General features: G+C 42.7%; 1 protein-coding gene across 1 annotated transcript; it reads right to left on the bottom strand.

Annotated features, from left to right (window-relative positions):
- Nucleotides 1-342,663: 342,663 nt before the first annotated feature.
- SLC6A3 (solute carrier family 6 member 3) lies at nucleotides 342,664-924,307 on the bottom strand. The gene is made up of 14 exons (XM_086966890.1): nucleotides 924,022-924,307; nucleotides 911,864-911,995; nucleotides 877,305-877,542; nucleotides 554,590-554,728; nucleotides 528,884-529,018; nucleotides 455,055-455,158; nucleotides 441,161-441,285; nucleotides 386,316-386,428; nucleotides 373,242-373,370; nucleotides 372,056-372,155; nucleotides 369,334-369,434; nucleotides 364,780-364,947; nucleotides 347,762-347,833; nucleotides 342,664-342,687 (listed from the first exon to the last, which is right to left on the bottom strand). Exons 1-14 carry the CDS (start codon nucleotides 924,305-924,307, stop codon nucleotides 342,664-342,666), a joined length of 1,866 nt encoding a protein of 621 aa, XP_086823016.1.
- Nucleotides 924,308-1,153,433: the final 229,126 nt, after the last annotated feature.

Raw genomic sequence — 1,153,433 nt, forward strand, 5'->3', positions numbered from 1 at the left:
AGAGTCCAGCAATTATGCTTAAACAATTATGTGCTGCTCTTTTGCATGGTTCTGAAATAGATGTGAAGAATATTTGTGAAGAAATTGAGTTTTGTTACTTTGGTAGTAGAGATGAGAATGTTCAAATTGACCCAGAAGTAGAGGGTTATGTTGAAGATAATATACAGGTTTCTAGTTCAGATAATTTTCAGAAGGAAATTGCCACGTTTCAGATGAAATCAAGTGAGAGGCCTAATTTTACGTGTGTATGTTGTCGACGCACTTATTATAAGAATCAGACTAAGTTAGTGGATTTATATGCAAAAACTGAAAGGGAAAATAATAGTGAATGGAAGGATTTTGCCACATACTTGATGGTAGAAAATTGTTTTGATTTGGGAGTGGACCAACGTGTGTGTACTTATTGTTGTAATAAATTAAATCAAAACCAGATGCCTGCTAGGGCAGTTCATAATAATCTGGAATTGGTTGAGATTCCTTCAGAATTGAAGGATTTAAATACTTATGAATCTATTTTGATTCAAAGTATCCATCCCTTTCAGGCTATTGTAAGAATGGAGCCAAAGACAGGGAAGTTGCCTCCAACAGATTTACAGAGAGGATTAAAGGGAAGAGTTGTTTATTTGCCTCTAGATTTAAACAAAAACATTAACACAATTGGAGTTGAGAAAGTGGAAGAGGAACCTCTGGTTATCTTGGTTAATGGGGTTCCGACAAAGAATAAGAAAATATGGCAAGATTTAGTGGATGTTAGGAAAGTGAAAAATGCAACTTTGTATTTGAAGAAAAATAATAAGTACTATAAGAATGTATATGTAGCAGAAGAGGAAGTAAGTGATGAAGAGGATAGCGTTTTGTGTGCTGGCCAAATTGAGAAAGTAGAGGTGTCTAATAGTGAAGAAATATATGAACATTATAGTGTTCATCCTTTGCATTCCAAGGAAGTCATGGGGAATGCTATTGAGTTGTTTCAAATGAAACAAGCCAAAGGGAGTCCCATTAGTGTTTGGGAGGAAAGTTTGGAAGCTCGGTGTTTCCCACAGCTATTTCCCACAGGTCAAGGAGGAAGATATGATGAGCGACCTCATCAAATTCCTGCGTCTGAATACCGGACTTTACGATTGTATGCAGAAGATCCTAGGTTTCGTCAATGCATTCCCTATTTGTTTCATCTCCTGTTTGAAAGCGATCTGTCAGGACTGTCATATGCAGTGAACCACATTTTAAAAAGTGGTATACAGATGCGAAACAACTCGGCAAGTGATTTTATGCATAAAATCAATGTCCAAGACAGTATTTTGGATTCTCACTTAATTAATCTCATGGCGTGTCAGCGTGGTACTAATGAGTACTGGTACCGTCGTCATGGTGATTTAAAATGTATGCTGAGGAACTTAGGAACTCCGACATGGTTCCTCACTCTGAGCTGTGCCGAGTATGGCTGGGAAGACTTACTTGAATTTCTACGAGAGGCAAATGGAAATATTGAAAACATTGAATTCAAGACACCTGGAGAACTGTGTTCTTTGGATCCAGTGAATGTATGCAGGTACTTCAATCATAGATTTGAAGCTATGATGTCTTTCATCACAAATAAGAAGAATCCACCTCTTGGAGAGGTGTTGGATTTCTTCTGGAGAAAGGAGTACCAAGCAAGAGGTGCCCCTCATATACATATGTTGTTGTGGATCAAGGATGCACCTAAATTTGGAACAGATCCGGATGACTTAGTGATGAATTTCATAGAACAGTATTCTACGTGTACTGTTCCAAACGCAATGGAGAAGAAAAGCCTAAGAGAACAAGTTCTACGTTTCCAAAGCCATCGTTGTGGAAAGTATTGTCGTCGTAAATTCAGAAACAAGGACAAGTTCTACACCAAATGTCGTTTCAACTTTCCACGACCGGTGATTTCTAAAGGAAGAGTGAACAGTTTGATGTCTTCGCTGCGACATAATGTGACGAGGAAATCACCCAAGAATACATACAATTTGAAAAGGAACGAAGAGTCCAAGTACATCAATGACTACAACCCAGTGATTTTGTCCATGTGGAATGCTAACATGGATATACAGTTTGTGGCTGACAACTGTATGGCTGTGGCTCGGTATGTGACATCTTACATCACCAAAAAAGAAAAGACAGAACTGAAGGATATGTGGGAGGACATTTCCCATGAAAAGAGCCTCAGCAAGAAGTTGTACAGTTTCAGTCTGAAGATGTTGTCGCATCGAGAAATCGGAGCTTACGAATGTTCTGATCGATTGTCTTCAGCAAGTCTCTATGCCAAATCCAGGAGTATCGTTTGGGCGAGTCTTGGTCTTGCTGCAACGCGAAATCGAGTTCTAAAACCTGTCCGGGAAATTGAGTATTTGGCAGAAAAGGAACCAAACAGTACCGACATTTTGAAGACCAACATGTTGGATACATATTATCCAAATCGAAGCAGTCACCTTGAGAATGTTTGTCTATATGAGGTTCTCCAAAATTATATATTCAAGAGGAACATCAAAGAAGATATTGAGAAAGGAGTGTATGCTGTAATTGGAAGTGAGGGATGCCTGGTCAAGCAAAGAAAATGCCAATTAGTAAACCATCGAAAATTGAGTGGTGAATCTCCAGAAAAAAAGGAGTTTTTCTATTTAGCACTTTTGCAACTTTTCAAGCCTTGGCGTGCAGAAGAGGAACTGCTTGGAGATTTCCTTTGTTACGAAGACTCTTTCAATGCAGCCAAGGAGTCCATAGAATGTCCTGCTTTTCCTAAATATCAAGAAATGCTAACTTTGGAAATTGAGCAGGAAGCAACGATTGCAGCCGAGATTGCCAGAGACAGTTCTCAGGACAGTCAGAGTTCTGTTTCATTGAGTCAAGATCCACTTGGAGGACCTATTATCGAAAATGAAGCTGCCACTGCTATGAATGAAGTGGAAAGAGCCATGGCACATGCTCAGGAGGATTCAGTTAACTTAGAAGACTTGGAAAAACAACTCAACGTTGAGCAGAGGAAAATATATGATGAAGTTACCAAGGAAATTGAGCACGGATTAAGTCATGAGAAGAAAGAGTGCTCATGTACATCGTTGAAGCCTGTCCGACTGTACGTGAGTGGAGAAGCGGGAACTGGAAAAAGTTTCCTCATTAAAGCAATTTCTTGTTATTTGCAGGAAAGGACTGAGTCATCGCTGTCTTGTGTTGTCACCGCTCCTACTGGACTGGCAGCACATAACATTAAAGGTATTACTTTGCATCGTCTACTGATGCTGCCGGTGGAGCATGACAACAAATTACAATACCACAAGTTATCTGGGGATGCTTGCTGTGAAGTTTCAAGAGTCTTGAGGAAAATGAAACTACTTATCATTGACGAAGTAAGCATGGTTTCCAATGTCATGCTTGCCTTTGTGCATTTGAGAATGCAAGAAGTACTTAAAACTGAATATGATGTGTTATTTGGTGGCAAACACATCATTGTTTTTGGAGATCTTCTGCAGCTGACACCAGTAAAAGGTCAACCTGTGTTCAAAATACTCACGCATGAAGATACCAGGAAGTGCCTAGGGAGCATTGGCAACGTCAATATATGGTTAAACTTCAATTATGCTGAACTGCATGAAAATATGCGTCAGGCAAAGGATGAAGATTACAAGAATATTCTACAAGATATTAGAATTGGAAAAGTGACCGAACATGGGAAAGAAGCTTTAAATGCACGATTACTGTCAAATTTATATCCCAAACAAGAGATTGTGCCTGAGAATATTTTTCAGAAAATTACTGAGAAGAAATCCGGGATATGTTTGATGCCAACTCTTGCAGAATGTGCCATCTTCAACAACAAAATGTTGAATTTAGAAAAGCAAGAGATTGTGAAACTTGAAGCTATCGACAAAATAGAGCACATGGGATCAACAATTATTTTGTCAGACAATTTGAAATCAAAATTGGATTCATTAGAGAAGACTATATCTAAAACAGCGGGTTTTGAAAAGACTTTGAATGTGTGTTTAAATTGCCGAATCATTTTGAGAAGGAATTTACATGTAGAAAGAGGTCTGGTGAATGGATCAATGGGTAATGTTGTTGATTTTGAGAAATACAGAAATAGAGATGGAATAGAATTTTTAAGAATTAAATTTGATGGCATTGAGGAAGTACAGCTAATTGGTCGTTGTTCTGCTAGGTTTTTGCTTGTTAAAGACTTATATGTTCGCCGTAAACAGTTTCCTGTTTGCTTGGCATATGCGGTGACAATCCATAAATCGCAAGGTTTAAGTGTAGACAGTGCATTGGTGAATATTGGCAGTTCTGTGTTCAAGGAGGGTATGGCATATGTGGCATTGTCACGAGTTAGAACTTTATCGGGATTGTACTTGATTGACTGTGATGTCACAAACATTTGTGCGGATCTAGATTGTGTTAAGGAATACAATAGGTTAAGAAGAGAGTATGCGCCACATTTGCCTCAATATCCTTTGTTTGAGAAACGTGTGGTAGGCCGGAAACGTAGAAATATCAGTAATAGTAGGGAGGTTGTTGCAAAAAGACTAAAAGTCAATGAACCGAAAATTGTTAGCAGAAAGAAAGTGGATTCTGTTGAAGATGTTGTCGGTTTTCAATTTGAAAACAGTTCTGGTGTCAACTGCTATGCAAATGTAGTGGTTAATGTTCTCTTTTCACTAGAGAATTTAAAAGAACAGATTCTGTTGAATTCAGAACAAATTTTATGCTGCTTGTTGAATTCTGTTTTCGAGAAATGTAGCACTGATCGAACAAAAGTAGAAAGTGTGTCTGAAGTTCGTTATCTGTTAGATGAATGTTCAGGTCAAACAGACTTCTCTGAAAATAATCAGCAAGATTGTCAGGAGTTTTTAATGTATATGCTTGATGTATTGCAAGATGAGGGTGTAGATGTAGATCACCTGTTTGGGCTTTCTTATCAATGGCAGCATGACTGCGAGAACTGTATGGTATCAAGTACTACTAGTGTAGACTCAGAAAGATTTATATATTTAACTTTGCCAGACAGTAAATCAGTGTCCTTTAATAAGCTAATAAATGCAGCGGATCACAACATGGAGTGTACCCAATGTAAATGTGATATGATGTCAACATTATTTATACGTAGATATGGCCAGTATGTCATTTTAATGATCCAACGATGTAGGCCTGATGGTTCAAAATTGTCAACTTTAATAAAAAATGTTGTGGCTTCTCAGCTGTCAATATCAGGGAGGACTTTTGTAACTGTAGCAATTATCTATCACGATGGTCTATCAACAACATCAGGACATTATACAGCTTACTTAAAGTCTCGAAACGGCTGGTCATTCTGCAATGATTCCATTGTAACTTTCAAAAAAAAATTGCCGTTTGACCTTAAAAATTCTTATCTGGTGTTTTTAAAACCAAAATTTTAAGTAGAGGGAATGTAAGTCTGCAATGCTGTCTAGATTAAAAATCCAACTATATAAACCTGATGCAAGTAAGTCTGCTTCATAGTAAGCAGTAACAGTGTCATAGGAAAAGGAGAACATGAGTGACAAAGAAGAGTAAGATATTAGTAGTCCAGGATTGTGAAAATAATCTCAAATGTTTTCTTTTTGAAAGTTGCGAAAATAGAAAATGTCGGGATTTGATTGGAAGAATTACAAGACTTGCAAATCGCGGCAACATGATTTGGCCTAGTGGAAACATGTGATAGAATGAGAGAAGTCTTTTTTTCTATGTAACATATTTTTCGTATCGATGGAGGTTTTCTTTCAGAAAGTGGCGGGCTGAAAATATTTATAGCACAACAGAGTGGATGCTGTTTATAGGACATCCTTCGAAGTCATTGAAAGTAAGTTAATTTTAAGGAGTTTTGAAATCAGTTTTCTTAGTTTGTATGGGTTTTTTAAACACAGTCATTTTGATTGTGTTTTTTTTTCCCCGCTGTTACATGATGAATATCTTCAAGTCACTGATTTAAGTGAAATTTGATACATTCTGAGAACAGCAAAAATAAACCATTTAACATGTATAATTAATGTTATGCTTTTTGAAATTATGATATATATTTAGAAATGTGAGGTAGATATGGAGAAGCTGAGTCTTCTGTAAGTGTCAATTTTAATGCTTACAGTGCTGTACTTCTAGGTACTGTTTTTTTAAAAAAAAAAGAAATAGGCCTCACCTCAAAGAAAGCTCTTGAAAGCACACATCTTATTTGCATCCTAAAACAATCATTTAAAATGTTTGACACAATTTTATGATGGCTTTACATCTTTTTTGCGCTGTTATTGCATCACTATTGTGAGACATAAGCAATGCAAAAGAAGCATCATGTTTCAAAATAGGCCTCATTTCATCAGCATGAAGATACTGTTTTTTTAAAATAAATATCTTTAGGATTGTGTAGGGGTCGTAGAGAAGTAGAGGTTTCTGTAAGTGTCAAAGTTGTTTAAAAACTGTTTCTTCTTGAACCTTTTCCCTTCTTTTTTCTAATTTTTAAATACATGTTTTAATATTTTTGGAAATGTTTGTTCTCTCTTTTACAGATTGAATGTATGAAAAATTTGCTTGAAAAGTTAACATGAATTATAAGGTAAATGTTTTCTACTTTTTTAACCTGCATTCCACTGCTGATGATGTCACTGACTATGTTATGATTGATGTAATAAGTGGGCATGTTTTACTGCAATGGTAGGTCTTGACATCTATTATCTCGTCTGTATTCTTCAACAAGCATAAATTTGATATGCAACCCAGAGTACGGTTCACCTTAAACAAACTTTTAGAGAGGACACACCTTATCGTCACCCTCAATCATTCATTTAATCTATCACATTTAACATCTATTAGTTCTACTGCTTCATTTCTTTAATCTTTACTTTCCTGTGTTTGCTACTTCTCTCCTTCCTTTCTCTATTACTTAATTTTTCTACTCCTTCCAGTATTTTTCTCAGTCCCTCTCTTCTCATACTTCTTCATTATTATTCACTAATTCTGTCTCTATTAATGTTACTGTTTCTGAATGATCTCCAAAAATTTTTAAAACAAGAACAGTAAGTATAAGGATAGGAAAAGACATTTATGTTACAAGAAAGACAACTATAGGAAGTAAACAGAAAAAACTGTTACTCGCAATCCACTGCTGATGATCTCACTGACCATGTCAAAAATTATGTAATATATGACATGATCAGAAGTGAATTGCGGGTAACAGTATCTTTTCTTTACTCCCTATAGCTGTCTTTTTTGTAACATAACTGTCTGTTTCCTTTCCTTATACTTACTATTCCTTTTTTTAAAAAAAATTTTTTTGGGTACGCTCAAAGTTCGCGTACCGGAGTGCGAACTGGGAGCGAACTAATAGAAATAGAGCTTGGCAGAGTTCAAAGAATTCTACCAATTTTTTTTAATAATGGGGAGGTAGTTCTGAAAAGAACTGTTTTTTTTTGTTTTTGTTGTTTTAAATTTTTTTTATTCGTTTTCTGAACATTTTTTATATTTTTTTGTTTTTTTCTGAACATTTTGTATTTTTTTTTATTTTTTGGGGGGAGGGGGGAAACAAAAATGATTCATCGAAGACGGCTCAACAGGAGCAACAAAAAAAAGAAGAATTTACTTTTTGGGGCGTTTTGGGCACACATGATTGGTGATGGCTCTCATTATAAGGGTAATGCTACTTTTGCGGTAGCAAAGTGTCTGGTTGCACCACACACAGACTTGCTTCACTTCTCCCATGTTGATCTGGATGTTCGGGATCACCTCCCTCGCCTCCGGTCCCGATACCTCCTGAACAACAGATCTTCTTGCCATTTCTGGGGGATTTTGTTGTTGGTCTCGAAGCTGGGCATTACTGTAGTTGTTAGGGTGCCACCGACTCATGTGCCTGTGCATTGTATGATTCCCATAGCTGTACTTTTTGTCTGTGCCCCTTGAAAGACGATAGCCGCAAATACGACAAAATACGTATCTAGCATTAACTTTTTTTTGGTCAGCAGGAAATTAAAAAAATTGCCAGATATAATTTTCTTTCCTGTTATATCTCCTGGGCTCCTCTGGCAAAAACTCTTGATTTTCTTCCTCTTCCTCCTCTTCTTGATTTTCCTCCTCTTCTATAATTAGTGAAGCAGGTGGTCCTTTCTTCCCATGAGGAGGTGGAGGAGGTGGTGGGGGCACACTGGCAGAAGCAACCATTGAAGCCATTGCTGAAGAATCAAAAAGGGTCTTTCTCTCACCAAGATGAAAGTCAGAGTGAGGAAAGAAGGAGGGGTTTTCATCATTTGGGAGAAGGAAAAATTCTAAACCAATGAAAAGTGTTAATTTTATATCACATGACCAAGTATTACATCATTAGGAAACCAAAAGTGAAATGAACCAATGAAAAGTGTTATTTTCGAGTCACATGACCTGCTGTGTTTACGTTTCGCGCTTTGCTCCGCTTTCCGGTCCACTTCCGGGTCCGCTAACTTGGCGCGTCCAATGACGTATTACGCGATAACGCAAAACGTCATGCAAACGTAACAGTTACGCTAAAGGAACGTTTACTGGTTCGCGTACTAAGACGCGGCTTTAAATTGAGCAAACGGGAAGCTGACCGGTTCGCGGACTGGGAGCGAAACAAAAAAAAATGTTTTAAAAAAATTGTCTAAAGAACATGAAAAATATATTTCAAGATTTAAAGAAGAATATATTTTACAGCTACAGATATTAGCTTTTAAAAAACCATTGAAATTCAATGAAAAAACCATAGGTTATAGTCCATATATAGTTAGGAATTTGCATTTACAAAACCTTGAAAATTCACTGAAAAAACCATTGGTTATAGACCATATATAGTTAGGGATTAGCATTTACAAAACCTTAATTTACTCGCACAAAACCATAGAAATTCCATATATAGTTAGAAGCGCTAACTATATATCGCGCACACGCAATCCACTGCTGATGATGTCACATATTACATCATTCATGACATGGTCAGTGACATCACTGATGACATCACTGATCACATCTCAAATGACATCACTGATGACATCACTGATGACATCTCATTTGACATTACTGATCACATCACTGATGATATCATTCATGTGATAATACGATGAACCTCTTCAGACTCTAATATAACCTTAGATACAATCAGTGTAAACAGACACTCACAGACTGTCACTCATCCATGGAGTTACTCACACACCTAGTCAGTCATGCAAAGAATCAATCACACCTCCATTTCCTCAACTATACAGTTATACAAACTTTACTTATTCAAACATATACTAACACATATTTACTCTCTTATACAATCCCTGATACAAGTTCACAATGATCCATACAGCCACTCACACATTCACTGGCTCTTATGCACAGTTATTTATATATGTCAACTCTCACATGTACTGTGTTTTACATATGTACTTACTTTGACATGTAGCACTGAGATATCCATTCACTCACTAATACACTCATGCACACAGTCAACCGCCCATACAGCTGTTTCCACATGCACTTTTGAAACCATACATCTAGTGAATCAACTGCTCACACATCTATGCACAGAGTCATACACCTCCCAGCCACCCACACACACACTCAGTCTCCCATACAAATACTTGGGCAACCAACCAATAACCCATATAGTTACTCATATAGCTACTTATCAACACATGCAACAGTTTACAGAACAACAGACATAATGATGCACAAATTAAGACAGTTTAGTCACTAACCCATGCACTCAGTGAGACACATTTAATCACTCACTCATACAGTCTGTCATGCACCTACTAAATCCTTCATCCAGACACTTATACATCCACTCATTCTTCAATATGTAAGACATATTTTAACTTTACAGAAACATACAGTCACTGGATGTTGTCATCAGTGATGTCATCAGTGATGTCATTTGAGATGTGATCAGTGATGTCATCAGTGATGTCACTGACCATGTCATGAATGATGTAATATGTGACATCATCAGCAGTGGATTGCGTGTGCGCGATATATAGTTAGCGCTTCTAACTATATATGGAATTTCTATGGTTTTGTGCGAGTAAATTAAGGTTTTGTAAATGCTAATCCCTAACTATATATGGTCTATAACCAATGGTTTTTTCAGTGAATTTTCAAGGTTTTGTAAATGCAAATTCCTAACTATATATGGACTATAACCTATGGTTTTTTCATTGAATATATATATATATATATATATATATATATATATTTTTTTTTTTAATTTAAGTCCTATGTCTCTGACTGCCCCGTTTTTCTTTGGTCTGAATATTTGTTCACGCTATGATAGGGTGCTTAAAAACACTGGGCCCGATTCACAGAACTTCCTTAAGGCAAAATCCTAAACTTACTACCATTTACTCATTTTGGTATTCACAGAAGGCACTTACTCATTTTGGTATTCACAGACGGCACTTACTCATTGATGAGTAAGTTCCTTCTGTGAATACCAAAATGAGTAAGTGCACTTACTCATTTTGGTATTCACAGAAGCCACTAACTCACCAATGAGTAAGTGCCTTCTGTTAATACCAAAATGAGTAAGTGTCTTCTGTGAATACCTAAATGGTAGTAAGTTTAGGATTTTGTCTTACGTTAGTTCTGTGAATCAGGCCCACTGACTACAACTCTTTACAAACGAATAGAAAGCACTTTAAATTGAATCAGTGGAGCCAAAGATAGAGGGGGTGTTGCAGTTTGCAGGACCTTCATGCTGACTGTTCTTTTCACCCCTCTGTAGACTGGCGCCCTGGGCCACAAGCCTGCCCTGCCTATGGTCCCTCCTTATTTCTTTCTTCTCCCCTTATCACTTTAGTATCCTCTTCATTTCAATCCTTCCTTCTCTCTTTCATCTCAATAATCTTAATTTCTTCTCTCTCCACCTTTTGTCAAGTCTCCTATCCTTCGTTCTTAACCTTCATTTATTCCACCAAAATACGAGTCAGATCACAACCAAATACCAGTGTGAGACGCGAATGCACAATGTGCAATCTGCTGGCATATGCGGTCGATTCTGCAGAACAGGCCATAGATTTTGCAGCCGGTGTATTATATTTCACTTTGAGCATTATCAAAAGAATGTTTGCACAGGCATGCACACTTTTATGAAATCAGATAATCACCTCCAACTGAAGCAAGAGATATCCCTCGCGTCCGGCTAGGCCCTGACAAATACATATACAACTAATAAGGTAAGCGAGCGCGCGCCTTCCTACCAACCCTGCGCATTATGAGGCTGCGAGCGCGATTACCAGACTATTTGTTCAAAGGGCACAGGCCTGACTTTCTGATATGATTTTGTGCCAATCAATCACTTGAACAAAATGCCTTTTTCTTTCTGCTTAAGAAACAAAAGGACGGGCAGCGCGGTTGGGGGACAGGAAAACAAACAAGGGCACGGATTTCTAAGAAAGAGCATATTTCACTGCTGCGACATAAATGACACGTTTGACGGCGAAGAGCGGCGATACAGGACCTATTTATTAAAGATAGCGAGGGGTAATCCCGGAGAAAGTAGCGCAGCAAAATACACATTTCGAAGTCAGGCTGGACTATTTCGCGCTCGACTGCAGGTCATACGACCTGTCATATTAGAGCTTAGCATGGCCGGACTCAAAACCAAAAGCAGTCCTGGCAAACAAAAACGTTAAAAGCAACACTCTTTCCTCCAATAACATATTTCCATCCATAAACTCCCCCCTCTCTATTGCTTATCGGACATACCCAATGGGATAAATGGCCAATCAGGCCCTGAGGCTTAGTTCAGAGTGATCGACAGGGGAGGCGGAAAGAAATGTGGGGGGGTGGGGGGGGGGGGATTGGGGACCTGAGTCCGATAAGGAGGTGGTGTGTAGGGAAATGTACGGCTGTGGAGAAGGCTTCTGATGCATTCAAGCGGGCCTTTCTTTTGTTAGATAACAGAGGAGATGTCCTATACAGACTCCTTAGTCAATTTGCTGAAAGCACTGTATGGAGCAACCGAGGCACAGTTGTCATTTAATGAGCGATTATGTGCCTTGGACATGCAATAGTGAGCAAGATAGGGCTGTCTCATTTGCCCTGTACTTTATTACTCTTTATCTGAAGCCTTTTTTTGAATGCCCACACAAATCGCTGCAACAGCTAGTCCTGTGTGGTCAGCTGCATATATATTTTCTATATGTTGCAGTGTTATAGTCTGCATGGCTAATCCTGCTTTAGACCTCTAGAAATTAAGGAGCACCCCTGTCATTTGAGTTGTTTTTTTCCTTACTTGAAAATACTTTATTTCGGCCAAAGGTCATAGAAAGTTTCACAGCAATACAAAATATTCACAGAATTTTCAATTGCCTATACTCAACTGTACTGTTACATGTGTGAAACACCCGCATGATATGATCTAAAATTCATCAAGCAATATATGTTATATTCTCAGTAAAATAATCATCAATCTCAGGATAAAACAGTATAAACTGGTCACTAAGTATTCCAGTACATCCCCCTGATGTATGCATATTTAAAATCAGCTACAACTTTGTATGACACAATTAAAATAACAGATAGTGTGGTGCAATTCAAATTGCCTTTCCACTTAATAAGGTGTGATATTGATTGCGGCATCACAGCTTTAGCCCCATTTTGCTTCTTATAATCCCTAGTACAAACAAATATCGGGATAAGGCAAATATTACATACGGTACAGTGCTAGCTTTCAGCACTCTCAATGCATCTTGGCGCTTCCTGAATCCCAGTGTATTGCACAACGTACGTATGCATTTCCTCCTTGCCCGGCCATATGCTGGCAGAAGAATAGGATATGTGCTGTGTTTTTGGTAGACCTTAAAGTGCATGTAGTTCATAAAGTTCAGGTGCGGTCTCCCTTTGTTCCCCAATTTGCTGTATAACTCTTGTTCTGCAGAGTATCGTACCTTAATTTTAAATACAGAGTTCTTGCTAGATGTGGTTGTACATTATCAAGACATTTTTCGAAGCTTGGATTCGGTTTCATAGTAAGAAATCGGGTTGTTAGCCTTCCCAATCTTGGATCACAGTGGAGTACGTTCAGGATGTGTAACCAATAAGTTCTCTTCAGTATGTTTTTGCAACTTGATGTTAAGGTACATGGCTTGGTCCAGGTTGAACTGAGGCCTAATTCTATGAGCCATTTCTTGACAAATCTTAGCCAAGGGAAAGTGAGACACATATCAATGGCTAGGCGTTCTCTTAACCACTTCGCTGCAGGGGTTATTTCCCCGCTGGGCTAGGGGGGAGGGGGGCGTGCACAGCGCCCTCATGCTCATGACGAGCTCAGCTCGTCATGAGGCACGGCGCTCCTGTGCTCATGAAGAGCTGAGCTCGTCACAGGTGCACCGGCTCCCGTGGAACGCTCAGCACAGCAGGGAAATTCTCCCCACACCTGAGCGTTCCACGGGCCATGACGAGCTGTTAAAATCGTCCATTAAATTTTGTAAGCTCCTGGGTGTCTGCAAGATCAGGATGGTGTCATCTACAAATAGTAACTCTGGTACCAAATTCATATTCAACTTCGGGGGATCATTTTCAGTTTTTTGTAAATGGTCAACCACGTCATTAATGTAGAGCGAGAACAGGGTGGGTGCAACTACGCATCCCTGTCTCACTCCTTTATATATTGGGATCGGTTCCGTGAGCTCCCCATTCATGCCTCAGTGAACACTAGCATGTTATCGCAGCATAGCCTTATTATCCGTGATAACAGGCTTGCAGGAACTTCCTGTTTTTAGGGAGTCCCACAGTAAACATCTGGTTATGAGGTCAAAGACTACCCTCAGATCTACAAATGTTACGTAGATGTGGCTCCCCTTAAACCTGACATATTTCCAAATGAAAAAACAACAGTTGATGGACAGAATAGAGAACATTGTCAGACATTCAACCTAGTACAGAGATCTGGGCCTAAAGCCATCGTTTTTTTTGCTCACCATGCCATTCCAGTTTGAACCCAGCCATATGCAAATCAGTCTTGACCCTGTGCCTCATGGGAACAGTCCAGCCCGAACTGCCAAGCCAGGTCCTCCCTGGACAGGTCACAAGCATCCTAGGACGGGTTATTTCCAAATGATGCATAAAAGTCTGAAGACTTGATCCACCGTACTTGTGCAAGGTCTAAATCCTGCCTAGTACAGGGACATTATGTTGTTAGTCTCTATCCATTCATTAAGCCTATTCAATAGTTGTCTGGAGTAAAATATTTGGAACACATCAATCAGTCCAATTGGCCTAGAATTCTCAGGTTCTGTTTGCTGCCTTTTAGGTGGACATAGACAATTTCAGCCCCTTTCCACGTTAGCGGTACTGGTGCACCTGCTGCTATAGTGTTGGTAATTAGGTTGACATACGGGACCCAAATCTTTTTGTCATGCTTGAGCAGATCTCCGGGGAGTCTATCTAGTCCCGGGGCTTTTCCCTGCTTGATGGTATCTATTACATGTTCAGTTTCTTTTACCGTAAAAATGATCACTTCTCTGTCTCCCTCGTTGCTAGCAGGCTCACAATATTCAATAGGAATGGTCCAGAAGCTCGAATATAAATTAGTGAAGTGCTCAGTCCAAGCTACCGAATCCAGGTGATGCTCTGCTCTCGCTATTTGGTCCTTGCCCCCACATGCAATGATTTTCCAGAACTCTGCCATATTATTGGTTTTTACTGCCTGGAGGAGGTCCAACCAACTGTTCTCCTCCCAATTCTTCCTTGCAGTAGACTATGTTTTCCTGTGAATATCCCTATCCCTCCTTATTGAGTCTGCGCTTCCCTGTTTTAGATTCTCCAGTAAGCATTTCTTGGATTTCCTGCGGTCCGATGTGTATCAGGGGTTTGTTTTGTGCCCATCATACAGTTGGACTTCAGTTTCTTCCTAGAATCTCTGGTGAGAAGGGGCTGTAGCTTTGAGACTAAGAAATTATGCATTGTTATTACTGACGTTCCACTTGTCTCTACATAGGCACCCACTACCTCTACAAATGTATTATAAACATTTGTCATTAGCTCTATGTTTCCTGTGATCCAAGGCTATTTAATAGCTCTACTGTTATTCCCTATTAGAGGCTGTATATTTTGCAAGCAAGTGCCGGGTGGGTCATCCCTTGCTACGTAACCTATTAATTCTAAACGAAGGGGCCGATAGTCACTATCATCTCTCGCATCTACTCTAAAGCTCGCAATCGTGCTCCAACTGTTCATGTTATGCATAATGTAATCTATTCTTGACTGCGAGCTACCACGTTTAAATTAGTTTAGGGAGGATTTGTCATTCCTGTTGTTGGTCACCCTTTCGTTGCATGCCGTTAGGTGATGTTAGATGGTAAGCTGCATTGCGGCATTCGTACACGGTTCTGGTGGTCCAGCCTCTAGCTGGGGCAACTCCCTGGCCATGCCCTCTTCCTCTGTTAGACTTTCTAGGCTGTTTAGTGGTACATAGGCACAGTTAAAGTCCCCACATACAATCACAATATCACCGGGGTCTACATGGTCCAGGGAACTGCCTCGTAAATCAATATTCTCAGAGTTGAGATTTTACCTGGTTGGTCTGTTGTAGACATTGAAAAAGTAACATTTGTCATTGTTGTAAGTGTTCGTATCCTGGTATACTACCAATAGATTGAGTGAGTCTATAGTATGAGCATTGGCTCACATTCCCAGAGTTACTTTGATCCATATTACAAGCCCTCTGAGGGTCTTCCTCTCTGCAATGGGATAGCATTCTTGTAGTATGTTTGATATTCCAACTTAAATGGGGTAGTCAATAGCCATGTCTCCTGGAAGCAGCAGAGATCAAATTTATCTACGTAGCTGTGCCAATCCGGATCCTTACGTTTTTTTTAGGCCTGCAATGTCGAGGAGACTATAGCTATGGGTGTTGGTCCTTTTGCCAGTGCTTTATGTATTTGGATGTTAGAATCCTTGCGGCAGAGCGCACCGTCCAACCCGCTAGGGTTGTTAGAGACGCTACTTGCACCTGCTTCTAGTAGAGGACCACCCTCATTTCGGTGGGGTGCCTTCTGAAGGGCCTTACCACTAGGACGGGTATCTACATGGAAATAAGGAGTAGGGCATAATCTAGGGGGCTAGGGAGCTTCCTTCAGGAGTCAATCATTAAGTTCTAAAGTGGAACCACTAAGTCTTCCATTCGAAGGTGGAGAAGGAGTTGGCATGAGGGGTATAGAACCCTTGAACATAATTGAAGAAAAGTCAGGGGAACAGGTTCGGTATTCTAGGGCGAGAAGATTTTCGGACAAATCTGGCCCTTTTACTGTCGGCTTGATGCAGTCGAATGGTTGGCCTAGTAATGTGCATCTGTGCGCCCTAATGATGTCATCTCGAATCACTGAACGACAGCCCCTAATGTGGCAGATCCAATGGATCACTTTATTGATCAAGGAGTCTTCCCTCTTGTATCCCTGCCTCGTGCCAAGTTTAGGGACATTAACCATGAAGATTTTGTGAACAGGTGGCAAACGTGGAGGGGCTGGTTGTAATGAGTGGTTCCTACCATGATGAGACAATAGTTGCCCTTGAGACAAGTTGGTGTTGCTAATTCCCGGGCGATTACAGGAGCCATGCACACCCGTTGGATTGAGAGGGTAATTGGCTTGACAGTGGGGTTAGGAAATATGTGGATGTGGGGGACAGCAGCAGAGTGTAACTGGGGGCCCATAGGTAGGGGTATCCCTTTGGCGTATGTTTAGCTGATGGGACAGAGGATGACTACTTTTGGGTTGTGCGTCGTCCCCACACATGGGTTTGGCCAACGATACAGATGGTGAGCCATTCTGTAGTATTGATTTGACTAGTGTGGTAAGGCCATCGATCATTGCTCTCAAAGTCCCTACTTCAGCCCTTAGGTCGATAATGAGCTGCTGGGGGAATTGAGTCCAGGGCTCTGGGTTTGGAGCAGCTGTCATCGCATCCGAGGACTCAGGAGAACGTTGAAGAAGGTATTCCTTTGGCTCATTGGGTAGGGCCAAGGGGGAAGTAAACCTATTGGCACAGGAAATGGTGGGTTCTAACCGTGGCGATGTGCTACAGGAAGGGTTTGGAGAATTGGAAGGGGGAGAATGAGAGTGAGTCCTTATGATGTGTGATGAGGCCTCCTGGTTATGTGCAAGGGCCCCCGTAGGAAGTGACTTTGTAAACATATTTGGGGTGGGGTGGCAGGGGAATGGCTAGGGCTAGTAGTTCTGAGAGAGGTTTTTCCAATGGGGGTGAGTGAAGAAACAGGAGATTCTACATCTAAAACATTTCCACACTCACTTATCAGGTTGTCAATGCGGTCTAATACGCAATTACTGGCTGGGTGTTTTAAGGATTTCCTAACCTTTTTCCCTTACCCAGGTTGGCCGCCACCCGTGCCCTTCATGGATTTTCTCTTCCCCATCCCACAGGCCTCAGAGGCCTCAAAGGACACATCCCAAGGTGGTTGAAAGCCAACTATGGCCTAAGTCCTGTTCAACACAATCTAGCAAGCTGTTAAAATGAAGGAGCGGTGGTGATAGCGACCGGTCCAGAAATAGGCCTAGACAAGCAAAAAACTGTAGCCCAGCCCAGCAAAAAAGGTTAAAAGAATAATTAAAGCAAGGCAACGTCAGCTATCTAGACAACTCTCCCCCTGCAGCAGTAACAATGTATACAACCTATGCAAAGTCCCAGGCGAGGCAGCCACAAGGAAAAATAACTAATTTTAACATACAAGCTCCAGGGTATTACCAAAAGCAAATAGCCGGCGACCACAGTCCTTGAAGAGTGCCATACAGTAAGTCAGTAGACAGTGCCAGATTGCTTGCTGTGCATATGATCCAAACTCTGACCTTAGCCGAGGCCAGTGAATCGAATATTCAAAAAGACACAGTACCTCTTGAACCAAAGATCACCTTGTGCGGGACTGCATATGGCCAATCGTAAGGCGTATAGCCCTGCCCTGCCTCTTTCTGGCAATGATGGGCATGGACGGGCCTGCCCTTGGCCGGGGCTTTGCCCGGGCGCTTCGCGAGAGTGTGTTGGCGCTTTTGAGCATGTTAAAGCCCTTCCTCCAGGGCATACAGTAAGGACTTCTGGGGCTTCGAGTCCCCTTGATGCTGGCTGTGAGAAGGTGGCCTGATATGCAGTGGTCACTATTCTAGTGAACACTATGTATCAGTCCAGCAACCCTTATTGATGATTGGTTGTAAGTCAACCTTATAGACCAGCTATCCTAGTAGCGTGGATACGAGCAGTCTAAGGCTAAAGACTCGAGAGGGTGTGTTAAGCCAGCTGTTATACCACATATACCCCTTGAACACCAAGTGAAAGGACACCACACAAGTGTTATGAAAATAAACAGTTATTTATTAAGAATCACAACAGCCCTGTACTCTTTATGAGGACAGGGTACTAAGCACAAACCAAAACTCTTACAAAAATACTTAAGTTAGCACAGTATACACAAATGCCCGAGGGGCACGGAAAACCATATACTTGAAAAGTGGAATGCGAAATTACTAGCAGGTAAGTACAGTACTAATAGGCTTTGGAATCGCTAGGACTTGGCTATAGAATCGTTAGATTACTTCTAGGAGACCTAGGGGACTCGGGTGCAGTGTGTGCACTCTCACGCGAGATGCCGGACAAAGTCTATGGTAACTAGAAATTGCAAAGTTAGTGTTCTCGGGCGAACCCGACCTGGTAGGGAGAAAACGAAAGTGGATCCTGACCCTTGGATAGTGAGGCTATGCTGGGGCACCGAAATGCCGAAGTTACCTAGCCCAGGGGCTGCAGCTGCATAGGACTCAAAAGACGTCGGGAATCCTCGTTGCCGGACCAGGAGCCTGGAAGAAAGAAGTTGCTGGCAGGCGACCAGTGAAGAAAGTTCGGTGGATCCAAGCCTGGATCGATGGAAGATGACACCTGAAAGCAGAGGGGACCAAGTTCGTGACTACTAGCCAGTAGTCAGTGGGCACCAGGAGGGCACCGGATGGTAGCCACCTCGACAAGGTGAGTGGGTGACGCTGTGCTCGAAGATCTCGCAGACCAGGAGGCGTTGTCGGCGACCAGGAAGGAGGATCGAGCTGTCCCACGAAGATAGAAGCTGTCGGCGTCGCTGGACCCAGGATTGGGCAACAAAGCCTTGGCAAATTCAAGCCCACGCGGTGGACCTAAAATGGCGTCTGGAGTGGACCAGGAGGGTCCGGGGTGCTTCTCTTAAAGAAGGAAGCAAGGGCCAGTCTGGAGCAACCAGACCAGCAGCAGTGATGTCGTCGGGCGTCGTTCAGAAGGCCACAAGCCAGCCGGCTAGTAGCCAAACAACGCGGTGCACAGCAAACAGCAGAAGGGCCCCACGCCGATCGTGGAGATGCAGGGAGGCTGATCTTGGGTGCTGGAGCTGCGCAGGGTTGGGGCTTCTCGGACCCCAAAGCACTCACCCGTGGAGGACACGGTGGGCTTGCAGTAAAGATGTCGTGCAGTCTTGGCGATCGTCGGTCCCTCGAGGTCTCGTCGCACTCACGGTTCTCAGCTTGGCTGTAGAGGTGAGTAGAGGTCAGAGGTGCCAGGGAAGCCTGGTCTCGTCGAGCTGGGTCGTCGGATTCGTGATGAAGGACTTGCAGCAGACCGCAGTGTTCTTTAGGATGGTGCCTGCGGATGCAGGGTGACTACTCCTTAGTCACAAGGGAGAATCTTGAGGAAGAAATCTTGAAGTCCTTTCGCAGAAAGTCGTGTCTTGATTCCAAAGATGATCTAATTTGAACAGGGGGCCCGCTCCCATCTTTATACTAAAAAAGGGGGCTGACCCGGTGACTAGGTCCTGCCTATGGGTGGGACTAGGAGGGGGGTGGTTACACCCCTCTGCCGTGCCGGACTTCCCCAGGCCAGGGGCTGGTGTGCCCCTGGAACTGGTTCAGACCGGCCTATGCGTAGTGAGCACCGGGGTGCCACTCAGCAGTCACCTTCCTGAAAAGCCCTGCCTACCCAGGATACACAAAACCATGTCTGGGACGGTGCTAGCACCGCCCCTGACAGGAAACCCTTTGTCCAGGCTCCCCTCGCTGGAAGGACTCCCAGCTACAGGGGGTCAGACTCGTGTCTGTGGTGGCAGCATCCATTTTGTGGAGCTGAGGCTTTAGTTAACTTTAACCGGGGTTCACAGTTACATACATGTCGTGTCCCTCTAGAAGGGTGGAATGCTAACCCCGTCGCCAGAATTGGCGAGGGGTTAGTATTCCAATTCGTATGACACCTTACTCGACATGTTTTGATAAAGCAATACCAAAGTTAGCATTTAACCGCGAGGATTATAATGCACTTAAGAGTATATGGTATGCGTTATCATGGAACAGCTATTAGGACTTGGTTCCGCAAGCTGCAGACAGGCTCAGCTCATGCCAGAGCACCATCTCACACGATTCCAAACACTCTGCCTTCAGGATTGTCAAGGCCTGCCATAGGAGTGACTGATAGGAATCTGCGTGTCCATTTTAGGGTTAGGTATAGGTATACTACACCTACAGCAAAGGGTGATTACACGACTTTGCCCCAGCTGTCATGCAGCCAGTTGTGTCAAATTTAGGAGGCCAGCCAGGGGTGGCATAATACATGCTGCAGCCCCTGGCAGCCCTGGGTACACCTATGCCCTGAGTTACAGGGTCTGATAAGGTGGCCCAGTACCAATTGGAAATGTACCTAGGGTACATGGAATCCATTTTAAAGAGAGAGCAGTAGGCCTGGGGCCCTGATGGGCAGGATCCCAGGTCGACTATGTCCAAAACCAGCTAAAACACAGGGCAAAAAGTTGGGGGCAACCATAGTCAGGAGGTACCTTCCTACACAACCCCCCCCCCCAAACGAAAGGAGATAAGGCTATCCTTGTCCAGGTAAGCCTCTATTACCTAAGTGGCCATATAAGGAAGGATCAGCTCTGGCTTGGTTTCCCCCTGTGTCATGGTCCGCTAGGCAACCCCTCACCCTAAGGGTATCTGAGGGTCTCCACCATAGGGAATCTCTGCCTTTGGTGTGCCTTGGGAAAGAAGAAGGCTGATGCTGGGATGGAGTACTGAAGTGAGGCTCCTCTACCCTTGGGCTCAACTTCCTCCAATCACCATTCATCATGTGTGCCTTTCTTTCTTTAGCTGAGATGCACTGAGCTCTCAGGGTCAGCCTCTGGCTACCTAAAGCTGGAGGCTGAGTCCCTCTGTTTGGCTTACTGGAGGGACAGGTCAGGTCTGGGGTTTTTAGGTCCCATGTTTGGCTGTGCCCAACAGTGTCCAGCTGGGGGAGGTCCCTAACTACTTTTAAGGGGGATCCCTCAGGAGTCTGACTTATTTTCACTTGGCTAGGTTTACAAGCTTCAGTGATCCTAATCTGCTGATTAAGGGGTTCTTTTGGACAGGGGGCCCTTTGGGGTCCACCACTGGCCTCCCTGATCTCTTCAGCCCTGGGCTGACTGAGGCAGGGTAGAGAGGTGCAGGTTACCTGCTCCAGACTGGGTCCCACCTGGGAAGGGTCCACTGCCATCAGGGGCTCTGCCAGGCTAGGCCTGACTACCTCTGGGGCAGTTCCTTCAACAGGGGTAGAGTCAGTTCCCTGAGGAGGCTGGCTCTCACCTAGTGTCTGGGAGGGGGAAGACTCTTCTTCCTCCTCAATGCTCTCTGTCTGAGTGGAGTGATCCATTGTTTCAGGCTTCACAACCTCACTATCTGTTTGAGTAGAGGCTGAGACCATTTCAACCTTGCCAACCTTTTCAGGAGGGCACTCAGTCTGTGTGTGGGCTGTGACTGTCACAGCCCTCCTATCCTGTTCTGGAAAGTCTGTCTGAGCCTGGGCAGTGGCTACCACTGCCCTTCCAACCTTTTCAGGGAGGAATGGTGCTTGGACTGGGGCTGTAGCTATTACTGCCCCACTACCCTGTCTGGATAGGCCTATCATTCTGGAGTGAGTTTCTTGCTCCACCTCAGCCCATGCTGAGAGTTCCAGGTCATTCCCCAGTAAGCAATCTACAGGTAGGTTATCTGTCACTGCCACTCTCATGGGCCCTGTGACATTACCCCAGCCGAGCTTGATTACTGCCATGGGATGCCTTCTCTTCACTCCATGAATATCTGTCACCTGATAAGTAAAACCAGGGGTCAGTTGAGCAGAGGGGACCAGATGGTCAATCACCATGGTGATGCTGGCCCCTGTGTCTCTGAATGCCTCAACTTTCTGACCATTCACTAAAACCTCTTGTCTATACTTCCCCAAAAGGTGGGGTCCAGTAGTGAAGTTGGCAAACCCCATGCCAGTCTCACAGACAAGAGTGTGGTCAGGGGACCTGGCGAGGCCATAGTCCACCTGATTGCCCAAAGTAATGCCCACCACATTCTTGGGGGCACTCCCACTACCTGGGGGATTACCACTAGTGGTAACAGGAGGTCTGGGAGTGTTACTTGGGGGTATGTTTTCCTTATTGCTATTTTTAGGGCACTTGGCATCACTTTTGTAATGGCCCACCTGTTTACAGGTATGGCAATAAGGTTTCTTCTGTTCTGAAGGAGTGTTCTGGGACCCACCACCCTTGTTGGAGTTTTGGGGTCCTTGGGAAGTCTTCTCTGTGGATTTATCCCCACCCTTCTCTTGAGGCTTGGTTGATTCCTTTTTCTGGTCACCACCCTGGTTTTTAGGCCTAACCCTGGTTCTGACCCATTTGTCTGCCCTCTTACCCAATTCCTGTGGAGAGGTCAGATCAGAGTCTACCAGGTGCTGGTGTAATAACTGGTTCTGACAATTATTTAAGATTTGCTCCCTCATAATTAGATTGTACAATCCTTTAAAATCAGTAACCTTACTACCCAGTAGCCAGCCTTCAAAAGCCTTAGTGGCACAATCAACAAAGTCAGTCCAATCTTGAGACTGAGTTTTCTGGGTGTCTCTGAACAGCATCCTGTATTGTTCAGTGGTTAAACCAAACCCATCAACCAGTGTATTCTTCAAGATTTTGTAATTGTTAGCATCCTCCACCCTTGTGGTGAGGAGCTTATCTCTACCTTTACCATCAAAGGAGAGCCACAAGATAGCTGCCCACTGACTTTGGGGAACACCCTGCACAGTGCAGGCTCTCTCCAAAGCAGTAATCCATTTGTGGATGTCATCCCCTTCTTTAAAGGGGGGCACTATCTTATTCAGGTGCTTTGTATCAAAACTCCTTTCCCTATTGCTAGGTTTATTGCTGCCACCAGTGGGCTGTAGCCCACATAATTCTTGCTCTCTAGCAAGGGCAAGTCTCTCTTTGGCCAGGGCAAGTTCTTCCCTTTCAATCCTCAGTTTGATTGCCCTTTCTTCAGCTTCATACACTCTCCTCTTAGGGGAAGACATTCCTCTGTGAGAAGAGTTGAGAGAGCCATTGGTTCGAAGGGATCTGTTAGAGCCTCTTGATAGAGACCTAACTCGTCCATTCCCAATGTTAAGCTGACCTGAGAGTGGGCCCAGGAGTCCCCTAGTACCAAGCTCATGTCTGCTTAAGTTGGACCTGGTTAGTCTAATGACTTCTACCTGTCCCTTATCTGCCTCATCCCCTGACAACTGGTCCTCATCCTCATCCTCAGCATCATCTGCTTCCTGGAGGGGATGGTCCTGGCTATCAAAGGGTCCCTGTAAGGAGGGCAAACTTCCTTCTGGATTAGAAGGGTCTGGGTTACCAGCCCTACTGGCATCATAAGCCTCTAAGAGACCAATCAGAAAGGAAGTGGTGGGGTTAGACCCCTGTTTTAGTTTCCTGAGAGTACACACTTGTCTCATCTCATGGAAGCTAAGAGCAGCATATTTTGAAGTAAGGACCTGTGGAGGGTCCACTGACACAAGGGGATACTCAGAGTTTCCTCCTTTGTCTGACATGCTGATTCTAGTGTGGTGTAAGTGATGCACCTACCTACACTATGTGTTCACCTACTGATCCCTTGCTAAGAGTTGCAGCCAAGGTGTGCTAGGCCTTGAGGAGCTGCAACAGCTGGTTCAGTAGAACTCAGAGTATTCTAAGCTTGGTTATATGTACTAACAGTACTTATGTGATCTTTCAACAAGATATTCTTAGGATACGTGTGGTAAAACAACAGCAAGCTCAAATCCCAACCGCTGCTCACCAATGTGAGAAGGTGGCCTGATATGCAGTGGTCACTATTCTAGTGAACACTATGTATCAGTCCAGCAACCCTTATTGATGATTGGTTGTAAGTCAACCTTATAGACCAGCTATCCTAGTAGCGTGGATACGAGCAGTCTAAGGCTAAAGACTCGAGAGGGCGTGTTAAGCCAGCTGTTATACCACATATACCCCTTGAACACCAAGTGAAAGGACACCACACAAGTGTTATGAAAATAAACAGTTATTTATTAAGAATCACAACAGCCCTGTACTCTTTATGAGGACAGGGTACTAAGCACAAACCAAAACTCTTACAAAAATACTTAAGTTAGCACAGTATACACAAATGCCCGAGGGGCACGGAAAACCATATACTTGAAAAGTGGAATGCGAAATTACTAGCAGGTAAGTACAGTACTAATAGGCTTTGGAATCGCTAGGACTTGGCTATAGAATCGTTAGATTACTTCTAGGAGACCTAGGGGACTCGGGTGCAGTGTGTGCACTCTCACGCGAGATGCGGGACAAAGTCTATGGTAACTAGAAATTGCAAAGTTAGTGTTCTCGGGCGAACCCGACCTGGTAGGGAGAAAACGAAAGTGGATCCTGACCCTTGGATAGTGAGGCTATGCTGGGGCACCGAAGTGCCGAAGTTACCTAGCCCAGGGGCTGCAGCTGCATAGGACTCAAAAGACGTCGGGAATCCTCGTTGCCGGACCAGGAGCCTGGAAGAAAGAAGTTGCTGGCAGGCGACCAGTGAAGAAAGTTCGGTGGATCCAAGCCTGGATCGATGGAAGATGACACCTGAAAGCAGAGGGGACCAAGTTCGTGACTACTAGCCAGTAGTCAGTGGGCACCAGGAGGGCACCGGATGGTAGCCACCTCGACAAGGTGAGTGGGTGACGCTGTGCTCGAAGATCTCGCGGACCAGGAGGCGTTGTCGGCGACCAGGAAGGAGGATCGAGCTGTCCCACGAAGATAGAAGCTGTCGGCGTCGCTGGACCCAGGATTGGGCAACAAAGCCTTGGCAAATTCAAGCCCACGCGGTGGACCTAAAATGGCGTCTGGAGTGGACCAGGAGGGTCCGGGGTGCTTCTCTTAAAGAAGGAAGCAAGGGCCAGTCTGGAGCAACCAGACCAGCAGCAGTGATGTCGTCGGGCGTCGTTCAGAAGGCCACAAGCCAGCCGGCTAGTAGCCAAACAACGCGGTGCACAGCAAACAGCAGAAGGGCCCCACGCCGATCGTGGAGATGCAGGGAGGCTGATCTTGGGTGCTGGAGCTGCGCAGGGTTGGGGCTTCTCGGACCCCAAAGCACTCACCCGTGGAGGACACGGTGGGCTTGCAGTAAAGATGTCGTGCAGTCTTGGCGATCGTCGGTCCCTCGAGGTCTCGTCGCACTCACGGTTCTCAGCTTGGCTGTAGAGGTGAGTAGAGGTCAGAGGTGCCAGGGAAGCCAGGTCTCGTCGAGCTGGGTCGTCGGATTCGTGATGAAGGACTTGCAGCAGACCGCAGTGTTCTTTAGGATGGTGCCTGCGGATGCAGGGTGACTACTCCTTAGTCACAAGGGAGAATCTTGAGGAAGAAATCTTGAAGTCCTTTCGCAGAAAGTCGTGTCTTGATTCCAAAGATGATCTAATTTGAACAGGGGGCCCGCTCCCATCTTTATACTAAAAAAGGGGGCTGACCCGGTGACTAGGTCCTGCCTATGGGTGGGACTAGGAGGGGGGTGGTTACACCCCTCTGCCATGCCGGACTTCCCCAGGCCAGGGGCTGGTGTGCCCCTGGAACTGGTTCAGACCGGCCTATGCGTAGTGAGCACCGGGGTGCCACTCAGCAGTCACCTTCCTGAAAAGCCCTGCCTACCCAGGATACACAAAACCATGTCTGGGACGGTGCTAGCACCGCCCCTGACAGGAAACCCTTTGTCCAGGCTCCCCTCGCTGGAAGGACTCCCAGCTACAGGGGGTCAGACTCGTGTCTGTGGTGGCAGCATCCATTTTGTGGAGCTGAGGATTTAGTTAACTTTAACCGGGGTTCACAGTTACATACATGTCGTGTCCCTCTAGAAGGGTGGAATGCTATCCCTGTCGCCAGAATTGGCGAGGGGTTAGTATTCCAATTCGTATGACACCTTACTCGACATGTTTTGATAAAGCAATACCAAAGTTAGCATTTAACCGCGAGGATTATAATGCACTTAAGAGTATATGGTATGCGTTATCATGGAACAGCTATTAGGACTTGGTTCCGCAAGCTGCAGACAGGCTCAGCTCATGCCAGAGCACCATCTCACACGATTCCAAGCACTCTGCCTTCAGGATTGTCAAGGCCTGCCATAGGAGTGACTGATAGGAATCTGCGTGTCCATTTTAGGGTTAGGTATAGGTATACTACACCTACAGCAAAGGGTGATTACACGACTTTGCCCCAGCTGTCATGCAGCCAGTTGTGTCAAATTTAGGAGGCCAGCCAGGGGTGGCAAAATACATGCTGCAGCCCCTGGCAGCCCTGGGTACACCTATGCCCTGAGTTACAGGGTCTGATAAGGTGGCCCAGTACCAATTGGAAATGTACCTAGGGTACATGGAATCCATTTTAAAGAGAGAGCAGTAGGCCTGGGGCCCTGATTGGCAGGATCCCAGGTCGACTATGTCCAAAACCAGCTAAAACACAGGGCAAAAAGTTGGGGGCAACCATAGTCAGGAGGTACCTTCCTACACTGGCCTCACTGGTTGCGGTGTCCTTGCGCATCCCACCAGAAGACCGTAGAATCCGATTGTTTCAGAGGAGATGTCCTATGCAGAGTCAATTGGCTGAAAGCACTGTATAGAGCAACCGAGGCACAGTTGTCATTTAATGAGCGATTATGTGCTTTGGACATGCAATAGTGGGCAAGATAGGGCTGTATCATTTGCCCTGTGCCTTTTTGCTCTTTATCTGAAACCCTTTTTTGTATGCTCACACAAATTGCTGCTACAGCCAGTCCTGTGTGGTCAGCTGCAGTCATATTTTCTATATGTTGGCAGTGTTATAGTCTGTATGACGGATCCTGTTTTAGACCTCTAGAAATTAAGTAGCACCCCTGTCATTTAGGATGTTTTCTCTATATAAACTTAACGTAATGAAAATAAAGGTCCTTCCTTTACGTAATACTGTGTTAAACAACTCACAGGTGGTGGATCAGGCTAGCTCTTTAGGTGATTTGCTGGCAAACACTACTTTTACAAAGTTCGAATCAATCTACAATTCTATTTTGAAACAATGCATTAAGATTACAAATAAGTTGAAGCATCTTCATCTATGTTTTTTCAGGTGGACTAAATTCATTTTCCTCCCTAAATTGTGCTATGTTTTCAGACCCGTTTGACTGTAGTTTCTTGCTAAGTTTGATGTTCTGGTAAATTTTCTCATTTTCTCTTTTATTTGGGGCGATAGAAAGTCATGGTAGACTATTCAATACCTTTGACTGCCACTGTTTATAGTATTTTTTTCCCTTCCTGTCAGTTTTATTATTTTGCTGCCTGAGGCCATCGAATGATGGCATTTATTTGACCCGATGCTCGCTTCTCCAAGATGACCCTATCTATCTGACATAATATTTAAAGTCTTTTATTTCTCATTAATTGTTATTGGTATTTTATTATTAAAACTTTGAATGGTGCTTTGTCTGGTATGATTAGTACTGTCAATTATTGAAGAGTCTTGTTTTTTAAATAGTACCATGCAAGGGAAGCTATCACTGCGTTCTATGCAGTGCTAAAGAGTTTCTCCTAACTCTCAGCAGTGCAAGCTCATTCCTATAATACCAGTAATCTCCAAGGGCTATATGGACAAATGATTTGCGACTCGCAATCTGGTCTCAAATAGGTTAGCGAGCGAAAAAGTTGCATTTTGTCATCTATGAACACCATTTCCTAACCAAAAATAGTGATGTGGCCGATTTATGACTCAGTATTATTTGTGACCGACATTTGTGAGTCGCAAATGTAGAGAGCCACCTGGTGTCGACTTACATGTCACACATCATGACATCACTTCCTGGGCCCGGGGCGGCCCGAGGAAGATAAATAAAGAGGCGCAATGTTACTTGTGGCCTTCGCTGACACATAGAGCACAGGTGTTTGCCCCTCATTGTAGTGCTGCGCTGCAATGTTCTAGGCCTCACCCGCCGGGCCCAGGTACCACATTACACTGGCGACGAGTAGTGAGTCGGCATGCGTGGCCCATAATGACAAGTAGCAAACTTACAGCAGCTGCTGTATAAGCGTCAAATCTCTTGCGCAGCAAGGGTGCGTGCATGCCTAGCCTACCTATCAGCCGCCGGCTGCATCGAACGCGCCAATGCGGGTGCCAAGAAATCACCGTCTTTGCATGTCCCCCTTATCTCCATCCCCACAGAAGCGGACAGCGCACAACTCTCCGTGCCTCACCTCTGGCCTACCGGGGAGGGTGAAAATCCTCTGCCAGCATCAAGACTGTCCACAAGGGCTGGAGCCTGCGGCCTGTTACATGCTTGGATTGGATGCTGGCGCCATGGAGTCTGGTGGCAAGTGTGCTGTTGAAGACGGCATTGAAGGCTGCTGATAGGTCAAGGAGGATGAGGGCTCATGCGTGTCCCTGTCGAAGAGGGCGCTTATGTCGGCAGTGGCAGCGAGGAGAGTGGTCTCAGGGCTGTGGTTGCAGCGGAATCTGAATTGGGAGGCGTCCAAGATGAATACCCTCTTCACTCCCCATACCTTTTTTCCGCATGCTGTCACAACGTGGTCTTAACCCCTTCGCTGCTAGGCCTTTTCCCCTCCTGTGCTGAGCCCTTTTTTGGCTATTTGGGGTAGTGCGCGCTTAGGCCCCTGTAACTTTTTGACCACATAAGCTATCCACGCCACATTTGCGTCCTTTTCTTCCAACATCATGTGGATTCCAAAGGCGCCCAGGGTTTGTGGATTCCCTTGGAGGGGTCCCAGAAATTAACCAAAATATAGTGATTTTTTTGTTTTTTTCAGAAAAATGGGAAAAACGGGCTGCAAATGAAAGCCTCTGGGTTTTTCCCTGAAAATGGTATCAAAAAAGGGGTTGTTGGGCTGAAATCTCCGTTTTCTCAGCTTTCAGGGAATGACAGTCTTTTGTCAGGGAACCAACATTTTTTACACAGTTTTGGCATTTTTCTGGGACATAGCCTATTTTTGCTATTTTTAGAGCTTTCCACCTCCTTCCAATTAATGGTAGAAAAGAGTTTGAAAGCAATAATGGATCCTAGAAAGCTGTACATTTTCGAAAAGTAAACAAAATTCTGAATTCAGAAAGGGGTCATTTGTCTAAATCCATGAAGGATTCTTTATCAAAACTAACAGTTAAATCTTGGAATAATAGAAAATTTGTTGAAAAAAACAGCCTTTTGTCTCAACGTTTTCGCCTATAACTTTTTCTAATCTTGACAGCTCTTGGAAAGCAATATACTGTTACATCCGTTAGACCTTCCTGGTTGTGGGGATATATAGGACTTGTAGTTTCACCAAGAACCCAACGAACCCAGATCCAAAAACTGAGCAGCAACTTGCAATGGTTTTTTTCTTTTACTGGGTATAGAGCACTTTGTCTTAGAAAATGTATACATGGAAAAATCTGTATGAAAGACACCTATGTATTTCTGAATTGGGTACAAAATATAGAGTTCAGAAACAGTATATAATTGCACATTTTCAAAATTGGGAATACCCTTACTAGCTTGAGAATTATTGGTCATTTTTCAAAAACATTTTTTTTTTACACAATGTCTGTCATTGAAATGGAGAAATGCTAGAAAGCTCATTTGGTAATAACAGTTGATTTACAAATCTGAATTACCCGAAGTCTCCCGATAAAAACGGTACCTCACTTGTGTGGGTCGGCCTTGTGCCTGCGATAGGAAACGGCGCAAAATGCAACGTGGTCACACCTCAATTTTGCAGTTACAAATTGACCCTTTTATGGCAAAGTGCCTACCTGTAGTTTTTGCACCCTAGCTCTGCCGGCACCTAGGAAAACCTAGCAAACCTATACATTTTTAGAAAGTAGACACCCTGGGGAATTCAGGATGGGGTGACTCGACTGCCTACCACCAGGCTTTGTTACCCAGAATCCCTTGCAAAGTTTAGAATTTGACAAAAAAAACACATTTTCCTCACATTTCTGTAGTGTAAAGTTCTGGAATCTGCGTGGATCAACAAACTTCCACCCACCCAGCGTTCCCCCAGGTCTCCCGAGAAAAATGGTACCTCACTTGCGTGGGTAGGCATAGTGGCTGCGACACGAAACAGCTCAAAATGCAACGTGGTTGCACTTCAATTTCCCAGTGAAATCTTGTGCTTTTTGGACAAAGAGACTACCTTTTGTTTTTGAGTCCTAGCTCTGCCAGCACATAGGGAAACCTAGCAAACCTATACATTTTTGAAACCTAGACACCCAGGGGAATTCAGGATGGGGTGACTCGTCTGCCTACCCCCAGGTTTTGTTACCCAGAATCCCTTGCAAAGCTAAAATTATGACAAAAAAACACATTTTCCTCACATTTCTGTGGTGGAAAGTTCTGGAATCTGCGTGGATCAACAAATTTCCACCCACCCAGCGTTCCCCCAGGTCTCCTGAGAAAAATGATACCTCACTTGCGTGGGTAGGCATAGTGGCTGCAACACGAAACAGCGCAAAACGCAACGTGGTTGCACCTCAATTTCCCAGTGAAATCTTGTGCTTTTTGGACAAAGAGACTACCTTTAGTTTTTGAGTCCTAGCTCTGCCAGCACCTAGGGAAACCTAGCAAACCTATACATTTTTGAAAACTAGACACCCAGGGAAATTCAGGATGGGGTGACTCGTCTGCCTACCCCCTGGTTTTGTTACCCAGAATCCCTTGCAAAGCTAAAAATATGACCAAAAAAACACATTTTCCTCACATTTCTGTGGTGGAAAGTTCTGGAATCAGTGTGGATCAACAAATTTCTACCCACCCAGCGTTCCCCCAGGTCCCCCAAAAAAAATGGTACGTCACTTGCATTGTTAGGCATAGTGGCTGTGACATGAAACGGCGCAAAACGCAACGTCGTTGCACCTCAATTTCACAGTGAAATCTTGCTCTTTTTGGAGGAAGAGACTACCTTTTGTTTTTGAGCTCTAGCTCTGCCAGCACCTAGGGAAACCTAGCAAACCTATACATTTTTGAAAAGTAGACACCCGGGGGAATTCAGGATGGGGTGACTCGTCTGCCTACCTCCAGGTTCCGTTACCCAGAATCCCTTGTAAAGTTGAGAAATTTGAAAAAAAACACATTTTCCTCACATTTCCGTGGTGGAAAGTTCTGGAATCTGTGTGGATCAACAAATTTCCACCCACCCAGCGTTCCCCCAGGTCTCTTGAAAAAAATGCTACCTCACTTGCCTGGGTCTGAATAGTGCCTGCGACAGGAAACAGCGCAAAACGCAACGTGGTCACAACTCAATTTTGCAGTGAAATCGTGCCCTTTTTGGGCAAAGAGACTACCTTTTGTTTTTGAACCCTAGCTCTGCCGGCACCTAGGGAAACCTAGCAAACCTATATATTTTTGAAAAGTAGACACCCAGGGGAATTCAGGATGAGGTCACTCGACTGCCTACCCCCAGGTTCTCTTACCCAGAATCCCTTGCAAAGCTAAGAAATTGGAAAAAAAACGCATTTTCCTCACATTTCTGTGGTGGAAAGTTCTGGAATCTGCGTGGATCACCAGATTTCCACCCACCCAGCGTTCGCCCAGATCTCCCAAGAAAAATGGTATCTCACTTGCGTGGGTAGGCATAGTGGCTGCGACAGGAAACAGCGCAAAACGCAACGTGGTCACAACTCAATTTTGCAGTGAAATCGTGCACTTTTTGGGCAAAGAGACTACCTTTAGTTTTTGAACCCTAGCTCTGCCGACACCTAGGGAAACCTAGCAAACCTATATATTTTTGAAAAGTAGACAACCAGGGGAATTCAGGATGGGGTGACTCGACTGCCTACCCCCAGGTTCTCTTACCCATAATCCCTTGCAAAGCTAAGAAATTGGAAAAAAAACACATTTTCCTTACATTTCTGTGGTGGCAAGTTCCGGAATCTGCGTGGATCAACAAATTTCCACGCACCCAGCGTTCCCCCAGGTCTCCCGAGAAAAATGGTATCTCACTTGCGTGGGTAGGCATAGTGGCTGCGACAGGAAACAGTGCAAAACGCAACGTGGTCACAACTATATTTTTCAGAGAAATTGTGCACTTTTTGGGCAAAGAGACTACCTTTTGTTTTTGAACCCTAGCTCTGCCGGCACCTAGGGAAACCTAGCAAACCTATATATTTTTGAAAAGTAGATACCCAGGGGAATTCAGGATGGGGTGACTCGACTGCCTACCCCCAGGTTCTCTTACCCAGAATCCCTTGCAAAGCTAAGAAATTGGAAAAAAAACACATTTTCCTCACATTTCTGTGGTGGAAAGTTCTGGAATCTGCGTGGATCAACAAATTTCCACCCACCCTGCGTTCCCCCAGGTCTCCCGAGAAAAATGGTATCTCACTTGCGTGGGTAGGCATAGTGTCTGCGACAGGAAACAGTGCAAAACGCAACGTGGTCACAACTCAATTTTCCAATGAAATTGTGCACTTTTTGGGCAAAGAGACTACCTTTTGTTTTTGAACCCTAGCTCTGCCGGCACCTAGGGAAACCTAGCAAACCTATATATTTTTGAAAGGTAGACAACCAGGGGAATTCAGGATGGGGTGACTCGACTGCCTACCCCCAGGTTCTCTTACCCAGAATCCCTTTCAAAGCTAAGAAATTTGGAAAAAAACCACATTTTCCTTACATTTCTGTGGTGGAAAGTTCTGGAATCTGCGTGGATCAACAAATTTCCACCCACCCAGCGTTCCCCCAGGTCTCCCGAGAAAAATGGTATCTCACTTGCGTGGGTAGGCATAGTGGCTGCGACAGGAAACAGTGCAAAACGCAATGTGGTCACAACTCAATTTTTCAGTGAAATTGTGCACATTTTGGGCAAAGAGACTACCTTTTGTTTTTGAACCCTAGCTCTGCCGGCACCTAGGGAAACCTAGCAAACCTATATATTTTTGAAAAGTAGACACCCAGGGGAATTCAGGATGGGGTGACTCGACTGCCTACCCCCAGGTTCTCTTACCCAGAATCCCTTGCAAAGCTAAGAAATTGGAAAAAAAAACACATTTTCCTCACATTTCTGTGGTGGAAAGTTCTGGAATCTCCGTGGATCACCAGATTTCCACCCACCCAGCGTTCCCCCAGATCTCCCAAGAAAAATGGTATCTCACTTGCGTGGGTAGGCATAGTGGCTGCGACAGGAAACAGCGCAAAACGCAACGTGGTCACAACTCAATTTTGCAGTGAAATCGTGCACTTTTTGGGCAAAGAGACTACCTTTAGTTTTTGAACTCTAGCTCTGCCGGCACCTAGGGAAACCTAGCAAACCTATATATTTTTGAAAAGTAGACAACCAGGGGAATTCAGGATGGGGTGACTCGACTGCCTACCCCCAGGTTCTCTTACCCATAATCCCTTGCAAAGCTAAGAAATTGGAAAAAAAACAAGTTTTCCTTACATTTCTGTGGTGGCAAGTTCCGGAATCTGCGTGGATCAACAAATTTCCATGCACCCAGCGTTCCCCCAGGTCTCCCGAGAAAAATGGTATCTCACTTGCGTGGGTAGGCATAGTGGCTGCGACAGGAAACAGTGCAAAACGCAACGTGGTCACAACTATATTTTTCAGAGAAATTGTGCACTTTTTGGGCAAAGAGACTACCTTTTGTTTTTGAACCCTAGCTCTGCCGGCACCTAGGGAAACCTAGCAAACCTATATATTTTTGAAAAGTAGATACCCAGGGGAATTCAGGATGGGGTGACTCGACTGCCTACCCCCAGGTTCTCTTACCCAGAATCCCTTGCAAAGCTAAGAAATTGGAAAAAAAACACATTTTCCTCACATTTCTGTGGTGGAAAGTTCCGGAATCTGCGTGGATCAACAAATTTCCACCCACCCTGCGTTCCCCCAGGTCTCCCGAGAAAAATGGTATCTCACTTGCGTGGGTAGGCATAGTGGCTGCGACAGGAAACAGTGCAAAACGCAACGTGGTCACAACTCAATTTTCCAATGAAATTGTGCACTTTTTGGGCAAAGAGACTACCTTTTGTTTTTGAACCCTAGCTCTGCCGGCACCTAGGGAAACCTAGCAAACCTATATATTTTTGAAAGGTAGACAACCAGGGGAATTCAGGATGGGGTGACTCGACTGCCTACCCCCAGGTTCTCTTACCCAGAATCCCTTGCAAAGCTAAGAAATTGGGAGAAAAAAACACATTTTCCTTACATTTCTGTGGTGGAAAGTTCTGGAATCTGCGTGGATCAACAAATTTCCACCCACCCAGCGTTCCCCCAGGTCTCCCGAGAAAAATGGTATCTCACTTGCGTGGGTAGGCATAGTGGCTGCGACAGGAAACAGTGCAAAACGCAATGTGGTCACAACTCAATTTTTCAGTGAAATTGTGCACATTTTGGGCAAAGAGACTACCTTTTGTTTTTGAACCCTAGCTCTGCCGGCACCTAGGGAAACCTAGCAAACCTATATATTTTTGAAAAGTAGACACCCAGGGGAATTCAGGATGGGGTGACTCGACTGCCTACCCCCAGGTTTTCTTACCCAGAATCCCTTGCAAAGCTAAGAAATTGGAAAAAAAACCACATTTTCCTCACATTTCTGTGGTGGAAAGTTCTGGAATCTCCGTGGATCACCAGATTTCCACCCACCCAGCGTTCCCCCAGATCTCCCAAGAAAAATGGTATCTCACTTGCGTGGGTAGGCATAGTGGCTGCGACAGGAAACAGCGCAAAACGCAACGTGGTCACAACTCAATTTTGCAGTGAAATCGTGCACTTTTTGGGCAAAGAGACTACCTTTAGTTTTTGAACTCTAGCTCTGCCGGCACCTAGGGAAACCTAGCAAACCTATATATTTTTGAAAAGTAGACAACCAGGGGAATTCAGGATGGGGTGACTCGACTGCCTACCCCCAGGTTCTCTTACCCATAATCCCTTGCAAAGCTAAGAAATTGGAAAAAAAACAAGTTTTCCTTACATTTCTGTGGTGGCAAGTTCCGGAATCTGCGTGGATCAACAAATTTCCACGCACCCAGCGTTCCCCCAGGTCTCCCGAGAAAAATGGTATCTCACTTGCGTGGGTAGGCATAGTGGCTGCGACAGGAAACAGTGCAAAACGCAACGTGGTCACAACTATATTTTTCAGAGAAATTGTGCACTTTTTGGGCAAAGAGACTACCTTTTGTTTTTGAACCCTAGCTCTGCCGGCACCTAGGGAAACCTAGCAAACCTATATATTTTTGAAAAGTAGATACCCAGGGGAATTCAGGATGGGGTGACTCGACTGCCTACCCCCAGGTTCTCTTACCCAGAATCCCTTGCAAAGCTAAGAAATTGGAAAAAAAACACATTTTCCTCACATTTCTGTGGTGGAAAGTTCCGGAATCTGCGTGGATCAACAAATTTCCACCCACCCTGCGTTCCCCCAGGTCTCCCGAGAAAAATGGTATCTCACTTGCGTGGGTAGGCATAGTGGCTGCGACAGGAAACAGTGCAAAACGCAACGTGGTCACAACTCAATTTTCCAATGAAATTGTGCACTTTTTGGGCAAAGAGACTACCTTTTGTTTTTGAACCCTAGCTCTACCGGCACCTAGGGAAACCTAGCAAACCTATATATTTTTGAAAGGTAGACAACCAGGGGAATTCAGGATGGGGTGACTCGACTGCCTACCCCCAGGTTCTCTTACCCAGAATCCCTTGCAAAGCTAAGAAATTGGGAGAAAAAAACACATTTTTCTTACATTTCTGTGGTGGAAAGTTCTGGAATCTGCGTGGATCAACAAATTTCCACCCACCCAGCGTTCCCCCAGGTCTCCCGAGAAAAATGGTATCTCACTTGCGTGGGTAGGCATAGTGGCTGCGACAGGAAACAGTGCAAAACGCAATGTGGTCACAACTCAATTTTTCAGTGAAATTGTGCACATTTTGGGCAAAGAGACTACCTTTTGTTTTTGAACCCTAGCTCTGCCGGCACCTAGGGAAACCTAGCAAACCTATATATTTTTGAAAAGTAGACACCCAGGGGAATTCAGGATGGGGTGACTCGACTGCCTACCCCCAGGTTTTCTTACCCAGAATCCCTTGCAAAGCTAAGAAATTGGAAAAAAACCACATTTTCCTCACATTTCTGTGGTGGAAAGTTCCGGAATCTGCGTGGATCAACAAATTTCCACCCACCCAGCGTTCCCCCAGGTCTCCCGAGAAAAATGGTATCTCACTTGTGTGGGTAGGCATAGTGGCTGCGACAGGAAACAGTGCAAAACGCAACGTGGTCACAACTATATTTTTCAGTGAAATTGTGCACTTTTTGGGCAAAGAGACTACCTTTTGTTTTTGAACCCTAGCTCTGCCGGCACCTACAGAAACCTAGCGAACCTATATATTTTTGAAAAGTAGACACCCAGGGAAATTCAGGATGGGGTGACTCGACTGCCTACCCCCATGTTCTCTTACCCAGAATCCCTTGCAAATCTAAGAAATTGGAAAAAAACACATTTTCCTCACATTTCTGTGGTGGAAAGTTCCGGAATCTGCGTGGATCAACAAATTTCCACCCACCCTGCGTTCCCCCAGGTCTCCCGAGAAAAATGGTATCTCACTTGCGTGGGTAGGCATAGTGGCTGCGACAGGAAACAGTGCAAAACGCAACGTGGTCACAACTCAATTTTCCAATGAAATTGTGCACTTTTTGGGCAAAGAGACTACCTTTTGTTTTTGAACCCTAGCTCTGCCGGCACCTAGGAAAACCTAGCAAACCTATATATTTTTGAAAAGTAGACACCCAGGGGAATTCAGGATGGGGTGACTCGACTGCCTACCCCCAGGTTCTCTTACCCAGAATCCCTTGCAAAGCTAAGAAATTGGAAAAAAAACACATTTTCCTCACATTTCTGTGGTGGAAAGTTCCGGAATCTGCGTGGATCAACAAATTTCCACCCACCCAGCGTTCCCCCAGGTCTCCCGAGAAAAATGGTATCTCACTTGCGTGGGTAGGCATAGTGGCTGCGGCAGGAAACAGTGCAAAACGCAACGTGGTCACAACTATATTTTTCAGTGAAATTGTGCACTTTTTGGGCAAAGAGACTACCTTTTGTTTTTGAACCCTAGCTCTGCCGGCACCTACAGAAACCTAGCAATCCTATATATTTTTGAAAAGTAGACACCCAGGGAAATTCAGGATGGGGTGACTCGACTGCCTACCCCCAGGTTCTCTTACCCAGAATCCCTTGCAAAGCTAAGAAATTGGAAAAAAAACCACATTTTCCTTACATTTCTGTGGTGGAAAGTTCCGGAATCCTTGTGGATCAACAAATTTCCACCCACCCAGCGTTCCCCAAGGTCTCTCGAGAAAAATGGTATCTCACTTGCGTGGGTAGGCATAGTGGCTGCGACAGGAAACAGTGCAAAACGCAACGTGGTCACAACTCAATTTTTCAGTGAAATTGTGCCCTTTTTGGGCAAAGAGACTACCTTTTGTTTTTGAACCCTAGCTCTGCCGGCACCTGGGGAAACCTAGCAAACCTATATACTTTTTAAAAGTAGACACCCAGGGGAATTCAGGATGGGGTGACTCGACTGCCTACCCCCAGGTTCTCTTACCCAGAATCCCTTGCAAAGCTAAGAAATTGGAAAAAAACCCACATTTTCCTCACATTTCTGTGGTGGAAAGTTCCGGAATCTGCGTGGATCAACAAATTTCCACCCACCCAGCGTTCCCCCAGGTCTCCCGAGAAAAATGGTATCTCACTTGCATGGGTAGGCATAGTGGCTGCGACAGGAAACAGCGCAAAACGCAACGTGGTCACAACTCAATTTTTCTGTGAAATTGTGGCCTTTTTGGGCAAAGAGACTACCTTTTGTTTTTGAACCCTAGCTCTGCCGGCACCTGGGGAAACCTAGCAAACCTATATATTTTTTAAAAGTAGACACCCAGGGGAATTCCGGATGGGGTGACTCGACTGCCTACCCCCAGGTTCTCTTACCCAGAATCCCTTGCAAAGCTAAGAAATTGGAAAAAAACCCACATTTTCCTCACATTTCTGTGGTGGAAAGTTCCGGAATCTGCGTGGATCAACAAATTTCCACCCACCCAGCTTTCCCCCAGGTCTCTCTAGAAAAATGGTATCTCACTTGCGTGTGTAGGCATAGTGGCTGCGACAGGAAACAGCGCAAACACAACGTGGTCACAACTCAATTTTTCTGTGAAATTGTGGCCTTTTTGGGCAAAGAGACTACCTTTTGTTTTTGAACCCTAGCTCTGCTGGCACCTGGGGAAACCTAGCAAACCTATATATTTTTGAAAAGAAGACACCCAGGAGAATTCAGGATGGGGTCACTCGACTGCCTACCCCCAGGTTCTCTTACCCAGAATCCCTTGCAAAGCTAAGAAATTGGAAAAAAAACCACATTTTCCTCACATTTCTGTGGTGGAAAGTTCCGGAATCTGCGTGGATCAACAAATTTCCACCCACCCAGCGTTCCCCCAGGTCTCCCGAGAAAAATGGTATCTCACTTGCATGGGTAGGCATAGTGGCTGCGACAGGAAACAGCGCAAAACGCAACGTGGTCACAACTCAATTTTTCTGTGAAATTGTGGCCTTTTTGGGCAAAGAGACTACCTTTTGTTTTTGAACCCTAGCTCTGCCGGCACCTGGGGAAACCTAGCAAACCTATATATTTTTTAAAAGTAGACACCCAGGGGAATTCCGGATGGGGTGACTCGACTGCCTACCCCCAGGTTCTCTTACCCAGAATCCCTTGCAAAGCTAAGAAATTGGAAAAAAACCCACATTTTCCTCACATTTCTGTGGTGGAAAGTTCCGGAATCTGCGTGGATCAACAAATTTCCACCCACCCAGCTTTCCCCCAGGTCTCTCTAGAAAAATGGTATCTCACTTGCGTGTGTAGGCATAGTGGCTGCGACAGGAAACAGCGCAAACACAACGTGGTCACAACTCAATTTTTCTGTGAAATTGTGGCCTTTTTGGGCAAAGAGACTACCTTTTGTTTTTGAACCCTAGCTCTGCTGGCACCTAGGGAAACCTAGCAAACCTATATATTTTTGAAAAGAAGACACCCAGGAGAATTCAGGATGGGGTCACTCGACTGCCTACCCCCAGGTTCTCTTACCCAGAATCCCTTGCAAATCTAAGAAATTGGAAAAAAAAAACACATTTTCCTCACATTTCTGTGGTGGAAAGTTCCGGAATCTGCGTGGATCAACAAATTTCTACCCACCCTGCGTTCCCCCAGGTCTCCCGAGAAAAATGGTATCTCACTTGCGTGGGTAGGCATAGTGGCTGCGACAGGAAACAGCGCAAAACGCAACGTGGTCACAACTCAATTTTTCTGTGAAATTGTGGCCTTTTTGGGCAAAGAGACTACCTTTTGTTTTTGAACCCTAGCTCTGCCGGCACCTAAGGAAACCTAGCAAACCTATATATTTTTTTAAAAGTAGACACCCAGGGGAATTCAGGATGGGGTCACTCGACTGCCTACCCCCAGGTATCTTACCCAGAATCCCTTGCAAAGCTAAGAAATTGGAAAAAAAAACACATTTTCCTCACATTTCTGTGGTGGAAAGTTCCGGAATCTGCGTGGATCAACAAATTTCCACCCACCCAGCGTTCCCCCAGGTCTCCCGAGAAAAATGGTATCTCACTTGCGTGGGTAGGCATAGTGGCTGCGACAGGAAACAGCGCAAAAGGCAACATGGTCACAACTCAATTTTTCTGTGAAATTGTGGCCTTTTTGGGCAAAGAGACTACCTTTTGTTTTTGAACCCTAGCTCTGCCGGCACCTAGGGAAACCTACCAAACCAATATATTTCTGAAAAGTAGACACCCAGGGGTATTCAGGATGGGGTGACTCGACTGCCTACCCCCAGGTTCTCTTACCCAGAATCCCTTGTAAAGCTAAGAAATTGGGAAAAAAACGCATTTTCCTCACATTTCTGTGGTGGAAAGTTCCGAAATCTGCGTGGTTCAACAAATTTCCACCCACCCAGCATTCTCCCAGGTCTCCCGAGAAAAATGGTATCTCACTTGCGTGGGTAGGCATAGTGGCTGCGACAGGAAACAGCGCAAAACGCAACGTGGTCACAACTCAATTTTTCTGTGAAATTGTGGCCTTTTTGGGCAAAGAGACTACCTTTTGTTTTTGAACCCTAGCTCTGCCGGCACCCAGGGAAACCTAGCAAACCTATATATTTTTGAAAAGTAGACACCCAGTGGAATTTAGGATGGGGTGACTCGACTGCCTACCCCCAGGTTCTCTTACCCAGAATCCCTTGCAAAGCTAAGAAATTGGGTAAAAAAACGCATTTTCCTCACATTTCTGTGGTGGAAAGTTCCGGAATCTGCGTGGATCAACAAATTTCCACCCACCCAGCGTTCCCCCAGGTCTCCCGAGAAAAATGGTATCTCACTTGCGTGGGTAGGCATAGTGGCTGCGACAGGAAACAGCGCAAAAGGCAACATGGTCACAACTCAATTTTTCTGTGAAATTGTGGCCTTTTTGGGCAAAGAGACTACCTTTTGTTTTTGAACCCTAGCTCTGCCGGCACCCAGGGAAACCTAGCAAACCTATATATTTTTGAAAAGTAGACACCCAGGGGAATTCAGGATGGGGTGACTCGACTGCCTACCCCCAGGTTCTCTTACCCAGAATCCCTTGCAAAGCTAAGAAATTGGGAAAAAAAACGCATTTTTCTCACATTTCTGTGGTGGAAAGTTCCGGAATCTGCGTGGATCAACAAATTTCCACCCACCCTGCGTTCCCCCAGGTCTCCCGAGAAAAATGGTACCTCACTTGCGTGGGTAGGCATAGTGGCTGCGACAGAAAACAGCGCAAAAGGCAACGTGGTCACAACTCAATTTTTCTGTGAAATTGTGGCCTTTTTGGGCAAAGAGACTACCTTTTGTTTTTGAACCCTAGCTCTGCCGGCACCTAGAGAAACCTAGCAAACCAATATATTTCTGAAAAGTAGACACCCAGGGGAATTCAGGATGGGGTGACTCGACTGCCTACCCCCAGGGTCTCTTACCCAGAATCCCTTGTAAAGCTAAGAAATTGGGAAAAAAACGCATTTTCCTCACATTTCTGTGGTGGAAAGTTCCAAAATCTGCGTGGATCAACAAATTTCCACCCACCCAGCGTTCCCCCAGGTCTCCCGAGAAAAATGGTATCTCACTTGCGTGGGTAGGCATAGTGGCTGTGACAGGAAACAGCGCAAAACGCAACGTGGTCACAACTCAATTTTTCTGTGAAATTGTGGCCTTTTTGGGCAAAGAGACTACCTTTTGTTTTTGAACCCTAGCTCTGCCGGCACCCAGGGAAACCTAGCAAACCTATATATTTTTGAAAAGTAGACACCCGGGGGAATTTAGGATGGGGTGACTCGACTGCCTACCCCCAGGTTCTCTTACCCAGAATCCCTTGCAAAGCTAAGAAATTGGGTAAAAAAACGCATTTTCCTCACATTTCTGTGGTGGAAAGTTCCGGAATCTGCGTGGATCAACAAATTTTCACCCACCCAGCGTTCCCCCAGGTCTCCCGAGAAAAATGGTATCTCACTTGCGTGGGTAGGCATAGTGGCTGCGACAGGAAACAGCGCAAAAGGCAACGTGGTCACAACTCAATTTTTCTGTGAAATTGTGGCCTTTTTGGGCAAAGAGACTACCTTTTGTTTTTGAACCCTAGCTCTGCCGGCACCCAGGGTAACCTAGCAAACCTATATATTTTTGAAAAGTAGACACCCAGGGGAATTCAGGATGGGGTGACTCGACTGCCTACCCCCAGGTTCTCTTACCCAGAATCCCTTGCAAAGCTAAGAAATTGGGAAAAAAACCGCATTTTCCTCACATTTCTGTGGTGGAAAGTTCCGGAATCTGCGTGGATCAACAAATTTCCACCCACCCAGCGTTCCCCCAGGTCTCCCGAGAAAAATGGTATCTCACTTGCGTGGGTAGGCATAGTGGCTGCGACAGGAAACAGCGCAAAAGGCAACGTGGTCACAACTCAATTTTTCTGTGAAATTGTGGCCTTTTTGGGCAAAGAGACTACCTTTTGTTTTTGAACCCTAGCTCTGCCGGCACCCAGGGAAACCTAGCAAACCTATATATTTTTGAAAAGTAGACACCCAGGGGAATTCAGGATGGGGTGACTCGACTGCCTACCCCCAGGTTCTCTTACCCAGAATCCCTTGCAAAGCTAAGAAATTGGGAAAAAAACCGCATTTTCCTCACATTTCTGTGGTGGAAAGTTCCGGAATCTGCGTGGATCAACAAATTTCCACCCACCCTGCGTTCCCCCAGGTCTCCCGAGAAAAATGGTACCTCACTTGCGTGGGTAGGCATAGTGGCTGCGAAAGGAAATGGTTCAAATTGTACGGTGGTGAATTTACAATACCAAATTGCTAAACAACCTTCATTTTTTGGGGGGGAGGCACCTGAGTTTTTGGCCCGGGGCTCGGTGGTATTCTTTGGAAAGTACCAAACCCAATCAGATCTGAAAAGTAGACCCCCGGGGGAGTCCAGGGAGGTATGGCATGCGTGGGTCCCCGAACGTTTTCCTACCCAGAACACCTTGCAAACCTTAAAATTAGGTAAAATAATCACTTTTCCAAACTTTTTTGCGTGGGATCACCGTGCCGGCAAAAATGTCCTACCACCCAGCGCTCCCCCTGTTCTCCCGAGTAAAAGGATACCTCACTTGTGTGGGTGCCCCAAAGCAGAACAGGCCAAAAATGAATGTTGAAAAAAGTAGTATTTCAGTGTTGCAAATTAAGCCCCCCTGCCTTAGTCACAGGCCTTTGGACCACCCACACAAGTGAGGTATCATTTTACTCGGGAGAACAAGGGGAACACAGGGTGGTAGGACATTTGTGCTGACACGGCGATCCCACGCAAAAATGTATGGAAAACAGTTTTTTTAACCTAAATTTATGGTTTGCAGGGATTTCTGGGTAGGAAAACATTGGGGGACCCACGCATGCCATGCCTCCCCAGACTCCCCCGGGTGTCTAGTTTTCAGAAATGTTTGGGTTTGGTAGTTACCAAAGATGCCCGCCGAGCCCCGATCCAAAAACTCAGTCCCCCCCCTAAAAAAAGAAGGTAATCTTGCTATTGGTTATTGTAATGTCTCCACCGTACGATATGAACCTTTTCCTGTTGCCGCCACTATGCCTACCCACGCAAGTGAGGTACCATTTTTATCGGGAGACCTGGGGGAACGCTGGGTGGGAGGAAATTTGTGTGAGCCCAGTGACGCCACGCTTTCCCACGCAAAAAAAGTGTGTAAAAACTGATCTTTCCAGCAAAAATTGTGGTTTGCAAGGGATTCTGGGTAAAGGAACGTTGGAGGATCCACGCAAGCCATACCTCCTTGGAAGCCCCCGGGTGTCTACTTGTCAGAAATGTGTGGGTTTGGTAGGTTTCCCTACATGGCCGCCTCACACGGGGCCAAAAACCCAGGTAACCCCTCTTGCAAAAGCTGGTGGTATTGACATTGAATACCACCAGCTTTTGAAAGAGAGGTTACCTGGGGTTTTGGCCCCGTGCGAGACGGCCATGTAGGGAAACCTACTAAACCCACACATTTCTGAAAAGTAGACACCCAGGGGCTTCCAAGGAGGTATGGCTTGCATGGATCCTCCAACGTTCCTTTACCCAGAATCCCTTGCAAACCACAATTTTTGCTGGAAAAATCAGTTTTTACACACTTTTTTTGCGTGGGAAAGCGTGGCGTCACTGGGCTCACACAAATTTCCTCCCACCCAGCGTTCCCCCAGGTCTCGCGATAAAAATGGTACCTCACTTGCGTGGGTAGGCATAGTGGCTGCAACAGGAAAAGGTCCAAATTGTACAGTGGCGAATTAAGTTTTCAATTTGAGAGCGTGTGATTCAAGGAAACTGTGACAGACAATTTCAAGTTTGCAGGAGATTTTGAAAACGAATCAATAAAATTCACCAGAAAGACATGACCATATACTTCCATGGTTTAACAATAAAATCTAAATTTAGTAAGTTATTTATAGCTATAATGTACACCGTAACAGAGTTACTCAAAAGTCAAACATTCAAGCACGGCTAACTATTCCTCAAAGACACACACATACAGGTTGGATTTGGCACGAGGGCGAGTGATGGTTCAGTACATAAAATTTTATTAACAAGATATTTCAAAAAATGAAATGCTCTGTCAATAAATAAATGCATAAAAACCAAACCAGTGACTCCCAACTCGTGAGCTGTAAAGCCACGACAAGGCACCAACCGTTTTACAGGCCATTCACGCACCTTTAATACCTGTTACACACCAGACCATTGACACCATCCGGAAGGAAAAGCAACACATTACAACATTCACAAAAAGGGACAAGGTACACCCTACTTCTAAAAGGGAAAACAAAAACAAATATTACTGGACAGCCATCTAAACCGCTAACACACACACATACTGGTTGGATTTGGCACGAGGATGAGTGATGATTCAGTACATACAATTTTATTTGCAAGTAATTTCACAAAAATGAAATACACTGCGTATAATTGAAAGTATGATAAACTGAACCACTGACTCACAGCTCGTGAGCTGTAAAGCCACGTCAAGGCACCAACCTCTTTACAGGCCATTCATACACCTTTCGTACGTCTGACACATACAAAACATTCACGCCGCCAGCCGCGGACCCATCACATTACAACACTCACACCAGCAGACAGCGCCATTCAAGGGCCCATCACTTTCACACGCCCATATATCTGCCACAGCAACTACACAAAATGATGGACTGCGTAGAGTGTCACTCAACTAGCAGTGTATGTAGTGACCAACAGAAAGTAACTACTTACACACTGCCAGCTGAGCGCCAGACCACCCACACCACCATCCAAGCACCAAACCATGCACACCGCCAGCCAAACATCACTCAGCGCACACAGACAGCCAAGTACCACTCCACGCACACCGCCAGCCAAGTACCACTCCACGCACACCGCCAGACAAGCAGCACTCCGTGCACAAACAGCCAGCCAAGCAGCTCTCCGTGCACAGACAGCCACGAACCACTCCACGCACACCATCCAGCCAAACACCACTCCACACACACCGCCAGCCAAGCACCACTCCATGCACAGACAGCCAAGTACCACTCCATGCACAGACAGCCAAGTACCACTCCACGCACACCATCCAGCCAAGCGCCACTCCACGCACACCATCCAGCCAAGCGCCACTCCACACACACCGCAAGCCAAGCGCCACTCCACACACACCGCAAGCCAAGCTCCAGTCCACGAACACCGCAAGCCAAGCACCACTCCACGCACACCGCAAGCCAAGCGCCACTCCACGCACACCGCAAGCCAAGCGCCACTCCATGCACACCGCAAGCCAAGCACCACTCCATGCACACCGCAAGCCAAGCGCCACTCCACGCACACCGCAAGCCAAGCGCCACTCCACGCACACCACAAGCCAAGCGCCACTCCACGAACACCGCAAGCCAAGCACCACTCCACGCACACCGCAAGCCAAGCACCACTCCACGCACACCGCAAGCCAAGCACCACTCCACGCACACCGCAAGCCAAGCACCACTCCACGCACACTATCCAGCCAAGCTCCACTCCACGCACACCATCCAGCCAAGCGCCACTCCACACACACCGCCAGCCAAACACCACTCCACACACACCATCAGCCAAGCACCAGTCCACGCAGCCCACCAGCCAACCACCAGTGCACACACCACCAGCCAAGCACCATTCCTTGCACTCCACCAGCCAAGCACCATACACTCACACTGCCAGCCAAGCACCTAACCATGCACTCCGCCTGCCAAACAAAAATCCACACACACCACCCGCAAAACACCAAACCATGCACTCTGCCAGGGAGGCACCAAGCCACACACACCTCCAGCCAAGCGCCAGTCCACGCACACCGCCATCCAAGCACCAGCCTGCACACACCACAATCACATTTAGAATTATTCTTTTCAAAAAAACACTAAACAAATGGAAATACCTACAAATCAACTTACACAAATTCTAAAACTAAACACATTGCACTAAAGCCAAACCTTGAAACAAACCAATTTTTTTTACAGAATACAGACCAGGCAATTCACTTCACAGCTCATTAAAACTCCCAATACTTCTTTTTTGTGTGGTGTGATTTAAAACAAGCTGACAGACACAATCCAGGCTTAGAAGGACAGTCAGGGCAGTACATACGAGACTCCTTCCGCACGCCTCTACGCCAACAGACTCTGCATCTTCTAGTCGGAAAGTCTTTTGCGGTAGTGGGAGGAATGAATTCAGCAAAGTGGCGATCTTTCAATCTAGCCACCTCCTCCACCACTCCAAATCTAGGAACACTTGCCTGCTCCACTAGTACAAGGCTGGCTATTACAGACTCCTGAAACTTAACAAAAGGCATCTTCGACTCAGGACAAGACTTCTGGAACACAACAAAAGCATTGAAGGATGCCAAATGGAAAAGATGAATAGCCAACTTCTTGTACCAAACGTAAGCCTTTCGAATAGCATCATAAGGTTCCAACCTCTGATCTACTCTGTCAACACCACCCATGTACTTATTGTAATCTACAATGCACACAGGTTTGCGCACTTCAGCAACCTGACCCCAAACAGGCAGAGGTACAGTACTTTCGTCATGGATAGTAGTCAGCATGTACACATCTCTCTTGTCTGAAAACTTCACAGCCAGAAGCTCCCCACATCGCAATGCAGTAGACTGTCCCCTCACAAGCCTTTTGCAAACAAGTTGCTTTGGGAAACCTTTACGGTTACTGCGCATTGTGCCACAAGCAACAGTGCCCACTTTGGCCAACTCCTTGAACAACCGCACACCAGTGTAGAAGTTATCTACATACAAATGGTGGCCTTTGTGAAATAATCCTCTACCTAGTTCCCATACAATCTTCTCAGTCACTCCAAAAGTGGAAGGACAACCAGGAGGGTTAATGCTGGACTCCTTACCAGTGTACACCCTGAAATTGTAGACATATCCAGTCTCACTGTCACACAACATATACAGTTTGATTCCATAGCGTGCCCTCTTACTAGGAATGTACTGCCTAAAAACCAAGCGGCCCTTGAACAATAGCAAAGACTCATCCACTGCAATTTCTTTTCCAGGAGCAAAGATCTCAGAAAAACGATCAACAAAGTGATCAAGGACAGGCCGAATTTTAAACAGACGGTCACAATCAGGGTGATCGCGTGCCAAGGCTAAACCATTATCAACAAAATGCATCATCCGAAGAAGAAGCAAAAACCGATCACGACTTATGACTGCTGGATATATAGCTGTTGTCATCAAGGGACTAGTGGACCAATATGAAGACATTGATGGCTTCCTTAGCAAGCCCATCAAAAAAGTTAATCCCAAAAACTTCTTCATCTCTTCAACATTTGTGGGAGTCCACAGAGTAGCTCTAGAATGGGGCTTAAGACTGACACTGTTGTCCCTCAAAAACTGTTCCGCATACAAATTGGTTTGATCAACAATCTCTTGCAAAAACACATCGTCCATAAACAACTGAAAAAAATGTATTGGCTGAAAATTCTCAGTATTCACTCTACACCCAGGAACACCAGTGAACTCTGGCAATGCCGGCTGCACCATGCCAGGGGGAACCCAGAGGCCATCCCCATGAACGGGGGGAGCAGCCACCTCAGCCTGCAGACCAGAAGCCACTTGTTGCTGTACACGTACGGGAAGCCTAACATCCACAGATACTTCTGGCTGCACATCACCAACAGAAAACATAGCATCCCCAGAAGGCTCTTGCTGCACTACACCACCGGGAAACAAAGCAGGTCCAGATGCATCTTGCTGCTCTACAACAATGGGAAGCCTAACAGCCCCAGAAGCCTCTTGCAGCACTTCACCAACGGGAAGCCCAGCAGCCTGAGAAGCTTCTTGCTGCACTACACCACCGGAAAACAAATCAGACCCTGATGCTCTACAACAATAGGAGGCCTAACAGCACCAGATGCCGCTTGGCGCACCACAGCAATGTGAAGCCTTTTGGGCGCAGGCTGCAGCCCACCTGCCTCATGCCGACGTAAAAAGAAAGGATACCTTGCAGCCCTAGGAAGTAGCACAGCTGCCTCTTGGTCCACTACCGGCGCAACAATGTCCTCCGCTACCATAGACACTTCATCAGCACTAGAAGAAGATTCTTCATCCGATGATGATGAATCCAGGCAAAGAGAAAACTCACTGCCTGAATCTTCTCCACCAACCTCCAAATCCGAATCAGAGTCAGTCTCTGAACCATGGTCAGAGGAAGACTCAAAAAGCAAACTAAGAACCTGCTGAGCAGTAATCCTGCTACTAGCCATTATCCTTACAAAGAAAGACAGCACACACAAGTGAACAACAACCTACACTGTGCAAAGTAAGAAGTAAACAAGGTAAGGCTTTCACACAAAGATCAATACAATCCAAAACAATTTCACTCTTACCAAATACAGCTACACTCACCAGCACCTACTCTGCTGAGACACAGCAAAAAGAAATGATATCCCACTAGAAAGAAAAGAAAAAAAACAAATTAGAAATCAAAGTGCACATCAAACACTAATGCTGAAGAAAAAAAGAAACAGAGCCACACAAACTGATATAAGTACAACCTTTTTCAAAAAGACAAACATCAAGGGAAAGTAGTACAAAATACATTCACTTACCAAGCACAAGCAACTACACAAGCTGCAAAACCAACAGTGACGGACCCGCAACCTACAACAATCCAAACAGCAAAAGCCTGGAACAAGGCAAAAATGGAGAAGATAAAAAAATTACTACCACATTTCACAAACAATATAACAATTGAAAAAACCACACACAAATTTGCCCCCCAAATTTACATTTGCACAGAGGGGCCATCAAATAGGGCAAAGACCAATTGGGATTAGATGAGGTTTAACATCAAGACACTGGTTAATTTTTTGAATTTATTTTACTGCCTAACCCCTTTGGTGCCAGTCGGTCTTCTGCTCCTACCAGTACCCCCATCACACGGGGCAGTAAGGACATTCATACACCTTTCGTACGTGTGACACATACAAAACATTCACACCACCAGCCGCAGACCCATCACATTACAACACTCACACCAGCAGACAGCGCCATTCAAGGGCCCATCACTTTCACACACCCAAATATCTGCCACAGCAACTACACAAAATGATGGACTGCGTAGAGTGTCACTCAACTAGCAGTGTGTGTAGTGACCAACAGAAAGTAGGTACTCACACACCGCCAGCCGAGCGCCAGTCCACCCACACCACCATCCAAGCGACAGACCATGCACACTGCCAGCCAAACACCACTCAGCGCACACCGACAGCCAAGAACCACTCCACACACACCGCCAGCCAAGCACGACTCCGTGCACAGACAGCCAAGTACCACTCCACACACACCGCCAGCCACACACCACTCCACGCACACCGCAAGCCAAGCGCCACTCCACGCACACCATCCAGCCAAGCGCCACTCCACACACACCGCCAGCCAAGCACCCCTCCGTGCACAGACAGCCAAGTACTACTCCAAGCACACCATCCAGCCATGCGCCACTCCACACACACCGCCAGCCAAGCAGTACTCCATGCACAGACAGCCAAGTACCACTCCATGCACACCATCCAGCCATGCGCCACTCCACACACACCGCCAGCCAAGCACCACACCGCAAGCCAAGCACCACTCCACGCACACCGCCAGCCAAGCACCACTCCACACACACCACCAGACAAGCAGCACTCCGTGCACAAACAGCCAGCCAAGCAGCACTCCGTGCACAGACAGCCACGACCCACTCCACGCACACCATCCAGCCAAGCGCCACTCCACACACACCGCCAGCCAAACACCACTCCACACACACCGCCAGCCAAGCACCACTCCATGCACAGACAGCCAAGTACCTCTCCATGCACAGACAGCCAAGTACCACTCCACGCACACCATCCAGCCAAGCGCCACTCCACACACACCGCAAGCCAAGCGCCACTCCACGAACACCGCAAGCCAAGCGCCACTTCACGCACAGCGCAAGCCAAGCACCACTCCATGCACACCATCCAGCCAAGCGCCACTCCACGCACACCATCCAGCCAAGCGCCACTCCACACACACCGCCAGCCAAGCACCACTCCGTGCACAGACAGCCAAGTACTACTCCACGCACACCATCCAGCCATGCGCCACTCCACACACACCGCCAGCCAAGCACCACACCGCAAGCCAAGCGCCACTCCACGCACACCGCAAGCCAAGCGCCACTCCATGCACACCGCAAGCCAAGCACCACTCCACGCACACCGCAAGCCAAGCACCACTCCACGCACACCGCAAGCCAAGCGCCACTCCACACACACCGCCAGCCAAGCACCACACCGCAAGCCAAGCACCACTCCACGCACACCGCCAGCCAAGCACCACTCCACACACACCGCCAGACAAGCAGCACTCCGTGCACAAACAGCCAGCCAAGCAGCACTCCGTGCACAGACAGCCACGACCCACTCCACGCACACCATCCAGCCAAGCGCCACTCCACACACACCGCCAGCCAAACACCACTCCACACACACCGCCAGCCAAGCACCACTCCATGCACAGACAGCCAAGTACCTCTCCATGCACAGACAGCCAAGTACCACTCCACGCACACCATCCAGCCAAGCGCCACTCCACACACACCGCAAGCCAAGCGCCACTCCACGAACACCGCAAGCCAAGCGCCACTCCACGCACACCGCAAGCCAAGCACCACTCCACGCACACCGTAAGCCAAGCGCCACTCCACGCACACTGCAAGCCAAGCGCCACTCCACGCACACCGCAAGCCAAGCACCACTCCACGCACACCGCAAGCCAAGCACCACTCCACGCACACCATCCAGCCAAGCGCCACTCCACGCACACCATCCAGCCAAGCGCCACTCCACACACACCGCCAGCCAAGCACCACTCCGTGCACAGACAGCCAAGTACTACTCCACGCACACCATCCAGCCATGCGCCACTCCACACACACCGCCAGCCAAGCACCACACCGCAAGCCAAGCGCCACTCCACGCACACCGCAAGCCAAGCGCCACTCCATGCACACCGCAAGCCAAGCACCACTCCACGCACACCGCAAGCCAAGCACCACTCCACGCACACCGCAAGCCAAGCGCCACTCCACGCACACAGCAAGCCAAGCACCACTCCACGCACACCGCAAGCCAAGCACCACTCCACGCACACCGCAAGCCAAGCACCACTCCACGCACACCGCCAGCCAAGCACCACTCCACACACACCGCCAGACAAGCAGCACTCCGTGCACAAACAGCCAGCCAAGCAGCACTCCGTGCACAGACAGCCACGACCCACTCCACGCACACCATCCAGCCAAGCACCTCTCCACACACACCGCCAGCCAAACACCACTCCACACACACCGCCAGCCAAGCACCACTCCACGAACACCGCAAGCCAAGCGCCACTCCACGCACACCGCAAGCCAAGCCCCACTCCACGCACACCGTAAGCCAAGCGCCACTCCACGCACACTGCAAGCCAAGCGCCACTCCACGCACACCGCAAGCCAAGCACCACTCCACGCACACCGCAAGCCAAGCACCACTCCACGCACACCATCCAGCCAAGCGCCACTCCACGCACACCATCCAGCCAAGCGCCACTCCACACACACCGCCAGCCAAGCACCACTCCGTGCACAGACAGCCAAGTACTACTCCACGCACACCATCCAGCCAAGCGCCACTCCACACACACCGCCAGCCAAGCACCACTCCATGCACAGACAGCCAAGTACCTCTCCATGCACAGACAGCCAAGTACCACTCCACGCACACCATCCAGCCAAGCGCCACTCCACACACACCACAAGCCAAGCGCCACTCCATGAACACTGCAAGCCAAGCGCCACTCCACGCACACCGCAAGCCAAGCACCACTCCACGCATACCGTAAGCCAAGCGCCACTCCACGCACACTGCAAGCCAAGCGCCACTCCACGCACACCGCAAGCCAAGCACCACTCCACGCACACCGCAAGCCAAGCACCACTCCACGCACACCATCCAGCCAAGCGCCACTCCACGCACACCATCCAGCCAAGCGCCACTCCACACACACCGCCAGCCAAGCACCACTCCGTGCACAGACAGCCAAGTACTACTCCACGCACACCATTCAGCCATGCGCCACTCCACACACACCGCCAGCCAAGCACCACACCGCAAGCCAAGCGCCACTCCACGCACACCGCAAGCCAAGCGCCACTCCATGCACACCGCAAGCCAAGCACCACTCCACGCACACCGCAAGCCAAGCACCACTCCACGCACACCGCAAGCCAAGCGCCACTCCACGCACACCGCAAGCCAAGCACCACTCCACGCACACCGCAAGCCAAGCACCACTCCACGCACACCGCAAGCCAAGCACCACTCCACGCACACCGCAAGCCAAGCACCACTCCACGCACACCGCAAGCCAAGCACCACTCCACGCACACCATCCAGCCAAGCGCCTCTCCACGCACACCATCCAGCCAAGCGCCACTCCACGCACACCATCCAGCCAAGCGCCACTCCACACACACAGCCAGCCAAGCACCACTCCGTGCACAGACAGCCAAGTACTACTCCACGCACACCATCCAGCCATGCGCCACTCCACACACACCGCCAGCCAAGCAACACACCGCAAGCCAAGCGCCACTCCACACACACCGCAAGCCAAGCGCCACTCCATGCACACCGCAAGCCAAGCACCACTCCACGCACACCGCAAGCCAAGCACCACTCCACGCACACCGCAAGCCAAGCGCCACTCCACGCACACCGCAAGCCAAGTGCCACTCCACGCACACCGCAAGCCAAGCACCACTCCACGCACACCGCAAGCCAAGCACCACTCCACGCACACCGCAAGCCAAGCACCACTCCACGCACACCGCAAGCCAAGCGCCACTCCACACACACCGCCAGCCAAGCACCACACCGCAAGCCAAGCACCACTCCACGCACACCGCCAACCAAGCACCACTCCACACACACCGCCAGACAAGCAGCACTCCGTGCACAAACAGCCAGCCAAGCAGCACTCCGTGCACAGACAGCCACGACCCACTCCACGCACACCATCCAGCCAAGCGCCACTCCACACACACCGCCAGCCAAACACCACTCCACACACACCGCCAGCCAAGCACCACTCCATGCACAGAAAGCCAAGCACCACTCCACGCACACCATCCAGCCAAGCGCCTCTCCACGCACACCATCCAGCCAAGCGCCACTCCACGCACACCATCCAGCCAAGCGCCACTCCACACACACAGCCAGCCAAGCACCACTCCGTGCACAGACAGCCAAGTACTACTCCACGCACACCATCCAGCCATGCGCCACTCCACACACACCGCCAGCCAAGCAACACACCACAAGCCAAGCGCCACTCCACACACACCGCAAGCCAAGCGCCACTCCATGCACACCGCAAGCCAAGCACCACTCCACGCACACCGCAAGCCAAGCACCACTCCACGCACACCGCAAGCCAAGCGCCACTCCACGCACACCGCAAGCCAAGTGCCACTCCACGCACACCGCAAGCCAAGCACCACTCCACGCACACCGCAAGCCAAGCACCACTCCACGCACACCGCAAGCCAAGCACCACTCCACGCACACCGCAAGCCAAGCGCCACTCCACACACACCGCCAGCCAAGCACCACACCGCAAGCCAAGCACCACTCCACGCACACCGCCAACCAAGCACCACTCCACACACACCGCCAGACAAGCAGCACTCCGTGCACAAACAGCCAGCCAAGCAGCACTCCGTGCACAGACAGCCACGACCCACTCCACGCACACCATCCAGCCAAGCGCCACTCCACACACACCGCCAGCCAAACACCACTCCACACACACCGCCAGCCAAGCACCACTCCATGCACAGACAGCCAAGTACCTCTCCGTGCACAGACAGCCAAGTACTACTCCACGCACACCATCCAGCCATGCGCCACTCCACACACACCGCCAGCCAAGCACCACACCGCAAGCCAAGCGCCACTCCACGCACACCGCAAGCCAAGCGCCACTCCATGCACACCGCAAGCCAAGCACCACTCCACGCACACCGCAAGCCAAGCACCACTCCACGCACACCGCAAGCCAAGCGCCACTCCACGCACACAGCAAGCCAAGCACCACTCCACGCACACCGCAAGCCAAGCACCACTCCACGCACACCGCAAGCCAAGCACCACTCCACGCACACCGCCAGCCAAGCACCACTCCACACACACCGCCAGACAAGCAGCACTCCGTGCACAAACAGCCAGCCAAGCAGCACTCCGTGCACAGACAGCCACGACCCACTCCACGCACACCATCCAGCCAAGCACCTCTCCACACACACCGCCAGCCAAACACCACTCCACACACACCGCCAGCCAAGCACCACTCCACGAACACCGCAAGCCAAGCGCCACTCCACGCACACCGCAAGCCAAGCCCCACTCCACGCACACCGTAAGCCAAGCGCCACTCCACGCACACTGCAAGCCAAGCGCCACTCCACGCACACCGCAAGCCAAGCACCACTCCACGCACACCGCAAGCCAAGCACCACTCCACGCACACCATCCAGCCAAGCGCCACTCCACGCACACCATCCAGCCAAGCGCCACTCCACACACACCGCCAGCCAAGCACCACTCCGTGCACAGACAGCCAAGTACTACTCCACGCACACCATCCAGCCAAGCGCCACTCCACACACACCGCCAGCCAAGCACCACTCCATGCACAGACAGCCAAGTACCTCTCCATGCACAGACAGCCAAGTACCACTCCACGCACACCATCCAGCCAAGCGCCACTCCACACACACCACAAGCCAAGCGCCACTCCATGAACACTGCAAGCCAAGCGCCACTCCACGCACACCGCAAGCCAAGCACCACTCCACGCATACCGTAAGCCAAGCGCCACTCCACGCACACTGCAAGCCAAGCGCCACTCCACGCACACCGCAAGCCAAGCACCACTCCACGCACACCGCAAGCCAAGCACCACTCCACGCACACCATCCAGCCAAGCGCCACTCCACGCACACCATCCAGCCAAGCGCCACTCCACACACACCGCCAGCCAAGCACCACTCCGTGCACAGACAGCCAAGTACTACTCCACGCACACCATTCAGCCATGCGCCACTCCACACACACCGCCAGCCAAGCACCACACCGCAAGCCAAGCGCCACTCCACGCACACCGCAAGCCAAGCGCCACTCCATGCACACCGCAAGCCAAGCACCACTCCACGCACACCGCAAGCCAAGCACCACTCCACGCACACCGCAAGCCAAGCGCCACTCCACGCACACCGCAAGCCAAGCACCACTCCACGCACACCGCAAGCCAAGCACCACTCCACGCACACCGCAAGCCAAGCACCACTCCACGCACACCGCAAGCCAAGCACCACTCCACGCACACCGCAAGCCAAGCACCACTCCACGCACACCATCCAGCCAAGCGCCTCTCCACGCACACCATCCAGCCAAGCGCCACTCCACGCACACCATCCAGCCAAGCGCCACTCCACACACACAGCCAGCCAAGCACCACTCCGTGCACAGACAGCCAAGTACTACTCCACGCACACCATCCAGCCATGCGCCACTCCACACACACCGCCAGCCAAGCAACACACCGCAAGCCAAGCGCCACTCCACACACACCGCAAGCCAAGCGCCACTCCATGCACACCGCAAGCCAAGCACCACTCCACGCACACCGCAAGCCAAGCACCACTCCACGCACACCGCAAGCCAAGCGCCACTCCACGCACACCGCAAGCCAAGTGCCACTCCACGCACACCGCAAGCCAAGCACCACTCCACGCACACCGCAAGCCAAGCACCACTCCACGCACACCGCAAGCCAAGCACCACTCCACGCACACCGCAAGCCAAGCGCCACTCCACACACACCGCCAGCCAAGCACCACACCGCAAGCCAAGCACCACTCCACGCACACCGCCAACCAAGCACCACTCCACACACACCGCCAGACAAGCAGCACTCCGTGCACAAACAGCCAGCCAAGCAGCACTCCGTGCACAGACAGCCACGACCCACTCCACGCACACCATCCAGCCAAGCGCCACTCCACACACACCGCCAGCCAAACACCACTCCACACACACCGCCAGCCAAGCACCACTCCATGCACAGACAGCCAAGTACCTCTCCATGCACAGACAGCCAAGTACCACTCCACGCACACCATCCAGCCAAGCGCCACTCCACACACACCGCAAGCCAAGCGCCACTCCACGAACACCGCAAGCCAAGCGCCACTCCACGCACACCGCAAGCCAAGCACCACTCCACGCACACCGTAAGCCAAGCGCCACTCCACGCACACTGCAAGCCAAGCGCCACTCCACGCACACCGCAAGCCAAGCACCACTCCACGCACACCACAAGCCAAGCACCACTCCACGCACACCATCCAGCCAAGCGCCACTCCACGCACACCATCCAGCCAAGCGCCACTCCACACACACCGCCAGCCAAGCACCACTCCGTGCACAGACAGCCAAGTACTACTCCACGCACACCATCCAGCCATGCGCCACTCCACACACACCGCCAGCCAAGCACCACACCGCAAGCCAAGCGCCACTCCACGCACACCGCAAGCCAAGCGCCACTCCATGCACACCGCAAGCCAAGCACCACTCCACGCACACCGCAAGCCAAGCACCACTCCACGCACACCGCAAGCCAAGCGCCACTCCACGCACACCGCAAGCCAAGCACCACTCCACGCACACCGCAAGCCAAGCACCACTCCACGCACACCGCAAGCCAAGCACCACTCCACGCACACCGCAAGCCAAGCACCACTCCACGCACACCATCCAGCCAAGCGCCACTCCACGCACACCATCCAGCCAGGCGCCACTCCACGCACACCATCCAGCCAAGCGCCACTCCACACACACCGCCAGCCAAGCACCACTCCGTGCACAGACAGCCAAGTACTACTCCACGCACACCATCCAGCCATGCGCCACTCCACACACACCGCCAGCCAAGCAACACACCGCAAGCCAAGCGCCACTCCACGCACACCGCAAGCCAAGCGCCACTCCATGCACACCGCAAGCCAAGCACCACTCCACGCACACCGCAAGCCAAGCACCACTCCACGCACACCGCAAGCCAAGCGCCACTCCACGCACACCACAAGCCAAGTGCCACTCCACGCACACCGCAAGCCAAGCACCACTCCACGCACACCGCAAGCCAAGCACCACTCCACGCACACCGCAAGCCAAGCACCACTCCACGCACACTGCAAGCCAAGCACCACTCCACGCACACCATCCAGCCAAGCGCCACTCCACGCACACCATCCAGCCAAGCGCCTCTCCACGCACACAATCCAGCCAAGCACCACTCCACACACACCGCCAGCCAAGCACCACACCGCAAGCCAAGCACCACTCCACGCACACGGCCAGCCAAGCACCAGTCCACACACACCGCCAGCCAAGCACCACTCCACGCACAGACAGCCAAGTACCACTCCACGCACACCACCAGCCAAGCACCACTCCACGCACACCGCAAGCGCCACTCCACGCACACCGCCAGCCAAGCACCACTCCACGCACACCGCAAGCAAAGCGCAACTTCACGCACACCGCAAGCAAAGCACCACTCCGTGCACAGACAACCAAGTACCACCCCACGCACACCATCCAGCCATGCGCCACTCCACACACACCGCCAGCCAAGCAGCACTCCGTGCACAGACAGCCAAGTACCACTCCACGCACACCATCCAGCCAAGCACCACTACACACACCGCCAGGCAAACACCACTCCGATTTGCCCCAAGGGGGGGCAGAAATTCAAAAACAATTACTTGCCACCAGGAAGAGACCCTTGCCCAAGGGGTCGCTTCCAAAACATATACATTGCCCCAAAACAGATCCCTGGTGCCAGTGGGGAATTTATGCCCCCACCTGGGGGCAAAGCAACTAAAAAAACGGGCCGATTTGCCCCCCGGGGGGGGCAGAAAAACAAAAAGATTATCACAGCCCACCTGGAAGCGACCCTTGCCCAAGGGGTCGCTTCCTAAAAGCTAATTTCTAGATCCCTGGTGCTAGTGGGCATTTTCTGCCCCCCCCCCCGGGGGCAAAACGGCAAAAAAAACGGCCCTATTTGCCCCAAGGGGGGGGGGACAGAAAATAAACAACAAAATCAAGGCCCCCTGGAAGCGACCCTTACCCAAGGGGTCGCTTCCCAAAACAAACATTGCCCTAATAAAAAATCCCTGGTGCCAGTGGTTTATTTCTGCCCCCCCCGGGGGCAAAACGGCCGAAATAATGGGCCGATTTGCCCCCAGGGGCAGCAGAAAATCAAAAATAAAATGTCTGCCCACCTGGAAGCGACCCTTGCCCAAGGGGTCGCTTCCTAAAAGCTAATTTCATGATCCCTGGTGCTAGTGGGCATTTTCGCCCCCCCCCCCCCCCGGGGGCTAAACGGCAAAAAAAACAGGCCGATTTGCCCCCAGGGGGGACAGAAAATAAACGCCAAAATAAAGGCCCCCAGGAAGCGACCCTTACCCAAGGGGTCGCTTCCAAAAACAAACATTGCCAAAACATATAATCCCTGGTGCCAGTGGTTTATTTCTGCCCCCCCTGGGGGCAAAACGGCCGAAATAACGGGCCGATTTGCCCCCAGGGGGGGCAGAAAATCAGCAAGAAAATGGCTGCCCACCTGGAAGCGACCCTTGCCCAAGGGGTCGCTTCCGAAAAGCTAAATGTTCAATCCCTGGTGCTAGTGGGGGCATTTCCGCCGCACGATCGCGACGCTGTGCGCGATCGTGAGGCAGAAATGCCCTGCAAAGAGACTTCAGGGGAAAGGAAAATCTCTTTCCTCTCCCCTGATGCCTCTTTGCGGCCCCAAACCCCCGCCGGACACGAGAAACTCACCTTATCTCCAGACGCGCAGGAAGCAAATGGCTTCCCGAGCGCAGGGAATCCCTGATGATGTCAGCGCGCGCTGTGCGCGCTGACGTCATCAGGGATTCCCAGGGGGGGGGGGGCGGGGGCGGCAGCTGAAGCTCTTCCGCTGCCGCCCGAGCAAAACAACGAAGATCAGAGAACCTCGGGGGGAGCGCCAGCGCTTCCCCCGAGGGTGGGGCTCATGACGAGCTGGGCTCGTCATCAGCACACGACCACCGTGCACCATGACGAGCCCAGCTCGTCATCAGCATCGAAAGGGTTAACAACGACCGCGTTGTGACAATGCATACCATTACTCCGCAAGTCGTTACAACGACTTGCGGAGGGGGGCGCTGGATGTTGGAACAGTAAAATGTACTATTCCAACTCCAGTCTGTGCGGACTTTAGGGAAGGTGTTGGATTTTAAATCCAACACCTTCTCCCCCCTTCCGCAAGTCACTGTAACAACTTGCGGAGTAATGGTATGCGTTGTCACAAAGCGGTCGTCATAACCGCCGCGTTGTGACAGCATGCGGTGTCACGGATGCGGACTGAATATGCGTTTCTGTCCAGGATGTCGTTGGTTTCTATGAATTGAGCTAGCTGGGTGTTGACGGCCTTTTCGATGACTTTGGCTGCAAAGGGAAGCAGTGAGATGGGCCTGAAGTTCTTGAGGTCCTGTCAGGTTTTCTAAAGGCTCCTTTAGGAGAGGGTTGACATCTGCATGCTTTCAGGTGTCGGGAATGTGGCAGTCTCGAGTTAACAGTTGATTGTTTGGCGTATTTCAGGTGCGATGACGGCCTTTTCGAAGCTGTGTGGCGGGCAGGGGTCGAGGGTGCTACATTATGAATTTATCAAAAAGTTATACATATATTTCATCAATGTATCCAGTGTGTACATTTAATTATCAATGTTAACACTTTCTTAAAGTATTCTGCTTAACATAATACAAATTAACATCAAATACTACTATTTTACAAAACCATTTTATGTTTCACGTGATTTATGCCCGATGCATTTTCGGAATTTGATGATTCCATCTTCAGGGGCAACTGAAAACAAAGTCAGACAGGATAAATATTCAAAGTTTATCATAGTTCTGTGTGATCAACCATATTTAAAAAAGAAAAAAACTCTGTGTGTTTGTGCCTTCTATCAACCATCAATCCAACACCAAGAAAGTGTGGTGAAAAAGAAAAACCTCCTCATCAGACCGTGCTAAATATCTATAGTCAACCTTGTGTTCTGATGAATCTGTGTTCTAGTGTAATAATGTTGACTCTTGCGTGCTTCCGATACCCATAAGTGTTCAGTATTCCCTACTTTTGATAGAAATGCTGACACTCATGTTTCAACAAGATCCACGGTATCGGGCCGAAGAAAATGCACAGGAAAGTCAAAAACTCCTCCATTTGCTGATCACTCTGTTCCTGCTGTGTTGAAAAAAACGTTCTTTCAGTTGTTTGTAATGCAACCAATTTGTTCCTCCAGCTTGGTAAGAATAATACAACATACCTCTGTAATATCAGGGTGATTACATCCACCAGTTAAGGCACCACTTCCATGCTTCACGTAGCTTCTAGTACTCAAGCATAATCAACAGCCATTCAGAGATGGTCTCCACTGAGGGTTACCATACAAATAATAACAAACGTAAGAGTTTCTTACCCGGCTGCTCTCTAGATCCCGGACGTGGTCACAACAACCCCAAACCAGAGTGTGTTTGCCTTCCTGCTCCCTCCTGATTAAAACAAGCATTTACAATGCAATGGCTTCGGCTTTGTTAAAGTTAGAGCTATTGGCTTGCAAATGGAATGTTTTTCATTTTTAATTTTTTTAAAACATAAATAAATGGTATTGTCATTTACAATGGCAATAGGTGAGCATTAGAGAGTAGTAGAGAGTATTAGCGGACACAGAGCCACACACACAGAAAGCCACACACACCTGCTCTGTGGAATAACCAATGCTTTCTGCCTCCTCCCACCTCCACCCTGAGAGGGGCAAGCACACAGAGACCCCCACCCACATATAAGGACCATAGAGTCTGTACAGACAGAGCTAGAACATCCACCCTCGCGTGCCACATGCCTTCTTTCTACTTACAGCACCAACTACACAGACCTACAAATGATGCAAAAAAACAGATTTTCAACTGGAACCCAGCACATAACTGAACTGTATGTTTCACCTGAGCGACTGCTCCAGATGAACAACTATAGCATGTGACTGTCTGTACCATGCATTTAACCTGTGCCCCATGCTTCGTCCCACCTCCACCAGGTGAAAGGCGACCACTGTGAGACCTCCTTCCACACATCTGGATCACAGAGTCTGGTGCAAGCAGAGGCAGAACCCCCAACCCCGCCAGCCCCGGTCTTCTCCCCACTGTGCCAACAATGTAGGGTGGTAAACTATGTGACCAGCAGTGCTGGAACAATGCGCAGAGAGGGGGTGCAGCTACCAATGCTATACCCCTGTCAAAGTGTCGCACAAAAAATACAAGTGTAGCACATGTGTAGAAATCGGGGTTCAGGAAATATTTGTCATGTGTGCATCACCGAGTGAAGTGTCTGGATTTGTTTTGATCCCAATAACGTCTTTGTTTGCACCAAACTTCAGAATGACAAACAATGTGCTTAATTTGTGCTTTCGGAATTGCTGATATATTTTGAAATGTCTATGGTGCATACACAGATATTTATATTTTGTTCTGTTAGAACACAATTGAATTCCTACAGCCTTTCCCTGCACTCCCTGTACCACTACAAGATTGTCACACAGGTCACTTTTACGAAACCTGTCAGTTTGCAGTCAGAGAGAGAAAGGTACACGTTAGTTTTTTTGTTACATGAATAAGCAGCAGTTTGTCAGAAAACATTGCCTGACCTTTGACCTCTGTATTTTGTGAAGCACAGATGTGACATAAAGGCAGAATGCACAGGATTCCTTACTGCTCTTTCTCCTGCTGAACTCGGGCGATTCACCCCGCACCCTTACTTCCAGCGCCTGTGTATGTGATGGTACCAGATATTCAACCTCACCGACTATAGCTGTACCGTATGTTTCAACTTTATGACTGTGCCCATGGGCGTCCGCAGAAATGTTTCCAGGGGGGGGCAAAATGTTTACTTCATCACTCGCCTTTCAGGGGGGAGGCAACATTTTAACTTTATCACCCGCCTTCAAGGCAAGTTAAAGGCAGACGGCCCATTGTCATTCTATATGTGATGATCAGCAGCAGACAGAATGACAATGGGCCTGTCCACAATCTGCTCAAGGTCGGGGAGGGGCTGCTGCAGCCTCTAGAGTTCAAAGAGAAGTGCGAGCAGCCCCAAGTGGGAGATCATTTAAACTCCTGGGGCTTCTCGCAGGGGAACAGCCTGCTGTGTTGGTGAAAATTACAGACCAAGGTCGTCCGTCAAAGTCATGCGACTGGCGATCCAGGGGGGGGCAAGCGCTCCCCCTTGCCCTCCCCTGCGGACGCCCATGACTGTGCCAACTATGCAACTGCAGCATGGATCCTCTTATAGCACGAAACGTTACCAGGTATGCGACATTAACAACTAAGCAAATGTGGCAAGTATATAACTATATACTGTACCCAGCACGCAGGATACGCACAGGAAGAGTCGCATCTTCTCCTCCTCGCTGTATCTAAGGCAGTGTTTTCTGGCTCGCGCTTCTCCTCGCGGCTTGTGCAGGCGCTGGGGGTCCGGGCTCGCAAGCCGAGGACCACCGGTTCATACAGCGCTTTGTCCCCCGAGGCAGCACACCGGGCAGGGAGGGCTGCAGGGGAGTGGCAGGGGGCTCAGTGAGGTGTTGCAAGTAAATTGTCAAGGGGGGCTTGCAGGGACTCGGCAGGTTGTTGATGCAGGCGGTAGTGCCTGGAGGCTGCAGGAGTGCTTCGAGGAGGGCTGATTGATGCCGGGGGTGTTGGAGGGCAGTTCTCGCTCCGCTGACGGGATGGGTGTGTTTCTTCGGCTGGGTGTGCTGTCCGCCTCCCTCGGTGGCTGGACACCCCCAACCCCTCCCGTAGATTCCGGCCTGTCCTGCCTCTATCTCTGCCCTCCTGCTCGGAGCCCCCTCTTTTGCCCCTATCTCCCGCGACCTCACTTCCCCTTGGGATCTGACCAGTGGGCAGTCCCTGCTCTCAGGGATGGGCTGCGGTCTCCCCCGCCCTGCCCCGGTGTGAGGATTCTCCTCCGCAGCCTGTGTCAGCATGTAGCGGCCGGAAAGCAAGCACACCAAGGGACTTGGAAAGCAAGCACACCGAGGGGGCCAGAAAGCAAGCACACAGAGGGGGCCCTAAAGCAAGCACACAGAGGGGGCCAGAAAGCAAGCACACAGAGGGGGCCAGAAAGCAAGCACACAGAGGGGGCCGGAAAGCAAGCACACAGAGGAGGCCGGAATGCGAGCACACCGAGGGGGCAGGAAAGCAGGCACACCAAGGAAACAGGCACACCAAGGGAACAGACACACAACGAGGGAACAGATGCCAGAAAAACAATCACGAGGAAACGGAGGCAAGAAAACGGGCACAATCAGGGAATAGAAGCAAGAAAGCGAACACTCACCGGAGGACTCAGCAGCTTCTCTACTTCTTCCGGCGGTGGTCGGGCAGAAATGGCTTCAGCAAAGCACCGACATTTTCGAATTCGGAGGCGTGGTTTTCGGTCTCTCCTCTTCCCATTGGCTGGAATGTAAAATTCCAGCAAATGGGAAGAGGAGAGAAAGAAAACAAGAAAGAAGCGAAAAAAGATGCCCCGAATCCGAAAAAGACGGGGCTTAAACGAGTGAAGCCCCTCTCCTCCAATGGCTGGCCTCCGTTTAGGAAGCCAGCCAATGTAGAAGAGGAGCGGGTTTAAGCCCCCAACTCTAAAACATAAATTCTCGCCAGCGAAACTGCGCAAGCTTAGCCTTCGCAGCCGAGACCTAAAAAGCCTATGCACAACCGAGATACACTGCCTGTACGTAAAACCAGTGAAATAGAAATAGGACTGCGTTACCCGATACCGTACGCTTATTCAAGTTACCAATTCAGTCATTTTTAAATGGTACAACAAAGTGAAACCCCTATCGAATACTTTGATTGTTGGGCCGGTGGCTGGTGAGACTTAGTAAGTTTAATACATTTTTTAAATTAAAAACCGCCTGTTTACATACTTCGTGAAAACGAATTTACTAATATACCCTTCTGTCTTTGTTGAGAAAAACGATAATACAAACTGACCCAGATAGCAGTAAAGAAACATGCTAAAAGTGAGAATAAGGTGACCCAAAATGACAAGAATCTGATGTGATCCAAAGAAGCACTGGCTCAGAGACAGTGGCAGCGTTTTGATGATGGATCAAGATCTGTCACTTCAGAGGACCAAACAGTGCAACAGCAACTATGGCGAGTTAGACGTGATCTCAGCAAAAGCCCGGGCGGTCTCCTACTGAGGTGTCAACTCATTGTCATGCCAAAAAGCTTATGGAACCGGATAGGTGATCTAGCACACAAGGGCATCAAGGAACAGCTAAAATGATAGCAATATTGGGTGGTAAAGTGTGGTTACTAGGAATGGACACTCTCATGGGTGAGATGGTGTGTTACTGCCATTCCTGCGCAATTAGATCTGGGGATCGCAATACCCGCACCTGTGCTAATGGTAGATGTGAGTCGGGAACCCTGGTCCAAAATAACTATAGATTTTGGGAGTTTCCCAAATGGGAGGTCAATGGTGGTACTGATGGATTCACACAAAAAAAAATCTGTGTCGTAGAAGTGGTGACGTTCACGGCATTTTCACACGTCAAAATGGTATTAGATTGGGGTGTAGATTGACACGCAGGGGAGATGGCTGCTTTCTTCTGAGTTCCGAAACACTGTAGGTGCGGACGCTCATTTACGATGTACTACAGGTGATGTTGTAACCCCCTTTAAGCAACGGAACACCTAGGGAACATCAGGGAGTGTTTTACGTCCTCATGTCATTTAATTTGAAGCAACAACACAAAAAAGAGCTCTGTCACGATGTTTTCCAAGATGGCGGTCGTCAGTGTAATTCATATATTACAAACAAAGAGGGAGAGTAAAGGGATTTTATCCACCTCGGTGGACGGAAAAGTACTCCTGATCCCCTGGGATAGGTAAAAATATAACAAAAAAGAAGGAGTACCACCATACACAAAGCTCAAAAGAGCAGTTTCTTGTGGGATGGAGTTCTAATGAGAGAAAAGAAGAAGTCCTTCTTTGTTTTTAATAAACCCCTCACTCACCGACCTGGTCGGTGACATGCTTCATCATCGGGGCCACCTTGACAGCCGAGTGCCGTCAAGGTGTGCTGCGACACCTGGAATACAGTGGAGCGGGTATGTGAGTGATGAATGCAAAAAAAGAAGTAGGTGAGTTAAAAATTGTCCTGGTATGGCTTAACTTTGAAAACTTTATTCTTAAGACTACTGGACAATAAAAAAAACAGTGTGTATGTCGATACAGTAAAGGTTTAATTATGACCAAATGTATCTGAAATATGTGTGCGAGGTCTACATGTTTCAAACCCAGTGGAAATTACCGGTTTTTCTTCAGGACCAAAAAAGGGGATTGGGTGGTCAAGGTACACTAACGCCCTGCCATACCATCAATCCCTTGTTCCCACGTAACAAAAATCATTACAGGGCAAGAAAGGTAACCCAACAGTGGTTACATTTAACAGCGAAAAAACCTGCGGAGAAAGAGAAAGTATAAATCACCAAAACTAGTTACGTTCCTGTAACGTAGTGAAGTGGTTGAATCTGCTCTTTCTGTGAATCATCCCACAGTCAGTTAATGCGGTCAAATCAGGTGCAATTTGTGGTAAGCGAGTTGCATCACTAAATGGTGGAAGAAAATTATTTCTTTGCACACCTATCAATATAAGTGTGAATAGTGAAAGAGCGTAATTTATTTACCGCTTACTTTCTTAAACTGCAAGTGCGTGCTTCGGCAGCATTCATAACCTTAGTAGTGCAAAGGATTACCGACGTGCTCTTGTAACAACTTGAACCAACCTGACATTACAATACAAACACAACACATAACATATAATGTAAATAAATCGTGCTTACTCCTAAATAGGGGTTGTTTGGCTGCACGGGTTAAGGGGGAAGGGAGGCCACAGTAGGAAAAACATATTCTGAAAATGAGAAAGAAGGTGGATCAGCTGAGTACCTGGTGGTATGTTCGTAGGTACCAGACTGCTGCACGAGTGAAAGGATAGAAACGGTCGCATTTCGTCATTTCTGAAGGCCAGTATCTACTTACAGTTTTTGTGGACAAATCAGGCCATGTACCTGCATCACCCCTCCTTGCGCCCGTCAAGAGCTGAATGCGGGGCCGTGGGTAAAGGCAGCCGCCATCGGGGACACGATGGGCGTGGTTATCGTGGCGTAATGATGTCACGCATTCACCACTGAGACTACGGGAGCTCAGTAGGGTCAAGCGGGGGTTGTCACGGAAACGTAGTAGCGTTTCGGGTTGGACATAAAAAAACTAAGAGAGGATTTTTAAAAAAAAGAAACGAGTGGTATTTGGGAGAGATGACTAGCGGGTTGTTATTGGCTAGTAGGAGAAACCCGCATATAACACGCATTGGTGAGACGAGTGGTTTTAGGGAGAGATGACTAGTGGGCTGTTATCGGCTAGTAGGAGAGACCAAAAATCCACAAATAACACGCATTGGTGAGAGTGGAGCCGATGTAAACAATGTAGGGAATCCTCCCTTTTTAGCAAAGGACGTGTAGTTTTATATACAGGTGATTGTAACAGAGACAGAGGACACGTTAATTCATAGTTTGTAAAAAATGTTTTTTGGAAAGCTAAGGAGCCAGAGTCATTCAGTTAGGGATATAAGCACCCAGTAACACCGGATACAGGTTCAGAGTCTCATAGAAAGCCTAAAGCACGTTTGCTTAAGGTGTATCAGATCCGAGTACAGAAGGATTTAAGTCTCAAAAAAGCACACAGGACCTAAAGTACACTTGCCCAAGGAATATTGTCGTTCAGACCATCCCGGTGTGTGGATAGCCTGTACACCCATCTTTGCTCCTTCTCATACAGGCGTTTCTGTAAGCTAGGTCCAGATGATACTTGTTCAATGACAGACCAGAACATGTCATTTGGTGTGTAACCCTTCTCAATAAAGTGATCTGTTAACCGGGTTGCATTTTTCTTGCAGCGTATGGTGCTGCGGTGTTCGCAAATCCTTAGTTTAACTTTTCGAGTGGTCATTCCTATGTATCGTTTCTTACATGAGCATTCAATTAAATACACCACATTACTGCTGTTGCAGTTGGTGTGAGCAATCTGCCTCCATGTTTTGCCATCTTCCAGATCCAGAGTTTTTGTGTTCATTGTCAGATGACAAACGCTGCAGTTGCCACAGCGGTAATGTCCAGTGACATCCGGTAGACCCCACATGTTAGTAATAGATTTAGCAGTAGATACTGTCTTTGTTTTGGGTCTGGTGTTAACCAGAGTGTCCTTGAGACTATGAGATTTTTTGAAAGAAAACAGTGGTTTCTCCCAGTGTAGGTTTCCGGTGTTTAAGATTGCCCAATGCTTGTTTATACTCCTGGTCACCTGATTTGATATTGAGTTGAATGTGGTTACACATGTCAGGGGTATTTCATCATTCGCCTCAGTCTTTTCTTCGAGTAGTGCTTCTCTGGGCTGGTTCCTGGCCCTCTTTTGGCATTTGCTCACAATTCTTTTAGGATAACCACGATTGTCTAGTTTCTCAGATAGATCCTTTGCCTGTTCCTTATATTCAGACAATTTACTGCAATTCCTGCGCAGCCTTAAAAACTGTCCGTAAGGTAGGTTTTCCCTAAGGGGGCGAGGGTGGAAACTTTCGAATCTTAACAGGTTATTTTTTGAGGTGGGTTTATAGTAAGTTTTTGTTTCCAAATGATTGTTCTCTTTGCTAATGACTACATCAAGAAACACAATCCTTTCCTTATTGTAACAGTTGGTGAATCTGAGGTTATTGTCACAAGTATTTATCCAGGTGATGAATTCATCGAGACGATCAACTGGTCCTTGCCACATTGCCAGGACATCATCGATATAGCGTTTCCAGAAGATCAGGTTTTCGCGAAAAGGGTTTGTTTCATTCAAAGTGAACTTTTTTTCGAAATCATAGACGTACAAACCAGCTATGCTGGGGGCAAAAACGCTTGCCATTGACGTGCCCCCAGCAAAGCGCCGACATTTTCGAATTCGGAGGCGTGGTTTTCGGTCTCTCCTCTTCCCATTGGCTGGAATGTAAAATTCCAGCAAATGGGAAGAGGAGAGAAAGAAAACAAGAAAGAAGCGAAAAAAGACGCCCCGAATCCGAAAAAGACGGGGCTTAAACGAGTGAAGCCCCTCTCCTCCAATGGCTGGCCTCCGTTTAGGAAGCCAGCCAATGGAGAAGAGGAGCGGGTTTAAGCCCCCAACTCTAAAACATAAATTCTCGCCAGCGAAACTGCGCAAGCTTAGCCTTCGCAGCCGAGACCTAAAAAGCCTATGCACAACCGAGATACACCGCCTGTACGTAAAACCAGTGAAATAGAAATAGGACTGCGTTACCCGATACCGTACGCTTATTCAAGTTACCAATTCAGTCATTTTTAAATGGTACAACAAAGGGAAAACCCTACCGAATACTTTGATTGTTGGGCCGGTGGCTGATAAGACTTAGTAAGTTTAATACATTTTTTAAATTAAAAACCGCCTGTTTACATACTTCGTGAAAACAAATTTACTAATGTACCCTTCTGTCCTTGTTGAGAAAAACGATAATACAAACTGACCCAGATAGCAGTAAAGAAACATGCTAAAAGTGAGAATAAGGTGACCCAAAATGACAAGAATCTGATGTGATCCAAAGAAGCACTGGCTCAGAGACAGTGGCAGCGTTTTGATGATGGATCAAGATCTGTCACTTCAGAGGACCAAACAGTGCAACAGCAACTATGGCGAGTTAGACGTGAGCGCAGCAAAAGCCCGGGCGGTCTCCTACTGAGGTGTCAACTCATTGTCATGCCAAAAAGCTTATGGAACCGGATAGGTAATCTAGCACACAAGGGCATCAAGGAACAGCTAAAATGATAGCAATATTGGGTGGTAAAGTGTGGTTACTAGGAATGGACACTCTCATGGGTGAGATGGTGTGCAACTGCCATTCCTGCGCAATTACATCTGGGGATCGCAATACCCGCACCTGTGCTAATGGTAGATGTGAGTCGGGAACCCTGGTCCAAAATAACTATAGATTTTGGGAGTTTCCCAAATGGGAGGTCAATGGTGGTACTGATGGATTCACACAAAAAAAAATCTGTGTCGTAGAAGTGGTGACGTTCATGGCATTCTCACACGTCAAAATGGTATTAGATTGGGGCGTAGATTGACACGCAGGGGAGATGGCTGCTTTCTTCTGAGTTCCGAAACACTGTAGTTGCGGACGCTCATTTACGATGTACTACAGGTGATGTTGTAACCCCCTTTAAGCAACGGAACACCTAGGGAACATCAGGGAGTGTTTTTCGTCCTCATGTCATTTAATTTGAAGCAACAACACGAAAAAGAGCTCTGTCACGATGTTTTCCAAGATGGCGGCCGTCAGTGTAATTCTCCACACAAAACGACGTACGGAAGCTACATTTCATTCTTAAAGCTTCTAAATACTATATTGATGCTGCCTAAGGTACTGTACTGTTTTATTTTTGCTTGACACATCGTTGTGTTCATAAATACCAAGTACTGCACAAGGCTGCTCTCTCTTCATAAACGGAGACTTCAAAATGGCGGCAGTTGACTGAAACTTTGTCTCATACTGCGATCTCCAATAGAATATCTGTAATCTGGTATTGTGCCTGGTTGTAGTGCTGGTTGCTCACACCAGGTGATGCACTGTGTCATGATATTATTGTGCTTTGGCGCTCCCTATTGATTTGTCGTCATGACAGGAAGAATTTGACTGGCTTTGGGAGAGGTTTATTCTTCACCCTGACCTTTAAGGGCATACTTTGCCTTACTTGCTCCTTCTAAGGCTATCTGTCTGCAGTTGCTACAAGCCTATCCAATGGCGGAAGACATGGGTGTGAACACCAAAGACAGAGACTCCAAGGGGAATCTAAAGCACTCCAAACAGACCTCACCTACTCTGGAATCACCAGCCAAGGGTAGTCTTGAGTCTGCCTCAATGTTGGAAGGGATATTACTTAAGCTCAATACTGTCCATGATATTGCACAAAGCAACAAAATCAATACTGACTTTTTGCAGGTAGAGGCGGTTGCAATTTATAATGATCTTAAAAATCTTTTACTATGTGTTTCTAATTTGGAAATGAGAATCAGTAATGTGGAATACTTTACAAACAAACAAGCGTAGCACATCCAAAATTTGGAGCATTCAATTACTTCATTGAGGAGGGATCTAACAGAACAGGAAGATCGCAATTGAAGAAGTAATTTGCGTATTTTTAGATCACCAGAGGATTGTGAGAAGTCTGCTCCTTCAGTAATTGATTACTTGCTTACTTAGATCCGAAACGCCCTGAATATTTCCTTCACTAAAGACTTTGAGATTGATCATGCTTACAGGGTCCCATCTTTTAAACCAGGAACAATGTCTTTTCCATTGCCTCTGATTTTTGAACCTTTGCGCCATCAACATACCAATTAGATTCTGGCACATATGAGGAAGATTAAGACAATACATTGGGATGGTCACAGAATATCCATTTCACAAGATTTTGCCTGAGAGACCGTAATGCGATGGAAAGGCTTCCTGAATCTACTTAAGAGACTCACTGATATGAATATTCCATTCTCTTTTTCTGGTCTCTCAAGATTCTGGATCACTTTCAAAGGATTTCACCATATCTTTCATGAACCTTCAGTTCTTTCGACGTTCTTGGATAATCAATTTGAATCTCAGATGGACTCCGATTCTCTTCCTGGTACGTCTCACCCCTAATTATTTGTATGTATTGTTCTAATTGGTATTCTTGTTTACAGGTATATGCAATCCGCTATACTATATTTAGTTATAATTGGATTTACATCCCCACTGTTTTGTTCTGTACAAAGCTGGTCTACTTGATTGATCTGCTTCTTTTCACGTATTGTATTTCAACTGATTGTCTGTATGTGTGTATTTATTTTTCTTCTCATCTTTATTTTCCTTTTTTGTAATCCCTTTGCTATAAGTAGGTATTCGATCAGTGTTCTATTTTCTTACTTTAAACCCTTTGCGTTAGGTAAGTATTTTATCCTCTTTTCTTTCCTCTACTCTTACCTTTATTCTGTTTTCTGTTCAACCTTTTATTTGACCTCTTATACTACTTTTTTTGTGCTCTTTTTTGGTGGTATCAATATGCAATATACTACTTAATGATATCATTGATCACATTTTTTTATCATAATTTATATTGTTATTTTATAATAATGTATGTATCATCTTGGAATTGATATGCTTATTTTTCACTTTAGCTTTTTTAGGTATGTCCAACCTGAAGCTATTGGCGGTTTTAGTCAAGATGGTTTGCTTATGAAATGATTTTTTATGAAAAGACTTTCTATTTATATTTCATTCTTATCTAATACTTGCTCTAATTATATAATATTCTTCATGATATTTTTTACTGCACAATATACAGTTGGACATTTATTCTATATATTGTGTCAATCAATCAATCATAACATTTGGAGAGCGCACTACTCACCCGTGAGGGTCTCAAGGTGCTGAGGGGAGGGGTGCTGCTACTGTTCGAAGAGCCAGGTCTTGAGTACCCTTTTAATTCTTATTTATCTGAACTTTAGTGATAGATTTGTAATATCTTCGACTGTTATTCATCTGCTATTTACAGTCTTGTTCTATTTTCTTATGTAATATTATCTTTTTTCAAATGTTTAAAATTCTCAATTTGCAAATTGCTCAAGTACATTACATGATATGTCTTCAGTCTTACGTTATTTATTGTTATTAACAAGAGATATAGGTAACATCGTAATACAACTGAAAATGCAATACTAGTTCCGCTGCTCTGCACCTGTTTATCTTTGGGCTGTCTACACCATTGTTGATAGCCTCTGTTGCTGCTCCTGCACGTTGTCTCTACATGCATTTTGTATTTTACAGACATCCCCTGGTGGGGCTGAACTTTGTTGTTGCTCCTTTTTTTCTTGGAGAACATCTCTTCTTTATCTTCTTCCTCCTATTCTTCATTTCTTTTCCGTTTCTACACGTTAATTTTGGGGCATCAGCTTCAATTTATTTTGGGATATGTGCTTTATTTCCTTTGGTTTTTATTTATATTTAGACTGCCCTCTTACTCTCTTATCAGAAGTATTTTTTCTTGATGCTCCATGCATATCTATGTCTGGCCTAAACGTAGTTTACTTCAATGTTAGGGGTTTGAATCATCCTGTGAAGAGGGACACGATTTTAGATTATTGTAAGAGTTTATCTGGTGATGTGGTCCTATTTCAAGAGACTAAGATTAGTTTCAAAGAGGCTCTTCTTATTAGGAATGATTGGGTACTTGATATTACTTGCTAAGAAGCTTCTGGGAAGAAAAATAGAGTTATTACCTTTATTTCTAAAAGTTCTGGTTTGTCTATAGTTACAGCTGAACATGATATTAATGGTAGATGGCTACCTACTCGCCTGACTAATCATCCAGATGATATTTCCATTAGGAAAGTATGTGCTCCAAATATAGATGATCCACTTTTTTAGCAAACAGTAAAGAAAAAACTCACTGATATTCGACAAAACTCAAGAACAATTGTGGGAGGTGACTTTAATCTTCCCCTATATCCCATTTTGGATAGACGTTCTGCCTTTAAATTTCGACCGCCTAGGGCACACAAATATATACTTAATATGTGCTTGTATCACCGTCTTGTAGGTACGTGGAGATTACATAATCCTACGGGTAGTGATTTCACGTTTTTCTCCTCCCCACATTCTAGTTTCTCTCGTATTGATTATCTTCTGGGAGACACCTCTCTTCTAAAACATACCATAAATGTTATGATTCATCCAATAGTTGTTTCCGATCACACAGTAGTCTCTTTGACTATCCTTAATCTCTCAAATACTAAAGGTTCTCCTAGTTGGCGTCTAAACACAGAAATCTTGGAAGATAATGATGAAGTCAAAGAGCTTCATGATGAGATTGATAATTTCTTCAGAGATAATGAATCCTTGGTGAATTCTCCAATAATATTGTGGGATGCTTTTAAATGTATTATACAGGCTCACACTATTAAAAAAATGGGCTAAAGGAATAGTGACATTAGAAAGTCCCTTCAGTCTTTGGGGATGACATTAAACACAAAGAGGACTTATATTGACATTCTAATGATAAATTACTCCTGCAAGATATCAAACATTTGAAGTATTCTTTTAACTCCATAGTCACTAAAAGAGCTTATATTGGAGTACCTGCTCCAAAATTCGGTCAGGTATTGTTACGGAATAGAGCTGGTAAGTTGTTGGCGGCCATGCTAAAATACCAGAAAATGAATACCAATGCTACTCATATTGCTCACATTACTGATAAATCTGGATCAAAGAAGTTTCACACCCAAGAATTCTATGGGGTATTTTGAGAATTCTATGAAACTCTATATATACTGTGGAATCAGTGTACCAAGGGTACCTGCCAACAGTTTCTTAATTCGATCCCTACTAATTCTATTTCGCATGCTGATATGACTGAACAGGGAAAACCAATTGATACTTATGAGATTATTCAAGCTATTAAGGCTACACGCTCGGGTAAAGCTCCCGGACCACATGAGTTTCCTATCGCCTTTTATAAGACATGTACTACTTCAAAAGTCAAATATCTTAAGAAGATTTTTGATAATTATGTTCTTTGAGGCAAGGTTTCAGGCTAGGATGCTAAGGCTATTATTGTAAGGTAGCAAGGGGAGTTAGGCCCAACTTGGCTTTAGCACAACACAGAATACGAACACGGAGGAATTATAGAATTGGTTTAGTTTACATATAGACGTAAAGTCCTATGTATTATGACTATGTTTTCCCCTTGTTCTCTCACTCATTCTTAATTGAAATGTTGAATTATGTAACATCTTTTTGAATGTCTTTGAAGTAATATGTAGATATGAAACAATAATTTGATTGTGATACTAAAAGGCAATACAAGACAGTCATGATAATAGGATGTTTTGCTTATAATTTTATCACTTATGTTTGTTTATATTCTGTATCATATACTCAATATTGTTGTTAAATGTTTTGTGAATCACTGTACATAAGTATTTTCTACATATAGACTTTAATGTCTCTTCTGCTTTGAATATACTAAAAAGAGTTAAAAAGTTGAAGAATATGTACTAATAAAGTACCAGATCAAATGAAAATAATATAGTTTGGTCTAGCGGTAATTTAAAGGCGCTGAGAATTACACAGGTCCTGCCCATTTTTCCCTGTTATAGAGGCTACCATTGGAATCCTGAAAGAAGGTAAGGATCATTCTGATCCTAAAAACGTTTGTCCAATTTTGATATTAAACATGGAAGCTAAAATCTTCACCTAAATCTTAGCTAGACACTTAGGAGGTCATATTCCCAATACTATCCATGATTCCCAAAGAGGTCTTGTTAAGGGTAGACATGAAAAACATAGAAACCTTCTCAGGGGTCTCAGTGATACTTGGTCCTTTTAAACCAACAAAGAAGAAATTGGCACAGAAGCTGAAATATCAAAAGAATGCATTTATTCACCTCAGATGAGCGAGACTACATCACACAGAAGCCTTAGCAACTGAATGAGGCAGTCTAAGGAGTACAGAAAACAGGGACCTTATATATGCTTAGGGTTACATAGTCAGCATAAGACCAAGGGGCAGCCCTGGCTCAAATAAGCATGCAAAATTCCTAATATGGGCCTACAAGATCTGCTTGCTCAACAAAGTGGGAGGAGAGTTACTTCTCCATACAGCAGCAAAAATAGCCTGGCAGTTGTATACTAGGAGCAGGTGCATTCGATTAGCTAGGCCCTTCTGAGCATGTGCAAGGCTCTGAAGAGGGAAACAGCACATGGTGAGCACATGGCTACCTAAACAGGCCCCCAAATACAAAATGGCTTTCAGCTCATGCTAACAAATCCCTGCAATCTTTAACAGATGGTCCTTTTAGCATGAGCTAAAGACATTCCTATGATCCAGTAGGAACACAGAAAATATTTGCACATTAATTTTCATAAATTTATCAATATCCTAATTCATTGCTAGGTGGGCATTTTCCATTCTAAACATTTCATTAAGCGGATATATATAAGGTATAAGCACGAATACAAAGAGAACAGAGCATCGGGTCATAATTAAACATTCAGATTGCAGGGGAGAGTAATGACCATTATCACAAACAGAATTATCATTTTTCTAGTCCTAAGCAAAAGCAAATCCTAAAACCGTCTAGTAAAAACATTTTCAGGGTTACTTGTCCATTTTCCTTTTATGAGGGCTTGAACATCAATTTAATACAGTCAAGGAAGGGGCAAAGTCACATTTTTCAATTGCTCAGAAAATTGTTTTTCGTGCATAATAAATATAACTAATGCAAATATTAAAGCAAATAAACAGATTATTACAAAAACAATCCTGGCTCCAAGGGACCAGGAGGACCACACAGGGCCATAGGAATTAGGACAAAGAGCTGCAAAGGGCTGCTCCTCCTTAAAAATGGACATCCAAAGGGGTACATTATTGACAAAAAGAAGAAGTCCTTGGGGAAATTGAAGCCGCTGTACAACCAAGCCAGAGGGGAGTCTTCTCCCTGTGCCCATTTGAGCCTCACAGGCAAGCTCTTGTTGTTTCCACGGTGGAGCTTCACAACTGGCAACTCAAGAATCACAGCCCAGTTTCAAGGAAAAAGTTTCTTCTTTCAGGATAGGGCAGTCACCCACCTGGGCAAATGCTCTCAAAGATCCTGTCCAGTGTCTCAGGCAGTGCACCAGTTTTCTTCTCTTCAATCTAACAGGCACCAGAGACTCAGCACCTGTACCCTAAACTCAAGTCCTTCCCTAACTCCTGTATTGCTCTGCTGCCGCACTGCTCATTTACTGGGGCCACACATTGCATCCAGTGTGCTCAGGTATCTCTTGATCAACAAACAAAGGGGCAAACTTGAATTCACTTTGGGACCAGGATTCAGAGGCCTGATGCTAGGATCTCTGTAGTAACCCTTGTTTCAAAAGGGGTCACCTCAAGCAAAGCATCCTCGCCATTCTGGTCAGTCTGTGACTCTCAGCTGGGCATCAAAAACATGATCCACGATTCTTCTTTCTGATTTGTGACACCGTCTTTCACCCAAGACAGTGGCAGGGGTACACATTTCATCTCAGGGCTTCCACCCTCACTGAGGCCCTGGTTTCCAGCAATGCCTGTGCTGGTTACCTTCACTTTGGCTTCAAGCTGGACTGGTGCTGACGCTGACTCATCAAGCTGTATCTGATGTCCGGGCCCCTCTGGCAATGGTTGTAAAGCAGCAAATATCTATTGGTGAACAGAACAAAAGGTCTTTAGACAAGGCACAGAAACAGTCTATCAACAGAGAGGATAGTCTCAGAATACTTCCTAGCCTTGGGACACCTCATATATTAGCAAGGCACCCAAAAACCACTTTCATCTATCTATGAGGGAGTAAACAAAACCTGGACCTATTGGCAAGTATAAAAGGAACTTTTTGGTGAACTGACAAGAGTAATACATCACCCAATCCCAAGCAGCCAAGGAAGTCTGTATTAATTTACTAAACTGTGAGGAACAGAGAAAAACAACACAGATATACCCTAAACCCTTACATTGGTGTATTCCTGTGTACTAATCTGAAAACCCTCAAAAAAAAAATGTTCTACACTTTTACTCATAGATTTTACATTACTTGTACAGGACTGCAGACACTTCTAAAATGATTCTTCTTAATAAAAGCACCTACATTGTATGCTTAGGACCATGCTCTCATGTTATAGGAGCAGCAGGAAAATCTAAAACTGCTAATTTAACAGGGTTTCTTATCTATAAAACAATATTTCCTTCAAAACATTTTTTTGCTAAGGATCACATGGGCATCTTTCCTGCGTTCTACTTTTCATGATCCAAACTATGCAACATCAGCTCTAATAAGGACTGTCAGTTTATTTACACAGACTAGCTAATAAAAAAACTAGCAATGCCCTTGCAAAACTATGTAGCATGAGAATAACATACAATAATGGTGTTATCACCTAAGCCGTGTAGAACACAACCTACCCACATCTAGTTCCCCTTAAAGGTCAAATAAAGGAACAACAATCTAGATTACTGACCCTGTCATAATTTCATCAAACAGGATGGGCAGTAACATAACATGTATACTTATTCATTTTAATAATGCTAACAGTGTTTAAAACAGTATTACTGAATAGCCAATTAAATGTCTCATTGCTCACTTGGCCACTGGATTCAAGATAGCCTGGCTGATGAGGATTATGAATCCGAAACCGGTCCCAGGATGCTTGTTTCTGGTCCAGGGAAGACATGGCTTGGCAGTTCGGGCTGGACTGTTCCCATGAGGCACAGGGTCAGACTGATTTGCATATGGCCCTGTCTGAACTGGGGTGGCTGAGTGAGCTAAAGAATGGTGATGGATTAAACCCAGATCAGTTGACTGGGGGTGAGTGTTTGATTTGCTCAAACGCTCCGTCCATCATCCCCTTTTGTATCGCTTTGTTCTCCCTAAGTTGGCAGGGTATGCTCAGACGTGAGTCCCTTGCTCACTTGGTCAATGGATTCAAGATAGCCTGGCTGATGAGGATTATGAATCTGAAACTGGTCCCAGGATGCTTGTCTCCGGTCCAGGGAAGACATGGCTTGGCAGTTCGGGCTGGATTGTTCCCATGAGGCACATGGTCAGACTGATTTGCATATGGCCATGTCTGAACTGGGGTGGCTGAGTGAGCTAAAGAATGGTGATGGATTAAACCCAGATCAGTTGACTGGGGGTGAGTGTTTGATTTGCTCAAATGCTCCGTCCATCATCCCCTTTTGTATCGCTTTGTTCGCCCTAAGTTGGCAGGGTATGCTCAGATGTGAGTCCCTTGCTCACTTGGCCACTGGATTCAAGATAGCCTGGCTGATGAGGATTATGAATCCGAAACCGGTCCCTGGATGCTTGTTTCTGGTCCAGGGAAGACATGGCTTGGCAGTTCGGGCTGGACTGTTCCCATGAGGCACAGGGTCAGACTGATTTGCATATGGCCATATCTGAACTGGGGTGGCTGAGTGAGCTAAAGAATGGTGATGAATTAAACCCAGATCAGTTGACTGGGGGTGAGTGTTTGATTTGCTCAAACGCTCCGTCCATCATCCCCTTTTGTATCGCTTTGTTCGCCCTAAGTTGGCAGGGTATGCTCAGACGTGAGTCCCTTGCTCACTTGGCCACTGGATTCAAGATAGCCTGGCTGATGAGGATTATGAATCCGAAACGGTCCCAGGATGCTTGTTTCCGGTCCAGGGAAGACATGTCTTGGCAGTTCGGGCTAGACTGTACCCATGAGGCACAGGGTCAGACTGATTTGCATATGGCCATGTCTGAACTGGGGTGGCTGAGTGAGCTAAAGAATGGTGATGGATTAAACCCAGATCAGATGACTGGGAGTGAGTGTTTGATTTGCTCAAACGCTCCGTCCATCATCCCCTTTTGTATCGCTTTGTTCGCCCTAAGTTGGCAGGGTATGCTCAGACGTGAGTTCCTTGCTCACTTGGCCACTGGATTCAAGATAGCCTGGCTGATGAGGATTATGAATCCGAAACCGGTCCCAGGATGCTTTTTTCTGGTCCAGGGAAGACATGGCTTGGCAGTTCGGGCTGGACTGTTCCCATGAGGCACAGGGTCAGACTGATTTGCATACGGCCATGTCTGAACTGGGGTGGCTGAGTGAGCCAAAGAATGGTGATGGATTAAACCCAGATAAGTTGACTGGGGGTGAGTGTTTGATTTGCTCAAATGCTCCGTCCATCATCCCCTTTTGTATCGCTTTGTTCACCCTAAGTTGGCAGGGTATGCTCAGACGTGAGTCCCTTGCTCACTTGGCCACTGGATTCAAGATAGTCTGGCTGATGAGGATTATGAATCCGAAACCGGTCCCAGGATGCTTGTTTCCGGTCCAGGGAAGACATGGCTTGGCAGTTCAGGCTGGTCTGTTCCCATGAGGCACAGGGTCAGACTGATTTGCATATGGCCATGTCTGAACTGGGGTGGCTGAGTGAGCTAAAGAATGGTGATGGATTAAACCCAGATCTGTTGACTGGGGGTGAGTGTTTGATTTGCTCAAACGCTCCGTCCATCATCCCCTTTTGTATCGCTTTGTTCACCCTAAGTTGGCAGGGTATGCTCAGACGTGAGTCCCTTGCTCACTTGGCCACTGGATTCAAGATAGCCTGGCTGATGAGGATTATGAATCCGAAACCGGTCCCAGGATGCTTGTTTCCGGTCCAGGGAAGACATGGCTTGGCAGTTCAGGCTGGTCTGTTCCCATGAGGCACAGGGTCAGACTGATTTGCATATGGCCATGTCTGAACTGGGGTGGCTGAGTGAGCTAAAGAATGGTGATGGATTAAACCCAGATCTGTTGACTGGGGGTGAGTGTTTGATTTGCTCAAACGCTCCGCCACCATCCCCTTTTGTATCATATATTAGCAAGGCACCCAAAAACCACTTTCATCTATCTATGAGGGAGTTTAAAAAAACCTGGACCTATTGGCAAGTATAAAAGGAACTTTTTGGTGAACTGACAAGAGTAATACATCACCGAATTCCAAGCAGCCAAGGAAGTCTGTATTAATTTACTAAACTGTGAGGAACAGAGAAAAACAACACAGATATACCCTAAATCCTTACATTGGTGTATTCCTGTGTACTAATCTGAAAACTCTCAAAAAAAGAAATGTTCTACACTTTTACTCATAGATATTACGTTACTTGTACAGGACTGCAGACACTTCTTAAATGATTCTACTTAATAAAATCACCTACATTGTATGCATAGGACCATGCTCTCATGTTATAGGAGCAACAGGAAATCTAAAACTGCTAATTTAACAGGGTTTCCTATCTATAAAACAATATTTCCTTCAAAACATTTTTTTGCTAAGGATCACATGGGCATCTTTCCTGCGTTCTGCTTTTCATGATACAAACTATGCAACATCAGCTCTAATAAGGACTGTCAGTTTATTTGCACAGACTAGCTAATAAAAAACTAGCAATGCCCTTGCAAAACTATGTAGCATGAGAATAACATACAATAATGGTGTTATCACCTAAGACATGTAGAACAAAAACTACCCACATCTAGTTCCCCTTAAAGGTCAAATAAGGGAAAAACAATCTAGATTACTGACCCTGTCATAATTTCATCAAACAGGATGGGCAGTAACATAACATATATACTTATTCATTTTAATAATGCTAACAGTGTTTAAAACAGTATTACTGAATAGCCAAATTAATGTCTCATTGCTATTTCACAGACAACTTAGACAGGCTAAAAAAAATTGAGAAAAAGAGAGAGCAACATACATTTTACCTAGCCTTAATTTGTAGAGGAGCTAGCCTCCTTCACCCATTTTGACAGTAGGAAACCTGACACAGGTTTCACTTCTGTCAACACTATCAACCCCTATTTGTAGCAACTGGGCATAATCAAAGTTATAGGAGGTAAATAGTACTTTTGAAAGAGCTAAAAAAAAACATGAATACCCAAACCCCAATCCTTTCAGCAAATGTACAAGTGAAACATGAGGGCACATGAAGTCAAACTAAATTTCATTGCCTCAGCCCTAGTAAGCGCCAAACTAAAAGCATTAGTGCTGTATATATGGCCAAGCTCACATATACAATTGTATTGTGGTATATTCATATGAGTGCATAAAAACTTGCTTTTGCCAACAAAAAATAAGCACAACTCCTCCTTCTTTCCCTGGGCTGCCATCTTGTCTTTCAAAACGTTTCAGATGTCAAAATGTCAAAGCAGACCTTGCTCTGGGAGCCATGCTTTGCTTCTAGATATAGAACTGACATTTAACTCTTCCCAGCTGTCCTATTCTGTATTCAAGGGTGTCCATGCGGCTGTCCCAATTCAAAGTCACCCTAGAGACAGAAAGCTGTAAAGCACTTAACCCCTTGTTCATCAGTTTAGAGTTAAAAGAATAACTTCTGCTGTTTTCTTTATATATATTTTCGATTGTAAGCAGTGTGCAGTATACTTGTCTAACAATATAGAGGTCAGCTATTCGTTTTATACCTAAATGTATGCATTTAGTTAAGCCTTAGGCAGTTTAAAAGCTGCTCAGAATGGCAGAATTTGTTTTTATATTAGTGAATTTTGCCCAATTTCAACTTTGAGATTTGGGGCACTTAAAATTAATATCCTATAATTTGTTTGCATAATAGTCATCCTCAGAATGTTCTCTACAAATCCCAGAGATTGGACATTAGAAATATCTCATTTATACCCTTATAAAAATTAGTTTTTTACGCCTGCGCAGAGTGATATTTCATATGCAAATTTCCTCATTATGCGGTATAACACAACTTACATTTAATTTTAATGCTAGGAGGTCACAGTGTGAGTATTAAGCTTTATAAATATTAAAAAAACGAATTTAAAAGCACTTACTTTCTAAATAATGTTTTCATTTTTAATAATAAAAAATAAATAAAATCGATAATTCCACATAGGAAATGCAAGCTTCATTTCTTGCCTATCATATTTAGATGCATTTATTCAAAAGCCTAAGCACAGAAGCCTAACTTGAAACATGAAAAGTTTTGCACCACTTTTTAAAAAGACAATCATTATTTAACATCAGAACCAAGAATGTGCCTATGTAAAAAGGCATTAAGAAAGGAAATCCCAACTTTAAATGTTTTCCTGTTATCTAAAATAATGAACCTGATTTTTGTAACTTTTTAAAACAGCAGTCTGAAATGCAGGGTTTTACACCATGTTTGCACTGAAAAAATCCTAGCTGAGTCCACATTCCTGTCTCTCCGTGGCCTACAATCAAAACGACAGCTGTTGCTCAGCGGCAGTTAAAACACAGATGTTGAAAAGCTTTTTTGTAGTGTTGAAATGTAAGTAGTGTACAGTATACTTGTCTAACAATATAGAGGTCAGCTATTCGTTTTATACCTAAATGTATGCATTTAGTGAAGCCTTAGGCAGTTTAAAAGCTGCTCAGAATGGCAGAATTTGTTTTTATATTAGTGAATTTTGCCCAATTTCGACTTTGAGATTTGGGCACTTAAAAATGAATATCCTATAATTTGTTTGCATAATAGTCATCCTCAGAATGTTCTCTACAAATCCCAGAGATTGGACATTAGAAATATCTCATTTATACCCTTATAAAAATTAGTTTTTTACGCCTGCGCAGAGTGATATTTCATATGCAAATTTCCTCATTATGCGGTATAACACAACTTACATTTAATTTTAATGCTAGGAGGTCACAGTATGAGTATTAAGCTTTATAAATATTAAAAAACGAATTTAAAAGCACTTACTTTCTAAATAATGTTTTCATTTTTAATAATAAAAAATAAAAAAAAATCGATAATTCCACATAGGAAATGCAAGCTTCATTTCTTGCCTATCATATTTAGATGCATTTATTCAAAAGCCTAAGCACAGAAGCCTAACTTGAAACATGAAAAGTTTTGCACCACTTTTTAAAAAGACAATCATTATTTAACATCAGAACCAAGAATGTGCCTATGTAAAAAGGCATTAAGAAAGGAAATCCCAACTTTAAATGTTTTCCTGTTATCTAAAATAATGAACCTGATTTTTGTAACTTTTTAAAACAGCAGTCTGAAATGCAGGGTTTTACACCATGTTTGCACTGAAAAAATCCTAGCTGAGTCCACATTCCTGTCTCTCCGTGGCCTACAATCAAAACGACAGCTGTTGCTCAGCGGCAGTTAAAACACAGATGTTGAAAAGCTTTTTTTTAGTGTTGAAATGTAAGTATGGTGACAGTCTATTTAAAACGGAGGCATTTCAATGAATGTTCTATAATATCTGTTTAGTTCAGCAACATCCAATTTACTCAGATGATGTGTTTGCCTGTTTATATCTAACACAATGTATCTAAGGAAAATGTTGTAACATCTTATAACTGTTTATTTATTGCAAAACACACAATTTCGTTTTTGAGGCCTATTTTATTCCCATTCAATGTGATTTCTAATTTTATCTTTTAAGCATTGGCAGTTTGTACATGTGCATAGCTGCTTACTCTTATCAATTTAATAGTAACATGCAGTTATTTAGCGTATCATGGTTCATTTCTGGATTTCTATTACATTTTTATTTAATATTAATTATATGACATTTTGCATAACAGACTGATGACAACAAGAAAACACAAACAAACACATTGAGCTCATTCCAGACATATACAGAAGGGGTCATACACTCAGAACACACAATACAGAGCGCTTAAGGCTAGCCATTTTTACACAAAGTGCACAATCGCGTTTTACTCACAGAAGTAGCACTAATGTCAAACCACTAACCACATAGACATTTATACACACGATTAATCCACAGATCAACACTTAGGACAGAAACAAAGGACATCCTATGGACTACTTAAACCAAACGATTTGTAAATACTAGTTGTAAGTCATATTTACAAGAAGAGCTTCTCAATAGTATTCCAATAGACTGAGTAAGTAAGTAAGTTTTTATTGCGCAATTAATTAAAATCATTGCAATATACACACACTAGAATGACCATTACGTATTGAGGATGAAAGAATACACTGAACAATTAAAAACAGTAAGATTATTAATTAATGAAAAAAACATGCAATAATGTCAACGGTAGAGGAAAAACTCAAGCTGGGTCAGAAAACGAATTAAGGGAATTAATTTCTAGAATTAACTTAACAAAACGAGCCGCCAACTGCGGAAAGTCTCCCCTCATGCAAGCGTCGAGTGCTTCCTGGCAGGTCCGGATGTTAAGAAGAAGCCAAATGGGATGCAACCAGAAGTTTCTTTGAGCTCTGAGTTTTTGGCAAATGCACAGTATGTGGATAAGATTTTCCTCCTCCTGCTTGCAAAAGCGGCATTGAGGCGATGCCTCTTTCCTATATTCCTGGCCAAATTTGTATGCCATCAGCGGGATTAAACCAAAGCGGAATCGCATTAACTGAAGTTTTATGTGTACTTTCATAGGAGCTGCCAGATATAACGGAAGAGTTTTCTGTGTGTATAATTTGGAGGCCCAGGGGCCGTGAAAGGGCTGGGCGACCCGTTGCTCGTCGTGGTCGCTTGATAGCATTTTTGCTTGTTTGGTTAGCAATTTTGTTTTTGCTGCAATGGGCAACGAGGATGACCATATGTCCTTTGTTTGAGGGATTCTAAACATGATGTCAGATATTTGTTCCACAGTGTTTTGTGGTTGTTAAAGACTGACCATAAACAGTTCTTTAAAGAGTGGGGGCTAGCGTGCTTTGTTTTTAAACAATAGTTAATGTAGCGTGCTCTCATTATCCACCTCTGGGAGGACAACGAAAATTCTTTCCGAATTTGGGCGTGGACAGTTGAATTTGGCAGCCGAAACACCCTACGGTAACAAGATGATTGTGCTCTGTCCAACCAATTATTCATTTTGTCCTTGAATATTATTGCACCAAAGGAGATAGTGGGGAGTAATTTTGCGGCAATCAGTTTTATTAAGGGTACTAGGTTTTGAGAGTGCAGAGCACTTTTTGTTCTTATAAAAGCCCCTTCCAGACTACGGGCAACTGCCTGCATTTCGGTTGTATGCACGGAGGGTTTCCCTTTGTGGTCAATCCACACCCCCAAATACTTATAGGCAGTGACAGTTTCCAATCTTTTCCCTTTGATGAACCACGTGGTCTTTTTGGTTTTATCAGGTGATATTATCATTGCTTTGGTTTTTGTCACGTTTATCTCAAGCATGTTCGTATTGCAGTACTGGGCGAGGGAGTCGAACAATCTCTGGAGACCAACCTGGGTTTGATCTAGCAGAATGGTGTCGTATGCATATTGAAGAGTTTGGATCTTTTTTTACTCTATTCCTGGAGGGAAAGCACGAGTGCGTGACAACCATTCGGGAAGGTCAGCGAGGTACAGATTGAAAAGCATTGGTGCAAGGGTACACCCTTGCTTTAAACCTCTGGTATAGATTTTATTGGAGGTCGACCAACTCGATGTAACTCGCACTTTGACCCAGGTATCAGTATGTAAAGCAATTAATGCTTTAAGTAACGACTGTGGAATGCCCCATCTTGCAAGTTTTTCCCATAATTTTGGCCGACTTACACTGTCAAAGGCTTTTCGAAAATCGATAAAACCAAGGTGTAAGGTTTTACCTTCTACAGCTAAGGTGGATTCCATCAGATGAGCAATGCATATCAAGTTGTCTTCAATGTGGCAGCCTCTTTGGAAACCGGTTTGAGTGAAGGGAACTAGGTTGTTGGTTTCCGCCCACATAGTAAGTGCAGTTAGAAGAATGCTGGCATATGCCTTCCCGTCCACGTCTAAGAGAGCTATCATCCGATAGTTATCGGGGTTACAGCGCGATCCTTTCTTATGAAAGGGGACAAGAAGCGATCCCTGCCAAGACGCCGGAATGGGGCCGCCCAGTATTCCGACCTCGAAGAGAGGTGTCAGTACCCGGGCCCATTTTCCAGCAGAAGCTTTAAAAACTTGGGTCGGAATTCCGTTGGGTCTAGGGGCGCCACCCGAGCGCATTTTCTTTATTATTCCGGTTATGTCGTCTGTTAGTGTATTGACGAGGGTGGCGATTTCGTCCTGGTTGACTGATTGATCAAAAGAGGCCGGGCTATTAGTAATCTGGCCATGTGGAGCTGTGTAGAGCATTTTAACGTACGTTTCCCAATCTGCGGGGAGATGTTGGTTGCGGTAGGTGGTTTGTTGGTTTTGCTGGCATTATTGACAAAATTCCAGAATTTCCTTTGGTCTTTAGATTTTATAATCTCAAAGGCTGTTACCCAATGCTGGTCTTCCTCCAATTTCTTTAGGGTAAAGCGTTCCTTCCTATAGGCTTTCCGCGCAGCTGTGATGTCCTCCTTCAAAAGTTTATGATCATTTTCGTTGTGGGCAGTTGTTCTTTGTAGCTTGTTTAATTTACTCTTGGCGGTTCTTGTATGTTGTTGTTGCACTGACAGAGTAGTCAGAGTCAGATTGTCCCTAGGGAGGTAGTTTAGTGGTTTTGAGGCGAAAAGGTCTCTAAAGCTGGTCAATATAGCTTCCCAAGTGGGAGCTGTCGCCTGGAAGCAAGCAGCTGGGGGGCCTCTGGTCATAAGTTTATCCACCTCATTTTCAATTGCATCCTGGTTACTTTCTGAACATCGGAGTTTCCTCACACTCTGCAGGCCTGAAGCAGTCCCTATTGGATTTATATTCGGACGATGTAGTGGCCCGAGGGCAATGCTGCATGATAAAATGGCATGATCGCTATCTGAGGATGGTGTCACCAGAAATTGGGACACCAGATGGAAGGCCATTAGCGATATCCATATATAATCTAGGGTGGCCATTCGAGAGGAGGATATGTGTGAATAGGCGGCCGGTTGATCAGTAGCCATCCTTCCATTGAGGATGCGCAGGCCGAGATGGTTCAGTTTTGTTGCCAGCTTTATTCCATTCATATCCTTTTGCTGATACTGGGATTTTATCTCCGGAATTGCCCACAGTGCGTTAAAAGATGTTATTTGGGAGGATTGGGTAGAATCGATTTCCATTAAATTTGCATTAAAATCACCCATTATCAGCCACAGGTCAGTTGGAAAGAGAACTTCCAGGTTGTTCATTATTGGTAGTAACGTGCTCAAGGTGGACTCGCGCCTCATTTTTGTTGGATGTAAATAGACGCAGCCAAGGATAATTTTTTGCTTTGGGTTCCCCTTTACCTGGCTCTCAATCTCCATGCTGATAAAGACATGGTCGCCGTCTCCACTATGGAGTATTTCAATCTTCGTAGTCAGGGAGTTCTTCACGGCGATCAGCACTCCCCCAGATGCGTGGCCGCCAACTTTAGAAGGAGTGGCAATGGATTCTATTACAGTAAAGTCTTTCCAGATAGTATTTTCCAGGGCCCAGGTTTCTTGTAGGGCAAAGACTTTGTGGGTCTTCAGCAGACCTGAAGTTAATCGCTCTGTATTCTCCTGTGTGAGACCCCGAATATTCCAAGAGCATATGTTTAAATGATGGGCCGTCTCATGGTTAGGTTTGTGGCCGTACACAGGAATCGGTGCATTACCCTAGCACCTGAGAGAGCCAAGACCAGTCTTCCGATTTGTGAGGTTTTAATATGCATTTTCGTGGGCCGTCAGCTGTGGAGGCAATTACTTGCAGTGGATTCTCAGTCCATGAGACTGTTTTCGGCTCTTTCCGGAAGCCCCGCAGCATCGAAGATGACTGGGATGAATGCTTTACTTGTTTTTGGTCCGGTCTGGTATCAGCAGACATAGCTATGTCAGAGAGATTTTTTAGGAAGGACGGGTAGTTGGTGTTGATATAAGGACTAGCCTGGATGCCCCATTCGTTCAGTTGTTTTTTATTCTTCTTTAGCGTGGCCCCACATTCTGGATTAAAGAAGGTTACCAGTGTGGACTGATTTCTTTGTCCTAAGACAGGGTCTATGAAGGACACTGTCTCAATATCCGTTGAGGTCACGCTTTCTAGACTCGGCAAGTGCAGGCATAGCCTGAGGATATTGCCTCTATTTAAGATATCCCACTGTCCCTGGGATTCATACTCCGGATAGAGCAATATTTTTCTATGCTGTTGTTGTCCCAGGCAAGGATCTTGAAACAGTGAGGCTGGGTTGATGCTAGGAGCATCAAAGTCAGTGCCCGGGGGCTCTGTGTTGGCTTGTGTGCTTGGTTTAATCATTAAAGGGCGAGGCATTCTTGGTGGCTCGCCACTCGATGAAAGTTCTTGGGGGCAGGGCATTTTTCTGTCAGAACTGTCTGCATTTGCATTAACTTTGGGCTGGATTTTTTCCTCTCCCAAACAAGTCAATGAGGTGGCACCCACCACTGTTCCTTCTTTTGGACTTTGATCCTTGATGACGGGTTTGTGTGCTGCGATAAATGTGAGCGAGGAGCTGTTATCAAAAGGTTTTGTGGGGCCGTCATTTTGCTTTAGGCAATTGCCGGGAGACTTGTGATCTACTAGTGGCTGTGCGCAGTTCGATGAGGTTCCCAAATTTTCGGTTTTATCTTTTTGAGGGGCTGCCAATTTTTCTGCCTTATTGATCAGCTCAATTGGGGACTTGCCCACTTTTGTTCCAAGCCATTGTGTTAGTGCGTTGCCCTTTTTTTTTGCTTTATTTAGTTTCTTCAATTTCTTCTTATTTTTTCTGGATAGGTAGGTGCTTACTTTTTGGTCGTTATCGACCTTGATAGCGGGCGTAAGGTGATTTGATAGGGTAGAGAGATGTGCTTCAGTATTGAGTTGCGTGGGGATTTTTATGGCATTCAGTGTTTGTGAGCATAGATTGACAGCAGAGACCGGAGGCGCAATGGAGAACTCTTCAGAGGCAGTATTTAATGTCAATTTAAGCGGAGAGTGTTCCAGTTTTGAGCTGGAATAGTTGTTAGTGGGGCAGGATAGGCTGTTAGTGCACGGTTCTGTTCGCCTTAAAGTTTCCAAGGTTCGAAGGTGAGTGGGGGGAATACTAAGACTCTGTGGTCTAGATTGGGTCTTCAGCCTCAGGTCTTCTATTAGCGTGGACATTATTTCTGGTAAAATTCCAAGTTTGTTCAATAAAGGCTCACAAATGCAGTTTTTATGGCCTTGATTTTGGTGTACAGTTACGTTTGCAGTTGGTTCCATGCTCGGATTTACTTCGGGCGCATGATTTTGGTTCATACTTGTTTGGGCTCTTCGTATAAGCGAATTTAGTTGATCCAGTTTTAAATCGATTCCAATTATGGAGTCGGCCACCAATTGTAGAATAGATATCTGGGTATCAAGTTTATCGGCGTGCATGTGGGCCGCACAGGTCATAGAGCTCAATGCTCTGTTGGTGACTGACAGAAGTGCCTCAATTTTTAACATTCCAGAATTGGGTTGGGATTGGGTGGCTCTGAGCCTAAGGTCTTTTGAGAGTGGGTAGTTTGCAATGGCAGAGTTTTGCGCCGAGGATGAATTGGTGGACGTATTGATTTGTTCATTTAGAAAGTTTTTATTTTGACTTAAGGTAAAACTGTAATCTTTAATGTCAGCATTATAACTACTGCCGGTTGCTGGTATCCCTTTTAGTGGGCTTACTTTGATTGCCACCATGGACAGATCGCTGTTTCTGGCGCGGGCGAAGTCTGGTACCCCACTAAGAAAAGGAGTTGATGTCTGTGATGGAAGATCGAAACTGTGGATTTGGGAGAGGTCATTCAATGGACTCTTCAACGAATTTTTCGCGTCTTCGCATGCTAGGCCAGATTTCAATGGCAAGGGCCTTACTGCTTTAGTTGGGGGATGAAGCGTAGAGACCCAAATTATAGAGTCATCTTTGCCACATGTCGCGTTTCTGGCATTATAATTGCAGTTTCCATTCTCCCACTTGGGAGTTGAAGGATCATTCTTAGGTACTAAGAGGGAGGTTAAGCTCTCAGTATGCGGTTAAGCAAATGGAATTGGTGCTACCAAGGGGCATTGAGTTCCAAACTATTTATTTGTGCTTAACCGAGTTGGTTGGAGCTCTGATGGTGGCAATTGAGGTAGTACATCATGGATAGGGTGCCTTGAGAATGATTTTTCCGGTGCACTAGCAGAAGCTGAGGTCTTGCGTTGAATGATTATTTCAGGATAGAGGGACATCGAGTTAGGGTGAGCTGGCGACGCTGGTGATTGTTGGGGAGGCTTTCCATGGATACCCCAATGAGAGGATGGGGCAGTTTGGTTTAATTTGCTGATCCGAAGAAAATGCTCTCTGATGTCGGCAGTACTGTTGTTTTTAGTTTTTGGTGAGTGCTGCAAGCGAGCTGATTGCGGCTGGTTAAGTAACATTTTATCGCCCTTTAAGCGTCCCAATGAGGTCTTTAAAGGTCTCGCGACCACCTCTTCCACTTGCTCCGAGTGCAGTTGGCGAGGGGGTGATTGGGGGCCCCTACCAGTCTCTTGTGGATATAGTAGTTTAGACCTCTGGCGCTTGGCGGACTTATGAGGACGGTTAGTATTTAGTGGTTGAGAGCTACTCCTAGTGCGCATTGTGATGAAATAACAGTTAAGCGAGGTGTTGGGAAACCAGTGTCACTGCATAAAAAATGGTTGAGAAGTGATTAAAGAATAAGGTGATAGTTGAGGTGTAATAGTCAACCGCAGTTTTTGCAGAATCTTGAAGTCTCTGGTGCGCTGTGCTTAAAAAGGTGCTTTTTTGGCACTTTAGTCACTTCAAAAGAGGCTTTTGTCAACCGCAGTTTTTCAGAATCTTGAAAGTCCCTCATGCGCTGCGTTTAAAAAGGTGTTTTTTTGACACTTTTATTCACTTTAGTTACTTCAGAAGAGGCTTTTGAGGAGCTTTTTTGTGGAAAGCCTTTCAGATAAGGCGGACCGCAGTTGGCAGCAATAGTAAGTAATAGGCAGCAATAGTAAGTAACAGAAGCAAAAATAGAATGGGGAGCGGGGCGCACAGGGACGGGCCTCCGGCAGGTATAGACCTAGTCAGCCTTGCCTGCCTCTCTGCCCCCTGGCTCTTACTTAGCAGCTGCCTCTAACGGCAGCCGCGCTCGCGTGCGCCCAACCAAGCTCTCACCTCTCATGTGGCTTATAGATGGTGGATGGCTGGGAGCTCGAGGCCTCTGGTGCAGCTTTCAGGGACTCTAAGGGAACACCAGTTGCTGAGGTATGCTGATGCAGAGTTAAAAGGGCTCCCAGGAACAGGGGGTTCTGCTTGGTTACCAACAGCGACGTCCAAAATACAAAGTCCCGCAATACCTGGTGTGGGAGGCAAGGCTGCCGGCTCCTGCCGTGTGCCTCTATGAGTCAATAAAAGGGTTAAAGGACGCGTGTAGGAGGCAGTACTGCCAGCTCCTGCTGTGTGCCTCTGTGATAAGCAAAGCAAAACAAATGGGGTAGGCCAATGCTTCTACTACAGAAGATACTATACATATATGGCTATAAACAAAGGGAAGTTTTGTAATAGTCTCCAATACAAATTGTACCTCTTCAAGTTACTGGTCCCGGGAAAGTTCATCCAGCAGTTACTGTTCCTTCACCGCTGTTCTCCCTCGTGGCTCATACCGCGTTGTTCTGAAAAGAATCAGCAACTTTGGCCGTGTTCTTCCACCTGTGGCAGCAGCACCGATCAACGTCTCTACGGACGCCACGGGTCTCAAGCGGCTCCGGCCGCGTTCAAATCCCTGTGGCGAGGGCCGTGGACCACAATCAGCGTCGGCCGTGATCAATTCCTGGCGGCGTCTACCGCTGGTTCCAAGCGGCTTCGGCCGCGTTCAAATCCCTGCGGCGTCCGCCGCGGGTCTCAAGCGGCAGCCGGCGCTTCTGAATCCAGGCGGCGTCTGCCGCGATACACACACGGTTGAAACCGCGTCTAAGTCAAGGCGGCGTCTGCCGCGAGACACAGGCGGCAGAGACCGCTCTCCTGAAGGTGAGGGAGCAGGAACGGATCTCGGAGAGCAGCAGCCCAGTGGGGTTGTCAGTTATGTTGTGGGGTTGTCCGCGGCCACCCGATCCAACGCAGACTGCTGAAAGATTCCTGAGCCAATCCAACCACACGAGGGCGCAAAAAAAAACAGCCCAACAGACTGTTTTATTTTCAAGAAGCCAAAATACACTCAATTCACTAGCTTTGTCTGGCAGAACACCAAAAAATCGCTCTGCATATCTCCATTTATAAAATTGCACAGAAAAGGATCCTTGTTTGTATTATTGTCATATTTTAATTCCATTGGGGTACAGAGTCACCAAAGAAGAAATATGTCTTTTATACCTAAACCTATTTATGTATTCCCTCTAGGGGAACCGGCTAATTCACTTCACATCTCGTTATGGTACCTCCAAAAAGCAACACATTCTTCGATGTGTGCTTGAAACAGGCATGCCAAAAATATTGCAACATATGCAAATATTATAACTAAAGTAGCACTTACGGTACTCTACTACTGTGTGCCCTTCAAATCAATTCAAAACAGATAAAATCCTCCTCATTACCTGCCTACATAAATTGCAATTTCTATATTACAAATTCCAAATACAAATATTGGCCAATCATACAAATCCGAAGCCACAGTAAGCATTACTAAACTACCTTACCAATCCCAGGCATCAAAAGCCAACCGCCGCATCAAACGATCTTATCAATCCCTTGGTTGTCCAGATTCTAACTCCCAAGTTCTGAATGACCTAACAGTCGTTTTTAGAATACTCATGCCAAAAAGGTTCTCAGTCAGGAGTGGTATAAACATCATGTCAAGAATCAAAATCAGGAAGATCAGAAATATACTGGGCTGCAGAGACAGAGAATCCCCAGAATCTCCGAGCACAGAGTACCTCCTTAGTAGAATTCTGTCCTGTCCTCCTCAGTAGATTTCTGTCTCCTGACAAGATCACTCCCTTAGATTGCCACTTCTCTGATGAGGTCCATGTTGGAGCGCCATTTGAAGAACATAGAAACCTTCTCAGGGGTCTCACTGATACTTGGTCCTTTTAAACCAACAAAGAAGAAATTGGCACAGAAGCTGAAATATAAAAAGAATGCATTTATTCACCTAAGTTGAGGGAGACTACGTCACACAGAAGCCTTAGCAACTGAATGAGGCAGTCTAAGGAGTACAGAAAACAGGGCCCTTATATATGCTTAGGGTTACATAGTCAGCATAAGACCAAGGGGGAGTCCTGGCTCATGTAAGCATGCAAAATCCCTAATATGGGCCTACAAGATCTGCTTGCTCAACAAAGTGGGAGGAGAGTTACTTCTCCATACAGCAGCAAAAGTTGCCTGACAGTTGTATACTAGGAGCAAGTGCATTCTACTAGCTAGGCCCTTCTGAGCATGTGCAAGGCTCTGAAGAGGGAAACAGCACTTGGAGAGCACATGGCTCCTTAAAATGGCTGCCAAATACAAAATGGCTTTCAGCTCATGCTAACAAATCCCTGCAATCTTTAGCAGACATGCCAGAGATAATATTCAGACTTTCTGTCATATTTTAGAATAAGCAAAACTGTGCTCATTGCCATTGGTGGTGATCACCCTTGACACAAAAAAGGCTTTTGACAAAGTTTCTTGGCCTTTTTTACAAACAGTACTAGAATCCCATAACCTTGGTGATTTCTTAATTATTATGGTTATGGCTCTCTAAACGCAACCAAAAGCTAATATCAGGAATAATGGCACTATGCCTTCTTTTTTTAATCTTCGCCAAGGTACTAGACAAGGGTGTCCTCTGTCATCCCTTCTTTTTCTCCTTATCAGTGACCCACTGCTTTGCTTACTTAATCTGAATCCGGATATTAAAGAAAGGTTTTTAATTTGGATCATATACACTTAAAAAGGCCGCTTACGCTGATGATGTCCTAATTTTTTCAGAGAATATTGCATCAGCAGGTCCCTCTATCTCTACTATTATTAGTAATTTTTCGGTCGCCTCTGGGTATACTCTTAATAAAGAAAAAGCTGAACTTTTCCCCTCAACTCTCTGTGTTTTCCTTCCACATGTGTGTTTCAGGTTTTAAATGGCAATCGACTCGTACTAAATATCTAGTGCTCTGGTTCTTTAAATATCCCTCAGATACCATTACATATAATGTATCTCATATCATACCTAAGATTAAGACTCTTGTAACATCCGGGTCTCCCAAATACATTTCCTGGGGGCGGGGGGGGGGGGGGCAGATTGCCAACTCTTAAAATTATGATAACCCAGAACATCAATTTTTTATCATCCATGCTACCTATAAAGCTGTCCTCTGCTATCTTTCATGAGATTGATTCAATCTCTTTGTGATTCTTATGGAATAATAAGAGAGCTAGAATTACTAAGAAATACCTTAGGAAGCCCTTTGTGATGGGTGGTTCTAACCTTACGGAATTGGAATTCATTCCAACTCTCCTTTCTAGCGTCTCAAGGTGCACTTTGGTTTTTACCGGATTCTCAACACATACCTCCTTGGATTCATATTGAACAAGAGCTATGCTCTCCTTTTTCCACTTCTTCCTTTCTTACAGCCTCCAAGCTTGTTTTAGCTCACTCTCAACATATTATATCAGACATGGTTAGTGCATTAAAATATATTGATAAGAAAGTATCTAAACCTATCCATAAATCAAGATGGTCATCTTTATGGTTTAATCCTAAACTTCAAACTTACATTGATCCCAATGCGGCTTTTCCATGGGCTAAAACAACAGGTGATGGACAGAATGCAGAACATTGTCATACATTCACCCCAGTACAGAGATCTGGGCCTAAATCCATCGTTTTTTTGCACTCCACACCACCCCAGGTCAGACATGGCCATATGCAAATCAGCCTTGGCCCTGTGCCTCATGGGAACAGTCCAGCCCGAACTGCCAAGCCATGTCTTTCCTGGACCGGATTCAAGCATCCAAGGACCGGTTTCTGGCTATCAGCCGTCATCAGCCTGGATAGCTTGACTCCAGTGATGTGGAGAGCATGGGACTCACGTCTGAGCATACCCATCCCACTCGGGGCGACAAAGGCAAAAACAACAGGTGATGAACAGAATGCAGAACATTGTCATACATTCACCCCAGTACAGAGATCTGGGCCTAAATCCATAGTTTGTTTGCACTCCACACCACCCCAGGTCAGACATGGCCGTATGCAAATCAGCCTTGACCCTGTGCCTCATGAGAACAGTCTAGCCCGAACTGCCAAGCCATGTCCTTCCTGGACCGGAATCAAGCATCCAAGGACCGTTTTCTGGCTATCAGCCGTCATCAGCCTGGATAGCTTGACTCCAGTGGTGTGGAGAGCAACGGTATCAGTCTGGTGAAAGACCTCTATGACGCTAATCATGATCCTCTTCCTTTTTCTTTTCTAGCCAGGAAGCATAATCTCAGTAATAGGGATTTGTATTCTTTCTTGAAACTAAATGTTAAACTTTCTAAAATACCCCTTTCTACAGATTCGGTTATTGTCTCCCTTTTGTCCATGTGGACGCATTCAGGTCATACTGCTTCTAAAATGTATACATTTTTATCCCCTTCACTGCCATTGCATTCTACTATTACTTGTGTTAAATGGTCTCACCATTTGTAGACTTCATTTTTAAACATATTCCACAAGATACTTGGCAATTAATCAGAAATTATCTTTACGTAATAAGATTGCTCCTTCATTGATCCAATCTAAATTCTTCACATTAAATATTCTACATTGTACTCCTGCTTGTCTACATAAGTTGACGTTACGAGATAGTGATCTCTGTTGGAATTGTAATTTAACACCCTGCACCCATCAACATATGTTTTTTGAATATACGCTATTACATTCTGTTTGGATCCTGATACAGGAACATTTATGACTAATCTTTAATACATCTTTAGTTCTCTCTTTACCTCTGATTTTGCTAGGTACATGGGCTACAGCTATCCCTTTACCTCTTGGGAATACAGATTTGGAGCTCTTAGATTTACTTTTATAAATTGCTATTAAAATTATATTCGCAGAGTGGAAATGTTTTAATTTCCTGTCTTATCAGACCTGGTGGACATGGACTTCGTATCTCTGTGTAGCTCATACTTTTGTTGAAAAGAGGCATTTTTCACCTTCAATTTCTAGTGATGTTTGGCGATCTCTGGACAACTATATGAACTTGTCCTCTCAGGGGTTGGTAGCTCAATATACCTTTGATTCCATTACTTGATTTATTTTCTTAGTGATGAAGCAGGTATCCCTTCCTTCTCTCTAGCATTCTTTCTTCTATTTCTTCTTTTTCTTTTTCCTTCTTTTATCCCATCTTTTATCGTGGATGTTTCTTATCTATAAAGGAATACAACTAGCATATGTCTTTGTGGCGATATATGTTGTTGCCTCCTCTGTTCCATACTGCTGATATTTATACTCAATAGTTGATGAATGTATAATATTTATTATTCATCATGCTATTTATTTTGTCATTCCTGTTATCCCAGTACGGTAGTTATTGGCAATGAAATTCTTTCATAAAAATTCTTCATTACTATTTATTATATATTTGATTTTGATTTGATGTATTGCTATTGTAATACAAATGTATTTCTTTTTAAATAAGCAATAAAGATAATTGAACACGAAAAAATGGTATTAGAAAAAAATTTGATTTGATTTGATTTTACATTTTATAGAGCGCAGCGTATGCCCATGGGCGTCTTGGCGGTAAAACAGCCTGGAGATCAGAATACCAACTGATTTTATTTTGTATGGCTTATTAGTTTTTGAACAGCCAAGTTTTCAGCCGACTTCTGAATAACATCAAGGTGTTGCTATTTTTAATCTCTAAGGGGAGGGAGTTCCATACCTTGGCCGTGCCAACAATAAAACTCCTCTCCCCCAGTGTAGCTGCTTGTACCATGGGACTTTCCCCTGTAATTCTTTAAATGCCAGACACTGAGCCTTGAATATAATTCTCTTCCCCACCGGCAGACAATGGAGAGCCCTCAGTCGATTAGTTATTGGTTTATGTTTGGGGATATCTAAGATTAATCTTGCCGCTGCATTCTGCATCCATTGGAGTCTAAGCAGGAGCTGTGCCTGAAGTCCTACATACAGCGCGTTTCCATAGTCCAGCCGCGATATGGCCAATGCTGTGACCACCGTTTTTAGAGTATCCATAGGGATAAACGGCCTGATCGTCCTAATAATTTCAGGATGCCCCAAAAGATGGAGGTAAGTTTGTTAATTTGGCCTTCGAAAGTCAGTCTTTGGTCAAATATGACTCCCAGGTTTCTAACCTTTGAAACTGGATCTGGGCAAATGCCCAGATCAACCGGCCACCATTTCGGGGACCAAAAGGAGGTATTAGGGCCTAGTAACAAAATCTTTGTCTTATCGCCGTTCATTTTGAGGCAGTTCTTCTGCATCCAAGTGTTAATCTGTAGCATGCAGCTATTGAAACGTTCAGCCGTCTCCTCAATATTGTTTGATACTGAGATCACCACCTGTGTATCATCGGCATACGATATGACCGAGAATCCGCATTGTCTGATAATTGCTGCCAGCGGGGCCACATACATGTTAAAAAGTGTTGGGCTCAGAGATGAGCCCTGAGGCACCCCGCATGGCAGCTTAAATGATTTGGAGACCCTAAAATCCATTTCTACAGAAAATGTTCTATTTGTTAGAAATGAAATCAGTAGCTTGGTGGCACTGTCTTGAAAACCTAGCTCGTTAAGTCTACTGATCAAGATTTTGTGGTTGACCGTGTCGCAGGCCGCCGATAGATCTAATAAGATCAAGGCGGCCTTCTTTCCCTCATCTAGAATTTTCCTTAAATCTTCTACCGCCATCACCAAGGTGGTCTCGGTTCCATGGCCTTCCCTGAAACCATACTGAGAATGATGTAATAGTTCTCCTTCTGCGCTAAAGGACATGATCTGCCTGTTAATCAGCTTTTCCAACACTTGGGCGTAGAAGGGAATTCTAGATTTTGGCCTGTAGCTTTTAGATTCCGGCGGATCCAGATTGGCTTTCTTCAACAATGGCCGAACTGAAGCCATTTTCCATGAATGTGGAAAAATACCTGATTGAATTTTTTCTAGGAAAACTGATTTGAGTTGTTCACTAATTAGCTCTGGACATAAATGAAAGATTTTTGGAGGGCAGGGATCTGACGGAGCTCCTGCTTTTGTTGTCTTTATTACTTGGACGATCTGTTCCTCTGTTGGTGGGTGAAAAGAAAAGGTAGAATAATTTGCTGAAGAATGAGTCCCTAGTGTTTTTGTCTCCACCAGTCTATTTATGCTGTCTCTAAAAGTTTTATACACTTCCTCCACTTTGTTAGTAAAAAAATCTCCAAGTATATTTCAGAATTCTGGGTTTTCTATCTTTTGTAGATTCTCCGGAAGTTTAGCCAATTTTTTCACTGTATTGAATAGCTCCTTGCTGGAGTTTTTAGATTCTAAGATTTTTTGAGTGAAGTAATTACTTTTCTCCCTGACAATCATTTTTTTGTAGTCAGATAAGCTAGTTGCATATTCTCTTTTCCTTGCCTCCGCGTAATCAATTCTCCTAAGTCTTTCAAATCTTCTACATACTTTTTTCTGTTCTCTGAGATTATCCGTGAACCAAGGCTCAGGTGGCCTGTTCCTTTTTGATCTTAACCTCTTTTTAGGGACAGTTAGGTCTACCGCTGCTTTGATCCAGGAATTTTCTTTATTGACCATATTATTAACACCTAATTCTAGATTTGGCTTTGTTGTTATTAGCTGGGTCTGAAAGTTTGTCGAATTGATTTTACTCCAGTCCTGGTATACAACTGTACCTGGAGTTTTTGATGGTGTCATTAGATGCTGGGTATCCTGTATTATAAATATAATGGCTTGGTGATCTGACCACGTCACCGGGATAGTTTCCAATACTTTTATCCTATTATAAGTAAATATTCCATCCAGTGTATGTCCTGCATTGTGGGTCCCTTGTTTAACCATCTGTCTCAGAGAAAAGCTAGCCATTCCATCAATAAATGCGGCGATATTTGTGTCCTCTACCTTTCCCAAATGGTAATTAAAATCTCCTAATACTGTCTAGTCCGAGCTATTTATACTATCTTCTAGAAAAGGACTGATATTTTCCATCAACAGCGCTTGAGCTTTAGGCGGGCGATATAAGAGAAGCCCTTAAAAAATATAATTAATATTAATTTTCATCTGGAATGGCAGAGTTTCACAGTCGGGTGAACCATTACTCGTGCCTCCCAATATTCTCAAACCTTCTCTAGCAATAATTGCAAGTCCCCCTCCCCGCTTGTTCTTTTTATCAACTCTAATCATGTTATAGTGGGTGGGAAGCGCAAGATGCAGGTACGGGTCAGAGGCTGCATCAGCCCAAGTTTCCTTTATAAAAGCAATATCTATTTGATGACTCTCTATCAACTCCGTTAACTCAACACCATGCTTCACTAACGAACGTGCGTTAATTAGTACTGCTTTGACCCCGGTGTCCACGTTAGTGTCCTTTTTAACTTTTTTAGTGAGAGTACTTAGATTCCTCGGTAATTCATAGCTAAACCGAATGTTGCAATTTTGGTAAGTTTTGGGTTCTTTCCTTAAATCAAGAGCTGCATGACAACCAATTTTAGACTTTTGTTTCAGCTTAAGTAGTTCCTCTCGTGTGTAAATTATCGGATTCTCTGCTGTTATTAAAAAATGACCAGGGGTTTGGGTACTAGGCGCGGATCCGGCGAGGACGGGCGCAGACGGGCTTGCCTTAGGCGCGCCCACGGCGCGTTCGCGCTTTTGCCATTTGTATCCCCCTGCCTGCAACGACTAGCCCTCTCACCCGACTCCACCCAAAATGGCAGTGCCGCGAATTGGAGCGGATTCTGTGACTGCAGAAGCCTTTCAAGGCGTCACCTCAACTTTCTCCCTCAGTAAGTGAGTAGGTGCAAATTAGCAAATTTTTACTGCGTTACAAACAAGCAACAGATTAAAAACATCCAAAGTAAAATTAGTTGCTAGAATTACATGTAGTCTCTCCCGGCTCACGTCTCAGGAGGACTGTAAGGTTATGGGAAGCCCGCTCATGACCTGCCTACCTTTATCCCCCTGCCTGCAACGACTAGCCCGCTCGCCCGACTCCACCCAAAATAGCAGTGCCGCGAATCGGAGCAGACCCTGTGACTGCAAAAGCCTTTCAAGGCGTCGCCTCAACTTTCTCCCTCAATAAGTGAGTAAGTGCAAATTAGCAGCTGTTTACCGCGTTACAAACAAGCAAGAGATTAAAAACATCCAAACTAAAATTAGTTGCTAGAATTACAAATGGTCTCTCCCGGCTCACGCCTCAGGAGGACTGTAAGGTACTGAGCCTTGCCAACAAAGTGAAGTCAAATAATGGGCCACACTAGCGCAGCGCTATGGTCACATTTGACAGGCACTTTCATCCCCTATGTGCTGGCATAATTCTCATTTGGCGGTGGTGAGGCTAACAGTATAGCTGTTCATGACTGCCAATTGTGCCTCAATGTTGTCAAGCCAAATAAAATACATTGCAGCATGTTCTCCATCTTCCTGTTCATGAGTTTGATCTGCTTGCATTTCAGATGCAGAATATAAATGATGGATGCCTCAATCTATAAACAAATGTGCATTGGCTTCAGGATCTCCAGATGACATCCCTAATGGTGCCGCCTGCACCCACTATCTGGAACACGCTGATGTTGTTGCCTCATTGATGGGTGCTGGATGGGACTGGTTGGCAGACTGTAATGCTGCCTTTGGTGAAAATGAGGCATGCTACATTGGGCTGGAGTTGTGCTTGGATGACTGGCAATGGGAATGGGTTCCTCTGCTGTAATGTTCAAGTCCTCCATTTCCTCCACATTGGTGTCATCACTATACCCCAGATGCATCTTCAACCCAATTTGTGATTCCTTAATAGAGAAAAATACTGATTCGCTATTAAGGAATTGCAAAATGGAATGCATCAAGAAATCACTTAAAAAATAGCGATTTCTTAGAATTCCTTAATTGCGACTCGCAAATTGCGAGTCGCAATTAAGGAATACCTCCCCATTCATTCCTATGGGCCTAGAGGCCCATAGGAATGAATGGGAAGACAATCTCAATTTGCGAATCGCAATTAGCGATTCGCAAATTGAGATTGCAATTGCAAGGGTGCAGGGGTGTCCAAAGGACACCCTGTTGCACCCCTGAAATTGATATGTGCACTTATGTTGCGCACACACATGTCCTTAGGGCATGTGTGTGCGCAACATGAATCTTTGAAAAATGCACTTTAGTGCATTTTTCAAAGTTTTTGAAAATTACCATGAAGTTGTACTTCATGGTAATTTGCGTGCCCTATTAGCGATTTCCCTATTTTAAAAACTTTCATGCATTTCATTTAAGGAATCTCAATTTGAGATTCCTTAAATGCAATTAATCGCAATTTAGCGATTTCTAAAATTGCGATTTTTGTATTTGGGATGATGCATCCGAAATGCAAAAATACCGCTCGCAAAGGGGCAGATTCTGAGAATCTGCCACTTTGCGAGCGGATTTTTGTTTGATGAATCTGGGCCTAAGTTCCTTAGGGAGATCCGTGGCAAATAATGAAATCGGTTTACTCACTGATATGATGAGATATCAATGTGTATGTTTTGATAGTAGTACCCCAATAAATGACTACATGTGATTCCTGTGCTGAGTTTTTGACTACCTGTCCCATAATGCTCTATAACAGTACTTTTTAAACTAACTTGAGGAACAAATGTCTGATGTATGCTACAGTTCTATGTGGATTTGGACATAGATGTAAGGTATGAGATGTGACAATAGTGAAGAATCCACACTTACTTTGTCATTGGCGTAGCTAGACCTTTGGCCATCTGTGGCGGTCAGGGCGTTTGCCGCCCTGCAACGGCCACAGGTAAGAAGGGGGGTGCTGACAGTCCCTGCATTTGCTGCCCTGCAAGGGCCGCAGTTAAGAGCGTTGGAGCGCCGCCCACAAAACTCATGTCGCCCGAAGTGGACTGCCACCCACCTGCACACCTTGCTACGCCACTGTACTTTGTGAGGTTTCAGGTGCAGAGGTGACACTTTTACTGATTCTCACAATAGCTCACCCTTGTCTCCAGTGTAGTAGGTTGGGGTACAGTTGGGGTGCCACCTCCTGTTGCCCATGATTCTGAGAATCGTGTTGCAAACTTTTCTTTTGTTTGCGACATGAGGTTATACCACCTTTACAGATCTGATCGATGGAGCAGTGGATGACTCTTAAGTCATTAATTATTTATTGCATTTCCTGCTACTTCTTTTCTGTTTAGAGTTTAGGATTGTCATTGATGCCATTCCAAACAGTACCTCATGGTTGTCTCAGCACTCTTCAGTCAGGATCTCCAACTCCTTCTCTGAGAACTCATTTTTCTTTTTCTACCTACACCATCCTTTTCTCCACTTTGGCTGGCCATTGGTGCTGATGGCCCTTCTTTAGGGGTTCTGATAGCTGTGCTGGAATTGGCTGCACTCTACCTCCACTCCACATCCCCCCAGACTGGTCTCTAGGCAGGTATTATGGCACTCCCTGGTTCAGAGGTGATTATCCAAGACCAGGAAGTGTTTTTTCTCTCTCTTCGGTTGAATTCGCGAATTGCGACTCCAGTCAAAAAATTTTAAATCACTTTTTGCAATTTCCAAAATTGGGATATCACTAAGTAACGGCTCACAATTTGTAGCCTCAAATTGTGCATACATAAAAAAGTTATGATTTCCTAATTGCGAATTGCAGAGATTCACAATTAGGACATCACAATTCTTTACGTTCGCACATCTAGCCCCAAATTCCTTGTAACCACATTTCAATAGTAGCGACTATCATGGCACTCCAAAATGCCAGGATCGCTTGTCTAGCTCCCAGCAGAATGTCAGAAATCACTGTTTCTTTTTTTAGTCTAAGGCACAATTAACCTTTGAGGTCAGCCCAGTAGTTTCACTTCCATGTCTTTATTAAAGGAAGCTCCTGTTTCCTGTTTCATCTTCTGGATACATTTCCAGAATATTATAGGCGGTGGACTGGTCCAAAGAATGTGCATGATTGGCCCACATTACCTCCAAAACGTGTTAATCTGTACATGGTCAATGATGTATAAATGCTTGGGAGTGAGGTGCCATCTACAGAGTATTTTGTAAATCCTTTTGCATCTTGCATGTGTTTAATGAAATTGTTGCTCATTAAGATTAAGGCCTATGCCCAACTTCCATGCATCTTTCAAGGTTAATAGCATACTCCTCTTTGATCTGGCTGATTTTTCCTTGGAGAAACATGTCTTCATCACTGAGGTATCTGCCCTTTGCCAGACCACAACATTTCCTGTAATTTGCCACAGTAAAAATTCCTGGTTGCCTCATGGTGGGAAGGAGTGCAAATGGATAAGTAATGATCCACATTTTGGAGCCAAGTTGATCTAATTCCCTGAGGGTGACTTTATCCGATCAATAAACAGCAGCTTCTTTCACCTCTGTGCCATTGATAGCAATTGTATCACTCAAAGGAGATTTTCATGCGGCGTGTGGTCTATGATATACCACACCTTGTCAGTGTCAACCCTTGCCGTATTCATCAGGTAATGCAAGTGCGCAATCTGGTAGTTTCACAGTCCTGGACCTTCCTTACTATCCATTAGTCATGGTCTGAGTCCGACTAATCCTGATCCTTTTCCTAGCCCATCCATATTGCATGAAAGTTCTTGGAGTCTCTTGATATTTTTTGCTTCAATCCTCATGGTTAAAGTCTAGCAAAATATATACATTTTTTTGGGTGACTCCTCCCTCTCCACGCTTCAGCCATGCGCATGCCTCCCTCCGGCTCCAGCCCCTGCTCCCTGCTTCTTGTTGCTGTGAGCTGATGATACAGTGACAGAAACCCCAGGGTGGTGGGAGCCACAGGAGCATAGGAGTCATGGGAGCTGTGGGATCTCCGGAAACCTCAGGAGCTGCAGGAGCAGAGGAGCCATAGAAGCAGCAAAAGAAAAATCACAACTGGTGAGGTTCGCTCTCCTCCCTTCTCGCATCAGTTACCTACTATAGAGAAAGTGGGACTGGTGGGTTTTGAGCTGGCATCCTCAGACTGTCATGATAGAAGCTACAGTTGATGCAACAACTAGTTGATGTTGATCTGTTCTTGGAGATCGGCCCCTGCTTTGAACTGAGCAGGCAACTGCTGAACAGGATTTCCAGTACCTCCACCCTAGAGCACTTTAAGGACCTAGGTTCATGGGGCGGAATGAGAATTGGTCCTCTCTTCACAGTAACATGAGGTGAATTAACCTCAGAACCTGAGGCTCCAAGGATTATATCAGGCCAGTGGACCATCTATTTCATTACGGCAACCGACAGGAAAACAACAGGAGCAGGTATAGTAGATAGAATATAGATAACAGTGAACTTATAATGAACTTGAACAGACTAAATAAGAGCATAAAAACCATGAGTAAAGAAGAGAAGAGGGAACCAGAGGGGAAAAGAGGCAATGTTCAACAGGTATTTGTTTGCAGAGTATGGTGAGTTATGTATTTTATTGTAAAAGTGTTCAATTAATTATATGCACAATTTTTACGCTTCGGGAAGGCAAGTGTATAAATTGGTTGGAAAGTTCTAGCACTTTGACAATGCCAGTAGTTAAGAGGAAGTTGGCAAGTAGCATGCAGCTAAATTTGAAGGTGGCTATCCGCTCTAGAAAGAAGGTTATAGAGAAGTCAATGGATCTAACGGAAGGGTCTACTTTAACTGTAATTTATACTAAAGATAATCAAGATTTGCTTACAGAAATAGGGGAATGTGAGGCAATACCAACTGATGATAATTAAGCCTCATCTTCTGCCTCAGGTTCTGCCTTCCTCGCCACTTCAGTAAGGAATCTTTTAGGAAAGCATTTTAAGCACAAAAAGGTGGGTGGCAACACAGTATCCCTAGTAGATGAGGACATGAATTCAAAAACAATCAGAAATTACATTTTCAGTAGAAATGGCTCAGTCTATTTTGGTGTTGGAGTCAGGCATGGATCTGGGTATAAGTATTTTAGAGCCACATCTATCTTCATTCCCCATCGGATTTCAAAGTTCCAGAATATTAGTGGGAAGAGTGAGTAACAACATTCATTAAACTCTATATAGGAGAAGAGTAAATGTGATTCTAATGGAGTAAATAATGTACTGGAGCTAGAAAAATGGAGAAGTGGAAGGCAAATGATGTCCTCCTTACTTCAGCCTATACATCATCTTCGATGTTGGATGATTAATTAATAATGCAGAAAATGGTACATAGCATATTTGAAATGTAAGTGTTAAATAATGATGCAATAAAGTCCCAAACAGGTCTATTAAACAATTGCTAGGGTTAAAACAGATAAATTAATGTATGCCATTGCTGTATTGTATTGTATTGCCACATTTATAAAGAGCTTACTACCCCTATGTGGGGTTCTGAATAACTTACCTACATGAATAGCATGCTACACCATGTAGGGTGTGTGGTTGGAAGGTTGTTTTTTTGTTTGATCCTATGTGGGAACTGTTTCCATGCTGTGGGTGATGGCCACTGAGGTGCAGCTGTCATGTTTATGGGACGCAGCATGTAGCAGTGTGTTGGATGGTGAAGTGTAAGAGATAGATGCGAAGTGTTAGGGTTTTCACTATGCTGTTAGCTTTGACAAACACTGCAGGTCCCTTCATGGTATTTCATATGATATAGTCTGCTTAGCTGTTTACTGCACTGGGTTTTCCAATTTGAGATTTGTGTATAGTTGTGGTCCTGAGCTGGCATGGCAACTGAGAAAGCTCTGCCTCCCCATTTCTTCTTCTGGAAGCTCGGACTGTTATCCAATTTTGGTGTGCTGAGCAGAGATTTCTAGCAGGTACATACCATGTGAACATGGCTTTAATATCTGATGAATTTTCTATATCAAGTGCTTTGTGCACTGTACATAAGCTCTTAAACTGGATACGCAACTCTACCAGGAACCAGCGCTTTTAGAATCCTTTCGACACAGAATAACGCTTTAAAATGTCCAGTGTGAGCCTTGCCATTGCATTCTGCTAAGGTTACTGTTGTGTAAGTGTTGACTTGTTGGCTGAAAGATAAAACGCATTAAAGTAATCTATTCTTGAGGAGACCATGGCTAGAGCAACTTGCTTATGCCCAGGGAGGGCCATAAACGGCAATATCTCCCTCAGCATCTAATTCTCCAGAAACAAGTTGAGACTGTGCAAATAATCTGATGGTCCATACACAGATTGCTATCCAGAAGGACACCTACATTTCTAACACATTCCACTTGGGGCAGAGATGTATCTAGCGTGTCAGGCCACCAGTTGCTATTCCAAATCTAGGAATTACATCCAAAGAGAAGTACCTATGTCTTCTCTCTATTCAGTTTAACGAAGTTCTTGGCCATCTGAACAGCTAAAGCCTTCATGCGGAGATTACAATTGGCTGCAGTATCCTTGGTGTCTTTCGAGACTGACACAATGATATGCCTTATTTCTACTGTCTCCCAATGATTCACAGAAGCCATAGACCACCTCCTGGCAGGCCGATTATCTCTGGCATTGGTTCATTACTGGAAACATTATCCGCTTTTGTGGATTTCTTCTTGCGACCCTTAGTTAGGACCATGCCTACATTCCTACAAGTTACAAAAGATGTATTATGTCTGTTACTGGATATTGACTTTGACGTACAGCTTGATTACCTGGTGTCATTTGACGTCGAATCGCTCTACGTCAATTCCACAGGACGAAACTCTAGACACCATCTTTTAGATACTTAACAGTACTGATTTGAAATCAAAAACCCCGGTTCCCTTTATTATGTCCTTGGCTCAGATAGCTATGAAAGACAACTTTTTCAAGTACGAGGAAACCATCTATTTGCAAGTGTCTGGCACCAGCATGGGCAGCATTTTTGCGCCCAGCTTGGCAAATTTATATGTCCATGCCTTTGAGCAACAACAGGTCCTCGCTTTGTCCAATCCATTCTTTTCATCAATACGCTTATGGAAGCGTTATATTGATGACATTTTAGTGATTTGGAGAGGCACTTCTGAGTCAATCATGGCCTTCAAAGATTGGTTAAATAGCAGGAACAGTTTCTTAAGGTTCACAGTAGAGATGAATAAAGAAAAAATTGCCTTTCTAGATTCGACCATTTTTAACGCACACTGGCAACTCCACCACGAAATGTATCGGAAACCTATGGCCCGCAACTCTTTACTTTGTTTTGACAGCCAGACCCCTAAAACGCTTAGGGAGAACTTGTCCTATGGGCAATTCCTGCGAGTGTGGAGGAATTGTTCAACAATGGAGAAATATGAAGAACATTCTGAGATTCTTAAACATCAGCTGGAGGATAAGAAGTACCCTAAGAGCCTGATTAAAAAAGCCAAGAAACATGCACAGAATAACATTTGGGAAGCACTCATTGAGGTACCAACACAAAAACCTCCTTTAGGTCATCTGACCTTTGTGCATACTTTCAGTGCACTCACAAACAGAATTCAGAAAAGCGTCAGGAGACACTGGCGCATCCTGAACAGTTGCACAGATAAGATACCCCTACCTCTTTTTGCTCTAAAGAGGAGCACACATTTGAAGGATAGGGTTGTACACACCAGACCGTTAGACAGAAGACATGATTCAAATACAACTCTATGGAATTTGCCGAGAGTACAAGGCCATTTTCCATGTGGCTCCTGTGGAGTATGTGCTCAAACTAAGCAGTCCAAATTTGTAGACATAGGGAGCAGCAAACCCTGGGAACAAAGATTTTTCACTAACTGTAATAGTGACAACCTAATCTATCTTATTACATGCATGCCCATGTAACAGCAAATATGTCGGCATGAAGACAAGGAAAGTTAAACTCTGCATGATGGAGCATAAGAGCACTTTCAGATGTCTCAAGATGATGACGAAACTGACCAGACATTTTTTCGATCAAAATCATATACTTGATGCTTTCGTATGGACTGTGCTAGAGAAACCTGTGGTCCAACCACACTGTAGTGATGTGGCAAGCCTATTATTTCAAAACGAACAAAGATGGGTCTTCAAACTTAAGAGTGACGTGACAGGTTTGAATGACTCCATTCCATGGATGGCGCTTGCAAAGACATGAAACTGTTAATCCCTGAACTATATCTGGTTCAAAATATATTAGTTACATCCAGACAAATTGCCTATAAAAGGTTTAATAAGCTTTGACCCACAAGCACTATTGAGCTTTAACTGAACATGAACCTCAAGAAATAAAGTTAACAGTGACTATTATCATTGTTAATACAAATGAGAATAGACTTTCCAACTTGATATAGATATATGAACTATATATCACTTGTTTTGCACTTGATCGCATTTACTGTTAACCCATACACACCATCAATAATCACATTGGGACATACCATACGAGTGGCGTCTTTATACACTACAAATAGAGATTAAAAATGCCTAATCAGTTTTGCATAAAGCGATAAGCTTGAGGCTATACGCTACAGCTGCATATTTGATAACCTGAGACTAAATACAAAACCATCGAATGAAGAGTGGTTCTAAAGACAACGATGTAGTTGAAAATATGCGTATATATATATATATATATATACACAGCGTATGCATATACAGCTTACATAGAGATATTAGTGTTACAGGATGACCTAGTATGGATTGGAATTCCAAAATAGTAAACTTAAGTAGGCCTGCCCTCCATCTTTTTTTCAAGTAACTTTATTTAGATACCGACCAGAACTACAACTTCCATCACCACATGGGTATTTTGGTAGTCCTGATGAAGAAATAAGACGACCGCAGGCACGACACCCGGCTTGTTGAGAAACTTTATGTGATTGGACATATTGACTACAACCCAATCACTATAGCGGCAATCGGGTAGTTCCGACTACGTCATCAGCGTGAGGCCGGCGCTTGCGGACAAAACGTTGTGGACGTTTTTTTCTGATAAGAAGCCCAGCTGGCGTAACTCGGCACCTCCACTCCAGCTTAGTACCCAGCTAGAAGGTACCGACGGACAGGTGAGCAACCAACGCCATGAACAATTTGTTTTCTAAAAGAATTGCATACATTTCAATTTAAATCTAAGGGCTTGTCTTTTGAATGTGCGCTGTATCGCACAAGGGACCCTGCACGCGGTCTGCTTTTTTAGCAGACTTTGTCTGAGTTGACCCAGTTGCAGTATAAGAAACCAGTGATACATATCGCCAAAGGTATACATTTGTGAGGTGTGGGAGTCTTTTAAGTCACAGGCCTGGGTGCTCGGAATTGAGGTATCACTGAAAAGTACCAGACTCTGGTTCCCGGATCTGACAGTAATACAATTAAACTAATTGTCCAAACACCGAAAAATTTGAGGTAATGAGAGGTATCTAGAATGGAGCCCACAGGATGACGTATGTAAAAACGATCTCTTGTGTACCTAGTACCTTAACAGTTGTGCTATTTATACTTTGTGTATGGGTCATATCCATAGAATGAAAGAACAATTATTCTAAACTTATTTACTCCTAGTGGATTTTGGTTGTCTCTACCATCTTGTAGAAGATACTGTTTTATTTTGGTAGATGTTACTGTCTTTTGAAGGCCCATATAAGCTTTTTCTTTGTTCTGAATGATGGCCGTTTTCAGAGCAGCAGACTCTGCTTTGTCTCAGCTAGTATCTCTTTTAATTAATAATGTCTGGTGATTATGCAACATCGGCATCCTGATCCTCCATAAATATATGTTGTTGGACTATTCTTTTTCAGAGCAGGCCTCTAATTTACCTGAGCTGGTGCCGAGTGGCTTACCTCTTGATTAGCAATGGTAAGCCCCTCTTTTCCCTCTTTTCTCTCTGTTTTTGCAAGCTATCTGTTTAAGCTAAATGGATAGTATTAGATTGTATGATTTTTTTAGAAAACATTGGTTTACTGAGATTCATTATGCGTACCTATTTCTCCTTAAATGCAGTACAACCATCATGCTAACATCAAGAGAAGAATGCTAGTACAACAATAATACTGTATGTATATTGTCTTATCTAATTTAGTGGTTGCAGTGACAATAAATATTTGTAAGAACCTGAAGAAAGCCAGGGACAATTTTCTCCATACGGCTGAAACATGTCGACCAGGAAAGCAGTGATTAATCTCTAACTGCTTTGTTTTTTTGTATCTTTTTCACTTTTTCACATATTTAATAGGAAAACACATGAGACACTGCACTGAAGGATAGCATACCGTCTCTATGGTTTATCCTTTTTAACACACTATTTTCACCATTCTCTTGCACTGCATTTTAAAAGTACCCTGATAATTGATTCTCTACAACACAATCATATATACTCTTTTCCTTCTTCAAGAGTCACATAGAAGGATGCAACTCCCTATTTCACTCTCTCTGATTACTAAGAGAAGCACTAGAGAGTTGTTCATGGTACCCAGATGATGACACTGGGCACATGATTGTGTATTGATGGGGTACCATTAATCCGGAAGTGATTCTTAGTATTCTTGGCTTGTCCTTTGCTTTCTAGAATCTGTTGCATGCACAGCATCTGAATGAGATGTGGTATCCTCAACATAAATATCTAGAGGTCTTTCCAGTCTTGTAGGTTCTCTTTGTTGTTTACAATGATATGAGTGTCATCGACATATGACACTGCCTTAAACCCGAAGGAACAAGCAAGCTTCGCTAATGGGGACATGTAAAGAATGAATAAGGTGGGGCTCTGAGATGAGCCCGGAGGGACCCCACATGGCAGCGAAAATGGTTCTGAGTGAAACTGGTCCATTCCCACTCTTTGAGGTCTCTCAGTAAGGAAAGAGAACAGCAGATTCCCGGGTCACTCCCCACGCCGCATGGCTCCTCCTGGGTGCCCGTGCCTCACTGCCGCTGCCGCCGAGGGTTCGCCGCCCCTGGTAACTGCTTCTTGGACTGCTAACTCGTTTGCCCCCCATATTGCCTTTTGTAACTCGCTGTTTTTTTTTGCATTGTGCTTTGTCTCCCCTTTTGCCTGCTAGGCGCTCCCTTTCGCGCCACTTCCCTCTGTGCCCCCCCGCCCCCGCTTCCCACCGCTGCTCCCCTGCAGCCTCGCCCCCTGTTTGCCTTTTGTCGCCCGTGCCCTCTCCCATTGCCCCCCCGCTCACGCCTCCCAGCTGCTCCTCCCTCCCACTTGGCCTCTTATGGAAGTCGCCGAGCGGCAGTGAGTGTGACCTAACCCGGGTCACTCCGCACACCGCACGGCTCCTCCTGGGTGGCCGTGCCTCACTCCCGCTGCCGCCGAGGGTTCACCACCCCTGGTAACTGCTGCTTGGACTGCTAACTCGTTTGCCCCCCATATTGCCTTTTGTAACTCGCTGTTGTTTTTTTGCATTGTGCTTTGCCTCCCCTTTTGCCTGCTAGGCCCTCCCTTTTGCGCCACTGCCCTCTATGCCCCCCCTGTTCCCCGCTTCCCGCCGCTGCTCCCCTGCGGCCTGCCCCCTGTTTGCCTTCTGTCGCACGTGCCCTCGCCCATTGGCCCCCCCGCTCCCGCTTCCCAGCTACTCCTCCCTCCCACTTGGCTTCTTATGGAGGTCGCCGCGCGGCAGTGAGTGTGACCTAACCCAGGTCACTCCCCACACCGCACGGCTCCTCCTGGGTGCCCGTGCCTCACTGCCGCTGCCGCCGAGGGTTCGCCGCCCCTGGTAACTGCTTCTTGGACTGCTAACTCTTTTGCCCCCCATATTGCCTTTTGTAACTCGCTGTTTTTTTTTGCATTGTGCTTTGTCTCCCCTTTTGCCTGCTAGGCGCTCCCTTTCGCGCCACTTCCCTCTGTGCCCCCCCGCCCCCCGCTTCCCACCGCTGCTCCCCTGCAGCCTCACCCCCTGTTTGCCTTTTGTCGCCCGTGCCCTCTCCCATTGCCCCCCCCGCTCACGCCTCCCAGCTGCTCCTCCCTCCCACTTGGCCTCTTATGGAAGTCGCCGCGCGGCAGTGAGTGTGACCTAACCCGGGTCACTCCGCACGCCGCACGGCTCCTCCTGGGTGCCCGTGCCTCACTCCCGCTGCCGCCGAGGGTTCGCCGCCCCTGGTAACTGCTGCTTGGACTGCTAACTCGTTTGCCCCCCATATTGCCTTTTGTAACTCGCTGTTGTTTTTTTTGCATTGTGCTTTGCCTCCCCTTTTGCCTGCTAGGCCCTCCCTTTTGCGCCTCTGCCCTCTGTGCCCCCCCTGTCCCCCGCTTCCCGCCGCTGCTCCCCTGCGGCCTGCCCCCTGTTTGCCTTCTGTCGCTCGTGCCCTCGCCCATTGGCCCCCCGCTCCCGCTTCCCAGCTACTCCTCCCTCCCACTTGGCCTCTTATGGAGGTCGCCGCGCAGCAGTGAGTGTGACCTAACCCAGGTCACTCCCCACACCGCACGGCTCCTCCTGGGTTGCCGTGCCTCACTCCCACTGCCACTGAGGGTTCGACGCCTCTGGTAACTGCTGCTTGGACTGCTAACTCTTTTGCCCCCCATATTGCCTTTTGTAACTCGCTGTTGTTTTTTTTTGCATTGTGCTTTGTCTCCCCTTTTGCCTGCTAGGCGCTCCCTTTCGCGCCACTGCCCTCTGTGCCCCCCTGCCCCCCGCTTCCCGCCGCTGCTCCCCTGCAGCCCGCCCCCTGTTTGCCTTCTGTCGCTCGTGCCCTCGCCCGTTGGTCCTCCTGCCCCCGCCTCCCAGCTGCTCCTCCCTTCCACTTGCCTCTTATGGAGGTCGCCGCACGGCAGTGAGTGTGACCTAACCCAGGTCACTCCCCACACCGCACTGCTCCTCCTGGGTGCCCGTGCCTCACTCCCACTGCCACTGAGGGTTCGACGCCCCTGGTAACTGCTGCTTGGACTGCTAACTCTTTTGCGGCCCCTTTTTGCCTTTTGTAACTCGCTGTTGTTTTTTTTGCATTGTGCTTTGTCTCCCCTTTTGCCTGCTAGGCGCCCCCTTTCGCGCCACTGCCCTCTGTACCCCCCTGCTCCCCGCTTAGCGCCGCTGCTGTCCTGCAGCCCCGCCCCCTGTTTGCCTTCTGTCGCCCGTGCCCTCACCCTTTGGCCCCCCCGCTCCCGCCTCCCAGCTGCTCCTCCCTCCCACTTCGCCTCTTATGGAGGTCGCCGCGCGACAGTGAGTGTGACCTAACCCGGGTCACTCCCCACGCCGCACGGCTCCTCCTGGGTGCCCATGCCTCACTCCCGCTGCCGCCGAGGGTTCGCCACCCCTGGTAACTGCTGCTTGGACTGCTAACTCTTTTGCCCCCCCATATTGCCTTTTGTAACTCGCTGTTGTTTTTTTTGCATTGTGCTTTGTCTCCCCTTTTGCCTGCTAGGCGCTCCCTTTCGCGCCACTGCCCTCTGTACCCCCCCTGCTCCCCGCTTCGCGCCGCTGCTGTCCTGCGGCCCCGCCCCCTGTTTGCCTTCTGTCGCCCGTGCCCTCGCCCTTTGGCCCCCCCGCTTTTGCCTCCCAGCTGCTCCTCCCTCCCACTTCGCCTCTTATGGAGGTCGCCGCGCGGAAGCGCAGCGGACGCGCGCAGCAGGCGCGCCGCTGGCGCACCGAAGGCAAGCCCATCTGCACCCTTCCGCGCCTGGACCTCACCCAGTGCCACAACCCCTGGCCCCAGCCGTTGCCAGGGCAGCCGACTGAGATACGACTCCGCCACCCTCATCGCACTCAACACAGGACGACCTGCTGCCTGCCACCGAGCCACCCCGCGCGCACCCACGGACCCTTCACCTGCCAAGCATGCAAATTCACCTGCCTCCGAACCTACACCCCACCCACCGAACACAGCAACGACAACAACAACCACCTCAAGTGCATCCTCCTCAACACCCGCTCCGTCCACAAACACACCGTCGAACTCTGGGAACTCCTTGATACAAAAGCACCAGACATCGCCTTCCTCACGGAAACTTGGATGAACGCTTCCTCGGCCCCCGACATCGCCATAGCCATCCCAGACGGCTACAATATCACCCGGAAGGACCGCGTCAACAAAACTGGAGGAGAAATCGCCATCATCTACAGGAACACCATCAGCGTCACGACCAACGCTGAAGACACACTCACCGCCGCCGAACACCTACACTTCCAGATCCACACAACCCCCGGACCACCCTCAGAGGAACGCTCATCTACAGGCCCCCGGGCCCACGGACACAATTCAGCTAAACCATCGTTGGTAAGCAGAGCTCTTGAGGCGGAAGCCGAGAGCAGGAACATTTTTAAAGATTGCTTTTAAAATTGTTGATTGTAATAACGTGTACTCTTTTTAAAACAACGCTATTTTCCTCTTGGCTCCCCACGTGATTCCCTCCCCGCGCAGCCGAGTCAGGCGCTGCAGCGGGTCGCAGGAGAATCGCCGGGACCCCCGGGCCACGCCCATTGACACAGGCCACGCCCCCCTTCGCTACTTAAAGCGCGCCCTTCCCGCCAGCGCTTGTTGGTAAGCAGAGCTCTTGAGGCGGAAGCCGAGAGCAGGAACATTTTTAAAGATTACTTTTAAAATTGTTGATTGTAATAACGTGTACTCTTTTTAAAACAACACTATTTTCCTCTTGGCTCCCCACGTGATTCCCTCCCCGCGCAGCCGAGTCAGGCGCTGCAGCGGGTCGCAGGAGAATCGCCGGGACCCCCGGGCCACGCCCATTGACACAGGCCACGCCCCCCCTTCGCTACTTAAAGCGCGCCCTTCCCGGCAGCGCTTGTTGGTAAGCAGAGCTCTTGAGGCGGAAGCCGAGAGCAGGAACATTTTTAAAGATTGCTTTTAAAATTGTTGATTGTAATAACGTGTACTCTTTTTAAAACAACGCTATTTTCCTCTTGGCTCCCCACGTGATTCCCTCCCCGCGCAGCTGAGTCAGGCGCTGCAGCGGGTCGCAGGAGAATCGCTGGGACCCCCGGGCCACGCCCATTGACACAGGCCACACGCCCCCTCTTCCGACATATAAGAATGTGTTGGTTTCGGAGGCGCAGCGGACGGGCGCAGCGGGCGCGCCGGCGGTGCGCCGAAGGCGCGCCAAAGGCAAGCCCGTCTGCGCCCGTCCGCGACCATACGGGACCAGGGGCCATAATCCCTGGTTCCCACATAACCCAGGGCAGGACGTACAGCTCGGCAGCCATCCACAATATAGGAAGTACAACTGCTGCTCAATGCACTCACATCTATGCACCATTGGAGCTCCCCCCTCGCTGCCCTGGCTGCAAACACTCCTTTCGCAGCACCACTCCGCCGGCCGCTTCACAGAAATACTGTATGTATGTACTAAACTGTCGATCCTTGCCGAGGCACAGCACACAAATTGCCCTGTTGCTTGAGGAGCACAAGCCAGATGCTATTTTTTTGACAGAGACATGGCTGACTTCCCAATCCGAGCCAGACATAGTCTCAGCCCTACCCGCTGGTTTTCAAATCTTTAGATTAGACAGGCCAGAGGGGAGAGGAGGAGGTCTGGCTATAATACTAAAAGACCAGTATCGCTGTCGGACTACAGCTGAAATAATTCCTGAGTGCGAGAGTCTAGAATTCAGCATAGATTTTAATGCGAACAGCACCTTCTCCGGCACTCTGATATACCGCCCCCCGGAGCCTGCCAAACTGTTCCATAGGTCTCTTCCCGAAATCATAGCCAAACGACTTATGACTTCCGCTAACTACACGGTCTTAGGGGACCTTAATTTCCATTTTAATTCCCCTTCAGATCATATCGCCAAGGAACTAATTGATGACCTAGGAGCCCTTCAATTATCCCAGCTGGTTACAGCCCCTACTCATGAGAAGGGCAATCTACTTGATCCAATCTTTAGCAATTGCACCGATTTGATAGTGGATAAACCCACCCCCCTCCCCTGGTCGGACCACTTTTTAATCCCGCTCACCTGGCGCACATACAAAACCCCCCTGCCGACTCCCCAAGTCACAACGAGGAGGAATTGGGCTAAACTCCCCATGGAATCCTGGATAAGCAATCTAGACTCCACCCGTTCACCTCCCTGCACAGACCCCAATGTGGCAAACAAAAACTATGAAGGTTGGATCACGAACTCTCTGGACACGATTCTCCCTTTTCGTAGGTCCACCTCAAAGAGACTGCATAAATCAGCACCCTGGTTCTCAGATTCTCTTAGAGATAAAAAACGCCTCTGTAGGCAACGAGAGAGAGCGTGGCGTCTAGACTTCCTACCGGAAAAAAAGGCACAATACAAAAAGGCAATCAAGGCCTACAGAGAAGGGGTCAGGGCGGCCCAGGCCACCTACTTTTCGGACAAAATTATGGAAGCCAAATCCAAGCCCAAGGAAATATTTCACATAGTAAAACAATGTACTAAAGTGAACACAGCTCCTCCTTTGACTAAAACTCAGGAACAATGTAATGAGCTTGCGGAATTCTTCCACAATAAAGTCTCTAAAATCTACTCCACCTTCCCAATAGCAGCCACAATTCCTGATGTAACCGACCTACCTTTCTCGAGTCACCCTCCTCCCTCAGACCAGCCAAGCCTTGAGCACTTTCCCCCACTAGACCTTGACACCCTTGGCAAAGTGGCACGCCAAGTCAAATCGGGCTCCCCGCGTGATCCAGCCCCACCGGAAATTCTGATACAAGCAAGCCAAGCTATCTTGCCTGTAATCTTGGAGCTACTAAATTCTTCCATCTCCTCCTGTACAGTACCCACCGCTTGGAAGCAAGCCATGGTGCGGGCGTTACTAAAAAAACCCAACCTGGACCCAGTCGATCATTCCAGTTACCGCCCCATCTCACTTCTCCCCTGGGCAAGCAAGGTCCTGGAGAAGTACATAAACGCCCAGCTAGTCCAGTTCCTTGAGAACAACTCACTACTGGATACGTCCCAGACAGGCTTCAGACCGAAGCACGGTACTGAAACCGCCTTGTTAGCGGTTACCGAAGAGTCACGAAGGATACTAGATCAGGGAGGATCAGTGGCAGTGATCCTCCTTGATCTAAGTGCAGCCTTCGATACGGTCAGCTATGCCACCTTGCTGAACCGTCTATATAACATCGGTGTATCAGGCGAGGCACTGAGGTGGTTCGACTCCTTCCTGACCAATAGATCTTTTCAGATCTTTGACGGGGAAACAGTGTCAGCCAGCAAACCACTAAGTTGTGGAGTGCCGCAGGGCTCCTCCTTGAGCCCTGCGTTGTTCAACGTATACATGAAACCACTGGCTGGGGTTGTCGAACCCCCAGGTATCAAAATCATATCGTATGCCGACAATACCCAGCTAGTGGTTTCGCTGGCACAAGAGAGCAACAGGCAAACTCCAGAAGGCCTGCTGAGATGTTTAGAGGATGTCAAGGAGTGGATGACTACCTCCTCCCTCAAACTAAACGGAGATAAAACTGAGCTCATGCTCCTGGGACCAACCTCACCAGTGCCTTTCACTTCCTTATGGCCCCCATGTCTGGGTCCCCCTCCCACCCCTAAGGAAAGTGTAAAGAGCCTAGGAGTTTGGCTGGACAAAAGTCTCTCTTTCTCCACCCAGGCCACCAAGTTGTCCGCCACATGTTTTGGCTTACTCAGAACACTGAGGAAAGTTCTCCCACTTTTACCATTAGAAGCCAAACAGGTGGCAGTGCAAGGCCTGATCCAATCCCGTCTAGATTCGAACAACGCCTTATATGTGGGGGCCCCTGAGATGACTCTTCGGAAGTTGCAGGTGGTACAGAACTGTGCAGCCCGCACCCTGCTACAGATCCCAGGCACCCAGTCAGCTAGACCCGGACTAAAAAGTTTACATTGGTTACCAGTAAGGCAGAGAGTGGCATTTAAGGCGCTCTGTATCGCCCATCGGGCCTTCTGGATGACAGGCCCAGCAATCAGTGACAAGCTAGTCATTCTGTATCACCCAAACAGAAACCTTCGCTCCACGGAGGCTTTCCTGGCGGTGGTACCCAGAGTAAGGAGAGCTAGGGCCGGAGGCAGGATGTTCTCCCTGAACACCTCGAAGTTGTGGAATGCACTTCCGCTACAACTCCGGTCCAACTCGAACCTGCTCTCATTCCGCAAACAGCTGAAAACCCTACTGTTTGCCAAACCCACCGAGTTCTAATCCCTTCTTATCGCCCATCTCTGTCTACTTACTCAGCGCTTGGACGCCCTTGGGCAGCAACCGCGCTCAACAAATCCATATACAATACAATACAATACAATACTACAATACTTCATCAGCCCGCACGCCCTAACCTCACCAGAGTACATCCTCCTAGGGGACCTGAACTTCCACCTGGAGAAAAACAACGACAACAACACCACCGCCCTGCTAGACAACCTCGCCAACCTCGGGCTCAAGCTGGACACGCCCACCCACCTCGCTGGCCACACGCTCGACCCCATCTTCTCCGCCAGCAACCATGTCTCCTTCAGCCACTCCACCAGACTACACTGGACCGACCACAGCTGCATCCACTTCACATTCAAGAAAACCACATCCTACCACCACACGCTACAGATCCCCCGCAGATGCTGGAGCAAAGTCACTACAGACCAGCTGACCACATCGCTAAGCCAGAACCCCATTGTCGACACCCCCGACACCAACGAAGCAGCATACAATCTCGCACAGTGGATCACCAACTGCGCCGACGACCTCGCCCCACTGAAGAAACCCCTAGGCAAGATTAGCAACAAAAAAACTTCATGGTTCACAGACGCCCTCAAAATCACAAAGAAATCATGCCAAACCCTCGAAAATGCTTGGCGCCACAAACGGACATCAGAAAACATGACAGCCCTCAAGAGCCCCATCCGCAAATACCACCAGATGATCCGCACCACCAAGAGGACATTGTTCAAAGAGTGGCTGGACAACAACACCCACAACAGCAAGGAACCCTTCAGCATCGTCAAAGAGCTCTCCAACCCTAGCGCCAGCAACAACGACATCACACCATCGCAAGACCTCTGCAACTTCCTCACCACATTCTTCCACCGCATGATCGCAGATATACACAACAGCTTCGGACCCCAGACTCCGCCTCCAGCTACCAAACCAACGACCCCCACCACCAGTCTCAGCGCGTGGACGCCCATCAGTACTGAAGACACCACCCGCGTCATGAACACCATCCTATCTTCAACAAAGCCGACACCATCATCGCACCCCACCTCCGGAACATCATTAACAGCTCCTTCACGTCAGCCACCTTCCTGGAAGCTGGAAACATGCTGAAATCAACGCCGTTCTGAAGAAACCAACAGCGGACCCCAAAGACTTCAAGAACTTCTGCCCCATCTCTCTTCTCCCCTTCCCGGCTAAAATCATCGAGGAGACCGCCAACAAACAGCTAACTGCATTCCTTGAAGCAAATAACTTGCTCGAACCATCCCAGTCTGGATTTTGAGCCAACCACAGCACCGAGACCGCTCTCATCGCAGCCACCGATGACATCAGGACCCTGATGGACAATGGAGAGACAGCCGTTCTCATCCTCCTGGACCTCTCGGCAACCTTTGATACCGTCTGCCACCGCACCCTAATAACCCGCCTCTACAACACTGGGATCCAAGGAAAGGCCCTGGACTGGATCACATTGTTCCTCTCCCACAGAACCCAGAGAGTACGCCTCCCTCCCTTCCACTCCGAGGCCACCAAGATCATCTGCGGCGTACCCCAGGGCTCCTCACTCAGCCACACCCTCTTCAATATCTACATGAGCCCCCTCGCCACCATCGCACGCAAACACAACATCAACATCATCTCCTATGCCAACGACACCCAACTGATACTCTCCCTCACCAAAGACCCTCTCACCGCCAAACCCAACTTCCAGGACGGAATGAAAGATGTCGCAGAATGGATGAAGCACAGCTGTCTGAAGCTCAACTCGGACAAGACGCAGGTCCTCATCCTCGGACAATCCCCATCCGCCTGGGACGACTCCTGGTGGCCCACAGCACTGGGCACTGCACCGACACCCACGGACCACGCACGCAACCTGGGATTCATCCTGGACTCCTCCCTCACGATGACCAAGCAAGTCAACGCAGTCTCGTCCTTATGTTTCAACACCCTGCGCATGCTCCGAAAGATCTTCCGGTGGATCCCCATATTAGTTCCCATTGAGGCCCACGCGGCTAAGTCTGAAAATGGCTGTTTAGACGAAACAATGAAAGTGGACTCCGAAAAAAAGGCCACCACGCATGCACGGAGTATGAGAGAGATGAGTGAGCGTGTCAGGACTGGATCAAGGAAACCCTCTTTAAGCCTAAAATATCTCCCAGTTGTTGTGAAGGTACATTTGAACAATCATTACAGACCTGGCAGGTATTTGCCTAACCGCTGGTCAGCCTGTTTGTTTTCTCCCCGAATGATCGCGTCGCGGCGGAATTCCAAGATGGCCGCCTGCGCGATACTTTGAGGTTCCCGGTCTAGTCTTTTGTGGATCCTTCGGCAAGCACACCTGTGCTGAGGCTTCCACACGCAACCTAATGCGCACTTCACCTGAAGATTTACGGCGAACGGTTGCTTTTCCTGAGGCAGCTGAATTCGAAGTTCAGGTTTAGGTCGCAGTGAGTACAGATACAAACTATCAATAGACTATTCTTCCGCGGCTGCGGGAAGTCTATTATTCAGAGTTTCTGATATTTTGAGAATACTAGAGTTTCAAGAAGTGTAGATAGCACTACGCACTACTTCACAGAAACCTTATTCCTATTCCCACTCAAGTTTGCAGAGTAGTGGGTATTCCTGAGTGCTTTTCCAGCCGTTACAGAAGTAACAGAATTCTACAGAGACTGAAATTTGCATGAGTCTGGAGATTGAACACATAAATGAATAATCTTTTGGTCAGAACTAAAACTAATAAAATACAGAGACTTTAACAGAAGGAAGATTTCAAAGTTCTACAAGTAGATCGGTTTATCGGTTTATATAGTTTATATATACATATATATATATTCACAGAAAAAACCATAGGTTATAGTCCATATATAGTTAGGAATTTGCATTTACAAAACCTTGAAAATTCAATGAAAAAACCATTGGTTATAGAACATATATAGTTAGGAATTTGCATTTACAAAACCTTATTTTACTCGCATAAAACCATTGAAATTCCATATATAGTTAGATGCGCTAACTATATATCGCGCACCCGCAATCCACTGCTGATGATGTCACATATTACATCATTCATGACATGGTTAGTGACATCACTGATGACATCACTGATGACATCTCAAATGACATCACTGATGACATCACTGATGACAACATCCAGTGACTGTATGTTTCTGTAAAGTTAAAATATGTCTTACATATTGAAGAATGAGTGGATGTATAAGTGTCTGGATGAAGGATTTAGTAGGTGCATGACTGACTGTATGAGTGAGTGATTAAATGTGTCTCACTGAGTGCATGGGTTAGTGACTGGGTTTTAATTTGTGCATCATTATATCTGTTGTTCTACAAACTGCTGCATATGTTGATCAGTAGCTATATGAGTAACTGTATGGGTTATTCATTGGTTGTCCAAGTATTTGTATGGGAAACTGAGTGTGTGTGTATGGGTGGCTGGGAGGTGTGTGACTCTGTACATAGATGTGTGAGTAGTTGATTCACTATATGTATGGGTTCAAAAGTGCATGTGGAAACAGCTGTATGGGCGGTTGACTGTGCATGAGTGTATTAGTGAGTGAATGGATATCTCAGTGCTACATGTCAAAGTAAGTACATATGTAAAACACAGTACATGTGAGAGTTGACATCTATAAATAACTGTACATAAGAGCCAGTGAATGTGTGAGTGGCTGTATGGATCATTGTGAACATGTATCAGGGATTGTATAAGAGAGTAAATATGTGTTTTTATATGTTTGAATAAGTAAGGTGTGTATAACTGTATAGTTGAGAAAATGGAGGTGTGATTGATTTTTTGCATAACTAACTAGGTGTGTGAGTAACTCCATGGATGAGTGACAGTCTGTGACTGTCTGTTTACACTGATTGTATCTAAGGTTATATTAGAGTCTGAAGAGGTTCATGGTATTATCACATGAATGATATCATCAGTGATGTGATCAGTCATGTCAAATGAGATGTTATCAGTGATTTTATCAGTGATGTCATTTGAGATGTCATCAGTGATGTCATCAGTGATGTCACTAACCATGTCATGAATGATGTAATATGTGACATCATCAGCAGTGGATTGCGGGTGCGCGATATATAGTTAGCGCATCTAACTATATATGGAATTTCAATGGTTTTATGCGAGTAAAATAAGGTTTTGTAAATGCAAATTCCTAACTATATATGTTCTATAACCAATGGTTTTTTCATTGAATTTTCAAGGTTTTGTAAATGCAAATTCCTAACTATATATGGACTATAACCTATGGTTTTTTATGTGAATTTCAATGGTTTTTTAATAGCAAATATCAAAAGCTGTCAAATGTCAAGTACGTGATAGGTAAAAACGTTTTCGTGTTTATGCACGCTCATGTGCTTTGAACGCTTCCCCCACCCCCCACTCCCCTCTTTTCTCTTAGTAGTACTCTCTCTTTGCAGATAGTGAAGGGTAGTTAACGCAGACCTTTACCCCCGTTGTAATCCGTCGTACCTGCTTGTCTCTCCATTTGATTGATTGTTATCCAAGCATTTACTGTTTTAGAATTGGTTCTCTTTGGATCATTCTCTATTTACAAACAAGCACAAACTCGCAATACTCTGTTTAGTCTTTGCAGATAGTGAAAAATCGTGTAAAAAAATAAAAGTAATCGTGCAAAATCAGTAGACCACTAATTGGATCTCTTTTTGACCTCGCTAAAATACAAACATTAGGAACAACCCTTCATGAGAAATACGAAAATAGTGAAATGAACTGAGCTCCACACCATGAGGGCTGCAAGACAGCTCGACTCCGCCACCCACCCCGCCCAAAATAACGACAAACCCTATGCAAATATTATAAATATAGACAACACACCAGCAAAGAAACAGGGTAAAACATTTTATTAAATAACTATTTACATAACTATTTTATACTTTTTGTTGCCCGATCCGGCTATCTCAATCGATCGAGCATGAAACTCATGCACTGATAGCAAGCGTTGAGAGTTTGTAGAACGATGGCTTCAGATTTTCTACATACGGTGTAGTGGCGCGAACTGGGAGGGGGCGTTTGGATCCTGCCCTTCCCCAAATAAGATTTTCATACGTGAGTGTTCGTTCATGCTTTTGGTCCCTGAGTTGCTTCGATGTCACTGCCTTACACAAATGGCATAAGTTCTGGATGTTGAGTGCCATACCTCAGAGTTCTAAGCAGCGCTTGTAACACTGTCTAAACCTTATTTGCACCTGCTGCAGCTTCACTATTCAAAGTAAGTGGGGTCCGTTTGTGGACCTGACTGCATTGGAAAACAATGTGATACGGTGCCTCCCTAAACCGCTTGACGGAGGCCCCCGAGGGGCGGTGAGATGGCGCGGACTGGGAGGGGGCGCTTGGCTCCTGCCCCCTCCCCAAGTCGTGTTGCCCTGGTGTGGCCTGAGATCGCCCCCAACATAGGCGGCCGGCTCCCGGGGTCCGGCGGAATTTGTAGCCTTTTGATGACTCTTCCATTCTGGACCTTGTCCCACAATCCGTTTGACCTGAAGACAAGCTGTAGTGGGGCGCCCCTTTACCGTTTTAGTTGCCATTCCGCCCGCTTTTGGTACTCTGTGCCTCTTCCGCCATTCAGCTGTTTACCGCCCGCTCTTGCGACTACAGCGTCTCGCTCACCATGTAGTTGAGTTGCTCCCGCTCTTAAGATTTAACAGAACTTTTTGGACTGCTGAAAGCGGTTGTATTCCGACCGCTGGTTGGTGGAGACATTTTGAGTATATTCTGGGCCTGCGTTGTCGCGTAATGGGTCATATGACGGCCACGTTAGCGCACCCGGAAGTGCTCCGGTGCGCAAGGCGCAGCTTCCCGGAAACGATCCAGAGCGCGCCGCGCAGCGCGTAACGTAAGCATAACAGGTCATGTGACTTGTTAATAAAACTTTTCATTGGTTCATTTTACTTTTGTTTTCCTAATGATGTAAGACTAGGTCATGTGACCTAAAAATAACACTTTTCATTGGATTAAAACATTTTTTTTCCCAAATATGAAAGCCCCACCTTGTTTCTGGATGTTTCAGACTGAAGCTGGCGTCACCATGAGAGCACCACCATCTCGTAGCTCCGTCGTGGCCATTCCGCAAGCAATCATGGCAGCCGCTCCCCACCGGAAGCCTGCGGGAGTCGAGGGCCCCCAAGACTTTTGTAAAATCTTCAAGGCTGAGGGGACGCTTTCGAGAATGGGACCCAAGCCCTGGCAGACAAGCGTCCGAGTTCCAAGGTGTCCCAGGGCCATTTTACTGGACCAGGCCCAAATCCGAAGAGCCGGCCGCCATTTTAAGAGTCCTGTGGCAGCCGCCTATCGCTGCACCGCAAGAGTGGGAGCAACTCAACTACATGGTGAGCGAGACGCTGTAGCCGTAAGAGCGGGCGGTAAACAGCTGAATGGCGGAAAAGGCACAGTGTAGCAAAAGCGGGCGGAATGGCGACTGAAACGATAAAGGGGCGCCCCACTACAGCAGACGAGCCTCCGCCATGTGCTTCATAACTGCATACGTATCTCGTGATATCAAGGTTGGGCAACCAGTACACAACAAGCAGTTACGAGTCCCATTTACACCGGCGCCATTTTGGGTGCGGCCGGGCAGGTCCAGGATCTAGTCAAACATAACAAATGAGGCTGACGTCTCTGAAGCAGTTGACGCACAGCAGGACATAGCAAATAAACATGAAGTCTCTAAAGCTGTTAACTCACTGCAGGACAAAACAAGTGAACCTGAAACCTCTGGAATAATTGTCGCTCAAAAGAACAACACACAAAACTCTGTAGAGCCTGAAGAAAGAAAAACAGAAGGGCACTGTAGTTTCAGACACACTTAACACTAATGACTTAACAAAGATATCGTCTGTTTATGAAGCAGTTATCATGTTCACAGAATTGACAAAGAAGTGTGCAGACACCAATGCTATTAAGAAACACAAGGAAATCCCTAACGCATCAGCATTCTCGGAAGAGGTTGACACAGATAACATCTTAAGGAACAAAGAAAGACAAAATAAGGATGAGGAAGTTATCACTTTAGTTTTTTCGTCAGCTAGCGACAGCAAGAAACATATTGTAATGGAGATTAGAGAGGCTACGGATGGATGAATAAATTATCCAAAGAAATGGCGACTCCCCCCCTTTACCAGATTAGCTAAATCTTTGCGTAATTTGGACATTAAAGTTATATTATTGTTGTTGTTGTTGTTATGGTTATAGTTCTGGTTAATTTTAGCAAGAAACACATTGTAATGGAGATTAGAGAGGCTACGGATGGGTGAATAAATTATCAAAAGAAATGGCGACTCCCCCCTTTAGCAGATTAGCTAAATGTTTGCATAATTTGGGCATAAAAGTTATATTATTGTTGTTGTTGTTGTCATCGTTATAGTTCTGGTTAATTTCCATTCAGAGTGTCCTACACAGCACCACTCTAGGTAAACACTACTTTATGTAAAACCTGGGACATAGCACTCATTGAAACTATAGTTGGTCACCATGGGGTTTAAAGAAGGGATGGTTCTTCACCTGGGTGCCTTCCACAACTCAGCACGTTGTGCTGCCTTGGGACTATTCGCACAAAAGACAGCTTCTGACCATTGTTGTTTTTTTTAATCAAAAAATGTTTAAATATATTTACAGTTTTTGTTGCGTTCGTTATATTTAAAAGTGAATAAAGTTTTATAATCCAACTTTCTTGGAGTACTATATTTTTTTTAAAAATCGGGTGAATGGGGCCTTGAATCGGGTTATTGTCATGTGTGGGCTTTGCAAGTGTACTGCTACAGGATCGGACATTTCAAACTCAAATGCACGTTCTTTTTCTTACCTTTCCGAAGCATGGAGCGCAATAGCAGGCAGAGAAAGGGTGATGCACGCGTTGAACACTGCCTGGCAAGTTGCTGGCAGTGCCCCCCCGCCCGCTCCTGAAAGAGGGCACACACACACCGCCGCCCCGAGTACTTCACAAATCTTTAAAAGACCATGCGCTTGTTCATGAGGCTTAAATGGTTTATCACCCCTTCTAGAACCCCTGCATCGACCCTCTGACGTTTCCTGGAAGAATTAGCACGTAACACAATACCAAGCCCTGTCAGCTGAAACCCCCGAGGAATCGTGGGGCATATTATCAAGGGGGTTTATTTCCGCTTTTTTGGCTTTAAAAGCCAAAAAAAAGGAGATAAAATTATCTCCCTATTACCAAGCTGTCGCTAACACCAATTAGTGACAGCTAAAAGGAGATAGCGACCATCTTGGGCCCCGCTTTGCATGTCAGTGATATTTATCACTAATGACATGCAAAGTGGGCGTACCAAGATGTTAGCGACTGGAAACAGTCCCTAACCATCGCTATCTCCTATTACCAACTTTTGGAGATATTCGCGCTAAGCGCAAATATCTCCAAAAGCTAACACCTGCCCTGAGCAGTTTTTAGCCATGTTATCCAATGGAAGGTGGATAACATGGCTAAGAGCATTTGCTGGATAATGCATGAATATCGCTGACTTTTCAGCGATATTCATGCATTGCGGCCGTTTTTTATCGCATTTGCGATAAACCTTGCTAATAGCAAGGTTTATCTGCGATAAAATTCGCCGATGTGCGGCGATAATTTTTGTCTCTAAACAAGTTAGAGACAAAAATTATCGCTAGTTGTTGGTAATATGCCCCCGGGTTTTTCCTTGCAGGAATCGGGAGGCGGAAGACTAGCACTGAAATCAGTAGTCTCACGCCTGAATCGGGAGGATTGGTATGTCTGGATTCTCTACAGCTGGGGCCATAAACTACATCCGCAGGGCTAGGTGATAGCCTGGGTCCGGCCTGGACAATCGGACACAGAGGAAGAGGAGTGTCAGAGGGTGCGGTAGTGAATAGGGTGAAAGGGAGGTGTCGGGCGGGCACAGGGTGTGATTCTCAGGGAAGAGCAGCGCAGATGGGGGGAAGTATATGGCCCATGCATGAGAGAGAGAGCGGGGGTGACCAGTGCGTGGGGGAGATGCTTGCGAGGGTGGGGAGCCGTGCTGAGAATCGACGGCGTGCAGAGAGTGGGTCTGGTCAAGGCATCTAAAATGGCTGCCGTGCACGACAAAATTGTGGCATTGGACAAAAAGGCAAGATGGCGCAGACAATGTTTATCAATAAGGATTCATTTATAACAAAATATTTACTCGCAGTGACAAAATGGTGGTCAACACTTCCTGATTTCCATCGAATCGAACGTTAACAGACGTCACGCAGCAAAAAAAAAAAAAAAGCTCACGCACAGCCGCTGGAAGACATGTATCAACATATATGAGCCTCCTCAGCCACCCTCAGAAAACATAAGGGGTCAGGATACGTCTCCCGCACCCCCTTATACCTAGTAATTTAATTAAAACGAAACACAAAATGGCGAATTCCCATTTCGCTACCAGTTTGCGGCCCAGTTCGCGGCCCGGGAAGCGCTTCTACCGTGAAAAATATTTATTTTTTTATTTCCCCACGGGACCCTTTAATAACCCCAACATCATTCCTAGGGGGTCAAGAGAGGTATACCTTGCCCCCTTTCATTAAATTCCCCCTTCGTTTTTCACCTCTTCTTCTCTCTCGATCCTACCGAGAGATAAGATGGCGGCCGCACCGGACTGTTTAGAATGTTGACAGACACTGGAGAGCCAATCAGCTTTCTGCGCGCAAAGTTCCGTTTCGCGAAAAGTAAGCGGACCGGAGCGCAGCCCGGAGCGCTGTTACAGATATATATCTTGTTTTGAACGTTAATTTCTCAAAAACCACTGGAGCACATATATTGAGACCTAGCAAAGGCACATCGGGCTAACAGTCCCTACAATTTTGCCAAGTTTCGTGCAAATCCATTCAGCCGTTCGAGCTAAAAGTGAGGCCAAAGGCCCTATGGAAAAATGAATGGGAAAAACGTGTTTTGGGACCCCCCTTTTTTCTCGGCCCCCCCTTGATGAAACCCCCCCGAATTTTCAGGGGCTGCTCAGAAACAAAATGTGCCATTTTCCTGAAAATTTCAGCCGATTCCGTCCACAAACGCCAAAGTTATTAGACATAGAATTTTCAAAAGTCCCATAGACAAAACATCCTAACTATATATACCTACTGGCGAGACGCCAGTAGGTAATATATATATATATATATATATATATATATATATATATATATATATATATATATATATATATATATATATATATATATATATATATATATATATATTCAATGAAAAAACCATAGGTTATAGACCATATATAGTTAGGAATTTGCATTTACAAAACCTTATTTTACTCGCATAAAACCATTGAAATTCCATATATAGTTAGTTGCGCTAACTATATATCGCGCACCCGCAATCCACTGCTGATGATGTCACATATTACATCATTCATGACATGGTCAGTGACATCACTGATGACATCACTGATGACATCTCAAATGACATCACTGATGACATCACTGATGACAACACCCAGTGACTGTATGTTTCTGTAAAGTTAAAATATGTCTTACATATTGAAGAATGAGTGGATGTATAAGTGTCTGGATGAAGGATTTAGTAGGTGCATGACTGACTGTATGAGTGAGTGATTAAATGTGTCTCACTGAGTGCATGGGTTAGTGACTAAACTGTCTTAATTTGTGCATCATTATGTCTGTTGTTCTGTAAACTGCTGCATGTGTTGATCAGTAGCTATATGAGTAACTATATGGATTATTGATTGGTTGCCCAAGTATTTGTATGGGAGACTGAGTGTGTGTGTGGGTGGCTGGGAGGTGTATGACTCTGTGCATAGATGTGTGAGCAGTTGATACACTAGATGTATGGGTTCAAAAGTGCATGTGGAAACAGCTGTATGGGCGGTTGACTGTGTGCATGAGTGTATTGGTGAGTGAATGGATATCTCAGTGCTACATGTCAAAGTAAGTACATATTTAAAACACAGTACATGTGAGAGTTGACATATATAAATAACTGTGCATAAGAGCCAGTGAATGTGTGAGTGGCTGTATGGATCATTGTGAACTTGTATCAGGGATTGTATAAGAGAGTAAATATGTGTTAGTATATGTTTGAATAAGTAAGGTGTGTATAACTGTATAGTTGAGGAATTGGAGGTGTGATTGATTCTTTGCATGACTGTCTAGGTGTATGAGTAACTCCATGGATGAGTGACAATCTGTGAGTGTCTGTTTTCACTGAGTGTATCTAAGGTTATATCAGAGTCTGTAGAGGTTCATCGTATTAACACATGAATGATGTCATCTGTGATGTTGTCAGGGATGTCATTTGAGTTGTCATCAGTGATGTCATCAGTGATGTCATTTGAGATGTCATCAGTGATGTCATTTGAGATGTCATCAGTGATGTCATCAGTGATGTCACTGACCATGTCATGAATGATGTAATATGTGACATCATCAGCAGTGGATTGCGGGTGCGCGATATATAGTTAGCGCAACTAACTATATATGGAATTTCAATGGTTTTATGCGAGTAAAATAAGGTTTTGTAAATGCAAATTCCTAACTATATATGGTCTATAACCTATGGTTTTTTCATTGAATATCAATGGTTTTTTAAATGCAAATTTCTAACTATATATGGTCTATAACCTATGGTTTTTTCAGTGAATTTCATTGGTTTTTTAAAAGCTAACATCTGTAGCTGTAAAATGTATTATTCTTTAAATCCCAAAATATATATAGATATTTATTGATAATTTTTTTTTAATATTTTTTTCTTCGCTTCTAGTTCGCGAACCGGGAAGCTTTCCGTTAGCTCATCTTGTTGCCGCGATCTAGTACGCGAACCGGTCAACGTTACGTTAGCGGAACAGTGACGCGCCGCGGAAGCGCGATGTATCACGTTATCGCGTAATGCGTCTAATGACGCGTCGCGTTAGCGCTCCCGGAAGTGCTCCGGACAGCGAACCGGAAGCGATCTGGGACGCGGCGCGCGCCGCGTAACGTAAGCGGAACAGGTCATGTGACTTGTTTATCAAACTTCTCATTGGTTCATTTCACTTTTGGTTTCCAAATGATGTATGACTAGGTCATGTGACCTAAAAATAACACTTTTCATTGGCTCAGAACTTTTGTTTTCCCCAAATCAAGTAAACTCCTCCTTATTTCCTCACTCTGACTTTCATCTTGGTGAGAGAAAGACCATTATTCAGAAGTTCCACAATGGCTTCCATTCTTGCTGCAGCTGGTGCACCCCCACCACCACCTCCACCTCCCCATAAGAAGAGAGGACCACCCAGTCAAATTATGACTAACAGAGAGGAGGAAGATGAGGAAGAAGAAGAAGAGGAGAGAGAGGGACAACAATTTGTTGATGAGTTGCCCCGGGTTTCTAAACGAAAAACCAGTTTCATCTGGCAGTTTTTCACCATCCCTCCTGGAACCAAGAAAGTGAATGCAAAATATGCCACCTGCCTCATCTGTGACTACAGATTATCGAGAGGCACAGAAAAGAAGTACAGTATGGGGAACTATACAATGCATCGTCACATGAGCAGGTGGCATCCCTTGAACTACAGCCGGGCTGAGTTGAGGGATCTTGAAGACAATCCGACGGCAACTCCTGTGGCAAGATCTACATCCACATTGTCTTTGACGGGAAGAGAGGCACAAGAGACTGTGCCAAACATCCAACCTAACTTCCAGCACATGAAGTTGTCTTGTATTTACTGTGGTGCTATGCTGTCATATGGCAACATGAGTGTCAACCTCATGAACATTGCATATGAAAATCATAAGTGCCCTAATGCACCCAAAAAGTAATTTTCTTTTTTTTTGCTCCAGTTGAGCCGTTTTGAAAGCCTGTTTTTTGTTGTCTCCCCTCCATAAAAAACACAAAAAAAACATAAAACAGTTCTAAAAATACAAAAAAATCAAAAAATGTTCAAAAAATAAAAAAAAAATATAAAACAACAAAAACAAAAAAAAACAGTTCTTTTCAGAACTACCTCCCCTTTCAAACAAAATTGCTAGAATGTTTATCACTCTGGCAAGCTCTATTTCTTTTGGTTCGCTTCAAGTTCGCTGACCGGTTCGCGAACTTTAAGCGAACTAAAAAAATATTTTTTTAAAAAAAAGAAGAGTTAGTATAAGGGAAGTAAACAGAGAATAATGTAAAAAGAAAGACAGCTAGAGAGAGTAAATGAGAGATACTGTCAATGACATCATCAGCAGTGCATTGCGGGTAAAAAGAGTGGAAAACATTTACCTTATAATTCTTGTTACCTTTTTTAAATATTTTTTCATACTTTCAATCTGTAAAACAAAGAACAAACATTTCAAAAAATATTAAAACATGTATTTAAAAATTAGAAAAGACAAGGGAAAAGGTTCAAAAACAAACAGTTTTTCAACAACTTTGACATTTACAGAAGTCTCTGCTTCTCTACGTCCCCTACACAATCCTAAAGATATATATTCGAAAGAAACTGTATCTTGATATTGCTGAACTGAGGCCTATTTTGGAACATGATGTTTTTCTTGCACTGCTAATGTCTCACAATAGTGATGCAATAGCAGCGCAAAAAAGATGTAAAGCCATAATAAAATTGTGTCTAACATTGTAAATGATTGTTTTAGGATGCAAATAAGATGTGTGCTTTCAAGAGCTTTCTTTGAGGTGAGGCCTCTTTTTTTAAAAAAAAAAAAACACTACCCAGAAGTACAGCACTCTAAGCATTAAAATTGATATTTACAGAACTCACCTTACCCATATGTACCACACATTTCTAAATGTATATCATAAGGACAAAAAGCATAACATTAATTATACATGTTAAATGGTTTATTTTTGCTGTTCTCAGAATGTATCAAATTTCACTTAAATCAGTGACTTGAAGGTATTCATCATGTAACAGCGGGGAAAAAAAAAACACAATCAAAATGACTGTGTTTAAAAAACCCATACAACCTAAGAAATCTGATTTCAAAACTTCTTAAAATTAACTTACTTTCAATGACGTCGAAGGATCTCCTATAAACAGCATCCACTCTGTTGTGCTTTAAATATTTTCAGCCCGCCACTTTCTGAAAGAAAACCTCCATCGATACGTGAAATATGTTACATAGAAAAAAAACTTCTCTCATTATATCACATGTTTCCACTAGGCCAAATCATGTTGCCGCGATTCGCAAATCTTGTAATTCTTCCAATCAAATCCCGACATTTTCTATTTTCGCAACTTTCAAAAATAAAATATTTGAGATTATTTTCACAATCCTGGACTACTAATATCTTACTCTTCTTTGTCACTCATGTTCTCCTTTTCCTATGACACTGATACTGCTTACTATGAAGCAGACTTACTTGCATTAGGTTTATATAGTTGAATTTTTAATCGAGACAGCATTGCAGACTTACATTCCCTCTACTTAAAATTTTGGTTTTAAAAACACCAGGTAAGAATTTTTAAGGTCAAACGGCAATTTTTTTTTGAACGTTACAACAGAATCATTACAGAATGACCAGCCGTTTCCAGACTTTAAGTAAGCTGTATAATGTCCTGATGTTGTTGATGGACCATCGTGATAGATAATTGCTACAGTAACAAAAGTCCTCCCTGATATTGACAGCTGAGAAGCCACAAAATTTTTTATTAAAGTTGACAATTTTGTTCCATCAGGCCTACATCGTTGCATCATTAAAATGACATACTGGCCATATCTACGTATAAATAATGTTGACATCATATCACATTTACATTGGCTACACTCCATGTTGTGATCCGCTGCATTTACTAGCTTATTAAAGGAGACTGATTTACTGTCTGGCAAAGTTAAATATATAAATCTTTCTGAGTCTACACTAGTAGTACTTGATACCATACAGTTCTCGCAGTCATGCTGCCATTGATAAGAAAGCCCAAACAGGTGATCTACATCTACACCCTCAACTTGCAATATATCAAGCATATACATTAAAAACTCCTGACAATCTTGCTGATTATTTTCAGAGAAGTCTGTTTGACCTGAACATTCATCTAACAGATAACGAACTTCAGACACACTTTCTACTTTTGTTCGATCAGTGCTACATTTCTCGAAAACAGAATTCAACAAACAGCATAAAATTTGTTCAGAATTCAACAGAATCTGTTCTTTTAAACTCTCTAGTGAAAAGAGAACATTAACCACTACATTTGCATAGCAGTTGACACCAGAACTGTTTTCAAATTGAAAACCGACAACATCTTCAACAGAATCCACTTTCTTTCTGCTAACAATTTTCGGTTCATTGACTTTTAGTCTTTTTGCAACAACCTCCCTACTATTACTGCTTTTTCTACGTTTGCGGCCTACCACACGTTTCTCAAACAAAGGATATTGAGGCAAATGTGGCGCATACTCTCTTCTTAACCTATTGTATTCCTTAACACAATCTAGATCCGCACAAATGTTTGTGACATCACAGTCAATCAAGTACAATCCCGATAAAGTTCTAACTCGTGACAATGCCACATATGCCATACCCTCCTTGAACACAGAACTGCCAATATTCACTAATGCACAGTCTACACTTAAACCTTGCGATTTATGGATTGTCACCGCATATGCCAAGCAAACAGGAAACTGTTTACGGCGAACATATAAATCTTTAACAAGCAAAAACCTAGCAGAACAACGACCAATTTGCTGTACTTCCTCAATGCCATCAAATTTAATTTTTAAAAATTCTATTCCATCTCTATTTCTGTATTTCTCAAAATCAACAACATTACCCATTGATCCATTTACCAGACCTCTTTCTACATGTAAATTCCTTCTCAAAATAATTCGGCAATTTAAACACACATTCAAAGTCTTTTCAAAACCCGCTGTTTTAGATATAGTCTTCTCTAATGAATCCAATTTTGATTTCAAATTGTCTGACAAAATAATTGTTGATCCCATATGCTCTAATTTGTCGATAGCTTCAAGTTTCACAATCTCTTGCTTTTCTAAATTCAACATTTTGTTGTTGAAGATGGCACATTCTGCAAGAGTTGGCATGAGACATATCCCGGATTTCTTCTCAGTAATTTTCTGAAAAATATTCTCAGGCACAATATCTTGTTTGGGATACAAATTTGACAGTAACCGTGCATTTAAAGCTTCTTTCCCATGCTCGGTCACTTTTCCAATTCTAATATCTTGTAGAATATTCTTATAATCTTCATCCTTTGCCTGACGCATATTTTGATGCAGTTCTGCATAATTGAAATTTAACCATATATTGACGTTGCCAATGCTCCCTAGGCACTTCCTGGTATCTTCATGCGTGAGTATTTTGAACACAGGTTGACCTTTTACTGGTGTCAGCTGTAGAAGATCTCCGAAAACAATAATGTGTTTCCCACCAAATAAGACATCATATTCAGTTTTAAGTACTTCTTGCATTCTCAAATGCACAAAGGCAAGCATGACATTGGAAACCATGCTTACTTCGTCAATGATAAGTAGTTTCATTTTCCTCAAAACTCTTGAAACTTCACAGCAAGCATCTCCAGATAACTTGTTGTATTGTAATTTGTTGTCATGCTCCACCGGCAGCATCAATAGACGATGCAAAGTAATACCTTTAATATTATGTGCTGCCAGTCCAGTAGGAGCGGTGACAACACAAGACAGCGATGACTCAGTCCTTTCCTGCAAATAACAAGAGATTGCTTTAATGAGGAAACTTTTTCCAGTTCCCGCTTCTCCACTCACGTACAGTCGGACAGGCTTCAACGACGTACACGAGCACTCTTTCTTCTCATGACTTAATCCGTGCTCAATTTCCTTGGTAACTTCATCATATATTTTCCTCTGCTCAACGTTGAGTTGTTTTTCCAAGTCTTGTAAGTTAACAGAATCCTCCTGAGCATGTGCCATGGCTCTTTCTACTTCATTCATAGCAGTGGCAGCTTCATTTTCGATATTAGGTCCTCCAAGTGGATCTTGACTCAATGAAACAGAACTCTGACTGTCCTGAGAACTGTCTCTGGCAATCTCGGCTGCAATCGTTGCTTCCTGCTCAATTTCCAAAGTTAGCATTTCTTGATATTTAGAAAAAGCAGGACATTCTATGGACTCCTTGGCTGCATTGAAAGAGTCTTCGTAACAGAGGAAATCTCCAAGCAGTTCCTCTTCTGCACGCCAAGGCTTGAAAAGTTGCAAAAGTGCTAAATAGAAAAACTCCTTTTTTTCTGGAGATTCGCCACTTAATTTTCGATGGTTTACTAATTGGCATTTTCTTTGCTTGACCAGGCATCCCTCACTTCCAATTACAGCATACACTCCTTTCTCAATATCTTCTTTGATGTTCCTCTTGAATATATAATTTTGGAGAACCTCATATAGACAAACATTCTCAAGGTGACTGCTTCGATTTGGATAATATGTATCCAACATGTTGGTCTTCAAAATGTCGGTACTGTTTGGTTCCTTTTCTGCCAAATACTCAATTTCCCGAACAGGTTTTAGAACTCGATTTCGCGTTGCAGCAAGACCAAGACTCGCCCAAACGAGACTCCTGGATTTGGCATAGAGACTTGCTGAAGACAATCGATCAGAACATTCGTAAGCTCCGATTTCTCGATGCGACAACATCTTCAGACTGAAACTGTACAACTTCTTGCTGAGGCTCTTTTCATGGGAAATGTCCTCCCACATATCCTTCAGTTCGGTCTTTTCTTTTTTGGTGATGTAAGATGTCACATACCGAGCCACAGCCATACAGTTGTCAGCCACAAACTGTATATCCATGTTGGCATTCCACATGGACAAAATCACTGGGTTGTAGTCATTGATGTACTTGGACTCTTCGTTCCTTTTCAAATTGTATGTATTCTTGGGTGATTTCCTCGTCACATTATGTCGCAGCGAAGACATCAAACTGTTCACTCTTCCTTTAGAAATCACCGGTCGTGGAAAGTTGAAACGACATTTGGTGTAGAACTTGTCCTTGTTTCTGAATTTACGACGACAGTACTTTCCACAACGATGGCTTTGGAAACGTAGAACTTGTTCTCTTAGACTTTTCTTCTCCGTTGCGTTTGGAACAGCACACGTAGAATACTGTTCGATGAAATTCATCACTAAGTCATCCGGATCTGTTCCAAATTTAGGTGCATCCTTGATCCACAGCAACATATGTATATGAGGGGCACCTCTTGCTTGGTACTCCTTTCTCCAGAAGAAATCCAACACCTCTCCAAGAGGTGGATTCTTTTTATTTGTGATGAAAGACATCATAGCTTCAAATCTATGATTGAAGTACCTGCATACATTCACAGGATCCAAAGAACACAGTTCTCCAGGTGTCTTGAATTCAATGTTTTCAATATTTCCATTTGCCTCTCGTAGAAATTCAAGTAAGTCATCCCAGCCATACTCGGCACAGCTCAGAGTGAGGAACCATGTCGGAGTTCCTAAGTTCCTCAGCATACATTTTAAGTCACCATGACGACGGTACCAGTACTCATTAGTACCACGCTGACACGCCATGAGATTAATTAAGTGAGAATCCAAAATACTGTCTTGGACATTGACTTTATGCATAAAGTCACTTGCCGAGATGTTTCGCATCTGTATACCACTTTTTAAGATGTGGTTCACTGCATATGACAGTCCAGACAGATCGCTTTCAAACAGGAGATGAAACAAATAGGGAATGCATTGCCGAAACCTAGGATCTTCTGCATACAATCGTAAAGTCCGGTATTCAGACGCAGGAATTTCACGAGGTCGCTCATCATATCTTCCTCCTTGACCTGTGGGAAATAGCTGTGGGAAACACCGAGCTTCCAAACTTTCCTCCCAAACACTAATGGGACTCCCTTTGGCTTGTTTCATTTGAAACAACTCAATAGCATTCCCCATCACTTCCTTGGAATGCAAAGGATGAACACTATAATGTTCATATATTTCTTCACTTTTAGAGGCCTCTACTTTCTCAATTTGGCCAGCACACAAATCGCTATCCTCTTCATCACTTACTTCCTCTTCTGCAACATATACATTCTTATAGTACTTATTATTTTTCTTCAAATACACTGTTGCCTTTTTGACTTTCCTAACATCCACTAAATCTTGCCATATTTTCTTATTCTTTGTCGGAACCCCATTAACCAAGATAACCAGAGGTTCCTCTTCCACTTTTTCTATTCCAATTGTGTTAATGTTTTTGTTCAAATCTAGAGGCAAATAAACAACTCTTCCCTTTAATCCTCTCTGTAAATCTGCTGGAGGCAACTTCCCTGTCTTTGGCTCCATTCTTACAATAGCCTGAAAGGGATGGATACTTTGAATCAAAATAGATTCATAAGTATTTAAATCCTTCAATTCAGAAGGAATCTCAACCAATTCCAGATTATTATGAACTGCCCTAGCAGGCATCTGGTTTTGGTTTAATTTATTACAACAATAAGTACACACACGTTGATCCGATCCCAAATCAAAATAATTTTCTACCATCAAGTATGTGGCTAAATCCTTCCATTCACTATTATTTTCCCTTTCACTTTTTGCATATAAATCCACTACCTTAGTCTGATTCTTATAATAAGTGCGTCGACAACATACACAAGTGAAATTAGGCCTCTCACTTGATTTCATCTGAAACGTGGCAATTTCCTTCTGAAAATTATCTGTACTGGAAACCTGTACATTATCTTCCACATTACCCTCTACTTCAGGGTCAATTTGAACATTCTCATCTTTACTACCAAAGTAACAAAACTCAATTTCTTCACAAAGATTCTTCACATCTATTTCAGAACCATGCAAAAGAGCAGCACATAATTGTTTAAGCATAATTGCTGGACTCTTAGCATAATACAACATTCTCACTAATTTTCTCACTTTATTATGATGCACTGCTAGCATCCTGAAATGATGAAAAACACTCTGGCATACTCTCCTGGAAAGACAAGCCAGTGAATGACCACGCAAACCTGTCATTTGTCTCACTCTGCAAGGATCTAAATCTTGCAACAACTTCATTTTCTGCTTCAAACTTTTCTTATTAAATGTCCGTATAAAATCACAAAGCAAATTGATGGAAACCTGTCGCACACTGCAAATAGAACTATACTTCCAAATGTACACAGGACCCTTAGGACGTCTTCCTAAAACCTCATCACTTAGCGCCTCTTCTGTCTCTGTTGTCACAAGTTGTTCTTTTTCAACTGGACAACCATCCTTCACTTCATAAGCTCGACCACTGATGTCAACTGCATGCACCAAATCATTATCCTGAAAATAAGTCTCCTCATTAAAAAATGCCTCAGAACTTGAACTATGCATCCATTCTCCAGAAAAAACTTCACAAAAGTTAGTACGATTTACTACTCTCTTCCATCTACTTTTTGTTTTGAAATCAGAAATTACCTTGCTTAGTTTCCTAATTCTATTGATTACCAAAATAAACAACTTTCGCTTGATTTCAAAAGCATGATCAATAATTTTCTCTACATTTTTCTTCTTCCTATAAAATGCCGCTTTCTGTTGGCCTTTCTTTTTAATATTTTTCAATAAATTAACTAATATCCTATTACGGAACATTCGTTGTCGAATGTCCCTAAACTGTTGTTTCCTTCTACTATCATGCACAGAGTTATCTCTTCCTCTACCAGTAACATTTGTGATGGGTCTCTCCTTTCCATTTAAATTACTTCTCTTTTTGTGAACAGACACATTTTTTTGAGCAAAATTTTTTTTACTACAAATATTTCTTAAGAATGATTTCGTGCTCTTACCCGGACCTTTCTTGGTGTTTTGACAAGTATTTGGGGAAGAGGACTGCTGCAATAAAACATCATCCTGCTGTCTTTGACGTTTTCTAGCCTTTCGTATTCGACTTCTGGAAGGCATTTTCCAAACTATGAAAGAATCTGCAGTTGAATCTGTGAAAAAATATAATATAAAATGTTATTAACCACTATTACCAAACAGTAAATAAATAACAGTCATCTAAAACTTAATGCCGTACTAATTATTTAACATAGCAAATATTTTCCACCAGCACTGCATCACAAAAATGACACTCAATGGTACAAAACAGGCATACAACACTCATAAATCACTCCCTAATATTTTAAATCATTAATTCAGGATGACGATAAGATGTAGCCTATCTAAAGGTTTGTTTAGGCCCAGATCTTTGGACTGGGGTGAATGTGTGTCATTGATCCACATTCAGTCCATCACCTGTTTTGTTTATTTGAGGTGAGGCCAACACATGGTTGCAGATAAGATTTTCACTGAAAAAAAACCAAGGTAAAAAAACATGTGAAAGCCTACCAATGAAGTAAATCATTAAATGAAAACCAATACATTTCTGGAAATATGCACTACTAGTGCTTCATAAGATGTTTTGGATCATATTTATAAGTTATTTGAGTATCTAGTATGCTATTTTACATTCTTCATGGTGCAAATTTATTGTAAATACGCTCCCACCTGCGCTTGGCAAATTTAGATTTTGATTATGGGAGTTAGATAGGCATGTTAATAATTTCCCAAAAATGGTATATAACCCCAAACAACCTTTGAAGCAAATGCTCTTAGCCATGTTATCCACCTCCCATTGGATAACATGGCTAAGAAGTGCTTGCAAATGTGATAAAAAAAGGCCTGCAATGCATGAATAACGCAGAAAAATCAGCGATATTCATGCATTTTCCAACAAATGCTCTTAGCCATGTTATCCACTTCCTATTAAATAACATGGCTAAGAACTGCTCAGGGCACCATGAGGAACGCTTTCCATTTAAAAAGGGAAAAATAACATCAAAGACACTAAAATGCCTTCTAAATATGAACCCAAACAACCTATGAAGCAATGTGGAAAAAACTGCCGCAATGCATGAATATAGCAGAAAAATCAGCGATATTCATGCATTTTCCAGCAAATGCTCTTAGCCATGTTATCCACTTCCAATTAAATAACATGGCTAAGAACTGCTCAGGGCCCCATGAGGAACGCTTTCCATTTAAAAAGGGAAAAATAACATCAAAGACACTAAAATGCCTTCTAAATATGAACCCAAACAACCTATGAAGCAATGTGAAAAAAAACGGCCACAATGCATGAATATAGCAGAAAAATCAGCGATATTCATGCATTTTCCAGCAAATGCTCTTAGCCATGTGATCCACTTCCTATTAAATAACATGGCTAAGAACTGCTCAGGGCCCCATGAGGAACGCTTTCCATTTAAAAAGGGAAAAATAACATCAAAGACACTAAAATGCCTTCTAAATATGAACCCAAACAACCTATGAAACAATGTGAAAAAAAACGACCACAATGCATGAATATAGCAAAAAAATCAGCGATATTCATGCATTTCCCAGCAAATGCTCTTAGCCATGTTATCCACTTCCTATTAAATAACATGGCTAAGAACTGCTCAGGGCCCCATGATGAACGCTTTCCATTTAAAAAGGGAAAAATAACTTCAAAGACACTAAAATGCCTTCTAAATATGACCCCAAACAACCTATGAAGCTCTAACAGTACATATCCTGAAATTTAATTCATTTCAAAATTCGTTTTTAAACACAGCATATAAATCAATTGTATACCTGCATTCATGAAGAAATGACTAAAAATGTCCTTGAGACACATGAAAGTGTTTTCTGGAATGCCCTAGCACCATTTTTGGGACACTATTAACATGGCTAGGTAACTCCCATAATCAAAATCTAAATTTGCCAAGCACAAGTGGGAGCGTATTTACAAGACACTTGTCCCATGAGGAACACTTTACATTTTAAAAGGCGAACACAACATCTTAGACACTCAAATACCTTATAAATATGGCCCAAAACAACCTATGAAGCTCTAGCAGTACATATCCAGAAATGTAATTGATTTCTTAAATCGTTTTTAAAAGCAACATATCTGTTTCAGCTTACATAACAGACCATGAAATGGCCTCCATGTATTACAATATCTTGTGTAACTGCATGCCAGAATGTTACACCAAATATGCAATTATAATTTCTCTTTGAAACTAATTCTATTAGTATATCACTAGAGACAAAACCACATTTTAAAAACACAGCTTTCTTCATCATTTTCTCCTTAAATCATACTATTCTCTATCTAAATTAAATAAATCTTTTCTCACCTTAGCAAATATTTTTTGAGTTTTGAAAACAGTCTCAGAAATACACCAAATTGTCTTCAGCAGAAGAAAAAGGATGCACTCCAAAGGCTGCAGCTATTGAAAGCACAGAAATACAGATATTCTTTTCACATATCTCTCATATTAGCCAATCATACCTCTTCCCTCACTTTTTTCAAATCAAAACCCTTCCCCCCTCTGCCCTGTCTGCCTTGTTTCCATAGCAACCACCTCCTGGAAGACCTCTCATGTTTGCAAATTCACACAACAATGTTTCAATTGAACTCTGAACTCTCAGTGCACCTGCGTATCCAGTGCAATCTTTCATTAAATGTTTCTTCCTTGACCATTCAAATTACATCTTTCAAAGAACACATCCATGCACCCTAACTTTCTGTTTTCAGAAATGGAAATGCACCAATCACTGCTAATGAATCATTAGCATTGTAAATCCACAGTTTTTTTTCTTTAGAAACTCCTACTGTTTCAACTGCCCTTTCATTACCACACTTCATCTGACTGCAGAACAACCTTCTTCCACCATGTTTAACGTCTGGATTGTTGGACATAGTTACATCCACTGGGCTCAAAGGTATGCTGAGAGCAGAAATTTACACAACCTCAATTTACAAGATGTGGAAATTAAGTGGTTGGGCCAAAGAGGATTAAAATGTCACCAATTGATACCATTGGTGAAAACCTTTATGCATTTGCCAAAACCTGACCTGTTAATAGTGCACTGTGGAGGTAATGATTTGGGCACTTTGACAGGGGTAGGTCTGGAAATGCTTTTAAAGGACACCTTGGAGCAATTAATGGCACTTTTTCCTCAAACTGCCTTGGTATATTCCAATATATGCCAAAGACAGAAATGGAGGTGGTCCAACCAATTTTGTCCACAAATTGAGAAAGCGAGGAAGCATGTAAACAAATCTGTTTCAGCTTACATGAGAGACCATGGAATGGGCTCTCTGTACAACAATAACTTGCGTTACTACATGCAAGATATCTACAGAGGAGATGGAGTTCACTTCTCAGATGAGGGCAACAGAATTTTCATTCTGAATTTAAGACTGTGCATTGGTACCTACTTATAAGTACCTAAATGTACCATAAACCCAAAAGCTCTTCTCAGAGCTACCCTACATCTGATCACTCACAATTATTATTTTTCTCTAACTTTTTTCACTAATTTTCCACAAAATTCGCTCCCCGGAGCGCTACCCGGTTCGCTAACCGAAAGCTAACCTCGCGGAATTTTTTTAAAAAAAATTTTTTTTTTCGCACATATAAGCCTCCTCAGCCACGCTCAGAAAACCTAGGGGGTCAAGATAAGTCTACCATGACCCCTTCTACCCATTCTAAACATTATTTGCCCTCCATCTTGTATCTTAATGCGAACGAAACACAAAATGGTGGACTCCCGTGACGCTTAAGGTTCGCTAACCGGGCAGCTTCCCGGAAAGCGGTCCTAAAAAAAGGCGGGAAAGTAATTTACAGAAAAACGACTAGAGACACTCTCACCAAATATAGATTAGCTCATACTACATAACAATCCCTTCCATTCTCACAAATTTCATTGAAATTCCATTTAGCCATTTAGCCTGTAGACCTCTCCAAGTACCGTGAGGTAAATTACTTCACAAAACACATCTGAATTGTTGGAATTGACAACCAATGAAAATGTTACTTTCATTTTCTACTTTTATTACCTGACATTTAATTGGTTATATACCTGTATATATATAAAGGGACAGAAGGAAACACAGCCATTTTGACTACTACTTCTTGTTGTACCTCCTATTTCAATAGCTTCAAAAAACTTCAACTTCTTTGTGAAGGTAAGTTATAATTTAATATATTGTGCACTATGACTTAATATAGTAGACTTTTTCTGCTACATATACACTATCCCTCTGTAGTAGTAATGTATTTAGATAGACTTCTCTGTTATAGTTATCAATGGAGTAAGGCTTGTCTTGGTTAAATCACATACACTTTTTTTTAGTCCTATTTCCACTCTCATACTATACACTGCCAAAAGATAAATTCACTGATAAAAACTGCCTATCTAAAATTAATCCCAACAGTGCCCTATCTCTACTAATATATATTTTTTTAATCCAAATTTCAGGCAAAATGGAAGGCGAGCAGCAAGTTTCATTTTCGATTGAACGGAAGGAGAGCAGCCAAGACAAACTTGATGACTTTATGGATGACAGTAGAGACCACGAACTTCTACAATGTGTTGAAGCAGTAGACAACTTGCTTCAAAATGAAAAACAATTACACCCTATAATAAATTATGACATTTCTGACAATGAAATGTTAGAAAATTTAATAAAGTATGAAACACAATCATAATAAAAAAAATAAATAAATAAAGAAAACAAAAAAAAACAAGAAAAACAACAAACAATTAACATACAGTATTAGAAAAGTCTTTCATTCTTTTATCCATAAAGTTCGCTGCCCAGAAAGCTATCCGGTTCGCGAACTTGGCGCTTACCACGCAAAAAAAAATTTTTTTTTTTGGACCCTCCTAGGCCCTTTTAAAACCTCCACATAAAACCTAGGGGGTCAACGAGGATCTACTATGCCCCCTTATGGTAATTTCCCCCTTTGTTTTGGCCTCCTCTTGTCTCTCGATCCTACCGAGAGACAAGATGGCGGCCGCTCCGGACTGTTTAGAATGTTGACAGACACCGGAGGGCCAATCAGCTTCTCATCGCAAAGTTCCGTTACGCGAAAGGTTCGCTAACCGGATAGCTGCCCGGAGCGCTGTTACAGATATATATCTTGATTTAAACGTTAATTTCTCAAAATCCACTGAAGCACATATATTGAGACCTAGCAAAGGCACATCAGGCTAACAGTCCCTACAATTTTGCCAAGTTTCGTGAAAATCCATTCAGCCGTTCGGGCTAAAAGTGAGTCCAACCGCCCTATGGAAATTAACATGGGAAAAAGGCGTTTTGGGACCCCCCTTTTTTCTCGGCCCCCCCTCCACAAAACCCCCCCAAATTTTCAAGGTCTGCTCAGAAACAAAATGTGCCATTTTCCTGAAAATTTCAGCCAATTCCGTCCACAAACGCAAAAGTTATTAGGCATAGAATTTTCAGAAATCCCATAGGGAAAAAATCCTAACTATATATACCTACTGGCGACCGCCAGTAGGTAATATATATATATATATATATATATATATTCACTGAAAAAACTATAGGTTATAGACCATATATAGTTAGGAATTAGCATTTACAAAACCTTGAAAATTCACTGAAAAAACCATGGGTTATAGACCATATATAGTTAGGAATTAGCATTTACAAAACCTTATTTTACTCACACAAAACCATTGAAATTCCATATATAGTTAGTTGCACTAACTATATATCGCGCACCCGCAATCCACTGCTGATGATGTCACATATTACATCATTCATGACATTTTCAGTGACATCACTGATGACATCACTGATGACAACTCAAATGACATCACTGATGACATCACTGATAATATCATTCATGAGATAATACGATGAACCTCTTCAGACTCTAATATAACCTTAGATACAATCAGTGTAAACAGACACTCACAGATTGTCACTCATCCATGAAGTTACTCATACATCTAGTCAGTAATGCAAAGAATCAATCACACCTCCATTTCCTCAACTATACAGTTATACACACCTTACTAATTAAAACATATTCTAACACATATTTACTCTCCTATACGATCCCTGATACAAGTTCACAATGATCCATACAGCCACTCACACATTCATTGGCTCTTATGCACGGTTATATATGTCAACTCTCACATGTACTGTGTTTTACATATGTACTTACTTTGACATGTTGCACTGAGATATCCATTCACTCACCAATACACTCAAGCACACAGTCAACCGCCCATGCAGCTGTTTCCACATGCACTTTTGAACCCATACATCTAGTGAATCAACTGCTCACACATCTATGCACAGAGTCATACACCTCCCAGCCACTCACACACATACTCAGTCTCCCGTACAAATACTTGGGCAACCAATGAATATCCCATATAGTTACTCATATAGCTACTGATTAACACATTCAGCAGTTTACAGAACAACAGACATAATGATGCACAAATTAAGACAGTTTAGTCACTAACCCATGCACTCAGTGAGACACATTTATTCACTCTCTCATACAGTCAGTCATGCACCTACTAAATTCTTCATCCAGACACTTATACATCCACTCATTCTTTAATATGTAAGACATATTTTAACTGTACAGAAACATACAGTCATTGGATAATGTCATCAGTGATGTCATTTGAGTTGTCATCAGTGATGTCATCAGTGATGTCACTGACCATGTCATGAATGATGTAATATGTGACATCATCAGCAGTGGATTGCGGGTGCGCGATATATAGTTAGTGCAACTAACTATATATGGAATTTCAATGGTTTTGTGTGAGTAAAATAAGGTTTTGTAAATGCTAATTCCTAACTATATATGGTCTATAACCCATGGTTTTTTCAGTGAATTTTCAAGGTTTTGTAAATGCTAATTCCTAACTATATATGGTCTATAACCTATGTTTTTTTCAGTGAATTTCAATGGTTTTTTAATAGCAAATATCAAAAGCTTTAAAATGTCAAGTACGTGGTAGGTAAAAACATTTTCGTGTCTATGCACGCTGATGTGCTTTGAACGCTGCCCCCCCTCCCCCCTCTTTTCTTTTAGGAGTATTCTCTCTTTGCAGATAGTGAAGGGTAGGTAACGCAGGCCTTTGCCCCCATTGTAATCCATCGTGCCTGCTTCCCTCTCCATTTGATTGATTGTTATCCAAGCATTTACTGTTTTAGAATTGGTTCTCTTTGGTTCATTCTCTATTTACAAACAAGCACAGAGTCGCAATACTCTGTTTAGTCTTTGCAGATAGTGAAAAATCGTTAGAAACAACAAAAGGAATCAAGCAAAATCAGTAGGCCACTAATGGGATCTCTTTTTGACCTCGCTAAAATAGAAACATTAGGAACAACCCCTCATGAGAAATATGAAACTAGTGAGAGGAACTGAGCTCGACGCCATGATGGCTGCAAGATAGCTCGCCTCCGCCGCCCACCCCACCCAAAACAACGACAAACCCTATGCAAATATTATAAATATATACAACACACCAGCAAAGTAACAGGGTAAAACGTTTTATTAAATAACTATTTACATGGCAGCCTGCTGCAACATCGATCCAAATGCATGCCGCCGTTCCCGGGATTTCTTCCCGAATACTCTGCGGCCTACGAGATGGAGAGGCCGGGGCGTTGACTAAGCGGGGCCTCCGGCTGCAACCACAGCGCCAACGATCGCTGCTGACAGCCACTGATCTGAAGAACCGCTGCCTGCGATGCCTCCCTGAGCCGCTTGACGGAGGCCCCCGAGGGGCGGTGTGGTGGCGCGGACTCAGAGGGGGCGCTTGACACCTGCCCCCTCCCCAAGTCTTGTTGCCCTGGTGTGGCCTGAGATCGCCCCCGACATAGGCGGTCGGCTCCCGGGGTCAGGCGGAACTTGTTGCCTTTTGGTGACTCTTCCATTCTGGACCTTGTCCCACAATCCGTTTGACCTGAAGACGCGTCCTGCGGTGCCCTGGTCCAACCATCACATATACCTGCGCCAGGAGACGCCGTGGGGTGCACTAGAAGGGAGAGGCGGCGCGAACGAGCCTCCCCCACCTCCCCAGGTGGAGGTTTCTCAGCTACACCCCAGCGCTTCACTCGGCCACCTGAGTTGCGCCCGCTCCTGCGGCACAGGGCCTCGCTCGGCCAGCTGAATTGCGCCTGCTCTTGTTATTAAAGCGTCTCACCCGCCATCCGGATGAATTGCACCCACTCTTGCAGTACAGCGGCAGGCGGCTGCCACGGAGCTCAGGAAATGGCGGTCGGCTCCACAGACTTGGGCCTGGCCTGCAAGGATGGCTCTGGGCATCCCTGGAACTCGGACGCTTGACAGCATGGGGTGCACTAGAAAGGAGAGGCGGCGCGAACGAGCCTCCCCCACCTCCCCAGGTGGAGGTTTCTCAGCTACACCCCAGCGCTTCACTCAGCCACCTGAGTTGCGCCCGCTCCTGCGGCACAGGGCCTCGCTCGGCCAGCTGAATTGCGCCTGCTCTTGTTATTACAGCGTCTCACCCGCCATCCGGATGAATTGCACCCACTCTTGCAGTACAGCGACAGGCGGCTGCCACGGAGCTCAGGAAATGGCGGTCGGCTCCACAGACTTGGGCCTGGCCTGCAAGGATGGCTCTGGGCAACACTGGAACTCGGACGCTTGACTGCTAGGGCATGGGCCCCATTCCCAAAAGCGTCCCCTCAGCCTTGAGGATTCTACAAGAGTCACCGGGGCCCCCGACTCCCGCAGACTTCCGGTGGGGAGCGACTGCCATGATTGCTCGCGGAATGGCCACGACGTAGCCACGGAATGCTCTCATGCTGACGCCAGCTTCAGTCTGAAACATCCAGAAACACTGTAGACTACCAATTCGATCAGTTCCGGTGGAGCATGTGACTTGTTAATAAAACTTTTCATTGGTTCATTTCACTTTTGGGTTCCTAATGATGTAAGGCTAGGTCATGTGACCTAAAAATAACACTTTTCATTGGTTGAGAACTATTTTTTGTCCCAAATGATGAAAACCCCTCCTTGTTTCCTCACTCTGACTTTCATCTTTGTGAGAGGAAGACCTTTTTTCATCACTTAGCAATAGCAAGTGTTGTAGCTTCAACTGGTGCATCCCCACCACCACCACCACCTCCTAGGAAGAGAGTACCACCTCCTCATGTGGTTGTTGAGCAAGAGGTGCCCCCCCCACACCTTCTTGTTGCCTGATTCGGCCAGCTCAATCGATCGAGCATGAGACTCTGTTGTGATCTGAAGAACCGCTGCCTGCGGTGCCTCACTGAGCCGCTTGACGGAGGCCCCCGAGGGGCGGTGTAGTGCCGCGGACTGGGAGGGGGCGCTTGGCTCCTGCCCCCTCTCCAAGTCTCGCTCGGCCAGCTGAGTTGCGACCACTCTTGCAGCCTACGACATGGAGAGGCCGGGGCGTTGACTAGGCGGGGCCTTCGGCCGCAAACCACAGCGCCAACGATTGCTGCTGACGGAGGGGAGCCTTGCCGGTGAGAGCCACTGATCTGAAGAACGTCTGCCTGCGGTGAATCCCTGAACCGCTTGACGGAGGCCCCCCAGGGGCGGTGAGGTGGCGCGGACTGGGAGGGGGCACTTAGCTCCTACCCCCTCCCCAAGTCTCTCTCGGCCAGCTGAGTTGCGCCTGCTCTTGCTATTACAGCGTCTCACCCGCCATCCGGCTAAATTTCACCCATTCTTGCGATACAGCGACTCTTCCATTCTGGACCTTGTCCCACAATCCGTTTGACCTGAAGACACGTCCTGCGGTGCCCTCGCAATGCGGCCTGGTCCCTGAATGTGTGCAGGGGGACGGTATTTCTCGCTCAGCCAACAGAGTTGCGCCCACTCTTGCGGCCTACGACATGGAGAGGCCGGGGCGTTGACTAGGTGGGGCCTCCGGCCGCAACCACAGCGCCAACGATCGCTGCTAAAGGAGGGGAGCCTTGCCGGTGAGAGCCACTGATCTGAAGAACAGCTGCCTGCGGTGCCTCCCTGAACCGCTTGACGGAGGCCCCCGAGGGGCGGTGTGGTGGCGCGGACTTGGAGGGGGCGCTTGGCTCCTGCCCCCTCCCCAAGTCTTGTTGCCCTGGTGTGGCCTGAGATCGCCCCCGACATAGGCGGCCGGCTCCCGGGGTCCGGCGGAACTTTTTGCCTTTTGGTGACTCTTCCATTCTGGACCTTGTCCCACAATCCGTTTGACCTGAAGACACGTCCTGCGGCCTGATCCCTGAATGTGTGCAAGGGGACGGTATTGATTGGATCAAGATGGCGGCTTCACACAAAGCTGACTCAAGTGTTGCTGCTGATGCTATGCAAACAAAAACTGGTTTTCAGTTTGTACATTCTTCAGAATTTTTCCATCCAAGGCTGGTTGAGAGTTTGTAGAACGATGGCTTCAGATTTTCAACATACTACTCTTCAACATTCTTCATAAATGTAACAATGTGAGACTCACTAGGAGAACGGCCGTTTATCTTTCCTTTCAAAATGCTGCCAACAATATTTTCTGAATGGAAGACACCATCTTGTAGCATAAAAGGCTGCGTCAAGGGTGGTATTGCCCAGAATGTCTTGTTTTCTAGTGCTCGTAATGACGAAGCCAGAACTGCCGAAAGGGATTCTGGTCCTGCCGCTACTTATTGGAGACATTGAACTATACTCTGGACCTGCCTGGCCTCGACCAAAATGGCGCCAGTATGGGAGCGACTTGCAACTCCTTATGACGTTCTAGTTACTTAGCCTTGACGCTATGGGAGATGTATGCGGTCTTTGTGCACATGGCGGGCGGGGAAGGGTACTGACTGGGAATACGGACAACCCTATTGATGTCGATTTTTCATTATTGATTATTGTATTAATAAAGCTTCAAAGTAATGTAACCCATGATACTCGCCCATGGTGTGCGTATGAACAATTTTATTATAACTGATCCTGTTATACTTTCAATTAAAAAATCAACCTTCACTGATCCGTTATGGGGGATGTATGCGGTCTTTGTGCACATGGCGGGCGAGGAAGGGTACTGACTGAGAATACGGACAACCCTATTGATATCGATTTTTCATTATTGATTATTGTATTAATAAAGCTTCAAAGTAATGTAACCCATGATACTCGCCCATGGTGTGCGTATGAACGATTTTATTGTAACTGGTCCTGTTATACTTTCAATTAAAAAATCAACCTTCACTGATCCTACAACCGTTTGTCACGTTTAGTTTTTTCAATTAAATGGCTCGCTTGTTACATACTCCTATACCCCTGGCTTTTGAAAGACGCCATCTTGAGGAATAAAGAGCTGCGTCAAGGGTTGTATTGCCCAGAATGTCTTGTTTTCTAATGCTCGTAATGACGAAGCCAGAACTGCCGAAAGGGATTCTGGTTCTGCCGCTACTTATTGGAGACATTGAACTATACTCTGGAACTGCCTGGCCTCGACCAAAATGGCGCCAGTATGGGAGCGACTTGCAACGCCTTATGACGTTCTAGTTACTTAGCCTTGACGTTATGGGAGATGTATGCGGTCTTTGTGCACATGGCGGGCGGGGAAGGGTACTGACTGGGAATACGGACAACCCTATTGATGTCGATTTTTCATTATTGATTATTGTATTAATAAAGCTTCAAAGTAATGTAACCCATGATACTCACCCATGGTGTGCGTATGAACGATTTTATTGTAACTGATCCTGTTATACTTTCAATTAAAAAATCAACCTTCACTGATCCTGCAACAGTATGTCACGTTTAGTTTTTTCAATTAAATGGCTCGCTTGTTACATACTCCTATACCCCTGGCTTTTGACCCTTTCCTACGCGCGGTCTGTACTACCGCCCTCGGGCGATCTATGTAATGAACAGACTACCATTGCCGAAACACAAGAGAATGCATCTCAGGGAGATAAGTCAAATACGTGGTAGATAAAAACATTTTCGTGTTTATACACGCTGATGTGCTTTGAATGATGCCCCCCCCCCTCCTCATCATTTAGATTACCACCGCCCATTGCACAAAAGCGTACCGGGCGCTCCCCACGCAAAAAAAAAGATTATTTTTTTTTTTGCCCCGCGGGGCCCTTTTAAAGCCTCCACATCAAACCTAGGGGGTCAGGGAGGATCTACTATGCCCCCTTATGGTCATTTCCCCCTTCGTTTTGGCCTCCTCTTGTCTCTCGATCCTACCGAGAGACAAGATGGCGGCCGCTCTGGACTGTTTAGAATGTTGACAGACACCGGAGAGCCAATCAGCTTCGCTTCGCAAAGTTCCGTTACGCGAAAAGTACACGAACCGGAGCGCTACCCGGAGCGCTGTCACAGATATATATATTTTTTTGAACGCTAATTTATCAAAATCCACTGGAGCACATATATTGAGACCTAGCAAAGGCACATCGGGCTAACAGTCCCTACAATTTTGCCAAGTTTCATGCAAATCCATTCAGCCGTTCGAGCTAAAAGTGAGGCCAACAGCCCTATGAAAATTAACATGGGAAAAACGCGTTTTGGGACCCCCCTTTTTTCTCGGCCCCCCCTTGACAAACACCCCCCAAATTTCCAGGGGCTGCTCAGAAACAAAATGTGCCATTTTCCTGAAAATTTCAGCCAATTCCGTCCACAAACGCCAAAGTTATTAGACATAGAATTTTCAAAAATCCCATAGAGAAAAAATCCTAACTATATATACCTACTGGCGACCGCCAGTAGGTAATATATATATATATATATATATATATATATATATATATATATATATATATATATATATATATATATATATATATATAAAATACTTACCAACTCTGACTGTGTGCCTTCTGTAACTACTTCCACTGGAACTTCGTCAAGGAGGTATTTCGGAGGTCTCACCAACTCAAGGAAAAGTTAGCCACAAAACTAGGTACCCACAGTTTAAGTGATTATCAATATATTAGAAACTGAATAGAAAAATCAACAACCTTAATCAATGCACTGTTCACCCCTTTCTAGTGTCTACTAAGAAGAGAAACACAGCATAGTTGCAACCAGACCAAAAATACAAGAGAGCAGATAGCCACAGAGCTAGGACAGGTAAACAAGGTTTAGTCAGAGCATAATAGTTTGGTTCTAGTGTATGTTGCTAAAACTATTCTTTTCACAGGAAGGTCGAGCAGAAGAAGTAGCAGACCAGTACAGCTGAAGTAGAGTCGCGTATTCTCTTTTCTTCCATTTCCCCTTTTCTTTGCTGCTTGGATGCTATAAGCGCTGAGTACCGGAGTTTGGGAATTCGGAAATAAGCATCAGCTCCTGCGGAAGTACAGAGTTCTGGATCAGGTACTTGACAGAGCGGCCTGTGCTTGGAGCGAGAGGTGTCAAGGCCAGCTTGGCCTATGAACGGGAGATGTGCCAAAGGATGCTTGGATTTAAAAGCCTGGGAAAGGAAGAAAATGAAATTCTATTATGGACAAAAGATACAAGAAATGAACAACAAGTACAAATGTGAATAATAAAATCATAAGAAAATCCTTGAGAATGACAGGGCACATTTTTAACTAGTTTGAACAAGGAGGACGTGAGGTGTTCATCACCACCCCTCTATTGGACCAATGAGAAATGAGTGCAGACCCTAAAAGTTTAAATTTTGGGTTAGATAGTTAGTGAAAAAGGGTATAAAAGAGCTTGTGCGAATGAGGGAAAAAAGTTGGTTCCATGGATTTTATTTCGCACCAGGACATGCTGTCGGTTTGAGCAATTTCATGGTGCAAAGACTTTGAAATATTTTTGGATTTTACATTTTGATGGGGCAAAGAGATCGATCGCGGAGATCTATGTCGGGAGGGAGACATTGAGGAGGTTCGAAAGACAGTCAGTTTGGGAACCTGTTCTATGCAGTGCTGTCATCTTCCTATGGCAGATTGGGAATATGCTTTCTAAATTTTCATTTCTTGAATGTAATTAATAAATGCTAAAAAAATGAGTTTGTCTAAATAAAATGCTATTTTCCTTTCCTAATGAATTTAAATAAATTATTGTAATATATAAACTCAAATTTGTTTTTATTTAGAATAATAGTAATGACAAATGAAATACTAAAGGTTATAGGAATACATTGTGATTGAGCTGGACTTAATCACCATCAACTGACTTCTACTAGTTGGCTCATCAACCAAATAGCGGAGTATCTTGATGTGTTATTCTTAATGACTGTTGAAAGAAATTCTGACATGTATATAATGTATAAAATATAGAATGTAGGTTAATGATGTACCGCCCTTATCCAGCAGCTTGCCTTCTTTTGTCATTGATTCAGGAGCAGTGAATGCTGAGGTGTGAATGTGTGACTCACGGTGTTATGGGCCCCACCGATGAGTAAAATAGTTGATCCTGGGTAAATGGGATGAGTTTGAGGGTTGTTTGGGAGCCGCGCCGCATCAGAAGCACTGAACGTAGACAAACTGGTCACAAAGATACACAAATCCACTCTGCGTCTCCCTAAATGAGCTTCACCGGCGCAAGTGAAACTTGAGTTCAAAAGCACTGGGCCAGAGGCAGGTGCTTCCTCAACTTCTGCCACATGCTCAGACAGGCACCACCTAACATCATGCATGGCCTAATCTGGTGTGAAGTTGAGCGTTGTCCCTCAAGATCATCTTTATACAAACAACACCTCAAGGCCAAACTGTCTGAATTCTCTCTAGCCGAAGCCTGGAACAAACACCTCTCACAATAGGTCTTCAAAAGTTAAGCATCCCAAATGCCCAAAACACGTTCAAAATTAGAAGACATGACATCTCTGTGCAAGCTCTCTCATGCATGGTCACTCATAAACTCATATTTCTAACCCAAGCAGCAATGCTATATCACCTGCACCTACTCCATATGGATCAAACTGTGGCTTTGTGGGATTAAGAATGGGAGAATGGAACTTCTGCGCCGAATTCCCACCATGGCACCGCCAAGCTACACACAACACTAGCTGCCACCTATCCGAACACAGTAAAGAAACCCTAAGCCACTGTCCTCAACTCATGGAGCAAAGGAGAACTCTTCTTCGAGATAACTTCATCCAACTAGGGGTGCGTACATGCCAGGAAGCAGTGATCACCATCCTGAACCCAGCAAATGCATCACTAAACATTAAAGCTGTCAAATGTCTTTTGTTAGAACTGGGATTTCTGGTTGGCTAAGGCTTATGCCAAAGCCAGGCAGAAACCACCATTCTAGTCAGGGCAAGGGAGTCACACGCCAAGATAACCCCTGCTCACCCCCTTGGTAGCTTGGCACGAGCAGACAGGCTTATCCCGGAGGCAACGTGTAAAACATTTGCGCACGCACACAACAGCAACAACATCCTAGGCACACCACAGAAGGAACTCCCCACAAGATTATATAAAAATAACTTTTGTATTGTCAACACACATCAGATAGTAATCACACAATATACCTTGTGCCAACTGGCACAGGCAAAATTCACAAGGGATTATTTACACCAGGACAGGGCCACATGGCCCACTGTCAGGAATATGCACTTGTAGATTTAGAATACTTGTTAGAACATAGAATAATAATCACTTTAGCACAAAATAGAAAATAGAGCACACAACCAGTAACCACTGGTAAAAGGTAGGTACACACTACGCATTACTAATAACCATAGGCCTAGATCACGCAGGGACACAAGCTCCCTAGTATAACATACTAGGCAAAGCAAACTTCTAAGCATGAGCACCTTTAGAAGTGTAAGACAAGCATAAAGGCAAAGTACATTACGCATAATCACATTAAGGCAATTACCATCATAAACATAGTAAAATCACATTGCGCAAAAATCCCATTAGGGCCTTGCGCCCTACCCATAGACCAGCTCCCCTGGCCAACTGGCCATCTCAAGAAGGACTCAAATGCCCTGTGTTCAGAATGTCAGGACGCGCTGCCATCGCAGCGCCAGTCAGGGGTGCGCCACCGGCGCAAACCTAAACGTTGCAGCTGCCCACTACTTGCTGGGCAGTTGAGAACAATCACAAGGCCCTAAACGCCGCAGCTGGCACTAAGTGCCGTGCAGCTGTGACAGGCCAAGGTAGGAGCGAAGGAGTGCGACTCACTCCTGAGTCTAAAATAACATGTCCCCTAGGAATAAAAGCCTAAACGGTGCAGCTGCCCACTACTTGCTGGGCAGCTGGGGATAAGGAACTAGGGCACGGGCTCTCAGTGGCCCTTAAAGCCAATTGCTCCACATGTTGGAGCCACTAACCAGGTCTCCTGGAGCACACGAGCTCTCACAACCACTCTGCGCCACTGGGGAAAAAGAATTTGCCCCCAAGCACTGTGGAGCACACTAGCGCCTGTAAACCACCATGGGCTCCTCTGAACAAACATGGGCCCCTCTGGGCCCAAGTAAAACAAGAATGGCCAGACGTTGGAGCCCGCAGGCTCAAACAAAACATGCCCCATGCTGGAGCCTCCGGGGGCTCAGGAAATCGATATAGCCCCAATGTTGGAGCCACGGGGCTCAGAATCATGTGCATTGTGGCACTCATGGGCTAAAAGGACAATAATGCCCCCGTGAGCCTCGTGGGCTCAGAATACCATAATGCCCCCGTGAGCCTTGTGCGATAAACATGCCCCCGAGGGGAAACGGGAAGTAAGGCGGCTATGCTGGAGCCCTCGTGGCTCTAAAACAACTAAGGTGCCATACGTGGGAGCAGTCCACTGCCCAACGGGGTCTGCTCTGACCAGGTCCTCTGCCCGGCACCCGCGCCACGCTCACCTGAATTCCGTGGGCGGCGCTCTCTTCTCTCCATACGTGGGTGGGGCAGACACCGGCAATGTGCCTCGAGCCCCCTCCGCTCTCCCTTGGCAGTCGCGGGCGCCAGCGGGGCTCTCCTTCGGCCATGGGAGCCCCGCCTCACTTTGACGCCCGGCTCCTCCAGCTTCTCTCTGCATTCTGGCAGGCGGGCGGGCAGGAAGGCATCTCCGTTCTCCCTCTCCATACGGGAGACTGGAAAAAAAAACACACGCAAAGGAGTCCCCCAGGAAGGGGGAAGCGGAACAAAGGGACACCAGGCCTCGCCCACCTCCACTACTTCCGGGTCGCAGCAGGCAGCGACCCGGCAACGTGTCAACAAACAGCTCAGGGCTGCGGCGGAGATTTCTCCGGCTGAAAAGAGGGTAGGCTGCCTCGAGTAAATTATAAATAACTCAAGAAGTGGCCATACTCGGGGTGGGCACTCGACCTATAAATATAAAAATAAGCGGGGTGGCATCAGCGATAATAATTAAATATGCGGGACATAACGCAGGGTAGGCTCCTGCGAATTAAGGATACACGAGGCCGAGGGGATCCCCTGGACAGCAGCACAGAGCTGAAAAGGCATAAAATAGATGCGCATTCTAAGCGCTACGGCAGAGTCACGAACCTTCTCCCTCAGAAAGCGCTCCCAGGGCACTTAGGCCACAAAAAGCCTGGGCAAAGGCAAAGAAAGCAAGGCAAAGGGTCCCAAAAGTCCTGGGCAGCAAAGGTGGGGCAAAACAGCTCCCCCAATCATCCTGGGTAAGGCAGAGGGGTCCCACAGAGTCCTCCAGCAATCCAGGGGCTGGGCAGGGCCCAGGGAGGCAAACCTTACACTGGGCCCCAGCAGCAGCACGCCCCGGGTAGATTCTAGTCAGAAACAAGAACATCTTCAGGGTGTCACAGCACCCTTTTTATACAGCAAAATCCTTTGTCTAGCAGGGTGCAGGCAATGTGAGAACCAGCTACAACTGGTTATGGGGAACTCCCTTTCACTGGCCAGGCTAGGGACATCAGACGCACCACAGGGGGTGGAGCCAGCATTGTGGAGGGAAAACCCTGCCCTATTTAGGTCCCAGATGTACCCCTCCCTCACATCAGCATGCTAATCTCTCCATTCACCACCAGGCACACCCATCCTGACTCCTGGAGCCAGGCTCACCAGCCAGCTCCAGCCAATCACACGCCAGACACAAATTACACAAACATGCCAACTTCTAGAAGTGGCACTTCCACACTAGACACAATCATGCCGCATACATCATCGCGTAGCATTCAATCTCACAAGTTCGCACATACCAAACTCGACCCTGCACTCCCTACACATCAGGAACTACCATGGTCACACATATTCCCCATGCATTACTATGGGAGGGCAGGCCACTCTCATCACACACACAGAGAGCGCACGCACTTTACACTGGACCACAGTGAAAAAGTGCGCAGAGACCTAAAATCACCAACACCAGGTTACAGAAACAGGGTAGGCAAAAGCAAAAAAGTTTCGGGGTGAACCTGCCAAAAGGGCCGGGTCCAACATCTTTGAACTGCAGCACGTAAACTGGACTTAGCCAACTGTACTAACACTGAAGTATCTTGCTCTCAAATATCAAAATCTTCGCCCCTGCGCTGGCAGCCACTCCCACCTGTAAAAAAGAGGCAGGCTGACCATGGCACATTTCTGAATTGCATCATACCTTACCTCTTGGACTGCACAAGGCATACCTTGAGCAAGAGAACCCGCCTGCTGTCCGCCACAGCTCAGTCAATCATAGAGCTTTAAGTACTGTGTTATGCGACATTTGAACATTGCTTTCAGCGTCTTTGTCAAGCTGGTCCTCTTTGGTGCCTTGTCTGCTGCCTTAACTAATTTTAAAGAATTTTGTCTTTTGTTTTTAGTTATTTAAAGAATCTCGCTCACCTTCCTGAGTCACTTTTTATGCCATGCCTTGCACTAGGTCCGAGGCCTCCTCTTCTGTTCATTTATAAACTTTTTATTCCACCAGAAGCAGCACAACCTTCAAGAACTAGGGCCATAGGCACATGTGATATCAATTTTTGATTTTATCTGCATGTTGTCGACTTTTCTTTTATTTTTTGTAAAGGTTTTATTAGTTTACATTAAAATACAATTGCAAAATGACAGTGACAATGAAACTTGTTGCTTTGCAGAAAATATATTTAAAAACGTTGTGTGAAATGCACAATTTGTTTCATTATTCACAAATGCCTACGTAAGTCCCCTTCTCCGATTCCTCCTGTAGAAGATTATATAAAGATTGAATCATTTGCTGACTTCTCTCAGTGACTACAACTTCGTTCTACATCACAGAAGTTACTTCAGAGAACCTTTTGGGTGAATTTTTCCCTCTTCTTTTTTTAAATGGGTTGTTTTTATTCGTAAAACGTCCATGAGCAACGTTTTGTTACTAAAGCATATTGTACCAATACATGTAAAATTAACTCATAGCAAAATATTGCTCGGTGTTCCCGATTAAATTAGCACTGACGAGTGGTACAATATAATCACATGTTGAAGAACAAATGTAATAATATACATGTCTACTTAGTTTGAAACCTAATAGTCTCAGGTGTTAGAGTAGCTACAGCAGTTCCTCAACATACATTCTCTGATCCCGAATAGTAAATGCACTGCTCTGACAGTCATAAATTACTTTAATGTTCATAACAAATGTACGAATATTGTTGCATTCACAAAGAAACTCATGAGTTTTACTGTAAATCAACTAAGTTTCAGTAGTATTAAAATACATAAGTATTAGGTTTAGTGAAATATTCACCAGGTGTTCAATGTAACAAGAATGTGCATTAACACAAACAACTTTTTAAGAGTTGCCTTGGGCCACTAACATAAAGAAAAGCAGTTTTTTGTCACTGCAATTTTGCCATAGTTTGAAGTGTCTTTCTCATTTTCGATTAGTCCCAGGAAGCGAACAGGTTTACATTTTGCAGTGGAAATTTGTGACAAAGAAGGCTTTCTCTGACAGCCACCAATCGGGAAGTGCATAGGGCTCGGGCAATGCTGCTAATGAGGCTTAGTGTAGACTCATTTGGTTGATGCATGGTGGGGGTGCAGTAACTTTTTTCCTGTCTTTAAAATGCAGTCAAATGGTTCTCTCTTGGCTGGAATGCCCATCATAACCTAACTGCTGGCTGTCTTAATAAATCTTGGGCATGTTGCTGTCACTGTTGCTGGTGTTAGGGGAGTGGTAGCCCATTTGTTGTCCCCACATGTTGGATTTTGCCTTCTCTGCAGGGTTCATTCTAGATTGTTTTACCTTCTTCCCCCCTATTTTAGCTGAATTCTTTTTTGTTGGCCTTAGGACACTGTGCACGTTATCACTGCTAACCAGTGATAAAGTACTTGTTTTCACTCCCTAAAACACGTTCAAATTGGCTTAAGCCTGATTGGCATATTACATTGCCTTATACGTCCTAATAAAGAGATATGCCATATACCAGGGACTTTAAATTAAGTGCTGCTAGTGGGTCTGCAGCACTGATCATGCCACCCACTTAAGTAGCCCCTTAACACATGTCCCAGGTCTGCCATTGCAGCCCAAATGCAGTTTTAAACTGCCAATTCCACTTGGCAAAATAAACCCCTTGACAATCCTTAATCGCCACCTTTATTACATGTAAGTCACCCCTAAGGTAAGCTCTAAGTAAGCCAAAGGGAAGGATGCATTATAATTAGAAGGTTGGACATGTTCTTTTATGAGTTACTTTTCCTGGTAGTAAAAAGATCCGTAATTTGTTTTTCACTAATGTGAGGCCTACCTCTCCCAGGGATATCATTGGGTTTCCTTATTACATTTAGTAAGTGCTAACTTTTGATTGGGGACAGGTGAGCATTTCTTGTTTGTTGTCTGAGAAACTGTAATTTAAAACCCTCTTTAATGGTAAAGATAGATTTTAAGTTACAATTTCAAAAACAGCACTTTTAGAAAGTTGCCATTTTTCTGCCCTGTTTGGTGCCTGCAGCCTGTTCCACTTGAAGTTTTTTTATTCCTCCCAGTCAGCCACACAATAGAGGGATTAGGTGTGCCTGGATGGGCCATCTCTGACAGGACGGGGGCAGAGCTGTGCACAGCCCCATTTGCAAATTGATAGGCTGTGCCCTGCCTCCAAACAAAGGACATGTCACCCCTGCATTGTTCATTTGGCCAGCTTGGAGCCAGGGCAGGGGAGGCACGAAACATCAAGGGCTTCTAAGAAAATTATCTAGAAATTTCTCCTACTTCAAAGAAGGCACCAGGTATAAAAACGGACGATCAGGCTCGCACTTTTTGGACCTGCCGAAGGACTTTCAGAAAACTGCTTGCTGCTGTGGCCTGCAGGGCACTTCAGAAGACTGTTTGCTGAGCCTGGAAGGACTGCTTTGCTGCCTGGAGCCGGCCTTGAACCCTCAGAGGCCTGCCCTGCTTCTTGAATCCTGTTCCAATTCTTGAACCCAGGACTACCAGAGGGACTCCAAGGGCTAGTTGGATGGCCCCTTAATCAGAGCCTCAGGAACAGAAAATGATCTAACCATGTTGAACCTACACCTACACCTAGACCCAGCCTGATTGAGTCCTAAGCACCCAAATAGTGCCACTCCAGCCCGGACCCTTAGTGGTGTTGGTAAAGGTGCCAAGGCAGCCAAAATCCAAAACTTGGGCCTAGTAACTTTTTGGCCTAAAACCTCTCTGAAAACAAAGAGGAGATGGGACCAACCTGCTTGTCTATCTGCCCAAGGTACATCGCCACTCAGCCTGACTTTGCAGCAGCTAACACTAAGTTATTCTCCACAGCAGCAAATCCCGTTCAGTGGTCCTTCGCCAAAGGGGAATCCAGCCTCATTGAACTCTGATCGGCTACAGCCTCCAGCTGTGTCCTGCCAGAGATTTTTGACTTAGAAAAAAAAGAGACTGAGTCAGAACGTAGAAATCTTCACTGTAATTTTCTCCAGAAGCTCCCCAAATATGACTACTCTTCCTCGGAAATCATCTGTAGCCATATGCCCCTGAACTTTACCTTCCTAGACAACTTTTTGTTGTCATTTTTTCTAAGTCCGAAGGTAAGCACCGACCGGGCCCAGTCCACGTCTTGTATTCGACTCTCTCTATTGCGGTCAGCCATCTTTTTCAAATTTGACCCGGTCACGCAGGACTAGATGTGCATGGTTGGCTCTTTGATCTTTTAGGCATTATATTTTACCTTTAACTTTAAAAATTCATAAATCTGGTCGCAGTGATTGGATTTTGTCAGTTTGGTGTCAAATAATTTCTTAAAATGTACTCTACTTTTCTAAAATTGAGTGGGGATTTCTCTGGTGTTGTGTTTTCACTTTACTACTATTTGTGTGCTGCATAATTACTTTACACATTGTAATACACTTTCCACAGATGGTATATGAGTGAGGATTCCACCAATTTTAAACGATGATCTGTGTGGTATCGATCATTTTTTAATACATTATCCAGATCTTGTTCCATCTGTGGAAAGTGAATTACCATCTACACCTTTGGGTTGTTATTTCTTCTTATTTAGTGTGTTTGTATGTTTTTTTGTTTGTTTTAAACAATTATGAATGTGATTGTATGATTGGTATGTATGAAAGTATGCATGTTACCAAGATATATGAGCAATAGGGGCAAAACTTTCTCTTCAAAAAATTTTCTTTATATTGCACTTTATTTAACTGCATTCTTGGCAATCTATTTAATGTATAAGGATTATTTATGACTTTTTATATGTGATGCTGTCAATGTATATTTGTACAAACCTTTAAAAAGTAAAATGATAAAAAAAGACAAAAGCAAAATACAATAAAATAATATGTTTATAATACCTTAAAGTCTTGTCTATCTATAGCATCCCTGTATATGAAAATATCTGTTGGATTTATTACCTTGTCAAAAGTAATATAGGTCTTTAAAGAGGTATTTGCTTACGCTTTGTGTACTTTGATCTCCCTCCTCTTGGCCTACAACTAACTGGGAGAGCTCTTTTTCATAACTTGTAAAATGTTAGCCCCTTATCCATCTTGACCCCCAAATTCTTGGCGACTTGGGACGAACAAGACGGGGGAAACATATTAATCGGCCACCAGGCCTGCCAGTCTGGCTCTATGTCACACCCGAAGAAGAGTACCTCGGACTTATCGGAATTGCACTTGAGGCTGTTCAGTTGGAACCATTGAAAAACAGCCCCAAGGCAATCCCGGATACTCTCCTCATCAAAGTCTCCTCCTCTCTTTAACAAAGCCAGTCTGTGATGGATGAACCAGAGTTGGAATAAAAGATTCCAGCCTCTTAGCCAGAATCTTGGCAAAGATCTTAGTTTCCATATTAAGTAAAGAAATAGGGCGAGATTTTTTAGGGTCTGAATGATCTTTACCCTCTTTTGGGATCACCACAATAGTGGCATCTGCCGCAGTACCTGAAACCGAACCATCTTGAATAAAAACATCAAAAACAGACTTAAGGCGAGGGACCACAGAGGGAAGGAAAGGAAGAGACCTTTACCGCATCTTGTGGATTTAATGGCATGGATAATTTCCTCATGTGTAATTGAGCACCCCAACTTCTCACTATCCTCCACAGATACAGTTTGAATAGGGATTGTTTTCAAGAATCCTTGGCATTTCTCAAAAGACGACTGATTAGTGGGGGTACAAAGATTGCTATAGAAGTCACGAAAAAACCTCAAGAATTTCCTTAGTCTGATATTTTTTAACACCAGATCTATCATTAATAGAAGAAATTTGAGAAGATTTAAAGCTAGATTCCTGAAATTTTAAAGCCGCTGCTAGAATTTTACCAGTGTGATTCTTCAAAAGTAAACGTTTAGATTTCTGGGCCTGAACACCAATGTGAGCTCTCTTAGTCACAATAGTATTATAAGCATACTTTAAGTTCTTAACGGTTTGCAAAAATTGTTTATCATTAGAGCGGCGAAAAAAAAGTTCATTTTGTTTAATATTATCAGCTAAATCTGAGAGTTCTCTCCTAATATCTGCATTTCTTTTCGCCATTATATTAATAATTTGCCCACGAAGCATACATTTGAATGCATCCCATAAAACTATAGGCGAACTAACCGATCCCACATTATCAGAAAATACATTTTCAATTTCATCGTGCAGAGCCAAAACTTGAGAATCGTCGTGTAGAATTTCTGTATTTAGTTTCCAAGAGCGAGGTTGTGATTTGGGAATAAGATTCAAGAGAGAAAAGGAAACAGCTGCATGGTCTGAAACAAGAATAGGATGAATATGTGGTGAAGAAGAGTAATGTAGAAGAGACGAGTGAACCAAAGATAATCAATACGAGAAAAGCTAGAATGAGGGGCAGAAAAGAAAGAAAAATCACTACCAGTCGGATTGTGAAGGCGCCAGATATCTTGAAGATTAGCCGAGGAGCACATATTTAACATTTGTTTGTGAGCTCTGGAGGGCCGGAAGGAGAAAGCAGAGTTCCTATCCAACAAGGGATCCATTGGGAGATTAAAATCTCCGCCCACTATTAGATTACCTTTATGTGGTGCATGTGCCAATATTTTGGTGATCTCCCGCCAGAAAGAAGGATCATCATTATTTGGTGCATAAATATTTAAGACATAGAGGTCAACCACACCATCAGAGTGCCTAGATAATAACCAACGTCCTTCCAAATCATGTTCCGCCGAAAACCACAGAGAGACCAGAAGTTCTAGATATGAGTGTAACCACGCCATTTTTTCCCCCAGAGCTTCTAAACATACAACATCAAGAACCTAGTCTTTCCTCAGCAGCAGAGCCTCTTTATAAGATATTTTCATTTCTTGTAAAAGTACCAAGTCTGAGGATAAAGATTTACAGTAATCAAGAATTTTAGCCCTCTTCACCGGGTGATTCAGCCCCGCACATTAAGGGAAATAATATTCAACCTAGACATAAATCTACCTCAAATGAAGTCCGAACAACAATGAAAATAAAAGGAGTAATATACAAACCAAGACAAACAACCAAAGACCACGATAAATACCACAAAAAACAAGCACCAACAGAAGATCCAAGAGAAGTAAGAGAGAAAGAAAGGAAAGAGTAGAAGAAAATAGAGGAAAAAGAAAAACAAAAGAGGGAATAGAAAGACATAGGAAAAAAGACCCACCAGGGGAGGTCTGAGAGGGACCAAATTCTTACAAGGGGGGACATGGAGGGGCAAGCAAGGGGACCATCAGGGAATACATAGTAATGAAGCTATCGATATCAGATTGGAAAAACTACAGACAAAAGCGTAAAAGGTGATAAGAAATAGGAGCAAGTGAGCAATATAATTCATCTTAAAGAGAAAACTAGAAGAGAGAGCATCAGCGTAGCAAACGGGTTGGAGAACCGCAGCCTTAAGGCCCGGCGGCGCAGGGTACGCCTAAATCCCCGGAGTTCACCAGCCTTATGAAATACAGAGACACGGACTCTTCGTCTGGCGTAGAAGATGGTATTTATTAGCTGCAGCTAGTACAGTGGTCTTAGAAGTCGTCAGTGCAACAAGGTTCAAAAGAAACTGCCACTTAACTCCGTGGCGCACAGGTTTATATACAGTACAACACAATACAAAAAGGCAATAACACACGCGCATGAGCTATAGGCAAACATTAGAGACAATGTTTTAAGACTAAGGCAACTCAAATTCCCGGTCCCGTTTGTCACTCGACCCCTTAAGTAAATTACAAATGAATCCACATTATTCAGTTTACAAGCGGAGAAAAACACAGCTGTGTGTCGTAGAAGGACAGTCGTGAAACAGGAGAATACAGGAGACATGTAGAGAAGGACAGCAGATAAGATAACCTAAAGGAAACAATGGTGTGAACCAACATGTAGTCCGGACGGGGATTAATCCGCTCAGACAGGAATTAGTGTACTCGGCCAGACCCTGACACTCGCTAGTAAACATTAGCAGAGAAGCCTCCTGACACGCAAAGGCAGAAACGACAAAAACATTGCGTTCGCCGAGCTGCCTGAGTGAGGGCAACACAAGATGGCGGCGATCACAAAATGGAGGCTGAGTACGAACGAATTCGTAATTTTCAGAACCTCAGACCCTCCTTTTGCCATTACTCAGGCAAAGACAAACCAACTCACGCTAATCTGAGTCAGAGTCGACACTGATGTTCATAAAGTCTTCAAGTTGTTGCTGCACCATCATTCGAATATTCTCTGTCTTCTGAGTAGCAGATTGTGGAACACATAAAGTAGCCAACAGGCCTCAAACTGCAGGACCACATTGCACACATACACAACAAGAGAATATGACGGCTTGGTTTGCTCAAAGAAACGTTAAGATCTTCCATCCCCAAGTTGACAATATTCCCAAAAACCATCCCATAAAAGACCAATCTCCTTCGTCCTGATGAATCGACTAGGAGATCGTGTGAAATTTGGAAATGGCTTTGTATACTGCCGGAGCGTCGTCTGGAATATAAATGCAGCAACTAGATCCAATCAATCTACAGTCACCACCTCGATCTGCTAGGATCACGTCTAATGCAATTCGATTTTGCAACGTCATGAGACGATCAGCCTGAAGCTCTGCTGTAATGTTACCTATCGCACCTGCAGTAACATTAACAGTGGTCTCAACCTCTCGAACCAGTTGCTTAATATGTCTGCTGTTAATCATCGGGCCCCAAAAGGGAAGGAATCCTTTAAGGAAGTCTCCTCAGTCTTGCTCTGCCGTGTCTTTGGCATCAATTACACCTCTGCTATGTCTAACTCTGTGATGGTCTGACGGAGCCGTATATGTAGGGGGAAGGAAAAAAGCTATGTAGCAAGTTCCAGAGAAATTAGAAGGGAGCCAAGTATGAGCTCGGTCATTGCAGACAAAATACGTTCCTTGTGACGGAACCAACGGAGGGAAATCAAGGGACGAAAAGAAATATGTGTATGCACATTTCTGCTACATGTCAGCTTTCTTGCTATTCATTTCCAGACAAAAATTACCTTGATGGGGCACAGTTCATACTGGAGAAGACTCACCCTTCTTAGTTTTGTCCCCAAGAATAGAGACATAGTGGGTAACATTCCATCCATCTTAAACTCTCTTCTCATCTAATGGAATCTTACTCTTCTCTACGATTTTAGCCATTATTACTATGCCTTTTGATTGATTGATTGGTTGATAGGCTTTATTTCGATATAAAAATATCATAAAAGCTTGTACAACAAGTATAAAACTCAACATTAAAAACAATAATTTCATAAATATGCAAGGGAGTGAAGGGGAAGAAATTGTTAAAAACAATTTAAGACAAAAATTAAATCGACAAGGAAAGCCTTCTTGCACAAATCAACCATGACCATTTTAAAAATGTTGACACAGCACAAACAATCAAAGGGGATGTGTCCGACATTAAAATACGTAACACCACTTTGTGCTGGCGGGTACATAGGAGTCTGCATAAGGGTTTAAGCCAGCGCCTCCTAGGTGCACAATAGTCTGGACATTCGAAGAGAATGTGGGCTACCGACTCTACTCGAGTAAGACAACTTGCACAAAAGGGGGAACGCTGGAAAGAGGATTTCCAGCGGGCAACTAGTTCGCCTACTGGTAGGGTCCCCACTTTGAATTTAAAGTACAAGGCTCGGTCGAAAGGGATAGAAATTATATCTAGGTACGGTTCATATGCCACCACATCCTTAATCCTTACAAAGGCTACAGTGGAGTTACAATGATGTGGATCTAAATGTAATTTAGAAGAGACCCAATTCCAATACAATTTCTTAATCGTGGCTTTAGGTGGGGCAGCTCTCTGGGCCCACGCATCACCCAGCCCTAATTCCACTAATAACCATTTTACATCCCTCAGCCATTTAATCCTGGACCAGCCTTCCATGGCCATAACCTCTGATAGTGCTTCTGCATACGAGGCTAGTTCGGGCACCCGCCACAACCGCGCCCACAGGAGCAAGGGGTGAAGTAGCGCTTGGTCCTTAATCGATCTGCAGCCTAGATCCAATAATACGGGTACTGTAGGAGTACTCAACGGGAGAGCCATCAGGTCTTTCAAAAAATTTGCTCTCCGATTTTACTAATGGATCCAGGTTGCAAGTACCCCACAACTCTGCCCCGTAAAGGGCAGCGCTAACCCCTCTAGCTTTATATATCTCAATGACTGGGGCAATGGGTTTACTTGTGGAGGAGCGTTGTTCCTTTAGTAATATTCCCCTCACCCTTATCAAAAGCATTTTTGGGATATGTGGGTTCCAACTAAATGTGTCCGTAAGGCGGATACCCAAATAGTCGAACTCGGATACCCTCTCTAATGGTACAGAATTCAATATCGGAGGTCGCCCAGGTTTCTTAAGAGGATTCATAATCAAATACTTGGTTTCGTCTGTATTGATTACCAATCCTCTCAATAAACTATGCCTTTTATCAGGGAGCTATGACTAAAATCTAATCCATTCCCAGAAGTTCTTACAGGGCTTCTAAGTCTGTTGTGGTATGCGGCTGAGAACATCGTCAGATAAGCCCAAGCTGAACCTTCATATGAGAAGGGAAGGACCAAATATGGCATTCCCTTTTGCGCATTATGTGGCATAAGACCGCACACCCAACAGTCAGTCATATTAATAGCCAACTGATGTTGGTGCAACAATTGAACAAACGTATTGTTCATATACTCAGCTCTCCTTATCTGCTCATGAGGGGGTAGAGTATGCATTTTGTGTGAAAAAACAGAAAGACGAGAAGGCAAAGAGGATGTAGAATTAGCAACATTTCTAGTTTGCAAAACATGAATGATCCATCCTGTGCAAGCTAAGAAAATACACAAGACCGTCAAAACACACACAGTTACGCCAAAGCGACTACGCAATAATTTGCAATACTTGGTTCGCATTTCCTGCTTCCTGTTTTCCCTACCTATGGTTGTTGCACCATCCATCTTTGTCTAAAAAAAATGTCGCTCATTGCAATCTTCCTTAATCACTCAGCTACTTATTTCTGTAAATCCTGAGGCACTAGCCACTTACTAAAAGATCAAAAACCAGGTTACAGTCTGAGACTCCTACCGTGACCCTGCGACGGAGAAAGATGGCACATCTAAAACTAACATTGTATCAAGAAGGAAGCTAAAAGGTTCAAAAAGAAATGTCTTTAAAAAGGAAACTGTTCACAAAAAAATTCAGTTCTTTTTATTAGTTCTTGGTCTTAAATTGTAACGTGTTTTGCTCGGCACGGTCTGGTCCCTAAATAGAGCTTCTGGATTTGTAGTATCTATCCAACGATGCAAAGGCACAGCAGCTTGAAGAATGTCATCATCCGCTTTTTCTGACTGAGTCCCATAGATTTGAGCGTCACTGAAGGGAACGAAGCAAGGAATAGCTGCAGTGTCTGATTCTCTCACACCACTATGAATCCACTGGTCAAAGGGGAACAGCAGTGGTGCTTTTTTACAGTGCACGCCGTGGACCCAGCTTCTCTTTCCCACCACCTTGACAGCCGTGCGGGTGACGAGCAAAACTTGCGTAGGCGCAGACCAGCGAGGCTCCAGATTCTTCATCCGTTGAAAATTCTTCACACAGACCCAGTCTCCAGGTTGAACCGTATGACCTGGGTCTGTGGAGGCCTCCGGCAAAACACTGTGCACATGTTGGCGAATAACACTCAATTTAGTAGTCAAATCGTGCAAATAATCAATCAACAAAGGATATGGTATGTCAGAATATCTTTTGGGACGAGGGACGCCCCAAACATTAGCCGGGCGTCCGAATACCACCTCATAGGGGCTAAGTCCCATACGAGAGTGCACAGTAGTTCTGGTGGACAAAAGGGCTAGGGGCAAAGCATCAGGCCAAGCAAGGCCAGTGCTGGCTTGAATCTTGGCTAGCTTCAGTTTGAGTGTACCATTGTAACACTCAACCAAACCTGCTGACTGTGGATGGTTTGCCGCATGGAATTTTTGTCTAATACCAAGACCAGAACATACTTTCTACATAATCTGGCCCACAAATTCACTTCCATTGTCACTCCAGACAACGCGCGGCAAACCAAATCTAGGGAAGAATTCTTTAATTAGTACTTTAGCAGTTGACAGAGCAGTATTATCTTTCAAGTGGTAGGCCTCTATCCAACGGGAAAAGGCACATACCACCACCAGAACATACTTGAGGTTGTTGCAGCGATCTATATGAATGTAATCAATCTGCAACACCTCAAAAGGATATGACGGGGGAGCAAAATGACCTGCCGGAGTTGGGGTACCCTTTCCTGGGTTATGCATTAGACAAACAATGCAATGTTTAACCACATTTTCTGCACATTTCGGAATTCCTTCATTCTGCCATACCTGGCCAAAAGTTTACATATGCCCTTTGCACTAATATGAGCTGGACCATGAGCCATAGTCACGACCGGTAACACATAAGCATCCGGTAACAACCATCGCTGATGTTCCGACAATTCTGTCCAACAGCCCATCTGATCTAACATTCCCGTACTTTCTTTCCACGTACTCAATTCCTTTCCAGTAGCCTCTCCCTGAATCGTTTTCACACTCTCAATCGTGTCTTCACACATTCCAATTTCCCTAACCCAATTTGCAGGGCCTGCCACATACATTCGGCTAGCGGTGTTTCTGGCTGTTGCTTTCGCTACCTCATCTGCAAACGCATTTCCACGACCCACATCATCTGTAACTTTCTTATGTGTACTGCACTTTATAATCGCTATTTGTGTAGGTAAGGTAAGTGACTCGAGAAGATCAGTCACTAACTGTCCATGCTGAATCTTCGTTCCATGGGAAGTAAAAAATCCTCTCTCCCTCCACAACTTGCCAAAACTATGTGCAACGCCAAAGGCGTACTGGCTATCCGTATACACATTCACTCTCTTTCCCTTTGACAACACACACGCTCTAGTCAAGGCTATTAATTCAGCTGCTTGGGCTGAATTATGTCCAATACGTGGCGTCTCAACAATAGTGCATAAAGTAGTGACAGCATAGGCAGAAGTGGTTTCTCCATTCGGAAGCTTAAAACAAGAAGCATCCACCTAGAGGATCCCATCCAGGTCCTTGAGCGGAGTGTCCTTCAGATCAATCCTACCCTTCGTTTCTTCTTCCGTTCAGAGAAAACAATCATGTTTCTCCTGATCATCTTTCTCATCTGGGAGTGGCAACAACGTAGCTGGATTTAACGTGTTACATCTTTTAATGTGTACATGACTCGCTAAAAGTGTCAGCTCGTAACCAGACAAACGAGCACTTGTGAGATGCTGTGTCTTAGTTCTGTTCAGCAAAGTATCCACTGCATGTGGAACCATAACGATAAGTGTGTTATCTAATACTAATCCAGCAGACTGTCTAATAGAGATTGCGGCAGCTGCTGTAACTCTAAGACAACTGGGCAAAGCTTTGGCTACTGGGTCTAATGTAGCGGAGAAATAGAAGCACAGCCTTTTCTTATCTCCGAATTGCTGTGTCAGAACTGACAATGCGCATCCTTCTCTCTCGTGAACATACAATGTAAAGGACTTGCTATAATCTGGGGTACCCAACACCGGAGCAGAACATAGAGCAGTACGTAAGTCAACAAAACTTCTCTGACATTCATCCGTCCAAGGGAGCGGTTGGGGCGTGTCTTTCAACTTTAGTGCTACCAATGGTTTCGCCAAAAGGGAAAAATTGGGACTCCATTGTCTACAGTAGGAAGTGCTACCCAAAAAGGCACGCACTTCTCTCTGCGTGGTAGGTACAGACATCTGTGAAATATCATGAATGCGTTCTGGGGTCAATCGCCTACCCTCCTTCGACAAGAGATGACCTAAATAGGTCACTTCCTGGCGGGCATATTTACAACTTAGAGATTTAAAGTTGACAAATGACGCAACAAAGCAACAGTCGCACTCTTACACGTATCTTCCATATCAGCAGCCACCAGTAAATCATCCACATACTGAATAAGCGTACCACCTGGAGGCAAAGAAAAAGCGTCAAGCTGGGACTTAAGAGCTTTACTGTAAATAGAAGGACTTTCACAATAGCCTTGAGGAGCTCTCTTAAAGTGGAAACTTCGGCCGCCTAAAGAGAAACAAAAAATGTCCCTACTTTCTTCAGCAATAGGAATGCTAAAGAAAGCATTCTTTAGGTCTATCACAGAGAACCAAACTGCCGAGGCAGGGATCATCGTTAACAAAGCTGTAATGTCCGGAACAACAGGGAACTGTGGTGCCACTATTTTATTGACCTCCCTCCGGTCGATAACAAAGCGATAAACAGGAGGCTGTGAAGGATCCGTTCTCTTAAGGATCGGAAGAACAGGACTGTTGCAAACATTGCCTCTCGTTTCTTCAACCACACCTTTCTGAATAAAGTCCTCAACAATAGCCAATAATGCCCTTTCTCCATCACTTGAAATACGGTATTGGGGAATACGTGGCATCCTAACATTCTCTCTAACTGTAACAACATACGGCGGGATCGCAAGACGACCCACGTCATTCAGACCCGTGGCCAAAAGACTTTCCGGGAGAGAAAGCAACTCAGGTGGAAACTGATCTCGGGACAAGCACATGGGAGACATCAATTTCTTTCCCATTGTAAGATGCACACTGGAAGGAGAACTATACAATGTTGCATGTAACCTTTTTAACAAATCCAAACCCAGCAAATTCTCCCCACAACCAGTTGTCAAGATAAGGGAAGCTTCAAAATCATAAGGACCAATCGAGACAGGCAAGGGGCAAGAAACCGTATTACGGACTGGGGCGCCAGAAAAACCCACAGATGTATTCATAATGCCAGACAAAGGTGCCCCATGGAGTTTAGAATGCATGATAGAACTTCTCATCGCACCAGTATCCAAAAGAAACGGTTCTAAAACGCCCATAGTATTGACAGTAACATATGGCCCATTTTGATCTACTGGAATCAACACAACTCCCCCACTTTGTCCATGGCTGTCCTATTCAATCTGAAAATCATCGACCCTATTTTCAACATGATAATCATCATTGTAATATTGTGTGGATGGGACTGCCTGTTGGTCAAAATAACTCGAAGTAGATGAAGGAAAGATTGTTGCTCCTGAGAGGACGCACCCCGTCCTCTACCTCTAGATCCTGCTTGAAAATTACCACGACCTCGAGGAGCAGACATCCCATTATTACGCTGTAATAGAACCAGACAACTATTCTTGAAATGCCCTTCTTCCCTACAATATTCACATTGATTAGGACCTTACGAAGGTCTCGGCGCATAATACTCGGGCTTTTGCAACAATCTCTGAAATTGTGGAGGCTGTTGAAACTGGGAAGACTGCTGATTCTGATTCGAGCGAGGCGGATACGCCTGCTGCAAAAGAACCTTTGTTTTCAAATCTCTATTTTTCTTCTCTAGTTTCTCCTTTTCTTCCTTATCTCTGTTCTCATAATACTGTGCAGTAGCCAATATTTTAGCAGGAGAAGAGACAGCCCATGCACTTTCAGAACTCTTTAATTTGTTCGATAACTCGGGAAGCAAATTATATACAAACTTATCCACAAATAACCGCTGACCACCCTCTATACTCAAATCCTGACCACTGTGGTCTATAAACGTCTCTTCAAAACGAGTGAAGAAATCCGATACACTTTCATCTTTCTTTTGCTTGCACGTGGCCAGCTTATCCCAATTTACTCGCACTGCAGGCATCATTGTCTTCATCAATTCAATTATTCTACCTGGAAGAGCCGTAATCAAATCCTCGGGTTTCGCACCGCCCACCTGATTCGCATCCGCAGCTCTAATAGCAGCCCAATCACCACCTAATTCAGCCAAGTGATTTTCTTTACGAATCCGCGCCCATATACCTTGCGGAACCACATTTCCAAATAGCATATCAATGTCGGCCAAATTCATAATGCAGGCATCGACTATTTGGGACAATTCTTTATAATATCCAGCAGGATTCTTACGGGGGTCCGGAAGAGTGATCTTAAGTGCCAAAACTTCAGACCTCTTCCAAGGTTCATGGACCCATATACGCTGGAAATGAGCGGGGACGGCAGGTGGACCAAGTACCTCTTCTCTCCATACGGGAGGAACCTCACACATCGGATAATTCCTACTACCTTGTTTATTGGCGGGATTAACCTCGGAAACAGACAAGGACAAGAACATAGTGCGGAATGCAATGAGTTTATTCACTGCCTCTTCAACCCCGTTTCCTACAATAATGCCTTTAATAAAGTCCGCCTGCAACTTCAGCAATTCCAAAGGAACTGTATCTGACTCCATATCTTCCCAACCTTTAAAAAGAGTTTGACACATAACATTAAAAACATATCTCTGCGTAGGTTCTGACCACTGATAGAAGTTACTCATAATATCTGCGGTACTATATTCTAGTCCCTGCTCAATCCATCTACGAGCAAGAGTACCCAAAACTACTTTCTCGTCCGTAAGAGGAAGCTGACAATGAGATTGTCGTCTAGAGAAAGCTGGAGACAGATTGAAAGACCCAATGAGAGGAGAAAGGAAACTTGAAACAGCATCCGCTATCCTCCTCTGCGAAGTAGCAGAATCCTTCAAAAGGATAGGAGACATGACAGATGTAGAAGGCAGTGGAGACTGAAGAGTAGGAGCAGGAGAAGGCGAAGGTTGAATCACAGACTGTGTGGATGGAGCAGAAGCAGGCAAAGAAGTATTAACAGGCTGAGCTTGTTGCTGAACAATTGGCAACTGAGCAACCACTTGCTGAGCAACAAGAGGGGGTAATGGAGGTGCGGTAACATTTTGCACATAGGGCGGAGGGGAACTCAGTAAGCAAGTCATTAGGGCATCATCTTCTAATTCCTTATTTTTATCTGAAGAGGAAGTAGGCAGCATCAGATAGCATCTATCTATCGCCATACAATGTTGTCTCTCTGATGCCTCCTTTGCATCATCCACTTCATTATCTTTAAACTGCTGGACAGCCTGTAAAATCGACATGTCTTGTGCTTTCTTATCCTTTTTCGCTTGTTTAATTTCTTTCTGCTTGGCTTCTTTACGCCAAAGGCGAAAGGAGTCAAACATAGCCGGCCGGGCTTTTCTTTTAAACAAAATCGTTTCTAGATTGTCTAAGATAGTGGGATCAAAGCTACCATTCTGGGGCCATATTAAAACTCCACTATTTTTCGTATATCGGACCCATGTCTCATTAAAGGTAATGGGACCAATACCATGTTTCGAATAGAGCTCATAAGTGGGAGTTCCAACTGGAGGGATCGGGCACGATTCTCTAACTGGGAATCCCTCGTACAACCTAAACAACAAAATCTCTTAAACTTACTCAGCCCAGGCATCGTTACTTCTCTAGACCTATCACAAACAACAAGTGGTATAGATCAGTGTAATAGTACAATCGTACTCACCCCTTGGCTTCAGCTATTGCAATACCTGAATGTACCAAAGACAAAACAAAACAAAGGTCTGTGGGAGCGACCCACCAAATACTTAACTAAAGATCGTTCTACACCAGCGAAGGTCCGTCTATCGTCTCGCTCTACCAAACGTCATCAGAAGGGTCCAAGGCAGGGCGACAGTCAGGGCAGCAGTCGTCAGCAGCCGTCGGAGAGGAGTAACCACGCTGTCAAAGACCTTCGGTCCACTTCCGACATACAGGGGTCGATCAGGTGGTGCACCTCCTCTGGAATTTTCTTGCGGGGCTCCTCACGACCCTCGGGCTCAACCGCTACCGCTGAAGTCGCCCCACGTTGGGCGCCAGTTGGAGAACCGCAACCTTAAGGCCCGGCGGCGCAGGGTACACCTAAATCCCTGGAGTTCACCTGCCTTATCAAATACAGAGACACAGACTCTTCGTCTGGCGTAGAAGATGATATTTATTAGCTGCAGCTAGTACAGTAGTCTTAGAAGTCGTCAGTGCAACGAGGTTCAAAAGAGACTGCCACTTAACTCCGTGGCGCACAGGTTTATATACAGTACAACACAATACAAAAAGGCAATAGCACACAAGCATGAGCTATAGGCAAACGTTAGAGACAATGTTTTAAGACTAAGGCAACTCAAATTCCCGGTCCCGTTTGTCACTCGACCCCTTAAGTAAATTACAAATGAATCCACATTATTCGGTTTACAAGCGGAGAAAAACACAGCTGTGTGTCCTAGAAGGACAGTCGTGAAACAGGAGAATAAGCATGGGCGGAAAATCCGTTCCGCTCGCGGATTTTGCGGATTTTCGGTAAATTCGCAATCTGCGAACGTTCGCGAATTTACAGAAAATCCGCAAATTCGCACGCAGCGGATTTTTTTTTCTTGGTGATACAATTTTGCAGCGTGCGGTGTAAGTTCGCAATTGCGAACATGTAGGTGCGGCGGGCAGCATCAATCTCGCACTCGCGAAATTACAAAAATTGCAATTCTGCACAAGAAATCTACTAGCAAGCAGCATAGACCTTCTGAAAATGATGATTTTTATCAGAATAACTCCTCAGGTTGACATTTGCCTGCACTTTTTTGGATTTGAGGCCTTTTGATTTTCTTTGGATAACTTTTGGATTAGAAATCAACTTTCTCATATAAGCTTGTTTGGGGCATTACAGTTGCTGTAATGCTGTTCTGCAGAAAAACGAGTTTTGCAAAAGTGAAAGCATTCAGCAGGTTCAAAAGTTCAAACTCATCATTAGTAACCATTCCCTGTAGTGCTTCCTGACAAGGCCCCTCCAGAGTTCAGTTGCTATTTGCAACAATTGTATGACCCTGCTCTGACCCTCATAGCAGGCTCATAGAATAGCTACAAGTAGGCTACAAAGGTCCTGGAAAACAAAAATTGCACTGCAACAGAAAGCAAATTACAGATAAGGAAGCAGGTGCCAGACTGGAATTTTAAAACAGTGACACATTAATAAATCAACCCCAAATTAATTCATGTCACTTGAAGCAGGCAGGTGTGCTTGCTTTTTCCCCCCATAATCTACAGTGATGATGAACCAGAGGGTGGCATTGATGTACCAGAGGGTGGCATGGGTGAAACAGAGGGTGGCAGGGGTGAAACAGAGGGTGCTGGGAACCTGTGATGATGAACCAGACGTAGAAACAACATAATCGCGACCGTTGCGAGCCGACATGTAAGTTCGCAATTGCGAACTGGTACAAAACCCTCGCGAACTGGCAGAAATCCTTGCGAACTGGCAGAAATCCTTGCGAACACAAAAAAAAATCCGCAAACTCGCGAGAATTCGCGGATTTTGCGGATTGCGAGTTCGCAAATTCGCAAAATTCGCGAACGCCAGATTCGCAAAATTCGCCCATGCTTACAGGAGAATACAGGTGACATGTAGCGAAGGACAGCAGATAAGATAACCTAAAGGAAACAATGGTGTGAACCAACATGTAGTCCGGACGGGGATTAATCCGCTCAGACAGGAATTGGTGTACTCGGCCAGACCCTGACACTCGCTAGTAAACATTAGCAGAGAAGTCACCTGACACGCAAAGGCAGAAACGACAAAAACATTGCGTTCGCTGAGCTGCCTAAGTGAGGGCAACACAAGATGGCGGCAATCACAAAATGGAGGCTGAGTACGAACAAATTCGTAATTTTCAGAACTTCAGGGTTCTAACAGATAAAGGAGGTTCTAAAAAATCCATTATTCAACTAACTAGAGGAAAAAATAAAGCACAATATATAGTATAATAACAGCATCATGAATGAATATAACAAGTAAAAACAATGCATGTAATTCATAACAAAGAGTAAAATCTATTGCTATAAATGCAGTATATGAGTAAAAGCTACATATTAATTAATCATAAGAAATATTAAGAATGAGTTAATTGGCAAGAACATTGCATATGAACATAGCCAATTAATGCGTGTCAATAATCAAGAAATTCAAAGAACACAACAATAATCATTAAGAAGCAGTGAGTTAAAGACGTTAATATATAAGAAACAAAATTAAAAAAGAAACACAGCTAATAATACATAAAGACATAACAACCAGTATGCTCTACACAACAATCGTAAAGAACAAATTAGATATAATAGGCAGAACAAATAAATACAAGAGAAAGGGAGGAAAAGAAACGAAAATTAGAGCAAAACAGAACACTAGATGAATATAAAATAGGAAGAAGCATTGTACATTTAAGAAAAAATGTCTAAAGACAAACAAGACATCACTAGAAAGAAACCACCGCCAGGAACCAAAATAAAGCAATAAACAAATATGCTAAGAATAGTATCAGGCAAAACAAAAAATAACACAACAAACAGTAAAATACAATAGCAGGAAATTTGAAGTATGAGGATGGGTATACAGTAAAAATATCGAGTTTTTATTATCGATTTGCATTAATATCGATTAAACGATATAGAATGGACACAATATAGACTGGACAGAATATAGATTACAAAAATATCGAATAGAATAGCATTAATATTGAATAAAAAAATATAGAATGGACATAATATCGAATGGACAGAATATAGACTACAAAAATATAGAATGGACAGAATATACACTACAAAAATATAGAATGGACAATATATAGACTACAAAAATATCGAATTGGAGGTAAGTAAGTTAATATCAATTTTTAAAGTGTTTTTTATGTTAGTATATGTTTGAAATCTGACAAAGTTCTGGCACATTGTGAAATGGGGCAATTCTCAAAACTCCCAGACACCAGCAAATCATGTCCCTAGAGATAGATGGGTCAAGCACTTCGAGACTCAATTTTCAGGGTTAAACCTGAATGAGGTAGTCATTCCCCATGTTTCACAAGATATGGACAGTGTGCATGACCTAGTTTTTGACAGTAGAGAAGTTGAGGTGGCCCTGAATAAGATCCCTAGTGGCAAGGCCCCGGGTATTGATTGCATTCCGGCAGACCTCTTCAAACATGACCTGGAAATCTGGGTCCCCTATATTACCATTTTGGCTAATGCCAATTCAAAGGGGGCCGTCGTTTCAGAATCATGGAGAGGCGCCAAGATATTGCCAATTTACAAGAAGGGTGACCGCTCAAACCCGGGTAGTTATCGTCTATCAGTTTGATAGACACTATTCAAAAAATCATTGCAAGGATGGTTTTGGCCTGCATACAGTGTTGGATGGAGTTAGAGGAAAAATTATCTCCCCTCCAGGCTGGGTTTAGATCCTGTACCAGCACCATCGAACAGGTCCTCAGGTTCAATCTCATCTACTGGAAAACGGTCAGTCTTGGCGGGGGTACCCTGTTCGCCGCCTTCGTTGACCTCAGGTCAGCATTTGACCTTGTTCCTAGGGCCAAACTGTGGGGGGTCTTAGACAGTATGGGGATGCCCCCGGAATTTCTTAATATCGTAAAAAGACTGCACAAGGCACATTTTGCCCAAGTGCGATGGGGCAAGCAAGGACAAGTCACTAGCAGATTTCCAGTGTCAACGGGTGTTAGGCAAGGGTGTGTTCTTGCGCCAACCCTGTTCCTGCTATATATAAACAGGGTTGTGCAGTATTTCTCAAATTTTTCGACGGACGCCCCCTCCCTGGGTGGGATTAAATATCCGTTACTAATGTTTGCAGATGATACGCTCTTATTGTCCCAGACACAGAAATGTTTGCAGTCCGCCCTAAATAAATTTGATGAATTCTGTAATGACCACAACTTGCAGGTAAATGTGTCAAAGACCAAGTCATGGTATTAAACAGGGGTAAACCCATTACGGGTCATGTCACAATTAATAACATGAAATTAGACCAGACTGACGTAATGACATACCTTGGTATAGTACTAGATAGCAAAATGAGCTGGAGGCCGCAAATTGACTCTTTAACTCTCAAGCTTGTCCAATTAACAGGGTGTCTGATAAAAGAGCAGAGAATGTCACAGACCAAAAGGATAGGCCCAGCCATGAAATATACAACTCCAGGATTGGTTCAGCGATCCTGTACGGTGCGGACCTTAGGGGTTTTTCTGACCTTTCCTCTTTGGTCAAGGCCCAGAACAAATTTTTAAGAAACCTAATAGGACTCCCTAGTTCCAGCCCTACGAAACCGTTACTATTAGATCTTGGGTGCCACGCCTTAGACGATATTGCCCGTTTTAAACCATTAGCCTTATGGTGGAGGCTATGGTCCACCCCTGAACTGGCAATGTATGCTAAGGCAGTGTTGGATGTACGCTCTATTATGGGTGCCGGAAATCTCCCCTGGTTTAGGCAGATCAGACTGCTCTTGGAGGCAATGGGACTAGGAAACCTGGGGTCAGACCCTGATTAGTCAAAAACACTTCAGTCAGACCATGGCTACAACCCTGTCTGGGAGGTTTCTGGAACTAAAAAATTATCCTCTTTTAGAGGAATACTGGGATACCATCACCAGGTCCAGTGATAGGAAACTATACCATCAGCTTAGGGTTGGTTGTCTACCCTTCCGTGTTTCTACCAAGAACTGGCGGGGAGACAGTAGCGATTGTTGTAGATGGCGCAGGGATCGCAGGGAATCTATAGGTCACATATTTTTTGAGTGTCCAGACTACAAGGCCCCTCGGGCCAAATGGTTAAAACAGAATCTGGGCACAAGGGTGGGATCTGAAGCCCTAAGGGTATTAAGGTATGACACCAGTGAACCCATTGTAATTGCCGTATCCAAATTTTTAGGTTGGGTATGGATAATCAGGGCCCGGCCCGAGTCAGTATAGCACCCTTTTAAAGTTTTTAAAGTATTTTATCCTGTTTAACAACGTAAATTGTATTTATAATCATGTCTACCTTCGATTAATTTAAATATTAAGTGTCTTTTTATACCCTATGGAATTGTTTATCCCTTGAATCTATATTTATTAACCCTGTTTGTTTTTCCGTGGCTGTATGTACATTAGAAACTGTCTTTCATGATGAATTGAATCGAAATAAAGACATTCGAGTTGAATTGTATATTTATTTTATTATTTATATTATTTAATTATTTTTATGGTATTTAATTTTTGCGTAATATATTTCGGGTTGTGGGTTTATAGGGGAATAGGGTGGGAAGTAATTTAATAATAATTATTAAATATGTTAATTTATTTATTGGTATTTATTTTGAATTAATTGTTAATTAACTATTAATTGGTAATTAATTAAAATATAATTGGTAATTATTTTTAATTATTGATTAATTGATAATTATGGTAAGTTTAGTAATTTATTTTCTGTAGCGGGTTGTGGGTTTATGGGGGAATAGGGTGGGAAGTAATTTAATTATAATTAATTAAATATGTTAATTTATTCATTGGTATTTATTTTGAATTAATTGTTAATTATTTATTAATTGGTAATTAATTAAAATATAATTGGTAATGAATTAAAATATTAGATTAATTGATAAATATGTTAATTTTAGTAATTTATTTTCAGTAGCGGGTTGTGGGTTTATAGGGGAATAGGGTGGGAAGTTATTTAATTATAAATAATTAAATATGTTAATTTATTTATTTGTATTTATTGTGAAATAATTGTTAATTAATTATTAATTGGTAATTAATTAAAATATAATGTGTAATTAATTTTAATTAATTTATTAATTGATAATTATGTTAACTTTATAAATTTAGTTTCTGTAGTAGGTTGTGGGTTTATAGGGGAATAGGGTGGGGAGTAATTTAATTGTAAGTAATTCTATTTTTTTTTTAATTTTATCAAATTTTTAATTATTTTCTAATTGTTAATTAATTTATTGTTAATTGGTAAATAAGTTGTATTAGTAGGTAATTATTTTTATGTCCATTTGTAATTGATTAATTAATATGTTATATAAAAGTGTTAAGTATTTTAATTAATTTGTAATTGGTATTATTATTTATTTTATTTTTATTTATATATGAAGTATTTACTTTCCCTACTGTTACACTCACTGGAGTGGGAAAATTAATTTTTACCCTCCTGCTATCCAATGCTTTCCCTACTGTTGCACTCACTGGAGTGGGAATAGTAATTTTTACCCCTACGCTATCCAACGCTTTCCGTACTGTTGCACTCTCTGGAGTGGGAATAGTAATTTTTATCCCTACGCTATCCAATGCTTTCCCTACTGTTGCACTCTCTGGAGTGGGAATAGTAATTTTTACCCCTTCGCTATCCAACGCTTTCCCTACTGTTGCACTCTGTGGAGTGGGAACAGTAATTTTTACCCCTACGCTATCCAACGCGTTCCCTATTTTTGCACTCTCTGGAGTGGGAATCGTAATTTTTACCCCTACGCTATCCAACGCTTTCCCTACTGTTGCACTCTGTGGAGTGGGAATAGTAATTTTTACCCCTACGCTATCCAGCGCTTTCCCTACTGTTGCACTCTCTGGAGTTGGAATAGTAATTTTTACACCTACGCTATCCAACGCTTTCCCTACTGTTGCACTCTCTGGAGTGGGAATAGTAATTTTTACCTCTACCCTATCCAATGCTTTCCCTACTGTTGCACTCTCTGGAGTGGGAATAGTAATTTATACCCCTACTCTATCCACCGCTTTCCCTACTGTTGCACTCTCTGGAGATGGAATAGTAATTTTTACCCCTACGCTATCCAACGCTTTCCCTACTGTTGCACTCTCTAGAGTTGGAATAGTAATTCACCTCAACTCAGTGGGAGGTTCGAGGCAATGACGGACAGGTGAGTGATGATATCCTTTAGGCTCCAGAGTGGTAAATCAAGTTTTCTTAATAAACAGGAGAGACACAGACTCACCAGGCTGTGCCAGTGTGTAATGGTTACATATTTTCTACTGGAACTATGCGCTTTTTTCAAATTACCACTGACTTTTTATTATATTAAGTCTGTTTTCTTGGATTTGATAAACATCTTCCATTGTTTTTTGGGTTGGAGATCCCTCTGGCTATCTTCCCTTATACAACAGAGTAATTACCAGCCATTTGGTAGAAACTGAATAATGACTTTACAAGATATATCTGTGTGACATCTTGTTACCAAAAAAATTTCTTCTTTCTTTCATGTCTGTAGTGCGTGGCCTCTTCTAACCTGAGCGAGTGCCAGGCGAGGTGAGGCATCCTCCATACACTTGATGGGTGAGTTCGCATTGGGCGGATAGTGCAACATATATGGTTTGGTATTTTGCTACACACTGTTTGCAATATTGATGTTTATATGTGTCTAGATGCCAAACTGTTTCTTGTGTTCTAGGAGAGACATTCCTCACAACCATGACTACATACCAACATTAAGAAGACTACTCTCGGTAGGTGTTGTCATTTGGTTTGTGTAACATTTCACATCACTATTATTATTTTCACTGTTGCAGTAGTGGTATAAATTTAGGTCCTGACAAAAGCCATCAAGGCTGAAACATGTTGACCACATAGATATCCTTGATAGTAATATTTGCTGTTATACTATCACCACTTTCTGTTTTTAACCTTGCCGTTATGATGACCCCTCTATTGAAATTTCGCTTTTGGCATCACAACAGGCAATTTTAATCACTATTCTCTTTTGGTATTACACTCTTTTTGCACTGCAACTTTTCACCCTTCAGCTGTGACATCTTTCTCTCTCTCACTGGTTGTGTCCATACCAGCAACCCACAATACTATACAGTGGGCCTTTCTGGATGGTACCAGTCTATACAAAACAACCCAGATGACGAGATTCCGCCAATGGGTGGGCTGATGGGTTTATATACTTTATATACTATATATACTTTCTTGACTTTCTCTTCTCATAACACACGTATACATATATACACTTCATTCTTCACACTACTCACTGAGTGTTTAGATATTTTGAGACCCTTGACATTCTTTGTGTTTTTTCTTAGATAACTGAGGGATAGGATGCAAGCAGGTCTTTAAAAAGGTTCCCATTTGACCCTTTCTTACGGTTTGTTTTTGTGTATAGTAATTTTTACCCCTACGCTATCCAACGCTTTCCCTACTGTTGCACTCTCTGGAGTGGGAATAGTAATTTTTACCTCTACGCTATCCAACGCTTTCCCTACTGTTGCACTCTCTGGAGTGGGAATAGTAATTTTTACGACTACGCTATCCAACGCTTTCCCTACTGTTGCACTCTCTGGAGTGGGAATAGTAATTTTGAGACCCTTGGCATTCTTTGTGTTTTTTCTTAGACAACTGGGGGATAGGATGCAAGCAGGTCTTTAAAAAGGTTCCCCTTTGACCCTTTCTTACGGTTTGTTTTTGTGTTTTCAGAGCGGCTCAGGCCGCGGGTCTTTCTCTTCTAGTCGGCTAAAATAAGCCTGACTCATTTTCCTCTTTCTCTGTTGATTACTAGGGATTCCAGATGGCGGATTTTGCTGGCCTATCTTTCGATGACGACACTTTACAATCCATCATTACAGAAAATCCCAGCATGTTGGACTCTATCCCAACGGCTGGACCAACTCCTCCTGGTGATTGGGATACCATTTTGAGTCTGACGAAAAGACACACTCGTACCATTATACATGGACAGATTATGGCCGAATACTTACATGGTAAATGTGCTCCAACAGGTCTTCTGGTGACTAACACACCCAGACTTTTTTTGACAGATAAAGCCTTTCTCAAAGACTGGTCATTAATCGCGTGGCGATGCACTCGCAATTGGCTAATTCTCATTATTACGACTGCGAAAAGGGTGGCTGATGCCATCCTTATTGAAATACAAGTTTTAGAGGGCCAAATAAAAACTACATTGACCACTAAACAATATCAGAAACAATTTGATGAAACTAACAAAACCAACAAAGAGTATAGAGACCCGATCTTTTTTGCAAAAATTGAAAAATTCAAAAAAGATCTCGAAAAATGTTCCCTTGAGAAAATCTACCCATATACGGCAGAAGGTTATAACCCTCCAGATACCAGTAAGAAGGGCAAAAGATATGGGTCAAATTACTCTACCTCTTCATCAGACCCAGACTCCAGTGATTCTGATGCAGGTACCAGTGGCACATCACAATGGAGAGGCAGAGGTCAAAATAACCGTCCAAATCACAGACGAACAGGGCATGGTAATTTTTATCAGCAAGGCCCATGGTGGCCACCAGCTCCGTGGGGATATCCACAATTTCCTCAACCTATGCCCCATTACTACCCACAGCCGCAGTTCCATGATAGCCAGGCTTTTTTAGGACAAGGCCGTGGCCGGAGCAGGGGCAGGCGGAGGGGTCAACCACAAACACATGTTCAGTGGGAAGACGAACAAGACCCCCAAACACCCGCAGCCGACGGGGTCAGTGAGTATCACCCCCGGAAGTAATGAGGATTTGGTAGTCAGTTTGAGCTCCCGCGTCTTGACATCTACTGAACATCAAGTGTTAAATAAAGGACTGGGGTTCGTCACCACTTTTAGTGGAGATGCATTCCAACTACGTGGTGAAATAGAGAAATTTCTCCGCAAAATTCGTCTCCACTATTTCTTCCTTAATAACTCCAAAGATCAGGACCAGACAGAGACTGAAATGAACACTGGCCTTAAAAGGAAGTCGACTTTTACTCCTCTTCTCCAACAAGTACCTCCCAAGGTTGGTGCATTTGAGGAAGCAGTGGTCCATGAGATTAATTCCTTGGATTTTACCAAAAATGACATCTTTCAAAATCTGTCTCGTGCTGAAAGAATGGCTGTGGAGACCTTATCGAAAGATAAGACTATCACAATTAAACCGGCCGATAAGGGTGGTGCGATAGTCATTCTTGACACCACCTCTTATCGAGCAGAATGCCTTAGACAACTAGGCGATGTTAATTCCTACAAATTGCTTTCAACAGATCCCACGAGCAGATTAACAAATGAGATCAAAAACCTGGTGGAGGAGGCGAGTACAGAAGGATGGATCACACCTCAAGAGGCTTTATTTTTGGTCACCCCACATCCGGTGACTCCGTACTTTTATGCCTTGCCAAAGATCCATAAACCAGCAAGGCCCCCCCCCCCAGGCAGACCCATCATCTCTGGTATAGGGTCCCTTCTGGAACCCCTTTCATCCTTTGTTGATTTCTTTCTAAGACCCTTAGTGCGGACCATGCCCACTTATCTTCAGGATACTAAAGACGTTTTATGTCTGTTACCTGAGGTATCGTTTGACACTGCAACTGACATGCTTGTCTGTTTCGATGTCAAATCATTATATACGTGCATCCCGCAGGAGGAAACATTGGATGCAATACGAGGCCTTTTGGAAGCACAACCACATGAAAGTATAACACCGGTCCATTTTGTCATGGAACTAGCAGGACTTGCTATGACAGAAAAAAATATTTCAATTCGAAGATTCACTGTACCTTCAGATTTCCGGGACTTCGATGGGGAGTATTTTTGCCCCGAGCCTGGCCAATTTATATGTCCATCTATTTGAGAAACATCATGTACTCGACCACAACAATCCATTTTTCCATCACATGGTGTTGTGGAAGAGATACATTGATGACGTCTTGGTAGTATGGCGAGGAGACAGTACCTCCATATTGGCTTTCCAGATGTGGCTAAATACTCAGAATCAATATCTTAAGTTCACAGTGGAATTCAGCGAGAAAGAACTCCCCTTCTTGGACCTCCTAATCAGTCCAAAGGATGGCCACTTAGGCAGCAAATTATATCGCAAGCCTATGTGTAGAAACTCCTTACTTCGGTTTGATAGCCACCATCCGCATTCTTTGAGGGAAAACTTGCCCTTTGGGCAATTTCTTAGAGTCCGCAGAAATTGCTCTGAAAAAACAGATTTTAAGTTCCAATCGAGGGATCTTGCAATCAAACTAAAACAGCGGCTATATCCTGGAACGATGGTAAAGAGTGCACTCACGAGGGCCTCCAACATTCACCGGGAGGCCTTATTAGCTCCCCCAGTTGATAAACCCCCTCTGGAGCAGCTGACGTGTGTGACTACTTTCAGCGTGGCTTCAACACAGGTACAGAAAATTATCCGGAAAAACTGGCGGATTTTAAACACAGCTGTGGCAAGGATTCCACCTCCCGTCTTTGCTTTTAAAAGAAGCCCCAACCTCCGAGATGATCTTGTACACGCCAGACCTAGATCATTTCTATCAGGGCCAACAACTACTCTTTGGAGCACGAAGCCTGTACAAGGTCATTTTCCTTGTGGAACCTGTTCTGTATGTCTACAGACTGAAAAAACACTCACAGTTGATGTAGGCACTACACGCCCTTGGATCCTTAAACGTCACACCAATTGTAATAGCGAAAAAGTGATATACTTAATAACATGTGCCTGTTCACTTCGCTACATAGGTATGACGACAAGAAAAGTCAAACTTAGGATCCAAGAACACAAAAGTACCATCAGACGGAATAAACAGGCCACTCGACTGACGAACCACTTCCTCACAATGAGTCACACGGCAGATGATATGAAGTGGCTAGTCCTCGACCAACCATTTATCCCTAAACATGTCAATGACGTGTCCAGGTATCTGTTCACCAAAGAACAGAAATGGATTTTCAAATTAAAAACTGATAGGACAGGGTTAAATGACGAAATTCCCTGGATTCAGATTTGAAAAACATATTCCCCTCCCTTATTTCAGAACCATCATAAGGGACGAGTAGGACTGAACTTTATAAAACAAATATGATAGCAGGACTTGACGTGAAGCATTAGGGCGAATGTCTGTGTCTAGCGATCAATGTTTCACCTCCTTTCTTCTTGTTTAGTCTATATTATGAGGCTAAGTGAATGCAGTAAGTGTTCCAACTCTATCACATATCATACGGATCTTCGTTCTAAACATCTCCAGTCACACCCTTGAAGTTTCCTTTATTTTAAGACTCAGTAGCTCCGTTTTGCCAAATGATAATGTTTATAACCATCGATACATAACGCAAAATGCTTTTCCTCATGTTTACTAACTTTGGCTTTCAAAACCACACTTTAACCTGAATCACCGCTGTAAGTCTTGGCCCCATGCGCTTCAAAAAATTTGTCAAATAGCATTGTTCACAAACTTCGCTGTTTACCGCAGAGGGTTTGTTTGTTTACCAACTTTGGCCTTCACACCGTTTTTCGGCTTTTTGGCCCAATCAATACTGAGAGACTCTTGCTGTCTCCCTGGTCCGCCGCACTGAAATAGCCACGCGACCTTACTAAACTGCTTCTTATTCCGGGCAATTCGAACCATTTCATTGGCCCGCTATCCAACCTATAGGAAACTTCCTAGGTTTTCTCCGCTATTTACGGCGGTTTCCGGCTAATCGAGTATGTGAAATTCAACCGACAGCCAACTAATAGTCGGACCAATAAGGAGTTAAGCAAAGTATGCTCCCATTCTGGTCCGTCACAACCAACTTTGGCCTCCACATAGGATTTTCGGCTTTTTGGCCCAATCAACGGTGAGAGACTCTTGCAGCCTCCCTGGTCCGCCGCACCTAAACAGCGACGCGATTATACAAAATCGCTTCCTATTCTGGGCAATTCGAACCATTTCATTGGCCCGCTATCTAACCTATAGGAAACATTCTAGATTTCTTCCGCTATGTACGGCGGTTTCCGGCTTATTGAGTACATGCAATTCAACCAATTGACATCTAACTAATAGCCGGACCAATAGGGAGTTAAGTAAAACATGTTCCCACTCTGATCCGCCACCACCACATTTATTCAGCTAGTCCGGTTGCCTCGTTACTTTCCCCTCGACTCAGTGGGAGGTTCGAGGCAACGACGGACAGGTGAGTGACAATATCCTTTAGGCTCCAGAGTGGTAAATCAAGTTTTCTTAATAAACAGGAGAGACACAGACTCACCAGGCTGTGCCAGTGTGTAATGGTTACATATTTTCTACTGGAACTATGCCATTTTTTCAAATTACCACAGACTTTTTATTATATTAAGTCTGTTTTCTTGGATTTGATAAACATCTTCCATTGTTTTTTGGGCTGGAGATCCCTCTGGCTATCTTCCCTTATACAACAGAGTAATTACCAACCATTTGGTAGAAACTGAATAATGACTTTACAAGATATATCTGTGTGACATCTTGTTACCAAAAAAAAAAATTTCTTCTTTCTTTCATGTCTGTAGTGCGTGGCCTCTTCTAACCTGAGCGAGTGCCAGGCGAGGTGAGGCATCCTCCATACACTTGATGGGTGAGTTCGCATTGGGCGGATAGTGCAACATATATGGTTTGGTATTTTGCTACACACTGTTTGCAATATTGATGTTTATATGTGTCTAGATGCCAAACTGTTTCTTGTGTTCTAGGAGAGACATTCCTCACAACCATGACTACATACCAACGATAAGTAGACTACTCTCGGTAGGTGTTGTCATTCGGTTTGTGTAACATTTGACATCACTATTATTATTTTCACTGTTGCAGTAGTGGTATAAATTTAGGTCCTGACGAAAGCCATCAAGGCTGAAACATGTTGACCACATAGATATCCTTGATAGTAATATTTGCTGTTATACTATCACCACTTTCTGTTTTTAACCTTGCCGTTATGATGACCCCTCTATTAAAATTTCGCTTTTGGCATCACAACAGGCAATTTTAATCACTATTCTCTTTTGTTATTACACTCTTTTTGCACTGCAACTTTTGACCCTTCAGCTGTGACATCTTTCTCTCTCTCACTGGTTGTGTCCATACCAGCAACCCACAATACTATACAGTGGCCCTTTCTGGATGGTACCAGTCTATACAAAACAACCCAGATGACGAGATTCCGCCAATGGGTGGGCTGATGGGTTTATATACTTTATATACTATATATACTTTCTTGACTTTCTCTTCTCATAACACACGTATACATATATATACTTCTTTCTTCACACTACTCACTGAGTGTTTAGATAGTATTTTGAGACCCTTGGCATTCTTTGTGTTTTTTCTTAGATAACTGGGGGATAGGATGCAAGCAGGTCTTTAAAAAGGTTCCCATTTGACCCTTTCTTACGGTTTGTTTTTGTGTATAGTAATTTTTACCCCTACGCTATCCAACGCTTTCCCTACTGTTGCACTCTCTGGAGTGGGAATAGTAAGTTTTTACCTCTACGCTATCCAACGCTTTCCCTACTGTTGCTCTCTCTGGAGTGGGAATAGTAATTTTTACGACTTCGCTAGCCAACGCTTTCCCTACTGTTGCACTCTCTGGAGTGGGAATAGTAATTTTTACCACTATGCTATCCAACGCTTTCCCTACTGTTGCACTCTCTGGAGTGGGAATAGTAATTTTTACCCGTACGCTATCCAACGCTTTCCCTACTGTTGCACTCACTGGAGTGCTAATAGTAAATTTTACCCTTTCCGCTATCCTACGGTAAAAATATTGTAATTTTTTCATTAATATTACGTATATATATATATATGTATTAACAAATCAATTTGTATGTTTTTTTTTACTTACATTAATTATTTATTAATTTTAAGGTTATTTAAGTATTTTAAGTATGTTTAAGTTCATTATATTTATTATTTCATTAATTTTTAATTATTTTAAAGCATTTAAAAAAATTCGATATTTTGACTAACTATATTTTTTTACATAGATTTTTTTGATTCGATATTTTTGTACTTACCTGTTTGGAGATAGGAGGTCAATATTTTGGCATTCTATATTTTTACCTCTATATTTTGGTAGGTCGATATCTTGGCATTCTATATTAAGTCAGTGATCCATGAGGATGACAACAAAATAAACAGCAATATAGACCAGAAAAAATACAACGGAAGGAAGCAGATCTGAAAAACAAAAATAAATACCAAACAATATAAAATAGAATATCGAATAGAAGGAAACCCAGAGAACAATTAAACACAGGAAATATATGAACCACCACTGTAGCAAACAACATGTGAGCAAGAAAACTAGGAACATCATCCTATAATCAATAAGAACAGACACCTGTCATATATAAGTGAGAGCTAATACACAAGCTGAGCATAAGGAGACAAAAAAAAACCTTCATAGAGAGAACTTAAACCTTCATAGAAAGAACTTAAGGTCAAGGGACCGAAGGACCAGGAGCAGGAGACCTGCAAAGGAAAAAGGGATATTCATATCTGAGAGACGTTTCTGCAGATCAAGTAAACCTTTCCTTCGAATGACAGTATCTCTGGAAAAGTCTTGCGATATAGCAATCCGATGTCCTTCCCATGTCACTGCCTTGATCTTCCTCATGTGTGCCAAAATTTTCTCCGAGTGTTGATGTTGTAGCGATTTAAAAATTACGCCCTTGGATGCGATGGGGACTTGGGTCTGAAAGTAGAAACACGATGCGCCTGTTCAATCTTAAAGTCTTTTTGGAATGAATGTTGAAGAGTTGCTGGAATCCATTGGTATAAAAAGTCTATCATCGATGAGGCCGTTTTTTCCGCGTCCTCAGGCAGACCAAAAATCCGCAGGTTGCTTCTACGAATGCGATCCTCTTGTTCCGTGAGATCCCTCCGCAAAGCCGCCATGGAGTGCTCCATCTGCTGAAGAGATCGAGAATGTTGATGTGCAGTGTCTTCCACACCACTAATACGTGTCTCAGCATTCGTAACACGAATAGATAGTGCTTTAAAATCATTTCTAATAGCTGCTACCTCCACTTGTAGTAAATCAGTATTAGTCTTGGTAGATTGTGCAATATCATGTACCGCATTTAAGTGTGACAAAATAATGTCCAGCGTGGTACTATTATCCTTCTGAGATGACTCTGGTGTAGGAGAAGTGTGTTTAGACCTCTTTAGGGAACCTTTGGAGTCTTCAGCATTGGAAGGCGGCCCCTTGTTGTCAACCACAAGATATGACGACCGGGAGAACCCAATACTAGCACCACACAAACAAAAAACCTGTGCGCAAAAAGAACTGATCCAAAGGACCAGAAAACGACAGAAAAAGACAATGGTAGCGTACAAGGAAACTGTAAAATCAGTAGGAAGCTTGTATAAGGAAGACACTGCCAAAAGTAATATCAGTGGAGCACAAAATGGCGGCCATCGACAAGAAGGAAGAAAAAACCATGTAAACATTGGAGGAGCAAAACAAATGATGAGAAAAATATTTGTCCGACCCCCACTGAAGGAAGGAGCAACCAAAGCAGCTCAGCAACCATACATGGGCCAGAAATTCAGAAGAGACATCGAGGATAGGCAAAAAACATGAACCATGACGACACAACAATTAAAGTGTCGCATAATACTGTCTCTGAGGCAAAATAATGTATCCAAAAGCATGCCAGTCAAGAAGAATGCAGAAAAAACACCATAGCTCAACTTAGTATGCAGGCGGCATTAGCCTGTCACCAACCTGTGAGGAGAACACGCGAGCGGCGACACAAAAAACAAAATGGTGGCAGCGAAATTCAGGGACAAGAGCTGCTAATGAACAAAAAAAGCAGGTTCCTGCCGTTTTCGCCACTGGAAGGATGCTGCAGTCCACTCACGGCATATTCTGACAATGGAAACGCCGCTTTGAAGAAGGAAAGGACCGTCGAAAGGGAACCCAAATCGTCCCACCAGCCGTAGAAACCCCGGAGTTACTCGCAGACCGCCATCACATCATGGCGTGCAAGCCACACCCCCTGCCAACTTATTCATGAGTCTCCCTAACTACAAAGCCAACCCCTTGGAGGCGCCCTCTTTTGCCTCACTCAATTTATTTAGACTCTAAGTAAGTCTCCACTGCCTCCACAAGCTTTCCTCTCCTCTGCAAAGCTGTGTCACTCTGTCCCTGTGTGGGCCGGGGAGGGGCAGGGGTGAAGTCGACAGACGACAGAATGGGGAAAATGAAATAGAAAAATGAATAAAACCACTTACCTTGCGCTCGCCACATTGCCGAGTCGCCGATGCGACGAGAGCAAGTTAAGTGTTTTTTTAATTTTAATTTTATTATCTGTCGACTTTCCCTCTTACCCCCTCTTGCCTGCAACCAACTGCAGCTGTTAGGAGGGAGAGAACTTTTGAGAGACTGAGGGAGAGAGAGAGGAGATTAAAGTGTAGTTTACTGAGGAGGAATGAGACTTGTAGGGAGGTAGAGCTGGGCAAACAGATGAAACGAAACATTTGAAAATATAGCAAGAAGCAGGAATGGAAGGAAAGAGAGGGACACACTTTAAGAAAGTCCTAAACAGAGAAACAGTTCAGCAAATTGATATAGACATATTCAGGTACATTTAACTGCTTTCCTCCCCCTTGTAACCTTAATTGATTTCTCCCTCTCTCTCTTTCACAGACACATACAGATTGTGTTGCTTGATAACAGTGTAAGCACTGGCTGTCTTGCTTTGCCTCTCACTGGCTGTCTTCTTCTTTCCTCTTTCATGTTTGCTATGCCAAAGCTTGTAAGTGCAGTCGAGATATTAGACGGAAAGGCATTATTTGCATGAGGAGCTCTGTGTATACGTTCAGTAGAGAAGAAGAATGTTTACCACGCTGTGCCCAGTGTATAACCTTTTAGGTAGGAATGCAGCCATAGGACATTACCTTAAAAAAGAGGTGTGTGCCGGGAACCAGCAGTAGAGACAAGAAGCACAGGCATAATTGGGATTACTAAGAAAATGTGCGAGAAATGCTGAATTCTTTACTGTGATTGTCAGAGAAGTGCAGCCATCAAAGCCAGCCAAGGTCTGGCTCCTACTGTCAGCTCTTCACCTAAGTCATAAACAACAAGGACCCAGGAGAAGCATCCAAGAGACAGAAAGAAGACACAGACAACAGAAGCACCAGAATGGACTCACAGGCAAGGTGGAGTCAGCACAGGCTTTCAATCATGCAAGAGGTCCAATCCCAGTTCCCAAGAGTGTTCTCATGAGGGACTTTCTTGGATAGGGTCACCGTATAAAAATCCCACCAGCAAGTCAGTTGCTGCTCTCCCACAACACCAAAATAGAGTGGAGTCTGCTCTTTACAAGTTTGTGGTAGCATTTAAGATCAGAGCAGGGTCAAGTACTGATTAAGTAGGTTATCCTGGACACTGATGAAGCTTATAAACCCTTATTCCAAGACTCCAGAGTGGAAGTCGGGAGGGACCAGAATTCAGGAGACTCCCATGCATGCTTCAAGTGGGAGATTCAGTTTGCAGAGAAGACTCAAGGGAAGATATAAGAAACTATATCCTTTGCACTTTAGTTAGTGTTGCATAGTGGTATAAAATAAGAAGAAGAGTTATCTGGGTTGTGTGTGGCAACACTAACCCAGAACTAGTCCACAAGCTGGCAAACACATAAAAGTTTCTGTAGGAACAACGTTTCCATCTCCAAAGTGCAGCAACAACAACACAGTTCAATGCAAGCTTTTCATCAAGCGGTGTGAGGTTGTTTAGAATACATGGTTGCTGATTACCTTACCTTGTGATGTGCATTTATAAGTCAATCAATCAATCAGATTAGCTTTATTCGGTGTAAAAATTCCACCATACAAGCATTCTATTCAGATAAAATAAAATTGCAGTTTGAGAAAAATACAATCAAAAGATAAAATCAACATTTCATAATCATAGAATATATCTAGTTACAATTCATTTTGGACGAGGACTGCAATCTAGCCTATGGGAACGAGATTTGCAGTCAGAGACAAACCAACAATTCATAAACAATCAGGTACATAATGTGCATAGTGTTCCGATGTATAAAAACAATATTATCTCCACGAAAACTTGCACAATAGTACACAGGCATAATTACCTTTTGTAGTGATAAATAAAATACCTAATGCCGTTATTTATACACAAGTACGTTCATGCATAATGGACAGCAAAGACAGTCAAACAAATATATATATATATATATATATATATATATATATATATATATATATATATATATATATATATATACATATATGCTGCAAGGCTCGTCCACTCCACAACTTCTCTCCAAAAGACTTTCGATTAGACGAGGTAGACCCAATTTAGTGCTTCTTTTTAATTTATTTTCAAAAGTGCGACCACATCATCATGACGAGTTTAGGCAGCTCCCTGCCTTGATCACATGACAACAGTGTTGTGTGATGCACCTCCTTTTAAAGTGACAGTGCTTAAATAGACATAGAAGAAATATTTTACAATTGTTTGTACTTCTTTTTCGTTTTGAAAAAAATACCTGTATAATACAGTTTTTCATACTTGCTTCGAATGCATTGATAAAACAGGGGGTTCAATTATAAATGTAAAATTCATTGTTCTAATAATGAATGTTGGCTACCACATGTTACATTCTCAACTTGTTCCATTTTTCGAACCCCAAAATATAGCAGTCTCGACTATTATTCTCCTAAATGTCTAATAAACATAATACTACTGTGAATCTCTAGAACCCTAAACCAACTGATACCTTAATGTGTTAAAAAATAATAGTGAAAATATAACTATAAACTTATATAACTTGTGCCCAATAAATAACACCCTAGGTGATTATTTGGTTCTTCTACTTATATCTGGAGCATTTCTTCAACCAAAGGCAAAATGTACATAACAGAATATTTGATATTGAGACGGTATTCCCATAGGCTTAACTTAATAAAGGCTTTTTTCAACTTCCATAGAATGATTCCCACAATTGATGAAACCAATATTCTATCAAAATATGATCAATTCATTCATTTAGTTGTTAAAATTCCATAAATAGTTAAAAAACCTATATTATATATAAAAATATATTTAAAAAATACCTCTCTCTAAAATATTCTTGAAGATTGTACAAATACTATTAAAATATTTACATAAAGACATTTCATAATACTAGGAACATTATTTCATCAATATATAACCACATTATCTTACAGTGTTCTTTGTGCAAATCCCATATGAACTAATATAGTTATAATGAAGATTATTACTCCAAAAACGTATACAGATCCTCACTCATATTCAGACCATTCGGCTGTTTAGTATCTAATGTTAATATGTAGTGTGTTTCTAACCGGCGTAACATTCCTTCCCTGTCACCACCTCTTCTCTGCATTGGGACAGTGTCAATTAAATAGTATCTTAAATCTTTGGGGTTTCCTCCGTGTACTTCATGAAAGTGCCTTGCGACAGGGTAGTTGGGATCATTGTTGTTTATCGCCCTAATGTGCTGCAGGATTCTCTTGTGACTTGGTAGCTTTGTGCTTCCTACATATTTTAAATTACAAATGCATTCTAGTATATAGACCACATACTCACTTTTGCATGTTAGGTGATATTTTATGGTCTGAGGTTTTAGGCTAAAGGCTGTCATATAGGATGTTTTGTTTACGCCATATGTACATGCCTTGCAACTAGGGCATTTGTAAAATCCCTTCCGAGCTAATGACCACCCTGTATTTTCCGTGTATTCAGGGCTACTTTTTACCAAGACATCTGCCATGGAGGTCGCCTTCCTGTAGGTTATTGCCGGATATTCTGGGAGATATTCGCCAATAACAGGATCGTCTTTAACTAAGTGCCAATTGCGCTGTATTACTTTGCGCAATTCCCTATGCTGTCGATTGTATGTCATAATTAATCTGGGTGTATCTTCAGGTGTTGGTATCCTTCCCTTGTTTTCAACCACAATGGTATCCACTGTCCCCAGAAGCTCTTCTCTAGACTTCAATCTCGACTTGATGATCGCTGCATCTATTGTTTTGGCACTATAGCCTCTATCCAGAAATCTACTTTTACTTTCCTGTTGATGTTTTTGTAATTCTCCATGATCGCTACATATTCTACGCAGCCTCAGCATCTCCCCATATGGGGATGCTGTGAATACGATGTGTTGGGTGTGCACTGGTTGCATGCAGCAGGGTGTTCCCTGCTGTTTCCTTTCTGAATAATGTGGTATTAATTTTATTGCTATCTATATTGACTAGCACATCCAGGAAGGAGACCTGACTGTTGCTAATATGAGATGTGAAGTTTAAATTCACTTGATTGTTATTGATGCATTCAATGAATGTCTCAGCTTCCTCTAAGGTGCCCTTCCACACTATTGTCAAGTCATCAATGTACCTTAGCCAAGATACAATTTTGTCCTTGTAGGTGTCATTGTACTGCCTTTTAAGGACCAGCTCCTCCCACCAGCCCATAAATAAACAGGCATAGCTGGGGGAGAAGCTGGCCCCCATGGCAACCCCCTGAACTTGTTGGTACATTTGCTTGTTGAAAAGGAAGAAATTATGCTCCAAACAAAATATCAACATGTCCATGAGCATTTTGTTATGCATTGTAAATTCCATTGGTCGTTTTGCAAGAAAGTATTCCACTGCTCTCAATCCATCTGCATTTCTAATACATGTGTATAGAGAAGAGACATCTAGAGTTATTAGATAATAACCACTTTCCCATCTTACTCTGCCAATTTTAAACAAAAATCTCCAGTGTCTATTACATAGGATTCCAACTTACACACGTGTTCTTGCAGAAAGAAGTCAATATATTTAGACACATTTTCTAGTGGCCCGTCACATGCCGCAATGATCGGCCGTCCTGGAGGTCTTTCTTTGTCTTTATGAATCTTTGGTATGAAGTATATCACCGGCGTTTTCGGATATTCTTTCTTTAGGTATTTAAATTCTTCCATATTTAGAAGACCAAGACTTTTCCATGCCAGCAACTTACTACATAAATCATCCTGCATGTTTGTGTTTGTATTTAATGGGAGAGCTGTATATATATATATATATATATACATATATATATATATACATATATATATATATATATTCACTGAAAAAACCATAGGTTATAGACCATATATAGTTAGGAATTCGCATTTACAAAACCTTATTTTACTCACACAAAACCATTGAAATTCCATATATAGTTAGTTGCACTAACTATATATCGCGCACCCGCAATCCACTGCTGATGATGTCACATATTACATCATTCATGACATGGTCAGTGACATCACTGATGACATCACTGATGACATCTCAAATGACATCACTGATGACATCTCAAATGACATCACTGATGACATCACTGATGACATCTCATTTGACATTACTGATCACATCACTGATGATATCATTCATGTGATAATACGATGAACCTCTTCAGACTCTAATATAACCTTAGATACAATCAGTGTAAACAGACACTCACAGACTGTCACTCATCCATGGAGTTACTCACACACCTAGTCAGTCATGCAAAGAATCAATCACACCTCCATTTCCTCAACTATACAGTTATACAAACTTTACTTATTCAAACATATACTAACACATATTTACTCTCTTATACAATCCCTGATACAAGTTCACAATGATCCATACAGCCACTCACACATTCACTGGCTCTTATGCACAGTTATTTATATATGTCAACTCTCACATGTACTGTGTTTTACATATGTACTTACTTTGACATGTAGCACTGAGATATCCATTCACTCACCAATACACTCATGCACACAGTCAACCGCCCATACAGCTGTTTCCACATGCACTTTTGAAACCATACATCTAGTGAATCAACTGCTCACACATCTATGCACAGAGTCATACACCTCCCAGCCACCCACACACACACTCAGTCTCCCATACAAATACTTGGGCAACCAATCAATAACCCATATAGTTACTCATATAGCTACTTATCAACACATGCAACAGTTTACAGAACAACAGACATAATGATGCACAAATTAAGACAGTTTAGTCACTAACCCATGCACTCAGTGAGACACATTTAATCACTCACTCATACAGTCAGTCATGCACCTACTAAATCCTTCATCCAGACACTTATACATCCACTCATTCTTCAATATGTAAGACATATTTTAACTTTACAGAAACATACAGTCACTGGATGTTGTCATCAGTGATGTCATCAGTGATGTCATTTGAGATGTCATCAGTGATGTCATCAGTGATGTCACTGACCATGTCATGAATGATGTAATATGTGACATCATCAGCAGTGGATTGCGGGTGCGCGATATATAGTTAGTGCAACTAACTATATATGGAATTTCAATGGTTTTGTGTGAGTAAAATAAGGTTTTGTAAATGTGAATTCCTAACTATATATGGTCTATAACCTATGGTTTTTTCAGTGAATTTTCAAGGTTTTGTAAATGCTAATTCCTAACTATATATGGTCTATAACCTATGGTTTTTTCAGTGAATTTTCAAGGTTTTGTAAATGCTAATTCCTAACTATATATGGTCTATAACCTATGGTTTTTTCAGTGAATATATATATATACATACATATATATATAAACATATATCATCTGTATATCTATATAAATACAAACATAAATGCATGCATACATATACTTATATGCATACAGATGCATGTTATTTACATGAAAGTTGAAAAAACACTAATAAAAGCAAAGCTAAAAAGCCACCTCATTACAAAAAGAATGGCTTTAACTTAAACGAGGGCGAGATCTATTGCATTTTCAATGCTTGTTTACTTTGGTTCCATCAAGAAGGCATTCAGATGTGTCACACATTTGCCATAAATTCTGAATGTTAGCACTCTAGTTGCACATTAGATCACTGTAGTAAAGCTACTGCTCACCAGGGACGTCTGCTGCTGGTATTCAAAGTGCATGTTTCAGTCTGCATGTCAGAATTTTTTTAATGAAATAGAAGAGGATTTGAGAAGTCACTCAAAATGATCCCTACTTTTTCTTTCTGAAGCACTAATCATACTTTCTATGGCAAAATTAACCCCCTCATGTTGTTCCTTTTTAAATTGAGTGTTTTCAGACTTACCACTTCATTCCAATCAAGATGGCTTCTGGTGTGCCATACTTTTGTCATAAGTAAGACTGTTAGCGCTCTAGTTGTTCTTTAGAACACTCTGGGACATTCTGTCATTGGGCTATACTTGGGGTACATCTGGGTGATATTTGGGCTACATTTAGGCTCTTTTGTCTCTGGTGGCCATCTTGGGAGACTGTATGTCAGAATTTTTTAATGAAATTGAAGAGGGTTTGAGAAGTCACTCAAAATGTGCCCTAATTTTTCTTTCTGCAGCACTAATCATAATTCATATGGCAAAATATACCCCCTCATTTTGTTCCTTTTTAAATTAAATGTTTTAAGAGTTACCACTTTATTCCAATCAAGATGGCTTCAGGTGTGCCATACCTTTGTAATAAGTAGAACTGTTAGCGCTCTAGTTGTTCTTTAGAACACTCTGGGACATTCTGTCATTGGGCTATACTTGGGCTACATCTGGGTGATATTTGGGCTACATTTGGGCTCTTTTGTCTCTGGTGGCCATTTTGGGAGACTGCATGTCAGAATTTTTTAATGAAATAGAAGAGGATTTGAAAAGTCACTCAAAATGTGCCCTAATTTTTCTTTCTGCAGCACTAATAATACCTTCTATTGCATAATATACCCCCTCATTTTGTTCCTTTTTAAATTAAATGTTTTAAGAGTTACCACTTTATTCCCATCACGATGGCTCCAGGTGTGCTATACCTTTGTAATAAGTAGGACTGTTCTTTAGAACACTCTGGGACATTCTGTCATTGGGCTATACTTGGGCTACATCTGGGTGATATTTGGGCTACATTTGGGCTCTTTTGTCTCTGGTGGCCATTTTGGGAGACTGCATGTCAGAATTTTTTAATGAAATAGAAGAGGATTTGAAAAGTCACTCAAAATGTGCCCTAATTTTTCTTTCTGCAGCACTAATAATACCTTCTATTGCATAATATACCCCCTCATTTTGTTCCTTTTTAAATTAAATGTTTTAAGAGTTACCACTTTATTCCCATCACGATGGCTCCAGGTGTGCTATACCTTTGTAATAAGTAGGACTGTTCTTTAGAACACTCTGGGACATTCTGTCATTGGGCTATACTTGGGCTACATCTGGGTGATATTTGGGCTACATTTGGGCTCTTTTGTCTCTGGTGGCCATTTTGGGAGACTGCATGTCAGAATGTTTTAATGAAATAGAAAAGGATTTGAGAAGTCACTCAAAATGTGCCCTAATTTTTCATTCTGCAGCACTAATCATACTTTCTATGGCAAAATATACCCCCTCATGTTGTTTCTTTTTAAATTAAATGTTTTAAGAGTTACCACTTTATTCCAATCAAGATGGCTTCAGGTGTGCCATACCTTTGTAATAAGTAGGACTGTTAGCGCTCTAGTTGTTCTTTAGAACACTCTGGGACATTCTGTCATTGGGCTATACTTGGGCTACATCTGGGTGATATTTGGGCTACATTTGGGCTCTTTTGTCTCTGGTGGCCATTTTGGGAGACTGCATGTCAGAATGTTTTAATGAAATAGAAAAGGATTTGAGAAGTCACTCAAAATGTGCCCTAATTTTTCATTCTGCAGCACTAATCATACTTTCCATGGCAAAATATACCCCCTCATGTTGTTTCTTTTTAAATTAAATGTTTTAAGAGTTACCACTTTATTTCAATCAAGATGGCTTCAGGTGTGCCATACCTTTGTAATAAGTAGGACTGTTAGCGCTCTAGTTGTTCTTTAGAACACTCTAGGAGGCTGCAGTAGAACACAAAGGAATCAACTGACAGTCTCTGTCCTTGTTGGATGTACATGTTTTACTGAGAATGTCAGACTTCATTTTCACATGACTGAGAAAGATAATGTGAATTTACAGAAAATATGCTTTCAGTTTAGCTTATAGATCCCCTTCCAAACCACTGTGGGAAAATCATGAGATATTAGTTTTCTTTCAAACAATATTCATGATATCACAGCAGAAGGTTTTTTCACATGGTAAAATCACCTTAGAACCCACCACAATTCCTAAAACGAGTATGGTACCATCAACAAATGATTTATAATGTAACTAAAGTCCTAAAACCCTCTATTAACTACAATGCTTTTTAATGAGGTGCTATCATGTATATTGGTCCCAAGATGGCTGCCAACACTTCTTGGATGAAGTGCTGACAGCCAATCAGATCAGATGTGTGGTTAGGCTCCGCCCAGATATATATCTTTTTCTGAACCTAAATTACTCAAAATCCAATGGAGCACATATATTGAGACCGAGCAAAGGCACATCGGGCTAACAGTCCCTACAATTTTGCCAAGTTTCGTGCAAATCCATTCAGCCGTTCGAGCTAAAAGTGAGGCCAACCGCCCTATGGAAATTAACATGGGAAAAACGCATTTTGGGACCCCCCTTTTTTCTCGGCCCCCCCTTGATGAAACCCCTCCAAATAGTCAGGGGCTGCTCAGAAGTAAAATGTTCCATTTTCCTGAAAATTTCAGCCAATTCCGTCCACAAACGCCAAAGTTATTAGACATAGAATTTTCAAAAATCCCATAGAGAAAAAATCCTAACTATATATACCTACTGGCGACCGCCAGTAGGTAATATATATATATATATATATATATATATATATATATATATATATATATATATATATATATATACCTACTGGCGGTCGCCAGTAGGTATATATAGTTAGGATTTTTTCCCTATGGGATTTCTGAAAATTCTATGCCTAATAACTTTGGCGTTTGTGGATGGAATTGGCTGAAATTTTCAGGAAAATGGCACATTTTGTTTCTGAGCAGCTCCTGGAAATTTGGGGGGGGGGGTGTGAAGGGGGGGCCGAGAAAAAAGGGGGGTCCCAAAACGCGTTTTTCCCATGTTAATTTCCATAGGGCGGTTGGACTCACTTTTAGCCCGAACGGCTGAATGGATTTTCACGAAACTTGGCAAAATTGTAGGGACTGTTAGCCCGATGTGCCTTTGCTAGGTCTCAATATATGTGCTTCAGTGGATTTTGAGAAATTAACGTTTAAATCAAGATATATATCTGTAACAGCGGTCCGGGCAGCGATCCGGTTCGCGTACTTTTCGCGTAACGGAACTTTGCGCACGGAAAGCTGATTGGCTCTTCGGTGTCTGTCAACATTCTAAACAGTCCGGTGCAGCCGCCATCTTGTCTCTCGGTAGGATCGAGAGACAAGAGGAGGCCAAAATAAAGGGGGAAATTTCCATAAGGGGGCATAGTAGATCCTCCCTGACCCCCTAGGTTTTATGTGGAGGTTTTAAAAGGGCCCAGCAGGGTCCAAAAAAATATATATATTTTTTTTTTTCGCGTTGAGCGCCTAGTACGCGAACCGGAAAGCGTTCTGGGCAGCGTACTATAAGGATAATAGAATGATACACTTTTCAAAGACTGTATGTTAATTGTTTGTTGTTTTTGTTGGTTTTTTTTTTGTTTTCTTTATTTTTAAAGTTTTTTTTTATTTTCATTGTTTTTCATAATTTATTAAACTTTCTAACATTTCAGTGTCTGAAATGTCATTATTTTCTTGAAATATTGTTTGCAATCTGTGAGGTTGTAAAATGTCCTCATTTGCAAGGAGGGCATCTACTGCTTGGACACATTGCAGCAGTTCATTATCCAAGCTTTCATCCATAAATTCTATGTCAATTTGTTCAATCAATTCCTGGCTGCTCTCTTGCAGGTCCATTTCAAAAGAAACTTGGTTTTCGCCTTCCATTTTGCCTGAAATTTGGATTAAAAAAATATATATTAGTAGAGATAGGGCACTGTTGGGATTAATTTTAGATAGGCAGTTTTTATCAGTGAATTTATCTTTTGGCAGTGTATAGTATCAGAGTGGAAATAGGACTATAAAAAAGTGTATGTGATTTAACCAAGACAAGCCTAACTTCATTCATAACTATAACAGAGAAGTCTATCTAAATACATTACTACTACAGAGGGATAGTGTATATCTAGCAGAAAAATTCTATTATATTAAGTTATAGTGCACAATATATTTCGTTTTTAAAAATTATATCTTACCTTCACAAAGAAGTTGAAGTTTTTGGAAGCTATTGAAAGGTGTTGTACAACAAGAAGTAGTAGTCAAAATGGCTGTGTTTTCTTCTCTTCCTTTATATATATTCAAGTATATAACCAATCAAATGTCAGGTAATAAAAGTAGAAAATGAAAGTAACATTTTCATTGGTTGTCAATTCCAACAGTTCAGATGTGTTTTGTGAAGTAATTTACCTCACGGTACTTGGAGAGGTCTAAAGGCTAAATGGCTAAATGAAATTTCAATCAAATTTGTGAGAATGAAAGGGATTGTTATGTAGTATGAGCTAATTTATATTTGGTGAGAGTGTCTGTAGTCGTTTTTCTGTAAATTACTTTCCCACCTTTTTTTTGGACCGCTTCCCGGAAAGCGGTCCGGTCCGCGAACTAGGAGCGTAACGGGAGTCCACCATTTTGTGTTTCGGTCGAATCAAGGTATAAAATGGAGGGTAAATAATGTTCTGAATGGGTAGAAGGGGGCATGGTACAAGTATTTTGCCCCCCTACGTTTTCTGAGGGTGGCTAAGGAGGACTATATTTGCGAAGAAAAAACTTTTTTTTGAAATTTTGCGCGGTTAGCTTCCAGTTCGCGTACCGGATAGCGCCCTTTGAGCGTAGTTTGTTGAAAATTACAGAAAAAAGTTAGAAAAAAAATAATAAAAGTGTGTGATCAGATGAAGGGTAGCTCTGAGAAGAGCTTTTGGGTTTATGGTACATTTAGGTACTTATAAGTAGGTACCAATGCACAGTCTTAAATTCAGAATGAAAATTCTGTGGCCCTCATCTGAGAAGTGAACTCCATCTCCTCTGTAGATATCTTGCATGTAGTAACGCAAGTTATTGTTGTACAGGGAGCCCATTCCATGGTCTCTTATGAAAGCTGACACAGATTTGTTTACATGCTTCCTCGCTTTCTCAATTTGTGGACAAAATTGGTTGGACCACCTCCATTTCTGTCTTTGGCATATATTGGAATATACCAAGGCAGTTTGAGGAAAAAGTGCCATTAATTGCTCAAAGGTGTCCTTTAAAAGCATTTCCAGACCTACCCCTGTCAAAGTGCCCAAATCATTACCTCCACAGTGCACTATTAACAGGTCAGGTTTTGGCAAATGCATAAAGGTTTTCACCAATGGTATCAATTGGTGACATTTTAATCCTCTTTGGCCCAACCACTTAATTTCCACATCCTGTAAATTGAGGTTAGGTAAATTTCTGTTCTCAGCATACCTTTGAGCCCAGTGGATGTAACTATGTCCAACAATCCAGACCTTAAACATGGTGGGAGAAGGTTGTTCTGCAGTCAGATGAAGTGTGGTAATGAAAGGGCAGTTGAAACAGTAGGAGTTTGTAAAGAAAAAAAACTGTGGATTTCCAATGCTAATGAATCATTAGCAGTGATTGGTGCATTTCCATTTCTGAAAACAGAAAGTTAGGGTGCATGGATGTGTTCTTTGAAAGATGTAATTTGAATGGTCAAGGAAGAAACATTTCATGAAAGATTGCACTGGATACGCAGGTGCACTGAGAGTTCAGAGTTCAATTGAAACATTGTTGTGTGAATTTGCAAACATGAGAGCTCTTCCAGGAGGTGGTTGCTATGGAAAAAAGGCAGAGAGGGCAGAGGGGGGAAGGGTTTTGATTTGAAAAAAGTGAGGGAAGAGTTATGATTGGCTAATATGAGAGATATGTGAAATGAATATCTGTATTTCTGTGCTTTCAATAGCTGCAGCCTCTGGAGTGCATCCTTTTTCTTCTGCTGAAGACAATTTGGTGTATTTCTGAGACTGTTTTCAAAACTCAAAAAATATTTGCTAAGGTGAGAAAAGATTTATTTAATTTAGATAGAGAATAGTATGATTTAAGGAGAAACTGATGGAGAAAGCTGTGTTTTTAAAATGTGGTTTTGTCTCTAGTGATATACAAATAGAATTAGATTCTTTGAGAAATTGTAATTGCATATTCGGTGTAGCATTCTGGCATGCAGTAACACAAGTTATTGTGGTACATGGAGCCCATTCCATGGTCTGTTATGTAAGCTGAAACAGATATGTTGTTTTTAAAAACGATTTTAGAAATCAATTACATTTCTGGATATGTACTGCTAGAGCTTCATAGGTTGTTTTGGGCCATATTTATAAGGCATTTGAGTGTCTTTGATGTTATGTTTTCCTTTTAAAATGGAAAGCGTTCCTCATGGGGCAAGTGTCTTGTAAATACGCTCCCACTTGCGCTTGGCAAATTTAGATTTTGATTATGGGAGTTACCTAGCCATGTTAATAGTGTCCCAAAAATGGTGCTAGGGCATTCCAGAAACACTTTCATGTGTCTCAAGGACATTTTCAGTCATTTCTTCATGAATGCAGGTATACAATTGATTTATATGCGGTGTTTAAAAACGAATTTTGAAATCAATTACATTTCTGGATATGTACTGTTAGAGCTTCATAGGTTTTTTGGGGTCATATTTAGAAGGTATTTTAGTGTCTTTGATGTTATGTTTACCTTTTTAAATGGAAAGCCTTCCTCATGGGCCCTGAGCAGTTCTTAGCCATGTTATTTAATGGGAAGTGGATAACATGGCTAAGAGCATTTGCTGGAAAATGCATGAATATCTCTGACTTTTCAGCGATATTCATGCATTGCGGCCGTTTTTTTTCGCATTTGCGAGCAGTTCTTAGCCATGTTATCCAATGGGAGGTGGATAACATGGCTAAGAGCATTTGCTGGATAATGCATGAATATCGCTGACTTTTCAGCGATATTCATGCATTGCGGCCGTTTTTTATCGCATTTGCGATAAATCTTGCTAAGGAGAAAATGATGAAGAAAGCTGTGTTTTTAAACTGTGGCTTTGTCTGTAGTGATATAGAAATAGATTTTGTTTCTTTGAGAAATTGTAATTGCATATTCGGTGTACCATTCTGGCATGCAGTAACACAAGTTATTGTTGTATATGAAGCCCATTCCATGGTCTCTTATGTAAGCTGAAACAGATATGTTGTTTTTAAAAACCATTTTTGAAATCAATTACATTTCTGGATATGTACTGCTAGAGCTTCATAGGTTGTTTTGGGTCATATTTATAAGGCATTTGAGTGTCTTTGATGTTATTTTTCCTTTTTAAATGGCAAGCATTCCTCATGGGGCAAGTGTCTTGTAAATACGCTCTCACCTGCGCTTGGCGAATTTAGATTTTGATTATGGGAGTTACATAGTCATGTTAATAATGTCCAAAAAATGGTGCTAGGGCATTCCAGAAAACGCTTTCATGTGTCTCAAGGACATTTTCAGTCATTTCCTCTTGAATGCAGGTATACAATTGATTTATATGCTGTGTTTAAAAACGAATTTTGAAATCAATTAAATTTCTGAATATGTACTACTAGAGCTTCATAGGTTGTTTGGGGTCATACACCATTTTTGGGAAATTATTAACATGCCTATGTAACTCCCATAATCAAAATCTAAATTTGCCAAACGCAGGTGGGAGCGTATTTACAAGACATTTGCACCATGAAGAACGTAAAATAGCATAATAGACACTCAAATGCCTTATAAATATGACCCAAAACAACTTATGAAGCACTAGCAGTGCATATTTCCAGAAATGTAATGGTTTTCAAATAATGACTTACTTCATTGGTAGGTCTTTACATGTATTTTCTTTTGGTTTTTTCAGTGAAAATCTTATCTGCAACCATGTGTTGGCCTCACCTCAAATAAACAAAACAGGTGATGGACCTAATGTGGATCAATGACACACATTCACCCCAGTCCAAAGATCTGGGCCTAAACAAACCTTTAGATAGGCTACATCTTATCGTCATCCTGAATTAATCATTTAAAATATTAGGGAGTGATTTATGATTGTTCTATGCCTGTTTTGTACCATTGAGTGTCATTTTTGTGATGCAGTGCTGGTGCAAAAGATTTGCTATGTTAAATAATTAGTAGGGCATTAAGTTTTAGATGACTGTTATTCATTTACTGTTTGGTAATAGTGGTTAATAACATTTTTTATTATATTTTTCCACAGATTCAACTGCAGATTCTTTCATAGTTTGGAAAATGCCTACAAAAAATAGAATTAGAAAGGCTAGAAAACGTCAAAGACAGCAGGATGATGTTTTATTGCAGCAGTCCTCTTCCCCAAATACTTGTCAAAACACCAAGAAAGGTCCGGGTAAGAGCACGAAATCATTCTTAAGAAATATTTGTAGTAAAAAAAGTATTTCTCCAAAAAATGTTTCAGTCCACAAAAAGAAAAGCAATTTAAATGGAAAGGAGAGACCCATCAAAAATGTTACTGGTAGAGGAAGAGATAACTCTGTGCATGATAGTAGAAGGAAACAACAGTTTAGGGACATTCGAAATCGAATGTTCCGTAACAGAATAATAGTTAATTTATTGAAAAATATTAAAAAAAAAGGCCAACAGAAAGCGGCATTTTATAAGAAGAAGAAAAATGTAGAGAAAATTATTGATCATGCTTTTGAAATTAAGCGAAAGTTATTTATTTTGGTAATCAATAGAATTAGGAAACTAAGCAAGGTAATTTCTGATTTCAAAACAAAAAGTAGATGGAAGAGAGTAGTAAATCGTACTAACTTTTGTGAAGTTTTTTCCGGAGAATGGATGCATAGTTCAAGTTGTGAGGCATTTTTTAATGAGGAGAGTTATTTTCAGGATAATGATTTGGTGTTTGCAGTTGACACCAGTGGTCGAGCTTATGAAGTGAAGGATGGTTGTCCAGTTGAAAAAGAACAACTTGTGACAACAGAGACAGAAGAGGCGCTAAGTGATGAGGTTTTAGGAAGACGTCCTAAGGGTCCTGTGTACATTTGGAAGTGTAGTTCTATTTGCAGTGTGCGACAGGTTTCCATCAATTTGCTTTGTGATTTTATACGGACATTTAATAAGAAAAGTTTGAAGCAGAAAATAAAGTTGTTGCAAGATTTAGATCCTTGCAGAGTGAGACAAATGACAGGTTTGCGTGGTCATTCACTGGCTTGTCTTTCCAGGAGAGTATGCCAGAGTGTTGTTCATCATTTCAGGATGCTAGCAGTGCATCATAATAAAGTGAGAAAATTAGTGAGAATGTTGTATTATGCTAAGAGTCCAGCAATTATGCTTAAACAATTATGTGCTGCTCTTTTGCATGGTTCTGAAATAGATGTGAAGAATATTTGTGAAGAAATTGAGTTTTGTTACTTTGGTAGTAGAGATGAGAATGTTCAAATTGACCCAGAAGTAGAGGGTTATGTTGAAGATAATATACAGGTTTCTAGTTCAGATAATTTTCAGAAGGAAATTGCCACGTTTCAGATGAAATCAAGTGAGAGGCCTAATTTTACGTGTGTATGTTGTCGACGCACTTATTATAAGAATCAGACTAAGTTAGTGGATTTATATGCAAAAACTGAAAGGGAAAATAATAGTGAATGGAAGGATTTTGCCACATACTTGATGGTAGAAAATTGTTTTGATTTGGGAGTGGACCAACGTGTGTGTACTTATTGTTGTAATAAATTAAATCAAAACCAGATGCCTGCTAGGGCAGTTCATAATAATCTGGAATTGGTTGAGATTCCTTCAGAATTGAAGGATTTAAATACTTATGAATCTATTTTGATTCAAAGTATCCATCCCTTTCAGGCTATTGTAAGAATGGAGCCAAAGACAGGGAAGTTGCCTCCAACAGATTTACAGAGAGGATTAAAGGGAAGAGTTGTTTATTTGCCTCTAGATTTAAACAAAAACATTAACACAATTGGAGTTGAGAAAGTGGAAGAGGAACCTCTGGTTATCTTGGTTAATGGGGTTCCGACAAAGAATAAGAAAATATGGCAAGATTTAGTGGATGTTAGGAAAGTGAAAAATGCAACTTTGTATTTGAAGAAAAATAATAAGTACTATAAGAATGTATATGTAGCAGAAGAGGAAGTAAGTGATGAAGAGGATAGCGTTTTGTGTGCTGGCCAAATTGAGAAAGTAGAGGTGTCTAATAGTGAAGAAATATATGAACATTATAGTGTTCATCCTTTGCATTCCAAGGAAGTCATGGGGAATGCTATTGAGTTGTTTCAAATGAAACAAGCCAAAGGGAGTCCCATTAGTGTTTGGGAGGAAAGTTTGGAAGCTCGGTGTTTCCCACAGCTATTTCCCACAGGTCAAGGAGGAAGATATGATGAGCGACCTCATCAAATTCCTGCGTCTGAATACCGGACTTTACGATTGTATGCAGAAGATCCTAGGTTTCGTCAATGCATTCCCTATTTGTTTCATCTCCTGTTTGAAAGCGATCTGTCAGGACTGTCATATGCAGTGAACCACATTTTAAAAAGTGGTATACAGATGCGAAACATCTCGGCAAGTGATTTTATGCATAAAATCAATGTCCAAGACAGTATTTTGGATTCTCACTTAATTAATCTCATGGCGTGTCAGCGTGGTACTAATGAGTACTGGTACCGTCGTCATGGTGATTTAAAATGTATGCTGAGGAACTTAGGAACTCCGACATGGTTCCTCACTCTGAGCTGTGCCGAGTATGGCTGGGAAGACTTACTTGAATTTCTACGAGAGGCAAATGGAAATATTGAAAACATTGAATTCAAGACACCTGGAGAACTGTGTTCTTTGGATCCAGTGAATGTATGCAGGTACTTCAATCATAGATTTGAAGCTATGATGTCTTTCATCACAAATAAGAAGAATCCACCTCTTGGAGAGGTGTTGGATTTCTTCTGGAGAAAGGAGTACCAAGCAAGAGGTGCCCCTCATATACATATGTTGTTGTGGATCAAGGATGCACCTAAATTTGGAACAGATCCGGATGACTTAGTGATGAATTTCATAGAACAGTATTCTACGTGTACTGTTCCAAACGCAATGGAGAAGAAAAGCCTAAGAGAACAAGTTCTACGTTTCCAAAGCCATCGTTGTGGAAAGTATTGTCGTCGTAAATTCAGAAACAAGGACAAGTTCTACACCAAATGTCGTTTCAACTTTCCACGACCGGTGATTTCTAAAGGAAGAGTGAACAGTTTGATGTCTTCGCTGCGACATAATGTGACGAGGAAATCACCCAAGAATACATACTATTTGAAAAGGAACGAAGAGTCCAAGTACATCAATGACTACAACCCAGTGATTTTGTCCATGTGGAATGCTAACATGGATATACAGTTTGTGGCTGACAACTGTATGGCTGTGGCTCGGTATGTGACATCTTACATCACCAAAAAAGAAAAGACAGAACTGAAGGATATGTGGGAGGACATTTCCCATGAAAAGAGCCTCAGCAAGAAGTTGTACAGTTTCAGTCTGAAGATGTTGTCGCATCGAGAAATCGGAGCTTACGAATGTTCTGATCGATTGTCTTCAGCAAGTCTCTATGCCAAATCCAGGAGTATCGTTTGGGCGAGTCTTGGTCTTGCTGCAACGCGAAATCGAGTTCTAAAACCTGTCCGGGAAATTGAGTATTTGGCAGAAAAGGAACCAAACAGTACCGACATTTTGAAGACCAACATGTTGGATACATATTATCCAAATCGAAGCAGTCACCTTGAGAATGTTTGTCTATATGAGGTTCTCCAAAATTATATATTCAAGAGGAACATCAAAGAAGATATTGAGAAAGGAGTGTATGCTGTAATTGGAAGTGAGGGATGCCTGGTCAAGCAAAGAAAATGCCAATTAGTAAACCATCGAAAATTGAGTGGTGAATCTCCAGAAAAAAAGGAGTTTTTCTATTTAGCACTTTTGCAACTTTTCAAGCCTTGGCGTGCAGAAGAGGAACTGCTTGGAGATTTCCTTTGTTACGAAGACTCTTTCAATGCAGCCAAGGAGTCCATAGAATGTCCTGCTTTTCCTAAATATCAAGAAATGCTAACTTTGGAAATTGAGCAGGAAGCAACGATTGCAGCCGAGATTGCCAGAGACAGTTCTCAGGACAGTCAGAGTTCTGTTTCATTGAGTCAAGATCCACTTGGAGGACCTATTATCGAAAATGAAGCTGCCACTGCTATGAATGAAGTGGAAAGAGCCATGGCACATGCTCAGGAGGATTCAGTTAACTTAGAAGACTTGGAAAAACAACTCAACGTTGAGCAGAGGAAAATATATGATGAAGTTACCAAGGAAATTGAGCACGGATTAAGTCATGAGAAGAAAGAGTGCTCATGTACATCGTTGAAGCCTGTCCGACTGTACGTGAGTGGAGAAGCGGGAACTGGAAAAAGTTTCCTCATTAAAGCAATTTCTTGTTATTTGCAGGAAAGGACTGAGTCATCGCTGTCTTGTGTTGTCACCGCTCCTACTGGACTGGCAGCACATAACATTAAAGGTATTACTTTGCATCGTCTACTGATGCTGCCGGTGGAGCATGACAACAAATTACAATACCACAAGTTATCTGGGGATGCTTGCTGTGAAGTTTCAAGAGTCTTGAGGAAAATGAAACTACTTATCATTGACGAAGTAAGCATGGTTTCCAATGTCATGCTTGCCTTTGTGCATTTGAGAATGCAAGAAGTACTTAAAACTGAATATGATGTGTTATTTGGTGGCAAACACATCATTGTTTTTGGAGATCTTCTGCAGCTGACACCAGTAAAAGGTCAACCTGTGTTCAAAATACTCACGCATGAAGATACCAGGAAGTGCCTAGGGAGCATTGGCAACGTCAATATATGGTTAAACTTCAATTATGCTGAACTGCATGAAAATATGCGTCAGGCAAAGGATGAAGATTACAAGAATATTCTACAAGATATTAGAATTGGAAAAGTGACCGAACATGGGAAAGAAGCTTTAAATGCACGATTACTGTCAAATTTATATCCCAAACAAGAGATTGTGCCTGAGAATATTTTTCAGAAAATTACTGAGAAGAAATCCGGGATATGTTTGATGCCAACTCTTGCAGAATGTGCCATCTTCAACAACAAAATGTTGAATTTAGAAAAGCAAGAGATTGTGAAACTTGAAGCTATCGACAAAATAGAGCACATGGGATCAACAATTATTTTGTCAGACAATTTGAAATCAAAATTGGATTCATTAGAGAAGACTATATCTAAAACAGCGGGTTTTGAAAAGACTTTGAATGTGTGTTTAAATTGCCGAATCATTTTGAGAAGGAATTTACATGTAGAAAGAGGTCTGGTGAATGGATCAATGGGTAATGTTGTTGATTTTGAGAAATACAGAAATAGAGATGGAATAGAATTTTTAAGAATTAAATTTGATGGCATTGAGGAAGTACAGCTAATTGGTCGTTGTTCTGCTAGGTTTTTGCTTGTTAAAGACTTATATGTTCGCCGTAAACAGTTTCCTGTTTGCTTGGCATATGCGGTGACAATCCATAAATCGCAAGGTTTAAGTGTAGACAGTGCATTGGTGAATATTGGCAGTTCTGTGTTCAAGGAGGGTATGGCATATGTGGCATTGTCACGAGTTAGAACTTTATCGGGATTGTACTTGATTGACTGTGATGTCACAAACATTTGTGCGGATCTAGATTGTGTTAAGGAATACAATAGGTTAAGAAGAGAGTATGCGCCACATTTGCCTCAATATCCTTTGTTTGAGAAACGTGTGGTAGGCCGGAAACGTAGAAATATCAGTAATAGTAGGGAGGTTGTTGCAAAAAGACTAAAAGTCAATGAACCGAAAATTGTTAGCAGAAAGAAAGTGGATTCTGTTGAAGATGTTGTCGGTTTTCAATTTGAAAACAGTTCTGGTGTCAACTGCTATGCAAATGTAGTGGTTAATGTTCTCTTTTCACTAGAGAGTTTAAAAGAACAGATTCTGTTGAATTCAGAACAAATTTTATGCTGTTTGTTGAATTCTGTTTTCGAGAAATGTAGCACTGATCGAACAAAAGTAGAAAGTGTGTCTGAAGTTCGTTATCTGTTAGATGAATGTTCAGGTCAAACAGACTTCTCTGAAAATAATCAGCAAGATTGTCAGGAGTTTTTAATGTATATGCTTGATGTATTGCAAGATGAGGGTGTAGATGTAGATCACCTGTTTGGGCTTTCTTATCAATGGCAGCATGACTGCGAGAACTGTATGGTATCAAGTACTACTAGTGTAGACTCAGAAAGATTTATATATTTAACTTTGCCAGACAGTAAATCAGTGTCCTTTAATAAGCTAATAAATGCAGCGGATCACAACATGGAGTGTACCCAATGTAAATGTGATATGATGTCAACATTATTTATACGTAGATATGGCCAGTATGTCATTTTAATGATCCAACGATGTAGGCCTGATGGTTCAAAATTGTCAACTTTAATAGAAAATTTTGTGGCTTCTCAGCTGTCAATATCAGGGAGGACTTTTGTAACTGTAGCAATTATCTATCACGATGGTCTATCAACAACATCAGGACATTATACAGCTTACTTAAAGTCTCGAAATGGCTGGTCATTCTGCAATGATTCCATTGTAACTTTCAAAAAAAAATTGCCGTTTGACCTTAAAAATTCTTATCTGGTGTTTTTAAAACCAAAATTTTAAGTAGAGGGAATGTAAGTCTGCAATGCTGTCTAGATTAAAAATCCAACTATATAAACCTGATGCAAGTAAGTCTGCTTCATAGTAAGCAGTAACAGTGTCATAGGAAAAGGAGAACATGAGTGACAAAGAAGAGTAAGATATTAGTAGTCCAGGATTGTGAAAATAATCTCAAATGTTTTCTTTTTGAAAGTTGCGAAAATAGAAAATGTCGGGATTTGATTGGAAGAATTACAAGACTTGCAAATCGCGGCAACATGATTTGGCCTAGTGGAAACATGTGATAGAATGAGAGAAGTCTTTTTTTCTATGTAACATATTTTTCGTATCGATGGAGGTTTTCTTTCAGAAAGTGGCGGGCTGAAAATATTTATAGCACAACAGAGTGGATGCTGTTTATAGGACATCCTTCGACGTCATTGAAAGTAAGTTAATTTTAAGGAGTTTTGAAATCAGTTTTCTTAGTTTGAATGGGTTTTTTAAACACAGTCATTTTGATTGTGTTTTTTTTTCCCCGCTGTTACATGATGAATACCTTCAAGTCACTGATTTAAGTGAAATTTGATACATTCTGAGAACAGCAAAAATAAACCATTTAACATGTATAATTAATGTTATGCTTTTTGAAATTATGATATATATTTAGAAATGTGAGGTAGATATGGAGAAGCTGAGTCTTCTGTAAGTGTCAATTTTAATGCTTACAGTGCTGTACTTCTAGGTACTGTTTTTAAAAAAAAAAAAGAAATAGGCCTCACCTCAAAGAAAGCTCTTGAAAGCACACATCTTATTTGCATCCTAAAACAATCATTTAAAATGTTTGACACAATTTTATGATGGCTTTACATCTTTTTTGCGCTGTTATTGCATCACTATTGTGAGACATAAGCAATGCAAAAGAAGCATCATGTTTCAAAATAGGCCTCATTTCATCAGCATGAAGATACTGTTTTTTTAAAATAAATATCTTTAGGATTGTGTAGGGGTCGTAGAGAAGTAGAGGTTTCTGTAAGTGTCAAAGTTGTTTAAAAACTGTTTCTTCTTGAACCTTTTCCCTTCTTTTTTCTAATTTTTAAATACATGTTTTAATATTTTTGGAAATGTTTGTTCTCTCTTTTACAGATTGAATGTATGAAAAATTTGCTTGAAAAGTTAACATGAATTATAAGGTAAATGTTTTCTACTTTTTTAACCTGCATTCCACTGCTGATGATGTCACTGACTATGTTATGATTGATGTAATAAGTGGGCATGTTTTACTGCAATGGTAGGTCTTGACATCTATTATCTCGTCTGTATTCTTCAACAAGCATAAATTTGATATGCAACCCAGAGTACGGTTCACCTTAAACAAACTTTTAGAGAGGACACACCTTATCGTCACCCTCAATCATTCATTTAATCTATCACATTTAACATCTATTAGTTCTACTGCTTCATTTCTTTAATCTTTACTTTCCTGTGTTTGCTACTTCTCTCCTTCCTTTCTCTATTACTTAATTTTTCTACTCCTTCCAGTATTTTTCTCAGTCCCTCTCTTCTCATACTTCTTCATTATTATTCACTAATTCTGTCTCTATTAATGTTACTGTTTCTGAATGATCTCCAAAAATTTTTAAAACAAGAACAGTAAGTATAAGGATAGGAAAAGACATTTATGTTACAAGAAAGACAACTATAGGAAGTAAACAGAAAAAACTGTTACTCGCAATCCACTGCTGATGATCTCACTGACCATGTCAAAAATTATGTAATATATGACATGATCAGAAGTGAATTGCGGGTAACAGTATCTTTTCTTTACTCCCTATAGCTGTCTTTTTTGTAACATAACTGTCTGTTTCCTTTCCTTATACTTACTATTCCTTTTTTTTTAAAAAAAAATTTTTGGTACGCTCAAAGTTCGCGTACCGGAGTGCGAACTGGGAGCGAACTAATAGAAATAGAGCTTGGCAGAGTTCAAAGAATTCTACGAATTTTTTTTAATAATGGGGAGGTAGTTCTGAAAAGAACTGGTTTTTTTTGTTTTTGTTGTTTTAAATTTTTTTTATTAGTTTTCTGAACATTTTTTATATTTTTTTGTTTTTTTCTGAACATTTTGTATTTTTTTTTATTTTTTGGGGGGAGGGGGGAAACAAAAATGATTCATCGAAGACGGCTCAACAGGAGCAACAAAAAAAAGAAGAATTTACTTTTTGGGGCGTTTTGGGCACACATGATTGGTGATGGCTCTCATTATAAGGGTAATGCTACTTTCGCGGTAGCAAAGTGTCTGGTTGCACCACACACAGACTTGCTTCACTTCTCCCATGTTGATCTGGATGTTCGGGATCACCTCCCTCGCCTCCGGTCCCGATACCTCCTGAACAACAGATCTTCTTGCCATTTCTGGGGGATTTTGTTGTTGGTCTCGAAGCTGGGCATTACTGTAGTTGTTAGGGTGCCACCGACTCATGTGCCTGTGCATTGTATGATTCCCATAGCTGTACTTTTTGTCTGTGCCCCTTGAAAGACGATAGCCGCAAATACGACAAAATACGTATCTAGCATTAACTTTTTTTTGGTCAGCAGGAAATTAAAAAAATTGCCAGATATAATTTTCTTTCCTGTTATATCTCCTGGGCTCCTCTGGCAAAAACTCTTGATTTTCTTCCTCTTCCTCCTCTTCTTGATTTTCCTCCTCTTCTATAATTAGTGAAGCAGGTGGTCCTTTCTTCCCATGAGGAGGTGGAGGAGGTGGTGGGGGCACACTGGCAGAAGCAACCATTGAAGCCATTGCTGAAGAATCAAAAAGGGTCTTTCTCTCACCAAGATGAAAGTCAGAGTGAGGAAAGAAGGAGGGGTTTTCATCATTTGGGAGAAGGAAAAATTCTAAACCAATGAAAAGTGTTAATTTTATATCACATGACCAAGTATTACATCATTAGGAAACCAAAAGTGAAATGAACCAATGAAAAGTGTTATTTTCGAGTCACATGACCTGCTGTGTTTACGTTTCGCGCTTTGCTCCGCTTTCCGGTCCACTTCCGGGTCCGCTAACTTGGCGCGTCCAATGACGTATTACGCGATAACGCAAAACGTCATGCAAACGTAACAGTTACGCTAAAGGAACGTTTACTGGTTCGCGTACTAAGACGCGGCTTTAAATTGAACAAACGGGAAGCTGACCGGTTCGCGGACTGGGAGCGAAACAAAAAAAAATGTTTTAAAAAAATTGTCTAAAGAACATGAAAAATATATTTCAAGATTTAAAGAAGAATATATTTTACAGCTACAGATATTAGCTTTTAAAAAACCATTGAAATTCAATGAAAAAACCATAGGTTATAGTCCATATATAGTTAGGAATTTGCATTTACAAAACCTTGAAAATTCACTGAAAAAACCATTGGTTATAGACCATATATAGTTAGGGATTAGCATTTACAAAACCTTAATTTACTCGCACAAAACCATAGAAATTCCATATATAGTTAGAAGCGCTAACTATATATCGCGCACACGCAATCCACTGCTGATGATGTCACATATTACATCATTCATGACATGGTCAGTGACATCACTGATGACATCACTGATCACATCTCAAATGACATCACTGATGACATCACTGATGACATCTCATTTGACATTACTGATCACATCACTGATGATATCATTCATGTGATAATACGATGAACCTCTTCAGACTCTAATATAACCTTAGATACAATCAGTGTAAACAGACACTCACAGACTGTCACTCATCCATGGAGTTACTCACACACCTAGTCAGTCATGCAAAGAATCAATCACACCTCCATTTCCTCAACTATACAGTTATACAAACTTTACTTATTCAAACATATACTAACACATATTTACTCTCTTATACAATCCCTGATACAAGTTCACAATGATCCATACAGCCACTCACACATTCACTGGCTCTTATGCACAGTTATTTATATATGTCAACTCTCACATGTACTGTGTTTTACATATGTACTTACTTTGACATGTAGCACTGAGATATCCATTCACTCACTAATACACTCATGCACACAGTCAACCGCCCATACAGCTGTTTCCACATGCACTTTTGAAACCATACATCTAGTGAATCAACTGCTCACACATCTATGCACAGAGTCATACACCTCCCAGCCACCCACACACACACTCAGTCTCCCATACAAATACTTGGGCAACCAACCAATAACCCATATAGTTACTCATATAGCTACTTATCAACACATGCAACAGTTTACAGAACAACAGACATAATGATGCACAAATTAAGACAGTTTAGTCACTAACCCATGCACTCAGTGAGACACATTTAATCACTCACTCATACAGTCTGTCATGCACCTACTAAATCCTTCATCCAGACACTTATACATCCACTCATTCTTCAATATGTAAGACATATTTTAACTTTACAGAAACATACAGTCACTGGATGTTGTCATCAGTGATGTCATCAGTGATGTCATTTGAGATGTGATCAGTGATGTCATCAGTGATGTCACTGACCATGTCATGAATGATGTAATATGTGACATCATCAGCAGTGGATTGCGTGTGCGCGATATATAGTTAGCGCTTCTAACTATATATGGAATTTCTATGGTTTTGTGCGAGTAAATTAAGGTTTTGTAAATGCTAATCCCTAACTATATATGGTCTATAACCAATGGTTTTTTCAGTGAATATATATATAAATATATTACCTACTGGCGATAGCCAGTAGGTATATATAGTTTGGATTAGCTACCATAGGAAATTGGCAACATTCTATTGGGAATAACTTTGGCGCCGGGTGAGGAATTTGCGTGTAATTTTCCAAAATTTTGGCCAGCTCCGCTCCTTCCCTGAAAGTTTCGGGGGGATTCGTGAAGTGGGGGCTGAGAAAAAAGGGTGGTCCCAAAACGTGTTTTCCCTATGTTAATTTCCATAGGGCGGTCTGACAAGTCTACAGTCCGAACCGCTGAACGGAATAACGCCAAACTTTGCAAAATTGTAGGGACTGGTACGCAGATGTGCCATTGCTATGTTTGGTGAAAATTGCTCCAGTGGTTTTTATGAAAATTAGGTTAAAAAACACATATATATCTATATGAGCTTACGGGTCCGCGTACCGTACGCGTACCGTACGCGTACGTGCGCGTACACTTACGTGCGCAAGCACGATCCTGATTGGCTGGCAGTCGACTGTCAATATTCCAAACTGTCCAAACCCGGAAGAGTTGGCCACCATCTTGTTTCTCAGGAGAACTGAGGGCCAAGAGAGCCCAAAACAAGAGTGGAAAACACGAAAAGGGGGCAGGGTAGAGACCCCCCAACCCCCTAGCCCTTCTCAGGGGGTCTCAGAAGGGCCACTAAGGGCAAAAAAAAAAAATTGAAAAATCGCGGGGTACGCGCACGGTACGCGTACAGGCGCACGCATGCACACGTACCGTGCGCGTACCATGTGCATACCGTGCGCGTACCCCATGATTTTATTAAAAAATAATGTTGCCCTTGGGGGTCCTTCTGGGACAACCTGAAAAGGGTTAGGGGGTCAGGGGTCTCTACCCTGCCCCCTTTTTGCGTTTTCCACTCTTGTTTTGTGATCTCTTGTGCCTCAGTTATATTGAGAAATGAGATGGCTGCTCAGGTGGTACCAGAAGGATATTAACATATAAAAACATTATTCGCTAATAGAATTTGCATTTACAAAACCTTTGAAGTTTTTTGAAAAAAATATAGGTTTCCTGCTAGATATAGTTAGGAATTAGAATTTAAAAAACCTTGCAAATTCACTGAAATAACTATAGGTTTCAGGCCACATATAGTTAGGAATTAGCATTTAAAAAACCTTGCAAATTCACTTAAAAAACCATAGGTTTCAGGCCTTATATAGTTAGGAATTAGCATTTAAAAAACCATGCAAATTCACTTAAAAAACCATGGGTTTCAAGCCTTATATAGTTAGTAATTAGCATTTAAAAAAACTTTGAAATTCACTGAAAAAAACATAGGTTTCAGGCCTTATATAGTTAGGAATTAGCTTTAAAAAAAACTTTGAATTTCACTCAAAAAAGTTTTAGGGGTGTTATAGTTTGCTGGACATTTCACTCATACAAAACCATTGAAATTGCTCCTATATAGTTAGTTGGACTAACTATATTTCGCGCACCCGCAATGCACTGCTGATGATGTCACATATTAGATCATTCATGACATGGTCAGTGACATCACTGATGACATCTCATAATGACATCACGGTTGACATCACTGATGACATCATCCATGTGACAATCACATACACCTTTTCATACACAAGTAAAATCTTTCATCACTCTTTGTAAAATACAGAGTATCATATTTGAATCCATTGTCACAGCAATACAAGTATCTAAAAACCCACTCAGTGATTCATAGATGTATGCACACATCTAATCACTTACCTGTAGATTCACTCATACATGCTGTCAATGAACAATCGAACACTATCAAAAATACGTATGCACCTATATCAACATTACACAGCAGCACACATCTTATTCACATATGAAGTCATCCTACTCACTTAGGCAAACAATGGATCATACTTACATACTTACTTAACTACACACTTATACAAACACCACTTCATCTATTCATTTAGATAGTAAGTCATACTTAGTGAATTATAAAATCATTATTACAAGTATATAGTTATCCATACAGTCACTCACACAATCATTGAGTCTTATGGATACTTATTTATATACAACTGACACATACACAGCCTTTTATTTTTCTAGTTTGTTGGACATGTACCATTGAGAAATTTACTTGCTCATCACCACACCCTTAAAGAGATTCACTTACCCAAATTGTTAGAACATGTAATTTTAACTTCATATATCTACTGAATCAACTATTCACACATCTTTGGGCAGTCACACACCCTCCACCGAACATCACACACTTTCACTCTCCCATACAAATACTCAGTTATCTAATCAATAACTAATATTGACTTTCACATAGCTAGTAACCAACTGGAGAACCTGTTTACACAATAACTGACAAAGTGATACAGATATTTGCACAGTTTAGTCCCTATCCACTATATTTAGTGAGACACTATAAATTGGCCAAGTAAACAGTCAATTACACTGCTACTAAATCCTCCATCTTTATATTTATTTATATGTATCCACTCATTCTTCAATGCAAATTGCTATATATATGTCAAGATGCCAGTAATCCACAGGAGCCGATGCTGGTCCCAACGCCCCTCCACCTCAGTTGCCGCCCAACAATAAATGTTGAAGCAACCCCTAAAGCGGAAGGGAAAGGGGAAGTGGATAAAATAATAAATTGAGAGAGAGAGACAACCTATGGTGATGGATGCGGCACCTCTGCCGGTTCCGTCGGGCTCTTGAGTTTGCGGCCTGCAGGGAAAGAGCACATGTACTACACCGAACACCAAATTTTATATATATACTCAGCTAACTCTTGAAATTAAGTCTTACCCCAGAACCATAGGCTATTGCTGTTCTCTCTGGATAGAATTTGTGAGGCCTTCAGAATCTGTAGTACTGTAATAACATAATATTGCACATTAGTACATTCCTATGCAGTTTGACCTGTTTTAACTTGAATATTAGAATGAGATTTACCTGTCACCGATTCTGTCGCCTTATATATATATTCTTCAACTGATAGGACTTCTGTATACTGCCCTAGTTAAAATATTAGTCACTAAGGAGTTATTTAGAAGTTCTAACTATGTGTAACTAAATAAGAAATTGGGAGTTAAGGTTCACTCCAAGAGTTTGGAAATTAATTAGGGATAAACTTTCAAGTTCCCATGAAGTGTACATGGAAGCTTCAATTCTCTCTGAAGTCCAGTCTCTGAGGTATTTTGAAAAAGAACAGGTTCTGCTAGAATTTCCAAGGAATAAATGTTCACAGTCTTTATATAAACAAAAACTTTCCTTACTAGGATCCCACGTTGCGCATGCGATAGAATTACAAGTCTTTTCTCGCTGGATATTCGATAAATGCTGAGCTCTGAAACAATGCTGCTACTCGCGGTCAGGATACAGTTGAAGTGCGCAGATAGAAATCAAAGCGCACGCCTCATACAGCTGCGAGCTGCGTGCCTCTAAACACTAGAGCGACAACCTTTAAGCTTACCGCGGCGCCAAGCACTCTCCATTTTCTGCCCCTGAGCTCTAATACTGAGCAAACACCGTCTGAGGAAAATAACTGACACTACATGATGTCTTTTCCAGCGTTGATATTTTAAATGTGTTTTCCTCAGAAGGCTTTTCTTGGATGTTTGTCTGTCTATGTTAACTGCAGCCAGAGTGGTCTTGACGGTACCTCCCTCCAAAGTGGGTTCCCCCAAATTAGGTTTCTTTGGATATGCCTGGTGATAATTTGTTACCAGTCTTGGAGCATGTACATTTGTGGATGGCTCCCAAGATCTTTCCTCTGGTCCGAAGCCCTTCCATTCCACCAAATAGTACAGTCTCTTTTTTACTATTTTGGAGTCAAGAATCCTACTGACTTCAAATTCTTCACCTGACTCCAACCTTATGGGTGAAGGAGTTTCTTTGAGCCTTGCATTTTCTGGGTTCTTTTTTAGAAGTGAAACATGAAAGGTTGAGTGGACCTTTAAGTTTTTTGGGAGCATAAGTTTCACTACCACTGGATTTATAATTTTTGACACCTTAAATGGACCTATAAACCTTGGCTGGAACTTCCTATTCCCTTTTAACCTCAAATGTTTAGTCAGCCACACCTGATCACCCACTGCAAAACTTGGTCCAACCCTCCTTTTCTTGTCAGCCTGTCTTTTATATGACTCTTTTGCCTTACTCAAATTCTTTTGAGCCTTATTGTAAGATGCCTTTAAATCTGTCATGACCTTAGTAATTTCAGGTACAGTTTCATCTGATTTACCCACAACCAGATTTGGGTGTCTGCCTGAATTGAGATAGAATGGTGAATAACCAGTGGAATCGTGTACTGCATTATTGTAAGCAAATTCCGCTGTCCACAGCAATTCTGCCCAGTTACCCTCCTGTTCCAACAAATACAGTCTAAGATATTGTTCTAACTCCTGATTTACTCTTTCTGTTTGGCCGTCTGTTTCAGGATGGAAACTGGTAGAATATTGTGTATCCGCTCCCAGATTGTGCATAAATTTCTTCCAGAATTTTTATATGAATTGTGATCCCCTATCAGATATAACCACCTTTGGAATTCCATGAACCCGCACTATGTGTTGATTAAAGATCTGCACTAACTGCGGGGCTGTGGGCACAGATTTTAAAGGAATGAAATGTCCCATTTTAGAAAAGGAATCAACCAGCACTAAGATGACAGTATAACCCAAACTAGCTGGAAGATCTACTATTAGGTCTAATGTCACCGTGTGCCAGGGATGTGGTGCATTGGACAAAGGTTGTAATAATCCCTGTGGAGCTCTTCGGCTAGGTTTTCCCTTAATACACAATTCACAGGTCGATACATACTGTCCTATCTGAGCTGCCATGCCTGGCCACCAAAAATGCCTCTTGAACAACTCCAACGCTTTCTTTACTCCTCGATGCCCAGCTAGACGATCGTCATGACAACTTCTGATGGCCTTTTCTTGCATTTCCTTAGTAGGCAAATACAGCTTGTTTTCGTAAAATGGTAGACCACCATCAACAGATTTCTTTACATCAGAATCAGCCCAGTTTATTAGTTCGTCTGAGTGATTTTTTAAGATATCCTCAGTGAACTCTTGTAGATGAATCGCTCCTATAATTTTGCTCAAAGGAATGATGGGTTCTGGAAGTGAAGGCTTAGTTTCTGCCGAAGCATTCATTCTAGATAGAGCATCAGCTTTACCATTTTTGGCACCTGGTTTATAAGTGATCACGAAGTCAAACTCAGAAAAATACAATGACCACCTTAGTTGTTGTGGTGTGAGCGTTTTTGCAGATTTAAGGAATTGTAAATTTCTATGGTCGGTGAACACTGTCACGCAATGTTTGGCTCCTAATAAATAGTGACGCCAATCCTGAAACGCCTCTTTGACTGCCAATAATTCTTTATCTACAATCGAGTAATTGCATTCAGGCTCAGATTATTTCCTCGAGCGATAGGCCCCAGGGTGAAGTTGTCCGGTGAATTTATCTCTTTGTGACAAAATTCCTCCTGTAGCAAAATCAGAAGCATCAGTTTCCACATAAAATTCTTGATCAGGATCTGGGTGCATTAAGACAGGAGCGGTCACAAAAGCCCTTTTTAAAGTTTGGAAAGCCATCTCCGCTTCATTGGACCATTCAAATTTCTTTCCTTTTTTCAACAATTGGGTTATAGGCGAAACCTTGTCTGAGAAGTTGGGAATAAATCTTCGATAGAAATTAGCGAAGCCAATGAAACTTTGTATCTCTTTCACACATTTTGGCGAAGCCCAATCTTGAATGGCTTGAACCTTGGAATCATCCATCTCCACACCGTCTGCAGACAGGACAAACCCTAAAAATTCCACTCGTTTAGCATGAAACGAGCACTTTTCCAGCTTTACGTACAATTGATTCTCCAATAATTTTTGTAGTACTGCCCTCACATGTACAACATGTTCCTCTATGCAATTGGAGAAGATCAAGATGTCATCTATATATATGACTGCCACTCGATCCAAGAATTCTCGTAGGACATCATTAACCAAGTGTTGGAAGGCTGCGGGGGCATTACTCAATCCATAAGGCATCACCTGATATTCGAACAACCCATACTTGGTCCTGAACGCCGTCTTCCATTCATCTCCCTCCGCAACTCTTACCAGATGATACGCTCCTCGAAGGTCTAATTTGGTATAGATCTTAGCCCCTTTTACTTGGTCTAACAGTTGAGAAATTAGTGGCAGTGGATATCAGTTCTTCACCGTGACTTGATTCAAGGCCCTATAATCGATACACGTCCGAAGAGTTCCATCTTTTTTTGGCCGGAAAAAACAGAGGCGAGGACACCGGTGATTGAGATGGCCTGATGAATCCAATTTTTAAATATTCATCCAAGTATTCTTTGAGATAAAGGTTCTCACTTTCAATTAATGCATAGATGCGACTGCAAGGTAATATCGCTCCCGGTTCCAGTTCAATTTTGCAGTCATACTCCCTATGAGGAGGTAATTTTTCCGCATTCCTTTTGTCGAACACATCAACCAGATCATGATACTCTTTTGGAATTGACTGTGTACCGATCATACAAATGTTTGCACTGAGCAGGGCAAGCGTAGAAGCTTGGGACTCCACCATTTTAGGTTTGCTTCCGGAGAAACAGTTCAAACGACAATGTTCAGAATTCATATTCACGGTACGACGCTCCCAATCAATAGTGGGGTTGTGCTCAGACAACCATGGTAACCCCAAAATTAATTGAAATTGGGGGGCATCAATAAGATTAAATCTTATAAATTCCCGATGACCCTGCAATCCCACCAGCTCCAAGGTCTCAGTTTCCTCCACAATGGGACCAGAGGTAAGATTGGTACCATCAACTGCCTTTACGACTTCAGGATTTTTCTTCTTAATCGAGTTAATGCCCATTCCTTTGGCGTAGCTCAAATCGCAAAAATTCCCCGTGGCTCCCGAATCAATCATTACAGATACTCCTTTAATCTCATGCAACCCAAATTTTACTGTAAAGGAGACGGTGAGATGGGGAGCCGACGACTGCAAGGTGTTGATCAATTGTTGATGTTCTCGAGTTGACTCACTGTTATATCCCACCAGGGCAACTCCCTCTACTGGTGGGATTTGTCTTTTAAACCTTGACTGAATTTTGGTTTTTTAGGACACTCCTTCACAAAATGTCCTGAAGCACCACAATAAAGACATAATTGATTATTTCTCCGCTTCTCTTTCTCCTCCTTGGACAGTGGCCCTCTTATCGACCCAATTTGCATAGGTTCATCACTAGTATTCACCTCAGTCTTGTTACTTTCAGGTTTTATACGATCTAAACAAGGTATGAACGGTTTAAAATCTTTTCTTTTCTCAGATCTACCGCTGATGATCAATTTGGAGAACCAAGTCAATTAACTCTGAAATCTCTTGTGGTCTCTTAGGAATCTGCGTGAGAGCGTCTTTTAATTCATCCTTGAGGCCTCGATAAAATATAGCGGAGCGCTTCTCATTAGGCCAATCTGTCTCTACAATCAATCTGTTGAATTGAGCTATGTAAGCGATTAAGTTGCGATTCCCTTCTTTAATATCCAAAAGTTCATTATCTGTAGCTTGATTAGCAGTTCTTCTGTCAAATATCCTCAGGAACTCATTCTTGAAGAGCTCAAAATCGTACAAGGCAGGGTCATTGCGAGTGATCAAAGGCATGGACCAGGCTGCGGCATCACCACTCATATACAACAGCATGAAAGTGACCCTAACGTGGTCCTCTTTAAACACCACTGACCTACACAAAAAATGTAGTGAGCATTGAGTGAGAAAGATTTGGGCCTTATTAGGATCCCCACTGAACCTTTCTGGATTAGCCAAGGGAACTACCGGAGCCACTGAATGTATAACCTGTGTAGTTGCGTCTGCCGCTGAACTGTTAATAGAACTTAATCTAGGCAGAGGGGTAGTCTCCTCCATGAACCTTTCCATTTGTAATTTTACCTGATGAGTTTCTTGTTGGGAACGTTTTATTTCATCCCTAAGGACTCTGTTCTCTTCAGCTGATTGAGATAACTGATTTTGTAATCCCTCTAATATCCCTGCTAAGGACTTTAAATCCAACCCCTCAGCCATATCGACTCAGGTGGACGGTTGGCACTTCAATCTGTCAAGATGCCAGTAATCCACAGGAGCCGATGCTGGTCCCAACGCCCCTCCACCTCAGTTGCCGCCCAACAATAAATGTTGAAGCAACCCCTAAAGCGGAAGGGAAAGGGGAAGTGGATAAAATAATAAATTGAGAGAGAGAGACAACCTATGGTGATGGATGCGGCACCTCTGCCGGTTCCGTCGGGCTCTTGAGTTTGCGGCCTGCAGGGAAAGAACACATGTACTACACCGAACACCAAATTTTATATATATATACTCAGCTAACACTTGAAATTATGTCTTACCCCAGAACCATAGGCTATTGCTGTTCTCTCTGGATAGAATTTATGAGGCCTTCAGAATCTGTAGTACTGTAATAACATAATATTGCGCATTAGTACATTCCTATGCAGTTTGACCTGTTTTAACTCGAATATTAGAATGAGATTTACCTGTCACCGATTCTGTCGCCTTATATATATATTCTTCAACTGATAGGACTTCTGTATACTGCCCTAGTTAAAATATTAGTCACTAAGGAGTTATTTAGAAGTTCTAACTATGTGTAACTAAATAAGAAATTGGGAGTTAAGGTTCACTCCAAGAGTTTGGAAATTAATTAGGGATAAACTTTCAAGTTCCCATGAAGTGTACATGGAAGCTTCAATTCTCTCTGAAGTCCAGTCTCTGACGTATTTTGAAAAAGAACAGGTTCTGCTCGAATTTCCAAGGAATAAATGTTCACAGTCTTTATATAAACAAACATTTTCCTTACTAGGATCCCACGTTGCGCATGCAATAGAATTACAAGTCTTTTCTCGCTGGATATTCGATAAATGCTGAGCTCTGAAACAACGCTGCTACTCGCGGTCAGGATACAGTTGAAGTGCGCAGATAGAAATCAAAGCGCGCGCCTCATACAGCTGCGAGCTGCGTGCCTCTAAACACTAGAGCGGCAACCTTTAAGCTTACCGCGGCGCCAAGCACTCTCCATTTTCTGCCCCTGAGCTCTAATACTGAGCAAACACCGTATGAGGAAAATAACTGACACTACATGATGTCTTTTCCAGCGTCGATATTTTAAATGTGTTTTCCTCAGAAGGCTTTTCTTGGATGTTTGTCTGTCTATGTTAACTGCAGCCAGAGTGGTCTTGACAATATATAATGCATATTTAAATAAAGAAGCAAACCAAATTCACTGCATTATGTCATCCGTTATGTCATTTGAGATGTCATCAGTGATGTCACTGACCATGTCATGAATGATCTAATATGCGACATCATCAGCAGTGCATTGCCGGTGCGCGAAATATAGTTAGTCCAACTAACTATATAGGAGCAATTTCAATGGTTTTGTATGAGTGAAATGTCCAGCAAACTATAACACCCCTAAAACTCTTTTTGAGTGAATTTCAAAGTTTTTTTTAAAGCTAATTCCTAACTATATAAGGCCTGAAACCTATGGTTTTTTTCAGTGAATATATATATATATATATATATATATATATATATATATATATATATATATATATATATATATATATATTATATATATATACACACATAGTACTGTTAGGAATCCATCTCCAAAGTGCAGAAACAACAACACAGTTCAATGCTAGCGTTTCATCAAGCGGTGTGTGGTTGTTAAGAATACATGGTTGCTGATTACCTTACCTTGTGATGTGCATTTATAAGTCATTTTTTGTAACCCCTGTTGCCGTTGTCATTCAGTCTTTCACAGAGAAACAGGATAAGATAAGCCTACATATCATAAAGGAAAGGCAGATAGAAGTGCATAGTGATATGCCAACCTATAAACAGCTATTCATGCTTCTTTGTGCAATCAATCCTGGGTTCCTCTTTCAAGGATAGTTGAGCAGGCTGTTGACCCCAGACATAGCAGAACCCACCGAATAACCAGGAAAAGTAGTCCTCACTATGACTATTTTATCTATCTCTCCTACTCCCTTTTCCTCGATAGAGTCTTATCCATAGCCCCGCCAATAAACAAGAGGTCTGGCAGGACGACCCGGTAGGTGAGGCATGAACAACATCAGGATTCATGACACTGCGGCATTGAAGAGCAGACATGCATTTTGACAATAGTATGTCAAGCACCTTGGCAAGGAAAGGGCACACCCTGGGGGCGTAACACCGGCCCCAGCAGCCCCTGCAGGGCAAGGGCCCCGTGGGAACCCAAGGTCTATGAATGTCTATGAGATTCTGGAGTGTCAGGGTTCTCACAACATTCTGTAGAGGGGCCCATCATTTTGTATTACACCACGGCCAAGCTGGCTGTGCATGCAGACCTGAGTGCACTGACATCTCAGCAATGTTCTCATGAGAGATTGAAATATAACAAATTGATAGTTCAGAATATCAGGCCTTGGTTTATGTAAGAGGAACCAACATTTCTGTATCAACGACAGTACTCTGAGGACATGCAAAGAGAATCTTTCTTGGGTAGTGCATATCACCACGCATAGCTGTCCGCCCTGACACACACTGAAGGGAGAATTCAGCATTGGTCTCTCAGCTACTACAAGGGCATAAGGTTTAAACTCTGCCTTTGTCTTTTGAAATATTTGCAATATCAATGGTTTTACTTATTTAGTACAGTGCGTATAACAGTGTTAGATTTTATTACATTTTGGCTTTATAAAACATGGGAACCTCCCATCCTTCTATAAAAACCTTAGTCTAATTTCCTTACTACAGTTCTTATTGAAGTTCATAGTCACCTGTAATAATGAAATGAGGTGGTATCTCAACTATAATAAGTTATTGCTGATGAGTGATGACATCATAATGCCTGCCGCCAGAGCCTGCAGCCATGATGGAAGCCAGGGCACAGAGCACAATTAATTACAAGCCGAGCACAGACTTTTCATTCATCATTCTGTTTTTCTAAAATAAACAGTGAACAGCAGAACATTTGATATTTTTAGATCATTACAGGTAAGATAGAATCTTTCTGTTTTCCCCTCCACCTTTTCAGTCACAGTCTGTTTTTTAATCTCACTTCTATTTAATTGATTCTAAGACCTTTTTGCAATAAGCTACTGTTTTTTGTTGTGTTCCATTTTGCACTACAGAGCTCGCTTTTATTCTTTAGGTCTGCTACCATACTATCTCTTTCATATGAAAGAGCAAGACATCGAGAATGTAACTGTTTTGTGGGAAGGTTGAAGGTGTCATCATATATTACAAGGAACAAATACCCTCTGCTGTGCGTTAAAAGGATACTACAAGTCATCTCAGCATTCCATGACCTTACATAGGGTGTTTACCTTTGGCCTTGTTTTTCAAAAACAAAGGTTAAATTCATTAAAGAAATGTCATCAGTGATGTCATCAATGATGTCAGTTAACATGTCATGAGTGATGTCATAAGCAATGCATGGTGCAGCTACAAGTCATAGTTAGCTCAGTAAACTACAAGTGGTGGTCTTTTTGGACATTAGCACTACCTTGCACCTTATTTTCGCACGTCGCCACTTTGCCTGCCTCATTGGGATTGTGGGACAACCGGGACTGCTAAGGGCCACCCAGACTACATTTTCCAGCACCACAAGCACCAGGAGGCGCCAACGTGGTTCTTCTGGGCTGGGTGGCGTATAAAACAGCTTCGAGCTCCCACAGCACGGGAAGCGCCCGGGGAAAGCACAGGCCAAGGGCGGGCCCATCTGCGCCCGTCCAAGAACGAATGAGACCGGGTTGGGCCACACTATTAACATTTGGAGTCCGGGACTCATTAGTCGTGTGTTTAAGGTACAGTGTATAGTGCAATCTGTGCCATTGCTATTATCATTAGTGAGCCTTAGCAAGCCCTTAATTTGAGCAAGCAAAAGTATGTTGTTGGGCAGGGGGTCGTGGGGACGCTTGACGTTTTTCTGCTGAGGGCAGAGTTGGCTCTCATACATGAGATTGAGCTCACGGAGCGTAGATTATCGTTCGAGCCTCAGACATCACAGAATCGCTTAGTCCCTGCAGGGTGCCTATTTTAACACAACCCGGAAGATATCACATTGCAAGCAACCCAGTCACACTACCTGGGAACAGATTTGGTAACCCTTATCCCCACAAGATACCAAGGCAAGACATATGGGGATTGACATGGCAATCACTATTCCCCCTGCGCCAGAAAGTAGATCAAGCAAGCCTAACATAACAACTAGGGGGCAGAAGGCCAAAATAACCCATGTTAATAGCCACGAAGTACCAAAAAAAAAGGTCAGAGGCTCCCACAAACAATTTCAAACAATGCCAAACGTGAGGAGAGGCAAAATGTAACAAGTTAATAGAGACTGCGACCAGGGATCTAGTGCAGTGTTATCGCCTTCAGCTACAAATGGACTACTATCTTGGCCGCTTGAGGAGGATTATTGGAAAAGGCTTGAGACAATGGTATCAGTCTTATTGAATCCCTTGTCACAGAAAATTACACAAATTGAAGATAGGCTTACCAAACTGAGGGGCTTACCACAAGCCACCTTTCAGGCCACACAGCTTTATGTCCATGTAGAAACAGTGCCATGTTACCTAGCGGGGGAGCGGCACAGTGGCTAACCAACCCATAACTAACAGGCGGCCAAGTATACTATCCTAGTAGACATAGCACTATAGCTGAAGGGCGAACTCGAATTGACCCCCAAACTCAACTAATAACATCCCTTCAACCAGAATACCCTGAGTTTCTGTCTCCTACAGATGGCCCGAGGCCCATAAGCATACAGGTAGTAAAAATCCCTCATGAGGCCCCAACTACTGTAGGAATTACTAAACGGGGGGGATCAGCCAATACCTATAAACCCAATAAATCTTCGAAGACCAAATTCTGGAGAACATCTTAACCCAAACTTGATATTGCACCTTCCGCCAGAAGCTACTCCTTATATAGTGGTATTAGCAAATGTCCCACCTTCACTATCTGAGGTCCCTGAAAACTGGTCAACATTGAGGAATAAATCACTACACCTACTGAGCGCTAGAACAGGTATAACTAATACCCTTTTTTCGGAATTTAAGATGGGCTGAAGAATAGGATGGGTTGGTAAAACATCTAAAACATTAGCCGGTGATTTTGTGGTTTTAACATTGAGGTCTCCCAGTCTGGTGCAGTCCATTTTCGACAGAGCCGGAAATCTGTCCATCTTGTTGCAGGAAATAAATATCCTACTCTTGGGTTACTTTTATCAACCCCCTAGAGACCCGTGGTTGAACGCTTTGGAGGAAAATATCCGGGGGAATACACAGACTAGATTCATGGTCCGAGTCAGCAATCGCTATGATATTTTTAACTCAGTAGAAGACATATATTGACTGACTCATCCGAGTGCCCCTTTTCCCACTTCTTGTAAGCCCGATTCAAATGTAAAACGAAGCGATAAAGTGTGCAAACAAAAAAACTTAACTGCTCAGGTGTACAAAGCCACATGTAATCACATGCCATCCTTATCCATAATTGAGCAGGAAGAAGAAGAAACTGGTACCACCTTGTTGATTTTGAGAGTGTCTTCAAATCCCACCAAACTAGTAAGCACAACCCAGATATCTTCCAAGAATGATGGTTCTCCATCTACGAATGTGATAACAACCACCTCCTCTGATAACTATGAATATACCCTTTGTAAGCTTGTCTCCTGGAACATAGCAGGCTTACGCTCCAAGTCGACTAACTCGAATTGGGCGGATGCTGTGCTAAGCTATAGTATTCTGTGTTTCCAGGAGACATGGGCAAAGGACACAATCCATATCAATGGGTTTAAAAGGTTTCCCACCCCAGCCATTGCGGGGTCCTTTGGTAGGGCAAAGGGAGGACTTTGCACCTATGTCTTCAACAGGCTAAAACATTAAAGAGGCAGAGATGTGTATAGAGGAGATATACTATCAATTGATTAAAACTTATGTGGATAGAAAAAACTGTGTGGTACTGGCAAATTTGTATAATAATATACCCCTGGTAAAAGTTGTATGTACCCTGAGAAAACTGGGTAATGATTTGAAAATTTTGTACAATGATAACACCAAATATACTATGTTAATTCTGGGGGGGGGTTAATTGTGCACTGTGCCCAAATACAGATGGTATATCATGTGGTTTTACAAATGAAGAAGGGATCAGTAACACCCACTTCGACACACTCCTCTAAGGGAGTTGTATAACAACATAGTTTTTGGACTTGACTTGGCTTTGCCAATGAGATCTGTTCCATACCAACTCCCATGTGTCATACCTTTAATGGCAGAGGTTTGAGCACTACTATAGACTTTATATTATTCTCAAATAGTCATGCTTGTAGATTTCGCTCGTTCTCAGTAGACGATAATCCAATAAGCAATAATTTTCCCTTTAGGCTCTCTATATTGTTACCAATAAGCCATTCTGGGATTCAGGACAAATCTGACCAGATGTTCGCAAATATAGCAATTGATAAGCCAAGCGGCTATACTTTGCATTGGGCGATGGTGGATCCCTCTGTGATCACTAAGCAAGTGATAACAAAATGTAAATTATCCATTGAGGTTTGTTTAAGCGATACAGCTGCTCCAGACAGTATTTTATCCTCCTTTAGAACAATATCAGGTGTTATTAGGGAAGAATTATTTGTTCAGAACCGGGTAAAAAGTGCCCACGAGGGACGGTTTGACTCAAATTGTACACAAGCCCGTACCAAGCTAAAACACACTCTACATAAGAACCCTAGAAACTTAAATGATGTGAGACAGGCCAGAGGGGATCATAGGCAGGCACTTAAGGATAGGAAAAATGCTCTGAGAAATGAAGCCTGGGAATCCTTACATAAGGGCTTCTTAATAAAAAGATAGAGCAGCATTTTAGAAGGCGGTAAAGGCACCTTTCTAATATATTCTGGAGGCGGCCCGACAATAGAAATTGCCATTCCAGAGGATAAATGGATTGAGCATTTTTCTAGGGTATACAATGGTGAGGGAAGCTCTAGCTCTCAACCGAATCACAACCATGGGGAAACAACATATGATCCCATGAGCCAATACACTGACCTCCAATTTACGTTGGAGGAAGTGGATCGGGCCATTTCCGCGAGTATGGGCTGGAAGACACCAGGTCCAGATGGGGTCCCTGTAGACCTTTTTAAGTCAAACAAGACTCTATGGTCCCCAATTATCACACAGGTCATCAATTCTAGCTGCCGGGCTCCTCTTTTAGTAACTTGGACGGAATTGATGATTGTCCCAATCTTTAAAAAGGGGGATCGTCAAGACCCGGAATGTTACAGACCCATATCATTTTTAGGTTCCTTGATTAAAGTGGTAGGCCGAATAATCCTAGAATGGTTACACAACTGGACAGAGGATAATAATGTCCTATCCAATATCCAATACGGTTTCCGTGAAGGCCTTGGGATGATAGAACAGAGCTTAAACCTAGCTATCCTCGTTGGGAAGTACACACGGGCAAAAATGGGCAGGCTGTTCCTGGCTTTTGTGGATCTCACTGCATCCTTCGATTTCTTGAGGCACGATAAGCTATGGGAGATCCTCGAGGCCACAGATGTAGATAATATAAAGATTATCCATTTCCTTAGGCGCCTGTACAGTGACGCCAAGGCGTGATTGCATTAGGGTCTGAGCAGAGATCGCTCTGCCTCATTCTGAATAAGGAGAGGGGTCAGGCAGGGTTGTGTTCTGGCTTCCTTTCTTTTTAATCTCTATGTTAATGGTCTTGGTGAGGCACTGCTAAAAGATAACCACGATTTTCCCCAAATATCTGGCCGTCCCATACCCGCTCTCCTCTTTGTGGATGAAGTAGTCCTAATGTCACGCACACAAGTAGGACTGCAGAGGGTTTTAGATAATCTTTCTAATTTTATGAGCAATCTCGCTCTTAAGGTGAACACCTCAAAAACCTTTATAATGAGGTGTGGCCATGGCAGTCAGAGGTGTAGGGACATGTTTCTGGATCGCCAAATGATAGAGCCTGTAAAGAGCTTTCCTTCTCTTGACCATTATAATTCCTGGGTCCAGGCCGTATCAGTAAGAAAACTAGCGCTCTCAAGAACTACAACCACCCTTGCCAATTTAAAGAAAAGCTGGGCAGGAGACCGCCTGTAAAGCTCATTCAGATCTACAAAGCGAAATGCGTCTCTGCAGCCATGTATGGGGCAAGGGTGAGGGGTTTTGCTGATGTCCATCTGATACAAATTGTGGAAAAAAACTTCCTTTGTTACCTCCTGATCGTACCTAATGCTACATCCTCATACATTTGTCATGCTGAGCTGGGCTTGATGTATATTTCTGATCTCATAAAAATGGAGCCTATACTTCTATTGCACAGGATTTGGGCAAAGGGAGAGACAAAGCTAAACTGAGATATAATAACAGACAGTCTGAAGCTGGAAGGAGCACTAAAAATTCTATGGTTAAGATATGTCCGAGATTTTATGAGCAATTTAGGTCACAAAGAATATTTTACTGATCCGACTACCATGAGGATGGTTACGAGAAAGGACTTAAAAAGAGAGGGTTCCTGCTGTTAGACACAAACAGAATATCTGGCGAGATAATGAAGCCCACAGTTCAGTATAACCAGCTGATTTTAATAACTTTGAACATACTACCATATTTAACTGTGGTACCTGGGGCCTACAACAGGTTTTTACTGACTAGGTTTAGGTTTGGAATCTTCCATAAACTTGTAAGATTTCCCAAAAAGAAATAACTGGGCCCGGAAAATGCAACTGTGTCCTTGTGACAACCACTCAGAACAATCAACTATCAATGTTGTTTTATTTTGTAGATTTTACAGTGAATTAAGGAAGGTTTGGGTTGTCACACTTTTAAAATCTTTAGGGATCAGACAATGTCGCTTGGGTTTTATTGTACTACAGCTGTTGGACAATGAACGTAAATTCTGGAGGGTAGCGATGTTTCAAAGAAAGTCCAAAGCCATAGGAAAAGCATGGCAGTATAAAAACAGAGTTGTAAAAGATTTTAATGATTACTACTTTTAATGATGAGTTTTACAATTCATTGTTAGCATATCATATTTACTCTTATTCTGAGCAATGAATGTGTGTTTATTTTATGTGCTGTTGCGATTGTCTGAAACAGCAATCGAATAACGTTATTTTGACTTGACTTGACTACAAGGGGTGAATTGCATTGTTTCCTTTGTTTTAAAACAAGTGAATTTCTAGGTTTTCTTTTTAATGTAAGGTTACATATTATTACCATACCTAACTATAACATCACTTTAACCTTTGTTCTTCTTTCAGTGAATTTCACAGGTGGTCCACCCTTGGTCCAGTGAGAGTCCTAAAGCACATCCAGGGGCCTCGCTGGGTCCCACAGAAGTACAGTGGGACCTGCAGCAAGGCCCAGGTGGTGAGGGTACCCTACCCTGCTTCTCATAGCTTATTTTGTTATTTATTTTGCGGCATTTGAGCCGAGTAACAGCAGTAGCAACATCTTTGTTGATTTTGCTATCAGTCAATCGGATTTTGCAGTATTGCAGAACTGATCAGTCCCATGGTACCGAAGCAGCCACCAAGAGAAGAGCCCTCTCGACCAATCAGGTTGCTCTATTTTTTTATTTTGCAGTACTGAGGGAGTACTAACATCCATTCATCACTAACATTTGAACCTTTATTTCTCAAAAATAGTTGAACAGATTTACACCAAAACACAAAAATAACACTTTCTAGCTTTCTGCCAAATTTGGTGAAATTCTGTTGAGCTGTTCTTTCTAAAATGCTTCTTAAAATTTCTATGGGTCATTGAATGGGGAACATACATTTTCGGACCCCTCTTTTTCTTAGCCCCCGCTTGACAGATCACTCTGAAAACTTTCAGCAAGGATATATATATATATGTATATATATATATCTCAATGAAGATCCCCAAACCTCCACACCAGCAGCGTGGTGAAAGAAGGAAACAGACCCCACGGCTTAAGGCAAGATGTTGCTTTTATTGGTACCCTTTCTGGTGACGCGTTTCGAGTAGCATGTACTCTTGATCACACACCGATATATGGGTCAGCCTGTTATTTTTAAATGCTTAATTTCCCTGACCCCTCCTATGGGCCACACCTCCTAACGTGCATCACATGATCATTTAAACATAGGCATAGAAAAGGTGCAAATTACATAATGGAGTAAAAAAACAGACTGTATTAGACATTTGTATTCAGTTAAAAAGTAAATTTTGCCTGAAATCAATACAAATTATGAAACAAGTTAATCCTGTTTTAAAATTTCAATCTGTCTTATAATTTTACAATGCATAAAATGTGGCATTAAAAAATTATTTCCATTTAAAATTATTGCACACATCTCATTGGTATTCTCAAACATTTATCATAGCTGCGTAAATGCAAAAATGCCCGAAGGCTGATAAAGTGACTGGTGCTATATCCTTACTGCATAAATGCATATACCATTCGGTATATAAATTAACCAGTACTGGTCGATTTTGAATAGCAATCAGATTAATAAAATTATTATCGCCTAAAATCAAGGCAAAATCCGGTAATGGAATCTAATCGAACCAGCTCGCGGGCGGTCCGAGGTGGGGCTACCGGTTGCCCAAACATCCAAGAAAAGAACTTAGTTCGTGAGAACACACGTACTCGGACACCTAGAGTTGTTCTTGTGCGCAAAATGTATTAGGCAGGAAACAACGCATTTCACCTTACGTAAGGTGAAACACGTTGTTTTCTGCCTAATACATTTTGCGCACAAAAACAACTCTAGGGGGCATATTACCAACAACTAGCGATAATTATCGCTATGTTGGTTTAGCGGCGATATTTTTATCGCCGAGCTGCGGCGATTTTTATCGCTTAGGAACCTTGCTATTATCAAGGTTTATCTCCTAAGCGATAAAAATCGGCCGAAATGTATGAATATCGCTGAAAAGTCTGCGATATTCAAGCATTACCGAGCTAATGCTCTTAGCCATGTTATCCACCTACCATTGGATAACATGGCTAAGAACTGCTCAGGGGCAGGTGTTAGCTTTTGGAGATATTCGCGCTTAGCGCGAATATCTCCAAAGTTGGTAATAGGAGATAGCGATGTTAGCGACTGTTTCCAGTCGCTAACATCTTGGCACGCCCACTTTGCATATCATTAGTGATAAATATCACTGACATGCAAAGCGGGGCCCAAGATGGTCGCTTTCTCCTACTAGCAGTCACTAACTGGTGTTAGCGACAGCTAGGTAATAGGGAGATAAAATTATCTCCGCTTTCTTGGCTTTTAAAGCCAAAAAAGCGGAGATAAACCCCCTTGATAATATGCCCCTCGGTGTCCGAGTACGTGTGTTCTCACGAACTAAGTGCTTTTCTTGGATATATATATATATATATATATATATATATATATATATATATATTACCTACTGGCGGTCGCCAGTAGGTATATATAGTTAGGATTTTTTCCCTATGGGATTTCTGAAAATTCTATGCCTAATAACTTTTGCGTTTGTGGACGGAATTGGCTGAAATTTTCAGGAAAATGGCACATTTTGTTTCTGAGCAGCCCTTGAAAATTTGGGGGGGTTTTGTGGAGGGGGGGCCGAGAAAAAAGGGGGGTCCCAAAACGCGTTTTTCCCATGTTAATTTCCATGGGGCGGTTGGACTCACTTTTAGCCCGAACGGCTGAATGGATTTTCACGAAACTTGGCAAAATTGTAGGGACTGTTAGCCCGATGTGCCTTTGCTAGGTCTCAATATATGTGCTTCTGTGGATTTTGAGAAATTAACGTTTAAATCAAGATATATATCTGTAACAGCGCTCCGGGCAGCTATCCGGTTAGCGAACCTTTCGCGTATCGGAACTTTGCGATGAGAAGCTGATTGGCCCTCCGGTGTCTGTCAACATTCTAAACAGTCCGGAGCGGCCGCCATCTTGTCTCTCGGTAGGATCGAGAGACAAGAGGAGGCCAAAACAAAGGGGGAAATTACCATAAGGGGGCATAGTAGATCCTCGTTGACCCCCTAGGTTTTATGTGGAGGTTTTAAAAGGGCCTAGGAGGGTCCCAAAAAAAAAAAAAAAAAAATTTTTTTTGCGTGGTAAGCGCCAAGTTCGCGAACCGGAAAGCGTTCTGGGCAGCGAACTTTATGGATAAAAGAATGAAAGACTTTTCTAATGCTGTATGTTAATTGTTTGTTGTTTTTCTTGTTTTTTTTTGTTTTCTTTTTTTTAAAGTGTTTTTTTTATTTTGATTCTTTTTCATAATTTATTAAACTTTCTAACATTTCAGTGTCTGAAATGTCATTATTTTCTTGAAATATTGTTTGCAATCTGTGAGGTTGCAAAATGTCCTCATTTGCAAGGAGAACATCTACTGCTTGGACACATTGCAGCAGTTCATTATCCAAGCTTTCATCCATAAATTCCATGTCAATTTGTTCAATTAATTCCTGGCTGCTCTCTTGCAGGTCCATCTCAAAAGAAACTTGCTGCTCGCCTTCCATTTTGCCTGAAATTTGGATTAAAAAAATATATATTAGTAGAGATAGGGCACTGTTGGGATTAATTTTAGATAGGCAGTTTTTATCAGTGAATTTATCTTTTGGCAGTGTATAGTATGAGAGTGGAAATAGGACTATAAAAAAGTGTATGTGATTTAACCAAGACAAGCCTTACTCCATTCATAACTATAACAGAGAAGTCTATCTAAATACATTACTACTACAGAGGGATAGTGTATATCTAGCAGAAAAAGTCTACTATATTAAGTTATAGTGCACAATATATTAAATTTTAACTTACCTTCACAAAGAAGTTGAAGTTTTTTGAAGCTATTGAAATAGGAGGTACAACAAGAAGTAGTAGTCAAAATGGCTGTGTTTCCTTCTCTCCCTTTATATATATACAGGTATATAACCAATCAAATGTCAGGTAATAAAAGTAGAAAATGAAAGTAACATTTTCATTGGTTGTCAATTCCAACAATTCAGATGTGTTTTGTGAAGTAATTTACCTCACGGTACTTGGAGAGGTGTACAGGCTAAATGGCTAAATGAAATTTCAATGAAATTTGTGAGAATGGAAGGGATTGTTATGTAGTATGAGCTAATCTATATTTGGTGAGAGTGTCTCTAGTCGTTTTTCTGTAAATTACTTTCCCACCTTTTTTTAGGACCGCTTTCCGGAAAGCGGCCCGGTTAGCGAACCTTAAGCGTCACGGGAGTCCACCATTTTGTGTTTCGGTCGCATTAAGATACAAGATGGAGGGCAAATAATGTTTAGAATGGGTAGAAGGGGTCATGGTAGACTTATCTTGACCCCCTAGGTTTTCTGAGCATGGCTGAGGAGGCTTATATGTGCGGAAAAAAACCTTTTTTTTAAAAAATCCGCGAGGTTAGCTTTCGGTTAGCGAACCGGGTAGCGCTCCGGGGAGCGAAATTTGTGGAAAATTAGTGAAAAAAGTTAGAGAAAAATAATAATTGTGAGTGATCAGATGTAGGGTAGCTCTGAGAAGAGCTTTTGGGTTTATGGTACATTTAGGTACTTATAAGTAGGTACCAATGCACAGTCTTAAATTCAGAATGAAAATTCTGTTGCCCTCATCTGAGAAGTGAACTCCATCTCCTCTGTAGATATCTTGCATGTAGTAACGCAAGTTATTGTTGTACAGAGAGCCCATTCCATGGTCTCTCATGAAAGCTGAAACAGATTTGTTTACATGCTTCCTCGCTTTCTCAATTTGTGGAGAAAATTGGTTGGACCACCTCCATTTCTGTCTTTGGCATATATTGGAATATACCAAAGCAGTTTGAGGAAAAAGTGCCATTAATTGCTCCAAGGTGTCCTTTAAAAGCATTTCCAGACCTACCCCTGTCAAAGTGCCCAAATCATTACCTCCACAGTGCACTATTAACAGGTCAGGTTTTGGCAAATGCATAAAGGTTTTCACCAATGGTATCAATTGGTGACATTTTAATCCTCTTTGGCCCAACCACTTAATTTCCACATCCTGTAAATTGAGGTTGTGTAAATTTCTGTTCTCAGCATACCTTTGAGCCCAGTGGATGTAACTATGTCCAACAATCCAGACGTTAAACATGGTGGGTGAAGGTTGTGCTGCAGTCAGATGAAGTGTGGTAATGAAAGGGCAGTTGAAACAGTAGGAGTTTGTAAAGAAAAAAAACTGTGGATTTCCAATGCTAATGAATCATTAGCAGTGATTGGTGCATTTCCATTTCTGAAAACAGAAAGTTAGGGTGCATGGATGTGTTCTTTGAAAGATGTAATTTGAATGGTCAAGGAAGAAACATTTCATGAAAGATTGCACTGGATACGCAGGTGCACTGAGAGTTCAGAGTTCAATTGAAACATTGTTGTGTGAATTTGCAAACATGAGAGGTCTTCCAGGAGGTGGTTGCTATGGAAACAAGGGAGAGAGGGCAGAGGGGGGAAGGGTTTTGATTTGAAAAAAGTGAGGGAAGAGGTATGATTGGCTAATATGAGAGATATGTGAAATGAATATCTGTATTTCTGTGCTTTCAATAGCTGCAGCCTTTGGAGTGCATCCTTATTCTTCTGCTGAAGACAATTTGGTGTATTTCTGAGACTGTTTTCAAAACTCAAACAATATTTGCTAAGGTGAGAAAAGATTTATTTAATTTAGATAGAGAATAGTATGATTTAAGGAGAAAATGATGAAGAAAGCTGTGTTTTTAAAATGTGGTTTTGTCTCTAGTGATATACTAATAGAATTAGTTTTATAGAGAAATTGTAATTGCATATTTGGTGTAACATTCTGGCATGCAGTAACACAAGTTATTGTGGTACATGGAGCCCATTCCATGGTCTGTTATGTAAGCTGAAACAGATATGTTGTTTTTAAAAACGATTTAAGAAATCAACTACATTTCTGGATATGTACTGCTAGAGCTTCATAGGTACAGTTTCTTTAAAATATATATATTTAGGATTGTGTAGGGGACGTAGAGAAGCAGAGACTTCTGTAAATGTCCAAGTTGTTGAAAAACTGTTTGTTCTTGAACCTTTTCCCTTGTCTTTTCTAATTTTTAAATACATGTTTTAATATTTTTGGAAATGTTTGTTTTCTGTTTTACAGATTGAAAGTATGAAAAAATATTTTAAAAAGGTAACAAGAATTATAAGGTACATGTTTTCTACTCTTTTTACCCGCAATGCACTGCTGATGATGTCTCTGACACTATCTCTGGTTTACTCTCTATAGCTGTCTTTCTTTTTACATTATTCTCTGTTTACTTCCCTTATACTAACTCTTCTTTTTTTTAAAAAAATATTTTTTTGGTTCGCTTACAGTTCGCGAACCGGTCAGCGAACTTGAAGCGAACCAAAAGAAATAGAGCTTGCCAGAGTGATAAACATTCTAGCAATTTTATTTTAAAGGATGGGTAGTTCTGAAAAGAACTTTTTTTTTTGTTTTTGTTGTTTTATTTTATTTATTTTTTTTCTGAACATTTTTTGATTTTTTTGTATTTTTAGAACAGTTTTATGTTTTTTTTGTGTTTTTTATGGAGGGGAAACAACAAAAAAACAGGCATTGAAAACGGCTCAACAGGAGCAAAAAAAAAATTACTGCTTGGGTGCATTAGGGCACTTATGGTTTTCGAACACCATATTAATCAAGTTGACGCTCATGTTGCCATACGACAACATAGCACCACAATATATACAAGTAAACCTCATATGTCTAAAATTGGGTTGAATGTTTGGCACAGTTTCCTGTGCCTCTCTTCCTGACAAAGACATTGATGAGGTAGATCTGGCCACAGGAGTTGTCGGGGGATTGTCTTGTAGGTCCCTTAACTCAGCCCGGCTGTAGTTCAAGGGATGCCACCTGGTCATATGTCGATGCATAGTATAGTTCCCCATACTATATTTCTTCTCTGTGCCTCTTGACAATCTGTAATCACAGATGAGGCAGGTGGCATATTTCGCGTTCACCTTCTTCTCCCCTGGAGGGATGGAAAAAAACTGCCAGATGAAACTGGTTTTTCTCTTAGAAACACGGGGCAACTCCGGGATAAATTGTTGTTGATCTGTATCCTCTTCTTCTTCTTCCTCCTCTTCCTCTTCTCTGTTGGAGATAAATTGACTGGGTGGTCCTCTCTTCTTATGAGGAGGTGGAGGTGGTGGTGGGGGTGCACCAGCTGCAGCAAGTATGGAAGCCATTGTTGAACTCCAGATAAATGGTCTTTCTCTCACCAAGATGAAAGTCAGAGTGAGGAAAAAAGGAGGGGTTTACATGATTTGGGAAAAGCAAAAGTTCTGAACAAATGAAAAGTGTTATTTTTAGGTCACATGACCTAGTCATACATCATTTGGAAACCAAAAGTGAAATGAACCAATGAAAAGTTTGATAAACAAGTCACATGACCTGTTCCGCTTACGTTACGCGGTCCGCGCCGCGTCTCGGATCGCTTCCGGTTAGCGGTCCGGAGCACTTCCGGGAGCGCTAACGCAGCGCGTCATTAGACGCATTACGCGACAACGTGATACGTCGCGCTTCCGCGACGCGTCACAGTTCCGCTAACGTAACGTTGACCGGTTCACGGACTAGGTCGCGGCATGAAGATGAGCTAACGGAAAGCTTCCCGGTTCGCGAACTAGAAGCGAAGAAAAAAAAATATTAAAAAAAAAATTATCAATAAACATCTAAAATATATTTTAAGATTTAAAGAAGAATACATTTTACAGCTACAGATGTTAGCTTTTAAAAAACCAATGAAATTCACAGATAAAACCATAGGTTATAGACCATATATAGTTAGGAATTTGCATTTACAAAACCTTGAAAATTCAGTGAAAAAACCATAGGTTATAGACCATATATAGTTAGGGATTTGCATTTACAAAACCTTATTTTACTCGCATAAAACCATTGAAATTCCATATATAGTTAGTTGCGCTAACTATATATCGCGCACCCGCAATCCACTGCTGATGATGTCACATATTACATCATTCATGACATGGTCAGTGACATCACTGATGACATCACTGATGACATCTCAAATGACATCACTGATGACATCTCAAATGACATCACTGATGACATCACTGATGACATCTCATTTGACATTACTGATCACATCACTGATGATATCATTCATGTGATAATACGATGAACCTCTTCAGACTCTAATATAACCTTAGATACAATCAGTGTAAACAGACACTCACAGACTGTCACTCATCCATGGAGTTACTCACACACCTAGTCAGTCATGCAAAGAATCAATCGCACCTCCATTTCCTCAACTATACAGTTATACAAACTTTACTTATTCATACATATACTAACACATATTTACTCTCTTATACAATCCCTGATACAAGTTCACAATGATCCATACAGCCACTCACACATTCACTGGCTCTTATGCACAGTTATTTATATATGTCAACTCTCACTTGTACTGTGTTTTACATATGTACTTACTTTGACATGTAGCACTGAGATATCCATTCACTCACCAATACACTCATGCACACAGTCAACCGCCCATACAGCTGTTTCCACATGCACTTTTGAAACCATACATCTAGTGAATCAACTGCTCACACATCTATGCACACAGTCATACACCTCCCAGCCACCCACACACACACTCAGTCTCCCATACAAATACCTGGGCTACCAATCAATAACCCATATAGTTACTCATATAGCTACTTATCAACACATGCAGCAGTTTACAGAACAACAGACATAATAATGCACAAATTAAGACAGTTTAGTCACTAACCCATGCACTCAGTGAGACATATTTAATCACTCACTCATACAGTCAGTCATGCACCTACTAAATCCTTCATCCAGACACTTATACATCCACTCATTCTTCAATATGTAAGACATATTTTAACTTTACAGAAACATACAGTCACTGGGTGTTGTCATCAGTGATGTCATCAGTGATGTCATTTGAGATGTCATCAGTGATGTCATCAGTGATGTCACTGACCATGTCATGAATGATGTAATATGTGACATCATCAGCAGTGGATTGCGGGTGCGCGATATATAGTTAGCGCAACTAACTATATATGGAATTTCAATGGTTTTATGCGAGTAAAATAAGGTTTTGTAAATGCAAATCCCTAACTATATATGGTCTATAACCTATGGTTTTTTCACTGAATTTTCAAGGTTTTGTAAATGCAAATTCCTAACTATATATGGTCTATAACCTATGGTTTTTTCTGTGAATATATATATATATATATATATATATATATATATATATATATATATATATATATTACCTACTGGCGGTCGCCAGTAGGTAGTTATAGTTAGGACCTAGTTTCCATAGGAAATCCTCAACATTCTATTTGGAATAACTTTGGCCCTGGTTGAAGAATCTTAGCGAATTTCTCAAAGAAGATGGCTCGGTCCGCTGCGCTCCTTCCCTAAAAGTTTGGGGGGGATTGGTCAAGTGGGGGCTGAGATAAAAGGGGGGTCCCAAAACGTGTTTTCTCCATGTTATTTTCCATAGGACCTTTAGACTCGGCTACAGGTCGAACGGGTGAATGGATTTATAAGAAATTTGGCAAAACTGTACAGTCCGGCTCGCAGATTACGCTTTTTTTGGAATGGTGTAAATCCGTTCAGTAGTTGCTGAGGAAATTAAAGTTAAAGTCAATTATATATCTATACGCGCGCACATGTGCGCGCACCCAAACGGCTGCGCGCGCGAGCGGAATTTTGTTGCGTGACGTCTGTTAACGTTCGATTCGAAGTGTTGACCGCCATTTTGTCATTGCGAGTAAATATATTGTTGATTTCAAAGCGTTGGAATATGGAAAGGGGAGAAGGTAGAGATTGTTTTGCTGCGTAGGTTTTCTCAGGGTGTGCAGTAAGGCCCTTAAAGGCGAAAATATATATATATATATTTTTTTTTAAGTTGCGTGGTGCGCGCACTCGGTCGCGCACACCTTTTTACAAGAGTGTGAAAATGGAGATAAATCAGAAGTTTGAGTGCTTAGATATAAGGTGGCTCTGAAAAGAGCCATTGTGTTAATTGAGTGTTTTCTGCATTTATAAGTAAGTACCGATGCAGAGCCTGATGTTGCAGAGGAAGATTCTGTTTCCCTCATTCGTGAAATGAACACCGTCTCTCCTATAGACGTCTTGCATGTGGTATCGCAAGTTGTTGTGGTAAATAGAACCCATGCTATAATCTCTGAGGAACGCAGAAACAGATTTATTTACATGTCTCCTTGCTTTCTCAAATTGTGCACAATGGTGATTGGACCAATTCCATTTCTGTCTTTGGCATATATTGGAATATACCAAGGCAGATCGAGGAAAAAGTGTCATCAATTGTCGAAAGGTGTCTTTTAGAAGCATTTCCAGACCTACCCCAGTGATTGTGCCTAGATCGTTCCCACCACAGTGCACAATTATAAGGTCTGGTTCTGGGAGATGCATAAAAGTTTTCACCAATGGAATCAATTGGTGACATTTCAATCCTCTTTTGGAAATCCATGTTATGTGTACATTTGGTAAGCTGAGGTTGCAAATTCGTCTGCTTACTGCATATTTTTCACTCCAGTGAATATAACTGTGTCCTATTAGCCAGACCTTCATTTTCAAGGGATTTGTAGTCGTCCTCCGATCGGTTCTGGAAGTGGAATGGTAGTTAGAAGTTGAAATTCTAAATAAAGAAAAAGGAAGAGGCTGGGTGTGGTTTAAAAAATAAAAATGATTGGTTGATTGTAAGAAGTGGAGATTGAACAGTACGTTGCATGTTAATGTTTATGTTAAACGAAAAGTACTATCGGGTGTGAAAAAAAAAGACATGTAACAGAGCTGTGGATTGGCAGGTGTTTCTGGAGGGAAAACAGTGTTGTTACTTTGCTGTAGAACGTTGAGATATGAACTTTTGACCTGTGCCTTCAGCCAGGTGCAGAATGAGGTGTTACCATGGAAACAGCCAGAGATGGCAGTGGGTGAAGGGTGACTTTTATGTGACATTGAAAATATTGTGAGGGAGAACCAACTGAAATGTAATTGCTTACGTTACGCGCTCCGCATTGCTTCCGGGAAGCTGTGCTTCGCGCCTCGCGCACCGGAGCACTTCCGGGTGCGCTAACGCGGCGCGTCATATGACGGATTACGCAAGAACGCGATACGTCGTTGGGGCTCCACCGGAACTGATAGAATTGGTAGTCTACAGTGTTTCTGGATGTTTCAGACTGAAGCTGGCGTCAGCATGAGAGCACCCCGTGGCTACGTCGTGGCCATTCCGCGAGCAATCATGGCAGTCGCTCCCCACCGGAAGTCTGCAGGAGTCGGGGGCCTCGGTGACTCTTGTAGAAACTTCAAGGCTGACGGGACGCTTTTGGGAATGGGGCTCATGCCCTAGCAGTCAAGCGTCCGAGTTCCAGGGTTGCCCAGAGCCATCCTTGCAGGCCAGGCCCAAGTCTGTGGAGCCGACCGCCATTTCCTGAACTCCGTGGCAGCCGCCTGTCGCTGTATCGGAAGAGTGGGTGCAATTCAGCCGGATGGCGGGTGAGACGGTTTAAATGTGATGGTTGGACCAGGGCACCGTAGGACGTGTCTTCAGGTCAAACGGATTGTGGGACAAGGTCCAGAATGGAAGAGGCATCAAAAGGCAAGAAGTTACGCCTGACCCCGGGAGCCGGCCGCCTATGTCGGGGGCGATCTTAGGCCATACCAGGGGAACAAGACTTGGGGAGGGGGCAGGAGCCAAGCGCCCCCTCCGAGTCCGCGTTTCTTGGACCCTGAAGTATGGCACTCAACATTCAGAACTTATGACATTTGTGCAAGGCAGGGACATCGAAGCCTCTCAGGGACCAAGTATATCCAGAGTCCTTCCTACAGAAGGTGGTGGGGGTGGCGGCATTAGCAAGGCATCCCCCCACACAACTTGTCGGACCCTGAAGTATGGCTCTCAACATCCAGAACTTATGACATTTGTGCAAGGCAGGGACATCGAAGCCTCTCAGGGACCAAGGATATCCAGAGTCCTTCCTACAGAAGGTGGTGGGGGTGGCGGCATTAGCAAGGCATCCCCCCACACAACTTGTCGGACATGACCTCTGGATGTACTGGGTGTTCAATTTCAGAATTGAAACTACTAAGAAGCAATTAGAAGTGTTGTTTTCATGTTGCAGTAGGTTCCATGTAAATAGTTATTTAATAAAAACGTTTTATCCTGTTACTTTGCTGGTGTGTTGTATATATTTATAATATTTGCATAGTGTTTGTCGTTATTTTGGGCGGGGTGGGTGGCGGAGCCGAGCTGTCTTGCAGCCATCATGGCGTCGAGCTCGGTTCCTCTCTCTAGTTTCATGTTTTTTCTAACGATTTATATGTTATAGTTTGCTAACACGATACAGCGGATAGTCCGCATTTTATATATATGTCCTTTTTATTAGGGGGGTCCTCCGGTGGAGTCGGACGATCTACCTCTGATAAACGGTCCGGGTTGAACCAACTACCAACAAACGGGGCAGAGATAGGCATGACGGGTTACAAAGGGGACAAAAGTGTGCACTACCTATCCTTCACTATCTGCAAAAACTAAATAGAGTATTGCGACTTTATGCTTATTTGTGAACAGAGAATGACCCAAAGAGAACCAATTTCGAACAATCATAGGCTATTGGCAGTGGGCAGAGAGGCCATGACACAGAAAATGGCTGTTACTTACGTGCATGATGGGGCCTAAAAGGGACTAGATGGCGTGGCCACTGTTTCGCGACTTTCACTTTACTTTTAACAATGGCTGTGGTGAACATAAATGAACGCCGCTTATGTATACCTAATTTTAGTCATTTTCCACAAAAAAGCTTTTGATATTTGCTATTAAAAAACCAAAGAAAATCACTGAAAAAACCATAGGTTATAGACCATATATAGTTAAATATCTGAAGTCCATCTCTGCACTCCATGGAGATACAGGTCGTCGATCAGAAGATGTGCTGGCCACCTCTAATGGTAATAGCGTGGCCAGGGCTCTTGTCGTTGCCTCTGCAAATTGCAGAGGGTGCACTTGTTTGACATGCCGCACCATGGTATGTATGGAAAAGAAATATTTTTTTGCTGGATTTCTTCTTGAGAGAACCAAGTCACATATCGTGCAGGTTACTTTTGGTGCATTCACTTTCTTTTGATCTTCAGGATAAGTGAAAAATTGCCAGATGAAAGATTTATTTTTTCTTATTAAAGGTAGTCGATCATTTTGGTCAGATTCGGAAGATGAATGAGATACGGTAGCCATTTCACCAAAGTCTTCCGAAAGATGTAGGACGTTGTTGTCTCTTGAGAGTAGAAAAGATAGTGAGGGAAGTGGGTGGAGTGCTGCGTGTAAATTCCAGAATTGAAACTATTAAGAACCAATTGAAAGTGTTGTTTTCATGTTGCAGTAGGCTGCCATGTAAATAGTTATTTAATAAAACGTTTTACCCTGTTACTTTGCTGGTGTGTTGTGTATCTTTATAATATTTGTCGTTATTTTGGGTGGGGTGGGCGGCGGAGCCGAGCTGTCTTGCAGCCATCATGGCGTCGAGCTCGGTTTCTCTCACTAGTTTCATATTTCTCATGAGGGGTTGTTCCTAATTTTTCTATTTTAGCGAGGTCAAAAAAAGATCTCATCAGTGGCCTACTGATTTTGCTCGATTCCTTTTGTTTTTTCTAACGATTTATATGTTATAGTTTGCTAGCACGATACAGCGGCTAGTCCGCATTTTATATATATGTCCTTTTTATTAGGGGTGTCTTCCGGTGGAGTCGGACGATCTACCTCTAATAAACGGTCCGGGTTGAACCAACTACCATCCTGATTTTGTATATCTTCTGAGCTGGATTTAAGCACACAATTGTTAAAGTATGAAACGTTTTATATTTCTAAAAAAAATACCAAGGTGTGTACATCCGGTAACGCACGAAAGTTTAAAAAGACATTCGGCTCCATTTACTGAAAAGTTTCATAAGAATAAAAAAGAAGTCTAGGTACAGTCTCTTTGACGTACTATAAGTTCTTTGAGGGGTGTATGAAGAAATTCAATAAGTTCAAATCGCAAGGTTTTTACGAAATATATAGGCCTGTGCGCGCACTCGGTCGCGCACGAAAGCCTGGAAATGCGATATCCATTTTATTGACAACTGTTGCCGAGAGTGCGCACACCGGGTCGCGCACGAAAGTTTAGTAAGGCTATTTTTATTTACAGACAAATTTTAATGTGTTTAAAAAAAGGCAAGGTACAGACTTTCGAATTCTGTATTGCTTTACAAGGAGTCTCTATGCAACTTGAACAGTGAAGAAAACGGCTTGTTTTCGAAAAAAATATTGCCAGAACTTTATTGCCAAAAGTATAGGTTGCATACACGACATTTTTCTGAATTAGCATTTTAAAAACCAATGAAATTCACAGAAAAAACCATAGGTTTTACACACGTTATAGTTAGGAAGTAGCATTTAAAAAACCTATGAAATTCATGACACATGTTATAGTTAGCTGGAAATTTTACTGACATAAAACCAATGAAATTCCACGTTATAGTTAGTTGGACTCACTATAACTTGCGCGTGCAATGCACTGCTGATGACGTCACATATTACATCACTCATGACATGGTCAGTGACATCACTGATGACACCATCCTTGTGACATAGTGACAGACCTCCTTTCACTGTAATGTAACCCTTGAAACACATATTCAAAAATAGAAACTGAAATTTAAAAAAAAATGCAGATACCCATATCAGTTACAACAAGTAATTCAGTAATTCCACCATCTATATACACATCCACTCATACATATACTCACTCATCATATGAAATGATACACCTATACATCCTGTTACACACCGACAATCATCGAAAAGTTACTCACAGACATACTCACACGTGCAAATAAACTATTGAACATCCATTTATTTGAATATAGAGTTATACACACACTTCCACCTTACTTCTATTGAAAATTACACATATTTATTCTCTTAAACAATCACTTATAGAAACACATACTTATTTAAACAGGAACTCTTTCAATCTCTTACTCTCACATATACTCACTTATATACATCAATATTCACATATACTAGATTAAAACATATGTCGTTACTGATAAAGACACTAGTGAGACAGTCATTCACTCACTAACAAACACATATACACACTCATCCACCCATACAGTCCTGCACATATGCTGTCTTAAAAACACATACAAACAGAGTGTCAGTCACTCATGCATCTATGTGCTAAGTAATACCCCCACCAAACCATATGCTACTTACCAACACATGTAGCCACTTATACACAAAGTGAAACACTAATATATATATTTAAATATTTAAACATTACTCACTAATATTTATTTTTCAGAAAGACACATATTCACTGGATGGTGTCATCAGTGATTTCATGAGTGATGTCACTGACCATGTCATGAGTGATGTAATATGTGACGTCATCAGCAGTGCATTGCACGCGCAAGTTATAGTGAGTCCAACTAACTACAACGTGGAATTTCATTGGTTTTATGTCAGTAAAATTTCCAGCTAACTATAACATGTGTCAAACCTATGGTTTTTTCAGTGAATATATATATATATATATATATATTACCTACTGGCGGTCGCCAGTAGGTATATATAGTTAGGATTTTTTCCCTATGGGATTTCTGAAAATTCTATGCCTAATAACTTTTGCGTTTGTGGACGGAATTGGCTGAAATTTTCAGGAAAATGGCACATTTTGTTTCTGAGCAGCCCTTGAAAATTTGGGGGGGTTTTGTGGAGGGGGGGCCGAGAAAAAAGGGGGGTCCCAAAACGCGTTTTTCCCATGTTAATTTCCATAGGGCGGTTGGACTCACTTTTAGCCCGAACGGCTGAATGGATTTTCACGAAACTTGGCAAAATTGTAGGGACTGTTAGCCCGATGTGCCTTTGCTAGGTCTCAATATATGTGCTTCAGTGGATTTTGAGAAATTAACGTTTAAATCAAGATATATATCTGTAACAGCGCTCCGGGCAGCTATCCGGTTAGCGAACCTTTCGCGTATCGGAACTTTGCGATGAGAAGCTGATTGGCCCTCCGGTGTCTGTCAACATTCTAAACAGTCCGGAGCGGCCGCCATCTTGTCTCTCGGTAGGATCGAGAGACAAGAGTAGGCCAAAACAAAGGGGGAAATTACCATAAGGGGGCATAGTAGATCCTCGTTGACCCCCTAGGTTTTATGTGGAGGTTTTAAAAGGGCCTAGGAGGGTCCCAAAAAAAAAAAAAAAATTTTTTTTTGCGTGGTAAGCGCCAAGTTCGCGAACCGGAAAGCGTTCTGGGCAGCGAACTTTATGGATAAAAGAATGAAAGACTTTTCTAATGCTGTATGTTAATTGTTTGTTGTTTTTCTTGTTTTTTTTTGTTTTCTTTTTTTTAAAGTGTTTTTTTTTTATTTTGATTCTTTTTCATAATTTATTAAACTTTCTAACATTTCAGTGTCTGAAATGTCATTATTTTCTTGAAATATTGTTTGCAATCTGTGAGGTTGCAAAATGTCCTCATTTGCAAGGAGAACATCTACTGCTTGGACACATTGCAGCAGTTCATTATCCAAGCTTTCATCCATAAATTCCATGTCAATTTGTTCAATTAATTCCTGGCTGCTCTCTTGCAGGTCCATCTCAAAAGAAACTTGCTGCTCGCCTTCCATTTTGCCTGAAATTTGGATTAAAAAAATATATATTAGTAGAGATAGGGCACTGTTGGGATTAATTTTAGATAGGCAGTTTTTATCAGTGAATTTATCTTTTGGCAGTGTATAGTATGAGAGTGGAAATAGGACTATAAAAAAGTGTATGTGATTTAACCAAGACAAGCCTTACTCCATTCATAACTATAACAGAGAAGTCTATCTAAATACATTACTACTACAGAGGGATAGTGTATATCTAGCAGAAAAAGTCTACTATATTAAGTTATAGTGCACAATATATTAAATTTTAACTTACCTTCACAAAGAAGTTGAAGTTTTTTGAAGCTATTGAAATAGGAGGTACAACAAGAAGTAGTAGTCAAAATGGCTGTGTTTCCTTCTCTCCCTTTATATATATACAGGTATATAACCAATCAAATGTCAGGTAATAAAAGTAGAAAATGAAAGTAACATTTTCATTGGTTGTCAATTCCAACAATTCAGATGTGTTTTGTGAAGTAATTTACCTCACGGTACTTGGAGAGGTGTACAGGCTAAATGGCTAAATGAAATTTCAATGAAATTTGTGAGAATGGAAGGGATTGTTATGTAGTATGAGCTAATCTATATTTGGTGAGAGTGTCTCTAGTCGTTTTTCTGTAAATTACTTTCCCACCTTTTTTTAGGACCGCTTTCCGGAAAGCGGCCCGGTTAGCGAACCTTAAGCGTCACGGGAGTCCACCATTTTGTGTTTCGGTCGCATTAAGATACAAGATGGAGGGCAAATAATGTTTAGAATGGGTAGAAGGGGTCATGGTAGACTTATCTTGACCCCCTAGGTTTTCTGAGCATGGCTGAGGAGGCTTATATGTGCGGAAAAAAAACTTTTTTTAAAAAAATCCGCGAGGTTAGCTTTCGGTTAGCGAACCGGGTAGCGCTCCGGGGAGCGAAATTTGTGGAAAATTAGTGAAAAAAGTTAGAGAAAAATAATAATTGTGAGTGATCAGATGTAGGGTAGCTCTGAGAAGAGCTTTTGGGTTTATGGTACATTTAGGTACTTATAAGTAGGTACCAATGCACAGTCTTAAATTCAGAATGAAAATTCTGTTGCCCTCATCTGAGAAGTGAACTCCATCTCCTCTGTAGATATCTTGCATGTAGTAACGCAAGTTATTGTTGTACAGAGAGCCCATTCCATGGTCTCTCATGAAAGCTGAAACAGATTTGTTTACATGCTTCCTCGCTTTCTCAATTTGTGGAGAAAATTGGTTGGACCACCTCCATTTCTGTCTTTGGCATATATTGGAATATACCAAAGCAGTTTGAGGAAAAAGTGCCATTAATTGCTCCAAGGTGTCCTTTAAAAGCATTTCCAGACCTACCCCTGTCAAAGTGCCCAAATCATTACCTCCACAGTGCACTATTAACAGGTCAGGTTTTGGCAAATGCATAAAGGTTTTCACCAATGGTATCAATTGGTGACATTTTAATCCTCTTTGGCCCAACCACTTAATTTCCACATCCTGTAAATTGAGGTTGTGTAAATTTCTGTTCTCAGCATACCTTTGAGCCCAGTGGATGTAACTATGTCCAACAATCCAGACGTTAAACATGGTGGGTGAAGGTTGTGCTGCAGTCAGATGAAGTGTGGTAATGAAAGGGCAGTTGAAACAGTAGGAGTTTGTAAAGAAAAAAAACTGTGGATTTCCAATGCTAATGAATCATTAGCAGTGATTGGTGCATTTCCATTTCTGAAAACAGAAAGTTAGGGTGCATGGATGTGTTCTTTGAAAGATGTAATTTGAATGGTCAAGGAAGAAACATTTCATGAAAGATTGCACTGGATACGCAGGTGCACTGAGAGTTCAGAGTTCAATTGAAACATTGTTGTGTGAATTTGCAAACATGAGAGGTCTTCCAGGAGGTGGTTGCTATGGAAACAAGGGAGAGAGGGCAGAGGGGGGAAGGGTTTTGATTTGAAAAAAGTGAGGGAAGAGGTATGATTGGCTAATATGAGAGATATGTGAAATGAATATCTGTATTTCTGTGCTTTCAATAGCTGCAGCCTTTGGAGTGCATCCTTTTTCTTCTGCTGAAGACAATTTGGTGTATTTCTGAGACTGTTTTCAAAACTCAAACAATATTTGCTAAGGTGAGAAAAGATTTATTTAATTTAGATAGAGAATAGTATGATTTAAGGAGAAAATGATGAAGAAAGCTGTGTTTTTAAAATGTGGTTTTGTCTCTAGTGATATACTAATAGAATTAGTTTTATAGAGAAATTGTAATTGCATATTTGGTGTAACATTCTGGCATGCAGTAACACAAGTTATTGTGGTACATGGAGCCCATTCCATGGTCTGTTATGTAAGCTGAAACAGATATGTTGTTTTTAAAAACGATTTAAGAAATCAACTACATTTCTGGATATGTACTGCTAGAGCTTCATAGGTTGTTTTGAGCCATATTTATAAGGTATTTGAGTGTCTAAGATGTTATGTTTTCCTTTTAAAATGTAAAGTGTTCCTCATGGGGCAAGTGTCTTGTAAATACGCTCCCACTTGTGCTTGGCAAATTTAGATTTTGATTATGGGAGTTACCTAGCCATGTTAATAGTGTCCCAAAAATGGTGCTAGGGCATTCCAGAAAACACTTTCATGTGTCTCTAGGACATTTTTAGTCATTTCTTCATGAATGCAGGTATACAATTGATTTATATGCTGTGTTTAAAAACGAATTTTGAAATCAATTAAATTTCAGGATATGTACTGTTAGAGCTTCATAGGTTGTTTGGGGTCATATTTAGAAGTCATTTTAGTGTCTTTGATGTTATTTTTCCCTTTTTAAATGGAAAGCGTTCCTCATGGGGCCCTGAGCAGTTCGTAGCCATGTTATTTAATAGGAAGTGGATAACATGGCTAAGAGCATTTGCTGGAAAATGCATGAATATCGCTGACTTTTCTGCGATATTCATGCATTGCGGCCTTTTTTTTCGCATTTGCGAGCAGTTCTTAGCCATGTTATCCAATGGGAGGTGGATTACATGGCTAAGAGCATTTGCTGGATAATGCATGAATATCGTTGACTTTTCAGCGATATTCATGCATTGCGGCTGTTTTTAATCGCATTTGTGATAAACAATTACATTTCTTGATATGTACTTTTAGAGCTTCATAGGTTGTTTGGGGTCATATTTAGAAGGCATTTTAGTGTCTTTGATGTTATGTTTACCTTTTTAAATGGAAAGCATTCCTCTTGGGGCAAGTGTCTTGTAAATACGCTCCCACTTGCGCTTGGCAAATTTAGATTTTGATTATGGGAGTTACCTAGCCATGTTAATAGTGTCCCAAAAATTGGGTTAGGGCATTCCAGAAAACACTTTCATGTGTCTCAAGGACATTTTTAGTCATTTCTTCATGAATGCAGGTATACAATTGATTTATATGCTGTGTTTAAAAACGAATTTTGAAATCAATTAAATTTCAGGATATGTACTGTTAGAGCTTCATAGGTTGTTTGGGGTCGTATTTAGAAGGCATTTTAGTGTCTTTGATGTTATTTTTCCCTTTTTAAATGGAAAGCGTTCCTCATGGGGCCCTGAGCAGTTCTTAGCCATGTTATTTAATAGGAAGTGGATAACATGGCTAAGAGCATTTGCTGGAAAATGCATGAATATCGCTGATTTTTCAGCGATATTCATGCATTGTGGCCGTTTTTTTTCACATTTGCAAGCACTTCTTAGCCATGTTATCCAATGGGAGGTGGATAACATGGCTAAGAGCATTTGCTTCAAAGGTTGTTTGGGGTTATACACCATTTTTGGGAAATTATTAACATGCCTATCTAACTTCCATAATCAAAATCTAAATTTGCCAACCGCAGATGGGAGCGTATTTACAATAAATTTGCACCATGAAGAACGTAAAATAGCATACTAGACACTCAAATGCCTTATAAATATGACCCAAAACATCTTATGAAGCACTAGTAGTGCATATTTCCAGAAATGTATTGGTTTTCATTTAATGATTTACTTCATTGGTAGGCCTTCACATGTTTTTTTACCTTGGTTTTTTTCAGTGAAAATGTTATCTGCAACCATGTGTTGGCCTCACCTCAAATAAACAAAACAGGTGATGGACTGAATGTGGATCAATGACACACATTCACCCCAGTCTAAAGATCTGGGCCTAAACAAATCTTTCGATAGGCTACATCTTATCGTCATCCTGAATTAATGATTTAAAATATTAGGGAGTAATTTATGAGTGTTGTATGCCTGTTTTGTACCATTGAGTGTCATTTTTGTGATGCAGTGCTGGTGGAAAACATTTGCTATGTTAAATAATTAGTAGGGCATTAAGTTTTAGATGACTGTTATTTATTTACTGTTTGGTAATAGTGGTTAATAACATTTTATATTATATTTTTCCACAGATTCAACTGCAGATTCTTTCATAGTTTTGAAAATGCCTACAAAAAACAGAATGAGAAAGGCGAGAAAACGTCAAAGACAGCAGGATGATGTTTTATTGCAGCAGTCCTCTTCCCCAAATACTTGTCAAAACAGCAAGAAAGGTCCGGGTAAGAGCACGAAATCATTCTTAAGAAATATTTGTAGTAAAAAAAGTTTTGCTCAAAAAAATGTTTCAGTTCACAAAAAGAAAAGTAATTTAAATGGAAAGGAGAGACCCATTACAAATGTTACTGGTAGAGGAAGAGATAACTCTGTGCATGATAGTAGAAGGAAACAACAGTTTAGGGACATTCGAAATCGAATGTTCCGTAATAGGATATTAGTTAATTTATTGAAAAATATTAAAAAGAAAGGCCAACAGAAAGCGGCATTTTATAAGAAGAAGAAAAATGTAGAGAAAATTATTGATCATTCTTTTGAAATTAAGCGAAAGTTGTTTATTTTGGTAATCAATAGAATTAGGAAACTAAGCAAGGTAATTTCTGATTTCAAAACAAAAAGTAGATGGAAGAGAGTAGTAAATCGTACTAACTTTTGTGAAGTTTTTTCCGGAGAATGGATGCATAGTTCAAGTTCTGAGGCATTTTTTAATGAGGAGAGTTATTTTCAGGATAATGATTTGGTGCATGCAGTTGACATCAGTGGTCGAGCTTATGAAGTGAAGGATGGTTGTCCAGTTGAAAAAGAACAACTTGTGACAACAGAGACAGAAGAGGCGCTAAGTGATGAGGTTTTAGGAAGACGTCCTAAGGGTCCTGTGTACATTTGGAAGTGTAGTTCTATTTGCAGTGTGCGACAGGTTTCCATCAATTTGCTTTGTGATTTTATACGGACATTTAATAAGAAAAGTTTGAAGCAGAAAATGAAGTTGTTGCAAGATTTAGATCCTTGCAGAGTGAGACAAATGACAGGTTTGCGTGGTCATTCACTGGCTTGTCTTTCCAGGAGAGTATGCCAGAGTGTTTTTCATCATTTCAGGATGCTAGCAGTGCATCATAATAAAGTGAGAAAATTAGTGAGAATGTTGTATTATGCTAAGAGTCCAGCAATTATGCTTAAACAATTATGTGCTGCTCTTTTGCATGGTTCTGAAATAGATGTGAAGAATATTTGTGAAGAAATTGAGTTTTGTTACTTTGGTAGTAAAGATGAGAATGTTCAAATTGACCCTGAAGTAGAGGGTAATGTGGAAGATAATGTACAGGTTTCTAGTACAGATAATTTTGAGAAGGAAATTGCCACGTTTCAGATGAAATCAAGTGAGAGGCCTAATTTCACTTGTGTATGTTGTCGACGCACTTATTATAAGAATCAGACTAAGGTAGTGGATTTATATGCAAAAAGTGAAAGGGAAAATAATAGTGAATGGAAGGATTTTGCCACATACTTGATGGTAGAAAATTATTTTGATTTGGGATCGGATCAACGTGTGTGTACTTATTGTTGTAATAAATTAAACCAAAACCAGATGCCTGCTAGGGCAGTTCATAATAATCTGGAATTGGTTGAGATTCCTTCTGAATTGAAGGATTTAAATACTTATGAATCTATTTTGATTCAAAGTATCCATCCATTTCAGGCTATTGTAAGAATGGAGCCAAAGACAGGAAAGTTGCCTCCAGCAGATTTACAGAGAGGATTAAAGGGAAGAGTTGTTTATTTGCCTCTAGATTTGAACAAAAACATTAACACAATTGGAATAGAAAAAGTGGAAGAGGAACCTCTGGTTATCTTGGTCAATGGGGTTCCGACAAAGAATAAGAAAATATGGCAAGATTTAGTGGATGTTAGGAAAGTCAAAAAGGCAACAGTGTATTTGAAGAAAAATAATAAGTACTATAAGAATGTATATGTTGCAGAAGAGGAAGTAAGTGATGAAGAGGATAGCGATTTGTGTGCTGGCCAAATTGAGAAAGTAGAGGCCTCTAAAAGTGAAGAAATATATGAACATTATAGTGTTCATCCTTTGCATTCCAAGGAAGTCATGGGGAATGCTATTGAGTTGTTTCAAATGAAACAAGCCAAAGGGAGTCCCATTAGTGTTTGGGAGGAAAGTTTGGAAGCTCGGTGTTTCCCACAGCTATTTCCCACAGGTCAAGGAGGAAGATATGATGAGCGACCTCATCAAATTCCTGCGTCTGAATACCGGACTTTACGATTGTATGCAGAAGATCCTAGGTTTCGGCAATGCATTCCCTATTTGTTTCATCTCCTGTTTGAAAGCGATCTGTCTGGACTGTCATATGCAGTGAACAACATCTTAAAAAGTGGTATACAGATGCGAAACATCTCGGCAAGTGACTTTATGCATAAAGTCAATGTCCAAGACAGTATTTTGGATTCTCACTTAATTAATCTCATGGCGTGTCAGCGTGGTACTAATGAGTACTGGTACCGTCGTCATGGTGATTTAAAATGTATGCTGAGGAACTTAGGAACTCCAACATGGTTCCTCACTCTGAGCTGTGCCGAGTATGGCTGGGAAGACTTACTTGAATTTCTACGAGAGGCAAATGGAAATATTGAAAACATTGAATTCAAGACACCTGGAGAACTGTGTTCTTTGGATCCAGTGAATGTATGCAGGTACTTCAATCATAGATTTGAAGCTATGATGTCTTTCATCACAAATAAAAAGAATCCACCTCTTGGAGAGGTGTTGGATTTCTTCTGGAGAAAGGAGTACCAAGCAAGAGGTGCCCCTCATATACATATGTTGTTGTGGATCAAGGATGCACCTAAATTTGGAACAGATCCGGATGACTTAGTGATGAATTTCATCGAACAGTAGTCTACGTGTGCTGTTCCAAACGCAACGGAGAAGAAAAGTCTAAGAGAACAAGTTCTTCGTTTCCAAAGCCATCGTTGTGGAAAGTACTGTCGTCGTAAATTCAGAAACAAGGACAAGTTCTACACCAAATGTCGTTTCAACTTTCCTCGACCTGTGATTTCTAAAGGAAGAGTGAACAGTTTGATGTCTTCGCTGCGACATAATGTGACGAGGAAATCACCCAAGAATACATACAATTTGAAAAGGAACGAAGAGTCCAAGTACATCAATGACTACAACCCAGTGATTTTGTCCATGTGGAATGCTAACATGGATATACAGTTTGTGGCTGACAACTGTATGGCTGTGGCTCGGTATGTGACATCTTACATCACCAAAAAAGAAAAGACCGAACTGAAGGATATGTGGGAGGACATTTCCCATGAAAAGAGCCTCAGCAAGAAGTTGTACAGTTTCAGTCTGAAGATGTTGTCGCATCGAGAAATCGGAGCTTACGAATGTTCTGATCGATTGTCTTCAGCAAGTCTCTATGCCAAATCCAGGAGTCTCGTTTGGGCGAGTCTTGGTCTTGCTGCAACGCGAAATCGAGTTCTAAAACCTGTCCGGGAAATTGAGTATTTGGCAGAAAAGGAACCAAACAGTACCGACATTTTGAAGACCAACATGTTGGATACATATTATCCAAATCGAAGCAGTCACCTTGAGAATGTTTGTCTATATGAGGTTCTTCAAAATTATATATTCAAGAGGAACATCAAAGAAGATATTGAGAAAGGAGTGTTTGCTGTAATTGGAAGTGAGGGATGCCTGGTCAAGCAAAGAAAATGCCAATTAGTAAACCATCGAAAATTGAGTGGTGAATCTCCAGAAAAAAAGGAGTTTTTTTATTTAGCACTTTTGCAACTTTTCAAGCCTTGGCGTGCAGAAGAGGAACTGCTTGGAGATTTCCTCTGTTACGAAGACTCTTTCAATGCAGCCAAGGAGTCCATAGAATGTCCTGCTTTTTCTAAATATCAAGAAATGCTAACTTTGGAAATTGAGCAGGAAGCAACGATTGCAGCCGAGATTGCCAGAGACAGTTCTCAGGACAGTCAGAGTTCTGTTTCATTGAGTCAAGATCCACTTGGAGGACCTATTATCGAAAATGAAGCTGCCACTGCTATGAATGAAGTAGAAAGAGCCATGGCACATGCTCAGGAGGATTCAGTTAACTTAGAAGACTTGGAAAAACAACTCAACGTTGAGCAGAGGAAAATATATGATGAAGTTACCACGGAAATTGAGCACGGATTAAGTCATGAGAAGAACAAATGCTCATGTACATCGTTGAAGCCTGTCCGACTGTACGTGAGTGGAGAAGCGGGAACTGGAAAAAGTTTCCTCATTAAAGCAATCTCTTGTTATTTGCAGGAAAGGACTGAGTCATCGCTGTCTTGTGTTGTCACCGCTCCTACTGGACTGGCAGCACATAACATTAAAGGTATTACTTTGCATCGTCTACTGATGCTGCCGGTGGAGCATGACAACAAATTACAATACAACAAGTTATCTGGAGATGCTTGCTGTGAAGTTTCAAGAGTCTTGAGGAAAATGAAACTACTTATCATTGACGAAGTAAGCATGGTTTCCAATGTCATGCTTGCCTTTGTGCATTTGAGAATGCAAGAAGTACTTAAAACTGAATATGATGTGTTATTTGGTGGCAAACACATCATTGTTTTCGGAGATCTTCTGCAGCTGACACCAGTAAAAGGTCAACCTGTGTTCAAAATACTCACGCATGAAGATACCAGGAAGTGCCTAGGGAGCATTGGCAACGTCAATATATGGTTAAACTTCAATTATGCAGAACTGCATCAAAATATGCGTCAGGCAAAGGATGAAGATTACAAGAATATTCTACAAGATATTAGAATTGGAAAAGTGACTGAGCATGGGAAAGAAGCTTTAAATGCACGATTACTGTCAAATTTATATCCCAAACAAGAGATTGTGCCTGAGAATATTTTTCAGAAAATTACTGAGAAGAAATCCGGGATATGTCTCATGCCAACTCTTGCAGAATGTGCCATCTTCAACAACAAAATGTTGAATTTAGAAAAGCAAGAGATTGTGAAACTTGAAGCTATCGACAAATTAGAGCATATGGGATCAACAATTATTTTGTCAGACAATTTGAAATCAAAATTGGATTCATTAGAGAAGACTATATCTAAAACAGCGGGTTTTGAAAAGACTTTGAATGTGTGTTTAAATTGCCGAATTATTTTGAGAAGGAATTTACATGTAGAAAGAGGTCTGGTAAATGGATCAATGGGTAATGTTGTTGATTTTGAGAAATACAGAAATAGAGATGGAATAGAATTTTTAAAAATTAAATTTGATGGCATTGAGGAAGTACAGCAAATTGGTCGTTGTTCTGCTAGGTTTTTGCTTGTTAAAGATTTATATGTTCGCCGTAAACAGTTTCCTGTTTGCTTGGCATATGCGGTGACAATCCATAAATCGCAAGGTTTAAGTGTAGACTGTGCATTGGTGAATATTGGCAGTTCTGTGTTCAAGGAGGGTATGGCATATGTGGCATTGTCACAAGTTAGAACTTTATCGGGATTGTACTTAATTGACTGTGATGTAACAAACATTTGTGCGGATCTAGATTGTGTTAAGGAATACAATAGGTTAAGAAGAGAGTATGCGCCACATTTGCCTCAATATCCTTTGTTTGAGAAACGTGTGGTAGGCCGCAAGCGTAGAAATAGCAGTAATAGTAGGGAGGTTGTTGCAAAAAGACTAAAAGTCAATGAACCGAAAATTGTTAGCAGAAAGAAAGTGGATTCTGTTGAAGATGTTGTCGGTTTTCAATTTGAAAACAGTTCTGGTGTCAACTGCTATGCAAATGTAGTGGTTAATGTTCTCTTTTCACTAGAGAGTTTAAAAGAACAGATTCTGTTGAATTCTGAACAAATTTTATGCTGTTTGTTGAATTCTGTTTTCGAGAAATGTAGCACTGATCGAACAAAAGTAGAAAGTGTGTCTGAAGTTCGTTATCTGTTAGATGAATGTTCAGGTCAAACAGACTTCTCTGAAAATAATCAGCAAGATTGTCAGGAGTTTTTAATGTATATGCTTGATATATTGCAAGTTGAGGGTGTAGATGTAGATCACCTGTTTGGGCTTTCTTATCAATGGCAGCATGACTGCGAGAATTGTAGGGTATCAAGTACTACTAGTGTAGACTCAGAAAGATTTATATATTTAACTTTGCCAGACAGTAAATCAGTCTCCTTTAATAAGCTAGTAAATGCAGCGGATCACAACATGGAGTGTAGCCAATGTAAATCTGAAATGATGTCAACATTACTTATACGTAGATATGGACAGTATGTCATTTTAATGATGCAACGATGTAGGCCTGATGGATCAAAATTGTCAACTTTAATAAAAAAATTTGTGGCTTCTCAGCTTTCAATATCAGGAAGGACTTTTGTAACTGTAGCAATTATCTATCACGATGGTCCTTCAACAACTTCAGGACATTATACAGCTTATTTAAAGTCTCGAAACGGCTGGTCATTCTGCAATGATTCCGTTGTAACTTTCAAAAAAAAATTGCCGTTTGACCTTAAAAATTCTTACCTGGTGTTTTTAAAACCAAAATTTTAAAGAAAGAATCTCGAGATTTCCTGTGAAGAATTGGAAAAGGTTCATCAAGTTGAGGGAATGTAAGTCTGCAATGCTGTCTAGATTATTGGTCCAAAACTTTTAATTATAATGTTATTTTGTAAAATCCGACTATATAAACCTGATGCAAGTAAGTCTGCTTCATAGTAAGCAGTATCAGTGTCATAGGAAAAGGAGAACATGAGTGACAAAGAAGAGTAAGATATTAGTAGTCCAGGATTGTGAAAATAATCTCAAATGTTTTCTTTTTGCAAGTTGCGAAAATAGAAAATGTCGGGATTTGATTGGAAGAATTACAAGACTTGCGAATCGCGGCAACATGATTTGGCCTAGTGGAAACATGTGATAGAATGAAAGAAGTCTTTTTTTCTATGTAACATATTTTTCGTATCGATGGAGGTTTTCTTTCAGAAAGTGGCGGGCTGAAAATATTTATAGCACAACAGAGTGGATGCTGTTCATAGGAGATCCTTCGACGTCATTGAAAGTAAGTTAATTTTAAGGAGTTTTGAAATCAGATTTCTTAGGTTGTATGGGTTTTTTAAACACAGTCATTTTGATTGTGTTTTTTTTTCCCCGCTGTTACATGATGAATATCTTCAAGTCACTGATGTAAGTGAAATTTGATACATTCTGAGAACAGCAAAAATAAACCATTTAACATGTATAATTAATGTTATGCTTTTTGTACTTATGATATACATTTAGAAATGTGAGGTAGATATGGAGAAGCTGAGTTTTCTGTAAGTGTCAATTTTAATGCTTACAGTGCTGTACTTCTGGGTACTGTTTTTTTTTTTAAAAAAAAGAAATAGGCCTCACCTCAAAGAAAGCTCTTGAAAGTACACATCTTATTTGCATCCTAAAACAATCATTTAAAATGTTAGACACAATTTTATGATGGATTTACATCTCTTTTGCGCTGTTATTGCATCACTATTGTGAGACATAAGCAATGCAAAAAAAGCACCATGTTCCAAAATAGGCCTCAGTTCATCAACATCAAGATACAGTTTCTTTAAAATATATATATTTAGGATTGTGTAGGGGACGTAGAGAAGCAGAGACTTCTGTAAATGTCCAAGTTGTTGAAAAACTGTTTGTTCTTGAACCTTTTCCCTTGTCTTTTCTAATTTTTAAATACATGTTTTAATATTTTTGGAAATGTTTGTTTTCTGTTTTACAGATTGAAAGTATGAAAAAATATTTTAAAAAGGTAACAAGAATTATAAGGTACATGTTTTCTACTCTTTTTACCCGCAATGCACTGCTGATGATGTCTCTGACACTATCTCTGGTTTACTCTCTATAGCTGTCTTTCTTTTTACATTATTCTCTGTTTACTTCTCTTATACTAACTCTTCTTTTTTTTAAAAAAATATTTTTTTGGTTCGCTTACAGTTCGCGAACCGGTCAGCGAACTTGAAGCGAACCAAAAGAAATAGAGCTTGCCAGAGTGATAAACATTCTAGCAATTTTATTTTAAAGGGGGGGTAGTTCTGAAAAGAACTTTTTTTTTTTGTTTTTGTTGTTTTATTTATTTTATTTTTTTTCTGAACATTTTTTGATTTTTTTGTATTTTTAGAACAGTTTTATGTTTTTTTTGTGTTTTTTATGGAGGGGAAACAACAAAAAAACAGGCATTGAAAACGGCTCAACAGGAGCAAAAAAAAAATTACTGCTTGGGTGCATTAGGGCACTTATGGTTTTCGAACACCATATTAATCAAGTTGACGCTCATGTTGCCATACGACAACATAGCACCACAATATATACAAGTAAACCTCATATGTCTAAAATTGGGTTGAATGTTTGGCACAGTTTCCTGTGCCTCTCTTCCTGACAAAGACATTGATGAGGTAGATCTGGCCACAGGAGTTGTCGGGGGATTGTCTTGTAGGTCCCTTAACTCAGCCCGGCTGTAGTTCAAGGGATGCCACCTGGTCATATGTCGATGCATAGTATAGTTCCCCATACTATATTTCTTCTCTGTGCCTCTTGACAATCTGTAATCACAGATGAGGCAGGTGGCATATTTCGCGTTCACCTTCTTCTCCCCTGGAGGGATGGAAAAAAACTGCCAGATGAAACTGTTTTTTCTCTTGGAAACACGGGGCAACTCCGGGATAAATTGTTGTTGATCTGTATCCTCTTCTTCTTCTTCCTCCTCTTCCTCTTCTCTGTTAGAGATAAATTGACTGGGTGGTCCTCTCTTCTTATGAGGAGGTGGAGGTGGTGGTGGGGGTGCACCAGCTGCAGCAAGTATGGAAGCCATTGTTGAACTCCAGATAAATGGTCTTTCTCTCACCAAGATGAAAGTCAGAGTGAGGAAAAAAGGAGGGGTTTACATGATTTGGGAAAAGCAAAAGTTCTGAACCAATGAAAAGTGTTATTTTTAGGTCACATGACCTAGTCATACATCATTTGGAAACCAAAAGTGAAATGAACCAATGAAAAGTTTGATAAACAAGTCACATGACCTGTTCCGCTTACGTTACGCGGTCCGCGCCGCGTCTCGGATCGCTTCCGGTTAGCGGTCCGGAGCACTTCCGGGAGCGCTAACGCAGCGCGTCATTAGACGCATTACGCGACAACGTGATACGTCGCGCTTCCGCGACGCGTCACAGTTCCGCTAACGTAACGTTGACCGGTTCGCGGACTAGGTCGCGGCATGAAGATGAGCTAACGGAAAGCTTCCCGGTTCGCGAACTAGAAGCGAAGAAAAAAAATATTAAAAAAAAAATTATCAATAAACATCTAAAATATATTTTAAGATTTAAAGAAGAATACATTTTACAGCTACAGATGTTAGCTTTTAAAAAACCAATGAAATTCACAGAAAAAACCATAGGTTATAGACCATATATAGTTAGGAATTTGCATTTACAAAACCTTGAAAATTCAGTGAAAAAACCATAGGTTATAGACCTTATATAGTTAGGGATTTGCATTTACAAAACCTTATTTTACTCGCATAAAACCATTGAAATTCCATATATAGTTAGTTGCGCTAACTATATATCGCGCACCCGCAATCCACTGCTGATGATGTCACATATTACATCATTCATGACATGGTCAGTGACATCACTGATGACATCACTGATGACATCTCAAATGACATCACTGATGACATCACTGATGACAACACCCAGTGACTGTCTGTTTCTGTAAAGTTAAAATATGTCTTACATATTGAAGAATGAGTGGATGTATAAGTGTCTGGATGAAGGATTTAGTAGGTGCGTGACTGACTGTATGAGTGAGTGATCAAATGTGTCTCACTGAGTGCATGGGTTAGTGACTAATCTGTCTTAATTTGTGCATCATTATGTCTGTTGTTCTGTAAACTGCTGCATGTGTTGATCAGTAGCTATATGAGTAACTATATGGGTTATTGATTGGTAGCCCAGGTATTTGTATGGGAGACTGAGTGTGTGTGTGGGTGGCTGGGAGGTGTATGACTGTGTGCATAGATGTGTGAGCAGTTGATTCACTAGATGTATGGTTTCAAAAGTGCATGTGGAAACAGCTGTATGGGCGGTTGACTGTGTGCATGAGTGTATTGGTGAGTGAATGGATATCTCAGTGCTACATGTCAAAGTAAGTACATATGTAAAACACAGTACAAGTGAGAGTTGACATATATAAATAACTGTGCATAAGAGCCAGTGAATGTGTGAGTGGCTGTATGGATCATTGTGAACTTGTATCAGGGATTGTATAAGAGAGTAAATATGTGTTAGTATATGTATGAATAAGTAAAGTTTGTATAACTGTATAGTTGAGGAAATGGAGGTGCGATTGATTCTTTGCATGACTGACTAGGTGTGTGAGTAACTCCATGGATGAGTGACAGTCTGTGAGTGTCTGTTTACACTGATTGTATCTAAGGTTATATTAGAGTCTGAAGAGGTTCATCGTATTATCACATGAATGATATCATCAGTGATGTGATCAGTAATGTCAAATGAGATGTCATCAGTGATGTCATCAGTGATGTCATTTGAGATGTCATCAGTGATGTCATTTGAGATGTCATCAGTGATGTCATCAGTGATGTCACTGACCATGTCATGAATGATGTAATATGTGACATCATCAGCAGTGGATTGCGGGTGCGCGATATATAGTTAGCGCAACTAACTATATATGGAATTTCAATGGTTTTATGCGAGTAAAATAAGGTTTTGTAAATGCAAATCCCTAACTATATATGGTCTATAACCTATGGTTTTTTCACTGATATATATATATATATATATATATATATATATATATATATATATATATATATATATATATATATATATATATATATATATATATATATATATATATATATATATATATATGAGAGCTCGAGTGTAAAACACCAACCACACTCACGGGGCTTCCAGGCAAGGCTTTATTCACGACAGGTTGCTAGGTAGCTAGAAAACCGGGAACAAGGTTCATGATAAATGTCCTGCTTCGTCTTGTATCCTGACGCGTTTCGAAGGCGGCTGCCTTCTTCTTGAGAGGAGGACGAATTGAATTGCAGGGTAGTAGCAGGAAATACCCTTCTTTTATGTTCATGGCACGTCCCTGGATGGGCGCAGTGCCTTGTGGTATTTATAGTCCTGCAAGTGATGTCTACTCGCATATTGCGTGCAAGTTCAAAGTTTTCATTAGTGGTGAAACGGCCCTGTCCTGGAGACTCCTCGCCAGCCAGGCAGCGCGATGGTATTGGAGCAAGGGAGAAGTATATGATCATCTCCCCACAAGCTGGATGCTCGCCATCTCTGGGCTCGTTACATCTCGTTGCGTGGCGGTGCTCGGCGAAATGCAGTACTTCTGCGACGCTCTGTTCCCATCAAAGCGCCGTTCACTCTTCTCAGGCGGGTTCAGCAAGGAAGGTGATGGGACCTTCCAATATGTGAGAGCTCGAGTGTAAAACACCAACCACACTCACGGGGCTTCCAGGCAAGGCTTTATTCACGACAGGTCGCTAGGTAGCTAGAAAACCGGGAACAAGGTTCATGATAAATGTCCTGCTTCGTCTTGTATCCTGACGCGTTTCAAAGGCGGCTGCCTTCTTCTTCAGAGGAGGACGAATTGCATTGCAGGGTAGTAGCAGGAAATACCCTTCTTTTATGTTCATGGCACATCCCTGGATGGACGCAGTGCCTTGTGGTATTTATAGTCCTGCAAGTGATGTCTACTCGCATATTGCATGCAAGTTCAAAGTTTTCATTAGTGGTGAAACGGCCCTGTCCTGGAGACTCCTTGCCAGCCAGGCAGCGTGATGGTATTGGAGCAAGGGAGAAGTATATGATCATCTCCCCACAAGCTGGATGCTCGCCATCTCTGGGCTTGTTACATCTCGTTGCGTGGCGGTGCTCGGCGAAATGCAGTACTTCTGCGACGCTCTGTTCCCATCAAAGCGCCGTTCACTCTTCTCAGGCGGGTGCAGCAAGGAAGGTGATGGGACCTTCCAATATGTGAGAGCTCGAGTGTAAAACACCAACCACACTCACGGGGCTTCCAGGCAAGGCTTTATTCACAACAGGTTGCTAGGTAGCTAGAAAACCGGGAACAAGGTTCATGATAAATGTCCTGCTTCGTCTTGTATCCTGACGCGTTTCGAAGGCGGCTGCCTTCTTCTTCAGAGGAGGACGAATTGAATTGCAGGGTAGTAGCAGGAAATACCCTTCTTTTATGTTCATGGCACGTCCCTGGATGGGCGCAGTGCCTTGTGCTATTTATAGTCCTGCAAGTGATGTCTACTCGCATATTGCATGCAAGTTCAAAGTTTTCATTAGTGGTGAAACGGCCCTGTCCTGGAGACTCCTCGCCAGCCAGGCAGCGCGATGGTATTGGAGCAAGAGAGAAGTATATGATCATCTCCCCACAAGCTGGATGCTCGCCATCTCTGGGCTCGTTACATCTCGTTGCGTGGCGGTGCTCGGCGAAATGCAGTACTTCTGCGACGCTCTGTTCCCATCAAAGCGCCGTTCACTCTTCTCAGGCGGGTGCAGCAAGGAAGGTGATGGGACCTTCCAATATGTGAGAGCTCGAGTGTAAAACACCAACCACACTCACGGGGCTTCCAGGCAAGGCTTTATTCACGACAGGTTGCTAGGTAGCTAGAAAACCGGGAACAAGGTTCATGATAAATGTCCTGCTTCGTCTTGTATCCTGACGCGTTTCGAAGGCGGCTGCCTTCTTCTTCAGAGGAGGAAGAATTGAATTGCAGGGTAGTAGCAGGAAATACCCTTCTTTTATGTTCATGGCACGTCCCTGGATGGGCGCAGTGCCTTGTGGTATTTATAGTCCTGCAAGTGATGTCTACTCGCATATTGCGTGCAAGTTCAAAGTTTTCATTAGTGGTGAAACGGCCCTGTCCTGGAGACTCCTCGCCAGCCAGGCAGCGCGATGGTATTGGAGCAAGGGAGAAGTATATATATATATATATAATATATATATATTACCTACTGGCGGTCGCCAGTAGGTATATATAGTTAGGATTTTTTCTCTATGGGATTTTTGAAAATTCTATGTCTAATAACTTTGGCGTTTGTGGACGGAATTGGCTGAAATTTTCAGGAAAATGGAACATTTTGTTTCTGAGCAGCCCCTGACAATTTGGGGGGGTTCATCAAGGGGGGGCCGAGAAAAAAGGGGGGTCCCAAAACGCGTTTTTCCCATGTTAATTTCCATAGGGCGGTTGGCCTCACTTTTAGCTCGAACGGCTGAATGGATTTGCACGAAACTTGGCAAAATTGTAGGGACTGTTAGCCCGATGTGCCTTTGCTCGGTCTCAATATATGTGCTCCAGTGGATTTTGAGTAATTTAGGTTCAAAAAAAGATATATATCTGGGCGGAGCCTAACCACACATCTGATCTGATTGGCTGTCAGCACTTCATCTAAGAAGTGTTGGCAGCCATCTTGGGACCAATATACATGATAGCATCTCATTAAAAAGCATTGTAGTTAATAGAGGGTTTTAGGACTTTAGTTACATTATAAATCATTTGTTGATGGTACCATACTCGTTTTAGGAATTGTGGTGGGTTCTAAGGTGATTTTACCATGTGAAAAAACCTTCTGCTGTGATATCATGAATATTGTTTGAAAGAAAACTAATATCTCATGATTTTCCCACAGTGGTTTGGAAGGGGATCTATAAGCTAAACTGAAAGCATATTTTCTGTAAATTCACATTATCTTTCTCAGTCATGTGAAAATGAATTCTGACATTCTCAGTAAAACATGTACATCCAACAAGGACAGAGACTGTCAGTTGATTCCTTTGTGTTCTACTGCAGCCTCCTAGAGTGTTCTAAAGAACAACTAGAGCGCTAACAGTCCTACTTATTACAAAGGTATGGCACACCTGAAGCTATCTTGATTGAAATAAAGTGGTAACTCTTAAAACATTTAATTTAAAAAGAAACAACATGAGGGGGTATATTTTGCCATAGAAAGTATGATTAGTGCTGCAGAATGAAAAATTAGGGCACATTTTGAGTGACTTCTCAAGTCCTTTTCTATTTCATTAAAACATTCTGACATGCAGTCTCCCAAAATGGCCACCAGAGACAAAAGAGCCCAAATGTAGCCCAAATATCAACCAGATGTAGCCCAAGTATAGCCCAATGACAGAATGTCCCAGAGTGTTCTAAAGAACAACTAGAGCGCTAACAGTCCTACTTATTACAAAGGTATGGCACACCTGAAGCCATCTTGATTGGAATAAAGTGGTAACTCTTAAAACATTTAATTTAAAAAGAAACAACATGAGGGGGTATATTTTGCCATAGAAAGTATAATTAGTGCTGCAGAATGAAAAATTAGGGCACATTTTGAGTGATTTCTCAAATCCTTTTCTATTTCATTAAAACATTCTGACATGCAGTCTCCCAAAATGGCCACCAGAGACAAAAGAGCCCAAATGTAGCCCAAATATCACCCAGATGTAGCCCAAGTATAGCCCAATGACAGAATGTCCCAGAGTGTTCTAAAGAACAACTAGAGCGCTAACAGTCCTACTTATTACAAAGGTATAGCACACCTGGAGCCATCGTGATGGGAATAAAGTGGTAACTCTTAAAACATTTAATTTAAAAAGGAACAAAATGAGGGGGTATATTATGCAATAGAAGGTATTATTAGTGCTGCAGAAAGAAAAATTAGGGCACATTTTGAGTGACTTTTCAAATCCTCTTCTATTTCATTAAAAAATTCTGACATGCAGTCTCCCAAAATGGCCACCAGAGACAAAAGAGCCCAAATGTAGCCCAAATATCACCCAGATGTAGCCCAAGTATAGCCCAATGACAGAATGTCCCAGAGTGTTCTAAAGAACAACTAGAGCGCTAACAGTTCTACTTATTACAAAGGTATGGCACACCTGAAGCCATCTTGATTGGAATAAAGTGGTAACTCTTAAAACATTTAATTTAAAAAGGAACAAAATGAGGGGGTATATTTTGCCATATGAATTATGATTAGTGCTGCAGAAAGAAAAATTAGGGCACATTTTGAGTGACTTCTCAAACCCTCTTCAATTTCATTAAAAAATTCTGACATACAGTCTCCCAAGATGGCCACCAAAGACAAAAGAGCCTAAATGTAGCCCAAATATCACCCAGATGTACCCCAAGTATAGCCCAATGACAGAATGTCCCAGAGTGTTCTAAAGAACAACTAGAGCGCTAACAGTCTTACTTATGACAAAAGTATGGCACACCAGAAGCCATCTTGATTGGAATGAAGTGGTAAGTCTGAAAACACTCAATTTAAAAAGGAACAACATGAGGGGGTTAATTTTGCCATAGAAAGTATGATTAGTGCTTCAGAAAGAAAAATTAGGGATCATTTTGAGTGACTTCTCAAATCCTCTTCTATTTCATTAAAAAAATTCTGACATGCAGACTGAAACATGCACTTTGAATACCAGCAGCAGAGGTCCCTGGTGAGCAGTAGCTTTACTACAGTGATCTAATGTGCAACTAGAGTGCTAACATTCAGAATTTATGGCAAATGTGTGACACATCTGAATGCCTTCTTGATGGAACCAAAGTAAACAAGCATTGAAAATGCAATAGATCTCGCCCTCGTTTAAGTTAAAGCCATTCTTTTTGTAATGAGGTGGCTTTTTAGCTTTGCTTTTATTAGTGTTTTTTCAACTTTCATGTAAATAACATGCATCTGTATGCATATAAGTATATGTATGCATGCATTTATGTTTGTATTTATATAGATATACAGATGATATATGTTTATATATGTATGTATATATATATATATATATTCACTGAAAAAACCATAGGTTATAGACCATATATAGTTAGGAATTAGCGTTTACAAAACCTTGAAAATTCACTGAAAAAACCATAGGTTATAGACCATATATAGTTAGGAATTAGCATTTACAAAACCTTGAAAATTCACTGAAAAAACCACAGGTTATAGACCATATATAGTTAGGAATTCGCATTTACAAAACCTTATTTTACTCACACAAAACCATTGAAATTCCATATATAGTTAGTTGCACTAACTATATATCGCGCACCCGCAATCCACTGCTGATGATGTCACATATTACATCATTCATGACATGGTCAGTGACATCACTGATGACATCACTGATGACATCTCAAATGACATCACTGATGACATCACTGATGACAACATCCAGTGACTGTATGTTTCTGTAAAGTTAAAATATGTCTTACATATTGAAGAATGAGTGGATGTATAAGTGTCTGGATGAAGGATTTAGTAGGTGCATGACTGACTGTATGAGTGAGTGATTAAATGTGTCTCACTGAGTGCATGGGTTAGTGACTAAACTGTCTTAATTTGTGCATCATTATGTCTGTTGTTCTGTAAACTGTTGCATGTGTTGATAAGTAGCTATATGAGTAACTATATGGGTTATTGATTGGTTGCCCAAGTATTTGTATGGGAGACTGAGTGTGTGTGTGGGTGGCTGGGAGGTGTATGACTCTGTGCATAGATGTGTGAGCAGTTGATTCACTAGATGTATGGTTTCAAAAGTGCATGTGGAAACAGCTGTATGGGCGGTTGACTGTGTGCATGAGTGTATTGGTGAGTGAATGGATATCTCAGTGCTACATGTCAAAGTAAGTACATATGTAAAACACAGTACATGTGAGAGTTGACATATATAAATAACTGTGCATAAGAGCCAGTGAATGTGTGAGTGGCTGTATGGATCATTGTGAACTTGTATCAGGGATTGTATAAGAGAGTAAATATGTGTTAGTATATGTTTGAATAAGTAAAGTTTGTATAACTGTATAGTTGAGGAAATGGAGGTGTGATTGATTCTTTGCATGACTGACTAGGTGTGTGAGTAACTCCATGGATGAGTGACAGTCTGTGAGTGTCTGTTTACACTGATTGTATCTAAGGTTATATTAGAGTCTGAAGAGGTTCATCGTATTATCACATGAATGATATCATCAGTGATGTGATCAGTAATGTCAAATGAGATGTCATCAGTGATGTCATCAGTGATGTCATTTGAGATGTCATCAGTGATGTCATTTGAGATGTCATCAGTGATGTCATCAGTGATGTCACTGACCATGTCATGAATGATGTAATATGTGACATCATCAGCAGTGGATTGCGGGTGCGCGATATATAGTTAGTGCAACTAACTATATATGGAATTTCAATGGTTTTGTGTGAGTAAAATAAGGTTTTGTAAATGCGAATTCCTAACTATATATGGTCTATAACCTATGGTTTTTTCAGTGAATATATATATATATATATATATATATATATATATATATATATATATATATATATATATATATATATATATATATATATATATGTTCTTCAATTCTCCATTTTCCTCCATTGTCCCCTGGCTGGAACCAGTTGCACTCAACAAATTACAGGTAGTTACAAAGCAATACTGCAACCAGGGAACCTATGTACGGTGTAAATAAATACCTCCTTTGTTTCTTCATATGTAACGTGGGAAGCCAACACGTTTCATAAAATGCCTTTAACTGGGCAAACACTGCCAGCAGCAGTGGACGTGTTTTATATTCAATCTTTTCTCTTTGTTCATGCTATATCTAGAGTGGCAATCGCAACTAGGTAGTTATAGTTAGGACCACGTTTCCATAGCAAAAGTATATTTTGTTTTGCCTATAATTTTGCCACCGTTTGACAAATATTCATGAAACTTTGCAATAGAAAAGTTCATCCACCTCAGCATTTTCCTGAAAGTTTTATGGTGCCTCATCAAGCCGGAGCAGAGAAAAAGGCTGTGTTTCATAATGCATTTTCCCCATGCATTGTCTGTAGGAAAATTGATCAGAGATACAGGGTGAATGGAATTCCCCCAGATTTGACAGAAAGCTAGATCCTGGTCCAGAAAGTTTGCTTTTTTAGATTTGATATGAATCCATTCAGTAGTTTTTGAGAAATTAAGGTTCAAAATATATGTAAATATCAAGCTGTGGAGGATCTGGGTATTCAAAAGAGCTAAAGTTATTATCTGATTGGCAGCCACTGCATTAACAAAGATGTGGTGGCTGCCATTTTAGAACTCAGTCCCCTGTCATGTAAGAACATGTTAAAAAAACATATAGGTGGCAGGGTGATACCCTGTGCCCCATGGCCTATAGAAGCTCAAATCGATATTTATTTTAGAAGTACCAAAGATTCACAGAGGATCCATGGATCTGTGGTATTACAAAAATAAAAAATGTCAGGCTTCCACCGTCTTCTATTATCTGCCCTCTGTAATGGGCCGGGGTGCACATGGTTGGCACACCTTTTTATTTGGGGAGGAGGTGTGTGGCCCCCAAGCTATTTTGAGACTCTGGTGACCTCATCCCTTTGTGCCGCTATGCTTTTAATGAGAGGGGATGTACAGCCTCCCCTCCCAAGCTTTTTTGGACCCCAGGGTCCCCATCCACTGTTGTTGAATTACTTTTTGGGGTAGGGGGCATGGTGCTACCCTTCTCAATCCATTTCTAGGCCCTGTGGGACCCCATCCATAGGGCCTAATGGCAGCAGTGCTGCTATTGCGTATCCAGGATAGTGAGGGCAGGGTATCAACAATAAGGCCCTGCCCTGGCGAATGTGGGCATAGAAACAGAAACAGAGTAATAAGCTGCTCTCACCCAGATGGGAGCAAAGTGATAGAGCTGGCTTCTGCCGTCACCCACGATAAGTGATGGCAGGGATGTCGGCAGGGGATGCAGGAGCCTTGGGGTTCCCCCTGCAGCCTGAGTGATTAGTTATGGTGTGGGAGCCCTGGCACCCACGGAAAAATAATATCCAGCTCCCGTCGGAACCCACTGTGGGTGCTTGCTGTTGAGCCAGCAGGGGATTCAAGGCCCTTGGGGCTCCGCCTCACTAGCCCCAATGAATGGTTCGTTTGTGGGTGACCCAGGTGGGCACCATGGCACTCAGGGAAAAATTGGCAGGCTCCCACCAGCACCCAATGTTATTTCAGGTAACAATAACTTGTTCCCTAAAGTAACTTTAGCTTGTGCCCCTGCCAAGCACAGTGTTGTTAACAATGATGTAATTTTAGATGTTGCAGTATTGGTATCAATGATGTCATAGGACATGTTACAAGTGATGTAAATTCTGAGGTATTTAGCAGTGCATGGTGAGGAAGTGATTTATAGTTACTTTAGGGCTTGAGATAAAGTTACTTATCAAAAAATAACTGGTGAATTTCAATGGATTTATTTGTTTAAAATAGTATGTTTTAACAGACATTTCCACTTGAATTTAACGTCCCTTTAACCATTGTTTTTTCATTGATTTCTAAGTTGTTTTTTTAAAGTAAAGAAACATATTATTATAATAATATATAATGCCCCAAGGCTACCGCAGATGCTGCTGGCTCCCCACCAGTCTCTATAGGAGCCAGCATTTATTTTTTAAGTGGGTGCCATAGTGCGCACCAGAGCACTCATATGCAGCCAAATTGTTGTGGGTGGCGGCAGAGCCCTTATGCCCGTGTGACCCTTTATGGCTCCCCAGCAAGCACCCAAGGGGGGGTGCAGTTGGCAGCCAGCAGAGTCACTGTTCAACAGCCCGGGTGGGAGCACTTCTGTCTGCACCTGCTTAGGCAGCAACAAAGTTGTGTTCCCTGCCCGGGAGAGTGTGGGCAGGGTATACCTATACACTACCAGGCAGGGAACTATAGTGTCCCAGGGGATGGGATCCTCAGGACACTGCAGCTGTGTCGGGCCCCAGAGATGGGGTGCAAGGGCTAATCTACTTGGAGAGAGGGGTTGTACGCCCCTTCTCATTAATGTAATTATTATCCCCAGGGGATGGGGTGCCCAGGGACTGTGCAGGGCTTGTGTAAGGGGGCTGTGTGCTCCCTCACCTAAATATTATTAACTCCCCTGAAGGATGGGGTCTGTGGAGACTTTTTTATTAAACAACTAAAGAGTGTCGTAAAGAATAGGTGTATGAGCACTAGACACAGAGAAGGAAGAATCACCCTGAATGAGTCACATTGGAAATCAGTGGGGATTTTTAAGGAAGCCCTCACTCACCACCCTGGTGGTGACATGCTTCATTATTGGGCCCACCAGGAGAAGCCGAATGCCTCCCAGGTGTGCTACAATGCCAGATTACTGCGGAGCTGGTTCTTCGTGGCAAGGGTGTCAAAAAGAAATGTGAATTAAAAAGGGCGAGAACTGTACCATACAAAAACTTTATTCAATGGTCAGTTTGACATAGATAAAATATGTGTGGGAAAACTACCAGTTAATGACTTGGTTGTTTCCACTTAAAGTGGGGTCAACATGTTTCTGCTCATCTATGTGTCATTTACTGGGCTTTCATCAGGAACGTAAGATAGTGTACCTCAGCGCTGAGGCCCACCCTTACCAGAGGACGTGAAAGTTAAAAGCAGGTGTAGAAAAATATTAAGTGCAAAAAACAAACCATAAGTGGTGGAATACCTTCAAGTTAGAGGTACCTCTACAGTTTGTGATTTACAAGACCCACACCCCATGGGTCTCGGGAGGGGGTGGAGGCGACAATGGCACACCGCCCGCAATGCCTGTCACCCGTTCAGCACCTAGCGTCTCCTGCTACTGGACCTGTGGAGACTTGACAATGGTTGGCAAGGGGTGCCACAGGCCCCCTCCTCTTAAACCAATATTGCACTGACCCAGTTTAAAATGAAAAAGTCCCAGTGCGCATCCCACTGGGACTTCCCTACCAGGCCTAGGCGGTAAGGTACCCTACCATGCCCCCCTGTAGGTTTTGTTTCCATTTTTATCTGGATAGGGGACTGAGTTCCAGAGTCCTAAAATGGCTGCATTTACATCTTTGTTAAAGTGATGGCATAAATAGCTATAAATATTTAACCTTACTCTTGCAAAAACTTCTGAATGGATGTACACCAAATTACAAAAAGCACGCTTTCTTTTTTTTATTTCATATAATTTTTATTGGGTGTTTCAGTATCAAATGAAATGCAAATAAAACTTTACAGACAAGACATTACATTATTACAGAAGAGACATTACAGTAATTTAAAAGAATAGTAATAGTAATGCTATAAGTAAAGTACAAAACAATACACGTTAAATCAGACTGGTACCTATCGGCGTATGTGGTTGGCTGTAATGGAGGTGCATGTAACAGTCTACAGCGGTAGAACATGAAGTAGTACAGACCAGAAAGCGACAAAGTTATGGGGTTGGAGTTCAGGGTCACAGAATTCTCAAAGCTAGTAGGGTAACTCCACCCTCACAGTTTACGGTATTGTCAGCTCGGGTTGATTATGTAGGGGGGTATCGATAGCTAAGGCGGTTTATGGATGGTAAAATAACTGTCAAGGGTAGACCACATCCTTCTCTTAGAGGGGCGCCATGGTGACTGTTGGAGAGCTATGTTATCCGCTCCTCGGAGGCTAATTAACCAATTGAGCCAGCCAGCAGGCAAAGTTAGCTTTGCTGGTGTCCTTCCAGTCATTAAGGACTACCTTGACTGCTGCTATTAGCAGGAGATCTAGTAGTGCTCTGTCATCTGCGTTGAGGGAGGGATCTTGGAGAAAACCGAAGACCAGCTATGGCAGTTCTCTGGACGGAGAGATGGGGAAACCTTTGCTAATGAATTCAAAGATCTTGTCCCAAAAGGGGGTTACACAGTCGCAGTGGGGAATAAGGTGTGCTAAGTCGCCTTCTGCCCGCTTAAAGTTCCAGCAAAAGGCGTCTGGGCTGATGTTATGAGCATAGAGACGCGCCGGAGTCCAAAAGGCTTTATGGAGTAGCCAATATTTGGTCTGGGACAAAGTAGGGCTAATTTTGTGTGGCATGCAAGATTCCCAAGTATTGGTCCAATCCGCTTCTGAAATTGGCCTAGAGGAAAGTGAGGACCAGAACTGCATGAGCGGTGTAGTTAGAGTGGAATGTTGGGGGCGAATGAGTTTGTATAGTGAGGACACCTGGTGGCCTAATTTGTTTAACTAGAGAGATAATTTGGGATAGAGGGGGGTATTAGTGAAAACTTCGATTTAGTGAGTGCTGCTTTTATGTTTAAAAAGGTGTAAAACTCTAGAGGCTCGAGATTATAAATAGATTGTAGGTCTCTGAAAGGGATAGATTACGATCCTTCGAATAGTTGGTGCGGGAAGAGGATGCCTTTTTTAACCCATTGTGGATTATACAGTGGTTTGCCCTTGTAAAGTATAGATCGATTATTCCATAAGGACTCCCAACCTGAGCGGCGGATGCTATGTTCCAGACATTTATCGATATCTTATTATGGAAGATTGGTTTCGAGTGGGTTAATATGTTTAAGTTGGTAGAGAGGGCAGCAGCAGGGGCGATGCCGTCAAGAATAGCTTGCTCGACTTCCAGCCAAACAAGGGTGTAGTCAGCCGTGGGGTCTAGCCAGTGGGAGCCTTGCTTTGCTAGAAAAGCGGTCTCATAACGCCTATAATCCGGTAGGTTGACCCCTCCTAATGATTTGTCCAAGCGTAATTTTTTTATGCTGATCCTCGCATTTTTCCCTTTCCATAGGAAGTTGGTGAGTGCATGGTCCAATTTGTGGTAGAAGTCTTGGGTAAGGGTTAGAGGAAGCATGGAAATGAGATCATTCACTAGAGATGAAATCATCATCTTGATGGTCTTGACTCTGCCGCACCAAGTGATGAAGCGAGGGGACCATCCTTCCAGTTGGTTTTTGATTTTAGTTAAGGTTGCCTTCTCGTTTTGTTGAAGGGTTTCCATAAGGGAGTCACCAAACTCTATCCCCAGGTATTTTATAAACCCTAATTGCCAGCAGAGTCCAGAGTTCCCCAGCATGTCTTTGGTGGCTAGAATGTTTAATGGTTTGACCTCTGATTTTTCCCGATTGAGTTTATACCCAGAATGGGTGGAATACGTTTCAATGGTGGACATCAAGGCAGCAATGGAGGGTTCCGGGGATTCAGAGACTATCAGGATGTCATCCGCATAGGCGGCTAGTTTAATACAGGTATCACCAAAACGAACTCCCTTAATGTTCTCATTCTTTTTAATGTCAGAGAGTAGAGGTTCCATCGCCAGGAGGAAGAGCGATGGGTAGAGGGGGCAGCCCTGCCTGGTTCCCTGTTCCAGTTTAAATGGTTCCGACAGTGAGCCATTTATGGTATGGGCGGACGGTGAGAGGTATAAAGCCATTACCATATCTATGAAGGTGTTCCCTAAGTTGAAGTTGATCATGCAATGTTTAAGAAAGAGCCATGAGACCCTATTGAATGCTTTCTCTGCGTCTAGCGTAATGGCAACGGAGGGAGCAGCAGTCGCTTTGGCTTTTTCTATAACATGGCAAAGGAGCCTAGTGTTATCATTAGGCATGCGATGTTTACGGAAACCAACCTGTGATGTACTGATTAGTTTAGGGAGGAGCGAGTTCAGTCTGGTTGCGAGAATTTTAGCGTCGATTTTACAATCCAGATTTATTAATGATATTGGCCGGTAATTTTTTGTCAGTAAGGGATCCTTCCCCTCTTTAGGCATGATGATGAAGGTAGCCTCACTCATTGATTTAGTTTCCCCGTTTTTTGAAGCGAAGGATTGAAACAATTTTAGTAGGGTTGGGCTAATAGGGGCCATGAGTTCCTTATAGAATCCGGCTGAGAAGCCGTCAGGGCCTGGTGCTTTATTGCTTTTGAGGGTTTTGATGGAAGCAGAGATTTCCTGTAAGGTGAGCGGGGAATTCAGTTTAGAGCTATCTGCATCATTGAGTTTTGGGAGGCCTAAGGAGTTCAGGTAGTCAGAGCACGCCTGTGGGTCAAAGTATAATTTATTTTTGTAAAGGTCTTCATAGGAGGATTTGAAGGTGTGTAGAATGTGGTGTTGTTTAGTTTGGACGACATTATTTTGATCTTTAATTGAGGCGATATTAAATTGCCTTTTCTTATGTTTAAGATAGGATGCCAGTAGTTTTCCGGCTTTGTTGCCCTTGCATACCTTCAAGGCCTTGAATTTATTAATCCAAACCCCCGCTCTTCTACTAAGTATCGCGTTGTACTCGTATTTCTTTTTAGTGAGATCATTCAGAATCGGCGTGTTTTGAAGGTCTGCTGCATGAGATAGCTCTAGATTTTTAATGTCTCTCTCTAGATTAATGAGCTCTAGGTTTAGTTTTTTGTTTGTTTGCGCCCGGATGCCAATAATCACTCCCCTTATTGTGGCCTTAAGTGCATCCCAGACATTTGCTATATCTGAGCCCGGAGTATCATTTAAGGTGAGGTAATCATGTATGGCAGTCTCGATCTTTTTTTTGTTTTCGGGTTTGGTTAAAATATCATCATTAAAGCGCCATCTTTTCGGGGGAAGAATGGATCTTGAGCCAGCTAGTTTGGTTTGTATGCTGGAGTGGTCGGAGACCAGTTTGGGTGCTATATTGGTTTCTTCAATGAGGTGTGTGAAAGGACTGTTGATAAGGATGTAATCAATTCTGGAATAGGAATTGTGGGGAGTCAAGTAGAAAGTGTAATCCCTACCGTCTGGGTGCTGCAAGCGCCACAAATCTAGTAGGTCGAATTAGGAGCAGAGGCATTTTAAGCTATCATATGAACGTGTGGGGTGATAAGTACAATTTGATTGGCGATCGATTATTGGGTCTAAGGGCATGTTAAAGTCCCCTCCAACGATTAGTAATTCATCCTGTGGGATGTTTTCAAGTGTAGGTGAGATTGAGTCCCAAAAGATCGGGTCATTCCCGTTTGGGCCATAAATATTCAGCACATGAATGTGGTCGTCATCCTTTAAAAGATGTGCCATGATTAGTCTACCATCGGTATCCTGAGTGTGTGATACTAGGGAAATGTTGGACTTCTTTGCATTGAGGGTAAGGACCCCCCTTTTTTTGTGCACTACCGGGGAGCATAGAGTGTGTGAAATCCAGTGTTGCTTGATAAATTTGGCGTCATCGTTTGACAGTTTGGTCTCCTGGAGTAGGAAAATGTCGCCCTTGGATTTGGCCAAATATTCTAGGACTTTTCTGCATTTAACCGGGTGGTTGAGCCCTTTGACGTTTAGGGAGTCTACATTGAGACCTTCCGATAGGGACTTGGTGTGGGTCATGGGGCTGCTATGTGTCGCTTTCGATGTGGTATACCTACTATAGTGAGGATTGCTGCGAACCTGGATCTGGGAGATGGCATGGTCTGGCGATAAGGTTCGTGAGATTCAAAAAAGGGCTGTGAGAGAACGTGTCGAGCATCCAACGATATACAAACTGGATTTATTGAATACTGTACTACTGTAGAGAAAAGGACAACACGAAATCAAAGAAAAGAGCACAAAAGACATACTGAAACAATCCAAAGAGGACATTTTTCCCCCCCTCTCCCCCTCCTACCCACCCCACCTCCCACAATGCCCAACCCCCTCCCCCCTCCCCCAGAACTAGAACTTAAGAGCAGCGACGGCAGTGCCGTCCAAGCTCAATGTAGGATGAATTGTTAGGTGTCGGTATAACAGGAGATAATACCATTTCTATTCAATGTATTCTAACTATGCATAGCTATGTAGTGGGTAGTGTAGCTGTGCAGAAAATAACGGGTCAGAAATACTAGGCTAACATTCTATAAGACTATAGGCAGTATAACAGAGCACATGTCCAAAGCAAGAGCCACAAATGGGAATATTTTTCTCTCTAGAGCGGAGATATCAACAGTGCTATATTGTGACAACTCAACATTGGTTCTTCCGGTACTGACATGCAACTGAGAGTTAAAAATCGTATGGTTTACTGTGAGACACAAATGAGGATAATAACTGCTCATACCTGGTGACAATGATCAACCTGGGAATCGAGAACAGGATAGTAAAACAGAAACGTGACTATACATAGATTGTGCAGGTGAACATAACATATGCAGGCGTCCCACACTGAAGTGGGGAACAAGCGAGACAACACCTTGGACTGGCTGGCATTGCAGCTAGGCCTTATGGCAGCGAGCAAGTAAAAAGTGGCGGCTACCCACAGTACTGTAAATGTCTATCTCAACCCTGTCCCGTGTTTGGATTAGAAGTTTCCTGAGCGTCTGTCTTCCGTTTGTTCGATGAGCTATTGGAGGAGTCCATTGATTGTGGTGGAGAATCTTCCAGGAACTGCGCTAGGTCTTTAGGGTCAGGGCTGAAGCGAGGTTTGCCATGGGTAATGATTTTGAATTTCGCCGGACCTGCAAAAGAGAACTGTATTCCCTTTGATTTAAATTTTTCTTTTTGGGCCAGGAAGCCTTTCCGGGCCACTACAGTATCTTTCGAATAGTCCTGAGTAAAGGTGATTCGGTGGCCTTCCCAGGTGACAAAGTAGTTGTTTCTGGCAAATTGCAGGATGGCTTTGGTGTGTTGGAAGCGCAGTGGCTTGCAGATCAGCGGACAAGGGCCCTTGTTCCCATGAGGGATGAAGGTTGGTATTCTGTGAGCCCGATCGAGCTCAAGTTCGTGGTTGAAAGTAATACCCGTTACCGCCGGGATCCATGCTTCTAAGAAAGCGATGCAAGATTCAGCATCACACACTCACCCACCCATACAGCCCTTCACGGATGCACTCTTGAATCCATACACCCAGTGAATCACCACTCACACATCTATGCACAGAGTCACACAACACCCCACCCACAGAAACACTCAGGCACCCATATATATACTCAGACAACCATCAATAACCCATATAGACACTAATGTAGCTATTCACCAACCCAGGCAGCCACTTTCACACCAACAGACAGACTGATACAGACATTCCCACAGTTTAGTCACTAACCCATGCATTCAGTAAGATAAGTTTAATCGCTCACTTATAGAGTCAGTCACACACCTACTAGAGTCAGTCATGCACCTAATAAATCATCTATTCAGACACTCATGCACCCACTCATTCTTCAATACACCTTGGCCTATATATATTAAACATATTTAAACTTCACAGAATCACACAGTCACTGGATGATGTCATCAGTGATGTCATTTGAGATGTCATGAGTGATGTCATGAGTGATGTCACTGACCATGTCATGAGGGATGTAATATGTGATGTCATCCGCAGTGCATTGCGGGGGCGCGAGTTAGAGTTAGCTGAACTAACTATAACAGCCGTGTATATATATATATATATTCACAGAAAAAACAGGTTTCAGGGGAGTTATAGTTAGTTGGACATATCACTCGTTCAAAACCATAGAAATTCCTCTGTTATAGTTAGTTCTGCTAACTATAACTCGCGCACCTGCAATGCACTGCTGTTGATGTCACATATTACATAATTCATGACATGGTCAGTGACATCACTGATGACATCACTGATGACATCTCAAATGACATCAATGATAACATCACTGATGACATCATCCAGTGAATGTGGTTTAGTTTGAAATTTAAATATATATTATATTCACTTAAAAAACCATAGGTTTCAGGCCTTGTATAGTTAGGAATTAGCATTTAAAAAACCATCGAAATTGCTCCTATATAGTTAGTTGTACTAACTATATTTTGCACACCCGCAATCCACTGCTGATGATGTCACATATTACATCATTCATGACATGGTCAGTGACATCACTGATGACATCTCAAATTACATCACTGATGACATCACTGATGAAATCTCATTTGACATCACTGATGACATCACTGATGACATCATCCAGTGACTGTGTTTCTGTAAAGTTTAAATATGTTTTAAATATTGAAGAATGAGTGGATGTATAAGTGTCTGGATGAAGGATTTAGTAGGTGCGTGACTGACTGTATGAGTGAGTAATTAAATGTGTCTTACTAAATGCATGGGTTAGTGACTAAACTGTCTGAATGTGTGCATCAGTATGTCTGTTGTTGTGTAAGCTGCTGCATGTGTTGATCAGTAGCTATATGAGTGGCTATATGTGTTATTGATTGGTTGCCAAGTATTTGAATGGGAGACTGAGTGTGTGTGTGGGTGGCTGGGAGGTGTGTGACTCTGTGCATAGATTTGTGAGCAGTTGATTCACTAGGTGTATGAGTTCAAGAGTGCATGTGGAAACAGCTATATGGGCGGTTAACTGTGTGCATGGGTGTGTTGGTGAGTGAATGGATATCTCAGTGCTACATGTCCAAGTAAGTACATATGTAAAACACAGTGCATGTGAGAGTTGGCATATATAAATGACTATAAATGAGAGCAAGTGAATGTGCGAGTGGTTGTATGGATCATTGTGTACTTGTATCAGTGATTGTATAAGAGAGTAAGTATGTGTTAGTATATGTTTGAATAAGTAAGGTGTTGTGTGTATAACTGTATAGTTGAGGAAATGGAAGTGTGATTGATTCTTTGCATGACTGACTAGGTGTGTGAGTAACTCCATGGATGAGTGGCAGTGTGTGAGTGTCTGTATAGGTGTGTGAGTGCATATGATAGTGTTGTATTGATGAGTGACTGTATGTATGAGTGATTCTATGGGTGAATGAGTGAATGTGTGTGTAGACCTAGGAATCAGTGAGTGCGTATGTAGTAACTGGTATTGGTGTGTCAATGGTTTGAAGAATGGTAGTCTGTATTTAACAGTGGGTGTATCAAAGGGTATATTAGAGTGTGAGGAGGTGCATCGTATTATGACATGAATGATATCATCAGTGATGTGATCAGTGATGTCAAATGAGATGTCATCAGTGATGTCATTTGAGATGTCATCAGTGATGCCACTGACCATCTCATGAATGATGTAATATGTGACATCATCAGCAGTGGATTGCGGGTGCGCGAAATATAGTTAGTACAACTAACTATATAGGAGCAATTTCAATAGTTTTTTAAATGCTAATTCCTAACTATATAAGGCCTGAAACCTATGGTTTTTTAAGTGAATTTGCAAGGTTTTTAAAATGCTAATTCCTAACTATATAAGGCCTGAAACCTATGTTTTTTTAAGTGAATTTGCAAGGTTTTTTAAATGCTAATTCCTCACTATATAAGGCCTGAAACCTATGGTTTTTTTAAGTGAATTTGCAAGGTTTTTTAAATGCTAATTCCTAACTATATAAGGCTTGAATCCTATGATTTTTTTTGTGAATTTGCAAGATTTTTTAAATGCTAATTCCTAACTATATCAGGCCTGAAACCTATATTTTTTTTCAATAAATTGCAAAGGTTTTGTAAATGCTAATTCTATTAGCGGATAACGTTTATATATGTTATTATCCTTCAGGGACCACCTGAGCAGCCATCTTGTTTCTCTGGAGAAGTGAGGCACAAGAGAGCACAAAACAAGAGTGGAAAACGCAAAAAGGGGCAGGCTTGAGACCCCCTGACCCCCTATCCCTTCTCAGGGGGTCCCAGAAGGACCACCAAGTGCAAAAAAAATGTTTTGTTTTTTTTAAATCGCGGGGTACGCGCATGGTACGCGTACCATACGCGAACGGTGCGTTTACCCCGCAATTTTTTTTAATTGTTTTTTTGTTTTTTGCCCTTGGGGGTCCTTTTGGGACACCCTGAGAAGGGCTAGAGGGTTGGGGGGTCTCTACCCTGCCCCCTTTTCGGGTTTTCCACTCTTGTTTTGGGCTCTCGTGCCTCAGTTCTCCTGAAAATCAAGATGGTGGCCAACACTTCCTGGTTTGGACAGTTTGGAATGTTGACAGTCGACTGCCAGCACATCAGAAACTCGCTCGCGCACTTAAGGGTACACGCACGTACGCGTACCGGACGCTTACTGTGCGCGTACGGTGAGCGCATATAGATATATAATTTGCTCAAATTCAATTTTCTCAACAACTACTGGAGGGATTTTCACCAAATATAGAAAAGGCACTACTGCATACCTGTCCCTATCATTTTGCCAAGTTTGGTGTAATTCCGTTCAGCCGTTCGGGCTGTAGCCGTGTCTAAAGGTCCCTTAGAAAATGCCATTTGAAAAATTTCAAATTCAATTTTCTCAAGAACTACTGGAGGGATTTTCACCAAACATAGCAAAGGCACATCTGCATACCAGGCCCTGCCATTTTGCCAAGTTTGGTGTAATTCCATTCAGCCGTTCGGGCTGTAGCCGTGTCTAAAGGTCCCTATGGAAATTAACATGGGGAAAACATGTTTTAGGACCCCCCTTTTGGCCCCAGCTTGACGAATCCCCCCAAAACTTTCAGGGAAGGAGCGGAGCTGGCCAAAATTCTGGAAAATTACACACAGATTCCTCAATGGGTGCAAAAGTTATTCCCAATAGAATGTTGAGCACATATAGATATATAATTTGCTCAAATTAAATTTTCTCAACAACTACTGGAGGGAAGTTCACCAAATATAGGAAAGGCACTACTGCATACCTGTCCCTACCATTTTGCTAAGTTTGGTGTAATTCCGTTCAGCCATTCGGGATGTAGCCGTGTCTAAAGGTCCCATAGAAAATGCCATTTGAAAAATTTCAAATTCAATTTTCTCAAGAACTACTAGAGGGATTTTCACCAAACATAGCAAAGGCACATCTGCATACCAGGCCCTACCATTTTGCCAAGTTTAGTGTAATTCCATTCAGCCGTTCGGGCTGTAGCGGTGTCTAAATGTCCCTATGGAAATTAACATGGGGAAAACACGTTTAGGACCCCCCTTTTTTCTCGGACCCCGCTTGACGAATCCCCCCAAAACTTTCAGGGAAGGAGCGGAGCGGAGCGAAGCAATTTTAAGGGAAATTTCACGCAGGTTCCTCAATCGGCGCCAAAGTTATTCCCAATAGAATGTTGGTGATTTCCTATGGTAACTAGGTCCTAACTATATATACCTACTGGCGACAGCCAGTAGGTAATATATATATATATATATATATATATATATATATATATATATATATATATATATATATATTACCTACTGGCGGTCGCCAGTAGGTAGTTATAGTTAGGATAATTTTCAATGTTAAATCTCAACATTCTATTTTGAATAACTTTGGCGCCGGTTGTCGAATCTGCCTGAAATTTTCAGGAAAATGGTCTCATGGCGGTCCGGTCCTTCCCAGAAAGTTTGGGGGGGATTCGTCAAGCGGGGGCCGAGATAAAAGGGGGGTCCCAAAACGCGTTTTCCCCATGTTAATTTCCATAGGGCGGTCGATTTCACTTTTAGCCCGAACGGCTGAATGGATTTCCACCAAACTTGGCAAAATTGTAGGGACTGGTAGCCCGATGTGCCTTTGCTATGTCTCAAGATATGTGCTCCAGTGGATTTTGAGTAATTTAGGTTCAAAAAAATATATATATCTATAGGCGCTCTCCCGTGCGCGCACCCGTGAGCGCTCCCGGCGCGACACGCGACTTGCGCGCAGAAAGCTGATTGGCTCTCAGTTGTCTGTAAACATTCTAAACAGTCCGGAGCGGCCGCCATCTTGTCTATCGGTAAAATCTAGTCATAAGAGGTGGCAAAAACAAAGGGTGGAATTGACCATAAGGGGGCAGGGTAGACCCCCCCTGACCCCCTAGGTTTGATATGGGGGTCATTAAAGGGCCCCGCGGGGCCTCAAAAAATTTTTTTTTTTTTTCGATTTTCGCGGGGGAAGCGCCTGGTGCGCGCACGGGGGAGCGTATCGGGGAGGGTACTATGGAAAAATAATCACTTTAAAAATTGTATGTTTATGAATTGTTTTTTTTTTTATTTGTTTATTTTATGTAAGTACCTACATGTAGGTACTAATGAAGAGACTTAAATTTAATGTTCACCATCTTCTTTGTAGACATCTTGCATGTTGTTATTGTATTTTTTGTGGTATAAGGAATTCATAATATAGTCTGTCTGGAAAGGAGAAACAGATCTTTTAAGCACTCCCTGAGAATTTCTAGGGGATCATGAGTAGTCTGTCCTGTTCACTTATGAAAATGAGGTGTAAAATATTCATATGAGATATTATAGTGGGAGAAAGGTAGTAACTATGAGTAAACTTACTATGTAACAGAAAAATAGTTGAACAGTATACTATAAGTCTCACTTTATATTTTAAACATTTTTGGTAATACTTCATGAATTACATATAAAAAAGAATATTGTCTGAAACAATTGAAATTATTAAAGATAAATTTATTCCTCTGATTCTTTTTCATAATTTAATAAAATTTCTAACATAATATTGTCCGGAATTTCCTCATAATTATATGTACATGATTCAATTTCTTCCAAACATTCTATAAACTGTTCATCCAAAGAGTCATCCATGAAATCAACTTCTTTTTTTTCATCTTCTGGTTTTTCCACCTTTACTTTGATAGAAGTATCATTTGCCTGATTTTCTCCTTCCATTTTCTTTCTGAAAATTGCATATAAATTAACTATATTAGTAGAGCTAGTATACCAGAGAAGCCTAACTCAATCCATAACTATTACAGAGAAGTCTATGTCTATCTCTAACTATTAAAGAGGGATAGAATATTTTTTAAGAAATAAACTTAACGTGTACAATATACTTCCATAATTAGAAGTTACCTTAGAGAAATTAGTTGAAGTTGACAGTGAAATTTGTTTTCAAGTGTACTTCAGGAAGCAGTAGTCAAAATGGCTGTGTTTCCCTCTCTTCTTTTATATATATTGTTGTACTTAACCAATCAAACGACAGGAAAAAATCGTAGAAAATGAGAGATACTTTTTAATTGGTTGTAAATTCTAACATTACAAGTGTGTTTTTGTCATGTAATTTACCTCAGGATATTTAGACAGGCCTGTAGCCTAAATGTCTCAATGGAATTTCACCAAATTTGGGCAAATGGTAGGGACTGCTATGTAGTAGGGCGTATTCTATATTTGATGAAAGTGTCTCCATTGGGTTTTCCGTAAATTATTTTCCCACCTTTTTTTATTTTGCGCTTACTAGTGCGCGCTCTAGTACGCGCACGGGCAGCGTAACGGGAGTCATCCATTTTGTGTTTCGGAACAATCGAGACACAAGATGGAGGGTAAACAATGTTCGGAATGGATAGAAGGGGGAACTGTAGAGAGTTCTTGACCCTCTAGGTTTTCTGAGGGGGGCTTAGGAGGCTCATAAACGTAAAAAAAAAAAAAAATAATAATAATTTTTCGCGGGGGAAGCGCCTGGTGCGCGCACTTTTAAGCGTACTCGTACGCGTACTTTGGTGAAAAATAGTGAAAAAAGTTAGAAAAAAATAAACGCTTTGAATGATCAGAGTTAGGGTAGCTCTGAAAAGAGCTTTTGGGTTCTGTGGTTGATTTAGGTACCTACAAGTAGGTTCCAATACACATTCTTAAATTCAGGAGGAATATTCTATTCCCCTCATCTGAGAAGTGCACTCCATCTCCTCTGTAGATGTCTTGCATGTTGTAACGCAAGTTATTATTGTATAATGAACCCATTCCATAGTCTCTCATGTAAGCAGAAACAGATTTATTTACATGTTTCCGTGCTTTCTCAAATTGTGGACCAAATTGGTTGGACCAGTTCCATTTCTGTCTTTGGCATATATTGGAATATACCAAGGCAGTGTGGGGAAAAAGTATCATCAATTGATGAAAGGTGTCCTTTAATAGCATTTCCAGACCTACCCCAGTTAATGTGCCTAGATCGTTTCCACCACAGTGCACAATTATAAGGTCAGGTTCTGGCAGATGCAAAAAGGTTTTCACCAATGGTATCAATTGGTGACATTTTAATCCTCTGTGGCCAATCCACTTGATTTCCACATTTGATAAATCAAGGTTATGAAAATTTCTGCTAGCTGCATACCTTTGAGCCCAGTGGATGTAGCTATGTCCAATAATCCAAACAGAGTACATGATGTGTGTTGGTTCTGGTCCAGTCAGATGAAGTGTGGGAATGAAATGGCAGTTGGAACAGTAGGAGTTCACAAAAAAATAATTGTGGAGTTTCTGTGCTCTTGAATCACTAGCAATGATTGGTGGATTCAGATAGTTGAAAACTGAAAGTTAGGGTGTATGGTTATGTTGTGTGAAAGAAGCAATTTGAATGGTTTAAAAAAAGTCACCAAAAGCAAAAATACCCTGTATAGGCTGCTGTATTGACAGGTCAAACATCCTTGCTGAGTTAATTTGCAACATTGTAAGATAAACTTTTGAACCTTAGAGTTCAGTTAGGAGGGAGTTGCTATGGTAACAGATAGAAAGGTTTGAGAGGGGGATGGGTGTTGGTTTGAAAATAGTGAGGGAAGAGTTTTCATTGGTTGAATTAAGGCATATGTGTACAAAGATAGAGATTTTCTATGCCAGTCTTGGTTTCAGTGTATTGAGAGCACACCTTTTCCTCTGCTAAAGAAAAATTGGTGTGTGTGTCTGACACTGTTTTCAATCTCCAAAAGCATTTCTAAAGGTAAGTAATGATTCATTTAATTTAGATAGAGATTTATTTTCTCTATGGAGAATATTTGGAAGCAGATAGTTATGTTTTAGAAGTGAAATTGTATGTTAGTATATAAGTCCTGCGCAGTGTTTTTTACATGTTATTTAAAAATCGATTTTGGGTGCAAATGAATGGTATTTTTATTTGGCCTTTTTTATGATTGCCATGTGCAGTTGATGCATGACTTTAAACATGGGTAATAAGTGATGCACTGGTGGCGCCAGGCTTTTATAAATGAGGCCCTGACTTTGTTTGATGATATTGAGTGGTTGTAGTTAGGTTCTGTGCAGTGTTTCTTACATGTTATTGAAAATCGATTTTTGGGTGCAATTGATTGGTATATGTATTTGGCCCTTATTTATGAATGCCATGTGCAGCTGATGCATGACTTTAAACATGGGTAATAAGTTACGCACTGGTGGTGCAAGGCTTTCATAAATAAGGCTCTGACTTTGTTTGATGATATTGATTGGTTGTACATAGGTTCTGCACAGTGCTTCTTACATGTTAAACAAAAATCGATTTTTGGGTGCAATTGATTGGTATATGTATTTGGCCCTTATTTATGAATGCCATGTGCAGCTGATGCATGACTTTAAACATGGGTAATAAGTGACGCACTGGTGGCGCAAGGCTTTCATAAATAAGGCCCTGACTTTGTTTGATGATATTGATTGGTTGTACTTAGGTTCTGTGCCGTGTTTCTTATATGTTATTGAAAAATCGATTTTTGGGTGCAATTGATTAGTATATGTATTTTGCCCTAATTTATGATTGCCATGTGCAACTGATGCATGACTTTAAACATGGGTAATAAGTGACGCACTGGTGGCGCAAGGCTTTCATAAATAAGGCTCTGACTTTGTTTGATGATATTGATTGGTTGTACATAGGTTCTGTGCAGTGTTCCTTACATGTTAAATAAAAATCGATTTTTGGGTGCAATTGATTGGTATATGTATTTGGCCCTTATTTATGAATGCCATGTGCAGCTGATGCATGACTTTAAACATGGGTAATAAGTGACGCACTAGTGGCGCAAGGCTTTCATAAATAAGGCCCTGACTTTGTTTGATGATATTGATTGGTTGTACTTAGGTTCTGTGCAGTGTTCCTTACATGTTATTCAAAAATCGATTTTTGGGTGCAATTGATTGGTATATGTATTTGGCCCTTATTTATGAATGCCATGTGCAGCTGATGCATGACTTTAAACATGGGTAATAAGTGACGCACTGGTGGTGCAAGGCTTTCATAAATAAGGCTCTGACTTTGTTTGATGATATTGATTGGTTGTACATAGGTTCTGCACAGTGCTTCTTACATGTTAAACAAAAATCGATTTTTGGGTGCAATTGATTGGTATATGTATTTGGCCCTTATTTATGAATGCCATGTGCAGCTGATGCATGACTTTAAACATGGGTAATAAGTGACGCACTGGTGGCGCAAGGCTTTCATAAATAAGGCCTGACTTTGTTTGATGATATTGAGTGGTTGTACTTAGGTTCTGTGCAGTGTTCCTTACATGTTATTCAAAAATCGATTTTTGGGTGCAATTGATTGGTATATGTATTTGGCCCTTATTTATGATTGCCATGTGCAGCTGATGCATGACTTTAAACATGGGTAATAAGTGACGCACTGGTGGCGCAAGGCTTTCATAAATAAGGCTCTGACTTTGTTTGATGATATTGATTGGTTGTACATAGGTTCTGTGCAGTGTTCCTTACATGTTAAATAAAAATCGATTTTTGGGTGCAATTGATTGGTATATGTATTTGGCCCTTATTTATGAATGCCATGTGCAGCTGATGCATGACTTTAAACATGGGTAATAAGTGACGCACTGGTGGCGCAAGGCTTTCATAAATAAGGCCCTGACTTTGTTTGATGATATTGATTGGTTGTACTTAGGTTCTGTGCAGTGTTCCTTACATGTTATTCAAAAATCGATTTTTGGGTGCAATTGATTAGTATATGTATTTGGCCCTAATTTATGATTGCCATGTGCAGCCGATGCATGACTTTAAACATGGGTAATAAGTGACGCACTGGTGGCGCAAGGCTTTCATAAATAAGGCTCTGACTTTGTTTGATGATATTGATTGGTTGTACATAGGTTCTGTGCAGTGTTCCTTACATGTTAAATAAAAATCGATTTTTGGGTGCAATTGATTGGTATATGTATTTGGCCCTTATTTATGAATGCCATGTGCAGCTGATGCATGACTTTAAACATGGGTAATAAGTGACGCACTGGTGGCGCAAGGCTTTCATAAATAAGGCCCTGACTTTGTTTGATGATATTGAGTGGTTGTACTTAGGTTCTGTGCAGTGTTCCTTACATGTTAAATAAAAATCGATTTTTGGGTGCAATTGATTGGTATATGTATTTGGCACTTATTTATGATTGCCATGTGCAGCTGATGCATGACTTTAAACATGGGTAATAAGTGACACACTGGTGGTGCAAGGCTTTCATAAATAAGGCTCTGACTTTGTTTGATGATATTGATTGGTTGTACATAGGTTCTGCACAGTGTTTCTTACATGTTATTCAAAAATCGATTTTTGGGTGCAATTGATTGGTATATGTATTTGGCCCTTATTTATGATTGCCATGTGCAGCTGATGCATGACTTTAAACATGGGTAATAAGTGACGCACTGGTGGCGCAAGGCTTTCATAAATAAGGCCCTGACTTTGTTTGATGATATTGATTGGTTGTACATAGGTTCTGCGCAGTGTTCCTTACATGTTATTGAAAAATCGATTTTTGGGTGCAATTGATTGGTATATGTATTTGGCCCTTATTTATGAATGCCATGTGCAGCTGATGCTTGACTTTAAACATGGGTAATAAGTGACGCATTGGTGGCGCAAGGCCTTTAAAAATAAAGCCATGATTTGCTATTGTATAAACTTAAATATGTTGCAATTTATTGTTTATATTGTTTGCTTTTTAACATTACTTTGTTGTTTGCTAATAGTGGTCTTTCATGTGTTTTTTTAACAGAACAACAGATTCAAATCAACTTCTGAAAAGCAAGCAAAAATGCCTTCAAGGCAAAGAAATATTAAAAATACCATACGGAAAAGGAGAACATCAACAACAGAGTTTATGGAATCCTCTTCAACAACTACTTCAAAAAACACCAGAAAAGCTTCTGGTAAGCCAATTAAGTCTTTTCTTCGTAACATATGTCGTAGGAAAAAAAATGAAATTGCTAATGTGAATATACAGAAAAAGTCAACAAATCTAAAAAGGAAAGAGAAGCCCACAAAAAATGTTTCCATTGGACCAGGAGAGAAGAGAATGGTTAGCAATAGAAGGGTAAATGTTTTTAGGGACATTCGTAGGCGAATGTTTCGCAATAGGGTAGTTTTAAATTTGCTAAAAAATGAAAAGAAAAGTAAACTAAAAGCTGCTTTTTACAAGAAAAAGAAAAGTGTAGAAAAGATTGTTGATCAGGCTTTTGAAGTTAAGAAAAAATTATTTATTTTAATAATCAATAGAATTAGGATACTTAATAAGGCAATGGATGTTTTCAAATCGAACAGTAGATGGAAAAGAATTATTAATCGGAGTAATTTTTGTGAAGTATTTTCTGGTGAATGGATGCATAGTTCAAGTTCTGAGCCTTTTTTTAATGAGGAGAGTTACTTTCAGGAAAATGATTTGGTGCATGCGGTTGACACCAGTGGTCGTGCCTATGAGGTGAAAGATAGTTGTGTGATGGAAAAAGAGAAACTTGTACCTAGAGATGCAGAAGAGGTGTTAGCTGATGAAGTTTTAGGGAGACGTACTAAGGGTCCAGTGTACACATGGAAATGCAGTAGTATTTGTAGTGTGCGACAGGAATCAATTGATTTGCTTCGAAATTTCTTACGTACATATAGTAAAAAAAGTCTCAAACAAAAAATGAAGATCCTGCAAGAGTTAGATCCTTGCAGAGTGAGAGAAAGCACAGGTTTGCAAGGGCATTCACTAGCATGTCTTTCTAGAAAAGTTTGTCGGAGTGTTTTTCATCATTTTAGGATGTTAGCAGTGCATCATAATAACGTAAGGAAATTAGTGAGGAAGTTGTATTATGCAAAAAGTCCTGCACTTAAGCTTAAACAGTTAAATAGTGCTCTTTTGCATGGATCTGAAGTGGATGTGAAGACTATTTGTGAAGAAATTGAGTTTTGTTATTTTGGGAACAAAGAGGACAGTGTAGAAATAGATATAGTAATGGATGGTAATGCAGAAGATAATGGACAAATTTCAAGTATTGAAAAGTTTGATGAGGAAATTATCAAGTTTAAGGTGAAATCAAGTGAGAGGCCTAATGTAACTTGTGTGTGTTGTCGACGGACTCATTATAAAATTCAGACTAGGTTAGTTGATTTATATGCAAAAAGTGAATTGGAAAATAATAGTGAATGGGAGGATTTTGTAAGTTATTTGTTGGTGGAGAATTCTTTTGATTTGAGTTTGGATCAGCGTATTTGCACTTATTGTTTGAAAAAATTAAATGAAAATAGAATGCCTGCAAGAGCAATTTATAATAATCTTCAGTTGATAGATATTCCTTCTGAATTGATGGATCTAAATACTTATGAATCTATTTTGATTCAATGTGTCCATCCTTTTCAGGCTATTGTACGCATGGAGCCTAAGACAGGGAAATTGCCTCCATCAGATTTAGTGAGAGGATTAAAGGGAAGAGTTGTTTATTTGCCTCTAGATGTAAAGAAAAATATTAATACAATTGGTGTAGAAAGAGTAGAAGAAGATCCTTTAGTTATTCTAGTTAATGGGGTTCCAACAAAGAGTAAGAAAATTTGGCAAGATTTAGTGGATGTTAAAAAAGTCAAGAAGGCAACGTTGTATTTAGTTAAAAACAATGAGTACTACAAACATGTAAGTGTTGGAGTTGAGGAAACAGCTACAGAAGAAGATAGTGATTCTTCAGTTGGTCAAATTGAAAAAGTTGATGTGTCTAGAACTGAAGAAATATATGAACATTATACTGTTCATCCTTTGCATTCCAAAGAAGTAATGGGAAATGCAATTGACTTGTTTCAAATGAAGGCAGCAAAAGGAAGTCCCATTAGTGTATGGGAAGAAAGTTTGGAAGCTCGTTGTTTTCCACAATTATTTCCAACAGGTTGTGGTGGACGATATGATGATCGACCAGTTCAAATTCCTGCAGCTGAATACCGGACTCTAAGATTATATGCAGAAGATCCAAGGTTTCGTCAATGCATTCCATATTTATTTCATCTACTGTTTGAAAGTGATTTGTCTGGGCTTTCTTATGCAGTTAATCATATATTAAAAAGTGGACCTCATTTGCAAAATGTATGTGCAAGGGACTTTATGGAGAAAGTTAATCTGCAAGACAGTATTTTGGAATCTCAGCTAATCAATCTCATGGCATGTCAACGTGGAACCAATGAGTATTGGTTTCGTCGTCATGGAGAATTGAAATGTATGCTAAGAAACTTAGGAACTCCTACATGGTTCCTCACTCTTAGCTGTGCTGAGTATGCATGGGACGATTTACTTCAATTTCTACGAGAGGCAAATGAAAACATACCAAATATAGAATTGAAAACACCAGGAGAACTGTGTTCTTTAGATCCAGTGAATGTTTGCAGATATTTTAATCATAGATTTGAAGCTATGATGTCTTTTATTACCAACAAAAAAAATCCTCCCCTTGGAGAGGTTTTGGATTTCTTTTGGAGGAAGGAATATCAAGCGAGAGGTGCTCCTCATATACATATGTTGTTGTGGATTAAAGATGCACCCAAATTTGGAACAGATTCAGATGAAACAGTGATGAGTTTCATTGAAGAGTATTCAACATGTGCTGTTCCAAAATCTACTGAAGAAAACAATTTAAGGCAACAAGTTTTACGTTTTCAATCTCATCGTTGTGGAAAGTACTGTCGTCGAAAATTTAAAAACAAGGAAAAGTACTACACGAAATGTCGTTTTGCATTTCCTCGACCAGTGATTTCTAAGGGAAGAGTAAATAATTTGATGTCATCTCTACGACATACTGTGACGAGAAAATCTCCCAAAAACACATATAATTTGAAAAGAAATGAAGAATCTAAGTACATCAACGATTACAACCCAGTGATTTTGTCCATGTGGAATGCTAACATGGATATTCAGTTCGTTGCTGACAACTCTATTGCTGTGGCTCGATATGTGACATCTTACATCACCAAAAAAGAAAAGACAGAACTGAAGGAAATGTGGGAGGACATTTCACATGAAAAGAGTCTAAGCAAGAAATTATACAGTTTCAGTCTGAAGATGTTGTCGCATCGAGAAATTGGAGCATATGAATGTTCTGATCGGTTATCATCAGCAAGTCTCTATGCCAAATCAAGAACAATCATTTGGGTGAGTCTTGGTCTTGCTGCTACACGAAACCGAGTTTTGAAATCTGTACAAGAAATTGAATATTTGGCGGAAAAAGAACCAAACAGTACAGATATTTTGAAGACAAATATGTTGGATACATACTATCCAAATAGAAGTACTCACCTTGAGAACACATGTTTGTATGAAGTTCTTCAAAACTACAGTTATAAGAGGAACATCACAGAAGATATCAATAATGGAAAATATGCACTCATTGGCTACGAAGGATGTCTAGTGAAGCAGAAAAAAGGCCATTTGATTAATCATCGAAAATTGAGTTGTGAAGTTCCAGACAAAAGAGAATTTTACTACTTAGCTCTTTTGCAACTCTTTAAGCCATGGCGTACAGAAGAGGAACTACTTGGAGATTTTCTCTGTTATGAAGACTCTTTTAATGCAACTAAGGATACCATAGAATGTCCTATTTTTCTAAATTATCTGCAAATGTTGAATGAAGAAATGGAGCAAGAAACCACAATTGCTGAAGAGATAGCTAGAAACAGTTCTCAAGATAGTCAGAGTTCTACTTCATTGAGCCAGGATCCACTAGGAGGACCAATTATCCAAAATGAAGCTGCCACTGCCATGGATGAGGTGGAAAGAGCTATGGAACAAGCTCAAGAGGATGGAGTTAACTTAGAAGATTTGGTAAGGCAACTAAACATTGAGCAGAAAAAGATATATGATGAAGTCACAGAGCAGATTGAACATGGATTCAGACATGACAAAAAAGAGTGCTCATGTATATTATTTGACCCTGTCCGACTGTATGTAAGTGGAGAAGCGGGGACAGGAAAAAGTTTTCTAATTAAAGCCGTTGCAAGTTATCTGCAGAAAAGGACTGATTCACCACTGTCTTGTGTTGTAACTGCTCCAACTGGTCTGGCAGCACATAACATTAAAGGGATTACTCTACATCGTTTATTGATGCTGCCAGTTGAACATGATAATAAATTGCATTACAACAAGCTATCTGGAGATGCGTGTTCTGAAGTTTCAAGAGTCTTGAAGAAAATGAAACTTCTTATCATAGATGAAGTAAGCATGGTCTCAAATCTAATGCTTGCTTTTGTGCATTTGAGAATGCAAGAAATTCTTAAAACAGACTATGATGTGTTATTTGGAGGAAAACACATTATTGTTTTTGGAGATCTATTGCAGTTGACTCCAGTAAAAGGACAACCAGTGTTTAAAATGCTCACGCATGAAGATACCAGGAAGTCCCTTGGAAGCATTGGAAATGTTAATATATGGCTAAATTTTAAATATGCTGAACTGCTTCAAAATATGCGACAGGCCAAGGATGAAGATTATAAAAATATTCTACAAGATGTAAGAATTGGAAAAATGACTGAGAAAGGGAAAAAAGCTTTGCATAGTCGATTAATTTCAAATTTGTATCCAAATGAAAACATTCTTCCAGAGAATATTTTTAAAAAAATGACTGAGAAGAAATCTGGGATATGTTTGATGCCAACTCTGCAAGAATGTTCCATCTTCAACCAAAAAATGTTAGACTTAGAAAATGAAGAGATTGTGAAACTAGAAGCAATAGATAAAATAGAGCATATGGGTGCAACAATTGTTTTGTCAGAAAATTTGAAAATTAAATTGCATTCATTGGAGAAAAGTATTTCAAAAACAGCTGGTTTTGAAAAGACTCTGAATGTGTGTTTAAATTGTCGTATCATTTTGAGAAGGAATTTAAATGTTGAAAGCGGTCTGGTAAATGGAGCAATGGGTTATGTTGTTGATTTTGTGAATTACAGAAATAGAGATGAAATTGAATTTTTAAAAATAAAATTTGATGGCATTGAACAAGTACAACAAATAAGTCGTTGTTCTGCTAGATTTTTACTTGTAAAAGACTTATATGTTCGCCGAAAACAGTTTCCTGTTTGTTTGGCGTATGCAGTGACAATTCATAAATCTCAAGGTTTAAGTGTAGATAGTGCATTGGTGAACATTGGAAGATCTGTGTTTAAAGAGGGTATGGCATATGTGGCATTATCTCGAGTCAGAACTTTATCAGGATTGTATTTGATTGCGTGTGATGAGACAAAGATTTCTGCAGATCTAGATTGTGTTAAAGAATACAATAGGTTAAGAAGAGAGTATGCTCCACATTTGCCTCAATATCCTCTGTTTGAAAAACGTGTGGTAGGCCGAAAAAGAAGAAATGAGGATAATTGTAGTGAGGTAGTTGCAAAAAGACAAAAAGTAGAGAAAACTGTAATTGAAAACAGGAAGAAAAAGAATTGTGGAGAAAATGTTGTTGGATTTCAGTTTGAAAACAGTTCTGGTGTCAACTGCTATGCTAATGTAGTGGTTAATGTTGTTTTTTTTCTTAAAAGTTTACAAGAACAGATTGTTGAAAATCGGGATCAAAGATTGTGTGGTTTATTGAATTCTGTGTTTCAGAAATGTAGCAGTGTTACAGCACAAATAGAAAATGTAACAGAAATTCGAAATATTTTAGATTTGTGTTCTGGTCAAGATAAATTTTCACAGAACATTCAGCAGGATTGTCAGGAATTTTTAATGTATATGTTTGGTGTTTTGGAAGATGAAGGTGTAGATGTAGATAATCTTTTCAGTCTTTCTTATCAATGGCAGCATGACTGCCACAATTGTAGTTTATCAAGTACTACTACAATAGACACTGAAAGATTTATATATTTGACTTTACCAGACTGTAAATCAGTGTCTTTTAAAAATCTAGTTAAAGCAGCAGATCATAATATGGTGTGTACCCAATGTAACTGTACAATGCTGTCCACATTATTTATACAAAGGTATGGGCAGTATATCATTTTAGTTTTCCAAAGATGTAGACCTGATGGAACTAAATTGACAACTTCTATCAAAAATTTTGTGGCTTCTCAGTTATCAATTTCTGGAAGGACCTTTACAACTGAAGCTATTATTTATCATGATGGACCTTCGACCACCTCAGGACATTATACATGCTACTTAAAATCTGAAAATGGATGGAGTTACTGCAATGATTCTCATTTAACTTATAAACAACGTTTGCCTTATGACTCTACAAATTCTTATCTAGTGTTTTTAAAACCAAAGTTTTAGTAAAGGGAATTGGCCTTTGAAGACGGGAATAGTTAATAAAAGTTAGTTAGTTAGTTAATCTAATATTTGAAATTATTTATCTCATGTAGATACTTTAAGTGGATCTCAAAGTAAAAAATACTGATATATCTGACAGAAATTGGCCGTGAGGAAAATGTAAGATATGATGTTGTTAGATCTTTTTTCATAGGAAGTTGATGAAATCGAAGTTATAGAGCACAGCAGACTTTTTTCACCAAAAGGACCTTCACTATCTGCAATCTCATGTAGATACTTTAAGTGGATCTCAAAGTAAAAAATACTGATATATCTGACACAAATTGGCCGTGAGGAAAGTGTAACATATGATGTTGTTAGATCTTTTTTCATAGGAAGTCGATGAAATGGAAGTTATAGAGCACAGCAGACTTTTTTCCACCAAAAGGACCTTCACTATCTGCAATTTGGTCTCACGGAAAAGTAAGTGAATCAAAGATTAGTGTACTTATATGAGATGTATGTTTGAATGGGTTTTTTTAAACACAATCTTTTAGATTGTGTTTTTTTTTCCCCGCTGTTATCTGATGAAGACTTTGATCTCACTAATTTAAGTGAAATTCAATATATTCTGAGAACAGCAAAAATAAATAATGTAACATATTGTAGAAGTTATTGTGTAGTTTGCATTGTGTAATTTATATTGTGTTCACATTGTCTTATACTCATTTTCTTTTTCAACCTTATTTACCTCTCTTTACTAATTTACACTCTTTTTTCATCGCTGTTTCTTTAATGCACTTCATTCACAACTTCTTAATCTAATAGGAACTGTCTGCATTTCCTCTGTTCCTTCCACCACTTTTTATCTTTTTCATATTCTCACAGTACCACTGCTTTAGTTTCCTAACCCTCTCTTTCTTTTTCTCCTTTTTTTTTCTTTTGCATCCATTGTACTGTAGTTCACTTAGTTCTTCCTTTTGTCTTTCTGTGTACTTACTCTCTCACTCCTGTTTTATCCATCGTTCTATACTAACTTCATTCCTTTCATCCCTTCACTCTGTTACTTTACTTCACTCACTCTCAATCATCTTCTATTCCTCTTTTTTATTTATAGTTTCTCAATCAGACTTCTCTCCTTTTCACTCATTTTTCTTTTATTTTCTTATCTTTACTGATTTTGATTTGATATCTTACATTCTTTTAGTATCTTATTTACCTTTAGGAATTTGTTCTCTTTCTATTTCTTTTTCCTTTTTTTTTCTCTTTCTACATTACTTTCTTTCTGTTTTTGTATCCTTCACTATTGCATCATTTCTTAGTAAACTTTTGTAGATTTTTAAACCTCATGAACTGTTGCTTCTATTTTATTATATATTTTTAAGAAATTATAACGTGTTTTTTCTTTTATCTTTCATAGATACAAGTTTGCATTGATTATATGGTAAGTGTGTTTACAAAATCTTTTTTGTTATCACCTTTTGTTTTATTTTCACTATTTTTCTGTCACCCTACCGCACCTCTATTTCCTTACTTTGCTTCCCTCACTTATTCTTTTGTTCCATGTTCACTTCCGACCACATTCAATTTCTTTCAGTACTTCTGCCTATGCACACTCCTTCACTTACCTTTTTTACTGGTTCACTTAGTCCCTTTGTGACAGTCCTACTTTTACTCTCTCTCTTATTTGTCTCTATTACTCCCCATGTCTTACCCTTATTCACTTACATGTACCCTCTTTCACCCCTCTTTACTTATATACACTGATATTTACTTTCCCTCAATCACTACTATTCTTTTCCTCTGATTCCGTCACTACCTGTCATTCCCATACTTAACTGTCCTTCTTTTTACTTTCAACATCCATTTACAATCTCCCTTAACCTCTGCTTTAGTCTTCTTCCTATTTCTTCTTTCTTTTGCTCCCTTATTCATTTTTCTTTTCTCAGTTACTTCCTTTTACACTTTTTATCTGTCTTACTATCTATTACTTAGTCCCTCCTTCATTTTTTTTTTCTTTTTTTTGTGAGTGCGCTGACGGTACGCGCACCCGTGCGCGCACCGAAAGCGAAATATAAAAAAAATATTGTAAATTAAAAATATTATCTCAATATACATTTAGTGTTCATTTTTACAAAAACATACTTTAGCAATTCACTAAAAAACACATAGGTATGAGTATGAATAAAAAGTAAGGAATTAGCATTTAAAAAACCTATGAAATTCACTGAAAAAACCATAGGTTTCACACCAGTTATAGTTAGGAATTAGCATTTAAAAAACCTATGAAATTCACTGAAAAAAACATAGGTTTCACACCAGTTATAGTTAGGAATTAGCATTTAAAAAACCTATTAAATTCACTGAAAAAACCATAGGTACAGAATTGCTTGTTGTAACTGATATAGGTATATCCACTTTTTGGAAAATATTAGTTTCTATTTTTGAATATGTGTTTCAAGGGTTACATTATAGTGAAAGAAGGTCTGTCACTGTGTCACAAGGATGGTGTCATCAGTGATGTCATGACTGATGTCACTGACCATGTCATGAGTGATGTAATATGTGATGTCATCAGCAGTGCATTGCACGCGCAAGTTATAGTGAGTCCGACTAACTATAACGTGGGAATTTCAATGGTTTTATATCAGTAAAATTTCCAGCTAACTATAACTGGTGTGAAACCTATGGTTTTTTCAGTGAATTTAATAGGTTTTTTAAATGCTAATTCCTAACTATAACTGGTGTGAAACCTATGGTTTTTTCAGTGAATTTCATAGGTTTTTTAAATGCTAATTCCTAACTATAACTGGTGTGAAACCTATGGTTTTTTCAGTGAATATATATATATATATATATATATATACCAATCTGTATTGAAGATTGAGTGGATAAATAACTGTCTGGATGGATGATTTAGTAGTTGTCTGACTGTCTGTTTAAGTGAGTAGTTAAAAGTGTCTCACTTAATACATAGATTAGTAACTAAACTATGTGAATGTGTGCATCCCTGTCTCTGTTGTTCTATAACATGCTGCATCATTTGTTCACTAACTACATGAGTGTGTATATTAGTTATTGATTAGTTGGGTAAGTATTTGTATGGGACTCTGAGTTTGTGTGTGGTTGGATGGGGTGTGTGCAACTCCATGCATAGATGTGTGAAAGGTGGATTGACTAGGTGTATAGGTTTAAGAGTGCATGAGGAAACAGTTGTTTGGGTGACTGAGTGTATTTATTTGTGTGTTGGTTAGCGAATATATGTTTTAGTTGTACATCTTCAACAAAGTAAAAAAATAAAAGGCATTGTATGTGAGAGTTGGTGCATATAAATAAGTATATGTAAGAGTCAGTGATTGTGAGAGTAACTATATGAATGAGTGTATAATCGTATTGGTGATTTTTTAACATATTAACTATGAGTTACTATGTGTTTGAATAAATGAGGTATTGTGTGTATAATTGTGTGAGTAAATGTAAGTGTGATTCATTTTTTTCTTGAGTGAGTAGGATGACTGCATAACCGACTAAGATGACTGCTGACGTTTCAATGTCTATATATGTGTATAAGTGCATTTGATAGTGTTCTATTAATTAGTGACTGCATGTATAAGTGATTCTATTTTTTAATGGGTAGTTGTGTGTGTGTAGACTTAGGAATCAGTGAGTGGGTATGTAGTAACTGGTGTTGGTGTGTTAATGGTTTCAAATATGGTACTCTGTATTTTACAGTGAGTGATGAAAGGTTATACTAGTGTATGATGAGGTGTATCAGATTGTCACGTAGATGATGTCATCAGGGATGTCATTTGAGGTGTCATCGGTGATGCACTGACCATGTCATGAATGGTGTAAAATGTGACATCATCAGCAGTGCATTGTGGGTCCGCGAGTTATAATTAGCAGAACTAACTGTAACAGAGGAATTTCTATGGTTTTGTTCGAGTGAAATGTCAAGCTAACTATTACACCTCTGAAACCTACGTTTTTTTCTGTGAATTTCTAAGGTTTTTTAAATGCTAATTTCTAACTATAACGTCTCTGAAACCTAAGGTTTTTTCATTGAATTTCAAAGCTTTTTTTAAATGCTAATTTCTAACTGTAACGTCTCTGAAACCTATGGTTTTTTTCAGTGAATTTCAAAGGTTTTTTAAATGCTAATTTTTAAGTGTAACAGTGGTTATACTTATTTTTTGTACTGATTTTCTAGTTTTTTAACTGTTTATTTATAAATATTTTATTCATTAAATAGCATTATATATTTTTCTGAAAATTGCAAAAACAAAAAAAAATCAAGCTGAAATATTGTTTCATTTTTTTCTTTTCTTTTATTATTTTAATATATTTATATTATTTTCTTTTTTTCCAAATATTTTTCGGAGTCGTGCACCCTAAGCGTACACATCACCGTGGGTGCGCAGTTTCTAGCTACCATTTTAGAAAAGTGGTGATGGATCCGCGCACGGTGTGCGACGGCTGTGTGTTTTTCAGTTACATCATATACATTTAATATTACGTGATGTGCGCGATTGGTATGCGACCAGTCCACGACTCCTGCTCCTGCGCATTCACGACACATGCGCATTATGGTATGCAACGCTTGCACAGTGGCGGGTCCCGTGTGACGTCATATACGTACTGGGGCGCGCTGGGTGCGCGACTTCCGCAACATTTTTTTAAGTTCTAAAATTATATGTATGTGTCTTTAATGTACATATTAGGGCAAGAGATTTTCTAAGATATTCATAAAAATTATATATTTGTACTTATAATATATGCTCGTAAAGTTGCGTCGGGTGTTCTTCGTGAGCGCAGAGTGCGCGGATCCCATGTGACCTAAAAAAAAGATTTCATTAGTTCATAACATTTCCCTCTATAACTTTTGAAGGACCCCACCCATTTTAATCATTCGTGTTGGAGCATCTTTAGAGAGACATCTCTTTTCCTACAAGAACCCTTTTTTGCTTGTTTTTTTGGTGTTTTTCAAAAAATATCAAACAAAATGGCAAAAGTTTAAATCCCTCTGTCTGGCACACAAACTACTACAGGACAAGGCCCCCCCATCCTAAAAAACCTAGTCGTGCCCTACAAAGCCAACAGACCTCTGCGCTCAGATCACGAACGCCTAGACGCTGTGTCCAGAGTAAAAAAGGCACGCACAGGAGGACGGCGATTCTCGGTCACCACAGCCAAACTGTGGAATTCCCTTCCTTTTAAACTAAGGAGCGAACCTTGCCATCTCCGATTTCGGAAACTCCTGAAAACCCACCTTTTTCCTTGACCCCCTCGTAGTCTCCCCGTCTCCCCCCTCTGGTATCGCTGTCTTGCTTTTTAGCGCTGTGATGCTTCCGGGTTACTATGCGCTCTACAAACCCACATTCAATTCAATTCAATTCAATCTGGACAGCAGCAGCAGCAGGAGGAAGTTACTTCTGAAGAAGAATTCTTGCAGAAGGCACAACGTCCACAGAGGCCGAAATCTGTTGTGTGGGAATTCTTCACTTTTCCACCTGGTGAGAAGAAAATAAATGCGAGAAAGGTGACGTGCAAAATTTGTGACCGAGTCCTGTCAAAAGGCAGTGAAAAAAAATACTCTTGTTTCACTGCTTCTATGTACAAGAATCTCCAGACCACACATCCTCTCAATCTTGCTCGGGAGGAAATGAGGCAAGCTGCTTTGAACCCCTCACCTGCTGTGGCAAGTACGTCTGGAGCATCCTCAGGAACACCGGCAATGGACATTAGGCCAGAATTCACCTTTCTCGAGCAACACTGCGTGAAGTGTAAGAAACGTATATGCTTCGGTGAGCAGTCGTGGATGCAGTTTGTGCTGCGCAACGCAACCATTGTTGTTAATTATTTTTTGTTGTTGTTTTTGGAACGATAAGTAATTCCAAAAGTTTCATGTGTTATTCGTTCTTTTTTTTATTCATTTTTTGAAAAAAAAAATACAAAAAAGTACAAAAGAAAAAAGAAGAAAAAAAAAGTTCTTATCAGAACTACCTTATTTGGTTAAAGAAAGAAATATAATTGCAAGGTAATGTGTGAAAGTTTGGTTAAATATAAGTATACAGCATGATTGACTGAAAGAATGCATTAGTAGTTTATGGTGAATTTATAGATGAAGGTTTAGGAGGAAGTACTGCAGCGTGACACTGCAAGCTCTTTAGCTGCACTGCACTGTGGCACTTCCGAAGCACAGGGATGTGACATATGTACATGAATACGTTGCAACTCTGTGCTTCCCTCTGCACAGCTGCACAAATTGCAGCCATGCGGTGACACAGGCAGCCTTGCACCATGGTGCAAGGATGTCTGTGTCATGCAGAGATTATTTTTGTGCAGGAAGGGACACCTTCCTGCACAAAACCAATCAGTAAAGGCCTTTTCCTCTTTCAATGTATGCTGTGGAATGCAGCATGCATTGAAAGAGGAAAAAATGAGGAGAAATTAAAACAATTCTCCTCGTTGCGCCTTGCTACACCAACTCTAGGATGGCCCAGCATTCACACACATCTCCAGATTTACGATTTCTCATAAATCTGGAGATGTGTCTTGTTCTACGGGTGTTGTGTGGGAACACCCACAGCAACACCTATGAAACGCCCCTTCAGCACAAAGTTCTGTGTATGAAGGGGTCGTATTTACAAGGAGAGGAAAAACCATGCAGGGTGGCTTTTCCTCTCCTTGTAAATATGAAGGAGTGCCTGGCACCATCACTATGTTACAAAAAGTGACGTACTGGTGGCGCAGGGAGCTTGTAAATCTGCCCCATAAGTGCTTAGGTATTGGCAGACTGATACTATAAAAACACAGTGCTGGATGGGTCATTGAAGAATTGCATGAGACTGACAGGAGGTATCCTACGCTGCATGGGTACTACTTCAGTATTTAATGGAGTGGACCAATAGTATGCACCTGCTTAGAGATTTGTGGGGATTATGCACAGAATGTTTCATGTGTCCTTGTGTTGGTGCCTACGTCATTTTATAAGAATAGTAACTGGAATGATGACAGTGCTGCAAACAGAGTGAACACTTAATTTATAAGTGCTTACGTATTGGTGGAGTGATAGGATAAGTACATAGTGGGAAATAAGTGATTAAAGAAGTGCATGGGACAGACTGGACGAATCATACACTGCATGAGTACTAACTGGGTATTTAGAAGAGTGTATCAATAGTATGTAGCTAGTTAGAGGTCTGCTTGGATAGTACACAGAATATTGTAGCTGTACTAGTATTGGTGTGTCTATGGTTTCGAGAATGATAGTCTGTATTTTAGGGTGTGAGAAGGTGCATCAGATGATCACTTGGATGAAGTCATCAGTCATGTCATTTGAGATGTCATCAGTGATGTCATCAGTGATGTCACTGACCATGTCATGAGTGATGTAATATGTGACGTCATCAGCAGTGCATTGTGGGGGCGCGAGTTATAGTTAGCACAACTAACTATAACGGACGAATTTCTCTGTTTTGTACGAGTGAAATGTCCAACTAACTATGACGTCCATGAAACCTGTGTTTTTTTAAGTGAATTTCTGAGGTTTTTTAAATGCTAATTTCTAACTATAATGTCCCTGAAACTTGTGTTTTTTTCAGTGAATTTTATATAAATATATTTAATTTCCTCTCACTCTTAAAAGGAAGGAATCAGCACTCAGGTTGTAGTTTGGAAGTATATAATCTGCAAAGGACGTGATCCACGCGTTTCGGCTCGTCCGAACCTTGATAACGAAACAAGACGTAATTGTAGCATCCTTATTTAAATGTACAAATGCTTACAGTTGCCAACATTAACAAAGGACTACATATTACTTTATTCCAAAAAGCTGGCGGCCATATTGGCCTGGTCATGATGTGAAAATTCAGGAATTGATACAATAAAGAATACAAGTGTTAATATGCACACAATGTCATTTCAGCATATCTTGCCCCGTGACCGCCATACCTGTATGTTCGTCAACGTGACTTATTCATTGCAAACATCAACATAAACAATGGACTACACATTATTTTAGAGTGAAAGGCTATCGGCCATATTAATCTAGGAACGTTGCGTATTATAATGGTTCTTACACAAAAAAAGAAAAAAAAGGGGTGTTACTATACACACACTATCCCTAAATAAAGTTCTAGTGATTATAGTTCCATTCCATTCACAGCTTATTTGAGATGTCATGAGTGATGTCATGAGTGATGTAACTGACCATGTCATGAATGATGTAATGTCTGAGGTCATTAGCAGTACATTGCAGGGGCATAATTTATAGTTAGCTCAGGTAACTATAACTGCTGAATTTCACTGGTTGTGTATGAGTGAAATCTGAGTCTAACTATACCGTCCCTGTAATCTTTGTTTTTTCAGCAAATTTCTAGTTTTTTTAAACGTTAAGTAAGATGCATATCACAATGGATGATGGGGGGTTGGAAGCAGGGCCTGGCATTGTGCTGCCCCCACCCAAGCTTGCTGCTCCTGCCTTCCCTCCTCCTAGCCATCAATTGCCCAAGTCCATGTCCCTGCTCCCTTATTACACCCCTGTGTGGCCGTTGTTCTGCCACAGGCCTTCCTGCCTTCTCTGAACAGTTAGCTTGCTGCCCCATCCACCTCCTCCCTATCCTCTGTTGTCTGAATCCATGGACTAGCCTCCTCCATCCTGCCAGGCATGGTCTGATGTGCTGACACTGCCCTCCATTTAGCATGATGTACCAGTCCACTCCCCCTGCCCTCCATTGCCCAATTCTGTGCTCCATCATTGACCTCCTGCTTAGCCTCTGTGCTTAGCTTGCTGCCCCTATTCTCTTCCCCCCTGCCCTCTGATGTTTGTGTGCATACCCCTGCTCCATCCTTTTTGCCTGCCATGTTCTATGGACCTGCCACTCCTATCTACTCTGAGTGTTCTGTTGAGCTGCCACTCCCCTCCCACCTGCCTAGCATTGTCATATGACTGTAACCTGTCCCTGCCACCTCCACCCTTTCTGTCCACATTCCATGGCCCTATGCCCTTCTGCTATCCCCCATCACCCATTTTACTGCCACACCCTTCTGCCCTCCCTGGTCTGTTGTGCTGCAACTGCTCCTCCTGCCTACCCCGCTTGGTATGTTGTGAGGCCCCTTCCCCTGAACTCTCTTGTCTGAGCCCAGGTCCTGATCCGCCCTTCTATCCTTAATGGTCCTTTGTGCATGCCCCTGCACCCTCCCTCTTGCCCATCATTGCCATTGTGCTGCCACTAACCTTCCCTCTTGCCATGCATGGTCTTCTGTGCTGCCACTGCCCCTCTCACCTTCCCTGTGTGGTCAACTAGCTGACCCCCTCCCACCTTCCCTCCATGGTCTGTGTGTATGCCATTATAGTCTCACTGTTGCTCTCCATGGTGTGTCTTGCTTCTAGTGCCCATCCTGCCTGACCTCCATGGTCATCTTGCTGCTCCTGCCCTGCCCCCTTGTCCTCAGCCCTCAGTTTCCATGTGCAGACCCCTATTCCCTCCCTCCTGACTTGTCTGTTCCATTGAAATGCCCCTGATCCGCCCCTCTTGCCCTTTATGGTCCATTATGCTGCAGCTTTCTCTCCTGGCTGTCCATTATGGTCAGCTAGCTACAATTGCGTCTTTCTCCTCTGTTCTCTGTTGTACATGTGCATAGTCCTGTTCCCTCCCTATTGCTTTCTATGGATTGTTGTGCTGCACTCCCGTCCCGCATGCCCTGTGTGGTGTATTGTGCTGCTGCAAACCCTGATACCTGCCCTGTAGGGTCAGTGTGGTGCACCTCTCCATGTCCCTCCTGTCCTCTGTTATCCAAGTTCATGTCCCTACCCCAATTCCTCCTGCCTTCCATGATCCAATGTACCATACTTGCTAACATTTTGAACTTGGTAAGACGGAGATTTTGATAAAAAACTGGGGTATTGGTTTTCCCCTTTGACTTACATTTAAAAAAGAGGAGATTGTAGACAAGAGACAGATCAAATAAAGCCCATTTGGGCTTAAAAACATTGGATGTTTCATGGCGGAATCGGGTCTGTTGGCATGTATGGTTGTACTACCACTGCCTCTTCCTTCTGCCCACAATGGTCTATTATATTGCCACAGTCTCGCTTGCCAGTCCTGTATTGTTGGTTTGTTGTCCCTGCCCCCCTTTCCACTGCCCTCCATAGTCTGTTGTGCTGCCACTGCCCTTCCTGCCTGCTCAGGGTGGTCAAACTGTTGCCTCTTCACCCTCCTACCTGCCTTCAAATTTCAGAGTCCGTGCCTCTCAACAGTATCCTAATGAACAACTAGATTGCTAACATTCTATATTTATCACCTAAGTGTGGGATGCCTGATGTCATCTTGATGCAATCAAAACTGTAATACTCAGAGCATTTCCTTTAGAAATGACATATATAAGAGGGTCTTTTTTTAATAAAAATTATGGTTAGTGCTCTAAAAAACTAAAATGAGGACATATTTTTTCAGTTTTCAAATAGCGACAAAGCACTTTTAAATTATTTGTTATCTTTAGGTTTTGTTATCCAGTTGACCACTTGATTAAATGTTGCACTTAGGGGAGAGGATGTGATGTTACTTCCAGAGCTGCAGACTTTGCAACCTGGGGAAGCAGTTTGGAGTTTCTGCTTCAGCTGAACATTCTGGGATTCTGGTCGAATCACTTAATCTCACCATGTCTAAAACCAAAATGAATTTGTTCTTTTGTGATGTAACCAATGCTCATGTAAAACACTCCAATACCTGACAAGTCTGCACTATATAAAACTGCTAAAACACAAAAAATAAAAAGAGTTTTGCACACTTCTGTCATTGGGCTACATGTGGGCTACATCTGGGTGATATTTGTCCTACATTTGGGCTCTTTTGTCTTTGGTGGCCATCTTGGGAGATTTATTTGTTATGAAGTTTCCTAATTTCCTCATTTACTGCAGTCTCCTCAGTAGGAAATGCTTTCAGTTTTTTACTTTGATTCCATCAAGAAGGTATATGTCACATATTTGCCATAAATTCTGAATGTTAGCGGCTACCTATAAACCCACGAGGGGGGAATCCCATTGAAAGTAATAATACTGTCTCAAACAAAATCTATATGACTAATGTGCCGAAACTTTCTCCATATAGTAGATTTGAAAGTGCTGATTCTTTAACTAATAAAGCCATTCATTGGCTTCCGCACGTCCGGGGCAGTCGCTCTGTGATCAGAGACGACATGTCAGAGCTCGTAGGTTTACCTCCCCCATGAAACCTGTTGACTGTTTTGAACTGACATTGCAATGCGAGGTATTAGTGGAAAATCTGTTTTCTTTGGAGTTTAGGACTAGCCCACCTGAACATTCATCAATCCAGTTAAGAAAAGCATGTCCGGGTAATATGGGGCGGTTGAGCTATGGCCATCTGATGGGCGTAAGAATGGGGAGTTCTACTTTGGAACTTGTGGATTGACTGAGCGATGGAACTGAATTAAGATCACATTGTATTTGTGCATGCCAGATATCACAGGAGGAGGAAGTGACCGAGCTTACTGGTTTTAATAGCCATGATTTTAATACTCTAAATAGTTCGGTAACGGAAGATAATATCCAATATCTTCCTATTACCAACATAGATTCCCCCTTGCAGACATCCCTTTCTCAGAATGTTCCAAGTCTCACAAGCCTTTCTGATACCTTGGATAATGCCAGTGGGTCTATGGTAGGTGGTTCACTACTCTCGTGGAACATTGCTGGATTGAATGCAAAACTAGCTATACCTGATTGGCTCACTTTTATTAATGGTTATGTCATCTGCCTTTTCCAAGAGACCTGGCTCTTGGAACCGCGATTTTGTGTAGGCTATTTAAATCTCCATATTCCAGCTTTGAAAGGGACACATAGCCGACCTGCAGGGGGCCTAACCATTTGGATAGGTCATGAATTAGGTATTAAAATCAAGGCAATACCTTCTGGGAGCAGTGGTATCCAGGTAGTAAGGATAGACCTAGGTCCCTTAGGTTTAATGGACATTTATAATGTCTATGTAAGGGGCACCCGAGGTGCCAAGTCCCAAGTGTTAGAGGAGCTTGTAAATCTTTTCGATCTCCATTCGACAAACTCACACATTATTGTAGTGGGTGATTTTAATTCTACTTTCGAACCCCTAGTTGCAATAGAGGAGCACCTTACTGATGATGAAGATGTATTATGGGGAATTCCCAAACTAGAGCTGAAACCCATAAAAAGTGGATGGAAATAGTTATTCAGATCAACACTATCTGTCTGGAAAGGGGTTTAAGGGCTTGGGGGAGTTATCTGAGTACATCCTTGGCCACTTTGGAACTCCAACCAGCTTGGGATAACAAGATGGATCGAGCATCCTTTAATAAAACCGTGAACGCTGCAAGCAAAAAGAAATCTTTATTGGAAGATAAATTTGCTCTCACAAAGAGACGGCATGGATGGACAGTCATGAATTCATACAGGTCTCTAAAGCCACAAGCCTATTTATCTGCCAATTTCAGTTCCTTTTTAAAGACGTGCTTTCTAAAGTTCAGGATGGGGTGCACGTCTCCAAGGACTTATCCCCCTCATGGGTGACAGATTTAACTCAGAACGTTGTCGCTTATGCGGATTCCAAAAGGAAACTTTGGCCCATTTGCTGTGCGCCTGTCCAGCCATGCTAACCCAAAGGAGACAATATCTAAAGGTGATTTTTATCAACCAGAACATTCGCTTAAGCAGACAAGCAGTAATAAGCTGGCTGGAGGGCTCATCATGTATCTTGTCTTGCCGAGGAGTCAAATTCATGAGACTAGCGAACAGCTGCCTATTGCAAGCGGATGATCTCTAATTGATATTGCATGTAACGTACCCCCATACTTTTAATTTGATGGTACATAATTTGTAATCTTTTCTGCTGTAACTTGATTGATAAATAGTTTTAGAATGATTTTTATAATAATACAATTTTACACACTTGAAATGTACGGGAATCTGAGTACAGAAGCAATTATGATTGCTTGCATAACGTCACTCTCAGCTGTTTGTGTAGATGAAGTTCACTTATTTTATGTAGGGGGGCTATTGTAATGATTTTAATTAAGCAAACAATAAACATTAAACTGAAACTGAAAGGGGTTTAAGGGCCATTAATGGTAGAATGCCGAAGGATAGAATGGGAGCTTACACATTTAACAATGGGCAAAGTAAAAGCAGAATCAATTGCATTCTCGTAAGTGTGAGTTTCTGGCACACCATCACTGACATGTTGATAAGGGACATCCCAGAAAGTGATCATAATCCTCTCTGTGTAAGTCATAGGTGGTGGAAGATGGAATTCACTCCTGCTGGGGCAAGGGAGTCATATGCCGCAGATATGGTGCTCTCTAATGATATGAGAAGGCTAAGATGGCCCTGTATACTAGAGAACCCTGCCACTCTGGAAAGCATTAAAAATGATGTTGATGGTACTATCCTCGAACTTGAGCAGAACTTGTCTGGAAATAGGGACTTGGGGGAAATAAAATATGTGCATACTACATTTTTTACTAATTTGAGATCATATTTTGAAAGAAAGCACTGACCTGGTAAACCTGTAGCCCCTTGACCTGCAAGATGGTATAACAAGGAACATCCTTGACCCTGTGCCTCATGGGAACAGTCCAGCCCAAACTGGGATGGGTATGCTCAGACTTGAGTCCCATGCTCTCCACATCACCAGAGTCAAGCTATCCGGGCTGAAGACAGCTGATAGCCAGAAACCGGTCCTAGGATGCTTGATTCCGGTCCAGGAAAGACATGGCTTGGCAGTTCAGGCTGGACTGTTCCCATGAGGCACAGGGTCAAGGCTGATTTGCATATGGCCATGTCTGAACTGGGGTGGTGTGGAGTGCAAAAAAACGATGAATTTAGGCCCAGATCTCTGTACTGGGGTGAATGTATGACATTGTTCTGCATTCTGTCCATCAATTGTTGTTTTTGCCAATTTTTTCTTTCTGCAGCACTAATCATACTTTCTATGGCAAAATGAACCCCCTCATTTTGTTCCTTGTAAAATTAAATGTTTTAAGAGTTACCACTTTATTCCAATCAAGATGGCTTCAGGTGTGCAATGCGTTTGTCATAAGTAAGACTGTTAGCACTCTAGTTGTTCTTTAGAACAATCTGGCAAGCTGCAGTAGAACACAAAGGAATCAACTGACAGTCTCTGCCCTTGTTGGTTTTACATTTTTTACTGAGAATGTAAGACTTCATTCTCACATGAAGGAGAAAGACAATGTGAATTTACAGAAAATATGCTCAAGTCCGGGCTAACCGGACGAAACACGTCATGTCTGTTGGGATGAGGAAATAAAGCACTTTTGAAAATTGGAAATCTTGCCGTGTGGTCCGTATCCTGGTTGGTATCCGTTTGGGCGGTGAACACTAGGAAGTGTATTGCATATATATATATATATATATATATATATATATATATATATATATATATATTACCTACTGGCGGTCGCCAGTAGGTAGTTATAGTTAGGATTTTTTTCAATGTTAAATCTCAAAATTCTATTTGGAATAACTTTGGCACCGGTTGACGAATCTGCCTGAAAATTTCCTGAAAATGGCCTCGTCGAGCTCCGGTCCTTCCTTGAAAGTTTGGGGGGGATACGTCAAGCGGGGGCCGAGATAAAAGGGGGGTCCCAAAACGCGTTTTCCCCATGTTAATTTCCATAGGGCGGTCGATTTCACTTTTAGCCCGAACGGCTGAATGGATTTCCAGCAAACTTGGCAAAATTGAAGGGACTGGTAGCCCGATGTGCCTTTGCTATGTCTCAAGATATGTGCTGCAGTGGATTTTGAGTAATTTAGGTTCAAAAAAATATATATATCTATAGGCGCTCTCCGGTGCGCGCACCGGGGTGCGCTCCAGGCGCGACACGCGACTTGCGCGCAGGAAGCTGATTGGCTCTTGGGTGTCTGTAAACATTCTAAACAGTCTGGAGCGGCCGCCATCTTGTGTCTCGGTAAAATCGAGACACAAGGGGTTTGAAAAAAAAAGGGGCAAATGACCATAAGGGGGAAGAGTAGACCCCCTCTGACCCCCTAGGTTTGATGTGGGGGCTAAAATAGGGTCCTGCGGGGCATTAAATTATTTTCTTTTTTTTTCGTTTTGCGCGGGGGAAGCGCATGGTACGCGCACCGGCGAAGCACGGGGAAAATCCAGGACCATATTTATGAAGGCCTTGCGCTGCCAGTTTTGCGCCGCCTGTGCGTCAATTTTTGTGACGCACCAGCGGTGTAAAAAAATGCGCATTGTTACGCAATATTTAAAAAGTGACGCATCTATCTAGATGCGTCACTTTTTAAATATAGTGCAACGAGGCACATTTTTTTACACTGCTGGTGCGATGCGTCACTTTTCTGTGCGCACTCCTTATGACATTCCAGATGTGTCATATTTAATGTATGACGAATCATGTTGCAAGGAGTTACAGATACATCAGTATTTCGGACATATCTGTAAACATAAAAGTGACGCGAGGCAGGCGCAAGATTTTGACGCAACAGCATCCTAAAAGTGACGCAGAGAAATCTCATAGATTTCAGTACGTCGTTATTACCAAGCTTTTTGCGGGGGAATGCCCCCTCTGCATACATTATACCTGACGCAGATATAATGTGGCGCAGAGTTTTAAAAAGTGACCCATGTACCTAGATGCGTCACTTTTTAAAAATAGCGTCAGGTATAATGCATGCAGAGGGGGTGTTCTCCCGCAAAAAGCTTTGTAATAGCGACGCAGTGAAATCTTTGAGATTTCACTGCGTCACTTTTAGGATGCTGTTGCGTCAAAATCTTGCGCCTGCTTTACAGCAGGTGTTAGACTGACGCAAGACCTTTCACATGGTGCTTTTTCCATGTGAAAGGACACATTACTGGAGTTGCGTCACTTTTGTGACGCACTCCAGCAATGCGTTACTTGGAATGTCATAAGGAGTGCGCACAGAAAAGTGACGCATCGCACCAGTGGTGTAAAAAAATGCGCCTCGTTGCGTTATATTTAAAAAGTGACGTATCTAGGTAGATGGGTCACTTTTTAAAATCAAGCGCCACATTATATCTGCGTGAGGTATAATGCATGCAGAGGGGGTGTTCCCCCGCAAAAAGCTTTGTAATAGCGACGCAGTGAAATCTTTGAGATTTCACTGCGTCACTTTTAGGATGCTGTTGCGTCCTTTAAATATAGTGCAACGAGGCACATTTTTTTACACTGCTGGTGCGATGCGTCACTTTTCTGTGCGCACTCCTTATGACATTCCAGATGTGTCATATTTAATGTATGACGAATCATGTTGCAAGGAGTTACAGATACGTCAGTATTTCTGACATATCTGTAAACATGAAAGTGACGCGAGGCAGGCGCAAGATTTTGACGCAACAGCATCCTAAAAGTGACGCAGAGAAATCTCATAGATTTCAGTACGTCGTTATTACCAAGCTTTTTGCGAGGGATTGCCCCCTCTGCATACATTATACCTGATGCAGATATAATGTGGCGCAGAGTTTTAAAAAGTGACCCATGTACCTAGATGCGTCACTTTTTAAAAATAGCGTCAGGTATAATGCATGCAGAGGGGGTGTTCCCCCGCAAAAAGCTTGGTAATAATTACGCAGTGCGTCACTTTTAGGATGCTGTTGCGTCAAAATCTTGCGCCTGCTTCACAGCAAACCTTTCACATGGTGCTTTTTCCATGTGAAAGGACACATTACTGGAGTTGCGTCACTTTTGTGACGCACTCCAGCAATGCGTTACTTTTGTGTTTACAGATACGTCAGAAATACTGACATATCTGTAACTCCTTGCGAATTGATTAGTCATATATTAAATATGACATATCTGGAATGTCATAAGGAGTGCGTCCAGAAAAGTGACGCATCGCTGTTTTCACGTAGCGATGCGTCACTTTTCAGAAATGAGGCCTCCAGTTTATTCACTGTGTCATAACTTTCTTTTCTAACACTCACCTTCTTTCATTCCTCCTACTTCACTTCCTTTCACCTCTCATACCTTTCTGTTCTTTCTTACTCATTCTCCTTTCAATTATCAATGCACTATATTTCACTTACTCTTCATTTTTTTAAGAATATAGCTCTTTGATGAGAATTGGAGGTAGTTCTGAAAAGAACTTTTGGTTTTCTTCTTTTAACTGAACAGGAACAAAAACAGGGAATGGAAACTGCTCAACAGGAGCAAAAAGAAAACAAAAAAATTAGGGGTGGGAAGGGCAGCGATGGTTCTCCAATGCTCGAACCATGAGCTGGACACTTTGCTCCCCATAGGTGAGGAGTTGATTGCAGTATCTGCATTTGACGACCCCATGGTTAAATGCAGGTTGTATGTTTGGCACCTGCTCCTGCGATTGCTCTCTCCCAGAAGAAGTTGCTCCTCCGGTTGATGTAGAGGCCCCATCTCTGGGAACCTCTTGTGCCAGAGCCCTGACACTTTCCCGGGCAAAATTCTGGGGGTGCCTCCTCTCCACATGTCGGATCATGGTAAAGTTCCCAAAAGAGTACTTTTTTTGGGGGTTACCCCGTGACAGGACCTGTTTGCAGATCCTGCACTCCACTTTTGGTGCATTCACCTTTTTCTGGTCTGCTGGAAACTTAAAAAATTTCCAAATGAAATGCTCTTTCACCTTTGGTTGAGGAGGCTCTTCATCGATGAATTCAGGCTCATCTTCACTGCTGGATGGTCTGGCAGCCATGATTAACCAAGAAATATGCAAGAGCAAAAAGGCAGGTCTTTCAGTCACAAAAGTGAAAGAAGAAGTGAAGGAAATGGGTGGGGATTTCATTCATTGTAAAAAAAACTGTTAGCAACCAATGAAAAGTGTTATTTTAGGGTCACATGACCCGACGCGTTTACGCTGCGCGCTCCGGAGCACTTCCGGTGCGTTTACGCAGCGCGATCGTAGGCGCTTCCGGGGCGCAAACGTGGCGCGATCGTAGGCGCTTTTGCGTGCGTTTACGCGCCGCGAACGTAGGCGCTTCCGAGGGCACTTACGTTGCACGCCGAAGTGACGTCATCAAACTTTTACAGAAATGCATAATCATTTTCCTTATTAAAAAAAACTAATTTTATTTGTATGGTACGAAATGTTTTGCATTATTATTAACTTTTCATTCATATTTTTTTTCACGAACGACAGTAGCGCTCTGGGTGCGCTTTCAGATGAGCTCACGGAAAAGCTTACCGGAGAGCTTAGCTGAAAGCTTCCCAGAGCGCGCACCCAGAGCGCAAAAGAAAAAAATTATATTAAAAAAATGAATACTTAAAAAAAAACAGCAAATTGTAAAAAAAAAAAAAAGGTTAGAAACTCGATATACAAAGGAATTAGCATTTTAAAAACCTATGAAATTCAATGAAAAAACCATAGGTTTCACACCAGTTATAGTTAGGAATTAGCATTTAAAAAAACCTATCAAATTCACTGAAAAAACCATAGGTTTAACACCAGTTATAGTTAGCTGGAAATTTTACTGATATAAAACCATTGAAATTCCCACGTTATAGTTAGATGGACTCACTATAACTTGCGCGTGCAATGCACTGCTGATGACGTCACATATTACATCACTCATGACATGGTCAGTGACATCACTCATGACATCACTGATGACATCATCCTTGAGACAGAGTGACAGACCTCCTTTCAGTGTAATGTAACCCATGAAACACATATTCAAAAATAGAAATTAACATTTTCAAAAAAATGGAGATACACATAAAAGTTACAACAACCAATTCAATAATTCCACCATCTATATACACATCCACTCATTCACCAACAGTTCTATATAGTCACTCATACATATACTCACTCATCATATGTAGTGATACACCTATACATCCTGTTACACACCAACAGTCATCCAAAAGTTACTCTCACACATACTCACACATGCAAGTAAACTATTGAACATCCATTTATTTGCATATACATCTAAACACACACTACCACCTTACTTCTAAGGAAACTTACACATACTTACTCTCTTAAACAATCACTTATAGAAACACATACTTATTTAAACAGGAACTCTTACAATCTCTTACTCTCACATATACTCACTTATATACATCAATATTCACATATACTAGATTAAAACATATGTAGTTACTGATAAAGACACTAGTGAGACAGTCATTCACGCAGTAACACACACATATACACACTCATCCACCCATACAGTCCTGCACATATGCTGTCTTCAAAACACATACAAAGAGAGAGTCAGTCATTCATGCATCTATGTGATAAGTAATACCCCCACCAAACCATACAAACACTCATACTGATACTAAAAAAACATCTAATAACCCATATACCTACACATGTAGCTACTCACCAACCCATGCAGCCACTTATAAACAAAGTGAAACACTAATACATATATTTAAATATTTAAACATTACTCACTAATATATGTATTCACTAACATACACTTAATAAGCCAGTTAACCAATCAATTTTTTTTTAAAAACCATCCATTTAGACACTTATTTAAACATTTATTCTTCCATCAACTTTTACATATACATATATAAAATATATTTATTTTTCAGAAAGACACACATTCACTGGATGGTGTCATCAGTGATGTCATGAGTGATGTCACTGACCATGTCATGAGTGATGTAATATGTGACGTCATCAGCAGTGCATTGCACGCACAAGTTATAGTGAGTCCATCTAACTATAACGTGGGAATTTCAATGGTTTTATATCAGTAAAATTTCCAGCTAACTATAACTGGTGTTAAACCTATGGTTTTTTCAGTGAATATATATATATATATATATATATATATATTACTGGAACTTCGTTTTTAAACTGCTTGCCACAAAATGACGAACCGGACCCAGTCAGGTAAATTTATCATATATATATATATATATTGCAGCTCCGTAGTTCGAAAACCAAACAGAATCAGCACTCGTAGTAGGTCAAACCTTTTTCCCGGTTTATTGCACACAAAATATAAATCAACAGACGCGTTTCAGCACTTGCCTTTGTCAGTGTCCTATATATATATCTACACACACGCACACCAAGATGTATTGAAGAATGAATGGGTGTATGATTTTCTGACTGTGTAAGTGATTATATGTGTATCAGTGAATGTACGGATGGGTGACTAATCTGTGTGAATGTCTGTATCAGTCTGTCAGTTGGTCTGTGAGCGGCTGCATGGGTTGGTGAGTAGCTACATGAGTGTCTATATGGATTATTGATTGGTTGTCTGAGTACCTGTATGGGTGCCTGAGTGGCTGTATGGGTGGGTGATGGTGTGTGTGACTCCATGTATGGATGTGTGAGTGGGTGATTTACTAGCTGTATGGGTTCATGACTGCGTCAGTGAGGAGCTGTATGGGTGAGTGAGTGTGTATGGCTCTGTTGTTCAGTGGTATATGGGTGAGTAACTGCATATGTGCAAGGCAGTTTATGTGAGTGTTGGAGTATATAAGTGACTGCATGTGACAGCAAGTGATTGTGAGAGTACCTGTATGGATGAGTATGTGCTTGTGTCAGAGTGTAAGTATATGTTAGTATCTGTATGAATAAGTGAGGTGGTGTGTGTGTAACTGTATAGGTGATTAAATGGTAGTGTGATTGACTCTTTGGTTGAGTGACTTGGTATGTGAATAACTCTATGGGTGAGTGGTGATGTGTGAGTGTCTGTATGGTTGTATGAGTACATATATCAGTAGCTGTATTGATGAGTGACTGCATGTATGAGTGACTGCATGTATGAGTGGCTGTATGGGTGAGTGAGTAGATGTGTGTGTAGACCTTTGAATCAGTGAGTGGGTATGTACTAACTGGTATTGATATGTCTGTCTATGGTTTCGAAAATGGTAGTGTGTATTTTAGAGTGGGTGTATAAAAGGTTATATAAAGGTGTGAGTAGGTGCATCAGAGATTATGTTGATGATGTCATCAGTGATGTCATCAGTGATGTCGTTTGAGATGTCATCAGTGATGCCATCAGTGATTTCACTGACCATGTCATGAGTGATGTAATATGTGACGTCATCAGCAGTGCACTGCGGGGGCCCACGTTATATTGACTGAATTTCTCTAGATTTGTACAAATGAAATGCCAGCTTAACTATAACGTCTCTGTAACTTTTTTTCTGTTAATTTTTAAGTTTTTTTTAACTAGCAGACGTGTTTGCCGAGTGATGGAGAAAGGGGGCTGGGCCTCCGACCAGCTCTCAGGAATTCCGCTGCGTAGGGCATACAGGATGTACGAGGAGGACTTCTTGGCCCACTAGATCCCTCAGGAGGAGTAAATTGGACTTCATCCCCCAACCAGTAGTGCGCCAGGAGATGAGTTTGCAGTGTGGTGGAGAAAGGGAGATGTGGCCTCCGAAGACCTCTTAACAATACCACTTTTGTGGGACTTACTGGAGGTAACAAGAGAGGTAGTTGGCCCCAAGGATGTCCTTCTTGGCCAACTACCCCTCCTGTTACCTCCACTAAGTCCCATACAGCAGGATGCTGAGTACTGATACCAGGCAAGGCCCCCTTTCAGAACTACTCTGTAAGCGCCCCTCCTGGTGCTCTCTTGGTTGGGGAAGAAGTCCCCTTCACTGCTGGGGTCCTTAGAGGCCAACTAGCCTACCTGTTACCTCCAGTATGCCCCACACAGTGGGATTGCTGAGAGGTGGTTGTAGGCCATGCCTCCTTTCAGTCACTGACCATGTCATGAGTGATGTAATATGTGAGGTCATAAGCAGTGCATTGTGGGGCTGTAACTTATAGTTAGCTCAGGTAACTTTAACTGCTGAATTTCACTGGATTTGTGCGAGCTGAATTTCACTGGTTTTGTACAAGCTAAATCTGAGCCTAACTAGAATGTCCCTTTAACCTTTGTTTTTTCAGTGAATTTGTAAGGTTTTTAATATTCTATTTCCTAACCTTTAATACCCTTGAAAACTTTTTTTTAAGTGAATTTTAAGGTTTTTAATATGCTGTTTTCTTACTATAATGCCCTTGTAACCTTTGTTTTTTAAGTGAATTTGTAAGTTTCTTTACATTTTATTTCCTAACTGTAACCACTAACCTTTGACACTGAGTGCATAGGTGTCTCAGTAGATGTTTGAGTGTCTGAGCAGGGTTGTAAGTGGGTGTGAAAGAGTATGAGTGGGGTTGTAAGTAGGTATACGAGTGTCTGAGTGGGTCTATGGGTCTATGAGTGAGTGTTTGAGTCTCTGATAGGGGTTGGTGGTACATTCCACAACGCTGGTGGAGTTTGCAGAGTTTTGCCACTCGGTGCTCTGCTTGGAACACAGAGTTTGGCAAAAACTCCACCAACCGCCGGCAGAGCGGAGTTTACCAGCATACTCACCCCTAAACTTCATCCCTCAAGACTAGTATGGCAGGAGGCGCGTTTGCAAAGTGGTTGAGAAAGGTGGTGGGACCTCTGAGGAGTATGGGAAATCCCACTGTGGGAGACTTATATGTGGCATCAAGAGGGGATCTTGGCCTCCAACAACCCTCAGCAGCCAAGAGAATTTCATCCCCCAACTAGTAGTCCACCAGGAGGTGCATTTGCAGAGTAGTTGACAAAGGGCACAGGGTCTCCAATGAAGTCTGAGCAATCCCTCTGTGGCGAACTTACTGGTGGCAACAATAGGGGTTCTTGGCCCTCAACAAACCTCAGCAGCCAAGGAGACTTCAACCCCTGAGCAGTGGTGCATCAGGAGGCACATTTGCAGAGTGATTGAAAAAAGGGGCGGGGACTCAGACGAGGTCCCAGCAATCCCACTGTGGGGGACTTACTTGTGGTAACACTTAGGGCTCCTTGGCCACTAAAGAGTCCCAGCAGCCAAGGAGATTGTATCCCCTACTAGTAGTGCACCAGGAGGCACATTTGCAGAGTGGCTGACGAAAGGGGGCGGGAGCACCGAAGTCTGAGCAATCCCACTGTGGGGGACTTACTTGTGGCAACAATAGGGGCTGTTGGCAGCCAACGACCCTCAGCAGCCAAGAGGACTGCTTCCCCCAACCAGTAGGGACCAGGAGGCGCATTTGCAAAGTGGTTGAGAAAGGGGGCCGAGCCTCCAATAAGGTATGAGATATCCCACTATGGGGGACATACTTGTGGCAAAAATAGGGGTTCTTGGCCCTCACCAACCCTCAGTAGTATTTGCAGAGTGGCTGAGAAAGGGTGTGGGGCCTCCAACGGAGTCTGAGCAATCCCACTACAGAGGACTTACTTGTGGCAACAATATGGGGTTCTTGCCCCCCAATGACCCTCAGCATCCAAGAGGATTTCGTCCCCCAACCATTAGTGCACCAGGAGGAACATTTGCAGAGTGGTTGAGAAGGGGTCCAGGCTCTCCGACAAGGTCTAAACAATTTCACTGTGGGGGATTTACATGTGGCAACAATAGGGTCTCTGCCTCTGGCCCCCAACGACCCTCAGCAGCCAAGGGGACTTCATCTATTAACAAGTAATGTCCCAGGAGGCATGTTGGCAGAAAGGTTGAGAAAGGGGGTGGGGCATTTTTGAGCATGGTCTTTTTTATATTTTTTACAGTGATTTTTGGCCCTGTTGGGGTTTCAGACGGACCCCACTACCACACCTAGGGGGTCATGACACTCCTACGCTGCCCCCTTTTCTTTTATTTAAACTTTTTTGGGACTCAACTGAAGCTAAGTTCCAAGATGGCTGCCAACACTACCTGGTTGAAGCGTTGGCAGTCAATCAGATCGCACCATGATATCTGTGCTTAGGCTCTGCCCAGATATCCTTATTTGCTTTCCCTTAAATTTCTCAACAACTACTGAACGTATTTACAACAGATAACTGAAAGCGTGATCTGTGAATCAAAATCTACCTTCCTGTCAAATCTGTTGTAATTCTGTCCAGCAGTTCTAGCTATAGCAGGTTTCAAAGCTGCAATGGAAATTAATGTGGGAAATCGTATTCTTTTTTACCCCATCTATCTTGACCCCCACTTGACGGATCACACCAAAACTTTCTGTGCACAGCAAGACTTACTATGACACTTTATATGGAACATTTCGGGATGATTCGGCAAATGGAGCCAAAGATATAGGCAAGTCAAAAAGCACTTTTTCTATAGAAACATGGTCCTAACTATAACTACCTACTGGTGACAAACATGTATGTTTGTGCGTGGCAACAACTGGCTTTTTTATCTGCTTTACATACACCTGTATACATGTGTGCTCATGTTTGTGGCAGACACTCTCTGACATTAGGCAGAAGGCTTATCTGCGGGTATTCTGGGCATTAAAGTGGTGCAGGCATACAATCCCTTCCTAGCATATTGCTAGGATTCTATTTCTAAACAATATGGTATCTCTTTGAAATGGTGGCCACCAATGACTACTGATGGGCATCCGGTCGTAATGTGTGCACCCCTGATATAACGTGAATACCACTTGCATATCATGTTGTCCTCTTAAATGTGCCTGTAATAGATGGTCTTTTGAGGAAGGTTCCTTCTCTGTAGTACACAAGTATGCAGGGAACAAACTTGAGACTTTATTAAATGAAAAACTGGCCTTTTGAGTACCAGAAAGTTACTTTCAAAAACTGATATTTGTTTTTCAGGGAACAAAATGTATGTATCATCATAAAACATCAACCTGATGTTTGGAAACCAAATATATTGTGTTTATATAATATATTTAATCCCAATACTCGAGTAATACTGCATGTTAGGTTTGTAACCCTCATTCCTAATGACACCTGTTTTGCCTAGAAAACATTTGATGCTCATAATATATGTCTCACGAGTTGTCTTCTAAGAGTTTTCCCAAATGTGTTTTCTCCCAGACCTTTGTCGACACCAATAGGATCTTAGTCACTATGTTTTCTTGGGTGGGGGGTGGAACCACACAACACCCCAAGGAAGTGTCATACTTGTACAGTATACATCATGTGTTGGAAGAAATATTTCATGATTGCCCTATCAGAATTACTACTACAGCATTTTGGCTTTTTATGTATCTCAAATTGAAAAATAGACACATTGGCTTTACCAACTGTTAAATACTTCATCCAGACAGATCAACTGTAAAAAGCAATTCACGCGCTAGTGTTTTTGAGAATAGACTTTGGAAACATTACTCTAGCAGGTTACTGAACCTATAAAGGTTACCCTCCACTGTACAGCCAGATTAATAGCTGTCTTGAAGAAATATAGCTACATATGTCCCTTACTATGCAAACTGCTCAGGCTACACTGAAAGCAAAAATAACTCTCAAGTTTTTATGCATAGCCTACAATGCAAAATATATGAACTGTCCAACCAATTTTTCAACCTTAATTTCCCATCCGGAGGCAATGGGAAATTTAGGAAGTAGGAGCCCTCTGAGATTCGAGGTGCCCAAGTTCAAAACATCCTTCGTACAGAACAAAAGCTTTGCAGGGCAGCAATAACAGAGGGGAACCTCATTGCCAACTAGTATTAGCACGCATATAACCCTGTTCTCATCCAGGAAACGGACTTTTTATTTAAGGTTCTAATAGAATGTTCTCATCATTTAATAAAGTGTATGAATCTCATAACCCACTGCTGTGACATAGCAACAGTTTATGACAAAACTGGCTACCCACTGTTTTGATGATATAAAGGCCTTCCAGGCCAGGCTGACAAGACTCGCTGAGAGCCAGTCAGGGCAGGTCTGCTTTGTCTGCTTTGACCTAAAGCAAAAAGCACAGCTAAAGGAGGGGGAAGGAAGGCAGTGAAGATAGTGGAGGTTGGTCAAGGATTGCAGGTAAGTTTTTTTGAGGCCTTGCTGGAGTTCATGGAGCTCTGATACGCATAACTCTGTGAAATGCGAAAAAACTCAGCAGCGCTCTGTGGAAATATGGTAAGTTACACTGATTTTAAGTACCAGAAGTTTGTCCTACTTTGTAAAATCAGCGTGAACAGCATGATGCACAGTGCAACAGGTCGCTGCTTCTTTCTGTCACTCGAGTAGATGTTCTACTTGAGCAACAGCTCAACATGGGCGGCAGGGTTCTCAACACGAGCGGTAGCAACTTGCTGCTTCGGGTCGTGTTGAGAAATCTCACCGGGAGGTGGTCTAGTGTTCAATTTTTCACGTTCGCACTCGCCAACTTAACATTGGCAAGTCACGCAAGAGAAAAAACTCAGCTCGGTGCCACTAAGCCAGGGTTTTTCTGAACTCTATGCAGAGAGGGTAAAACTCTGCAAACACCACCCGCGGAACAGAATTTGTCACCCACCCCTTGTTTTTTGTAATCTTTGCGACAGGGATACGTAACAGCCAGTGGCGGCTGCCTTGGAACGGGGGTGGTGGGGGAGAAATGGATTAAAAAATAATAATAATAAAAACAATTAACTTACCTTTTTTCTTTGATGCCACGCCACTGTCACCTCTCCTCCGTCCTCTTCAGGTCTGCTACAGCAACGGACGCACTCAGGCATCTGGCCTCTCCCAGCCAATCACGACACTGCAGAGGAAACATCATGATTGGTCTGAGCATCCTGTTTAGGTGCTCAGCAGTGCCTGGGGAGGCTGGGGATTTTCTCCATGGGGATGTGCAACACAGCCCAGTAGAGAACATGCCAAGTGCGCATGATGGTTTGGTCAGCCCCAGAGGGCCTGCCAACTCATCATGTGCACTTAGAGGAGTGCAAACCACTCCTCACTGTGCTTGGCGTTATCGGAGCCCAGCCCCACCCCCACCTGGCTCTGAGTGCCCAATAAAAAAATGTAATGATAATAACGTCCTGTTATTATAATTACAGATGCCTTTTTCAACTCAGGGTTCTTAGTGACATCACAGACAACTTAACGTTTACTCTATTTGATGTCACTCAGAACCCCTTGTTGAAAAACATTCCCGTAATTACCTGTTACCCATCTATATTCTCTATATTCCATACCATCTGTACTAATTTAAGCCACACAATGAAGTAGCATCACAGAATCCCTCTCCACTTCTGAATGAGGCCAACAGTTAGTTAAATGAACTGATCTCAAAAATCAATTGAATGTTGTGCTAACGATTTCACTCCAAGCAAATTGAACTAACATATAATGGCCATGAGATGACCCTCCTACCTAATGTAATGATTTATAAGTCTTCCTCACCTCTGAAAGTAGCCTAAATGTTAAACTACTTGCTATTTTTGACTTGGTTAACTGTGTAATTTCAATGTGAAGTGGCCAACTACCTCCCTCCGGTGCAAGTGTGCTATATAAGAATAGTAAATAGGTAAATAAAATTCCATATTTTTGTTTAGGATAGGCAATACATATTTCTCTGTGCAGAAACCTCTCACCCACACCAGTAGGAAATATGAGAGAGTAACCTCCCCTTTATGGTAATGGAAGTAGTCTTAATCTTTCCATGAAAGGAGTACATTTGTGTTGTTTCCAAGGTGGAAAGCAATGTGTAAATCATTGGTAAGCACTCACAATCTTATGGGCTGGTTGGTGTTCAACAATTTTTACAGTTACCTCACCCAAGAATGCCAACATAACATAAGTATGGGACTCTCACTATACTGACACAATGTCTGTATTTGTAAACATCTAACAATTCGGTGACTCAGTAATGTGATTTTGCCCTCACTAATAATGTTTTTCATGCACCTAAGTAGGACATTGGTCTACATAAACTTTAAGTAGGGCCCTCTAAGATTTTAAGTGGGAACGATTTTTCAGAACTTTATAGCAACACATTGGCAACATAACATAGATACAATAAGGTTTCTCAATTATAAAGTTTATTGTCATTTTCTGACTCTTACAAGGTAGAATATCCCCATACAGTACAAACATAGGAACATCAAAACAGCACCAACTGTACACGGGGGGAAATTGACATGACTCCTCTGCATCACATTGAGTCTGGCTGACATAAAGTAAGTTAACAGTCATAGGTACAACAGCCTAACAAATACAGTGTTAAACCTTGTCCTTCGTAAACATTTAACAGTTTGGTACACAGTGCACAATACTTAAAGATGTGAAAGTTATACTCCATGAGAAATGTTTTTTTTAGAACTTTTGAGAAGATTTTCATCAATTTTCCAGCACTTTCACACAAAATCACTTACCAAAGTCAGTATACAACCCATGTTAGCAGAATACGGAGCTTACTCTGAAATATTTTTTGTTAAATGTGCTTTTGAAAACAATGAATCAGTCAATTTGTGCTGTGAATGTTGTGCAATTGCTTTACCCACAAACAAAAACATAAAATAGGGGTATCTGTGGTAAGTCAGTGGGAGAAAGCTGAATGGTACATTTTAATGTAGTCTTGATTTTGACACCAAGAAGTATCTAATTAACATTAATAAACCAGTAGTAAGATTTTAGTGCCAACAACTCACAAACCAACCAGTTACAAAAATACTGTATACAACACAGGTAATGCAAACCATGAACTTGAAACTCCTCTATCAGAAAATGCTTGTGAAAGGTGATGTTTGTCTGCTTCACCACTTCAAAGATATACCATTTTTAATGTGTGTGATGTGTTTACATTATTTGCCTAGGTACATTAGGACAATTCTGCTGATTAATAGACAATATAGCAAACCCACTCATGATTTTATCATCAACTGAAATTCGATTACTTCTATGTGATGCACATAGCCTAAGTACTCAAGTCATTGCTCACCTATGATTTTGTTGTCATAAATGCAGTTAGGTCTCAGGTATCACGTAATAATTTAAACATTAACATATGTGCTCTTGAAGAAAGTAAACAATTTTGCTTTTTTTCCTAAAGTATATTTGAGCAGTAATGGGGCACCATGAAGCTATTTTTTGAGATTTATTTTGTCATTCAAGAAAATATGATATATTATATTGTTCCAGGAATTACAACAGCTTACAGTGTTCAGAGTTCTTTGAGATTAGATGAAGCCAGAGCAGAATTTTAGGTATGCCAGAATAATCGGAGTAATTTAGGTAATTTCACATTCATCTTTTGTTGCAAAATGACTGAAATTTACGCAAATACGCCTGAGTAATTTCTCACAAAAATTCTACTGCAGGAGCACAGAAACAAACAAATTTACTGAGTGCGAGCAGCTGCTGACTTTTGCTGTTCGTGCTCAGTTGCATTAAGCACTATTTTCTTAGTGCAGAATGGATCATTGGGCCCATTTTGGACTTGAGGGTCAGTTTGCCAAAATAGCACTAAACCTCAGGTTATGTTCTTCACGTAATTCTACATAATGTTGTGGAATTTTGCTGTAATTTCACATAGTTATGCTACAGCAACTTGCACAAGTTACACCCACCCATAGTTATGATAAACAGAACATAGCATAACTTAACAACATTTCTGGGTTTAGTTAATTACAGTACATTATTCAAAATTAAAATTAAAATAGCAAAACAATATAAATATAGGAAAGTAACCGTTTTTTAAAAATGAGTTTTTATCATTTTTGTAATTTTCAAATTTCATGTTGTCACTTTTTGTTACATCTGTTTTGAGTTATTTTAAGGGAAATCATTACCCTTGATAACTTCTGGCTAATGCTGAACTGTCATAAGTCCAGACTCAAATCATAAGGTCATTGATGTATGAGGAATTCAAGAGTGCAGAAACTTTTATTTGGTAACAAGTTAGTCATTATACCTTCCACTGTAGAAATTAGATTTTTGTTATGCGGTGAACAGTGCATTTCTAAATGAAATTGACTAAACCATGACTGATCCCATATTTACCCAAAAGTGGGGTCTTGAACAAGGCACATATCTAACTTAAAGCTTATTGTTACAAGTAAAGTACTTTGTTGTATATGTTCAAAAACATAAACACAGATTGTGTTGTACATGTTATTTACAATATACTGAATTCCGTTGCTGAGGCAACAGTGATCATCAACCTTTTTATACACTGAAAATCTAAAACAGGAGACATAGCCCTCATCATTAAATAAAAAGGACCCAATCACAGTGGCAGAAATTGGGTGCACTTCTCACTGGTGCAAAGTGCGCAAATAGTGGGGGTGTAGTTTATGCCAAATAACAAGCTGCACATCTCAGAAGAGGTGATATATACTAATAGCGCACATTATTCGCCATGCTCAGGTATGTTAAAAAGGCATGAGTGGCATTTGCTCCTGTCACTTGCAGAGGTTTTACTTACTGAAACTAGCAGGCACAGACACCCACAATATACGCTCAAAACGTTTTCCTATTGTGGGCACAAACAGACTTTTGTAACCAAAACGGGATTTGCAATCCCATCCTAGTCAGGGACAAAGAGGGTAACAAGAGAAACGATTTTTTAAAAAATCTTGACAAAGAAATATTAGTCTTGCATGAAAATCTCGACATCACACAGATGACATTGAGAGTATAATGGAGTGATTGGATGGAATCTTTTCCACAAGAAATACCTCTATCAAATTCCAGTAAGAAAACTTTGAGTTTTTATTTAGAGAAATACCATTTGATTACCATATTCTTTTGTGCATACTTTCTGGGTATATGAGAAATAGGTCACAACTATATAAGAGAACCATTAACTGAGGTTAGAATTTAAAAATACTACACACTACCATACATTAGGTAGCTTGTGGTGAGAAATAATTGTTATTTGCAATAAATGAGGTCAGTTTCTAATACTTCTAATGACAGCGGTTTTCCTGTGCAATATGATTAAAATATAAATATATTTAGAATATGGGGAATAATGTTTCATTGACATTTTAATTATCCCAATTGAAATAAATTAATTGACTGAATTGTTTTGTTCAAAACGCATTTTATGCATGTAGGCATCTTTTTATCTCTGTATGAAATGAATTACAAGGCAAATATAACCCATACTTCCGAGGGGGAAAGGTTGAAAATGTATTTTGTAGTTTACCATTGTTAACAAAAATAAATGACAGATCACATGATGTAAGGCTGTTACAAGCACCAATCATTGCTGAAGTAACGATCATGATATTTGTACTATAAATGTCTGTGTGTGTGTCACCTTTAATTAAGTGGATACATGCCATAATTAATATATACATTAGGCAAGAGGCCATTTTTCTGCATATTGATTTTTTCGATAACTGGAAATTGTAGTTTAGTTCTATATCAACGTACAAAGTTGTTGATACTATCTTAAGACATTTCTGATGAATGTTAAGGTACAGAGGATTTGAAGCAATGGAAACGTCACTGGTTTCAAGGATCAGTGTCTTAGACTTTGCTTCAAAATATACTGATTCAAATACAAAGTATTCAATTATGTTGGGTAGAGTGGTATTCCTGAATAGGACAGTGCACAAACAAAATATAACTAGCTTGGTTTCCCTGCAACAAGATTTCTTGGGTGCGGGAAGACTGGACCCAATCTAACTGGCAGAAAAATCCATCTGTCAAAATCACCTCAGAGCAGGTGAGGCATCCTACATGCCACAACACAACTCATCGAAGCCCGAAAGAAATATGTTCACATCATGGCCACGCTGATGAACTCTGTTGCCAGCCCAAATCCTCTTCATTTACAAAGGCATCCCGACCAGCGGCTACATTTATCTTGCAGCCAAGCTCACAATCTTTGATGGTTATCGGGCATGCCCACAGTCAGGACGCCATCAGGCTGCAAACTAAGAACTGTAAAAAAGATGAAACAAGACAGTAGGCCTTTTCCATCTATGCACCCAGAATCTTGAACAACATTCTCATCTACCTCTACCATCACTCACTGAATTTAGGCTTGTCTTTCGTCAGGGTTTGCGCTATAGAAATACCACATACAAACATACATACAAGCAGATTCGTCTCCAGAAGGTGAACAATGCATGTAGATTTGGACCGAGTAATTCTGCATGGTAATCCCCATTCAGGGGTGGGGCGGGGGGTACCTATAATAGCCAAATATTTATCGTTCTACTGTCAGTGACATGCAAATATTCCATGACAATGCCCATGACCTCCACAGATGAAGAAAGGACATATCTAAGGGTCCTACGTTCTATGTAGAAGGTAGCACTGCAAACCTTTGGGGTATCGGGTCCCAATACATGATAGTCGATGAATCCCTTTAGGCACTGAGTCAATGTAATGTACATTCATTTTTACTAACTATTCCTTTTACTGTCATCTAGTTTTTAAATTCATTTTGATCTCTTTTTCCTGTTTCTAAAATGCTAAGGACAATATCAATGGCAGCACATTTTATCATTGTTATTTCTTTACTTTATTATATATCATTGTGATTGTGCACACAGACAAAATACATGGGTTATGATAAAGTACAGAATAACATGTTTATTCAACAGTGCAAACAATGTGTGTATCTGCTCCAAATTCCCTACGGCAGTTGTGTTTTACGTGTACTAAACACTTTTTATCATTTTATGAAACAAAGAGCATCATGTCTTTCGTCAAAATGCACTTCTCTGTGCAGAGAACACTATCTCATATAGATATTAATAGAATAAAGTGATAACAATGTTAAAGTGTGCTGGGCAGCCAAGTTGGACTTCTGAATGGCTGCAGCAACCGGCAACTCAGCCAGGCTACTCCGATTGTAAACCCTCCTCCCACATGAGCCCCAAACACCTACTCTGGTGTGACCTCTCTGTCCAGGGACTCAGCAACCTGCTGTGAGGTTTTGATGGCCATCTGATGGAGGGGAAGGCTAAGGAGCATAGAGGTGGCCTGAGTGAAGCGATGCCAATGGGGCCTGTCATTGATGCCTGGCAGCCCAACCTGACCAGTGGGATATTCTTTCAGTAAGTGACTGTTGTTGGTGCCTTGGGGCCTGTGACCACTCAGACACCAGTGAAGTACATACACAGGAACAGGGGCTGGGCTCTTGCAGCAGTCGGACTGTTGGATACTTCTAGCTCAAACCTATTTCCGGACACACAGTGTGCTCTGGCCACCCTGTGCCTTGCTATCTTCATGCCAGTTCTGCACACCCTAGGGTCAAGGTTGCGGCACACTGAGGGCTGCTAAGCTGTCACAGGTTGCAAGGCATCCAACCACAGTTGCAGACTCATGCTGCTGCCACAATCATTACTGCAAAGCTCATCTGATGATAGTTCCTGCTATATTACACAACGGCTTGTTCTTGCACCCCTGCTCTTTTCATTATTTCAATGTAAGCCTTGCCAATCCATTTTGCTCTCCTCCTAGAGTAAGTTCTCAAGTGGTTAATATTTATTTATATGCAGACCATTGCATTATCTTAGCAAAAAACAGGGGCTGCCAAAATAACCCTGTAGAAATGGGCTGAATATTATGTGAAGAATAGGGGTTTCTCTATAGGAACAGATTCCACCTGGGATACTTCTTTGACAATAATAGTGTAACTTATTATTGGAATTCAACCTTAACTATTTCCATCCTTTTAAAATGTAAACTAGAATTCCCTACACAAATAGTTCCTATACATGGATCACAAAATCTAACAAATCCAATTGAGCATTCAGTGTTTTACAATTCAGTTGCATTTATTTATGTGAAATATATATCTGGCATCCTATATAATTGTTAGTCCATAAAGGCTACTACAATCCTTGTGAAAGAGTTTATAGACAAAGCGAGTGCCAACTAATGTTGATTATTCATAATACACTGTTAGTTTAATACATTACAGCAAGGAGGTGGCTAAAATAATCCACAATTTCTATTTTCTTCTCTGTCATCTTCAACCTATTGAATTTTTTCTTTTCGCAGAACTTCTCATGAAGAAAAGTTGATGCATTTTGTTTTATCCTAAGTGTTACATTTATATGTAATCAGCCTCGGTCAGTTTATTTAAGATCTCGTGTGGACATAACAAAGAAATGTATTAATTTCATTGTGAGGCACAACCAAGGCATAAACGCTAATATGCGGCTTACCTGGAGGGCCATAAGCAATGGCACTGAGGGTACTTATGCGATCAATGTGTGTGGTAGAAAGCAAGCTGCAATCGTGGTATGACTTCATAGGTCCACAAATTAGAGGTGCATTCTATTCAATAGTGCTAACTTGTACGGCTAAGTGAAAGCAATAATAGGGGACATGTCGAACCCAAGAATTAAGCTCCATGGTCAAGGATGCCAAGTCCTTAGACAGACCATCAATTGGGTTACATTGTGAAAGTAAATCTATGGGATGCTTCTATGTGAACAAAATAAGATGACAATAAATAGCAACAAAACTAAAATTATTACATCTGGTCAAAATAAAATGAATGGTTCTGGCTGGTGTCTAGACAAGACATGTCCTGTCATTATTTCAACCTATAAATTATTATACTTCAGCTATAAAGAAGACTTACACTACTAAACACTACACATTGCTTAAAAGTATGCTTTAAAATTATGTGCGCCCTTATGAGTTTCAATAGAAGATATGGGGGTTGTTACATCCTGTCTCTAATGAATGCATATAATGATAAAGTGGTGCCTACTGTGTTGAAGGGCTGTGCAGTATCTAAATTACAAATTTAATAGGAATATTAAAGTGAGAGAGCATGTGGTAAGCCTGGGATTACCATATGGTGCTATAACCGCTGGCATTCGAGTGGAAATTGGTCTGAATTGTGTTAATCCCAATTCAGAGATTCAATCAATTGCTAGCCGATTAATAAATTTCTAGACAGCAATTATTGATTAACCCATTCATCTAGGAACTACGAGTAATGATGAAATCAACTTGGCATTAGATTAGCTACATGTAAAAAAATGAAATGTATGTTGTCGATTTAACAGAGCACAAAGCAGAGATTAGGCAGCAAGTAAAAATAGCTGGCTTTAACGAGGATGTAGTTTATTTGGCAAATAAAGGCTCAACTTTAATACTGGGTTCAGTTAATGTCTCTGATGGACTAGAACAGTGTGGCGATTTACCACCCACCCTTCTGTGCAACAGCTTTCATTGAGGAGATCAGACTTTGCACTGAAAAAAGCCAAGTTAGGTGCCAAACCGGAAGTCAGGAGGTAACTTGTGGGTGTGTAGCCTGAACAGCAAAGATGACTTGAAAGATCTTTTATTGACTTTTCCTTTTTATTGTGAATTTAGAAACTTGCTTTCTGGCCAGTGCTGAGACAGAGTAGCTTGAGAACAGTAAATAAGGATTGTATGTATTTATCATCCATGAAAATTGTATCAGGCAATGGAAAATTCTTTTGTGAAGCTGCCAAGATTAGTGTTTCATGAGTGTTTGAGCTTTTGTATAATCACGAAATTCAATAAAAGGTTGTTAGTGTGGCTTTATTTATAAAGAGAAGCAGTTGTCTAATAAAATATATTTAGTAATAACAATGTGTCCAGAGCAGGATGCAGGGCAAATGAATATGTGGAAAATCCAGCACTGATGCCCAATATTAATCCACTGCCCTCTCTAGATGTGGTGAGACATAAAATATGTGTTGAATTGCAGCTTTATCTGTAGCATCCAAAATTTAAATATGATATAGCACACTTGTCTGAGAGTGACTTGTGTGACTGCGCCTCTGGAAGATTCAACAGAGAGACTTCTATACAACATTTAAGAGCCAATTGCCGAACAAGCATAAAGATCACCTAGTAACCCAATCAAAAATACATAATGCCATTAAAGAGAGTTTTTTTGGTTGTGTGGCATTACAAGGCGGGCTTTTACCCCGCATGCCAGTACAACGCAGGGATTACAACGAAAGTCGTTACAACAACTTTCGCTGGAGGGCGCTGGATAGTGGAATAGTTTAATTTTCTATTCCAACTCCAGCCCACGTCGACAGTAGGGAAGGTGTTGGATAGAAAATTAAACTATTCCCTATCCAACAGTGCCCTCCAGCGAAAGTTGTTGTAACGACTTTCGTTGTAATCCCTGCGTTGTAATGGCATTGCGGGGAAATCCCCGCGTTGTCATGGCTGTTCACCGTTTTTTTTATTTTAAAAAAGGTAGAATTATACAGCAAAATCCTAATCACGATCCAGCTCCAACCTGAGGCAGTTTATACTGAATGGTAATGAACAAATCACAGAGAAGAGATTTCATTTGGTGATAATTAAGACACTACCCTGGTAGGTCTTAGATAAAATGTGAAGTGGAAAGAAGCATTTCAGGTATTTAAGATAGGACCACAAATCATTCCACCCAGACAAACGAGCTGCAGAATATTGTGAAGAGACAAGAGAATATATCAATACACTTGAAAGACAGATCAAGAAAAAATTTCATATGTCCCCTAAGCCTGCAAGAGAGAATTAAAAACACTACTTAGAGATCTTTCTGCAATTCTGATACTAGTATTGTTCTGGAACCAAGCAGCACTGGAGGATATCGAAATAGACAGGGTGCTTAGACCTCTGACCTAATGTTAACCATCTGATTTGTTCACATACATGATTAGGATTTGTTTGCAGAGATTTAAATATAACACTTTGCGGTTAACAGTTACCAGCAAACAAGGTGAAATAAACTTGAGTGGAGCTCAGATTTCTTTCTACCAGGATTTTGGCTGGAGCACTCAAAAAATGCATAGCACTTGAGGAAGTCAATTGCAATCTTCACAATAAAAAAGGTACCATATGCACTTTTACCCCTCCCCCAGTCAGAGTATACGTAAATGGCAAGAGTAAGAGATAATGTTTTAACCAGGTGTCTGAGTCCCGACACTTCATAGTGACATGGGGTAAACTAGCACCCTGTCGCGGAGAGTACGCTTGTGTTTTTGTAGAAATACAGACAGAGTTGAAGGGGGAGTTCAACATTGTATACTTCTTTATGTTTGTCACATCAAAGACAGCAGCTCTAAAATGATTTCATTTTGTCTCTCTACGACATTTTTATTCATCTTAATGAGAAGTATGAGGAAATAGGTGATGACGTTTTGCTACTCATATTGCTATTGATTACCAAGAGCCAGGATCTACCACTCATTCAGTCCTTTGGTCGAGGATGGAGAAAGTGAACAGGTGGTTTTGGCAATTACAGTACTCTGTGATCTGCTCACTATAGTTAACTGGTTAGGTGATTAGGTGGCGATTTGTTATTCGCTGGTGTGTTAACTCTCAGCTGAGGAATGTTAATATATGGGAGGTCGGGACAATTGTCTCTTGTTTGAATGGTGGACATGACATGGTTCCTCACATTGGCCATAAGTACTATATGTATGTTTAGAGAAATATAGCTTAAAGGTTCTTATGGGTGAACATATATATTTAATTCCTGGAATGTTAAGTGTATCAATGGCATATTACGGAGGTATAGAATATCTTCCTTCTGGCATAGGAGACATATAAAACTGTCAGTGTTTCAAGAAGCACATCTTACACAAGCACAAGGAAAATGTTAAATTGATTCGGAAATCAGGTGGAGGGGTCACGCTGTTGCTCCACCTTTCCATCATCAGCAAGGGGAGTCGTATTGTGAGATACTTCAGAAAGTTCTCTGAGAGTTGTGATATTATTAAGAGTCCATAGGACAGATATATAAGGGTGATGAGTACAATATATGAGAAAATTGTGCGTACCGTAACACATATGATTATAAGTATTTTTGAACAGCTAGCTGGCGTACTGCCAAAATATGTTTACCTCACCATAACTTGCAGGGGGTCTTTAGTTGTATAAAGATCAGCAGTTTGGATAGCTCTAGAATCACCGATCAGATGCTTGAAGGGGTTTCTACCGCTCTCATAGAAATCCTGAATTTGATTGAACATAAACCCTTCACTGGCCTACTAAAACATTTTCATTTTATTCTCTCCATAAGGCATTAGTACATTTAAAGTTTGGTAGAATGGTGAGTCTGCTAGGAAAAATCAGGTGCACAACATTACCAAATTCATGGTTCCTCTGCCCCACTTATTGGTAGGTTGCTGGGTTTCTGCAATGGGAACCTTAGCTGGCTTCACCAGCAGAAAACCTTGGCCAAACAGATTGTTCGTCTGAGAACCATGGGGACTTAGTGGTGGTCCCCTGCCCTATTTAGTATAGGGGGATGTACTGAGCAGAGTAATTGCACAATGTCCCAATGCAGCTATGCAAATCATACATTGGTCCATTGTTATTTTGTTCTTCAAGATCAAATTCACACATTGGGAGTTTGTTCTTGCAAAACAAAATAATTTGCTGAGCTGGAGAATCAAACATGGCACCCACTAGACAAAGGCTTGGTTCCATTCAAATGAACCACTGAAGCAGCAGCTCATCTGAAGGCACAGAGATACCAGCAAGATGGGCAGAATCTCAAAATCTGAATAGGTTGTCTTTTTCAAGGGGAGTGGATGCCATAGCCTCCGCAGACCTGGCAGACTGGTGGGAAAAGAGCCATACTTTAAATGAGTCCCATGTCCTCTAATTGATTTTGCATTACTGAATTTTGAACAAAGTAGATTTCCATGAGTGGATTACACAAATTCTTCACTATTGAACGATATGTTACTATGATTGGTTGGAAACCAACGTGAAGGTGAGACAGGATGTGTGATCACATAATATTGTCTTCTTAACATGGATTCAATTGACATGTCGAAGTACAGTGGGAGGCCTTTAATGTAAATATATGGAGTCAATACTTAGGTGCCTTCTATGGGGCAAGATTAGACCTCTCAAACACAGTGAACAAGCTAAAAGGTGAAATTAAAATGTGTAGGTACCAGAAAAAATATCTATTTGAGGGGTTGGAGATTGGGTAAACAAGATTATTATTGCCATTATGTTAAAAAGCATTACAAGGGAGGAGGCAAGGCAAGGATTACTGTTGTGGCTGATAAATAGAGCTGGATAATTCACTGTTGAGTTACTACAGTTTTTCAAGGATACGAGGGAGTGGTTAACAGTAGATATGGTTGGGATTAACCACAGATTTGCGGAATACTGCTCAAAACTCTAAACACAACAGGAATGCATGGTTCCAACATGGATAACATCGTTTTTTATACAAGATCATTAAAGCCAAGCAATAAGAGTAGAAATAAAGGATGATTTATGCAACCTGATTAACACTGTTCCTATTAAGTGGGCGATAAATAATTTAGACACCAGTAAAAACCTCAGGAGGTTGTGGGCTGCTTGTCCAGTTATAAACCAATTCTACATGGAACAAATGGAGTCCTGCTCCCTTTGAAGATGTACAATGAGGCCTTTATAAGCAAGTTTTACTCAACTCTTTGAAGGAAGCTGTTATTGTGATGCTCCCCAAACATGGGACGGACCACCTTCTGTATGATTCCTACATCTAAAGTAAAGGTCAATGTTGCAATAAAATAATTGGGTAAAATACTTGCTGCAAGACAATAGCCTGGTTTCTTGGTACTTTGGTACACGGTGATGACTCAGGGCCTTTGCAGTCAAATATCTCTTCACATATCAGGGATCAATTTTTGACAATGGAACATTTGCAAGATGAATACAGGCGTTAAGTAACAGGCGGTTTGGATGGATACAGGGCATTTGTACCAGTTGACTGGTATTACATGAAAAAAGTGTTACTACACTTTGAACAAGTAGACAATGTATTTGAGTGTTCCTATTCTACAACAGGGTGTTGAAATTAATACTCTCTTCTTTGAAACATGGCCCATTTCTCAAGGTACAAGACAGGGATATCCTGTCACACCTTTGATATTAGTTCTTGTCTTAAAACTGTTGATTAAACTCATACAGTTCAGGCATGTGCCCCAGGGATATTGTGAAGGGTACCTCGAAAGCAATACCACCCAATGCATATAATGTCTTGCTATAAATATGGAATACCAATGCAGTCTTGAAACTTGGCTAAGTCAATACTATATGCATTACTGAGAACTGACATGCTTACATTCAGTACTTTACTGATAGCGGTTAGTAAAAAATGTTTAAACACTTGGAAAGTCATATTAGTCATGATATGGCTGCAGAATCTGAGACTAATGTAACATCCCTAATCAGAGACCTATAAACAGCGCTTGGAACCTAAGTGCCTGACCCCATACTCCTTCAACTACTGGGAGGTGATGGAAAAGATGTATAGCCTTAACAATACCCAGAGGTATGCAGTGCTACATTTTGGCTAATCCATGGTTCTTGAAGCGTGACTCCGATTTAATGACTAAGCTGATCATGGATTTGATTGATCCCATTAGACTGAAATTGCTTTCACTACAGGGAAACACTTATACTAACACATTTACCTCCAATGTTGCTAAAATATAAATAGATGTTTGTTCCCATGTTGATAAATAGACATATGTCCCCGTTACCTCTACAGAATACTGTAACACATTCAAATAAGCCCACCTTATGATCAGAACTTTTATAATAAAACATCCTGTTTTGTTTACATACATTTATAGGAAGGGTAGATGGTTATGCTTTGTGGAGCTTTTGTGTACAACGGAACAATAGCGATAACAGGTTTTGACCTACGTAACGGTTGTAGCACGCATCCAGCCTGTGCAGAGCATGTCTATCCAATAGTAGACATGCGAGAACATTATTTGAGACACCAAAGGAGCAACAATGGCAGAGAATAAGCAGTGCCTGTTGACAAATTGGTCCACTCTAACAGTGACTTTTTAACTGTGTTCGGTATATGCATGCACATATGGGGGATGTGTACAACAATAAATATATTTTGAGCGCAGGTTGTCGATGCATTATTGGTGAGAACAAGTGAGACTTTCAATATCTACACTAATCTGTGTTTAGTGTGAATTATCCTTCTAAGAATAAGCAAAGCAACCAAATTAATACTTCTGGGGGAATTGTGCTGGCAAAAAGAAGATAAACAGGAATATTTTGGTAGAAACATTTCAAATGTGGACTTCAAATGTGTTGAAATGGATATCAGCTGAAGAACAAGTAAGGAAGATAGAACATGCTACACAGGAAGTAGAATCTGGACTCAATATATTGGAAATTTCTTTCAACATCTTGCAATTGCCCGTGGATCATATGCCTCCATGACTAACAATATGGTACTTGTAACATCAGCGAATCACACACTATGCTTCTGAAACTGAAAGATAATATTATGCATCTAATGTATAAATATTTACTTAATGGACAGTTCAAACTGTTAGACAGCTGAAGAATTTTCAATGTTAGTGAATTTGAAAGACTCCTCTTACAGTATTTAATGTTATGGGACACAGCCAGGTTTTAAAGGTGCATTGAGCCATGGCTACTGTTTGATGACTGTGATGTTTGTTTTACAAAACCCCAAAAAACGTTTTACAAAAAGCAATGAATTAGTGTTTGTTCCACTGATATCCATCTTGGCCCAATAGAAAATAGAAAATGAGAACAACATTCAATTAGGCACCAATGTAAGCAAACAGAAGAAATATTTAAAGGTATGTAGTTCAAGGTACTTATTCCATACAAAATACATCAACTTTATAAAATAATGAAAAACCTGTTTTTCAATTGAATGGTTCGAGTTTAGCCATACACTTGACATTCTTAATAAACAGAAACACTCAGCCCCCAAGAAAAATGAAACAACATTAAAAATGCTTAATAACATGAATGGGCATCAGAACATAAGAGAAATTCTAACATCTATGGTTCGCACTATGTCTTTCTTGTGGAAGGTCTCCCAGAATGCAGTGAAATACATTTACTCGTTACAGATAAGTATTCTTTTCCTGTTGCAAATGTAAAGTTAGTGTTTGTAGCAGGGTTCATAGGAAGGTGACGGAGAAGGGCCAGGCACAGTTCAGGCAGTAGTTGGTGGGTTTTACTTTTGCTATTCAGGTAATATTTGTCTTTGATGATCCATGTCAGCAACTATTTATATATTGTCCATCTGTAATACTTAACCTAGCATTGATTTTGTGATGTCAGCAAAAACATACAAGAAACTGAAAGATAGCATAGTTGTACATTTTATTTATATAGAGTTGTATGTTGGCAGGTGTATGAGGGGGAGACAAACAATTATATAGTTTGGTTTTACCCATCTCCAAAACTTAGCGCTTTCACTGCAGTGATTATATCACTCTGACCAGTGGGGTAAAAGCATCTTTGCATTATGCTTTTCGGTACTTAGAATTATTCCAGCTATAAAGTGGGTATTATTGTGAATGTCTGCAGCTTCTGCAGGAGTATTGGTTCTGTGCTGAATAGAACAGGGCGTGTGTGATGTGTGGGTGTTTACAGAGAGTATTTCTTTTCCACAAAGTGACATGGTGATGACACAACAAACCTTTTTCAACAAATGTCTTAACAGTGTAAGCCTAATAACGGTGCAATGAGTTTGTAACACTTTACCTCCAATCAACGTCTTTTAGCAGGGACTTGTGTGCGAGAGTTGTGAAAAACCTAGCATTTTATTTTAAGAGTTCATAAACAAAGAATATACTGACTGTGTGTGTTAATTTTTTGTCACACATGCTTTATCATGAAATGTTTCATGTTTAGTTTTCCCTAAACCTCCCTATGCTTTGGCATACATCATTTAGCAACTCTGGTTACCATTGAATGCTGCATTACAGTGGACACCGGCATCTGAAGCCATTACAGTGTGCCATGCAGTACTGATCAGAGCAGAGGTCATCAGAACTGTGCTGGATTCATGTGTCAAGGACTATCAAATGTGGTACAAACAAAGATAATGAATGGCTAATCACAGCTTGAAGGGAATCCCCAAGCCCCAATAAACATGTATGAGTCATTCACCATCCTATCCACCATTTAGTACAAATCAAAAGTTCCAGACAGTTCTTTCTAACAGTGTTACTGCATTTGCTTAAGGGGGCATGTTGTAATGCCCCCACTTGTGAGCTTTATGCACCTACCAAGTATGGCCACTACAATCAGGCAAATCATTAAAGCAACCTGGTATGCTAAGTTTACCACCACAACAGCCACAATAATTATGTATTTTCCTGAACACTGGGCAGTCTGAAGCGGAAAGCCTTTATCTGTTGTAGAGGTGTAGTATGTGAAAGAAAAGCTTCTGGTTGCACTTGTCGATAAACAACCTCCTTGTTATGTTGTCTTTCTTCGCAAGGGACGATCTTGACTTTCACTTTTTACAGCAAAGGTCTTTACACCATTAGCCAGTGACGAATCTGTGTAAAAAGGAAAAGAAGTTCACAGATTAATTACTATATTACTGATTAATGAAATTCACCAGTATTGCATCGAACATGTAACCATGAAGTGAAACAGATTTAGTGCAATTACCATAATCATTAACTATAGGCTCTTAAACCATTGGGAAATATTAATGTATTTCCCATGTAACTGTTTGGCCCCACTAGGACTAGGAAAGAGTCTGGGCCAGAAACTCTTCACTGCCAACAGGGCAACGCCAGGTAATTAGTTAATCAAACACTCTCCCCAAGATGACATTTACCCACTCCTTAATTCACGGTTAGCCCCCAAAGTGGGTTCTGGGATTGCCACATGATAATTTCACCTCTCCCACCTTTGGCTTTTTCTTCCATGCGCCACTGATCCTTTGGCTGCTTCATTGGGAGGATATCTCTTTCAAGAAAATACAATATATATAAGCCTCCCAGTTTTCATTTTTACTGATTTATACAGATAAATACAGACAAAACACATTTACTTTCCTGTCTGTATTTATGTTTAAATATAAGAAAATAGGTTTTCTTTTGGATGATTTTTTCATTACTGTCAAACAGGAGTGCTCAGTCGAAATATGCACAGATTGAACTCTATATGGGAGTTAAAAATAAACAAATATTTACTAGTGAAGCCTAAATAATTGCAGCAGTACAACGGTTGACGCTGTTCTACAATGCAAATGTTTTTAGATGACTGTATTGGCTAAATGGCTAAAACCCACTGGGCATTCAAAAATTAGTATATATTTGTCAGTTAATTGAGTGGAAATATAGCGCCTGTAGCTTCATTTTTTACACTAAGCACAGAGTAAATATGAAAAAATACAGATAAAATTTAGAAAAAAACAAATATGGAGGAATACAGAAGGAAATTCCCGGAAACAAATAACATAAAACCGGGGGCCCTAATTATATATAAAGGTGATACTGCCAGAGGGAGCAGATGCACACCTTGTTTTTACAAAGCAACGTGTAAACGGGGCAAGCAACACAACAAGGCATGCCTGGAAAGAAAACTATATACAAAAAATGAATTTGGTTTGATATGTACAAACAGACCAGGGAAATACAAATTAAGGAAAAATACAAAAGAAGGCAAAACAGATCACATTATATTCAAACAGAACACTCCATCATACTCACTCAACATTTTCATTCATTCGGCACTCACACTATTTACAAACAAACAAAAAAAAGTCCTAAAGGCCACCGGGGCTTATGTCTATACAGTAGCTCATGCTCAAACCAAAAGTCATGTCAGCAAAAATCAATAGATTGCAACTTATTAATATGCATGTAACAAGAAAATCAGTTAATTGAAACAACAATGTTAAGATTCATTAACGAACAGTCAGCTAGCCTATGTAGATCAAACACGCTTATTTTGGTGTTGGGAGCAAAAAAGGGTCTTTAACAAGCCTAAAGGTGCATTGTTTGACTATTCTTGCATACTTATCACGAAAGATAGCAATTGATTATCAGTATTGGCATTTGCTTTGTTGGTTGGTTTAGTGGACTCAGCCTTAGTGATTGGAGTCAAGCCTAGTGTTGTTATATGGGAAGGAAAAGGGGGCATGAAACTTGATTAAATAAAATTATTTGTTTGGCTCATTTTCAAGTAGAACGCAGCACCATTTTGAAATGGGGTATGGTGCAAAGCTGTTTTTATATACTACCGCCTCCGTGTAGGAGTGGAGTATGGGTAACGCGGCCACAGTTCCACCAGTTGAAGAATTAAAGGGGGTTGGTTTTCATATGTATTACATAAGCATTATATGACGAAATATGACGGAAAATGGTAGGACAAGACCCATATTATAGCCACAAACTGAAATGTATGTGAGGTGATTTTGATTTAATGCATTCAAGAGTGCTGCCTGGTGAAGTGCAGTTTGGTGTACTGAATAGGACAGAAAGAATTAAAGTTATGACTTTTTCATCGCAAATGCGATTTATCCATATGGAGAATACAGAGCGAATTGTGACCCATGTGAGATGGTGCACAAAATTAAACGCAAAGGAAATATGAACAAAGGTAAACATTGTCATTCGGGTCCCAATCTGGTTAGAAATGTACATCTTTGGCTACATTTGAAAGTCTGAACTAAGGCCAGGATTTACTCAACTTTCACGCACACAGCAGGGAACTTGCTGCGCTGCGTTGCGTGAAAAGGAAAGATCAGAAATGCACCATATCTGCTAAGATATGGTGAACTTCTGCTCGCTCATAGCAACTTTGCACTTCAGGCATCCTAGCAGCATAACACGAAGCCTTGAGCCATGGTGCAAGAGTGTCTGCGTTACGGGCAGGATTGTTTTGCGCACGAAGGCTTACCCTCCTACACAAAAACATTGTTAGAGGAATAGTACTCTTGCATGCTGCAGAATGCAGCACACATGCAAACAGGAAGTAACAAGGAGAAATAAAGACATTTCTCCTTGTTACCCCTCTCTCAGGTCGATGCTCCATTTTGCTATAAACACAGGTTTACTGCCTTTAGTAAATCTGGGTTTGCATCAAAATACATGAGTGTGTGCATGAGAACACCAATGTATAACGCCTACTTGGCACAGCATAATGCAAGCGCTACCTTGTATTACTTTTTTTACACAGCCACACAAGGCGATGCAAATTGGCCCTTGCATGACTTTGTAAATCTCGACTAGCATTTTGCATATCGGTTAAAAAGTGGCACAACCATGGCACAAAAGGATCGTACAGATTTCTGACTTTTTCAGAATTGGCAACAGTTTCCAGGAGCATTCCTGGAAACTGTTCCAATACTCCAGGATGTCATCCTGTAATTGCTTTGGGAATTCAATTTTCTCATTGACGAATAAACATTTGCACCAGTTCTTAATTTGAGCCTGTGATTTCTGATGCTCTGCACCAGCATTTAATCGGTTGCCGTTGCTCGGCACTGGTTCTTAATTGTCAACACCGCACTTAGGACAGTCTGCCACATGGTGATGCTGCTCATCTAATCTAGAGATGAGCAGAACAACGGTTATTTATTAATGCAATTACCATTAAAAATTACTAATACTTGTCGCTCCTTTAGCTTTGGAGACCAGGCATAATCTAAACTTTCGCACTTGCAGGCAAGAGAGATGGTTAGTAGTTGCTTTGGTACCGCCTTTGGCAGCAATGATGGGGAAATGGGAGGTGCAAGCTGCAGTGGCCACCTGGTCATGGCCCTGGCACTAATTATTTTACAATTTAAGCATCAATTAGCACTATTTGCTCTTATGAAAATCTGCACCAAAAATAAAATTGTACTAGCTAACTTTTTTCCATGCAGCAAATACTGTATTCATTGAGAACTCCCTTTCTCTACTGTCCAACAATTTATGGGGTGTTACCGCCCCACTCCTTCCCTGGATACAGATTTACTCCTGCCTTTGCCAGGAAGAAATTTTCAACTGTGTCCAGGTTCGACATTGACAGTTTGTGAATCAGCACAAACGTGCGAGGTTGTGGGATTATACAAGCTTCCATGGGGCATTCCTGCCCTGGCATTTCCATTACTAGCCCCTGAGAGCAGACTTAATCTCGTGTACTTGGACCTATAAGTGAATCTTTTCCTAAGTGTATATTTACATTGAGAGAAGAGGCCATATGGAAATCCTGGTTCAACTTAGATGCATAAATGGCTATCAGAACCAGTCCCTCATTGTAGCAGTACATTCCTCACAGCTAAAACGCATAGTGGTAAAGTAGAGCTGTTTTAGATTCTGACATAAAAGTATTTTTAGAAAGCCACAATTCTTGGACTTTTGAGGCGATGATTAAATACACTATGCATGCCAGAATGAGCAAAGGATGCAATGAATTCAAAATAAACACTGTAGCAGTTGATTCCAGTTGCAAAACACTTAGGGCCAGATTACGAGTCTGGAGGCCCTCGCACCAACAGATTTGTGGAAGCGAGAGTGTAGCGGATCCAGCCACCACTGCAACTGTGGTCTGACCGCCAATTAGGACTTGGGCAGTCGGACCGCACTAGGACCGTCGGCTCTGCCAGGGAACCGCCGTAGGAGCGGTGGTCAGAGGCCGCAATATGCTTGCGGGCCGGTCACAGTCCCGCCAAGCTAATTGCGACTTTCCTCTCCACCAGGCTTTTCATGGCGGGTTCCTGTGCCTCAGACATTTTTGGATGCACACAGGTGGGGCAGAACAAGTGCCCTCCTGTGTGCACGCACACAGGTTCCTGCACAGCATGAACTTATGAGTCAATGCTGTGCAAGAACCTTGTGAGGAATTTCCATTGTGGTGCATTTATAAAAGACAACGCTGCTTTTTAAAGGGCACTGCAAGGGGAACCACCACACTGCCCACCCGCCAGACTATGAATAAATCATAATCTGGGGGGTGGGCAGCGCAAGCTTTAATGGAGCGGTGGCACCGTGGTTTTCACCACCATGCCACCTCTCTGACAAAATCTCATACTTTGGCCCCAAGCAGAAAAAGAATTGTGACTTTACAGGACATGTATTCATGGAAAAAGGCCAATTGAAAATAGACTTCTGAAGGTGAATGTGTGTACCCACTGTGCAGCTGTGATTTCAGTGAATCATAGAGCTGCAAACTAATGCAATTTACCAATGAACATAAAAGACTTATCTAAGACTCGCAATTCTACGAGCCCATCGGACAATAGGAATAGCTTAACTGACACGAAGCATTACAGCCAGACCTAAAAATCAATTCAAAATTGGCATATTCTATGAGACATACAAATGCTTGCTTCCTTTTATTCATTTAATGCGCATAGGTACATTTCAGTGCTTTCCACCGGAATGAGGCCTCATTTTAACTGAATTCAGACCTTTTAAACCCAATGAGTGAGATACGCTTGAGGCAGTTAAAATTAATATAGCACTTAAAGTTCAAAATGGAGGATTACCAAAGCCGGTAAGGCAACTTGCAATGCTTCCCAACACCAGTCCCCCATGTTAATTGAATAACAATGGATGCTGTGCTGATGACAAACACCACACTTTTTCAGTGCAAAAATAAATGAGGTTCTGCAATATTACACTTTTTTCTTACCGTAAACTGCCGTACTTCCCCACTGTCCACCAGCTCATGTTCTTTCTCTGGTGTAATAGCATACGCAAGTTTCTGAAAGAGAACCATATAGGTGATGTTAGGGACGGCTGACTAAAATTCATTTCTACTTTGTCTTCATGGTGAATATGAGCTGGCATTATCGTTATTCGAAGTAAAATATTACCACTAATACAAGACAAAACAAGTCCACCTACTGGAAATGCGCTGGTGATAAGAATAGGTGTGGCTTTAATTCGCTAACATAAACACTGCCACGCATATATAAGGTTTGCATGCGTTCGCACTTTAAACACATTCCTCTTGACTTTGCCAGTGCTCTTTTTTAACTTGGAAATGGTGCTCATGTCCAATGCTTTAAATGGAAATATAGAAGTTCAAATACTTACTCTTTAGAGTACCTGTTTGTTCCTGAGAAGTGCAGGTACTCCCCCATTAAATGCATTGCATTAGTACTGAGGCCTGCAAGTACTTTCCCTTTCAAATTAAAGAAGTGCAGGTGCAGGTACTCATACCGGAGAGTACCTGACCATTTAAAGCACTGTTGATATCAAAAAACATACAGATCAGAACTATGTTTTGAGATATTTCAGTAGCTCATAATAACCATCAGCTGAATCTTCAGCTACTGTTGTGTATTATAAGGACCTATTTGCCACATGGAACCAGGGCCGGACTGGTGGTAGCGGGCACCGGGCATTTCCCCGGTGGGCCGCTAGGGTGGGGGCCGTTTTTGTTACAGGGACGTTTTTGCAGCATAGATGAAAAATCGGCCCTGTAACAAAATCGTCCGAAACCGGCCCTGGCAAACAACTCTTCCGCTCACAGGGGGGCCGGTTGAGCTCTTTGCCAGGGCCAATGTTAGTTCCCAGTCCTGCCCTGCATGGAGCGGCAATGCTTAGAGGCCTGGGCTTGAGTTCATAGGGGGAACACATTTACCACCATCTGGGCACTGTGAGACAAAAGCCTCCCCTGTACTCATTGTTAATACAAAGTTGTTGCTCCTGTGTTGCAGCACTTGCCGCCATATGTCTCAGAGCACAAACTGGTACACATTGGGATGATTCATTGTGATCAGAAACCATCTCCAGCATAAGAATTGCTTGTGGAATCCGTCAAGTTTGGACTTTATACCAGCATCAGGAGCACACAGAACTACTATGTTTGAGATCTAAGGAGAGAGGGGACACACTTGCAGAACCCCACAGACAGTGCTTAAAGTTGTGAGCTTGGGGAGCCCTCCGGAACCCCAATGGCCAGATCGGGTACTAACCATCTCAGGTGAAAGAGCCTTGGATGAACTCACATGACAGTAGAAGTGGATCTAAAACATGAGTTTCCAGTAAAGGTCCAGGAGGGCCAACTCCATGCCAGGTTTTAATGATATCCACATCAATTACATTTACATACAATGAATGCAAATTGGATACATTTGCACAGTCAGCGACTGTAGTTAAACCCGGGCATGGATTCAGCCCTCCTGCACTTGTATCTAAGGAGATAAGGAGGAGCACTGTAGGAGCACACATGACAGTGATTAAGATGGATATATGGCCACATGATGACTATTTTCACTGAGAAATGACTCTTGCTATACACATCTATTTTTTTCCAATGTCAGTTTCTACCAGGCTGTCTTTGCTTTGCTCTGGTCAAATCCACACTCACTGTCACTGTGCTTCACTCCTATTGGCCTTTCGAAGACAGCATGATATGAGGTGTGTGACTCTGCCAAGAGTCACACACCTCAAGTAAAACCAGGGCCTAAGTTAAGGAAACATTCTCATTGGAGAAGTAGAAAAAGTAGCTAACTGACCAAACCACAGCAAAAAAGGGATAACATATGTGAATCCCAGTTCAGAGGGGCACCCACATGGCAAACAGGGGCTAATAGGCACCAACCATGGTGGTTGAAGTCATTTCCCACTGGTGCCCGAGAGTCCATCCTCCTACGACTATACAAACGGAGCACAGACACACTTTCTGCACTTTGACTCCTTGGAAAAGCAGTCCAAGGTATCTCAGAAAGGACGCATAGGTTAAATAGACTCAGAAATAAACCAATACACCTGGAGGAACTGTATTCCCCTTCTACTAGCTATACAGCCGATGACTTGTGTCAGTTCCTCGTGGCCAGTGATGTTCTCTCAGACGGGGACAGGGACACCTTAGATGCGGACCTATCGACTGAAGAGATCAGTAAGGCCATGGGGCAGATCAAATCTGGGAAAGCAATGGGACCAAACGGAATACCAATGGAGTTTTTAAAAGCCACAGCCTCTCGGACTGTGCCACACCTAAGGGCTATGTACGAGGAAAGTTTAGAGACAGACAGACTACCTGCAGACCAACGGGTGGCTACCGTTGGAATTATTCACAAGCCCGGAAAACCGGTGGATTGCTGTGGCTCCTATAGGCCCATTTCGCTGATTAATGCGGAAGCAAAAATATTGGCAAAAGTCCTAGCTAATCGGCTGGTAACGGTCATATCTTCACTGATCCACCCGGATCAATCTGGGTTTATGCCAGGGAGAAACACAGCCCTTTATATACGGCTCCTACACAACATGCTGGCATGTAGTGAACTCATTGCGGAAAATGCGCTGGAGTTGTCACTGGATGCCTCAATGGCATTTGACTCAATAGAATGGGCATATTTGTTTGCAGTCCTGGAAAGGGTGGGATTAGGCCCTTCATTTATAGCCTGGGTGAAACTGTTATACACTGACGTACAGGGACAGGTAAGGGTCAATAACTACACGTCCAGGACCTTCAGACTAAAAAGAGGTACCAGACAGGGGTGTCCACTGTCGCCACTGATAATCTCTCTCGTGTTAGAACCCCTTGCAGCATGGGTGCGACGAGATGTTATGGTGCAAGGGATTTGCTGGACGGGCGATTTGGAAGACCGAATATCCTTTTTTTTTTTTTTTAACTTTTTATTCGTGACTGTGACAATTATTATACAGTACATTTAATCATTGTACATTCTATCAGACTTTTCCTTTTTCTTTAACTTTAACTTTGGCGTAGTAGTCTTCGTATCCAACTTTTCGTCACGTCTTACATTTCTCCGGATATCATTCCAGTACAACGTTTATCATTTGCATTCAAATTACAATATCGCCTGTATGTAAACTGTCCCTCAACCCCTTCCCTCCCCCTCCCTGTCTCCCGGCTATTTCCTTGTACATACTCTGTATTTTGGATATATTAGCTTTTAGTTTTTCCAGAGAGTGTTTCAGTCTTTAGGCTTGGTTATCCGGTGCATTTTGCCTAAGTATCCGTACGCGCTGGCATTCCACATATCGTGTGTACGGTCAGATGGTATGTCCTTGTGGCATTTCTAGGTCTACCTCTCCCAACTCTATCAACATTCGTTCCCATTCTTGCGCTATAGGATATTTACGTAGTCCTTTCTCTTCCTCCCTACGCAGTGCCGCAGTTTCCGCTTTGCCCCATTTCAACAAGTCAGATCGCCATATTTCTACATTTGGGGGTCTGGGCGATTTCCACCTCATAGTGAGAACTCTGAGTGCCAACAAGAGGGCTAAGTCTAAAAATTTCAGTTGTGCCTTACAGGTCTTGGATCTCTTCCTGTGCCCTATCAGGCAGGGTAGTGCCCCCTCAGGGATCTGCAGGGCTGTTACAGTGTGTAGTGTGTTTCTGATCGTCACCCAGTAATTGCGTATTCTCAGGCATGTCCACAACATGTGGAGGATGCTTGCTTCATCCTTCTGACATCTAGGGCAGTTGTGGGGGGTGGCAGGGAACATCCTGTGGAGCCTCTTGGGGGTGAGATATGCCCTATGTAAAATCATGGCCTGTATAAATTTGAATTTAACATTTCTGGACACCCTCCTATGGTGACCTAGGATGATCTTCCATTCCCCGTCTGTTATGGCCTCCCCTGTGTCCGTAGCCCAAGCCACCCTGAGTGTGGTGAGGGGCAAAGCTGCATGTTCTCTAATGCCCACATAGAGCCACTTTACTAGGTGTCCACCCGTCCCCATATAGTGGAGGAGATGAACCAATTGGTGTTGGTCTGGCTTGGTGCATTGTGGAGCCCATGTACGTCTTATATAGTGGGTCACCGAGGCGTGCAGGAGGTACATTCGTGGTGGGGCACCTGTGGATTGTGCAAAGGAGGCATGATCTAGTAGAGTGTCGTCCCCAAACAGGTCCCCTACTCTGTTCACCCCGGCAGCTGTCCAGGGTTGTAATCTGCGTTGTGTCAGGTTCCCTTGTGGCGTTGGGAGTCCCAGGAGGGGGATGTTGTCTGCGTAGGGAATGGTCCCTGCTATGTACGTCAGTGCCTTTCTCCAACATCTCAAAGCTACGTGTAATAGGGGGTGACAGTCTCTGGGGATCTTGGCAGCGGGCAGTAGATGGGAGTGTAGGTCTCCGCGTGCCAGTTTGTCTGCTGTAAAAGCAATCTCATGTAGGTTTCTACCCGCCACCCAGCGTGTTAGCCATTGGAGTTGGCTTGCATAATAGTAGCTTTGTAGGTCTGGTACGCCAAGGCCTCCCTGTCTGGTGTTCAGTTGTAGTTTCTTGAGGCTTATTCACCGTCTTCCCGACCCCCATATGAGATTGATTAATAATGTGTTTAGTGTGGTAAAAATTTGTTGTGGAAGTAGCACTGGCAAGTTTACGAAGTAGTACAGTATCCGGGGAAGTAGGACCATCTTTGAGATCTCCACCGACCCATTACAGATAGGGGCAGGGACGTCCAGAAGTTCACGCTACCCTGAAGGCCATTGATTGCCCTTCGTACATTACCCTCGATCTGGTCTTCCGGACTCCGATACACGTTAATGCCGAGGTATTTAAATGTGGTCGGTGCTACCTGGATCTCATAGGTACCAAACTGTATATGGGTAGGCCGCTGTCCTTCCCGGAAAAAGAAGCCTAGGGATTTTCCTGGGTTTATGGCCAGGCCAGAGATATTCTCAAATCGTTCAAAGATGGTCGCTAGATGTGAATGGTCATCCTGCAGATTTCGGAGGATCACTATTATATCGTCGGCATATATGGACTTTATGGAGACCAAATTATGGATATCACCAACTGGTATGCCCGCCTCCACTGCCCTAGTTCAGAGTGCAATCGCCAGGGGTTCCAGTGTAAGTACGAACAGTAATGGCGACAGCGGGCACCCCTGTCGGGTGCCCCTGTAGACGTCATAACTGTCCGAGGTGTGCCTGCCTGTGCGAGCTCTAGCCGTTGGATTCGTGTATAGCAGACAAATCCATTTTTAGACCGAATATCCTTATACGCCGATGACATTTTGTTATATCTTGCCTGCGCGTACAGGTCTATACTCCAGGTGCCTGACATCGTCATAAACCTTGGGAAATATTCAGGATATGAGATCATCTGGCATAAGTCCATACTCTCAGTGCTACAGGGCCAGGTCCCTTGAATCCCGGTGAACTGCACCATAACAGTGGCGGAGGAGGGGTTTCGATATCTGCGAATCTTTGTCACGCTGGATTCGGCTCTATTCTATAGCGTAAATTTGGGCCCTCCACTTGCTCGGTTACGTGCTGACGTGAAGCACTGCAGGTCCCTGCCTCTTTCATTGGTAGGTAGAGCTGCCCTCTTCAAAATGTTAGCTCTCCCTCGTTTTTTGTACATTCTTCATAATTGCCCGCACAGAGTCCCAGATTCTTACTTTAAAGAAGTAGAGAGTGAAATCCGCACCTTGCTGTGGGAAGGTAGGGCTCCCAGGGTGGCACTGAAGAAATTAACCAAAGGCTGGTACGACGGTGGTGTAGCATTGCCTGATCTGCAACTCGATTACTGGGCGGCTCAGCTGGTGATGATTAACCATTGGCTGTATCGCCCCTCCCAATGACCCGGTATACACTCTTGATAAATATCAAACGGACCACTCTGGTTACCTTGGGGCCCTATATTCAAGAGATAGTAAGAAGAAATTGAAGTATTTTGCGCCCACCTCACATATACTAGAAATATGGAACATATTAAATACTCGATTGGGATGGGCGGGTGTCCTCTCTAGAGCAACGCCACTGTGGTATACCAAGAAGCTGGGCTTGTTGTGCTATCAGCCTGGGTTTGACAAGTGGGACCTAATAGTGGGACCTGATAGGCATCTCAACAGTAAAGGACCTGGTGAAAAAGGGTTCCATACATACATTTGGGGACCTCCAGAGCCAATACCACCTGAACCAGGGAGAAATATACCGGTACTTGCAAATAAGACATGCACTCCAGGCTGCATTCCCAACCCTTGCAGACATACCAGAGGCATCGCCATTAGAGGATCGCCTACTGGATGGGCCACTACTCTCTAAGGCTATATCTCTCACATATAAAGAATTGAGTAATAACCTACCGGATACCTTTTGACAGCTCAGTGAGAGGTGTCAGGACGACCTAGGACCAATAAGTGACGAGGACTGGCAACTGGCTCTTATGTCCCCAGGGAGGCAGCCATCACACTTAGATTTAGGCTTAATCAGCTCAGGATACTTCATAGATCATACATGACGGGAAAATATTTGGCAAAACTGGGCTCCAGACGTGATGTCCTTTGCTTGAGAGGTTGCAGACAACAGGTTACCTTTTATCCCATTCTCTGGAGCTGCCCAGCCATTTGTAGCATTTGGGAGGAAGCCTCGAACTATATGCAGACGGCTTTGGGAAATGAGATAGCTCTGACGCCACAATTAGGGCTACTAAACATATGGGCCGCAACAGACCTTACTGACGTTGAACAGCAATTCACGACACTGGGATGCACGTTGGTTAAAAGGGAACTGGCGAAAGGGTGGGGGGAGCAACTCCGCCCTCCATCACCAGGTGGGCGACAGAGCTGTACAGATGCATGCTGGCGGAGACGGATGTCTTTGTAGCAAGGGACTGCCCTAAAAAGTCGGATAGGAAGTGGTCAAAGTGGAATGTGTGTCATGGTGATATTTGTGTGTCCCCTAAGGTAGAAATGGAAATGTGCAGAAGTGCAGATCAGGCTCGAACTGTTTGATGTATATCTTAGGCTGATACATACATGCACATGTAACATTCTGAATAATTTGAAAAGTATTGTCTACTACTTCTCTATGGCTGTCATTAAAACCAATAAAAATGTTTAAATAAAAAAAAGAAATAAACCAATCAAACAACACATGTTATAATGTAAATTCCAGCCCAATGTTTCTCTTAAAACTGTACGCGCGGAATAAGCAACTCTATAGAGATGAACTAAAGGGTCTACAGGGTTCAGTAAAGAACTAAAACATGGATGTATTCACAAGTAAAGCTAAGGTGCAGGCTCACTATGCTCCCTAGAGTTCTCTGACCCCCATTCAGTTCTCGTGCAGGATTAGCAATGTTTAATAAATTATTCCACTAATCTCTGTTAGGCAAATGTTCAGAGTCAATGTCTCTCAGGTGTATGGAATTACCTGAGTTGGTGCACACTTGGGATTACCAAGGGAGGGTGTACCAGTGGATGGGGAACAGGCTAAGCAGCCACGCTCCCTGAGGCTCATTCGAGAAACCCTGCCTTTAAAGTTCCACCATCAGGCAGCCGCACAATAACATCTCCACAAAGTCACCCCCAGAAGTCTGATCCAGAGGTTGCAGTGGAAAGATCTTCTTCCTTCGGTCTGTTGCACGGGTGTAATCACTGAAGTGCAACAAATGTAGAGTCATAACAAGATGTCTGCATTTCTCTATATGGCAATCTCCAAATAGGGGAGTCTTTACCTTGCATTTGACACTGGCAACTCAGACATGACCTCTCCTCAGTCAGAATTGACTTGGCATTCAGGCAGTGAGACTGGGGGAACCTGGGCACATCACAAGTCTTCTCTGCACTCTCCTACATTCCTTTGCCCCATCTGAGCAGGTCCTCCCACTGGCTTAGCAGCTGGGTTCTCCTCCAAGGGCATGCAGACCCTGTAGGAGGGCAGATAGCAGGATGGTCCCAGGTCCACTGACAGGCTCAATGCTTCCTCCAGCAAGGTTTGCAAAAAACAGTCAATGGCCCCTCACATTCAGGAGAGAGGTAATCAGCTATGCTAATCCTGGAGCACAGCAGTTGAGTGGTGAAGCAGTTCAAACTGGAACAAAGTTGGGAAGTGTGGGACACACTTTTATACTGGATTTTTGGCTAGAAGATATGAATCTGCTCTCTGCGTGGTTTGTTTTCGTAGTCCATTTCCCCTCTGTAGTGCAGACGTGTTTTTGTGTAATGCAACGGCTTCTGCAGCAGGTAGCGATGGTGCTGAATCTAAGAGGGGTACCCACATCATGAGCAAAGTACATATGAAGCTCTGCACCTAGTTAATATCAGCCTCCCAAAATGGACATCTCAAACAAAAACAAAGGACGAGGTTTTTCCCCTAGAAACTTCTCTTTTACTAGTAATTGTTTCTGCTGACTTACTTCCACCCCCCTCCCCCCACCGTTAACCAAATGGCAGTACTCAGAAATTCATTGCTAAAAGTGTGACACCGAATTCCAAAAGGCAGTCCAGTCTCACTAACTGCACCTTCCTGCCCAAGGATGCAGACAATCCACTTCCACAATGTGGAGAGCTGTTTCACATTCTCCATCTTGTGCCGCGTAAGATCAGGGACAATCCAAAATTGATCCCACTGGTAACAGCATGCATGCACAATCACAAACAACATGATGTCTTGCTACTTTACAAGATACAAGCACACCCAAACAACATTCATACCGGGATGGAAGCGCATTGTCTGGTTATGCCACTTGAGTGGAATTTTACTGAAGGGAGCCTATAGGCATCATGTTTATATCACTGAACAGGTAAAAAGTCATGTTAAATTTCTGGTCATTAAAAACAGGGATGCTGCAACTACCTCTCACTGTACATGGCTAGCGACGCAGGTGTTAGTCTCGTACCCAGCAAAGGGTACACTTTCGGCACCCCTCCATGGTCTCAGAGCCAGGCTCTGGGTTTCAATTTCAATATTGGGCCGTGACCTGTAGCACACAGTCAGACGTTTGTGTGTGCCGGGGTCAAAATAAATACAGGATACCAAATGTACTTGCAATTGGGTCACTTATGGCAGTGGGACACTTCTTTTAACACTCAGGGGACATTCCTGTCCAAACTCACTGTGTTCTACACTCAAACCAAGCCACAAATAAACCATTCTGTGCACTCAGTCTGACTTTGAAGTCAACCTAGATTTATGAGACCTACTACAACTCGAAAGTGAGCTTCACCAGATATATGGGGAACTTAGAATCCCAGGAAAAAGAATAAGCTAGCAATGAGGTAAGAAGAAGCACAGAGACATTGAGGACACAACATGACTAGAAACACCAATATAATATGACAGAAGAGGTATAGAGAAGAGGATAAAAAGGGGAAAATGCTTGCCTGGCTTTTGAAGGTGTAATGAGCGTATACTGCAATATTGGGGCTTATATGATAGAGTGGGGAAATAACATGTACACAGACTGGAATAAATGAAATCTTACAATACTAGCTATCTCACTTTTGCATGCAGCCGAACAGCAAAAGGGAGGAGGTTATGGATAATAAGATAGAGAGCACTGGATTACTGTGTTTAACCGATCGCCAGTTGTTACTGCTAATCTCTTCTAGCCAAAGAAAGTATTCTGGGGGCAATAAATATGTAACAGAAGGGAAGGGCCCCAAGGGCACATGTTACCATTGGACCAATATCAGACCATAACCATAGTTTTGGTGTGCAAATTGATCAGAGTATTTCACAACATTCTGGTCACCGGGAAGCTGTTGACTTCGATAAGAGTGCCAGACAGGGGAGGCTCCTTTGCTAAGGCAGAGGAGCGTCGCCTCACTGCTCTCATTGCAGGAAAAATTAAATAATAATAACAAAGTTATTTTTTGTACGTTCTGGGCTGTGTTCGGGCGGGGTGGGTGTCACAGGTGGAGGAGTGGTTTGCACACTCTAAGTGCGCATGCCTGATTGGCCGGGTGTCTTGAGCAGGCCAAACAGTCATGCTCACCTTGCATGTTCCCCACCAGGCTGTAATGCACAGCCTGGTGAGAAACATGCCCGGCTCCCACTGCCTGTCTGTGAGTCGAACCACGGTGCTCAGACCAATCACAACGCTGCATTGCAGCATTGTGATTGGCTTCGGAGAGCCTGGGTGTAGTTCCTGGTACCTGCCGGAGTGTGGGGACGATGGAGGAGAGACACAGCAAGGAGCTAAGTGTTTTTGTTATTTTGTATTATGTACCCCACCACCCCCTGCCCTTCCACCTTTGTTCCCAGCCGGACACTACTGGTGTCAGACATAGTAATAAGACCAAAACAGGAGCAATAACCACAGGAGTGGAATTCCTACAGTTCACTATCCATGCTAAATAATATAAAAGGACAGAGCAACGTCTTATCTTACATGTTTCTTGGGGTTTTGCAAGCATTGTCACTTGCAGATAAATATGGTTTTTTACCACATAGGAGTAAGCTACAGACAATAAGGGTTAGAGGATCCTCATGACCTAGCTGTTCTAGATTTAGAAAAATAGCCTTTGAAACACCAGGCTTGACCTACATGCTGTGCGTATTCGAACACATGGAGAGAGATCCTGTATTTTTAGGCGGGATCGAAATATTGCACTCTGATCCCTGAGCCTAAGGAAATACTAGTCAAGTGATATATGATAGCTGGTCCATAGAGAGGGAAACCTAGGAAGGGCTGACCTGTGCCCCATTCCTAACGGCATGAGAGCTGGAACCATCAAAGGAATTTTTAGGGGGAGCATTGTGAGACCAGGGCATGAGGGTGTTGGACTCTACACATGTGGTCTCGATGTATGAAGACATCCTGTTATATTTCCATGATACAGTGGTGTCAGTCCCACTTGACATGCTTGTGTTGACTGTTTTGAGAGACATTGGGGCTGTGTGTGAAGCATGCAAAGAGCAGATTATTCCCTATGGGAGATCTAAGTAGACTTGAGCAAGGGACACTTCCTGAATTTGAAATTTAGTGGGAACTGATTCACCTCTAAGCTTAGTCATGCAGGTGGTGCACACAACAGAAGAGTATACTAAAAGCATGACATGGGGTTAATTGTACAGGGCATGATGATACCTGTGCTCTTTTGGGAACATTCTGTATTCTCTTTCATGTGTAAGGTGTTAGTGGATAAAATATTCCTCCTGTCGTACTCTTTATATTCTCTGCAGGGAGCTATGAATTTGCTGTCAGCACAACTGTGGAGCTGGGACACCTAGGGAGTCAATCCATATGAAAAGCAAATAGCAAACGTCCTGAACTAAACTTCATGCAGCATTCCTCGAAGGTGAGAGGACTGGGACGTTCAGACCTAGAGCAATATTATATGGCCTAGCAGCAGCAGAACATGGTCCAGATGACCCATCTAATTGGGAGCCAAAGCTTCCTAATGGTACACACTGATGAACAAACTTGCAAGAGTTACTGATGATGGAGGGTGGGGGGGTCACATACCTCAAAAATATCCATATATAATAAGGCAGGTAGAAAGAGTCTGGGTGACAGTACTGAATAATAGTATGAAAACTAGCCTTATTTGTGATTGCCTTGCAGTTGGTTTTCCTACAGTTGTTCATCAGTTCAGAAGAGCCATAGAGGTAATGCAACAGCGAGAGAAAAGCTGCCTGGTAACCAGTGACTTATATCCTACTGGAAGATATGTAAAAATGCACTAATAAAATTTGAGAAAGGACAGATTTGGGTAGAGTTACAAGAAGTGTGAGAGATAAATGAAACCCTGACAATACTGTTTTGTTTGACCCTGAGAGGCATTGGGTGGTGCTACATTGGTTACTAACACATATTTAGCATTAGGGACGGACAGGGGTAGCTCCCTTAAGGCTGCAGAACAATGGGATGGGTCCATAGTCCATAACAGACAAAGACAGGAAAGGGACATATCTTCAGATGAAATATGCAGCAGTGCCAGGTTTAAGCTAGTCCAGTTTAATTACCTACATAGAACATACAATTACAAAAGGTGGTAGCAGTGGAAAGAGTACCACCAGCACAAGTACCTCCCTACAGATGTGGTCAGTCATATAGACAATTTTTTACAGTGCTACCACAGATTGCACCCCTGGTGCCAAGAGTTGTGGATGAGCACACTGCCATAGACAATTACTCCTACAATGTTCCACTAATGTTTGGAACACACAAGCATTAACAATAAAATACAGTTATGTTCCAGTTTGATAAAAAAAGAGACACACATGTATTCATCGTGGTAGTGGTACACTTAATTTGTTCCAAATAATATGAGGGATTTTGGAACTTTGATATAAAATTTAAAAAATATATATTTTGCAATCCTAATGTGGTACAGTCAATCCACAAGATACAATTAATTTGAATGAAACCAGTACAGCCAACATGAGTTTTGTCTTAAAAAAAGACTTTCTCAGGGCTGTTAACGTGTAGCACCAAAGATGCTGACACATAATTTGTACTTGCATTAATACTGATATACATAGATTATGTGGGTGCAAAGAATTCACCAAACAGCAAGTTGTTGTTGTTGCAGAGTAGCATAGTATCTTGTGAGTCCACAGTGGTGAATGTGTATTTCATGAATAGTCTACACTATGTATGCACAGAACTCACTCCCGAGTCTCGTGCATGCTAGAGAAGATCCCAAAGAAGAAAAAATAAAGAGCCTCGAGGTGGTGCCTGACCTTGGGAATTCTTCCCAGAACCAAAGGATCACTGGCCATCAGGCCTGCTGAGGGATCACCCACAATTAAATGGTCTAGTGCATTGGGGAAAATGTAGTCCTGACCTCCAGCAAGTTTCAGGTGGCTACCGTTTTCCCCCAGACTTCAGGACATCGAAGTAACCCAAGGCTGAGTTTACCACTGCCAAGGCTTGTTGCTGGCCAGTCCGGCTACCAATACCTTTGTTGTACGCTGTGATTCAAAAGAACACCACAGCACCTTCAACCCAATGCCTCAATGGCCCCGTTGTTGAGATTTTGCACCTGTCTAAGCGGTAAAACCAGCAAACCTGCAGCTCCAGCTTCAGCACCAGGGACAGCCAGGACAACTCTGTCCCCGGGCCTTACAAGGCAGATAGAATTTAACTGACTGTTGGAGCCCGGTCCTGGGACCTGCAGCACCATACCCCCCAGTGGTTTCCACTGAAATCAACCTGCAAGTGACTGTATGTCCCTAGTGTTTTTCACCATTGATCACAAGTTCACAACTTGAACGTTTTGCAATAGTGAAATGCACTGATTTATTTTTGCTTTAAAAATCCATAACTCTGGTTATACTCATTCGATTGTCTTCGTTTTGGTGCCTAATTTATATACAAAACCTGATTTATTTTCAAAAATTGGTTTCAGATTACTTTCGAGTTGTGTCAATTAGTTATCATCCATGTTGGTACTCTGAAATGCCTAACACATGTTCCTCTTGTAAAGCCTGACTATTATGTGCCATACTACCAGGACTGAGCTAGGGATTTATTAGTTTGAATCCAAACGACCTATTTGGGTTATATTGGAAGTACTGCATAGTGAAGCCTAAATAGTCTCACTGCTTAATACTCCACTTTATTATTATTACCAAAGGAAGAATGGGCCAAGGAGCTATTTAAGGTCCAGTGTCCTTGCTCCTAATACATACATCCAAACAAAAAGGGGACACTGTTCCTATGGCAGGGTGCAAAAAGTCACCCACGCCCAAGGGTGCAAAAAGTCACCCGTGCACAAAAAGAATGAAAAGGTGAAAAGGAAAAAAGAAGAAGAAAAAGACATCCTAGGTAAATGGAAGACCACTTATTGTCATTTGATGCCCTCACACACCCCGAGAGGTGTCATGCTTCATCATTGGACATTTGCTCCTCGTAGGGCCGGCGCTGCAATTCCCTACGGGTCCCCCGAAGGTTCTCTTCATCGGAGATCTTTTAAGGACTGCCGGATGGTGCATGCAGGTGTGCGGGGTGAGGGTCAAAAAAAGAGGGTGATAAAAGTATGTGCAAAGTGATGGGAAGATTAATAGAAGGTAAACAACAGTTTACCTTGTATACCCCTTACGGATGTACTACAAATTGGGTAATAAAATCTGGCCTTATAAGCATACTCTGCCTGGGAGTCCAGGGTCAAGGTCGACATGTTTCACGCCTGCATCGCCATAAGGGTCGTTTGCGCTTCTTCAGGACCAAAAATTATCAAAAGTAAAGTGCACGTGAACAATCTCTTGAAAGAGAATTAAAATACCCTCTAAATCAATCAGGTCAGGACTGTAACCTGTATACCTATAATGTGGCTACAGCTGCATTATGAAACAGGCTCCTGATTAGTACCTCCCACTGCTAAGAAGGTACCTCCACTGGCAGACCATGAACGCCCGCACACTATTGGGAGTATCGCCAGGGTGCAGCCTCCTCTACACCTACCCCCTCCATGCGCCTGCTGTTTTTCTTCTTCTTTTTTCCTTTTCACCTTTTAATACTCCACTTTCCCACAAGTAGCAAAAGCTAACAAGCCAATTTTTTGGAGCACAAGCAGAAAGATGAGGCAAACGAAGATTACAAGAATGTTTTGAGAAACCTGGGTTGGACTAAGTGCTGGCTGACTTCTTGCCCGGGATAAACGTTCATATACATGAAATGGGGCTAGAAATGCACAACTAGGAGAGGAATCCCCATGTGGATTAAGGGTCAATTATAGTATTCTACTATGGAAGAGTGTCTAGACTGAGAGATGGAAGGAGTGTCTGCTGAGTTCACTAGATGGTTATAATTCAAAGTAAGGGCTAAGGAACCACATTGTATATTGAGATCAGGTTCAACAATGGTGGGGGTGTCCATGTAGTATATTAGTATTCAATTTGTTGCCATGTAAGAATTACAATGTTTACGGGAATTAGAATGTTAGGGCTACAGAAGACTATAAATGTTGAAAGAGTTTTGGGAGTCAGATAAACCAAATGCTGTAAGGTGGCTGAGCCGGTATTCTCCAGAAATTGATATGAAAGACATCTGGTTATATCACTACAACTGTATTCCTTATCTTTCTTTCTGATGTTCATCTTTACAGTCCACATGTACTGGGATTTTTTTTCTTTTTTTCTTATTGTTTTGTCACTGAAATATGCCTGTTTAATGAGTTGAAAAAATAAAAAATAAATACATTTATCAAGCAAATGTTATTTGAAGTACGACATACGCACAATGACTTAGCAATATTTATATTCTGGTGCTAGTGTTTGCATTAAGCATGCACTTGTAATAACTAAGGTTACTCCTAAGTGGTGATCTGATTTGGTGTATGCTCAAAGCAAGTATATATTTGTTATAAAGAAAGATATCAGAACCCTAAGGGACAGCTTTATCAAAAACGTATTTAATAGCTGAGTCTGAATTTAAAATGTGTAAATAAGGTAAATTTGCGTTGTATTATTTATTTATTGAATTATTTGACCATTTCTATAGCGCCGACTAGACCTTAAGGAGTGTCAGAGCGATATACATAAAAAGTTCGATATGCTATGCAGACATAATGCGTTTACATAAACGGGTCCATAAATAACAAGATATAGTGTGATAACACAGCATGTACAATCACCCCTGTAAAGAAGCATATACGATTAATTTTACAATAGAGGGGAAGTGTAATATGTGCACCATTGCATTCGATTTAGGCGGTTGAGATAAACAAGAAGTCTCAGGATTCCGAAGAAGAAAGAGAAGGAAGATTCCTGAGGTAGTCATCCCAAGCTATGGATACTAAAGGAGGAGTCAATCAAATAGTAGGTTTTTCAAAAATAGTTTTAAGTGCTTCAAAATTGATTTAAAAAATCCAGTGTTTTACACAACATACCACGTGCAAACGGTGTTTTATTTCCTTCACTAAAGATAATAGCTATGGCTTCATTGATGACTCCCCCCCCAAAAAATTTACAGTTTGTATTACAGGTATTTTGTTGTCAAAGTGGCGGCACAAGGATTTTAACCCCTTGGGCGCGGCCGCGATTCTGCGCCTGTGCAGCACTTCTGAAGAGTGGGCGGGTTCATGGCGGCCCCCAGCCGTCATCAGCATACGAGCACCGTGATGCCTGACGGCTGGGGGCCGTCATCAGCATGGAAGGGGTTAAGCAGGTTTTAAATCACGTAAACATATTTAGCTCGCCCATGTAGGTTATTTTATTTATCAACAAGGTCTCAGGTTGACTTGGCTTCATCCAAGTTTAGAGACTGAAATCCCCATTTCATGTTTTACAACACAGCGTCATACATTAATTAGCAATGGCAAAACCAACAGGACGGGCATTGTCTGCCAACCTTTGGTTTTGTCAATGCTTGTTCTGTTTTGTCATGCTTTTTGTTAAACTGTGGCGCTGGGGGAGCTGACAGGCCCTTGCCAATGAAAAAACACAACAGTGACTAAAAGCAACACAACATTTTAGTGTAAAAAAGCACACATTAGCATAGTAATCCCTGTCACTGAAGGGAACTACTTTGTGTGTGGATATGCTTCTTGTCAAAGAGCATAATGCCGTCAATTACAGTGAAGATAACCAATGGATAAGTGACCCATGCAGTATACTGAAGGAGGAAGAAAAATGAGAATGACACAACAACAGGCCAATGGATGAAGAGGGCTGGCCCAAAGCTCAAATAGGTAAGTATTTTATATGTATAAATAAAAAAGTCTTGAACACCACCAGACCTTAAAAAATGGGAGAGCCCTTCAGGTATTGCTCATCACAGCATGAGAAAAGATGTAAGCAGACATAAATATACAGTGATGTGATATGAGTTATTCACAGTTTCTGGTAAATGACAAAGGATTTTTTTTTCTGCATTCACATCACAGTGTTATTTAATCGATCTGTGCATTACTGCAATAGCTTTTTAAATCAAAGACATAATTTCCAAGGAGTGTTAGGAGCCATATCAAACAGCTACAAATTCAATGTATGGAATGTGGGTCACCTCTGACATCAACACATTTACAGATCATACATCATAAGACATACCTCTCGTAAGGATCCTGGTAGGCGACAGAATTTGTAGAAGGCATAAATGGGTACCATTGCCATAGAGGATATGGCAATAAACCAGCCTACGATATTTGCCCATTCCGGAAAAATATAACTTCCATAAACAGGTGGATTAAATGTGACAATGCTGACCACCACTACAAACTGAAAACAAATGAAAGAAGTAATAGATTAGTGCATTCTCTTTAACCAGATTAATTGGACTGTCCATGCATGCACATATGTTGGTCATGAAAAACAAATAAGGTATCTCTGCACTGATCTTTTAGCCCTCCACATACACAGAAGAGCTGGTGTAGTAAATTGACTATTGCTGGGTGACATAGTCATTGGACCAAGTAGAACATTCTGCCAGGTCAGGTAGCCTTAGGGATTACATTCCAGCCTCGAGCACAAACTGCATTAAATGTCAAAGTACATAGGTGTATATTCAAAATCACAATTTATAATTTACTGATCTTTCTATTTTTCGGCCTGGGGGGTTGGGGTTGTTTTCAGGCCTGGTGGGGTGGGGGATGTTTTTAGGCGTGGGGTTGGGGTCGTTTTTAAGGCTTGGAGTCGTTTTTCAGGGCTTGGGGGGTCGGGGTAGGTTTTAGAACTCAGTTGGGGTAGGGGTAGTCTTCAGACCTTTGGGGGAGGATCAGGGATGTTTTTATGGCTCGAGTTGGTTTTCAGGAGGGAGGCAGGCACTATTTGGTCTCAAAGTAGGGGCTTAAGGGCCCGTTTTAGGGCTCAGGATGGGGGGCAGGGATCAGGGTACTTTTAGGGTTGCGGGCAGGGAAATATTTAGTGCTCGGAGTGAGGGGTTGGTTTTCTGAAGGGAGGGGGGTAGTTTTAGGGCTCAGGGCGGGGGGTCGGGGGTTACACATATCTGATAAGTCTTAACCATGATGTCTTTACCATACATGCCTTAACAACACATTTTACGTTGCAAACGCATGCACGGTAAAGGCATCTGAGTATTTAAGACTTGAATGGTGAAGACCTCGTTGAACCGCATGCATGGCAATCGCATGCATGGTTCCATCAGACAACCGCTCCGATATGCGAATAATGGGTGTCCCATTCTCACTACCAGTCACTGATGGAGGTTAGAAGCACATTTTGGGTGATTTGCTCAATCTTCTAGAGGGGGACCACTCACATGTGGAGCAGAGGTTGTTTCAGAAGCCCTCTTATGGTAAAAGTCGAAATGCAAATATTGGCAGCACAACAATGGCAGTTCTGCCCACAGCGGATAACATATAAGGTCTTAAAGGTGCTATACCGCAAATAGCCGTTTATGGTTGAAAATATCCCCTCTTGCGGTTTCCTGAATTCAGCATGGACACTGACATGGAAAAGGGCCTTACTGCATATCAAAGCGGAAGTGACGCACAGAGAATTGCAAGCATCTAAGAGAATGCCAGTTAACCTGGAAGTGTGCTACATGTAAAACTATAGGTTTTCACACTTGTGGATACAGCTAAATCCTGCCAACCTAGGTGCAACTGAAGGATGAACTCTACATTGCATATGTTTCTTTCTGAAAATGCACTGGCCGGACTGGCTGAAGAGTATACCTTGCCCATCGTCCTAACTACTGATCTCATCAGGGGTTTGTCGGGGGCTCATGATGGAACTTACTCTTTGAGATGTTGTAAACATATGGTGGAATTACAATGTCTTTCGGAAAGCCTCTGACCAATGGTTTTGAGGCTTTCTGACCGATATTGACACTCCGACCGCAGTATTACAATGATGGCGGTCGGAGTTTAAACTGGCTGGGGAATTTGACTTGGTTACCATGGGATAGCGGAAATGCCTCATAATCCCGTAAGGATGGCCTTTCTGCCATCGGGATTGTGAAAGCAGTTTCATGTCGGCCTTTCCTACATGGAACGTCTGTCGGAGAGTGCCTTTGGGGGCCCTTAGTATGGCCCCCTTGCCCCCTGGCCCTCCACCTGTGGCCCTGGGTGGTACCTCTTGTACCACCTTCACATCCCTGCACCGTAGGGCAGGCACTGTGAGGTGCCTGCCACACGGTGCAGGGATGTTTTCAATCAATTTTTCAATGGGAGCTTGTGCTGCGGGAGGTTTCGGCCCGCAGCACAAGTTCCCATTGGAAAATGGAAGTTTGCGACAGCACTATGTGCATTTGCATCCAAATTAGGGTGTTCAAACCGCCAACCTATGGTCGGTTAGTTCCTTCCCCATAACGGTGTTGGGTGGACGCAAGTCCGACAAAAATCATAATGAGGGCCTAAGTCATTTGCTGCTAGTCTCTCTCTCTTTCCCCCATCCTCTGCTCTTGCTTAGCGCCAATTTTTTTTAAAGTTCTTTGGATCCTGAGGGAGGTTGTGGCAGGTGCATCAAAAACTAATAATAATAAAAAATAGCATCACTAGTCGTAACCATACTTCAAATCCCTCCTGCTGAAACACAGTGATACATCTTTGATAAATAGAAACCACAATTTGTGGGCCTTGAACTGCAACAGGGAAGAGAGATTTGTGCTACATCTATTTTAACCTGTGCCAGTAACTATTTATTTCTTTATTAAACGCCTCCAGGGAGAGCTGGCACTTGCAAGGAGACAAACAATTTTTAAATCCGTTTGGGAGAACAAGCACTAATAGTGTAGCACAAATTTTTTTTATTCAGCTCCCAGAAGGGCAAAATCCCAAATGGCAGTGCAATGGGTTTTTTTCTCGCACTTGTGTGTTTAAATTTTTAAACTATGTCTTCAGGTTACAGTGATTCATCACCAATGGTAACTTATTTTTCCACCAGTGAGATTAAGTTCCTGTGACGTACACGTACATTAAAAATAAAAAATAAAAGGGGCCATATTATCAAGAAAGGGCGATACATAATCGCCGCTTTTATCGGCAGGAAACTGCCGCTAAAGCGGTGATAATGGGCTTGATAATATGCCCTTGTGAATTCCTATAGAAGCCCATGTTCACACCAGAACACGAGCGGAAGTTTCCTGCCAATAAAAGCGGCAATAATGTATCGCCCTTTCTTGATAATATGGCCCAAAGTTTTCTATACCAGGTACACATGCCTGTTAGGATGAGCTTATAATGCTCTAGTAAAGTCTTATGTGAAAGTTTTTCTTTTATTGAAATAATTTTTGCAAGCATGAGCATGTTTTCTTTGTTTTTGCTTAATTTTCATAGCATATGCTTGCAATTAATGTAAAGATATAGTTAACCATCAGTTTGCCAAGATCCGACCTAATACTTTTGCCACTGCTTGCTCTCAAGAGAAGAATGAAGTCAACAGAAATGCTGTAGACTTCTAGTTGATTCATTGCCTCATCACAGGAATGTCCAGCACTGAGCAGCATATCTTTAATTTTACTAAAAAAAATGCCAGCCTTTCTCTCTGTTTATTGTCGATTTATGCAAGGGCTCACTGGCTCATCTGTGTAGATAGATCGTCTAACTTATATTCCATCACAGAAGTATGTTCTGTCTTACTTAGCAAGGCAGACCTCGGTTTTGAGATCCATCTAGTATTTTAAGAGCAGCCTTGTCTGACTTTCATGTAGAAAGTGAACAGGTACCTTTAAGTTTTTATTTTCTGATGACAGCAACTCCTTTTTGCACAAACTTCGTGGTCTGATCAGTATTTGCCTATTAACTCAAACCCTACAATAATAAGTTACCGCTTGAAACAGCTAGGAAAAGTATAAATTAAGGGGCATATTATCAAGAACTGCAATAAAATTATCGCCGCTTTAGCGGCAGGAAACTGCCGCTAAAACGGCGATAATGGGTTTGATAATATGCCCTTGTGATTTCCCATAGCAGCCCAGGTTAACACCCGAACCTGGGCTGCTATGGGAATTCACAAGGACATGTTATCAAGCCCATTATCGGAGTTTTAGCTGCAGTTTCCTGCTGCTAAAGCGGTGATAATTTTATAGCCGTTCTTGATAATATGCCCCAGATGTATGCTGTGAGAAGGGTTCTGAGGCTGCACTCTGCTGAATCTTAGTTGTTGGAATACCACCAGGTCCGAACTGCCTGTTTAGTTTTTCAGGAATTTCCCAATGGGGCTGGAGCCACTCAATGGGGTAAGGTCAAATGATGGGTCCACCTGCGGATTGTGATGAGAGGCCTCAGAGTCTCCCATATCTCACAGATATTGATTGGTCTTGGGCTACTGGGGCCCCCATCAAAGAATTGGGGGCCTCCTGGAGGGTTGGGGCCAGCTATGTCGCAATGGCTGGTAGGGCCTGTGTTATTCCACTAGAGGCCCTGGAGACCGATCTATGTTGATTACAGCAGTCACAGCAGGTGATTTAGGAGAAAGAGAGGAAAGAGAGAGAGGAGAGGGGTGGAGATAGGAGAGAGGTAAGAGAGTGAGGTGGTTCAAACATTTTTGCCAGGGGTGCTATTGGTTCTCACTCAGGCCCTGAATACCCCCTAAGGCAACATCTGTAAGTGTTAGATCGGACAGTTCTTTGAAAAACTAATACTTTTCTTTCTAATGACGCAAATGTATAACTTGTCCGGAATGTTTTCTTATGTTTTTTACCAGCAGAAAACAAGGGCTGACAAATTTCCAGCAAAGCCTCCAGTACAAGCCAGGCCGATGTCCAATCATCTGCTCAATATCGTCGCTGAAACGTCCAACTCCTAGAAAAAATGAAATAGCAGCAGAGGTCTGGTGTGGCCAAAAATACAAAAGTACACACACATAACAACATGAGGGTGTTACAAAAATTCGACTACAGTCCATGCACGTTAAACACACAGTGCACACAGCAGTGATAGTGTGAGCAAGTTGTACTCTCCATGGGCGTCTCAGACATTTTTACAGGGTGGGGCATCATTTTAACGTCATCCATCCTCCCACCCTTCTTGACAATGTCAAAGGGCATGGGCATAGTCATTAAAGGGCAAGTGAAAATCTGGACGCTCTCTTATTCCATTGACAGTCATACAGTATCCCTCACATTTCTATTTTCTGGAAAGCACAAAATGCTTTTCTTCAGAACACAATCAACCAAGGCTTGTGTTTTTTAAGGTTTAACATAGTAAAATATTACATAACGTCCATCGCAGGCTCAACTACGCCTAGAGTTAGGTATAAAAAAGCAATCAATTGACACAAAGTGCTCTTTCCTGAAAATGTGCCATCAATTTAGATTGGCAGAGGACAACACATTAGCAGCCTGCATCTGGCTCCAAATAAACCAGCCAAACTCAATATCAATCTTCAGACGCAGTTTTCGTGATGCTCTGCAATTGCTGCAAGCCTCTGACCCATGAAGCACCAGCATCCCATCTGCTGAGTTATAAAAATGCTTAACAGATCCACCAGGCTTCTTTCCATGCAAGAAGACAAAAAACCTGGGCAAAGCCTGCCCAACTCCGCCAAAGTCGTCATTCTTATGACTCTCTAAAGCCACACACATATTTTGACCTTGGATTTACACTTCATCTTAAACTTAAATTTATGCACCTTTGCTTAGGCATCCAGATAACTTTGGATCAAGTTCCCCAATGGATAAAACTGGCCAAGATGAACTGTAGACTCCATTTTGCTGGGAAAGAAACCTTAATTCACATTCTCTGTATCTGCCCTGCATCTGCTATGCTGTCAGACCGCAGGAGGATGCTGTGGGCGCCTTCAATCAGGCAGCTGGACAAAAACATGCAGGCATGTCCTTCTTGCTGCACTCAACTCAGAATGTGCACAGCTTAACATCAGGGTAGTAAAGTGTCTGGAAGTTTTCGGAGCTAGAATAAAGGACACTGGGGGGAGTGGAGGCCTCACACAGTCCCCACAAATAGTGCTGGCACCGGGAGCCATATCATTAACCCCTTGCATGCTGATGACGGCTCGCGTCCGTCATGCGTCACGGTGGGCGTGTGCTGATGACGGCCGGGAGCCGTCATGACCACGCCCGCGATCGGAATGTGCCGCACAGGCGCAGAATTCCAGCCGCGGGCAAGGGATTAAAGGCCCTCTATTAACATTTGCACAACAGAGGCCAGCCCAGACCCACACGAGAGACTGACAGAGCTTGGGTAGAGGTTGAGGAGGACTAGCACGACCTGATGACATCTGAGATAAGCCCAGCATGTTTTGTAATAACTGAACATTGCTAAAGAAACACACAGGCCGGCAGTGTTACATGGACGTATGAAAACTGTCATCACCCTGGCCTTATTAAGGTGGCTACTATAATAAAACTTGGCCAGAAAAAAACCTGACAGTGGCTGACACATTGAATTTTCTTGCATAATCATTGCCTACGCATCTCCCTGAGGTCTTTCCAAAATGCATTTTAAGGGCATGCACAGACATTGTGAATTCCAAGAATACATTTAGGGCCTTAGTACTATTTTGATGGTGTTGCAGCGGGTCGCCACGCCCTGATGCAACACGCCAAACCCTTAACCAGCCAGCCCGTCGCATTCCGACTGGAATACCACTCGGGCGGTCCTGCTGAGGTGGTCCCATGGCGGTGTCTTTCTATGGCTCATAGGAGAGCCATAGAAAGTCACTGCTGTGGGAGCACCACAGACAGTTCCTGGGCGGACTGAAATGCACAATGTAGCCCCCCTGCATCAACACCCATGCACAGACGCAGCCCCCTTAGTTTCCTCACCGCCTTCCTTTTTATGGTGATCTCACCGCAATGAAAAGGGTTGCAGTGAAGAAACTCGCAATATGCTTGGCGGTGCAGTGGTGGCACCACCAGCATACTACAGCCTCACACCGATGTGCCACCGCTGTGGGATCAGGGATCCTCAGCGGCCGCGGTGGTCCTGTGGCGGTCCCACCACCGTAGTTGTGTTGGACTGCCACCACGGATCCGGCGGTCCCATTAGTCTTCATGTTTAAGACTCTTCTTTGAAATATTTCAAAGCATTTTAGGGTTTTTCCAACTGAAATGAAGGAGTAACTATATTGCACATAAACATGGATATTTTGTGGAATTTCAATTTTATTGCCACTTTTTGGTGTAATGGTTTTACTTAGCTAAGCACTGTGATAACAAATGACTATCACTGCTGTATGACGTACATGATCCAGCTTAGCGGTCAGTATGTTAAATTACTTTGCCACTGGTTGAGAGAAAGAAGTATGCAAGTGCCCTTGCTCACGAATAAAGTTTAGCTTTCTCTCATGCTCTTATTTTTAGTATGGTTGTCTTTAGTGGAAAACTTGCATAAGCATTCCCCACATTGCCCCCGAAATTAAATTACATAATCTCACTATTAGTAAAACAAGCTACATTTCTCACCATAGAACCACGCAACGCCTATAGCTTCAATGAGGACTCCAAAAAGGATAGATGTGCCAGCAGCAAAGTGGTCCAGCAGAGTGAAGACATAAATCCCACCCTAGGAAAAAAGGACATGGTTGAAATTAATATTCAGTTGTGAAGGGTTGCTTTTCTCTTTATTGCATATACTGCTGCATTGGCATTGCATGAATCATAACTCTCGAACATTTGCTTTTCTCTTTATACCATTTACTGCTGTGTTGCAGAAACAACCACTCGCGAGATTTGCTTTTGTCTCTATAATATCTACAACAGTGCTGCATGCAGATTCAAGTAACCCTTTAAAATTAGAAGCAATTAAATCACTAATGACACGTTAAACTAGTGCACGTATCATGGTGCCGTCCGGTGACGAGCATCCATTTTGGAAGAAACTGCACATTCTGCAGCACATGCACTAATTTTCGGAGCTGCCATGTTAGTGCATATGCTGTAGATGACTTAATTGATTTGCAGAAGAGTTATGGCTCCCTTTTCTGTTTGTAAATTCACCCACATTCCCTCCACAGGCTAACCACAGTCAGATGTAGGGAGTTTTGGGCAAGTCCAGTGGTTTTCCCAGTGACAGCACACAAACTGCCCACAAACCCCCCAATTTGTAGTTCGTGGTGGATTTATTGGCTGTCTCCCACCTTTTTATCTTCTATGGCAGAAAGAGGCATTTCCACAAAATGTCACAGATTGATCTGCAGTCCTGTCCTGCTTAATATGGAATAAATAATATGATTATGTTGAGCCAAAAACATCTAACTTTCTTTCTCCCCATTTAAGCAGATCAGGAGATCAGTCTGAATTCCTTGCAACAAAGCATAATCTCTATACAATGTGTGGCAAATGCTCTTACTTGTAACCCCACAACTTGACATTATCATCAATTATGCAGCAGCAATATTCTTACTTTTACTTTTTATTTGAAAGATGAAAAGCCTTTCTTTTTAGAATCTAACACTAGTGGACGGGTCTTTTGGCACATTAACAAATACACAATGAAGTTGTAATACAATCACAGGAAAAGTAAGTAGGGTTCATCGACATCCTACTACCTAAATTATTTAAACTCAAAAGAGAGCATCTGCCATTTTAAAACATCACTATAACAAACACTGTCGTGTAGGATCCTCTGAGAGACATTTGAATAGCCTACATTGGTTACACAGAAGAGCGAGATCAGAAACGTAGACACAACGATGAACAAGGTGAACAGCTCTCGGTGTCTGTGAAGGAACTTGAACTCGTCAATCAGACCAGTGATGACCGACTCCATTCCACCCATCTAAAAAACAAAGTAACAAAGTATAAAAAATACAGACCCCTGAATGAAATACTAAAAATTCAGGAACTGTTCTATGATGAGAAGGAAAATATTGTTGTTACTGACAAAAAAGTACATTGAGCTGAACATTATAAATACTTCTATAGTTTTAAAACTGAGCATAATAGTAGCAAAATGATAGTAATATGATTAAAAAGTTTCACAAGATCTCAAGTTCAAAGTACGTAGCGCAGATTATAAAATGTAATCCATCATGAAAAGTAGTGTCACAAAATGATGCCTTGACAGCATTAGCACTGAAAGCTTTAATCTTTCTGCTGTGAAGATTCCGCATAAGTATGTTAGTATGTCAAAAAATACTCCAAAGTTGGGGCAGTACAAAGTTATATCAAATGTACATGTTCTTGCATTCAATTTTTCTTATTTGTTGGGATTGGTGAGATTTGAATTTTGACCAAAAGTAGAAGATCAATTTGAAAGAGATTAAGAGATCTTTTACTAACCATGTCATTTGAGATGTCATCAGTGATGTCATCAGTGATGTTACTGACCATGTCATGAAAGATGTAATATGTGATGTCATCAGCAGTGCATTGCGGGGGCACGAGATATAGTTAGCTCACCCAACTATAACGGCCAAATTACTCAGGTTTTGTACGAGTGAAATGTCCAACTAACTATAATTATAACGTCCCTGAAACCCATGTTTTTTTCAGTGACTTTCAAAGGTTTTTTAAATGCTAATTTCTAACTATAACATCCCAACATCCCTGGAACCTGTGTTTTTTTCAATATATTTCAAAGGCTTTTTAAATGATAATTTCCAACTAAAACGTTCCTGAAACCTATGTTTTTTTTCAGTGAATTTCTAAGGCTTTTACATGATAATTTCTAACTATGCCTACAGATGTAGGACTAGTGAAGAAAATGGAAGCAAGAGAAATGCAGAATGAGGCATCAGAAGTCCAGAAACACAATGAAAAGTTAAGGAAGAAGCTAGGGATATGCAGAAAGAACCAACAGAGGTGCAGAAAAAGGCCTTGTTGCAAAGTCAATTCTGCGTATGTGTGAGTCTAGGGCAATCTAGTGCGGATTTGGCAGCAATATGCAGCTGGTATATGATATGCTAATTGTGCATAAGTAATCAGAAACCATTGACAAGCATAAGGAAACATAAAAATATTTTGAAACATAAAAATATTTCTTATAGAGGGTGACACTAATATAAACTGATGCGAATACAAATTAGATTCTGGTAGAAAAAGATACAAATTTATTCTTTTGGTATACTCTTACTAACAGTCAGGCTCAATCTAATATGGAACATGTGCCCGATTGCCAAAAAAACAGTACAAACAGGTAGACTCAATCGAGGGCCAGACTTAAGATCGGCGCTGCTAAATACCCCCGAGTACAATAAGAATACAATATAAATATTGTAAAATAAGGAACACAAATTGATAGGTATCATCTACCCCGATACCGCATACAGCGTGCTTAAAATTATCAAATATAAGCCCATCTTTTTTGCAACATATAACTTCACACTGATAATAATAAACCTAACAGACTAAATTTAATATACGCTCGTACATCAGAGCACTTCATTGATGCAGTCGTTGATTAAAACAAAAATAAGAGAAGTATCGCGCCTTGTTACCGTAACAACGGTAATCCTATTGGCTAAGCCGCAGACCAATCACATGCTTGTAAACACACAGAACAGCGCAGAATGGGAAACGTAACAGGAAAACAGCACAAGCGATATCCTTTACGCGATTAATACTAGAGATAATAATACGATGCAGCAGAAATATGGTTAAGGCCCTGACAGGACAGATTAATTTCTCTCTAACGGGCTGTAACCCCGCAACTATGGAGGAGAGTGACAGAGAACTAAGAACATGAAAATCTCGCGTTCGGTAACTAGGGTAACGCCCTACACATTGGTCAGTTTCTAACCAATCCAAACGAAGGCAACACACGGAACAGCGCGGGGACAGAGCTAAACATGAGCGCAAAGTGCGTTCTATCTCCATGACGACCGAATTGCGATAGGTTACATTTTGCCCTATCAGTGACCCCATAAGGGTAAACCAATTAAAACCTTCCTTATAAAAATGAGGGCCAAAAGCAAGTGATACATCACGATCGTATTCCCACACGAAGAGGAGAACAGGCGACGCTGTGACGAGGAGCAGGGAGGCCGTATCAATTAATAACGGTATGTCCTAAGATCTAATGGCCTGTTGAGTTAAAATAATAGCAAGGTGTGCAGAAGCTATCACTATCTAGAATTAATAACTGAGTCAGGGAATAATTAGATAACCCTATGTACTGAGAAGGAAGCCTCCAAAGCCCATGTTAACTAACAGTGATTCCTGTACTTATAGCTACATGGGAATAGATGCATTCTTATACTAATTTGCTTATAACATTTCGCTACAATTGAAGAGCTTGGTAATTTAAAAGACCCATAATAGTTAAGAATCGATTAGCTCAGTATAATGACAACAGACATAAGCATACAAGGTAATCAACACATGCCTATTAAAATTCATCCATAGAGCACGGTGGGATAAGAAAACTGAAACAGGAGGACAATCCTCAGAACTTCCTGGACATGTCCCATAAAAAAGGTGCAGCCTACTGCAGCGGTTTGCAACCATAACAATTGGTGAGTGTCAATTTTGGGCAATTACAGAGTGCAAGGCCATTGTTGCTAGAAAAACTTCTCAAACATTTGAGTAATTGACCAAACATCTGTCTAGAAAGGTATCTCTAACCTAAAGAATATAACGGTGGCTCCCTCACACAGTGTGGAAGGCCTGTCATCTAAAGAAAAAAGGTACATTGAATCACCTTGTTATATGAATTAGCATACATGGGATCCACTAGGGACAAGAAAGAATAAATATCTTGTATCCCCTTAATAGATAATCTACCTCAGAATGTATTGACTCGATGCCAACAGATCGTATAAGACTGGGGCTAAATCTTTCCACTGAAATTGACAGAAGTGGATTTTAACAGAAAGAAAGGAGTCCTAAGGTAACGAGACTTGATCTGGTCGGTCAAATTACTGTATCTTTCCCCAAACTCCAGTCCTGAATGGCAAAAAGGAGTAGTAGGGACAATTTCAACACTAGTCCCATTTCCTGATTTCTAATTAGGAACACAATCAACATAGACTTCCCATTGAAAGCGTAAAAATGTGAGGGGCACTAATGTGGATTTGGACTAATAATCAGTAACACCATATAGTATGGCAAACATCTTTTAGAGTGGTACAATCTGTACAAATATGGTACGCAATACTGTGATCCCAAAAAAACTTGTTACTGATCTATATAAAATCATGTCTTCCATTAAAACTATGTAACTGTACAAGTTTAGGGTGACATATAGCGAATGAGTAGAAATAGAAAAAAAATTCAATTTTTTTTCCAATTGTGTGACAATGTACAAATCAATAAACAGTGGGTAATTGTATGTTTTTAAACAACCTTTTTAGAATCGGTCCTGAAGAAGGTGTCTCATAAAGAAAACCGAAACGCCGCGTCAACTTAAATCTTCGATTCTTGATGTTATGTACCTAAATGGTTTTTGTTTTTATGTATAACATTGTGTTTTGTGATACTCATGATTGTTTTTACTGCTGTTTTTAATTTCACGACATGTTTTAATCTATACAAAAAGAATAAATTTGTATCTTTTTCAACCAGAATCTAATTTGTATTCGCATTAGTTTATATTAGTGTCACCCTCTATAAGAAATATTTTTATGTTTCAAAATATTTTTATGTTTCCTTATGTTTGTCAATGGTTTCTGATTACTTATGCACAATTAGCATATCATATACCAGCTGCATATTGCTGCCAAATCCGCACTAGATTACCCTAGACTCACACATACACAGAATTGTCCTATTGGACAACAGGTCCAGTGGATCTGTAAACGTGGGACATCCCATATTTCCTACACTTATTCCCCCTAGTCCCTGACAACTACTTAATAACTTTCTTGTTGCAAAGTCATCCTGTGCCCCCAACTTTTTACTGACTGCTACTGGTGGTAACTGACTCTGACTAACTAGGCCTGGAGCCAGTGCTATGCTGAAAGACACTTAGAATACAGTGAAAACACCTACGTATACTAGGGTACAATATGGGTTTGGGTATCCCTGTCATTGGCATGACCTCCCCTGTAAGGCACTAGTACATAATAGGGCAGGGGGATTAAAACTACCTCTAACTCAGAGGTGCAGAAAGAGGCTAAAGAAGTGCATAAACAGGCAGGAAAGGTGCAGAAACTGGGAACAGGGGTGCAGAAAGAGGCAAGTGGGGTGCAGAAAGAAGGAAGAGAAGTGCAGAAAGAAGCAATAGAATTGCTGAAAGAAGCAACAGATGTGTAGAAAGAAGCAAGAGCAGTGCAGAAACAAACAACAGATATGTTTTAAGAGGCAACAGAGGTGCAGAAGGAGGCAAGAGGGGTGCAGAAAGAAAGAAGAGGAGTGCATAAAGAAGCAACAGAGGTGCTGAAAGAGGCAAGAGGGGTGCAGAAAGAAGGAAGAGAAGTACAGAAAGAAGCAACAGAGGTGCAAAAAAGAAGCAAGAGTGGTGCAGAAAGAGGGAAGTGAGGTGTAGAAAGAGGCATAAGAGTTGCACAAATAGGGAAGAGGTATGCAGAAAGAGGCAGGAGGGGTGCAGAAAGAAGCAACAGAGGTGCAGAAGCAAGCAAGAGAAGTGCTGAAAGAGGCAAGAGAATTGCTGAAAGAAGCAACAGAGGTTTAGAAAGAAGCAAGAGAAGTGCAGAAAAAAACAACAGATATGTTTTAGCAGGCAACAGAGGTGTAGAAGGAGGCAAGAGGGGTGCAGAAAGAAAGAAGAGGAGTGCATAAAGAAGCAACAGAGGTGCTGAAAGAGGCAAGAGGGGTCCAGAAAGAAGGAAGAGAAGTACAGAAAGAAGCAACAGAGGTGCTGAGAGAGGCACAAGGGGTGCAGAAAGAGGCAAGAGAAGTGCATAAAGAAACAACAGAGGTACAAAAAGAAGCAAGAGTGGTGCAGAAAGAGGGAAGTGAGGTGTAGAAAGGGGCATAAGAGTTGCACAAACAGGGAAGAGGTATGCAGAAAGAGCCAGGAGGGGTGCAGAAAGAAGCAACAGAGGTGCAGAAGCAAGCAAGAGAATTACTGAAAGAAGCAACAGAGGTTTAGAAAGAAACAAGAGAAGTGCAGAAAGAGGCAAGTGAGGTGCAGAAAGAAGGAAGAGAAATGCAGAAAGAAGTAAGAAATGGGCTGAAAGAGGCTGAATGGGGGAGAAAGAGCAAGAGAAGTACAGAAAGATGCAACCGAGGTACAGAAAGTCTCTAAAGGAGAAGTGCAGAAAGAAGGAGCGGGAGTGCAGAAAGAGGCAAGAGAGGTGCAGAAAGAGAAAAGAGGGGTGAAAAAAGAGACAAGAGATCTGCAGAAAAAATCAACAGAGTTACTGAAACAGGCAAGTGAGGTGCAGAAAGAGGCAAGAGATCTGCAGAAAAAAGCAACAGAGGGGCTGAAAGAGGCAAGTCAGCTGCAGAAAGAAGCAAGGCAGGTGCAGAAAGAGGCAATAGAAGTGCAGAAAGAAGCATCAGAGGTGATCTAACAGGCAAGAGGAATACAGAAACAGGCAACAGCAGTGGAGGAAAGAACCAAGAGAAGTGCTGAAAGAAGCAACAGAGGTGCAGAAGGGGGCACGCAGAGTGCAGAAAGAAGGAAGAGAAGTGCAGAAAGAAGCAACAGAGGTGTTGAAAGAGGCGCGAAGGGTACAGAAAGAGGCAAGAGAAGTGCAGAAAAAGCAACAGTTGTACAAAAAGAGGCAAGAGTGGTGCGAAAAGCTGGAAGAGAGATGTAGAAAGAGGCTAGAAAGTTGTACAAAGGGGAAAGACAGGTGCAGAAAGAGGCAAGAGGGGTTCAGAAACAGGTAAGAGAACTTCAAAAAGGGGCAGGAGAATTGCCGGCAGAAGGAACAGAGATGAAGAAAGAAGCAATAAAAGTATATAAAGAGGCAACTGAGACCCAGAAAGAGGCAAGAAAGGTACAGAAAGAGGGAAGACGAGTGCAGAAAGAGACAAAAGGGGTGCAAAAAGAAGCAAGACAGGTGCAGAAAGAAGCATGGAAAGTGCTGAATGAAGCAACAGGCTTGCAGAAAGAGGCAAGAGAAGTACACAAAGAAGCATCAGAGATGCAGAAAGGGGCAAGCGAACGCCATGAAAGAGGCAAGAGAGTTGCAGATACAGGCAAAAGAGGTACAGAAAGAGAAAACTGAGGTGCAGAAATTTGCAAGAGATGTGCAGAAAGAGCAAGAGCAGTGCAAAAGAACCAGCAGAGATGCAAAAAGAGGCAAGTGAGGTACAGAAGGAGGCAAGAGAACTGCAGAAAGAGGCACGTTAGTTGTAGAAACAGGCAAAAGAGGTACAGAAAGAGGGAACAGGTGGGCAGACTGAAGCAAAGGCGGTGCAGAAAGAGGGAGGAGGGGTGCAGAAAAAGGCAGGAGGGATGAAGAAATTTGGAACAGAGGTGCAGGAAGAAGCAAGAGCAATGTAGAAAGAACCAACAGAGGTACAGAAGGAGGCAAGAGGGGTACAGAAAGAATCAAGTGAAGTGCAGAACAAAGCAAAAGAGGTGCAGAAAGAACCTACAGAGGTGGAAAAAGAGGCAACAGAGACAGGGGCGGTGGGTGAGATTTGAAAGTGGTGAGGCGCAAATTGATTTGCATACAGCACCGTAGCAAGCGAGCGGGCCCGAACCACAACAGGGGGGTTTGGGGGGTTACCTCCCCAAGAAAATTTTGAATAAAAAGAAGAAAAATCGTGCATTTTCAAGCAAATTCGAGAAAGCAGGAAGGTTAATAAAGCAATTGTGAAAGTGCAGTTATTACATTAATAGATGGCATAACATAGGTAGCTCCTTATTCAGTATAACCACAGAGCTTCATACATTCCATCCTATTATGCTCAGGTGCTGAATTTAGACTATAAGACTTTCATGAGCACCAGTTTCGTAACATCAAAGTGAACCCCTAAGTCCAAGCATTTATTTAACATTGCTCAGCAGTCTGTCACCAGAGTCAAAGGAAGCAAATATTTTATGTATGCTGCTGGAAAAACCTCCAAAACCTGCCAACTTCCTCTTAAGTGATGTCTGACTCCTGAATGGCAAAGACACCCACTTGCATTAAATATGTGCATCTCTGTGGCAAGAACCGGCTACATGGTGCACCCAAAGATCACGCTAAAAGTTATGGGCACACCGAGTCCACCTCGAAAATAAATACCAGCTTGAAATACCATGTTTTAACAGTGTGGCTCATTCTCGCACCATGCACAGCTTGAGGCAATTAAATAAAGGCATGTCAGCCGCAATGATTTAGATTATCAGCTTTCACAAAATGCTAAAAGAAATGCCGTTCTGAACAATTTGTTGTCATTCATTCCAAATTTATTCCAACAATCAATGTCATACATAGCATAACAGCGCCATGAGACCCAACAGGGTGATATGTCTGCGCTCAATAAAAACCATTAATAATAATAATAATACAGGGCTCTCTCAGTCTTCCTAGTTTCACGCTGGTAACTAAATGATCGCAGGGAGTAACCTGGGCCTTGTGTTGGAGTCAACTTATAACTGAGTCAAAACTGCAAGAGCGTCAGGCACATGGGGCTTAGAGCTGCCAAAGGGCCACCCTGGGGAACCTATGTGGTGAAATGGAAGGCTCATGGGTCAAAAACAAGCCAAACACTAAAATCACCTCCTAGGGGAACAAAAGACAGCCTTTTCAACCGTAAATACAGTACATTATGCACAATACTTACCTTGCATGGTATAAGACACATTTTTGGATTCAGCATTTAATCAAAAGCGCGTGTCAGACCAACCATTTAATTGGATATATTGTCTCCCAAGAATCCATCTCCTGGATGACTTTGCACTGTGCTATAGCCAGTGCCACTGGAATTATGAAGAATGGAGGGACAAATTATGTGGCAGGCTTAGTAAATTCCAACCTTTTTAGGACTATGTGCATGCATGCAAATGGTGTAAAAACTGTGGGACTGTTTTCAAATGGCCATACAATTCTACTTTTTTGTTTATTTTTTTCAGATAGAACTCATACACTATTTGAGACTAGAGTGATTTATCTATAGCACAAACAATTCACATAGTATAGGACGGGTGAGGGGGAAGGGGCTGAAAAATACAAGCAATTTTCGAGAATTGACTTATTCTTGGTAGATCACCTTTTGGAACCAGCCCTGATTTCGGTGACTCATATTCCTGCAGGCCTTTCGGACCACTCAGTAGTACAGCTTAATATTAAACTTTCAAATGCTACCATTGAACGCAGGTGGACTCTGGACAGGACAATTCTCTTAGATGTCAATATAAAAGCTAAAATCTGTAACAGCATAAGGGAGTTCTTTTTATTTAATGTGGGCTCAGCACTAGAACAGATAGTATGGGAGTCATTTAAGGCCTTTCTCAGAGGTATTTTGGGAACCCAAATGAGATTAAAAAGAAAAGAGATTAAAGACACAGAAATTAAAGACCTTGATTCTATTAAAAAGAAAGAGCTGGAGCTTCAACACGCAGCTCTGGAGGAAAGGGAGAGGATCCAAGTACTAGAAAAAGAACTCTTTGAGCTGCAGTTGAGTCTTAAAGTTAGTGCTGATAAACAGATTCATGACAGATGGGAAGTTAGTAAATTGAAAAACTTCGAATACGGAGATAAATGTGGGGCGCTTTTGGCATGGAAAGCAAGAGCTGACAGGACTAGAAATAACATTGACATCCTGATCCAAAGGGCCACTGGAAGTAAGCTACTTAAAGAAGAAGAAATCAGGGAGGAAGCCAGAAGATTTATGGAGGAGTTATATCAAGAAAACAATAAGACTGGCACAGAAGACCTAGAGAAGTGGTGGAACCAAAGGGCACTACCACAATTGAATGAAGAGGATAAGAAGACCCTGTCAAGAGATATTACAGAGGGGGAAATAAGAACTCAACTAAAGAAAATGAGTAGGAATAAAGCCCCGGGCCCTGATGGTCTGCAGACAGAGATCTATAAAGATTATGAGAACGAGATTACTCCACATTTATTGACTCTTTTTAATAACATTTACCAACAAAAACGGGATATCCCACCATCCTGGTTCGAGGCCACTATCACCCTAATCGCAAAGCCAAACAAGGACCCAAAGAATATAGAATCATATAGACCTATATCTCTTCTAAACTCGGACCTTAAAATATTCTCTGGAATTTTGGCCGAAAGACTATCTAAAGTAATTAAAACTGTCATTCACCCTGACCAAAGGGGCTTCATTCCAGGACGACAGCTTAATGAGCTGACCTTTCAGGTTATAGGTGCAATAGATTATGCTTTATATAAAGGATTGCCACTCACTACCGTGGCAATTGATGCCGCGAAAGCTTTCGACCAAGTCAACTGGGTATTTCTGTGGGACACCCTAACAAGGTTCGGCTTTCCACCACCTTTTATTCAGGCTGTTAAAAACCTATATGGACATCCACGAGCTAAGGTTTTGGTTAACGGAGCCTTGTCAGACTGGTTCGAGATATCGAGAGGGACGAGGCAGGGTTGGCCCCTGTCTCCTCTCCTATTTGATTTGTATATTGAGCCTTTTGTTGAGGTGATTAGATCTGACCCAACAATTTCTTCTTTTAAAATGGGTGGGCTGGAACTTAAAACTGCTTTATACACTGACGATCTGCTATATATACCACAAACCCATTAGAAGCAATCCCAAAGTTATTCACTCTTGCAGACGAATATGGAGCAGTCTCAGGATATGGCATCAACAAAAATAAAACAGATATAATGAGCTGGAATAGCCCTATTCCCATTCCTGATGTAAAGATTAAGATTAGATACTTGGGTATATATATTACTAAAGATCTAGCAAACTTACCTAAAGTGTCATGGCAGGTCGTGGTGAAAGATATTATTAAACTCCTTCATAGATGGTCCAACCTTCCTCTCAGTATTTATGGAAGAGTTAACTTAATTAAAATGGTAGTACTACCAAAAGTGACTTTTTTATTTAACAATATTCCGCTAACATTCCACAGTAAAGACATCTTAAATCTTCAGGGGAAAATAAGTTCATTTATTTGGGCATCTAAGTCCCCAAGAATTGCCTGGAGGAAATTAAGGAGAGGGTTAAAAATAGGAGGACTGGCTCTCCCTGATTTGTTAAACTATTGTTATGCATTTCACTTAAAAAACTTTAGACTCCTGGCCAATAAATTAGATGCATTGTCACATGGTCGTTTGTTTCGAGCTCTTCTATCTGACCTACCTCAGGGCCTTAAATTTTTCTTGTTTAAGTTCGGCACCCAAAAATTCTACAAAAAAGTCCGCCTCAAAATATTACTAACTGCCCTAAAAGACTGGCAAATAGCATGTAAAATATGGAAGATTCCCTACTATCATTTTTTGGCACCAATTTGGGACTCCCCCGGAACACCAGAATGTTTACTAGACAGACTCTCATTCCCCCTGAGGGAGGCGGGTTTAAATCGATGGGGAGATCTCCTGGTGAATCAAAAATTAATGGATTGGGTATCCTTATCCAATATAACAGGAGGATCTCTAGCGAGGTTTAAATACTATCAGCTATCTTCATGGTGGGGGAGCCAAAACTGGATGTTAGAAATTGAAGACTGTGACTTTTTAGACCTGGCAAATAGACAAGTAGGTTGGAAGGGTGAAGTCTCAGCGTGGTATAACGCATTAATTAGGGCAAATGATAGTCAAGAAGCAGAGATTTCGAAACTCTGGGGAGACATAATAGGAGAAGATCCTGAGAAACAACTAGAGGTATGGTTGGATTCCTTTGCAATCTCTCAGAAAATAATAAAACCCGCTAATCTTAGGCGAAATCATCTTTTTACGGCATACAGGGTATACTGGACCCCCTTCAAGCTTTCAAAAATTTCTGGAACACCACATGTATGCCCTAGATGTAAACAGGCAGAGGCAGATGATATACATATTTTTGTAGAATGTAGTGAGATTAAAAATTATTGGTTAGCTGTCTGTACCTTCTTGGAGAAGGTACTTGTTAGAACAATCACAGGTAGCCCTAGGTTGATTTTGATGGGCTTGTTGGAAGAATATGATTTGACAGATAATATTACATAGTTTATATTTTTTGTGATTGTCATCGCTAGAAGAGAGGTATGCAAAGAATGGAAATCCCCAACCCCTCCTAGGTTTGCAGAATGCTTAAAAAATATCATGGCCATTAGTAAAACAGACCTTAAATGTGGTGGAGAGGAGGCGGAAAAGATCTGGGCACCGTTGCTTAAATGATCGGACAGTTAGACACTAAACGTCCAATGATTAAGCCAGGGGTTTGCGGTCTGGTCCTCCCCAGGACAAGGTACAGAAACATCGAGTAGGGGAGTTGGACTAGTAGAAAACCCACCTCTGGGAGATTTCTCGAGGGCCATACACATAACCAAATATTCCAGGGCGCCCAGTAAGATTGTTTTTGTGTTGGCAGAATTGAGAGTTTCCATCTGGAGTCATTGTATCTGGTGGCAAATATGAGGACAAAAAAAAAAAAAGAAGAGGCTGAAAATATAAATTTTTAGTTGCTTCCTGAAATGAATGAGAGTGGGCTGGGTACTGAGTGACATTGGGAAGTGGGTAGTTACACGAAGTAGCCACGTTAACAGGGAAGAATCACTTCTGTGCGAGAGATGTTTTCAATGCACAGCCTCAATGTGTAGATAGAAACATATTCTGAGACTTCGCTGCCTGCCTAATATATGAAGCAGTTCAGATAAGGAGGTTTGTTTGAGGAATAGCATTGTGAGCAAGACAGTACAGTTTAAACTTAATCCTTGGATATCATGGCGGCCAATGGAGATCACGAAGAAAAGCTGTCCACCAGCTTGCTAATGACCCCCACCATGGAATCTCATGTGGAACACCCAAGTTATTGCCCAAACTGGCCACACTCTCTCAAGACGAAGTCAGAAATGTCTGCAAAACATAGGGGCTGATTACGATAGCAGAGGAACTTCAGTCTGTCCGCCATTGTCTCAGGGAGTGGGACTGCCAGTCTACAAGGAGGCAGTCCCACAGTTGGTATTACGATGCAGCCATCATAATGGTGGCCGCAAGTGCCATACTTAACTTTGTGGTGGGTGCTGCTGGCTGCAGTACCTGCCGCAATGTTATAAATGCACTTTGTAAATTTCCCTGCATTACGTAGCAGGCACCATGCTGCCACATGGTGCAGGGAAATGTACCCCAAAATCAATGTGCCCGGGTGCAAGGGAGGCCTACTATGGGTCCCCAAATTCCATCCCCATCAGCCTTACCATGGATGGGTTAACTGCAATGGAAAGGCTGGCGGGGATGGACAATCATAATCCAAACGGAGATGCCTGATAGGCACCGTCACCATTTATGATAATACGATGGCCTCTGCAGCATCAGCGGGCTCAAGAAGCCCGTCGAATGCGTGGCGGTCGGAGTTTCCGACCACCACGGTACCACCCACCATTATAATGTGCCGGGTGGAAAATGGCCTCACGAGGACGGTGAACCAGCCACCGACAACTTGTCGGTGCCGGTTTCACTGCCATCGTAATCAGCCCCATAATTCTTTGAAACGACTTGCAACATTTTTTGAACCGCAAATTTAGCTCCTAATCAACATTCAGTCATGCTAAAATGTAGCAAATGAGGGCCTTACTCCCAAGATATTTAAAATCCTTTGTAGAAGATAAGTTAGGGTTCTGAAATAATAATGCAAGCCTGACATAGGATGTTCTGGCGAATATAGCTGGATAGGGAACAAAGCACATTGATTTTCACAGAAGATTCACCCACCAAGAGAGGGTACAGGTGAGAAAAATAGCTTTACTTACGGCACTGTCAATTCCCAATGTCAGAAGCATGATGAAAAATATGACAGCCCAAACTGAAGATAGAGGAAGGGTTGCGATTGCTTCAGGATATATGATAAATATCAATCCCGGACCTATGTAAGAAAGTTCAAATATTTTAATTATGAGTGTAATATAAAAAACAATTCAACTTTCAATGAAATATCACATATTGACAAATGGGAAATTTTGAAAAGTTCTATCCTTTGTATGAAATGCAGCAAAATTTCAGGATCCTTTTCTGTAATTATTTGTTGTCACTCTCATCACACGAAAAATACAATCTTGCAAATTGATATCAGTTGCATGAGGTTCACAATTCTAAGGGTCCGATAATGATTAGGACACTAAATTCAGGCGCACAATGCACACTGACAAGTTTGAGGTTGTGGGGGATTTGTAAAGTAAAGGGGGGGACAATATGATCCTCTTTGCCAAGGAATTGTAAATAAAATACTAATACTGAATGTTAGTTCCAATTCCGGCATACACATATGCATGTGCACCATTTGCTCCCATGAATTGCCAGAGGAACTACAGGAGCAAACACCCTCAATGTGTACACACAGCACAATCTCTTTTTTGATCCCAATGAAAGCTTGCACCCAAAATTGGATATATTATGAAGCCTGATTGTGAATAGGACCCGCGTGTTGATAGAATTTGTAACTATAAATATTAAAATTTGAGATGCTATTGAAACTTTTCTCTATTAAGGTGCTGGGAAAATAAAACGATTGGGCTTCAACTCAGTGAAAAAGAAAACTATACTAACAAACTAAAACCAGTTGAGAGTGAGAAACAAATAATGAAGAAATTAAGGATTATGTTATTAACACCCACACTGCAAGGGCTCATACTGATAGAAAAATATCTGTTACCTTATCAGCAATTACAAATTGCGTAACATTATGTATGAATTCTCATTAAGCCACTAATGGAAACTGATTATACCATATCCATACAATCTTCCATGTGAAATATGTGAAAGGCTGCAATAATGAAATGAGTATGTCCAATGCACTGTGTGAACCCGCACACCGTCTGAAGATCACCATTGATCAGTGGTGACACTTAGCAAGCACAAGAAGATCAGACATCACAAAGTTACAACCAGCTTATGGATAATCGCAGAAGCTGGGTGCTCAGCGAGAGTCGCACACACTCATAGTGACGAAGGACCATTACTGTCACATTGCATTGTGGTGCATAAAAATGACTATACACCGGCAGTACAATATGGCGTGGATAGGCATACACACATACAAAGATCTATGCATGCAGTTGCTTCAGCCCTCTCATCATGCCATTGTGTGACATCGAAAAACATTTTCGTTCTTAAATACACAACTTTATTATTGCATAAGTTATGGTGGCTGCAGATGTGCTAACAGTACCATCTTATTTGGTCTTTTGAATTCAGATTCTGTTGCAAAATTAGGAGGCGTTTTTATTTTATGTGCGCTCACAGGTCTAATAGGTGTCCTATTTCCTTGTGATCCTTCAAGACATTAAGAGCTTAGACTCATTTGTGTTCAAGTTATTTTAATCTGTTATGCTAATTGCCAACTCAGACACAGAAAAGGGTTTAATATTTGCTTCTACCTTATTTAATTTGCCAGGCCGTCACAGATGGAGGAAGTCTCAGTAGAAGCCACAGACATTGCAACAAAATTATTCGAGTTTTTTCTGACTTGCTAGTATTTTAATTTCGTCAGTTTTTAGTGGTATGATCTTCACTTAACGACAAAGTTGAGGAAAGTAGCTCTATCTCCATTGGCACAGAGAGATTTTCTTGGGGAAACACCAAATTATGCCACTTTTGCTCTCTATCTAAATAAAGATCTTTTAACTTCAGAAAAATCTTGGGCAATTGAAAATATTATTTGCTGGTAATAACAAACCTTAGTCTGAGATTGTACATCAGTGGCCTTCTGCAGTGACTGTGCGGTAGTTCTTGCCTTTGCTTTCAGCCTGCTAGTTTAAAAGCATAGAGGGTGGGCTGGTTTACCTGTGCTGAAAGAAGAATTGCTTGGCATGTGCCACATTCCGTCTATAAAGTACTGCACCTCGTCATATATATGCATATAGTAAAATTGATCCCAAATTGTCCCATGTCTTGACAAAAGTAGGAAGCACATTTTCTTATGCTCAATTCACTTTTCCCAGAGTTATTTGTCAGTTGAAATAACTTTACATGTTGTTTTTTCATGCATAAGCTTGCACAACATTGACACACGTTTGAGATTGTTAAATTGATGGCCTGGGTGCAAAACAATTTTCTCTAAACTCGAGTTAGTTATTGAAAATGTCACGTTTAGGGTTGCACCCGATATGTCTAATATTTTAGCAAAAAATGTACCCATTTGACAAACTTTTTCATGTTTTGTCTGTTTCTATTTACCATACTGCATAGTTGCATGTGCTTTCCCATTCATTGTTTGGCAGCCGTTCAGACAAAAGAGGCCGACACTTCTGAGCTGAGGTTGTCTACTGCTTAATGTTTATGCACATTTTGGCGTTGCATACAGTGTCACAGTGAATTGTCAAACCGTAAGTTGCCATAGGTCTGTGCTCACTGGAGTTAGTTCAAGCCAAGTGGAGTCAGGTGATTTGACCAATTTCCCCTACTACTTCACATCTTGACATTGATTTTCTACTGTAGTTTGTCTGCATTCCCTTTAAAAGCGAAAGCATAAGCCACAAACACAGATGGTGCCGCAGGTGAAGGTTGAGGATTACTGCAAGCGTCTTCTTGGGTCAGAAGTGATGCCTACCTCACTAATTTTTGCAGGGTTATCCCCAAACGTTTTGCTTCTTCCTCCCTTGTTTTTCCTGAACTGTGGTTGTTGGCTATAGGACTCTGGGCATTTTACCACTGCTGATCAGTGCTAAAGTGCATATGCTCTCCCTGTAAATTGTTATTGTGGTTGCTTATCCACGATTGGCATATTTGTTTTACCAGTAGGTCCCTAAGTGCACTGAGTGTGCCAGGGTGGTAATTTAAATGCTACTAGTGGGCTTGCAGCACTGATTGTGCCACCCACATGAGTAGCGCTGAAAAGAGGTCTCAGGCCTGCCACTGCAGTGCCTGTGCGCAGTTTGTTTACTGCAATGTTGTCCTGGCCAGTGTACACACTTGCCAGGCCTGACCCTTCCCTTTTCTTACACATTGGACATCCCTATGGTAGGCCCAAGGTGGCCTCTTGTTATAAACTCAGGGACACAAAAGTTTACAGAAGAAACCCTTTCAGTTAGCACTGGGTGAGTGTGGCTGTATACCAACGGTGGCCCTGTGATGTTTTCCCTGTCTGCAGTGTGTCATCGGCTTCGGTGTACGTGTCGGTACACAGTAGGGCTCAGTTTGAGGTCTGGTTGGCCTCCTGAACCTCTGACTCGGCGCTGGAGAGTGCGGGCCAGCGCACTGCCCGAGGCCATCAACAAGGGGCCAAGATCACCGCCGCCAGTCCGGTACAGTGCAGGAAAGAAGCGCTGCACATGTGGGAATCACCGACGCCGGCCTGGGAGTCTGGGCGTGCTGTGTGCTGTAGGCCGTGATCGGAGACCCCTGCTGTGTGCCTGCCAATCACCGCCACAGGCCCGGGATCTGTCAGGAAGCATCGCCTAGCAACAGAGGCTCGTGAATGCTGAAGAATTCAAAGATGTTTCGCCAGAATTCACTGCCACTGGCCTGGGGTGCTGCCTACATCAGCGCTGAGCCGTGCTGGGATTGGCGCCACGCCGAACTTTGAAAGGCAACGAGGGGGCTCGCCCGGTTGGAGCCTCGCTGACGCCTGCGAAAAGCAACCAGAGGGAGAGCTACCTCGCAAGAAAAACCGCCCGGACTGCAGGGTGACTCCTCCGCATTCAACAGGTAATCGGAGCTGGCAGCAGCTACGCATACGCTGCCTGAGGGACACGGAGTACTTGTTAGGTCCTGCAGCATCGACGCCTCGAGCCTGCTCAACTCGGGGGAGTAATGGTGGCATTTCCTCACCAATTGGGTAAAAACGGTGCCTGTCATTTCACTCGGGCACCGCAGAAGGACGACAGGTCCAAGGAGGATCCAGACCGGCAATTCCGTGAGTAAATCCACCAAACGACCACTACGAACGGGGTAAGCTGCTGAAATCTTTTTCCCTACAGGTCGGATTTAACCGCACGTTTTTCCTAAACTTTTTTCAGGGTCTTTTTCTCTGCCAAGTGACCCAAGGAGGCTTTTACAGACCACTAGCCTGTGTGAGGATAATGTACTTTACTTACCTGTACCTCACCCTGCTAATATCCGCTGTTTAGCCCACCACCACAACAATCGTTTCAAATGATAAAAACCCACGCCAGTTATGTCATTGACATGACCACACTTTAGCCTCATATAGGTCGAGCACACACTTTACCAGCCGGCAAATGTTGTGCAATCAGCATACTATGCTAATATGACTCTACCCTGTACGTCTGTCTATGTCCTATATGTTTTATGTGTAGTAAAGCAAGAGGGAATCCCCCTCTAACATATAACGCACCTTTGGGAGTGCAACACATTTATTATAAAAAAACAACACAATCACTATAATATAGTATTTTATCATTTACTTGCACATTTTTTTCACATACTCAATGGTCCTGAGGAAAGCCAGTTTCAAAAGGCCTGGCTGAAACATGTAGACCATACAGGACACAGGAGGTCATAATCCGCACTCCAGCACGTCCGACTGCCTTTTAGTTGCTAACCGGGGCCCAGTGATTAAAGTTTATCTATTTACCCTTGGGTACTGGGACCCACTGTATAGCTTTTAAACCTTCACTTACTCACTCATTACACCGCACACTCAGCAATCATACCAGCTCCGCAGTATTTCTGGCGTTGAAGCACACCGGGACACATTCGGTGTCACTGTGGTGGGCCCGATGATGAAGCATGCCACCAACTAGGTTGGTGGGCGAGGGCTTCATGAACAAACCAAATGGTTTACTAGCACCCGTACCTAATTGAGTCTTCCTCTCACTACTTAGCTAGTCCTTATTGATATCTACATATAATCCTGGGGATCCGGACTAGCTTACCTAGTCCTCTCTCTCTCCTTTGATTTGGCTATGTTACAAAAATGTCATAGGTAGTCAACTTTATCTTTACCTATCAATGGTTCTCCGACACCCTTCCCTGGGGTTCGAATTAAGCCTGATCTTTGACCTAAGGCCAGACCCCGTGCATCACAAATTATTTGGAGACCGGTTAGAAGACCCCACATCAAGTTGGAGGGTGTGGGATGCCAGTGTAGCCATACAACGGAGAGTGACGTCAGATAAAGTAAAGAGGGGGATGTTGATTAAAACCACGTCTGTTTCTCAGCCAATACAATCTCCATTGAAAACAACCCTAATACCATTCCTCTCACTAAACGTCTGATCTGACACACCTGGAATAGGTCAGAACGTTTCTTTTTTAATTAATAAAACAGAAGCTAGTTGCAAATTCTTCCAAGAAAGTAGTACAAATTTGTGGAAAAGGTATTTGCAAACAAACTGTACCAAATGTGAACATACTAAGTTTACAATTATTCACACATACACTTAACGGAAAAAAAAACACAAAACAAAGATTGGTTTCAAAGCAGTTATTAGATTTCCTCCTTCATGAAAACTGACTGTAGTAGAGTCTGACTTCTGACTGTGCTGGATTTCAGGCCCAGATTCGGAATCCAATAGTTCACAGAACCTGATCATGATAATGAGCTAGATCGGAATACTAGTCTAACTTACAAGAATCTAGACAAAAAGACATCATGGTTGGGATCCAAGACTGGTCAAGGAATCATGGCGGGAGTGACTAAAAATTGCACACAAATCACCTACAGTGATGGTTTGCCTCATGCTACATAAATCTTAATTTATGACCTGGAATTTATCTATTTTTTAATGTCACTAAAGATGATTACTTTGCTCATGAGGCAATCATGTAGACCTTTACATTGAAACATTTTGCAACATGTTGCAAGCAATGGGAACAATGCTGTAGCCTTTTATATAACAGATTATGCAATCTGTGATAGGTAGCCAAGGTTTAATGCTGTATGTCAAGGGGTAAGCACAATATGGTTTTCTTTTAAGTGGAGCAATATTCGTTGCTCCACTTAAAAGAGGAGTACAGGATACAGTGGATATTAACCTGGAGTTGGTTAGTGGACTCCACTGCCCTGGTTGACCATATTTCACCTGGCAAGAGTACAAATATGACCTGCTTTCGAGCCACAGCAATAGTAGCAAAGATATGCTTAGTTTCCCAGTTCCAGCAGGCAATTATAATGCATCGGTTACCTCCTAGTTGGAAGACTATTTTACCTCAGTCCTACACAAGAAAGTGTTTTCATCTGTCTTGCTGGACAGAATCAGTGTTGGTGGCAGCATTTGATGACATTAGGAGTTGCTAGGTTCCGGAGGTTTCTTTGTTTGGTCTTCCTCGGCCAACGGTGGCGTCCAATACAGCCCCCTATCCAAATTGATCACTTGTCTGGAGGAACATGCAGTGGGCGGCCAAGCAATTAGCCAGTTACAGATTATCCTGGCTAAAAAGGAGCAAGCAATCTCTTGTCTACTCTTTTGTTCTACGTTTCTCCAGCTCCTCTGTGATTGCTTTCAGGGTTTTTCTTTCAACCCAGTGCTAATCAATCTGGACATGCCACCCGATTGCTAACAAATTAGTTTTGATTTTTCTGCAAGGCAGATGGCATGCAAATGATTCTTTTTTTTATATATATAATATTTTATTGAAACAGAAAAGGCAGAGTCGACAATCCAATCACAGAATAATAGTGGCAAGATTGATTTGATACACAGTGCTTAGCAGAAATTATATATCAATGTACATTACGACGTGAAGGTCCAGCTCTCTCCATGGTCAGCTCGGCTGTTGGGGAATCACAGATTTCGCATCTATAATGATTCCAATGTCCCCATTTATTGTCCCACTTTTTAGGGCAGCCTCTCAGTTTATATACAGTCTTCTCGGCGAGCATGCAGCGATCCATCTCGGCCAACCACCCCACCACCAACGGTTGTGTAGGAACGTTTTATGAGCAGGAATCCCAGAGCCACCCACTGCAGCTCCACTTCAGTTAGATCCGTGGCTCCCCATATATTGAGCACGCCCTCTTTTGGTGGTAGTGGGACAGGCTTCCCCAATGCGTCCCTCATTTTCTGGGTTGCTCCCTCCCAGAACCGTTGAATCACAGGACAATCCCATAAGACATGATAAAAAGTACCAATCAAGCCACAGCCTCGGAGACACAGATCGTCTGGGCGCCTCCCTATCCTAGCCAAGAGGGGAGTAGACATGTAGGCCCTGTGCAAGATCTTCAGTTGGATCAGCCGGAAGCGATGATTAATCGCCGCTTCTTTGGGGGACATCAAAGCTGCCTGCCATTCCTCATCTTCCAAGTGCCCCACTTTCACTTGCCATTTGTCACGCAGGGTTTGGAAGGTATCGGGGAGATTGTTGCACAATTTACGATAGGTGTAGGATATGGCCTTCATCAAGAGGTGTTCTGAGAGTAGCCTGTCCTCTAAGGGTGAGGTCTCTGGGAGGGAGGAGAGGTCAGGTATAGTAGTGAGGATTGCGTGTTTAATTTGGAGATATCGAAAACTTTCTGTCTGTGCAAGTGCGTATTTGTCCTACAGTTCTGTAAATGTCAACAGCTTCCTTTTGTGTATCAGATCACCCAGAGTAAAAATCCCTATAGTGTCCCACCTATCGAAACCTAAGTGGAAGCAAAGGGAGCCGAGTTGTTGCGATGTCCACAGTGGTGTGGCCTTGGCAAGTTTATTAGACCAACCCATATTTTTATTGGCCTGATGCCATATAGCTACTGTCTGTGCCATGGGTCCTATATATCTCTTTCGGGTCGGTTTGCTGTAGAGGGCCCCTAAGTAACCCTCCCGTCCTGTCTGATATCGTTCTAAGTGGAAAGCTGGATTCAGAGGTGAGCCATGGACCCAATGGTTAATGGCCACTAGCTGTGATGCCCAATAGTAAAGGCGTATATTGGGTAGGGCGATGCCCCCATCGTACCACCCCTTGGTGAGTTTATGGAGGGCTAAACAAGCTGCACTTCCGTTCCACAGTAGGATCCGTAAATCCCCTTCTATTGCGTTAAAGTAGGAGTCGGCAATCGGAAAGGGGCAGTTCTGGAGAGAGTATAGGAACCTCGGGAGCACTAGCATTTTAAAAAAAGCTGCCCTACCTGGGAGGGGGAGTGGTAATGATCGCCAGTGGGATATATCGCTGTGCAGTCTGCGCAGAGGGCCCAATAGATTCTGCTCGTAGAAAACCATAGGATCTGAGGTAGGAAAAATACCTAGATACTTGAAGCCATCTGGGGCCAAAGTAATAGAGTATCCTCGGGGCAGTGGGGGCGGAGAACCAGGCAGCATGTATAATACGGATTTAGACCAGTTGATCGAATAGCCCGAGTATTTTCCAAAGTTGGTCAGGAAGTGGAATAGATGGGTTATGGAAGACCGAGGGGAAGCAACATAGACCAGGATATCGTCGGTATAGAGAGTGATTTTGTCAATAGTATCGTCGTTCCATTTGAGCCCCCTGATGGAAGCATCAGTTCGAACCCAATGGGCCAGTGGTTCCAGGGTCAGGGCAAACAAAAGCGGCGATAGGGGGCTACCCTGTTGTTTTCCACTTTGAAGTGCAAATCGTCGAGACATGTGATTGTTGACTCGTACTTGACCTAATAAATCCGTATATAACAGTCGCACCCATTGGATGAAGTTGGGTCCAAAGCCAAATCTTACCAGGACTTCAAAGAGGTAGGACCATTCGATCGAATCGAACGCCATTGTGGCGTCGAGGGATAGTATGGCGGCATCTTCTTGTATATGGGGTTGCCTGCTCAGAACATTATTCACCCTTCGAAGATTCAAGGCAGTGTTACGGCGTGGGAGAAATCCTGATTGGCCATCATGGATCAGGGAGGGGAGAACCGTGAGAAGCCTGGTAGCTAAAAGCTTCGCTAGAACCTTGGCCTCTGAACTTATCAGAGAGATCGGTCTATAGGAACCGCAGTCGGTGGGTGGCTTATTCGGTTTAAGGATGACGACGATAGAAGCCAACCTTTGATCAAGCGGCAGAATGCCGCTGTTCCGGCTTTATTCTAACATATTTTTCAGATGAGGGGGTTATGCCAAGAGCCACACTCTTCAGAAATTCAATGGGGACCCCATTGGGTCCCATGGTTTTGCCCGATTTAATGGCATAGAGCGCGTTGCTTATCTCATCAACCGTGATATCGGCATCGAGCGCCTCTTTGTCAGGCTCAGAGAGAGTCGGCAAGCGCATTTCCTCTAGGAGTTGCCTAGAATCCTCAGCGGTGTATTGTGCCCCAGCAGAGTAAACCTGTTCGAGGTGGTTGGCGAAGGCCTCTGCCACCTCTTGCAGATCTGTAACTTGTGCCCCATCTGGACGGATAATCGAAGAGACCCACCTGGTACCCTGCTCCTGGCGCTCCAGCCATGCTGGCATCTTACCTGCACGGTCTCCAAATTCGTAAACATGGTGGCGTGTCCGAAGCAGCCTAGCCTGTGCCTTCTCCTGCGCCAGAGCCCTGTATTCAAGTTGTCTAGTGCGGAGACAGCGAGCCGTCTCTTCGGATGGGGCAGTATTTTGAGCTAGCTCAAGGCAAAGCAGGTCGGATTCGGCCTGGAGGAGTTGTTCATTGTGCTTACGTAAATTTCCAATTTTAAGCGCTAATGCTCTCCCCTTAATGACTGCTTTGTATGCCTCCCAAATCGTAACTGCTGAGCGCACCGAGCCGACATTCTCTGCAAAGTAGTATTCGGTGTGCTCATTCAGGTTGTCTTTAATGTCCGTAATTTGCAAGAGCCAGGGATTGATAATTATCGGACCTCGGGTAAACTGCTGATGATATCCAAGTTCTACGCTAAGAGGGGAGTGGTCGGAAATGCCCAGAGGGAGACCTTTGGGATGTCTAAAAAGACCAATGTCCGGTGTGGGACAGAAAAAGTAGTCAATACAGGACATACTATTGTGTGCATTTGAGTAGTGTGTAAAATAGGGGATATTGGGGTAAAATGATCTCCATATGTCCTCGAGTCCCATGGCCTGTGCGAAGTCTAGAAGGTCAGACCCATGTCTGTGCGATCGACGTTGGGATGTCTATCAAGTTCGTCATTCATCGTCATGTTGAAGTCCCCACCGATGAGCAGCGTACCCTGAGGGAGGTCTAGTAACATTGTACTTAAGTCTCGTAGCGTGTCCCCTCCCAACACCGGCGGAAGGTAGGCCGATATAATGTTCAGCGGCGGCCCCTCCCAGGAGGCCTCTATGAGTGCGAAGCGGCCCAGAGGATAAGCCCATGTTTTCGTGTAAGTGAGTGCTAGGTTTTTTCCACAAGAATACCCGTGCCACGGGATCCAGAGGTGAATTCTGCATGTATCAGTAACTTATAGCCTCCCCGCTGAAGTGCCTGACAAGTATTGCCCACCAGATGTGTCTCCTGTAATAGAACTATGTCAGGGGAATGGCACTTGAGATATTGTAAGACTACCCTCCTCTTTATCTTGTTGCCGAGACCATTGGCATTCCACGTCATTAATGTAAGTGTCCTAGGGAGGGACTGTGTCATGGTAGTGATTGTTGTGGGGGCAATGCGGGTCTATCGCAAGAGGATCAATATATCCCACCAGGGTCGCCCTAGTAATTAGGAGACAGCCCGGGATAACTTTCGAAAAGACTGGGGAATCTTGTCCTTCAGATTTGTCTGGCTCGACAGGGCTGGACGTCGTCGGAAACGTGGTCTAAAACTAGGAGTGACTCTGCATTGAACTGAAATAACTATAACCAAAAACCCAAGTATACTCATCCACCCCCCCTCTCCTCCCTTTCACCCACCCTGCCCCCCTGCCTGCGGACTTGAAACTATCCGCATCCCAACTCGGCAGAGTGCCTGTCGCCCTCCCAACCATTTACGGGGTGCCTGGTGAGCCGTGTACGCCACTCGCCACAAATCATCATGGTATAACAATGAAATGATATTCACATCTTAACAACCCAATGCGCGTGAGTGTCACACAATTAAAGATAAAATATTTCCGGTTCGGTCGCCGCTCTTTGGAAGCAAAGAAACTTGGACAATATAGAACAGATGTTCGATCCTTAGCCCATCTCCCCAAGCGGGAACTGCGTCTCCAAACCCAACATCAGAACCGCAGTCATAACATTCATTTGGGTTCAACCATCGTCACCTGGGAGATACTAATGGTTGTTGTTCTCGCCTTCCGCCGGTTGGTTCTGCCGCTCTGATGGGCGATCACGTTGAGTGTCCGGGCCGGGATTTCCACGGTTGTTTGGGGGTTTCCCCACCTGGCGCCAGCCCTCCAGCCACTCCCAAGCCTCTTCTGGGGATAGGAAGAACCAGGACCTTCCCTTCAATTCCACACGGAGTTTTGCAGGAAAGAGCATAGAATATTTCAGGCCTTTATCACGCATCGCTTTCTTGACCTCTAGAAAACTACGTCTCCGTGCCTGCACTTTCACTGTGAAATCTGGGAAAAACGTGATGTGGGCTTCATCCAGTTGTACCGGTGAGCCTGTTCGGATGTTTGGAGGATGATGTCCCTGTCTCGGAAATGAAAGACTCTGACTATTATGGGACTGGGGGCCCCGGTTTCGGGTGATCCCCCGGAATTCTGTGGGCCCGCTCAATGGGGAAGTAGCTTGAGAGACGTTTGGGTTGGAGATGTTTCAGGATTAAATCCTCTACGAAGAGGTCAACTGTGGGCCCCTCCATTCATTCCGGAACTCCCAGGATTCGGATGTTGTTACGTCTTGCTCTGCCTTCGTAATCGTCCAGGAGTTCCCCCATTTGGAGTTGTTGTTTGTGGAGTTGGGCCATTTGTTGTTGGAGAGTAGAGGTATCCTCGATGAGGGCCGCAGTTTTGACTTCCACCTCCTTGACCTTAGAGCCCATTTTGCGGAGATCCACTCGCAACAGGGTGACTTCGATGTTTCCAGAGTCAATGCGAGTTTCTAGGGAGGTCTTTACCCCGGCAATAGCTTCCATCACATCTTCCAACGTTAATGATTTCACTGCAGGCGACGATGGTGCTCCCTTTTGGCCCCCGTCATCGACCGGCTCCTTGTGGTCGCCCTTGGAGGCCCAGGTGAACTTATTGATCTGTTTTTGGGTAACAGGTTTATGCCCCCCTCTGTTGCCTGCCATTTGGAGATCCGAGGCGGCGCGTTGATCTTTTGTCCAGTTAGCACCCAGCAATTACTATAGTGAGGAGTGTGGGGTCCGTGGCCAGGCGGGACGCGTTCAAGCCAGCTTTTCAGGGAGAGTTGGAGGCGTTGCTATCACTTCCAGGACTTTTGGGCCAATGTAGTTCAGTAGCGCACAACGTGGAGGGCCGGTCATGGGAGCCCGGCGATCATATACACCCCAACCAGGAAGTGGGGGCTGATGAATGCGTGGCACCCTCCTAGAGAGACAGAGGCAGGGGGTGGATGCATCAGGAGTCAGGAGAGCTGTGCCAGCAATGGATAAGAAGGAGAGGGGGGCCTCTCAGGAGAAAATTAGCTATGGCGGAGCCGAGGCCCAGTCTCTACAGGCAAGGTGACATAGTCTGAGATCTCTCCAGTCTTCCTGGTGCCAGCAATCGCTTGGGCTCATAGACCGTGTCTCTGGTGCCTATGGTCAGTGCCTCACGGTCGGCAATCAGAGGGCAATGAAGTCTCTCCGCCCCCGACCCGTTGTAGAAAGTTAATGTACCTCAGGATAGGGGGAGGTCGACGACCACAGGCGGTGTCGTGCAGGCCGGCCAATCCCGCAATCCAAGGGGCTCTTGGGAAGATGTATGCAGATTCCGCGTTTAGACCCAAAGCCGGAGACTTGCGTAGTTTCCGGCTCGTTCACCAGGGCGGGCCAGTGTTCCACTCCATCTCGCTTGCCCAACTGGCTCCCTCCGGCGCGAGAACTTCCCTGGGTGTCGGTCAGCGGTCTGCTGCTGCTCCGATTTTGGCCCACGGGCCGGTCGCACCCTCTGTTGAGCTTAATCAGGCTCCGGCAGCACCACTGTACTCAGGCGCCGGGGAGCTTCACAGTCCCAGCCGCTATCTTTATTCCTCCGAGCCTGCCTCACCGCTGGGATTTTCTTCTTGGTGCGGCTTATCGGGGCGACCAAAACAAGGAAAAGCCGCGCTCGGATCGCCAACAGAGAAGATCTCCCGGTTTCAGGGGGATCTTAGGTGCACAGATCGGAGGAGTGTGTCGGATTAACGGGCGATGGCCGAGGAGCCGCTTCAGAACGCATCCATCCCTCTCGGCTGCTATCCACGCCCCCTATGCAAATGATTCTTGAGGAATCAGTTTCCTCATCAAACTGAGTGGTCACCATAGCATAAGAGATACGTTTCAGCCATTTGGAGCTTACTCAAGATGAAACTGAGATTCGTCGACTTGGCAGATAATCTTAAAAATGGAACACAACTTGTTGGCCAGACTTGATGGGACAAGACGCAATAAATCTTGGTGCTCAATTTAAGACGCAATAAATCTTAGTGCTCCGTTTGATCACAGTTTATCCTTTCAGACACAGGTGGCCAAGGTTTTCCCTTTCTCGTTTCTTTGCCTTCAAACTTTGCCGAATATTTTTGTCATTGCTTCTCCTTTATAATAGGAAAACAGTCACTGAGGCAGTTATCTTATCTTGTCTTGACTACAGAATGCTGTATAGTTTGAGTTTCCTGGATAAACTTACAGTGGAGCATATCCAAAATACTGCAGCAAGGCTTGTCCTTGGGGTGCCCCACTGGGAGCACACCCCAGGACGTTCAGCCAATACGCACTGCCTTCGAGTTAACAAGTGTGTTATCGTGAAGGCTTTATCCATTTATCATAGGGCCCCTGCAGAGTTTAGGCCACTCTTTCTCTGAACCTTGATATTGGAACCTTTTATTGACAGATAGTGTGACCTCTTAACTGATGGGCAAGGACAACACAGTCTCTGTAACATTTTTTTTTAAAAACTTTATTCACAGCTGTATTATTCAAAATTGTACATCGCAATTAACCATGTCGATCCACCAGCTGGTGTTTTGTATTTTCACCCCGTGCATAACCCCTTATCTTTTTACAGTGAGACTTTTGGTGGATGATAACAGTAATATATTTTTTTTAAAACATCTTTTTATTAAGCAATAATAAAAACATTACACAAGTTGAAACTGACCAGAGCGCATTGAGTGACTGCAAATGTATACAGTGAGAACATAGACCTCCATAGAGATAAATATTAGAAACAAAGATTATGTAGAACAGACTTAGGTGTCTTCCGGTTCCTCACTATCAGGATCTACCCCAGGTGGCGTGCAGATATCACCCCTGTAGGCATTCCAGGCACCCCAGACTCTGCCCCACTTGCAGGGTCGCCCCCTCGACACATACACAGACCTCTCCCGAAAAATACACCAGTCGAGGTCTTCCATCCACTTCCCAACCCGAGGCTCACGAGAAGCACCCCAGAGCTCTGCAATATTACATTTGGCTATCGCGCAAGCCAATGTGACCCAAACCCTGCCATGAATCGAGAGGTCCGTGGGCTCCCAAACATTCAACAGACAGCGGCGCGCCTCCAACTCAATCCGCACTCCCCAAACTTCACTCATCTTCAGATGTATTCTGTTCCAAAACTCACGGACCTTCTCGCACTCCCATAGGATATGAAGGAATGTACCTGGCGCTCCACACCCTCGTCGACAATCCCCGGATAGGGCCAACCCCATTTTCAATAAGCCAGGACCCGTAGTGTAGGAGCGGTGCAGAATCCGCAATTGGACCAATCGGAGCCTCATCGGAACCGCCACTACCCTAGGGGATGACACCGCCTCACTCCAGTCCTCCTCATCCAGCACCAAGCCATCCGCCACCCACTGTACCCTGAGTCGGACCAGGGGATCCTCAGTGTGATTAATGAGCTTCCTGTAAGTCAGCGATATTGCTTTGGTGAGCAGATAGCCATCCAACAGTCTGTCTTCAAGCGGGGAAGCCACTGGGGGTGTCACTCCACTGGGGATCACGGAATGTAAGGCATGACTGACCTGGAGGTATCTAAACCGTTCCGTATCATGCAGTTGGTATTTGGCCTGTAGCTCCTCAAACGTCAACACCCTATCTTTACCCCACACATCACGCACCTGAGTAATACCAATCAAATCCCAACGGTCAAACCCTTTCGATCTCCAGAGAGAGCCCTACATCTCCGAGTTCCATAGAGGTGTAGCTAGTGTAATACGCCCTCCCCATTTGAGGGCCTTGTTGGCCTCGTGCCATACCCTCGTCGCCGTAGATGGAGGACCCACCAAAGGAAAACGACCGCACCTCGCATACAGCACTCTGGTGTACTCTCCCCCGGGCATCTGGCCACGATCCATCGCAAAGCCCGGGTCGACCTGCGAGCTGTAAATTGCGTGATTGATAGGAGACAGTTGAGACGCCCAATAGTATTTCCAGATATTAGACAGACCGATACCCCCGTCGTACCAAGGCAACATCAATTTTGACAAGGCAATACGCGGCCTCCCCTCCCACAGCAGCCCGCGCTGCAATGATTCAATCTCATCAAAATACGACGAGGGCACCGGGTCAAAGGAATTCTGCAGGGCGTACAAAAAGCGCGGGAGGGCCATTAAAGAGGACCGCGCGACCCAACAAAGAGATCGGCAAGCCTTTCCATCTAGCAACATCACCTCGCAATCTGGCCAAAGGGGGTAAAAAATTCAGACTAAAACGCACTTTGAAGTCTTTTGATATCTGGATGCCCAGGTAGCGAAAACTGGTCAATTCCAGTTTCACAGGGCAGTTCGCCGGTACCCTAGGTGGATCACCACTTAACACAAAAAGGACCAACTTCGCCCAGTTAATAGCGAAGCCAGAATACCTCCCGAATATACAGAGAATATCCATGAAAACCACCAGGGAACTGCGAGGGGAGGTTAGATACAAAAGGATGTCATCAGCATAGAGCGAGATCTTGTCTTCCCACTCCGGTGTCCAACGCAGTCCCTTAATCGAGCGGTCCCACCGCACCCAGGCCGCGAGCGGCTCCAGTGCAAGGGCGAACAAGAGTGGCGAGAGAGGGCAACCCTGACGAGTGCCCCTCCCAAGTGAAAAGTTGCGGGATCTGTGGTTGTTGACGACCACGCGAGACAGGGGTGCCGAGTAGAGAAGGCGAACCCAACCAATAAATTTGGGGCCAAACCCCAACATCCCCAAAACCGCGAAGAGATAAGACCACTCCACCCGATCAAAGGCCATAGTGGCATCCAGGGACAACAACACCGCAGGTTCATGAATGCGAGGAGCACCCGCCACCACCCCATGGAGCCGTCTAAGATTAAGGGCGGTGTTCCGACGCGGCATAAAACCGGACTGGTCCGGATGCACCAACGTCGTGATGACCTTCACCAGTCGGGCGGCAAGCAGTTTGGCTAACACTTTGGGCTCTACGTTTAACAGGGAGATCGGACGGTATGACGAACAATCCAGACGCGGCTAACCATCATTATGGATAAGCACAATATTGGCAATACGTTGATCGTAAGGCAACTCGCCGCGGTCCCTACTCTCAAGATACATATCTTTCAGGTGAGGGCCCAAACGGTTAGCGTGGACCTGAAACAGTTCAATGGGGAGACCGTTTGGGCCCAAAGCCTTACCGTAGTGAACCCCCCTGATAGCCATCGCCACCTCGTCGTTGGTGAGGGCAGAATCCAGAAATTCCCTATGTTCGGCAGACAGAGTCGGCATTGGAATATCCCGAATCATATCCGCATTTTCTACCTCCGTAAAGTCCCCTGTCGAGGTATAAACCTCCTCAAAATAACGGCCAAATTCGTCAACAATTAACTGGGGGTCTGACGTATTCGCATCACCCGCAATGCGCAGTTCCGGCACCAACCGAGATCCCCAATCACCCTTCTACAGCCAGGCTATTAACTTCCCGGCCTTATCGCCATGTTCATAAATTCAACTCTGCGTGGTAGCATGTTGCGTCTTTGCTCTGTCACGTGTTAGGGTCTTGTACTCGTCCTGAAGCAACCCGAGGCGGTGCCCCGCCCCAGGGTCGCTCCCTGAGGAGACAGAGGCTTCCAAGGCCAGTAGCTCTGCCTCCACCCTATCAATTTCGGCCCTGCTCTTCTTCTGCCCAGATACCAGGGAGAGAACCTCCCCCCTAGCAACAGTTTTGTACGCCTCCCACAGGGAACACTTCGATGTAACCGAGCCTACATTCTCCTGAAAATAATGATCCGTAACACGCACAAGTTCCTTCTTAACAACAGGGTCTTTTAGACCCCACGCATTAATCGGTGCCACCCTACCCACATCACCGTGTCCCATCCGCAATCGAAGCCATATCGGAGAATGATTAGACACCCCCCGCACCAAATGAGTCACCTCCTGAACAAAGGCCGCCTGAGACGCTGGTAACAAAATATAATCTATCCTGGAGAGTGAGCCATGCATCGCAGAGGTGTGTGTATAGCTAATATCACCAGGGTGTCTAAGGCGCCATCCATCTACCAAGCCTGATGCGGCGGTGAAATCCGCCAGCCATCTACGAGAGGGCAAAAGCACACGGGAGGGGTGCCTGTCTAGTTCACCGTCCAGGACAGCATTGAAATCCCTGCCCAACACCATAGTACCAATGGGCAAAGTCAGAAACACACAGCCCAGGTCACGGAAGGTATCCACCTGTAGTGCTGGGGGACGTAGATAGACAACAAAGTGACAATCCTACCCTCCCATAACCCAGAAATACCAACATATTGACCTCTATTGTCCGACCATGTCGACTGGATAGTAAGAGGAAAAGAGTTTTTAACCAAAATCCCCACTCCTCTAGAACCGGATATAAAAACCAGCGTGGGCCACTAGTTTATAGCCTCCTCTGTGTAGCGCCATATAACGCTTACCCATGAGATGAGTCTCCTGCAGTAGCACCACGTCGGGCGAGTGCCTCCTAATTAGTTGACCCACCATGGTGCGCTTGATCTTATCACCCAGGCCGTTCACATTCCAACTAAGGACAGAAAACCCCAAGCCCAACCTAGCGGAAGCCATTCCCGTCTCTGAAAGATAACAGGAGATCCATAGGCACCCATAGGGAACTCTGGTCACACAAAACAAACAACTCAACAAACAAATCTGCCCCAGGAACAATCCCCCAACCCCCCTCCCTGCACCCCTGCATGCAGCGAATGCACATCCCCAACTCGCAGTGTGCCTGTCACCCCCAACTAACTACAGGTATCTAAAAGTAGAAAACGGAGGAGGACCTTACAACAGGCCGCCCGCCCCCACTACCCCAACCAACCATTGACCCCCCTTTCTGACATATACATAAAAGGAAAAACCCCCAAAATAGTCCAGGGGGGGTGAAAGAAAAAACAACCCTGACCAGTTCCATTATGCACTAGTAATGTTAATACGGTATAGTCACAGCGAGAAGACACTATTCTCCATGGTCTGTCCGGGCCTGACCCCCAGTGTCCGAGCCCACAATTCAGTCCAGCCAGTCCGCGGCCACCTCAGAATTGTCGAAAAACAATGTTTTTCCATCATGTTCGTTCCGTAGACGGGCCGGAAACATCATTGAGTATTTCATCTCCCAGTCCCTCAAACGTCGCTTGACGGCCATAAAGCTCTGCCGTTGTCTCTGAACCATCTGAGTAAAGTCCGGGAAAAATGATAGTGAGGTGTTCTCATAGGCCAACGGGCCCGTGGACCTTGCCGTTTGCAGGATAGCGTTTCGGTCCCTAAAGTTCAGGACCCGGGCTATTATGGGACGGGGAGGTGCCCCCGTCTTCGGGCGACCACCAGGAACTCTATGGGCCCTCTCGACCGTAAAGAATTTGCTGAGGCCCTTAGGCTTGAGATGTTCCAGGGCGAGTTCCTCGACAAAGAGGTCCGGGGTGACCCCCTCCGACCTCTCCGGTAGTCCCAGGATACGGATGTTGTTGCGGCGCGCCCGTCCTTCATATTCATCCAGTTTCCGATCGAACTGGGTCCGGGCCACCTTAAGATCCCGTACCTCCTTCTGGAGCTCCGATACATCCTCAATGAGGCTCGTCGTCTTCATTTCCAAGCCCTTAACTTTTTCCGCCCTTTTAGTCAGGTCAGCCCTGATAAGGCCCACCTCGATTGACACCGTGTCCAATTTAGTGACCATCTTGTCCAAGGATGAGCAGACCCCGGTGATCGTCGCCATTAAGTCCTTCATTGTAGGGTCCTCGACGGCCAAATCGACGTCCCGACTCCCAGGCGGGGTACGCTTGGCATCAGTTGGGGACCCCTTAGAGAGGGCATACTTATCGATTTTGTTGGTCTGGACCTGCCGGGTATTTTTCAGCGATCTCGGCTGGGGTTTCTCGGAATCTCCTTTCGAAGCCATTGCCACCACCAATAGGGTCTAGGCTACTTCCTCAGCAGCGTGACCCCAGTCCGATGTAGGTGGACTCAAGGCATCCCCACCAAGACACTCTCTCGATGAACCAAGATCTGACCGACCACTTCCAGTCCCAACGGCTGATGTTGTCGCACTCCACTGCAGACCCCACCAAGCTCGGGGTCCCGGCTTCCACGTCCGTAGGCCTCAAAATTTCAGACGACGGTATTATGTCACCAGAACGTCCAATCGAGCCAGAATTTCACCTAGTGGGTCAGGTGCTGGTCCCCTACCCGATGGCAGGGACGGGTTTCAGGATAATATGCCGGATGGCTAGTCAGGATGTGGCGGCCGGCGGAGCCGAGACTCAAGCAGCCATATTGGTCGCTGGCGTGGCTCCTCCCCTGATAACAGTAATATTAACACAATGCTTTCTACTAGGTCCGAAGCATCAGCATCGTGAGAACATACATTAAAGTGTCCAAACTTTCCGTAACCCACCCTCCATCCCCCACCCACTTGCTGTCTTGAACTTCCCATCCCCTGGCGGTTCAACCATTCCAACTATCTAGATGTGAATTGGGCTATTCCGGCTATTGTAGGCATCAGCGTGTGCTACATCTTGGGGTGGTATCGGTTATGTCGTGAGAGTATCTGGGGTGTATCGTCTCTCTCTGCCATTCTTGTGGCCTCTCCTGACTAGTCTCCTGGTCCGGTACCAGCTGCCTGGGTTAGGTCCTCGCTCTCCAGTGTGATGAGCATAGTCTCCCATTCTTGGGATATGGGGAACCACAGAGACCACGTGTTTCCTCCCTCCTAAGTGTTGTCCCCTCCGCCCTCCTCCACCTGAGCACTTCTGCCTGCCATATGTGTATCCCGGGTGGTCTAGGGGACTTCCATCTTATTGTTATCGTTCTGAGGGTCAACAACAATGCCAGGTCTAGGAGTTTCACTTGGGCTTTCAGTGTCTTAGGTCGTCTGCGCAGCCCCAGCAAACAGTACAACGCCTCCTCCGGCACTGGCAGGGTCGTGACCATTCGCAGTATTCAGCATATCCCTACCCAATACTCTCGAAGTCGCTGGCATAACCACAACATATGAAGGAACCCAGCTTGCTCCTCACTGCATCGCGTGCAATCGAGGGAAGAGTCCGGAAACATTTTATGTATTCGCATAGGGGTCAGGTATTCCCTGTGTAGAGCCATCCCCTGAATAAATCTGAACCGGACATTACGTGAAACCCATCTAGGGTGTTCTAATAACGTGGCCCAGTCCTTATCCGACAGCTCCTGGCCTGTGTCCTGCGCCCAAGTGTGCATAAGCGAGGTGAGTGAGTCTGCAGCGTGTGCCCTGACTCCTGTATACAGCCTTCTGACCAGGTGTCCTCCCGATCCCATGAGATACAGTAGGTGTACTAGTTCATGCTGTGGGGGTTGTAGGCGTTGAGGTGCCCATCGGTGTATGTAGTGTGTGACTGCGGCATGCAGGAGGTACAATCTAGGGGGGGCACCAGTGGCTTGTAAGAAGGCCTCATGAGTAAGAAGGTGGTCATCGCCGAAAAATTCACCCACACTCCCCACACCCGCCTCCCTCCAAGGTTGAAGCGCTCTGTCCGTGAGCCTGCCCTGCGGCGTCGGGATACCTAACAGGGGAGTGTTAGCCGCGTACGCCTTAACCAAGGACGCGTATGTAGGAGCTTTCCGCCAGCATGTTAAAGCTATACGGAGGAGAGGATGGCATTCCGCAGGTATGCGGCTCTTCGGGAGCAACAGAACATGTAGTTCTCCCAGTCCCAGTCTGTCAGTCGTGTAGCCTATTTCGTGTGGGTTCCGTCCCACCATCCAGTAGGAGAGCCATTGAAGTTGGCTGGCGTAATAATAGCTCCTGAAGTCTGGGGCCCCCATTCCACCGTCTCTGGTCCCCAGGTGTAGTTTACAAAGTCCTATCCGTCGTCTCCCCACCCCCCAAATCAGAGTGGTTAGGAGCGAATTAAGAGTGTCAAAGATAGACTGTGGCAAAAGGACCGGGAGGTTAACAAAGAAGTAAAGCATACGAGGGAGAATTACCATTTTAGAGATCGCGATTCTGCCCATGACCGATAATGGTAACGTTGTCCAGAACCCCACCGAGGCACGGAGACGTGATATAGCTTTTTTAACATTCCCCTCTATCTGGTCCTCCTGCTGTCTGTAAACCTGGATCCTCAAGTATTTAAATGTGGTGGGAGCTACCGGGATGAGGTGGGCCCCATAGGGTATGGAACCAGGGTTCGGAGTGTCTCGGAAGTAGAAGCCACTTGACTTCTCTGGATTTATGGCCAGTCTCGAGATTGCAGAGAACCTCTTGAAGGTCTCATATATGGCGGCGTGGTCGGTCTCAAGGTCACGGAAAAACAGCAGTATATCGTCCGCGTAGATCAATAGCAGGTGCTGGTCACCACCGCTAGGAATGCCACTCTGTGCCATCCTGGTCCTCAGGGCTATGGCCAGGGGTTCCAGGGCCAGCACGAAAAGCAGCGGGGACAGGGGACATCCCTGTCTAGTGCCCCGATGGATCACGTATGCGTCAGAGATATGTTGCCCTGTGCGTGCCCGTGCCGTCGGAGCGGTATAAAGTAATCTGGTCCATGCTAAAAGGGAGGCAGGGAGCACAAACTTCTCCAGACTCTGGAACATATACGACCAGGCCAGGGAGTCGAAAGCTTGTCTGAGGTCCAAGGCTATACAACCCGCCCTAGGGAGGGTCGCTGAAATGGACGCCATGAGCGCATGTAAGCGTCTTGTGTTCATGGAGGTGCTTTTACCTGGGAGAAATCCACATTGGTCTCTATGGATCAGGGCAGGGAGGTGTGCCTGCAGTCTCAGAGCTATCGCTTTACTGAGTATTTTGTATTCCGTGGAGAGCATTGATAACCGCTTGTAATTTACCATGTCTAGACTATCCCTCCCGGGTTTAAGGAGCGAAACAGCCAATGCCTGCATCGTGGAGTCAGGCAAACGGCCTTCCACCAATGCCGTTCGGTATACTTTCTCCAGGATTGGTACCAAGGTATCTGAGTAGGTCGCATAAAACTCCAATGGGAGTCCGTCCATGCCCGGCGTCTTTTTACGGTTCAGAGACTTGATTGCCACCCTGATCTCGTGTTGTGTAATGGGGCCCTCGAGGTCTTTTTGGACTCCGGCATCCAGGACTGGGAATGGTAGGTCAGACAAAAAGGCAGTAATTTGATCCGGATCAACGCCTGTAGGCTGGGCATATAATGTAGTCAAGTGGTCATGGAACGCCCTGTTGATCTCAGTTTGCGTATCCACCAGGTGTCCGTCTCGCGTCCGAATCCTGGTTATCACCGGGATGTCCGGGTTCTCCCGAACTAGGCGGGCTAGCAACGCTCCCGACCTATCCGCCTCTGTGTGTTGTCGACGGATATATTCTTTGTGGTCAATGATCCGTAATGTTTCAAGGGTATCTGCATGTTCTATGTTCTCTAACTGCAGCTCTTCCCGCTTGGTGCGATCAACCGCTACCTCTCCCTCTAACTGTTTGAGCCTGTTCTCTATGCCTATTAGTTTTCGGTGTATTTCCTGTCGGGCGCCCACCAGTTGTCCAATCGCCGCTCCTCGCACCACCACCTTCATGGCATCCCAAACCACTAAGTTCATGGAGGCTGTGTCCCAGTTCTCCACAAAATATTTGCCCAATGTCTCGGACAGGGACGTCCGGAAGGGGCCATCTTCCAGTAGGAGTGGGTCTAGGCGCCACGTGGGGACCGGGGTAGGAACCCTGCCCCAGAGGAGGCTGAATGTAAGGGGCTTGTGATCTGAGAAGGTCTTTGCTAAGTATTCCGGATTTTCAACCCTGGAAATCAGAGTGGCGGAACAAAGGAACCGGTCAATTCTAGTGTGGAGCCTGTGAATGTGTGAGTAATGAGAGTATTCCCTGCTCTCTGTGTGTTGTCGACGGATATATTCTTTGTGGTCAATGATCCGTAATGTTTCAAGGGTATCTGCATGTTCTATGTTCTCTAACTGCAGCTGTTCCCGCTTGGTGGGATCAACCACTACCTCTCGCTCTAACTGTTTGAGCCTGTCCTCTATGCCTATTAGTTTTCTGTATATTTCCTGTCGGGCGCCCACCAGTTGTCCAATCGCCGCTCCTCGCACCACCACCTTCATGGCATCCCAAACCACTAAGTTCGTGGAGGCTGTGTCCCAGTTCTCCACAAAATATTTGCCCAATGTCTCGGACAGGGACGTCCGGAAGGGGCCATCTTCCAGTAGGAGTGGGTCTAGGCGCCACGTGGGGACCGGGGTAGGAACCCTGCCCCAGAGGAGGCTGAATGTAAGGGGCCTGTGATCTGAGAAGGTCTTTGCTAAGTATTCCGGATTTTCAACCCTGGAAATCTGAGGTGCGGAACAAAGGAACCGGTCAATTCTAGTGTGGAGCCTGTGAATGTGTGAGTAATGAGAGAATTCCCTTCTCTCCGGATAAAGGGAGCGCCAAGCATCCTGCAGGCCCCAACCCACCGCCCATGTACAAAATATCTCCGTCAGCCGGGAGACACCCGCCACCTGTAGGGGAGGATGTAACCTGTCTCCGTCCAGATCCATGATCATGTTCCAGTCCCCCCCCAATATCCAGGGGGTAGTGGACCAATCGACTATCGCCAGTCCTACCCTCTGTAGGAATTTGTCTTGGTCAAAGTTCGGAGCATAGACACAGCCCATTACCACTGGCGCACCATCCAACGTACCCCTCACAAATATGTAACGTCCCTGGTCGTCTACCCTCCTTTCCACTTCCAAGAACGGTGTGCCATGCCGAGCCCATATTGTTGCCCCTCTAGAGAAAGGGGAGTATGTCGTAGATAAGATCGTGCCCCTCCATTTTTTCCTCATTTTGAGAGCTTCCGATGCAGTGAGGTGGGATTCCTGGAGAAAAGCAATCTGTGTGTGATGTCTCAACAGGAAGGCATGAAACTGTGCCTCTTTTGTACCGCCCCCAGTCCTCTCACATTCCATGTTGTGATTCTTTAATTCCCCACTGTGTCAGCCATACTCAAATGTGTGTCTACACTGTAACCACCAACGTCCTCCAGCCTGAGCCCTACATATCAACCGCCAGGAGATCGCCCACCCCCCACCCTTTACACAAAACAGAACCATAATGGCGCAGCCAATAAACCAGGCTGGGCCCAACAATTGAACAAGTCTCAAAAGGACTGAAAAACCAGTGCGTTCGCCATCGGGGGTGGCCGAGCACCATGTCAGTCTCTGCTTGCAGCCCCACGGGCTCTGCCAGCTCTACGGCAAACTGTCTTTGGGGCAATGTTACCAATGATTAAAAGAGGGGAAAAACATATCCCTAGTCGCCCGTGTCCTCCACCCATATCAGGGAAACACAAGGAAAGTCCCTGGGCTAAGTACTAATTTAGGAACCCTAGTATAGATCATGTGTACCAAAAACGCTGTACCCCAATATTAAAGTATACTCTGGATAACACAATAATATACCATATTTGTATAAATTGTAGATCAGAAATACGAAAATAAGAACCTTAGATGTTTGTTGTTTTATCTTTAAAAAATTGTACAGTTTATTACAATATTCTCAAGGTTAAAAACATTGTTATGCACAGATAAAAGTAAATACAATATCACAATTAAATTAAAAACAATGAATATCAGGAGTCACAGTTTGTTTTCGTTGTCTACCCATATCAAACAGTAGCTGTGCCCAATGAAGAGGAGTGACAGAATGTATTCATTGACAGTAGTGGCAGCCACCTATGACAGGTCCAACTCCCTCCCCGGACCCAATAGAAGACATTTAACACCATATAAGCAAATTGTAGACAATATGATACGGTTTGTGTTCAGTTCAGCTACTTCCGGTCAGGTCTTCATTCTCGCAATTGTCCAACACTTCATCAGCTGAGCGAGGCGTTACAGTGGGGAACAGGAGTACACTATGGTCCGAGTCTGAGTGAACCGTACTATCTTCTGAGTCCGTTGTGATCTTGTTAGGATCCTCCCGGAAGGTACCTGCCAACACCAAAGCGTCCAGCTGTTTTTCCTTTTGTTGTGCCTGTGAGGGTCCACGTCTTCTTCCTCCACGCCTCGGCTTGGGGGGCTCTATCTCCCTCGCGTTCTGGTTGGCCCTCGATCCATCGGTATTCGGGTCCTGTGAAGGTCCCTGACTCTCTTCTATGCCCATCACTTCCAGCCAGTCCTCGGCGTCCGCAGGGCTCTCAAAGAAGTGGGCTTTCCCATTGTGCCCGATTTTTAGGCGGGCCGGGAACAACAGTGCGTACTTGAGGTTGGCTTTATGTAACCTCCGTTTTACCTCTAGGTAGGATGAGCGTTGTTTTTGGACCATGTTGGTGTAGTCCGGGTAAAGAGAGATCTTATGGTTGTCATATTGAATAAGGGACTTCTCCCTTTGCCATTTGCAACAGGACGTCCCTGTCCCGGTAATTCAAGATTCGCACAATAAGTGGGCGTGGGGGCCTTCCAGGAGTAGTTCTGCCTGTCGGGATCCTATGTGCCCTCTCCACGCAGAAATGTGGTGAGAGGCCCTCGTCTGCCACATGGTCTCGGAACCAATGTACATAAAGTCCGCGGCTTGGGTCCCTTCACAGCGTTCCGGAAGGCCTATAACGCGGATGTTATTTCGGCGATTACAGCCTTCCGCGTCCTCCACCCGGTCCATAACTGTCTCTGTAACATCATGCCATTTCCAATCGTCTTGCTTTCCATGAGACACTTAAAACCTGGTTCTGTATCACCAACCTCTGAGTAATTTCCCGTTCTTCGGTCTACTCTGAATTCTAGCAGCACCAAGACAACTATTGATGTCACTATTTTGGGTTACAGGCTGAGTTTAATTCTTTAATTCACTCATTCTTTCATCAATTGGTGAGGCTGACATTTGACCAAGATGGATGTGACCAAGTTAGTATGGGTAGAGGTCAGCATTCCGTGTTTTAAGCTTAAAGACGACCAAGTGTATTCCAATGGACCAGCATCAACCAACCACCGAGCACTACTTGAAGTTCTCAATGAGCCAGATAAGAATTTGTTCTGCTCTCTTACCACACCAACAATGAAGGTCTCACCCCCATAGCAGTGTCAAACAAGTGGTCTTGGGTAAGTCTCTTCTGTCATTCTGCGGCCGGGATTGAATAGTCCTGTCTCTTTGCTCATCACTCCAGATGACTCTCAGACCTGAAGTCTGGATTAGAGAACCTAGGCCCAAGAATGTAAATAGAGAAACCTAGAAAACAAACCATAAATAAAAGAAACATCTTTTCCAACTGCCGCATTTTGATATAAGAAGTCCTCCACACCCAAAGAATACTCTTCGAGACTGTTAAAGATACTTCTTCACAACACCAGTGTAGGACTCATGCCGCCTTCTTCGGATGCCTGTAGGCTCACCACACAGGCAAGCTCTCTACCCCTGATGCCATGCTGCTGTTGCTTCATGTCTCAAACATAAAAGGCTAAACTGGAGCATTGTGTTTGTAGACTCTCATAGATGAATTAATGAATCTTTATTGTTCAGTTTATTAAAACTTACAGGTGTCAAGAGCCTTTTGCCTGGATTGCCCTGGAGCCAAACAAGTTCTTGCTTAGCCTTGGGCTCGGTGGGTCTCTCCTTTGAAGTGTTTGGTTGAGTGCATCTGTCTTCCAGCAGATGTTTTATTAAAAAGAAATAAATGGCTCATTGCTTACACTTTATCAGTACTAGGCAAACAGTCACACCTGCTAGACACATATCTTATTACTGCTAAGCAAAGAGTGGAAGTGAGAACATATACTGGCTTTCCTAATTGAAGATGGTCCACGTCTTGGTTATTGTAGGAAGTGCTATTCCTGAAGACTATTGAAGACAATTATTTTGTATTATTTTGCATCACAATGTCAAGGGAAACTTCATCTGCATTGTGACACAATGGCCACTACATTACATTCCCTTGTTTATTCTCATGTCTAGATCACTGATTTTGTATTCCTTTTCTCTGTGTATTGTCTTGAGAGTTTTTTGTGTCCTATGTTTTTCCCCCTCTAAGTGTCGTCATTTGTTTATTTGGAAAACAATCATGCTTCCTCCTTCTTTTGGCACCTCGTTCTGGGTCCTCGTCTTCTCCTAGTTTTATTAGGATGGAAAGAACCACCTTTATCATCCTTCCTTAAAGAAAGGAATCCTAACAGTGGAGGAGGTAGGACCTCCGATTGATAAAATAGGCAATCTCAGAATAAATCCCATATATCCAGCAAAACCCCCGAGCACAATATCAACAGTGATACCATCATCAACTTTTTGTTTGAAAAAAACACTCTATAAATCTGTAATAAAAAATGACAATCAGCCCCGAAAAGAGGTGTACCCAAGTGGTCAACATGAAAGAAACTAGACTAAGAGTCCATGATAAAATGTAATAAAGCGATTGAAGTCTTCATCTTACATGGATGACCATATCAGTCTATCTGATAGCCAGCACCAAACGTGTTGTACCTTTCATTTCAGATAACACCAATTGCTCACTCAACGATGGAATGTTCCCATCACCTCTTAAAACTGAACAGATTACACCACTACTGAAAAAAACAAACGTAGGTCACAAAGACTTATAAAACTTAAGCTCAGGATACTAACTACCATTTCTGGGAAAAATCTTGAAAAAAGAGGTCTTCCACTAACATGAATTTAATCCCAAATTTGGGGCCTGATGTAGATAAGTTCATTTTACCACTTCTTAAATACCAAATCATACCGATTCGGTATTTAAGAAGTGGTAAAATGGAGGGGGGGATGTAGGTATTTCAGATTCGGTAAATACCGAATCGTTAAGATTCGGTATTTACCGATTCTGTAAATACCGAATCGGTAAAGCCCATTGATTCCTATGGGCATTGAAGCCCATAGTAATCAATGGTCATTACCGAATCGGTATATACCGATTTTTGCAAGGGGGTGTCACTTTGACACCCTCTAGCACCCTGAATTCAGGCACGTGCGCCATGTGGCACACAGACATGCCCTAAGGGCATGTCTGTGTGTCACATGGCACTGGTGTGCATGCACACATGTGCATGCGCACCTGGATTCGGTATTTTACCACCCAATTGGATTGGGTGGCAAAATACCGATTCGGTAAGGCCTGTGGGACTCAGTAGAGTCCCACCTACATCTCCAATTTACCGAATCGGTAAAAATACCGATTCGGTATTTTACCGATTTGGTAAATTTACTGATTCAGTAAATTTACTGCATCGGTAAAATAGGCCACCTACATCTAGAATAGCCATTTACCGGTCGGTAACGGCCGAATCGGCCGTTACCGGTCGGTAAATGTCGACCTACATCGGGCCCTAGGTCTCCTAAACTCAAATCAATTCAGCTTCCACCTGAATTGGAGCATGGAAACACCAAACCTCCAAGCGCTCAATGAAATCCAATGTCTGTTGGATGGCAAACATACAGGCTTAATTAACTTCTAGACTTATCATCAACGTTTGAACCATTGACCACAATTCTCTACTAAACATACTATCAAAAAGAATGGGATTAAAAGACTCAGCCTTAACATAGTTAAAATGCCTTTCTCACTTTGAAATCGTAATTTGTGAAAGGAGACAACTTCAAATCACAGAACCACCAACTTCAATGGTGCATACCTCAGAGATCAATCCTTTTCCCCTTCAATAAAAGTGTACTGGGCAATCTGATGCTTCATATAGAAGGGATAAGGATTCACCAACACGCTGATGATACTCAACTATACATAAAGATATCAAATCCAGCAAACATGGAAACCCTAAAACATCAATGGGACATCTCTCGGTCTGGATGAAAGCTTTTTCCATCAAAACTAGCCCGACCAAAACCATCATTCATTCAAAGGCCTATTCAAAAATGGCTATCAAAACTTCATGACCTAGATTTCAATTGACACCATCTCTTGTCCCCTCGGCAAAATCACTGAGCTTCACTCTGTAGTAGAATTGTATCATGACTGTGAATATCTGGAAAATAGCTGAAGTCACATAATCATGTAATCTATTTCAATATTGTATGCTTACCTACAAAGCTCTTCAATTTAGAAAATGTTGTTACAAAAACAAACTACTATTCATGAGAGAAGAAACACCAGAAATAAATCTTGACATCGATGGAGATTGCAAAAGTAAATAAAACAAAAATTATAAACCACACCTTCTCTTCCCCAGCATGAAGAGTTTGGAAAAATACCCCTGCTAATTTCAGATCAAACATATCTGTGTTCTCCTTCTGAAGACAACTGAGGGTTTATCTATTTTAAATTCATCAATAAATCTGTGATCACTTAGATCCTGGCTACCAGATCCCAAAACTATCCCACCCTCCTGATTGATCCATGACTGAGAGAATCCCTATCCTAGTGAGAAGATTCAAATGTACCTCAAGCTTAACATGTTGCATGTCTTTGTATTCCAGAAGTGACACATGCACAATTTTAACAATGCACCTCATTTCGATCAGATTTACAATATTTATTCATATATTAAACCTACTACCGGAGGATAATGATGACAGTTTACAACAAGTTGTACTAATGTACACTTTGCATTAGGTACTCCATGTTCATACTCACAGTATCTTGCACTTATTGCCTCCACATCTGCCATCCAGCTCTGATCCCTCTGTTTGTGCCTTAAGCCCAACTGACCGTATGCATGTGATTCAAGGCTGCTTTCTACAGGGACAGACACTACAAACTGTACTGGATTGCTGATTCGCAGGGTCACAAATAGGTCAAGTTTGTATATTTAGAGTTGTTGCTCATCTTCAATTCCATGATGGAAGTTGGTCAGTGAGGTGCAGTAGATTCTCATTTGTTCCTGCCCTTCTCCCAGGCGAAGTACCCCAAGGGAGAAAGCTTAGGTGAGGGTATGTGTACTGTATGCTAAGAGACAACCTTAAGACCAATGTATGGAAGGAAAGCCTGGTCTGAAGCACTGTCTGTTCTTTCCATGCTGTTACTTTTTTGTTGGTGAGTTAAGCTGGCAATGTTCCAGTATGCAAACTAGTTGCGAAAAGTGAGAGGGAGCCAGGCAATTCTGTTGCCTATACTGTCCCTGGAAGGTATGATAGTACGATAGATAAGCTTGCACTGTTTCCCTAATTGTTGCACCTGTTTGGTGTGTCTATAGATATTTATTCCGATTTAAGTGCTGCTGCCTAAACTATACCGATTTGTTTGAGGGAAATCTGCAAAGCTGTTGCATGTTCCTTTTAAGGTAAACTCTCCACCTGCCCATGCTGTCCCTGTTCAGCACTGCGACCCAACACTTTAAAGTCAATTTTATTATGTGGGAAAGCAACTTGGTACACAGCCCAGCTGCCTACATCAACTTGCCGGCAGGGCGCGATCTCGCAGGTTCAACACAGCGTCTGGGCCTACACCCCAGGGGGCGACCCCACGCCAATATCTGAGTTTAAGAGCTAACCCGCCTGTGCAAAAGTCTCCACTTTTGTAATAGAACAAACACAAGTAACAAAAACCCCACCACCCGACCCCTCCTTTCCCTGCCCCCACCCCGCTCTGCATCAGCTCCCCCCTCCACCCCTCACCGTCTAGACACTACTAAGTCCATCAGGCACCACTCAAACCACTGCAGTAGCTCCCGTAGGCTCCAAAGGAATAAGTTGCAAGATCCGAAGATATTTCGGACATGTCACTTCACGGAGGTCCTTAGCAAGAAGTTTTAAAAACGGACCCCAGAGCTTCGCATATTCAAAGCCTTTCCATTCATGCCCATTGAGAGCCGTTCCATAGCTAGAATGTGCCAGAGCCTTTGAATCCAATCCGAGTATCGGGCATGACCGGGGAGCTCCACTGTGCCAAGAGGACCTGCCTCGCTGCTAGCAGAGCTACAGCTATCTGTCTACCCCTCAGTGAGCGCAAGGGAAAGGGCTTAGGATGGGGAAGCCCCAGCAAAATGTGCTCACGTGCCCGGGGGAATGTAATCTGAAACGCATCGTCCACCTCATCCAATACCAGTTTCCAATAGCGCCCCAACTTCGGACAGTGCCACAACAAGTGCACCAGAGTCCCTGAGAGGCCACACCCCCGCCAGCAAAGACCCGACTTCATTACATCCCACTCCTTGACGCGCGCCGGGGTGTAGTACCAATAGGATGCCACTTTGTACGCCGACTCGGTACCCACAGTGTTAGAAGCTGTGTGATGTACGCAGTAAAAAATACGCTCCCACTCCTTACTGGTCAAGGGATGCCCTAGCTCTGTTTCCCAGCGGACCTGTGCCTTTGTACGCTGCTTCTTAGGGTGGCGCAGAATCAACGCATATAACTCTGAGACGAGCTTGCGATCATCTTTCTTGCAGACTAACCATTTTTCAAACCCCGACAAGGGCCGAGACATAGAGGCCATATTGACTGGTTGAGTCACCCAATGCGCCACCTGCGATTGGTGAAAAGCATCAGACTGCAGCAGCGGGAAGTACTCAGTACACAATCGGGCAAAAGGAACCAGACCGTCCAGGTCAAAAAGAGAGCCCACTCTTTTACAGCCCTCCTCCTGCCAGCGGTGGAAGACTGGGGACGCGCAACCCGGCGGAAAGTCCGGATTATCAACAATGGGTGTCATTGGGAAGGGAAAAGTAGTCCACCCCCTGCGTTGCGCCAGCTGATCCCATGCCTTCAGGGTCAGGGACAACCACAACTCATGCCAGATGTTACACCCCGCCACCGTTTGATCCATAAAGTTCCAATGTTTACTAGACAGGGGCCTATTTCATTGTGCGATATAGTGGAGACAGGACGCCTGATAGAAGGCCATCAAGAGGGGGAAACCCAGTCCATCCACGCCTTCGGGGTACTAACGAGGGACAACGCTAGCCGCAGCTGCTGATTGTTCCACAAAAACCTATTGAGAAGCCCCTGGAGCTTCCGCAGAGTGCCCGGCGCGGGGCTCAGAGGCAGCATTTGGAACAGATAAAGAACCCTTGGAAGTACAGTCATCTTTACTGCAGCTAACCGTCTGTACCAGGCCAATTTAAGGCGGGACCAATGTGAGAAGTTGGCCTGATATATGATGTCTACAATTCTGGGGGCACCTTGTATCAGTCCAAACAATCCCTTATGGTGATGGTTGTAAGTCAACCTTATAGACAAGCTATCCTAAGGGTAGCATGGACTAAGCAGCCTTAAAGGCTTAACTCAAGAGTGTTGTGTTAAGCGAGCTGTTTTACCAATCACAATCCTGTAATACCAAATGAGAGGACACCACACAAGTTATATATTATAAAAATATATGTATGGGGGGCGTGGCCAAGATGGCGGTGTGAGCGGACGTGCCTCTCTGAGCTCCCGCCGCCGGCCACTGAACTTAGCACCATCATAGCATCTGCCCGGCCGAGAGTGACCCCGGGGGGCCCCTGGCAACAGCGCCTCGCCAGCGGCGACCTTCAGGCCCGGTTCTACGACCGGAGGCGGCCTGACCCTTGCGGCGTTCGGCCGCGGAAACAGCGGCGGTTGGGGCCTGGCGCGCTCCGAGACTCCGGAGCACGATTGAGAGCGAGGCCGAGGGGGGCGGAGCCACGGAGCCGCCGGGGATCGCCTGAAGCAGGGACCAGCAGAGGCGGCGGGTCCGGCCCGCACGGGGACGTGCGAGGCTTCCCACGGTCCCACGTGGAGGCTTCTGCGGACCTGCCGCCCCCGTCGGAGATCGGCGTGCACACTGCCTGGGCTGCCGCCGGCTCCCGCCGCCGGACCCGCGTGAGCCCCTGAGACCCACGGCACAGCCCCTGAGACCCGCGGCACAGCTCGGCGGAGAAGAGGTACGGGGGGGGTGAGACAGTGACACCGCCCCCCCCCCCCCCTCGCACAACACCTGTGTCCCGGCGCGCCTGACCGAGGTAGAGTTGGCGCGCGAGGCGCAATTCCCAACGGCAGCCCGCCATTTTAGGCGACCAGGCACTGGGGCCGCGGGGGAACGCCGCCTGGAGGACCCACACACAAGCCCCTGAGACCCGCAACACAGCCCCTGAGACCCGCAGCACAGCCCCTGGGATCCGCAGCACGGCACGGCGGAGAAGAGGCACAGGGGGGGGGTGAGACAGTGACACCGGGCCCCCCCCTCCCTCGCACAACCGCCATTTTGGGTGACCAGACACTGGGGCCGCAGTGGAGCGCGGCATAGACCTGGCCCGAGCCCTGCAGCCGCCGACACCGTGAGTGGCACTAGGGACCGGCCACCTTCCAGCCCACCCTCTCGCGCTGCTGCCCTGCGCACCAGCACTCGCACCTACCCGGGAGCCACACGGGGGCTGCATCGAGGGGGCACATCGAGAGAGGAGCCTTCCAGCGGCACACAGCGCCTGCCGGCCCAAGGAGCCTGACGAATAGCCCGGCGCTGTCCCCTCAATCACGCTGTAGGCCTGGGCGGCGAATCTAGCACCTACCTGGATACTGGCCAGAGGACGCTCCTGGACACCACGGCAAGTGGAGGGTCCCGTCCCCCGGCGTAGCTCCTGCCTGCGTAGTATATCCCTAGCGGAGCCCTCACACTTGGGCCCCCACTGTGAGGGCCACATCGCGACGCCGACGCCCGGCTGGACACACAACCAACGCTCGGAGCGCGCCACCTCTCCGCTGCCCACGTGCCAGACGCCGGGGGACACAGCAGCGTCTGCGGCCCGAGCTAGCGGTACCAGTAGCGGCTTGCTGCTGAGCAGGGGACACCGTGGGAGCCTTGTCAAACGCTAGGACAAGGAAGGACCGCTCCGTCGCTGAGCTCTTCACCACCGGCGCAGTGGGAAAGAAGACTGATGTCACAACTACCAGCCACCGCGCGGGCTCCGAGAAGAAGAGCCAGGCCTCGCCAGCCCAGGGACAGACGGACCCGGAGGGCCCAGTCACGCGCTCCTTTCTGGAATCGCTCTTCAGGGGGCTACGCGACGATATCCAGGAGCTGAAGAAAGAACTCCAGGACGAGATAAAGGAGGTGCGCCGGGACACCGACGCCATCGGCGAGAGGGTGGCGGAGCTAGAGACGAAGAGCGACGCAAGGGATATAGAAATTGAAGCATTGCGACAGGAACTAGTGCGCATACACGACCAGCAAGTGGACCTCCAGACGCACGCCGAGGATTTGGAGAACCGCTCCAGGCGGCATAACATCAGGATCAGGGGGGTGAAGCACTCCCCGGACACGGAAGATCTCTTCCACTTTACTCAGGGCCTGTTCAATCATATCCTAAGCCGGCCGACAGACTCTCCCTTGGGCCTGGACAGAGTGCACAGGACGGGCCCCCCTAGAGCGGCAACGGCCCACCCAGCCGACATCCTCGTGTGCGTGCAGGACTTTCGGACCAAAGAGGAGATCCTCAACAAGGCGCGCCAGATGGCGCCGGTGTCCTATGGCGCGCACTCCCCTGCTCTTTATCAAGACCTCGCAGCGCTGACCCTAGAGAAGAGGCGCATCTTCCGACCTGTCACAGCAGAACTGCGGAAAACGCCACATCTCCTACAGCTGGGGACACCCCTTTAGGCTTGTTTTCAGGATGGGCAATAATCTTCACCAGGTCCGCTCCCTCAGGGAGGCGTGCAACCTCCTGAACATTGAGGAACCGACCGAAGCGGAGAATCCGGTAGCCGGGGGCACCCCCAGTGAGGAGGCACCAGGCCGATGGCGGCAGCAGCGGAGGCGACATAGGCCGCGGCGTCCCGCCACCAAAGAGATCGCAGAAGGCCAACGAGCAGCAGTGGAGACCGTCGCACAAGGCCTGGTGAATCAAGAAAACGACTGACCCCGGGCCAGGGACCCACGAACCTGAGAGGTTACGGCTCGGCCGAGACTGCTCGCGCCGGCGGCGGGGGTGAAGCCTCGCTAGCCCGCGTTCTTTCTTCGCCAGCCCTTCGATGGCCGACCTGGACGGAGACGTGCACTGTCCGCCGTCACCGTCGCCATCGCCTACACTCCAAGTGATTTCCTTACCACAGATCCAGCGGACATTCACCTGGATCTGGGACTATGATGGTTCAGACTTCTTTATGGTTGAGTTGACATGGGCAGAGGGGGGGGGGGGAGGGGGGGGGGGTTTGGAATTGCATTGGTGCTTGCACCCTTCTCAAGGTTCGAACACTGCGTCCAAGAAGATTGTGGGGAGGGGGGAGTTGCACCAGTTGGGGTTGGGGGGGAGTTGGGGGAAGAAGGGGAGGGTGGGGGGGGCTCTCCTTGTCCAAGGGATTCTGCCACCACTGACGGAGCCGGTAGGATTTCCGGCACAGTGTCTTCCATGGTCCATCAGCCCGCGCCCGCCGCCCCCAGGTGGGATCCAGCATCTTCCCTAACACTTTGGACATGACACGACCCATGACAGTGCTCTCGCTTAATGTGCGGGGGCTCAACAGTCCGAACAAGCGCAAAGCAATACTGTCCTTCCTCGAGCGTTCCAAGGCGGACATCTGCCTCCTCCAAGAAACACACCTTGTCCGCAGCGACCAGCACAGGCTCAAATCGCGCGCCTTTCCATGGCAATTCTTCTCCTCATCCCTGAAGAAAACAGCTGGGGTTGCGATTCTGGTTGCTAAATCATTTGAGGGGAGGGTCCTCCAGAAGGAAGCTGAAATTAAAGGGCGGCTTCTACTTTACAGCCTCCAGACTGCGGGCCATACCCTACTCGTGGGCTCGGTCTATGCCCCGAATGAGGGGCAGGAAAGGTTCTTACACACAGCATTGGAGGCCTCAACATCAACCACACACACGCACTTACTACTGGGGGGAGACCTCAACATTGTATTTCATAACACAGCAGACCGATCAGGCCAGAGGTCCGGGCAAGTAGGGGCACTCACAGCTGCGGGACACGCGCACATAGCGGACTTGGGCCTCATAGACTTATGGCGACATACCCATCCCCAGACGACGGCCTACACATATTATTCGGCGGCGCGCAAGACTTATGCGAGGCTGGACTACTTTTTATGCTCCCCTCAACTGGCGCTGCAGGTCAAGGAAGTGGAGATAATGCCGGCCGCGCTATCGGACCACTCCCCGGTGGTAGCGACATTTCGAATGGGGACCACGCCAGCTCCGCAGCGACACTGGCGGCTACGGGATGGTCTTTTGCAGCTGCCTGATACCCAACCGCGGCTCACAACCACGATTGACAACTTTTTGGAGCACAACGCCAATGACGACACCACCAAAGCCACTCAATGGGCGGCCCTCAAGGCGGTCCTGCGCGGTGAACTTATCTCCATTGCCACCGCCAACAACAGAGAAAGGGCCCTAAAGCGTGCCGAGCTTACCCGAAGGGTGGCGGAACTGGAGCAAATGCACCAGCGCACAGGAGCGGCAAGGGCATGGCGCCAATTATGCGCCGAGCGGAAGATGTTGGCCGCACTAGACCAGGACGTGGCGGAATACGCCGCTATGCGCCTGAAGCACGCCTATTACACCGGAGGCGACCGTTGCGGGAAGCTTCTGGCGAGCAGACTGCGGGCGCAAACCCAACGCCAGCAGGTGCGCTCCCTCCTATCTGCTAATGGCGGCCAGATCACAGAGGACGCGGCGATTGCAGCGGCCTTCGGCACCTTCTACGCGGCACTTTATGATGCGGACCACTTGGACCCTGCGGCCGGGCTGACTTATTTGCGGGACGCGGAGCTCCCCACCCTTACCCAAGCACAAGCGGACTTTCTGGAGCGGCCCATAGGCCTGGAGGAAGTCATCTCTGCTATCGCCCGCCTCAAAGTGGGGAAATCCCCGGGCCCCGACGGCTTTACCGCAGCCTTCTATAAGACCTTTTGTCAGCAGCTTGCCCCCCTCTTGCGCGACCTGTTTAACACCTTCGACGCACCTGGTGCCGTACACCCAGACCTACTAGAGGCATCAATCTCTGTAATTCCCAAACCGGGCCGCGACCCGACGGCTTGCGGCTCGTACAGGCCCATCTCGCTGCTGAATGTAGACTTGAAACTTTATACCGGAATTTTGGCAAGCCGCATTGCGCCATATATGCAGCAGTTAATAGACCCAGACCAGGCAGGCTTTATCCCCCAACGGCAGACCAGCGACAACACCAGGCGAGTGCTGCACCTTATTGAGGCCGGATCTCGCACTAAACCGGGCTGCATGCTCCTCACCATCGATGCGGAGAAAGCATTTGATAGGGTGCATTGGCCCTACCTCGACCAGGTTCTTCGCCACTTCGGGTTTGGGGAGAAACTCCGCCACCGCATCTTCAATTGCTACCGCCGGCCCAACGCCACCGTGAGGGTGAACGGCCACACTTCCCCAAGATTCAATATTGGCAGGGGCACGTGCCAGGGCTGCCCACTATCGCCGCTCCTATTCGCGCTGTACATGGAGCCGATGGCTCAGAGGGTGCGACAACATAAGCTCATCTCCGGCATTAAATTTGGTGCTGACACGCACAAAATCAGCCTGTACGCTGATGACATTCTGCTGTCACTCACCGACCCGATGCAATCCCTGCGTGCCCTCTTTGTGGAGCTTCATACCTTTGCTCTGGCCTCGGGTTTTAAGATCAGTGAAGCTAAGTCTGAAGCCCTGAACATCTCTCTACGCCCGGACATCGTGGCCGAAATTAAGTCCGAATTCCAAATCCTGTGGTCAGATGCAGCCGTCCCGTACCTGGGCGTTCGTCTGGCTCCTACTGTGCGAGGCACTGCGCGAATCAACTATGAGGCGCTCACAGTCAAGCTCCGGGAGCAGCTCAGGCGATGGAAGCTGCTTACACTTTCGTGGCTGGGCAGAATTGCCGCAGTCAAAATGACACTGCTACCGCAGATCTTGTACTTATTCCAGACACTCCCCTTGAATCCCCCGGCCGGCTGGCTTCAACAGACCCAATCGGAGCTGTCGCGATTCATTTGGAACGGCCGCCGACCGCGGTTTAAGCATACCCTCGCCACTTTGCCCCCCGACGAACGGCGGGGTTGGTGTGCCCGATCTCGCCCTGTACTTCCAGGCGGCGCAACTGCGCACCTTTGTGGAGTGGTTCCAGCTGGAGTCCGGCAAACACTCGCTCTTCCAGGACCAAGCGGTGGCAGGGCGCACTCTTCAGGGAGTGCCTTTCCTGCCTCTCCAACATCGGCCCCCTAACCTGTACGCCTCTGAAATCACTAGCACCGCCCTGAGAGTGTGGGACAGAGTAGCCGTGACCAGGGGACTGACCACCTTTCCCTCGCCTATGACCCCCATTTTCGAAAACCCTGACTTCACACCGGGCTTGGACGTTGGAGCGTTTGCGACCTGGCGGTCGATGCCCTGTAGGGCGGCGGGCCATATGTTTGACCTCAAAGGGATCCTCCCGTTCCAACGGGTCAAGGCGGACTACGGCGTGGCCGAATCGGAACGCCTACAGTACCTACAGGTGCGACACTGGGTGCTCCACCCCTCGATCCAGCCTGGTGCCCAACGACACCTCACACCATATGAAAAGTGGCTGCTCACACGCACTTCGGATAAAAAACTGATTTCGGATCTCTATCAGCAGTTGCTCCTCACTCAGGCACACACACACAACGCGGGACAGGTCAGGTGGGAGAGGGACCTGGGGCGGCAGCTTACGAGGAAAGAGTGGGAGGGGGTGTACCACAGAGCCAGACACTCAGCACATCACACCGGGCTCACCGAGACACTAACTAAAGTAGCCACGTACTGGTACCACACCCCTGAGAGATTGCACCAATGGGATGCCCGAGTTAGCGATAGGTGTTGGAGGGGGTGCGGGGGGCTGGGAACACTGGAACACTTGTTATGGAGCTGTGAGGCGCTTCGCCCATACTGGGACCCCATCCTAGACCTCATAGACACACACCTAGATACGCAGCTGCCGCGCTTCCCAGCATATATCATACTAAGCCTCCCGAACGCCCTCATGTATCCTCTGAAGTCCTGGAGGGGGCGACTGATCGCACTGGCTCTGGGGGCTGCGGTCCAGAACATTGTGGCCCACTGGAGAGCGGCCCAGGCTCTGCAACAGCTAGGGTGGCTCCACCGGCTCTGGGCGATCCTGGGAATGGAGAAACTGTCACTAGCAGCGGCAGGGAGGGGGACAGAATTTGCGGAGCTCTGGCGACCATTCCTTGCCCTACTCACCGGGGAATTCCGCGAGGTGAGCTGTCCACGCTACCTGCGCCTACTGCGCCTTGCGGAAACACCTCTCCCAGAACCCAAGACACGCTCCCACAAGCGCGCAGGCCGGGCGAGCGCAGCACCACCGGACTACTAATGGAAGACAGTGACCAACCGATTATTCCCGGACATGGACAAGGAGAGGGGAGGGTAAGGGTGGGAAGGGTAGGGGGCTGTTAACGGTTTTATAGTTCTTTCATGTTGCACTAGATACTACATGGCTTGCACCTTTGTAGCACCTCTTATGACGCGGCCGGCCCGATCGGGTTGTAGGCGGCTTGCTGTGTTAACGAACAGTGTGGCCTGCTGGCCATGTTATAGGTACCAGTGGGGTCTCCGCCTCTGGCCCCCCCGGACTGGGCTCGGCCTACATTACATATCGAGGTGCATATTGATTGCCTGTGCTCAATAAAAGATTTAATACATAAAAATATAGGTATTTATTACTAGAATAATCCTCTGTACTCTTTATGAGTGCAGAGGCACAAGCGTTTAAACAAAAGCACAGTTAAACATATAAAAGTTGCACAATTATGGATGAGGCCCAGGGGCCACGCAAACCATATATTAAAAAAGTGGTATAAGAGATACCAACCGAACAGTGGTTAGGCCTAGGGCCTAGGGAATCGCTGGGACCAGTCGGGACTAGCAATGCTGAAGTCGGGAAAAGCCAGCGGGATTCGGGTGCAGCGCTTAAAGCACACACAGGCACCAATGCAATGTCAATGGTGCGTAAAAGTTATAAAGTTACTGTTAAAGGAGACTTCCGCTTAACCTAGAAGGACGAAACTTTAGACACATACACTAGAGGTGTGTACCAGTGTAGGAACACCGGCGTTGCTGAGGTACCTCACCCACAGGAAGCGGGTGCACAGGTGCGAAGTAGTGTCGGGTTTCGTCACGCAGGTTGATGGTGCTTGGAGCTGAAGATGCTGCAGGCGTTGAGAAGAGAAGTGTCCGGTGTGATACAAGGGTGGATCGAAGATAAAGATGATCTGAAAGCAGAGGGGACAGAGTCTGGGTCACTCAGCTGTGACCAGGGTGGAACCAGGAAGGAACCAGGCAATGTCGGGCGCAATCAGGTCGATGTTGAGTAGCTTCTCTCCGCTGCCACATGGACTCTGGGGCACCGAGGATGTCCAGGAGTGGATCACGAGCTGTCCCACGCAGGCTCTCGCTGTCGGCGGTGTCGGCTTCCGGATTGGAGCAAGCAACTCTTGGCAAGCGCAACCCATGCAGGGTTCGAAGATGGCTTAACACTCGGACCAGGAGGGTCAGAGCGGGTGCTCCTTTTCAGGGGAGCGAGTGCAAGTCTGGAGCAACCAGACTCACGAGTTAGATTTCAAGGTTCGTCGGCACAGGGGCCACAAGCCAACGGGCAAGTGACCGGGCCAACGCGTTGAGCCAAAAGATGCAGAAGGGCCCCACGCAGCACTCGGTGAGTGTAGAGGGGTGAGCTTCGGTGCATGAGAGGCTCAGGGCTGGGGCTTCTCAAACCCCAATGCACAGCTTCGAGGGTCACTCGTGGGCTGCACGGTCAGCGTCTCACGGTCTTTCCAAGATGGCAGGCCCCACGCTTCAGGTCGCCTCCACGGGTCTCAGCTCTGCAGGGACTGTGAATCAGGCTGTTAGAAGGCAGGCACGCTGGGTCTTGTTGAACTCTGATGCTCGAGTTCCGGCGGGAACTGCAACAAAGCAAACGTTGAAGTGCTGGATGTTGCCTGTTTGCACAGGGTGGTCACTCCTTGACCACAAGGGAGATTCTTCAGTCTTCTACGTCGAGTAGGATGTCGAAGGGTCCAGAGTTTCGTTTCATAAGTTTCAGTCAGGATAATCTGAGTGCGTTGGCACTGCTCCCATTCTTATACCAATCTAGGGGGCTGGATCACCTGTAAGGTCCCTCCTGTGGGTGGGACTCAGGAAGGGGGTGGTTACACCCCTTTCCCTTTGTCCAGAGTTGCGCTGGGACTGGGGCTGGAGTGCCCCAGAACCGGTTTGACCGGATTATGCAAAGGGAAGCCTTGTGCGCCCCAGGCAGTGTCTGGTTTCATTCAACCCACCCTGCCCCAATACACTATCTCCTGTCTGGGGAGGTGTAGCACCTCCCTGCGACAGGAAACCCTTTGTCCAGGCCTCCTCTGCCAAGTTTTGGTCAGCAGCAGGAGGTCAGACTCGTGTCAGTGGCAGCAGCATCCATTTTGTGATGCTGAGGCTCTTTCAGAAATCAACCGCGTTTTAGCAAAGTAACATGTCTTCTCCCTCTAGAAGGGTGGAATGCTATCCCCGTCGACAGAACTGTCGAGGGGATAGTATTCCAAATCGTATGACACCTTACACGACATGTTTTGATAAAGCCAAACCAAAGTTAGCACATAACCACGATGGATTATAATGCACTTAAGAGTATATGGTATGGCAATATCCCGGAACAGCTGAGGGAGTTGTTCCCGACAGCTGCAGACAGGCTCAGCTCATGCTAGAGCACCATCTCACGTTAAACCAAGCACTCTGCCTCCAGGATTGATAAGGCCTGCCATAGGAGTGACTTATAGGTTTATATGTGTCCAGATATAGGTTTAGATATAGGTATACTATATCTAAGCAAGAGGTGATTACACCAACTTGCCCCAGCTGAGTGATCAGCCAGTTGTGTCAATTTAAGAACCAGCCAGGGGTAGCAAAAGCTATGCTGCAGCCCCTGGTAGGCCTTGGATGCACCTATGCCCATGGCACCTATAGTGCACTATATAGGGGCTGACAAGGTGTCCAGTACCAATTTTTTATGCACCTAGGGTGCATGGAGCCAATTTAAGGTGAGAGCAGATAGCCCGGGCCCTGATTAGCAGGGAACCAGGCCAACTAGTCGAAAACCAGCTAAACGAAAGGCAACAAATCTGGGGTAACCATAGTCAGGAGTCCACCTTCCTACAACCAGTCTGAGAGGGCCTTGGCGGTGTGCTCAACGAGCAAACCATAATTAAGAGACGCCGTTTTAGCACTAGAGGGGGCCAATTGGATACCTAGGTAGGGAATATCTGAATGCACCCACTGAAAGACGAAGTCTTGCTGCAGATCCTATACATCCGCACTAGGGACGGAGACGTTCAGAATTTGTGATTTGGAGAAGTTGACTTTGAAGGCCGCTACCTTTTGAAAGGCGAGGAGTTCTGCCGACAGACATCGCAGGGAAGAATGAGGTTGGGTCAATGAATGAATAACGTCGTCCGCATATAAGCTAATCTTGTGGGTATCAGCGCCAAACTTAATCCCTGAGATACCTATGTTGGACCGTACACTTTGGGTGAAGGGATCCATAGAAAGCGCAAAGAGCAACGGGGAGAGGGGACACCCCTGCCGCGTTTCTCTAGTGATGGGGAAGAGGGCTGATTTACAGACATTCACCCACACCGCCGCCTTAGGGGCTGCATAGAGACACTGCACCCACCGCAGGAAGTTGTCCCCCATCCCGAAGACCCTCAATACCGCAAACAAGTAATCCCATTCTACACTGTCAAAGGCCTTCTAAGCGTCAGTAGAGAGAAAGAAGGCCTGAGTCTGAGAGCGATGGACCAAGTCCATAAGGTGCAGCAGCCGGTTGGTATTATCACCCCCTTGGCCAGTTGGGATAAATCCTGCTTGATCCGGCTCAATGACTCCATCCATCAAAGGGCTGAGGCGCGCAGCCAATAAGCCGCAAACAATTTTGCATCTATGTTGAGCAGCGAGATCCGTCTGTACGAACAGCAATTCTTAGGGTCCTTCCCAGGCTTAAGAATGACCGTAATTGCCGCCTCTGCCATGGACGGAGTCACTGCTCCCGTATCAAGGAAGGAATTAAAGGGTTGGGTTAAAAGAGGAGCCAACTCCAGACAGTAAGTTTTATAAAATGAGGCAGAGAAGCCATCCGGCCCTGGGGATTTAGCTACTTTCAATTGCGCGATCGCAGATATGACCTCCTCGATGCGGATCGCTGAATCTAAAGCCTCAGTTGAAGTCGGGAGCAGGGGTGTGATGCCACAAATCGCCAAGTAGTCCACCACTTCCCTACCGTCTGCGCCCTCCCCCCTGTACAGAGTCTGATAGAACTGCCGAAAGGTGTCCACAATGGCGGCATCAGTTGTCTGCTCAATCGCTTGAGGGTCCCTATTGGATAGAATAACTGACAATTGAGTGCTCGCCCGCAACCTATGCGCTAACATCTTCCCCCCCTTGTCCCCACTGAGGTAGAACTTATGTCGCAAGCGCAGTAATGCATGGGAAGCCCTATCAAGGTCTAAGTGCTTTAACATACGTCTTTTCGTCTCCAACTCCCTCCAGACCCAGGATGAGAGTGATTCACGCTTTGTCAACATTGGTTTGTACTCCTTGGCCTATGGAACAGTGATCAGAACAGCAGACTATGCAAGCATGAAAAAGTGCTTCCACATCAGCAGACTTGCAAAATATATATTTTTCATTCAAGTTCCTAATCCCACTGCTGAGCTGTATTTTGTTATTTATCGCCAGAAAGGTAAAAACACACAAAACTAAAAACATTTCAATTTATAAATGGTTCTTTTTAGATCAACTTCTTCGGTTTAAAGAAAAAAAGATTATATTTCTGGTTTTAGTGAGTCTGAATGATAGCCAGGGCACATGAAGTAGATGAATGAGAGGGGTGAGTCAAACTGTGGATCAGAGAGTCATTGCCATACTATGTGAAACTAAGCATGAGATTGAAAGGGACTGAACTGAGGGGCTTGCTGGCAAGGTCTGGTCTCCAGTCAGGCTGTGCATCCAACCCAGCAAGGGCTGACAACCCCTGCTACACATGGACTTTGGCTGGATGTAGTTGGGGAAAATTGCAGTGAGACCGCCTCAGATATCCAATCCCTGTTGCTTATGCCCTTCAGCAGGGTGCATCAAGGTGGGCTGCACCCCACCCTCCACAAGTGTCCAACCCTTGGCTAAGCCCCACCTTCCACAGCCATCCAACCCCCCATGGTGCATCGCCATTAGCTATGCACAATGGTAGTAGGCTGCAGGGCCCGGCCTCTGGCTACGCCCTGATAGCACCCACCTTGGGGGTAAAGCCCTGACTGCACATTTGGGAACAGTGGCGAGGGGCTGGCCGCACAGCCTGGCCTTCTTCTAGGCCCTGCACCCTCTCCTTTCTCAGGTGAACAGCCCACACCAGGGGTGTGCTGCAGAAGCATGCCACCCCCTATGGGAAGCCAAAACCTGCTGCACATGCTATTCAGCCATGCCCAACAGGATCTACCTGCCTAAGCATTCCTTATGCTGCATTACATATGATCTGTGACCATGTGCAACATAGTTTCTTGTATTGCCCTGGACCACAACCAGGCACTGCACCCTGCCCTATGTAGGTGGCCAACACCAAATGTGTTTTGGGTGTTTTATTAATGGTTTTCTGTCAGTCAGCGTAGAAATTACAGTCCCATGTTTAATGCGCCCGTAGTGGTGGTAGAACTTTCACCGTTATTGCAGCCAGGCTCTGGAACAGTCTTCCTCTGGACCTTAGGTTCACTGAATCGGAACAAGTCTTTCGACGCAAACTAAAAACCTTGCTGTTTCCCAAACATTAACTTAATTAAAGCCTCCCTGCTGGTCTTTTGGACGGTTCTGTACCTGGTATCCTCTCTTGCGATTTGACCTGTAATCTCAGCGCCGGGACACCCCCGTCGGAGGTAGCCGCGCGCTTTACAAGCTTCTAAAATAAATAAATAAATAAATAAATAAATTAGAGCTTTCCTCTGTTCAGAGTTTTGGAAACTAACTAACCATATGATTGGGGGGTACAACACCATGGGCCTGACTATGAGTTGCTCGTTATATTCCAACCCATAGGTAAACTCGTTTATGCATGGGTCAGAATTACAACCTAAAAGGTATTTAACGTATCCGATAATTATGGGATGCATTAGATGCCTCACGTTTTGTTAAATTTCAGCAGGTCAAACCTGCCGAAATTTAACAGGGAAAATGTGCACAGTATTTACGATACCATATGGATTTTGGTGTGTTAAACACAAATATCTGCATGTTATTCCTCAATAACCACCAGGGTATCATTCCTTGCCAGGTGCAGTAAATAGCACCTTTACTTGTAAGCAGGCCCCCTGACTCAATACCCTTTAGACTTTCTACTTAATGCATTATCACATTGTGAACACCTTTCTTAAAAAGATATATGTCTGAGATGTATCAAATTTCTACATATGTTTTACTGTTTGTGCAAGACAGAAAACAATTGTTTCTTGAATATATAACTACAGTTAGTACTTGCCTTAGCATTATGCAACACTTTGTGTGTTAAAATGACACTATTATGGTTATTTAATCTTTAGTACAACTTTCCAAAATAACAATAGCACAGCAAGCACCCTAAATGAATTACTGTTAGAAGTTGGGTTTCTGCTTGGCAGAGGTATGCACCATGACCAAGCAGAAATAAACCATAATCCTAGTCAGGGTAAGTCAAAACATACCATAAATTATACTATGTTCACCCTTTGGTCGCTTGGCACAGAGCAGTCAGGCTGAACTTAATAGGCAATGTGTAAAGTATTTGTGCAACACTTAAACAGTAACACAGTGAAAATACCACAATAAGACTGCACACCAATTTAGAATAATAGAGAATAATTCTTTAAATGAAACAAGACCAAAACAACAAAAATCCAAGAAGTAGAAGTCGAGATATACATTTTTAAATAATAAAGGTAAAATAGTACTTAGAAACAATAAGCGCCTAAATGGGATATCTCGTTACGCTGGGCAGCGGTAAAGTCTAAAGTTCAGGAGGACCACAATGGAGTGCGAGACGTTCACAGAGACCCATTGTGCCCGCTGAACCAAAGTACCTTCCTCTAGGATGTGTCATTGAGGAAAATGCAAAGCGCAGCCGAAGCCATGCATTGATGTCAAGCTCCGCAGTGGACAGGATGTGTCAATTTTCACCAATCAACTGCAGCAATGCGTCAGTCCCAAGTGTGATGTGCTGGTTCCGAAGACGATTCGCTGGTCCCAAAGGCGTTGTTCCAGGTCTGCTCCATGCAATGACGAGGATGCACTGGTTTCGACTCATGCAAAGGCAAATAAGTGCTGGTTCTGATGAGGATGCATGGGCTCTGGTCGTAGCAGCACATTATATCCACTTTGTAAGGGCCCAGGTCTGGGTTGGCACCACTTGACATGGCATATGCACAAGCAAAATTCAGGTACTGTAGCAGGATTAGTTGAAGTCTTTGATGTCCCTGAGACTTAGAACAGGAGGCATGCCTGCAAGCCCTTGTAGTCACTCTGGGTTCAGTTGTTGCAAGTCCAGTTCTTCTTAACCAGGCAGGAGAACAGCAGGAGGCAGGGCAGCTTGGCATGGCAAGAGCCCAGTAAAGCAGCAGAGTGGCAGTCCTTTCAGCAGCACAGCAGTTCTTCCTCCTGGCAGAGTCTCCACAGGTCTAGAAGTGTATACAAGTCATGGTGTTAGAGATCCTGTACTGATACCCAGTTGTGCCTTTGAAGTGGGGGGCGTCAAAGAAGGCCATTTGAGAAGTTTTCTATTGTAGCCTATGGACAGCGTTTGCAATCCTTCAGTTTTGCACAGTTTCCGGGGCTTTAGCTCGATTGTTCATGTTTGCGGAAAGTGGTCATTTTCAGGTCGCACAGATATTGAAGGATTTGACAAACAGAAGTGAGACTTTGCTGATGAATGTAGAGTCAATGGTTGAGCACGGTCTGCCCCTTACATAAGTTATGGAAGCAGACTTGTCCTCCTTCACTATTCCGTTTAGAATTGTGAAACCTTGAGCTTTCTACTTCTGTCGCTAGTTTAAATTGGTAACTTCATTTATGGAATTTTTATCTTTTCTGATTGTGGAAGGGATACTGCCAGTCTTTTGTATGAGTTTGGAATTTAAATCCCCTGTGGCTATAAAATGAGCGTTTGAGGGCAAGTTTTGCAATGCTTTTATTAAAGTTACGACGGTGTTGCTCCTTTCGGCTTTCCTAGATTTTCTTGGGTGGATGTAAACGTTTAAAAGGAGTAGTGCTTTTTGACCTTTTATGATTACTTTTATTGCCTCCCGTCACTCTACTTCTAATTCGATATTTTCATGTATCCTTCTGTATTTTGTTGAAAGGAACATGGAAAGACCTCCCTTGGGATGACCGTAACTTGACGTTCTTACTGCTGGAGTATGATGTTCCGTGTAATCTGTTACTGAGGTAGGGTTCAGTTTCCATGTTTCTTGTAGTAAAATGATATTGAACTTTAGAAGGAAATCCATTGTGTCGGCGTCGTAGGGCATCTTACCAAAACCATGTATGTTCCATGAGCATATGTTAATGAAAGTTTTATTTAGAAAGACTTTCTGGTTGTCATTGCCAAGTTTGATCTAGGGCTTTGGGGAGCCAGAAACATTCTTGTGTGTTCTCAACAGTAGTTAGGGCTTGCTCCTTTCTTTGTTGTTCTTTTTCTGTTGCGTTTATGATCGTTAGATTTTGCATGTTAGTGGATAGGAATTTGGGACCCAGGGCTCCCCTTAAGGATATAAGCCTGTTGTTGTTTTTTTTTTATGAAACTCCTTTGATTTTAAATTTAAAATGGTGGTCTTGACTGGGGGCAGTGGCCCCGGGTATTGTACTGGCTTGAACCTACGTATTTCGATCTCCCATTGTTGGAAATAATCAAGATGATTGAACACTTGACTTGCAATCTCTTTTGTGACCCATGTTGCGAATGTTGCTTCACAATGTTTTGATATGGTTGTGATACAAATTGTATTGCTGTTAGGTGTTGTGAATTGATGTGTACCGAACTTTTAATTTCCTTTGATAATATCAGGACTGACCATCTATTTAAAGTGTTGAACACTCCTCTCGATTCATACTTGGGGATCTGCGTAAGTTTTATGGCTGATTGGTCTTGATTTTGTTCCTGCTTTTGCCCCCAAGATAGTTCCCCTTGAACTGACTTGTGTGATTTTGGTTGGACCTCTCTGTTGGACTCATTGGGACTGGTTATGTCTTGGGCCTTTGCTAATGGTAAGCAGACATGTTGAAGCATCATGGTTCTTTCAGTTCCTCTTGTAGTGTCCTCAGACTTTCAGGGGGTGTGTTTGATAGTGTTTTGACTTCCTGCAGGATGCGTTTCAAAATGTTTGGTAACGACTATAGTCTATCCAGAAATAGGGTGCATTAGCATGGAGCTTGCTGGAAATGGCAAATCCCTTGAGCCCCGTTTATCACTCAGGCCATTCAATTCTTGTAATTTCCTGTTGGTGCCTACTATATGAACTGCAAGAATGTTGAGGAGATCTATCTGATTATCTTATGTGTTGGCCTGATGCCAAATTGCTGTTGAAACTGCATCCATAGTATTTAAAAGAGAGATCCATGGGTCCACTATTCACTCTTTTTTCAAGTGGGCACATGTGGCCTCAGTGCCTGGTATATTGGGGGGTTGGCTCCTTGGCTACCTCTACTTTAATTGAGCAATGTGCATCTTGTTGGTCCCTTTCAAGTGGTGAGGTGTATTGGGCTTTATCTTTAGGACGTTAGTTTCCGGGCAATTACTGGTCATCTGGATTATAGTCAACTTAATTGGACTTAACATGGGGATTATCTCAAAGGTAAATGTTTTGGTGCTCGGCGCGGGCATTTGACCTTGATTGTAGTTAAGGATGGTTATTGCTAGGGGGGCTAACCTGTTGAGTTTCCCCCTTGTTTGAGATAATTGTCTGCTGTCGGTGGATTCCTGTGGAGTTCCTAGCGTGTAAGGGCTAATGATGTCTAACTGTTCGGGTATTTTCAAAAATCCGTTATTTTATTCTCCGCCCGTTTTGCCACCTCGTTTTTGCTTCCCCTTTTGGGTTGGCCCTTTTTTTCATTTGTCATATTTTTTTTGTCTTCTTCCTGGCTTATCTCTATAAACAGTATAAGGGATCCTGGGGCTTTTTAACTGTTTTCTTTCACACTGACCTTGGTTTCCCCTTATTTTCCCTCACCCCATGGTCTGGACTGTTTTCCGACGCACCATGCATTGCAGGCTGGAAGACAATCTCCACTCTGGAGTAGTCGAGCTGAAAGAGAAACTTTAAATTAAGCGTCTGCATCAAGCCAATATGTTGGCAGACCTAGATATAAACAGAAATATGCAATTTGTGAAGAGCAAAAGAGTGAGAAAAATAACTGTAAATGCTCATGGATTCCGCCACTGTGCCAGTGAGGAAAGATCTGAAGATAAGATCATGAACACGAGAAGAGATCAAAAGAAAATGCGAATCAAATTAGTCAAAATTAGAGCAACTTTGTTGAAAATATTTTAAATGGTAAATATGACACTACTTGTAACATATGGGTAATTTCATATTGAACTCAAATATCCAATTCTCGGAAATGGCTGCTTCAAATGAAAAATAAATGTCACCAAAATAGACTATAGTTTGAAACTCTTAAAGATCACCTGTTGGCAGGAGCTGCTACCATGCATTTGTAGGCTTGACATTTATAGCCTTCTTTGCAATTCCGATTATGACCCAAAGAGGCTGCTCTCCTCTGAATTTACCTCTGTGAATCAGGCCCATTGCATTTTCCTCCATAACTACAAGGTGCCTGAGAAAGTGGCGAGAAACATTTTACCATGTTCTTAGTTATATGTAAGTTAATAAAATGTGCACTAACTGGTGAAAATTGTGATTAGTTGATCTGTGCTAACCACAAACAATGGTGCATGCACATTTTTATGATTGGGCACAAAAATGGCAGAAAAGAAACTGTGCCAATAAAGGTGCGCAACCAATGTTTGCAGAGGTGCACATTCACGATGCAGCCCCAGAACTTTAAAACGTGTCGGCATGCCATAGTAAAGCCAGATTGTGCGCTATAAAAATTAAAAAATAACTAAAAGAATCAATGGCAGGGTAAATTAGCTCACTGTGGCCAGAATAAAAAAAAATAGGGCCAATCAACATCTTTCACACCTTCATTCCAACAACCTCAATGAGCGTTAAAGGTCTTATCTCTTCTGCCCAGGAAAGTGATTGAAGGTGCAATGAAGTGTGTGGTGAATTAGGCCCTAATATTATATACTGCGGGCATTAGCACATTAAGGGCCATATGTATCAACACATTTTCCCATAGGCACAGAATGGGTAAAAACCTTTGATACATCTGGCCCAAAGTGAGCAATGTAAGTGCTAATTTAGGACACAGTCTCTGTCATTGTTTTGGGTCAACTGGTGTACTAAACTGCTGAAGTGCTGGAGAATATTAAAATTACAGTTCATATCAATAATAGAAGAGAAAATGGATCCATTAAAAAAGACACATATACCACACATTAAAACAGAAAGAGCATTCTACCAGTGAGGTAAGTAAGCTTCCAGGCAAGCTCTAGTTCTCACCGTAGATTTCAAGTAGCCATCAATGAAAAATATACAATCTGCCTTACACAATTGCAGATACAGAAGCGTGGGATGAACCTGATTAAAATTCAGCCTCTTTAAAAGAGGAAATAAAAAATATCTCCGGAGTACCTCATAAAGTTTACAGAGTAACATAATTTGTTGCAGATCCTGTGGAGGCACACCGTCACAGCCACAGGGTGCTAACACCAGTCCTCTGCTGCACCCTTTTGGATCGGCAAGTAACAAATGAAAAAGGTCCAGACGAAACCTGGACAATAAAAACAGTTTGTATGTGGACAGTGACCCCAGGAGATAAGGCTCTGTCGATATTGTCCTATCAAAGGTAAATAACAGAATATAACACAATAACATACACAGAGTAACAGTCTAATAAAAAAACATAATAGGGAAAATAAGAACCTCACAGAATGCAACACAACAATCACAGTACAACATAACATCCCAATTCAATATGCAATGCAAAAACACAGCACCACAAAAAAACCAGACCACATCACCTGCTTTACCCTTCAATCTCCTCCTTCAAAAAAGAAGTCAAACTACTTCTAATTAACAAAACTCTCCACTGATCGCAGTTCTGGGGAGAGCTGGGTACCATCCAGACTCAGCTCACCTACCAGGATCTGTGAACAATGAACTCTAAACAAGAACACTAAAGCTCTCCTGAATTCCTCTGGTCCTACAACGTTTACTGTCAACATTTACGTTCTCCTGGTAGCTACTCATATCTATGTTTCTAGTTCTCACTTTTATTTTTGATGTAACATTTGTAAAGCGCTCTGATACCCTCACTGGGTCTAGTTTGCTCCATATAAAACGTTATAAATAAAATAAAAAAATGTGCATTTGCCAAGTGTAAGTCATAATTGCCTTGCTAAATAGGCATAGCTTTCTGGCATGAATAGCTGCGTTAATGGCCTAAGCACATTCCCTAGTTTCTTCAGGCACTGATAGATGCATACTTGTGTCTTGCTTTCATCATTACCTTTCCCTCCTCCCTTTTTCAATTTGAACAAAAATATATTAAGATTTTTATCGACTAGTAAATGACAAAATAAACAGGTGAACATTATTTACAGAGCAGAAAATGCAGGAGGCATGGCATTATAATGTAAAATGTTTATCTGGAATTCAAGACAGAGCCTGTAAGACTCAAAGATATTAATCACATTCCGTCTGTGGAAGAGAGGAGAAGAGGTATATTAAACCATCACTTAAACGATTCAGAGGTCCATGCCTATGTGGTTTAGTGCTGCTGATGCCCAGTGAAGCCCACACAGACAAAGGCAAATCCAACTGCAAAGCCTCCAGACCCAACTTCCAACTCTAAAATGTACTTTTGCCGTGTGTCACCCATACAACCCCCTTGAAGATGGTGCAATAGCTGATTGAAAGCACACATAAAGAGGGTGCCACGCCTTGTGGAGTGGGATGTGTTTAATGTCACCATTAGGGGGCATTGTACGAGTGCATTCACAGGCGTAGGAAAACAGCTATACCTGAATATTTCTGGGGTAGAAAGTAACATTCTTTATCTCGAAAAACTAGCCGTCTCTTCAACTGGGGACGGGGGCCAGCTTGCCGGGTTGAGGCGAGAGCACTTGGCCCTACTGGAGCACCTGCATTGTCTCAACTATGCTGTGTATTGTGCCAAGATTCATTCTGGAGTGGACACATCTGGCGCTCTGCTGTCTTGGTTGATTAAAGAAGATGGCCCACAATACCCCGTCCTCTCCATCACTCTGCATCTGGCCAATGAAACTGCACATGCAGCCTGAGATACATTTAGTCTTTACTCAATTCTATTAGCGCCTTTATGCGCTGTTGGTTGGGATCACTGACTCAGCTTCTTGTCCAGCGTGCACTTACCACGGTTTCCACCCCACCTGGCACTGGAGCTTCACGAGGCAATTACTTTCTTTGAGATTCGCCAGGTCATTCGGTTGCTGGCATCGGGTAAAACTCCGGGCCCCAACGGGCTCCCTCAGGAGTTCTATAAAACATACTCCATGCTGAAGTCCCTTGTCTTCAGACCCTGTATGTCGAAGTGCTCTTGTGCTCCTGTCCTCCTTAGTCCCTCCTGAAGGCACTGATTGATTTCATACCTAATCCAGGATGTGGCCTATTTAATCTCTGCTACTACTGACCCTTGGCGATGCTTAACACAAACAGAATTCTCTGTAAAATTGTGGCAGATAGGTTGGCGACAGTAATTCCACACCTGGTCTACAGGGCATAGCACATCCCTAAATATTTGCTGCCTCTTTCGTGTTCTGGAACAAGCACCAGGCCGTTGGCCACAATCCGGCTGTCTGGTGCTGGACCCGGAGAAGGCCTTTGACTCCCTGGAATGGAAATACCTGTTCACCGTACTGGCCAAGTTTGGCTTAGGTCATCCCATGCTCGGGCTTATCAAGCTCCTACACACTGCAACACTGACCCGAGTCAAGACCGGCAGGTACATCTCTGAACCCATCTGTATCAGCCATGGCACTCGTCAAGGCTACACCTATTGGGCACAGGAAGTCACTTGGTCGTGGTTCACTAAAGCACTGCAAGAACATACCTGTCTACCCCTTCTGACACTGCGTGACCTGTCAATCGAAGATCTGGGCAGGACATGAAGCAAAGCGGAGTGGGCCACGATCTTAGCCAACCCTGCCACTATCTCCCAGAATGAACAATTCAAACGAATACAGTTCTATGTTTTGCACAGAGCGTATCTCACTCTTGCGCAGATCAACCTGTTCTTCTACCATACCGATTCCTCCAGCCCAGACATCCTGAGTGAGGGTGCGAACTTTGTACATATGTTTTGGATCTACCCTCAACTGACTGATTACTGGTTGTCTATTACCGATTGCCTCTCTTGCACCACTGGGATTCCCTTGCTGTACCCCTGGGGTGTGTGCGTCTTTGGTCTGTTCCAACGGACAAAAAAAAACAGGACGGTCACCAGGTTTCATGATTTGGCATTTTTCTTAGTGAAGAAAGGGATCACAAGAGCCTGGTAGTCAGGGCCACCCTCGACCACTTGCCTGAACTCAATCGGTTGAGACATGGGCGGCGGTGGAGGGTACAGCACTGCAGTCAGAAAGATTGTGAGGCCTTTGGAAATATCCAATCTCACATCAATGGGATGCGCTACTTGAGGCCTCTAAGTCCAGGGAGACTGCCTCTGACCCCACCCTACCGACCCACCAACCCACCCCCAGTCAGTAAGGTAATTGCAGCCCAATGCTCGCCTCTGTAACTCAGCGCTGTCTCCGCAGCAACTAATGGCCAAAATGTGTGTCTTTGTCAAGGCTTGTTCTGCATGGAACAGAAGTTACAAGAATATACTGCATTCCTCTGTTTGCACAAAATATACCATCATGACACACATATAACTACCTTAATCCAGAAAACACATTCTGTTACATGGTTACTTAAAGTAGACTTAAGGTTCAGCAGAATAAAGACACCTGTGAGCAGATGTGCCACAATGCTTGAGAATGACTAACTGCTTTTGATGAATTCATTACAACATTAAACCGTAGGATTGGTACTGAATTACGAGGTATGCGCACTATGCTAGCCTAGTATTTACTAAAAGGCTACCTTATTTGATATAGGTGCTTCCACAGCTATCGAAAGACCCAGTTCATGACAATTTTATGCAGTTGTGCTGTGTAAAGATGACCAAGAATGGACCTCACTGTGCCTCAGAGCGGGGCAGTGCTGTGAAGCAGACCGTAGTGGGCGGCTGTGCTTACCATCTTTGGCAACATCACTGATTGCTACATTATGCTTCTGTGACATGTAGCCAAGGAAGGAGAAGATGACAAAGCCAGAGAAGAAACTTGTGAGAGAGTTGACGGACGTGGTGATGATTGCATCCCTATGAAAGACAAAGACAAATATAAAAGAAAAGAGTATAAGATTGTAAACGCAGCTGTGTTTTTTTTAACTCACTCTGAAACAATAAAATATACCAGATTAAAAATTTGCACAGAATTTCCAGTGCTGCTCCATTCAAATCTTAGCAATTACATTGACCCACTCTCTTAATTTTTGCATATCTTCTGTTTCATTTTCTGTTTATTGAGTTTCTTCTTACATTACTTACATTCTCCATTCCTTTATACCCTCTATTAAATGGATTCTCTTTTCATTGCTGTAAATGAGTGGCTCTGGGTTATGAAATAAAAGGGGTATTACCAGCAAGCATGTTAAACCAGAATCATATTATAATACATGGGAGACCGCATACCATTGACAAAAGCCCGCCTAGTTGTGACATCACTAGTGACTTGTAATAATAAAATGATGTAGCTGCTGAATTGTAATAATTTATTGCAGTTGAGTTGTGACATCTAAAGGCTGCTGCCAGCAGAAAGTGTGAAGGGCAGGCCAAGTAGTTTATTGAACAGTGAAATGAGAACTGTCTGTTCATCTCTTCTGAACTGTTTTCCTGAAATTAACAGCAATTAGCATAAAGGAGCCATTTACAGCAGCATATTTCATATAGAGGAAAGCATGTTACCACACTTTATGAAACATATCTTTTTTTTAAGTGACTTACAATAAACTAAATATTGTACGTTTTTGCAACAAATTACTAGTTGCATATTGGTGTGCTCTCGATACATTTATTCCCCATACGTGCAATCACATGAAGGAGTAAGGATTTAGGCATTTGAGTGTAGTTTAATTGTAACTAGAACAAGAGACAACAGATAGAAGGTTACGGGTTTGCGCTCAATTGTCAACAGTAACTTCAATGCAACTTATTAGGGCTGCTACTAGGGATAAAGATGACGTCTATCTATCGTCACCAAATAATGTAGAAAAAACCACACCAACAAGAATAAACCCGATATATCCCGAGCAGGATTGAACAGTTGAGTCATACAAATCATAAATTAGAAGTAAAACAGTGTATTCCAAATTAAGTGATAGTCTTCTTCTTTATTGTTCAAAACAGCATCCCTTTGATTATGCTTAATCAAAGGGATGCTGTTTTGAACAATAAAGAGGAAGACTATCACTTAATTTGGAATACACTGTTTTGTATGACTCAACTGTTCAATCCTGCTCAGGATATATCGTGTTTATTCTTGTAGTTTAATTGTGTTAACAGATATTATGAAGCAAACAAATCTTCTACAAAGGTTAAAAGAATATTGCAAGTCACAAGTCCCCTCAGAGTTACATGGCCATATAAAGGCACTCCTGTTTGGCTTGCAGTAATGTATAATAATGTATGGCAGAGGTCACTTTATCCTATATGTGTTGCAGAAAGAATAATTTTTTGGCTTTTTAAGTTCTACATAGCCAGGAAAACAAAGAACATTATTTTGAGCATTTTCGGTGTACACTTATGGCACATCACTTTGTACACCTGGGTACTTTCATAGCACACTTCCAAACTTCACCTAGAAAATCGACTATAAAAAATTAATCATTAGAACTAGAAGGAGTGAACTCTGAAGGGTCGCAATGTACAGAACTTATCAAATCAATCACGCATTCAACATAATGCCTCATTTTGACTTTATGATGTTTATTTAGATGATTTAGTAAACCTGATACATGGCACTGTTTAATGTCTAGAGTGTGGTTGCAGCTCGTGGTCACTGGCAATGGGACTTATTTTCATCGTCAGACTCTGACCCAGACAAAAGAGACAGAAAGGCAGAATGGGAGAAAGAAGAAGGTAATACAAGAGAGAAAGCAGGGGTGGGAAAGGACTTGCAAGAGTGAGATACAGAGACAAGAAGTGTAGCAGAAGAAAGAGGCATGAAATGGAATCAAAACTAGATAGAGGTGGTATATGGCAGAGTGGACTGCAGGCTTTTAAGAAAACATTTGGCAAATTACAATCTGTAAAAATATGATAATTTCTGGTTTGGGGCACAACAAAAAACTAGCTTGCTGTTGTTTTACGTTGTCCTTTGTAATAGAAATGATATGAGTGAATATTGTTCTATATCATTATGTGAGTTGATAAAGAATAGGTTAATAGAGAGATATATTTTTGATTAGTCACTCATACCTGCAATCAAGCAAAAATGGCTTGTCTTCTTAGATAAATGTGTTAATAATTAGCATTACCTGAGAATTTACTATATCTGACATATTTTGTAAAGCCCAGTGATTAGTTGTCAACTGTTAAACAATTGGCCACATTTAATAATGCTTTGCACCATCCCGAAGGGACTCAAAGTAATGTAACACAAAACCATTAATTGGTATTTACTTTTAAGAGCAAAATATATTTTACGCTGGAAAGGTGTCCTTTTCTCAGTACAAAAAGCACTTTGTATCAACTTGCTTCAGTGGGTGTTACTTGGATCGATCAGTGTAAACACCCATAGGTTTTGATCTACTAAGACAGCCAAACCAGGCTTTGCGGCAAAAGCTAACTCCTCCCTAAATCAAGCATTAAGAAGGGGAAATGCTTTCATTTCTTAAAAATTCCATGCCATACAACATGTCATGAGTGATGTAATGTGTGAGTTCATAACGTTAATGTTATCACTGACATCTTCACCTAACCATAATGGTTCTTTAACCTTTGTTTTTTTCAGTGAATTTATAAGGTTTTTTTTAGAAATACATTTATTTATCAGGCCCAACTATAACATTACTTCAACCTTTATTTTTGTTCAGTGAATATATATATATATACATATTGAATAAAACAAAGGGTGAACATTAGAGTTAGACCTTGTAATAATGTAAAAACTAGTGTTTAAAACAATAAATCCACTGAAATTTGCCAGTTACAGTTTACTGAGCTAACTATAACTTACGACCCCGCCCAGTACTACTTATGAACTCAAATATTACATCACTCAGACATGTTCAATGACATAATTGATGATCAAGATAGCCAACGGGAAAAGAAACCCTTTAATCCAAATCAGAATGCTTCGTTTTTTAAATTTGCACTCCTGTGGGAATCCAACAGGAAAACCTCAGCACCAACTGTCTAGATGCCCTTTTGTTTATTAACCCTAATTTCTCAAAAATGACTTAGCTGATTTACACCAAATTACAAAAGGCATGCTTTCCGAGTAAAGATCTAGCTATCTGTCAAAACTGGTGTAATTCTATTCAGCTGCCTTCCCTGTAGCGTTGTCTAAAATTTCTAAAGTGAAATGGGTAACCATGGGGCTTATTTATGAGCCCTTGCGTCATATTTACGCCACCGTTGCGTCAATTTTGTGACTCTGCAACAGCGTAAATAATGTGCCACATTGCTCCATATTTACAAAGTGACACATGTAGGCATATGTGTCACTTCCTAAACCCCTGCACTACATCATACCTTTGTCAGGTATAATGTATGCAGGGTGAGCGTTCCCCCGCATCAAAGCCTCATAGAAGTGGAGCATTGAAATCTATAAGATTTCAGTACGCCACTTCGAGGACGCCAGTGCGTCTTAACCTTATGCCTACTTCAGGGCAGGCGTAAGGGTGACACAGTTCCCAAGCCCCATGTGAAACCACATATTACTGGAGTTGCATCTGTTTTCAGACACACCCCAGCAATGCGTCACTTTTGCACATACAGATACATCAGTAATACCCACTCTGGATCCACACAGCTTGATACTGTGAATCATTTTTGTTTGTCACTATTTCTTCACTGGCACTCTTCATGTGAGATGAGTGGATCCACTGTGGCAAATCTCCACATTTCATAGCAGTATTTTTTACAAGGATTGCCCATTTGGGGCCTATCCACCTTGGTGCCAAACAAGATTTACAAACATGCTTCTTTGCGGCCACCCCATCCCCAGTTTGGAGAGTGTGGCATAAATTCTCTTTTGCTGATGGTGTTGCCAAGTTCACCTGTTGGTAAATAGAGTGTACGATTTCACCCAGGTCTTTGTAGTCATCTAAAACAATGTCATCACGTATTAATAAAAGTGCAGCTGAAAAGATTGAAGGAATTCTCATGGCCATCCTCAATAGCATCTCATAAAGAGAAGGTACTGTTTTCTTATCCAGTGTACTTTTAAGACTCATAAGCACAAATGCAAGCGCATCTGGTCATTTCAGTGATGTTCAGGCACACACATTCACCAACTTAGATTTCAGTGTGCCATTGACTCGTTCTAATACTGCTGATGCTTCTGGTCTGTAACTCCAATGGAATGTTTGCTCAATTTGTAAAGCTCTGCAGAATAACTTCATGATTTTACCCCTAAAGTGACTACCTTTATCTGTCTCCAGAGCAGTCAGCATACTGAATCTAGGGATCAACTCCCTCAAGAAGAGTTTGGCCACTGTCATACTGTTGTATCCCCAAGTTGGGTAAGCCTCAACCCGCCTGGAAAATAAGCAGACAACTACTAATACGTATATCTAAGACCATTATAAACAGGCATCTGGGCAAAATCAACATGAACTCTGCCAAAGGATCTTCTGACTTTCTTATGTGACTCATAGTCACCAATGTACTTTTCCCTGCATTCACCTTTTCACCTTTTGGCAGATAACATAACATTAATACATACTTTCAGCTACATTTAGTAGGTATGTGTTATACCAATATTTGTTAACATTTGTTAAAAGATACTTGTGAAGCTCACTCATTGTTTGGATTGTATTTAAAGGGCGAAAGGAGGGTTACAAGTCCTTAATTCAAATAAGCTTCCAGTTACGGGTAAAAGGTATTCCATGGTAGGGCCACATTCTCAGCTGTTGTGGTTATCTTGTAAAAAGAGCCCTAGTCTGGTTCTGAAAGTTTTTACAGTAATTTCTTCAATTTTACTCAAAGTAAAGTGGCCAGTGCACTTGACTCAGTTCTGGATTTTTGTTTACTTTCAATACAAACTAGTTTTATTGTATTATGGGTCGGGTATTTTAATATTCAGGCTTGACCTGTCCCAGCCAAATATGTATGTGGTTACACTGATATGGATGGGATGGGCATATTACATTTCTGCAATAACAATTATGGGGATGCGCTAAATGCAATTATTTCCAAGTATGACCTATTGTTACTGAAATGTGCATGTGGCAATAAGGGGGAGCAAATGTCTTCCTTTATTGGCAGTAATGGTTTATCAGTTGTAGACAATATATACCATGTTCTGGTATCTGCCTTTTCTAGTCGCCTGTGGGGCACTCCATAGTTAGTCCAGACGGCAATAAACGATGATGACATAATTATGTTGCCTTTTTTCTTTTGGGGTAGGGAATGTGCGGTCCACCCAACAGCCACTAACATTAATCCGACAAGGCGCAATGGTGTGCAAATTAAATGGGCAGGAATAGAGACAAATAAATTGTGCAAGAACTAGGTATTTTGCTGACATCAGCTATTGTCTTAAGGATGAGTTGATTCCTAATAGGTTGTTGTCAAGTTTTAATCTTATTACTTGTACGATTAATTCACTTTTGACTAGGAACTAGAATCCCTCTTGAATTAGGAACAGGGATGGTTCTACCAATAATGTACTCGGGCATCCCAGCAATTGAAGTTGGCATTACACATTTATCCACAGGATAATACTATTATTAAGCTCCTTTGTCTTGAATAGAAGCAGGCCCTTACAGCTAGAAAGAAGGTGCTACAGGAGGAGGCGTGGTGTAATTTAACATTAGCAGCAGAATCTAAAGGCCATTCGTTGTTCTGGGATATGTGGCACATTTCTCAGCAATTTTTGCTCATAATGTGGACACTAGTGGCCGAGAAGTGTTAGGGGTGAGGAGTAGCTGAAATCATCTCCTACTTGACATTACTTTGGATGAAGTTGTTCAAGCTTTGCGCCATAGTGCCAGTGGTAGGGCCCCGGGCCTGATGCGGTACCCGTCGATTCCTTTAAATCAACTATAGAACTATGGAGACCCATCCTGACAAGTGTGTTTAATGAAGCAGCAGTTAGTACGATCCCTAATTCTTGGGCCATTTTAATGGTTATACCTCTCTATAAGAAGGGTGATTAATCAGAACCCAAGAACTATGACCAAATCTCGCTTTTAGACTCACAAGTAAAAGTGATTACCTGGATTTTACTTACGAGATTGGAGGAGTGGGTGCCAGAATCCTCTTTTTTATCTATCGCCCAGTTCTGCTTTAGAAAGGGCATAGGTACTATCGAACAGTGTGTTAATCTAGATCTCTTGATTGGGAAATATACCTGAGCCAAATTGAGATCTTTATACCTTTGTTTTGTGGGCCTAAGCAGTGCTTATGACCTTGTTGATCATGCTTTCTTGTGGTCATCAATGCTCTCTCTTGGTGCCCCTAAGGTGATTATTAGTGTTTTTGACGTGTATGTATAAGAAATTATCAAGTATAGTGTGAAACAGAGGACTGCGCGTCGTACCGACCCATATCTCTCCTGAATGTGGAGGTTAAACTCCTGGCAACAATCTTGGCCCTCCGACTGCGGCAGGTGATTCCGGACCGGGTCCATCTGGACCAGACGGGTTTTCTGACGGATAGGGCAACTAGGTTGAACCTTAGGAGGACCCATAACTGGTTGATGGAGGTGCACTGTCGGCAGGACTCCCATTTGTTTATATCCTTGGATGCCGAAAAGGCGTTTGACGCGGTGCATTGTCCCTTTCTCGAAGGAGTGCTGTCCAGGTTTGGATTTGATCCCAAATTTAGGCAGTGGGTGAGGTTACTGTATACGGATCCACGAGCCAGAGTTAAAGTCAATGGGGTGCTATCGGAGGATTTTCCCATAAGAAGGGGGAACCCACAGGGGTGTACCATGTCCCCGTTGCTCTTCGCCCTAATCATAGAAGTAGTAGCGTGCGAAATTAGGCAGAACAAGGATATTAGGGGATTTAGAATAGAACAGATGGACCCGCATGAGGAAAAAATATTGCTATATGCGGATGACGTCTTATTGTATATCACTCATCCTGTCACCACAATCCCGGCGCTGTTTACCACACTGAGCTGTTATGATGCCCATGCTGGCTATAAGATAAATTGGCATAAGTCAATTTTATACGATCCTGGGATGGGGGGGGACTAGTCCTATTTGCCTGGGGTGCTCAGAACTACGGATGAGGGATTTGTGTATCTGGCGGTGTGTATGACCCTGGATTTAGGCCTCTCATATCAGAGGATGGTCAAGCGGGTGCTGGATAACTTTGCCGAGGACGCTGCTAGGTGTAAGACGTTCCCCCTCACGATCTTAGGCTGCGCTGCCATGTTTAAAATTATTACGCTACCAAGGTTTTTGTATGCCTTACAAAATGAATACTTCCCACTTTCTCGTCAGGTTTTCACCGATATAAACGCAGAGCTGAGATCACTGCTATGGCTGGGGAAACAGTCCAGGATAGCACTGGGAACTCTGCAAAGGAACCAGTATAACAGAGGGATTTCCCTGCCAAACATCGAAGCCTATTATTGGGCATAACACCTCACCCCCATTAATGACTGGTTGCACGCCCCAGCAGCACATCCCACGTACTGCCTGGAGAGGAGAACTATGACGTGACGCACCTGCCTACACTATGTATATGGGGGCAAGGGGAAAGAACGACGGCACTCAGCTACTAGGGTTACGCTAGGGATATGGGAGACGGTGACTAAAGCAATTGGCTGGACTCATACACCGACGAAACAGACCCCAATATGGCATTGCACTTGGCTGAAGGAGCTGAACAAGCTGCGAGGGTTCAAGAGATGGGATGACATCGGTATCTCTGTATTGAGGATCTGATGAAGAGGGGGGAACTAAAGTCCTTCCAGGGCTTGAGGGCGGAATTTGGGCTGCACCACACGCAGTATTTTAGATAGGCGCAGTTGTGACATGTGTGGCGGGCGGAGGAGGCGCTGGCTGTGCCCTTACCAGAGTATGCACCGTTCGAAGGGCAACTGTTGCAGGAACGCATCCCGTGTAAGGCAGTTTCCCTGACCTACAAAACATTGATCAATAATATACTGGATGGGCTTGCAAAGCTCAGAGAATTGTGGGAGCAAGATGTGGGGAAGATGGATACGGTGGAGTGGGAGGCCGCCTTGATGCACCCGAGGGAAGTCGCCATCAAGTCCCGCCTGCGGCTTATCCAGTATAAAATCTTACACAGGGTATTTTATGATAGGGTACGTTTACACCACATGGGGAGGGCTAGTGACACAAATTGTCTCAGGTGTGGTCAGGAAAGGGGGATTTTTATCATACTGTCTGGTTGTGCCCCATCATACAGATGTACTGGGCGGAGGTCTTGGGGGAGTTGGCGGAAGTCCTGGAAGTCACTCTGCTGCTAGATCCCAAATTGGTGCTGCTAGGCATAACAAATGATATTGACCTAAGTCGCCCACTCATGATCTTTGTAGTTCTGGCTCTGGTGGTGGCTAAGAGGGATGTGGTGCAGGCGTGGGGGGCCCCCACCCCGCCGAGGTTGCATGAGTGGAGGAGGGGTATGGACCTATACATGGCAGCAGAGAGGGTCACGTACAAGGCAAGAGGGTGCCCTAAGAAGTTTAATAGTGTAGAATGTCCTGGTGTGCTGTTGGGTGCTTACTTGGACTGAAAGGACTGTTGGGTGCCAGGAGGAACCGCCACAAAGGACTTCTCCTCTGCTGGAGGGCCCTGTGAGCTGGCCTGCCTGCCTGCCTGGGCCCAGCTCTACCCTATGTATGCCCTGAGGTAAGGGGTGAAATAACCTGAAGTTGCTGCTCCTGTCCAGAGCACAGGCGGGACTGGACTGTCGTCCTTCCTGTTACTTTGGAAGAAAGTGTGTGGAATGCTCAAGGGTGCTCCCTCGTCAGTTCTGTGATCAAGGGGTGACGGCGTGTGAGAAGCGCTCTTGTTTTTATTACCCTGCCTTTTGTTTAGGGGCAGGAGAGGGGAGCTGAGCTCAATGACTAATCCCGTGAAGAAACAGGAAGTCAGACTGAAGCTGTTCCTGGCTGTGGGCAGGGCTCTCGTGAGAACGAGGAGAGCCCCGCATATCCCCTTTAAGCCCGACAGGGGATCCAGCTTGCCAGTGCATCGTAAACTCTTCATCTTTTACCTCCTTTGAGCCCGAGAAGGGGGCTCCTGCAGTGGGAACAGCAAGAACAGCCACCACGCGAAACCAGAAGTCAGGTGAGGAGAGCCTGACCTGGGGCGTGGCGGGTCAGAGGAAGTAGCGCTGGAGCCGGACGTCAGGCAAGCCTGTGCCCTAGTGTGGCCGGGCTACTGTATTGCGGGTGAGAGCCCCACATGATGCCCAGAAGGGGACGGAGCCTCACAGGCTCCCTGCTGCCATATCCTGTTGATTGGCCCTATAAAGAGGAGAAGCCCCGGTGAGTGGGGCTTGCATGCACACTGTTTGTGCCTGTTTTATGGTCACAGCAGCACCGCCGGATTGCAGGCAGCTGAAACGTGGGGACACGTTTCAGTTGCACCCCGCCCCCTGTGACTTGTGCACATGTCTCTGCTCCATCGGCAGTCAGGTAGCCAGTTTGAAGGCCTCATGTTAGGAGAGCCCTGACTTGGGACAAAGGAAATTGCTGGGAAGCCCAAGACGGGCCCCCGAGGTTCAGACCAGCTAGCCTGATGTTCGCCCTCATGTTTAGGTGGGGCCAGATGTGATGTGGCGATATGGTGTAAGTATCACCTAGGGTGCAGTTGTATCCCTAAGGGGGGCCTGCTATGTTTATGGAATATGAACTGCGCTACGGCTGACGATGTGTTGCATAGTATGCTTCTCTAAGTAATGCCACAATGTATGCCTAATATGTATATGGTAAGTGCGCTATTGCCAAAAGTTACTGGTTGGTTTTATTTCACTACTAGTGAGCTCTAATGGTTACGACAGTGGCCCGATTGGCCAAGTAAGTGTATATAATCCCTGTAAAGTAATACCTAGTGCCAGGTGGCACGGTGCCTATATGTGATCGCATTCTAATGTGTTTTATGAGTCCAACAAAGGCTATTTTTTATATAATCTTGTGTGGAATTTCTTTTGTGGTGTGTCGCTGCTGTGTGAGTGTGTTGCGCAAACGCTTTACACATTGCCTCTGGGATAAGCCTGACTGCTCTGCTAAGCTACCAAGGGGGTGAGCAGGGGTTATCTTCAGCATGTAACTCCCTTGCCCTGACTAGACTGGTGGTTTCTGCCTGATTTAGGCACATGCCGCAGCCAACCAGAAATCACATTTCTAACAGTCTGCTGATGCAGATGGCGGTTCAATCAGCCCAGAACTAAAAATGGTAGGGGGGGGACTCCGTCAGCTCAAAGACGTACTTGTAACCGCCGCCACAGAGGAACGACGGGATTCCCGCCAAGATCTAAATCAGTCTCTAAGTCAGAAGGTAAAATCTTTGATTAGGACAAACTTAGCTAGTGTATCTGACCTGTGTTCCATTGTAACCAGGCTGAAATCGCACTTAGATCTCTGTAAATGGTGACCTTAGACTATCACTGGCGCTTAGCACTGTTTCGTGTTATTTTAAAACTTTAAACCTTCATATTTTCAGTTTCCATTCTTGGATTTGTGGCATTTGGTGTAATTCTGTTTATTAAACCTTTCTCTATTTTGCTACCACAGTTTGGGATTTTATTGTTTGGCATTTTCAATATATTATTGTTTTGGTACTACATAAATACTTTACACATTGCCCTAAATTAAGCCTGTCTGCCATGTGCCATAGCTACCAGGGGTCGAACTTACGATAATTTAGTGACTATAAGAGTTTATCCTGACAAGAGTCGGGATTTATTCCTTGAGAATCCTAAATATTAATCCAATTTCTTCAGAAACTATAGCTCCTCGTTCATAAGAAAAATAAAGGCAATATGTAGCTCATATGAAACTAGTACCCACATGGTAGTCTTTTCATGGAGTAATGAATGTGTTTAGGATGGAATCAGAGCCACAAAACCAGAAGTCTGATACAGATTCAGGTCAGCACATATAGTCCCAACATGACTGCCTCAGTGAGGTGGGGGCTATTAATTTGGCAAGCCCTGATTTACTGATAGAGGGGCTTCTGTTATATTGAGGGATCAGAAATTAACAGGAATTACAGGTTACCCCTTGGGAATCCCATGAGCACTGAGGATATGCAGAGGGAATCTGTAACTTCATGTCCAATAGTAATTCTTCATTTTCCACTGCAGTTTCCCTAGAGATTTCCAGTAAAAACATGTCAGGTCCACGTAACTTCAAGGACCTCATAATTCTCGATGGAGTTGATATCAGTACAACCAGCTCCATAAGGAAATACTAATCTCTCATATAATAATGACTTTAGAGGCAACTTACTAACAAGTGCTCACACTTGCTTAACCTCATCGCTGCGGATGATATTTTCCTCCTGTGCTGGGCCCCAATGATAATGGTTGTGGTCGTGACGGAACCATTCCGTCATCAGCACAGCTCAACCGTGACTGATGACGGAATGGTTCCGTCACCAGCATTGAAGGGGTTAATGACTATTTGCTACTTTCTAGTCACCATCTGTCACCCAATGGTCACTTCTGCTGTATGCTTCACGGGCATTTTAATGGTATTCAATTTACGGACTTTGGGAAGTTGGCCTTGCTGTGTGTGAACCCATGAATGCAGATCATACAGATGTCGGGAGCAAGCATTAACTCTCTTGATCATCTTGCTGGTTGATGGCTAGCGTATAGCTTCAAGCATACAGCAGAAGTGACCAATGAAAAGGAGGAGGCCAAGAACTATGCCAGATTTTACCAAAGAGCTATACTTAGGGGTTGGATCAGTAAACTATATCAAGGTTGGACCACAAAGAACAAAACAATAAAGTACAGTAACTTGCCTGAACCAATTGAGAGCGACTACTCACTGCTAGGAGCAAGAATTTGAATTAGTATGATCATGTAGGCAGTGGTGGTGGCCAGCTATGGGTAGCGGAGGGGGCGGTCAAATAGGGGCAAAAATATATAAACTAAATGCATGCCGGCATGAACTACATTATTGTTTTAAAGTTAAAATGTTTAACTTTAAAACAGTAATGTAATGTACATTGTTGATTTAGGGCAATTATAAATTAAAAATGCATTTCGAAAAAAATTAAATAAACACACTTATCTTATGGAAACGTCCTTGCTACATCCCGATGTTGTTTCCTTGGGCCAGCAACTTCACTAACCAATCCTGGTGCTGCTCTCAACCAGTATGATAGTGTTGCCAGGATTGGATGAAACAGGCTCTCTCAGCGCTCCAAAGAGCTCTGGAGCCCTTGTTCAGTCTCAACCCAGCTGGCAAGACAGCTGGGTTGAGAGGTTTAAAGTGTGCATGTCTGGCTGCCCATCGCAAGACAACCGGCCAAAGGGACATGCACACTTTAACGTCAGCAGCGCCCCCGCCTCCTCACGGGGGGGGGTATCAGCTTGGGATGGGGGTTTTCAGAGTCAATGAAAAATAAAATGGTAATAATGTCTATTACCATTTTATTTTTCATCTGTGGGCATTTAAACTAGTGGGGGGACGATCCTCCGCCTTAACAGAGGAGCCGCCCCTGTTAATCAACATTGATTAATCATAAACTCATTCAATACGTTATGTATCGAAATCCTTTGTGTATCATACACAACATGAACTGTTTATGACACAACATTTATAATACACTATCCAACCACAAAACCGTGATTTGTGCTAAAACTGCACCAAAAATAGAAATACACGGGCAGAATTACAGTCGAGTTCAATTCATTAGAACATAACATGATGGTACTGTAACCAATCAAAGTTCCAATTATAATGTCCGTACTCCCTTTTGTTAAGTAAACCAGGGTTTGAGATAAGCCCCTTGGCAAGGAGAGGCTCGTGTTTTTGCGGGGGTTCTCTCCCAATGATCCTGTCAGTAAGCAGTTGCTCTAAATTGATTCAGGCAAGGCACTTTATTGTTTTTTTTAGATTTTTAGCAAAGACATGTCAGACATTATTGCGGGCCCCAGTTCAACATTTCATGGAAAACACAAAACCCTCAAGAATCTAGTTTAAATGAATAAAAAAAATTGCGTATACTACTATGAAAGGGGGAATATGGCAGGCAGCTCCACCTTCCTGTGCAATCCAGCTGTACAGCTGTTAGCGCCTCATCATTATTAATAAAAAGAAAGGCAGACTTGCTTCAGTATCTAAATAGATTTTTAAGTATGAGGGCCCTGAAAAAAGGTAAGGCCTGGGGACCCCCCCATCCTCCTTGTAATTAAACATTACTGACATATATTGTGTGTTAGTTTGTTTTATGTGGAAATCCGGAAAACCTGTTATGAATCCTTCTCTCCTGGTCCTATGTAATAAAAAACAGCTCATCTGACACAGCATACAGTTTACTTCAACCCAAAAGGAATTATTCACCTAGTGTGTATTAGTATATTTAAAACTATTGGAAAGCATGGTACTTACACCGAATAACGGACTCGCTATTGTAAGAGCAACAAGGTCAACAACAATGGGTTTTATAACGATGTATCTTCATTTACAATATATTCATGAGCATTTCAATAAATTTAACACTCTAAGGGAATACGATTTATCGTAATTTGTACACATTTTCAAGTCTTTTATGTCCTTGAAATTAAATCAAAAACACAAAGCTTGCAACAAATGTTCTCTACATAGAAATGAGGCTTTAAAGTGGCAATTAATTGCAAATAAGACGGTTTTGATCAGGCATGCATTCACCGACAACGAACTGAGCGCGGTTCAAGCCTTACCTGTAGCAGTTGTTGGAAAACTTGTTGTAACTGGAAAAGGCTATTAGCACACCAAACCCAATGCCGAGCGAGAAGCAGATCTGAGTAGCTGCGTCGATCCAAACCTGCGAGCAGGCCCCAGATCCGGGCACAAAGGAAAGGCGGGAAAGGAGAGAAAGGAAAAGCTGCTATTAGAGATAATTGCAGGAAACTCTTTCAGCCCAAAGATGAAAGATAGTGCTGAATGCTCGGTAATTTTGCAAATTACTGTTGAACGCGTGTGCCCAATTCAATTTCTCAGATTGCTACTTCTGCGTTTTACTGTCGTGAGCTCTTGGAGAGACAAATTGTTCCCGGGTGTTAGCCTTTCCCATGAAAAGCAAAACAACGGGTCAACTTTACTCACGACTCTAATGGCGCATTATGAAATATGTTTCCCCGTTACGCTGCCCTGCTTTATTTTTTGCGCAGGACGGGAAACTCTCCGTTTAGGTCAGTAGTGGCCTAATGAGCTGGTAGACAATTTTACGCGAACATTTTCACAATCGCTGCCACCACTGCGCGCTCCACTCTCTCTGAAGATACTGGTTAAGAATCAGCTTTTGAGTACTGAGGGGCGTATTTACAAGCCCTTATACCGCCTCTACGTCACCTTTTCACTAATTAAAAGTGAGGCAGCGGCGGCGCAAGGGGCTTGTAAATATGCTTCGTTGAACTTCATGGATGCCGTGTGGTGTGGTTAAACAAACAGAAGCAGGGCCGGACTGGGAACCCAGAGCAGCCCTGGCAATGTTGACGAACCAGCCCCCCTGCTGCTTTTGTTACTGGTGGCCGATATAGAAGCACTGCCACAAAACCAGCCCCCAGTATAAAAAAAATGGCCCTCACCATAGCAAAATCGGCCCCCAGCCTTCCTTGTAGGGAAATGCCCGATGCCCTGCTGTGCACTAATTTTCAAAGCCCTCCCACTGTCTCGTTTCATCTCTGCTGTCTTAACACGAGGTTCACGAGCATCAAAAGCACTTTCCCTTCAAACAAAATCAACAGCAAAAACAATCAACATTTTCCTAAGTCCCACCCAAACCCCCCCACCTCCGGGCAGAGTATGCAGAACTCCTTCCAGCTCAACTATTGGTTAGAAGGGTACTGGTCACCGTACACCTCCCTCCCTCCTCTCCTCCTGCTCCTCAGCTAAAGTGGTAACTACAGAAGACAAATATCGATGTGAAAAAGCTCACAGAGGCTGACTCGACTCAAGGACTGCATTACAATAGTAGTATTGACAAAGCCAATAGGCTGTTCTGTTGTACACCACATGGGCACATTGCATTGAGAATTTATGTAGTGATTTCTATCCCCGAAGAGGTGCTGAATCGCCCTCCTAATAGCTACACACACGTTGACATACATAAGAACAATTTTTAAATAGCTGTTCATGCCACACTTCTGCACATGCCACACTTCTCCCATTTATAATGACTATAAATAATAGGTAATATATATATATATATATATATATATATATATATATATATATATATATATATATATATATATATCAACCCACGAAGAGGTCCAAAACTGAAGACGCACACTATCAGCGGGTGCTCTGCGCAAGGGTCGGACCCAGACCCATATTTCATTCACTTTTTTTCCAAAAGACGCGGCACTCAAGGGAAGGTATAATATTCAAGTGATTTTATTAGATAAAGCTCAACTGACGCGTTTCAGCCTCCACGGCCTTGATCACGGTAGGTGAGTCCCTTCTTTGTTGCACTTATTTATACGCCCACAGGGTGACACTACAAAGATTCCGAGCTTCTTGAATAAGAGCTGATGGCACCACAGTACCATTGATACGTCTACATGGTTGACATACAAATGTACCCGAAGGCGCAAGCTAAAGAGCTAAATATATCTATATAATTTTTTTAAGTCAAAACAATATATATATATATATATATATATATATATATATATATATATATATATATATATATATATTTATTTTATTTATTTAATTATATTTTTTTCCAAAAGACGCTGCATTCAAGGGAAGGTATAATATTCAAGTGATTTTATTAGATAAAGCTCAACCAACACGTTTCAGCCTCCATGGCCTTGAGCACGGTAGGTGAGTCCCTTCTTTGTTGCACTTATTTATACGCCCAGATGATCTTAAATATTGCATTGTGGGTGATGTAGTGCGCAAATTTAGAAGACATTGGGCCATATGTAGGTGGCCAAATACCGATCGGTAACACCGAAAATGGGTCATTTTCGGTGTTACCGACAAATATTAAGCCACGTGAGATGTACGTAATACCGATTGGATTCGATAATAACGAATCGGTATTAAACATAAGTTACCGACTTGAAATTACCGAAACAATGAATACCCAATCGGTAAAAACGATCCGGTAAAAAGCCCAAAAATGCTATGTAGCTAACCTCGGTAAAACCGATTTTGTCCAAAATCGGTAATAACGATTCTGTATTTAGCACGTTTCAGGAGCATGTGGTAATCAGGAGCAGTCTATATAAACAGACCCAAAATGCATCAGTGTGAACACAATGGCAGGCCTCTATGTCATTGCAAGGCGGCTACACCTGAGAGCAGCAGGAATGAGGATCTGGAGACGTGAGGAGCGGGTGTACAGATTACGCATCACTCTGTTCCAATTGACAGACCCAGAAATACATGAGAGATACAGATTGCACCCAGACACCATCCTGGAGCTAATACGGGACCTAAGACCCTATCTGGAGCATCAGACGCCAAGGGCCCATGCTATCCCCACCCATGTGCAGGTACTCTGCTGCCTGCACCTCCTTGCATCAGTAAGTTTTCAGGGTGTGATAGCAGCAGTCGGTGGAGTGTCACAGAGCTGTCTATCCCGTTTCTTCAACACCTTCCTGGACGCCATGATGGACAGAATGGAACATTACATTTCCTTCCCCAGTACACCGGCGGAGCTGCAGAGAGCCAAGCTGGAGTTCTATCAAATTGCCCATTTCCCCCACGTGATTGGCTGCATCGATGGAACCCATATTCCCATCTGCCCACCTGCAGCAAGTGAATACATTTACAGAAACCGCAAATCCACCCACTCAATCAATGTTCAGGTGATCTGCAATGCCAAACACATAATAACAGACATCGTGGCAAAATACCCCGGGAGTAGCCACGATGCTTACATCTTCAGGAACAGTGGCATACATACACGTCTGCTTGCTGGTGAATTTGCCGACGGATACATACTAGGTAAGTAAATGTCACACACCCTGATGTACACCCTGGCACAAGCTGTTGGGCCCACCAATCAATGCCACTTACTTCTTTTCATAGGTGACAGCGCATATGCCCTCCGGCCGTATCTACTCACACCATATCTGAACCCAACCACCCGAAGGGAGAGTAGATACAATGTTGCACATAGGAGCACACGCAACGTGGTGGAGCGCACTTTTGGTTTGCTCAAAAGCAGATTCCGTTACCTCCACAAAACAGGAGGTGCGCGCCTGTACAGCCCCATCAAATGTTGCAAGGTAATTGCAACGTGTGCAATGCTACACAATCTGGCCACTAAAAAAGGAACAGCAGTGGAACTAACAGAGTCAGAGGACGAGGACGAAGACAACCCTCAACCAGAGCCCAGCTCGGCTGGTGCTGCTATTGAACATGATGGGACACAGAGACGGGCAGAGATTACATCTAACTATTTCTGAGTGAGTAACGACACTGAGCCATTTCATGTTACATGTAGAGGTGTTTATTTGGCACACCTCCAGCATTGTGAGCATTGTCCAATTGGACATGGGTTACATCACCCATCACATGCATGTGGACAGCCATTGTCCTTCACTTCTTGCGTCCCCGTGTTGCACGTGCACGTTCCCCATCGACACTGTCTTGTGAGTTTGACCGTTCCTGTGCTGGTACGTTTCGCCCACTACGCCTCCTGCACTCGGTGGGTGATGGTGTAATGCTACCACAGCTGGTAGCCTCCTCACTGTCCCCCCCCTTCCATATTGGAGGCCTTAGCATTTTGCATGAGCTCCAGCACAGAGGTCATGGACACCATCCCCCTGGCCACATCCCTGCTGCAATGCGTCATCTCCTCCTGCATGGCATTGGACCGGCGACACATCAGTGATGTCGTAGCGGACAGCCGGTTCACCGACTTGGTATAGTCCTGGAATCTCAGTCTCTCCCGGCGCATGCCAACACGGTCCTGCTCCAGCTGGCTGCAGAGGTTGTCCACCGAGGTAGCTACCCTCTCCATCCCTGCAGACAAATGCTCCCCCATCTTGTGCATATGTCTGTTGATGTTTGCCACCTCCCTGTGTAATTTCTTCATCTCTCTCCATTGCAGGCGCTGGACCTTCAGCATGTTGCCTTCCAGTCCAGCAAACACACTCTCACCCTGCTCAGATGCCACTGGACTGTCTGGCCTTGCCCTGCGGCGTCTTGATGTGAAGAGGGCGCCCTCGGATGCAGGACCAGCCCACACCCTGTTGGATCTTTCTACGCTAGGACTTCGTTGGCGCTGTCTGCCCTCCTCTGACGACTCCTCCATCTGCTGGAGGGTGATCACGGCATGCCTCCTGCGTGACAGTGGTGGTGATGGTGGTGGTGGTGGTGGTGGTGTTGGTGAACGTCGCAGTGGTGACTGAGTGAGAGGGGATTGCGGCCCTCCCTGGTGCAGTGGTTATGTCTGTGGTGGAGGATTGGCTGGCTGCGATGGCGCAGAGCTTGTGTTCCCTGCAGGCATGCTGTCTTCATCCTGTTCACTCCCCTCTGGCCTGGCTGACCTGCCTCTGCTGCCCTCAGCTGCACTGCGAGATGACTCGCCTGAAATGACACAAATGTAAATATACTCAATGCTCTGTCTGCATTGCCATTGCATTAAATTACATGCCAACAGTGCACAGTGGTTGTCCTGACCTATCCATTTCAGTTGCCATGCTATTGTGTTAGCTGCCTTGACAGTCCTGATCATGAGTTCACACTGACTACATCACCCAGAATGCATTGCAGGTAAGCAGTAAGACATGGTGTGGAGTGGGATCACTTTTACCACTATGGGGGATGGGGTTGGGGAGGGGGTAGGGCAGCATGCTGGGCATGCTTCTTACCTTGTTTTCTAGCTGCTCTGGCGGAGCTGTCTGCGTCTCCTATGCCACTCACACTCTCCCGCTGGATGGTGGACTCCACCATCTGTTCCAGTGGTGTTGGTACTGGGGCTCGATTTTTTCCTCCACCAGTTTTCCCTGCCAGCCTATGTCTCTCTGCCATCCTCTGTTTAGCAGTTTTTCTGAGGTCGTACCACCTCTTTCTGATGTCCTCTATGGTGCGCAGGGTCACACCTATGGCATTGATCTTGTCCCGAATGCCACTCCATATTTGCCTCTTCTGTGCCTCTGGCACTTGGTGGGACTGTGCTCCAAATAGCTTGTGGTAATCTTGGGTGACATCCTGGATCAGGATCTCAAGCTCCTTGTCGCTGAACTTGAGTTTCCTTTTTCTTTCACCTCCCTCCTTCTCCCTGTCCTGGCTTGCCATGCTTGTTCAGTGCTTATTCTTCCTTTCTTATGGCTGTGTTGCTGCTGGCTCCTCTGCTCTCCTGCCCGCCTGCCTGCCTCACAGTGAGCTCCAGGCCCTGTGCACCTGGCTGGGTGTGGCAACTTCCTGTTTGGGAAGTAATTGGGTGTGTCAGGATTGGCTGATTCACCAAAACGCTATTTTTTAAATTACCGAATCAGTATTACCGATTTTGGGTGTGGATTCGGTAACACCGATTCGGTAATAGCCTTTCGTTATGTATTTTTATTACCGATTTGTTCAAACTCAGTATTCAATACCGATTTGCAACGAATCGGTAATGTTTAACGATTTTTTACATACATCACGTTTACCTCATTCTTAATACCGATTCGGTATAATTCGGTATTAAGGATTCGGTATTCGCGATTTACCTACATATGGCCCATTCTTATCAAGGACACGACTACAGGGCCCTGAATGGACTCATTTCAATGGCCATTGGTTATTTCTTTACAAAACATAAGCAGTATGGTAAAAAGACCACATCCCTGGACGCAGAGCCGCAGCACACATTTTGTTTTCCAATCCACACATTGCAGTACCTCCAGTATTGGCGCCCTAGTTCCGAGTCCAGGGAAAACAAAGACAACAAAACAAAAATAGCGCTTCACTGGCAAACTCTGTAAATCGAAAAAGTAATGCCACCACGAGACGTGCAGGACTTTTTACGTTCTATATCCAAATATAGATTAGAGTAACATTAATGCATTTATTTTCTTATAATCAAAGAATACTTTTTCTTTCACACCCCCCTCTTTTTCTTCTACACTCTTTCTTTATACTCTTTGTTACGCTTTTTACTCATTAGCCTTTCTGACTTTCTCTCTTTCCCTTTTCTCGGGTTTCTCTTGCTTTTGTTGCCCAACCGCTTTTTATCTTTTGAAACTCTTTGTTAAAGCATTAAGGTAACCATGTTGTTCCTGCTTACATTTCCCATGGTTTGCTAAATGTTGCATTCCCTATAAGTGTTTTTTGTAGGCCCCATATTGCTCTTGTCTAGTGCGTAATTTAAATTGAGCCACATTCAGGTGTTTATAGCGGGCAACAATTGGGTTGTAGTTGAAGACAGTGGGAGTTTTTCTCAGTGGGGCAGTATGGTGTTCAGTGGGGGAGAGGATGTGGCACTATGGTCAGAGCTGCTGAATTTGGAACTGCGAACCAGGTTCAGCCTTAATAACCAGTCCACTCTCCTGCGAGAGCACAATCACATGCTAGACCTTAGAAGGCTTCGCAACACCTTAGAAGCCCTGGTGTCTTCGCACCAGCAGGTGGACCCTAGCATGAGAAGTGTAGGTTAACCTTCAAGGCTTGTCCACCACTATCCATACTGAAGTTCACCTCCAGTCTTGCGAGCAGGACTTTGAAGCAGCACGCCCTAGAACAATAGTGACTCTGTCACTGATGTCACAGAACCCTTGAGAAGGGCCAGCTCTAGGGTGGTGTAACCAGTGTGACCGCACCGGGTGCTGACTTTAGGTGGTGGCATCATGTTTGCAAATATATTATGGTTTTAAAAATGCTTGCTGCCTCCTTCCCGGCCTCCAGCAATTTTCGGCAACAATAAAAATGTCATGATGACTCTGGTGATTAATGTTCTTCCTAGAGAGAGATCAGAATTTTGTCTAGTGGAAGTTTTGACTCATGGGAAGGTATCTCAGAGGGTTAATGTACCAGCTGCAAAGAACATGTGCTATTCAGATCACAAAGTGCAAATAATGTAAATAGGTCAGTGGGTACTGCTTTTGTCAGAGAGATCTTTTTGTTACTTGCAGTTTACAAGTTAAAATCCTAACTTAGAACAGTGAGCTATAAACTGTCATCTAAGAGCTGCATACAAACTGCAAGGTATAAATGAGAACGTTATGCCACCCCCCCGCCCAGTCTTTGATTATCCTAATGTCCCAAAAAGTGTTCTTTTGGACAGAAATCAATTCTGATTATTAAGGAGAACCCCCAACCATGGTATTATGTTTTAAATTCGGGGTATTGTGTTTCTCCAGACCAATCACGATAAAACTATACGAGCTACTAGTATGGTTGTCATGTGACTCCTACACCTTGTAATCCTTAGTCTTATGTAACATTTTCTATACAGTGATTTACGGGGGCACACCAATTGCAATACATCGTATTGCATATATCTGCTGCTATGCCCCTGTGGACTACAATATGTGGGTATGACCACCCGCCCCATAAAAATCCGCATCTCTGAGCATAGAAGCAACTTCCGCTGCAAGAAAACCAATACCAAAATGTATAGACACTTTGTGGAACAGAACTACACGGCTGATTCACTATCTTAGATGATTCTGGAAGCTACCTCAGACAAATCCAAACACACTCTGTTCCTGAAGGAACAGAGGTGGATACACCGATTGGCCACAGACAGTGGCGGGCTGAATGAGGACATCCCATGGAGTGCACTGTAAAGATTGTGTATCACACTACATCGGTAAAATTCCCATACTGTTAGCCGCTCCCTCAATATTATCATACTTATCACTGTTACCCTAGTATTGAGGTGGGCTCCTTAATCACAAAGTTGATTTACTTAATCCTATATGTCACCTACTATTGGATTGATACGCATTTTGTTGTCACTACATACAGCACCAATTAATTAGGCAGTGTAGGTTGTTCCACCTTTAATGCCATATAACGATGTGCAAAAAGCAGTTATGATGGTTTTTTCTTATTGTTATGAATTTTAACTACGACCGCCAGTTTCCTCTCATGATTCGGCACTTGTGATTCAATATGGGGGACACATGTGATTTAATACGGGGGATCCCTTCGTGTTTCAACACCCCTCTTTTAGTGTAATCCTGAGATACTTACTCCACTCTATCATGGCTGCTCCACTCGCAACCACTGTCACATGACCTTCCAACAACGCGCGTTTCCGGGATGTGAGCACAGCAACGCCCATTTCCGCTATTTCTCCGCGGCCGCCGCGTCGGCTCTTCACTATCAGGGCCCGGCAGTGATGGGTAGGCGCAAACTGTACTGACTCAGGCAGATGGAGTAAGTGACTGTGAACATGATCGTATGGCTGGCTCCTCCTTTCACGGGGTTTACGGGGACTTAATTTGGTTCCTATGGCTAGCAAAGTGCGGGTTCTATACTTGTTGTTAAGTATGGCTGTAAACATGATTGTATGGCTGGCTCCTCCTTTCACGGGGTTTACAGGGACTCAATTGGGTTCCTACGCCTAGCGAAGTACGGGTTCTATACTTGTTGTAAACGACCTTTCTTTAACGGCTATCTTTTACATCCGCTCAACACCAATTAACCAGCAAGGGCTATCGCTGGAGGCGCTACTAATGGAGTGTCCACTTCACGATGCAATCAGACCCTTTTTTGTGTTGTTCTGTTTCGTCTTGTAGTTCTCACACGGCACCTTAAATTATGACGACTGTAATCCAGTCCCATCGAGACTCAGGGTTGCTTTACTAGCCCATATCTACCCCATTTTCTCTTCGCGTTGTATATAGGACAGCTTGTTTTTTATGAGTCCTACCGGCGCATATTTATTACACTCTGCATGGTTGTTGTAAACCTACTCGACCCCCGAGACTGTAGCCAAGCACAGGGGATCCCCAGAGACCATGCAAGATGTTTCTAAAGCATGCAGTCTAATAGGCTGCTTTCAATTTACAATGAATGTCATACATACCCCAGCTTCTAACGCACACTTTGAGGCTCTCTAACACCTCTATACCTCTCCCCAGCCTTAGTTACAATGGCTTCTCCCCTGATTTCAGACCCTCTGGGCACTGTTGACACCTATTAACTCTAACTATTAGGTGAGTACATTTCTCCTGTCTATCCAGATACCCTGCCAGATATGAATGCTGCTGCAAGCAATTGTTTTTACTGTTTTTAAGACACCTACATTTGCCACCTTGGTTTTAGTCACATACTAGCTGTACCATTCACTATTTTTTTGGTGAAAATTTCTTTATTAACAGGATATATGAAAGCATGTGCAACAGTGCAGGTTATTCACAGTACATAATTCACACATTTGTATATTATGGTCGCACTGACAGGATATACACATTTTCATTTTTTCGTTAGTTTCGCTAAAACTACCAACCTGAACTCCCCCCTCCCTCACCCTCCCCCCCCAGGCACTGTCCTACTCATAATTACATCAGCTCGTGGTGCCGGACACTCTTACACATGGACATTTCGCGTGATATGAGAACCCTGCTACAGCCGTACTAGAGGCATATAGGATGTGACGCTTTCATTTAGACACTGTTTGTGCACCTGTAGTTGCGTGCAACGGGCCCCTCCTATTTGGTGGAAGCCGTACGGGGGGCGTTATATTATTTGGATTTGTCTTCATTCCTGTTGTCCCATATCTATGGTGTGTTCTGAGTCTGTACCATTCCCTGACGCAAAGGACCCCAGCAATGCATTCATTCTAGGGAGATGGGGTGTTTCCTGAGCCCTCTACGTTCCTCGCGTTGCAATGTTGCACTCTCAGCCTTGCCGCACCTCACTAACTCCGCCCTCCACATCTCAGGGTCTGGTGGCCTGGGTGACTTCTACCTCATGGTTATCACACGCTTCGCTAAGATCATGGCTAAGTCTGTGAATCGTGTGCCAACGCTCTTTTTCCGTTCCACGGGGCCCAATCCCAGGAGGGTATATTCCAATGTGGTGTATGGTTTGGCAGGGACTAGTCTAGCCAGGTCGGTCTGCACTGTGGTCCAGTAATACCCTAGTTTAGGGCAGGGCCATAGCATGTGTACTAGTCGGGCATCCTCCGCCCGCACCTTGGGCATGTATTGGGAGTATCAGGGAACATAGTGTGTAGGCGGTGGGGAGTCAGATATGCCCTGTGCAGGAGCATGAGCTGTATGAATTTGAACTTCTGGTTTCTCGATACCTTTTTAGGATATTTCAAAATCCGGTCCAATTCCTTGTCCCTGAGCGGTCTCCCAATGTCGTGTTCCCACTTATCTCGTAGGGGTTGTAGTGAAATGGCCCTGCCCTCTCTTATACCATGCGTTATCCATCTGGTCAGATGGCTGCCAGACCCCATGAGATACTGCATTGTGAGTAGCTGGTTTGTGGGTGGCTCTTTCCCATCCGGGGCCCATACCTGTGCTATGTAACATTTCACTCCTGCGTGTAGTAAGAACGACCCTCCAGGTGTGAGGTGTGTAGTGCGAAAGTCTTCGAATGTCATCATCTTGCCATCATTAAAGAAATCCCCTACTTGTGTCACTCCCAAGTCGTGCCAGTCTGTAAGCATATGGTTCGAAAGCGTTCTCAGCCCAGTTGGTAGCCCTAGTAGTGGTATCGTGGGGGCGTAAGTTGACGTGGGAGAAGTGTACTTCACTGCTCGCCTCCAGTGTTCAATCGCTATGCGGAGTGGGGGGGTGTTGACCGCGGGATCTCCGCCCTTGGGAGTAGCAGGGCATGGACACTCCCCTTGTTCCATTCGGAGTCAGACATATCAATTTCGTGTAAATTGCGTCCTGCCAGCCAGTAGGCGAGCCATTGCAATTGACATGCGAAGTTATATGCCCGGAGGTCTGCGACCCCCATACCACCCACAGTTGTGGGGAGCTGTAATTTCTTCAGGCTGATACGCCGCCTCCCGGGGCCCCAAACCAATTCAATCAACAGGGTATCCAGTGTTTTGAATACAGTGGTGGGAATTCTCAGCGGCAGACCGGTAAAGTAGTACAACAGGCGGGGCAGGACCACCATCTTGGAAATAGTCACCCTGCCCGCCACTGCTAGCGGGAGCGGGTTCCAGAATTGCACTTGTGCTCTTAACTTCGTAATCGCCCTTCCTATGTTGCCATCTAGTAGATCCCTTGACTCTCTGTATACTTGTATCCCTAGGTAACAAAAGGTGTGTTCCGCCACCTGGAAAGAATAGGGTGCAAAGGGAAGGTGGGTTTCCACTCTGATTGCAGAGAAGAAAAATCCATACGATTTGGGTTCACTAATCGTAAGTCCCGACATGGTGCTGAATCTATTAAATATTTCAGGCACAGGGTCTAAATCTCCTCCCAGATCTCCGAAGTAGAGTATAATGTCATCCGCATATGCTGATACCACATGCGTCATCCCGCCTCTCCGTATGCCCCTGTGTTACGCAGACTCGCGGAGTTTGCACAGTAAGGGCTCTAGTGCCAGTATAAATAATAGTGGGGATAATGGGCATCCCTGCCTAGTACCTTTTGCCACTTCCAATTGTGTTGATATGCATCTGTTTGTGCGGATCCGCGCCATCGGATATGTGTAGAGCAGCTTTACCCAGTTAATGTACTCTGTCGGTATCCCAAAGTAGTCGAGTACCGCAAACATGTAGTCCCATTTGATTGAGTCAAATGCCTGTTTCAGGTCTAATGATATGCATCCCTCCGCGTCTGTCCGTCCCGTTGCATCTAGCATGATTTGGCTGAGGCGCCGCAGATTCATAGCAGTGCTCCTGCCCGGCACGAAGCCGCACTGGTCTGGGTGTATGAGCGATGGGATATATTGAGCCAGTCTAATTGCTAGTATTTTACTTAATATTTTGTAATCCATGTTTAGTAGTGATAGTGGCCTGTAATTTGCTATATGTAGGCTGTCTCTGCCCGGTTTCAGCAGTGACACTATTAGGGCTTGCAGTGTGGACTGTGGGAGACCCCGGGCTTTAAGTGCCTCTTTATACACCTCTAGGAGTCGTGGTGCCAGAAAATCTATGAAGGCTCCATAGAATTCCACTGGAAGGCCATCCGTGCCCGGGGCTTTGTTCCGTGGGAGTGCGCGAATAGCCTGGCGTATTTCTGCTACCATGATAGGCCTCACCAGCTCCTTCCTCTGTCGTTCCTCAAGCTTCGGTAGTTCCAACCCCATCATGAAGTCCCCAAGAGCCTCGTCTATCATAGGGGTGTGTGGGCCGTATAACGTCCCATAATAGTCTCTGAATGCTGTGTTCACACTCAACTGCGTTGTTGCCATGGACCCCCCTGGGTCAAGTACCTCCATTATGGGCAAGTGTATCGGGTCATCTTTTACCAGTCGGGCCAATAAAGGTCCTACCTTATCCACCTGCACATGTTGTCTACTCGTGTACTCTCTGTAGTCTAGGATACGTAGCTCCTCTAGCAGTTCTGCGTGTTGGATGTGTGCTTCTTGTAGTGGCGTGAAGGGCACATTCGTGCCGGCAGCTTCACTCTCTAACATGGCTAGGCGCCCCTCTACTTCCCGGAGCCTGTCCATCACAGTGTGCCTCATGCCCACCCGTGTGCTCATCGCTTCTCCCCGGATCGAGACTTTAAAAGTGTCCCACTCCACTTGGCGAGAGCTCGCGGACCCACTGTTTGTGTCAAAGTAAGTTGCGATGGCTATCTCGAGTGTTGTGCGGAATGTCGTGTCTTCCAAGAGATCTGGTGTAAGGCGCCAAGTTGGTATGGGTGTTGGGATCCTGCCCCACTGGAAACTAACTTCCACCGGGTTGTGGTCCGAGAGAGTTTTGCCCATGTGTTCTGCCGTCATGACTGACCCCAGTAGTGATGTAGTGCAAAAAACATGGTCTAGTCTGGTGTGCAATTTGTGGGGTGGTGAATAGAATGTGTACTCCTTGTCTAAATTGTGTTTAGCTGTACCATTCACTAGTATGTCATGATGTCACTATGTGCTCACGGTCACTATAAAGAATGCATTTTGTCCCTCACCTGTGGTAACAGTCTCATTTGTCTCCCAATTTAGGCAAGAGCAGGTGTTAAACAGGTAATACAATTTGTGTGCTTTTTGTAAACTGACACTTATTTAGGTCATGTTTTTGTAGATAGTACTTCTGATATTTATTAGGTCCTGAAGAATCGCATGTTAATGAACTTTAAGCGAGAAACTTGTTGACCATACCTCTCACACCTTAGTACTGTCTCGTACGTGGAAACTTAAGTTCCAGCGAGTACAGACTACTCTTTATTTTATTTGTGGCAGAGGATCACCAGAATAAAATTGTTTTCTGGTACCTCGTGCCTCATTTCATCCTCACCTACACCGTCTACTCTGTTCTGGCCCCTCACCCACACTTCACCCATCGGCAGTTGGATAAAAAGATCTCTGATAAAGAGCCCCTCTTCGAGCTGTGCCCGTTGGGTATTGCATCGCCTACCCAACGAGGAGCATTGCCTATGATGAAGCATGACACTCGCAAGGGTGTGTGAGGCCATTATATCCAACACAATGGATACCCTGGGTTAGTTCGCCATTGAGCACTGCCCCTCGCTTCTTAGTGACCTTTTTTTCCTTCCCTTAGGAACAGCCCAGTCTCCCTTTTGTTGTCCTCATTGTCCAGGGCTCCGACTGCGCCTGGACCTTCCACTCACCCTTTTGACTCAGCCCTTTTGATCATAACCGTTCCCCTTCCTCCCCTCCTTTTTGATATATATATATATATATATACAGTGATTTACACACATATTGATTGTCTCTGTGTGATGTGTGTGATGTAAAGTGCTCTGACACCCTACAATGGTATGAGTGGTGCTGTAAATCAAATTAAATGCTTCTGAGAGAGAGTGGTTATGGAGAATTGGGGGGGGAGCACAGTTAAAGGGTGGTAGTGAGGGAATCCATGGCAGAGGTGGTCATTGGGGGGGGCACTAACAAACATTAATGCACAGGACACTACCAGTGCTATGGCTGGCCCTGCCCTTGAGGCCAGTCTGCCTCACCCATAGGTACCTCCATTGGCCTTGTTTCAGCAGTATTAGCTGCAACTCATCAGGGATTGACAATGCAGGATTTGCACGCACACCAAACTAAGTTCACAAACTTCACAGTCTCCCTGCTTAATTTACAATCACTTTTAACATGTGCTGCCTCCTATTGGGCCACTGGAATTAATTATGCAGCAAAGATTGACAAAATGATGCGTAGTGTTGACTAAATTATGCTTTAAAAATAAGGCTGCAGCGTAATGAAGTATATTTTCAGATATTTTATTATTTTGACGTGTGTACACATGCTAACAGTCTCTGGAAAGATTTTGCCTTATTAGTACCAGTGTAACATACAAACGCAGCAGTGAGAAAGGTGCCCAGTCAACCTTTGCAATAGGCCATCCACTCCGCAGCAACAGAAGTCACATTTTTTATTAACTTTTGATATGTTTGAGCTACAAACAATTTATTATTTTAAATGGTCAGATCATGCAGCAGATCTTGCATTATGAGGCAACTATGGCAGAGCCATAATTTTAGAGAAAACATTTGTAAACTAGGATATTTTGCCATTCATGTTTGAACTGCTGTTGTGGAAAAAGGGAGAAGTGCTGACGACAAAAACTCCATGGCTCAGAGACAAATGGCATGTGTTTCCACATTTTATCGTATTTGGTACATTCTGTGATTAGAAGCATATCCCACTTTGTGAATATATTTTAATGTCAATAACTCATTATAACCTTAAATAATCATGTGTATCCATTGGTTGATTAAACTGGGCAGTGAAATGCCAAACAAATACAAAAAATTGGGAAGTCTGCGCATTCTGGCCACACCTCTGGCTCAATCCACAGATCCAATCCTTGGGTTATTCCCGCCCTCCGATTCTCCGCCCACTGTTCTCCTACTTTTTTCCCCCACTTCGACCACTGTGTAAGACTCAGTATCCCTGGACCTGTGATGTGCCCCCGCTGCGGGCGCCGCATGTGCCACACATTTACAGTGCAGGGCTTCCCCATAAGGGAGCTGGCCATTATTTTATCCCTAAATATGTGCACGTTGTCAGTTTGACATTGACTACACGTAGAGGGACTCTAGGTTTCTTTTAGAAAATATAGCTAACATTTGGACCTATACATTTTATTTTGTATAAATTAATTGAATGTGTGTAAAATTTTGCAATGCCCGGGGAATTCTAGTAAAGGGAGCACCCCTTGGCGAATCACTAGCGTGTGTGAGTGCTGTATTATTTATTACTGACTTTGACGCTGTGCTTTAACTTTGGATAACATTTATCATGAATTCTAGCGCCAAGAAGCCAATATTGGTACATATGTGCACTACAAATAATCCCTAACATACACTGTGCATACAGTATATTTAATCTGGTGCTTTAATCATAGGGTGATTTTAAAGTATTCAGTGCTGAAGACAGCCTTGATTGGTGTTGGATCGAGGACCCGAAAGTCTGCACACCTAGCAGTCAGAGATAAAGCAGCTTGTCAGAAAGTTTAGCATTTTCCCTACAGGCAGTGTTTGTTGGCCGGTGGCAGGGTCAGTCACATGTCCTGGATTCCTGTCATTTAATTGAGTCCATCCCAGTTCTGCGCCCCAGTGTTTCTTGTGCCCCACCTGGTACACATCATGTCGGAGGATGGTGATGACGTTAACATTTTGCACCCCCCTGGAAAGAAGTCTGCGGACGCCCATGAGGACCAAGGGCGACAGGAGGCAGAAGCAATGTTTCCTTATTGCTCGACCATACCCCCACCTACCACTTTGAAAACGAGCCCTGAGGGAACAGAGTCTCACTCAGCTTCAAGCCTGTAGGCTGAAAAGGAGGCTCAGTGAAAGACAGTATTTGCCTAGGATCACTTCAGTTGGTGAAGCAGGGAGTCGAGATTGGCCTACCTTTTCACACTTCACAGTTCAGCTACCAGAAGGGTATCTCTTTTTAACATCTACACCTAATGCTTTTACCTAATGAAAGGTTAGATTACAGTTTGGGTGACAGGGAGAAGCCACTGTTTTGGGTGGGTATTTTTACCTAGCACAGGAAGTGATGCAAGAAACATAATCTGGTCCTTATGAGTAACCTTTACACACATACCTTATTAATATTTTTCATATAGAGCCTCTATACTCAGTTGATTATGATAGAGCTTCCTTGAAAGCTAAGTTATTCACCCACGGAGCTAATTGAACCAAAAGCTGGTGGCCGTGTTTTGAAGGGGTCTTAGCCCAGTTGGCAAAGCTATCCTGCTAGAGAAATTGAATGGGTGAGAATCTTATAATGCAGATGTAAAAGGCAGAAAAACTTTCAAAAGGGTATTTTTAAGCACAGGATAGTTTCTCCCACATGATGCAGCACCAAAAAGGCTTGAGTGTGCGATTTCGGTGTTAGCTAGATGAAACCACTGGAGGACACCTGTCCTCTAGTCCCCCAATCACACAACAGATAGCCCAATGAGAAAGTTACAGTTGTCTTGGTACCTGCAATACAGACTTTATCTCTCAAATGGACAGCAGTAGTAAAGAGATATGACTTGTAGTTAATTGATCTTACACAACCATGTGCCCCCGCACCACAGCTTTCTGCACCCACCACATATTTCCCGTTTGGAAATGCAAACGCAGCAACTGAGGCCTACTATCCTTTGCAGGCCCCATTCGTTCTTGCTCAACCAATCACAGAGAGTCACAAATAGTGCCCTATCTCATGAACATTTTTTTAGGCAAGTCATTTCACAATCCCTTGTGATTGGGTAATTTATGATGTGGACAGAATCAAAAAGGAATCCACAGGTCCAGTCAGGCTTGAACAAGCCGATAGAGCACAACAGAGTGTTAGTCTTCAAATCTCTCCACAATCTAGGAGGAGTCCTTTAAAGAGGACGGAATCTGATCACCCACCGAGGTGGCATGCTTCATCATCTGGGACCTCCTCTTGGTCGCACACCTTAGTGCAATCAAGGGCTACAACCCCCTCCCTAGAAGGGAGGAGCTCAGAGATGTTTTCAAGTGGTCAGGACCTATTATCTACTAAATTCACTGTGTATGAAGCAGTATGGATGTTTTCAAGGGTGATGGTTGCAGTGCATGCAGTGTTAAAGTGATTTAAAATTGCCTACCAGGAAGAAAAAACCTTTATTATAATCTAACCTGGTGTCAAATCTAAAAACAGTGTGTATGCAGTTTAGAACAAATAGCTGCATTATTCCGAAAAACTAGGTCTACATGTTTCAGCCATTTAGATCAAATTATGATCTCGGCCTTCCTCAGGACATAGAAAATTAATTTCTACTGCAAAGAAAGTGAAAATATAAAATATTTTTTACATGGTATGTACATATCCAATTTAAAGTGGTTGGATACGATACAACCTACTTTGTCCTGCGTCTTCATATTAATATGAAATGTCACAGGAATTTGGACGAAACCCATTATTTTTCGGGTGCACTCCTCACCTCACCTGGCAACAGCTCAGGACGTGAGGCACCGCTTTGTCCGTCGGTACCCCGGTCTGGCCAATCACAGAGAGTCACAAATTGTGCCCTGTCTCATTAACATTTTTTAGGCAAGTAATTTTACGATCCCTTGTGATTCGATGATTTATGATGTGACCTATTAGTACATAGGTCACAATGAAAATAGTACATCCATTTGAAAACCAGTCAGTGTACAAAGTACACATTCTGGGAATTATTGTAAGTATACCTGGTGCTTATTCTGTGGTTATCTGACTTCAAAGCCAAGACCAGTGTTCAGGTTACCAACCAACGCAAAACACTCTTCCTCGCCCATAGGCTAGAGACTGAGGGGCTAATCTATGGGATTTTGGTATAGGGCAGAGCAGCAAGGCACCTTATTGCACTGACCTACACTGAAGTGAAATGGCAGGGATACATTGTATTTAAGCAATACAGTGCATTCCTGTCCTTCCTCCCTGAGCTGGCGCCATCTGGGCAACGTAGTGCCAATGTAGGAACCCATGTACCATGGTGCAAGGGTGCCTCTGTTGCAAGCAGGATTGTTTTTCTGAGGAAATGGGCTCCTTTCTGCACAAAAACAGTCCTAAGAGGCATTTAACGAGGATAAATAAACATATTTCTCCTCATTACACCTCACCTTGAGAGATGTGTGAATTTGGCACTTGCCCAGGTTTACATCACTTTGTAAATATGGGGAAGTGTCAAATTCCATGGGTGTTGTGTCGAAAAACCCACTGCAACGCCCATGGAAGGACTTTCGGGCGCAGAGTAAGGTGACACCGCCTTTTGCGCTGCATTGCCTTACTCACTATTTATGAGGCCAATCAATGCCACGCAGGGTGGCTTTGCAGGGTTTCATAAATTGAAATGAGTGCCCTCTGTCACACATGTACCACTTTACATGGTGCAAAAGTGACGCAGGGTTCGCATAAATAAGCCCCAAAGATTATTACCAATTGAAAACAGTGCAGATACAATAAATGTAAAAAGAAGCATTTTTTCGCATGCATAAGCAAAAGCATTGCACATTTTTGAAAGAACATACAATATGATTACCACTTAAAGACAAAGGAGATTCAATAAGATCTAAATAGAAGTACAGGAAATGCTACAGAAGACAATGCGGCCTACAAAGTATCGGAGCCACATATAATCCATACTTAATTTTTCTTTTTACAAATTAAGCACTGCGTCCTCCCCATTATTGCGAGGGTCCCCAGGTTGTAAACAATCTAAAATCTTTAGAGACTTTCTGACACAAAGGAAACTTACGAACACCAAAGGCAGTTTTCCAATATGTGGCAGGACATATGCCCAGGGAGACAAGATTACTCTTTTTAGTCCTCAGTGCATGAGCTACACACACGCTTGGACATGCTCCTCAGTACAACAGATCTGGAACTTCTGACACACGAGTAAGAATACTTAAGCCACACAATATCTGATTTCAATCAATTATTATGGTCTGAAAAATATGAGCTTAATTTTTCACTCCTCTCTCTCATTTCAACAACAGATTGACGTACTAGCTTCTACCTGTTTTTTCATCTAAAATCTTTGAGAAAAATGCTGGCATTTTTTCCAGCTTCAGCACATTCTCCTGTTGTTTTGGCCTTAATTAGTACTCATTTGGATTATTGTAATACTGCATATTTAGGTCTTCCTTCGTACAATATTCAAAATCTCCAAATATCCAAAATTGCCTCCTGCAAAGTACCACTCATCAAGGGCTAGAATAACGCATTTTAGTGCTAATTGTCCACATCACTGAACTAAAATGATGTCACGCATTATTAACTAGCTAGCTCCTACATGAAGCACTGCAGGTGACTGAGTCACTGTGGTTTATTCCTCAGCAACCAGTGCAGTGGGGATCTTTCCCAGGTCGAGGAGAGGTGTATAGCTATGGAGAACTCTGCCTGGGCCTGCCAGTTGTTTACTTTAAAAAAATAGCCACCGTAACATTCATGTGATTGCTTCATAGATGATGAAGCAATTACATGAACGTTACCTTAACAGTTGTATCTGTCTCTTTTTTCAGCCGCCGTTTCTGCAACAAGTGTCCTAGTACATGAGAGCAGCAAGTCAGAGTGCTGATCAATCAATCAGCGGAATTGTAAGCGCACTAATCACCTCTGAGGATCTCAAGGCGCTGGGGGGACTGGGGGGTGAGGCTTGGGGGGGGTACTTCAAACTGTTAGCCGATGAGCCAGGTCTTGAGGGTCTTCCTGAAGGTGTTCAGGGAGGGGGAGCGTCTGATGTCTACCTGTAGCTCTTTCCAGGTCTTGTCTGCAATGTGAGAGAAGGATCTTCCGCCTGCTCTGGCTCTGTGTATGTGCGGCGTTTCGGCCAGTGCGAGGTTGGAGGATCGGAGGTTTCTTTTGGGTCCGTGGGAGTTGATTCTGTTGTTTTGGTATTCGGGTCAGTTGTTGTGTAGGCATTTGTAGGCGTAAGTGAGGATTTTGAAGGTGACTCTTTTCTCCACGGGGAGCCAGTGGAGTGTTCGTAGGTGTTGGCTGATGTGTTTGTGCGAGGGGATGCCGAGGACGAGTCTGGCGGTGGTGTTCTGTATTGTCTGGAGTTTGCGGAGTAGGGGCTTGTTGATGCCGGTGTAGAGTGTGTTTCCATAGTCCAGTTTGCTGGTGATGAGTGCATAGGTGACTGTCTTCCTTGACTCAGGAGGGATCTCAATTCAATTCAATTCAAAAATTCTTTATTTCGGCCAGTTCGGCCATAAAAGAGTACAGGATAAAAAACAGGGGGAAAGGGAAGAGAAAGAGGGAATGCAAGTAACATTAAAAAATCATATATATGTACACATGGCAATATATTCATATAGGCATAATAAAATCATTTCATCTTTCGAGTATTTTAAAATAACTTCAGATTCTGGACAATCATTCTGGTGCTAGCAATAGATATCAATTAATTTACGCCGCTTGCACCACATGGCTAGCAGAAATTTGGAGAGTGCAAAAACAATAGGGCTCGATGTGCTAGTTTTAAGAATTCTAAAGGCATTCAAGCAGTGTTTGAAACCCAAATTTCTGCACAATGGTGCCACCCAATATTTTCTTGATGTGGAGTAAGCTGGGCAAAAGAAGAGAACATGAAGCTCATCTTCTATGTCGCAACTGCAGCCCGGGCAAGACTTATCTAAGGAGGCCGTCCACTTACTTGTAACAGCCTTCAGAGGTAAGGTGCCATGTCGCCACTGAATAAGAAGTTTTCGAGCTAAAATCGGGAAGACAACATCCATGAAGTCCTCAAAATAATAAGAATTTTTGAATTCTAAGGAAGAGTTGGTAAGGGTGCCTACAATAGGATCGGCAATTAGGTTTTCCAATTTCTTTCCTTTGTAGATTTTGGAAAACAGTTAGCGTGATACCTGACCACAGGCCCTCTCTGGATCTTCCCACATGGATTGTAAACCTATGTTTGACAGTTCATACTTAATAAACGAAAGCCAAGGGATTTTGCCTACGCAATTATAGCTAAGAATCTGCCTCAGTTCCTCCCTGTAGTTTAAGAGATATGGGGTAGTCCATAACCTGTGCCAGAACCTTAGGGGCTTAACTTTCAACTCATTGGCAATAGGTGGCAGTCCCAAGTCTAGCCTAAGTGGTATTAGTGGGGTACTCTGAGGAAGCAACACCAATCGGCGTACAAATTTAGACTCAGCTTTGGTCATTTCGGGGGCAACGCAATGTCCCCAAAGGTCACCCCCCGTAGAGAGCGGCTGCCCTTGTTTGCGTCTTGTATACCTCCAGTGCAGGGCTCACTGGCCTAAAGCTTGAGGAGTTTGAGACTTTTAAGATAGCACCTAACAGCTGTGTGAGTTTCATATGGGATTTCACCTTTTGTGGACCCCAAGACAAATTTTCATGAATTAAGACACCCAAATACTGGAAAGTCGTAACCCTTTCCAGACGTACATCGCCCAATGATGGATTTGCCTGTTATGCTGCTGAATTGTAACGCTGCCAGCGTTTTTTTAAATTGTTGTTTGCACTCGTTTTTTTAAGATTGGAACTCTGTCATTTCTTGCTGTTATTTTTACCCCTAATGATCCGCACTGCTCGCACTTTAAAAACTATTGTTCACCACTCACCACTTTGGTGAGATTAACGCTGTCTCTGCTCCCGACCGACCGCCATCTTGGGTGTGGGACCAGGGGCTTTGAGACGCTCCCAAGACGCCATCTTGGGTAGCGTTATAGTGGTTAGGGTTATCTGGTCAAACAGTACTTAAGGACCTTGGAAGCCAGCGCAACTCAGAACTTGCCTGTTATGCTGCTGAATTGTAACGCTGCCAGCGTTTTTTAAAATTGTTGTTTGCACTCGTTTTTTTAAGATTGGAACTCTGTCATTTCTTGCTGTTATTTTTACCCCTAATGATCCGCACTGCTCGCACTTTAAAAACTATTGTTCACCACTCACCACTTTGGTGAGATTAACGCTGTCTCTGCTCCCGACCGACCGCCATCTTGGGTGTGGTACCAGGGGCTTTGAGACGCTCACAAGACGCCATCTTGGGTAGCGTTATAGTGGTTAGGGTCATCTGGTCAAACAGTACTTAAAGACCTTGGAAGCCAGCGCAACTCAGAACTTGCCTGTTTTGCTGCTGAATTGTAACGCTGCCAGCGTTTTTTTAAATTGTTGTTTGCACTCGTTTTTTTAAAGATTGGAACTCTGTCATTTCTTGCTGTTATTTGTACCCCTAATGATCCGCACTGCTTGCACTTTAAAAACTATTGTTCACCACTCACCACTTTGGTGAGATTAACGCTGTCTTTGCCTCCGACCGACCGCCATCTTGGGTGTGGGACCAGGGGCTTTGAGACGCTCCCAAGACGCCATCTTGGGTAGCGTTATAGTGGTTAGGGTCAGTTTATAACTTACTATTTAGGGGACCCAGAATACAAGCGCGCAGCGCGGGCGTACAGCGGGCCCGCCAGAGGCAAGCCCGTCTGCGCCCGTCCGCGCCAGATCGGGCCCAGGGGCCATCAACGCTGCTCAGGAGCACGCCAACTCCGTCTATCACAGTAATTATTTTAACTACACTGCTACAGAGCTAAAGTCTTTAAGACATTGTCCATTAGCTCGGTGTAAAACGTGTACTCTTCCAGTCCACGGTTTTACTTGCAATTACTGTGGTTTTTCTATGGGCAGGATGGTTAGGTGTAAAGCGCTGAAGCGATCATGTAATCACGGCAACTTTAATATTAAAAAATCGCTCCCTATCCGTCATAATCTTAAGTTTTGGAGTATTAACTGTAGGTCCCTTCCTAAGCATAAAAAGCACATCTATGACTTTATAGAGGATGAAAAACCTGATGCTGTGTTTTTGACTGAGACCTGGCTTCATGCCAGCTCTGGACCGGACATCGCTGTGGCCCTCCCTACTGACTATGTTATGGTCAGGAAGGATAGAGATACTGGTAAGGGAGGTGGCATTGCTATAATTTTTAAATCCTCTTATAGCTGCAATTTGAAGCCTTCCCCCTCCAAGGCTGTGAGGCTGCTCAATTTAAATTAGCAGTTAGCCCTCAGATGACCCTATCTGGCCTTCTGATATATCATCCCTCTGGGAATTCTAACACATGGACGACGTCCTTTTCGGGTATTATTGCCCCTCTCTCACTAAAAGCTGCCAACTTTACCATTCTTGGTGACCTGAATCTACATCTGGAGGACCCGTTGTGTAGTATTAGCAAAACCTTCCTATCTGACCTGGAAGCCCTTAATATCCTGCTATGCAACTCTGGGCTGACGCACACAGCAGGGCATCTTTTGGACCCTGTCCTCTTCAACCTTTCATATAATTGCAACTCAGCTGCACGTATTTTGCAATGGTCTGATCATTTTGGGGTGCAATTCTCTTTAACTTGTACTGAGACTAAAGGCCAGATGTAGGTAATTCCTATTTACCGACTCTTAAATACCGAATTTTACCGATTCGGTATTTAAGAGTCAGTAAATAGGAAGGGGGCAGATGTAGGTAATTCTAATTTTAGAATTACCGAATCGGTATTATTCGGTATTTACAGATTCGGTAAATACCGAATCGGTATTGCCCATTGATTCCTATGGGCCATGAAGCCGTCTTTGAGATGCTCCCAAGACACCATCTTGGGTAGCGTTATAGTGGTTAGGGTCATCTGGACCGCCATCTTGGGTGTGGGACCAGGGGCTTTGAGATGCTCCCAAGACACCATCTTGGGTAGCGTTATAGTGGTTAGGGTCATCTGGTCAAACAGTGCTTAAGGACCTTGGAAGCCAGTGCAACTCAGAACTTGCCTGTTAAGCTGCTGAATTGTAACGCTGCCAGCGTTTTTTAAAATTGTTGTTTGCACTTGTTTTTTTAAGATTGGAACTCTGTCATTTCTTGCTGTTATTTGTACCCCTAATGATCCGCACTGCTTGCACTTTAAAAACCATTGTTCACCACTCACCACTTTGGTGAGATTAACGCTGTCTTTGCCTCCGACCGACCGCCATCTTGGGTGTGGGACCAGGGGCTTTGAGACGCTCCCAAGACGCCATCTTGGGTAGCGTTATAGTGGTTAGGGTCAGTTTATAACTTACTATTTAGGGGACCCAGAATACAAGCGCGCAGCGCGGGCGTACAGCGAGCCCGCCAGAGGCAAGCCCGTCTGCGCCCGTCCGCGCCAGATCGGGCCCAGGGGCCATCAACGCTGCTCAGGAGCACGCCAACTCCGTCTATCACAGTAATTATTTTAACTACACTGCTACAGAGCTAAAGTCTTTAAGACATTGTCCATTAGCTCGGTGTAAAACGTGTACTCTTCCAGTCCACGGTTTTACTTGCAATTACTGTGGTTTTTCTATGGGCAGGATGGTTAGGTGTAAAGCGCTGAAGCGATCATGTAATCACGGCAACTTTAATATTAAAAAATCGCTCCCTATCCGTCATAATCTTAAGTTTTGGAGTATTAACTGTAGGTCCCTTCCTAAGCATAAAAAGCACATCTATGACTTTATAGAGGATGAAAAACCCGATGCTGTGTTTTTGACTGAGACCTGGCTTCATGCCAGCTCTGGACCGGACATCGCTGTGGCCCTCCCTACTGACTATGTTATGGTCAGGAAGGATAGAGATACTGGTAAGGGAGGTGGCATTGCTATAATTTTTAAATCCTCTTATAGCTGCAATTTGAAGCCTTCCCCCTCCAAGGCTGTGAGGCTGCTCAATTTAAATTAGCAGTTAGCCCTCAGATGACCCTATCTGGCCTTCTGATATATCATCCCTCTGGGAATTCTAACACATGGACGACGTCCTTTTCAGATATTATTGCCCCTCTCTCACTAAAAGCTGCCAACTTTACCATTCTTGGTGACCTGAATCTACATCTGGAGGACCCGTTGTGTAGTATTAGCAAAACCTTCCTATCTGACCTGGAAGCCCTTAATATCCTGCTATGCAACTCTGGGCTGACGCACACAGCAGGGCATCTTTTGGACCCTGTCCTCTCCAACCTTCCATATAATTGCAACTCAGCTGCACGTATTTTGGAATGGTCTGATCATTTTGAGGTGCAATTCTCTTTAACTTGTACTGAGACTAAAGGCCAGATGTAGGTAATTCCTATTTACCGACTCTTAAATACCGAATTTTACCGATTCGGTATTTAAGAGTCGGTAAATAGGAAGGGGGCAGATGTAGGTAATTCTAATTTTAGAATTACCGAATCGGTATTATTCGGTATTTACAGATTCGGTAAATACCGAATCGGTATTGCCCATTGATTCCTATGGGCCATGAAGCCGGCCTGTTCCTCGAAGAATGTCTGCCTCCCAAGCAGTCTCTGACCTTCATTGGCTTAGGATCTCGAGCCAAATTAAATTTAAGGCCCTCTGCCACATCTTTAAGATTAAACAAGGCTCAGCCCCTAAGTATCTACAGGATCTTATTCAAGCCTATAAGCCTTGTCGCCCCTTGAGATCCTCTGGGAAAGGCGATTTCATGATTCCTAGATTTAATTTAGTAAAGATGGGCGGCCGCTCTTTTTCACATCTTGGCCCAAAATTCTGGAATGCTATGCCTGTGAGCCTTAAAACTGAAACAGATCTTTTACGTTTCCGCAAGGGACTGAAAAACCTGGCTTTTCCAGTAACAGTTAGAGTGTTCCTTTCTGCAAGTATTCTTGGCGGTTCTTTCTGTCTTCTATCTGTCCCTTGGCGCAGGGAAACCCACTGCGGGGAGCTGTGCGCCTTATAAGTTAAATAAAATAAATAAAATTTGCGCGAGTGGACGCTGGAGGTTTAAAAATCATGAATTTTGTCTTGTCGACGTTAATCTCAAGGCCTCTACTCCGACAAAAGTCCTCAGAGCCGTTCAGTATCCTCTGGATCCCCATGGGAGATTTGGAGAGAAGGAGGGTGTCGTCCGCGAACATAATCGCCGGCACCCTCCTGCCTGCAAGCCTAGGTGCATCATTATCAGGGACGCTGTCCAGATGTGAGATCACCCCGTTGACATAGAGGCAAAACAGGGTCGGTGCCAAGACACAACCCTGTCTCACCCCCCTGCAAACGGGGAACCTTGGTGACAGTGTCCCATTCTTGCCACAGCGGACCTGGGCAAAGTTTCCCTCATGTAATCTTATGAGCAACACTAAAATCCGCTGCGGGACACCCAAATCCCGAAGAACAGCCCACAGTGTCCCCCTGTGTACTAGATCAAACGCGGACCGGAGGTCCACGAAGACCATGGAGAGGCTAGCACCCTCCACCTTTACCGTCTTCCAGTACAACAGGATCAGTCAGAAAATTTGGTCCCTGGTGGACGTATTCCTCCTGAATCCCGCCTGGAAGGGGCTCAGTACATCGTGTTCCTCCATCCACATCGACAAGTGGTCCAAGACCAATCTCGCAAATATTTTTTGTTGTACGTCTATTAAGCTAATTGGCCTGTAGTTGACTGGGAGCAGAGGTGACCCCTTCTTAAAAATCGGGACTATCTCTTCCCCAGCCAAGTACTCAGAATTTCCATTCCACTCAAAATGGCATTAAATACCACTAGGAGTTAGGGGCCCCAGATTTCAGGTTGGTGTCTGAAAAGATCCCCCGGTAGTTTATCAAGTCCTGGGGCTTTTCCTGCTGAGAGTTTCCCTATAACACTTTTCACCTCCCCTAAGGTAAACTCCATGGGCTCCTGCTGATCTTCTGGGATTTGCAGATCAGATAAGCTGCAAAAGGCAGATTCACCCCCATATAAGCCTTTAAAATGGGCCTCCCATACAGATGCCGCAATATTCGGCTCTATGGCGGATTTTGGTTCACTCGAGCCATGATTAACCAATGACCAGAATCTGCGGTCGTCTTTTGAATCCAGGGCTTGCTTTAAAATCATCCACCTTTCCATGTCCCATTCTTTCTCTGCATGGCCGATGACCTCTTTATATTGCGATCTACATTCTTGGATCGCAATTCTACTGGACCCAGCCTTGATTGCTGTAAGAAGATTACCTTTTGCTCTCCTGCGTGCCGAGGTATACCAGGATGAGACAGGTTGTCTAGGCCTTCTTGTGGGTGCCTGAGGGTAGAAGACTTCCGCAAGATTTTTAACTAGATCTGAATGAATCCCACTAGGTTCACCGTTAAAATCCGTAGGAAAGCCTTGGGAGATTAAAGTTTCGACCTCCAAGAGTCGTGGTAGGACTATATTATATGCTTTAGCTAAGTTCTCTACCGATCCTACTATTCTCCCCCACTTTACCCTGCGCCTGTTACTTGTTATTGTCAGTCCAGTCACCTCATCATCTCCTCCCCCATTGTTTGGATCTATTTCTTGTTGCCCTGAACACACCAGCTCCAGGAATAACCCATTATGGTCACTATCGACTCTCTCGACTACCCTGAATTCAGTGACCAACGACCACATCCGGGTTTCCACCATGATGTAATCGATTCGGGACTCATGCCCTTTCTTATTGTAAGTACACACTGATGGGCTGTCGGACGCTGAACATCCATTACACGCCCTAAGGGAATTATTTAATACAAGGGCTGTGATCTGAGTTGCCAGCGGGGACCACACCTTGGGGCGTGGGGATTGACATTGGGGAATCGCCCAGTAAACGTCCTCTCCCATAAGAGCACCTTCACTAGGTTCAAAAAACGGCTCATATTGGCAATTCACATCTCCTGCCACCAAGAGCCTATGTTCCCTGGTCAATGTACTCAAGAATTGGGATAGATCATCAATTGTGGATTACTCAAGGCCCAGCCGTACTGGCCGCGAGTAAACATTCACAACCGCCAGTCAGAACCCGTTGGCCATTTGAGCACTAGACACTGCACATCCTCTGAGTATGTGGGCACGTTTTCCACTGCACAACCCAGATGAAGGGCGACCCATATAGCCAGGCCCCCAGAAGGTCTTCCTCGCCCTCCCCACGTTGCAGGTACGTGAAAAGTGGCAAATCCCACTCTTCAATGTTCCTCCCTGGCCCAAGTCTCCTGATACAGACATAAGTCCATCTGGTCTACCAAGGTGCCCCACTCCGTACAGTGTAGCTTATGTGTTATGCCCGCCACATTCCAGGATAATATTTTAAGTGGTTTCGGCGCCGCAGCAGCTTTGGTTGCTGCAGCACTTCCTATTGTTTCACCTGGATTTAGAGCCCCACAATTAAGTGGATATCGATGCAGTGGCACTACACTATCCTGTGTCACAAGCCCTTTAGCTATGTTTAGTTCCCGGGTCTGGGTCAGTGAAGGGGATTTTACTGGGCTAACCTCAGACTCTTCTACAATTTCAGTAGCCTCTTTGGGGTTCTTAAACTGTGAAATAGCCACTCTAGTCTCCCTATCCGCCTGAAGTCAATCCACCATCTCGAGGGAACTAAACCTATTCTGAGTTAGTGGGTAGTTTTGAGTGATTTGGTTTCTGTGGCCACCCCCATTCGCCCCTCGGCCCGCCTTTGCATCACCAGGGACCAATCCGATGCGCAATCTAACAATACAGGTTGAGGGTAGAAGAAGGAGAGAGGATAGGGTTTGATCCTTGACCCTGCACTGTCGTGAGACCAATTACAGATGTATTCTACTGTGCGCGGGTCCCTAAAATTGACTAGAACACAATCACCTGTAATGTTTTTCTGACTATGACCCACCCAAGCTATCCTTCGTACCATCAATACCTCACTCCTAGCATTAAGCGGTAAGGGTCTATTATGGTTAAGCCTGTGGGTAACTTTATTTTTTAGTGACATAAATGATTCCTGGGCTGGGTTGCTAATCTCAGGGATGCCTGTGAGTACCACCACATACGGACTGGTTTCAGGCCGTAAGTCAATTCTGGCCATAACCTGAGATGTCGTATTGGATATAAACTGCCCCCCCTCTGTTGGTATCCCGGCTGAATCTATAGTGGGTATACTCAGATTGCCTGCCACTGCAGGCCTTACACTAGCTCCTACGCCCACAGTTGTCGTATTGGTAACTGTGGTAGAAGACCCGGCAGCAGGAGGAAGGAGAGGGCTGGGAGCCCCAGTGGGCACATAACTGGTTTGGGCAATATCCGCCGTCTGCATTTTTCTCTTTCTTTTTACCCTATCCCCAGCCATAGCATGTTGTAGCTGAGAAAGCTGAGATTCCATGCTAGCAAGCTTCACTTCTAGAGGATCAAGCGCTGACTTTAATAAGGACCTCAGTCTTTCTAAAAGGAGTTCATCCACACCCTTTATCCCCCCCGTACACTGTGCCTGCTCCAGAATAGGAAATCCTTGAGAAGCAGCCGGTAACAGGGATGGGTCAGTATCCAAGTCAGTAGAATCATTCAAAATAGGCACTACCTTGTAGTTTGGAGGTGTAGCACTGCCAGACAATCCCTTCGCTGTTCTGATTTTCCTGCGACCAATCACTTTAGTTGCAGCCCGCTTCCTCTTATGTTTTGCCCCTCTCTGTTTTCCCCTTGGTGGATTTACCAGAAGTTTCTCAGGCAAGGAGGGCAAAGATGGAACGTCGGGGAGCGCTGTAGCCTCCTCGGTTGGGGATCCTATAATTGAAGAGATATGGTCAGCGTCCTGTGGAGCATGTACAAGGACTGGGGCGCAGGTAGAATTTACATAGTTGTCATGTACAGGCGTCCTAGCATCGGCAAAGTGGCCCATTGAAGATCGTTTGGCCATAGCAAGGTCCTGCGACACTCTGCGCTCCATGAGGATGATTCCTTGGTCGATCACTGAATTTGCTCTGATAATAAAATTGTCTAGCGTACCAGTGATCAACCCTCTACTGGCCAATGTATTGCTCCTTCTTCCCAGAGCCGCCATATTAGTAAGTACAAGTCCCCAGCGACAGTACTTACAATTGTGTTAGAGATAAAATGCCACAGATGAAAGAGGGATGGCCCGGTACGGTCTCCCCCGGTCTCAAACGGGCTACAACGGGCCCGCCCTTAGTCCGACGTGGGATGCGCAGATGAAAATATAGGGCATGAAAGGGGCGGGAACAGTCACCAGCCTCAGGGCTGCTGGGGCTCGCAGTCCGCGCCAAAGCCAGGGAACGTCCTCAGGGTCCAAAAGCACCACCACACACCTCCGAGCGGCTCCCGCGGAGCGGGGGCCGTGAGGCGCTCTTTTAAAGCGTCCGGCGTAGAGGGGGAGGGAAGAGTCACCAGCCTCAGGGCTGCTGGGGCTCGCAGTCCGCGCCAAAGCCAGGGAACGTTCTCAGGGTCCAAAAGCACCACCACACACCTCCGAGCGGCTCCCGCGGAGCGGGGGCCACGAGGCGCTGTTTTAAAGCGTCCGGCGTAGAGGGGGCGGGAAGAGACACCAGCCTCAGGGCTGCTGGGGCTCGCAGTCCACGCCAAAGCCAGGGAACGTCCTCAGGGTCCAAAAGCACCACCACACACCTTCCAGCGGCCCACGCGGAGCGGGGGCCGCGATGCGCTGTTTTAAAGCGCCCGGAGTAGAGGGGGCGGGAAGAGTCACCAGCCTCAGGGCTGCTGGGGCTCGCAGTCCCAGCTAAAGCGTCCGGCGTAGAGGGGGCGGGAGGAGTCACCAGCCTCAGGGCTGCTGGGGCTCGCAGTCCTTGCCAAAGCCAGGGAACGTCCTCAGGGTCCAAAAGCACCACCACACACCTCCGAGCGGCTCCCGCGGAGCGGGGGCCGCGAGGCGCTGTTTTAAAGCGTCCGGCGTAGAGGGGGCGGGAAGAGTCACCAGCCACAGGGCTGCTGGGGCTCGCAGTCCGCGCCAAAGCCAGGGAACGTCCTCAGGGTCCAAAAGCACCACCACACACCTCCGAGCGGCTCCCGCAGAGCAGGGGCCGCGAGGCGCTGTTTTAAAGCGTCCGGTGTAGAGGGGGCGGGAAGAGTCACCAGCCTCAGGGCTGCTGGGGCTCGGAGTCCGCGCCAAAGCCAGGGAACGTCCTCAGGTTCCAAAAGCACCACCACACACCTCCAAACGGCTCCCGCAGAGCGGGGGCCGCGAGGCGCTGTTTTAAAGCGTCCGGCGTAGAGGGGGCGGGAAGAATCACCAGCCTCAGGGCTGCTGGGGCTCGCAGTCCGTGCTAAAGCGTCCGGCGTAGAGGGGGCGGGAAGAGTCACAGCCTCAGGGCTGCTGGGGCTCGCAGTCAGTGCCAAAGCCAGGGAATGTCCTCAGGGTCCAAAAGCACCACCACACACCTCCGAGCGACTCCCGCGGAGCCGGGGCCGCGAGGCGCTGTTTTGAAGCGTCCGGCATAGAGGGGGCGGTAAGAATCACCAGCCTCAGGGCTGCTGGGGCTCGCAGTCTGCGCTAAAGCGTCCGGCGTAGAGGGGGCGGGAAGAGTCACTAGCCTCAGGGCTGCTGGGGCTCGCAGTCCGCTCCAAAGTCAGGGAACGTCCTCAGGGTCAAAAAGCACCACCACACACCTCCGAGCGGCATCTATTTGAAGGTCTTGTGGAGGATCTGGAGGGTGTTAAAGCAGCTGAAGGTGATAGTGTTGACCTGTCCGTTAACGGTGAGTGATGAGTTGAGTACAATGCTGTGGTTTTTGGCATGGTCTGAGGGGGTAGGTGGGCTTCCAAGGGTGGTGGGCCACCAGGTGTTGTCCCATGCTGAAGGGGTGGTTCCAAGGTCGAGGACTTCTGTCTTTTCGGCATTGAGCTTCTGGCAGCTGTTGGTCATTCAGATTGAGAAGTCATGCATTCCTTTTTGGAAGTTGAGTTTGGCGGTGGTGGGATCTTTGGTGAGAGAGAGGATGTGCTGGGTGTCATCGGCGTAGGATACGATGTTGAGGCCGTTTTGTCGGACGATGGCTGCGGGGGGGCCATGTAGATGTTGAAGAGGGTCGGGCTCAGTGATGACCCCTGTGGGACTCCGCAGGTGATATTCGTGGGATTGGAGAGGAAGGGTAGTAGTCTGATTACTTGGCTTCTTCCGGTGAGTAATGACGGGATCCAGTAAAGGGCTGTTTCTTGTATGCCGCTGTCGTGTATGCTGACGACTAGTGTGCGGTGGGAAACTGTGTTGAAAGCTGCTGATAGGTCGAGAAGGATGAGGGCTGCGGTGTGGCCTTGGTCCATGAGGGTGCGGATGTTGTCTGTGGCGGCGAGTAGGGCGGTCTTGGTGCTGTGGTTGCTTCGGAATCCAGATTGGGATCGGTCGAGGACGACGTTTTCTTCAATGAATACAGTCACTTCCCTGTTGACTGTTTTCTCTGGAACTTTGGCTACGAAGGGGAGGAGCGAGATGGGCCGGTAGTTCTTGAGTTTGGTTGGATCAGCTGTGGGCTTCTTCAGCAGGGGACTGACCACTGCATGCTTCCAGTCATCTGGGAAGGTGCCTGTTTTGAAGGGGGTGTTGATGGTGCGTTGTATTTTGGGTGTGATGGCTTCGCTCGGCCCTGTGGTAGATGTGAGGAGGGCAGAGGTCGGTGGGGGTCCCCAAGAGGATGCCTTTCATGGTCGAGGCGGTGTCTTCGGTCGTGATCGGTGTCCAGTTGGTGATGGTGGGCTGGCTGGTGTCTCTGGAGGTCGGGGCGGCTGTGGCGTCTGGTCGATGGTCGATGAAGTTGTTGTAGAGGTTTTCGATCTTAAGGTGAAAGTAGGTTCCAAGCATGTTGCAGAGGTCTTGGGATGGGGTGATGTCTGTGGTTTTTCTGCGTGGTTTGGTGAATTCCTGGATGACACTGAAGAGTTCCTTGGAGTTGGTGAGGATTTTGTTGTGGATGAAGTTCCCCTTGGTTGTTCTGATTTGGTTGTGGTAGTCCATCATAGCGTTCTTGTAGGTGGAGTAGTTTTCTGTTGTCTTGGTTTTCTGCAGTTTTTCTTCATGCATCTGCAGGTGCGCCTTGCTTTGTGGTGAACCAGGTGGCTTTCCTGGGGCGCTCTTTGTTGAGGTTGGGTAGCGGGGCAAGCTCGTCTGTGCAGTTGGAGATCCACGTGTGGAGTTCTCTGGCTGCGATGTTTGCATCGGATGGCCAGGTGTGGTTCTCTCAGGTGAGGGTGGAGTTGAGTTACTCGTCGGTAACCTTGCTCCAGTTCCTTCGTGGTTGGCAAAGGTTGGTTTGGGTGGCTTGGGAATGTTGACAGCGAAGTCCACAGTGACCCGGCAGTGCCGTAGCTAGCCCTTTGGGCGCCTGTGGCGGTGCCTGTGTCTGCCACTTCACAGCAGCATTGAAGAGCGGTGTGGGGGTGGGGTTGATCAATCAATTAATCAGGGACGTTTGAAGCGCGCTACTCACCCATGAGGGTCTCAGGAGGCTGGGGGGGCAGCCGTCCGTGACAGCATGTAAGAGCAAGAGGCCGCTGCAGCCCCCAAAACTCATGTCACCCGGGGCTAACCCCCCTGCTACGCCACTGTGACCCAGAGTCCAGTCCTAGGCAGGCCAGTCCCAAGTCCCACCTCAGCGTGCCACCATGATTGCGCCGGAGACGAAGACAGTCACTGGCTTGCTGAAGAGAAACTTGCAACACTGGCAGCACTTAGACAGCGATACTGTCTCATGCTGGTCACATTTGACACTAACTAACTAGGCCCAAGTCAGTCCAGTACTGGGGTCCATTTCGTTTTAAACACCCCCAACATATTTTCTAGAAAAATGCATATACCACCGCACCTTTACAGTGTGTTGTCAGATTAAGGCTGCAACGCATAGAAAAAGAGGGGAGATAACATGTGACCATTTAATGTTCATGAAATTGCATTTCATGTGATCACGCCCCCTTTTCATCACGGTATAAAAGCGCGCTGATTTACGAGCGCACAAGAATACCACACCCCTCCTGAGGCACAGCCGGGAGAAACGCTGCTAGAATTGCTCATTTTGCACACTTGTCAAAAACATTATTTTAATTGTTTTTAAGACTGTTTAAAGACTCTGTTTACATTGCTCTCCCCACCTTTAAGCATCCCTGGAGCGGAGATAGCGCTCAGAGGGAGTGCCTGTGGGAGCCCTGAGCAGCCGCCATCGGCCACGAGGAATCGAGGGACACGCCCCCCTCGAGGCCACGCCCCCTTTTCATCACGGTATAAAAGCGCGCTGATTTACGAGCGCACAAGAATACCACACCCCTCCTGAGGCACAGCCGGGAGAAACGCTGCTAGAATTGCTCATTTTGCACACTTGTCAAAAACATTATTTTAATTGTTTTTAAGACTGTTTAAAGACTCTGTTTACATTGCTCTCCCCACCTTTAAGCATCCCTGGAGCGGAGATAGCGCTCAGAGGGAGTGCCTGTGGGAGCCCTGAGCAGCCGCCATCGGCCACGAGGAATCGAGGGACACGCCCCCTCGAGGCCACGCCCCCTTTTCATCACGGTATAAAAGCGCGCTGATTTACGAGCGCACAAGAATACCACACCCCTCCTGAGGCACAGCCGGGAGAAACGCTGCTAGAATTGCTCATTTTGCACACTTGTCAAAAACATTATTTTAATTGTTTTTAAGACTGTTTAAAGACTCTGTTTACATTGCTCTCCCCACCTTTAAGCATCCCTGGAGCGGAGATAGCGCTCAGAGGGAGTGCCTGTGGGAGCCCTGAGCAGCCGCCATCGGCCACGAGGAATCGAGGGACACGCCCCCTCGAGGCCACGCCCCCTTTTCATCACGGTATAAAAGCGCGCTGATTTACGAGCGCACAAGAATACCACACCCCTCCTGAGGCACAGCCGGGAGAAACGCTGCTAGAATTGCTCATTTTGCACACTTGTCAAAAACATTATTTCAATTGTTTTTAAGACTGTTTAAAGACTCTGTTTACATTGCTCTCCCCACCTTTAAGCATCCCTGGAGCGGAGATAGCGCTCAGAGGGAGTGCCTGTGGGAGCCCTGAGCAGCCGCCATCGGCCACGAGGAATCGAGGGACACGCCCCCCTCGAGGCCACGCCCCCTTTTCATCACGGTATAAAAGCGCGCTGATTTACGAGCGCACAAGAATACCACACCCCTCCTGAGGCACAGCCGGGAGAAACGCTGCTAGAATTGCTCATTTTGCACACTTGTCAAAAACATTATTTTAATTGTTTTTAAGACTGTTTAAAGACTCTGTTTACATTGCTCTCCCCACCTTTAAGCATCCCTGGAGCGGAGATAGCGCTCAGAGGGAGTGCCTGTGGGAGCCCTGAGCAGCCGCCATCGGCCACGAGGAATCGAGGGACACGCCCCCTCGAGGCCACGCCCCCTTTTCATCACGGTATAAAAGCGCGCTGATTTACGAGCGCACAAGAATACCACACCCCTCCTGAGGCACAGCCGGGAGAAACGCTGCTAGAATTGCTCATTTTGCACACTTGTCAAAAACATTATTTTAATTGTTTTTAAGACTGTTTAAAGACTCTGTTTACATTGCTCTCCCCACCTTTAAGCATCCCTGGAGCGGAGATAGCGCTCAGAGGGAGTGCCTGTGGGAGCCCTGAGCAGCCGCCATCGGCCACGAGGAATCGAGGGACACGCCCCCCTCGAGGCCACGCCCCCTCCCACCCCATAAATATGTGCATGCATAGGAAGCGCAGCGGACGAGCGCAGCGGGCGCGACGAATGCGCGACGAAGGCGCGCATAAGGCAAGCTCGTCTGCGCTCGTCCGCGCCGAGACCGGGCCCAGGGCCATATCCCCTGGCCAAACTGACTTCAAGAAAGGCCTACGGAAATACTCAAGCCAGGAACTAAGAAGTTGGAGACCTACCTTTACATGCTACCAGATAGAGCCACACAAAGAAGGTAAAAAATGTCTGTCATGCCCACTCACACTCGACTTTCTTCCCCTCGAAAATGTGGATAACACCGGGATACCGAAATATATAAACTATATTTTGAAAATCGGTCTGATCAACACAAGATCAATGGTCAAACATAATATACAAATATCAGAATTAATAGATGGACAAAAAATTGATATATTATTTGTCACCGAAACATGGGCAGACGAGGTATCAGATGCCGACCTAGCCTTAGCTATTCCGGATGGATACACTTTTTCCAGAGTCGACAGAAAATTAAAACGAGGAGGAGGTTTAGCGATCATAGCAAAAGAAGATTTTAGGACTAAAACCTCAGATAAAGGCAACACCTCAGACTGCGAAATATTTACCTTCCAAATAAAGATTACAAATAACTACACTTTTAATGGTATACTAATATATAGACCACCTAGTGCAAAAACCCCCCTAATCGACTTGCTAAGCCCTTTTCTTGAATCTAGTGTGACATGTCCCGATTACACTATCCAAGGTGATTTCAATTTACACCTAGAGAAAAAATCAGACCCCAAGATAACGGCATTTATTGATGCAATGGCAAACTTCGACCTGGAACAGAAAGTCAACTCAGAAACTCATAATGCTGGACATACGCTAGACGGTATTTTTACATCTTGCCAGAATCTAAATAAAATAGATACCCTCCCTATTCCATGGACAGATCACAAACTAGTAAGATTTACGCTGGAAGTTAAAAAGGACACTGGAAGACCAGTGGAAATCATTAAGCAAGTAACCTATCGTGACTGGTCTAAAATTGACAAACAGGCATTCATAGAAAAACTCCAAATATCCCATCCCACGTTTGATGACAATGGTATGCACCTGTTACAACGCATTTTTTACTCCGCACTACTGTTACAACGCAACTTTTACAACGCATACCATTACAACGCATTGCGCTGGGGGGCGCTCTAGGATAGGGAATAAGTATAATTTACTATCCAACACCTTCCCTAGGGTCCACGGGGACTGGAGTTAGAATAGTAAATTATACTTACCACTATCCAGCACCCCAAAGCGCTATGCGTTGTAATGGTATGCGTTGTAATGGTCGCGTTGTAATGGTAGGTAGTTGTAACGGTATGCGGAGTAACGTCATACATCCATGACAATAGTAACACAGCCTGTAAACAATTCAATGAGTGGATAGACAAAGCAGTCAATTTGAATGTTCCCCAAAAAAAGGATACCTTGAAAAGAAAAACCCCATCACAACCATGGTTCTCAGAAGCTCTAAAAACACAAAAACAAACGTGTAGAAGAGCGGAGAAAAAATGGAGAACTAATTACGACGCCCACCTCAGACAAGAATATAAAGTTACCTTAAACAGTTATAAAAAACTGATAATAGAAGAAAAAAGTAAATACTTCACCAATAAGATTAATGAGTCAAAAAACTCCAGCAAAACTCTTTTTGACACTGTCAAAAAACTTTCAAAGTTCGAAAACAATAACCCAGAAACACTGTCATCAGATTTCTGCAATATACTAGGGGACTTCTTCGTTAATAAAGTCTCATCAGTATATGATTCCTTCAAAAATCAGAACAACGAATCCATGGAAAAGGATATATCACACTCAATAAATTCAGTAACCCAACAAGACCAAACATCAACCTTTAGATTTACACTTCCTACAGCTGAGCAGATCCAGAAAGAAATCCTCACCACCAACTCAGGTAGCCCAATGGATCCCTGTCCACCCCGAATTATGCAGGTCTGTTCCAGAGAACTAAGCCTAGTCTTGGAAAAATTATTTTCCAAAATTATCAACACCAACATCTTCCCAGATGACTGGAAAATGATATCCATCAGGCCATTGTTAAAGAAACCCAATCTAGACTGTGAAAATCCCAACAACTATAGACCTATAGCCAGGATCCCGTTTGCGGCCAAAGTTCTGGAGAAGCTGCTAAATAAACAGCTATCTCAACATCTGATGGACGGAGATTGGTTGGACCATTCGCAATTTGGTTTCCGGGCAGACCACGGGACGGAGACAGCCCTAATTACAGCAGTGGAGGAACTCAGGAAAATAATGGATAATGGATCGAAGGCCGCACTGATATTACTCGATTTATCAGCGGCCTTCGATACGGTCAGCCACGAAATCCTCATAACGCGGCTAAAAACAGCAAGCGTACATGAGTCAACCTGTGCTCTTATAGCCTCGTACCTAAAGAACAGAACCTTCTCAGTTGAGTCAGGAGAAGCGAAATCTAATCTGTTCAGCCTACCATGCGGAGTCCCACAGGGCTCATCAATGAGCCCCACTCTTTTTAATTTATATGTAGCTCCACTTGCTCAAATAATAAGGAACAACGGCTTCACCCCTATATCCTACGCCGACGACACCCAAATTGTGGTGTCAATAAGTAAGGAGGTACAAGACACAGCAGAAAATTCCAATGCTGTATGACAAAAATCAGCCAATGGATGAAAATGAACTGCTTGAAATTAAACGGCGATAAGAGTGAAGTCTTGATACTAGGAGGAGACACAAACATATGGTCCCCTCTATGGTGGCCTACAGACATGGGAAGATGCCCAGAGTCGTCGGAAAAGGTGAAAAACCTAGGGATAATGTTAGACACCAACCTTGCTTTTGACGCTCAAGCAAGCAAACTAGCTTCATCACTCTGGTACATCTTGAAAATGATTAAAAAGATTTTACCTTAAATACCGTATGACTCACGCAAAACAGTGGTAACAGCACTGGCCTTGTCCAGACTGGACTACGGAAACGGCCTATATGCCGGAGCAAGGAAGAAAATCCTCCTTAAGTTACAACGCCTGCAGAACGCAGCAGCTAGGCTGATTCTGGAAATACCAAAGTTTGAAAAAGTAAGCCATAAACTAAAAAGTTTGCACTGGCTCCCAATAGCAAGCAGGATACAATTTAAATCACTATGCTTGGCATATAAAGCAACAAATGGAACTGGATCAAAATTCCTAAAAACAAATCTGCAATTATATGAGCCAAACAGACTTTTAAGATCCGGGCAAATGAAACTCACAAAGGTACCCAGATTCAGAAGAACTAACTGGGGCGGTAGAAGCTTCCTGGTACAGACGGCAAAAATATGGAACCAACTACCGCTAGACATAAAAACCAGTCCATCCCTGAAATCCTTCAGAAAGGAAGTTAAAACATGGCTCTTCGCTAGACAGCTCTAATTATACATCTTTAATGAACCAGTGGGAATTCTCAGCGCCAAGACGCCCTTGGGCAATCGCGCGCTATACAAATAGAAAAATCAAATCAAATCAAATCAAATCTCAACTCATGCACCAACAGAAGCCGCCATGAGTGACCAAAGAGAAAATTCACTTGTGGTCAAGCCGCATAAAAGTAATGTTATATTTACGGCAGCATTATGGTTTAAACAACTGTATATATGAGTAGGCCTTTTGTTAAATGTATGCATCAGGGCTTATAAAAGAATTAACAAGAACTGTTCTTTTAACATTCCAGTTTACTTAACTTGGCCAACCTGCTTAGTTTTACTTGGGAGAAAGCGTCATTCGAAGTGTCACGCGTTTGACTGTGGAATGTAATTAATAAGTACACTGAAACTGTGCAAATGTCATACATATGTAACCTGAAAAGTTTGCAGCTATTAACTTGTGCTCTCGGTGACTTTTGAATCTACCTAGACATGCGTCATTTGGACTGAGTGAGGAGGCGACACAGGCTACAAATATATAGAAAGCAATCTTGTGCATTTCGTTTAAAACTGTAAACGAACTTGGGCCTTCGTTTATTTTTTAGCCATTTCTCCTCTGTTTTATCCTGCGCTCGGCATCTGCTGTTTACAACTCTTCTTAAAAGTGTCACAGGGTGGTCGTTGTTTGCTTACCTGACAGCGAAAAATTGGAACATACCTCCTCCTCGGCTGCATTCGGAACCACTTTTTTTAGACACAGGAAACAATAAAATAAAAATCTGGTTGTTCCTACAGTAGATACAATGTAACTGAATATTTCAAAGAAAATGAAGGCTCAGTGCATGGCGTGTGCTGTTAATCGAAATGAAATCCTCTAAAGTGGTGATATGTGGGATTTGTATTAAAACTTCACCTGGTATAAAGATGGTACTAAGGAGTGAAGCGACTAAACTTGTAAAGTTCTTAAAATAACTAGAAAACAGGTTTCCGGGCGACATACAGGCTGCCCAACAGGAACAACGCAGTACATCTGAATATATTCACCTGATGAAGAGGATGAAATGTCTTCACTGTGTCAGGGCTTAATTTGTGCTGGTGTTTTCTGGTGCTTGGCACCAACACTTATTTCTTAACACCAGCACATATTTGTAACAGTCCACCACATTGTGGCACTGGTTGTCGACTTTTCGAACATCTGCAAATGGTTTAATAATCAGCCACGGCCCGTGTGCAGGTGAGATAGGTGGAGCGGTGCATGCCCCCTGCACAAAGAATCTCAATCTAGCGGACACGCTGATCGTGAACGGGGTTGATTACTCAGAGAACGACCGAACGGGTGAAAGCCACCTTGAAGAACCTGAAACCTTAAATTGGTCGGACGATGTACACTGATTAATAAATAACGGAAGACCCCCGTAGAACCCCCATGCGGGTTGGAATTATCACCGCATATTAATGAAGAGATAACAGATCTGGAAATAGCCTTGAGAAAGTCGTGGGTTACATTCCCATATACGACGAAACACGTGTCGGCTGTATGAAAACTTTCCAGTGAACGGGAATAAACTCGAATCTGATGTACCAAGAATAACTACTCTTCGTGATTATATCGGAAGAATTGGTGGAAACACTTGTATACATGGCATCATTGTGATTTACGTGTGCTAAGGAGTGTTGTAGCTTTTGGAAGGCTTGTGCCGCATTTGGAAGGATAAAAGTGGTTCCTTCTACCTTTTAGCACCGTCGAATACATTTCTTAAAACAATAAACTGTGAGATTTTCTAAGTGGCGCCAGTTAAACCTATACCAAACCACTGCTCGTATTTAACCCCTCTGGATCCCTGTCCTCCAAAAATTTTGCAGCTTATTCCTGACACAGTGGCTTCTCAACGTAAGTCTATCTTCAACGCCGTCTTTAGGTCTGGTGTATTTACCATAAATAGACCTAATATTGGTTGAAATAAGAGACTTTTTTTGATATATGGTTCTGGTTTAACCAATGATTTATTGTTCGATTAGTGGACCATTGATGATAAAAACGAATGTCTATGGTATTCTCATCTAGTGTGAAAATTACCTTTAAGGGTGATTTTAACTAGATTTGCCAATTTGAATGTGGTATAATTTTGGTGTGTATTTGAGTCTTCATATAGAACACAGAATGTTATGGACAAGCTTGATTTGCACATACTTACTGTTACATTAAATATGTTTTAAATACATGTTTCAGCCTTTTCAAATAAAAGTGTACAATTTTATATGAATTTGAATAGTACCTCTTGGTGATATTGGTCTTATTTTGAATGAATGGTTGTGTGATTTTCAATTAGTTTACTCTTGGTACATAAGTAAAATATATTTTTTATATACCCAAAGGGAAATTGTTCATTTTTTACGGAATATCCTTTTCAACTGTTTTCTCTTCCTTGCGGTGGTCCCCAGGGGTTATCGTTAAACCCAACCCTCTTCAATATTTATGTAACTCCTCAAGCAGCCTTTGTGAAATCTTTTGTGTTGTCGCTAGTATCATACGCAAATGACATCCAGATTGTTTTCTCTCTATCTAGCAAGGGTCCAGGTCGAAACAACACTTTCCGCAACTGTATGGAGGCATTGAGCTCATGGATGGACAGTAACTACATTACGCTTAATTCCCCAAAAACTGAAATCATCCAGTTTGGAAATAACACCTCTTTCTGGAACCCATCATGGTGGCAAGATGAATTAGGTCAGCTTCCAGTACCAGAGGATAAAATGAAAAATCTGGGAAAACTGACTGACAATAGACTTGGCTACAAAGATCAAGTAAACAAGGTTATTTCCACCTCCTTCTATTTGTTACGTTTTATTAGGAAAATAGCTCCGTTTCTACCATCCAATTTGCTGAATACAGGTGCTCTAGCAACTTGTGTAATATCTAGGCTAGACCATTGCAATGGCTTGTATCAGAACCTGCCAAAAAAGGCCTGGAAAATCATCAGATGCTTCGAAATTCGGTGGCTAGGCGGCTAATGAAAATTCCCAGATTTTATTCAGCCTCTCAAGCCCTGTTGAGCCTACACTGGCTACCTGTTCAAAAGAGAATAGTGTTCAAAGCCCTCTGTATCACTTACAAAGCGCTTTAGGATTCGGGCCCTGCCTTTTTAAGACAGAAAAACAAAAGTTATGTACCTGAAAGGACGCTTCGCTCCAGCTCAGTCAGTAATCTGGTGGTGCCCCTATAGACTTTCTTCTTGGGGAGGCAGGAGCCTTTTGGCCTGCACCACTAGAAACTGGAACATGCATCTCCTGGAATTAACAACTGCTCCTTCCCTTTTGAGTTTTTGGAAATCCTTAAATAATTGACTTTTTAGAAACTAATGATCAATATTTGCTCTCTCTCCATAGTTACTTCACCGCCAAGACACCTCCGGGTTTATGTTTGCACTATATAAAAACCTAAAGCAAATCAATCATATGACAAGTGCATTAAAGTATCCCCAATGACATGTGAAAAAAACAACACAGATCAGGATAGACACGTTGTTGACAACAAAAGAAAGCGAACCAGTAACAACGCATATTATTGTATATAGCTGCTGTATATTATGTATTGAGTTGCTAAATGGTCGACTTTTTTGAATACCTTGGAACCCTTGTAAAATACTGTCACAATTATGTCACCAATATTTTAGGTTCCGGTTTCTCACTGGGGACACTACGCACATTTTTCTTTTTCATTGTATATAGAATTTTGTTTGTAAAATATAAAATATGATTGTATCAAACTAAAACCATAGGTTTATGTGGTTTCTTTACCCTCTGACATCATTTTAACCCTTCTATTTCAATTGTGCACCTTATTATCTATATTTATTCTATTATTCAACAGGAACCACTGTTTCTGACAATAATTTACCCACCCAGGTTTCTTAGTGAGTTGGGTTCCCTTGTCCTTTTTCGCAACTCATACTGTTACCAGCATGAGAGAAGCACCAGGATTGGAGGGACCTGCGTCTCTCAGAGCTCTTAAGAGCACTGTAGGCCTGTGCTTTCTCAAACCTAGCTGTCTTAGACAGCTGGGTTAGAGAAGTCAATAATGTGCAAGTCTGGCTGGCCATCACAAGACACCCGGGCAAAATGGCATGCACATTTTAAACTTTAGTGCACAGCTCGCTGCTGCTAGTCAGCAGCAATGGCCCACCCCATCCCTCCCAACACTTGGTTCAGGATGGGTTGGTGAAAAATAAAATGGTAATAAATATACTTTATTAGTATTTTATCTTTCAGCTCTGGGGCTTTTCTGGGGGCATATTTTAGTGGGGTCATGCTCTCTGCTCTAATGGAGGAGCCACTCCTGGAAATCAGGTATGGCTGGACCTGTCAGGAGTAAGCAACTGTGTCTCCTGTGAGATGATTGGTGTTTTCTGGCTGGGTGTGGCTATTCAGTGAATGTATGTATGGTTTGGAAGTTTGAAGATGTATTTGTCCTTCACTGTCCCTGAAAAAGTGAGGAGCTAAAAGGTGTACTACCCCCGGTGCAACTATATAAGGTAGGAGGAACTAAGAACCTCTTTTTGGTAGGACTACTGGAAGTAAATGTTTCTTCTTCTTTCCTTGAGGATAGTTCAAATCCTCTGAGACCCAAAGGTTGGATTGTCTAGCAGAAGGCCAAGTCTGATGCATATGTAAGCAGGTTCATTGGGTCATTTTTGCCAATTCACGTCCTCAAATGTTGCAACACTCGGTGGATAGAGAGGAGTAGCTAGCACAATTAATCAAGGATTGCTGTGCAACCAGTAAAGGTGCAATGCTTTTCAGGTGACCAGTGTTTGAGCTTTTATAGCAGATTGGTGAATTTAGGGCACCTGGAGGTATCTTGCTTCTCTGCCTTAGTAGTAATACTTGCTCATGACATTGGCCCACTGCCACAGGAGGTGTCTCATGGTTACCAGAGAGGAAATTCAGGCAAAGCCTAGGTTTAGGGGGACCTTTATGGGAAAATGATGGATGAACTTCACACCTGCTCACATGTCCCTGTTGGTGCCTCACCTATTATTTTTGTAACTGTGCCACAGTGAGTGTAGGACACTTTTGTGTTGTGAGTCAACAAGGAGGAAAGGGATGTGCTTGCCCATAGTGATGAGAGATTTCCAGATTGTTACCTCACTTGTGTCAATGCAGCAAGAACCAGTTTCTGTGTTCTGAATAGTTTATGTGTTTCTTTGTGTGAGAACTGCCTTTCAGGAGAGCTTTTGGGTTTTAAATGAGTTACAGAAACCCTATTCCTTGTTGTTAAAGCAAAATTGTAAATAAAAATTGAAGGTTGACACCCAAACTGCCTAGTCTGCTTTTAGAAAGTACATCATGTGTATGTAGTGCTTCCTGTAACATGATATCGAGCTGGAAGCTCTGTATATATCTGTAAAGACTGCTGATGGTATTTCTCCAGCCTCCGCTATCGCACCGGACGTGGAATGTCGGCCAGTCATGCATACATTAGCTCTAAACCAACATATGGAGTAAATGTATGGAAAACAGGGTACACAGCACAGCTATTTTCCATCTACATCTAAGGGGGAAGCGCTCACCAACAAATATTTGACCAGTAAAAATGTGTTACTAACACATATATAGAGTAACTGCTAGTTAATTATGTCTCTTCTTTTAAAAAATCTCCTTATTTCATTTTTTGCATTAAGAACAAACATAAGAACACCCCTCCCCCAACTTTCTAGGACATGCAAATACATTATGCACTCATAACCATCTGAGAACTGGGTTAGGACGAGACAGCGCCTGGGACAGACTCCCATCCAATCCCCTTGCTGCAGAGCAGCATGGGGAATGGTCTGAGCAGGCTAGATAGACTCTCCGCTCAGGTCAGGGAGTCTGTGGGGTTTCTCCAGCTCAATGCAACTGGGGTGGGGAAAACCTAAGTGCACATGTGTGTTTTGGTCGGCGTGAGATGGCCGGCCAAACACACATGAGCACGTAGGGAGTGGAGTACATGTAGCACTCCTCCTCCCCCCTCCCATGTCTCAACCCGCCCTCCCCACAGTCCTGGCTGAGAGCCGGCAAATGCAAAATAAAACGATCGAAGAACATTGTTTTATTTTTCATTTTCTGGCTCTGAGCCAGGCAGTGAGGCGACGCCCCTCCGCCATTGCTGAGGAGCCACCATTGGTCGAGGCATGAGACTCACCTCACCACCCAGGGTCTTCGATATCTTATAGCCCACCCGCTTCCAGTAGGCCCCTATTTTCGGACACTCCCAAAGTGTGTGGATTAGGGTGCCCCTCATATGACAGCCCTGTGGACAGTGATCATGTGATGCCAGATTCATACTGAACAGACGAGTCCTGGTGTAGTAAGCCCGATTAAGGATTTTCCGTTGTATCGGGTGGAAACCCACCCAGATCACAACTTCTCTAGGATACCCGCACACCAGACACCAGTCATCATCCTCCAAGTTACCCAGATCCCTCCCTCATCCCTCCCTCAGGGAGCTAATGGAGGAAAACTATTGTTCAAAAGTGTGGAGTAAATTTGAGACGCCCCATGGTTTATCAGGCGGGAACCCAACACCCGGTACTCCAATGGAGATTCCTTCTCTATTGCGGCCTGTAGTGACCCACATTTGCTTAGCAGGAACCACATTCGTTGTTATCTCAAAAATTTGCTCTTTGACAGTTTATAGTCGGTTTGCAGGTTTTTGAATGGTATCACTGCACCTTCCATCCAGACATCTCCCAATAAGGAGATCCCCAGCAGATCCCATGTTTGAATACCCTCATATGTTTTTTAAGCCCTAAAGAACACCTGAGTCCCAGAGAGGGGTCCAAAACGTGACCCTGCCCGCCCTCCCAGTACCCTTGTTGCCCTCCTCCAAATGGTGATAACCATGTGCGTTGAAAGGGGAAGAGGGGGCAGCCAGTCTCCCCCATAGAAGTTCTGGATGTATCCCTCTGGGGCCATCGCCATATGGTCTGCTTTTAGGGAAGGTTCCTGCTGGGACGAAAAGGCCCAGTCATTAACAGTCAGCAGTTGTGAGACCCAGTAGTAGAGTCGGAGGTTCAGGAGGGCAATGCCTTCCTCCATTTGGCATTTAGTCAGGATTTAAAGAGTTATTCTTGGTATTCTTGGTATTATTGGTATCCAGCCATCCCAAAGCAGCACTCTCATAGCACTGTCCACCCTGCGAAAGAAGGCATCTGGGCCCGAGTAGGTGGCATTCTGCAGGATGGAAAGGAATTTGGGTAAGTAGATCATCTTATAGAGGGCCACTCAACCCAGGAGTGAAAGCGGCAGCTGCTGGCATCTCTCCCCTTCCCTGCGGTAAGCCTCCAGAACCCTCTCCAGGTTCTCCTGCAGGTATAACTCTGTCTGGTGTTACAAAAATACCCAAATATTGTAACCCCTGGGTTGCCCACTAAAAAGGGCAAGTCCGTACTGCTGCGGGGGCATCCACGCCTACCAGGAAGGTCACTGACTTATGCTAATTAATGTGAACCCCGCATAGCACCTACAAATCATCAGGATGTCCAAAATTCTCTACACTGATAGTTGGAGGTTCTCTAGGTAGAGATGAATGCCATCGGCATATAATGAGACAACATCCTCCCTACCTGGGTCCTAGGGAATGCCCTGTATTTGTGTGTCTATCCTGATCCAGCCAGAGGCTCAAGAGCGGCCACAAATAGTAGGGGTGAGAGAGGGCATCCCTGCATTGTGCCCATGGGCTGCCCTAAGTGATCCGAAAGGACGCCATAGACCCGGACCCTTGCCAGCGGGTCTTTATATAGTAGGCTAATCCAAGCAGAAAATGGGGGCCGAAGCCCATCTTTTGGTGGATAACCATCATGTATGGCCACTCTTTGGATTCAAAGGCCCTCTCAGTGTCTAAGGCCTAGGGGACCCCCGGCTCTTTCAGGCACTCGCTGCGGACCAATCAAAACATCATTCTGCACAGATTATACCCTGTAGCTCTGTATGGCATGAAGCCAGATTGGTCAGGATATTATATCTCTTTTTGTGCAAACTACCAACTTTTTCTGAGGTTGCCACACCTCTCCACCAGTGGTAAGATACAAACGTCTACATTATTCAAGTTAAAAAATAACAGGAAGCCCAGTCAAAGGGTAGCATTCCTTATAACACGTTTTTTTTACTCAACAGACTTACCAATCAACAAGGCACCATGTCAGGAGCTACCCAACACACTGGCCACAAATTTCATAGCCAAGGTTCAAAATATCCACTAACACCAACATACTCTAACACCTTACAGACCATCATATCCTCCCCCATATGTTGAACAACGAGAAACACAGAAAATCTTTGGTTCCTAGCCATTATTTCTATTTATCAATGAAGCACTGGTTATATGGCCTGTTTTATTTCAACTGTGCTCATTTGCAGCTATATCTGACTTTGGTCTGCACTTTTCCTTCTCTTAATGTTTAAAGCTTTTTTGTTTTTAACAAAGGATACAATGCATCTACTTACTATTCTAAATCAATGGTACTTAACCTTTTGACTTCTGTGGGCTCCCACCTAATTAATGCAGAAACCCAGGTACCTCCACTGAATCGTTTTTGGAATCAGAGGACCCCGGCCGTAGCATTTTCAATGACTTGAACAATAGAAAAATATACAAAAATACAGAAACAAGCATTTATCAAATAAATACCCCAACATGTAAACATTTTATTAAATTCCCAAACATTTAAAAAAGCAAAATGTAGTTTTTTGGAAGGTGGTAGTTTTTTTTTAAATACAGTTGAGGCCACTCATCGTCCACACTAGATTCCTTTTGACACACTTGCCCTGTTCCCACAAACCTAGCAAAAGATATTAACTTAATTTTTAGCCTCAAATTTGAAATTCCTTCAGATTTGTAGAAGGTTTTCAAATGTTCAATTTTATATTTTGCTTTTTTTATATACACTTAATTAATCTGGTAATAGTATTTAATTTTCTAAGCAGTCACAGAACCCCTGAGTAGGGTACCTGTACCACAGGGTAAGAACTGTTGTTCTATATCATCAACACTTTGAAATTCTTCTCCATGTTAGGCAAATTCCTCAGTATGATACTTCCTGCCCAGATTAGATCAGTCAGTAGAGCTGACATAATAGAGATACCCACTCCAGCTACGAATTGCCATTAAAAGAATGCAACAGCTTCCAGCCACAAGAGGTCCATCGGAACAAATCATGTGACAATCTGCTGACACCAGTTAGGTGGAAGGCTGAAAGACCAATCCCCCCACTACGAACCACCATGCAAAGACAAGCAACAATACAGTAAAAGCAGCAGGAGGCCTAGAGTTAGACCTGACATCTCTGGTGTCAGATTCTCCCTAACATTTTGCCTTCACTCTTACTGTTTTGCTTATTTCATTTTTGTTGCCTTTTGAATTCAGTGAACTTTAACACTGCTAATCAGGGCTAACGTGCTCATGCTCACTCCTTCAAACATAATCCAATTGGCCTACTCTTAATTGGCACATTTAATTTACTTGTAAGTCCCTGGCGTAGTCATGGAAGTTCAGAACACATCACATTGGCGTGACAATCTCCCCCCCCTGCCTTGGCAGAAACACATGTTACAGAGAAGTAATGGCCTGGGAACAGTTTAAACCAGTATCACAGAAAGCAAGATAAGGCAGGAACGAGAACCATTGGGGATAGCGAACACACCAGAGGGAGTAGGGGTAAGAAATCAACTATGTTAAAAGTTAACATGTTATGAAGGGCAAGGTGGTCCAATTAGGGGGAAATATGAGTAGAGAAGCATAGTTGGTATGTCATATATGGAAAGGATCTGTATAGGCTGGGACGACCCTTAGGAGCGTTTTTTGGTAAAATGTAATGTGCGAGTCATTACGGTTTTTACGTATATAAAAGGTTGCCTGCCAGCAACAATTTGCGTTCAATTTTCAATTCTACGAAGTAAGCTGTTCTCCCAGCTATATGTGATGAAACCTATGTCATATTGCCAACCAAATTGTTTCTTTATTTTTCCTAGTGAACACCGGTAAATGGTACTACATGTACCCAAGCCTTTAAATTAAAAGATACTAGTGGGCCTGCAGCACTCATTGTGCCACCACCCTAAAGTAGTCTTTTAAAACATGTCCCAGGCCTGCCACTGCTGCAATTAGGTGCAGTTTTAAAATGCGATTTTGACCTGGCAAAATACAAAAATTTGAAGCCTAAACTGACATGTGTGCTTACTTTTTTACATGTCCTGGCACTGTTGCAATGCCTATCTCTCCCATTGACTAACATTGGGTTACCTTATTCCATTTAATTAGTGCTAATTTTGGATTGGGTGGAGATATAGACATGCTGTTTACTCTCAAATGAATTGTAATTTAAAATCCTCCTTAATGTGAAGTTGAATGTTGAGTCACAATTTTGAAAATACTACTTTTATTAGATAGTTGGTATTTTCTTGCCCAAGCTATTTGTGCCTTCTGACAGTGTCCAGGGTCACCTGACTGTGGACGGCTCTGCTGTTGGGGTTTGTGTATTGCTTTCAGACAGTAACAAAAAAGGGTTTTGGCATGGACAGGATGAGTTATCCTGACTGTATGGCTGGAGGATGAGCTGCACCAAGCCCCACTTACACTTCAAAGGCTTTGCCTCCTGCACACACAAAGCAGCCTGACACCAGGCCCGCCCGTATTTTGTCACCCAAGGCAGCTTGGAGCCTTGACAGGGAAAGACCTTTACAGAACCATATGTGGGCCTAGAACAGGGGATTCCCCCCCACAAGGCTTGCACTATGTATCAATATTGGAACTCCAAAGCAACTTATCAGATCACTCCTAGATCTGAGGAAATTAGAGAAGATGGCTGCCGTGCTGCCAGAAAACTGCCCTGCAGGTTGAAGGACTGCCTTGCTGTCTGAGAAAGATGACTAGGCCTGCTTACATTCACCCCAGGCTAACCAGAGTGACTCCAAGGGTCAGTTGACTGGCCTCCTATGTGAGCTTTAGGGACTCAAAAAGCTTCAAAGACCCCCCTGCATTTTGTGGTAAATATTTGATTTACCGTCCTAATTTCTATACAGGTAAGTACTTAATCAATAATAACTCAATCGGAAAGAAAGAGGCAGAGTCCGTGGTGTTAGAGTTCTTAGGGGTTTTATTCCTTAAAAAGGAATGGTCAAGACCGGATATCGGGTTCCTGACACCACTGGGGTGCAGGAAGGGATAGAGCAATATTTTATTGACAATACATAGCTTATATACTTAAGTTACATTATAGAAACCAATACAGTAGGCGTAACAGCTGAGAGAAACAAGATAACAGCATCCACGTGGTAGTGATACGTAATTAGAAGGCGTGAACTAGGCGTGAACATAGAGGTGTGTGCTAGAAACGTCACAGGTAGGTGTCACGAGTGGGTGGCAACTAAGCAGAATCTTGTAATGTCAGCAGAAATCTGAGGCCTGGATGCGCGCGCAGCTGCATGACGTGTGATTGACGTGAAACTGGAGGGTGCAGGGGACTTGACATTTACACTGGCGGAAAGAGACAGAAGTCTGGCATGTCAGATCAACTCGTACTTCTATCATATCTGATATCTGATGTTTGGGAACCATATTATCTAAACGGAAAAGGTCTCTGGGGCAGAAGCTATTCTATACTGACTGTGAGTGCGTGTATAAGCGCCTAAGTGTCTACATGAGAATGTGAGGGGCATGGGCCTACCATGGTAACAGAGGCTATGAATTACTTGCACGGAGACAGTGAGGCCGGGCCCTTTGCTCTGCAGCTGGGGGGATGTTTACTTAAACTAGTAGGCAGGAATGCATTTTCGAGGAGCGGAACAGATAATTCGAAGGTTGAATACAGTCTTGGCAGGCAGCAGGCTGAGCTAAGCGCCGTGAGCCGCACAGGGAGTAAGGCAGAGGTCACGGGTACAGAGACAGCCTGGGCTGAGGCTTTCGGAGTCGGAGAGCAGGAAAAAAGGCTCGATGGCAGAATTCAGGGCCTACTTTGCCAGAGCTGAAAAACGTGTAAAGTACACCACAAAAAGACGTTGGCATAGCATACTTAGAAACGGAATATTCAAGCCATTCAGGGTGGGTCTGAAAGAGGACATGTTAACGTTGGACGCAAATGTATTTGCGTCTTCATAGCTGGCACAAGAGGGAAGTTACATGCACTTTAAGCTGGTACATGGAGACGGTGGGGTACCCGTTAGGGAACATTACTTGACCATAAAATGTATATTTCCTCATTCCCTCCTTGTTCCCTACGGACCCTTCATGATATATCGATCCTCATGAATCGATCAGTCTGTTCTTGTAACATCATTTGTTCTTCTTTCTTTCTTTCACGTTTTGAGAGAAAACTGGAATGTTCAATGCACGATGTGGCACACAGTCCACAAATCGCTGGCCCACACTGTAGGCACAGGCAGCAACTGAATACTATGACAAGGGCGATGCCTAGGAAGGATAGGATCTTCCATCCCCAAGCGGTTAACGTTGTCCAGAACCAACCGGACCATGTCCAGGTACCTGGATTCTGATGTATCTGATTTGCAATTTTATGAAGACGTGTAATAGCTTGGTATACCGTTGGCGCGTTTTCTGGAATGAAAACACAGCAACTTGACCCGATGACCTTACAAGCTCCGCCTCTATCTGCCAAGATGACGTCAATAACAAGACGATTCTGAAGAACAACAACCCGCATGGCGGACTGCTCTTCTGTTAAGTTACCTAGGGCAGAGGCAGTTTCATTCACTACTGCTTCAAGTGTTCTAGTTAATCTGCGTATTAGTTTACTATTTTAGACGGGGCCTGTGAAGAAAAAGAATCCTTTATTGAAATCTGTATATTGCTCCCATGCCGTTTCAGTGTAGTCGACAATCGGGAGATCTCTTCGGAGTCTATTCTTTACTAGATTTGTATTTCTGTGATAATCAGGAGGGGCTAGAAAAACAGGGGGCAGAAGGAATGCAATGTAACAGGTACCATCCCAATCTGGAGGCAAGCGTATGTATGCGGTATGGCCACAAACAAAGTAGGAATGACGGGTAGCTCTAAAGGAAGATTTGCCTTGGTCACTGAATTCGACCACAGTAGTACATTTGCTATGACCTAAGTGTACTGAACCTTTCTTACTGACACATAAATCACCAGTGACTGGTAATACTGACATAGCAGGGAGAACTGGTGCAGCTTCGGATTCAACAGTAAGAATCATAAGGTTAATATTATAATTACCTAATCCATATACTTCATTTTCTAGATCAGTTCCTATTCTAGTGGGGAGTCCCTTCTTGTCAGGGTAACAGGCATTAAGCAGAACTAAGTTCAAGTTTCCCCAAACCCAGCTCCCTTTGAAAACAGCGACATCAGGATCTAAGGAATTAATTATTCTAAACCATGCACCACAGGAGCCATTGTGAGTGAACGGGTACGGAAAGAGGGGCAGAACTCCCTTGTATTTCTGGTAGGGAGGGAGTCGGCCACATATCCAGCAGTTTGTAGCATTGTTAGTCTGATGGGAGTGATGTAACATACTAATGAATGTGTTGTTGCGCAGCGCAAGTCTGTAAGAAAGTTCGTGGGGAGGTAATTCACTAAAAGAATGTTCAGCAGAAACATTGTAAGCAGATTGTTCACGCTTGAAAATAGGGTAGTATATGGGAAGCAATATACTAGCAACAATAATCAGAAGGCTTAGAAAAAACATAATCAATAATGTCACTATACAGTGACTACGGAGTGATTTGCAATATGTACGTTTCTTGAGTTGTCTCTCTCTCTCTCTATCTCGATCTAGGGGATACATGTCAGAAACTATTTAACCGATTCACCTAGGGGAGGACTTAAACAATTAAACTGTCTGACTTGCTAGATCGAAGTTTCAATCTGTACTCCTCTTGGGGAGTTTTCTCTTGTTTCGGAACTTTAAAGTCACTAGGTTCGATGCAGTCTTTGGAAGGGGTGGACGAGTCTTTTTCTGGCATCAGTTCGTTACACTTTTTTATATGGCTCGTATGGATCCACCCCTTTCGGCCTTCTACTTTGATAGCGGTCCGCGTTGTAAGAAGGACGGTCTTCGGCTCTTTCCAGCGGGGCTCCAGCGGACTTTTCCTGTCGAAGGTCCTAATTAGGACCGTGTCCCCGGGACGGACATCATGCGGCTTTACATCAGTGTTGTCAGGGAAAGCTGCGGCAACCTGTGAACGACATGATTGGAGTGCAGACATCAAGGAGGCAAGGTAATCTGTCAGCATATTACAATCAACATCGGTAATTTTCTTAGGTATGGGCGTCCCCCACATATTCGGCGGTCTGCCAAAGACCACTTCATACGGGGATAGTCCTGATCTCGAGTGGGCGACCATCCTCATATAGAACAATGCAACTGGCAGGGCGACTATCCAGTCGACCCCTTTCTCTTTACAAACTTTAGCAAGGCGGGTCTTTAGTGTCTGGTTATGCCTCTCTACAAGGCCAGCGGCTTCGGGATGTCGGACACAATGGAATCTCCACTGATATCCTAGCAGCAAGGAAACCTGTTTCATGAGTTCGGATGAGAATGGCTGTCCGTTATCTGAGTACACGACACGAGGCAAGCCGTATCGTGGGAAGAATTCTCAAACCAGCTGCCTGGCAGTGGTCGGAGCAGTGTAATCTGGGACTGGATATGCTTCGGTCCAACGGGAAAGTGCACAAACAATTACGAGGACATATTTGAATCCTCGACAACGGTCCATCTGGATATAATCCATCTGGAGGACTTCAAAAGGGTGATCGGGAGGATGAAATCCACCTTGCTCTACAGGAACGCTTTTACCTGGATTGAACTGACAACAGATCATGCAAGTACGCACTTTCTGTTTTGCTGCTGCTCGTAAGTGTTTGTTATACCAGAGATTCTGTAAACTGTCTAACATCGCTTTCTCTCCTAGATGTGCTGGACTATGTGCTGTATTGATTATGACTTGAACCATAGAGTCGGGGAGAAACCATGTAGATTTTCCCTTCGTCATCCAACCTTGATCTGTCTGGATCCCTCCTAGTTCAGTCCATTTCTTTATTTCGTCTGGTGTAGCATGTGTCTGAATATCGATTACATCTAGTGTGGGATCCCTGACTGTCATACAATGTGTCGGTACTATTGTCTTTGTCACGTCAGTTGTCTGAGTGTGAGTCAATGCTGTATGTTTTGCTGTCTGGTCTGCCAGGTCGTTACCCTGGGAAACAGAATCTGTAACTTTAGTATGTGCTTTACACTTCATGACGGATATGCCTGAAGGCAGATGTATTGCTTCTAACAGCGCTTGAATGAGGGGACCGTGTTGGATCTTGGCACCGTGAGAGGTCAAGAAACCTCGTTCTTGCCATAACATTCCGAAGTCGTGTACAACTCCGAACGCATAACGGGAATCAGTGTATATGTTAACATTTCTGTTCTTGGCTAGTATACAGGCTCGGGTCAGAGCAATAAGCTCTGCCGCTTGAGCGGACAGCGTGTCAATACGATATGTTTCTTTAACTTCAGTTTCAGTGGTCACTGCATATGCGGCCACTAATTCTCCTGTACTTGTTCTCATACATGAACCATCCACATAAAGTGTCAGGTCTGGATTTGTCAATGGAACATCAGTTAAGTCTCGTCTGGGCTTTGTTACTGTATTAATGATCTCTATACAATCATGCGGAGCTGGATCTGTCATAATTGAAGGTAACAATGTAGCGGGGTTCAGAATGCTGCAGCGTCTGATTTCTATGTGTGGCTGGAATAGCGTTAATTCATAACCTGTCAGTCGTGCTATAGTCAAGTGTTGAGTCTGAGTTCTGTTTAAAAGAACCTCTACAGAATGTGGAACTTGTACTGTTAATTGATGTCCTAAAACAATTGAGTCGCTCTGTCTGATTGCTAGTGCTGTTGCTGCTACTGACTTTAAGCACGCAGGGAGTGCCTGGGCTACTGAATCCAATGTACTTGAAAAATAAGCGCAAGGCTTATGTGAACCTGCTTGGTCTTGAGTGAGGACAGACAACGCTGTACCATCACGTTCTGTAACAAAAAGTGTAAAAGGTTTGCTGTAACATGGTGTCGCTAAAACTGGTGCTTGGCATAAAGCTTTCTTTAATTCCTCAAAGGCTTGTGTGTGTTCCTGAGTCCAAGGAAGGGCAGTCGAAGTCGCTGCCTCCTGTGTTGTCAACTGAATGAGTGGTTTAGCTAGAAATGCATACTGAGGGATCCATTGTCTGCAGTACGAGGTGAGGCCTATAAAGGCCCGCACTTCCTTTTGTGTCTGGGGTTGCGGCATATTTACAATTAACTGGATGCGATCAGGAGTGAGCTGTCTCCCCACTTTGGACAGCAAGTGACCCAAGTACACAACTTGCTGAACACAGAATTGTAGCTTCGAAGGAGACACCTTGTGTCCCTTGTCGGCCAGAAAATGTAAAACTGTCAGTGATGCTTGTTCACATTCGGGCTCACTTCGTGCGGTGATCAGCAGATCATCGACGTATTGCAGTAAAGCGGTGTTAACTGGCATTTGAATACAATCTAGTTGTCTTTTCAGTGCTTGACTATAGATGCTGGGGCTTTCTGTGAATCCTTGAGGTGCGCGGGAAAATTTGAAACTTCGTCCATTTAAACTGAATCCGAAAAGGTATTGGCTCTCTGGGTCAATAGGCACACTGAAGAAGGCGTTCTTGAGATCAATTACAGTAAAGAACGTTGCTTCAGAATCAATAGCAGTCAATAGGGAAGAGATGTCGGGAACCACAGGGTACTGTGGTACAATGCATTTATTCAGTTCTCGTAAATCAATCACCAGCCGATATACTGGCGGTGCATTGGGATCAGTACGTTTAAGAATCGGAATGATAGGGGAATTACAGATATTGGAGTCGGTTTCTACGACCACTCCTTGGGCAATGAGCTCTTCAATGATTTCCAGTAAAGCCACTACAGCATCGGGTGGTAACTTGTATTGTCTGATTCGGGGTAAAACAACACCTGGTTTCAGTGTAACACGGTATGGTGTAATGTGCATGCAGCCTACATCGGTTGGGCCTTGTGCCCACAGGTGATCCGGTACATTTTTCAATCTGACATCAAACTCTCGTAATACATAGTGACCCTTGAAATCTCGCAAAAACAATCTAACTCCCTCCGGAGAACAACATATCACTGCTCCTAGAGCCTTCAATGTTTTGATACCTAACAGATTTTCTGGACATGATTTTGTAAGTAACAAGTCTGTAACACGTGATAATGGACCCACAGCCAGGGGGACTGGTTCTGATACCTCATTTACAATAGGCTGTCCTGAAAAACCAAGGGAAACATTCTGTGAGCCTGAGAGGGGTGCCCCTGGGACTTCGTCATGGCTGATTGTTGTGCGGCTTGCCCCTGTGTCAATTAAAAACTTTCTGTCTTTTCCCAATACGTGACTGTGTACATAAGGACCCTCTTGACCTACAGGAATCTCAATAAGAGGCAAGGCAAACTCCCTCTCTAGGCTGTTTCATGTGTATCGTGGATAATCGGGGTAAGCAGATTGGGCATACTGGTACATCTGTTGTGAAACTTGCTGAGTCGCGGCAATGGGCTGTGGCTGTGGTACCACTACCGTCTGTGCTGTATGTGATGAAGCATGCGTAGGCTGTGTATTCTGCATAGGCTGTATATTCTGTGAAGTCTGTTGCTGGACCTGGTCTTGTCTAGGTGGACGCGGCCTTTCTTTAGTTTTACCTGTTGATATATTATGTTTCAAGACTGGGCATTCATGTACGTAGTGACCTGGCTGCTTGCAATAGTTGCATGTCCCTTTAACGGGAGCTGCTGAATTCTGGGTCTGGGTTGTACCCTTTCTCTGGCCGTCGGCTGGAACCGACTGGGCCACTAACATTTTCATTTTCGTGTCTTTCATACGTTTCTGTTCATGATCCTGTTCTTCTCTAATTCTGTTCTGATGGTATTGTAACATTTGTAACATCTGGGATGGCGTATTTGCTTGCCATGTACTCTCAACCTTGTATACATGACCTTTAACTGCTGGCAGGGAATTCTCGACTAATTTTGATACAAAAAGGTGCGGGTACGATTCGCTACTTGGTTTAAGGCCGCTATTAATAAGGAAACATTTCTCGAATCATGAATAGAAGTCACTAGTATCTTCATCGTGTTTCTGTTTACAGGCTGAGATAGTGTCCCAGTCTTCCTTTCTAGTTGTAAGTAATCTTGGCAGAACCTGAACTATCAAACCTGGTAATGCTTTAGTTTTCTCCCCAAGGCCTAGCCCTGGGGTACGAAGTTTTTCCTCGTCTTCTATTTCTGTCCATGCAATCTTTTTGTCTCCTACCTCCCATTCTCGTTCCTTTAGTTTCTCGTAGATGCCGGTGGGCAGCAGTACCTTTAACATTTTCATGATATCTTCATATGTGTAATCTCCCATCAGTAACATGTCTTTAAGTTCTCTGTGAAAACCTGCAGGGTCTTTATCATGACAGGGTACTAGTTTCTTCATTTCCAATAGTTCTAACTTGGTCAGAGGTGTGTGTACATACACACGTTTCAAGGCATTATCGGTACCCATAACTGGATGTACTTCTCGTAAGGGGTTCTGACTTTCAATGCCATGCAGACGCTCCATATTATACATTTTTCTTTCTGGGGGCGGAGCGGGAACATATTCGGAGCTTAAGAAAGTGTTGTATCTGTGCCGTTGTTCTAGAATTATTTGTATTAACTTGGTCTTAGACCTCTCCATCTGTCCATGAGTAGTGCTTCTAATGTATCGTGTAAGGGACCTGGATCAGAATGTTGGTTTCTGTATAACGTGAGGAGGTGCTGAATCATGTATACACCTGCTAATTTCTGCTCGTCTGGGGAAAGGTTCAGGAATGTCTGCGCTACTGTGTCATCATTGTATATGTTCGGATTGTCAGCCCATAGTACTGCTGACCGGGCTAGTTCTTGTTCATCCATAGAATTGAGTACATGGTACCCCATTCGTTCTCGAAGCCTTTTATCAGTCTCTTGAAACTGATGTTCAGGAGAATTCGGTTTTGATATGCCAGAGAGAACAACTCTCTTGCTTTCTGGACGAATGCCTTTCCTAAGGTAAGTTCCCTTACCTACGTACGCTATCGTATCAGTGGTCTTTTCTGGTTCTTCAGGTTCTTCATCCTCCTCGGAGGAAGCTTTTTCTTTCTCTTTTTCATGTATTTCTATTACTGCTTTTCTTATTTTCCTGTACATATTGGCTATGCAACCCCCTTTATCATGTTTTCCTTCGGATATATTTTGACCCCACTTGTTGAGTCCCTCTAGTTCATCCTGTTCTGTCTCAGGCCTGTCTCGTTCTCTTATTAAACAATTTATGAAAAAACGTAGTATATATGCTTGAGTGTCAACTTTCTGGTGTGCCATGGCCTCCTTAATACTGTCAGGGTCTTCCCCAGTCTGGACAAAATGATATATTCTATCTAGGTGCTCTTTCATTCCTGAGAACAATATTAGGTAATCTGTAGCTTGTCGTAAGCGTAGCGATGCTAAAAACATCCTATCATCTTTGCCGGGTACTGGATCGTATCTGCAAACTTGAAGCGGTTCTTTGAGTATGTCGAGACGGGGTGATTGGAGTGTAAAATGCTTCTGCATATCCCTAAGGTGTAATCTGTGTGTTGCTGGCGGGGTCTGGTGACCCCCGGTCGCACCTCCTGAGGCGGAGGCTTGAGCATTATCTCTCTGTGGAGTCTGTATCTGTACTTGAACTTGTCTTTTAGTAGGATCAGGCGTGAACGGATTTGGTATCTTAACCTTAGGTGAGGGAAGTGGTGGGGGTGGAGGAGCAGGCTGTCGGAGTACATCAGGCTGTCGGACGGGGGAACCTTGTTGCGGTAGTGGCGGAATGCGATCTTGGGGCGGGTTGCCACCTCCGTCACCGTCAGTAGGCGGGACGTGGGCCTGTGGATTGGTGTAAGCGGGTGCTACATCGTTTAGATAGGAATTCAGAAATATGTCTTTAGTAGTCTTGTGAGTTACTTTAGTTGGAACCAATGGTGGTGGCAGATTTTTCGGTATTTCTGAAGTGGCTTCAGGCGAACCCTCGGCCACAAGATACATACCATTTACGAGATTGTTTCGTGCACGGTCTACTTGTTCTCATTTTACTCGGATCCCTTCAGTAACTAATTTGTTTTCTCGGACTTTATCCGGTGCTTCTCTAAGTCTGTCTTCTCTACGGAGTGCCTTTTCAGTACGTTTATGTGATTCCTTACGCCAAAATTCTATGGCGTCTTTCTGAGATTGTCTGGCTTTCTTTTTCCATAGTGCTTCTTCTACCTTCATGATGCACTCGGCATCCCATGTTCCGGTAACAGGCCATCTGTGTCTCTCGTCTAGATGCTTAGTATAATCGGCCCATAAATCTAGATACAATATGGCGTCTATGCCATGTTTCTGATACATGAAATTTCCAGGAGTGTCCCTAGGGGGGATAGGAATTTCTTCCTCTAGTATCCCTTTCCTAGTTCCTATCTGCTTTAACTTATTGAAAAACGGCATCTTGTTTACTTAGTACTGAATGCTCAATCCTTGCTACTTAATTCTGAACACAACTAGTTACACAAGAACACAATAATGCACAAAAAAAAAACAGTCACTCATACCACGACATTAATCACATGAAAAGACATTTGAGACATATATGACTACCCCCCTATTCTGGATGTACTGCTAAACAGCACAGATACACTGCTAAGAACAGTGCAAGAACTAGGATAACGGATATACTGCTAAACAGTACAGATACACTGTCTAAAACAGTGCAGACCGAATTTGTGTACCCAAACCCGTCTAGATACGTCCCAGCAATGGTACTCACCGGGAAGCACGGAAACAGAAGGCCTCGGAAAACTCGACTGGACTGGACCGGACTCGACTCGACTCGACACGTGGATACTTCGGAAACTGGTGGGCCTCTTGACACCTCGGACCTTGCTTCTTTCGGCTAGGCTCTGGTCGGGATCCTCCGCACTCCTCACCGCCTCGTCTGGGTGCTGATCGCAGTCTTCGTCACCTCCGTGGGCCAGAGGGAGATACAGGAAATCCTGCCAGTACGCGTAGTTCCGTCTAACTGATGGCAGGGGACAGAGCTTGCAACGCACCAACCGGCGCGTGGGGTAGGGGAGGGGTCCCTATGCGGGCGCCAAAATAATGTGGTAAATATTTGATTTACCGTCCTAATTTCTATACAGGTAAGTACTTAATCAATAATAACTCAATCGGAAAGAAAGAGGCAGAGTCCGTGGTGTTAGAGTTCTTAGGGGTTTTATTCCTTAAAAAGGAATGGTCAAGACCGGATATCGGGTTCCTGACACCACTGGGGTGCAGGAAGGGATAGAGCAATATTTTATTGACAATACATAGCTTATATACTTAAGTTACATTATAGAAACCAATACAGTAGGCGTAACAGCTGAGAGAAACAAGATAACAGCATCCACGTGGTAGTGATACGTAATTAGAAGGCGTGAACTAGGCGTGAACATAGAGGTGTGTGCTAGAAACGTCACAGGTAGGTGTCACGAGTGGGTGGCAACTAAGCAGAATCTTGTAATGTCAGCAGAAATCTGAGGCCTGGATGCGCGCGCAGCTGCATGACGTGTGATTGACGTGAAACTGGAGGGTGCAGGGGACTTGACATTTACACTGGCGGAAAGAGACAGAAGTCTGGCATGTCAGATCAACTCGTACTTCTATCATATCTGATATCTGATGTTTGGGAACCATATTATCTAAACGGAAAAGGTCTCTGGGGCAGAAGCTATTCTATACTGACTGTGAGTGCGTGTATAAGCGCCTAAGTGTCTACATGAGAATGTGAGGGGCATGGGCCTACCATGGTAACAGAGGCTATGAATTACTTGCACGGAGACAGTGAGGCCGGGCCCTTTGCTCTGCAGCTGGGGGGATGTTTACTTAAACTAGTAGGCAGGAATGCATTTTCGAGGAGCGGAACAGATAATTCGAAGGTTGAATACAGTCTTGGCAGGCAGCAGGCTGAGCTAAGCGCCGTGAGCCGCACAGGGAGTAAGGCAGAGGTCACGGGTACAGAGACAGCCTGGGCTGAGGCTTTCGGAGTCGGAGAGCAGGAAAAAAGGCTCGATGGCAGAATTCAGGGCCTACTTTGCCAGAGCTGAAAAACGTGTAAAGTACACCACAAAAAGACGTTGGCATAGCATACTTAGAAACGGAATATTCAACCCATTCAGGGTGGGTCTGAAAGAGGACATGTTAACGTTGGACGCAAATGTATTTGCGTCTTCATAGCTGGCACAAGAGGGAAGTTACATGCACTTTAAGCTGGTACATGGAGACGGTGGGGTACCCGTTAGGGAACATTACTTGACCATAAAATTTATATTTCCTCAATTTGACCACCACACATGCTGCAAAGGGACCTGCCTGTACCTGTACCTGCAACTGGCCCTGCCTGAGCCCTGCTGGCCTCTGCTGGAGTGAGTCTCTGATCTACAAGAGGTGCCAACCCAAATCTTAGTCACTTGGCTGACATCTGAATGTACTCCTCTGCAAGAAAACGTGAAAATCCTGAAGTTTTGGCTCTTCACAAATGGATATGTTCACGCCGAGACTCTGCCGACCATAACAAACTCCAACGTGAAGCTCTGATGAGACCTGCTCTTCATGCTACAGCGACCACCAGTTACGACCAGCAAACCGAAAGCAGCCTTTCGAACTACAACAATCACAGCCAGAGTTGACCGGCAAAGCTACAGCAATGACCATCCAAGATGACTGACCTGCTGTACGGGCTGCAGCGATGACAGCACTTGATGCCCGGCCTGCTCCTCACGACCGTCTCCAACACAAACAGAACTCTTTGCTCTGGACTTTCAAGGTAACGCTTCAGCTGGACTAAACTGGTACCTGTATCTGACCTGTGCTCTATCGCTGTTAGTCTAAACTTGTGACTGTCCTCCTGTCCAGCGCAACCAGATGACCGCAAGTGGCACTTTGTGCTTTTAGGTGCTATTTTCACTGAAATCGCAGGTTTTACTGATAAGATATTTGCAGTTATGGTATCATTTCATGTACTAAAATGTACTATATTAGTTTTGGACATGACATGATAATAAACACAAAAATACTTTCCAGCCACCTATTCTTTATACTTGGATAATGCTTTCAATAAGTTAATAATTCTATCACTTGAGTCACTTATTCTATAGCCTTACCACGGGTATTTCACTCTATCAGTTTGTTACTTCATAACCTTTGAAATAATTGCCAGTATACAAAGGTATTCAACCGTAACGACCATTTCTTACTGGTGGAAATATAATGTAATATTCACAAATGCAATAAAATTTCACCAATTCAATATTTTTTCAGTTAAAGAATATTTATTTTACATGCAGTAAACGGAAAGCTTCACTTTCACTAATAGCATGGAGGGCTTACAGATTACACTATCGCCTATTTTCCCCTTACAAGGGCATCAGAAAGAGTAGTAGACCAGCAGGGGAAAATAGAAAGACAATGGTGTGTGTGGTTTGTTCATCCGGGTACTGCAGAGCAGCCAACACCCCGGAGCACCAGACAGCCAAAAAGTCAAAACTACACCCAACAGAATCAAATTTTCCTCTTGCTTGTCATATGGATGACTTTGCAATTCAGGCTGTAGGCCCAAAGGGTACAGAAAGACTACTGGAGCTCAGTGCACGGTCCAGTGTCAGGAGAGGCCAGCCCCACCCATTTTTTTAAACTATCCATGTTGTTCAATGGACTTTTTACCCTCCAGGCGGTGGGGTAGAAATAGTGTTGGGGCCTTAGGGGTTGGCGGCATGGCCTGGTGCCAGGACAGGTGGCCTACCCCATTTTCTGAAAAGCCAAATCTGTCCCTAGCATTTGGCCTTCCTAGGAGGCCAAATTGGAGGTAAATCCCGGTAAAGCCCAAACCAAGGGCCCAGAACGACTGCAGTCCTCCTTGGTGGAGGAGCATTTGGCTATGCCTAGGGAACCACTGCCTGCCCTTGCTTGAAGCTGTCCCTTGTGGCTAGTGGGCAGATTCCTGTTTAGGAATCACCCTTTTGCACCAATACCTATGCTGGGGCCTACTATGTAGAGGTTTCTAAGGAAAGGGAGAGTCTCTCTTTTGAGAGGGCCTCTCCAGTGATAATTGCTAATTTTGGGACTAAGATATGCCCAGAGGCACAGGTTACTGGCTCTGCCTATTTTCACTTTCGAAAGCCGTGACATCAGCGCAAGAATTTCCTTCCTTGAGTTTTAGGAGCAAACATTTATATCCTCCTCACTTATGCAACTAAATTGACAGACTGCAGTTGAGGTACAGTAACATCATGAGACCACAACCACCATATTACATAACATACCAAAATGGCAGTAATGCCCAGAAACACAGCAATGCAATAATAACACAAGAACAAATATACAACTAATTAAACAATATAAATACCCATTTACCACTGTGTAAATTGGGGTCATACCGCTGCTTTCGCTCTACACCTATTTATCTAACTAAGAGACCAGACCACCATAAACTATGCCACAGACCAGGTCTTAAAATAGCATTTTATAGTGATCACTTTACATGATGCCAGCTCCAAGATTCCTATCAAGAAAATACAGCTCATTTTACAATAAAAAACAGACTTTCTTCGGTACAACTCAAGAGGAATCTCCAGCTTTGCTAGTTAGGGATGAACAGTGAGGCTGTACCAGTAAAAACTGAATTGTGGTTTTATATCTCATGTTCTGTTAAGGTTCAGGTCTTCCTCGCCACAGTCCTTACTGGATGAGATAACATATCTGACTGTAGAAATGGTTATAACTAAGCAAAACTAAATAAACAAAAGTGGCTAATTTCTGCTTTCAGAGAAGACAGGATATCATAAACATCAGCCCACAAAACTTCTGAATTATCCCAAGCTTGCTGCAAAAACAAACTTTTATTACATATTTTCTGGGTGCACCTAATAACTAGGGAGGGCTGCGAGGGCAATGCAGGACTGTGACGAGGAAGATCTAAACTCTCAGTAATGAAGAATGCTGGTAAGTAACGGGGTCATTACATCACCAGACTACATGATGCCGGCATACGAGGAACAGCCCAGGACTGGATCCGATCATTTCTCACAGGAAGAAGCCAGAGAGTCAGACTACCACCCGTACTCTCCGATACCACTAAAATCACCTGTGGAGTCCCACATGAGTCATCACTGAGCCCGACCCTCTTCAACATCTACATGACCCCCCCCTTGCCTCCATCATCCGACAACACAGCCTCAACATCGTATCCTATGCCGACCACACCCAGCTCATCCTCTCCCTCACCAAAGACCACACCACTGCCAGACTCTACTTCCAGAAAGGAATGCAAGATGTTGCGGTCTGGATGTCCACCAGCTGCCTGAAGCTCAACGCCGAGAAGACAGAAGTCCTTGTCCTTAGAACCACCCCTTCAGAATGTGACAACACCTGGTGGCCAACCTCCCTCAGAAACACCCGCATCGTACTCGATTCATCCCTCAGCATGAACCAACAGTTCACACTGTCACCTCCAGCTGCTTCAACACCCTCCACATCCTCTGCAAGGATTTCAAATGGATCCCCCATGAATCAAGAAAGACAGTCACCCACGCACTCATCACCAGCAGGCTAATTTATGGAAACGCACTCTACGCCGGCATAAACAAGTCCCTACTCCGCAAACTCCAGACAATACTGAACACCGCCCCCAGACTCGTCATCGGCATCCCTCAGCCAGCACCTACGAAGGCTCCACTGGCTGCCCGTGGAGAAAAGTCACCTTCTCACCCACGCCTACAAATGCATACACAACACCGGACCCAAATACCTCAAAGACAGAATCAACTTCAATGCACCCAAAAGAAACCTCCGAGCAGGCGGAAGATCCTTCTCTCGCATTGCGGCCACGACCTGGAATGAGGTCCTGGCAGACATCAGACGCACCTCCTCCCTGAACACCTTCAGGAAGACTCTCAAGACCTGGCTCTTCGGCTGAACAGATCTGCGGGCCACCCCCCTCAGCGCCTTGAGACCCTCACGGGTGAGTATCGCGCTTATAATCCCCCTAATTGATCGATTGATTACTTTCTCGTCCCAGTCCTTCCTTCCTGAGCTGTTACCGAAGTAGATTAATCATCAGCAACTGGTACAGGTAAGCACAGTGGGGCGGTGGGGTGGGACGGGGGTAATTGACAGACAACAGAATAGGAGTTATTTATTTAATTATTTTCCGTATTCCGTCGTCTGTCGACTTATGCCCCCCCCGCCCCCGCCCTACACCACCGTTCTCCATTTGTCATTGTCAACCACAAAATTAGCCAAGACAAACTTTGCAACACCCACATTTATTTCATGGAAAAAAAAAGACCAAACAAGCAGAATTCAAAGCTGCGTTCAGAGCTTTATCCACAAACTCCCCATCTGAAGATGACAATGTTTTATACATTCATACAAACATCTTTTAGTGAGGCTCCTTTCAACATCACCAATGAGGTAGACTTGTTCCAAGTTGATCGTACCTTTATTACCCGTGGCAGCTCCTGATTCTTTTGCACATAAGATAGAAAAAAGTGGTCTATTTCAATCATTTACTCAGAGTGTCAAATGATGGTTTCAAACCTCGAAGACGGCTGAAAAGCCAAAAACCGATCCTCGGTTGCCTGTTTCCGGTCCAGGGAAGGCATGGCTTGGCAGTTTCGGCTGGACTATTCCCATGAGGCACAGGGTCAGACTGATTTGCATATGGCCATGTCTGAACTGGGGTGGCAGAGTGGGCTAAAGAACGGTGATGGATTAAACCCAGATCAGTTGACTGGGGGTGAGTGCTTGTATTGTCAATGCTCCGTCCATCATTTCCTTTGGTTTTTCTTTGTTCGCCATAAGTTGGCAGGGTATGCTCAGACGTGAGTCCCTTGCTCACTTTGCCACTGGATTCAAGCAAGTCGGGCTGAAGACGGCTGAAATGCCAGAAACCGGTCCTCTGTAGCTTGTTTCCGGTCCATGGAAGGCATGGCTTGGCAGTTCGGGCTGGATTGTCCCCATGAGGCACAGTGTCAGTCTGATTTGCTTACGGCCATGTCTGAACTGGGGTGGCAGAGTGGGCTAAAGGGCGGTGATGGGTTAAACCCAGATCAGTTGACTGGGGGTGAGTGCTTGTATTGTCAACGCTGCGTCCATCATTTCGTTTGGTTTTTCTTTGTTCGCCATAAGTTGGCAGGGTATGCTCAGACGTGAGTCCCTTGCTCACTTTGCCACTGGATTCAAGCAAGCCGGGCTGAATACGGCTGAAATGCCAGAAACCGGTCCTCGGTAGCTTGTTTCCGGTCCAGGGAAGGCATGGCTTGGCAGTTCGGGCTGGATTGTTCCCGTGAGGCACAGGTTCAGACTGATTTGCATATGGCCATGTCTGAACTGGGGTGGCAGAGTGGGCTAAAGAACAGTGATGTATTAAACCCAGATCAGTTGACTGGGGGTGAGTGCTTGTATTGTCAACGCTCTGTCCATCATTTCCTTTGGTTTTTCTTTATAAATTAATATTTCCATATGTAAGTCCAAAGAATGCAACACTTTCAAGGAAAAAATACTGACAAATACTTAGGACAAACAAACTTTAAGTCAATTATTGGAACCATGGTACAATCTAGAAAAATAGCTTCTCTTCTGTCTGTCCTTCAAGTGTCAAAACAAGGATAATCCCTTAATGAACCCTCGCAGTTCAAGTTTCTGTTTATGAAAACATACACAAAACAATCTTTCATGAAAAATCCCTTTACATCTAGGAGATAGGTATGTTACATTCATGCAAATAATCCAATGCTAATATTGCAGTATTGTGGACAATAAACTTGAATGAGATCCATGGAATCATTGTGTCTTTTTTCAAAGAGAAAATACTGGCAGGATCAAATCCTGGGATGAAAGAAATTCAGATGGGACCTTAGTCAGAAAAGAGGGCTAGATCTCAGAATAACTTGTCTGGAAAAAACACAAAGAAATGAGTCAGTTTACAAAAGAGCTCTTAATTCCGCAATTCCCTTCCCAGACAGTTAGATACTAGAAAAAGTACTTTCAAAGACAAAAACTTTAAATCAGCCGAATGCAAAGGTTGAAAGGTGGATATTGCAAAAAATTTTAATACCAAAGGTAAATCCAAAGATGGAAGAAGGAATTGATAACAGGTCTTTATAAAAACTTTCAAGTAGTGTAGAAACGTGTTTCTATACTCTGAACATCATTTTCTCTAAATACTTTTATTGGAGCCCACTGGCATCAAACAGTGGAAACATCCAGCCTTAATCCAAATCCATCATCTTAATAAGATCACAAAAATCTGGATCCATAGATCTCTCTACACACCAAACTGAAAAAGACTTACAATGTCTCCCATATAGTATTGGTGTAGCAGGATATGTAGACTGTGAATGGAGCTGGGCACCTCAATTGAACAGGGCAAGGATTGTAGATGTACCCTCTTTACCTCCAGACTATCAGTTGGAGGCAAGCCAGACTCTCTGGACTGAGGGTTGGAGACAGCAAAGGAGATGGATCCACAGGAAGGGGCCAATGATGGAGTACTGTGGGAGGAGAGGAAACCAGGGTTGCCAGGGCCAATATGGAACCACCTGCAACACTGAAGCATGGTCCATCTGAATCTTTTGCAATACACTTATGATAATGGAAATTGTGGGAAACACATAGAACAACAATCAAGAATGCATACAATGTCCAAGCCTTGGGAATGGATAGAAAATGCAGAAATTGGAAACTTGAGCATTCTCCTTGGATGAGAAAAGATTAAACTATGGGACCTAAAACCTTTGTCCTATCTGGAGAAAGAATTTGAGATGCAAGACCAGAGATGACAAGAGAGAGAAGTGGCTCAAGTGATCTGCCTGCAAACTCTTCCTCCCTACAAGATAAACTACATACAGAATTTGAAGTTGAACAAATATCCTAAGGTAGATGGCCAGTGAGGAGGGCTCTGTCCTCCCTTGGTGTTTAATATATGGTCTGACCACTTGGTTGCCAGAACGGATCATTTCTGCCTGATCCAACTCTGGAGCAAAATGTAGCAGAGCTAGATGGGCTTCGTTTAGCTACTTCCAATTGCAAGACATTGAAAAGCTTTGAAGATCCTTCATGCCCTGGATTTGCTTATCATCCAGACATACTCCCCAGCCCTTCCTGCTGGCATCCAATGTTAGCACTGTCAGTGTGAGAAGAAGGAGAGACCCATGGGCCAAGGACTGAAGAAGAAGCCACCACTATAGTTCTCGCACTACCTAAAGAAGGACTGAGACCAAAACGTTGAAGTCTTGAGATGCTGGATTACAGCGGGCAAGGAGGTGATGTACTAATGAGTACAGGTGCACTCAGGCCCAAAGAACAACTGAAAGGGTGGATGCCATATACCCCTGTACCACCAACTATTCTCTGATAGATGCTTGTGATTTCTACAAGATATTTAACAAATAAGATTGAAGTCTCTGCTTTCTGAATATCTGAACGGAGAGGAGTTAGCCTAATGGCTAGGGCGGTCAACCTCAAATCTGGGGAACTGGGTTTGAGTCTCGGCAATGACGCTGAACATCCTGTGATTCTGGGCAAATCACGTAATCTCCCCGTGCCTATCAAAAATGAATGTGTCCACATGTAATGCAACTGGTGCTACAGAAGATGATTCAGATGAATTGAATCTTCTATGATGGGACAGACCTCAGATTCTCTAGATTTATTGGGAAGATACCACTGGAAATCCTCTGTTCCTAAAAAAACGAAATAGGAAGCAATAAGCTAGCCAGCCTATTGGAGCCGATGCCTGGCCAAAAGGAAGAACATGAAACTGATAATTGTTCTCCTTAACCCAGAAGCATGGAAAACTATCAAATCCCCTACTCATTGGCGGGTGGAGATAGGCATCCTTGAGATCAATTAAGGACAGGATGTCTCCCACTTTGAAATCAGTAACATTGATTTCAGGGTCAGCATTTTGAATGATGAAAATGGATGAACTTGGTCACAACCTTTAAGTATAGAAACCGCTTGAACTTCCCTGAAACCTTTTGCACAAGGAATATGATTGAATAACGTCTTACTCCATTCTCTTCCAGCACCAGAATAGTGGTCAACTTTTGAATCTCCACGAACAGCGCTGACTGGCTAGCCTGATTCCTTGGAAGAGGAGTGCAGAATATAGTTTCTTGAGGAGGAGAAGAAGCATTTACTTTGTAGCCATCCTGAACAGTCCCTACTTCCCTTTTGCTGCGAATGAATGATGACTAGACTTCTGCAAAGATTGTAAACCAACCCTCTAATTGAAAGCTAGATGGAGTCAGATAGTCATGGTTTTGGGACTCGGAGTGGATTGGTTGAAGTGGCTGGATGGAACACAGATTTATCTAACACACAGGCTTCCAGAACACAACCCCTGCTTTAACCCCTTCGCTGCGGCGGCTATTCCGCCGCAGCGCTAAGGGGGTGGGGCGGCTGCGCGGCGGTTCCGTGCTTGTGATGGAACTGCTCCGTCACGGCTCGCGGGTAAGCTGTGCTTGTGACGGAACGGTTCCGTCACGAAGCCGCCCGCCCATTAATTCGTCAGCGCAGGCGCGGAATTCGCGCCGCGCAGGCGCGGCGAGCGGGCAGTGACGGAACCGTTCCGTCACAAGCACAGCTCACCCGAGGCTTGTGACGGAACGGTTCCATCACAAGCATGCACGGGTTTAAAAGGAATAGACCTCTCTGGATGTAGATGTAGGACCAAAGGCCCTCCTATAGCCAAAACCTCTTCCTCTTGAAACAAACTTCACTGGAGTTAACACATTCCTTTCATCTGCTAATTTTGCACCATTTCTTCCAGCTGGGTACCATACAATTCAGTACCAGCAAAAGGAAGATCCAACAACATGGTTTTCCTTAGTGAGTCAGCTATCCAAAAGAGCACCCTGAGATGCCTCCTAGCTGCAATTGAACCTCTGAAACTGCAGCCATTGCCAAAAGGCATCAAATGAAATCTTTGAAAGAAAATGAACCTGTTGCTCCATTATTGACAGGCTGCTTGTAAAATCCAAACTTTGTGGGTTTTGATTCCCCAGGACTCTATTATGATTATGAGTTAGGCGTAGTGGTAATAACGCATCCCAGGGTAAATAGTGCATGACTTTAATGATTCGTCTGATCACGAGTGAAAACTGCATGCAATATTTAGCACATATGCTAAATACCACATGTCTGTAGTCCACCTGTGATCTTTAGCACATGTGCTGTTTTCTACGAGTGATATTTAGCCAAAACATTTCAATTACAAGTCGTATGTCTCTTACTTTTATTTCTCCAACATCTAGACCTTCCTTCATTTTTAAAGTGTGTGTGCTTTCTCTTTAAAAATTTATAGAATTGGCTTATACCCAGTTGGCATATTAATTTTACTGGTAAGTTCCTAGTAAAGTGGCACTACATGTGCCCCGGGCCTGTAAATTAAATGTTACTAGTGGGCCTGCAGCACTGATTGTGCCACCCACTTAAGTAGCCCTTTGAACGTCTCGGACCTGCCTTAACAGTTTAAGCTGCCATTTTGCACTCGTAAAATAAACCTTTTGCAGGCTCAAAACTTCATTTTTAATACATATGTCAGTCTTGGACAGCCAAGCGTGCAGAGTGCAATGTATTTAAAAGGTAGGTCTTGTATGTTTAAACGTTAATGTCTTTTTAGTGAAAAACTCAAATTAGTTTTTCACAACTGTAAGGCCTGTCTCTCCCACAAAACAACATTGGAGTTACTTTATTACATTTTTATACGTTTAATTTCCGAATTCGAAGAGCTCATGTTTTGTGTCTTTGGAATTGGGGTGAAAAGCCCTATTTAGTGGAAAACATTTTTTTTTAAATCACAATTTAGAAAATGACACCTTTAGAAAGTTTGTAGTTTTCTGCCCTTAACCTTTTGTGCCTACAGCCTAGCCTGAGTCAAATGACTAGGTGAAACTGACATTTGACTTTGTGAATACCTCCCAGACAGTCACACAATAGAGTTTAGGTGTGCCTGAGTTGGCCATTAGCTGGTAGGTTGGGATCAGTGCTGAGTACAGCCTCACTTACACCTGAATAGCCTGTCCTCTGCCTTCACATAAAGGGCTTAACAACCCCGCATTGTCACTTCAGCCAGCTTGCAGCCAGGGCAGGGGAGGCAGGAAATTCCAAAGCCACTGTCAGGAAGCTTCTCCCACCTTCCAGATCCAGGGTATATAAAAAAGCACCTAAGACACAAAGTCTTCACTACATTTCTGACCCTGTGGATACTCTGACGGAAAGCAAGTCTGCTATGCTGACTCAAGGACTGCACCTCGGCTGGACTACTGCTCTATAGAACCTGCTGCCTGCTGCCCTTTTGTCTGAGGAAAAAGAACTAGACCTGCAACTCCACCTTAACCCAGAATCCCAGGGTGACTCAAAGGGGTAGTCTTCTGGCCTACTGATCAGAGCCTCAGGGACATAACAGGCTCTGCAACAGCTCATGGACTCATCTTTAGCTAGTTCCTGACCTCCAAGAATTCCCCCATAGGTCCTGAACTCTATTGAGCTCATAATTGCAAGCTTCTGGGCCCTTTATTACCACAAACGGGCCCATTCCCAGCAGAACAATGCTGCTTGCATGGAAAATCAGCTCTGGCTGCCGCAATCCCGTCTCTTCGCACAACATCATCATCAGCGCACAGGGGACCACAGCATAAAGCTCCAGACCGTCCATCCACGAATCCTGGCTCGTTTTTTGCGTCAAGCTGACTACTCTACTTGTTCCCAGTGAGCCTCTCCAATGCTAACTGGACTTTTGGCACACAACTTGAGAAGGCAAACCTTCAGTTGGAATAATCTGGGAATATATTCGACCCACGCTCAATAGCTGTCGGCCTGATCTTTTGACTTTGACCTGATCCAGTGCGACCAGATATCCCCACTTTGTGCTTTTTTACACTTTAAACTTTAAAAAATTCATAACGTTTGTTCTTCTGATTGGATGTTTGTCATTTTGGTCCTGTTTTATTTAATCAATTTGGCCGGTTTTTTACCTAGTGTGGAATCTTTTTGTGCAGTGTTTTTACATTTTTAATGTTTGGAATGTTGCACAAATACTTTACACATTGCCTCTAAATTAAGCTTGATTGTTCTGTGCCAAGCTAGCAGCTAGTTGACCACAGGTTAGTTTGGGATTTGCTTGTGCCTTACCCTGATTAGGATTGGGGTGGCTGTTCTCACCCCAGTCAACCAGTAGCCCACTTTCTAACAGGACTGAATTGTGTAGTAGGAAAACGTAGATGTTCAGATGGAAAAATTAGCAGCTGCATAAGCCATTTTGACCCTGATTCCACCTAATTGTACACCGGATCAGATGGTGTTGTCTCCTCAGAAATATTAACCCCCTGAAAGGACGATCAAGCAATTAAATATTCCACTTTTAGCACTGGTGAAAATTCTTCATAAAATGTATGCAGAGCATCAAGCTTTGTGAAAAACATAGGAAAATCCTACTTGTCCACAAGCACCCATTATGGATCATTACCATCCTCACAGTGGAACGTGGAGGTAAACTTTATTGATTCCTCATGTGGAGAAGTGTGGCTCAAGTGGTTGGAGCGGCAGACCTGATGCAGAGGTCTGGCCCGGACCAGGGTTCAATTCCCCGCCTCGGTGGGTCTTGGGCTCAAATTTCCCCGGACCTGACAATTCTCGCCTCGGTGCCTATTCCAATCATGGAGTCCCACTCTGTAACTCTGGGCAATAGCTTGCTTAATCTCCACAATGGCCCCTCGCAGCGGGATGCCTGGATTTCACCTTGGGGAGGCCCAGTAATGGGTTATCTCGCAGGGGAATTCCAGGACGGGTTCCCTAAGCAAGTGCCGGGAAACCCACTGTGGGTAGCTGTGCGCTATACAAGTACAAATACATTTACATAATGGCTGACAAAGTCATCTTCCTCAGCTGGTTTGAGGGTAACAGGCAGGGACAGGGTGTCCTCACACTCAGTCCCATCCAGAATAGAGTAATCTATCACTGGCATCAGCCTCAGAGTCTTGAAAGAAAGAGAAGCCTCTTTTATGGCAAACTCAGCCTCTAATGCACTCTGGATCCTCAACTAAATTTCTGATCCAAAATGGCAACTGGCTCAGCCATTGAAACTGGTTGCCAGCTGCTTCAAGCTTAGTTTAGCAACAAGCTTACCCTCTCCTTGTGTGATCCCATGAGAGTGTGAGAAAGGAAAAAAGAACGGAAAGAGTGCGGCTACCACCTAGAAGTCACGCCTATAGTTCTGAACTAGACAGCTAGGGTATGTCCAACGGACATATATATATTGCACCGGATGCAAAGCAGGTCCATTGGCACAATACAAGGGTCGAGATCACTAAACTAGGTCCCTCCGGCTCAATCCCACAGTGCCGCTCATTCAGCTGCACCAATGCAGTAAGATGATAACTTACTTATGCAGAAAGCTTGCTACAGTGAAACTTGCCAATATATTTCTTTTAAGAATAAAATAACACTCTTATCTCCATTAGGTAAATCCAACTGCAGAAATTTTCTTATGTATAAGTTGAACTAACACAAGCCAGGAAATAAAATAAAATATCTCTTACCGAAGCCTCACATAACCGGAGGAAATCCACGCTGAGGTATGCTTTGATACCATCAATTGCTCCAGGGAGAGTAACTCCGCGAACAAGCAAAGCCGTTAAAACGAAATATGGCATGGTAGCAGTGATCCAGACAACCTGAAGGCAGAATAGCACACAAATGTTTATCACAATGTACGATTTATAATGTTTTTCACATGTAAGTATTGGCTGAGACAAATACAGTTTTATATTCCTTAGATTTATAAATGCATATAAACTTTGCATTTGAAAAACATGACTTGGTCTTGTTGAGGTGGAGGCCAGGCACCCTCCCAAATTTGTCAAATGCAACGAGCATTTGCGGCACCCGTCTGCGCACATCATTCACATAAAGTAATACATCATCAGCATATAGCAAATAGTATGGTGGAGCCCATTGATGGGAATCCTGAGTGGCTCTTCACTAGCCCACGAATGCTGCACAGGTGACTCCATAGCATCAGGTAAAGAGCATGGGTGAAAAGGGACAGCCTGCCTCGTGTCTAATTTCACTCTCCAAGCTTCTGATATCACACCCCCAATTTAAACCCATGCATTGGGATTAGTGTACATCAGCCTTATCCACCTCATCATTTTTGTCACAAAAGCCAATGCTTTGTCGTACCGCACGTAGGTATTCCCAATCTAGAGTGTCAAAGGCTTTCTCCATAGCTATTGAAGCACATCTAACCACTACATCTGTGGGAGAATGTTACTTATAATAAAGTGAAAGAGTCTGCACACAGTTAGGATAGAATTCCTTCCCAGTATGAAATAGCTCTGACCCTGATGTACCAGGCATGGAAGGTCCACCAGTAATCTATTCACCAGCACTTTCCCAGCATTTTGCAGACCAAATTAAGCATGAACAGGGGTCTGTGGGACTCCACTTCCAGTGGATTGTGATCCCCTTTTGGGATCACCACCATAGTGGCTTCTCTGATGCTAGGGGGCAGTTCACCACTACTGGCCTGTACATATATAATCAGTAGCTGTATTAGCTGTCTCTGGAAAACCCTGTAGAACTCCAAAGGGAGCCCGTTGTTGCCCAGTATTTTGCCAGAGGTCTCTAATACGCTGCTTCTCCCATTCCCGAGGGAGATCTCTCTCTCTAATGTGTCTAACTGCTCCGGAATCAATGTATGGTGCCCCAACTCAACAGCCATAGGAGGGAGTTGTGATCTGAAGGCATGACTAAAGATAAGCCCTAAGGTTTCCCCACTGATTTGCAGTGTCGCTAGTATCATATCTACCCTGGTATGCAAAGCGAGAAATAGTAGGAATAATCCCTGGTCAATGGACATGTTGTATGTTTGCAAGGACCCTCTCATCGACACATTAATGTAAATACACTAGGAGTACTTCAAATTATTAAATCTCTCAGACCATTATGAGGAAAAGAACAAACAATAGTGACACTAAAGAATTAGAAAAATATCAAGATTTATTTATTAGTTATCTTTTATAATTTTGTTGGTTCATTGTAAAAACATATATTAGAAATAGAAAAAATTCATACAGAGACTAACAATTGTGCACAAACATTCCGATCACATTCATTCACAACAACACACATACTACTTGCACATACTCATATTGATATATATGGTATTTTCATCAAACATTATAGGATTTATATAGGATGTAGTGAAAAAAGAGTAACAGCATTTTGATGAATGATGGTCTTTTTTACGTGGTTTCCAAAATGACAGTCAGACAGATTCTTAGTCTGTCTCTAAATTCATGACCCAGTTAAAATCACCCTCTGGTGTATGTGGACCTTGAGGGTGTATGCTCAGTTGCATGGATATCATTACTAAAAATGTTTTGTTTAGAATTGGTGGAGTGCAACCTGACTACATGGTGTGCTTTACCATTCAATTGTCCACACAGAGGCACATATCCCCCCTGGGGAAATCCATACAAGTTCATTATGAGAAATCGGGCTGTTGGTTGACTGGGATGTGACCATGGTCAAGCAGCAACCACAATCCATGTCAGGGAAAGTCACATAACAACCCTAAATTAACCTGTGCTCCATCCTTTGGTAGCTTGGCACAGAGCAGCCAGACTTAACTTAGAGGCAATGTGTAAAGAATGTGTGAAACACTTCCTACAGTAATAAAGGGGAAAACACCACACAAAAAGAATTCCACACCCATTTAGAAACATAGTACTTTGTTTAATAAATAAAACAAAACCAAAACAACAAAAATCCAATCAGTAGAACCAGAGATATGCACTATTAAAGAATTTTTTCGAAAATAGTGGCAAAAAGCACAAAGTGTCAACTGTTGGTATCTGGTTGCGCCAGACAGGGACAAAGTCACAAGTTCAGGGTGAACACAATAGGTCTTCCTCCAGTTACAGAGACCCAGTTAGGCCGGCCAAACAAAGTACTTTAAATTCTGGTTTGCGGAGAGCTGCAAGGATCTGTGTCAAGGATGCATCATGCAGCCGAATCGATGGTTCGGTTTCGAGATGCAGTGAGGCTGCAATGTGAAGGTCTGTGTTGTCATCAAGGATCCCATCAATGGGGCTTGTGATGGTAAGTCCCGCGTCAAGGGTGTGGCGCGCAGTTGGCGTGATGCATCGGTTCCAAAGAGCTGTGAGGCTGCAATACAGAGTGCAGCGTTTGTATCGAGGCTACAGTTGATGAGGGTTGCGAGGGCCTGTGAGGAGGATACGTTGCACAGTGGCGGGACCAATAGCAATGCAGGCTGTGCAGATGATGCATGTCTTTGCAATCGGTTTAATCCGCAAAGCAGCATAGAGGCATTGGTTCTGCTCAGGGTTGCGCAGTGCAGCAGAGTAGATACAGCAGTTCCACTGGATCCACAAAGGCTGGCAAAGCACCTTAGGACTACTGCCAAGGGTCCAGGACTAGGGAGGCACCACTTTGCAGGGTAAACTCACAAATGGCAGAGTCCAGGTGAAGGCGCAAGGTTGATGGAAGCCTGTCTCTGAGGCTTCAGATCAGGAGGTCAGTCAACTTGCCATTGGAGTCACTCTGGTTTCTGGTTTAAAGATTTTCAGGTCCAGTCCTTCTCACTCAGTCAAGAGGGGAGCAGGCAGCAGGTCAACACAATAGGGCAGCAGTGCATTTAGAGCATCAGTCCAGCAGAGTAGCAGTCCTTTCAGCAGCACATCAGTCCTTACTGGCAGAGTATCCGCAGGTCCAAATTTTTACTAAAGAGTAGGTGTCTGAGGTCCAGTATTAATACCCAGCTATGCCTTTAAAGTGGGGAGAATCTTATAGAAGCATGCATTTGAAGTGCACAGATGCCCTGATTTCCTAGCCCTGGCTCCAGAGTAACTACAGGGATACACAGCCCTTTGTGTAGAGAGAGAACACAGACTATTTAAGTGAAGGTGGGGCTGGGCCCAGCTCCTCCCTCCCATCCTGCCAGTGAAAGCCCATCCACTCACACCTAAGCTCCTCATTGTATGTAGCTCTGTAGGAGCAATACACGAAGCCCAACTGTCACCCACACCCAGCCGTGACCCAGAAGCAGGCTGCAGGCACCAAATGGCTAAGGCAAGAAAAAGGCTACTTTCAAAAAGTGGCATTTCCAAAATTGCAATTTAAAATCCAATTTCACAATATGACATGATTTGAAATTAAAATTCCGGACACCAAACACGTTGTGGTCACCTGTTCTCATTTGGAAATCACACTTATAAATGTAATAAGGTAACTCCAATGTTATCCTATATGAGAGCTAGGCCTTGCAGTAGTGAAAAACAAATTTATGATTTTTTACAGCATCAGGACACGTAAAACTTAAAAGTTTGCCTCACTTTTTAAATACATTGCACTCTGTTCTCTAGGCAGTCCAGGGCTTAACGTAAGGGTGACTTATATGTATTAAAAAAGAAGGTTTGGACCTGGCAAATGGTTTACTTTGCCAGGGCGAAATGGCAGAGGCTGCACACACACACAAGTGGCACTTAATTTACAGGCCCTTGACACAGGTAGTGCCACCTTACTAGGGGCATACTAGTAAATTAAATATGTCAATTCAATATAAACCAGTTCTACCATGCTTTAAGGAGAGAGCACAATCACTTTAGCACTGGTTAGCAATGGTAAAGTGTGCAGATGCCCAAGGCCTGCAAAAACGAAGTCAGCAAAAACAGGAGGTCTGAAGGCAAAAAAGTTAGGGGAATATCACATCAAGAATCCGAGGTCTAACAAGCATCCCTAGCATGCACAGAGTGAACTGTACTGTACAGCTGCCCTTTCCATCTTTACCTCAACTTAGCACACTCTGGGCCAGAAATATGTTTGTTTTTTTATAATATTGCAATATGTACACCCCTCCTCTTGAGATAGGTATGTATCTTGTGTTCTTTGGCGGTACTGCCCAAGCCTTTCACATTCTATGTCAGGAATGTGTAGACATTATTTTGTAGATTGTACTCTTGGGCATTACTTTGTGGTAGCCAATATGCTTCCATTCTAGTCCCACTCTGATTGGGCATGGCGCATGTGCACCCATCACTTCCATATGATGTGTTAGTAGTCATGGTTTCAACCCTTTGCCTCTTGGAGTCTACTCCCCACTTTCGTCAACGGCACAGTGCGGCATTTCCACTGTGGCTAGACAAGTAAATCTTGGCCTAAAACTGTCCATGGTCCAATTAACAGATTGCTTGATTAACATGATAACAAAGTGTAGCATAATATACCACGCCATGCCAAAATTTAACAAGTGGATAACCAACAAGACTCCCAGATTTCGGGTGAAGAGAGGGGACTCTGGTGTCTGCACTCTACATAGTGTTTGACCCTTTGGCAACCTGCATCTTGACCCATTTGGAACTCAATTGCCCCCTAACTACCGTTTTTTGTGGCCCTCTTACTTATGTTATCAGAGTTACACAAAATCATCTGCAGTTCTGGGGTGAAAGATGAAAGATAATGTTGATATCTACTCTGGCGACTTTTGATAAGGTGTTGCTACTGCCAGTTGTGTCATATGATGTCAAGTGCACTGTTTGATCTGGTGCTCCACCCAGCACTGCCGCCACCACCTTCTATCGACGGCTTGAGCACTAGCTTCACTTAATTCACTTACAATGCAGAGGCTTGGGTTCCAGCTTGTCCGCCAGTTCTCATGCAGTCTCTCTAGTCTCAGCCTAGTCCCATACTTCACATGGGCATGTGAATAAAATTGCTTGGTCTGTGATCACCTTGAGTTTTGCGGGATAAAGGTATATAATCAAGAGGTTTAATTTAAGAGTTTCCCCTTGACAGCATATAGTGAACCACACTGTTGCCACACAGCAGAGTTGTAATATGGAAACAGCAAAACTTTAGAGTTTCAATGGCAAATAGACCCAACACTTACTCTATTTTAAATAGAGTATTCTCTGACTTTTTAATGAAGCAGTTTCACTACAATAGACCTGGGTAGGCCGACCTGTGCAGGTGAGTGGAATGGGATTCTGTGGGCCCTTTCTACAGCAAAGCTGTTGGATAGGCTCTCAGTGGCCATGAAGTATTTGAGAAAATTGTCAAGATATGGTTGCACATCTGCTCCCTCTTTGCCCTCAGAAAGGCCATCAATACGTCCATTTTTGAGTCTGTACCTCCCTGCCATGTCTTATGCTCTGTATTTCAGAAATCTGATTCTTTCCATCATTTCAACCATGTCGGTCTTCAGCTCCACTACATCAAAAGCCATTTCAGCCATATTATTCTCAACTTCTGACCCTCTTGGCTTCATTTTTCTGCTGAGCTCTTAATATACCTAATTCCAGTGCTATGTTTTGCCCCCCAGCTCCAACTCAGTGTCCTCAATTTCTTTGATAACAGAGCCGAGTTTATCTGGGTGCTCAGTGCTTGGCTCATGTATCAACACAAGCTTTGTTTCTAGTTGATTTGAGTGTTTTCTGGTTTCGGGGGGGGGGGGGGGTTGTGCATGTCCCAGGGCTGGTCTGCTTGAGATTTTTTTTCTGTGGTACCGTCCACTGTCCACTGTGCCAGGATTAAATATCTTTTACTCAAAGACTCAGAGATTGTCCAATCCCCTATATGCATTGTCCAAGCCCCTATATTGATTATCAATATTTCAGCAGAGGTGCAAGGTTGTATCTCAGTTCAATCTATCATACATCCTATATGTTTAATGCATGTCCCTACGAACTCTAATATCTGCAGAGTTCAAAAGAGGTTTCTGCCACAAGTCCAAATGCATCCCAATGAAAGTCAGCCCCACCCTTTTGAGGTATGGATTAGCAGAATCCATAGTTTGAATCATACCTGCAGGCTTCTGTTTGTCTGTGCCACCTATCTCTACGTCAGAGTTGCTTTGAAAGTCCAGTGCATCCCTACACTTCAAGCTTTTCCCTCTACTTTGAGAGCACCACTGCTCAGCACAATGAAGCCTGTGGCAGCTGCCCGTTCACCGTATTTTTCGATGTCCACCACCTACAATCACCATGGTGGCATCAGTCCCAGGTCCTGCACCTCACCATCCAGGGCTCCATCATTCCGTGGAACCTCAAGTTCCTTTGGGCGCCACGCCAGCATCGCTGCTTGGAGCCTGCCTCCAACCCTCACCACTGGCTAACCCAAGCAGAAGGAGTTAAGAAAGATGACAGTCAAGGGGCTGTCTGTGTAGGCACCGCTCAGCATAGACCAATCGCCATCTTGGCCAGTAGTGCATTTGTAACAGGCCACTTCATGTTGGCTTGTCACACCCAGAAATCACCAAATTCACTTCGCTGAGACTTTGCCCCTCCAGTCTGCAAAATGTTGTTGCCAGCCAAAGAATGCAGGATTCTGACCAATGCAAGGGAGCCTAGTCAGTAGCTGCTATGAAGCACGTCTCACTAAAACAGCCTCCAGGCCACACCCCCAGAAATCCAACTTCTTAAACTTTATTTTGCCTGCAGTGCTGAAAACCCTTGAACCCTTTGAGTGTTCCCTTCCTATTTACAGGCATTAGGCCCAGACAAATAACTTTGTCTAATATAATCAAATAGATGTAAAAAAAACTATGAAAGATGGGCCCTTTTACACCTCTACACTCCACATCCATGTAGCATTATAACAAAATGGCCCTATCTAAAACAATCCGCTACCATTTTGCTGCACTGAAATGAACATGAACCAAACTTTGCCACCAGAGTTATCCAGGTGTGTGTTCCAGATCAAGTGACAACTTCAAAACCACTAGTTTGCATACAACGTATTAGACACATGCTTCGGGCTGAGATAGACCAAAGGCCTGTGGCAGTTGCCACTAACCGCAGTGGTCTTCACCATACAAATACCTCTTCTCATGAGATTGCTTCAGACTAGTGATCATCGTGTAAAGAGGGGTGGCGCTGTGCTTTCTCCGTTGAATATTGTCTCACGTCCATTTCAAAGACAGTAAGGCCTCACATGTGGGCTTACTTTGCTCCCATGACACAGCGATGAAAGACTACCGAAATGTTGATATTGGTTTCCTTAATGCCCCCTGCACTGGCTTCACGCATTGTATCATAACTTTTATAACCATGCCTTTACACCTCCATCAGATTACATAATTCCTCACACTGGTCTGTCAGATGAAGTGGTATGAGGTAGTAGGAGTGCACATTGATTGTGCACCAATGAAATGGGTTCAGGTGTTTGACCTAGATATTCAGGCAGGGTCGCCTTGCTTGTTATCACCGGACCTGATGAACATTAAAGGAGGTGTTTAAAGTCGTGGACTTCCCGGGACGATGCGCTGTCACAATGTGTCCTTTGCACGTTACAACCCTCAAAGGGTGTACAGCAAACAGAGTATCTATTTCCTGCTTCTGTTTCTGTTTGTCGAGTACCCAGTCCCCTTTATCCAAAACTGTTTCCTGGGCTTGTTGGTGCTGATCAGCATATGTTTTAATTTTGCACTTTGAGAAGTGTCTGTGACACATACCTTATCGACATTAATCGATCGGTCTGATTCCCATTGTGGTAGTTTGATTCTAATGGCTCTCCCAAATAGCAAAGTGGCAGGACTCTCACCAGTTGTGGTGAGAGGAGTTGATCAGTAGGCACGAAGGGCTTGACACATGGCTTTGTTTAGATTGAGTCTCTCATTGATGCTCGCTGAATTACCCTCTTGAGGGCTCCCATAAATAGTTCAACAGCACCATTTGCTTGGGGCCACAGAGGTGTATTTTTTTGATGCTTGACATTGAGTCAAACAGATTTGAGAACAGCGGGGATGCCTCATCCTGCAAATATGTCATCAAGCTGCTCAATGTCTTTGTCATTGGTTGATGATGATAAGTCTTGCACCAAAGGAAAACGCAAATATCATCAATGACTACCATGAGATTATGTCCATTTCCTAGAAGTCTAAATAATCAACTGAAACTCTCACCCAGGCATGCAGAAGACATCAAACTTTTTGACTCATGCAGTCCACCTGGCAACGATGTTCAGTTTCTTCGCTAAGTCAAACAAGGTGGTTTCTTCAGGAAAGTAGCCATGGTATATTTTGCACTCCCTTCTACTGCATTGAGAGATTATGCTGTTCAGGCAGCGTTTGTTGCACAGTATGCCACCTGCAATTGCTGCACGCATTGGCCTCGCACCTGAGCTTGGGTCGTCACATCCTATTTGAGGTCGTGTGGTGCTTTCATCGCATGTGCTAATAAGTAAGTTTCTGTTTTCGTACCTGGTTGTAACTGCCTTTGGTGTTTGCTTCATATGGATGATATCTCTGTGCTATGGCGTGGGGCAGTCTCTCTTCTTTAAGCCATACCAAAGGATTCTGGTGAGCTTTTTGAATGTGCATCTCTGCAGGGCGTCAACTTCTTCGCTGGCTGTGTATGGGCTGGAGCGGGACTTTGACTCCACATATGCCAACTGCAGACTGCTTGTTATCAATTTTTGTGCACACGTATCACACATGAGCAGCTTGCTGTACCTTTGCAAACTCTCAGGGAGAGCAGCAATATTTCTCTGGGGCATGTATCTCCTACTCTTCACGCTTCATCTTCCCTAGCACGGGAGCATGTAAATTAATACGCCACACACGGAGATCTGTAACAGACATCTTTATGCCTCTGCATATGATCACACACTGCACGTATTGCATTACAACGTTTATAAACACACCTTAACACCTCCCAGCAGATGATGTAATTCCTGTTTAGAGTCCGCCCAGAACTGCAAATGTCCTAGCGCTCACATGATTAGGACACTACAAACCCCTTTTGTAGCCAGAACAGGTACGACACGTTCCCCAGCAACCAATGTGCAAGAGGCAGATAAGCCCCATTCTAGCACAGAAGGGATCAGGAAAATAACCCTACGCATAGCAGCTGCTCACAAGAAACAGGGAAGCCACGACAAAACGATGAGGAGCACCAGACTCTATGAAAAAGTTAATTGGCCAGTAACTCACAGTGCCAAAACCCAATGAAGCAACTGTTTAGGACATACACCCAAGACTTGATGAGTCATCTGTAGATGAGCCCTCAACTCTGAAGACAATGACTTCTTCGCTGCCCCAAGATTACGCCATTCCACAGCTCATCATGCTCAACAATGCTGCAAGTGCAAGTCAGCCATTCAACATGTTACTAGCACTCTCATAAATAGCAGCATGCTGGAACATATGGGTGACCAGCTATGAAAAGTTTTTAAAAGTTACCTAGTAGGTGAGGAAGTACACAATATGTCTGTGACACTCCGAGACATCAGTCCAGACGATGGATACACAGCAGCGCTAACAGCTCTGAATTTCAGATTAACATAAAGCTAATCCTGGCTACGAACTGTTTGTTTTGCGGCAAGCAAAACAAAGGCCTGCAAGAAACTATAAAGGCTTTCTATGTGTGCCTGTGAGGTCAAGCCAGCACATGTGAACTCCCAAATGTAGAAGAAGAATCATGGGCACAATTCATTCAAGAGTGCTGCTCCTCAGCACGTCAGAAAGAAATTCCAAAAACTGCTGAAATGACACTAGCTTTGATACTTGACCTCAGGTGCACCCACAAACTTGCAAGGGCAGCTCATATAGAAATATCATATCTAAATTGATTAAAGCAGAGTCGATTGAACCCAAGGAGGCAGCACATGCTGTGCCAAAGAGACAGTCAAGCCGATAAGGAAACAGACCATGTGAGTATTGTGGTGAGACTTTTGGAGTTAGGCAACGGGTGAGAGGGAACTTTATGAGCCCTTGTGATTGTTAGGTCTCCATTGTGCTTGGGCAACACCCTCTGCTTGATAAAATATTCCACCCATTGCAATCCCTGGGAGCCCTCCCTCCCCTCTGGAACCCCAGCTAATCGTAAGTCCAACTGTCGCAAGTGATTTTCAAGTTCCTCAAGTTTGTTCTCAAAAAAATTCTTAACCCTTGTGGCTTTGTTTACTCTGAGGAGCATAGAGCTCATTTGGTCCTCTAATTGGGCACTCCTTGAATCAGCTTCTTGAATTTTTACTGGGAAGTAGGCCACTGCTTCTTCAATTTTCCCAAGACACTGATGAAGAAAGGCTATTTCATTTTCTTGAGATCTCTTCATTTCTCTTATCTCTTCAAGGATCAAGTTTAGCAAGGTCCTAATATCCATCTGTTTAGTGAGGGCTGCATCCATTGAGGCATCCATTGAGGCTTCTACGGGTTCTGAGATAAGCTGTTGAAGTTTCTTTTCCCCCCTGTGACCCCTCCCGGACTGGTCTGGTGGTCCCACATTATTGCCATCCGACAACTCGGGGAGGGTCTGTTGCTGTGCCTGTGCCTGGGCCCCTAGTCGCAGTTCAATTGCCTCCACTACCGGTGTCTGAATGAGCTGGGTATGGAGTAGGGAATTGATCCCTGATGAAGGAGGTACTGACTGGCCCACGCAGCTTTGGCTGGATTCTTGTACTGTTAAGTCGACTGGGAACGTCACCTGGGCTAGTAGCAATGCAGATGTAGATGAAGTCTGTCGCGAGCTGTTATGGATGTCTTCTATCCCTTCTATCCCTTCTTCTGTCAGCCATGGTGCTTGGGCAATAAATTTGAGGGGAGCAGCCCGGAATGCCTTTTTTGAAAATAACGGAAAGTCTTTTGTGTTTTTGCCTCGTCTTTGCTAAACCCTGCTGTAGGATCAACAGCCCGGTTTTTCTCTGTGATTAAAGGATCCTCCGTCTGTTGCTGGACCGTGGGAGCCCCTGTTTCCAGAAACAGCTCAACAGGCTCCTCTTCCGAGCTCCCAAAACTTGAGTTGAGGCCAGGGTTGTTGACCGACTGATATCGCTTTAGCCTGTGCCAAGCGAGTTTTGGCTTTCAGTCCCGCCACAGAATCAACTTTGGCAACAAGATTAATCTGTTTGTGATGCTTTCCCATCTTTGCCTCCCCCTTTTTTTTCACTCTCGTCCTTTATATCCTTAGCACTCCCCATTGGATGAATCCACACAGCAAATGTTCAAAGTTCTCCAATTTTTTTTGTTTTTTTGGATGCAAGCTCAAAGCTGCAAACGCCTTGATTTGTGATACATGTTAAAAATTTGAGAGAGAAATTAAAAGGGAGATTCTGACTCCAGAAGATAGAAAAACGTTCTGCCCCTCCGTTTATTTACTTAAACGTTTAAGCTTTTAGACTGTGGTAATGTCCGTGCTTCTCAGGGCCAGTTCACCTCACCTCCTCAAGGGCAGTGTCTTCCCAACAGGCTGGCCGTTCTTATTTCACCCAGCTCGGCACCATTTTGGATATCCTTGCCTCATCCAGCTGTCCAATAATCCATTACCATATGGGCCTCATTTCAGCTCCTGCCGGAATGTTGCTTCCACCTCACCGATCACCGGGCACACTGCAAACACATAAGGCACTTCTATGCGCCAGCCGCCAGCCAGCAAGACCTCATCTTCATGCCATGCTGCTCAGAAACGCCACTGCCATTGCGGGGGGAGGAAACTGCGGTCACCTGTGGCTACGCCGTGGCGTGGTTCAAGAGTCCACACACCATCTTGGTCAACTTCGCTGACTATCGAATCAAGGAAAGGATCTTGGCTAAGGCCATACAATAAAGATCATTTTCGATTAATGAAACCTCGAAATGTTGTATATTTTCTGACATGTTAGCGGCAGTTGCACGTAAGCGCAAAGAGTTTGTCAAACTTCTTTTCCTCTTTAAAGCTCTAGATGCACAGGCATCTATAGCCCAACAATCCAAGCTGTGTGTTCTTGTGAGGGGGGAGTTTCACATGTTTTCAAAATCAGAAGATGCTCAGGGTCTTCTGAAGGAGATCTCTGCTTCGAAATGAATTGATATGATAGAATTTCACTGAAGCTCTCTAATGAGGGGGGAGGGGGGTCACTTGACACCCATATGAGAAGTAGGGGGGCAAGATGTGGTTAGTGTGGTGGTCCACATTTCCGAAGGGGGGTTGCAGGGGGGGTTTGTTCAGGGGAAGGTATAGCAGTAAAAAGAGCAGCAGCAGAAGCAAGTGGGGAAAGAAAAACAGGGTTGTGGGATTTTCCTTTTGCAGTATGAAAGTTTTTAGAAATGTCAAATAAGTGCTGTATTATTTCGTTCAATGTGAATGGAATACTAAACAAACAAAAGTATGGAGGGCTTATTAGGTTGTTGGCTTCTTTTTCGCTGCAGGTGTTATTTCTTAAAGAAACCTATTTTAAAAAAAAATCTGCAAAGCTTTTCCCCAGAGTATTTTCTCATGCTTTCTATGCATCAGCTGGGCTAGCCAAAAGAGGGGTAGCTATTTAGTTTTGTAGAGGTCTCCAGTGGGAATTTGGTCAAGTCCGGAGACATCCCTTTGGAAAGTGGATTTGGGTCGAGGTCAAATTAAATGGCAAGACATAACATTTTGTACATTACTACGGCCCAGTTATAGACGATACTACAGCACTATTGAAAGTCAGTGAGCTACTGAGGGGGACACCGGGGCAGATAATTTTAGGAGGGGACTTTAATTTCATTCAAGATTTGAAGAAAGACACCTCTAACAAAAACAAGAAGCAGTTAAAGCCAAAAACCAAAAAAGTCCTAGACGCTTTAAAACAGGAGCATCTTTCGCTAGATCCCTGGCACCAAATTAACCCGACAAATTATAAATATACATGCCATTCCCGCCAATTTCAAATGGCTTCTTGTATTGATTTTTATCTAGGAATCAAGGGGCCTCATTTATGAAAAGTGACGCATCGCTGCGTGAAAACAGCGATGCGTCACTTTTCAGTGTGCACTCCTTACGACATTCCTGATGCGTCATATTTAATGTATGACGCATCATGTCGCAAGGAGTTACAGATACGTCAGTATTTCTGACGTATCTGTAAGCGCAAAAGTGACGCATTGCTGGAGTGTATTACAAAAAACAATTTGATCGACAAAATGTAGATCAATGTCTTACATTCACCCCAGTACAAGGATCTGGGCCTAAATCCATCGTTTTTTGCACTCCACACCACCCTGGGTTAGATAATGGCTTTATGCAAATCAGCTCTGACCCTGTGCCCCATGGGAACAGTCCAGTCCGAACTACACAGCCATATCTTTCCCAGACCGGAATCAAGCATCCGAGGACCGGACCGGTTTCGAGGTAACACCTCTCATCAGCCCGGCTAGCTTGACTCCAGTGGTGTGGAGGCTCTGGGACCCACGTCTGAGTGGTGTGGAGTGCAGAATAACGATGGATTTAGGCCCAGATCCTTGGACTGGGGCGAGTGTGTGACATTGATCCATATTCGGTCCATCACTTGTTGTGTTTGCAATTTCCGCCATAAGTACGCTGGGGATGCCCAGACGTGGGTCCCAGGCACTCCACACCACTGGAGTCAAGCTAGCCGGGCTGATGAGAGGTGTTACCTCGAAACCGGTCCGGTCCTCGGATGCTTGATTCCGTTCTGGGAAGGACATGGCTTTTGTAGTTCGGACTGGACTGTTCCCAAGAGGCTCAGGGTCAGAGCTGATTTGCATATCGCCATTGTCTAACCCAGGGTGGTGTGGAGTGCAAAATACCGATGGATTTAGGCCCAGATCCTTGGACTGGGGCGAGTGTGTGACATTGATCCACATTCGGTCCATCACTTGTTGTGTTTGCAATTTCCGCCATAAGTGCGCTGGGGATGCCCAGACGTGGGTCCCAGGCACTCCACACCACTGGAGTCAAGCTAGCCGGGCTGATGAGAGGTGTTACCACGAAACCGGTCCGGTCCTCGGAAGCTTGATTCCGTTCTGGGAAGGACATGGCTTTTGTAGTTCGGACTGGACTGTTCCCATGAGGCTCAGGGTCAGAGCTGATTTGCATATCGCCATTGTCTAACCCAATGTGGTGTGGAGTGCAAAATAACTATGGATTTAGGCCCAGATCCTTGGACTGGGGCGAGTGTGTGACATTGATCCACATTCGGTCCATCACTTGTTGTGTTTGCAATTTCCGCCATAAGTGCGCTGGGGATGCCCAGACGTGGGTCCCAGGCACTCCACACCACTGGAGTCAAGCTAGCCGGGCTGATGAGAGGTGTTACCTCGAAACCGGTCCGGTCCTCGGATGCTTGATTCCGTTCTGGGAAGGACATGGCTTTTGTAGTTTGGACTGGACTGTTCCCATGAGGCTCAGGGTCAGAGCTGATTTGCATATCGCCATTGTCTAACCCAGGGTGGTGTGGAGTGCAAAATAACGATGGATTTAGGCCCAGATCCTTGGACTGGGGCGAGTGTGTGACATTGATCCACATTCGGTTCATCACTTGTTGTGTTTGCAATTTCCGCCATAAGTGCGCTGGGGATGCCCAGACGTGGGTCCCAGGCACTCCACACCACTGGAGTCAAGCTAGCCGGGCTGATGAGAGGTGTTACCTCGAAACCAGTCCGGTCCTCGGATGCTTGATTCCGTTCTGGGAAGGACATGGCTTTTGTAGTTCGGACTGGACTGCTCCCATGAGGCTCAGGGTCAGAGCTGATTTGCATATCGCCATTGTCTAACCCAGGGTGGTGTGGAGTGCAAAATAACGATGGATTTAGGCTCAGATCCTTGGACTGGGGCGAGTGGGTGACATTGATCCACATTCGGTCCATCACTTGTTGTGTTTGCAATTTCCGCCATAAGTGCGCTGGGGATGCCCAGACGTGGGTCCCAGGCACTCCACACCACTGGAGTCAAGCTAGCCGGGCTGATGAGAGGTGTTACCTCGAAACCTGTCCGGTCCTCGGATGCTTGATTCCGTTCTGGGAAGGACATGGCTTTTGTAGTTCGGACTGGACTGTTCCCATGAGGCTCAGGGTCAGAGCTGATTTGCATATCGCCATTGTCTAACCCAGGGTGGTGTGGAGTGCAAAATAACGATGGATTTAGGCGCAGATCCTTGGACTGGGGCGAGTGTGTGACATTGATCCACATTCGGTCCATCACTTGTTGTGTTTGCAATTTCCGCCATAAGTGCGCTGGGGATGCCCAGACGTGGGTCCCAGGCACTCCACACCTCTGGAGTCAAGCTAGCCGGGCTGATGAGAGGTGTTACCTCGAAACCGGTCCGGTCCTCGGATGCTTGATTCCGTTCTGGGAAGGACATGGCTTTTGTAGTTCGGACTGGACTGTTCCCATGAGGCTCAGGGTCAGAGCTGATTTGCATATCGCCATTGTCTAACCCAGGGTGGTGTGGAGTGCAAAATAACGATGGATTTAGGCCCAGATCCTTGGACTGGGGCGAGTGTGTGACATTGATCCACATTCGGTCCATCACTTGTTGTGTTTGCAATTTCCGCCATAAGTGCGCTGGGGATGCCCAGACGTGGGTCCCAGGCACTCCACACCACTGGAGTCAAGCTAGCCGGGCTGATGAGAGGTGTTACCTCGAAACCGGTCCGGTCCTTGGATGCTTGATTCTGTTCTGGGAAGGACATGGCTTTTGTAGTTCGGACTAGACTGTTCCCATGAGGCTCAGGGTCAGAGCTGATTTGCATATCGCCATTGTCTAACCCAGGGTGGTGTGGAGTGCAAAATAACAATGGATTTAGGCCCAGATCCTTGGACTGGGGCGAGTGTGTGACATTGATCCACATTCGGTCCATCACTTGTTGTGTTTGCAATTTCCGCCATAAGTGCGCTGGGGATGCCCAGACGTGGGTCCCAGGCACTCCACACCACTGGAGTCAAGCTAGCCGGGCTGATGAGAGGTGTTACCTTGAAACCGGTCCGGTCCTCGGATGCTTGATTCCGTTCTGGGAAGGACATGGCTTTTGTAGTTCGGACTGGACTGTTCCCATGAGGCTCAGGGTCAGAGCTGATTTGCATATCGCCATTGTCCAACCCAGGGTGGTGTGGAGTGCAAAATAACAATGGATTTAGGCCCAGATCCTTGGACTGGGGCGAGTGTGTGACATTGATCCACATTCGGTCCATCACTTGTTGTGTTTGCAATTTCCGCCATAAGTGCGCTGGGGATGCCCAGAAGTGGGTCCCAGGCACTCCACACCACTGGAGTCAAGCTAGCCGGGCTGATGAGAGGTGTTACCTCGAAACCGGTCCGGTCCTCGGATGCTTGATTCCGTTCTGGGAAGGACATGGCTTTTGTAGTTCGGACTGGACTGTTCCCATGAGGCTCAGGGTCAGAGCTGATTTGCATTTCGCCATTGTCTAACCCAGGGTGGTGTGGAGTGCAAAATAACAATGGATTTAGGCCCAGATCCTTGGAATGGGGCGAGTGTGTGACATTGATCCACATTCGGTCCATCACTTGTTGTGTTTGCAATTTCCGCCATAAGTGCGCTGGGGATGCCCAGACGTGGGTCCCAGGCACTCCACACCACTGGAGTCAAGCTAGCCGGGCTGATGAGAGGTGTTACCTCGAAACCTGTCCGGTCCTCGGATGCTTGATTCCGTTCTGGGAAGGACATGGCTTTTGTAGTTCGGACTGGACTGTTCCCATGAGGCTCAGGGTCAGAGCTGATTTGCATATCGCCATTGTCTAACCCAGGGTGGTGTGGAGTGCAAAATAACGATGGATTTAGGCGCAGATCCTTGGACTGGGGCGAGTGTGTGACATTGATCCACATTCGGTCCATCACTTGTTGTGTTTGCAATTTCCGCCATAAGTGCGCTGGGGATGCCCAGACGTGGGTCCCAGGCACTCCACACCTCTGGAGTCAAGCTAGCCGGGCTGATGAGAGGTGTTACCTCGAAACCGGTCCGGTCCTCGGATGCTTGATTCCGTTCTGGGAAGGACATGGCTTTTGTAGTTCGGACTGGACTGTTCCCATGAGGCTCAGGGTCAGAGCTGATTTGCATATCGCCATTGTCTAACCCAGGGTGGTGTGGAGTGCAAAATAACGATGGATTTAGGCCCAGATCCTTGGACTGGGGCGAGTGTGTGACATTGATCCACATTCGGTCCATCACTTGTTGTGTTTGCAATTTCCGCCATAAGTGCGCTGGGGATGCCCAGACGTGGGTCCCAGGCACTCCACACCACTGGAGTCAAGCTAGCCGGGCTGATGAGAGGTGTTACCTCGAAACCGGTCCGGTCCTTGGATGCTTGATTCTGTTCTGGGAAGGACATGGCTTTTGTAGTTCGGACTGGACTGTTCCCATGAGGCTCAGGGTCAGAGCTGATTTGCATATCGCCATTGTCTAACCCAGGGTGGTGTGGAGTGCAAAATAACGATGGATTTAGGCCCAGATCCTTGGACTGGGGCGAGTGTGTGACATTGATCCACATTCGGTCCATCACTTGTTGTGTTTGCAATTTCCGCCATAAGTGCGCTGGGGATGCCCAGACGTGGGTCCCAGGCACTCCACACCACTGGAGTCAAGCTAGCCGGGCTGATGAGAGGTGTTACCTTGAAACCGGTCCGGTCCTCGGATGCTTGATTCCGTTCTGGGAAGGACATGGCTTTTGTAGTTCGGACTGGACTGTTCCCATGAGGCTCAGGGTCAGAGCTGATTTGCATATCGCCATTGTCCAACCCAGGGTGGTGTGGAGTGCAAAATAACAATGGATTTAGGCCCAGATCCTTGGACTGGGGCGAGTGTGTGACATTGATCCACATTCGGTCCATCACTTGTTGTGTTTGCAATTTCCGCCATAAGTGCGCTGGGGATGCCCAGAAGTGGGTCCCAGGCACTCCACACCACTGGAGTCAAGCTAGCCGGGCTGATGAGAGGTGTTACCTCGAAACCGGTCCGGTCCTCGGATGCTTGATTCCGTTCTGGGAAGGACATGGCTTTTGTAGTTCGGACTGGACTGTTCCCATGAGGCTCAGGGTCAGAGCTGATTTGCATTTCGCCATTGTCTAACCCAGGGTGGTGTGGAGTGCAAAATAACAATGGATTTAGGCCCAGATCCTTGGACTGGGGCGAGTGTGTGACATTGATCCACATTCGGTCCATCACTTGTTGTGTTTGCAATTTCCGCCATAAGTGCGCTGGGGATGCCCAGACGTGGGTCCCAGGCACTCCACACCACTGGAGTCAAGCTAGCCGGGCTGATGAGAGGTGTTACCTCGAAACCGGTCCGGTCCTCGGATGCTTGATTCCGTTCTGGGAAGGACATGGCTTTTGTAGTTCGGACTGGACTGTTCCCATGAGGCTTAGGGTCAGAGCTGATTTGCATATCGCCATTGTCTAACCCAGGGTGGTGTGGAGTGCAAAATAACGATGGATTTAGGCCCAGATCCTTGGACTGGGGCGAGTGTGTGACATTGATCCACATTCGGTCCATCACTTGTTGTGTTTGCAATTTCCGCCATAAGTGCGCTGGGGATGCCCAGACGTGGGTCCCAGGCACTCCACACCACTGGAGTCAAGCTAGCCGGGCTGATGAGAGGTGTTACCTCGAAACCGGTCCGGTCCTCGGACGCTTGATTCCGTTCTGGGAAGGACATGGCTTTTGTAGTTCGGACTGGACTGTTCCCATAAAGGCTCAGGGGCAGAGCTGATTTGCATATCGCCATTGTCTAACCCAGGGTGGTGTGGAGTGCAAAATAACGATGGATTTAGGCCCAGATCCTTGGACTGGGGCGAGTGTGTGACATTGATCCACATTCGGTCCATCACTTGTTGTGTTTGCATTGCTGGAGTGTGTCACAAAAGTGATGCAACTCCAGCAATGCGTCCTTTCACATGGGAAAAGCCCCATGTGAAAGGGCTTGCGTCAGTCTTACGCCTGCTGTGAGGCAGGCGCAAGATTTTGACGCAACAGCGTCCTAAAATTGACGCAGTGAAATCTCATAGATTTCACTGCATCACTATTACAAGGCTTTTTGCGGGGGAACGCCCCCTCTGCATACATTATACCTGACGCAGGTATAATGTGACGCAGTGGTTTAAAAAGTGACGCATCTACCTAGATGCGTCACTTTTTAAATATGGCGCAACGAGGCACATTTTTTACACCGCTGGTGCGTCACAAAAAGTGACGCACCGGCGGCGCAAAACTGACGCAAGGCCTTCATAAATAAGGCCCAAGGACTTTAGAAAATTAATAAGCAAGATCTGTTCATTTATAAATAATTTAAGATAAATCCAGATTACTGTTGCAATATGCTCTCTGTCCATGTCCGTGTATTTAATCCATGTTGGTTCCATATGAATAATGAATGAGGTTTGTTGATCGAAAAATGTTAGTTAAATTTCCTATTGATTACTGTGTATACTATGCTTATTTTGCTCTGCTCAATAATAAAAAAAAGAGTATTGTGGTGAGACAGTACATCAGGTTACCACATGCGGAACAATGAACCACAGTGCAGGGGTTTGTAAAATTACACACACACAAAATATGAAAGTGGGCCAGACAACAAGGAAAGCAAATGCCACAGTGAGGCTGATAAAGGAGGAAAAGACCAACTAGAAGACTCTGATGAAAAACCCTCATCATGCAGCTACACCTAATCTACGAGCTTGGAGTGCACTAGACGTGAGGAGAAAACAACCACAATGCTAATTACAAATTCATGGACATCTGACAAGCTGTTTGATTGATCCAATACTGATGAAGGACTACCAACAACTACGTCCATCTCCAATGTTATGCAGAGAAAATCTACACATATTGTAATTCTGTTCAAAAATGATATCACCAGAATGTTTGTCGCCAAAGTCAAACACCAGCAAAACTTAACTGTGGCAAGATTTTTCATAACACGAGGGAAAGGGACCACCCTCATCAGTTGCATTGCAGCAGAGTCACTGAAACTAATTGCTTTTGCATTTCAAGGACAACAACAATTAATTGCACAGATCCTGGAAGAGTTCACAGAGGTGTTTCAAGGCATCGGCTGCCTAAAGAATTAGGGGCCAGATGTAGGTAATTCCTATTTACCGACTCTTAAATACCGAATTTTACCGATTCGGTATTTAAGAGTCGGTAAATAGGAAGGGGGCAGATGTAAGTAATTCTAATTTCAGAATTACCGAATCGGTAGGATTCGGTATTTACCGATTCGGTAAACAAACGAATCGGTATTGCCCATTGATTCCTATGGGCCATGAAGCCCATAGGAATCAATGGGCAATACCGATTCGGTATTTACCGAATCGGTAAATACTGTGGGCTAGATGTAGGTAATTCTATTTTACCACTTCTAAAATACCGAATTTTACCGATTCGGTATTTAAGAAGTGGTAAAATAGAAGGGGGCACATGTAGGTATTTCAGAATCGGTAAATACAGAATCTGTAAGATTCGGTATTTACCGATTCGGTAAATACAGAATCGGTATCCCCCATTGATTCCTATGGGCCTTGAAGCCCATAGGAATCAATGGTGAATACCGAATCGGTATTTACCGATTCGGCAAATTCCGATTTTTGCAAGGGTGCAGGGGGTGTCACTTTGACACCCTCTGGCACCCCAATTCCGGACTTGTGTGCCATGTGGCACACAGACATGCCCTAAGGGCATGGCTGTGTGTCACATTGCACAGGTGTGCATGCACAGATGTGCATGCACACCTGGATTCAGTATTTTACCACCCAATTGGATTGGGTGGTAAAATACCGAATCTGAAAGGCCTGCGGCACTCAAAGATGTGCTACCTACATGTGCTTTTACAGAAGTCTGTATTTACCAATTCGGTAATTTTACCGAATCTGTAAATACAGATTCGGTAAAATACCGATTCTGTAAAGCATGCTCCTACATTAGAAAACCCTAATACCTGTCGGAAACAGCCGAAATCGGCCGTTTCCGACCGGTATTAGGGCTCCTACATCAGGCCCCGAATCCTGCAAGGGTGCAGGGGGTGTCACTTTGACACCCTCTAGCACCCCAAGTACAGGCTTGTGTGACATGTGGCACACATACATGCCCTAAGGGCATGTCTGTGTGTCACATGGCACAGGTGTACATGCACAGATGAGCATGTACACCTGAATTCGGTATTTTACCACCCAATTGGATTGGGTGGTAAAATACGGAATCCTGAAGGCCTGTAGCACTGTGAACAGTGCTACCTACATCTGGGTTTTACCGACCGGTAATTGGATTTTGAGATGTAGGGCCCTTAATTTTACAGATTCTGTAAATTTACCGAATCGGTAAATTTACAGAATCTGTAAAATTAAGGGCCCTACATCTCAAAATCCAATTACCGGTCGGTAACGGCCGAATTCGGCCGTTACCGGCCGGTAATTGGCGACCTACATCTGGCCCAAAGTTGCCAAACTTCAACTAGATTACACAATCCAACAAGTAGTGCTCCAACATATTAGATTCCCCTTCCGCATCCAAGCACAAGCAGAACTCGATCTGGAGAGCCTTGAAGCTGAAAGGCTTATCAAAAAAGTGGAGAGCACAAATTGGTGCATGCTCTCCATCATAGCGCCAAAATAACCTAGCGACATGTGAATACCAAATAGGGCAATCAAGAGAGAGAGTGCAATCTGGCACCCACAGTTGATGACATCATCACTGAAATCAACTGAGCCAAATGGTCCTCAAGGATTACTTTGGAGTCAGGATATCATCAGAATAATCTCAGTAGGGAATCTAGATACATCACAACATTTTCAATGCATGTGGGACTGCACCAATAGTGCAGGCTATATTTTGAGATTTCCAGCACTCCTGATGTTTTCCAAAATTGCACACAGGCAGCGCATTCAGGATTCCATGGTTTGATGAATGTCAGCAGTGATGTTCTAGTTTTTGTCCTGACCGTGGAGCAACACAAGTTACACCTGAGGGCATTGCTGTCACACATTAAAACAAAGTGGATTGACACTTCATCATGAGAAATGTGTGTTTTAAAAACCATTGAGTTCGTCAGATACAGATTTTCAGAATGAGGAGTGTCACCCGACCCAAAGAAGGTACAAGACCTTCAAAATACCTGTCTCCCCATTAATGTCTTAAATGTTGGAATCAGCATGGTCACATACCATGGCAGATTCATCCACAATCTCACCTCACTAACAGAACCACTACTTGACCACTTGAAGGCAGAAACTTCATAGGTGTGGGGACCTGAAGAACAACAGGCTCTTGATGACACCAACGCTGCCCTATCAGTGGAGATCATGATGAAATACTGTGACCCCACCAAAAAAACTGAACTATTTGTAGTCGCCAACCCAACAGGACTTGGAGCTCATCTGATGCAGCAACAACATCCCGATGGGAAGGACCCGGTCGCTTATGTCAATCAAACTCTCACCAATGCAGAACAAAGGTACTCCCAAAGTCAGCAAGAGGCCATTAGTGTGCTACAGGGGTGCTAACATTTTCATCTATATATGTATGGAAAAAGATTTGGCGTGTGTACTGATCACAACCCCTAGTTCCCCTGTTCCAAGGGTCAAGGTCTAAACCCACCCTCAGAATGTACAAATTGATTTTACAGCTCCAGGATTATGCATTTGAAATTGTTTATCAGCCCGGCCATGATAATCCAGCAGTCTGTCATGCCCCTACTGAGCGGCAACCTCAGCTGAGGAGGCAGCCAGAGAAACAGAGGAATACATCCTTGGGTCATGGCCAAAGCCTAGGGCCCTAACTGAAATATGCCAAGCTTCCCTGATTGACCAATGCTTCTGGCATGTCCAACTGGTGCTCACCACCAACAACTGATGGCCCAACATGATAGAATAGCCAAAATGAAAAACCAAAAGCAAATACAAGTGATGTGTAAAGTTTGCAGGGAGCAGTGTTTAGCAGAAGGTGATCAGCTGTAACAACGAACCACATTGTAATTCTGCCCCAGTTCCTGCTCAGGATTCTACAAACCACCCCCCACACTCAACAATGAGTAGTGAAGACCAAGATGTGTCTCCGGCAGAAAGTTTGGTTCCCCGACCGAGATACTCAGGTAGAGAAAACTGTTGCCAAGTGCTTTACTTGCTAAGCAATAGAGCAAGCTAATTCGCCTGCACTGGACATATCTGAAGACAGTCCCAAATTGCATTGAGCTTGACTGAGCACAGACTTTGCCTCTCTGCCTGGAGGCCATCCCCTTCTAGTCATTGTTGACAATTACAGTAAATATCCAGACAAAGAGTGGTTCACTCCAAATCATCCAACAAGGAAATAGCAAAACTAGAACATGTGTTTGCTACTCACAGCCTTCCCCTGGAGGTCAGAAGGGACAAGGGTCCACCACTCCAAGGACTAGAAAATGACACATTTGTCCAGTCCCTTGGTATAAAACAGTGGAAAATCACACTTCAATGGCCCCAAGTGAATGGAGAGGAATGGAAAGATTTATGAAGACGCTCAACAAAGTCTTCCGGATTGCTGAACTATGGAACAGCATGTAGAATGGGACATACACCAGTTTTTAAAGGGCTACCAAAACACTCCGCACACTTCAACCAAGACCTCTCCAGTTGTGATGTTGTAAGGGTGACAAACTTGAGAGTTCATCCTGAACCATTTGTCCTGGACTCCCCACATAGATAGCCGTGAAGCCATCGAACCCCAAAGGCAACACAGTAAGGATGTAGTAAGTCAGCATTGACACGCTAAACCACCATCTGTTTTGAGTGGGTAATCCTGTAATTTTGGGCACCTGTCCAGGTGATGAAAAGTTCAAACCTAGTTTTGAACTTACTCCATGGCGAGTGACCAAAATCAACAGCAGCATGATAACTGACAATCAAGGAGGTCATAGCCTCACATGCACTTTGTTATACTTCAAAATAATTTTGCCACAGTCCGCACAATAAGGAAGCCCACTCATTAGCCGAAGGGACTAGACATTGACTCCGTCAATCAGACTTGATAAAGGAACTCCAGCATCTCCTGTCATGACCCCAATGATCTCCACCCAAGTGGAAGAAGAAGTGACACCATCGTTCGGTAACCGTCCGGAGTTCTTTGGCTTAGAGCTGTCATCAGAAAAGCCAGTAGAACTTTGTCACTATCCTCTGAGGTTTCACCCTCAGCCTTTACAGAAATACAAAGACTATGAACAGTCAATGATGGATAGCTCTCTCTTTATCTCTTTCTCCATACCTTTCTGTTTCTCTCTGTCTCATTTCCTCTTTCTCTCTCTCTCTCTTCCTCCCTATCACTATATTTCTTTCTTTCTTTTTCTGCATCCATACAGGTGACAGTTGCAAAATCTGAGAAACTTTTTCTCAACTCCGAAGTTTGGGAGGAATGTAATGTTATCAGTTTTGTTTCTTGCCAAGCACCGGCACCACACATGGTATCCCACAAGTGTGTCGTCATTGTAAGGCAGTACGCAAAGCGATCCCAGAAACCACAGAGTGTAAGTCCATTCTTGCAGAGCTCCCACTGGCCTGCCGATGCCACCCCCGGGGACATAACAGAAAACATGTAGAATTGGGCCAGTCACAGCGACATTCTTGGGGGGGGGGGGGGGGGGGGGTTAAACCTAACAGCTTGAGAGAAGCACACTCCCAGATCTGCAGGAAAACCCTGTGAGAGGCATATTAGCAAGAACTTCGTTAAAATTATCGCCGTTTTAGCGGCAGGAAACTGCTGCTAAAACGGCGATAATGGGCTTGCTAATATGCGTTATAGAATTCCAATAGAAGCCCAGGTTAGATGTCCTGCACATCTAACCTGGGCTTCTATTGGAATTCTATAACGCATATTAGCAAGCCCATTATCGCCGTTTTAGCGGCAGTTTCATGCCGCTAAAACAGCGATCATTTTAACGAGGTTCTTACTAATATGCCCCTATGTTTTTCCAAAAAATACTGAGTGCTAATTCATTTTCCAGGATATCCAAATTTTTGGCTTCTGAACGAAGAGATGGAGTTTAAAAGGGATCATGCATTACTTGTAAAGCGCCCGAATCACCCACAAAGGGGTATCTCCGCGCTACGGAGGTGCTGCTGTCAAGGCAGATGAGAAGCGGGTATTTTAGAAAAGCTCGGTATTAAGCAGCTTTCTATCTAGAAGGTAATCTGGGCATTTCCTGAGTTGAGTAGGGAGCTGATTCCAGTAATAGGGGGCTAGGTGGAAGAATGCCTTCCCACCCAAGCGGGGTTTTTTAAAACGCAGGACAAGGAGAAAAAGTTTGGCCCCTGAGCGTAGAGGTCTGGGTGGCTGGTATTGAATACGTTTTCTGCTAGATAGCCAGGACCTTTACCATTCACTGCTTTGTGCACAATGCAGCATACCTTCAATTTGACACTGTTTCTTACTGGAAGTCAGTGTAAACATTGTAATCAACAAACAATAGCTCCCGCATCCATGATTCAGCATTTCTGATAACATATTTTACACCGTTGATTTAAATAAGTCACTTTGAAAAAAACAGAGGTTTCAAAAATCTCACCTTTCCAGACGTTTTCACTCCTTTCCACAAACTGAAGTAGAGAAGAACTATAACGACAACCAGACAAGATGTCAGCTGCCAGCGCGGCAGGCCGAGGTCGTTGATGCCGGTGCTCTGGTGGAGATGCAAAACCCCTCGCCTGGAAAAAACAAAAACAAAGGAGTTACTTTTATCCTTCAGGTCTTGTTGATTGATTACATGTACTTTCTGATTCCAAGAATTGGAGTATTTAAAAAAATGCCAATGAGGATCTAGTTATCAGTCAAGGGACGTGGAGTTCCTGTTTGTCCTTACACCGCGCTTCCTGATTCTGAGTGGATCTGTGTTCCCGCAACTGGTTTTCCATGGTGTTGGAACACAAGACCTGGAGTTATCAGGAAGTAGTTCTACCCAAAAAAATCATATAAACCTTTGGATGCACCAGATGCCAATCCAAGGCCGCTCACTTTTTTTGCTGGGTGGGGGGAGTGTATAAGGATATTTCCCTGTGAGAACATAGCATCCCCTTCCCTCCTCTACTCCCCTCATCCCCACTCCCTCTTCTCCCACAGAGACATCAGCAAACATTTACCTCCTTCCAAGAGCAGGAGGTAAACGTGTACATTAAAACCCAACAGAATTGCGAATGTTGTGTGGTTTTACGACCAGTAAATTAGATGCCACACTGTAATTCCCCAATTTACTTGGATTAACTGATAAGTGCTGAAACCATTGCGATGTTTTCACACAGTAACATTAGTTTCACGTGCAAGTTTACCACCCCAGCAGTACTGTCCATCTCAGAAACAGCCCTTGAGTGTGATTTTGTAGCAAGACAGCTTTACATACAGGCCTTCCTTTTTATGACTGGAACTAAAATTGGTATAGTTCTCAAGATATCCTAGTCGCCTTGACAATAACTGAGCTGACTGGTTTGTTTAATAATTTTCTCTACTTATAGAATCAAATACATTAGTTTCTTTATAGTACCGTCTTCGTGGACCACAGACTCACAGTTACCTGAGCAACTAAAACAATTAAAGCAGCAGGAGAGGAAAACGGCGCAGGACAAAGTGAAAATAATCTCTTATAATTAACTCTAAGGGAAAAGAAAAAAAGTTTGTGAGGAGAGAATGAAATTAGGATAGAGGAACTGCGAAAGAAAGATCTACAGAATGCATTTAAAGTATTCTACATGTTAGCCAAATTAGGTGTCCCAGTCAGTCTTTAATTATGCATCAATAGTGCCCCCACTACACAAGGTGACTTCAGTTCATGTCTGCATGAAACACATTAAAAAAACGTGGGTTGCTAATCAGAGGATTTTAAGATACAAAGTGTGTGAAATGTATATAATGTCTAGAAAAACTCGGAATGGCTGTTGCTGCAGCAAGGGAAACCTTGACCTTCAGCATGCCATTTTCAGTCCAGATTACCAGGTAAGATTTTCTGTTGTCATGACTAAGGAACAGTGAGGGACACCGTAGAGAGACTCTGAAACCTAAAACTGGAGCTGGCCATAAGATGCTACCTGTGCATCAGTGATCAGTGCTGGATCTGATCCAGCAGAAGCATCTCTGATTCAAACGCACACCCATCACTCAGGTGGTGCCCCAGCACCAAGGATGAAATACGTGGACGGCAGCGGACAGGTTCAATCTAATGTAGACAAACACGATGCATCTATTGAGCATCTGCTGCACAGTTACGTGTAATGGGGTGACCCTGTAATCCTCAGAACCTGGGTGGGTAATACAATAAATAATAATGGTTCTGTCGGACAGAAATACACAGTAGTATAGTATTCCAATTATATTAATTGTATACTTCGTCCCTAATTAGGGTACAAAGACAGTGGTACCTATACCAATATAATCAACCACACTGACCACAAAGCAAAAATAAAAGTTTTACTCATACACTTTCATATTCTCTGTATTTGAATCAAAGTATTCAATTTGCTGTCCATAAAACAAACATAAAACATACAAAACACATAGGGGCAGATTTATGATGCCCTTGCGCCGCAATTGCGCCACATTATTTGACGCAACTGCAGCATAAACAATGCGCCCAATTTACAACGTGACGCATCTAGGATATGCGTCACGTTGTAAAGCCCTGCGCCATAAGGAGGCGTTCCTGCGCAGGAACGCCTCCTGAAAGTGGCTGAGTGAAATCTATGAGATTTCACTCAGTCACTTTCTGGCCAATGCTGCGTCAAAACCCTGCGCCTGCTTGAAGCAGACGTAGGTCTTGATGCAGCATTGTGTAGATGGGGCACCCCCGAGCCTTGCTGGAGCTGTGTCGCGCTTGCGACGCAACTCCAGCAATGCGCCACATTACCGGCACAGATGCGTCACGCATCTGTGCTGTTTTTGCACCATGGTGCGCCGCATTATAAATGCAGTGCACCATGGGTGGCGTGCATGTGGCGCACTATGGCGCACGTTAACTGGCGCATCCCTCTGGATGCGCCAGTTAACATAAATCTGCCCCATAAATTCTGTGCAAGACTGGTACACAATTAAAACAACATGTAAAATTGTCAATTCATAGACTTATTGGCGACGACAACTATATGTACAATAATCCAGTAGGTACATCAATTAATTCTTGGGTCCTAAAAGATTTTTAATAGTTGCTTCTTGCACGAACCAACTATTAAAAATCTTTTAGGACCCAAGAATTAATTGATGTACCTACTGGATTATTGTACATATAATCCAGTAGGTACATCAATTAATTCTTGGGTCCTAAAAGATTTTTAATAGTTGCTTCTTGCACGAACCAACTATTAAAAATCTTTTAGGACCCAAGAATTATTTGATGTACCTACTAGATTATTGTACATATAGTTGCCCAGATTGGGAATGTTGGTTTTCATCCTATCCCATCCTATTTTCTACCTTTTGTTCTCCCAATTTCCACAACTTTTACAACCATCTTTTAAACTTTCTTACATTCATCCCGTCTTTCGTCGCTGCTGGCTCTGATTGGCCCATTGGTGTGGTGCTTACTGTTTCTCATTGGCTGTATTCAATGTACGGAGTGCTCTGCAAGAGTCTGCCTCTTTTTAATGGCATAGCTAGAACTTTAAAGAAGTACACAATAGGACCACAGATAAATTGTGGGGCTATCTGTAACAGACAAATGTGAAGAAGTACTACACACACGTATATATATGTACGTATGTATTTACATATTTATACCTTTCTCTTTCTTTCCCACGTTTTTGATATCTCCATTTTCTTTTCATTTCGCATTTTCTTTCTGTTTCTTCTCGTACAAACTTGCTTCCTCTTCCAGGCTTTGCTAATTAGCTCCGGCCCTTCTTTTTATTTTAATGTGTTCTTTAATTTGCCTTATTCACTTGATGAGTGGTAAAAAGGGAGCCAGAAAGAATGCATATGGGGCAAGGCCACCAAAAAAACACCCTGATGCTGAACCTGTTTTGTTTGGGCTGTGTAAGCTACAGGAGTTCAAGTTGTAGCATATAAAATATCCAGTGGGTGCCAAAGCACCTGATGAAGAGACCTCTATTTAATGTCCAGGCTCCATGCCAGAACCTCAAAAAGGACAGTAATGCTCGGATAGTCAGTCATATATCAGACTAGATATCAGTTTGTCTGAAATGTCATCAGGTCTTCGGCACCCTCCACATTTACATGTCAGATGAACCAGTTTGTACCTATAAAAGCCCAAAAAGGCGGGAGTAGAGTCAGTCGAATAACACATTAGCAGATGTGGTGGAACAATATTGAGGATTTAATATCCAGCTTCATCAATATCGACCTCAGAATATTAACTACCCCTCTGTCATCAAGATAAGTAAATACAGGTAAGCAAAGATTTACTGTTCTTAAATTGACATCTACCTACCTTGACGATATGGTTTCTAAACTCAAGTCACCTTCTTTGATTGCAAGTGGGAAAATATTTTACTTTTCTGATGTAAACTCTTAGAAGCTATCTGTTCCTTAGAGGATGTGTCTGGGGATAGGTGTGGTGCAGTGGTCAGAGCGGCTCACTCTGGAGCACGGGAATCACAGTGGGATCCCTGGTGCCAGCTCATCATCATGTGACTTGGGGCAATAGCTCACTTAATCTCGCTGATGGCCCCCAGGTCTTGAAACCTTTAGGGATGATATGTTTGCGCTTTACAAATAGGAATTATGTAAAAAAAAAAGGAAAGGGGTAGCCAGGTTGATTACAACCTGGAATATTAGCACACCCAATGGTATGATTAGAGCGGCAGACCCTGATGCAGAGGTCTAGCCCGGGACCAGGGTTCAATTCCCCGCCTCGGCGGGTCCTGGGCTCAAAATTCCACGGACCTGATAATTTTCGCCTCGGTGCCTATTCCAATCATGGAGTCCCACTCCGCAACTCTGGGCAATAGCTTGCTTAATCTCCACAATGGCCCCCACAATGCTAAGGATGCCTGGCCTTCACCTTGGGGGTGCCCAGGAGTGGACGCCTCACAGGGAAAGCCAGGATGGGTTTCACAGCGGTATTCGTACAAGTGCCTTGAGACCCTTGCGGGTGTGTAGTGCGCTATACAAGTATCAATTTACATTTACATCGTCATTTGCCTTTTGCCAATGGCTAAATTATTATTGAAGGACTGAGGAGCTGATGTGCCCTGGACATGAACGGGTGGCTCTCCTCTTTACCCGACAGTGTCAGACACTATACCAAAAGAGTAGAAGAGGGTCGGGAGGAGTTTGCACAAACCTTTGCACAACAGACCTGTGTTAGACAAGTTTGACTAGAAATCTAAGTCCTCCATAAATTTACATGTGCAGTTGCAGGGATGTAGGTGCAGGTCAAATATATATAGATTTAAATTTATAGATGTAATTTTTTGGTGAACTGAGTTTTAAAATACAGATTTCGATCATTCATTGACACTTTTGTAGGGCTCTTTTTCCTAAATCTCCTTCATTAGGCTCAAGAAAACAAGGAAAGCTCTCATAGAAAAGTAGGGGCTTCAGTAGCTCTGGAGGGACTATTCTTTTTACTTCAGACTGCTTTTCTTGCTGTATATAACCTCAATATAAAAATCAAAGAGTGGCGCTATTTTTTAATTCGATAATTTTGTGTGTGTTTTTTTTAATCACAGAAGAGCATAGGTAAAGTTTCAAATCGAGGTACATTTTATAACCTGTGTTGGATGTTTCAAATGGTTGCTTTTTTGGGGGAGGTACGGGTGGTGGGTTGTATGTGCATTTCTATGTTCTGTGTTATCAAATTACAACTTATTTCTGAACATCTCAGTTGCCACATTGATTATAAAGAAATTACTAGTAATCCTGGGGCAGATAGCCATGTGGACAAAAGCAAGATACTCTGTAGGCTCGGGGCGGGGTGATGTGTAGGGGGCTAGAATCATAGCTGGATGGGCTGAGGAGTTCCACGTCCACTGAGCCCTGATTTGGACTTGAAGAAGCAGCACATGCTTTCCTTCCCTTAAAGGGACATACATGATTTGCTGCAGCAGAGACTTAACAGTGACGGGCTAGAGCTTTTGCCACCAGGGGCGGTGCCTGAGTATGAGGGAAAATTAAATAAACACAAAAAAACATTTACCTCACCTGCCTCCCCCCAAAAATCTGCTGTCCGGGGCGGACCGCCCCATCTAGCTACACCACTGAGACTTAATGCTCATTGCTGAGGTTTTGGAATATTTCAGCAGATTCTCTTCTGAACTGCCCATGAAACATAACACTTTGTAGCCATTTTATGTGCAAAATTGTGCAAGAAAATTAGTTGTCCCCATGATCTAAATATTTTCTTGTAGCGATAGGGATCAATCTCAGATCCCCTGCAGATTGTCACATTTGCTCTCTCGGTGCACCATTGTGCTGACAGTAAAGCGTTTTCCAGGGCTAGGATTAGCGCCCATCCCCCCTCTTCGGTCCAACAACAAACCGAACGAAGGCTATGGTTGAGTTTGGACTGCCATTATTTGCACGAAGATTATAATTCACTGGAACTGTGTTAACATTTATTCCAGGGCAGCTTCACTGAGCTGCATCTGCAGCTGATAAATACCACAGACTGCTTAACAAAGAACCAGCAATGGACGCCGTGGTGACTCACGGCCCATCAATAACATGCTCTCAACAGGGTCATTAAACTAATGCTCTGTGCTCCTTGGAAACCCATTGATGTGGTACAACCACTAATCTGACCTCTGAGCCCAGAAGGCGGTTATGCTCACCATCCTGTAACCAAGCAAATAATTAAGCAGCTCAAAATGGCAATTGATCCTCAGGTACTTCATTGTTCAAGGTAAACAAGAAATGTAAGTGTCATAACTTCTTTTTAACAAGGATATCATTATTTAGGAGCCTTGCCCGGTGCATAAAGCAATCGAAAATCTCAGAGAAGCAGGCTTGTGTTTACCTCTGCACCAGGAACCGCAGGTTTATACCAATTTATGCGGATGTATGACGTTACAACGCATGCTTTTACAACGCATGCCTTTACAACGCAGTTTTTACAACGCATGCCTTTACAACGCATAGTGCTTTGGGGCGCTGGATAGTGAATAGTTTAATTTACTATTCCAACTCCAGTCCCCGTGGATAGTAGGGAAGGTGTTGGATAGTACATTAAACCTATTCCCTATCCTAGAGCGCCCCCCAGCGCAATGCGTTGTAATGGTTTGCGTTGTAAAAGTTGCGTCGTAATGGTAGTGCGTTGTAAAAGTTTCGTTGTAAAGGTTGTTTACCAATTTATGCCCCAGTAAGTGCAGGCATTTTTCTACTTCTGCCCCAGAGAGGACAGATGTGTGCCTACTTCTGCCACAGCAGAAGACTTAAGGCTATTTCTACACTTTCAGAAGGTTTGAGCCTACTTCTACTCCAGTAGATACAGACCTGCTTCTACTCCTGCCACAGTAAGAGAAAACGTAGGCATGCGTCTGCTCAGCTGGAGCAGCTTTACTCCTACTCCTCCTGTGATTTCTCAGACTTCCCTTAATCGCTAAGAGACTGGGGGTCTTATTTACAAGGCAGCGTTAAGCAATATAAGTGACTTAATGCCACTTTGTAAATAAGGAGAAGGGAATATGGCCACCAGAACGTCACAAAAAGTGAAAATTCTGGTGGCGATATCCCCTTGTAAATATGCCCTGCACGTCTGTCCTATTAATCTTCCACTTTACTAGACTTACATTAGTATGTTAGGTAACGCTGAACCTGAAAGAAGGGATTGTCTGCAAGCAGACAATTCACCAATTTCTGTTGCTGATCGCAGTTTCTTAACCTCATTGCTTTCCCCGCTGGGAAAATATGTTTCCTTGTGGTGACTTTTTTCCCAAACAAATCCATTAAATATGGTGAGGTGGCAACCCTGAATAACAACTCCAGAATATCGATGGGTCACAATATCGACAACAACATATCGAAAACAATATCAACTGGTATGTCTGATTTCTTAATACCTAACTCCACATATATGTACCTACGCCGTAGCTACGTAGATATTGAATTAAGAAAAGTAAATCTATACTTCCCTATATCCTTACCATTTAATATTTTGCCCCTCGATTGTCTGTTCTCAATATTCTTGTACCACAACATTCTGGGGGTCGATATTCTGTAATAAAATCACATGTTGACTCCGATACACTCCATCTGGCCCTGTGAGTCTAGCGGTCTGTTGATCGTCAGAGTCGTAATAAAGCCCTTAGAAATGAGGAACATGGTAGAAGATCGGAATGGTAGGCCATGGGGTCTTGATCTAAGCTATACTGGGCCTCCTCAAGGCACATTCAGTCTGATCACATAGTTAATCTGGTTTCTCTAACAAATAAATAGTTCACCCTTTCTGGTTTATTTCAAGCAGTAAGGCTTTTCCGTAGAGAAAGTACATGTAGAATGTTTACAACAATAGGTCAAACAGCAATAACTGTAGGGTATGTAGAACGTAAATGTCCATCCGAATAAGATAAAAAAATAAAAATTGAATAAGCGAGTTCAGTCACCCATCAGGGGAATAGGGATATGGTAAAACTGTCAAAAACAATGCATCATAAAGTGGCCAAATGAATCTAGCATTTAAAATCAGTATGGAGAACAATTTAAATTCAAATCAATGGGTAAGCAGGCTTTCTCATTCACTGAAACAGGATTGGGATCACAGTAAGTTAGTTCGAAGACGAAGGCTGAGCTTTGGAGCTCTGGGTCTAGCAGGCGTCAAGTCACTTGGCGGGATACTTGAAGACTCGGAGAGGTCCAGTGTGTTGAGGCTCCAGCCAGGCCTTGTAGAAAGTGTGTTGAATCAAAGAGGGGGCTGGTCAAAGACTTTTTGTATCATGAATTGTGGACTGTTGTTAGAACAGCATATAGCGAGCTGTGATTCTGCATGTTTAATACATCTGTAGAACTGTGTAATTTACTTTGTTCTCAAGTAATATTTGTCTTCAAACAAGAATGTGTGTTTTGTATAGGAGGTGACAGCTGAACAACACGCTTCCACTTAGACCTTTGTCATGTGTGACACCTTGAGCCAGTCTTATATTTTCAACAAAGAGCTATTTAAGGTTTTCTTTTTTCCTTGATCCGAGTGTCATAAATTCCTTTAACTTAAAAGTGATGCATGGCTGAAGGATATCATCCATTTTATTTGCCCATGTGGCAGCTCATGACAATGGCCTACATACAGGGCACAACTCCTAAAACGAATATGTGGTAGGATTAGTTAGCAAACTCAATGCACAATAGTGACATAGGAACTGACATGTTACAAAGTGATAGTACAACATTAACATGGGATTGGCATGTCGGTAATTAATCCAATCATCTAGATATTAGTTCGTTTTCACTTCCTGACTTTATTTGTTATATCTTAGCAGTAAAACCTTGTATACAGTTCAGTGGATCACATACTGCTTAGAGCTGTGTGTTTAATCTGCATTTCATGTGTTCACAAAGGTAAGGGTGGATAAGAACAATTACCTACAAATATGTTCTATGTTGAGAGTAATAGTAATAAAACACTTTCAAAATTTCCAAAGGAATGAGAAAGCCTCTCTACTGTGAAAGTGTAATGCTGTTGTTTCCTTGCTGCCCTTTTTTAAGCTAAATCAGAGCGTGAATGTGCATCCCTAATTCCAGTAGAAAAGACAGTGTCACTCTTTTCATATATCACTGAAGCAATCATAGGGAAAATACTAGGCAGGAACCCCTTCAGGCAGGTAAAGGTTCTGTAGGTGCACCCCTCTTTGAGCCTTCTTAGTGAGGAAATGGATGCTGCTAGGGAGAGACAAAAAAAACACTCTGTGAGGCCTAATTCAAAAATACGCAATCATGGAGGCGCAAGGAAGGGCGCTTGACCAACCGCCACCAACCCCCGCCTCCCCCCGGATTTTTCACTTCCCCTTTAAAAACATTTCTGCTTTTTGGAACAGGTCAGAGAATGGATGGTGTTAAAATTGTGCTCCCCCTGAAAAGATCTCTGTGGACACCCATGTACCCAACATACTTTGATTCTAAATTCTGGAAGGCATGGTGGGGGTATTGAGGGTCAAGCCACTTCTCGACTTGCAATAAAGTGGACACCGTAAATAGAATTCCTTCAGATGTTATGGAATAGAAGGGGCAGAGTCCGCTACTTTTTATTCTCAACTTGTATCCTGTCTGCATCAGTACTTGCTGAATGTCAATTTATTTACATTTTTCAGGGAAAGCGTCTGCTCCTCTGGCACTAAAGTGTAATTCATCCTCGAAAATGTCAAATAAAATTGTAGCATTCACACTCAGAACTTGTATTTAGAGATTGGGGAAGCCCGACCAGCATTGCCAGATCAATACAGGATCCCTCTAGTCTTCTCTCTCATGGCATATAATGTTATTCAGAGGCTAGGTTAAAAGAGAAGTTTGCAATTATTGAACAAGTAAGCACTGGTGCATATGTAGGGGTTCTGATAAACTGTGAATGTAACATCTTTCCTACAGTCTGGAGGGTCTAATGTCTGTTTCCGATTTCAGCTGATCCCTAAGAGCAGAGGGAAAGGGACATGCTTTGCTTCGTGTCGGTTGTAACTTGTCCCAGCCCCATAGTGGTTTATCCCTTAGGACATCAGAATACCCCTCTACATCTGCAATAAGGGGTCTTTGGCTGCCATTTATTCTTTTGTACCAAGCACAAAAACTGGCTAGCATTCAAATATTAATTAGGACAATGTAGTGTCAATATAGCATATACAACTATATGTTCAAGGAAAAAATAAAGGTTGTTGGGTTTTAATTTTTTAAGGTCATTGGGCTGCTGCACCATTATGACACTATTTTCCAATGCTGTTTGATATATTTATAATATCTATGATATGCTTGAAACGTTTATGATCATCTTAATCATATTAGGCTGTATTATACAACAATGTTACAAATAACATTATTTTTTTTAATTAAATCAGAGAGAACATGTGAATATAGGCTGGAATCAAAAGACGAGTCATGGGTTGGGATGCATCAACACAGGTGGAATGCTTTTTTTGTGGTGAATTTATCACAATAACTGGAAGCTGAGTGAACAGGCAACATGATATAAAACAATGTTGGATATAAATGATAGAGACCTGGAACAACATATCACCAAAGTTTCCCTTGAATTAAATTGTAGGTTACATGAAATAAATAAAGAATAACAATCAAGCTGGTAAACACTACATATTATTTCAAGAGAGAAAAAAGGCACCTTGTAAAAGATATCAATAGATTTGTAGTCTTTAATACTTAATAAAAACACGACACATCAAATATTGTGAAGTATAAAGTAAGACTTCAGGGCATTATCTCAACAAGTGGCCCTTTAAAGAACAAATCAAAACAGCGATAAAGCATTGGGGAAATTGATAAGTACATGAATACAAGTGTTTTGAAGAAGGTGGTGAAGAAGGATCCCAACACACCTAGGAAATGTGAGCCCTTTTTCAGAAATTGGGTCCTCATTGTTTGAGGTGAATGAATAACTAGCAAAAATTCAGAGGACTGTAATTCCCTGAGTCATCACCGGCTCCAACCTGATGAATGTGCACTACATTAGAGGAAAAAAAGTACGTCTTATTTAGGCCTAAACCGTCAAAAGTGGCAGCTGGTTCTCGAGATAGATCAAATGCAGTCTCAGAAAAAGAAGCAAACGAATTCACAATAAAGGTAATCTTTAACAAATGTTTATAAATGGGGTTCCTAACACCCATCCTTCCTCTTCCATTGCTTTTTCGTGTCTCAGTGGGCTGAAAACGAAATCTCTCGACAATCTCAAAATGAACGTCAGAACACTTGGGATTATTTTTTATGCTCAGAAGGTTCAATTCACAGCAATAAGTGAATTTTAATCCATTCTCAGGTTATACACTTGCATGGGTGCAAGCTAAACTTTCTTGACCTAGTCTCAAACCATCCAAATTCAGCAGGCCTGTAGTAAGCATTGAGACTCTATCAACTGTAAGTCAACAGTGTTCATGAAAAAAGAAGCCTAACAGCTTGTTTCCCATCCTTTTTTTTTCTTGACTATTCCTCTTTCAACCCCTTAAAAAAACTGACAAGTTTAAGGTAGGAGAAAAATCTTTGCATTCATAAATTACTCATGCATTAGTACAATACACTTATATATACGCCAGGCATTAACTTGTCAATCCAGCATGCCAAATGTAAAGGCCCTGGAGAGGAAGTGGAGGATTTCATACTCCACTCCTTGCAAGGTGGCTTACAAAGACGAATTGAAAGTCTACCATGCAAATTGTAAACGTGCCAAGGCCACTTATATTGCTTCTACTATTACCCTTGCGCAAAACTGTCCTCGGACTCTTTTCGCCACCGTAAAGAAACTTACAGGAGCAGACACCACTCCCTCCATGCCGGCCCTGGATGGCACACAATGTAATGCCATTGCGGATTTCTTTATATCTAAGGTTGAGGGCATCTATCAATCTTTGGCCCCCCTCTCATTGCCAACTGATTCCCTCCAACCTGGCCCTTCTTGCAGTGTTTCTTTCTCTCCCACTGTATTTATTTATAATTGGTTACCATTTGATGACTCCTCCTTCCTGTCTTGTCTAAATAGTATCCGTTCGGGATCTCCTCGGGACCCAGTTCCTATGAAGATACTAAAACAACTAGACCTTGAACCACGGAGATTCTTAATGAGGTTATTAAACATCTCTCTCACCGAATCTCTGGTGGCACAGGAATGGAAACATGCCATGGTTGTCCCCTTGCTCAAAAAATCTGGTGCTGACACCACAAATTTAGCCAACTTTAGGCCTATATCCCTGCTGCCAGCCTGCTCCAAAATATTGGAACGCCACGTCAACACCCAGCTCAACGAGTCTGTTGAAAACGTGGGATATCTCCATCCATCCCAATCAGGCTTTCGCGCTAATTACTCCACCGAATCCGCACTCCTTGGGGTGACCGAGCGACTCCGACACGGTATCGATAGCGGTGAGACCTTTGCGCTTATTCTTCTTGACTTAAGCGCTGCATTCGATACTGTGTCTCATTCCACTCTTTTGGAGTCCCTCCGCTACTTGGTGTTGATGGATCAGCGCTTGCCTGGGTGGCCTCATTTCTCAATGAGCGCACCTTCCAGGTTTTCTCAAACACGGCTGAATCTGTGATTCATTCTTCATCTTACGGCGTCCCTCAAGGGTCTATATTAAGCCCATTGTTGTTTAATATTTAATCAGACCTCTTGCCTCCATCGTAGAGGACGCCGGTCTGTCCATATATTCATATGCAGACGATACGCAGATTGTGTTTTCTCTTTCTAGCAGCAGGGCCCAGGAAGTCTCTGCCCTCAAAATTGGCCTATCTCGCGTTGCAGCTTGGATGCAAGACCATCTGCTGAAGCTCAACGGAGATAAGACCGAGGTTATCATATTAGGCAAGCATAAAGATCTGTGGGGCTCTAGACACTGGCCCTGTGATATGGGTCCTCTGCCTACCCCTGTGCCTGTTGCTCGTAACCTCGGGTTCCTGATTGACGACAAACTCTCGATGAGGCAGCAGGTGACTAAGGTCGCTGCAGTCTGTTTTTCCATCTTACGCTGGCTGCAGAAGATCTTATGGATGCTGCCTGAGTCCACCCACAGAATTGTCGTTTAGGCCCTTGTGATGTCCCACATTGACTATGGCAATGTGCTTTATCTTGGAGCGGATAAAGCAACAATTAACAAACTCCAAGTGGTACAAAATTCAGCCGCTCGCCTCTTGCGTAATGTTCCATGGAGAACGTCCGCAATGCAAGCCTTGCGTGACCTACACTGGTTGAGAATCTCAGATCGCGTGACCTTTAAAACACTGTGTTTTTTGTTTAAGATCCGTCAGGGTTCTGCTCCTACTTACCTCCTGAACCTTGTCCAGCCTTATCTACCTGGCCGTTCTCTAAGGTCATCTAATAATGGCAATCTTTTGATTCCAAGAATCCGACTGGCTAAAATGGGAGGTCGTTCGTTTGCATATCTTGGACCTAAGATGTGGAACGCTCTTCCGCTGGCGTTAAAAGCAGAAACTAATCTTCTGGAATTTCGCAAAAAATTGAAGACTTTTCTGTTTTGATCTCCTCATTTCGTGATCTCTTTTTGCACTTGCTTGTTTTCTTTCTTCAGTCTGTCCCTGGCGCCGGGAAACCCATTGAGGGTAGCTGAGCGCAATACAAATCCAATAAAATAAAATAAATAAAAATTATAGCGCTTGCAGATTCATGAAGCTAAATTCAGTCCTTGTGTATTTCTAGCGAAGCGCACCTTATCCTCCTAGAGATTTATACTATTCCTCCATGTCATTTACTCCTCCCACCTTTCAAGGAAGCACAAAAATTGCAAATTACATAAAACTTAAGCAGTATCACAGGAAATTGACATAGTCTGATTGGTTCAATTATGACATGTTGGATGTTCTGCTTTTTAATTCAGCTCAATTAGACATAGCATTTTAGATTTATTTGATGAGAAAGTTCAAAATCTGCTCTACAATGGAGTGGCAAGGAACTAGGGGCCAGATGTACTACGGCTTTTTGCTGCCACTATCTACCAAACACAAATTATGATTCAGTATCAAGCCATTGAATTACAATTTGGGTTTGTGATCACAAATTGGTATTTGGAAGGGACTTGTTAAGGGCGCCCATTCCAAATATGTGTTATGTTATGGGAATTTGCTGCCCCAGCAAAGCGCTGATCCTGAACAAAACACAACAGAGAGCAGAAAAGCATCAGGAAATTAAGGGAATAAATGAGTTTTAATGGCTTTCCTGAATTGGTACAATTCATTTATTTCGCGAATGTAGCCTGGTAGAGTGTTCCATAGCTTTGCTGCTAGGAACCGAAAAGAACGTCCCCCGGCTCTACTGCGCTTGAACCGGGGGACTTCAACCAGATTCTGACCAGCTGAGCGAAGAGCTCGCGTGGGCACATACATCTTCAGTAGAGGTTTAAGCATTTTAGGGTTAGACTGTTTTAAGATTTTAAAAGAGATACATAAGACCTTAAACTGTATCCGCTGCGCTACTGGAAGCCAATGAAGTTTGTGAATGATTTTGGAAGTAGAGCTAAAACGGGGCAAGCCTATTAAAGCTCTTGCAGCCGCATTCTGAACACGTTGCAAACGGGCAGTTTCTGTTTTGTTGGTCCCAAGAAGCAGAAAAGAGGCGTAATCCAATCTGGACAGCACCGTAGATTGGACAATCACTTGTCTGGTATCTGGGTCGAAGAATTTCAGAATTGTTTTTAAACTACGTAAAATGCTGAAGCATGTAGCGGCAACTTTTTTTGTTTGGGTGATAAAACTTAGAGCAGGATCCAACCAGATTCCCAAGTTTTTTACTTCTGGCTTAAGTGTAGGAGCTTTTCCCAAGTTAGAAGGCCACCAGTGATCCCCCCCAAGTTCTGGGTTTTTGCCCACCAATAGCACCTCCATCTTGGCGGCATTAAGCTGTAGACAGTTGCCAGTAAGCCATTCTGCTACAGCAGCCAGGCCTAATTTGAATTTAAGATGGTCCATGACCCTTCCTTCCGATAGAGCGACCACTAGCTGCGTGTCGGCAGCGTACGACACGATGTTAAGGTCCCACGCTTTGGCGACAGCAGCCAGCGGCTGGACGTACAAATTGAACAGGGTGGGACTCAAAGCCGAGCCCTGGGGGACCCCCTGTCCAATAGAGTACGCCTTGGAGAGGAAGGGAGGAGTGGACACACGAAATGACCTGTTGGTCAGGAATGACCTAAACGAGGCAAGAGCCACATCAGTGATCCCTGCCTCTTCAAGCCGGCGGAGCAGGATCTGGTGGGAGACAGTGTCAAACGCGGCACTGAGGTCTAATAGGATCAGTGCCGCTGTTTGACCCTGATCCAGGGAGGCCCGAAGGTGCTCCGTCATAGCCAGGAGCGCCGTCTCCGTGCTATGCCCAGCGCGAAATCCGTGCTGTGTGTCATCCAAAATGTCATTGATGTTTAAGACATTAGTAAGAATGGTGTTTACATGGGCCTCAGCGATCTTAGTGGCCCAGGGGAGCAACGATATGGGTCTGAAATATTCGGGCTTCTGGGGGTCTAAGGTGGGCTTCTTTAGTATAGGGGAGACCCACGCTTGTTTCCATTTTGCTGGCACCATTCCTGTAGAAATAGCAATTCAAAATAGGAATCTGGTGAAAATCCAGTTGCAAAACATTAAAATGTGACATAGTGGTAACCCATGTCACCCCCGGCTTGACTTAATGGCCAAAATATGTGTTTAAAACATATATCTTAGCTATTTTGTTACCCCCCTCCGTGATGACAACCGGGACAGCCCGCACCGCACCCCCCTTCCAAACCCACTGCTGGGATGTTCTGAGGAACAGGAGCCAAGCTGGTAATAAGTTAGAGTTTGCTAAGAGTTAGTGATTTATCCTTGATATACTTTTTTATATAGAGGAGCAGTTTTATGTTTTTTTGGTATGTATTGCCTCTACTGTTTTCGGGGCCAGGGAGCACAGTATCGATTCAACCCCCTCTATGATGTTATCGAAGTCCTGCAAGGTGCAATTATTTGCTGGCGGGTCATGGATTTTTTTATTGGTGGGCTCGCTTGGGTGCTTATCGATGCACTTCTTTATTCCCATCTTAACTACCTAGGCTAGTTTCTGCCCTAGTTGAGCAGAGGACTGGTATTGTAATAAAAAAATTAAGAAAATAAGCATGGTATATAAACAATGGCTAGGCGACCTAAAACACTTCCTAAGATAAAACAGTACTGTAGCAAATGCAGAATAAAGCTAAAGAATAAGATACGATGCAATCCAGGAAAATAAAACAATTATTGCAAAATGTATGTCCTAGGTTAGGTGACCTACCATCAGGGTCGTGATATGGAGCTTTTTCCATTTCGTAGGATTAGGAGTCGAAGGTTAGTAGCATTTGGACACCAGCACCCTCCTCTAAAATTGGGTGATAATTAGGGGTGAGCGACCCAGTCCAACTAAAACTTCGGATTTCCAAGGCACTCCAACCAGGTGAAAAAGGGCCCAATGGGACCACGTTTTACCAAGTTAGTCACTTCCTCCCCAAAAGCAAGGCAGTTATGTGGTTTCAGGATGTGCTGGGGAACAGGCAAAAGGTGGCTCCTAGGAAGTAATACTCAAGTTTAGAGGACTACAGCAGGAGCTAAAACTATGAGCTGCTTCTTCAAAACGTTGTACGCTGAAGTCACCGCCCTTTCAAAGCGTTAAGAGGTAATGCAACCAGTGTCAAGAGTTGACAAGAAAAAAGAGGTGCGTGTTGGCCCTGCCCTACCTCTTCCTGGAGATGACTCATGCAAGACCGGCCCGCCATTGGCCCAGTTTTTACCGCGCCATGGGTACGGTCCAAGTGCTATATTGCACTGAAAGGCTGCCTGTGATGCAAGTGGTGATGTTTGGTGCTTGGTGCAAGGGTCACCTCTATGCCCTCGATACTCATGGAACACATACCTAGTCCCTTGCTCCAGCCTTGAAGAGCACATTTTGCCTTCTGACCATCCCAAAGACTTCTCTGTCTGCACAGAAGCAAGAGCTGACCCTCTTTGCGGTGGCCTCTGGCTTCCGGGCCAACTACTTTAAATCCTCAGGCTTCGGTGTAGCCTTCACATTTACTGTCCCAAACACACTGCTCAACATGAATGGCTTTAGTACCCCTTGGGGCCTATAATATAACTCGGAATCCAATTGCCTGCCTACACAAGTGACCTGTATTGCTGTAATGTCCCGCCTTTTTTAAATGTCCTCTATGAAGAATTATATCGCTGGGGCAGGCTGGAAGTCACATGGTTTGGTAGGCTAATGATGATAAAGAGTCATTTCTTACCAAGGCTGTCACACATAGTACAAACTCTCCCACTTCGATTCTCGCAATCCACGATAGATCAGAGGCAGATTAAATTCCTCCAATTTTTCTGGTGGAAACGTTCACCCAGATCATCCACGTCCACCCTCCATAAAAGCATATTGGGAGGCAGGCTTGGATTCCCCAGTATACATTCATAAGTGGCACAGCTCAGGCCAGCCCCAGACTGGAACCATGTCCCCGACAACAAATGGTGGGTGCAAGTAGAACAACAATTTTCGTGGGTCCCTCCGAATCACCTCCTCTGGCTCCCTCACCGAGCCTTCACAGAGAGTACAAGCCCGGGTCCACCAAGTTTTTTTCCCTAATGTTACAACATCTATAACCCCGGCTTTCCCTGGCATCCACGACACTGGGTTCAGTTCGAACACTGGAATTACGGTAATCTCCTGACCTTAGGCTACCTATATTTTGATACTGCCCTAAAATCACACAAGGACATACACCCTCTTCTACAGCTGCATAGATCAAACACCTACAGACTCACTCAACCAGGGCTGGCTTAAGTGCTGGTGGCGCCAGGTGCGACAATATTGGTTGGTGCCCCTCATAACCTCCTTCTCCACAAATTCCCTAACAACCACCCGCTAACAGTGACCTCCTCTCTCCATATCCCCTCTCCAAAATGCACTTAATTTGTTTTTTAGCACTACACTACTCATACCAGTGTAGGGTGTCAAGGCACTTTACATCACACGCATATTATACAGAACTAATGAATCATACACGTGCAAATCAGTCTATCAGAAATGTTACATAAGGCAAGGAGGAGTACAAGGTGCAGGAATCATGCATCATCCATACTAGTAGGTACTCTATTTTAGTAGTATTTGAGTGGAGAAGCACAAACTCAGGATTCAAAATTCCAAAGGGGTTGTCCCTAACAGTAAGAATGAATTTCTACCCAAACAATAACTTTTTTAGCAGCATTAGAATACTGAAAGACTGGGAAAAACATAACTTTAGAACCTATACTATTCAGTTTCCATGCAGCTCTTTGATGACAGTTAATAGTTCACTTTGTTACATTCAAATTGTAACTTATAATCTGCAAGTAATAAAAGTATCTCCCTGAGAAAAGCAGTACCCACTGAACTATCCATATTATATGGGCTTTTGTGATCTGCGTGGTATATGTGTCATGCAGCAGGCATATTAACACGTTGCACTATTTTATGATTAGTAAAAATATCCACTAGACAAAACTCTGATCTCTCTCCACCAGGTCCATTAATCACCAGAGTTACATTGACATTTATTTGCCTGAAGATTGCTGCAGTCAAGGAACTCTGCAGCAGGTGTTTTTAAATCCATTTTATATATGTGAAAACTCGGCACCCGAGGTCAGGTCTCGGCGAAGTGGTACCGATCGCACCGCCCTAAAGCCGGCCCTGCACTCAATTCTTGCATTAGACTGGAACCAGAACAGTCAGGGAAAAAGTGGGCCTTGAAAGGACACCTATAAAGACAATTTTTCATAATGAATTGCACCACAAAGGGATCATGTGGTTGCAAAGGGCACCGAAACCGAGGTCCCAAAGCCAAGCACTTGACGCAGTGGGAAACGGCCCTGGAGTAGGAAATTGGGGAAGAGATCTGGGGACGAATATGGCAGAGGGCCGCAAAGTCCTCAATCCCCAAAGACAACTTCTATAAACTACTCTCTAGATCACAGCTTTCCAAACTTTTCATGTTGGTGACACACTTTTTGGAGATGCATCATTTTGGGACACAGTAAGGCAGTGTAGTAAGCGAGCTTAGCGAGCGAGCCCGAACCACCTAAGGGGGTTCTCACTCACTCTGTCTGTCTCCCTCTCGCTCTGTCTCCCTCTCTCTGTCTCCCTCCCTCTCTCTCCCTCTGTCTCCCTCTGTCTGTCTCCATCTGTCTCCCTCTGTCTGTCTACCTCCCTCTATCTCTCTCCGTCTGTCTAGCTCCCTCTGTCGCCCTCCTCCCTCTGTCTGTCTCCCTCTGTCTCCCTGTGTCTGTCTCCCTCCCTCTGTCTGTCTCGCTCCCTCTGTCTCCCTCCCTCTGTCTCCCTCTGTCTCCCTCTGTCTGTCTCCATCTGTCTCCCTCTGCCTGTCTACCTCCCTCTATCTCTCTCTGTCTGTCTCGCTCCCTCTGTCGCCCTCCTCCCTCTGTCTGTCTCCCTGTGTCTGTTTCCCTCCCTCTGTCTGTCTCCCTCTGTCGCCCTCTCTCTCCCGCTCTCTGTCTGCCGCTCTCTGTCTCCGGCTCTCTGTCTCCCGCTCTCTGTCTCCGGCTCTCTGTCTCCCGCTCTCTGTCTCCCACTCTCTGTCTCCCTCTGTCACCCTCCCTCTGTCTCCGTTCCTCTGTCTCCGTTCCTTTGTCTCTGTTCCTCTGTCTCCCTCCCTCTGTCTCCCTCCCTCTCCCTCTGTGTCCCTCTCCCTCTGTCTCCCTCTGTCTGTCTCCCTCTGTCGGTCTCCCTCTGTCTCCCTCGCTGATTCCTTCTCTTTCTGTCTCTCTCTGTCTCCCTCCATCTCCCTCCCTCTGTCTGTCGTCTCCCTCTCCTTCCCTCTGTCTCCCCCTGACTGTCTCCCTCTGCCTCCCTCTGCCTCCCTCCCTCTGTCTCCCTTTGTCTCCCTCTCTCTCTGTCTCCCTCCCTCTGTCACCCTCTTTCTCCCTCTCTCTCTCCCTCTGTCTCCCTCTCCGTATCCCTCTCTGCCTCTCTGTCTGTCTCAGTCTCTGCCCCTGTCTGTCCCTGCCTCTATCTGTCTGCCTGTCCCTGTCTCTGTCTGTCCCTGTCACCCTCCCTCTGTCTCCCTCTCCATCTCTGTCTGTCTCTCTGCCCCTGTCTCTGCCTCTATTTGTCTCTGTCTGTCCCTGTCTCTGTCTCTCTCTGTATGTCTCTGTCTCCCTCCCTCTCCCTGTCTCCCTCCCTCTCTCTCCCTCTGTCTCCCTCCCTCTGTCGCCCTCCTCCCTCTGTCTCCCTCCCTTTCCCTCCCTCTGTCTGTCGCCTTCTGTTTCCGTCCCTCTGTCTCCCTCCCTCTGTCTCCCTGCCTCTGTCTCCCTGCCTCTGTCTCCCCCCTCTGTCTCCCTCCCTCTCCCTCTCTCTCTCCCTTTCTCTCTCCTTCTGTCTCCCTCTCCCTTTGTGTCCCTCTGTCTGTCTCCCTCTCCTTCCCTCCGTCTCCCCTGACTCCCTCTGTCTCCCTCCCTCTGTCTCCCTCCCTCTCTGTCTCCCCCCTCTGCCACCCTCTGTCTCTCTCTCTCTCTCTCTCTCTCCCTCACTGTCTCAGTCTCTGCCTCTGTTTGTCTCAGTCTCTGCCTCTGTCTGTCTCAGTCTCTGCCTCTGTCTGTCCCTGCCTCTATCTGCCTGTCTGTCCCTGTCTCTGTCTGTCCCTGTCTGTTCAATCAATCAATCAATCAATGCATTTGTAAAGAGCACTACATACCCGTGAGGGTCCCAAGGCTCTGGTGGGGGGCTTCTATTGATCGAAGAGCCAGGTCTTGGAAGTCTTCTGAAGGCCAGTAGGTCCTGGGTCTGTCGTAGGCTGGTAGGTAGAGCGTTCCAGGTCTTGGCGGCGAGGTAGGAGAAGGATCTGCCGCCCGCGGTGGTTTTCCGGATACGAGGGACTGTGGCGAGGGCGAGGGTGGCAGAGCGGAGGGTGTGGGAGGGGGTGTGGAAGCTGAGCCGGTTGTTGAGGTATGTTGGTCCGGTGTTGTGTAGTGCTTTGTGTGCGTGGGTGAGTAGTTTGAAGGTGATTCTCTTGTTGACGGGGAGCCAGTGTAGGCTTCTCAGGTGGAGTGTGATGTGGCTGCGTCGGGGGACGTCTAGGATCAGTTGTGCTGTGGCGTTCTGGATTCATTGTAGTCGTCTCAGGAGCTTGGTTGTTGTTGCTGAGTAGAGGGCGTTTCCATAGTCGAGTCTGCCGGTGATGAGGGCCTGGATGACGGTTTTTCTCATGTCGGGAGGGATCCATTTGAAGATCCTGCGGAGCATCCGGAGAGTGTTGAAACAGGACGCGGAGACGGCGTTGACTTTCTTGGTCATGGAGAGGGTGGAGTTGAGGATGAACCCCAGGTTGCGTGCGTGGTCGGTGGGTTCCGGGGCTGTGCCTAGCGATGTGGGCCACCAGGAGTCGTCCCAGGCTGATGGAGTGGGATGAGAACCTCCGTCTTGTCTGAATTCAGCTTCAGTCTGCTGTCCTTCATCCAGTCGGCGACGGCCTTCATTCCTCTGTTATGGTTGGCTTTGGCGGTGTGGGGGTCTTCGGTGAGGGATATGATCAGCTGGGTGTCATGTAGATGTTGAACAGCGTCAGGCTAAGGGAGGATCCTTGTGGGACGCCGCAGATTATCTCAGTGGTTTCTGAGCGGAGGGGTGGGAGGCGGACGCTCTGGGTTCTGCCGGAGAGGAAGGATGTGGTCCAGGCCAGGGCCTTCTCTTGGATTCCGGCGTCGTGTAGGCGCACTGATAGGGTGCGGTGGCATACCGTGTTGAAGGCAGCTGACTCGTCTAGGAGGATGAGGGCGGCTGTTTCTCCTTTGTCCATCAGGATCCTGATCTCGTCGGAGGCAGCGATGAGGGCGGTCTCGGTGCTGTGGTTGCTGCGGAAGCCAGAGTGGGAGAGGTCCAGGATGTTGTTGTCTTCGAGGTCGCGGGTTAGCTGTTTGTTGACAATCTTCTCTGTCACTTTTGCCGGGAACGGAAGCAGGGAGATGGGCCGGCAGTTCTTGAGGTCCTTGGGGTCCGCCTTGGGTTTCTTCAGAAGGGCGTTGATCTCGGCGTGTTTCCAGCTTTCTGGGAAGGATGCTGTCTCAAAGGAGATGTTGATTGTTTTCCGGAGGTGGGGTACGATGGTTGTGCTGGCAATGTTGAAAACGTGGTGAGGGCACGGGTCGGAAGGGGATCCGGAGTGGATGGAGCTCATGGTTTTGACGGTGTCTTCATCGCTGATGCTGGACCAGGTGGTCAGGCGACTGGTGTGGGTGGAGGTCGTGGGGATGGTGGTCTTGGTGGTGGGTGTGGGGGTGTCGCAGTTGAAGCTGTCGTGGATGTCGGTGATCTTGCGTTGAAAGAAGGTGGCCAGGGAGTCGCACAGTTCTTGTGATGGTGGAATGTCGTTGGTGTTGGAGCTGGGGTTGGAGAGTTCTTTCACAATGCTGAAGAGCTCTTTGGTCTTGTGTGTGTTGTTGTCTAAGCGGTCCTTGAAGGTGGTCGTCTTGGCAGTCCTGATGAGTTGGTGGTGTCTGCGGGTGGCGTTCTTGTGGGCTGTGAGGCTGTCTGGAGATTGATCGCGGAGCCATTTCTTCACCAGCTTCCGACAGGTGTGCTTGGAGGTCCGGAGGTCCTCCGTGAACCAGGCGGCTTTCTTGTTGGTGTGGTTGGTTGTGGAGATCTTGAGAGGGGCGAAGGTGTTGGCGCAGTCGTTGATCCACTGTTTGAGGTTGGTAGCGGCGGAGACGGGTTGATGGGGTCAGCGGGAAGTCTCAGGGCGAGGGTGGTGGTCAGTTGATCCTTGGTGACCTTGCCCCAGCAGTGGCGTGGCAGCTGTTGGGTGCAGTGGTGTGCGGTGGGTTTCCTGAAGGTGAAGTGGACGCATCTGTGGTCGGTCCAGTGGGGTACAGTGGTGTGGTTGAAGGAGACGTGGGGGCTTGAAGAGAAGATAGGGTCCAACATGTGTCCAGCAGCGTGGGTGGGTGTAGTCATGAGCTATTTGAGTCCGAGGTTGGTGAGATTGTCGATCAGGGCAGTGGAGTTGGTGTTGTTGTTGTTCTCGAGGTGGAAGTTCAGGTCCCTGAGGAGGATGTAGTCCGTGGATGCGAGGGCGTGGGTGCTGACGAGGTCAGCGATGGTGTCGCTGAACTGTGGTCTTGGTCCGGGTGGTCTGTAGACGAGTGTTCCTCTGAGGGTCGTGTTAGGGTCTGTGTGGATCTGGAAGTGCATGTGCACGGCCGCAGTGAGGGTTTCGTCGGCGTGGCCGAGACTCTGAGGGTGTCTTTGTGGATGATGGCAATTCCCCTTCCAACTCTTGGCGTGGTCTCTGCGGGAGATCTTGTATCCCTGTGGGATGGCTATGGCGATGTCCGGCGCTGAGGTGGTTTTCCGCCAGGTCTCCGTCAGGAAGGCGATGTCGGGGGCGATGGAGTCTAGGAGGTCCCAAAGTTCGATGGCGTGCTTGCGAGCGGAGCGGGTGTTGAGGAGGATGCAACGGAAGTGGTTGGGTTCTCTGTTTGGTGGTTTGGTGACCTGGATGCTGGTGAATCTGCAGTCCCGGCAGGTGAAAGGCCCTTGGTTGTGCTTTGGGTTGGCCTGGAAGCAGGGGTGGTATCGTCCGTGGTTGAGTGTGTGGAGGGTACGGGAGTCGTAGTGCAGTCTGGCGTTTCTGGGGGGTGTGGGGTACAGGGGTTCTGGCACTGGGCGCGGTCCAGGCACGGATGGGCGCGGACGGGCTTGCCTTTGGCTTGCCTTAGGTGCGCCAGCGGCGCACCAGCTGCGCTCGTCCACTGCGCTTCCGCGCGGCGACCTCCATAAGAGGCGAAGTGGAGGGAGGAGCAGCTGGGAGGTGGGAGGGGGCGGCCAATGAGCGAGGGCACGGGACACAGAAGGCAAAAGGGGGCAGGGCCGCACCAGTGGGAAGCTGGGAGCGGGGGGCACAGAGGGCAGGGGCGCAAGGAACGCCTAAAAACGGAATACAAAGATACAGAATACAATGCCAAGGTGGAAAAAACACAAATTAGCGGTACAGTGGAGAACGCAGAAAAACAGTCATCAGGGGAGAACTCCCGGCAGCAGCGGGGCGGAGTCACGGGCACACAGGAGGAGCCGTGCGGCGCGGAGAGCGACCTGAGGTCAGGTCAAAATCACTGCTGTGCGGCGACCTCCATAAGAGGCCAAGTGGGAGGGAGGAGAGCAGCTGGGAGGCGGGAGCGGGGCGGCCAATGGGCGAGGACACAGAAGGCAAAAGGGGGTGGGCCGCAGGGGAGCAGCGGCGGGAAGCGGGGAGTGGGTGGGGCACAGAGGGCAGGGGGGCAAGTAACACCTGATAATGCAATACAAAGATACAGAATACAATGCCCCTCCTATCTCTCTATTCTGGTTCAACCGTACTGTCCAGTGCGCACCCTTAGATCCTCCTCTCTTGGCACCTTCTCCGTGCCCCGTTTCAAACGTACCAGAGTTGGCGGTCGCTCTTTCTCCTATCTGGCGCCATCACTCTGGAACACACTCCCCATTTCTTTGCGTTTTGAAACTTGCTACCTGAAATTCAGGAAAGGCCTGAAAACCTGGCTTTTCTCTGCTTGATCTCCTTCCATCTTGTGTCTCCCTGCTTCTTGTTCCTCTGTCAGCGCCGGGAAACCCCTGGGTATCTGTGCGCTTTACAAACCCAAATATAATAATAATGCCAAGGTGGAAAAAACACAAATTAGCGGTGCAGTGGAGAACGCAGAAAAACAGTCACCAGGGGCGAACTCTCGGCAGCTGTAGCAGTGGGACGGAGTCACGGGCAAACAGGAGGAGCCGTGCGGCTTGGGGAGCGACCTGAGGTCAGGTATTTGTCTCTGTCTGTCCCTGTCTCTGGCTGTCTCTATCTCTGTCTCTGTCTCTGTCTCTCTCTCTCTGTCTCTCTCTCTCTGTCTCCCTCCCTCCCTCTTTGTCTCCCTCCCTCTCTGTCTCCCTCCCTTTCTTTATCCCTCTCCCTCTCTCTCTCTCTGTCTCCCTCGGTCTCCCTCTGTCTCACTCACTCTGTCTGTCTCCCTCTCTCTCCCTCTCTGTGTACCTCTCTCTGTCTCCCTCCCCCTCTCTCTCTCTCCCTCTCCCTATGTCTCCCTCCTTCTCTCTCCCACCCTCTGTCTCCCTCCCTCTGTCTGTCTCCCTCTGTCTGTCTCACTCTCCCTCCCTCTGTCTACCCCGGACTCCCTCCCCCTGTCTCCCTCTCTCTCTGTCTCCCACGGTTTTCCTCTTTCTCTGTCTCCCTCCCTCTGTCTCTCTCCCTATGTCTATCTCCCTCTGTCCGTCTCCCTCTACCTCTCTCTCCCTTCCTCCCTCCCTCTGTCTGTCTCCCTTTGTCTCCCTCTGTTTCCTTCCCTTTGTCTCCCTCCCTCTGTCTCCTTCCCTCTGTCTCCTTCCCTGTCTCCCTCCCTCTCTCCATCTCTGTCTCCCTCTCTCTGTCTCCTTCTCTCTGCGTCTTCCTCCCTCTGTCTCCCTTCCTCTGTCACCCTCCTTCTGCCTGTCACCCTCTGTCACCGCACCCTAGCTTCCTGGGCAAACACACAGCCGCACTGAGTACTTCGCAGGTCTTTAAAAGACCATTTACTTGTTAATGAGGCTTTGTTGTGATTCGCCCAGCCCCCATAGAGCAGAGTGTCTCGGAGTCTGCGCTGCTTCGGCGGACTCCGAGACACTCTTTCAAAGGAATGCCTCTTAATTAGCAGCAGTTATGTGCTAAGTGCCCTTAATACTGGTGTCATCCCACGACACACCCACCATTTGCAGGCGACACAGTACTGTGTCAGGACACACAGTTTGGAAAGCTCTGCTCTAGATGATACTTCTCTCTGACACAGCTCTATGTGATACTCAAGAGGCCCAGGCACATGCTGGAAGGACTGTGGCGGGCACTGCACTTTTTTCAACATGTGGTAGACCTGCCCCAACGTTCAGAAATACTACTGGTCAGCAATTGTGGCCCAAATCAGAGCAATGTCGGGCATATATCTCCGCTTTAACCATTAATCATGCTCCTAGGCGGGGTTGGGTACTACAGTGCATACCCTGTAACTACTCCGAGAGGCCAGCTCATTACCCATCTCCTGATGGCAGCCAGGCTGGCACTGGTGAAATTCTGGAAGCAACCCAACCTCCCCCACCTTTGTGAAAATATGGAACTTATACGCGCTGGAAAATAAATACGTTAATAGTCTATAACCGAATGGACAAGTTTGATGAAAGTCATTGAAAAAGATCAGTGCCGGACTTAGATTAATTTCCTCACTTAGTATCAAGGAAATCATATTAAGTGCTTCAGTTTTATGAGCCCCAGCCACAGGACAGCTAACAAGCATCGAGACACTGTGTGTTCGGTGTTGGCATCTCCAGCAATAGGTGTCTTACTTGAGGTTCACCTACGCCATGTTTAATGGTCTCCAATAGTTTAAAAACTCTGATATAAATTGTCACTGGTGTGTTATGCTCAGCAGCTTCCATCACAAGCAATGAGCAAGAAGAGCACTAGCGCCTTTTCAAGACTGCCATTTTTTTTGTTTTTGGTTTAGTTGGTCCCACGGAGACAGGCCCCAATGTCAATTTTGAAATTACTCAACCCGTTCAAATCTTGAATGGAATTTTTTTTTGCTCAAGCACATTTTTTGTCTTAGAGAAAACTGCTAGGTGAACAGCACTTAGCAGCAAAGCACTGCAGTGTTCAGTCTGATTTGTGTAGGCTGATCTTCCATTATAGGTATGATCTGGATAGCAGTCAGTTAGCACACCACAATGACAGTCTGATGTCGCACAGTGATTTTATTTAAAATGATGACAAGTGCCATTAATCGTGGTGTTTTATTTGGTCATGGACATGAAAACCATTGAGGGTTAGTGTTCTTTTGCAATGTCTAATACAATATGGGCTCTAGTATAAGATGGTGTAAAGCTACCTATGGGATTTGTATCCAGTTATTTATAGATTAAAAAAATTTAGGGAGCAGATGATACCGAGAACTATATGGTGAAAATACCCGTTATTATGTTATGCGCATCTCTTGTGCACATTTTTCTGATACTATCAATGTGCGATATAAGTAATTTCTCTATGTAAATGGGTCATGAGTAATCATAGTAGATCAAGATGTTAACATGTTAAAGCCAAACAAACTTCATTCTGTGTGTACAATGAATCCTAGAGTTTTTTAAAGGCAGAAACAAAAGAAAGTATATACATCTGCGATGAAAGTAAGCATTTAAGTGTGCAGGATGACACTTTTGAAACAAAAACAAGACTGTCTATTTCGGAACACTTGTACTTACCGAGATGTAAACAGACTTTCACAGTACCTTATAGTATAACAGCAACATGCAACATGAAGTTGAATAGTGGCTAGGTAATTTTAATCGGCTTTGGGTGGGTGCACACAATCTTTAGCACGATTGTGATGGAGGATCCTTTAAAAATAACTTCAAAAGAATCATGCAAAAGTTCTTGCTGGTGGTAAAATCAAAGGGATGCAGGAAGGCAGCAATAAACAAAACAAGCATATTGGTACATGTCAATAGAATTTGCAAGTCATAAATGGTAGCCCTGCCAGGACAGTCTGAAAAAGTAAAGTAGAACAATCGCTCAAAAAAAAGAAAAAAAACAGATCCCCGGGGGTATTGGCTTTGGGTCAAAAAGTCAGAACTGCTTTTTTTTTCTTATCCTGAGAAAAATCCATAGAGCATCTTCTTGATATTTGGGCACAGAACCACAGCTCCCTCCTGCCACGATGCCTCTCATGGAGAGAGAAGCATTTCGGAGAGGAAGGAGCAATGGAGCAATATAACTAGGCATGGGCGAATTTTGCGAATCTCGCGTTCGCGAATTTTGCGGATTTGCGAACTCGCAATCCGCAAAATCCGCGAATTCTCGCAAATTTGCGATTTTTTTTTGTGTGTTCGCGCGGGTTTCTGCCAGGCCGCGAGGGTTTTTGTACAATTTCGCAAACGCGAACTTACCTGTCGGGTCGCAAGTTTCTACGTGTCCAGCCTGTTTGGGACACTCTTCTTCATCACTGCCACCCTCTGTCACCACATGCCACCCTCTGGCTCACCCATTCCACCCTCTGTTTCATCACAGCACCCTCTGGTTGTCCAGTGTACATTATTGTGGCAAAGCAAAGCACACCTTCCCTGCCTCAAGTGACCTGAATTAATTTGGGGCTGATTAATGTGTCACAGAATATTTTTTTAGCTGGCACCTGCTTCCTTAGTGCTTCCTGATTAGTGATCTTTTGCACTTGCTAAGTGCTTTCATTTTTGCAAAATTAGTTACAACACCTGCCCTGCCCCAACTGACAATAATGAATTAGGGGCTGATTAATGTGTCACTGGATTTGAACTTCCAGCCTGGCTCCTGCTTGTCTCCCTTAGCTGTAATTCAGGACCTTTGTGGCATATGTGTAACTATTCTGAGGGTCAGAGCAGGGTCACATAATAGTTGCAAGTAGGCAACTGAACTCTGGAGGGGCCCCTCAGGAAGCACTACAGGAAATGGCTACTAATGATGAGCTTGAACTTTTGAACCTGGAAATTAGTTTCAATTTTGCTAAGATCGTATTTCTGCAATTTAGCGCTTATTCGCGGGGCGCGAAGTTGAACTGGGAAGCCGCGAACTCATGCGAACAGTGCGAGCAAGCCATACAATCCGCTGCTCGCGGATTTTGTGGGAAATTCCCGAATCTCGCGGATTGCGAATTTACCGAAAATCCCCAAAATCCGCGAGCGGAACGGATTTTCCGCCCATACTTAAATATAACATAACTTCTGGCAGGTTCTTTTGGTCACAACATGCACAGTGTTTTTGTTTGTTAAAAATTCCACAATACACAGAACTAAGAAAGGAGCCATTGTTTACAATGTTGTATTGCTGTGTACAGATCATGCATCACTTCAGAATATGAAACTCGAATTAATAGTAACTCAGGATGAATGGAACCTAAGAATCTGAGTTTGGAGATAAGAGTACAATCCGAATTCAGAAGGATGTTTTTTTCATAAAGAGATTTTTGTAGATACTAACTGACATTTGTCAGCAAAAAGAAATTAAGAAATTCAATAGATAATAGCAAGTGTTCGGCCTTCCTGTTTTAACACACTTCTTCCAATTAAAACAGTACACCACAAATGTGGGTGGGCTTATCACCCAGCAAGGGAAGGCAGAAGAGCATGTCTGTGCAAAAGAAAGAAGCTTGGAATTGAATTGATTTTTAGATGTGGGTGGGTAGCATCTGAATTTCGGTCTCTTATCAGATGGCACACTGTCAATTGTCCCCCTCCCAGAGAGAATTTCCTCAAATTTCTGTGATGGAAAGTGTAGGTGTTAGTGGGAAAAAGTAAAAATCCCTCAAACCAGCTCTCCCACCTTCTGCTGATAAAACAGCATCTCACTTGCAAAGGTGGGTCAGTAGTAGCATTGTCCCAAGCAATAGCGCTGCCTCCACCAGCAGGGTACTTTTGAATCAGGAGAAGCGTGAGAAGGCAGAGGATAGGACTCTTGCCATTTGCCAAGTTCTGCAGTTTTCTATCACAGAAGTTTGATGCAATTGAAATGTTATTTACCTCATATTTTGACATTGAAATGATGTTCTGAATAAAATACTTTGATGAATTTTCATGTAGCGGTACAAAAGGGGGGTGGTGATGGACGGAGCATCCGTATCAATCAAACACTCACACCCAGTGAAAAGATCTGGGTTTAATCCATCACCGTTCTTTAGCCCACTCTGCCACCCCAGTTTAGACATGGCTATATGCAAATCAGTCTGACCCTGTGCCTCATGGGAACAGTCCAGCCCGAACTGCCTAGCCATGTCTTCCCTGGACTGGAAACAAGCTTCCGAGGACCGGTTTCTGGCACTCCAGCCGTCTTCAGCCCGGCTTGCTTGAATCCTGTGGCAAAGCGAGCAAGGAAATCATGTCTGAGCATACCCTGCCACACTTATGGCAGCCAAAAGTGGTAGAAAAGGGGGTGGTGATGGACGGAGCATCCAAATCAATCAAACACTCACACCCAGTCAAAAGATCTGGGTTTAATCCATCACCGTTCTTTAGCCCACTCTGCCACCCCAGTTCAGACATGGCTATATGCAAATCAGTCTGACACTGTGCCTCATGGGAACAGTCCAGCCCGAACTGGCAAGCCATGTCTTCCCTGGACCGAAAACAAGCTTCCTAGGACCGGTTTCTGGCACTCCAGCCGTCTTCAGCCCGGCTTGCTTGAATCCAGTGGCAAAGCGAGCAAGGGACTCACGTCTGAGCATACCCTGCCACACTTATGGTAGCCAAAAGCGGTACAAAAGGGGGTGACCATGTTTAAAGGAAAGATTGCTGAAACTCTGACAAACATCATGTCAAACAACAGTAGATACCTTGATTTTTAAAGAATTCGAAAGTGCCTATTTATTTATCATTTCAAACTAGTTATGGGTTTCATCAGTCACCAAAGTAATAGTGAATCTTTAAAAGTGTTTCTGCCACAGTCAGTGTTCTGCACTAATATTACATAATTTGTTGTGCAGACCACATTCCGTAGGAAAACCCATATATAGCTGATATTGCCATACTCCAGATATTCTGGGCAGCATCACTATGGTTAATGTTCTGGGATTGTATTTGTTCCATTTGAGAAGTGCAACAAAAATACAAAGCAAATTTGTAAAAAAATAAAAAAAAGAATTTCCACATTTTTGGAAGTGACATTATCTAAAACCTTTTGACAACCGTGACATAACAAAACAATCATTAACAAAGCCAAGAGTCTGACAGCCAATGTCAGACCGAATGGCTTTGCCAATGCTTGTTCATTATAACTTCAGGGTGCAATTTGATAATGATGCGGATGTTGGGCCAATATGTAGCCCTGAATATGATAAAAAAAATTATAGGTCCAAGTTTGCTATGATTTTGCGTTGCAGCAACATCACTTTTGTGGCTAAGCGCTGACCAAAAATCATTTTTGAAATTCACTAAGCCAAACCCACTTTGCATGGCTTTATGCAGTTTAGTAAATACAAAGTAACGCAACACAGCGCATAGCACTGCCTTGCGTTACTTTGCCTTGGGTAGGAGTCACATGGGTAGAGAATGGGCATTTCTGTGCATCCACACAAACCCAGATTTACACCTAGGTTTTCACCAAAACGGTGCACCTACCAAGAGAGTCATAGCGAGGAGAAATATCTTCATTTCTCCTCTCTACTTCCGCTTTCCATGTGTGCTGCATTCTGCAACACACATAGAAAGAGGACTATGCCTTTTTACAGATTGTTGTTGTGCATGAGGTGTCCTTTCCTACACAAAACAATCCTGCCAGTAAGGCGGGCACCCTTACACAATGGTGAAATGCTGAATGCATTGGCGCTAGGCACACAGTGGCCAACGAAAGAAGAGAACAGATACGCTCTATTTCATTGAAAAAATTGAGCATTTCTGCCCTCTACCTTTCATGCAACGCAGTGCAGCAAGTTGTCTTGCTGCATGGGCGTAAAAAAAAAGTAAATGGGCCCCACAGTTGTATGGGTGCATGGGGTGCATGCACTCAGAAGTGGAAGGGTACGTTGTATTAAGGTCTGTGTTCTAAGTAAGCCATATTTATTCTTGTGTACAAATGTTTGTTGGCTTAAAATATGGCCCACTGTTGCAGGTGAGTGTGCACTTTTGCATCATCTCTGTCAATCCTCCAGAAGTACATCTCGTCTCAGCTTAGGAGCAACAACGTATTAATACCCCTAAAGCTCTGTTTATACCATCTTTTGAACTATATCCCTAATGTGTTAATGGGGTCCAGGAAAACGAAAAACAGACCCTTCGTCTAATTGTCACAGATGTTAGTCTGGGGCAAGTTAGCGATTTCTCACAGCCCTGGATTGATTCTAAAAAGTAAGCTGATTTTTTAAAAACAAGCTGATTTGAAATGATTGTACCATTAGAAATGAAAAATGTTGAAAATGTGTTTATCATCTTGTCACAATGATTTTGGGTTTGCTCTTTGATTAGGTTTATGTAAATATGAAATCACTGCAAACAATTGGCTGTTTGCTGCACACGGGTTATCTGTTATTAAAGACTATAAAGATTCACAATTATTGGGACATAAAAGTAATGTTTTACATTATGTCTTCTTAGGGGGTCACTGCCACATGCTTATGCTTGTTGTCCTGTAGAAGGTCTAAGGAGTAATACATCAAAAGACCGAAACGTCGACTACTGAGTACATTTCTCCATCTACTATTAACTATCCAAAATACCTTTACTTTAAGAAAAATAAGAGTCACTTGTTGTTTTGATTTATTTGATTGGACTTTTTGTTCAGATGAATTATAGGAATAATTTGAAATTTCTTGTTCACTTGAAAGCATTATGATAAGTGTTTTAACTGTTTAAATGTACCCTATGAATTTATGAAAAATATGTGTAAAAGAAATATTTTTTGATAAAAAAGATTTCCCGTGCTGCTTCTTCATTTTCTATTTTTTGATTATTTAACTTAAACGACTCTCTTATCCAGTTGGTAGACAAACAAATTGAATTGAGATCAGATATCAATTTTACTTGAACAGACTAACGTATAGAAATAAGATTTAAGTCTGAAGTCTGCTAATTGTTTTTTCAAGTAAATTCCCTTGCTGGCACCTTCTATAACTTTCAGTATCTGCCCAAGCCCCAATGGTATATTGGGTCTCCCACCTTGTTATATCTTTTCGGATGATAGGATTGAGGCTGTACTTAACTCTGGGGATGGAACCGCAGTAGAAACTCAGGAAGAGAGTCTTGTGGATTCTCGCTCTAGGATCCCCTTAGAAGAAATATATCCCAGACACACTAAGAGAAAATGCATTTTCCGGAGTTTCGCCAAGACACACACCACTTTCAGTTTCCAGAATATCTCTGGTGTGCACATACCTCGAATTTCTAGGGTACCACTGTCACCACTTCCAGGAGTAAATCCCTTGGATGAGTTGAGTCTAGGAGACACCCTGACCTTGTAGTTGGCCCTTCAAAAAGCTAAGGCTGAGGAAGATGAGAAAGCCAGAGAGGTTGTGAGGGAGAAGCTAAGACCACCTAACCAGGATCAAGAGTGGAGGAGGCGGGAGAGACAAGAGGAATGGGCCCAGAAAGAGAAAAGAGAGGGAGAAACAGGGAGACGGGGGAGGGGAGAAACAGAGAGAGTGAGAGGAGAGTGCTGCTCTCTTGCTTATGGAGTTTTTGAGGTTCTTGTTGTGTGTTAAAAGGCGCTAGAGGTAACACCATACCCACCACCAACAACAATATGGCGATATGGTGCACGTCAGCATAACCGTAGAAATGTTTCATATATATATATATATATATATGTCATAAATTGCCCTGGTTTTAGTCATTCTATTCTCTTTCTTATTGCAAAATATTAAGATATGTGGTGACTCTCTTGGATTTTCTGCAAACTTTTTTAATACTTTTATGAAATATGAGGAATCTGTTGTTGTTTTATCATATCGCACTTTATACAAATATTTTGCACAATCACTGTTTTGCACTTTATATGCTTTAGTAGGCATTGTTATTGTGGCAGGCCCACTTGGGCTCTATTCCAATTCTTTGAATTTTTGAAATTAGATTACATGAGTTGAACAATACTGGAGTTTGCTCACCAGTTTATAAAATCCAACCTGTTAATCTATCCTGATAGGTGTTACAGATGATACCATCATACGATCTATTGGTTTCCTTACAAAACCGAGGCACAAGTGAATTGAAAAACAAGTGCGCAAAAGGTGCAAAGGGGCCAGGGTAGAAACACCCTTTCTCCTAGGCCCGCTCATGGGGTCCAACAAGGACCCCCAAGGCCCCCCCCCCCAATTTTTTTTATTTTAAATTGCGGGATACGCGTAGGTACGCGTATCCCGCGGGAAAAAAGAACCCCCAAAGCCGCTTTTTTGTTAATTAGCCCCCGGGGGGCCAAATCCCAGGGGCATTTTAGTTTATGTTAATGGGGGCCCAGTAGGGCCCCCAGCCCCGGGGACCACCACCCCCGGGGGTTTAACGTTACAAATGCAGGGGGGCTCACTGCCCCCCCACAGCCCCGGGGACCGCCACCCCAGGACTTCTTTTATTTTTATAATAATGGAGGGCCCAGAGGTGCCCCCCAGCCCTGGGGACGGCCACCCCCGGGGCATTAATATTAAGTATGCCGGGGGCTCACGGTCCCTTCCACAGCCCCAGGGACCGCCACCCCCCGGGGCTTCTTTTTTTAAATACAAATTTTAAAAAACCTGTGTGGGAGCTCAAGACCCCCCACACTCCCCGGGGACCGCCACATCCCCAGGGCACTAATATTCAAAATAGGGGGGTCCGTGACGGATCCCGCCAGCCCCGGGGACCACCACCCCCCAGGGCTTTTAACTGTTGGGAGGGGGGCTTTGCGGCCCCCCTCCTGGAGCCCTTGATGACCCTGGGGACCGCCACCCCCAGGGCCGACTCCCGCAGTGTACCGGGGTTGCCTACCCCCGGGACCCTGCTGTTTGCTAAATCATCCATTTAGACACTTATGTACCCATTTATTCTTCCATCGACCTTGAGATATACATATATAAAACATATTTACATTTCAGAAAAATACACATTCACTGGATGATGTCATCAGTGATGTCATTTGAGATGTCATCAGTGATGTCATGAGTGATGTCACTGACCATGTCATGAGTGATGTAGTTTGTGACGTCATCAGCAGGGCATTGCGGGCGAGCGAGTTATAGTTAGCTGAACTAACTATAACGGGGGAATTTCAATGGTTTTGTATGAGTGAAATGTCCAGCTAACTATAACATGTGTGAAACCTATGGTTTTTCAGAGAATTTGCAAGGTTTTTAAAATGCTAATTCCCAACTATAACGTGGCTAAAACCTATGGTTTTTTCAGTGAATTTCAAAGGTTTTGTAAATTATATTTTTTAAATGTATTAATTATTATATTTCTTTATTTTTAAACTGATTTCCTACATTTTTATTACAAATAATTATGTATTTTTCTAAGTTATATTTAATATTTTTAATGTAAAATAATAACAAAAGGAAATACAAAATATTTTTTTTTATTACTGTTTTTTTTCTCTAATATATTAAAATGTAATTCTGTATAATTTCTTTTTCATTGTTTGTTTTGGGGGTTAATCATACCGTACGCGTACGGTGATCGCACCATACTTTGTACGGTAAATCGTCGTTACAAATGCGCTTTGATGTTACGTGTCGCATCCACGTTTCCGTGTGATGGCATATACGGCGCCCCGTACGCGTACGGAGTGAAAGTTTCTAATTGTTCAAAAACATATTTATGTATTTAATAAACATATTAGGGGAAGACATTATCTGACATTGTAAAGCCCTGCTCCAGAAGGAGGCTTTCCTGCTCAGGAGGTGGGGGGAGTGTTTTGGCGCTTGAACGCCTCCTAAAAGTGACTTACTGAAGTCTATAAGATTTCATGAAGTCACTTTTCGGCTTATGCTGCGTCAAAACCTTGCACCTGCTTGAAGCAGGTGTCAGGATTGACACAGCTTTGTGAGCATAGGGCCCCAAGAGCTTTGCTGGAGCTGCGTTACGGTTGCAACCCAAGTCAAGCAATGCGTCGCCTTCACAACACAAATACATCACATATCTGTGTTGTTTTTTCCCCATAGTACACCACATTGTAAATATGGTGCATCCATAGTGCTGATGTCACAGCACACAATAACTGGCATATCTCTAGGAATGTACTACTTATTGGAGTAGTGTGGCTCACTGGTTAGAGGTGGCAGACCCAGATGCAGAGGTAGGACCAGGGTTCAATTCCCGACGTGGCAGGGTGTTGGGCCAATGTCAGCGGGCTCGATAAATCTCGCCTTCGGTGCCACTCTAACCATGGGTTCCACTCAGCAACTCTGGGCAATAGCTTGCTTAATCTCCACAAACAGCCCCATCAACGCCGAGGATGCCTGGGTTCACCTTGGGGGTGCCTAATAGGGACCATCTCACAGGGAAAGCCAGGACGGGTTCCCCAGCGTTATACAGCGCCAGGAAACCTACGGGTAGCAGTGCGCTTTACAAGCTTAAGAATTAATTAATTAATTAATTAATTGTACATCTGTTGATTAGTGTTTTAATGTACTGAATGGATTACTACGCACTGATCAATTAGTTACTACAAAACTATAACAGGAGTGATGGAGTGTTTAGTGGAACTGTAAGAATAGAGATTGGGGAATTGAACATATAAAAGGCAAATTTGCAGGTGCATAGAACAGTGCATGTATAGTCTATAGGGATTTAAAGCACTCCATGCCCTAAGGCCCACTTTGCACCATGAGTACTTGAGTACCAACTGAATGAGTACAATTCAGCAAGGAGAGTGTCTGCCTCAATGTATAGCAACTTCACTTTTAGAACAATGTATAGATAAGCGCATACTGCTCTATGATTCATTTCAATACTGAAACAGTAGTGTGAGAGTGTTTGATGAAACTGTAACAATACAGACTGGGGAATTGAAGGTATAAAAGGCAAATTTGCCGGTGTATCGAACAGTGGATGCATAGTCTATAGGGATTTGAAGCAGTTTATGCACTAAGGCCTACTTTGGTGCATGAGTACTTGGGAACAAACTGAATGCTTACAGTTCTACAAGAAGACTGTCTGGCTGAATATATAGCACGTTCACTTTTAAAACAGTGCATACATAAGAACATACTGCTGCATGACTCACTAAAATACAAAAATTACTTGGGTACTGACTGCATGATTACAGTTCTGCAAGGAGAGTGTACGACTGAATTTATAAGAGCTTTATTTTTAGCACAGTGCATAGATAAGCACATTCTTCTGAATAGCTCAGTACATTACTGAATCAGCAATCACAGAGAGTTTGCTGAAAATGTAAGGATATAGACTGGGAAATAGAACCTATAAAACACAAGTTTGCCAGTGCATAGAAAAATATATACGTAGTCTATAAGGGTTTGAAGCAGTCCATGCCCTAATGCCCACTTTGCACCATGAGTACTTGGGTAGTAGCTGAAATATTACAATTCTACAATCAGAGTGTCTCAAACCATTAATATTTTATAATGATAAATGTATTCTTGTAACATCTCATAATTTACTAGAGCTTCTAAAATAATTTCATCAGGTATTTCATTTTCCTGGTTATCAATTTCAAAAGTCATCTGATGAATCTCAATGTCATCTAATGCTTCCACAAAAGCATCATCCAAGGTTTCATCTAGAAAATCACAGCTGATATCTCCAGCATTCATTTCTTCCTCTTCAATGTTGCTGCTTGTAAAAGGTATGTTCGACTCTTCTACGACACTGGTATTAATTTCGAAATCTTCTTCCATATTGTTTTGTTGCTTTTCCATAGGGAATTTCTTATATTGTAGATCCTTGTACAAAATCATAAACACTTTTTTTAATCATTGTTCCTAATACAGAACACAAAACTATCAATAAGATTATCTTAAAAAAAACATTCAACATTCTCAATAACAATGAAAAAAATTGAAATAAAACATATGTTAAATGTTTTTTTCAAACAACAGTTTCTTACGTAACTATGAGATATCTCAAAGAATCTCAAAATACCAAAACACTATCATTAATTTTCATACACTGTAAACAAAGTTACTTTTAAATATATGCTGAGAAAATATACAACAAATAGTCCTTAATGGTTTTACATACATTTCCACATGGCCAAATAGTATATCTCAAATTCTTAGTAAAAAATTCCTCAATAGTAATCCTCAGCATCCGTCTCCCACCTTTCAGATCCAAAACCCCGACATCATTTGCAACGTCCTCCCGGGCTCATCCACAACTTGACGCTATTCAACATCTACATGGCACCCTTACACAAGTGGCCCGCCATCACAACCTCAACATTATCTGCTAAGACGACGACACCCAACTCATCTTCTCCCTCACCAAGAAGCCACATACCACCGAAAGACGTAACCAACTGCATAAGAATCAGCTCTCTAAATCTCAACTCGGACAAACACCTACAACGAGTCCAACGACTCCAGAACACCTCCGCCCGACTGACCATCAATGTCCCCTGCCGCAGCCACATCCCCCACCACCTCAGACACCTACACTGGCTCCACATCGACAAGAGGATCACCTTCAAGCTCCTCACCCTCACTTACAAAGTACTCTACAACACCAGCGCAACCTACCTTAACAGCAGTAATCCTGAAAGGCCAAATTGAATTTTTAAAATGTTGGCTTTAAAAATATTAGGTAAGAATTTGGTAACTCTTTAAGCAAACGTTGTTAAAAAACCAATTGACTATCATTACAATCTATCCAACTTTTCAGACATTTTAAATAAACAGTGTAATGTCCAGATGTTGTAGAAGGTCCATCATGAAAAATAATTGCAACAGCTACAAAAGTTCTTCCTGATATTGATACTTGAGCAGCTACAACATTTTTTATTAAAGTTTCCAATTTTCTTCCATCAGCTCTACAACGTTGCAGCATTAAAATTACATACCTATTACATATTACATATCTTTGTATTAATAATGTAGATGAAATATCTGATTTACATTGGCTACACTCCATGTTTTGGCTTGCTCCTCTAATTAGATTGTTAAAAGACACTGATTCACAGTCAGGTAAAGTAAAATATATGAATCTTTCACTGTCAATGTTACTGCTACATATAAACAAAGTATTTTCACAGTCATGTTGCCATTTATAAGAAAGTCCAAAAAGGTATTAAATATCTATACCTTCATCTTCCAATACAACAAGCATATACATTAGAAATTCCTGAAATCTTGCTGAATATTCTGCGTAAATTGAGTAGAACAAGCACATATTTCCAAACATTTCGAATATCAGAAACACTTTCTATTTTACTTTTATCACTACTATATTTCTCATAAACAGAATACAACAACGAACAGAATCTTTTTTTCCGATTTTCAACAATTTGTTGTTGCAAACTTTCAAGAAAAAAACAACAACATTAATAACTACATTAGCATAGCAGTTGACACCAGAACTATTTTCAAACTGATAACCAACATTCTCTTCAACACTGTCCTTTTTCTTTTTACCTCCAACCACAACTTCAGCTTGTTTTTTTCTTTCTCTACAGCTTCACTGCAGATTTTCTCAAATCTTCTTTTTCCACCGGCCACACGCTTTTCAAATACTGGATATTGGGTGCATATTCTCTTCTTAACCTATTATACTCTTTCACACAACTTGCATCTGCACTAATCTTTGTCTCATCAAAATCAATCAAGTACAATCCAGATAAAGTACTCACTCAAGACAAAGCAACATATGCCATACCTTCTTTAAACAAGGTACTTCCAATATTCACTAAAGCACTATCTACACTTAAACCTTGAGATTTATGAATGGTCACCGCACACGCCAAAGAAATAGGAAACTGTTTTCTGCGAACATACAAATCTTTTACAAGCAAAAAACCGAGCTGAACAACGACTACATTGTTGTACTTCTTCAATTTCATCCAATTTGATTTAAAAAATTTCTATACCATCTCTATTTACATAATTACCAAAATCAACAATTTTACCCATTGCTCCATTTACTGAACTTTTTTCCACATGCAAATTACGTCGTAAAATTACCCTACAGTTTACACATGCATATAAATTCTTTTCTAAACCAGCAGTTTTACTTATCGATTTCTCTAAAGACTCCAATTTCCTCTTCAACTTTTCAGTCAAAATAATAGTGATTCCTTCATGTTCTATTTTATCAACAGCTTCCAATTTTATAATTTCTTCATTTTCCAACTTTAATATTTCTTCATTGAATATAGAACATTCACGCAGTGTTGGCATTAAGCAGATTACAGATTTGTTTTCTGCAATTCTCATATATATTTTCTCTGGGACAATATTTTCATTTGGAAACAAATTACAAAAGTAATCATCTCTGTAAAGCTTCTTTGCCATGTTTACTCACTTTTCCAATTCTTATATCTTGAAGAATAGTTCCATAATCAGCATCATTTGCCTGTCGCATATTTGTAATAAGTTCCTTATACTCAAAATATGACCAAATGTTTACATTTCCAATGCTCCCCAAAGACTTTCTGGTATCTTCATGCGCCAGTGTTTTAAACACTGGTTGTCTTTTTACAGGAGTAAGTTGTAGAAGATCTCCAAAAACTATGACTTGTTTTCCTCCAATTAATACGTCATACTCTGTTCTAAGAATTTGCTGCATTCTTAAATGCACAAAGGCAAGGATTAGGTTTGATATCATGCTTACCTCATCAGTAATGAGGAGTTTCATTTTCTTCAAGACTCTTGAAACTTCACAACAAGCTTCTCCAGATAGCTTGTGGTATTCTAATTTGTTTTCATGCTCTACTGGTAGCCTTAATAAACAATGTAAAGTAATTCCTTTAATACTTTAATATTGTGGGCTGCCAACCCAGTTGGAGCAGTGACAACACAAGACAAATGCGACTCAGTTGTTATCTGTAGAAAAGTTGTAATTACTTTAATTAAAAAACTTTTTCCTGTTCCAGCTTGTCCACTCAGGTACATTTGGATAGGTTGAAATGATGAGCAAGAGCACTCTTTCTTCTCATGAAGTAATCCATGGTACTTGCTCATATATTTGATTCTGCTCAACATTTAGTTGTTCTTCCAAGTTTCCTAAGTTTGTTACATCTCCTTGAGCATGATACATTGCTGTTTACATCTCTTCCATAGCAGTTGCTAATTCATTTTGAACAATTGGATCTCCTAGTGGGTCCTGACTCAACGGAGCAGAAGTTTGACTGTCTTAAGAACTGTCTCTAGCAATCTCAGCTGCAATTGTAGCTTCTTGCTCAATTTCGTCGTTCAACATTTTCACATAATTAGCAAAAACAGGACATTCTATAGTATCTTTACTTGCGTTGAACAAATCTTCATAGCTCTGAAAGCAGCTTGAAAAATTGCAAAAGAGCTAAATAGTAAAATTCCCTTTTGTCAGGAGTTTAACAACTCAGTTCACGGTGATTAATCAAATGTCCTTTTCTTTGTTTCACCAAACATCATTCAGAACCAACCACGGCATATATACCATTATTGATGTTTTCGATAATATTCCGTTTAAAAATATAGTTTTGAAGCACTTCATAGAGAGACATGTTTTCAATATGATGACTTCTATTTGGATAATATGTATCTAACATATTTGTTTTCACAATATCAGTACTTTCTGGCTCTTTTTCAGCTAAATATTCAATTTCTTGTACAGATTTATGTACTCGATTTCGTGTTGCAGCAAGACCTAGACTCACCCAAATGATTCTTCTAGATTTGGAGTAAAGACTTGCAGATGATAAGCGATCTGAACATTCATACGCTCCAATTTCTCAATGAGATAACATCTTCAAACTGTAACTATATAATTTCTTACTTAGACTCTTCTCGTGGGAAATCTCTTCCCACATCTCCTTCAATTCTGTCTTTTCTGATTTTGTTATGTAGGATGTTACATATCGAGCAACAGCAAAGGAATTGTCTGCAATATATTGAATGTCCAAGTGTGTATTCCACATGGACTAAATGACTTGGTTGTAGTCATTTATGTATTTTGACTCTTCATTTCTTATTAAGTTGTAGGTATTTTTTGGAGACTTTCTTGTGATAGTATGTCGTAAAGATGACATAAAACTGTTCACTCTTCCTTTCGATATTACAGGACGTGGAAATCCAAAACAACATTTGGTGTAGAACTTGTCCTTAGATTTGTACTTTCGACAACAGTATTTCCCACAACGATGGCTTTGGAATCGTAAGACTTGTTGTCTTAAGTCCTTATCTTGTGAACTTTTGGGTATATCACATGTAGCATATTCTTCAATAACAGACAGCATAGTATCATCTGACCCAGTTCCAAATTTTGGAGCATCTTTGATCCATACTAGCATATGTATGTGAAGAGCACCTCTCGCTTGATACTCCTTTCTCCAAAAGAAATCCAAAACCTCTACAAGAGGAGGATTTTTTTATTGGTGATAAAAGATATCATAGCTTCGAATCTATGATTGAAATACCTGCATACATTAACTGGATCCGAAGAGCACAATTCTCCAGGTGTCTTGTATTCAATATTTAGTATATTTGGATTTGCTTCTCGAAGAAATTGAAGTAAATCATCCCAAGCATATTCAGCACAGCTTAGAGTAAGGAACCATGTAGGAGTTCCTAAGTTCCTTAGCATACATTTAAGTTCTCCATGACGACGGTACTAGCACTCATTAGTACCACACTGACATGCCATGAGATTAATTAGCTGAGATTCCAAAACATTATCTTTCAGCTGTACTTTATCCATAAATTCCTTTGCCGAAACATTTTGCAAATGTACACCTGTTTTCAATATATGATTCACTGCATAAGAAAGTCCAGACATGTCACTCTCAAACAAAAGATGAAACAAATATGGAATACATTGTCGAAATCTTGGATCCTCTGCATACAACCTTGATGTCTGGTATTCAGATGCAGGAATCTGCACAGGTCGGTCATCATATCATCCTCCTTTTCCTGTTGGAAACAACTGAGGGAAACAACGAGCTTCCAAGCTTTTTTCCCATACACTAATGGGACTTCCCTTTGCTTCTTTCATTTGGAATAACTCTATTGTATTTCCCATCACTTATTTGGAATGAAGTGGATGAATTCTATAATGTTCGTAGATCTCTTCAGTTCTGGACTCATCTACTTTTTCAATTTGTCCAGATGTGGAATAACTATCTTCCTCTACAGTTATTTCTTCTTCTCCCAAATACAAATTTTTATAGTATTGATTATTTTTTACCAGATACGTCGCCTTTTTTACTTTCCTAACATCCACTAATTCTTGCCAGCTTTTCTTACTCTTAGTAGGAACGCCATTAACTAAAACAACTAGAGGTTCATCTTCAACATTTTGTACACCAATAGTTTCAATATTTTTCTTTAAATCTAAAGGCAAATTAACAACTCTTCCCTTTAATCCTCTCTGTAAATCTGAAGGAGGCAATTTCCTTGTCTTAGGCTCCATACGAACAATAGCCTGAAATGGATTCTAACATTGAATAAGAATAGACTCATAGGTATTTAAATCCATCAGTTCAGAAGGAATATTTACCAACTCCAAATAAATATGCACAGCTCTAGAAGGCATTTTGTTCTTGTCTAATTTGTTATAACAATATTTACAAATACGCTGATCAGAACCCAGATCAAAACAATTCTCTACCAACAAATAGGTTGTAAAATCCTTCCACTCATTATTATTTTCCTTTTCACTTTTTAAATACAAAATCAACAGTCCTGGTCTGATTTTTATAATGAGTTCGTTGACAACAGACATAAGAATAATTTGACCTTTCACCTGAAATCACCTTAAACTTTGTAATTTGTTGCTCATAATTTTCTACACTACAACATTGTACATTCTCTTCCACATTTTCTTCTATTAATGTCTCAATTTCTGCACTATCTTCCTGAGGACCAAAGTGACGAACCTGAATTTCATCACAAACATTTGTTACATCTGATACAGATCCATGCAAAAGAGCACTGTTCAACTTTTTTAATATTAGTGCTGGACTTTTTGCATAATACAACATTCTGACTAATTTCCTCATTTGAGTATGATAAACTGCTAATATCCTGAAATGGTGAAAAACACTTCGTCATACTTTTTTAGAAGGACAAGCCAGAGAATGACCTTGCAAACCAGTATTTTCTCTCACTCTGCAAGGGTCTAGGCCTTGCAACATCTTAATCTTTTGATTAACACTTTTCTTAGTATAGTTATATAAGAAATTGCGTAAAAATCAATATATTCTTCCCGTACACTACAAATACTACTAAAATTCCAAGTGTACACTGGAGCTTTAGGACGTCTCCCTAAAACTTCATCAGCTAGCACCTCTTCTGCATTTCTAGGAACAATTTTCTCTTTCTCCTTAGGACAACCTCATAAGCACGACCACTAGTGTCAACTGCATGCAACAAGTCATTACTCAGGAAATAACTCTCTTCATTAAAAAAAGGCTCAGAACTTGAACTATGTTTCCATTCACCCAAAAAAGCCTCAGAAAAATGACTTCTGGTAATTACTCTTCTCCACTTACTTTTGACCTTCATTAAATGGATTGGCTTATCTAGTAATCGAATTCCATTGATTACCAAAACAAATATTTTTTTTTCAATTCCAAAGCTTTCTCAACTACATTTTCTATACGTTTCTTCTTCTTATAAAATGCTGTTTTTTTTTTACATTTCTTAACTTCCTTAATCAAATTTGACACAACTCTATTATAAAACATTTTTTGCTAATTTCCATAAATAGGGTTTTCCTCCTTTTACTATACACTGTTTTTTCTGAAGTTGACTTTCCATGATTGTTCTCTTTATTCTTCTTTTTCTTTTTTGTTGCAGATACACTAATAGTATTTTTCTCTTTGTGCACACTACTCATAGGGGGTCATTAGGATGGAGGATTTTCCGCATCCTCCGGGCCGGCGGAAGCCACCGCCGGCCCGGAGGATGCTGAAAATCCTCTGCGGACCCACCAGGACCCACCGCCACATTAGGATGGCTGGTGGGTCATGGTTTAGGTCCGCAGCTTTTCTGCCGTGGCTGGCTTACAACCGCGGCGGAAAAGCACTAAAATGGTGAAGGTGTCTCTTAGACACCGTCAGCCAGATTAGGATGTGCTTGGGAACATGCTTTTCCGCGGCGGCTTTTCTGCCGTGGAAAAGCATGTGTAACTGCACTGCAGGGGCCCGTTGCGGGCCCCCTAGGTGTAGTGGGGGGTGCACATGGGGGGTACCTATGGTACCCCCCTGCATTTGCGTGCACAATGCAGCAGGCACCGCGCGGTGCCTGCCGCTTTGTGCACGCAAATGCTGTGCATGCATTTTTAACATTGCTGCGGGTGCAGCTTGAAGCTCCACCCGCAGCAATGTTAAAAATAGAGGATGTGACCACCACCCTGGCGGTCACCTCCTAATCTGCACAGAGGGAACGCCGCAGCCCATGCGGACGTTCCCTCATGCTCTGGGGTTGCGGACGGACCTAATGACCCCCTTAGTGTTTAATATTTTCCTCAGAAAAGTCTTCGTTCTCTTACCAGGACTGTTTTTTCTTTTTGTTAACACATTGTTCTTCATGTAAATCTTGTAGATGACTACTCTCTAATTAAACACCTTTCGTTCGTTGTTTCCTCTTTTGAGCTTTTGTAGGCATGATGAATTTTTTTCAGTGTTGATAAACAGAATCTATTATAAAAAATATATATAACATTACAAAAATAAATATATATGAAATATTCTATTATATTACTTATAAAAAGAGGGAGGATTATGAGGACAAATGGGACTATGAAAATAGAAGGACTTACAACAAGAGAAGAAGGAGTATGAAACAAGGGAAAATATGAGGAAAAAGGGGAGTATATACAGACACTGCAATATAAGGGGATAAAGGGAGTATGAACAAACTGGAAAGTATGAATAGGTAAGTGAGAGTATGAATAGAAAGGTGGAAATATGAGGAGAGAAGGAAGAGTATTAGAAGAAAGAAAGTGAGAGGAGAGAGTGGGCTCTATAAGAAGAGAGAGAAAGACTATAAAGAAAAAAGAATGAATATGTGGAAAGAGGAGCAAGTATAAGAACAAAAAATGAATACTAGGAAAGGACGGTGTGTATAAGGAGAGAGAAGACAGTACCAGGAGAGAGCAGGGAGAATGTGAGGAAAAGTGGAGCATAAGGAAAAAAGGGGTGTAAAAGAACAGAGGATACAGTATGAGGAGAAAAGAAGGAGTATAAACAGATGGGGGATTATGAAGAGTGAAAAGCGTATGAGGAAAGAGGCACAAGTATGACAAGAGAAGCAAATATAAAGAGAGAGGTCAGTATGAAAAGGCAGAGAATATGAACAAAGTGCTGTAGAGTATATGCAGGGAGTCAAGGAAGAGTAAGAGAAGAAAGCAATCACTATGAACAGAAAGAAAAAAATTAAACAGAGAGGAAAAAAATGAAATTAGAAAAGGAATATCAAGAGATACAGGAAAATATTAACACAGAGAGAAGGAGTGTGGGACAAAAGGGAATATAAGAAAAAGGCAGTAGTACGAGGAGACATGGAAAAGTAAGAGAAGACAGAGGAAAATATGAAAACAGGGGGAGTATAAGGACAGGGGGGAGAATGAGGAGAGGAATGTGACAATAAGAGGGCAATATCAGTACAGAGTGTGGAGTATAAGAAAAGAGAGGAGAAGTGTGAGCAGAGAGAGGGGGGCATGAGAAGAAAAAGAAAAGAATGAGAAAAGAATAAGGAGTATGTGCAAAGAATAGCGAGAATAAGAAGAAAGAGAGAATATAAGAAGAAAAGAGTATGTATGGAGAAAGAGGAAGGAATATAAAGAGAGACCGAGACAAAAGTGTGGAGAAAAGACAAATATAAGAGAAGACTGAGTGTATAGGGAGAGAGGGAGTACTATGAGGAGACAATAAGAACTATGAGGACAGTGGTGAATATAAAGACAAGAGAGAATATAAAGAGTAGGAGAAATATGCAAAAAGAGGAGCAAGTATGAAGAAAAAAAAGTATAAAAAGAGAGGAGAATATAAGAAAAAGAAGATAGTATAACGAGAGAGGAAGGAGTAAGACGAGAGAGGAGGTAAGACGAGAGAGGATGGAGTATGACAAGAGAGTGCAGAAAATATGGAAAAAGGGGTGAATTTAATTCCTTAATTTACACAGATGCACAGTGTGATATTAGACAAAAAAATATAAGACCATGCATTTTACCAAAACACATTTACTACTGTAAAACGTTTAAAAAGGGGCGAATATAATTCCTTAATGTACACACATGCATAGTGTGATATTAGACAAAAAAATATGAGACCATGCATTTTACTATTTACTACTGAAAAACGTTTAAGTGACTATACATATTCCATGTGTATAATTACTATATTTCAGTGAACAACCCTGACTCATTTTCCAAATACATATGCAATTTACTACAATATTTCTGCCAACATTACATCAAAAAACCTGACACAATAAAACAACAAAGACACACAAGGGACTTGCAAATATGCCCAGAGTGTATACAGAGGGAGAGAAAGGAGAAAGAGGACAGAACAGGGATTATCAAGGAAAAAATGAAATATGAAGAGAGAGGGGAGAAAATGAGGAGACGGAAAGAATAAGAGGAGATACAGGGAAATATAAAGACAAAGAAGGGCAATATGAGGATAGAGGACAATATAAGAAAAAGAGGGTAGTACCAGGAGAGAGGAAGGAGTAAGAGGAGAGAGAGGGGAGTAAGACAAGTGAGGGTAGAAATTATGGAAAAAGGGACAAATATAATTCCTTAATGTACACAGACGCACAATGTGATATTAAACAAAAAAATATAACTCCATGTCTTATACCAAAACACATTTACTACTATAAAACGTTTAAAAAGAGGCGAATATAATTTCTTAATGTTCTCAGATGCACAGTGTGATATTAGACAAAAAAAAATGAGAACATGCATTTTACCAAAACACATTTACTACTGTAAAACGGTTAAGTGACTGTACACATTACATGTATATGATTACTACATTTCAGTAAACAACCCTGACTCATTTTAAAAATACATATGGAATTTACAATATTATTTATGCCAACATTACATCAAAAAAAGGTGACACAATAAAACAACAAAAACGCTCAAGGGGCTTTTAAATTTCCCCAGAGTGTATACAGAGAAAGAGAAAGGCGAAAGAGGAAAGAACAGAGAGTATGAACAGAAAAATGAAGTATAAACAGAGAGGGGAGAAAATCAGAAGACAGCTGGAATATGATGAGAGACAGGGAAATATAAACACAAGGAAAGGCAGTATGAGAACAGAGGAGAATATAAGAAAAAGAGAGTAGTACCAGAGAGAGGAAGAAGTAAGAGTAGAGAGGGGGAAGTATGACAAGAGAGGTTACAAAATATAGAAAAAAGGCAAATATAATTCCTTAATGTATACAGACACATAGTGTGATATTAGACAAAAAAATATGAGACCATGCATTATACCAAAACACATTTATGAATGTAAAACGTTTAAGTAACTATACACATTCCATGTATAAAACTACTACATTTCAGGGAACAACCCTGACTCGTTTTGCAAATACATATGCAATTTACAACATTATTTTTGCCAACATTACATCCAAAAAAGTGACACAATAAAACAACCAAAATGCACAAGGGGCTTGTAAATCTGCCCAGAGTATATTCATAAAGAGAGAGAAAGGAGAAAGAGGAGAGAACAAAGAGTATGAATAGAAAAATGAAGTATGAAGAGAGAGGTAAGAAAATGAGGAGACAGCTGGAATATGACGAGAGACACGGAAATATAAAAACAAAGAAGGGCAGTATGAGGACAGAGGAGAAAAAGAGGGTAGTACCAGAATAGAGAAAAGAGTAAGAGGAGAGAGGGGGAAGTATGACAAGAGAGGGTAGAAAATATGGAAAATTGGACAAATATAATTCCTTAATGTACTCAGACGCACAATATGATATTAAACAAAATAAATAACACCATGCATTATACCAAAACATATTTACTACCATGTAACATTTAAAGAGGGGCAAATATAATTCCTTAATGTACACAGATGCGCAGTGCGATATTAGACAAAAAATATGAGACCATGCATTTTACCAAAAAAACACACTCATTACTGTAAAATGATTAAGTGACTGTACACATTACATATATATAATTACTGAATTTCAGTGAACAACCGTGACTCATTTTGAAAATACATATGCAATTTACAACATTATTTATGCCAACATTACATAAAAAAGTGACACAATAAAACAACAAAAACGCACAAGGGGCTTGTAAATCTCCCCAGAGTGTATACAGAGAGAGAGAAAGGAGAAACAGGAAAGACCAGAGAGTATAAACAGAAAAATTAAGCATAAACAGAGAGGGGAGAAAATGAGAAGAGAGCTGGAATATGAGGAGACACAGGGAAATATAAACACAAAGAAGGGCAGTATGAGAACAGAGGGGAATATAAGAAAAAGAGGGTAGAACCAGAGAGAGGAAGGAGTAATAGTAGAGAGGGGGAAGTAAGACAAGAGGGGTTAGAAAATATGGATAAAGGGGCAAATAAAATTCCTTAATGTACACAGACACACAGTGTGATATTAGACAACAAAATATAAGACCATGCATTATACCAAAACACATTTACGAATGTAAAACGTTTAAGTAACTATACACATTCCATGTATATAACTACTACATTTCAGTGAACAACCAAGATTTATTTTGCAAATACATATGCAATTTACAACATTATTTTTTGCCAACATTACATTAAAAAAGTGACACAATAAAACAACCAAAATGCACAAGAGGCTTGTAAATCTGCCCAGAGTATAGAGAGAAAGAAAGGAGAAATATGACAGAACAGAAAGTATGAACAGAAAAATGAAGTGTGAAGAGAGAGGTAAGAAAATGAGGAGACAGCTGGAATATGAGGAGAGACAGGGAAATATAAACACAAAGAAGGGAAGTATGAGGACAGAGAGAATCTAAGAAACAGAGGGTAGTACCAGGAGTGAGAAAGGAGTAAGAGGAGAGAGGGGGAAGTATGACAAGAGAGGGTAGAAAATATGGAAAAAGGGACAAATATAATTCCTTAATGTACACAGATGCACAGTGTGATATTAGACAAAATAATATGAGATCATGCATTTTACCAAAACACATTTACTACTGTAAAACAGTTAAGTAACTGTACACATTACGGGCCTCATTTATGAGGCCGCGCGTCACTTTTACGCCACCGGTGTGTCACTTTTTGTGACGCACCAGCAGCGTAAAAAATGTGCCTTGTTGCACCATATTTACAAAGTGACACATCTAGGTAGATGCGTCACTTTGTAAACCCCTGCGCTACATTATAACTGCGCCAGGTATAATGTATGCAGGGGGGGCGTTCTGATTTCACTGCGCCACTTCTAGGACGCAAATGCATCAATTTCTTACGCCTGCCTCACAGCAGGCATATGATTGATGCAGGCCCTATCAAATGGGGCTTGCCCCATGTGAAAGGACACATTGCTGGAGTTGCGTCACTTTTGTGACACCTTCCAGCAATGCGTCACTTTTGCGCTATACAGATACGTCAGAAATACTGACATATCTGTAACTCCTTGCGCAATGATGCGTCATACTATAAATATGACGCCTTCTTGGTGTCGCAAGGAGGGCACAATGAAAAGTGACACATCGCTGTTTTCATGCAGGGGATGCGTCACTTTTCATAAATGAGGCCCTAAATGTATATAATGACTACATTTTAATGAACAACCCTGACTTAATTTGCAAATACATATGCAATTTACTACATTACTTTTGCCAACATTACATGAAAAAAAGTGACACAATAGAACAACAAAGACACACAAGGGGCTTGTAAATCTGCCCCAAAGTATATTAAGGGAGAGAGGGAGGAGTAAGAGGACAGATCAGGAAGTATGAAGAGAAAGAACAGAGAGGTGGAAAAATGAGGAGATAGAAGGAATATGAGGAGACACAGAAGAATACAACAACAAAAAGTCAAAAGGGGCTTATAAATCTTCCAAAAGTTGAACTATGAAATATTTTACACAAGGTCAAGGTGCACCACTTCAATGTTTGCAGATGTTAACTTTGATAGAGTTAACAAAAATAATCACATCAGCTATTACTTGTGTTCTTTAAGAATTCTTTTATTCAGTTCTGTTGAAAGTGACAGGTATATACAGGAGCTACAGCCGACGTGTTTCGTCCTCTTGGGACTTCTTCAGGGCAAAATTGATCATAAGGTGATATTCTTAGGTCTTAACCCGTGGTAATTGTGTGCGTAGGTATGTCCGTGACGCTCTATTGTAAAGAAAAGGGCATCCTGTTTGACAAACAATTCTCAATGGAGGAATCTGTTGTGGCAGAGCCGTTCTTGTTAAAAGGCGGTGAATTGAAAGGAATTTCAAAATTGTGCATACAAGTTTCATCAAAGAAAGGATGATAGTCCAAAGAATGCTGGAACCTGACGGAGGAGGACGTCGTATTGCAAGCTGAAGTAGGAACCAGGGGATGCTTTAACTTACTTTATCAAGAGTGTCTAAGTAGGAGGATTAAAACATATCTCACCTACAACAAGCAAACAATAATAGATAGACAGAACCGCCATTCCATGCTTAATACCCTGGTTCCACCGGGACCCCCGACTCCCGTAAACTTCCGGTGGGGAGCGACTGCCATGATTGCTCGCGGAATGGCCACGACGTAGCCACGAGATGGTGGTGCTCTCATGCTGACGCCAGCGTCAGTCTGAAACATCCAGAAAAACTGTAGACTACCTATTCGATCACTTCCGGTGGAGCCCCAACGTGACCCGGTAGAGAAGAACTTGCCCTCCCCACTTTGACTGATGATTCTTGTTGCCTGTCCCTTCTGTTGTCATTTAACAGAACTTTTTGGACTACTGAAAGGGGTTGTGTTCCGACCGCTGGTTGGTGGAGACATTTTGACTATATTCTGGACCTGCACTGTCGCGTAATGCGTCATATGACGCGCCGCGTTAGCGCACCCGGAAGTGCTCCGGTGCGCGAGGCGCAGCTTCCCGGAAGCGATCCAGAGCGCGGCGCGCAGCGCGTAACGTAAGCATAACAGGTCATGTGACTTGTTAATAAAACTTTTCATTGGTTCATTTTACTTTTGTTTTTCTAATGATGGAAGGCTTGGTCATATGACCTAAAAATAACACTTTTCATTGCTTTCGAACATTTTTTTTTCTTAAATGATGAAAGCCCCACCTTTTTTTTTCTCACTCTGACTTGTAAAGCAAATGACCCAGATGCATTTACAGTTTATCACTAACAATGTTCCAGGCTAATGTATTTTCCCGGGAAATTTACAACTGTCCTGCAAGTAAAATATTCCTATTTCGAGAAAAAAGGCGTTTCTTCGTCCCATGAGGGAGCCGTTGATGAAAAGAGGGCTCGGCCTGCTGTCTTAGTCGCTGATAGGCATCAATATCGGATTCTTATCGATCACTTTATGTTGCAGGAGTGGAAAACACAACAGCCCTTGACCATTTATCTTTACTGCGTTCCTGCGTATTATACCTTTTAACCGTCATGTAATCGTGCTGCTTTATTTCACTTGCCTTTTACTGATTCGAAAACAGTGGCTATTATTCAAAACTTTACCAATCTAGGTACGACTACCATGTTTTGTTTTAAAAACCTTTATTGTGAAAATGTCAGTATACAAATACGGGCCTATAACCAAGTGGGCCGGCCACGGAGCAAACTGGAATCGTATATGATGAGGGGACATTTACACTGTAAAAGAACGTCACGGGCGGGCCATTAGGTTGCAAGAACTAAGGTGTCTAACAGTTGCGGAATCGGTGGACGTACATTTTATAATTAAAGTACGACAGGGCCAGTTACAATAAAATTATCTAGATATACATTTGCGGGCAAGTACCATGGGTGACGTTAATTCGAACTTTCAATAGTACAGTAATCAATAACACATCAGAACTTAATATCAATAGGGATGTCCAAATGTTCAATCAGTACTCGTCCCCGCCCGCCATGTGCTTCAAAACTGCATACGTATCTCGTGATATCAAGGCTGGGCAACCAGTACACAAAAAGGAGTTACGAGTCCCATTTATACCGGCGCAATTTTGGGCGAGGATATAATCAAAATGTCTCCACCAACCAGCGGTCGAACCAGAACCCCTTTCGGCAGTCCAAAAAGGTTCCGTTAAATGACAACAGAAGAGATAGGCAGCAAGAACAATCAGTCAAAAGAGGGGACGCTTTCGGGAATGGGGCCCATGCCCTAGCAGGCAAGCGTCCGAGTTCCAAGGTGTCCCAGGGCCATTTTAGTGGACCAGGCCCAAATCCAAAGAGCCGGCCGCCATTTTGAGAGTCCTGTTGCAGCCGCCTATCGCTGCACCGCAAGAGTGGCCGCAATTCAGCTGGATGGTGGGCGAGATGCTGTAGCCGCAAGAGCGGGCGCAACTCAGCTGGATGGCGGGTGAGGCACTGTGCCGCAAGAGCAGGCGGAACTCAGCTGGATGGCGGGTGAGGCACTGTGCCGCAAGAGCGGGCGGAACTCAGCTGGACAGGGAGTGAAACGCTAAGAGGCGCCCCACTGCAGATGAGGTGCCTCCACCTGGGGAGGCGGGAGATGCCCGTTTGCGCCGCCTCCCCCCCCGGGCACCCCACGCCGTCTTTCGGCGCAGCAATGTAGGATGGCCACACCAGTGCAACTTGCTGGACACCACCTCGGTGCCATCCGGATCTCGGCGCGTTGTGCTGCCTTCGGCCTACTGTAGCAGCAAGTGCGGGCGCCACTCAGCTGGACGGCCAGTGAAACGCTAAGGGGTGCCCCACTGCAGATGAGGTGCCTCCACCTGGGGAGGCGGGAGAGGCCCGTTTGCGCCGCCTCCCCCCCCCGCCCGGGCACCCCACGCCGACTTTCGGCGCAGCATTGTAGGATGGCAACACCAGTACAACAACTTGCTGGACACCACCTCGGTGCCATCCGGATCTCGGCGCGTTGTGCTGCCTTCGGCCGCACTAACGCGGGTGGGCGGAACTCAACTGGACAGCGAGTGAAACGGTAAGGGGCACGGCACTGCAGATGAGGTGCCTCCGCCTGGGAAGGCGGGAGAGGCCCGTTTGCGCCGCCTCCCCCCGGGCACCCCACGCCGACTTTCGGCGCAGCATTGTAGGATGGCCACACCAGTGCAACTTGCTGGACACCACCTCGGTGCCATCCGGATCTCGGCGCGTTGTGCTGCCTTCGGCCTATTCGCACATCGGTCCGCTACTGACGCCGCCTCACAGGCCAACAGATTTTGTAGGCTTTTTATAGCCCAAAGCCGCAGAACAGGTCATGTGACTTGTTTATAAAACTTTTCATTGGTTCATTTTACTTTTGGTTTCCTAATGATGGAAGGCTTGATCATATGACCTAAAAATAACACTTTTCATTGGATTGAAACATTTTTTTTCCCAAATGATGAAAGCCCCACCTTTTTTTTTCTCACTCGGCAATCCAAAAAGGTTCCGTTAGATAACAACAGAGGGGACAGGCAACAAGAATCATCAGTCAAAAGAGGGGAGGGCAAGTTCTTCCCTACCGGGTCACGTTGGGGCTCCACCGGAAGTCATCGAATTGGTAGTCTACAGTGTTTCTGGATGTTTCAGACTGAAGCTGGCATCAGCATGAGAGCACCACCATCTCGTGGCTCCGTCGTGGCCATTCCGCAAGCAATCATGGCAGCCGCTCCCCACCGGAAGCCTGCGGGAGTCGGGGGCCCCGATGACTTTTGTAGAATCTTCAAGGCTTAGGGGACGCTTTCGAGAATGGGGCCCAAGCCGTAGCAGGCAAATGTCTGAGTTCAAATGTGTCCCAGGGCCATTTTAGTGGACCAGGCCCAAATTTTAAGAGTCCTGTGGCAGCCGCCTATCGCTGCACCGCAAGAGTGGGCGCAATTCAACTGGATGGTGGGCGAGACGCTGTAGCCGCAAGAGCGGGCGCAACTCAACTGGATGGTGGGCGAGACGCTGTTGCCGCAAGAGCGGGCGCAACTCAGCTGAATGGCGGATGAGGCACAGTGCAGCAAAAGCGGGCGGTAAACAGCTGAATGGCGACTGAAACGCTAAAGGGGCGCCCCACTGCAGCAGAGGAGCCTCCACCTGGGGAGGCCCGTTCGCGCCGCCTCCCCCCCCCCCCCCCCCCCCCCCGGGCGCCCCACGCCGTTTTTCGGCGCAGCATTGTAGGATGCCAAGACCAGTGCGACAACTTACTGGACATCACATGGGTGCCGTCCGAATCTCGGCGCGTTGTGCTGCCTTCGGCCTATTCGCACAAAGGACCGCTACTGACGCCACCTCACAGCAGCCCATTGTTGCTTTGTTTAAAATGTTTTTTTTTAACGTGTTTACTTTGTTGGAGCGTTGTATATATTTATAAGTTATTAAAGTGTTATAATCCTACTACATTGTTGGAGTGCTATATATTTTTAATGTGACACATAATTGTGAAGACTTTGATGTACAAAAAGGCATCCCTGGAATCTTCCGCTTCAGGCTCTATCCCACACACCCTCACAGTGAGAATCCCCTCCCCAATCACAATACAGGATCGTTATCAGATAGTAGGAACGCGTGTGGTGTGACGGATCTCATGGGGTGGGGGCCTTGATCGACTGTAACTCCTTTGAAGAGGGGTGATTCTTTACAGTTGGGGCCATAAACTACATCCACAGGGCTAAGTGATAGCCTGGGACCGGCCTGGACAATCAGACACAGAGGAAGAGGAGTGTCAGAGGGTACGGTAGTGAATAGGGTGAAAGGGAGGTGTCGGGCGGGCACAGGGTGTGATTCTCAGGGAAGAGCAGCGCAGATGGGGGGAGGTTTATGGCCCATGCATGAGAGGGAGAGCGGGGGTGACCAGTGCGTGGAGGAGATGCTTGCAAGGGTGGGGAGCCATGCTGAGGATCGGCGGCGTGCAGAGAGTGGGTCGGGTCAAAGCATCTAAAATGGCTGCCGTGCACGACAAAAGTGTGGCATTGGAAAAAAAGCAAAATGGCGCAAACAATGTTTATCAATACGGATTAATTTATAACAATTATTTTTAACAATATATTTACTCGCAGTGACAAAATGGCGGTCAACACTTCCTGATTTCCTTCGAATCGAACGTTAACAGACGTCACGCAGCAACAAAAAAAATTCCTCTCACGCGCAGCCGCTGGAAGACATGTATCATAGCCCTTAACCATTAAGATAATTCTATGGCTTCTCTAACCCTACAACTTCCTCTTTTAAAATGTTTCTCAATGCCAAAGGCGCATTTCTTACTTTGTAAAAACAAGGTGATACATTATCTTAATATAATCAGTGGGAAAAACATTTCCGACCTTCCGGCTTCTCATTGAAAACGTCCGCAACCCACCCTTCCCCACACCCATTTCTTTTTCACCAGTTAATTGAACCTGTTGAAACTAACTGGAACTCAAGATTATCTCAAAATTCCTTTGCTCTCGACATCCAAGTAGTCCTTTGTTTTTTGCACTACTAAAAACTTACTGTATATGTTCTGTCCTCTAAACATTAGACTTGCTCGAAAATAATGTATTAGTGGTATCTTGAAACCACCATACCATCTCAGCTCTACTTAGCATGGCCACCAAAGTCTCATATCTATTTCCTATAAACAAAGTTTTACAGAAAGCGTCTCTCAACGAGGAACATTTTATCTCCACATCTTAAAAAAAATTAAAGCCACTCTTGATACAGTCCCTCTCAAAATCAGAGACTCCATCCTTGAGTCTGTCAAGACTGGACTTTGGAAGCCACACTCTTGCCACTTACATCTACCATGCAAGCCACCGCCAGACCTGTATTATCAATCGATGAATTTGATCACATTACACCAGTCCTCATCAAGTTACATTGGCTCCCTGTCTAGGACATAGCCTCTTTCATTTATGTAAACAATGAGACTTGTTTTGTTCTGAAGCTTTCATATTCGGATTTGATTACTGGCCTGCCTGTTTACATTCATTACGTTGCGATGGTCTGTTCTTGTTATAACTGTGGCTCACAATAAGGTGTTTTCAGGAAGGTGGTAATAATTATTTAATGTTTTTGGACAATTGTTATGGTAAATGGACTTATTCAACTACCTCTCTAATGTTAAGTAAGAAGGCAAGTACATTGTCTGTGATACTCTGAAATTGTTAATACAATGTAACAACACTATCATTTTTTTCACAGTAAACTAATCCCTCTGAAGGGAAGAGGGTCGTTGAACAACTGACTGCCTAGTTCCAGGGAGGGCCAGGATTTTTTTTCTCTTTTTTTCACATATGCAGGGTGACTATTTAGTTTAGGTCCTGATGAATGCTTCCGGATCTTTTTAGGGGACCAACACATAGATGAAACATGTTGACATTGAACTAGGGTTATATCTGTTGAATCCCTAGCCCTCTTGCTTTTTAATCATGTCCTTGTGACCACCTAATAAAAATTCAGTGGATCCAGAGAGACATTTTTAAATCACTCACTTACTTTCTCTGCACTCTGCCCCTCATTCATCTGTATTCTCTTACACTCATCCTTTGGTAAAACCCCTCAGCTCCTCCCCTCGGGAAGTCGTAGCCCACACCAAGGTGTGAGGAGGGAACCCATAGGATGAAGCATGTCACCTAATGGTGAGTGAGGGTTCTTGTCCTGAAGGGAAGTTCTCCCTCCTTTACTCTATACACTACATAAACTCTATTCTTCTCCCTTGATTTATTTTTCTTCTCCTCTTGTTTACGTACAGCCAGACAGACTTTTGCGTGTTTAGGCATGGTTCATTTTGCCCATAGCAATAGAAAACAGTTATTGTCCAATTCCTCACAGCAGTAAACCATATTTGTAATTCAGAAATTACAGTTCATTACTTTACCAATAACAAAAGGACAGTACACTTTTGCATCATTGAGTCCTGATGTCACACTTGCATACCAGTCTGTGCAAATGGCACACAGACTGATTGCAACTTTCCCACCATTTTACTATATGACTGATGTACCAATCAGTCAATTCGCACCATGGATATTCACAGAAGGACGCAAAAAAACCCTGCCTCGTGAATGTTGAGGAGGCAGGAGGCATATTCTGACTCCCTGCGAATGCAGGTGTTTAAATTTGAAAAGAACAACAGACCTTAATCCCCGCATGCGTTTGCATTCTGTCAAGGTGAGTGTTGTCTTTTTTAATACAGCAGTACCCCATAAAGGGACACGGCCTGCCTTTTAAAAGTTGTACACATTAAATGGAAGCCAGACTGGCCGTAGCATGCATCGGTCAGTTTATTGGGAGGCTGGAAAGGGTGCGGCTGATTTTGCAATGATGGTGGCTGTTTTTGTTACTGGGGGTCTGGTTTTGCAGTGGTTCTGCTATGTCAGCCCACAGCAACATAGGCAGCCAGGAGCTGGACCGTCAAAATTGCCCGGGCTTCTTTGGGTTCCCTGTCCAGTCCTGTAGTAGTTCCCTGGACCATTGTCTGCTTCCCCCTAGGCCACTGACGATTTCCAAAGGGAAAGCTGTCCCATGTGGGCAGCTTCCCCTCTGCGAACCAGGTACTAACCCAACTTAGGCATTGGTAACGGATTAATTTCTCGTATCTGAAATTGCAGGCATGCGGCAATGCTGTGTAATATTGCAGCTTTCAAATAGGAGGGGTGTGCTTTAGTCAATCCCATCGATTTGTAATTAGAATGGGCCTTAAAATCCCTTCAATGAGTTGGAAAGAGATTTTTGAAGATTGCAAAAAAGTGACATGCCATGTTCACATCTCTTCCCATTTGAGATTCAGAATGGGGCATAAAAAGCCTTTTGCAAGTCGTAAACATTTTTAGAACTCACAAAATGGCTTTTGTACACTGCATAAAGAAAGGGTTTCATGGCCACAGCCCCTGTTAGTTTTGGAACTGCATATTGTGCAAGTACAAAATACTTTTTAACATCAGGGGCCATATTGCAGATGGTGCCCCCGGCGGCGCAGTAGAAGTTTACACACGCTGTGCACACCCCTAGGGGCACTTTGGTATTATGGAAGGGGCTGCAGACGCGTGTGCGTCCCCTTCTATAATTCCGATAGCGCTGGTGCACTTAAAGCGCGAGCCTATCAACAGAGGGAATGGCCTCATTTGCATAGGGGTGTGCCCTATGTAAATGAGGGGATTCCTTTGACTCTGCTCACACGCCGTATTACAGACATGGGTGTAGAGTCAAAGAAGCCTTAGAAGGCGCACTGAAAGTGTGCCATTTAAAAGGTGGTGCACTATCAGTGCGCCTCCTGACATCAGCGCTCTGAGGGGTTAAAGGGGGTCCCATGGACCACCCAGACATTCCCTTTCAAGGGGATCTCTAATCTCCTTTGAAAGTGCAGACAGGTGACGCCTGGTCTGTGAAAACATGGAGCGGCTGCTCTGTGTTTACACATTAATGTGCTACCCCCAGGGCAGCACAAGTTCGCGGCTGCCCTGGGGGCAGCGCATACACCATAATGGGGAGCATTATCACTGTTTGTGCCTGGCGCACCTTTTGAAAGTTGCGCCGGGCACAAACAGTGATAATGTGTAATACGGCCCAGGTCTAAAGTTGTGTTAGGATGCAAATAGAGTTTAAAAAAATAGCTTTTTCTTGCTTTTTTATATAGTCAACCATGCCACATAATATTACCACCCATTGTAGCATAAGACTGGCTAGTCTCGTGGGGTGAGTAAAGTCGGGTTCACAGGTGGACCCTTGCCCCCCTGGGGTGTTTAAGCTAGCGTTGCCAGGGATTGAGGAAGACGTTCTTACTCTCCTCAACAGGTCGCTGCAAACAGGACAGGTTCCATCAGCCTCCAAGGAGGCACGTCTGATCACTCTGCTGAAGAAACCTGGGGCGGATGTTAAGAATCTGAAGAATTTCAGGCCCATTTCTCAGTTGCCGTTTTTAGCTAAGGTGTTAGAGCAGCATGTTCTTACATACCTCTCAAGCCATCTGGAAAACAATGACCTACTTGAACGGAACCAGGCAGGTTTCCGGGTGCATCACAGCACGGAGCTGGTGATGCTGTCCATCTTGGACGAACTAAGATGTAGAGCAGATAAAAAAAATCCCGGTGCCCTGGTGTTGTTAGAACTCTCCGCGGCTTTTGACACGGTGTGTCATAGTCAATTGTTGCCGCGGTTGAGGGACTTTGGCTTCTAGGGCACGGCACATGTCTGTCTCTCCTCCTTCCTACAAGGGAGATCACAGAGAGTTCATCTGGCGAATCTGGTTTCAACCTCAGCGACCATCACTTGTGGTGTGCCACAGGGCTCCGTCCTCTCACCTCTTTTATTTAACATTTATTTGCAGCCACTGATCTCGGCCCTCAACCAGATGGACTGTCAAATTTAAAACTACGCTGACAATACCCAGATCGTCATCCAAATTGAGGATTGCCCGTGTGCGCATGCCAGACTGCATAACATCTTAAAATACACAGCTAACTGGATGTCTGCCAAAATTCCCTGAAAATCAACCCAGACAAAACCGAGGTGTTGCCAATTACCATCTCTGGCAACCCATGGAAGGACCTGTTCTGGCCAAGGGAATTGGGGGCGCCCCCAGAACCTGTAGTAGCAGTTAAAAGCCTGGGCATTCACATTGATGGCAACCTGACGATGGAAAAACAAGTCTCTTCGGTGGTGGGCATCTGTGTGGGTCTCTTAAGACAACTAAGAAAAATCTCCCAGCTTTTGTCTTTTTCCACCTTGAGGCACGCGGTCTCTGCCATGATCCTAGCCAGGATGGACTATGGCAACTCGCTATATGCAGGGCTCGCCCAAAAACAACTGACTAGACTGCAAACGGTCATGAACGACGCAGCAAGACTGATTTTTAAAAAGCCTAGGAGAACGCATGTTTCACCTCTCTTGCGCAAACTACATTGGCTGTCAATCAGACAGGGAGTGATGTTTAAGGGGCTCTGTATCACGCACAAAGCCCTATATGGCAACGCACCAAGCTATATGAAAGCCCGCGTGGTCCCATACACCCCTAGAAGGGTGTTACGTTCATCTGAGGCCACCCTCCTGGCCCGACCACGCTTCAGATTGGCCACTATAGGCGGCCGGGCCTTTTCTAACGTTTTTCCGGCAGCCTGGAACAACCTACCAATTGAACTTCGTAAGGAACCCAATCTGCTGCCTTTTCGCAGGATGCTAAAAACTGTGCTCTTCCGGGAAGCCTGGGGCGTGCTGTAATTCAATGACTGGCCCTATGAATTTTGGTGTGTACCTGAACAAGCACTTAGAGACCCTGGGGTGATAATGCGCTATATAAATCTAAATAAATAAATACATAAATAAATAAATATATAATTGCAGTAGCCCCAATTCTGATCCTCTAAGTGAAATTAGGCATTGAATGAAAACCGTGAACACTTATTAAGAAATGAAAAGGTTACGGTACCAGTTTTTCGAGACTGGATTGCAATTCACTCTAAAACAGACAAGACATTTCTTTAGAAAAAAATGTTTCATTGAGAAGATGTATGACAGTCATAAAATACTTTATAAAAAAGAACACAATATATAAAGAGATTCTTCTCCAAAATTAGAGTATAAATGAGAAGAAGAAAACACGAATACACAATAATGAAACCTTACTTATAAGATATCTCCATTAGTCAAGTCAAGTCAAGTCAAGTAATTTATATAGCGCGCTACATACCCAGAGGATCTCAAGGCGCTTGAAGAAGGGTGGGGAATTACTGGTCGAATATCCAAGTTTTAAGTTGCTTTCTGAATGCTAGGTGGTTCTGAGTGAGGCGAAGGTGAGTGGGAAGTGAGTTCCAGGTTTTAGCTGCCAGGTAGGAGAAGGATCTTCCACCCATGGTGGTTTTGTTGATGTGAGGTACAGCAGCAAGGGCTTGGTTGGAGGAGCATAGCTGGCGGGAGGGGGTGTAGAAGGAAAGTCGTGTGTTGAGGCATTCGGGTTCGAGTTCGTAAAGTGCTTTGTGAGCATGGGTTAGGAGGCGGAATGTTATCCTCTTATTAACGGGGAGCCAGTGGAGGTTTTTCAGGTGACTAGAAATGTGGTCTTTACGCGGGATGTCTAGTATGAGTCTGGCTGATGCGTTCTGGATGCGTTGGAGTTTTTTCTTAAGTTTTGCGGTGGTACCGGCGTATAGGGTGTTTCCGTAGTCCAGGCGGCCCGTGACCAGTGCGTGGGTGACCGTTTTTCTAGTTTCGGTGGGGATCCAGCGAAATGTTTTTTTGAGCATGCGAAGAATGTTGAAGCAAGATGATGAAACGGCGTTGACTTGTCTGTTCATCGAGAGTGAGGAGTCCAGGATGATGCCCAGGTTCCGTGCGTGGTCCGTCGAGATGGGTGCTTTTCCAAGGGCCTCTGGCCACCAAGAGTCATCCAGGCGGTGGGGGAGGTACCTAAGATAAGGACTTCTGTTTTGTCTGAGTTCAGTTTCAGACGGCTGTGCTTCATCCACTCGGCTACTTCTTTCATTCCTTCATGTAGGTTGGTTTTGGCGGTGTTCGGGTCTTTGGTGAGTGAGAGGATCAGTTGAGTGTCATCAGCGTAGGAGATGATGTTGAGGTTGTGTTGGCGTGCGATGGTCGCGAGGGGGCTCATGTATACGTTGAAGAGGGTGGGGCTGAGTGAGGATCCTTGTGGCACGCCGCAAATGACTTCAGTGGCCTCTGACTTGAATGGTGGAAGGCGGACTTTCTGAGTTCTTCCGGTAAGGAACGAGGTGATCCATTCCAGTGCTTTTCCTTGGATTCCGATGTTGCTGAGGCGTTGTAGCAGGGTGCTATGACAGACTGTGTCGAAGACTGCGGAGAGGTCAAGGAGGATGAGGGAGACTGTGTCTCCATTGTCCAGTAGAGTTCGAATGTCGTCTGTTGCTGCGATGAGTGCGGTCTCAGTGCTGTGTTTTGCTCGGAATCCGGACTGTGAGGAGTCGAGGGATTTGTTGGTTTCGAGGAAGGCGGCGAGCTGGTTGTTGACAGCTTTCTCGATGACTTTGGCCGGGAATGGAAGGAGCGAGATGGGGCGGTAGTTTTTGAGTTCGGTGGGGTCAGCTGTGGCTTTTTTCAGAAGGGTGCTGAGTTTGGCGTGTTTCCAGCTTTCCGGGAAGGTGGCGGAGTTGAGGGAGCAGTTGATGACGTCTCGGAGGTGTGGTGCTATGATGGAGTCTGCTTTGTTGAAGATGTGGTGAGGGCATGGGTCTGTGGGGGATCCTGAGTGGATGGAGTTCATCAGGCGGATGGTGTCCTCAGTGGAGATTGGGTTCCAGTCATTAAGGATGTTCAAGGGGGGGTGAAGGTACGGCAAAAGGTTGGGTGGGTTGGTCTCCGGGTTGGTTGTTGAAGCTGTTGTGGATGTCTGAGATTTTGTTGTGGAAGAACGAAGCTAGGGAGTCGCAAAGGGTTTGAGAGGGAGTGATGTCGTTGGAGTTGGCTGAGGGGTTGGTAAATTCTTTGACGATGTTGAATAATTCCTTGCTGTTGTGGGCGTTGTTGTCTAGTCGGTCTTTGAATGCGGCTTTCTTGGCAGTCCGGATCAGTTGGTGGTGTATGCGGGTGGCGCTTTTGAAGGCGTCCTTGGTGCTGGTGTTTGGGTCTTTTTTCCAGGCCTTCTCAAGGGAACGACAGAGTTTCTTGGATTTCTTAAGATCATCGTTGAACCAGGGAGCGTTTTTGTTGCCTAGTTTGATTTGACATTTTTTCAAAGGTGCTAGGTTGTCGGCGCTGTTGGTTAGCCATTGAGTGAGGTTAATGGCTGCTTGGTTGGGGTTCAAGGAGTGGGCAGGGGGGTTTTGAAGAAGCGGTGAGGAGATCTGGTCAATGGTGATTTTGTTCCAGTTTCTTCGCAGAGTAGGTTGAGGATGGTTGTGCGTTGTGGTCTTTTTGTAGAAAAAGTGAACGCATCTGTGGAACGAGACTGTGGGCGAGACATCGGTGTTTCCCCCCCCCCCCCCCCCGGAGGCTGGATGGGTGGGGCCAGTTTTGCAGCAGTGGGGCTGGTTTTACTGCGCTGTTGCAATATCAGCCCCCAGTAACAAAAGCAGCAGGGGTTCATACTAGCACCCCTCCTCCCTCTGGGGGCTGGTCTGACAAAATTGCCCGGGCTGCTTTGGATTCTCAGTTCGGTCCTGTTTCCATATTTTTTAGTACCTATGGGGTCACCATAAGATGCGATTTACAAAAGCCAAGCTGTGTCGGAAGCGCTGAGCCAGTAGGTCTTATGATCACAAACCCTTAAAATGATCCAACACCCCCTCCCCTCCCCACCGCCATTACAGGACTTTGCATTTTTTACCTCTTGTCTTCCCAAGTTCAGTATCTGTTGAAACATTGTTTACTTTATTTCTTTATTCTTTGTATTATGTTATCCTCTTTTATTTCCCTTTCTTATTTGCTTTTTTGGAGTCCCATTGTTTTATTTCTTTGGATATTTGTTTTACGATATGTTGACAAGAGAAAGCTAACATATCTGGCAGCTATCAAAGCTTAACAGCTTTTAGGGAAAGCATTAGTAACTCAAAAGAACTGCTTCAGGTCATTAAATCAAGCAAACTGGTAAACAGACAGCAGCCACACATCAAACCCCCCTGTCACCAGCAACACGTGGAGTTCGCGCAAATTAACACAACAAAAGAACATCTCTAGACAGATAAAGGACCAGATGTACAAAGTAACCAGCGAGGGTTGGGGTATGTATGATATGTCTCTTACCAGAAAGTACAAGGCCTGAGAAAAAATAAAGAAGTAAATAAGATAGTGTGACAAGGCAGCTTCCAAACTCAAGGATATGTGAGGACAACATTTCCTTTTATGATGCAGTAAAAACAAGGGCACCTTTGTCGCCATTGTGTTCGAAAGTGGACCCAAAATCAAATGTTCATCAGTGTTTTTTCACTGCCCTTCCCTTGTGCAACAAAGTGCGCTGCATGTTGTCTGTTTGAAACGTTGATACAAGATTTCCTGAGCTTGTGTTCCCAAAGTGAGGTGTTCAGTGTTTTGGTGTAGTGCTTAATTTGTAAAACAAATGTAGGCTTATTAGGTCTGGCTGAACATATTCAAGGGGAAAATATCATGTCCTTTATTGTATCTCTGTTGAAAGGCGCCTTTCCGGACTGAGGCCATTGGAAATGGGACACGGAGGTACAAGGGCACACCGCTTCCCAATGACGCAGAAGAAAGCCAACGCCGCTAGACAAGGGGAACGGCCAAGAGCAATTTGAATTTACATTGGGAACTTTCTCCTAAAACAGCTCATAATTGACAGAGTGAGGCCTGACTCGAAGCTGACTTGAGGGGCATTCTTTTTTTGCCCGCCTAGATTTTTGCCATGCCGCGGTCCAGCGGAGATGGAGATTACGGCAGCTAATATCTCCCTTTCAGGGTGTGGGCTGTGAGGCATTTTTGTTATTTCCTGCTCGACTTAACGCCATCCTAAACGGGAGGGTGCAAATGTTCTTCTCAGAAATTAAGGCGCAGGATTATCTGACAGAGCTGAGGGATGCTAAAGGGAGCGTAGGAGAAGGTCGACTGCTGTGTGGTGACCAGATCGCAGATTGCTTGATGATTATGGAACGCCTTACTTGTTGGGTTCTGGGCAGCAGCAGGCCTCAGTTTGAAATAGGCTGGTTTAATCTCTCTTTTTCTTTACATATGATTATATCTAGTAAGTATTTTGGTGTGGGGCCTGATGGTGTAGTAGGGGATAGGGAGGGGGGTGGTGAGATTATGACGACTCGAGATGTAAGTTTGGCTGTCATACTTAGGTCACCACTCACCTATTTTCTCGTGCAGGTGGTTGAAAGGTGTTGGGTGGGGGATGATTCCACCGTTGGGCAGGGGGTGCAGGGTGGGTGGAGTGAGTCTGGTCACAGCACAGGATTGCACAGCACAATACACGAGGACATTTGTGGTATTTGGCTCTAGGAAAATGATTAAAATAAGCTTTGTTAAATCTTTTTGGAATGAACTAAAGCAGTATTTGGACAGGTGGCTAGTAAGAAACGTTTTTTATATCCGATAAATGAATCTTCAAATTGCTTCAATAAATATATGTGGGCTAAATGACCAGGGCAAAGGGCTGCTATTTTACTTAAACACTGCATCTGGATATCATATGTATACAAGAAACACACATAGAGGGTGCCAGAGGTAATATTCTGGAACAGTTAGGGTTTCAACTTATGATTAATACCAAGCAAGGGACCCAAACAAGAGGGGTCGCTATCCTCACCCGGAGAAGGGATATCATAATTAAAAGGAAAATGGCCAATAAGTGGGGCTGCTGGGCACTGGTAGAATGTCTATGGAGAGGTGAAATAGTTACTGTTTGCTCAGAGTATGGGTCTACAGGGGATGATCCAGAGGTGTTTGACTTTTTAGATACTGAATTAGCAACCTGGCCTACTCCAGTAATAGTGTGTAGGGATTGTAACCTTAATGGTTTGGGAGGGCTGTGGGGCATGTAGAAGGTGGCTATGCGGGGTGCAAAAGAAATGTGTTCAAGGCCCTCACGAACTTAGTAATGAACAATGGATTAACTGATATCTGGGCCCATTTAAAGCCCGAAGACCCTGGTAGCACGTTCTTTTCAACCCCTCACAAGACTCTCTTTAGACTTGATTATTTTCTATTTTCCCAGTGCTTGGTGGCACCTGCTGGGATAGAGAAATATCCCCAGATACTCTTGGATCATAACCCTCTAGTCCTTTCGGTGGGTTTTACTGGGAAGGTGAGGCCCAAGCAGGCTTGGATATTTGATTTTTGGGAATTTAATAGGGGTAGCGCCAGCACTGGGATAGTCTGGGATGCTTTTAAAGCTTGGGTAAGGAGGGAGGCCGTCAGCTATAGTCTGCTTCAACAGAAGAAGCTGGCTCAGCGAGAGAAAGTGCAAATTAAGACTCTGACTGGGATTGAGGAGGAGCTTCCAACTGCGGTAAATAGCGGCAACTCAACGGATGATATTCTACTTGGCTGGCCATAGCCAAGGTAGAATTTGGAGAGCTAATAGCTGCCAAGGCTGCTGAAAGATTCATGGCTAATAAAGTGCACTGTTATGAACTTAGTGAAAGGGTGGGCACACACTTGCTGTCAGATTGAGACATAGGAGCACGGCAGGGGAAATACCCGAAATAGTAGATGACAGTGGAAAATTAATCGCTGACCCACCTGGCATATGGGAAGTTTTTCAACAAAACTTCCCATATGCCAGGTGGGTCAGCGATTAATTTTCCACTGTCATCTAATATGCGTTATAGCATTCCAATATACTAATAGAAGCCCAGGTTAGATGTCCGGCACATCTAACCTGGGCTTCTATTGGAATTCTATAACGCATATTAGCAACCCCACTATCTCCTTTTAGCTGCAGTTTTCTGCCGCTAAAACGGTGATCATTTTAACGAGGTTCTTGCTAATATGCCCCTATGTTTGATGCAACAGAGGTCTCAGGGGACCCTATGGCTTTGGTGCTCTTGGAAGCCGTGAATGCATTTCATAGGGTCTCCTGGAATATCTCTGTGAGACTTTGAGATGGTTTGGTATTGGGAGGGGATTCTTTAAAGCTATCTGGATATTGTATAAAGCACCAATGACCCGGCTAAGATTAAACGGAGGATATACGACATCATTTATGATTAAATGTGGCACAAAGGCAGAGCTGACCATACTCCCCTCTTCTTTTTGCCATTTATATAGATCCCCTAATTCGATTGCTGGAGGCTGATGATGGAATTGAGCTCACTATCAGCCACGGGTTGGAAAAAAAAATCCTGGCATATGTGGACGATGTAGCCATTGTTACTTCCAATCCTTCAACTGCTTTATTTGCAGGGAAGAAGGTAGCTCACAGCTTTGGGAGGATCACCGGGTATGCCCTAAAAAGGCAAAAGACCCAGATAGTTAGGAATGGCAAGGCCCGTCTTGACGATGCCCGGGTGACAGAGTCAGTGATTTACTTGGGTATTGATATAACGTCTGAGCTGGGGAAGTTAGTCGCAATAAACATTGAACCCGTAATCAGCAAGGCTAAATCAGATTTCGATAAATTTAATAATTTACATATGTCTTTGGTGGGCCGCTGTAATGTGGTAAAAATTATTTTTTTTCCCAAAATACTCTATTTATTTCGGGCAATACCCTTAGAATTTGGGAAACACTGTTTGTGTCACTTGAGCACATAGTAAATAGGTTTATTTGGGCGCATGGCAAAACTAGGAGGGTTTCAGGTTCATGTCATTGTCGAGAGAAAGAGGAGGCTTTGCTGTTCCTGATTTTAAAACCTATTACTGGGCTGCAGCTATCCAATATATGAGTTACTTAATTGGTGGGTGTACAAAGGACCCCTGGGCCGAGGCTGGACAACCAGATGTGTATAGACTACTTGGGAATGATGCGCCTAACTGTTTCATGAAGTTTAGTGAGCACAGCTATTACAAGAAAACAAGATTCAAGACCTTGATGGCTGCCTTTTAAAATCTGGGCAGCACTTATAAGAAGACGGGCCTTGGGAGAATACCTGTTGCACGCTGTTCTATAAAAATCCAGCGCTGCCCGGAATTTTCTCAGATACGATTATGGCAGAGTGGGTGAGGCGGGGTGTGAGGACAGTCAGGGATTTAATGCGGCCAGATGGAATCTGCCAGTTTAGTGATCTACAGGTCGAGTTTAGAATTGAGAAGTCAAACTTTTTAAAATATCTGCAGTTGCAAAGATTTCTTAGCAGGAAGGTGGGTGGTGTGTCTGGTTTCAGCAAAGTAAAATTCATTGACGCTGTTAGAGAAGGGAGGAACTGTACCATAAGGAGAATTTATGCCGAACTTGTAGCGCTTAAACAGGATGATAGGGAAAAGCATGAGAAGAAATTAGCTGAACGACTGGGCATAGAGCCGGATAGATTGTTAGATTCATTAGAAATGGGACAGACAGTGGTGTGCTCTACGGGGCTACAAGCTCAGCACTACAAGACAATGTTTTCACTTTATTGCACCCCAGCTAGGATCGCACAATGGGGGGGTGCAAATGGGAGTCAGATGCCCTCAGTGTGATTCTTCGGAGACATGTTTGTGTCCTGTCCGCATCTGGAGATGTTATTAAATTCAATAGAGAAATTCATGGACCAGACATTGGGTGTGAAAGCTGTGTTAACTCTTGCTTTAATACTCCTGGGGTCGACAGTAACAGCGAGCAAGATCCATGTTGCCGATTCCTCTTCCTGGCTATGGCTGTTGTCCGGATATGCATAGCTTCGGCCTGGCTAAATCCAGGAGCCCCAACATTTCTGCAATGGCTTGCATGGCTGCTCTCAAAGTTTAATATGGAAAGAGATATTTACGAGAGAAGGGGTAGAAGAGGGAAACTGGCTGGCAAGAGTATCTGGGCTCCGGTTCTAAACTGGAAGGAGGCTCAGGAAGCGAATGGTCCCTGACTTATCGTAGTTTCTGGCTGTAACTAACTATCTTCCAAGGTCAATGGTTTGGGAAGGGATATGTTTCTCTCTCTGTTCCGATCTGGGGTTATTGCCCTCAATGTCTAAGATTGTTGATGATGCTTAGAATTGATTTGGATTAATTTGTAAACTGTGTCACCTGTGCCCATCATTATTGTCTATTTGCATAGCTCAATTTTCCTGTAAATGTGTATGACTTTTTTATCATTAGTTCGAACTGTGTATCCCTCGTTTAAATGATATGTATAACTGTGTGCTGGTAACTAAAAAATGGTTAATAAAAACTTTTTTTTAAGTAAAAAAAAAATTACGTTCTAGGGCTCTCGTAAGGAGGCCAATGCAGCTTGCACGCCATGCCACCTATAGTGGCATGCAAGGAAAATGATGCTCCACAAATTAGTCTGTCTCTTTCTTTGGTTTAGAGGGACGCTCAGTTTATCACTGAGGCTGATGAGGTTGATTATGTTGTCAACCGCTCCCTTAGTTGGACATACTGATGATATGTGGTGGGACATTTTTGTTGTTTTGGGGTAGTAGGTTCTGGCTTAGCTGTTGTTGTGGATCTTTTCCAGTGATAAACCTTGAGAGTAGAATGCAACAGCACATTTGGATTCCAGTACTAAGGGATCTCACCAGGGTCATCAGAAGGTGGGATCATAAGTGGCATTATTTCCCAAACCTGTGGGTGGGGGGGTTGGATGGGGAAGATGTGGTTCAGGGTCCTACACTCATACTGCACAATCTAGTTTTAGATTTTTTGGAAGAAGCAAGCCTATTCTGTTTATTCATGGCAGCTAATATGGTTAAAACTACTTGATGGCTACATATACTGTAGCTTCTGTGTTAAATCTCTGTTGCACATTGAACAAGCATTTGGCAAAACAAAGAGGTCTAGGCTTGGCAGGCTGGGGGCGATGGTTATTTTTTAGGTCTTGGTTACAACAGCTTAGGTTGTGGTTTGCCTAACCTCATGTATTCTGTACATTACCTATGCTTAGAGTGAGCTGAGGTTTCTCCTATGCTCATAACTGGATGCCTTTGTTTTCTATCTCATTTCTCTGATTCAGCTTTGATGACTTTCCACCGTATTTGTGTTTTTTCCGTCCAGGAGCATTGTTGTCCCTGTGGGCCCGATTCACATAACTAACTTAAGACAAAATCCTAAACTTACTACCAATTTGGTATTCACAGAAGGCACTTACTCATTTTGGTATTCACAGAAGGCACTTACTCATCAATGAGTTAGTGCCTTCTGTGAATACTAAAATGAGTAAGTGCCTTCTGTGAATACCAAAATGAGTAAGGGCCTTCTGTGAATACCAAAATGGTAGTAAGTTTAGGATTTTGTCTTAAGTTAGTTCTATGAATCGGGCCCTTAGTATTTTGATTGTTAGTTGTGTCCTTCCACTGCTCAAATCTGGCTTTACACTGTAGTACACATGAGGGACTATTTTGTATCCCATGCTCTCTCTCCCCTCTATTTATCCCCATCTCTTATTGACTGCTCCCTTTTGCCACTCACCAACCAGTTCCCTCTAGCCACCACTCAGTCCAATATCTTTCCCCCAAAACCCCTCTCTAATTTTTATCAAACCGCAGTAATAATGCAGATAGCCATATACAAATGTTTTATTCACCATTTTAAGGTGTATGCCCTTGTGTGTGCACATGTGCAGCAGGCATCTTTCCATTGTGTTTCCATTTTACAGGTGGCATTCAAAGATGGCCACCTGGGTGTTGGAAGTGTGAAGTGAAATGGGCATATATCCCCCTAGATTTCGGAATGACAGGGTAAGGTGGGGGCGATGAGGGGGATAAATAAATCTCCCAAGCTCCTCTGTTCCCCTCCTCTCATATCACCGGGGGACAGAAATAATTGTTTTACAATTGTTTTATAGTTTCTCCTGAAGTGCTGCTGTGTCTCAGTGAAGCAGCACAGCCGGATGTAAAAAGAGGCAAATCAGCTTCTGAGATCAGACCAGGATTTTAAGTGGGGTGGACCAGTCTGGTATCAGAGCCAGTAATAATAAAAGGCGGACATTGAAAAGGGACCCTATCAAGCCCTGTATTCATGCCCTTAACTATAACAGCAAATAACACTGATCGATTTTTGAACAATAAATGAAAACAACATTTAGGTGATCCATGTCTTCGATTTGTTTTTTGTTTATATTTCAAGTTTTATGTAATATTGCATTCCCTAAACGTGTTAGCTACTTCCAGAATGTAATGTTCTTTTTTTCCGTTTAGCGTTTTAAATTTTATAGTGCATACAGATCCACCTCCGTATATTTATAACATGTCACAACTGAGCACTCTGGCGTTTAGACTGAAGGCAGCTCGAGTTTCCCAGGATGCCTGTCAGTGGGTCAAAAAGGTAGTCAGTCAGTCAGTCAAGATATCTTTATTCGACTCAATTAAAAGTCATACAAAGAAATTAAAAACATTTCATACAAGGAATTAGGAACATTTCATACATGTTAAGATTTGACAATATAATCATTTACATTAAAACAAATCTAGGCATACAAAAGTTAAAAAGGAATAACAATGGATCTAATGGGTGTGTTATTTCATCCTAGCTGCTGCTACCAAGAAATTGGCTATACAAAAGGTAATATGTATATTGGGCAATGATTGTAAAAAGAGCAGAGCCGGTCTCACTTGTGTGAAGCCAGCCTCCTTCAAAGCTGGTACTAGATATTTTTTCCTTGGCTCTAAATAAAACCCACAAAACATAACAAAATGCATGGTGTCCTGGGGTGAGAAATGATCGCAACTGCAGGGTGAAGCTAATTCCGTTTTTTCCCATGTTTTAAAAGTGCCTAAATAAAAATGTAACAAATTAAACCTAAACTTAGTTAAAAGAAACCTATGGAATGGGATTGTAACAAAACTAAGATAAGGTGCCAAACAAAATGAATTAACAAGTAAGTAATGGCCCCTTACTGATGGTTTCACCAATTCCCTTTCTTCACGGAGTGCTCTTGCCCTCCCCATAAAGTGCTTTTTGACAAGATCAATGTCTTGGACCTTGATATCTTGGGGGGAAGTAAAGAGCTCTGGTCGTCCTAAGTCAGAGAATGCCTTCAGTAGGTAGGCCAGCAAAGGGATCTTTTTACAATGGTCTAGGGACAAGACGTCGGACATGATCTTATGGTTCAGTGGAAGGTCTTCATTAAGCCACTTCTTTAACCAAAAGATCAGGGAAGCCATATTCAACCCATCAGTGAGGAAATCTAAGCCCACCTCCATGTGTATCGAGTAAGTTGGTGTTGACTGCGGCACAGAGAGGAGTGTCCGTATAAATCTATTCTCAGCTCTCTGGATTGGTTCCACGTTTACATAGCCCCAGAGTGGTGAACCATATAACGCAAGGACGACGGGTTTACTCTTGTAAATTTTTAACAATGCTTCCATGGGCCTGGCGCCTAACCTGCCCGCAAAGCCCATGAGGGCAGATGATGATCTAGTAACCGCCAGCCTCTTCGCCCTCACTTGGTGACCCCAGGTTCCTCTCTGGTCAAAAAGGACCCCCAAATAGGGAAAAGTGTAAACTCTAGAAACCGTATCCCCTCTACACGTGAAGGTTTTTGTTCTCCTCTTACTGCTTTCTCGGCCCACCACCATGGTATGCGATTTGCTAGCATTTATTTTTAAATCAAGCTGTTCCATGAATATGCCAAAGGCATTTAAAAGGCGTTGAAGGCCGACACCCGTGCGCGCAATTAGCACGGCGTTGTTCGCGTACAGGAGCGCTGGGATCTTAACTGCTCCTGCACGTGGGACGTCGACTTCCTTCTCCTCCAAATGTGCACCCAAACCGTTAATATAGATTGTGAAAAGCAGAGGGGCCAATATGCAGCCCTGCCTTACCCCCTTCAGGGATTTGAAAAGGGACGTGCACCTACCCTCATTTGTGACTAGTACGGCCGCAAAAAGCTCCTGGTGTAGGGAAGCCATAAATCTTACCAATGCCTCGTCGATCCCCATCTTCAGCAAGGTCATCCATAACTTAGCCCTGTTCACCAAGTCAAAGGCCGAGGAGAGGTCCATGAATGCTAGAAACAAGGACCCCTCCTTGGCCACCGTGTACTTTGATATGAGCAGGTGTAGGTTGGAGCATTGTTTGATTGTGCCTTTCCTCTCTCTAAACCCATACTGGATCTCTGACAACCCTCCACAACTCTCAACGTTATCCCTCAACCTGGACAAAAGGACTCTGCCTAAGATCTTCACCGACGAGTCCAAGAGGGATATGGGCCTATAACACCCCGGGTCGTCCCGCTGGCCCTTTTTAAAGATGGGGACGATGGTGGAAATGTCCCAGGAAGATGGTGTAGGGTTGCTATTAACGGCAGTAAAAACATTGGTCAATACCTCTGCCCACAGCTTTTGGGAATATTTGAAAAAATCAGCTGGCACCCCGTCGGGGCCCGGGGCCTTATGCTTGGTTGTGGCCAAGATAGCTTTCTCCACTTCTGTGCTATAAAAATGTATAGGAGTGGCGTCTAAAGTGGCCAGCGACACATCCTGGTTTGCCTGATCGTTATCCCCATACACATTTTTGAAATGAGACAACCACTTGTCATCTGGGATGACACAATCCATGGCCTCGTTGTTTTGGTCGGAAAAAAATGGTTGTTTGACTATTTCCCAAAATTTCCGACTGTCCTTCAGGACAGCCACGGATAGGAGATTTTCCCAAGCTTCCCGTTTGATACTTTCTTGTCTGGTTTTTATAGCTGACTTATAGATTTTCCTCAATCTAACAATCTCGCCCCTTACCCTAGGTATTTTTTTCAAAGCTACCATCAGAGACCTGTGTGCTTTTGAACATGTGGTGTCAAACCAGCGCTTCTTATTCGGTGCTCCTTTCTTTGGCTTAGCCAGGAGATCATGCGACACCTGCCCACAGATCGACTCAAAGGCCCCCATAGTTTCACAACCCGGAGCACGAGGATTCTGGCAAACCTCAACCTGTTCCTTAATTTTTGGGAAAACCTCCGCGTAGAAGTTTTCTGGGACCACCTTAGCCCACTTAACTCTCCTACCCTGATCAGAGGTACACAAAGTATGGTCCGACCTCACTTTCCCCGGATTTGGCCCCATGTAAGCTCCCCAAGCCACTTCAAGTAAAACAGGGTTGTGATCACTGTGGTGAGATAACACAGTGCGGTAGGAAATCACCTGGTTTAGAATACCTTGTGTGGTGAAGATATAATCAATTATGGTTCCGGGATTGGTGCCAGTAAAGGTAGCTATTCTTGGGCCCCCCTCTGGTTCGTACAAGTTGAAATCTGCCAAGAAATCCTCTAGCTCCTCACCTTCTGTGGTATGTTCAAAATGAGGTCCCTCGGGACCATCGCCCCATTCCTTGTTACTTAAACTGCATGCTAACGTGCAGGGATGAATGTTAAAATCACCTAATAAGATATACTCTGTGTCAAGCTGAGTGTTCTGACTGCCTGACCTTAATATAGCGTCTAAAGTGGCGATATTGCTACCAATATTGTCCCTGTTCCCTGAGTTATAAAATTGATGTATAAGGACCTCCTAGTGGGGTTAATCTCTCTCTCTACAATAAGTATGTTGTGCGAGTCAGTGCTAATCTGTTTTAGGGATCCCTTCAGTTCTAGAGAAAATAACAATAACAGGCCTCCCTTAGCTCTGCCAATGCGGCTAGGAATAGCTGCCTTGGCGAAGCTAATGAACCCATCCCACCAAAAGTTAGCAGTTGTATCCCAGGTTTCCTGGAGGGCAATTATATTGTGCCTTACAACAAAGCTTGACCACTCCTTATCATTGCGTTTGGAATTGAGACCCGCTACATTCCAACATAGTATCTTGCATGTTTCTACAGTTCTCTTCTCCACAAAATCGGTCAAGGGGACCCCATCTTCTGTTCGTAGGTGGGGGCTTCCGTTAGCCGATAAGTTGCCCACTATCTCTACTGCATTTAACTGATCATGAGACATATCAATATCATTCTCATTCTCACTCTCATTAAGGGAGCCACCAACAATCTCACCCACAATTTGGTCAGGAGCAGTTTCTCTTTCTGGAGCAACTTGCGCTTTGCGGCCTTCCAGGCTGATTGTCTCAAGCATATTTATACCATCTATAAGACCTCTGCCCCTCTCTTTGGGGTGGCTTATTACACATGGGACCCTTGATCCATTTCTTGACATATTTGGACCCCCCATACGTCAATCGCAATCATTTAAGTTTGCCAAAAACCCATACCTATTCACTGTGCCAAACCCGCAATCATAGGGTGGGGCCTCCAATCCCCATCCATTTGTTGCTACATTCCACCTTGGTAGTGGGGTATTGGGACGCATTCGAAACTGCTCTTCATCCAGCCAGGCTCCAAACCCGTTTCCAGAGCTCCCACGGTCAATTCGGTCATTTACCGGGACTCTCACCCCCCACCTATTCGTTGTATTCCAATTTGATCTAGGGGTCTTAGAAAATAACATATTCTGATGATCACCTGGCCCTGTAACAAATCTATTTACTGGGCCAATACCATGGTCATTATGTATAGGCCTAAGGCCCCCGCCCCATCTGTTACTTCTTGTGGTCCACCCTGGTCTTGGAATATTTGGATGGATCGCTTTTTGCTGCTCACTATAGAAGAATTTTAGGGTAAGAGGGATTATGGTTCCACTTCTTCGTTGGGGGGGAAATATATTTGACAGGACATTTGGGAGCACGTCTGCGTTTGAAAAAGTTAACACTACACAGTCCCCCTTGAACTTTTTTTCCCTGTTCCCAATCCATGTCATCCTCCTCGCCATTACAATTTCCCCTGACAACTGCTCTTTCCCATAATGTGCCATCTGCATGTTGCTTGACAGCCAGTGTAACGCCTTGCTTGTCAGGGATGAAGTGGATTCTGCCTGGCCAGGGGGTAAGATGGGTACATTCGCTAGTACCAGTACCAATGGTGAGGCTTCCACTATAAATTGTGTGGGGTCGTCCCCTAGGGATGGCATTGTTGGTGCTGTAGATGGGGGTATAGGGGCCTCTCTTGCTGCTTCCTGACTAAGTACAGCTAGTGGAGCCTGACCAGGCGGGATGGTCTCTAGTGAGCCTTCATCTGCTACTGTATCGCCCCCATTATTTCCCTTCACAGTGTCTACTGGTTTAGTATCAATGGTTACTACATTCTCAATTTCTTCTACTAACTTACATTGCAGCCCTCCCATCCTTTTCACCTCTGCGGTAAGCTTATCAATTTTCCCAATCAGTGGCTTAATGATAGTCTTTATCTTTAGATCTATCATATCCGCTATCCTGTTGAATAGATCATCATCTATAATTTGTCTAAGGTTATCTTCCTCTTACCCTTGTTTTTTTTCCTTGGACTTTGGTGGGGAAGCGACCCTTTTCCTCCCTGTCCGTGGTCCCCCGCGTTTGGGCTGGGTTTTTCTGCAGGTTCTCACCGCCCTAGTAACAGGCACAGAGGGTGAGGATTCCTCTGCTATAAGTTTCACCTGAGACTCGGGGTCAGACTCTGCATTTGTCTCTAGGTCAACCAACAGTTCTGCGCTTTGATCGTGGCTTCCGGCGTCAGGGAGGTTGGTATCAGGGATGTTCGTGCTGGGGTCTTGCGATGGTGTATCAGTCATTTGCGCACTGGTGGAGGGGCTTGCTGAGTGAAGGTCAGGGGATTGACTCAAGCCTAGCGATTGGCTTCTTTCACTGTTTATTTTATTCACCACCTGGACCAGATAGTTATCTATGGTGTTAAGCGTGTCTGAAGCTCCAGAGACGATTTTCTTAGGCATATTTTCTATTGGTAGTAAACACTGCTATGCAACAAAAACAAATGACAACAGGATAAGTGCACACTAGCTATGATCACAGGAAAACTGCTTTGATAAAATAGGTGGTATAGTCTTACTTCAGCTGGCTGACTTTGGTGGTTGCACGGTCAGAGTGGCGGGCCCAGTCCAGTCCCGGCCAGTCTAGGACTGTCTAAGACCGTCCCGCCCTTGTCCCGGGCTTCTCCCGGCCTGCGTCCCGCACAGCGGATCGGAGGCTTCTAATGAAGAGTATGTGACGTGCAGGGGGCGGCGCTTGCAGGGAGAGCGGGCCAGGTGGTGTTAATTGGCCAACCGGGGACTCCTGGGATATGGAGTCCCGGTCTGAACGCTCGCAGCCCAGCAGCAGCCCTGTCCTCCCCAGCTGACACTGTCCTTAATGCTACCAATCCCCGCAGACTTCAGGGCGAGGCGTGGGCGGCAGAAAGATAAGAGCTCCGGCAGGAAAATCCAATGGCAGAAATCAGAGGTCCGTGATACAATCCACAGAGGGTCAAAAAGGTATTCAGAATACATGGACATCCAATCCTTGGCTTCTACACAGAAGGAGATGAGCCATGGTCACATATTTGAGTTTCAATTGTGATTGTGCACAAATGTGAAAGAAGGATGGTCACACTTGTCAAAATATTGACAAGGCAAAAGAAAATGCGGAGCTTACATGTGAATCAGAGCCTTGTATGTTTGGAGGTGGTGAAAGAAAGAGATGTGAGGAAGTGCATTCAAAGAAGGAAAGGAGGGTGCAGAAGAGGAAAGATGAGCTGTATGATATGCAGATGGATGGTAAAAGGGTGTACATGTCTAACATAAAGTAACCCTAACAGGAGTGATTGAGACACCCTGTAGACAACTACTCCCTTCCACAGGCCTCAGTAATGTTTAAATCACATTATCACACTATTAGAGCTGACACATTTCACTATTAATTAATTATATAAAACAAAAGCATTGTTATTACTCAGTTATCTTAAAGAGCTAATAATTATCGCCAAAGCTGATAGTCCTGGCTAGTTTTAGGTGTATGTCAGTTGTTGCGTTATATACATGGATGTGATAACAGAAAGCACAGTAAAGAACCTAACTACTACCTGCATGGAACACTATGGGAATCACAGAAATGTAGGGGATTTGTCGATATTTCACACAATGTAACATAGCAAGACACTGTGCTGCGTAAAAGGGTGCGTGGGAGAAAGCGACATATCAACGTTAAATGGTGCACTCCTGTCCTCTCCATGTGCTGGTCCTTTTGTGGCTGCCTAGCTCCAATGCAGGCACCCTTGGGTCATGGTACAAAGGTGTCTGCACTGCAGACAAGATTGGTTTTGTGCAGGAAAGTGCCTCTTCCTGCACATAAATAATCTCCTGAGGCATTTTCTTGTTTTTTTGTGGAATGCAGCACACAGAGAAAAAGGAAAAAGGGCAGGAATAAAGATATTTCTACTCATTACACCTCCCATGGGAAGTTGTAGCATTTTTACGCATTGCCAGGTCTACCACTCATGGTACATTTGGGAATGGGCCAAAATCCATAGGTGGATACGTGGGAACACCCGCACTCTACCCATGGAACGCATCCTTGGTACAAGTTAACGCAAGGACTTGAGTTTCCCCAGATTTACTAAACACTGCAGGTGGCATTGCGTGGCTTGCTAAATCTGAATTTAGTGATGTGTTGCCCTGATATTAATTTGCTTGATGAAAGGGCAACGCAACACTTTGGTAAATCTGACCCATTGTTCACATATTTAAGCCATGCGCTTAATTACATAAGCCACAACCTTTCAGGAACACCACCCTTTTTTATTTCACTTGAAGCCCCGGAGAAGACCCTCTGCTGACCTACCTCATGAGATTTCCCCTTAGTTTCAAAATAAACTTTTGAAAAGTAGAAGGCCTATTTAATGAAAACACGTTTGCACTATTGTCATTTGAATTGTAACAGAATTTGGCAAAATTATGATGTTCTTTCAAGTTTAAAAAAAGTATGCATGTGTGTTTTTTAGTTTCATATTGAAGAAAAGACAATAGTTTCTATGGATCCCTGTGCCTCTCTCCATCACCTTCCCTTCTTTCCTACAGGCACATAATTATACTTATTTGCTTTCAGGAACTTTCAATTTTCTTTTCACTTTTATAGATACAAAACTACAAGTACCAGAATGCAACCTAACTGTAAAGATGAACGAGCCACTAAAAGATCAAGTCAGACTCCAGCCAGATTCATGGCTTAGTTCGAGGACCTTTTAGAACCTTAACCCAGAATGAGTCAAGCTTTCTCAGGAGATTATCTCACAGATTCTGACCATGGAACATGAGGAACAGGGTTTGAATACCGACCTTGACTCTGCATCCTGTCAACCCTGGTGAATCTCACTGTGCCTAAAAAAACGCGTTTTGCAATCTGTCTCTTGTGAAGAGCTCTTAAGTCTTTTATCAAGATTTGTGCTAAGTAAAACTTTCCAAAATTAAAAGGTAGATTTGGCCTGTCACCCAACCTCTAATCTCATCCGCTGAAAATGATGGACAAGCATTAACCTTTGATCTCAGGAGGTAACCAACCAGCAGCTAATTGCATAGTGTGAAACTTAAAAATCTGGGATCAAACACAGCTTCCCTGCTTGACCACATTGTGTGATTCTAAGTAAATACTTTAGTTTACTGAATCTCCTTTTTAATCATTATGGCTCTTAGTCAATGCAAAATTATGGTCAGACGTCTATGTTTGTCTGAGGTCCCAGTTTTAGGTCTCACCTAAGACAGTGTGAGCACTGTCGCATGTGATATCTTCTGTTAACTTAAACTTAAATGGGGCTTAAAGTCTGCATATTACTTACCATAAAAAAAATCTAATTTATTGTGTTTTTTGGCCAACCAGCACAATCCCTTTTTGACTTTTTTAATCAAATTCCCTAACATGTTTATTTTATGTTTTGACAAATCAATTCAGAGACTTATAGTTGTGTGGTACCACATCCCATTGCCAGTTATGGTGCTCTAAGACAAACCAGTGTACCCAAATGATAGTAAATATGTCTAGCTCAATTCTCCATTTAGTGACCAACAGGTAACATTTCAAAATAACTTTATTGCATTTTTGCAAAGTACTATAATAAATTGTATTGTGTTTCTTTGGGTAATACTATGGCCTTTATTCCTAACTTTACTGCACCTAAATACCTTTTGTGAATACAGAAAGTCGTACAGTTAGGATTGTTCTCAGTTTAGGAGTACTAAAGTTCGGAATCCTAACTTCACTACTCCTAAATGCCTTTTGTGAATACTGAAGGTTGTAAAGTAAAGTTAGGAATCCTAAATTTACTATTCCTAAATGCCTTTTGTGAATATCAAAAGTCGTAAAGTTAGGATTTTGTCTCAGATTACTTTTATGAATCAGGCCCATATATATTTGGCTTGTATGGGTATATTTTTATATGGATACATAGTAGGTAAAAGGTAACCACAGGGGTATAGTCCTATACTACCATTTAGGGGTATTTGTGACATCAGAAATGATGAACCCGAAAGTCAAACAAAGGACATTTCTCCAGTAGCTCTAAGATGTCTATATAGGAGTAAATTCGGACAGGGAAATGTTCTTTGAAAACAGTCACTGAACTACCGGTTTATACTCTTTAGAACCTTAGACAAATTTTCCTTGCAAGGTGCAGCTACCAATGGACACTGAATTAGAAATTCAGGTTGACTACCTTTCTTGAGTAGAATGTTGCTTACACAATTGCCGTTGGTAAAGCCATGCAGTGTAGCTTAGGACTGTTCATATGAAATGCAGGTTTTTAAAGCATTGTTTTCTGTGCCTTAAAAGCACTCACACACACACAAACACGTCATAGAGACTGCAAGTAAGGTATTCTGTGCATTTTCATAGATCCTAACGGTAGCTATAGTTACCCTATAGCACAAGGCCGCAGGAAAACGGTATTATAGGCACTGAAACCTCCTGTGGAATCCTCTATGCGCACGGTGTATGCAAAAAGTGCAGCTGATTTTTTACCATACGGTAATCTACCAATACTACGCACCCACTTGTACAAGTTTATATTTCTACACATATTTTACTTTGAATGAACTGTTATATTGCATGCTTTTACTTTGCAGCTATTGTTATTTAGCATCCTTTTACTTTGCATGCGGTTACTCCGCAAATACATTGTGAGAATCAAGTTATTGAGTATTATGCAGAAAAATACTTAGCTATTGTTTGAGATGAAGCAAATACATTGCAAAACCAAAGGGAATGATGGACGGAGTGTTGAACATTGCAATCACTCACCCCAGTCAACTGATCTGAGTTTAATTCATCATCATTCTTTAGCTCACTCCGCCACCCCAGTTCAGAAATGGCCATATGCAAATCAGTCTGACCCTGTGCCTCATGGGAACAGTCCAGCCCGAACTGCCAAGCCATGTCTTCCCTGGACCAGAAACAAGCATCCTGGGACTGGTTTCTGGCTAATCAGCCATCATCAGCCAAGCTAGCTTGAATCCAGTGGCAAAGTGAGCAAGGGACCCACGTCTGGGCATACCCTGCCAACTTAGGTCGAACAAAGCAAAACCAAAGGGGAGGATGGACTGAGTGTTGAACATTGCAAGCACTCACCCCCAGTCAACTGATATGCAGCAGTGAAGATGAGCCTGAATTCATCGATGAAGAGCCTCCTCAGCCAAAGGTGAAGGAGCATTTCATTTGGAATTTTTTTTCAATACCACCTGACCAGAAAAAGGTGAATGCTCCAAAAGTGGAGTGCAGGATCTGCAAAAAAGTCCTGTCACGGGGTGACCCCAAAAAGAAATATTCTTTTGGGAACTTTACAATGATACGGCATGTGGAGAGGAGGCACCCCCAAAATTTTGCCCGGGAAAGTGTCAGGGCTCTGGCACAAGATGTTCCCAGTGATGGGGCCTCTACATCCACCGGAGGAGCAACTACTTTTGTGAGGGGGCGATCGCAGGAGCTCGTTCCAAATATTCAACCTGCTTTCAACAAAGGTGTCCTGAAATGCAGATACTGCGATCAACTCCTTACCTATGGGGAGCAAAGTGTCCTGGTTCCAGCTTTGGAGAACCATCACTGCCATTCCCAGCCCTAATTTTTTTTGTTTGTTTTTTGCTCCTGTTGAGCAGTTTCCATTCCCTGTTTTTGTTTATGTTCTTAAAAAAGAAAAAAGAAGAAAAAAAAGTTCTTTTCAGAACTACCTCCAATTCTCATCAAAGAGCTATATTCTTAAAAAAAAGAAAAAGATTAAGTGAAGTGGAGTGCATTGATAATGGAAAGGAAAATGAGTACGAAAGAACAGAAAAGTATGAGAGGAGAAAGGAAGTGAAATAGGGGGACTGAAAGAAGGTGGATGTTGGGAAGGAAAGAAAGGAAAAGGAGAGTGAATATGGGGAATGTTGATATTCAAAGAAAATGTTGAAAAGAAACAGGGGTGTGGAAGAGTAAGAAAAGATGCATTGCTGGAGTTGAAGACTGAAGGCCTCATTTATGAGGCCATGCGTCACTTTTACGCCACCGGAGCGTCACTTTTTGTGACGCACCAGTGCTGTAAAATATGCACCTTATTCAGTCATATTTACAAAGTGACGCATCTAGGTAGATGCGTCACTTTGTAAACCCCTGTGCCACATTATTCCGACGTCAGGTGTAATGTATGCAAAAGGGACGTATTGACGCAAGAAAGGGTCTTAGAGGCGACGCAGTGAAATCTATGAGATATCACTGCGTCACTTTTATGACGCTGTTGCGTCCAAATATTACGCCTGTTTCACAGCAGGCGTGCAAGCCCTTTCACATGGGGCCTGGCCCCATGTGAAAGGATGCATTGCTGGAGTTGCTTCATTTTTGAGACACACCCCAGCAATGCATCACTTTTGCGCTTACAGATACGTCTGAAATACTGACGTATCTGTAAGTACTTGCGACATAATGCGTCATATATTTAATATGATGCATGAGAAGACTGAAGGCCTCATTTATGAGGCCATGCGTCACTTTTACGCCACCGGAGCGTCACTTTTTGTGACGCACCAGTGCTGTAAAAAATGCACCTTATTCAGTCATATTTACAAAGTGACGCATCTAGGTAGATGCGTCACTTTGTAAGCCCCTGCGCCACATTATTCCTACGTCAGGTGTAATGTATGCAAAAGGGACGTATTGACGCAAGAAAGGGTCTTAGAGGTGACGCAGTGACATCTATGAGATGTCACTGCGTCACTTTTTTGACGCTGTTGCGTCCAAATATTACGCCTGTTTCACAGCAGGCGTGCAAGCCCTTTCACATGGGGCCTGGCCCCATGTGAAAGGATGCATTGCTGGAGTTGCTTCAGTTTTGAGACACACTCCAGCAATGCATCACTTTTGCGCCTACAGATACGTCTGAAATACTGACGTATCTGTAAGTACTTGCGACATAATGCGTCATATATTTAATATGACACATGAGTAGAAGACTGAAGGCCTCATTTATGAGGCCATGCGTCACTTTTACGGCACTGGAGCGTCACTTTTTGTGACGCACCAGTGCTGTAAAAAAGGCACCTTATTCAGTCATATTTACAAAGTGACGCATCTAGGTAGATGCGTCACTTTGTAAGCACCTGCGCCACATTATTCCTACGTCAGGTGTAATGTATGCAAAAGGGACGTATTGACGCAAGAAAGGGTCGTAGAGGTGACACAGTGAATAAACTGGGTTTTCCCCATGCTTCGCTCCCCGGTCTGCTCCCCGGTGCGCGTACCGGGCGCTCCCCCGCACAAATTGGGGGACCCCGCGGGACCCTATTATAGCTCCCACATCAAACCTAGGGGGTCAGGGGGCGTCTACTCTGCTCCCTTATAGTCATTTCCCCCTTTTTTTTTGCCACCTCTTGTGTCTCGATCCTACCGAGACACAAGATGGGGGCCGCTCCGGACTGTTTGGAATGTTTACAGACACCCGTGAACCAATCAGCTTTCCGTGCGCAAGTCGCGTGGCGCGCCCGATGCGCTCCCCTGTGCACGTACCGGGGCGCGCCTATAAATATATATATTTTTTTGACCTAAATTACTCAAAATCCACTGGAGCACATATCTTGAGACATAGCAAAGGCACATCGGGCTACCAGTCCCTACAATTTTGCCAAGTTTGGTGGAAATCCATTCAGCCGTTCGGGCTAAAAGTGAAACCGACCGCCCTATGGAAATTAACATGGGGAAAACACGTTTTGGGACCCCCCTTTTATCTCGGTCCCCACTTGTCGAATCCCCTCCTCCTCTTCCTCCTCTTGTTGACCACCAATGTAATCTTGTGGTGGTCCTCTTGGTGGTTGTGGTGGTGGTGGTGCAGATGCTCCAGCTTCTGCTGCTACTGTAGCCATTTCAAAGTACAAAATATACCTCAAAGATTGCAAAACAGGTCTTCCTAAGTCAAAGGACAAAGTCAGAATAAGGAAAAAAGGTGGGATCTTTCATCATTTGGAGAAAAAAAAGGCCTGAACCAATGAGAAGTGTTATTTTCAGGTCACAAGACCAGGGATTTCATCATTATGAAACCAAAACTGTTCTGCACCAATAAAAAGTGTTATTTTCAGGTCACATGACCGACGCGCTTACGCGACGCGCGCCCCAGGTCGCGTCGCGTAAGCGCGTCAGATGTTTACGTTGCGCGATTGTATTCGCTCGAGTGCTTCCGGGTGCGCTTACGCCATGCGTATCACGCGGACGCGGCTACGCGATATATCACGATCATGTTTTCGTTTATGACATTGGCGCTAACGGGACGCTTCCCGGTTCGCGCACCGGGGCGCTTAAAAAGACTACGCTCTCCGGGGCGCTCATCGGGGCTTGCCCCGGGAGCGCTCCAGGGTAAAAAAAAAAAAAACAACATTACAAAAATTGTTTCAAATACAAATAAAATATAGGATTCATTCATTTTTAAAAATATTACATTTCATAGCTATAGACATTTGCTATTAACAAAATTTTGAAATTCAAAGAAAAAAACATAGGTTTGGGGCCTTATATATAGTTAGGAATTAGCATTTAAAAAACCTATGAAATTCACTGAAAAAACCATAGGTTTCACACCAGTTATAGTTAGGAATTAGCATTTAAAAAACCTATGAAATTCACTGAAAAAACCATAGGTTTCACATCTGTTATAATTAGGAATTAGCATTTAAAAAACCTATTCAATTTTACTGACATAAAACCATTGAAATTCCCACGTTATAGTTAGTTGGACTTACTATAACTTGCGTGCCTGCAATGCACTGCTGATGATGTCACATATTACATCACTCATGACATGGTCAGTGACATCACTCATGACATCACTGATGACACCATCCTTGTGACAGAGTGAGAGACCTCCTTTCAGTGTAATGTAACCCTTGAAACACATATTCAAAATTAGAAACTAACATTTTCAAAAGAATGGGGATACCCATACCAGTTACAACAACCAATTCAGATCCAGGGACCCCCAGTATGCAAGGGGAATTAGTCCTCCCTGTGCAAAGGCGCCAGTGGCCTGCATTGCAGAGAGGTGTAACAAGGGTGTGGCCTCATTACACTTCTCTGCAATGCAGCTCCCTCGCGCATACTGGAGGCTCCTGGTGGACTAGTTGACCCCAGGGACCCCCAGTATGCAAGGGGAATTAGTTCCCCCTCTGCAAACACGGCAGTGGGCTGCGTTGCAGAGAGGTGTAACAAGGGGCATAGTCTCATTACACCTCTGCAATGCAGCCCCAGGCGCATACTGGAGGTTCCAGGTGGGCTAATTGCCCCCCAGGGGCCCCCAGTATGCAAGGGGAATTAGTTTCCCCTCTTCAAACATGCACGGGGGCTGCGTTGCAGAGAGGTGTAAAAAGGGTTGTGGCTTCATTACACCTCTCTGCAATGCAGTCCCCTGGCGCATACTGGAGATTCCTGGTGGGCTTTCAGGTCTTATAGTCACTAAGTCCCTTCCCCTACCTTGGACGGACCATTTCATGGTCCCTTTCCGCATTTCAGGAGTAGCCAAGAAACTCCATAAACCCACCACCTACATTAAAGATAGAGCATGGGCCAAACTATCCCCAGATGATTGGACCAAAACACTGAATCTATCGATCCCGACTCCCTCGGAAGACCCGATCACCGCGGACAGTAAATTTAGAACCTGGATCACCACCTCCCTTGACTCCATTCTCCCAATAAAAACCCGGGAAAATAAGAACCATAAACTAGGATCCGCTCCATGGTATACCCCGGAACTCCGGATCCTTCGCAAACAATGTAAAAAAGCCGAACGGACATGGAGAAAAGACTGGCAGCACGCAAGTAAAGTGGAGTATCAACAAACGGTAAGACTATACGAAGGTTCCCTAAAAATTGCCAAAGCCTCTCACTATGATACCAGGATTAAAAACGCTACTAATTCGGCAAGGGAATCATATCTCATTGTTAAAGAGCTCCTGAAAAAATCTGTCCCACCCCCATCTAACACTACGCCTGTGGACAGAAGTAATGAGCTGGCCAACTATTTCAACGCCAAAATCGACCGCATCTTAACATCGATGCCCCCTCTCAGTCTACCCAACAACCCGAATACCGAGGGTCTCTCCGATTATGCAGTAAACAGTACGCTCCCTCAGCTCACCTCCTTCAGAGCAGTTACCAGAGACGAGGTAGAATCCACCTTAACCAAATTGAAAAGTGGATCCCCGTTAGACGCCGTCCCGATCAGATTCCTTAAAACCATTGCCCCAGTCGTAGTTCCCACAATCACGGAGCTCATAAATACATCACTCTCTCAAGGCTCGGTCCCCCCTAGCTGGAAATGTGCAATTGTCAAGGCACTCCTTAAAAAATCCCAGCTCGACCCTGCCGACATGGCGAACTACAGACCTATTTCTCTCCTCCCTGGTACCAGTAAGATGGCTGAGAAACTAGTCAATGGCCAATTGTCACGCTACCTGGAAGCCAATAACATCCTACGGCAGTCCCAGACGGGTTTTCGCCCAGGTCATGGGACGGACTCCGCCCTCCTCGCTGTCATCGAGGAGGCGAGATGCATCCTGGATTCAGGAGGATCAGTGGCAGTGATCCTCCTGGACCTAAGCGCAGCCTTCGACACAGTTAACCATCGTGTCCTTCTCCATCGGCTAGCTGCTGCAGGGATTGCAAACTCAGCGCTTAAGTGGATAGAGTCCTTCCTCTCAGGGCGATCGTACCAGGTGTGGGATGGCGAATTCCACTCTGCCACCCTCCCCCTTATGAGTGGAGTCCCCCAGGGGTCCTCATTAAGTCCAACCCTATTTAATGTATACATGGCCCCCCTTGAAGATGTTGTCATCCCCTTTGGGATTAAAATAGTTAGCTATGCCGACGACACCCAACTAGTCGTCTCACTCTCCCAGTTGGACAAACACCCGGACACTCTCCAAAACTGCCTTAAAAATATACACACCTGGATGTGCGAGTCAGCACTCAAATTAAATGGGTCCAAGACTGAGGTCATGCTTCTGGGCAAGCAGTGGTCCACCATCCCTCCCTCGGTCTGGCCAGACGTTTTCGGAGAAATCCCCACCCCGAAACAGGAAATCAAAACCCTAGGGGTCTGGCTAGAGCCCGAACTATCACTTAAGACTCAAGCCACCAAAACAGCAGGGACCTGTTTTGGCCTAATGCGCTCCATCAGGAAGATTCTTCCTCTCCTCCCGCCACTATCCAGGAAACTCCTAGTTCAGGGCCTGGTACTCGCAAGGTTGGACTACTGCAACATGATATACCTCGGAGCACCAGAATCGACCCTCGCCAAACTCCAGCGAACGCAGAACGCAGCCGCCCGGCTACTCTGGAATCTCCCATCTAGAGCATCAGCCAGGCACGCAATCCAGGACCTCCACTGGCTTCCTATCCGCCAAAGGGTCGACTTCAAGACCCTTTGCACTGCCCATAAGCTGCTTAACGGTTCCGGCCCAAACATCTTAAGAAACCTGGTTACCCCTTACAAAGTCTCCAGGTCTCTCCGCTCGGAAAACGAGAATCTGGCCAACGTCCCTAGGCATAGAAAGACACGCTCAGGTGGCCGCCGCTTCCCAATCAATGCCTCCACGAGATGGAACGCCCTCCCCCGTACCCTCCGACTGGAATCCAACCACCTGCGGTTTAGAAAGAAACTGAAAACGTTACTGTTCCCTAAATAAAAAAAAAATAAAAAAAAAAAAAAACTTCCCCCCTATCTGCCCTCAGGTTCGCCTTCAAGATTTTTTAGCGCGGGGATGCCCTCGGGTCACCATGCGCTGTACAAATCGTTAAAATAAATAAATAAATAAATAAATATAGTTAGGAATTAGCATTAAAAAAACCTTTGAAATTCACTGAAAAAACCACAGGTTTCACACCAGTTATAGTTAGAAATTAGCATTTAAAAAACCTTTGAAATTCACTGAAAAAACCATAGGTTTCACACCAGTTATAGTTAGGAATTAGCATTTAAAAAACCTATTAAATTCACTGACAAAACCAGTTATAGTTAGCTGGAAATTTTACTGATATAAAACCAATGAAATTCCACGTTATAATTAGTTGGACTCACTATAACTTGCGCGTGCAATGCACTGCTGATGACGTCACATATTACATCACTCATGACATGGTCAGTGACATCACTCATGACATCACTGATGACATCATCCTTGTGACATAGTGACAGACCTCCTTTCACTGTAATGTAACCCTTGAAACACATATTCAAAAATAGAAACTGAAATTTAAAAAAAAATGGAGATACCCATATCAGTTACAACAAGCAATTCAGTAATTCCACCATCTATATACACATCCTCTCATTCAGCAACAGTTCTATATAGCCACTCATACATATACTGACTCATCATATGTAGTGATACACATATACATCCTGTTACACACCGACAGTCAACCAAAAGTTACTCACACATGCAAATAAACTATTGAACATCCATTTATTTGAATATACAGATATACACACACTAGCACATTACTTCTAAGGAAACTTACACATACTTACTCTCTTAAACAATCACTTATAGAAACACATACTTATTTAAACAGAACTCTTTCAATCTCTCACTCTCATATATACTCATTTATATACATTAATACTCACATATACTAGATTAAAACATATGTAGTTACTGATAAAGACACCAGTGAGACAGTCATTCACTCACTAACACACACATATACACACACATCCACCCATACAGTCCTGCACATATCCTGTCTTCAAAAGACATAGAAACAGTGAGTCAATCATTGATGCATCTAGGTGTTAAGTAACACCCCCACCAAACCATACAGACACTCATACTTACACTAAAAAAAATCTAATAACCCATATACACACACATGTAGCTACTCACCAACCCATGCAGCCACTTATACACAAAGTGAAACACTGATACAAACATTTAAATATTTAAACAATACTCGCTAAAAATAAGCCAGGTAACAAATCAATTTCTTTTTTATAAAACATCCATTAACACCCTTATTTAAACATTTATTCTTCCATCGTCCTTTTTCATATACATATATAAAACATATTTATTTTTCAGAAAGACACACATTCACTGGATGGTGTCATCAGTGATGTCATGAGTGATGTCACTGACCATGTCATGAGTATGTATGTATGTATGTATTTTAATTTGTAAAGCGCATAGGTCACCCTTAGGTCTCATAGCGCTGTGACAGATTACCCTATTTGTGAACAGAACTTGTTAGATAGAGATAATTAAAATAACCAAGTTTTCAAATTTCTTCTGAATGATTTGTGATTATTGTTGCTTCTTAAAGTAAGAGGGAGAGAATTCCAGATGAGTGATGTAATATGTGACGTCATCAGCAGTGCATTGCAGGCGCGCAAGTTATAGTGAGTCCAACTAACTATAACGTGGGAATTTCAATGGTTTTATGTCAGTAAAATTTCCAGCTAACTATAACTGGTGTGAAACCTATGGTTTTTTCAGTGAATATATATAATAATAATAATGTGAATAATATGCCCAGGACCCCTGTGGTGGAGTGCAGGAAACGCCAAGCAATTGGGGGCACGAAAGTGAGTCTGTTGTCCCATACACTGGTATACGGGACCTCGTGGACTGCAGGTTCCATCAGGCAGTGCTCCTGGGAGGTGCAACGCTGTTTTTACACTCACCTGGAGGAGGAGGAGGAGCCAAGGGACTGCTGATATTGAAGTGGTCTCTGGAGCGCTTGAAATTTTGTTTTCTTGTGGGACTGGCACTGATGACGGCCAATGGGGCCAGAAACGCGTCTGCCATGGCGTTTCACAGGCTTCAGGAAACGACTGCATGTTTGCCAAATAAATCCTTCATTTGAGCCCGGAGCATGTGTCTCGCTGATTTCTAAAGAGGTCAGCATTGGTTTTATATATATATATATATATTCACTGAAAAAACCATAGATTATAGACCATATATAGTTAGGAATCAGCATTTACAAAACCTTGAAAATTCACTGAAAAAACCATAGGTTATAGACCATATATAGTTAGGAATTAGCATTTACAAAACCTTATTTTACTCACACAAAGCCATTGAAATTCGCATATATAGTTAGTTGCACTAACTATATATCGCGCACCCGCAATCCACTGCTGATGATGTCACATATTACATCATTCATGACATGGTCAGTGACATCACTGATGACTTAATTGGTAAATGGAAGGACAAAATCCACTGGAGCACATATCTTGAGACCTAGCAAAGGCACATCGGGCAAACAGTCTCTACAATTTTGCCAAGTTTCATAGAAATCCATTCAGCCGTTCGAGCTAAAAGTGAGTCCAACCGCCCTATGGAAAACTCAATGTTAAAAACACGTTTTGGGACCCCCCTTTTTTCTCGGCCCCGCTTGACGAAACCCCACCCAAACTTTCAGGGGACGCTCAGACACAAAATGTGCCATTTTCCTGAAAATTTCAGCCAATTCCGTCCATGAACGCCAAAGTTATTCAACATAGAATTTTCAGAAATCCCTAGTAAAAAAAATCCTAACTATATATACCTACTGGCGAAAAATAAATATATATATATATATATATATATATATATATATATATATATATATATATATATATATATATATTCACTGAAAAAAACATAGGTTTCACACCAGTTATAGTTAGCTGGAAATTTTACTGATATAAAACCATTGAAATTCCCACGTTATAGTTAGATGGACTCACTATAACTTGCGCGTGCAATGCACTGCTGATGACATCACATATTACATCACTCATGACATGGTCAGTGACATCACTCATGACATCACTGATGACACCATCCAGTGAATGTGTGTCTTTCTGAAAAATAAATATATTTTATATATGTATATGTAAAAGTTGATGGAAGAATTAATGTTTAAATAAGTGTCTAAATGGATGGTTTTTAAAAATTGATTGGTTAACTGGCTTAATAAGACATCATCAGCAGTGCATTGCACGCGCAAGTTATAGTGAGTCCATCTAACTATAACGTGGGAATTTCAATGGTTTTATATCAGTAAAATTTCCAGCTAACTATAACTGGTGTGAAACCTATGGTTTTTTCAGTGAATTTAATAGGTTTTTTAAATGCTAATTCCTAACTATAACTGGTGTGAAACCTATGGTTTTTTCAGTGAATTTCATAGGTTTTTTAAATGCTAATTCCTAACTATAACTGGTGTGAAACCTATGGTTTTTTCAGTGAATTTCATAGGTTTTTTAAATGCTAATTCCTTTGTATATCGAGTTTCTAACCTTTTTTTTTTTTACAATTTGCTGTTTTTTTTTAAGTATTCATTTTTTTTTATAATTTTTTTCTTTTGCGCTCTGGGTGCGCGCTCCGGGAAGCTTTCAGCTAAGCTCTCCTGTAAGCTTCTCCGAGAGCTCATCTGAAAGCGCACCCAGAGCGCAACTGTCGTTCGTGAAAAAAAAATATGAATGAAAAGTTAATAATAATGCAAAACATTTCCTACCATACAAATAAAATTTGTTTTTTTTAATATGGAAAATGATTATGCATTTCTATAAAAGATTGATGACGTCACTTCGGCGCGCAACGTAAGTGCCCTCGGAATCGCATACGTGCGCGGCGCCGAAACGCACGGAAAAGCGCCTACGATCGCGCCACGTTTGCGCCCCGGAAGCGCCTACGATCGCGCTGCGTAAACGCACCCGGAAGTGCTCCGGAGCGCGCAGCGTAAACGCGTCGGGTCATGTGACCCTAAAATAACACTTTTCATTGGTTGCTAACAGTTTTTTTTTACAATGAATGAAATCCCCACCCATTTCCTTCACTTCTTCTTTCACTTTTGTGACTGAAAGACCTGCCTTTTTTGCTGCTCCATATTCCTGGATTCATCATGGCTGCCAGACCATCCAGCAGTGAAGATGACTCCAATGATTTCATTGATGAAGAGCCTCCTACCCCAAAGGTGAAGGAACATTTCATCTGGAAATTTTTTAAGTTTCCAGCAGGCCAGAAGAAGGTGAATGCACCAAAAGTAGAGTGCAGGATCTGCAAACAGGTCCTGTCACGGGGTAACCCCCAAAAAAAATACTCTTTTGGCAACTTCACCATGATTCGCCATGTGGAGAGGAGGCACCCCCAGAATTTTGCCCGGGAAAGTGTCAGGGCTCTGGCACAGGAGGTTCCCAGAGATGGGGCCTCTACATCAACAGGAGGAGCAACTTCTTCTGGAAGAGAACAATCTCAGGGGCAGGTAGCAAACATTCAACCTGCATTCAACCATGGGGTCGTCAGATGCAGATACTGCAATCAACTCCTCACCTATGGGGAGCAAAGTGTCCTGCTCATGGTTCGGGCATTGGAGAACCATCACTGCCCTTCCCACCCCTAATTTTTTTCTTTTCTTTTTGCTCCTGTTGAGCAGTTTCTATTCCCTGTTTTTGTTCCTGTTCAGTTAAAAGAAGAAAACCAAAAGTTCTTTTCAGAACTACCTCCAATTCTCATCAAAGAGCTATAATCTTAAAAAATGAAGAGTAAGTGAAATATAGTGCATTGATAATTGAAAGGAGAATGAGTAAGAAAGAACAGAAAGGTATGAGAGGTGAAAGGAAGTGAAGTAGGAGGAATGAAAGAAGGTGAGTGTTAGAAAAGAAAGTTATGACACAGTGAATAAACTGGAGGCCTCATTTCTGAAAAGTGACGCATCGCTACGTGAAAATAGCGATGCGTCACTTTTCTGGACGCACTCCTTATGACATTCCAGATATGTCATATTTAATATATGACTAATCAATTCGCAAGGAGTTACAGATATGTCAGTATTTCTGACATATCTGTAAACACAAAAGTAACGCATTGCAGGAGTGCGTCACAAAAGTGACGCAACTCCAGTAATGTGTCCTTTCACATGGAAAAAGCACCATGTGAAAGGTTTGCTGTGAAGCAGGCGCAAGATTTTGGCGCAACTGCATCCTAAAAGTGACGCACTGCGTCATTATTACCAAGCTTTTTGCAAGGAACACCCCCTCTGCATGCATTATACCTGACACTATTTTTTAAAAAGTGACGCATCTAGGTACATGGGTCACTTTTTAAAACTCTGCGCCATATTGTATCTGCATCAGGTATAATGTATGCAGAGGGGGCAATCCCTCGCAAAAAGCTTGGTAATAACAACGTACTGAAATCTATGAGATTTCTCTGCGTCACTTTTAGGATGCTATTGCGTCAAAATCTTGCGCCGGCCTCGCATCACTTTTATGTTTACACATATGTCAGAAATACTGACGTATCTGTAACTCCTTGCAACATGATTCGTCATACATTAAATATGACACATCTGGAATGTCATAAGGACTGTGGACAGAAAAGTGACGCATCACACCAGCAGTGTAATAAAATGTGCCTCGTTGCACTATATTTAAAGGATGCAACAGCATCCTAAAAGTGACGCAGTGAAATCTCAAACATTTCACTGCGTCGCTATTACAAAGCTTTTAGTGGGAGAACACCCCCTCTGCATGCATTATACCTCACGCAGATATAATGTGGCGCTTGATTTTAAAAAGTGACCCATCTACCTAGATACCTCACTTTTTAAATATAACGCAACGAGGCACATTTTTTTACACTACTGGTGCAATGCGTCACTTTTCTGTGCGCACTCCTTATGACATTCCAAGTAACGCATTGCTGGAGTGCGTCACAAAAGTGACGCAACTCCAGTAATGTGTCCTTTCAAATGGGGAAAGCAGCATATGAAAGGTCTTGCCTCAGTCTAACACCTGCTGTAAAGCAGGCACAAGATTTTGACGCAACAGCATCCTAAAACTGACGCAGTGAAATCTCAAAGATTTCACTGCGTCGCTATTACAAAGCTTTTTGCGGGAGAACACCCCCTCTGCATGCATTATACCTGACGCTATTTTTAAAAAGTGACGCATCTAGGTACATGGGTCACTTTTTAAAACTCTGCGCCATATTGTATCTGCATCAGGTATAATGTATGCAAAGGGGGCATTCCCCCGCAAAAAGCTTGGTAATAACGACGTACTGAAATCTATAAGATTTCTCTGCGTCACTTTTAGGATGCTGTTGCGTCAAAATCTTGCACCTGCCTCGCATCACTTTTATGTTTACAGATATGTCAGAAATACTGACGTATCTGTAACTCCTTGCAACATGATTCGTCATACATTAAATATGACACATCTGGAATGTCATAAGGAGTGCGCACAGAAAAGTGACGCATAACACCAGCAGTGTAATAAAATGTGCCTCGTTGCACTATATTTAAAAAGTGACGCATCTAGATAGATGCGTCACTTTTTAAATATTGCATAACAATGCGCATTTTTTTACACCGCTGGTGCGTCACAAAAATTGACGCACAGGAAGCGCAAAACTAACAGCGCAAGGCCTTCATAAATATGGTCCTGGATTTTCCCCATGCTTCGCCGGTGCGCGTACCATGCGCTTCCCCCGCGCAAAACGAAAAAAAAATTTTAATGCCCTGCAGGACCCTATTTTAGTCCCTACATCAAACCTAGGGGGTCAGAGGGGGTCTACTCTTCCCCCTTATGGTCATTTGCCCCTTTTTTTTTCAAACCCCTTGTGTCTCGATTTTACCGAGACACAAGATGGCGGCCGCTCCGCACTGTTTAGAATGTTTACAGACAACTGAGAGCCAATCAGCTTCCTGCGCGCAAGTCGCGTGTCGCGCCTGGAGCGCACTCCGGTGCGCGCACGGGAGAGCGCCTATAGATATATATATTTTTTTGAACCTAAATTACTCAAAATCCACTGGAGCACATATCTTGAGACATAGCAAAGGCACATCGGGCTACCAGTCCCTACAATTTTGCCAAGTTTGGTGGAAATCCATTCAGCCGTTCGGGCTAAAAGTGAAATCGACCGCCCTATGGAAATTAACATGGGGAAAACGCGTTTTGGGACCCCCCTTTTATCTCGGCCCCCGCTTGACGAATCCCCCCCAAACTTTCAGGGAAGGACCGGACCGCCATGAGACCATTTTCCTGAAAATTTCAGGCAGATTCGTCAACCGGCGCCAAAGTTATTCAAAATAGAATGTTGAGATTTAACATTGAAAATTATCCTAACTATAACTACCTACTGGCGACCGCCAGTAGGTAATATATATATATATATATATATATATATATATATATATATATATATATATATATATATATATATATATATATATATATATATATATATATATATATATATATATATATATATATATATATATATATATATATTTATTTATTTTTTAACTAAAGACGAATGGGCTGTGATACAAAATCTCAAAGAGGATGAAAACATTATTTTCAAACCAAGTGACAAAGGTGGGAATATTGTTATTTTGAAACGCAGCCAATATGAGGATGAGGCACTTTCCCAACTGAACAAAAAAGAACACTACATTGAGATTAAAAGAGAAAAACATACAGAGAGTATCAAGGCGTTCAATGACTTAATTGGTAAATGGAAGGACAATGGAATACTGGATTATAAAGATTGGAACAACCTAAAATGTGAATTCCCTCAAATTGCCACATTCTACCACCTACCCAAGGTGCACAAGAGTAAAATATGGCCTCCTGGCAGACCTATTGTGTCTGCAAAAGACAGTCTATTGGAAAGAACTTCGAGCTATATCGATAGCTTCATTGCCCCATTCGTCAAAGATCTAAGCTCGTATCTGAAGGACACAAAAGACGTTCTAAGGATTATACAGGATGTCAAATGGGAAGAGGACATGGTCCTAATAACATTGGGCATTGCCAGCTTGTATACTTCCATTCGACTTGAGGATGGTCTGCTGGCAAGGAAAAGCTTCCTGGACAATAGACCTATCAAATTTAGAAGCCACAACAATATGTTGTTAGAGCTAACAGACTTCTGTTTGTGAAATAACATTTTTTTGTTTGCAGGGAAACTATACCTACAACTCCAGGGGACCGCGATGGGCACGTGCTTCGCCCCCAGCTATGCGAACCTTTTCGTGGGCTGGTGGGAGAAGCACGTGGCCTGGGCGGGGGGCAACGACAGGTGGATGAACAATATCATCATGTGGACTCGCTACATCGATTACCTCTTTTTGGTGTGGCGTGGACCACAGAGTGAAGCTGAAGAATACATTGCAGAATTGAATAGAAACAGCTTAAACCTCAGTTTCACAAGTAACATCAGCAAGAGTGAGGTGTTCTACCTGGACCTTCGGGTCTATGTAGAAAATGACTCAATACAAACCGCGGTTTATAGAAAACCAACCGCGGGTAACACCATACTCCACTCACGCAGCTATCACCCCCGCAATGTCATAATAACATTCCCCTGGGAGAGTTCTTGCGAATAAAACGCAACTGCTCAACTACACAGGAGTTTCAAAAAGCGAAGGAGCAGTCGAAAGAAAGATTTTCACAGAGAGGATATGGGAGCGGGGTCTTGGACAGAGCAGAAATGAGAAGTGAACTAGTGGGGAGGAAAGACCTGCTTACTAACAAACCCAGATCCCCTGATTCAAAGATCAGATTAATCACTGATTACTCAGAAAAATCTCCTGAAATTTTCAATATAATGCGCAAGAATTGGAAAATTCTGAAATCAGATCCTGTAATCGGCAAGTCTCTATCCGATTACCCTCTCATCACATATAGAAAGGGAAATTCCTTCAAAGATCATTTAGTGAACAGTCACTATGACAAGAAGAAAAGGAAAAAGGTCACTGTTTCAGGCTTCTTTCCTTGTATGAAGTGCAAGGCCTGTAGGAATTCGACAAAAGGCAAGAAAACTAAGAGCAAGATAACTAAACTACTGAATTGCAACTCTGACTACACAGTGTACTGTTTGATGTGTCCCTGTGGACAGAAATACATAGGGAGCACAATCAAACCGACGAAACTTAGGGTCCTTGAACATATGAGGGCTATCACCTCAAAGGACCCGAGCTACCCTGTGGCTCGTCATTTCGAGCAGAAACATAACAGCAACAGTAACCTGTTGACATTTTTCATTCTAGATCAACTGGTCAGAACAGAGAGAGGGGGTAACTGGGTAAAAAAACTGAGAACCCTAGAGTCGAGATTCATCATCCAGTTACAGACAAAGACCCCGGGTGGGATGAATAACGAGGAAGAAATGTGGACCCACATCTAGTAAACCTCATCTGAAATTTGATCCCACTTCACTGTACACTGTTTTCTTAGGAACCTGGAGTAATTGACAAGCACATACTCAGCAATATCTGCCCCCCTACTCGACACATCCTTTTTGAATGTAAATTATATTATGCATATGGTGAATCAAAAGGACATCTCCATGAAATTAACTGTCATAACACATAACATGAAGAACCTTATGCCCATTCAGGGCTTGATTGTATCCGATGGTAAATAATGTCGAGTGTTCAATTGCGAACCACATAAACTGCGAACTTTCCTTGAGAACTCATGAAAAAATGGTAATGAGTCTCATGCCCTTGGCACTACTGACTTAGGCGCCATCATATGTTAATATGCATTTCGGGACACCGATGAATGAGAATGATTGAAATTCTATATAATAATGGCAGCTTGATTTACTGCAGAAATGACGCATATTGAACTATACATCGGTATGTAATGCAATGTGAATGATGATTAGTATTTACTTTCAAACCGTTATAAGATGGCCGCCATGAATGCTACTATGAAATCATTATTTTTGTGCCTTTCTTTATGTTGATATGTATTACGTTGGTAACATGTGACACATGGTCACCTAGGTTACATTTAAATAATGGTAAAAACAAACGCCAGTTTACACTGACGAAGGCGGCTACGCCGAAACGCGTCTGTAAACTGACTCGATCTGCAGGAGAGTTTTGAAAATAAACTACTTGGCGAACCTACGCTATATTGGCTCTGAGTGCTCTTAATTCTTGAGAATCCCGAGGACTGGGGATTTCCGCGTTGTTCATATATATATATATATATTATATATATATATATATATATATATATATATATATATATATATATATATATATATATATATATATATATATATATATATATATATTACCTACTGGCGGTCGCCAGTAGGTAGTTATAGTTAGGATTTTTTTCAATGTTAAATCTGAAAATTCTATTTGGAATAACTTTGGCGCCGGTTGACGAATCTGCCTGAAAATTTCCTCAAAATGGCCTCGCCGCGTTCCGGTCCTTCCCTGAAAGTTTGGGGGGGATTCGTCAAGCGGGGGCCGAGATAAAAGGGGGGTCCCAAAACGCGTTTTCCCCATGTTAATTTCCATAGGGTGGTCGATTTCACTTTTAGCCCGAACGGCTGAATGGATTTCCACCAAACTTGGCAAAATTGTAGGGACTGGTAGCCCGATGTGCCTTTGCTATGTCTCAAGATATGTGCTCCAGTGGATTTTGAGTAATTAAGGTTAAAAAAAATATATATATCTATAGCAGCGCTCCGGTAAGCGCACCGGTACGCGCACCGGGCGCGCCACGCGACTTGCGCGCAGAAAGCTGATTGGCTCTGGGGTGTCTGTAAACATTCTAAACAGTCCGGAGCAGCCGCCATCTTGTTTCTCGGTAGGATCGAGACACAAGAGGTGGCCAAAACAAAGGGGGAAATGACCATAAGGGGGCAGAGTAGACCCCCCTTAACCCCCTAGGTTTGATGTGGGGGCCATAAAAGGGCCCCACGGGGCAAAAAAAAAATTTTTTTTTTTTGATTTTCGCGGGGGGAGCGCCCGGTACGCGCACCGGGCGCGCCACGCGACTTGCGCGCAGAATGCTGATTGGCTCTGGGGTGTCTGTAAACATTCTAAACAGTCCGGAGCGGCCGCCATCTTGTGTCTCGGTAGGATCGAGACACAAGAGGTGGCCCAAACAAAGGGGGAAATGACCATAATGGGGCAGAGTAGACCCCCCTTGACCCCCTAGGTTTGATGTGGGGGCCATAAAAGGGCCCCACGGGGCAAAAAAAAAAATTTTTTTTTTTGATTTTCGCGGGGGGAGCGCCCGGTACGCGCACCGGGGAGCGTACCGGGGAGTGTACCATGGGGAAAAAGAATGACAGTTTTAAAAGTAGCTGAATTGAAAAAAAAATGTTTAGTTGTTTTTTTTATACATACACATACATATATATAAATGCATATGCACATATATATATGCATATATGTCTATATGTGTGCGTGTAGAGAGAGGTAGAGAGGTAGAGGTGTAGAGGTAGAGAGGTAGAGAGGTAGAGAGTAGAGAGTGAGTAATAGAGAGTAGAGAGTGAGTAGTAGAGAGTAGTAGAGAGCAGTAGAGAGAGTAGCAGAGTGAGTAGTAGAGAGTAGTAGAGTGAATAGTAGAGTGAGTAGTAGAGAGTAGTAGAGAGTGAGTAGTAGAGACTGAGTAGTAGAGAGTAGTAGAGAGTAAGTAGTAGAGTGAGTAGTAGAGAGCAGTAGAGAGTGAGTAGTAGAGAGTGGGAGAGAGTAAGTAGTAGAGAGTAGTGGAGAATATTCCAAAGTTTGGCACAGCACCACTTTCACAATGAGTCCAATCAAATCATATCACTTAGAGTACTTATTGAAGCGCTGAATCTTGGTGTATATTCAAATGCTTTTATTTTCCTTAAGTTTATGTACCACAGCCAGCCGAAACGTTTCGTTCTGTACAACAGAACTTCTTCAGGGCGTTCTTATTTCCTTCAAGTTATGTCGGTATCCCGTTGTCATATAACTAGATATTTCTTCCAAATGTTAGACGAGACATAAGTATATTCTTATTAAAAGTGACTAGGTATCAATTTTACCCACACAATTCGGGCAGACTTGAGTAATTTATAGCATCCTCAAAGTCAGTCTTTCAAAAATTCCAAAGTATAGGACATGATAATCCAAATCCAAATGTTTCTCAAGAAAAGTCATTTACAATTGTTCGGAATATCGGTGTTTGGGCAGATATGATCCAGGGACCCCCAGTATGCAAGGGGAATTAGTCCCCCCTCTGCAAAGGCGCCAGTGGCCTGCATTGCAGAGAGGTGTAACAAGGGTGTGGCCTCATTACACTTCTCTGCAATGCAGCTCCCTCGCGCATACTGGAGGCTCCTGGTGGACTAGTTGACCCCAGGGACCCCCAGTATGCAAGGGGAATTAGTTCCCCCTCTGCAAACACAGCAGTGGGCTGCGTTGCAGAGAGGTGTAACAAGGGGCATAGTCTCATTACACCTCTGCAATGCAGCCCCAGGCGCATACTGGAGGTTCCAGGTGGGCTAATTGGCCCCCAGGGGCCCCCAGTATGCAAGGGGAATTAGTTTCCCCTCTTCAAACATGCACGGGGGCTGCGTTGCAGAGAGGTGTAAAAAGGGTTGTGGCTTCATTACACCTCTCTGCAATGCAGTCCCCTGGTGCATACTGGAGATTCCTGGTGGGCTTTCAGGTCTTATATAGTTAGGAATTAGCATTAAAAAAACCTTTGAAATTCACTGAAAAAACCACAGGTTTCACACCAGTTATAGTTAGAAATTAGCATTTAAAAAACCTTTGAAATTCACTGAAAAAACCATAGGTTTCACACCAGTTATAGTTAGGAATTAGCATTTAAAAAACCTATTAAATTCACTGACAAAATCAGTTATAGTTAGCTGGAAATTTTACTGATATAAAACCAATGAAATTCCACGTTATAGTTAGTTGGACTCACTATAACTTGCGCGTGCAATGCACTGCTGATGACGTCACATATTACATCACTCATGACATGGTCAGTGACATCACTCATGACATCACTGATGACATCATCCTTGTGACATAGTGACAGACCTCCTTTCACTGTAATGTAACCCTTGAAACACATATTCAAAAATAGAAACTGAAATTTAAAAAAAAAATGGAGATACCCATATCAGTTACAACAAGCAATTCAGTAATTCCACCATCTATATGCACATCCAGTCATTCACCAACAGTTCTATATAGTCACTCATACATATACTCACTCATCATATGAAGTGATACACCTATACATCCTGTTACACACCGACAGTCATCCAAAAGTTACTCACACACATACTCACACGTGCAAATAAACTATTGAACATCCATTTATTTGAATATAGAGTTATACACACACTTCCACCTTACTTGTATTGAAAATTACACATATTTATTCTCTTAAACAATCACTTATAGAAACACATACTTATTTAAACAGGAACTCTTACAATCTCTTACTCTCACATATACTCACTTATATACATCAATATTCACATATACTAGATTAAAACATATGTAGTTACTGATAAAGACACTAGTGAGACAGTCATTCACTCACTAACAAACACATATACACACTCATCCACCCATACAGTCCTGCACATATGCTGTCTTCAAAACACATACAAACAGAGAGTCAGTCACTCATGCATCTATGTGCTAAGTAATACCCCCACCAAACCATATAGACACTCATACTGATACTAAGGTAAACATCTAATAACCCATATACATACGCATGTAGCTACTTACCAACACATGTAGCCACTTATACACAAAGTGAAACACTAATATATATATTTAAATATTTAAACATTACTCACTAATATTTATTTTTCAGAAAGACACATATTCACTGGATGGTGTCATCAGTGATGTCATGAGTGATGCCACTGACCATGTCATGAGTGATGTAATATGTGACGTCATCAGCAGTGCATTGCACGCGCAAGTTATAGTGAGTCCAACTAACTATAACGTGGAATTTCATTGGTTTTATATCAGTAAAATTTCCAGCTAACTATAACTGGTTTTGTCAGTGAATTTAATAGGTTTTTTAAATGCTAATTCCTAACTATAACTGGTGTGAAACCTATGGTTTTTTCAGTGAATATATATATATATATATATATATATATATATATATATATATATATATATATATATATATATATATATATATATATATATATATATATAATTTCTATGGCAAAATGAAACCCCTCATTTTGTTCCTTTTCAAATTAAATGTATTAAGTGTTACCACTTTATTCCAATCAAGATGACTTCAGGTGTGCCATATTTTTGTCATAAGTAAGACTATTAGCGTTCTAGTTGTTCTTTAGAACACTCTGGGACATTCTGTCATTGGGCTATAGTTGGGCTACATCTGGCTGATATTTGGGCTACATTTGGGCTCTTTTGTCTCTGGTGGCCATCTTGGAAGACTGCATATCAGAATTTTTTTAATGAAATATAAGAGGATTTGAGAAGTCACTCAAAATGTGCCCTAATTTTACTTTCTTCAGCAATAATCATAATTTCTATGGCAAAATGAAACCCCTCATTTTGTTCCTTTGCAAATTAAATGTTTTAAGTGTTAACACTTTATTCCAATCAAGATGACTTCAGGTGTGCCATACTTTTGTCATAAGTAAGACTGTTAGCGCTCTAGTTGTTCTTTAGGACACTCTGGGACATTCTGTCATTGGGCTATAGTTGGGCTACATCTGGCTGATATTTGGGCTACATTTGTTTTTTTTGTCTCTGGTGGCCATCTTTGGGCTACATTGGGCTACATTGGGCTACATTTGGGCTCTAACATATATATAGCCCAATGTAGCCCAATATATATTTTTCAAAGTTAATTTTCAGAAAAAACAGTGGAGCATATATCTTGAGACATAGCAAAGGCACATCGGGGTACCAGTCCCTACAATTTTGCCAAGTTTGGTGGAAATCCATTCAGCCGTTCGGCCTAAAAGTGAGTCCAACCGCCCTATGGAAAACTCAATGTTAAAAACACGTTTTGGGACCCCCCTTTTCCATCAACGCCAAAGTTATTCAACATAGAATTTTCAGAAATCCCTATTAAAAAAAATCCTAACTATATATACCTACTGGCGACCGCCAGTAGGTAATATATATGTGTATATATATATATATATATATACATATGCTTCAAGTGGATTTATTTAGGGCACAGAATCGGCAGCTCCCTACCGACCGTGACCAAGCCTTAGTGGCGAAACGCGTCGGTAGGGAGCTGCCGATTCTGTGCCCTAAATAAATCCACTTGAAGCATCCAAAGGCAGCCTGTGTCGTTCTTCTTAGAGGGGGAACCTTGGTTTTATATATATATATATATATATATATATATATATATATATATATATAGGTATGTATATATGTCTGCATGTCCATCCTTGGTGTAGTTATTCTGAATGCTAAATTGCCTCTTGAGTGCCCATTCTTTGAGTCTTAGCCATCTTGTTCACGTGTACAGGCTTCCCCTTTGGATCCATTTTCCTCCACGACTTCCTGTGTGATCCTAGGCTGAGCTGTATACTCCTTTTTCTACTTCATTTTCTACCCAGTCGCCAGTCTTTGCTCAAGTCCCTGACTGTATACCAGACAGTCCCGGACAGGGCACAAATGCATTAATGTAGTGGTCTGTTCTGGACCCCTGGGGATTACCACCTCCCCGGGGCAAATTTGAATATAGGAGGGAAGTCCCCCCTCCTGGAGCCCTAGATGGCCCTGGGGACTAGCACCCCCCAGGGCTGGCTCCAGCAATGTTACAGGTTTCCCACCCCCAGGAAATTGCAGTTTGCTATGGATTGGTGGGAGCATCGCTCCCGACAATTCATAGCCAACAGTGTGTTCTGTTTTGAGCAAGTGAGAGCATTATGCTCTTGCTTGCTCAAATCGGACCATTTTGCTTTTACACACAGGGCAGTGCATGTCAGCAGCTCCCTGTGTGTAAAAGCAATGCTAGCTCCCACAGGAGGCAGGGTGCCCACAGGGACCCAAGACCCTTCAGGCTCCCCTGCTGTCCCCAACGAAGTGGCCTGGCCATGGGGGTTGGGTCCCCAGGGCCGAAAATGGCCTAGGGGGGGGGGGGGCAAGTGTCTCTCTTCCTTTAAAGAAAATGTAAAAAAAGAAAAGGATTGGCCTCGGGAGGGGACCCACAAGGCTCCTTCTTCCTTCGATTTTTGGTGTTTAGAAAGAAAAATGAGCAGACCAGGAGGTGCATTTGCAGAATATCGAAGAAAAGGTGGCGTGGCCTCTGATGACCTCTCAGCAATCCAGCTGTGAGGGTCTCATTGGAGGCAATAGGAGGGCTAATTGACCCTCTAGGACCATCAAGAGCCAACGGAACTTCAACCACCAGCTAGTAGAGCACAAGGAGGCCCTTTTTCAGAGTAGTGGAGAAAGAGTATTTGGCCATTGAAAACCTCCCAGCAAACCCACTGTGCGGGACATGCTGGAGGGGTAATTATCCCCCAATGACCCTCAATAGCCAAGGGGACTTCATCTCCCTACTAGAAGTGTGCCAGGAGGCGTGTTTGCAGACTGGTGGAGAAAGGGGCATGGCCTCTTACCAGGGATCAGCTACCCCACTGTGTGGGACTTACTGGACATGGCAGCAGGGTTAGTTGGCCCCCAAGGCCATACTTGGGGGCCAACTACCCCTCCTATTATCTCCATTAAGTCCCACACAGTGGGATTGCTCTGAGGTCTTCGGAGGCCACACTCCCTTTCTCCACCCCTCTGCAAACACAGCTCATGGTACACTACTGGTTGGGGCATGAAGTCCACTTTACTCCTGAGGACCTTGGGGTCCCATTCAGACACTCATGCACCCAATCACAGATCCACTCAGAAACTTATGCACCCACTCACAGACCCACTCTGACACTCACTCACTCAGTCACAAACCTACTAAGACACTCTTGTACCCAATCACAGAGCCACTCAGATACTCATTCACTCATTCATATATGCACCCAGTCACAGACCTGCTCAGATACACATGCACCCGCTCACCAAGTCGGACACTCATGAATTCACTCACAGGTTCCAGGAACATTATAGTTAGAAAATAATGTTTAAAAAACAATATATATCTTTTTTTAAAGGTAAAGGAATTTTACAGTTACGAAATAACATTAAAAAATCTTAGAAATTCACTGAAAAAGCAAAGGCTCAAGGAACGTTATAGTTAGGAAATAGATTTTTAAAAACCCTTAGAAATTCACTGACAAAACCAAAGGTTACAGGGATGTTATAGTTAGGAAATAGACTTACAAAACCCTTTGAAATTCACCGAAGAAAACAAAGGTTACAGGGACATTGCAGTTAGGCTTACGCCCGCAATGCACTGCAGATGACCTCTCACATATTACATCACTCATGACACGATCAGTAACATCAATGATGGCATCTCAAATGACATCACTGATGACATCATCCCGTAAGTATAACTGTTTCCTAAGAGTTTATGAGTGTTAAACATATATACTAAACTACTACTAAACGTTAAATTAGTATACTAGGTATACTATTAATGATTTATACTACTTCTAACATGTATTATGTGAGTGGCTGTGTGACTGTGTGTATCCTTGTATGAGTGGATGTCTGAGTGGCTGTATGGGTCTATAAATGGGTGTGTGAGTAGCTGTGTGGGTGATTGAGTGCTGTGTGAGTGGCTGTATTGGTGAGTGAGTGGGTGTGTCAGTGGCTATATCGGTAAGTGAGTGGCTGGGTGATTGACTGTATGGATGCATGAGTGGATATGTGAGTGGCTGTGTGGGTGAGAGAGTGAGTATCTGAATGGCTGTATGAATGAGTGGTTTGGTGAGTAAGTAGCTGTATAGATGAGTGAGTGGCTGTTTGAGTGGATGTTTGTTTAGGTGAGTTGGTTTGTGAGTGACTATATTGGAGAGTGAGTATCTGTGTGAATGGCTGCATGGGTGAGCGAATGGATGTGTGAGTGGTTGTATGGATGTGTGAATGGGTAGGTAAATGATGGTGTGGGTGTATGTGTGAGGGTTTGTATGGGTGAGTGGCTGTGTTGAGAGGTTGTTTGGGTGAGTGAGTGGGTATATGAGTAGTTCTATAGGTGAATAAGTGAGTGTGTGAGTAGCTGTATGTGTGAGTGAGTGGCTTTAGGAGTGAGTGAGTGGGTGTGTTTGTGACGCTATGGATGAGTGACTGGATATGTGAGTATTTGTATGGGTCTATGAACGCGTTTGTGAGTGCTTGTGTGGGTGTGTGAGTTGGTGTATCAAAGGTTGTATAGGGTGTGAGTGAATGTGTGAGTGATTTTGTAGATGATATCATCCATGATTTCATTTGAGATGTCATGAGTGATTTCACTGACCATGTGATGAGTTATGTAATATGCAAGGTCATAAGCAGTGCAATGTGGGGCATAAGTTGTAGTTAGCTGAGGTAACTAAAACTGCAGAATTTCAATGGTTTTGTACAAGCGAAACGTGAGCCTAACTATAGCATTGCTGTAACTTTTTCTTAATTGAATATATATATATATATATATATATATATATATATATATATATATATATATATATATATATATATATATATATATATATATATATATTCAATGAAAAAACCATAGGTTATAGTCCATATATAGTTAGGAATTAGCATTTACAAAACCTTATTTTACTCGCATAAAACCATTGAAATTCCATATATAGTTAGATGCGCTAACTATATATCGCGCACCCGCAATCCACTGCTGATGATGTCACATATTACATCATTCATGACATGGTTAGTGACATCACTGATGACATCACTGATGACATCTCAAATGACATCACTGATGACATCACTGATTACAACATCCAGTGACTGTATGTTTCTGTAAAGTTAAAATATGTTTTACATATTGAAGAATGAGTGGATGTATAAGTGTCTGGATGAAGGATTTACTAGGTACATGACTGACTGATTGAGTGAGTGATTAAATGTGTCTCACTGAGTGCATGGGTTAGTGACTAAACTGTTTTAATTTGTGCATCATTATATCTGTTGTTCTACAAACTGCTGCATATGTTGATCAGTAGCTATATGAGTAACTGTATGGGTTATTGATTGGTTGTCCAAGTATTTGTATGGGAAACTGAGTGTGTGTGTATGGGTGGCTTGGAGGTGTGTGACTCTGTACATAGATGTGTGAGTAGTTGATTCACTATATGTATAGATTCAAAAGTGCATGTGGAAACAGCTGTATGGGCGGTTGACTGTGCATGAGTGTATTAGTGAGTGAATTGATATCTCAGTGCTACATGTCAAATTAAGTACATATGTAAAACACAGTACATGTGAGAGTTGACATCTATAAATAACTGTGCATAAGAGCCAGTGAATGTGTGGGTGGCTGTATGGATCATTGTGAACATGTATCAGAGATTGTATAAGAGAGTAAAGTAAATATGTGTTAGTATATGTTTGAATAAGTAAGGTGTGTATAACTGTATAGTTGAGAAAATGGAGGTGTGATTGATTTTTGGCATAACTGACTAGGTGTGTGAGTAACTCCATGGATGAGTGACTGTCTGTTTACACTGATTGTATCTAAGGTTATATTAGAGTCTGAAGAGGTTCATGGTATTATCACATGAATGATATCATCAGTCATGTCAAATGAGATGTTATCAGTGATGTCATCAGTGATGTCATTTGAGATGTCATCAGTGATGTCATCAGTGATGTCACTAACCATGTCATGAATGATGTAATATGTGACATCATCAGCAGTGGATTGCGGGTGCGCGATATATAGTTAGCGCATCTAACTATATATGGAATTTCAATGGTTTTATGCGAGTAAAATAAGGTTTTGTAAATGCTAATTCCTAACTATATATGGACTATAACCTATGGTTTTTTCATTGAATTTCAATGGTTTTTTGAAAGCTAATATTTCTATCTGTAAAATGTATTCTTCTTTAAATCATAAAATATATTGTACATGTTTTTTATACATTTAAAAAAAAAAAATTGTTGCGCTCCTAGTCCGCGAACCGGTCAGCTTCCAGTTAGCTGAATTCAAAGCCGCGACTTGGTGCGCGAGCCGGTAATCGTTCCTTAAGCGTAACTGTTACGTTATCATGACGTTTTGCGTTGTCGCGTAATACGTTATCCGACGCGCCAAGTTAGCGGACTCGGAAGCGGATTGGATAGCGGCGCAAAGCGCGAAACGTAAAGACAGCAGGTCATGTGACTCGATAATAACACTTTTCATTAGTTCATTTCACTTTTGGTTTCCTAATGATGTAATACTAGGTCATGTGATCTAAAATTAACACTTTTCATTGGTTTAAAATTTTTCCTTCTCCCAAATGATGAAAACCCCTCCTTCTTTCCTCACTCTGACTTTCATCTTGGTGAGAGAAAGACCCTTTTTGATTCTTCAGCAATGGCTTCAATGGTTGCTTCAGCCAGTGTGCCCCCACCACCTCCTCCACCTCCTCATAGGAAGAAAGGACCACCTGCTTCACTAATTATAGAAGAGGAGGAAAATGAAGAAGAGGAGGAAGAGGAAGAACATCCAGAGTTTTTGCCAGAGGAGCCCAGGAGATATAACAGGAAAGAAAATTACATCTGGCAATTTTTTAAATTTCCAGCTGACCAAAAAAAAGTAAATGCCAGATACGTCTTTTGTCGCATTTGCGGCAATCGTCTTTCAAGGGGCACAGACAAAAAGTACAGCTATGGGAATCATACAATGCACAGGCACATGAGTCGATGGCACCCTAACAATTACAGTAATGCCCAACTTCGCGACCAACAACAAAATCCTCCAGAAATGGCAAGAAGATCTGTTGTTCAGGAGGTATCGGGACCGGAGGCGAGGGAGGTGATCCCGAACATCCAAATCAACATGGGAGAAGTGAAGCAAGTCTGTGTGTGGTGCAACCAGACACTTTGCTACCGCGAAAGTAGCATTATCCTTATAATGAGAGCCATCAACAATCATGTGTGCCCAAAACGCCCAAAAAAGTAAATTCTTCTTTTTTTTGTTGCTCCTGTTGAGCCGTCTTCGATGAATCATTTTTGTTTCCCCCCTCCCCCCAAAAAATAAAAAAAAATACAAAATGTTCAGAAAAAAACAAAAAAATATAAAAAATGTTCAGAAAACTAATAAAAAAAATTTAAAACAACAAAAACAAAAAAAACAGTTCTTTTCAGAACTACCTCCCCATTATTAAAAAAAAGTGGTAGAATTCTTTGAACTCTGCCAAGCACTGCTTCACAAAAATGACACTCAATGGTACAAAACAGGCATAGAACAATCATAAATCTCTCCCTAATATTTTAAATGATTAATTCAGGATGACGATAAGATGTAGCCTATCTAAAGGTTTGTATAGGCCCAGATCTTTGGACTGGGGTGAATGTGTGTCATTGATCCACATTCGGTCCAACACCTGTTTTGTTTATTTGAGGTGAGGCCAACACATGGTTGCAGATAAGATTTTCACTGAAAAAAAACATGGAGAAAATACATGTGAAGGCCTACCAATGAAATAATTCATTATTTGAAAACCATTACATTTCTGGAAATATGCACTGCTAGTGCTTCATAAGTTGTTTTGGGTCATATTTATAAGGCATTTGAGTGTCTATTATGCTATTTTACGTTCTTCATGGTGCAAATTTCTTGTAAATACGCTCCCACCTGCGGTTGGCAAATTTAGATTTTGATTATGGGAGTTACATAGACATGTTAATAATTTCCCAAAAAAGGTGTATGACCCCAAACAACCTATGAAGCTCTAGCAGGACATATTCAGAAATTTAATTGATTTCAAAAATGGTTTTTAAAAACAACATATCTGTTTCAGCTTACATAAGAGACCATGGAATGGACTTCATATACAACAATAACTTGTGTTACTGCATGCCAGAATGGTGCACCGAATATGCAATTACAATTTCTCAAAGAAACAAAATGTATTTCTATATCACTACAGACAAAGCCACAGTTTAAAAACACAGCTTTCTTCATCATTTTCTCCTTAGCAAGATTTATCGCAAATGCGATAAAAAACGGCTGCAATGCATGAATATCGCTGAAAAGTCAGCTTTATTCATGCATTATCCAGCAAATGCTCTTAGCCATGTTATCCACCTTCCATTGGATAACATGGCTAAGAACTGCTCGCAAAAGCAAAAAAAAACGGCCGCAATGCATGAATATCGCTGAAAAGTCAGCGATATTCATGCATTTTCCAGCAAATGCTCTTAACCATGTTATCCACTTCCCATTAAATAACATGGCTAAGAACTGCTCGCAAATGCAAAAAAAAACGGCCGCAATGCATGAATATCGCTGAACAGTCAGCGATATTCATGCATTTTCCAGCAAATGCTCTTAGCCATGTTATCCACTTCCCATTAAATAACATGGCTAAGAACTGCTCAGGGCCCCATGAGGAACGCTTTCCATTTTAAAAGGAAAACATAACATCAAAGACACTCAAATGCCTTATAAATATGGCCCAAAACAACCTATGAAGCTCTAGCAGTACATATCCAGAAATGTAATTGATTTCAAAATTCGTTTTTAAACACAGCATATAAATCAATTGTATACCTGCATTCATGAGGAAATGACTGAAAATGTCCTTGAGACACATGAAAGTGTTTTCTGGAATGCCCTAGCACCATTTTTGGGACACTATTAACATGGCTAGGTAACTCCCATAATCAAAATCTAAATTTGCCAAGCGCAAGTGGGAGCGTATTTACAAGACACTTGCCCCATGAAGAACGCTTTCCATTTAAAAAGGTAAACATAACATCAAAGACACTAAAATGCATTCTAAATATGACCCCAAACAACCTATGAAGCTCTAACAGTACATATCCAGAAATGTAATTGATTTCAAAATTCGTTTTTAAACACAGCATATAAATCAATTGTATACCTGTTTTCAAGAGGAAAGGACTGAAAATGTCCTAGAGACACAGGAAAGCGTTTTCTTGAATGCCCTACCACCATTGTTTGGACATTATTAACATGGCTATGTAACTCCCATAATCAAAATCTAAATTTGCAAAGCACAAGTGGGAGCGTATTTACAAGAAATTTGCACCATGAAGAACGTAAAATAGCATAATAGACACTCAAATGCCTTATAAATATGGCCCAAAACAACCTATGAAGCTCTAGCAGTACATATCCAGAAATGTAATTGATTTCAAAATTCGTTTTTAAAAACAACATATCTGTTTCAGCTTACATAACAGACCATGGAATGGGCTCCATGTACCACAATAACTTGTGTTACTGCATGCCACAATGCTACACCGAATATGCAAATACAATTTCTCAAAGTAACAAAATCTATTTCTATATCACTACAGACAAAGCCACAGTTTAAAAACACAGCTTTCTTCATCATTTTCTCCTTAATTCATACTATTCTCTATCTAAAATAAATAAATCTTTTCTCACCTTAGCAAATACTTTTTGAGTGTTGAAAACAGTCTCAGAAATACACCAAATTGTCTTCAGCAGAAGAAAAACGATGCACTCCAGAGGCTGCAGCTATTGAAAGCACAGAAATACAGATATTCAATTCACATATCTCTCATATTAGCCAATCATAACTCTTCCCTCACTTTTTTCAAATCAAAACCCTTCCCCCCTCTGCCCTCTCTGCCTTTTTTCCATAGCAACCACCTCCTGGAAGACCTCTCATGTTTGCAAATTCACACAACAATGTTTCAATTGAACTCTGAACTCTCAGTGCACCTGCGTATCCAGTGCAATCTTTCATTAAATGTTTCTTCCTTGACCATTCAAATTACATCTTTCAAAGAACACATCCATGCACCCTAACTTTCTGTTTTCAGAAATGGAAATGCACCAATCACTGTTAATGAATCATTAGCACTGGAAATCCACAGTTTTTTTTCTTTACAAACTCCTACTGTTTCAACTGCCCTTTCATTACCACACTTCATCTGACTGCAGCACAACCTTCTCCCACCATGTTTAAGGTCTGGATTGTTGGACATAGTTACATCCACTGGGCTCAAAGGTATGCTGAGAACAGAAATTTACACAACCTCAATTTACAGGATGTGGAAATTAAGTGGTTGGGCCAAAGAGGATTAAAATGTCACCAATTGATACCATTGGTGAAAACCTTTATGCATTTGTCAAAACCTGACCTGTTAATAGTGCACTGTGGAGGTAATGATTTGGGCACTTTGACAGGGGTAGGTCTGGAAATGCTTTTAAAGGACACCTTTGAGCAATTAATGACACTTTTTCCTCAAACTGCTTTGGTATATTCCAATATATGCCAAAGACAGAAATGGAGGTGGTCCAACCAATTTTGTCCACAAATTGAGAAAGCGAGGAAGCATGTAAACAAATCTGTTTCAGCTTTCATGAGAGACCATGGAATGGGCTCTCTGTACAACAATAACTTGCGTTACTACATGCAAGATATCTACAGAGGAGATGGAGTTCACTTCTCAGATGAGGGCAACAGAATTTTCATTCTGAATTTAAGACTGTGCATTGGTACCTACTTATAAGTACCTAAATGTACCATAAACCCAAAAGCTCTTCTCAGAGCTACCCTTCATCTGATCACTCACAATTATTATTTTTTTCTAACTTTTTTCTGTAATTTTCAACAAACTACGCTCAAAGAGCGCTATCCGGTACGCGAACTGGAAGCTAACCGCGCAAACTTTCAAAAATAAAGTTTTTTCTTCGCACATATAGTCCTCCTCAGCCACCCTCAGAAAACGTAGGGGGGCAAACTACTTGTACCATGCCCCCTTCTACCCATTCAGAACATTATTTACCCTCCATTTTATACCTTGATTCGACCGAAACACAAAATGGTGGACTCCCGTTACGCTCCTAGTTCGCGGACCGGACCGCTTTCCAGGAAGCGGTCCAAAAAAAGGTGGGAAAGTAATTTACAGAAAAACGACTAGAGACACTCTCACCAAATATAAATTAGCTCATACTACATAACAATCCCTTTCATTCTCACAAATTTGATTGAAATTTAATTTAGCCATTTAGCTTGTAGACCTCTCCAAGTACCGTGAGGTAAATTACTTCACAAAACACATCTGAAGTGTTGGAATTGACAACCAATGAAAATGTTACTTTCATTTTCTACTTTTATTACCTGACATCTCATTGGTTATATACTTGAATATATAAAGGAAGAGAAGAAAACACAGCCATTTTGACTACTACTTCTTGTTGTACATCACATTTCAATAGCTTCCAAAAACTTCAACTTCTTTGTGAAGGTAAGTTATAATTTTTAAAAATGAAATATATTGTGCACTATAACTTAATATAGTAGACTTTTTCTGCTACATATACACTATCCCTCTGTACTAGTAATGTATTTAGATAGACTTCTCTGTTATAGTTATGAATGGAGTTAGAGTGTCTAGGTTAAATCACATACACTTTTTTATAGTCCTATTTCCACTCTGATACTATACACTGCCAAAAGATAAATTCACTGATAAAAAATGACTATCTAAAATTAATCCCAACAGTGCCCTATCTCTACTAATATATATTTTTTTAATCCAAATTTCAGGCAAAATGGAAGGCGAAAACCAAGTTTCTTTTGAAATGGACCTGCAAGAAAGCAGCCAGGAATTGATTGAACAAATTGACATGGAATTTATGGATCAAAGCTTGGATAATGAACTGCTGCAATGTGTCCAAGCAGTAGATGCCCTCCTTGCAAATGAGGACATTTTACAAGCTCACAGCTTGCAAACAATATTTCAAGAAAATAATGACATTTCATACACTGAAATGTTAGAAAGTTTAATAAATTATGAAAAACAATCAAAATAAAAAAAAAAATTTAAAAATAAAGAAAACAAAAAAAAACAACAAAAACAACAAACAAAACAACAAACAATTAACATTTAGTCTTTGAAAAGTATATCATTCTATTATCCTTATAGTACGCTGCCTAGAACGCTTTCCGGTTCGCGTACTAGGCGCTCAACGCGAAAAAAAAAACAAGAATTTTTTTTTTTTAACCCTGCTGGGCCCTTTTAAAACCTCCACATAAAACCTAGGGGGTCAGGGAGGATCTACTATGCCCCCTTATGGAAATTTCCCCCTTTGTTTTGGCCTCCTCTTATCTCTCGATCCTACCGAGAGACAAGATGGCGGCTGCACCGGACTGTTTAGAATGTTGACAGACACCGAAGAGCCAATCAGCTTTCCGTGCGCAAAGTTCCGTTACGCGAAAAGTACGCGAACCGGATCGCTGCCCGGACCGCTGTTACAGATATATATCTTGATTTAAACATTAATTTCACAAAATCCACTGAAGCACATATATTGAGACCTAGCAAAGGCACATCGGGCTAACAGTCCCTACAATTTTGCCAAGTTTCGTGTAAATCCATTCAGCCGTTCGGGCTAAAAGTGAGTCCAACCGCCCTATGGAAAACTCAATGTTAAAAACGCGTTTTGGGACCCCCCTTTTTTCTCAGCCCCCCCTTGACGAACCCCCCCCAAATTTCCAGGAGCTGCTCAGAAACAAAATGTGCCATTTTCCTGAATATTTCAGCCGATTCCGTCCACAAACGCCAAAGTTATTAGACATGGAATTTTCAGAAATCCCATAGGGAAAAAATCCTAACTATATATACCTACTGGCGACCGCCAGTAGGTAATATATATATATATATATATATATATATATATATATATATATATATATACATTTATATATATATATATTCACTGAAAAAACCATAGGTTTAGACCATATATAGTTAGGAATTAGCATTTACAAAACCTTGAAAATTCATTGAAAAAACCATTGGTTATAGACCATATATAGTTAGGAATTAGCATTTACAAAACCTTAATTTACTCGCACAAAACCATAGAAATTCGCATATATAGTTAAATGCAATAACTATATATCGCGCACCCGCAATCCACTGCTGATGATGTCACATATTACATCATTCATGACATGGTCAGTGACATCACTGATGACATCACTGATGACAACTCAAATGACATCACTGATGACAACTCAAATGACATCACTGACAACATCACTGATGACATCAATCATGTGATAATACGATCAACCTCTTCAGATTCTAATATAACCTTAGATACACTCAGAGTAAACAGACACTCACAGACTGTCACTCATCCATGGAGTTACTTACACACCTAGTCAGTCATGCACTGAATCAATCACACCTCCATTTCCTCAACTATACAGTTATACACACCTGACTGATGAGCTTTTGACTTCGCTAGAAATAAGAAACATGAAAGTGGTGAGAGAAGCCAAGCTTGACGTTACGGCAGCAACGAGGTAGCTAACCTCCGCCACCCCCCCACTGCTCCAAGCATGTCTGTCCCACCGCCCACCACGCCCAATAACGGTAACATGAAATAGATACAAATCAGCTGATACCTAACCCCATTCCGGAAACTCCCGAAGTGCAACAGGTCCACGGTTACGCCCATCCGGAAGACGAGGCCTCGACACGTGTAGGGCGGGCCCGACTAGCCCCCATCAGCCGGAGAAGTCATGGGATGGTCGGCCCGGAATGTACTGGTCCTCCCATTCTCTTCTGGCGCCCTGCAGATGTCTTGCCTCTGCCTCCGACCCCCCCCTCTTATCGCCTGAACCGGACATCACAGATATCAACGCCAGGTGTCGCCGTGGGGTGTGCTGGGAGGGAGAGGTGGCGCGAACGAGCCTCTCCCACCCCCCCAGGTGGGGGCCCCTCAGCTGCACCCCCAACGCTCCACTCACCCAACAAAAGGGTCGTCCCGTAAGGTGCACCAGGAGAGGAGCCGAGGCCGACGGGAACTTCTTCTTTCTTCAATAATGGCTGCGACAACACTGGGGGGGATGTCTTGCACATGCCACCGATCCCCCCCGCTCCCCTCGTATCTCCTGGTCTGGCCCCGGCTTGGTATGAGCTCCCCGTTCGGTCCTGAAGCGGCGCCCTGCAGGCCACGGGGGGGTGATGTCTTGCCTCTGCCTCCGACCCCCCCCTCTTATCGCCTGGTCCGGACATCACGGATATCAACGCCAGGTGTCGGCGTGGGGTGCGCTGGGAGGGAGAGGCGGCCCGAACGAGCCTCTCCCACCCCCCCAGGTGGGTGCCCCTCAGCTGCACCCCCAACGCTCTACTCACCCGACAAGGGTTCCTCCACTCTTGCGATGCAGCGGCGCTCCACTGACCCGACAAAAGGTCTCGTCCACTATTGCGAAGCAATGATGCTCCGCTCACCCAGCGGGGGTCTCGTTTACTTTTGCGGTACAATGACGCTTTTGAGTTCAGCTAGAAAATGAGTCCTGCGTCCAGAAACGTTCTCCTCAACTTTGAAGATTCTATAAGAGCCACGGGGGCCCCCGACCCCCGATGGGGAATGACTGCCATGATCACCCATGGAACGACCACGACCTAGCCGAGGGAAGTCGGCACGCTCATGCCGACGCCGGCCTCAGTCTTGAAATGATCAAAATCCTGCAAGACTACCAACTTGATCAATTCCGGTGGAACACCAGTATGACCCGGTAGGAGAGATTGTTGCCTCCCACCCCACTTTAACTGATGGTTCATGTCGCCAGTCCCCTCTGCTACCCTTCAACGAAAACTTTTGGACTGCCGAAAGAGGTCCCGGTCCAACCACGAGTTGGTGGAGCATTTTGACTATACTTGGACCTTCCTGACCTCACCCAAAATGGCGCCGGTACAAATGAAACTCTCAACTCCTTGTTGTGCCCCGATTGCTCAGCCTTGATATCATGAGATATGTATGCAGTTTTTAGCACATGAATTGATATGGGATAAGACTGATTATATGTTCGGACAATGAATTGATCCGGGATGGGTATTAATTATACGTTCGAACAATGAATTGACATGGGACGGGTACTGATTACACGTTCGAACAATGAATTGATATTAAGTTCTAATGCATCATTGATAACTGTATTTATTATTGAAGGTTCGAATTGTCAACACTTTTGGTACTTGCTCACAATGAATTATCGATATGATTTTGTTGCACTTGTCGCACTTTTTACTATGAAATCAACGACCACTGACTCTGTTATGTTTTCCACAAATAAACCCCCCCCCCCCCCATTTACAGTTCCAGCCTGCTCCGTGGCCGGCCCACAGGGTTGTAGGCCCGTACTTGGGCACCAACATTTTTATTAAAGGTTTTTGAAAAAGCAAACGTAGTTGTAACGCGTAGATTGGTAAGTTTCGAATAAATGGCCACTGTTTCCGATTTTTTTTTTTTTTTTTTAAAAAGCAGGTGAAATGAAGCAGCTCAATTAGTTAAGGGTTAAACAGTATAGTACGCAGAAACATTGAAAATATGAATGGTCCAGGTTTGTTGTATGAGTTTTTCATTTTTGTACAGCATAAAGCAATCGATAAAGATCCTGGTATTTAGCCTCTACTTTTTATGCTACCTGTATCAGGGAAGTTGTTTTAAATGCCCCTAAGCCACCCCGAAGGAATGTCACCTGGCCCCCCTAGTACGAACGAAAACGACCCCGTACCACTGTAGGTTATCTCTCTTCCTCAAAAAGGACAAAAATTACTTTCTAGGACGTTTTGGACATTGATGATTTTTATATGATCTATTTATTAAAGTAATACTCATCTCTCTGCATGAAATTAATTTTCCACATGCTACACAAGTCAATCTCATCTGCCCAAAGTTCTTTTGCAGATTTGGGACCGTTTCCCTTGCCTCTGACTCACTTATTGCTAAGTCATTGGTGGATGTTTTTGCCGGTCGGGGGTTATCCACCAAATCTCGAAGTTGTGCTTTAGAATAATTAAGAGGGTGCCACCTCTCCATGTGCCGATGCATGGTATGATTACCATAGCTATATGTTTTTTTCGATCCCTCTCGAGAGTTTTTTTTTTGCAGATGAGGCAGGTAACGAACCTGGCATTAACTTTCTTTTCATGAGAAGGAAAAGAAAAAAATTGCCAGATAAGATTCACTTTCACATGGGACGTTCTTGGCATTTCTTTCAGAAACTTTTACATCACTGTGTCATTTCTTTGTCTATCCTGGTTAAAGCAATGTCATGTTTAATATAAGAACTTCCACATAGGATTGGGTGTATTGTTATAAGGCATGCTTTAAAAGTGATTTAATGAAATGAGCGACATTTCACTGAGTGAGTTCAGCAACACTGATATATGAAAACATTGGTGGTAAATGATATTAAACGTTACATGGTGTTCTTTGCAGGAGTTTAAGTCCTTTGTTGCAGTGGCAATTCTGCCTCAGGATTAGGGGGCCAGGGGGCTGAGTGGTACTTGTATGATATGTAGAGTGAAATGACAGGCTCTCCTCATGAAAAATAAAACTCTGTTCTTGTGTTCCTGCTTCCAGCGCCCGTCTCTTTATTTGGTAACCGTTCAAGGTGGGAACTAAGTGGCGTCTTGTGCCAGCAGCCTGGGCATCGGTTGTAATCTGGGGTGTGATTCTCAGGGAAGAGCAGCGCATATGGGAGGAGGTTTATGGCCCATACATGAGAGAGAGAGCGTGGGTGACCAGTGCATGGGGGAGATGCTTGCGAGGGTGGGGAGCCATGCTGAGGATCAGCGGCGTGCAGAGAGTGGGTCTGGTCAAGGCATCTAAAATGGCTGCCGTGCACGACAAAAGTGTGGCATTGGAAAAAAAACAAGATGGCGCAGACAATGTTTATCAATACGGATTAATTTATAACAATTATTTTTAACAATATATTTACTCGCAGTGTCAAAATGGCGGTCAACACTTCCTGATTTCCTTCGAATCGAACGTTAACAGAAATCACGCAGCAAAAAAAAAAAACGCTCACGCGCAACCGCTGGAAGACAAGTATCAACATATATGAGCCTCCTCAACCACCCTCAGAAAACATAGGGGGTCAGGATACGTCTCCCATACCCCCTTATACCCAATACTCACATTGCTTTTCCTCCATCTTGTAATTTAATTAAATCGAAACACAAAATGGCGAATTCCCGTTTCGCTACAAGTTTGCGACCCGGTTCGCGAACCGGGAAGCGCTTCTACCGCGAAAAATCAATTTTTTTTATTTGCCCCACGGGACCCTTTAATAACCCCAACATCATTCCTAGGGGGTCAAGAGGAGTCTACCTTGCCCCCTTTCATTAAATTCCCCCTTCGTTTTTCTCCTCCTCTTGTCTCTCGATCCTACCGAGAGACAAGATGGCGGCCGCACCGGACTGTTTAGAATGTTGACAGACACCGGAGAGCCAATCAGCTTCGCTTCGCAAAGCTCCTTTACGCGAAAAGTACGCGATCTGGAGCGCTATCCGGGACGCTGTCACAGATATATCTGTTTTTTTAAACGTTAATTTCTCAAAATCCACTGGAGCACATATATTGAGACCCAGCAAAGGCACATCGGGCTAACAGTCCCTACAATTTTGCCAAGTTTCGTGTAAATCCATTCAGCCGTTTGAGCTAAAAGTGAGGCCAACCGCCCTATGGAAAAATGAATGGGAAAAACGCGTTTTGGGACCCCCCATTTTTCTCGGCCCCCCCTTGACGAACCCCCCCCAAATTTTCGGGGCTGCTCATAAACAAAATGTGCCATTTTCCTGACAATTTCAGCCGATTCCGTCCACAAACGCCAAAGTTATTAGACATAGAATTTTCAAAAGTTCCATAGAGAAAAAATCCTAACTATATATACCTACTGGCGACCGCCAGTAGGTAATATATACACAAGAAAGTTTGCCTGCTGTAGAGTAATCCACAAACAGGTGAGTCTTTAGCCAATAATTTTTTAATGGAGGATGCTGCAAGGATTAAGCACAAACATCACTTGCAATAATGTCCAGCCTGACGCGTTTTGTGTAAAGACACTTCTTCAAAGACACGGGCATAAACAATCAGGACATTGAAATTTCGCCACCCTTTTCAATGTTGTTCACCCCGCCCATGTGGGTGCGGCCACCCCGTGGCCGGCTGGTTGCTGTACTGCCATCTCTTGCTCCTGTGAGCTAGCATCAAATATCATCAAAGTTCACCCCAGTGGGTTGTGTTGTCTGTCTCGGGGCCCGCAACACTCTCATTCCTCCAAAACTGGCACCAGTTACCAATGCATCGGCGTCGGTTGGCGTTGGTGCAGAAATACTGGAACAGCAACCAGGCTTTCTCCCCGGCTCAGGCGAGACCGCTAGAATCCACAACAAAGTTTGCCTGCTGTAGAGTAAGCCACGAATAGGTGAGTCTTTAGCCAACAATCTTTAATGGAGGATGCTGTGTGGATTCACTAAATAAGTGAGTGATTGAACGTGTCTTACTGAATGCATGGGTTAGTGACTAAACTGTGTGAAAGTCTGTATTAGTTCTCAGTTGGTGTGTAAGCGGCTGCATGGGTTGGTGAGAAGCTACATGAGTGTCTATATGGGTTATTGATTTGTTGTCTGAGTATCTGTATGGGTGCCTGAGTGTCTGTGTGGGTGGGTGGGAGAGTGTGTGACGATGTGCAAAGATGTCTGAGTGGGTGATTCACTGGTTGTATGGATTCAAAAGTGCATCTGGGAAGGGCTGTATGGGTGAATTAGTGTATGTATGGGTGTGTTGGTGAGTGAATGAATGTATCAGTGGTATATGCGTGAGTAACTACATATGTTTTAAGGCAGTATACGTGAGTGTTGGAATATATAAATGACTATACGTGAGAGTAAGTTATTTGAAGAGTGTGTGTATAAATGAGTGTCTGCTTGTGTCATTGATTGTATAAGACAGTAAGTATGTGTTAGTATCTGCATAAATAAATGATGTGGTGTGTGTATAAATAACGGAGTTGGTGTGTATAACTGTATACATGAGTAAATTGGTATGTGATTGATTCTTTGCATGACTGACTAGGTGTGTGAGTAACTCTATGGATGAGTGGCGGAGTGTTACTGTATGTATAGATGTGTGAGTTCATATTACAGTACTGTGTTGTTGAGTAATCGCATGTATAAGTGACTGGATGTGTGTAGACATAGGAAATAGTGGGTGGTATGTAATATCTGGCATTCTTGTGTGTATGGTTTCAAAAATAGTAGTCTGTATTATAGAGTGCGTGTATCTAAGTTTATATTAGGGCATCAGTATATGCATTAATTTTCACGTGGATGATGACATCAGTGATGTCATCAGGGATGTCATTTGAGATGTCATCAGTGATGTAATCAGTGATGTAACTGACCATGTCACGAGTGATGTAATATGTGAAGTCATCACCAGTGCATTGCGGGCTATGTTTTTTTCAGTGAATTTCAAAGGTTTTTTTAATGTTAATTTAATATTTTAATGTTTATAAAACCTATATTAATTCTATTACATTTTTAAATATTTTGGAACTCTATTATACTTCTTTTTTTAACTTTAAAAATTATGTAATGTTTTATATCTTCCCCCAAAAATTTGTATCTCTTTTTTTTTGTTGAGAAAACTACACTCTGCCCACGGAGTGTACGTAATGTTGCCTACTTTGCATTTTGCAAAGTAGGAGTAGTAGGCAACACTACGCACGCTCCGCGGACGGAGCGAAGTTGCCCACCACCGTCCTCCCTCCTGCCCTCTCTGCATACCTAATTTCAGGTAAAAACTACAGTAAAAGTACATTAAAGGCACTTATACCTGGTCCGCGGCGTCCCAGGGCTCCCTCTTCTATTTCGCGCCGATTTCTTCCATCCAAATGCGCATGCACGGCCGCCCGCGCATGCGCGTTTCTTGCAAGAAAGGCGAATGTGCGGGCAGCCGCGCATGAGCATTTGGATGGGAGAAGTTGGTGCGAAATAGAAGAGGGAGCCCCGGGAAGCCGCGGACCTGGTAAGTGCCTTTAATGTACTTTTACTGTAGTTTTTACCTGAAATTAGGTATGTAGAGAGGACGGGAGGGAGGCGGGAGGCGCGTGGTGGGGCTACGCGAAGTGTGTGAGTGGGCGTAGCATAATGCCCACTTCACGTAGCTTCGTGTAGCCCCACTGCGCATACTAATCCCACCCTTACCCGTAGCGTACCAAGCTCCATCACCACGCGAATCCCATCCACCATATTGCTAAACTCGTAAATGATGCGCATTTCGTATCCGACGGCTTCGTGGTATCCGACGGGCAGGCAGAACCAAGCCGCGCGTTACGTCATGTAAGTATGGGGTCACACCCGCTGCGTGTTGCATATGCGACGAGTGCACGCTGCCAGGCCCTGTGTTACGTCACAGATGTATGGTGTTGTGCCGGGTATGCCATTCCCTCCTTTTTTTTTCTCAAAAGTATATCTAAATAACTCTAAACAGTATATGAGAGCAAGCGATAATCTAAAATATTTTAAACATTTATATATTTCTAACTGTAATACACTTATATTATAATAAATATAGTTTCTCAAAATCGCGTCAGGTGAGGACTCCTTATACGCTCAGTGCGCGATTGCCATGTGACCTTAAAAAAACATTTGATTGCTTCATAACATTTCCCATTGTAACAGTTTGACGACCCCACCCATTTTAGTCATTCTCTCTACAGCGTTTGATGAGACACACCCCTTCTGCTTAGAGAGCTTTTTTGAAAAGTATTTTGCTGTATACACATATCTTATACTACACACAACATGCAACAATCATCTTGATCAATATTCATAGTCTGTACATTAGCCTTCCATGTGTGATGGCCATGCATCTCAAGCGTTACATCAAAAAATAAATGCGTGTTACACGATGCCCCTGGTGTGTGTGTCCGCATTATTGTGCTGCCTTTCCGCCTGGGTATTGGTGGCTCGAAGGGGTATCATCAGCCACGGGCAGAGTGCACATCCTAGATCACATGTGACAAACAGTAAACAGTAATGTGCAGATTTGTATTGCTGTACGCTCTTGTCAGGCTTTACCAGTATAGTAGTGTGTCATATGTGAGACTTTCAGATTCATGTTTGACATACATTGCTTGACTGTAATGAGCATTATCACTGTATATGACTTAGCCTCACTGCTGATCCTCCCTCCATCCGGGCACATTCACATGTGTGCGCTTCTCAATAGCAACACTTTCAATAATACCGCACACCATTGACAGGCGTGTCTGCGCATATCCACAAGCTTGACAACGACATGTGATGTTGGTCAATCAATGTTTTTGAACAGCATCTCATTAGCGATAGTTGCCGCCCTCCCGGTACATGCTACATTAATGTAAATTGTGCATTCTGCAAAGTCAAAACTGCAAAAGAAACACACATAAGTACACTTCCTGGCCAGGCAGGAATTAAACAACGGCCAGATCCCTGGAACAATTATTCACACCCATACGCTGGCCTGGCGTACACAAGCCCAGCCCACTTTGCACATGTATAAATAGGATAACGACAACGTCACAAGTCCCAGTTCTTCCACACTGCCTCAGGTGATATGGCCGCATCCACCTAGCATATCACAATGCGCGAAAAACAAGGGACTCATGAGGTGTACACCATCCTGGCAATCAACACTGGCTCTAAATTGTAAACCCTACTGCCAGTCGTGTTTCAAAAGGGATCCATGAAGTGTACACCATCCTGCAATCAACACTGCCAATGAATTGTGAACACTGCTACCCGTAGTGTTTGCACACACAACAATGACAGCAGGTGAGCAGTGGGGCCTGGGTGCACAGTGGCTCCAATTGAGAGTGGTGGTGCGGGAAGGGTGGGGTGCATCAGCCTGAGTGCACAGGTGTGAACAAGCGAAGTTGCCCTTCGTAATGATGTGATCTCTGACCTCATTCAGTCACATCTCTGTCTCATTTTAAAGACCTACCAGACCGTATTGTAGGCCTAAGCCAGCGGGCAGTGCTGCTCTACAGACACGTTTTGAGTGCAGTGCTGCCGTAGGGGTGGGGTGCGTCAGCCTGAGTGCGCAGGTGTGAACAAGCGATGATGCAGTGCGTAATGATGTGATCTCTGACTTCATACAGTCACATGTCTGACTCATTTTAAGGACCTGCTGGACCGTACTGTAGGACTCAACCAGCTGGCAGCGCTGCCCTACACACACGTGTTGAGATCTGTGCTGCGTGAGGGGTGGGGTGCATCAGCCTGAGTATGCAGGTGCAAACAAGCAATGTTGCCGTGCCTAATGATGTGATCTCTGACTTCATTCAGTAACATGTCTGTCTCATTTTAAGAACCTGCTGGACCGTACTGTAGGCCTCAGCCAGCGGGCAGCGCTGCCCTACAGACATGTGACGTTGGCTTTTAGGGCACTGTAGTGAGCTCATTACCAAGTGTACATGCACACAGGCTTACGCCACTGCATTACACACGCACATTATGCTTCTAGCATGCGCTCTGTTCCTTTGTCTGTGAACGTTGGTATAACATATTATTATTTAACCCTGTGTATTCTCGTGCACTCCAACTCCTCTTTGAACCACGATTACCACTAGCAGTTGGTATATCTACTTCAAAAACGAAGGATGCACTCAACTGGTGTTTTCTATTAAGCTTGAAATCAACCTTCATTTACCTCCACACGTTTCCATCATTAAATTATTTCTCCCTTTTCAGCACTGAATTAATTGACCCAAAATGGGCGGAGCAGGTGCTCACCCCGTAATGATGCCCTGGGCATTCTGACGCCTTCCATCGTGGTTTCAAGACACCGTCCCCGACCGGAGACCTGCTCTCCCACTCTACAAAAGTACACTGGACTCTGAGCTTGCACCGGCACATCGTTGGACACCCCGAAGGTGGCAGGTGAGCAGTGAAGCCTCGGTGAGCAGGACCTACAATTGAGCACAATGCAGGGGAAGGGGCTGGAGTGCAGCAGCCTGGGTGCACAGGTGCAGGCAAACGATGTTCCCTTAGCTAATAATCTAATCTCAGCAGTACTGCGGGAGGGGTTAGGTGCATCAGCCTGGGTGCGCCGAAGCGAACAAGTGATGTGGCGGTCCATAATGATGTGATCTCTGACCTAATTTGTAACATCTCTATCTCATTTTAACGACCTGCTAGACTGTACTGTAGGCCTGAGCCAGCGGGCAGCGCTACCCTACAGACACGTGTAGAGTGTGGTGCTGCGGGAGAGGTGGGGTGCATCAGCCTGGCTGCGCAGGTGCGAACAAGCGATGTTGCCGTGCGTAATGATGTGATCTCTGACCTGATTCAGTCTTATCTCTGTCTCATTTTAAGGACCGGCTGGACCGTACTGTAGGCCAGAGCCAGCGGCAGCGCTGTTCTACAGACACGTGGCGTTGGCTCTTAGGGCACTGCAGTGAGATCATTACTAAGTGTACATGCACACAGGATTCCGCCACTGCATTACACGCGCACATTATGTTTCTAGCATGCGCTCTGTTCCTTTGTATGTAAACGTTGGCATAACGTATTATTATTTAACCTTTTGTATTCTCGTGCACTCCAACTCCTCTTTGAACCATGATTACCACTAACAGTTAGTAGATCGTACTTTAAAAATGAAGGATGCACTCAATTGGTATTTTCTATTAAGCTTGAAATAAACCTTCATTTACCCCCAGACTTTCCCACCATTAAATTATTTCTCCCTTTTCAGTCACAGAATTGATTGAGCCAAAACGGGCGGAGCGGGTGCTCACCCCGTCATGATGCCTCAGCATTCTGACGCCTTCCATCGTGGTATCAAGACACCTTCCCCAACCGGTAACCTGCTCTCCCACCCTACAAAGGTACCCCGGACATGGAGCTTGCACCAACATGTCGTTGGACACATCGATGGTGCAGGTGAGAAGTCAAGCCTGGGTCAGTAGGACATACAATTGAGCACAGTGCAGGGAAAGGTGCTGGGGTGCAGCACCTTGGGTGCACAAGTATAGGCAACCGATGCTCTTGTAGCTAATAATGTAAAGTCTGGCCTCATTCATATGTTTCATTTTAAGGACTTGCTGGACCACACTCTTTCTCGTGTATCCCAGTGTCCTAGACAAACCGGTGACGGGAGGTAAACTCTGAGGGCTGGGTGCAGTAGGCCGACACTCTGTCTCCTCCTCCCTCTGTTCTTTTGACTTTCCCTCCCCTTCTCCCTTCCACCCACTCGCTCTCTGTCCCATTCTCACTTTCTTCCATTCTTTCTGACTACCTTTCTTTCCCTCTTCCATGTGTTGTCTTGCAGGTTTTGTACGCTGCTTCCAGAGGAGTCCCACCCACGTATTTCATGTTATACTGTTGTTTGTTCTAATAAACTTGTGTTTCTATTTATATGTGTTGTTTCAATAAAGGTTATTTTTTCCAATAAATAAGTGAGTGTATAGGTCTTCTTTTTCTGACAACACTTGTCTGTAGTTTATTGTGAAAATCGTCTGTTTATAGGATGTTATGATGGAAAACATTTGTAATTTTGCGGTGCACCTACCAAATATAAACCAACAGACTATTACATAAATGAAGCCTGCATAATTCTACAACTGCAAGGGTCTATGCCTGTATCACTTTATAACACCATGAGTACTGCCCCTGTGATTACAGAACCAATAAGGTCATGTTTTATCTTAAAATACTTACCTGAAGACCTTACATATTTTGTGAGCTACCCGTGTCGCAACCTGGTTGGAATTATCACTGGTACTGTTTTTTTCTGCCCCAATTTTTTCCTCCGTAGATTCCATTGAGACTTTGCAAACATTACAGGTACACCCACATTTCCTTTTCAATCAATTGGGGCAGGTGCATGATTGCAGTAAGAGCTATGCCTAAACTCTACTACTCTTTTCGTTTCTCTTTCCTACTACCTTGCTTACTTACTTTTTTCATTAGTCAGTCAAGTCAAATAATCTTTATTTCGACCGCAGACCATAAAAGATACATAGTAACCAACCATAATATTACTAAAAAAAACACAGACCAGTAACAATAAATATATATAAAAGTAGAAAGATTTTAAAAACTATGCAACATTGAAAATACACAGATATACAATTCATATGTGGTTTCTACATGATAAAAAAAAATCTACAAATAGGATCTTCTGCTACACCACATAGCATCAATGAAGCGTGAAACTGAGAATACAACAGGGGTAGAAGTATGACTCTTAAGTATTCTAAGGGCCTCTTCATAATGTCTAAATCCCAAGTTTTTGCAAAGTTGCATAAGCCAACATTGCTGTATGGTTTTATACATCGGGCAAAAGAAAAAAACTTGGGACTCTGACTCTTCTCTGGCCCCACACGCTGGGCATTCAACTGACTTGCTAGGCGACCATTTATAGGAGAACCCCCTAAGCGGGAGTGTGCCGTATCTAAGTTGTAGATAGTGTTTCCTTGCTGTAATAGGTAAAATCTCATCTAGGAATGGCTCAACTATGTAATCAACTTTCCTATTAAAAAACTGAACAGTAAGTAAACCCAGGGAAGAATTACCAAGGGTAGCCGATATTCTAGATCTGCGATCCAAGTTAACCAAATCGGCGCGTTAAAACTGTGCACAGATTACAGCAGGGTTAGACCAAAGACCAGGTAAATCTAATCTCACACTCTCCTTTTTTATAAAGGCAAACCAGGGCAATTTCTCAGACCCAAGGAGACCCAGCACCTCTTCCATTGCAGATCTAAAATGTATTAATTCAGGGGTTACCCTGAGTCTGCACCAATAAGTTACAGGGCGTAGGGCGACTTCATCCTCCAATGATCTGATACCTAGCATCCCCCTTCTCTTGGGGGTAAGGGGGATGCTGGATGGCAAAGCCAGCAGTGATCTGAAAAAATTGTTTTTCAATCTTACTGATGCCATCGGCCGGACAATGTCCCCCAGTTTCGCCCCATATAAAATTGCTCCCCTAGCTTGTGCTTTGTAGATTTCTATAATGGGAGCAACTGGCTTAAAAGTGGATTCTCGCTGCAATTTTAAAATGCCACCCGTAATCTGGGCTAGTCTAAGTTTGGCCTTTCCAAGTTGAGGGGCCCAATCCATTTTATCCGTAAGAGTGATGTCCAGATATTTGAAAACAGTGACCCTGTCCAATGTTATGCCATTCAAAGAGGGATTGGGACATCTGGTCTTGGTTGGATTACAGACCATAAACTTTTCATTAGCACTTAGATTCCTATTTATAAACACAGTTTGAGTTTTCCTTAACAATCCTGCTCAGGACACGCCTGGGCCGCACCCATTTGCATTTCTTGTAGTAATGTAGACTTTATGACCAGATATGTTTCAATATGTATTGCACCAAAAATGCTGCCAGATTGGTAATTGCGTGCTTTAATGCTTCTAGAGTCAGTTCCCAGTTATAGAAATTGGCTGTATTATTTTTTGTTTTGAAATTTATTGTTTAGCGGTGCGTTATCTCAACACTTTCCGCTCATTATTCCATTGTATGATCTTATCACGTTCTATACTCTATCATCTGATAACCCGATGTATTTAATATTGCTAGGTGGCTCATTATATATACCGCATTGAACTAGTGTCCGAATTATGCCACATTGACTAGTTTCCTGGGCTTGCTCAATTTGTTCGCTTTGGTATTGTGTCGGATCTCAGTTGTAAGAAACAACTATTTTGTATTTTTCATAGCCTCACCACTTGCTGACAGAGTGCATTTCTGATTCACAATTCCTTTTGTCTCTCACCTGTGATATTCTCCACATGGCACCTGCCATGTATAAACATGTTTAATATGTTTCACTTGAAGCATGCTACATCTGCCATTTCAGTATACCGCAATGTCAACCTTTTCGGTTTTTTCAGTGCTCATGCACTCACACTTATGTATCACCATCACAATTGTAATACCAATGCAGTAGATAACCATTATGTTCTCTTCTGTGCAAGATAGTCTACGTTTTTTTGAACTCATAACAAGTGTAGTGTTCTTTGCCTTTTTTCACTGCTTCCTATGCTAGGTCACTTGACTTACATTCTTGGATCCCTATGTGTTTCGTGTGAAGTCACCTATTTCATGTACTTTCCACTACATAGGGTCTCCACAGAGGTGCCACAGTTTCTGCACCCGTGCATATTTGTCTGTTTGAAGTGGATACACTTTGTGGTGATCCTTTCTGTTTGGTGCTTTTATTTTATTTTATGTTTTTCTGTCCTTCCCAGCCCTGAAGAGTCACAATTGTACCACGTTGTGACAAAACATATGTTCATTTTGTATTGATCCGGATTAAAAATCCCCATTATGATAACTCTGATGTCAACCTCCTTAATGTCTACAAAAAGAACCATTTGAAAGTTTGGTTTTGACACCAAAACCTTCACCCCTATACGTGTGCACAGGACTCTGTTCTACAGAACCAATAACATACTGCCTAGGACCACCAAGGCTTCAGAGACTGCCGAGGCCGTCCCTGCATATTTAAATAAAGCCCTGGAGGGTGGCGATCCCCGGACTTCAGTTGGCCTCGAAGCCCCACGAACAATTAGTAAACAATACCCGGGAAGGTGGCAATCCCCTAGGCTGAGAAACATCTCTGTGCCCTCCCGTGCCTAATTTACAAGTGACATTAAGATCCCCAATCCTACAGAGACCCCACAATATATTAATAGGATTGGCCATGGAACATTACCCACCAGGGGCCTTATTTAAATGAACGGGTTAGACCCTGCTTCTCTTTTTTTTCTTTTTTCATTTTTACCATCCGGATCCGCTCTATTAAAGCGATACAAGGTTTTTCTCCCCTCGCTTCAACTAGTCAACCAAGGATTTGCTATCACAGGGTGGAAGCCATGCACCCGCCCTCTAATAGCAAACATAAATGTCCCACAAATGCACACCCTGGAACATTGTAAGAGCTACGCCTGGGAGGTTGCGTTTCCCAGGACCATGATGCATTGGTTAGTATAAACGCATACTAACACTACTTACACACGTGTAGTACAACAACCAAAGTGTAGTGAAGAGGCAGAGGAAGCGCAAAATCTAAAAACATAAATCCTACCAGAGGCCGGATGACATAGTTCAACGAGCCGACGACCCTGGAATGAGTAGAAACAGCTACACGAAGCAAACGGGTCTTCAGCACAACACAAGCAACTTTGAAATATTGGAGAGTGCTGCCTTCTTTTGACCTTTTCCCACTCTTCGACAAATTTATGTAGTGAAGAGGCAGACAGCAGTGGATCCGATAAGAAGATTTATTGCAGAAAAACAAGACACCTTAAACACCCACCAACAGGAGAAGACAACAAAGCAACCATCTACTCCAGCACCATGTACAAACTCTCCAAGGTTCCCCTCATGACAGCCCTACATTCCAACATTATATACTTGAGACCGGTACTGGTGATTAGTTTGCTTCCCACACCCTGTATTGAATAAACGCAAACTAACACTACTTCCACAGGTATACTACAGCGCCCAGAGCACATCACTTTACAGGAATGAGCTCACAATTTAGGCTCATGGTTTAATCCCCAAGTCTTCAGGCGTGTAGGAGAAAGTAGTTTGCTACCCACTTCCTATATACTATAAAAGCATACTAACACTACTTACACAGTTATATTACATCGACTAGTATCCTACAGCGCCCAGAGCCCATCATTTTACAGCAATCATCTTGCTTTGATCCCCGAGTCTTCACACCGGTAGGCGTGAGTACTTCGCTTCCCGCTTCAGGTATAGTATAAACGCACGATAGCGGCAAACACTTCCTAGTTGCAAACGCTTGCAGCGCTCGCAGCCAATAAGCAGCAAGCTGGTGCTCGTAACGCCTCAGCCAATCAGATGGCAGAATTACCAAATATCGATATCTTAAAATTTTGATATTTCTCTAAAACTAGTCAACGGATTACCACCAAATAAACAAAAGCATGCTTTCTAGACCAAGACCATTCTCTCTGCCAAATTTGGGGTAATTTCGTTCACAAGTTCGACCTGTAGCCTTGTCTAAAGTTTCCTATGGAGAAAACACATTTTGGGACCCCCTTTTATCTAGGCCCCCCTTGACCAATCATCACCAAACTTTCAACACAGGAGGTGATATGAACAAACAATTTGTTTTGAACATTTCATGAAGATTCACCAAACAACGCCAAAGTTATAGGCAAAACAAAAAATGCTCTTCCTTTGGAAACTTGGTCCTAACTATAACTACCTACTGGCGACTGCCAGTAGGTTATATATATATATATATTCACAGAAAAAACCATAGGTTATAGTGGATATATAGTTAGGAATTTGCATTTACAAAACCTTGAAAATTCAATGAAAAAACCATTGGTTTTAGGCCATATATAGTTAGGGATTTGCATTTACAAAACCTTATTTTACTCGCATAAAACCATTGAAATTCCATATATAGTTATAAGCGCTAACTATATATCGCGCACCCGCAATCCACTGCTGATGATGTCACATATTACATCATTCATGACATGGTTAGTGACATCACTGATGACATCACTGATGACATCTCAAATGACATCACTGATGACATCACTGATTACAACATCCAGTGACTGTATGTTTCTGTAAAGTTAAAATATGTTTTACATATTGAAGAATGAGTTGGTATATAAGTGTCTGGATGAAGGATTTACTAGGTGCATGACTGACTGATTGAGTGAGTGATTAAATGTGTCTCACTGAGTGCATGGGTTAGTGACTAAACTGTTTTAATTTGTGCATCATTATATCTGTTGTTCTACAAACTGCTGCATATGTTGATTAGTAGCTATATGAGTAACTGTATGGGTTGATTGGTTGTCCAAGTATTTGTATGGGAAACTGAGTGTGTGTGTATGGGTGGCTGGAAGGTGTGTGACTCTGTACATAGATGTGTGAGTAGTTGATTCACTATATGTATAGATTCAAAAGTGCATGTGCAAACAGCTGTATGGGCGGTTGACTGTGCATGAGTGTATTAGTGAGTGAATGGATATCTCAGTGCTACATGTCAAATTAAGTACATATGTAAAACACAGTACATGTGAGAGTTGACATCTATAAATAACTGTGCATAAGAGCCAGTGAATGTGTGAGTGGCTGTATGGATCATTGTGAACATGTATCAGAGATTGTATAAGAGAGTAAAGTAAATATGTGTTAGTATATGTTTGAATAAGTAAGGTGTGTATAACTGTATAGTTGAGAAAATGGAGGTGTGATTGATTTTTGGCATAACTGACTAGGTGTGTGAGTAACTCCATGGATGAGTGACAGTCTGTGACTGTCTGTTTACACTGATTGTATCTAAGGTTATATTAGAGTCTGAAGAGGTTCATGGTATTATCACATGAATGATATCATCAGTGATGTTATCAGTCATGTCAAATGAGATGTTTTCAGTGATGTCATCAGTGATGTCATTTGAGATGTCATCAGTGATGTCATCAGTGATGTCACTAACCATGTCATGAATGATGTAATATGTGACATCATCAGCAGTGGATTGCGGGTGCGCGATATATAGTTAGCGCTTATAACTATATATGGAATTTCAATGGTTTTATGCGAGTAAAATAAGGTTTTGTAAATGCAAATCCCTAACTATATATGGCCTAAAACCAATGGTTTTTTCATTGAATTTTCAAGGTTTTGTAAATGCAAATTCCTAACTATATATCCACTATAACCTATGGTTTTTTCTGTGAATTTCATTGGTTTTTTAATAGCAAATATGAAAAGCTTTAAAATGTCAAGTACGTGATAGATAAAAACATTTTCGTATTTATGCACGCTGATGTGCTTTGAACGCTGCCCCCCTCCCCTCTTTTCTCTTAGTAGTACTCTCTCTTTGCAGATAGTGAAGAGTAGTTAACGCAGGCCTTTACCCCCGTTGTAATCCGTCCTGCCTGCTTGTCTCTCCATTTGATTGATTATTATCCAAGCATTTACTGTTTTACAATTGATTCTCTTTGGTTCATTCTCTATTTACAAACAAGCACAAAGTTGCAATACTCTGTTTAGTCTTTGCAGATCGTGAAAAATCGTGTAAAAAAATAAAAGTAATCGAGCAAAATCAGTAGGCCACTAATTGGATCTCTTTTTGACCTCGCTAAAATAGAAATATTATAAACAACCCTTCATGAGAAATACGAAAATAGTGAGATGAACTGAGCTCCACACCATGAGGGCTGCAAGACAGCTCGGCTCCGTCACCCACCCCGCCCAAAATAACGACAAACCCTATGCAAATATTAAAAATATAGACAACACACCAGCAAAGAAACAGGGTAAAACATTTTATTAAATACCTATTTACATAACGTTGGTTTATAAGATGATGTCAGTAGTGGACCGATGTGTGAATAGGTCGGAAGCAGCACAAGGCGCCAAGATCCGGATGGAAAGTCCTGGATGTTGGGTGCCATAGTTCAGAGTTCTGAGTTTGAGCCTTTTTCAATGCCTGTGCTTTGTTGTTTCCCCTCCATCAAAAACAAAAAAAAAATATAAAACTGTGCAAAAATACAAAAAAATCAAAAAATGTTTACAAAAGCAGTGCTTGTAAGACTGTCTGAAGCTTATTTCCACCTACTGCAGCTTCACTATTCTCAAAGTAAGTGAGGGTCGTTTGTGGACCTGACTGCATTTGAAAACAATGTTATATGGTACCTCCCTAAACCGCTTGACGGAGGCCCCCGAGGGGCGGTGTGATGGCACGGACTCGGAGAAGACGCTTGGCTCCGACCCCCTCCCCAAGTCTTATAGCACTGGTGTAGCCTGAGATCGCCCCCGACATAGGCGGCCGGCTCCCGGGGTCCGGCGGAGCTTTTTGCCTTTTGATGACTCTTCTATTCTGGACTTTGTCCCACAATCCTTTTGACCTGAAGACACGCTGTAGTGGGGCGCCCCTTTACCGTTTTAGTTGCCATTCCGCCCGCTTTTGCTACACTGTGCCTCTTCCGCCATTCAGCTGTTTACCGCCCGCTCTTGCGACTACAGCGTCTCGCTCACCATGTAGTTAAGTTGTTCCCGCTCTTGCGGTGCAGCGATAGGCGGCTGCCACAGGACTCTCAAAATGGCGGCCGGCTCTTCGGTTTTGGGCCTGGTCCACTAAAATGGCCCTGGGACACCTTGGAACTCGGACGCTTCCCTGATAGGGCTTGGGTCCCATTCTCGAAAGCGTCCCCTCAGCCGTGAAGATTCTACAAAAGTCTTGGGGGCCCCCGACTCCCGCAGGCTTCTGGTGGGGAGCGGCTGCCATGTCTGCTCGTGGAATGGCCACGACGGAGCTACGAGATGGTAGTGCTCTCATGCTGACGCCAGCTTTAGTCTGAAACATCCAGAAACACTGTAGACTACCAATTCGATCAGTTCCGGTAGCGCCCCAACATGACCCGGAAGAGAAGAACTTGCCCTCCCCTCTTTGACTGATGGTTCTTGTTGCCTGTCCTCTCTGTTGTCATTTAACAGAACTTTTTGGACTGCTGAAAGGGGTTGTGTTCCGAACGCTGGTTGGTGGAGACATTTTGACTATATTCTTGACCTACGTTGTCGCGTAATACGTTATATGACACGCCGCGTTAGCGCACCCGGAAGTGATCCGGGGCGCGGCGCGCAGCGCGTAACGTAAGCATAACAGGTCATGTGACTTGTTAATAAAACTTTTCATTGGTTCATTTTACTTTTGTTATTTTAATGATGAAAAGCTTGGTCATATGACCTAAAAATTACGCTTTTTATTGTTTTCGAACATTATTTTTTTTAAAACATATATGTTATAATATTCCAGGCTAATGTACTTTCCCGGAAAATTTACAACTGTCCTGCAAGTAAAATATATTCCTTTTTCGAGAAAAAGGGCGTTTCTTCGTTCCATGACGGAGCCGTTGAGTAAAAGAGACTCGGCCTGCTGTCTTAGTCGCCGATACGCCTGATTATCAGATTCTTATCGATCACTTTATGTTGCAGGAGTGGAAAACACAACTGCCCTTGACCATTTATCTTTACTACGTTCCTACATATTATACCTTTTATCCGTCATGTAATTGGACTGCTTTATTTCACTTGCCTTTTACTGATTCGAAAACAGTGACTAAAAATAAAAACTTTACCAATGTAAATACTACTACCGTGTATTGTTTTAAAAACCTTTATTGTGAAAATGTCAGTATACAAATACGGGCCTATAACCACCTGGGCCGGCCACGGAGCAAACTGAAATCGTATATGATGAGGAGACATTTACACTGTAGAGGAATGTAACGAGCGGGCCTAGGTTGCAAGAACTAAGGTGTCTAACAGTTGCGGAATCGGTGGACGTACATTTTGTAATTAAAATAAGACAGGGCCACTTACAATAAAATTTTCTAGATATACATTTGCGGGCAAGGAGTTACGAGTCCCATTTATACCGGCGCCATTTTGGGCGAGGCAGGGCAGGTCCAAGATATAGTCAAAATGTCTCCACCAACAATCGGCCAGACCAGAACCCCTTTCGGCCCTTTATGCTACAAGATGGTGTCTTCCATTCAGAAAATATTGTTGGCAGCATTTTGAAAGGAAAGATAAACAGCCGTTCTCCTAGTGAGTCTCACATTGTTACATTTAGGAAGAATGTTGAAGAGTAATATGTGGAAAATCTGAAGCCATTTTTCTACAAACTCTCAATCAGCCTAAGTCATGGGCGATCTTTGTCCACACCAGGGCAATAGTGAAGCTGCAGCAGGTGCAAAAGAGCTTCAGACAGTCTTACAAGCACTGCTTATCTAAACATTTTTTTGTATTTTTGCACAGTTTTATATATTTTTTTTGTTTTTGATGGAGGGGAAACAACAAAAAACAGGCATTGAAACAAGCTCAACAGTGCAGGGCGCCTTGTGCTGGTTCCGACCTATTCACACATCGGTCCACTACTGACATCACCTCATAAGCCAACGGGGCACCCCACACTGACTTTCGGCGCAGCATTGTAGGATGGCCACACCAGTGCGGCAACTTGCTGGACACCACCTCGGTGCCATCCGGATCTCGGAGCGTTCGAGTCACTGTACCGCAAGAGTGACCGGAACTCAGCTGGACACGCCGTCTTTCGGCGCAGCATTGTAGGATGGCCACACCAGTGCAGCAATTTGCTGGACACCACCTTGGGCAACAGTGAAGCTGCAGCAGGTGCAAATAAGCTTCAGATAGTCTTACAAGCACTGCTCAGAACTCTCAACTATGGCACTCAACATCCAGGACTTGCCAATCGGATCTTGGCGCCTTGTGCTGGTTCCGACCTATTCACACATCGGTCCACTACTGACATCACCTCATAAGCCAACGGGGCACCCCACGCCGACTTTCGGCACAGCATTGTAGGATGGCCACACCAGTGCGGCAACTTGCTGGACACAACCTCGGTGCCATCCGGATCTCGGCGCGTTCGACTCACTGTACCGCAAGAGTGACCAGAACTCAGCTGGACACGCCGTCTTTCGGCGCAGCATTGTAGGATGGCCACACCAGTGCGGCAATTTGCTGGACACCACCTCGGTGCCATCCGGATCTCGGCGCGTTCGAGTCACTGTACCGCAAGAGTGACCGCAACTCAGCTGGACACGCCGTCTTTCGGCACAGCATTGTAGGATGGCCACACCAGTGCGGCAATTTGCTGGACACCACCTCGGTGCCATCCGGATCTCGACGCGTTGTGCTGCCTTCGGCCTATTCGCACATCGGTCCGCTACTGACGCCGCCTCACGTGCCAACGGATTTTCTACGCTTTTTGTAGCCCTATGCCGCATAACAGGTCATGTGACTTGTTTATAAAACTTTTCATTGGATCATTTTACTTTTGGTTTCCTAAAGATGGAAGGCTTGGTCATATGACCTAAAAATAACACTTTTCATTGGTTTAGAACATTTTTTTTCCCAAACGATAAAAGCCCCACCTTGTTTCTGGATCATTCAGACTGAAGCTGGCATCAGCATGAGAGCACCACCATCTCGTGGCTCCGTCGTGGTCATTCCGCGAGCAATCATGGCAGCCGCTCCCCACCGGAAGCCTGCGGGAGTCGGGGGCCCCCAAGACTTTTGTAGAATCTTCACGGCTGAGGGGACGCTTTTCGAGAATGGAGCCCAAGCCCTAGCAGGCAAGCGTCTGAGTTCCAAGGTGTCCCAGGGCCATTTCAGTGCACCAGGCCCAAAACCGAAGAGCCGTCCGCCATTTTAAGAGTCATGTGGCAGGCGCCTATCGCTGCACTGCAAGAGTGGGAGCAACTCAACAACATGGTGAGCGAGACGCTGTAGCCGCAAGAGCGGGCGCAACTCAGCTGGATGGCCGCCACCTGGGGAGGCCCGTTCACGCCGCCTCCCCCACGCCCCCCCCCCCCCGGGCCGCCGCACGCAAATTTTCGGAGCAGCATTGTAGGATACCAAAACCAGTGCGGCAGTTTACTGGACATCACCTGGGTGCCATCAACATCTCAGCGCGTTCTGCTGCCTTGGGACTATTCGCACAACAGACCGCTACTGACGAGGCCTCCCCCCGCCCCACCCGGGACGCCCCACGCCAATTTTCGGAGCAGCATTGTAGGATCCCAAAACCAGTGCGGCACCCAGGCGACATCACCTGGGTGCCGTCCAGAACTCTGCACGTTGTGCTGCCTTGGGACTATTCGCACAAAAGACAGCTTCTGACCATTGTTGCTTTTTTGGGTGAAAAATGTTTAAATGTTTTTACAGTTTTTGTTCCGTTCATTATAGTTAAATGTTAATAAAGTTTTAAAATCTAACTTTGTTGGAGTGCTATATATGTTTAAAAAATCGGGTGAATGGGGCCTTGAATCGGGTTATTGTCATGTGTGGGCTTTGCAAGTGTACTGCTACAAGATCGGACATTTCAAACTCAAATGCACGTTCTTTTTCTTACCTTTCCGAAGCATGGAGCGCAATAGCAGGCAGAGAAAGGGTGATGCACGTGTTGAACACTGCCTGGCCTGACAAGTTGCTGGCAGTGCCCCCCCCGCCCGCTCCTGAAAGAGGGCACACACACACCGCCGCCCCGAGTACTTCACAAATCTTTAAAAGACCATGCGCTTGTTCATGAGGCTTAAATGGTTTATCACCCCTTCTAGAACCCCTGCATCGACCCTCTGACGTTTCCTGGAAGAATTAGCACGTAACACATTACCAAGCCCTGTCAGCTGAAACCCCCGAGAAATCATGGGGCATATTACCAAGGGGGTTTATTTCCGCTTTTTGGGCTTTAAAAGCCAAAAAAAAAGAGATACAATTATCTCCCTATTACCAAGCTGTCGCTAACACCAGTTAGTGACAGCTAAAAGGTGATAGCGACCATCTTGGGCCCCGCTTTGCATATCAGTGATATTTATCACTAATGACATGCAAAGTGGGCGTGCCAAGATTTTAGCGACTGGAAACAGTCCCTAACCATCGCTATCTCCTATTACCAACTTTTGGAGATATTCGCGCTAAGCGCGAATATCTCCAAAACCTAACACCTGCCCTGAGCAGTTTTAGCCATGTTATCCAATGGGAAGTGGATAACATGGCTAAGAGCATTTGCTGGATAATGCATGAATATCGCTGACTTTTCAACGATATTCATGCATTGCGGCCGTTTTTTATCGCATTTGCGATAAACCTTGCTAATAGCAAGGTTCATGTGCGATAAAATTCGCCGATGTGCGGCGATAATTTTTGTCTCTAAACAAGTTAGAGACAAAAGTTATCGCTAGTTGTTGGTAATATGCCCCCGGGTTTTTGCTTGCAGGAATCGGGAGGCGGGAGACTAGCACTGAAATCAGTAGTCCCACGCCTGAATCGGGAGGGTTGGCATGTCTGGATACTCTACAGCTGGGGCCATAAACTACATCCGCAGGGCTAGGTGATAGCCTAGGTCCGGCCTGGACAATCGGACACAGAGGAAGAGGAGTGTCAGAGGGTGCGGTAGTGAATAGGGTGAAAGGGAGGTGACGGGCGGGCACAGGGTGTGATTCTCAGAGAAGAGCAGCGCAGATGGGGGGAAGTATATGGCCCATGCATGAGAGAAACAGCGGGGGTGACCAGTGCATGGGGGAGATGCTTGCGAGGGTGGGGAGCCATGCTGAGGATCGGCGGCGTGCAGAGAGTGGCCCTGGTCAAGGCATCTAAAATGGCTGCCGTGCACGACAAAATTGTGGCAGTGGACAAAAACGCAAGATGGCGCAGACAATGTTTATCAATAAGGATTCATTTATAACAAAATATTTACTCGCAGTGACAAAATGGTGGTCAACACTTCCTGATTTCCATCGAATCGAACGTTAACAAACGTCACGCAGCAAAAAAAAAAAAAAAAGCTCACGCACAGAGCAGTTTTTAGCCATGTTATCCAATGGAAGGTGGATAACATGGCTAAGAGCATTTGCTGGATAATGCATGAATATCGCTGACTTTTCAGCGATATTCATGCATTGTGGCCGATGTGCGGCGATAATTTTTGTCTCTAAACAATTAAAACGAAGCACAAAATGGCGAATTCCCGTTTCGCTACCAGTTTGCGGCCCAGTTCGCGGCCCGTGAAGCGCTTCTACCGTGAAAAATCATTTTTTTTTTATTTTCCCCACGGGACCCTTTAATAACCCCAACAACAATCCTAGGGGGTCAAGAGGGGTATACCTTGCCCCCTTTCAATAAATTCCCCCTTCGTTTTTCACCTCTTCTTCTCTCTCGATCCTACCGAGAGATAAGATGGCGGCCGCTCCGGACTGTTTAGAATGTTGACAGACACCGGAGAGCCAATCAGCTTTCTGTTATCCAATGGAAGGTGGATAACATGGCTAAGAGCATTTGCTGGATAATGCATGAATATCGCTGACTTTTCAGCGATATTCATGCATTGTGGCCGATGTGCGGCGATAATTTTTGTCTCTAAACAATTAAAACGAAGCACAAAATGGCGAATTCCCGTTTCGCTACCAGTTTGCGGCCCAGTTCGCGGCCCGTGAAGCGCTTCTACCGTGAAAAATCATTTTTTTTTTATTTTCCCCACGGGACCCTTTAATAACCCCAACAACAATCCTAGGGGGTCAAGAGGGGTATACCTTGCCCCCTTTCATTAAATTCCCCCTTCATTTTCACCTCTTCTTCTCTCTCGATCCTACCGAGAGATAAGATGGCTGCCGCTCCCGACTGTTTAGAATGTTGACAGACACCGGAGAGCCAATCAGCTTTCAGCGCGCAAAGTTCCGTTTCGCGAAAAGTAAGCGGACCGGATCGCTGCCCGGAGCGCTGTTACAGATATATATCTTGTTTTGAACGTTAATTTCTCAAAAACTACTGGAGCACATATATTGAGACCTAGCAAAGGCACATCGGGCTAACAGTCCCTACAATTTTGCCAAGTTTCGTGCAAATCCATTCAGCCGTTCGAGCAAAAAGTGAGTCCAACCGCCCTATGGAAAAATGAATGGGAAAAACGCGTTTTGGGACCCCCCTTTTTTCTCGGCCCCCCTTGACGAAACCCCACCAAATTTTCAGGGGCTGCTCAGAAACAAAATGTGCCATTTTCCTGAAAATTTCAGCCGATTCCGTCCACAAACGCCAAAGTTATTAGACATAGAATTTTCAAAAATCCCATAGGGAAAAAATCCTAACTATATATACCTACTGGCGATAGCCAGTAGGTAATATTCACTGAAAAAGCCATAGGTTTTAGGCCATATATAGTTAGGGATTAGCATTTACAAAACCTTAATTTACTCGCACAAAACCATAGAAATTCGCATATATATTTAGATGCAATAACTATATATCGCGCACCCGCAATCCACTGCTGATGATGTCACATATTACATCAATCATGACATGGTCAGTGACATCACTGATGACAACTCAAATGACATCACTGACAACATCACTGATGACATCATCCAGTGACTGTATGTTTCTGTAAAGTTAAAATATGTCTTACATATTGAAGAATGAGTGGATGTATAAGTGTCTGGATGAAGGATTTAGTAGGTGCATGACTGACCGTATGAGAGAGTGATTAAATGTGTCTCACTGAGTGCATGGGTTAGTGACTAAACTGTCTTAATTTGTGCATCATTATATCTGTTGTTCTATGAACTGCTGCATGTGTTGAACAGTAGCTATATGAGTAACTATATAGGTTATTGATTGGTTGCCCAAGTATTTGTATGGGAGAGTAAGTGTGTGTGTGGGGGTGGCTGGGAGGTGTGTGACTCTGTGCATACATGTGTGAACAGTTGATTCACTAGATATATGGGTTCAAAACTGCATGTGGAAACAGCTGTATGGGTGGTTGACTGTGTACGAGTGTATTGATGAGTGAATGGATATCTCAGTGCTACATGTAAGTACATATGTAAAACACAGTACATGTGAGAGTTGACATATATAAATAACTGTGCATAAGAGCCAGTGAATGAGTGAGTGGCTGAATGGATCATTGTAAACTTGTATCAGGGATTGTATAAGAGAGTAAATATGTGTTAGTATATGTTTGAATAAGTAAGGTGTGTACAACTGTATAGTTGAGGAAATGGAGGTGTGATTGATTCTTTGCATGACTGACTAGGTGTGTGAGTAACTCCATGGATGAGTGACAGTCTGTGAGTGTCTGTTTACTCTGAGTGTATCTAAGGTTATATTAGAGTCTGAAGAGGTTGATCGTATTATCACATGATTGATGTCATCAGTGATGTTGTCAGTGATGTCATTTGAGTTGTCATCAGTGATGTCATTTGAGTTGTCATCAGTGATGTCATCAGTGATGTCACTGACCATGTCATGATTGATGTAATATGTGACATCATCAGCAGTGGATTGCGGGTGCGCGATATATAGTTATTGCATCTAACTATATATGCGAATTTCTATGGTTTTGTGCGCGTAAATTAAGGTTTTGTAAATGCTAATCCCTAACTATATATGGCCTAAAACCTATGGTTTTTTCAGTGACTTTCAATGGTTTTTTAATAGCAAATATCTATAGCTTTAACATATATTCTTATTCTAATTCACGAATATATTTTATATATTTTTTTTAAGCAAAGGACCCAGATGCATTTACAGTTTATCACTAACAATGTTCCAGGCTAATGTATTTTCACGGGAAATTAACAACTGTCCTGCAAGTAAAATATTCCTATTTCGTGAAAAAGGACGTTTCTTAGTTCCATGAGGGAGTCGTTGAGCAAAAGAGACTCGGCCTGCTGTCTTAGTCGCTGATAGGCCTGATTATCGGATTTTTATCGATCACTTTATGTTGCAACAGTGGAAAACAAAACAGCCCTTGCCCATTTATTTTTACAGCATTCCTGCGTATTATACCCTACCCCAAACAGTATTTTGCCTGTTACCATAGTAGTAGTTTATGGAACACTTACGTCAGCACATAGGTTAAAATTTCACCACAATATGTTACTAATAAGTGAGCTTCAGCATTATAGTTCAAATTATAAATATCATTTCTATTTATGACTGCTACCCCCACAAAAAAACAGACGTATGTACTTTTTTAATTAACTTTTATTAAAACAATAACTGGAACTATAACTAAAAGATAACACTACAATAAATAACTCGAACTATTAGTAACAAAACAATATAATAAACAACATATAATATGGAGTCCAACATAAGTATTGTAGTTAATCTGCAAAACAAAAAGAAAAATTAGAGGTTAAAATTAGATTGAAGTGACTAAATGAGATCAAACATCACAAGTCAAAGTATGCCATCCTAATATCTAATTATCCATAGTTATACAGAGATCCGCCCTGTATCAGACTCATATGTACAAGTGTATATTGTAGATTATCTGCCACCGAAAACCTCTCAAGTACCTATATCCGTTACTTTTTAACTTCGTTGAGTAGTCATATTGTGAGTATTTACCTTAAAGTTGTACATTTTTTATTGATTATTGCTATTTGAGATATTCCCTGTCTACAAACAGAGAAGAATAGGAAGCCGCGGACCTGGTAAGTGCCTTTAATGTACTTTTACTGTAGTTTTTACCTGAAATTAGGTATGTAGAGAGGACGGGAGGGAGGCGGGAGGTGCGTGGTGGGGCTACGCGAAGTGTGTGAGTGGGCGTAGCATAATGCCCACTTCACGTAGCTTCGCGTAGCCCCACTGCGCATACTAATCCCACCCTTACCCGTAGCGTACCAAGCTCCATCACCACGCGAATCCCATCCACCATATTGCTAAACTCGTAAATGATGCACATTTTCGTATCCGACGGCTTCGTGGTATCCGACGGGTAGGCAGAACCAAGCCATGCGTTACGTCATGTAAATGAAACTCTCAACTCCTTGTTGTTCCCCGATTGCTCAGCCTTGATATCATGAGATATGTATGCAGTTTTTTACCACATGAATTGATATGGGATAAGACTGATTACACGTTCGAACAATGAATTGATATTAAGTTCTAATGCATCATTGATTACTGTATTTATTATTGAAGGTTGGAATTGTCGACACTAATGGTACTTGCTCACAATGAATTATCGATATGATTTTGTTGCACTTGTCGCACTTTTTACTATGAAATCAACGACCACTGACTCTGTTATGTTTTCCACAAATAAACACCCCCCCCCCACTTACAGTTCCAGCCTGCTCCGTGGCCGACCCACAGGGTTGTAGGCCCGTATTTGGGCACCAACATTTTTATTAAAGGTTTTTGAAAAAGCAAACGTAGTTGTAACGCGTACATTGGTAAGTTTCAAAGAAATGGCCACTGTTTCCGGTGTTTTTTTTTTTTTTTAAAAAGCAGGTGAAATGAAGCAGCTCAATTAGTTAAGGGTTAAAAAGTATAGTACGCAGAAACATTGAAAATATGAATGGTCCAGGTTTGTTGTATGTGTTTTTCATTTTTGTACAGCATAAAGCAATCGATAAAGATCCTGGTATTTAGCCTCTATTTTATATGCTACCTGTATCAGGGAAGTTGTTTTAAATGCCCCTAAGCCACCCCGAAGGAATGTCACCTGGCCCCCCTAGTACGAACGAAAACGACCCCGTACCACTGTAGGTTATCTCTCTTCCTCAAAAAGGACAAAAATTACTTTCTAGGACGTTTTGGACATTGATGATTTTCATATGATCTATTTATTAAAGTAATACTCATCTCTCCGCATGAAATTAATTTTCCACATGCTACACAAGTCAATCTCATCTGCCCAAAGTTCTTTTGCAGATTTGGGACCGTTTCCCTTGCCTCTGACTCACTTATTGCTAAGTCATTGATGGATGTTTTTGCCGGTCGGGGGTTATCCACCAAATCTCGAAGTTGTGCTTTAGAATAATTAGGAGGGTGCCGCCTCTCCATGTGCCGATGCATGGTATGATTACCATAGCTATATTTTTTTCGGTCCCTCTTGAGAGTTTTTTTTTTGCAGATGAAGCAGGTAACGAACCTGGCATTAACTTTCTTTTCATGAGAAGGAAAAGAAAAAAAATTGCCAGATAAAATTCACTTTCACATGGGACGTTCTTGGCATTTCTTTCAGAAACTTTTACATCACTGTGTAATTTCCTTGTCTATCCTGGTTAAAGCAATGTCATATAAATAGTTGTTTAAAAAGTTTTTTTTAACATGTTTACTTTGTTGGAGCGTTGTATATATTTATAAGTTATTAAAGTGTTATAATCCTACAACTTTGTTGGAGTGCTATATATTTTTAATGTGACACATAATTGTGAAGACTTTGATGTACAAAAAGGCATCCCTGGAATCTTCCGCTTCAGGCTCGGTCCCACACACCCTTACAGTGAGAATCCCCTCCCCAATCACAATACAGGATCGTTATCAGATAGTAGGAACGCGTGTGGTGTAACGGATCTCATGAGGTGGCGACCTTGATCTACTGTAACTCCTTTAAACAGGGGTGATTCTTTACAGTTGGGGCCATAAACTACATCCGCTGGGCTAGGTGATAGCCTGGGACCGGCCTGGACAATCAGAAACAGAGGAAGAGGACTGTCAGAGGGTGCGGTAGTGAATAGGGTGAAAGGGAGGTGTCGGGCGGGCACAGGGTGTGATACTCAGGGAAGAGCAGCACAGATGGGGGGAAGTTTATGGCCCATGCATCAGAGAGAGAGCAGGGGTGACCAGTGCATGGGGGAGATGCTTGCGAGGGTGGGGAGCCATGCTGAGGATCGGCGGCGTGCAGAGAGTGGGTCTGGTCAAGGCATCTAAAACGGCTGCCGTGCACGACAAAAGTGTGGCATTGGAAAAAAATCAAGATGGCGCAGACAAGGTTTATCAATACGGATTAATTTATAACAATTATTTTTAACAATATATGTACTCGCAGTGTCAAAATGGCGGTCAACACTTCCTGATTTCCTTCGAATCAAACGTTAACAGACGTCACGCAGCAAAAAAAAAAAAAAAACGCTCATGCGCAGCCGCTGGAAGACAAGTACCAACATATATGAGCCTCCTCAACCACCCTCAGAAAACATAGGGGGTCCGGATACGTCTCCAGTACCCCCTTATACCCATTTCTCACATTATTTTTCCTCCATCTTGTAATTTAATTAAATCGAAACACAAAATGGCGAATTCCCGTTTCGCTACCAGATCGTGACCCGGTTCGCGAACCGGGAAGCGCTTCTACCGCGAAAAATCAATTTTTTTTTATTTGCCCCACAGGACCCTTTAATAACCCCAACATCATTCCTAGGGGGTCAAGAGGGGTCTACCTTGCCCCCGTTCATTAAATTCCCCCTTCGTTTTTCTCCTCCTCTTGTCTCTCGATCCTACCGAGAGACAAGATGTCGGCTGCACCGGACTGTTTAGAATGTTGACAGACGCCGGAGAGCCAATCAGCTTCGCTTCGCAAAGCTCCTTTACGCGAAAAGTACGCGATCTGGAGCGCTATCCGGGATGCTGTCACAGATATATCTGTTTTTTTAAACGTTAATTTCTCAAAATCCACTGGAGCACATATATTAAGACCCAGCAAAGGCACATCGGGCTAACAGTCCCTACAATTTTGCCAAGTTTCGTGTAAATCCATTCAGCCGTTCGAGCTAAAAGTGAGGCCAAACTCCCTATGGCAAAATGAATGGGAAAAACGCGTTTTGGGACCCTCCTTTTTCTCGGCCCCCCCTTGACAAAACTCCCCCAAATTTTCAGGGACAGCTCAGAAACAAAATGTGCCATTTTCCTGAAACTTTCAGCCGATTCCGAACACAAACGCCAAAGTTATTAGACATAGAATTTTCAAAAGTCCCATAGAGAAAAAATCCTAACTATATATACCTACAGGCGACCGCCAGTAGGTAATATATATATATATATATATATATATATATATATATATATATATATATATATATATATATATATATATATATATATATATATATATATAGATATATATATATATATATATATATATATATATATATTTATGTATATATATATATATTCACTGAAATAACCATAGGTTATAGACCATATATAGTTAGGAATTCGCATTTACAAAACCTTATTTTACTCACACAAAACCATTGAAATTCCATATATAGTTAGTTGCACTAACTATATTATCGCGCACCCGCAATCCACTGCTGATGATGTCACATATTACATCATTCATGACATGGTCAGTGACATCACTGATGACATCACTGATGACATCTCAAATGACATCACTGATGACATCTCAAATGACATCACTGATGACATCTCAAATGACATCACTGATGACATCACTGATGACATCTCATTTGACATTACTGATCACATCACTGATGATATCATTCATGTGATAATACGATTAACCTCTTCAGACTCTAATATAACCTTAGATACAATCAGTGTAAACAGACACTCACAGACTGTCACTCATCCATGGAGTTACTCACACACCTAGTCAGTCATGCAAAGAATCAATCACACCTCCATTTCCTCAACTATACAGTTATACAAACTTTACTTATTCAAACATATACTAACACATATTTACTCTCTTATACAATCCCTGATACAAGTTCACAATGATCCATACAGCCACTCACACATTCACTGGCTCTTATGCACAGTTATTTATATATGTCAACTCTAACATGTACTGTGTTTTACATATGTACTTACTTTGACGTGTAGCACTGAGATATCCATTCACTCACCAATACACTCATGCACACAGTCAACCGCCCATACAGCTGTTTCCACATGCACTTTTGAACCCATACATCTAGTGAATCAACTGCTCACACATCTATGCACAGAGTCATACACCTCCCAGCCACCCACACACACACACACACTCAGTCCCCCATACAAATACTTGGGCAACCAATCAATAACCCATATAGTTACTCATATAGCTACTTATCAACACATGCAACAATTTACAGAACAACAGACATAATGATGCACAAATAAAGACAGTTTAGTCACTAACCCATGCGCTCAGTGAGACATATTTAATCACTCTCTCATACAGTCAGCCATGCACCTACTAAATCCTTCATCCAGACACTTATACATCCACTCATTATTCAATATGTAAGACATATTTTAACTTTACAGAAACATACAGTCACTGGATGTTGTCATCAGTGATGTCATCAGTGATGTCATTTGAGATGTCATAAGTGATGTCATCAGTGATGTCACTGACCATGTCATGAATGATGTAATATGTGACATCATCAGCAGTGGATTGCGGGTACGCGATATATAGTTAGTGCAACTAACTATATATGGAATTTCAATGGTTTTGTGTGAGTAAAATAAGGTTTTGTAAATGCGAATTCCTAACTATATATGGTCTATAACCTATGGTTTTTTCAGTGAATTTTCAAGGTTTTGCAAATGCTAATTCCTAACTATATATGGTCTATAACCTATGGTTTTTTCAGTGAATTTTCAAGGTTTTGTAAATGCTAATTCCTAACTATATATGGTCTATAGCCTATGGTTTTTTCAGTGAATATATATATATACATACATATATAAACATATATCATCTGTATATCTATATAAATACAAACATAAATGCATGCATACATATACTTATATGCATACAGATGCATGTTATTTACATGAAAGTTGAAAAAACACTAATAAAAGCAAAGCTAAAAAGCCACCTCATTACAAACAGAATGGCTTTAACTTAAACGAGGGCGAGATCTATTGCATTTTCAATGCTTGTTTACTTTGGTTCCATCAAGAAGGCATGCAGATGTGTCACACATTTGCCATAAATTCTGAATGTTAGCACTCTAGTTGCACATTAGATCACTGTAGTCCTCTTTTTATGCCCATTGTATGTTTCATCTCGTAAAAAATGGATCATACCTCTGTGTAAAAATCTGGGGACACTTTCATTCAAAGAGGCAGAACGTATACTTAGATCCTCGAACAATAGGCTAATAGTATTTGGTTTGAGTAGGTTTCTCCATGGTGTTTGTATAATTAGAAAGAAGCTTGGAATGTCATTGTAGGATTAATTGATTTTATTTTCTGGCTTTTTAACTATTTATAATTATAACTGTATATTACTGTTTTTAAAAATTGATTTGGTCTAGTAAAAAATCCCTGTTATGTATATTCCCCATAAAACTTATGACTAATGAAGTTGCCCATAATTGTATTTTGCACCGATCAGCGTTTTTGCGCAACATGAATGTTTGTAAAGTCTTATTCATTGTAACTAATTTTTAACGAAAAGTATGTATATGTGTGTTGGCTTTATGACAAAAATGTCGAATAAAAGCTTTTACTACTACTACCACTGTAGTAAAGCTACTGCTCACCAGGGACGTCTGTTGCTGGTATTCAAAGTGCATGTTTCAGTCTGCATGTCAGAATTTTTTTAATGAAATAGAAGAGGATTTGAGAAGTCACTCAAAATGATCCCTAATTTTTCTTTCTGAAGCACTAATCATACTTTCTATGGCAAAATTAACCCCCTCATGTTGTTCCTTTTTAATTTGAGTGTTTTCAGACTTACCACTTCATTCCAATCAAGATGGCTTCTGGTGTGCCATACTTTTGTCATAAGTAAGACTGTTAGCGCTCTAGATGTTCTTTAGAACACTCTGGGACATTCTGTCATTGGGCTATACTTGGGGTACATCTGGGTGATATTTGGGCTACATTTAGGCTCTTTTGTCTCTGGTGGCCATCTTGGGAGACTGTATGTCAGAATTTTTTAATGAAATTGAAGAGGGTTTGAGAAGTCACTCAAAATGTGCCCTAATTTTTCTTTCTGCAGCACTAATCATAATTCATATGGCAAAATATACCCCCTCATTTTGTTCCTTTTTAAATTAAATGTTTTAAGAGTTACCACTTTATTCCAATCAAGATGGCTTCAGGTGTGCCATACCTTTGTAATAAGTAGGACTGTTAGCGCTCTAGTTGTTCTTTAGAACACTCTGGGACATTCTGTCATTGGGCTATACTTGGGCTACATCTGGGTGATATTTGGGCTACATTTGGGCTCTTTTGTCTCTGGTGGCCATTTTGGGAGACTGCATGTCAGAATTTTTTAATGAAATAGAAGAGGATTTGAAAAGTCACTCAAAATGTGCCCTAATTTTTTCTTTCTGCAGCACTAATAATACCTTCTATTGCATAATATACCCCCTCATTTGGTCCTTTTTTAAATTAAATGTTTTAAGAGTTACCACTTTATTCCCATCACGATGGCTCCAGGTGTGCTATACCTTTGTAATAAGTAGGACTGTTAGCGCTCTAGTTGTTCTTTAGAACACTCTGGGACATTCTGTCATTGGGCTATACTTGGGCTACATCTGGGTGATATTTGGGCTACATTTGGGCTCTTTTGTCTCTGGTGGCCATTTTGGGAGACTGCATGTCAGAATGTTTTAATGAAATAGAAAAGGATTTGAGAAGGCACTCAAAATGTGCCCTAATTTTTCATTCTGCAGCACTAATCATACTTTCTATGGCAAAATATACACCCTCATGTTGTTTCTTTTTAAATTAAATGTTTTAAGAGTTACCACTTTATTCCAATCAAGATGGCTTCAGGTGTGCCATACCTTTGTAATAAGTAGGACTGTTAGCGCTCTAGTTGTTCTTTAGAACACTCTGGGACATTCTGGCATTGGGCTATACTTGGGCTACATCTGGGTGATATTTGGGCTACATTTGGGCTCTTTTGTCTCTGGTGGCCATTTTGGGAGACTGCATGTCAGAATGTTTTAATGAAATAGAAAAGGATTTGAGAAGTCACTCAAAATGTGCCCTAATTTTTCATTCTGCAGCACTAATCATACTTTCTATGGCAAAATATACCCCCTCATGTTGTTTCTTTTTAAATTAAATGTTTTAAGAGTTACCACTTTATTCCAATCAAGATGGCTTCAGGTGTGCCATACCTTTGTAATAAGTAGGACTGTTAGCGCTCTAGTTGTTCTGTAGAACACTCTAGGAGGCTGCAGTAGAACACAAAGGAATCAACTGACAGTCTCTGTCCTTGTTGGATGTACATGTTTTACTGAGAATGTCAGACTTCATTTTCACATGACTGAGAAAGATAATGTGAATTTACAGAAAATATGCTTTCAGTTTAGCTTATAGATCCCCTTCCAAACCACTGTGGGAAAATCATGAGATATTAGTTTTCTTTCAAACAATATTCATGATATCACAGCAGAAGGTTTTTTCACATGGTAAAATCACCTTAGAACCCACCACAATTCCTAAAACGAGTATGATACCATCAACAAATGATTTAAAATGTAACTAAAGTCCTAAAACCCTCTATTAACTACAATGCTTTTTAATGAGGTGCTATCATGTATATTGGTCCCAAGATGGATGCCAACACTTCTTGGATGAAGTGCTGACAGCCAATCAGATCAGATGTGTGGTTAGGCTCCGCCCAGATATATATCTTTTTTTGAACCTAAATTACTCAAAATCCACTGGAGCACATATATTGAGACCTAGCAAAGGCACATCGGGCTAACAGTCCCTACAATTTTGCCAAGTTTCGTGCAAATCCATTCAGCCGTTCGAGCTAAAAGTGAGGCCAACTGCCCTATGGAAATTAACATGGGAAAAACGCGTTTTGGGACCCCCCTTTTTACTCGGCCCCCCCTTGATGAAACCCCCCCAAATTGTCAGGGGCTGCTCAGAAACAAAATGTTCCATTTTCCTGAAAATTTCAGCCAATTCCGTCCACAAACGCCAAAGTTATTAGACATAGAATTTTCAAAAATCCCATAGAGAAAAAATCCTAACTATATATACCTACTGGCGAACGCGACAGCAGAGTTGCGTACAATCTCCAAGACACTCCAAATAAAGTCAGCACTCACAGGGGTAAATCCTTACTCCAGATTTATTTGGCACAAAGTTTTTTAAACAAACGCGTTTCAGCGGTACGCCTTCGTCAGTGTTAGGCGGCCGCCGCAAACGGACTTCCTGTTATACACGTCATGCATCAGGTGACTAGCAGAATTAACGGGTGCCATAGTCAAGTCAGGCACGTAAACAAAAGATAAATATCGATTCATCGCAAATTAGCAAAATTATAAGCTAATTCATAATCACGCCAGAAATGTAAGATCAGTGCAGCTCAAAGCAGTTAAATAAAGTCATTTCCTTGTTACACATCGAGAGAATTATCGATCGTGAAAAAGTGCCTATGAACAAATATACAGTGAAAATTTGATTGCGCAAATAAAGTGCATACAGCCCTGAATGCTCTGCCTTCAAATAAATCATAACAATGTGCTTATTAATTATACAGGGACAGTTGTGACTCAAAATTGCCCAACATACAATTCATTTCTGTGTAGCCCTGAATGGGCATACGTTATGACCTAACTAGTTGTGACCCAGGTTAGGCATGAGCAAATATGTCCTTCACAGATTATACAGGTAAAGCACTGTAACGCCCAAAGTTCTGCAAAAACTAATCTAGTTATTCAATTTGTCTATTTACATATTTACAAGTGGACCCTCAGATCCTCCCCCATATTGAGGCCTGTTGGCGTATTAGTGGCCAAGTCTATAATGTAGCCGGACTCAAGTCTCTTGATGTGTAACAAGGGAATGACCTTATTTAACTGCTTTGAGCTGCACTGACCTTAAATTGCTAGCGTGATTAAGAATTAGCTTATAATTTTTCTAATTTGCGATGAATCGATATTTATGTTTTGTTTACATGCCTGACTTGACTATGGCGCCCGGTAATTCTGCTAGTCACCTGATGCATGATGTGTATAACAGGAAGTTCGTTTGTGGCGCCCGCCTAACACTGACGAAGGCGTACCACTGAAGTGCTCCATGCATTTCCCAGTTCAAACTGGTTGCTGGGGCACTCTGCCCCAGCTCTGGCATGAAACTGGACAAAGAGGAAGGGGTGTAACCACCCCCTCCCCAGGTCATCTCATAGGTGGGACCCTAGATTTATTCCAACCCCTAAACTTGGTATAAGTATAGGAACCCAGTCACTAGTACTTTAGAAAACTCTGGATGAAACTCTGAAGAAGAAATCTTGAACCTTTGACATTCCATATCGACTGGAAGACAGAAGAAATCTGCCTTCGGGTCAAGGGGTGACTTTCCTGTTCAAAAACCACCAGAGAGCATCTTACTGGTCTGCATTTTAGAGGCTCCCGCCGGATCCCAAAGAATCTGTGACACAGGACATGGACTTCCAGACATCTCCAAGGCTGATACGAGTCCCCATTAAAGCTGAGACCTGTAGCTGACACGAGAGACGTGGGACCATAACTTCTGGACATCCTTCAATTTTGCAACTGCACCTACTTCCCAAAGTGTCCTGAAGTTGTACATTGGACTATTTGTTGCCCTTGCCCGAGCACCTTTTGCACCAAAGTCGAGAGGCCTACACTCCACAAGTGTTCCGTGGGCCCGTTTTCTTCACTGCAGCTCGAGGCTCCGTTGTGATCCCTAGTCCTTTGGCTAGTGCGTCCCCACAAAGGACACTCCTTTGTTTCTTGAGCTTTTCTAGTTGCTCCAGATGTGTTCTGACACCCCTCCAAAGGGCGAGTCCCTCAAACCTTGCTGGTCTGCACCAAAGCCAATCTTGTTATCTTATGTGGGTTGCTGTTGCCAAGGCTTGTTGGGTCCAGTCAGGATTCTGACACTGCAGCACTCAACATCCTTTGTGGGACAGCTCGAACCCAGATCCTGGTCATTGTCGACACCACCTGGTCCGCGTGGCTGAAGAATCAAGCTTCACCTACTCCACTTAAAAGCACCCAACATCAGCTGGCATCTTCCTGTCGCCATCCGGGTCACTGGCTAGTGACCCAGACTCTGTCCCCTCTGCTTTCAGGTTCTTCATATCTCCAATCCACCCTTGGATCCACCTGGACACTTTTCCTCTGGTCGCCTGCAGCACTTCTTTGCAGCTCTCCATTGGAATCGACGACGAAACCCAACACCAAAAGGCACCTATGCACCTGGCTTCCCTGTGTGAGGTAACACGAGTACTCTGGTGCTCCCGAGGGTCTTGACACTCAAAGTGTCTAAGTCTAAAAGGGTTACATTGTAGTTCACCTCTAAGTGTCCTTATTCTTTAAAATTGTAACTTGTTTGTTCGCCATAGAAAGCCAATCGTGATTCGCGGCTGTGTTTAGACACTGCACGGGTCCCCCGTGGGTCTCCTGAGTCCCTACCTTGGGTGGTTCCTGGTTGCCCCAGCGGTTCTACAGGCCCTAGGCCTGACTTCTATCCCTCACATGGTTCTTGTACCACTATTTTAGTATATGGTTTGTGAGGCCCCTAGGGCAAAACGTATGCTGTGCAATTTATTGTATGCTATTTAAGTTCCTTGTATGGTACTTTGGCCTCTAGCCTCATAAAGAGACTAGAGGCGCTGTGTTCAGAATAAATACATATATTTTATATATATACCTTGTGTGGTGTACTTTCATTTGATCATTCAAAAGATTGTAGACTGGTAAAACAAGCTCTTTTACATTCCTTCAAGACAGCCTGAAGGCTGCTCTCCACAGCTACCCCTAGGATAGCTTTCTATAAAGGTTGTCTTAAACCTACCATCAATAAGGGTTGTTTGGACCTGTGCAAGGTGCCCACTAGAATAGTGGACATCATATATCAGGCCATCTTCTCGCAGTAGTGGCAGTCAAAAGGGGACAGGAAACATTGCAAGTAACTTGGCGGCCATCTTAGAGCGTCAAAAATTGTGAGATATAAATTAAATCATATACCTGTCTGCACATCAAGTTATATATGTACACAGTTGATTTATACACGTGAAATCATTGTTATTGTGTGACATACAAATCAAGTGAAAGAACACAAAATTGTACCTGCGCACATCGCACTCATAAATAATAGCGGGAAGAAACAATCTTAACACTTCTAGGCTGCAAAGTGCATGCGCTAGGATGTGCATGCGACGGAGTGAAACTGACTAACTGTTCCTGAGCGGAGCTTGAAATACGTAACCCCGTCAGTGAGCCGATGCGGCTGTATGCATAGTAGCCATATTAGAACCCTCATAGACCATAGTAAATAGACCTGACACCATTTCCTTATAGTGGATTTTTCCAAGATATTCGCTATTTACATTATATGCTCGCACTAGTGGCATATTGTTCTCAATTGGGGTATTGGGGTATTGTACAGTCAATTACAGTTCCGTGAAAAAGATTCCATACTGGCGCCTAGTGGTGTTTTTTTATTTTTTCTACCCGCTATTATCTGTGTGCGGTGTGCGCAGGTACAATTTTTTGTTATTTCACTTGATTTGTATGTCTCACAATAACAATAATTTCACATGTATACATCAACTGTGTACATATATAACTTGCTGTGCAGACAGGTATAGGATTTGATTTATATCTCGCAATTTTTAGACGCTCAAGTTATAAAGGAACACAGTTGATTTATACGCGTGAAATCATTGTTATTGTCTAAGATGGCCGCCAAGTTACTTGTAATGTTTCCTGTGCTCTTTTGACTGCCACTACTGTCGCTATGTAAACCCACAAGATGCATCGGGTTCCTCGTGTGATCAAGGAAGTCTGCTTCTGAAACGCGTTTCCCCCCAAATAAACTCTTGTTGTACAAGAATCTGAGGAGAGCGCGTTTTATTGGGATTGCTGTAGGAATATATATATATATATTCACTGAAAAAAACATAGGTTTCAGAGACGTTATAGTTAGTTGGACATTTCACTCATACAAAACCATAGAAATTTCGCCGTTATAGTTAGTTGAGCTAACTATTACTCACGCCCCCCTCAATGCACTGCTGATGACATCACATATTATTTCATTCATAGTCAGTGACATCACTGATGACATCACTGATGAGATCTCAAATTACATCACGGATAACAAACATCACTGATGACATCATCCAGTGAATGTGTTTTTCTTTAAAATGTAAATATGTATTATATATTCTAAGCTGTATTGAAGAATGATTGGATTTATAAGTGTCTGGATGTAGGATTTAGTAGGTGTGTGACTCACTGTTTAAGTGAGTGATTAAATGTCTCTTACTGAATACATGGCTAGTGGCCAAACTGTCTGTATCAGTCTGTCTGTTGTTGTACAACCTGCTGCATCAGTTGGCCAGTAGCTCCACTGGTGTCCATAAGGGTTATTGATTAGTTGCCTGAGTAATTGTAGGGGAGACTGAGTGTGTGGTTGGGTGGGGTGTGTGACTCTAGATGTGTGAGTAGTTGATTGACTGGGTGTATGACTTTAAGAGTACATGTGGAAACAGTTGTATGGGTGAGTGAGTGTGTGTATGGATGTGTTGGTGAGTGAATTCATGTCTCAGTGGTAAATGTCCAAGTAAGAACAAAAGTAAAAGACAGTGTATGTGAGAGTTGGAGTATATAAATGACTATATTTGAGAGTCAGTGATTGTGGAAGTGGCTGTATGAATGAGTGCATACTTGTATTAGTGATTATATAAAAGAGTAAGTATGTGTTTAGTATCTGTATGAATAAATGAGATGGGTTGTATAAAAGTGTAGGTGAGTAAATGGGACTGTGATTGATTCTTTGCATGACTGACTAGGATGAGTGCATGACTGACTAGGATGAGTAGTGGTGTGTGAGTGTCTGTATGGTTTTTTAAATACTAATTTTTAACTATAATGTTCCTGAAAAGTTTCTTTTTTTCAGTTATTTTTTAATTATCATTCCATTCTCAACATAGTGAAAACAGCCAATATCCCCAGTTTTCCACCAATAGCTTTCGCAAAAAAAAATCACCACAAATGAGAGCAACAACTGATAGTAATAATATGCACAGTAGCCGTTCCCGTGCAAAAACAACACAAAAACACCACTTCCCGATATTTTCAACGAGCAGCCAAATCTGGGGTGAGATCCACAAACAGGCAATAAGCCGCGTTAGAAGTACGAATCTAACATCTGCCTTTTACTGGTGTAAACAGGATGACTAACTACTGTGTGAAAGGGAGCCCAACCCAGAATCACATCTGAAGATGAACACATGTCATAGACTTACTGATCATGCAGCTCCGATACCCAAGAAGGCCATAACACCCACTGCAACCACCCTCAGGACTTCCCCCACAGACCATCCCCTTGCTACTACCACCGAGGCAGCGCAGAACAGGACAGCGGACCTTCCAAAATGGCATCGTCCCTCAGCCAAACAATACTTGAATGTTGGCAGATGTGGCAACCAAGTATGTGTGAATGACGCAAGTCACCCATCAATAAAAATGCACAAAATACCAAGTGTAGCGGTGATATGCTGGACAGACCTCACTATGCAGAGCACAAACCTCTCCATGTGTACATATACTGCTGGTGCTTGTAGTGTTGTGGACAATAGGCACAATCATGTTACCTCAGGCAGTGGGGAAGATCTTGGTCATGTAGCTGTGTTGTCCCACCCGGAAGCGGAAGCCGAGTGAGCTGGTCCAATGTCGCCACTCCAACGTAGGAGTATGAATAAATACTCTAGAGCTCTGGGCATGGTTCACTTGTGCAAAGACCAAACCATTTCCATAGCGGCAGCCCTCACCCTGCCACGTGGCTGCCGCCGTGACCACCGGCCTCCTCGACATAGGCCCCTTGTAAATCCAGCAGCACAGCACCGCAGCCTTATGTCTGTACAGAGTACTGCCTTTGATCTACACTGCAAACAGCAGGGATCACAATTCAGATGGAATGGCGATTGCAGATGACACAGTTCAATACGCAAAACACATTGCTCCCAGTGCGGCACCTCCGGACCACACATCATCGCACGGTGCGTACACGCTGACCGCCAAAGGTACCACCAACTCAGTGCACCAGAAGTCATTGCCACGTGGCCTTATGAAGGCAGAATTCAGTAGACAAAAGACATTTCTCCCACTGCAGCCGGCACTGACCACGCATCATCGCTGGATGCACACACGCTGAGCATCAAAGGTACCACTAACTCAGTCCACCATAAGTCATTGCCACATGGCCTTATTAAGTCAGAATTCAATAGACAAAAAACATTGCTGCCAGTGCGGCCCACCTGGACACGCATCATCGCAGGATGCGCGCACACTGAGTGCTTGAGATGCCAATAACTCACTGCACCATATTTCATCGACATGTGGCCTTATTAAGGCAGAATTCAATAGACAAAAGACATTGCTGCCAGTGCAGCCTGCCCGGACCATGCATCATAGCAGGATGCGCACATGTTGAGTACTTGAGGTGCCTCTAACTCACTGCACCATAACTCATCGCCACGTGGCCTTATTAAGGCAGAATTCAATAGAAAAAAGACATTGCTGCCTGTGCGGCCAGCCCGGACCACGCATCATAACAGGGTGCGCACACACTGATTGCTTGAGGTGCCTCTAACTCACTGCATAATAATTCATTGCCATGTGGCCTTATTAAGGCAGAATTCAATAGACAAAAAACATTGCTGCCAGTGCGGTCTGCCCGGACCACGCATCATCGCAGGGTGCGCACAAGCTGGGTGTTTGAGGTGCCACTAAATCACTGCACCATAAGTCATCGCCACATGGCCTTATTAAGGTGTAATTTAATAGACAAAAGACATTGCTCCCAGTGCAGCCCACCCGGACCACGCATTATCGCAGGGTGCGCACAAGCTGGTTGCTTCAGGCGCCACTAACACAATGCACCACTTATTATCGCTAGGTGCACACACGCTAAATTGCCAATAACTGTGCAGCTCAACTCAATGCCATGTGGCTGTGGGCCCCTGCTGACCGCTGCCTCCTGCCTACAATGCGGTCATCAGGGCTCACAATTAAAATTGAGGCTTCATTCATTAATTACAGAGTGCAGTAGGCAACTAAATACAACGTCCCTAAAACCTACATAATATCCTTTTAGTATCTTCCCTTCAAGAACTTTTTTAATATCATTTATAGCATCATCGCAGGGTGCTTCAGGAGCCACTAAATCAGTGCAGCACAACTCATGAACCCTTTATGATACAATATTTTGGTATTTTCAACAAAATAGATCACTGCATACAGTTGATACCTGTGGTCGTTGTTATGAAGTGAAAAATGTCTCTCCAATTGAAAAAGAAAAGATAATACCTAAAAATGTTGAACAAGTAACAGCTGAGGAAGTTAGTTTAGTAGTATTTGTAGTATACGCCAACAATCTATTGATAGTTTACTCAATTTGATAATATGGAAGAAAAACTGTGAAACAGAAGATTAAGATATTACAAGGACTGGATCCTTGCAAAGTGAGAAAAAATACAGGGTTGCAAGGTCATTCTCTTGTCTTTCTAGAAAAGTGTGTTAAAGTTGTTTTCATCATTTAGGAATGTTAGCAGTATATCTTTCCTAAGTGCGAAAGTTAGTTAGAAGATTTTACTACGTGAAAAGGCCTGCATTATGTCTAAATGAAATTAATACAGCTCTTTTGCATGGTTCATTGTTGGATGTAAAAAAAGAATTGTGATGATATAGAGTTACGTTTCTTTGCTGGTCAAGAGGAGTGTAGAGAAAGTAAGAGTTTGATAAGTGTAGGTGTTAAAGAACAGATGGAAGATAGTACTGATGTGAAGTTTGAAATAGAAACAACAAAGTTTAAAGTAGTTTCTGGTGAAAATTCCAACTATGTTTGTATTTGTTGTCGACGTACTTATTATACAATCCAAACTAGGAATGTAGATGTGTTTTAAAAAAAAAGAAAAGGAATACAATGATAAATGGAAATAATTTGCTGCTTATCTGTTTGTGAAAGGATGTTTTGAGTTAGGTACTGTACAATATATGTGTAAATATTGTTACAATAAATTAGAAGAAAACAAAATGCCAGGTAGAGCTGTCCGTAATGACTTAGAATTAGTAGCTATACCTCCTGAACTTACTGATTTAAATACATATGAGGCCATCCTTGTACAATCTGTGCACCCTTTTCAGGCTATAATTCGTATGCAGCCTAAAACAGCTAAGCTGTCTCCAACAGATCTTCAAAGAGGTTTAAAAAGAAGAGTTGTGTATTTACCTTTTGATTTTAAGAAAAATGTTGAAACTGTTGGCGTAGAAAGAGAGGATACTGAACCTGTAGTAATTCTTGTTAATGGTGTACCCACAAAGAGTCGGAAAATATGTCAAGAGTTAGTAGATGTCAGGAAAATCCAAAAGGCTACATTATATCTAGTGCAAAACAATATTTACTATAAAACTGTAAATGTAGAAGAATAAGAAATGACTTTAGAAGATGAAACACATATTTCAAGTAGACAAATAGAAAAAGTGGAGAATTCAAGAAAAGAAAACATTTATGAACATTATCCTATACACCCTTTACATTGAAAAGAACTTGTAGGGTATACTATTGAATTATTCCATAAGAAAAAAGCAAAAGGAACTCCCAAAAGTGTGTGAGAAAAAAATGTGTAAGGTTGTTGTTTTCCAAAGCTGTTTCCTACTGGTAAAGGTGGACAATATGATGATTGACCAGTTCAGATTCCAACTTCAGAATACTGTACTTTACAACTCTACTCAGAAGAACCAAAATGTCATCAGTGTATTCCATAAATGTTTCGTCTTTTGTTCCATACACCTACACTGTGGTCAGCAGAGCTCACAATTTAAATTGAGACATGATTTATTTGTTGCACAGAGAATTGAACTCTATGTCCTCGAATTTTGTCAAGAGGAAGTGACTAAAAGCATTCGTCAATGTCTGTGCTGACTATTGTCTTCGATTTACATTGCGGATAGCAGGGCTCACAATTCACATTGAGTCGCGATTGCAGATGACGCAGTCCAGTAGGCAACACACATTGCTCCCAGTGCGGCTCACCCGCACCACGCATCATCACTGGCTATGCAGACACTAAATGCTTCTGATGACTCTATCACAGTGCAACACAACTCATATGGATCCTTTATGATACAATATTGATGCAGGGATTCTGCTCAGACACAGAACTGTCCACAGAGACCCAGGACCTCAGTGAATTGTGGTGGACCAAAAATCTCACCTTAGTACCTAGAAACCCTAACCGACTAGCATCAGTGTCACATTAGCCCTTCATCCTACAGTAAAGGAACCAATGATTAGACAACCCAGAACATGTGACTTAGGTTATACTCAGGAATGGTGGGAAGCAAAAACACTCTTTTGTTATACTCTCATACCAGTCCACAACAGGAGTAAAAAAAGAGACACAGGAAAGGTTAAAATATTTATTTTAACGACGTGCTCTAAAATGCAGTATCTTTGCTAACATAAGCAGACATATGATTATAAATAATATGATCAGCATTTTTACAATTCCATAAAGCACAAAAGGAGAAATCATATTACAATGATGGTGAAAACAGGTCTTATAGCGCTTAGTATATCCCCTCCCTAGCTAGGAACTATGTTTTATAAAATAAAGAAGCTCTCTTAGGCTTGTGTGGGGGACTTCATGCCTCTAAGATGAACAGGGATGAATCACATCAGGATATGCAAAAGCTCTCAGTCTCTCTGGAAAAAATGGATTCTTCCATGTGCCTGAAATCATGCCTACAGTGCAATATTAAAGGCCCCAGAATCTCCGTTGGCCTGCAGCTGCATGTATGTTATGTCTAAAACGTGAGTCGATCAGCCTGAACAACAGCTACCTTGTTATGATAACCTTGGAGGCTTTAGCACTCACTGTGCAGACTAGGGTCTCAGTGTAAGTCTAGGGATGCTGAAAACAAGCCTTTCTCATGTGAAGTAATTCACGCAGCCTAACTTACAACAACAGTTATATGCAGTGTCATGTGCAAAAGCAGCAAAAGGAAATATGGCGTTTAAACTTCTAATAAGCCTATGCTAACATAGGAATGTGCTCAACAAGGCCCAGCCCTCACTACAATATTTTGTATATAATTTCACACCTGGTACCCCTACCTCAGTGTACCATAAGTCATGGACCCCTTATGATACAATCTTTTGTGTATTATTTCACACCTGGTGCTCCTACTTTACTGCAGCACAAATCATTAACCCTTTATGATTGAATCTCTGATTCTAATGCAATTATTACTGTTGTACTTGTTTCCACCACCAACCATTCCCGGAAAGCTGACTTAAACTCACCCCACACGCATCCACCACAGACGTCACCGAACAAGGGAATAAAAAGGAGTCGAGCGCACATGCCTGCACCCACGTCCACTATCTATCTGTGTCCGAGTGTCCATTATGTATGCAAGATGCTGCCCCTGGGCCCTACCTTATTACATTGTGCTCTGGACAGCGTATGCAACCAACTTACCTTTGACAGTGGGGGAAAACTTTGGTAATGTGACTTTGTCTCGGTCATTGTGTAAGTACGTATGTAGAGACTGGATCATTACAGTACTGCAATCAGAGTGTATAGTGAATTTATAAGTGCGTGGGGATTGGTGGAGTGATTGTATAAGTACATATGTTGGCGCAGCCTAATTCCGACGAGTTTGTCTCTAATTGGCTGCCCTCCATGTGGAAAAACTGAAACTTGAACTTTCCATGGCCCTGTATTGCTACAGCTTCAACACTCCACTGAATGTGTATAAACATTCATATCCATACAGATGTGTCATATCCACCATCTATCTTGTGTGGAACTATGGATGAATGTAGGGTCAGTGATTCCCCGTACCTTCCATGTTGGTCATATTATGGGACTAGGCTCACAGAGTGACACATTGGCACTTGCCACGCGGGTGACGGCAGCACTACAACACGGACTCCCGCATCAGTTGATTCCTCATAGAGCTCACGACGGGGCCACGCCCCCAGCTCCGGAGTCATTCTTCACAGCCTCATGCAGTACTGGCATACAACAGGCTAGCCCACTCCCCTTACGCTTACAGGGAAGGACAACAACGCTACATGACCCAGAGTTTCATTGTAGTCATCTGCTGGCAGCGTTGTCAGATTTTTAAAACATTCTCTTGCCCAAAGCCAGCCAAAAAGTACCCCACAGTAGCTCAATATTGTTACTTAAAGGAAGGAGGGGCAAGGACAGCGTCTAGCAGGTGGTGAATGCATTGGAATTGATGTTGCAGCAGTCTGCCTAGTAAATATTTGTCTAATAAAGCGCTTTAACATACTACTTTGCTGGAGCGCTGTTTATATATTTATAATTTGGCAACTAGCAGAAACCAAAAATTTACAGCACAACCAGGAAAAATATAGCCCAATTGTGCGTGATCTAGCCCAATCTGGCAACACTGTCTGCTGGTCACATGTCGAGTTGTCCGTATGCCACAGGCACTCCCTCGTGGCTGGTATACAACCACACCACGCCCATCCAGCACAGGCGTCACAGGACACGTGACCCTACTAATAAAAAACACTGAGCGCATGTGCTCTCTGCCATGTTAGAGTTGCTCGCACCGCATGTACTGCGGCCCGCAGATGCACACCACCGCGGTGATGGCCCGGCCCGGTGGTCCAGATACCTCATGATTTGTGTGCTCTGCTGGACCGCAGTGTAGGCCTGAGCGATGCAACTATGGGGCCTACCACCAAGTAAGTGGCCTCACTGATGACTGAGTTAGTAGCACTGAAAGGACTGAGCGGGTGTGCAACCTGAGATGATGATGGGTGCACTAGTATGTCCTTTGCCATTGTGAAATCAAGACGCAGCACCAAATGTAAGACTTGTTGGCTTGCAGAGCGGGGCTGCATGATATGGAGGGTGCTCTGCCCGCGAAAAGGTGAGCAATGATCCCTAGGTGCACAGCGGCGGGTACATACCTCTGGGCGGCGGGAGTGCATGGGGTGCAGCAGGCTGGATGCACAAAAGGGGCTCAGCGAATTAGGTGTATGCAGTTGTATATACTCTGCCATTACCTATTCTGTACTATGTTTCAGATGTGGGAGCTTGAGAGTTCCACTAGGTCCTAGCACATGCTTGGAGACACAGCAGTGGCGTAAAGGTGAGCTGTGAGGGGTTTGTCTACAGTGTGGGCACTCAGTGTCCCTTCTTATCTCTCCCTTTTCCTCACACTCTTTCTATCTCTCTTCCTCTCACACTGTTTCTCTCTTTCCCTCTCTCTTCCTCTCACTCTTGCTTTCTTATTCTCTCTCTCTTCCTCTCACTCTCACTGTTTCTCTCTTTAACTCTGTCTTCCTCTCACTCTTTCTTTCGTTCTCTCTCTCTACCTCTCTCCTTTGATGAACGCATGACCCACAAACTTATCTTGCTTTTTATATAACAGGCTGTGATTCAGGTATCGATGCCCCAACACCACCACAGCTGAAAGCGTGTAGAAACTGCGATGATGCATGGTCATTCTGACAACGCCTCAGAAAGTTGCTTCAGCACGTGGTGGACCATATTACACACACGCTGGTGGTGGAAGGTAAGCAGAGAGGCTTCTTTCCGCAGCAGCGGGCAGTCACTTCTGGGCGGTGAGAGTGGATAGTGGGCAGCAGCCTGGGCGCACAAGAGTGCACAGACACCTCTGAGCAGTGGGAGTGGATGGGGTGCAGCAGCCTGAGTGCGCATTGGCGAAACAGAGAATTAGGCGTGCGCACTTGTATGTACCCTGCAATTACTAATTCTATACTATCTTTCAGATGACTAAACTTGAAGGTGCACTATATCCCGGCACATGGTTGGAGACACACCGGTGGCACAAAGGTGAGCTGCGAAAACTTTCCCCAGTGTCAACTCTCCCTCTTCTCTCTTCCTTTTTCTCTCTTTTCCTCTCTCTCTTATTCCTTCTTTCTCTCTCTTCCTCTCTCTCACTCTTTCTCTCTCTCTTTTCCTATCCATCACACTGTTTCTCTCTCTCTCTTTTCCTTATATCTTACTCTTTCTTTCTTTCTCTCACTCTTTTTCTCTTTCTCTGTCTTCCTCTCTCTCACTCTTTCTCTGTCTTCCTCTCTCTCACTCTCTCCCACTCTTTCTATTTCTCTTCTTCTCTCTCACTCCCACTCTATCTCTCTCACTCTTTCTCTCTCGCTCTTCCTCTCTCTCACACTATTTCTCTCTTCCATGTATCTCACTATTTCTCTCTTTCTCTGTCTCACTCTTTCTCTGTCTTCCTCTCCCTCACTATTTCTTTCTTTCTCTCTCTCTTCCTCTCTCTCAATCTTTCTCTCTTTCTTCTTTGCTGGACCCATGACGCACAATCTTTTCTTTCTTTTTGTCTTGCAGGCTGTGATTCTCAAATGGTCCAGCGATGACATAACATGGCTGTACATAGTTTCAATTGTTGTTGTTTTGTCATGAGCCGGTTCATGAGGGATGTTCTGCCGACTTTTTCTTCTGGTTGCATGTAACTGCTGGCCAGTCTGTTTCCTAATGAAGTGTTTTTTTTATATGTGATGTTAGGGTGTTATGAGATGACCTCTCTTAGAGTGTCATTCATCTTTAGGATCTGCCCTCTATGTTTCAAAAGTTCTCTTATTTCATGATGGATGAGTTGTATTCCATTATGTATTTTTCCATCTCTTTTTGTCATGTTTTACCACCAGTAGTGGGTCCTTTTAACAACGTCGAGGCAGGGTATGAGATGTTCTGCGCCTGGATTACTCGAGGGCTAGACTCTCTTATTCCGGTGAGCTGGTTTAAGCATCGCTCTCAGGAGTCTAGCCTTTGGTACAATGACGCCCTGACTATACTGAGGAAGTTGTGTAAAAAAAGGAGCGCGAATGGAGGAAAGATTTTTACCCTGGAAAAAAGCACATTATCTGGCTGAACTCAAAACATATCATAGAGCCATTTGTCAGAGGCGGGCGGCCTACTACGCCACCAAGATAAAATTTAGCCCTAATCCTGCGAAATACATTTTTAAAATCTTAAAAGATCTTAGTGCCAAGAAGACCTTTTAGGCCTATTTCTCTTCTTCCCTGGGTGGCGAAAGTTGCGGAGGCTCATGTCAACATCACACTCACAAACTTCTTGCTCTCCAATAACATTCTGACATTCTGGATGCAAAGCAACATGGCTTCCACTCCGGTCATAGTACAGAGACTGCGCTCCTGGCTATGACTGAACACCTGCGGACCATCCTCGATTCTAGTCAAATGGCGGCACTGATCCTGCTGGATCACGTTATTGCATCATCCAATCACCTTATTTAAAAATGCCAGCACATTTCTCCTGCTTGTGCTTTGAATTCTTATGTTTCTGAGCAATTCCCTTTTGCTCAGAGAAATTCCCTGTAGGAGAAACTCCATTTTAATGCATCTGGGTGCCCACTGTTGGTATGGAGGTTGCTGTTGCTGCTAGTGACCTTCCCATGAATCTTTGTACAAAATATGTTAACCTTCACATACACACTGATATTGAGGTAATTTATTTCTGTATTGCTGATCTCAAAGGTGAATTTAAGTTGTTGTGGATTGTCATTTATTGATTCAATTAACTTTTCAAAGTCCTTTCTTTCGCCTTCCCATAACAGAATAAATCATCAATATAGCTGACCCATATGGTGACCTGGTCTGCTCTGCCCATGTTTTGATCATTCCATATAGTTTCCCCCTATCACTTACACATGGTGAGATTTACATAGGTTGGTGCGAAGGATGTCCCCATGGCTGTTCTGTGTTTTTGGAGAAAACGCTAATTATTACCTAAAAACACATTGTGTTGGGGGCAGAAACCCATCATTTCCATTATCATTCTGGAATGCTCTAAGAGTGACAGTGATCTTGACTTCAAAAAATATTCACAGGCTTGTATGTCGTATGAGTATAGAATAGAAGTGTATAGAGAAACCATGTGAACTATGGTCATCCAATAATTTGGTTCACAGGGTATGGTATCTATTCTATTTAAAAAATCCTGTAATACCCTGAGGTAGGATGGCAATGCAATCACATATTGAAAAAGAAAAAGATCAATAAATCTCAAAGTGTTTTCAAGGAGGGCTCCAATTGAGCTCACAAAAGGTCTCCCTGGTAGATTGTTTTTGTCTTTCTGGACTCTTGGCAGAAAATAAATGGTGGGAGTCATAGAATGGTCATTTTTTATATAGCGATATTCATCATCATCCGACAGTTCTTTTTGGTGGCAAATTGCCAACGTTTTATGGAACAACTACTTAAATTCTTTTGTGGGGTCACCTGATAGTCTGTAATATTGTTCCATGTTCCTCAATTGCCTATTTTCTTCTGTGATGTATTGCTCTTTGTTTAGGATGATAATATTGCCTCCCTTGTCAGACAATAATGGAAACACTCCCATAATTTCACAAGTCTATTAGTGCCCACCAGTCATCTTTGGCCATTTTGTGGGGTTTCTTTTCTCTTTTCTTTTGGTCATTTTTATTTTTATTTATACTGTGCTGTTCCTCTGTTACTATTGCTTGAAAAACATCTATCTTGTTGCCGGGTGGAAGTTGTGGGCAAAACTTGGATTTGGGCTTGCACATACTCGTGATTGACTCATTGGTTGAAATCCCCATGGACTCACAGAACTGTGAGTCTGATGTACTTTCTACATCTTCTGTTATTGGTGTATCGTCTGCCTCCATAGTCAGGGAGGTTAATGTTCTCAGATGCACCACATCTTCTGATGTTAATACAGATATTGTGTTCCTTCTCCTTTTGAACTCTTCACTATTCCCTTGTTTAATATTCTTTTTCTGTGAAAAGTGTTTTTTATGTTTCAATTTCCTTGAGAATTTATATAAGTCTATTCTGGCAGTGCCAGGTCCATTTTAATCAAGCAACAAAAATGTAGAACTTTGTTCAGTAGATTCATATGTTTGTTGGTTAGTTGTTTAGATGAAAATGTTTACAACTAGATTGTTATCTATTTCCATTATCATGTTCTTTTTCCTTTGGTTACTCATACTCCTACTTCTCCCTTTGGACCTCCGTGTCTTCCATCTGGAGAGGCTCCTATGTCCCTTCTTAGTGTTTCCATCTGATACAATCTAATTTCCATGGAAAACTCCAACCTGGAAGTTGAGGTTTTGAGCCCTTTGTCCCCTGAGCTGATTTCCTAGCGGTCCACATTCATTTGAGCTGTTCTAAAATATTCAAATTTTCTTGTGAAAGTGTACATCCTCCCTGTGGCATAACCTGTTCTGTCACTGTTACATTTTCATGCATTCTTGGTCTCAAACTCATGTTTCTCTAATTTCTTCTCCATTGCAGACAAGGCATTTCCCACTCACTCTTTGTCTTTTTGAGACTCCAATCATTCCTCCAACCCCTTGATGTGTTCCATTGCTTTAGTAAGCTTCTTCTCTCTATGTACTATCAATGTCCTCATCAGCCTTACAGAGCATTCTGTGGTATCCATCTGCCACTATTTCAATGGGTCTGAGTCTAGGTCATTCAATGTGGGGAGTACAAAGATGTCCAGCCCTTTAGGGATCTGCTCGCATTCAATATAACTCTTCAGTGTTGTTATCTTCTTCCATTTATTAATTTCTGTAATTCTGGTTTGTTCCAATTTTTTATATTATTTTGCTGGGTCTTGGTTCCAAATCCCCTTGTGAACCTGTTACATTCCTATTGTACTCTGTTTGATTGCCATAAAGCACCTTGGCTTTAAGTTCGCATTTGGCATTCCTTTCTGACATTTTGCTGTTTTGTTGTTACTTTTGAGTTAATCTGTAGTTTCTGATTTGCCATATTTACCGGTATAATTGCAAATCCCCCTATCAGAGGTTAGGTTTGCCTTACCTCTTAGACTTGTTACCCACCATGTCTGGTTCAGATTTTCTTTTTCTTTTTTTCTTCCTAATTTACAGTTGATTACTTAAAGGATACAGAGCTCCTTGGATCATCATGGCCCCGTTCAAATTAATGCAAATATCCTGTTGACCTTTCTTTCTTATATGCAGACAGGTGATCGATCCTCAGTGACCCCTGTTCTGGAATTCGGGAATATATATATATATATTTCCAATCGTCACCACATACGTGTGCTCACAGGTTAAAGTAAACACCAGCCAAGTAAATGTAAATGTAAATGTATTTGAGCTTATATAGCGCACAGCTACCCGCAGTGGGTTTCCCGGCGCTTGCTTAGGGAACCCGTCCTGGTATTCCCATGTGAGATAACTCCGGCAGGGTATCCACAAGGTGAAAGCCAGGCATCCCGCCGCGAGGGGCCGTTGTGGAGATTAAACAAGCTATTGCCCAGAGTCGCAGAGTGTGAACTCATGAGTCGAGAAGGCACCGGAGCGAGAATTATCGAGTCCGTGGAATTTTTAGCCCAAGACCCGCCGAGGCGGGGAATTGAACCCTGGTCCAGGGCCGATCTCAGTTTCCGGGTCTGCCGCCTCCGGCTCTAACCCCTGAGCCACACTTCTCCCGTGCAACTGGGTTTATTCCACCACAACGCATTTCAACTGCATCCGCAACCTTGATCATGTGAATAAGTGCAAAAAAACAAACAGCCATCTTAAAACATCAGATATCGCGTCACAGGCACCGAACATAGTGGCAGGACAATGTTTTACATATGCGGCTGCCATATTGGATTGTTCAAAAGTAAAATGTTAAAACATGATGTAATACGACATATTTAAACCACAGTACATTGCAAGTGATATCATCGCTCAGGTTATAATTGAACACGAAAGGTAAATATTACAACAAATGCTGGTAATAGGCAAAGTTGGATGAAAGCAGTAAAGCGATGCGTGCTACACTGCCACAGGGTGGCTGCGCAGAATTGAGCACCAGGCACATCACTTTTCAGTGTAGCACGCATCGCTTTACTGCCTTCATCCAACTTTGCCTATTACCAGCATTCGTTGTAATATTTACCTTTCTGTAGACATGCATTCGTGTTTAATTATAACTTTAACCTGAGAGCGCAATATATCAACATAACATTCTCTTAACCATTCAATTAAATTGCCTATAATTTGAAAAGATGTCGACTCATTAAAAATAACAGAGATTTTACCCATTTTACCTTTAATAGACAATAAAAACAACCCTTTTGCTAATACCACATTGAGGAACTTAATTCAAAACAAAATGTCATGGTTTCCTATCAATTAAGCACACCATATTACCTTGACATGGCTTTTAAAAATGTCTGTCTTTCTGTAATAAAATATAAACAGTCCAGTAAAATCTGCAAGCTAGTGCATTTCATTCCCAACCCACAATTACTTACATCGCCATACTTATTTAAAAACACAGCCATCTCTGCACAAGAATAAAATTGAATAAGACCCAATCTAATTCTAAGAATTTCCTGCCTCATTTCAAAGTTAGCCAAGGAAGATAAATAAGGGAATTATAAGTCAATATGCCATACATCCCATAGCTTGGTTGTGGACCTTTGAGCTAAAACGTACATAAAACCCTGTCTCTTGAGTTTTTTTCCATTCTTGAACACAAATCATTTTCCGGGATCTTTATGGGTTCTGAAATAATTGGAGAAGAAACGTTCTTCTACATTTGAAACATACTCCCTTAAACTTGCAGTTCCCACCCATTTCAATTTCACTTTTAACAGTCTTATCTCCACAGTCTACAATCTTATCTTCACCTACACCTAGCAGTCTATTCCAAAACCTCAGAGTGGCTTTTCAGAGAGACAGAACAGGATATCAAACATGCCTCCCAAACGTATTGCTTGAATCATAGCCAATTTAGGTAAATTCAGTAACATTTTCAAACACTCCCCTTCAATACTTTCCAGATTCAGCAAGCAAATCAAAGAGATGTATGAAAACCTAGTATAGACTATTGCCTTAAATGCAGTTAACACTGGGCCAATATTCGGGCGCCCATACTCCCTCTTCACTTTGCATAATGCTTGATTGATGGCATAGAATTTACTTTTACCATTTCACAGCAGGTTTTCCAGCTTAGATTGGAAGAAACATACATACGAAGTCTACTTCATTAATCATAGTCTGACCCAGGAACCACTTAAAGTCTTTCTTCTTGTACGCAAACCCCATTTTTTTGTCTTCTCCATATTTACCAATCGCATTTTATTTGTACAATACCCAGAAAATAGTTCCAATTGTCTCTGGAGGCCTCTTTGGGTCTTGTCTGTGAGTACTTGATCAGCAGCATAAAGCATACAGGACACATATTGGCCCACCATCTTTAGTGAGAATGACGTAGTCCTGACAAGACTGTAGGTAAATCTCTTAAGTAAAGTGCAAACAGAGTTGAGGTCAACACGCAACCTTTCTGTAATCCATTTTTAACTCAATTTTCTCTGACAGACTCCCATCTTTATTCAATTCCAATCTTGCTCAATTCAACGAGTAGAGTTCCTTCAAAATCCCACAAAAAATTCTGAGCTTCTCTGAATTGTTCCGCACAATCTGTAGATTTACCAGGTTAAATACTCCACAGAATCAATGAAACAAGAATATAATACATATGTTCCTTCTCTGCTTGATCTTCCCTTCACACCTCTACACCCATTTGGATGGCATCAGTGATGTCACTGACCATGTCATGAGTGATGTAATATGTGGGGTCATAAGCAGTGCATTGCAGGGGGGTAAATTATAGTTAACTCATGTAACTATAACTGCTTAATTTAACTGGTTTTGTACGATTGAAATCTGAGCCTAAATTGAATGTCACTGTAACCTTTGGTTTTTTCAGTTTCTAAGGTTTTCTTTATTCTATTTCCTAACTACTATGTCACTGTAACCTTTGTTGTTTTTAGTGAATTTCAAAGGTTTTTACATTTATATTTCCTAACTGTAACCTGTAACTTTTGTGAGTGGGTCTGTGATTCACTGTATGGCTGTGTGAGTGGCTGTATGAATCTGAAACTGGGTGTATGAGTGTATGTAAGGGTGAGTGAGTGGGTTTGTGAGTAGTTTTCTGGGTGTGTGAGTGGCTATGTGGGTATGTGAGTAGATATGTGATTAGCTCTTTGAGTGTGTGAGTGGGTGTGAGAGTCTATGAGTGGGGTGTTAGTGGCTGTATGGTTTTGTGAGTAGGTGTGTGAGCGGCTGTGTGGGTCTGCAAGTGCACATGAGAGGGGCTGAATGGGTATGTCAGATGGTGTGTAAGTAGCTCTGTGAGTGACATACCCAAAACGGTACCTCACCAGCCACTTTATTGAACAAGAGCCCACAATTTTGCAGAAAACGTCTACCCAACAGGAGTACATTCTACTGGTTAATTAGTAAGAGCTACCTCGTTGGGTAATAACTAGTGCATATTCTACACTAGAGCTGAGTAATTGACCACGAGAAAATGTCTCCAGTGACCTTGTGTGCATATAATTTCGGCAATGTGGTTGTTCCTTGAGCATCTTGATCCACAAAGTGTGATAACATGAATCCTTGTCTAGAGAAGCTGGTTTGGTAAGCTATCCATCTACTTGGGAAAAGGCAGGAAGACCTTTGCATACTGCTAAGGAAAATGGGGCAGGCCAAATGGGTGGCTTGCAGATGATTTTGGGCATTTGCATACTCAGGGTAATTAAAAGGGAGAACCATAGACTGCTCTCAAGACAAAAAAGAATCCACTCATCACAGTCACTACAGATTAGATTGCCCTCCAATAGATCAATGGTGCATTCACCTCCATTAAGGATTCCAGATTGTTTTTCAATGTGGGATATGAGAGGCAACACACTTGTTTTGCCTTCACCAAAGCAAGAAGTTAGGATCATTTGTGCTTTACAGAAGTGGAGCTTCAAATGGGGCACCAACTGAGTTTATATTTGTAAGGATATCCCATAGAGGTTTAATTTCCATGAAATGAGCATCAAGATCAGAATGGAACCTAATTTTTTCTAAGAAAGTCCACAGTTTTGTCATAAAAGTCTACCCAACTGAAGTTCTTTCTACTGGTTAATTATGAAGTGCTACCTCTTTGGGTAAATGTGTAGTGCATAATCTACACTACTGCTGTGTAAGGGTCTACAGGGTCATGTCTCCAGTCACCTTGTGTGCTTTTATTTCCAGCAATGTGATTGTTCCTGCAACATCCACATCCACAAATCTGTGATAACATGAATTTTCATCAAAAGAAGACCACAAGACTACAAAGAGGTCAATATCCACCAAACAAGGTTACTTCTTCCTAACTATATGAAGTAAGAGGTTGTTTGTTTGGTGGAGATGTCCTCGTGTTCCACTACATCAAGAAAGCATCACCAAAATTAGTGGGAAACGCGCTCTGGGGTCTTTTGGTAAACTGTCCATCAACTTGGGAAAAGGTATGAAGACCTTTGCATACTGCGATGGAAACTGGGCAGGGCAAACAAGAGGAGCTTGCAGATGATTTAGGTTATTTGGATACTTTTTAAATAATATGGGGGAGAGTGTGTTTCCCCCTCTCTAGGCTGATTTTGACCCCAGCACCCCACTCTAGGACACCGTCTCTTCATACTGGGTGCCTCGGAACCCACCCAGGTCACTCAGTTTGAAACGTTGGGGACCACAGGAGGAGCCTCAATGTCCCTGCCAACTCCCCACCTCCAACGGGAGCCAGCATTGCTCCCACACACAGGGATCAGCCAAAAATGCTGCTCCCTGCATGTGGGAGCAATTCTTTCATCTGTGTTCCTCCCCACTTAACAGTGCACAGGAAAAAAGATGAAAAGACTCTCCCAACGAGCCGGAGACGTTTTCCTTCTCTTGCCCACTAGGTGCAGACTTACAGTTTGCGCTCACTTGGCGGAAGCTGTCAGAGCTCCCACCAAGCAAGAGCAAACAACTATCTCCCGAGGTTGGGCATCTCGGAAGAAAGGGAGCCAGCCATGTGGGGTGTTGGTCCCCAGGGCCACTAATGACTGTAGGAGGGTGGCCCCCTCCTTAACTTTGCACAGGGCCAGCCCTAGAGAGGTGGTATTCCCTGGGGCAAAGAGCAGCTTGAGAGGGGGCCACACAGCCCCCGTCCTACTTTCAACTAATACATGCCCAGTGAGGTTTTGGTCCTTGGGACCAAAGTTAACTTTTTTGACCTGGGGAGGTGGTGGTCCCAGGGGCAATTTTTTATTTTAGAGGGTGGTCCACACTGCCCCCCTCCTTTTATGTAAACATGCCCCAGGGAGGTGGTGGCCTCTGGGGCCTTTAAAGGCCATAGGAGGGGGTCGTGCCTCCTATACTTTTTTAAAATAACCCCAGAGAGTGGGTGGTATCTGGGACTTAAACTGCTCTTGGGGAGTGGCACCGCATTTGCACCCTCCTCTTTTCTATAATGCATGATTTTCCCCAGGACCTGGCACACCCAAAGGCTGAAAGAGAAATAAGCATGGTAGACCACACTATTTAAAACAATTAATTACCACAAATCCGTCACGTTATCACCATGAAAATTTTGAAAGAAAACCTTTTTGGCCCAGGTAGAGTCCCTGGGGGATCCCAGCACCAGGCATATGGTTTCAGGGTATTCTAACCCAGTCCCCCTCTCTTTTTTTAATGCTTTTGTTTGGGACTCTTCTGAGTCCAAGTCCCAAGACAGCTGCCAACACTGCATGAGATCAGCAAGATTTACAGAAGGTTTGCTTCTCTAGATATACAAATTCATGTTTTCTGTAATATCTCCAAAACTACAAAACGGACTTATACCAAAGAACAAAAAGGGCCCTTTCTGAACCAAGAGCTACCTTTCTACCAAATTTGGTGTAATTTTGTCTAGTGCTTCGGGCTGTAGTAATTTCTTAAATCTCTACGGGAATTAACATAGAAGACATACTTTTTTGACCCCCCCCCCCCTTTTTCTAGGTTCCCGCTTGACATATCACTCCGAAACCTACCATGTACAACTAGAGACAGGAGGACACTTTAAAAAAAAAAACTTGGTGAAAACTTGTCAAACTGCACCAAATAAGGAATTCAAAAAATGCTTTTCCCATGGAATCTAGGTACAAACTATAACTACCTATTGGCAATTAAAATTATATATTTGTTTAGTATTTTAATATTTTAAATAAATTATGTATCTCAGTATAAATAGGGATGTTTCTATATACTCCCATATTTTTGGAGATTTTCTGTTCCACAATATTTTGGATTTTATATTTTGGTAGTTCACATACAAAGAATTTAAAGCTGATATTTTTGTAGAAGACGTTTTTGGCACGATATTCTGTTATGTTGATGTTGTTGTCCTCAATATTCATGCAACCATTTGATAATATGAAGGAGGAATTAAGTAAATTAAATTCAAGATTCGATTCTGATGTCTGCTTAAGAATAAAAGATTAAAAAACTCCCATGAAGTTTGCTATTTTAAAGCCTAACCACCAATGGATAAAAGAGCTAAAATTCAGAAATCCCTCATGAAACCACCTATTTATTTTGTAAGTCCCTTCAAGGATTATCCTTATGATTAGGATATAGGGGCCGATTCACAAAGGTAAATTTATACATGTACATATATTCATGTGTAAACTTACTAGTACTGCACTCTGTGGTAACTTCACAACTTTTTTGTTATTCACCATTTCCAAGTGTAAATTTACTACTAGAATCAGGTTTACCTGTCTCCACCCCTCAAAAGAGCGTCTGGACTCTGCTGGAACAGGATTTACAAGGGTATAGTAACTCTTAGTAACTTTTCCCATATTTGCGGAGAACTTTGCTACAGGTCAGAGATTTTCCTAAAGTAAAGTAAAGGGGAAAATAATACTTTACATGTTACAGCCCATTAACTCATCAAATGTATTGTTTAATAATAAATTAAATACATTGAAAACATTCATGTAATTCTTTATTCTTAATATGTATAATTTTTAAAAGAACCCACCATGTCATTTTTATATGTAATTGTTATTTACTAAGTTTTATTACCACTCATTAGTTTAATTCATTTGAACTATTTTAAAGTATAAAAGTTGTATTTATGAATTGTTAAACAAAATGTAAATATTAATGTAATTAAAAGCAATAATTGAACATAACTTTTAACTCACATACACAAACACATATGTATGTGTGCTTCAGTAATTAAAAAATTGAAATAATTTTTATTTAATGTTATTTTCTCTAGCGTATTATTTTAAGTCTCTGTATTTATTATTTTCCACCGGAGTGTACTGTGGTGCCTGTGAGGGACCCTGTGTGGTGCTCAACATACTTCAGTACATTTACAACGGATTTGGGTCCTTTTTCACAATAGTAACTTTAAAAAAGAGCTTTGTGAATAGTGATGGGTTTTCTCTTTTATGGGTGGAATTTGTAATTGCATGTCCCTCTCTCAGCACTTCCTTATCCCTCCCTAAATCCCTCCCTAAAAACCACCTTATCTAATTAATACCATCTCATTTAGAAATCCATATCCCCATTTTCGAGCCACTACAGCAGATTATTCCCACATTTACTATTAACACGTACACCTGCATGTGCAGAAACCACCATAATATGGGAGGAGACATTCGCATAGAAAAGATTGGAGCAGTAGAAGTCACTACACAAAGGTTTGTGAATATTATTTTGTAGTACAGGACTAGTACTATTGTAGTACTTCTAAATGTACTACAAAGTGCAGTTTGTGAATAGGCCATATGGAGAGGTTTACTGGAGCAAAAATGAAAGCTCAAAATAAGGCGAGGACTAAGCAAAGTCTATTCCCCTAAGGGAAGCTGGCCCCAAGAAGGTAGTTACATTTAGACCAATTTCTAGGTTCTCAGAAAGTGTTTACGAAAAGAAAAAACAAACAGGAAATTGCAGGTGCTCAGGTAGATGAGAATAAACTTGGTCTGTATGTAATGAACAACTGTTAAAATGGCAAGAGAATAATATTTTGATGTCTGCCCGCCAACTTTGTGCAATTTTGAACCATTGTGTATATTAGAAAATAATAAATCACGTTATGCAGACAAATACAGATTGGGGAAGAGAGACCCAAAATTAAAACTATTAAACAGACAACACATACTAAGAACATTAAAAGTATTGCTTTTTAGTGTCTGCCTACAGGAAAGGAAGTCACTGGCTTCAACTAGCAATTGATTTTGAATTGTGCTCTTAAAGCGAGGGATAATTTAAAACAAACTGGAATATTGATCTTTGGAAAAGATTGCATTAGAATGTAATCAAGGAAATATTTTTCCCAAAGCCAGTGTTGATATTGCCATGACTCAATAAAAGAGTGGTAGCCGGTTAATCAGAATACTGTCTCTACTAAGGTGGAAAAACTAAAGACTTTTAATTGTAGAGGTAAATTGCTGGTTGTAGTGTGGCACTGATTCGTCATTCTTTAAATCAGGAGATGGCGTATTCTAGGAATATAGATGATTAGGTACATCATCATCACACCCCTAATGTACCTACCAAAAGACAAGATGGCTTTAATCATCTTTCCTAGCTGTAATGTTAGGAGGAGCGATGACAACTTATTCGTTTGGAAAAACATGGCTTGACCCGCCACCATAAGAAAGATAATTTTAGATTGTTTGAGACAAGCCATGATATTGAACTTTAGGCATTTTATGGCCAGCCAGATATAATACTTTTCAAGAAAAGTGGCTGACTTACCAGTTTGACTCCCCAGAATATCAGTTTTGCAACCCCTGGCTAAGTGGCAATGGGACACAGGAATGGTAGACCTTCTGGAGGTTTACTTAATTTGATTTCAGTGGATTTAGCTAAATTAACCAGTAAGGTGAATGATTCTGGTGATGGAAGTGGGTTGAGTGGACAATGGGGTTGCGGTGATGGATCTTTGCGGCCTTCCGAGTCTATTTTGGTAAGGAATTTTCACATTAATATGTTTAAAGATGAGAATCTATGTAAATTCGTAGGCTCCTTTAGGGCGTATATTTTGGAATGGGAGACAAACTATTCTAATTTTATGGAGTGTGATTTAAACATCAATTTAGATCTGGGTAAGATGAATCATTTTTGGATATGTTTTTGGGTCCTCTAACTATAACAATTGGGTCTATAATGTATAACAGATAGCTCCAAATAGATCTTTTGATGGAGACTTGCAGGCCAAAAAACATTCATCTCTTGTAAATGTAAACATCCAACGGATAATATATTCATATCTGCAAAACTATTTCATACTTTTGTCTTTTTTAGAGTTGCTAATAGAGGAAAGTAATCAGTTCCCACGAGAGTCAATTTTTACTCTAAAGATCACAAAAAATAGATGTATTGCTTCTAACCACCTCTTGAATCATCCACATAGATTATGAAGCTGGTGTGTATACTCACCTTACTTGAATCCCTAGCCCATTAGAAGGATGAACTTGAAGAAGCTACTGGGGGGAAATTGAGTTTAGGGAAAATAGAATACAAGAATCTCTAGTAATAACCAGGTCTCCGGCATCTCTTTCATGAAGTGTAGTACTTCACTTTAGTTTGATACACGTCTTCTCACTAAATATGATACAATAGAATATTATGGCACTAGAGATGTGAAAAAAGCATTCTAAAGGGCATTGAAATGCTGTTGACTAGTCTCTAAATTAAGTGGGCTGCTGAAGAATTTTGAAAATACCAGGTATCGCTGTGGCGCCAGAAAGACTGTGGGAGACTAGCAGCACTTTTACCAGGGGATACATCGTGAAAGGAGCAAAGGCTCCTAACAATAATACATGTAAGGGTGGCAAGAACAACAAGGAAATGAAACAAGGGAATCACTATGGAGAAACAAAACAAAAGTGCAGGAGACAGGAGGCTGGATGCTAAGTGTACCTGGAGCAGCAAAGCATTTCAACAACACAACACACTGCCAGGCAAAGAACACGTGATAAGATGCTTTTTGCTGTAATTTGATATTGTCATTAAAGCATAACAAATCAGCTGCTGTTTGCATGAAATAGGTTTTTCATTTCTACAATGGTCAAATTTCAATTACTATTGCGTATAAAATGGATCAAGCCTTATGGGGTCCTTTGATAGTGCCTAATGTCTGAAACAAATTGTTTCCTTTAGTAAGAGCGACTGAGTAGCTGGCCCAGATAGAGTTTCATGACAGAATATTGTAGAAACCGATATCAACTTCACTAAAATATCGCCAAAATAATATTGATTATAAATATTGCCATCCTAAACTTACCAAAAATAATACAAATATAGATACCAAAAACACCCCTGTCAAAAATATCTGAATTTTACAATATCGAACACGCAATAGTCAAAAAACAAAACGTCATCTAATATTTGAATATATTCACAACATTCAAAATGTCAAAACAATATTGAGTACAATAATATCGCTATAAATAACAAAATATTTTACATTATAAACTTCTTTTTTAATTAAATATATTTTTCAAATAACAATCAATAAACAAATTACAGAATACAATTATAATCCATAAACAAAAATACAAATATAAAGCTATATATCAATATATATTCACCATAAATTTACTCATAAAAATAAACACAATACATAACAAGCATTATTACAATACAATAAATGTGACAGCACACAGTAAACATTAATACAATAAAGTTAGCATTTAAAATATATTTATATTACAACAATTTAACAGATACATATATTTAAAAGAGGAATAGAAACCCTATTTAGCATCCAAAAAAAACGCAACTGAAAAAAACTCAAACAAAACACAAAGAAGTCATTAAAACTTGCAGTAAAAAAAACTAGCCAATAAAAACATAAACATACTTAAATTAATATTAAAAGTGCCATTGCAACCTGTGTGTGCAGTCTATACTGCCTCTTCACTCTGGCAAAATAAACCTTTTGCCAGGCCTAAACCTTCTTTTCAATACATATGTCACCCCAATTGTAGTTCTAAACTGCCCATAGGTCAGGGTCCAGTGTATTTTAAAACTTGGATATGTACTTTAAACTTTTACATGTCTTGGTAATGAAAAACTCTAATATTGGTTTGCCACTACAGCAAGTCCTACCTCTCCCATAGAATAACATTGGGTTAATAGAATAACAGGTAGGAATGTTGAGTTTGGCATCTAAAGAATTGTAATTTAAAACCCTCTTTAATGGTAAGGTCGGATTTTAAGTTACGATTCTGAAAATGCCACTTTTAGAAAGTTGTTTTATTTTGAGGGGTTGGGCTTATACTGCAGTCCAAGATTTGACCACTTATAGTGTACAAACTTGAATATGCCTAGGCTAAAATTATTTAGCACACTGTTTTCTTTTTAGGTTTAGGTTCATGATTTCCTGATACCTTTAGTTTTTATTGTATCACTAGTTTTTTTAATATAACTTTTTATCCATTTTTCATATGTGAAACACATTTACATCACATGCATCACAGGATCTTTATGCCCACTTGGACTTTGTTAAAACCACAATAACAGTTATACTTTCACAAGAGTTTCATGTATTACAAAAAACATATACTCGACATATTCATATTGTCACATATAATACATATTCAAAGAAAAAATGGAATGAACAAAGGAGTTTAAAATAAACTAGTTTTGAACTTTACAAGCAAGAGTCTATACTTAATGTCACTTCTTAGATAAGGCTCATGAATGACCGCATTACAAAAAGGGGTTTTGTTCACTGCTTAATTTTCCTAGGCCTGGGCGTAGTTCGCGGACTTCTGCTACGTGCACTCTGTGAAGTGACTAAAAACCTCAGCAAAGCTGCATGGAGTTCCGCAAGAGGCGGAATGCATTAGGTCGCACCATTTGCACTGATTGTTAGTGGCAGGTGTTTGTCCTGTACTAGAAAACAAGTGCGAACAGCACCAGGCACAGTGCAAGAGGGCACTGCTTCTATATGCTGCTCAGGTAAATTTTCTACTCATGCTGCAGCTTCCTCAACGTGAACGGATGGTTTCTCAACCCGAGCAGTCGTGACCATCCACAACCACCCGCGTTGAGAAATCCCGCTGGAAGGTAGTCTAGCGTTAGATTTTCCTTGCTTGCGCTCACCAACTTACAACGTGATCGAGAAAAAACTCTGCATGCTCTGTGGAGATTGGAGTGTGGAAAACTGCTCAAACTCTGCAAACGGAGTGGAGATCACGGGCTAGGCCTACATTTTTCAAGAGAGACCCCAAGCTTAGTTATTGGTTACCTCAGATTGCAGGTTTAACTTATGATTTATTAGACTCCCTCGGAGTGGTAAAAAGTTGACTTGTTTCGACCACTTCAGTCCGAGGTCTCCTCAGGACCAAGAATGGTTGTTACCGTGAAAAATATAAAAAGGGTGGAATTTTATCTCATAAACTGTAGTTTGCTTTTTCACACTCTTTTTATTATCCCCGGCACAGGACATTCCCCTATCTTTTTGCAGTGAAACTTGAACGCCAGCACCCAAGCACTCCTACACGCATCTGCAACTTAGACTCCCTGCTGGGCTGGGCAGAATGCCACAGGGGGACTTGGTTTCCCATCAGCCCGCGCATCTTCACGCGCTTAAAGTGCGCCAATGGTCCCCGGAGCGGGGTTGAATGCCAGCACTCCTACAGCTACCTGCAACTTGGACTTCCTGCTGGGTTCTGCAGAATGACAAGGGGGGCATCCGTTTCACATCAGCACCCACACCTCTGCTTGCACTTAAAGAGTGCCTGCAGTTCCGCAGCACAGATGTGCCCTGGCCATGCCCGGGCGAAGCCAAAGCCAAGGGCAGGCCCGTTCATGCCCGTCGGAGACCGGAGGACGTTGGGCTGAGCCCCCCCTCTAATGTGGACTCCATTTGATTCCTTATTTCATTTTTACAAAGCTCCTGCTGTTATCATGGGGAAACGAAAGTCGAAATCTTGTGATTAAGGCCCAAAGGTTGTTAATACACTAGACACCTTCCTTTTTGGAGCCGCAGATGTTTTATCTAAGGAAATTGAAAGGGTGGAATGAAGACTGTCCGGAGGAGAGGTGAGCCTAAGGAACTCTCAATTACTTTCAGTAACGGATGTCACTTTGGGTACAGGAGTTGCTAACCCCCGTCTCTAATCAGTGACATTGCACTGGACTCCCAACCTCTAGCAAGGGGCAGCAGAAATTGGGACTCACCCGATGAGCCACCAGTGAAAAAGAAGAGGGGTAGTAGGTCCCATAGACTCACCAAATTGAACAATGGTGTCTTGGTAGAACCTTCTTCAATGGTTTTGTCACAAGTAGGGTATAGGTCTGTTATAACTTCTATGGTTCTGGAACACACTATCTCTTGTCTTATACAACCTCTAATGGAAAGATTGGACCATATTAAGGTTAGTTTAGCTCTACTTAATAGGCAGGGCTGTGACATACCTGCAGGGCCCTCTAAGACACCAGCGCTTTGTCAGTTTTGCTGGTTAATAAACCCCAAGATCTTCCCGCTACCACTTTTCAGCCTGTTGAAAGGTTGGAACACTTTACTATACAATATCATAATCAGGAAGCCAGGTTTGCAGTATCGTGGTTACGGCTGCAGCCTCCAATCAATACCACTAATTTGGTAGCCCGAGATATAGTATATTTGCCTACAGGGCAGGGGGGTACCAGTACTAAAAATCAGAGTGCCCAATGCACTAATCCTGAACCACAGCCCCAACAGTCCATTGATTTACCCAATGTCACAGCCACATCTAGTTCTCGGCAGGATCCACTTGGTGAGGGTCGAAAAGGTTATTTATTTGTGAATAGTCCTAATTTAAACCTTCCACTGGGACCTGCCCATATGTGATTATTCTGGCAAATACCCCGAAATTGCACTATGTCCAGTCAGAATTCACCTACCAATTGTTGAATAAATTGCTACACTACACTAGCTGGTAAAGTATGTTGATGTCTATGAATGGCCCAACCTAGCAAGCCATATTATTATGGCCAGAGGAGTTCACTGGGTGGGCAACTCCCTTAAATTAATCGTGGGGGATTGTATTGTGCTCACTTTTAACAATCCATGATTCGCGCACTATTTATTGGGTATACTTCCTAATGGTACTATGCCATCAACTCCAATTTACACTTTACCGTTAGGATACTTTTATAGACCTAAGGGTTTCCTTCCTCTAATTTAGTGTTTGATACCAAACTTGCTCCTCTACGTTCACCTATCCCACAGAGGCCTAACCACCTAGCAGCCCTTCCATTAACTAATACATTTTCTGTCTTGGAAGGGCTTGATACCTGTGATTGACAGATTGTTTGTAGGTCGGGTCAGGATATCCAGCATATAAAAAACTACATCAGGAGGCAGCCCCTATTTTAGTTAATTCACCACCAACCGAAAGCAGTGATCTGATTAAATCCATAAATTGGAATATTGCTGGTTTAGGAGCCAAACAAGAGAACAAAGATTGGTTTAGAATTATTCAACAATATGACCCAGTCTGCAGGCAAGTGACTTGGAAAGGTGCGCCTGTTCATATTAAGGGTTCCACTCAATTCATACACCAGCAATCACTTCAAGATCATGGCGAGCAAGAGGGGGATCGTTGACTCTAATTCTAAACACACTATGTGTCAAAATCTTTAGAACTGATGTGGAGACACCTTATTTCCATCTTATTGTCTGTAATGTGCCCGAAGTGGAGGACAGGTTGCTCATCAATTTTTATAATAACAACTTTGAAGGCAGCATGTCCCCGGTAATTGAGTCAATAGAGTGCGCAATTGATAAGGCAATAAAGATCCATCAGAATCCCCTGAATGTAGTCTGGCTGGCCCATAGTTGTAGTAGGTTAGTATCCCCTCTATGTGGCATAATGGAGGAAGAAGGTGAGGCACTATTACATTTTCACATACTACATATGACAATGAACTAAATAGGCTCTTGCTCACAAGAAACCTGGTGGTGCTTAACTCAATTGATGAAGTCACAGGAACTTTAATAAAAACTTTTGGCAATATAATACATGGTACTGCTATTGATTACCTGTTGATCACGTTACTATTAAAAATATTTTTTAATCATATGGAAACCCTTGTTACAGATTTTAGTGACCATGCTGCAATTACTTATCAAATATTTTGGAAAGGCTACCTTAACTCATTTGAGAGGATAATGCTGGCCCCTACTATAATGAGAAGGAATAATATAGTCCTCAAATGGGCCAAGATAAATAAAACTGCACTAGAACCAAAAATAGTTGTGCATACACAGCTGTAAATACGGACCTGCTTATATCCCTATAATAAATCATCAGACATAGTCCAGGCTTTTGTTTTAGTTCTCTGTGCTGTGGAAAGCAACTTACGGACTCTTAAGAAGAAGCACCAAACCTCGGTCCCCAATTGGTTTGATGCCAGCTGCTCCAAGGCACTCAGTAATCTAAACATGGCATTAAGGGAGAAGCCAAGAGACAGGGCATGGGTTGCTCGCTTCTGCGCTCAATGTAAGGAATCTAGGAGGTGTAGAGTAAAAATCTTGAAGGAGGATACTTGAGATAAATGACAACAGCCAGAATCCTCAAAAAACTGAAAAGACTTTTGGGATGTAATAAATACACCATTTTTAAACCAAGATACAGGGCCAACTATAGACATCCACGTGGGAGAGGACGCTTGGGTTGATTATTACTCAAGCATATTTGGTACAGTCTCAGAAAGGGAAATTTTAGTTAGTGATCCCCTAATTACGGACCCGTACACCCCGATTATTTTTTCTATGGCGGATGTAAAAGCTGGCCTGTTGCAATGTAGCAGCTCTAAAGCCCCAGGCCAAGACGGCCTCCAATTGATTTCTTCTGTGATAACCCTGACCTTTGTATCCCTTTTTTTAACTAATGTTTTTAATGTAATCACAGTAGTGGGTCCCCCAGTCTCATGGAAAAAGACAATCATTGTCCCAGTATACAAGAAAGGGGACAAATCTCTTCAAAAAAATTATAGGTCAATCTCACTTTTGGATGGCACAGTCAAATTAATGGGCTGTCTAATATTAAACAAACTAGAGGATTGGGCCAATGATAAAAATATACTAATGCTAGTTCAATATGGTTTTAAAAAAGGGATCAGGACTTTGGACCTCTGTCTAAATTTGCATTTGATCTTGGCTAAATGCACCCAAGCTAAGGGAGGAAATATTTATGTGGCTTTTATGGACCTCTCTGCAGCGTTCGACTGTGTCTCTCATAGTAAACTATGGAGTATCCCAAAGGATATGGGCATGGATGTAAACATAATAACATTTATACGCCAATTATATACTCAGTTTTTGGCATGCGTCAGATTTGGTAGCCAGGGGGAATGCACAAGGCCTTTTTCTGTCCCTAGGGGTGTCAGGCAGGGGTGCGTCCTGGCCCCCTATTTATTTTCAGTTTATGCTAATGGTGTTGAATGTGCAGTGGACCAATTTGTTACTGATGTCCCCTTGATAAACCAAAAAAACTCATTCCCATACTGCTTTACGCATATGATGCTTATTAATGATCAGGACTGGTTCAGCTTTACAAAGGCTTATGGATAACTATGAGTCCTATATTGCTTTGTTGGACCTCCAGGTTAATAAAACCAAATCCTACATTTTGATTACGAGGAAACAACTCAAAAGAATACCCGCTTTCAATATTACGTCCTGTAAGATTGAAATTACAAAGACTTTTTTATACTTGGAGGTTTTATTCAATAGTGCGGGACATGGTCTAATATGATTACAAATAGAGGCAGCACATTAGAAAAGAGCATTATAGCTATATTTTCGTTTATAAAAAAAATTAGGTACGAAGCCGATAGACCCAATAAAAAAATATTTATGCTGCAAAAGCAGTACCATCAGCTACATATAGGGCAGGGATTTGGGGAGCAACAAAGGCTAACGTCCTTCAAAGTCTAGAAGAAGGTTTTTATAAGAAAATGTTATTGCTTCCTAACAGCTGTTCAAATTTTAACATGCACCAAGAATTGAACATTCCATATATTTCTGATGTGATATTCCTAGCACCCGTATTACTTTGGCATTCAATTTGGCGATTGGAGATAATCGGTTTAACCCAAGATATTCTCAGGGATTGTCTGATCCTCGAACATGCCCATAACACATCATGTCTGCAAAATGTTAAAGTAAGCTTGTCGATATTGGGCTTTGATTTCCTCTTCAATGAACCACTCACGTGTAAATTTCTAAAGTTGAAATTAAATCTCGACATAAATTAAAAAAAAAAAAAGACACGCTCAAAACAAGGATAAATGCACGATAGCCATCTGCCTATGGCTATCCACAATTCCGGATGCAGCAAAATCATATCAGACTTTTGTAACTAATATGTGGCACCGATATATATTGGTGCATTTTAGGCTGAATTTAATCCCGTTTATGTTGGATTTTCGGGCAGGTGTGTACTCGATTGATGAATTGCCATTTTGCGCATGTGATGCCATTTTTCCACAGTCAAACTTACATTTTATATTTTTCTGTAAATTTTAAATGTATGAACAGCAAAAGTATATTATTCCCCTCCTGCAGAAATATTGTTTTGAGCAATGTCGTCCAGCTTTGAACTTTTTACAAATGCTCCCTGACCCTTATGTATGTTTTGCTCTTGCCTCTCATATTTGTATGGCCCTATCAAATAAGATATTGTTTGCCTTTTAATCGTGTTTTTATCTAAATGGTTATGGCACTTTTTTGCACATTATACTGGCTCTGGATGAATTTAGTACACGTAACAGAGGGTTTCTTAATTTTAGGTTACCTACGTTTTTTATCTTGTTTTTATCCCTGATCAAAATTTATTGGAACTGTACTGTATGAGCAAACATGTATTTTATGATGCATTAAACTTTTATGATCTTATTTCTTGAGATCGAATAAAGTTAAATTGACTAACTGGTCTATTAGAAAGTGAAGACGAGAAGTTTTTTGTTACCCTACTGGCCTTACATTTAATTCAATTTTGTCATGAGCTGCTAAGCTTCGGTTTACTCACCTCAGTGCTTCATTGGAAGGTTTCTGACAGTTCCAACATCCAACGCGCTTGAAACGAAAGCCTGTACGCTTTCACTTGTGTTCGATACTTTGTTACATAGACGTGAGAATCAAAGATACTTATTAATGAGCCTCTCCACTTTTTTGCAAGTTGTGTACTGCGCGACCGCCTATACATTTTAAATACCTTTCAAACAGGAGCTTTTCATTTTGACTTCGTCTTGTTTCGGGCACACATTTCGTATGTGCTGCCATCGTGAATCTTGTTCTCAGCCACTTGAGAGAAATTTAAGCTGATTGCCTACTTCTGTTTGTTCCCATGTTTCAAGTTGGTATTTTAATATTGGAAGCTTGATTTATCTTATTGCTTGTGTTCATTTTAATCTTTTCATATATTAAGATGGCATGTCATTTATGATTTATTACTCTTTTGCACTGTTTTTTGTTCTTTTTCTTTTTGGCCTGACAAATTCCAAATGCATTCTGGTCTGGGTAGTTTCCATATGTAATTCATGATTACTTCAGGATGGATAGTGCACTGTAAAAGGACTGCCTTGTCTTAATTTGACCTCTCTGTGTCCAGTGGTTTATTGCATTATGAAGAAGTTCTTTCTTTCTGAATTTTTTCTTTTTCATAGCCTCTGAATCTCTGACATCTCATTTAGTCCTTTGGTTGTTGTGCTGAAGCGTAGTATAAGGTGAGCTTCTTTGTGGACCACAGTCTGCTCTGTGTCCCCTCCTCTCGGATTTGGTTGTATGGCCATTTGGACTATCCACTTAAGGTCTTTCTCTGTGTGTCCCTTTTCTAAAAAATGACCAATTAGTGAGGCTGAAGTTACTTTTTCCTGGAATCGTGACTTCTGTTGAACTATTCTTTGGCGTATTTCTTGGTTTGTTTTGCCAATGCAGAGTTTTTTGCAAGAAAGAATTGTGCAGGTGACACATTTATGGTGGTCTTGTACTGGTGACAATTGCCAATGTTGTCGAAGGTTTTCTTTGGTATTATGGGTGCATGAGCCCTTACCAGCTGGTTACCAAAATGTGCATTTTGTTTTCAGTGCAAAAAAGGGTGTTGAGAACAAATCATTCATTTTTTTTTATATTAGGTGCCAGTTTTGGTGTATTATCTTCATAAACTAGTTCTTCTGTGGGCAGTATGTAGAGACACACACTAGCCTGTCAGGTGTTTTTTATCTCTGATTGTGAGGAGTGATTCTCTTAGGGTGTACAATGCCCTCTTTCTGGAAAGCTCGAGTAGTTTGTGGAGACATTCTTTTTCTTTTAGTTTCTCATATAGTATAGATGTATGCTTGAAATATTCTGTTTTTTTGTGTGCAATTTCTTCCTATTCATAAAAATTGTTCACACAGAAGATTGCTTTTTAGGTTACATTGGTGGAAGCTTGAATAGGGGAAAGCGTGATTTTTATCAGTTGGCTTTCTGTAGAATGTTGTTGCTATTTGTCCTTCTTCTATCATTACTTCAACTTCCAAAAATGTGATTTAATTATAACTGAAGGCCACATAGAATTTAATGTCTGATAGTCCGTTACTCAACCAGTTGAAAACCCCATTCAGTGTTCCAACTATCCCTGTCCAAATACAGAAGATGTCAATGATGCATCTGTGTTATTTAATTACATTGCTGCCAAAAGGGTTATCATTATATATATAAAAATTCTCTTCAAAAGTACTATAAACACTATCGCTATCTCTGGTGGATAGGAACTTCTCATGGCAGTTCCTTTTGTTTGAATAAAGAATTCATTTTCAAATGTGGAATAATTTTGCTTCAAGGCAACTTTAGCTAATTGTAAATTAAATTGTGTGGGCACTCTGTGGGGTCCAGGTCTACTTTCTAGGAAATACTCAACTGTTTCCAAGGCAACATCTTGGGGATTTTTTGTGTGGAGGGAAATGACATCAAATGTTTCTAGCAGTTGTCTGGTAGTATCAAATGTCATGTTTTCAGCTTTGTTAAGAAAATCTGTGGTTTCCTGGATGTAAAAATCCCCGTATTTTGAAATAGGTTTAAGGATTGAGTCTGAAAAACGAACGGACTACAATGAACACGAAGCAAAAAGAGAAATCACGCTTCAAATATTTAAAATACCAACTTAAAATACGGGAACAAATGGAAATAGGCAATTGGCTGTACATGTCTGTCAAGTTGCTAGGATAAAGATTCATAATGGAAGCAGACTAGAAAAGGGCGCCCGTATACCGTCAAAAACAGAGCTGAAGTCAAGAAACGAAAAGCTAGTGTTTGAAAGGTATTTAAAATGTATAGGCGGTTGGGTGGTACACAACGCACAAAAAAAGCGGAGAGGCTCATTCATAAGTATCTTTGTCTCTCACGTTTATCTAACAAAGTATCAAACACAAGTGAAAGCGTACATGCTTTAGCTTCACACGCTGTGCATGTTAGAACTATCGGAAACCTTCCAACAAAGCACTGAGGCAACTAAACAGAAATTTAGAGGCCCATGACAAATTTGAATTACATGTAAGGCGAGTAGTCTTTTGTTTCTAATAGAATAAAACATAAAAAATAGATTGAAAGGCTCAGCTTGGACATAACCCATTCAAAAATCACAGCATTGCACTGCAAAAAGGTAGGATAGTATAATTTACTGTTTAATTTACTGGGTGTAAGGAAAATAGTGTGGAAAAGCAAACACTACAGTGACTGAGATCAAATATCTCCCTTTTTTTTATTTTTCACAGTAATAACCCACCTTGATCCTCATGAGAACTTTAATTGAATAGATCGAAATGCGTGGACTTTTTACTACTCCGAGGGAGTGTAATAAATCATAAATTAAACCTGTGATCTGAGGCAACCAATAACTAAGCATGGGGCCTGTCTTGGAAAATTAAGCAGTGAACATAACCTCTTTTTGGAATGCGGTCATTCATGCGTCTTATCTAAGTAGTGACATTAAGTGCAGACTCTTGCTTCTAAAATTCAAGACTGGTTAATTTTAAACTCCTTTGTTTATTCCTAATTTTCTTTGAATATGTATAATGTGTGACAATATGAATATGTTACGTTTATGTTTTTTGTAATATGTGAAACTCTTGTGAAAATATAACTGGCATTTACACCTTCTGTTGCATGTGATCTAAATGTGTTTAACATGAGAAAAATTGATACAAAGTGATATATAAAAACTAGCGGTAAAATAAAAATTAAGGGTATCAGGAAATCATTAACCTGAACCTAAAAAAATAATTGTGTGGTGAATATTTCCAGTCCAGGCATATTCACGTTTGTACACTTTTAGAAAGTTGGCATTTTCTTGCCTTGACCATTTGGTGCCTGCAGCCTGTATCCAGGGTCAAATTACTGAGAGTAGCTGGAAGTTGGTCTGTGTGTATTGCTCACAGACAGTAAGATAAAGGAGTACAGCGCTGGCAGGATGTGTCATCTTTGACTTGAGGAGGGGGATGTACTGTCACGTATCACACTTGCACATCACAAAGGCTTTGCCTGAGCACACTCACAAAGGGTTTGACACTAATCTATTCTAATCCCAGATAAGCTGGGTCTAGCATGGAGGCAGAAAGTTTGAAACACTTCTTGGGTGGAAACTTCCAGATCCTACTCCCACTTCAGAAAGGGCACCAGGTATAAATAATGGACCCTCAGGCCCAACTCTACGATACACCTCTAGAACTGTAGAAGATTCAGAAGGACTGCTATACACCTCTGCCAGAAGGACTGCTACTCTGTAAGCCTCCTACCCTGTTGCCCTGCTGCTTGAGTAAGAAGGACTGATCCTGCATCTTGATCCCAGGACCATCAGAGTGACTCCAAGGTCTAGCTGGCTGGTCTCCTAATCAGAGCCTCAGGACCGGAATTGGCTCCAATTGTCTTGAACACAGCACCTGGACTCTACTAGCTCTGAATCTTGCCCGCCAAGTAGTGACACCCCAGTCTTGGACCCTTGGAAGTGGGTCGGAAGATGCTCTGCAATTTCCTGTTGGCAGAACCTATACAAAATGATACATATCCTTGCAGCTCTTCTTCGAAACCATTGCGGAGCAATGCATTCTTGATGTAGGCCTTCACATTGCAAGCCCATCATTGATGGCATCCTCGATGCCAACGCACGAGCAGTGGGAGAGCTAAAAGAGAGCCTGAGGGAGCGAATGAATGACGTTGAAAAAGGAAAAGAGAGCAAAGAAACACAGCCAGTACAAAGAGTCACCTACTTACTAATAAATAAAAAAGAATCCTATCACAGAATACAGTGGAATGATACAGTTCATCCGATCAGACACTGTGTGAGATCAAAATGATTCAGAGCAATATAAACTCAGAGAGAGAGAGGAAAGCCATTGATTCAGGAGCATACAACTAAGACAGACAACAAAATTGTCCAATCATCAGCAAGTGGCTAACCCAAAGCCTACTATGAAAGAATTACGTATTAGAAATAGCAAGTCTGCCCACAGACAGCTTGTAGTCAAGATCTAAAATGAACTGCATGGTATCCTGATTTACTATTGCTTAATTGCCTTAATTACACTTATGATTTTTATTGCCAAGGTGTTCGTAAGTTATTACTAATATTACAGAATTTTGACCTCTTTAAAGGTCTTGATTCCTATTGAACAAGGGAGTTTCCCTCTTGGTTGTACAATGGCTTATCACTGTATAGTAATGTGAGATGGAGGTAAGAAGACTGCAGACAGCATGACTCATTACTTTGCTGATTGGTAGATTTCAGATCAGAATTTGATTCTGTCAACTATGGGAGACTAAGTGGGGAATGGCAAATAATGTATTGATTATTCTCCAACTTTTATATACTGACAAATTGGTCAAGCTGGAGCTATCAAACACTGGAGATCCACTGATAAAATCCTTTGGAAACGATGTATAGTCTCTTGTTTTTATACTTGGTAGATCTCCTAAATGCTATAAGGTCATCTCATTCATTCTCTTTAAAATTAGATGGCTACTACATTGATAGCCTACTTTGTGCAGGTAATCTAGTATTGTTCGAGGTAACATCCCTTGGATTAAAGGAAAAGATTACTGCCTTATCTGAAAATTGAATAGTTGTAAACAGTAATGAAATCAGATTCTGGTGTTTGAGTTGGTGACTTGAGGTTGGAAGTAGACAATTGATATAATTATTTGGGGGTGGCATTTTGTATTGAAAGTACCACCGGTAAAGAGTAACTAAAAAAGTTTTGAGTAAACTTGGGGGACTTAATCAAATTTCATAGGCATTTTGGTTCGTCTAAAATTGATTCAATTCCACTGTGTGGCTTTCTGCTATTGGGTCTTGATGGGAATATTAATTTTGAGCTTCATCAGGAAAATGTTTACAACAACGATTTAGGCCTTCCCCGTTCAGCTATAGCCCAAGCAAATAGAATTGAATTTAAATAATGTCCTGGGTGAAAGAAGCCAAAGCTCAAGGCATGAATTATTTGTTGTCTTCAGAAGGTTTTGAAACATGTAAGTGTTTGTTAGTGGCTTACAGATAAATTATTAAGGGAGCTAATCCAATGCAGTCTATTTTATTCAAACCAATATCTTCCTTGCTGAATGGTATTCCTATTATAACTGTTAGGTTTAAGAACACAAAAGCTTACAACTTGATTTATAATTTTGCAGACCGGGTACTCTTGCAACTGCAACAAAGTACCCTATGTGTCAAACTGAAGGTCCACTCACCTCTAAATGAGGCAGGCGAACTACTCGGTCTCCACCACTGGCATACACTCCAACAGCCCGACAGAGTAAGGGCCGGCAGAGGTTAGGCCATTTGAGTGTTTTTTCAAATTAAAGTGGGCAGTCAAGTGGCAAGTTGCCTCTATCAATCACTGCCAGGTAAAGCCTGCATAAAGGGGCAGTGAAAACTGCACAATGACTCTCCCACCAAAGGAGACTAATCATGAGGTGTGGGAGTCATTTATTTTTTAATTTTCAAACGTAAAATAGTGCTTTGGGATTTTGTTATTAAAAATAAAAAAATAGGTTAAAAGTCATGTTGATGGACCTGTCCATGAAAATATTTACACATTGACTGGATCTGCTATGACACCTGTTCCTGCCAATGTAGGAAATGCCTGCTGGGCCATCAGACATCTGTAGCTTCAGAAGGTGGATACTCCTTTCGGGCAACATAATATTTTACTCTGTCATACTGGCGGAGTATAGTCCATCATCTGCAGTCTAAATTGGCCCTGTGGTCAGCTGTAACAGAGTACCCTCTCCACCAAGCTTTAAATCAGGCCATTAGTCTGGAAATAAATATGCAACCCAAGTATTATGACAGGCTTTACTTTTCAAGAATTCCTACATCACAGATTGAAAGGTGCGAATTTAAAGTTGGGATTGGGACAAGGTGGGGAGTTAGCTGTTTCATGGACGCCATAGAGGAACATGAGGTGAATGGTAGTTTCCCTTTGGGCAACACATTTACTAACTCACATCTATTGTGGGACTATTTCTTTTTTCTCCAGGTAAGCAGTTTATTTGACCATTGGTTTTAAAGTACCATATTCAAGCATGCTCTTAGGTGCTGCCACTTTTGAGTGAAATGTATATAGGTATTGCAATTGCATTAAGAGTGTGGAATTAGTATTAGAAAATCTATACTTCCTTATCTTTTGATATTTTTGGATTCAAAATTTTGTCCTTGATATTTGTATACCTCAATATTCCCGTTTAGATATTCAGGGGACATACCAACAAACGGTATCTTGATACACTTCCACTTCATATGTTGAAAGGAATGATTACACATATATCCAGCAGTACTGGAATGTATATTAATTTGTATCTTTACAGCAGACATATGTTTTGTTCTGGCCAATCAGCTAACAAGCTTTCTCAAGGCAGTCATTATATGGTTACTAAAGCCATGAAGTAATGAGAGGATTATTGGGACAATAGTATATCATACAACCTTCCTACAATAGTGATATAACACAACGACATGATAAGCCATTGATTCATTGATTCTGGTTCATACTAGAGTGTTGATACATGCACAGTCATTATTAAGACTCTTTTTTTCTTGCCTATAGATGCTAAGGCCTCACCCACCAAAGTGGCATGCTTCCTCAGTGGACCCACTCCCAGTGGATAAATTACTTTCAATCCAGGGTGGGCTTCTAAAAGGGAACACCTAAATATATCCTAACATTACCTAGTGATAGACTGTTATGTTTTATTGTAGTCTCACTAATGTAAAGTTAAAAGAAATGTTGAGCGAAAGAGGTAGCCATTATTCCCTGTTCCTAAACCTGTCAACATGTTTCAGCTGCTGTTAAAAGCCCTAACATAGAACTACTGCTTTGTTCATGACTAAGGTCTTAATGTTACTCATTACCTGTCAATATAGGTTCATTTCTAGGGTTGTGTGTGGAAGAGTCTGTTTTCCTTTGACTGACTGAATAGAAAATAAGTAGTGATCGCTGGGTTCCATGATCATCTTCTACGCAGAAAACAACAATAAGGTAAGGCTGTATTGTTAGCCCATTGAGGTGCCTGCCATGGAGTGCAGGGATGAATGCACCTCCCATTTTACTATGGGAGCATGCATTATAGCTGGTTTACTGCCAGAATGCATGCTCCCATAGTAAAATATAGAAATGCATCTTAATGGGGCGGTCTGGATCGCCGACCGACTGTTGGTCGGTCTGAGGACAGATGAGGTGTCACTTCCGCCCGACATCATAGTGAACCCGTACGTGTACACAAAACATGCAGCGATTCTGAATTGTATGCCTTGAACTATGTGTGTCATTTAGTATCAGTGGTTTACTAAAATTATTTAAAAAGACAGGAGGGCCACCAAGAGTAAGGTATCAGCAGTTTACTTAGGTGGATTCTTCTACTGAAATGTAATAATTCGCTCTGCATGGCTTTGCAGGATTTTTGGGAAATTAAAAGTAATGATGGTCAGGACAGCCAAATAATGGCAACTGATGTGTACTCACATACCAAGCCAGAATGCCAAACCAGGCTGAATCACTAATTTACTAATGTCACTCCCTCTAATATCAATGCAGCAGTTCTAGTCTATTTGGTTAGGGGAGAGTCAATTGGTTGAGTGCGTCTCACGTGTTTTCATCACTCAATGCATGCAACATAATTGTTTGTTGTCACGTATGTGTGACGTTTCAGTGACTAGATTTGCAGTCCGTCTCAAGCAGACTAATAAATGAAAGACTGCAGATACTTTGTAGTGACTCACTGAAGATGTTTATGGCATTAGATTACATGTTAAGAATTTTGGGCCTGATTCACACCCTGCACTTTGTAGTACGTTTTGTAGTACTTCAAAACACACTACAAATTGCAATTCACAAACTGCATGCATGGTTTTATGCTTCAGCGTTATCCATATTTGTTTAGTGCAGAGTTCTCCACACCGACTACAGTATGTCTGCAAACGCAAGTAATGTGTTTTGTAGTTAATGTGACACGTACAAAGGGGAAAGGATGTAAAAGATGGGCAGACGTACTAGAAAAGGGGATGGGATTAGGCATGAGTAACTGGGATTTAGTGAGGGTCATGTAGGGGTTTAAGGAGGGACGTCTTCCATCTACACAAGAGTAAGCCATTTAAAATATTCTGCGGGTGGCAACATGCAACTTACACTTTTGCCGTTAGTTTACCCTCGGAACTTAGCCACAGCAAAAGCAGTAAACTTACCACAAAGTGAAAACGTACTCAAAAGTGTAAGTTACTCCCCCCTACTTTTTGCCCTGAGTATTGAACCCCTGGCTGCAGTGAGCGATTAGAGCAAATCCTACCATCCAGGGGATTCCCTTTACAGGGGAACAACACAAAATTTCCTTATTTGCTGACAATGTTTTGTTATCCCTGGCTGATCCGGCGACGTCACTCCCACCTTTACAAGCAGAATTAGCCAAATTCGAAAAAACAGCAGGTTTCAAAGTAAACCTAGGTAAATCTTTTTATCCTTAACCTCACACTCTCAACAGCGGCAATGCAGGCTCTTCAGCCCCTCACACCCCTCCAGTGGACCACTTCTTCTATTCAGTATCTGGCCGTGCAGATTACACCCAAAGTGGGGGGTCTTTATGCTGCCAATTTCCCTCCTATACTGGGACGCATCAAAGTAGAGCTCCACAAATGGCAACCCCTCTTCCTTTCGTGGCTGGGCCGTATCCACGCTGTGAAAATTACCCTCCTTCCTAAACTCCTTTAATTGTTTCAGGCCTTGCCCTTAGAAATGGAGAAGAAATTCTTTCAATGAGTCAAGACTATGATTTTGAAGTTTATATGGCTGGGACGTCGGGCACACTTCTCTTTTACGATACCTCGCCATCCTAGAGAAAAGGGAGGAGTCAAGCTCCCGGATATCCATTTGTATTATAAGGCCGCCCAATTACGTGTGCTTACAGAAAGGACAAAATATGATACACATTGGCTGCACATGGATCGTAGTGTGACTGGTCGAACTATATGGGACCTGGTGTGGCGCCCCAAGTGCGATAGGCCTAAGAACAAATATATTAGCACTCCTACACGCACAACACTTAAAGTCTGGGATTCTGTGTCGGGTGATGAGAGATGGACCTCTTTTCCCTCCCCCTTTACAGCTCTGCATTTTAATCCTGCATTCCCTCCGGGCCTATAGCCAGGTCCATTTGATGCTTGGCAGGAGGGGGTATACCTGGCCCTCACATACCTTTTTCATAACTTTGACCCCCTCACTTTTGATCACTGTGAAAGGGAGTATAATTTACAGAACTCAGAGAGATACCATCACACCCAGCTGTTACATTGGGTCCTCACGCCACAAGTCCGGGAGGCAGCTACAGGCCCTCTGACAAAATTTGAACTTTTTCTTACTAAGGCAAACTCCATGAAGGGCACGATCTCCTTTATATATAAATTTCACCTTCCTACCACACTTGCTCCTCATCCACGCTACATGTCAATGCGGGACGGTATTCTCCAACGGGATATCACGGATGGGGAATTGTCCCATCTATGGTTTGACGTCACGAAGTTCAACCTTTCCATTGAACTTAGAGAAGCGCACCTAAGACCATGATGGACTGGTACCTTCAACCTTTCAAAGTTCGCCACTTCTTTCCTGGGTCCTCTAATAGGTGCTGGAGGGGATGTGGACTTTTGGGAGACTTCCACCACATCTGGCGGGACTCCCCACATATAAGGCCTTTCTGGGAAGAAATTCTTGCTCAAATTAAAGACCTGCTAGGTTATCCCATTCCTGCTGACATGGCTGGGGTTTTGTTAGGGCTCTGGGATCCTTCCTTAGAACACCAGACACGGGCGGACAAAAAGATTATGTGGCTTTGTATTGGGGCTGCGAAGATTACGTTAGCAATCAGGACTATGGATGCTCCTTAGTTTGGAAAAATGTTAGAGATTTTTAGGGATGACTTTAAAAACTTTGAATTTCAATGGGGTCCTCTGGTCACATTCCTCTCCCGTGGTCTTCCATCAGTCGTCTGTCCTTCCTGCATTAGGTCACTCCACCTTTTTCAGTTGTGAGTCACAACCTACCGATCACTCAGTAGCGTATACTTTGTCTTCTTCCTTTTTTTTTCTAGCCGCCACCATGTAATGGGAGGGGGGGGTAGGGTTAGTTACTTATTTTCAGGTTTTGTGCTCCATGGTTGGGAGCCATTTTCAACCCATCATGGTACCTTCTATGCAATTCCCTCAATTCAGAAGGATCTCAAAAAAGATGACATATCGTTTGATGGAAATTATTTTGAACTATTCACAACGCTATGCAAGAAACCTTGTGCCCTATAGTGTTAGAAGCCGTTCCTTTTAAATGTGCATTCCAATTTGTTGGGACTGGGGTTTATCTCCAATGATTTGCATGCCTCTTCACATTGTCAATCTCCGTAATAATTTTTAATATTACCTATGTGAACAATGCCATGGTACCGTAATATGTTATACTCTGCCAAACATTTTAATAAAAATAAGATTGACAAAAAAAAGTGTAAGTTACGTTTGTGAATCCAGCCCTTTATAGGGTCATGAGTGAGAATTGAATGAATCAACGACTCTCCACTTTTATACATAACAACCAACTCCTTGACCAAACTCAATTTGGGTCCAGAAGCAGGCACTGTACAGAAACCGCACTGATCGTGACTACTGAAGAGATTAGAACAACCCTCGATAAAGGGGTGAGAAAGCTGCACTAATTTTGCTGGCTCAGTGGCATTCACTACAGTCAATCATAAAGTTTTGATTGACTGTCTCGCAAAGATAGGAATCAAACCAAAAGCATTGGAGCTCCTAAGGTCTTTTTTGAGTGAGAAAGAACAATCAGTTGCAGTCAAAGATTTTGAATCCAATGTTTTTTCTCACCCTAGGGAGTCCCACAAGTGTTGTCATTGAGCCCTACCTTATTTAACATGTATATTATTCCATTGGCGTCTCTGATCAAATCCTTTGGTTTCTCTGTCACTTCTTATGTAGACGACACTCAGATTGTTGTTTCCTTAGGTAGTAACACAGAAAAAACTAACATCGGATTCAAAAACTGCATGCCGGCAATCAGTGAATGGTTGAGCTCAAATTGCCTCAAACTAAATTCAGGAACAACAGAGGTTACCCTCTTTGGCAACGATACCTCCTTCTGGTCCCCCAACTTAGGCAATCTACCAGAACCAGAAAAAGAAAAAACTTGGGATTTCAGGTAGATAGCAAGTTGACATATGTCATCCACGTTAAGGCCGTCATCTCTTCTACCTGCTACACTATCAAAATTCTAAAGTAAATTCTCCCATATCTTCCTGAGACCTTACTGAAAACAGTCATGACAGTCCTAGTCCTTGTCTTGTCAAAACTGGATTATTGTCAAAGCATTATGTTTTACCCACAAGGCACCATGGTACGGGACCAAAATATCTGCAACAGATTTTATCTGGTATTGCCCAACCAGACTGCTGTGCACGCTTTCATCAAAAATGTAATTGTTCCTAATTTTAGACGTGATTCCTTGGGAGGAAGAAGCTTTATTCAAAATGCATACAAATTGTGGAATGCCCTCCAAAATGACATTAAATCGATTTCAGCCCTCTGCCCTTTCTAGAAAGCTCTGAAAACATGGCTTTTTAAACATTAAAAAGGACCTATCAGTTTAGTTTCAGATTTCTGTTTTGTTGAAGTAACGCCTAGCCACCGCAGGTTATTCGAGGGCTTTACAAATCATTTTAACATAACATGACATATGTGCAGGATGTTTCTGTTGTGGATTGCAAAAGCCAAAGTTGACATCAAAGTTGCGAAAGTGGATGACGGCGACTCGACTGAAAGCGGCGGAGAGAACTGATTTGTGCATGGCAGCCTAGCGGAGCCTACCGGAGGACCTGAGGTCAGAAAGGTGCAGGTACCAGTGAATACATGTTGCAGCCCGGGGGGCTCACAGCTTGTTAAACATAGCGTGAAAATGGCCTGATCCCGGCTTGGCCAGTAAGAAAGGAGCAGCCATCCAGCCATGAGACTGGGTTTATTGCATCCAGCCTTTCCTTGCACACCAGCACTTTCGTACTCCATTCCCCAGGGGGCATCGTGGCAGGAGCAGCCTATGCGCTTGTCTTCACGCCAGGAGGCGCATATAGCTGCTCCGGGCTCTGCGGCACGGGAGCCCTTCCTTGCATGACAGTACTTTTGTCTGGGGACTCCATTCCCCAGGGGACATCGAGGCAGGAGCCGCCTACGCGATTGTCTTCATGCAGACATAAGATGGGGAAATGGAAATCTACAATTACAACTAATGGAGGTGAGCCTACGAACACTTTAGACTCCTTTCTTCTAAGAGCTACTGATGCACTGGATAAGGAGATTTTATCTGTTGAAAGAAGGCTATTTGTGGGGGAAAAGGGTGTGCCTGTTGTTCGGACTGAGTTCCTAAATAAGGAGGACCATACCACGTCAGTAATAGATCCCCCACTTACAAATTCAGAGCCTACCACTACTCAGTCCAAACATCTGATTTCCCATATACCCAAAGCCTTATCCTCCCCCCAGACCCATCAGAACCCCCCCAAGAAGAAAAAAGGTGGGGGGAGGTCAATAAAAGAAAACACTGTTACACCCCAAGAATCTGATGTTTTTCACTCATCTTTTACGGACTCCTTGATTTCAGAGATAGAACAGTCAATTATTGGTTTACTCCAACCATTGATAGATAGGCTGTCCAGAATCGAAGCAAAAATATAAACTTTTTGATCGGTAGGGGGAGACCAAAACTACCATAATGTCGGCTGTAACATCAGCTGTTCAGTTAACGAGGACTTAACGAGACTGCGTAGAAATACGAACTTGGGGGGAATTTCATCAGACCCCCCCAGTAATCAGCCACAAATTGTTGCTCAAAATATTAATCCCACAGTCTTGAAACCAACTAGTGAAAATAATACTGGTATCCTAACTCAAGGAACACCTAAGGATACTACCCTGCCCCCTTAAGACTCAACATAAGACCAGACCAAAGGATTGAACTGGCCAAAAGGGGCCCAAATGAAAATCATGCAAAGATGGCACTTCCCCTGGCAGCTTGCCCTTATGTCGCAATATTAACAAATGTCCCAAGACTACATAACACCCAAATAGAGACCACAGAACAATTGATGGCTTACGCAAGTCAATGGTTTAATCAATTTTTGGGGTAGAGAGGCGATGTTGCCATACATCTTATTGGCCAGAAGAGTGGGTTAGGTGGGGGACTCTGAGAAATGTATCGAAGGCGATGTGTGGTGGTTAATTTCAATTCATCTCAAATGGTCCAGCACTTATTACAACGACTACCTACTGACCCAACACAGTTCACACAAATATTTGCCTTACCGTTGGGATATTTTTATAAACCCAACACATTGAGGTTGCGACGGCGACAATCCCCTGCATTGGATCCCACTCCCTTTCCCTTGTTTAATCCTCCCCAACACTCTCTGGGTTAGTTTCCTGCCCCCTTCCCACACATAATACATTCAATGTACTACCAAACTTAGAGGGTTGCGATTGAGATAAACAGAACAGGAGCGTTTCCACTCTTGTTCAAAATACCCCTATATGGGTTCTCGAAACTTATATGCCGGCAACTGAAACATATGATCAGCCCAAACCAATCACATTCATGTCATGGAATATTGCTGGACTGAGTAGTAAAATGTTGGACCCAGATTGGAAAAACATTGTAATCTTATATGACCTGATCTGTTTCCAGGTATCATGGGAGATCAAGCCGACTAACTTGAACGGTTATTGTTCCTTTCAAACCTCAGCCCTTCCATCAAGACCAGGTAGAGCTAGGGGAGGGATTTTAACTTTACTAAGAACTACTCTACAGATGGAAGTTGTTTTATATCATAATGTGTCCCCCTTTTATCACTTACTATTTCTAAAAGGTCCAGATGACGACATTATTTTTTTAGGTAATTTTAATAACAATAATTTTACAGGAGACATGAAAAAGGTTGTAGATCAGCTCTAAAAATATTGTGGTTGAGTGATTTTAATGCACATGGCTGTCATTTATCAAATTTAGCAGCATGTGGTTTTAACGACAATGAAGGGGATCCCCCTATATCATATTAATCATAACCAGTACGGGGAAGCTCTGAACAGACTTCTGGTGAGAAGCAACTTAGAGATTTGTAACCCAATTTACATCTCTTCTGGTATGTTGCAAAAAACGTTTGGCATACCCTCTCAGGACACCACAATGGATTATATAATCATAGTGAAACCCCTTAAAAACTTATCTCTAGCTGTGAGAATAATTATCTAAATTTTAGAAATCACGCTGCAATCACTGGTAAACTGAACTGGGCAGGAACTCATTTAGAACAGATAAGGCACATCAAACCCACAATAATAAAAACTAATGGGATAACCCTAAAATGAGCTCTGGCAGACAAATCACCAGTTGTTCCAAAAATAATCACAAAGAGCCAGCGGGACATTTTAACTTACCTAGAATCTGCATCCAATCCAACCTAAGTAACCATGGCATTTGAGTCTATATTAATTGAGGTCAGGCACCATTTTTCCAGGAAAAAACCGACTACCAAAACATCAGGGCCTAGATGGTTTGATCAATCATGTACCAAGTCCCTAACAGCTCTGCGTCAGGCCCTTGGGTCAATCCCAAAAGATAAAACCCTAGTGAAGCAACTTCGCTTCCTATATAATGAGGCCAAGAAGAATAGAATTAAAACTTTAAAGGAAGACGCATGGGAACAACTCCACCTAGGGGGGATCTAAAGAAACTCTAAGGATTTATGGAGTACTATTAACGCCCCCTTCCTCAAACTACAATCAGCACATACATTGGATTGCCATGTGGATGAGGAATCATGAGTTGTTTATTTCTCTCACATATTTGAAATTAATGCAGAGGGGGTGACATCACAGAACGTACCCATGATACCTTCCATTGAACCCCCACTGATCTTTCATTATTATGAGATCAGAGAAGCTCTTACCCAGTGCTCCATTAATAAAGTGCCAGGACCGATTGTACCCCTATAGATTTCTTCATTGATCAGCCAGATTTATGGGGTCCTGTGCTGACAAATGTTTTTAATGCAGTCGCAAAAGTAGGCCCACCTGATTCTTGGAAGAAATGAATTCTAATACCAATCTACAAGAAGGGAGCCAAATCCAAAGCCAAAAATTATAGGCCAATATCATTGTTGGACAGCACAGCCAAACTCATGGGTACGGTTCTATCAAATCGTTTAGAGAAATGGGTAGCCAAAAATAAGGTTTTAATCCCAGTCCAATATGGTTTTAAAAAGGGAATGGGTACCCAAAATCAGTGCCTCAACCTAAGTCTATTAATCGCCAAGTATTCCCAAGCACAATCTGGTAGGTTATACTTGGCATTTATGGACTTGTCCGCAGTGTTTGACTGCATGGCCCACAAACACCTATGGAGGATAATGGAGGAAATGGGCATAGATGGTGCTATCATACTTTTCATTAGGCAGCTTTATTCATCAGCCAAGGCCTGCGTCAGATACGGGAGGGAAGGGGAGGGAGTGCACAAAGGCGTTTCCAATCAATAGAGGAGTCCGGCAGGGTTGCGTACTCGCTCCATTTCTTTTTTCTATCTACACTAATGGGGTAGGGGCGTCCCTGTTAGGCTCAACATCTTGCGTTCATAAAATAAACAACGTTCATGCCCCAATTCTCCTGTATGCTGACAATCCAGTGGTAAATGCCCGCACAGGCCTAGCCCTGCAAAAGGTACTAAACATCTATGTAACATACATGCAAAAATTAAGACTTAAAACTAACAAGACAAAGTCCTTCATCGTAATCACTGGCCAGAAAGACAGGAAGGTCCTGAGTTTCTATATATCTGGGAAAAAAGTAGCCCATACCAATACCTTTTCCTATTTAGGTGTAAAAATTGATAGGCAACTATCACAGTCCCATGTGGTCGCTACTAGGGGGTTAACACTTGAGAGGAGAATCATTGCTCTCCATTTAAAAAAAAAATGTAATCTTTTTATTGAAATAATTGGCTCCATAACATAGCACATCAGTTTAGCAATGGGAATTCATTGACAATCATAAATAAAATCACCCAAAGTTACATTGCACAGGCTAAGCCCACCACCCTCGATAGACCCTCCCACCAAACAGTGCCACCATCAATGCCTACACTTGGTGAACATAATCCCCCCCCACACCCTCCCTTCCGCCAGAACCCTGCAGTGCCTCTCCTTAATGCAGCCCCAACCCCAGGAGTCCAACATGGGGCAGGCATCACAGTGCTCTCCATTTATTTATCAAACAATTGGGGGCGAAACCTATCGACATGGTAAAAAAGGTTTATGGAGCTAAATCAGTGTTAGTAGCAACTTACGGGGGCATATCGGGTTATACCAACCCGTCTGCCCTCCAAGTGATAGAGGACACCTTTTGGAATAAGCTAGCGGGCCTCCCCGTAAACTGCTCTAACCTTATTACTCACAGAATTGGAGGCCCCATATTTGACTGACACAATCTCTTTGGCTCCAATTATCTTGTGGCACTCCATTTGGGGAAGGGAGTCTATTCACATTACTCAAAAACTAATTGAAGACTGTTTATCCATGGAAAATGTCCATATTATTCCATGGATTTCGTATATGAAATCTCCTCTCTCTTCCTTAGGCTTAGAGCGTTTATTTGTTGCCCCCAGGGACTGTCTGAGCATTTTTCTGAAAAGGGAAATAAAATCCTGTTTTCTTAAACAAAGGGCAGATGCTAGATTGCAAACAAATTTACAAAGGCATCGCTAAAATTATACCTTGAATGTCCGAAGGCTCAGGAAGGGACAATGTCATATTTATTTACTGTGACTAACTCACGCCATAGATTCTTTTTAATCAGATTCCGATTGAATTTTATCCGTTGAATGTTGGCACATCCTGCAGGAATCTACTGTATAAATGAATTACCTTTTTGTCCCTGGGATGGTATCTCTGCAAATTTACATACTTTTTTTCTTCTGCAAATTTGACATGGAACCTTGCAAAATATTTATTCTGCCCCTGATGCACAAATTTCACTTTAAACATTGTCATGTAGCAATTTTCTTTTAACAATCCCTGCCTAATCCTATGGTTTGCTTCTCAGTGGCGTCTTTTTTAACTCAATTATGGAAGATCAGGCGGCTGTATATTACTATCGAATGAACTTCAAACTGTTCTTATTAATTGTTTTTTAATTGTGATTGTTATAATTTTGATGTTATCATTTTTATAATGATATGTACATAACTTTCGTTTCTGCATTGATTGATGTCTTAAATTGTATTCATCTGTACTTTTATGATCTTATATTTTAAGTTTCGACTAAAGTTAATTGACTGACTAACTGACATCAAAGTGACACAGTGACACAATGGTACAGTTGATTCAACAAAGTGTGCTTTTGGATGTTTATGAGGGAAACATTGCTTATATAGTACAGTAAACAGTCCTCAACAAGGAGTTCATTCTGTTGTTGGATTAGGCCTTATGAGTTGGAATCAGGAATTAGAAATCTTCAAAGCTGTTGTTAGTGAAATACTTACTATGTAGATGTATTAAATATATTTCTTAATTAGGTAGTCACATTCCGTTACTATCCTTGCATATGATAGACTATCAGTGTATGTTTACTTATCATTTTAAGATGCCCCAAGGAATTTCATCATTAAGACACAGTATATAAGTTTTCCAATTCCCTAAAAATCGATTTTCATTCTTCCTAGAACACTATTTTGTTGGATGTCCGATTTGACAATTTCTCCAAAATCAGAAAGAGAAGATCACCCTTGCTATGCCCCTTCTCTAGGAAATAAAACATTTTAGTGTTTGTTTGTCTGCATCTTATGTTGCTATGATGCTCTCCTATACGTATTTTTATTTTTCGGGTGGCCGCCCCAATGTATAGGAGCCTAAAAGGTTTTTGATAAGATAGATATATTTTCATAATTGTAATTTATGTGGGCTTTGGAAGATCACAGGGGGTCTTCATGCCTAGGCAAACACTCTTGCATTATCTATTAGTCTGCATACATTACAGCTATGACATTGGTGGTGGCTGGTAACAGGTGGAAGGCCCCACGGTGGCTTAACTGGGCACAGTTTGTGTGGTAACTGTAGTGTATGCAGACTAATATTAAAATATCGACTACAGAAATAACAGACAGCATGTACCCTACTTCAAAATTTTAACTTACACTATATCACTACTTAGTGAAGCAGAAGCATGAGCATGAATGTACCTATCGATTTCCACATACACTTACCTTGAAGATATTATGCAAAGTATGAGACTCCAACTAGATTCCTATTGGACCCTTAGAGACTATCAGCGGGCTTGGAAAGTGGAGGAAAAATGCAGATGCCTTCCTGCTCACTCCAAGGGTTTTTATGCAGGGTAGGTCAGGATGGCTCTGGGAGCAGCCCTAGACCCCCTGGTCCAGTGCACCGCTCCCCACCCACTCCTGCCACCAGAATCAACAGCCTCATCAGCCTGCACTCTGTACTTCACCAGAAGATGCTGGTTCAGTCCTGGATGACCGCTACTGGCTCGACATACTCCGACATTCCCTGACCTCACCCACCCCACTTTGTCTTTTGTTGAGCTTTTTCTTATCTTTATTTTGTTTCTTTATTTTCATCTTGTGCCCTTATTTTTGCCTCAGCACCTGGTGACTTGCTGCAGTCACTTCCCCATCCACTACTGATTTTCCCTTCTCGCTTCCCACCCTCCCACCGCCCGGCTAGCTTCTCCCACTTCCTAGGACTACAAATGGAGGATGCTGCGTGGCTGCGCTGACAGCGTACAGAAGGCATGTCAAAGGCAAGCCTGTCTGTGACCATCCAAGCCTGCACTGTGTCCAGCCCCAGGATTCCTGGTCCCCCTACTGTCTGCTGTTACACCTCCAAGGAGCGCCTGGCCCTGAACCCCGGATGCCGAAACACCTGCTGCTTCCATTCCTCTCTGTTTTCTACCAAAGGACCCTTCCTCTACCACCACTGCCGCTTCTCCTGCTACACAGGGCCCCCAACTCATACTGGCACCAGTGCTATGACCAATCAGAAGACCACTAACAACACAGAACAACTCCAGTGCATTCTGCTCAAATCCCAATCTCTCAGCAAACACACCAGTGAAATCTGGGACACCATCACCACCCTCTCCCAGGACTTGGCCCTCATCACTGAGATGTGGCTCAACCCCACTGTGAGCCCCGACATCGCCACCGCCACACCCGACTGCTACAAAATGATACAGGGAGTCCACATGAACGTACATGCCAGGGGAATAGCCATAAAATACAAGGCAACCATCCTATGCAGCACCTTAAATAACGAACCAACAACCCCATGGAGCTCTTCAATTTCCAACTACAAGTTAACTTCAAGACCACAATTAGAGGCACCCATGCTTACAGACCCCCCCCCCACCAGGGACCCTGTCCAGCCTTCTGCAATGCCCCCCTCGGCATTGACTCCCTCCACTACGTCATATTCAGCGATCTCTATTTTCACAATGATGACCCAAAGGACGCCGAGTCTGCCTCCCTTTTAGAGAACCTCAACAACATGGGCCTCACCCAACTAGTCACTGAACCCACTCAGAAAGCTGCACACACACTCAGCGCCATCTTGACCTCCAGCGACAGAATTTATTTCACACAAGTCAAAGAGCTCACATGAACCGACCATGCCATTGTCCATTCTACCATCTCCAATGCCCAACACACCAGTACAAAGCACCACAGCGCCACCCACCATAGCTGGGGCAAGTTGACTGAGACCCAACGGACCAAGACACTCAGTTCCACACCACCCAAAACATCAGCAGATCTTGACGAGGCCGTTCACAAATTCACCACCTGTATCAACAAATACACTGAGAGAGTCACTCGCTGAACTCAGCAAAAACCATGAAAATCTCAAGACTAGGTGCCTGGTATACCCCAGAGTTTAAGACCAGCAAGTGAACCTGTCACCAACTCGAGAAGCGATGGCACATTACTAAGGTCCCCTCCAACAGAGCTACTCACAAAGCATCCCTCAACAACTACCACCTGAGCATCAAGGAAGCCAAAAGAACAGCCATCAATAACAACATTGACACCGTGACGAACCACATGAATGAACTCTTCAAAATCATCAAGGAATTCTCCAACCCGGCAGCCACAGAGAATACCGTCCGCCCATCCCAACAATTCTGTGACACTCTTTCAGTCTGCTTCCACAGCACGATTGCCTCCTTCTCCAACAACTTTGACCTCTAACCCACCCACCACACTCAGCCTCAACAACCTCAACAAACCTACGAACACCAGCCAAACGATAACAACCTAGTCTCCACTCAACACCCAGTTCATCACGAACATCATGTCATCCATTCACTCAGGAGCACCCACTGACCTTTGCCCCCACCATCTCTTCAACCTTGGAACCAACATAATCTGCACAGACCTCACCAACAACTTTAACACCTCCATCTCTACAGCCACCTTCCCAAATGTATGGAAACATGCAGAAGTTAGTACCCTCCTAAAGAAGCCCTCTGACAACCTCAGCGACCTAAAACATTACCTACCGATCTCCCTACTCCCATACCCAGCAAAAGTACTTGAGAAAGCCATCAACCAACCACTCACTGACTTCCTACAACAAAACCACCTACTCGACACCTCACAATCAGGATTCCCGGGCTATCACAGCCCTGAGCCAGCGCTGATCACCGCCACAGACAACATCAGAAGCCTCCTCGACCGAGTGGCGGGGGGACCGCAGCCCTGATCCTCCTTGACGTCTCTACGGCATTCGACACCATCTCCCACCACATCCTCATCAACAGACACCTCAACATTGGCATACAGCAACACGCCCTCAAGTGAATTACCCCCTTCCTCTCAGGATGCACAGAGAGCGTACACCTACCTCCCTTCCCCTTCGCTCCCAAGAACATCATATATGATGTGCCCCATAGATCATCCCTCAGCCCCACCCTGTTTAACATACACATGACATTGTCTGATCCTACAGACTGAACTTAATCTTTCACACCGACGACACCCATCTCATCCCCTTTCTCACCGATGACCCTTTCAATGCCAAAGCCAACTTCTGCAAAGCCATGACCAACATAGTCAAATGGATAAGAGACAGCTGCCTCAAACTCAACTCCGACAAAACAGAAGTGCAATTATCCGGAAAAGACACCTATGTGTGGGACCACAGCTGGTGAGCAGCAGAACTGTGACAAATACCCGCACCAATGGACCATGCATGCAACCTCTGCATCATCCTCAACAGCCAACTATCCATGAAACATCAAGTAAACGCAGTCACCTCCTGTTGTTTCCAAATCCTGAGCATGCTCCGCAGAATCTTTAGATGGATTCCAAGCAACACCACAAAGACCGTCACACAGGCCCTCGTCATTAGCACCTCGACTATGGCAACGCTCTCTGTACCAGAATTGTCATCAAACTCCTCTAGAGACTCCAGGCCATACAGAACACCACAGTCAGACTAAGCCTGGACCTCCCCAAATGGACCCACATCACACCTCATATTAGAGATCTCCACTGACTCCCCATCCAGAACAGATGCCAGTTTAAGATCCTCGCACACACATACAAGTCTTTACACAACCAATAACCTTCTTATATCAACCATCGATTGACCTCCCACCTGCCTGCAACATTCCTGTGCTCCCCTCACTCACCAGTGCACACCCCTCCTACATCCATTGCAGATGTAGCAGGGGTGCTCCTTCTCCTCTATTGCGGCCAAGACCTTGAACAACCTGCTGCTCCATCTCCAAACTGCACCCACCCTGGGATGCTGCACCCTCATGACCCAGATACCCCTAGGGGTGACTCATGCACTATACAAATAATGATTGATTGATAGTCATATAAGAGACTCAGTAGACATTTGTACATGGACTTAGCAGAGACTGTTTGGGTTCTTAAGGGAAAAAAAGCTTTCTGCGTGGTCTTCATTAATGGGTTATCTGATGCTATGATCTAACTGCTGCCGAGCATTCTCATCACTTGGATCTTTCTGGTGCTTCTGTCTCACAGTGACCAGGAGGGGTTTTCTGTACATCGCCTCAGAGAGATTTCAGAATTTAGCCCAAATTGCAGGATGTCAGATTTGTGCTTGGCCTTTATAGTCATGTGAATGCTATGAAATCCTTGAAAGTGATTTAAAAAAAAATAGAAATACCTCCAAGATGGTGGGCTCTCCTTTGGAGTATGTCCAAGTTTCCAAATCCAAGATGTTGCAGTTTATTTTCCTGTGATATCAGTTCTTGTTTGGAGCATATACAAAGAAGGTTTAATGAAAGGAAGATGCATTACAATGGCGATTTTTGTATGGGGAATTTCTATTGAACAAACCTAGCCAAAAGGCAACAGATTACCTTACAGGGTCAGAGACAAGCATAATGTAGATGAGTGATAGGAGAGGTAGCTGGTTTGTGGACTATGCATGCATTGTTATGTAGAGTTATTTAAAGGGATGAATCTTCAACACGTTCCTAAATTTCAGCAGCTTTGGGTTGGTCCAGATAGATATCAGGATGTTGTACCAGATCAGGGGTGCACAGACAGAAAAGGCCTACTGTCTTGTTTTTTTTTCTTTGTTACACTTCTTAGTCTGCAGCCTGATGGTGTCCTGGCTGCGGGTGTGCTGAGAACCAACACAGACGGAAAGCTTCCCTGTAAATAGGGTAGCTGGTCAAAATGGTTTTGTAAATGTTGCAGCTGATTTTGAAGATGGTGTGAGCCAGCAAGGGGAGCCAATGGTATTCCACCAGAATGAGGATAAGGTGATCATACTTCTTCAGCCTCTTGATGAAATATGCTAGGCTTGAAGGATGTTGTTAAGGAGTGCCTGTGTGGAATCAGGGAGGCCATAGAGCAGAGCATTGCCACTGTCCATATGCAAGTGTACGAGAGATTGAACAGCAATTGTGAAGTTGCTTTCTAGGAGAAACACTTTAACTCTCTTTAGAAGAGAGAATTGGTACCACACCTTCTTTGTATTTTTTGGCAATGTGTGATTGGTGTGCAGGTTGAATTCAAATGAATCGAGGTTCGAAGCAGCCAAGATTCCTGCCTTTGAGCCATGTCGGTACATTTTCTTGTTTATTATACTTGTCAAATAAGAGCAATTCCTGTCTTGGTTGGGTTGAGATTCAGTTACGTGCTGAGCAGTCAGAACCAGATGATGTGCAGGCAGTGTTCTATGCACTGGATATCTGAAGCAGAGGAGACTTTCAAGCAGAGTTGTGTATGTTGGGGACCATCAACCATGTCCCTGACAGCTGTTTTTATAAATAATCCAAAACAATAGGTTTAACGCATGTTTTAAACCATTTGTTTTTGTATTTGGGAGGTTCATATCTCCTACAGACAGGGACGTGGTCGGCTGGTTCCCAGCAACAAAACAGGTCCCCACCATGCCAGCCAACCAGATAAATGATGTTCACATTCATTACATGTTGTATGGGGCTGCTTGAGCTAAGTTTTCCTGGGCTGATGTTGGTGTCCAGTCCGGCCCTGCTTGTGTCACAGTCTATAGACATTCCAGCTGTCCCTTCAAATGCCCCTCGTGTTTCTGGGGACCCAATTTCATTAAAAGAGTTTTGGGTTTTTTTCAGTGAATTTTGCACTTCACCCGCACAGATTAAATAAGATGAAGCAAGTTGAGTTACCTCATTGGTTGCCTTACTCAATCAGCAATAGGTTTGGCAACTTAATTAATAACCAACTCTGGGGCATATTTACAATAAAGTGGTGAAACGTGTTGTTAATCCAAGAAGGCTTATATCACGCTTTGTCACTTTAGAAACGCAGGCTGCACCATATTTACTAGAATAAGGTGCAGCCCTGCGTTTCCTACTGCGCTAGTGCTAACTTCAGCTGCCTAGTGCCAATGCAGGCATCCTTGCACCATAGTGCAAGGGTGCCTGTGTCGAGGCGAAGATTGTTTATGCGCAGGAAGGTCCCCCTTCCTGCACATTAACAATCTTTAAATGCCGCTTTGTAACATCAATGTGTGCTGCTTAATGCAGCACACATAGAAGTTGCAAAAATTGATTTTTTTAAAATGATTGTTCATGTGCAGGAAGGGGGACCTTCCAGCACATAAACAATCATGGGAAATTTGCAGTTTCTATGTGTACTGCACAAGGCAGCACACGTGGAAACAGTAAAAAAGAGGAGAAATAAAGCATTTCTCCTTGATTCATCTGTTTAAGGTCAGGTTTTTCCTGGTCTTAATTTTGGCGCTGCCTCCTGTTAACACTTCCCTTGTAAATAGGGGGCAGCATCAAAATCAAATGGTGTCGAGTGAAACACAGCCCACCACAACACCAATTACCCTCCCCTTTCATGCTAAAAACAGAGTGAAAGGATGCCCTATTTACAAGGCTTAGTACCAACCCTCCAAGGGTCTATTGGGTTCCCCACTCTTTCTTGTATTATTTACAGGGCAGCGTTAAGCCACGTTAAGTGGCTTAACTCTGCCTTGTAAATAATGCGAGGCCACTATCGCCACCACAACATCACTGAAAGTGATGCTGTGGTGGAAATAGGGGCTTGTAAATATGCTCTTCTGATGCTTATTTATAATCATATGATGCCCTCCTCCTAGCTTTTGCGAAGATGTTTGAATCCCCTTATTTGAGTCTTCCACTGAAGGGTCCTTATGTGATATTCAGCAAAAAGGAATGGATGTGTTAGCTTACACGATTCTTTCTCGTCAGTTAGCAGCAGAAACTACTTGAGTCATAAGAACTCAGAGGATGTTGTTTTATCATGGTTTACAGCAAGAAATTACAGCAATTTGATTCAATCGCAGCGTGCACTGGATATCTGAAGCAGAGGAGTCTTTCAAGCAGAGTTGTGTATCACACGTCCATTAGCAAATTTAGGTGCTTTTTTTGTGAGTAGAGCAGCAAGTACCTTTAAGTAGAGTTTGAAAAAGACATGGGGCATTATGGCATTTATATCCCTCATTTTTGCTTCTGACAAATTGGATCATTTTCCTTCTGGATTCTACTCCAGGTATATCCCAATTTCAGGAGGCGTTTTGTCCCTTGCTGATTTCTCTAGGGTTATCTCCATGTTCAATCAACAATTACAAGATTGCCAAAGGAGGCTTTTTCCCCCTTATGGGTTTCTACTCCTAATTGTGACTCCCTGAAGAAGATACCTGACAGCTTTCATGAACTGTATGTATTCTGTGCAGGAGGTCACCATGACTGCTGGAAAGAGCCACTCTTTTCATGGCAATCAAGAAGGACTCTCAACAGAACTTCTCTGCATTCAGTCCTGATATATTGTAAAGCCACATATTCCATAGCTTTTGTTGTGCTATGAATCCTTCTCTGGACCCATTACAAGAGTTACAATAACTGCACATTGATAATTCAGTGATTAGGCAGGCCTTGTGTCCAGCCCTGGGCTAGCATTACCGGGCATCAGGTCTGGGCTGGCAGGGTGGGGCCAGTTTCTCTGCTAAAATGGGCTGGTTTAATTGCTGGGGACCACCAACCATGTCTCTGATAGCTGTGTTTACAAATAATCCAAAACAAAAGGTTTAAAGCATGTTTTAAACCATTTGTTTTTGTATTTGGGAGGTTCATGTCTCCTGCAGACAGGGATGTGGTTGGCTGGTCCCCAGCACCAAAACAGGTCCCACCCATGCCAGCCAACCAGATAAATGCTGTTCTCATTCCTTACATGCTGTATGGGGCTGCTTGAGCTAAATTTTCCTGGGCTGATGTTGGTGTCCAGTCCGGCCCTGCTTGTGTCACACTCTAAAGACATTACAGCTGCAGCTGACCCTTCACATGCCCCATGCGTTTCTGGAGACCCAATTTAATTAAAAGAGTTTTTGGATTCTTTTACAGTGAATTTTGCTCTTCACCCGCACAGTTTAAATAGGATGAAGCCAAGTTGAGTTACCTCATTGGTTGCCTTACTCAATCAGCAATAGTTTTGGCAACTTAATTAATAACCAACTCTGGGGCATATTTACAATAAAGTGGCAAAACGTGTTATTATGCCAAGAAGGCTAACAACACGCTTTGTCACTTTAGAAACGCAGGCTGCACCATATTTACTAGAATATGGTGCAGCCCTGCGTGTCCCTCTGCGCTGGTGCTAATTTCATCTGCCTAGTGCCAACGCAGGCATCCTTGCACCATAGTGCAAGGGTGCCTGTGTTGAGGGGAAGATTGTGTATGCGCAGGAAGGTCCCCCATCCTGCACACTAACAATCTTTAAATGCCGTTTTGTAACTTCAATGTGTGCTGCTTAATGCAGCACATATAGAAGTTGCAAAAAAGCATTTTTTTTAAATTACTGTTTATGTGCAGGAAGGGGGGCCTTCCAGCACAAAAACAATCATAGGCAAGTTGCTGTTTCTATGTGTGCTGCACAAGACAGCACACATGGAAACAGTAAAAAAGAGGAGAAATAAAGCATTTATCCTTGTTTCACATGTTTAAAACCAGGTTTTCCCTGGTATTAAGTTTGGCGCTTCCTCCTACTTACACTTTTCTTGTAAATAGGGGGCAGCATCAAAATCAATTTGTGTTGAGTAGAACGCCCACCACAAGACCCATTACCCTCCCCTTTCATGCTAAAAACAGCATGAAAGTGTGTCCTATTTACAAGGCTTGGTACCAACCCTCCAAGAGTCTATTGGGTTCCCCACTCTTTCTTGTATTATTTACAGGGCATTGTTAAGCCACGTTAACTGGCTTAACGCTGCCTTGTAAATAAGGCGAGGTCCCTATCGCCACCACAAAGTCACTGATAATTTTATCTGTATTTATCCATATTTATTTTGGTCACTTTGAAAATTGAAGCTGAAATTAGAGTATTTCCACATTTATTTAACTGATATGCACTCATGCTTGAATGCCTGCCAGGTTTCAGTGCTGTGAACACCTGCTGAAGATAAATTAATGCACTTATATGAAAACGTACACATTTTAGTATCAGCCTTGTGCATATCTACTTCTTTACTTAGCTTTACTAAAATCCCTTTTTGTTTTTAACCCCCTTTCCTATCAACCCACGCAGTTATTGGCTTGGCAGTCATGGCAGACAGAATTTAGAATTACTCAAAAAACAACTGAATTTCCATATTTATCCACATTTAAAAATAAATACAGACATGAAAATAAATGTTTTCTGTAAAAAACTTTGATTCAATAGCAGCGTGCTAATCATTTTTTTTTTTTTGCTACAGCATAGTTGACTGAACACAGATTACAAAAGAGACACATGGAAAGGGGAAAGTGCCACAAAAACGATTTTAATATTCCTAGAATTCCATTGTCCAGTTGATCTGAGAATTAATAGAAATCATTGGGGATTTTTTATAAACCCCTTGCACCGCAAGCGCGTCACTTTTTATATGAGAAAAAAGACATACTGATGGCGCAAGAGCCTTGTAAATAAACCCCATTGTTTCAGTTTGAGCCTATGCAGTTCTATGTCTGAGAGGACGCTGATATAAGGCTGGTTTATGTCTATATTGTGGCGATGCTGGACTTACGATGCAAACCTATCCTAAACAGCCATTGAGGAATGCTGGAATTTGGGAATCCTCTCCTGAGAAGAAGACAGGAGTGCACTAGCAGGCTTCAATTGGATCTTGTTCAAATAAAGTTGAAAATCATTTGTTCCTCTAACAGATTGTTTTAGAACCAAAGAAGGCACAGTATTAATACCTCTGCCTTGTTGGTGGTGCCTGTGGAATGTATAGTCTGTGGTAGCTGTCCCCACCCATGTAGCTGGACACACACTAGATGGTGTATTCTCCAATTATTCGAACCTGTCCTGCACTGAGGTCCAACCACTTCCCTGGACTGATCACTCCGCCATTCTTTTCAATCTGGCACGGCCAGCCCACAATCAGCGCAAATTAGAGTCTAAGGTTCAGATAGAAACAAGGGCTTGGAAAGATATCAATGGTATGGAGCTAGGTAATCTTCTAAAAACCACAGCTTGCAACTTTTCAGCAAGAGCCAAGGAGGCCACGACAGCCTATACGGAATGGATAGAGGCTGCCTGCAGCAATTTCGCACCTGTAAAAATGTGGTCTCCTAGGCAGGTCACACCTTCAGCCCCATGGTACACTGAAGATTTGAGAAAGATAAAACTAGATTGTAAACTATTAGAACAAGCTTGGAGGAAAGGCTACACTGAGACTGATACAGAGGTGTATAAACAAAGTCTTACACTCTACAAGACCTCACTCCTTGATACTGAAGGGTTATTCTACGCTGAGCAGATTAGCAAGCCTAAATCCTCCTCCAAAGAATTGTTCAAAAGCATAGCCAAACTTACTTCTCCCAATCCACCTAAAAGACAGTGCACCCCTGAATTATGTGAAACGTTATCCAGATTTTTCAAACAAAAAGTGGAAGCTATCTTCTCCTCTTTTACGGACTTACAGAAAGAGGATACTGTGGCATTAGTTATGGCCATGCCGATAAGATGTAAAACAATCCCGATATTGGATAGCTTTACGCCACTGGAGACAGAAGAGTCCCTTAAACTCCTGATGTCGATCCGTTCTGGATCTCCTCTGGGCTCCTGCCCTGCGTTTGTGAGAAAACTAGTACCAGAGATTATTGAGACGGCTCGTACCCCTCTGTTTAATACTATTCTCAACACTGGGCAGTTCCCTAAAATATGGAAAATTGCTTTCATCCTTCTACTACTCAAAAAACTAAATCTTGATCCAAAGGACCCAAGCAACTACAGGCCTATCTCATGCCTTCCTCTTCCAGCAAAGATGTTAGAAAAAGCAGTGAATATCCAACTGAGCCAATTTCTCCAGACACACAGTATACTTGATCCAACTCAATATGGGTTTCATGCTGGTAATAGCACCGAGCTGGCCTTGATCAAATCCACAGAGGAGGTTAGAGGGGCATTGGACCAGGGAGGCACCGAGATACTCATCATGGAGGATCTATCAGCGGCTTTTAATACGGTTCATCATGAGATTTTGATGGACCGTATGTCAGAAGCAGGGGATCATGGCACTGCTTGGAACCTTCTGAAATCCTTTCTTGCCAATCAAATTCAAACAGTTGATCTGGATAGTAATAAATCTGAACCTTTTTCTCTACCATGTGGAGTTCCGTAGGGGTCGGCCCTTAGCCCCACACTTTTTAATGTTTACGTGTCCCCTCTGGCAATTCTAATATGATCATAGGGGTTTCAATTGACCTCCTATGCCGACGATACACAAATAGGGTTTGAAATTAAACTCAAGAAAGACAGAGGTCATTATATTTGGGAACAACTTGCACCTCTGGACACCTGACTGGTGGCCGGAAGAACTGGGTACTCTCCCAGTTCCTCTCAAGAAAGTGAAGAACTTAGGGGTCACTGTTGATGACAGACTCACATTTGGAGACCAGATAAGCGGGTTGTCTCTGCAAGCTTTTTTCTTCTCAGAAATTCTGAGAAAACTGAAGTTCCTTCTTCCGAAAGACAGCCTAAGGACAGCAGTCACTGGCCTGATTATGTCCCATTTGGATTACTGTAATGGCCTCTACCTGAATATCCCAAAAAAACACATGAACAGGCTCCAGATAGTGCAGAATGTGGCCACTAGGCTGCTGACGGGTACTCCCAGGTTTTCTTTGATAAAAAAGGGTCTCAGACATCTCCACTGGCTCCCAGGAAGACAACAGGCACAGTTTAACGCCTTAACCGCTGCGTTTTTTCTGCCACGGTGCGGGCGTTGTACTGAGTGGGCGGGGCTCTGTTGGCCGTTGGCCAACGGCAACACCCACGAGGTAGTGCTCCCGTCGGCCACCGGCCGACGGGAGCACGGAACGGGTTAAAGCCCTCTGCACTGTTTTTAAGGCCCTAAATGGTGCAGGCCCGACTATTTGAACCAAAGGTTCAATTGGTACGTTCATGGAAGAACTCTGCGTACGATGGAAGCTAGACAAGTGATTATTCCCCCAGTAAAAAAGCGAGCTGGGGCGGCAGGAGTTTATTACAAGTGCCACAAAAAATTGAAACAATTTAACTTTTTGCTTGAGGAATGCCAACAAACTCCATAGCTTTAGGAAAGGGTTGAAAACCTGGTTGTTTCTGGAAAAATCTCTTCCTACTACAAGGAACCTACTAGGCAGTGCTTAGCGCCATGTCACCTTAGGGCAGAGGTCTTCAAACTTTTTGATGCTGAGACCCCCTTGTCAAACTTTCTTAGGCATAAGGACCCCTTCTGAATTTTTTTTCTAGAACCTTGTACTCTTCATCATCGCCAACTATTGACAACTATAAAAGCCTCCAATTTCTACAGCAAATGATTTTTACAGTGGGGAAATAATTTTAAACAGTGATTAGCAAACCAAAGGTCAGTGACCATGGGGGTGTAGTCAAAGGTGTAGCTAAAAGCAAAGGGCCTAATTTATGATGAATTGGCGTATTTATGAAATATGGTGCATTCTTGTCCTTTTCCCTTGTGTTGGTGCACAAATTGCCTTAATGCAGAGTTTTTTAAAGCTTTGACTTGCGCGGCTATGTCTACCTCCGTGGCCATGCAATCCGCCTCATAGGTATGGTTGAGAGGCTTGCGCCACTGGAGGGATAAAAAAAGTGATGCTCTGGCGATGCAAGCCTCTCATATATAATCCACAAAATATTCTTGGCCTTACTTATGAAGGCTTGCCATACTTTTACGCCACCATTGTGTCACTTTTTGTGACACTGTGGCAGCGTAAATAATACGCCATGTTGCACCATATTTACAAAGTGACACATCAAAGCAGATGTGTCACTTTGTAAAGGCTTGCGCTACATTATACCTGTGACAGGTATAATGTTTGCAGGGTGGGCGTTCCCCCGCAATAAAGGGTCATGGAAGTGATGCAGTGAAAGCTATGAGATTTCACTGCGATACTTCTAGGACACTACTGTGTCAATATCTTACACCTGGCTCACAGCAGGCATGAAACTGACGCAGGCCATGTGAAAGGACACATTGCTGGAGTTGCGTCTGTTTTCAGACACACCCCAGCAATGTGTCACTTTTGCCCCTACAGATACGTTAGAAATACTGACGTATCCATAATTCCTTACGACATGATGCACCGTACATTAAATGCGGCACATCCATTGTCACAAGGAGGACGCAGGGAAAACTGTTGCATCGCTGTTTTGTCACAGTGATGCAACAATTTTCATAAATGAGCCCCTCTGTATGTTTTTGAGGTCTTTCACCAGGTATCTACATTAAAAATAATGGGCAGCGTAAATGAAAAATAAATTAAAAAGTTGTTACTCAGTGGGAAATGCACTGTAGTACATTATGAGACCTCTATTAGTGAATGCACTGCAGAGGTCTGTGTGTAACCAGAGAGCCACAGAATTACATCTTGGTTGGTTCAGTGGAGAATAGCGATGTGTATTTTTTGGTCTATGAGTTCACAGCCTGTGACAGAAAGCACTGTGAAAATTTAAGTCATTATTTTATACTTACATTACACACAGTGTAAGATAGAATGCTACAACAGTTGGAAATAGTTTTATGATAAAATGGTGCTTCCAAAACGTAGATTTTAGTAATACCAGATTGTATGTAATGGAAACTTTTTTTCCATAGTTGTCACTTCAACACCTCTTTAGGGGTATAAGGGCTGTGTAAATGCAGTTACAATTAAAAGCAAGCACTTCCCAGCCCAGTTGTTAATGCTTTGCACTTCCACTCCCCCAAAGAAACTTTGTCATCGCAAAGCTTGGATTGATTTGATTAATTAAAGCCAAACTGCTCCCAAGCATCCCTTACACTTTTACATTTGCATTTCATTCAGAGAAGCAACTGATAACGATCTAAATTAGCCATCCCAGGAGATCTGTCTTTTTTCACGTTTTGATTTTCAGGGACAAGTGAAGCTGGGGAATGCGCGGCCCCCTTGCCAGGACTCCAGGGACCTCCTGGGGGTCGCGCCCCACAGATTGAAGACCTCTGCCTTAGGGTAACAGTCGCAGTCTAAAAATTTTAATAACATAATATATATTGCTCAGGATTGAGTCATTGGGAATAACATTCTTAGGAAGATTCCTTAAGTGAGCAGAACTTTTGCTGGCTTAAAATTAACTTTGAGTCCAGTAAGTCTCTTTTGGTGATCATAAAGAGGTGTTATTTTTTTGGCATTATTGCCTCTCCCAATTATAGTGTAATTTCTGGAATTCCTAGATTTACAATGGCATAGTCCCTTTGTCAGCAGGTCATCTTGAACAATATCACCATTACCACTGCTTTATCATAACTATTGTTATGCCTCTGGAAGTTATTGGTCACCCGCTGATAAGTTGAGAGCTGCCACATCCAATTTATTAGTGGCTAGTCTTTCTTCAATGTCACTGCAGCAACATGCCTTTTCAACAGACTTTGCTGTGGCTCAAGTCTGTTCACTTCCTCCTTATATGAACTATGATTGTGTCAGATCAACTGAACTTGATGCCATTGTTCCTTTTCACCTATTTATTCTATAATCAAGAAAGAGAAGGATGAGGTTCACTATCATGAATTTATATTGAATGCATGTGGTCTTTCTTTGGATCCAAAGAAGACATCAGTTACAATGGACTAACTGGTAATACTACTCAAATCCTTAGCAAGGAGAATATGAAGAATGGGTTTCTTCTTGCTATGATCATGCTGAAAAGGTTTTAGCATTTTAAAACAGATGTTTGTTCAAGTGCCTATTTTGCATTGTCCGGATGCTTCTGAGTGTATCATGTTCCAATCTCCATTTTTTGTGGATATAGATTATGTCACGTTTGATAATCAGTCTGTTATTCCCCACATCAAGGTGATCAAAACAGAAGATAGATTTATAAACTTTGATGTACTCTTTTATCCCATGACACCAAATATAAACATTACTCTTTTCAGATTGGTTAACATTGAAAGTTGATATTTATATAAGGAGTAACTCAAGAAAAACTAAAGAGAGAGTTGTCTATCCTGAGGACCCAAAGGTGGGTACAACCATATGCGAGGTTTAAAAATTAAGGACCCTCATAGAACTACTTAAAAGGCTTGTTAGAATATAGAACTTAAATGGTTCTCCCGGATGATTGATGATTTTTTTAATATATGCGAAAACGGGATGTAAGGAAATTTGTATGAAGAGATTAAATGGCATAAAAAACTAGTGATTTAAAATAGGCATTAAACAAATCTGGTAACATTTAGTATATATGTGTGTGTGTGTGTATATATATATATGTATGTACAGATATATGCACATAATTTCTGTTTTACTGAGGTGACATATGATTTATTGCTCTACAATTCCCATAATGCCTCATTAAGGGCTAATATGGGTCATGTATAAAAAGTTGAATTGTGGGAAAAACCTCTAACCCTGAGCAAGGCCTATGGCCGAAACACGTCAGGATGGTATACAGAAGAGATCCTTTTGTCAAAGGATGAATAATTAATTTCTTCTTGAACCCTGAGTGCAGCACATACTTGTTTTAAAATTGACTCATGCCACGGACCCGGCCTCGTGCTTGCACCTGCTGTTGTGCGCTCCTACAGCGGGTCTAATTGGTGAAAAAGGAATCTAGTCGGAAGCGCCGGGATTAGCTCTCCGTCAAGCTCTGAAAGAAAGCAAGGCACACTCCACGCATCGGGCTGAACGCCAATAGGCGGAGCCAGAGAATGCCACCGGGACTGGAATCGTCTGTCCTGAGGTGAGTGGAGTGGCAGCTACGAGCACAAGGGAGAGTTTTTTCCAAAGCTGCTGGGGTTGACAGCGTTCGAGAGGCGGTGAGAGCACAGACTCTACCGCTCTGTTAAAACGCTGATAGCAAGCAGGGTTTGAGACCGAAATGAAGTATTAAACTTGACAAATAACAAAAAGATCTCTATTGTGCAAAGGAAAATCGATTAAAACTTAAAGGTGTACCAAAAAACGAAGCAATGGAAGTGCGTCGAAACAAATGTGCAGACAAAATAGCTGCTACTTTTCAAATGGGGCCCTGAGAAAAGACCAATATGCAAAGTTTGGGACATATGGACAAGATATAAGAGCAGTCCTTGAAACAAACAATGGTTTATACAACTTTAACCCCAGTACAAGAGGGAAATAAACAAAAGTTGAGAAGTAATAGCGCTCCAAAAGTATCTGGATATTGATAGAGTGTCTAGAGGTCTCAGGATGCCCACCCACCCGGAAACACGCCCTGAAATGTTGGTGGAGTAAGGGGCTTATAATATGACATGCTAAAAAAATATGATGAGGATCCTAATTAAATAGGCAAATATGGACTTGCATGAGATCAACAAAATGATTAAAGAATTTGAGGATAAAATCTTGCACGAAAATAAAGATGAGGTGGCCAAATACAGAAAAGACATGGAAACAAGATTTGAAAAATATGAGGATGAAAACCAACAGAGAAAACACAGGAAATATGTAAGGGACGAAATTGATTATCGGGAAGGGAGAATCCTCACCTTCGCTAAAAGGTTTCACACTCTGAAATTAAACATCAGCACAAATACAAAACTGACGACAGCAGAAAAAAACTGTGAAAAATGGACGTCAGTGAGAATAAGGCAGCTTCAGGTTCTAATCCCCAAAGGATTTTTAGAAGAGATGCGGCTAATGCATCCAGATCAAACAATAGCCAGAGGACGAGGGAGAGGAAGAGGCAGAGGGTGTGGAAGGGCCGATTCAAAATCTTTAGGAGCACAAGAAAAACCTGACGTTCCCAGCAAAAGAAAACAATATTCCCTACGCAATTTGAAGTCTCGCAAATAGTAGATACAAATCTCATCGTCAATTTGTCGAACCATACATTGGCGGAGGCGGAGAGAAAACTTCTAAACAAAGGCTTGACGTTTTGTCCAAATAAACATTTTGATTAAAATTGATTTGTACAAATATGTACGCAAATTAAAACTAACTAAGTCACATATCAATTCTACTCAATCACTGCAATCCACAGCAACACCTCCTGAGGAAGTCACACAAAGTTCACTGACAATTGAGCAAATTCCAGATCTGATAAATGTTGAGGTCTTGAAACAATGAGAAGTGCATTGAGAAATAAATAAAAATACTGCCCCCAGTTGTCTCCAGGCAATAAAATAGATCTTTTCTCTGATGCTGTCATGCAAGATCTAGAGAGCTTACAGAGAATCTGTTATAAAGGGAAAAAAGAAAACTTATCAGTGAAAGAATTAATGGATAATGATGAAATAATAATCAAGCCTGCAGATAAAGGCGGTAATATAGTGATTCACAATCGGCTTGATTATATAAAGGAAGCTGACTGAAAACTGAAAGACACTACTAAATATACCAGATTACAGGACAACCTACTAAACAAGACGATATTAGAATTGGAAAAGAGTCTTGTTGATTGGAAGGAAGAGGGATTGATTAATGATACAGAATTTCAATACCTACGGAAGGAGTATCCGCGAATACCAACTATATACTTCCTTCCAAAAATACACAAAACATCGGTGGACCCTCCAGGTTGCCCAATTGAGTCTGCCTGTGATTCCCTATATGAAAATGTGTCCATATACATTGACCATTGCTTGACACCGATGGTTCAAAATCTTAGCTCATACCTAAAGGATACCGGAGATTTTCTGTGGATTCTTGCCAACACTGCATGGAATGAGAACTACATCATGGCCACAATTGATGTGGTGTTGTTATACACATCAATTCTACATCATATTGGTCTGCAGGCCTGTGCATACTTTCTAACAACGGAATGTTAAAGATTTACATCATTCTTCAATGCTTCTCACTATGATCGAGCTGTGCTTAAATAACAACATGTTTCTGTTTGATCATGAGCTATGTTTACAACACTGTGGTACTAACATGGGCTTTTCCTTTTCGCCGAACTATGCAAATTTAACAATGGGGTGGTGGGAAAAGGAAATGGCCTAGGGCCCTGATAATCAAGATGAGCTGGGCAAAGTAATTCTATGGCTACGCTACATCGATGATTTGTTCATCATTTGGAATGGGAATGAAGAAGAATTTATAACCTAGTTCAATACACCGAATCAAAATAACATTGGATTGGCCTTTACTTGCACAACCAGCAAGACCACAGTGGATTTCCTGGATACTACTGTATATATAGATCAAGGAAAAATTCCAAAAACTTTATTCAGGAAAGCTACAGCAACAAACAGTATCTTGCATGGCTTACATCTTCATCCCATACCACTAAAAATAGCTCAGGATTGCTCAGCTCTTGCCCTTTGCTCTTTATAATTGTGGTTTATGATTTGCTGAACTGCCAGGTTTTAATACTGTATATTGTTAATAAGTCTGAACCATGCACGTTTGATATGGGCATCTGCTGCTATACACAGTTTTAAACAGGATGTTCATTTCTATTGTTTTTCAGATGAAACTGATCGATTTTCTCTACAAAATAAAAAACAACAAAAATATTGTGTTTCACAAATGTTATTAATGGTCAAAGAAAATAACAATATGGCTTAGTAAATATTAGAGTAATGCACAACAGCCAAATCGCTATTCCTTAAAATAGCACATAGGGATCACTAAGGCGTTATTATATAAGAACTTAAAAAGGATTATCTGTTAAGAGTGCTATGGTATACAAATTACTTGGTTAATGAGTTACCTTAACTCATGATCTGAAATGATTTTGGGTGCATTTAGTCACTGTACAGATTATCCTAGATATGCTTGTGCGATCAGTATTTTTAATTAATTGAGAATTCTCTAACAATTAGTAAAGCTTAGAAAATATATTTGAATTATAACAAAAGGTTGGTCCTTTTGGAAGTGGAAGTGGAAGTCACCGTCCAAAAGGACAGATTGACAAGTAAACTGTTTGGAAAAATAACCGCTGGCAATAGCATATTGCATTCGAAAAGCTGCCATGAGAGAAATATTATCAGCAGTATTCCTTTTGGGTAGCTTTTACGAGCAAAAAGAATCTGCAGTTCAGAAGATCTATTCCAAAAAGAATTTAAGATTATGACAGGCCATTTTCTGGAAAGAGGGTAATCACAGAAAATGGTAAATCAAGCTTGTTTAAAAGTTTCCAAAATTGACAGAATAACAACACTATCCAGCAAACCCAAGATTACAAATGAAGTAGAACCTTTAAGGTTCATTATTGCATACAACAACCAGTCATGGGAATTGCGCAAATGTCTCAAAAAATATTAGCATGTCTTAAACACGGACTCTACATTAAAGAAGTTTGTGGGGGGACAACCGAAGATAACATTCAGGAAATGTCCGGCACTTTCAGATCTATTATGCAGTAATATAATACCAGATGATAAAGTAACTAAACCTATCCAAGGTTTCTTTCCTTGTTCCTCCTGCAAAGCCTGTAAGACCAGCCCCAAATGCAAAGAAATAACATTGTCCTCAGACCATAAACCTTTTGTCCTTTCAAAATATTTAACATGTACATCTGATTTTTGCATCTATGCTCTAAGCTGCCCATGTCCACTTGTATACATTGGAAGTACCATAAATCCAGTTAAAAAGCGGATTTTAGAACACACTAGAGCCATCATTAATGAAGATAGGCAATATCCGGTGGCCAGGCATTTTAAAGAAAAGCATAACAAAAATGTGTCCCTTCTACGATATTGTGCCATTGACAGAATTCCCAAATCTGAACAGGGAGGGGACAGAGTAAAGGAACTTAGATGTTTAGAATCCAAACTAATCATTAAATATGACACAGTTCATCCGAGAGGTTTAAATAAGGATGAAGAGATGTGGGTTCACTTGGGTTGATGGACAAGTATCTCACTAATGCTATTGTGAGTTCATAGGGGGAGTATTAATGTCCACTATACAATATTCCTGAAAAAATTCAACTGGTATCTTTGCTATGTATATTTATGTCCTGTGCAGTTTACATGCAATCTCAAAGCTTCATGTTTTGTTTGTTTATATAATTTTAAATACACATTGACGGCACATTTTAAATTTAATTTTTCAGGAGACATGAAACGGTCGGCAAGTCAGTTTGAAGAAAAAGGCAGTAAAAATATCTTTTGAAGACAGAAAAATGAGGCTTTATGTAACAAGAGGGATACATGATTTATGCAGTCAAAGCCACGATTTAAAATTCGAACTGTGCACTGTTTACTGACTAATAGCCCACTAGGGCAATACTGCAATATACGCTGTGATTATTTCCAGTCTGATATACCGACTTTATTGTTACAAGCCCACTTGGGCCGTATATTCCGTACATGAAACGTTTTTCATGAAATACTCTGTAGAATATATATAACAAAGATAATTTATTAATACCACTAGGTATATTTATTAGTTAATATGTGCACCTTGTATTAAGCAAATACTTTTTAGTAATAGTGGTGTTGACCACTTCATGATTATTTCTATGTTGCTCATGCAAAAACTTTATTCATACTTGATCATTGCAATGATTAACACCTTGGCTGCTAGGGGGTTTTCCCCTCCTGTGCTGATGATTTATGAATACTATAGTTTCATGACAAGGTCAACTCGCCATAAGCACAGCGCAGGTAACACCCATGACGAGTTGACCTTGTCATGAGCATGGAAGGGATTAAAACACTATTCCAAGATGTCTGCCAAAATCCACTGAACAAAGAGACAGAGTAGTTCTATTTCTATGTAAATGAATTGCACTATATGTATTCTCATTGCAAAAACGTTACTTTGACCCGTGACCAAGGTGCTCTGGCACAGAAACATGTCAGACGTTTACTTGCTGCATGTTTTGTTAATTAAACTCACGCTTCAAGAACTAATTTGTGGCTCGTGTGGATTTTTCTGTTGGCAACACAGTGAAAATCCCTGGATATCATATATATATATATATATATATATATATATATATATATATATATATATATATATATATATATATATATATATATATATATATATATATATATATATATATATATATATATATATATATATATATATATATATATCAGTTTCAGTTTCAGTTTCAGTTTCAAAAACGTTATTCGATTCAAAACAGAAGAATCATAAAAGTCAAACAATTGCATTTACAAACATAATTTGGAGTTCATTTTTAAAAAGACAGTCTTACAATTATAACACTAAACTAATAAAAATCATTAGTTAATATGATCACATTTAAAACCCATAGCTTTTACTTTCAATCAAATTAGATAATTCATAGATTCTTCATACCAGGGTATACATTAAAGGGGCAGGTAAAATAAAAAATAGAAAGTCACGGTGCAACAATATACATGGTCAAAGAGTCAGCTTCTTGGGGCCAAATTTAGCCATACCGTTTTCTAATCAAGATGGACACTCGTATGAAGTTTAACATCGCACAACAGACACCAGATGATGACAAAGATATTAAATAGTTATAACCCTCTTTGTAATGACATGGTTGCTTTTCCTTAAGGATCGGCTTAATAAACCTGATTCTCGGATCCTTATATAGGGAGCAGAAGAGAACAACATGCATCGTGCTTTGGCTATCTTTATTATTACAAGGACAGGGGGGCAGTCTCTCACACCAACCCCCCTGTTTAGGGAACGCAAAAAGAAAGTGCAAGATGTGTAACCCAAACCTTGTCAAATAAAATCGCCATTGCACATGATTTGTGAAGGTTAAATAAAACTGGTGCTGTAAAGTAGCCTTAGGAACGTAAGGGCTAACCAGGGAATGCACAAATGAGGATTTCCAATAATTTGTTTTAATTACAGCTTTGATATCTCCCTGTATATTTTCGGGGTTGTCAAAAATGTCACCCAACCCTATTTTATGGAACATATCATTGACATAGGATAGCCAGGGGATCTGTTTCATGTTTGCCAATTTTAAACAATCCCGGAGGATATCTCTAGTAAGCTGTAAGTCCTCTGATAGCCATATTTTGCCCCATAATAGTAAGGGGGAAAGGCGAATGGTGTCACTCACGTAGCTCAGACCTATCTCATTGTGGGCAAATCTGTTTGAGGAACCTGATGGAATAGCCAAAACACGCTTTAAGAATTTATTCTCCATGATTTGTATCGTGTCAGGGCTTTCGGTCCCCCAAACCCCTGCCCCGTAAGTAGCAACCGACAAACATTTTGCTTTGTACAGGGTTTTTAGATGTATGACAGGTTTTTGTCCTAATTTGCCACAGAAACGAAACAGGCCTTCTATAGAGCGACTAGCACTCTGGACTCGAGTCTTCATTAACGGGGCCCAGCTTAGTTTGTTATTGAAAAGGTTTCCCAGATAGTTAAAGTTTTCAACCTTTTCAATGATGGAATTATTTACTACAAACTTTCTGGTTTTGGTACCTTTTGGGCCACAGACCATAGCAAAGGATTTGGTGAAATTTACCTTCAGGTCTAGGTCCAACATGAAGTTATGGAAGGCATCAAGACAGTGCTGCATACTGTTTCCTGTCAGTGTCATAAGTACCGTGTCATCGGCGTAAGAAAGCATTGGTATGCTCCTGCCGTTGACCTTTGGAAAATCATGACAGTGGTCCAACAGGTATTTTTCCAGGCCATTGGTATACACAAGAAACAGAAAAGGGGCTAATATGCATCCTTGTCGGACGCCCTCAGTTGAAAGGATAGACTTAGTTTTCTCTCCCCCTGGCCCAAACCTTATGGCTACAGTAGTGGATTCATGGAGTCTACGGAGCAAGGTGACCAAGGGTTCCTCGAAACCCATAACCTCCATCATTTGCCACAGCTTGCTCCGACACACAGTGTCGAATGCACTTGAGAGATCCATGAAGGCAAGATGAATAGAAGAATTCCTTGCCTTCATGTATTTCCCTATGATCAGGGCCAGGTTCAGGCACTGTTCGACGGTACCTTTGCCTTTTCTGAACCCATATTGGGAATTCACGATAAGGCCCACCAAATCTGCCCATGTTTCCAGTCTGGCTAAAATGACCCTACCCAGTATCTTACATGATGCATCAATTAATGAGATTGGGCGATAGCATCGGGGATCAGATCTATCGCCCTTCTTAAAAATTGGCACCACTACTGCCTCCTTCCATGATGCCGGAATACGGCCAATAACGACTGCTCTAAATACGTTTAACAACAGGGGGGCCCAAACCTTAACATTATGCTTAAAAAAGTCCAAAGGCACTAGATCAGGGCCGGGTGCTTTTAATGGTATACCTTTCGACAGAGCGTCTTCCACTTCTTGCAGGGTGAGCGATGAGCTCAAGGACAGAGAAGATTGAGAGACCACCAATTCCCTAGCGTCTCCTAGTGATGGTTCATTGGGTAAAATTTCATGTGGGTTAAAAATATTCCCAAAGTGTGATTCCCATGTTTCGCATGCAATCTGCATCACAATATTGTCCTTGCCATTACTTGTAAAAAGGGGGCGATTAATAACTTCCCAAAAAAGCCTGCTGTACTTCAATTCCGAGGCCTTTTCTAGATCTTCCCAGGCTAGGTTTTTTAGGTCCAGCTTCCTTGTTCTTATGGCTTCTTTATAGGCCAGTCTAGATGCTCTTACCAGGTCTATGTCCCTAGGTTTTTGTAATATATATATATATATATATATATATATATATATATATATATATATATATATATATATATATATATATATATATATATATATATATATATATATTACCTACTGGCGCTCGCCAGTAGGTATATATAGGTAGGACCTAGTTACCATAGGAAATCCCCAACATTCTATTGGGAATAACTTTGGCGCCGATTGAGGAATCTGCGTCTAATTTTCCTTAAATTTGCTCATCTACGCTCCGCTCCTTCCCTGAAAGTTTCGGGGGTTCGTGAAGCGGGGCCGAGAAAAAAGGGGGGTCCCAAAATGGGTTTCCCCCATGTTAATTTCCATAATCGTAAATAAATCGTAATAAATTCACTGCTGATGATGTCACATATTACATCATTCATGACATGGTCAGTGACTTCACTGATGACATCACTGATGACATCACTGATGCAGGTCATCAGTGATGTCATTTGAGATGGCATCAGTGATGCCATCAGTGATGTCACTGACCATGTCATGAATGATGTAATATGTGACATCATCAGCAGTGAATTGCGGGTGCGCGAGTTATAGTGAGTACAACTAACTATAACGGGGGAATTTCAATGGTTTTGTATGAGTAAAATGTCCAGCTAACTATAACTGGTGTGAAACCTATGGTTTGTTCAGTGAATTTCAAAGGTTTTTTTAAATGCTAATTCCTAACTATACCGTGTGTGAAACCTATTGTTTTTTCAGTGAATTTGCAAGGTTTTTTAAATGCTAATTCTTAACTATAACGTGGCTGAAACCTATGGTTTTTTCAGTGAATATATATATATGTATCTGTGTCAACTAGCGAGAAGGGCTTAATTTCCCAATAGAAGTTTGAACAAATTCCATGAGTGAGTGAACGTGGCTCCAAGGCAAGGGATTTTCTTTTATTTTTAGTGAATTTACTTTGAGACCGTGTCCCTTTCTTAGTAACAGGGCACCTCTCCCATTTCTGTTGAGTATTTAAAAGTGTCACATGTAGAAAATTAATGTTTGTGTGGTATTCTCTATGTTTATTTTTATTCAGTGTTATCTTAGTGTTGTATTCCATTCTCCTGTCAGCCATATGGCATGCTCTTCCTTGAGTTCTCTATTAGAATGTTTATATTCAACTGGAACTGTCATTGTCATTTGGGGAAGGTAATGGCTTGTAGTAGCTGGAGTTTCTTCTGTTCCTGAATAAAAGCCTCATTTTTGGATATTCCTTTTTTTTCCTGTGTCACTCACTTAAGGAGGCCTTCACAGTTACCATGTCCCCACAGTGAAAAAGGCTTAAAATATAGACTACTGTGGCAAGCTGAGCTGCCCTTTGCAGAAAATCACAGTACAGATTCAAATGCTAATCTTGTATCTCAGGAATGGGACCAGCAAGACAAATTGTTGAACTACTATTTTTAATAGGTATTAAAAAAACAATTCAATTGTGCATTCACATTTTTAAGAAATATTTATTTTAAAAAAAAATCCTGCCTAAAGTTCCTTAAGGCTAATATGCATTATCTCTTCAGCTTCTCCCAGCCTGTGCACAACCCGGAAGAGGTGCAAAATAAGTTGAAATTCCTCACAATAGGCTGACCTGTGTGGGCAGAGATGACTTATTTGAGCTTGACATAGCATACAGTGTGGGGTCTGTCCCCCTCCTGTTTTCATCACCATGCCCCATCCTATATGACAGGTCTGTCTGAATCACATGTACATGTTTTGAGCCCTTCAAAGGGTGGCAAACAGGATGTCAGGGCAATTCATGTGTATTCCCTGTCTGGTTGTCGAAGGACCCTGCTTTCATCCTATCAAACTTTCTTCATGGATTTGTCATTAGTAGAGTGCCTGCCTCAAATCAAATTGGATTTTAATGTTAGATATGGGAAGAAACTATGATTACCGTAGTACACTCTCCAATCATACCTCCAGCCTCAGAGTCCAAGTTAAGTGTGGCTGAAGTCCTTCACTATCTTGGAGTAGAGTAGAGTGGTGTAGAGTGCTGTTGCATAGAGTGCAGTGAATGGCACAGAATAGAGTGGTGTAGAGTAGTACAAATTGGCACTGAGTGTAGTTTCATTCTGTAGCGTGGTGCACAGTAGAGTTGAGTGGCATGGAGTGGTGCAGAGTAGTATGCTGTGGCATAAAGTATATTTGTGTAAAGCGCAGTGGCATGGGGTGGTGTAGAGTGAAGCCGTGTAGAGTGACATGGGATATAGTGGGGTGGAGGGTAATAGGCATAGAGTAGAGTGGCATAGAGTAAAGTGGTATTGTATGGAGTGGTGTGGGGAAGAGTGGCTCTGTGTGTAGTCGAGTGGCATGGAGTACAGTAGAGTGGTGTAGAGTAAAGTGGCATAGAGTGGTGTAGAGTGGCGTAGAGCAAAATGGAGTGGTGTGGATTAGAGTGAACTGGCAAAGAGTGCAACAGCATAGAGTGCAGTGGTGTAGAATAGAGTGGTGCAGAGTAGAATACAGTGGTTCCGAGTGCAGGGGCATAACATAGAGTGGTGCACAGTAGATTAGAGTGACATAGAGTGCAGTCGTGTAGCGTGCAGTGGCATAGAGTGCTGCAGGGTACAATAGAGTGATGTATAGTGCACTGGAGTAGAATGCAGTGGAGTAGGTTGGTGCAGAGTACAGTAGAGAGGGTAGGGCGCTGTGGTATAGATTAGAGTGGTGCACAGTGAGGTGGCGTATAGTGCAGTGTCATAGAGTGCAGTGGCATAGAGTGCAGTGGCGCAGAGTGCTTGGTATGGACTAGAATGGTGCAAAGTAGACTACAGTGGCATGGAGTAAAGTAGTGTAGAGTGCAATGGCATAAAGTGCAGTGGCATGGAGTGCAGTGGCATAGAGTGCAGTGGCGTAGAGTGCTTGGTATGGACTATAGTGGTGCAGAATAGAGTGGAAGAGTGTAAAGTGACAGAGTTCCCACGTCACAGAGTACAGTGGTGCAGAATAAAGTAGGGTGTGTGAATAGTTCAGTTGTATAGATTCGAGTATAGCACAGGGGAGTACAGTGCAGTGGCATCAAGTGATGCAGAGTACAGTGCAGTGGTGAAGAGTGCAGAGGTGTGCAGTACAGTTGCGTACAATGCAGTAGTGTAGAGTGTGGTGGCATAGAGTGGTGCAGACTGGAGTGAAGTGACAGAGAGTGCAGTGGTGTAGAGTGGTGCAGAGTAGAGTGCAGTAGCAAGGAATAGAGTGGTGCAGAATAGAGTAAAGCAGAGTGCTGTAGAATAGAGTAGAATGGTGCAGAGTACATTAGCATGGCATAGAGTGCTGTGCCGTCGAGTGCAGTGGTGTAGAGTAGAGTGGCCTAGAGTGCCGTTTTGAAAAATATAGTGATATAGAGAAGAGAGGAATGGCCTAGAGTGCAGAGTCATAGACGGCAGTGGCATAGAGCAAAGTGGAGTACTGTGTTGCATGACTTGCCATTATACTTGCGTCTTCAAAACTAACATTTCAAAAGTACTTTGTAAACATTAAAAAAAATATAAAAACCAATAAAACATAATTTCAAATCCAAACCCCAAATAAAGACAAATGGTGATCTAAACAATATGACTGACTTTTTATGTTTTCAGGGCTTTCATTAACCAATAGTTTGTATTTCATCAGTGCCATGTTCCACGGTATATCAGTACCGTTTTGTCCCTCATTACTTAAAAAATACTAAACAAATTCAGAACAAATAAAAAAAAGGATAGTTTCAATAACATAGTCAATATTCCTGCTAAATTTCAGGTAAAATCATTCAGCCATTTTGTCGCTAAGTCTGGGTAAAAAGTCTATGGAAAATGCATTGGTGAAAAAACGTGTTTTGGAACCCCTAATTTTTCTTTGTACCCTTTTAACTAAACAACACACAACTTTGCTTTATCAGCCAATTTAAAGAAAGTAATAGGTCTGCACAGATTTGTGGAGATTCGTCAAAGTGTGGCAAAGTTCTTACCAATCAAAAATCTGAGGAATTCCGATCTCTTGGAATCCTAACTATAACTACTATATATATATATATATATAAAATATATATTTATATATATAATATATATATATATATATATTTTTTTTTTTTATTTTTTTTTAATTTTTTTTTTCAATGTGGTCTGCTCACAGAATCGCTCCACAACGAGTGCCGGCGTTGGGCCAGACCAATGGCCAAAAAGACCATTTTTTGTACAAAGGACGCCGCACACAGCAACTTCTTTTTACAGGTTTATTTCAGTGCCCAGTCTAACACCAACGTGTTTCAGCCTGACGGCCTTGCTCACGGTAAGTGTAATTACTCTCTTGCAACTGTTTATACTTTCTTTAATTTCTACTATTCCCATAGACTTCTGGTATATGTAGTTCTTACTTACATACAAGGATCCACTTTCTGTTAGACAGTGTTCTCAATTGTTTCTTGGGATACATTTTGTCGCAATGTGTTTCAAAAATTTGCATTTTATCAGATACGCTGCATGTTAATCCAAGTTCAGTATTTCAATACTACTCATGAAATTATATTGAGTATGACAGAATAGCATGTATACATTTTCAAAAATTTTTATGTATACAAAGCAAACTCATTGCACCTTACTTTTGTATATATGTCCTACGTTATGGTATAGTACCCATGTCAAATTGATTTTACATAATAGTTCCATGCTGCATATTCTTATCTTTTACGAGGGCAGTTGTCATTAGGGCCTCATGTCTCTGCTTGTTACTCCAAGTGCACATAAAGTTCTTCATCGAAGTTCATGCCTCTCGGAATTTTGGTCCTTAGCCTTATAATGTACCTTGATTCCAGCTGTCGGAGTTTCTATTTCCGATCTCCTATCCTCTCATGTTCTTCCACAGAGTCAATTGCAAAATAGGTCATTTTTCTCCAGTCTCTCCCTTGGCAAATTGAGAGATGTTTCGCTGTGGCATATGCCATGTCTTTATTTTTAACTGCCCTGATGTGCTCCAGGATTCGTTTTTTCAGATTGCAGATTGTGCTGCCTATTTAGAGCATTCCGCAGTTGCATTGGATGGCATACACCACAAATTGCGTCAAACACGTGATCTTTTTCAGAATTTCAATTAATCTTCCTTCTGGGTCTTTGATGTTTTTCTTATTGATGCCAATTTTACATGCTTTACAGACTTGACATTTTGTGAAGCCATTTTGTTGTTTCTCTAGCCAGTTTGAATTTTTGTTTTTTTGTTGTTTTCTTTGGCTAAAAAGGCTCTGGACTATTGTGTCTTTTATATATATATATATATATATATATATATATATATATATATATATATATATATATATATATATATATATATATATATATATATATATATATATGTATATATTACCTACTGGCGGTCGCCAGTAGGTATATATAGTTAGGATTTTTTCCCTATGGGATTTCTGAAAATTCTATGCCTAATAACTTTGGCGTTTGTGGACGGAATCGGCTGAAATTTTCAGGAAAATGGCACATTTTGTTTCTGAGCAGCCCTTGAAAATTTGGGGGGGGTTTATGGAGGGGGGGCCGAGAAAAAAGGGGGGTCCCAAAACGCGTTTTTTCCATGTTAATTTCCATAGGGCGGTTGGACTCACTTTTAGCCCGAACGGCTGAATGGATTTGCACGAAACTTGGCAAAATTGTAGGGACTGTTAGCCCGATGTGCCTTTGCTAGGTCTCAATATATGTGCTTCAGTGGATTTTGAGAAATTAACGTTTAAATCAAGATATATATCTGTAACAGCGCTCCGGGCAGCGATCCGGTTAGCGAACCTTTTGCGTATCGGAACTTTGCGATGCGAAGCTGATTGGCTCTCCGGTGTCTGTCAACATTCTAAACAGTCCGGAGCGGCCGCCATCTTGTCTCTCGGTAGGATCGAGAGACAAGAGGAGGCCAAAACAAAGGGGGAAATTACCATAAGGGGGCATAGTAGATCCTCGTTGACCCCCTAGGTTTTATGTGGAGGTTTTAAAAGGGCCTAGGAGGGTCCAAAAAAAAAAATTTTTTTTTTGCGTGGTAAGCGCCAAGTTCGCGAACCGGAAAGCGTTCTGGGCAGCGAACTTTAAGGATAAAAGAATGATAGACTTTTGTAATACTGTATGTTAATTATTTGTTGTTTTTGTTCGTTTTTTTATTTATTTATTTATTTTGATTTAAAAAAAATTGTTTATTATTTTCATAGTTCATCAAAACTTCCAGCATTATATCATCTGGTATCTCGTCAAACATGGATGTTTCTGTCTCTTGTAAGGTTTGAATAAATTGTTCGTCAAAAGATTGATCCATAAAATCTTCATCCACATTTTCTTCATTTACAATGTCTTCGGATGTAATCTCGAAGGAAACATTACTTTTTTCTTGCTCCCCTTCCATTTTTTTGCTGTAAATTGCATAAAAAAATAATTAAATTAGAAGAGTTAGGGCACTGTTGGGTTTAAGTTCAGACAGGTAGTTCTGTTTTTTTAACAGTGAACTTAAAGTAAGTAAATTCATAATTATAGCAGAGAAGTGTAAGTCAATCAATAAATATAACAGAGGAGTCTATCTGTATCTATAACTATAGCAGGGGGACAGTAAATAATTATCAAAAACGTTTTTACAAATTAATTTAAAGTGCCACTTACAAATTATCAATTTAATTTTCAGGGAGGTGAAAAGGCTCTTGAAATGTAGTTCAGGAAGTAGTAGTCAAAATGGCTGTGTTTCCTTCTCTTCCTTTATATATATTCAGGTACATAACCAATCAAATGTCAGGAAAAAAAAATTGAAAATGAAAGTAACATTTTCATTGGTTGTCAATTCCAACACTTCAGATGTGTTTTGTGAAGTAATTTACCTCACGGTACTTAGAGAGGTCTACAGGCTTAATGGCTAAATGGAATTTCAATCAAATTTGTGAAAATGAAAGAGATTGTTATGTAGTATGAGCTAATCTATATTTGGTGAGAGTGTCTCTAGTCGTTTTTCTGTAAATTACTTTCCCACCTTTTTTTAGGACCGCTTTCCGGAAAGCGGCCCGGTTAGCGAACCTTAAGCGTCACGGGAGTCCACCATTTTGTGTTTCGGTCGCATTAAGATACAAGATGGAGGGCAAATAATGTTTAGAATGGGTAGAAGGGGTCATGGTAGACTTATCTTGACCCCCTAGGTTTTCTGAGGGTGGCTGAGGAGGCTTATATGTGCGGAAAAAAAACATTTTTTTTAAAAATCCGCGAGGTTAGCTTTCGGTTAGCGAACCGGGTAGCGCTCCGGGGAGCGTATTTTGTGGAAAATTAGTGAAAAAAGTTAGAGAAAAATAATAATTGTGAGTGATCAGATGTAGGGTAGCTCTGAGAAGAGCTTTTGGGTTTATGGTACATTTAGGTACTTATAAGTAGGTACCAATGCACAGTCTTAAATTCAGAATGAAAATTCTGTTGCCCTCATCTGAGAAGTGAACTCCATCTCCTCTGTAGATATCTTGCATGTAGTAACGCAAGTTATTGTTGTACAGAGAGCCCATTCCATGGTCTCTCATGTAAGCTGAAACAGATTTGTTTACATGCTTCCTCGCTTTCTCAATTTGTGGACAAAATTGGTTGGACCACCTCCATTTCTGTCTTTGGCATATATTGGAATATACCAAGGCAGTTTGAGGAAAAAGTGCCATTAATTGCTCAAAGGTGTCCTTTAAAAGCATTTCCAGACCTACCCCTGTCAAAGTGCCCAAATCATTACCTCCACAGTGCACTATTAACAGGTCAGGTTTTGGCAAATGCATAAAGGTTTTCACCAATGGTATCAATTGGTGACATTTTAATCCTCTTTGGCCCAACCACTTAATTTCCACATCTTGTAAATTGAGGTTAGGTAAATTTCTGTTCTCAGCATACCTTTGAGCCCAGTGGATGTAACTATGTCCAACAATCCAGACCTTAAACATGGTGGGAGAAGGTTGTTCTGCAGTCAGATGAAGTGTGGTAATGAAAGGGCAGTTGAAACAGTAGGAGTTTCTAAAGAAAAAAAACTGTGGATTTCCAATGCTAATGATTCATTAGCAGTGATTGGTGCATTTCCATTTCTGAAAACAGAAAGTTAGGGTGCATGGATGTGTTCTTTGAAACATGTAATTTGAATGGTCAAGGAAGAAACATTTAATGAAAGATTGCACTGGATACGCAGGTGCACTGAGAGTTCAGAGTTCAATTGAAACATTGTTGTGTGAATTTGCAAACATGAGAGGTCTTCCAGGAGGTGGTTGCTATGGAAACAAGGCAGAGAGGGCAGAGGGGGGAAGGGTTTTGATTTGAAAAAAGTGAGGGAAGAGGTATGATTGGCTAATATGAGAGATATGTGAAATGAATATCTGTATTTCTGTGCTTTCAAAAGCTGCAGCCTTTGGAGTGCATCCTTTTTCTTCTGCTGAAGACAATTTGGTGTATTTCTGAGACTGTTTTCAAAACTCCAAAAATATTTGCTAAGGTGAGAAAAGATTTATTTAATTTAGATAGAGAATAGTATGATTTAAGGAGAAAATGATGAAGAAAGCTGTGTTTTTAAAATGTGGTTTTGTCTCTAGTGATATACTAATAGAATTAGTTTCTTTGAGAAATTGTAATTGCATATTCGGTGTAGCATTCTGGCATGCAGTAACACAAGTTATTGTGGTACATGGAGCCCATTCCATGGTCTGTTATGTAAGCTGAAACAGATATGTTGTTTTTAAAAACGATTTAAGAAATCAATTACATTTCTGGATATGTACTGCTAGAGCTTCATAGGTTGTTTTGAGCCATATTTATAAGGCATTTGAGTGTCTTTGATGTTATGTTTTCCTTTTAAAATGTAAAGTGTTCCTCATGGGGCAAGTGTCTTGTAAATACGCTCCCACTTGTGCTTTGCAAATTTAGATTTTGATTATGGGAGTTACATAGCCATGTTAATAATGTCCAAACAATGGTGGTAGGGCATTCAAGAAAACGTTTTTCTGTGTCTCTAGGACATTTTCAGTCCTTTCCTCTTGAATGCAGGTATACAATTGATTTATATGCTGTGTTTAAAAACGAATTTTCAAATCAATTACATTTCTTGATATGTACTGTTAGAGCTTCATAGGTTGTTTGGGGTCATATTTAGAAGGCATTTTAGTGTCTTTGATGTTATGTTTACCTTTTTAAATGGAAAGCATTCCTCATGGGGCCCTGAGCAGTTCTTAGCCATGTTATTTAATGGGAAGTGGATATCATGGCTAAGAGTATTTGCTGGAAAATGCATGAATATTGCTGACTTTTCTGCGATATTCATGCATTGTGGGCGTTTTTTTTTCGCATTTGCGAGCAGTTCTTAGCCATGTTATCCAATGGGAGGTGGATAACATGGCTAAGAGCATTTGCTGGAAAATGCATGAATATCGCTGACTTTTCAGCGATATTCATGCATTGCGGCCGTTTTTTTTCGCATTTGCGAGCAGTTCTTAGCCATGTTATCCAATGGGAGGTGGATTACATGGCTAAGAGCATTTGCTGGATAATGCATGAATATCGTTGACTTTTCAGTGATATTCATGCATTGCGGCCGTTTTTAATCGCATTTGTGATAAACAATTACATTTCTTGATATGTACTTTTAGAGCTTCATAGGTTGTTTGGGGTCATATTTAGAAGGCATTTTAGTGTCTTTGATGTTATGTTTACCTTTTTAAATGGAAAGCGTTCCTCTTGGGGCAAGTGTCTTGTAAATACGCTCCCACTTGCGCTTGGCAAATTTAGATTTTGATTATGGGAGTTACCTAGCCATGTTAATAGTGTCCCAAAAATGGTGCTAGGGCATTCCAGAAAACACTTTCATGTGTCTCAAGGACATTTTTAGTCATTTCTTCATGAATGCAGGTATACAATTGATTTATATGCTGTGTTTAAAAACGAATTTTGAAATCAATTACATTTCAGGATATGTACTGTTAGAGCTTCATAGGTTGTTTGGGTTCATATTTAGAAGGCATTTTAGTGTCTTTGATGTTATTTTTCCCTTTTTAAATGGAAAGCGTTCCTCATGGGGCCCTGAGCAGTTCTTAGCCATGTTATTTAATAGGAAGTGGATAACATGGCTAAGAGCATTTGCTGGAAAATGCATGAATATCGCTGACTTTTCTGCGATATTCATGCATTGCGGCCGTTTTTTTTCCCATTTGCAAGCACTTCTTAGCCATGTTATCCAATGGGAGGTGGATAACATGGCTAAGAGCATTTGCTGGAAAGGTTGTTTGGGGTCATACACCATTTTTGGGAAATTATTAACATGCCTATGTAACTCCCATAATCAAAATCTAAATTTGCCAACCGCAGGTGGGAGCGTATTTACAATAAATTTGCACCATGAAGAACGTAAAATAGCATAATAGACACTCAAATGCCTTATAAATATGACCCAAAACATCTTATGAAGCACTAGCAGTGCATATTTCCAGAAATGTATTGGTTTTCATTTAATGATTTACTTCATTGGTAGGCCTTCACATGTTTTTTTACCTTGGTTTTTTACAGTGAAAATCTTATCTGCAACCATGTGTTGGCCTCACCTCAAATAAACAAAACAGGTGATGGACTGAATGTGGATCAATGACACACATTCACCCCAGTCTAAAGATCTGGGCCTAAACAAATCTTTAGATAGGCTACATCTTATCGTCATCCTGAATTAATCATTTAAAATATTAGGGAGTGATTTATGATTGTTGTATGCCTGTTTTGTACCATTGAGTGTCATTTTTGTGATGCAGTGCTGGTGGAAAACATTTGCTATGTTAAATAATTAGTAGGGCATTAAGTTTTAGATGACTGTTATTTATTTACTGTTTGGTAATAGTGGTTAATAACATTTTATATTATATTTTTCCACAGATTCAACTGGAGATTCTTTCATAGTTTGGAAAATGCCTACAAAAAGTAGAATAAGAAAGGCTAGAAAACGTCAAAGACAGCAGGATGATGTTTTATTGCAGCAGTCCTCTTCCCCAAATACTTGTCAAAACACCAAGAAAGGTCCGGGTAAGAGTACGAAATCATTCTTAAGAAATATTTGTAGTAAAAAAAGTTTTGCTCAAAAAAATGTTTCAGTCCACAAAAAGAAAAGTAATTTAAATGGAAAGGAGAGACCCATCACAAATGTTACTGGTAGAGGAAGAGATAACTCTGTGCATGATAGTAGAAGGAAACAACAGTTTAGGGACATTCGAAATCGAATGTTCCGTAATAGGATATTAGTTAATTTATTGAAAAATATTAAAAAGAAAGGCCAACAGAAAGCGGCATTTTATAAGAAGAAGAAAAATGTAGGAAAAATTATTGATCATGCTTTTGAAATTAAGCGAAAGTTGTTTATTTTGGTAATCAATAGAATTAGGAAACTAAGCAAGGTAATTTCTGATTTCAAAACAAAAAGTAGATGGAAGAGAGTAGTAAATCGTACTAACTTTTGTGAAGTTTTTTTCGGAGAATGGATGTATAGTTCAAGTTGTGAGGCATTTTTTAATGAAGAGAGTTATTTTCAGGATAATGATTTGGTGTTTGCAGTTGACACCAGTGGTCGAGCTTATGAAGTGAAGGATGGTTGTCCAGTTGAAAAAGAACAACTTGTGACAACAGAGACAGAAGAGGCGCTAAGTGATGAGGTTTTAGGAAGACGTCCTAAGGGTCCTGTGTACATTTGGAAGTGTAGTTCTATTTGCAGTGTGCGACAGGTTTCCATCAATTTGCTTTGTGATTTTATACGGACATTTAATAAGAAAAGTTTGAAGCAGAAAATGAAGTTGTTGCAAGATTTAGATCCTTGCAGAGTGAGACAAATGACAGGTTTGCGTGGTCATTCACTGGCTTGTCTTTCCAGGAGAGTATGCCAGAGTGTTTTTCATCATTTCAGGATGCTAGCAGTGCATCATAATAAAGTGAGAAAATTAGTGAGAATGTTGTATTATGCTAAGAGTCCAGCAATTATGCTTAAACAATTATGTGCTGCTCTTTTGCATGGTTGTGAAATAGATGTGAAGAATATTTGTGAAGAAATTGAGTTTTGTTACTTTGGTAGTAAAGATGAGAATGTTCAAATTGACCTTGAAGTAGAGGGTAATGTTGAAGATAATGTACAGGTTTCCAGTACAGATTATTTTCAGAAGGAAATTGCCACGTTTCAGATGAAATCAAGTGAGAGGCCTAATTTCACTTGTGTATGTTGTCGACGCACTTATTATAAGAATCAGACTAAGTTAGTGGATTTATATGCAAAAAGTGAAAGGGAAAATAATAGTGAATGGAAGGATTTTGCCACATACTTGATGGTAGAAAATTGTTTTGATTTGGGAGTGGACCAACGTGTGTGTAATTATTGTTGTAACAAATTAAACCAAAACCAGATGCCTGCTAGGGCGGTTCATAATAATCTGGAATTGGTTGAGATTCCTTCAGAATTGAAGGATTTAAATACTTATGAATCTATTTTGATTCAAAGTATCCATCCCTTTCAGGCTATTGTAAGAATGGAGCCAAAGACAGGGAAGTTGCCTCCAGCAGATTTACAGAGAGGATTAAAGGGAAGAGTTGTTTATTTGCCTCTAGATTTGAACAAAAACATTAACACAATTGGAATAGAAAAAGTGGAAGAGGAACCTCTGGTTATCTTGGTTAATGGGGTTCCGACAAAGAATAAGAAAATATGGCAAGATTTAGTGGATGTTAGGAAAGTCAAAAAGGCAACAGTGTATTTGAAGAAAAATAATAAGTACTATAAGAATGTATATGTTGCAGAAGAGGAAGTAAGTGATGAAGAGGATAGCGATTTGTGTGCTGGCCAAATTGAGAAAGTAGAGGCCTCTAAAAGTGAAGAAATATATGAACATTATAGTGTTCATCCTTTGCATTCCAAGGAAGTCATGGGGAATGCTATTGAGTTGTTTCAAATGAAACAAGCCAAAGGGAGTCCCATTAGTGTTTGGGAGGAAAGTTTGGAAGCTCGGTGTTTCCCACAGCTATTTCCCACAGGTCAAGGAGGAAGATATGATGAGCGACCTCATCAAATTCCTGCGTCTGAATACCGGACTTTACGATTGTATGCAGAAGATCCTAGGTTTCGGCAATGCATTCCCTATTTGTTTCATCTCTTGTTTGAAAGCGATCTGTCAGGACTGTCATATGCAGTGAACCACATTTTAAAAAGTGGTATACAGATGCAAAACATCTCGGCAAGTGACTTTATGCATAAAGTCAATGTCCAAGACAGTATTTTGGATTCTCACTTAATTAATCTCATGGCGTGTCAGCGTGGTACTAATGAGTACTGGTACCGTCGTCATGGTGATTTAAAATGTATGCTGAGGAACTTAGGAACTCCAACATGGTTCCTCACTCTGAGCTGTGCCGAGTATGGCTGGGAAGACTTACTTGAATTTCTACGAGAGGCAAATGGAAATATTGAAAACATTGAATTCAAGACACCTGGAGAACTGTGTTCTTTGGATCCAGTGAATGTATGCAGGTACTTCAATCATAGATTTGAAGCTATGATGTCTTTCATCACAAATAAAAAGAATCCACCTCTTGGAGAGGTGTTGGATTTCTTCTGGAGAAAGGAGTACCAAGCAAGAGGTGCCCCTCATATACATATGTTGTTGTGGATCAAGGATGCACCTAAATTTGGAACAGATCCGGATGACTTAGTGATGAATTTCATAGAACAGTATTCTACGTGTGCTGTTCCAAACGCAACGGAGAAAAAAAGTCTAAGAGAACAAGTTCTACGTTTCCAAAGCCATCGTTGTGGAAAGTACTGTCGTCGTAAATTCAGAAACAAGGACAAGTTCTACACCAAATGTCGTTTCAACTTTCCACGACCGGTGATTTCTAAAGGAAGAGTGAACAGTTTGATGTCTTCGCTGCGACATAATGTGACGAGGAAATCACCCAAGAATACATACAATTTGAAAAGGAACGAAGAGTCCAAGTACATCAATGACTACAACCCAGTGATTTTGTCCATGTGGAATGCTAACATGGATATACAGTTTGTGGCTGACAACTGTATGGCTGTGGCTCGGTATGTGACATCTTACATCACCAAAAAAGAAAAGACCGAACTGAAGGATATGTGGGAGGACATTTCCCATGAAAAGAGCCTCAGCAAGAAGTTGTACAGTTTCAGTCTGAAGATGTTGTCGCATCGAGAAATCGGAGCTTACGAATGTTCTGATCGTTTGTCTTCAGCAAGTCTCTATGCCAAACCCAGGAGTCTCGTTTGGGCGAGTCTTGGTCTTGCTGCAACACGAAATCGAGTTCTAAAACCTGTCCGGGAAATTGAGTATTTGGCAGAAAAGGAACCAAACAATACCGACATTTTGAAGACCAACATGTTGGATACATATTATCCAAATCGAAGCAGTCACCTTGAGAATGTTTGTCTATATGAGGTTCTCCAAAATTATATATTCAAGAGGAACATCAAAGAAGATATTGAGAAAGGAGTGTATGCTGTCATTGGAAGTGAGGGATGCCTGGTCAAGCAAAGAAAATGCCAATTAGTAAACCATCGAAAATTGAGTGGTGAATCTCCAGAAAAAAAGGAGTTTTTTTATTTAGCACTTTTGCAACTTTTCAAGCTTTGGCGTGCAGAAGAGGAACTGCTTGGAGATTTCCTCTGTTACGAAGACTCTTTCAATGCAGCCAAGGAGTCCATAGAATGTCCTGCTTTTTCTAAATATCAAGAAATGCTAACTTTGGAAATTGAGCAGGAAGCAACGATTGCAGCCGAGATTGCCAGAGACAGTTCTCAGGACAGTCAGAGTTCTGTTTCATTGAGTCAAGATCCACTTGGAGGACCTATTATCGAAAATGAAGCTGCCACTGCTATGAATGAAGTAGAAAGAGCCATGGCACATGCTCAGGAGGATTCAGTTAACTTAGAAGACTTGGAAAAACAACTCAACGTTGAGCAGAGGAAAATATATGATGAAGTTACCAAGGAAATTGAGCACGGATTAAGTCATGAGAAGAACAAGTGCTCATGTACATCGTTGAAGCCTGTCCGACTGTACGTGAGTGGAGAAGCGGGAACTGGAAAAAGTTTCCTCATTAAAGCAATCTCTTGTTATTTGCAGGAAAGGACTGAGTCATCGCTGTCTTGTGTTGTCACTGCTCCTACTGGACTGGCAGCACATAACATTAAAGGTATTACTTTGCATCGTCTACTGATGCTGCCGGTGGAGCATGACAACAAATTACAATACAACAAGTTATCTGGAGATGCTTGCTGTGAAGTTTCAAGAGTCTTGAGGAAAATGAAACTACTTATCATTGACGAAGTAAGCATGGTTTCCAATGTCATGCTTGCCTTTGTGCATTTGAGAATGCAAGAAGTACTTAAAACTGAATATGATGTGTTATTTGGTGGGAAACACATCATTGTTTTCGGAGATCTTCTGCAGCTGACACCAGTAAAAGGTCAACCTGTGTTCAAAATACTCACGCATGAAGATACCAGGAAGTGCCTAGGGAGCATTGGCAACGTCAATATATGGTTAAACTTCAATTATGCTGAACTGCATCAAAATATGCGTCAGGCAAAGGATGAAGATTACAAGAATATTCTACAAGATATTAGAATTGGAAAAGTGACCGAGCATGGGAAAGAAGCTTTAAATGCACGATTACTGTCAAATTTATATCCCAAACAAGAGATTGTGCCTGAGAATATTTTTCAGAAAATTACTGAGAAGAAATCCGGGATATGTCTCATGCCAACTCTTGCAGAATGTGCCATCTTCAACAACAAAATGTTGAATTTAGAAAAGCAAGAGATTGTGAAACTTGAAGCTATCGACAAATTAGAGCATATGGGATCAACAATTATTTTGTCAGACAATTTGAAATCAAAATTGGATTCATTAGAGAAGACTATATCTAAAACAGCGGGTTTTGAAAAGACTTTGAATGTGTGTTTAAATTGCCGAATCATTTTGAGAAGGAATTTACATGTAGAAAGAGGTCTGGTAAATGGATCAATGGGTAATATTGTTGATTTTGAGAAGTACAGAAATAGAGATGGAATAGAATTTTTAAAAATTAAATTTGATGGCATTGAGGAAGTACAGCAAATTGGTCGTTGTTCTGCTAGGTTTTTGCTTGTTAAAGACTTATATGTTCGCCGTAAACAGTTTCCTGTTTGCTTGGCATATGCGGTGACAATCCATAAATCGCAAGGTTTAAGTGTAGACTGTGCATTGGTGAATATTGGCAGTTCTGTGTTCAAGGAGGGTATGGCATATGTGGCATTGTCACGAGTTAGAACTTTATCGGGATTGTACTTGATTGACTGTGATGTCACAAACATTTGTGCGGATCTAGATTGTGTTAAGGAATACAATAGGTTAAGAAGAGAGTATGCGCCACATTTGCCTCAATATCCTTTGTTTGAGAAACGTGTGGTAGGCCGGAAACGTAGAAATAGCAGTAATAGTAGGGAGGTTGTTGCAAAAAGACTAAAAGTCAATGACCCGAAAATTGTTAGCAGAAAGAAAGTGGATTCTGTTGAAGATGTTGTCGGTTTTCAATTTGAAAACAGTTCTGGTGTCAACTGCTATGCAAATGTAGTGGTTAATGTTCTCTTTTCACTAGAGAGTTTAAAAGAACAGATTCTGTTGAATTCAGAACAAATTTTATGCTGTTTATTGAATTCTGTTTTCGAGAAATGTAGCACTGATCGAACAAAAGTAGAAAGTGTGTCTGAAGTTCGTTATCTGTTAGATGAATGTTCAGGTCAAACAGACTTCTCTGAAAATAATCAGCAAGATTGTCAGGAGTTTTTAATGTATATGCTTGATATATTGCAAGATGAGGGTGTAGATGTAGATCACCTGTTTGGGCTTTCTTATCAATGGCAGCATGACTGTGAGAATTGTAGGGTATCAAGTACTAGTAGTGTAGACTCAGAAAGATTTATATATTTAACTTTGCCAGACAGTAAATCAGTCTCCTTTAATAAGCTAGTAAATGCAGCGGATCACAACATGGAGTGTAGCCAATGTAAATCTGAAATGATGTCAACATTACTTATACGTAGATATGGACAGTATGTCATTTTAATGATGCAACGATGTAGGCCTGATGGATCAAAATTGTCAACTTTAATAAAAAAATTTGTGGCTTCTCAGCTTTCAATATCAGGAAGGACTTTTGTAACTGTAGCAATTATCTATCACGATGGTCCTTCAACAACTTCAGGACATTATACAGCTTATTTAAAGTCTCGAAACGGCTGGTCATTCTGCAATGATTCCGTTGTAACTTTCAAAAAAAAATTGCCGTTTGACCTTAAAAATTCTTACCTGGTGTTTTTAAAACCAAAATTTTAAAGAAAGAATCTCGGGATTTCCAGTGAAGAATTGCAAAATGTTCATGAAGTTGAGGGAATGTAAGTCTGCAATGCTGTCTAGATTATTGGTCCAAAACTTTTAATTATAATGTCATTTTGTAAAATCCGACTATATAAACCTGATGCAAGTAAGTCTGCTTCATAGTAAGCAGTATCAGTGTCATAGGAAAAGGAGAACATGAGTGACAAAGAAGGGTAAGATATTAGTAGTCCAGGATTGTGAAAATTATCTTAAATGTTTTCTTTTTGAAAGTTGCGAAAATAGAAAATGACGGGATTTGATTGGAAGAATTACAAGACTTGTGAATAGCTGCAACATGATTTGGCCAAGTGGAAACATGTGGTAGAATGTGAGAAGTCTTTTCTTGTATGTAACATATTTTTCGAATCGTTGGAGGTTTTCTTTCAGAAAGTGGCGGGCTTACAATATTTATAGCACAACACAGTGGACGCTGTTCATAGGACATCCTTCGACGTCATTGAAAGTAAGTTAATTTTAAGGAGTTTTGAATTCAGATTTCTTATGTTGAATGGGTTTTTTAAACACAATCATTTTGATTGTGGTTTTTTTCCCCGCTGTTACATGATGAATACCTTCAAGTCACTGATTTAAGTGAAATTTGATACATTCTGAGAACAGCAAAAATAAACCATTTAACATGTATAATTAATGTTCTGCTTTTTGTACTTATGATATACATTTAGAAATGTGAGGTAGATATGGAGAAACTGAGTCTTCTGTAAGTGTCAATGTTAATGCTTACAGAGCTGTACTTCTGGGTACTGTTTTTTTTTTAAAAAAATGAATAGGCCTCACCTCAAAGAAAGCTCTTGAAAGCACACATCTTATTTGCATCCTGAAACAATCATTTAAAATGTTAGACTCAATTTTATGATGGCTTTACATCTTTTTTGCGCTGCTATTGCATCACTATTGTGAGACATTAGCAGTGCAAAAGAAGCACCATGTTCCAAAATAGGCCTCAGTTCATCAACATCAAGATACAGTTTGTTTAAAATATATATGTTTAGGATTGTGTAGGGGACGTAGAGAAGCAGAGGCTTCTATAAATGTCAAAGTTGTTGAAAAACTGTTTGTTCTTGAACCTTTTCCCTTGTCTTTTCTAATTTTTAAATACATGTTTTAATATTTTTGGAAATGTTTGTTCTCTCTTTTACAGATTGAAAGTATGAAAAAATATTTTAAAAAGGTAACAAGAATGATAAGGTAAATGTTTTCTACTCTTTTTACCCGCAATGCACTGCTGATGATGTCACTGACACTATCTCTGATTTACTCTCTATAGCTGTCTTTCTTTTTACATTATTCTCTGTTTACTTCCCTTATACTAACTCTTCTTTTTTTTTAAAAAATATTTTTTTGGTTCGCTTCAAGTTCGCGAACCGGTCAGCGAACTTGAAGCGAACCAAAAGAAATAGAGCTTGCCAGAGTGATAAACATTCTAGCAATTTTATTTGAAAGGGGAGGTAGTTCTGAAAAGAACTTTTTTTTTTGTTTTTGTTGTTTTATTTTTTTTTATTTTTCTCTGAACATTTTTTGATTTTTTTGTATTTTTAGAACAGTTTTATGTTTTTTTTGTGTTTTTTATGGAGGGGAAACAACAAAAAAACAGGCATTGATAAGGGCTCAACAGGAGCAAAAAAAAAATTACTGCTTGGGTGCATTAGGGCACTTATGGTTTTCGAACACCATATTGATCAAGTTCACGCTCATGTTCCCATACGAGAGCATAGCACCACAATATATACAGGTAAACTTCATATGTTTAAAGTTTGGCTGAATGTTTGGCACAGTTTCCTGTGCCTCTCTTCCTGTCAAAGACATTGTTGACGTAGATCTGGCCACAGGAGTTGTCGGGGGATTATCTTGTAGGTCCCTTAACTCTGCCCGGCTGTAGTTTAAGGGATGCCACCTGGCCATATGGCGATGCATAGTATAGTTGCCCATACTATATTTTTTCTCTGTGCCTCTAGACAATCTGTATTTACAGATGAGGCTGGTGGCATATTTAGCATTGACCTTCTTGTCCCCTGGAGGGATGGAAAAAAACTGCCAGATGAAACTTGTTTTCCTCTTAGAAACACGGGGCAACTCCGGGATAAATTCTGGTTGATCTCTATCCTCTTCTTCTTCTTCCTCCTCTTCCTCCTCTCTGTTGGAGATAAATTGACTTGGTGGTCCTCTCTTCTTATGAGGAGGTGGAGGTGGTGGTGGGGGTGCACCAGCTGCAGCAAGTATAGAAGCCATTGCTGAACTCCAGGAAAATGGTCTTTCTCTCACCAAGATGAAAGTCAGAGTGAGGAAAGAAGGAGGGGTTTACATGATTTGGGAAAAGCAAAAGTTCTGAACCAATGAAAAGTGTTATTTTTAGGTCACATGACCTAGTCATACATCATTTGGAAACCAAAAGTGAAATGAACCAATGAAAACTTTGATAAACAAGTCACATGACCTGTTCCGCTTACGTTACGCGGTGCGCGCCGCGTCTCGGATCGCTTCCGGTTCGCGGTCCGGAGCACTTCCGGGAGCGCTAACGCGGCGCGTCATTAGACGCATTACGCGACAACGTGATACGTCGCGCTTTCGCGACGCGTCACAGTTCCGCTAACGTAACGTTTACCGGTTCGCGGACTAGGTCGCGGCATCAAGATGAGCTAACGGAAAGCTTCCCGGTTCGCGAACTGGAAGCGAAGAAAAAAAATATTTAAAAAAAAATTATTAATAAACATCTAAAATATATTTTAAGATTTAAAGAAGAATACATTTTACAGTTACAGATGTTAGGCCAATGATCTGCAAACCACTCAGATATCAGCACGCTGACCTGATTCTCCAGTATGCGAGGAAAAATCACTCCATTACATGGGAAGGCCACAAGATCATCTTCACGCAAGACTTCTCCAAAGACACAATGGATGTACGCAAGGGCTTCCTGGACCTCCGCCCTAGGCTTAGATCCAAGCACATCCCCTTCTCTTTTGCAGGACCAGCCAAGTTCAGAATCACAATAAATGGCCGCCCAAGATTCTTCACCGATCCGAGAGACCTGGCACATCTTCTCGAAGAATGCCCAACGCAAGAAATGGACCAATCAACCGGTCTCTCAAACAAAAGGAAGACCACGAGTCCGTCTCAACAAGATGGAGCCAGTTAGGTCCATGTCACTCTACGTTCTTCCAGCGGTCCAGCATCGGTTGCCTCAACGGGATCATCCTAGGTAGAACTATACTCAGGCTCTTAGCGCGGGCTCCTAAGCGCTGCCTACCAGGCTACCAGGCTCGGCGATTCAACAGTACCGTGAGTTTGCAAGCGGGGCCTCGTTTGATCAGCACAGTGTCTTCCTCTAGCATGTGACTCTTACGATGTTTTACGATGTTTGTATGCCTTTGACTCACGCAAGTTATTACATTTAGACCATTGGGTACTCATGTACATTTTGCTCATCCCAAGTTAAGCACCTCCACTCTGGATCTTAACACTCCACAAACTTAATACATGATGGGGGTAGCGCATCTCAACGGGTATACCATGGTTGTGTCTATTAGTTACTCTCATAATCTCATAATTGCTCTTTGCTTATCTACTCCATATTAGGTCAATCTTGTTATGGCCTGTTATTCATATTCTGCTAGAATCTGCTCTATACCATTTTCTTGTTGGTTATACGAACCGTCTACTTTCAACTGGGATTGATAATATGCACTCATTATTGTTATTGTTATTCCTGTTTTGCGTAGCATGGTACTGTCGTCGTACTCCCTACGTACGTATTTGGGGGGGTGGGAGGGAGGGGGGAGTGGGAGGGGGCATCTAGAGGAAGGGGAAAAGAGAGAGGATGTAGGAGCAGTCACTTGGCAAAGTCTCCGTAGGTTCCTTCTCATTTTGTATTATATTCTGTTTTTTATGCAAATGTTCATGCATCACAGTGTTACCAGACACAACTCACCACAACAAGCACAGTTCATCCCTTATTGTTTCCACACCCCAGGCTGCAGGCACGCATCACAACACTTGTACTTATATGTCTTGTCATTGAAGGTTGCTTTGAAGTTTAACCGATTTTGTCATGATAAGGCGCCCGATATTGTCACAACACCTCATCCGTCGTACATCACTCCGCCAACTTCCCACCGAGCGATAATACATTTCACCGATGGCTAACTCCAACTCAATTAAAAACGATCTTAAAGTAATATCACTAAATGTCAAAGGGCTTAACCATCCGGTGAAAAGGCGGAAGGTGTTCGACTATCTAGCAAAAACAAAAGGTGACATCGTTCTTCTACAGGAAACCAAACTTTCTGAAGAGGACTTACGTTTCCTTAACATACATTGGTCGTCCCACGTCCTGTCCTCTCCTGCGCTAAATAAGAAGGGTGGTGTAATCACACTGCTATCTAAGAATGCCAACCTGACACTGCTATCACACACTCATGATACAGAGGGTAGGTTACTAGTGACTCACTTACGCAGAGAAGATGATCCCATTCACGTAGTGAATATATATGGCCCTAACTCCGATGATCCCACATTCTGGGACTCAGTCTCTCGTTCCATCGAACATATCTCCCAAGATGAATTATTAATAGTGGGGGGCGATTTTAACCTTCCCCTAGACCCCTTAATAGACAGACAATCCAAGTGCTCATTCCACCACTCACGGTCACATGGGGCACTTCTCCGTCTCTGTGAGCGCTACTGTCTCAAAGATTCTTGGCGTCTACAGAACCCCGATGGGAGAGACTACACCTTCTACTCTGCCCCACATAACTCCTATTCGCGTATTGATTTCATACTATTATCCACCTCATTCGCACACCTGATCGAAGAAACAGGTATTGCCCCCAAACTGGTGTCCGATCATGCATGTATTCATACCAAACTTGCAGGCTCCAGGTCGATTCGCCCGCCTAGAAGATGGCGTTTTAATGACGAAATTCTCACCAACCCAGAGGACAAACTCAAAATAGCGGACGCAATCGAGGAATACTTACTCCTAAACGATACCGCTGACACCAATCCTAATACTCTATGGGACGCTCTTAAGGCCACAATCCGTGGAGTCATTATTAATATTAGAGCTAAGACCAATAAAAAATTAAATAAAGACCTAGAACAATTGGAGCGAGAGATCACAATCCTAGAAGACCAGCACAAGGCCAATCCTCTAAACCTCAAACCACTCGACCTTCTCACTAAAAAGAAGTATGAGTACAATACCATAACTAGTAAAAGAGCGGGCGTCTGGATTAATCGATTCAAAGCCCTAAAACTCTGCGAAGGAAATAAAGCAGGTAAACTGCTGGCTTCGTACCTCAAACATAAGCAAAAGCTGTCAACCATCTCCTCAATAAAAGATGCCACAAATACAACCCACACCAATCAAACTAAAATCTTAGCTACATTTAAATCCTTCTATGAAGAGCTTTACAAGAACGACAAATCGCTGGACACAGCAGCTTGCACCGAATATCTTGAGTCTCTCGACCTTCCGCAACTATCGGATGCTGAAAAAACACGGTTAGGCTCCACCATCAGTGAAGTAGAGATCGCTGAGGCCATCAAATCTTTAAAAAATAACAAAGCCCCCGGCCCAGATGGCTTCACTGCATCTTTTTATAAAGCCTTTGAAACCCAACTCACCCCCACGCTCCATAATGTTCTCAACTCTACGGCGGCCAGTGGATGTATATCACCTTCTATGAGTGAAGCCAACATAATCGTGATCCCTAAAGAGGGAAAAGACCCGCTCCTCACCAAAAACTACCGCCCCATCTCTTTGATAAATCTTGATTGCAAGATTTATGCCAAAATCCTAGCGAATCGACTAAATGCTGTTCTCCCAAAACTAATAAGCCCGTCCCAAGTTGGTTTTCTGAAACACAGGATGTCAAATGACAACACCAGACTTCTATGCCATATCTTAGAGAAAGCTAACAACTCCCAATCCCCGATGGTTGCAATTACCCTGGACGCTGAAAAGGCCTTCGATAAGGTTTCATGGTCTTTTCTTCAATACTGTATGCGTTCATTCAATCTCGGACAGTCGTTCATCACAATGGTGATGGCCCTGTACGCCTCCCCTTCGGCCCGGATAACAATTAATGGCACCCTCTCTGACCCTTTTCGCCTATACCAAGGCACCAGACAGGGCTGCCCACTTTCGCCGGCACTTTTCCTTTTGGCCCTTGAACCACTTCTAACTGACATCAAAAAGAATGAGGATATTCAGGGAGTCTCCTTTGGAGATACTCAGGTAAAATTAGCAGCGTATGCTGACGATATACTGATTGCGACAGAAAACCCAGCCAAATCGATCGAGGGACTCATGTCTTCAATCAGCAAGTACTCATACCTATCGGGATACAAGCTAAACAAAGATAAGTCCGAGGTTAAACCACTAAACATCTTCACCACCAAAGAAGTTCTTGGTAACTCAGGTCTAGCTTGGCAAACAGGGGTTATAAAATATTTAGGAATAGAGTTCACCGATAAATTAATGAGCACCATCACACACAACGAAACGTTGACAATGACAAAAGTTAAAAGAATCCTTGACGGCTGGTCCCCACGATTTATTACTTGGTGGGGAAGAATTGAAGCTATAAAAATGATGATATCACCGCTAATCAACTACCTAAGCACTATGCTGCCCCTCACCTTCTCCAAAGATTTCCTCTCCAAACTGGATAAGTTAATTTCGTCTTTCCTTTGGCAAGGGAAAAAAGCCAGAATTAGCATGAAAAAACTAAGGCTGGATAAAACCTTAGGAGGTGTCAACCTAGCTGACTTTAAGCTCTATCAAACCGCGTTCTTAGCTAGACAAGGGGCCTTTTGGCTCACTCCACACTCAGACTACACCCCAGTGTGGCTGTCGGTGGAAAAATCCATCCTCCATGGCCTTCCCCCCTCCACCCTCCTCACTACCAAACCACAACCCACTGTATCCTCAGGCACCATCCTCAAGAACACGAAGGCTGCCCTCCTTCATGTAAGCAAATTCTTACCACACCAATTTTGTAAATCACGATGGGAATCGCTGTGGAACAATACAAAACTGCTATACAAAGGGAAACCAATGAATAATCATGCTTGGATTGAGAAGGGTATACACTTCCCTCATCAGCTGTATGATGGTCCATTACCACTCACTTTCAATGACCTACTAAAAAAGTTTCAACTCCAGAACATAGACTTCTATTACTTCTTACACATCAAAGTGGCCCTCTCGAAAACAGATTTATCCAACGTCACCCCCTCCCTTCCTGGATACCTACACACGATTAACAGACAGGGTCATCAGGTGTCCAGAATATACAAACTGATCCGCCCTCAGGCCACGAAGCTGACAACTTCCACACAGTCCTTCTGGGATTCTTACTCCTCCACACCGACATCGGAAGCAGAATGGGCCAGAATATGGGAATCTACATCGCGACACAAAATCAGCCCTACATTATCCCAATCTAAATTCTGGCTTCTCCACAAAGCTTTTTGGACTCCTAGGAGACTCTTCCTGCACAACATCAAGGAAGATGACTCCTGCTGGAACTGCACGGCAGAGGGTGGGGACCTAGAACACCTAATATTCAAATGCCCCTGTGTATCCGACTACTGGGATAGAATCTTCGCATTTATTACCAAAGTATTACATATTTCGCTCCCGAGGGAATTTGCAACCTTAGTCATGGGTTTTGCCAAAGCTGTTAACCTCAATGAAAATGATAAAGCCCTACTTGACTTACTTTTGACAGCAGCGGTCAAACTCATACTGAATAACTGGAAGGACACTGGCAAAGCTTCTTTCCCACACTGGCTCAATTGGGTTTCGAACCTCAGAGGAGCCGACAATATTGCGCTGGCTGCTACACCTTGGCGCCCCCCCTATAGGAACCTGTGGTCCTCGCTTGACGCTCACTTCGACCTATTTAAACCACCATGATTACCTGATGCGCCATGCACATATACACCCTGTCCATAGTCCGGGTTGCCTACCTGTCCAAACGGCTGACCTCATTGACTTACGTGGTCATCTTGCTCCACCTATGACTGTATCCTTGAAAATGTACTGATGCACTGCCTGTGTTATCTTTCTTTCCTTACGATATGTTTTGAATTGCTTATTGATTTATTTCAGATTATCTTAATTTAATTTACCCTCCTTTGTTTTTGTTATGCTCGTATACTTGTGTACTTGCTCTTGTTGATGCAGGAACCATGCATGATATATGCTCATGTCTGTAATGCTTGCTCATCTCTCTCAATAAAAAATTTGTGAACTAAAAAAAAAAAACCAATGAAATTCACAGAAAAAACCATAGGTTATAGACCATATATAGTTAGGAATTTGCATTTACAAAACCTTGAAAATTCACTGAAAAAACCATAGGTTATAGACCATATATAGTTAGGGATTTGCATTTACAAAACCTTATTTTACTCGCATAAAACCATTGAAATTCCATATATAGTTAGTTGCGCTAACTATATATCGCGCACCCGCAATCCACTGCTGATGATGTCACATATTACTTCATTCATGACATGGTCAGTGACATCACTGATGACATCACTGATGACAACATCCAGTGACTGTATGTTTCTGTAAAGTGTAAATATGTCTTACATATTGAAGAATGAGTGGATGTATAAGTGTCTGGATGAAGGATTTAGTAGGTGCATGACTGACTGTATGAGTGAGTGATTAAATATGTCTCACTGAGTGCATGGGTTAGTGACTAAACTGTCTTAATTTGTGCATTATTATGTCTGTTGTTCTGTAAACTGCTGCATGTGTTGATAAGTAGCTATATGAGTAACTATATGGGTTATTGATTGGTAGCCCAGGTATTTGTATGGGAGACTGAGTGTGTGTGTGGGTGGCTGGGAGGTGTATGACTCTGTGCATAGATGTGTGAGCAGTTGATTCACTAGATGTATGGTTTCAAAAGTGCATGTGGAAACAGCTGTATGGGCGGTTGACTGTGTGCATGAGTGTATTGGTGAGTGAATGGATATCTCAGTGCTACATGTCAAAGTAAGTACATATGTAAAACACAGTACAAGTGAGAGTTGACATATATAAATAACTGTGCATAAGAGCTAGTGAATGTGTGAGTGGCTGTATGGATCATTGTGAACTTGTATCAGGGATTGTATAAGAGAGCAAATATGTGTTAGTATATGTTTGAATAAGTAAAGTTTGTATAACTGTATAGTTGAGGAAATGGAGGTGCGATTGATTCTTTGCATGACTGACTAGGTGTGTGAGTAACTCCATGGATGAGTGACAGTCTGTGAGTGTCTGTTTACACTGATTGTATCTAAGGTTATATTAGAGTCTGAAGAGGTTCATCGTATTATCACATGAATGATATCATCAGTGATGTGATCAGTAATGTCAAATGAGATGTCATCAGTGATGTCATCAGTGATGTCATTTGAGATGTCATCAGTGATGTCATCAGTGATGTCATTTGAGATGTCATCAGTGATGTCATCAGTGATGTCACTGACCATGTCATGAATGATGTAATATGTGACATCATCAGCAGTGGATTGCGGGTGCGCGATATATAGTTAGCGCAACTAACTATATATGGAATTTCAATGGTTTTATGCGAGTAAAATAAGGTTTTGTAAATGCAAATCCCTAACTATATATGGTCTATAACCTATGGTTTTTTCAGTGAATTTTCAAGGTTTTGTAAATGCAAATTCCTAACTATATATGGTCTATAACCTATGGTTTTTTCTGTGAATATATATATATATATATATATATATTCACAAACAGCTGCGGTGCTGCCTGATCGCTGGTAGTGCACAACTAGCCCACCAGGTACCTACTGTGAACGCCACAGAGCTGCATTGCAGAGGGGTGTAAAAAGGGGCATGGCCTCGGAACAACATCTTTGTAACTCAGCCCTGTGGTGCTTACTGGAGGTACCTGGTGGGCTAGTTGGCCCCCAGGGACCCTTAGGATTCAAGGGGACTTAATCCCCCAACTTAAAACGAGTCATGTGGCGCCTTTCCACAGTAGTGAGGAGGCGGGGCCTGGTGTGACTTGTGTGCAAACATGCCCTGTGGCACGTTTTAAGTTGGGGAATTAATTCCTCTTAAATCCTGAGGGTTCCGAGGCCATGCCCCTTTTTACACCTCTCTGCAATGCAGCTCTGTGGCGCTTACTGGAGATACCTTGTGGACTAGTTGGGCCCCAGAGACCCTCAGGATTCAAGGGGACTTAATCCCCCAACTTAACACACACCACAGGCACGTTTGCACACTTGTCACATCAGGCCCCACCCCTTCCATTCACCACTTTTAAAACGGGCCCTCTGGCACGTTATAAGTTGGGGGGATTAAGTAGTCTTGAATCTTGAGGGTCCCTTGGGTCCAACTAGCCACCAGGTACCTCCAGCAAGCAATACAGAGCTGCGTTGCAGAGAGGTGTAAAAAGAGGCATGGCCTTGGACCACCTCTCTGCAATGCAGCTCTGTGGCGCTTACTGGAGGAACCTGGTGGGCTAGTTGGCCCCCAGGGACCCACGGGATTCAAGGGGAATTAATCTGCCATCTTAAAACCTGCCAGCGGGCACATTTGCGCAGTTGTGAAGGGAGGGGGTGGGACTGATGTGACATGCGTGTACTTATCCAATCACTCCGCCAAAACCCAAGCACTTATAAATTCACCATGCACTCTCCTTGCAATACTCTAATTATCCTCTCAGTACCCATGTACTCATGCAATGACCCAGTCAGTAACACATGCACTGCTGCAGTCCAGTAATTTCCCTGGTACTACCTATGCAGTCCTCCAATCACCCAGCCAGTCCTATGTCCTTATCCAATCACTGCCCCAAAACCTAAGCACTTATAGATTCACCTTGCACTCTCCTCCAGTCATTACCCAAGTAGTCATGCAATGATCCAGGCACTAACACATGCACTGCTACAATCTTTGTTTACTACCCATGCAGACCTCTAACTACCTACACACTTCTCATTTACTCATTAAATTCCATTGGTAGTACCTATACAGTCCAGCAATCACCCTGTCACTCCCCGTGCAGTCCTCCAGTCACCCAGCCACTACTATGTACTAATCCAAACACTCTGCCAATAACCAAGCACTTATACATTCACTCAGGCACTCTCCTTGCAGTATTCTAATCTTTCAGTCAGTAGCTATGTACTCATGCAATGATCCAGGCCCTAACTGATCATTGTTACAATCCCATATGCCCTACCTATACAGTTCTGTACCCACTCACACACTTCTCATTTGCTCCTTCAATTCCCCAGGTAGTGCCAATTCAGTCCCGCAATCACACTGTCACTCCCTGTGCACTCCTACAGTCACCCAGCCACTACCATGTACAAATCCAAACACTCCTTCAATACCCAAGCACTTATAAATTCACCACACACTCTCTTTGCATTACTCTAATTATCCACTCAGTACCCATGTACTCATGCATTGACCCAGTCACTAACACATGCACTGCTGCAATACCTTGAGGCCTACCTATGCAGTCCAGTAATCTCCCTGGTACTATCTATGCAGTCCTCCAATCACCCAGCCAATCCTATTTGCTTATCCAATCACTGCGCCAAAACCCAAGCACTTATAAAATCACCATGCACTCTCCTTGTAGCACTCTAATCATCCAGGCACTGCTCATGTACTCATGCAATGACCCAGGCATTAACTCATGGCAAATACAGAGGAGGTCATGCTAATCACAGGGGTACCCCAAAGCATAGTGTCCCCTAGTGTATGTAGGTGTTTTCAATGTATTCTAAGTGTCTTTTAGCATAGCACTAGCTCTAGGCCTGGTTAGTCAGAGTCAGTTACCACCAGTACCCATCAGCAAAAAGTTGGGGGCTTTTCTTCCTCTTTCTTCACATGTCCTACCTTTGTAGGCATAGTTGGAAATTATCATTTAAAAAACTTTTGAAATTCACTTAAAAATCATCACAGAAAAAAACATAGGTTTCAGGGATGTTATAGTTATAAATTAGCATTTAAAAAACCTTAGCAATTCACTGAAAAAACCATGGATTTCAGGGACGTTATAGTTAGTTGGAGATTTCAATCATACAAAACCATAGAAATGTGGCCGTTATAGTTAGTAGACCTAACTATAACTCATGCCCCGGCAATGCACTGCTGATGACGTCACATATTACGTCACTCATGACATGCTCAGTGACATCACTGATGACATCACTTGAGGACATCTCAAATGGCATCACTGATATCACTGATATCATCTAAGCATGGCATCACTGATGACATCACTGATGTCCTCACTGATCATCTGATACTCCTCCTCATCTATACTACTATTATAAAGAGAGAACACAAACCTTTTGGCAAGGTAAACTCTGGAACAACAGCGTCAAACCACACACCCAATACATTGTTGCAATCCTCAGGGTGTGCAGATGGACATAGGCTATAGATTTATTTTTTTTTTAAATGTAAATTTGAAAATATAACTTAAAAAAAAAGTAGTGCCCTGAAAGTAGCGCCGGCCGCGACGCTGACGGCCACGACGAAGCGCTCTCCGCAGCGTACGTGATGACGAGGAGGAGCGGCGGTGAAGTGAGGAGCTCGGGGAGGAGTGGCGGCTCAGGTAAGGCTCTGGGACACAGGACGGAAGGGAGCCGGTGCGGGAGGTTGGCCCGGAACAACTGCGGTAAGGCTCAGGGTCGGTAAGGCTCAGGGTCTGGGGGCAGCACTTCAGGGACACGGGATGGGAGGGAGCCGGTGCGAGAGGTTGGCCCCGAACAACTGCGGTAATACTCAGGGTCTGGGGGCAGCATTTCAGGCTTGCGTGCACTCCCGCCCTGGACCTCGCCCGCCACAACATTGTCCGGGACACAGGCAATGTCGTGGCGGGCGGGGGCCGGGGCGGGGCGGGAGTGCACGCAAGCCTGAAATGCTGCCCCCAGCCCCCTTCTGCCCCAGGCAACGCTGGGGCGGGCTGCTAGTACCCTAATAAAACCTTTCATACACCCACTCTAAAATACAGATCACCAATATCGAAACCATAGACAGACCAACAGCAGTTAGTACATACCTGCTCAGTGATTCATACGTCTACACACACATCCACCCACTAACCCATAGTCACTCATACACACAGTAATTCATCTATACAGCCACTGATATATCCACTCATACACCCATATAGACACTCACACACTGCCACTTACCCAAAGAGTTACTCATACACCTGGTCAGTCATGCAAAGAAACTATCACACACCCATTTCCTTGCTTATACACTCATACACACACCACCACACTTATTTATACAGATATAACGTATACTTACACTCTTAAACAATCACTCTTAGAAACACACACTCATCCATACAGATATTCTTGCAATCACTCACTCTCACATATAGTCATTTATATACTCCAACACTCACATATACTGCTTTAAAACATATGTAGTTACTCATATATGCAGCACTGAGACATCCATTCAATCACCAACACACCCATACACACACTCTCCCACCCATACAGCTGTTTCCATATGCACTCTTGAACCCATACACCCAGTGAAACAACCACTCACATTTCTATGCACAGAGTCACATCCCCCATCCACCCACAAAGACACTCAGGCACCGATACAGAAACTCCGACATATAGACTCTCATGTAGCTTCTCACCAAGCAATGCAGCCGTTTACACACCAACTAACAGACTAATAAAGACATTCACACAGTTTAGTCACTAACTAATGCATTCAGAGAGACACATTTAATCACTCACTTATACAGTCAGTCACACACCTTCTAAATCATCCATTCAGACATTCATACGCCCACCAATACTTCAATACACCTTGGCATATATATATATATATTTAAAACATATTTTTATACTTTACAGAAACACACAGTCACTGGATGATATTAAGCATGGGCGAAATTTGGGAATTCGTGTTCCGTGAATTCGCAGATTTCCCTGCGAAATCGCAAAAAAATCTGCGAATTCGCGAATTTTCCTGCGAAATCGCTGATTTTTTTGCGATTTGCCCTGGAGTACTTTCTACTGGCTAATCCAGTAAGTGCTCCCTCATTGGGTAAATGTATAGTGCTTTTACTACACTGCAGCTGTGTAAAGGGCCAGAAGATGTGTCTCCAGTGACCATGTGTGCCTGTAACACAGGCACAGGCACACATGGTCACTGGAGAGACATCTTCTGGCCCTTTACGCAGCTACAGTGTAGTAAAAGCACTATGGGGCAAATTTACAAGCCGCTTGCGCCTCTTTTGCGCCGCAGTTACATCACTTTTGTGATGCAGCGCCAGCACAAAAGATGCGCCATGGTGCTGGGTATTAACAATGTGACGCATCTGAGAGATGCGTCACGTTGTAAAGCCCTGCGCCATCAGGAGGCGTTCTGGCGCAGGGGAGGGCGTTCCTGCGCAGGAACGCCTCCTAAAAGTGGCTGAGTGAAATCTACAAGATTTCACTCAGTCACTTTTAGGCCAATGCTGCGTCAAAACCCTGCGCCTGCTTGAAGCAGGCACAAGGCTTGACGGAGCATTGGGGAGATAGGGCCCCCCAGAGCATTGCTGGAGCTGCGTCGCACTTGCGACGCAGCTCCAGCAATGCGCTGCTTTTATGGCACAGATGCGTGACACATCTGTGCCGTTTTTGCCACATGGTGCGCTGCATTGTAAATGCAGCGCACCATGGGTGGCGGAGCTGCGGCGCACAATAACTGGTGGCATCTTCGTGGACAAACACGCAGGGCGGGATTCATTCTGCCCCCTGTTAGACTCGTTTTTGGTGCCCTTCTGCCCTCTGTTAGACTCGTTTTTCACTTGTTTTTCTGCCCTTCTGCCCTCTGTTAGACTCGTTTTTCCCTTGTTTTTTGGCCTTCTGCCCCCTGTTAGACTCGTTTTTTGTGCCCTTCTGCCCTCTGTTAGACTCATTTTTCCCTTGTTTTTCTGCCCTTCTGCCCTCTGTTAGACTCGTTTTTTGTGCCCTTCTGCCCGCTGTTATTCCCTTGTTTTTGTGTCCTTCTGCCCTCTGTTAGACTCGTTTTTTGTGCCCTTCTGCCCTCTGTTAGACTCGTTTTTGTGCCTTTCTGCCCCCTGTTAGACTCGTTTTTTGTGCCCTTCTGCCCTCTGTTTGACTCGTTTTTCCCTTGTTTTTCTGCCTTTCTGTCCTCTGTTGGACTGGCTTTTTGTGCCCTTCTGCCCTCTGTTAGACTTGTTTTTCCCTTGTTTTTCTGCCCTTCTGCCCTTTGTTAGACTGCTTTCTGTGCATTTCTGCCCTCTGATTCAACACATCATCACTCAGCGCTACCCCAGCATCACTCAGCACCACCAGATTATCACCACACCACCTCATTATCACTCAGCACCACCACAGCACCACTCAGTACCACCACAGCATCACTCAGCACCATCACAGCACAACTCAGCACCACCAAAGCACCACTCAGTGCCACCACAGCATCACTCAGCACCACCACAGCATCACTCAGCACTACCACATTATCACTCAGCACCACCACAGCACCACTCATCACCACCACAGCATCACTCAGCACCACCACAGCATCACTCAGCACCACCACAGCATCACTCAGCACCACCACAGCACCACTCAGCACCACCCCAGCATCACTCGGCACCACCACAGCACCACTCATCATCACCACAGCATCACTCAGCACCACCACAACATCACTCAGTACCACCACAGCATCACTCAGCACCACCACAGCATCACTCAGCACCACCACAGCACCACTCAGCACCATCCCAGTATCACTCAGCACCACCACAGCACCACTCAGCATCACCACAGCATCACTCAGCACCACCACAGCACCACTCAGCGCCACCCCAGCATCAATCTGCACAACCATTCAACAACAACTGGTTCAAATATGTTCTCTCAATGTTTCAAGCTTTATTACAAATGTCACAAAAAGATGTTAATATTTCATTTCTGTTCTTGGATTTTAGTCACAATAAAATACACTGAACATAATCTTCACAAAAGTTGTTTACAAAAGTTTAAGCTATTGCCATTATAAATTAAAATCACTTTTATTTAAGTATTAATTATTTAAAAAAATTAAAAGCCATTGTAATTTGTAATATCAATACATCTAAGTCACGTAAATACAAAACATGTTGCATTGCAAATGTTATAGGTGTCACATTTGCGAAAGTTATAACTATTGGCATTGTAAATGACAAAGCTATTAATTTAGCTATTTTCAAAACCAACACATAAATAAAAAAAATTGTCATTTACAAGACCAATAGCTCAAACTTTCCTAATGCGAGCCCTATTGCATTGCAAATGCTTGTTTTTATATCTGTCAGTGCTTCCTGTTGAGGTTTAACTTTCGTGACAGGCGCCTCATTGCCTACTTGTAACTATTCTCTGACCCCGCTTCAAGGGTCATTGCAGGGTCAGAGAATAGTTGCAAGTAGGCAACAAGGTGCCAGGAAGCACTTACAGGCTTACAGCAGCAGGTGCCCAAGTTGAAATTAATTTCTTTGTAACCCTTTTGTAAAAGGTTACAAAAAATTAGCTTCAACTTTTGCACCTGCTGCTGTAACCCTGTAAGTGCTTGGCTGAAAATTCGTCCCTGCTGATTCGCGGATTTTACCGCGATTTCGCGAGATTCGTGGATCGCGAAATCGCATAAAATCCTCAAATTCCGCGAGCGGAACGAATTTTCAGCCCATGCTTAGATGATATCAGTGATATCAGTGATGCCATTTGAGATGTCATCAAGTGATGTTATCAGTGATGTCACTGAGCATGTCATGAGTGATGCAATATGTGACGTCATCAGCAGTGCATTGCGGGGGCGCGAGTTATAGTTAGGTCTACTAACTATAACGGCTGAATTTCTATGGTTTTGTACGAGTGAAATCTTCAACTAACTATTACATCCCTGAAACCTATGGTTTTTTCAGGGAATGTATATATTTATATTGACTGAAAAAGCATAGGTTTCCAGGATGTTATAGTTAGAAATTAGCATGTAAAAAACCTTTGAAATTCACTGGAAACAACATAGGTTTCAGGGATGTTATAGTTAGAAATGAGCATTAAAAAACTTTAGAAATTTACTGGAAAAACCACAGATTTCAGGGACGTTATAGTTAGTTGGACATTTAACTCGTACAAAACCAGAATAATTAGGCCATTATAGTTAGTATCCACTCACTGATTCCTAGGTCTACACACCCATCTACTCAGTTACCCAAATAGTCACTCATGCATGCAGTCACTCATCAATACAGCACCATCATATACACTGATAACTACACTGTCCCTGAAACCAATGTTTTTTTTTTCAGTGAATTTCAAAGGTTTTTTAATTGCTAATTTCTAACTATAATGTCCCTGAAACCTAGGGTTTTTTCAGTGAATTTCAAAGGTTTTTAAAAATGCTCATTTCTAACTGTGTCTACAGAGGTAGGACATGTGCAGAAAGAGAAAGAAAGGCGCAGAAAGAAGTAAGTGAAATGCAGAAAGAGGCAACAGAAGTCCAGAAATACGAGGAAAGGTGCAGAAAGAAGCAATAGATATGCAGAAAGAACCAACAAATGTGCAGAAAGAGGCCTTGTTGCACAGGCATCCTGTGCCCCCAACTTTTTGCTGACTGGTACTAGTGGTAACTGACTGTGACTAACCAGGCCCGGGGCCAGTGCTATGCTAAAAGACACTTAGAATACAGTGAAAACACCTACATACACTAGGGTACACTATGGGTTGGGATACCCCTGTGATTGGCATGACCTAGCCTGTTAGGCCCTAGTGCATAATAGGGCAAGGGGATTAAAACTACCTCTAAGTCAGAGGTGCATAAAGAGGCAAGAGAGGTACAGAAAGAGGTAGGAGAGATGCACAAATTGGCAAGAAAGGTACAGAAAGAGGCAGGAGGGTACAGAAAAAAGGAAGAGAAGTACAGAAAGAAGAAACAGGTGCTGAAATGGGCACTAAGGGTGCAAAAAGAGGAAAGAGCAGTGCAGAAAGAAGCAACAGAGGTACAGAAAGAAGCAAAAGAGGTGCAGAAACAGGCAGGAAAGGTACAGAAAGAGGGAACAGGGGAGCAAAAAGCGAAAAGATAGCTACAGAAAGAGATAAGAGCGGTGCACAGAGAGGCAAGAGAGGAACAGAAAGAAGCACATGAGATGCAGAAAGAGGCAACAGTGGTGCAGAAAGATGCAAGAGAAGTGCAGAAATAAGCAAGAGAAGTGCAGAAAGAGGAAATAGAATTGCTGAAAGAAACAACAGAGATATAGAAAGAAGCAAGAGAAGTATAGAAAGAGGCAAGTGAGGTGCAGAAAGAAGCAAGAGCAGTGCAGAAAGAACTGACATGGGTGCAAAAAGAGGCAAGAAGGGTGCTGAAAGGGGTGTGAAAGGTGCAGAAAGAGGCAAGAGAAGTGCAGAAAGAAGCAAGAACGATATAGAAAGTAGAAAGAGAGGTACAGAAACAGGCAGGAAAGATGTAGAAAGAGGGAACAGGGGTATAAAAAGAAGCAAGTGAGGTACAGAAAGAGGCAACAGAGGTGTAGAAAGACGCAAGAGAATTGCAGAAACAAGCAAGAGAAGTGGAGAAAGAGGCAAGAAAATTGCTGAAAGAAGCAACAGAGATGTAGAAAGAAATAAGAGGAGTACAGAAAGATTCAAGTGCGGTGCAGAAAGAAGCACGAGCAGTGCAGAAAGAACCAACAGAGGTGCAAAAAGAGGCAAGAGGGGTACATAAAGAGGTAGGAGAGGTGCACAAAGAGGAAAGACACGTACGGAAAGAGGCAGGAGAGGTACAGAAAGAAGGAAGAGAAGTACAGAACAACCAACAGAGGTGCTGTTAGAGACAAGAAGGGTGCAGAGAAAGGTAAAAGAAGTGCAGAAAGAAGCAACATAGTTTCAGGAAGAGGAAATAGAGTTACAGAAAGAGGCAAGAGAAGTGTAGAAAGAAGCAAGAGCATTGAAAAAAGAACTAACAGAGGTGCAAAAAGAGGCAAGTGGGATGTAGAAAGAGATAAGAGAGATGCATAAAGTGGCAAGAGAGGTGCCGAAAGAGGGGACAGGGGTATACAAAGAAGCAAGAAAGGAACAGAAAGAGGCAACAGATGCGTAGAAAGACATAAGAGAATTTCAGAAACAAGCAAGTAAAGTGCAGAAAGAGGGAAGAAAATTGCTGACAGAAGCAACAGAGATGTAGAAAGAAACAAGAAAAGTGCAGAAAGAAGCAAGTGAGGTGCAGAAAGAAGCAGAGCAGTGCAGAAAGAACCAACAGAGGTGCAAAAAGAGGCCAGAGGGGTACATAAAGAGGTAGCAGAGGTGCACAAAGAGGCAAGACAAGTACAGAAAGAGGCAAAGGGGGTGCAGAAAGAAGCAACATATGTGCTGAAACAGGTGAGAAGGGTGCAGAAAGAGGCAAGAGAAGTGCAGAAAGAAGCACGAAAGGTACAGAATGAAGCGAGAGAAGTGCAGAAACACGCAGGAAAGGTGCAGAAAGAGGGAACAGGGGTATAAAAAGAAGCAAGTGAGGTACAGAAAGGGGCAACATTGGTGTAGAAAGACGGAATAGAAATGCAGAAACAAGCAGGAGAAGTGCAGAAAGAGGCAAGAAAATTGATGAAAGAAGCAACAGAGATGTAGAAAGAAACAAGAGGAGTGCAGAAAGAGGCAAGACGTGTGCACAAAGAGGTAGTAGAGGTGCACAAAGAGGCAAGACAAGTACAGAAAGAGGCAGGACAGAAAAAAGGAAGAGAAGTGTAGAAAGAAGCAACAGAGGTGCTAAAAGAGGTGCAAAGGGTGCAGAAAGAGGCAAGAGAAGTGCAGAAAGACGCAAGAAAGATAAAGAAAGAAGATAGGTACAGAAACAGGCAGGAAAGGTGTAGAAAGAGGGAACAGGGGTATAAAAAGAAGCAAGTGAGGTACAGAAAGAAGAAACAGAGGTGTTGAAAGATGCAAGAGAATTGCAGACACAAGCAAGAGAAGTTCAGAAAGAGGCAAGAAAATTGCTGAAAGAAGCAACAGATATGTAGAAAGAAACAAGAGGAGTACAGAAAAATGCAAGTGAGGTGTGGACATAAGCAAGAGCAGTGCAGAAAGAACCAATAGAGGTGCAAAAATAGGCAAGAGGGGTGCATAAAGAGGTAAGAGAGGTGCACAAAGAGGTAAGAGAGGTGCACAAAGAAGCAAAACACGTACAGAAAGACGCAGGAGGGGTGCAGAAAGAAGGAAGAGAAGTGCAGAAAAAGCAACAGGGGTGCTGTAAGAGGCAAGAAGGGTGCAGAGAAAGGCAAAAGAAGTGCATAAAGAAGCAACATAGATTCAGGAATAGAGGTGCAGAAAGAGGCAAGAGAGGTATAAAAAGAAGCAAGAGCATTGCAGAAAGCTTTAACAGAGGTGCAAAAAGAGGCAAGTGGGATGTAGAAAGAGATAGGAGAGATGCACAAAGTGGCAAGAGAGGTTCAGAAAGAGGAGACAGGGGTATACAAAGAAGCAAGAAAGGAACAGAAAGAGGCAACAGATGGGTAGACATACATAAGAGAATTTCAGAAACAAGCAAGTAAAGTGCAGAAAGAGGGAAGAAAATTGCTGACAGAAGCAACAGAGATGTAGAAAGAAACAAGAGGAGTGCAGAAAGAAGCAAGTGAGGTGCTGAAAGAGGTGAGATGGGTGCAGAAAGAGGCAAGAGAAGTGCAGAAAGAAGCAAGGAAGGTACAGAACGAAGCAAGAGAAGTGCAGAAACACGCAGGAAAGGTGCAGAAAGAGGGAACAGGGGTATAAAAAGAAGCAAGTGAGGTACAGAAAGAGGCAACAGAGGTGCAGAAAGAGGCAATAGAATTGCAGAGACAAGCCGGAGAAGTGCAGAAGAGGCAAGAAAATTGATGAAAGAAGCAACAGAGATGTAGAAAGAAACAAGAGGAGTGCAGAAAGAAGCAAGTGAGGTGCAGAAAGAAGCAAGAGCAGTGCAGAAAGAACTAACAGAGGTGCAAAAAGAGGCAAGAGGGGTGCACAAAGAGGTAGTAGAGGTGCACAAAGAGGCAAGACAAGTACAGAAAGAGGCAGGACAGGTGCGGAAAAAAGGAAGAGAAATGTAGAAAGAAGCAACAGAGGTGTTGAAAGAGGTGCAAAGGGTGCAGAAAGAAGAAAGAGAAGTGCAGAAACACGCAAGAAAGATACATAAAGAAGAGAGGTACAGAAACAGGCAGGAAAGGTGTAGAAAGAGGGAACAAGGGTATAAAAAGAAGCACGTGAGGTACAGAAAGAAGAAACAGAGGTGTAGAAAGATGCAAGAGAATTGCAGACACAAGCAAGAGAAGTTCAGAAAGAGGCAAGAAAATTGCTGAAAGAAGCAACAGATATGTATAAAGAAACAAGAGGAGTACAGAAAAATGCAAGTGAGGTGCAGACATAAGCAAGAGCAGTGCAGAACGAACCAACAGAGGTGCAAAAAGAGGCAAGAGGGGTGCACAAAGAGGTAATAGAGGTGCACAAAGAGATAAGAGAGGTGCACAAAGAGGCAAAACACGTACAGAAAGAGGCAAGAAGGGTGCAGAGAAAGGCAAGAGAAGTGCATAAAGAAGCAACATAGTTTCAGGAATAGAGGTGCAGAAAGAGGCAAGAGAGGTGTAGAAAGAAGCAAGAGCATTGCAGAAAGGACTAACAGAGGTGCAAAAAGAGGCAAGTGGGATGTAGAAAGAGATAGGAGAGGTGCACAAAGTGGCAAGAGAGGTACAGAAAGAGGCAGGAGGGGTGCAGAAAGAATCAAGAGAGGTGCAGAAAGAGGGGACAGGGTTATACAAAGAAGCAAGTAAGGTACAAAAAGAGGCAACAGATGCGTAGAAAGACATAGGAGAATTGTAGAAACAAGCAAGTAAAGTGCAGAAAGAGGCAAGTAAATTGCTGACAGAAGCAACAGAGATTTAGAAAGAAACAATAAAAGTGCAGAAAGAAGCAAGTGAGGTGTAGAAAGAAGCAAGAACAGTGCAGAAAGAACCAACAGAGGTGCAAAAAGAGGCCAGCGGGGTGCACAAAGAGATAGGAGAAGTACACAAAGAGGCAAGAAAGGAACCGAAACAGACAGAAAGGTGCAGAAAGAGGGTACAGGAAGAAGGAGGAGAGGTGCATAGAGAGGCAAGAGAATTGCTAAAAGAAGTGACAGAGGTACAGAAAGAAGCAAGAGAAGTACAGAAATAGGCAAGTAAGGTACAGAAAGAAGCAAGAGCAGTGCAGAAAGAAACAGAGGTAAAAAAAGAGGCATGAGGGGTGTTGAAAAAGTGAGGAAAGAGGCACAAAGAGGCAAGGCAAGTACAGAAAGAGGCAGGAGGGTACAGAAAGAGCAAGAGAAGGGCAGAAAGAAGCAACATAGGTACATAAAGAGGCAAGAGAGGTGCAAAAAGAGAAAAAAGGGATGCAAAAAGAGGCAAGAGGGGTACATAAAGAGGTAGGAGAGGTGAACAAAGGGGAAAGACACGTACGGAAAGAGGCAGGAGGGGTGCAGAAAGAAGGAGGAGAAGTACAGAACAACCAACAGAGGTGCTGTAAGAGACAAGAAGGGCACAGTGAAAGGCAAGAGAAGTGCAGAAAGAAGCAACATAGTTTCAGGAAGAGGCAATAGAGGTACAGAAAGAGGCAAGAGAAGTGTAGAAAGAAGCAAGAGCATTGAAAAAAGAACTAACAGAGGTGCAAAAAGAGGCAAGTTGGATGTAGAAAGAGATAGGAGAGATGCACAAAGTGGCAAGAGAGGTGCAGAAAGAGGGGACAGGGGTATACAAAGAAGCAAGAAAGGAACAGAAAGAGGCAACAGATGCGTAGAAAGACATAAGAGAATTTCAGAAACAAGCAAGTAAAGTGCAGAAAGAGGGAAGAAAATTGCTGACAGAAGCAACAGAGATGTAGAAAGAAACAAGAAAAGTGCAGAAAGAAGCAAGTGAGGTGCAGAAAGAAGCAAGAGCAGTGCAGAAAGAACCAACAGAGGTGCAAAAAGAGGCCAGAGGGGTACATAAAGAGGTAGCAGAGGTGTACAAAGAGGCAAGACAAGTACAGAAAGAGGCAAGAGAAGTGCAAAAAGAAGCAAGAAGGTACAGAATAAAGCAAGAGAAGTGCAGAAACACGCAGGAAAGGTGCAGAAAGAGGGAACAGGGGTATAAAAAGAAGCAAGTGAGGTACAGAAAGAGGCAACATCGGTTTAGAAAGACGCAATAGAATTGCAGAAACAAGCAGGAGAAGTGCAGAAAGAGGCAAGAAAATTGATGAAAGAAGCAACAGAGATGTAGAACAAGAGGAGTGCAGAAAGAGGCAAGTGAGGTGCAGAAAGAAGCAAGAGCAGTGCAGAAAGAACCAACAGAGGTGCAAAAAGAGCAAGAGGGGTGCACAAAGAGGTAGGATAGGTGCACAAAGAGGCAAGACAAGTACAGAAAGAGGCAGGACAGGTGCAGAAAAAAGGAAGACAAGTGTAGAAAGAAGCAACAGAGGTGCTGAAAGAGGTGCAAAGGGTGCAGAAAGAGGCAAGAGAAGGGTAGAAAGACGCAAGAAAGATACAGAAAGAAGAGAGGTACAGAAACAGACAGGAAAGGTGTAGAAAGAGGGAATAGGGGTATAAAAAGAAGCAAGTGAGGTACAGAAAGAAGAAACAGAGGTTCAGAAAGACGCAAGAGAATTGCAGACACAAACAAGAGAAGTTCAGAAAGAGACAAGAAAATTGCTGAAAGAAGCAACAGATATGTAGAAAGAAACATGAGGAGTACAGAAAAATGCAAGTGAGGTGTTAACATAAACAAGAGCAGTGCAGAAAGAACCAACAGAGGTGCAAAAAGAGGCAAGAGGGGTGCAAAAAGAGGTAATAGAGGTGCACAAAGAGGTAAGAGAGGTACACAAAGAGGCAAAACACGTACAGAAAGAGGCAGGAGGGGTGCAGATAGAAGGAAGAGAAGCACAGAAAAAGCAACAGGGGTGCTGTAAGAGACAAGAAGGGTGCAGAGAAAGGCAAGAGAAAGGCAAGAGAAGTGCATTGTTCGAGCAGTAGCAGATCCCCCCCCAAGCGCCTTGAGACCCTCTGGGTAAGTAGTGCGCTATATAAATACGATGATTGATTGATTGATTGATAAAGAAGCAACATAGTTTCAGGAATAGAGGTGCAGAAAGAGGCAAGAGAGGTGTAGAAAGAAGCAAGAGCATTGCAGAAAGAACTAACAGAGGTGCAAAAAGAGGGAAGTGGGATGTAGAAAGAGATAGTAGAGATGCACAAAGTGGCAAGAGAGGTACAGAAAGAGGCAGGAGGGGTGCAGAAACAAGCAAGAGAGGTGCAGAAAGTGGGGAAAGGGGTATACAAAGAAGCAAGTAAGGTACAAAGAGAGGCAACAGATGCGTAGAAAGACATAGGAGAATTGCAGATCGGGTCTTTTCTTTCTTGGAATATAGCTGGCCTAAGGTCTAAGTTGGAGTCATCGGAGTGGGCATTATTTATTAGAGAACATGTAATATGTTTATTTCAGGAAACCTGGGAAATGGAAGAACTGTATTTCTCAGATTATTGAATGATAGTATCCCTGCAGTGAAGGAAGGGAGGGGGAGACCAGCCGGAGGGCTTATGATTTGGATAAGGCAGGACCTTGGAGTAACAATAAAAATCATACCGACTAACCACAGGGATCTTCAGATATTAAGTCTCAAATTCCCAAGTGATGTATCAGTCGGTTTGTAACATATATGCGAGAAGTACGGGGGGTAGAAAATCTGAGGTTCTATTACTCTTGGAAGACCTGTTGGAAAGTCGCTACTTGCCCTCAAATGTAATTGTCGGGGGGATTGTAATGTAAATTTTAAACCTCTTTTGAAAGGAAGCTGAAATGTGTCGGACGAGGAGGATAGGGAGTGGGGGATTCCCAAATTGGATCTTGACCCGGTCAGTAAATGGACAGATATAGTGGTCCAAATGAATTCTATCTGGTTAAATAAAGGTTCAAGTTCAAGTTCAAGTTCAAATTCGGAAATTTGTATAGCGCACTACTCACCCAGAGGGTCTCAAGGCGCTTGAGGGAGGATGGGTGTATTACTTGTCGAAAAGCTAGATTTTGAGCTGCTTTCTGAAGGAGAGGTGGTTATGTGTAAGACGGAGGTGAGTGGGGACAGAATTCCAAGTCTTGGCCGCTAGGTAGGAGAAAGATCTTCCTCCTATGGTGGATCTATGGATGCGCGGGATTGCGGCGAGGGCTTGATTGGATGATCTTAGTTGGCGGGTGGGTGTGTAGAAGGAAAGTCGTGTGTTGAGGCATTCTGGTCCTAGGTCGTAGAGGGCCTTGTGTGCGTGGGTGAGGAGATGGAATGTGATTCTCTTGTTTACGGGAAGCCAGTGGAGGTCTCTCAGGTGACCGGAAATGTGAGCATGACGGGGGATGTCCAGTATGAGTCTGGCAGAGGCGTTTTGGATGCGTTGGAGTTTTTTTTGTAGTTTGGCTGTGGCTCCGGCGTAAAGGGTATTTCCATAATCCAGTCGACTAGTGACCAGTGCGTGGGTGACTGTCTTTCTTGTTTCAGTGGGGATCCAACGGAATATTTTTGTGAGCATGCGTAGGATGTTGAAGCATGAAGAAGAGACTGCGTTGCCTTGTCTGGTCATCGAGAGGGAGGAGTCTAGGATGAAGCCCAGGTTACGTGCGTGATCTGTAGGTATGGGTGCTGTGACCAGGACCGGTGGCCACCATGAGTCGACCCAGGCAGAGGGGGACGATCCTAAGATGAGGACTTCCGTTTTGTCCGAGTTTAGTTTTAAACGGCTGTTCTTCATCCAATCGGCTACTTCTTTCATTCCTTCGTGTAGATTGGTTTTGGCGGTGTTTGGGTCTTTGGTGAGGGAGAGGATCAACTGGGTGTCGTCTGCGTAGGAGATGATGTTGAGGTTGTGTTGTCGCGCGATGGCTGCGAGGGGACTCATGTAAACGTTGAAGAGGGTGGGACTGAGCGATGATCCTTGTGGTACACCGCAGATGACTTCGGTGGCCTCTGATTTGAATGGGTGGAGGCGGACTCTCTGGGTTCTTCCGGTGAGGAACGAGATGATCCAGTCCAGAGCTTTTACTTGTATTCCGACGTTGCTGAGGCGTTGTTTGAGGGTGCTATGGCAGACTGTGTCGAAGGCTGCGGAGAGGTCAAGTAAGATGAGGGCAACGGTTTCTCCGTTGTCCAGTAGTGTTCGAATGTCGTCTGTTGCTGCGATGAGGGCGGTCTTGGTGCTGTGTTTGGCTCTGAAGCTGGACTGTGAAGGGTCGAGGGAATTGTTGGATTCGAGGAAGGCGGCGAGCTGACTGTTGACGGCTTTCTCAATGACTTTGGCAGGGAATGGGAGGAGTGAGATGGGGCGGTAGTTCTTAAGTTCAGAGGGGTCTGCTGTGGGTTTCTTCAGGAGGGCGCTGAGTTCGGCATGTTTCCAGCTTTCCGGGAAGGTAGCGGAGTTGAAGGAGCAGTTGATGACATCGCGGAGATGGGGTGCGATGATGGAGTCTGCTTTGTTGAAAATGTGGTGGGGACATGGGTCGGTTGGTGAACCTGACTGGATGGAGTTCATCAGGCGGATGGTGTCTTCAATGGTGATTGGGTTCCAGGCGCAAAGGTTATGAGAATCCTGTTTTGGTTCGGAGGTGGGTGGAGTGGTCTGATCTTCGGATTGGTTTTTAAAGCTGTTATGTATGTCGGCGATTTTGTTGTGGAAGAAAGAGGATAGAGAGTCGCAGAGGTCTTGGGAGAGAGTGATGTCGTTGGTGCTGGCGATGGGGTTGGTAAGTTCTTTGATGATGTTGAATAGTTCCTTGCTGTTGTGGGCGTTGTTGTCGAGTCGATCCTTGAATGCTGATTTTTTGGTGAGTCGGATCAATTGATGGTGTTTGCGGGTGGCATCCTTGAGGGTGGTCAGGTTGTGAGTGGTTGGGTTTTTTCTCCAGGTTTTCTCGAGGGAACAACATAACTTCTTGGATTTCTTAAGGTCATTGTTGAACGAGGGGTCCTTTTTGCTACCTTGTTTGATCTGGTGGTTTTTCAAGGGTGCTAATTCGTCAGCGCTGTCGGTGATCCATTGTGTGAGTTTGGTGGCAGCTTGGTTTGGGTCCGATGAAATGGCAGGAGGGTTTTGGTTAAGCGATGTGGAGAGTTGGTCGGTGGTGATTTTGTTCCAGATTCTTCGAGGAATAGGTTGTGGGGGGTTGTGAGTCGTGGTCTTTTTGTAGTTGAAGTGGACGCAGCTGTGGTCCGTCCAATGGAGAGCTGTGGTGTGATCGAAGGAGATGTGTTTGCTGGAGGTGAAGATAGGGTCGAGCGTGTGTCCGGCTAAGTGTGTGGGGATGTCAAGAAGTTGTTTGAGTCCGAGATTGGCCAGGTTGTCCAGAAGGGTGGTGGTGTTGCTGTTGTTTTTCTTTTAAAGGTGGAAGTTGAGTTCTCCCAGTAGGATGTAGTTCTCGGAGGTGAGGGCATGTGGGCTGATGAAGTCAGTGATGTCTTCGTTGAATTGTGTGCGGGTTCCTGGTGGTCTGTAGATGAGGGTGCCTCTAAGTGTGGTCCTGGGGTCGGTGTGGATCTGGAAGTGAAGGTGTTCGGCGGCCGCGAGGTTGTCGTCGGATCTGGTTGTGATGCGGATGGTGTTCTTATGGACGATGGCGATGCCTCCTCCTGTTTGGATGGTGCGGTCTTTTCGGATGATCTTGTAATTGTCCGGGATGGCTGTGGCGATGTCGGGTGCTGATGAGGCGTTCATCCATGTTTCAGTAAGGAAGGCCACGTCCGGCGATGTAGTGTTGAGTAGATCCCAGAGTTCAGTGGCGTGTCTGTGGACCGAGCGGGTGTTCAGCAGGATGCACTTCAGGAGGTTAGAGTCGGAGCTGTGTTTGGGGGAAGTGGATTTGGTGTGGGTCCTGATGCAGGTGAACTTGCAGGAGTGGCAGGCGAATGGTCCATGGGTGTGTCCTGGGGTAGCTGTGCAGCATTGTGGTGTGCATCCGGGGTTAAGGGCAAAGAGGGTATCGGCGTCATACGTTATGCGGGTGGGGAGGGTTTTGCGAGTGCCAGGGGGTCTGGCGCTGGGCACGGTCCAGGCGCGGATGGGCGTAGACGGGCTTACCTTTGGCGCACAAGGTCTAAGAGCAATTAATGGTAGGACCACAGGCGATAATTTTGGTGCATTTACATTCAAAAGTGGTAATCGTAAGAGCAGAATAGACTACATTCTGATTAATTTGGGTCTATGGAAATATCTTAAAGACATGACAATTATAGATAGGGTAGAGAGCGACCACAATCCCCTGTCTATGAGTCTTACCTATTGGGAATCTCCTGATCATCTTGGGGCTATGATGGTTGCTACCCCCTCCCATGATATTGTAATATCTAACGATATGCGCCACGTCCGGTGTTCCAAAGTTTCACTTCACAAAGAGAATATGGATTTTATAAGCAGCAAGCTTGAACAGGCGAAACTGGATTTATTGATGTTATCTGAACCAGACAATTATTCTTTAAAATTGGGAGAAGGAACTAGGATTCATGAGGTTCTTTTTGGGGAACTAAAGAGTCTTTTTGTTAAGTCCTGCCGGCGGAATGCCTCCCGAGTTCCAGAGGTATCACGGTGGTACTCTAGTGAATACCGGAAGGCCCGCCTAAGTCTGGGAAAAGCAATCAAATCAGAGTCAATTGAGATAATCAGAGCGGCCAGGCTAATTTATAAAAACACTGTCTCAAGTGCCAAGCGTGATTGGGTTGAAAAAAGGTGGAATGACCTTAAGGAGGCAGGATCTTCTAAAGGCACGCGAAGATTCTGGAATGTCTACAAGTGGGGTGTGGATACTAATCCGGACAAGCCGCAGAACTGGGTCCCTCAAGAAAAATGGGTAGAACATTTCCAGCCTCAGTATGCCAAAGGCAAGGACTCCCAACCAGTAGTGGAAGTATCTTTGGAATCCCCATGGAAGACTTCTTCACCCTGAAAGATGTTCAGTGTGCTCTAGATTTAGTGGTTCCTGGTAGAGCGCCAGGCATCGATGGCATACCTGCAGACCTATTTTTGCAAGACAAGAACTCCTAGGGCTATTACTTACTTCTCCTATCAAACATGATCGCTAGGGGAGCTCCAATACCAAGTTCCTGAAACAGGGCAGAAATCATACCCGTTTATAAAAAAGGGGATAAGTCCCAGCCAGGAAATTACCGGCCAAATAGCCTGATTGATACATCTCAAAAAATATTTGGCAGGCTGGTTTTAAACAAAATTCTTGACTGGGAACATGACAATAAGATCTTATCACACTTGCAGGCAGGGTTCAGAAACTCAATTAGCACTGTCGACCAGGTGCTGCATTTTGCAATGCTTTACTGGAAGATAGTGACAATTGGTCATGGAAGCCTATATGCCGCTTTTATAGATTTAAGAGCGGCATTTGACCTGGTTCCTCGCTCTACACTATGGAATGTTCTCAATGACATGGGTATGCCAGGGGCTCTTTTATCTCTGGTAAAAAGATTGCATGAACAGAACTATGCACAGAATAGGTGGGGGAGTCCCGGGAATGTTACCCCACAGTTCCCAGTGGAAACTGGAGTACGACAGAGCTGTGTCCTGGCCCCAACCTTATTTTCTTTATACATTAATGATGTGGCTAAAATCTTAATTGACTCCAACATTGATGCACCAACCATTGCTGGAGCCAAAGTGCCCATTTTAATGTTTGCCGACGATTGTCTTTTAATTGCAAAAACTCCAAGTGGGCTTCAAAAAGGTCTAGGTCTTTTTGAAGACTTTTGTACAGCATGCGGGTTAGAGGTAAATGTCCAAAAATCTGCATTTATGACTTTTAATGCCTCTAAATCTTTTAAGGGTACTGTGCTTATGAATAAGCGTCCTCTAATAAAATTACCTAAGAGTACCCCCCGAACCCTCTTTTTTATGATTTAGGGATGTTCCCAATAGCACTCATAGCATCTTTACGCCCAATTTTGTATTGGAGGAGGATTTGGACCACCCCGGAACTCGAAACCTATTCTAGGGGCTTACTTGATATAATCAATAGTGACACCTATCACAAAATTAAGTGGCTAAGACATATCAGGTGCCTATTGTTTGATTTGGGTTTACGGGATCTGTGGGAGGACCCTACAAACAGTAGGTTTCCTCCCAAAAAGGCACTTAAGAATCTGTACTGGCAGTTTGTGGCTTCCAGGTCTTTTAGGTCTATCGATCTAGGGTCTTTGACTGGATTGTTTATGGATATTAAAAACGTACCTAAGTTGGAAGCCTTTTGGGATGTGATCCTAAAACCCCTGGACCGAAAATTGTATTTTCAATTGAGAATTGGGAGCCTACCGGTTGGGGCATTTACTAGCAGTTGGTCTAAGACAGCCAAGGCAGCATGTCCATCTTGTTCAGCGCCCACAGAAACCATAGGCCATCTGTTATATGAATGCCCAGTGTATGCAGTCGCCCGGAGAACATGGCTTCGCCCAATGTGCAGGTTGATGGGCACCGATAGAGGGTCGGTGGCAATTAGAATGATCCGCTCCTGCACTGACATGCCAGTTTACATAGCTGTGGCAAAATTTCTAGGCTGGGCCAGGACCATTAGAAATAGAATGTCAAATAATTAACATGTACTCATGGTGCCAAATTCAAATTTTAAATCAATGTACAATGATGAAATGGACATATATTATATATGTAAAGTACCTACAAATTTTAGCTCTGTAATATGTTTTATATTTATTTGTATGTTGCTTTTATGACAATCGTCGAATAAAGCTTGTCTGACTTGAATTGCAGAAACAAGCAAGTAAAGTGCAGAAAGAGGCAAATAAATTGCTGACAGAAGCAGCAGAGATGTAGAAAGAAACAATAAAAGTGCAGAAAGAAGAAAGTGATGTGTAGAAAGAAGCAAGAGCAGTGCAGAAAGAACCAACAGAGGTGCAAAAAGAGGCCTGAGGGGTGCACAAAGAGGTAGGAGAAGTACACAAAGAGGCAAGAAAGTTACAGAAACAGACAAAAAGGTGCAGAAAGAGGGTACAGAAAGAAGGAAGAGAAGTGCATAGAGAGGCAAGAGAATTGCTAAAGGAAGTGACAGAGGTACAGAAAGAAGCAAGAGATGTACAGCAATAGGCAAGTAAGGTGCAGAAAGAAGCAAGAGCAGTGCAGAAAGAACCAACAGAGGTAAAAAGAGGCATGAGGGGTGCTGAAAAAGTGAGGAGAGATGCACAAAGAGGCAAGGCAAGTACAGAAAGAGGCAGGAGGGTACAGAAAGAGCAAGAGAAGGGCAGAAAGAAGCAACAGAGGCACAGAAAGAGGCAAGAGACGTGCAGAAAGAGAAAAGAGGGATGCAAAAAGAGGCAAGAGGGGTGCAAAAAGAAGCAAGTGAGGTGCAAAAAGAGTCAACAGGCAAGAGGTGTAGAAAGTTGCAAGAGAATTGCTGAAAGAAGCTACAGAGGTGTGGAAAGAATCAAGAGAAGTACACAAATAGGCAAGTGAGGTGCAGAAAGAGGCAAGAGAGGTACAGAAAATAGCAAGAGAACAGCAGAATGAGTCAATAGGGATGCATAAAATGGAAGAAGGGTGCAGAAAGAAGCAAGAGAGGTGCAGCAGGAAGCAAGAGAAGGACAGAAAGAAGCAAGAGAGGTGTAGAAAGAGGGAAGACGAGTGCAGAAAGAGACAACAGGGGTGCCGAAAGAGACAACAGGGGTGCAGAAAGAAGGAAGACAGGTGCGGAAAGAGGCAATAGAAGTGCAGAAAGAGGAATGTGAGGTGCAGGAGGCAAGAAAACTACAGAAAGAGGCAAGACAGTAGCAGAAACAGGCAAAAGGGGTGCAGAAAGAGGGAACATGTGTGCAGACAGAGGCAAGAGAAGTGCAGAAAGAGAGAAGAGGGATAGAGAAAGAGAAAGAGCCAAGAATTATGTAAAATTTGCAAAAGAGGTACAGCAAGAAGCGAGAGCAGTGCAGAAGGAATCAACAGAGGTGCAGAAAGAGGCAAGAGGGATACAGAAATTTGCAAGAGGTGCACAAAGAAGAAAGAGCAGTGCAGAAAGAAGCAAGAGAAGTGCTGAAAGCAGCAAGAGAGGTGGAAAGATAGGGAAGAGGGGTACAGGAAGACGCATGTGGGATGCAGAAATTTGCCAAAGAGGTGCAGAAAGAAGCAAGAGCATTGCAGAAAGAACTAACAATGGGGCAAAAAGAGGCAAGAGGGGTGCAGAAAGAGGTAGGACAGATGGACAAATTGGCAAGAGAGGTACAGAATGAGGCAGGAGGGGTGCAGAAAGAAGGAAGAGAAGTGCAGAAAGAAGCAACAGAGGTGCTGAAAGAGGTGAAAAGGGTGCAGAAAGAGGCAAGAAAAGTGCAGAAAGAAGCAAGAGAGGTACAGAAAGAAACAAGAAGGTACAGAAGCAAGCAGGAAAAGTACAAAAAGAGGGAACAGGAGTTTAAAAAGAGGCAATAGATGTGCAGAAAGAGGCAAGAGATATGGAGGAAGAGGGAAGAAGGGTGTACAAAGAGGCAAGAAGGGTACGGAAAGAAGCAAGCGAGGTACACAAAGAGGCAACAGAGGTATAGAAAGATGCAAGAGAATTGGAGAAACAAGCTAGAGAAGTTGAGAAAGAGGCAAGAGAATTGTTGAAAGAAGCAACAGAGATGAAGAAAGAAACAAGAGAAGTGCAGAAAGAGGGAAGTGAGGTGCAGAAAGAAGCAAGAGCAGTGCAGAAAGAACCAACAGAGGTGCAAAGAGGCAGGAGGGGTGCAGAAAGAGGTAGGAGAGGTGCACAAAGAGGCAAGAAAGGCACGGAAAGAGCCAGTATGGATACAGAAAGAAGGAAGAGAAGTGCATAAAGAGGCAAGAGAATTGTTGAAAGAAGCAACAAAGGTATAGAAAGAAGCAAAAGAAGTGCAGAAAGAGGTGAGTAAGGTGCAGAAAGAACTAACTGATGTACAACAAGAGGCAAGAGGGGTGGAGAAATAGGTAGGAGAAGTGCACAAAGAGGTAAGACAACTACAGAAAGAGTCAGGAGGGATGCATAAAGAAGGAAGAGGAGTGCAGAAAGAAGCAAGAGAAGTGCCTAAAGAGGCACAACGGGTGCAGAAAGAGCAAGAGAAGTGCAAAAAGGGGAGGTGCAGAAACAAGCAGAAAGGTGCAGAAAGAGGGAAGAGAGATGCAGAAACACGGAAGAGAGGTAAATAAATAGGAAAGAGAGTTGCAAAAAGAGACAAGAGGGGTGCAGAAAGAAGCAAGTGAGGTGCAGAAAGAGGCAACAGCAACAGAGGTGCCGAAAGACGCAAGAGATGTGCAGAAACAAGCAAGAGAAGTGCAGAAAGAGGCAAGAAATTTGCTGAAAGAAGCAACCGATGTGTGGAAAGAAGCAAGAGAAGTGCACACAGAGGCAAGTGAGGTGCAGAAAGGCAGGAGAGGGGCAGAAAATGGCAAGAGAGCAGCAGAAAGAGACAAGAGCGAGGCAAAAAAGGGAAGAAGGATACAGAAAGAAGCAAGAGAGGTGCAGAAAGAGGCAAGACAAGTGCAGAAAGAGACAACAGGGGTGCAGAAAGAGACAACAGGGGTGCAGAAAGAAGCAAGAGAGGTGCAGAAAGAGGCAATAGAAGTGCAGAAAGAGGCAAGTGGAGTGCAGAAGTAGGCAATAGAACTGCAGAAAGAGACAAGAGAGTTACAGAGGCAGGCAAAAGGGGTACTGAAAGAGGGAACATGTGCGCAGACAGAGGTAAGAGAGGTGGGTTACAAAGATGAATGGTAGGAACTCCAGACGTAGTCATGAGGTAAGTTTCATGAAGAGGTTTATTTAAGTTAGATGGAAGATGGTATAATCAAATATAATTCAAAGCTCCAACAGGAGCAGGTTCTTAGCTGCTCACCCCTCAGTCTCCAACTGTCTATTCTCACACGACCAGACACACCAACATTCTGCTCTCACATCACATTCTAACATTCCAATACACATTCATACAGGCTGGGCAGCAAGACAAGGAGATCAAAGTACAACAAGGTGCAGAAAGAGGGAACGGGGTACAGAAAGAGGCAAGAGGGATACAATATTTGCAAAAGAGGTGCAGAAAGAAGAAAGAGCAGTGCAGAAAGAAGCAAGAGGGGTAAAGAAAGAGGAAAGAGGCATGCAGAAAGAAGGCAGAGAATTGCAGAAAGAAGCAACAAAGGTGCAGCAAGAGACAAGAAGGGTGCGTAAAGAGGCAAGAGAAGTGCAGAAAGAAGCAACATAGTTGCAGGAAGAGGCAATAGAGGTGTGAAAGAGGCAGGGGAGATGCAGAAAGAAGCAAGTGAGGTACAGAAAGAGGCAATAGAGGTACAGAAAGAAGAGAGTAAGGTTCAGAAAGAGGCAAGAGAAAAGCAGAAAGTGGCAAGTGAGGTGCAGAAAGAGGCAAGAAAGGTAAATAAATCGGCAAAAGAAGAGTAGAAAGAGGTAAGAGAAGTGTAGAAAGAGGCACTTGAGGTGCAGAAAGAGGCAAGAGAGGTACAGAAAAAGGCTTGAGAAGTGCAGAAAGAGGTAATTGAAGTGTAGAAAGATGCAAGAGAGGTGCATAAGGAAGAGAGTGAGGTGCAGAAAGAGGCAAGGGAGAAGCAGAAAGAGGTAAGAGAGGTACAGAAAGAGGCAAGGGAAGTGCAGAAACCGGAAAGAGACATGCACAGAGGCAAGAGAGGAGCAGAAAGAGGCAAGAGAGGTGCGGAAGGAGCAAGAGAGGTACAGAAAGAAGCAAGAGAAGTGAAGAAAGAAGCGAGAGAGGTGCAGAAAGAAACAAGAAGGTACAGAAGCAAGCAGGAGCGACTCGCGGCTCGAGGTTTGCCGCTGCTGGGACTGCGGGAGGCCCGGAGGACACTTAGCCCACTGTCAAGGCGCTTGGATTCACCTTCTTTCCTTGTGGGGAATCGGCGGGTGCGGCGGCCAGGGACTGCGAGTACCAGCATTCCCTCCTACTACCTGCAGCTGGTACTCTTCCCCGGCCGGCCCCGCCTCCTGCTTGCTGCCTCCCGTTTGCTGTTTGTTGCCTGTTAAAACCTCTCGCCGCCCCCGCTTCGCGGGAGCGACTCGCGGCTCGAGGTTTGCCGCTGCTGGGACTGCGGGAGGCCCGGAGGACACTTAGCCCACTGTCAAGGCGCTTGGATTCACCTTCTTTCCTTGTGGGGAATCGGCGGGTGCGGCGGCCAGGGACTGCGAGTACCAGCATTCCCTCCTACTACCTGCAGCTGGTACTCTTCCCCGGTCGGCCCCGCCTCTTTGTCCAATTTAACCAGAACTTTATCCCGTCCCGCGGGACGCGCGCGGGCCGAAGCGCGGGGCTAAGCCCGGGCAAAGGGCGGGCCCTCTGTGGCCCTCAGAGGCACAAAGAGGCCGGGACGGGCCACCACCCTTATCATCCTGTCACAGCAAAAAGGTACTGTGCCTCCCCTTATCATCTTTATACAGCCCACTGTTTGCTATTTAGCTGTACACCATGTCTATCTGGGACGAGCTTAATGCCATGTGTGGAACTCAATATACACCCGACCTTTTATCCCCTATAAGCACAGACAACAACCCACATCTCGCTTACGACACCCTGCAGATGTCACCTCTGTCTGTTAATAAACTTCAATCTCCACTTATAGCACTACCGGGTGGGCAGAACACCAATAGAAAGACAGATGATGCCATCAACAACGGAAACCCACCCAAAACTCCTAAACTAGGCGCCAGTCGCTCTCAGCACCACTTAAATGTTACCTCTGTGTCGGGGGATATGGAGCCTGGAAATAAGGAAAAGTCCCCATCACCTCCCCAACCAACTTTATTGGCCCAGCTCGAGCATCTATTAATCTCCCTAATCTCTCCATTGGTGGAAAAAATCAACGATCTGGGGGATAGGATATCTAACATTGAACTGATAGTCAAAACACATATCCCACCAGGAACTAAATCAGCATCATCAAACCCTCCGATCCCCCTCCTTGTCCAGGAAAAACCAAATCTGAACCCCCGCAGGAATGCGCATTCTCAAACTTTATCGCTGGCCCAAACAAACCACATTGAGGTGAAAAACGAACCTATCAGAATGCCACGAATAAATCTACCTCCCGAAGCCGCCCCCTATGTGACTGTTGTTTCCGGGATTCCACCTCTAACCCACGGAAAAGTTGAAACACACCAAGACTTACTACACAAGGCCATGCATTGGTTACAGACTAATAGACCTCTGCCACCTGACCTAGATGGGGGGATCTTAAGCGTTAGGAGGGTGGGGTGGTTGGGCACTCTGCCAAAAGACATTCCAGGGGACTTGGTCCTAATTAGGTTCAAGCAAAGGAAAACAACCCCTTACTTACGTTCCTGCAAGTACAAACAGGGGGATGGCCAAATTCGCATCTGGGATTTACATGACTTTTATCCGAGCTTTCCACCCACCCAGACATCAAGAACACAAAGGTCTTGGGAAACTTTAGACCGATATGGGACATAACAATTATTGCTGTTTTTAATTTGTTGTTTTTAAATGTCCTCTCTAAATAGTTCCCTTATCAGTGATTTTTTAAACCGCCTTCTGAGTATTGGATAACTTCTTTTAACTGAAATCGTTTCATGTTTGTCATTATAATGCTTTTTTAAATTTTCTATAATAATGTATGCTTATGCTTATATGATATTTTTTCCAAATATCGAATAAAGCTTATTTTGAACCTTTGAACCTTTGAGGTGCAGAAAAAGGGAAGACGAGTGCAGAAAGAAAACAACAGGCGTGCAGAAAGAGACAACAGGGATGCAGAAAGAAGCAAGAGAGGTGCAGAAAGAGGCAATAGAAGTACATAAAGAGGCAAGAGAGTTACAGAAACAGGCAACATGGGTACAGAAAGTGGGAACATGTATGCAGACAGAGGCAAGAGAAGTGCAGAAAAAGGGGTACAGAAAGAAGCAAGAGGGATGCAGAAATTTGCAAAAGGGGTGCATAAAGTAGCAAAAGCAGTGCAGAAAGAACCAACAGAGGTAGGAGAGGTGCTCAAAGAGGCAAGATGGTTCAGAAAAGGCAAGAGGGGTACAGAAAGAAGGAGGAAAATTACAGAAAGAAGCAAACAGAGGTGCTGCAAGAGACAAGAAAAGTGCAGAAAGAGGCAAGAGAAGTACAGAAAGAAGCAACAGAGTTACAGGAAAGGCAATAGAGATGCAGAAAGATGCAAGAGAGATGCGGATAGAAGCTAGTGAGGTACAGAAAGAGGCAAAAGAGGTGCAGAAATAGGCTTGAGAAGTTATGTTATGTTATATGACTTTTGTATAGAGCAAATCACCATCAGGTCTCTAAGCGCTTCTAGAGAAGAGTGAGCAATTCACGGGGGCAGAACTATCATAGCAGCGGCGGTAGCAGGAGTTACGCAGTTGTTAACGCCTCCCTAAATAAAAGAGGTTTTAACAGCTTCCTAAAGGTGAGCAGAGCCGGTTCCTTACGCAGATATTCCGGCAGATCATTCCAGATCTGCGGAAGGGAAATAGAGAACGCTCTACCCCCTTTGTATTTAGAGATGTACCTGGGGGGTGCTAACCTACAGGCCTCAGATGATCGCAGAGCCCTGCCAGGAACATATTTCTCCAAACGATCTTTTATATACTTGGGTGCCTGACCATAGATTGCCTTATGGGCGATATATAGACCCTTAAACTGCGCTCTCTGTTTAATGGGAAGCCAATATCGTTTATGTAAGAGAGGGGTAACTTGTGTCTTTCTAGGGAGTCAAAAGATAAGCCTAGCTGCATCGTTCTGTGCCACCTGCAATATCTTGATAAGCTTCTGGGGAGGCCAATGCAGAGGGCATTCCCGTAATCCAGCCTGGAGATGACAGTGGTGGAGACAATTGACTGTAGTGAAGATGTTGAGAGGAGAGGGGCAAGTTTTCGTAGCTGCCTGAGTAAACCAGTGCAGATTCCTACTACAGTGATAACCTGACAAGACATAGATAGTTCAGAGTCAATTTTCAGCCCCAGGCTTTTTACGACCGAGACTAGTACCGGAGCAACACCTAGTTCCGGAGGCCAGAGGAGATCACACCATGGGCTATTGCTTGTTGGAATGACAAGCACTTCGGTCTTATCGGGATTTTTTTTTCAATGAATTGGCTGTCATCCAATTTACCGTGAACCTAAGCAGTTTTTTAGCCGACTCCTGGGCCTGGCAAGAGTTATTAAGCAGGATAAGAAGTTGAGTATCATCGGCGTAATAAAAAACCTGACAGTCCATATGAGTCAGAGTCTCCACAAGGGGTTGCAAATAGATATTAAAAAGGAGTGGAGATAGTGCGGAGCTCTGGGGTACTCCACAGTCAAAAGAGCCCAGATCCGATATCTGCTCACCGAGCTGAACCCTCTGAGTACAGTCAAAAAGAAATTACTTTAGCCATTGGTATGCTTGCCCGCTAATGCCCAGGTTGGTGAGACGGTTCAGAAGTATGTTATGGCTGACCGTATCGAATGACGCTGACAGATCTAATATAATCAGGGCACTTGGCTGTTTATTATCAGCCCTAACTCTGAGCTCATCCAGAATGGACAACATCACTAGCTCTGTGCTATGATGAGTTCTAAAGACCCCTGACTAGCTCGGAGCAGCTGATGGTCCTCCAGACACCTCGAAAGTATCTGTAATATGTGCTGGTCCAATACTTTAGCTAGAAAGGGGAGCTGAGAGATGGGTCCATAGTTCTTTAATGTCAGGATATCCGCATCAGGTTTTTTCAACAGGGGGGTGACCCTGGCTTCTTTAAGATTTATCGCTAAATAGCCCAAATCCAGAGAATTATTTAGAAGTTCCAAGACCTGTTTCTCCAGCCCTGGCAGGGCCATTTGGAAAATCCCCGGAAGACAAGCATCTATTCGAGAGCCTGATTTTGTATGATTTGCTAATGAGACTAAGGTGGCTGAATCAATTTTAGGGAAATTAGACAGCTGACTGCTGCGGTAGGGATGGAAATCGGTATGGTGGAGGGAACTGGGGTCAGTAGGGGTTCTAGCAATTTCCTAGATGATGTCCTTAACTTTCTGGAGGAAAACCTCCTGAAAAACATCACAGTCTAAAGAGGCAATTGTGGATTTCTTCTAGTTTTTGTGACTCAATTCCTTCAAAATGGCGAAATTCTCTTTCTGTTTATTCTCTGTCAGGATAATCCTTCCCTCATAATACTCTGCTTTCCTAGCTAAAATAGCTAATTTGTACGTGGAGAGAAGGGCTTTGTAGGCATTTAGCTCTACTGGCTCGTAGCTTTGTCACCACCGCCTCTCAGCTTGACAGAGAAGTTGCAGAAAGAGGCAAGAGAAGTACAGAAAGATGTAAGAGAGGTGCAGAGGAAGAGAGTTAGGTGCAGAAAGAAGCAAAAGAGAGGCAGAAAGAGGCAAGAGAGGTACAGAAAGAGGCAAGGGAAGTGCAGAAACCAGCAAGAGAAATGCACAAAGAGGCAAGAGAGGAGCTGAAAGAGGGGTGAGAGGTGCAGAAAGAGGCAAAATAAGTGTAAAAAGAGGCAAGAGAAGTGTAGAAAAAGGCACTTGAGGTACAGAAAGAGGCAAGAGAGGTACAGAAAGAGGCTCAGGAAGTGCAGAAAGAGGCAAGAGAAGTGTAGAAAGATACAAGAGAGTGCAGAAGCAAGAGAGTGAGGTGCAGAATGAGGCAAGGGAGAAGCAGAAAGAGGCAAGAGAGGTACAGAAAGAAGAAAGGGAAGTACAGAAACCGCCTGGAGAAATGCGCAAAGAGGCAAAGGGGAGGGGCAAGAGAGGTGCAGAAAGAAGCAAGAGGGGTGCAGAAAGAAGCAAAAGAAGTCACAAAGAAGCAAGAGAGGTGCAGAAAGAGGGAAGAAGAGTGCAGAAAGAGACAACAGGGAAGCAGAAAGGAGCAAGAGAGGTGCAGAAAGAGGCAACAGAAGTACAGAAAGAGGCAAGAGAGCTGCACAAATAGGCAAAAGGGGTGCAGAAAGAGGGGACATGTGTGCAGACAGGCACGAGACGTACAGAAAGAGGGAAGACGGGTACAGAAAAAAGCAAGAGGGATGCAGAAATTTGCAAAAGAGTTGCAGAAAGAAGCAAGAGCAGTGCAGAAAGAACCAACAGAGTATCAGAAAGAGGCAAGAGGGGTGCCGAAAGAGGTAGGAGAGGTGCACAAAGAGGCAAGAGGGATACAGGAAGAAGCAAGAGGAGTGCAGAAAGAAGGAGGAGAAGTGCAGAAAGAAGCAACAGAGGTGCTGTAAGAGACAAGATGGATGCAGAAAGAAGCAAGTGAGGTACAGAAAGAGGCAGGAGAGTTGCAGAAAGAAGAGCGTTAGTTTCAGAAAGAGGCAAAAGAAGCGGAGAAAGTGTCAAGTGAGGTGCAGCAGGAGGCAAGATAAGTGTAGAAAGAGCCTAGATAAGTGCAGAAAGAGGCACTTGAGGTGCAGAAAGAGGCAAGAATGGTGCAGAAGGAAGAAAATGATGTGCAGAAAGAGGTAAGGGAGAAGCAGAAAGAGGCAAGAGGGGTACAGAAAGAGGCAAGGGAAGTACAGAAACCGGCAAGAGGTATCCACAGAGACAAGAGAGGAACAGAAAGAGGCAAGAAAGAGGCAAGTGAGGTACAGAACGAGGCAAGAGAGATGAAGAAAGAGGCAAGAGATCTGCAGAAAAAAGCAACAGACTTGCTGTATGCGGCAAATGAGGTGCAGAAAGGGGGCAAGAGAAGTTCAGAAAGAGGCAAGTGAAGTGCAGAAAGTAGACAGTACGGAGCAGAAAGAGGAAGAAAGGTGCAGAAAGATGCTAGATAAATTCAGAAAGAGGCAAGAGAGGAACAGAAAGAAGAGAGGTTTGTGCACCATTAATACCAATTTAACACCCACATTTAGCACTAAGTAACACATGAGCGTTTCAGCTTTGCAAAGGGCCTTCCACCACACTGTAATACTTGAAGCTGCATTTTTGGGAACATTTGAGACGTTTGAGCTAGAAACAAGGCTTTTTTTGTTCAAATCTGCAGATTAGGCAGCATATGATGGAATATTTGGCAAATGCAGAAAATGTTTAATTATGTGAAAATTGGTACAGCCGAAAGTCATATAATTCCAGTGGCCCTGCTCATACCTCTGATTAGGTTCAGAAGTGCTCCTCATTGGTTCCTTCTTTTTTTGTGTCTCATTGAGTTTATAGTTTAGCTTCTATGGAAATGAGAAAGACTACACCTGAGGTTACCACTCCACAACACTGACTACAATACCACATAAATACTCTCCAAAACACATAATCCCACTCCACATAATTCCTATACACTAAATACCACATACTTTCTATTCACACAATTTCACTGCACAACATACCACATAATTCCACTACACACAATGTACATCCACTCTGCACCAAAACAAATTAGTAAAAAACTTTTACATTTGCAATGCCAATAGCTCTAACCCTCTCAAATGTGAAACCCATTACATTGCAAATGCTTCTTTAACTAGTAGTCGTGTTTGCATAGTGGTGGAGAAATGGTGCTGTGTCTCTGACCAGCGCTGAGGAATTCAGCTGCATAGTATTTACAGGAGGTACCAGGAGGGTTTCTTGGGCCCCAAAGTCCCTCAGGAGTAAAGTGGACTTCATCCCCCATCCTGTAGTGTGCTAGGAGGCGTCTTTGCAGAAGTGTGGAGAAAGGGGGCATGGCCTCCGAAGATGACTTAGCAATCGCGCTGTGTGGGACTTACTAGAGGCAACAAGAGGGGCAGTTGACCCCCAAGGACATCCTTGGGGGCCAACTACCCCTCCTATTACCTCCAGTAAGTCCCACACAGCAGGATTGCTACGTTTTCATAGCAGGCCAAGCCCCCTTTGCCCACCACTTTGCCAACGCGTTCCATGGCGTGTCCTTGGATGGGGATTGAAGTCTTCTTCACTGCTGGGTGTCCTGAGGGGCCAACTAGACTACCTCTTACCTCCAGTAAGCCCAACACAGTGGGATTGCTTAGAGGTGGACACAGGCAGTGCCCCCTTTCTCCACCACTCTGCAAACGTGTCTCCTGGCGTGCTCTTGCTTGGGGGATGAAGTCCCCTTTTCTCCTGAGGGTCCCTGGGGGTAAACAACCCTCCTGTTATCTTCAGTATACCCCAAACAGCTGGTTTGCTGAGAGTTCTAAAAGGCCACACACCGTTTTTACAACACTCTGCAAACGCGACTCTTGGGGCACTGCTGCTTGGTGATGAAGTCCACTTGTTTCCTGAGGTCCTCAGGACACAAGAGGACCTCATCGCCCCACCAGCAGTGCTCCAAAAGGTGCTTTTGCAGAGTGGTGTAAAAAAGGGCATGACCCCAGACCACCTCTCAGCAATCCCACTGCGTGAGGCTTACTGGAGGTACCTGGTGGGCTTGTTGGCCCCCAGGGACCCTCAGGAATGAAGGGGACCCTTAGAATGTGCCAGAAGGCATTTGTGCAGAGTGGTGCAGGGAGGGGGCGGGCCTACAGCGAGATGCCAACTTTTATTTTCTTAAAAATATTTTTACGCGGCACAACATATATTTACATATTGCCCCTGAGACCAGGCCCACCCGGGGGCTCATTAAAACAAAGCACTAGAGCCGGATTTGCACACCCGGCACCAATTCAGCCGATTTGTTTTTTTTTTATTCCTTTGTTTGGCCCTGGGGGTCCTTGTGGGACCCCCTGACAGGCCTAGGGGTCAGGGTGATTCTAACATGCCCCATTTTCTTTTTTTAAATCATTTTTTTAACTGTTTTCTTGTGACTCGGTTACCGAGTCACAAGATGGCTGCCAACACTTCCTGATATGGAGTGTTGGCAGCCAAGCAGAATGAAGCTCGTGTTTGGGAGGTTTCACGAATCCTCCTCAGTGCTCAGATAACGATTTTTTAATTTTTTTAATTTCTAAGGATATGCTGAAAGGATTTACACCATTTAAACAAAAAGGTCACTTTTTTAACCAAGACCTACCTTTTTGCCAAATTTGGTATAATTCTGTTTAGCAGTTCGGGCTGTAGCTTTGTCTAAAGTTTCCTACGGAAATTAACACAGGGAAAATGCGTTTAGGAACTCCCCCTTTTTTCTCGGCCCCCGTTTAATGAATCACCCCTAAACTTTCAAGATAAGACGTGACCTGAGCTGGTCATTAGTTTGGAAAATTTCGCGAAGATTCGTCAAACGTCGCCAAAGATATTAGCAAAAGAAAAAACTAATTTTTTGTATGGAAACAAGGTCCTAACTATAACTACCTACTGGCATACATATATATATATATATATATATATATATATATATATATATATATATATTCAATGAAAAAACCATTGGTTATAGAACATATATAGTTAGGAATTTGCATTTACAAAACCTTATTTTACTCGCATAAAACCATTGAAATTCCATATATAGTTAGATGCGCTAACTATATATCGCGCACCCGCAATCCACTGCTGATGATGTCACATATTACATCATTCATGACATGGTTAGTGACATCACTGATGACATCACTGATGACATCTCAAATGACATCACTGATGACATCACTGATGACAACATCCAGTGACTGTATGTTTCTGTAAAGTTAAAATATGTCTTACATATTGAAGAATGAGTGGATGTATAAGTGTCTGGATGAAGGATTTAGTAGGTGCATGACTGACTGTATGAGTGAGTGATTAAATGTGTCTCACTGAGTGCATGGGTTAGTGACTAAACTGTTTTAATTTGTGCATCATTATATCTGTTGTTCTACAAACTGCTGCATATGTTGATCAGTAGCTATATGAGTAACTGTATGGGTTATTCATTGGTTGTCCAAGTATTTGTATGGGAAACTGAGTGTGTGTGTATGGGTGGCTGGGAGGTGTGTGACTCTGTACATAGATGTGTGAGTAGTTGATTCACTATATGTATGGGTTCAAAAGTGCATGTGGAAACAGCTGTATGGGCGGTTGACTGTGCATGAGTGTATTAGTGAGTGAATGGATATCCCAGTGCTACATGTCAAAGTAAGTACATATGTAAAACACAGTACATGTGAGAGTTGACATCTATAAATAACTGTGCATAAGAGCCAGTGAATGTGTGAGTGGCTGTATGGATCATTGTGAACATGTATCAGGGATTGTATAAGAGAGTAAAGTAAATATGTGTTAGTATATGTTTGAATAATTAAGGTGTGTATAACTGTATAGTTGAGAAAATGGAGGTGTGATTGATTTTTTGCATAACTGACTAGGTGTGTGAGTAACTCCATGGATGAGTGACAGTCTGTGACTGTCTGTTTACACTGATTGTATCTAAGGTTATATTAGAGTCTGAAGAGGTTCATGGTATTATCACATGAATGATATCATCAGTGATGTGATCAGTCATGTCAAATGAGATGTTATCAGTGATTTTATCAGTGATGTCATTTGAGATGTCATCAGTGATGTCATCAGTGATGTCACTAACCATGTCATGAATGATGTAATATGTGACATCATCAGCAGTGGATTGCGGGTGCGCGATATATAGTTAGCGCATCTAACTATATATGGAATTTCAATGGTTTTATGCGAGTAAAATAAGGTTTTGTAAATGCAAATTCCTAACTATATATGTTCTATAACCAATGGTTTTTTCATTGAATTTTCAAGGTTTTGTAAATGCAAATTCCTACTTATATATGGACTATAACCTATGTTTTTTTCTGTGAATTTCAATGGTTTTTTAATAGCAAATATCAAAAGCTGTCAAATGTCAAGTACGTGATAGGTAAAAACGTTTTCGTGTTTATGCACGCTCATGTGCTTTGAACGCTTCCCCCCCCACTCCCCTCTTTTCTCTTAGTAGTACTCTCTTTGCAGATAGTGAAGGGTAGTTAACGCAGACCTTTACCCCCGTTGTAATCCGTCGTACCTGCTTGTCTCTCCATTTGATTGATTGTTATCCAAGCATTTACTGTTTTAGAATTGGTTCTCTTTGGATCATTCTCTATTTACAAACAAGCACAAAGTCGCAATACTCTGTTTAGTCTTTGCAGATAGTGAAAAATCGTGTAAAAAAATAAAAGTAATCGTGCAAAATCAGTAGACCACTAATTGGATCTCTTTTTGACCTCGCTAAAATACAAACATTAGGAACAACCCTTCATGAGAAATACGAAAATAGTGAAATGAACTGAGCTCCACACCATGAGGGCTGCAAGACAGCTCGGCTCCGTCACCCACCCCGCCCAAAATAACGACAAACCCTATGCAAATATTATAAATATAGACAACACACCAGCAAAGAAACAGGGTAAAACATTTTATTAAATAACTTTTTACATAACTATTTTATACTTTTTGTTGCCCGATCCGGCTAGCTCAATCGATCGAGCATGAAACTCATGCACTGATAGCAAGCGTTGAGAGTTTGTAGAACGATGGCTTCAGATTTTCTACATACGGTGTAGTGGCGCGAACTGGGAGGGGGCGTTTGGATCCTGCCCCTTCCCCAAATAAGATTTTCATACGTGAGTGTTCGTTCATGCTTTTGGTCCCTGAGTTGCTTCGATGTCACTGCCTTACACAAATGGCATAAGTTCTGGATGTTGAGTGCTATACTTCAGAGTTCTAAGCAGCGCTTGTAACACTGTCTAAACCTTATTTGCACCTGCTGCAGCTTCACTATTCAAAGTAAGTGGGGTCCGCTTGTGGACCTGACTGCATTGGAAAACAATGTGATACAGTGCCTCCCTAAACCGCTTGATGGAGCCCCCCGAGGGGCGGTGAGATGGCGCGGACTGGGAGGGGGCGCTTAGCTCCTGCCCCCTCCCCAAGTCGTGTTGCCCTGGTGTGGCCTGAGATCGCCCCCAACATAGGCGGCCGGCTCCCGGGGTCCGGCGGAATTTTTTGCCTTTTGATGACTCTTCCATTCTGGACCTTGTCCCACAATCCGTTTGACCTGAAGACACGCTGTAGTGGGGCGCCCCTTTACTGTTTTAGTTGCCATTCCGCCCGCTTTTGGTACTCTGTGCCTCTTCCGCCATTCAGCTGTTTACCGCCCGCTCTTGCGACTACAGCGTCTCGCTCACCATGTAGTTGAGTTGCTCCCACTCTTAAGATTTAACAGAACTTTTTGGACTGCTGAAAGTGGTTGTATTCCGACCGCTGGTTGGTGAAGACATTTTGACTATATTCTGGACCTGCGTTGTCGCGTAATGCGTCATATGACGCGCCGCGTTAGCGCACCCGGAAGTGCTCCGGTGCGCAAGGCGCAGCTTCCCAGAAACGATCCAGAGCACGCCGCGCAGCGCGTAACGTAAGCATAACAGGTCATGTGACTTGTTAATAAAACTTTTCATTGGTTCATTTTACTTTTGTTTTCCTAATGATGTAAGACTAGGTCATGTGACCTAAAAATAACACTTTTCATTGGATTAAAACATTTTTTTTCCCAAACGATGAAAGCCCCACCTTGTTTCTGGATGTTTCAGACTGAAGCTGGCGTCACCATGAGAGCACCACCATCTCGTAGCTCCGTCGTGGCCATTCCGCAAGCAATCATGGCAGCCGCTCCCCACCGGAAGCCTGCGGGAGTAGAGGGCCCCCAAGACTTTTGTACAATCTTCAAGGCTGAGGGGACACTTTCGAGAATAGGACCCAAGCCCTGGCAGACAAGCGTCCGAGTTCCAAGGTGTCCCAGGGCCATTTTACTGGACCAGGCCCAAATCCGAATAGCCGGCCGCCATTTTACGAGTCCTGTGTCAGCCGCCTATCGCTGCACCGCAAGAGTGGGAGCAACTCAACTACTTGGTGAGCGAGACGCTGTAGCCGTAAGAGCGGGCGGTAAACAGCTGAATGGCGGAAAAGGCACAGTGTAGCAAAAGCGGGCAGAATGGCGACTGAAACGATAAAGGGGCGCCCCACTACAGCAGACGAGCCTCCGCCATGTGCTTCAAAACTGCATACGTATCTCGTGATATCAAGGTTGGGCAACCAGTACACAACAAGCAGTTACGAGTCCCATTTACACCGGCGCCATTTTGGGCGCGGCCGGGCAGGTCCAGGATCTAGTCAAACATAACAAATGAGGCTGACGTCTCTGAAGCAGTTGACGCACAGCAGGACATAGCAAATAAACATGAAGTCTCTAAAGCTGTTAACTCACTGCAGGACAAAACAAGTGAACCTGAAACCTCTGGAATAATTGTCGCTCAAAAGAACAACACACAAAACTCTGTAGAGCCTGAAGAAAGAAAAACAGAAGGGCACTGTAGTTTCAGACACACTTAACACTAATGACTTAACAAGGATATTGTCTGTTTATGAAGCAGTTATCATGTTCACAGAATTGACAAAGAAGTGTGCAGACACCAATGATATTAAGAAACACAAGGAAATCCCTAACGCATCAACATTCTCGGAAGAGGTTGACACAGATAACATCTTAAGGAACAAAGAAAGACAAAATAAGGATGAGGAAGTTATCACTTTAGTTTTTTCATCAGCTAGCGACAGCAAGAAACATATTGTAATGGAGATTAGAGAGGTTACGGATGGATGAATAAATTATCCAAAGAAATGGCGACTCCCCCCCTTTACCAGATTAGCTAAATCTTTGCGTAATTTGGACGTTAAAGTTATATTATTGTTGTTGTTGTTGTTATGGTTATAGTTCTGGCTAATTTTAGCAAGAAACACATTGTAATGGAGATTAGAGAGGCTACGGATGGGTGGCCCAGGATATCACCACTGTTCCCCATGTCATAAAACCTTAGGATGTTCAATAACTGAAACAGCTAATATGGGTTTACTTACAGGGGACATCTTTTGTTCTGTTTTGTAAAGTAAAACTATTGTGAACGCAAGTATTATACATAGTAAGTGTTTAATATAGCATTTGTCAGTCATTGGTTAAGCAGCTAGGACCTGTTCACTCTTGACACCCCAGGTGCTGTGTATGTTGCACTATAGTGCTGCATCGGGAATACGGACAACCCTATTGATGTTGATTTTTCATTATTGATTATTGTAAAGAAATGGCGACTCCCCCCTTTAGCAGATTAGCTAAATGTTTGCGTAATTTGGGCATAAAAGTTATATTATTATTGTTGTTGTTGTTATCGTTATAGTTCTGGTTAATTTCCATTCAGAGTGTCCTACACAGCACCACTCTAGGTAAACACTACTTTATGTAAAACCTGGGACATAGCACTCATTGAAACTATAGTTGGTCACCATGGGGTTTAAAGAAGGGATGGTTCTTCACCTGGGTGCCTTCCACAACTCAGCACGTTGTGCTGCCTTGGGACTATTCGCACAAAAGACAGCTTCTGACCATTGTTGTTTTTTTTAATCAAAAAATGTTTAAATATATTTACAGTTTTTGTTGCGTTCGTTATATTTAAAAGTTAATAAAGTTTTATAATCCAACTTTCTTGGAGTACTATATTTTTTTTAAAAATCGGGTGAATGGGGCCTTGAATCGGGTTATTGTCATGTGTGGGCTTTGCAAGTGTACTGCTACAGGATCGGACATTTCAAACTCAAATGCACGTTCTTTTTCTTACCTTTCCGAAGCATGGAGCGCAATAGCAGGCAGAGAAAGGGTGATGCACGTGTTGAACACTGCCTGGCCTGGCAAGTTGCTGGCAGTGCCCCCCCGCCCGCTCCTGAAAGAGGGCACACACACACCGCCGCCCCGAGTACTTCACAAATCTTTAAAAGACCATGCGCTTGTTCATGAGGGTTAAATGGTTTATCACCCCTTCTAGAACCCCTACATCGACCCTCTGACGTTTCCTGGAAGAATTAGCACGTAACACAATACCAAGCCCTGTCAGCTGAAACCCCTGAGGAATCGTGGGGCATATTATCAAGGGGGTTTATTTCCGCTTTTTTGTCTTTAAAAGCCAAAAAAAAGGAGATAAAATTATCTCCCTATTACCAAGCTGTCGCTAACACCAGTTAGTGACAGCTAAAAGGAGATAGCGACCATCTTAGGCCCCGCTTTGCATGTCAGTGATATTTATCACTAATGACATGCAAAGTGGGTGTGCCAAGATGTTAGCGACTGGAAACAGTCCCTAACCATCGCTATCTCCTATTACCAACTTTTGGAGATATTCGCGCTAAGCGCGAATATCTCCAAAAGCTAACACCTGCCCTGAGCAGTTTTTAGCCATGTTATCCAATGGAAGGTGGATAACATGGCTAAGAGCATTTGCTGGATAATGCATGAATATCGCTGACTTTTCAGCGATATTCATGCATTGCGGCCGTTTTTTATCGCATTTGCGATAAACCTTGCTAATAGCAAGGTTTATCTGCGATAAAATTCGCCGATGTGCGGTGATAATTTTTGTCTCTAAACAAGTTAGAGACAAAAATTATCGCTAGTTGTTGGTAATATGCCCCCGGGTTTTTCCTTGCAGGAATCGGGAGGCGGAAGACTAGCACTGAAATCAGTAGTCTCACGCCTGAATCGGGAGGATTGGTATGTCTGGATTCTCTACAGCTGGGGCCATAAACTACATCCGCAGGGCTAGGTGATAGCCTGGGTCCGGCCTGGACAATCGGACACAGAGGAAGAGGAGTGTCAGAGGGTGCGGTAGTGAATAGGGTGAAAGGGAGGTGTCGGGCGGGCACAGGGTGTGATTCTCAGGGAAGAGCAGCGCAGATGGGGGGAAGTATATGGCCCATGCATGAGAGAGAGAGCGGGGGTGACCAGTGCGTGGGGGAGATGCTTGCGAGGGTGGGGAACTGTGCTGAGAATCGACGGCGTGCAGAGAGAGGGTCTGGTCAAGGCATCTAAAATGGCTGCCGTGCACGACAAAATTGTGGCATTGGACAAAAAGGCAAGATGGCGCAGACAATGTTTATCAATAAGGATTCATTGGGCCCCGCTTTGCATGTCAGTGATATTTATCACTAATGACATGCAAAGTGGGCGTGCCAAGATGTTAGCGACTGGAAACAGTCCCTAACCATCGCTATCTCCTATTACCAACTTTTGGAGATATTCGCGCTAAGCGCGAATATCTCCAAAAGCTAACACCTGCCCTGAGCAGTTTTTAGCCATGTTATCCAATGGAAGGTGGATAACATGGCTAAGAGCATTTGCTGGATAATGCATGAATATCGCTGACTTTTCAGCGATATTCATGCATTGCGGACGTTTTTTATCGCATTTGCGATAAACCTTGCTAATAGCAAGGTTTATCTGCGATAAAATTCGCCGATGTGCGGCGATAATTTTTGTCTCTAAACAAGTTAGAGACAAAAATTATCGCTAGTTGTTGGTAATATGCCCCCGGGTTTTTCCTTGCAGGAATCGGGAGGCGGAAGACTAGCACTGAAATCAGTAGTCTCACGCCTGAATCGGGAGGATTGGTATGTCTGGATTCTCTACAGCTGGGGCCATAAACTACATCCGCAGGGCTAGGTGATAGCCTGGGTCCGGCCTGGACAATCGGACACAGAGGAAGAGGAGTGTCAGAGGGTGCGGTAGTGAATAGGGTGAAAGGGAGGTGTCGGGCGGGCACAGGGTGTGATTCTCAGGGAAGAGCAGCGCAGATGGGGGGAAGTATATGGCCCATGCATGAGAGAGAGAGCGGGGGTGACCAGTGCGTGGGGGAGATGCTTGCGAGGGTGGGGAGCCGTGCTGAGAATCGACGGCGTGCAGAGAGTGGGTCTGGTCAAGGCATCTAAAATGGCTGCCGTGCACGACAAAATTGTGGCATTGGACAAAAAGGCAAGATGGCGCAGACAATGTTTATCAATAAGGATTCATTTATAACAAAATATTTACTCGCAGTGACAAAATGGTGGTCAACACTTCCTGATTTCCATCGAATCGAACGTTAACAGACGTCACGCAGCAAAAAAAAAAGAAAAAGCTCACGCACAGCCGCTGGAAGACATGTATCAACATATATGAGCCTCCTCAGCCACCCCTCAGAAAACATAAGGGGTCAGGATACGTCTCCCGCACCCCCTTATACCTAGTAATTTAATTAAAACAAAACACAAAATGGCGAATTCCCGTTTCGCTACCAGTTTGCGGCCCAGTTCGCGGCCCGGGAAGCGCTTCTACCGTGAAAAATATATTTTTTTTTATTTTCCCCACGGGACCCTTTAATAACCCCAACATCATTCCTAGGGGGTCAAGAGAGGTATACCTTGCCCCCTTTCATTAAATTCCCCCTTCGTTTTTCACCTCTTCTTCTCTCTCGATCCTACCGAGAGATAAGATGGCGGCCGCTCCGGACTGTTTAGAATGTTGACAGACACCGGAGAGCCAATCAGCTTTCTGCGCGCAAAGTTCCGTTTCGCGAAAAGTAAGCGGACCGGAGCGCAGCCCGGAGCGCTGTTACAGATATATATCTTGTTTTGAACGTTAATTTCTCAAAATCCACTGGAGCACATATATTGAGACCTAGCAAAGGCACATCGGGCTAACAGTCCCTACAATTTTGCCAAGTTTCGTGCAAATCCATTCAGCCGTTCGAGCTAAAAGTGAGGCCAAAGGCCCTATGGAAATTAACATGGGAAAAACGCGTTTTGGGACCCCCCTTTTTTCTCGGCCCCCCCTTGACGAAACCCCCCCAAATTTTCAGGGGCTGCTCAGAAACAAAATGTGCCATTTTCCTGACAATTTCAGCCGAATCCGTCCACAAACGCCAAAGTTATTAGACATAGAATTTTCAAAAGTTCCATAGACAAATAATCCTAACTATATATACCTACTGGCGACATATATATATATAGTTCCAAAGTTTTGCTACGATAAGCAATGCACGCACTCAGAAAAGGTACAGCTAGTGGGCGTTTATTTTCAAGGTAACGCCCACTAGGTAGGTATATAGGTATATATATATATTCACTGAAAAAACCATAGGTTTCACACCAGTTATAGTTAGCTGGAAATTTTACTGACATAAAACCATTGAAATTCCCACGTTATAGTTAGTTAGAGTTCTTGTTTAAATAAGTATGTGTTTCTATAAGTGATTGTTTAAGAGAGTAAGTATGTGTAAGTTTCCTTAGAAGTAAGGTGGTAGTGTGTGTATAGCTGTATATGTAAATAAATGGATGTTCAATAGTTTATTTGCATGTGTGAGTATGTGTGTGAGTAACTTTTCGATGACTGTCGGTGTGTAACAGGATGTATAGGTGTATCACTACATATGATGAGTGAGTATATGTATGAGTGACTATATAGAACTATTGATGAATGAGTGGATGTGTATATAGATGGCGATAATACTGAATTGGTTGTAACTGGTATGGATATCTCTTTTTTTTCGAAAATTTTAGTTTGTTTTTTTGACTATGTGTTTCAAGGGTTACATTACACTGAAAGGAGGTCTGTTACTTTGTCACAAGGATGGTGTCATCAGTGATGTCATGAGTGATGTCACTGACCATGTCATGAGTGATGTAATATGTGATGTCATCAGCAGTGCATTACACGTGCAAGTTATAGTGAGTCCAACTAACTATAACGTGGGAATTTTAATGGTTTTATGTCAGTAAAATTTCCAGCTAACTATAACTGGTGTGAAACCTATGGTTTTTTCAGTGAATTTACTAGGTTTTTTTAATGCTAATTCCTAACTATAACTGGTGTGAAACCTATGGTTTTTTCAGTGAATTTCAATGGTTTTTAAAATGCTAATTCCTAACTATATATAGGGCCTCAAACCTATTTTTTTTTCAGTGAATTTCAAATTTCAAATCTCTATAGGTATGAAATGTAGTATTTTTTATAACGAATTTTATATTTTATAATTATGTAATATATATATATATTTTTTTAAATTTGTTTGCCCCGTACCGTTGCGCTCACCGGTAAGCGCAGTGCTATGGTGCGCACCGGTGAGTGTCCCGTTAGCGCTATTGCCGCGAACGAAAACAACATTGTGACGTATCGCGTAGCCACGTGATGCGTCATATGACGCACAGCGTAAGCGCACCCGGAAGCACGCATGCGCATACGATCGCAAAACGTTTCGACGCGCTTACGCTACGCGACCCGGGGCGCGACCCGCGGCGCGACCCGGGGCGCGTCCCGGGTCGCGTAGCGTAAGCGCGTCGGGTCATGTGACCTGAAAATAACACTTTTCATTGGTTCACAAGACTTTTGGTTTCAAAATGATGAAAGCCCTGCTCATGTGACTTGAAAATAACACTTTTCATTGGTTCACAACACTTTTGGTTTCCAAATGATGAAAGCCCTGGTCATGTGACTTGAAAATAACACTTCTCATTGGTCCAAAACAGTTTTTTTTTCAAAATGATGAAAGCCCCCTCCTTTTTTCTTTATTCTGACTTTGTCCTTTGACTGAGAAAGACCTGTTTTGAGATCTGTCTCTAATATATTCTACTTAAAAATGGCTAAATTAGCAGCAGCAGCTGGAGCATCTGCCCCACCACCACCACCACCACCATCAAAAAGACCACCAGAAGATCACATTGGTGGTCAAGAAGAAGAGGAGGAGGAGGAGGAAGAGGATGAAGGCTCAAGGCAGTTCCTGCAAGAAGTTCATCAGCCCTACAAACCAAAAGAGCACTTCGTATGGCAGTTCTACAAAATCCCAAGGGCTTTCAAAAAAGTCAACGCTGCGAAGGTGACTTGTTTGATTTGTGATGCAGAGCTGTCCAGGGGGAACCCTAACAAAAAATATTCCTTCGGGAATCATACCATGATTCGGCACATGATCCGTTGGCACCCAATCCACTATTCTGCTGCAGAGGTAAGGGACCTCTGCAGTAAGCTACCCCCATCATCATCTAGACCCTCAACATCGAAAGAACCAACTCCTTCGGGTTCAGAGGCAACAGAGACAATGCCTTTCATACAACCCAAATTTAACGATTTTAAAATCATGTGCAAATATTGTGGTAAGTTAATTTGCTATGGTGAGCAAAGTGTTAAACTTATCATCTGTGCTGGGGATAACCATAAGTGCCCTGAAAAAACCCTAATTTTTTGCAGAATTTTTTTTGCTCTAGTTGAGCCATTTACAATTCCCTGTTTTTTGTTTCTCCCCCAAGAAAATACAAAAAAAATATAAAACTGTTCAGAAAAGCCATAAAAAGTAAAGAATGTTCAAAAAACAATAAAAAAAATATAAAACAAAAAGAAAAAAAAACAGTTCTTTTCAGAGCTACCTCCCATTTATATAAAATGACTTACATTTTTGAACTCTGCCATTCTCTTTTCTGACCGGTGCGCTCCCCGGTGCGCTCCCCGGTGTGCGTACCGGGCGCTTCCCCTGCGCAAATCGAAAAAAATATATTTAATTTTTTTGCCCTGCGGGGCCCTTTTATAGCCCCCACATGAAACCTAGGGGGTCAGGGGGGTCTACTCTGCCCCCTAATGGTCTTTTCCCCCTTTGTTTTGGCCACCTCTTGTGTCTCGATCCTACCGAGACACAAGATGGCGGCCTCTCTGGACCGTTTGGAATGTTTACAGACACCCGAGAGCCAATCAGCTTTCCGTGCGCAAGTCTCGTAGCGCGCTGGTTCGTGCCCCGGTGCGCGTACCGGGGCGCGCTTACAGAGATATATATTTTTTTGAATATAAATTACTCAAAATCCACTGGAGGACATATCTTGAGACATAGCAAAGGCATATCGGGCTACCAGTCCCTACAATTTTGCCAAGTTTGGTGGAAATCCATTCAGCCGTTCGGGCTAAAAGTGAGGTCGACCTCCCCATGGAAATTAACATGGGGAAAACGCATTTTGGGACCCCCCCTTTTATCTTGGCCCCCGCTTGACGAATCCCCCCCAAACTTTCAGGGAAGGACCGGAGCTCAAAGAGGCCATTTTGAGGAACTTTTCAGGCAGATTCGTCAACCGGCGCCAAAGTTATTCCAAATAGAATTTTGAGATTTAACATTGAAAAAAATCCTAACTATAACTACCTACTGGCGACCGCCAGTAGGTAATATATATATATATCCACACACCACTCCCCATCCAACAGACAGGGAACCGACACATGCTGGCTGGTTCAGATTTAATGATAATTGGCAGGGCTCGTCATTACAGTGCGAAACGCAGGGGCAGACGCGTTTCAGCCTTGCGGCTTTCTTCAGTGCCCGTTTCGCTGCCGATTTGGAAAACAAACTGAGGGGGCTTCTGATTTTAAAGTCTTTACAGTCTCTCCCAATTGGTGCTGCTCTTTTGCCCCACCCCCACAGCGTTCCTCCACTCCACTCCATAGTAGTCCAGGCCGGAGTTTAGTCACCTCTCACATAGGCTGCGGACATAGTATTCCAAAGGCGCCTTACACCCAGTGATGCCCAAACATAGTTCGGTGTGGGAAGGTTTTCAACTCCGAGGGTCCCAGGAGCGGGTGATGATGAATGCTCATTCTCTGAGCCAGCCACATACCACGGACAAGTGTTGCCCGCCGTATGCTTCCTCCTCAACGCCGTCAGCATTCCAGGTAAGCAACTCTGACTGCTTGAGGGGGCGCCGCGTTTGCCTCTACTAGAAACTGTCACCACCTTCTTAGCAAGTTACACGCGGTGCTCCTGACCGGAAGGCGTGCCGGTAAGACGGTACTTGCTAACCGTCCAATATCTCCACACCACTCCCCATCCAACAGACAGGGAACCGACACATGCTGGCTGGTTCAGATTTAATGATAATTGGCAGGGCTCGTCGTTACAGTGCGAAACGCAGGGGCAGACGCGTTTCAGCCTTGCGGCTTTCTTCAGTGCCCGTTTCGCTGCCGATTTGGAAAAAAACTGAGGGGGCTTCTGATTTTAAAGTCTTTACAGTCTCTCCCAATTGGTGCTGCTCTTTTGCCCCACCCCCACAGCGTTCCTCCACTCCACTCCATAGTAGTCCAGGCCGGAGTTTAGTCACCTCTCACATAGGCTGCGGACATAGTATTCCGAAGGCGCCTTACACCCAGTGATGCCCAAACATAGTTCGGTGTGGGAAGGTTTTCAACTCCGAGGGTCCCAGGAGCGGGTGATGATGAATGCTCATTCTCTGAGCCAGCCACATACCACGGACAAGTGTTGCCCGCCGTATGCTTCCTCCTCAACGCCGTCAGCATTCCAGGTAAGCAACTCTGACTGCTTGAGGGGGCGCCGCGTTTGCCTCTACTAGAAACTGTCACCACCTTCTTAGCAAGTTACACGCGGTGCTCCTGACCGGAAGGCGTGCCGGTAAGACGGTACTTGCTAACCGTCCAATATCTCCACACCACTCCCCATCCAACAGACAGGGAACCGACACATGCTGGCTGGTTCAGATTTAATGATAATTGGCAGGGCTCGTCGTTACAGTGCGAAACGCAGGGGCAGACGCGTTTCAGCCTTGCGGCTTTCTTCAGTGCCCGTTTCGCTGCCGATTTGGAAAACAAACTGAGGGGGCTTCTGATTTTAAAGTCTTTACAATCTCTCCCAATTGGTGCTGCACTTTTGCCCCACCCCCACAGCGTTCCTCCACTCCACTCCATAGTAGTCCAGGCCGGAGTTTAGTCACCTCTCACATAGGCTGCGGACATAGTATTCCGAAGGCGCCTTACACCCAGTGATGCCCAAACATAGTTCGGTGTGGGAAGGTTTTCAACTCCGAGGGTCCCAGGAGCGGGTGATGATGAATGCTCATTCTCTGAGCCAGCCACATACCACGGACAAGTGTTGCCCGCCGTATGCTTCCTCCTCAACGCCGTCAGCATTCCAGGTAAGCAACTCTGACTGCTTGAGGGGGCGCCGCGTTTGCCTCTACTAGAAACTGTCACCACCTTCTTAGCAAGTTACACGCGGTGCTCCTGACCGGAAGGCGTGCCGGTAAGACGGTACTTGCTAACCGTCCAATATCTCCACACCACTCCCCATCCAACAGACAGGGAACCGACACATGCTGGCTGGTTCAGATTTAATGATAATTGGCAGGGCTCGTCGTTACAGTGCGAAACGCAGGGGCAGACGCGTTTCAGCCTTGCGGCTTTCTTCAGTGCCCGTTTCGCTGCCGATTTGGAAAACAAACTGAGGGGGCTTCTGATTTTAAAGTCTTTACAGTCTCTCCCAATTGGTGCTGCTCTTTTGCCCCACCCCCACAGCGTTCCTCCACTCCACTCCATAGTAGTCCAGGCCGGAGTTTAGTCACCTCTCACATAGGCTGCGGACATGGTATTCCGAAGGCGCCTTACACCCAGTGATGCCCAAACATAGTTCGGTGTGGGAAGGTTTTCAACTCCGAGGGTCCCAGGAGCGGGTGATGATGAATGCTCATTCTCTGAGCCAGCCACATACCACAGACAAGTGTTGCCCGCCGTATGCTTCCTCCTCAACGCCGTCAGCATTCCAGGTAAGCAACTCTGACTGCTTGAGGGGGCGCTGCGTTTGCCTCTACTAGAAACTGTCACCACCTTCTTAGCAAGTTACACGCGGTGCTCCTGACCGGAAGGCGTGCCGGTAAGACGATACTTGCTAACCGTCCAATATCTCCACACCACTCCCCATCCAACAGACAGGGAACCGACACATGCTGGCTGGTTCAGATTTAATGATAATTGGCAGGGCTCGTCGTTACAGTGCGAAACGCAGGGGCAGACGCGTTTCAGCCTTGCGGCTTTCTTCAGTGCCCGTTTCGCTGCCGATTTGGAAAACAAACTGAGGGGGCTTCTGATTTTAAAGTCTTTACAGTCTCTCCCAATTGGTGCTGCTCTTTTGCCCCACCCCCACAGCGTTCCTCCACTCCACTCCATAGTAGTCCAGGCCGGAGTTTAGTCACCTCTCACATAGGCTGCGGACATGGTATTCCGAAGGCGCCTTACACCCAGTGATGCCCAAACATAGTTCGGTGTGGGAAGGTTTTCAACTCCGAGGGTCCCAGGAGCGGGTGATGATGAATGCTCATTCTCTGAGCCAGCCACATACCACAGACAAGTGTTGCCCGCCGTATGCTTCCTCCTCAACGCCGTCAGCATTCCAGGTAAGCAACTCTGACTGCTTGAGGGAGCGCCGCGTTTGCCTCTACTAGAAACTGTCACCACCTTCTTAGCAAGTTACACGCGGTGCTCCTGACCGGAAGGCGTGCCGGTAAGACGGTACTTGCTAACCGTCCAATATCTCCACACCACTCCCCATCCAACAGACAGGGAACCGACACATGCTGGCTGGTTCAGATTTAATGATAATTGGCAGGGCTCGTCGTTACAGTGCGAAACGCAGGGGCAGACGCGTTTCAGCCTCGCGGCTTTCTTCAGTGCCCGTTTCGCTGCCGATTTGGAAAACAAACTGAGGGGGCTTCTGATTTTAAAGTCTTTACAGTCTCTCCCAATTGGTGCTGCTCTTTTGCCCCACCCCCACAGCGTTCCTCCACTCCACTCCATAGTAGTCCAGGCCGGAGTTTAGTCACCTCTCACATAGGCTGCGGACATAGTATTCCGAAGGCGCCTTACACCCAGTGATGCCCAAACATAGTTCGGTGTGGGAAGGTTTTCAACTCCGAGGGTCCCAGGAGTGGGTGATGATGAATGCTCATTCTCTGAGCCAGCCACATACCACGGACAAGTGTTGCCTGCCGTATGCTTCCTCCTCAACGCCTTCAGCATTCCAGGTAAGCAACTCTGACTGCTTGAGGGGGCGCCGCGTTTGCCTCTACTAGAAACTGTCACCACCTTCTTAGCAAGTTACACGCGGTGCTCCTGACCGGAAGGCGTGCCGGTAAGACGGTACTTGCTAACCGTCCAATATCTCCACACCACTCCCCATCCAACAGACAGGGAACCGACACATGCTGGCTGGTTCAGATTTAATGATAATTGGCAGGGCTCGTCGTTACAGTGCGAAACGCAGGGGCAGACGCGTTTCAGCCTTGCGGCTTTCTTCAGTGCCCTTTTCGCTGCCGATTTGGAAAACAAACTGAGGGGGCTTCTGAATTATATATATATATTCACTGAAAAAACCATAGGTTATAGACCATATATAGTTAGGGATTAGCATTTACAAAACCTTATTTTACTCGCACAAATCCATTGAAATTCGCATATATAGTTAGTTGCACTAACTATATATCGCGCACCCGCAATCCACTGCTGATGATGTCACATATTACATCATTCATGACATGGTCAGTGACATCACTGATGATATCACTGATGACATCTCAAATGACATCACTGATGACATCACTGATGACATCTCAAATGACATCACTGATGACATCACTGATGACATCTCAAATGACATCAATGATGACATCACTGATGACATCTCATTTGACATTACTGATCACATCACTGATGATATCATTCATGTGATAATACGATGAACCTCTTCAGACTCTAATATAACCTTAGATACAGTCAGTGTAAACAGACACTCACAGACTGTCACTCATCCATGGAGTTACTCACACACCTAGTCAGTCATGCAAAGAATCAATCACACCTCCATTTCCTCAACTATACAGTTATACACACCTTACTTATTCAAACATATACTAACACATATTTACTCTCTTATACAATCCCTGATACAAGTTCACAATGATCCATACAGCCACTCATACATTCACTGGCTCTTATGCACAGTTATTTATATATGTCAACTCTCACATGTACTGTGTTTTACATATGTACTTACTTTGACATGTAGCACTGAGATATCCATTCACTCACCAATGCACTCATGCACACAGTCGACCGCCCATACAGCTGTTTCCACATGCACTTTTGAACCCATACATCTAGTGAATCAACTGCTCACACATCTATGCACAGAGTCATACACCTCCCAGCCACCCACACACACACTCAGTCTCCCATACAAATACTTGGGCAACCAATCAATAACCCATATAGTTACTCATATAGCTACTGATCAACACATGCAGCAGTTTACAGAACAACAGACATAATGATGCACAAATTAAGACAGTTTAGTCACTAACCCATGCACTCAGTGAGACACATTTAATCACTCACTCATACAGTCAGTCATGCACCTACTAAATCCTTCATCCAGACACTTATACATCCACTCATTCTTCAATATGTAAGACATATTTTAACTTTACAGAAACATACAGTCACTGGATGGTGTCATCAGTGATGTCATCAGTGATGTCACTGACCATGTCATGAATGATGTAATATGTGACATCATCAGCAGTGGATTGCGGGTGCGCGATATATAGTTAGTGCAACTAACTATATATGCGAATTCCAATGGTTTTGTGCGAGTAAAATAAGGTTTTGTAAATGCTAGTCCCTAACTATATATGGTCTATAATCTATGGTTTTTTCAGTGAATTTTCAAGGTTTTGTAAATGCTAATTCCTAACTATATATGGTCTATAACCTATGGTTTTTTCAGTCAATTTCAATGGGTTTTTAATAGAAAATATCAAAAGCTGTAAAATGTATTCTTCTTTTAAATGACACTTTTTCCCCAAACTGCCTTGGTATATTCCAATATATGTCAAAGACAAAAATGTAAGTGGTCAAATCAATTTTTTCCACAATTTGAGAAAGCACAGAAACATGTGAATAAATCTGTTTCTGCTTACATAAGAGACTATGGAATGGGTTTAATATACAACAATAACTTACGTTCCAACATTCAACACATCTACAGAAGAGATGGTGTGCACTTTTCCGATGAAGGGAATAGAATATTCGTCCTCTATTTAAAAGTGTGCATTGGAACCTACTTGTAGGTACCTAAATTAGCCACAGAACACAATAGTTCTTTTCAGAGCTACCCTACCTCTGATCATTCAAAATGTTTATCTTTTTCTAATTTTTTTTTCTTCACCAAAATACGCTCCCCGGTTAGCTTACCGGTGCGCGTACCGGGCGCTCCCCCCGTGAAATTTCCAAAAATTTAATTTTTTTATTTTTGCATATATCAGCGTCCTAATCCCCCCTCAGAAAACCTAGAGGGTCACAAAGTGTCTACCGTGCCCCCTTCTACCCATTCCGTACATTGTTTGTCCTCCATCTTATGTCTCAATTCTACTGATACACAAAATGGAGGACTCCCGTAACGCTGCCGGTTCGCGTACCGGGGAGCGCACCGGTAAGCGCTCGATAAAAAAAGGTGGGAAAGTAATTTACAGAAAAACTACTACAGACACTTTCATCAAATATAGAATAGGGCCTACTACATAGCAGTCCCTACCATTTACCCAAATTTGATGGAATTCCATTGAGAAAAGTATGCTGTAAGCCTGACTAAATATCCTGAGGTAAATTACCTAACAAAAACACTTATGAAGTGTTAGAATTGACAACCAATCAAAATGCTACTTTCAATATCTTCTATTATTTTATGACATTTGATTGGTTATGTACCTGAATATATATAAAGAAAGAGAGATAAACACAGCCATTTTGACTACTACTTCCTGAAGTACATATCAAGTGCATTTCAACTGAGAACTTAAACTTCTTTTTGATTGGTAAGATGATATCTTAAAAACTGAAGTATGTTCTGCACTTTAAGTTATTTAGGAAAACATTTTCTGATAGTTATATACTATCCCTCTGTAATAGTTATAGAATAAGATAGACTTCTCTGTTTTAGTTATGGATGGAGTTAGGCTTGTCTTGTATAATTAAGAATTAACTTAGGCTTTATCACATACATTTTTTTATATTTCTACTTCCAGTCTGATACCATACACTGCCCAAAGATAAAATCACTGTTTAAAAAAACAAACTACCTGTCTGTACTTAAACCCAACAGTGCCCTATCTGTACTGATATATTTTAAAAAAATTTGTTTTACAGCACAAAAATGGAAGGAGAGAACAAAACTAACTTGGAAATTGTTGCAAGAAGCAACACAGATACAGAAATCGACTCTGAATTCTATGATGAATCACGGGACTTTGAACTTCTGCAAAGTGTCGAATCAGTAGATTTCCTAATTGAAAATGAAAAAAAATCTGACAATGAATTATTAGAAGTTCTTTTTAATTTTGAAAACGAATCAGAAAAATACATTTTTATTTAATAATTCAAAAATTGTTTGAGACATTATTCATTTTTATATGTATTTTGTAAACTAGTAGCAAATTGATTATAATGTAAAATCAGACTTTAAATATACTGTGCAACTTTTTTTTGTTACATAGTAAGTTTGCTCATATTTACTTCCTTTCTTCCACTATATTATCTCCAAAGTGTATTTAACATCTCTTTATCATCTCCTGCCTCCATGGTGTTTCTGCTTTCCTGACAGACTACGCTATGAATTCCATATACCTCAATAACTTCTGAAACAACATGCAAGATATTTACAAAGAAAACGGTGTATTTTTATTTTTAGACTCTCCATTGGTACCTACATCTTGGTACTTAAATAAAAAAAAAATAATAAAAAAAAAAAGAACAATCAATAAACATACAATATTTGAACATTCTTTCATCCCATTTTCCCAATATTACGCTTCCCGGACCGCTTCCCGGTGCACGTACCGAGCGCTCCCCCCGCAAAAAAACGATATTAACTTTTTTTTTTTGACCCACGGGGCCCTTTTAAAGCCCCCTCATCAAACCTAGGGGGTCAGGGAGGATGTACTCTGTCCCCTTATGCTCATTTCCCACTTTGTTTTTTCCACCTCTTGTGTCTCGATCCTACAGAGACACAAGATGGCGGCCGCTCCGGACTGTTTAGAATGTTGACAATCACCGTGGAGCCAATCCGCTTCTCCTCGCGAAGTTCCGTTACGCGTCAGGTACGCGAACCGGGGCGCTAACCGGGACGCTGTCACAGATATATCTGTTTTTTAAAATGTTAATTTCTCAAAATCCACTGGAGCACATATATTGAGACATAGCAAAGGCACGTCGGGCAAACCAAATCTACAATTTTGCCAAGTTTCATGTAAATCCATTCAGCCGTTCGAGCTAAAAGTGATTCCAACCGCCCTATGGAAAAATGAATGGGAAAAACGCGTTTTGGGACCCCCCTTTTTTCTCGGCCCCCCTTGATGTAACCCCCCCAAATTTTCTGCTCAGAAACAAAATGTGCCATTTTCCTGAAAATTTCAGCCAATTCCGTCCACAAACACCAAAGTTATTCAACATAGAATTTTCAGAAATCCCATAGGAAAAAAATCCTAACTATATATACCTACTGGCGACCGCCAGTAGGTAATATATATATATATATATATATATATATATATATATATATATATATATATATATATATATATATATATATATATATATATATATATATTACCTACTGGCGGTCGCCAGTAGGTATATATAGTTAGGATTTTTTCTCTATGGGATTTTTGAAAATTCTATGTCTAATAACTTTGGCGTTTGTGGACGCAATTGGCTGAAATTTTCAGGAAAATGGAACATTTTGTTTCTGAGCAGCCCCTGAGAATTTGGGCGGGTTTCATCAAGGGGGGGCCGAGAAAAAAGGGGGGTCCCAAAACGCATTTTTCCCATGTTAATTTCCATAGGGCGGTTGGCCTCACTTTTAGCTCGAACGGCTGAATGGATTTGCACGAAACTTGGCAAAATTGTAGGGACTGTTAGCCTGATGTGCCTTTGCTAGGTCTCAATATATGTGCTCCAGTGGATTTTGAGTAATTTAGGTTCAAAAAAATATATATATCTGGGCGGAGCCTAACCACACATCTGATCTGATTGGCTGTCAGCACTTCATCCAAGAAGTGTTGGCAGCCATCTTGGGACCAATATACATGATAGCACCTCATTAAAAAGCATTGTAGTTAATAGAGGGTTTTAGGACTTTAGTTACATTATAAATCATTTGTTGATGGTACCATACTCGTTTTAGGAATTGTGGTGGGTTCTAAGGTGATTTTACCATGTGAAAAAACCTTCTGCTGTGATATCATGAATATTGTTTGAAAGAAAACTAATATCTCATGATTTTCCCACAGTGGTTTGGAAGGGGATCTATAAGCTAAACTGAAAGCATATTTTCTGTAAATTCACATTATCTTTCTCAGTCATGTGAAAATGAAGTCTGACATTCTCAGTAAAACATGTACATCCAACAAGGACAGAGACTGTCAGTTGATTCCTTTGTGTTCTACTGCAGCCTCCTAGAGTGTTCTAAAGAACAACTAGAGCGCTAACAGTCCTACTTATTACAAAGGTATGGCACACCTGAAGCCATCTTGATTGGAATAAAGTGGTAACTCTTAAAACATTTAATTTAAAAAGAAACAACATGAGGGGGTATATTTTGCCATAGAAAGTATGATTAGTGCTGCAGAATGAAAAATTAGGGCACATTTTGAGTGACTTCTCAAATCCTTTTCTATTTCATTAAAACATTCTGACATGCAGTCTCCCAAAATGGCCACCAGAGACAAAAGAGCCCAAATGTAGCCCAAATATCACCCAGATGTAGCCCAAGTATAGCCCAATGACAGAATGTCCCAGAGTGTTCTAAAGAACAACTAGAGCGCTAACAGTCCTACTTATTACAAAGGTATGGCACACCTGAAGCCATCTTGATTGGAATAAAGTGGTAACTCTTAAAACATTTAATTTAAAAAGAAACAACATGAGGGGGTATATTTTGCCATAGAAAGTATGATTAGTGCTGCAGAATGAAAAATTAGGGCACATTTTGAGTGACTTCTCAAATCCTTTTCTATTTCATTAAAACATTCTGACATGCAGTCTCCCAAAATGGCCACCAGAGACAAAAGAGCCCAAATGTAGCCCAAATATCACCCAGATGTAGCCCAAGTATAGCCCAATGACAGAATGTCCCAGAGTGTTCTAAAGAACAACTAGAGCGCTAACAGTCCTACTTATTACAAAGGTATAGCACACCTGGAGCCATCGTGATGGGAATAAAGTGGTAACTCTTAAGACATTTAATTTAAAAAGGAACAAAATGAGGGGGTATATTATGCAATAAAAGGTATTATTAGTGCTGCAGAAAGAAAAATTAGGGCACATTTTGAGTGACTTTTCAAATCCTCTTCTATTTCATTAAAAAATTCTGACACGCAGTCTCCCAAAATGGCCACCAGAGACAAAAGAGCCCAAATGTAGCCCAAATATCACCCAGATGTAGCCCAAGTATAGCCCAATGACAGAATGTCCCAGAGTGTTCTAAAGAACAACTAGAGCGCTAACAGTCCTACTTATTACAAAGGTATGGCACACCTGAAGCCATCTTGATTGGAATAAAGTGGTAACTCTTAAAACATTTAATTTAAAAAGGAACAAAATGAGGGGGTATATTTTGCCATATGAATTATGATTAGTGCTGCAGAAAGAAAAATTAGGGCACATTTTGAGTGACTTCTCAAACCCTCTTCAATTTCATTAAAAAATTCTGACATAGTCTCGCAAGATGGCCACCAGAGACAAAAGAGCCTAAATGTAGCCCAAATATCACCCAGATGTACCCCAAGTATAGCCCAATGACAGAATGTCCCAGAGTGTTCTAAAGAACAACTAGAGCGCTAACAGTCTTACTTATGACAAAAGTATGGCACACCAGAAGCCATCTTGATTGGAATGAAGTGGTTAGTCTGAAAACACTCAATTTAAAAAGGAACAACATGAGGGGGTTAATTTTGCCATAGAAAGTATGATTAGTGCTTCAGAAAGAAAAATTAGGGATCATTTTGAGTGACTTCTCAAATCCTCTTCTATTTCATTAAAAAAATTCTGACATGCAGACTGAAACATGCACTTTGAATACCAGCAGCAGACGTCCCTGGTGAGCAGTAGCTTTACTACAGTGATCTAATGTGCAACTAGAGTGCTAACATTCAGAATTTATGGCAAATGTGTGACACATCTGAATGCCTTCTTGATGGAACCAAAGTAAACAAGCATTGAAAATGCAATAGATCTCGCCCTCGTTTAAGTTAAAGCCATTCTGTTTGTAATGAGGTGGCTTTTTAGCTTTGCTTTTATTAGTGTTTTTTCAACTTTCATGTAAATAACGCACCGTTTTCACCAAATCGACTTTGCCCAAGCACACCCTTCCCTTCGGCCAACAAATCCCAAAAATTCGGCACACCTGCCGATCCACTCTCCCTACAGCTCACCCAAGCCCCGTCCCTCTAGCGCAACTGGAACACCCCAAATTCACCTTCTCCATGCGCACCAAAAACTCCCATTGAATAACATGACAATTCGCTACTCCGCACAAAAATTGCTCTTTAAAGCACTTCCACTGCTCCAATCCGCTTCAAACTTGGCTGGACACTAGATCCAGCGATTCCCTAACATCTCACCAAAAATCAGCCCAATCCATCCACTGGAACGGGGACGAATTTCAACCCGAATACGCGCCCCCCGCAAACACAAAAAAAGCCATAAAACGGCCAAATCTCGACCAAAAACCGCCAAAATCCCTCAAAACCTTGCCAACACCAATACGCACGAAACTGAACCGGCCCCTCAGCCCTAGGCTCCGAGAACCCTACTTAATTGACCCAAAAGCCCTAAAAAAGCAACATAATACACACGAAAACGCCCTAACAACCCTAAAATGCATATAAGTATATGTATGCATGCATTTATGTTTGTATTTATATAGATATACAGATGATATATGTTTATATATGTATGTATATATATATATTCACTGAAAAAACCATAGGCTATAGACCATATATAGTTAGGAATTAGCATTTACAAAACCTTGAAAATTCACTGAAAAAACCATAGGTTATAGACCATATATAGTTACGAATTAGCATTTACAAAACCTTGAAAATTCACTGAAAAAACCATAGGTTATAGACCATATATAGTTAGGAATTCGCATTTACAAAACCTTATTTTACTCACACAAAACCATTGAAATTCCATATATAGTTAGTTGCACTAACTATATATCGCGCACCCGCAATCCACTGCTGATGATGTCACATATTACATCATTCATGACATGGTCAGTGACATCACTGATGACATCTCAAATGACATCACTGATGACATCACTGATGACAACATCCAGTGACTGTATGTTTCTGTAAAGTTAAAATATGTCTTACATATTGAAGAATGAGTGGATGTATAAGTGTCTGGATGAAGGATTTAGTAGGTGCATGACTGACTGTATGAGTGAGTGATTAAATGTGTCTCACTGAGTGCATGGGTTAGTGACTAAACTGTCTTAATTTGTGCATCATTATGTCTGTTGTTCTGTAAACTGTTGCATGTGTTGATAAGTAGCTATATGAGTAACTATATGGGTTATTGATTGGTTGCCCAAGTATTTGTATGGGAGACTGAGTGTGTGTGTGGGTGGCTGGGAGGTGTATGACTCTGTGCATAGATGTGTGAGCAGTTGATTCACTAGATGTATGGTTTCAAAAGTGCATGTGGAAACAGCTGTATGGGCGGTTGACTGTGTGCATGAGTGTATTGGTGAGTGAATGGATATCTCAGTGCTACATGTCAAAGTAAGTACATATGTAAAACACAGTACATGTGAGAGTTGACATATATAAATAACTGTGCATAAGAGCCAGTGAATGTGTGAGTGGCTGTATGGATCATTGTGAACTTGTATCAGGGATTGTATAAGAGAGTTAATATGTGTTAGTATATGTTTGAATAAGTAAAGTTTGTATAACTGTATAGTTGAGGAAATGGAGGTGTGATTGATTCTTTGATTGACTGACTAGGTGTGTGAGTAACTCCATGGATGAGTGACAGTCTGTGAGTGTCTGTTTACACTGATTGTATCTAAGGTTATATTAGAGTCTGAAGAGGTTCATCGTATTATCACATGAATGATATCATCAGTGATGTGATCAGTAATGTCAAATGAGATGTCATCAGTGATGTCATCAGTGATGTCATTTGAGATGTCATCAGTGATGTCATTTGAGATGTCATCAGTGATGTCATCAGTGATGTCACTGACCATGTCATGAATGATGTAATATGTGACATCATCAGCAGTGGATTGCGGGTGCGCGATATATAGTTAGTGCAACTAACTATATATGGAATTTCAATGGTTTTGTGTGAGTAAAATAAGGTTTTGTAAATGCGAATTCCTAACTATATATGGTCTATAACCTATGGTTTTTTCAGTGAATATATATATATATATCCACAAATATGGCTCAATACTGTAATCCAACGGCGCTCATCCACCGGTGCTGACTTCAAAGCAGAGCCCCGCTTTCTTAAATTCACCAAAAGCTATCAATCGATAGCATAAGTCAGCACTCACCACAGAAATTCTTTCCTCAATTGTCACGGTTTATTTGGAAGCAGCATGCATCACATAGCACCAACGCGTTTCGCAACCCACTGTTGCTTGATCACGGTAAGCAATTGAATCTGTGTAAGCAAGCATTTTGCCAGTAGTGGTACTTACCGCAAGAATGCATTGTGGGACTGTGAGTATTTTACAACTACGGAAGGAGGGTCTATGATTAAGGCTACATAGCTGAAACGCGTCAGACCAATGAAGACTAATGACACAATGTTGCCGCCCAAATGCATAATAAATGGCTGCTTTTCATCCTACCGGTGCTTCGGCTATTTTGTGAATAGTGCTGGTTGTAATGTAGCAGGATACTTCGTTCCCGTGTTGCTGAGGCTGCCCTGTCGGGTCATGTGCTCCCTTGTACAAAGAAACTTTGGTGATATATATATATATATATATATAAATATATATATATATGCTATGTGTTGCAGAGGTGCCTGTGTAGTTAATTTCATATCAAATAAATTCCACATTTGCATCCTTAATATCTCCCTTCCACCCATTTGCATCAAGCTTGGGGGAATTGTGTTCATAAGTCAGCTGTTAAGCATGCCACATTTGGTGTTAATTGATCAAAATGAAAAAAATCATTTTGCCATAGGAATGCTTTTCCATGTATAACTTCAAAAGCACTGAACGAAATGTGGGCACATTTGAATGTCATGTGTTTTTTTGGTCATCACTGTTTTTTCTTCATTTGGTCAAGCCATGTCTGCCGTTTTGGAGCTGCAAGTCAAAATGTCACTGTCTGTTGCACAAGCATCAACTATCAATATCTCTGAATATTCACAATCAATGGACCACTGATAACAAAGAACCAATCATGAGGTAACTGCACACATGCACAATTTAAACAATAAATTAAACAATTGTGGCCATCACTGTTGGGAACAAAGAAGGGAATCAATTAAAATAAAACACAAGGTGAGTGTGAGAGAAGCTCCTGCACTGGCGGGTGTAAATGCTCCAATTATTTACCAGTAATCTTCAATACAAAGAGCCATAGTCTTCCTCATAATGGTCCTCACATAATGAGCCTCCTGCCTCCATTTGTACAGGTTTCACCTTTACAACAAAAGAGCATACTTTCTCCTCCCAATATGGCTACCATGCTGTGTCCTGTACTGTGACTGATAAAGCAGGAGTCTTTCATGAACACACCTGGTTTATTCTTAGCATCTATTAAGAAGCAGTTTTTTCTTTCCTATACAAATGCAAATGTTACATCATTTTTTACTCCACAGTGGGGGGGGAGTAGAATTGTGATGGCGAATATTCTGACTCGGAGTAATGAAGATTACCAGCAAGTAATCAGAGCATTACCTTCATCATCTGTCTTCCTTGTCCCACCCCTAACATAATGAGTGTATACCCAAGCTAAGTAAAAATTGATAGTAAAAACATCCCATACGATCTTGCAACACTTTGTGAAGATTTATTAAATTACAAGTGAAACTACATAATCATTAATGTAATGATGATAATACTGCTGTACCAATGAAGAAGAAATTACTTGCTTCATTTATAATGTATAATGCGAAATTGATGTATGGGTTGAGGTACAAGTTGCTGCTGCATAAATATCCTTATATGAGCTTCCTTTAAATGCTGCCCAAGAGGTGGGAGATTCCTTTGGTTGAACAATACTGAATCACAAACACTAAAGGAACCCCGCTTTTTCATAACCTAAAGAAATAATCACCTTAACCCATCTACTCAAGCTCGAGGTGCATAAATGATGACTCTTATTGGCTATACCAAAGGTGGCAAACAAAGAGACTGAAATAAGTTCTTTGAATAGAAATAGAGAGAGTCTGTTGAAGATCTAAACATTCCCGCAGGATTTCGTGATCAGAAAAAGGAGAGGGGAAAAGGACAAGAAGAACCAGATACTGAGCGAGTTGAAATGAAAATTGAACCGTGGGTAAAAAATCAGATCAGGTCTCAAGACAACCTTTTCTTTGAAAAACCTCACAAAAAGGTTTACGAGAAAGGAGTGCCCCAAAGTTCTCTCATTTATGATCTGAAGAGAACTCCAACAGGAACAAAACCTTAAGTGTCAAGACTTAAAGGAAATGGAATAGAGACAATTAATGGGTGCCTCCTGTAGAATATTAAGTACCAAAGGCAAAATCTAAGAAGGCATGGGAGTGTGAACAATAGGCCTTCATAACTGGAAGCTCTTAAGTAATCGAGCTGCCAAATAATCAAATTCTGAAATAGAGAACCCTCTAATGGTTCAGATTGCTGTCCATTGACTATGTAAAGTAGATACTTCGAGCCCCAAAAGAAAAAAATCTTTAGGAATTTTGCCATCTTACCTCTTTTACAGGAAGATGCTACAAACCTTTTAGACCTACACCAGGAAATAAAATGCCTCTAGTGCCTCTACCTTTAATGTGCTTTGATTTCTGAATTCTGAATAGGAAGTGCAATGTCAGAGAAACACCCCTGGGATTATAATATTTGCCTCTCAATTTCCATACCTTAGAGAGAGAAGGTGATGAATCTTCTCTGAAAACTGAGGAAATGTCAGTGTAGATGGAAAAAATTGATAAGGTCGATGGAGTTTGGACTGCTAACTGAAGAAGCAGTAGGAACCAAGGAATGCATTACTAAAATGAATGAACCAGGAGAACTTTACACTAAAAACAAACTTCCCTTTTCCTTTTATTATAGAGGGAAAAGATTGGTATCTTCAAACCCTATTGCCTATCTAGCTGAAACTGGATGACCACGAATTTTTTAGGATCAAACCTTTACAAGGTCTAATCTTGCCAGGTTGCCAAATTTACATATTAGTTTTTTATGATGTGCCACATGATTAAAAACATTGTTAAAAACATTACAAGTTCAAAGGAATGTTCTATTTGTCTGTTTTATTTGTCAGCAAAATATTTCATACACATCCAAATATTTTACCCATAATCCATTAAAAACAATTGATCATCAATATTTATTTGAAAAAAACTGTTGACGCGCGTTTCGGTGTTAGAAAGGATCGTCACTTTCTTCCGGACAATGATTTCAAGATTAAAATAATCTGAATTCGTACAATATCAGCCTTTCTCAATTGACTTCAATAGTGAATGAATATTCTCTTCAATAGGCTCAATTGACAGGTACTGGTCAGTACTTAATGATGAGTTTGTCTTTATCAAGCGATCTCATTAGCTTACAGATTTCTTACTTGCATCATCAATCAATTCTGATATGCTTATTGTTTGTTTGATATCTTAGTACAGGGCTTCTTCCGATTTCCTATTCATCTTTATTTTATTTGAAGAACTTAAATAAAAAACCTTTATCTTGTTACTCCTCTCACTCTATTGTGGTGTGTGTCCTTACTTTGTTATTAGTCTGGAACACGAGCTGAGGATAAGGAGTACCAGGAGCAAATGAACGTCTTGCTAGCCTTCCAGATTGAATCCAATCTGGAAGGCTAGCAAGACGCAAGAAGCAAGTTCATCAAAATTGAATAAAGATGAATAGGAAATCGCTAAAAATACACAAATGAGTGCACACCAAAAAAATACACAAATTACTAAAGATTGCATTACTTTATATTGAAAATATTAGCAAAAATCAAAAAGGTTGGTGCTGCATCTCGGTGACTCTATTTTCAATGCTTGTTTTATTTCACGGTACTTGGCTCCTGCTCCTGCCAGGGCTAGACTGAAAACCCAAAGCAGCCCTAGAAATGTTGCCAGACTAATCCCAGTGCAATGCATACCAAGTGCAGCGAGTGAGCCTGACCACTACAGAGTGGGCTACGGGGGGCTCTCCCCCAAGAAAAAATTGGGGAAAATGGTGCATTCTACAACACATTTGTCGTTTTATGTTGAATTGTATTAGCTCTTAAAGCATAGTTAATGCTGACCTTACTGCAAACCAGGATACAGCAATAGTTGTTGGGGCTCTTCAATTATTCCCTCACTATCAGCCTACAACAGCGCCACTCATCTCTCCATAGCCCCTCTGTCACATGTATTTCATTTGTTTTATAGCACCTCTCATACCAGTGTAGGGTGTCAGAACACTTTACATCACACACATACAAAGATAATGATTCATATGTGTGTAAATCATTGCATAGAAAATGATACACAAGACAAAGGGAATTGCAAGATGTAGGATTTACATGTTATCCATACTGGTAGGCATTTTTTAAGAATGCTTGGTCTGGCGAAGCACACACTCAGGATTCAGACCATAACACAGTGGTTAGTATTGACTTTAATAATAAAAATGTATTTCTAACCAAACAAACCTTTTTTAGCAGCATCAGGATAATGAAAGACTGGAAAAAATATATAACTTATTAACTTGTACCATGCAGTTTGCATGCAGCTCTTTGGTGGCAGTTTATAGCTCTGTAGATTACGATTGTAATTTATGAACTACACAGTGACAAATAATCTCTGTGATAAAAGCAGTGACCCACTGTGCTATGCACTTAAAATACTTACAGTTTTTTGTTTTTTAAATGCATGGTACAATTTCTTTGCATCATACATATTAACCATCTGCCACCCCCTTAGATGAGTCAAAGCTGCCACTGGACAAAACTCCCACCTCTCTCCAGCAGGTGCATTAATCACTGGAGTTATCTTGGCACTTTTATTGTTGCCATACAACTGCTGATTATACAAGGAAATTTGAGGTGCTTTTAAAACTGCTGCCTGCGGACCCCCTGTGAATGTGTCACTGACAACTTGTGGTCTGCGGACCACAGTTTGGGAACCACTACTCTGAGCTATTATGCATTGCTTACAAAAGATAACAACATGGGGCCCCTCACACTGGTACGTAGGGGAAGATTGAGTAGACGAATGTGGTGGGGCGGCCCATATTCACTAGCATGGCTGAGACAGACAAGGGTGAGGGATGGGGAAGGGGGATAGGATACCGTACGAGATGATCCCACTGATGATGTTGGTGTGGGGGATTAGAGTAGACTCATATTCAGAATCAAGGGTTAGGCCAGTGTGATTGGTTGTGGCCTGATGAGTACTAGGAGGTTTGAATCATGTGGCATTTATTTCATATTTGCTGTTTGTCTGGTGGCTTGTTATATTCGACGTACGGTCTGTTTTTCAATGGAATCGAATTCATTTGTGATATTGCTGAAAACGTAATAAAGAAATGAATAAAATATGATATAAAATTAGTCTTAATACCATATGTCTCTAAGAAATATTTCCCAATTCTGTGCAAGATAAGGATTCTTTGGCTCCTGTTCTACAAACAAACAAGCACAAGAATAAGCACTCATAACCCTTAATGAATAACTCCTGAAACTACTGCTCAAGGGCAAAGTCAATATCCTGAAACACAATTGCTGTGCTAGAGTACATTTCTGAATTGAGTTCAGGCTTTCATCAACTTGCAGCAATAACAGAGCCGGTAGTTTCTGAAAATCTGAGAACAAATTCTGTCTGCATCTACTGTGTATCACAATTGCCTAAAAAGAATGCTATGGACCATGACGACTTTCAAAATGACTGCCAACATCTCCAAGTCTTGTGAGAATCCTGTGGCTTTGTGGGACATGTATTACTTCTTGTCTTCACTCATTTCACTCATCAGTGCGGCGTAGTGCACCCATTGGAGGAAGCCTCTTTCAAGACAGCACCCATTTTCTCTGAATCCTACCAGCATCTCTACTCTTGAAGTCGGGTGTGTTTGAGAGGTTCAGAGTGACGTGTCTCTGTGCAGGACCAGCATGCAAAGGTAAGTGTGTCCAGCGGATCACAGCGTTGCCCTACAGAGAAGGTTTAAATGCACATGTTGAATGATAATCCCACATATGCCTTCATTGTGCTGTCTTTGAAATGGGCAACTAGAGATTTCCACTAGTAATTTCTTGTGATGAAGTAAGTTTGATATCGCAAAACACATCAAAGATAATAAGATCTTTGAAACTGAGTTTATTGATTTATAACAAAGAATTTGGATAACATATTAATATTAAGTAAATATTTGGACGTGAACAAGAAAATCCAAAGGAATCCCTATTTTTATAAATACATAGCAAAGCAAAATTTCAGCTACCAAAGTTAATATCCATTATTTAAAGACACTGAGCTTACAGGGGAGATACCATGGACATATCCCGATACCAGAGATGCAAGGTCAACCATGCATTGTTGAGGTGCTAATTTCTATGGTCCCACAAATTAAGCAAATGGCACAAATGCATCCTTTAAATGTGGTGTATTGCACTTGAAGAACTTTATACCTTTTCTCCCATAATGTATTCTTGTAACAAGTTAAACAGACAATTACAGTGAACTATATTGAATGCCTTTTGTGTATTGCGACTGAGTCACATATGTAGAGATTTTCTAGGTAGGGACGTTTATATATTATCTATGAGTTGTATTCTATTATGGTCTTAGCTCTCTTTTTCTAAATCAGACTTTATTATTTTGGATCAATGCATATATAACCTTTCATTTTCGTCACACAGATTTTATGAAGAATATTATTTCCGTTCCTCATTCACTGAGGACATTTGTCAGTTGTTTGAACAATCCAGACAGAGGTTCCTGCCCCTGATAGTTGACTACAATAATGTGTAAAGATTGTAAATATTTTATTTGAGTTTGAAAGCACTCGCTGTTAACATTTTGGTTACAGCACTCTAGCTGAATGAGTACTAACAACAGTTAAAAGGACAGATAAAATGAATATTTACATAAATTAGGCTTTGCATTTGGCTTTTCCTGTGTTTTTTTGATCAGAACAACGTTTACTGCTGCACCAACTAAATATCTACATTTGAAAATGTCTACTCCTCTAATGTTTTTAAAACAGATTAATTTTTTAACTAGTTTGGTCGATTGCAGTAAATGGAGATTATTTGAAAAAAATCAGAATTACAAAAATTCTTCACAAATTGCAGACTCATTTGTCGTCATACTAACTCCTGTGTTTCTTTCTACTGCATGACTCATCTTTCAGTAGAATACCTTCTTTTATATGCAATAAACTCGCAGCCACAATCATCAATCTTGCAAAATTCTACTCTTCCCTTAATTTCCAATGTACGTGATACTGACAGCTTACAGTCAAAGTTAGGCAGGCTGGCTATCAAACGGCTGACGTTTTGGAGGCTCAGCTTCTGCCATACTAACCCCAGCCACCTGAATTAAGGTTGCCCACCAAACATTGGTTTAAATTTATCATCCAGAATGGCTCCCTTGTTCATGACAAAACCTGGTGAAATCTGTGAGAAACTTCTCCCATGATGGCATATTCCCCTTGCCATGCCACAGTGGCGCATTCTACCATACTTTTTATTAGTCATAATAGATCCTCCAAATGGGGCTCTATCTTTGGGAATACTATAGGGTTTGTAATATCTGTTAGCACAGATATGGTTTCTATGGTTCTCTGAACAACATTCTCCAGCACCCTTTATGTCCATCAATATGAATCATATTTTCCTGTGATGTGTATTAATACTAAAAGGGTTTCTGTGTCAGTCAAAGTCCTGCTTACTAGGAAGCACCAGTACTATTCTACTGCAGTAAAAGGCAATGGTAATATTTTATTGAAAAATCTTTCTTGCAAGTATATGGCGACTAATCTTGCAGAATTTCTTGCATGTCACAATACTCATATATGAATTGCGCAGAATTATACCATAACGCCATGTTACGCAATTAGGTTGTTGTTTGAGGACAAATCCTAATATGGAACAACACAAACAAACTGAACATAAATGACTGTTGTTCATACTATTTGCAATGTACACTTTTTTTCTTAGCACAAAATGGATTTATTTTATATAAAATAAAATAAAATGCCAGATTTTGCCTCTCACGTACATTTCACTTAATCAAACAAGAAGAAATTTAGTGGATTTCACACAACCCTACACTGGCCAGCATGTTGAGGTAACAGTATATTTACTTTATTTTATTTCTGTGGCATGGGCTTACAATAAAAACATTAATAAAAAAATAATTGTGTGTGTATGTGTGCCAAGGCCTATTCCATTGTTTTAAAACTTGTTTTCAAATTTGCCCTAATGGTATTGAAAACAATGAAGTAAAAGTTGTGCGTAGCATCCTTTCGACACAACACTTATAAGCTTCCATCATTGTGATACACTCGGTGTCCAGGAAAGTAAAGCTGCAACTCTGATTCAACAGATTTTATCTAAAAATGTGCAGAAGCAATACGAATGTATTCTACCTCTGGGAGATGGTAAGACGAATTGCAGTCAATCTATGCTTTTTGACTATTAATAAAATTGCATTTCCACTCAAGTTCTATTTCGTGGGCTTTGTACTTGTGATTAATACTAAAAGATATTTCATGCAGTTTGCTGGTGAACTGGAAGCATAAGATATGCTACTCATACGAAAACAAAAACGTGTACCTACATAAAAAGGAGAAATGTAGAACAAATTAACAAAATATAATTCTCAAAGTTCAACACAGTTTAGGGACAAAAAGCAGAATAGGGTAAACTAGCCTCGGTAAACTAGCCTCAGCTGTTTAAGATGGCCGCCACGACCGTCTGTTGCTCGGTTTCTAAAATAGATCACTTTCTCAACACTGGCCTGTTACTACTGTGCTGCAGAGCTAAGAATAGGCCTCTCACTGCTTACTCACTCAAAGTATTCAGCTGCAGGGGTAGTCTTGTACGTGTGGTCAATGCCTTCCGCGTCGAGACTGCTCCAATTAGAATACCACGTTTCTGAGCAGTTCAGACTGTTCCAGGAATTGTTGCAATGAATCCAGGGTAGGTCTGTGGTGAATGAAGAGAAGAGGTAGTGGAGGGCCCAGGCAATGATGACATTATAGAAGAATCCAACGTAGAGGGAGATGAGTATAACAGTAAAGCCCACACCTAGAAGAGATGAAAACAGAGAGTGACTGGAACCAGTCTTATTATTTGGCATAGGTGACATCTGCTGCTGAGTTCTCACTTGAAAGATGTCACTCTTTTTCCTTGCATGCAAGTCTGTCTGTGCATGAAGAGACAGAATGAATGAGTGTAGTTAAATTGGCCAAAAAGGAATGATGACTGGTACATGGTCTCTGATACAAAGTTGGATTTTAGGTCAGGTTTTGAAAAGTAGCTTTGATTCCATGTTATTAGGAACGCTCCTCTGATGTACTTTTACTAACAGAAACCCGAGTGTCCTAATATGGCTGCCGAAAATGAGGAAATCTTTCTGCGCATGCGTCTGCTACATCTACATAGTGTGACGTATCTTTGCTTTTGGTGAGAACTCTTTGAATCTGTGCACAAGTGCCAAGATGGCCGCTTCATGCTTCACATACTAATGCACATGCTCCTGCTCGAACTAAAACTTGAATGTTCTGCTTAACTATTAATGCAATAGTTAAAATAAAGTAATGGGGTTAGAGTAGAAATAAGTGGTATACAGTGCGGTCATTTATTTTTGTATTCTAATGTGTCTCTCTTTGACTACTTCATTAATAGCTCGTATTTGGGCCTGAAGTGTGTTGCAAACTCCATTTTGAAAGGCTGCGTCCGCGCAGTTGAACACAGAAAACCTTGAAGCCGCTGACATTGACAAGCAGCCAAAGTCCTGACTCACTCGCAATGATCCTGGTAACCTGACCGTGTGACCCCAGGAGAGGAAGAAACTGAATGATTTTGAATACATTGTATATGAATTGAAACTAATATTGCTGGGTGGAATAAAATCGTGGGAAAGTAAATTATGGGTGGGAATATTGATCATCTATATCGAATCGAAATTATCTCATAGTGGTATGGTGTGATGACCTCTCCTCATCATTCTGACCAATCAAATGAAGGCAGCACATAGAATTTGCAACATTAAGGGGGTGGTACACACTCTGAAATGGTATAACTAAGGAAGGCTTAGTCAGTTAGATTGTCCGACTTGTCACAGACCTGTCACTGACCCAACATATGCAGAAGGAGAATGGAGAGCAGAGGGCTGGTCGAGCACTCTGACAGAAGAATTGGGAGTTTTACGAAGGTAGAAGAATCAATCCACCCAGTCGGGCTCCAAGTGTAGCCACAGAAACGGGGGTGACGCTGGTGTTGCACTTAGCAGCGGTTACCTGTCCTGTCTTACACCTGTCCTGTTCTGTTAGCACCTGATTAGTCTCGAGCCTTTTCTTGTCCCAGCACATGGCCAGGGTTGGTCTTCGCACCATTCTATGTAAATATAATCTGTGTGGTATGTCCTTGTACCGTTTCCCTTTTTCACCCTTCACAGGTGCCAATGTCTAAAGGCATTTTCTTAAAGTCCTGCAAAATTTGTTTTAATAATTGTTTTCTTACTTGCAAAGTCTGTAATTTCACTACTGTGGCACCTTACTCACAAAATAATGCAGAGATAAAGTGTTTTTAAACTTCCTTGAGTCTGTGGTTATTTATGAAGGTAAATGTTGTTCTCTACCTATTATTCTAACGCCTTGATCCTTAGATTTAGGACTTAGAGCACAAGTGACGAGGATTTGGTAAGTCGTGGTGTACAGGTATAAATCATAAAGTGAATAGAAATTCTGATAGGCAGGAAGTTAAGCAGCATTACTGGTTCAATGTGTGAATGTTCATGGGCCAGGTGAGAATGGTAAATTGAGCTGGTAATTCCGCGCCATCAGTATTTCTTTGGTAGCAGATTGATGGTTAGGGTTTAGTTAAGATAGGAAGTTAGTTGTGTATTGATTTTATTTTATTTTATGTATTGACCAAAACCTATTGTTTTTGTATTGTCTCATGTTGTCTGGAAGTCCCCGGGGATATTGAATAGCGGGTGGTAAATAGAAGCCACACTGCAGTGAGGTTACTGGCCTGATGAAGTAAGTGCGTAAAGTTAGGTAGAACTTAAAGCACTGGTTAGGAATTATTTTTCTTCAGTGAAAGTGATAGTAATTGATAGCAAAGGAGTTCGGTGGTGAAACTTTGGTCTTATATCACCTAGAAAGGGTAAGTCTGAAGGAGTAGCAGGTACTTTTTGCTTGCATGAAGATTAAGCGGAAGAGGTTTTACTCGTAATGTGTGAAGGGTAAACGGAAGGGTTTTACTCGCTGTGGGAGAAATTGTCTTTCCTTTAAATTTAGTCAATCAGGCACAGTAGCGCATGTTTCTATGTCGTTAATTAATGAAACGTGCATTTAAAATTAAAATAAATTGAATTGTTGTATTGCCTTGCAAAGGAGGGGGTCAGTTGCGGTTCTGCACTGATGCCATTTGAGCCGTGCTGGGATTGGTTGAAACAGCTGGTGTGTAATCGTGGGAAAACTGTGTAGGAGGGGTGAGTGCAAAGAGCGAATCTAATGTCACAGAAAGTCGCGTAAGCATTGGTTAACGCAATTTTGTAAGTTAATTGTTGATTGGTCACTGACAATAAGAGACGCGCTGGTATTGGAAAAAGCAGTAATTGAAATTTCAGTGTTAATAGACAGCGGTAATTATATGTGGCATCTAGATCCAGCATTTATAGGAAATCGCCCATATAGAAAATATTACAGTTTGCACAAGAACAGAATATTAGAGGAAGACCATATACCATATATCATGCCCGCATCATACATGATGATGGAAAGAGGTTATCACACTTGTGCATGGCTAGAGAACTGGATAGAGTACACAAAAGATGATGGTATATTGGCATTTGACCAGAATATGGTACATTTAACGGTAGAATATTACACAATTTACTAACTCACATGAATGAATAAGACCCTAGACCAAGATTAACGCTGAATGAAGCTTTAGAAGAGTGGGAGACTGAGGCTTTTGAACGAGATGGTTAGGTGTGACAGAAATGTTAGTAAATGTTACCCTAGAATTCCCAAAGAGACACAAGATAAGCAGATGAAACAATGAAGGCAGTCCATGTTAGTGGAAGGATTATATCATGTGTTGACCAGAAAAGAACCGGATGGTAATAAAAGTACAGAAAAACAAAACATTTAATGATTAGTAGTGGAGATTCAGAAGACGATTATTTTGAAGATTTATTAATGAAAAATCCGCCACCTTATCATGAAGAAACAAATAGAGTTAACCCTAGTGCTCTGTTCTTAAAACCACCTTTGGTTCCACATATTGTACATGAGATCACTACAGAAAAGGTACTACAAGAGAAAGAAAGGGAAGCAATAAATAAACAGCGTAATGAATTAATTCAGAAAATAACCCAACTGAATACAAGTCCTGAAGCCCTAACGATGCCAGTAACTATAGGTCCTGTTGTTTCCTTATATGGAGACAAGCAACCTAGTCCTAAAACTCCCTTTCTGACCACACCCATAGTACAACCCAGAAAAGAATATATAATAGTATATGACCAGGCAAGTGAGTGTGAATCAGTAATTTCCCTGATGGACATTTAATGACTAGTAGTGGAGATTCAGAAGATGATTATTTTGAAGATTTATTAATGAAAAATCTGCCACCTTATCATGAAGAAACAAATAGAGTTAACCCTAGTGCCCTGTTCTTAAAACCACCTTTGGTTCCACATATTGTACATGAGATCACTACAGAAAAGGTACTACAAGAGAAAGAAAGGGAAGCAATAAATAAACAGCGTAATGAATTAATTCAGAAAATAACCCAACTGAATACAAGTCCTGAAGCCCTAACGATAGCAGTAACTATAGGTCCCGTTGTTTCCTTATATGGAGACAAGCAACCTAGTCCTAAAACTCCCTTTCTGACCACACCCATAGTACAACCCAGAAAAGAATATATAATAGTATATGACCAGGCAAGTGAGTGTGAATCAGTAATTTCCCTGATGGATTTGCCTATAAAAGAACCAGTGGGTGATTCAATCAGGAAAATTACTCCTGGATGCTCAGAAGAAGTACCGATTGAAACTTCCATAGGAACGAGAAGTGCTACCATAGTAACCCCTGAAGAAATAGAAAGATGGACATGAGATATAGAAAAGCCAAAATCACAGTCAAAGGTATTGGACATTTTAAAACTAAGAGTAGAATTGGAGGAAATGGTAGCTGGAAATGTAGGATTAGAAGAGTTATTGTTTATATGCAGAAGCATTACCCGAAATACAATAAAATATTCCATGAGAAATTAATGAATTTGGCCTCAGAAATAGGAAATGACATAGGCAAATCAAAGGTGTTACAGAAACCTTACGGAGCTGAATTTTCTGATAAAGATTTAGAAAACATGAATGTGTCAGGACGAAAACTGCAGATAAAAGAATTATTATCATTGTTACAAAAATGGGGAGACTTAGACAGATAGAAAACTAGATGGACAAAGAAAAAAAAAGCACAGGCAAATCGAACTGCATCTGAGTATCTAATGAAAGAAACAGAAAAGGTTGAAAGGTTGTGGCTGATGAGAGAAGTGCCAGGAGGAGGTTATGTACATGTTCCATGGTCCCGGCAGGATATTTTATCATTTACTAATGACTTCCAAAAAATCTGAGAAAAACCAGTAGAATGGTATAGACAAGTTGAAAGGTTTGTTAAAGTTTCAAAAGTACTGATAAAAGATTTAGATGGTTTATTTGATATAGTTGTCCCTGCAGATTTATGGACAGAATTCAAAATGACAGTAGATTGGCCAAATGATGAGTACCCTAGAGACCCGTAGACAGGAGCTCCGTCAGATGATGTAATGAAAAAGTATAATCAGGTAATAACCTACCTAAAGGGAAAGGTAACCCTAAAGGAGACAGATTGGACAAAAATAGACTGAACAACCCAAGAAAAGGATGAATCAGTACATGCCTATTATGAGCATCTTTTACAGGTGTTCAAGCAGTATAGTGGGTTGGAAAATATTGATTATAAAGACATGACACATTTTATATATCGTTTTGTGTTTGAATTAAAACCAGAAATATCCAAAATGATTAAAGAACATAAATTGTGTTGGCAAGCAAAGCCTATTGATGAAATTCTCAAGTATGCAAAATTCTGTGGAGATAAAATTGATAATAGCCAAAAGAAATTAGCAGAAAAGGTAATGTGGGCTCAAGTAAAATTTGGCAGAACAGCAGGAACTTCAGTTAAGTCAGCAAGCAAATAATCAAGGAAAAGGGGAAAGTCAAGGTGAAGGTAGTTGGGGGCAAGCCAAGAGGGAGAATGAGCAAAGAAGAGGCGAAGAAAAAGTTTCCCTGTCACTGGTGTGGAAAATTGGGGCATTGGAAAAGCGAGTGTAAATTAATACAGAATAATAATGTCCAAAATCAAATTTTAAATCCGAAGACGCAGAAGGAAGCGCCAATAAGGCAACCATAACAGGTAAGACAAAATCAGTTACCACCTGCCCCTATGCCAGATTTTGTGAGTCAAGCCAAATACAGTGTGGACACCGGATCCCCGGAGGGAAGTGGTAAGAAACATACGGTAACACCACAGTTTTTATCGCGGGACACATTTTTTGAAAACGAGTCAGATTGATGGTGCCTGACAGGGGGGGAGTGGAATGCGTATTTGGTGCATCCTTGCCGGTAGATCAGTCAGGTCCTGACATATATGGCAAGGTTGAGGGAAATGACATCACCTTCTTGTTGGACACTGGTGCTACCCGTTCTACTTTGAGAACAGCAGACATCCCAAACCTACCCCTCTCGGGAGAAGCGATCCAAGTAGTGGGCGTTTCTAATAAACAGATTAGGACCCGTAGCACAGAACCAATGGAGGTGTGTATTGGTAATTTTAAGGAGATGCACACATTTTTTGTGTGCGACTCCCGCCCTGTAAATTTGCTAGAAAGGGATTTATTATGCAAAATTAATTGCACATTCGTTTGCACACCAAATGGTGTTGAGACTCAAACTCCAAATGAAGATGGAGTGTACAAAATCATGTTAGCTAAACAGGAGCCTGTAATTTAAAAGATGACCCTAAAGGATTTACCAGAAGAGCTTCAAAATACTGTAAACCCTGATGCATGGGATTTTTCAGGAAAATAAGTAGGATTAATGGCAAATGTCGATCCGCTAAAAGTGACAGTGAAGGAAGGTGCAGTTTTCCCAAATACCCGTCAGTACAAAATGAGTCCGGAAATAAAAGCAGATGTTGCTGCCGAAATTGAGCGATTGGTTGAACAAGGTATTTTAAAAGAAATAATGAGCAGTCCATGTAATTCACCTATAATTGGCATACAGAAACCAAGTGGAAAATATAGGGTAGTTCAAGACCTGCGTAAAATAAATAAAATTGTTGTTCCATGTTGCCCAGTAGTACCAAATCCAGCAGTGATTCCATATCAGGTACCATGGAGTGCAGGATGGTTCACTGTAATTGATTTATGCCATGCCTTCTTCTCCATTCCATTGCATCCAGACAGTAAATTTGTATTTTCGTGTAAATTTGACAAGCATGTTTATGTTTTGAATCGTGTTCCTCAGGGGTACACGGAAAGTCCATCAATTTTTATTCAGATAGTGAAAAAATGTCTCTAAACCTTGGTGCTGCCTGGACAGTCCGTTCTGGTGCAGTATATAGATGACTTACTGATTGCATCTTAAACTCAAAGTGACTGCATTGTTGATACAATTGCGTTACTGAACCATTTAGCTGAAGGAGGACATAAGGTGTCACCTGAAAAGTTGCAATTTTGCACCACATCATACAAATATCTTGGACACCAGATAGAGAGAGGGGTCAGAAGAGTGACTTAAGAAAGAATCAAAATAAATAAAAACATGAAATTACCTCAGACACAGAAAGAAATCAGGATGTTTCTTGGAGTTCTAAGTCACTGCAGGCAGTGGATTGTGGGATTTGCATTACTAGCAAAACCAATGATTCAACTGACAAAGAAACGGTCAAAAAATCTAGTCGAATGGAATGATGAAAGCATGACTGCTTTTCTAAAATTACACAACTGCCTGTGAAAGGCTCCAGCATTAGGAATGCCTGATAATTCAAAAGAGTTTGCACTGTTTTGTGGCACAAGAGACAATTATGCTCTCTCAGTCCTAACACGGACACATGGCCTAATGCGACCTCCTGTGGCACATTTCTCTGCCACGTTGGACCCAGTGGCATCAGCATTACCAGGGTACCTAAAGTCTGTCGCTGCAACTTGCATGAGTCTTGAACAAAGTGAATCCATTGAAATGGAACACCCTGTAACCATATATGTCGTCATGCAGTTGTGATTTTGCTGACACAAACTCGCACACAATACCTCACTGCTAGTCGGCTGACTAAGTACGAAAGAGTTATACTAGGTGCAGAAAATCTGACAATAGTCAGATGTACTGTTTTAAATCCGGCAACCCTGTTACCAAATTCACTGTTTGAAGAGGTGAAGGAAGAAGTCGAACATGATTGGATCGACCTCACTGAATACAGCACTAAACCACGCCAAGACATACAGGAAGAACCACTAATCGATCCAGAACATGAGCTATTTGTAGATAGTTCATGCATGCGTCATGAGGAAGGAGGGATGAGTGCTGCTTATGCTGTGTGTACATTGGCTGGTATAGTCGAAGCATCCTATTTACCAGGAGTCAAGTCTGCACAAGTAGCCGAATTGATTGCTTTAATAAAAGCTTGCAAAATAGGCAAAAATTAGAAAGTAACCATTTACACGGATAGTCAGTATGGTTACGGGGTTGTGCATGACTTTAGCCAACTATGGATGCAGAGGGAGTTCATGACTTCTTCAGGAACTCCTAATAAAAATGGACATTTTGTAAAGGAATTACTTGAAGCAATTCAATTGCCAAAAGAAGTGGCCGTTGTTAAGTGTGCTGCTCACCAATCTGGAAATGACAAAGTGACAGCTGGTAATCGTTATGCTGACCATGTGGCCCAACATTGTGCCAAGTAAAAAAATCGCAGTAAACAAGAAAATCGATGCATGTGGAATCAGCTGCTAACTTATGCTGCTAGGGGGCGTAGGTACATGGGAAGAAGTGAGAGATTTACAAAATGAAGCAGGACCCAAAGAAAAGGAAGAATGGGTAAAAATAGGTTGTCAGAAAAGAACAGAAGATGGTGTGATAACTTATTTAGATGGGAGACCAGTGGTACCTGACTGTATGCTTGCACCCATGGCTAGGATGTATCAAGGGCACACACACATAGGCAGAGATAACGATTGAGTCAGACCGAGTGTCTTATTTTAATAATGAAATAATTTGATTAGTTTGTGAAACATTCAAAATTGAGCAAAAGCTGTACTGTGCATACCGCCCAGAGGCTTCTGGAGTAGTAGAACAACTGAATGGCACAATCAAATCAAGATTGGGAAAGATGTGTGAATCTACCCGATTGGAATGGCGTGGTGCTTTACTTCTTGCCCTGACGGGACTCAGAAGCATACCAGACAATAAAACAGGCTTGAGTCCCCATGATATACTCATGGGAAGGGCAATGAGGCAAGCATGTGTGCCAGGACACAAGCTGTTAAATATATCTGATGATTTGGTATTGGAGTACTGCAAAGAGTTGGCTGACCAAGTGCGTTCTAGCTCTCACCAGGTTGGGGAAGACGCTGAAGCCAGACATTCAACTCCAGCACACGATTTGAACCCTGGAGATTGGGTGGTGATAAAGGATCACACCCGAGAATCATGCCTAGCACCTAGGTGGGGAAAACCACATCAAGTAATACTGGTTACCACCACAGCAGTGAAGTGCAAAGGAATTCCAAACTGGATTTATGCAAGTCATACCAAAAGAGTAATTGAACCCGACGAAGTAGAGGCTGAAGGTTGTACAGCTGAAGGATCCCAAGAACCAGTTCCTGATGAGGAACTACCTAGCACCAGTCAGGATGAATGGATTCCAATAGTTGACATACCTGAAGTGACAATAAGAACAAGAAGTCAAAAGTATTTAGACAGTCAGAGTGATAGTGAAGATGGGATAGGAATAGAAGAACGCACTCAGATTTCCGAAAAGAAAATCAATATCAAATCTGAGGAGGACCAAATAAGGAAAGAGCAATGTACTCAGACAGAAGAAAACAGCAACAGCACTCCTGACTCTGAGGAGGGACAGAGAGGTACTACAGAAAACGCTCAGGCAGAAGACAATCAAGAAATTACAAGACCTGAGCAAGATCAGACAGGTATAGAAAAATGTGTTCAGGAAGAAGAAGGAGACCAAAGCCAAAGTACAAGCCAAATTCAACATACTCCTGAACAAGGTCAGACTAGTATAGAAGAACCCATCTAGGCAGAAATGACAGAGGTAATAAGCCCTGCACGAGGTCGGATAGAGAGGAAAGCTGAAGACGAAAATAGACAAAGTGTGCCACAACAAAACGAAAGCAAAAGAGCATTTGAAAAAAATGAAAGCACAGTGCTAGCTAAAAGATGTGATACTTGGCCTAGTGTTATCAAGAGCTGACATATCGCCTTAAGACAATAAATGAAGAACCAGACGAAGTAGACGAAATAACAAGCCAGTCGGGACCATCCACTGAGAAACCCAGAAGGATAAGTCCATGCTTGAAAAGACTGAATAATAAATTCAAGGGACCTGAATGGACCTCTGGGATTCTTGAGGACTTTGAGAATCTGGAAATCAGTGATGAGAGTGATGAGGAACTTATTGCTGATCCAATTGACGAAGAAGTGAGACCAACTTGAAATTAAATTCACAGTTTATATTATGTGTAAAAGTTGAAGAGGGGCTAAGCCTCATTAGTCAAACTTCGCTGATAATAGAGTTACTGGAAACTCGAAAAGACATTGTATAAAGACATGCTGTAGAATATGCATATGTAGTATATTGATAGTGCTCGTAGTATGGTTAAGACTGACAGTAGCAATACGTTACTTGATGGCTACTAATAAACAGAATGATAGTAGTACATAAGGAAAGGTAGTTAACCTTAAACAAGACAGAGCAGATTTAGAAGCACCAGATGAGAAAGAATTACACCATAGTAAAATTAGAAATGAGACAGATTTAAATGTATTTTCTAACTTGTTAGTCCATTATGTAGAAACTATGGAAGTTAGTGCTTGCTACGTCTGTATGAAATTACCGACATCTGTAGCAGAAGGAGTGACATATCATCATTTACCACTGACATATGGTATTTCATGTAGTATTCTAGCTAGTTTGTTTTATAGAACTGGAAAGTTATAGTATTATTATTCTAATATAGATTTGATTTTTCCTGAAATTCCTATACGCAGAAACATGAACCCTGTCCTTAGCAGTAGAGACTCCCAGTTTATGGGTGAATATTTTCTAACAATGAAAACAATAGATATAGCTGAAGCACATAAAGACAACTTAACATGTAGGTTACATGAAGAAGAGAAAATATTTTTGAATTTAGTAGAGAAAAGGAGACAAGATTTCCATAGAAGGGCTACTTAACCGAAACCCCAGATACCCAAATGGGCTGAAAGGGAATAATTTCTTGCAACTGGCAAGACTAATGCTGCTATGTCTCTGGACTTTGAAAAGAAGAGGAAAATCTTTCTCCATAGGTTAAAAACAGAGTATAACAATGTATTCATCGGTTCCAGTGAATGTGAACACAATTTCCTGATAATTGGGGGTTGGAGACTAAAAGGGGAAACTGATCCAGTTTTTCCTGGAGTATATTTCATTTGTGGGAACAAGAGTTATTTTAATCTGCCTGATCATTGGTACGGGAGTTGCTATTTCGCAATAGTATTCCCGAAGGTATACCATGTAAAATGAATCATTGGAACCAATGAAGGCAATAATGGACTAACACGAAATAAAACAGCTAATTTTTCAGAAATTGTAGGGAATATACTTAATGCATTGATACCTTCAGTGGGGGAAATTCTGAATACACAAAGAATTTGTAAATTGTCTACCGTGGTGGATCGCTTATCGACTGACACTGCTGGCGGATTCTTACTGATCAATACTGAATTAGATGCAATAAGATCAATGGTTTTACAAAATCGACTTGCTCTTGATATATTATTGGTAAAAGAGGGAGGAGTCTGTAGAATGCTGAAGGCACAACATTGTTGAACTTACGTACCTGATAAAAGTATTGAAATTGGAAGGTATGTCAGATATATTACTCATTTGGAAGAAGAATTGAAACCACTGGAGGTTGATAGTGCATGGAAGAAACTAACTAATGGTCTCTCCTCTGTAGGTAGTTGGTTTTCTAATGTAGGAAGAAGTATTGTAGGTCGAATACTGATGCCTATAATGCGAAACGCTCTACTGATATTAGTGATAATGATCTGGTGCAAATGCTGCAGAAACAGAAAGTGTTCTACAGTAAATGAGAAAAGAAAGAAGAAATTGAAATTCAACTTGAGCAAATGAAAGGGGATATTTACAAAAGAATGAAGGGTTTCCAAAAGAAAAGAAAAGAGATAAAGGAAATCCTAAAGTAATAGAAGAAATTGAATTGGGAGAATGTTAAAGTTGGCATCTGGTTCCGTAATCAGTGATTATATAGAATACCATTAAAGAGGGAATTGATGGAGCAAGGTTTCATAAGTACAGAAACTTGCTTGTATTCAATCCTCTTGAAAATAACATGTAACTCATTAACCAACATGTTTTACTAAACACCGCACTACACAACATTTCTAGTATCTAGGGGAAGCTTTCCTATGTGCTTTTACTAACAGTAACCCAAGTGTCCTAATATGGACGCCGAAAAAGCGGTAATCTTTCTGCGCATGTGTCTGCTACATCCACGTAGTGTGATGTATCTTTGCTTTTGGTGGGAACTCTTTGCAGCTGCGCACTGGTGCCAAGATGGCCGCTTCATGCTTCACATACTAATGCACATGATCCTGCTAGAAATAAAATGTGTATGTTTTGCTTAACTAATAATGCTATAGTTAAAATAAAGTAATGGGGTTAGAGTAGAAATGAATGGTATACAGTGCATTCATTTATTTTTTTGTATTCTAATGTGTCTCTCTTTGACTTCATTAATAGCTCGTATTTGGGCCTGAAGGGTGTCGCAAACTCCATTTTAAAAAAGGCTGCGTCTGCGCAGTTGAACACAGAAAACCTTGAAGCCGTTGACATTGACAAGCAGCCAAAGTCATGACGTACTCTCAATGTTCCTGGGAACCTGACTGTGTGACCCCAGAAGAGGAAGAAACGGAATGATTTTGAATACATTGTATATGAATTGAAACTAATATTGCTGGGTGGAATAAAATCATGGGTCAGTAAAATATGGGTGGGAATATTGATCACCTATATCGAATGGAAATCATCTCATACTGGTATGGTGTGATTACCTCTCCTCGTCTTTCTAACCAATCAAATGAAGGGAATATATAGAATTTGAAACATTAAGGGGGTGGACACACTCTGAAATGGTATAACTAAGGTAGACTTAGTCAGTTAGATTGTCCGACTTTTCACAGACCTGTCACTGACCCAATGTATGCTGATGGAGAATCTAGAGCAGAGGGCTGGTTGAGTGCTCTGACAGAAGAATCTGGAGTTTTACCGAGGGAGAAGAATCAATCTACCCAGTCGGGTCCGAGTGTAGCCGCAGAGAGGGGTGTGATCCTGGCGTTGCACTTAGCAGAGGTTACCTGTCCTTTCTTGCACATGTCCTGTCCTGTTGGCACCTGATTAGTCGGGAGCCTTTTCTTGTCCCAGCCCGTGGCCAGGGTTGGTCTTCTCACCATTCTAGGTAAAAATAATCTGTGTGGTATGTCCTTGTACCGTTTCCCTTTTTCACCCTTCCCAGGTACCAATGTCTAAAGGCATTTTCTTAAAGTCCTGCAAATGTTGTTTTAATAACTGTTTTCTTACTTGCAAAGTCTGTAATGTCACTACTGTGGCACCTGACTCACAAAATAATGTATAGATAAAGTGTTTTAAACTTCCTTGAGTCTGTGGTTATTGATGAAGGTAAATGTTGTTCTCCACCTATTATTCTAACTCCTTGATCCTTAGATTTAGGACTTAGAGCACAAGTGACGAGGATTTGGTAAGACATGGTGTACAGGTATAAGTCCTAAGGTGAATAAAAATTCTGATAGGCAGGAAGTGAAGCTGGTATTACGGTTCAATGTGTGAATGTTTATGGGCCCAGGTGAGTATGGTAAACTGAGCTGGTAATCCCGCGGCATCACTATGGCAGAAGGAACACCTCTACCATGCCAGTGGAAGATGGTCCACCACATTTTGTGCATCCCTACAAAGAGTCTGGGCTTTCCCCCAAAGCTGCACTAGTGATAATGATGTAACACCCCTCTGGTGTAAAATCTCAGAGACAGCAAGTCCTTCTGCCATCACAAAGATGGAAACCCTGAATACATCCTCAAATGGCAGGACTCTCCAATACCCACATTAAAAATGCGCTTGACTTGTTGAGAAGTTTTGGCCCAGCTCATCAGGGACATTTCAAGAGCATTCTATGATGCTTTATAACAGCGGTCTTGGGCAGATGTGTCATCACCAGAAGCAGTGGAGGGTTCGCCACCCTAAATTTTGTGCTAGTCTAGCGTAGGTTCTGATGGTGTCTTGACCACCAGTTACCCTTCAAGAAGGAGGAGCCATTGTTGGTTCTGCCATCAAGAAGGCATTCTACCCCTGTCCTTTAAGTGAGGACAGGGAAAGCAGAGATATCAGTTGAGACATCTGTCATTTTTTAACAACAGTCCTGTTATCACAGTCTTCTAAATCAGGCCTTAACCATGGAGTGAATGTGAGTATCTTTTGACAGAGCAGCAACAGTTCACAAGAGTATTTAAAAAGTTCAAATAATGTCAATATAGTTATTAATTAAAAAAAGGTTAAAGTACAGTCATAGTTAGGTATGATAAAAAAGATCTGTTTTTTGGAGTAATGTGTACAAAAGAGGCTTGGATGATGTCATCAATAATGTTGTTTGAGACGTCATCAGTGATGCCATAAGTTATGTCATAGAACATGTCATGAGTGATGTAATATGTGCGGCAATAAGCAATGCATAGAAGGAGCGCAAGGTATAGTTAGCTCTGCTAATGTTAACTTCTAAATTTCTGTGTTTTTTCAAAACATTCTGGTTGTCACTGACATAGTCACCGATGTATAACATTATTTTAACCTTAGTTTTTTCAGTGATTTTCTAAGAATTTTTTATTTTAAATAAAAAATGTCTTTTTACCACACTTAACTATAACGTTAATTAAACTTTTGGTTTAGCCAGGGAATTTCCAGTTTTTTTAACGTAAAGTAATATTTTGTTACCATACGTTAAGCCACCCCTCCGCCACAAAAGGCCTTATTCATTTGGCACAGCAGAGAAAATGCATGTAGCTGCTGAGGAGGCCTTATACCCTTGTTAAAGAAAGTGTGGGGGTTGGTGACATGAGGCACTAACCTCAGTAGGCATGAGAACAGCATTAACCACAGGATCAGGGCAACTTGACCGTCAAATACCAGTTCGAGTTCTGCAATATGTTTGGTGGTTGTATGATAGAACCATAATGCGAGTATCAAGCACCCATTGTAACACTTCTAGAGCTCCTAGGACAGGGTAATAATACAATAGAAAACAAAATTCCTAGGCAGTCAAATGGTTTAAACTAATTCCAATACTTATCAGCACAGACAACATGATAAGGAGAACTCAGTGTGAATATAATTAAGCTACATTAAAACATATTTGAAATTTATTTTATTCATTTAAAAAAATCTTTAACTCAAATAATGTTATAGAAAATACATAATTCTGATGCAACATGATTTCAGCGAAGTACAAAATCGCACTGATAACACAAAGCCAAAAATGATCTAAAAATAGACAGAACATTAATACATATACATAGACATTATGAAAAACAATGTTACAAAAACAAAGACAAATAATATGAGGTGGCTAAAAGATGCATCTTCTCAACGGGCGTTTCAGAACTAAAAGCGCCTTCATCTGGAGGGCCACTACTCTTTCCTACAGAACAATAAAAATTCTATAAAACACACCTCACGGTATATGCTAACTTTAAAACGGCTGCTTAGAAACATGTTGTGTTTGGTGTCAAACACCTTGGAATCATACCTCCACATACATCCACACCAGTAACTGGTGTGAGAGTTATGGTTCCTCCATGGTAGAACCACTAATTTGGGGCACCGGTCTACCCGGTACCAGCTTTCTTGACCAGGGCAGCACAAAATGGATGCTGTCAGCCACAGACACGAGTCTGCCCTCTTGCTGCTGAACTGCGCTCGAGCAGGGAAGGTTGGACAATAAGTTTCCTGTCACAGGGAGGTGTGACCATCTCCCAGACAGGCTTTAGTGTATTGGGGCTGGGTGGGTGTACTCTGAGACTGCCTGAAAGTCTGCACCGGGGGCACATTTGGTGTCCCTGTGCATAGTCGAACTCAAACCGGTTGCAGGAGTCATTGGCTCCTGCTCTGGCATGAAACTGGACAATGGACATGGGTGTAACCACTCCTCTGCACTGTCCTTTCCCTTGGAGTGTCCCCAGAGTTTGTCCAACCCTTCCCTGGGTATAAAGTAGGGACCCTGACTACAGGACTTTACCTGGACTAAACTCTGCAAGCAGAAACCAAGTACTTCAACAATCTACACAATGCTAAATAGCTGAAGAATCTCCCTTGGAGTAAAGGATTATTCCCCTGCAAGGCAGACACCTTTAACGCATCTGACCGGTTTGTATCTCCCAAGCACCTAAGGACTCCAAAGATTTCTGCAACACAGAAGTTGGGTACCTGAGCGTCCCTGAGGTCAATCTGCCCTCTCAGAAATTCTGAGACTAGTATCCCTTGGGGGGACCATGCAACCTGAACCATTGTGAACCGTGTACTTTTACAGCAGCATATGCTTTTTGGCAATCCCTGAGGCTGTGCTTGGGCTACTTGTAGTCCTGACCCTGAGTAGTAATTGCACCGAAAATCTCCAGCCTACACTCCACAAGTGTTCCGTGGGATGGTATTTCGTGATTAAGCTTGAGGTCCCTTTGTGATCCCTGGTCTGTTGGCCTGTGGGTCCCTGTAAAGGTAACTTTGATTTCTCTTGGACTTCCATGGTTGCTCCAGAAGTGCCCTGACTTCCCATAGCTTGGAGAGTCTCCAGAACCTTGCTGGTCCTCACCGTGACTGGTTTTCTCTGTCCGTGTGGGTTGCATTTGCCAAGGCTTGTTGGTGTTCAATCCAGACACTGACCCCTCAGCACTAAACATACTTTGTGGGACAGCTCATCTCCAGACTTTGCTCATCGTCGACATCCCATCATCTCACCTGAAGCACCCGACATCGGTGGGCATTAGTCTACCGAGCCCCTGGTCACCCTAAAGTGACCCAGACTCTGTCCTCTCTGCTTTCAGGTTCTTCTCACCTCAGGTACAGGCTTGGATTCCACCAGACACTTTTCATCTTCCCGGCAGCAGCACTTCTTTGAGTCATGCCATTGAAAACAACAAAGGTTTCCGACACCACTTGACCCCTATGCACCCGGCTCCTCTAGGATAGGTAACACAGGTACTCCGGTACTCGCAAGGGTGCCTTAGAACCTTATATGTTCCAAAGGGTTTGCTTGAAGTCCTCTATTCTTGTTTAGAGGTTAATAGAGAGTTTTTAGTAATAAATACCTATATGTTTTATATATCTCTTGTGTGGTTCTCCTTTCATTTGATTATTCAGGAGGTTCTATTCTGGTAAAACAAGCTGCTTTACATTCCTTTGAGACTTAGTATGAATGCCCTCCACAGCTACCACTGGTAGCTGTGGAGGGTGACTGGTGCAAGGGGCCCACTTTAATTAGTGGACAACATATGCCAGGCCAACTTCTCACACTACCTTCTCTAATTTTAGGTCCTCCCTGCCCCCAAGAAAGCTGATGTCCATGAGTTTAGATACCCAGAGATCTATATAGTGCCTACTAACCTTAAACTAGTAAGCGTGAAAACAGTACTCGAACTCAAAGACTGTAAGCCTCTGTACGTCCTGTTACTGCTATGAAGATGGCAGTCTACAAGTGAGCACCTTCCTACTATCTCTGTTTCTCCAAAGCCAACTAACTCGCCTCATCTACTCACTCTTATATTGGGTCCAGACCCCTATTCAGACATGGATCCTGTCTTGCAATACCCACTCAACAACACCAATCTGGAATTGGATAGCTTTGATGCCTAGAAAATGAAATACTCAACCAATCTAACATGAAAGGCCTCCAAGGTCTTCAAACACAGACTTCTCAATGTGCACCCAGAAAACCTCATTTCTGACCATTACTTCTGCGCATCATAAAGGAGCCTTAAGCAACAATCTTATCTTCTACACAAAAAGAAGAGCTGATTGGAGAAAAGCTCTTTATGCAATACTCCTGATCTTAACATCCAAGAAAGCGTCACACAGCCTTGGACTTTCCATGGCTCCCGCGCCCTCTTTCAATGCAAAAGTAACCATCTCCATTTATAAAAATTATATTATGCTTGTCCAGTCATCAGACCACTACCTAGATATATTAAACAACATTTTCCCCAATCACAAAGCATGCAGTATCTAATAAGGACTCAGTACCCTCTAAGGTACACCCTAGCTTCCCACACGTCACAAAGTCGCCCCAACTAATGTCACTGAACTGCCTACCCACATCTAGTGATCCACCCTTGTCCCCACTTCGCTCCAACATAGCAATCAGCCCACACAGTACCAACTCTTCCACACCCCTCGAGGGGGTGGAGTCACTCCCATTGAACAAATCAAACCAATCAGCGCCTACTGGAACGAGGATCACAGAGATGCACAGAAAATAAGATATCAGTACCACCCCAACCACACCCTCAGTTTTCACCCCCTTAGATAATCTTATCTTGCCCATTATCCTGAAAGAGCGTAAAACATTTCCTATAGAATTACGCATTACTAATCGCAACCCTGCCTTGGGCTTCAGACATAAAAATGCATTTTAAAAAATGACATGCAGACATTTGGAGCTGCAAAATGAAAACATGAGGCTTTGATATTCACAGGCTTTAGTCAGATGTTTTCTATTTAATAAATCATGTAAACCATTGCAGAATTAATTCATAGTTTGATTTAATGTGGCTAGTTTGGATTGTCTCATGCAATTTTAGTTTGCAAAAATGTTAAATGTGTGCAGTAGTAGAATATAGTTGTACTGAATTAACACAACATTTTAAAATGCAGAAACACAGAAACAGTTCATGATTCAGCTCTTGCTGTGAAAGCTCCAGGTGACCTTCGAGATAAGCAAAGAAATGTTTCTTTCTGTGTGAAAGAGAGAACGCTTGGCACAATTTACAGCATGTAACCTCAGAGCCTTATCTATTTAGTTGCTGGAAATGTTAAACAAAGCCTCAGTTAATTCTTTGCTTTAGAGAGAATAGGAAAAACACGTACTTTAAAAATGCATTACCATGTTATGCTTTAATGATTCTTGCTTAAATAACACAGTTCTTTTGCAGCTAATGTGTAATTAAAAATAAAAATATTATATTAAAATAAGAGGCAGAATATGTTGTGGGAAGGATTTTTGCCGGTCTGATGGATGACGTATGCAGACCGCGGAATGGTGGAAATGAGAATGCTGGTTTCCAATTGGATGCAGGATGAAAAAATGCCACCTGCTTTGTATCATTTTTTTTTATATAAAAGCGTTCCTAGCTTAGGAGTTTCAGAACCCTTGCAGAAGCCTTTGCGAGAAGCAGACTAAGACAGATTTAGGGGCGGAGAACTTTGCCAACTTTTTCAGACCTGCAGAGGAGGGGAGGACAGGCCTTGATGGAGAGCACAACTGAGACAGACAAAGGCAGATTAGAGGCAGGCTTTGTTCCATTCTGACTTTTATTAAAATCCGCAAGCTTTATGCTTTGACTAACTGGCTTTGCCAAGGCTTATTTGCTCTAAGCTTTATTTCTCTTTATGGGAGATTCTGCAATTATTTATTATTGATTTAGCTTCATGCTAATCTCAATCTTTCTTCTATTGTTGGACTCTTCATGAGTTCTGATTGACATCATGTGTGCCTCATTTTCTTAGAATAGGTCAGTCAGTCAAAAAAGCTTTCTTATCGGCCTTACGGCCATAAAAGCAGTACAGAAAGTTACAATAAAAGGGAAAATTCTGGGTATTCCATGACCAACAGAAGTAAAAAACAACATTAAATACATAAGATAACGCAAGTAAATCTCAGACAATAAGATTATAAAGTTAAAACCATCAGATAAAAATGCCCTAAAATCAGATAAAAAGTCAGACGAACAGTACATTTAGATAATCAGATAATTACAATATCATAGGCTAAGTCTTTATCCAACAGGTAGAACCAATAAACATCCCACGTTTAAGGTCTGTGGGGGAGAGGCAGATACTAAGCGTCTCCCTATTCCCATTGATTTAATCTTTGCACTTCTAGTACACCACATTGAAAATAAAAACCTGGAAGTGACCAATGCCATCATAAAGGATGTATAGTATTTTAGAATTCTATAGACCTCGAGATAATTCCTAAGGCCCAGGTTCTTACATAAATGAACAATCCATTTAACTCTGGCCTTTTTGTATTGAGGGCCGAATAGCAAAAACATGCAGATCAGACTCTACACTAGCGTCGCACCCTGGACAACCCTGAACAGGGGTGGGTGCGCCTATCCACTTGTTAGTGTAGGCCCTAAGTGGGAGTGTTCCATATCTGAATTGCAGATATCATTTCTTAGCCAAAAGAGGCTGTATTTGCTCAAAGAACTGCTCAATATGATAAACTGACTTACCTCCAAGAATCTAGATCTCAAAACACCTAAAGTACTATTTCATGATAGGCTAGCCAAGCGATATTCCTTAAGGGCAGATGCAGGGGCTTTTTTTAAGATAAGGGGACATGTCTGTTCTGGTAGAAGCCAGATATCTGGCCTCCCTATTTCGTAGCATAGGTTTCTGACATGGGGGATCCAAGGGATCTTCCCCACCCCCAAAATAGATAACAGGTCCTTAAGTTTCTCTCTGTAACTGGAGAGCTCGGGCGTACTCCAAAGCCGTCTCCAGAAAAGAAGGGGGTGATTGGCAGATATGTCCAAAACAGGGACCGTGCCCAGATCAAGTCGCAAAGGGAGGATAGGGATTCTTTGTATTATGGAACACGCTGCATGGAAATTATAATATGCTCTGTACTACCTTTATTTTTCTTTGATCAATTCTGTTATCTTATTCATACCTGACTATTGAATGAAGAGTTAGAGAATCTTAAACTTTAATTAGGAAAATAAATCACTTTAAAATTATACTCAACTCTCATTATTGACTAAAATGTCTATTTGCATTTGATAATTTGACAATGTTTGTGAAGGAATTCTTTTGGTCATAATACAGTGGCAAAGATTCATCAATGTGAGCGGAAAAAAGGGTAATGGTAATTAAAGGTAACTGTGCCACATTTTCTAACCTACCAAAGAGAGATTACTGTGAGATTTCTGCATTATTAGTTTGATAGTCGGGGTAATGTTATACACCTTGACCAAAAGGAGCAGAGTTTAGGTTAATGACATGAATGGAGCAACAAAATAATTGCCCAAGTTAGAATAAAGACCCAAGTCCCAAAAAGTCCTGATTTCATTGTCCAGAACTTGAAGACTGGCAAAGCGATATTAGAAGGCACTGCAAGTAGAGAGTTGCTGAATAAGGTGTGAGTATCAATAGGGAGAAATGTGTTGCGGTAATGTTTGATAGCAGTAATTGCATTTGCTGTAATTGCATTGGATTGGATTGTGGTATGCTGTCATTGCATTTGAGATAAATGTGTTGGATTAGATCGTGGTATGTAGTAATTCCGTTTGCGGTCATTGCACTTATGGTAATTGTATGGAGTGTGCTAGATTGTGGTGATGGTTTGATTGTGTGATGTCTTGCGTAGTTTGAGTGAAAGTCGCTTGAATGTGGTTTCGGGACGGATGTGGTCCAAGGATAGAGATTTGAGTTTCAGGTCCCAAAGTGGCCTCAGATTCCAAGATATATTGAATGGCGTAAAAGACACCGAGATGGTGATTGTCTCACCGGAAAATTGAGGAGTTGCCATGAGACGTTGTCAACAGCTCCACCTAAAAGAGGGAACTTTGTGTAAATGGGACAAATGCGAATCATGTAGTAGACCTGTACGCAAAGGGTAAATATATTGATTCAGGTGATTCCTCGCTGGTTGAGGTTTCACAACGAATGTGCATTCTTTGAGCAATTGAATTCTATCAATCTTTTAGAAAGGCAGACAATTACAGATATAAGATGATTCTTTGAGTGAATGTGTATGGAGAAATTGTGAAGGAGGGTGAGCTGCTGTGAGGAGTGATAGTGATGCCAGAGTGTGCCCCACTGTAATAGGTCCGTTGTGTGATTACCGTATTGAGATTGGTTGAGAGTCTTCAAGAATTTAAACTGTAAAAGTATTAGAGGGAAAACATCTGATGTTTACATATTTAAATCAAAACATTGCATTTAATTATTCAAAAAATGAAATGGGGTAAAATCTTTAAGAAATATTTGGGAGGTAATATAAAAAAATTGGTACACAGACAAAATATTGAGATTTAAATTTCGAAATACAATTATATCGAAGTTTAAATATCGATGGGACATAATATAGAAGGTTAGTAATATCGACAGTCTTAATATCGATATTAGTATGATATCAGTAATTTCAAAGTTTGAAATATCGATGTCAATAATATCGAAATCAATAATTCCGATGTTACTAATATCGATTTTTAAATACATTTTGTGTATATTATAATGTATTTATTATGTTTTATTATGTAATTTTTAATGTAATTTAATTAAATATTGTCTTTTAGTACTGTAGCGGGTTGTGGGTTTATAGGGGAATAGGGTGGGAAGTAATTTAATAATAATCAATTAATTAATATATGTTTGTAAATATTTTTAATTAATAATTAATTGGTAATTAATTAATATTAATTAGTTAATTACATTATTTAAAGTAATTTTTTTATATATATATATTTTTGTTATTGTTAATTAATTAATTAGGAAAAAAATATTAATTATTACATTTAATTAATTACAGCTAATGTGCTAATATATTTACTTTATTGTTATTGTTAATTAATAATTAATTGGTAATTAAATAATATTAATTAATTTTGGGTAAAGGAGTATTTTTAGGGTTCAGGGTCAGTTTTGGGTTTTTGGGTAAAGGGGTATTTTTAGGGTTCAGGGTCAGTTTTGGGTTTTTGGGTAAAGGGGTATTTTTAGGGTTCAGGGTCAGTTTTCAGTTCTTGGGTAAAGGGGTATTTTTAGGGTTCAGGGTCAGTTTTCAGTTTTTGGGTAAAGGGGTATTTTTAGGGTTCAGGGTCAGTTTTCAGTTTTTGGGTGAAGGGGTATTTTTAGGGTTCAGGGTCAGTTTTCAGTTTTTGGGTAAAGGGGTATTTTTTGGGTTCAGGGTCAGTTTTCAGTTTTTGGGTAAAGGGGTATTTTTAGGGTTCAGGGTCGGTTTTCAGTTTTAGGGTAAAGGGGTATTTTTAGGGTTCAGGGTCAGTTTTCAGTTTTTGGGTAAAGGGGTATTTTTAGGGTTCAGGGTCAGTTTTGGGTTTTTGGGTAAAGGGGTATTTTTAGGGTTCAGGGTCAGTTTTGGGTTTTTGGGGTACAGTCGTATAGGGTAAAAATAAAATAAATTTAAATTAAATCAATTAAATGAAATTAAAAAATATAAAATTACATTAAATTATTAAGTTTTTAATTTATTTTAAATGTATATGTATTATTTTTAATTTTTTAATTATGTTTTAATATTTGTATTTAATATTTGTAACATTATATGTATTTTATAATTATTTTTACATTATTATTAATACATTTAAAAAAACGATCTTTTTAATTTCGATATTTTTGTACTACGATATTAATTTTTCGATATGTTTGTACTTACCTTGTTAGGGATAGGATTCCTATATTTTTGACTTCGATATTTTTGTTCCGATATTTTTGTATTTCGATATTTTTGATTTCGATATTTTGTCAGGCATTCAAAAAAATTGATTTGGGTTGGTGACAAGGCTTCACCTGAGGGAACACCTGCACATTTTATGTTAAGAAATTTGGGACTATTTTCATGTTTGTGTATTTGTCAATAGTGCAAGGTTACTGAAAAAGAGGGTCCTTTGAGTTTTCCAGAATATGAACTTTTGAACAGCAAATTATTGCCAGATTAAGAGAACTGAAATAAAGTCACCATCTAGAGCCTCACAATTTGAAGACTTAAGCATGTGGAAAAATAAAGCAAGAGACCAGGAAAGAAAGGACAAAAGGGTAGAGGATCAGATACAGGAGAAGGAAATTAAGGATGACAAAAAGCCTCAAACTGCTAGTAATTTAGGGGATAAAATATTGGATGTATTGTTAACTAAGTGTCCACCACCTTATGTGGTCCCCACTACAAATTCTGATCATAGTGTGCAATCAAGTACCTCAGTGGCTGCTGCTTCTGTTGAACCAAGAGACTTACAGATTGAGAGAACTTTACAGACATTTCAGATTGCCCCACCACCTGTTGACTCAATATCGACAGTGAAACTTCCAGGTGTTACTGCTCGAATTGTGACTAATTCGGTACTAATACTATAAACTGTAGCAGCACAAACACTGTATAGACAAATTGTGACTACAAATTAATATGGGCCCAACTCAAGAAGCTCAAAGAACTGTAGAAGGAGTAATTACATCAGGATTTACTTCAACATCTCAGAATTACCAGATTATAGAACGGAAACTACCCCAGACAATTCAAGCATTGAAAGATAGAGGAGGGATTGTTTTTATAACACCAATAGCCAAGGGAGAAAGACATTTATTTGAAGATGGATTTTTTTGACCATGGTTTGAGGAAGCAGCAGAGCTTACAAAGTTAGAGAGCATGGTGGAACAAATTGACCCAGAACCTGAAAAAGTAATATAAAAATTGAACTTGAAGAAATTATCAGGGAATGTTTTGATCTTAAGAATTTGAACCAATATCAGGAAAACTAATCAATTTACCTGAGTAAGGAAATTACAAAATGTGTAGTAACCACATGTGATAGACTGACTGATTCTGCCCGAAAATATGAAATTGATGTTTCAGGAAGCTTTCCATGTCAGAAAACTCTCAGGGTACAGATGAATGAGGAAGCAATTGAGACAATGTGTTCTTCAGGAATGCGATTTAACATTACAGGATTGATTAAAGATATTTGTAAATGGAAGGGCTTTGAGAAATTAGGAAACAAGTGGGCAAGGAAACATGAGAAGAAAAAAAACCTCCAGACCTAGTTGAGGAAAACAATAAACTGGATGAGGGAGAAGCTTCAGCTAATCCATTGAGCGAAATAGTGGGAGAAGTGCATGTTTATTTACCGAGGGACAAAGGTGAACTTGCAGTATTTGTGAACAAATTTCCAAAATTGAGAGACAAGCCTGTACTGTGGTACCCATAAGTCGATGGATTTATTGAAATCTCAAAGGTGCTGTGGATTCATTTCAAAATGTTCTTTGGTATTATGGAGAAGTGTGGCTCAATGAGTGGAGAAGTGTGTCTCAATGATTAGAGCGGCAGACCCCGATGCAGAGGTCTAGCCCGGGACCACGGTTCAATTCCCCGCCTCGGCGGGTCTTGGGCTAAAAATTCCACAGACCTGATAATTCTCGCCTCGGTACCTATTCCAATCATGGAGTCCCATTCTGCAACTCTGGGCAATAGCTTGCTTAATCTCCACAATGGCCCCCACAACGCTAAGGATGCCTGGCCTCCACCTTGGGGGTGCCCAGGAGTGGACGCCTCACAGGGAAAGCGAGGATGGGTTCCACAGCGGTATTCGTACAAGCGCCTTGAGACCCTTGCGGGTGAGTAGTGCGTATACAAGTATCAATTTACATTTACATTGTAGTCCATTATCAGTGGCGCTGTATCATTCCAGAGACCTCTCATCCTTAAAATCCCTCATGATCAGAGAATGACACAGTTCTGAGAGTTAGCAGAAGGATTGCAACACCAGTATGAGGGGGACAAAATTCTACAATCTCCGGCTAGTATCATAGCTCTGGCTCCTCTGTAATTCTTTCGCATTTTTCTTTTAATAAACCAGTGTTTAATATGTAATAGAATACAGGTCTGTGTGCCAGGCAGCAGAATTGCCTTCTGGAATAAAGTATTAGCTTCTGAGGTGAACAACAGCTTCATTTTGGCATCACTGATATTGGACCATAGATGTCCCCTGCCTTTTATAAACTGAACGTTACAATAAAAATCTTTGTCCTACTCTACCCAATGTTAAGAAACTTCTTCTGTAATTCAAAGCCACTTCACTTAAAATGCACCAATTGGACTTACCACAAATCTCTCACCCCAAATCACAACTCCCCCCTCCGCAAACATTTCACCATCACCAAAAATACCTATTTTACTTCTTCAGGTCAAACCCTTGAACTCACTATTAAACTTTAGAAAGGCAAAGCAGTACCTTATCTATCCCAAGTAGAAGGAGGGACCACCATCATCCTAGACTTGTCCAAGTCGACTCTCCCACTTTCAAATGCCGTAATCCATGCTTCGCCCCACTCCTCACAGTTATGAGCAAACCTTATCCTACAACTTATTCCGTAAATATATTCACTGGCTTCCCTTGGAAGTGCAAATCAAACTTGTGATGTACTGGAATCTCTATAAGGAGCACACTCTAACCACTCCTCTTCTCTTTCAGATAGACTGATCATAGTGAGAAGCATGAAATCCATCACATTCAAGTGTAGCATAAGACTGAAGAACTCAAACATAAAAAAGTCAAAACACTCGACCGAGCATTTTCAGGTACTACCTCAGATTCTGAATCACACCCTCCACCAAGATTATCTGTCTGCTACTCAAATACAAACCTTTTTCTATTCAGCACAAGTTCTGTTCCTATTCATTAAAATGCAGACTTTGAACTAATGTCCAAATGTACATCACAGCCCGGTGTCTAGGCCACAATATGTACACATCCCATAAGAAAGTGATTAAATGAAATAAAGTCATGTTGTGGGCTGGCAGAGGCTTGAAGGCTTCAGTTGGTATCACTGTGATAATAGCATACATCATTGGAATAAGTAAATATGAACCTCCACTGCTGTATATTGGAACAATTGAATGATAATTCCACATGGCAAGCTGAGGGGGAGTAAGAGGCAAAAGACATGTGGTGCTCTATAGCAGAACTCCCACTAAGTCTGAATCATAGAGACTTCACAGGTGCAAACCAATTTCTCACCTATGGATATCCTATGGCTAACCTTTTGGTAGCTTTGATGTTCCCAACCCTATTTTTTGGGAAAACACTAGGTGAGGATGGCAGTATCAAAAATCCAGAACACAAATAAAGCTTTGTTTTCTTACTTGTAGAGGCTGGGGCTAAATTCAGCGTTGCTATAAATCTTACACCCTTAAAAGTATTTCTCCCATTAAGCCCTTCCCATTGGAGATCTAGGTGTAAATAAGCTCTCATCACTATACTTATGTTTATTTTTATTTTATTTTTACATTTGCCGGCCTCAGAGCACTTTCCAGGCATTTAGAAATGTTTTTTTCCTCCAATTTAGATGAATATTGGTTCCTCTCCTCCTTCAACTGCCCCACTAGTCTTCACCTATTCTCAGGGCGCTTATAGCTGATAGTCAGATACCATGCAACCATGGCCACCTTCCTAACTCCCTCTTTGTAACGTGCTAGTGGTGTCGCTGATCTGTTCCAAGGTGTACCAATGGCCAGCCGAATGGTCTAATATGAGTGACACCTTTGGAAACTTAAGGCCTCAGAGGAGGTTTCCCTAGGGCCAGCAGAAGATCTGATCTTTTGGCACTTCAGAAGCCTACAACAGAGGTCTGTACAGCTTCCAGTGACCTCTCACTCTCAATATTTGAAAGGCAAAATTTCTTGCTTCTGTCCCCTTCTCAATAGGGATTCAGAGCTGTGGGTTGAAAGAAGCATCTCCTTTTGCCAGAGAGCATCAAGGACATTCCCACTATGTTTACACATGCCTAGTATCGGTCCTGTAAACAGTGTTGTCACAACGTGAGAGCAGATATGGCTCTTTCACCCAGACTCACACTTTTGGAAGCCCCAATAGTAGTTGGAACCAGGGCTGGACTGGGAACCAAAACCGGCCCTGGCAAAGTGCTCGGCCGCTCCCCCAAGGGGTTGGGGGTGCGGCCGAGCTGTTTGCCAGGGCCGGTTTCGGCCGATTTTGTTGCGGGCCCATTTTGCATCTATGCTGCAAAAAATGGTCTTTAACAAAAACGACACCCCAGGGGCCCAAAATCGTCCCCCACCCTGGCGGCCCATGGGGACAATGCCCGGTGCCTGCTACGGCCAGTCCGGCCCTGGGTGGAACTAAGGCCTGATTTGGCTAGGTTGGGGTGTGCTCTGCTTCCAGAGCCAAAGGTTTTCAGTCTGGTCTTCAATGATAAGGAAGTGTTTAGTGTTCAAGGCTTCCGTTTTACTTTGTTTAGAAGTACAATGGTTATCAGATTGTCAGTAAGGTTATTAAATCTCGATTGAGTGGCCATGCGATTTGGTTGATACCCCAACCAGTGGGATCTTGACGACTGGAACGGTCGTAATGCTTACTACTGAGTGTGTCATATGGGTAGATGTGCCCCCAACCTTACTTTGTCAGTTTTTAGGGGTTACAACTTTTCTCATGCTCTTGGGCCATTTTTATGACATTGTTGAATTTTCTTGAGTGATAATATGTACTACCAATTGATGTCCTGCAGTGTACATTTTCTGCTGCCTAAGTACCTAAGTATGCTACCCAAGTCATCCCTCAAGACCGTAGATTCAGAACCCACCAGTACAGGGGCTCTAAGTTCTAACTACCATGATCCTACAGAGTAATCGTGGACTAAGCCAGAGTTGTGAGTGAGTTTGAAAAGTGACAATGTGATGCAAAGGTATATGCGAGTTTGGAGAATGACCATGGGTGACACCTTGCACTTAGTCTCACTGTATGTCGAGCTTATATGTGGAACCCCAACCCCTTGCCTGTTGTAACATCCTGGAGTGTTTGGGGGACTGTCCAATATTTGCCAAAACTGGCACAAATCCAGAGTATTTCCTTCGAGTGGTATGGCACACAGAAAAGAGACATGTCAAAGTTGGGACAAAAGAGACAATACCATGTGTTTAAATATTTGGGATACATGTTGCCCGGCAATGTTATGATGTGGATACATTGAATTTCAAGAGAGTCATCAGTAACCAAAGGAGTCCTGTCACATTTTGGTAACCCTATAACTCTATATGGTTGACATGCCACTGGTAAAAATGATTATGATCCTGAGATGCTTTTACCTTCTACAGAGAGTAGTGTGCCATGTTCCGGAACCTGTATTTAAAGTACTGGAAACTTTCATATGCCAGCTGGTATGGACGAGCTCAAGGCCAAATGTTAGGCTTATCATTTTGAAACTTAAATATAAGCAGGATGGCTAGGTCTTCAAGATTTTGAGCTACACTATCTGGTAACTTTAATACAGTAGCTGGTATGCTGGGTCAAGGCTAAATCAAATGCAGAGCAGTAACTCTTGGTGGGTATGTTGGGCGCTTAAGACCTAAGGTTGATGTGCGGAATGCAGGTCCAGATAGGCCCTAATGTTCTGTATCTGGTTTCTCTGGTGTCTAAGGTATAAACGCGGTACACATGTAGGAAGGAGGGTGGTTATCCATTGCATCAGAAGGTGGCACTTTGGAGACTCTCATGATTCTCTGTGCTTTAGACAGAAGCAAGGGTAAGAAATGGATTCAGGGGTATGCTTGTAAATGACCAGGCAAATATACAGATTTTGCAATGGCTTGGACAGTTCCTGATGATTTCTAGGTTACCTGAGAGGCTTTGCCTAAAGAAAGCTTATGCTGTGTGGTAGGCAAGACCTTGGAAGGAAAATATTATCTGATGGCAGAAACATACTGTTGAAGTCCAAGAAATGTTGCAGACTTCAGAGCAGGTAAGAATTGGAACCTTTATTCTGATCATCCACTCTCCTCACAATCAACAGTCAGAGAACTCAACATTCTAACATGAACTCCCCATGGGAGGTTCTAAAGGACGGGGCAGGGGAGGGAGGAACGGAATGTACCACCCAGGGAACCCATTATCAAGATTACAACACATCTCCTTTATATAGGGAAACCAAAATGTATATAAAGACAACATTATGAGATGGCCACAAGTCTTTCATGACTCCACGTCTGTCCATTCTCTAAGCGAACTACAATCTTGCCCACTTTGTCCACTCGTAGGGGAGCAGAGTACTTGCTCGACCCGGGTTGCACATGAGTGGGTTTCTTGACAACCACAAGCGTATCTGCTTTGAAATCAAAATTTTTGACCCCATGGTTTTTGTCATACCACAACTTGTATTTTTGTTGATGTAGATTAACTTTCGCATTTCTCTGGTCTAGAACAAGCTAAACACTTTAACCACCCTCCAACCACCTGGGGTTCATTTTGGTGCTAGGTTCCCTCCCTCTCAGGAACACAAAGGGAGGCACTCCTGTGACACTGTTGGGTGTGGTGTGGTATGTCCATATACACTCTCTAAGGTAATGTTCAACATTGAACCCATTGGTATTGCCAGTTGAATGTGTTCTTTCACCATGCGATTCACCCTCTCTACCATACCGTTTGCTTTAGGACAATAGAGTGCAATCTTCTCATGTTTTATGTTTAGTTCATCCAAGAATTCTCTCATTGTTTCAGACAAAAACTGCACCCCGTTGTCTGTTACGAGGGTTGCTGGAATGCCGTCATAGGTAAAAATGTTCTTTAGGAAAGAGATGAGCTTGTTTGTTGTGGTGGATGACGTAAACTTGAAATTTACCCAATGCGAAGTGTAATCAACAAGAACAAACATGAACTTTTTCTGGGGACCGAGGGCCTCCATTGGGCCAATTATGTCTATGGCCAGTTTGGTCCATGGTACCATAGGGGCATCGACAGGGGAGAGAGGGGTTTTGTGAAGGACTTTGCTTTTGTCGCTTTTCGCACCGCTGGAGCATTCTTTGACCTTGAGTTCAATCATTGAATCCATTTTAGGGAACCAAACGCAACTTCTAACTTTGTTTTTTGTGAGGCTCCTGCCTAAATGTCCCTCAGGGGCCAGATCGATTATTTCATTCCTCAAGTCCTTGGGTGGAATGGCCTTATCACCCCAATGTATCCGACCAGACATGAGTATTAGTTCAAGTCTAACCTCCCAGTAATCCCTGATGATGTCAGGGACTTCAGAAAGTTTTTTAGGCCCACCGTTGATGATGAAGTCTTTGAGTACCTCCATGACTTTGTCTTTCTTCATGTTCTCATCCCACTCTACTTCTGTTAGTGAGGGAAGATACATCCAAAAAATGGGGACATCTAACGGTTCCTCGCTGTGGTTATCCATGAGGGGTGACCTAGATAAATAATCCGCAACCACGTTCTCAGGGCCTGGTAGATATTCTACTTTAAAGCAGAAGTTTTCAAGGACCAGGACCCATTTGTTTATCTGTGCGGACACATTTTGGGTATGTTTGGATGAGAATATGAAAGTTAACGGCTTGTGGTCAGTGTGTATTACAAATTTTATACCCCACAAGAAAAATGTAAAATGGTGTACTGCCCAAAAGCATGCCAATGCCTCCCTCTCAATGACTGAGTAGTTCCGTTCTGCGGAGCTGAGGGACCGGGATGCAAACGCTATGATGGTTTTTTCACCATCTCCTTTTTGAGAGAGCATGGCTCCTAACCCTCTACCAGATGCATCCGTAGTTAGTACAGTTTTCTTATTATGGTCAAATGTACTTAGAGCAGGTGAGTCCAGAATGTGTTGTTTTATCATTTCGACCATATCATTGGGTTTTCTTCCCATTCAAACATTGTGTTTTTCTTAAGGAGATCACGTAATCCATCACATAGATCAGAAAAGTTCCTCACAAACTTGGACATATATTCTACTAGTCCAAGAAAAGATTTGAGTTCGTCTTTGCTCGATGGATATGGAGCATCCTTGACTCCTTGGATTAAGCTGTGCTTGGGCCTAAAACCATCTTTGGAAATAGTATGCCCCAGATAGTCAACTGACGTGACCTTGACCATACACTTTTCCAGTTTCACTGTCAACCCTGCATGTGAGAGTTTCAGGCATACTGAGTTGAGGGGGGCATCATGCTCCTCCTCTGTTGCTCCGTACATTAGTATGTCATCTTGGAAACAGAGAGTGTTATTGACTCCCTTAAGAATGTGTTGCATCAATTTTTGAAAAATGGAAGCTGCTGAGGCAAGGCCGAACGGCATTCTTACAAACATATAATCCCCAAAAGGTGAAGTAAATACTGTCAGCGGTCTTGATTCAGGGTGAAGTTCTACCTGATGATAGGCCATAGGCAGGCCATTGCCCCAGGGCAGGTGATCTTAGTTCCCTCTGGGTGATGACACCTCACCAGCAGGTAGACTAGCCCACCTTGTCCCCCAATCCTGGTCACAGGCAGAAGTCTTGCATAGCTTCCCCTTCTCACGCAACCCACCGGGCCGCTTGGCAGATGACAAAGTTTAGGGTCTCAGCCTCCCATTCCTAAATTCCAATCCCAGACATCAAAATGTGATTTGGGGTCTGAATCTTTGAAGTTTTACGTTGGAGTTCTGCTTCTTTTGAAGTGCCCACTTCTATTTCATTTCTTTCCCCTTGAAAGGATGTCTGTCACAGCAGGTGAGACTCTGAAGCTGATTGACCCACTACACAATTCATGTGAGTTAACACTTGGATGTCAGCCACAGTGATATGCACATCAAAGGGTTAATCCCAGGTCCCAGTCCTACTCTTTATGATTTCCTTATCAGACCCATCCCCTTTCCTGAGATGCGCCCACACCCCTTCCATTTAATGTAGAAATGCAGGCACACTTACTCAGTGTAAATTCACAGTACACTTACTGTCCAGCACTGTTCCCTCCATGCGTTGTACCATCACAAGTGCACATGCATTCAGTACACACATTCAGTCTTCGTGCACACTTCCAGCACACACACTCACCGTATGCGCTACACAATACTTTCCCCTTCAAGTTTTGTACTTCACGCAAGCACACATACAATAAGCATAAGTTTCATTGTGCACTTACTGCACAGTGCTACATCTCTAATGTAATGTATTCCTCACAGGCATATATACACTCAGCATATACACTAATCCCACATTTACCACTCCATACAGCTCTATCTCTATACTGCACCCTACCCAGGCACACATACATCCAGCACAGAGTCACTCCTCGGAACCATCACAGCACTCCACATGTACCTCGTGTTAGCTAAGGTTGAGTTAAGCACACAGCAGCAGTACTTTTAAAAAAGTGAGGGAGCCTGTAGCTGTCACTCCAGTGACACAGGGTAAAAAATGACCCGTTCACTACTACTGATCACTACACAGTATGCTGTCACCATTGTGCTTGTGCTACTTAAGTCCTGGTGAAGGTGGTAGCCTTCCACCACTTTGCATGCAGCAGTTTGGACACCCCCTCCCGGGCAACAATACCACAACCTGTGAGGCAGGCCAATATGTAAATGTATGTAAATGTATAGGCATTTATATAGCGCACTACTTACCCGGAGGGTCCCAAGGCGCTTCGACCGCTGCGAAACCCTTCCTGGCTTCCCTGAGAGATGGTCCCTTAATGGGTATCTCCAGGGTGAGACCAGGCATACCCGGCGGTCTGGTGGGGCCGTTAGTGAAGATGAGGCAAGCTAATGCCCAGAGTTGCCGAGTGTGAACGCTGATCAGAGTGGGCACCGAGGCGAGAGAATTATCGAGTCCGCTGACCCTGGTCCAGAAACCTGCCGCGCCGGGAATCGAACCCTGGTCCCGGGCCGTCCTCTGCTCTCGGGTCTGCCGCCTCTAACCAGTGAGCCACACTACTTCACTTTCTGTTTATCAATCACACTGGTGAAATAGCTCTGTATGCTAACCACTTGCTGGGCAGATATCAGGAAGACTTGCTCATATGCTCATCTAAGACTTGCAATATCATGACAAACATGCATGGGTGCATGTCTTTAGGCATGCAGGTGACTTTACAGGCACTCTCAACAATTTGATATTTAAAGTAATAGTAAAATATATGAGCAAGTCTTCCTGATATCTGCCCAGCAAGTGGTTAGCATACAGAGCTATTTCACCAGGGTGATTGATAAACAGAAAGTCATAGAAAGTGCAATAGTGTTGTTACTTTAATATAAATAACAGTTTCAGTCTAGAAGAGCTGTCAGCTAATGTCTCACCATTAGGGTGTTTAGGTTCAGAGGGGACGTGGGGGTTTCAATGTGAAGAAGAGGAAGGCGATGTAGAGAGAAGAAAAGAAATATATTTGACACACAGGAGCGAAATATTTTTCTCAAATATCACAAAATTTGCTATCTGGGATTTTATTTTCTAAATAGCACAGCCCCCCAAATCAAAGCCCCCAATTTGTTCGCTATGAATATGCTTCCCTAGACCAGAGTAAGAACCTACACAACCCCTTGTCTTTGAAAGCTCAGTAGAACTGAGGGAGAAATTATCTATTAATGTGGTTGCACCCAGGGCAAGCTTTAAGAGGAACTGTCCTGCAATCCCAGTTTTTCAAGAGGCCAAACCTCCTTTGCAATGGACTGTGATGCCATGGATTTTCACATCACATAAAAAAAAATACTCACTGCTTTGTGCAGTGACCTATACTGTAACAATATCATGGTCAGACCTGCCAATTTCGAAAACACCATCACCATGTGAGTCAGGAGTGAGACATTTTGGATGGGGCCTGGAGGGGTGGCAGTGCTTTTAGACCATCACGGTTGTGGACATTGAAGAGGGCATGACTGGGTGAGGGGGTAGTTTTTCATACCTGGTCTTTCCTAGGCAGCCACTCTTAACTCATTTCAAATAGAGAAAAACAAAGGGCCTCTAATACAGCATTTCATGCCTCCAGGTCTGTGCAAAACCCATCAGGGGCTTCAAAAGTGCAGAGCCTGTACACACAAACTGGAAACTGAGTGAGTTGGTGTTTCTAGTTGACTTTTTAGTCACAGTGTGACATTGGCCCTTCACCGGGAGACTGTGTGAAGAGTGCTAACTTCCTGGGCGCAGTGTGAGTTGGGAGACCTGCCATAGTCTTCAACACATATAGTAATATTGTTAGAGCAAAGATGCTTAAAAATGTGTGCAGCCTAAGTGCAGAATTGTCGCTTTACTTCGATTAGTCTCCACATTTTGAATGAAGCCATTACCTTTGAAAATGGGACAGATCTTCCAGACACCGGCTGCTCCTTCCCTGTTGAACTGCCCCAGTGCCAACTCCATGTAAAACAGAGGCATCCCCGCAATAACCATGAAAAACAGGTAGGGGACCAGGAAGGCACCTGTTGAGAAAAAAAGAAGACATGCCTTATATTGACGATATGGTTGTCACAATCACCAACCTACATGTTCTCATGGATACTTTTAATGCTAAGGGCGAACCCTTAGAAACTGCTCCGAAGGCGCCTTATCATTGACTATCTAGAGATGCCATTAGTTTGCCGTAGCCTAGCCCATTAACCTGCAAAGACTGCTGCACGGTAAATAGTGATATTAAAAATAGCATGAGTAATACCAAAAGTAATTGTGGTTTGGTTTGGGGTGTTAATATTTAGTCTAATACAAATTACGCAACATTTTCCTGCTTGAGCTTGTATGGTTGACAGCAGTTTCTGTTGGCTTGAAAAAATATAGTGCTAATAAACTTATTAAAAAAAAAATCCTAACAGAAATTATAACAATAATTACAATAGTAACAAAAAACAACAACATCATAATAACAATAATAATGAGTGTAACTATTATTATAATTATTATTAATATCGGTATTATTATTATTATTATTATTATTATTATTATTATTATTATTAGTAGTAGTAGTAGTAGTAGTAGTAGTAGTAGTAGTAGTAGTATTTGTATTACTAGTGTTATTATTAATATTATTGTTCTTATTATTATTCATTCCCTCAAGTTTAAAACTAACAATTATATGTATTATTAGTATTATCATCATTAACATAATAATGCTAATAATTATAAGAAGAAGTAGAAGAAGAATGATAATAATAATAATCATAAAGGTAAAGATAAAGGTAAAAGTAAATAGCAAACAACTACTCACAAGGATTCTCTATGTGCTGTCGATCAGAAAACTGAGGCCACAGACGATCATCAGATACTCTTATACTTAACATGGATACTTATTTAGAACATTTATTTCCCTCTGCATTGTTTGCAATGATGGTATTGAAAACAGTTGAAATACTTTGCTATCCTTAACTCTAAGGTGATGGTCTGCAATCAGTACTCTTGTCTCTTTTTCCTAACCACAAATTCATAAGCAAGACAAGGAATTGTGTATGTGTTCATTCCAGCCTGCCTAAAGGACTTCTGCACTTCTTTATGCAGGGTGTGGTAATTTTAACACGTATGTCTTAATGCAAGTTTAGAAAACTCACATGTGATCTTTCTTTCTTGGGTCCTTACGCCACCTCAAACTGTACTCCATCGAACACAATGTATGTGCGGAGCTTTCAAGCAGTTGTGTTTCTCTTCTGATAGGGTTCTAGGTTCAGTCTGGACTGACCTATACTCTTTAATTAGGACGTATTGCTTTAGGGACAACCAAAGGCTTGAATATGTCTACCGAACTAACTAAAACAACAGTGCCATGAACTACAAAATTATTTAAACTGAAAATATAGTAACAATTACGTGTAGGAATTTACTACATAGAGAGCAGAGAATTCATGCCCTAATGTATCATCACTTAATTAGGTCACCAGTTATTGAACTGATCAAACATCAAATAATTTGCCAACATTTTGCTTTTTCCCAAACTTGATTGATCAACCATCCAACATTGTCACGCTATATCTTGTCAGAGAGACAATATAAGATGTATTGCTGAGGTGGCCATGTTCCTCACAGATTTCGCCAACACCGCATAAAATGACTTTTGTGATCCTGATGCTCTGAAGGAGGCCTGACCTATATCTCTATTAAAAGTTACAAATGTCTAGCTTTACAAAAAAATCATCTGTTTTTGCTGAAGATGTTTGATATGACAAGCTGCCGTTGGCTACAGACATTGATTGAAGAGCCAGTAATCCTGTCTGAATGGCAGCCTGATAAGCCACTCACGAACACTGTGCCATTGTCACAACAACATGGACATGTGTACATCATAGAATAGAAATAGACTGGCCTCATTATACTTCATCTCTAGTTCGCTTTCGATATCCAGGCAACTATATTTAGATCAAAAGGTTGTTCAAAATGGTGGGGTTTAAGAGGCCCCCAAAATCTGGATGTTAGATTTTCTAGCAAATATGCCTAAAGCATTTCTAAGTGTGTAGTTGTAGTTGCATAAGAATAATCATAGAGGAATATCTCTTGACCTAGTACCTCTGTTCAGCTCAATGACAAAATGCTGCATATGGTGGGGGGTTTATTAACTTCTCATACTAATGGCATTAGTTTTAAGCAGCACCTTCCATTCTGCCACGATTGACAATATACTAAATGAATAAATATGAACGTTGATGGCTACAAATTCAATGATTCTGAGAATGTTCATAATTGCACTTCTAATTACTGCTCTGCCACACCCTGGACTTGATCTTTACATGTTGATCACTATAGTTTGTACAGTCCATTGTCTGATCACTCTAAAAATCAAAATACAATAGCATCCATTCAAGAGCGAGGCCCCCAAAATCGAATTAACCTGGTAACAGTATTAGCAGCTCCCTTGTGAATTACAATAATTAAAAGGTTAGACGTTAATTAGCATATCTGGTACATATCAACATGAGACTCCAGCAGCTGAAGGCAAATGAAATCTGTGGGTGAAACTACAGGATGGAGGGTAAATGAGGAATTACTGGGGAATTTCAGATTTAGAATTGCTGATTTAACTGTTAATCTCTCAGGGAACCCTCTGGAATCCACTTATAAGCCCGGTAACATGCCCTCTGGAATTTACCAGTATCTTTGGTATTGTTAACCCCTTCCATGCTCATGACGAGCTGAGCTCGTCATGCAGTACACTGCTCGTGTGCTCATGACGAGCTGAGCTCATCATGAACAAGGGGATTCAAGGGAGAATTGCTGTAGCATTGAAGGTGTTAAGTATGAGGATTAGACATAACCTTGCTGGCCCCAGAGACCTCATAATGAGGCTGTTGACGTAGTGGTTCCCTACAAGTTAAAAGGTCGAACTCACTCTAACATCAAGAATTAGGATTGTCTCTGCAACCAATCTAAACGGTCACACCGAGGACCTGGACTTCACCTGTGGAATCACTATGGATTATTTAATGATTAAATGAAAAGGCTGAATAGACCATTCACTGTTCAACCTTAATATCAAAATACAATTCTAGCCATCCAAGAGTGATCTAAATCTAATAAAGTACTGGATGAAAGTTTTAAGTGAATTAAAAAAATATTTTCTACTAACTTAGAACCCATTATCTCGATTGACACTACCCTAAATGCTGATCTCGATGCCTTCCATAAAAAAGTGTCAAGAACACTTGGTATAATGCGCACTTTATAATTGTGAAAAAGTCAAACAAATGGCCCAAACTGGAACACAGGTGGAGGAAGACCCACACAAAATTCAACCTGGAGCTATACAAAATCTCTATGTGAGAATAGAGAAGTCTAGCAAGAAATAAGACATATTTAGCAACTTGAATCAATCAAACTAATAACTAAATGAGAAAGCTTTTCAAAATTAAAAATAGCTGAGCCAAAGGAAATAAAAGATAACACTATCATGTACGACCAGCATGTTAAACACCTGACAATGTTCCATGAAAATAAGGCCATCAATATCTGAGCTATTCACTAGAAAAAGCGGGGACATCATCAAGCCCATCAATTTAACCTTCAAATATAAATGTCCCATTTCCATCTTTCAAGGCTCTTAATCTCCTGTAAATTTACAAATTAGTGGGAAAACTGAAATCTTCTGCAAAGTCTTTCAAACTTTGCAGAATTCCTACTATCAAGGATTACTTTTTCACAATTGCCCCAGGAATAATAGGAATCAAAGATGCCTTTGCTACAAGTGTTAGTGCCTCATGCTTTAAAACATTCAGTAATCACCCTTATCCTTAAACTACCTTTTGCCAACAAGTTGGAGCAAGCAAATTGCAAGCTGCTATAATCTCCCTTTCATTAGCAAGAACGTGGAAGGGGCGGCAACTCAACAACTTGAAATTTGGATAATCAAAAAGCTTGCTATACAACATACATACATTCTTTAGACCACTGGAGAGACAAGAGTGCCTTTGCAAACAGCAGAGAGGATATGGTTACCCTCTAAGTGGGGAAGAGAATGGGTACTCAAAATTCCTTATTCTTATTGACATATCAGCTGCATGTGAAACAGTGGAGCACAAACCTCAATGAGAATGTTAGGAGAAATGGGCTGGAATAACTGTGACAGTTCTTCAATTGTGCTGTTCATTCTTATACAATAGCTTTCAGCAATTTAAATCTGATCTTTCACCTTATCAATAAAAATATTCTCTTACAGGGTCATTCCAGGTTCTGCAATTCACGTTAACGTTTTTGATATTTTATTAGGGCCACTGACACAGATTGTATCATAATTCCACACATAGGTCTAACTGTCCCTTGAGAAGATTTGACTGCATATATGTCTGGATTACTATGAGGACCAGAAAAATACCCTTAATACTTACTGGAGACACTTGCATTTCTAGGTGAATAAGAATTACCTCTGCATGAACTGTGCTAAAAACAAGATCCACAGACACTAATCATCTCTTGCTGAAAGCCTACCATTCAATGGCCTATGGAACTAGGAGCTCCTCAGATCTTGATTCATCCCGACTGTATGTCGGCCACTAAATCACATTACTCCAAAACATTAATGCCACCCCATTTTGATTCAAAGGCTCCTTGTGTTACTTCAACTACCTCAAAGCAGGAAACTGATGATGGCCTTGGTGATGTCGAGAGTTGACTGCTTTAACATTGTTTATGCCTGAGCTTCAGCAAAAGGTCCTTTACTAGAGAGAACACAAAACCAGGTTGTCTGGCTCTATTCATATGAGACCAATGTTCATTGGGCACTATTGTCTTCCAATGGCTTACAGCTCAGAAAATAAAATTAAAATTCCTCTGCAGCATCTTTCAATCTTGGGAGGTCTGAGACCCTAGATACGGAGAGAAATTATTTTGTAGTCACACATCCGCCTTCAACTTGAGATCCAGCAAGGCAAACCTTATTGTTCAAGATGGATTTAAGACAAAGTCCCACGGACGGAGATCAAAATTAATACTACAACCTGGGACTCTTGGGTGTTCAAAACTCAGAAATAAAAAGATATACCTGTCCTATCTTTAGATGTGGAGTTCTACGTCCCGACTGCAGAGTCTTAGCAATTGAAAACTTTTTTTTTAATCATTTTTATTGGCATTTTGTTTAATGTACAGTACAGTAGTAACGATGTTACATATGCCATATATTTTATTGCTGATACAATTTGCCATGGATTAGAATAACGTCTTAGAATATGCCACTCTGATCCAAATTGAGAGTGACAGTATAGACGCGGATGAGCATGTGAGGCTGAGTCTGAGTCCATGCAAGGTAGTTTATGTGCTGTACTGAAAGTTGGGCGCTCGCTCTCATTGTCAGTCCGCAATCGTAAACTTACTATTAACTTACAGTTTGAGTCTTCCCCCAAAAATGTAAACATACACAAAATTGTAAGTTTACTGTTGTAATGTCTTTCTTCAAAAGAATTGGAATGTTATTTTGTGTGCGTTCAATCTTGTGTGTTTGAGCAGTGGTGTTCGACTCTGACAATTGGAAGCGGACTGGCCAAGAGGGAAGCCACACTCAACCTGTAGTTTCAATAAACCCTCTTGTCATTACATTTCTGATTTAGCTTGTACATCGCAACATAATTTTGGCGATGAGCTGCCAGTCCTAAATGCGTCCGTTTCGGCATTTGCAGCGTGGTTTTCGCAACCCATCATTTGGCTTCTTTGTGTAAGCTGTGCAAATTGCTGAGGTGTTTTCTCAGCAGCACCCAGGTTGGTGATTCCATTGCCCAAAACTGTGCAGGCACGAGGTGTTATATCCGACTTTATGTGCACAGGTCCAGTGGGACCTGGCACGTGCCAATTTCACTGCAAGCACCTATATGAGCCAGGCACTTTAAGAGAACTTACGAGAGTATGCGCTCAGTGTATCTCAAGCCCACTCACCGGCCTGGCAATCCATCACGCAGCTCCTGCAGTGCTACTGTCTGCTGAGGAAACAATGAGATATTACCAGGCGTATTCACACTGTACTGCCATAGTACATTCGCATAAGGATTGGGTGCAATATATCGATTTGAGACCGAACTGAACATTACCTCAGCTTCCTGGAGTAACTGCTTCCTCTGTTATTAGAGTAATGATCTTGAGTCGAAACCTAACACTAGCAGTTCTTTATGCTTCATGGGAATGCATCATGTGGTGTTAGAGTTAAGACCCTTAAGCAAAATTTAACTCTGTGTAATCTTCCTTTTGGCTGTACTTGAGAAAAGACCATATAGCATATGATTTAGTTCTGAGTCATCGGAGATTATGGCAGCTTCATTGATAACATCAACAGTCCCATTCTTTGCCTAACTGGAGATCCACCAATTGAGTGGGAAGAATAGGTAGACATGTTCAACAACTATCTTGAACTATTGGATGGGCAGGATTTCGTACAAGCTGGAAAAGGTTATTATTGCTGAATGCCTTGGTCAAGGAAGGACAAAGTGTTTTTAAATATTTATCTGCATTACCACTTCAAGAGGGCCAACTGCCGATAGATTTGTGCAGCGAAACAAGGAAAATTCTTGAGTTGAGATTTGCTAAAGGGATTCATGTGGTTGTGGGGAGATACAATTTTACACACAGAGGCCTGGAGAATCAGTTGATGAGTTAATGTTTAGGCTACCGGAATTGTCAATAAAATGCAAATATGGACCCATGGTGGAAGAAATTATTAGGAACCAATGAATTGTTCAGTGCAGGAGTAGAAAAATGCAAGGAAGGTTGAGGGCTGCTAAAATCCATTTCTGAAGGATGCTATTGAAATAGCAAAGAGTGTGGAAGAGTCGGAGTATTGCATGCAGGAAATGGTTAAGAGAGTCGTAAGGGAAGGTAATAACGTGTCATCAGTAGACAAGGTGACGAGTGAGGTGGCAGCAGAAGCCAAGACTGCTAGAGGTAAATCCTGGAAAGGGTTGTCTAAAAATAGGCCAACATGTAAGGGTTGTGGGAGGTGCTGTATTTACAGTCATACTACAGAGGCAAAGAAGCGTTTTGCTGTAGGTAAAGCACATAGCAAATGTGGGCATTTGCCAGGATGTCTCGTAATCCAACAAGGGGGACAGTAGCTGCGTTATCAGAAGAAGTCTTTCCTGATTCCATGAGCATAGGTGCAGATAGGATGTGTAGAGGATGGTGACAATTGGTCAGGTAGAAAAAATAGAACCAAAGGCATAATTTGTCATTCCAGGAAAACAAGCGGAGTCAATGGTGGATTCAGGGTTCTTATATACCATTATAACCAAAAAAGTGTTTTTGGCAGAATGGCCACAGGTGAGGTTATTCGCAAAAGAAATCAACCCTGGTGGGTATCGAGGGAAACAGATAGATAATATCAGATATATGATTACTGACATTGAATTCAGAGGAAGATGCATAAAATACAAGGTGTATGTTGCAGTAGCAGGTCCACCTATTTTAGGGTGGCTTCATCAGTAGGATATGTACATCATATTTAATCCATGTCATGGTGGTAGAGGAGGTTACACTACATGATATAATCAGATGACAGGAAAGTATTTTTAGAGAAGAGATGGGGGAGTTGAAGGGTTATGTCCATAGGATAAGACTAAAGCAAATTGGGTACCAGTTCAACATAAGGTCAGAAGGGTACTCATTCTGGTTTGGGATGATGTAAGGAAAATGCTGTATGAGCTGTTAATGTTAATGTTAATGACATTTGTAGAGCGCACTGTTGCCCAAGGGCGTCCTGGCGCTATAAGTGACGGTCCCCTAAAGGCAAAGATGGAACACCTAGAGCTTTATGCGTTGAATAACCAGGTTTTTAGGACCTTTCTGAAGACGAACAGCTCCGTTGTGCCTCTGAGAGAAAGTGGGAGGGCATTCCATGCCTTGGCTGCGCCCACAAAGAAGCTTCTACCACCCCAATTGGCTTTCTTCACCAATGGAATGCGGATCAGTTTAGCTTCTGAGGAGCGCAGAGATCTCAACGAGGCATACCACTTTGTATTTTGGATCAGGTGTTTTGGACCCGTAAAATGTAGTGCTTTATGAGTTACATACAGAGCCTTAAACAGAACTCGTTTCTTAATAGGCAGCAAGTGCAGCTTTTTAATTTCTGCTGAGATGGATTTATATTTTGGAGTGCCTGACAGTAGTCTGGCAGCTGCATTTTGTAGGAGTTGCAATTTCCTTAGGAGACCTTCCTGTGCGCTGACATATAGGCCATTGCAATAGTCCAGCCTGGACATAGCTAAAGCTGTAACAACCATTTTCTGACTTGCTATGGGGAGATAGTCAATATTTTTTACATGATTTTAGGATGTAAGAGGTTGTAGAAACAACTGAGTTGACTTGGTCTTTGTAGGTTAGTTTGTTGTCAATAATGAACTTTAAGTTCCTCACTTTCCTAACTGGTGTTGGAAGAGGTCCCAGAGAATCTGGCCACCAGGCTGGTGTCCAAAATTGAGGATTATTTCCGAAAAGGATCACCTCAGTTTTGGCTGAATTAAATTTAGGCAGCTGTTGGAGAGTGATGCGATAGAACCTGTTGAAGCATCAAGTTGGATCTCTCCGGTAGTAATCATGGAGAAAGCAGATGTGAAACTTAGGTTCTGTGTGGATTTGAAAAGTTTGAATCAGAATGTGGTGGCATATAGTTTTCATCTTCTCAACATAAATGAATTGATTCTGATTCACAAGGGGGAGGGGGCATTTTTTCTCACAATTAGATTTAAAACATGCCTGTCATCAGGTCAGCCTTCATGAGAATTCCAAGCCTTTGACAGCAGTCATAACTATGGAGGGCACTTTTCAATGTACTATGATGCCCCTTGGTCTTCCAAAAAGTTATGAATGAGGTGTTCATAGTCTTGAATAATTTCGTCTTTTTTCAGGATCACCCGTTTGTGTTTGGGTACAGTGAGGAAAGTCCTAATCTTGCGTTAAAACAGGTTCTGGATAGAATTTCAAAATCAGGGTTGAGATTGAGGAAAGATAATTACTTGGTTAACGAGATTGAGTATCTTAGGCACACCGTATCAGCTAAAAGGATTTATTTTCTGCAATTATGTTGACACCTGAACCTCGAGAAAAAGATCAGTTAAGATAATTTTGGGGTTTAATCGAGTACCATTCCAAGTTTGTATAACATTTTGCTTCTAAGACAGAATGTTTGAAATATCTTTGAAGGGATAGTGTAAATTGTTCTTGGGGTGATGAACAAAGTATGTGTTTTGACAATATCAAAAAAGAAGTGTGTGAGGCTGGGATTTTGGTTCCATTCAAAACTAACTACAAACCTATTGGGACTGCAGATGCGAGCGCCATAGCATAGGGGCTGTGTTGTCACAATTTCATGGTTCTACAGAAACAAACAGTTGGATCTGCATCCTGCTCTTTAAAGTCCAAAGAACAACATTATTCTGCAATTGGCAGGGAGTGGCAGGTGGCAGCGTGGTGGATGGAGCACTTCAGAACATATTTATGGGGAAGTGGGATTGTACTCCGTACTGATCATAAACCTTTGGTAAAAGTTAATATCCGGGGCTGCAGGTAAGGGATCTGCCAGACTAGCTAGGTTGTTAACCCGGTTTCAAGAGTAAAACTGCACTGTTTATGATATACCTTAGGTGTAGAAATGTTTAGGCAGATTGTCTCTCACATCTGCCGTTTGATTTGGAATATGTGGATGAAGAAGTAGTCATTCGGAGTGGAACAGAAGGAGCTGTGGCAAGTGTGGGTGAAGTAGTTTAATGGAGTTTGGGAATGGTGTGTGTCAAAGAATGGCATGAAGTTATGGAGCATGATGAGGTTTTGAAGAAGGTAGTTCAAATGATTGTAAAAGGTGGGAGGAGTGAGAGTACTTTGCTGGCAGCTTAGAAATCTTATGGTAACCTGCTGGATGATTTGTCATTGGTAGGTAACAATATGGTGTTGTGTGGTGAGAAAATTGTACCGCCTGTGGATGCGCGGAAGAAACTGTTTTGGGCACTCACTAAGAAAAGATTAAGGTTGTAATTTTTGTGACCAGGGTTGGATGATAATGTGGTAAATTTGGTGGAGAAATATGAAGAGTGTATGGAGAATGAAATGAGACTCACAAATGGTTGTCAGGTAGATTTAGGTATGTTGCATAAACCAGGGCAGGTTTGGCAGGTTTGACACAGTGCATGTGTGGACTTTATTGGTCCTATGTTTGGGGTCAAACGTGAAAATAGATTTGCGCTTGCCTTGGTCAATGTGCACTCTAGGTGGTTAGTAGTGAAATTTATGTCAGAAATTTCCACTGTATCCACATTAAGCATCTTGATGGAAATGTTTAGGGACAAGGGGTTTCCAGTTTTTCTGAAGAATTGGAATGTTATTTTGTGTGCGTTCAATCATGTGTGTTTGAGCAGTGACATTCGACTCTGACAGTTGAAGGCGGACTGGCAGAGAGGGAAGCCACGCTCAATCCTGTATCTTCAATAAACCCTCTTGTCATTACATTTGTGCTTTGGCTTGTGCATCACAACATTTACCTTTGTGAATCAGGCCCCCAATCTGGCTGTGATGACCACTAGGACTACCCATTACCCTTGATAAGGGGCATAGTGCCAAAGAATTTAGTTTAATTATATCTGAGACTATATTCCGAGCTTACAAGAGATGTATCTCTTTCCCTCCTTACTCGAATGGTGAACAGCCATGTTGAGCTGTGTGGAAAGGGGTTTCGGATAGAAAAACTGTATTTCTGACAGTTATTTCTGTTACAAGCAAACAAACACAATTCACAAACAATAAATACTCATTCCACCTCAACAAAAAATTAACAATGCTTGCTGTCGTATTACAGCACGCAGTGTTAAGGTATGCAGTAATTCCACAAGAGTCATAATGCCATTTTGGTCGAAATGTTTAGTTGGAAACTCATATTTCCGTCCAAAATTGTACTTATGCCTAAATCATATTGGGTCCTAAATTAACGTACTAAACAAAAACATGAAAAATGGTATAAGACAGCTGTAGAATTGTTAAGGACTAAGGATACAATATACAGAGGTATTTTACAGCTGAAAAGCCTGCAGTTACTAAATACAGGGTTTGTGACTACTAAATGCCTCTTTAGTAGTAACATAAGTTCCTTTCAAGACTCAGGGCCTGATTTAGATTTTGGCGGACGGATTACTCCACCACAAGTGTGATGGATATCCCGTCCGCCAAAATATAAATCCCATAGGATAATATGGGATTTATATTTCGTCTGATGGGATATACATCACTGTTGTGACAGAGTAACCCATCCGCCAAAATCGAAATCAGGCCCTTAGAAAAATCATTCTAACTGCATCACAAATTAGAGAGGGAGTGAAAAGAGTGCGTCCCTACTATTTGCAATATGGAAAGGCTTATATCAATGGTTTGTTATGGCATTTGCGGCAAACCATTGATCAGATATCAATACCTCAAAGGGGTGATATCTGATTTGCTAAGCGGAAGTATTTTTTAAAGCTACACCGGTCCCTTTAAAGGATGGCTTTAATAAAGGAAAATCCCACATAGGAATGCTGAAGCATGGACAGAGTTTTGCTCTTTGCAGGCCTCCATTACTGAATTTGCAGCCAATCACAGACGGCTTCCAATTGCAACCTGGCTAATTAACATTCATTAGGCAGGTCGTTTTGTGACCGCATGCAAAGAGGCAGTTTGTGTGGCACCTACGCATTCCTTTTCACAAACCATTCAGTGCGTGAATTGCATATCCCTGGTTCGTAAAAGTGAATAGAATTTCAGGCCCAAAATTTGGTAGGTGGGAATAGAACTTCAGGCCCTAAATTGGTAGATGGGAATAGAACTTCAGCCCCTAAATTGGTAGATTAGAATAGATTTTCAGGCCCTAAATTGGTAGATGGGAATAGAACTTCAGGCCCTAAATTGGTAGATGGGAATAGAACTTCAGGCCCTAAATTGGTAGATGGGAATAGAACTTCAGGCCCTAAATTGGTAGATGGGAATAGAACATCAGGCACTAAATTGGTAGATTTCTTATGGACTAAAGAACTAACTGTACCTCCTCCATTCTTGTAGCAGAGATATGGGAATCTCCAGACGTTTGCTAAGTCCACTGCAAACCCAATCACTGAGAGGAGGAAGTCAATCTTCTTACTCCAGGTCTCCCTCTCTTCAGTCTCAATGATCGTCTGCGAAGGGTTGACCAGCGTTGAGTTAGTGAACTGCACTCCGTTCTGCTCCTTGACAAGAATGAGCTCCACCTCCTTAGGAACCATGGTGTTGGAGTCTTTGGCAGGAGCCACCACTGAAGACATCTGTCCTACAGGGGCTCGAGCTTTGATCATAGGGAACGGGCGGACCACGAAGCAACTTTCCAGATCCTCCACTGATGGTCGTGTTTCTCTATGAAAAGAAAAAAACATCACAAGGTTACAAATGTATCCAAGAATTTATTCAGGGTGCACAATTTGGAATTCTCATCTACTAAACTCTGGACCCATTTATCAGTAAAATTTGTAAATGCGCTAAGACCTGCAACAAAGACGTGGGCATTTATAAAACAAACAAAAAAAGTCCCAGTGGCATGCCATGGACATTCACAAGTGCAGCGCACTTTTGTATGTTTGCCTGCTTTCCCTAACCATGCTTATGCAAAGTGGGAAATGAGAAAACAAATGTAGGATACTGTGCATTTTCACACTTGTTTAATTTCCTCTCTTCATTTCACATTGAAATTCCTACTTGTACACTCAGTTAAAATCTGAGATTTGAGCGACGCTAAACCAATTATTCACACCAATAGCAAATATTTAACGTGAGGGTTTTAGTAATACGAAAGGGTGTCATTGCAAGAATTGAGATTCAGCAATGTTAATTCTGCACCCTCCCGATTTAACAATACCGTGGTCCTGTTAATGCCAGGGTGCTGAAATAACCGGCATTGTGGGGTGAACCCTGAGAAATGAGGAAGTTCCAGGGTAACTGGAAAAATTCTTTTTTACGTGGTCATTTCTCATTTTCACTTGAACTTTCACCTTGAGATTATGGCTGCTTTCAGTAGCTGAAATTACTGGGCAAATGTAAACAGATCTCTTGTGCTCTCACGCATGTTAAATGTGAAGTATTACCAGCCCACTGGAATTAAAAGGGCCATTGAAATGAGGCACAACGTGTGGGAAGGGTATTACAAATGTCTATGATTACCCACAATGTTATGACTTTGTGTTTTAAATATTACCATTGACCACTCCATGCCACTCCCATTTCCCAACCCCTACTTCACACTCACAACTGTGCGAAAATCCACATTTCCTGCATGCAGACTCTTCACAGTCATAAATACAACATCTGCACAAATTCATCCAAAGATAATGACTTAGAGAATCCTCATCTGTAACTTTTAGTGGGCTATTTAATTTTTTGCGCACATAAGCAACATAAGTTACTCTTAAATGCCCGAAAACGTTTTGAGAATCAAGCCACAGCTGTTGATATTGAAAGGGTACAATATGGCTGAAAAATTCAAGGAAATGCTTGGAATTTTTTTATCAAACACAGCTGTAAAGTAACAGCCAACTAAACACATTACTAAAAGCAGTTTAATGCCATATCTTAATTTCTCGTCAGTCATAAGAGAATATTGGGGCATATTATCAAGGGATTTATCTCCGCTTTTTTGGCTTTAAAAGCCATGAATGCAGAGATAAAATTATCTCCCTATCAGCAACAGGGTGCTAACACGCAAATTCGCATGTTAGCACCCTTTTTCTCAACGCTTGCCCTTGCATCTCTAATGAGATGCAAAGGGGGCGTTCCAGAGAAAAATAATAGGAGAAATGTTGTTAAGCGACATTTCTCCTATTATAAAGGATTTCGCTAACCCTGTTAGGGATAAAAAAGCAGCGCTAACCGCGGTTAGCACTGCTTTTTTTACACCTGGTATTTTCCTGACTTAGCCATGATATCCTATGGAAGGTGGATATCATGGCTAAGTTTGTGAGCCCCTATCATCAAGCTAACGCCAAACTTCGAGACATGCGAGACTGCAAAACATCCTAAAATATACAACTAATTGGATGTCTGTGAATTCCCTGAAAATTAACCCAGACAAGACCGAGGTGTTGCCAATCACCATCGCTGGCAACCCTTGGAATGATCTGTTCTGGCCAAGAGAACTAGGGGCGCCCCCAGAACCTGCAGCAGCAGTAAAAAGCCTGGGCATCCATGTGGATGGTAATTTGACAATGCAGAAGCAAGTTACTGCGGTGGTGGGCACCTGCGTGGGCCTCCTTCGACAACTAAGGAAAATCTCCTTGCTTTTGTCCTTTTCTACCTTGAGGCGCGCAGTATCTGCCATGATCCTAGCCAGGATGGACTATGGCAACTCGCTATACGCAGGGCTCCCTCAAAAACATCTGAATAGACTGCAAATCGTCATGAATGACGGTGCAAGATTGATCTTTAAAAAACAGAGGAGAATGCATGCCTCCCCTCTCTTGCGCGAACTTCATTGGCTGCCAGTCAAACAGAGGGTAATGTTTAAAGGGCTTTGCATTACGCATAAAGCTCTGTATGGAAAGTCGCCAAGCTATATGAAAGCTGGCTTGGCCCCACACAGGGCTGGTAGGGTGTTGCGCTCATCGGAAGCCACACTTGTAATCCAATCCGAGCTTTAGATTGTCCACCCTGGGTGGTCGTGCTGCCTTTTCGTAGAAAATTAAAAACAGTGCTTTTCCAGCAAGCATGGGGAGTGTTGTAATTTGATGATTGGCTGTATGAATTCTGGTATGTAACCGACAAAGCGCTTAGAGACCTCGGGGTGATAATATAAGTCTAAATAAATAAATAAATAAAAATCGTTGGTTTTCCAGCGATAATCTCTCAATTGGCAGTTAGCGCGAGGATTTTTATCACTTCTGAGATAAACCTTGCTAATAGCAAGTTATCTCTGCGATCATTTCTGGCGATGCTTAGCGTTAAAAAATGTGTTGCTAAGCATCGTTAGCGATAAATATCGCTAAACATTGGTAATATGCCCCTCTGTCTTTTCAATGTTAGGTTTCAGTTTGTGGTATGAGATGAGGCAATGACACCAAGGCCTAGGTTACGCCTTACTCTATTAATTTTCCTCCCTAAATACTGTCTTACTTTGGCCACTGCCAACACTGAGCACTATTCAATAAACGTGGATTAGCACATCTCTTTGGAATTCTCCACCCTCTTCGAGATGTGACTTGTAGTTTTTTAGGCTATTGAAGAATTAACACTTCTCGACAAGTTATCCTGGAAAAAAATGGCATCTTAATATGGGCATCTCTATATGACGCAAATTCACAAAAGCACAGAAAATTGTGAAAATGGTATGATTTATTAAAAGAAAATTCACAAAGGAACAGAAAAAGCCTCAGTAAAATTAATGCATAAAGTAGTGGTGCTTGGTTGTCTACAGAACCATCAGTAGAAACAATCCAGGGTTCAATGAAGTACCCTCTTTGCCAAAGCCTTGGTCAATCCGCTTGTCTTACCGTGACCATAAATATGTCAGTAATGGACCCTCTTCTGGCTCCGCACTGACATATTCCTTTGACGGCCCAACAGAGTACGGGCCTTTGGATGTTTGGCCATTCGATAGTCCGTCCTATTTAGAGTGGGCGGTCGAAAAGCCAGTTTTCACTCCCCTTACGCCTGTGAAAAAACTGTTGGTAAGGCACAGTGAAAACGTTTAAATGCCCTCCACACCACGGGAGGTAACTCTAATGGTGTGAGGCCATTAGTTTTTGGATTTTTTTCAAAAACAAAATCCCACTTTGGGATTTTTTAGTTGAAAGAAAAACAAGTTAAAAGTTTGACCGTTGTCCGTTATGTTTGACGGAGCAATCCTTCAAACTTGTAACACAGTGACAGGAACCACAGTGACCGCTGTTACTGCCAATGTTAAGAGATATCCGCAGGACTAGCAGACATCCATTGGTATTCATCAGAGCAAAGGAGTATTGCCCAGATAGAGTATAGCCTGTTCCCTGCACTCTAAATCAGGCCCTTACTTGCAGTTTTTTGTTGTTGTTGTTGTCTTACTTGCAGTTTTATGATGTTCGGGCTGCAGAAGCGTTGAGAGCCACCAAATACGGTGAGCTTGTCTGCAAGATAAATGGGACGCTGGCTGTGATGGCTTTGTAAATAATGCAGCTGCAATCAAATGTGAAGGCATGATTAGCTAGGCAAATAAAAGAGGCAATGTGAGCAGGACAAAGTAACAATAATCCTACCTTATTCCACCATCTGACCAACAGCACCACAGCAAATAAGGACTGTGGAAGAGGAATGTGTGATCTAGGTGTGGACGAGCCAATTAAATCAATTAAGAGGGTCGATACATAGGATATGGACTATCTGAGTCTTCATAAGAATAAGCCTAAGCCAGTCAAACCATTTTACACGAGACAGAGTTCAAAGTGAAACCGTATAGATTTATTCAAATCTTAGATCATTACAGAAGGCAAACAGTAGTTAGGTAATCAATGCAATCAATGGTTTAATTGTAAAACAAAATAATAATGCGAGAAGATCAACATGAGCTCTACCTCCAAAGAAAGCTCAGATTGAAATAACTTTACCAGGGCCATAAAAGTGTAAGTACAGTTAAAACGACGGACATAATAAATAGATAAAAATATACCTAAAATAAATTCATATATGATTTAAGTGATGCTCTCAGACATCTTAATTTATCAGCAAAACCCATGATTAAAACAATTCATGAACATTCAAATGCATACAGAATACAGGAAAGAGGTAAAAGCCAAAAATACTCAGCATGGCACACTGTGTAAGGAGCCAAGTATAGAGCAAAAAGACCAATTTCTCTAGTGAGAAGGGGAAACCTTCCTCCTGAGTATCCAGATGGTGCCCAAAAACTTAGTAACTGAGATGGCATAAAATGGACGTCAATCTGTTCTGGGGCTGCGAAGAGCAATAGAGTGCTTATGCATGCCTAGCTTCCTACAAACAGGTGCCAACCATGTACACTGCTGGCGGTCATGAGCAGCGCATGCAAAAATAACCATGCGGAGCACTTTCCTCTGAACAGTTACAAGCAGGACATTCGGCACCACCCCCGGTCGGCCATTTGGAGGTGAGCGCTCTCAACGGTAGAGCTTCCACTCTGAACTGAAATTATAATTTTCTGTCATTTGGTCCCAAAATAGCTCATAACCACAAGAGGACTTAAAGTCAAGGAATTCAGTTGACAGCTTGGTACAAGCAGCCTTTTGAGAATCATTGGCCATTGTATTAGCCCAATACCACTGTTTCAGTGCATACTTGGGCAGAAAGCAGGTGACAGCTGGTCGCTCCCATAATTCAGACATACCAAGTGAGTGCAGCGTCTACTTAATGGCCGAGAGCCACGTAGCCCTGCCAAAGTGTTCAGTTTTCATTACATTCTGGAGAGCCGCAACATAGTGGGCAAGTTCTGGAGTAGTCCAGACAAACCTTCAGCACAGAAGTGGTCATAGTCTAACCGTTCCTGCCAGCCTTCTTACTCCCATGTCCATAAAAAGTCAATACAAGTGGGCACTGGAAAGATGAAAGGCAAGATTTCTCTGAAATTTATTTTCAGCTCTTACTAATTCCTCAACATTGGAAAAGCCCCACAGTTACACCCCATAGAGGGCTAAGTTCAGTGCATTGGCTTCATGAATACAGAGCGCAGGTGCGATGTGTTTAGTACAAGAAGCACAATGATCTTTAAGTGTTTTATAACCGCTTTGTTGATATACGATTTCCAGGACATACCTGCAGAAAATGTCACACCTAGGTAGGTGAACGAGTCCACTCCCTCAGGAGGTACCCCCCTCTAAAACTATACTCCTTTACTGCAATTTGTGAAGATTAAAGACCGTTAATTTGGTTTTAGTCGTGTTAATCTCCAAACCACGAGCAAGGCAAGACTCGTCAAAATGAGTTGAAAGTTTCTGTAGCCCACTTGGGGTTCTGGAGATCAATATAGTTCGTTATTCAATAGCAATCAATGTATTAATAGCAAATCAAATAATGTGAGAAGATCAACATAAGCTCTACCTCCAAAGAAAGCAAACAGCCAGGACTAAGCATAGCTCAGCAACATGACTGAGATAGATTCTGCTTCCAAGGAAAAATCAGAAAAGACTAGGTATAAATCAAACAACATACTTGCATAAAGCATGCACAGTAGGAAAGGCAAAGTAAGTCAAAGAATGTCTGGCACATATACCAAAATCATCATCTTTTGTAGAGTTTAGGACAGAAAAGCCACACACATTCAGGGGTGAGATTTGACATAATAGGGTTGAACTAGCAATGTATCAGTCTCATAATCTAATATATAATATATACTCAATAAGATACATCTAAAATGCCTGCTTCTACTGCATATTAATGAATGAGGAGTGCATAACAAATGAAGGAAATGGCAAGACATGTATGTAATACAGAAATGCAATAGACAGTTCAACTAATGAATGGTTCATAGGACGGGCTCAAGCAATAGGACCTTGAAATTGCAAGGACAGGAACTTCCTGGCCATGGATTACTTAAGAGGAATCAAAATGAATACAACTTATTAATACAGAGGCCATGGATCAGGCTTCTATTTTGCTGATTTCCTGAAATGAAAAAGCACACAGCGAAACACATACTTGTGGACAAGCTCATTCACATAAAATAAAGGTGCATATTTATTTCTACAAATATGAATAGATGTAATTGCAAGCTGGCTGTGACCCTGTCATGCAAACTTAAGCTTATTTGAACTAGGCATTATTTTTTTTATTAATAAAAACAATCTAACCTAGGTAATGTGTGCCTTGGCATAGAGTGCACTTCTGATATGGCGGACGGGCTATCCATGGCGTTTGTGATGAAAGTATACCATGCAACAAACTCTAAATCATGCCCTAAGTGTAGCAACAAACGTAGTCCTCGTGTAGAAAGAGGACTTCTCAGATGCATTGAGAAATTTCAAACAGGGCAAATAAGTCTATGTCAATTCAGATTTGGTTTGTAATTGACCTCAAAAGGAACATATTGAATCTTAACAGATTAAATCAACTTAACACAGTACAGCAAAAGCTAGATCAAAAAATATAAAGGCAGGAGACGGAGTATCCGAGAAAAAATTGAGAAAAAAAAATATTCAATCTGTTCGTAGGAGAGCAGGTCTTGAAAAAAGGGAAATAAAATGATAGCAAGTGGGGCCAGTTGTCTAGTTCTGCAGGTTTCTGAATGCTCAGAGACAAGCAGGAGTCTCCAAAACAGCTTCCTCCTAGAGCAGTGGTTCCCAAACTGTGCACCGTGGCTCCTTGGGGAGCCGTCAAGTCTAGCCAGGGGAGCCGTGCACCAAGCACTTTAATACATTTAACGTTGAAGGGGTTGTTGGCTTCAGTTAAACTAATTAGACTTAAACATATGATGTTGATGATTTGCCTAAAGCTGTAAACGTAATGCTTAATTGAAGGCATCTCGAGGGAGATGACCTCCATATTTCACTGGATCCCCACATTCAAACACTCCCAAAGTAGGCAGAAGATGCCTCATTTATTTTGTTAGACATGTTAATAGTTTCATTTTTTTCCAAATACATTTTACACCAATGCAAGTTATCAAGAAAGTACAGTTTCCTGTCAATTAAACATACTAAGTATTATTAAATATTGACATTTGTACTTGAATCATAGGTACTTCTAGTACACATTTCTTTCAGTACACACAATTCTAGACAGGCCGGCTCTCTTCTTGAACACAGGGAAGTAAAACGTCATATATGGCATAATGCCAACATTTGAAGCAAGAAAGAGAGACGTTTAAAAAAAAAAGAGGAATTTATTTAACTTGCATTGATTTGGAGGCAATTTTAGGGAGGAAAAAGAAAAAAGAAAGCTGTATGTGGTTTAAAAAATTGTAAGTCACCCTGCTGAGACAGGTGTGTTGACACATATGACATGGGTCGAAATGGAAGTTCATGCAAATATTCTTCAAGCGCAGAAACAATTGGGCCTACATGCATAGGGGAGTTATCTAGCACTGTAAGTGGGATAAAAAAGTTTAAGAGGGTAATCTAAAAAAGTCATGGGCAAAGAAGTGTAACTAGGAATATTTTATTATTTTATTAGAGGCTACCGCCTTAGTAATACAAAACATCCTGTGTGTATGATTATAAAACATTCATCAGCTTCATCCCAATTATTTTCAGGGAGAAAAACGTAAGTACTCCAGAGACCGGGCTTACATACTCCACATCCCCCCCCCCGGCCTCCCAAAAAAGTAACAGTAGGGAGCCACGGGCAATGGCCAATGGGTCAAGGGAGCCGCAGGTCAAAAAAGTTTGGGAACCACTGTCCTAAAGATAGTTTGAGACTAGTGTGGGACAGGCACTCTATATAATGGGTAAATAAACAGCAAAGTTATTCCTCCAGAGTAGTTTGTGAAGTATTTCCCTTAGAGGAGAGTGTGTCTTGTTACCAAATAATATGTTCCACCAAAATGAACTAACTAGGGCCACATGAATCGATTGCCACCTAAATAGGAAGGCTACAATTAGCAGAACAAGAAGAAGGGGAAGAAATCGAAGCGATTATAGCACAATTTAAAGACTTGGCCAATTTCAAAGTTGCCAAAGTAAGAAAAGAGGCAAAAATGTATACATGAAACGACTTATACATATGTCAAAGAAAAGTATTATAGTTAGCTCGAAGAACAACCTAAGTAAAAGAAAAACTTAGATTGAAACCAACACTAGATTTTAGCTCCAATGAGGGGAGCAATGTGAAAGCTAAACCTGTACTTCGAGTGAGCAGTACCAGCAGTCCAAGTTCTGGGATGGTCTCAATCCCTAAGCAGGTGGAAACCCAATGAGGATACTTTTTATGGAAGATGCCAATGGAAACCTGAGTGGGGAACAAGAAAAAAGACCTGTTCCAGGGGTTTGTAGGTCAGAATATTTTTTGTTAAAGAAATATTTTATTGGGGTTTACAACAAAGAAATCATCAACAGCCAACTTCATCTAAACAAGTGTGCAGATATTTATTTCTCCACATAATCAATAATATCATCTCTTCACAAGGCAGTCACCCCCAGTCACAGATCTGGGTTGAACCAGAACACTGAATTACCTCTAATCAGTCCTATATAATTTTATCCAATGATTGTATGACTACATATTTCACTGAGGATGCAATATATATGAATAAGACATTCGGTTTATTAGAACATATTATTTGAATTTTTTATTATTTTTTCATATGTCAGTTTAGTTTGTTATAGAATGAAGAAGTATGTATGATGGAATGAATGGTATGAACTTATGATGTTTCTATGGGGTTCTTTATTTTGAAAAAGTTCCTTGTCAAACTATGTACTACTCAGATTGGTTCATATAAAATGTGTTCATAAAATCTTTTTATATAAATGTACTACTCAGATTGGTTCATATAAAATGTGTTCATAAAATCTTTTTATATAAATAAATGAATATGTATTTAATATGAGAAAAAGAGAACAAATGAAAAAATAATAAAAAATAAAAATAATATGTTCTAATAAACAAGTAGAGGGGAGAAACATGCTGATCAGAATTGAAGGGTTAATAATACAATCTTCACAGGGCTTTTTAGCCCTGTGAAAGATAAATGGAAGTAACACTGTGCAAATACCTAATATCCCCAACACATTTTTAACCAGCACACTCACTGTCTTGTTCCACCAGAAAAGAAAGGTGTAAAAAAGATATTGTGCATCTCTCTTAAAAAGGATCTCTAGATTTTTAGTGACACCATTACCTTGCTGGTGACCTCCAAAAGGATTCCACCATTAACGAACAAGAAAAATATGTTGATCATCGTTTGGACCATTGTTATCAAGTAAAAAGTTCCAGGAAATATATGAGGAGGGTCTGAGCGTGGCTGTGCAGTTTGGGATCACCAGGAGTAGTTAAGTTCATTGAAGACAGGGAGGTTGAGAGGAGCAGCCTCCTGCCTTGCCAGGTGAAAAAGGGGCATCCAAGATGTTGAGGGTGATGTAGCTGGCAGGCTACAAAATCCCTAATGAAAGATTAAAGTATGTTTCAAGATGATGACGTTTAGAAGCTGATGATGGTCTGAGAAAACAGGAAATAATGAGGTAACGTCAAGTACGCAAGACAGTCTTATTTGTCTGGTAAGATGGAGCAGCAGACCTTTGCTACAATGGTACTGGGTCAGTTAGAAGAGATGGCAATTATGCAATGGGAATTTAGGTGTTTCTGGGTTCTTAAACCAGGGGGTGCTGGGTCTTGGAGAAGAGTGACACATACCTGCCAACTTGAACAAACATCTCACTGAGGAGGGGGTGGGCCTTGAAGGGGTGGGGTTTTATGATGAGAAGTACCTAAGAGGCACTTTTGCCCCCACGCTGTCCGCAAGCCCCACCTCCAAAAACATAGAAAATCTTTCTAAGGCTGGTGCTGATGTCCTTGGATGTTTTCACACCCCCTTAATGGACTTCAGCAGTTCAAAGCCTCAGAAAATAAGCTCAAAATCCACTATTCACAGTGGTTTTCACCAACTTTTTATCTGCCATTGTGTCATATTGACTCCTCCCAGGGTGAGCCTATATTGTTTGTCACACAGTCGCACCATGTGTGTTGACAAGTCTGTTGCCACTTTGAGAGGCCCTGTCTTCCAACAGGGACACCTCAAGTGATCTAAACTACTGCACCCTATCAGGCCTAGCCAGGAATGTGAACAAAGCAGTGGTAACTCTTCACCCCAGGCACACTAGTGAGAAAAGTGAAGGAAAACATGCTGGCAGTGTGTTCACATAACCTCCTCTCTCCAAGAGGAGAGAAGAGGTTGCCTGAGGAAACATCAATTCACGTGAACAGGAAGGTTCAGAGACGTTTCAAGACATGGGAAAGTGGGATCTGGCCCAGAGACACAGCCTTTCAAAGGGGGCCTGATAGTGCCAGCTCTGTTCTGAAGAGAGTCTTCCCCTGATGACCTTGGATAATTCTTAAACAGTTTGTTTTAAATACTATTTCCCTTGAATTTACTTTTAATGTGAGTGGTATGTGTGTGTGTGAGTCTATTCCAGGCATTTTGCAGAGAAATGTGTTTGTTTCATGCAACATCCCTAAAAAGTTTCTTTTAGATCAAAACAGGACCTCACATACGAGAAATGAGAGGGAGTCACAGAGATTATTTGCAATAGTTTTATTAAGCTGTTGACGGGGCCCTTGTTGGGAGGCCACTGCAGCTTGCACAAGTCATTGCTGGCTTGGAAAAACTCCACTGGTTACCGATGGCCCAGAGGATTGCCTTTAAGACGGGTTGCACTGCCTTCAAAGCATTGCATGGTAACGGCCCTAAATTTATCAGAAACCTGATCACCAACTATAAACCTCAGCGCAACCTTCACTCTGCCCATCTCAGTTTAGTTACCATTCCCTCATTTAAAAAGAAAAGACAAGGAGGAAGCTGCTTCTGCTACTTGGCGGCCACTTTTTGGAACTCCCTTCCTCTATCACTTAGGAACTGTGACAACATCTTGGCATTTAGAAAGTCCCTGAAAACGTGGTTATTCAAGCAGTCCCACGCCTAGGGCCTGTACTCTGTTCTCTCACAAACAGCGCCATGAAACTCACGGGTGTACGAGCGCTCTATAAATAGTTATTAACATAACATAACATTACATTGCACTTGCTAGAACAGCCAATTTCAGTACCAACAAAACTTCTAACCATCACACTCCTACAAGAGTGACAATTGAGACTTTTACAGGCCCCCAGCATTTTAAGAATGGCTTGGGCAGCAGGTATTAGTCGATTTGTAATGTTTATTGAAACACCTGATTGTGCTCATCCCTAAATTAGAAAAACAGTGTCATCATGTGGCAGACTGTCATAAGTGCCAGTGTTGACATTTAAGTGCCGGGCTCCGGGAACCACCAGCTCAAATTAAGCACTCTTAATACTCCAATGTTATGGAAGAACTCCAGGAAGTCACTATCACTGGAGTCCAGAAGTCAATGCTATGCCAGAATTCATTTTCTGTCCATGATCAGCTGAATCATAACAGGTCTAGGGTCGGCCACAAAACAAGGGCCTTTCTAGGCTGTCGGTCATTCAGTGCACTCTCTGACACACGGATGTGCCCTATTCTCTGAAGAATGGGACCACAGTAGTTCTGGAGCGCATGGATAGTTCTTCAGCCCCTGTCAGTCTTGCTGTGGGTAGGGGAAGTTCTGGCATTTGATGGCAACCCGGTTCTCGGGGATAGGTGCAGTACAGTGATGCTACCTGTGAAGCAGTCCTCTCATGGACATCTATATATCCAACTATAAGAGACAAATGCTAAACCATGAACTTACCAATGAACTGAATACAAACACTGCTTGATTTACAACAAGAAGATGGCCTGATGAAGACAACAAAATATTGTAGACTTGGAGTTTCAAGAAGATCTCAAACAGGAAACCGATGCCCAAAACAGATCACAAGAGCTAAATGTTTCAGGGAGTGAAAAGCAAAAGCAAACCCAAACACTGGTTGGATTGGATGCCTATCCCTGCCTACCCAGAAGCTTTTCCTACCCCAATCCCTTAATTTAAGAACATAGATAAAGTCACAGCCAAAGACTGGTGGGCCGTGCTGGTGGAGGCTCCACCAGTGGTCAATCACTAAATGGGGTAGGTGAACCACAGGTTTGGCAGAGATGGTAGTACTTTCAGTGGCATGTACCCCCCCAAAAATTCTTCCCACATTTATCAGTTCTTAATGTAATTTCCATGGCAAGTGAGCGGTTGCACGCTGATACCAACCATATCAATGAGGGCGGTTATGGTAGAAGTGTGCAGAACTGACCCTGCTGCTAATTTGCACCTCTACCTCAACAGTCTCATTCATAAATAAACAGGAAACAGTCTAATCAGAACTGAGGAAAGCAGACCTACTATGAATGTGTTTATTCCAAAGGCGCCTGTGCTGTCAGGAAAGTACTGAAGCAAACTAATTAAAAAACAAATGTGATTTTCCTTTTTGACATGTGAAATGTACACTTCTGCATCACTCCACTTAGTTGTTGGCTATGAAGAAAAAAATAATATACTGTAATACATTTCCACTTATTGAAGCATTGTTTAACCCACCCACCCCTCAGGAAGATATGAAAATGACAGATTGCAAAGCACCTCATAATTACATGTAGCCAACCCCCCACTTCTAAATTGCCTGTGCTGTGATACCATTCCTCATTAGACAGCTGTGTCAGCATGACCCTGGCACCTCCTACGTATAAACACAGCTGGAACGTCACGAAAGTGACCACAGAGGGAGCTTCAGGAATAGGAGCCAGAGTCATGTGCAATTGTATATTTAGCAGCTCATTCTGTGAAAATAAGCGTATCCAAGGAGCTAATGTTATTGAACGCTACAGCAGTAATAAATGTACATTCACAAATGTATTACTGCACTGCAAAGTTCACATTCCATAACATTACCCTGGAGCTGCGTATTTAATGTGAGGAAACATTGCTTGCTTTATCTCATATTCCCCGTTAAATATGTAGCATTTCTTTTATGTATTTATTCATTTGTTTTATTCATCTATTTAGATTGCAATCACTTTGCAGATAAAAACTACTAGGTCCATATCAACAGGGCCTGAGATTTTTTTTTCACTGCACAGATTGAATCATTTGTGTTCAACTTAAATATCTTGTTAACATCATCTGCATTTGATAAAAGAGCAAGGCATAAACAATGTAGGACAAGTCAGAGAAAGATATGCTATGCAATACCATAGTTGAGGGAGATTATGAACATATGGGACTGTATACATAAAGTGGCCCTGGGGGTCACAACGGGCGTTTGCGCCCACTTTGTGTGTCCCTGGGGCAGTTTGGTATTACATATGGGGACATAGGAACTTGTGCGGCCCTTTCTCTAATACCAATAGCGCTGGCAGATAGAGCACCAGCGCTATCTTCAAAGAGGCGTTCCCTCATTTGCATGGGGGCATGCCTCATGCAAATGAGGGAATCCCTTTGCCTCTGCACCCGCTCTGTATTACTGATGTTAGTGCAGATGCAAAGAAGCTCTCAGGAGGCGCACTGACAGTGCGCCACCTAGAAGATGGCGCACTGTCAGTGCGCCTCCTGTGAGCAACCCTCTGCAGGGGTTATAGGGGAGCCTATGGCCGCCGCACAGAAATCCCCTTGCCACCTGCAAGGGGATCTCTATTTCCCTTTAAAAGTACAGGCAGGTTGCAACCTGTACAGTGAAATACAGAGCGGCTTTAAAGCAGCCGCATCGTATTTCACATGAATGCGTGTCCCACAGGGCAGCACGAGTTTGCGGCTGCCCTGGGAGTAGCACCTTCCTTATATGAAGAGCATTATCCTTCATTGCACCGGGCGCTCCTTTTTAAATGGGCGCTATGCGCAATGAGGGAAAATGCCCCACATGTGTAATGCGGCCCCAGGACTACTTGAGGCAGTGTTTAATTTGTGCAGGTGTTTTCTGATGCTCAGCACCTGCACTTAATTTGACACCCCGACACTTGTTTATGGATTACACCACAAGGTGCCACTCTAGACAATTTTTTTTTAGCACAGTACAAATATTTTGCAATACATAGTATTAAAAAATGATTAAACGCGCACTTCCAGGCGGTCCCTACAATCTAGAATGGCCTGCAGCAGTCCACAATGTCACACTTGTTTAAGTGTGATAGTAAGGGGGAAATGCTGGCTTTGCCATTCGGTAGCAGTAGAAGGAGTGGGTGGCACCATAGAAGCAGACTACCTTCAGCTCAGGTACCTAAATGTTTAAAATTTAAGCACTAACTTGAGGCTTTATTTCCAATGAGTCAGTGAAGACCCCTCCTCCCAACACCCGAAATGTTAATAAATACCATGTTACACTCTGCTTGTGTGTTATATATTCACTGGAAGAGCTTTAGTTAATGTTTAACAACAGGTCATTGAGGACATTATCAATGTGTTTATTCACTTTCATTTATTTATTCCATTTTCACAGTGATTTTATAAAAGGTGCTGTGTATATTATACGTTTTGTACCTAGTCTCACGTACTGCCCCACAGCACAACTGGGCTATACACACAGAAGGATAAAACCTTTTATTGGGGGAGGGGGGAGTTTTATTTAGAGCAAACTTGACCCGAAGGTATCAGGTATCAGAGCGCTTTATATGAGCCCCCGTTGCGTTAAACGAGGACATAATCATTTTTTTTCGTTAGGCACAGGGATATTAAGTGATTTACCCAGAATCACAGGATGTTGAGCGTCATTGCCGAGACTCGAACCTGGTTCCCCAGATTTGAGATCAACCACCCAAGCCGTTAGACCACATCTTCTCTCTTTATCAATTCAAAGGCAAATTTAAACTTAGGAAGGTACATATGCTACATGCAAAGAGAGATGTCACTCATACTGCTAAGGGCTCTGAGCCAAGTTATATTTTGACAGGAAAAGATCTGGAGGCGCTGAAGACTATCCAGGAGTTGCAGTAAATGGCCCGTAACCCACTGAAAACACTATGGACAACATTCTGTCAATCCTAGAGAGAGCTGGAATATCACAGCGACGAGGGAAGAGCAGTTTCAAAGCTAAATTCAGGTTCTTCCCACAGACCCCGCAAGAAGCTATTAACTGCTTTCATGAACAGTCATTAGAGATTTGAATAGATTATGGACTTTGGATGTTCTAGGGAATACAAACAGTGGACATAACATGACAAAGGAACACTAGTGGGTTGTATTAGCCCTCAAAAGTGAGGCATCACTAATAATAAACCAATCGGATAAGGGGGCACTGTTGTGCTTCAGAATAAAGAGAAATACTTTGAGGAGGCTATAAGACAACTGTCAGATAAATAATGCTACCAGCTAATCACCAAAGATGACTATATTGAAAGTATCAAAGCCTTCTATGAACTCATAGAGCAATAGAGTAATAAAGGGGTCCTTGATTTTCGAAGAGTATCGGATCCTAAGGGTGGAACATCTGCGGGTACTCACGTTTTATCATATACCTAAAATCCACAAGAATGGAGAGGTTCCCCCTGGGCATCCTATTGTGACATCCAAGGGGAGTCTTTTAGAAAATGCCTATATTTTTGTTGATTTATTCTGTTTCCCTGTGTCAAGGACTTAAGTTCATATGTAACGGACACACCAACATTTATAAGTACCATCAAAGGTATCCAATGGGAGGAGAACTTTCTATTAATAACTTTGAGCATCACAAGCCTCTATACAAGCATATCTCACAAACAGGGTTTGGAGGCTGTTGAAGTCTTCCTTAAGAATATCAGGAACATAAGGCCCACAGAATCCCTTCTCATCGCAATCCTCAACATACCAAACCTAGACAAATGGTATTTAAAGTTTTTCATCATCATCATTTGGTTCTGATTCGAAAAGCATCAAGAAAAATTCCCTCACTGATGGTCAATGGCAATAAAATCTTCATTCATCAAGACTTTGCTAAAGAAACTGTTACAATACGTAAGGAATTTACTGACCTTCGCCCACAGTTAGGAAGTCTTGGATTCAAATACGGCCTTTATGATCCATCTACAATGCGCATATGGAAAGATAATTTCTCCAAATCCTTTTACCGACCAGAAGAATTTTTGACATTTTCTTGATCAACAAGTACAACATTCAATGGACACTCATGACCCTACTACTTGACTTTTCTCCAGTATGATTTTTGCTGACAAATTTAGGAGTACTTCATCAATTTTTGGGCTCCAACGGTTCAGGCCATGCTTGTAGAACGTGTGTGTGTTTCACGGTTCATATTTATGTATTATGTTTGTCTTTTTTGTCTATGTTTTTTCCTCTCCTCTACCTTTTATATTTTCTGGAGCTACTCTCTTCTCGTTGGAGAACCAGGCCTTATGGGCCTGGCGGTGCAGGGCACGCCTTAAATCCCCGAATTCACCTGCCTTGTCGAACAGAGACATGAGCCACTATGTTGGGCGTAGAAAACTAGGTTTATTAGCTGCAGCCAAGCACAGTTATCCCAGAAGTTACACGCAAGGTAGGTTCTGAGGAGACTGCCACTTCAGTCCGTGGCGCTCAATCTTTTATAGGAACACATTTACAACGTTTACTACTTACACATACAAAACGAACCAATGAGAAAAGTTGGAAAACAAGCTATCAGGTGTCTAAAATACGTCCCTTTCTCAGACCCCGTGTGTTACCCCCCCAACAAATTAATCAGTGGTGGTACCAACAATCCAATTTGCAGGTGGCAGGACGTATTTGTGTGCCTCAACGGATAGCTGTGTAACAAGAGAATACAAGGAGAGAATAGTGAAGGCCAGTCAGATAAGATAATGTAAGGAAAGAATAGGAGAAGGCAAATAGTCAGTCGAGACGGGGATCAGTCAACCCAGACATGGATTAACGAACTCGGCCAGACCCTGACATCGGTTTCGTAAACAAGGGCAATGGAGTTACTCTTTAACTGAAAAGACACGCAGTAGCTGAGAAAAGCAAAAACACTCAGTTTGCCATGCGGCCTGAGTGAGGGCAACACAAAATGGCGACGAGACACAAAATGGCGGCGAGATACGAGACGAAGTCAGAAATCAAAGAACCTCATCATTATATGTGCTTATTCTTATTATCCTCTTCTTACCTTTTTCTCTCTTCTTCATCCATTATGGCTAATATTAAAGTTATTTCATTAAATGTAAAAGATTTGCACCATCCAGTTAACCGTACTAAAATTTTTGATTATTTAGGTAGTTCCAAAGCAGATTTTTGTTTTATACAAGAAACTCATGTTGATGATAAAGTCGTAGATTACATGAAAAGAAATTGGGTTGACAATATTGTTTCTTCTCCAGCTAATGGTGCGAAAAACGGTGTAGCTATACTATTTGCAAAGAAATCTCATTGCCAAATTTTGAGTAAATGTACTGATACAGATGAGAGATATGTAATTGTTAAAGTGATAGTTCATGATTATATTATATTTTTATTTAATGTTTATTGTCCCACTGCGGATGATCCTGGTTTTTGGAATAATCTTGCAACGGAAGTGTTAAAAATTGGGAATGCCCCTTTAATTGTTGCCAGAGATTTTAATGTTGTTTTTGATCCTTTATTAGATAGATTATCTTATACGAAATTCCATCCCCCTAAGGTTTATTTTGCTTTTAAAATGTGTCTTCAAACTACTAAGTTAGTTGATATCTGGCGTCTCCATTTTCCTATGGAAAAATATTTTACTTTTTTTTCAAACCCACACAATTCCCATTCTAGAATTGATTATATATTAGTTACCAGACAACTTATTAATTCTATCAAAACACCTATGATTGGTAATATTGATGGCTCTGATCATGCTATGATTTCTTGTATTTTAAACCTAAATTCATCCTTTACTAAACAATCTAAATGGAGAATGAATTCTAGTATAGCTCTCAATGATCATAATAAGCCAAAACCTTTATCCGCCATTAATGATTATTTTCAACTGAATCCTGAAGGTTCTACTTCTGTGGTTATTAGATTAGATGCTTCAAAGCTTATATTAGAGGAACTACTATTTCTATTATGGCACACGAAAATAAAGCCTTTAATGCAAATGTTAAAAGCTTAGAAAAACAAATAGCAAAATTTGAGCGGCTCTTCATTACATCTAATGATCCACAAAATAGGGATAAGTTACAAAAGCTCTGTTATTATTTTAATACTATTCTTAGTAAAAGAGCTGGCACTCAGATTTCTAAGACCAAAGCTAAATTTAGTTTCAATGCAAATAAATCTGGCAAACTTTTAGCAAATTATCTCCGTATTAAAAAAGATAAAACTCAAATCACTTCTATTCATGGCCCCAATGGTAAAATTTCTTTATCTCATAAAGATATTGTTAATTAATTTTTGGATTTTTACTTTAGATTATAAAATAAAACTGATTTTAATGATGATTCTTTGGTTTATTCTTTCCTATCCTCATGTAATCTAACTGAGATTTCTCAATCAGACACACTTGGACTGGACTTACCTATTACTAAAGACAACATTTTATCAGCTATAAAATCTCTCAAATTAAATAAATCTCCATGTCCTGATGGGTTACCTGCAGAGTTTTATAAAGAATTTCAAGCTCATCTTTATTACTTCAACTTTTTACATTGTTTGGCTCATCAGGAATTATGTCTGGTTCTTTTACTGAGGCTTTAATTATTGTTCTTCCTAAACCAGACAAAGACCCCACTCTAGTTGCTAATTATTGCCCTATTTCTTTAATAAATCAAGATTGTAAATTATATGCTAAAATATTGGCCACACGTTTATCCCCGGTATTAGATTTTATCATACATCCAGATCAATCTGGGTTTATGAAAAATAGAAATTCAGCTAATAATACTAGAACTTTGTTACGTGTCATTGAACAAGGTCATACGTTCACTAGTCCCTCAGGTGTCATGGCTTTGGATGCTGAAAAAGCCTTTGATAAACTTCATTGGCACTTTTTATTTCATACATTATCGTCTTTTAATGTTGGTGACACTTTTATCTGCATGGTCTCAGCTTTATATTCTGCCCCTACTGCTCGTTTATTTATTATTGGCCAAGTTTCAAATCAATTCTCCCTTATTAGAGGTACACATCAGGGGTGTCCCCTTTCTCCACTATTGTTTTTAATTGGCATTGAGCCCTTTCTTGCCTCTATACGAAAAGTGATACTATTAAAGGAATCATTGTTAAGGATGTTATCATTAAAACATTAGCATATGCCGATGATGTACTTTTATTTATCAGTGACCCATCATCCTCATTTCCTTCATTAATAGAAATAATAACAAAATATTCTATGGTGTCTGGATACAAATTAAATACTGAAACCAACAGAATGTACAAAGTTCCCCAAGAAAAAGAAGGGTAATGGGTTGAAGGGGTGACTCTCTCACTGAAAAATATATGAAATCGTGACAGGGAATAAAGGTAATCCCTTATCGGAACTAAAGGATGCCTCACACAACTAAAAAGCTGGACGACTGTTGTCATCCTACCTGATGGTTGTATTGTATCATCATTGGCCTCCTGCTCTAGCGACAGGCTGGCGGTACAATGCCTGACGGGTAGCACAGAGTGCTACTCTTTAATGGAGTTCTTTTGTTCCTGGCCAACAGATGCATGCGTGTGAGGGGCCTATGAGGTGAAGTAGTGAGCGTGAAGGAAAAGTTTAAAAAAGGTCAGTAAAGTCCACTTCAGATTACTTTATTCGTGTGGCTCACTGCCATGTAAAAATAATGAAGGGAGGGGTACCGAAGCTCAAAAGTAAGGTGGTTTGGCCTCGTTCAACCCTCGCCTATGGTGTGGTCGACATGTTTCATGCCTTAGCGACCCTAATGAGTCTCTAGCTCACTTTCTATTTGCCTGTAGAGCATACAGCGGACCCAGGAGAAGGTGGTTAAAGCCAGTATGCAGAGAACTGGGAGTTAGGCACCATGCGATGGCACTTCGCATACTGGTAACTGACACAACATCCTTGATGATTTTTTGCGGAGTTGCCAAATTCCTGGGAAAGGCCTGGCAGATACGTTCTAGACTGATAAAATCGAGAATGGGGTAGGAAACTGTATATAACAATGCACCAGGCCATCCCCCGGTTGTTTGTTTCAGGACTTTTTTCTAATCTAGCCCCTAACCTCCTGCGCCTCCACTTGTTTCTGAAAAGATTTTACCTTTTTAACGTTTTTATTCTTTTTTTTAAAAAAATAACGAATTGCATGTACTTTTATGATAAAGTTTGTTTTTATCGAAATAAAGTATTATTACTTACTTACTTTAGCCCACTCTGCCACCCCAGTTCAGACATGGCTATATGCAAATCAGTCTGACCCTGTGCCTCATGGGAACAGTCCAGCCATGACTGGGTGTGAGTGTTTGATTGATTCAGATGCTCAGTCCATCACCACCCCTTTTGTTCAGCACTGTTTCAGCGCTCGCTCTCTCCCCCTGCCGCTCCTCATGCCCTCCCGCACATTCCCACCGCTGCCTCCCGGTGGCCCGCCCCCTCCAAGCCCATTCGCCGCCCCGTTCCTGCCACCCAGCTGCTCCTCCCTCCCAGTTTCCCTCTTAAGGGGACCGCGCAGCGACGAAGGGAGCGACTTCTGACCCTGCCCTCAGGCTAGGTCGCCCCCACGCCGCTGTTGCCTACTGCTGCCCACTGCCTGCCTCAGCGCTGATCCAGCGCTCACTCTCTCCCCCTGCCACTCCTCCCGCCCTCCTGCACTTTCCCGCTGGTGCCTCCCTGCGGCCCGACCCCTCCAAGCCCTTCGCCGCCCGCTCCCGCCACCCAGCTGCTCCTCCCTCACGGTTTCCCTCTTAAGGGGACCGCGCGGCGATGCAGGGAGCGACCTCTGACCCTGCCCTCAGGCTAGGTCGCCCCCAGGCCGCTGCTGCCTGTTGCTGCCTACTGCCTGCCTTAGCACTGATCCAGCGCTCGCTCTCTCCCCCTGCCGCTCCTCCCGCCCTCCCGCACTTTCCCGCGCTGCCTCCCTGCGGTTCCGCCCCCTCCAAGCCCATTTGCCGCCCCGCTCCCGCCACCCAGCTGCTCCTCCCTCCCAGTTTCCCTCTTATGGAGACCGCGAAGGCAAGCCGTCTGCGCCCGTCCGCGCCAGGACCGCGCCCTGCGCCAGGACCCCTGGCCCCCGATGACGCCAGCCCAACCAACGGACTTACGACGCCTCCACCCTCCACGCACTCAACGCTGGCTGGAACCCCGCCTGCCACCGAGCCACCCCGAAACGCACCCACGGACCCTTCACCTGCCAAGCCTGCAAATTTACCTGCCTCCGAACCTGCATCGCACCCGCCAAGCCAAACACCAGCAACGATTACCTCAAGTGCATCCTGCTCAACACCCGCTCCATCCACAGGCATGCCGTCAAACTCTGGCACCTCCTCGACACAACATCACCAGATGTCGCCTTCCTCACAGAAACCTGGATGAATGCCTCCTCAGCACCTGACATCGCCATAGCCATCCCGGATGGCTACAAGATCATCCGGAGGGACCGCGTCAACCAAACCGGAGGAGGCATTGCCATCGTCCACAGAACCACCATCCGCATCACGACCAACTCCGACGACACCCTCACCGCCGCCGAGCACCTTCCCTTCCAGATACACACCGACCCTAAGACCACGCTCAGAGGCACTCTCATCTACAGACCCCCGGGACCACGCACACAATTCAGCGAAACCATCGCAGACTTCGTCAGCCCGCACGCCCTCACCTCCCCTGACTACATCCTCCTGAGGGACTTCAACTTCCACCTGGAGAACAACAATGACAGCAATACTACCGCCCTGCTGGACAACCTCGCCAACCTCGGACTCAAGCAACTGGTGAACACCCCCACCCACTACGTCGGCCACACGCTTGACCCCATCTTCTCCTCCAGCAAGCACATCTCCTTCAGCCACTCCACCGGACTACACTGGACAGATCATAGCTGCGCCCACTTCAACTTCAGGAGAACCACGACCCTCCACCACCCGCAACAGGTTCCGAGCAGAAGCTGGAGCAAGATCACCGCCGACCAGCTCACCACCTCCCTCAGCGAGAACCCTCCCACCAACACGACGGACCCCAACGAAGCAGCCCGCAACCTCACACAGTGGCTCACCAATTGCGCCAATGACCTTGCACCACTGAAGAACCCTCCCAGCAGACCCGGCAGCAAGAAAACGTTGTGGTTCACCAACGACCTCAAAAACTCCAAGAAAACCTGCAGCACCCTCGAGAAAGCCTGGCGCCGCTACCAGACAGTAGAAAACATGACAGCCCTCAAGTATGCCACCCGCCAACACCACCAGCTGATCCGCACCACCAAAAGGACAACATTCAAAGAACGACTGGACAACAACACCCACAACAGCAAGGAACTCCTAAGCATCATTAAAGAACTCTCCAACCCCAGCCCCTGCAACAACGACATCACACCCTCGCAAGACCTCTGCGACTGACTGGCCTCGTTCTTTCACAGCAAGATCGCCGACATACACAACAGCTTCGGCGAACAGACCACGCACCCTACCACTGAACCAGCGCCCCCCACCACCACCCTCTGCACCTGGATCCCGGTCAGCATCGAAGACACCACCCGCATGATGAACACCATCCACTCCGGATCCCCAACTGACCCATGTCCACACCACATCTTCAACAAAGCCGAATCCATCATCGCACCCCAACTCCAGGATATCATCAACAGCTTCTTCGCATCCGCCACCTTCCCGGAGAGCTGGAAACATGCCGAGCTCAGCTCCCTCCTGAGGAAACCCCACGGACCTCAAGAACTTCCGCCCCATCTCGCTCCTCCCTTTTCCTGCCAAAGTAATCGAGAAGACCGTCAACAAAAAACTCTCCGCCTTCCTCGAGACTAACGGATCCCTTGACCCCTTGTAGTCCGGCTTCCAAGCAAACCACAGCACTGAAACCGCCCTCATCACAGCTACTGACGACATCAGGTCCCTGCTCGACAACGGGGACACAGCTGCCCTCATCCTCCTGGACGTATCAGTAGCCTTCGACACCGTGTGCCACCGCACCCTGATACGGCGCATCAGCAACACCGGAATCCAAGGAACGGCCTTGGAATGGATCATCCTGTTCCTCACCGGAAGAATCCAGAGAGTCCGCCTCCCCCCTTCCGATCCGCGGCCACGAAGTCATCTGCGGTGTTCCTCAAGGATCTTCGCTCAGCCCCACCCTCTTCAATGTCTACATGAGCCCTTCCGCAGCCATCGCACACCACCACAACCTTAACATCATCTCCTACGCTGACGACACCCAGATGATCCTCTCCCTCACCAATGACCCCACCACCGCCAGAGCCAGCCTCCAGGAAGGGATGAAAGACGTTGCGGAATGGATGAAGTTCAGCCGTCTGAAACTGAACTCAGACAAGACGGACGTCCTCATCTTGGGACCATCCCTCTCTGCCTGGGAAGACTCCTGGTGGCCCTCTGCGCTGGGCACCGCCTCAAGTCCACGGACCATGCACGCAACCTGGGCTTCATCCTGGACTCATCCCTCCCGATGACCAAGCAAGTCAACGCCGTCTCGTCATCCTGTTTCAACACCCTGCGCATGCTCCGAAAGATCTTCCGGTGGATACCCACTGACACCAGGAAGACTGTCACCCAGGCCCTCATCACCAGCCGACTGGACTACGGGAACACCCTCTATGCTGGAACCACAGCCAAACTCCAGAAAAGACTCCAGCGCATACAGAACGCCTGTGCACGACTCATTCTGGACATCCCCCGTCACAGCCACATCTCTGCCCATCTGAAAGACCTGCACTGGCTCCCCATCAGCATGAGGATCACATTCAGACTCCTCACCCATGCACACAAGGCTCTCCACGACATGGGCCCCAAATACCTCAACAGCCGCCTCACATTCTACACACCCACCGCCAGCTCCGATCCGCCAGCCTCGCTCTCGCCGCCGTCCAACAAATTCGCAAAGCCATCGCCGGAGGAAGATCCTTCTCCTACCTGGCGGCCAAGACATGGAACTCTCTCCCCACCCCCCTACGGCTGACCCAGGACCATCTCTCCTTCAGGAAACAACTCAAGACCTGCCTGTTCAAGCAGTAGCGACTCCCCTCCCTACCAGCGCCTTGAGACCCTAACGGGTGAGTAGCACGCTCTACAAATTACTTGATTACTTGATTGATTGATTGATTGATTGATTGATTGATTGATTGATTGATTGATGGATTAAAGCTCGTATTTTTACCTTAAAGATGTTTATTCTTATAACAATTTTATACCATTTGAGACTTTACAAACAAAGTTTGGTTTAGCTAATTCTGAACTTATGAAATATGAATATTTGAGTAATTCTATTTTTGATTCTTTTTCACAAGTTATTCCATCGAATATTCAAGCTTATTTATCCAAACTATATCAATGAGTACTCATGGTGTTTCTATTTTATATAAACAATTGTCCAATACTTTAGGTAGTAACATAAATATGATTGCAACGTTCTGGAATAATTAATTATCGCTTTCCTTGTCTATTGATATATGGGAAAATATATGGCTTAGTAATATATCTGGATGGTTACCTGTTTCGCTTTTTTAAACTAATTCTTATATTTAACTCAATTGCTTATGGACTCCAAAACGTTTATTTCAAGCTAAACTTCTTCAATCTGATACATGTTGGCATTGTAATCTGCATCCTGGCTCACTTCAACATATGCTTTTTACTTGTCCTTTAATTTACAAATTCTGGACAGAAGTTTGGGATATTATTAAAAAGGTTTTAAATATTCATGAAGACCTTTCATATAAACTGTTAATATGCAAATCTGTTACATTATCAAAAGATTTAAGTGATCTTGAATGTAAACTATTTAATTTCTTAATCTCAGCTGCGATAAAATCCATTACCTTCTGTTGGAAAGACGTTTCAAAGTTATCAGTTCACGCCTGGTGGTCATGGTGTATTTTTACAAGAAGAGGTGCACAGTTATCATTATCTGGGGTTTCTCATAATTCTATTTCATATCATTCATTCTGGATTCCTGTTGACATTTATTTATCAAATTAATGGTATATTTTTTGTTTGTTCCCCTTTTATTGTTCTTTTATTGTATTAATTGATATTGCATTGTAGCTCTGTCTATAAATTACTACTAATTTGCTATTTCATGGTTCCCTCCCCTCCTCCCCCTTTTTTAGTTTTGTCTATGATTACATTTAAACTCATATCTTCTGAATTGAATAAGAAAATTTTGTGTTACATATATTGTTTTAGATTTTTTGAATTATTATTCTTTCTTTGTATGCCTTGCTTATTGTTTATTATGAAAATTCTACAATAAAATATGTTGAACTTAAAAAAAAAAGAATGTCAGTAACATAACATGAGGGTTTTACAGTTAATCTCTTTCTGCTTGAATAACAACATATTTGTGTTCACAGGACAACTGTACCAGCAGAGAAAGGGGACTGCCATGTGCAAGTGTTTTGCCCCCAGCTATGCAAATTTAGTGTTGGGCTGGTGGGAGAAGTGCATTGCCAGGGTGGATATCAATGATTGTTGGGTGAATAAGTGGTCCTTTCGGAAAGATACAATGGCAATTTTGTAATTGTATGGACAGGGTCCCAACAAGAGGTGGAGATGTACATACAAACAATGAAGAACAAGTCTCCTAATTTACAGTTCACTTGGCAGATCAGCGATACTCAAGTGCCTTTCCTCAATCTGTTAGTATTTATTGAGTATAGCTGGCTGAAGGCTTAACTGTATGGGAAGCTGACAGTTGGTAATTCTATCCTGCATGCCAAGAGCCAACATCCAACCAGCCTAATGAATTACATACCCTACAGGTAGCTGCTGTGCATCAAGCACAACTGTTCCTCACCACAAACGTACTCACAGGCAGAAAGGGGGGCCTTGGGGTGATTTGAAAGAAGGAGGTATTCCAAAACAGTTTTGAATAAAGCTTCTATGAAAGTGCAGACTCTTGATAGATAACAATTGCTGATGAAGAAAGGGACCAGGATGCAGGTGGATAATGGTGAACAGAGGACAAGGCTGATCATGAACTTTTCAGTTGAGTCTAGGAAATGATGTCAGATTGGCAGAAAAAACTAGCATATTCTAAAGACAGATCATGTAATTGGTCGAAATCTTAACAGCTCCACAAGTTAGAAATAGGAAAAGTTCTTTCCTTAGAGATTCACTGGTGCACAGCCATTAAATGAATGCCAGGATGGAGAAACTCAAAATCACTGGGTTTTTACCGTGCACGAGATGTAAAGCATGCAGGGGAAGCAGCAAGGTAAGGGATTATGATGTCCCGGGCACAGCAACTAAAAAACAGATCACTAAATTACTCAATTGTAATTCTAATCATCTACTGCCTACTCTGCCCATGTGGCAAGAGATGCATAGGCAGCACAATGCATCCAGCAAAGTAAAGGGTGCTGGAGAACATGCATGTAATAACGAATCAGGACAGGATGTAGCTATTGGCCAAGCAATAGCAAAGGGGATGGTGGCCTGGAAGTATGGTCTGGACTGTTCCTATGGGGCACAGGGTCAAGACTGATTTGCATATGGCCGGGTCCAAACTGGAATGGCATGGTGAGCAAAGAAACAATGGATTTAGGCCAAGATCTCTGTACTGGGGTTAATACATGATATTGTTCTGCATTCTATCCATCAATAGTTCTTTTTGCATTTGTCACCCAGAATGGGACAGGTATGCTCAGACGTGAGTCCCGTGCTCCCCATGCCACTGGAATCAAGCTATCCTGGCTGAAGAGGGGTCAAACCCTGAAACCTGTCTTAGGATACTAGTTTCCAGTCCAGGGAGGACCTGGCTTGGCAGTTCGGGCTGGATTGTTCCCATGGGGTACAGGGTCAAGACTGATTTGCATATGGCTGGGTTCAAACTGGAACGGCATGTTGAGCAAAAAAACTATGGATTTAGGCCCAAATCTCTGTACTGGGGGGAATGTATGACATTGTTCTGCATTCTGTCTATCAACTGTTGTTTTTGCATTTGTCACCCCCAGTGGGACGGGTATGCTCAGACATGAGTCCTGTGCTCTCCATGCCACTGGAATCATGCTATCCTGGCTGAAGAGGGGTGAAAGCCCGAAACTGGTCCTAGGATGCTTGTTTCCAGTCCAGGGAGGACCTGGCCTGGCAGTTCGAGCTGGATTGTTCCCATTGGGCGCAGGGTCAAGATTGATTTGCATATGGCTGGGTCCAAACTGGAATGGAATGTTGAGCAAAAAAAATGGATTTAGGCTCAGATCTCTGTACTGGGGTGAATGTATGACATTGTTCTTCATTCTGATCATCAATAGTTCTTTTTGCATTTGCGACCCGCGAGTGGGACGGGTATGCTCAGACGTGAGGCCTGTGCTCTCCATGCCGCTGGAATCAAGCTATCCTGGCTGAAGAGGGGTGAAACCCTGAAACCGGTCCTAGGATGCTTGTTTCCAGTCCAGAGAGGACCTTGCCTGGCAGTTTGGGCTGGACTGTACCCATTGGGCGCAGGGTCAAGACTGATTTGCATATGGCTGGGTCCAAACTGGAATGACATGGTGAGCAAAAAAACGATGGATTTAGGCCCAGATCTATGTACTGGGGTCAATGTAGGACATTGTTCTGCATTCTGTCCATCAATAGTTCTTTTTGCATTTGTCACCCCGAGTGGGACGAGTATGCTCAGACGTGAGTCCCGTGCTCTCCATGCCACTGGAATCATGCTATCCTGGCTGAAGAGGGGTGAAACCCCAAAACCGGTCCTAGAATGCTTTTTTCCAGTCCAGAGAGGACCTGGCCTGGCAGTTCGGGCTGAACTGTTCCCATTGAGCGCAGGGTCAAGACTGATTTGCATATGGCTGGGTCCAAACTGGAATGGCATGGTGAGTGAACAAAAAAACCGATAGATTTAGGGCGAGATCTTTGTACTGGGGTGAATGTATTACATTGTTCTGCATTCTGTCCATCAATAGTTCTTTTTGTATCTATTGGCCAGGCACTTTTTAATTGACCATAACAGCAACATGGAATTGCTAAGTTTCTTTAGCATTGATCAGGCCCCTCAAGATGAAAGGGGAGGGGAAAGAATTAGGGCCCTACAACTATTAGAGTCATGTTTACATTATAGAAATTCATCCCAGAGCCCCATGGGATCAACAGCGATGAAGAGTTGTGCCACATGTAGTGTATCTGCGTATTGCCATAGTACACACACATAATAAAGGTTAATACACTTTGGAACACATTTCAGTACAGCAATTTATTAAATATCCTTCTGCACTGGTACACTTTTTGTTTTGCACACACTTTTTACGAACAATGGGTATGGTGGAACAAGTCTCTGGTGACTATGACCACCATATACCTCAGAGATAGTTAGCCCATACAAGGTGTGATTGGAAGTTATATTCTACTTATTTTAGCCATTAGGCTGCTGAGGGTCCCACTACACATAGACTGATCTCCCGCATTTTTAAACATGGGAGTTTTTGCCCATACAGGGCTACACTTGAGAGGCAGTAGTAGCTCTCTTGGGGTCATCAAGAGTGGTACCGATATTTTCAATCAGGTCGGTGATTGCTGTATGGCCGTACACAGTGCTAATTTAGCAGCTGCCAAAACTGTGGTATGTGTTAGATATATTGGTCACAAGTAACCATGCAGGAGGCTTAAATGTACCCCATTTATACATGGAGCACTAAGGGGTTTTATAAGAATCACTTCTGTCATATCAATTTTGGGGATTGAGTTTTGTGATAAAATATTTATATTAATACGTATGTACACAATCTTTATAAGTTGAAATTATAAATAAAGTATGGAAAGTGAATTCCTCATATACGTGATATGAATGGAACAGGAATTCCCATGTAATAATGACATGGGGTCCCCATGATAACACGGTTTCCACCTTACTAAGCAATTCATGTAAGGTTTTATAACTATCATTGTTTGTTTCTGTAGCACAGGTGTACAATGGTGTATTTAAAAATAGCAAAGACGCTAGCTGCTTTAAAATTGACAAAGGCCAAAGGGGCCGAAACATGTCTGTTGTTGCTTTGTCGTTTGTGGCTTAGTAATAATCTTTGAATATGCATTCCTGAGTACCCAACCAAGTGCTTTGTTTGAGGATTGTTTGTGAGTCCGCCCTCTCGAGTTGGGGCACCCACCACGTTGTAAGCGGCAGCATTGTCTGGAACTATAGGAAATGCAAATATATGTAAAAAACACAAGAATTTCTCTTTAATACTGGTTCCCCACATAATGGAGTGTGAGAATATTTCTGTAGGAATTCATACACCAGAATACAAGCACCACTGCTATACCTGCAGATAAAGTCTCACACTCTAATAGGTGACCCAGCACTATAGAGCAATTCTTGTGTTTTTTAAGTTTAGAAGGATGGCAAGTCAGTGTAATATTTTGCTGACTGCCTTTGTTAAAAAATTGAACTGTGGGCACAGCTGGGGATCTCAGGCCCCATTGTGTTACCTATGTAACCTACATTAGTCGGATATTTCAGTCAGCTAGGGCAATTGCAGCTGACATTTGCCCTGCTGTCTGCATTGAAAATGCGATTGGGACACTGAGACATCTGACGCTGTCTTACTTCTCATGCATCCTTCTACAAGACAAGTAGGAGCCAAGCAGATTAAAACTTCTCAAGAGTACTGTTCACACCTATGGTCAAGACACCAAGGTCTGATTCACAAAGATAAACTTACACATTTGTGCAAGTTTACACTTTTTCAGTATTCACAAAACTGCATTTTAATATTAAGTTTACGAGTTTAGAGACTTCGCAGTCGGGGCGGAGAATTCTGCACATAAAAATATAGGGCATGCCTATTTGTTTACGTGAGGAGTTCTTTGCCCTGACTGGAGTCTTCATGCTTAGGAACTTACTACTAAAATGCAGTTTTATGAACACTGAAAAAGCGTAAACTTACACAAACATGTATGTTTACTTTTGAGAAGCAGGCACCAGATAACAGTCAGGTAGCGAGGGTGCGGCATGCAGGGACAAAGGAACAAATCCTTCCCTGTCCCTTGGGCAACACCTGGGAATTTAATGTTTGGGGTAACATTATCGACTATGGCAGACCTTGGGCAATAGAGGGGAGAAGGCAAGCACCACCACCATTCCTCATCCTTGAACAAGACTTCAGTGTGTTTTAATATGTAGGGGACAAGTCCAACACAAACATGGCCCATCAGTAATGTGGGAAGGATTTTGTTTAGTGGTACCCAAACCCTTGGGCAAAGCTCTGCTATATAGGATATCCCAGTACCCCAGGGATTGTGTAAATCACTTTTTTCTACTCTCTCTCCGGCTATTATGAGGAAATATATGAATAAATGCGTAGGGTCAAGGGTCTTTCACATAGGCATTATGTAGCAGCAGCTCCTAATCTGTGCTAGTCCTCTCATTGTTTAAATTCCTCAAAATGTCTGTGGGCATCCGGATGGCTTCTTTTTTCCAATTGGGTTGTTTTTCGCATCAAAAGGGCACTTTTTTGATGGAAATCAATTTATCCACTTTGTTTCCTTTTCTTGTTCTGTGTCTGTTGATGTTTACAAGTAAATGTGAGGAAATCAAAAAAGGCCATCTTCTGAAAATGTTTGAAAAGGATTCCACCAAATCATTACTAGTCTTTTTCAGGAAAATCTTGAAAATATAGCTAGACATTTGGCTTTTTTCTGTCATTAGAATTTTCCCAAGCTTATAAAGCAGATTAATGTATATACCCAACCCATGCATTTGTATTGGATGTTGTAAGAAATGGGGTTATTGGTTGTGGGAGTTAAAACCCTACTCAGGCTACAACCACAATCCTTGTTTTGGTGGGCCACAAAAGTCACTAAACTGCTTAACCCTGTGGTACTTTAGCAATAAAAGTCAGGCTTCACATAGAGGCTCTGTGTAAAGTATTTATGCAGCACACAAACAGCAATACAATGAAACCACAACATAGGATAAATACGAAACCAACATAGAGAAATTAAATGAATAAAATTACACCAAGACAAATTAAATCCAATTAGAAGAACCGTAGATATAATTTTTTGAAGTTTTTAGTGAAACTTAGCACCTAAAAGATCAAGCACCAACTGCGGGCATCTGGTCACACGAGAACAGGGCAAAGTCAAAGTTAAGTCTGACTGCAATGGATCACGGGTCGGATACAATGGGGGTATTTGGCCCAGTCTCAGCTTACTTCAGTCTTAAAAAGATTCTCGAAGAAAAGTCCAGGAGAAGTCCAACTGAGCACGATAGCAGTCTGTTCCTGAAGAGGAATCGTTGTAGCCAGGGAGCAGCTGGACAAAGTTCGGATGAAGCCCTTGATGTCAGAAAAAAAATCCAAGCAGGGAAACCTGGATTTCCAGGCTGAGGCAGTCGTCATCATTGTCCATGGAAAGCCCGTCGCTGTCAAGCCTGATGAAGATTTTTACCTTAGGTCTTAAACAAAGTTGAAAATCTCTAGCTGGATGACGCTGTACATGAAGAGGCCTTCACGAGGTTGGATACCATCACTGAGTGTTCAAGCTGAAAGTGATTTGCTAGAGTGGAGAAGAAGGTAGCAAGAGCTACTGCGAAGTCAAATTGATTGGCAATGCTCCATGGGCAGACGACTTAGCAGGTAGGTCCTGGTCTTCTGTCAGTTCTCTTGGAACGTTTCGTGAAAATGTTTCTAGGTCCCAAGTTTTAGGGTTAGGCAGGAGCAGTGCTACCAATATCACTACTAATGGTCCAGGACCTGGGGGTACCACTGGGGGGGGGGGGGGGTTAGGACTCACTCCAACAGAGGCCAGGTGCAGCATTGAAGGGTTTCACAGCTCAAGAGTGTACTGAAGAGTTGTTATGAGGGTCTAATATTTATACCCGGTGCCACATCTGGTTCTGGAAAATTCTTCCCTTCACCATATCTAAATAGTAACCTCTTTGTAAATCCACATGATTAAATAGAGAGGTGGAAAAACGAAAAAAAAACGATTTTTATACGTAACCTCTGCCACTCTAGTAGTGGCATTCTTCACCATTGGTGTTACCCTGACTCCTAAAGGTTAGGGTAGGCTCAACCATGTTACAGAAAGCTCTTTTGGGAAGTCTTGATTTTTTTTTATTCCTAAAAATCCCTCATCCACCTCAAGGTATCCCTATATTCATGGGTTGAGTGAGAATAGTTAAAATATATGGACAGGTGAAACAGGATATTGTGTTCATATGACCCTAATCTAAAAGTGGCAACATGTTTCTGCCCTACTTTATTGTCCTATGTAGGTCCTGGGCATTCCTCGGGGTGATACTGGAGAGATAAAACACGCAATCCACCAGTGTCACACCCCTGTAAAATTTACAGATGGATGCATAGTGTGCTAAAGATATGCTTCAGCATGCAGAAAGAAAAATATACTGTCTGTATGTGACAAGTACCACAGATTTAAGTGTACTATACTTATCAAGGGGCGGTTTGGGTCAGCAAACCTCCCGCCAGGGAGAGCGGGCAGACAACTAGGTTTGTCACGGGCCAGGACCCTTGAGGTTAGTCTGACTACAGGGCGACCCCTACCGCCCCTTGATCACGATTTATTTTCAGACTTTTCTCCTATATACATTATTTTCTCAATTTACAACATTTCTCAATCTATTCTGCAAATTCTCATAATTATAAAATCATACACAGCACATACATAACACAATTTACATAGCCCTCTAGCATCAAAGTGTTCCAAAAACTCCTGTTGTCACACAGGAAATATAACGAATATCGAAAACAATTTTGTACATCATGCAGAATAATAACACATCAGATTTTAATCAAATGCAATTGAGTCCCTGTTCTGACTTTTCCGAGCCTATAAGGAGCCTCCTTATTATTTCATATATTTCGGGCTCATCTCTTTGGGCTATTAAACCACACAGGGCTACAGTACAGGTTCAAAAGGCAAAAATAAATTACAGTCTTCTGTTCAATAACAACTCTGAACCTCACTGTCTCTGATTCACAAAAACTGTTGACGCGTTTCGAAACCCTTCAGTATTCTAGGGTTCTCCTCAGGACTCAGAATGAATGAGCGCTTATCCAAAATCTTATTCGGCACCTTTGAATTTCCTGAACATCAATCTGTGACCAAATGTTTCTTATTTTCGAAATAAAACGGAGTCAGTTCTACTTGCTTCAAAAACCTGGCAATTAAATCCTTCAAGGCTGCCCTCTTCCTTCTCTCTTTCAAAGGCCCTTGATCTGATTGAATTGTTTAGAAGGCAACAAACAGTGATGTCTAACCTCCGATATTGTTTTATGAATATTTCTTTGCTCAGGATTATGGATACAGGTTTTCTTTGCGTTGAGCAATTCAAAATGCCAGAGCTTTTTAGATAAAGGCAATCCCTTTTTCAATCAGTATTGAAATGGATTAGCACTTGTCAAAGATAATAAGGCAACCCAGTGTACGTCTATGGGAGACATAGGCCTTAGAGTAGTGAAAAAAGAATTTAGGAGCTTTTCACTACCAGGACATGTAAAATGTAAAACCCACATGTCCTACTTTATAAAGGCAATGCACCCTGTCCTATGGACCTTTAGGGCGTTCCTTAGAGATGACTTAAGTGTAATACAAAGGAAGGTTTAGGCCTGGTAAAAGGTTTATTTCACTAGGTCGAAATGGCAGTTTTAAAACTGCAAAACAGGCTGCAACAGCAGGCCCGAGAAATGTTTCAAAGTGCTGCTTTAGTGGGTGGCACAATGATTGCTGCATGCACACTAGTAAAAGACACACTAGTCACATTTAGTTTACAGGTCCTGGTTATATGGTATGCCACCTTACAAGGGACCTACAAGTACATTAAATATGTCAATCAGCTATACATCAAGTACACATGTTTAGGGAAAAAGCATATGCACTACAGTTTTGATTAGCAGTTGTAAAGGGCTCAGTGTCCAGAAGCCAACAAAAAGATTCCGCAAAAAGATTGAGGGAAGGCAGATCTAACAGGCTTCATATAGTTATAACAACTGAAAATGGTGATTAAGATATTCCAAATGAATCAGCTATACCTGAGTTGATTGAAGTAAGCAATGACTAATCTCATTCCATGTTGGACTGTCTACAACATTACATATGTTGCATTAATGTTGTTGGTGGCCATTAATGCTAAAAACATCCTGGTAGTTTGAGTTACAGTGCAAAATGTCCAAAACAAATCCTAAATAATAATCAAACCACCACAAATGGTGCCTTACACGCAGAACAGGGGCCAGATGTTAGTTACAAAGTATTAAAAGAGGCACTTCTCAAAGTGGGGGTTACCTCCATTGCCCCAATCTCTTCAAACCATGTCTGAATGGAGTAATGGAGCGTATACATTGTATAAAAAAAACATGAATGGGAGGGTCTTAAGTTACATTGCACCTTTGCTGAATAACCTATATAGTGCACAGTCGCTAATAAATAGTATGGTGAGACATGTATTACTGAACAACATTCCATATGAAATTATATTTGATAAGGTCAAGATACAAGAAAATCGTCTATGCCAGAAAAAAGGAAAAAGAATCCAAAAAGTGTGCCGAATCACATTAAATAATGAAATGTAATGGCCCGAGAAATATCTGATTATGTATAAATTGCATCTCAGGGTCAAAATGTCAGGCACCAGCAATTAATATCACCTGTCAAGTGGGTGTGCTTTAGCAAAAGATTACATATAGATCATCCAGTTGTTGGTCCACCAGCTGCAGAACCAAGGTCCGGAATCAAAGTGGATATAACACCAATAAGACAGGACCAAGTGGTAAAAGTTATCAATGCAAAGTGCATAAAAGGAGTTTCAGGCCCAGGCAGCATTCCAGCTATGATATTTAAATTGGTGCCAAAAAGATGGGCCTCAGTAATGGCCCCCATATTCCAAGCATATTTGCTAGGGGCATCTATTCCAGAATAATGCAGAGGTTCATTTTTGGATTCAATGTATAAGAAAGGGCCCTGTTCTTGCCCGGGGAATTATCAGTTGATTCACACAGAATGGAAGTGCCACACAATCTTCCTTAAGAAAGAATTGCAAGCATTGGCAACAGAAAAAAACGTATTCCCCCAAATCAATCAGGATTCCAAAATGTTGCCACATTGAAGATAATCTCACCTGGAGCTCTTATTGACATGAAGCAACCATAGCGTATAGGAGCAAGTACCTATACTTTGGGTTTATAGACTTCCAAACTGCATTTGATAGCGTTTCAAGAGCAAACCTTTTGTTCAAAGTTGAATGCCTGGGGCATCCCACCCTTTTATTAAAGGCCATTATATCATTGTATTCCAACACTTCTGTGAAGATAAACATTAGCTCTGACTGGACCAAAACTAAAAAAAATCATGACCAATAAAGGCCTAAAGCAAGGTTTCATACTGGCTCCATTACTATTCAACCTCTACTTGGCACATCTAAAGGAGCATCTTGAAAAGGAGAGGGCATTTCTACCAAGGATGGCTGGTCTTAGAGTTCAGTTTCTCCAGTACGCAAACAACACAGTACTCAGTGAACAGACACCAATAAGCCTACAGGGTCTTTTCTAGGCAATCGCTAAGTACTGTAAAGTCAATACCTTGAAGATCAACTTAGCAAGAACAAAGATCATGATTATTACAAGCAGACTAAACAAGAGAGGAGCCTGACTTATTGAGGGGAGTGCGGTTGAAATTGTGGACATTTACAAATATCTTGCGGTTTGGTTGGATAGCAAGAGTTGTATCGCACTGCACATCCATGCTCAGCGGGTGGTGGCAAACTCTCTGATATTGGCATTCTACAAACTGCAGAAATCAATGGTGAATCCTGATCTACAGCCTCTCCCAAAGGTGAAGGGCTGCGAATTCTTACCAACCATTTCTTACAAAGCAATGATATTCAGAGACTGGCATATTGGCTGGATAAAGCGGAATTCACTTGCTGCCGAATACTTTTTTCTGTACCAGATTGCACTTTACACGTCAAAATTCAGCTAGAATTTTGTCTGTTTTCGCAGCATTAAATACTGAACGCAAAATGATTGGTTTACTGTTTTAAAGCCAAGCATGCATAATATAACACAATAAAACATACAATCTGGGAAGTAATAAACAACCCCTTGACAAGCTTGCATCTAAACTTCGCTCTTGATGTTTTGGAGGCCCAAGAGAGCTGGTCAAGTGACCTCCCTGTTACCTTGGCATGAAATCTGCTGGTTAAACAATCAAAACTAATATTGAGGGAGCAAGAAGGGCAGACCCTGAAGACACAGGTACAGGCAACTTGGGCAGCAACACTGTATGATCTAGGGGCTCCACAATCTATCTTTCACTCTATTTTGCAAGGATATGAAGAAACTGTTGATGAGACTCAGATTTGGGTTAATCCCCTTAAAAGCCTATTAGTATGGCCAGAGGGATCTTGATGCTTCCAATAGGCAATGGCCCGTTTGTGCAAGGGAAAATAAATCCTTGTCCCACATCCTCTGCTCCTTTGAAAAATTGCCACCACTAAGAAAGTTCTGGTTGCCCTCAATATAGCATACTCTAAACATCAGGACTTGCCAAGATCTTGTGCAAGCATTTTTGAAAGGCTGATGTTCTCAGTCAGCGGCTCGATTTCTGAAATTTATCAAATATGACTTAGCAAAATACTATGCATCGATGATTCTGGAAGACTTGACCGAGTGGTCGGAGAGGCAGAACTTGATCCCAGTCAAGCAAACGAAATTCAAGAAATGAACCAGAACCACAATGAATATATTAGCAGTATCACGGATCGCCAACAAGTGTAAAAGTGAAAGAAGAAGATTACACCTCTACTTTATAGACCTAAAGGCAGCCTTTGACTGCATGGACTGACACAGGCTGTGGACAAAGTTAAAAGACTGGAACATCCCAGGAAATATACTTCGAGGAATAATTCAACTGTATACCAATACCTGGGTAAGAGTCAAAGTAGGCAATGGCACAAGGGTCTTGAGGATGATCATAACAATTAGGGGTTTGAAAAAGGATGGGTGCTGGCTTTCCACCAATCTGTTCATGTGTGACTTAGCACAAAATTTGGAATGGACTAACACTCACCCTCCTGCGACATTATCTCTGTTGCATCTCTCATACACTGATGATGTGGTATTAATGAGTCTAACAGAGTTTGGCCTCCAGGGGGTGCTAACAGAAATGCAGGAATATGTAAAAATCAATAAATCGGAAATCAACACAAGTAAGTCTAAAACCATGCTGACCCAAATCAGACTGAGCCGTAAACTCAAGATCTGGTTTAATGGCAAGATGCTGGAGAAAGTCACAAGCAGGTACAAATACTTAGGGGTCTACTTAGGTAACAGATTCAACCAACAAGCTCAGAGGAATTAAACAGAAAAAATGTCTGGTGCATTAAAATTTGCCTTCAGCATCCTAGCAAAAAACTGGAATGCCCACTTTTAAACCACTACTAGCAGTGATGGCAGCAAGGCTTTTGCCAACACTATCCTAGGGTAGAATTACTCATTATAGAAAACATTCCACACTTCTTAACAAACTGCTAGTCTTTATCTACAAATGAGCCTTCCAGCTGGCAAAAAGAGCGTCACCAGCATAAGTGTGGCTGGAATTTGGACTAATTCACGAATCATTAGGAAAGATGTACTCAACCGTAAAAAGCTGCTACAAAATAAAACTTAACCAAGAACATTCACAAGTCACTGAAGCACTTTGGACAGAAGTTGAAAAAGACAAAAAGTCCTCATACAATCAATATCTACACAAAGCTCTCCAAATCACCAAGATGGGAGACCTGTAGAGAAAAAACTGTTTTGTCAGCATTTAAATGCATCACCAACAAAATGACAAGACTTCAATCTCTGGTAGAAGATAACAACATGTTTAGCAGGCAAACACATGCATAGATGATAATCATCAATTATGGGGTCGATTCTGATGTCGTTCGGAAGGGCTCCATATCGGTTTTGGGCTTGCCGAATCCAATCCATAGTTCTTGTTTCCGACCGACAAATTCCCAGTTCTGAATGACCAAGCATGATTCCTGGAAACCAACAGGGCAGACTGAATCAGTTCTGAAAGGCATCCGTACAGGACGAGCATATCCGGAGCTGATTTATACAGCTCTATGGACTTGGTTTCCGAACGAGCGAGTACGATGACCGATCTGGACAGCCTTTCCGATTCAGTTTGCCTGGAACAAATCGGCTGCAGGAATCGGTCTTTGGGGACCTGTAGTAGGCCCCTCTTCACCCGGGGCCCACAGAATCAGGCCAGTGTGGGTACCCAGAGCTCCCCCCCCTTTCCAACCATGCACAGTGTGACAGGCACCATAGGTGTGCCTGCCACAGGGTGCAAGGTTTTCCCCAACCACCCCTTTCTTCAATTGGAGCCTCTGTTCACGTTCTGAACACAGGCTCCCATTTAAGTAAATGGGAGTCTGACCAAATCGGATCCGGATGCATAGGAATGCATTGTACTCGTTCAGTTGGACTCCTCAGTCGGTATGCTTTCCAAACAAGATCAGAATTGAGCCCTGAGACTCTTTAAAACAAGCACCTTATCTAAGCCTCACATTCTCTGCAGTTTCAAAGAAACGACTGATAGCACTTCGGTTTGGTGACCTACCAACAACAGTTGATCAACCCAGTTGGAAATAAAATGGTCCTACAACATGCAGATTTTGTGGACAAACAAAAGAGGACTTTATTCACCTGATTCGAATCTGCTCATATTTTTATCCCGCATGAGTCACCTTATTGCCGCCGGACTTTAAAATGAGAAAAATTAGGACATGAAGGGCTTTCTTCATCCAGTGCCTCACCCCATCAGGTCCCCAACTAAACTGTAAGCTTCTAAAGTTTTTAAAGGATTATAAACTAGCCTCAAAAAACATCCCAGTATAATCAATATTAAACAGAACTTTTGCACTATACTGAACTGTAATTTTAAACATTAAAATTTGTGTGATAATCATATCGTGGAGGTTATATGTACCTAATGGTTTAACTGATTAAATTTTAAATTTTATATGTACAATTGTTACGATTTTAACTAATCCAACAATAAAGTTTATTTACATACTTACTATGCCTTAGCAATTGTAATGTAGATATTGTGGACATTGCTGGAAATAAGATAACAGTATCATTGCTGCATACCCACTCATAAATACGCTGCCAATGGGTTCAGATATTGGCACTGGTCACCTATTATTATAATTAATTGGACTCTGACTCAAAGTAAAGCTGGCACTTTAAGTACTGGGAAAATTGCCTTATATGCTTAGAAGCATGAGATGAATAGAACACTTTAAGCTCTTCTGGAGGTCAGACAGTAATACTACCAGTACAGCTCTTTTTAATTCGGTAATACTGTGTACAAAATATTGTTCTATGGAAAAATCATCTGCAAGAATATTGTTGTCAAGAATATCCATTTTAAGGTAAGTAATAGCGACTTTAAAAATATCGAAGTCATTAATATCATTTACAAAAATATGGTTCTTAATAATATGTTTTTTTAAGTATTTAAGTAAATATGTTTAAAGTATATGATGTAAAAATATTGTATAATTATTGTTTATGTTTTTTAATGTAGTTGTTAAATTTGTAGTAGTTATTAAAACTACTTTAACAATTTTTTGTATTTTTTAGAACCCTAAGGGGTTGTGGGTCTATAGGGGCACAGTTTCAGAAGTAATTTATTTATAATTAATTATTAATTAGTTTTTAATCAATATTAAGTATTTAATTTATAATAACTTATATTAATTTTACAATTCTTTTTTTTATTTACATTTTGGGTGCGGGTTTTGGAGTTTATATGGATACAGGGTGGGAAGTAAATGAATTATAATGAAATAATAACCAATTGTTAATAATATTAATTATTTGATCAATAATTATGCTCAAGGTGTACGCAATATATATTCTTAATTTTAGGTATATGTTGTGGGGTTTAGAGGGGTAAAAGGTGGAAAGTATATTAATTATTATTAATTAGTTGTTAATTAATATTAATTATGTAATTGATGATTACTTAAGTTAATTGTGTCATTTTTATTTTTTACATTTTCATTTTAGACGCGGGTTGAGGGGGTCATAGGGGTACAGGGTCGGAACTAAATTAAGTATAAGGAATTTATATATTTTTTTTAATTAATAATAATAATTTAATTGATAATTAATTATGTTAAAAAATGTACTTACATTTTAGATGTGGGTTGTGGGTTTTAAAGGAGAATAGGGTGGGAAGTAAATCAATTAAAATGAAGAAATAAATACTTTTTAATTGTTATTAATTATTAAAATGAAATTAAATATGTTAATTGTGTAATTATTTTTTACTTTTTTTACATTTTAATAGCATTGTGTGTGTTTTGTAGGTGTATAGTGTGGGAAGTTATTAATTATAATTAAGTAATAATAAATATTTTATAAATTCAAATTAGTATATTGATAAATATTTATGTTAATAGTGTAAACATGATTTTTAAAGTTACATTTTAGGTGTGGGTTGTGGGTTTTGTAGGGGTGTAGGTTGGGAAGTAACTAAAATTGTATTATTACATAAATACATTTTTGATAATATTATTTATTTGAATTAAACATATTTATGTACATTTTGTAGTATATTAAATGTTTTTTTTCTGGATGTGTTTTGTAGCTTATGTATGTGTAAAGGGTGTATAGGAAGATATTTAGAGTAAATAATGAAGTAAATGTATAATAATTATAGAAATGAGAAATATTTATGTAACATATGTACATAAAATATTATTCACGTTTTCTGTATTCACCTTCACTGTTTTTAAAAATCAATAAAATTGGTTATCAGAAAAATATTATTCATGTTATCAGTCAGTCACACAGCTTTATTCGATCTTTTTTAAACGGATCATAAAAGCACAAATTATCTAAAAATTCCAACCTAATATATACACATATATACACATTTAAAATAAGAACTAAACAGTTGCAGTGATCCAGGTAAATTCATATAAAAACGTTTCTGAAAAAAGCAGTTCAGAATTTAAAATTAATTATTTAGTTGTTGCTACTAAAATGTCGTCCCACCTTTTTCCTCTTCCTAAGACAAGCCCAAAAAAATAAGGCAACAGAACAGCATACAAATGGATCCGGAAAGAGATTTTAAAAAGTACATGGCCACCCGGCAGTGCCTAAAATTGTGGTACCTCAGAATTGGGAGTATGAATGTTTTCCTTTCCTCTGCATAGGTCTTTCAAAATAATACAATGTGTAGATCTGACTGTACTGCGTAGTTGTTACAGGGACAGAGTAAGAGGTCTGCCAATTTATGTTTAATTTTGGGGGTGTCCCAGGAGTAACAGGATCATGTTCACACGGAAACGCGAAAGGATAAATCTGTGTTGTGCATTATTTATTCATGTTATATATTAGTAGTGATTTTTAGAAGTTGTAGGAGTAATTGGTGGTGAATTAATTTAATATCATTCATTTATTATTACCTAGTTGTTAATGATAAAGGTTTCAATAAGATGTAATTATTAATATGTAGGAAAAAAAATTACATTTATATGTTTTGTGTGTGTTTTTTTGTAAGGATAAATTGTGGGGTGGTAATGAATTATAATTATTTTAGGAATACATTTATATTATGATTACTTAAAGCAATATATATGTAACGTAAATAATATTATTTAGATTAATATTTTGGGATATGTGTAGTATTCTTAGTTGAAGTTTAGAGTAGAATGTAAATGAAGTTGTAACAAATGTAAATGTAAGTAATTATTTTATATACAAATATGTTATCTATTAATAAATATGTTAATTGTGTTGTGCTTTTTAAATGTAAATAATATTTTATTTTTTAGCTGTTTAGAATGTATTTTTGTATTTAATTATAATAATATATGTAGTTATTTATTATATGAATTTAACATTGTAATGTTTTTATTTTATTTTTCATATAAAATGTATTTATTTTTTTACATATTTATATTTTTAATTGCTTATTATGTTTTTGAAATTATTTCATTGTGTTGAAGAGTTGTTTGTTTCTAATGTTGCACTGACTAGAGTGGGGTATTAGTAAATTTTACCCCTCCACAATCCAACACTTTCTCTTCTGTTGCACTCATTGGAGTGGGAATAGTAAATTTTTCTCCTCTGCAATCAAACACTTTCCCTACTGCTTGGCTTGTTGGATTGGCTATAGTAAATGTTAACCCTCCACAAATGTAATACTTTACCCACTGTTGCACTTATTGGAGTTGGAAAAGTAACTTGTATCCCTCTCCAATCCAATACTGTCCCTACTGTTGCACTCACTGGAGAAGGAATAGTAAATTTTGCCCAACCGCAATCCAACACTTTCCCTACTATTGCACCCACTGGAGTGGGAATAATACATTGTATCCCTCTGCAACCCAGCACATTCCCTGCTGTTGCACTCATTGGAGTGGGAATAGTAAGTTTGACCCCTCCGCAATCTAATACTTTTCCTACTGTTGTATTTATTAGAGTTGGAATAGTAAATTTAACCCATCCGCAATCCAATACTTTCCCTACTGTTGCAATGACTGGAGTGGGAATAGTACATTTTACCTCTCCACAATCTAATACTTTCCCTACTATTGCACTGACTGTAGTGGAAATAGAAAATGTTACCCCTACGCAATCCAACATTTTCCTAGTGTTGCACTGACTGGAGTGGGAATAGTAAATTTTACCCCTCCGCAATCCAACACTTTCCCTACTGTTGCACTTACTGGTTTAGGGACAGTAAATTAAACCCCTACGCTATCCAACACTTTCTCAACTGTTCATTGACTGCAGTGGGAACAGTAAGCTTTACCCCTGCACAATCAAACAGTTTCCTGTTGCTGCGAATGGTGTGGGAATAGTTCATTGTACCTGTGCATTATCTAACACTTTCTCTACTGTCGAACTGAATGTAGTGGGAATAGTACATTTTACCCCTTTGTGATGTAATCGTTTTCCTACTGCTGTGTGGTGTGAAGTGGGAGGAGTGAATTTTATACATCCTCAGTCCAACACTTTGACTACTTTTGTATACATTGTAGTGGGAATAGTATATGTATTAAATGTAAACGTTTACAATTTATTTTACATTGTTATAATTTATATTATTATATTTTTGTTTATTTAAAATGATAAAAATTAATATTGTTTTTAATGTAAGATATTTATGTTGTTTACTTGTTTATTTAAATTAAAATGATTTGTTTTTTCAATATTTTATGATTTCAGTGTATATATAAAAAAAAATATATATATATATATATATATATGTATATATATATATATTACCTACTGGCGGTCGCCAGTAGGTAGTTATAGTTAGGATTTTTTTCAATGTTAAATCTCAAAATTCTATTTGGAATAACTTTGGCGCCGGTTGACGAATCTGCCTGAAAATTTCCTCAAAATGGCCTCGTGGAGCTCCGGTCCTTCCCTGAAAGTTTGGGGGGGATGCGTGAAGCGGGGGCCGAGATAAAAGGGGGGTCCCAAAACGCGTTTTCCCCATGTTAATTTCCATAGGGCGGTCGATGTCACTTTTAGCCCGAACGGCTGAATGGATTTCCACCTAATTTGTCAAAATTGTAGGGACTGGTAGTCCGATGTGCCTTTGCTATGTCTCGAGATATGTGCTCAAGTGGATTTTGAGTAATTTAGGTTCAAAAAAATATATATATCTAGAGCCGCGCCCCGGTACGCGCGCAGGGGAGCGCTCAAAGCGCGCCACGCGACTTGCGTACGGAAAGCTGATTGGCTCTCGGGTGTCTGTAAACATTCGAAACAGTCCGCAGCGGCCGCCATCTTGTACCTCGGTAGGATTGAGGTGGTAAAAATCAAAGGGGGAAATGAGCAAAAGGGGGCAGGGTACACCCCCCCTGACCCCCTAGGTTTGATGTGGGGGTCATAAAAAAGCCGTACGGGGCCCCAAAATTTTTTTTTTTTAAATTTGCGCCGAGGGAGCGCCTGGTACGCGCACCGGTGAGCGTAGGATTGAGAAAAAGAATGACACTTTTTTTTTTTTAAAAAGTGTCATTTTTTTATAAATTGGAGGTAGTTCTGAAAAGAACTTTTTTTTGTTTTTGTTGTTTTATATTTTTTTTATACTTTTTGAAACGATTTTATATTTTTTTTGGTTTTTTTTCAGGGGAAAAACAAAAACAGGGATTCAAAAAATGCTCAACAGGAGCAAAAAAATGAGAAAATTTAGGGACGGGGAGAGCATTGGTGTTCCTGTTTCTTTATTGCAATGAGTTCAACGCTCTGCTCCCCGTAACAGAGCAGTTCGTCACAGTCCTTGCATAAAAATTTTATTCCTGCAAATACCGGCTGGACGTTAGGGACCATTCTTGCATGTCTTGAACCTGAAGGTGTTGCTCCACCAGTGGAGGTGCTGCTGCCATCTCTCCGTGCCTTCTCTGCCAGCTCCCTGACACTCTCCCTGGAGTAATTGTTGGGGTGTTTTCTTTTGACATGCCTAATTAAATTGGCATTTCCAAAGCTGTATTTTTTTAGAGGATTGCCTCTGGATAAAATACTGCCACATATTTTACAAGTTACTTTACCAGCATTAACTTTTTTTTGTCCTTCAGGGATCTCATAAAATTTCCAGATGAAGTGGTTCTTTGTTTTCTGGTGAGGAGGGTCCTCTTGCACAAATCCATCTGAATCACTGCTGGATGACTCCCTTGCAGCCATTGCTGTAGATCAGGAAATTAATGAGTAGACAATTCACAAAACACCTCTTGCTCTCTCCAAGTGCAAATCAATAGTGAGAGAAATGGGTGGGTTTCTCTAAATTTAGAAAAAAATAATTATTGAACCAATGAAAAGTGTTATTTACAGGTCACATGACCATGGGCTTCATCATTATGAAACCAAAACTGTTATGAACCAATGAAAAGTGTTATTTTCTGGTCACATGAACCGACGCGCTTACGCGACGCGCCTCGGGGCGCGGCCCGAGGCGCGCCGCGTAAGCGTGTCAGACGCCTACGTTGCACGATCGTATTCGCTCGAGTGCTTCCGGGTGCGCTTACGCCGTGCGTATTACGCGGTCGCGGCTACGCGATACGTCACGATCATGTTTTCGTTTGCGATATTGGCGCTCACGGGACGCTCCCCGAAGCGCGCCCCGGGGCGCTTTTCAGAAATACGCTTTTCGGGGCGCTCCCCGAGGCGCGCTCCGGGAGCGCTCCCCCCAAAAATTAAAAAAAAAAAAATGGGATAATTGTAGGGACAGGTAGCCCTATTCTGAAGTGGTTTGTAAAAAAATTAACTTTAGAAAAATATGTATTGTGCTACATTGGGCTTAATATATGTTAGAGCCAAAATGTAGCCCAAATGTAGCCCAAAGTAGCCCAATGTAGCCCAAAGATGGCCACCAGAGACCAAAAATTGTAAATGTAGCCCAAATTTCAACTAGATGTAGCCCAACTGTAGCCCAATGACAGAATGTACCAGAGTGTTAAAAAGAACAACTAGAGTGCTAACAGTCTTATTTATAAAGTGAAACTTATAGTTAGGAATTAGCATTAACAAAACCTATGAAATTCACTGGAAAAAACATAGGTTTCACACCAGTTATAGTTAGGAATTAGCATTTAAAAAACCTATGAAATTCACTGAAAAAACCATAGGTTTCACACCGGTTATAGTTAGGAATTAGCATTTAAAAAACCTATGAAATTCACTGAAAAAACCATAGGTTTCACACCAGTTATAGTTAGGAATTAGCATTTAAAAAACCTATTAAATTCACTGAAAAAACCATAGGTTTCACACCAGTTATAGTTAGCTGGAAATTTTACTGATATAAAACCATTGAAATTCCCACGTTATAGTTAGTCGGACTCACTATAACTTGCGCGTGCAATGCACTGCTGATGACATCACATATTACATCACTCATGACATGGTCAGTGACATCATTCATGACATCACTGATGACACCATCCTTGTGACACAGTGACAGACCTCCTCTCAGTGTAAAGTAACCCTTGAGACACATATTCAAAAATAGAAACTGAAATTTTTAAAAAATGGACATACCTATATCAGTTACAACAAGCAATTCTGTACTTCCACTATCTATATACTCATCCACTCATTCACCAACAGTTCTATATAGTCACTCATACATATACTCACTCATCATATGAAGAGATACACCTATACATTCTGTTACACACCGACATTCATCCAAAAGTTACTCACACACATATTCACACGTGCAAATAAACTATTGAACAACCATTTATTTGAATATAGAGTTATACACACACTTCCACCTTACTTCTATTGAAAATTACACATATTTATTCTCTTAAACAATCACTTATAGAAACACATACTTATTTAAACAGGAAATCTTACAATCTCTTACTCTCACATATACTCACTTATATACATCAATATTCATATATACTAGATTAAAACATATGTAGTTACTGATAAAGACACTAGTGAGACAGTCATTCACTCACTAACAAACACATATAGACACTCATCCACCCATACAGTCCTGTACATATGCTGTCTTCAAAACACATACAAACAAAGAGTCAGTCACTCATGCATCTATGTGCTAAGTAATACCTCCACCAAACCATATAGACACTCATACTAATACTAATAAAAATATCAAATAACCCATATACATACGCATGTAGCTACTTATCAACACATGTAGCCACTTATACACAAAGTGAAACACTAATATATGTATTTAAATATTTAAACATAACTCACTAATATTTATTTTTCAGAAAGACACATATTCACTGGATGGTGTCATCAGTGATGTCATGAGTGATGTCACTGACCATGTCATGAGTGATGTAATATGTGATGTCATCAGCAGTGCATTGCACGCGCAAGTTATAGTGAGTCCGACTAACTATAACGTGGGAATTTCAATGGTTTTATATCAGTAAAATTTCCAGCTAACTATAACTGGTGTGAAACCTATGGTTTTTTCAGTGAATTTAATAGGTTTTTTAAATGCTAATTCCTAACTATAACTGGTGTGAAACCTATGGTTTTTTCAGTGAATTATATATATATATCAGACACAAAAGTTGGCTGACCCAAGCCTCAGATCTGGCGGGCACACGGCTGGGGTAGCCACCCCCTCTATATCATACACGCTGTCACCAAAGTGGGAACTCACAGGATTCACGCCGAGTTTCCAACAAAGGAGCCGTGGCCACAGTTATCACAGTGCAGAGGTTTATTCAGGCACGATGTCCAATGCGTTTCGGAGTTGTAGTCACTCCTTCATCAAGGGCCCGTGATGAAGGAGTGACTACAACTCCGAAACGCGTTGGACGTCGTGCCCGAATAAACCTCTGCACTGTGTTAACTGTGGCCACGGCTCTTTTGTTGGAAACTCGGCGTGAATCCTGTGAGTTCTCACTTTGGTGACAGCGTGTATGATATATATATATATATATGAGGCATACAACGTCTTGGCATTCATGGAAAAAGACGAGGCGAACCCTTGAATAGTGCGGTATAGTTTATTGGAGCCCAAACACCACACCGAACATGACGCGTTTCAGCCCTAGGAGGGCCTTGATCACATGACCTAATATATATATATTAGTGAAACACACTTGCTTCTTGTCACGAAAGTAGACGACACTCTGAGCTGTGATTTGAAAATGATTTATTGGCAGACCCCCCTGACCCCAAGACAACAGACGCGTTTCACCGTTAAGGCTTCCTCAGTGTCAACCAGTGCATAGGAAATGACACCATTTTATCTCCACCCCTTTCTAGTGATAGAAAGAGGACTGAAGCGCCGAGTTCTTAATGGCAGCCATCTTACAGTATGTTTTGTTATAAAAACCATCAAAAAAAGAACATTGAAGTAAAAATACAAGGAGAATGGTGTCAATAAAGTGTTTGTGCAATTAAAAACAATGTGGTACCCACCACATAAATTCATTGTACATTTCATTGTATTGCATATCACACCACATTCGTTTTAAGGGGGAACAGAAAATCAACTACTTTTGATTTGAAACGCGAATATACCTGTTTGCATTCGTAAAATCATGAATTTCAAATGCATCATGTAACAACAATTGAATTTTTGTTACAGTTTTATATAATATAAGGCATTTTCATTGGTAGTGGTCCCTTTTCAAAAGAATAATAAATTAATTGATCAGCAGCATATTAAGAGACTCCCCCTTATTCAAGTTATCTTAGATTATTATATGCAAATGTTTTGCCGCCCTGTATGGGCATTTGTGGTTATGTTCGTTATTTTCTTTTTTTCATTTTTTTCATTTATGTCACCTCCTTTTGTCTCGCCCTGAATGGGCAAAGATGTCAATGTGATCTTACATTCAAATCTGACAGTATTGGGAGAGTGGGAGATGTTGGGATGTTTTAATTTTTTTTCAGCCTTGCTAAGTTTCATTTTGAATTCATTATTCAAGTTGTATCTAGAGGACCCCATTTCCAGTTGCCAGACCCTTTATCTATTCGAGGTGTACCCAGAGTTCCTCATCGTTATTTAACCCCCTAGGTTGCATGCTCTGGAGATCAATAATGTATTTGGATTCTAGTGCCCTCAATTATCTGATTTTGTCCCCACCTCGTTCTTTTCTCTCTAGTTGATCTATGAGGAAATAGTCGATAGGTCCTTATTGCTGTTGTGGTGAGTTTCAAAGTGGCGTGCCACAGGGTTTCCACGGTCTTGATCACATGACGTGCCAGGACCTGTGACATCATTATATAGCGACACTTCGAGAGAGCAATCCCTCCCACTCGCATAATGAAACTAAACAACATACTACTGCTGTGCCATATAATAATAAGTAAGACTGCATGGTAACCATGTACAATTACAAATGTAAATAATTATGTACAACTGAATAACTATCGACTTAGTCAATACACGAAAATACATGTTGAATATAGGGCAAGTGCACAAATGCAATAGTTCCTATTACCACTGCAAAACGGCACCTCGGGACAAAATAAAGTTCCCCTAATAGCAGCTAAAATATGTTGAACAAATCAAGTACTAAATAGTGGAAATATTATACAAACAAAGTGCTTGTGCTTATAAAGTGCTTGTGATAAAGTAAACATGGGCCGACTATTCAATCATAGTTGATGCAATTCTTAAAAATCGTGTATTTGAGAGGTTGGCTGGCCTATGTCTGAAACCATATCTCCATGATTGTAAAATGCCTGTACTCTTTATATGGTGTACATTGATGCAGAAAACCTAAACATCAGAGATAGTGCACTATCAGTTCATATAGATTCATCTATTTGCAAGCAGAGACAAAATCAATTCAGTGTGCAAAGTAAGCAGTGCAAATGAGCATATTTGTTGGACCTGAATATGGTCAAATGCAATAGTATTACAGTACTTAATGGTTCAAATAAATACAGTAATTATATACAACTTCCATCAATTTGATTAAAATCTCCAAATAAAAACCTCATAAACACCAAGTAAAGCCGATAAAATCAGGTAAAACAAGGTAAACATAGGGCTGAAATCTGGCTAAAATCCATCGAACTAAGAAGCTGAGAGCCACTCACATCAAAAGATCATGTGCAAATAGAGAAACAGATGCAGTATATATGAGAGAAGGAACCTAGACGCAAATTCAAATATATTTCTTTACAAAAAATTATGTAAGCTCTCTCCAGTATTGAGGCCATTTGGCATCTTAGTATCGAGTTGTAAAATGTATTGGGTCTCTAACTGTCGTAGTTTCTTTTCTCTATTGCCTCCCCTTAATGGCCTGGGTACTGCATCTATTACAAAGTAGCTAAAATCATTAAGATTTTTTTTATGAATCAGCTTAAAATGCCGAGCAACCAGATAACTGGGGTCTGAATTTACTATTGCACGCAGGTGTTGCAGAATGCGATTAAACACTTGCAGCTTAGTGCTGCCTACATACTGAAGATGACATGAACACTCAAGTACGTAAACTGCAAACTCAGTTTTGCAAGTGAACATTCCCCTGATTTTGGAGGGGATATGTCCAAATGCCTTGGTGTATTCCTGTTTGTAGACCCCAAACTTGCATGCACTGCATGAGCTACTTTTGTAAAAACCCTGTCCTATTGGAGAACCAATGCCTAGGAGTCAGTACTTCAGGGCTGTTTTTAACCAACGCATCCCTCATAGAGGGTGCCTTCCTGAAGGTGATAGCTGGTACTTCTTTCAGGATTGTAGAGAGAGTGATGTCAGTTATGAGAATTGGCCAATTCTTGTTAATGATGTTTCTGACCTGTTTCTCACGGCAGCTATATGTAGTTATTAATCTTACCGCTTTATTTCCATTCTGTGCATTGCTTTCTCTCCCAACAACAGTAGAAACTGTACCCTGGACAGTACTAGGCAAAACTGCTTCTCTATTGATGTTACTCACTTTCACTAGAGCTGTTTACAGATTTTTTGTTTTGTAGCCCCTTGCTTGAAATCTTTGTAGCGATTCTGCTAGCATTGTGTGAAGTAGTGTGGCTCACTGGTTAGAGGCGGCAGACCCGAGAGCAGAGGACGGCCCGGGACCAGGGTTCGATTCCCGACGCGGCAGGTTTCTGGACCAGGGTCAGCGGACTCGATAATTCTCTCGCCTCGGTGCCCACTTTGATCAGCGATCACACTCGGCAACTCTGGGCATTAGCTTGCCTCATCTTCACTAACGGCCCCACCAGACCGCCGGGGATGCCTGGTCTCACCCTGGAGATACCCACTAAGGGACCATCTCTCAGGGAAGCCAGGAAGGGTTTCGCAGCGGTCGAAGCGCGGAGATACTCCTCCGGGAGTCGATCCTAGCGCTATATAAACCTGCAATTAATTAATTAATTAATTGTGTAAGATCTATGTTGGAACTGCAAATTCTTTTGATTCCTAAAAATTCTCCATATGGAATGTTTTTGATCAAGTGTCTGGGGTGGGAGCTGCTAGCATGCAATGTTGAGTTCCCTGCTGTACTCTTTCTGTGGAGTTTAGTCTGGATGGTATTATTTTCAATACATAACTCCACATTTAGGAGCTCAACCCTCTCATTGCTTATAGTAGCAGTAAACTCAAGATTTAAATTATTGACATTGATGGCATTGACAAATTCCTGTGCTGATTCTTTAGAACCTCGCCAAATTATGCACACATGATCAATAAACCGCCACCACCTAAGAACATTGTTGGCAAATTGCTCCCTGTGGGTGTGTCTGAGGACATGCTTCTCCCACCAGCCCACGTGCAAACACACATAGCTAGGGGAAAAGCATGCCCCCATAGCCACCCCACGTAACTGCTGATGCACCTCCTTGTTAAATAAAAATAAGTTATTCAGTAAACATAATTCAATCATTCTTAGCAACATAGTATTATGCTTAGAGAATTGTATGTTCCTATTCTACAGAAAATATTTTACTGCATTCAGACCATCAGTATGGTGAATACTGGTATATAGAGAACATATGTCCATGACTATAAGATGATAGTTTACATTCCAGGTAACATCTTGCAATTTAGTAAGGAAATGGCCTGTGTCCTTGATGACTGAAGGAAGATTTTCCACATACTCATGTAAGTAAAAGTCCACATATTTGCACATTGCTTCAAAATGGTTTTTTGAGCCGAAATGATCGGTCTTCCAGGCATGGGTATCACTTGCTTGTGTTCTTTTGGGATGAAATATATAGTCGGAGTAATTGGAAGTTGTACTCATGTTTACTTATCAGACCCTCTCTTTTCCACTGGGCTAGTTCCTTAAATACTTGATCTTTAATTAATTTAAGTTCATGGAATGAGGCCTTTCTGTAGCATAATTGATCGTTCAGATGTCATTCTGCTTCTTTTAAATATGCATCTCGAGGATAAAGAACTATATTTACTCCTTTGTCAGCTTTATTCACAATTATGTTGACATTCTCATTGATTTTGCGCATGAGATTAGAATATTGTATTTCAGAATAACTTCTTTGATTTTGTTTGCACAGGACACTCTGGTTGAGTTTTTTCAAATCTTCAATTACGCAGTCAGTGAAGGTATCTATTGCATCCTTGGGCATGAGAGGAATAAAAGTGGATGGAGGGCGAAATGCACTCTTTGCTGCACAGCCACTTTCTATGCCCTTTGTTGGAGCTCTTCCTGTGTGTTTAAAATAGTGTCATCAATGTCCCCGGCTAGTCCATATATCGTTCTTAATGTAGTGATATCAGATGTTTGAAGATTTTGCTGGGTTGGTTTGAAGCAATGATTGTAGCAGCAGTCTCATTGGCTTTATTCAGTTTAAAATGCTTAAATAATTTTAGTTCTCATATAAATTTGAATACATCGATGCGAGATTGCACATATTTAAAACCATTTTTCGGACAGAAAGATAATCCCAATGACAATAGTTGTGCATCAGCAGTGCTCAATTCTATATATATTTATGTGAAGAAAGAGGTTGCCCCAGGGCGAGACGCACTACCAGTAAGGTTAATTTGCCAAAGAAAACCGCTTCCATGAACAAAACTCGGCAGACTTTGCAGACGCATTTCGGGCCGTGCGCCCTTCTTTCAAAGCCAAACTGCAACAATGACTACAGCCAGCACGCGCCAGTATATTCCATTTAATCACAACTAATTACACTCAGGTCAGTTACATAAGCATTGCATCATGGGACTGGAAGTCCATGAAGTATAGCCCTTGTGGGTCGCTTTCGTTATTGCCATTCAAAAGAGTTCTTTTTAAATTCAATTGTTCACGAAGTCAGTCTCACATATCCAATTCACTCCGCCATCTCAATGAAATAGCAGCGAACTAGCTGATGTCTTGCTAGGGAGCATCTCACAGCCGGGCCGGCGGTATTAATGTGAAGAAAGAGGTTGTCCGAGGGCGAGACCCACACCCAGGAAGGTTAAGATGCCAAAGGAAACCGCTTCCATGAACAACACTCGGCAGCCTTCGCCGACGCTTTTCGGGCGAATACATATAGCTGTTATAGTATTACATTATTTAACAAATTCTGAAATTATAATATAAGTTAAAGTTAATAGTTTATTAATAATTTTTAACTAGATATATGCAAATATATATACATTAATATATATGTGTGTTTAACTTTTTTAAATACGTGTGTTATATTTGTTTAAATATACATTATGGGACCTATTAGGATGGTGAGCAGACTTACGTCCGCCCACCACCCTAGCGGTGCTGGGACCGGCCACCAGTGGTGCGGCGGTCCCGCACCCACAATTAGGATGCCCGCAATGGGCCCCAACTGAGAAAACTGCATGACTTTCCATGGCGGTATATTTCAGACACCGCCACCATATTCAACCCTTTTCCGCCCGGTCGACTGGTCAAACGGGTGGAAAAGCGGCGGACGGTCTACTTGCCCGCCGCGGTACCCCGCCATCATAATATGGCAGGGGAAAATGGGAGGTGGGCGGGAAATTATGTAGGGTGGATCGCCACCGCCATGCGGGCGTGGCAATCCGCCCAACATAGTAATAGACCCCTAAATCTTTTTTATGTCAATTAAAGTCATGTTACTATTTAGTATATTTAAATGTGAAATGTATATTTATTTTAAAAAATAATATTTAATACAACAATATTAATGACAACTATATTTTTATTAAGATATTTTTGTACTTACCATTATAAGTATAGGATGACAATATTTTTGACAATGATATTTTGGTCATGATATTTTGGTAGGGCAATATTTTGAGAGGAGATATTTTGTCAGTGAACCTTTAATTTAACAAGCTGCTAAAAAATATACTTTTTCCAGGCCTGAGAATGGGACTTCCATCAGAGGCCAGGTCAACACTTTAGGGTTCAGGAGGGGGGGCTCCTTTGTTAGTGTTATTTTTTACTCTAAATTGTTGCTTTTTAACTGCTTTGATAAAATTTTTTGCACTTAAGACTATATGTTATGTGGATTAGGGGTTCTACTGAACAAATTATCTCTCTATCCTCATAGGCAATCACTCCTTGATTGGTTACAAGAATTGCAACAAAATCAATAAAGTTGAGTGAATCACAAGCTGCACTTGCATCCTGCTTTGTTGCTAGAGGTAATTTTCCAAATGCTAGCAAACTGTTCCCCAAAGAGTTGGGAGAAAGACCCATCTACTGAGAGCATGTATGACTCACAACAACGGCAGTTACTAAAACTATAACATTGAGCCCCCTGTCCACAAAGAAAAGAAAAAGTCAAATAGAGATCAGCTTGGCAAGACCATAGCATGTGACCCATCTTGTATAGTCATTGAGTGGTACCAACTGCACTCCAATCTGAGAATGTCCCTAATCAAAACCAACCAGGTTTGGGTGCGGATCAACACGTGGTAAACACTGTGGTGGTTGAGAATGATAATGACCAGCATGTGAACTTTGCAGTCATACCATCAGAACCACCAGAGAAACCTGTTTAGAAAATGTTCCAGATTTAAATAATCAAGGCAGCATTGACCTACCAAGCTCAGATTTAAAACGGTCAGGCCGTGGAACATCTTTCAGAGCAGAACACAGTAATGTGCGAGTTGAGCTTTTTAACCCCTCCCATGCTCATGACGGAGCCGCTCGGTCATGAGCACTGGCTGAGCTGTGCTCATGACAGAGCGGTTCCGTCATGGCCCTGCCGCCGTGCCTGCACGGCGCTGATTTCGCGGCTGCGCGGCGCGTTCTATTGAGCGGGCGGGGCCATGACGGAACCGCTCCGTCACGAGCACAGCTCAACCGCGTCTCGTGCATGCGGCCGCCGCTCGCCTCCCCCCCAGCGCTGCGGCGGAATTGCCGCTGCAGCGAAGGGGTTAAAGCATAGGTGTTTTAATTAATTGTAAGTCTGGGTCAAAGTTTAATTTGGCAAAATAAAGGGGTCTAATTCAGGCATGTAAAGATCTCCTAAAAAGTATGTTTAGATTGCATTAACATTCATTGCTTTGTTATGTTATGTTATGTTATGGTGTGTTTTATATAGTGCTCGGCTACTCCGAGGAGTGTCCCGGCACTTTTAGCAATCTCGTAAATTATGGTTGTGTTTCTCATCAAAATGTGGCATGGGGAATACTTGCCAGAACTTAAAGAGCCAAAACCAGTCAGAATACAAAGAAACAACCCAGATGAAATCAATATACCAAATAGGAGAGTGTTTTTGTTAAGCCAATAGCCACCCTTCTGCAAGATAGTGTCTATTGGGTGAAACTGGACTACCAGACCCTGGGCCCTGCAGAAACAGTACAAATTCCTCACACTTTTTGACACAGACTAGATGACAATGTATCCTCAGGGCCATTTGCAAGTGACTAAGATAAATGCAATGTTATGATCCTACTTACAAATGTATAGTCCTATGCCTCATTATCTTAATGATGATAACTACAAAGTAATGTATTGTTACACTAGGTTTCCTGACTGATTGTTACTTGTTTCAAATACTTACATTTCCGTGCATCCACACTATCAGTTGGAACACTGTTCCATCCCGACATGGCACAGCACAACTGTTATTGGCCACATTTAAAACTTCTTCAAAATATCAATTTGATTTAGACAGATACCTTTATTACTGTATTCTATACTCTTATTACTAGATTCTATATTACTTTATTGTTATAAAACAAATCTGGCTATGTGCTCCCTTCTAGATATAAAACATTTAATATTCCTGTATTTGCAATCACTATTAAGCACATGCTTACCCAGTGAAGGAAATACTAGTGCTGTACTAGGCACGTTGGGCGAGTAAAGAATGGTAAATTCCCCTTTGATTTTGCTTTGTTCACCCTAAGTTGGCAGGGTATGCCCAGACGTGGGTCCCTTACTCACTTTGCCACTGGATTCAAGCTAGTATGGCTGATGACGGCTGATGAGCCAGAAACCGGACCCAGGATGCTTGTTTCCGGTCCAGGGAAGACATGGCTTGGCAGTTTGGGCTGGACTGCTCCCATGAGGCACAGGGTTTGACTGATTTGCAAATGGCCATGTCTGAACTGGGGTGGTGGAGTGAGATAAAGAATGATGATGGATTAAACCCAGATCAGATGACTGGGGGTGAGTGCTTGAAATGTTCAACCCTCCGTCCATCATCCCCTTTGGTTTTGCTTTGTTCGCCCCAAGTTGGCAGGGTATGCCCAGACATGGGTCCCTTGCTCACTTTACCACTGGATTCAAGCTAGCCTGGCTGATGACGACTGATTAGCCAGAAACCGGTCCCAGGATGCTTGTTTCTGGTCCAGGGAAGACATCCTTGGCAGTTCGGGCTGGACTGTTAACGTGAGGCACAGGGTCAGACTGATTTGCATGTGGCCATGTGTGAACTGGGGTGGCGGAGTGAGCTAAAGAATAATGATGGATTCAACCTAGATCAGTTGACTGGGGGTACGTGCTTGCAATGTTCAACACTCCGTCCATCATCCCCTTTGGTTTTGCTTTGTTCTCCCTAAGTTGGCAGAGTATGCCCAGACGGTAGTCCCTTGCTCACTTTGCCCATGGATTCAAGCTAGCCTGGCTGATGACGGCTGATTAGCCAGAAACCGGTCGCAGGATGCTTGTTTCTGGTCCAGGGAAGACATGGCTTGGGAGTTCAGGCTGGACTGTTCCCATGAGGCACAAGGTCAGACTGATTTGCATATGGTCATATCTGAACTGGGGTGGCGGAGTGAGCTAAAGAATGATGATGGATTAAACCCAGATCAGTTGACTGGGGGTGAGTGCCTGCAATGTTCAACACTCCGGCCATCATCCCCTTTGGTTTTGCTAAATTCAGGAGTCTGACACAGTTTCTAGCATGTTAATATTTTTTTTAATGTTATAATTTTAAATTAAACTATTCAATGAACAACATGCTTTTGGCTCCAAAAATATTAGGGAATTGATAGTGTCTATAGAAGCCCTTTAAATGTAGTCATGTTTTCCAAATTAGAAGAGGGGGTAGATAGAGGTCAAGAAACAAATGCAATCATTGAAAAGGGTACTTTTTATTGATGAATCTCAGGGTACATTCTTTTGGATACTTAGGAGAAATATGAGTCATAAATGTTTTGCAGGGGCTTGCAGGGTCCCTTGATAACAAAGTGGACCGCAGATATGGTAAAGCGCCGTGGCCAGGGTGACTAACTCCGGAATCTGGGGATCACGGTTCGATCCCCAGGGCCGGTGGCAGATTAGCCCAGCACCATGTGACTCTGGGCAATAGCTTGCTTAATCTTCCCGACGGCCCCCAGCGCCTAGAGACCCTTACGGGTGATTGTGCGCTTTACAAATGTGGATTATTATTATTATTATTATTATTATTATTATTATTATTATTATTATTATTATTATTATTATTATTATTATTATTATGTTATAACACACAGAGTAGAAACTTTGTCATAAGTGGTCTATAGAACATCGTTCAGTTGTGATTAAAAAGGATTAATTCACTGCATTTTATAAGTATTACATTGAGGGGATTGAGTCTGTTTTCACAGAGGGTCATATGAGAAGGAGAAGGCATCAAGAGACTTCCACAACTTCCTGTGTAATTTATGCCAAGGAGAGGCGTGGAGTGCAACTTGTCTGCTCCTCTAGGGAAGGATAACCATACTTGCCACACTCTAAATGAGACTTCTTCGGAGTTTTTCCACCTATTCAGAACAAGCATAAGATCTAACAATGTAATACTTATAAAATGCGGTGTTACTCCTATACTGTATTGTATTTTCCCCATTACATCTATGAAATGTGTATTTGCTTGATACACTTGTACTGTATAGTGTTTTTTATTACTAGCCATATGATAACTATGCGTGGCTGTCTATCTGTATTTCACTGCAGCTTCACTGCTTTCACCATGGAAAGGTACTTGAGTAACTCATTGTTGTTTTCTATTACTTTGTATTTCTTATGATTTGTCAGTACTCTCTTTTTCGTTTCTGGTTATCATCCCACCATTATGTTTACCATCTCTATTGTGTTTACCATTATTTATTTGTTTTTTTCTTGAAAATGTAATAAAGATGGATTCATTCACTGCAAATATGACTGTAAGTGAATTTGCTAACTGCTCTACAAAAGAAGGGAATTTAATAACATTTGCTGACATGACCGTAGAAATCATCATATTTTGCTAAAGAAGCAGTCAGGCACATCAGGGAAATTGGTGCTAGTGATATTAATTTACAATAATTTATGGTGAATTTCGAATGTTGAAAGAAAAAACAGGTGCCATGTCAGAATTTATATAATCAGCATTTAAAACTGTTTAAGGAACTTTAGGAGAACTTTTTTTTTTAAACTTTATTTATCATTTTCCAAAATAAAAGACATTGATGCAGCTTACGTTTCATACAGCAGCATGTGAACAGTGTCGGTGGTTGATAGAAAGCAATTATGGCACACATTATAAACAGTATGACGATCGGGCACGGAGAAAACAATCAGCATTACCAGTGGGGCGACAGATATAATGTATATCACCACATGTGAGAACGAAAAGGAAAAGAAAGAGAGAAAAAAAAGGGGGGAGCAGGAGAAAAAGGGGGTAAAAGCTGTACAACAGGCGTCTCCACTTTCCCTGTGGCATGATCTAAACAGATTGTAACCGGAAAGCCGGTGGAAATAGTTGAACAGAGATAAGACAGCAATTTCAAATTGGGCCTAAAGCATAATTATTAGAACACGTAACATTTCAGCCCACACCCTCTGGGCCTATTTGGCTCGCCAACTGAGCCTGCTGATCCGCAGTAATCTTAGCAATGTAGGAGCGGTATGGGCCCCATATATCAATAGGACGAGATGGACTGGGAGCCTGTAATTTTAGGAGAACTTGACAAAATTATCCTTGAGTGCAAGAGATTGCCTTATTTGGTCAAATTAGAATCTAATGTAGCCTTGTTGCCTCGAACTTTCTAATTGTAAAACAGACCTAAACAGTTCACACTGTACTAGAGCTAACCAGTTTTCAAAGCTACCAAGAAACACCATATGAGCATATGTGAGGACTAGAATACATTTTGCCCGAATGACTTTAAGTATGCTTTGGGTGGAATAACAAGATAGGGCACAATATATCTGATGAAAAAAAGTCATAGGTTCTATGTTTTAATTTTAATCTGTGGCATCGAATACTACTTTGTCCCTTTACTCCAAAATAGTTGAAAGTAGACATGTGATCAAGTGGACAGTTGTCCTTCTGCCAATGAAACAATTTCACTTTTTTATCAACAAAAGCATTTTTTGCTGCACTTACTTTCCGTTGTGTAACTTGGTTGAATGTGATTAGCACTTATATGGTTGTTTTCAACCTAATTCAAGTGAGATCGAAAAGTACTGTAAAACTGGTATGGGTCTATCACATCATTTTGGTGAACAAATTTCTGTTGAACTAAAGTAGGCCAAAAGCCTGTGTTGAACGAACAGAAAAGCAAAGGGACACATCACTGCTTATGGCAATGATTGGTGAAGATCTTGCCGTGTAGTTCCTAGGAATCCCGAGGGCCTGCGCATTTTGGATGGCACAAACTGAGGGCTTGGTGTCTCAACCGCTTCCGGACACCCCCACAGGGTTTCGAGCATTAGACCAGCTAGCTTTACAGTGCAACTACCACCCCCCTGTATTCTACAGTGGTGTTGGTAGTTTCTGGCAACCATTGAACATGACAACCCTGATTCCTCAGGGATCGTGGAAAACAGTACAGTACTTTTCGCTCAGACACTCAAGCTTGCTTTCTCTCAGAAAATACACAGAATGGCGATTAGGGCATTTCAATAAGTATTTATTGGTCCAGCGACAACCATGTGTAAAACATATGTGCTGTGACAATCAGGCGACAGAAGCATACAAAAGAGATTGCTAGTACCAATATAGTAATTAGTCGATATATTTCTACCATAGTGCTAATAAGATGAATATAAGTAGTTCAGATAAAAACAGTAGCACTTGCAATTTTCCTAAAATGCATGCCCTACGTAATTTGCCTAAATGTACCTAGCCTTGATCTGGTTGTGTAGCATGCATATGTGTGTATGTGTAGGTATCCAAGAAACCCCTAGGGAAGAATCAGCCCCCTCACCTGATGGTTGGGAATGAAGGACGCAGTCGCTGTTTCAAGGATGACAGCCCGCAAGGAATGTCAGACCGCTGAGTGTCAAAGATTCAGCATGCAGGACCCTGTCTCAGCTTGGAAGGAATTCCCCTCTAATTTGTAGGGGGGGGGGGGTGAGAGAGCTTCTATATTAAGTGGTCACTCCAAGGCTTTTTCTAGAATCGATATGCTTTTGAAACAATCATGGATGCTTTGAAAGCAATCATAAATGTTTACAAAACAATCATCAATGTGCGATCATGCACAGCTGGCTGTTGGCCAAGGATGAAAAAAGTGATGACCTTATACAGAATAATTCTGCCGTGCCTGGGGACATGTTTATGTAAGTCAGGTACAGGGATTATGATAGAATACTAAGAGCCTGGTGTCGAAGAGACAGAAGCAAGCTACTGGGTAAAAGGTCACCTGTTTAGAATCGTTATTGTCGTGTGGATGTGACAAATGTATGTAATAGGGGTAATCATGACAGGACTATCCCAAAGGACATGACAATCTTTGATGAAATGGCAAAGGCCACAATATTTAATGTGAATCCAGGTTTTTTCGTACAAGGACATAAAAGCTTTCAGAAAAACATGATCAGTACTCCAAATATTGTTTCTGTCGCTAGACGCTTTATAAAAGCCCCTGCAAAAGCTTCATTGAAATCAATGTAGGAAGTGAATACAGTCATAGGCCTAACATTGATATATTTATAATCTTATATCATACTCACAGAGATGCTATCTAAAATGGACCAAGACCTGCCTGGCTCTGGAGAATTAAATTGGTGGCCTCCAACCACCTGTGCAAGCAATCGAAGAGTTCAATCAGACGTCAATTACCTATTGTAGTGGGTCACCTTTTTTTTTACCAATGGACACATAATCAAGCCTTTCCATGAACATAGGATATAAAACATTTATGATCCAATTTGCGACAGTAAAAGATTTGCGACTTGTGTTCTCAGTTCGTGTATTAATGCTGCATGTATGACGCTTTCAAAGCTTCAAAGGTAGAATGCACAGTGCTAGGAGATTATATATGCCAAGTTTATTGATTTTTTTTAATCCCGCTACAATTACCAGACTTATAGCTATCTAATCAAATGTGCCACTGGTTAGCCAGACCTGTTGTTTCCAATACATTGCATAGTCATATAACAGATTTTGAGTCAGTCCCTTGCTCATGTTGTATGGCTTTGTTGTCTGTTGCCATCTATCACAGTTGTCTACTTTTGATTCAATGTTTTTTTTTCTTATCATTGTGTCTGTCTCGAGCATTTTGGTCTCACTGTGTTCTGATTGGATGGGTTGATGTCATTTCATTGCATATTTGAGAGACTCTTTTTTTCTTGTTTTTGACACTCTATGGGAGTGCATATGTTTCCTGGCTCTTTCTCCCTTTTCATTTGTATGCCCCTCCCAACAACCTACATGCTTTCCTTTCACAACCCCACCCCACTGCTACCCTTCACACTGGGCGTGGTTTCATATCTTATTTTTCCATGTATTAAGCGTTGTTTTTGTAAGGGCGTCACAGTTTCCAGGCAATGCTGAGCCGCTTGTTCCTTGTTCACGCACTTTTAAGTTAATTAACATTTTAATTTACCTTTTTGACATGGGAGTCCACCATATTAGAAAAGTAAATAAAAACTTTGGGCCTCGCATCAAGACGCATGAACGTGAGTCACAACACATGGATATGCATGTGTCATGATGCAAGAATCACAACACATGTATACATGCATAACACATGCATGCACCCGTATCATGACGCATGCCAACCATCTTGGAAAGAGTTTCCTTTAACAAGAAGTTCATTCCAAGACTGTCAGCCATGTGTATCCATGCATCTTGATGCACATGTTTGTATGTCAATGTCAACAAGCAATGATAAAGGCATGGGCAGTCCTACTGGCTTTGGTAGCACCAGGTAGATATCTTCTTAGTTGCCTTAATCTCTTATTTTTCAAGTGATGTTCAAGCAAGGGTCGCACATATCAAGAAGATGGAAATTGATAATTGCAGCACCCTTGAAATATCATGAACAACCCAAATAGCAGTGGTATGGAAGGTAAACCTACAAAAAATATTGTATATGTTCCACGTACTCCCATTAACCATTCTAAAGATTGATATACCAGCATTATAAAATCTATATACAACATATATATTGTGAGGTAAAAGTGTGATAATAGGATGATGAACGCACAGCTCACTTGCACTAAAGAAGGGGGGCTTAGGTATACCTAACCTCCTCAAATTCAATAAAGCCTCCCACCTAATGTACATAGAACAGTACCATATCCCATGGAAACACAAAAATAATTGTGTAAGTAGACAGGGGATTTCCAGGCATTTCTATATGGGTGGCTACTTGGCTGCCCCAAATACAGAGAAATTCCCGACTTTATATCCCTCCGATAACAAGATCTGCTTTGAGGGTCTGGGATATACTGAATAAGGAAGGTTCTCTGATCTCATATGCATCATTCACTCCCTATATTAAATAATATAGACTTTCCCCCAGATATAGATGTAAAAGCTTTTGAGAACTGGAAAGAAAAGGGTTATGACACAGTAGGTGACTTGTTCTACAGAGGCAATTTAAAGTCTTTCCAGGAGAAAAAGGAAGAATTTCAACTCCAAGAGGCAAGAAGATATCAATGTATACAAGTAAGACGCTGCTCTAGGACAGCTGTAGATCCCTTACAGCATGTTAAAAGCTGATTCAAGCACACACTTCCTAAATGGTAGGTACAGTATTGATCTCCAAGATCCTGATGGAAATAACGAGTGATGCAAAATTCATATTTCAAAAGCAGTGAGAAAAAGAACTAGCAATATCACCATATGACGATCAATTGGAACAGATGTCGATGAACCACATAGATAACATATGCCCTGTAACTTGTTGGAGGGAACGTGAAGAACCAGAGTAGACTAGTCCATATTTAATGGAGCTCCCATATCTACAAAACTATTGGACGAGGTGCGAGAGAGCATACAAACCACAAGAGCTGACTTGGGCCACTGCCCATGAGTGATATTGTTGGGAAGAGATTTATCTTTTTAGGGCCACTTAATATATATGATTCTGCGGCCGCAGCAGTTTCCACATAATTATGGATTTGCCATTTGCCACAAAATACATTATCTGCTGCATAATCTGCAGATTGTAACAAAAAAATAGTTTCTAGCTCATATGGATGAAAAGTTACTACAAATTTAGTGACGTGTTACCAAACAGTGGGAGGCCCTTCGCAGGTATGAATGGTCATCTTTCAGTTGCTTATTGATGTATTTTAGTGTTACACTGGTGCAATGAGAGGAAACCTTTTCCTACCCAGTTCTAACATACACAAAAATGTCAAAATATGGAAGTACTACTATCACAAAATGTGCTGTATTACACTGCATAATTTGCCTTTTCTTGCTGCATAATTTAGTCAATTCTTCAGCATGATTTGGTCTTCCCCCGCTGCATAATTCCAGTGGTGCTGACCATTATACACTACTAAAGGGAAAACAATCTTTCGCACTGTTAGCAGCAAAATAGTGGAGCCTTAATCTATGGGTGGGGGGAAAATTTAGAGGCTCCACTTGTGGTTACAAAAGTTGTGGTTCCCATTGGGCATGAAGAAATTAGTCTACGATAGCCTGGATAAAGAAAAACATTTCCAGAAATGATGGGACCCTTTCATTTCAGTCCCTGTCTCCACACTGTCAGTTTGCCCTGCCCCAAGAGACTAAAAGCCCTTAAGCTTTTAGGGACAATAAACAAAAGAACAAGAATACAAAGAAAGAGGAACCCCAGTAATGTGGAGAAACTTGCAGGAAGGGTTGACATGACCAATGACACAAAAATACATTCAACAGGTGATGTCAATTATACAGTTGTTATGGGGAATTGATGATCTTCAAATACCAACAAATACATTTGAAACATAAAACAGTGTTCTTGTTTTCCAAAATGGAGGACTGTAGGATGATGCTTCCTTAAACTCTAAAGGGTAGTGTCTGCTCAGGAATCAGGCAGTGCATGCAGCTAGCATACACAAGTTGGTATGCACACTTGCACAGTCTAATGTCAGGGAAAAACAGAAAATACCTATAAGCTTATACTCAAACATGGATATTGGGCACGATTGCCTATCAGCAACAGACCACCATTTGGTGATAAAGGTGTCAGGAATCAACCAAGGAACAGAGGACCTTTACAGTGTACTTGCACAGGAACAGAAGATGCTGGTTCCCGACTCTCACTTCAGATTTCGTCGGAGACCGACTTTAATCAAGTCTCCAAACAACCCCAAAGGGGGAAGGGGGAGTGGATAAAATAACAAACAACAGAAGAGGCTGTTGAGACCTCCGGACTTCCTTCTTGGCACCTTTTTCTTATTTGTCAGCTCAGCAGACACTTTCTCGAAAAGACACCTAGGAAACTAACACAGCATGATTACTTAGCAGCTAGCTTCCCCTGTGTCTACCTTATTCTACATGTGTTTAACATCTGTTCTTTTTAACGTACCCCTAGTCCCTTAGAACTAGCTTCTCTTTTTGGTTGTGGTTGGTATCTGACTGTCTGAAGATTTCTCTATCTGTCGTATTTTGCAGTGCAGATAACCTATGAATTACATAAAGCTTTCAGTGAACTTGTCAGTTTTGCATGTACCTATTTATTTATTTATTCTTTAGTGAGTCACCTACCAGCCTTATTTAAATGTAGAGCCTTCTATTCTTCTGGTAATTAAATGATGTCTTATTGTATTGACTTGTCTTCTTATTTCTCAGTATTTAGTATTTAATTCTAATGCAGTCCTCTCTTTTCTTTTTTAGCAGATGAGTAACTGGATTCTAGCTGTATTTAGGTAAGTCTAAATATTCTTAATACATCTTGCTTTTTTCATTAACTGTAACCTTCTTTTTCAAGTTTTCACAATAATAACAAATATTGTCACTTAACTTGCAAGAACTGAATTCGTTTTCTCCTTCTTGTCTTTTAAGGGTTAACTCCTGTCAGGAAACTCTAGGCGGAGGTGTTGCGCACTGAAGTGTCACTCGAACTGCACCTCGGGAGCGCCGGTCTCAGTGTGGAGGCAACAACTAGACCGCTACGGCATTTGTCCCAAGGCGGCCATCTTGGAGTTCCGCTTTTGCAGTAAAGCACTCCAAGTGCGATCTCCTGGGGTTCTTTCTCTCTTCTTGTTCCAGCTTGATTTCAGCAGGTATATACAGCATTTACCACACACATAGAAGGTTTAGCGGTTCTGACAAAAGACCACTTTATTAGGACTGGTCTGCAGTTATGAACATCATTACATATCGCAAAATAAACACTGTACTTCATTAATATATAGTGAGCAGCCTGGAAAAAAACTCTCTAAAGCCTTCCCCACCCCAGGATACCAAATCCATCCCCAAGAAATCGCTCACATCCTGCATTTGCAATTCTCTCTCATATTTCACAACCATTCCTACCACAGCCACATCACTCAAGCACATCACCAAACTCTCACATCTCTCACCAACTTAACCTGCTCCAGATGTCCCCAACAAGTCTACCTCTCACCCACCCGAGGGGTAGCTACTCCTGCTCCTGACTCACCATCCCCTGATTTACCGCTTGTCAGACTGTGCCTGTCCTATTGCGGCAACTTTGTAGAAGAGACAACCGCCCAAACCATATTCTGCATTGCCATATCAGCCCATACACTGTACCAGACCCCTCTATTCAACAACATTGTAGGTGGCAAGATCAAATAAAACAGCCGTCTACCATCTCTACACTAACTGCACAATGAATCAAGGGCCAGCCAAGAAGGGTTGCCCTTGACCCATAACCCGTACACATACCTATAAGCAAACCCCATTCCGACTTCTTGCTCTCACATATCACTAGAGAGGCTTTGCGGCCCATTACACACACCCAAATTTTCTAGGGGAGACAGTCTTACTGGGTCCTGGTCCCCAAACCACCTATCAATCATGATTGCAAGTCAACCACAGACTACCATATAGTGATAAAGGCCTACAACAAATAAAAGCTCAAACCTCACTAATGCATAGTTTACAACTTGGCCAACCTCCTCCCCTAAAGATTCCCACAAGAAATCAAATTAATTTCCAAGAAATGGCTCACACACCACACTTGCATTTCCACTCTCCTTCTCACAAACATTCCTGCCACAACACCCAAGCACGTCACCAAACTTTTATATCTCTCTCTAGCTTAACCTGCTCCAGCTGTCCCCTACTTGTCCCCCCAGGCCTTGCCATTGTGCTCCCCTCCCAAGGGGTGGTGGATACATCCGCTCATGACACCTCCTCTCTCCAACTAGCACAATCCAGGAAACCCATGGTAAGTCCTCTGCATTACGTAATCACACACTAATGTCCTCAAATGTGTTCAGCACAAAGCTTTTCATCCCACAGATTAGCAATGAACTCCTGTTACTCCATCACATAGTACGCTTTACCAAACAACGATAAATGGACACCATCCGCACAATATACTGTGGCATCCTCTTCTTTAATCTGAACCTGGGACAACACCTTTATACTTGAGGTCAAACACAACCTCTCATTGCCCTGGTCAACTTGTTACTTGCTTTATCCACAGCCGTGAGTTTCAATGTACCTGGCATGTTCTCCCGGGGAAACGTATTGTCCAAACTATACACCAGACAGCCCAGATATTCTTTATCCTCATACGGTCCTCTTGCATTACCTTCAATAATGATATGGCTGATAGTCAGACTAAGTCGTTCTTCCTCAAATTAGTTATGAGGAGGTCTGGACAGTTCCTTTCAGGAAACAACTTGGCTAATTAGGGCTACAGTTGTTCCGATCTCATCCTTCCCTTAGCCCATCAGTAAACCTTGTGTATAATGCTGGGAAGTCCTAAAGAGTGACCACATGGATAGCAAATGTTGTGGCCCACCGGACCGGAGTGCCCCACAATACAAGTCCCTGTTTTTTCTGAAGCCGGGCCTTGAACGCAAACTACAAAAGAACATCACATTATGAAGAAACAACACCTGACATGCGCCTCACATAATGCTCACAGCATCCCAAGTGAGACCTCTGAGTCCTCCTGATGTCATCATTTTGAACTCCTAACCTTGCTTCCGCCAATGCAGCTTCAATCCTAAAGGAATGTGTGCCAAAATGTTTGGCATCCAAACCCAAACAAGACAGAGTCTTTTGTAATACTCCCAAATGATTAACAGATGTAACCCTTGTACCATCCAAATGGCAGACGATTTCCTCCTCTGCAGGAGGTTTCAAATGTAAGTAACATTGACACACCAAACACATGCATCAACCACCACACTTTGCCTCAAAACTACCCACCTCCCCAGTCCCCTTTGTCTGTTTCTGGTCTGCAAAGCTAAATCTTTAATAGTGTGTCTTCCAAACAACGAATCTCTGACAGATTATCGACAGACAGAATATCGACCTACAGCAACATCGACGCTGGAATATCGAAGGCAAGTATATTGACACCCTATCTACAACATGGTAAGTACAAAAATATCTAAACTAAAATATCGATGTTTAAAATATTGTAATTAAAAGTAGCGTTTTTTTTCTGAAAAAACATTACGTTAAATAAAGTAAATAATACTTTTAAATAAATTAAACATATTTAAACATATTTAATAATGTTTAAAATGAATAAATAATACATATTTAATAATACAACTTTAATTAAAAATCAACATACAATATATAATATATACTTACTTAATAACAATATTTATTAATTATTTTAATTAATTATAAATTAATAACAAATACCATAAATTACAAATACATCTACACACATAAAATAATAACATAAAAAAATATTTAATTATATTTAATAAATTAAAAAACTTTAAATATACTTTCAATATTTTAAAAGGTAATTAAATACAACATTATCTAAAATAATACAACAAATATTAAATACATAAATAAATAAAAATACTATTTAAAGTCCCAAAAAAACTACATTAATGAAAACATTGGATAGCGTAGAATGTAAAATTACTGTTCCCACTCAAGAAAATTAAACAGTAGGGAAAGCATTAAATAGCATAGGGGTAAAAATTACTATTCCCACTCCAGAGAGTGCAAAACTAGGGAAAGCGTTGGATAGTGTAGAGGTAAAAATGACTATCCACACTCCAGTGAGTGCAACAGTAGGGAAAGCGTTGGATAGCGGGTGGGTAAAAATTACTATTCCCACTCCAGACGGTGCAACAGTATAGAAAGCGTTGGATAGCGTAAGGGTAAACATTACTATTCCAACTCCAAACGGTGCAACAGTAGGGAAAGCATTGGATAGCGTAAGGATAAAAATTACTATTCCAACTCCAGAGGGTGTAACAGTGGGGAAAGCATTGGATAGGGTAGGGGTAAAAATTACTATTCTAACTCCAGAGGGTGCAACAGTAGGGAAAGCGTTGGATAGCGGGTGGGTAAAAATTAATATTCCCACTGCAGAGGGTGCAACAGTAGGGAAAGCCTTGGATAGTGTAAGGTTAAAATTACTATTCCAACTCCAGAGGGTGCAACAGTAGGGAAATCGTTGGATAGCATAGGGGGAAAAATTACTATTCCCACTCCCGAGAGTACAACAATAGGAAAAACGTTGCATAGCGGGTGGGTAAAAATTACTATTCCCACTCCAGTAAGTGCAACAGTAGGGAAAGCGTTGGATTGCGTAAGGGCAAAAATTACTATTCCAACTCCAGAGGGTACAACAGTAGGGAAAGCGTTGGATAGCGTAGGGGGAAAAATTACTATTCCCACTCCAGGGAGTGCAACAGTAGAGAAAACGTTGGATAGCGGGTGGTTAAAAATTACTATTCCCACTCCAGTGAGTGCAACAGTAGGGAAAGCGTTGGATAGCGTAAGGGTAAAAATTACTATTCCAACTCCAGAAGGTGCAACAGTATAGAAAGCGTTGGATAGCATAAGGGTAAAAATTACTATTCCAACTCCAAAGGGTGCAACAGTAGGGAAAGCGTTGGATAGCATAGGGTTAAAAATTACTATTCCAACTCCAAAGGGTGCAACAGTAGGGAAAGCGTTGGATAGCATAGGGTTAAAAATTACTATTCCAACTCCAGAGGGTGTAACAGTAGGGAAAGCGTTGGATAGCGTAGGGGTAAAAATTACTATTCCAACTCCAGAGGATGCAACAGTAGGAAAAGCGTTGGATAGCGTAAGGTTAAAAATTACTATTTCAACTCCAGAGAGTGCAATAGTAGGGAAAGCGTTGGATAGCGTAGGGGGAAAAATTACTATTCCCACTCCCAAGAGTGCAACAGTAGGGAAAACGTTGCATAGCGGGTGGGTAAAAATTACTATTCCCACTCCAGTAAGTGCATCAGTAGGGAAAGCGTTGGATAGCGTAAGGGTAAAAATTACTATTCCAACTCCAGAGGGTGCAAGAGTAAGAAAGCGTTGGATAGCGTAAGGGTAAAAATTACTATTCCAATTCCAGAGGGTACAATAGTTGGGAAAGCGTTGGATAGCGTAAGGGTAAAAATTACTATTCCAACTCCAAAGGGTGCAACAGTAGTGAAAGCATTGGATAGCATAGGAATAAAAATTACTATTCCAACTCCAGAGGGTGTATACAGTAGGGAAAGTGTTGGATAGAGTAGGGGTAAAAAAGAGGGTGCAACAGTAGGGAAAGCGTCGGATAGGGTAAGGGTAAAAATTACTATTCCAACTTCAGAGGGTGCAACAGTAGGGAAAGCGTTGGATAGCGTAGGGGGAAAAATTACTATTCCCCATCCAGGGAGTGCAACAGTAGGGAAAACGTTGGATAGCGGGTGGTTAAAAGTTACTATTCACACTCCAGTGAGTGCAACAGTAGGGAAAGCGTTGGAGAGCGTAGGGGAAAAAATTACAATTCCAACTCCAAAGGGTGCAACAGTAGGGAAAGCGTTTCATAGCGTAGAATTTAAATTTAACATACTTATAAATAATTTTTATATTTCAAATAATGTATAATTAAACTTTTGAATAAATCTACATCATTTACAAACAATTAATAATGATTAAAAGCAATTACATTTGAATAATTAATTAACAATAAATTATCAACAAATACCAATAAATATGAATTATTAAATATTACTCACCAAATAATAAATATTAAGGAATTAAATAAATTTCATGACATAAAAATATGATTTAAAATTAATTCACAATTAAAAATTATTAAACAATATACCAAATAATACTTTTTTTTATAAAACATTGATTACCAATGAATTACAAATATTTTCCAATTAATAAGAAATAATTAACAATTAAAATTTTGAATTCCAATTAACACAATTATTTACCTATTAAAAAACGAATTACCAATTAAAAAAATTATTTCCCAATTACAAACATGAATTACCAATTTAAAAAACTTAGTTAACAATTAAAAACATTAATTACCAATTAAAAAAATAAATTGTCATTTAACATAATTAATTGTCTATTAATAATTATTTTAAAATAGATTATTTATCCATAACAAAAAAATTATAAATCAATAATAATTACAATTAAATTACTTATCACCCAATTCACCTATAACCCCACAACCGACTACAGAAATAGAAACAAAATTAATAAAAAATAATTTATAATTCCTATAAATTATTAATTAATTTAGTATATTTAAATTACTTCCCACCCTATTCCACTATAAACACTCAACCCGCTCCTGTACTAAAACATAAAATGTAATTAAAAATAACATTAAATATCAATTAAATAATTAATTTTATCAATTAAAAAAATTAATTGCCAATTAATAATTAATTTATCAATTAATATAATTAATTGCCAAATAATAATTAATTAATTAATCAATTAAAATAATTAATTGCCAATTAATAATTAATTAAAAAATACGTATCCATAAAAATAAAAAAATTATTAATTAATTACAATTAAATTACTTCCCACCCAATTCCCCTATAAACCCACAACCCACTACAGAAGTAAAAACATACATTAATTAAAATGAATTGATAATTCCTAAAAATTAATAATTAATATTGTATATTTAAATTACTTACAACCCTATTCCCCTATAAACCCACAACCCGCTCCGGTAGTAAAACATTAAATTTACTTAAAAATATCATTATTAATATATAAAAATAATACACATATAATTTTAAATAATTAAAATACTTAACAAAAACATATTACACATACATAATTAAAAACATAAAAATAATACAAATATCGATATTAGTAACATCGAAATTTGTTACATCGATATATATGCTATCGATATTACTAACTTCGATATTACTTACATCGATATAAATGAATTCGATATTACTTGCCTTAGGGTCGATATTCTGTCCAACGATATTCTTGATATCGAAATTCTGTACCTTCGATATTTGCAACACGATATTTGTGTAGGTCGACAATTAGGACTTGATATTTTGACTGTGTACCCCAAACAACACCTGATGAAACTTCAAACCTGGTCTATCCTTGAAACCCTAACTGACACTTGAAAAAGCCCCAAAGAACATCCAAGCCATGCAAATAACGAAAAATGAGTCTCAAGCTGTCATGACAACAAACAAACAAAACTCCAAGTATCTGTACTAACAAAGTAAACAATATTGGATCCTTAACATTCTCCCTTCCTCTGCAAACCTTGGACAAAACAATCAATTCTCTTCACCAACTACTGTTCTGCCAGTTTATATCCCCAAATTAACTTAACCTAAAATGATAGATCTGCTAACTTCTCAGAAATGCTAACATCCAACAAACCCCTGTCAATCAGTTCTAAAACAAAATGGATCACATCATTTTTACACTGTTCCAGACCTCTCTTACCACTAGCTCATTGACTCAAACCTTTCTCCTGAAACTACATCCAGATCTAGAAATAGGATTGTCTAGTATTACTGGACACAGAATGTTCAACCAAACTCATGATACTCATTTTCCCAGGTACCAAATGTCTGAAGGCAACTATGTCTTCCTCTCTTCCTCTCCAAGGCCAACTGCTAGACCTCTCCCACTGTGACCAAGATCACCTATGTCATTGCTCGCTCCAAGGATGTCTTGCCTTAAAAACAATATTGTACTGTAGACAACCTTGCCTAAATATCAACAGCATCAAGCCCCTTAAATCTCATGCCTTCTGCTTGTTCCCCAACTTTACATCCATTGTATTGTCCCCATTAAGCAAGACTAGGATGTTTGCCAGTTCCTTTCCCAAAACTATCAATGCCACCAGCAACAGAAAGAATGCAAAAAAAGCAATACTTTTGCCCTGAGTCAACCAGTGCCTGGATCACTGCTCTGAACACCTTGTTCAATCACTGAAAAGGCAAAAGCACATAGCACCGCCACATCTGAGAAAATCTGAAAAAAACACTCCATTTCATCCTCATCAAGAACATGCTCTGGTCATTGAAGCTCTCAAGAAAATGATTCCATAATCAGAAATCTTCCCTTGACGCACACATAACCCACACTCTGAGCTTCAGTAGCAAAGCTTCTGACAATGCCAAATGTATCCTTCTACAGAAAGTTCGGCCAGCCCTTTCCACTCTGCAGATGAAATGCAGATGCATCAAAAGGCATTAAACCTTGTGAAATTTCATCTTCCTTGCTTCCCTTGCCTCCTCAAGTGAAAACATATCCTCCTTTTTTAGTGTATCCAGTTCAAAGCACAACTGTGTTAGGGCTCAGTAATACCCCATAGTCCTCTGTCACTTCTTGGTTGGAAAATGCTCAACACCCTGGCACTTTCATCAGAGCCTCTCATGAACAAAAAGAAAATCATCCAGATACTGGGGAAACAGCTTACATTCTGCCTTCCTCCTCACCACCCATTGTAAAAAAAAGTGCTGAAGAACTCAAAAAGAGAGCAATAAATTGTGCAACCCACTAGCAGTACTCTGTCCACATATATCACCCCTTCAAATTGTATCCCCAGAAGCTGGAAATTAACTGAATGAACAGGCATAATACGGAAAGCAGATTTAATGTTGTACTATGCCAAATCTGTCCCAGGACCACTGTTGGATTTGGCCCCTTATGCAGGATCACCCCAGATGTTTTTGCTTTCCTCTACCTTCCTGCTGTACCCGTATCCTGCTGAACCCAATTTTGTTGGCTTTTAGCTCTTTTTTCCAGCTAAACAGAGGTAGAGTGCGTGTGCTCTCCCTTGAAAATATGGTAAAATTGGACCACAACTAATTGGCATATTAAATTTACCCTGGGCCAGTACCCTAAATGCTACTAGTGGGCTGCAGCACACATTGTGCCACCCACTAAAGTAGCCTTTTAAAGCATGTCTCAGGCCTGCCACTGCAGCCTGAAGTGTAGTTTTAAACTGTCATTTCAACCTGGCAAAATGCACATTTTACCAAGCCCAAACCTTACTTTTCAATATTTGTAAATCACCCTCAAGTTAGGCCCTAAAGGATTGTAGGTCAGGGTTCATGGTGTTTAAAAGGTAGGGCATGTGGGTTTAAGTTTTACATGTCCTGGTAGTGAAAAACTCCTAAAGTCATTTTTCAATGCTGTAAGGCTATCTTGCCCATAGACTAACATTCGGCTACATCTTATACTTAATAATAAGTACTAACTTCAGGTTGGAAGCTGATAGAGAAATGATGCTTGCACTCTAATTATAATTTAATAGCACAGTCAGATTTTAAGTTAGAAATGTCAAAATGCCACTTTAGATAGTTGGCATTTTTCTCACTACAACAAATGTGATTTTCTGCCAGTATGCTGGGTCACATGACTGTGAATGGCTCTGCTGTTGTGGGTTGTGTACTGCTTCCAGACATGGGAACAAAGAAGGCCTAAATGCTTAGGGAATGGCTTTTACTGACATGATGGCTTGGAATGAGCTGTGCCCTACCTTCATAATACTTCAAAGGGCCCTGCCTGCAGCACACACAAAGGAACCTGTCACGAGGTGTTAGAAATGGGGGTCTCTAGTTTGCAGAGGTAGGCACCTTTGTCCAAATAGGGACCCTTGCTTCTAGTCAGGGTAATGGGGATACACACTTTAGATAACCCCTGCTCAACCCCTGGGTAGCTTGGCACGAGCAGACAGACTGATCCCAAAGGCAATGTGTAAAGTATTTGTACTCAAAACACACAGTAAAATAGAGATAACACCACAAATGGACACCACACTAGTTAGAAAAATAAAGTATCTTTATCTAAACTCAACAAGAGCAAAATGATAAAACTCCAACATACAATAAAATGACTTTACAAAGGTTTTAAGCAACTGGGTCCATAGAAAACTATGGATACGTGATTTGTCTCAAAGTACCTGTTGTTGCGACAAAATTCAGAAGGCCAAACAGCTGCAGCGATGAGAGGCATCGAAAAACAAAGAGATGCATCGTTTCCTGAGACCTTGAGGATGCGATGCAACAGTTCTGCTGCATGCAGGGGAGTGGTGCGTTGGGTCTGGTCTGTAGGGAGAAATGATACATCGATTCCCAGGTGACTACAATCTGCAGGTGATTCGTCTGGAAAACTTGCTGCACAGGTACGATGCACAGAAATCAAGGATGCAACGCGATCTATGTGGCGGCATCGACAGCGCTGCATCGGTTTCTGCAGCCATGATCCCTCGATGTGTCGGGTCTTGCAGAGGCGATAGGCGCGGCGGTGGTTTCAGCAGTGGCCCAGCGATGCATAGAGATTCCTCTCTAACGGTGGTGCTGCATTGGAAAAACTGCTCCAAGAAGAGCAATGCACGGTTTTCTTGTAGTTGCATTGCTTTTCCAGTTCCCAACAGCAAAACAACCTACAGAGGCCCAGTCACAGGCACCTCCTAGCAGGTCAAACTTCCAGCAAGGAAGTTTAGGGGAGCTGGGGGTGAAGTCTTTGTGTCCGTGAGACTTCAAAACAGGAGGCAAGCTCTACTCAAGCCATTGGAGATCTTCAAGCAGGAGACACAGCAAAGTCCTTTTCCTTTCCTTGGCAGAAACAGCAACTGCAGGCCAACCACAGACACACGCAAGGGGGCAGTATTTCTCCTCAGTTTCTCAAGTTGTTCGCCTTAGCAAAGGTTCCTCTTGATTCCAGTCGTAGTCTAAAGTTCAGGGGTTTTAGGTATAATACTTATACCCCAAAATGTATTTGTTCTCATTTGTGCCAGGGTCTCTGAGCCCAGTTCAAACCAGTTCTGTCCTCTTTTGTGCAGCTGCACGTCAAGAGGTGTAGACAGCATTGTGTCAGGCAGACAGGCCCTATTTAGGTGGAAGGGAAATCTCCTCCTACCACTCTAAATGCAGACCGGGACTATTCAGGTGCTAGTGAGAACTACTCCCCCTACTCTGAATGCAGCTCAGATTTATACAGCCCAGCCCTCACTGATTCAGGAAAGGCAGGACACATATCTACCCCCCCCCAGTGGCTGTCTGAGAGAATGCCCCTCCCCAGCCCCTGTCACCCCAAAACCAGACAGTCCATAAACAAGCAGGCAGAGGCACACAGAATGGTTTAACAAGAAAATGCCGACTTTCTAAAAATATTCGTTATAACAAGTGGTGGCCCGATAAATTGCAAATAATTTAAATATCTAGCTGACCGTTTATTCGGCTGCCATCAATTTGAGCAGACTGAAACCAAAATCATAAATAAGATAGTCTACATCATTTAATTTTTCTTTTCGTTTTTTAATTATTATATGTTTTATAAATTCACAAGACAGATATGGACTACACTTCACAATTTACACAATGTCAAAACTGAAATGAAAGACTAAAGATGTGAAAACAAATTACAACACAATCAATTGGTGATTTCACAAGACAAATGTGGCCTGCACTACACAATTAAACAATAACAAAAAAGTGAAAACATCAAAGCAATTACATGAAATCAATTGAAGTTATTACCAGTCAGAAAAAAAAGTCAGGTAGCCTCATATTTCCTTAACCTCTTGGCTGCTAATGACAAGGGTAACTCGTCATGGACTTTCCATTGATTTCAATGGAAATTATATGATAAGAATATTAATGCCTTAGCAGTAAAGGGGTTAAAAGACTGTTTAAATGGAACAGAATTGGGTTACCGACCAACTGGGATGTTAACAGTTCATTCAAATGGGGTATACATTTTAAAGGATTATTTCCCTCAGTTGCTATACATAATTCTATACAGGCTGATCCCCTGTTGGTGATATATACCACCGTGTTTCGAAACCCAATTTATTTCAAGGGATTCTCTTCAGGGCAGTGACTGGAATCTGTTTATACATCTAGGAGTCTCTTCACAATTGTAGAGAGCCCGATTTACTCATATAGCTGACCAGTAGGCTTGTGGCTCCTGTTGGTGTGGACAAAGCTAGGAGGTTTTTGAGCGCATCAGCTTTTTTTATTGTTTAAAAGAAAGGGCCAAAAGTACTGATGCCTCTACTATAAGTCATTCTTTTACAGATGCTGTACTATTGAAAATTTCTCTTTGCCAGCAGACACTTTTCAGAGCTACTAATGTGCGTGGCACAATCAATGCTGTAGGCCCACTAGTAGCATTTGATTTACAGGCCCTAACACACTCAGTACACTTTACTAGGTGCTTACCCGTAAATCAAATATGCCAATCAAGGATAACAAATCATGTTCACAATTTACACAGAGAGCATATGCTCTTTAGCACTGATTAGCAGTGGTAAAGTGCCCATAGTCCTAAAACCAACAACAGGTCAGGAAGAAATAAGAGGAAGAAGCAAAACGTTTGGGGATAACCCTGCAAAAAGGGCCAAGTCTAATACCAGGCTTGCCCTTTCCTTTGTCACTCTAGACAGGTTGGGGACAGGACAGGGAGAAGGGGAAGAACTGGCCAGAGCCAGATGTGATGGTAGCTTAGGAAACTCTTCTACAAAAAGGCGAACACCAGGCATAAAAGTGGGACCTTCAGAGCCTCTCATCAGAACATTCCAGGATCTGGGTAAGACTCAGAAGAAGGACTACTGTGCTTTCTGAAAAAGAGGGTCTTCCCTGCTGACTGGAGAAGGAAGATTGGACCTACTTTCCTCTCACCCAGTCTACACAGAGTATTGCTATGATTGAGTTGGCTGACCTCCTGTGAGAGCTACAGGGACACAACAAGCTTCCAGAGGCCTCCCTGCAACTTCCCACCTGACAATCACCAACTGGACTTGCTGGAAACTGCAAGACCCTGCTGCTGGCCTCTGCTGAAGTGTGTCCTGATGCCCATGAGGTGCTCCCTAGATCCTGGTACTTGGCTGGTATCAATGAGAACTCCTTTTGAAGAAAAGGTGAAGTTACAGAAATGTTGGGCTCCTCCCGACCGTGAAGTGACCTCTTCATGCCGACAGCGACCGTCCGCAATGATCAATCAAGGCAGAGCTCCAGCGACAATAGGCTCTTCAAGCTACAGTAACAACTGTCTGCAACGCTCCACCTGCTAGTCGCACCAACAGCCTCCTCCTTGTGGTGCCCGCCAATGCGAACAGAATTCTTCATGTGGACTTTGAGAAGGTAACTATTCAGTGGGTCTAAGCTGGTCCCTGTATCTGACTCCCGCTCCATCGCAGTCAAACAGAAATTATGACTTTCCCCCTTTTTGTGCTTCTTAGTGTTATTTTAATCCACAACTGTAAAATGAATATCTATGGCTTTACTGATTGGATGTTGATCATTTTAGTGTCCTCTTATTTATTGGAGTGTACTAAATTTTTCTAACTGAATTTGAGATTTTTCTTGCGTTTTGTTTTAACTTTATTCCTTTTTGAATGCTGCACAAATACTTTGCACATTGCCTATAAATTAAGCAAGCCCGTTTTGTGCCAGGCTCCCAGAGGGTTAAACGCAAGTTACTTTAGTAACTTTTGTGGTTCACCCTGACAAGGACTGTGGTTCTTACTTGAGTGAGGATCTCACCCCCCTCAGCTAATAACCTAATTTCTTGCAACCACAATTTATCACTAATCAAATTGCATCATCCACGGTGGCATACTTTGTGGATACATCTTCTGGTGCAAAATAATTGTTCACATATGTCCCTTCAGAACAAGATAAATGAGGTATGAGATGGAAACCCCCTTGGTTTCTCTTAGGGAGCACACACAACAGGTAATGGCCAAACAAAAAATGGACCAGCAATCCTCCCTTCCATTCCTTCTTTCCTCAATTTTTCCCTCACCACCAAAGGAAGGTTTTAGCTGATTTCAAATTGTCCGAACAGCATTGTTGCCTGGGTCCCTGATAACACAGTCTAAATCTAAACTTAAAGCCCACCTCCAGTTTGATAGAGACATCTCTATCAATTGTATTTTATTGTAGTCTTTATTCGGTTACTTTTCGTACCATAAAATATTTACAAAGATAAAAACAAATAATAATTAATACAATACAAATTACAAAAGATAAAATACTAAAACAATCCAACCCCAGCTAAACTGTAAATTCATCGGATAACATCTGTAAGAAGATCAAAGTGGACCCGCACTTGAGAAAAGCCCTTGCCCTACAATAAAGGAATAATAAAGGCTTTTCTACGGTCCTGCGGAAACGTATTGTCGCAACCACAGGAACCCAATAGTCCAGAGTCAAAACATACTTTGGGGCAGCTAACAGAGGGTGCATGAGGTTTAGCCTGAACCTAGAAAGCAGGAAGGGGTCTCCATTGTTTTTTAAAACGGTGAGATTCTGCTCCATTGACTGTGTATTTTTAAACAATATAGATCTCCAAACCCTAGGTTTCACCAGTCCGGTCTTTTCCCTATGCAGGGATGTCCTCGCTAAGAAGGTATTCTTGACCCATCCCCTGTCGGCATTACAAATGCATTCAGGATTATAGAAAAGCTCCTTCCTCCCCAAGGACGTAAAAGAATCCCTAATGTATTTTATCCAAGGGATTTTAAGGACACCATCAAGGGAAAGACAATGCTTTAGGATAGATCTATTCAGGCAAAGTTCCTCCCTTGCCCACAACCTAATCCAGCCCAACAAAGGATGGAGAGCAAAAAGGTCTCTCACATATCCAACACCCAGCTCTTTATGGGCACACAAAGAGGGCATACTTTGGTAAGCACAGAGTAACCTCCACAAAAATGTATTCTCTGTGGTCTGGATGCTGCTCCCAGCAACATATTACCAAATGTGACTGCCATAAACACCCTTAGAGAGGCACTTCACCTCATAAATTTTCACTATGGTCCTAAGGAGTTTGGAACCTAGTCTTGACGTAAAGCTAAAAACAGCTGCAACCGATGTAGCAAGCTCCTCTTTTTTTAGCTGTCGCTAACGACTTCCTGCGCATGTGGCAGTCAAACAAGATGCCTACATATGGGAAGGCCTTCACTTTACAAATGTTATGATGGTGAACATGACATGTTTGAGACTTGGACGAGCAGGGGCCCACTACCCTCACAAAGGACTTTGTAAAATTAACTGTGAGGTCTAAGTTGTCCATAAAGGCTGCAAATGAATTCAAAAGAAGCGAGCGGGAACCTAGACGGGGCCCTTGCCCCTGTGTTCAACCATGCCTGCTCGACTACATTGGTTTAAAGGCAGAATGGAAAAGGGGCCAATATGCACCCTTGGCGCACCCCTCTTCACACCTTGAATTTTTCTGTGTCAGTTGACTGGCTAGAATATCTAACTGCTGCCGAAGTCTGGGCATGGAGGTCCTGGAGAAAATAAACAATGTCAGGTTCTACCCCCATCCTTCCCAGGCTAACCCATAGTCTATCCCTATTAACCCTGTTGAAAGCTGATGTGAGGTTCATGAACGCCAAGTGAAGGGATTAAGATCGGGCGGCAGTGTGCTTGATAGCGACTAAGTACAGGTTTAGAAACTGATCGGAGGTGGGCAACCCTTTTTTAAATCCATATTGCAGGTATATTTCCTTCAGCCCAACTCGATAACCTGGCCAGCAGTATCCGCCCAGGAACTTTTGCAACAGAGTCAACAAGGAAAATAGGCCTATAGCACTGAGGATTTTCCATATCTTTCGTTTTAAAAATCGTGACTAAAACTGAGGTTGACCAAGATGGGGGGAGGGGCACTCCCTGACTTCCACAATTAAAACCTGGGTCAGCCTGGACACCACACGGCAGCTTCACTAAGGTACAAGTCTGGTGGAATGCCATCTGGGCCCAGGGCCATATTCCTAGTGAGACATAGAATTTCATGGGTAGCTTCCTCTCAAGTGAATACCATATTCGACCTCCCATAGTTAGTAACTCAGGTACAACCGACTCCTCCTGAGAAGCATGATTGTAAATTGTTCCAAATGGGAAATGTGTAAGCAGTAATGTGATGACATAACGCAGTACCACTTGATTGGGCAAACCATGACTGGTTGACAATACACCAAAAGGTCGAGCTATTTTTCCAAGTCTAAGCTAACGAAAGCTCATCCCACGCCTGTGCCCTCAAGGTGTCTTTACAGCTCGTTCTTATAGGTATCTCGGATCTTTACCGCAATACGTGTCTTGAGGACGGCCGACACGATGACCTGAAGCAGCCTTTTATTAAGGCGAGGCTTGTATACCCGAGTGACTTGGGAATATATATTTGATCTGAGAAGGACAACTAGACTCTATACCGAGAAGCTGAAGATGATTTAAAAGATCTGCCCTTAATCAGAAATTGATGGGACACATGTTCGAGCAATTAGTTTTTATGGATACCACTTCTTAGAAGAAATTTAATGCGTTAATGCGTCCTTGCAATAACATTGGATTGTTCATTCAATGCTCTCTGGGCTAGCAGATCTTATCCTGTACTTAGACTTTGTAGCAGTTTTGTGATTTTGGAGAAAGGATTCCTTTTTTCTATGTCCCCTGGGAAATGCATGTTTGATTCTGGAGAGGTCCTGAGGAAGGTGGCGTTGTCCCACCGAAACGCACGTCGACCTAGTGCGGAATCTCATACTGTGTTTTGAGATTTACTTTTTAGCAGAGATATTCTTTGTCAATTAGATCCTATCCTTGTACAGATTTTGTTTGAAAGTTTTTAATGAGGGTGAAAGTGTGTCAGTACGATTGGTGTGAGAGTGGTGTGTATCCAGGGGGTATACATGTTTTTGATAAATTGTGATTCTTTCTTGATGAATTGTGATTTTTTGATATTTGCTCTCTTTTTTATACTGTATATATTATGTGTTGATTTTTCTGTTTGTATAAACTATGATATAATGCATTCATGTAATGAAAAGTAATACTATTCTGTTGATTTAGACATGAGATAAAATGAGTTGTCTTGAAAAAGAATGAAATATATATAAAATGCTTTGAAAAAAAGAAAAATATCTTGTGCAAATAATAAAAGAATAAAATGTACTTTTTGTGATTGTCACTAATGTACTTCTGAGATGGATTGCAAAAAAGAAAAGGGAAATATACCATGTTTGAATAATTACGGTCTAGGAGGGGAATTTAATTGTTTTGCGTCTTTCGGGCAGGAAGAACAAGCACTCTCAGCCTTATTCATGAAGGCTAAATCGGCTCGCAAAGGGCCGGATTCTGAGAATCCGGCCCTTTGCGAGTGCGATTTTTGCTTTTGGGATTCAGCATCCCAAAAGCAAAAATCGCTAATTGCGATGTCGCAAATGTGCGAGGAAATGACATTTAAGGAATCTCTATTTGAGATTCCTTAAATGCTATTCAACATCCTATTTCAATTTGCGATTTCGCTATTTCTAGGCGCAATTTACCGCGAGGTCAGACCTCGCGGTAAATTGCGAAAACTCAGAAAAATGCATTTAAATGCATTTTTCTGAGTTGCATGTTACACACACACATGTCCTTTGGACATGTGTGTGTGCAACACCTGTGTCACAGATCATTTGAGGGGTGCTACAGGGTGTCCTGTGGACACCCCTGGCACCCTTCAAATCGCAATCTTATTTGCGATTAGCTAATTGCTAATCGCAAATAAGGAATACTCCCCATTCATTCCTATGGGCCTTTTGGCCCATAGGAATGAATGGCGAGTTATTCCTTATTTGCGATTAGCAATTTGCTAATCGCAAATAAGGAATCAGTAGGAATCGCATTTTATTATGCGATTCCTACATGATTACCGTTTTGCGAGTCCTTAATAGCGAATCGCTATGATTCGCTATTAGGGGCTCGCAAAACGGCCCCTTCATGTATAAGGCTGTCTATTTCTGGGGGGAACTGCACTCTTTAGGGCTCGAAGGGCCTTTGGGCATCTTGAGTCAAACCAACCTGTGACAGAGGGAGAAGGGTTTGGAGCCGGGGCAGAGTAAGGGTTCCCCCATCTTGTTAGATATCTTCCAAGATGCTGCTAAAATCGCGGAGTCACTAGCAGTCAGAGCTAGACAAATTGAAAAGTTCTAGGTGCAGCTGTGAAACAGGGCCTGTTTTAAACCATCTGGCTCCACCATGGCCAACCTTAGGTGCCTACCCTGATCGGAGGGACTATAGGAACCCACTTCTTCCCTAGCTCTGGATAATACAGGTTGAGTCCACTGCAAAGTGAGAGAGACAGGGTTATGATCACTAAAAACATTATATAACATTTCTGAGCTGGAAATCAATGAAAAGAAAGGGGCCGACACAAAAATAAAATCAATAAAAGTTCAGCAACCCCTGCCCTTAAAAGTGGGGAAAAGTCCAAAACCTGCAGCGTTAACCAACTTATCCATAGCAAAAGCTAGGTTATTAAAATACAGGATGAAGTTCAGCCCAGCACCTTCTTTTATATGCTCCATGTGTAAACCATCTCCAATCCGACAGGAACAATATTTACTTTTAACAGCCAAAGGGCACTCACACAAGTGTGTGTTGAAGGCATCGGCCATGATTACATTGGGAATCAATATGGAACCCCAGTAATTTATTATTTGAAGTATTCTGAGAACCAGAGCATGAATTATAAAAATTCAATTGATGAAAAACCGGGGGACAAGGCAGCATTACTCTTGGAGCTTGGAGTAGAAAACCAGGAGAAAGTTCTGTGACTGCCAACTAGACATAAATCACCAAGCCCATTCAGCCCTCTCAGAACTCGCCTCAGCTGCTGGAACAAACTAAGCTTTGTAACCCTCCAAGAAGAAACATTTTGAAGCCTCCCAGGATTCTTTCAGACATATCACATTACCCTTCCTGAAGTAGAAATGCCAATTCGGGTCACTGAATTTGGAGGCAAGACCAGGTATGTTCCAACTTACTAGGACCGAATCCTTGAAGTTGTATGTGGCTGGGTGTGCCTGAAGATTGAAAGAAGGGCATCCACCTGTGGGGATGTTGGGGGGGGCAGTCCTGGAGCATAAGGAGCCAGTCAGTCACAAGAATCCAAAGAGCTGAAGGCAAGGGGAGCGGTGGGGTACAGGAAGACCCCTATGATCCACATGTGTCCATGATGCACGACAAACAACTTCTGGCCATTAGTGAAAACCCAGTGGAAGGGCTTGGATTGCGGATTGCTTGCCCGACCTAAACGAGCTAAGGGCTGCGGGTTGATTGCAGTTGACCACGACAGTGTCGCCCTCGTAGGCGTTAGTGTCCTTTCCCCAACCAACTCACTCTTTTCCCCATTTTTATTTTCCTGTGGATCTGTTGTCCTAGCTTGGAGTGAGAGCCAATCCAAAGAGTCACTTTATTTTTAAGTTGGTCGTAAGACTCCCTCGAGCCATGGGGCAGAGGCGGTACGTTCCCAAGCACCATCACAGAAGGGGTGGCGGGAGATGGCAGATACATAACAGTTCTACTGTCTCAGAGTGCTGGTCGAACCTGAGTGGCAGAATCTGGGCCTCCACTAGGTCCCATGGACTGGGAACAAATGTGCGGTGGCGCCCTTGGTGTTGAGGGCAAACACCTTGAGGGGGAAGCCAGCCGGTCAGAAATATCAAAGGGTTTTCTTCTCCCAGAGTCCGCAGGAACACTCAGTGGGTCGTCCTGAACAGGTAACACATTTTCATGGGCAGGATGCGAAAGCCTGGGGGAATGCCTTGCGCGAACTTGTATGGCTTGCTCAAGATTTCCCAAACGTTGCTCCAGTGTATCCCACGCTGCAGGAGTTGAAAGGCACTTTTAAGAGCTTACAGCAGCGTCGCAGGGTTGCCCCCTCCTCTTCCAAGGGTGATGCTGGTAAACATAGTCCTACCCTCGCAAGGGCACAACAGTGTCTATGAAGGTATCCCGTGTGGCACGAGTTGAAAGGCGCTTTTAAGCGCCTACAGCAGAGATGGCCCCTTCTCCAACCAAAGGTAATGCTAGGGGACGAAGTCCCACCGCAGCAAGGGCACAAAGGGTGTCCGTGAAGGTATCTCAATCTAAATAACGTGCCAGCCACCACAACATTCTTCCAATCAAACTGGGGTAGGTGCTCCTGTGTAGAGGTTGACCCTGCTTCCCCTTGCCCCTCAAAGACCTCCCATGATTTTCCAGATGCGTCTGCCCCAAACATTGTGTATTTGGGTTCTTGTCCCTGCAGCCCTAATATTCATGCCTAAACGGGCATAATTGTTGGAAACAAGATCCCCTGGTGATTTCCCAACACACTCCCCCTAGAATCATAGGCAGTTAGTCCACTTGGAAAAATTCCCCGGCTTTAGATCCCCTGTTTATTGGTAATGTCTTCCTTTGGAAAGCATATGCAATGAAATTCTTTGATGTAGACATATGAAGATTGTCAGTTTTCAACCCTTTAAATGGGCGATTGTTTCAGATTACCGAAATCCCATATCAATATAAAGCTATTCTAGATTTAGATAGCAAGATATTGTTATTTATATGCGTATTTCACTGTATGAGCGACTTAATACGAGTTTAAATAATCAGATCACAAAGATGGCCCAAATAAAGGAACTGAAACAAATTTTCCATCTCTGTTTACATCCAACAGTAACATTATACCCTAATACCTGTAGATTCTGCATGATACTATAGCGTGGTGTCTGACTGTTGCTCAAGGTACCTACGTAGGATGGAGCAGGGTACAATAGATTCGATGAAGCTATTTAAATTCAAGTCTAAAATTAAACTTCAGTTTGGATCAAAGGTAGCGCTGACTGCACTGTATTTTCCTTAACAAGAGGAATTAACTGACATGCAAATAGCCAGGTTTGCTGTCTACCATCTGAATTATCAGGGATTCTGTGAGGGATCATTTGAGCTGGGTCTGTTAGTTGGTAACAAGCGGCCCACTACTGGTCTTTAATGTTGGCAGTATAAACAATCCATTGTTCTGTAGGTGTTTGACCAATGGATGCTCTGAGTGATCCACAGTAATACGTTTTTTTGCTGTATTATCTTAGCTCTGGGAACATTGTTTCTTTTCACTTCTACAGCAACTGTAAGTAATTGCAATGGCAGTGCATGCTGTTGGTAAGCATGTTGATCATGTGACATAGAACCATGGCTTTCATTTATTTGTCACCAGGGGGGGTAGCTGGTACCACTAGCTTGCCATTTAGTACCTTTGGTACTGCTGCTGATGTCATGGAAAGGCTGCAAAAACCGAAATGGACATCACCTGTGCTCAGCCTCAACAATGGTTTAGATACCCTCTCTGTGGATTTCCATCTTACAATTTGATGTCAACTCCTTACCCGGTGACAGTGTGAAAGAAGCAGATATTGTGTGTCACACATTGGTACCGTGTGAGTTGGCAGGTCTATAGCACCTTAGCCGCAAACAGAGGTTGTTGAGGGGAACAAGGGGTTAAACCAGAAATAATATAATGATACAAGCGTGTGTGATGTCACTTAAGCTACCACTGGAATTTGATGAATCAACATTCATTTGGTAAATTGACATCCATGAATATACGAGACCTTCATGGAAAACAGCCACTAGGGATATAATGTTGTATTGAATGCAATTAGATACCTGAACCACTCAATGCATGAGGGCTGATGTGAAAGCCATTGTAAGAAAATGCTTCTATTTGCATGATCACCGCTCATTATTTTTGGACCAATGCTGTTGGTTTTTTGACTCTGTACACTGGTGCCCTGCTAACCAGTCTCAGGGCATGTGCTCTGATCTCATAAAATGTTCTTAATTAGTTAAACACTGATTGTCACATTTAACTTACCTACAAGTATATGGGACCCTGTATAACCTGGACCAATAAATTAAATGTCACTAGTGGACTGCAGCACATATTTTGCCACCACTAAAGTGACTCTGCAAAGCATGTATTCCGGTATGCCCCTGCAGCCTGTGTGTGCAGTTTTTAAAGTGCAAGTTTGACCTGGCAAAATAAACCTTTTTCCAGGCCTAAGCCTTCTTTTTTAATACGTATGTCGCCCCTACATAGACCCTTGCTGCCCATAGGCAAAATAAACCTTTTGCCAGCCATATACCTACATTTTTAGTAATTAGAGGTCACCGCTACGGTAGGCCCTAGATACCCATAGGGCATGGTGCATAGTATCTAAAAGGTAGGACATGTGCACTTAAGTTCACCTGTCATGGCAGTGAGAAAATCTCAAACGTTGTTTTTCATTGTGAAAATTCTGACTATCTCATATGAAAGCAAAGGGTTACAACACAACATCATATGATGCATAACTTCACATTGGGACTAGCTAGAAAAATGATTCAAGGACACAATTTAATGATAGTTTCAAAACCAACCTAATGGTCAAGTCAGATTTTAAAACTACTATTATAAAATTAGATATTTGGCATTTTCCTGCCTAAGCCAAATGTGCCTTTCTGCCATTGCTCAGTGTCCCATAACTGTTAATGGCTCTCCTGTGTTGAGATGCGTATTGCGCCTAGACTATGGACAAAAGGCATGGGTGTGGGGAGATGCCTTTCCACCTGAAAGGATGGCCATATGACTAGGCCCAGGAGCAAAATTACATTTATTTTAAAAGGTGCCTACTGTGTCATTAGCAGATGTAACTCATGCCTAGACCTATCACTTCATTGTCCCGCTAGGAAACTAAGCATCAATCCCGGGAGGAGAGGAGGCTGTCCCCAGAACCTTTTTTGAATGACCACAAGGGAGGGTTTGTCCATTATACTAGCCACACATCTGGTTGGGCCCAGGGAGCTCTGCACGCATTGGGAATACATTTGACACTCACAGGACCCTCTTCGGAACACATTTGGACATGTGGAAGACAGAAGAAGGACTGCGCCTGCTGTTGAATCTGTGGAGAGAAACCCCAAGGGCTGGACCTGCTCCCACTTGTACCCAAAATAAGGTCATTATGGTAATTAAGCACACAATACTGCTATTGATTAAAGAAAAAGTCATACAAATCAGACAACAATTATGATTCGGATTTGCTCGTGCTTGAAAAAGAATGAAAATATACTTTAATGTGAAAATATCAGCTCTTCCATCCAAAAGATGACTAGTTAGTATGTGGGATAATTGTATTTCCCTTGTCACAAATCTGAATTCCAAAAATTTGAAATTACTCTCATATTCACCAAATTAATACCTGATACAAGTACATTTTTCATATGCATTGGGATGAATCGCTACATAAACATAGCTCCTGTGACATCAGTATTGCCATGGGTGTCAAGACTTGCAATATAACATAGAACTTACAATGTTTTGCATCATTTATTTTATAAGAGAATTTACAGTGGTTTGCACCATTTATTTGATTGCACTAGGAAGGACCTACCTGAAGGTTGCCGCCACCGCCAGGAGTCATTTGAGGCAGCGAGGAAGTCCTGCAGCACGCCGCCACCGCCAAGAGTCTAAAACCAGCTGACTCCACGCGCCGCCGCTCCGGGACCACAACTCCCGGCAGCCTACGCGGCGGCGCGCGTTTCTGACGACGCGAAGGCGCCAGGAGGCGCTCATAAGCGCCACAGCTACCGGCGGAGCGGGGGGACACTAGGAAGGACCTACCTGAAGGTTGCCGCCACCGCCAGGAGTCATTTGAGGCAGCGAGGAAGTCCTGCAGCACGCCGCCACCGCCAAGAGTCTAAAACCAGCTGACTCCACGCGCCGCCGCTCCGGGACCACAACTCCCGGCAGCCTACGCGGCGGCGCGCGTTTCTGACGACGCGAAGGCGCCAGGAGGCGCTCATAAGCGCCACAGCTACCGGCGGAGCGGGGGGACACTAGGAAGGACCCACCTGAAGGTTGCCGCCACCGCCAGGAGTCATTTGAGGCAGCGAGGAAGTCCTGCAGCACGCCACCACCGCCAAGAGTCTAAAACCAGCTGACTCCACGCGCCGCCGCTCCGGGACCACAACTCCCGGCAGCCTACGCGGCGGCGCGCGTTTCTGACGACGCGAAGGCGCCAGGAGGCGCTCATAAGCGCCACAGCTACCCGCTTCGCGGGACGCGAGCGGGACGCCCGGGGCGAAGCCCGGGCAAAGGGCGGGCCCTCTACGGCCCTCATCGGCAGGAGGAGGCAGGGGCAGGGCCAGAACCCCTGTCCCAGTTGAAGACGCACCTACAAGTAAGACACTGTTGTCGTCCCCGTTTTTATTCATCATTAACATTTTATACTAAGACTATGTCTAAAAAGAAACCTGCTGCTTTGACCGTAAATACCATGCATAACTATGTTGTACAAACAGTCAAGAAAATTAATGAACAGAGGAGGGAATCACTTGGCCTGAGTCAGTCACCAGACCTGTGTAGACTAAGCCCTACTTTACCTCTGTCTACTGAGGATAGCCCTTTCGTGCTGGTGGAGACCAGGGTTTCTCCAACTGCCTCACCAATTACTGAGTCTAGCAACCAGCCACCGACCATATTACCTTCCCCTGTCATTCTGGACGGCGAGTCAGAAAATGTTATAGACTCAGACCCAGATACTGAAAATGGTCCTGTGGAGGATGATGTACCGCTGGTCGAGTGCACACCCCGGCCTGTGCGCACCTGTGTGAAGAATCAGCGGAAGCAGGGCGGCCCGAGGCCAAGAGTGAAAAGGAAAAGAACACTATCCCCAGGCCCTTCGAGAGTTCCCCAAAAGACTGTTGGGGATGGGTCTTTCAGAAACAGAGGTGAAGATGAACTGCTGAGTAAACTGCTTGAAGTTGTAGAGGGTAAACTGATAGAAATTGTTAAACCTCTGATTTCCAAAATCGACAAATTGCAGGCTGAAGTGAAAAGACTTGGTAGTGTGCAAACTAAATTGACGGAGGAAATAGGCAACCTTAATACTTTATTGACAATGAGAAGTAGTACCGAAGGGATTAATCTAGCGGGAGAAGGGACATCGGGTGTGCTGAGTAGCCAAGCACACGTGCCGGCCCCGATAGTTAATCAACCTGTGATAACAGTAGAAGGGCGTCCGTTAACAGTAAATATGCCACAAGCACAAGCTCACGGCACTGACCCACTACAGTTCATAGAGGAAGCCTCACCCGTTGTACTGGTGTTAGCTAACGTACCCCCTTTGGATGATGGCATTACTGAGTCATCTAGCTCTTTGAGCAGTAAGGCCCTCCATTGGCTCTCAGGTAATATGAGGTTAGCACCTGGAGGGACACAGCAACTGTCGCATGAAATCAAAACAGCTAAACGTGTCCCCTGGATAGGTAATCGCCCCAAAAGATTTAAAGGGGATTGTGTGGTGGTTACATTTGCACACCCCGATACATTACCAAATGTCTTATCACATATTCTTCCGCCTCAGCGCAGAAGAGGTACGGTTGTTCCCCTAACATTAAAATTCTTCTACGGGGAACACCATAATGTAACCCTGCCTAAAACGCCAGCACTAGGATGGGATAATAATTTAAACCTAAATATGCATAACTGCTGGGCTTCTCCCCTGGTACCGAGGCTGCTATTACATAACAGATTTGATGCCCTGTCTGGTCTAAATAATTGCGATTGACAAGAGGTTAGCCATGAGATGGCTGAAGTGCCCGCAGGAGTAGACTTGTTTCAGCCTCCAAATTCTATAAGCGGCACATTGCCTAAGTCCGTGGGTGCCGCTTGTAAAACCGTAAAAGGGGCATCAATATCTTGCTACATTGCTAGTTGGAATATAGCAGGATTAGTGTCCAAACTTGAAGTACTAGGATGGTTAGAATTAATCAGAACATTCGATATTCTTTGTTTGCAAGAGACTTGGTGTTTAAATTTTAAGGGACTTGACGGTTTTGTAGCATATGAGCTACCAGCAGTAGCAACTACTTCAGGGAGGGCCAAAGGTGGTTTGCTGACTCTGATTTCTGTGAAAATGCAAATTAGGGTGAAGGAGCATATCACCGTGGGCAATAACTCCCAATTGTTATGGTTAGTGGATGTGGCAGGTAAAAACATTCTGTTGATAAATATGTATAATAATGTTTTTGATGCTAGTAGATATACTGTTATTTTAGACCTAGGCGTCGCAATCAAAAAATTGATGAAAGCTTCTAATACTGTTTTTGAGTATATATATGTTGGAGATTTTAATATTTCCGTTTGCCCACTCTCTAATCAAAAGCTGTGTGGTACATTGAACCGTGTTGGCGACCCAACCATACATTTCCAACACAATACATATGGAGAAACCCTGAACTCTTTCCTACTGACCCACGACATGGAGATTATAGAGATTGAGCAGGATGAGAAGGGTGATAGCCTGCCAACTTTTGTCAGGAGAGGTATCAGACAAAAGAACGGTGATGGATTAAACCCAGATCTTTTGACTGGGTGTGAGTGTTTGATTGATTCAGATGCTCCGTCCATCACCACCCCCTTTTGTACCCTGCAATGCAGGTATGGCACAGAGAAAAAAATCTCGAGAAAATAAACAGTCGATTTTTAAATGTATTCATCGATTTCAGTGTTGGAATATTTTGTCTTTGCCAACATTGCATAAAGGCTACAGTCATGTTTTAGCATTAGTCGTATGTCAAAAGCTCACATCTAGTCATAAAGTTCGCATTCCACAAGATACTGGGCTTAGGGATGTTAGGATTAGTCGTTGGGACAGGAAAGAGGTGTTGGATTTAGAGATAGAGTTGGCATTAATTAGCCTTATTGAATTAGGCGGAGATTGTTACAGGTTATGCTCGGTGCTAGGGTTAGGGTTAGGTTAACATTAGTTATAGGGGTAGAGTCAATGTTAGGCTTAGGTGTGGCTTTGTAATCATGTTTTTATTTGAGGGTTCATATTTTGTTTCCAATGTAGATGTATTGAGTCAGTGCACTAAATATCTACAGATACAGAAGTGCAAGGACTCATTACCCAGAGTGCATTCTTGCTACTTTGAAGTGCTGATACTCTCCCATTAAAAGTACTGCACCAATGCCGAGAAGTGCTGGTACATTCCCATTCAAAGTGGCAGTACCTACCCATTTAAAGCACCGCATTACGTTTTGATATGTTCTCACCTGATTCTCGAAAAATTTAGAAATGTACTAATTTAGACTTAAAGACTTCCCAGAGTACTCCTGTGGAATTCATAACTGCCATGTTTCCAGACTGCTTATGTATGACATTGTGATGTTTGGCATGTGTTTATGTGTGACATTCAAATACCTCACCAGTGCTATTTTGAGTTTTACTTTAAAACGAGTAAAGTGGTTATGCTCATATAATGAGATACATTTCAGAAAGGAATAAATGACACCTTCAGCCATCATTTGCTTTTTTAGCCAATAGCAAAGTTGCTTTGTGGAATTTGTAGTTTCCTCCTTAAATATTACAGGAGGCTGAAAAAGCAGAGCAGTAAAGAAGAATGCTCTCAATTTTAACACAACTCTCCTAGGTTGCTACTGCTGCTTAAATTGGCATTCACAAATGTATTGTTTATTGTTATTCACTATAAAATGAACAGTGCAATTCGCATGGCTGTGTGTTTAGATCCATGAACATATTAAAAAAGTGCTTCCAGCTGTGCGATATTCTCTTTATCTAAAAGAACTGTCAAACTTGATGCTGCTTATGAACTTAAGAAAAACATTGTATATTTAAACTTTGGAAAGATTGAAAAAATACTTATTAAAACACAGTCAGCAGAGTAAGTTTTTTTTGAAGACCCAATAAAAAAGCAGCTATGAACTCACAATCATTAACTTAAATGATGCAGTAGAGGGCAGGGACTGGCTCCAGCCCATAGCTACATAACAGGGAGAAGGCTGTTAGCACCTCTTCTCTCCTTCCCCAGACAGCACACCTCCGGATGGCTGATACACTGCTGAGAGCGTCTGCAGCAACGTGAAGGTAAAGAGACTTAGCTAAATTACCGTGACGTTGCATTTCAATGTGGTGATGCGGGAATCTGCACTAAAATGAGTCAGTCTAACCTGAGTTGCGTGGGACTTGCCAGGGCTGGAAATTTAGGACTCTTGGAAGTTCATAGTAGTACGCAGTAAACGTGCTCACACACTGAAATGTACATTTCCATCATAGAACATCTGTTGTTTATCCAGGGGAAATAGTTTGACTATGCAAGACCCTACCAGTGTGTGTCTTTGTGTGTGTGTGTAAGTTGCATTGGTATGGAATGGCCAATAACTTTTTTAATAACTAAAACATGGGGAAGTAATTTGTGTAATCTTCAGAAACTTGGTCAAGGGAAAAGTAATCAATGGAACCACAATCTGTAATCGGATGGACGATAAATAGTCAAGTAATCTTTTGTATTCCAATAAAAAGTAACATATTTAGAGTAATTCTTTGTAATCAACTGCTGGTTAAAGTAATCACAGTACTCCCCTTTCAACTAATACAAAATGAAGCAATCAAAGAAATATGCTTTTTGTTACACATTCAAGAACAAGGTAATTAAGGTAGCTTCCTTCTTCAATCCGATTCAACACATACTAAAGTAATGAGCGAAGACTGCTTCCGTTGGTTATGTAGGGTGCAGTAATCAGAATTATCTATTATTTAACAGCCAATTGTAATCTAATACCAGGTAATGTATAAAATCGATCTGTAACCCATTACAAGGTAAGGGAATCATAGTGTTCATCTTTTGTCATCAAATTCACAGTAAAATAATCATAGTATTCTCATGTTATGATCCAATACGGATTAAAGTAATTAGAGCAATCGCATGTATAACAGACAGGGCTCCTGAAAATATGCAGTAAAAGAGGATCAAATTACGTGCAGGCTTGGCTAAATTATGTGGTATAATAGGCATTCCGACAAAATATCGGTAAAAAAAACATTGCAATACCAAAATATTGTGTCCAAAATATCATGATATGGAAATATCGTTGGCAAGAATATTATTGTCAAGAATATCGATTTTAAGTTATTTATATTGTTTGAAAAATATAGTTGTTTTAAATATTGTTTTTAAATTATTGGTATGTATTTTAGTATGTATTGTAAATGTTTGTTCATGTACATTTTTTTTCAAAGTTATTGTTTATGTTTTCTAATATAGTTGTTACATTTTGAGTAGTTATTACATTTAATTTTATTACTTTTTGTGATTTTCAGTGCTGTAGTGGGTTGTGGGTTTATAGGGGTATAGGGTGAGAAGTAATTTAATTATAATACATTAATTATGTATTATTTATTGTTATCTATTTATTTGATATTTAATTATAATAATTGTGTTATTCATTTTTTTCAAGTACATTTTTTGTGTGAGTTGTGGGGTTTATAGCCATAAAGGTTGGGTAGCAATTTATTTGAATTAACTAATAATTAGTAGTTAATTAATATTAATTAATTATGCTAATTGTGTAATTTACTTTTTTAGGTGCGGGTTGTGGAGTTTATAGGAGTAAAGGGAGGGGGTAAAAATATTTAAATTCATTACTAATTAGTTGATAATTAATTTTAATTAGTTGATCATTAAATATTTTAATTGTGTAATTACATGTTTTTAAATTTAATTTTAGGTTTGGGATGTGGGGTTTATAGGGGTAAAGGGTGGGACGGTAATTCATTTTAATAAATTAATAGTTAATTTTAATTTATTCTATTTGTTTAATATATAATTAATTATATTAATTGTGCAATTACATTTTTTCAGATTGTTGATTTGGGTTGTGGGTTTTGTAGGGGTATGGGGTAGGGAGTAAATCATTTTTAAGTAATCCATACTTAAATTTAAATGTATATTAATTATTAAATTGATAATAAATTATGTTAATTGTGTAAATAATTTTCTGTTAAATTTTATGAGTGTGTTCTGGGGGTATATTGTGGAAAGTAAATTAATGATAATTAATTAATAATTAATATTTAATTAATGATAATTAGTTTGTTGATACATATTTTTATTAATAGTGTAAATATTTTGCTTTTTAAGGTTAAGTTTTAGCTGCAGGCTGTAAGTGTTCTGGGGTTATAGGTTGGGAAGTAACTTCATTGAATTTATATAATGAAAACGTTTGGTTAATAAAACATTTCAGAATAAAAATATTTGTATGAAAATCATTTTAATATTTTATCTATAATAATATTCGTAGGTATTTGTGATATGTATTCAACATTGTAATATGTTTTTATTTTTTTCATTTGTAATATTACATATCTTTGTAGTTTCTTTGTACATATTTATATTTTTCTATAATTACTATGTTTTTGAAATACTTTTATTTTGTTCAAGATATTTTGCTTGTTTTTAATGTTGCTCTGACTGGAGTGGAAATAGCAACGTTTGCCCCTCCGTAGTCCAACACTTTCACTACTGTTGTACTGGCTTGAGTGGAAATAGTAAATTTTACCCCTTCACTATCCAACACTTTCCCTACTGTTGCACTCATTGTAGTTGGAATAGTAAATTTTACCCATCTGCAATCCAACACTTTCCCTACAGTGTTACAGACTGGAGTGGAAATAAAAATGTTACCCCTCCACTATCCAACACTTTCCCTTCTGTTGTACTGACTGGAGTGAGAATAGTAAATTTTACCCTTCCACAATCCAACACTTTCCCTACTGTTGCACTTATTGGAATGGGAATAGTACATTTTACCCCTCCTCAATCCAACACTTTCCCTTCTTTTGTACTAATTGGAGTGGGATTAGTAAATTTAACTTTTCGCAATCCAATGCTTTCCCTACTATTGCGCTCATTGGAGTGGGAATAGTACATTTTACCCCTTTGCAATCCAACACTTTCCCTACAGTTTTACTGACTGGAGTGGGAATAAAAATTTTACCCCTCCACTATCCAACACTTTCCCTTCTGTTGTACTGACTGGAGTGGGAATAGTAAATGTTACCCCTCCACAATCCAACACTTTCCCTACGGTTGCACTCATTGGAATGGGAATAGTAAATTGTACCCCTCCGCAATCCAACAATTTTCTTACGGTTGTACTGACTGGAGTGGGAATAGTAAATTGTATCTCTCCGCAATCCAATGCTTTCCCTACTGTTGTACTGACTGGAGTGGGAATAGTAAATTTTACTCCTTTGCAATCCAATACTTTCCCTACTGTTGTACTGATTGGAGTGGAATTAGTACATTTTACCCCTCTGCACTCCAACAGTTTGCCTAATGTTGTACTGGCTAGAGTGGGAATAAAATCATTTATTAATGGAAAACGAACTCGCTAGTCCAAAGTAAAACATACAATCCTATCTTCGTCAGAGGAAATGGCAGGAAGACAGCTGCACGGCTTTCACAGGTACGTAAATGCATGCACTCCTCATTGCCCACAGGTGTGCGTCTATCACGGCATGCCGGTACTTGTAGTTAACAATCACAAGGCCAAATATTTCCCAAGTGGGTACTGTACCAAATACCACAGTTAAACAAAGTCTCACGCCAGTGGGCCTCTGGGCCACAGAGCTGGTAAGATCAGTTCCTGCCCACTGCACCCTCTCTTGTGACGCAAATACTTTTCACGTCGGGGACCCCGCAGCTAGGGTGGCGTCAATTCCAGGCGGCCAGGCTGCTGCTAAATAATCCATCCAAAAGATGCCCTGAGGCAGGAAGACGTTTCGCAGTGAGATGATAAAATCATTTATTAATGTCATCAGTGATGTCATCAGTGATGCCACTGACCATGTCATGAGTGATGTAATATGTGACGTCATCAGCAGTGCATTGCAGGCGCGCGAGTTATAGTTAGCTGAACTAACTATAACAGGGGAATTTCACTGGTTTTGTACGAGTGAAATGTCCAACTAACTATAACGCCCCTGAAACATATGTTTTTTCAGTGAATTTCTAAGGTTTTTTAAATGCTAATTTATACTTATAACGTGCCTGAAACCTATGTTTTTTTCAGTGAATTTCAAAGGTTTTTTAAATGCTAATTTCTAACTATAACGTGCCTGAAACCTATGGTTTTTTCAGTGGATTTCAAAGGTTTTTTAAATGCTAGTTTCTAACTATGCCTACAAAGGTAGGACATGTGAAGAAAGAAGAAAAAACGCACAGAAAGAAAAAAAGAAATGCAGAAAGAAGCAACAGAAGTCCATAAAGACGAAGAAATTTGCAGGAAGAAGAAGAGATGTGCAGAAAGAAGCAATAGAGGAGCAGAAAGTCCTCCTGTGCCCACAACTTTTTCAGACAGGTACTAGTGGTAACTGAATCTGAATAACCAGGCCTAGAGCCAGTGCTATGCTAAAAGACACTTAGAATACAGTGAAAACACCTACATACACTAGGGAACACTATGCGTTGGAGTACCCCTGTGATTAGCATGACCTCCTCTGTAAGACCCTAGTACATAATAGGGCAGGGGGATTAAAACTACCTCTTAAAATGCACCACAGGGCGCATTTGCACACTGGTGAAGGGAGGGGGCGCCTGAGGTGACATGTGTGCAAACACGCCCTGTGGCCATTTTAATTTTGGGGATAAAGTCCCCTTGAATCCTGAGTGTCCCTTGGGTCGAACTAGCCCACCAGGTATCTCCAGTAAGCGCCACAGAGCTGCGTTGCAGAGAGGTGTAAAAAGGGGCAGGGCCTGGACCACCTCTCTGCAACGCAGAGCAGTGGCGCTTACTGGAAGCACCTGATGGGCTACTTGGCCCCCAGGGGCCCTCAGGATTGAAGGGGAATTATTTCCCCAACTTAAAACACGCCACAGGGTGTGTTTGCATGCGTCACTTCAGGCCCCGTCCCCTCCCTTCACCACAGTGTAAACACGCCCTGTGGCTGTTTTAAGTTGGGAGATTAGCTCCCCTTGAATTCTGAAGGTCCCTAGGGTCCAACTAGCCTTCTAGGTACCTCCAGTAAAGTGCCACAGAGCTGCATTGCAGAGAGGTGTAAAAAGGAGCATGGCCTGGACAACCTCTCTGCAACGCAGCGCAGTGATGCCTACTGGAAGCACCTGGTGGGCTAGTTAGTCCCCTGGGGCCCTCAGGATTGCAGGTGAATTATTTCCCCAACTTAAAACGTGCCACAGGGCATGTTTGCACACATCACCTCAGGCACCGTCCCCTCTCTTTCTCACTGTCTAAACACACCCAGTGGCTGCCTTAAGTTGGGAGATTAACTCCCCTTGAATCCTGAGGGTCCCTAGGGTCCAACTAGCCCACTAGGTACCTCCTGTAAACACCACAGAGCTGCATTGCAGAGAGCTGTAAAAAGGGGCACGGCCTGGACCACCCCTCTGCAACACAGCGCAGTGGCACTTACTGGAAGATCCTGGTGGTCTGGTTAGCTCCCAGGGGCCCTCAGGATAGAAGGGGAATTATTTCCCCAATTTAAAACGCGTCACAGGGCATCTTTGCACACGTCACCTCAGGCCCCATCCTCTCCCTTTCCCACTGTGTAAACACGCCCTGTGGCCGTTTTAACTTGAGAGATTAAGTCACCTTGAATACTGAGGGTCCCTAGGGTCCAACTAGCACACTAGGTACCTTCAGTAAACGCCACTGAGCTGTATAGCAGAGAGGTGTAAAAAGGGGTGAGGCCTCTGAACACCTCTCTGCAATGCAGCTCCCTGGTGCATACTGGAGGTACCTGGTGGGCTAGTTGGCCCTCAGGGGCTCTCAGTATTGAAGGGAAATTAATTCGACAACTTACAACTCGTCAGGGGGCACATTTGCACAATGGTGAAGGAAGGGGACAGGGCTTGAGGGGAAATGTCTACAAACACACCCTGTGGCGCATTTTAAGTTGGGGAATTAATTTCTCTTCAATCCTGAGGGTCCCTGGGGGCCAACTAGCTCACCAGGTACCCCCTCCCGAGGCCATACTTGGCCCCGGGGACCTCATCCCCCGGGGCATGGCCATTTTTTTTCATTGTATTTATTTGGGGGGGGCAGCGTTGCCCCCCTCCTCAGGCCATTTATGACCCGGGGGACCCCATCCCCTGAGGCCATGTCTGAACTGGGGTGGCAGAGTGGGCTAAAGAACAGTGATGGATTAAACCCACATCTTTTGACTGGGTGTGAGTGTTTGATTGATTCAGAAGCTCCGTCCATCACCACCCCCTTTTGTACCACCCATCCCCTGAGGCCGGCCTTTGTTTTTTTTAATTTTTAGGGAGTGGTGCCGTGTGGCCCCCGTCCCGGGCCACTGATAGCCCCGGGGACCCCATCCCCCGGGGCTTGCAATCTCCATTGGGGACCGTGAGGGTTCCCCAATCCCCCCACGTTCCCGCCGGTCCTGTGGGAACCAGAATTGCTTTTCCACATGGGGAGCTGCTAAGGTGCAGCTCCCCATGTGGAAAAGCAATCGGCTTTCGTTTTTGGAAGAGAAAGCAAGTTTCCTGCTCTCTCTTCCAAAAACCAAAGCAGAGTTTGCTTTGGCAGGGCTGGAGCCACGAGGCTCCCGCCCTGCTATAGCAAACTGCAGTGTCCCGGGGTGGGCACCCAGGGACACTGCAGGAGCCGACCCTGGGGGTGGCAGTCCCCAGGGCCATCGAGGGCTCCAGGAGGGTGGCCGCGCGGCCTCCATCCCACCATTTACACCCCAGGCTTGGGGGTCTGTTACGGACCCCCCAATTTTAATAATTAGAGCTCCGGGGAGGTGGCGGTCCCCGGGGCTGCGGGGGGCTCGAGGCCCCCCACACAGGTTAGATTATTTTTTTAAAACAACCCCCGGGGTGTGGCGGTCCCCGGGGCTGCGGGGGGTCCATGCGCCCCCCAAAATTTAATGAAAGCCGTGGGGGGTGGCAGTCCCCAGGGCTTGGGGGGCCTTTGAGCCCCCCAAACATTTCATAAAGAAGCCCCGGGGGTGGTGGTCCCCGGGGTTGTGGGGGCCATGTGCCCCGTCCATTATTTTATAAAAGCTCTGGGGGTGGCAGTCCCTGGGGCGTGGGGGGCCTTTGAGCCCCCACCCATTTCATATAGAAGCCCAGGAGGTGGCTGTCCCCGGGGCTGCGGGGGGCCATGAGCCCCCTTCAAATACTTTTGAAAAGCCCCGGGGGTGGCAGCCCCCGGGGCCCCTTTGGGCCCCCCATTACATTGTAATTCATTGCTCCCGGGGCTAGGCCCACCCGGGGGCTAATTAATAACGAAGCGCAATAGCCCACGTTTTTGGTTTTTTTACGGCCGGATCCGTGGATTCTCTGCGCATCCCACGATTTAAAAAAAAAAAATGGAGGGACCCCCTAAGCCAGCCTAGGAGGTCAGGGTGTTTCTACCCTGCCCCCTTTTCTTCTTTTCCACGTTAGTTTTACTGTTTTATTGCGCCTCGATTCTACTGAGGCACAAGATGGCTGCCAACACATCTTGTTTTGGAGTGTTGACAGCAAATTAGCATGAAGCAGGTGATCGGGAGGGTGCGCGGATCCAGCGCGCCTCTAGATATCTATATTTTTTTGATGTTCATTTTCTCAGCAACTACTAAACGGATTCAAACCATTTAACAGAAAGGTCCCTTTCTGAACCAAGGGCTACCTTTTTGGCAAATGTAGTGTCATTCCGTTCAGCAATTCGGGCTGTAGCTGTGTCTAAAGTTTCCTATGGAAAATTGCATGGAGAAAACACGTTTTGGGACCCCCTTTTTTCTCGGCCCCCGCTTGCCGAATCACCCCGAAACTTTCAAGACAGGATCGGATCGGAGCGGGCCGGAGTGGCCCATCAGGTTTGAACATTTCGCGAAGATTTGTCAATCGGCGTCAAAGTTACTGGGAATAGAATGTTTCGATTTTCCTATGGTAACTAGGTCCTAACTATAAATTGTTTTGGAATATATATATATATATATATATATATATATATATATATATATATATATATTCACTGAAAAAACCATAGGTTATACACTATATATAGTTAGGAATTAGCCTTTAAAAAACCAATGAAATTCACTAAAAAAACTATAGGTTTTAGGCCTTATATAGTTAGGAATTAACATATAAAAAACCATGGAAATTCCTCCTATATAGTTAGCTGGACATTTTATTGACATAAAACCCAATGAAATTCCATATATAGTTAGTTGCAATAACTATATATCGCGCACCCGCAATCCACTGCTGATGATGTCACATATTACATCATTCATGACATGGTCAGTGACATCACTGATGACATCACTGATGACATCATCCAGTGACTGTTTGTTTCTGTAAAGTTTAAATATGTTTTACATATTGAAGAATGAGTGGTTGTATAAGTGTCTGGATGAAGGATTTAGTAGGTGCGTGACTGACTGAGCGAGTGAATGAATGTGTCTTACTGAATGCATGGGTTAATGACTAAACTGTCTGAAAGTGTGCATCAATATGTCTGTTGTTGTGCAAGCTGCTGCATGTGTTGATCAGTAGCTATATGAGTGGCTATATAGCTTATTGATTGGTTGCCCAAGTATTTGTATGGAAGACTGAGTGTGTGTGTAACTGGCTGGGAGGTGAGTGACTCTGTGCAGATCAATGTGTACTTGTATCAGTAATTGTATAAGAGAGTAAGTATGTGTTAGTATATGTTTGAAAAAGTAAGGTGTTCTGTGTTTAACTGTATAGATGAGGAAATCGACGTGTGATTGATTCTTTACAGGACTGACTAGGTGTGTGAGTAACTCCATGGATGAGTGGCAGTGTGTGAGTGTCTGCATAGGTGTATGAGTGCATATGACAGTGTTGTAATAATGAGTGACTGTATGTACGAGTGATTGTATGGGTGAATGAGTGAATGTGTGCGTAGACGTAGGAATCAGTGAGTGCGTATGTAGTAACTGGTATTGGTGTGTCATGATGTCATCAGTGATGTCATTTGAGATGTCATCAGTTATGTCATCAGTGATGTCATTTGAGATGTCATCAGTGATGTCATCAGTGATGTCACTGACCATGTCATGAATGATGTAATATGTGACATCCTCAGCAGTGGATTGCGGGTGCGCGATATATAGTTATTGCAACTAACTATATATGGAATTTCATTGGGTTTTATGTCAATAAAATGTCCAGCTAACTATATAGGAGGAATTTCAATGGTTTTTTATATGTTAATTCCTAACTATATAAGGCCTAAAACCTATGGTTTTTTTAGTGAATTTCATTGGTTTTTTAAAGGCTAATTCCTAACTATATATAGTGTATAACCTATGGCTTTTTCAGTGAATTTCATTGGTTTTTTAAATGCTAATATATAGATATGTAAGGGCAGAAACCTATGGTTTTTTCAGTGAATTTGCAAGGTTTTGAAAATGCTAATTCTATTAGCGGATAACGTTTAAATATGTTACTATCCTTGTGGGACCACCTGAGCAGCCCTAGGGATCCGATTTTTGATGCATGAACAATGGTTGGATGCATGATGGATGAATGATTGTTGGGTGGATGCATGGATGGATGCATGCATGATAGATGGGTGAATGGATGCATGAATGATGGATGGATGCAGGATGGATGGGTGGGTGGGTGGATGGATGTGGTGCATGAATGGTGGGTGGGAGGGTGGGTGGGTGTTGGATGGATGCATGATTGTTGGCTGGAACATGGATGGATGGCTGGTGAATGCATGATGGTTATTTAAGCACAGTAGTGGCTGAAAACCATAGCTGGCAAGGTTTCAGATTGCTGTGTGTGGCATTTTCATAAATTCACCGTAATTATGAGTGACATTTCAACAAATATGAGGGACACTTTGTCGCAACCAAAATCAAGCAATGAAAAACAGGAAAACATATAAATATGAGCAGTTAAACCCATTTGAGCAACAAGACATACTAAGAAGATGTTAAAACTGCTGGAAAGCAAAGCACCAGAAACTGAAGCACCTAGTCCTGTTCTAAACTGTTCGTACTGTTATACAAAACGAGGACTCGTGTCTGCACCAGTCATTTATAGTGTGTGCTGTGCCACTGTAAACAAAAGAATCTTTCTGTAAATTTTAGTGGTCAGTTATTGTAGTGGGCTACATAATCTTTTTCAAAAAACTGCAGTTTGCTTGCCACTTGCTCACCTCAGGTCCAGAGAATAACGAGCAGTACCTCAACGTTCGCTGGGGTATGGAATGTAGCCACACTGTGGTATTAGCGCGGGGGTAGCCAGGGACTGAGCCGGCCAACGGCCCGTCCTCTCTCGGTGCGCAGGCAGCTGAAGAAAAGGACAGAAAGCCCGCCAGCAGGCTCTCGCCTCCCGCGCGGTCTCTGCCTGTCTCCTCCCTCAGTTTGAGGGAAAGTGCTGTGACCGCGCTCCACTGACAGCACCAGAGGGAGGCGGCCAGCGCTCCCTCCGCGGCAGGCACTGGACCTCCCTGGGCTGACATGACGTGCTGACCGAGCCGAGTCATGATGAAGGGTGGGGGCGGGCATTGCCGGCCGGCCACGCTGGGATTGGCCGGCCGGCCCCAGCACTTCTGGGTCACCGCGGACAGTGCGGCGGCCCGATTTTAGGCAGGCAGGTGGGGACCAAAACGAGCTGGGCAGTCAGCTGGGCAGATGACGCTTCTCTTACAGGTGGCAGGGCTCCCTCCCATCACGGGAGCCCTGCAAAGTCAGCCGCCATCTTCCTTCTTCCCCCTCGCGGCGGGGCGGGCATTTCAAGCCGGCCGCGCTGGGATTGGCCGGCCCCAGCACTTCCGGGTCGCCGCGGGCAGCGCGGCTGCCCCATTTCAGGCAGGCAGGCGGGGACAGTGCGCGCACGCGCTTATAGATATATAATTGATTTTAAATGCAATTTTCTCAGCAAATACTGGACGGATTTACATCATTTAAAAAAAAGCGTAATCTGCGAACCAGTCTCTTCCATTTTGCCAAATTTCAAATAATTCTGTTCAGCCGTTCGGGCTGTAGCCGAGTCTAAAGGTCCTATGGAAATTAACATGGGGAAAACACGTTTTGGGACCCCCCTTTTTTCTCAGCCCCCACTTGACGAATCCCCCCCAAACTTTCAGGGAAGGAGCGGAGTGGAGCGAGCCATCTTCTTTGAGAAATTTGCAAAGATTCATCAACCAGGGCCAAAGTTATTCCCAATAGAATGTTGCGGATTTCCTATGGAAAACAATCCTAACTATATATACCTACTGGCTATCGCCAGTAGGTAATATATATATATATATATATATATATATATATATATATATATATATATATATATATATATATATATGCAAAAAAGAAGGAAGCAGAGAACTCTGGGTATTTCTCAAGTTTAGGTGGAAAGCAGCTCTTGTATAGAGCACTCTCAACACCAGCGACACTCTAGATCTGCTCACCTCAAATGTCTGCTTTTCTATCAAAGTCTTTAAGCAAAGGATTAGCACAGTGCTATCCACGCCGAGAAATAAAAGGACAAATTCTTTTGCCATTTCGACAGCAAAGTCTTTAAGCATAGGACTAGCACAGTGCTGTCCTTGCCGAGCTGTAAACTGACAAAAGCCATTTACCACTTAAGGCACAATATTACAGATTTGAATTGGTAAAATACCAACCAAGCCAACCTGAAATGAGTAAAAGCAACCCCTGACACAGTGTTTCGCTCTAATTAGAGCTCTTCAGAGAGGTATAGCTTTGACCAGGCACAGGGGAGCACCCGGTATAAGTAAAAGAAATACCCTTTAAGGCATAGAGTGACGAATAAATTATGCAAAAAAAGAAGCATAGAACTCTGGGTAGTTCTCAAGTTTAGAAGGAAAGCAGCTCCTGTATATAGCACTCTCAACACTAGCGACACTCTAGATCTGCTCACCTCAAATGTCTGCTTTTCTATCAAAGTCTTTAAGCAAAGGATTAGCACAGTGCTTTCCTGTAGAAATTGCAAAAGACTTTGTCCTTTTCTATCTCGGCGTATCTATATATCTAGTGGCAGGTCCCTACCAGGGTGCAGCAACCGTTTGGCGCCCAAACCAGTATAGTGCTTTAAGGAAAGCACAGTTGCACCAAGGGAGATGAGGTTTTCTCTCCTCCACCCCCCATCCCGCCTGACCCTATAATGGCAACTGAAAGGCATCAATGAAGAGTTTCCTCCTGTGACAGTTCAGGAGACTCCTGAAGAAGTGGAGGGAATACCCTAGGGGGCCCTGAGACTACAAAGGTTATAGAAAAAAGGGGACCGGCCGCATGGAACAACAGGGGCAGAATCTCTTGCCTGACCCCAAGATGGCTGCCACAGTGGTCCTTTACCACAATGAGCTACAACTCCCACATTGGTGTGAAGACCCATAGGCTTACTCCAAATGGAACACCTGGGGCACCATTTGTTTGCTGACTGTTGCACTGTACTCACCTTTCACGGCGTTCGATCCCGAGATGCTGCCTGTACCTGCCTTCTATTGAACTATGACAATGCCCCAGGGGCTAAGACTATACCTCTTTGTACTTACCACGGAGCCCGAGTACCCTTGGCTGCTGCACGGAGCTGTCCTATGTATCTATAGCAGAGTCTGGCTCTGGGTCACCCCCTCTGCTGTCACCTACACAGCCGGACATCGGACGCACTGTCACGACGAACAAAACTTTGGCCGCTCGCAGAGATTTAAGCAAACTGCCGCTTTAAGAATCTGTCCATTGCTACGAATTGACAGGCAATAAACGGATAATAGTGATACCGCTAAATAGACGGTTCGACCAACACGCAAAACCTGTTTGATGAAACGCGACAGTTTTGTTTCTTGGTCTTCAGAAAAAAAATTATCAATAACTACACCTGCTAAATAAATATAACAGGTTATAGTCCAGCTGAAAACTTTTGTGGAGCTACAGCCAACACTCTGTCCTGAAGATGGTCTGATGGTTTTATTCCTTTGACAGACCGAAACGTCGACTCAAACATCTATCTCTGTAGAACATTTATTGTTGGAATGACATAGAGAAGGTGTCAACATAGTTTTTGTATAGGTTATTTGACGTCACCTTACATACTATGTTTTGTTGCTTTTCCCTGATAAATTATTTTTTTAAATATACAGATATATTAAATATATGAATGCTTTTTTGAAAGATATTTTGTTGCCCCGTGTATGATTTATGATTCATTTGATAAATTGTGATTTTATTGTATTTCTATTTTTGATTAATTCTACCTTCCACCACTATTTAGGGTGTGATTTCAAACAGTTGTTATAAAAAGCAGTCAAAACTTTAGATAAACAAAATCCCTTGTAGGTAAACCTCCTTTTTTGAAAACTATCTCATGTAAAGCGCTCTGATACCTACGGGTCTAGCCAGAGCTATACAAAACTGTTCAAATAAATAAAAAGTAATCAGTGATATGTAATCTGAAAAAGATTGAAGTCTTCAGAGTAAATGTTTATAATACACAGTGAAGCAATCATAATCATTTGCTCGTATAAATAATGCATTTCGAAGTAAATATTTTCTACATTTTAATAGGGGTCAAAGTAATCAAAGAAATCTGTTTTTGTGTTCTTTTGCACAATAAAAAACAAATCTTTTGTTATACAGTAAAGCTTGTGTAAATATAGCTTATAAGTCTCTTTCTGCATTCAAACACAGAGGACTATCCATTAATCTAATGTTTGTTAAACTACCCAAAGGAACTTCTTTATTATGTCATATAATGCAGGGTAAATTAATCATTGTAATCTCTGACTCAAGGACATTACATTTGGCTACCAATAGTTCAATAAAGTCAATACATTTGGTGTGAATTGCCTAAATCTCCTGAGCAGTTGTTCAGCATATGTCTACAATCCTTTTTAACAAAATACAATTTGGTTGAGATATGTTCAAATAGTACAATCACAAAAAGTGATTTTAAGAACCTTATGAAAAATAAAAACAGTAAAAAGAGCAGAGAGTTGTTCTAACCTTCAAGGTTATAAGTTGTTGAAAATTATAATAGATAGTTAAACAAACCCTAAACTGCAATAATATTCAATTCATTTATGCATCCAACTAAGAGACTGAAATTGATGAAATTTCAATTTCAATGTGTCCCCAAAGGAGCAAATATACAGAAATGGAACAGGCATGGAGCATCTAATATGCAGATTGTGTATTTTGGTGAGGGAGGGTTTGGAAAATATAATAAGTATTTCCTCTGTCCTATTAAATTTGTGTAAGATCTACATAGGTAACGATGACAATGACAATGACACTTTATTTGTGTGATTAATAAAAACCAATACAAAAAAACCAATCATTATAAAAGAGATAGGTAAAATTGAATGATATAATGATATATACACTGCTTAGTCCTAAAACCACCATTTGGTGTTTTGTTTTTTAAAATGCAATAAATATTAGTCCTTTAGGTGCCCCGGGCAAACTTTCAGTGGGAGCCAGACTGCATAGGACCTTCCTCTGGATGGATTCCATGTGGTGCCAAGGTTGACATGTCCGTTAAGGCTTAACGGGCGTGATAGATGAACCTAGCAAAATTGTCCAAGTGCTTCTTTGTGTCCAGCAAGTATAACTGAAGAACAGCCTCCTTTGCGCTCTGTCTGCGAGCCCAGTTGGAGGAGAATGGGCCTAAGATGGATTCGGTGGACTGGCAATGGGGCAGGACAGCATTGTAAGATGTGGGCCAGTGATTCACACTTGTAATTGCAGAGGCGACACTCCGTAATTGCTGGTCTTACTTTCACTGAAGGATACAGATGTTTTAGAGGAAGCACGTGCAGTCTGGATGCAAGAATCCTTTGTAGGGCTTGCCTCCCCACCGGCTGTGTGAGACGTGGTTTGAGGCCATATGAAGTGTGAGGGGAACTTTGAGTCTCATGGAAGCCTCTAGCTGTCAAAGCTTCAATGTCCAGTTTACGAGAGCATGATCTCACTTGCTTTTTTATTGATATTTTAATAGTAGTATACTTCATTATATTAGGGTCCCAGTTCTCTATAGCAAGGTTCAAGAAATATTTGGCTGAGGCAAGACCAGTTGACCACGGGTTGCCCGGATTTTGAAATATTTTGTTTATAACAAACTTCATTAAATTCTCTGGGGCCACAGTGGTTAGATAAAAGTATTTTGCCAGACTTGCCAGTTCTTCCAAAGATTGTCGATTACGGTTAAATTCCAGGTGAATTAGAGTGTTCCTTGTGCATGATGGAAGACAAAATAGATTTTTGTCGGCTGCACAGTGGATCTTTTCAAGGTCTTGCACAAATTGCCTGGGAACGCCTGTATCGCATAGTTGAAGAAAGGTACTAATTTTGCCCTCAGGACTCGTTGGATGGCCGTAGTCATTGGACTTTCTGAGGTGGTTTTAAGTTTACAGATGGCTTAGGTAACCACTTTGCCTTTCTGCTGGAGAATGTGGCGATGGGCCTGTGGCCGGCCAGTTTCACTGAACCAGGTTATTGTACGATTGTGTACTGGTCAATGTTAATGGTCCCAAACTTCATTTCATAAGCTTCTTTTTCGAATGGCGGCCAAAGATCACTATCTTAGATTTCGTTCGGTTTGCAACCAGCTTATTTTTAGCATTATACTCTGAGAGTGCTGTTAGGGCTTTTTGAAGGCGACTTTGGTGAGATCCCAAAGGACCAGGTCGTCTGCATATTGTATCAGCTGGATCCCGGTTCTCCCAATCCTAGGAGTTGCCAGAGTTGCTCTGTGCAGTGCGCTACCCAGATCTGCTGTGTATAGGTTAAAGAGCAGCGGGGCAAGGACACAGCCCTGCTTTAACCTATGATCTGTGTTAATTTTTCTTGTAGCTGATTTGCACAAGAGTTTAACTCTTACCCAAGTTTGCGTATAAAACGATCTAATGGCTTGTAGCAGTTTCGGGCAGATGTTCCAACAGGCCAATTTCTTTTATAGGATGTTGCGGTCTACCCGGTCAAATGCTGCTGTGTAATCGATAAAACAAGCAAAAAGCGGCTGATTGCTACGATCCATTGGTGTACTAAGTATGATAGGGCAATGGTATTATCTAAGGTGGAGCCTCCTGGACGGAACCCGGTCTGATAGAAAGGGAGCAGATCCTCCTTGCTGACCCAGTCTGATAGTTCCGTCAGGAGAGTGCTTGCATAAGCCTTGCCCTCAATGTCCAATAGGGCAATCATGCAGTAGTTCCTAGGGTCTGTGCTTGGCCCTTTTTTGTAGATTGGATTGTAGTAGTGATCCCTTCCAGGAATCTGGGACATCCTCCCAAAACCAGCACTCCGCATATAACTGTCCCAAACTCTCAACCCAAAAGTTGATGTCCTCTCTGAAGAGGGAGCCAAGCAGGCAATTTGGTCCAGGGGCTCCGTTGTGGCGTATTTTTTTCAGAATAGTTTGTAGTACCTGTGTTTCAGAGAAGGTGGCGTCGCCAAGGGATCTATGGATTCAATTGTTGTTTTACTTAGGTGTTCCCCGAAAGTTGTTATTTCAATTGGGTTTATCTTCGAATCATCGGTATAGAGAGTTTTTACATGGGCTGACCAAGTGCTTGCATCAAGTGAGTTCTTTCTGTTAGAGGTCCCATGGATTACCTTATTCATATGTTGCCAAAATTCTTGGGATTTACTGGTCCAAGCAGCTCAAAAGTCTTCCGCCATTTTTCCTCTGTAAGTTCGCGTTTTACTTGCCAGACCACTGTTGAGTGACTTTTGGCCGCTAGTTATAGTTCTTTTTTTTGCAGACTCGGATCTAGTTGCTTCATAGGCTCTACGTTTAGAGTTCAGTTGTCTGGAGCATTTCTTAATTGCTGGTTGGCGTCCCAATTTGTACGCAGAGTTAATATGGATTCTTTGATTGTCGCTCCCTCGAAACTGGTGGGCTAAGTCATATGCAGGTGAGCCCCATTCCCCTATTTGGCCCTTGTCATTATGGCCAGTCTGCCAGCCTTTCCATGTTAATTTCCATGAGGCAAATTTATGGCTTGAAATCGGCCCCCATTCAATTTTTCTAAGGAGTCTATATAACTCTTTCCCCTTTGTGGTTCCAATACAGCAAAGAGTATGACGTGTTTTCGCAGTAATGGCAACTCTAAGTTAAGAGCAGCATGGTCACTTTGTATCCGAGATTGAACTGTGTAATTTGACATGTGTTTTTTTAGACTCTCACTTAGTAGAATATAATCTATTGTTGTCTGGTTATTGTAGGTTTGTGCTATCAATGCTGTTGGATTGACTTTTGTAGTTAAACAGTGTGTCGTTGCCAGATTATATGCTCGCATTAGGGCATTACATTTTCCGGTGCTTCCATTGCGGTGATTTTCAGTTTTTTTTGCTCTACGTCATGCATGTTAAAATCGCCAAGAATAATGGAATCCATGCCTGCATACCGTAACAAAAGAATTTCAACCTCGTTTAATAGCTGGTTAAGTTTGTTGTTTGAACCCAGCCCCTGGTGGTTGAAATAGACATTGATTAGGAGTATTGATGTTGGGCCGTCTGTCGTGATCAAGCCTTTCAAAATGCCAGCCAAAAACATGTCTGGTGTATTCTGTATTACTGAAAAATGTACTTTCAGTGCATGTTTGACGTATATTGGGATGCCCCCAGACGGTCTCCCGAAAATGTTGCAACGATGATAGATTAAGGTTAATTCAAGAAGTGATGGTTTATGTTGGGTTACTATTTTGTCGTAGTATGCACAAACGTTGTTAAATTTTTATATTGTGTACAACAAATTTTGGAAAAAGCAATCAAGTTGAACTGAATAGATCTGCTCTTTGCCGAGAAAACTGAATATTAGTCTAACAGTAGAATGTAAGCAATATAATTTTAAATAGAAAAAAAATACTGTGAGTTTCTTGTGGTGATTAACTTTTCTTATTTAGATTATATAAAGATTAGGCACACAGGATATCTTTGTAACTCTACACATGTATTTTGGTCAGTCGTACCTTTGTAATAAACTGAATTTTAATTGAAAACAATCTCATTCTGTAATCCAGTGAAAGTCGAGGTAACAGGAGTCGTTTCGTACAACTGAATATCTAGTCATGTATTCAGAGTAATTTATTTTTGTAATTCAGTGCATTGTTTAATAACCATATTAATCTACTATAATCTAATGCAGGGTGAAATAAAAATACACAAATTCTGTGATATGATGCATATTAAAGTAATCCAACTATTCTCTTGCTATAATTTAATATGTGCTATGACCAGGATAATAAAATATGAAGGAAATACTGGAATTAATCTGAGTCACTGGTGATACCTCTGGAAGCAATGGGAAAGATCACTTAGATTAACTTTGTGATTACAGACTGGCACCATACATTTGCAAAGTATTCTTGCCCTGCTTCAAAAATTAAGTAAAGTAATCACACTCATTGTGTGTTATGTAATGCAGAGTGAAGTACCCCAAAACCGGTCCCATGATGCTTGTTTCTGGTCTGGGTAGGACCTGGCTTGGCAGTTCGAGCTGAACTGTTCTCATGGGAAGCAGGGTTAAGACTGATTTGCATATAGCTAGATCCAATTAAACCCAGTGATGTGTCTGGGGGTGAGTGAAAAGTTTCAACACTTCATTCATCATTTTATCATTTTATTTTGTGATGATGCAGAGTCAAGTAGTCAGTATATACACTTTCTGTAATTGGATGTAACTTGAGAAAGCTTTAACACATATAAAAACAAACTGTTGTATTCCTTAGTGTTTTCTTTGCAAACGTGTTTGATTAAAATGTAAAATTATTTTATTTCACAGAAGTAGGTGATGATTACAGAAGATGCCTTCATCAGGAGATGTATCTGCTGTAATTTCCTACAGGACAGTTTTCGGGAGATGTATTTCCATCTATTTGGGCTGCCCCACAACAGCGCTTAATTTGCACATGTGATTGCCTGTGGTGGTCATTGGCACTTATTTTAGGTACCAGTACTTTAATCAGGACAAGAGAAAGATAGTAAATGGAGAAAGAAGACGGGAGAGAAAGTAAATCAGTAACAAAATGAGAAAGTAGGGATGAAAAGAGCCTACAATAGTAAGATGAACAGACAGCTAGTGTGGGTGAATAAAGAAAGAAGCTTGATGTGGAATTAAAACTAGGCAGCCTTGGTATCTGGCAACCTCCAGCATTAAGTAGCAGTGATGTGGGCTCCTAATGAAAAATTAGACATTTACACTTTTTTTTCACAAATGAAACACAGATCCTAAAAGAGCAATACATATTTGCCATCAAATTAGTAAAATTGGCAGTCGTGTGTATCTTGGCCAAATGTTTGATAAAATTAAGGTTGTAGGTTTAAAGTTGGACTTACAAAATGTGCCGGTGTTGATTACATTAATGAACTGAGGTGGAAAATCAGTCAGTCATGGGTGTCACTAGGCGGTGGTGAGTGGCAAAGTATGGGAGGATTTGTTTCTGGGAGGAAGAGTCACAAAAGTCTGAACAAGATTGGGATTTATAGTATCAGGTGCCAAAAGATGGCAGACATGTTGTCGTGCTCATATATGGGTCAATCCAGCCTCTGTTATCACACAGAAAAGAGAGTAAAATATATCATACATGTGTGATTTGTCTATGAATTGGGCAAAGGACAGTGAGAGGATCAGTCTATGGCAGTGGTCTTCAATCTATTTAATATTGTGCCCCCCAGCCCCCCTTGGCAAATGATTATGTAATTGAAGCTGCAACAATGACACATATGTTTTCTCAAATGTATTCCAGAAAATGTTGGATACTGCAAGTAATATGAACAATGATAGTGAGTCTTGATGACACATCCTCCACACATTATAGAGAAAGCTGGCATGCTGGAATACTTTCCAGATTACCTCAATGTATATATGCACTGTAAAGAAAAGCAAGCCAAACATTACAAATGTAATCCCTGGGCGGACATGCATTTCCAAAGAATAGTACAAAAGCAAAGTTCTCTGTTACATGTTCTTATAATAAATCCCTTATGTGACATTAGAAATATATTGCAAGCACAGGAATAAAAATGTCCAAGGTCTTTTGATAAAAACATTGCCTTTTTCTTCGCGACTTACACCCATCTGCCAATTGCCTTCATGTTACGTGTGGCACATTTTGCCAGTCTTGGCTTTTTAGGCAAAATTACTTTGCCTGCATGAAATTTTGAGCCCATTCTTTCTTTGTTAAGTGCAAAACTACAAATCCCAAAATGCAATGCGCTGCTGGCTAAATTGCCAGTTCGGGCTGCAGTTGTTTCACGAGAGATGAGCTCACAAGGCAACTATGTACCTGTTCAACAATTCACATACTGCAGTTATGATGAAAAAATCCTTTTTTAAGCGCACTCAGAAATACCACTATAAAAAAAATTAACTGTGCGCTCCTTCCTCTTATTTCAAAGGGTTAGGATTTGTAATTCATGCCGAAATCCTTTTTGAGACCTGTTCCCTGCCAGAACGTGAATGAGAAAAGATTATTCTGATTTCTCATTATATTGTAGCTCAAGGAGAGACACTGTTTTCTTTCACTGTTCTCACAGCACTTTTCAGAGTGATGCATGTCAGCAATCTTCAGCAACAGGCTAAGAGCTTTTCTTTGCCAAAGACGCCCTTCCCCTGCCAAAATCCTTTCACCTTCCCCCCACCCCCTTCCCTTTCCCCAATTCTGCATCTTGTTTTGGGCACCAGTAGGGGTCAACCAAAGCCTTTTTGAGAAAAGGCTGGAAATTATATTTCCTTATTTGATTTAATTCTTAATACTGTGAGTGAGATTGTTTATAAATACCCCCTTTGTTTGAAGCCAGAGTCCTGGGAATTGGGGAGTATAAGGGACTGATTAGAAAAATTGAGAGGTTCATGGAGGTGTAGGCATAGGCATACAATTTGAAGTTTTCTACATTTTTTGTGAGGTAAAATCGTGTTTCAGCTACCCACCCACACCCCGCTAACTGTGCTCTGGGAGCACTAGATGCTAAAGGTGGGTTAGCCCCTGAAAGTTCGAGCCAAGCTCGAGCCAGATGCCTGCCTCTGGCTCGGCTCGAGGTCTTCTTGGACCATCGAGCCCAAAACGAGCCGAACTTTCGGGTGGCTACAGCCTGTCACTCAGGCTGTCACCTCATATGCCAGGAAATAAAGACAAAGGGGCAGATTTACAAGCCCCTTGTGCCACTTTTGCGTCACTTTCCCCATGTTAAAAATGACGCAAAAGTGGCGCAAGGGCCTTGTAAATAAGCCCCAAGATATTGATGAACCTTTGGCGTAAAATGGAAAAGAGAGAAATAGATACCCTACCAGTGACCGAATTGTACACTAGAATACGTGAAATCCCAGCTTCCCCACCGGATGGAATTGTATGATCCTGGTCAAATGTTATGTTTAACCAAGGCTCCTTTTTCTTAATTATCACATTTGAATTAAGGACGTACTCTACACAAAAAAAGTTTTTTGCTTAAAAAAATGCAAATTTACTCCAACTGCAATAAAAATCGACACTACAGAGAAAGAGTACACATCACAGCTGACTGGCCTCTTAGTTCACTAAGAGCATTGTCGGAAGGGCGGAGTCCGTGGGTCGGAATGCTTTTAAGTTAATGTTTAAAAACTATCACTTTTAATAAACACTTCTCAATGTAGTGATATAATTTGATGTGTTCAAACGCATCTGCATGTTCAAGAATAAAAAAATGTTTAGTTTGAAGCAACTTCATCATATTTTAACAGGATGTTTGTTACATGATTTACATGCCAAATATTTTCTGGGCTCGGCTCGTGCATGGGCTCTTAGAGCCAAGCAAGACCATTGGCACGGCTCTGGCTCGGCTCTGCCTGTTAACTTGTTGGCTCCTCCATCTCTAGTAAATGAACTTCAGTCCTAGTACTACAACTCCATTTTGTCAGCAGAGCAAAATCATGCAGATGTTAGGTTACAGTAAAAAAGCACATAATTATTTTTCAGTAGCTTTTCATATAGAAAATATTTCCGATGTGAAGAAATCCTGCGCCCCATAAAATGTGAGGCATCTGAGCCTGAGTCCAACAGGCGTTGCACTATTTAGCCTTCTGGAAGTATGTGCAAAATTGGAAGTGCTGCAAGTATGGCAAAAGCATTGCAAATGTGTGAATACCCTCGAAAGCAGGACTGTGTGGCTGTTGACCAAATGTGCAATGTAATTTCCAATGGTATTACATTGCCTTACACTCATGAATGTGGAAAATCCACCCATCTGAAGGTTTTTCCACTAAACGTTCTTATACACTGTAGATGGAAAATCCACTATTTCTGGTTTTGTTTTTGCTCAATATATTCATATTTATGCAGAGGATACTTTGTGCACATGTCTGTTTCACTAAGCAAGTCTTTATTTTGTATAATTACTTAAAATCATTACAGAACAAGGTAAGCAATGCAGCATTAAAAATCAAATAAATAGATTAAAATATTGCATTATTATATTATTGTATCACTCTATATTCTATTTAACTATTTCTTTTCTTTCTTAAAATTTAATAAATTTATTGAACAAAAAAAAAATATTACATTGTAAAAACCAGACATTTAAAAACCAAAGGGAGTCAGTCTGACCACATATGGTTTTGATGACGTGTAAGTTTCACTCTGCGCAAAAAGAATTGTAAATAGGGTCCTAGTTGATTTGTCTGGTTTCTCTACAATTTGGCTACACAAGAGAGTCAGTATTACAACTCAAGTATCGCTTTACAACAGCCATTGACTCGCCTATGCTACAATCCCTGATTATTTATCTTAGCTGCCTTACAACAAAATCACCAAATCATGGCAGTCGTGTAGCGATTGGTGTCAAAGCATGCAGTTGTTTTGGAGGTTGGTGCAGTGCTTAATTTGTAAAATAATACATGCCAGGGCCCTGACCAGAATGCCACTTCAGCTTGCGACACCCATTGCCCTGTCATCACTGCAAATGGCTTACCAAAACAGCTACTCGCCATCTCTCTCGCCCGCAATTGCAACGGTTCCGATTATTCCATGTCCCCAAGTCTAAATGGAACGGCTGGGGGGGCAGGTTTTAGTATTTTTTTATGTATATTGTAATCATAAAAACCGTTGTTCTGTTCATCTCTAAATTAGATGAGCAGCGCCACCATGTGGCAGAATGTCATAAGTGTGGTATTGACAATTAAGTTCCGGTGCAAACACCGGCTCAAATTAAGCACTGGCGTTGGTGTTAATGCACGGCATTCCTGTGACGATTGGTCTAAAAATTAGCAATATTGTGCATATTGGTGTCAAAACATGCCGGTCTTGTGATAACTGATGTCAAAGAATTGCTTTTTGAGATTGGCATCGAAGCATGACATTATTTTTGGGGACAAGTGATAAAGGATTGAATTCCTGCCATGCCTGATCCTAGGTATGGCAGTCTTAGGCCGATGAGTGTCAAATCATGTCTGGCATGTGGACACTAGTGTTGTAGCATGACGTATTCAGGGAGATTAATTTTAAAGCATGGCTTTATTGTAGAGAGTGGGTTGAACTGTGGAAATGTGGTGGAAATAGGTGCTTATGCTAGGCATTCCGGTTGAGAATGCTGTGGAGTCAAAACATGACAGTCTTGTGGGTATCGGTGTGTATGTACTGCAGGTCTGTGGATATTTGCGTTAAAATGTTATTCTTATGCACACTGGCGTTGCAGTATTGCAGGTCTATTGGGATTGGTGGCAACTCATGATAGGCTTCTGTGCATGGTGTATACGTTTGGCAAATTTGGGTTAAAGCATGGACTTCTTGTGGGGAGTTGTGTTGGTGCCTGGCAGTTTTGTCAATATGTGTTGTAAAGCCTTGCATTTTTGTGGAGATTTCTGTATAAGAATAGCTTTCTTGTGGAGAGTGGTGTTGAACTGTGGCATTCTGGTGCAGGCAGGAGTGAAAGCCTTGCATCCTTCGGAGATTGGTGCTAAGATTTTACAATTCTTTAAAGAGAGGAATCAAAGAATGGCAGTCATGTGGTGATTGGTGTTTGTGTGTAGCAGTTCTGTGTAGATTGGTGTTACACCATGACATTCATCCTTATATAGATTTGTGTGAAAGTGTGATTTTCTTATGCACATTGATGCTTAAGTATAGCAGTTTCACTTAGATTGGAGTCAAACCATGAAAGTGTTGTGGGCATTGGTGTTTAAGTGTGGTGGTTCTCGGGAGATGTGTACATAGCAGAATATGTGTTGAAGTGACTGATTGCACTGCAAAGCAGAATTAAAGGGTCAGAGGCTTGACACGCAAAAGCGAGTTTCCTGCTAAAACTTGGTGAGATTACCCTAGCCTTTAACTTAAGCTGAGCCACAAAAGACATGTGAGGCTCTGGTCTGATAGGGGCTGCTGAACAGGTAAAGAGCTTCACTCAGCACAGTGAGGGCATGGGCCCAGGTTATCTCATTGTGTGGAGGAGAATGATAAATTCAGGGACAACTGGTAGAAGAGTGACAAAACATTCTAGGTGTAGGAATTTTGCTGCACTCTTTGTCGCTGGAACTAAGCTAATCCTGGCTATTGAGCCCTAACTAGGGTAAAACCGATCCTGGGTTGCTTGTGTCATGGTTCATGGATAACCTGACCTGGCAGTTTGGGCTGGACTGTTCCCATTGGAGCAGGGTCAAGACTGATTTGCATACGGATGGGTTCAAGCTGAGGTGTTATACTGTGCAAAATAATGATGGTCTGGGAGGCATCCCCAAGTGGTTACCAGGAGCTGGATTAATTCAAGCATTCCACCCATCACATTTTTGTGTACTTTTGTGTGTTGCTCTAAGTTTCATGTGTATGTCCAGATGTGGGTCCTGTGCACACTATGTCACTGAAACCAAGCTATATCTGATGAGCCCTAAATAGGGCAAAACCGGCCCCAGGTTGCATGTGTTTCGGTTCAGGGAAGACATGGCCTGGCAGTTCGGGCTGGACGATTTCCATTGAAGCAGGGCCAAGTGTGATTTGCATACGACTGGGTCTAAGCTGTCATGGCATGGTGTACAAAATAACAATGGACTGGGATGCGGCCCAAGTGGTTACCGGTGGCTGAGATTAATTCAAGTATTCCATCCATCACAATTTCATACATTTAGTGTGTCACCCTTAGAGGGAGGGGTATGCCCATACATGTGCCCCATGCATGCTATGTCACTGGAATCAAGCTGTGCCTGGCTAGTGAGTCCTAACTATAGCAAAAACTGTTCTATCATGCCTGTGCTCTGTTTCAGGGAAGTCCTGGCCTGGCATTACAGGCTGAACTGTTCTCACTGGAGCAGGGTCAAGACCTATTTGCATACGGTTGGGTCTAAGCTGAAGGGGCATGGAGTAAAAAATAGAGATGGACTGGGTTGCAGCCTTGAGTGATTACCAGTGGCTGGAATTAATTCAAGCATTCCACCCATTACTTTTTGGTATACTTTAGTGTGTCACCTGAAGAGGAACCTGAAACAAGGCAAGTAGTGGTAACTTGGAAGGTGGTGACCAGCCAGGGCTTAATTTGAGCCAGTTGTTGCAGGTGGCTCAAATCTGCACTCATTTTTGGGGAATTGGCACTTATTTTTCCTCATTAGACTTTGATTCAGAGCAAGAGATAGAAAACACAAAAGTGGGAGAGAAGGAGGATGAGAAAGAAGGATAAACTGTGACAATGAAAGAAACTAGTGCATAAAAAACCTCTAAGAGTACAAGGTAAGTGGTTTCATTTCTTCATTTATTTTATTATCCCTATCCCGTAATCTGTCGACTCTCCCCTCCCTCCCCCCACGCCTCCACTCAGCTCCACCCCCCACCACTCTGACCTTTACTGGCCATGCCTGCAGACTCAATGTGCAGGCCTGGACTTTCATGTGATAAACCAATGCATTTTGGGTGCTGTGGTCTTGTTTTACTTCCTTTGGACTCATTAAATCAGAACACCTGAAATCAATTTTTGGTTGGGGAAAAGTTCAGGACAGGAGACAGGGTGTTAGTGATCTGAGGTAAGGTGGTCACTCTAGTCTTGATAGAATGTCTGCCAATTGATGTCATCAAAGGGGGAGGGGCTTCTAGAAAGGCACATCCTGGTCTCTACCAGGGAGGTAGAATGCCTGCCAATGGGATCATCAGAGGGGGAGGAGCTTCTAGGAAGGAACATCCAGGTCTCTACCAGGGAGATGGAATGTCTTCCAATGGATGTCATCAGAGGGGGAGGAGCTTCTAGGAAGGAACATCCTGGTCTCTACCAGGGAGATAGAATGCCTGCCAATGGATATCATCAGAGGGGGAGGAGCTTCTAGGAAGGAACATCCTGGTCTCTACCAGGGAGATAGAATGTCTGCCAATGGATGTCATCAGAGGGGGAGGAGCTTTTAGGAAGGAACATCCAGGTCTCTACCAGGGAGATGGAATGTCTTCCAATGGATGTCATCAGAGGGGGAGGAGCTTCTAGGAAGGAACATCCAGGTCTCTACCAGGGAGATGGAATGTCTTCCAATGGATGTCATCAGAGGGGGAGGAGCTTCTAGGAAGGAACATCCTGGTCTCTACCAGGGAGATAGAATGCCTGCCAATGGATATCATCAGAGGGGGAGGAGCTTCTAGGAAGGTACATCCTGGTCTCTACCAGGGAGATAGAATGTCTGCCAATGGATGTCATCAGAGGGGGAGGAGCTTCTAGGAAGGAACATCCAGGTCTCTACCAGGGAGATGGAATGTCTTCCAATGGATGTCATCAGAGGGGGAGGAGCTTCTAGGAAGGAACATCCTGGTCTCTACCAGGGAGATAGAATGCCTGCCAATGGATATCATCAGAGGGGGAGGAGCTTCTAGGAAGGTACATCCTGGTCTCTACCAGGGAGATAGAATGTCTGCCAATGGATGTCATCAGAGGGGGAGGAGCTTTTAGGAAGGAACATCCAGGTCTCTACCAGGGAGATGGAATGTCTTCCAATGGATGTCATCAGAGGGGGAGGAGCTTCTAGGAAGGAACATCCTGGTCTCTACCAGGGAGATAGAATGCCTGCCAATGGATATCATCAGAGGGGGAGGAGCTTCTAGGAAGGTACATCCTGGTCTCTACCAGGGAGGGAGATAGAATGTCTGCCAATGGATGTCATCAGAGGGGGAGGAGCTTCTAGGAAGGAACATCCTGGTCTCTACCAGGGAGATAGAATGTCTTCCAATGGATGTCATCAGAGGGGGAGGAGCTTCTAGGAAGGAACATCCTGGTCTCTACCAGGGAGATAGAATGTCTTCCAATGGATGTCATCAGAGGGGGAGGAGCTTCTAGGAAGGAACATCCTGGTCTCTACCAGGGAGATAGAACGTCTTCCAATGGATGTCATCAGAGGGAGAGGAGCTTCTAGGAAGGAACATCCTGGTCTCTACCAGGGAGATAGAATACCTGCCAATGGATATCATCAGAGGGGGAGGAGCTTCTAGGAAGGAACATCCTGGTCTCTACCAGGGAGATAGAATGTCTTCCAATGGATATCATCAGAGGGGGAGGACCTTCTAGGAAGGAACATCCTGGTCTCTACCAGGGAGATAGAATGTCTTCCAATGGATGTCATCAGAGGGGGAGGAGCTTCTAGGAAGGAACATCCTGGTCTCTACCAGGGAGATAGAATGTCTGCCAAAGGATGTCATCAGAGGGGATGAGCTTCTAGGAAGGAACATCCTGGTCTCTACCAGGGAGATAGAATGTCTGCCAATGGATGTCATCAGAGGGGGAGGAGCTTCTAGGAAGGAACATCCTGGTCTCTACCAGGGAGATAGAATGTCTGCCAATGGATGTCATCAGAGGGGGAGGAGCTTCTAGGAAGGAACATCCTGGTCTCTACCAGGGAGATAGAATGTCTTCCAATGGATATCATCAGAGGGGGAGGACCTTCTAGGAAGGAACATCCTGGTCTCTACGAGGGAGAGACAGGGACACGGGCGGCAGAAAGGAAATGGCGGGAGAGTACTGAAGTTGGCCGCGAGCCCCTCTCAGGCTCTGGTTGCTTTTCTTTGATTTATATGGGCTAGAAGATGAGGAAATAGATCAAAACAGAAACACAATAAAACCTCACTTTGTTCTCTTTTTGATGTCTGTGCTGAACTCGTTATAGCCACCCTGCAATTAAATATGACATGACAACCACTGATTGCAGCTGTATGCCATAAAAGGAAATGCCCAAAACAGCTCCTACAGAACAAACAAAAAAAGGTATTGCTAGTCACTAGTGCATATTGCTTTTGTTTAGAGGTTATCCGTAGAATTATTCAGGGACGAGCAGTGTTATTTGAATATTAAATGAAGGCTGTGATTCTATTTGGGAAAAAACGGTAAAAATAATCAAATGTCAAACTGACATTCTGAAAATCAATAGCGTGAAAGGCTGCGTCTTGGGCTGCCAGAGGAAGAGAGGCGCAGAAGAGAGGGTATTGACTTGAGAGATGATTGCCCATTAGGAACCCGCGTGAGGGCCCAGACCGGGGCACGCGACGGCTGTCAGCAGACCCACTTGTCCTTTTGCTTGTTGGCTAAATAGACGCGTCCTCCCGGGGCGCACGATTCTCATTCGGCTTCTGGGCACTTCAGGAGGAAAGGCGAGGGCCGAGGGCAGACGCGGCCTGCGTCTGATTGATGGGCGCTGACTGTTGATGGACTGTGCGTATGTCTGTATGAGTGTCTGTGTGTGCGTGCGTTTGTCTGGGTGCGTGCGTTTGTGTGTGCGCATTTGTGTGCGCCGGTCTCGCTGTTCCTTCTTGCTTGTCTATGTGCATTTTTGTGTTTATATTCATCTGTGTGCCTCGCAGCGTGTTTGTTGCGCACCTGTTTTCTGCCTGCCCTCTGCTCTGTGTGTTGTATCTGTGTGTTTGAGTGTATGTGAGTGGGTGGGCGGGTCCTCGTGTGCCTTGTGGGTGCCCAGGTGTCCACTTTTGCCTGTGATCGTCTGTTTGCGTGCCTTCGTGTCAGCCAGGGTGTGCTGTGTTTGCGCTTGCATCAGTCGAGGTGGCTGTGCGTCTGTCCGCACCTGTTTGCCTGCGTCTATGTATGTTTGCGCGTTTGGCTGCGTGTAGTGCCTTAGTGCCTCTCAGACTGTGCGTTTTCCTAATTCGTTGTCATAGTTATGCCTTGTATGTATATCTGTGCGGGCCCTGTACTTCAATGTAGTTAGGTATGTGACTTTCTGGTAGAACGTACGTGTGTGAGCGTCGCGCGCGCGTGCAGGTGAGTTTGCGGGTTCCCGTGTATGGTTTCTGAATGGTAATGTCTTTGTGAGCAGTTTGGCTGTTGTAGTGTCTGTTTCCACTTTCTACACCTTTGAGTGAAATATTTAGTAAACTCTGCCCTATTATTCTTTTTCGTAGCTGGGCAGGGGGTGTGCCTTTCTCAAAATTCACACTAATGCAGCCCCTCCTAATGACGAATGTCAGCTCGAAGCACTTGCGGATAGTTTCCCGCACTAGTTTCTAGCGTCACTAGCAGAGGATATTAATAGAGGCGTAGCGGCTTGAGCGGCCGACTTTGAAGCCGAGGAACCGGGTCTGTGTCTCGGCGCCATGGTTAACATCCTGTGAAGCTGGACAAATCGCTCCGCGCCTAAAAAAGAAGGTGTCCATCAGCAACGCAACTGGTGATCACTTAGAGCGCCCCAATATCTTCGGGTCAATTTGGCGCTATACAAAAATAAAACGGCAAAAAAAACGAAGTACGTGCCAACCAACCTATGTATTTAGCCACCAGTACTGCAAATAGGGGTTGAGTTAGTTCTAAGAGTGAGGATGATTTCCATGGATGCTGAGTATTTTCACGTTTTTTAAACTGCGGTGTTCTGTAAGTTTCCCAGGAGGGTTTGAATGCCGGAAGGTTGGCGCAGTTGCGCCAGGCTCGAAGTCGCTGGCACAGGGGGTGCCCTGATAGCGTGTACTGCCCACTGCCCTCTCCTTTTCTCCTTGAATTCAGCAAAGAGCTCAAATGAAATGGTCTCCAAGTGCACCACCGCCCCCCTCCCCCCCCCCACGCCGTGCAACGAGGCCCGTTGAATTCATTTATTGAATGCAGTTCTACACAGCGTGAACTTTACCCAAAGCTGTCAGATCGCTTTACAAAAGAACCAGGTAAGTTGCAAAAGGTACACCTGATTGAATTTTCATCCAGTAAAGTGTTCCGACGCTTTGCAGAGCGCCTCACACACAACCTTTTACTGCCGCTGGAGCCTCTAAAAGAAGAGGCGCTATAAATGGAGTACTAGGGAGGATGCAAGCTCCACTTTAGAACGATTTACAGAAACCCAGCTGGTGCAGCAGGTGCAGTGGCACCGGAGTACAAATGCATGAGGGGTACACCAAATCCTAATTATTGATATATTTTACAATTCAATCAGCAGCCGGAGCGCCCATTATTACTAATGCCCTTGGCACACTGGCTGCGCCACTGCGGAAATCAGGGTTGGGGTGATGCACTAATGGACAGCAGGCTGCAAACCCTGTATACATATATATTTATTTTACATATTTACAGCCTGCGAGGCATGTGCGAAACGGCAGTTGTAGTTGCCACAGTTACGCCAAGAAAATGTCCCATCCACAGAGCTTCGGTAGTAAAAAGAAGACTTACTTTGGGATGTATGGACCCCGTCAACCTCGGGTGTCACTGCACCTGCTGCACTTTGGATAGCCACGCCCCTTGACGTTTTTAGGCACTTGTTCGCGAATGTAGATAAAAAACATTAGTTTCCTACCGAGGGGAATATTCCACAATATATATATATATATTTTTTTTTAAAAAACAGGATCAGCAAACGCAACTTAGTAAACATTCAGCGTATTTATGGGGTGCGAGCACTTATTAAAAACGTTCCTTTCTAGACACAGTCCGAAAAAACATCTTTCTACAACGAAAAACAAACGTGTTTTATGCCGTTGACATCGTGTAGTGTTTAGGCTGCAGAGAGAAGAGACTTTTACTTTGCTTGTTTTATTTGAGAGCTGCTTGACAGATTAAGTTAACAAGTATGGTTTTCACGTCTAGTTTAAAATGGACCCCCCCCCACCCCCCCCGCTTCTGTAACGGGGTCTGCCGCACGTGTTATGAAAAAAGGCTGCAATTGAGCGATAATTGCCCTAATCAGTCGTCACAACACTGGAAATCTAAACTCCGCAATTAAAATGTCCGCGGCCTCCTCGCGGGAGCCTCCAGGAAAAGGCCGGGGCGGGCGGGGGGGGGGGGGGGGGCTGCTCATATAGACCTACTTAGATCTCTCCCATTGCTCTTCACGCTAAACAATATATAAATTACATATTAAATTAAGACCTGAAACTTGACTTCATCACAACTGTTTTTTATAGCTTTATATTTGTTTATTTCGATCCCAATGACTGGCTGTATTTGATCTTTTATTTGTGGGGAAGAGGAGCAGGGGTTCTGAGAACATTCACCTATTGAGACTATTGCGAGGTTCCTAAAAGTGTACGACCTTTGAATGCATTTATGACACGTATGTGTGATGTATATAATATATAGAAAATTATATGTATATATACACACATAGTGAAAGAAAGAAGATCCCTTGGGGTAAATCCTATTCAAGATAGACCTCAATGTTCACACATCACACACTCATGTATATTTCATATCCACACCTACTTCCATTGGACCATATATAAAAGGGAAAGCAACAAAATATATAAAAAATATATATCACATGTATTTATTGTTTGTTTGTATACAAAAGATTATAATTTAAAAAACATAAATTCCTAGCACAAATACAATTTCTTTAAAAAAAAGATATAAACACATTAAAAAAATATATACACACATACACACACACAAAACAACACAGCTACGTTATATCCATTTCAATATTCACAAATACACTGTATATTATGGGTTGTCAGTCGACATCAATCAATCGATCCTAATCTATTTTCTATCTATTTTCTTACCTTAAAGAACTCAGTGGTTTTGGGAGCGCAGAGTACAACGGGGTTAACTTTTGGAGCCCAGGCTGCGTTCCGCAGTCGCTGGCTGTGGTTTAGTTCGATGCCTCCGTCAGGCTGGCAGGCCTCGGGGTTCGGCTCGGCTCCCTGTCCATGCCCCCCTGCACAGTCCACCGGTAGGGGCGCTGTGTCACCGACGGTCCTGAACAGCGACCCGCAGGGCACCACAGAGGCTGCTGAGGGATGGGTGGTCCTGATGCTGACTGCAGCCTGAGGCTCAGTGCCAGGCAGGGTCTGGTGTCGGGGGAGGGCCGACGGAGGTGCCCACCCCTCTCTCAGCAGCCCCCTCCGCCGCCCAGCGTGAGGAGGATCGGCTACGAGGGAGTCAGCCTTTCAGACTTGCGCCTGCTTCCGTTGCTGGGGTGTCAGCCAGTCATATCCTTCCCTGGACCGAGCTCACCCACCCTTGCCCAACACTCAGGACCGGATTCTCACACCTACCGCCTGAACACTGACGGTCGGATTCTAACGCCCACCCCCAATTCACATCCTGAAGGTCGGGGTTGTCTCTACCCTGAGATCTCAGGCGGTCACATCCTCTTTCACCCTGAGGTTCGGACTCCGGACCGTCACCCACTTCTATATAAGGCGTGAGCTTAGCCTGCCACCCACCCTTGCCTCCACCCTGGGTTCGGACTCTGTCATTCACCACAAACTCTCCCTCCACTCGAATGGCTCTTAAAATTCTAACCCCTCGTCCACCCTTGGGGCGAAAGACTGTTGTCTCACGTCCTGCCTTTACCCGGTTGTCTCAGTCTGTCACCCCGCCTTCTGACCAAATGATGGGATATTTACATGTGTCACCCCACCGCAGTCCCCGCTCCGACTGTCTCGGCCTCGTACCCCACTTGCTGCCTCATTTTACTTGGGGTCTCTCAGTTCCAAACCCCTTGACACCAAACTGCGAAATACGTTCTTTTATTCTTTGTTTCCCATACGATTTACAAATGACCAATTTGCTATTAATAATACTGTTTTTTTTATTTTTTATTATAGGGCATCTATACGTTGTAAATAAAACTCGATATAACAATTACATGCTTTAAAGCTCCCCAGGTTGCCCCGGAACTACAGCATTTAGCCCAGCATCAGGAACCATGATTGTACTCCGCTGTCTCTCCTTGAACCGCACTGAATGGGGGCTGTAATGATCCCTCAGATCACCCCAACTGGGGCACCCCAGAAGCCCCCCACATGGTTCCCGCGACCCGCCCTTTTAGTTGAGTCGGGCTCTGATGTTTGAACAGCTCTGGAAGCTGCGATTACCACAGAGAGCTGTCCGTGGTGCTGAAATATTGTCCGTGGTGCTGAAATATTAACCGAGGCGCTAAAACGCTAAACGCTAAAACGAAAGAAGTGCGCGGAGGGCACTTCTTTCGTTTACGCGTTCTGTCCTAAAGGAGTCAACCACCGTTATCTGTTTGGTACCTTGGTCTTGAATTTAAGGTGGTTGGGGAGGTTAAGAAACATAGATAACGACTGTTCTACTGTGATTTTGACATGTGGATTTTATTATCGTTGTTGACTATCACGTCTCTTATTATTGTCGTTTCCATAGTTTAGGGTGTTCCCTATTGTGTACTAAAAATTGTTTCCAAAGGCAGAATCCTAATAATTGATTATTAAAACTCCTCAAAACACATACACAACTTTATGATCGTAAGCTTTAACTGCCGCATCTTGAATTCGGCGGAGTCGGACTGCTTCACTCATCGCAAATGACATTGACATCTGCAGTCAGTTTCACTCGTTTGCTTTCGATTACACTATTTATTAAGAGTGTGTGTGTGCATTCACACTCGAAATCGCCGTCTAAACAAAACACGTAAGGAGACCGGGCCGTCATTTAAAAGGATAAACTACATTTGTTCACGCAAACAAACGAATTAGAACGAAAAAGATCTAGCGAGAAACAGACATGAGAACAAATACGTATGACCGCCCCTAATTGCTGGGCAGCTAATAAAACATGGCAAAACTGGTACCACTGCGTCAGAACTCTCGCATTTCCGGTCACGTTCCTGCCTTAATAGCCCTTTGCGTGTTTCGTCACTATCTGTCCGTCGTTCCGTCACATTCACCTGCACTGCAAGGGCTGCTGGCTACGTCGTGCTACTTTACACCTTATCCTGTCTGGAAGTGGATGCTTTGTCCTCGCCCATAATTATATTATTTTACCTTCCTGTGCCTATTCATCCCGCTTATTTACAGCATCAAAAAAGTCACCGTCTAATTGGTTGGCCCTGAGATGCACAACAGTTGAACAACCTTTGCTCCCAGTTTCCCTCCCATGACGTTCTACACAGAGACTTCCAAGGGGCACTGAGGTCTGCGGGTCAACCACACTTTACCGATTCATAGAATTTGCACTCCTCCTCAGCACCCCCCGCCCTCCACACCCCTCCCGGTTGGTTAAGTGTTGACTATTTCACAGCTGGGTAGTGAAAAACAATGAACATAGAGCACTGCGTGTAATTGCGAAATTGCAGCCGAGCCCCTCTCGGCACAGAGTAGCCTCATTCAGTCTAAATTGGGACCAGCTGCTTTTTCAGCTCAGTTAGTAAATCCGATCTGAGTCAAGGCTCCTCAAGATTCAAGGGCATTGACCCTGGGTCTGATAGGACGAGCAGTCATCAGCAAGCTTTTCCAAAGCCAGTAGGACTGGGTTTATCCTGCTATTGCATGCAGCATTAGCACGGTAGCGCGTGGCACCCAGGACAGAAAACCAGGAGAAAACAGGATAAACGCTATTTGTCGTGATGCAGCCCCTCACTCATTAATGCAAGAACTTCAGTGAAGTCAGTATTATATATTCAAACAGCTGTGAATGATGACGTCTCAAGCCAGTGGCTGAAACAGGCTGTTCAAAGGGGTGGACTGATGGCTGGTGGTAGAAAGCCTATGGTTGAAAGGGGGGGAGCTGAAGCCCACTCTATGTATATTGTTGTCTTAGGACAGTTTGACAGCATCACCGTTGTAGGTCCCTATGAAATCTGCATGACAGTGGCCCCCCCTATACATTGGGTGGATTGGGAGGGTGTTAACCTCAAAATGTATGAGGCAACGGGTCCCCTGAGACAAGATTCAAATCAGCATTTCGAAACACGTCGATAAGAAAGGACTGAGTAAAAAAAGGGAGTTTGAGATTAAAGATTAGAAACACATGAAGGTTTACTATAAAACTTAAAGGTACGGTACAAAAATAATAAAATGCAGATGCAGCAGTAAACTGGTTGACTTACAAAGGAGACGTTTAGTGCGGCGGAGGCTATCAAATACTGAATAATATAATAATGGTAAAAAAATCAGACTAATGCTAAGTTTCAATTGTGCAGTAAAATCAGTAGGACATCGGAGAGTATTCCTAGGCTTAGGAAAGGTCTCCAAACATTATTCCTCATCCCCAAATTAATGCTTTAAATACAGTTTTACTAAGTATGGAAAGACCGCAAAGTCAACGTGGTATGAGCTTCGCTCCCACAAATCACATTTTCATATTTTGAAACCTCACATAATCATACTGATGGCGTGGGAATGCCAGTCCAGGATTTTCACTAACACAACATACTCACCTGGGCCCATAAACATACACACTACTAGACCGGTAATCACCCTTTTCTGCCTATCAGAGGTTTATTAACTTTTAGGACTTATACCTGTAAACCATGACTTAACAAATCCTTGTCTCTTATGCTCTAAGTCCTAAATCTGATGGATCAAAGGAAGTTAGAATATTAGGTAATAATATAACATTAACTTTCATAAAATAACCACAGACTCGGGAAAGTTTTAAACACTTTATGCAATATTTTATGAGTCAGGTGCCACAGTAGTAAAATTAGAGACTTTGCAAGTAAGAAAACAAATATTAAAACATAAATCTTGCTGGACTTTAAGAAAATGCCTTTAGACATTGGTACCTGGGAAGGGTGGAACAGGACAAACAATACAAGGACATACCACACAGATTATATTTACCTAGAATGGTGCGAGGACCAACCCTGGCCACGGGCTGGGACAAGAAAAGGGCTCCTGACTAATCAGGTGCCAACAGGACAGGTGCAGGACAGGACCGGCTACCTCCGCTAAGTGCAACACCAGCGTCACACCCCTCTCTATAGCTACTCTCGGACCCTGACTAGGTAGATCGATTCTTCTCCATAAGCCAACTCCCGATTCTTCTGTCAAAGTGCTCGACTAGCACTCTGCTCTCGATTCTCCTTCAGCATAGGTTGGGTCAGTGACAGGTCTGTGACAAGACAGAAATTCTAACTAACTAAACCTACCTTAATTATACTATTTCCAGGGACATGTACCACCATCAATATTGCAAATTCGTGTATTCCCTTGTTTGATTGGTCAGAATTGCGAGGAGAGGCCATCACATCATACTAGTATGAGATCATTTCTATTTGATATAGTTGATCAAGTTCCCACCCATAAATTACTTTTCCATGCTTTTATTCCACCCAGCAATATTTGTTTCAAATCATATATAATGTATTCAAAGTTTTCAAAGTACTTATTCGGTTAAGATTATTAACCATAAAAGCATACAGAGTACAAAAAAAATAATTGACATTAAAATAAGAATACATTTTAAAATAAGAGTGCTTCAGATTTTCTTACAATCAGACAATACAGAGTTGGTAGGAATGATATCCTTATCCTAATAGGATAACATGTCTGGGCCAGGGAAAAGGTTCTGGTAAATATGGGTGGGTATCTGCTGATATCTAGTTGCTACAGGGCCCCTCTCACCCCCCGATGACGTCCCTCCACACTCCGTCTTGTATTTGGGGAATGCACAGTTCTAGGGTAAAAATCGCACAGTTCAAGTGTTGTTATAGGCCCATCTCCTCTTTGTGGCTCCCAACTTCGCAGATAAGGGACGTCCTGGTTATCCCGGAAGTTAACAATGACTAGATCTCCCACTGTGTTCTTGGGACTGGAGCCTATCCACCCCACCCTTCTCACGTTTAGGATTGTCCCGTTAATATTGGATGGGAGCGGTCTGTTCTTTGTCAGCCAAAACTGGACTTTGTTTTTAAGGTCCTTGTGACCTTCAGTTTTTCCGCTGGTGAGCACAGGGACTCCCGAGAGGACGCATACGTAGGGTGCTGCCTCTGGTGGTAGGTTTATACATTTATTTCTCGCAGCTAACCCCTCAGAACATTTGCCTACTTTGGACCACCCAGCTCTGGGGACAGGACTAAGGGCCATTGTCGGTTCATTGACTACCTCCTTATTTTTGGAAACCGATAGTATAGAATCTGGTGGCTTGATCTGGGCGGTTTTGCTATGTACAGTGGGGTTAGACATTTTTGAGGCAACTGCGCTCTGGAGTTGGTTGTTTGACTTGTTTGACTTGGTGTTTTCATGTATTAATAAGAGCTTTTCCCCGATTCGCTCTATCCTTTCAATAAGAGGGGATAATAGGGTTTTTACCAATTCTTCAAAGCTGGCCAACAAAATAGATGGTAAAAGGGATATAGGGGTTTCCGGTAATTGACATTCTATGGGTGTCTCGGGGGTGGTGATGGGAGTAACCAAGGGGGAGCTTAAGTTTGTTTTTTGGATTTTCGCTGATTTCCCCTTGAGTGTAATACCTTTACGTTTTGTACTCTGGGATGGGACCTGAAGATGTGCTAACCCCTGAGGGGTAAGTTTATCTGTTATTACGACGGGATTATCCAGTGGGCTATTATTAAGTTGATGCGATTTCCTGAGCTGGGGGCTTCCACTACCCATAGGGCATGTTGGGGAACCAGTTTGTTCAATTCCCTGTTCTATGGGTATATACCTGGTTTTGCAGATAGAATTTAATTCCCTCTGTAGTAAGGAATTCGGCGAGTCGGTTGAGGTTGGAGGGGATTGTTCGGAACATATGGTATCTTTAGAAAGGCTATGTTCAATTGTGTCGAAAGCTGAGGTCACCCTAGTCATGTAAAGGTCCAGTGTCCCCTTAAGAGAGCCTCCTTTAGAGGCGAATTGTTTGGCTGTCCCTTTGGTGGTCATAGTGCGACAAGCTTGTGACCCAGCTACACAGACCTAATACAGAACCAATGGATATCTAGATATCTAGATAAACTAAGAAGCTAGTGGGTAAATAGCCTTAGACTCTAGATGGTTAGACTCAGATTGGGCATACCTTAGGTTCGTATCAATAGTCCCGAAATACCGACCAAGATGAGTGTCCCGACCCGACCTCCTCTGGCCTCTGAGGGCCACAGAGGGCCCGCCCTTTGCCCGGGCTTAGCCCGGCTAGTCCCGCGCGCGTCCCGCGCTGCGGGAACCGGATGTTGTAATATAGCCTGGTGAGCTGGGGGCAGGCCTCCCCACAGGTGCAAGCACGCACGGGCTCCTGGTCCCTGGAGTCCCGTGTGGCGCGACCCCTCTGACAATGTCCCCTCAGTGGCAGCTTGGCAGGCGGGACCCCTCCCGGGGCAGCAGCAACAGCAAGGGAGAAGGTGCAGTTCACGACGCGGGACCCTCGACTGTGGGTCCGGCGTGCAGTTTTCAGCGCCCGGTGAGCTGGGGGCGGGCATCCCCACAGGTGCAAGCATGCACGGGCTCCTGGTCCCTGTAGTCCCGTGTGGCGCGACCCCTCTGACAATGTCCCCTCAGTGGCAGGTTGGCAGCTTGGCAGGCGGGACCCCTCCCGGGGCAGCAGCAACAGCAAGGGAGAAGGTGCGGTTCACGATGCGGGACCCTCGACTGCGGGTCCGGCGTGCAGTTTTCAGCGCCCGGTGAGCTGGGGGCGGGCCTCCCCACAGGTGCAAGCACGCACGGGCTCCTGGTCCCTGGAGTCCCATGCAGCGCGACCCCTCTGACAATGTCCCCTCAGTGGCAGCTTGGCAGCTTGGCAGGCGGGACCCCTCCCGGGGCAGCAGCAACAGCAAGGGAGAAGGTGCGGTTCACGACGCGGGACAATGTATTCAATGCAGTTCATATTTCTTCCTCTCCTGGGGTCACACGGTCAGGTTCGCAGGAACATTGCGAGTAAGTCAGGACTTTGGCAGCTTGTCAATGATGACTTCAAGGTTTTCGGCGCTTAGATTCGCATGCGCATGGATTTCAAGATGGAGGTTTGTGGGACCCTTCAGGCCCAAGTACGAGCTATCAATGAAGTCAAAAAGAGTCATGTTAGAAAACGAAAATAAATGAATGCAGTGTTTACCACTTATTTCTACTCTAAACCCATTACTTTATTTTAACTATATTGTATTGTATTGTATTGTATGTTGGATTTATATAGCGCTTATAACCCAGGGGTCTCTAAGCGCTTGCCTTGGGAACCTGTCCTGGCTTTTCCCTGTGAGATAGCCCCTACAGGGCATCCCCAAGGTGAAAGCCAGGCATCCCGCCGCATGGGGCCGTTGTGGAGATTAAGCAAGCTTTATGCCCAGAGTTGCAGAGTGTGAACCCATGATTAGGTCAGGCACCGAAGCGAGAATTATCGAGTCCGTGGACATTTGAGCTCAAGACCCTGCCGCGTCGGGAATTGAACCCTGGTCCCGGGTCTGACCTCTGCTTCAGGGTCTGCCTGCTCTAACCAGTGAGCCACACTTCTCCACATAGCATTAATAGTTAAGCAGAACATACAAGTTTTAGTTCGAGCAGGAGCATGTGCATTAGTATGTGAAGCATTAAGCGGCCATCTTTGGCACTAGTGCGCAGCTGCAAGAATTCCCACCAAAAGCAAAGATACGTCACACTACGTAGGTGTAGCAGACGCATGCGCAGAAAGATTCCAGCGTTTTCGGCGGCCATATTAGGACACTCGGGTTAATGTTAGTAAAAGCACATAGGTAAGCTTCCCCTAGATGCTAAAATGTTGTGTAATGCAATTATTAGTAAATACAAAACATGTTGATTAATAAGTTACATGTTATTTCGAGAGGATTGAATACGAGCAAGTTTCTGTACATATGAAACCTTGTTCCATCAATTCCCTCTTTGATGGTATTCTATACCATCACTAATTACGGAACCAGATGCCAACTTTAGAATTCTCCCAATTAAATTTCTTCTATTACTTTAGGATTTCCTTTATCTCTTTTCTTTTGGAAACCCTTCATTCTTTTGTAAATATCCCCTTTCATTTCCTCAAGTTGAATTTCATCGTATTTTTGTTTCTTTCTTTTCTCATTTACTGCATACCACTTTCTGTTTCTGCAGCATTTGCACCAGATCATAATCACCAAAATCAGTAGTGCTATTCCCATTATTGGCATCAGTACTTTACCTACAATACTTTTTCCTACATTAGAAAACCAACTACCTACAGAGGAGAGACCGTCAGTTAGTCTCTTCCATGCATTATCAACCTCCAGTGGTTTCAATTCTTCCAAAGGAGTTATATTACTGACATACCTTCCATTTTCAATACTTTTGTCAGGTATGTAAGTGTAACAATGTTGCGCCTTCAGCATTCTACAGACTCCGCCCTCTTTTGCCAATAATATATCAAGAGCAAGTCGATTTTGTAAAACCATTGATCTTATCGCAACTAATTCAGTATTGATCAGTAAGAATCCTCCAGCAGTGTCAGTCGATAAGCGATCCACCACTGTAGACAATTTACAAATTCTTTGTGTATTCAGAATTATCTCCACTGAAGACATCAATGCACTAAATATATCTCCTACAATTTCTGAAAAACTAGCTCTTTTATGTCGTGTTAGTCCATTACTGTCTTCATTGCTTCCAGTGATTCTTTTCACATGGTATACCTTCAGGAATACTATTCCAAAATAGCAACTCCCATACCAAAGATCAGGCAGCTTAAAATAAGCTCTGTTCCCACAAATATAATAGACTCCAGGAAATACTGGATCAGTTCCCCCTTTTAGTCCCCAACCCCCAATTATCAGGAAATTGTGTTCACATTCACTGGAACCGATAAATACATTGTTACACTCTGTTTTTAACCTATGGAGACAGATGTTCCCTTTCTTTTCAAAGTCCAAAGACATAGCAGCATGAGTCTTGCCAGTTGCAATAAATTATTCTCTTTCAGCCCATTTGGGTATCTGGGGTTTCGGTTCAGTAGCCCTTCTATGGAAATCCTGTCTCCTTTTTTCAACTAAATTTAAAAATATTTTCTCTTCTTCATGTAACTTGCATGTTAGATTTTCTTTGTGTGCTTCAGCTATATCTATTGTTTTCATTGTTAGAAAATATTCACCCATAAACTGTGAGTCTCTACTGCTAAGGACAGGGTTCATGTTTCTGAGTTAGGGAATTTCAGAAAAAATCACATCTATATTAGAATAATAATACTGTAACTTTCCAGTTCTATAAAACAAACTATCTAAAATACTACATGAAATACCATATGTCAGTGGTCAATGAAGATATGTCACTCCTTCTGCTACAGATGTCGGTAATTTCATACAGACGTAGCAATCACTAACTTCCATGGTTTCTACAAAATGTACAAACAGATTAGCAAATACATTCAAATTTGTCTCATTTCTATTTATACTATGGTGTAATTCTACCTCATCTGGTGCTTCTAATTCTACTCTGTCTTGCTTAAGGGTAGCTACCTTTTCATGTGTACTAGTGTCATTCTGTTTATTAGCAGCCATCAAGTAAGGTATTGCTGTTGTCAGTCCTAGCCATGCTATAAGCACTATCAGTATACTACATATGCATATTCTACAGCATGTCTTTATACAATTTCTTTTCGAGTTTCCAATAACTCTATTATCAGCCATTTCTGACTAAGGAGACTTAACCCCTCTTTGTAACTTTTACACAGAAAATAAACTGTGAATTTATGTTCAAGTTGGTCTCACTTCTTTGTCAATTTGATCAGCAGTTAATTCTTCATCACTTTCTTTATTGATTTCCAAATTCTCAATATCCCTGAGAATCACATAGGTCCCTTCAGGACCTTTGAATTTATTATTCAGTCTTTTCAAGCGTGGACTTCTCCTTCTGGGTTTCTATGTGGATGGTCTAGACTCTTGTGATTTCATCTACTTGGTCTGGTTTTTCACCTATTGTTTTAAGGAGATATTTCAGTCTCTTGATAACACTAGGCCAAGTATCACCTTTTCTGAGTCTCTTGGCTGGCACTGTGCTTTTATTTTCTTCACGTGTCCTTTTATTTTCATAAATTTGTGGCACTTTTTGATTTTCGTTGTCTTCAGAATTCCTCTCTATCTGACCTTGTCCAGTGCTTATTACCTCTTCAGTTTCTATCTGGATGGGTTCTTCTAAACTAGTCTGGCCCTGTTCAGGAGTTTGTTGGATTTGGCTTTGACTTTGGCTTTGTTCTCCTTCTTCTTCCTGAACACGTTTTTCTATACCTGTCTGGTCATGCCCAGGTCTTGTAATTTCTTGATTGTCTTCTACCTGAACATTTTCTCTAGTGCTTATCTGCCCCTCCTCAGACTCAGGAGTGTTGTTTCTAATTTCTTTGTCTGAGTGTGTTCTTCTATTCCTGTCTCATCCTCTCTATCACTCTGACTATCCAAATACATTTGGCTTCTTGTTCATACTGTCACTTCAGGTATGTCGACTATTGGAATCCATTCATCCTGACTTGTGCTTGGTCGTTCTTTATAAGCTACTTCAGGATCTATCACTCGGGATCCTTCAGCTGTACAACCTTCAGCCTCTGTTTCGTCAGGTTCAGTCACTCTTTTGGTATCACTGGCATTAATCCATAATTGGTATTCCGTTACATTTCACAGCTGTGGTGGTAACCAGTATTACTTGATGTGGTTTTGCCCACCTTGGTGCTAGGCAGGATTCTCGGGTGTGATCTTTTATCACTACCCAATCACCTGGATTCAAATCATGTTCTTGAGTCGACTGTGTGGCCACATGATCTTCCCCAACCTGGTGAGTGATAGAACACACTTGGTCAGCCAAATCTTTGCAGTATTCCAGTACCAAATCATTAGATATATTTAACAGCTTGTGTCCTGGTACACATGTTTGCCTAATTGCCCTTCTCATGAGTATCTCATGGGGACTCAAGCCTGTATTTTTGTCTGGTATGCTTCTGAGTCCCACCAGAACAAGAGGTAAAGCATCAGGCCACTCCAATGAGGTAGATTCACACATTTACCCCAACCTCGATTTCATAGTGCCATTGAGTTGTTCTACCACTCCAGAAGCCGTTGGGCGGTATGCACAGTGCAGCTTTTGCTTATTTTTGAATGCTTCACAAATTAATCAAATTATTTCATTATTAAAATGAGACCCTCGGTCTGATTCAATTGTTACTGGAAAACCAAACCTAGTTATGAGCTCTCTCAACAGGAGTTTAGCTCCAGTTAGGCTGTCATTTCTCCTGGTCGGGTAAGCTTCTACCCATTTGGAAAATAGGCAAACAATGACAAGGACACATTTTAATCATTGACAAGCAGGTAACTGAATGAAATCGATTTGGAGTCTTATGAATGGACCTTCCGACTTTCCAATTTTTCCTGGGCAAACTACAGTTTTCCTACCAGGGTTCATTTGTTGACAAATTAAGCATCTCTGGCAAAGACTCTCTGCTATGCTCCTGAACTTTGTGTTGAACCAATGCTGTCTAAACAATCTTATCAATTCGTCTCTGCCTATGTGTGTGTCCCCATGATACATCCTAGCCATTGGTGCAAGCATACAGTCAGGTAGCACTGGTCACCCATCTGAGTAGATTATTACACCACCTTCAGCTCTTCCCTGACAACCTATTTTCTCCCATTCTTCCTTTTCTTTGGGTTCTGCTTCATTTTGTAGACCTTTCACTCCCTCCCATGTTCCTACACCCCCTAGCAGCATAAGTTGGCAGCTGATTCCACATCCACTGATTTTCTTGTTTACTGCCATTTTGTACTTGGCACAATGTTGGGCCACCTGGTCAGCATAACGATTACCAGCTGTCACTTTGTCATTTCCAGATTGGTGAGCAGCACACTTGACCACTGCCACTTCTTTTGGTAATTGAATTGCCTCAAGTAATTCTCCTACAAAATGTCCATTTTTAATAGGGGTTCCTAAAGAAGTCATGAACTCCCTTTGCATCCAAAGCTGGCCAAAGTCATGCACAACCCCGTAACCATACTGACTATCAGTATAAATGGTTACCTTCCAACTTTTCCCAATTTTGCAAGCTTTTATTAAAGCCATCAATTCGGCTACTTGTGAAGACCTGACTCCTGGTAAATAGGATGCTTTGACTAAATCAGCCAATGTGCACACAGCATACGCAGCACTCAATCCTCCTTCCTCATGACGCATGCATAAGCCATCTACAAATAGCTCATGTTCTGGATTTTTCAGTGGTTCTTCCTGTATGTCAGGGTGTGGTTTAGTACTGTATTCAGTAAAGTCGATACAATCATGTTAGACTTCCTCCTTTAACTCTTCAAAATTAGGCAATAAGGTTGCAGGGTTGAGGACAGTACATCTAGTTATTGTCACATTTTCTGCAACTAGAATGACTCGCTCATACTTAGTCAGCCGACTAGGAGTGAGGTAATGAGTACGGGTTCTTGTTAACAGAATCACAACTGAATGAGGAACATACACTGTTACAGGATGTCCCATTGCAATGGATTCACTCTGTCCTAGACTCATGCAAGTTGCATCTACAGATTTTAAACATCCTGGTAATGCTGATGCTACTGGGTCCGGTGTGGCAGAAAAGTATGCCACAGGATGTCACATTAGACCATGTGTCTGGGTTAGAACTGAAAGAGCACAATTGTCTCTTGCATCACAGAATAGTGCAAATTCTTTTGAATAATCAGGCATCCCTAATGCTGGGGCTGTGCACAGAGAGTTGCGCAATTTTAAGAAAGCAGTCATTCTTTCATCATTCCATTCCACCGGATCTCTTGCTTGTTTCTTTGTCAGTTGACTCAATGGCTTAGCTTGCACTACAAATCCCACAATCCACTGCCTGCAGTAACCTACAACTCCGAGAAACATCCTGATTTCTTTCTGTGTCTGAGGTAGTTTCATGTTTCTGAAGTCACTCTTCTGACTCCTCTCTCGATCTGGTGTCCCAGATACTTGACCGATGTGGTACCAAATTGCAATTTTTTAGGTGACACTTTATGTGTTCCTTCAGCCAAATGATTCAATAATGCAATTGTATCAATGATGCAGTCACTTTGGGTTTTAGACGCAATCAGTAAGTCATCTATGTACTGCACCAAAATGGACTGTCCAGACAGCACCAAGGATTCAAGAATTTTTTTCAAAATCGAATTAAAAATTGATGGACTTTCGGTGTACCCCTGAAGAACACGATTCCAAACGTAAACATGCTTGTCAAATTTAATCGAAAATAAAAATGTAGTGTCTGGATGCAATGGGATGGAGAAGAAGGCACGGCATAAATCAATTACAGTGAACCATCCTGCACTCCATGGTATCTGATACAGATTCACTGCTGGATTCGGTACTACTGGGCAACATGGAACAACAATTTTATTTATTGTACACAGGTCTTGAATTACCCTATATTTCCCACTTGGTTTCTATATGCCAATTATAGGTGAATTACATGGACTGCTCATTATTTCTTTTAGAATGCCTTGTTCAACCAAACGCTCAATCTCTACTGCAACACCTGCTTTTACTGTTGTATATTTGGGTAAACTGCACCTTCCTTTACTGTAACTTTTACTGGATCAACATTTGCCATTAATCCTACTTCTTTTGTTGAAAAATCCCATACATCAGGGTTTACAGTATTTTGAAGCTCTCCTGGTAAAACTTGTAGACTCATCTTTTTAGTTTAGTTACAGTCTCCTGTTTAGCTAACATGATTTTATACACTCCATCTTCTTCTGGAGTCTGAATTTCAACACCATTCAGTGTGCAAAAGATTGTGCAATTCATTTTGCCTAATAAATCCCTTCCTAGCAAGCTTACAGCGCTAGAGTCGCACACAACGCATTTGTGCATCTCCTTAAAATTGCCAATACGTACCTCTATTGGCTCTGCAATAGGGGTCCTAATCAGTTTATTAGAAATGCCCACTACTTGGATCGCTTCTCCCGAGAGGGGTAGGTTTGGGATGTCTGCTGTTCTCACAGTAGAACAGGTAGAACCAGTGTCCAACAAAAAGGTGATGTTGTTTCCCTCAACTTTGCCATTCTGTAAGGACCTGACTGATCTCCCGGTAAGGATGCGCCAAGTATACATTCCTCTTCCCCCTCTCTCAAGCACTGTCAATATTTTCAGAAAATGTGTCCTGCAAAAGAAACTGGGGTGTTACCATATTTTCCTACAAAATCTGGCATAGGAGCAGGTGGTAACTGATTTTGTATGACCTCTTGCCTCATTGACACTTCATTCTGCATCTGCAGATTAAAATTGTGAGTTTTGACATTTTTATTCTGTATTACTTTACACTTGTATTTCCAGTGTCCCAATTTTCCACACCTGTGATAGGAAAACTTTTTATTTGCCTCTTCTTTGCTCATTCTCCCTCTTGGCTTGCCCCCACTACCTTCACCTTGACCTTCCCCTTTTCCTTGATTATTTGCCTGCTGAATTAACTGGAGTTCCTGCTGTTCTGCCAATTTTACTTGAGTCCACATTTCTTTTTCTTCTAATTTCTTTCGCCTATTATCGATTTCATCTCCACAGTATTTTGCATACTTTTTTGTGTGGTTTTTTTGGTAAAGTTCTTTTATTGAGCAGAGCAGATGGGCAATTAATACAATATACAGTAATCAATGATCAGGAATAAAAAAAGCAATAAAAAAAGACAAGCAAAGTCTGCTAAGAACCTTTGACCAATACCATTATCAGAAAACAACAGAAGAAAAACAATGTTCCTACTACCATGATTTCCAAAGTGCTAACATTGCTGAATGTTAAAATACAGCAGGGTTGACCAATAGCATATATTATTATTGTTGTCAGCCTTTACCCCCCAGTACAGGTTGTGTTCATTACGTGGATAAACAGTCTATCTAATTGAAAAACCCTGCAACATTAAAATACCATTGTATCTTCCCTTAAATATATAACAAAAACGTTCCAAGTGCTAACATTCCTATGGTCCTAATTTCAAAAGTGCTAATAGTGCTAAATACTAAAATATTGCAGGGTTAAACAACATTATTGTTCTTGTTTACCTTTGCCCCCCCATATAAATCGTATTTTTTAATTGAGTAAACATTCTACCTAGACAAAGAGCCCTGCAGCATTAAAGTGCAATCGTGACTATCCTTAAGTATATAACAATAAAGTGCCAAGTGCTAAAGTGCTACCTATCGGCGATGGGCTCCCAACTATCGGAGAAATTCCAAACATTAGTAAACATTTTCGTTGCCCCGACTCTTTTGGAGTAAGCCTCTTCAAACCTCCTTGTCTTTAGCATTTTGTTCACCCATTTTGAGTAAGATGGTACATCCTCGGACCTCCAATTTTGGAGGATTAGGGAACGAGCTACTAGGGAACAGATCGTCATGTATGTCTCTTCAGTTTTGGTCAGATATGACCTTTTTTGGAGATGCCAAAGAGAGCCACCTCAGCCTCGGGGTCCAGCGTCTTATTAATGACGTGGCTTATTGATGAGAAGTTTTACTCGAAAATATTTCAAGTTTCGGACATGTAAAAAATATATGTTGCTAATCGCCCCCGCCTCGAGTCTGACAACGAAAGCATTTATTTTCCACTCCCGGAAAATGTTTATTAAGAGCTTTTGGGGTGAAATAGGCCAGCCACAGAGATAGAAAGGCCATCCTTTTAAAATTGGCTGTTCTATAGGCCTTACTTCCTAGCTGAGCTATCTCATCCCACTCCTACCATGAGAAGAAACAATTAGTTTCACAGGTTATTTTGGCCAGAACTTTTTAGACCAGGGGGGACTCTTCACCCTTTCTCAGTAAGGTATACCAGTTTCCCACCCCCTTTAATTTGGCTTTATATAAGGCGTTAGCCTGAACAGATGGTATCCCACATGACAACAGATTATATTTATTTATAAAGTTTGTAATCTGGAGATCCTCCAAAAACCCTGGTTTTAGTAGATTATCAGATCTAGCTAAGACCTCTTGCCAAGTGATAAGTTTCCGTGTGGTAAGGAAGAGACCCAATTCTCCTAGACCACAGTCCTTCCATCTTTTGAGCCTGCTGGAATGGATTTGAAGCCCGAAGATTTTACACTCCTCTAATTTCAAATGATAAAAGCCAGCAACCCATCTTGTTTAAAAAAGGACTGTAGTCTATAGGAGAAATCCTGGACAGTCTTGCATTGGGTCTTTCTTGGTAATTTAGCTGGTTTTAAAAATGTAGGAACTTGCGAGCAAGACTCCTGTATCATTCTATCATAAAAAAATATATCTAACAGATCATTAGGTTCCAATAAACGTGCTGACAAATCCAAAATTGCTGCCATATAAAAAGTGTGAATATTTGGTAGTGCTAACCCCCCTGAGCGGTTCCCAACTGTAATATGGGCAGCTTAACTCTAGAAGCTTTCCTATTCCATACAAAATCCCTGATCATTGACTCAATCTCTTTAAAGTAATGGGAATTAATCTTAAGCGGTACATTTATAAAAAGAAAAACCAATAAGGGAAGAATAGACATTTTGATTAGTGCTACGCGACCAATCAGAGTTAACGGTAGAAGGGTCCACCTGTCTAGAAAAATGTACATTTTATTACGCATTGCTAAATAGTTCAAACTAAATAATTGTCCAAATTGATTGGTGACATAGATACCCAAGTATCTGACAGGTTCTGCCTTTAGGGCTTGGGATTTTACATTTAAGGGAAACAAATTACAATCCACATTCAATGTTAAAACCTCAGTTTTGTTTTGGTTTATTTTATACCCGCCAATCAATTCAAATTGACTGAATTTGTGTAGAGACTGATCAAGATTTGGTTTGTCAGGTTGCAGATATAAGATTATATTGTCTACGAATAATTTTTATTTCACCATTCCCTCTATTGGGGGTTTAATCTCAGGGTTTCCAGAGATTCTTATGGCTAGAGGCTCGATGAAAAAGGTGAACAGGATGGGGACATCGGACAGCCTTGTCTGGTGTCCTGATTTATATTTATTGCCCCTATGGTATTGGCATTTACTACCACCCGAGCTTGGGCACCTTGATAGATGTTGTTCAACATATTAATTGTCTGGGCAGGAATACCACATTTTTGCATGCCAAAAAAAGTGCATCCCAGTTTACCAGGTTCAACGCTTTATCGTAACTAGAGTTGGAGTTTTGTTATTTGTAGAAAAATCAAGGGCCTGGATTAAAAACCCAGTATTAGAGGACATTGACCTCCCTGCCACAAACCTGGACTGATCCGTATTGATGAAGGCCTGAGTAATCGGGGTACAGCATTGAGCCCATATTTTTATTAAAATCTTAAAATCGGCGTTAAGGAGGCTAATCCGCCTATAAGAAATAACATCCTTATGGTTCTTCTCTTTTTTGACAAAACTAATGATGATAGACTCCTTAAAGCTAGGAGGAACAGTACCTCCCAATCTAACTGCATTGAATAGTTTCGCCAAAAAGGGAGTCAGTTCTTTGGAAAAAATGTTATAAAATTCAATTGGGAGCCAATTTTCTCCATAGGCCTTTTCCCCTGCAATTGATTTCACTGTATCTAAGATTTCTGCGACCAAAATATCGCACTCAAGTTGTTTATCTAACTGGCCGGGTAAGACTGGAAGATTTACTTCCTCGAAATATTTGTGAATTTGGCCCAACCCCACCTCATATTTTGTAGAGTAAAGCTGTGAGTAGTGTTCCATAAAAACTAGAGCTATACTGTCTTTATCTTTTATAATATCTCAGGTCTTTGGAACTATGATTTCTGATATCAAGGCTTTCTCCTGTTTGGTTTTTGTTTACCCTGCTAGCATTTTTCCCACCATTTGACTCTCCTCGTAAACTTGTTGTTGGAAGGTTCTGAAACTATTAATTTCTTCAATTAAAAAAAACTCTTTTAATGCAAGCTTTGCCCTTTCTAGCTGCCTCGCAACGTCCCCACACCCCTGGGGCTGAGTATCTCTGGAGCTCATAGCATGGTCTACAGCCTGTTGGAGTTGATTAATCTCATCCCGCCTTTTTCTCAACTGAGCGGCTGAGCGTGCGATCATCTGCCCCCGAAAGGCTGCCTTAAACTCACCTCAGACTGAAAAAAATTCTGCTGTATCTTCATTTATTCTAAAAAACTCCAATATCCAGTTTTTGGATTCGGCTACCCAGTGAGGGACGATCCATCTGCCACTGAAATGAATCCTCCCGCCCCTTCAATTTCCAACTCCATTGTCACAAGGGAATGATCTGAAAATGGATTAGCCCCTATTCCATTGCCTATAAGCTTTAAAGATCGTGATATTAGGAAGAAATCTATTCGGGAGGCCGTGTGAAATTGATTGTAATAGTAGGTAAATTTAGCAACAGTAGGGTTAGATTCACGCCAATGGTCTACCAGTAGACGCGCATTCCTTAAGGCCTCCAGCACTTTCTTTGTTTGGGGTTTCAGTTCTTTTTTATTTTTATTCGAGGTATCTTTTTTAAGGTCTTGAATAAAGTTGAAGTCTCCACCCAAAATTCTTTTTCCTGGGCCCGCTAAGTAACTCACTGATCTTTAATAGGGCTGTGGGGTCATCCACTGTCGGGCCATAGTAATTTACAAAATTAACATCATCCCAATTAATTTGGCCTTGACACATAATCATCCCCCCAAGGGATGTCTCCGAATTTGACCAAATTCACAAGGAAGACTGCAGCAGAAATACATAGCAGCACCTCTTTTGGCCAGTCCTAATCCATCTACAACACTGAGAACACCAATTTAAAAGTAACAAGAAATTCAGAACATTCTTATCTCTCTCTCACCACCAGGGACCAATCAGGACACTGCTTGAATGCATCTGCAACATCAGTTCAGGTTCACACTGTATTGAACTGCAACTTCGGTTCCCAACCTTGAACATCTTGCAGTCCTGGTACATGATAATCAGAAGGCCTCTTTCAACCATTGTTTCTCCATGTTCACTGCCAAGTTTCTTCTCAGGCCTCTCTATCAGTCTCCTAATATAGACTAATAGCCTTTCTCTAGCTGGAAAATATGATAATAAACCTGCAAGGGAAAGAGAAAAACCTGCTGGCAACTTAAAATACATTTCAATTGAAGACTGCAGTCAGGGTGACTTTAATTAGGCATTTTAATGTGCACTTCGAATATATGGGTGTACATGGACGTGTGCTTTGGAAATAAATGTAAAATGTGAGTAAATGAGTACATGTTTACATACACAAAGGTGACATTTCAAAATAAATGCAATATAACTTGAAAAATAAGTGTAAAATGTAAATGAAAAGATTCACAAATAAGGAAAGCCTTCTCATTCATTCCTATGGGCTAGAAGGCCCATAGGAATGAATTGGAAAACATTCTCAATTTACGATTCTCAATAAGAGAATCGCAAATTGAGAATGCAATTTCAGGGTTGTAAGGGTGTCAATAGGACACCCTTTTGCACCCCTGAAATTAACATGTGTGCACATGTGGCCCACATACATACCCTAAGGGCATGTATGTGACCCACATGGCACTTTGAAAAATGCCAAAAAGTGCATTTGTAAAAGAAATCGCAAAATACTACCAACCTGAAGTTGGTGGTCTTTTGCGATTCCTTAAGCCAAAATGTTCACAACTTGAGTGCTTCCTAAATTGCATTTAAGGAATCACAATTTGCGATTCCTTAAATGCAATAGCAAAATAAGGAATCGCAAATTTTGCGATTCCTTATTTTGCATGTGGGTTTTTGTGTGCTACATAGAACACTGCCCTAATTGCGATAGCAAATGCTGAAATTCTGTGAATTTCAGCATTTGCGAGCACAATTAGGCTTCCTACATATATTCGTTGTGGGTGTGCAATTGCCCTAATGGGCCAATTAATACATGGACCCTGTCCCCAATCTTAAAAAGAATGCATCATGCCCCAGTGGGCCCCCAAATGACACATGAATAGAGTACTAATACCACAGTTCATATTGCCAGTAATAATTCAATCATAGATTTCCATGTAGTCCTTGCCCCATGTGTCATTTGGGGGCCCACTGGGGTATGATGCATTCTTTTTAAGATTGGGGACACGGTCCATGTATTAATTGGCCCACTAGGGCAATTGCACAGCCACAACGAATCGTCTCATACTTTTCAGAATGAAGAAGACATTGGGCCAATGACATAAGAGCTTGCTTTAGCATCATATTGCTGTTAGAATTGCCCCGTAAGATTTGCTTTTGTACTAATATCTTCAATACCGACATGAATTTACAGTGTCATTCCTTTTGCCTGAATTTTGTGCAATAATTGATGAATATCTTGAGATGTGAAATCGCCCGTTTTGTAAAATGTATATTTACACAATTTACAACGGTAAAAATGAGGGATAAAATGTATATTTATATGCTTGTAAGTACATCCACAAGCAGTGTATTCTCGAAACACTATATATGTATTGTACTTCTTCAGTTAAATATTTGCCTAGACAAAGATGTCCGCCATACCCACATTGTTTGTCACATGATTTGCACTAAGGGTGTGTTTTGGTATTTTAAAAATGGCCGATTTTGTTGGTTTGACGAGCGTGAACAAGCCGTAATGGTGAAACGCGTCGTGACTTTTTACTTGCCAAAATAAAGGATTACGGATTACAAGCAAGCACTGAGTGTCTGGGTGAACTTCTTGGAAGGAGAGGTGATTCAAAGGGAATACGGAGGTCTACCAGTGACCTAACCTGAACCGCTCACGACAGCTGCAATGCTCGCACTGGCATTGATGGAGTGATATTTATATGATTTTGTTAACAAGCTGAATGTAAACGATTTAAATCTTCAGTTTACTTCGACAATCAGTAATGTCTCAGTCAATTTCCTGGACGTAGAGGTTTATGTTAAGAACAACAAAATAGAAACTAAGCTGCACAGAAAAAGTACCGCTGGCAACACTGTGCTACATGCCTCTAGTAGTCATCCGCGCCATCTTATTCATAGCATCCCCTACGGGGAGATGTTAAGAATAAAACGTATCTGTAGCAATGAAGAAGAGTGCAGAAAATCTCAACTACAGTGTAAATTGCGTTTCTTAGAAAGAGGGTATAGTTCCAAAGTGATAGATGATGCCATTTTGAAGACCACAAAACTTGTAAGGGAACATCTACTAGAAAAATGTCCAGACTCGAATAGTACAACTGAAACTCCATCAACAGAAAAGATTCAGTGCAGGGCTATAGTCACCTATAGTCAACAACATGCTGAGATTCGTAAAATATTCTCAAGAAATTGGAATCTTGTGCAAGGAGATCAAGTTATTGGTGATCTAGTTAAAAGTCAACCAGAGATCACGTTCAGAAAATCTCCTTCCCTAGGCAGTGCCATTGTTAATAACACCCTAGACGTTCCAAAGAAATGGTGGGAACGCATTACAGGCTTTAAAAAGTGTCAAATTTGCAAAGCCTGCAAGCACGCCATAAATAAAACCCATTACACTAGTCCCTTCCATGACAGGCCCATTAAGATTCGACAAAAGCTGGGATGCAAAACGGAGTTTGTGGTATATATATTAGTCTGCCCTTGTGGCCTACAATACGTGGGCAGTACCAGCCTCCCGGCACATAAACGCATCCTTCAGCATTTGAGGGCAATCTCTGGTAAGGACCAAGCATATCCAGTAGCCAGACATTTCGAGAAATGTCATAACAGCAACCCAGAAAAGCTACAATATTATCTGGTGGACTCAGTCCTACCGTTGAGGAGAGGGGGAGACAGAGACAGCAAGTTGTGTCTACTGGAGACCCGCTATATCCTCGAACTAAACAGCAAACAGCCTGGGGGGCTTAACAGTACAGAGGATCTTTATACCTGTTTATAATAAATTCCCTCTTTTTCCTATTGGATCTGGTTGATATTGATGAAACAATCTACATGTATATGGTATGTCTAGCAGCCTGCGTTTTAACTATTGAAACTACTAAGAACAGTTTTTCTTTATTTTTTGCACAGTCACTTTACTTTAAGTTCATATTGAACAACCCATAGGGAGGTATATAGCGATTTGTTATTTCTAATATTGGACTGATAGTTAATATTCTGTGCATTTTCACCCACTTGGGTATGATACAATACACTATGCCTAGAACTGAGATTTTTCTAACAATACTATTTACCAGTCGGTAGTCCTAAACAACAATATAGTGTTGAAATGAATTGATAGAGTAGACACGGGACTAATGAGGCAATTTTCAAAATGATTGTTTACAAGAATAATTAGTGTAAATAGTTGCTACTGATTGTACATTATGTAAATACATGAAATTAGATCTATATATTTGTATACATAGATTTATATATTTTTCTATGAACGGGACTGGTTTTAGAATTTTGCGTGACATGATGAAATGCATTATTTACTTGCCTCACGTTACAGACTAAATTTTGTTACTCTGACTGACTGTTTTTTATACAAATGTGTAGTATTGTTATGAATTCCAAATGCATGGATATATTTGGGGTGTCAATTAGGGCACTGCGCCCGGCATTACTTTTTGATGTATACCCCTTTAACAAACAACAGGATATACTATCGGTCATGTGACCAACTTTGCTATTTAAAAATTACCTCCTTCCTCCTTCTCATGACATGTGATCAAGCCTCGGCTGAGGCGAAACGCGTCATGGCGACTGGTGGGCTGTTTATTCTCCACGAATAAATGCACTGACAACAAGAGCACGGAGTTTGTGGCTTTACTCAACCTTTCCGAATTGGCTGTGTGGCGTGGCGTGGTTGCGCTTTGCTGCGTTGGATCGGACTCGACGAAATATATATTACCTACTGGCGGTCGCCAGTAGGTATATATAGTTAGGATTTTTTCTCTATGGGATTTTTGAAAATTCTATGTCTAATAACTTTGGCGTTTGTGGACGGAATCGGCTGAAATTTTCAGGAAAATGGCACATTTTGTTTCTGAGCAGCCCCTGATAATTTGGGGGGGTTTCGTCAAGGGCGGGCCAAGAAAAAAGGGGGGTCCCAAAACGCGTTTTTCCCATGTTAATTTCCATAGGGCGGTTGGCCTCACTTTTAGCTCGAACGGCTGAACGGATTTGCACGAAACTTGGCAAAATTGTAGGGACTGTTAGCCCGATGTGCCTTTGCTAGGTCTCAATATATGTGCTCCAGTGGATTTTGAGTAATTTAGGTTCAAAAAAAGATATATATCTGGGCGGAGCCTAACCACACATCTGATCTGATTGGCTGTCAGCACTTCATCCAAGAAGTGTTGGCAGCCATCTTGGGACCAATATACATGATAGCACCTCATTAAAAAGCATTGTAGTTAATAGAGGGTTTTAGGACTTTAGTTACATTATAAATCATTTGTTGATGGTACCATACTCGTTTTAGGAATTGTGGTGGGTTCTAAGGTGATTTTACCATGTGAAAAAACCTTCTGCTGTGATATCATGAATATTGTTTGAAAGAAAACTAATATCTCATGATTTTCCCACAGTGGTTTGGAAGGGGATCTATAAGCTAAACTGAAAGCATATTTTCTGTAAATTCACATTATCTTTCTCAGTCATGTGAAAATGAAGTCTGACATTCTCAGTAAAACATGTACATCCAACAAGGACAGAGACTGTCGGTTGATTCCTTTGTGTTCTACTGCAGCCTCCTAGAGTGTTCTAAAGAACAACTAGAGCGCTAACAGTCCTACTTATTACAAAGGTATGGCACACCTGAAGCCATCTTGATTGGAATAAGGTGGTAACTCTTAAAACATTTAATTTAAAAAGAAACAACATGAGGGGGTATATTTTGCCATAGAAAGTATGATTAGTGCTGCAGAATGAAAAATTAGGGCACATTTTGAGTGACTTCTCAAATCCTTTTCTATTTCATTAAAACATTCTGACATGCAGTCTCCCAAAATGGCCACCAGAGACAAAAGAGCCCAAATGTAGCCCAAATATCACCCAGATGTAGCCCAAGTATAGCCCAATGACAGAATGTCCCAGAGTGTTCTAAAGAACAACTAGAGCGCTAACAGTCCTACTTATTACAAAGGTATGGCACACCTGAAGCCATCTTGATTGGAATAAAGTGGTAACTCTTAAAACATTTAATTTAAAAAGAAACAACATGAGGGGGTATATTTTGCCATAGAAAGTATGATTAGTGCTGCAGAATGAAAAATTAGGGCACATTTTGAGTGACTTCTCAAATCCTTTTCTATTTCATTAAAACATTCTGACATGCAGTCTCCCAAAATGGCCACCAGAGACAAAAGAGCCCAAATGTAGCCCAAATATCACCCAGATGTAGCCCAAGTATAGCCCAATGACAGAATGTCCCAGAGTGTTCTAAAGAACAACTAGAGCGCTAACAGTCCTACTTATTACAAAGGTATGGCACACCTGAAGCCATCTTGATTGGAATAAAGTGGTAACTCTTAAAACATTTAATTTAAAAAGAAACAACATGAGGGGGTACATTTTGCCATAGAAAGTATGATTAGTGCTGCAGAATGAAAAATGAGGGCACATTTTGAGTGACTTCTCAAATCCTTTTCTATTTCATTAAAACATTCTGACATGCAGTCTCCCAAAATGGCCACCAGAGACAAAAGAGCCCAAATGTAGCCCAAATATCACCCAGATGTAGCCCAAGTATAGCCCAATGACAGAATGTCCCAGAGTGTTCTAAAGAACAACTAGAGCGCTAACAGTCCTACTTATTACAAAGGTATAGCACACCTGGAGCCATCGTGATGGGAATAAAGTGGTAACTCTTAAAACATTTAATTTAAAAAGGAACAAAATGAGGGGGTATATTATGCAATAGAAGGTATTATTAGTGCTGCAGAAAGAAAAATTAGGGCACATTTTGAGTGACTTTTCAAATCCTCTTCTATTTCATTAAAAAATTCTGACATGCAGTCTCCCAAAATGGCCACCAGAGACAAAAGAGCCCAAATGTAGCCCAAATATCACCCAGATGTAGCCCAAGTATAGCCCAATGACAGAATGTCCCAGAGTGTTCTAAAGAACAACTAGAGCGCTAACAGTCCTACTTATTACAAAGGTATGGCACACCTGAAGCCATCTTGATTGGAATAAAGTGGTAACTCTTAAAACATTTAATTTAAAAAGGAACAAAATGAGGGGGTATATTTTGCCATATGAATTATGATTAGTGCTGCAGAAAGAAAAATTAGGGCACATTTTGAGTGACTTCTCAAACCCTCTTCAATTTCATTAAAAAATTCTGACATACAGTCTCCCAAGATGGCCACCAGAGACAAAAGAGCCTAAATGTAGCCCAAATATCACCCAGATGTACCCCAAGTATAGCCCAATGACAGAATGTCCCAGAGTGTTCTAAAGAACAACTAGAGCGCTAACCGTCTTACTTATGACAAAAGTATGGCACACCAGAAGCCATCTTGATTGGAATGAAGTGGTAAGTCTGAAAACACTCAATTTAAAAAGGAACAACATGAGGGGGTTCATTTTGCCATAGAAAGTATCATTAGTGCTTCAGAAAGAAAAATTAGGGATCATTTTGAGTGACTTCTCAAATCCTCTTCTATTTCATTAAAAAAATTCTGACATGCAGACTGAAACATGCACTTTGAATACCAGCAGCAGACGACCCTGGTGAGCAGTAGCTTTACTACAGTGATCTAAAGTGCAACTAGAGTGCTAACATTCAGAATTTATGGCAAATGTGTGACACATCTGAATGCTTTCTTGATGGAACCAAAGTAAACAAGCATTGAAAATGCAATAGATCTCGCCCTCGTTTAAGTTAAAGCCATTCTGTTGTAATGAGGTGGCTTTTTAGCTTTGCTTTTATTAGTGTTTTTTCAACTTTCATGTAAATAACATGCATCTGTATGCATATAAGTATATGTATGCATGCATTTATGTTTGTATTTATATAGATATACAGATGATATATGTTTATATATGTATGTATATATATATATTCACTGAAAAAACCATAGGCTATAGACCATATATAGTTAGGAGTTAGCATTTACAAAACCTTGAAAATGCACTGAAAAAACCATAGGTTATAGACCATATATAGTTAGGAATTAGCATTTACAAAACCTTGAAAATTCACTGAAAAAACCATAGGTTATAGACCATATATAGTTAGGAATTCGCATTTACAAAACCTTATTTTACTCACACAAAACCATTGAAATTCCATATATAGTTAGTTGCACTAACTATATATCGCGCACCCGCAATCCACTGCTGATGATGTCACATATTACATCATTCATGACATGGTCAGTGACATCACTGATGACATCACTGATGACATCTCAAATGACATCACTGATGACATCACTGATGACAACATCCAGTGACTGTATGTTTCTGTAAAGTTAAAATATGTCTTACATATTGAAGAATGAGTGGATGTATAAGTGTCTGGATGAAGGATTTAGTAGGTGCATGACTGACTGTATGAGTGAGTGATTAAATGTGTCTCACTGAGTGCATGGGTTAGTGACTAAACTGTCTTAATTTGTGCATCATTATGTCTGTTGTTCTGTAAACTGTTGCATGTGTTGATAAGTAGCTATATGAGTAACTAATTGGGTTATTGATTGGTTGCCCAAGTATTTGTATGGGAGACTGAGTGTGTGTGTGGGTGGCTGGGAGGTGTATGACTCTGTGCATAGATGTGTGAGCAGTTGATTCACTAGATGTATGGTTTCAAAAGTGCATGTGGAAACAGCTGTATGGGCGGTTGACTGTGTGCATGAGTGTATTGGTGAGTGAATGGATATCTCAGTGCTACATGTCAAAGTAAGTACATATGTAAAACACAGTACATGTGAGAGTTGACATATATAAATAACTTTGCATAAGAGCCAGTGAATGTGTGAGTGGCTGTATGGATCATTGTGAACTTGTATCAGGGATTGTATAAGAGAGTAAATATGTGTTAGTATATGTTTGAATAAGTAAAGTTTGTATAACTGTATAGTTGAGGAAATGGAGGTGAGATTGATTCTTTGCATGACTGACTAGGTGTGTGAGTAACTCCATGGATGAGTGACAGTCTGTGAGTGTCTGTTTACACTGATTGTATCTAAGGTTATATTAGAGTCTGAAGAGGTTCATCGTATTATCACATGAATGATATCATCAGTGATGTGATCAGTAATGTCAAATGAGATGTCATCAGTGATGTCATCAGTGATGTCATTTGAGATGTCATCAGTGATGTAATTTGAGATGTCATCAGTGATGTCATCAGTGATGTCACTGACCATGTCATGAATGATGTAATATGTGACATCATCAGCAGTGGATTGCGGGTGCGCGATATATAGTTAGTGCAACTAACTATATATGGAATTTCAATGGTTTTGTGTGAGTAAAATAAGGTTTTGTAAATGCGAATTCCTAACTATATATGGTCTATAACCTATGGTTTTTTCAGTGAATATATATATATATATATATATATATATATATATATATATATATATATATATATATATATATATATATTGCGCATTCCGCCGTCTCACCTAGCTCTGGATTAACAACCAGCCAGGGTAAGTACCACTCGGACACGGACCAGTAAAGTTCCTTTCTTCTTTATTTAATTAGTGATGTCACTGGCCATGTCATGAGTGATGTAATATGTGACGTCATCAGCAGTGCATTGCAGGCGCGCAAGTTATGGTGAGTCCAACTAACTATAACGTGGGAATTTCAATGGTTTTATGTCAGTAAAATTTCCAGCTAATTATAACTGGTGTGAAACCTATGGTTTTTTCAGTGAATTTAATATGTTTTTTAAATGCTAATTCCTAACTATAACTGGTGTGAAACCTATGTTTTTTTCAGTGAATTTCATAGGTTTTTTAAATGCTAATTCCTAACTATATATAAGGCCCCAAACCTATGTTTTTTTCAGTGAATTTCAAAATTTTGTTAATGTTAATAGCAAATGTCTATAGCTATGAAATGTAATATTTTTGAAAATGAATGAATCCTATATTATATTTGTGTTTAAAACAATTTTTTTAATGTATATATATATATATTTTTTGCCCTGGAGCGCTCCGGAAAGCGTAGTCTTTTGAAGCACCCCAGGGCTCAAAATAGTGCACAAACAGAAATCATACTTTTTCGAGAGCCCTAGAGATGTTGAGGACTGGCTAGAGGTAATGGAACTTACTAATGCGGAGGAGAATGCAGCAATAACAGAGGAGAGACAGAAATCCTTTGAAACCACCTCGACTGGGCGCAGAGGCCGAAGACCACGAAGGACCAACGGGCGTGTACAAGTTACCTCGCAACAGATACAACAAACCAAAAAGCAGGCGATATTGGCTACGGCGACCTTCACAAATGCGCCACGGACGATTACTAAATTCTCTACGGAGGAAGAGGACTCACAGGGGTCGGAGTCGTAGGGTAGTGTGGCCTTGTTCCCATCGGCGACTCCACAACTGATCACAGACATGTTTGGGTGATGGACTCATACAAGTATTGTACTCCTTCTTTTGTATTTCCACACCGCAGCTGCGTCAAGTCCCCCCTCAGAGAGTATTGCTATTTCATATTCGGTTAAGGATTATTAGCGCTCTTGTACCGTAGTAGCTCAAACCTGGCAGCTATCAGATACACCATACCGCGTGCAGAGCGCAGGTGCAACCCGCCCATATGGCGAAGGCACTATGTATACCCTCTTTTCGTTTCCTTTTTGTTTGTTTACTCTTTGTATTCATTGTTGATCCTGGAGTCTCTATTGGGTCAATTATTGAGGGTTTTGGTCCGGTACATTTTTCAGATTGGACCGAGTATTAGGGAAGTTGGGAAGGGGTACGGTCTTGTGTTGTCTGCCATTATTGATATGCTGGTCTGCCGATACGACATTCTATATTTTCGCACACTATGTTCAATGTAAAGATGTATACACCAGGAAAGTACAAAATTATAACTTGGAACGTAAGAGGTATGGGCACTGTACATAAACGTCACAGGATCCACGCCCAATTGGAGCGCCGCAAGGCGCAAATAGTATATCTGCAGGAGTCACACATGAAAGAAAGTGAGGTCTTGAAACTCCGGAAGAAATGGAGGGGGCAAATATTCTCCACCCTCTACTCTAACTATGCTAGGGGTGCCACGATTTGGATATGGCATGGGGTGCCTTTTGTTGTACAGGAGCAGGGAATTGATAAATTGGGTAGATATGTGCTTCTTAAAGGAACATTGGACGGCCAATTGGTAGTATTGGGAAATTTCTATGACCCTAATTACGAGCAAGATCACTATTGGAACACGTTAAGTGGGGCATTAACGGGTTGGGAGGCATACCCATGGATATTAGGAGGTGATTGTAATGTAGTACTAGATGTAACCCTGGATAGGTCGCACCCACCATTACAGGGCACTGGTGTACATAAACAAACCGAGGCACTAATAAGATGGACAGATGGATGGGGTTTACATGATGTATGGCAAATGCGACACCCACTACATAGGGAATACTCATATTACTCCGCGGTGCACGACCTCCACACAAGAATAGATAGGCTGTTTTGCTCCGACAGGATAGCGATGCAGGTGACTGATTCCACTTATCTCCCCAAGATTTTTATTTTTATTTTTTATTTAAGAACTTTTGTATAGCGCTAGCCAGACCGCAAGGTATCGGAGCGATTCACATAGTTACAGGCGGTGCAAAAAGAAAGCAAACAGAGCATAGCAAAGTACTATACAGTGCAAAGAGACATTCAAGGTGCGAGTCACAGTAGGAGAAAGAGGTAGAAATCCATTACATGGGTTTTTGGCCATCCCCGTCCGGGCAGGGAGCAGAATCTCTTAGGATATTCCAGGGTGATCCTATCTGATAGTTAAGAAGCGATCAAGGAACAGGATTTTGAGCTGACTTTTGAATTTAGGGAAAGAAGGAATTGTTCTGATGTCGGGGGGGATGGAGTTCCAAATTTTGGGTGCATTCCTGGCAAAGGACCTGTCCTTGGTTTTTTGTTTACGAGTTTTTAGTGGGATCAGGAGTAGGTTGTTAGAGCTTCTGAGGTTCCTGTTCTGACCCGCTTTTTTTAGTTTGGCCGCCAGATATTCAGGTTTGCCAGTGTGAAGGGCTTTGTGGGTGAGGCACGCTGTTTTGAAGTTCACCCCCAATTCCATTGGTAACCATTTGAGTTCTGTTAGTGCCGGAGAGATGTGGTCAAATTTTTTTGTTCCAGTGACCATTCTGTTAGTCGCGTTGAGGGTTGTTTTCAGTGGAGCAAGATGAATTTTGGGTATTCCGGAGAGGATTGCATTCCCATAGTCAAGTCTTGATAACACCAATGCTTGGGTGGCTTGTTTGAGATCATTGGGTGGAATGAAAAGTTTTATTTTGCTTAGTAGCTTCAGATTAAGGAAGGCGCTCTTAGCCGAGATCTTGATGTGTTTGGTCAGATCAAGTTTGGAGTCAAGTGTGATTCCTAGTGATTTGACAGAGTCCGCTAGGGAGAGATTCTTATTGAGCGCGTCTATATCTTTTAGTCATTCGATCATTTGTGGGTTTTCTTCTTTGTTTGTGATGAGGAGTAATTCCGTTTTGTCAGGGTTCAGCTTTAGATGGTTGCTTGACAGCCAGCATTGGACTTCCATTAGTGTTTCGTTGAGTCTGTGAATGTCTTTAGCAGAGGAGATTTCCAGATAGATTTGAGTATCGTCTGCGTAGAGGTGGAAGGGGATGCTAGTTTTCCTGAGTAGGGTGGAGAGGTGTTCCATGTAGATGTTGAAGAGTTGAGGGGAGAGCACTCAATGGATAAGTCGAGTTGAATCCTACCTGGAGGCTCCTGCTTACATTTACAAACAGTGGTTTGGTGTGGTTAGTATGACATTAGAGAACGTACACCTAATCTTAAAATTGAAAGGAGGTGTTGTTGGAATCTAAGCAATGGTCCATCAGTTTCTGTTCTCATGTCGACCAGACGGTTGCTAACTCAAATCCAGGGCACAGGGATTTTTTGTTATTGAATGGTATAGACACGGGACTGGCCAAAATTGAGCAGCATCTCTTTCCCCCATCCCATTTAGCGAGTGAGAGTGCACCCGTGAGATCCAACGTACAAAGCCAAGGAAGCACAACTGAAACTAGAAAATCTACTACGGTGGCTGGTCGCCCCCCAACAAAGAGAGTGCTCCTATGTCAAACCCACAGAACACACATTTCATTATCGACAACGTATCACAGCGAAGGGAACCATCAGGCCGCCAAGCCCCGGTATTGTTACAGAGAGGGACTGAGAGTATTATTATGTCTCTCCATCTCCCCCCCCCCCGAAGCTACACCCTACACAGTATACCTATCTGATGTGCCAGTGCTCCCTTTAGGCGGGGATGAACATTGGCCATCACTTAAGAACAAAGCACTTAATTTGTTGAACTCTAGAACTGGGATGGGTAAGGCTCTATTTGGTGAATTTAAAATGATACGCAGAATTCCATGGGTTGGGAAATCTCCTTAAGCTTTTAGAGGAGACTGCATGGGTGTAAGTTTCGGGTCCCCGTGCTTAGTCCAAACCATTTTGGATAGGGCAGGGTCCGGGCACATAAACAAGGACAGTATCAACATGTTGCGGCTAGGTTTCTTCTATCGTAATTTCCCAGACCATGTAAGAGGGAGGGTGGATTTAAGGGATGTAGACCAGGTTCAAGGCCCCTATGACTATGTGGTTCCCACACACAATAGATTCTAAATATTCTCTAATTTGGAGGATATAGATTGACTCGAATTAAATAATACAGTCTCTCCCCCACTTGATGTGTTGGGTGAGGGTGGATGTGCAACAGGCTCTAATACTTTAGGAGGCCCCTTAGCTACTAGTCTATCCAACCTCACACGCGATAATACACAGGCTGTAACTAGGCCGGGTGATTTAAGGAAAGGTGGTTTGATATCTGCTGGTATTCCCCCTTATGTAGGGGCTACTGGTTCAGCTGAAGTAATTAGCGCGTCTCATCCCCGTGTTATAGCTATAATCAAGGCCCGCTGCAGAACTCAAATTAGCTTCCTGGAACATAGCAGGGCTCCTATCAAAAACTGTATCAGCAGACTGGTCCCTCTTTATCGAGGGCCATGATATACTGTTCTTCCAAGAAACCTGGGTTATGGATCATGTACATCTTCAGGGCTATTTAAACTTTTCAAAGAGAGCGGAGGGGGCCAGAGAGGAAGACCAAGGGGGGGGGCTCACTACCTGGGTTAGACAGTCTAACAACTATAGGGTGGAAGAGTTGCACATTGCTAGAATGGACATTTTAATAATTAGAATTCAGCAGGTAAAAGTACCTGATTTGTTACTCATTAATGTCTATGCAAGGGGGGTGCAAGGGGGGAAAGCATCTCCCATTGTTGATGTTTTAGATGCATTTTTAATAGAACATAGAGGAACTAATAATTTGATAATAGCTGGTGATTTTAATTGTACTTTTGTACCCCTGGACCTCAATGATGTAAATCTCTGCACAGAGGATAATTCTGAGTGGTCTATTCCATTTCTGGATCTTCTTCCAATTAAAAAATGGACAGGGGCTGCCCTCCAATTAAAAGTGTTCTGTATGGAACAGGGAGTTAGGGCCGCCAACGGGCGAACAGCTTCAGACAAGCAGGGTATGCATACCTTTGATAATGGTGTGCGTAGTAGTCGTATCGATTTCATCCTGCTAAATAAGGAATTCTGGCCTTACTTAATTGATATGGTGGTCCGTGAACGTATTGAGAGTGATCACAACCCGTTGGTGCTTTCCTTGCATCCTGCATACACTCTCCTTGGTGTTAGTCCGGCACCACGAATTGACCATGTGGAGGCACATTTGACCAACGATGCTAGGAGAGTCAAATGGTCAAATGTGATCAAAAAAGAAGAGCACTTAAAACAAATGACTAATCTGGTTGTTAACGCATTGGGTATGCTCCAGTCATGTGCTACCAAAGCAGAGATGAATTCTATCATTGTACAGGTCCATGGGGAATTGTTTAACCATCTTAAGGTTTTTTTATACTACTAAAACCAAAAAAATCTTTGAAACACTCTGGTATTAAGGTAGCCGCCTGGTATGAGCAATTGTGCCGAATGGCCTATAGGACCATGGTTAGGGCACTCAGGTCAAAGAATAGGGACGATACACGTAGGGCAACAGCAGCATTACTAGATCCCTCGCTAGGCCTACATCCATGCTATATATTTTTTTAGTGCAGACACCCAGTGTATTTTATTCTGCCACTGGCTTGGGGCACCTCCATTTCGCGGAATTTGTCAAACTCTGGTACCCGCACTTTAATTAATGTCTGATCTATACGCATATTTCAATTAATGACTGATCTGTACACATCGTGATAACTTCATCTTCCCAATTTATCTGAGATGCGCATTGCTCCTCTGAGCGCTCACATTCCGTTCTGCGAGGTCAGCAGCATAACTAATAAAGTATTTCCTTCTCATAGACACAAGTGAGTTAGCGCTCTAGTCTCCGCTTTTGGCATCACGCTCATACTCTCTCTGTCTTCGCTTCTGACAGGGCACTTTCAGCCGGTTCACCCAGGCCCCGCCCACCCCGGAAATGCGAGCGTCCTCGCTCGTACCTGGCTTTTTATACCTCACACCGGACGCTGCCTTGCATCGTCAAGACCCGGTTCAGAGGGAGCATGCAGGTCTACAAGCGGGTGCCTAGCGTCGCAGGCATGAGTGCTTCATAAACTATGGAATCTAAACCAGCTAAGTACTATTTGCGGCTTCTTTTAATGTTCGTTCCCATCTTTTCGCCTTTTTTATAGGGTGTGCCAAATACGCTACCACTCCCCTCCCGAGGTCTATGTGGTGACAGTGCCTCACCTTACAAGTGAGATCCACCTCCATTTCTTTGTCTATCTGTGGGGAGAGGGGTCACCGGCCTTTGGCCCATTTATCAGTCCCTCACACATACGCACAGGCACTGCTTAAGGGCTTACAGCTATAGTCTTGTTTTGTCCACCACAGTGACACCCTTCATTTTGTCCCTCTGCGCACTGAAGCACACACGCGCACCTGTGGGCATTTCTTAATACCTACCGGTACGGGCATATTACCTTGATCGCCTTAGATCTGCAGTCTTTTGACGCAGCTCAGTACACACCCATAGACGGAGCCAATAACTTACCAGCTAATGTGTGTTTATTTTTGTTTTTAGAACACTCGAGCACAAAGTCACTGATTACCACAGATATTCTTCTGAGCTGAGAAAACTAACTGTTTGCTTGTCTCTATATGTTTGTCTGTACTGTTTCCTTCCATAGGTGCATTTTAATTTTTTTCGGTCTCCAGAATAGAGAGACCCTGAAGGGAATTTTTCTTTTTTGTTCCCTTTCACTTGCACTTTTACTTTCATGTCCCTTGGTAGGGTGGACCTTAGCGTGTCCATACCGCCGGGGTATAGCCCACTTTAGGTCCTGACGAATGCCAGGTAAATGAAACCGACATTGGCAGAAACATGTTGACCATCACTTAATATTACTGGAAACAGACCAATCAACTTAGTTGGTCTAGTTTTCCAACACATTTTTAATATGTCTTATTGATCAGCTAATAAAACATTTTTTGATACAACTAAGGCATTTTTAAACTCACTATTCACACGTTTATCACTGACACTATCACTTAGCTCCCACATCTTCACATTACCCGCTCCACAGTAAATCTGGCGTTGAAGCACACTGGGGTGGCACTCGGTCACTCCCAGTGGGGCCCAATGATGAAGCATGTCACCGACCAGGTCGGTGAGTGAGGGCTTTCTAGACACACCAAATAGGTGTTGTTTTCCTTTATGCTTGAATACTCCTTTGTTCTATAGTTAATAACACTCTTTCATTGTTGTTCATGATGTCGAGTGGGGAATAAGAGTGTTGCTTGCTCCCTACCTCTCTTCTTGTTGATACACCGTGAATGTAGATAAAACAAAAATACATGGTCCTACACAAACACAGGTGCATCTGGGGTACAGTGGAAATTAAGGAAGGTACTGTGGAACAGGCGAAGAGTTGTACTTACTTGGGAGTAACTATTGCCATCAAACTTAGTTGGAAGCGACAGATCGATTTGCTCATTGTCAAGCGCCTTGAGACCCTCTGGGTATGTAGCGCGCTATATAAATCCTTTTGACTTGACTTGACTGTTGAAGGAGCAGCGATCATCACACAGCAAACCAATTGCTCCGGCATTACAAATATATTCCATAAAAATTAGAGACTCGATCTTGTATGGGGCTGAACTGTGGGGCTTTGCCAATTTAGACCCTTTAGTGAAAGCTCAAAACACATTTTTGAGGTCCTTAATTGGCCTCCTCCAGTCCACCCCATTATTACCCTTATTCTTAGATCTGGGTTGTTACTCAATCGAGGATGAGGCACATTTCAGGCCAGTGGCATACTGGAGAAGGCTCTGGGTTACCCCGGAGCTTTGCCACTATGCTCAGGCCCTTTTGGAAGTTAGGGAGGCTGATGATATGGGCAAAATTCTGTGGCTAAGGCGAGTAAAAGCCACTCTTTGTGAGATGGGGATGAGCAGTTTATGGGCAACCCCTGCTGATAGTGTTTTTCTAGGAAAGCAGCACACTGGAACTCGTTTGTTACGAAGCGGTTTGCTGCTTTAACTGGTCCTTCATTATCCAGCGACTTCCTTGAGATAAAGCACGAAGTGGAACTTGAAGAGTACTGGGATTTAATCGCCTCCCCTAAAGATAGGAAACTGTACCACCAGTTTAGGGTGGGTCTCTCTTCCTACCAATGTACTTACTAGTAAATGTCATACCGTGAACAGTGGCGAATGTTCATTTTGCCCTAATTATAACGAACCACTGTCTCACAATTTGTTTGTCTGCCCAGCCTATAGAAATCGCCGGACCAAATGGTTGAAATCTTTATGTTCGAATCTGGGCACTAGGTGCAGCAGGGAGGCACTTTAGGATCTTAAAAACGTCTACCAACGAGGCTGTAGTGATTGCTGTCGCTAAGGGTTTAGGCTGGGTGTGGGTGATTCGTTCCAAAGAGATGAGATTTAGTTAATCGTTTTCTGCTCCCTAGTAGGGCAATGGTAAATTGCATCTTGTACATCATTGTATTAACATTGGATGTAATTAAACTGGTTGTAGGTAGAATTATGGAATCTTTGTTAGTTAGGTGGCAGTTTTTGCAGTAGTGTGTATTTTATTAGTCTTAAGCTATTTATTATATAATTATGAACTATTGAGGAGTATCAACTATAACATTGTATAATGTATTTTTATGAGTCCAACTTTTTATATATTTTACCTCTATGTATTTGCATTGTCTTTTGTGATTTTAAATCGAAATAAAGACGTTCTTGATTAATTTATTGATAGTCTAGCTCTGCTTAAGACTATGTTTTTTTAATGGCAATTGCATTTTACTATTGCACTATTTTACGGGACAAATTTGTACGGTCACTGTGACTTATTTATCTTTTTGGAAAATTCTTTAATTATTTTTTAACATGTACGCTTTTATGATTTTAAAATATGAAATCAAATAAAACTAATTTTGATTTGATTTGAAACACACTATAAATTAATAAGCATATTGGTTTGTTTTTGGTGCACCCTTATCTTCTATTGTTCCCCTTGGTTGCAAAGGAGAACTTTGGCATGGTCTTGCCAATGCACCATAATAGGAGTGAGTACTTGGCATTGTTTAACCCCTTCCCCTCACCCCCTTCTTTATTTTGTGGATCTTTGTTCTTTGTATGTTCAATTTATATGCAATAAACAGATTTGAAATGACAAAGAACAGTTTCAGCAATTATATCAATATTGACAATCAATTTCATGACATGATCTAGGGCTGGAGGAGCACCTGTCTTCTCTTGGATCTAATAAAGGACCTCTGTCAGTATACCTATTGAAGGAATACCATGCATAATTGTATATAAATCTGCAAATTAACTTCCTGACGGCTGACATTGTTGATAAGTAGGCACCATCCCTGTAGGAATATTTTTTAAACTAGGTTTTCCTTCAGTGTTGAAATGAGGGTTTACCACATTGAGCTGGTATGTTTTATTAGACCCAAAAACAAAATCTTGTTCTGCTTTGCTCTGGCAATACCCCATTACTGCATTGATAGTTTGTATTAACTAATGGTGCTAGACCATGGGTGGGTATCTGAACTGGGCGTGTCACCTTGGGGCTATGCTGCAGTAACACATATTGTCCAAAATACTAATACATCTCCATCACTTCTCTTAACATTTCTATTGTAATGTATGCATTGTGTTGATCCTTGGCTGGGTGTGGCATGTCTGCTGTGACAACGTTAAGGGTCCTAATATCATAGCCAGTATAACATGTGGAAGCCTTCCCTGGAAAAAATCATGTGTTGATTGTATGGTAAGGGCACGTCAATTTAGCTGTTGGGATTATAGTGTGCTGAACGATCGTTTGGGGTATATTTGATAAATAGTTCCACTGTAACTGCAGCCCATAACTTAATCCAGGAGTAAAATACTTCAGTTGTCCAGATGAGTTATGCCTTCCCAATGAGTGGGATTTGGCCACCTAATTGGGGGATTTGAGATAGTTTGTGTACACATTTTGGGGTGCCATTACGTAGGTGTCATCAATGGCTTGGCCCGAGGTTGTCTGTCATATCACAAGAACCACAATAGTTTGGTATGGGGTACACCCAGGTAAAAAAAAAATATCCTCTGGGGGATAACATTTGGGGAGAAAAGGAAAACAGGCAGATTTAGGGATGTTTGGTATGCAATAAAACTATTACAATCTCTTGCAGGTGAAATATAAGGAGGCATCTCCCAAAGCCACGAATCGATGCACACACAAACACTGGTATTTTACAGTCGTTGGTATGTATTTTGTATTAATCTGCTGCAATTTATAGGAGTAAACACTACCATCGTTCTTAGTGAAAACAAGATAGACCACAGAGTTCATCACAGTTTCATAAATTACTAGTTTAAGCCACCTAGTTGTCTTACAGCACTATTTTCTCATACTTACCTGTAAGTGAGAAATCCTTCAAATCCATGTCACAGTTGGCAATGTACCTCACAGCAATCAGTCTTCCCCTTTACCCCATACCAATTGTAAGGGGCTTTTCTGACTTCGCCTTTAATAGGTCTATGGAGCTGGTGGGGGATAATGTGCTGTGTCTTCACATGAAACTGAAAGCAATGCCTCTATTAGAAATATTAGGAAGCGAGGGTGAGGCTCAGCACCCAATGAAGATGGGGATTTTTCCTTCCCGGCACCAGTTTGTTTGGCCGAAGCGTATGCCTAATACAGCATGAACACTGCTAAGACCCTCCTGCTCACTTACATTCCCATTTCAAGCTTCAACTCTCATGTTCGCTGAGTTTTCCCGACACGGCGGTAGACACACTGTGCATGCAGTCGTGCCCGCCATTTTGAACTCAATCACTGAGGTAGATGTCGACTGTAGAAGCTTCTCGCCTCATCAGGTAAATGCATATTTTTTCCCTATATGCAATACACTTCCTATCCTTCTCATTTGGTCTGTATGAGAACTACTTTTGTGGGGAAGAGTCTAGCAGTAAATTTCAAAATTACATTACTTTTATAATTACACTATTTATTGCTGGCATATATTCTCCTGAGACTGTATGTACAAACTTATGGGCAAAACTAGAAATGTCAAGCTTAATGCACCTGTCATGCCCTTCACTGCACAGTATCCAATTGATATAAAGAACTCCTTTGCTGTTCTTGAACCTTCAATGGAAGCAATTGGTAACTCCCATGAATCCAATCTGTGATGTTCATCCTTCATTCCCCTCCCCTCCACTCTCTAAGTTGCCTTCAACAACTCCTCTTTCAACTTATAAAAGGCTGAAAAAAGACCTTCCCTCGACTGTTAACAACATTGCCTATTTCTCCATGGAACTCATCCTGGAGGAAATGCGTGCTTTAACACCATACATGGAAGACACAAATAAGAACAACTAGATGACAACTTGTCTTCAACTAGATGGCCAATGGTCTTTAATGGAGAATAGAGTTGCAGAAATGGAAAACAAATCAGCAACATACAAGACCTTGCCCAAGATATTAAACTCCTTCAACCCTTAGTTGAGCACCTTAAAAAAACTGACAGAAGAGTTGGAAAACCATAAAAGGCACAAAAACCTTCAAATTTATAAGTCCTTTGGTGGGGTTGGAAGGCTCTTCTCCTATTTCATTCTTTCAGTCTGTTCTTGCAAAAGTTCTAGATATGCCTGAATCATCCAATATGAACATACAGCAAGCTCATACAGCAGGCTCATAGACTGGGTAATTTTCCCCATTATCCTTCAATGTTACACAGGCTTCGTGGAGTTATCATCTTCTTTTTGGAATACCAGGATCTCCTCATGGTAACTCAAGCTGCCAAAGCTAATGGTCGAATTACTTAGTCTGGTAACTTACTCTTCATTTTTCAAGATCTCGCCAAACCCACTGCAGATAGACGTGACAAATTCCTGGGCATGCATCCTGCTCTTCATTCCCTTGGTACTTGTTCAGGCCTATTCCACCATGCCTCTTTAAGGTGACTCATAAGAATAAAATAACAACATAAAAAGACCCTGTACATTTGCAGAAGTTTATAGACAGGTGTACAAAAACGTCCACATTCCTAATTTACTTCTTCTATGTTGTGTTTTTACGTATTTGATAATTTTACATGATATGATCTCACGGTATTACATTTTTGTTATTCATAGTTAGGTTTTACTCTCATGTGAGTTAACTTGTGTTCTTTTTCTCTCCCATAGGTAATGTTTCATCTCATATGCTATGTGATGTTATGTTATAGATGATTTATAGCGCGCACTAATACTCTGGAGTGTTCTGGCGCGTAGGCAGACTGTGGCTTCGAGAATAAAGATTAATTAGGAGGGCTGGTTGAAGAGATGTTTTTAAGCAATTTCTTAGAAATGCGGAAGTCCTGTGTATGCCGCAGCCTGTCAGGGAGATTGTTCCTTAGAGTGGGTACTTTAACCGAGACAGGCCCCCCATCCTGGTGTGACGAAACCGAGGAGTCGTCATCCAACGATGAGAAGCTGAGCGCAGAGAGCGGCTGGGATTATAGAAAGCGAAACGCTTCTTGGTATAAGAAGGCCCCAGGTCATGCAGGGCTCTATGAGCCAGGGTGAGAACCTTGAACTGTACCCGCTGGGCCAAGGGAAGCCAGTGCAGATCACGCAGGTGTGACCTCACACTCGATCTCTTGGAGATATTAAATAAGAGTCTGGCCACCGCATTCTGAATCAATTGAAGTTTATTCATCAGATAGCGGGAAATACCGATGAATAAAGCGTTGGCGTAGTCGAGCCGGGAGAGGATAATGGCCTGAGTGACCATTTCCTTAGCCGGCCTTGGGAGCATAGGGTAGAACCTTCTCTGGGTCTTAATAGACACTTGTAAGTTTGTTGATGTGCTCTGAGAACCGGAGATCATCTCCGAACCATACCCCTAGGTTCTTCGCTGCGCCACCCTCAGAGCAAGGGCAAGGAAAATCCGGAGGCCACAAGGCTTCTCTAAAGAGCGGAGGAAAATGACCATACAGCAGTACCTCAGATTTCTCCTAGTTGCACTTGAGTTGGGCCCGTGCCAGCCATGTGGATATGGCTGAAAGGCACCTCTTGGCAATGCCTGTGTCTAGATCAGGGCCTTTCCAAGTAAATAGTAGCTGGGTGTCATCGGCGTATGCCATGATTTTCGCACCCAGAGAAGGAAGATAAGGGGGGTCAGACAGACATTAAAAAGCAGAGGACTCAAGGTAGAGCCTTGAGGGACTCCGGTCAATCCCCTTCTTAGACCTCAGAATCAATCTAGAGGCTGATGGTCTAAACACCACTCTCTATCGCAAGAACACAGACAGGAACAGCTTACTTCTGTACAATAGCCACCATCCGAAAGCCCTGAGGGACAATCTTCCCTTCAGCCAATTTTTGAGAATTCGCCAAAACTGTACCACCAACACTGATTTCAGACAGGAAGCCTCCACCCTACAGCACAAACTAAGAGACAGGGGCTACCCCTCTAGACTGATAAAAAAACTCCTACAAAAGGGCTGCAAACAACCCTAGGGAGACATTATTGGAGACTAGAGTGAAAGACCCTGATGATGTGATCACCTGTGTGACCACATTCACAAAGAACTCTGCCTTCATTAAGATAACCATTAACAGACATTGGAATATTATTAACTCCGGAGGTTTGAGTTTCCCCCGCCCAAGATTTGCTTTTAAGCGTACACCAAATTTGAAGGATGCCTTGGTCCACACTAGACCAAAAAAATTTAATGCAAATAATCAGAGCACCCTGTGGGACCTCCCTCCGGTAGTTTGCCATTTCCCTTGCGGTGGTTGCACAGTGTGCCCCCAAACTAGTGTCACGAAAGAGATCCAGCTATCCCACACATTCACATGGCGATTGCGAAGGCATACCAATTGTAATAGCGCCAAGTGCATTTACCTCCTCACCTGTCCCTGTAACCTACAATACATTGGGATGACAATGAGACAAATAAAGTTGCGCATTCAAGAACACAAAAGCAACATAAGATGCTTAAGAACTAATACTAGACTGTATCAACACTACACACAAATGGGACACACAGCCAACAGCATCCGCTGGCTAGTTATAGAATGCCATCCAGGAATCACAAAAACAGGCTTGTTCAGGATTGAACAAAGGTGGGTCCATCGCCTCAAACTGGACACACTGGGTCTTAATGACGCCGTGCCCTGGTCATCCATTCACAACTAGACCACCTCTCTATACTTTGTCCATTCTAGTGACCTGCACTCATCCAGTCCACTCTAGTCTGACCCTTGGTACATCTGTCTCACATTGTGACCAACTATGTACAACTATATGGTCTCAGTAACCTTTACTTCACGTGTCCTCCTACCCGAAATCCCTTGACTGATCCTCCGGCTAAAGCCTACATCGGTCCTCTCCACTCTCGACCCTGCCCTCGCCATGGATCTAACCCAGACTGAATTCCACTAACTTCATCACTATGAATCTCCCAAAACCCCCTCCGGTAACCTTTATGCCTACCTGGAGTTTAAACCCCATTGGGATATACAAAACCAGGTTTAACCCTTTTTTCGTGTGCACATAGCTACTTGTCACGGGAATTTTCGATCCCACAACCGATCGAGTTGTTACGGTCGCCTGATGTTCTGATATGTAGATGTGATTATCCATTTTCCGACCCATCCAACATGGCCGCCAGACATTTCCACTCAATCCACTACCTCCATTCAGAATGTAGCTAGTTCCTTCCTGCAAACCCTTATGCATGCGCATACTCGGAAGGCGCAGCCACGCCCACAATGGCATTCACAGGAACCCGGAAGCGCTGGGTACAAGTAGACGGGAATAACGGCGACCCAGTTACCAGTCGCTCTGGATCCGCCACGGATTCCTTGTGGGGGTAGGTGTTGCAGGCTGAGACCGCACGCCATTGGGGTAAGTTTTTCCTCGTTTTTGACGTCGGCTCACAAACTGGGTTTGAGCCTCGTTAAGATACCTGCGGTCTTCAACACAATTGCGCGCTGGTGTCTAGTGTGTTGGCTGAGATAGGCAAGCCAGGGGCACAAGGTCTAATACTGGAAAGGGGGTCCGGTCCTGACAATAGTTTGGAGTGGATGATATTCTGAGAGGGGAGCGTGGGCGTCTCCTCCCCTCGTAGCCTCACGTTTGCTCCCTTACAGACGCTGCAGGCTCGAGGGTGACGGTGGGGCTCACACGCTCTCCTTGTCAAACACCACTAATTGTTGGAGGGGCGGTACCTGCTGAACCCACACTGCAGGCCAAATGATTGCCACGGTTGCCGCTCTGAGACCAGGACACGGGGCATTAGCAGTGAAATTGAGTAGTTTAGCCCGGGTGTGATTATGCTCTTCCTGATTACTGATAACCGGCTCCCATTGAAGGAAATTAATTATACCCTTCCTCCTCCCACAACATTCCTTAGGTCCCTGACTCCTCTGTGCAGGTCCCACAGGAGCAGACTGCGGGGCACCTTAGGGATATCCCCAGGGTAAGCTTTCTTGTCCAATCTTCTTTTGCTTTTTTGTCCAATCTTTGATTGTTTTTAACTCGGCTGAGTCTTATAAATAATTCAGTGTGTATGTTTTATTTATAGGGAAATGCACCTAGATTCTAGAGGAGAATTATGCTGACAGTGGTCCCTATGTGCTCTCCCTTTCTCTAGGTTGCATCACTTGAAGCAGGACCAATTGGCCTGCTCATCACAGACCAACCAAGCCAAGGTTGTATACAAGCTTTTTAGTTAACTGTGTAGTACTAGTCACCAAGGTCCTGAAGAATTGCTAGTTTAGCATGAAACATGTCGACCTAACCAGAGGGTTGTACATACCTCCGCCACTTACTTCCGTAGCGTTCTATCTCCCCTCCCATCTTTTTAACCAAGGGAGTCAGCCACGCTATTAAAAATACTTGTGGACTGACCTACCTTTTTTAATCACCACCACCTTTTCACGACTACACATTTCTTCTGCCCTCTCACACGCATGCACCATGTGGCTGGAACAAAAGATCTCTGCTAAAGAGCCCCTTCGCGGGTGCCCGTCAGACATTGCAGCGCCAGTCTGACGAGGAGCAGGACCCATATGATGAAGCATGACACCTAGCTTGCTGGGTGTGTGAGGGTTCTAGTTCCCAAGAGTGGAATTTCCCCTTTTCCTTCCCCTCTTGGCTTTCCCTATACACATACAAACTCTCCCTTCTCAGTCTTTCTGGGGAACTTTGTGCTTTATTTTGCTACTAGTGTCTTGGACATGCACACTGGACCCCAATAAAAATTGTCCTCCCGAAGTTCCTTTCTTTGACTAAATATTGTGCACAGGAGCCATCCCGCGGAACCTTCAAGGCTACCTACAGTATTAATTTACTGAGAGGACCATAGAAGCCCCTGGTTGATAATCTATCACTCCGGGCCCCTCAACTCAATATCTTTACAATCACTCTACTCCTCTCTTAACACATCAACCCAATATGGAGGATGTTCCAGGGTTGAGCTTTGATGAGGAAGCTATAGCCGAGGCACTTAGAGCAGCTCCCTCACTTTCAGGAGTAGGAAATGCGACAGCCTCAGACAGTACTAATGAAGATTGGACAACGCTCACTACCCTCAAAAAAGAATGGCTCCGGATCACCATACATGGGGCCATGATGACTGAATATCTAAGAGCAAAAATAGCCCCCCAGGGTCTAATTGTTAATATTGTACCACGACTCTTCCTCGAAGATGGCCAATTTAAAGTAGACTGGTGCCAGGTCTCCTGGAAGTGCACCAAAGACTTACTTTTTCTCATCACACAAACAGCTAAGAGGTTGGCAGATGCCCTTATGGTTAAAATTACTGCCATGGAAGTGGCTATCAGGGGAACAATGAACAAAACCCCTTTCACATACAAACTAGCTGAGATTAACCAATAGCTCACAGAGAATCAGGATTTTCTTCTCAAACAGAAGATGACCAAACTACAAAAAGATATAGCTAAGTTTGACAAATAAAAAGTATACCCCTATTTAAAAGATGGGTATACCAACAGCAGAAACAGTTATTCGTCAGACGAAAGTAGTGACAATGGCAGCCAGAGGGGCTCCTCCGGCAGTGACTCTAGCGGTAGTTATCCAACTAGAAATAATAGGAATCAGCGACGTGGTAATTGGAATCAAGGATACAACAGCGGACCCTTATTCCATGGCCCACGACAAATGATGCAACCCTGGCAATACCCCTTTTTCCAACAGGGCCCACCCCAATTTTACCCTTTGAATCCTCCTTTTCACGACAGAGGTTGGGGCAGAGGAAGAGGGCGAAAGCGAAGGCCACAGAAGGGTGTACAGTGGCAAGATCAATCGGCCACAACACCGATGGAAACCAGGAGCACGACTCGGGGAAGGAGAGTTTGATTGTGAATCTCTCTGATAGGACACTCACCTCTACTGAGATCAACATTCTTGAAAAAGGTCTAGGCTATGTCCCCACCCCCACACCCAACAGCTTTAATGAAATGGTTGAGCTGAAACAATTATTCAGGAAGGTCCGCCTCCGTTCCTTCTTTCAGGACAGACCAGATACTGAAACAACAGATACTGGCTTACGGAACCCCTCCACTTTTACCCCCACTGATAACATGGTTCCACCTGCAGTGTTGGCCTTTGAGGGAGCTGTCTTTAAAAGCCTTGAAAACAAACCTGTGGGACATTGTTTTAACAACCTAGGCACAATGGAAAGACAGGCTGTGCAATCCCTAGGGAATGACACTTCGATTGTCGTCAAACAGGCAGACAAAGGGGGCGCCACGGTCATTCAGAATAGTAAGGATTATGATGTGGAGTGCAAACGGCAACTGGCTAATCGCTCACATTACCTCCCCCTCACTGTAGACCCAACAAAAAGACTCATGACATCCATCTCTAGTCTTATTATGGAGGGTGAGATTAACGAGTGGATCACAAAGAAAGAATGAGGCAACTTTCCTTCTAACAACTGATCTTGTAACACCTTACTTCTACACTCTCCCTAAAATTCATAAGGGCACGACACCTGTCCCAGGGAGACCTATAGTCTCCGGAATTTGCTCTCTACTGGAACCCCTCTCCAAATTCTGTGATTCTTTCCTACAACCCCTAGTTAAGAAAATTCCATCATTTCTCCAGGACACCAGAGATGTACTCCGTCTGATAGACAACATTGAAGGGAGGGAGGGTGTTGACCTGCTGCTAACATTAGATGTGGAAGCATTATACACCAATATTCCACAACAAGCCACCCTGGAGGCTGTAGAATCCGCCCTCCTACAAGAAGAGAGGTCCTCCCCTACCCCGATCTCCTTCATCATGGCATGTGCCAGTATAGCCCTTACCGAAAACATTTTTCAATATGGAACCCAATTGTACCACCAGGTCCAAGGGACTTCCATGGGTTCAACCTTTGCTCCTAGTCTAGCCTGTATTTACATGGCTACATTTGAGGAGAACATAATCAGTACACCACAGAACCCCTTCCTGGGCAATATAACACTCTGGCGTCGCTTCATTGACGACATCCTAATCTTCTGGAGGGGAGACCGTATGACATGTGAAGCCTTTTGCACTTGGATAAATGGACAGAATCCCTATCTCAAGTTTACAGGGACTATCTCTGAGACCTCCATCCCCTTCTTAGACCTCAGAATCAATCTAGAGGCTGATGGTCTAAACACCACTCTCTATCGCAAGAACACAGACAGGAACAGCTTACTTCTGTACACTAGCCACCATCCGAAAGCCCTGAGGGACAATCTCCCCTTCGGCCAATTTTTGAGAATTCGCCGAAACTGTACCACCAACCCTGATTTCAGACAGGAAGCCTCCACCCTACAGCACAAACTAAGAGACAGGGGCTACCCCTCTAGACTGATAAAAAAACTCCTACAAAAGGGCTGCAAACAACCCTAGGGAGACATTATGGGAGACTAGAGTGAAAGACCCCGATGATGTGATCACCTGTGTGACCACATTCACAAAGAACTCTGCCTTCATTAAGAAGACCATTAACAGACATTGGAACATTATTAACTCCGGAGATTTGAGTTTCCCCCGCCCAAGATTTGCTTTTAAGCGTACACCAAATTTGAAGGATGCCTTGGTCCACACTAGACCAAAAAAAATGTAATGCAAATAATCAGAGCACCCTGTGGGACCTCCCTCCAGTAGTTGGCCATTTCCCTTGCGGTGGTTGCACAGTGTGCCCCCAAACTAGTGTCACGAAAGAGATCCAGCTATCCCACACATTCACATGGCGATTGCGAAGGCATACCAATTGTAATAGCGCCAAGTGCATTTACCTCCTCACCTGTCCCTGTAACCTACAATACATTGGGATGACAATGAGACAAATAAAGTTGCGCATTCAAGAACACAAAAGCAACATAAGATGCTTAAGAACTAATACTAGACTGTATCAACACTACACACAAATGGGACACACAGCCGACAGCATCCGCTGGCTAGGTATAGAATGCTATCCAGGAATCACAAAAACAGGCTTGTTCAGGATTGAACAAAGGTGGGTCCATCGCCTCAAACTGGACGCACTGGGTCTTAATGACGCCGTGCCCTGGTCATCCATTCACAACTAGACCACCTCTCTATACTTTGTCCATTCTAGTGACCTGCACTCACCCAGTCCACTCTAGTCTGACCCTTGGTACATCTGTCTCACATTGTGACCAACTATGTATTCATAAAAAATGTATCCATGATGAAAAACTTTTTTACAAATCTAAAAATAAGAAACCATATAAAATGAAAATAAAAGAAATGTTGAAATAAAAATTGTCTAGAATAACTTTGTCGCCAAGTTTAAATCAATAGGATGTATACTAATATTTGAAGTGTATGGCCATTGAAGGAACATTTCTTTCACAGTGATGGGGCTCACACGCTCTCCTTGTCAAACACCACTAATTGTTGGAGGGGTGGTACCTGCTGAACCCACACTGCAGGCCAAATGATTGCCACGGTTGCCGCTCTGAGACCAGGACACGGGGCATTAGCAGTGAAATTGAGTAGTTTAGCCCGGGTGTGATTATGCTCTTCCTGATTACTGACAACCGGCTCCCATCGATGGAAATTCATTATACCCTTCCTCCTCCCACAACTTTCCTTAGGTCCCTGACTCCTCTGAGCAGGTCCCACAGGAGCAGACTGCGGGGCACCTTAGGGATATCCCCAGGGTAAGCTTTCTTGTCCACTCTTCTTTTGCTTTTTTGTCCAATCTTCGATTGTTTTTAACTCGGCTGAGTCTTATAAATAATTCAGTGTGTATGTTTTATTTATAGGGAAATGCACCTAGATTCTAGAGGAGAATTATGCTGACAGTGGTCCCTATGTGCTCTCCCTTTCTCTAGGTTGCATCACTTGAAGCAGGACCAATTGGCCTGCTCATCACAGACCAACCAAGCCAAGGTTGTATACAAGCTTTTTAGTTCACTGTGTAGTACTAGTCACCAAGGTCCTGAAGAATTGCTAGTTTAGCATGAAACATGTCGACCTAACCAGAGGGTTGTAGATACCTCCGCCACTTACTTCCGTAGCGTTCTATCTCCCCTCCCATCTTTTTAACCAAGGGAGTCAGCCACGCTATTAAAAATCCTTGTGGACTGACCTACCTTTTTTAATCACCACCACCTTCTCACGACTACACATTTCTTCTGCCCTCTCACACGCATGCACCATATGGCTGGAACAAAAGATCTCCGCTAAAGAGCCCCTTCGCGGGTGCCCATCAGACATTGCAGCGCCAGTCTGACGAGGAGCAGGACCCATATGATGAAGCATGACGCCTAGCTTGCTGGGTGTGTGAGGGTTCTAGTTCCCAAGAGAGGAATTTCCCCTTTTCCTTCCCCTCTTGGCTTTCCCTATACACATACACACTCTCCTTTCTCAGTCTTTCTGGGGAACTTTGTGCTTTATTTTGCTACTAGTGTCTTGGACATGCACACTGGACCCCAATAAAAATTGTCCTCCCGAAGTTCTTTTCTTTGACTAAATCTTCGCTGGGCTACCCTCAGAGCAAGGGCAAGGAAAATCCGGAGGCCACAAGGCTTCTCTAAAGAGCGGAGGAAACTGGCCATACAGCAGTACCTCAGATTTCTCCTAGTTGCACTTGAGTTGGGCCCATGTCAGCCATGTGAATATGGCTGAAAGGCACCTCTTGGCAATGCCTGTGTCTAGATCAGGGCCTTTCCAAGTAAATAGTAGCTGGGTGTCATCGGCGTATGCCATGATTTTCGTGCCCAGCTCCTCTGCCAGGAAGATAAGTGGGGTCAGACAGACATTAAAAAGCAGAGGACTCAAGGTAGAGCCTTGAGGGACTCCGGTCGATAGCTTCCTATTGGAGGATGAAGAAGGGGGCATCCAGACCTGCTGGGTGCGCTCATCCAGAAAAGATTTTAGCCAAGCCCACACAGAACCAGCAATGTCAATGGAGGAGAGCCGGGCGAGAAGGAGCTGGTGAGGCACTGTATCGAAGGCGGCAGAGAGGTCCAACAAAATCAGGGCAGCTCTGCCGCCCCCGTCCAGGCACCCTCTGATTGCCTCCGCCATTTTAACCAGCGCAGTTTCAGTGCTGTAGGCTGATCTAAACCCCGATTGGGCTGGATGAGGGATGAAGGGCCCCAGAAGTTTCAACAAAGGCCTCAAGCTTGCGGAAGACCACCTTTTCGCACACTTTGGCCAATGCTGTCAACAGAGAAATCAGGCGGTAGTTGGAGGGTACAGAGGGGTCTGCAGTAGGTTTTTTAAGAAGAGGAAGACATTTGGCCTGTTTCCATTGCACCGGAACAGTAGCAGAATGAAGGGATAGATTGATAATGACAGCAGCTTCCGAATACACATTCTTCGCCACCTCAGCTAAAATTCTTGCTGAGCATGGGTCCGATGGGGAACCCGATTTAAGAGATTTAAGAATGGCTAGAATGTCAGATTCCTCAGCAGGTGAAAACTGAGTATATGATCATAGTTGTATTTACATATTTCTATGTGGTCTGGATTGTCCCTTACTGGTTACCTTTGGAATTCGGTAGTGTCAACTTCCCTTTGTGGCCCCAACATGCTCAGCCATTTGTTTTGCTTCCCGGTATGTTACTTGTATACTCTTGTTCTTCCACATTCAGTTATGTTCTTTTATTTGGTTATTCTATATTATTGCTTTGCTCTTTTTCCTTTTTTTCTCTCTTCTCTTTCTTTAATTTCTTGCTTCTTTCCAGTTCAATACTTTCTCTTTGATGGTCATTCATCTCTTCACTTGTTCTCTCTTTTCCTATACTGCAAGTTGGTTATTTTAGGTACAAAGTTATTTACTGTATAAGAACAGCTCTATATAGCAACTACTCATCACCAAATATTTAATTCTGTATGACATTACATGTAATTTCGTGGAACGTTAAAAGGTTGGGGTCACCCATCAAATGTAAAAGGGTATTGTGTCATTAGGCAAATTAAAAGCTGACATAGCTCCGTTACAAGAAACACATATTGTGGACATGGAAGCCAAGAAAATAATACAGCAGTAGGTTGGTTATGCTTTTACCTCACCAGGCTCAGGTAAACTTAATGGCGTTGTAATTCTATGTAAACGTTCCTTGAATGTCTCTCTAATTTCACAAGAATATGATTTGAAAGGCTGTTGGCTTATTTTAAAACTAAACACTAATAAAATACTACTCACCCTTTTTAACATATATGCCCAAACACAGCTTGATAAATCTTTCTGGCCTAATATCACTCAGAAATGGATGTCCCTTTTTGATGACTACCCCGTCTTTGGGGGCGATTACAAACTAGTAAGGGACCCTTTTTTGTATCGTTCCTCTAAGTCTACATTTATTACCTCTTCCATGCACAAAAATATAAATGTAGCCTTTTCTCAAAGATCTCTTAAAGATTCTTGGAGATTTTTCACTCTTTGTTCTTGGGGATTTATCTTTTTCTTCCCTGTTCATTTCCCCCAATACAGAATTGACCACATATTTGTATCCAAAACCTTATCTCAAACTATTATTCATGCTGATATCGATACCATAATCATCTCAGACCATGATCCAGCTTTGTTAGACCATGATCTTCTTCCACCTCTCCCAAAGATAACACACTGGAGATTTAACATTTACCTTTTATTGGATAGTGTCTTTACACAATGTTTTGATACATGTATCTTGCAATTCTTTGCATTGAATGAATCCACAAAAATATATTTTCAATATGTATGAGATTCCTTCAAAGCTGCTTATAGAGATTGTATTATCTCCTATGTGCCCAGAAAAAGAGAACTAATTCCAAAAAATCCTTAGATATCATAACAACTCTAGAACATTCCTCTTTTACATCTAAATCTGAGTCCTGATTAGATGAACTTATCAAAGCTAAATTTGAAATCAATGCACTTTCTACAAGGGATGCTGCTTCCTTTCTCCCTAAATCCAGTGCCAAATAATATGGTGGACAAACAAGGCAGGGAAACATTTAGCTAATTATCTTAAAGAGTAAAAAGATAGAATCAATCCAATCCAAAAATTCTTTATTTCGTCCGTTTAGGCCATAAAAGATACATAAAAAACATACATAGAAAATGTATTAAATAGAACACTAGATTAAAAAATACTTTGAAAGGGTATATAAAAAAACATCCACTTCCCGATTGATAGTCAAGAGATACAATGGCAATGAGGTAAAGTTGGCAATACTATCCTATGATAGTCAAATTTTGAGTAGTTTGCTCCTGATGTGCCACATGGCCGTTAGAAATTTAGCAACTGCAAATACTATGTGAGGGGAGGAATCAGTTTTCAGTATTCTGTACGAAATCACATAGCTCCTTACGCCCAAATTCCTACACAGAGGCACTAGCCAGTGTTTCCTAGGTCTGTCGTAGGCCGGGCAGAAGAACAGAACATGGGTTTCCTCCTCATCGCAGTGACTGCAGCCGGGGCATATTTTGTCCCCCCCATTGGCCCATTTGCACGTGAAGGATTTATTAGGTAAAGTGCCAAGCCTCCATTGGATAAATAACTTTCTTGCCAAAATCGGGAAGATAATATCCATAAAACTTTCAAAGTAGTAAGAATTTTTGGAGTCCAGGAAACGTTCAGTTAAAATCACAATGCGGGGTGCAAGCACAAGGGAAGCAAGACTTTTTTCCTTATGAACTTCTACAAGTCTTTTCCAGGAAACCCTTTGACAGCCTAACTCAGGGGCCTCCCACAGCTGATGGAGACTCAACCGATACAGTTCTTGCTTTACAAAGGATAACCATGGAATTTTGTCGCTATGGTTTAAGTTCATAACATGAATAAGATCTTGCCTATAATGTTTAAGCTCATTGGTAGTCCAAAGCCTGTGCCAGAATCTTAACGGTTTTAATTCAAGATCCTCCCCTATAGAAGGTAGACCCATGTCTAGTCGTAGAGGAAGCAGAGGTGTACCACGCGGAAGGGCCAAATGACGTCTCGGGAAAGATAGTATCACAATTGACACCATTTTATGAGATGACTCTACTACTATTTTTAAATGATATCTTAAGTAAATTTACCAAATACCATCAAACCCTTCATAAGCCGGAAAAGTATACCCCCAAGTTAATATTACTTATCTATCCTCAATACATAAATAATTTGATTTAAATACTGACTTTTCCCACCTAGATGAGGACATTACCATTCAAGATATACAAAATGCAATCAAAAATATATCAGAAAAGGCAACGCTTCAGGCCCTGATGGCTTCCCAGTTGAAATGTATCTTTATTTTTCTAAATAATTACTTCCCATATTACTCCAATTGTTTACATTCTTTGTTTCTTCAAAAACGGCTTCTGGTACCTTTCCAGATGCATTAAGTTGCCTTATGCCTAAGGACAATAAAGACCACAAGTTGTGTAGAAATTATAGCCCATTTACCTTGTTAATTTGGAGTACAAAATATTTGCTAAAATTCTGGCTTTACGTTTAGATCAGCTGCTACCTCATTTAATTGTCAAGGAACAATCTGGTTTTGTTAAAGGCAGACAACTTTCCGGAAACAATAGACGCATTTTTTGACATCCTAACCAAATCCAAAACATTTTAACATTCATTAGCAGCTATCTCTCTAGATGCTGAAAAAGCCTTTTATAGAATGCAATGGAATTATATTTTATACTGTTACATGGTACAGTTTTGGGCAAAGGTTTATTAATCTTATGTCATTTCTATATTCATCACCTAAAGCAGCAATTTTTGTTAACTGTCTAATTTCTACTCCTTTTCAACTTCATAGAGGAGTTTTCCAAGGTTGCCCTCTCCCCCTTCTCTTTATCCTTGCGCTTGAACCGTTTTTATCCAAGACTTCACAACATAATAGTATACAAATATGGAGATAAACAGATTCAATTCTCTGTCTATGCTGACGACATTCTTTTGTATATGTCTTTTCCTGAATCTTTCTTACAAGAATTTCTTGATACAATATCTGCTTTTAATTACATTTTTGGTTATAAATTAAAATATCATAAGTGTGAGATCCTCCCCCTAAATAAATGGTGTTTTAAACATGAATTTCTAGCATAACATTTTCTTTGGAATCCGGTAAAAATTAAATATTTGGGTATTTGGTTTACTGGCTCTATAAAAACCACAATTACCCTTAATTCTGCCTCCCTTCTTACTTCCTTAAATACTTCCATTTCCAGATGGAACCCTTTGTTTTTCTCTTGGTGGGGTTGGTAGGATTCCATTAAAATGATGTTAATTCTAATTCTAATTTTTCTTCCTTTACACAATTCCAATCAATATCCCAGTTTCTATTTTTTAAAACATTTACACTATTAAACTTCTGTTTCATGTAACAATAAACAACCACTTATGTCTCTCGGTAGGTTAGAATGCCTTAAACTCCAAGGGGGTGTAAATTACCCTAATTTTCAGTCATACCACAGTGCTTTCTTTCTCAAACAATCAACTTCCAGTCAAAATTACTTATCCTCAAATGGCTACCCTTTATGGATGGACTTGGAATTATTTTTCATTCAACTTTTCTCTTTTTCAGATTTTTTTTGATCACTCAACGCCCAACTTCAATGTCTTCCCCTATTCTTACAAATGCTTGTAAACCATTGTGTCCAACTTTTAACTACTTCTCTTTCAAGTCTCATCGATTTCTTCAATCCTCAATTTGGTATACTAAGTTGATTCAAATTAATAATAGAACTATCTATTGGCAGTCATGGAGAGATAAAGGCTAATTATGTGCTCATCAGTTATTTCAAAACAAATCTTGTATTTCCTTCACTCAAGCCCAATACTTCTTTAAGCTCCCATCCTCATATGCATACAAATATGACTCTTTGATCAAAGGCATCTCTAATTCCTACACTTCTTTATGCTCTATTCCCATTCTTAGCCCCATTACATCCGCTAATAACACCCCTCTAAAATACGTGCTATCCCCGTTCCATACACAACCTCACTTCCTCATTGCCTATTATGGAAAAACACCATTAGAATTAAAATGGGAATCTGATTTGCAGTCTTTGTTTGCCTCTCTCTCTTTGGAACAAAAAGGGTGTTTAAGATACACAAATCGTCAAGTGCCGCTAACACACACCAAACTCAATTTTCCATTACCAACAGACTCCTCATTACCCCAGCTGAGTTACACTAATTTAACCCCAGTGTCTCCCCATCTTGTTGGTCATGTAATGCTATTGTTTCAGATATAAAACATATGTTATTTGAATGTCCTACTACTTACCAATTTTGGTTAAAGGTCTGGTCAAAAATCAATTCTATTTTCCATACACATTTACCTTTTAACTTTACAAATGTATTTTAGGCAGCCTTTCTGATGATTGCCTTGACTGTTCTTTTAGGGTCTGCCCGACAACATTTTTGTGTGGGAATAGATTGACCATAGGTTGGCAGTTCCGCGCACCATATTATGATGTGACCGCTTATGGTGCAGTTGCAAACTCCCATTTCTCTATGAGAGCTTGTGCTGTAAAAATTTCCCCTTCCATCTCAGCACCTCCCAACAGGCCTGTCATCTGCTGTATTGCCGCTGCCCAATAATACATTCGTAAGTCTGGAAATGACCATCCTCCCCTGTCCCGTGGCAAGGACATGTATTTCAAAGCTCTTCTCGTCTTTCCCTGTGACCAGATAAATCGATTCACCATGCTCTCTATCTTAGTTAGCCAAATCATATTAAAAAAAAGTGGTATTGTTCTAAACAAATACAAAAATGTTGGCAATAAATTCATTTTTACATAATTTACCCTACCTACTATAGACATGTGCAAATTATGTACCCTATCTAAATCCTTCCTTGCTTTATTAATAATTGGATCCATATTGATTTCCACCAGCTTCTCCAATTCTGCCGTAATAGTGATACCCAGGTACACCCCCTCACTAGTCACCCGTGCATCTGTGCAAACTGTGTGGGAATTCTTTATAATTTGAGACTTGCTTTTGTTCAGGGCATACCCTGCCACCCGCCCGAATAATTCTGCCTCTAATTCAATTTCTCCTATTGCCTCCGCCGACCTAGGTGTGATAACCGCGATGTCGTCCGCGTAAGCAAGGACTTTAATATCCCCCATACGGGTAGTTAACGGACTGATTCTAACATTTTACTCTAATCTTAAAATCAGCGGGTCGATCTGCATAGCAAATAGGAGGGGTGAACACGGGCACCCCTGCCTCGTGCCCCTGGTGATTGCAAAGGGGGTGGTACGGTCTGAGTTTACCCTAACACAGGCCGTGGGATTCGTATATAATGCTTGAATCACTCTAATGAACCCTTCACCAAATCCCCCTCTCCTTAACACAGCCCACAAGAACTCCCATGCCACCCTGTCAAAGGCCTTTTCGGCATCTAAAAGCATAGCAGCCATAGGATTCCCCTCCGTACCCTGAACATCAAATAACGTAACCATCTTCCTGATATGCAAAGTGGTACCTCTTTGTGTTATAAAGCTATGCTGATTTATACTAACGATCTACCCTATTACCTTGGCAAATCTAGCTGCCAATACTTTGTAGAATATTTTTAGGTCGGCGTTAATCAGGGTTATAGGTCGATATGAGCCTGGTTCTGATGGCGCCTTCCCTTTTTTGAGTAATATTACGATATCTGCCCCGGCCCAACTAGCTGGAGTCGATAATCCCGACTGTACTCCCCTAAACGTTCTCACTAAATCCTGAAAAATTGAGGATATGAATACCTTATAAAACTCTCCTGGTATCAGATCAGGTCCAGCTGCTTTACCAGAGGGTAAACCCAAGATTGCTTCACTAATTTCCTCGTCTCTTAAGCAAGCGTCCAGAGATGCTCTATCTTCATTATATAGCGCTTTGGCAGGTATATTCCGTAAGTAGCCCAATATTTCCTCACTATCTCTGTCTTGCTCCTCCTTATAGAGTTTGCAATAAAACTCCCTAAACACCTCAAGTATCCCCTTATCATCCGTGATTATATTACCACTGCTATCTTTAATTTCTTTTATTTCTCCTTTCGCTAACCTTTGTCTAGTTCGTGCTGCTAGGGTACGGCCAACCCTTTCACTACACTCATAACAGTTCTCCCTCTGTGTATCATATATTTTAGCCGCCTTATTTACCATTCCTTCTGCAGCCTCTGTCTTGGCTATCGTTAATTCCAATAACCGTTGAGCAAACTCCTGATGATCTAGCGTGGCCTGAACCAATCTTGCTTCCGCTTCTAGCAGGGCAGTGGTTAGCAGGTCATTCCTTGTCTTTTCTTTTCTCTGCTTATATATACTATAACTGAGTGTCTCCCCTCTAACCCCTGCCTTGAACGTGTCCCAGTCATTCCCAGTGCTAGTACTCCCCCTATTAATATCCCAAAAATCTTTAATCCATGAATGCATGTGTGTGATATAATCTTCATCTTTCAATAACTTTTTGTCAAACGTCCATGATTTTGCCCGCCTCCTAAACCCACTACCTTCCACGATAAGCTTTAGGGGATTATGATCTGATAGGATACGTGGCAGTCTTTCTATTTTCATATTAGCTAGTAATGACCTTGATGTTAAAAAATAGTCCAGCCGGACACATTTACGATGTGGGGCCGAAAAAAATGTAAACCCGGGATCCAAACATTTCTGTGCCCCCATACGTCTACCAATGCATTATTCCTAGCCATACTCAAGATTGCTCTACATACCCTCCTCTTCCTGCCTTGATATTGTCCCATAGCATCCAAACCCAGCCCTGTGGCCCCATTAATGTTAAAGTCCCCAGCTAAGATAACTTTTGATGCCCATGAAGATAATTCGATATCTAAAAACTCAAATAGCTCTGGGTCATCCTCTGTAGACCCGTAAATAGAGCCGATAGTGACCCATTCCTCTCCTATAAATCATTCAATCAGAGCACATCTCCCCCATTGATCTTCGAATTTGTTCCTAGTTCTTATGTCTAAGTGTTTCGTTAGAATAGCGACCCCCCTAATTTTAGCCCCCTGTTTCGAGTGGGCCAACAAGCGAAACCCCAGTTGTTCCAGCATAAATGGTTTGTTCCCCTCTATATGGGTTTCCTGGAGCAAATAAAATCAGCTTGAGTGTTCTTCAGCAATAAAGCTACCCTCTGTCTCTTTATTCCATCGTTCAGTCCACATACATTCATAGTAACTATTCTAATACTTGCACTCATAGATAGTCTTCAATGATTCCCACATTTATTAACCCTAATTGACCCCTTACATGTCTGAATCTCTTGCACCTATGCTGATTGCCATACTTCTTATTACTGTTTACCTTCAGTTCTATCTGTTTCTCCCTTCCTTGCCGTTTCCAGCTGCCATAATTCCCTTCCTTTTCCTGTGAAATCAAAACTGCTCCCTTCTGTCCAGTGCTTCCCCCAACCCAAGAACCCCTCCCCCCCTGACCCCACCCTCCCTCCCTTACAGGCAAATAGGTCAGTCCTGACCTATGCATGGCTGCTTCCTAGACCCTCAGGTTGTCACTTCCCTTCCCCCTCCCATTACATCGCCTTACCACATTTTTAAAGTATGTTTTTTTTTTGTTTTTTTGTTGTTGTTTTTTTTCCCCTTCCCCACATCCACCATTCAATAAATCCCAAAGTCGGAAAAAAGAACCACCCTCACCCCATCTGATCAAACACATTTTGTGCCCCTTTTATGTCCAACATATTGTCCATATTGTCCAAATTCAAATATCTCTGCGTCTTTTTCTCCTTCAGCTCCTCCAGAAAGGCCTGTGCCTTAATCTCGGAAAAAAGAATCCTTGTCTGTCCGTCTATTATTATTTTGAGTCTTGCTGGATATAGCAGATAAGCCTCACATCCTAGTTTCTGGAATGGGTCAATCATCTGGCGTAACCGCCATCTTCTTTCGACAGTGACATGACAAAAGTCAGGGCGACGAAAAAGGTTATTTCATTAACCGTGCAGCGATCCTGAGGTTTTGCTCTGTCCATAATCTCTTGCCTGGCCAAGAAGTTCCCCATAAACACTAACATGGCTCTTGGTTTATCTTTCTGAGAGCCGCTGTATGTTTTCTTTTGTGTTAAAGGGAACCTATGTGCCCTCTGCACCTCTGTATCCCAGTTCCATCTATTCATCTCGGGGAACACCCCCTTGAAAAGCATGATTACAAAGGATCTGGGGTCTTGCTTTTCTGCCCCCTCTGGAATTCCCAAAAGTCTGATGTTATTTCTCCTCTGCCTGTTTTCAAAATCCTCAAGCTTCCAGTTCATATCCTCGGTAGTCTTTACTTGCGTCTCCTTGAATTCCTGCCAGCTAGAAACCTCTTCCTCCAATTTCCCAGTTCTTTCCTCGACCTCTGTGATCCTTCCTGCCATCTCAGCATATAGCTTGTTCATTTTACTGAGCGAGCTTTGAATTTTCTTGTTCACTTGTTTTGCCCTTTTACTTTCCGCTCTCGCTTCTCTCTGCATCTGCTTTAGAGTAGAGTATAACAGATTCAGAGTGGGGGTGTTAGTATGCTGGCTACTATGCTGGTCTCTGGAGCCCCCCTGAGCTAGGTCATCTTCCTGGTATAGGCTCGAGGTGGCCGAATAATCCCATACTAGCTTCTTTGTTACCTCAGTTTGTATTGGGCTAACGGGCTCTGCCTCTTAGGACGTCGTCGACTCCTATGCTGCTGCTGCTGTTTCTTTTTTATGGAAATCTGCTGGGTCGATTCCTCTGACCTTGAATCCAAGTCTGAGGACTCCAGTTCTGTATCCCTACTTATAGCTCCGTTTACTTCTGAACTATCAGCAGACTCACTCCCCGACTCACTTCCTGTTAAAGCCCCTTCTGAGGTTTCTGAAACGCCTGTCTCGTCGTTTACTGAAAGGAAGCAGTCCTCATTTGGGGAACCAGGGGCCTGCTGACCCCCCCCGCATTTACTGGCACCTTTTGGGCTACCGGGTCAGCTTGATCTCCTTCGTCAGTATCCCCAATTAATGAAGGCCCTGGGGAGTCTATACTGATAGTGCCACTGCCAGCATTTACGTCAGCACTGTCCCCCTCCGATAGTGTTTCATTCAACTGCTTATTTTGTGCAACTACTAGTGCTTCTGAAATTCCATTTGTTTGCACCATGCCCCTTGAGCCGCTTACCTCTGATGTCTGTAATGGCTCTGCACCATTTGGCTCTGGCTCTGTATCTTTAAGCACTGAATTTCTTGGCTCTCCCGACTCTCCCGGTGCTTTGCCCGTCTCTCCTGGCATACTCCCTTGCTCTCCCCCATCTCCAGTAATCGGCAGTTTCTCTGTCCCCTGCTCGTCCTGTTCTGCGGTCAGCACGTCCGTAGAAGGCCTGTGTGATACTCCCTGCGCGCGCAGCCCCGATGCAGGGAAAGATGCAGGTAGAGATGACTCCGCATTACCGCTGTGCAGCAATTCTGCATCGCCGCCATGGACCACGAGATCTCCAGTCCCAGTTCCTTTACCTGCTACAGATGCTGTAGATCCCGTGAATACTTCCTGTAGGGTAGGTTGTCGCATGTTACCCGTTTTAGGAGTTTTGTTCTCTCCAGCTTTTGGGGTTACTTTCATTTGCTTTCCTTTCAAAGCAGCCGCCGCCGCTTTTCTCTCCGCCCTTTCAGCCCTTTCAGCTCTGAGTTCTGCTTTCAGCTCCGCATCTCGAGCCTTGTCTTTAGTTTTCTCCTTTTCCTTTAGTTTAGTCATCTGGTGGGTTGTAGCAGAGTTTGCACTGCTCATTTTTGCTGCCTGCATCCTTGTAATGGCGTGAGTATCCGTCGGAATGCCGGTGTCCACCTCACTCGCACAATTCTTAGAATCTTTAAGTTTACCTCGTAGTGGCATCCTGAGGCTCCAATTCAGCCTCAGGGTCTCAGCAATTGGGCTTATCACGCTGACCTGAAGCTCGGCAATCGTAAAATAAACAATATTTCTTAGTGTCTTTATCCGCATAAATGGCAGCACACTTTGTAGGGTATTCTTAAACTATCCTTTCCTCGTCATCCTTTGTTTTTCATTCTTCTCATACGTCTCCCAATGCGCTTATTCCTTTCTTCATACAGCGGGAGAGGGAGGTAGAAGCGTCCTACTCCCGAGTCTGACCCGCGGCCATCTTGCCCCTCCCTCCTCTGTTGGGAGGTGCTGAGAGGGAAGGGGAAATTTTTACAGGATCTACAGAGGTGTACGGATTAATTCTGGGTGATGAAACAAATAATGCATTCCTTAGATATTCTAAACCAAGTTACTTTAAACGAACCAGATTCAAGACGCTAGAAGCTGCATATAAAGTTTGGAAGGCGTTTAAAAAGAGTTTTGGACTGGGAAGGTATCATGCACATACTAGGCTTACAGAGGATCCTATGCTGCCTCCAGAGATTTTTGCTGACAGTATATTTAAGGAGTGGGGCCGATTGGGAATTAAAAGGATGGGTGATTTAATAGGGGAGTCAGGGGTACGGCAATTTATAGAAATTCAGCAGACATTTGGAGTTAGTACACGGAGTTTTTTTAAATACCTACAGACAAGAAGTTTTCTGGGTAGTAAAAGAGGGGGTCCAATGGGATTCACGGACAATCCAATACTACAGATAATAGAAGGGGGACATTCGTGCACAATAAAAATGTTTTATGCAGAACTTATAGAGCACAGAGGGGATGACTTAGGAAAATTTGAAGCTAAATGGATGGAAGCATTAGGAATATCGGAGGGTGTCTTTGAAAAATCACTGCAGTTAGGGCAGGATATTCTTTGCTCATCGGCTCTACAAGCTCAACACTATAAAACTCTCTTTAAGCTCTACTATACCCCAGTTAGAATTGCTCAGTGGGGAGGGACACAGGGGATCATGTGCCCAAGATGTGATAGCTTAGAGGCTGACATGAAACATATGTTTGCGGAGTGCCCAAATCTTCTCCCTCTAACAAGTAGTATTGAAGTATTTTTGGAAGTATTTTTTGATAAATCTTTGAACTATAAATTGAAGATGTCTCCTGAAGTAATTCTATTAGGGGTTGAGGAAGGCATATCACAACAACAATTTGGCCTTTTCATATTTGTGGCCATGGCTGTTCTTCGCTTATGCACAGCCTCAGCGTGGCGAGATAAGTTACCACCCTCGATGCAGCAATGGCTGGCTAGGCTATTACATATGCATAATCTTGAAAAGGCTATTTATGCTAGGAGGGGGAAGAAAGGTAGAGCACTAGGCTTACAGATTTGGAAGCAAATTGTAGACTGGAAAAACAGGATGGTGAATGTATAGGAATTGCAGAAATTGGATAAAAATGTACATGTATTTCTTATTTCTTCTTACTTTTTTGTTCTTATTCGGTGTGGATTGTTAGTATATTATTGAAATTTTTATTTAGTGGTATCATATGTAAAAGTCAAGTAAGGTATACTTAGGTGTTGCTAACCATCTTCTTTTTTCCTGTGTTTGTATTGTCAGGTGCGGGGGGTGGGGGTGGTAAAAATGTTGCAAAAACGGCTTTAAAAAAAAAAGGAGAGCTTGTGCTGCAGGCAGTTTCCGCCCGCAGCACAAGCTCCCACAGAGAAATGGGAGTCTGTGTAAATCCCTGTACCATGTGAATGTTTCTGCCACACCAGTGCAGGGATTTACAGGGGGGCACCTTAGGTGCCCCCCAGCCCACAACCGGAGGCCACGGAGGAAAGGGGGCCCTGCTAGGAGCCCCTAAAGTCGCTTTCTGTCAGGCTTTTCATGTTGGAAAGTCCGACATTGAAAGCCTGTCGGAAACTGACATCATAATCCCTATGGCGGAAATGCTGTATGAAAGGGATTATGTGGCGGTTTCTGAATGGCTGACTGGCTCCTTGAGCCCGTCGGATGCTAGCCAAAATGACCAGCCAGTTTAAACTCTGACCGCCTACATTGTAATTAGGAGGTCAGACTTTAAACCATGGATGTCGGATGGAAAGCCTCCGACCTGGGGTCAGAGGCTTTCGGACTGATATTCTAATGAGCCCCAGAGTGTACACATTGTTGATTTTTTAATTGCAGTGTTATTGCAACAAATAACAAAAGATTGGAAGAATTCCTATGGTATATCTTTTCAAGCATAGTGGTATACTATATGTCACAATTATAAACTAGATGGAGCATATACCACCCCATTCCCCTTACGCATCAAAAGACAAAATCTCTGGACGCCAATAACAATTTTCCTTAACTCCTGTGCTTTCAATGCTAACCTACACCAGACCTTAACTAAAGAAGTACACAAACCTCCTTGAATTACTTGTTTTACTTAATGTGTATATACTGAACAAGTTTTTCTCATTCACCATATTTTATCACCCAATTTTACTCTGCACTGTTACCTTTTTTCTTCATTGTTGCTTAATCTCACATCATAAATATTTTTCTAAAATGTTATATGTATTCTTTCTCTCTCCTCTCCTTTTCTTTCATTCCTTTTTTTTTTTTACTGAGTTTTATATAGCGCGAACTTGACCCGAAGCTATCGGGTATCAGAGGATTTTACACAAGCACCAGTTGTGTTACATGAGGACACATGGAAGACCTGTCTTGGCAGTTTGGGCTGGACTGTTACCATGAGGGACAGGGTCAAGACTGATGTGCATATGACTGGATCTGAACTGGGGTGGTGAACTGAGCCAAAGAACGATGACGGATTCAACCCTGGTATGTGACTGGGGGTGAGTGTCTGAAAAGTTTCAGTGCACCGTCCATCATCTCCTTGTGTTTGCTCTGTTTGCCCTAAGTTGACATGGTATGCCCCTTGCTCACTTTTCCACTGGATTCAAGCTAGCCTGGCTGATGAGGGATGTTACCCTGAAACTGGTCCTTGGATGCTTGTTTCCGGTCCAGGGAAGACCTGGCTTGGCAGTTTGGGCTGGACTGATCCCATGAGGAACAGGGTCAAGACTGATTTGCATATGGCTGGGTCTGAACTGAAGTGGCGAGGAGAGCTAAAGAACTGAGCCAAGGAACGATGATAGATTCAGCCCAGATCTGTGACTGGAGATGAGTGTCTGAAAGGTTTCAGTGCTCCGTCCATCATCTCCTTGTGTTTGCTTTGTTTGCCCTAAGTTGGCAGGATATGCCCAGTTGAGGATCCCTTTGCTACTGTATTCTAGCTAGCCCGGCTGATATGGGGCGTTACCCCGAATCTGGTCCCAGGATGCTGGTTTTTGGTCCAGGGAAGACATGGCTTGGCAGTTCAGGCTGGATTGTTCCCATGAGGGACAGGGTCAAGACTGATTTGCATATGGCTGGGTCTGAACTGAAGTGGCGAGGAGAGCTAAATAACAATGATGGTTTCAACCCAGATCTGTGACTGTGGGTGAGTGTCTAAAAAGATTCAGTGCTCCGTCCATCATCTCCTTGTGTTTCCTAAAATACATTTCAGCCATTAATTGCTTTTTTAGCCTGTAGCAAAGGTGCATTCTGGTATTTGTAGTTTTGTTCTTAAATATTGCAGGCAGATAAAAAAGCCGACCAGGAAACACTAGACTCTTCTAAGTTGCTACTGTTGCTTAAGTTGCAATTTACATGTGTTGTTTATTGTTATTCACTATAGAATGAATTGTACAAGAATAGTGCACCTCGCATGGCTGTGTGTTTAGATCCCTGAACATATATTTTAAAAATGCTTCTGAACGTGGGAAAAACATGGTGTATTTGAATTTTGGCCAGATATAAAAAATACTCATTAAAATGTCAGGGGAAACTAGCTCCAGCCCATAGCTACACAACAGGGAGCAGGCTGCTAGCACCTCTTCTCTCCTCCACCCCAGACAGCACACCTCTGCATGGCTGATACACTGCTGTGCTGAGAACTTCTACAGCAATGCAAAGGTAAAGAAAAGTTGCTAAATTACCGTGACATTGCATTACAGTGCAGTGAGGCTGGAATCTGCACTGAAATGAGTCAATCTAATTCGATATCCTGTTAATGGGAGATTTTAACGTTCACCCATGTGGCTGGGGTTGTTTGGCCAAAGAGGTACTGGGCCCCCCGGGAGATGTCAGTACTCACTTTGAGCACACTGCTCAGGGGGCGGACCTGGAAGACCTTCCTGCAAATCTAAATTTATATGAGGCTGAAGGGTCCTGGGGTGATGAGAGGGCACTGACTTTTGTAGGCAGGGATGCCAGCACAATCATCGATTACATTTTCATTACCCCCGGGTTAATCAACATGGTGGTAGCCTTAGAAGTGTGTACTTCCCCTTTCAGTGACCATAATCCCGTAGTCTTGACCCTGGACATGGGTAGCAACATTGTCACCCAGGTTGAGCGTCTGGGGGACGGTGGAGATATCCTTGTCCCTAGGGAGCGGGGCCGCAGATTAAATTGGGCAAAGGTTGTCCCAGAGAACTTTATGGACAACCTTCTACATAACAGACAAGCTGACATTACAATTTGTACGGACAGCACATCTGAGGGCACTGCCATCATTACTTCCTTCACCTCTATATGCACATAAATCAGCCATGACCTGACGACCACAAAGAAACGAGCGGATTCATCTAGCCCTAGATGGTTTGACAGGGAGTGCTCAAAAAAACATAATGCTCTCCTTCAGGCTCTTAAACATCAGCCTAGAGATAGGGAGTTGGTGGGCCGGCTAAGAAAAGAATATAAGCAGGCTACAGAGACAACCAAAAAAACAATAAAAATTGAGGACTGGGACAGTTTAACATCGGTTAGTGTACTGAGAAACAGTTCCCAATTCTGGATGATCTTAAATCACCCTTACTTTGCCTCCTCCAATAACACTGTTCAGGATTGTGTGATACCTGAGGATGACTGGGTGAACCATTTTAGCAAAATATATAATAGTGAAGATCTGCCAGCTACACCCCATCCCCACCAGCCTTTTACTGAAGCATCTCCTCTGTCCTTTTCTGAATTTGAGGTTATCAGGGCAATTGAAGAAATGACCAAACATAAGGCCCCGGGACCAGACGGAGTCCCTGCAGACCTATACAGCTCTCAGTCACTATTTTGGGCCAAAATCTTAACTAATGTTTTCAATTCAACTGTTAGTGCGGGGTTCCCAAAAACCTGGTCCACCTCAACCATTATCCCTATATTTAAGAAGGGCTCTAGATCCGATCCGGCCTGTTACAGGCCGATCTCGCTAATTGACTCTGCCGTAAAGATTCTTGGCAGAGTCATTCTACACAGATTAGGCGACATTATTAAGGAGAAGGGGGTGCTCTCTGATCTGCAATATGGTTTCAGAGAGAAACGAGGTACAATAGAGCAGTGTTTGAATCTCCACATGCTGGTCAGTAAATACACTATGGCAAAGGAGGGCCACTTATATCTGGCCTTTATGGACCTCTCCTCGGCCTTCGACTTGGTCAATAGGGCCAAGTTATGGGCCATACTGGCTGGTATTGGGATTGATCCCCCTCTAGTAGATTTCCTGGCCGCACTTCACGCAGACCTATCAGCTACCATTAGAACCAACCGTGAAGGCAGTACCACTAGACCATTTAGTTCCAGAAGAGGTGTGAGGCAGGGCTGTATTTTAGCCCCACTTCTGTTCACCATTTATATTAACTCCCTAGATAAAGCCTTGGAGGGGTCCACACCTGATATCCCTTACGTGGGGAGGTCCGCAGTACCCGTACTCCTCTACGCGGATGACGCAGTGCTCTTAGCCCGCACAGGGGTGGGGTTACAGAGGCTTCTTGACGCATTTGGTCACTTTATGTCCTCGTTAGACCTCCTGGTCAATAACAAAAAATCACACATCATGCTGGCAGGGAAGCGACCAAGGCCAAAAAAGCTGAAATCTTTTAGCTGCTGTGAAGAGGGGATCTCGAGGGTACAAGTGTTTACCTACCTGGGTGTGATATTTGAAGAGAAGGGCTCATGGACCCCACAGGTGGATGCGAAATCTTTAGCTGTCACTAGATCCACCTCCGCACTTTTGAGTTTTGCTAAGCGTCTTGGGTCTCGACCAATGGAGGCATTATTGAAGGTTTACAAAACCAAATGTTTATCTATAGCCTCCTACGGAGCTCCATTGTAGGGCTACTCACACAGCGGCAAACTACAGACAGCAGAAAATCACTTTCTTAGGTCCTTATTGGGTGTTCCACAATCTACACCAGTCCTATCAATACACACTGAGTTAGGGTTGGGATATATCACTGACTTGCTCCAACTAGCGCCCCTAGTATGTTGGACCAAAACTTGGCTGAACAAGGACATTACATTGAACCATACTATTCTCAGGGACTGTATGTCTTAGGATAACGCCTCAAAAATCCCGTGGTTGGAATACGTAAAGGGGGAGATGGGCAGACTTGGCAGACCAAACCTTTTTCGTCACCCAAACACTATACTTAAGGAAGACTTGAAATGGATTAAAGAAAACTTTATGAGGAGGGCAGCTCAAACACGGGAGGAGAAAGAACTAACTAAACCTAGAGTTAGAGCCAACTTTCTCCTTCTGACCACGCCCCAAATTGAACCTTATCTAAAAATCGTGAGCAGACCATTCCATCGCCATTTGCTCATTAGATTTAGGTTCAATATAATCCAATATTCCCTGGGTGATTTCCCTGTGTGGGGTGTTCCTGATGAGTCTACCCCGTGTAGCTGCGATAACTTTTCTGAGCAAACCCTCATGCATTTTGTCATGTTTTGTAGCCACTACAAAGAGAGTAGAATGAGGTTCTTGGCACCCATTTTAGGAGATGCAGGTTTCGTCCAGGTACGTCCTGCGCTACTTTATCTCCAGTTATTAGGTAGTACCAGGACAATCTTCGGAGTTGCTAGCTTCCTGGTCGCAGCCATGCGTACAAGGACCAGGACGCTATCCCTGAGGCAACTGGAAGGGTGACCTTATCATCCTGTATTCCTGCTATTGACTTTTTAACTATTTTTAACTTTTTATACTGTGTATGATTTATACTGATGTGAACCTTTATATCTATGTACATTGGATATCTCAACAGATTTGAACCCTCGATTGTTTTTTAACTTTATGAACTTTGTTAAATTGTAATCAATTTTTAAATATGTTGTTTTGCTGCTTTTATGATTTTAAATGCAATCGAATAAAGCTTGTTTTGACTTGACTTGACTTGACTTGAGTCAATCTAACCTGATATGTGTGACACTTGGCAGGGCTGGCAAGGGTGTTGGCACATTTGAGGATACAGTTGTTGAAGGTCTAGATGGTAATTGGCAAGTTGCTGGTGTGCTCCTCTTCTGAGGATTTTCCATCTGCAGTGGTTTGTTCCAGGGGTGGTAGGTCTGTGGTGGTGCAGGACGGGTATGCTGAAACTGATGAGGGAAAGGTCAGTTCAGATCATAGTTGCTGGCTTATCGACTGTAATGTTGCTGATTGAGTAGAAAGTCAGACCATACAGGAGTCTGGTGTTATGGGCCGTAGAAGTTGGGCTGGTGCAGCCTTCTAGGTGAAAGTTAATGTTTCGAAGGAGGGTGAAAGTGCTGGCATTGATGATAAGGGGTACGATGAAGTCTTTGATGTTGCTTGTGAAATTGGTGCTGGGGACTGTTGGTCTGTCAATGAGGGTTATGCCCACGGAGAAGTTGACTCAGATGTGTATTTAAATGTGAGGTGTCCCATATAGCTGGTGGGTGAGTCTGTGTAGCTGGTGCAGCTGATGGATCACTGACATAATATGGAATACAAAAATATAGAATTACCAAAATATCGATGAAAAAATATAGAATGCAAAAATATCGAATTCCTATCTACAAACAGGTAAGTACAAAAATACTGAATCAAAAATATTGTTTTAAAAAATATAGTTAGTCAAAATATCGAATTTTTTTAAATGTCTTAAAAGTAATTTAAAATTAATGAAATAATAAATATAATTAACTAAAGCATACTTTAAAATACTTAAATAACCTTAAAACTATTAAATAATTAATTTAAGTTATAAAAAAACATACAATTTTAGTTTTTCAAACATATATATATTAACGTAATATTAATTAAAAATATACAATATTTTTACCATAGGATAGCAGGAGCGTAACATTTACTATTACCACTCCTGTGAGTGCAACAGTAGGGAAAACGTTGGATAGCGTAGGGGTAAAAATTACTATTCCCACTCCAGTGAGTGCAACAGTAGGGAAAGCGTTGGATAGTATAGGGGTAAACATTATTATTCCCACTCCAGTGAGTGCAACAGTAAGGAAAGCGTTGGATAGCGTAGTGGTAAAAATTACTATTCCCACTCCAGAGAGTGCAACAGTAGGGAAAGCGTTGAATAGCGTAGGGGTAAAAATGTACTATTCACACTCCAGAGACTGCAACAGTAGGGGAATTGTTGGATAGCGTAGGGGTAAAAATTACTATTCCCACTCCAGAGTGTGCAAAAGTAGGGAAAGCGTTGGATAGCGGGAGGGTAAAAATTACTATTCCCACTCCAGAGAGTGCAACAGTAGGGAAAGCGTTGGATAGCGAGAGGGTAAAAATTACTATTCCCACTCCAGTGAGTGCAACAGTAGGTTAAGCGTTGGATAGCGGGAGGGTAAGAATTACTATTCCCACTCCAGAGAGTGCAACAGTAAGGAAAGCGTTGGATAGCATAGGGGTAAAAATTACTATTCCCACTCCAGAGAGTGCAACAGTACGGAAAGCGTTGGATAGCGTAGGGGTAAAAATTACTATTCCCACTCCAGAGAGTGCAACAGTAGGCAAAGCGTTCGAAAGCCTAGGGGTAAAAATTACTATTCCCACTCTAGTGAACTTAACAGTAGGGAAAGTAATGATTTAATATATTAATAAAAATAAATTAAATATCAATACCAATAAAACATTTATTTAAAGTAATTACCAATTTAATATTATGTAATAATTAATCAATTACAAAATACTAATAAATATTAGTTATTAAAACTAATGACGTATTCATAATTAATTAATAACTAATTAATTTTCAATAACAAAAACTAATTAATAATAAAAGGTAATACCAGTTAATAATTAATTAACAATACATTAATTATCAATACAAAAAAAGTATTTTTAATATGTAATTAATTAAATTACTTCCCACCCTATTCCCATATAAACCCACAATCCGCTACAGAAAATACATTATTACAATTGTCGTAATTATCAATTAATGAATTACTACAAATTAATTACCAATTAATAAACATTCATTACCAATTGCCAATTAATTAACAATAAATTAAAAATCCATTCCAATAAATAAAGAAACATGATTTAGTTAATTACAATTAAATTACTTCCCACCCTATTTCCCTATAAACCCACAACACGCTACGGAAAATAAATTAATAAAATTAACATAATTATCAATTAATCAATTAATAAAAATTATTACCAATTAAAAATTAATTAACAGAACTAAAACACAAAATTAAATTAAAAATAATCAGTAATTTCTAAAAATTAATATTTAATTTAATATAATTAAATTACTTCCCACCCTATTCCCCTATAAACCCAAAACCCACTACAGAATTAAATTACGCAAAAATTAAATAACATAAAATTCATTACTTAAAATAAATTACAAAAAAATACACACTTTTCAAACATATACTAACATACAAAACACTAAAAAAAGTCAATATTATTAAAAATTCGATATATTTTAATACCTATATTATACACTTCGATATTTTGACTTTCTATATTTTAAAAATCGATATTATATTACTTACCTTCAATTCGATATTCTACACCACTATATTCTGTCCATTCGGTATTTTGTCCATTCTATATTTTGACTTCGATATTATGCTATTCTATATTTTGAATTCAATATTATGTCTAGTTACCGCAGCTGACAATATCTTTGAATATGATGGCAACTCCACCTTTGGGCTTGTACTGATGGTCTTGCCTGGCAATCTTGCAGCTGGTAGTGATGGCTGTAGCAATGTCTAGTAGCCATGTCTGGTATCGAAGTTGAGCTTAGCGATGTTTCTGTGAGAAAAAACAGGTCATTCAAGCGGTCCCAATCAATCAATCAATAAATCAGGTTTATAAAGAGCAGCTACTCACCCAAGCGGTCTCAAGGCGCTGAGGGGGGGAGTAAGGGGGAGGAGCGCAGTTCCCGGAAGATCACGGAGCTCCGTCGATGAGCCAGGACTTGAGGTCCTTCAATCACTGTGGCGTGAGGTCCCATATCTCTGTAGTGTGTTTGGTGAGTAAGCTGATGTTGAGGAACATGCTTAAGAGTGTGGGGTGCTGTTTGGTTTGTGTGAGGCTGGTTTGTGGCAGCGTGAGCTTTTGGGATGCTAGTGGTGTGGGAGTGGTGGGTGTAGGGTCCCCCAAAAGTGCATGAGAACTTGCAGGAGGCACATGTAAATACTTCTTCCGTGTTTTATGGTGCAGTGTGGCAGCAGTGTGCCGATTGGTGGCCAGGGTCAAGGAGTTCTGCAGAGTAGCAGTGGGTAGGGGAAGAACCAGGATTTCTGGCACTGGGCATGGTCCAAGCACAAATAGGCTTTCCTTTGGTGCACCTGCAGCACACGTCTTCTACGTGACTGCTGTGCATCTGTCATTAAACAGCTCCATGGACAGGAAACCAATGATGTCACTCCCTTTGCAGATAGATGATGGGAAATCCAGTGATGCCACTTCCTGTGCAGATGGATGATGGGAAATCCAGTGATGTCACTTCTTGAGCATATGGATAATGGGAAATCCATTAATGTCACTTCTTGTGTAGATGTTAATGATAAATCTTTACTCTACTTCCTAATCTTTCTCCTACTTAATCCTACTCTTACTTACCCCAACTCTTAAGACTCCTTCTGCTACTCTCATTCTCTTACACTTTCCCTCTGCCAGAGTTTCTTTCTATCTCCCTCTTGTCTTTGTCAAAACAAGTGATACTAACCTAATAAAAGGTGCCTCTAGTCCTGCTGGGACAATGCAGACTCCCGCTAACTCCTCTGTTTGCTCCCACTCCCATGTTAGAGAAATACAGATGAAGAGAACCGAATGTGGAAAAGGAGGATGGGAGGAGAGAAAAAGAGACAGAGTTGCATGGCTGCAGGTAACATCTTAGCTATGTCATTTAGCTATCCTCCTAATCACTCTGTGACAAGGGCTGTGGTAGGCTGTACCAGTTGAGGGTTTGCTTGTGGTTGAATCCAAATAGGACACAGTAATCATAGTAACTGCATGCACAGCCTCTTCACACTGTACAAAAACCCAAACTCTCTCTGTTTGTTCTGTAAGAGGGCTGATATGTTTTCACCTGTGGGTCCCTAGGTGAAAACATGCAAAATGTACCCATTCATATCATTCGTTACCATACCCTATTCCTGTTTTAGACTCCCAATACAGCTGTTCCTGCGCAAGGATAATACAGGGGCAAATGGTCTACATGCAATACTCTCTATTTTGAGATTTCACACTGCTGCATGCCTGATTAGTGACGGAAATGTTGTTCAGACTACCCATTATAATATGTGTAATTAGTGGAAAAAAATTATTATTCACACACCCCCAATAATAAAAGTGCTCCTCTCTTTCTGATAATGAAGCTGCTACAATAATAGTGGCCAAAGACATAAGTGCTGTATGGCTGTAAACCTCATGAGCCTTACATTAGGTTCCTTGCAATCCTTAAAGGAGGCGGGGTGACAGCTTCTGCCTAGTTACCAACAACTCACATAACTACTGGGGATGGCAGAGGCATGGTGGAGGCCCAAACAGCATCGAATTAGATTCACATTTACCAAACTCAGGAAAAGCAAGCAGGGCCATGGGGTTTGGGTACAGCTTAAATAGGTCTACATAGTAAACCATAAATCATCAAATGCTTCTCTGTCCTTCCAATTGGCTGCTCAGACCACTTTCTCATTCCCCCTCTGCGTTCTTGTCTCGATAGCAGTCTTGACCAAAGAAAAGCCTTGTCACAAGAAGTTGAATTTAGCCAGTAAGAATACCATATCCTGCTGTACTCAATCACCTCTTCACTATTATAAGAAGGCACTTGGTCCTGTTGGCTTACATCAATGTCTCTGTCAGAATTGCAATAATATCATACATAGGTTAGTCAGTTCAGTGGCACCCTTCTTGCTGAAAAATAATATTGCTATTAAACAAGGGGGCAATGAGGAATTTAGGGGCAAATACTAAAAGAAACACGTACCTGTCGCTGCCCACCTCTGGGCTTCTCTCCCGGCAGTCACAGTGAAAGCACAGGCTCCCCACTCAATCCAGATGCTGGTCTAATGCTATACCTAGCATGAAAGCAGCGCCAGTATTTGTCTGAGCAGCCTGGTCTGCCACTCAAACAGTGCCTGGGAGCCTGCAGGATTTCTCCAACCTGGCTGTGCAACACAGCCGGGTTGGAAAAATAGAAGTGCCTATGTCTGTTTGGCCAGCCTAAGACGGCAGGCCAAACTGAAATGCACACTTCTAAGTGCCCCCCACTCCTCCCTGTTGTGACCCGGCCTGCCCCGCCCTACATAGGCATGCATCAGCCAGAGCCAGTCACAGAAACATAAAATTATATTATTGTTTTATAATTATTTTATTTTTTCTGTGACTGAGGCCATTATGGAGGAGCCAACCTGTACAGAGGACTGATTTCCAAACTAGGAATAAGATTTCAAAGGACTTTATTAGCCTTTTAAATAAGTAGGTAAGAGACGGAACCACAGCGAGGCAGCTATCAGTTAAAAGTTTGAAAGACAGAATGTCAGCTTGAGAATTCTATAATAGAGAGATAGAGAAGAGAAAGATAGAAATAGAAGAAAGATAGAAACTATAGAATAAAGATAGAAACTACAAAGACATTACATATCTTCCCCCTTACAGAGAAACAGGAAAAGATACAACTTTCAACATTTCAAAATACATAACATTATAATATAAAATCTTTAAAATGAGCTGGTAATTTACATAGTCTTTTAGAAGGCAAATCAGAAACACAACAAGGTGTAATGGCATGAGAAGGAACAACATTACTCAAAGGAGTGGTGACAACATTTTCACAAGATGCAGTAGTGACAATATTTTCATGAGTTGCAGATGAAATAACATCTGAGGTAGAACAAGGACCTTCAAACAAAATATATTCATCTGAATCAGGAGTTACAGCAGTTTTAACATGAATCACAGCTTGTTCATCAGAGATAAGAACAAGTCTACTTTTGTTCCACCATTTGCCATCATGAAATAAACAGGAACTAAGTTCAACTTTCAATATTTTACAAGGAGAAGAGAAAGAAGATTCCCCTTTTTTGACAGAAAAGGGTTTTTTGTGAGTACATATGAACCTGAATTGAATTCTGTTGGTTGAGCATGTTTACGAAAATCAAAATTTTATTTTTGTTTACTTTGTGCTAAGGCAATAGATTGAGGTACAGTAGTATCTTTGTCAGTAATATTGACATGCTGCGAGAAGGGAACAGAAGAATGTCACTCTAACCAAGAAGTAAAGAGAGACATTTTCTGCCTCCCAACAACTCAAAAGGAGTGAAATTAGTCGTAGAATGAGGTGAGTTATGGTATGCATTGACTTTCTCTTTTAGAAAGAGGTTAGAATCTAAACCAGAAGAAAGAGCAGTCTGAATACCTTCTTTAAGAAAGGGATTCGCTCTTTCAACAAGTCCATTAGCAGCAGGACTGCACAAAGCTACTTGAATATGCTTAATGTCCATAGATTTAAGAAATCTTGCACAGCCTTTGATCCAAGGTGAGTTTTATTGTCTGTAACTAGTTCTCTTGGAGGACCTTCAAGAGAGAATACACTTTTAAGAAATTGCAAACCAGAATGAGTTGTGGCTGATTCAACAACCAAAAATATATCCATTTCGAAAAATAATCAAATAATACTAACAAAAATTTAGAAGAACTTGGCAAGAGATTGAAAGCCCCAGCAAAATCCGAAATAATTTTTGTCCAGGGACTTTCTGGCAAAGAAACTGGACGAAGGGGATTTTGTGTAGTCTTCCAATGTGTATCAGAGACAATACATTGGGGACATAAATCAAGAAAAGAAGAAACTTGGTTATTCAATGAAGGCCACCAATAATTTTCTCTGATTTTTTTACATGTGGCAGTGACTCCTAAATGTCCCGTGTGTGCAATTGATATGAGTTTATTCCTAAGAGAGGACGGAGGAATAACACAACCATTCCTAGTACAAATTTCTTTTTCCATAGATAATTCTGAAGACACTTGAGCATAATGTCTAACATTTTGAGGAACATTTCGAATGGGAGGCCAACCCTTGACAATGAAATTAGAAAGGTTTTTTTAAATCATGATCAGTGGAGGTGGCTTCAAGCCAATCTTTTTCAGATATAACACCATTAGATGGAAAAGAAGCATCAATAGAAGCCACAACATAGTCAAATTCATCAACAGTATCATCATTTGAGGGCAAAGGTAGACGAGAAAGACAATCTGCCCAGAAATTATTTACCACCTTGTATGTATTTGACATCAAATTGTACTCTTGCAATTTTTAAAGAATACGCACAAGGCGAGCAGAAGCTTTGCCCAAACCATCTCCTTGCAAAAGATAAACAAGAGGTTTGTGATCAGTATACAAAGTAAAAGCATTGCCCCAAAGATAAGTTTTAAATTTTGAGATAACCCAAACGCAGGCTAAAGCCTCTCTTTCAATTGTTGAATATTTTGATTCTGTGTCAGACAAAGATCTTGATGCAAAGGAAATTGTGTAATCTTTACCCAAATTTTGTTGACCAAAAACTGCACCAAGACCATTCAAACTGGTGTCAACAGTGACTGTGCAATGAAGATCATGAACAAATTGACTGAGTGTAGGAGCATTAACTACTAGCTTTTTGATATTTTCAAAAGCAGCATTTGTGTCATTGGACCAAACAAAACTAGCACCTTTTTTGAGAAGAGTTCTCAAAGGTTGAACATAAGAAGAATACTCGAGTACAAAGCGAGCATAATATTCGCAAAGACCTAAAAGGATCTAAGGGTATCCTTATCATTGGGAGGTGGAGCTTTACGAATGGCGTCAACATTACAAAATTTAGGTTTAATCCCTTCTGGTGCAATAGTGTGTCCTAAATAATCGATTTGTTCAACTAAAAATTTACATTTTTCAGGTTGAACAGTAACTCCTCTTGAATTTAAAATAGAAAAAACGTTATGTAAAGTGTCTAAGTGTGCCTCTTTAGTCTCAGTAAAAACAAGGATGTCATCTTGATATGATTGAACATTTTCAATATCCTTAAAAAGAACATCCATAACTTTTTGTAAAACTGAGGCTGCCGAGGCTAAGCCAAACGGCAACCTCAAAAATTTGTAAGCTCTGAAAGGAGTCACAAAAGTGGGAAGTTCTTGAGAGACACAAATAAGAGATATTTGGCGGTATGCAGAATGGAGGTCAATGCTAGAAAAATATTTAGCATGACCAATGTTAGAAAGCATTTTTTGTATGTGAGGAAGGGGATGGCAGTCGACAATGATGTTGCGATTAAGAGACCTGAGGTCTACACATAGCCGAAGATCCCCATTTTCTTTTTAGCAAGAACAATGGGAGATATCCACTGAGAGGAATCAGTAGGAGTAATGACACCATCTTCAGTGAGTCTCTCCAAATGTTTCTTAAGATCATTCCTGACACTAATAGGAACAGGTCTGACTTTGTGAGTAACTGGTGTGGCATCGGATTATAATCTGATTACATGCTAAAAACATTTAATAGTGCCAATATTATTGCTAAATACAGAAGAGAATTCTTTCTTGAGTAAATCAATAGGAGAAGAATCATTATCAATAGTAAGAATGGGAAGATCTCCTAAAACAAAAGGATTTTTATGACCAGGCTTCAAAATAAAACCTAATCTAGCTAGATCTCTCCAACCAACCACATTTCAGCCTCTGAGTGCCACATAAACCTTGGTTTCAGTGGATCTACTAAGAATCTGCAGAGACCCAATAAAGAAACCAAGAAGATCAATGTATTTTTCTCCAAAAGCCTTTGGAGAAATATCAGGGGCTTGTAAGGGCATGGAATGACCTCAAACATTGAAAAATGTGGTATCAGCTAATACAGTAATGGGGGCACCCGAATCAGCCATAATCTGTAGAGATTTATCATTGATGAAGGCTTGGCATAATGGTCGTTCATAATCAGATGCTTCATCAATAGATAAAAGAAGATTGGAAAAGGTATTAGTGCACTCAGAAACAGAAGAGACAGGCTGGGATGGAAGAAGATTGTGATGGAGATTGTAATTCCACTTGCAAGTGGAGGTGTGCACATCAATATCTTGACCTGGGCGGTCTTATCACAATTTTTTCACCTTTTCCATAATAAAATCCTTATTACTTTTTCTTGATTTCAAACATGATTTGTTTTTATTCTTTAGTTCTTCAACATAAATTGAATTCATCCATTCATATTGTAACAGTTTATTACTTTAACATTCGACATCTACCCAATGCATTTCGGGTCAGAGTCGACCCTTCCTCGGGGGTCTGCTCAGTGCTCCGTCATGCGTTTCCCGTCACCCGGGAACGAACAATACTATGCAAAGAGGAGCATGCATAGTATTGTTCGTTCCCGGGTGACGGGAAACGCATGACGGAGCACTGAGCAGACCCCCAAGGAAGGGTCGACTCTGACCCGAAATGCATTGGGTAGATGTCGAATGTTAAAGTAATAAACCGTTACAATATGAATGGATGAATTCAATTTATGTTGAAGAACTAAAGAATAAAAACAAATCATGTTTGAAATCAAGAAAAAGTCATAAGGATTTTATTATGCAAAAGATGAAAAAATTGTGATAAGACCGCCCAGGTCAAGATATTGATGTGCACACCTCCACTTGCAAGTGGAAATTCCACTTTCTCAATTAACTTCATTTGAATAGAGTGTTCCTGGACAAAACACTTTAAAGGAGTGAGTAGCACAATAATTAACAATAAAACAAGTTACACAGATTGCCAGACGGAAAATAGGAAAGATTGGAGATTGTAATTCAACATTATGAATTCTAACATTTTGAAAAGTACTACGAGATTTACAAAATTCTTGAAAATGACCAGACCTCTTGCATTTACCACATTTTTTCCCAAGGCAGGACAAGAAGGAAAATTTGCAATATGGTTTTTAGAACCACACCTAAAACAAAAAGTGAGTTTGTTATCCTTGTTAATTTTGATAGCGGAGATAGATGCAAATTCAGCGTTCTCAGAGACATAAGAAATGGGAGAATGACCCTCTTGTCCTGCTAAAGCTTGAGAAGAAATTATAGAACGTTAAATGCTCTTCCCAATGTCAATAACCTCCGAAAGAGAAGGATTGCGGCATGTTAATAGACGTTCTTGCATTTTTTAAAAGTAGTTGAAAACAAATTGATCTCTTATAGAGGTATCTGTATAATTGTCGAATTCACAAGTTGAAGCAAGGACTCGAAGAGCAGCAATATATTCTTCAACGGATTCCTCACTGCCTTGTTTCCTTTTAAAGAAGCGATGTCTTTCCAACATTACATTTGGTTGATACGAAAATAGTTTTTTAAGTTTTTCTTAGATTCAATGTTAATGTTCCAAGTGACATCACAAGAAGGTCTTGGAAACGGTGGTAAGTTATTAAAAATTTTCTGTGCCGCAATACCCAAGTGGTTATATAGCAGAGCATTTTTACGTTCTGCTGAATATTCAACCCTATCAATGGTGACAAGGTAATTTTCAAAAATATGGATCCATTGTTTCCATACAATCTCAGGTTTCCCCGGCTTCTGAAGAAAAGTTGGAGGATGAAGAGCACTTTCTGAAGAAGACATGGTGCAAAATAGTGAAGAACTTCCTTGGATAGGTGTTAAAATAATAGTATTATAAGAAGAAGAAAAATAATGATGTTATAAAGCAAGCTCTTGAAGCTTTTAAAAAAAGAAAATTGTGGAATGTTAAAACAATGAAGTACAGTCCAGGAAGCAAAAGAACTGCAATAATGGGCTTTGTTAATAAAACTCTAAATAAACAATAAAATAGAATCTTTACATTCCAGGAAGCTAACAAAAAATGGAATGAATGAGCTTTATTAGCAAGTAGCATCAAAATTCTTAAATGGAGGCTCCAGATTCGGAAATGATGCAATAAGACTCTAAGAGAGTCACTTTTGTTGACAGGATACTTGATACAATGCGCGTGTAGAGTAGCTTGTGATTGCCAAGCAACAAGTAAACAATATGCACATTTGAAGCGGTGGTTTGAGGAGCAGAGAATGAGCATAGCAGTGCGTGTGAATATCTGGAATGCAGCTCGCGCTATGCCGTTGAATAACTGGCGGTAAAGCCCAGACTGCAAAATGTCTAATTTAAACCGCAAAAAATGCTCATATAAAGCGCAAGATGAAGCAGAAATTAAGTAAACCAAATGTACATGCGCTGCAATCAAAAGTAGGAACAGACCTGCTGTGTAGGAAACAGTTCGCAGGGATCCTTGGTTGACCCTGTGGGTCCGATGAAACAATGTAGCCTTGAAAAGCTGGTCGGAAGATCAACAAGGTATTGGAAAAGCTTTCCGACGTGCGGTAGACTGAACAAACTCCCCGATGACCGCTGAAGCTTTCCGACGTCCGCTGAGCACAAGATTCCTCGACAAGACGACAGTGGGAATAGGAAGAGAAAGTTTTCTCTGCACCCTACTCCTGGTACCAATATATGTACCGAGGAATGATTTCCAAACTAGGAATAAGATTTCAAAGGACTTTATTAGCCTTTTAAATAAGTAGGTAAGAGAAGGACCCACAGCGAGGCGGCTGTCTGTTAAAAGTTAGAAAGAAAGAATGTCAGCTTGAGAATTCTAGAATAGAGAGATAGAGAAGAGAAAGATAGAAATAGAAGAAAGATAGAAACTATAGAAGAAAGATAGAAACTATAAAGACATTACACACCCCTGTATAAATCCTACTTTGCTCACGAACATATCAACACCTCACCTAATGCTTCTTTAACATGGAAGGTAAATGTAACTAGCTGAAAACAATAAGGTGAAAAACTTGTGTTGTGAAACTGAAAATTATTCATGTACTAAATGTGTATATTAATAATGTCATTTATATGTGGGTAAATGCATTAATTGAAGGTGCCTTATTTCCTATGCAGTTTCATAAAGGACCTGAAATGCAGTTTCCATGAAACTCTCACTTTAGAATGAATAGTTGAATGTCATATGTGCTGTGGAACTTGTTAGATAGAATAATGTCTTTGTTTTAGTAGACAGGCAAGAAGAGAAGTTACAATTGTGCGGCTTGAGTTGATTAAGGAAGGTCGTTGTGCTTCACACAGGTGAAGGCCTGGGAACCAAGGGAAAAATGTTGCAAGGAAAGAATACCGCTGTCCCATGGGAAAACACCTTTAGGATTGTACCCAGAGCAGATGACGTGATCCGCAATGAATGTTGGGAAAGTTATCAACGAATAATGTGATGATAAGAGTGAGGGAAAGTGCCCACTTCTTCTTCTGCCTTTGGAGAGAGAGAACGTAAGAACAAGCTCTGTCTCAGTACCTTGATGCTACATGGCCCATTGAAAGTAGAGAGACTTCTTAGGAAGACTCCTCATGCTGATACCATTTTACTTTTCCTCCTGAAGATGCTTAGGTAGGAGTGTCACTTTAATGTTAGTGTAGGGATAGATTAATGCTTTTTATTCATCAGGTTTCGAAGTAGGAAAATTTGGACTCATGCTCTCTGAACATCTGCATTCTACTTCTTGAATTATTCATATTGTTCATGCTACAACGTATTAATTAGATACACAGATTTGGCTTTATGCTAATTCTGATGTATTTTTACACTCTCACCTTGAGGTGCCTTTCTTTATGTTCAGTTATTTTTGGCTTTGTAATAAATCAACCACCTTTACGTAGTTGTCTGTGGTTACTATGTGTCCAAGGGGATTTTTGGGGGTTAATTGATTGGCTTACTAACAGATTTTCTCCCCTATACGCTTCCATGCTCCTAAAAAGAACCATCAAATCACTACTAACACTTCTAGATTTTTCAGCAGTTTGTGACACAGTTCATCATGGCATACTGATCTGAACTCTAGAATGCTACATAGATGTTTTTGTTTTCCACCTCTCTCACCAATGGACGCCAAGTGGAGAAGATTGGGAACTACACATGAAGATCCAAAATGTCCTGCAGTGTCCCCTGGGGCTCAATACTATCCCCTCCCTAATGAAACCTATTTTTGGAGTAGTCTGATCTCAGAGTATGTCTCCATATATTAATATGCTGAATGACAAATCTTCATTAAAAAGTTTATGATCTGGGACAACTCCACCTTTTGAAGTTAGAAGACTTCCCCCATCGCTCTCACTGTAAAATTGTTTGTCTTCACCTGGAATTCTGCTTTCACTCTCAGATGAAACATCAAATGGATGGCCAAGCCAGTGAATATCTTCTTTCAATCAAATGAGTCGCCAAGCCTTTTCAGACCTAGGTAAAACAAAACAACAGTTTAGCTCTAGTTGTCTTCAGATTGGACTTTCGAAATTATAGTCTAAAAGGAGTTCCACAAAGCCCCTTGTACCACTAAAAGCAATACCGCAATCAGTTGCAACACAAATAATTGCCACAGGAATATGTGAGTACATAACCCCAATACATTGTGACCTGCATTGAAACACAGCTGACTTTGGAGCAGCAATTACCACCAGGAACTGTCTATTGATATTCGAACAAAACTCCCATTTCTCACTTTCATTAAGTACTTAAAACACCCATTTTGCATATCTTCTTATCCACTACAATGGGTAGCATGAGACATTTATTTCCTCCACCCTACTTTATCAGTGCAGAGGGCGTGAACATCTCGGCTTCCCGCCGCAGGCTAAAAATCCTTCTGGTGCCAGAAGGATTTTCTCTTTGTTTAGAAATCTCGAACCACGAATGAAGAGCTTCCCTCAAAGCCCGAGATTACTATTCCAATCAGTGTGATGAGCAGTGCACTGTGCATGCTGATCACACACAGATTTCAAAGTGAAAACAGCCGGAGCCTTTAAGCTCCAGCTGCTTTCACTGTGATTGGTTCAAGTGGAGCATATCTCAGATTCCTCGTGCACCAATCACAACAGGAAAGGGGAGATTGCCCCCTTTCCAATGATACCTTTTCCTAGTGCATCCCTGCATGGGCATCGCCAGAGGAGGTCAATTTACAAGTAGGGATCCACCCACTAGACACATGATGCTGTAAAATGGACTGTGTTACAGTGAAACCCGACACTTTTTGCCCCCTTTTTGCTACTAAGATGCTGTGGTAATTGATTTGAAAGTGTGCTGGGTCCTGCTAACCAGGGCCAGCACCAGTGCTCTTTCCCTTAAACTGTAGATGTGGATTAATACATGCAATAGGCAGGTACTTTTACACCTCTGTAAGGACTTAGTATATGATTTCAGTGGTACCCAGGGCAGGGATGTAAAAGGGGTACCAGGGCTGCAGCACTTATTGTGCCATCCAGAGTGACCCGAGTTAAATTGAATTCTACAGGTCTGCAATGTCAGCCCCGCATGAGCAGCTTGCCTTCACTAGTTCGAACCTGCACACACCATGTGTGACTGGGTCACCTCAATACAGTTGATATATGTTAGTCATCTTCTACTGCAAATGACCGGTGGTCCATAAGATACCATAGCCTGGCATTAGGATAATATCTATATGTCCAGCTCCATGATGGCCCTACCGATTTCTTTCATGTTTGATGTCAAACACTGTGATTTTTAACCCCCGACACGCTGGTTGTGTTGAGGTTTAACCAGCATATACCCAGATGGCACTTTAGCCAGTGCCCACCAAGTTTAACCAGTGTTGTTGTGCCTTGGCTGGCCTTTTTCTAAGCTTTGCCACCAAGACAGAAGCCTGACCTCATGCTGGGGAGTGTGTGCCACTCCCAGAGGTCAGAGATAAAGGACTTATGTGAGCAGGAGGTGGCACCGCTGGCCACACAGGATGGTTAGTGATTAGACCATTATGGTGGTGAGCCTCAACGGCTTCACTGGTGCCACTGGACAAAGGAACTGTCCCCCACTTGAGGACAAAGCCCCCCTGCCCCAAGCACTGTTTGTCACAGACAGACAGGAAATTAGCTATGCAGGAAGGCGTCTACCTCCACTAGGCTGACTACACCTCTAGGGTCTGCCAGCTGGGGTGTATGACCGAGGATGGTTGTGGCCATATTGAATTTAACATTAGAAATCAGGTTACATATACCCACAGCATGTCGTAACTACTGGGGGGCATTAGCCGCACAAGCCATTAGCTGCTAGTCCTCACATCCACTAACACCCCCTAAATCCAGAATTAAAGGGGCACGCCAGACACCAGAACCTTAGATTTGACCTGATATCAAGACGATACCCGTGTCCCCGACTAGGCAGGATTCCATGAAGATACTCGCTAAGGTCGGCACCTGTGGCAGCCCCCCTGCAACCACTGGATTGTGACTCAACCAAGGCAAGAGACTGATTCTACAAGGAAGGCAAACACCTCTGCAAACTCCAGACTTCACAAGAACTCCCTAGGGCTAGAGGAACTAGTCCCCAGCAGTCGGCAAGTCCACAACCTTGAAACATTGCACCCCGGGCCGCCCGGCAATGTTGCTCAAAGTCCTTGTGCAGGTGGCTTCTGGGAACTGTAGTCCAGTCCCTCAGTGAAGCAAAGCTTTCTACAACCTTCCCCTGGTCCTCAGGATAAAGATTTCCTTAACCAGAGTGCTTGTTGGTGGTCAGTCAGAATAATACTTTTTTTTACTCAACGCTTCAAGAGAAGATACTCATCTGCTTGAATGACCAACCACTCCTGTGGCTCCATCATAAAGATCTTGCATTTCTTTTGCCTCTCTTATCACACTTGCCAGCTCCCCTGGCCGTGGATCCTATTCAGCACTGCAGATAGCCAAGAGCACCTCTGCATCCGAGTCCCCCAAGCCAGGTATATTGGATCCGCCTGGAGACTCCTAGTCCAGAGCCAGCTCCTTGCTTTGCTTCCAAAGAGCTTTACTCAACTCACCCGCAAGTACCTTTGTGCTAAGGTAACCATTTCAACACCACAAGTCTGATTGACAGCTCTGTTTGATAGTTGAAAGTGCACCCTGCTCCCCTGAGTCAAGTAAATTCATGCTAGCTGTTTTGAGCTTGTCTAAGGTCTCCCGAGACCTTAACTCTAAGTGGGTTCCATTAAACTCACTCTCTCAAGTATCATTTGTATAAATGTGCTTTTTCTACTGATGGCAACGTAAATGTTTTTCACATTGCAAAGTATTGATTTATTTATTGCTTAAAAATTAACAACTCCGGTTATACTGTATTAATTGATTTCCTTATAGTGTCTAAACATATATAAAATTCTGATCCTTTTTTTATAAATTGGTGTCGGATTTCTCTTGAGTCGAGTCAATAACTTATCGCCCATGTTGGTGATGTGAAATGCTTAGCACATGTTCCTCTAAGTAGCCTGTCTGCTCTTTGCCATTCTACCAGGACTGAGAGTAGGTGTACTGAGAGAGTGCCCAGGGTCCATCGTTGTGTATTGAGCTAGTATTACATGGTAAACCACCCCTGCCATACCACAGAATACTTTCAGCTTGAAACACATTAACTATGGCTTCCAGCCAAAATTGACATATTCCGTCTTAGTGACCACAAGGGAGTGAGACTGGAGACTTTACTGCAATCCCCGGGTGGAACAGAAAGCTCACTACACCCGAGGGATTCTTTTTTAATAAATCAAGTTTTATAGTAACACAAGAAGAAAAGGAAATATTACATTTTCATCTCTCAGTGGATCCTTTAAAACACTGTCAGACTTGAACATCATATCAGGGAGCATCTGTTGCTGTACATTGAACTAGATAAGAATCACACATTCAATATAGTGTCATGATTTGCAAGAAAAATGCTACAGAAAGAAGGAGCACATACGTTTGCTGAAAGAAAATGTTATGAAAATAAAATAAATAAAGACAATCGTGCTAAGAATGTCCTGTGGTTTTAACTCCTTCATTAAGTTTTTTGAGCCCTTATTATCAGTGGTGTGTCCTGTTTGGCTTCTCTTATCGATTACCAATGTATCTAAACCTGAAGAAGGTATCTCATAAATATTAGGATGTAGAGATCTGCTTTGAGGAGCAGCATTCAAAACATCATGAGTTGTGCACCTTCGATGTGTTATCTGCTGTCTCAGGTCTCCGTCAGTATAAATCATGCTACTTGTCGTGCTTATCCTTCAGAAAGTCACGTCATACCTTTGTAAATTTATCTACTTTAGGGGTCTCCAACCTTTTCACTAGTGATAGCAACTTCTGATCAAACAAACCCTTGCAGAGTTACTATCTATGTATTATATAAGGTTTCATAAAGGCCAAGCAACTTAAACGCCATCCCTTGACCACCCAGTCCTGCTGCAGGGAGCACAATTATTAACTGCATAACAGCTGTGTCCTGTAGGGACCCTATGCAGCTGTTTAATCCTCTTACTTTGACCTGTGGAAGGCGAGTGTCACTTTTTGACATGAAACAGAGAGGATGACAGTATGCTCATTATGCAAGATAGGGCCTGAAAGGCTTCCATTATCTTGATTATTGTCCTAATGTCCATTGGTTGCAGTCCAGAGATCCAGATACGGGCTCTGCTTTAGATATTCAAGATTAGGAATAATGTTTTCTTGTTGTTGCAAAGGTAAAAGAATTATTGGCAAAGCCATCTCTTAAGATTTCACTGACCTAGGACAAAGTGCCAAGCACTCCACATTATGGGCCATATGTATCATAAAAACGATTTGCGATTCTGAAATTGCAATAATTACCGAATCGCAAAATCAGAATCGCAAATCGGGATGTATCAACGCAATCGCAAATATTTAGCGATTCGCCCAAAATCGCTAAATATTTGCGCGATGGATATTAGCGATTCCTTAAATTCAAAAATCGCAAATTTGCGAGTTCGCATCCAGAAAATCGCAAAATAGCGAGATAGCAGCCCGAAAATCGCTAAATTGCGATGTTCCCACGCAAAAAATCGCAATTTACCGAATTTCTGGAAACATCCAATCGCAATCCTGATGCTTTATGATGACATCACCATCCAGGAAGTGAGTGATTTCCCATGGTGCTTCAGGATTGAGACAGAGAGTGTGAGAGTGTTGTTTGGTACTCAGGAGCCATGGCAGAAGGTGGAAACCAGGATGTCCCAGCAAGCCAGCAGGAGCAGCAAGAAGGGGAAGCAGGCAGGAAGAGGAAGCTCAAGTTCTCTGAGGCTGAACTAGAGACCCTCATTACAGAAATGGTGCCACACCATGAGGCATTATTCAGGAGGAGTTCCCACAAGGTGCCAGAAGCCAGCAAGAGACGGATTTGGGAGGGCATCCAAGCCAAAGTGAATGCCCTAGGAGTGACACACAGGACAGTAGAAGTGTTGCGGAAGCGCTGGTACGACCTGCTCCAGCGCTCCAAGGAGAAGTTGGCTGCCAGGCTGGAGCAGTCCCAGCTCACCGGTGGGGGAACCTCCAACGTCCCTGACTCTACACCACTGGAGGAGCTGGTAGAGGGCACACTGCCTCCACAGAGTGTTGCGGGCGTGTCCGTGCTCGACAGCTCAGCACAACCAGCTGCAAGACCAGGTAAGAAGCATGCCTCCCCACCCTAAACCACCCCCAGCAACCCCCTGCAGCGACCTAGGGATTAGAGGTACCACATGTCAGGCTAGAGCAAGTACACAGGCAGTCACAGCAATGCATTATGGGAGATGTAGTCACAATAGTCTGTAATGTTGGATGTAGCATCAAAATTTCATAAATTACACATGTGCAGGTCAGGAAAGGTGAATGACACAAGTAAAGTCAGGGAACACTGTGAACATATTTATTTGAACATCACATGTAATGAAAAAATACGTAATGTGTGCTGTTCTATCCACAGCACCTGCAAGTGGAAAGGCTACAGCCAGTGCAAGTGAGACAGGACCCCAAGGCTCAGGAGAAGCCAGCCATGGCCATGATACAGATGGGGAGGACAGTCCTTTCATCCGACCACAGGTACACAGTAGGAGGAACGTGAGGCCATTCAGAATTATGGATGATGAGGATGAGGACAATGAAAATGTGCAGTCTGATGCACCAGTACCGCAGCAGCAGGAGTCCAGACCACAGTCCAGAGGCAGGCGTAGACCCCGCACGGCCATCAGCTCCAGTGTGCACCAAGAAGAATCTGTTTTTGCCGGCCTAGAAATGCACATGCTTCAGGTTCACCGCCTGCAAGCGAAACATATGAAGGCCATTCAGAGAGAGATCAGGGCAGGGAACAGAGGAATACGCGAGGAAATCAGGGGGGCTGTGCAGGAGCTGACTGCAGAGTTGCGAGCTGAACGCGCAGCCAGGCGCAAAGAAATGGCCCACATGGACCACTACACACGTGGTATTAACCGGCTGGCCTCCTCCACCAATATGCTGGCAAGGCGTGCCATAGAGACCCAGCGTGAGTTCTCGCATGGTGTCCAGGACATAGCCACTGTGGTAGTGCAGTCAACTGCCACCCTGGATGAACTGCGTGCGCTGCGTACTGCTGGACCAGGGGTGCTTACCCCCAATGAGGACTCATAGTCGGTGCAGAGCTCCAACACACCACCATCCACTGTTGAGAGGCGCCGAAGTGGCCGGAGCACCAGGCCTGCCACACAACAATAGGGACTGCAGCAAAATGACAATTCCACACAGGGGAGATATGGGGCCAGCAACAGTGTAGCACTTGCTGCACTAATGACTGATTTTGTTGCACTGTGATTGTAACATGTGCTTTGGTTTAGGAGAGTTCATCCATGTTTTTTTGGATGTGTGACATTGTTGCTATTGGGAATTAAACACGTTTGCAAAGCCAGAAGTTGTCATTGTATCATTTTCACTCACCTAGAAGTAGTTCCGCATGATCTCATCACGCCTCTGTCGCCCAGCTGCAGCAGCAGCTACGTCAGCTTCCATGTGTATGGGTCCAGGTCCCTCCACGTCAGAGGATTCTGAGTCACTCAACTCCATAGGTGTCCCTTTCCTGGTTGTAATGTTTTGCAGCATGGCACAAGCTACAACAATTTTGCAGCACGTCTCAGGCCTGTATTGGAGGGCTTCTCCACTCTTGTGAATGCATCTGAATCTGGTCTTCAAAATGCCAAATGTTCTCTCGATGGTGCCTCTTGTTGAAATGTGTGCCCGGTTGTAGCGCAGCTCTCCAACAGTGGCAGGATTCAGGTAGGGTGTCAGGATGAAATCCCGGACTGCATAGGCACTGTCCCCTGTGGGTGGAAATGTTTAAAGGTCAGTCACTGTGATGCACATGCTGGCCATGAGAAATGTGGGCTGGCATTGTGTGCTGTTACCTAGTAGGTATCCCTCTCCAAATTCCCCTCTTGAGAGTCTACGGTATAGCCAACTGTGAGGGAATATGAAGGCGTCATGTGTGCTTCCTGGGTACTTTGCCACTATATTGGTGATTATGTTTTTGGCATCACACACCATCTGTATGTTCAGTGAGTGGTAGCATTTCCTGTTGCGGAATACATACTCTATGTTTGAGGGGGGTGAAATGCCAACATGTGTTCCATCTATACATCCTATGACGTGGGGGAATTGGGCTATGTTGTAAAATTCCTGCTTGGTCTGTGCTAGTTCCTGTGGGGTGCTGGGGAAGTGTATGTGATGTTGCATCCTATGTGTCATGGCGTCGAGGAACGCATGGAAAAAGCACAACAGGGCACTTTGTGACACCCCTCCTGCAGAGGCTATGACCCCCTGGAAACTACCTGAGGCCAGCAGGTGTAGTGAACACAGGACCTGGATGTGTGTGGGTATGGCTTGTGTCCTGCGGGTGGGGTGTTCTAGGTGGGGCCTGAGTTCCTCAATCAAATCAAGTATGCTCTCTTCCTCCAGTCTGTAATGGGTGTAGATATCCTCCTCAGTGCGTTGGAAGATGGTGGTGCGCAACCGGAATATCCTCTCCTGCCGTCTCCTCCTCTGCGCCAGAGCTCTCACTCTTCGCCTCCTCACTATCATGTACAGCCCGGACATTGTGGTAGAGAGTGTGTTGCATTCTGGGCTTCAATTTATACTTTGCACCTGGTTACCACCTGCTCCCACTTGATGGTAATTGCGAATCCTTATTTAGCGATTTTGCTTAATTCACTATTTGCAATTGGTTGATACATTCCATTGCGATATCTAAATTGCGATTTCCAGATTTGTGATTTTCGCTAACAGGTTTCAGCGCAAATTTGGAAATCGCTATTGTAATCGCTATTTACCACTTTCGTAACGTTTGGGAATCGCTAATTTGCGATTCCTTATTTAGCATGCGTTTTTGGCTTGATACATTGGGATTAGCGATTTTTTAGTCGCAAACGTTATTTTTAACGATTCGCAGCGTTTGCGACTGATTTTTGGCTTCATACATATGGCCCTATGTACAGACACACATAAACTAAATAAGAGTGTGATTTTTTTAGCATCCACATTTCATCCTTAACTATGACCTTTAGCAAATATATACAAGCAGGTGTCATAGGACTCAAGTAACAATGTCAATGAGATTACATTTGAGCCAAAAATGAAACACACATACATGAATAATGAGACTACTTTAGGAATTAGAGCACTCTTGAAGAAATGAAGGAGAGAAAGACAGAACAGAGCCAAAGAAAGAATGAAGCGAAAAGTGAGAGACAGAGAGAAATTAGAGAATGAAGAAAATGAGAATGTGAGAAAGGGAAAAGGGAAAAAGGAAAGATGGAAGAAATGATGGGGCAGGGAGAAAGGCGAGAAACAGAGGGAAGGAAGGAAAGCAAGGAGAAAGGAGGAAAGAAAGTAGAGTAAGAAAAGGCACAGAAAAAGGATGAAAAGAGAGAAAGAAAGTAAAGATGGAAGTAGAAAAAAAAAGAAGAAAACAAGGAGAGAAGAAATAAAGAAGAACTGAAGGCAAAAAGAAAATAAAGAAAAGGAAATAAGAAACGACAAATGTAAATAGAGGGAAAAGAAACGAGGAACCGAGCAGAAGAATAGGAAAAGAAAGAAGGACTGAGACTGAGATAATGAAAGAGAAAGGGGGGAGAAAAAGAAAGGAAAGACTGAAGACAGGAGAGAAGTTAAAAGAAAGTGAGAAAACAAAAAAAGGAACAAAGGAGAGAAACAAAGAAACAGATTGGAAATAAGACACCAAGAAGGAGTGGACGAAAGGAGGGACTGCAACAAAAAGAGTCTGTTGCTGAGCAATCTTTTTCTTGTGTAAGGCCGACGCCCTCATTAAGTCCCTTCTGATTCTGCCTTTCCCTGCCGCCCATACTAGTTGCATGGAGGTGACGCTGCCTTTATTTACAGTCAAGAAAGAAGTCAGATAATATTGGAGACATTCCTTGACTTCCTGTAACCTACAATAAAGCATATTTAGCCTCCACTTCACCAATTCCAGTCGCCTCCTATTAGTATTTTGCTGGGTGGTGAGGATGAGAGTAATCTAGCAATTCTTTTGATAAGGGCGCTTTTGTCTCCACCTGGGGAATAGACAGATACTACTATCATGGTCTGTAGGTGTATGTGGAATTTATAGAAGAAAAAAAGACTATCAGGGTTGGTCCACGATTGTGCGAATCAGGATAGCTGCACTTCCTCTTCCATGTGTTCTGGGCACAGCATTAGGATTAATGTGTGAAGGAGGTTCTCAGGAGAAGTATGTCTGCCCCAACCCTGCCCTCTTAAATTTTCTAATTTCTGGAGGTGTAAGATGTGTCTCTTGTAGACAAGCTATGTCTGGAGAGAGCAATTTTAGGTAGAAGAGGATCTTTTTCTATCTGATGTGATATGTGAGTTTATTAGTGTTCTGTGGTAAAATCAGTACTTTATTTCTGTGGGCATGTTTCTGTACTATCATGATTCTGTAAAGACTGGATAATACGTTTGTTATGGCTTTCTGCTGGGTAGGCACATATATAGTGCGTGGCCATGAGCCATCAGCCCACAGAAAATACACACTATTACTGGAACTGATAGAATATTCTACACCTACTTGTGATTGCAGAAATTGTTCCTAATGATAGCAAGTTTGAAAATTGTGGAAATAATTATCTGTCAAGATGAGTCTTCTATTTGATAGGGGTTTAGTTCTCGAACTGTAAGTTTGGTCGTGTGACATTCTGGGGCTGATGTGCTATGGCCTGGATCTCAGTGATCGGCGTGGGCGAACCCCATTGTGCAGCAAATGTTATATCACGAACAAGTGGAAATGCACCTAAGGAGGGGATTTCGGGGAGGAGTACGTGGGAATGACAGGCTTGTGAGTTCTGAGTGGAAGCTTTTCAGAAAGTCCACGATGGTGACTTTTTCGATCTGTTCCGGGAATTCTATAAAAGCAAAGGTTGTTCTTCATATTTCTGTTCTCTAGCTCTGTGAGCTTTGCTTGCAGCCGATGGTCCTGCTCCCAGTCTACCTTTGTGGAAATCACATGTTCTACATTAGCTAGTCTTCCTTCAGTTACCATTGAGGAATGTTGAAAGTCGCTATATCAACTCTTAAAGATGACAGTTCTGAGGAGGTCTTTGTCCTGTTATGCTCAACGGTCGATACGGACACTTTGAGCGTCATAGGTTCTTTCATAATCGTGTCCAAAGCTAATTCTTTCGACATGGCTTCTGCTGTTCTTGCTGATTTTGTGCTTTTACCTTTACCGCTTCTGTAAGTAATATACCATTTGAGTGGGGTGTATTGTTGGTAGGGTCGTAGGAGGGTACAGAGAGTGCACCGTATCTCAGCGGGAATATGTATTTCAGCGTGTTGTTAAAGGAGGAAAGCTATGCAGCGTAGTCCAACTATAAGCCGAGAGCTATGATTAACTTGTCCAGTTGCAGTAGTCTGAAAAGGGATCCACCAGTGGGACACCAAGTCTTTGACAAATCTCATGGAAGCCATTCACCCTCAGAGAGTAGACCATCAAGAACAGCAAGACACTTCTCGGTGAATCCACAGTCACATTGTCTACCTGTAACATATTTGCCTGGAAAGGCACAGCTCAGACAAAAGCATTACCTTCTTTCTGATGAATAATAGGGCCGAAACTACTACTGGATACTAGTGTAATGACACTAAAATGCCCCGAGTCCTGCTAAACAGGACTCAGTGCATGTGCTCTGATCCTTAAAATGGTGTCCCCAATTGGCATAAGCCAACTTACTTGTCAGTCCTTAGTATATGGTACCAGAGGTGGCTAGGGGCTGAAGGTTGTGGTGCCTATCATGGACGGCATCCCTAATTGTGCCTATGACAAGTTATAACATGGCTCCCAGTCTGCCACTGTGGGCTGGAAGGGCAGTTTAAAACTGCTAACTCGATTTTTCTCAAACCTTCCTTTTCAATGTATGTAAGTCACCACAATGGCAAACCTATCGAACCCTAAGGCAGGGTATTGTTTGCTAAAAAGTGGAACCTGTACTTTTACATGTTCCAGCAGTAAAAACCTTAAAGTGTTGTTCTTACTGTGGAGAGGCTAGCAGCTCCATGGCAAGTACAGAGTTAAACACTGGCACCCCAGCCTAGCAAACCTCTGAATGGGACTACTATGGTTGGTACTGTTTGGTATCAATAGAATCACTGGAATAAATCAGATTTAATGGTTAAATCGAATTTAATGTCACTGGTGGGCAAGGTGCAATTTTAGAAGTTGCCACTTTTGTTGCCCCGGGTTTCCAGTGCCCGTTTACTGTTGTACTCAGGGCTTGTCCTGCAGACAGCTTTCAGCCCTCCTGGGGAGACACGCTAATGATTCACAGGAAAGGACACAATAGGGGCCTGTATGGGAGAGAGGTGTTGCCTCCCTCCTGCTGGAAGCCACATGAGTGTTAGCCCAAAATGGAGCTTCAAAGTGAAAGCCACTGTGAAGGGCAAATGAGTAACACATAGGAGTGGCATGCTCTATTGTTTAGGCATACAGGCTGGCACTAGGGACAGAAGAGGGGAAGCCAGTTGTCAAACCAGCTTTTCCAAGGGCGTGTAGCCCCTTGGTAGCCACACCTCTGAAATCTTCCAGCAAATCAAGGTTCAAGGCTGTGGTCAGCAGGTGTTCTTTGAAGTCAGATATGTCATCTTGAGCTTCTGCTGATGCAATTTTTTTAGCACCAAAAGCTCACAGTGGGACAAACCTGGGTATTGTAGCAGCGGTGGTCACTTCACAGGTTGGATAGGTTTTCTGCCTCAGCCCAGTCCAGGTTTTTACCTTCAGGTTTCGGCTGGCGGCTCATTTCTCTGCAAGGGTAATGGAGTAATTTAATTTATCACCCTAAAGGAGGACACGCTGAATTGATAAATGGCTACCAAGCTGGCAGTCAATAAAGGATCATTAGTAAAGCATTGGCAGGAACTGCAGTCATGACTGTTCCTGTCAATGCTTTTTGCAGTTTGGTGCAGGGCTCCATCAACAGGACAGAGCCCTGCACCAAACAGTTTTTTTCTCCAAAAAGATCCCCCGAAACTAGATTTTCTTTTTCAAAATAGAAAAATAAATCCCCTCATGATGGGAGTCCCGTCATATGGCAAGGAGAGCATTTAGCAGCTTTCACTGTCCCTCATCACCAAGGTTTTCCTGGGGGTGATGGCGGGGAAAACTGACCTTTCATTCCATCCATCTAAATGAGGTTTTCAGAATTAAAGGTCTCTCTCCAATAGCCCTTACTTCACAGAGCCGCTGAAGAGGTTTATTTATGGCACAGATGAAGTAGTCTCTGCCATGATTAAACCTATGGTCCTCCCACATCTAAATTGGGTTGGAAGGCCATTACCTTGGCAATATAGATACAGTTCCAGCGGGGCAAGGCTGTAGCCAAGGCTAGTTGTACTTTCGTATGTACTGATCATAACTGAACCATAAACACACTTCTAAAGTCGCTGGATCTCGACCTCAAATTTTGAACATTATCTAACCCTTTGGGCTCTTACTGAAGAGCCAACTAACTTGTAAACTGTGCACAGGATTTGTTTTCACATCCAGTTTAGATCTTGTCTTCTGTCAGGCAGGCACATATGTGCTTTGGCATCTGTTCTTGAATGGTAATGTTTTCCCTTCCCTGGCAATGTTTGTACTTTCCTCTGTCTTTTCATTTACAGAATTCTACTATGCAAGATTTGTCTTCTAGCTGATTTTTGGGCATGAGGATTCAGCTATGCACACACCCTCTTACACTAGTGTCACATGGTATTAGTAAATCATGTTGTGGGTTTTATGAACTCTTTTGTTCTTTCTACATTACCTGAATGTTGTCTGTCGTCTTCTTTGATCATGAATAGCCAGTGCTCCTCTACATTTGATAAGTACGGCTTCAGAGGCATTTGGCGCTGGTTGAAATGAGCCCTTCCTGCACTCAAAAGAGGCACACAGACTTCGCCATCATGAGCACTCTCCCTCAGTTCACAATCCAAATCCTGGAGTTCTACTGCCTCCTTTTCCTTTCCCCCATTTCATTGCTCCACGTTTTCTGGATTCTGTGACTTTTATATATTTAATTGAGGAAACAGCAGCTTTGGTGTTTGACAAATGCTTTCCTGCTCCTATGTCTGTGCCTTCACCGCCTTTTGTTAAAACTGATTCTACATTGGAGATTGAGGATGCTGATTATGCTGCAGCAGGTGATAAGAACACCATAATCGAGGTGAAAAGTTGCTATATCAAGAGAGATGTCCTTAAGGAGGTTTCCTCCCATCTCAAGGTGAGCATGGGTTTTCCTTAGGTTACACTTCCATCCACATCTGATTATGCTGGTCAGAGTTATCATTTTGATAGATACCTACCTTCAGCCTCTCAGGGTCTTCAGTTCAACCAGGATATCTTGCTAGAGTTGCTTGAGGAGTGGAATGAGCTGGAGAACACCTCTGTACCTCTCTGCTGGCCTAAAAAACATCCTCACTGCAAGTTTGACCAGAACTTCTGAGATGTCCTTAAGGTGAACTCTCTCTTCCCCCCTCACCTAACTGCTTCCATATTGCCACTGAAGATGCTGCCCAATCTGATTCCACTGACATGAGCTTGAGCACTTCTACTTTACACTGTACATGATCGAAGCCCTAGCTTTAAGAAACGCTGAATCCTATCTGACGCAGGTCCCCTTGGCCCAGCTCTCCCAAGACAAAAACCTCAAAACTGAAAAAGTCATCCATCCCAATGACGTTCTTAAGGCCTGCAACCCAACAAAGTGCCCGGACAGGACTGTTACACCTCGTACTTCTATAATAAGTTTGCACCTGTGTTGGCACCAATCCTGGAGAGCCTACATAATTACATTAGCACAACAGGCACACTCACGGACACAATGAAAATGGCGGCCACTGCGGTTATCAAGAAACCTGGCAAAGTCCCCACACATTCCTCATCGTACCTATCTATTTCACTGCTAAATGTAGATGCCAACATTTTCATTAGCATCTTGGCAGTCCGTCTCGCTCCGTATATGCAAGGCCTCGTAGACCATGATCAAGCCCGGTTTATATCCAAGAGAAGCTGCAGTGATAATACTAAACCTTTTTGCCAACTCCTTGATAAAATACAGCGTTCCCGTATCCCATCCTTTGTCCTATCCATTGATGCTGAGAAGGCTTTTGACTGTATCCACTGGCTGTATCTTCAAGTAGTGCTTGCCAAGATTGGCTTAGTCGCGCAATTCTGCTGATGGAGCTAAGCTAACTATGCACAGCCTAGGGCAATGGTCAGAGTCAATGGGCTGATGTCACAACTTTTTGACATCACTAGAGGCACCCAAAAGGGCTGCCCCTTATCTCAATGACTTTTTGCCTTATAGATGGAACTTTTTGCTGAAAGAATACGCAGGAGTCCTGATATAGCAGGAATAACAATGGAGAACATAACCTAGCCCTATCTGAAGATGATGTCATGATGGCTTTAACGAAGCACCTGACCTGTTTGCCTTCACTAATGCAAGAGATGGAAGTATTCAGACGAGCTTCTGGATTCAAAATCAACTTCTAAAAATCCCTTGCACTCAATCTTACCATTACAAAAGCTGACCAAGCCCAGCTTGAATGCCTCTTCCTATTCATTTGGGCCTCCTACGGTGTAGTATATTTGGGCTAGCAGATATTCCTGATGCCAGGACGCACCGCCAAAAGTAATTATGCCACCCTTCTTGCTACCACTCGATCCGATCTCTCCTCATGGAAGGGATACACCCTCTCCTGAATGGGACTAATTGCAATGGTCAAAATGACCCTTTTGCCCAAGATCCTCTATGTTATACAAACGCTATCATTACTGCCCCCTCCCCATACCATAGGCAAACTACAACACCTCATAGATTACTTTATCTGGGGGTGGTAAGAAAGCGTGCATGGCAACAAAACTGGCTTACTTAGCTCCCGCAGAAAGAGGGTTGGGCATACATCACCTAGTGCATTACTGTCAGGAAACACAACTTCAGTACCTGGCGGAATGATCAGGACTTAGCACAGAGAAGAATTGGTACTTTATAGATAAAGCTTTAGCCGGAATCCATATTTGAAAAATATCATGGCTGTCTAAACCCCCACTGACCAACATGGCTCTATAGCTCCCTAATAGTCTAAGTGACAATAGGAGTATGGGATAAAGTACAAGTATCGTGAAAACTGTCCACTCGCATCCCACCCCAGATCCCTACCATAGGAATTCAGACTTCCCACCAGCGATACAAAGGTAATTTTTCACACAATGGCAGACCGCCAATTGCAAGAGAGTGGGAGATTTCTTTGACCTAGATGGGTCATGGACTTCACACAACTCCAATCTAACTGTGGTCCCCCGCCCAGTGCATGTTGGCAGTACGTTGCCATTCAACACTGGGTCACACAGCTCCATGTCCACCCACACACTAGCCAACCCCTTACACCATTAGAAAAATTGATTTTCACACCCTCCTCAGACAAACATCTTCTCTCTGACATCTATGCATTTCTCAACACAACCATTGTGCCCTTTAAATCACTGGCACAGAGGTGCTGGGAAGTAGAATGAGAACGTATTTTCAACACCCAGGAATAGAGCGAAATCTAACACAGAGCATCTCCGCATGTAGTGCCTCTGGCAAAGAAATGTTATTTAAAATTGAGCACTACTGGTATTCTACGCCAGCTAGAGTGGCTACATGGAAGCAAGGCAGAGATGCTACATGCTGGAGCACTGTGGACAAATTGGCACACTGGCATATCTTATTTGGCACTGCCCCAAAGTGCAACAATTTTGGGCAGTAGTTTTAACGGATATCAATTAGATATATGACACTGACCTTTCCAGGTTTCCTACCTATATTCTACTGGGTCTTTTGAACCCCCTAACATATCTCCGGAGGTCGCTGAGGGGGCGCGTCATCACTCTGGTTCTTGGCACAGTCAACCAAGTCCTCCTATACTGTTGGGGTACACATACTGCAACAACATGACTCGACTGGATACATAAATTATGGGAACTCTTGAGAATGAAGAAACTAATGACAGTCGTAAATAGAACATTGCCACAATGTGACAAAACCCAGTATGGTTTCTTTCTAATGAATTTAGGGTGCTGACTTGTCCAGCATATCTACGAGTACAACAGTTCATGCATGTGGATCATGACACCACCTGAAAGGTAGCTGAGAACTTCTAGAATACATCTCCTCTGCGCACTGAGCACAATACATATTTCGAATCACTGAATTTGGACGTCAAAACTATCAACGTCATAAATATCGGAGGTGAAATATCGATGTCAAGAATATTGAAGTCCTATCTACATTAAGGTAAGTACAAAAATATCGGGAAAAAATATTGTTGTCAAAAATATCATTGATAAAAATATCGTTTTTTTAAATGTGTAAAAATAATGTGAAATAAATTAAATGATACATATATTTAAAATAAACATAGTTAAAAATATGTTTAAAATTAAAAGTAATACATATAATGTAAAAGAAAATTAAACCTATTAATATAAAACATAATATATATACTTACTTATTAATATTTACAAATAATTATTGTATTAACTTATAAAGGGATGATTCTGATGCGGGTTGGAAATGCTTGCCGACCGAATCGGGTTGGAAATGGTTGCTGACCCACTCGGATCGGGAGAGTCCGACCACAGAGTACGATGCATCCGGATGCTTCCCGATACAATTTGGTTGGACTCCCATTAACTTCAATGGGAGCCTATGTTCCTAACCGCATCATAATTGGGCCCTGGGTCGGGAAGACACGTTCCCGATCTGATTTTGAATGAGCAAATGCCATTAGGAGGCCATCCTAACCGCATCAGTATCAGGCCCTGGTGGGAATGCTTTCCTAACCACATCAGAATCAGGCCCTAAATTGTTACAAAAACATTTTATAAATTATAAATACATACATACAACAATAATATAAATTAAAATATAAAAAACATATATATATAACAAATTTGAAAACAAATTGTAAACTACATTAACTAAAATAGTAAATATTGTATAGCGTAGTAGTAGAAATTACTATTCCCACTCCAGAGAGTGCAAAAGTAGGGAAAGTGTTGGATAGCATAGGGGTACAAATTACTATTCCAACTACAGAGAGTGCAACAGTAGGGAAAATGTTGGATAGTGTAGGGTAAAAATTATTATTCCAAATCCAAAGAGTGCTACAGTAGGGAAAGTGTTAGATAGCATAGGGGTAAAAGTTACTATTCCAACTCCAGAGAGTGCAACAGTAGGGAAAGTGTTGGATATAGTAGGGATACAAATTACTATTCCCACTCCAGAGAGTGCAACAGTAGGGAAAATGTTGGATAGCATAGGGGAATAAATTACTATTCCAACTCCAGAGAGTGCAACAGTAGGGAAAGTGTTGGATAGCGTAGGGGTAAAAATTATTATTCTTACCCCAGAGAGTGCAACAGTAGGGAAAGTGTTGGATAGCGTAGGGGTAAAAATTACTATTCCAACTACAGAGAGTGCAACAGTAGGGAAAATGTTGGATAGTGTAGGGTACAAATTATTATTCCAAATCCAGGGAGTGCTACAGTAGGGAAAGTGTTGGATAGCGTAGGGGTAAAAGTTACTATTCCAACTCCAGAGAGTGCAACAGTAGAGAAAGTGTTGGATATAGTAGGGATAAACATTACTATTCCCACTCCAGAGAGTGCAACAGTAGGGAAAGTGTTGGATAGCGTAGGGGTAAAAATTACTATTCCAACTCCAGAGAGTGCAACAGTAGGGAAAGTGTTGGATAGCGTAGGGGTAAAAATTACTATTCCCACCCCACAGAGTGCAACAGTAGGGAAAGTGTTGGATAGCGTAGGGGTAAACATTGCTATTCCAACTCCAGAGAGTGCAACAGGAGGGAAAGTGTTGGATAGCGTAGAGGTAAAAATTACTATTCCAACTCCAGAGAGTGCAACAGTAGGGAAAGTGTTGGCTAGCGTAAGGGTAAAAATTACTATTCCCACTCCAAAGAGTGCAACAGTAGGGAAAGTGTTGGATAGCGTAGGGGTAAAAATTACTATTCCCACTCCACAGAGTGAAACAGTAGGGAAAGTGTTGGGGTAAAAATCACGTACAAATAATTAAAATCATTTTTTAAAATAAATAATGATGTTACTATTAAATAACAAGAAATTAATTAACAATACCAATAAATAATTAATAAAACATATTTGCCAATTATTTAACAATTAAATTAATGATAAATACAATAAATACTAATTATTTAAAATTAATTACCAAATAATATTTACATAACAGCTAATTAATTGTCAATACCAAGAAAATATAATTTTTAAAAAGTAGTTAGCATTTAATAATTAATTACAAATACATTATTGATAAATACCAATGAATAATAAATAATAAAAAATAATTAACAGTTATTTCAAATCCAAATCCAAATCCAAAAATTCTTTATTTCGGCCATATAGACCATAAAAGATGCAGTACAAGACATTACATACATTAAAATACATTATTTTAAAATACATTGAATAAAATACACTCTCCCAGCAGGGATGGAATTATAATGACATTAAAAAGTTCAGGGGGCTTCAGAGGGCTTTTTCTTTCTAATCAACCATATAGCCATAAGAAATTTGGCTACAGCGAACCCAATGTGGCCCAGGGTGCTGGTTTTCAAGATCCTGTATGCCTGTGCATACTCTCTGAACCCTAGGTTCTTGCATAGCGGCGCTATCCAATATTTCCTGGGCCTTTGATATGCAGGGCACACAAACAAGATGTGGAGGTCATCTTCCACATAGTTATTGCAGCAGGGACATGTTTTATCACCCCCATTGGTCCACTTGCAAGTGAATGAGTTGATGGGGAGTGTGCCAAGCCTCCATTGAACAAACAATTTCCTCGCCAGGATGGGGAAAATAAAATCCATAAAAGGTTCAAAGACATATGAATTTTTGGATTCTAAAAATCACGAAGATAAGGTGCCGCTGTTTTGAGCGTCCATCAAGTGTGCAAGGGACCTGTCTTTGTAGATTTGTGACAGGGCTTTGCGCGAGATTGTTTGACAACCTCGCGCAGGATCCTCCCAGAGGTCACGGAGATTCATGGCGAACAGTTCGTTTTTCACAAAGGCGAGCCAGGGGATTCTGCCACTACAGTTCAAGCTCATGACATGGGTGAGATCCTCCCTATAGTGGTGAAGTTCATTCGTGGACCAGAGCCTGTGCCAGAACTTCACTGGCTTTGACACAAGCTCCTCTGCAATAGGGGGGAGACCCATGTCCATTCTCAAAGGCTGAAGTGGCGTAGCACGTGGGAGAGCTAATAGGCGCCTTAGAAAGCTATTTTCAACTATTGATAGATCCTTCCCCGCTTTATACCCCCATAACTCACTGCCGTACATGGCCGCTGCCTTGGCCTGGGTCCTGTAAGTTTCAAGGGCCGGACTTATGGGCTTGAAGGAGGAAGTATTGGCCACCTTCAGGATTGCGCACGACAGTTGGGACAATTTGACCCTAGATCGTACTATCTGGCGGTCCCATGATAAATTTTCCTGCAATGTTACCCCCAGATATATAAAAGTAGACACCCTCTCAAGGCTGGCAGTCCCCAGGGTGGGATTGGGCCTAGTTTTAGTTGGAGGATTAAAGATCATGAACTTGGTCTTCTCTGTATTCACCTCCAACCCGTGCTGTCGACAGAAAAGACCAAATCCATCCAGGATCCTCTGGATCCCCATGGGGGATTTGGAGAGGAGGAGGGTGTCATCGGCAAACATAATTGCCGGTACCTTCCTGCCTGCCAAACATGGGGCGTCGTTGTCCTTGACGTTTTCCAGGTGTGAGATGACATTATTGATGAATAAACAAAACAGGGTCGGTGCCAAGACACAACCCCTCGACGGACAGGGAAGCTGGATGAAAACTTACCATCTCTCCCACACCTGACCTGCGCGTAGTTGTTCTCATGCAGCCTGGCTAAGATGTTAAGTAACTGGGGGGGAACTCCTAGCTTTTCCAACACCTCCCACAGTTTCCTGCGCGGGACTAGGTCAAAGGCTGACCTCAGATCCACGAAGACCATGTACAATCTTCCCCCCTCGATCCTCACCGTCTTCCAGTAGAGGAGGACGAGGCGGAAGATCTGGTCCATGGTCGACATGTTTTTCATGAAGCCAGCCTGCAAGGGACTCATGATGTCATTATCCTCTACCCAGTCTAATAGATGGTTCAGAATAAGACGCGCAAAAAGCTTTTGGGGGACATCTATGAGGCTAATTGGCCTATAGTTGGCCGGACTCAAAGGGGACCCTTTCTTGTAGATCGGCACTATTTCAGCCCCTAACCAAGAGGAAGGGACCGCCATACCTCCTAATATAGCATTGAAGAGGATAAGAAGGTACGGGCCCCAGATGTCAGGATGGTGTCTGAAAAGATCACCGGGTAGCTTGTCCAACCCCGGTGCCTTCCCCAGCGCTAAGCGCTCCAATGCTATCTTCACCTCACCTAAGGAGAATTCCAGGGCCATGTCCAGAGGACAGGGGGACTCCACCGCCATCCCTTCGGGCCAAAGAATGGTTTCTTGATATAGTGCTCCGAAGTGGGCCTCCCAAACAGAGGGGGCAATATTAGGTTCCACTGCGGATATGAGATCCCCTGTTCCGTTATTTACCAGGGCCCAAAATTTTCTAGAGTCTTTGGATTTAAGGGCTTCAGTCAGTTCGTGCCAATGGTTCCAATCCCACTCTGCCCTTGCATTGGCCAGTGCTAACTTATACTCCCTCTTAAGGGCTACAACCCTCGCCTTGTCACTACCTTCTTTGATGGCGGAAAGTAGCTCAGTTTTGGTTTTCCTGCAGGTAGGGGTGTACCAAGTCGGGGTACGAGTCTTTTTCCTTCTTGGGTGTACCACCGGGTTGAAGACATCTGCAAGGTCCCTCACTAAGACCTGGTGAATGCCAGATAGTCTCTCATTGTAATCGGGGGGTCTTAGTTGGTTAATGAGAGCATCCACCTCCTGGAACCTGGGGAGTGCTAAGCCATATAACTTGTTAATAGCATATTCTTTGTCAACCAGCTTCCCCCATTTCACCCGACGCCTGCTTGTAGTGAGGAGTATGTCCCCCTGGTCGTCTCCGGGGTCAGTGGTTGACAACCCTACTGCAGGGGCTGGATGCTGGATCTCCAACAAAAGGGAATTGTGGTCACTATCTGTCCTCGTAACCACTCTGAAATCTTTAACTTTAGACCACATGGAGATGTCTATGAATATGTAGTCCAGCCTTGACTCATGGCCCTTTTTGTTGAATGTGCACTTCGAAGGAGTGTCAGAAGGGGTGCGTCCATTGCACGCCCTCAGTGCAAAGTTCAAGGTGAGGGACGTAAGTTGTACTGCCAACGGAGACCAAGCTTTGGGGTGAGGTGAGGAGGAAGGTGGAACTCCCCAGTGATCATCCTCAGCAGTGAAGGCACCCTCCATTAGGCCCTCCAGGGGTTCGAAGTGGCAGTTGAAGTCCCCTCCCATCACTATTTTCAGGTCACCTGGCAATTGTCCTAGAAAAGATGAGAGTTCAACTAGGGTGGGGGATTCATTGCCCACAGCGACTGGGCGTGAGTAGACGTTAACAATTGCCCATGATCTTCTGCCGGGCCATCTGAGGAGCACACACTGAATGTCCTGTGAGAGTGTATCCATTCTTTCCACCTGGCACCCAATGTGGCTCGCCACCCAGATTGCTAGACCACCCGAAGGTCTCCCCCTCCCATTCCACTTTGCCGGGATTTCAGAGATATCAAACCCACTCCTAGACTGTGGTTCCCTTGCCCACGTCTCCTGGAAAAGGAGGATATCACTTTCATTAACTAGGAGATCCCACTCCGGGGTGCCCACCTTACTTGTAATGCCTGCCACATTCCAGGAGACAATACTCAACCCTGGACCTTGGGGTTGCAAACCTGCTTCACTTAAGACGGGCGGGATGTCATGTGTAGGATTGTCCGGGTCACCCAAACCAATTATGGTGGGCGGCGGGGTGGGTAATACAGCAAGCTCCACTGATTGCATTATAGAAGCAGTCAGTGTGCTTGATGATTCCTCTGCTTGAACTGGGATGCTTCCCAAGGAGGACCCCCCCTCATTGGCAGTGACCTGGATCCTTTTATCAGTTGCAGGAACAGAAATACCTTCCCCCCTGTCTGGAAACCCAAAGGCAGATTTTTCTGGATGTTGTAGTATGTCTCCCCTTTCTGGTCAATCTACTTGGTCCAGGCAGGAGAATCTATTCTGATGGATGAAATTGCCGTGAGCGGGAAGTGTGTTGTGCTTGGGTCTGTACCGTGAACCATCTACTGCAAAACCCACTCTAGTCCAGCTCTGTTCCCTCCCCCCAACTGGATTACAAACATTTGGGTAGAAGTGTGAGAGGGACACTAATTCGATGTTGGACTTGTCAGGCCTTACCAGCCAGTTGCAAATATAAGGGGCAACCAGTGGGCTTTTAAAGCTGACTATGATACAGTCCCCCTCCCTGTTCTTGGGGGTAACTCCAATCCATGGGATCCTTCTAACCATCAACACATCTCCTTTGATATTGGGAGGGAGGGGCCGGTTGATGTTGAGCCAGCTAATTACCTTATTACGGAGTGAGTCCTGTGGCTCTCTAGTGTCACCAGTGAGCTCAGGAACTCCCACCATAATCGCTGTAAATGGCACTGCCTCAGGGGGCAGATTGACCGCCCTACGCCTAGTGATAGGACTAATGGGGCGACCAATATGTCCGTTGGTAGCACACCCCTCACTCGTTGGTTGGGGTGGTGTGGGTTGCTTGGATCTTCTGGGTGCGGGGACAGGGGGCCTAGACGTTTGTGAGAAGAGGGCAATAGGGGGACATGGCTACCTGTAGTGCTGTGTTGTGCCCCAGTCTGGCCCTGTGTGCTTGTTTCAGCAGTAGGAGGTCTATTCCCCACTGATTCCCGGGGAGTCGTCTGTGCACTTGGACCCAACCCCCTGCTAGGACTATTTCTGTTGTGTGAGGTTTCTAGAGCCATGAGTCTAGCATCTATAGAGTCCAGTTTTGCAGACAAGGGTTTCAATAGGTTCTTAAGGATGTCCGTAAGTGAACTAATTAGGGCATCTGCAATATTAGGAGGGGTTCCACCAAATATAAACGGCCCAGAGCACACTGGTGCAGCTGTGACTAATGTCGAGCCTGATTGATCAGACCCAATTCCCGGGGAAGTGACCTCGGGAGAAGCCGAAATGTCCGTACTGACATCCAGTGTTTGATTGGTTTTGTCCACTTTGGCCCTTTTTGCCCCTCTTAGCTTCCTTGACCTTTTCCTTTTCGGAGGATGGTCCACTCTGCTGCTTACGGATTCCGTTAGCACTACAACTTGGCCCCCATCCTGCGACTTAGTCATTTCCGCACAGTTCACATAGGGAGTGGTCTCCACCACCCCGGAGAGACGCAAGGACTCACTATCCCTCTGTAGGTTTGACGGGGTCCTGAGTTGTTGGAGGACTGGCTCAATTGTCTGGTCAATACTATCCATGAGTGATAAGTGGGTAGCGTCAAGGGGTATTGGAGTACTTACATCAATTGAAGAGGAATCCGGGGAGCCAACTGACACATTTTCTGTGGTCACCTCAGGGAGAGTGTCTGGCACTGTGTGACCTTTGTTGACCGCAGCACTGGCCTTGGGAAAAAAAATTTCCAGTGTACTAGAGCACTGTTGAGCAGCCTTGCTCCTGGATACTCTGGTAGCCATGGCGAAAGGAACAGTCAGGGCCGCTGACTAGAGATATGAAAAAGGAGGAGACTTGGGACAGGCACGACGTTAGAGGGGAGGCCCGGTCCGGTCTCTGCCGGCCTCTAACGGCCTAAAACGGCCCGCTCTTTGCCCGGTCTTCGCCCCGATCTCCGCCCGCGCGCGTCCCGCGATGCGCGTATCCAGGGGCTCTTATGAATGATAGGGGGGCGTGGCACTGGGAGGGGGCGCGGGCGCGGGCGGGAAGAGGAACCAGCTGGCGATGTTGTGCAGGAATGCTGGTCCTCGCAGTTCCGCTCGCCGTGCCTCTCACCTCCTCTGCGGCCAGAACCTCCAGGGACAGCAGTCTATGCGCCCACAAGACCAGGGCGAGGTAGGAGATCCAAGCTACTCCTGTAGCTGCAGGTTGTATCCCAAACACACAAAGTCTCTCTCGAGCGGCTCCCGTGAAGCGGGGGGCGCGAGAGGTGAAGTACGCTCAGGCGG

Source organism: Lissotriton vulgaris, chromosome 4_1 (assembly GCF_964263255.1).
Source record: "Lissotriton vulgaris chromosome 4_1, aLisVul1.2, whole genome shotgun sequence".
NCBI lineage: Eukaryota > Metazoa > Chordata > Amphibia > Caudata > Salamandridae > Lissotriton > Lissotriton vulgaris.

What these genes read in the sequence shown, in the direction of transcription:
- SLC6A3 (XM_086966890.1), bottom strand. Translation starts at nt 924,307, where the DNA reads ATGATCAAAGCTCGAGCCCCTGTAGGACAGATGTCTTCAGTGGTGGCT. An exon ending in CCTGCAGCTGAATACTTTGA is followed by an intron (nt 554,729 to 877,304) that starts GTGAGTAAGCAG and finishes TGTTTTTTCCAG; the next exon opens with GCGAGGGGTTTTGCATCTCC. An exon ending in TTTTCCAACAACTGCTACAG is followed by an intron (nt 441,286 to 455,054) that starts GTAAGGCTTGAA and finishes TGTCTTTCATAG; the next exon opens with GGATGCAATCATCACCACGT.